The sequence below is a fragment of the Chroicocephalus ridibundus genome, chromosome 13 (assembly GCF_963924245.1).
Source record: "Chroicocephalus ridibundus chromosome 13, bChrRid1.1, whole genome shotgun sequence".
Classification (NCBI taxonomy): domain Eukaryota; kingdom Metazoa; phylum Chordata; class Aves; order Charadriiformes; family Laridae; genus Chroicocephalus; species Chroicocephalus ridibundus.
This window is the reverse complement of record NC_086296.1, coordinates 1,715,421-2,610,456: the sequence shown is the minus strand read 5'-3', so window position 1 is coordinate 2,610,456 and position 895,036 is coordinate 1,715,421. Positions and strand designations below refer to the sequence as shown.

General features: G+C 49.5%; 24 protein-coding genes and 2 long non-coding RNA genes across 61 annotated transcripts; 8 read left to right on the top strand and 18 right to left on the bottom strand.

The window, feature by feature from the left end:
• Nucleotides 1-181,024: 181,024 nt before the first annotated feature.
• Nucleotides 181,025-292,251, bottom strand: MN1 (MN1 proto-oncogene, transcriptional regulator). 4 transcript variants are annotated; one of them, XM_063350907.1, is made up of 3 exons: nucleotides 288,456-292,250; nucleotides 244,923-245,034; nucleotides 184,098-184,231 (listed from the first exon to the last, which is right to left on the bottom strand). In XM_063350907.1, exons 1-2 carry the CDS (start codon nucleotides 291,892-291,894, stop codon nucleotides 244,949-244,951), a joined length of 3,525 nt encoding a protein of 1,174 aa, XP_063206977.1. In that variant the 5' UTR covers nucleotides 291,895-292,250; the 3' UTR covers nucleotides 184,098-184,231; nucleotides 244,923-244,948. The 4 variants fall into 4 exon arrangements, with proteins under 4 accessions (XP_063206975.1, XP_063206977.1, XP_063206974.1 ...); XM_063350904.1 differs by lacking the exons at nucleotides 184,098-184,231; nucleotides 244,923-245,034 and adding exons at nucleotides 250,737-256,192; nucleotides 267,207-267,304 and having other exon boundaries at nucleotides 288,456-292,251; XM_063350905.1 differs by lacking the exon at nucleotides 244,923-245,034 and having other exon boundaries at nucleotides 181,025-184,231.
• Nucleotides 292,252-309,319: 17,068 nt separating this feature from the next.
• Nucleotides 309,320-334,977, bottom strand: PITPNB (phosphatidylinositol transfer protein beta). 2 transcript variants are annotated; one of them, XM_063351129.1, is made up of 12 exons: nucleotides 334,930-334,977; nucleotides 332,063-332,093; nucleotides 331,017-331,162; nucleotides 330,516-330,607; nucleotides 329,925-329,932; nucleotides 329,161-329,235; nucleotides 327,901-327,984; nucleotides 318,729-318,806; nucleotides 314,938-315,048; nucleotides 314,280-314,402; nucleotides 311,010-311,094; nucleotides 309,320-309,756 (listed from the first exon to the last, which is right to left on the bottom strand). In XM_063351129.1, the coding sequence occupies exons 1-11, from the start codon at nucleotides 334,947-334,949 to the stop codon at nucleotides 311,047-311,049; spliced, it is 816 nt and encodes a 271-aa protein (XP_063207199.1). In that variant the 5' UTR covers nucleotides 334,950-334,977; the 3' UTR covers nucleotides 309,320-309,756; nucleotides 311,010-311,046. The 2 variants fall into 2 exon arrangements, with proteins under 2 accessions (XP_063207199.1, XP_063207198.1); XM_063351128.1 differs by lacking the exon at nucleotides 311,010-311,094.
• Nucleotides 334,978-342,308: 7,331 nt separating this feature from the next.
• TTC28 (tetratricopeptide repeat domain 28) lies at nucleotides 342,309-513,858 on the bottom strand. 2 transcript variants are annotated; one of them, XM_063350762.1, is made up of 23 exons: nucleotides 513,697-513,858; nucleotides 502,088-502,366; nucleotides 414,186-414,333; nucleotides 411,170-411,442; nucleotides 409,988-410,118; nucleotides 389,259-389,766; nucleotides 381,076-382,417; nucleotides 380,166-380,689; nucleotides 378,431-378,540; nucleotides 377,992-378,121; nucleotides 377,340-377,558; nucleotides 375,138-375,303; nucleotides 369,433-369,573; nucleotides 361,646-361,790; nucleotides 357,146-357,325; nucleotides 355,313-356,033; nucleotides 353,454-353,578; nucleotides 352,188-352,419; nucleotides 351,680-351,756; nucleotides 349,582-349,605; nucleotides 348,626-348,755; nucleotides 347,398-347,505; nucleotides 342,309-346,895 (listed from the first exon to the last, which is right to left on the bottom strand). In XM_063350762.1, exons 1-23 carry the CDS (start codon nucleotides 513,787-513,789, stop codon nucleotides 345,271-345,273), a joined length of 7,431 nt encoding a protein of 2,476 aa, XP_063206832.1. In that variant the 5' UTR covers nucleotides 513,790-513,858; the 3' UTR covers nucleotides 342,309-345,270. The 2 variants fall into 2 exon arrangements, with proteins under 2 accessions (XP_063206832.1, XP_063206833.1); XM_063350763.1 differs by lacking the exons at nucleotides 502,088-502,366; nucleotides 513,697-513,858 and adding an exon at nucleotides 459,292-459,711.
• Nucleotides 513,859-515,329: 1,471 nt separating this feature from the next.
• CHEK2 (checkpoint kinase 2) lies at nucleotides 515,330-535,040 on the bottom strand. Of its 11 annotated transcripts, none has more exons than XM_063351157.1 (16): nucleotides 534,900-535,040; nucleotides 533,067-533,321; nucleotides 532,396-532,520; nucleotides 531,970-532,117; nucleotides 531,106-531,196; nucleotides 530,033-530,141; nucleotides 528,555-528,608; nucleotides 527,713-527,774; nucleotides 527,122-527,221; nucleotides 525,815-525,901; nucleotides 524,865-525,028; nucleotides 524,532-524,647; nucleotides 523,617-523,702; nucleotides 519,969-520,073; nucleotides 516,927-517,007; nucleotides 515,330-516,324 (listed from the first exon to the last, which is right to left on the bottom strand). In XM_063351157.1, exons 2-16 carry the CDS (start codon nucleotides 533,314-533,316, stop codon nucleotides 516,229-516,231), a joined length of 1,674 nt encoding a protein of 557 aa, XP_063207227.1. In that variant the 5' UTR covers nucleotides 533,317-533,321; nucleotides 534,900-535,040; the 3' UTR covers nucleotides 515,330-516,228. The 11 variants fall into 11 exon arrangements, 5 of the variants coding, with proteins under 5 accessions (XP_063207227.1, XP_063207226.1, XP_063207228.1 ...); XM_063351156.1 differs by lacking the exon at nucleotides 534,900-535,040 and adding an exon at nucleotides 534,094-534,807; XM_063351158.1 differs by lacking the exon at nucleotides 534,900-535,040 and adding an exon at nucleotides 534,326-534,807.
• On the top strand, nucleotides 534,983-539,724 carry HSCB (HscB mitochondrial iron-sulfur cluster cochaperone). 4 transcript variants are annotated; one of them, XR_010073178.1, is made up of 7 exons: nucleotides 534,983-535,259; nucleotides 535,329-535,425; nucleotides 535,902-535,991; nucleotides 536,574-536,718; nucleotides 537,603-537,650; nucleotides 538,327-538,635; nucleotides 539,598-539,724. XR_010073178.1 is itself a non-coding variant. In XM_063351167.1 (6 exons), exons 1-6 carry the CDS (start codon nucleotides 535,045-535,047, stop codon nucleotides 538,416-538,418), a joined length of 687 nt encoding a protein of 228 aa, XP_063207237.1. In that variant the 5' UTR covers nucleotides 534,983-535,044; the 3' UTR covers nucleotides 538,419-539,058. The 4 variants fall into 4 exon arrangements, 2 of the variants coding, with proteins under 2 accessions (XP_063207237.1, XP_063207238.1); XR_010073177.1 differs by having other exon boundaries at nucleotides 539,575-539,711; XM_063351167.1 differs by lacking the exon at nucleotides 539,598-539,724 and having other exon boundaries at nucleotides 538,327-539,058.
• Nucleotides 539,469-550,548, bottom strand: LOC134522904 (solute carrier family 2, facilitated glucose transporter member 11-like). 2 transcript variants are annotated; one of them, XM_063351162.1, is made up of 12 exons: nucleotides 550,047-550,548; nucleotides 547,990-548,088; nucleotides 546,197-546,357; nucleotides 545,444-545,568; nucleotides 545,058-545,187; nucleotides 543,711-543,859; nucleotides 542,482-542,669; nucleotides 541,866-541,976; nucleotides 541,651-541,752; nucleotides 540,978-541,053; nucleotides 540,594-540,721; nucleotides 539,469-539,676 (listed from the first exon to the last, which is right to left on the bottom strand). In XM_063351162.1, the coding sequence occupies exons 1-12, from the start codon at nucleotides 550,098-550,100 to the stop codon at nucleotides 539,473-539,475; spliced, it is 1,527 nt and encodes a 508-aa protein (XP_063207232.1). In that variant the 5' UTR covers nucleotides 550,101-550,548; the 3' UTR covers nucleotides 539,469-539,472. The 2 variants fall into 2 exon arrangements, with proteins under 2 accessions (XP_063207232.1, XP_063207233.1); XM_063351163.1 differs by having other exon boundaries at nucleotides 550,385-550,498.
• A 186-nt stretch (nucleotides 550,549-550,734) lies between these two features.
• On the top strand, nucleotides 550,735-557,986 carry CCDC117 (coiled-coil domain containing 117). 3 transcript variants are annotated; one of them, XM_063351164.1, is made up of 6 exons: nucleotides 550,735-550,888; nucleotides 551,142-551,479; nucleotides 552,190-552,240; nucleotides 552,575-552,808; nucleotides 554,247-554,384; nucleotides 554,926-557,986. In XM_063351164.1, exons 2-6 carry the CDS (start codon nucleotides 551,148-551,150, stop codon nucleotides 555,176-555,178), a joined length of 1,008 nt encoding a protein of 335 aa, XP_063207234.1. In that variant the 5' UTR covers nucleotides 550,735-550,888; nucleotides 551,142-551,147; the 3' UTR covers nucleotides 555,179-557,986. The 3 variants fall into 3 exon arrangements, with proteins under 3 accessions (XP_063207234.1, XP_063207236.1, XP_063207235.1); XM_063351165.1 differs by having other exon boundaries at nucleotides 550,768-550,888; nucleotides 551,145-551,479; XM_063351166.1 differs by lacking the exon at nucleotides 554,247-554,384.
• Nucleotides 557,987-561,515: 3,529 nt separating this feature from the next.
• On the bottom strand, nucleotides 561,516-564,805 carry XBP1 (X-box binding protein 1). The gene is given in 6 exon segments (XM_063351363.1): nucleotides 561,516-562,543; nucleotides 563,386-563,493; nucleotides 563,496-563,549; nucleotides 564,143-564,271; nucleotides 564,351-564,447; nucleotides 564,523-564,805. Coding segments are annotated over 6 exon segments (1,134 nt in total). The 5' UTR covers nucleotides 564,714-564,805; the 3' UTR covers nucleotides 561,516-561,988.
• Nucleotides 564,806-581,227: 16,422 nt separating this feature from the next.
• Nucleotides 581,228-668,450, top strand: ZNRF3 (zinc and ring finger 3). Its single transcript, XM_063351258.1, has 9 exons — nucleotides 581,228-581,663; nucleotides 632,510-632,635; nucleotides 652,380-652,454; nucleotides 656,852-656,983; nucleotides 657,890-658,000; nucleotides 659,188-659,355; nucleotides 661,371-661,473; nucleotides 662,829-664,574; nucleotides 665,640-668,450. Exons 1-9 carry the CDS (start codon nucleotides 581,427-581,429, stop codon nucleotides 665,681-665,683), a joined length of 2,742 nt encoding a protein of 913 aa, XP_063207328.1. The 5' UTR covers nucleotides 581,228-581,426; the 3' UTR covers nucleotides 665,684-668,450.
• A 6,117-nt stretch (nucleotides 668,451-674,567) lies between these two features.
• KREMEN1 (kringle containing transmembrane protein 1) lies at nucleotides 674,568-704,448 on the bottom strand. Its single transcript, XM_063351031.1, has 9 exons — nucleotides 704,052-704,448; nucleotides 693,814-693,976; nucleotides 689,353-689,444; nucleotides 683,676-683,800; nucleotides 683,055-683,208; nucleotides 679,426-679,758; nucleotides 678,653-678,811; nucleotides 676,972-677,056; nucleotides 674,568-676,142 (listed from the first exon to the last, which is right to left on the bottom strand). Exons 1-9 carry the CDS (start codon nucleotides 704,128-704,130, stop codon nucleotides 675,980-675,982), a joined length of 1,353 nt encoding a protein of 450 aa, XP_063207101.1. The 5' UTR covers nucleotides 704,131-704,448; the 3' UTR covers nucleotides 674,568-675,979.
• Nucleotides 704,449-706,812: 2,364 nt separating this feature from the next.
• Nucleotides 706,813-728,010, bottom strand: SUSD2 (sushi domain containing 2). 2 transcript variants are annotated; one of them, XM_063351332.1, is made up of 15 exons: nucleotides 727,859-727,990; nucleotides 725,314-725,518; nucleotides 723,815-723,966; nucleotides 723,159-723,326; nucleotides 722,754-722,928; nucleotides 722,113-722,314; nucleotides 720,870-720,955; nucleotides 719,997-720,265; nucleotides 718,520-718,663; nucleotides 716,842-716,994; nucleotides 716,268-716,516; nucleotides 714,869-715,141; nucleotides 714,246-714,428; nucleotides 709,302-709,392; nucleotides 706,813-707,911 (listed from the first exon to the last, which is right to left on the bottom strand). In XM_063351332.1, the coding sequence occupies exons 1-15, from the start codon at nucleotides 727,923-727,925 to the stop codon at nucleotides 707,830-707,832; spliced, it is 2,499 nt and encodes an 832-aa protein (XP_063207402.1). In that variant the 5' UTR covers nucleotides 727,926-727,990; the 3' UTR covers nucleotides 706,813-707,829. The 2 variants fall into 2 exon arrangements, with proteins under 2 accessions (XP_063207402.1, XP_063207401.1); XM_063351331.1 differs by having other exon boundaries at nucleotides 706,814-707,911; nucleotides 725,314-725,521; nucleotides 727,859-728,010.
• Nucleotides 728,011-730,965: 2,955 nt separating this feature from the next.
• Nucleotides 730,966-745,995, bottom strand: LOC134522971 (tRNA (32-2'-O)-methyltransferase regulator THADA-like). Of its 3 annotated transcripts, XM_063351280.1 has the most exons (31): nucleotides 745,789-745,990; nucleotides 744,575-744,752; nucleotides 744,281-744,367; nucleotides 743,996-744,023; nucleotides 743,521-743,669; nucleotides 743,210-743,332; nucleotides 742,852-742,972; nucleotides 742,431-742,582; nucleotides 741,861-741,945; nucleotides 741,417-741,553; nucleotides 740,793-740,990; nucleotides 739,736-740,432; nucleotides 739,498-739,650; nucleotides 739,297-739,406; nucleotides 738,975-739,135; nucleotides 738,553-738,719; nucleotides 738,081-738,266; nucleotides 737,342-737,493; nucleotides 736,599-736,742; nucleotides 736,184-736,288; nucleotides 735,787-735,987; nucleotides 735,346-735,496; nucleotides 735,006-735,240; nucleotides 734,621-734,860; nucleotides 734,287-734,512; nucleotides 733,937-734,143; nucleotides 733,494-733,732; nucleotides 733,112-733,294; nucleotides 732,436-732,702; nucleotides 732,135-732,340; nucleotides 730,966-732,022 (listed from the first exon to the last, which is right to left on the bottom strand). In XM_063351280.1, the coding sequence occupies exons 1-31, from the start codon at nucleotides 745,911-745,913 to the stop codon at nucleotides 731,751-731,753; spliced, it is 5,685 nt and encodes a 1,894-aa protein (XP_063207350.1). In that variant the 5' UTR covers nucleotides 745,914-745,990; the 3' UTR covers nucleotides 730,966-731,750. The 3 variants fall into 3 exon arrangements, 2 of the variants coding, with proteins under 2 accessions (XP_063207350.1, XP_063207351.1); XM_063351281.1 differs by lacking the exon at nucleotides 730,966-732,022 and having other exon boundaries at nucleotides 732,200-732,340; nucleotides 732,436-732,572; nucleotides 745,789-745,994; XR_010073185.1 differs by lacking the exons at nucleotides 730,966-732,022; nucleotides 732,135-732,340; nucleotides 732,436-732,702 and having other exon boundaries at nucleotides 733,157-733,294; nucleotides 733,494-733,649; nucleotides 745,789-745,995.
• Nucleotides 745,996-746,119: 124 nt separating this feature from the next.
• On the top strand, nucleotides 746,120-749,243 carry LOC134522969 (uncharacterized). The gene is made up of 3 exons (XR_010073184.1): nucleotides 746,120-746,270; nucleotides 747,012-747,104; nucleotides 747,967-749,243. It is a non-coding gene; the product is annotated as an uncharacterized LOC134522969 (long non-coding RNA).
• Nucleotides 749,244-749,900: 657 nt separating this feature from the next.
• On the top strand, nucleotides 749,901-752,067 carry GSC2 (goosecoid homeobox 2). Its single transcript, XM_063351139.1, has 3 exons — nucleotides 749,901-750,399; nucleotides 750,946-751,193; nucleotides 751,746-752,067. The coding sequence occupies exons 1-3, from the start codon at nucleotides 750,093-750,095 to the stop codon at nucleotides 751,848-751,850; spliced, it is 660 nt and encodes a 219-aa protein (XP_063207209.1). The 5' UTR covers nucleotides 749,901-750,092; the 3' UTR covers nucleotides 751,851-752,067.
• On the bottom strand, nucleotides 751,047-752,817 carry LOC134522892 (uncharacterized). The gene is made up of 3 exons (XR_010073166.1): nucleotides 752,413-752,817; nucleotides 752,066-752,231; nucleotides 751,047-751,171 (listed from the first exon to the last, which is right to left on the bottom strand). It is a non-coding gene; the product is annotated as an uncharacterized LOC134522892 (long non-coding RNA).
• A 238-nt stretch (nucleotides 752,818-753,055) lies between these two features.
• Nucleotides 753,056-762,382, top strand: ESS2 (ess-2 splicing factor homolog). Its single transcript, XM_063351474.1, has 10 exons — nucleotides 753,056-753,264; nucleotides 753,582-753,750; nucleotides 754,698-754,793; nucleotides 755,405-755,571; nucleotides 757,538-757,655; nucleotides 758,388-758,521; nucleotides 758,669-758,771; nucleotides 760,021-760,130; nucleotides 761,052-761,167; nucleotides 761,680-762,382. Exons 1-10 carry the CDS (start codon nucleotides 753,067-753,069, stop codon nucleotides 761,960-761,962), a joined length of 1,494 nt encoding a protein of 497 aa, XP_063207544.1. The 5' UTR covers nucleotides 753,056-753,066; the 3' UTR covers nucleotides 761,963-762,382.
• A 601-nt stretch (nucleotides 762,383-762,983) lies between these two features.
• On the bottom strand, nucleotides 762,984-763,916 carry TSSK2 (testis specific serine kinase 2). Its single transcript, XM_063351330.1, has one exon. It carries the CDS (start codon nucleotides 763,908-763,910, stop codon nucleotides 762,984-762,986), a length of 927 nt encoding a protein of 308 aa, XP_063207400.1. The 5' UTR covers nucleotides 763,911-763,916.
• A 6,783-nt stretch (nucleotides 763,917-770,699) lies between these two features.
• On the top strand, nucleotides 770,700-819,636 carry DGCR2 (DiGeorge syndrome critical region gene 2). 3 transcript variants are annotated; one of them, XM_063350964.1, is made up of 11 exons: nucleotides 770,700-771,076; nucleotides 787,659-787,691; nucleotides 792,416-792,538; nucleotides 801,562-801,687; nucleotides 803,666-803,876; nucleotides 804,829-804,905; nucleotides 807,611-807,787; nucleotides 808,715-808,918; nucleotides 812,670-812,822; nucleotides 813,505-813,741; nucleotides 814,531-819,636. In XM_063350964.1, the coding sequence occupies exons 1-11, from the start codon at nucleotides 770,998-771,000 to the stop codon at nucleotides 814,770-814,772; spliced, it is 1,662 nt and encodes a 553-aa protein (XP_063207034.1). In that variant the 5' UTR covers nucleotides 770,700-770,997; the 3' UTR covers nucleotides 814,773-819,636. The 3 variants fall into 3 exon arrangements, with proteins under 3 accessions (XP_063207034.1, XP_063207035.1, XP_063207036.1); XM_063350965.1 differs by lacking the exon at nucleotides 787,659-787,691; XM_063350966.1 differs by lacking the exons at nucleotides 787,659-787,691; nucleotides 792,416-792,538.
• Nucleotides 819,637-825,427: 5,791 nt separating this feature from the next.
• Nucleotides 825,428-832,774, top strand: LOC134522975 (carbonic anhydrase 15-like). 2 transcript variants are annotated; one of them, XM_063351307.1, is made up of 8 exons: nucleotides 825,428-825,501; nucleotides 827,195-827,230; nucleotides 829,372-829,542; nucleotides 830,129-830,289; nucleotides 831,000-831,092; nucleotides 831,207-831,273; nucleotides 831,469-831,635; nucleotides 832,282-832,769. In XM_063351307.1, exons 1-8 carry the CDS (start codon nucleotides 825,435-825,437, stop codon nucleotides 832,498-832,500), a joined length of 981 nt encoding a protein of 326 aa, XP_063207377.1. In that variant the 5' UTR covers nucleotides 825,428-825,434; the 3' UTR covers nucleotides 832,501-832,769. The 2 variants fall into 2 exon arrangements, with proteins under 2 accessions (XP_063207377.1, XP_063207378.1); XM_063351308.1 differs by lacking the exon at nucleotides 831,000-831,092 and having other exon boundaries at nucleotides 832,282-832,774.
• Nucleotides 832,775-843,532: 10,758 nt separating this feature from the next.
• LOC134522755 (immunoglobulin lambda-1 light chain-like) lies at nucleotides 843,533-855,510 on the bottom strand. Its single transcript, XM_063350778.1, has 5 exons — nucleotides 855,432-855,510; nucleotides 855,028-855,312; nucleotides 854,589-854,594; nucleotides 845,710-845,751; nucleotides 843,533-844,029 (listed from the first exon to the last, which is right to left on the bottom strand). Exons 1-5 carry the CDS (start codon nucleotides 855,475-855,477, stop codon nucleotides 843,707-843,709), a joined length of 702 nt encoding a protein of 233 aa, XP_063206848.1. The 5' UTR covers nucleotides 855,478-855,510; the 3' UTR covers nucleotides 843,533-843,706.
• LOC134522753 (immunoglobulin lambda-1 light chain-like) lies at nucleotides 847,111-877,663 on the bottom strand. Of its 9 annotated transcripts, none has more exons than XM_063350772.1 (4): nucleotides 877,603-877,663; nucleotides 871,050-871,341; nucleotides 849,291-849,328; nucleotides 847,111-847,607 (listed from the first exon to the last, which is right to left on the bottom strand). In XM_063350772.1, the coding sequence occupies exons 1-4, from the start codon at nucleotides 877,646-877,648 to the stop codon at nucleotides 847,285-847,287; spliced, it is 699 nt and encodes a 232-aa protein (XP_063206842.1). In that variant the 5' UTR covers nucleotides 877,649-877,663; the 3' UTR covers nucleotides 847,111-847,284. The 9 variants fall into 9 exon arrangements, with proteins under 9 accessions (XP_063206842.1, XP_063206840.1, XP_063206841.1 ...); XM_063350770.1 differs by lacking the exons at nucleotides 871,050-871,341; nucleotides 877,603-877,663 and adding exons at nucleotides 866,439-866,733; nucleotides 866,853-866,931 and having other exon boundaries at nucleotides 847,111-847,613; XM_063350771.1 differs by lacking the exons at nucleotides 871,050-871,341; nucleotides 877,603-877,663 and adding exons at nucleotides 866,439-866,733; nucleotides 866,853-866,931.
• Nucleotides 868,174-870,160, bottom strand: LOC134522986 (immunoglobulin lambda-1 light chain-like). The gene is made up of 4 exons (XM_063351327.1): nucleotides 870,150-870,160; nucleotides 869,409-869,449; nucleotides 868,978-869,289; nucleotides 868,174-868,532 (listed from the first exon to the last, which is right to left on the bottom strand). The coding sequence occupies exons 1-4, from the start codon at nucleotides 870,158-870,160 to the stop codon at nucleotides 868,174-868,176; spliced, it is 723 nt and encodes a 240-aa protein (XP_063207397.1).
• A 756-nt stretch (nucleotides 877,664-878,419) lies between the features above and the next one.
• On the bottom strand, nucleotides 878,420-879,261 carry LOC134522987 (uncharacterized). Its single transcript, XM_063351329.1, has 2 exons — nucleotides 879,183-879,261; nucleotides 878,420-879,048 (listed from the first exon to the last, which is right to left on the bottom strand). The coding sequence occupies exons 1-2, from the start codon at nucleotides 879,226-879,228 to the stop codon at nucleotides 878,420-878,422; spliced, it is 675 nt and encodes a 224-aa protein (XP_063207399.1). The 5' UTR covers nucleotides 879,229-879,261.
• Nucleotides 879,262-880,189: 928 nt separating this feature from the next.
• On the bottom strand, nucleotides 880,190-882,568 carry LOC134522840 (vacuolar protein sorting-associated protein 29-like). The gene is made up of 4 exons (XM_063351030.1): nucleotides 882,520-882,568; nucleotides 881,986-882,174; nucleotides 881,251-881,486; nucleotides 880,190-880,657 (listed from the first exon to the last, which is right to left on the bottom strand). The coding sequence occupies exons 1-4, from the start codon at nucleotides 882,520-882,522 to the stop codon at nucleotides 880,540-880,542; spliced, it is 546 nt and encodes a 181-aa protein (XP_063207100.1). The 5' UTR covers nucleotides 882,523-882,568; the 3' UTR covers nucleotides 880,190-880,539.
• An 819-nt stretch (nucleotides 882,569-883,387) lies between these two features.
• On the bottom strand, nucleotides 883,388-884,340 carry VPREB3 (V-set pre-B cell surrogate light chain 3). Its single transcript, XM_063351230.1, has 2 exons — nucleotides 884,248-884,340; nucleotides 883,388-884,024 (listed from the first exon to the last, which is right to left on the bottom strand). The coding sequence occupies exons 1-2, from the start codon at nucleotides 884,294-884,296 to the stop codon at nucleotides 883,696-883,698; spliced, it is 378 nt and encodes a 125-aa protein (XP_063207300.1). The 5' UTR covers nucleotides 884,297-884,340; the 3' UTR covers nucleotides 883,388-883,695.
• Nucleotides 884,341-891,282: 6,942 nt separating this feature from the next.
• Nucleotides 891,283-892,790, bottom strand: CHCHD10 (coiled-coil-helix-coiled-coil-helix domain containing 10). Its single transcript, XM_063351016.1, has 4 exons — nucleotides 892,656-892,790; nucleotides 892,404-892,572; nucleotides 891,959-892,109; nucleotides 891,283-891,539 (listed from the first exon to the last, which is right to left on the bottom strand). Exons 1-4 carry the CDS (start codon nucleotides 892,727-892,729, stop codon nucleotides 891,520-891,522), a joined length of 414 nt encoding a protein of 137 aa, XP_063207086.1. The 5' UTR covers nucleotides 892,730-892,790; the 3' UTR covers nucleotides 891,283-891,519.
• Nucleotides 892,791-895,036: the final 2,246 nt, after the last annotated feature.

The window sequence follows — 895,036 nt, the reverse complement described above, 5'->3', positions numbered from 1 at the left end:
TGCCATGGCCCCGTCCCCAGCCACTGGCCCTGGGCTGGTGCCGGTGACCGCTCCAGCCTGGGGCTGACGGAGCCACCCATCTCCTGGACAATGGGGAATTTGGGCTGCCACTGCCCTGGGTGCTCCCCCTGCCCCTCTGGGGGCTCAGCCCACCCTCCCCAGGTCTGTGCTAGAGGGACTGGTTCCATCCCGGCCATCACTGGCCGTCCCTTCCCGGCCCTGTGCCGTCGGCCAGCGGCACCCGGCTCCTGCCACGCCGCGCTGCCTTCCTTCCCACAGTTCACTGCCGGGGCCACCTTCCCCAAAATTCAATTTTTTTCCCCCTTCCCTTAGAACATTGCATCTTGTTCAATCCTTCCCCTGTCACACCGGCTCCGGCACTGTTTCAATTGGATTCCAAAAATAACCTCTTTATTCACACGGCTCACGCTATTATATCGTAGTACAGCTCGGGCAGGCGAGGGGTCATTCCATTATCCAGGAACGAGATAACTGAGTATTAGGGCAGCCGGGCTCTTTGACTCTCTGCCCTGTGGTAATGGGCCTTTTTTAAGGGCATTAACCAATGTTTCTACTTAGGTATTTGACAAGAGTAAAGGTAACATTGCCATTTAATCCTCTCTTTTCCCTTTTTTGCCTCGCCTATAGACAGCACTCGCACGTTTACTTCTCGTCAAGTGTTCAAACTTCAGCTCAAAACCACGGAGCTCATTTTCATCTAAACCCTGCAGTTCTGGTTACAGGTCGGATTAAATATTCCAGGTACTAGGACGCAGGCAGTCATTCCTGCTCCAAATGCTGCTGCCGACTCTCCTCCCTTCGCTGAGCCCACCGTCCCCGCGTGCCACCCCTGTCCCTGGGGACGCTGGCAGGGGGTTCCGCACAGGACCATCCCACGCTCCCGTGGCCACCTGTCCCACACGCCGATGTGCTGGTGAAACACAGATGATAGAAGAATGTTTTCCCAGCCCACTGACGGGGATTGTGGGGGGCAGCGAAGTGTCCGAAAGAGCTGGTAAACGGACGGGCCCCTCTGCACAGGGGCTGTGTCCCGGCTGTCACTTGCAGGCTCTGGGGACGTGCGCAACACGAAAGGCTCATCCGTGAACGCTGGCTTGTCCAGCAAGTGCTGGGCAAGTGTCACTGATGGAGAAATACCAGTGTGGAGGTGACATCCTGACTCACGCAGGTCTCATGCACGTGGGCGTCTCACCCTGCTACGGCTGCAGCCTGTGAAATACCCTTAAAAAAATTCAGGGCAATCTCTTTGCCACCTCTCGCTTTGTCCAGGTACAGTACCTGGAGGCGTTGTCTTCGACCCCTGTTGAGAGCTGGAAAATGCCAGAGATTTGGGAGAACATTAGCAAGCGCAGGGCTTGTAATATTACCTCCATCTCCTCTTAATCCAGCCCAGAGAGCGGGCAGCGGGGGGGCTGAAGGCAGGAGGGAGGAGCAGGGGAGAAAGGCTGACAGAAGAGACAGCGAGGGGATGGGGTAGTCGGGTTTGAGACAGTTGCTTAGTAGGACTTAGAGCACCGAAAGAGTTTAAAGGACGGTGTGGCCCCTGAAACGCAGCCGGGGTGTTTGTGAGGAGGGCAGCTCCATGCCCCCCCCGGGGCTGCGGCAGCTCCCGTCCCCCCACCGGCACCCACACGGCAGGAGCCTTCTGCTGCTCCTGGGCAGCGCCACCTCCTCCGGACTGATGAGCAAATGTCCCAGAAATCCCAGGAGCCTTTGGAGAAAGATCACGTATCTCCACTTTTAATTTTTTTTAAGGAGCACAACAAGTGGGACGGCAGGGCGCCCGGAGAATTGGTTTGAGGGGTGCGCTCCCACGCGGCTTTCATTACAGCTTTGCCGCCACGTGTGCGCACAGCGTCATGGGCAGGGTGACTCCTCCGTCTCTTACACTTATTCCAGGCCAACCACATCCTGACTGAAGACTGGAGGCAGCTCTAGGATGGGTTAATTTGTGAATACCCCGAGCATTTCTTTTGCAACACTTCTCACATCCTTCTCTTTTGAGTCTCTTAACTCACAGAGAGATTTTTCCAGGCAAGGAATGTTCCAGGCTCTCCTCCAGCACGAGCCGAGCTGCCTTTCTCCTCCCGTTCTTGTGCCGTTGTCCAAGCAGAGCATCTTCAGCTTGGCAACGAAGTAAAAGCAGTCGAGTGTTTCTTGAAGGGCTTGGTGCCAGCTACAAGTTGGCATTTCCCGGTGCGAAGCCGGAGCGCTGCAGCTGCAGCCAGGTCTCAGCTGTCCCCCCCTGGGCTCTGCTGATGTCCCCGGCACGGCGCAGCGTCCGACCAGCTCCGGGTGGCCCTGCCATCGCACCGGCACCCGGAGCTCTGCAGCAGACACCGAACGAAATGGCGTCCCTAAAGTTTGCAACGCCAGCATCTCACCTCTTTAAGAGTGAAAATGTATATACCAAAGATTGGGGCTTAATTGATTGATTAATAACAGAAACTCTAATTGAATCCTCCCAGCTTGTACATAAGATGTCTTAATGTTAGAGCCTAGGGAGTAAATGCACAGCATGGAAGTATGAACTGCGGCACAACCAGTAACACTTTCAATTTAAAAGTCAATCTCATTATACAAGAAGCTGTTTTCTCTATCCCTCTGGAAAGGCAACAGCAATCTCCCATCTTCTCCCTACCGGAGCCACATGGTTTGTTAGTGTCTGTGGGAGATGCAAATACAAGCTTTTTTTTTATTTGTTCCCACCGCTGCATATCTGAGCAGTTCAGTAAATATTCATGAGGCTGCCATTGTAGGAGCTCTGAAAACTACAGAAAATATGCCCTCTGAGGTGACATGTAATTTGGCACTTCCCGCATGGAGAGGCAAAGGATGCAGCCAGAGCAGAAATATCCTAATAATTAAATACCTTGCTACAACCTAATCTTTTCTGTTCCTCATTAAACACAAGGCACCTCAAACCTTTTCCGTATGCAGAGCCCCCTGTAACACAGAAGTTAGCAGGACTAACGAAGAACGGTAGATTTGCGCACACCATCCGGGAGAAAGCGCAGCATCTAGGGCCAGGAATGCCTGGAATTTATTCCCAAATTCACACTTCATGGTCATGATGCCTCTAACCCTGGAGAAGAAAATCACTCCATGCTGAAATACCTCCAGATCAGAACAGTCACTTGCATACAGTTTTTCTTGTCCTTAATGGATACTGATCCTGCTCTGTTATCTCCCCAGGCAATTCCACGTGTTCCTGGTTTCTGCTCCCTGACACACCTTGAGCTGAAGAGGGTTTGAGTTCATACTCTGGGTTTGACCCCTGCAAAGGCTAAAGGCTGTTTGCTCCCTCCTGGAACCTTATAGTCCTTACCACTTATGTCTATGAAAACAAGCCGGATAGTGCCAGAAAAATGACATCAAATGAAAAAAAATCACCCCTTCAAGCACTCTCCATGTTTTGCTCCAGTCGGCCTTTTTGCTTTCTAAGACTCAAAACCTCAGAAGTCTGGATCCTCCATGTTAAAACAAGGTAGCATCCCTGAGCCAGCGTAAACCCAGTGTCTCTCCCATCAGGTCCACAAGGTCATTCCAGACTCTTCTCTGCCATGAGGCCAAGAAACCCTCTGGAAACCAAGTTCTAGCCTTTTCCTCTATTTTCACTTTTTTTCCTATCCATTTCAGTAGCTTCCTCGTACAGAAGATCTGCCACCTCCTAGACAGCTGTAATGTGGTCGTAAAGGTCAGAGGCCAGAGTGGTGTGGAAGGAAACTTTACTTTTGGCCATTTGATTAAGGAGGTTAATGAACTGTTAAAGTGGATTGCTCCCAGACACTCGTTCTTGGATGTCGGCCATGGGGAGGCGGCTGCGCCTCTGCCCAGGAGCCAAGTGCCTGCGAGGCTCCAGCCTCTCACTGCTAGACACTGCACGAGGCAGGTACTCGGTCCTGGACGGGGTTTTCCACCCTACCCAACACGAGCAGTTGGGGGCTCTCCAGGGAGCCAGGCAGACCCATAAAACATGACCTGCAGAGGAGTTTTGGGCACTGGTGGGGTGGGGTGTACAGCAGAGGTCCTCTGCTGGGCCAGGCGAGGGCTTGGCCCTGAGACCAAGAGAAGACCACAAGGCACGGAGGAGAATGGCTGAGGGCTGCAGACACAGAGCCTCTCAGATGCCCTCCTGGGCCAGCACCGTCTCCCTTCCTGCAGAGTAGATGTGCAAGGTGTCGGTGAACATCTGGACACCGATCCCTGGAGGAAGGCAGGAGGGTCCCTGAGCAGACATGAGCTCCCGCCAGGAGCTTGTCCAGTCCTCCATGGACGTGGGGGCTATGGGGGTTACTCTGCACTTCATCCATCCAGGTCCTCGGTGTGTGGTGCAGAAGGCAAACACGTACTAATGGTGCCATGTGGTGATGAGACGGCCCCAGAGGATGCTTGATTGAATCCCATCTTGCCCCCGCTTGCAAGCTGTGTCTATAACATCCTCTTTATAGATCCACCAGCCAAGAGATGTCCTGCCTCCTGCTTGTCCTCTTCCCTTTAACTACACCATCATTGGCATTTCAGTGTCATTCACGCCGTAATCTCGCAGATATCTGTTTCCTATTTGGATTCCCACCTGTCAGAGCACCTCTTTCCCACTGGCGGGATGGGTAGTGAATGACCTTCAGCCAGTGAATGGTTATAGCCTTAAGACAACACAATTAAACATGTTTTATTGCTTAACACACTGTGTCAGGAGCCTTAGTTGTGTTTTTGTTCCAGTCTTCTATCGTTTTCAGAAATGCCTGGAACTGTGACAGCTCAAAGCGCCCGTGTACTTCTGCTCCCAGGTAATCAATAGAAGGCCTCAAGGTATCTCACACTTCTGTCAAATATGGGATTTTTAGCATTTCCAAGACTTTTTTTTTGGTCATTGCAAGGCTCCCCCCCCTGCCCTCCCTCTCCGACAGTTATCACGGCAAGGACACGGGGCGGCAGCGGGACAAAGCAGCCTGAGCCACCCGCGGGAGAGTCCTGCGGATGATTCCCAAGGAGAAGGGCATGGTGGGCTGCGTCCTGCGCCGGGGGCTCCCATCACACCTGGCCCCTGCGCCCTGGGGCAGCCGGTCGCCATGGGGGGAAGCGCCGGGATGGGACAGGATGGGATGGGGCAGAGCTGGGGACGGACTGGGTGCTTGTGCGGGTGGGAGACGAGGCTCATGGGGTATTCGCAGGAGCAATTCGGGCTGAAAACCAGTTATTTTCATTCGTGGAGATACTCTGGTTTCCCTCAACTTCAAGGCTGTTGTTCTGGTTTTACCCGCCCGCTGTTGTTCTTCACAGAATCCTTGTGAATTAGATCCCAGCAGCACTTTACCTGTTTTTCAGAAAAATGCCTCTGTTCACAGGAGCTGAATTCCAGGATGAAATGTTAGTTTCTTTGGGTACAAAAAGCTGTCTTTCCACTTTAGAAAATTATTCCAGGTGAAAAATAAACATTTATGTATTTTTGCAGTCTCACAAGGCTTGTTTTTTCCCAGATGAAGAAGACTCTCCGCTATTACCCCGTTGGCATCATCATCATGGGCTCGGTTGCCCTTTGTCTCGCTTGCCGGATCTCTGCTGCCGCCGTATCTTTTAGCACTCGGCTCAAAACCTTCGGTCCAAACCTCCGCCAGGTTGAAATGGTGGCTGCAGACATTTTGAATAACACCTGATTTCTTGGTAAAGAGTCCGCTTTCCGTTATGGCCTCTGTTAATTATTCTTCGCTATTTCTTAACTGCGCAAAGTCAGGCCGTCTGATTTGGGTGAACTTTTTAATAAGCCCTCTCTCCCAGCATCTCACATTTATGTGTAAATGACTCCTCATTTCCTGAATCCCTTACCCAACCGGCTTGTGCGATTGTTGTCATTAGTGGTTTTAACTGCATTTAAATTGTGGTGAGCTGCCTGAGAGCTGCACTGGCCGAGGAGCAGTTGTTTGACACATCCGTCATTTCTGTCTTGATCTAACCTTTGTTGCCAGCGGTAAATGCTTTGGATGGCGACCAGCGGGCACGGCAGGGCTCTGCCCAAGGTGTGAGGTCTGCGGACACAGGGCAGTTCCCACAGGAATTAACACGTTTTGCTGCTGACCAAACTCTTTTCCTAGTCCTTCTCCTGCAGGAGCTGTTTGCTGCCTTCCCTGGCAAATCTCTCGGAGTGAGACGATGCTGGTGCCGCGCACAGGTTTGATGGGAGTTTTGCTCGCAGAACCCAGATTGAGCTAACCGATTGCTAATTAGGCTGAGATTGGGCAATGCTGGCTTTGCTTAAAGGTTGCCTGATGGCAGAGGATGTCCCTCACCCCAGGCAGGAGCCCCTTTGCAGCGCTGCCCTGTCAGATCCCTGCCCCGGTGCAAGGTGCCAGCGGTCCCCGCATCCAACCGAAGGCATTGCGGGAGGCAGAGGTATCTATTTCTCATTAAAGCTTTTAGACCAGCACCGTCCCTGGGCCAGACTCACTGCAGCAATGCAGGGCTGTGTGCAATTTGAAACCATTCGCGATTCAAGAATTTCTTTTGGGGCTCCCAAGGCTCCTCCGCGGCTGCGGGGGACGCGGAGCCTGGAGGCGGATCAGGGCACCTGCACAGAGAGCTGCTAAAATCCACCGCTCCCGCCTCGGGCTGTGGGTCACCGTCCTCCACAGCGTGACACCTTCCTGAAACGCCACGGTGAGCATCCCGAGGTGGCACTCGGCACCAGGGGGCTGGCGCTGGGCAGGTGGCAGCGTTTCGTTCCCGGTGAGGTCGGGAGAGCTCCGCCTGGCATGAGGAAGACCAAGCCTTCCTCCTTCAGCCGTGCAAAGCCACTTCTGCAGTAGAAGCAATGACACCCCTGAGCAGCCCAAGCCAAGGGCTGCTGTCATCGCTGTCCCACCCGCAGGTCTCCTGGGCACCCCGCTCCAGGGACCCTGGGTTTGTCCCCTCCTCTCGTCCCTCCGAGGTGCTCTCCTGCTGCTCCTCAGTTGACAGCGGGCTCCGCTGGACCACCATTCTCCAGCAGCGGGTTGAGCCGCATTCCCACAGCAAGCTTCTCCAACCCTTCAAATGCTGCGGTCGCATGGCAAACCGGTTCCCTCCCTCCTCCTGGCTCCGTCTGCCCTCCCCAGGACCGCAGCAGTCGCTACCTGTGCCCGGCTGAGCAGAAAGCGGCACCTGGAGCCCCGGGTGCACACGGGCTCCGCGGTGGCACCGGCCAGCGGCAAGCAGGGAGGCCACGAGGAGCCAAAGCCATCATCCTTGATTGGAGAATCCTGACACAAATGGCAAGAGAAAAACAAATAGGGAGGGAAATGAACAAATTATACCGATAATTGGTTTAAAAAATGCATCAAAGAAAAATGATATCCAATAATACTGCTGGTTCCTAATGAATGTGTGTGTAATAAAATCAGGCTGTTTGGGCCGTGGTTAGCCCTGCACTTCACATCCCCAGATTAAAAATGGAACATCTGTGATGATTTAATTTACATGTTAATAACAAACAGGCCTCCAGAAACCAACGAATAAATGCCTTTTATTGCCGGCGTATCTTTTCCACTGCAGCTTGAATGAAAACTCTGGTAATTAATTGTTTTAAGCGATTCTATTAAAAAGTGTCTGGAAGTGCTGTGTGCCGAATGTTTATGTGGGCAGGCAGACGAGAAGAATACAGACGAGGAAGCAGCCTGCTAATTATGTGCCTTTTTAAAATTCACTGCCTTAAAGACATGGGATACTTTTAAACATGGAAGTCGACCCGGGCACATTTATTTTTCTCCATTGTTCCTTTCCAGTTGAAAAGTTTGCAATTTAAAATAAATAGCAAATCCTGATGTTGCTGTGTTCCTTCACGTGGTGAAACGGGAGTAAAAGCAGCCGCTGTGCCTGGACACGGGAGTGCTGGGGGAGCACCGGGGTTCGGCTGTGGGGTGGCCGTGTGTCCCCTGCGAGCATCGCCACGTGGTGCCATGGGACGTGGGACACGGGACGTGGCGCCCTGGCCAAAGACAGCCTGTGCACGCCCCAGCTCTGCAGCAGCAGCTGAAGCACCCTGAGATAATCCCATGGTGGCTCCAGCCTTTCTCTCGAGATGTGTTTATTTTTAAAAGGAAACTCTTTCAGATGCTCTCTGCTCAGAAACAGAAGGAAGGCACTTAAGATGTCAAAATGCAGAGATAATACTGAAACGCTTCCATTTCTTGAGCCCTGCAAAATTCAGGATGAGGGCTTGGATATTCAGTAGCAGTCAATCCTCTTCTCTTTGGCAAGCGAAATTCAGTACGTGTTTGCAGCGACTCCTCCTCCCTTGCATCCTGCAAAGCACTGAGTTCCAAAGACAGAGAGATGCTGGACCTGCTGCAGCAGTGGGCTCACCGCTGGGAGGGTGACCATCATGCTCGATGCCATTCGAGGATCTATAAGGAATTTTAGAAAACGAGAGTCATCCGATACAGCAGTCACGCACTGAAGGTCACTCATTGCCGAATGCCAAACAGGATGGCGTAAGAGACGGTCTTACGAACGCGCAAGTCCCTTCGTCTGAAGAGCTGCTGCCCCGCAATGCCTGCAACACCGTGCTGCTGAGGCCACGGGCACCACGGGGCTGCTGCCACCCCCGCCATGCTGGGACAAGCTGGGACATGCTGGGATGCGGGAGACAGAGCCAAGCAGCACTGGGCACTTCCCAAGCTCCAAAGCCGTAATTCACACACCTGGTACCCAGGAGCGGGGCTGGGCTTCTGTCTTCCCAAGATGCTGCCTGCAAAGCTACTTTCGTGCCCAACGCATTCCCTTAAATGAACGTCACAGTTGCTGTTTTGCCCTTAAATGTGTTCAGTCTGCTCTGTGGAGAGCGTCAGCGGGCAGGGAAGCTGCCACTCTGGGTAAAGGACATGCTTTAGAAGGAGAGGTTGCCTTATCTAAGAAACAACGGCCCCTGCAGAGCCCTGGCGGTGCGTGGCACCGGCGAGCCCAGGATAACGATTGTAGGGATGCTACAGGCAAAGCCGTGCTAAGACACACCTGAGCGTGGCACCGGCTCTGCCACCGGCCGCTTGCCGCTTCGCCTCGAGCTTTGTTTTGCCACATCTGCCACGGGGATGGGGACCCGGTTTGCGGCAGAGCTGCCCTCTCTGCTCGCTTTGCAATGACAGTCGCCAGGAGTGGACCATCTGGGAGAAGCATCACAGCCCCTAACAAACCGCTCCACGGCTGCAGACTCAATTAGAGCCTGAAACCAGAATGAAGCAGTCGGGTAAACACGGCGTCCATGCTGCCGGCAGCCTGTCACACAGCCATGCGGTGTCACAGCCCCTCTGCAGAAGAACCGGCTTTGCCGGGAGGCGGGGCAGGACCCGGGCTCGAAGCGGGCGGCGAGGTGTCTCCTACATCCGAAGTGCCCAGACGTGGCCGTGGGAGCAAGTGCTGCAGTGGGAATCAGTCGCCTCTGCTGCCCGAGACCTCCGTGCACTACCTTCTGCTGCGGGCAAAGAGAAATATTCTCTTTCTTTTTCACCTCCCGTGATTTTATGTTTCATCCCAAAGTAAGCAGAAAGCTAAAGAAGCCAAGAAATGCCCTTTTTACGAAATAAAACCACGGCAGAGCGTCTGGATATTCATGCATGAGCAATGTTGGCCCCCATGGCGACGGCAGTCCCCTCCACGAGACAGCTCATCCGCCCTCCAAAAAAGATGACAAGTTTGCAGGGGTGTATTGCAGCTCTCCTCGTTATCCGCTGAGATGAGAGGAGGGCTCTTCCTCAATATTGCTAATTAGGTTAATCTGCTTGCTAATGTTTCGCTTTCTGCTATGATACACAGCAGCCAGTTTGGCAGACAAACCCTGTCCCGAATTTGTTTGCTTTTAGTTTGAGCATCCTTCGTATGAAGAACAAATGGAAGCTCCCAATGAAACTTTTTGCTCTTATTTCGTACTCTTAGGCCTTTTTCTTGTCCTCAGGTAAACCAACACTGCATGTAAGCAAACAAACGTAAATATTCCAGCGCAAGCTTTGTCCCCATTGTTATTTTTGCACTGGAAAAAGGTTCCTCCTGTCAAATGGTACTTTTCCTTTTCTCTCTTGAAGGGGGTGATACCTGTGGATCAGACATAAACCTCCCCAGGTCCTTCCCTCCCTCTCTAAACCCCCTCAGTGCCAAGAAGCAGCTTTTCGCGTGGTGTCTCCCAGTGCGGTAACAGTCAATTTCCCATCCCCATGGGGTGGGCGGCTTCAGTTTGCGTAGCATATCCATGTCTGCTCACAGAAAACCCCTCTGTGTGACCGTTACTGCCTTTGCCTTCTAGAAATGCCCCTTTGAATAAAGAAGCTGTTTCCTCAGCTCGCTGGGGGCTGTGAGGATCAGAGCCTGGCTCCAGGCGACGGCGGGGGCTGCGTTTCCCTTCATTAAAAACCCTCCGTACAAGCACAAATGATTGCGCCACAGATTACCATGAAAATGAAGGGGAGCTGCAGATTCAGATCTCTGAAGCTCGTGTCCTGGTGCTTCCAGGAGGGAGAAAAAACGGTGACAAAAACTGTCTGCTCCCCGGGCACAGGAGCCACCAGCCAGGGTGTCCTGGAGCCCATGGGAGCCCGTGCTGGCCATGGGCAATGCTCGGGTGAAGGTGGCTGGTCCTCACCCACAGCAAACTGTGCTGCAGACCTGCCACCTTCACCGGCCGTGCCGCGGCATCGCCACGGACAGATGGATGGAGCTCTCCCTCCTCACTGGGACCCCGGTGACCACGGCCAGGCTGAGCTTGGGTGGCCAGTGAGGAGCATCCAGTGGCCCAGCCTGGCCATCCCGGTGTTGCCACCACCCCGACTCAGCCGGCAGGTGGGGATGGGGAAGGGGGAGGACTGGGCACCGCACGGGGCCGAAACTGACGGGTGGGTGGCAGGAGGACAATCCTTCCAAACTAAAAATTACTCCTAAACCACAGCATAAATCTCAGCTGCCAGCAGACAGCTAGCGAAGTAAATGGGCAGGAAGCTGAGCGGGCTGCAACCTTTCTGCTGTTGTTTGCTATTAAAAGATAGGGGCAAGGAAGGCAGAAAAAAAAAATATCTGTAAGGTGTGGGATTACACATTTCTTGGAGTAATTACATCCACAACTCTACCGGGGTGACAGGGAGCTCCCCATAATCGCCGCCAAAGAGGCTACAGACTAATGTGCTCTAATGAGAAGGGAAGATTATTTTTTTTTCCTCCCTCCCTCTCTGCCTTTCATGTCATGATTGTTCCGAGCTGAGAGCTGCCCCTCTTCGCCAGGGGTGCGCGGCATTCAGTATACGCTTCCTAGCACCGCAGAAAAGAAAAGCCCACTCTCCCCCTTTGTTTTGCAGATGAAAAGCTCTCTTTCCCTCTCCGTCAACTGAATGCCATAAGACGAGGTCCTTCAGCGCACGCAGAGTTTGGGCAATCCTTGCCATGGCTGGCTCCCCCCGGGCTCCCTGTGCAGGACGGCATTGAAAATAAATGCGGAGGAAATCGCCGGTTCCATTCGAAAAGCACCTGGGAGCGTTTAGGGAGGCTCCTCTGCGGGATGGAGAAAGCCTTCCCTCTTTCCTCCCTCCTCCTTTCTCTTTGGTGCTTGTTTTCAGCTCAGGTCCACCATGTTTGTTCCCCAGGGGCTAAGGCAGCTTTCCCAAAGATTTCTCCCCCCCAGAAAATAAAAAACGAACCAGGAGAGCTGTTTACGGATGGGAATCGGGAGGAAGAGAGGGAAGCAGTTCCCTGGGGATGGGTATTTGCAGAGAGAGGTCGCCACAGGTGGCCGAGGGGACGCGGCGAGAGGAGCCGAGGTGCCGGGGCAGCACCCAGCGCGGTGCCAGAGGGGGCTGCCGGTGACATGTCATCTGTCACTCGCTTGTGATCCCCCGGGATGAAATCATGGAGTGAAATCACAGCTCAGGCTCTTCCCTGGGGCCAGGATTCCCACCCAGCAGAGGAGCTTCACCGAAGCGGCAGGAGAAGGGAGAGGGAAAGCCTGGGATGGGAAGGGACGGTGGGTGCCCGGGGTGGTGGGTGGGGGGTTGCTCCCACAGGTGCTGGGGATGGGCATAGACCCTGGTCCCGTGCGGCAACAGACAGACCCCCAGCCCAGGAGCCAGCTGCCTGCGAGCAGGACAGGGCAGAGCGTCGGTGCCTGCGCCGTGCCCTCGCTGGCTGCTGAGACCCATCACTGCCGCGGCACCCTGCCGTCCCCGGGGCCACGCACCTCCCGGTGCCCTTCAGACAGGGTGGTCATCTGTCCGCGTCCCCCACGCTGCAGCAGTCACGGCCCCAAAAAGCAAAATTCCCTTGCTCTGGCCCAGCGGGAATGGCTCTGTCCCCACGATGAGCAAAAGGAAAGAGCCACTTGTCAACTCTTCAGTCAGTCAATATTTCACTGAACTTTGTTTTCCCTATTTAGTACAATTAAAATCCCAAGGAGAAGCCTTGTATAAATCAAAGTTCTTTTAAAGTGTACCACGCAGACACGCATATCGGTGCCTCTGCACAGCGTGTGCCAGTAAAAAATATGCAACCCCCTTTGGCAACACAAGCAGAAATAAGCAATTTAGGATCTTAAAAGATAAAAGATAATAAAAGTAATTAAGATAATTAACCACCCTGAAGAGAGAAGAATTTACTGCTGTAAATTTTGTACTTAGTTTTAGATGGCAATATCGCAGCTGCCACTCCACTTAATATACAACACATCAAGGCGTGCTGCCTCTGCCGGCGTCTTTAGCTGGGAGAGGGGCTCAGCGCAGCGCAGTTTTGGGCGGTCATGCTGCGCCAGGCTTTGGAAAGTCTTGCCCAAGACCTGAGCTGCTGCGGCTGGGATGCGATGGGATGGGATGAATGGGATGGGACTGGACGGGATGGGACGGGATGGGACGGGATGGGATGGGATGGGATAGAACAGGACAGGACAGAACAGGATGAGATGGATTGGAACAGGGTGGGATGGGATGGGATGGGATGGGATGGGATGGGATGGGATGGGATGGAACAGGACAGGACAGGACAAAACGGGATGAGATGGGACAGAATGGGATGGGGTGGGACAAGATGGGACAGGATGGGATAGGATGGGACGGGATGGGATGGGATGAGACGGGATGGGATGGGATGGGATGGGATGGGATGGGACGGGACAGGATGGAATGGGATGGGGTGGGACTGGACAGGATGGGATGGGATGGGACGGGACAGAACGGGATAGGATGGGATGCGATGGGATGGGATGAAACAGGACAGGATGGGACAGGACAGAACGGGATGGGACGGGATGGGACTGGGTGGGATGGGCCTGGACAGGATGGGACGGGCCTGGACAGGATGGGACGGAACGGGATGGGATGGGACTGCTCAGCTCTCAATCAGAGCCCGCTCAGTCCTGGCTCACGCTGGGGTGAATTCATCATTCGCACAGGACCAGGAATAGACAAGTGCTCCTTTTCTCATCAACCATTTGCCGGGTTTCCAAACAAGTGTGTTGTCTCATGCTGGCTGTCATGCTTCAGACGAACCACCTGTGAGCATCCCAAAGGAACCGAAACGCTCCTCGAAATTCTCCATTGCCTCCGAAGCTGGGCTGCTGCTGTGCTTTAGTGAGCGCACATCATGCTACTGCTATTGCCTTGTTGCTTCCTCTTCTCCCTATCCGTCTGTATCCATCTGTTGCGACCCAGCTCTGCTAACAAGCTTTCTGGGATGGATAGGGAGTGTTTTCAGCTCCATGTTAAGTAGTCCCCAGCACAGAGGCTGCACAGCCACAGCTACAAGCGCTGGCCAACGCCAACCAACCCTTCACCGTGTGAAGTTTCTTGCCCTCTCCTTGCTCCCCATCATCTGTCCAGCCCAACTGCTTGTCCCCATGTATCCATGCCACGGTGCGCATGCGGCTGAGCCAAGGACAAGGGCCCCTGCTGCTTGGGGGGGATCGTCCCTGCTCCCAGGGCTGCCACTTTTGCTGGCATTACCTCTGGTGCTGCCTGGACTTCTCCAGGAACCATCACCACTCGTTAACGTGGCAGAAAACTAACCCAGGGAAAGATCCAGGTGAGAGCTGACTTGATTCATTAGCAGGCAGAGAACCAACAAGCTCAGTGCCAGCATCCACGAGACGCGGGGGTCCGTGGCACGGAGCAAGGGCAGGGTGGCAGTGGGAGGGCGTCCCCCTGCCCACTGCGGCATGAGCCCTTCCCCGGGGGGGCTGGCTCTGCGGACATGCAGCTGGCAGCGGAGCCCACCAGCTGCCTCCGGCCGTTGGGATGCTCCCGCCGCCACCACGTTCAAGCGTCTCCAGAGAAACCACATCCTGAAAACACCATCACCACCCACAGGAAGGGAACCGGCTGCGGTGGCCGTGCAAGAAAGATAGAGAGGGGGTGACTTTGCGCACAAGCAGAGGAATCGCCTGGATGTAAGAGAGGGAAAGCTGCAGCTGAAAGCATTCCCTGGTGACACAAGGAGGCTCCAAGAGGCAGGAGACTGGCCAGCACTTGGGCTTGGTGATAGGCAGTGGCCTTGCAATAGCATCAGCCCAATGAACCCCTCCTGCCACGGATCCAGCCTCCTTCTCCCCCTCCAAAACCAGGCAGTAAGTGCAGAGTGATCCCAAAAGTCATCAGCTGTTCAGCCTTTTCCGCACTGTCACTGCACTGTCTCCCATGCCCTGACAGGCTCACGGCTTCCCTGGGGTCCCCTGGCCACCAGCAAAGCCACCCAAAGCTGTGGCTGCCCCTCCCATCCCTCACAGCCCTTAGCTCCACACAGGCTTCGCCTTCTTGTGTTCATTCCCAAGGGCCTAAGCAACGGTTTCACATTCCTCCTCTGTCTCCTGTCCTTGTTTGCACATCTTGCACACCCTCTTTTAGCGCGTTGGTTCGTTAGGAAGCCCCTTGTTCAGCCACGCCGGGCAGAGCCGGCCCCCGGCAGAGCTGGCTGCTCCGCACGCCTGGGCACGAGCTGGACCCGCCAGAGTTCAGGAAAGAGTTGGAAACAATTACAGTTTATTGAAACCAGTCTGCCCAGTGAGCGTAGACATGAAAAGGGGGGCGACACCAGGGCTACAGGGAGAGAAAGATAAGATCCATCATGGTTTTAAGCTCAGTTTTCTAATGAAATGCAATTTACGTGATGGGGCTGTCCATGCCTGTCTCTATCGGGCTACATGTCTGCTATAATAACTTTTTAATCTCCTGGCAGATTTCAACCAAATCTGACAGAAGTGTGGGGACAATGACATTCCTCCATGTTCCATGACAAAGTGCTCCTGCTTGGGGAAGGCTGCCCTGTCCCCGTCCCTGTCCCTGCCCGGGGCCGGGGCAGGCGGCTGGCAGGGCTCACCCGTCACGGCGCAGAGGAGGGCGGGCGCAGGCGAAGGCTCTTACAAACCGCCCCGACTGTGGACAACCTTTGACAGAGCTCACGAATGACGGTGAGAGACAGACTAGTGAGAAATAAGGTGCGGTTCCCAAAACCGCCGGTCCCTGCGGGGCTGCGGGAGGTGTCAGCATCACGGAGCCAGCGTGGCCGCTTGGCCCCAGCCGCCCTCCCCACAGCCCAGTGCGTCGCTCCTGGTTTTCTTCGTCTTTGTGCAGGGCGAGGTTGGCAAAGGCTGTGACCACGGCTGTCCCCATGAGGGGAAAGCAACGATTTGAGCAGGACCAGGGGCTTGAGGGGGAAGAAAAGCAGTGGGGAAGGGGGATCGCAGCAGGGCTCGGGGCAAGTCCTGCCGTGGGAAAGCCCCCACCGCTGCCGTGCTGCCCCACGTGAGCTGGATGACCGCGACCGTGCAAAATACGGGGGATGTGGAGGATGCTGACACGTGCGAATGCGGCTCAGCCCAGCCCTCGCCGGCTCTGGTGGGTACCATTCACCTGAGAGCAGCGCGTTGCAAACACCCAGAAAATGTATATTTGCCGTAGGAAACCAAAGTCCCAGATCGCCGCCTCCTCCTCAGCTGCCATCAGTTAATGCAATTTATTTTATTGTAAATCTTGGCGAGCCCCCGGCCGGCAGCCCCCACAGCCAGGGACCGAACCCTCCGGGCTTCCTCGTGGGGCAAGTACATGCCCAGAGCCCGGGCCCTGACCAGGAGCAGCTGGGGCTGCATTTCTGTTTGCACCTGGGGGGGCTGGATGAGCCCCCAGCCCTGCGGTGGAGGGAGGCAGACGGGATTATGCAAGAGCCCCTTTTTTGGCTCCGGTCTCTGCGGTTCTCAGTTCCCCCAAGCTGCAAATAACAACAGGGGAAGACGTATTTCCATTAATAACATATCAAGCGCTCCGTCTGCTCCGTTGTTTTTCCTCTCTTGCCTGTTCAAGTGGGGAGGGTCTGCCTGTGGTGAAGGGGGACGTGGCAAGAGAGAGCACCTGGAGCCCCCTGCATCCCCCGCGACCGGCGCCCCGGAGCCCCGCAAACACCCGCCGCAGCCCCAAAGACCCCGGCAGCCCTTCGGCCCTGCCCCTTCCCTCCTCTCTCCAGGGCATCCGAGCCTCAGCAGCGCAGGTATCCGAATATTCACCAACCCCCCCTTGAACTACATGGTCAGCTGTAAAGGAACAATCGGCTTTACTTTTTTTTAATGACAGAAGTTGTAGAATTAAGAGAGAGAATCAACCCAGATGCTTAGAAGTTAACCCAGAGCCTGACAAACGTGTATCCACCAGAAAATAGCTACGAAGGTCTTGTGAAGGAGGCAAATTTTGTGAATGTCACAAACTTTTCGTGGCTCCCTTGTAAGGAGGCCGTAAAGAATGTTGTCTGGCTGTAAAGAATCCACTCCGTGCTCAAAGACAGGCTTTGCATTTCCAAAAAGGAGAGCTTTTTTTTATGAGGAATACTCATAAAATGTCTCTCACTTTATTATACAAAACAAAAATGACGAAAGTTGAATTCTGAAACTTGGGGTTGATGGAAGAGCCCCAGGAGCATCAGCACGCCCTTCCCGAGCCCCTCTTCCCTGGGTGCTGCACGGAGGCACCTTCCAGAGCCCGGTGCACCCTCCCTCCCACCCCCCCACCGTCCCCAACGCTCCTCTGGTGGGAAACGGTCAAACTCCAGGTTACAGAAACAAGGTGGGTGCCTTTTCCCCGGGGCGAAAGAGCAACAGACCTCGATAGCTGCATTTCGCCTGCTCAACCCTCCTTGTGCTCTCAGGGCTCATCCAGCCGTGCTGGATGTCTTCCATCCCATTTCCCCTTTTCCTCCGGCAGAGAGTGAGAACCCTTCAAGTATTCCTGAAAATGCAAATGATACTGCATTTCGCTAATTGTCTCCTCATCCACACTGCTCTCGAGAAACACAGGGAGTGTCGAGGTCTATCATCTCTCTTTAAAACACTCTTCAGTTTGGGGCTGATGGAGAAGGGTGAATGTCTGTATTGTGCACACAAGCAATTTCTGCGGCTCGGGAGCCTCCTCATTTCTTTTAAAATACAACCTTCAAGTATTCTCTTCATCATTTTTCAAATCCTTTTGTAACTGTCTATTGTTCAGCACAAGAAGCTCTTAGGAGCTGAGGCTGAGTTTCATTTAATTACTGAATGGCGGAGCGAGCGACAGCGAGTGCTGCCCGTGCCGGCTCCCCTGCTCCGCGCCCACCCCCTGCTCCGAGAGGACACCCCGGAGAGTGGGACAGCCCTTCCTCAAAGGCACCTCCAGGACCTCCCAAGCCAAGTCCTGTGTTCAAAGATAACCTTGCTCTCAGTGAAAATCAGTGGCATTGACACCCCTGTGAGCCAAATCCGGTTTTGACTGTGATTTGAGCTTTCGCATCACTGAGGCAGTTTGGGGAAAGTCTCTTAAGAGCTAAAAAGTGGAATCGGGTTGCGGGTTCCTGGGTGCTGGCTGAGCCCAGTCCGTAGGGAGAAGGTCAGAGAACGGCCTGGGTTTCTCAGCAGCTTGGAGAAGGGCGAGCGTTCGGGGCTCCGGGCGCAGGACAGACACGTGTGCTGACTGCTCCGCTGCGGGAGCCACTCTGCAGCTCAACAGAGCGGAGATGAAACGCAGCAGCCCCGGAGCAAACGTGCGCTTTCATTTACCCTTTGCAAATCTTTGTCCAGCAATTCCAGTATCGGAGCCGCTTGCGGGGAAACCTGAGAGGGAGGAGTTAAGCCAAAAAAAAAAAAAAGGGGGGGGGGCAGAAAAATCAGTTTATTTTATTCCGGAGTGACAAATGTATTTTGAAATGAAATCCAGAAGTGTTGCCAATGAGCCTTTGTTTGCTCTCGCAGAAAAGTCCCCCGGCCGGGCGCTGAGGAGCGGCGGGCGGGAGGAGGAGGAGGAGAAGGAGGAGGAGGAGGAGGAGGAGGAGGAGGAGGAGGAGGAGGAGGAGGAGGAGAAGGAGGAGGAGGGCAGCGCTGCTGAGGCCCTTCTCAGCTGCATTCCAAGGGGCTTTCTGAAAAGAATGAAGTGTTGAGCGTTTGCCAAATAAAGGAGGGGGGCAAAGGTTGCTATTTATCCCAGAAAAGTAGCCAACATTATGTCTATTGATGGGAAGGAACCTGAAGAATTGTGGGAAGGAAGAAAGTTACTTCGGCTGCCAATCAAGGGCCCAAATTTCCATGAGCTGCCAATCATAATTAAAAGGAATGTGGCAGTTCAGGAAGGTCGCGGCAGCAAGGATCTCCCTGAATAAACACCGGGTCCCAATTGAAAACCACTCCAAAGGCTTCGAGTGGTAAAAACACTAACATCTACATGGATAATTGTTGTTGTTAGTCTCTCGGAGAGACTTCTCTTTTTCCGCCATCATCCCCGGACCGGAGCCGTTCCTGTACACATGTAGGGGCACAGACCCGCCGTGCAGGTGGGTTCCCGGGGCTGCCCCGCTGCGGGGGGGGCCGCGCTTGATGCACGCACCCGTCGCCCCATCGGCACGGGGACACCGTGGGCTCCCCTTCCCCACATCTCCCCAGCGCTCCAGGGACAGCCCGCAGCAGCCCGGCCCCAGTGCTCCCTTCCCAGCAGGATTTTGGGGCGGTTTTCCCACAAAGCTGCCAAGCAGGAAAACGCCTGTATTGTCTGGCTCGTGCAAAACCTTTCCCAAAAGCAGCCGTGCCCGACGATGACAGGGTCCAAACCACCCACGGCCCGGCTCGGTCCGGCCCATCAGGCCGTCATGTCATCTTCTGCTATTTTTGAAACAAGTGTAAATCCTCTCACCTCCTCTGCTCAGCATCAGGGGTGACTTCCATCCCGGGAAAAAATGCAGGTGGATACAAGGCAGGCAGCGCACCGCGAGAGTCAGGCTGTTTAGGCTCTGCTCGATAAAATAACTTTTCTCACTGACAGCACCAACTAACTGGAATAAAGACAGCTCAGCATCCCGGGAAAGATGAAGCTAAAAACTCGCTGTGAAAGCCCCCTCTATGGAAGGTCTGGGGCCACCGTGGGGTGGGAGCTCTGCAAGGGGCAGGACTGGGCTGACTCCACGTGTCCACCCCATGGGATGATGGTGTCCCCAGGGAGAAGCAGGCATCATGCCCCAGGGGGGACAGCCAGGCTCCCCCAGCGTGCCACGGAGCTCGCCTGTGAGCCAGCCCGCATCCCGCTGATAGTTTGCAATCCCCGTGCCGTTCACATGCGCAGAGGCAAGGTGACATCCCTGTACTGTAGTTCTGCCCGCAGTACTGGACCCCAGTGGCCTGACAGCAGGTTTTCCTACGGGAGATGCTTCCCACTTTGCTACTAAGGAAGCAAGTTATCTGGAATATAGAATCATAGAATCACAGACTGGTTTAGGTTGGAAGGGACCTTAAAGGCCACCCAGTGCCACCCCCTGCCCTGGGCAGGGACACCTCCCACCAGCCCAGGTTGCTCCAAGCCCCGTCCAACCTGGCCTTAAACCCCTCCAGGGATGGGGCAGCCACAGCTTCTCTGGGCACCCTGGGCCAGGGGCTCACCACCCTCAAATGGGAGGGTGATGGGGGAAGTATCAGAAATAAGCAGTGAAGCTTCCACCCCCAAAACGGTTTAAAATAAGACACCAGGATCATGACACCAGCTGCCAAAGCTGCAAATTCCCACCTGGAAGAGCAGCCCGGTGGCTGCGACCGGGGCTGGGAGCGCAGGCAGCCTGCAGCCGGGCACACCAGCTCTCCAGGAGCTGCTCTCGTCGAGCCACAGACTGGTAAGGAGAAAATTGTTTCTGGGCAGGGAACCAGCAAAGGGCCCCGAGGCTGAAGGGGGCTGTAAGGAGGCAGAGACGCGGGCAAGACCCCCTGCCAGCAGGAATTCCACCCTCGCCAGACAAATTCTCTAACACGTTCAGGCTTTTTTTTTTTTTCAGTACCAACCGCAGACGTCTTTTCCCCCAGGATGCTGCTCAGCACCCAGCGACAGCAGGGGAGCAAAAAAAAAAAAAAAAATCCCTTTTGCATCCAAGCGAACTGTTTTGTTCTGCTCTGCTCTGACATACCCCGCAGCAAAGCCACGCGATGGGTGCTGCCGGTGTGGAAATACTGCTTCCAGTGCGCACCCAGCCACCCAGTTCCAGTGTACGCACGTGTAAAAAGGCCACCAAATACCAATGGAGTGGATAAAAAGGCGGTATGTAAGCTGTAAGGAAGGCACTACGCAAGACATACCGCTGCTTGTCTAACACAGCTGACAGTAATTCCCCGCGCTTGCAGACGTAATGGACAGGCAACTCGTATATAGACAGTGACAGTCACAGCAGAGAGAAAAGCTCCTTCCTGTGTTTCTCCCGTGGGCTCTTCCAGCCTCCACATCCCCTAAGGTGAAATTCAAGGCTGGCCATGACTTCTCCCGCTGGGGTAAACCGGGGTTTAGCGAGCGGGGGGCTGCAGAGCACCGAGTCCGAGTCCGGCTGCTGCCAGAGCAGGGACGTGTCTGCAGGGCGCGCGTGGGTGCGCGAGGCTTCTCCGGGTCTTCCCTGGGCTGCGGGAAGCACTTGACACGTGGTGATAATGCAATGTGACTTCCAGCTCCGCGCTGCCTGCTGCAACATGCTCCCCTTCAGACTGGCACAGATGCGCGATATTTCACTCAATGCCTTCCCAGTCTTTTTGTTGTTGTTGTTGTTGTTGCTGTTCTAAATGTATTTAAAAATTAGCTGTTTAACTGCCTCCACGGAGATGGGGCTTTAGAGGCAAAAATAAAACCTCTAACGTGACTTTAACAGAAACAGTGATAAAATGCAACTGTGAGCTTGATTGAAAAAATACACTGTACAGTAATTTCCTCTGCAGCCATAATCATTCAAATCGCCTGGCACCGAGGCAATAATATTTAAAACAAATCGAAGCAAACAAAATGCGTTTTATGCCCCCTTCTATCTTCAGCTGTGCAGTGTCATGCATGGAGGCGCCTGGCAGAAAGCTTACTGGAGAAAAGGACTTTAGGACCATTTATTGTACTGCAAAAATGATGAGTAAAAGCCTTAGAATTTAGTTTTGTGCCCCCCCCCCCCGCCCCGACTCAGCCAGAGCAGAGCGGGCATCTCCGGTGCTGTGCAAAGCTGGGCAGGAGGCGGTGGCTCTCGGGGGCTGTGTCAGACCCACCTCGGCTGCCCTCGCTGGGATGTCTCAGTCCGCAGAAGCTTCCGTGGGATGTTTGCAGGCGAAGGGGACGGATGGGCATCTTCCGGGGACGATGCAAGTGACACCCCCCCAGTGCCCAGGCTCAGCGCCAAGGCTCTCGCCTCGCTCCATGGGGATGACAGGGAGGGGGTCCGGCAGGACGCTGCCCGACGCCGTCCCCGGGTGAGGGATGCCCCTCGAGGTGGCCCTGCTGGGGGTGGCGCAGGGGGCTGATCACATCCCCCTGGGTCAGTGGCTCCGCCAACTGGGTGCCTGCACCGGTGCCCACACAACGCCCCGTGCGGGGCTCATTCATCATGCCCTTGATGTTTAATTAGGAGGAAAGTCCTCTCCATCTTACCGCTCAGCTTGCACCTCGGCGGGGCCGGGGAAGATAAGCTCTATGACATGCACATGATAGAGTACAAATAGTGTCTGTCGCATGATGTATAGAGCCATCTGCGCAGCGCGTGCGCTCCGCTCCCGCTCTCCCTCCCTCTCATTCAGTCCCCTTCCTCTTTCTCTTTTTACGTTCATTTACTCTGTGGTCAGGTGCCGAGTGTGTGTCTGGAGACGTCTCATTTGTCCGAGTGTCAGTGACATTTAATGCAGAGGGGAATGCCAGGGGTAGGGGGGGGGTGGGCCGTGGCTGTGCACCCATGGCCATCCCACTCCCTGGGCTCCCCAGGCTCCACGCTTCCCCGCTGGGTAGCTCGGGGTGGCCCCATGGGGACAGGGAGCCATCAGGCACAGCCCTGGGGACAGGTGCCCGACGAGGGCATCCGAATGAGGCAAGACCCGGGGCAGGAGCTGCGTTTCCCATGACGGGGGGATGTCCCTGTGTCACACCCCTGGGCCACCCCAGGGCTCACCTGGGGACTGCGCCCTGCCCACGGGTGTCTATGCTCACGCCCTGACAAGGGGCACATCACGTGCCCAGCACGCACAGGGCCTTTGCAGCGCTCCCAGGCCATCGGACAGGGCTTTAGGCATCAGAAGAGCAGACTGAGAGGGGACATCATCAGTGCTCAGCAATATCTAAAGGACGGGGGGTAAGAGGATGGGGCCAGGCTCTTCTCAGTGGTGCCCGGGGACAGGACAAGGGGTAACGGGCACAAACTTGACCATGGGAAGTTCCACCTAAACATGAGGAGGAACTTCTTTACCCTGAGGGTGGCAGAGCCCTGGCACAGGCTGCCCAGAGAGGTGGGGGAGTCTCCATCTCTGGAGACATCCCAACCCCGCCTGGACGTGTTCCTGTGCCACCTGCTCTGGGTGACCCTGCTCTGGCAGGGGGTTGGACGGGATGATCTCCAGAGGTCCCTTCCAACCCCTGCCAGTCTGGGATTCTGGGATTCTGATTTTCCTGTGCAGGTGGAAGGCCAGGCTTGGCATCCCTAGCCGGGCTGGACAGGGCGGTGTGGCGACCGCGGTTACCAATGGGTTACAAAAATCCAAGGCCGTGCAATAGGAGAGTCAAAAAGTAGCTCACCTCAAACGTGCGGTCGTCCGAGCGGTGTTAACCCAGCCCGTTCTGGGCACACAGCACCTCGGCTGCAAACTGGGCCCCCGGGAAGCCCGGCCGGTGCTGGCGGGGGGGGACCGGCCCCGCAGCAGCCGCTGGCACCGCTCCCAACCTGCGCAAGCCCCCGCGAGCAAGCGCATTTTCAGGGGATGCTGTAATCTCGCAGGCTGCCCTCCCTCATCCCTGGGGAGGTTTCGCTTCGCTCCTCCCGCGGCAAGTCAGTAACAGCCTTCCATCTGCAGCAGTTTTTAGGGAAGTCGTAATGTGGAGCAGGATCCCACCATCGTCATCCTCGCGTGGGAGCGCGGGTCAGGGAGGGAGGCAGAAGCAGCCCCACGTCCCTGCTCGCCAAGGGGTCATCCCACAACCCACACCCCCATGGGGACACCCGTGTGCCCGCACCACGAGGACGTCAAACCCGTGGACGGCAGCGGGGTCTGGTCTCCCTCCGAGGTGCCAGAAACGGCGCTGGGATAATCAATAGCAGCAGCGGTGGGGTTTACAAATTGCGTATCATTCATGCAAATGGCAAATGATGAAAAATAACACTGAACTGCCCTTTGTGCACAGACAGCTGGAAAAGTTTGCCCTTTTCTTAGTGTTAGTTAAGGCTAACATTAAAATACTCGCTACGTTCTTGGTGCCTGTTCAATATATTTTATATAAGTTTAATAAAAAAAATTGCTAAGATCATTGGAAGGGTAAATAACTGCCATGCTGACATTGCTTCTATTTAAATCAGCTACACACTGCGTGCGTACATCGTTTGCATAAAACAATATTCAAGTAGGGTGATTTTAATGTTCTGTGCTATTTCTGACTCTCTCTGGATTGCTGTTTGCATATATTTGCATACCCTAGGAGAATTAAACTAGGAGTATGTAAATGAGCTCGCAGGCTCTGTGGTGGAGGAGTTTCTTCAGTTCTACAAAGCAGCTCCTCCAGCCCCCCCGCCTCCCCGGTGCCAGGCTGCCCCCGCTCCCCGGCCGGCACCAGGGCTGGAGCGGGGGGACCCTGCGGGCAATGGAGCGGTTGTTGGGGGGCTCAGACAACCCCAGACGGGGGGAGGCAGGCACTGAACATGGGAGGCACAGGGTGATAACCCCCCTTGGATTTCTCCCGCTCCCTCCTCTCATCCTCCCCCCGACTCCCGAAGGCTCCCGGATCCCCCCGGGACCCCGCTCTTGTTTCCAGCACAGGCTCTGGACAAAAGGGGGGGGCACGCGATGGAGGGCGGCAGAGCACACCCGCTCCTCGGCTTCATCCCCAGGGGGGAGCAGGCAAAAGGAGCCATGGTAGTTGTTTCTAGAGGGGCTGAGCAAACCGTTCCCATCAGAATAAATCCGCATCCCTCCTGCTGGATCGGGCTGCTCTGCACCCCACCACCCTCGCCATACGGCACAGCAATACCAAACACCGGGGCATCTCGGCAGCTCCCGGGTCCTGCTGAGACACCGAGGGTCCAAAAATCCTAAACAAAGGCTCCTCTGGTGCTCCCTGCCCTTCGGAGGGGAGCGAGGATGGCGGGAACAATTTTCAGTGCCGTGTGATGAATCTCCAAGAGGCCACATGGGGGCTTAATTAAGCAGCCTGGTGAAGTCTCAAATTTTCCTACTGATAATTGCTGAGCAGCCGTTATACGGCCTGCCTTTCCCCACCGGCATAACTGAGAAAACATAGCAAGGGTCTCGGCCACAGCAGGGTCGCCTCCGCAGTGTCGCCAGCTGGATGCCCAGCTCCTCCGGTAGCACTTAGAGAGCATCATGGTGCAAAGCACCGCAAAGGTCTGCACCGCTCAAGTGAAGGCTGATCGTGCCCCTAGTGTCAGATATGCATTCAGGGAGATGTTTTTCCCCCTCATTCTGTGACCAGGCACCTGGCGAGGGGTGGTTTATACGCACCCTGTTCAGCTTCTGTCCCCCAGGCACCCCGGGCTCCATCCTGAAGAATTAAGCTTCTTACCCCAGTGACAATTTAAAGGATATTTGATTATTTGCAGCAGTTTCTTGGTGGTGACAGAAAGCTGTGCCCCAGTGGAGCCCGTGCTGGCAGCCAGCTGGGCACTTCCCCAGGAGCACCCACCTTTTGTGGACAAACCCACAGATTTGCCGGTACCTAAAATAATGTGGTGCCAATGCCTGCCTGGAGAAGCGCCTTAGTGCCCCGAGGGAATGGCCAGGCACTCACCGGGTGCTGCTCCGGGCTCCCACTGCAGCGGGTGGCAGGAGACGGGCTCGTAGGATTCCTGCCACGGCCTGGGAGCAACCTGGGGACAAGGCACAGCTCGGGCAAAGCACAGCTCTGCACAGGCACCATGGGTGCAGAACACCTACACGTGTGTGCAGGTGACAACACCTACAGATGTGTGCAGATCAGGGCAAGGTGCCCAGGAGCAGGTCCCTGAGGACTTCCCAGCTTAAGGGCTGAGTCTGCTGCTCCTGTGTCCCAGCAAGCCTGTTGGACATCCTGGGATTTGCAAATGGATCCCCAACTGTTCCTGCACTTGCACACAGGCGAGCAGCAGTGGGATGCCCTCCTTTATGCACTAGGATTCATCCTTTTCTCCCTCATAAGGGCCAAAGATAGAGCCCTGCAAGAGAACGCAATGGCTCCTCCATGGAGGAGAGGTTCCTCAGAAGCCTGGAGATGACCACAGGCCACCCTGCTCAGCCCCCCACGCCGGCGTTTTGCAAAGGGCGAGTCGGCAGCTGCCGTTCCCACAGCTCCACATGCTCTTGTTGAAGGCTTCTTTTCAATAATTAAAGGGGTATTGGCTTGTTGAGCTGGAGAGATCATCACCATGGAGGGAGTGGTAATAACTTTCCACCACAGAAGGACTTTTTCATTCTCCTGCTGATCATGACTTGGCTTTACTGTAAATTAAACACATCCTCACCGACACCTGAAGGTTAAGGGGGATTTTCCTGCACTAAATCAAAGCGGACACTAGTTTCTTCTGTGAGAAGAATCTGAACTGGCTTAAAAGGTCAAACAGTTCGACACAGGATTTGGGTGGTTGTTTAAGGTCATCAGGCAGCCTGCTCTTGTCAATACATCAATTATTAACAAGTCATTGGACTTAAAGTGAATTAGTCTTTTCTTTTCCCGTTCCTTTAACAGGATTAGCAAACAGCAAATAAAAATAATTGTGGAGGTAAGCAAATCAGGCGCCCAAAGGAGCTTGCGCAGCTCACAGGTGTGTGGCAGGTTCCCGCCTGCGTCCCCGTAGCACCCTGCGCGCTGCGCGCCCCCCAGGGCTGCCTCCGAGCAGGGCTCCCCAGCCTCTCCTCGCCTCACCCCTGTGGTCACCAGCTGGAAAACGCTTGCCAACCTTTGTGGCCAGGTTGGCCTCAAGCCCTGACCCTCGGCTTGCTGCAGGACCGGTTGTCCCCCAGGACCTCGGGCCACCTCTGACGCCAGGTAAAGCCTGGAGGCTCTCGGAGACGCTGAGTGATCCTTAGGACATAAAACTCGCTGCCACACACCTTGCATTTCACCCAAGATAAGTCACAACACACCTTTTTTTTTCCAGAGACCACAGCCACCGCAAATTGGAGACGGCCGGGGCAGAAATTCGGCCATGGATAACCACCACCCGCTTACACAGGAGACGAAATCTATTTCCAGTTTGTGGGCTCAGACCAAGCTGCAACAGGAAAAAGTAATTAAAAGAACAAGAAGAGCGAGAGTACGCGAGGCCTGATTACATGTTTAGCAAAACAAGAAAATGTATTTTCTTTCCTGTGCCCCGTTGCTGCAATAGCGCTAGCGTCACGTTTAAATTTCCTCGTGGGACGGCTGGTTACGGCAGCAATCAGTGGAATTCATTCCCGGTGAGCCGGCAGGACGGGCTCCCAGCTCTCCGCAGGGACACTGGGAGGGAGCTGGGTTTTGGATCCTCGCGCTGGGATCCTCTTTTTCGTGGGTGGGAAAATATTAAGTGTATTTAATGATTTAATTTTTTTTCAGTTTACACTTTTTCATGACATTTTGAATTTTTCATATCCAGCTCAGACCAAAATTTTGAAACCCAGAAAGGCTGTCAAGGATTTTACCTCTTCCTTTCTTCTCAGTAGCAAAACAGGAACGCGAGGGACTGAAGCAAATGGGAAAAGAAAAAAAAGAAAAAGAAAAAAAAGAAAAAAAAGCATTATTCTTTCACAGTATTTGTGACACGCTTAAAAGAAAAAAAAGAAAACCCTACAGGGAAACTTTTTTACGTATTAACAGTCTTTTTATCACATCAAAATTTTAAGATATATTTTTGTCTTGCATTAGTTTTAATAAATGTGTCTTAGCGGTTCATATTATCGCTGTTCCTGGACTAATTAAATGTACACATACATTTTTAAATGTTCACTTTACTTCAGCACTCTCTGCTTCAATTTTATTTAAGAGCTTATTTAACACCTTGCACAAAGCCCTTTGAAATTCCTTCCAGCAAATGTCACACCTTGCAGAGAGAATATATCCTTTCAAGAACATAAAACTACATTTGTACTAACACGCAAATGCACAAACACGCACGGGGGCGGGCGCCCAGATGCCTGGGGCAGGCGCTGGGTTCGTTTCTCTCCCGGCTCTTGGTGGGTGATTTCTGATCACTGGGGATTTCTGGGCACAGGGATGCTCATCGCCTCCCCCCCAAAATTCATCCTCAGCCCAAGCACCGCTCGTGCGGGGAGCGATGAGGTTTCTCCCGAGGACCAGCCATTTGGTCCCCGGTGGCCTCGAAGGGACCAGCACGGACAGAGCGGCGTAAAATTGAACGTATATTAAAGCAGCAAAGTTAGAAATGAGGTCCCCTCTGCGGCTTTAGCATGAATTAAAGCGTTTCTCATCTACACCGGATTTTTGGAAAACGTCAGCCCGAGCGTGTCCACCAGCATCAGATTGCAAGTCCCCGTCGGTCGCCAGCCTAAAATGCCCCCTCTGTTCCAGAGATAATCCCCCTCCCCCAAAACCGTGGTATTATTTGTTTAAAATAAGACGCTGGAACTTGTCAGGAGACTTTTTGCAGCATATTGTTTTAAAGAAGACATTCAATTACCTCAGCTGCAATGCTTCACTGTGCTCTGATGATCTACTAAGGGAAAAATAACTAATATGTAGCATGTTGTGTCATAGACAATTATAGAGAACATCGCTTTTAAGGAAACAAGACTTGTGCCCAATTGTGCAGGATTTATTAAGTTTGCTGGTTTACAGCAACATGGCAAACTAAGGGAGGGGAGCACGTTTGCATTCCCTGCTGCAAAAGCCTTGCCACGGGAGGGGAGGACTATTTTTTCCTCCCCTCATTAAAAGGCAAGGAGCTGGTCGGACCGCAAACGATTGAGATAAACTTCTCGGCAGACACACGATTATTTCCTCCTTTGGTTTTACACAGCGTGAGATTCTTATGTGGAAACAAAGCGATTTGGCTCTAGATTTATAGAAGGAGCAAATGATTTGGTCCTACATGATGGAGCATATCATGCATATTTTGTGCCTTCGCTCGTGGGCATACTCAGCTCGGCACACAAGACTGATGGAAGGGAGGCAAGAGGGAGAAGAGCTTGGGAAAATGTGACATTATGCACAAGAGGAAATGCTGCTAGGATTTCACAGCTCCTTTGGCGAACAATGTGACTGAGAAATGCACTTACCGGAAAGGATAACTTAATTCATCTACCATACAGCAAGCGTCGGGGAACTGATACAACGGGCGGAGGGGCCAGGGAAGCACCGGGAATAGCAAGAAATGGGAGAGCGGTGGGGAGAAGCCCCTGACAGGCGGACAATCCTTCCTGCCCCCGCTGCCCCCCCTCTAATACCCATTGACTGCGTTTCCTCAAAGACCAGGGTATTATCGTGACTGTTTGGGCAGTTCTTAGTAATGTTTTTTATTTGAATGCTAATCTCTACACACACAATGAAAGACCCTGCTCCAAGGATCTTACAGTTTAAGACCTTGATCCTGCAGACTTACGAAAGTGCTTCATTTTAAGCGCGTGATTAACGCTGTTGACTCCGGTGCTTAAAATTCAGCATGCACATAACTGTTTGGGGCTTTAGCTGACAACCAGAGTTCTCCGGAGATGTTAATGTGCTTTAGCAGAAAACATAACAGTGCATCCATGGGAGGTGCCTACAGAGTCACCCAGAAATAGCACAAGGAACAGCTATTTTTTTTCCCAGAAAGAGGAGCCTGGGAGCAGTGATACACGCTTTCCGTTGGAAGGAGCGGAATTCGATAGGCTTTGGGGTGGTGGGCATTTTTGCGAGCCTTTGGATGCGAGACATGAAGAAGCTTATGGGGGATGATTGATGGGCGATTTGCAGTCTTCGCTAGGAAAGCAAGAGAGGACTAAAAACAATGAATAAGTCTTTATGGAATTCAAAATTCCCACCAAACGCATTTATCTTTTCCGTTTGCTATAAATGGGCCGGGAGCGGGCTAGCATTATTTCTCCACCGCTGGAAAGCGAAGGGCAGCCTTCACACCACCCACCACAGTGATAAACAATGTTCTCATGAGCCCACTGCTATTTATAGAAGCAATCCTATTTCTCACATATTTGCCTCTCGGTTACTGAGCAAGGGCACTTTCATGGCCCTGATAGATCTGAGCGCATTCAGAGGCTAATCCCAGGGGAGGGATGCCATTCCAGGGATGCATTGCTCTGTCGCCGCGTAAACCGTCACCTGTTACAAGCAGCCTTTTCCCAACGCCGGGCGTAATTCTGTAGCCCGAGCACATTAACAGCACAGGTACAACACACACACATCTCCCTCCGCTTCCCACCTGTGCTGGAGAGGTAGGAAAGGAGAAGGGAGGAGGGGAAAGGGATTTTAAAGGATGAATGATCCGCTTTCTGCTGAGAACTCAGGCACATCCAATAACCTCAAGCAGAGAAAATCTCAGCCTGAATTAAAGGCTCTGCTGGCCTGGATTCTCCTAAATATTCTCTACTGGTTGCAAACACTCCCATTTCAGCCTCACCTGCTCTCTCATTGTAACGTCTCGTGAGTTAGTGGCCTTACTTACCCCGAAATGCTGGAGCCAGAAGCCAGCTAATGTTTGGGGGACGATGTGCCAGCGACGGAGAGACAAAGCAGCCAGCCATCGCTCGCAATGGAAACGCAATGCAAACCCTCAGAGAGCGATGGTTGAGCTGCTGCCTCTCCCGGGGGAAGCGGCACCTCCGGCACCCAGCGTGCCTTCCCCACGACCCGAGTCCCAGCTCTTCCCTCAGCAGAGGGATGGAGTCACCACCATCTCCATGTAGAGGGCCACACGGCAAGAAGGAAAAAATGAGTCAAAAGCCAGACCCAAGCAGAGCTTTGAACAGCTCACCAGCACCATAACACCTTGGCAAAGGGGCACGAGCAAAACCCAAACGGAACTCCACAGGGGTCTTGGTTTTTCTTCTGTATCTGCTTATAAAAATCTCCTGCCTGGGATAGGAGCAAAGTCCACCCTTCTGGTCTGGGTGATTTATATCCGTGCTTTACTTCTCTTGTTTTCCTCAATGTGATATGCGAATCCTGGCACAAGGGAATGCAGAGTGCTCTTCCCTCCGTAAATTTATCCTGCCCAGTCCCAGAGCACCCTCCTCAGCAGACAGCCCAGGACATCCCTTTAATTAAAGCTGCCAGGCAAGGGAAACCATCGCAGCATCTCCTTGGGACACGAGCAGCTCTGCCGGGGCACTGCCTTGTCCTTCTCAGGCCGGGTTGTCTTGCACAAGGCGTTCGAGCATTCCTTGGTTAATGTGGTGTTGATGCAAGAAGATATTTTGCTTTGGGTAAAATCAATGTCCTACAATTTCATCTGTGGAGGCTGCCGTGGCATAGCTCAGAAAAAAAAAAAAAAGGTCTGCAGCTGCACTACAGCTGGCTGGGAAACAGAAGGGTGGCAGTGTGGTCGTCCCTTCCTCAGGTACATGGCTGGGACTTAAACTGTAGGGGGAAAAGCAGCTCCTAAGAGCCGTTGGCTTAAGGGTATGGTCTGCCGACACCAAACCTCAATGATCCCAGGGCCAGCTCCGTGCTCTGTGAACGCCTTGGCCCCGAGAGGTGCTCAGCCCCTGAGTGATGCTCAGCCCCAGAGAGATGCTCAGGCCCTGAAGGATGCTCAGCCCCCAAGGGATGCTCGGTCCCAGAGAGATGCTCGGTCCCAGAGAGATGCTCAGCCCCTGAGGGATGCTCAGCCCCCGCCTGGCTGCGAGGACCCGAGCCCCACGGGGAGGTCAGTGTGCAGCCAGGTGCTTTAAATTTCTGCTGTCTTTCTGCATGGGAATGGAAAAGGGGACTCCAGAAGTGTCAGATCCATCTGACACTAGGAAAATTCTTATAAATAAAATAGTTCCTATAAAATCTGTATGAGATCTCTACAGTCCATCTAATATAGGCTGTAATAAAGGAGAGACATAGTAACGACAGCCAGAGACACCATCTTGTAGCAAGATATCTTATTTTAAGAAGTATAAAAAGAAAAGTAATTTACTCGCTATTAACATTTTAAAAGTGTGTTAGCAATGAGGGGCAATACGTTACTGACACTTTTGGCGATCCAGAGAGGTCTAAGGAGCTCAGCCATCGCAGGCAGCATTCCCGCGGGGCTGGTGGGGCTGGGAGCCCAGCATGGGGACTCCTGAGACGTGGTGGCAGCAAACTGTGCTGCGTGGATCACTGCCACCACCCAGGTCACCAGCCTTTTCTCCGCCAAAGCCTGAGATTCCTTGATTTAACCAACTCACCCGATCAGCCCGAGAACTAGCCAATATCGCTATGGGTAAAAGTCAAAATCCAGACGTGTTTGATGTTTTCTATTGTCTTTTTCAAATCAGAGGCATCACTCTGTCGACCCAAGCTACTCCTCAATTTCTCTTTCATAATGTCTGGAAGGGGCAGTGGGTAATTATACTCAATGCTACACAGATATTTATTCAGCTCTTATAAGGCATGCCTCACCTGTTCAAACCTTTGTCATCAAAGCATTTAGAGCATGAAACCCAATTAAAGATAAACCTCTTGCTGTTACAATGGAATAGCTACAAGAATTAGCACTTAAGCTGCATTAGCAGGAGGCATTTCTAATGATAATGCACCCAAATTTGTCTTTGGTGATTACCCAGGGCAAGCAAAGGGTAGCTCTCATTCCTGGGTGCGCTATCTATCAGGCAGCAATTTTTTCCTGCATGCCTGCCTGTGCTGCGGCCAGCACTGTGCCTGCTCTTCACCCCGCCGCTGGGTCAGATGTTCAAAGTCAGCCTCGGGGAAAAAGGAGGACGCGGCAGGTGAGGTACCTGCAGGAGATCTGCTGAAGGATCTCTCTGGAGGAGCAAACAGAGGTGGGTGCAACAGCTGAGAGGGCACAGACAAGCTGAGCCCAGAGCACATTTGAACCAGATCGGGAATGATGCGCCAGGAAACTTTGCTGAGGAGAAAGGCCGGGTGGGAGCCCTTGAACTTGTTACTCCCAACAGGCGACAGAACAAGAGGAAACAGCCTCAAGTTGCACGAGGGGAGGTTTAGACTGGATATTAGGAAAGATTTCTACACTGAAAGGGATGTCAAGCATTGGAACAGGCTGCCCAGGGCAGTGGTTGAGGCACCATCCCTGGAGGTATTTAAAAGACGGGTGGACGTAATGCTTAGAAATATGGGTTAGTGGTGGTTTTTGTCGGTGTTACATTGATGGTTGGACTCGATGATCTGAAAGGTCCCTTCCAACCTGGGTGATTCTATGGTCCTATGAGTCTCTTCGACGGATGGCGGCCGCTGCCGGGAGCAGCCGCAGGGAGGGAGGAGGGAGAGGGGAGCGGACGCCGGGGCAGCGGCGCCCGCAGGAGGTGGGAGCTGCAGGTGCCAGCGACTCTGCGCTGAGCACGTGTCTTAACGATAAAAATAATTCTCAGCACCACCGCTTCATCTCCAAAGCACTCTGCGAGCAGTGATTGAGCCATTCTGCCCTCTAGCAAGAGAGGTTAATGTTATTCACTCTGGTCTGCAGAGAAGGACGCAGAACCATGGAGGGGTTATGGGCCAGATAACCAAAAATGGCTTTTAGTTCTGGGCACTTTCATTTTACAGCGCCTGACCTCTGAGGTACTATCAGTCTGATTTTCAAAGGCATTGAGCAGATCCGGCTTTCGTTGACCTTAAACACAGAAGTACACAAAATTAAAGGCGACTGTACAAACTCTTGGCCGAAGCGAGCCCCCGTGGTCACGGGGATGAGGGAGCCGGAGGTCGCCGGAGCTGAGCCCCAGCCTTTTTAAGTTTCTTTTACAAAATCAAAGGCCAGCACTGACATGTGAACAGACAGGTACGAGCTGTCCATTATATTCAGTACATATTCAAATATTTCAACGGAAAATAGGAAGGAAGTTTTCCGCCACGGGTGTGCAGAGGTGCAGGAGCAGCACTCCCACCTCCTACCCCACCTCTTGGGTGTCTGTCAATATAAGTCAACCAATGGTTGATAATAGCTCCAACGTGTGCAATGGGATGACAAAAGCCTTTTCCTCTCACTGCCCACCCCAAAAATTTGCCCCCCGCCCTCCGCGGCTGCCCACGGTGCATCCTGCCTGCATCCTGCCTGCTGAGCAGCCCCCGAGCATCACTGCCGCTCTTCAAGGAGGCCAGGCAGAGCATTTTGATTTAAGAGTTAAAAAATATTACATGTATATTACAAAAGTTAGGTAAATTCTTCCTCTCAACTGTCATTACCTAAAAAGCTTCCCAACCCCTAGATTGTAATTATGTACATGAATAATGAAATTAGCATATCCATCAACCAACTCCCCGCTCGCGGTAGATACAGGAGGCCTTTGTGGGAAGTCCTCTGCGCTCAGATTCCAAATCAGCCGCAGCCTCCGAGGCCACCGTGGGAACCACCCTGGTCTGGCTCCCATAGCCCATGGAAATCCAAAGTTTAATTGGGAGTTGAAGTCAGTGAGAAGATGGTGAAGCCGGGGACTGAGAGCCTCGCAGCATCCGCATGGCTTCCCGTCGCCCCCAGCACCCCTGTGCCCCAGCAGCCAGGCGGGATACGGGGAAGCACAGGACCAGTGAGGGATGGCGAGGGGGAGCCACTCCGGGGACAGCACGGTGTGCCACAGCCGCATCAACGAAACCCCGCGGCTGCTGCAGTACCTGCACTTGGTGATGGGCGGGATGGAACGACAGCGACAGGAGCGGCAATGGGAGCGCGGGAGCGGCGATGGGAGCGCAGCAGCGGCTCCATCCATCTGCACCACGCGCTGCCTGGGACCCGCACCCACGCAAACCGGCGCCGGCTCCTTTAAAAACCTGTTAGTGTTTCAGGAATGCGTTAAGGGAAATGTATATGTAGAAATCACTTACAATGGGAACAACCTTCCCGTGCGCCAGCCTACGGAGACTGTTCCTTGACTGTAATTGGGGACCTGGTAATTAGATGATGGCAAAATGTACCAGAAGCTCAGTTTTCATTCTGTGGTCCAAATTACAAACCATCATATTTTGAAAGTGATGCTGACATTCCTCAGCCAGGAGGCTTTGCCAAAAACAACTCGAGCAAGGCTTGTCTTGGCACAAAATCAAACTCAGGGCCTCAGCAGCGAAACTGAAAACATTTACACAGCTGGACCCAAATCACCCTATTTTCTAAAGAGTTTGTCAGAGCCTGAAGCTCTTGGTACATTTCTGCCTATTTTAAAGGGTCCTGTGTTCTTGCAATCTACCAGCTATCCACATATAGGAAATAAATACACTAGAAAAAGTGGGTGGTCTTTCTATTACAGTCCAAAAAAATAATCCATAAAAACCTCACGGGGGTAATGAGAACTAGCCCGGTATTTACCCGGTCCATCAATATATGTGCCAGACATATTTTATTTGCATATATAGATATGGAAACCTCATCATTTTGCCGTATGTATGTAATGGCTAATAAATGCATTAGCAAACCACTAATGAAAACAAATTGAAGCCAGTGTCACAAATTACGACAGTGTGAGGAATTACCTTTCTGCATTTTTTCCTATCTAAATGCCCCGACTATATTTTTTTATTACATCAGTCATACACATTGCCTATGCATTATACATCAGTCGCTATTACCAGGGTAAATATCATTCGGTCTCTTTGGCATCGTACACGCCGGCAGCCTGTGCGCAGGAATGTCGCCCGTGGCTGCCGAGAGCCACCAGGCCACCAGCGAGGCCGTCCTGTCTGCCGGGAGCAAGGGCCAAGCAGCAAATTTTCATTTTGTGCTGGTTTCTGCGTCTGCCCGCAGAAAACGGGTTCAGTTCCACCAGATTCAGGCTAAGGAGCCTGGTGAACCGGGAGAAATGGCAACCCCCGCACCGTCCCTGCCAGAGGGCAGCCGATGGCCTGCCGGGGCGTGCGGCGCAGAGTCCCCTAACCCATCCCAAATCTCCCCCTTCCCACCTGGGACATGCGTTTGGCATTTGAATTTTGTCCCTTTCCCCCCCGGCCCGCCCCCGCCTTTCTGCACGCTGCCCGATTTTTTAATTATTTTTTTTTTTCTACTCGTAAAAGCAATGAGAGCAAATCCTCTTCTGCGCCCGGGGACGGTACAGAGCTGGCTGTGGCCAGGGTGGGGGTTCTGTAAGACAGCGCAGGAGCAGCCCTCGACTGCGCGTTGCCTTCCCTCTTGGGTAGAAAGTGGGACAATTAGCAAACTTACCTCATTTACTTACTCCGAAGGCATCATATTGATTACTTACGGCCATGTAGCACCCAGCAGTGGACTCGGTCCCCAAATGCCGTACAAACACAGTACAAAAAAAACCCCAGTCCCTGCCCCGGGAAATGTAGTTTCTCCTCACAGCCGAGATAATTAACAGACTGTTCGACAGGAATCCCTCTTAAAAGCCCCTCCTATGCTCAGCTGTGATGATTGCGACCAGAAGACATGGAGGAGCCATTTTTCAGAGCTCAACTTAAATTTTTGTGGCTACGTGGGGACCTCAAAACCTTGCAAAATTAATTTTTTTTGAACGCAAACCCTTTTAAGTAAAAATACTTGTAATTGCAACCTAAAGCGATGTGGGATCTGTGAATGGCTCTCTGATTAATTCTTCTGCTAGGCTGGTCTTTTCTCTCTGTTCTACTGAACAAGCGTACACATATTATTGGGATTAATGCTGCATAATACATAATTAATGAAACTGCATAAATATGCAGATTTGCCATTGCAGATTGACTGCCACGGCTCTATCCCCGAACGCTATGGTAACTGATTGGATGTTCATTATTACCATATTTAAAACTGTTTCCCTGCGAACATGTGCAAACAAATAACTCCAGAAGGGCAGGCTGCATTGTCTCGGCCGTTAAGATGACTGTCTCCAAAATCAGAGGGAAGAGTCGGTGTATCCGCCCGGTACAGCCCCTCGGGATCACGCAGAGCTCACGCTCTCCCTGCAGAGGGTCTTGGGCACCGGACTGAAATTATCCTTTGACTGGAAAGTGAAAATAATGCTCCGTAACAGCCCCCCCACACCCCACCGCAGCACGCTGCCCACCAGGGTACCTCCGGATAAATGGTGTAAAAAGGTGTAAAATGGGTGTATCTAGTGCTGGGAATTCGGGATGCTGCCGTGCTGGTGTCATAAAGACAACACTGGAGGTCAGCTAGGGAGGAGGGGGGAAAAAGCTCGTTGTGGGGGGATCTGAGTCCAAGAGCAGCCACAGGCACCAGGGGTGAGAAAGGTTTTGGAAATCAAGAGGTTTCTGGGCATTTCCTTGGACTTTTGGGATGGGGCATCAGCAGGAGCCTTTCAACAAACAGTTCCCAGTCAGTTCCCAAATGTTCTCCATAACACACCGACAGCCTCACCGTTGGTGACTCACTGAAAGGGATAAACGTACCACGTGGGACAAAGGAAAATGGGAAGCGGTTATTTTGGCCAGCATGGCAAAGGCTGCATCCTCCAGGATCAATCTGGGTCCTCTCCCTGCACTTTGCTAAGGGATATATAGAGATTTCCTTGGATGGCTTCCAGTTCATCAAGCAGCCATCAGCTGCTGGGCTTTCATGCAGTGTCAGTGATGAGAGAGTCGCAAGCAGAACCCCCAGAAGGTCCATATCGGTGACGGGCATCCGTTGATAACAAGTGGGAGCAGGAGGCTGGGATTTGCTGGTGGCTGGAGCCGACTTAGAGCCATTAGTGGGTACGTTTCAGGTGTCTCTGAAGCAGCAGCAGATGGCTTGGTTCGTTCCGTGCTGTCTGTTTGCACTGTTGAGAATGTCAAGATTTATTGCTTGCTGATTCGGATACTCAGATCGCACACGGGGAGTCTGATCTGCAGCTCTCAGAGTCCTGCCCAAGGAGGACTGCAAGCATTGTTCCCATTTCTCCCATTCACAGGATCAAATTCTTGCTTGGAGAAAAGGAAAAGCTTCCCCAAGAGGTATTTGGGAAGTGTTTTTACTTTGAAGTACAACTTTCCTATGGATGTCTTCCGACGTTTATTGAGGTGGAATAAATGAAGGCGTACGTATGGGCTGTCGCGGGGCAGATGCGAACTGCAGCCCTGTGCACCACAACTGCTCGAAAGCCCATGCAGGCGCCCGATCCTGCCGGGGGTGGCTTCTGTGGGGGAGGTGCCTTCCCCAGACAGCCCGGGCTCGCGGAGAAGCAGAGAAGACCTGGCTGCTCAGCATCCTCACGCAGACTGGGGTACCTCCTGCCTGTCCCCTTCCTCTCCAGAAGCACACGGCATTTATCCGGCAGCTCAGCAGCGGCCAGGGGGGCTGTTCTGACCTCCCAACACCTACTACAGTTTCAGGCTGCCCTAAAAATGAGCATCAGAGAGGGTCCGTGCCCAGCCCCATCCCTCTCCCTCTGCCTGTCCTGCGCTCCCCGGTGCCATCGGCCACCCCGCCAGCGCCGCTTCTCCGGCCAGTGGCTCCCAGTCCGTCCCAGACACACCAGCGGGAGCAGGGGAGGAGAAAACATGGGGGGGTTTTACCTAAGCCAGGCTTAATTCTTTCAATGTAGAGCAACCTGTACTCAGTAATGAATTTAACGCGACTACATTTCATGATGAAATATTAATATGCTAGCTGGAATATTTTCCTTTCTACTTTTGTTCTCTTCTCGGGGAACGACTGCGCCCTTCTTCTTCGCAAAACAACTTTCGCTGCAAGTGCTACGAACAACCCCTTTCTTCTGAAAAATATCGCACAGTAAAATCAAAGCAGCAGCTTGACCCGAGCTTTGGGAAGGTGAGTGCGAGTCGGCTCAGTCGGAGAAGGAGCGCTGGGGGCAGGCCCCCCGCAAGCCCATCAATCACAGGCCTTGATGGAGATGAAGACACGCAAGTGAGAGATGAGACCCTCCGAAAGAGAGGAGGGGACAGGTGACCTTAATTGGTCTGCTGTTATTGATAGGCCAACTTGTCTTCGTGATGCAAATTACCCTATAAATAAAAGTAAAACAACTACAGGAAGCAATTTGCTGCTTTGTTAGAGGCAAAGTAGACCAAAAATTAAATCAAGGCATAGCATTGCTAATTGCAGAGGGCCAGAAGCATGGGGTTTTGGAAGTAAATGGAGTCAAAGCTGCCTTGTGTGGCCTCATGATGGAGGACAAGGCCATTCCCCGTGCAGAACTGGTGCAAGCCGAAAGTGGAGGGATGGGCATCGCCCCTCCTTGTGCCGCCTTCGTGTGGTGGGGAACGTCTGCTACGTGATAAACCTCCAAAGCAGCCTGTGGCGGTGTGCTCTCCCTTTTTCCCCTTTCCCTCCTCGCCGGCTCCTGCTCAAGCCATGGCCATCAGCGGGAGTTGTGATGAGTTGCACGTGAACTGTGGGGGATGGCTGGCAACATAACCAAAACACCGTCTGGAGTGGGAACCTGGGTAACTTGTTCCCATGAGAATATGACCACAGGTCAATTCTCTTACTCCATAAATAGCGGACAGCCCAAGAGCCCTTGGAGCTCTCCTGCACGGCAGCGGCTGCACGACAGGCTCTCCCCTTGAGTGGGGACGCTCGCTTAAGGTTCTTCTCCTCGAGGTTGAGAGATTCCTTGCCGCAACAGATTCTCGGTAAGTGACTAATAGCATGCTAAACTTTGAAATCTTAGCTAAGGGATATAGGGATTGATTGCGCATATCTAATCCTTTAGACATAAACCATTGACCAAGTCTGGGACTAGGACTGGATCCAGCCGCACCCAGACTCCTCTCTGAGAAGGAGTTTAGAAAGCCAGGGGGTCCTTTCTGAACCTCGTGACTCAACGGGAGGGTCTCCCTGAGAGCTTGTCTGACCCCGGCCTCTATGCAGTAAATAACCAAGTGTGCCCTGGCATCGAATCTCGTAAAACACTGTCACATTCACTGCTAACTTTGTTAAATCACCGTTTTATGTTAATAAACATTTCACTACTCTCTTACAAGTGAAGTTATTCACTCCGCCCGCGACACCGCCTGAGCTCTCCCGACTCCTGGAGAAGGCAGGGGACCAACTCTGCACCAGCATAACCAAGCGTAGAGCTGGTGGCAGCCACCTGCACCCACTGCGCTTCCTCCCGCGGCTCCGGGCACAGCTTCTGCGCCTGACAGCCCTCACTCTTGCTTTGCTGTTTTGTTCACGAGGTTTCCGTGAGGCACCAGAGGTGAGCTGGCCTGTGCTCCCCCTGGGGACGATGGAATGGCTGCTTTTAACAGGCTCGACCACCCAGGGGTACCGTGGCACGGAGGTGGACACGGCGCAGCTCCTCATTATCGTTAATGGGAGAAACGTACCCAAGTCACGAACGCTTCCCTAAAAGCATCTTCTCTGACACCTTAAGTGGGTACTAACTCTTGCCTTACACTTCTAAACCACCTTTTAATTTACAGATCATTATATGCAATATTTATTTGTTCACTGAAGGAGCCGGAGCTGTGCCCAAAGGTTTTTCCAGAGGGGTCAGAGGGGTCCCCAGCTCTCTGATGACCACAGCCCGGCGTCCCTGCTGTAACGGGAACCAGTCTAACGCCGCTGCTTCCTCATCCCTCTGCTTACTGTGTCTTCCACCTCCCAAAAGCGCTTCTGCTCACCTCAGCATAGGTGGACGCTCTGCTGCATCCCTTGCTCCCAGGGCCAGGGCAGGGACCCGACGAGAACAGAGCAGAGGGAGCAAACAGCAGAAACTGGGTATTTTGTCAGTTTGCTTGTGCCAGGGAAATTAAAATGCATTCTTTTGTCACTAAATTGCAGCTTTTCTCAAAATACTAGAAGTCACAGAGATTTTCTTCAGCCCCAAAGGGGCACCTTTAAGTGCTTCATTTTAAGGAGATACTTCTTTCCCTGGGTTTTGTTGTTGGTTTTTTTTTTCCTTTCTTGTATTTGTTTTCAAACCTGTCAGAAAGCACTAATATTGCCAAGCTCTTTTGTTGTTGTTGTTGTTGTTGTTGTTGTTGTTGTTTGTTGTTGTTTTCCTCCTGATCCTTTTTTGAACATCCTTGCTGGTTTTGAGCGGGTCCCCCGGAGGCCGCGCAAGCAGCGGGACTCGACAGCAGAACGGGCTGCCTTGCTGGGCCAGCTCCTCCGCTCCTCGGAAGCTTTGAAGCTGCCACTTTAAATTCATGCAGACGGATTATGCTTTTGTTTCTGCAGGAAGTTATGAAACGCTTTTTGTGAAGCGACATCAATGGGAATAATGAGGGCAGCGGCACCCCCCCAGCAAAGCCCTGGTCCCCGCGCATCCAGCCTGCCCCGGAAACGGCGCTGCCCGCGGACGGTGGCTCTTGGCCGAAGGGCCAGGAGAAGCCATCACGTCACACACGCCATGGCTTCTCTAGCTCAGGTCGCTTCATTTCGGCTCTCCCCCCAGCCCCTAGCCAAACAACTTGTATAGCTCGCACCTTGCTCCCCGAAGGCCACAGCGCCTGGCTCGGACGTGTGAGGAGATGGAAAATACACAACTTTCATGGGTAGATTTTTCCAGTCAGTCATTACTCTCCCTCCCAGCAGTCTGAACCTTATTTCCATGTTAAATGTCTTGCTTCTGCCTGTAGCCTTTGGCTCCTGTACTGCCTTTTCTGCTAGACTGGAGGCCCTCAGTCCCTGGTACTTTCGCCCTGAGAAGGTACTTCAGGATTTAATGAAGGCATTCACTCTTCTTCTTCATTGCATTTGAGCTATTTAATCTCTCTTTCTGTAACTCATTTTCTTCATCTCATAAACAATTTTGTGGCTTTCTTTGACACCCTCAACATCCCTTTAAAAACGTTGACACCAGAGCTGCAGGCAATATTCTAGTGTCCGTCTCACCAATGCCGTACAAGTTTACTGTGCCATAAAATCATTTCACCACTCCTACTTACTAATCCTTTTTATATCTCCACTGAATGAATTAGCTCTTTATCACAAGGTCAGGGAGGCGTGCCTGTGTCCTCTGTCCATTGCAACCCTCAGCTGCTTTGCAAAGTCTTTAGGGAACATGATACGATCTCCTGCTCTGGCCACAAAGACATCATTCTTAGTCTGTATGACGTGCATAATTTTGTATTTACTTATATTAAAATACATTTTGTTTCAAAGGATGCATCTGTCCTCAGGGAACACTCCCTTTCTTCAGTTCTTCATGAAGTTGGCCCCACATCAGCGTCTCCATTAGGACGGATGTCCAGTCTGCTGTTGCCCAGGTGGGGTATCTCACTCGCACACTCTCATAACACAACCACTGGTCTTACAGTTTTATCCACTATTCAAAGATTTGTTAAACTTGAGCACTAGCAGCCCAGCTATCTCGGTCGGGTGCTCTAGCACTCCTGGGGACACCACAGCTAACGGTGACCAACAAGTAACGATGACAAATTGCTCATCCACGTCTTGGGCTTCTGCTCCTTCCAGTTGCCTCCTCTTTGACTCAGAAGCAATTCACAAACACGTGAGTTCACTGGGATAATGCCATGCCTGGCTATTCAGTTACCCCTTCTCGTGCATAAAGAGGGATTATTCATCAGTAATTTCAGGCTCAGGGACCCAAGAGAAAAGCCACATATTCACCGAAGTGAGGGACAAACAAGCTCCTTGCCCCTCACCAGGGTAGGCACCCAAACCCCTCCACGGGGGAGCAGCCAACAAACAGCCAGGCTGGACACACAGCTCACCAGGTCCCTTCATCTGCCATTAGGGGACACACAGGATTTCCTTCTGAGCGCGCTTTTTCCTTCAGAGTTTTTCTTTCAAACATAAAAGTTCAATGAACTTCATAAATAGTTACTTTCTCTGTAATTAAATCTTTTTTTGTGCGTCTGCCGCAAGGATTCGGTTCTTTTTTAAAGCAAACTAGCAGTACCTTTTTCCACAGAAAGAGCAGCTTGAACTCTGTAAAGGGATTAGGAAAATAGCTCGTGCAAACCTGTGCTGTACAGAGGTGTGGTTACGGAGTAAAGATAGTATGTGTGCCTGTTACCTTTTCCACTGGTGGAACATCTGAAGAAAAACAGAGAAAGCATGCCAGAGAAATAGCTCCTGCAGAGCCCAAAGTCAATAGCTCTCCAGACCTAGCCGTATTTTCACCGTCAGTATTTGATTTTTATTCATTTCTGTTAGACGAATGCCCGTGGCATCAATAAGGGATCAATGCCCTTGCGCCAGGCACCGTTCAAGTTGTAGCACAAGGCAACGCGTGCTGGAAACTGCTCACGGTGCAGGAGCAGGGGAGAAGGAGCGTGGATGTCGACACCGTGGCTCACGTGGTGCCCAACACCTCCCTCGGAGCAGGAGAGATGAGATCAGCTGAATGTAAAGATGCTGGAGCCAAAGCTGCCAATGGCTCATCCCGCCCGTGTCCCCACTGCCATGGAGACACGGTGACTCCGTGTCAGGGATGTCACTAACAGTGCTCTGCAGTTCCACTGTGGCTGCTCATCCCCTCCTGGCTGATCTGGAGAGGGGAACATGTAGTGTTTTCGCAGGACTCGTCCAGGCAGATTCCCCACAGTGACCCGGCAGTGGCTGCTGGCTTGGGGTATCAAAGGGAGACGCGGAGATACAGCGTGGGTCAGTCTGGCAGGGCGTCCAGTGAGGAACTGAGGTTCTACAAAGAAGACCAAGTGTGAAACCTTAACTGCGTTTCAAAGGGAGACTCATTACTTTACCACAGCCATCACCATGGCAGCAACTTCAATAGCACAAGACCCTCCGAGAGTCATCTCCTGCCCCTCCTGGCCTGCAGCACTGCTGATGGGACACAAACACAATCAGGATGTTGGTTGTGGCCATCGTGTGGCTGAAGGGAGCCCTGCTGTGTCCCTCCCCGTGCTTGACATCCCCCGGTGCAGATCACACATGTCTGGGGAACGGGCTTCCTCGCACCCAACGCTTGCTGGCTGCCAGCCACAGTGCGGGCCCCCATCTCTGTAATGAACATTAGGAAATTACTTGCAGGCAACACCCACACAAACTTTGTTCTCAAGTTTCCACCTCAGGGAAAAGATTTTTCTTCCCGCGTTTGGGAATTCTTTTTCTCAGCGCTGGTCACCACCCATTATTTGTCGTCACAACGTTCGGTGCCATAGAGCAGGAGGAGCTGGCAGCAGCCAGCGAGCTGTCACCGGGGCTCCTGCTGGGGATGTGTGTGGTCGGAGGGGTTTTCGCATCACTGAGAGGAGGAGTTGTGTCCAGGTCTTGTGGCAATGGGGCAGAAAATGATGACATCTTCGGGTATAGGGTGTGCTGTCTTGTGAAGTCTGCGTGGCTTGTAGCCAAAGTACTGGTATGACCAGGGACAGGGAAAACTAAAAACCGAGAGAGTCTCTTGCATGAATAGAAATGCAGCATCATTTCAAGGGTGCTGCAGATACAGTCTCCAGATACGGCTCCACGCTGCACCTTGACACAGCCGTGGAGCTCCCAGTTAGTGCAGGGCCCGTCTCCGCTGAAGGTCCTCCTGCAGGGAAGCAGCTCCAGAGGCTTGTCGTGCGGCCGCCTGTGCAACCTCAGACACTGCAGTCTAATCCTACCCCTACAAGTCATGAGATGGATTGTCGAGCACCGGAACAGGCTGCCCAGGGAAGTGGTGGAGTCGCCTCCCCGGAGGTATTTAAAAGACAGGTAGACGTGGTGCTGAGGGACACGGCTCAGTAGTAACTTGGCAGTGCTGGGTTAACGGTTGGACTTGATGATCTTAAAGGTCTCTTCCAACCGTAACGATTCCATGATTCTATGACTCTATGTTGTGCCAGTGTATTTAAAAGGCGATTTAAAAGGGAAGAGGAATATGACGGAAAAGGTGCACGTGAGGCCAAGAGCAACTCTGTCCAGAGGAGACCTCGCTGCCGAGCTGACCCGGGGACAGGGGCTGCCCGGGACCTCCTTGCTGAGAACAGAAAGCTGCCATCACACTAAAACTACGAGTAAGAGAAAGGAGATAAAACCAGAGGGGAAGGGGCGGGGGGGGGGGAGGACAATTACATTAACTGAAACAATGTGTTATATTTTAAACATTAAAAACTTATGACTCTACATGGCAAGTACCTGATGCAGCAAAGGAGGAGAAGGGAAACTGAAGCAATGGTTAAACAAAGCACAAGGCAGTCTGCGGCGTCTGTTTTGTATTAAATCCATTTGGAGGCTGAGTTTGCTCCTTTGACAGCTGGCCACACTCGCTCAAAGAGAATAAGAAAGTTTTTGTTTTTTAAAAAAGATGTGTAATGGGTTTCTTATGTACTAGAAAAGAAAAGCTCTCTGAGCTGGATCACCTATTTTCTTGTCAAAAGACTTTGGACAAAACCTAATCATGAATAAAATGCCTCGTGATTTTTCAAAGAGCTCTTTTATTTGAAGTCAGCTTTTCTGAAATGGGAGGCAGGACCTAGGTAATGCGGAGCGGGGCGGGAGGCAGCTCGCACGCCAAGCCTCCAGCGCTGCCCACAGGAGCGTCCCACCCCACGCCGGACCCCGAGCACCGGCCCCACGGACCGGCTTCAGCTCCGGGATGGGGAAAGTCTTGCCCCGGCTCCAGGAGACCCGTGGCCAGGCTGACCAGCACCGATGACCATCCCCACTCTCCGCCACTTCCAGGACGAGCCCCAGTGACACCATGGGGGTCTCATTCATCCCCTGCCACTGGGTTTTGCCTCCACGGCTGCATGAACATCAGTCCCCACGCATGGAAATGGGGACACTAAATTATGTCTCGGTCTGTCCTGGAAAGGCTGGCTGTGCGCAGAGCTGAGCTGCATTTGGGGACGCAGAGCAAAAGCCGCTTTCTCTTCTGCACAGCCCACATGCCCAGAGCACAGAAATACCAGCTCAGCCACTGCAGAAGGTACCAAAAGAGCAAACCCATCTCCTGGCCATTGCTTCCCGGAGCACTTCTAAGTGCTGTCTCATCTTCTGCTGCGCCAGGGCTGCAGCCCACCTGAGCCAGCGCGGGCAAGACCTGGTGCCAACCGCGGGTGAGCAGGGAGGGCAGCGGGGATGGACAGACCCGTCCCCCTCTCCTGGCACTGTAAACATGCTGAGCCCACAGGAGGAGGAGGAGGCACCATTCCCCATGAGCTGCCGCTGGCCACGGGTGGCCACCCAAACCACCGCCGTGCCCATGACACCGCGTGGTGATTGCCCCCCTCGCCCCTGTCTTGCCTGTTCCCCCAAGAACCACCCCCGTTTCACCCCAGCTGCTCACACCATACACCCTGCCCTGACCCACGGCGCTGATCTACACCTGCCTGACCCTCGGTGCCTCCTCCATGGGGCTGGAACCCTGCAGGGCAGAGGCAGCCCATCACCTGGGCTACAGACACAAAGCACCAGTACCTCCTCTTCATCGCTTTAAAGGCTACAAAGGAATTATTTCTGCACAGGGCCAGGAGAACTGAGCTATCCCACAGACCAAACACGTGCTACAGGTCAGCACAAGGGAGGTATCAAATAGTCACATACCAGCCACGTGTTCCATCCACACCATGAACACCCTGAGCAGGGATGCGGTGGGTTTACCCCCACAGCACAGCCCGGAGCCCGCATGTCCCCAAGGCCACTGGTGGCGACGGCCGTGAGGTGCGAGCAGAAGGTACAACCCACACCAGCGCTTGGGCTCTGGTAAGCTTCAGCCTCTGAGGACCGAATCTGAGCTGGAAACATCTCAAGAACAAGTTTCCTTGAAACAGAGTCTCATTGATTCCTGGTTTCTCATGAGATTTCCTGCTCCGGTGCTGGTCAAATCCAGGAAGCACAGAGATGTAGGGACACGAGGGCAAAGGCCTTGAAAGTTGTCCCCTGAAAGCTGAACAGTGTAGTTACGCCAGCATCCATGTCCCAGAACAGCAGGCCTCATGTGTCTAATGAAAGTGGCACTTGATGTAAATTCAAAAGGCCACGGTTCGGGGGCGTAGGGACCGTGGCTATTTGGAAATGGGAGAGCCACAGTTCCCCTGCTCTCCCCCCAGCAATCCCAGCTGGGATTTACAGGACTGTTGATGATTTAAAGCCTGCTGTTAATCGTCCTGCCGTTGCTCCGGCCATCGTCCTCTCAGTCCTCCTGCGGCTCCCTCTGGACACTGCAGCGCTCAGAGGGAATATGAGGAGCTGTAAAGAGACCAGAAGATGCAACATGCTTTCACCAGCTCCCCGGGGCAAACATCTCACTCTCTGACCCACGCTGGGTCATAGGAGTCTCACATTTACTTCCATAAATTGAGGCAAAACTAAAAACTGTTTTCTGGCTGTTGGGATGGGGTTTTTTTCTTGGCCCTTGCCAGTTCTTTACGGACAGAGAAGATTTTCAGCCCTTTGTCGTGGACACCCGTCGGTAGAGAGGACCACTGGAATTTTAATTGTCCAAGAGCTCTAATAGGTGTAATAGCCTTGTGTGTTACATATGCATTAATTAAGTAACACTGCATTTAGCTCCAAATCATGCGGAAGGCGCGTGCTGTGTTTGCACAGACATAAATATCTTCTCAGTTAGAGTGCAGACTAATAGCTTTGCTCTCTTTGCATTGCAGTATTTCCATGCCGGTGAAAACGGGAGCCTCAGAAAAGCTCACCCCTGGGTAGTCCCGGTTCGCTGGGCAAGAGCTCAGCGCTTCCACACGTTCTCCGCGCACACGGGCTTTCCCAAACGGTATGGCTTGGAGAATTTGAGTAGCTCTGTGATGTCGGCGGGTTTCGGCACAGGGCAAGCCCTCTGCAGCGACTCGCACGTTACCGATGACCCCAGTGAACAAACAAACTGCCCGGCAACCTGCTCGGGGGTCCCCCATCACCCCAGTTTTCCAGCCCTGCTGTTTCACTGCAAATACCGTCGTTGCGGCAAGCCCTAAGCTGCAACACCGTGTGGCGTGTGCCACTGCGAGGGGAAAGGGGAAACAAAAGGCTACAGCACAGTGAATATAATATATTCTCATCTTGATCCACAGGGAACTTCCATGCATTTAGATGAGAATATAACACTAGGTCATCAATGGAGAGCTGCTCGTTTTAAACCCCAGTATTGCCGCTTTGTACTTCGCTGCTTTAGCGCAACCCGATTCTGAAGCAAAATGCGAAGTTGGAGGAGCACGTGTTGGATGAGCTCCGATACACTAGCTGGACAAATATTTGGAAGAGTATTCGCTTTCACCAGGCAACATTATGCTCTGTGGATTAATTATACAGAATGTGGTCCTGAGTTGGGTTTGGACGATTAAAGCTGTGCTGGAATTCCAGAGGATTACTTAAATGCGCAGCATTAGCGAAGGTAAAACATCTTCGATATCCCTTTCCTGCAGCCTCCATTTCCTTTATAGAAATATGCAGATCAGCGCTAAGTATTAATCTGCAGAGGCTCCCGGAGCAGGGCTCCTTCCCCTGAAGAGCATTGTGAGGTTTTGGGGAGAGGAGGGGGAGGGCTCTTTGAAAAGGAAATAAAGAGGGGAGAGAAATGTCATATGTTTGTAAAACAATAAGGAGAAAAGAGCGACTTATTCCACATGTTTTAGTCTGGGAGGGAAAAAAAAAAAAAAAAAAAGCCTGGATGCAGGCAAAGTAAGTGCAATATATATGTGTAATTAAGAAATGATTTCCTGAGATCTTCCTTAAAACATGTCTGAATACAGATCTTGAATTTGCATAAATAACTTACGCCTTTCACTTTTTCCTGGTGGAAAACACATAACGTTCCCTCTCGCTTTCTGGTTTTCAGACCCTCCCCGGCTCGGGAGGAGGATTTGCCATATTACGCTATTCTTTCCAATTGTAATCAGCCTTAAATCTGAATAAAAGCAGCAAATGGCTGACTGGCACTCAGGGCTTCCCTCCCTCCCCCTGCCCCCCATGGAAGCGGCAGCAGCAACAGCATTGAGTCAGACCGGGAAAGACACGACTGCAGCTCTCGCTTTTCATTAGTATTCATGGAGCATCCGACTCCAGAGAGGATTAATAGACTCTGATGCCTAATATCCTGGAGAACAATTAATTTGCCCACAGTTTTGTCATGGTTGAAAGTCAAATGCTGGAACAGATCGATGCACTGAGCTGCAAGTTGAACACTGCAACCTTCTGCTGGAGCTGAATTTTAATTTTCCCATCATCATTTCCCTCCATTCCCAGCACACCAGTTTTCTAATAGATCTAAAAGCCTCTTACCTTCTTCCATCACATGTTGGTCTTCATAACAAAAGTCCATGTTGATTGTTCAAATATTAGAGCCTTGTATTGCTCTCCATTATGGGATTAGAGATGTTCGAGGCCCCTTGTGTTTTGACCTTTTCCTGTCTCGTTTCTCTTTAAATTGTATGAAAAATGCTAACCTTTTGTAATTAAAATCAAAATATAATGGAGGAACAAACCTTTTTTTCCTAACAATTATTCAGTATTTAGGTTTCCGTTTTGCTACAAGTGTTTGTGCGGAAATTAAGGCTGGTGTTTATAAAAGCCCGGGCAATAGATGCGTTGGGGACACCTGGCAGCGCCGTGACGGTCCCCTGTACCCTACTGGAACCAGAGCCATTGCCCGGGGCTTGCACCAGCCCAGGAGCTCGATTCCCTCTTCCACCAGGTCATCTGGTGGGTTTGGGCACTCCCATTAAATCCAGCGCACACAGGGGAAAAAAGGAAATACCAATAAACAGATTTCGATGGGTGTTGTTTGGGCAAACACTGGGAAAAAAATAGTGGTTAAAAAAAAAAAAAAAAAAGTGCCATAGATGGGAGTCGAGGCCCAATTCTGCCGATGTGCAGGAGCCAAATGTCTGCAGGGGTACCTGCCACGGGACAAACCTTGGTGCGAGGGCGATGGCGGTGGCAACCCACGCTGCCCTCCTGGCCTTACCTTCCAGGAGCCCGTTGTCTCTGCTGGCAGCTGCTCGGAAAGCTTTGGGCAAAGAGCAGAGGTGATGCAGAGGTATGGCAGAGGTACCGGGAGCGGGGAACGGGGCCGGAGGCACTGCCCTGCTCGGTCCCGGGGCTGCACCCAGCTTCTCCCGCTGGGAATAAAACAGTGTCACCAGTAGCAGACTTAAGGACCAACACAAAATAAATCTGTCATACTGGAAATGGCCTGAGACCCACCAAACGCAGGCTCATACCCACCGCTGACCGCAGTCTCGACCGGGAGTTCAGAGTAAAGAGCACCTGGGGACTGGATTTCCCAGTCTTGGCTTTTTGCCTTACTGGGAGACATCCGCACCCAGCCCGATCTCACTGGTTTCTGCAAATGGGGCGACTGCTTTTGGCTGAAATCCTGAAGAGCCGGAGGATTTCACAGGGAGCAGACCGGGAGAGTCTCCTGTCCCACCTCCCGTCGGGCTGCGAAGCATCACTGGGCAAACGCCTTCCCTCCATGCTGGGCTGGGAGGGCACGTCCTGGCATCAACCCCCCCTCCCCAGCGCTGCTGGGGAGGCTGACGAAATATCACATGCTTTTTTTCCAGAAAAAAAAAAAAGAGGCTTAAAGAGTTAAGGCCAGAACTGCACGAGTCTCTCCTAGCTATTGTGCTGTTCCCTCAGCGTTTCTGGTGTCCAGGCTTTTGTGGTTTAATTACAGCCTGCTCCAAATGGTCTTAGCCAACAGATCAATAGATCAGGAACATTAGAATTGTTAATTTGAATGGCTGATTTGAATTTAAGTGCAACTTCAATTTAATCATTTTAAAAATGAAACAGCGTGTGAGGGCCCTCCTTCTCCTCCTTCTCTACCAGCGAAGCAGCTCCAATGCCCCGTAGGGATCACAAAACCCTCTGACATGCACATTTCCCTCCAGTCAGGAGTTAAGCCCTATGAGCTGCTGGATGATGACAAAAGTGGAGGTTTTAGCAGCCTTTCCTACGAGCATGGTAATCCCAAATCCAACAGTGATTAACTTGGACTCACAGCTCCACTGCAGAAATTAATTCTAAATCAGGGTCCTGGAGCCTTGTCTCACGCAACACTTTACAATGCTAATTGGCGGCGACTGTACGCGCAGGCATAATAACGTCCCCGTTGTCTCAACTTTCCCAGTTCATCCAGAAGTTCTGCAGAGTTTGCCCCGCTGCCTGCCCGGAGCACGTCCAGCCTGGCCCCTTCTGCTGGAGCCGCTGGAGAAACAGGAAGCGCTGGGATTCCTGGACGCCCTCAGCATCAGCTCTCCCAGTTTCTGGCCAGGAGCTGGGCTGGGCTCTGCGCTGGGCACCTCAGGTGCAGGACTGGTGGCATGTCCTAGCTTTTATACATTCATCCTTAACATGAACAAAATAAAATACAAGTACATCAAAAAAATTATAAGAGAGTGTCTGGGGCGTAGTTTTTGCGAGTAAAGGTTCATAAAGGTATTAGTAAGCAAAAATGAAAAGAAAAGCATTTACCAATCTGCTATAACGACAATAATGGGTTGGGTCCAACGCTCTGCTGACTCTTCACATGGCGCTTTCTGACTGCCACACGTATATCCAGCTTCCATTTTATTTAGCAACCACAAAGTGCCAAGTGGGAGTAATCATTTTTTAATATTTCTGTTAACCGGCGGGACTCACCGCGCCGAGAGATCCGTGGGGTCAGGATCCATCCAGGTCAGGCAGGAGCAGGGGGAGCTGAGGCGGAGGAAAGCACAAACAGCCACCATCAAAAGGGCAATAACTTCTAAAGGAACGCGGATGCTCCGCGTGTCAGCTGCTAAATGCGAGGGAGCAGAACGGAGCTTGTTCTTTTTGAGTGCATTCATGGGGAATTCTTTCAGTTCACGTCCCTGCCAAACGCGGGACATGAGACTAGACAAACCTTGGTCCAATACAGCCTGGCAGGGTCTGCGCTCCTATTTACGGCTGTGCGCCAGTCGGGTCAAAAAAGACGTGTAAGCCGGTATTTTTCCTGAAATGTTCAATAGTTCCTTTAGCCCTGCACACCGAGTCAGCCAAAAAGCTTTGTTTTCCTTTTGTCACACTCACAATTGCCATGTAGCCGTCCTGTCTAATTGCCATCGTTACTGAATCTAGCGTTTGCACTCACAGCCCAAGCACACGGAAAATGAGGGACGGAAAGGCATTTCACTTCCACCTGGGTTTCAACCCTGGTTTAGCCACGGTACGAGCAGTTTTGTACAGGAGCGTGACGTTGTTCATCATGACACCGTTCAAATAAAAAGTTTATGCCGCTCCTAAACCCAGGTTTCTGAGTCTTCCCCACAGTCATTTCAGAGTGACAACATTTCCGCAGAAAAAAGCCTAATTTACCGTGCAGTGCGTTCAAGTGGGTGCTGAGGGTGTTCAGGACTCCCAGTGCTTTCCATGTCTCCCCTGGTGAATTCACTGCCCTTGGAGTGAACTGTGGACTTGTGGAGCCCATAATTGGACTCAGCAGGGCGAGGGGGGGATCCTGCCCCTCTGCTCCACTCTGGGGAGACCCCCCTGCGGTGCTGCCTCCAGCTCTGGGGCACCAACAGCAGAAGGACACGGAGCTGTTGGAGCAGGGCCAGAGGAGGCCCCGGAGATGCTGGGAGGGCTGGAGCCCCTCTGCTGTGGGACAGGCTGAGAGAGCTGGGGGGGTTCAGCCTGGAGAAGAGAAGGCTCCGGGGAGACCTTCCAGCCCCTTCCAGTCCCAAAGGGGCTCCAGGAGAGATGGGGAGGGACTCTGAAGCAGGGAGGGGAGCCACAGGACGAGGGGGGAATGGTTTTAAACTGGAAGAGGGGAGATTTAGATGAGATCTCAAGAAGAAATTCTCTGCCGTGGGGGTGGTGAGCCCCTGGCCCAGGTTGCCCAGAGAAGCTGTGGCTGCCCCATCCCTGGAGGGGTTCAAGGCCAGGTTGGACGGGGCTTGGAGCAGCCTGGGCTGGTGGGAGGTGGCTGGTGGGCTGGTGGGGGGTTGGAACCAGATGATCTTTAAGGTCCCTTCCAAGTTAAACCATTCTAGAATTCTATAATATTCCCTTTCCATGTTTCCCTTCATTGCTAAAAGCCCAGACAGCAATATGGGGTGAACCAAAGAACCTGCCTTGCTCTTGTGCAACAACAGCAAGAGGCTTTGTCACGGGCGTCCTGGCTGAAGTGCTGCTCCTGCTCACAGGCAGAAGGGCTCTGCACTGTGCAGCTGATGAAACAACCCATGGTCTGGAAGTAAAACGTCCTTTTTGGAGTCTGACTGCTTTGTGTGCTGCATTCAGCAGCAGAAAACCCCTTTCCCCCCAGCTCCGTACGTGCCCCTCCGAGCCCCCTGGGCATCAGGGCTTACCCCAGGCAGCGAATGCCCGGCTCACGCCTGGCCAGCACGCAGCAGGCACTGGCAGCTGTATGCAGATTTCCATCGTCCTCCGGGCAGATGCTCGAGAGGCCTCTCTGCCTGTTCTGGGCCATTGGGATCCCACAGGCAGCTCCGCTTTTCCTTCCAGCAAAGGAAATGTGCCACCGGCTTGCGCAGGAAAGCCAGGGAGCCTCGCTGGGCAGGAGGTCTGCGCTGGGTACATGAAAAACACTGTAAAGGAAGGCTTTTGAAGAAGCAAAAAGCATTCCTGGTTCTCTTATTTGCTGTCCAGTATCAGCCCACTGACTTCACCAGTGCTGAGTCTGGTTCAGGCAGCCAGCCTTGTGTCCAAGGGGGGAGCATCTGAAAAGGTAAAAGACGGACCGAGTGCCCAAAGCCCAGCTCTCAAACTGAGTTTCTTCTTTCTTTCTTTGACAGATTAAACCAAAACATTATTCTCGGTGTTATTTTGTTGGCCTATGCATCAGCCTGAATGACAGGCACCAACTGCATCCTGAGAACAATCTGAAGGCAACCCAGGGAACCCACCCAGATGGTGTTCAAAAGCGTCTCGGAGCAGAATGGGCTCTGCTCGACGCAGGAATTTCACAGCAGGAACAAAGGGAACTTTGCAAACAGAGCTTTGAAACGGAAGTCATTTTATCCAGCATGCCTGCAGGAAACGTGAATCCATCTTCCAGCACAATCAAACGCAGAGCTGTGCATGGGCATAATTATTAGGGGAATGATGGCAACAGTAAAGGAGCTCATCAGTCAGAAACCTACATAATTTCTAAACTGTCTCTTACGCTGAACCACCTGGATTTAAAGTAACATTTGCAGACAAGATGAATGAATCTGCTTACCGAACATGCCCGTATTAATGCCTGCAAGAGAAAGGGTCACCGCAGGCATCAGATGTGACTGCCTTGCTTTGACCGACGCGTCTGTCTAACACCTCTGCAGAGCATCGGTGCCGGTGGCTCCCCTTCCCCTCCTTCCCACTTCTCACTCGTGGGGACGGATAAAGCCAGAGAGATCCTTTGTTTGCTTTTTGGGGGTGTTTTTTTCAGAATCGGTGCTTCTTGACTGAAAATTCAGAGCGGTGGTTGCGGGCACGTGGGGGCTGGCTGTCACTGTGGAGGTTCCCTTGTGTGATTCTCTTTCCAGGATCCTAAAAACGCCGCACATAGCAGCCAGCTCAGCATTTCTCTCGGAAGCAGGGAGTGCTCACGGATGGGCCTTCCTGCCTGTGACAAACAGGTTCGTTTGAATAACAAAACAAGGCTCCCCGCTCTGCTGGATGTCATTAAAGTGGAGACAAGGAAAGGCTTGATCTGATGGGACTCCCACCGACACTTGTGCCAAGGCCAGCAGAATGCTCCGGCCTGACTCGGTACCAGGGCCCCCCCCAGCCTCTGCTCCGTCATCTTCCCCGACCCCTTCTGCAGGTCTCCACGGGTCAGCCGTGGCCACCGTAAGTCCTTCTTACACTAGCCTGGTGCTGGCCAGAAGTCACCATGCCATTTTCTACAGCCCCAGGATGGATTGTGCCCCAGATGATAGGATCACAGACTGATTTGGGTTGGAAGGGACCTGTAAGACCATCCAGTCCAACCCCTCGCTGTGGGCAGGGACATCCTTCACTCGATCAGGCGCCCCGACATCCACCTGCGCTCTAGCACCGAGGGGTGAGCGAGCTCTGCCGTGAATGCGTCACCTGTAATCATGAAGAAAACCTCAGAAGCTGCCAAAAAGGCCGACTCTAATCTCCTCGCCAAACCTTTCTGTTGAAATAGCCCTAAATCAGAGCCCACAGTTATGGTTGCAGATGTTTGGACGTCTGCTCTCAGCTGCAAGGGAACCGCGCATCCGTGGTGGTTTCCTGGACCACTTTCTGTTTCACAGTGCTTCCTCAAAAATAGTACAAGAATCTCCATTAATATTTAAGGCTTTCCTTTTTTAAGCATTTCAGTTTTGTGGAGAACAGAGAGCTCTCTGTCCTGGGGAGCTCATTCAGAAGGAAAAGTGGGATTAAGAACTTCAAAGTGGAGTTCTCCCCTGTGACAAGTTCTTTAGAAGAGACCCTGTCCAAGAGTTATCACATCTCTCCAGCGAGGGAAAAGATTTGCCATGAGAATCCTTCTGGGCTTGCGGACTTCTGCAGAGGAGGAGATTTCTGCCAGCAGCGGCTGCTCTCTGATGGGAAGAACACCCTCCTCCTGGAGGTGTGAAATCTCTGAAGAGGGCAGGCTTTCTTCCCACGTGGCAGCCGGGGAAAATGCCAGCAGAAGCATGTGCTATTTCGGGAAGGCAGAAGAGGAATGAAAAGGCTTTCAGAGGACTAAAAAGTCAATGTGGGATGGATGGAAGGATGACAACCAGCTCCAACTGAGAGAGAAGAACTGAAGGGCTTTAGAAGAGAAAAAGGAAATGCAGCCTCTGAGTGTGGGAAAAGGTTCCTGCTGCCTCCGGGGCTCACGCTGAGGATCAGGACGTCACAGCCCACTTTTTCCGCTGCTGAGCTGGTCCCTGCTCCTGCAGCATCCCACAAGATGCCACACCTTGTGGCAAGTAGCCAGGTGTGGGAAAAAAAGGAAGGTGCCAGTGCCAGCTGTGGAGGGGAGTGGGCAGGTTTTGAGCTCTTTGCCCAGGCTTGGTTGTTAGGAGGCCATCCGGAGTAGATGGGCATCTGAGCAAGCCGGGCATTTGGCCTGGGTCAGGATGTTTTTTCCCTCTGGCTCAGCAATAGCTCAAAGTCTTCTCACAGGACCCTTGGTGCAGGAGAATTAAGAGTTTCTTATTTCATTATTACTGCACGGCATCATCCTTGGTCTCCTCCCTTTTGCATCCACCCCTGAGATCACACTGCTCTTCAGGACAGTCTCCAAAGCACTCTCCGGTACAATGGGCTCCTCAAAAATGTTTTCCTCTCCTGCAAACAGAGAAGAGCCATGGAGATGAGACTCCATCGGCAGGCAGGGTGAATAAGTCTTGCTCAGGGAACCCTCTCAGGAGGCCTCATCACTGGAGACCATCCTGGGTCAAGAGACAAGGCATGGCAGCTGCTGGAATGGCCTCTTCCTTTCAGGCATCTCTGGCTTTTTCTGATCTCCTCGCGCTCAAGACAGACCAAAGGGGAAAGAGAAGAACCTTAGTTCAAATATTAAACACCAGAAAAGCCGCAGAAGTTTTGTGCCTGTTTTGACATGACCGTTTCTATTGGCAGAGCTGAACGAATCATCTGCATGAATATTTCATCCCGTCTTTCCATGACCAGACTGTGGCTTCCTCAGATCTCCTCATTATTTGGCAGTATTTATGCAGCATTTTGTAAGCTTATTTTACCGCTAGGGATTGGCGGCGACAGGCGCTCAACAAGAAGTCACCGCTCAGGCTTTCGGGTGGCGAGTGCTGCTGCTGGGGGGGTCAGGGACGGGTACAGGTGGGTCTGCCTGAACCAAGGAGCGATGTCGTTGCTGGTATTTTAGGAAAGGAGCATTTCCCAGCGTGTTGGGTGAGCACACACAGTAGCGGCCCCAAAGAACCAGCTTATTAGCTGTTTAGTTCCCTGATTAATCAAAGAAAACAATGGCAGCTTCTAATGGCTGACTGCGGAAACTGTGGGTAAATGTTTATTGCCTTCTGGTGACTACTGCGTATGTGTGCTTCTACACATTTCATGTCCCCATGGTAAGTAAATTGTCGAGGAGGAACCGTTGAGATGCGAATACCCTGCACCAGGCTCCAAGCGGCTTTTCTGCGGGTAATGGCTTTCGGGCGAAGGCTCCCACGTCCTGGGTGGGACAGATAACGAACGCGCTTGAGTGAGGAACTCTCTCTGACACCTCTGCTTTCGCTCTTCCCCAGGAAAATGAAAGCAAATCCATTCGGATTTCTGCTGAATTCACTCCTCACCTCTGGGTGGTGTTTTAGAAATCAAAAGTAAATCCATTATTTTGCTTCTTGTCTAAGGACTTGGAACCTTTCACAGATGTTAAGGCCACTTATAAGTTAAGGGATTTGTATATAAACCTCCCGGCTGTGTATTTTTCATGCATTTTAAGTACTGACAATAGGATAAGTAAATGCACAAACTAAGCAAGCAAGTATGTCCACACATACCCAGATTATGAAAAAAAAAACAGAAAAGCAAACGTATTTGTCCCGGTGTCCTGGTCATCCCAGCTAGGGGAACTTATCTCTGAAATGCTCTTTTAAAAATCTTCTGGTGCTCACACCCCCTTTCTTCCCTGGAAGTGGAAGAACCTTCATAAATTTCACCTGCATCTCATCTGTCGAGGCTGGGTGAGAGGAAAGAAGAGATGCTCCTCTTCCACCCGGTGTGACATTCAACCACACTTTGGGTTTAGTCTTCATTCATGGTGTAATTCCATTTCCCCTCTGAATTATGTACTCTCAGTAGCCTGCCTTGTGCATAAAAGATCCATGACGGGGAGCCGCATCATTCATTTTTTTTTTTTTCCATGAGCAGGTGCAAAATATAATGTCCCTGATTTTCAAGATCTGATTAAACTGTCATAGATATGGAGCAACCTCAATAACTCCTACCATCTGAGAGGGACTGCTTATTACAACACTGCACCCTCTGATGCTATTGATAAGAATCTCTCAGCATTTCAATTACAAACCCCTATTTTCAGGATTTGTTTATTTAAATTGGATGAATTTGGTGCTCCTGAAAGTCAGTGCCTATAATCCACAGGCTAGAGCCCAGCAGGCACAGACGCATCCCAGTGTCCTGATCTCCACGTGGGCCACTGGTCCAGAATCGGGATGCCCAAGCCGCACAGGCAGTGGGAGCACCGTCCACCCCTCCGCAGATGGCAGGTCCCAGCCCTCCGGTGCCTCCAACTCCAGCTTCTGTCCCAGGCTCTCCCATATCTCTGCTCTCGGGCTCAGTCACCCAGTCCCAGCTTCTCTCCCCAGATTCACTCCCTCCTCCGACAGCGGAGCTGCCCGGGTCACTGTCACTGTCACTTCCTCACCTTTGCTGAATTTTCTTGGTGATGCACCGCTCTCAAAAACAACAAATACCTTTGTTCTGTTCTCAAAGTCATCGAGGCACCAGGATAAGAAGGGGAGGATGGGAAACTTTGGCAGTTTTGCAAGAACTTGAAGTGACCAATTCGTGGAGCTGCTTCCCAGGGGAAGGAGAGGCAGGAGCGCCGGAGGGAGGGTTTCCTCTGATGGCAACGGCGACAGGAACCACCTCTGTGTTTTGGGGGGAAACCCCCATATCAAAGGGTGTGACAGCGGGGCTGGTGGCTGCCGGGAAGGGTGGGCTCGTGGGACAGGGACAGCCCGGCTCAGAGGGACAGACACACATCCCCGCCGAGCGCGGCGAGTCCTCCCTGCTTTTCCTAAGCTGTTCTTTTGCAAAGCTGTTTCCAATATTGTAATTGAATGCTTAACTGTTACACTGATGGAATAAATTAGCCTGAACCTTTTATCCCGAAATCTTCTCTGTAAGAAAGAGACATCTGAGGGCTCTGGCACGCTGACAGGTATTCCCTTCCCTGGGGGCTGGCAGCGGGGTCACAGATGTCCCCAGCTGACGCCAACCGGCGCGGGGTGTCAGCGCTCAGGCAGGCGCTGGAGCACGTCCTTCGCCCCGCAGGAAGGGCTGGTCACCCCCTTCACCCCTCCACATCCCTCACCCCCATCACCGGCGGGAAGGGCCAGTCTGGCACGGGCACGGCGCGGCTGCGGGGAGGGAGGGATCGCCTCTGGTGAGGGATCACCGGCGTTTCTCTGGCAAGCGCGAGGGCGATGCGAAGCAGCCTGGAGCGGCATTGCTCCCGGTTTGCAACGCGAAGGGAATTGGCCGAATAATTGCTGTGGGTTTCGGCGTCCCCTGGCCACCCAGAGGTGCGGTGACGGGCAGGAGCTCTGCTCCAGCCGCACCCGGGAGGCTCCGCCACATCCCTGCTGGCAGCATCCATCCATCCAGCATCCCAGACTGGCCCATGCTGAGACTTGCTAGTCCAAAACAAGGTGCAGCACTGGTGTCGAAAGACGCAGGCAAGCTGAAGTGTCGTGTCCTTGTTTCATATTCAAAGGTGGATTTGCTGATGCTGGAGCTAAAAAGAAAAAAAAAAAAGTATTCAAATTAGCAATCGGCACAAATGATTGCTCTTCCCTTCCCATCCCTGTTCTGAAATAGGAGCTCCAGTCTCTCTGCACATAAACAGCAAACACACACTCAGCATCTGATACCAAAGAAGGCTCCCGCCACCGTGAAAAGAACAGGGAGAAGGTACTGCAGAGTGGGAGCTGCCATCTGGGCTTGCATCTGCGAGTGTTTGGCAAGGCACATATGGAGGATCCTTTTCTCTGCCTCATATTTGGCCCTGGAAACTCAGGGATGGTGGAATGAAGACACAGCTCTGCCTGGGGCCTGGTCACTATTTGGGACCCACCGTTGGTTCCAAGCCCACAGAGGCTCCTGCTGACCAGCACCGAGGGAGGTGCCGGGTCAGACACTGTGGGGACATTGGGTGTTGATACGGCTCCTCTGGTGCCACACACGCCCGCCGCGGGGACGGCTGCGTGATGCTGGTATGTGGTGAGCCATCCTGCTTCGGAGTGCTCCAGACTGGTGCGACCCAAAACCTCACAGGATGAGGAAGGCACTTTGCTGTGGCGCATCTGCATCCTCACCTGCAGGTTCTCTCCAGTCCGTGCTTGGATTCGCCCATGAAGTGACAACTGACATCCCAGCGACAAAGAAAACAAGAACATCTCCGACTGGCAAGAACAAGAATGTTATAGGAATAAGGGAACTTGATGCCAAGGGCAGGAGGAGCTTGGGCTCTGCAGGAGAAATAAGGGGAGTTCATCGAAGCAGGTCCCTGCAAGCGGTGAGGTCTTTTCTCCAGGTCAAGAGCTGGAGCCAAGCTACGGGCTGAATGGACAAGTGCTGGTAACAGCGGTCTGTGCAGGAGCCAAATGCGTCTTAAAACATACATAGGAAATAACAATGGCATGAAAAGCCTTGAGAGTTGTCCTTTCCTTCTGCAAGGACAACATTTTTGGCCCTCTCTGTTTAATTCACACTTAACCTAAGCTCCTCCCTTTTCTCTTACCCTATTCATCCCTGATGAGGTTGGGATCTTGGGTCCTTTTTTACAGTTGTTCTCTGGCACCGAAGGGAGATGCTTTTGCAGTGGAAAAGAACGAAGGAGAGCGGAGGGTGCGGCCCAGGCGGCGTGCACGGGATCGCTCACAGACACCAACTGCTGCCGGGGTTTAGCATCCACCTTCCCACCGAATGGCCACGGGGCTGAGCTATCTCCTTTTGCCCCATCAGCCAGAGGGAGAAAAGGGACAGCTCTGGAGAGACAGCAGGAGAATATTTCCCGGTTTAATGTGCAATTCACCGTGGCTGCCCAGTGCTCAGGGCTTTCACAAATGCGTTCGATCACTCCCTGGCCATCGGAAGGCGCATGTTTGACTGTCTCTGCCTGAATTTAGCTCCTGCTGTTTCAGCACACGGATTCTGGGGGTTGTGCTAACTTCCCAGGGTGAGGAGCTAATTTCCACGGCTTTCTCCAGCTGAACTCCCCAGGGCTTCTGTCTTCTTCTTCCAAACTCAATCCTCAGCGTAAGGGCAGGGAAACGGGGAGAAACCCCTTACGTCCAACCTACAGCACCCTCAGCATCCAAAAAACTCTTCCATGTGTAAAGCCTTGGGGAGGCAGAAGCCTGAAGAGGCAGAGCAGCAGAAGACTAAGCGGCAATGGTGACACAAATCGGAGAGGGAATTTGAGCCTTTTTGGTGCTGGGCTGAATTTGAGAAGGGAATCGGCCCCTGGACGAGAAAGCAGCGTGTTTGCCGGGCCACGTGCCTGGGGAGCAGAGGAGAGCGCCTCGCTCAGCCAAGCAAAACTGCAGCACCTTGACACATCCCGTACACTCGCAGCGTTTCGCCAGTCTAATTGAGTGCAGAAGCAGAAATGATGGAGTACGACGGAGGACTTGGGGGCTGGCTGTCCACAAAGGCTTCCTCAGAGCTGGAGCGTTCCGACGGAGGAATGATCTCATGAGCAGATGGGAGGGAGGCTTTGCTTGTTCCACAGAAATCTGGGCTAGAACAGACATGAGAAAATGCAGCACAGAAAACTATTGTGCTCCAGTGTGAGAATGGAGCCAGCAGCCGACCAGGCGAAGGTGGGGGGGGGCGGTGCTGCTCCCCCGCTCCCCGCCAGCGGTCACGGAAGGGGTCGGGCGGCGTCAGGAGCCCACAGCCTTCAACTCGGCTGTAAACCTGGCGTCTGCATTTGTGGGGGGGGACGCCCCCCGGGCGCCGTGTCCACTCGGTGACGAGCGCTGGCAAAGGAGAGCATCGGAGGTGTCACCTCCTGAGCCACCGGCCACGCTCAGGGGAGGCTCAGGGTGGCTGCTGTGCCCAACAGACAGGGAAGAGGAGGTTTGTAGACAGCAAAAGTGGGGTGGTTTTTTTTTTTTTTTCTTCTTTTAAATAAGGTTAATTATTTATTCATGCACAAAACACAGGTTATTGTTTGCTAAACAAATCTGTGCGCCAGTCTGTGTGCATCTCTCCGTCTGTGCCAAACGCCCTGTTTCAAAACAAATTGTGTCTCAGTTAGTTCGTAACTCTCCTGCTACGCCGGGCTGGGCTCTGTCTCGGGCCCTCGGAGGGTCACATCCGAGGATATGGACAGGAGACCCAGGAGAGGAGGGAGGAGACCTGCGTCCAAGACCTGGGGACAAGCGAGGACCTGCCGGCTCTTGTGTCCCAGCCGCCGCCACCCTGCAAGACCCAAGGGCAGCAGCATCAGGCAGGAAGGGTCCTGCAGGGAGAGCTCTGCCTTTCCAGCTCTGGCTGATCCGATCCACGAAATCATTGCAGAAACAAATTCAGGAATCCCAGCATTAGGAGACTCTGCATCTCTGCAGAAGCCCAGGCATAAAACTAAAGCCTCACAGGGTTTTGTTATCGCAACACCACACTGTTAAATGTCCTAAGCAATCTTTTTTTAAGGAAAACAAGTCTTTAGAAACAGAGGTGACCCTAGAAGTGATAAGTGAAGAGGTGCACCTGAAAGTCTGTTATCAGCTATTTGTGCCTGGCTCTGCCTCAGATTTCTCATTTCGATGTGACGGCAGCTGAAAATTGGATAGATACTGACTTCACCTCAAACAAGACTTTCTCTTTTTGTCTTCAAGGGCAACTTAAGTGCTTTACCCTCTGAGGTCGTAGAGAATCGCAGGATGCTAGAAAAGGAGCGTTCCGGAGAGGGAATCATAGTGCTGCTCTGCAGCGTATTTTTATAATTAAACTACACAGTAAAGTAAGTGTGAGGCAGGCTGGGAAAGCACAAGTTTAGGAGGCTTGTTTGCTCTTAAAATCGGGTCTTGATGAGTTTTTCCTTGCTAACAAAACACAGGTTTGATTTCCAGCATGGGTGACTGTTTCAAAGCGATGTTCTGTCACCGCCGCTGCTTCCAGCCCAGGCATGGTGTCCGCAGGTGGACACGGGGAGATGCTCGTGCCTGCGGAAAGCTTGTGGCTCTGAGGGCTTGTCCTTGGGAGACACTTTCTGGAAGAGAGGAAAAGGCAAAGGGCAGAGAGTCCCCAGGATCTCAGCCCCAAGAGCCGACTCCTCCGTCCCCAGCAGTGAAAGCTGGTGGGGAATGAACCAGGTCCATTCCCTTCCCACAACAACGAGCGAGGTCGGAGGACAAGGGACCAGAGGGATGTGGGGACAAGGGGAGATGCCTCTTCTAAAGGGGAGGTGCTTCTTCTGAAGGGGAGATGCTTCTTCTAAAGGAGAGAGACCTCTTCTAAAGGGGAGACGCTACTTCTAAAGCGGAGACGCTTCTTCTAAAGGGGAGATGCTGAAGGGGAGACACTTCTAAAGGGGAGATGCTACTTCTAAAGGGGAGATGCTTCTTCTAAAGGGGAGAATCTGAAGGGGAGATGCTTCTTCTAAAGGGGAGACACTTCTTCTAAAGGGGAGACACTTCTACTAAAGGGGAGATGCTTCTTCTGAAGGGGTGATGCTTCTTTTAAAGGGGAGATGCTCTGAGGGAGGCTCCAGAGAAGAGGCAATTAGAGAAGTGGAGAGGCACCTAACAAGGCAAGGGGCTCTTGGAGATGAGATTTACACAAGGGCCGAGACATTACTGGGTTAGCCGTGTCCCAGAGTGGCGTTCCCATTCCCAGGGGAAAAGCTTGAAGCTGGTATGCCGTGACACACATTTTTATCAGCTTCATCTTATTTCAGAAGCAGTTCTCAACAAAAATGGACAAAGGTATGAATGCCCTTCTGACTGCTACTGCAGAGCTCTGCAACGTGGCCAGTTAAAGTATGAAAGCAATGCTTGGAAAGGGTTTTGCCGTACCCCTGTGTGTGGCTGGTGTGTGCCTACTGGTTCTGGCGGGTCCAGCATGTGTCAGAGCGAGTTGCGTGTGAGCAAAGGGATCTGTTCACATGTAGTACATCTGCCTGCAGAAACGCAGAAATCTGGCAAACCCAACCGTCTTGCCAAGTCAGCCAGACAACAGTAAATCCAGCTGAGCTCTCTGAATTAACAGTTTAATTCTTTAGGAAACAGTACAATAAATACTTCAAAGAGTTCCTAAACACAAGCATCTTTTACTTTGACTCACATAAGCAATATGATAATTCAGATTAAATCATACAGACACCTAGGCACATTTATCTTTCTTAGTTGTGCTTTACAGCCCCTTTGCACGTGAGCGGTGTTCTGTAGAAGACCAGGATCCCAAGCTCATGGTTTTTTTCTCTGAAGCGCTGAGGTTCGACTTTTCTAGGACAGCCTGTTTCCTTATTTTCTGACTGTTCTGGGAGTTTCCTAGGATCTCCTTGCTTGTTTCCCTCCTTGTCTGCTCCTGCTGGTGTTCAGCACTTGCACCCCAGCACCCGGGTTCTTGCCCAGTGCCCGGGGAACCTCAGCACCTTCAGTCCTTGAGGGAAGGTTCGGTTCACCCAAGACACCAGGAAAAATGGAATTTCAGCCTGACAGAAGGCGGCGGAGGGAAAGGGACTCCCTGACACCAGGCAGAGCAAGTAAAGCTCCGTGTTCTGCTCGACCTGGTGCATCCCCTGAAAGCGAGTGCAGGGCACCACCTGAGCAGCCCTTAGAGACTCCCCGAGCCTGGGAGCTGGAGTGCTCGCCCTACCTGAAAACACCTTCTATTCTGAGCAGGTTATATCACACACAGTTCCCAGCACCCAGTGACAAAGTAATCTGCCCCAAAATCTTCATTTCCCGGTGTTTTCACTAATAATAAGCAATTTTTATCCCTTGGGGAATGGGGGAGGAAAGGGAAGGCTGTCACACATCTCTGACAGGGGGTGCCTGGGCGCGCTGGTGTTGAAGAGGCAGAGGAGCAAGGGGACCATAAACAAAGCGGAGACCCCAAACAGCAGCGGGACAGAGAATGCAGCCGGGATGGTGGGAAGACACCTCTGCTCCATTTCAGCATCTTTCCAGAGCAAACCTTGTCCTCGTCTATCCTGGTCTTGGAAATAAGTGTTGGCAGTTGCTTAGGAGAGAGGGATGCAGTGTGCCACTTGGGCATCTCCAGCCACCCAGCTGCCGAGAAGGTCCCGTTCCAGAGCCACCCGTTCCAGAGCCACCCCAGGTGGGAGCTGGTGAGCTGCTGGGGAGGAGGAGAGCCAGGAGCACCCATCAGGTGCTAAACACGGCGATTGCTTTATCAGATCAGCTCGTGTTCACCCAGGCTGCCGGCTTCCCTGGATTTTTAATATTTCGTCAGGGAAGTTCTTGTTTAGGGGAGTTGATTTGCTGCCGGACTGTCAATATTTTCAAGAGGAGAACATCGACAGAGGCGGGTTTGATTTGGTGCTGGGGCTGAGAGGGGGCTGACAGAACTGTGCTTCCCAGCCCGCTCCAGGCGCAGGGAAGAGCGGGATGGAGCGAGCAGGAGCAGCGGCACGTGGGGAGGGAGCGGGGCCCCTCGCACGGGCACCGTGCCCACAGGGGACAAGGGCTGGGCTCTGGTTTTGGGACCCTGAGCCTCCCGCCCGGCTTCAAGCACCTTCCCAGCTCCCAGCAGAGAGTCCACAGCCTCCTCTTCCTCCTCCTCTTCCTCCTCCTCTGTGTCCACTGCAGCCCTGGGACAGGAGCAGGGAGACAGCGTCCTGCAGAGAGGAACAATCTTTCCCCAGAAACCTGTTTACTTTCCAAACTCCGGTTACCGCAGCAACGCAATACAACTATTTCGCTGAAAGCTTTTCTCCCCCTTGCTCGGCTTAGGCTCCGTAGTCAGAGTGCAGATTCTGAATCAACACATTTTTTTCAGTCAATGTTTTTGTCTGTTTTTTCCTATAAACACACATCAAATACAATGTGCGAAACTCAGACGTGCTAAGTGGGAAAGCTGAGTTTTATAGACTCATCCTGTGCTAGCGTAAACGGCGAAAACTTCCTGCGGGAGCCGCAGCTGGGAAGCAGCGCCGTTGCAGATGTGCTCTGCCGCGGGCTCCCGGACCTCTCATGGAGGAAGCCCCACCAAAGCAGGGTCCTGAGTGAACCCCAGAAGCCTTGGGCTGGCTCCAGCGAGGGGTGCACGGACGCTTTCTGCCCGGATCTAGGGCTGTGAGCAGGAACCGGGGCTGGCTTCTGCTGCTGGAGGGAGGTGATCCCACCTGGAGCGTTCCAGCGCTGCCAGAGAGACAAAACACACGCTGTCACTGGCAGCCCTGGGGGACGGGGGGTGACAAGGGCGCGTGGAGCATGCAGCCAGCCCGGGATGGACGGATGGCCTCGTGTCCTGCCCGGGGGACAGCCCCTGGGGCCTGGCTCACCGACCAGGATGCTCGGTAGCAGCCAACACCTCCCACATTCCCCGGAGGAACTCAGCTCTCCAAAAGCCAAACCACTAACAGGGACACGACCTCGCTTACCACGTTACCCGAGCAGGGGACGCAGAAGGGAAAACAAACCACTTGCCCAAATGCCATCTTTTCCAGCTCCCTTTCTCCCAGCAAAGTCCTCCCTCCCCAGCAAGCCCCAAGAGTCATCTCCCATCGCGGTATCTGAAGCGCTGCCCGTATTCACGGTGCAGAGACGAGCACCCAGCGACACCTCAGGATACTTAAGAAATGTCTCCCAAACACCTACGAGCTTGAAAGACTGTCAGCTCGGCTCCACCACTTTCTGTAAGACTGGTTTCAACCCAGACCAAAGCCCCCCTGGTGCCACTTCACTTTATAATGAGTTGTCTGTTTTTTCTGATACTTCGGTGGGATTATTTTTTTTCCTTTAATACCAACAGCTGACACATTACTAGTAAAAGGAAGAGTTCACAGAATAAACTTCAGCGCATTAATTATTGAGGGATATAATCCAAATTTATTTAATGAATTAATAATAAGTCATAGGGGTATTTTAATAATGAAATACTTCTAGTTGTGTTTCAATAATTATGGCTGGCTTTCATAATTACACTGCTGCAGTGAAAATAAAATCAAAATCAATTAGGTGGTAGCAATTCTGTCCCAGGAGTGCCCTGTGCAGCTCTCTCTAGATCAGGTTTAAAGGGGCACAATGAAAATCAATGTTGGTTTAAACTTCCAGCGTGCAACTAGTTCTCTGCTGCGCCGTTGCAAAGGAGTTAGGGCTTCCCGAGGCACAGCTGCTTCAGGGGATGAGGAGCCGCTCTCCTTAGGAGAATTTGGGAGCAGAGGCAGGGCTCACAGGGTCTCTCCCAAGCAGGGCAGCCGCAGCATTGGGATGGTTTGAACCGTGTCTCTGCGGGGCTCCGTCCTCACCCCTGGAGTGCTCCCACCCCGGCAGGACTCCCCGTCGTGTCACCCCTCTCCCTGTTCCCTCGAAAATAGCATCGTTGGGTCTTGTTTAACTTCATGCCTTCGGAGGTTGTGTTCGCCAGGCGAAGTAATTTAGAAGTTTCCTTTTAAAGAAAACCTACGGCTTCTCACGGCCGTTGATCTCAGGCGCTGAAGCTGGTAACTGCGCCGGGGCCGTTGCCTTCCGGCTGTGGCAAGTGCCGAGACCCCGGGACGCCGCGGGGAGAGAGCCAAAGAGAAACCACGCCGCTCGTTCCCACACCATCTTTGTTTGTTTAGAGATAACACTCCCGGAGTATTTTTCCAAAAGGGCAGACAAAGTGTTTGTATCTCCCTCCCATCCCGGGGAACCTTTATCCCACCCTCCAGCTCAGCTGCCGAACGCGGAAAGCAGCTGGGTTTCTTTAACCTTTTTCCTCTCGAGAAAGAGTGTTTGGAACTGGAAAGAGCTCCCAATTCAGCTTGTTGAGTCAAGTTGTCACTTCCAGCAGCTGGGATCCTTCCCAAAGGCTGCTGAGCACCACAGCTGGGCCGGAGGGAAAACGCAGCCTTTCCTTCAGCTGCTCGGGCAGCCCCAGCAGCTGAGCTCCATGAAGAAACCTCCCCGTTTCTCCCAGCATCTGGCTACCAGGCTCCAGTACCAGCTGGGACCCCGGTCCCTCAGCTGGAGTAGGTGACACCCACCTCCCAACACCGTCCCAACACTCGCCTCCATGAGTCCAGCCACCTTCCAAGGCGCCGAGCGGGTCCTGCCCCAGAGGAGCCCAGCTGTGGGGTGGAGGTTGGGGTCCCACCCCAGCATCGCCCCGAGCGCAGCTGGCACTGCGGGATGTGCTACCGGGGAGACGGCGCTGAGCGCCCCGAGCAGCATCGCTGCGCTGCGGGGGAGGGTCTGGCACAACCAGAGCAAACCCACGGAGCTGAAAAGGATACAGGAAAGAAAGGGCTGGCCGGGCTTCTTTTTACTTTTTTTCAGATTTCTAAGTGCCGGTGCTCAGGTGAGCCTTTTCTGCTTGATGCCTTGACTTCTGTCTGAGGCAAGATGAGTTGAGCTTCGTGGTTCCCTCGCGGAGGAGCCGCCCGCTCCGCGTCTGCCTTCACATCGGGCTGAGGATGCCCCATCTCATCTCCCTCCCTTTGCAGGGAGAAAGCTCCCTCAGCAACTGCCAGGCTGGTTTATGGTTCTCGCGTCTTTAAACGTCTCCCTGATAGACATCTGGCTGCTCCCCACGGAGGGCATTCGAAGCACATCCCCTTCCCCAAAATACGTTTGCGGCCAGGAGTCTCCAGGCAGCGCTTTCCATGACCCGGAGGCCTCCCACAGAAATAGCCCAGAAGCAGCACAGTAACAGGGGGCTGCCCAAAATAGGAAGGGACGGAGATTTTTCAGCCTCAAAGATTAAGAGCCTTAAAATAGAAAAGGGAAAATTCAAGTAAAACATTCGGGCAAAGTATTCATAAGGAAGAGGTCAATCGGGCAATAGAATAATTTATCTAGAGAGATGTCGTCACCAGAGGCTTGAGCACAGATGAGATTTGACACTCGGAGAAGCGGGAGAGGGGCTCCGGCGCTGGTGTGAAAAATGGGTTCGTGCCTCAGGAAATCTGCGCCGGGAAAGCGCTGGGTGTTGCTGCCCTCCCTCACGGCCCTGACGTTTCTGCGCTGCTTCAGCAGCTCTGCAGGCTGCACTTAGGTCGGGAAAGTTGCAAATGTGGTTTAATCGGGGGGAAAAAAAAAAAAAATAAAGACACGTTGATATTTGCGTCCTGTGCGATTTAAGGAGATACCAATGTTACCTGTGAGCTAATCGTTACCGTGTAATTAAGCATTCAGCATGCAAATTCCCATCACATGCAAAACCACCGCAGCGGTGTACCTCCGTGCCACAGGAACGCTGCTCATGAGCGCTCGTATTTTGGGTCATAAATGGAATATAATGCGCTGCGCTTTACGGCAGCGATCATTACTGAGCAAACACCCGTAATTCTGCCCTCGAAACTGCAGCGCCGGTCACCCTTGCTCTTTGGGAAGGGTAACAGCCAGGAACTCCCGTCAGCAGGGAGGCTCCATTCTAATCCTGGGAGAAAATGCATAAGAAATCAGCCTAAACCAGCTTAAACCTGGGGTTTGCTTTACCGTGGCTTTTGCAATTATACTGAGAGGATCTGAAAATACTCCCACTGACGAACTCGCATGCTTTTGCAAGCAAAAATGGTGGCTAGTTAGGTAAAAATGGGCTTTGATTCCTGAGTTTATATTTGCTACTTAAAAAACAGTCCCTAGGATTATATTCCAGCGCATCAGTTATTGCTTCACTTTGTACCGCTTTGAGCTGCTATTCAAACCGCGCAGACTATCCTCTAAATTACCTAGTACTTCTTCTAGCTCCTTAATTAAGACTACATCCCATAAAAAGATCTGATGCAAGAACATTTCCTATGGAAATACTATGCAGCTACGCTTCCGTAAAGGCTTATTCAGCCCACGAGCGCAGCCGGGAGAGGAAACCCGCCGGTGTGAAGGCTCCTGCCCTGACCCAAATCCAGAGACATTCAGCAACCTGTGGTCAGCCCAGAAAATGGGTAAATAATTCCGCATCCTCTGCAAATGGTTGCCCAGCCACATGCAGGAGCCTGGCAATATTCAGAGGGTACCAGGTGTTGATCGATAAACCCTGCCGACGGGGAGGAACCCACAGAAGGAGCAGAAGAGCAGCAGTGGCATCCCGAAGGTCCCGTCGCCACGGGAAGGGCAGGAGGTGGCCCCAGGCTGGCAAGCCCTTCGTGCTGCTCCACAGCCAGCCCCCAGCCCTCCTTCCACAAGTGCCAAGGCCACTCCGGCAGGAGCCGAGGCGGGCAGCGGGGATGGAGAAACTCTGCAAAATCATTTCTCGCCGAAACGCCTCCAGCCGGTGGGATGCGTGCTCTCCGCCACGGGAGACTCAGACCGGGTCAGTTTTGCTGCGAGCGCTTTCGGAGACGTCATCGGTCAAGTTTGCTGGCAGAAAACCAGGGTCCTGCCTCCGCAGCCCCTGTCCCTGCCTGGGTCCAGCCGCCCCGGCCCCGCAGCCCCTCAGCCCATTTTCTCAGCTCATGCCATTTCAGAAGCCGGCGCACGCTATTAACGGCACGGCACTGTAAATCACACACAGCATTCCCGGTTTTATGTTGCCCTGCAGGTACCGGAGAGTACAAGCATCTCTGCTGGTACCAGGAGATGCAAAAGGAGGGCTGGTTCCCTGGCAGATTTCCCTAGGCAGAGCCAGCACAGATCGCAGGCGGAGCGAGGAAAAGCCTGGAAGGACTGAGCGCAGCCCCCCGGTGCCTGACCGCGCTCTGTTTGTAACGCCATCCCACGCTGGATAATCCAGGGGTGGGAAACGGAGGGGGGAGGGGGTGGATTATGCCCCTTTTCCCGCTTCCTCTAGCTCAGCTTCTCCATTCTGTCTCCCCGCAATTGGTTGTCCTTAAATAGACTGAAGTGCTGCTCAGGAGGTCAATCCATTTCATCAAGTCATTCAGCTTGACCTTTCGCGATGCGCAGCAGCGCAATTTATACTGCAAGTTAGAGTGCCGCTAAGCATTGCACTCATCCAATTCCTAGCCGGGAGAAAATGAGGAGGGTAAGAGCCCGCGGCAGATTGTTCTAACCACTGATTAGCTGGGGGGCGGGCGGGGGGGGGGGGGGGCCTTGTCACAGACCCAGCGGTGAAGTGTCGTCGGTACTCACAGCACTACGGGAAAGAACGAGCAACGGCAGCGGGGCTGGACCATGCTGCTGTCGCGCCCTGGAGAAGTGACTCCAGAAGAGGCCCTTACCCCGAGGGTGTCGAGAGCCCTCCAGGCTCTGGCAGACGGTGCGGAGGCTCCCGGTCAGCCCTTCCGCTCAGGCGGCAGAAGCGCTGGCCACCGGTGGGGGCTCCCACCGCCGCGGGGACCGGGGCACAAGGGAAACGGCACAGCCCTGAGCTCCCCGAGTGTCCATGACCCCCAGCGCCCACCGAACTCACATAACGCTGCCCAAACGCAGCTGGTGAAAGACGGGCAGGGGAAGCTCCCTCTCAGCATTTTTTCTGAGTGACACAGGGGACAACACTGCTCCTCAAAACACGAATTGCTTCTCCGTGAGTGCAGCCTCTGCGTGAGAAGCAAAACTCCAGTTGGAAGCAGGGAGCAATCCTTCACTGTGCGAGTGGTCCCGGGCTACGGAATCCCCATCCCTGGAAATAGTCACAACTTGTCTGGAAAAGGACTGGGACATCCTGCTCTAGCTGTGAAGTTGGATCTAACTTCAGAGCCAATCCTCCTTTGAGCTGGACCCTTCATCTCAGCCTGGGATAAAGGATGCCATCGTGCCACCTGCAAGCGAGCAGCCTCCGTCGGCGGTGGGTCCTCCGACGGCACCAGCTCTGCTCCTCCCTCGCCATCGCTCTGGAAGGAGTCCGTGTACAGATAATTGATGCATTTTTAACTTGCAAATGCGACACAAACTTCCCTCAGGAACGTCTAATTCACATTTTAAGTAACAAAAGGGCTCAAATCCCTTTCTTGCCTACTTAGTCATGCTGCATTTAGTATAAGCGAGATGAAATGCTAAGCCCAGGGAAGATCAGAGAGAAATTGTATGATTTCCACATTATAGGATAATTCCATGGCTGACTTACCCAAATGTGCAAGATGAGACACCACACTCAGACAACGTTCACCGCGCAGAGCTGAACTCTGGATCTCAGAGTCAAAGGAGGACGGAGCAAAGGGGGGAGCAGGATGAGCAGGGGGACATTAGATGGGGTCTTGGAGCATCAAGGCGCAAATAGAGCAGTGGGAAGGCACCGAGGTGCCGGAGCCTGGCAGCACCAGAAGAGCAGTGCTTTGCACAGCAGAGAGAACCGCTTGGGAAGGACAGGAGGAGACAGCGGCCAGGCCTCGGATAAGCGACGCCTCCGAGGTGGGCTCAGGCACACAGAGCGCCCTCGCTGTTGGCAGGGGGTCCCGTCCCCGAGCGTTGCCCAGCACAACACGGGCAGGAGCCGGCAGAGCGAGGCAGCGCAGCTGCAGTCCCCTGGCAACACACTTCTTTGTATGTTAAGTTCTTTATTTTTAAAGGGTGTCTAGACTTCTGCACCGCAGCAGGTGCCGTCAATGCCCCATTCATGGCCTCCCAACCAACTGCTCCAGGTGTTTACCTGCTCTGCAAGGTCAGGACACTGCTTTTCCTTCCCAACCCTTCCATTTTCTTTTGTTAATCAAGCTGAGTTTTATCTCGAAACAGAGCGTCTTTCCAGAACAGAAGGCTCAAATGCTTCATTTTGACAAAGTCAAAACCAGGCTTTTGTTTTGCCAGAAATATCCCTTTCACTTTTTATTTTGTCCCACTAGTCACCAGATTAAATCCAAACTAACAAATATTGTCACTCGTCCCAGAACTAGATTTTTTGGAAAGCAAACTATTTGTTAAAAAAAAAAAAAAAAACAATAAAAAAAAATCACCCTGCTTTTGCCAGTCAGGCACACGCACACAGGGAGGGAGCGGGAGCCTTTCCCAGCCCTTCGCTCGCCCGGAGCACACCTCTGCTCCTTCCCCCCCAGCAGGGAAAGCCCAGGAAGATCCCACTGCCCTTCCCACCTCGCAGCATCACTCACTGCTCCTGAAGTCACTGCTGTTTATCTTACCACTCTGTTATGGGTGAGTGTATATTTATTGCAGCTGTGTCCCCCCCCCGACTCCCAGCCCTCTCCAGGAGGGCTCCTACAGCCCTCACCTGCTGGAGCTGCTTCTCCAGACCAAGGCTGGCCATGGTGAGCCCAGCATCCAGCCCTGTGGGAAGCACTTTCCACCTGAGAAGGCTGCAGGAGGACCTGGCTGTGAGGGGGCAGAGACCGTGGGGAGGGCGATCACCCATGCCCAGGGCTTGGTCCTATGGAGAAGCGGCTCCTGGCCAGGGAATGGCGTCTGGGCCACTGGCCTCCAAAGCCTCCGCACAAGAGACACTCGTAGCCACTTATCTTGCAGCCCAGCACAATTTAATTATCAGCTTGGAAGCTATCCAGCAAAGCATAAAAAGTCGACCCATTCCAGTTGTTTAGGTATATCATTGCCCTGCTAATTGAGTTTGATGGGAATTTCAAGAGGACTTTACAATATTTTCCTTAAGTGCTGTTATGTTTAACTCTTCCACATTCCGTGTGTTGCTGATGGCAGAGGGAGGGAAAGCTCCCTTCATCCTCAGACTTGGAAGAGCAGATAATATCTGGGGAGATGAGTCCTTACTGAGCCACGTCTCTCTCCTCAAGAGCTAATTCCCTTTTAAAGAGCATTAACTCGTGCTCAACTACAACAACAACCCCCCAGTTGTGCCTGCTGCAGAGGAGGCTGTGCACGAGGATTGCCACCAGTGCCAGATACGGAGGCCAGCCCCAGTAACGCGATGGAGCCAGAGGATGTGACAACCAGCTCACCAGCAGTGCTCTTCCACCTCACCCCAAATCATTCCACCTCCAGGGAAAAAATCCACCCTGCTACGATATTCGGATCAAGGCCGAGAGCCCCAGCTGTAACCAGAGAGCCCAGATCCTTATCTCCGCAAGCCCCAAGCCGTGGGAAGCAGGCGCATAAAGGGGGCTTTGTGAGGGTGGCAGGGTTCCCGCAGCGCCTGCACTGCCCTGGATGCGGCCCCGCGCCACCTGCACTCTCCCGGGATTTGGGGTCCGGCTCCGGGTGCGAGAGAAAAGCAGGCAGCCCCCATCAGCGTGGGGGACCCTCCGGGAAAGGGGCGTAGGGTTTCTGGGAAGAGACTCTGTAATAGAGAGAGTCTGTAACTATTGTCTGTGCTGCTCTTATGTAAACTCTCAAGGTGCAACGAGGCTAAGAAAATAAGCAGAATCACTGAATTTGTATGAAAAAACCTTAAGGGGCTCTGCCCAGACCACAGTATACATTGTGCAGGAGTCATTTTGGTTCAGCTGAAGAGGCTTTTACAGAATCCCAGACTGGCAGGGGTTGGAAGGGCCCTCTGGAGATCATCCCCTCCAACCCCCGGCCAGAGCAGGGTCACCCAGAGCAGGTGGCACAGGAACGCATCCAGGCGGGTTTGGAATGTCTCCAGAGACGGAGACTCCCCCACCTCTCTGGGCAGCCTGTGCCAGGGCTCTGCCACCCTCACAGTGAAGAATTTTTTCCCTGTGTTGAGATGGAATTTCCCGTGCTCCAGTTTGTGCCCGTCGCCCCTTGTTCTGTCACTAACCAAAAGTTAGGTCAGTAAGGCCAATGGGGCCAAACAAGATCTATTTCTTCCTGTAAATCCTGCAAGGAGCTTTGTTGGCCAGTTCCAGCTCCAGCTCATGCTCTGGCCCGCGGAGGATCCGGGAGCATCTCCCTGCCCAGGCGGCAGCTGGTCCAGCATCTCCCTCCCCGGCGCTTGGCTGCTGGGCCCGGGAACGCTGCCAGGGTGACGATATTTGCCGTGACGTCTGCTCTCCATCCACACCAGCTCCCAGACACAGGGGGAAGAGACACTCTTCTCTTCACATCAGGAGCGATGGCAGAGGCACACGTAATCCTCACTGGCACCAGATTCTCCATTTCTTGTTTGAATGATGCTGCCACAAACATTTATTGTCACAAAAGAGGTTATTCAAACACAAGCAATTAGGCAACGATATTAGCATATTTTTCATTGTAATATTACAACAAAGGGTATATTCCTCCCAGTGAATGTATTTATAGGCTTTCGGAGCTAATATTTGTTTAAATGATTAATATGTTTTTCAAATACATGTGACAAGTGTGGCAGAAATATTTTTATCTCCGCAAACAATGTTCTGAAAGGCACGAGCTCACGAGTCTCCAGGAGGGCTGTTTTCCAGGTTCAACCGAGTTTTTCAAGGCATACAAATTAAATTTTTATCATAATGAATTCCGAGAGAAGGGCTTTCTGCAAGGAATGTTTGGAAATAGATTGAGGCTGCGAGACCTCCGCCCCAGCCCAGGTACCTTCCTGTACGGCACGTTTCCAAAGAGCCCCCGGATTATCTCTGCAGTGAGATTGCTGTCTTCAGCCAAAGTGCCCACAATGCTCTTCCTTCGATAAGAGAATCCCAATATACTGATGGTTAAAAGCAAGGCTCGGGGCAGTCCTGTGTGTCACAATTTTTTAACCAACCCTTTACACACACTGAGCACCCTTCACACGAATGGATGTGGGATTTTAATCGAAATTCCGGTGCGTGGTTGGCAGGAGTCGACTTCCCGCATCCAAGTTACGTGTTCCTTTGGCTGGTCTTTACCTTGGATAAATGCATCCCTCCAACCCGGGTGATCCGCATACTCCCTCTCTCTGTCTTCGCTTGCAAAACAAGAGGAAAAGCAGAGAGAGAAGTCAATTCGAAAAGCTAAATTTTGACATGGCTGAGGCTGAGATGCTACTGCTGGAGGGAGCAGAGCTGTGGGGTTACGGCGAAGAGCCCCAAAGAGCCTGGACCAGACGTCGGAGACGGACCAGTGACCCCCTGCTACCCTGCCTGACCGGCTCTGACCAACCTGCCCTTCTGCAGCTGGTATTTCCCTGCCTAATTAGTTTATATTAAAATCGGCCAGACCCTACTCCCTGCTGAGAAGGTGCTGGGCCAGAGCAGGGCATCCTGAAATGCTGCTCGTTATTTAATACCCTCCACAAAAGTTTGGAAAAGTTATGAATAAGCCCCTTAATTGCAGCGGGTCCCACGGGCAGGTCCCTGAACGGGGCTGTTTATTGACTCGCGTGTCTGCCCCATCGCCTCGCGTCCCGCTTCTCCCAAGCACGCTGGTTTTGGGGACGGGCTGGCTGTAGCAGTCACAGAATCATAGAACGGAACCACAGAATGTGTTGGGTGGGAAGGGACCTTTAAAGGTCATCTAGTCCAACCCCCTTGCAGCGAGCAGGGACACCTGGATGGGACAGCAGCCTCTTGTACCTGCAGTGTCTCTCCAGACATTAAAGGCCCTATTTTTTCCCCCACTGACAATCCCCGTGTCCTCAGCACCTTTCTAGAGCTGGAGGAATAAAGCTGATGTTAACAGAAGAGTATAACATGTCTATGATCAATACCGTGAGTGAAATCTCAGCCTGTGATTTTTCTGCCAATTCTAGTCATCTCCCTCCTCTCCTTTTAAACGACAACTGAGATGTTATTTACATTGTACTCAGCTGTACGAGGAAGTGGAGTCTAAAGAGGAATATATTAACACCACCTGTGGAACCGAAATAGCAATCATCTGCGGAGGAAGCCGGGCTGCGGGGCTTCAGCCTGACGTCTCTGTTTGGGAATGGCGAACGTAAACTCTGCCCAGGCTTCAGAGCCGGATCCCATGTTTCTGGGACAAACCCTCTGCGATGGGCTGGGAGGAGCGGCCAGGGAAGCTCTCCGGTGGCAAACCCACGGTCCCACCGCCCATGGGGGTGCTCGTCCCCCAGGCGACGCTGGGGCTGACGTGGTCCGTCACACGCTCAAACCAAACCGTGCCATAGATGTTTTCTCTGCATAGTTTTTACCCCAAGGGCTTGAACTCAGAGCCCTGACCCCCCTCCTCTGGCTCTGCTGGAGCTGCTGCTCCCCAGGGCTGACGGCAGCAGGCAAATTCCTCAGTGCAGTTTCGAGAGATTCCTCAGACTTTTACAATGACCTGGAACAAAAGGAGGTAACCAGTGTTTGGGGCGTTAAGGGTAAATGCAGGCTCTGTCTGTGCAAGGAGAAATAGGGGATAAAAGATCCAGAAAAGCTCAGGGATGGGCCCATGCTCCAGGCTTTGGGAAAAATCCCTAACTTCCAGGTCCTGAAGTGACCATGCCTTCTCTTCTGTGCAGGTCTTCCAGGATACCTGTGTCTTCGATGGGCTACAGAGGGACATTTTGACGTGTTGTCTTTCCAATTAATTATTTCTCATGAAGGATAATACGACAGCCATTACTGTTTTGACTTTGCGTCTATCTAATGCCGAGCCCAATATGATTTTAGATCAACTGGCTCCATCCTCCCCAGGACTGCTCCAGACAGGCAGTGGGAAGGGTCGGTGTCTCCTGATTCAGAGAGGAGCTCAAAGGGCTTTCCAGCCAGGATTCTTCTCCCCTGAGAAACATCACGGCATCCTCTGAGACCCCCTTGAGCCACCACGATGGTCTCAGTGTCAGAAACGCCCCCTGGCAGTGGGCAGGTCCCAGCAGGACACAGCTTCTGGCAGAGCAACTCATGCAGCTCTAGAGAAGAGGAGGCTCTTGGAAGCACCAAGGTGAGATATCGGCACCGGCGAGCGGTTCCTGCCCCTCCTGAGCCCACCTGCAGCTCCCTCACCTCCCCATGACTTACCAGTTTGAGTTTCCAATGCTGCAGAACTTCCCTCGCGACTAACAACTGGAAACGTCGCTGAAATCCTTACAACAACTGACACCTTGCAGCCGCGCTGGAAATGTGGTTTTCCACCATTTCTGCTATCTGCAGCAAGAGTAAACTCACAGACAAATTCATGACCCTGGATTCTTTTGAAAATTCTCCAAATAGAGACTTAAAAATGCATGGCTTTGCTCAAGATCACCCTGTTTGTGTTGGTATGAGGCCAAAATCCATGAAAAATAGCATGTATGCCAAAAAAATCAATTTTATATAATAAATACAGATCATTTGGATGTTTCTTGCCAAAAACAATGCAAACATATACATCCTTCATGATTCTTATCAGAGCACAGCTGAATGTTTAATACACTCTACTGACAAGCTACTAAAAGGCAAGAACATGCTGTTTAACCACCACCGATCAATGGTTAAAGTTTCTTCATTTCCATCCGTTACGATGGCTTCTAACACTCAAAATTCTGAAATGTAGGTTATTGCAAAAATTAATAAGCCAAACCCCAAAGATTCATTCTAAGGAAAAACCTATTTTTAATGAAGAAACATAGGATCTGGTAGCAAAATATATATATATATATATATATTTGGCAGCACTAAAATTGCTTTATGTTGCCGCAAAAATGTTTACCATGGAGTAACTGGTCTGAGCTCCACATTCCCAATGATCTTGTGTATTTAAGGTACACGAGCATGTCAGGGTGCTCCGTAGCATCCTACGCCCTTTTCTGGACCACAAATATCTTGCTGCAAATAGTTTAAATTCTCTATTGCAACCTAGGTGGAATAAATAAAATATTCCATCTGCCTAATGTGACGTGCAGATCAGACCCCGGTGGGTAATACTGGAGTTTGCAAAGGCGCGTGCAGGATGCTCCGGCAAATTTAGTAAATGTAAGGAGGGTTGATGTGGGTTTTTTTAAAATAACTTTTATGTTCTCCTTGCTATAAATGATGTAAGGAGACGCTACGGAAAATGTGACGGACGTGCTGGCACACCTTGATGGGGGAAAGTGGGCGCTCAGCCCTGCAGCTCCGTCCCAGGGCCGGTGCTCCAGACCCTGCGAGGACCGCGTTTTTCCCCACCTGCCCTCACTCCGCCGGGCTGTGCAAGAAGGCGTTTTGTTTAGGGTATGAAACGCTCTGTTTCCTCTCCCGGCTGGCATTTCTCAGCTGCGAAGCAGCCGCCGAGATCTACAGAGCTGCTCGCTACGGTCCCGCTCATACTGGAGCAATTCCTAATTAAAGCCCTCCTTCAGTACAGCCTCCCGGGGGCCGTCGTCACGCTGAAGGTTTGCTGTGCGCCCCCTCTCTCAAGAGTCCCCCCCCGAATTATGGGTCTCAAAATTGTACACAGGGGCTGTTTAGAAACAGAGGTTTCTCTGCTCCTTTTAAAATGCCCAGATTACCGTCTCTAACACCAAACAAAACCCCTCTTCAGTGCGTCAGTGTCTGTTCCTGCGTTGCACAGAGGAGCTGAAGGTACAGGATATAATTTCAGTACGTCCCCAGAAACCCAGATAAAAGACAAACATGTAACTATATTAAGCAGCACCTTTTGGCCGTGCTTACAGAAAGCAGCCTCTGGTGTGGTTCAAGTCTGACAGCGCACACATGCGGAAAGCAGGAGGCCACGCTCCGTCCTGAGCCCCCCCACCCCGCTCACCAGCACGTTCCCTGTCGGGAAGGGGGCTTCTCCCCAGGCGTCCCATTGCCGCCCGGCAGCAATCAAAGAAGGTACGGGTAATGCCAGCCCCGGAGCTCGTCCTGGTCGATGCCGCCGTTGTGTGCGGGCTGCGCCGTGTCCCCCCCGCCCCGTTGCAGAGGCTTCCCCAGCACTGCGAGGTGGGGATGCTCAGGGGCGCTGCGAGGTGGGGATGCTCAGGGGCGCACCTGAGCCGACACGGCTCCTGCCATTTCCCGGTTTCACAAACCCGTGTCTCCTGCAGCATCTCATGTGTCGATTCCCCACCTGAAACGCCGGCGATGCTGAAAGGGCCTGGCTTGAAGTTCTTTCAAGTCATCTGCAGAGGATGCCCACCGGGGTCCGAGCACTGGAGCTACGCCCTGACCCGACCCGGCTCCGGGGTGCTTTGTCCCCATGTCTCCCACTCCTGCTACAGGAACACACACAGGGACTGGGGCACCTCACCTACTAATTTCCTCCTGTTTTCTGGGAAGGAATAAATAGATAGATAGATAGATAAATAAATAAATACATAAATCAGGATTATTTTTCCAGAGTTGAAAACACTGTACTGAGAAATTACTTCCTCTCGATTTGGGAAATGTAAATGGTCTTCCCCATCACCGCCCGGCCAGGGCAGCGCTGTCCCCACACCACTGACCGGTGGGTAGCTCCTTCTGCGCAAGCGGAGCTGAAAAAGGTGTTTGAACACGGCTCTGGATAACATAAGCCTTTTTTTTTTCCCTTCTTTTTTATATCGTCACTGATAGTCGGAGAGGCTGCATTTCACTGCAAAGTTTGCACGAACTATAAGGGAGCATGTAACTGCTGGTGGTGGTGCCTAATGAACTGTGTTTGAAATATTGAAGTATATGATAAACCATTATGTAAATTAAATTCATTGATAGCTCTGCTATGAAATCGCTCTGGTAGCAGAATAGTAGATAAACATGGAGCTTAGAAGGTGTCATTTATTCATCCTTAAAATGGTTCCAAGTTTCTAGTGATTCATTATCATTCAGCAGAAAACAAAGAGAACATTAGTTTCACAACTAAACCTAAAAAGGAAGGCTCTCGGATTCTGCGCGCATCCATGCCACGCTGAGGTTTTCAGATGCCGTGACTCTTGCCAAACCAGGTCTTTTCTCTCCCCCTCTGCAGGTCCTGCCTTGCCCAGCTGCAAGGGGAAATTCATCCCAGGGCTGATGGGGCCCAGGAGGGACCGGGGGGTATGTGTGGGGAGAGGATAAAGCGTGAGACCAAAGGGTCCCGCTGCTGCCCGTTGCTGGCGTTTGCTTCCCGGTGACCAGTACAGTCAACGCCTAACGATGGAAATGGAGTTTGTTGTGTTCCCTCCACTGTCAGCCCCTGCTTCACCGCTTCTCCAGGCAGGGAAGGAGAGTCCAATGCTGGTCGGCTTCTTGCTTTTAGTGCAGCCACGTGAAGGAAGGCTGAGGCCCTTCTGCTGTGGCCGTGGTGGTTTATACATTCGCCATTTCTGACATTACCTGAAGTGCAGGTAAAGAATTGCAGGTAAAGGTGTCTCTGCTGCAGAGCAATGGCTGGGGACATGGCTCAGGGCATCCCACCGGGGAGCCTGGGCTGAACCCCCGGGGCCACAATCAGGACATCGCCACCATGACTGTCCCCATGGCCCTGGCCACGGGAGCGGGATGGACGCCAAGCGTCCCCACAGCGCAGGGTGGGAGCGGGCGGGCGCGAGGGGTTAACGCTCCCGCAGCCGGCAGCCAGGCGTGCTGGGAAGCAGACAACCCGCTGCTCTGAAACTAATTTTACAGCTTAACTCCTATCAAATATCCCGGGCCCCCCTCAAAAACCCTCTTTGAGAGGAGTGCTCCTAACCCGTTGGAAAACCCGTGGCGTGTTTTGATTGGCAAGGTTTCTGCCAGACGGTGGGAGTTATAAATAAACATCTCAGCGGGGCCTGGAAAAGTCCGGCTCATTTTGCCAGCCCGAGACGGCGTGAGTGCCGCTCCGCGGGGTCGGTCCCTCGCTGGAGCCCCTCCATCCCATTACATAAGCCCCGAACAGGACATTACTGCATGTGTGTGAACAACTCGTGTTACAGGAACAGCAACTCCCATTCACCGGGAAAATTGCTCCAGCTCTCAAAAGGCCCCTTTTCTCGCAGCCTTTCGGCCTGAGAAGCTGAGGGAGCTGCCATCTGCATGACCAGGGACAAAACGCGGCTCGAACCCTTGCACCCCTCGCTCCTCGCTGGAAGCCGGGGCCACACGGTGGGGAGCGAGGGGTGTCCTGCCTGCCCGCACAGCCCCTCCGGCAGCCATCCTGCACGCCAGCAGCCCCGGAGAGCCAGCGGGGAGCAATAGCAGGGCTGTGTGAGGACCAGCAGCACCCCTCCATCCCCAGGGGGCAGCCAGCCCACCCGGACGATGGCCAGCAGTGGGTGACTCCCCAGAGACCGTCCCCGCGCTGGCATTCCCCCCCTGGTCAGACTGACGGGGTGAACGCTGGGTCTCCAACGAGGGACAGGGACCCAGCTCGGTGCTGCGCCTGCCCCGTCCATCCCTGAATGACGTGCCCCCTCTGCCATGCCATGTCTCCTATGGCTTCAGGGAGACAGATGGGAGCGGGGACACAGGCGCGTGCAGGGATGTGCTCCTCCTCTCTGCCAGGAGTAGTTGCGCTGGCCCATGGAGGTGGCCAGGTGCCCCCAGGGCATTCCCCACACGCCGGGCAGGGACACTGCGTTGGGTTTAGCAGAGCTGCTCTGGGACGGGGATGTTCCCATCACGCAGCTCCGCAGCACCACGACATACCCCGAGCCTCTCGGTGCCTTCCCTGTCCCTTGTCCCCAGCGTCCCTGGCCAAGCCAGGCCCTGGGGAGCCGCGCTGCACCCAAAGCCAGGTTCCCACCTGGTTCCCGGTGCTGGCGCTCGCTGCGGCGAGACGGAGCTTTGCTGATGTATGGTGCGAGCAACGCTGGTCCGGTGATCGATGGCAGCCATACTTCACCAAATGCCGTTGCTCCCGTGATGTGTTATTGCAATCCATCACTGGCATGACGGGCAGCAGGACCACGAATCCGGCAGGTGCCCTTCATCAGGGCATTTAATTCTCCAGCTCTCAACTTCTCTCCTTTCCCCAGAAAATAAAGGCTGTGTTTCCAGCGTGTGGGCTGGGAGGTTCCCAAGTCACTCCATCAAAGGGCAGGGAAGTGGTAGCAGCAAGTTTAACAGCAGGAGCACCAACCTCTCCGCATGACGAGTAGATCGGATCGTCCCTCCGGCTGTGACCTCTCCCCACAATTTGGAAGTCACCACCAGTTTATCGATCCTGCTTCACCTTCCCTTTCACAGGAGAGGAAGGAATGCCTTAAAGAGGCCATTTCTTTTGTAAGACGCGTTTTCCCCGAGTCCCACATCTACAACTGATCCCCTCCTGCCTCATCCCGCGCCGCTTCCCGCGTGCGAGCAGAGGCTGTGCGCGACAGCTCTGCAGCGGGCAGCGGCTACGCGAGTGCTGCTCCGCGTCCGCAGCGCTGGACCAAACCTGCTCTCCCACCAAACCTGCTCTCCCACCCGCCCGCGGCCGGGCAGGTAATTCCCGAGCACCCCGCAGAGCAGAGGCCATCGGTAACTGTGTTCGTTTGCACAAACTGAGTTAATCTTGGGTTAATCACCTGCTGCGACCACTTCTGTCCTCGTCCCCAGGACCGCTTCAGCCGAGCGGGTCCCAGAGCCCTCCAGGAGCCTTCCCTGCAGCATCCCCCCCAGGGGGGGTGCCGTTCCCCCCCCAGCCCTGTTGTGACAGCTGCCACTATACAAACGCCTCCGAGGCAAAACTACTCTGCAGCTCCAGGGCACACGGAGTTACTCTGCAACCGCTTTAGAAACAAGCCGAAAAATACATTTCTCCACCTAAATTTCAGGTTGAATTCAGGTTTTACGTCTCACTGTTGAGGGTCCCTGGCTCCTGGTGTCAATGCGGAGCAAACGGGAAGGGCTGGTGCCACGCAGTAACAATTCAATTACTTTCTGGGGATGCCAGGGAAAGCTGTTCTCATTTTAATGCCGCGGAGTAACTCATTTCATGCTGGAATTGCAAAGCACTCACTAGTCCCACATACACACGGCCCCTGGAGAGCCTTTTCCAATTAATAATCATTAACATTCACTGCTTCAATAAGTAAAATGATTTCTGCATCATCAAAAAGGGCTGGCTTTTTTTTGCAAGTCAGGCAGTGTATTCCAGGCGCCGGCATTCCCTCAGCCGTGCCAGTCTACGGGGCACGTGCGGGAACGCACGGTCTCCCCAGACGAGCTGCGGAAGCGTGGAACCCGCAGATATTCATCTATTTCATCTCCGCGTGCTCTTGTACTTATCTTTTACCTACTCAAGATCGTTCCTTCAGTGAGAAATTTCGGCCAAGTAGATTATCTTCCTATGAATATGTGGCTTTGGGAATGATCACTGTGACTAGTGTGGCAGATTTGGAAACGGCAGCTTCTCTGGTAAGAGGATTTGCTGCTCAGTATTTTTAACCGCAATTAGCTCGCTTTTGTAATATGCACCAGAAACCGAAACCTGGCACAAGAACCATCCTCGTATGTTTACTTTGTGGGAAAAATTTTCTCATGCATCTGTTGGCATGCAAATTTTGAAAAGTTCATCCAATATTAATCATGTGGACATTTATATTTGCGGGTGGCCTGTTGTTGTTCATCCGTCGCCGGCACTTAGATACGAAACTGCACTTCTAATTTTAGGCGGCGGCGTTTGCCAGGTGTATTCCTGCAAATGAATTTTTTTCCTGTTTTTTTCGGAGCGTGTGGAAGTGTCAAACCCCCAAACCCTTGCCGCGCTGGTGTTCAGCCAGTGCCACGGACGTCTCTTGTGGTACCTCGAGCAAACCCAGCCTGGGTTTCCCAGAACGGCCACGTCAATGGGGCTTCTGGGGTGGATCCGCTGAGATCTGGAGCAAACACAGAGCCCACGGCACCACCAGCTTATCTGCAATGACTTTCTTAAAGATCCCCCTATTGATGTCACCTTCCTCCTTGGCCTCGTCTGCAGGGTGCAGCCGGGGATGTCTCGGGTACAAGGTGCACGGCCACCAGCAAACAGCTCTGCTAGTCCGGGACCCGGAGCATCGGCTGCGAACCTGCCAAAGCCTTCACAAAACACAATCTGCCTCCGTCCCTATAAGTAAATCCTTTCTTTTTTCTTTTTTCCGCGGCAATCAATTTTCTCTTTGAAGCTGCAAAGAAATTTGGCATAGCCTGAATGCCTCACCCTGGCCAGTCAGTCCGGTGGAGGAACTGGTGCCTCCTGCACTACTCTGGGCTGAACCAGCTGCACCCAGAGGTTGGGTAAGTGGAAGGCCACCCCCATGGTCATGGCCTTCCAGGTGGCAGAATGAGGGAGAGGGGTTGACTGTGCGCCCACCTCCTCAGGCAAACCCCGCCGAGCCTCCAGGTTGCTCTTCAGCACAGTCACCCCGTGCCCCGCCATCCCCCACCCACTGTCCAACAGCTTTGTCAGTCCTGCTGTCACCCCACACGAGTCCCGTTCTCCTTCGCCATGGCCCAGCATCACCCGAGGTGACAAAAGCAGCGATCAGTGACTGGTGCAGAGGGGACACAGAGCTGCCTGTTGCTCCAGGGAAGGGGCCGCCAGGCAGGGACAGCCTTGGCACTGCCGCCAACGCCGCCGCTCCTGCTACGGGACGCCCCACAGATATAGCACAGAAACCCAGGGTTTTATAGACACTGACCCTGAGGCACTGATCGCAAAGCCTCGGGCCACGCACTCTCTGAGAGGTACCGAGGTCGGGCTGGGAGGAACGCGGTGCCCGGAACAACAGCAAGCGGAGGCACGTCGCAGCCCAGCAGCTCACGGCTCCGCCGCGGCCCGGCCTTCGCTTTCTGACCCTGCACAGCCCCAGTGGCACCAGCCACGTCAGCCAAGCAGAGATGTGCACCAAAACCTCCCCCCTGACCTCCGGCCCCAGCAGGGAACGAAGCTCCCAGCTAAACGAAGCTCATTTTCCAGGCTCCTCCCGGTCCCAGAAGGCAGGAAAGCGGTGCCAGCCAGGGGGTCGGGTGGCAAGCAGGGAGCTCATGCTCAGTGCTCGTAGCATCAGGGGCACAGGAACAAGGGACACGGCAGCAAATAGCTTGTGAGGGCAGGCTTGGTGCCAGCTGGTCAGGCTGGAGATGCTCGGCGGCAGGAGATGCCTCCCAGCACGCATTGTCCGGGAGCAGCGCTCACGCCAAGTGCCGCGGCTAGCTGGGAATAGGTCATTCACGCTTGAGCTGAAATCCCAGTCACATTATATCACTTACAGCTAATTAGCAGGCTCCAGGCACAATGCAGCAAGACACTGTTTCTTGCAGAAATGGATAACTCGGGACAGCCCTCAGCGCAGCATTTGCTGAATTCTGCAGAAGCAGAGACCGCATTCATCTCCCCCTCGGCGCGTAACCGCAAGCAGGGTTTGGGTATGAACCACCCAGCGCAGGCTTAACCCAACAAGTGACAGGTTATGCTAGGAGACTGCAGGAAGCCATTCCCAGAAGAAAGGCTGCATTGATCTGCAGGGGCAGGGTACCTTTGCACACCCACACTCACAACGTTGGGTTCCTCAGGACTTCTGGATGTCCAGGCAGCAGCACGAGCTGAACCAGCCTCTCCCCTCGCCGCCGCTCGCCTCCAGCTCTGCAGCCAGGGCACCGCCGTAGCATCATCGAGTCCAAGTGCCACCGAGGGGTTGCGGCGGCGAAGCCACGCTGCTCCGGAGATGGCAACCAGGCTCCGTGACGCAGAGCAGCCTCCGTGGCCATGCTGTGCCACCGGGAGCCATATGGAACCACGGTGTATGCTCCTTGCCAGCGTGCTTAACTCCCCTGCCAGCACACGGTGGGGCTGGGGGAGCATCTCTAGACCTTCAGAGGATGCAGGAGACACCAGAAGGGTTTGAAACTCAGCGGGCAGGTGGAAGCAGAGGAAGAACCTGCTGGTCACCCGTCTGATGACCCTGGGAAAACCAAGCCTGAACGCACAGCGAGCCACTGAAACCACTGAAAGAGCAAAGGCTTCCTCTGCTTTAGCATCTCACTTGGCGCTCTTTATGTCCTCTGGTCGCAGCACTTTCCCTGGCCCAGGCTCAGAGAAAGGATCTTCCCATTAAGGCAGGAGGGGGTGCAGACAGCGCAGGACCCAGCAGTGAAGGAGGAACCAGGGACTGGGGGCTCCTGGGAGGCCGGGGCGGGATTCCTCCAGCAAAGGATGGGCAACTCCAGCATAATTAGGGCCAAAGACCGATTCCATCTAATCCATGAGGCACCTCAAGCTGATGAATATCTGCCGGTTTTCCACGGCCTTGACCAACTGAGCCATGAGGTGTCTGACCTTTACTTACGAGAAAACTAGAAGAGCTCCAGTGGAAAAGGAGCCAAGCCCTTCCAACCGAGCGCACATTCCCACTTCTGTTCCAAAGCATTTTCTTTCTGAAGGTGCCCAAAGGGGATGAAAAGAAGGACATGGGAAGCACGCAAGTATTTTGCCTTCTGTCGTGACACAGCCAAGTAACTTGCTCATGCTACAGACTCCAGGTGATGCACAACAGGGGCAATTAAACCCATTTTTTCATTAGGAGCCACACTGGGCTGGCTCCGCGAGAAAGGAGCTGACTCTCCCACCACAACCATGGCCCCCAGGTCCCGCTGCCCAGCATGGGCAGGAAGGACCTGAGGAGCTGGGAACAAACACCCTCTGTCAGGCTTTGGGTAATTCAGGTAGTATTGATCAAGATTGGTTTTTTATTTTCTATGATTGTTATTATTTTTGTCAGTTCTGATTATTTGCCAGGAACAAAGGAATTACTTCTTTTTAGCCAAACATAGCGGCGGTGTAGACAGTTCAGCTCTAGCAAAGCCTCATGGAGGATATTTCGGAACAGATTTACCTTCCTTTAATCCACATTAGTGCAAGCTGAGCAGGCGCACCTCAGTAAATTCGCTCTGTGCGTGTAAGGGGGCATTTCTTTGGAGAGATGCTGGTTGTGCAATTTGACTAATTACTTGCAAAATCATTCTTTTACTTGACAATAACAGCTACCACCTGTTCCTAGGGCCGGCCTGTGCTCTGGTCAAACAGTTCTCTCGTTTATTCATTTCTCCGCCTGGGAAAGTGAGAAATGGTCTCCTTTTATACAAGTTATTTCTAAAAAGCCATTCTCAATACAGGAATAAAGAGAGCACTCCCGCAGAAGCCAGGGAAGTTAGTCACTTTTGAAACGCAAACATGTGTTGGACTTGCACAGAAGGAGAAATTGCAGGATTAAAATCCTGGACTTGAGGAACACGGACAACAGGTCCCTTGTGCTGCTGCTGCTGAGGCAGAAGCCTCACCTCACCGGGGCGCTCCCCTGGGGAAATTGCTGGTGGCCCAAACCCGAAATTGTTTCCGTTTCTTCAACAACTGTGTCAAACCATTACCTAAGACCTCCTGAGGAAACGTTAGCAGCTAACCCCAGCTCCGTGAGCCCTGCAGACGTTCCACAGGCTGACCCAAAGTGTTTACGCTCATGCACTTGGAAACAAACCCAACGAACCCCGCACACCAAATAACGATAATTACAAAGGCTGGCAAAAAGGGAGATGGAGCTTCAGAGGCAATTAGCACATCCGAGCGTGTGAGCCACCCAACCTCCTCACCCCAGGCTCAGCGCCGCGTCCCACAGGGAAAGGCTACCAGCAGTCATCCCTAGGGAGCCCCCGGCACCCTCCGCAGCCGCGCTGGCCACGGGGCAGCCAGGGCAGGAGCAGGTTGCCTCTGGCTCGTCAGGTGCCACCAGTCTCCAAGGACCAGATCCAGACAGGGACACGGGGACTCGTGGCCACCTAACCCCGATGTTTCGCAGGTCTCACTACACAGAGCTCTCTCTCCTAACACAGGGCTCTGGGAAAAGCCAAAGAAATGAGCAAAAAAAAGCCGTTTTTGAGGCTGAGGCTATTTTGAGTGCCAGTGGATTATATTGTAATGCAGCCCAAGTGCCAAAATACACTATGCTTGGGGGTATGTAAACTAATTCCCAAAAAAATCTTGGGACTTTATTCCACTGTCCTGTCCCTCCATCTGACACGGAGCCAAGCCTTGCACAGCCCAAGTACCACAGCCTATTAGAGATTTTGCTCTAAGCGGCTTGAGAGTGTTTATTTGGTGTGCAAAGAAGATTGGAGCTGGGAAAAGCACAAAAAGGATTATTCTGTTTATCACTCAGCTTTCCCTGGCCAATCTCTATTCATGGAAAAAGTCATTTACTCGGGTTATCCACAGGCTTTGCTCGGCAGAAAGTGTTGAAAGCCCTGAAAATTAGAGAGATGCAGAATGGATTGGCAAAACATAAGGCACTTAGGAGCATCTGACACCCAGAAATACACAAGCCTAACGCAAGGCTTTTTCAATCCCAACTTTCCCCCACTGCTAATAAGAAACTGTCCAAGTCCCAGCACGTGCCAGTTAAACCTCTCCATAGGCCAAGCAATAATTAGATGGATTGTCACATCTGGGAGGTTGTTTTTTGAGAAGAAAATTAGAAACCAAAACATCAGATTGAGATAATGAGTTCTTCATTAATTCTTTTCTTGAGCTTTTTGCTTTTTATATAGTCTACAAATGTCACTTGATTTTATTTCTGTTGCAGCAAACAGGAACCAGGAATCCACTGGGCTCTTGCAATAACTACAGACAGGGAAAAAAAGGGTCAGAGAAGCAGGACGGCCGCTTCTTCGTTCTCAGCCCCTGGCGCATGGCATCACCTCAGCACCCAGCCTGACGCCGGCATTGCGGGAATGGGAGAGATGTGCAGATACGCCATGGGATGCAGAATGCCTCATTGCAAAGCACTGTAATACACCGGGAAGAGAGACTCTTAGGCTGGGCTTTGAAACCAGCACTGAAAATAAAACTCTGAAATTAAATCTTCTCCCTTCCCCCTCCCTGAAAAAGCAAAATTCATCATTTGACCTTGTGCAAAAAACAGCGGTCCTTGGGGAGCCTTTGCGCCGGTGGGTGCTGAGGACGCCCAACTGGAAGAGCGTGGGTTTGCTTGGGTCCGTGGCTGCACGTCTGGCAGAAGAGCTGGGTCCTGCTGAGACCTCTCAGCCCAGTCCTTCCCAGCGCCCAGCCGAGAGCAGAGCCGGCCATCCTTCATGGGCTGCTTTGCACTGGTTTGGATAAGAAAACTAATTTGGAGAAACGGGTACCGAGCCAGATTGCGGAGAGCATTGGTGGGACACTCAACGGAGGAGAAACCCAAGCCCATGAACATGTGTGCTGCTGCTGCTGCTGCCAGGAGAGCCCCGGCCTCCTCCCTGTCCCAGTGGCACTGGGAGCCCCGCGGCCACTTCCAGCCCCCCTGCTGGGATACGGCTGAAAAGTCATGATTATTAAATGCTGATGCTGAAAAGCAGCCAGTGTAATGGCGGGGCCGTGGTGGTACTGCTTAACGGCGACACCACCTCCTGCCTGCTCGGGGTGACACCAGAGCCGCGGTGAGTCCTCCCTCCCCGAGGAGCTGGGGCTGGCGATGCCCGCGTGCCACATGTCCCTGGGTGCCATCCCAGCACCCCGGGGGAAGCGGGGACCCCCCCGCGGGGATGCTCGCCCCGTGGGTCCCCTCGCACCCCGGCTCTCGCTGGAGCTGGCCAGACGGCTGGTCTGACACCACGGGGCCTCCCTGAAAAGAGAGATTGTTTCTCAAAAAATAAATATTAAATAACTCTAAAATTTCAAATAATTCAGAGCTCTGCTATTTTCCATGCATTATGAAAATAAAATTGAGGGGAAAAGGTATGTAATACGTTTCCTATTTCCTGTTTCTGCAGCCCTGCATGTGCCCCGGGGGATCAGCACAAGTGGAATTATCTATCCTCTGGCTGGGAGCGTTCATTTCGGGCCAAAAACACCAAAAAAGTATGAACTAATCCCTACATAGAGCTAGGGAAGTGTGGGATCGCAGGCCAAATGCTGAAAAATGAGGCAATTTTCCCCATTTCAAGAAGTGACTAAAATCCCTCTGCTGTTTTCAGCACAAGCGCATTCTGTTCCACCCCAAACCACTTCAAGAGCCGGATCGCCTCTCCTGAGGGCAGACAGCGAGGAGAAACCGGTGCACAATGCAAATACTGTCTCTCTCACCAGAGTTTCTGCGTGGAGAAGGGGGCACTTCTCAGATATTGTTTCATTTTCACTGTGATGCTTGGAGCAGCTGGAAAAGCGGCATTAAATAAATTAAAAAGCGTGGAATACCAGAGCAAGAACTTCTGGAAACTGATAAACTCATCGCTGAAAGTGGGCTTAGCGCAGCACAAAAGCATCCCCTTCCTCGGAGGGGGGGAAAGACAAGCTGGAGACACCGAGGTTGACCTTTCCCAAGCGCCACCGGCAGGACCAGCGCTCCAGCTGGACCAGGGGTGGGAAGGAGCATCCCCCCTCTGTGGGAGATGACTTGACGGGGATGCCCATGGGCAGCACGGAGGGTCCCAGCAGCCTCACCCCCCCACAGCCCATTCACCGGAGGTTTTTCCCGAGCGGCTCAGCGCAGGGCAGGACCGGGCGCGTCTGCAGACCCCCCCTGCACAGGACGAGCAGCACCCAGCACTCCTGGGCACTGAGAGCGAGAGGCAGAGCAGGGCCTGCGGCTGCCGGAGCGGGGAGGACTGGGGGGAAGGCAGAAGTCACCTTTCCTTCAGGAAAAAACCTGCCAGCCAAAGGCAGGAGCCTGCACGAGATGCAAAAATTACAGGAATGTGATGCTCTGGTTGCGTAACTTCAAAAAAAGTCAAGAAACGCAGCAGTCCATGCTCACACATCGTACCCAGCAACAGCTCGTGAACATTGTGCAATGAGTATTTTAACACTTTGTGCTAGATAGTTAAGGGTAAATCCAAACCTTTGGGCACATGCGTTTGCATCCACTAAACAACACGCTTCTGCGCGCCACGTGTACGCGTTTGCTCTAATCACATACCCACAGCCCGGCTTCCAGCAGGTCTTTCATTCTCAAATGCATCTTTCAGATTTCCAAAGACTAGCAAACACATACAAGGATATACATGGTTTTCTGTCTCGTCCAGTTTACTGCACATTTAACCTGAAAAATGTATCTTCTCCTTAAACTTTATGAGCGCCAGGGTGGAGAAAGTCAATGTGAGAATCCACCTTTTTCATTTTTCCTTCATTTAATAGTGCAACTTCAGCAACGAAGATCCTGTTTGTAACTCGCTTACTTAAAAAAACAAACAACAAACTTCAAAAGACGCCACTAAGCATGAAAATCTTCAGAGCGCTCATCAGACTTACGGTTCTTCCTCCAAGTAAGTATATGTTTTAGGGAAGGGGGAAGTTCTCACCCTTTGTTTTTATCATTCTTACTGATGCCTTTTAATAAAGCTTTTCAGCGTGGAAAGAGGGTTGAGAAACGGACCCGCGGTTTGCGGAGCGTGTAACGAAGCACACGCCTCTCGACTTTGCTGCACGGGGTGTTTGTCCCCAGTGCCAGCCTGGGGCTGCTGCCCCGTCTGCCCACCCTGCCCAAAATACCCCCCCAGATCTCCCCGCCCACACCTCCGTCCACGCTGGTACTGCGACTGCAAAGCTCACGAAGCTGTACTAGGCGACACCAAAAAAAAGCAAAACAGAGAAATGATGGAAACATAGAGCACGCTCGGAGTTCCGCCCTCCCCCAGCCCCTCTTGCCCAGTCTCCCATTTTCTTATCCCTTTTTTTTGCTTCATTTTAATCTTCCCACTGAGGTACTTGGCTTGGAGAGAAGCTAGGTTCAGGCCAAGTTTCAAGGCTTTTCAGACTCCAGACTTTTTTCTGTAGTCCTGTCTGAAGAAGAAGGGGGGAAAAAAAGAGTAGCTAAAGATTTTCCAGTGGGAAGGGAGTATTTTCTCTTCTCCCATAACTCAGACACAGCGGAAGGAATTTTTCTCAAGCTTGAAAACAATTCACCTTCAGGCAAACAACAAGCATGGAAAATTTAAGCCCAGCAGGTGAATGTTTGGGAAAATTTTTAGCCTATAGAAATTCTCATGTAACCTTAACTATAGGGGTCGCTATATGGCATTTAACCATTATGCAGCACCCTCCTCCACGCTGCCGGCTGTCATCAGCTTTCCCAAAGACTGCTGCAAGTATTGGCATGAGAAAATATGATCTTGGAAAAAAAAGCATGCACCAAACCCCTTGAAAGCACCGTGCGTTGGCTGAGACTCTCCTCCGCGTGTCGGTTCCCCCGCCGAGGGTCACCCGTCGGCTGCCGTCACCCGCGGTGGCCGGGCAGGCAGTGATCCTGGGCAAGCAGGGACCGAGCTCAGCAGCCACCGTGCCTGGGACCACACAGGAACGCACACAGGCCACAAATTCAGCTTTGCTTAGCAGCCTGGACTCAGTGTATATATTTAAGTTAATCAGAAACAACCGAGCCACCAAGAGACTAATTTCACCGTAGTTAACTAGCCACCGCGGGACCATTGCAGAGAAGGCTGAAGCGCGTTCTCTCAGCCCGGTGATGTGAGCTACCATCGGAGCAAACATCCCCAGAAAAAGCAAGCAAGTTAAATATCTCCTTGGCAGAGCAGTAACTCTATGCCCACGTGGCAGATCCACCGCGTCCCCTTCCAGGTGCGTGGCACCGCCGCTCAGATGATCCTGAAAATTTAAGCTATGATAAAGCTCATTTCTTCCCCCTGACTTCTTCCTCATGACATACCTCCAGAAACACTCAGCAGTTTTAGCAGAGAGCATCCAAATTCTGCTCAGCTGACCGTAGGCCAGAATGGGAAGGCCAGCTTCATCTGGAGATGTTCTGGTGCACTGACCAAGAGGAAAGACCTTGGACCCCAGACAGTCCCAGGCAGGGAGAACCATTTACCAGGCAATGTGGCTTTGAGTCCCTCTAACAACCATCCTGTCCCCTGTGCAGGAGCAGCTGCAGCAAATGATGATATTTGGCCAAAAAGAGAGGGAATTTTACCACTGCTCAGAATTAACAATAATGAACCATCTCTGTCCCGCTGCTCTGGACTGCAGGCTCCCTTTGGAGGTGCTGGGGTACCTGCGCAGAAAGAACCACATGCGTTGTGGTCCCAGATGGAGCACCCATGGAGGAGCAGCAGCAGTGTGACCACCCATCTGCCTGCCCAGAGGTCCCAGTGCCAGTCACAGACGGCCCACGGACACAGGACTCACCAGAGCATCCCTGCTGTGCAGCCCAGGGAGCAGATCCTGCCACTCGGCTGCTGGCCAGACCCCGACCCAGGCACAGGGACGGAGAGTCCTTTGGGAGTGAAGACCCATGGCAAAACGCTGCTTGGCACAGGCAGCCCGTCGGACCACGGATCCCACACCCCAGCTCGTCTGCTGGAGGATAAACAAACACAAGAGGTGATCGATGGTTCCCTTTGGAAAACACTAATCACTTGGCTGTAGCGCATTTAGCAAGGCAGAGTGTGCATCAATCCCAGCAGCTGCCTTCAATCACGGCTGAGTTTAACTCAACCAGTTTAAGGGACTGCTATTAACCATCATCTGGTAGACAACATGCCCCTATTGTAGTAAACATTCATTTACAGCTGAAGGACAGCAGCACTTCTCATTGTCTCCACATATTTGTGGTGCTCCAGCTGGTCCGGAGATGACTCGCTGAGCGGCAGTGGAAATGGTGGCTGAAGCGCTGGCTGGATGTAGTTACTGTTGGAAGGGGAAGATATTTTGAAAATACCACGGCTGATATTTTTATACAATAGAGACATCATGTACGTAGGAGGCCTTTTTACATTTTAAAACATAAACTGAATTACCAAAGATAGAAGAGGAACAAACCTACAAGCATATGAACGTTTAAGATCTCACAGATTTCTCTCCTCAGCACTCCGGGAAGGCAACAGGCAGCATTTGGAGGCAGCTCACAGGCAGGGGCATCACCTCATCGCAGCAAGGACCGGTGGGGATACGGAGACAGAAGCCATCGGTTTCTGTCATCCTCTTCCCCTTGAGCTCACCCTCACACCGGGGCACTAGAGCAGCCGCCAGCGCAATGAGAGGAGAGGAGGCCTGCCCAAAGGGAGCTAAAACCTTGGGTTTATGGTCTGGATCTGGAAGCACATCGTGCTCTCCAAGCAGACAGGTCAAGCCAGCGAGCTCCCAGAGTGAGGGCAGACACGGGCGGTGGTGGAGAGAACGTGTCTGCGCCCAAAGGCAGAGCTCATGGAGGACCCTTAGGACACCCAGGAGATGACAGCCTCCATGCTTGGATCCTCTGTGCCCACCAGGGTGGGGAGGCAACAGCTTCATCCAGCCCCCGCACAGGGCAGCTGCCCCAGGAGCTGCCCCCGGCAGATGCCCACATCCAGGACCAGCTGCTAAAGACGCCGGGCAAGGTACAGAGGAGGTTGTGTTTGGAGAGGCAAATAAATGAGAACCAAATGGAGGGATGGCCACTTGGAGCGGACTGGACTAGTGCTCCAAGAGTTTGAAATGCGCTGCACTTTAATTACAGCTCTTACCAATCAGGCGGTAATTACTGGTATCCTTCCTGTAGCCTACAATTGCCTAATCTTGTTATTTGAGAGCCATCAAGATTTAAACAGCTGGCGAGCTCTGCCTGCTTCTCAAAAAGGCATCGCTTGGCCCCGACACTGGTTGTTCTATCTGGAAACTGTGTGTGACAACGTGCGCTGGTGTTCCCTCTGCAGCTCCTGGGGTCCCTTGGGGGTGGCAGCCCTCGCCACTGTCCTGCTGCCCCTTTCCAGTGCGGGGTTTGACCCCAGCTTAGCTGCACAGCAGACCCTGCCCCTCCACGGGAAATACTTCACACGTGGAAATAATGGTTTGTGGGACGGTTTGGGAGGTTTCCCTGCAGGAATGCAGCACCTCCCTCTGCTCGCCTGGCTGGAGCCATCCCCAGAGGCGACACTTATCTTCAGATGTCTCCAGAAGCGAGCAGCTTCTCTCTGTGCGACAGAAGCTTGGGCAGCAGATCACCAGAGAAGTCAAAGATCAAGCCTTCACATAGAATCATAGAATCACAGAATCATAGAACTGTCTCGGTTGGAAGGGACCTTTCAGACCATCGAGTCCAGCCATCAACCTAACTCTGACAAAAACCATCCCTAAACCGTATCTCTAAGCACCACGTCTGCCCATCTTCTAAATACCTCCAGGGATGGTGCCTCAACCACTTCCCTGGGCAGCCTGTCCCAATGCCTGACAACCCTTTTGGTGAAGAATTTTTTCCTAATATCCAACCTAAACCTCCCCTGGCGCAACTTGAGGCCGTTTTGTCTTGTCCCACCGCCTGTTCCTTGAGAGAAGAGACCGACCCCTACATCAGGTTTGGGTTGGAAGAGACCTTAAAGCCCATCCAGTGGCACCCCCTGCCCTGGGCAGGGACACCTCCCACCAGACCAGGTTGCTCCAAGCCCCGTCCAACATGGCCTTGATTCCTCCGGTGTCTATTCACCCTCAAGCTGCTGCAGTCCAGCCTTTGCAAATCAGCCTGCTTGCAAGAGCTTTGGTGGGATTTTGCCCGATTGCAACCTGGGTTTGGCACTCACGCCACTGCTGGCCCCCCCAGTGCCACGAGCCCCCGGCGTTGGGCTCCCAGACTCACATCCAACAATTTGGTTTGCTTTCTCGACATCAGAGACTCCTGTTCTTAAAAGGATACGGTTATTAAAAGCTCGGTTATCCTCAGGGTGACACAGAGGTGACTTCTCCCCAGATCCACATGGCGTTTGGAGCCCCTTGGGGAAGAGGAGCCATGGGGCAAGGCTGTCACCAACGCACCGAAGACCCACAGACCCTGTTCTGCTGCGCCTCAAGGCTAGCAGGCAGCAGACTTGACTTGCCATGGCCATCGGTGAGCCCACAGAGTGAATCCAAGCACAAACTGTCCTAACAGCTCCTAACGTGACTCTGCTCAAAGCTGCAGTAAGTGGGAGTTCCGGAAAATGGTCGTTTCCCTTTGGTCATATTTAAGAATTAATGCCTCGTGGAAATGCTGATTGTATCTCCGCACCGTTCTTCCTTGCATACTTGTGTGACTTATCAGCCTGGGAAGCAGCTGCGGAGATGTTGTCAGCGGCATCCACCTCCAAAGAGAGCCTGAAATGATTGTGATAATACTGCAAAGACTTAGGGCGTTTATTTTCTGAGCATTCCTAGTTACAGGGGGACACAGAAGGCTCTCAGCTAGAAACCTCAGCTCGCGAGGAGAAGGGTATTTAAGTCGTGCTGGGGCAGAGAGGAGCGGGCTGCCGAGAGCATGACGATTTCCCATGGCAGCGGGGACCCTTCGGTGGCCCAGCCCTTGGGTCTGAGCAGCGATTCTGTGCGAGGGTCCGAATGCTGCTGGACCTTCCAACAGCCCTTTCTGCTCCCGCAGCAGCCAGGCAGGGAAACCACCACTTTAACCTCTGCCTGGCCAGAAGGTGAGAGCAGCGGAGCTGTGCCTGCACACGCTTTGTGGGGGTTGATTTGAGAGCCACCACCCTGGACGTCAAAAAGGGCAAGTTCAAGTGAGGGCGAACCCGGCCGTGCGGGGGGAGGCTGGGGAAGGTCGAGCTTGTAGCCTCGGCCCCTGCTCCATCCCTGCAGAGGGGCTGGAGCGCAGGCTGGGGGAGCGGGGACGGGGCACGGGCAGTATCTGATTGCACCGTCCTGCCAAGGGACGGCAACCTCTGACAGCTGAGCACAGTAACCCTTTAATCCATTGCAGAGCTCGTCTGTCAGAGCTCCAATGCCCATGGGGAGGTATCAGTAACAAAACGCAGGAAAGAGAAATGAGAGTGGAAAATGTTTGGCTTTTTGTCTCCTTACTCGCAAGGAACACAACTGCTCTTGTTTTGCCGGTGGGAGCATTTCTCCCACCGTGTCTCCCGGTGCCCCCGTCGCTGCGGGCTGCACCTCACCCCCTTGTGTGGAGGGTGCGGGTGGGAGGACCCCCCAGGACCCCGCACAAAGGCTGTGACCACATTAAACCCGCACCCATGGGCCAAAGAGCTTGGGTCGCTTCACGCTGTGCCCTGCCTGTGGGTGCCGGCACGAAAGCCCCATCAGCAGACGGGTGCAACCTCCCTCTCCAAGGGCTGGCCAGGGAGCTGCACCCCAACCCGGCTCCGGAGTCGCGGGAGTTGGAGAGAAGGGAAGCGATAAAGCCCAGGGGAAGGCAAAGGGAGGGGAGGGGACCCTATTTCTGGGCAATTTAAAGGAGCAATCGGCTTTACCCTTGGGCCAGTGGGCTCCTTTTCCCCATCTTCTCACCCAAAACAAAGCGAAAGGTGTGGGGGCGAGGGGGCAAGTGGAGGCTCTGTGTCTCCCCGGCTTGTAATCTGCGGATTATAGCTTGTATAACGGGATTGCTGGAGGCTGAGGAACGGCAGCGAGCGGGACCCAAATCACAGAGCGAAACAGGAGAGAAACCTGGAAGAATGTCTCGCACAGTACGAGCGCATAATACGTCCTCGCTAGACCACATTTATATTTTAATATCGAGTTTTCTGTAATGCAGAACATACTTATGGCCCAGGTCCCTTGCTGGGCAGCTGCTGGGTTTCAGCGTGGAGGAATTGGCAAGATCTTTTCACCAGGTGAAATAAATAGAGTGCTGGGCCCCAGATAGGATTACGGTTTGTTTTCTTTAGGTGTATAGAATCCGCGGGAAAGCTGAGCCCAAACGGAAACTCAACTCCTAAAGAATTTGGCCTATACTGGCCAGCTCCTGTCTGCCTGCCAGGCATGCTCTCCTTGCCTTGTATTTTGCTTTTTATCTTTTAAGAGGCTTTGTTAGCGACGTATCAAGCTATTCTTTGTGTGCCTAGAGGACAGGGGGCTTCTTTTCAAATTATTTGAGGGTGATAAAGTTACAGGGTTTTACCTGGAGAACCGTGATGAGAAAGTTCTCCTGGGCATTTCCAGGAACACACACCCCCAGTATCCAACACACACACACCCCCCAACCCCAATTCCCAGCATTTTCACAGCGCGGAGTGGGGGCTGAGCTCAGCTGGGGGGAGAAGCACGACCTGGCAGAACCTCACCCGTCTCTGAATCCGATTTTCTGTTGCTAACACGTTTTTCCTCCTTGTTGATTTTATCTTTTGTCCCAAAAGGCTTGTGAAAATCTCTCACACAGGGAGAGAAGCGTACGAGGTGCGGACTGCGCAGCGGCTTCCAGCCAGTGCTGCGTTCTGCCCCTGCCCCAAAACAGCCGCCGCGGAGGGGATCGGGGCGAGGATGCTGACTCAAATTAACACCACAGACAGAGACAAACGCGGCCCCAACGAGCCGAAGGTTTGCGTTCAGGCGTTTGCTGCACGTCTCTGCTCTCTTGCTTCCCTTTGTTTCTCTGGTGAGCGGCGTTTGGAGGAGAAGCCTTGGCCAGCGTACGCCGGAGCCTGCAGGCAGCTGCCTCCTCCCGGCTCCCTCTGCCTCCCAAATCCAGGGTGGGAGCAGCCCCGCGGAGGGACAGCCCCGGGACAGACCCTCTCAAACTGCCAGCTGTGGCCATGTGGCAAGAGGAGCTGTGGGACCGGCACCGTCCCCGGACGGATGGCGGGATGGCACCGCTTCCACCAGTTCAGAGCAATAAGTGGAGCAAGTCTCATTGCAATTAGACAATGCAATAAGTGCATTTTGGGGGCTTCGGAACAAAGGGGACGGCTAGATGTGCCCTGGAACGGGCATGGGCGCGTTGTGTCAGCGCCCAGCACGACGTGAAATGTCCTTCATTGTCACAGGAGAGCCATCGCCGGGGTCCTCACCCACCCGCTGCCCCTCAGGCGTGGGTGCCCCCAGCCCAGCTCAGCCCCGCTGGGGCACTTCAGACACCGCCGGCATCCCGGGGCATCTCACAGGGGAAAACAGGACCCGACCCTTGAGATTAACACCTACTAAAAATTCTGGGCCGCAGGACTTCTAAATCTGCTGCTCCAACGAGACAGCCACGCGCATTTTAAAGCACAGAAAACTGTTTAGGCGTGCATTTCTCTCGGCTGGATGGAAGACCTTGTGGCTGCAGTTCAGTGCAAGGGGCAATGCTGGGCACGGAGGACTCGCAGCGGGCTCCGCCGCTCCCGCAGCCGGGACCAGCCTTTGCTCTTCTTGATTAAAATACAGTCTTAAAAATCCTTCTGGGAATATTGAGGGGAATCTTGCACTAAAAATATATTCAGTTCACTGTACAACTGCTTGCATTTTGGTAGTTTGTGCAAAGTTTATTTTTTCCCTTTGTGCACGACGTTCTTTACCCAGATACCTTTTATTTGGCTGCGGAAGGCAGCATCTTGTTTATTCTAAGAAAATAGGGGAGGTAGAGTGACCTAACCAATATTGAGCCAAACACAAGTCCCCAACAGTAAAGTAGACCACAGTGGTCTGAGTTTTCCTCAGATGCTGGCTACAGGAGCAGTAATATGTGTCAGCCCCCCCCAGAACGATCCCGCGGGGGTTGCCTTTCTCTCCAGACCCTGCAACAGCAGCTGAAAAATGGGTCTGCAACTTCAGCAACCCAGGTCTCCACTACAGCCAAACTTGGGGGGGCATGCAAGGAGGCTCTGAAGACTAATTCGGGGCTTATTTTAGATCTTTCTGTGTCTTTTCCCCCACCGTAAAGTCAAGGTGGCTCCGTGTGCTGCTCTGACGTGCCGGGCTGTGAGCAGCAGATGTTCCTGAAGGCGAGGAGGGGACGGTGGGAGCAGAGCTCATCCCTCCGTACCACCCCCCTCGGCTTCACCACCTGGGCAAAAAATTTGGAGAGCTGCAGAGACATGATCGGAGCTGCCTTAGGGAGGACGAGCATGGCCGAGCTCCTGTTGCTAATTACACACACCCGGAGCCCTACGACTCCTCAGGTGAGCCCTTCGTGAGCTCCCGGGAACAAAGGAGCCCTTGTAAGGAGCATGCTCGGCATGGGATCTTCGGATGTGTAGGAACCCCAGCCTTCCTCTGCCCTGCGCTCTTAGGCGAGGCTGTGTGGAGCCTCCTCTGCCTCCTGCCACCCAGCTTCCACCGCTCAGCCCGTAGCGCTGGGGACCTGGTCAGGAGGGGGACATTGGGGACATTTGCGATGTTTCGGTTGTCTTTTTGCCCGTAAACTGCCACTTCACTTTTGCTGAAAAATTCACAGAAAACTGACCATGACCTAGCCTAAAAACTGTCAGCCCTAGAGCTGTTGACTCACAGGTTTATGAACATCTGGAGCCGGCAGATAATAAGGGGAACTGGCTTTGTACCATCAAGAGAGAGCCAGGGAGGCGGCTGTTGCCCAGGCGCGGGCAGCCGGCTGGTTTGCCACGAGTTACCCGCCTGGCAGCGGAGGGGAGGAGTTCTCTATGAAATGAAAAGATCAATATTTGTTTGACATTCAGAAAATTCTCCCAGCCTCCGCCTGCTGCAGTTACAAATCAGAGCAATCGCTTATGCGAGCACTGTGAATGCGACGCTCTGTGGAAGGCTTTGGCTTTTTAAATGAGCTACCCACCTCCTGCCTCACGGAGACTGGTAGTATTAAAGCGTCAAAGTCCCACATGTGCGTTTAACAGGGGAAATACCAGGTCAGGGCCCATGATAATTGCCCACCTAAGGCCACGCGAGCGGCCACCGAGAGCAGTAATCCCAACTGGGAAGCGCTGGTGGGTGACCAGCGTAGGAAACTGTTCCCGCAGCAGCTTGTGACAGCCTGCAGAAAACCAGCCTGCGCTGGGCTGGCACGCGGCACGTCCCCACGCTCGTCCATGTCACTCTACCAGGACCACGAGCATCTGGAAACGCCGTTTGTCGGACTCCAGCGCTGGGGGCCGGGGGAGCCGCCAGCCTTGCAGCGCCTGAGCACACCACATCCACAAAGAAATGGTCGGATCATGATATCACACCAGGAACTCTCGCCAAACCAGCTGAAATCATTCAAACATTCAGACCGTGCTTAGGGAGGGGGGGGACCCGCTGTTCTAAATATATTCCTTTGAAGGCAGCTTGTTATTTAAACAACTATTGCAAAACAGGGTTTACATGGAGCTGCTCTAAACTGAAGAGGGAGGGAAAGCTGGTTGCGGGCACACAGTCACCACCCAGGTATTTTAATTGCAAATCCCAGCATGTTTTATAGATGTCTAGAGAGTATCTTTTTACGTGGGCTCCGAGGATTACAATAAGATCCATCATGTTTTATATGAACCTAGTGACAGTACGTAAGTCCCACCCTGACGATGCCTAAGATGGGAGGATACCGTGTAACAGCCCGTCCACGGAGCCAGGAATAGTTCGAGGCATCTCCACGCGGCCGAAGGCTCCCAGGAGAGCTCAGCCGAGCGGAGCAGCCGTGGGGCAGTGCCTCTGTCGCACAGGTTGGAGACGCGTTGTCTCTCGATGCCTTCCCACCCGCCTGGGCTCAGCACCCGCGGGTCCCGGGAGACCACGGTGCAGCAGGGGAGCCGGCAGCAGCCCAGCCTCCGCATCCTGAAGCCAAAGGGCGGATCACGCTTCCCTTCCCAAAGGGCTCGGTGGGGTAAGGTAATGCAGGATTTCCATGGCTTTCCTGGTGTTGATGCTCTGATTTGTATGACGCCGGCAGCAGGAGCTGGCAGAGAGCTGGAGCGGCCGGGCAGCATCTGCGGTCCCTTCCCATGGGCACTGCATTTTCGGGATGCGAGGCCAGGACTACGCCTGAGCCCAAGGCTTCCCCCAATACACCAGAGCCTAATAATTAGAGCTGAGCTCCTGAGACAGCCCCGCTCACTCTCCCTGCCCTCCAGGAGCACCAAGAACCCACCCACACAACTACAGGGACATGCCTTTGGCTGACTTGTTTTCCTCCACCCTCCCAGTAGCCCAGCAGCAGCCAGGACCAGCCCTGGAAATGTCCCTGCCGGTTCTGCAGAGGCTCGTCACTCCCGCAGCCGGCGCGGGGGCTCCTGCCCGTGCCATCGCAACGTTCCCGTGAGGAGCCATGCCGCCTGTCTGTGCAATGCCCTGCTCCCGCCAGACCTTGCAGCATCCCAGTCCCAGCTCCCCGCTCCTACAGACAGGCCGTGGTTCTGTGGGGTGCTGCTTTTAGGCTCAAAAAGTTCCAGTATACGAGGAAAAAGAGACTGTCTGCACCAGCCTGCACCACTTGCCGGCAGGCACAAGGGGAAGAGCTGCTGCGAGCCTCTGGCCGTTCCCCGTTGCTCGTGCACATCGCTCAGCTTTCGTTTTGTTGTTTGTACAAATAGGGGAGTCCCAAGTGTGTCTGCATCCCGAATGCGAGATTCCCAATGGCAACCAGCCCAGCAGTCAGCAGGGGCAGCATGTCCCATTTGGCCTGACATGACCAGTGCATAAATGCTGCAACCTGCTACAGCGCTTATTCCAGAAATCCCAGGGGTGCAATCTTTCCTGAAAAGTATGTCAGTCTGTGCTTCAGACACAGGTTTTGCTTCCTGCCTTAGAAAGCTTAAACAGAGAAGGTGGCAGGTCCACCGTGCCTCTGCTGGTCTAGGTAGCCATGCACAGCCCTGTTCTTTGGAGGAAGACTGTGCCTTTTGTGGACTTGTACATCCGTAAATTCCCACTTGAGGGTACTTAACTGTGCTTTTCGAGTACAGCACCGCCAAGGGGGGGAGAAGCCCCTCCAAAGCGTGCAGGGTGGGAACCGTGGCGTTAGCAATCACTCTGACACTCAGCAGCGCGGGCACGGGGACACAAAGGCACTCGACTGCCAGCAACAGCGTGATGGCTGCGTACGTGACGTGAGTGTTAAAGGAAGATGTCACTGTAGCTCCTGCAAAAACACTCCCTGAATATCCCCCTTTTCCCCATGACCTCTGTCCTGACACAAGGGGCAACGTTTGGGCAAATTCAAAACTAAGCTTCCGTTCACCGAGCTCTTCCTACGCTCCCCGTCCTCCTCGTGAGTGCTGGCGGGAGCTGAAGGTTGTTGTTAGAAATGCCCACGGCCAATGACCTGCTGGCCCCTCGCTGGAGCTCGCCCCCTCACAGCGTGGGCTTTGCTTCGGTGGAAACAGTGAACTGTCCCCCTGGGCGCTGTAAGCGAGGGCAGCCTTAGTGCGACCACGCGCAACCAGAGGGAAGGTGGTTCCCATGCTGCTGGTCACCAACCATCGTCCCCGAGGCCGGGACAGGGCATCGCGGGCTCCTCTGGCAGCCAGGACCAGGGTGTTTCATGGGATTCTGCCCTGAAAAGCAGGGACTCGGCACCACTCCTGCAACGCTGGAAAGCAAGCGTGAGAAAGCTTACCTTCAGCCACCAAGTGACACGCCAGCTCTCCCCAAACCTTCTGCGGGGCACCTCCTGCCCCGGAGGATGGATGGTGGACCCTCGCTTCTTCTAACAGGCAGTTTTCCTCTCACCTTTACGGTAAGTGCCTGAGGACAGGAGGGCTGGAAAAGCCCCAAACCTCCCCAGCACCTGTGTATATAAAGTACTAATAAACAAGGACACAGCCTCCAGGGCAGCCACAAACACAGGCAAAACAAGAAAGTGTTCGTGTACCAGTACAAAAGCATCATAAATACTCTCCCACTGCCAAAAGACCTCTTCAGTCTTTTACTAAATCTCATCACAGGAACAATTTACAAGCCAATAATGCTGAACAACTCCATTCCAAACTCTGTGTTAAGCTTTATTTCAGGCTTTCACACTTTATCATGTTAGTACCTCCCGGGCTGGCACTGGACTAACGCGTGCCAAGTTGAGAAAGGGGAGTAATGGAGTGGGGCTTGGCCCTGTGACTGAAAGTCTTCCAGTTGGGAAAAACTGCGCTTTCATGGTCACCCAACTTGCAGAGTGGGCTTTGTGTCCCCTTCCCAAATAAATGTCTCCTGATGGAGAATTTTGGCCTTAATCGTTTTTCCCTAAAACACAGTTCTTCAGTAGACGCGCCATCCTGGACAGCATGTTCTTGCAGGTATGTCCAGACCTTAACTTCTGTGACTGGGGGAGGCCTTGTACATTAGGAAAATCTGAATATTCTGGGCTCTGTGTTCCGATGATCACCGCACCAGGCAGACCCCCTGTGTGCTTCCAGCCCTGCCGACAGGACCAGCCCCGCTGGAACCCCCACGTCTCCCTCTGGAGACTCATGTCACCCCCATGCTTATATCAAAAATAGCCATTGGCCAAGAATCTACAAAAACTACATGAGAACTGACGTGCTGTAGATCATGGAAAAACACCCTCGTAGACTGAGTTTGAGAAGGGAACTTAATGTAATTATCTTAAATTAATAAGAGGAGAACATTCCTCTTTGGAGGTCATCTCCATTAACTAATGCAATCCTATTCTGCTCTAATGTAATTGTGTAAGCATTGTGTCTCCCATCCAGGAGCTGGGGCTCATTATAAGAACAATACAACTCTGTTACATCCAGTGTCAAGGCACCGGTATCCTTCTTAGCTTGTACACTGATACCTAAGAGCTGGAAGACACGGCTTGCAAATTTTCGGTAAACAATGAGGGGATGTAAAAGGAGACGGGGCCTGGAGGATCACCTGGGGGGGGAACGGCAGGGTCTTTCTCCGCGCTTAGCAGCATGGTGTAGGGCTTTCCTAAACCTGGCGGGGGCTCACCTTTTTTCCCTGACTTCAAAACTCAGCGATGCTCTGCCCCCGCTCCGTCATGCCAAGTCTGCTCAGAGATTTCACGACCGCTAGCGCACAGCGAATGTACACAGCAATCTCCGGTGGCTCGCCCTGAGAGAACGTGTTACCAATGGCTGCTTAATTCAAACTGCAGCTTCTTTAGAAAATACTTCTACAAACATTGACACTCCAAAAAAAAAAAAAAAAAAAAAAAAAAGCTCTCTTTAGCCTTTTATAAGCTAGGAGTTTATTTTGTTAATATTTTTCTGCATGACGTGTTTCAAATGAGAACATTCTGAAAGTAAATTGGCAGAGTATTTATTGCTGTTTATTTCTAAGCAGCTATAAGCCAATAATAATAGAGAATCCTCTTCAAGTGAAAAGTAAATTCCTTTCGGTTAAAATGCTCAGTGCAAAGTCTGAAGCTGCGTTTTGTCAAGCAGATGCAGAGTGTCACCTTATAACGCCCATGCTAATGGAGTAATAGGATTGGAGCTGCGGCTAGCTACCCAGATCATTACGATAATCCTGGCCTAGAGAAAACAATTCTGCGTTAAGCATTGCTGCTCTGGAGAGAGCCCATTCCCCGGCTGGCCCAGCCACCTCTGCTGCAGGCACACGCTCACACTTAGACACAAACAGGCTGGGGTTAGCGCTTAATTCTCTAACTGCCCACAAACGCCACAAGTATTCAGCAAAACAGAGGTCTGGATCCCCCCGCCGAGTCCGGACTCGCTGGGAAACCTCAGGTGCGGTTCTGCCCCATTGCTCCTTCTCAGCAGGGGATGCTGCACGGTGGCACGCGCACCCCAAAACCGCCCCTGCCTGCTGCCGGAGACCCGGGGACCTGCACGGCACAGGCACCGTGGGCTCTCCATGGCAGCGGCTGCAGCTGGGCATTGCCGTGGCACTGAGCCCGTGCGTGGTTTCACCCCAGCTGGCATGGAGGGAGTTAAACTGGGTGGCAATCAGGGACCAGCTGAACCTGGACCCAGCTGCTGGGGATAAAAGCACTGGTGGGGAGGTGTTTGGGAGTGGGGTTACTCTTAGTGAGAACTAGTAGGGGACTGGGACTGGGACTGGGACTGGGACTGGGACTGGGACTGGGACTGGGACTGGGACTGGGACTGGGACTGGGACTGGGACTGGGACTGGGACTGGGACTGGGACTGGGACTGGGACTGGGACTGGGACTGGGACTGGGACTGGGACTGGGACTGGGACTGTCTGCTGTAGCAGAGGTGAGGGGAGCACAGTCTTTAGATGTGTCCCTAGGAGCTGAGATCTCGGCTGCAGGACCCTTCAGGTGCAAACCACCTCCTTCAGGGCTTCCCCACTCAAAGGCAGCACTCTTAGGAGCAAAGACCAGGGTATAAAGAGGATTTTGTTTACTCCTCCTGGAAATCTACCAGTTCCTGAGGCTCAGGACAAGCAGTGGTAAGTCTGGGATCTGAGAGGCAGTGCTTCTCAATGCCTCAGGAGGTTTCTCTGTCCCCACTGGTGGGGCAGCCAGCCCAGGCTCCCCGAGAGAGCCCAGGACACGGCTACTGGGAGACCTGAGCCTCCTGTGTCACTCCCCTCGCTTGCGCCGCACGGCCGGTGGCCAGCAAGGCCACTGGTCTTGCTGCAGAGGGCTCTGGAAAGCGGTGTGAATCGGACACCTCTGCGTGCTGCTTTGTGTGCTTGGAGCTGTTCTCGTCTTGTTTCACCAGGGACTGAAGAGCACCCAACAGAGACGTCCTCAGCTGCAGAGCTCCTGCCCATAGGGATGCCAGGAACTTTATGGTTCTGGGGACCGGCACGGCGGTCCCTGCTGAGCAGCTGCCAGCTAGCAGAGAGCTGTCCTGAGACAAAGGAACACCTCGCTGTGTCCCTGCGTGCTGGCAGGGGTGACAGGTACCACCTCGTTTCGGCTTGCCTTCAGCAGCACTCCGCTGCCAGCGCGTGAGACCCGGCTCTGCTGCAGCTGGAGCCAGGCCAGTCCTGGTCCCTGGCCGGGCCACCGTGGTGGCTGTGCTTGCTAGGTGGCAGTGCCAGAGGGTTCCCCCCTGGCTGTTTGCTCTTTGCTGCGTATTCCAGAGCCTGACTTTCCCGGTATCATTTCTACTAAATGCAGTGGGTGTGCAGCAAAAGTTCCTCTGGCAAGGGTTAGATACCGGTGCTCCTGTCTGTGCTGGGGGCAGGAGGTCTCTCACAGACATCCACCCGCTCAACTGGCAGTGGTTTTCCTCTAGATCCTGGGTTTGCTGATGGTTTATCCTGGGTTTTCCCTGGGGCTTGGCAGCATCATGTGCATCCATGACACCTCTGCACTGATACGCCAACACAAGCCACTGTGCCCGGTGGGAAAGGCGCTGAGCTGAGCATGCCGGGACCGAGCAGAGGTCTACAGGAACTGCACTGGAGATTTTCCTGCCTCAGTGGGCAGCGAGGCAGAGCCGGGATGCTTTCTGGCAGCAGAGGACGGGGCAGAGCAGCCAGACCAGGTCCTGCAGGGCAGCTCTGCCCCAGCCTGCGAAGAGACGTGACCCCTTCCCAGCCGCACGGAGTTAAACAAACAGGCAGCCAAACCACAGGCTTCAGCTTGGTTTGACCTGCAGTGATTGAGAACAGGGCTGGTGATAGCGGTTTGAATGCAGAGGAAGGAGCGGAATAACTCGTGAGCGTGCTAGGGAGTCTGGCAGCTGCTGGCACTGGCCGGTGAGACGCGAAGCGCTGCTCGGTGCTTCCCCAGCCATGCACCCAGCGAGGCTGCTTCTACAACACACGAAGGTTACGAAAGGAAGGATGCCAAACCGCTAAGAAAACAAACCCTGCTGGTGCAAGGAATCCCAGAAGCGTCTGGAATTTGCTTGTGAAGCTGGGCAGCCCCTGCTGCCCATCCGCTCTTCTGGTGTCTCCGTTCACACACTCCTCCTCTCATTCTTTTACAAATTAAAAATTGCAACACTTTCTCCCCAGGTCTGAAGCAAGTGCAGGGAGGTGGCTCGCGACTGAAGTGCCTCCCCTTTGCTCTGAACTGAGCCTGGTTTGTGCTTCCCCCATCTCTCACCCAGCCCGATCCATTGCCCTTGGAAGGTTGTCTTTGGAAGCGTGAACCAACCTGCCTGCTGGGTGAAAACTTGCTAAGCGTAGCATTCAAGGCTGGTCCCGATCCTCCTTCTTCAGAACGGGTGATATTTTTTCCCAGGGTCCACCAGGGCCCTGACAGCAGTCCGGGACCTCTCCAAGGAAAGGAAGGATCAATCGCTTTAAACTCCAGAGGCTGCAGAGATGACGCTGGGGCCGTGTGTGACGGTGGCACTGCCTGCACCCTGCTCAGCACCATGCGCTTCTGATCCCACTTCCAAAACTGCAGGCTTTGTGTGGCCACGGGGCAATTACTAAAGGAAAAATCCTTTTATCCAGAATACAGTACTTTGTTAATCTGATTACTTGTTAATTGTTTCAATTTAACTGGAAGTGGGCAACCTTTACGTTTTAACCGTTTGTTGGCTGTTATTGAGTCAGTGACTTGTTTTCACAGGGGGTTCGCTCAGCTTTCCTGGACGCTGCCCCATCACTGCACCCCTGAACGAAGCCCACAGAAAAATACCTTCTCCCACAGCAGCCCTGGGTGCCGGGGCTGGTGGAATTCACCGTCTTCAAGTTCAGGCTCTGAATGAGCATTTACCACATGTTCCCCGTGGACCGATGCTGGGGACGCAGACCTTGGGGGCAGCTCTACACTGGGCTGTTTGTACAAGCCACTTTTCGGGGGCGGGGGGGAAGGGTAAGTTTCCCTTGAGAATGCATTCCAGCTGCTGACACACAATGCTGTTACTAAAACTGGGGAGTGTAGTGCTTGTATGATCACCCTTTATTTTTATTGCTTCCTCAAAGGGTGAAGAAACTTGATTAAACCCATTTTTAACGTTGCCACTGGAGTGCGTGGGAGCCTCCCCCACCCCTGACAGACCTGGCTAACTGCTTGTTGCAGGAAGCTGTAGCTTCCATCATGCCCAAGGGGACGAAGGCATCAAGACCAGAATTCTGTGGTGGAATTAACTCTGTGCGGCCGGCCATGGCCCCCAGCTGCTGAGCTGGATGATGCCAGCTCTGCCGCGTTTGACCCCGTGCCACCAGGAGCCACTGTCCCAGCCGATCAGCAAGGCTGGGCACCGAGCCCAGCTCCAGCTCTGCATCCCCCTCACGCTGGAGGAGCTGCCAGTAAACGCTGCGGTTCCCATTAATGCCGTTGCATTCCTGAGGGGATGCCTGGCCCTGGTGGGTGCTGGTCCCATGCCTGCATCCTGCCAGTCCCCCTGGGAGCACCCCTGGATCCGTTCTGCTGCGGTTCTGCTGTGCATTTGGCAGAGGCAAGTGGGCACATGTCCTGCACCCAAGTGCTTGCTCCCAAGCCAGGCTCCTTGCATGGCCCAAGGACTCCACTTGGTACGGCAAAGCGAATATTTACTGGTCACACATAGGTGTCTGAGTTGGGAGCTTTCAAAGCGTGGTGCTCCCATCATGTGCTGCTGGGGGAGGGCAATCAGCAGCACCAGCAAGGGTCTCCTTGGGCCTGTGGAACATCAAACCCCCAACAAAACACTTCCATGTGCGCCTTCCCGCTCCCTGCATGTCAGTCATGCTTTATTAATCCATTGGCCGGCATGAACGTTGCTGTCCCCACAAGTGTTCTTTCATGTTTGCCTACAATCTCAATGTCATCGCACAAAATCAAGAGTAATTATGAACAGATACCAGCCCCTCTCTCTCCCTCCCCCTCGTGACTGCTCCTCCACATCTGGTTTCCACAACCGCTCTCGGGGGTGCTCGGAGCCGCAGCTTCGGTGTGCAAGACCTTTGGAGCAGCTCTGCTGAGAGTTAACCTCCGCTCCCCCTTTCCTCCCTCCTTCCCCCCCATAATTTTTCATTTTGATCGGTGATCGGCATCGAACAGGTTTTAATTCCCCAGCCCACCGCTCCGGACGGGCTCATCCCAAGTATTTTGGCAGCACAGAGAGACAGCGCACCGGCCCTTCAGGGGGACCACATCTGCCCTGTCCTGCAGCAAACCCCCTCCGTCCCAGCTCTGTCCTGGCATCCTCTGCCATCACTATTTGCCATTTCAAACTCTGTTTTTAGAGCACCCGCCCAGCTGCTGGCTGCAGGGCTCTGGGGGCAATAACTGCTGCCATGCCCACGTGCAGGGAATTTAACCATTGTCCTTCTACTGAGCCTTTCTGTTCGGATCGCCCTGCTGTCACGCTGAGCCAGACACAGATTTCTCATCAGAGCACCTTGTTTGTTCCTTGCACCCCTGGTCGCTTCCACCTTCCTCCAAAGAAAGTCCCCTGAGGTGTCCGCACAGTTGGGCATAACACCTCTCCTTGGGTTTCTCCAGGAGTAAGACAAGAGCAGGTCTGAGGTCTGTCTGCATCCCTGGGCAGCATCCCTCTCCCACCACTGGAGGTTATCAACCCCAAACTGGAAAATGCTGGATGCACTGAACGCTTCTCAAGTCGTTTGAAACTGTTCATGTTTATGTTTGCAATAAAAGACGAACAGGTGCTGGCAATTTAACTAATCAGGTACCATCTACATCTCCTCTGAAGTGATTCCTTTGCAATACGCTCCAATGGCTGCCTGGCCATCCGACAGCCTGCAATTATGCAAACATCCCCATTCACATGGTCCTTATTACGGGCACAAGATGTGCCGTAATCCTGTAATTTTTGCTGAGGCCTGGAACTTGCTGCATCAGCATTTTTGGGCCCCTGGTGCAGATGATTTTCCTTTGTTGCCCTTTTAGGTGGGAAGGGGCTCCGAGGGGTCCCTGCGGCAGAAAGGCGTCACCAAGAGTCCCAAGTGATTTCCTGGCGATGCTCAGAGTGGCCCTGGCTGCCACTGTTCCACCTCTTGAGCTCATGAGCTCTCCTGTGACTTGCTGGCCCAGGCATAACTTGCCACCAGTAGCAGGGACGTTGCAGTGGGGCCGAGGGACGTGGCAGGCGTGCTGGGCCTGCCCAGCCCTACCAACAAAGTGACGTGCACAGTGACGACGATGCAACCCCAGACCCACCTCAGAAAGAAAAAGGTCAGATAATTACAACTTTTGTAAAGAAAGCAACCGCTCCACCTCTCAGCAGCCCAGACCCAGCAGCAAGGTTGCTATTTCACCGGTGCATTAATTTCTTTGGGCGAGCAGAGGATGCTGGCTGCTGCCCACTCCTCTCCCACCAAAGGGCTTTCGGGTCCCCCCACCCGCATGGCTCAGAGGGGCAGCCGCAGGGTCGGGCGATGTGCCCCATGCTCAGCTCTCTCGGCGGGCACCACTGGCTTCCACTGGACCGGGAAACATAAGTTGTGTTTAAAACGAAAAGAGAAAAAGGGGAAAAAAAAATCTATTAGACATCATACATTTAACCAATTCTGACTTGACCAGAATCCAATAAAATGCAGTTCATACAACATTTTTATTGCTAATTGGTTTGACTGTTAAAATTTAAATGCATGAAGTTACTTTAATGACAGACAGAGTGGACCTTGTTAACCTTTAAAAGGGTCTTAATTCATTTATATACCTCCTAAAATGCTTTGCACTTCTCCCTCTGGTGCCCGGCCCTTGCTGTCTTGGCCAGTCTCCTGCGCAGCCCCCGGCTGTGCGTGTCCAGAGAGCGGCTCTTGGAACACGTTATTAAACACAAAACGCAGCAGACACGGGGGCCAGCAAAGCATGGCCAGTGCTGGCCAGGGGGTGCAGGCATAGCTGCGGGTGAGCACCCAGCATCGGGGGGGGGGTGGGTCCGGGACTCCCTGTATGCATGAATAGGGGTGGGCTGTTAAAACAGTCAGTGTATAACTTCAGTGGCTGTTACAAGGTGAATCCCAGAATCCCAGAATCCCAGACTGGCAGGGGTTGGCAGGGACCTCTGGAGATCATCCCCTCCAACCCCCTGCCAGAGCAGGGTCACCCAGAGCAGGTGGCACAGGAACGCGTCCAGGTGGGTCTGGAATGTCTCCAGAGACGGAGACTCCCCCACCTCTCTGGGCAGCCTGTGCCAGGGCTCTGCCGCTCTCACAGCAAAGAAGTTCCTCCTCATGTTGAGATGGAACTTCCCATGGTCAAGTTTGTGCCCGTTACCCCTTGTCCTGTCTCCGGGCACCACTGAAAAGAGCCTGGCCGCATCCTCCTGACCCCCACCCTTCAAGTATTTATAAGTGTTGATAAGGTCCCCCCTCAGCCATCTTTTTTCCAGACTAAAAAGACCCAAGTCCCTCAGCCTTTCGTCATAAGAGAGGTGTTCCAGTCCCCTCAGCATCTTGGTGGCCCTTTGCTGTCCCCTCTCCAGCAGTTCCCTGTCCTTCTGGAACCGGGGAGCCCAGAACTGGACCCAGCACTCCAGGTGCGGCCTCCCCAGGGCAGAGCAGAGGGGGAGGATGACCTCCCTCCACCTGCTGGCCACACTCTTCTTGATGCCCTCCAGGATGCCATTGGCCTTCTTGGCCACAAGGGCACATTGCTGGCTCAAGCAATGCAAAGAGGGACAGAGGGGGCCGGGAGCCCCACGGCAGCTGCTGCTGCCCCGCGGGCGCTGCAGAGGCGGACGAGCGTCCTCCAGCGCAGCCCGTCTTGCTCCTTGGAGGTCTGCGTCCCGGCACCCCGGCGTGTTTTCACCACAGCCCAGGGACCCCGGCCTCACACAGGTCCTGGTGTGTTACACGCTGCCGAACGTTTTCTATTTAAATGCAAATTTTGACTTTTCACTCAGCGGCTCGAGAAAGTTTTTCACACCGGAAGGAGGGTCACGATAATAATTTATCCACAGGCTTCTTTCTACAATTACTATTTGTACAAGAAAAGTGTGGATACTTGGGTGGCTGCGTGAGGAGTCCCACAGCAGAGTCAGACGGCTGCGGGGAAGGAAGGCGCACGGTCACATCAGCATCCAGCCACGGTTTTTTCCTTGGAATAATCTCAACACATGGATATTGCTGGGAAAAAAGCACTGCGACCTGCAGGACTGGCACAGCTAACGGTGTTGCTGGTGGGGTCCAGGCGCTGTGTCTCTGGCTGTGGCAGAGCTGCCAGGCAGTGGCAAAACTATGCCAAAGCCCACGAGCAGGCTCTGGAGACCACGCAGGGGGCAAAATTCTCCTTGCTGGGGTTTGGCGAGGTACCTGTCCTCTCGCCTCGGCTCGGCTGGATACCTGAACTGCGGCATACTACGTTTGTCAGTCTCTAGGAGTCTATCTGACATCCCTTTATAATTAATTACTTAATCACTGGCACAAGTGGGCATCTTATGTTCCTCAGTGCCATAATGAGAATTCAAAGTCAACAAGAGACGAGATGGGAGATAATGCCCCAGGGAGGGTTAAGCTGACAGGAGACCTGGACCGGCAAATTACCTCCCTGTATCCTGAACACCACCGCGCTCTCCAGCCCGTTACAGCAGCGTGGCTCATCCTGTGTCACCAGCACCGCTCGCCGAGGGCACAGAGAGGGTCCCAAACCTCCCACAGCCACCATCCTTCAGGGACCCGTGGCTCTCTGAGTGGCACAGGAATCAGCACGGTGCAGAAGTGCCGGCCCAGGCACCTGCAGCTCAGCTCCCGAGAGCCACCGGCAGCCACAGAGGATGGACGGGCAACAAAAACTGCCCGCGTCCTGCAGGTCTTTGCTTCAGAACCCCCCAAGCTCCCCGGTTCACGATGTGCCTGGCCAGAGGTTCAGCCTTTCTCCCCGCGCACCCCATCCCGCCCTCGGGTGCAGGGTGGGTGCTGCAGGTTGCTGAGCCAGGGCGTTCGGCGACAAGAGGTCTGAGCCTGAGGATGTTTTGCAGACTCTGGGACCATGCCCACATGCACAGACATGGCTGAATTGTGCACACCTGTGTTTCTTTGCGAGAAGAGCCACTGCAAGAGGCAGATGTGGCAGTTCCTCTCCCCGTGCCATGGATGATACCTTTCCGGAGCAGAGTCCACCACCACAGGGGTTTGATCCACATCTCCCTGGTGCTGAGCCATAGGGATCAATCAAAGCCCTTGGGAAGAGGGCCGGGAGCCAGCTTTGATGACTGGACGGAGCTGTTGAGCAATTGTTCGCCTGGCACAGACACCCCCTTTGCCCAGGCTTGCGCCGGGCTCCCTTACAACGCCTCCAGCCCCGGCCGGCATCCTGGGGCGAGCGGCACCACGGCGAAAATCACTGGGTGCTCACCTTTCCTGGGCAAAAGCCGGCTCAGCCCCTGAGAACAAGCTGTCCCTTTGAAATGCACAAAATGCAGCGTAATTAAAATCACATAAGTGACATCATGTTATCGTTTCCAAGCCAAGCAGTCTGAGTTAGGAAATGTTAAAATTTAGGTGGCCATTGCAATTTTTATTCTGTTCATTCTGCTCAGCCGCATTTAGACAGAGCCCTTAGCTGTGTGATGCATGCTGAACTTCCTACAGTGCAACTCTTTTTCAATATTTATCTTATTCTCATTCTTCCGTACACGGCCCCTGCCAGAGTTACCATGTTTAAAACTGCGCTTGGAAGACAGAGTGTTTATTTGATGCGCCAGGGAGGCTTTTCTGCAAGGCACATCATCACAGTGTTTGATAATACACACAAACGTATCTTCATTTATCTCCGAGCCTTCTTACAAGGTACCAGGGATGATATTTCACAACGTCATAAAAAAGGGCAGAGATGCAAGAAGATTAAGTTCAGTGGCTTCCACTAATTTTGGATATCCAGTAAATAGCACCTGGTTTTTTCCAATCACTGAGCATTCACGGCATCCTTTTTACTCGTGATCAAAGGGTGAATTTGGGTTGGCTTTGGCCATTCACTGTGAGTTCTCAGCAGTCGCAGCCCGTGGCCCCAGCAGCGGCCGCCTGTGTACAGCCCAGCCCGTCTCCCAGGATGGGCTGGAGATGGAGAAGCCACATCTCCTGAGAGGTGCTGCACCCCCGAAACATCGCCCCCCCTTTCTGTTGCTGTTATCCCCTGCTTCTGGGAAGCAAAGGCAGGTTTCTGTGGGCAGCAGCCTCCTCCTTGGGCAGCCTCAGCCCCGAGAGCGGGACCAGCCCGGGGCCAAAGGGACAGGAGCTGAGTTTGCTGGGCACTTCCCAGCCCCAGACTCTGGAAGAGATGATGCTCTCCTGCCCTAATCCTGCTTTTTTTCCGGGCACTCGCCCTGCTTGGCCGGCATGGTCAGCCCGGGGCACTGGCTGAGATGCTGGTGGGGGCGAACAAGAGCCTCGCACTGCACAGGGAACGGCTGGCACCTCCCGCGAGTCATGTCCCTGCATTTCCCTGCTCGCTGCCGGGACAGGGGACACAGCAGAGCCACCCGCGCTGCCTCCCCAAGCCCACCACCACCAGACGCGCCACCTCCACGTACGGCAAGAGCCATAGAAAAGGGATGTGGAGCCGAGGTCACATCCTTTTTCTAATGTGAATTAGTCTGAGCACTAAATGAGTTCAGACTTAATTGTAAGCATTTTCTGTTAACTAAGCAAGAAATCTTATAATAACACAATAAGGTGCCATTTCACAGCATCCAAATGGAGCAATAAGCTAGTGCCTCATTTGTATGTATTTTTTTTTTCACAGTGATTGCTGACGCTGCTGCTTTTAATATATTCACATTGGCACAGCCATTTGCATTCAGATGCAATTATGAGTTAGAAACTCCCTCCCTTCTGCAAGCTCCAGAAAGGGAGAATTTCAGCCCAGAGACACGTTACTGTTCATTTTGTGGGGTCTAATTAAGGAGTCTGCTCTGGCAGGAATCGAATTCCTATTGTTACCAAAGGGAGCGTCCTGCAAAGAAATAGATTAAATTAAACGAAGCCTTTAAAATTCTTCCTTTTTCTCCACAAAATTTTATTGATCTTGAGCAGAAATAGTTGTTTCCTATGGAAATAATGACCCTTTGGGGACAGAGGCCAAAAAGATGCGTGAACCGCAGCCATTCCTGAAGAGCGTTAGCAGGTTACAGCTGTGCCACACACAGTCTGCTGCCGGATGAGCGTCACCGAGGTCCTCCACGCCAAGGAGGGCTCGAGGTTGATGGCAAACCCTCTGCAGACCTGGTTGCCACCAAACCTCATTCCAGCTTGGGAGCAGCGACAGGTTTCCTGAGTCCCATCAGCAAAGGCGGGGGACCAGGCTCTCACTGGGAAAAGGCGGTGCAGGCGCCTGCTCCAGCGTCCCTGCGAGAGCAGCTGAGCTGAGTGGCCTCCAAACTCTGGGCTGCATCCGTAAAGAGATCCCAAATCAGGGGAAAGTGTGCCTGGGAAGAGCTGGCATCTGTAAATCTCGGCTATTAACAGGCCACAGCATGAGGCTCCGTGGTGCGGGCTGCTCTGGGACCGGAGGGATCCCCCACTTTCATTTATAAGGATGCTGCAGGCAGGCCAGCTGTATGAAAAATTGCAAATATAAATTCTGGCGCTTTGCCTGGAACAAGGGCCCTCCCACATCCCCACAAGTTGCAGCTGTCCCTTGACCCCTCCTGGTCAGCCCATCTCCTTCCCCCAGTCTACGAATCCAGTGCGATTCTCACAGCTCCAAGGGAAGCCTGTCATCTCCTAAACGTTCCTCCCCAAGACAAAGCCCCCACCTGGGTTTGAAGAGGCGAATAACCCACGTCCCGACACCCGCAGCCTGCACATCTGCCCAGGAGGCCGGAGGACACCCCTCGCCCTGCACCCCCCTGCTGCTTCGGGACATGCCATGGCCTTGGGGGTGGCTTGGGCAGGTCCCAGCTGCTTGCGGAGGTGACAGCACCCTCCGACATCTTGCATGCGTCCCACATCACTCCCCTTCTCTTTGCTATGAGCTCTACTGCCAAGATGCCACAAAAGTGCGACTGGAAGGGAGCACACCCCTCCAAAGCCTTCCACCTGAGGAACTAAAGCAACAAATGAAAGAGAGAAGAGAAAATAAAGAAACAAAGAGAGGTTTGAGCTCCAGCACAGGATTTAAGCCCCCTCCTGCAGGGGAGGCTGGGGTGGGAAGAGCAGCGAGGCTCTTGCCTTGGGCACAGGCACCGAGCCAGCACCATCCACGATGTCCGGTTGTGCTACGTGAGAGCAGCGAGGAGCCAGGGGCTTAGAAACACCCCGCAAAGATGCGGTGGGAGAAGGAGCATCTGTGCGCCCAGTGTGGCCTCACGTCCCTCCCACCTCCATGAAAGGACCACAGTGTGCCAAGACAGGCACTCGCCACCTTGCCACTTCCACCTCGATTTCCAGGAACAGCAGTAGGATTCCGGGAAGGAACGCGCTCAGGAGCAGCCCAAGGGCCGAGCCACGCCAAAATCCTACTCTGGCCGGGGAAACCTTAGCACCACTATGGGAGCTGGTGAGAGCAGGAACCTCAGGTGGTCCCTCGAGCTGGTCACCAGCCCCTTCTGCCGCAGCAGGGCCAGAGCTGGACTCCTCAGGTGCTGGCGGGCGGCGAGGTGCCGCCTCCTCCTCCTCCTCCTCCTTCTCTCACCAGGAGGGAGAAGTAGCAGAGGGAGGAGGAGGAGGAGAAGATGGTGTAATTACTGCAGCACCTGAGATCTCATAAAGAGTGCCATGTAGATTACCTCCTCCCGACAGGCTGGAGCTTTGGTTTATAGTTTACACCAGCATATATCGAATTAACCTCAGAGAAAAAGGTTAAACTATCAATCACGAACTGCAGTTTAAAGAACTGCATTCCCCGTGATATATGGCACTGGCAGGCACGTCAGAACTAAGCCAAAGACTGCTTAAAAGTAACTGGGGATAATGGGCCCGGCTCCTTATGGAGATAGATGTGCAGTGTGTTGACTTTAATATGCTGCATAAATGAGACCCCGGTGTGGAAATATTGCATCACAATGTAAAACAATTTCCTCTATTCAAACAACCTCTAAGTAGACTTCTCCTATTTAATATTCGCTGGGTGGCTCGGCCAGCTCCGGGCTGCCCTCGGCCACGGCAAAGGTGCCGGCGGGGTGCCAGAGGGCACCCAGTGACAGGGGGGGACCCGGAGCAGCGCCGGGGATGGGGGCAGCCGGGGCAGGGAGCACCGGGCAGCCGCTGGCACTGGCCTGGACCGGGGCCCCCGCTAGCAGAGGGCTTCTATTAGCTGCACATGTGTAGAGCAGCGGGGCTGTAATTTGAAGACATGTAACACAGACTGTTTACATTTTTGCAATCCTGGATAGTTATGTGCTGAATTTCCCCACTGGAAAGAAAAACTGCATGAGCGGGGAATGCGGAGAAGGAGGAGGCATCTCCCCTCCGGAGCATGGGGGATGCATCGCATCTGGGAGCGGGCTCGGGAGAGGACACGCACCCTCATTGCCCCAGGCCGGGGTGTCCCTGACGTCCCTGCTTGGCCAAGGGGGTCTGCAGCCCGTGGTGGATGTGCCGGGCAGCCGGGGCGGTGGGATTGCTCAAGACTTCGGGCTGCCCGTGCCCTGCTGAAGAGGCTGGCAGCTCGCCACAGGGCTGATGCCACACTGGCAGACATGCAGAGGTGGGTCCTTGCCCGGGGAAGAGCTGGGACACCCTGCTTCGGCCACGCTCCAGCACTGCAGAGCATCTCGCTGGGGGCAGTCCGAGGCTGCTGTGTCCCCGGAGCCGGACCGAGAGGCAGCTCCACACGGAGCCCCACCACTGTGACCACTGGCTCTGTTATGCGTGGGAATCCATCCGCAGTCACAGACTGGGGACACGAGCTACAAAGTTGACTTTTAATTGTAATAAATATAATAGTTAGGTTTGGGCAAAGCTACTCATTACTGTTTCAAGAACTTTGGGAGAATTATCCTTTGGTACTCTCAGCCAAGGATAACACCGTCCAGTTTTCATTATACACTTTCTAATTGCAATAGCTACATAAAACACGTTGCTTTGGCCAAGGGATGGGAATGGTGGCACCTGAGCTGCTGTGACAAACCTTTCCCTGCACCAGGAATGGCCACCCCCAAATCGGGAGCACGGCTCCCACGGGCGCAGCGCCGGGAAGGGCGGCGAGAGCAAGGGCAAGCAAGGGCGAGCGAGGGCGAGCAAGGGCGAGCTCCAGTCCTGCTCTCTTGGGGTGGTGTCTCAGGCGTTATTCCAGCTGCTGCCCTGCCATCCCCTGGCCCCGGAGAGCTTTGGAGTGTCAGGGAACATCCCCTCCGGCCCGCGCCTTCGGATCAGCGCTCCTTTCGGATGAGCTGAGGCCAGATCGGCTCGGCTCGTTGTAGCCTTTGAGCCTAAAAAAAGGCTCGTCTGAGGTTAGCGCTCCACCTAACACGCTGTCTTGAGGAGAAGAAAAGGTCAGAGAGACTTTTGAAATAAAAATGTTTCCATCTCAGTTGAGAAAAAGCCCAGATGGGTGAGCAAAGTTTAGAAAAGGGAAAGAATTGAGCAAGCAAGCAATACTGTGAGAAGCTGATAAGAGGAGCTCTAGCAGGAGAATAGGGGAGCCTTGTCTATCAGCCTATTAAAGGCTATTCTTACAAGTTTTTTTTCTTTTCATTAATACGCAGGGTGAATAGAACATTGAATAAAAATCAGTACTTACTGCACAATTGTAGGATTGAAAGGTAACTGTCAACAGAAGGATTGGGGTGACAAAAGGGGCCATTTCAGTGCTTAGCAAATGATTTTCGGCTTGTCATTTCAATAGGCCGTGTTTTTCAGAGATTGTGTTTTTTTGAATAGCGTTTATTACCATGCTTTTTAAAAATTTCATGTTGTCTCTTTGCAGGCACCATTCATTTGCAGATGCAGTATTCCTTTTTGGTTGTCAGAGGGATACTGCTTTAGAAAAATAAAGTACAGTCGTCCAGTGAGAAAAAGGATTCTCTTGTGAAGCTAATGGCTGGGAGAAAAACAATCGGGGCAGCTCCTACCTTCTTGCCAGCCTGACCCAGTTTCTCCCACTGTTCTTTATTCATGATCGCGTGGGCCACCGGTTCTCTCCATTTCAAATTAGGAGCGCGATGCTGAGTAAGATAAAACTTTTTTTACCAGAAAGCCCATCTTCCCTAACGCTCCAATTTTGCAGCGGGGGACCCTAAAATACAAATAGGTCTCCTATCTCTCGTCTACAGACAAGAGGTCCAATTTTGCAGTCTTTATTCAGACGAAATCCCATTTACCTCAATGGGTGCTTTAGCTTGAATAAGCAGTGGGCAATTAATGCTCGGACTTTACAAAAGAGATACGTGGGGTGTTTAACGCATTGTGTGTATGCCCGAGAGGAGAAGCTAAGTGACAAAGTTTTACGGTTATCTGCTTTAAATAAAATCTTTGAAAACATGTGTTGGTTTAATCGAAATGATCATGTTCATTGCTACATAATTGCTCGCATAGTCCAGAATTTGCATGACACTGTATACTAAGCAATAGCAGTTAAAAGGACTTGCATTAGGATTTCATATCATTTTAACAAAAACCACCATTTTTGGCACCCTGGGCTCCTAAGTAGAGAGTAATCTAGAATTAGTGAGAAATAGATTTCATGGCTTTAAGTCACTTTATAGTGTGCAGGTCTTGAACCCTGATCTTTTGTAAATTGAACCACTTGTGAAAAAACAAAGGGCTCTAATCCTTTTAAACTGCCACTGCACATCCCTGGCCCAGTGCCCTTGAGAAGTGATTTAAATGGCATTGAGTATGGCAGTTCAAAACATACTCAAATCTGTTAAGAGGCTGATATCTATGAAGGGACTGGAAGCAGGGTAAAAAAAAAAAAAAGCTAATTAAAAGTATTGATGAATCTGCCAGAGAGAATAATATCCTTCAGCCCTCTGAAAATCACCCGGAGCGAGACCGGGATCCTCCTGAAATTGCTGCTCCAGGGAGGAGGAGAGGGATGGCTGGGAGCAGAGGGTGCCGGGGGGCTGGTTGAAGTGCTTGTGATGCTGGAGAGGAGCAGGACGAGCTCCCCAGTGCAGGCCAGTGCCCCACGCATCACCGGCACCAGCTGGGGCTGTGCACCCACCAGCAGCTCTGAGGGCTCCCGGCTGGATCCCAGCTCCTGCATGGATCCCGCATCACTTCCCTGGGATTGGTACCCAGCACATCGCCTGCTGCTTTTGCTTTTCCACAACAGCCTCTGTGAGAGGTGATTCAGGGCAGCCCCAGCCAAAATCCCCTGGACAGCGGTGGCCGGAGATGCTGGGGCAGCTCAGAGCCCCAGCTGGCCGTGTGGCCACCCCCAGCCTGGCCTGGGGGCCACAGCTGCCCACCATCAGGACCAGCCACATCCACAGCCTCAGCGGTGGGCACAGGCTGTGGCCACGGACCCTCTGGGTGGGCAGCGGGCAGGGAGCTGCCCCCAGACATCCCCCTGGGGTTCCTCTCACCTCTCGCTGCGTGGGGCCTCTCCTGCCACATTAACAGCCCCCACGTGTTCAGAAAAATCCCTGCTTTTGCAATTCGGGACACTGTTCAGAAGATCTCTGCGCAGCACACTGCTCAGTCTCGTAGCCTCAGACCGAGCTCAGGGGAGGGTTTTGCCTCTTAAAACCCCTTTTTTCCCTTTCCTCCTAAACACAAGACACCACTTGTGAACTATCCCAGGTGACCTGGAGTTTTCTGTGTTAGATAAACATTACTAATTCAAAAGCACTTTTCTTTTCAACAGCTAGAATTAAATCAGAACTCTTTCCCGAGGAGCCGCAGCAATAATGGGTGTGTTAATGAGGATTATCCTTCCTGCCAGCCCCAAGGAAGAGCTGATAAATCAATAGACCCATCATACAAGCACTCCTTCCCCGTCTCCCCCGTCTGCGGGTCCCTGCGAGGTGTGTGGCAGCGGCGGTGGGGAGAGGCACGACCGGTGTGTCCCCCAGCAGGCAGCCGTGCTCATGGGGATGCTGGCCATGGGGTGGAGGGCAGAGATCCAGCCATCGTCACCGCTTTGCCTGGCCAGATCCTCCTCATCCCAGCCACCTCCTGAAACCGAATGTGCCAGGCTGGCAAAGCGTCACCCGGCGCCGCGCTCAGGCATCCCACCTCTCCTCCGCACGTGCAGGGAAAGATGCTTGGCCTATTCTTTTTTCTTTTTTGCACTGCCAGTTTGCACGTCACCCTCTCCCGTCGCCCTGCCAGGGCCCCCTGGGAGCTCCCGTTACTCCAGGTCTCTGCAGGGCTCTCCTGACGTGAGCTGTGCTCCGCAGTGCATTTGTCAGCATCCCTGACCTCCCATCGGACGCTGAGCCACATGCGTGGAGCCTTTTCCACCCCAGCAATAAGCGCTGGAGCTCAGGGGCCAGCAAGGACAAAACGTTCAGTTTCCTTAGCAATAGCAGAAAAAAAACCTAAGAATTTCACTTTGAAAAACTTAAAAAAAAAAAAAAAAAAAAAAGGCACTGTTCTTTAACAAACCTGCTGTCTGCTCTTCTCCCAGGGGAAAGGCTGAGACAAGGATCTCTGCAATAGAAATGCCTGACTCGGTGTTTAAAGTGCCCTTGTTAGCCCTGCCTTGATGGCTGTCTTGAGAATCACAGATCCCACAGATATTTAAGGCCATATAATTTGCTTATCTCCTCGTACAGTCTTAAGCAGCCCCTGAAGAAAGAGAGAGGCTGTTCCCTCGTACACGCTTTTGTTTTCGGCAGATGTTTGGGTCACAGCAGAGGGACCGGGTGACAGCACAGGGGACCCCACCTGAAGCACCCACCCCTGCACCCCATCCTCAAGCAACCCCACGGCACGTACGTGGTGGGAGTGTGGCCACCACCAGGCACCAGCCAGGACCATCGGTGGCTTCTGCTGGCCATTGGACCTCCATGGAGGCAGGCTGAGCCACGGCCCCGTGAGCACCATGGCAGGGGCCGTCGGGGATGTTTTCTGCAGGATTCGGGCTCTGATCTGGCTGCTCCAGTGGAACAAGGGGTTTCAGGGTGCCACCGTGCCCTCCCAGGCACCAGCAGCCGATCCCTCAAGCCATGGCCCCACTCCCAGCCCTCTCCACGCAGCGGTCGGTGGTGGCTACCCCAAAGCCTCGCGTTGTAAATATTGATGGAGAACCAGAAGGAAAGGCCAAAGAGCCCATGTTAGAGCATTCTGTGGACGTTAGTCAGGCAAAAGACTTTAAAACAAAGTTCAATCAGGTGTGAAGGAAATTACGGGCTATGCAAGCAACAGTACCACGGTGCGAATTAGAGAGATGTTAGAGTAGGAGACAATATGCAGCCCAACATAAATGCATTTGTCTTTGCTCCGCACCAGCCTTCACTGCCAGCTTATGCTTCAAGCCGTGCAAACAGAAGCCTCCTGGCATAATTGGAAGAGAGTCAACATTTCCAGCTATAATATTTTAATTATAAAGCATGCTGTTGAGCCCGCTATATGAAGCAACCGGCTCAGTGAAAGGCCCGGTGCCACCAGGTGTGGGCTCTAAATGGGATGCCGGGATAATGCTTCTCCAAAAAGCAAACGGTCTCCTCCCCACAGCCAAGCGCGGGGCTTCCCTACCACTGCTGGCTGCGCTGCCGTGCCCACTCCAGACATGGTGCCACCATTTGTGCCCAGGAATAAAGCGTTTTGTGGCAGTTACAGCCTCCTTACATCTTCCAGGAAAGCCAATGAAACACAGCAGGGGAGGATGTGCGGCGTCTCCAGCGCAGACAGTCCCTTGGGCAAAGGGCAGCTGAAGAATCCACAGACCCTCTCTGGAGGCAGAAGCGGTTCCTCCTGCGCTGCTGCAAAACTGTATTTGACTGGAATTTTCTGAGGACTTTTCCAGCTGCTGGGATATCTCCTACATCCCCGATTCCTCAAGTCCTCTGTGCCATCCATCCCTCCTTCCCCTGTATCATCATGCTTGCCTCTCTCATAGCCTTTCCACAAGCCCCAGCAATCGCTCCGGTTGCAGAGCTGTGATACCTCGGACAAGAAGAGCTGAGCAGCACTGAAAGGCTGCTGTGTCCCTCGGTATCGCTGCTGGGAAATAGAACACGGAAATACAAATTCAACAAGGAAATAATAAAAAAATGGTCATCACTAAATGCAATAGACACTGAGTGCCCAGGGATAATGTAAAGGGAAGCCGAGAGCTGCAGACACGAAGTCCCAAAGTCCTGGGAGATTAGACAGGAATGCCATGTTGCAGCGCGGGGATTTTGCTCTGGGACTGCTTTGACACTAAATCAAAGTTTGCGAAGTTCTCATCGGAATTAGTACGTGAGCCCTGGCCAAGGCGCCAGCAGCGAGCCTGCGGTGTCAAACTGCGGACGCCTCGAACGCTGTTTGGGCACGTATGGGAATCTGGGCTGCACAAGTGCTAGCCAGGGGCTGGACAAGGACGACTGATTGCATTTTAATTGCAGGCTCAGTATGAAACAAGGTGTGGGCCAAAGTGCAGCTACAATAGGTGCGGCGCCAAGAAGGATTTGGTGCCAGCAATAGATACTCTGGCAAACTCATCCCTACAGCTCCAATTATGGGACTTCTCTTATACCACTGTCTCTAAACATTGGCTTCTGACTGCAATGCCTTATGCCAAATTGTAATCACCCTCATTCTACTAATGGTCAAAACGCTTGGAGTCCAAACGGGATATAATAATCACCGAGGAGGAGAAAGCGCACTTCGGAGATTATGCTCAGCATAGCGTGTGGCAGCGTATAGAGAATTGCAACATATGTCATCGCACTGTGATTACCTCACAGGATCTGGAAAAACACACTTTTCCTGTTCAGGCTCCAAAACGATCATAAATTCAAATGGGTTTTGCAGCTTTCTGTGAAGAAGACTCTCCAACAAACTCCACCAGCCAGTGAACCGCCAGACCGTCTGCAGAAAGGGACTGGCAGCGCAGCGTCATTCCCGGGAGCGCTAAGAGGGCCCGTTGACACTCTTCACACCATCATAATAAGCCCTGATTTACAGCTTATTAAAATAGAGTGAGTTGAGATAAAATGCCAGGAATAAAAAAAAATATGACTGGATTGAGTGTGACTTGGCTTATTGAGTTTGTTTCCTATCTTTTTATAAGGGCTATAAAAACAAACAGCCCTCACTTGACTAAAGAAATCATTCATTAAGTTCCTCCACTTGCTCCAGCACATCCAGACACAGGCAAATAAATTCCGGGTGTCCCTTTTAGCAGCTGGTCCCAAGAACGCTGGTGGAGCCCTGTGGCTCCGGCAGTGCCACCAGGGCAGGGACAGGCTGGCGGTGGCACGGTCTGCGGCCACACCAGGGGGTCCCCGTGGTCCCCAAGGCTGTGGGGCTGCCCCCCGGCCGGGCAGGGCCGTCCACCCGAGAGCCTTGGCCAGCCAGGTTCACATCCAGCCCGCTGAGACGTGGCGATAAATGTAATTGAATAAAGGAAGGGAAAGGAAAGGAAAGCCCGAGCAGCCGGGGAAGAGAAGGAGGAGCCCGAGGCAAAATTTATTTCTGTCAACTGGTGGTCTATTTCCCTGATACCATTTCCTTGTATACAGATAAGGAGTTATCTTAAATGACCATGTCTTTTTCAATTTGTACTTAACAGTCAGTCCCATTTTCCTTATATGATACTATCACAGCAGGATGAAAAATGCATTACAATAATCCCTAAGGATCTTCATATATCAATATCAAATGGTCTGAAATTGACCTGTTATAAAAACCAGCCTTTCAAGTCAGAAAAAACTTAAATAAAAAAAGCAAATTTCAGAGCTTGCAGTATGCTCCATAACCCAAATACTCAGGCACAAAGAGCAACGTTTCCAGAATACTTAATGAAAACAAACCTTCAACATCCACGAAAAAAATATTCTTACTATTGATACATCTGCTTAACGTTTGCTGCACCTTGGAGGAATGCTAATCCTGGGCCGCACCGACGCGTAAGCAGCCAAAGGAGGTTGAGCCACTGATTCCAGGACCAGCGATGTAGTGCCGGGAATTTTCCTCCCAGCCTGCACAAGCTGGAGTGGCGGCAGCCAGAGAAGAGGAAGGGAAAGCGGCTGAAGCCGATGGCACCGTCCTTCTGCCCCAGCCAACCTGCTCCATGCATGGTGCTGCCAGAACCCGGCTCTGCTCTGGCGGCGGCAGGGGCAGAGGGAGCCCTGGTGTTGTCCCAAACTGGCACCAGGGGGTCAGGAAGACGCTGGCCCCGACTTCCCTCAAGCTCCCCTGTAGGCTGGAGCACGGGATACTCAGCGTCAAGCTCTGAACATTTTTCCTGCGATTTTTTAAGAAGAAAATGTACCTCCAGGCTTTTCCACACAATGAAATTAGAGGATGGGGCACTTCGCCGGGATAACGCCCGCGGCTGCAGCTCAGGCTACAGGCGGGTTTGCCCCTCGTTCTCTTGGAAATACTCACAGCAAGAGGAGGGGAGAGAAGCCCAGGGTTGCTTGGAGGCAAAGAGGCTCTCTCCGTTCAGCACATGTTTGCAATCAGCACAAACACCACATCATCACACCGCTTCAGTCTGCCCTAACCATCGGTACGCACTTCCCCTGGCGGTATCACAGCTATTGGGGATTTGTCATCCAAATTAGAGCTAAAGATACAAAAATACCTGAGCAGATCCTAATCAGAAGAAGCTGTTCCTGCTGCGAGTTATTGGCCCACCACAAGCCAGTAGGAAAAAAAGAAAAAAAAACTAAAAAAGGAAAGGTTGCAAAAGAGACAGGCACCAGCAGAGCAGCCTGTGCCTAAAGCAAGTCAGAGGCAAGTTCCAACCGCAGCCAACGCGGACAACAGCTGCTGCTGAAGGAGATGCAGAGGCAACTCTCGCCGTGAGGGAGGACCCAAAACTCCAGACCCCAACACCACAAACTTGGGGCACGTTGAAAATCTGGCAAGGGGCCGTGTGGTGCAAAGGACAGTGTTGGGGGCCAGCAGCCACCGAAGCCACGTCCCCTGCCACGTCCCTGGGGCCCAGCCCCGTGGACTCAGACACCACAGAGGCCTGTCCTCAATGTCGAGAGATGCTGCAGTCCCAGAGCGGAGTCCTCGAGGAACAGGCGGAACCAACGGAGGTGGGCGTAGATGGGATAAGAAATCACATATGGAAACACCACCATTAAACGAGCTGGGACTCGGCAGCACTTTGCCCAGAATTCAGGGATTCTCTTCCTTCCCTGCTGTTTTTACCCTCCTGCTTCTCTCCCAAATAGGGGGATTGGAGGCCGCACTTTTACACCGCAGAAGCTCGGCCAGCACTGCCCTGCTCTCACAGCCACCTCTGCCGCGTGTCCCGCTTTGGCACACGTGCCATATGGCTGCGGGATGCTCTGCGCCAGGTCTAAATCTTCCACCCCTCCAGGAAGGTGGATCTGCCATGAAAGAGGGGAGTAGTGACCGCTCAGAGGAGCCTTGGCCGCGCTGGCCCCAGGACAGTCCTCGAGAGAAGGGCTCGCTGTGTGCCAAGCGGGGCTGCGGCCGTGGCTTTGCCCTCCCGCCCTGTGCCAACTGCAAAAGTTGCGGTGCCCAGGGGCCCTGGAGGAGAGGCTGCCGAAGAGGAGACGGCAGCGTGAATCCTGGCACGCCTCTGCAAGGAAAGCCGCCAGCTTTAAGTGAATTTCATGAGAAGTGCATCGGGCTACTTATCATTTTAAATGAGACCAGCATCTAAAATGGGAGACACAGGAGGACGTAAGTAATGTCAGAACAGAGCCCTTTATTAATTAATAAACAGGAGTGCAAGCTAAAAGCTTTACATCTACCACTGCTAAATGCACAGTTAAGAGCCCTATAATAACCTGTGTTCATAATATATTCCAAGCATTCTGCCTCACTCAGAAGTGCATGTGATATGACACCATCTACCTGCTGCAGCATGCAATTAAAATTAAGCAGCGGTTCAGGCTGTGATGAATACGGAGTGAAACGCCACGCGGCAATATCACCTGGCAGATCAACCTAATTGTCACGGCATCTGCAATGCCAGAGTTCAGCTGGAATGTATGTGTTCATTACAAATCCTGGCTTTGCTGGGATTTCTGACGGGGCCTTGTGCTCGCGCACGCTAACTGAAGCTTGCCGGTGTGGTATAGCTCTCAGCTGAGCTTTTTTTCTTATAATAACACCTAAGGCTTCCTAAATCATTTTAAAATCAAGGCACATTTTGATTTACTTGGTTTTCTTCTGCCTTCATGGTCGCTATACACAAATTCACATACTCTTGCTCGCCAAGCACAGTTACCATAAGCGAACATGCAGAGCAGATATTAGCAGGCACACATGGCCACTTAGATGTCTGCTCATTTGCATATGCAAATACTCGTTTTGCATGCAAAACGTGATTTACAGAAAACGGACATCTAAATCGAAGTCGCGACGTGTGTACTAGCACTGGCTGCAGTAATGGCTTTGCCACTGCTGCAGACAATATTGACATATATACTAAATTATGAGCACTGTTGATGAAAAGTGCTGTAAAAGGCGTTATTATTGTTTTTACAGCCAAGGGGATTCATTAGCATTCATTAATTTTTAAAAGACACCTTTGGAGTGGGTCAGTATTATTAACTCCTCTGCCCTGGCGTCCCCTCTGTATGGCAGGTACTGCAGAGGAGGGACTGCGAGGCGTTGGAAACCCCCCCCCTTCCCTCGAACAGCCAATTCCCGACAATCCAACCTGCTCAGAGCAATGCCAAGGATGCCTTTTAAGAGGATTATGAGGACAGTATCTCTAACACTGACTTCATGAGAGACCCTGGGAGCTTCCAACAGTTGATGTGTTTGGCAGAGACTCCCTGAGCACGACTGAGCCCGAGGCACGGCATCGCCCGCAGTCCCTCTCGCTGCGTATGCCATCCCTGCCACCACCGGGATGATGGCACTGATGATGGCATTGACGCAGCCGTGCCATCAATGCCCTGAGGGCCAGGGAAGCAGGGAAGCACTGAGCCCCTCTTCGTAAAGACAACAAACAGGTGAAAGATGAGCCCTCCAAGTCCAAGGGAGACTTCTTGCCCCAAGCAGAGCCCGTAAAACCAGTGAACCTCCCCGCCGACACCAGCAGCCCCGCAGCTGGGTCGTGTCCATCCTGTGCTCCTGGAAGAGTACTCCTTACATCCTGCACCTCCACCACCAGCACCTCCACCACCACCACGAGGCTTTCCTGCCTTCCCAGACCTCGTCTCCTGCTTAACTCTTTGGCAGCCTGCTGAACGCGCGCACCGGTGCTCTGCTGCACACAAAGAAGTCATTCTGGGAAATCCTGGCTTTTGGCATGACTGAGGTTTATAGCAAAAAGTGATCCCATTTTCAGGCAGATTTCCACTAATGAGTAAAGACTTGACGACCATATGGTCTCCACAGCCTCTCCTGCTTATTGCTAGTTCCTTCCACTTTCTTCTTCGTAATGGGGAAAAGACATGATAAATTTCTGTGCTGTTTCAGTATTATATTAGGATTGTTAAGCTTACCCACATTAAATCAAAGAAATTAAAAATAACAGCAGGATATCAAACTTAATTACTTCTTTAAGACTATGCTGTATAGCTTGATGGGCCAGCCTCCTGCACGCCGGAGACCAGAGATCCCTTCCCTCCAACTGCATGGCATTAAGAAAGCGCACATGACGCAGGTGTGAGTGGAACGCAAGACCCTTTATGTCATAGTCACGGAATGGTTTGGGTTGGAAGGGACCTTAAAGGCCACCCAGTGCCACCCCCTGCCCTGGGCAGGGACACCTCCCACCAGCCCAGGTTGCTCCAAGCCCCGTCCAACCTGGCCTTGAACCCCTCCAGGGATGGGGCAGCCACAGCTTCTCTGGGCAACCTGGGCCAGGGGCTCACCGCCCTCAGAGTGAAAAATTTCTGCCTGATATTTCATCTAAATCTCCCCTCTTTCAGTTTGAAGCCATTACCCCTTGTCCTATCACACAACATCTATGTAATATCGCACAATTATTTACAAACGCATGTGAACGCAAACACAAAGCAGTATTTCTATCCAGCTGTATGTACAAAACCACATACGTCCTCTTACAAAACTTTTTGAGATATTGCAGGTCTCTGCATCCCATAAGAAAATACAAAACTACTCTCGCCTTTAGTGCGTCTGATTCTGCCTCTCTCCTACCTGAGGACAAGCGATCCTTAAAAACTTTGCAAAGCTGGAAAAACTTCTTTATCCTTGGCAGCCCCATAAGCAAGGTATTGGAGAGCCAGGGAGGTCTTTTACCTCATGGATATAATACCGCCGAGGTACAATTTGCATTCCTCGCTCTTTGGCTAGGTATTATCATTCCCCTTTTAGATTATATTCAGAAAATATGTGTTGGCAGTTAGACTTGGAATGCTTGTTTACAAGCTTTAATAACAAGGTAACGGGGAATATTTCTTTGAAAAGGAACTGGGGTGTTTGTGTGAAATTTGGGAATTGATGAAAGGCAGCAAAATCCATCATTTACACACAAAATTGCAGCGACGCCATTGACTTGCGTGCAGGTGACAACAGCAAGCGGAGGGTGACGGAGGGCAGCCGCCGCTCGGTCCCTGCTGTGGGGTGTCTGCCTGCTCTCGGGGGGACACCCCGAACATGCAACCCCCGCGTAACACCCTGCTTGTGCTTCTATTTTCCTGCGTCTCCAGCCGAGCCGAGCACCCGAATATTCAGAGTGATGAATGGGTGTGACGGCCAGAGACTGGATCCCAGCCGACAGCTTCACAAAAAGAAAAGAAACAGATTCAGAACAAAGTTTGAAGCAGTTCTTACAGTTTGTGCGGCTGCTAATGGCAAACAAAAAGTCAGAGAAACGCTCGCGTGCATGTATGGCACACTTTGGTTTATATTATAATAAAAGCATGATTTGACATTAATTCTCTGCTTTCTGTAGAAAATCCCTGGGCAAAGCTTCTTAGTCACTAGCCCGGTTTGATGTGCTGAGCAGCCAGGCTTCACACAGAAAGGGTTAAAAGAAAATGTTATACTAAAAGAAATCTTTCTACAAGTATAAAAAAGCAAAATGATTGTAAATTCCACCAGGGGAATTCTGCCATGAATATGCTTCACCTTTCGCAGAATCTCCCGCCCTGCCTCAGAGGATAACTGACCTTTGGAGAAAAATAATGAAAAGAAGAAATTCCTTGGAGAAAATAATGTGGCCAGGCCTCAGTAATGAGATCTGCTCCCTTTATGTTGCTATGACAACCGCAGTCATTTTATAATACAAAATACATGAATGGGAAAGAGGGCCATCTCCTCTCACCGGAGCCGGCGCCTCGGCACCCTTTAGCCCTCACACACTTCTTGTAGGACGGCAACATGTTTGATTTGATTTGTGCTCTGCTTCATTTCCCTTTAATGCACATATGATCAAGAAATCCGACTCCTTTGAATGCTCTAATTACAGCTCATTAACTTGTTTCTGGGGCTGCAGGAGCCGGCTGGGCTGTGCCCGTGGGTGCCCAGCCTGCCTCCCTTAGCGGGGGCACCCCAGGCACGTGCCCCCAGCTCCTTCCTGCCAGAAACTCCAGACTGGAGCCTGTTCTTGGAAAGACTCTTCTGCTCTTGACTTAAAACCACAGATTTCCCACCCCGGCTGAGTGGCGATGCCCTGCCCTGGGCGCATCGTCTTCTGCCCAGGCGCTGGGCTGCAGCACAGGGACAGCCAGAGCCCCGGCTTTCCCCACTGCTGGCCGCAGGGACATTTGTGGGCTGTAACATCCAAGTCCCATTGTCATGACCTTAATTCCTGGTCCCCCTGTCTCCCTGCTCACCTTCCTGCACAGCGCCCATCAAGGCAGAGCCCCTTCATTGAGCCTCCCAAAGCCTCGGTGACTGGCGGCAGCAGCCAGCTCCACCACGCAACCATCAGCAGAAACACTTCAGTGATGTGCACCCAGAGGACAAGAGCCACAGCGGGAGCTGCGGGCAGATCACCCCTCTCCTCCTCCTCCTCCAGCTTGAAATTTTCCCCCATCTCAGCTAGAAACTCATATCTGTGTGTGTTTGAGTCTTTGCCTTTCTTGCCCGGTATGGCAGGGTAGCTGGAAGGAAGGCTGGGTGCAGGCAGCAATGTCAGGAGGCACAGGTCCAAAACTCTGAAAGGAGAGGACTCAGCTGAGCCAAGGCATCGGGAGGTCACGGGGAGAGGGGTATTTCTATCCCGAGAGCTATTCTTGGATGCTCTTTCTGAGTGAGCCACTTCTCCGCGAAATCCTGCGGTTGCTGTGCTGGATCTCCTGGGCGGCTGGGACGGTCCCAGGGCCACTTCCACGGCACGCCTGGGTGCTTTGCAACCAAGCGCTGCTGGCCAGGGACAGAAACGGGGCTGAGAAAGGAGAAAATATGAAAACAGTGGGGGCAGATATTCATCAGGATCACATCCAGAACCGCACAGGAAAAGAAGGCGCTTTTACTGCAGAGATGCCTGTATATGGCCCATGCATTCCTCCCTGTCCCTCGCTTTTAGTTTAAATTACACTTCATTTTGTACGCTGCTGGTAGGCTGGAGCTGTGCACTTCTAGCCACTGCTCAGGGAGGGTAGGATTTCAAAAGCAGCACAACCAGCTCCATGCTGCAAGCACAAAGGCAATTCCCCAACACCTCTCGGCCATGCAGAAGGGGTTGTACAGCTCAGGCGGCGGTGACAGAGGTGCACGCACATTCCGGGGACGGGGATTCCCAGCGACCGGGCACCCAGCTCAGGTCAGAGAACGAGCAGATCCAGGGAGGCCCCTCAGGCTGGTGGCTGCCACTTGGTGCCCACATTGTCCATCTCTTGTGCCAGAGGCTCCTGTCTTCAGAAGGATGTGGCACCAGAAGTATTTCGTCAGATCCTCAGCGTATGCAAAATCCTGGGGTTGTATTTCAATTACTTCCATCCCTGGAGGGGTTCAAGGCCAGGTTGGACAGGGCTTGGAGCAGCCTGGTCTAGTGGGAGGTGTCCCTGCCCAGGGCAGGACAGTGGAACGAGATGGTCTTTAAGGTCCCTTCCAACCCAAACCATTCTATGATTCTATGATTTTGTGAAGAGGTTGCTGACGCAATCTCCATTCCTCACTTGGGAGACTTTCCCAGCTCTAGAGGCAGGCTGCTTGTGCTTGTGCAGGGCTTTCCTGCTCAGCCAGCTGAGCAAAACATTGCAAGTCAAACAGAGAAGTAGCTTGTGACAATGAGGAACGAGGGGCCAGACAGCACCAGTCCCAGAGCAGGTTCAAGGCCACTGAGGAGCTGCCTCGTGAGCACCACCCCTGCTCCGCAGGGCCTCAGAAAGCCAAGCTTTTGTCAAATCAGACGTCAGCAAAGTGGGAAGATTTGTATGAGAGGCTGAATGTACATCCCAGGCTTTTCCAGAGGAAGATGCACTTACTCTTTGGCGTGCAGGGCCCTCCAGCTCGCCTGGAGCCACTTTCATGTGCGAGCATGATTATGACTGCTATGGACTAAAGGCCCAAAATCAGACCAGGAGATGGAAATGGAGAAGTCAAGGGGGAACTAAGTATGGTCTTTCAGTTAATCCAGAGCCTCAGAGTGTTTCCTGTTTCCCAGGTGGTCTGCTGGGAGACCTGAGCTCGCCTGCAGAGTCAGCAGAATTGCCGGGCGAACTGGAAGAGTGCTGGGAAAAAACTACAAAACTGAGGTTCACAAATGAAGAAAACAGCCAGAAAAACGTGGGAAACCAAGAGGATGGAGAGAAAGGAGGCCAAGAAACCAGGAGAACAAGAGGCTCCACTCCACGCTTTCATATAGCTCAAGCAAGTAGCAGCCTGGAGCAGGGTGCCAAGGTTGTCTGATGGGATGGGGCCAGATGGGTCAGGGTTACTTTCATCTCCCTCTCTGCTGTCCTTTCACGGTGACATTTTGCAAAGAACAGAGGTTAGCAGGAAAGGATGAAAAGCTAAGGGGAAACAGAGTCGCAGGCAGGCAAAATCCAGACTGCTAAAACCAACTGCCATTTTCCAGTTGTTTCAATATGGTGATAGAAGTTTCCAGGACAGGTTTTTGGGTCAACGCTTCTGAGGATGGAAGTTGAAGTGGGGCCTGCCCCTTCTCCAGCATCTGAGGCAGGCAGCACCATTAGCCAGACCCCTGAATCTCCTTTTTCCACCCCAAAACACTTTCACTTGCCTCTGGTAACTAAGTCTGGCAACCATGGAAGGATTTCTGCAACAACCTAACTACCTGAGCAAGCCAGAAAGGTGTCAGGAGTAACCACTACATCAGGACAACTCGGAACCACTCAGATGCAGGGAACCAAGGTATTTCCAAAGCCAGAGTAAAATTTAAGTTGCCCTCTGACTGGTGCCTCTTTTGCATGTGGAATTTGCATGTGGCAGCAAGATCGGCCTTATATCAAATACCAATGCAAAAGCTAATTTAAATTCTTTTTATGCAAATGTGCAGTAGTATGGAACAGTAATAAATCTGGGAAACCACTGGAACGATGTTTAAGAGGACATACACATTCTGGTCACACATCAGCAATTAGGAATCCCAAGAAGGAGAAAGCACCTGTCTTGCCCTTTATTGAATATTATTCTCAATTAGAATATTCATCATATACACAAGACAATTCCTTCATTCAAACTTCTATAGACATGTTCAAATTACATCATATCTGCAAAACAGAGAGATGGAAGTTATCATAACCTGTCTCCGAATAAAGCATTATTGAAACTATAAATGGTCCTGTCTGAAGCTTGCTGAAGTGCAGAAGCCTGACAGATGCTGCACAGAAATATGACTGGCTGGATGATGTCTTCTGAAACAGCTTGCAGGAAAATGATCCCATTATGACTGAGGCTTTCCAAGCAGCCACCATGAATACCTAGCAGGAAGGCTCTGGTGCGGGGAGGGCCACACGCGGCACAGCGAGCGAGGTGATTCTGGAGATGCTGCTGGCGCGTGGGGAGCGTGGGCCCCCCCCGGCAGGCTGCCCAGGCGTGCTGCCGCGAGATTTCCCAGTTCAGAAGACTGGTAAGCCATCCGGTGGGCAGCCACAAGTTCATGCTGGCTGGAACCAAAAATGTGAGCTTACCCCGGTGCTATTCACCGCTCAAAAAGGCGTGCTCCGCGTGCCTGTGTCTGCGAGGTTAGTAAACTCTGAGGTTAGTCTTTGCCTGAGGCTACCCCTGTGCACGGCGCTGGGAGCAGAGCTTCAGTTCAGAAACGCTCCTACCCCCGTCCCTTCCCAGTGATGCCAGTCAAGCTGCCAGGTGTTTTCTAATAACAGATCATACATTTAAGGCCAGAGGGATCCTCACGCTCATCTGGCCTGTGTTAAGCAGGAGATCAGACCTGAGGGCTTTTCTGTGTTGGTTCCTGATATAAATCCCGTGTCTGTGCTTGTAGTTTCGACAGGACTCCTCCGTGATAAGGGCTCTGCTCCCCAGGAAGCAACCTGGAGACTCCTCACCTGCCCCTGCACGCCTTTTTCTGAATAATCTAACAAGACAGAGCTGCTGACATCTCCCCTTATCGCGCACATCTGCCGCAGCCTGAATCCAACCCAGTGCCTCTCCCGTGGACCCTGCTGAGCTTCCCCAGCCCCTCGGTGTGTGGGTGCCAGCCCCACATCCAGTTCTCAGCCCGGGCGTTTTCCACCCTGCTGGGTACTGCCCTGTAGATCCCGCAGCAGTCGTGCCCCTGCCCCCATTCTCCATCACCACAGTGGCTCCGCTACGTACCGACCAGACAGAAACCCTCAACGAGAGATGAAGTTCAGGCTGCTTTCTCAAGAGCTTTTTTTTTTTTTCCCCAACACCTTTCATTCCGCCTGTCAATAATTTTGTCCGAGACTGTCAGCTGACAAACCTCTAGCAGTTCAGCTCACCGTCCCTCCTCATCTTTTGCAAATTCTTGCACAAACTTTTCTCCTCTGGAATATCCTCAGTGCACCGAATAGTATGCAAAGTTACCGGTAAGAGTCCGGGCAGGATCTCGTCCTGCTCTTTTAATATGCTTGAGTGCGTATGTTAGCTGGCTCGTTAAAGGTCCAGTCTCGGTGGCCTTTCCAAGGTCTGTCAGTGAACATCCTCCTCAGCCAGGTTGTATTTTGTGCCGTATGGTAATGAAATGTTTTTCGAAACTACAGCGAAAATGAGAAACATTTACTGAACACTTCCAAGGCCGTTCACAGCCAAATGATCTCTCTCTGCAAGATCTCCACTCGCCCCCCAGGAGCCGGTGGTGCCAGCTCTCCTCGCTGCTTGGTATATTTGCAAATGCCTCCCTGCATTTTCCCATGCTGTTTTTCCTGCAGGCAGAACCTCCTCGTTACTGCTGGAAAAAGCCATGGGAACATTCTTCTTTGATTTCTGCAATTTTTTTTTTTTTGTGAAATTCACAAGAAGCGTGGCAGCAAGGCTGAGCGCAGCGCCTGACACCATGACCCGTATTCCCATGCTTCCTCGCACTTTCTGCTCTCTCTCTGTCATTCCCACTGCACATCCCTTGTCCCTACAACGTCACCTCTCCCAACGAGGACCACTGTAGTGGTACGTACAAGCGCAGCCGGGGTACGACCCACAGCCATGGTCTGCAGGCACATGAAAAATGCAAATAAATACTGATACTGCTAGTCGCTACACTTCATCAATAAAATTCCATCGCCAGCAGAAGGAATCAGATGAAAAGATTAATTACCAGGCTCAGCCCTTGAAATGGGGCACAGTATCTTTAAAATATCCAGGTCCCTCCCTGGTACTTCATCCATTAAATTTTGGTCAAATTAGCAGAGTTAGAAAAATGAACAAGGTTTAGAAGGAGTTTAGGAGGATGCAGCTGTAACAAGAAGCAGTATTGATTGCCACCAAAGAGGCTTTATAAATCTTTCATGCTTTCTATCCATCTGGACCTGCCCCACCGAATTTCCCAACACCGCTTGTTCCTAAGGTGAACTTCGAATAAAGATTTGTTACTATGGACCAGTGGCTCAAAGAAATCCCGTCTCTCCTTTTCACCCCGTGGTCTCGGTGTGACACGGCTCGCTCCAGCCCGATGACCAGCCATGCCTCTTCTCATGCCCAAAACGGAGGCCCACCATGCCCAGCCAGGCTGCCCACCCCGAGGCACCTCTTGGTGCCGGTTCGGACGGGAGCAGCCCCAAGGGGGTCTTGCCCACACAGGCCCCATGTTTTCGGGTGCTGCAGGGTGGGTTTTCGGGGTGTCTGTGGCTCAGACCCCACATGGGGGGGTCCTCTGGAGAGCAGAGGATGGGTCTGGGCTGAGCGCCTGCAGCGGGATGACTTATCACCAGCCATGACTGGAGAACCCGGGGATGACAATTGCGTTGCCATAGCAGCGGTGTTCATTTCTGGATTGATAAAACCAAACCCGGGAGTGGGGACGCTGCACAGGGACGGTGTTTGATGGCGGCCGGCAGCAGGACCCCCTCGCAGACCTGGACACGGCCGTCTGCCATGTCCCCTGCCCTGCCACATCCAGGCCAGGACAGCACATGCTGTCCCCATGACATCCCCACGCTGTCCCTGTGCCGTCCCCACACATGCCATCCCCACGCCATCCTCTGGGGCTCAGCCACAGAAACCAGGCCTGCAGTGGCATGAGGGCCTGGGGAGGGCAGCGGCGCCATGGCGATGGGGACAATAGAGGCAACCAGGGCAACCTGGCCAGGCCAAGATGGCCCCGAGCTCCTGGCCCTGCTCCCCAGGTCCCAAGGCAGCCAGGTCTGGGGGCACCCGCTGCCCCGGCAGCTTTCGGATCTTGTGGAAGCAAGGGCTGGGCTGCGGGTGCAGGTTCCCCTCCCATGGAGACGCACGGCGGTTACAGTTTGAGGAACCCACTACCATTTATTGTCATTTAGACAACTATTCTGTCACCCGATGACCCCTCCCCACCTGGGAGGGGGAATCGGGGAAAGAAAAAGGAAACCTGAGGGTTGAAATATAAACAGATTGAATAGAATAAGACTAAATAAGTAACATTAATAATACTAAAGAACCAATATTGATCCCAATGCTAATATAAGATATACAAGGACTATACCCAGCCCATTCCATCAGCAGGGAGCTGGGCACTCATCAGGGGACAGTAAATGTGGGACACGGCGAGCGCTGCGGCTCCGGGAGGAAGGGAAGGGCTCAGGGCTCCGGCACCAGGGTGAGGAGTTCTCAGGATCGCCACCATCAAGGAAAAGAGAGAACTCCTCAGCAGACTCTCTAATTTATATTGAATGTGCCATTCATGGTATGAAATAACCCTGTTGGCAGCTTGGGTCAAGTGCCCGGGTCTCGCTCCTCCTCATCCTCACACCTGATGACCTCGAAAACATTAAGACCTTGAAACCCGCAGACCAGACCTGGCGATAAGGTAAATATTTTCACAAATTCAGACACTAGAGCCTTCTAAAGATGCAGTTATCCCAGGCATTAGAAGAGACCTTATTGTAAAATAAAATTACTGAAAGATAAATTAATCTTGTGCTGCTCAAACCAGGACAACGACACACATGGGCTGGGGTGGGTAACACAGAGCTTCCAGCTCTGTCCTCCACCAGCTCCAGGAGAAGTCATATTGCCCAAAGTATCAGATTTAGGATGCAAAATGAAGGTGAGACAATGTGCTTTAAACAGAAGTCACCACCCTGGGGAGGGCTGCGGGACTTCTTGTACCAGCCAAAGATGGAGAAGTAAATCTGCCCAGCCAGCAGCATCCTCGGCCCCCCGCACCACCGTCCCACCAGACTGCAGCAGTGGCAGCGAGGTGCCACCACGGCTGCTCGGTGCCAAACCCCGCGGGAGAGGGTCCAGGCGGGTGCCGGGGCAGGCAGAGCAGAGCGACAAAGCTCTGCCGCCCGCTCTGCGGTATCACAGAGGGAGCCGGGACCCCGGGGTGACGGCTGTGATCCTGCCCACCTCATAGATCTCCCGGGTCCCTTTGAACCATCACCTCGTGCTGCAATTTATCTGGCTTCTGCAGAAATAAAAGGTATTGAGAAAAATCAATTATAATTCATTGTATCCTATGATTTTTAAAGGCAATTAAGGCTAAGACAAGGTAAGAGGTTAGCAAAATCTCTCATTCTTTAATATATTGTATCTTCTCATTAATTCTTTAATCTTGTGACAAATTCTCCTAGGCAGAGGGCCAGCTTCCTGCCCACTTGAACTCTGGCTGAGTTATGAATGAAGCAGGTAATGCCTCAGCCCGAATTGCCGGGCTGCAGCTAATGAGTGGCACCGTCCAAGTCCGGCATTTCGCCTCCCCCGCACTTCCCAGCAGCGTGTTGGGAAGGGTTAGGGGGCCCATGTGGGATTTCCCCCGGCACAGGGAAGTGTCACCTTGCAGGCGGTTTGTCCTTCTGACCCTCTGCCCGCAGAAGGAGAGGGGCTTTCCTGCAAACCGCCGCAGCACAGCGAGGGTCCCGGCAGGTGAAGCTTCCCTGGGCCACCAGACCCAAAGGCGGCGAGCAAATCACTCCCGTGCAAAAAGAAGTCGATACTCCCTACTCCTAGCCCTGCACCGAAGAGTTAATAACTAAATTACTGGTAATTAGGGATACTATGAATGAGAACGCATCACACTTCTGCTAATCACCAGTGTTTCTGTGTAATGTCTGGAAAATCAAAATTATTAATGAAGAAGTTATTTTGGAATTCAGAGTTTAATTCCGCAAATTCTGGATAATGGCAGGCTGGTTTGCCAGCTAATTTTCACATCAAAACATCAGAACCCCTTAATTAATAGTGAACTAATTAGAAAACACTAACTTAAAGACAGCAGTAGAAGTTCCGTTTGCAACGACAGGCTGGTCAGAGCAAGGCAGCCGCGAGCCCTCCCGGTGCAGAAGGCGCAGAAATGGAGACGGCAGCTGCAGGACACACACAGAAGGTGAGGGTCACCCTGTCACCAGCCGAGGGGCACCTTCCGAAAGCCTGGCAAGGGGCGAGAGGAAATTCTCAGTCTCATTTCCAGCAAGTTTAAAATCAGTTGCTCTTTGGAGGGCTCGCCATGAGGACTCCCTTTGGAAACACGGGGAAGTGTCTCCTTCCCTCCTTCAAGAACAAGGCTGAGAGCTTTAGCCCCGAGTAAGGCAGACGCAATGTTAACAACCTAAATATTTACCTGCTTCGTTCTGTGTCCTATTTATTAGGAGTATTTTCCATCTCTCTGCCTAACTAAGCAGAGTTTCCCCTAAAAACGGCAAATATGGCCCTTCATTCTACAGAAATTTATTACTACAGAGTAAAAATGCTACCGTATTCCAAACATTGGCAAGAAAGCTGGGAGGCTCCGTTCCTGCCAGCTTTTAATAAGATACACATTTAAGCTGCATGTTGCTTGCAAGTCGCGTATTTATTTAAACAAGAATTTCCAAGTGTTTAGGGACAGAGGTTGCTACAACAAGTTCTTATCATTAAAAACAATGGTGCTGAAACTTTCAGGAAGGAGAATTACAAATGGAGTCACTCCGCGGAATAAATCACTGATAAACTTTCAGCACAACTAATTTTAACCCAGGAAGAAGTACTGCTGGATCTTAACTCTCTCCTAATGGATGTGCACACTCCCAGGATGGTTTGGGACCTATTATGAGATGAAATGATTTATTTAGGGATTTCAAATGCTTTAAATAAATCTTTCTTCTAGACTCTGAATTATGTACTTTTCTAGCAGAGCCAGAGATATGACGCTTTCTCGAGGTAATTCTACAAGGCCAGGATTACCCAAAACTTTCCATTCACCTGCCGAGAGAAACCTCTTCTGCGGCTTCCAAAAAATTAAGCACAGAAAAGGGTGCTCAGGGGCTGACATTCGCCTTCGGTAGCGAGGATAAATGAAGCTTCTCAGCTTAATTGTGCCAGGGGGCATTGTCACACCCAATTAAACCATCACAGGCACGAGGCCTGAGGAAGGAACGCTGCTTGGGCCACAGGGTGATGCTTTCCCGCGTGAGGAAACGTCACCTCGCAGGTGCCTGTCCGAGCCTCACCCCGGCTCCCAAGCACCACCCGCACACCGAATGCGAGACACGGGAGAGGGGTTCATACATGGGCCTGGCGTTATTAACAAACGGCTACCAAAATGGCCACCCGGGGCAGCTTGGGCAGTGGGGTGACGAGCCCGGGCATGGAGGTGTCAATTGCCATCAGGTCCTCAGTGCCCAGCACCAACCCGAGACACTTGGGGAGCATCACGAGAGCACCGGCACCAATTCTGCTGTCGCAGCTTTGCCCAGCACAACCAGCAGCTGCTTTAGTCTCTGTAATTCAAGATATAAACTGCCAACAAGGGCACAAACTACACTGGAGATAACAAGGCCGTGTGGCTGGGGATCCAGAGGTGCCCCGGATGGCCCTGCGTGTCCTGAGGTTTATGGTTTAGCCTTTGGCTCCTCACCAGAGGAGGGACACGGCCCCTGGGCTCTCCTCAAAAGAGAGTTTTGCTCTTCACACCTGAACCTCTCCCTATCCCCCCAGAGACCCTCCTGCCCACCATGGAGACCCTCAGAGGGGTCCCACCAGGAGGGAGCAGCACACCACAGTGGCCTGGGGGAAAGGCGGGAGCATGGCCCTGACGGGCGCCGTCGGTGGGACCAGCCCCGACCCTGTGGCAGGAGCCGTGAAGGGTCCAGTTTAATGAGATCTGAAAGCTGCAGGAGCCGCACGTTGGTCTTGCGGGATCGCTGGCCGGTCTGCTGTATGGGAAATCGGCAAAGATGTCAGAGGCGATCGGATCTCAACCCGCGCGCGTGTCAGAAAAGAGCTTGCAGACGTGAATCCTTTGAGTTTACAGCTCCGTGGTCTAAATGCACCCATATGCCTTCTGCATCCAAATTACCATCAGTTGCCAACCAAATCACAGCGGCGAGGGATAAAGTCCGCTCTCCCTGACCTATTTTCAATACCCGCCATCGCTCACTGACGGCCCAGCGATGGAACGGGAATGGTTTTAATTCACTTTGCTCTTACTAATCTTAATCAGGCTCTGAACGTGGTGGCCACGTACTGCATTGAAGCAGGAGGTGGTGCAGGCTCCAGACTGCTCCTCTCGTCTCACGGCCGTGCTGCAAGTGCTGCACCACGAGCCACATCCAGCCATCGGCCCCACACTGGCTGCTGTGGAACCGGAGGAGAAAGAGAAGCGATCCTCAGCCCCGATGCCTACAGAAAACTGCCGGGGCTCAGTAAATAAAAGAAGCCTCTAAATATTATTTTTGGTAGGGATTTTCGTATGAAAAAGTAAAACACCATAAATCAGGCACAATGCTACAATCAGCACATACTTGTGAATAAATGCATCCTGTAGTACATTTCAGCATAAATTATAGCCATTTGATTTAGGCTTTGCTGCACAAAGCCATATTATTTAAATTCAGCCAGAATTGAGTCCACTCGCATTGCTACACATTTATAAAACATATTCATGATTATTGTCATAAACTCCTGAGAACTGGCTGTTGAGTTATTTTGCCACATCATCATCTACAGTAAACAAGACTTATTTTACATTTCTCTTTTCTTTCCCGACAATCTGCTGCAAAACGCTCTGCAGAATTAATGCCGGAGTTATGACCAGATTTCCTCCAGCAAGTGTGAAATAGTACCTATACCCAGTATAATAAAGGCAAACCTGTGCATGGCCAGAAGCTCTGAGCTCCGCAAGAACCTGTGCAAAGTTCCCCATGTCCTCTCCTTTTCCCTCAAAAAAATACCAGCTGCTCCAAGCACAAAGGCCAGAAGGCTTGGAGGAAAGGCGGGGACCTTACTGGCACAGGGATCTCTAGGCAAAAAGGGGTTTATCTGCAACATGGAGAAGGACGACTGGGAATGAAAAGAGAAAAGTCAGGATTCTACATGGCCAAACTCTCGATTTCCTGGGATTCTCTGTTGGGGCGGTGAGTCCTGCTGGGGGCTGGCTCTCCCACTCCCTGCAATAATTAGCAATTATTCTCGGCAGCGCCCTGCTTCGCCCCGGCAAGCGAGTCTCTCCTTGCTGAGCCAGCACAGCCACCCGGGGAGCGGATCAGCCAGTGCCTCCGGCCGGGGAACCTCAGGCACCCACCCGTGGGAGTCCCGATTGCCAGCCTGAACACCCGCCGACCTACGGGAGCAGCCCCGGGTGCCGGCTGATCCGCTGGGCGCTTTGATCCCCCACCTCAGAAGTGCAGAAAAGGCTTCAGGAGAAAAAAGCCAAACAGAAAGGTAAGGCTACGGCGCGTGTTCCAGCGCAGGATTTCAGGGTTGGTGTCTCAGTGTTGTGAAACGGCATCCTGTAACGGTGGCATCGTCAGTGTCCCCACGTCCTGCCGGCCACCCACGACCCCCAGCACACCTCTGCCCGACGGGCTGCTCCTCCGCGCACGGCACAGCCACGGCACCCAGCCTGGAGACGAAGGGCTGGGATTAGAGTGTCAATTGGTTTCTTTTCATACCAAAAGCATGTACTATGGATGCCGAATTTCTGATTTGTGAATCTTTTTTTCTTCTCCATGCAAAAGGTAAACCCAGTAGAAACCGCAGAGACAGGAGTGAGACACAAAGTGCACCACGGTTTTAACATGTTCCGAGTTCATCAGGGAAAGGCATGGAGTAACTGGCCTGATTAATAAAAACTCCCACAATTATACAACTGTCCAGTGTCACTTTTCCCTCCCGCTGTGACGGCAGCGTTCCTCCACTGGCCTGGGAGGATCAGTCACTTGCTGGCTTGCTTGTCTAACTAAATTAATGTTTTACATTTATCCTCTAGTTTGCAAACTTTTAAAAAATTAATCCCATCATTTCAACAAGTGTAACAACTAAATTATCATCTTTACATGATTAAAGTCTCTGCTGCGTCTTTTCTTGGCAAACATTACATGCACATAATTTTACTAAATGTAATAAACCAACCATAGAACTATTAATTTTAGCATGGTATTCATAACAATTAGAAACGCATGAACCTTAAAATGATAAAAACTGAAATGAATACCAAAATAGCATGAAACACAAGAATCCAGCTCCTCAAACCAGGGAAACGGATATTATTGTGTGGTGTCACAACATCCATTCCAAGAGACAAACCGAGCACCACCGGGGATGCCGCCCTGCTCAGCGGGACGGGTTCAGGCTGTCCCCTGCTCCCTGGGGAGGAAACCTGCAGTGCCCAGGGTGTCACCCCCTTCCTTGTCCCCCGGCCGATCCCCCAGCTCACACCGTGCTGGCAGCAGTGGGAGAAAACCTGCTTTGCCCAGAGCCTCGCACACCAGCGGGACCAGCACCACGGTGCTCCCCAGACCAGCTCAGCTGGTGGACAGGCTGCAGCAACGAGCGCGACAGTCCTCAGAGCGGGGGTCCCGGGGGCTTCGCTCTGAAACTGTCCCGGCTTCAGAACCGCCGTGAGAAACCCCGCTTCTCCCTGCAGGTGGGCTGGGTACTCGCAGGGAGAGCAAGCTCTCCCCACGTCCGGGGGGCTGCCTTTCCTCGCAGCCCCCCTCTGCGGTGCCGGTTTCCCCCTCCTCTGCCAGCTGCCAGCCTTGCTGCTTCCAAAGGCCTGGAAATTATTCCTCTTAACTCCAAAGAATCACAAGAGTGAGAAGCTTCACGGTTTTCTTTTCTTTTCTTTTACTCCCTTTCAGCAGCTGAACTTTTCTTTTTTTCAAAAAAAAAAAGGCAAAAAACTAGACATTAAGTATTTGATCAAAAGCCAAAAACAACCTTCGGTATCAAGGCATTCTTGAGCTGCTTTGTTTATAGATACCAAAATACACACACCATCCCACACTGCTGTAACCACTTAGAGCATAAAACACTTCCATAAAGAGCAGCCCGTTGTTACAAATCACACACCGCTGCACTTCCCAGGCAATAAACACCCGGGAGCCAGCGGCCAGGCCGGAGCAAGGCTTTCTGCGGGATGGCACGGGAAAAGCCACTGCCACGGGGACGGCGAGGGCTGAGCCCAGCCCTGCCGCTCACTTGCTCTGCTCGGAGTGTCCTCGTTTAGAGAATTCCTGACGGACTGGACGTTTCTGCATTTCCTTTCCCATTATCGCCGATTGCCAAAATATTTGCGCGGTGATGGAATTTGCCTGCCAGAACTAGAGCGGGAGGAGGGAGCTCTGCTTTCGTCTGACCTCGAGTCATGAGAGGTTCTGGGTCCCCGGCTTGAACTACTGGAGCTGAGCTCTGGCGGGAGCCCAGGGTTCCTCATGAGCAGAGCCCAGCTGGGCTCTGCCTCCCCAGCGCCCGGGAGGGGACGGCAGGAGGGTTCCTGCCTGCTCCGGGACACGGGCAGCCGACTGAAGCCACCAGAATGTTTCCACTTTGCCTGAGCGCACTAGGAAACTTTTGGAGAGAGGCTATTTTAGCAAAATATGCTAAGTGCCTCCAGATCGATGCCTGTGAGTAGGAAAAATCAAATAGCTTTGCCATCGTAAACAGCAGAAGGATGGCAAACAGAGGAGTCCAGCGAGCAGTGGGACAAACAGGAAAGACTTGGAAATTTCCAGGGTATTGTTTGAAACTCAAGACAGAACATTCTGATCTACTTTTACTGTTTTGATGTTACATTTCATGTTTTAAAACACTCCGTGCCTTTACAGAAACACTGCAAAGACGTCGAAAGAATTCGAATACACCGACTGCTCTTTATTTGGCTCTCCTCAGTTATTTCTGATTAGCAGCATTTTCATCAGAATGGGGATGAGACATTTAAAGACGGACGCGTGATGCCACTTTGCTTGTGACACGGCCGAGACGAAGGACAGGAGAGGAGTTCTCCTCTGGCAGAAGATACAGCAGCTTCCAGCTGCGGCTTCACTCGCCCCAGGTCAGAGGCAGGTACCCCCGAGCACAGCAGAAACACGCTGGGGCATAACATTTTGTTCATGAGGACAAGCATGAACTTCCCCACGGAACGATGACTCATTTTCCATAGAAGGGGCATGAGACAGATCAGTTGTCACTGGCTTGCGGGGCACAGGGAAGAAGAGACGCAGCACGCCCGCTGCCTCCTTATCAAAGGAGGTTCAAAGGTACAAATGCACTTTTTAAGGCACGGAGCGGTAGCCGGCACTTGCCCCATGCTCGGTCTCACTGGCTTCTGCTGCTGGCTTTGGGTAACCACGGGCAGCTGGCTGCACTCCCTCCTGCTGGCCAGGCTGGCCGTGCAGTGACACCCTGCGCAGGGCGACAGTGATGCCCCAGTGGCAGCAGCACCCTGACCTTCCCCACGGGGACAGGCAAAGAACCACTGGGAGACCGATGGCAGCCCCCAGCAACCATCCATAAAATCTTATCCACGACACACCGGTTCCAGTGCCACCGCTCCCGCACAGCGCTCCCTCCCCGCGGGGCACACGGCTCAGCTGGTCCCCTGGCCCCGGCGAGGCTTTGAGCCACCCTCCAAGGGCTTTAGATCTGAGGACGCCGTGGGTCATGGCTCTGTTGCAAACATGTGTCCTGGACACTTGTGATGATTTTGGCAAGAGAAATGGCCTAAATATTTGTTCAAGAGTAGTGAGTGTCTTTGTCTGTCAGGCACAGAGAGACTTTTCTTCTGCGTCTGCTTAGCCATTTATACTTCTTTGTTGCTGCCAGTTGGAAGCTGCAGTTTGCAAACCAGGCCCTCCCAGAGCAGAATGAATGTTAATTCAGGCAGAGGAGTGTGCTGCCGAGCCCAAGCCCTCAGATGCAGTTTTACAACGTACGCTCACCGCTGACTCCCCCCAGCCTACCTTGATGGCAAGGCAGGTTCACACTCGGAACTCGGCCCCCAGCCCGTGCTCTCCAGAGCCCCCCCCGGCGCACCGTGCCCTCCCCGGGGAGCCGCTGTTGCCCTCCTCCCCCTCCCAGGAGCAAAGCCATTCCTCTGCACTGACGACTGTTGCAGAGCACTCCTGGCATTTCAGCGGAGCAATTTCCAGGCTTCCAGCGTTTTGAGCGCATGATATAAGCTTCACTCCTGCCTCAAATTTTTAACTAAATGGGCACTTCACTCTGACAAAGAGTCAAGGGAGGCAGATAAGATTTGTACATCTATCTAGTTAGATAGTCATAGTATTTGAAAGTAGTAGTATGCTCCCAGGAACGTGCTCCAGTGGCTTATCACCAGGTTCAGGAGAAAGGTGGGAGAGTGCAAAAAATCCTCTAATATGGTCACCGCACATGTTCCACCTCCTCAGGCTGGAGAACAAGACAGAGGTGGCAGATCAGGCCATCTTACAAGGGATCTCATCACAACAGGCTTTACGCAGCTTTCCTATACTGGGGGGAAAAACAGGCTTTTCAAAGATGGACGCAGCCCTGAAGACAGCGTTCCACCACCAACCAGCCAATGCTCTCCCTTTGAATGACGTGCTGTCAACGGATGAGCTTCTCCCGGAGCCGGTGCGGGCAGGGAGGGCAGCGGGAGGCTGGAGACGGGCAGGACGAGACAATTATTTGTACATTCTACACTCTGGAGAGTTTTACTTTTTATTGTCTCGCCCTTCAAACAGATATCGGAGCTGTCAAAATATAAAATCTCCTGACGATAGAAATACTTTGCAGAGGAGGTCCTGAGGCGTTCCTGTGTGAAACGCCCTGGGAGCCGCAGCCGGCTGAGGGTCAGACCTGTCCCCGGTCCCTCCCCGGAGCTGCGCTGAACAATTAGTCTCAAGTGAAAATCAACCACAGAAGTTCAGATTTTTTTTTTCCTTCCACTTCCACAGATCACCTTCTGCTCTGAACATAGAAACCATATGGCAGACAGGTCCTATCCCCTGCCAAGAAATTCCTGCTTGATGAGATCCCTGTAGCTATCACTAAGGCTACATGGGCTTCCAGCAAGGGAGTTCAGTTTCTGCTTCAGACAAACTCTCCAAGCAACTCGGGGAGGAAGAGCGGGGTCTGAGGTGCCAGAATTTGTGCTGTAGCTGTTGCCTGTTGAGAGTAATTGCCCTCAGAGGGATTATTGTCATGCTTAGATCTTCCTCCCTGGCCCCCCGGCTGATGGAGGCTGTGAAGCTAGCCCTGCTCTATTCTGCCGCAGGCAACAAGGGACTCCTCGGATGGAGGCAGGGATCCGGCTTCAGACCCTCTTCTCCATCCAAGGATCAAGGGCGGAAGGCATGGAGAGCACTTCCCCCTGCACTAGGGAGCTCGCACTGCACAAGGCAGTTGTTTTTCCCACATACGCAGTCCAGGCTTTGGAAATACTGAGAATTTTGCCTTCCCTGACTGGCAAACAAGTCACACGAGTGGCCAGGTGTAGAGAGGAATAAATTCCAAAATTCAACCACATGTTGGGAAGCTTTGTCTAAATACCGTGCAAATCCATAGAATAGCCCAAGGCAGGCAGGGATGACGGCGAGAGGTGGGAAAGTAGATAACAAACCACCCAGAGTCGAATTTTGCCAGGGCACAGCCTCCACACCACCAGTCTTTATGGAGACCAAAGCCTGCGATGCCAGTACTACCCCAGCTCCAGTTCCTCCTCTGGTACAAGTACCATTTCTTATGCTGAATTTTCTCCCGAAACAAGTGCTGATGTGGGAAGGAGCGATGTGGACGGAGTGATCATGGGCTTGAGTGATTGCCTTGTGAAAAGGATGGGGTCTGACGCACGGAGAGGCTGGTATCAGGGGATCAGTGTCTCTGCACAGGGGACCGGCTCTTATCTACATCCGTGTCGTGTTTGCGGGGTGTTGGTGACGTGCATCCATTTGTCAGCGAGAAAATGATTTCCAAATACAAGTGCTGGCAAGAAGGAATCATGAACGAAAGCGATAACAAATGAAGACACGGCCCCTCCTCAGACACATCCTCGGCCTGAACCTGAGTCCTACCTTGCTCCCGACAGCTCGGGCTGCGGGCACAGGCCAGAGCAGAGCCAGCAATGGGTCCGGGAGCCCTGTGGGACCCTACGCCCCAGCCAGCCTCCGCAGCCGGGCTGGAGGAGGGCTGCTCCTTCTGAGGCCCCCCAGTTTGAGAGGGATGCCCACAAGGCCACATACTGGCCCCCAGCTCCAGTTCCCTTGGGGACACCCAGCACACCGAAATGAGCATCAGTGTCCCCCAAGAGAGAAATCAGAGGGGGGCGGCGCCTGGCGCCCACGGCTGCAATACCAGAGTCCGTCCCGAGGCCCCACCAGTGGCAACTGGACCCAGCACAGAGTTGGGGCAGTGTCCCAGCACCCCTGAGCCCCTGCCCGCTGCCTCTCCACTGTCACCCTTCCGCCTGCGCTGGGAGACAGCCCTGCAGCGAGTGCCCACGGCGTCAACCCCACACCTTTGGGTCACTCAGGGCTTTGCAGGAGCATCCCGTTCCCAGGGGCTGGGGACCCCCACCTCGTTTTCTTGGGGGGGGGTTAACTTGCATTTAGCTCCTTGGTCATGCATCGCGTTGGCTTGTGACCATTGAACCAGGAGATTCACAGCTCTGCCCTCGCTGCTTACAGAAATACCAATCTCCATGTCATCAGCAGACACTACCGGCAAAGGTTTTTGCCATCCCTGTTGTTAAATCGCACATTAATTCATGTCAGAACGCTCCTCGGGAACACTGTGGGACGCGACACTGCCATTAACGGCCATACTTTGAAATCTGTCATTAAGCCAATTTTTAATCCACATAATACGTGCTATTACCTACAGGTTCTCCGGGCAAAATGTCAAACACCTTCAAAAAATTGAAATACACAGCACCAACTGCCTTACGCTTCCTCACCAGGCCCACAATTTGATCATACCGGACTATTCATATGTTTTTCCCCATCAAGAGCTACCTGTCCCTGCTTTGCACAGCACTGTCAGATCAGCAAGAGAATGTATGCGTGATGCTTGGCTGTTGTTGTAATTAACTGTTTATTCCTGCAAGGAACTCTGAGTTTCTGCTCCCGGGCTGCCCTCTGCTTTCCCGAGGGGACGGCATCTCCCCGGGGTATGGGACTTGCTCACTCCACGCGTCTTCCCCCCGCACAGCACGGCCTGCCAGCCACGGCTGTGAAAGCAGTTGTGTAAAATAGCCCCAGAGCTGTTAATGGCAGGGAAAACTCGCCAGCAGCCAGATGCTAAATAAAATATATAGAACCACGGTGAGCCTTGCACTAACCTGGTGAGTGTGCTATAAAATCCTACTTATGAGTGGATCGTAGGAGATCGATAGTCTTCCCAGACACCCGGGGCTTTTGGCCAGCTGAGGCAGTGGCTTCCCACGGCTGCTGGGTCAGAGATCGCAGGACACCTCGGGCAGTGCCGAGCCCGGGAGCACGGGCAAACGCTGGGCAAACGCTCCCCAGTCTGCCAGGGAGATGCTGCGCCACTGCAGCAGGCAACTCAGAAACACAGGACACTTGGGGGACACCACGGTGCGAAGGCAGCAGGCTCTGAGCATCAGACAGCACTTGGCACTCGGAAATCCCCTAAATCTGGCCTCGTTACTTACTCACAGGTCTAACACTGCCCGAGCCTTTTCGCCTTCCCAGAGCCCTGCTGTACTACTTCAGCCGGCGCAAATGAAGTTAGAGAGTATGGATGGAGAAATAGTTCAAGAATATAAACTCTATAGAAACTTTTGGGCTGGACCAAACCCCGTTCCTGTCACCCCGAGCTCCCCACCAGCAGCATCGCTGCCAGCGGTCCCGGGGGAGGCCAGGAGCCCTGCAGAGGGGAACAGGGGACAACCTGGCAAAAAGGGGAATAAGCACTTTACCCCAAATTCGTGAGGCTTTTCTCTGTCCTGAAGATGCAGTTATTCCCTCTGCCAAAACTCCTGGTTTTATTTGCACTGATACCTGTAGTACAGCCTTCCCTCGCTCTCGCAAAGCGTGGGTGAGCGCTGGGGTGCTGCTGGTTGTCCAGGACCATCAAACCACTGCTCCGTGCTGGTGTACAGGGAGCCAGCAGACACCACACTCATCAAATTAATTACTGTTACACCAAACACCGACTCTGTCAGCTGGGGACGGCTGCAGGTCCCGGGAATGAGGGTTCACAACTTCAGAGGGGAAAGGTGAAATTTTGCATCGTACAGGCAACTCGCATTTTAACAGGAGAAATTGGCTTTTCTTCCAGAATTTCTCACATACATTTTCTGTCATTTGCCAGGGTCTAAGCTGTCAGCTTTCTGGCCTCCAGCGTGACACCACCTCCTTTTCCCTGCCCTGCCTCAGGCAGCACCCGGGCGCCCGGTGTCGTTCAGTCGCCCTCCCCAATGGCTTCTGCATGTCCGTGGTGCAGAGACCCAACTGTGCCCGGCTGGTGCTTTTGGCAGAGGGTCTGGGCCACCTCCTGCCTCCCCTCCCTCACCCAGCTGAGGCTACACCAACATCAGGCTGGGTTTTGGGGGTTGCCTGCGCTCGGGGCAGTGCCAGGCTGCAGTTGCCCCCATCTGTGGCAGCTCCCAGGGATCCCGTGGCCACGGCGCAGGATGCAGCCACCCTTCCCATCCCGGCTCTCCCGAGAGGGCCGGCAGAACCACATTTGCTGAAGAGCTGGGAAGAAAAAAATCAATGAACACGGTGCAGTCAAAACAGATTCTGGTGGAGCCTGCGCCATCCTGAAGTGAATATTACTTGGGACTAAATTGTTTTCCTTATCTAGCAGTTTGTCCTAAGGAGCTGGACTTAGCCTCCCAGCGAACCCAATAAGTCTTTCGGTTTGACTGGAAACTCCACATTTTTCCTTTTTAGAAAAATGTCACAGACATTCCTCCGTTTCATTACTCTCTGCTGCTTCTCCTTTCCCTCCTATTAAAGCTCCAGCAAGGGGAGGCTGAGCCGAGCGCCAGCTCGGAGCTGGACACAGGCCCAGACTGTCTGGACGTGGCTCAACAGTGGAAAGACCTATTGTTTTGCTTGGCAGGCTACTGGTATTTTTCCTTATGCCCAGAAAGGCTGCGCCAATTTACAGCCCGTGACCTGGGGAGGGGGAGGAAGAGCCAGTCTTGCGTCCCACCCTTTTCCCCTCCAGTAATCTCAGTCCACGGAGGCACCGCACGCCCTCCCGCCGGGCAGGGAGCATCGTCCTGAAAATTAACTCCTATATCCAGAGCGGCAGTCCTCCCCTCCCAGGTATCCTGTGCCCCCTCCCTCGGTTTTATCTTCTGGACAGGATCTGATCCTGAACGTAACCCCGGGGAGTGGGTCGCCTCCCCGGCTCCAGAGCAGCCTCCCCAAGCCCTTCCCATGCTCGCGGGGGCCCCCCGGGTGCCCCGGGGGATGGCTGGCACGTCCTGCTCCTGCCTGGCCCGAAATCCCACCAGCACGGCCCCCCCCTCGATGCTATCTTGGTACTTCCAGCGCCGGGGCGAGCAGGAAGCACAGGGCTGTGGGAAAACTAAACAAGGAAGTTAGCCGAGGTTTCTCACACCACCGAGCGGGTTTGCTCCCTGCACATTGAAAGTGTTGGGCACAAGTTCAGGTCAGGACTTGCCTTATCACAAATTGTTTCTTCCCGGCCCCGATACCATCGGCAGCTTCCACCGTTCCACTCATGCAGCATCCCCGGGCTGAGCCGCAGCCCCACGCTGGGGCAGCTGCAGCAAGGCTCCCATGATAAGGCTTATCCCTAATGGCCAAGCCACAGCATGTCACAGCACCCTTCCTCGCCCGGTGTGTATCCTACATCGAAGTCTGGGGGGAAGTCACCATCCCCCCCATACTCAGCACTGGTGAGGACCCACCTCAAGGGCTGTGTCCAGTTTTGGGCCCCTCACTACAGGAAAGACGCTGAGGTGCTGGAGCAGGTCCAGGGAAGGGCAATGGAGCTGGTGAGGGGTCTGGAGCACGAGTCTGGTGAGGAGCAGCTGAGGGAGCTGGGGGTGGTCAGCCTGGAGAAAAGCGGGCTGAGGGGAGACCTTCTCGCTCCCTACAACCCCCTGAAAGGAGGGAACAGCCGGGGGGGTCGGTCTCTGCTCCCAAGGAACAGGCGATGGGACAAGAGGAAACGGCCTGAAGTTGCACCAGGGGAGGTTTAGATTAGATATTAGGAAAAACTTCTACACCAAAAGGGTCGTCAAGCATCGGACCAGGCTGCCCAGGGCAGTGGTGGAATCATCATCCCTGGAGGGATTTAAAAGCCGGGCAGACGCGGTGCTGAGGGATGTGGGGTAGTGGTGGGTTTGTCAGAGTTAGGTTGATGGTTGGACTCAATGATCTGAAAGGTCCCTTCCAAGCGAGACAATTCCATGATCTTTGGGCAGTTTCCATGACAGGACCAGCACACAAGCTCTTCCCCTCCTCACCACTTGAGCCAACGCCATCAATCTGTGTGGCCGGCTGTCAGCGGCAGGGGTTGGGGGAAGCGATCCGCACACCATCGCCAGCGCCAGCCTGAGCCGCAGCACCCTGCTGCCAGACGAGGGCCTGGCACAGAGAGCAGCTCCGATCAAGCTCATCCTCTGGAGGCAGAGCCGGTTCCTGCGGCACACTGGGCTCTTGTGGTGCCTGGTGCTGCCAGGGGCCCGAGTGGAGACCCATGGGCTGGCGGCTCCTGGACCGGCTGCATGAGCCGGGCAGGCAAAGGCAAAGCCAGTCCTCACACCATGAGGAGCAGGGGCAGTGCAGGGACTGCGACATAGCACAGCTGGCTCGTACTCCCTGCATTCGGGGGGGAAAAGGAGCCTTCGTCCCACATGTGCTGAGTCTGCTGATGCCCCAAACCTGCTCCTCTGGGGCATGAGATTGGGAAAAACTCAACATTTCATCAAGGACTTGCTCCTGAGCCCTTTAAGACTCTCCTCACCCTAACTCATGAATCGCCATTTACCTTCCTAAAACAGGAATTGCTGCAGTGTTTTGGAAGACTGTGCAGTTCTTAAAAAAAAAAAAAAAACAACACAAAAACCTGCAGTTCGGCACTTCAGCAGCAAATCTCCTCCCCGGGGCTGGGGGAGGTTTCCAGGCCTGCCCTTTTATCCATCAGCTGGGACAATGCTCAAAAAAGGAAAAAAGGAAGGAGTAAAGCAGAGGGATCGTTTAGTTCATGCATCCCTCCAGCTTTTCACATTAATTACTCTTCTTTCCTCCCAGGCCTCTGCTTGCCAAGCACTTTGCACTGCAAGCCGGGCTGTGCTGTTGGGGGGTAGCAGGGAAGGCAAAGCCCCTGTGAGACAGAACTACCCCGTCCCCGCTGTCCTGCGGCGGGCACTGGTAACTGTGCACAAAATCTGGGTTTAAAGATGAGGTGAAGAGCAAACGTGAACCTGAGCCAAGACCCACTGTCCGCACTGGTTCCCACCTTGTCCTCAAGTCCCAGGCTGTCCCGTGCCCTCGGCTCACATCGGGTATCGTGCCCATCACGCAGCTTTCTGCAGGGTGCCCAGCGTGGCAGGGAGCGTCGCACTGCCTGCTGCGCTGGTGCGGGCATGGAGGAGACGACAGACCCTGCCCTGGAAAAGTCCCTCTGTCCTCACCACCTACAGCCAGAGCCTGAGGTGATGAGACGCCTTGCCCAGACGCCTGTCACACACACGCAGGGCAGCGGGGACATGCCCGCTCCTGGACCTCCTCTCGGGGGCAAGGCAGGTGGCTGCAGCCCGGTCCCCATCCAGCGCAGGGTGCAAACTGCCATGGCCAGAGCCGATGGCTGGCTGTGCCCAGGCTGAGGGACCGCTGAGCATGCAGAGCGTGCCAGGGAATCTGTTTTTCTCAGGTCCTCTCTGGTTTTTTAAGGGCAGAGCAGGGGTAGGTAATCCAAACTAAGGGAGGGCAGTGTAGTTGTAAGGACAAAGCTAATCTTGGAAGCATCCTGTTTGATTTTATACTGGAAATGGTCCTAGAATCTAGCAAATGCAAAGTAACTCCAGCAAAGCGGCACTGGCAGACAGAGCTGACTGCCACAGCTGAGGGCTAATTCCGAATCCCCACCTGTGTTTACATCCAGCAATCGCCCTGGTCCTCCAAAGCTGCATCTGAACGCCCTGACCTTTGGGCACATCTCTTGGAGAGCACTTTCCACCACACACACTGACAAACGTGGCAGGTCTTTGAAACCTGCCAAGTATTTAGCAGGATGACAGACAACAAACACTAATTGTTGCTCAGGTTCTGTATTCCACCTACCACATTTCTACAAGCTGCACAAAAAACCCCAAACGGTCTCAGACAGAGACTTCCACGAACACAGATATGGATGGAAAGGAAGGGAAACTGAGCAACAACGGGGCTTATCAGAAAGGAAATGGCCCTTGTAACTCAGCCAAGTCAAACTCTGATTGTCTCTTGGCTTTAAAGTGCAGCTGAAGCAGGAAAGCTTTTTAAGAGCACACGCAGTAATTGTCTTGCAAATAGGAAGGTGCTGGGCTTTCCTCCTCGGCTTTGGACAGGACACAGCAGGATGCAATACATGGCTGTCATCAAAGGTCACAGAGAGGTGATTGGCACCCAGCAGAAAGCTCATCTGTCACCTCTGCTAATTGAGAGTCCCTCTGGGGTCTCCTGAAGTACCTGCCCACAGTCCCCCAAGCCCCAGCAATGCGCTCCAGGGAGGGCAGGACACCCCGGCGGGGCTGGTGGCTGTTCTCAGGGGCTGCATCTCCTCCAGTTTGCTTCTGTGGTCCTTTAAGAGGTGATTATTCATCTTTCTGGACTCTCCGTCACACCTCATGGCGGCAGGACTGCAAAGCTGCTCTTGGCATTCCCATCTCTATTATTGCTGGCCAGGAACGCAGCTTCCAGTCTGGCCCCTGCCCCTGCCTTTGACTCCTGAGAGAGAGAGGAGGCTCCTGCTGGGGACGGCTCCAGCTGCGGTGGAGAAAATACTTTGGAGGGATTGTTTTCTCAAACCTTTCTATTGCCAGTTATTTTGATATGGCGAGTCATCCCTGCGATGGGGAGGGAGAGGCCTCCCTTCCCCTTCAAAGGATATCCACGCTTTGTTGGGAGGCTGCTGGGTGCCAAAGCAGACCTCATGGAAAGCGGGTCGAGGGCTGCTCCGCTAATCAGGGAGGTCCTTCCTGACTCTTTTTCAAAGCATTTTCCAAGGAAACTGGATGCACTGGCAGCAATCTGGATGACTCGCACGAGACATTTCACTGGCTTTGGAGGCAGATAGCTCCGCAAGATGGAAGGTGTCGGACATTTCTTGTCCTCGTAGCAAATTCCCTTCCAATGATTCAGCTCTGCCCACAAGGTACGGACAAGCCCAGAAGAGTCGAGGACGCTTTCAACTGCAAGCCCCAAGTGTTTCATCACCATCGCAGGTGAAGTTACACCTACAAAGCCCCAGCAGCTGGAGAGCTGCTCAGAGAACCCTGCTCTCGCACGAGCCCTGGGCCCAGGCAGCCCGTTGGGTGGCAAACAGGAGGCAGCACCTGGTAGGACACAGGGATTGTCCTCATCTGTGCTCTCCTCGGCAGCCATGGGGCTGAGCGAGTGGGGCTGTGCAGGAGGGGATGCAGGGGGGTTCAGTCCAGGGTGATGCCCAGCTTAAGTCCTTTGAAACAAGGAAAGAAGGAGTCCCACGCTATGCCAGGTTTCCAGCTCAAGCCTTTGCCACAGCTCTTGGTCTGCTCAGCACGGGAAGGATGGAGAAGAGAGCTGAAGCCACGCAGGGCTGGAGATGGCTGCTGAGCACCCAGCCCTGGGGCACACGTCACGCAGCCTGGGCCAGCCACCCCACTGGATCTCAGGGGTGCTTGTGCTTAGGACCCCCTCCATGGGGTCCAGGTAGTCTCCTCATCCAGGCCACCGCGTGGCGTTTCTCCCCCATGGGAGCTCCCTGCTCAGCACAGCCCACGTTTGCACCGCACCCTCTGCTTCGCCTGGCTCGGGGGGCGCGGGCCGTGCACGGCATCCTGCTGCCTTTACCCCGGCCCCACGGGGGCAGGAGGAGACCAGGCGGTTCCTGACCTGCCGGCACCAGGAGCAGCCATCCCCTGCGCTCCCCACTCCACTGCCAAGCAAAGAGTTAAGGGCTCGGAGGAGAGCATCCAGCCGAAACACGCCTGGCAGCGCTGGAAGAGCGTGACTAACTCCGCACAGCCGCTGGTAACCGAGCCGGTCCCACGTACACCCCAACACAGGGGAGGGCGCCGCCAGCACCCAGCCAGTGTGAACACGCTAATTTGGTGTAATTGCTTCAGAAATGGGATAAATAAGGAAGCAGCAGAGAAGCCAACAACGCCAGGCATGAGTAAACCCCAGTCTTGCAGAGCGGCTAACTTTATTACCCATAATGATTTGCCCTGCAGCTGGTTGTTCAGACACACCAAGGGGGACGCGTCTGGGGCTGGGCTCTTCCCAGCTGAACCGCACGATCCCATTTGCTGCAGCCGCCGAGGGAGCTCTCCCAGGGGCCACCAGTTTGGCCGGAGACAAAGGATTTCATCCCCCATTGGGAGAAGCAACACCACGAGCAGAGTTTTCTCTCTCGCCCGTGTGCTCACCCATGGGGTGAGGTTTGCACATCTCCGAGGGGAGAGACCCTCGTGCTTGGCCAGAGGGTCTGCCCTGGCCTGGTGTCACAGCCCAGTGCCCTGCTCGGGAGCACCCCGAGGGGCTGAGCTGCTCCAAGGGGACAGGTCTGCCACAGAGCCTGCACGGGCTGGGGTCAGACATCTCCATTATCTGCAAAACCCAACTCCGCTGTTCATCACACCCAAGTAGAACCTCCCTAGGAACAAAGGATCTTTCCATTTGCATATGGGCAGCCCCAGGTTTTTTGTCTGGCTGTTCTGGGAGGTCAGCTGTAACACTCAGAAAAATGACTAGCACAAAGAAATGCTGTAAGTATATTCATATGTACGCGTAGGAAAACAAATTGTGATTTTCAACATTGAAAATCAAATAATATTCCAGTTACAGCTAATTACACACCCCACAATTACATTAAAGGGAGTGGTGGTGTTCCAAGATCCTTCTTCCCTGATTTACAGTGTGCACCAGGATTTCATGCCCAACTTCGTCATACACTGTGTTATCTTCTTCTTGCCATTATTTAAAGGTATTCTGCACGGGGTGCGACTTCAGTGTCTGGGGAAAAGCAGTGACGAGGGTGAACTCAGCCACCTGTGTGGCACCAACCGGAGGCCAGCCAGCTAATGGTTTTCAACACTGGTGTGAGACACGCTTTCGTAGGCTCCTGGAAATTTGTGCCAGAAGGCATCAGTAGATCGTACTGTTTCATTTTCAATATACCGCGGGCTATTCTGTTTCAGCCAGTTTGCCCTGTGTTGAGCCAAATTGCTTCTTTGACCAAGACACCTTTCGGACAAGCATTAATCTGGTTTGGAGATGTCAGTTTGGAGCACCTGCCATTTGCCTGGACTTTCCTTCCAGCAGCTGATCCCCAAACTGGGGGATTACTTACACCCTCCCTTTAAATCGGCTCTTAGTCTGCTCCACGATAAGCTGAGCAGCCTGAGCTTTGTGAGCTGCACTGAAAGACATTTTTCCACAGCAGGTCCCCCAGCCCAGGAGCGTTTTCCCCCCCAGACTGACTGCTTCATCACTGCACTGTTTGGACTACAAGATGTCTCCATCTTCCCAGCCAGCATGGCTCCAGGGGCTCCCTAGAAGTAACAGGCCAGGGTCAGTGTCAACAGGAAGATCTCACTTATGGCAGGCAGTGCAAGCCAGCCCCCAAAACTGCATTAGTCTCAGCCCCCAAGCCATCCGCACCAGGCACCATCCTTCCCTCCCCGGGTTTGGAAACCAGCATCAACTGAACATGAGCAACAGTAACGTAACAGCACCGGCCAGCATCCGGCGCTACGAGACTCTGGGGCTGGAGGGAACAACACGAGGGCATCAGATGAGTTTCCCATGTCAACGTAAGCAGGAACAGCATTCCGCACAACCCTTGCTAGGTCCATTCCAGAGACATGGAGACAAGCTCATCAGAAAAACACACTCCTGCTCCCTTGTCTTCATCACCTGCCCTGCTCCCCCCACACTCCTGCGACGCTGTGCTCCAGTGCTCGCTCCTCTGTGGAGGGTCTGCCCTGCTCAGACCCCCCGAGCCCCCTGCGCAAGTGGGCCACACCAGCAAGGCTGAGGTCCCGTAAACCACAGTGCAAAGCGAGAGACAGCAGCAGACGGAGGCAGGACTGTGTGCCCATCACAGAGTGTATTTCTAAGCTCACGCGCTGCACGAGCCGCCAGCAAAGGCTTGTGTGGCAGTCACATCGCCCCTGCGCGGCTGTGGGGACGTCGCAGGAGCTGGGACGGACCCAGCCGGGGCAGCACCGACACCTTTTGCCCAGGTCCTGCAGCCCCGCTCGGCAGCTCACACACAGTCCCACGGGAAGGCTGAACTGATTGATTTAAAAGAATTACAAGGGCTCTGTGGAAATGATTTGTTACCAATTAAGGCGGAAGTCAATTAAGGCAATTGGTACAGGTTAAAGAAAAGATGGCCTAAAATTCCTAATTGACAGGAAAAAAAAATACAGAGAACAGCCTTCCAGAAGCACTGCATTAACCAAAGAGAATGAGGGTGCTGTGAGGATTCATGAGCTCATTGCGTTTATGATCAGGAGGAACAGAGAACTCCAGAGGCTTGCTGTCCAGATGAATGGCTAAGAGAAGGATATTGCATGTCACCACTTGGCTCTCAACTGCTTTGATTTTCCTCTATTTCCATGTTCTCCCATTCTCTGTGTCAGCTTTATCTGGACTCTGAGACTCGTAGGTGAGTTTTCATGCACAAGGGACATATCAGAGCACGCAACCTTTCACATCCACCCACCCATCCAAATAAACAACATCCGTCATTACAATTCCAGACACACCCAGCTCAGGAAACCCCCAAGCTAAAAATATTTGGAGGCTGGAAATATCCTCAGACATCAAACACCTCTGCTCACCCAGGTCCTGCTCTGCCTGGCATGGGCTTCTGGCCACTGCTCTCACTGGTCCTCCCTTGGGGAGGAGCATCAGCCCACGCTACCCAGACCGAGAGCCCTTTGGAGGAGCCAGAAGCTGCAGAGGCAGCAGGCGATGCCAGGGAGCAAAGGGGTGAGGGCCAAAGAGTCAAAAAACCAAAGACAAAGACGAACATCGTTCTGAGGAAAGACATCCTGACCACTCCCAGCCAAGGCACAAGGAAGGGCTGGAGAGCCCACGGATGCTCCCAACGATGCTGGGACCAGGGTGCCGCAGATGCTCCCAGACCGCTCTGGAGCCAGGGACAGCAGCACAGCCACAGGGAAGAGAACAAAGCAGTCCCACATGCTGGCAGGGCAACATTTCAAAGAAGTCACTTCATCATGCTGGATGAGCTCCTGGTGCAACTCAGCCCCGATCCTAGGGGAGAGGGTGGCAATGCTGTCCATGAGTGACCAGGAGCACCTCTGTCACCAGTGCCCCAGGGCTGGACAGCCATCCCATCCACCCCTCCAGAGCAATCTGCCCATGCGCCACCAGCATGATGCTAGGCTTTGATGCCAGCGGAAGCATTCATAGCTTACAACTGCTGTGTGAGCAGGTGGTTGCACCTTAACCTCCTCTACGATCTCTATAAACCATCTGTTGAGCACCTCTATCACCACCTCTGGCCTCCACCTCCTACCCCCACGAGCTCTGCTCCCAGCACACGCATCCATTACAGGACCCTGTGGTCCTGCGCAGGAATAACTCCGATGTGCTGTAGACTTCAGATGGGGCTAAATCACTTGCCTAGCATGAAGGATGCCTTCCTTGGTGACATTTTTAACACTGTTTTTAAGGAGCATATTGCCCAGCTGGAAATGAGAATCCATCAGGCAATAGCATATATCGTAGGTCCTGGTCAGTAAGTGGAAAGAATTGGGGTTTATGGCTCAATAAATCATAGACCTTTCAATTAGATGAGTAGCTTAATTACTCCTCTGGATTTAGCATCCTACCTCTTTTGTAAGATCATATTCTTTTAATGGCAACACAGCAGTTACACAGGAGCCTGACAAATTATGCTTCATTCCTTTCTATTCAGTACCCAAACTAAAGCAGGTGGGACATTATATCTTAAATTCATGAAATTACTCCTAATATACAACTTCCTTTGACTTTCCGTAGATTATTCTAAATAATTCGGCATCCCATGAAACCCCTCTTCCACTGGGCAGAGGATTTGCTTCACTTTCGAGGTTCTCTCTGAACAGAAAAGCACACTGAATAAGAGTAAGATAAGCACACGCTGACTAACGGGCATTGGGGTGCTGCAGTGGGACCGGACTTCAGATGTGTAGACTCCTGGTGAGAGCAGCACCAGACGCCCTGGCTGGTCCAGTGACAGCACGTACATGTCCCTGCCATCGCCTGTCACAGAGCCCGGGCCTCTCGGGGCAGGTGAACAGGGCATGCTGTGGGTGAGCTAAACCAAAAGAAAGGCTCTACAAGCTTACCCGGCTCCGCCAAACACTGTCACCTGAAATGTGTCTGTTTGCAAGGAGTTCAGGATACTTCCAGACACAGTGTCACCACATGAGAGTGATGAATTACATCATCCAAAACACAGCACTAGGACTCAGTGAGAAACAGCTAGCTCCTTAAGAGCATCCAAAAGTCATATTTGGCTGTTAGAGCATCACTGAATCCCTATGGATCATCCCATACAGATGGCACACGAGTTGCACTGGGAGCTCCCAGGGATGGATGAAGAAGCACCTGATGCTGTGGCCCCAAAGAAAGGCAGTCTCTTCTATTTGGAAGCATTTTTCTAGACCACAACTGCATGTACCAGAACAGCCAGGACATCCCGTGTCACCTTGTGCCCCTTACACTGCCAGAGGCTGGCTGCAGCGAGCATCCATCCCTCCATCTGGTGGCCATGGGAGAGCAGGGGCAGCCAGGGCAGCAGAGTCCAGCCCAGCAGAGGTGGCACCATCAAGCCTCAGCAGTGCTAGAGCAGTGACATGCAGGTTGTCCCCAGCACCCACAGTCACACAGGCTCCAGAACAGCATCTGCTGGTCCCGACTGTCTACAGCAAAACACCATGGTTTAGTTTCTAATCAACCTGAGCTTGCACTGTACGAACCCTCAGCAGATTTACAATACGAGGTGCTCATTCTGAGCACGTTCGCCTGTGTTATATAAAGGTTATAGCTCAGATCAGGCTGGATGCCTGTCTTTCCTGAGCAAGTCAGGGCCGGCAGCTGGCAGAAAGCTCTGCTGTGCCATAAGCAGCACGCTGGCATTCCCCCTCCAGCACCCATGGGGCAGAGTGGGCGAGGGGAGGGGACGGGCCACCCATCACTGCACGGAGGAGGGAGCCCGTGGCCTCTGCAGAGCATCCTCCTGCCCACAGCGTCTCGGGGCTCCCTCCCTCTCTGCAACAGCACAAACTCAGTCCTGCACCAGCCCCAGCTGTCTCCAGGCTGCAGTTCCCAGGACCGGAGACTGGTGCACACCCAGCCGGACCCCGCAGGGAGGACAGTGCAGGCAGGCTTGGCTCCTGTGCCCCATCCCCAGCATCCCTCCCAGTGTCCCTGTGGCATCTCAAAGAGGCAGCCCCAGGACAAAGAGCAGAAGCTGCGGCATCGTGCAGCCCTTGGCATGAAGGGTCAACTCAGCTGCTGCCACACTGCTGCAAACTCTTCACTTAGGAACCCACACTATAAGGTAATGCTAAGAATTTGTAATTACTTCCCAGATTTTAAGTGTGGCTGCAGAGGTAAAACTGATACATGCGCATTTTAAACAGCTGAAACCTCGCACTACCAGTTTCTGGTTTCACTGTCCCACCTCTTTCCAGTTAGGTACCAGTACGACACAGGCTGCCTGCAGTGTAGGCTCAAAGATTAAAGTTTTAACAACATCTTCTAGGGGCTGAGGAGCTCCCGAGTCCTGCGACTGCTGTGCCTCAGGGCAGGTTACCAGTACTTCTGCCCATGGAGGGGGATCATTCCTTACTGTTATCCAGCACTCTTTGCATGGGATCAGGACACTTCACAAGACACAAGTGGAGATATTGGAGATCTTGGAGGGATCAAGCCTCACATAACTTTGGCAGCCTTCCAAAAAAAAAAAAAAAGAAAAAAGTCTCTGCAAAGCATTAGCAAAGCTTGCATCCAGCACAGCACCGAAGATCAACGATGTCCCCGTGTGCAGAGGAAAGGAGAACTGCGCTGCTGTCAAGGAACGTGCGCATTTACAAACCCGGGGCCCCGAGGAGGAACGGTACCCGCTGGCACGCACAGCTCCCAGCAGCCCTCAAACCACGGGTGCCTTCGGCTGAGGAGGTGTTTGCCAGCACACAAACTAATCATTTACATCCACACAAATATTGCTAAAGAGCTGGAGATAAACAAACACAGCTTTTGACACAAAATAGACCAGACATCTCTCACCCGGGCCGAGCGCTAAAGGCCTGATGGGCAGCAAGCAGCAGCGGGACCCACCAGCAATCCCAGCCCTGGCTCTGCCAGCTGAGCATCCCGCCGGCGAGAACTTCAGGAGAAGAAAAAAAAAAATCAGCAAGGTGTTTGGGGGAAAAGAGACAGTCGTAAATTTTCCAGAAGGATCTGCTGGCGGCCGTTCCTGCTCAGCTCTGCGAAGCTATAAAAATTTTACTAAGGGGAAAGCTCCTGAGCACTAGCGGAGCCTCGCTGGGTTAGGGCTGCAGAGCAAACCCTGGGAGCAGGGGAGGGCTCCGCTGCCCGGTCCCACCACCCCTGCCCCGCACTCCTCCCTGCAGGCTGCTGCCCTGTTACGGCACCAGCTCATTTAATTGCTGATCGGTGCCAGGGACACTTTGCTGGCACAAACAAGGCTGCAAGGCCCCACTTGACTTTACATGCCCCGCTCCGGGGTGCTAGAACACGCAGAGCTCCGAGGGCTGGGCATGTGGCACAGCGAAACAGCAAGGGTAATCTCCAGGAGAGCAGCAAGAGGTGCCTTTATCAGGCACAAATAGCGCCTGAACCTGGGTAACAGTGTGTAGTAGTGAGCTGGAGGGATTTAAATCAGGCTGGTAATGCTGGCAGGCAGGTGCACGGAGCTTAGAGGAGCTCAGATCTTGCATCTGAATGTCCAGAACCACCCGCCGTGCCCAAATGTCTTGACCTGCAATTGTGACTCATCCCTCCGCGCACCCTCAGCCAAGAGGAACAGCCCAGGAACATCTGTGGGGTGCACCCGTCTCAGGGGAAGCTTTGGCAATTGGTGCAAAATACTTTATCTCCTCTTCACTTCTGGAAAGTCCAGGTTCTAATTAAAGCGAACCCTTCCCATGTACTAAACAGACTATCTGATCCATGCAGCGACTCCCCCGCTCTCCTCACTTTCTTCCCATTGCACCTCATGAGTTATAGATCTTTCACACTCATAAAAGATAATCACCCTTCATGGGTGAAGTAGCCTCTATTTATACCACAGCAGCAGAAGGATTGATAGACGGTGCAATTAAAACAGGAGCTGCAGCAGAAGGGCTGGGCACAATTCCTACTTAGGGGAAAATCCAGTATTTAGGTATTTTTACCCCTCGGCTAAAAGCCCAAGTGTCAAAGATTTAATCCCAAGGTTTAGCCATGCCACTTCCCAAGATGAGCATGGCAGGAGGTTAGCACCGGCCCCGCGTTCCCCGCTGGGGTTTTATCCCGGTGCTGCACAGCTCCCTCGGCCAGCAGCGCGCAGGGTTTTCCAGCAAATACCCTGGGATCCCCAGGGCCTCTCCTAGCGCCAAGAAAACCTGAGACTTTCTGCCTCATTTCCCCCACACGCAGCCCTGCCCACATAGGGGCAGTTTTTTAAAAAACAACACACACTTGCAGCACATGAAGTGTGTGTACACAGCAGCTGCTCTGGGTACCGCACAACGGTGCCCAGCCGGGACCCGCAGCCACATCCCTGGGCTCCTGCCCCATGCCCAGCAGGACCACGGGGGTGGCCGACATCCCTCCCCAGCAGCCCTGGCCCGCTCCCACCAAGCCCCAGCTCTCCAGGGGCTCTCTGCCACTTGCGGCTCCGCGGGGGCATTATTTACCTTGTTAATTTCTGAGGGAGGCGTTTTAATTGCTTTAAATTACTGCTGGAAAAACTGGAGTGGTCAACAATCAATCAGGCTGATTTACCATCCCGTGCCCACCCGCTGCGAGCCGGCAATCAGCTGCGCCACAAGATCTATTATTGATGAACTTTGCGGGGCTGCTAATTAGCTGCGAGAGCACGTTCCCGGCATCGCTGCGCCGGCAGAGCAGCGGCGGGTGCCCCAGCACAGTGCCAGTCCCCACTGCCCAGGAGAGGGGACCCTCACGGCACAGGGGGTGATCAGCCCCCACCCCGGTGCCACGGGGGCCATCCCGATGGCCCCACCGAGGGGCTGCTGCACAAGCCAGCACCGGCTCAGCCTCTCCAGGCCCGGCTCCAGCAGGCAGCAAGCGCTGCCTGGTAAACAGTATTTATCACTGCCATTATTAGATTACTTAAAAGAAATCTTCTTTTGAATGGGGCTATGAAGCAAGAAACTCCCTTTGTGCATTGGGCATTTATCTCCTATACCATTAAGCGGAACAGCATTAGCGATACCACAAATGCCTTAATTACTGCTGGTGCAAGTTGCTCCCAGGGCCGGGGGCACGGGGGCTGCTCCACACTCAGGGACCACAACAGCCCCCAGACCATGTGGGGGCCACAAGCTTGGGCAATGGAGCCAAGGGATGATGGCTGCTTGCAGGTCACTCGGATCCGCGTCTGCCCAGGGCTGGGTGAGACATCTCCAGCCACCGCAGGAGCATCTGGAGCACCCCTGGGGCCAGCAGCCGGTGGAGGGAGATGCTGCGGAGTCAGCACAGCTCTGCTTCCCCTCCGGGGGCAAGTGGTACCTGGTTCCTAAAGGCAGCGAGGCACAGGCCAGCACAAGTGAAGGGATGAGGAAGGATGCTCCAGCACACCCCAGCCCCAGCCACGGGCCAGCTCGCGAGGGGCAGGATGGTGCAGAAGGCTGCACCTTCCCCGAAATGCAGGGGACAACGGCAGGGGGAGTAAAGGTGCCCAAGGAGCAGAGTCCCCCAGTACAGAGCTGTACTTAAACAAAAGCAGCGAGGGAAGGGGGTGGCATTGCAATTCTGCACAGAAAACCACAGTTCCCATCCCCTGCCAAGAGCGCCTTGCCGGCAATGGGTGCTCGCGTGCCAGTCATCCATCAGCCCACTGATCTCATCCTTGATTTTCATGGACATCTTTGATTTTTCATCATAAATTCTCCTTGTTCCTCACTGGAGACTGACAGGGATTTTAAGTACGGAACGAAATGGAGAATATTAAAGTGGCTGCTATTCTATTGTGCCTGTCAGCTGTTTCACTTTAAATGCTGTCCTTATTAATGATAACACCATAACACTTTAAGACCCTCAGCTAAGGCCTTCAAGGACATTGATTAAATGCAACCTCCCCTGGAAGACCCTTCCTCTTCCTCAAGTTCACCCATTTTAAAGAGGGGGCAATGAAGGCACGAGGGTGCTGTCTGTGCTGTTCAAGGTCACTGCCAGAGCCACTGCCGGGTGGGAGTACAGCAGCCCCAGAGCCCTCAGTCCTCACCAGCTCCTCCTGCCGGACCGCTGCTGGGTGTCCCCAACACCGGTGACACCCGATGGCCATGCTGGCCCAGCTCCCACACACATCACCGCAGGCAAGGACAGGGCAGGAGCTCTTGGTGTGGGTTACGGCGGGGCAGCTGCTGGGAGGGAACCAGCGGGGATGTGACCGACAGCAGGTAATTCTCCCAAGATGCGAGGAGTGTGAAAGGCCACGTGGGACCAGCCAGGGCTCTGCAGCGCTGGCCACACACTCCCCAGCCTGCAGGATGGGGTGGCACATCCCCTCCACCCTGCCATGGGGACGAGGACCTTACTCCAGAATGCTCCTCATTGGACCAGTCCCGACAGGAGCTCCTTGCCACGATCCCGAAGAGCGGGGCCAGCCCTTGGGGTGCCCGAGCAGAGCGGCAGCACAGATGCCCACACGCAGGGAGCCCTGTCTGCAGCCCAGCAGGGCCAGACCAAAGCAGCCCCTGTCCCTACTGCCAAGGAGGCCAGGGGCACCATCTCCCCTTCCAGACCAGGGGAAAGCTGCTTTATCACCCTCTCCTTGTCATAATCCCATCAAAGGGCTCCTGGCCGATGGCTCCCTCTCACCCAGGGTGCTGCTCCGCACCTCATCCGCGGGCATCCGCACAGCACCAGTGCCAGCCACCTCTCCCTGGCAAACCTGTCTGCAATTTTTTATCTCCAGACACAAAACAGCAGTGCCCTGCAGCTCCTCCACTAACAGGTGATTAAGAGTGCATAAAGATTTACTCATTTCCCCTTCCTGGTGTCAGTAAGCAACATGAAAAATAAATATTCCAAGTGCTCGAATATTAAGACTGCAGATTCACAGAGGGAAATGACGACTCCAGGCTCCAAGGCAGAGGCTTCCAGCCGGCTGCAGGAGGGGACCGTTTGCTAGTTCTGCTTCACAACCACTCAACTTTGTGCTGCTGCAGCAGCTTTGACTCATTTTTTTCCTCAGCAAAGTTGCTGTACACACCAGTGCGGAGCTGCTCCATGCAGGGGAGGGTCCCCAGCATGGGTCTGGCCCCCAGTCCCATGGCCCCCAGCCCCTCCAGCCACCCACCACCTGCACAGACGACACAGTCTATTAGGGCACAAGCAGTCCAAGCACCTGCTCCTTCCTGGGATGAGGCTGGATATGGATAGGTGCCTTCCCAGGGGAGGGGGGTGATCTCAGGTCCATGGCCAAGAGGTTCCAGCCGCAGCCCCCAGCCACGGGGACACCCCTCCATGGGGAGGCAGCCCGGGCTGCAGCAGGTCATTCAAGCAACTTGGATGGGCCAGAACACCTCCCGTCTGTGCCTTTACAGGCAGGAGCATTGCTGGTGTTCAGAGTTCGCCCGACGTTTCCTGACCTGCCTCCAGCATCCCTTATCTCTGCTCTGCATCTCCCTCCCGGCTCCTCCGCCTGCAGCCACAGGCCCAGGAGCCAGCCGGAGATTTTGCTCATGCTGCCTTTACACCTGAAAGATCAGTTGTTTATCCAAAGCCGTGCAAACTTTGCAAGCCTTGGAAACAGGGCTGAAACCCTTATGCAACCACCCGTCTGAGCCAGAAACAGCCCGACGCCGGCTGACACCATCGCTCCCAGCAGCCTAATGCTTCCATGGCTCAACCCAGAGCAAGGAGCAGAGCCATGTGCTGAGCATCCCTGTGCCTCCAGAAAGGTACAGCCTTCTGGATGATGCTGAGGTGGCACTTCCATGCTCCAGCACACACACCTAAACAGCCAGGAGACTCAAGAAGGGGAATCCTGCACTGAATGGCACCTCTAGCCCAGGTCTTGTGCTGCATGAGACCTCCCCGTGCAGAGCTGCCCTCTGCACGACCTCTACCCAAGGAGAATAAACTGCAGGAGTCCCAGGTTTAACCCTCTGTTGGGCCCTCCAACACCTTACTGCCTCAGCTCTTGCAAATACAGAGCACAGCACAACCACCGCATTTGGGCTGTATGCACACGGAAGGAGGAAGATGCAACCACCCGCTCCTCACTGCTTCCAGTTCATATCCAGCGTTTGAAAAATGCTGGTTTGTAGTCTGACACACCAAATTCACCCAGAGACACGACATCTCTGCTTCCCTGGTCTCCCACGCCAGGGGAGTCACTCCAGCCGAGGGGCAGGATATATCCCCCACAGCACCCAAGGGACGCCTGCACTCCCACAGCACAGAGACGGGGAGCGGGGGGGTGCAGAGACCCTAGTGCCGCCCCTCTTTGAGGGGGGACCCTCCTTCAGCAGCCCCGGGGAGGGAGAGCAGCACCCCCCCGCCGCCAGGGCTCAGCGCTGCACTCACATCTGACCCCGCGGTTCATCATGAGCCACCCAGCAGCATCACCGAGACACGCCGCAACTGCTCTAATCCCTAGCAGTTTATCATCACCACTGTATTAACCTCCATGAAAATTACATTGTGATTTGTCTATTGATTTTTAAATTTTCAAATCAGCACAAACTCCCATCTTACCTTCTGCCTCCACACCGCTGCCCCCAGCGCTGCAGCAGAGCAGCCCCCGGCACCTCCAGCTCCCTGGGATTTGCCTTTTTTTCCCCTCCCTGCCTCCCGCTTTATAAAAACACACCCCTGAAAGCAACACTGCACCATTTAGCACATTAGGGCTTCCTACTCCAGTAAGAACCCATTGGTTCCAGGGCACAGCTGCTGCCAATTACCACTACTTAACTGGCACATTAAACACATAGTAAGGAATTAGGAGTTTTGGTCTGCTCTCTACTTAACAATAACAAAGTCACTTGACCTTTTTTCAGCCACCACAATGGCTGTGTAAGTGACTGTTTGACAAATGCGCTTTGTAATGGTCTCTGTTCTTTCTCATGCGGCTGGTGGAACAGTTAATATCTTGAGTCACAGCATTAAGACGAGTGCTCGTGATTAATTTAAGATGTCAATTAATCACCCCAAATGGACTGGTTTGTCATCACTTCCTAATGGGAAGATGTTGATTTGTCCCGCAGAATTTGTAATAGGAGCGGGAGGCTGAAGCCCCCGCCCGGAGCGGCTGGAGCAGCCCTGGCTCCGCGACCTGCCCCGAGGTGCCGGCGAGAAACGGAGCGAGAAAGGGAATAAACGCTTCCACATACAAGTGTTCCGTTTTCTTCCCGTTTTAAAAATCACGCCGCCCGGGGAAGGGCCCTCGCGTACTTTTTCCAAAGTGCCGGTGTTGGTTTTGATTTCAGACACCTTCTCTGAGCCGGCCGAGGCGCGCTGCAGGGCGAGCGGGGCTGTGCCAGGGTGCGCAGCCCGGGCGGGTGTCGGGGACACCCTGCGCTCTCTTGGGGGGTGACATTGTCCTGCGAGAAAGGCAGGTATTGCTTTTGCAGAGGAGAAAAGCCGTTTCCATCAGAGGTGACATGACTAAGACAAAGAGGCTCCAGCAAAGGCTTGTAGAACATCTCTTATCACACAGACAAAAGGACAAACTGATTCCTATTGGATTAGTGTCTAGAAGGGTAGTCAAAAATTTAACCAGGGCTAATGATATTGAGCAATTTTTTTACCAAAAAGGAAAGAAATAAACCAGTCAGATAATCCCTTTAGGTGTAGCATAAAGAGAAGAAAACTGTGGCACGGCATCCGGGAAGGATTTCAGGCGCCTCGGACAGACTGTGAACCCTGGAGTACCCAACCAATGGGAAACAGGGGAGGGAAAAATTCGGCCGGGATTACGAAATAAAAAGGTGTGTTTCAAGAACTCAAAGTGTGCCTACTTGCTAGGTCACCCGCTCTTGCAAGAACGTGAATAAAAATGTGCTTCACAGAGGATTCTGCCTGAGCCTATTTCATTCGGACCGGAACTTATTTCTCACAGTCCCCCATCCGACAGGCAGCACCAGGCACACACCTTGCCCTGCTTTCTGCATCCAGAGGATGCCGAAAGAGTGCGACACAAGGGGAAAGCGAGGAGGCAGCCGAGCAGGTTCACGCTGTGCTGGGGGTCCGTGGGCACGGGCAGCCCCTGGCAGGGCTGGTCTGGGGCAACCCCAGCCCTCAGAAGGGATCCTTCAGAGGGAGACGGAGCTGAGCATCACCGCCCGCCCGCCTCATCCTCCTCCCTTCCTGCCCTCCTCGGGTCACCTTGCTGTTACCAACCGAGTGTGAAATCAAATGGGTTTCCAGCCATCTCTTGTAGAACATCCCAGGTCCCGCGTTCTCTTTGCTGGAAGCCTCAGCCGAAGTGAGAGGTCCTTTCTAGTGTCAACTAACGTCTCATTCCTATACACAGATGAATGGGTTCAGGTGGGATTTTCAGAAGTGCTCAAGCCTCATGAATATAAATGAGACTTGTGCTTCTAGGTCACACACTCGGAAATCCTGCCGTAAGTCCTTGCCACACACACGGTCTCATTAGGAGGGTCCCGCATGGCAGCTCACACTGCAGCTGCCCCCGTTCAGACTGGAAAAGTAGGTGGGATACCAGGGAAAGAAGACATACCCGGTGCTTCAAACGCTGCTGTTGGTATCGGGTCAGCGCTTACCCAAAGCCAAAGGAGTTCAGACGTGCAACACTGGTGCAATTCCTGTAGCCATGCTTTATCTCATGCGTATGAGTGTCTCCTGTTTAAGGTGTCCAGTGCATACCATGCCCTAATTTTACCTTGTATTGTTTGGAGACAAAAAATCTAGGCCCAGTCTTTAGGAACCCCACACATTCCTTCTCTCCAGCATAGACAGCAAGGACTGGAGAAATCTTTGATTTTAGCCGGGCAAAGAAGACATTGACGATTTCAAATCTGTCCTTGGTTTCTTTTTATAGAAACAAGACATGTGCAGCGATGATTCAGAAGCGTAGCTCAAAAGATTGCCAGTGCTGCTTTGTACCAGTTCCCCCGAGCCGAACAGCGATTTTTCACAGACCCCTCCTCGCCTGGGGCTTCCCCGGGGTGGGGGGGCCGTGGACAATGAGCCCTGTTTCTGGAGGGTCAGCAGAAGCCCAACGGCCACCAAGGGTGTTGCAGTGCTCCGTGCTGATGGCCAAAATATGTCGGTACAGTTGTTGTGTATGGGTGTTGCCGAGCCCTGCAGTTTTGTTCTGTTTCTTAAAAATATGTTGTTCGCTATGTCTGCACCGATTGCCAAGCCAAATGCCTCTGTGGCCAGCACACGCTGCCTCTAGAAAGTCCATCCGTGACTTTAAATTGTATTAGAACATCCTGCATTGGGGAATGCAAATGCCCAAAATGCCCCTGCCCCAGCCCTCGCCCCAGGAACAAGCTCCAGGTTTCCCTGGATGAGGCGAGCAGGCTCTGTTTGAAAAAAAAAATCATGCGCAAGAGCGTGGCGACTGTGGTGAAAAGGAACGGAATGACGGGCTGTGAAGGCCTGCTGACAGGACGTAAAATGTACGGAGCGCTTTCCGCAGACAACTAACGGACAAGTTTACCGAAAGGAGGGGAAAAGCCCCGTTCTGATGGAACTAGGAAGCAGGGGCCAAGCGCTGACGGTTCCTCTCTCTGCTGGAGGAAGCGGACGGGGAGAGCCTCCCCCCGGCAGCGCCTGTTTGCAGGTACCTCCTGCTCCTGAACTGGCTCCTTGTCTGCAGCCCCCTGCGCGCTGCGAGGATGTGCACGAAGGCGAGCGTTGTCGCAGCGCTGGGCCTTAATGAGCGGGGTGTGCTGGGAAGGCACGGCAGCGCACACCAGCCCCCCCGTGCACCCCCGTCTCCTCTGGCACCAGCCGGTAACTTTTATTGACAATGCCGCGGGAAGGAGCGCTGCCGCCGAGGAAAAGGAAAACCCGGGGCTGTTTTACAGCACCGTCGTTCAGATATCCATGAAACAGCTAAACAAAAAAATGCCAGCTTCTTGCAGATAGAAAAAAACCCCATGTTTTTGACTTTTCAACAGATCTGCGCCACGAGACTGCCCACGACCAGCCTTCGCACTCGCTGACGTTGCCTAAGACCAAAGTGCCGGGGAAGCAATCCTCCTCTCCCCGATCACAGCGGGCACGGAGACTCAAGAGACAGCTAATGCCTGCAAACACCCTGACTTACTCCAAGGGGCTATTTCCTGGCTGCACTTTTCCAGGATGTTTCTGGGTCACTTGCTACCGTATGAGGCATTACCTGGACTCGTGTGAGCTGTGTCACCCCTAATCAGTCTCACACTGTGGCAATAAATAGAGTCCAAGTAGAGACGGAATTTTTTTCCACCCCGAAGTCTGCGAGAGAAAGGGCTGCGGGAGCCGGAGATAGAGCATCACCTGCCCCTGGCTCCCACGCAGCTCCCAGCAACACGTGAAACTCCAGGCTGCAAGTTCACAACGCATATTAATCACGTAACAAAGAAGTCACTTGGGATGTTAGAAAATAAAAGCAAAGATGGAAAAAATAAACTGGAAGCAGGGTGCAGGTGAAAAAATCCCAAGGAAGGTGTAACAGGGATGTGTAGTCGGGCTCTATCACACTGCCTCAACATCCAGTAGTGCCAGCCATCAAAACACCTTCATCTTTTCCTTTTAATTTGTTTTTTTATCCTGCAGCTGTACAGAGATGCAGGGGCTGGCTGGGATGTGAGCCCGCAGCCCCAGGCAGTGTAGCCCCAGCTCAAGTCGGCTCTGCCGGCCCCACAGTTTGCCATCAGGGCGTTTGGCACGCTCCGGCTCTGAACAGAGAGACCTGGGCTACCAGCGGGCTCCGGAGGTTTCCTCCGGCTCGCTCCTAGAGTTGCTGCTGGCACCGCTGCGTGGGCAGCCAGCTGCAGGTCTGGCTCCCCCAGATGTCATTGCTCCGGCACGGCTCTAAGAGGACTTCTTCATCCTCACGCCAAGATGTGCAGCATGTGCTCTCCTCTAGCACCTTTGCAATGAGCCACACTTGCCCCCCGTGCAGGCAGGTACCGCTCCGGGAGCAGGAGCAGAACCTGGCTCATTGCACGCCCAGGGGCCCATGAAATCCGTCTCTCCCGGCAAACCCTGTGAACCGTGCTCCTCTTCCCAGAGCTGCAGGAAACACATACTCTTTTCCTACAAGTTCCCATGAAATCACAAAAATGTCGGGGGCCTGGAGGGGAGGAAGAACTGCCTTTCCAGTCCATTCATTGCCTCCCATGGAGGAGGTTTTTAAACAACTGTCCTGCCCATGTGCAATTTGCGGCACGGCAGCCATGGGACGGGTCCTTCCTGGGCTCTGTGGGGCCACCAGCGCTCACCCCATGGGGTGGCTGCGTTGGGGACCCTACGGTAAGTGTCAGGCACCTGTTTCTAATGGGAGGACCCCACGAAAGTCAGATGAACTCCCCCGCGCACACGAGACGAGCGCAGCTCGGGCAGGAGCAGGCACCCAGCGCACGCTTGCTGGGGTTTCTCCACGGCTTTCGCTGGCCAAAGCTCCATGACAAAAACTTCAAATCTGGAATTTTAACTCACCACAAACCCATGAAATCTCAGCTGCATTTCCATGAAAACACCCAGCCCCTTTTCTAGGGGCTCACGCTGCGGGATGCTGGTGCTTTGGTGCCAGCACCTCTGGTGGAGTCACAGAGTTGTGGCAACTGGTGCCAATGGGGAAACTGGTCTTACTGGGCAGTCAGGTCCCAGGGAGGGAGGTACAAGTGGCACAGCCCTTCCCCCTACTCAGGAGCCTTCCCAAGGGCCTTTTCTGGCCATATCACATGCATTCACACACGCATGTTGGTCCCTTTGTCCATAGAAGAATTATTTCTCATTCACACCAGCACAGAGGGGAACCATGAGGTGGGAAGCGCTCTCCATCCGCACAGCCCCTGTGGCAAACCCACTGCAGGAGACGGGCAGAGACCCTGCACCAGGGTGATGCCGCCCTGCAGATCATCCTCTTGCACTGAGAAGGAAGGATTTTGGCATGAAATCACAGAGTGCGAGACTGCACCGCAGATGGCCATGTAAATTAGGGAACAGAACCTCCAATAATTAATTTTCTTCCTCTAAAATCACTCTTCAGAAAAAGCAAAGTTTTAGTAACAAAAGAAAATATTAACCTATTTATTATATCTCAGGCCCCTTAGAAGTGCACGTGATGTGCATCTGGAGAACACGCAGAGAGTGGCGGTACCCGGTGGGATAGCAGGAGAGATCAAGGTCTCCAAGGTGATAAAATATGGGTTTGGTGGACTGACAATTCAGTGGATGAAGAACTGGCTTGACGGCCGCACCCAAAGAGTGGCTGTCAATGGGTCCCTGTCCAAGTGGAGGCCAGTGACAAGTGGAGTCCCTCAAGGATCAGTACTGGGACCGGTCTTATTTAACACCTTCATCAGCGACATGGACAGTGGCATAGAGTGCACCCTCAGCAAGTTTGCTGATGACACCGAGCTGTGTGGGGCGGCTGACATGCTGGAGGGAACGGATGCCATCCAGAGGGACCTCGACAGGCTGGAGAGGTGGGCCCGTGCCAACCTCATGAAGTTCAACAAGACCAAGTGCAAGGTCCTCCATCTGGGTCGGGGCAATCCCAAGCACCGATATAGGCTGGGCAGTGACTGGCTTGAGAGCAGCCCTGAAGAAAAGGACTTGGGGGTGCTGGTGGACGAGAGGCTCAACATGAGCCATCAGTGTGCACTTGCAGCCCAGAAAGCCAATCGTATCCTGGGCTGCATCAGGAGAAGCGTGGCCAGCAGGTCGAGGGAGGTGATTCTCCCCCTCTACTCCACTCTGGTGAGACCCCACCTGCGTCCAATTCTGGAGCCCCTACTACAAGAAAGATATGGGCGTGCTGGAACGTGTCCAGAGAAGGGCCACGAGGCTGATCAGAGGGCTGGAGCACCTCTCCTATGAGGACAGACTGAGGGAGTTGGGGTTGTTCAGTCTGGAGAAAAGAAGGCTCTGAGGAGACCTTATAGTGGCCTACCAGTATCTTAAGGGGGCCCACAAGAAAGCTGGTGAGAGACTTTTTAGGATGTCGGGTAATGGTAGGACTAGAGGGAATGGATTAAAACTAGAGATGGGTCGATTCAGACTGGACGTTAGGAAGAAGTTCTTCACCATGAGGGTGGTGAGACACTGGAACAGGTTGCCCAGAGAGGTGGTGGAAGCCCCATCCCTGGAAGTTTTTAAGGCCAGGCTGGATGGGGCTCTGAGCAGCCTGATCTAGTGGGGGGTGTCCCTGCCCATGGCAGGGGGGTTGGAACTAGATGATCCTTGAGGTCCCTTCCAACCCTGACAATTCTATGATTCTATGATTCTAAGGTGAGCTAACCAACAGCTTTTGAAAAGTTCCTGCTTTATTCAGACTCTGAAGTGACAAAAGCCACCCTGCTTGCCGTTCCCAGCCTCGGGAAGCAGCAGAGCCATCGCCCATCTCCAGAGAGCCGCAGCCCCCCTCGCTGCTCCCCTCGCTGCCTGCCCGGCTCGCACCAGTCCCCCCGTGGGACACAGATGCATGGGATGCAGATCCATGGGCCCGATGGCCAGCGCCAAACGGCCGTGCAAGCCTCGAGCTGCCAGCATAGGCACACAGTCTCATGGAGAGAGGTTTTTCCCATGCAAACGCCAGAAAAAAGAGCGGGTCTGTCCTTCAGGGTGGGCAGGACATGGCCCTGGGTGTGGAGCGCTCATTGGGCAGCAGCAGGAGAGCCCGGGCGTGCTCATCTCACCCATTTCAGAGTCGTTCCACTTTTTTATTTGTTATTTTCCCTAAGACAGCCACTGGGGCTTTAGCGTGTCATCTCCAGCAGCGTCCTGGGAAGCGTTGGAGAGCGTGGCCCTGGGAGGAGGCAGCTCTGATCTAACCGGGAGTGACACGGTGGCTCGGGGTGCTCCTCTGCACCCACCCCCTTCTTCCGCGCTTCTGGATGTTTTATTCCTAGTGCTGCAACGAGAAGGAAAGTTACAGCCTAACCCCGGCTCCCGTGGGCAGCGGCAGCCTGCAGGAGGAGGGTCTTTTGTTGCCGGAGCCCCCGGGACACGCAGCAGAAGAGCGGTAACCCCAAAGATAATTTCCTTATTCTGATCGGGGATCAATTGACCACTTGCTCCCGTTTGTTCCCCCCTGGGACTGGCGGCCTCCAGCTCTGAATGCAAAGCAGTCACTCCTTATTTCCAAATGCAAATGAGGTCTGTGAAAGGCCTTGCTTTGAAACCAGTATTATTCCCCAGGGTCCCGACCCTCCCCGCCATCCCTCACCCCAGCCTCTATCTCCGACTCTGCGCTCCGCCTTCCCAGAGTAACAAAGGTTACGGGAAATAAAAGCAGAGCGATTACCATCTGGGAATCATCAAGCGGGAGCCCAGAGGGGAAGGCACAGGATGCGGGGAGCGGGCTGACCCCACAGCCCATCACCCCCGTGTGCCTCAGCCCAGCCGAACCCCAGGGGCTCGCAAGGGTGCAGGGACCCGGCCCTGGTGGCACCCGCGGGGGCACGGCACGGGAGACACTGAGCCGAGCAGCCTGCGCAGCACGGGCAAGACACCCTGCGTCGCATGTAGCAGGGCTGGAGGGAAGCGCATCCAGTGCTTGCCTCCTTGCACCCCAATGCGGCGAACCTGCATGCCTGGAGCCGGGCACAGGGAGCCCGGGATGGCAGCGTACAGCCATGGCTACGGCAGGGCCAGAAAGTGCCCAGCAGCTCCATCTCGCCCCGTCCGCATCGCACGACCCACTGCCAGCGTGGCTGCAGAGCTGGCGACTGACGGGCTGGCTTCCTCGGGTCGCGCTCCTCCGCCGGCCCCATCGCTGGGGGTCCCCTGGGCACGGTGGGGACGGGGCATGACGGGGACAGGGCTGGGGATGGTGGGGATGGGGGTGGGAATGGGGACGTCAACAGGGATGAGGGTGGGGATGGGGACAGTAGTGGGATGGGGATGGATGGGGATGGGGATGGGGATGGGGATGGGGATGGGGATGTCCCGCAGCTCCACCCTTCCCATGTCCCCTCGCAGGCGGCTGTACCCCTGAATGGGGCAGCTGCTCCTCCCGCTCATCCATCAATTCCTGCTCTGTCCACTTCAGAGCCTGGAAATAAAACCTCCCTGTAAATCTCCACCGCAGCCGCTCTGTTTTGGTGGCGGAGGGCTGCGCATTCCTGAGTTTCAAGCCACAGCCACGTCTTCAAGAGCGGAGCCACAAGAGCTTTCTGATGGTTAATTGCTGGCACACTCTCACTGAAAACATGAAACACCCCCTGACAAGCCGTGTGATTTATTACTGCCCACTGCAAAACGGAACAAAATCAATTGGCTATTACCTCACTTAGCGAAGGCTTGTCACCGCCTGGGAGCAGGGTGTTAAAAATAAAAGCCAGGCACGGCCCCGGCAGCAAAACCCGGCGCTGGGGCCACTCCACCTGCTCCGCGGCAGATAACACCGGGGGTGCACCGCAGACAGGCTCCGCTTTTCCTCATCATTGCCGCGCTGGTGCAACACCAGCTCATTCCCGCTTTGCAGTTATTAATTATACAGATGTCACTGCGAGCGCCGCGTACAGTAAATTTCACAAGAGATGCAGCGCAATGACAGAATATTTGTTTATGACAGAACCGTATCATGTAATTAATCAAATTTATGCGACCCAGGCAGAGAGGACCCTCCGTGCTTGGGAAGCCACCCGGCGGTGGCCCTGGCACCGGTGGCTGGGAGCGGGGCCAGCCCGGCAGGGGCAGGTTGCTTTCACTGGCAGGTAGAAGATGGGCAGCGTTGAGCGCCAGGGAAAGGGACCGTCCGCCTGCGTGTCTGCGCAAGGCGGCCGTGGTTTTCCTTGGCTGTCAGCGCGTCTCGGAGAAGACAACCTCGGTGTGTCCAGCGAAGGCTGCTGAACACCCACGCTGTGGCACTGCTGATGCAGCCCGCCTCCGCCTGGCATTTCCAACAAAAACCGGCGGCTTCCAAACACGCAGGGAAAACCCACACGTTGCCCTAGAAAACCTACCAGACGCAAAGCCACTCTAACAGAAATCCGCCTTTATTTCCCCACTGCCAGGTCTTTTCCTTAGCAGGAAAAGGGATCGAGTCAGAAATCCACCGCCGCAGAAGCAGCCGAGGTCGGGGAGCTCGGGGGACACCGGAGGGAGAGGTCGCAAGCCGGAGCTGGCACCGCCGGGGACGCTGCCACCCGCTTGGCAATTGCAACCGGTGCTGGTGGCACTGGGCAGCCCCGGTGACGTCTTAATTACCGATGAGAGGCAGAGCCCCGGGAGGGGTGGCAGGGGCCCTGCTCCTGCAGACGTTTTTACAGTCATTTAGTGCAGGGTGGGTGTCAGGGGCCGCGTCCTGGGGTGCGTGGGCACAGACCATGGGGCGCTGGTGGCAGCGCAGGAGCTGGCCCTTAGCGGCTGAGGCACATTCGCAGGATATTTCACAAACTGAATGGTCCCTCTCTTTGCATTTCATCGCCTTTGTTTCATTCCCAAATCACTTACAGGCTCTTCCAGTCATAGCGGGGAGATGCTCCTCCCATGAAGCTCCGAACTGTGCAAAGCATAAAGAGGCTGCATTATTTATAGACTCTGGATAGATATTTCACACGCGGTCCGTCCCATTCCCAGCATTCCCTCCATTCACAGATCATTAAGTAGCACTTGCTGACATATAAGGCAATGCGAGTGGAGTGGTTAACTTTGAATATTGCCATCCAGCCCAGTGTTAAATGATATTCAGGAAGTAATTGTCCAAAGAGAGGGGACAGCTTTTGCCCTGCCAAATAAAGCTCAGCTCAGAGCACCCAGGAAAGCGCCCAGCCATAGGGTTGTCACCGGGGTGCCGGGCTGCGCGGCCTGAGTGCTGGCCCTCACTGCCTGGTCACCGCCATGGTGCCTGGCGGGGACACAAAGGCCACCCAGGGTCCATTAGCATCATTGTTGAGCCCCAAAGGGCTTTCCTCCCCACAGAGCTTGCCGCTGCGAATTCATCCTCCTTGGGGAACAACAATCCTCCAAGACCTTCGGAGCAGCACAGCGCAGAGCAGCCTGTCCCAAAAAGGGCAGCCTTAAGGACAAAAGCAGCCCCCGACTGGTTTAGTGTGGAGCCTGGCAGGGACAAGAAGGGGTCTCTGATGTGAGCTGTGTCCGGGGGTGTGAGTCATGGAGTGGCCTTTGATGGCCACTGAGGGTTTTGTGCCCTTGTGACCGCCCCAGCCCCAGCCTGGGTGCCCGGAGCAGCCAGTGGCTCCACTGCCGGCCCCAGACCCTGCTCCAGGCAGGCGGACACTCTCCCTGCCCAGAGCTCCCGGCCACCACGTCCCTGCCTGCAATAGAGGGAAAACCAGCGGGTGCGTCTGCCTCCGCCTCTGCGGGCAGTTCGGAGTAGCCGAGCAGAGACAATGGCAGGACGTGACTGTGGGGACATCTGTGTCTGATCCAGGAAATGTTTTGGCGTCAAAATAGAAGCAGTGGGTTGTTAAAAAGGAAAAAAAAAAAAAAAAAAAAAGGAAAAAAAAAAATGACGTGTGAGCGCGAAAAGATCTGGGACGCATTCACAGCCTGCAGCAGAAGACAAGGCTGAGATTTAGGTTCCCAGGTAGCCTGACACCCTGTTCCACTGACTGTGTCCCTGCCGGGAACCCGTCGCTGCATGGGTGGCTCATGCCACCCCTCCAAGGGCTCGTCCCTTCGCCCGGGGGCTGCCCGGCAGGTGGAGGTAGAGCGGTGGCTCCTGCCACCCCGGTACGCAGCGTCGCAGTCTGGTGCGGCTCGGCAGGCACGCCAGGTTTGTGTCTCCCCTTCAGTCCCTGCCGCTGAAGCCTTGCCAGGGAGCGACACGGGGAGGGGTTGGTGTCTGCGGCAGAGCGTGGTGGGTGCCACCACCAGTGCAGCCCGGCCACATGGGCCTCCTGGGGCTGAGCAGCTTCACAGGGTGTTTCCTTTACCTTAAGCTTGGGGACCAAACACCACCCCACAGCCCCGTACCCCGCTCTCAGGCTCAGGTTTCCTCTGCTGAGGCCAATGCTGCTGGTGGGAGCAATGGTCCAGGTTGCGCACACCAGCCGGTGAGCATGGGGAGCGAGGTGTTTTGCTGCTGCACGTGAGGTTTGCAGCAGCTTCGGCTCCGAGGAGAGCTGCAGCTTGTCCGGGTCCCAGCTCCGAGCCACCCCGCGCTGCAGCACTTCCATTTCAGTCCATAGCACGGTGCGCTGCAGCGAGGGGAGCCGCGGGGCCAGTGGAAAATGGGGCTCTGAGCTCATGCATCTTATTTTAGCTCCCCATCCTCTCTGGAAGCTATCTCAGGCATGTTTTGGGAATACAGCAGGTATTTTTATGAGTAGGATTTGCAAGGGTATTTTCATCTTAGACTTGGAGACAGCTGGGCCTGCTGCCAGGTTTAGGAAGCACAGAGGCAAAGGCAAGAAACATAAAACTAGCAAGAGGTAGGCTTCCTACTGGGGCTTATATTTAGCTGAGAGGAGCAGGAGCACTTGAAAATGTCCTGCTGGTGCTCCCTGTGCCAGACGGTCCCTCAGCCAGTTCATGGAGGCCAACCTTGACCCGAGCCAGGAAAAGCAAGGGGAACGTGTCCCGGCCAATGGCACTTGTCCGGCACAGCCCACCTGGCACCGCCGAGACCCCGGCTGCCCTTCGGATCAACTGACAGCGGTGCAGTGGGTGCGGTAGCCAGCCGGCCACTGCCTGCGGCTGGGAGAGAGCTGGGAAGCGCTGAGCTGCGCTCGCTGCACGCTGCCGTGGGTGAGGAAAGATGGGACGGGGGCACAGTTGGCAGGATCGGTGGGCTCACCTCCATGTCAGTGTTTCAGACACCATCCTGCCAAGCTGGCCAGCTCTGGCACCAAAGTGGCACCGTGCCGTTCGCCACGCATGGGCTGTCGCTCTGAGCGAACCCTGCGGCTCATCCGCCCTGGGCAGGGGATGCTCATCGCGGCACCGGGCAGGGGCTGAGGGCGCAGTGAACTCCGCACTGACAGCCGGTGGTGGGAACCCTTCCAAGGGGTGTTTAGGTGAACCCCACGCTGCACACCAGCCTGGCTCTCCCCCCGGCACCACGGCCGAGCCACCAGCCCGGGCACAGCGCTGGCCCGGGAGTGCTGCTGCGTGCTGGGGGGGAGCAGAGCGGGGGGTCTGAGCTACGGAGGGGCAGGTTCGGCTCTGCACCGCCCCCACCTCAGCAGAGCGTGGCCCCCAGGGCTGAACTAGCACATGATGTGCAGGGTCCCCATGGCCAGCGCGGTGTCCCCTGGGCACCGTGGGGTGGCAGGGCTGCCAGCCTGGCGGGGGACGACAGCTGATGGCCGAGCTGGAGAGTCCAGGGGCCGCACAGCCGGGGAAAAGCACGACCTTGCAGTGACACAGGGAGTGCCGTGCTGTGCCGTGCTGGGCCGTGGCCGCGGAACATGAGCCCAGCAGCTGCGCGGCGCTTGGCCAGGGGCCGAGGGGCACGGGCGGCCGGCGGCCAGCGCGCAGAGCTGCTGTGAGCTGCCCCGCAAAGACCCTCCCCAAGCAAGCATGGCCAGCTCGCTCCGAAAACAAAATGCCTTCCTGGGGAAAAAAAGAAAAAAAAAGAAGGAAAAAAAAAAAAAAAGAAAGAGACAGCTTCAACCAAGAAATAGCCACAGGCAGGTTTTGTTTTTAAAGCATTTTTATTTTGTTCGTTTTGAATTGAATTTTTATGTGATTTGTTTCACTGAAAATGGACACATTTTGAAATACCATGTGTTCCCTCCTCTCTGCCCAGGGGGAGGCTGGCTGCTGACCCGGAGCAGGGAGCTGGAGGGCTGCGCCGGCTGGGGGGGATGTGCCACAAGCTCTTCATTTTCCATAGTGGCGTTGTACCTTTCCCAAAGTGAAGACAGTCCTCAGAAAGGGGGAAACCTCAAGCGAAATACCCACCCCTCTCCTGTACCTGGTATCGATTTTATTGTACCCGGCAAAGAAGAGCAACAACAGCTGGGGGAGGCAGAGGAAGAAATACAAGATTTCCTTCCACCTTTTTTTTTTTTTTTTTTTTCCCAAAAAAAACCTTAAGTGTAATGTCATGCCCACATCCAACGCCACCCATCACCCCCCGTGGGGGTCTTAGGGTAGCACTCACTGCTCCACTGTCCCGTGGCTGGATGGCACCGAGGGGATTTGGCCCATCCAACACAAGCACGCGGTGCTCCACCATCTTGGCGGCCACCCCCTGCATGTGAAATGGTGGCGGGCACAGCTGCACCCATCAGTGGCTGCCACCGCGCGCAGATCTACTGATTACATCTCAGTTGTCATGCCACTCAGTGAGAAGCGAAGCTAAATTAGAGCAACTAATTGCACCTCTCTTTGAAACAATCAGGATGACAAATCAGTGGTAATCTCTTCAGTTCTAGAGGGAAGCTATTGCGGCTCGCTTACAAGGATTAATCAGCTTTTCATCAGTGTTATTATACCAACGCTGCCTCAGGAGGAGCCCTGAGGCCACACTGGCTGGGCTCACACCACGGGGACACCAAGGCTTGCAGCCGCTGGTGGAGAAGGCAAGCACTGCCAGGTTGCTCCCTACCAGCCCTTCTCCACACCAGCAAGCTGCCATCTCACAGGCTGTCGCATCCTTTGCTCAGCGCGGTGGAGGTTCTGGGACATCTGGATGCCACACTGCACTGGAGAGGAGGACCAGGGCTGGGCTGCAGGAGCTCACACAGCTCTGTGCTCAGCGCAAGTGGCCCAGTTGAGATGGCCAACCCGGAGGGGACACCAGGCCAAGGAACGGCAAGTGGAGTGTCACAAGAGGGGCACCAAGGCCACCCTGCTGCCGCTGGACCCACACTGACCAACTCTGTCAGCTCGGCCAAGGGCCTCGGAGGTGTGCACTGCCAGGACCTGGCTAGCAGAGGACTGGGATCAAGACAGCACCCTGGAGCCGGGGATGAGCTGGGCACAGCAGAGGGACAACGGGACGGCTGTGGCAAGAAGGAAATCAGCCCAGCCACAGGGTTTCTGTTACGGCAGGTGACCGCTTTGTTTCCCACAGCCATTGAAACTCTTTGTTAGATTTATGTGACCAAACGGGAAGCCTAGAGGCTCAAGTCTTGAGTGGACCCCTATCAGAATGACTCTCTAATACACAAAACCGTCTTATGTACTGCAGTGGCATGTTAGAGATCAGAGAGGGAGAAATAACTATACAGTATCTCACCCTTCTACATAACAAGTTGCAGGAGACATGCTGGTACACTCTCCCCAGGGCATGGTGAAGGTTTACTTCCATGTGTCCCAGGGCTAGCACCACCAGCAGCACTGCTCTGGGTCCATCATTTGGGGCGGCTCCAGGGAAATCCCACACACCCTGTTGAGCTGGAGCTGTCAGCAAGCAGCGCTGGTGCCTTTCAACTCTTCACCACCTTCAGTCAACGGAAAAGCACTCAGCAGCTTCCCTCCTTGGCTGATGCTCAACGTCCAGAGGACACAGGCTGCTAGGGATGGAGGATCTAGGCTGGGTTCTCCACTGCTCCACGGCATGACTGTGCCCAAACACGCCACTTTCTGCTCAACAAAAGTTAAAAGAGCAGCTCTACAATCTCCCATGGGAACTGATTCATTAACTCCTGCACCTCCGCTGCACTTTGTGGCAATCCCAGAGCACTTTGCATCCCATAGATGTTAAGGTGGCAGAGAGCTTTTACTGAAAATGCCCGAGACCTTGTGCTGCATCAAGTGGTGGTGCCCCTTGGCCAAGGCCCAGGAGGGAAGGACTCCTGAGGGAAGATAAGCAATTCACGCTACAACTCCGTGGACAAAACTAACGCACTTGCTTTTTGTGGACTCATTTTCTTGCTATAAGAGGCCTTCCTCTGGTTCACAAGGGTCCCTCTGCCTAGCCAAGCAGGAACTAGACACGTGAACATGGGATGCCTGAGGAGAAGAGGGGAAGGCCACGGTGCTGGTGCGAAAGCCCCTGGAGACAAATTCTTCCTCTTTCATCCACTCAGATCAACAGCCCTTGGAGCCCTGGCCGAGAGGGCTGAACCCTGCACATGGCTCTGCTGTGCCCTGGAAAAACTCCGCAGAGGGCACGTGGCATTTCAGTCCCCTGTTTCAGTTTACACAAGCACAGGTCACTCTGTTCCCTCCCCAGCACAGCCCCGCTCGCTCTGGCGAAGGGGTTGATGCAGGGCTGGGGAGAAGCCTCTGCCTGGCCCTTCTCGGGGAGTTGCACAGGGATGGATTTGCAGCACCTTCCTGCTGGACCTTGCCCGAGCAGGTATCTGTCTCTCAGACCCCAGCCCACTACTACCCTGGAAGCTGAGCAGGAGGGGGATGGAGCCCAGGGAGACCTTTGCTGCTGCTGTCCCAGCTGCACCCCCTCTGTGGCTGAGGAGAGGGTCCTTCCTGCAGGAAGGACTGGTGAGCATCTCCAGACGGAGCAGAGTCCTACGCTTCACACCCTCACTCCAGAAAACACCTTTGGGAGGTAGTCTGTGAAACCAGCTAGCTGGTGGCGCTCAAGCTAAATGCCCTCCCAAAGTGGTACCAACCCCAGCATACTCCCACAAACCTATATACACCCCACCTCGCTCTCTCCACCAGCGTCACCATGGTGCACCTGCCTGTGGGCAAAGGCTGTTTGAAACTCGTGTCCGTCCTGCCTCCCGCTGGGAGCCTACCACATCTACCGGGCATGGGGCACGGTGCTCACTTAGGTGCAGGTCAGCGCCGCTGCCAGGGAGCCCGCCCAGTGCAGCAGCTCCGAGTGGGAAGATGCCCAGCCATGCAGTGGAAGGTGGTCCTTGGAGTCCAGGAGACAGTCGGTAACAAGGCCAGCATGGTGCTGCATGGAGGCACTGTCCGAGCGGGCATCCGTGTGGCTCAGGGACGAATCACCACCTGCAAGGGATGGAGAGCAGACGGGATTAGCAAAACCCGGCCATGGTTAGAGAAGCCCAGCTCCCAGCAGCTCCATCTGGCTTCAGACCCCGTCCCTGCTTGGTCAGGAAAGGTCGACGTTACATGGTCCTGGATGGGGGCCAGCTGTAGCATCTTCTGTGGGAAAAATATCAGACTGCCGCCATTGCCAGGGGCCCGTGCTGGGATCCCAAGGTGTGCGTGCCAACGCACCAGCGCCCACAGCAGTGTAGTGCAGCTCTCCTGTCGCAGTCTTGTGCACAACAGCTCTGTGCCAGCTCTGCTACGCTACAGCACTTGGATTGCACCATAAAAATGCAACGATACACTTGAGTTACATAAAGATCTAACTCTTGGAAGAGAAAGGGCTCTTGACGTTTCCCCATGGCAGGCTTTTCAGGGTACATTACGAATGCTAAAACCATGGATGGAAAGTGCACGGGAAGGCGAACAAGCCAGGCGTCAGGGCCCCCCAGAACAGTGAAACCAGAACTGCTGGGAAACCGACAGGGAAATGGAAATCTGCAGTACACACGTGCAACAAAAAGAACTCTCAAACATGTTTATATACTGTAAATGTACACTATATAGCATACATAATTATAATTTCACTTTCCCACTGACACGTGTGTGGGCACACACCAAGTATAACATGTACATAAAATGCTACAGAGAGATATATTTAAGTCATCTTCATGTGCACATACAGAAACCATCCAGGCAACAAATTTCTCCCAGTGAATTCAAAGCGCTGAACCAGGAGCTATCCTTAAAAACAGCAGAGCCCTCTTTAACTCATTGTCGCTCACACGAGGACAAGTACATCCAAATCCTTATTTTTTTTTTCCCTCTGAATACCAAATTCTCTCCTACCCGAGTTATTAGCGTTTGCCTTTCTGCTGCTGGGGCCTTGATGCACACAGTTTACTCTGTGGCACATGAACCTGCCCACAAAAGACAGCGTGACAAAGAAGCCAGGTTACAAAGCTGTATCTGCTCTGCTCCAGATGGATTCTCTGCAGATCCCCGCTCGCAGCTTCACTCAGGCCAAGTCAATTAGAAACGTCTGAAAGTCAAAGCGTCGTTCCCGCATGTGATCTCTGGAAGTTTCCCAGCGTATTCTGTAATCAGGGCGCGCAAACACAACCCTTCCCTCGTGCACGGCAGTTGTTGCCCATAACAAAGACGTTTCGGATCAAAGGAAAGGGTTAACCCCCATGCAGTCATCGCATTGAGTCTTGGAGGTCTGAGTGCTGCCAACTCCTGAAAAATGGCCACCAGGCAAGCTGCTGAGAATAATCAGAATAAGATTGGAAGGTGTCCACATCAATCAATCACTTGTTGACAGATGACTGGAAGCCCCCACTGTGACCGTGGACAGCTGACCAACCCTCGGCTTAAGCTGAAGTCTAACATTAGCCTGTTTGTTTCGTGTGGGTGGCTTCTGCGTTATGACCTTAATAGTCAATCAATCTTGCAATGAGTAGTCTGTCTGGCAGAAACATTAATTATCCATACTATTCACGCATTGAAAAGCTTTATCTTCAAAAACTCAGCATCACTTAGGGAGGAATAACAGAACCCCGAGCAAGAAAATAAGCCCAGCCCCAGGTTCCTAAGGGGGGTAACGGGATGGCAGGGACGAGCTCCTGGGGCCGCTGCGGCCCCGACGGCAGCCCAGGATCGGGGGCACTCGGGGCAGGGCTTGGCTTTGCTTTTAATCCTGGTACCTATTCAGGCAGCGTAGAGGCTGCTGCTCTTGCACCAGCAACTGCTGGAATCGGTGCCAAGAGGAAGACGAGGAGGAGAGATATAAAAGGACAACAAACACACATCAATTAAACCTTGCAAGCTGTTAGTCACACTAGTTAATAAGTTCTTTCTATCTGTAAAGTGCTCTTAGTGACAAATCCTTTAACTGGCACTCAGAGCGTTATTATGGCTTTCAAGATGCCTCTGTCTTTCATGTGCAGCTTCTTGTACACATGTGAGTGCTCCCCGTTGCGCAGTCTGTTTACACTAGTTGTGAGAAGACATCATCAAAGCAAACTGAAAGCAACACTAAATGCTTGAGAAAAACAGAATTGATTCACTGCTGCCTGCTCTGAAATGGCCTTTCCGTTTGTTCAGAGGCAGCGGTCGCAGCAGACCGCAGCGGGGAGGGGACGGGGAGCCAGGCTGGCACAGCCAGTGTTTGGCCTCTCCGGGTCATTGCCACTGAAAGCACCCGGCTCCCCCGGCACCGGGCAGAGACTGCAGCCCCTTCCCGCCGGCTGCGACACAGCGGTCACGTCTCCAGCAACAAGGAGCAGAGAGACACCGATCTCCTTCTGCAGCCAGGGGTCCAGAGTGTCTGCGTACTGCATCCGGGCGGTGGGAGCAGGAGCGATGCCCTGGGCCATCTCCCCAGGGAGCACTCCAGGGGTGCTGGGCACGACAGAATCCCACCTTCCTGCTGCCACCCTCTTCCACAGTGGCTCTCATTCCTGTTCATCGGCCTCCTGTCCTCCCCCATCATCGTGCACAGATGCATTCATCCTGGCCACCTCTGTGCCACAAAGGGACACGGAAGATGGTGCGGGCTTTGTTTCAAAGAGCTAAAACCAGACAGAGCTTCGAGCAGGGTGAAGGAAGGAGGAGGAAGAGGAGAAGCACCATGCTTTGGAGGGATGCTCCTGCCTCACTAATCACCCTGCAGCGGCCGGAGCAGCCGGACAGCCCTGTGCTCCAGCACAACTTCGGGGCAAAGGTCTCGGGAGCAGCACAGGATAGAGTCACCGAGCCAGCAGAGGACAGCACGCCTGCACAAGGCTGCGGTAAAGGCTCTGCAAGGATGTCCCTCTCCCAAACTTCAAACCCCTCCCACTTCGGAGAGGACCCGTCTCTGCTGCCTCCCTGGCACAGGGTTGGTCTGGGCACAACACCGTGCTGTAACCTCCTGTAACCCAGCAGGAGTCCAAGCACTACAAAAACAACACCAAAGGCTAAAGATCTACCCGTTTGCCCAGATAGAGGGATATGGAGACCCTACTGCATGCATGCTCTTGCACTCAACAGCAAAGATGGCCCAGGTTCCACACCTTGGACTGGGTGCATTGTACACGGTGAACATCAGCCCCCCAGGGCAGGATGCAGAAGCCCCTTCAATACCATCTGGTCCTTGTTCAGGAGAGAAGCAACAAGGAGCTGGGGCCACCAACACCCTACGTAGCACAAAACCCAACCAACGTCCTGGAGAGCAATATGGGTTGTGCAACACCGGGTAGCTGCACTGGCACGGGGGAGGCTGGAGATCCAACCCCGACTGCCGTGCCCGGCGCCAGCGGACGCACAGGCAGAGCACAGGTCCATGGGACGCCCTTACGGAAACCATCTTCTCTTTAGTCAAAGTCAAAGCAATTAGGCCCCTGTAATGTTAGATTAAAAAAGAGACAGCTAATCGGAGACCGTCCATAATCTTTCACACCCGGGCTGCCAAAGCAGGCCACAATTCAGCAGGCCTTGTCTGGACTGATTATATTTCCTGAAAAATGAACAGTAACTCTTGTGTAGAAGCAAGTTATGTTTCTGCAAACTCTCTTCCACCCAAATTAAAGTATTAATCACCTTAATAAACATTAACGTGGAATGGTCATTCATTAAATTCAGGAAAATACACGCCCTCAAAGCAATCATTTCACAATTTCAGTACCCAGCGCACTCACAGCTCGACACTTGTCCCCTAGCCGGTGGGTGCCCGATGCCCACCCCACACCCCTATGCCAAGAGCGACATGGCCAAGCCTGGGCAGGGACCCAGCAGCACTGCCTTCGCCACCATCATGTCAGTGCCATGGCATAACCTTCTAGGTATGCAAAGAGCACCATATGATCTGCCGGTATGGTCAAGGAAGCAAAAAAGCCGCGGCTACAAAAGTAACAGCCCAGCCCATGTGCGGCGGTGGAGATACCGGCCAGCTGCTCACTGGCTCTGCCGTGCCCCCGCTGCAGCCACCTCTTGTCCCAGACACCATGTGCAAAGAGGGGCCTAGAAAGTCAGTGTCCACCCCCGCCTTCAGACAGCACAGCTCGTGGTGTACAGCAAGGAGGCAAGAGAAAAGGATTAGATTGGATATCAGGAAAACTTTTGACACTGAAAGGGTTATCGAGCATTGGAACAGGCTGCCCAGGGAAGTGGCTGAGGCACCATCCCTGGAGGGATTTAAAAGACAGGTATGCACAGTGCTTAGGGACATGGGTTAGTGATGGGTTTTGGCAGAGTTAGGTTGATGGTTGGTTTGGACTCGATGATCTGAAAGGCCCTTCCAACCTGGGTGATTCTATGATTTTTAGTGCCGTAAGGCCCCCGCACCTCCAAAAGCCAGGGTTGCCAATGAGTCTCCACCAAACGCCCTCCACAGCTGTGTCACTGCTTTGCCATATCACCAACTACCCACTGACTTGGGGCAAACCCCCTGCATGCCCTGTGGTGCAAGGCACGCGCGCGCGGCACCCATCTCTGCTCCATATCGAGCAGCTGCTCCCAGAGCAGAGTCCCCACCAACATGAACGTGCAGCAAGAGCGGGGCTTGCTCCAGAAACCTCTGCCCGAGGACGAGCGATCTGCAGCACGGACCCGGGGCAGGACTCTGCCACGGCAACAAATGGAGCCCAGAGTCTCCCAAAGCATGGAGTGCTGCCAGAGGCTGGACTCTCATCTCACCTCCGTTTGCTGAGCCGCACGACTCAGTGCCTTGCTCGACATGGCATCTACCTGCGCGGCTCCTGCGGTAGCGTGCCCCGGGATGGAGCGGGGCGGCAGCAGCGGCGTTTGGGAGGCCTCCGGGCTATCAGTTGCACAGGATAGCGTTAGATCCCCTGCCCCAGAAGGACCTCGGTGCAACCTGGCCTCCTCCGGCTGGCTCAGGGCTTCACGGCCGGTGTCAAGTGGCAACTTTCTGGATTCTGACCTTGTCGGAATTTGCTCCTGGGGGGGATACGCCAGTCCATAAAGTTCCCATTAGCGTAAAAGCAGATGTAAGCACTTTGTTGGCAGAGTTCAGCAGCAGGGAAGCCTGCAGTTGATCAGTTCTGCCTCGCTGGTCACTGCAGTCAACAGGAATTACTACAGAGGATTTCTGTGCCCCCTCTCCCGAAGCTCCCCCCTCTCCCGAAGCCCACCCCTCTCCAAAAAAGATTTAAAGAAACCAGCCAAGCTCAGGCACCGCTCCAATATAACGCAATAAATCGGCGCGATGCATGCCGAGGGGAGCAGGCCCCACCCAGGAAGAGCCAGCGGGAGAGCAGTGTGAATTTGTTTATTGTATGAGACACATCTAGCCATGGGGACTGGACGCCGCTCAACGCCAGCAGTGAGGGGCTCTGGGGCCTTCGTGCCGAGCGACTTGATGCGGGACCGAGGTGCGGGTGGGTGGCAGCTGGGACTGGCCTTTGCCAGTGTCCCCCCACCGGGACAGCAGACGCCTGGCACTCCCAGATCTTCCATAGACAGGGAGCATCACCTTCCCCTTCCCACGGGCATGGAGGATGCGAGGGGATGGCCAGCTCCCTGCCAGGATGCCGGCCACCCCGTGGGGTCTGTGGGGCACAGAGCACAGCGGGAGGGAGAGGAAAAGGCAGCAGCAGGGTATGGTAGAGATGGCGCGCTGCTGCTGTTGGCCGTCTGGGGCCACGGTGCTTCCCACCGGAGGCGGAGCAGGATTGCCGGTACCCCGCGGCGCCGGGGCTCGCCACGCTCCCTCCTCAGCCCTTCTCCATTACGCCGCACTGAGAACCGGCACCACTGACCTGGTTTCAGCGAGTTTGCCTTCATGATTAACACTCTGTGGGCCCCTGCTCACTCTGTTATTCTCACCAAATTAAAGAGCAGTCCCGGATCCTCGTTAGATTTGCTCACATTTGAGCAGTGTCATGTGGTCAGTAGCCCATGGCAATACACTAAATTAAAGGCCTAATGCAGAATCCACCTACAAGCCTGACAACTAATGAATCGAGGGCTTCAGGCCCCAGAGGACCCGCGCGGGGATGAAGCCACTTCACACCGAGCCAGAGCAGAAGTACAGTCCCTGGGCTGTCATTCAGAAATAAAGAGTTGTTTAATTTTATTCACCGCAGGACACAGAAACAACAGCATCTCTGTAACTAACAGCTGGTTTGCCGGAGAGCCAGGCAGCGACGACCCCTCTTGGCACCGATCCCCGGAGCACGGCAGCTCCCGCCCGCGCACCGGAGGTGCCGACAAATAAACCCCTGCGTGGTTTCAATGAACCATGTTTGAGTCCCCGGCATGGAAAAGCAGATTCTCTCGCCTACGGTCAAAATTAATACCTCTGCCCATCCCTCCAAACCAACACGGCCTGCTCCAGAGCACACAACTGGGCTCCGCACAGTCCTTGCTCCATGACGGCACCCGCTGCTCCCCAAACGAAGGGTGCAAGGGAGCACAACTGCCCACAGCGCAGCACCCAGCCCTCGTCACTGCCCACCAGCATCAGTCCACACCGATCTGGGCTACGTGTGAGAAAAGCAGACCGCTGCTCCCACTTCAGGCTTTTAGACCCCTCTCCCCATCCTCCGGCAGCGGGCGGGCAGGCACTGGATGTAAACAGTGGGGCCAATGCAGCGGCCATCAATTTTGCTCTGAAGCATTTCAGGTTGGAGCTGGAGTCTGGAAAGGTTCAGCCTGTTGCATCAGACAGCTCAGCCCTGCAAAGGTCAGGGCTGTTTTGGTAAGGAAATGTTTGCCGAGACCTCCCCCTCCCCCAGATCCCTGCTCCCGCCTTCACACCCAGGCTCTGCTCCAGGCCCACAGCAATGGAGAACCTACAGCGGGACGTTGCCCTTGGCAGGAACACCCGCGTGTCCCAAAGTCACCAACGCCGCAGCAGCAGCGCAGCATTCCCAAGGCACGGTGCGCAGAGCGGATCGTGACATTAGGGTTCGCAGTATTTTTTCAGTCTCTCTCACACCAAAGAGAGCAAGTTGTCCCTCTCCCAGTGAGCAGCCAAGCAAGCCCAGCGCAAAACCAGTGGTGAAGGACAAACTCCTGTTCCGAGCTGACCCTCAGCCACAGCTCCTGTGCTGGACCCGCTCCTCTGGATGGGGGACACCATGAGCAGTCACTGCGGGAAGCGGCTGCTTCCTAATTGCAGAGCAGTCTCTGATGGCCAAAGACACAGACATGGTTTTACAACAGCTCTTACTGAAGGTTCCTCACTGAAAAATGCAGCTATTTATATGACATTTATAAATGCGTGCACACAATGGACTCAGGAAAGCTTTGTGCCCGAATATTGTCAACACTCTGACAACATTTTTATTACACTAGCAAATAATTTGTTTTGTTGCTGCTTAATTGGGAATCGATACAGTGCCTATGTTTAATTACATTCCTTATTTCAGAATGGTTGGGATCAGTCAGCCTTTTTTTTCTCTCCCTACAGAGATTAGGGACTTCGTATTTCAGATTCAGAGAGCACAGAGACTGCCTATAGGAGAGAACAGCCGCCTTAACGAAACGGACGTCGTTAGCAGGATCATTATTAACTATAAACAACCCACATGAAGAAAGGTCAGAGGCACACTTACTCTTTCCTATCTGCAAACAACCAATTATTCAGCTCATCAAACAAAATAATGCACAAGTATTTACATACGCGTGGTGTTTGTGCACGCACGTGTGTGTGATCAGGTGCATCTGGCGTCGCCCGAGGAAGCCCTGTGTTGGGATATGACCTGGGCAGCGTAACCCAGCGCGGGAGTGGCAGGCGAGCCCCCTCCTCGGTGGCAGAGCCCCTGTCACCCAGGGGAGACGGCGTGCGCCCCGCGGGGCGGCTGGGCCAGGCACCGTGCCGGGGTGGTGCTCGCTGGCAGGCAGCAGCACCGCCGCTCTGCTGGGGCATGGACGCGCGTTGGAGCAGCATGCGGATGGCGGGGATATAAATAACAATATCCTGCGCTGTCTCAGAGACAGCTGTGTGGTAACTCTTGCAATTACTTGCTTGTAAATGGCAACCTTTACATGTGCTTGACTCGTGACATCTTTACGTGCTCCATCTCCGGAGAGCTCCCGGTGCGGCTCGGCGGAGCTGCCTCCCACCACAGTGCCGCTGCTCCTGCTGCCCTACCACGGCCACCCCGGCCAGGGCGCGCAGCACTTGGGGGGTCCCACCTCCCTGCTCTGCAGTGGGGCCATGGCTCGGCGCCCACCCCTCTTCCCCCTTCTCCAGCCAGAAGCCCAGGCCGGCCCCGGGACCGGTGATCTCTGGCCAGATGCGTGCTGCCCACTGCCACCATCCACTGTGTGTTTGAGGTGGGTGGGTGTACTCACGGACATAAACCTCCCTCCTCAACTCCAAAGCACAGGCAGACCTGTGGCCCAAGGAGAAAGCAACGTATTCCCTGTCTGAAATGCCTCAGCGCATCCTTACAAAGAAGTGGCCATCTGCAAACCCGCCCCAGCAAGCACCGCGCTGCAGACGCAGGACACACATCTACAGCCTGTGGGGGACAGAAGAATGCTCCCCAGTGACCCTCCAAAATACCATAACTGGGGAGAGCTCTGCAGACGCGTGGGTCGGTCACACAGAGGGGCTGCGCAGTGCTGGGAGCAGCCAGCAGGAGCTGGGAAGGGAGAAGGCTGGAAAACCTGGCGATGGGCTGTATCATGGCCACCCCTCCCAGCCAGGCACGGGTGAAAGCCTCCCTTCTTCTCTCTGCTGCTGGCAATTAATTCATCCCCCGTACGTGAGGACGGCGGGGCAAGGAGGAGCACTTAAGGCTGAGACATGTTTATTTGATGCTGGTACACAGCCCGCCCGCCCCGCGTTTCTCCAGCTGGACAAAGCATGCCCACTTCTCTAAAGCAATTTTTTCATCCCTGATGTGAGCGCTGCATTTTAGCATTAATTTTTTTTCCTAGACAGACTTCAATCTCATTAATTTTAAGACACTCTAAGCTCTCTTTAGCGGTCTCTAACATAATTCTCCTAACTTAAGAAACACTAGATAGAAGTAGCCAATCCCATTCATAATTGTATATATGGCCAGCAATTCAAATTCACTTCCCCTGATTTAATGTCCTATTTGTATTCTATCAATAAATGAAGTTCTCAGGACCATACTTAAATGGAAGCAGCACTATGCTCTGATAGCCAAAGCCAGCAAAAAAAAAAAAATATCATCACTAAACCAAAACGTCTTGTAGTATATGATTCCTTGACTTATTGTTCTCTCCTCTTCACTGCACTTGAATATTAAATGTTGTATTAATAGCTCACTCTTAATTATCCATGAGTAATGTACTACAACCAGAAAATTAATGGAGGGAAGCACCACAAAAATGGAAAAAAAATTCTCACTATCCCCGATACATTGTCAAACAGCTTGTGAGAGGAAGGGAGACACACACGCTGCCTTGAACACAGCCAGACAAAAGACCAGCGCTGGGAAGGGGTCCATCGCTGAACCCCTGTGATTGCAATTCCTCACCCCTCTGGACGTGGCTCATCATGGGTAGGAGATTATGAGCAGGGGTACGATAACGATTGTATAAATCCGGGGGTGGCCTAGAGAGGGGGCGGAAGGAGAGCTGCTGCCTCTGTCCTGAAGCCCCGGATGGAAGAGATGATGAGTGAGACCAAAGTGACAAATTCAAGACCGTTAAGGAAGGTTTTTCCATAAACACATAATTCAGCTCTGGACTTCACTGCTGCAGGAAGGTGTTGAGATCTGAACATGAAAAGACTGACAAAGGACTGGGTGGTTTTATGGGTAATGGGGATTCTTAGAATTAAACATTACAGCTGACAAGTGTGGGAGGAGACGCTACATCCCTCATCTCATCACCACGGTTCAACGTGCTCTCCCAAAGCACACCCAAGAGGGAGGACTCCTCATCTCCACGGGGACGTCTTCCTCTCCCTGGGGCCAAGGGCCCAGCTCAGACCCCGAGCTCCGTGGGGGGCAGGACAGACCCACGGCACTCATCGGTTCCCAGGTTTTGTGGGGGTTCGCATCCCACAGACACAGGCCCATGGACTGGATAGGCCAGATGTGTTTTGACCTGGTGACGCAGCTCAGCGCTCACCCACCTAAATTCCAGCCTGGGTGCCTGGCTGCTATCAGCCTCCTGTCAACTCACCACATTTGGAAACTGAGCCTGTGAGGCGTCGCCACTGACTTACGCATACGGCACAGACCGTATATATCCCCAATCCAAGACCTGCTTGGAGTGTCTTTGTCTCCATAGGTCAAAACACGGCTGTCGCATCAGCTGCGTGCCATGCAGGAGACAACACACCTATTCCTGTCCCACCACCAGCACAATCTCCATTCACTGGAGCATCTCGGGTCTGTGGAAGCAGAACCGAGTGTTCTAAATCACACTCTTGGCAATACCGCTGGCAGCGCCGGACACTGCCAGGACAGACAGAGAGCCACCAGACGGACAGACCGACCCACAAGCAGGAAGCCCACTTTATAAGTCAAACCAAGAGCCTGCTTTCTGAGCAGCAGCCTCCAGCTGGGCTGGGATGCAGCCTCAGGAGAGCAGATGACAATCAGCACTGAAGAGGAAACGGGCAATAACATTCCTTTAAGCCCATGGCTAGAAATATTGCTGTCGAGAGGGAAACGCTGCAGAAGTTGTTTGTACCCTAATGCGAAGCACCAGAATCAAAGCGCTAGTACCCTGATCAGCTCTGAACTTTGTAAAGCTAATTTGTTGAACTGTTCAGCCCAGGAAAGGGAATGAGTTACTTTGTCTCTTACTCACTGCAGGCATTAAAAAATTAACAGGTCATTACTAAGTTTTCTTTGCATTTTCTGCCTATTACAGTGTTATTTAATGACTCGGGGCTCTGCTCGGAGCTCAGCACTGTTGGTGCAAGGACCCTGCTGCCGACCAGCCCTGGCAGGGAGCAGGCAGCCCCAGGGAACCCCCCATCTGCTGCAGACCCTTTTGCTCTGAAACTGCCCGCGCTTGAGAGCCCGGTGCAGCACACACCACTCCAGGCTCCGTCCCCAGCGTACTGTGCATGGGACAACCCAGCGCAGGCACTCCGGAACGTGCCACCCTGCATCCCGGCAGAGGGACGGCAGCAGACCGACCACCATGGCAGCACATTTCGCTTCAGCTGATGGGCACGTCGAGTTTTCTCCTGCCCGGAGCGCTGGCGCGGTAAGCCATGCAATGGGGCCAGGCATCAACTCCTGGTGCAATGTGTGGGGAGGGCAGCGGAGCACAGAGGGGCAACCTGCCTCCACAGGGTCACCTCATGGCTTGGGAGACTTGCTCCTCCATGGTAGCCTCTGCAGACCATCGCCTGATGCCAGCGGTCCTCTGAGGACAGCACAGACTGAACGACTGTCATCGTGCACCCTGACACGGACCGTGCCACCCAGAGGGCTACGCTGTCGGATGTCCCCGGAAAGTGAAGCCATGACACAGCACCTCTGCCACCGAGCTGGGACGTCAGGGACACCACCAGCACGGCTTCTGCGAGGCAGCCTGGGGCTGTGGCAGGCAGGGCCACCGCAGCATCCACCTCCGTGGGCACAGTCCCGGGCTGCTCCAGAAGAGCAAAACGGTGAAGTGTCTAATTAAATATGTGCCTCCCATTGCCGGAGCCCTGCAGCAGCCATGAATTATGCAGTGGCTCACTTACATGTCAGCAGGATCACAATATTGATGAGTTATCCCGTGTGTAATCTGATAAAAACCAAGATAAACTCAGCAAAAATTGAGTGTAATATGATCCTTCCCTTTCAATAAACAATTTCCAGCCTGGCGTTGGGAGCGTCTCCGTGCTCCCCTCTCTCCCCGGGCTCTCTCCTCACCTCGGGCAGCCCAACCCAGCAGCTCCTCAATATGGCCTGACACCGGCACGGATAAGCAGCCAAGCTGGCGGCATTAACCTACAAGCTGCGAGACAGCACTGGGTGTCTGGGAAGCGCTACCTGGGGGATATTTCCGTGCCATATGGAATTAGAGGCTGGTGCTCTCCGCAGCGCCGGTGCATTCCACAAGGTCTGCGTTTTGGCATTTAGATTAATGCTGGAGACAGGGAGGAAGAAGTTGCCATGTCTCACGCTGACTCCCTCCTCTCCGTCTGAGCAAATGACGGATGGCAGAGTGCAACTCCCACTCGGAAATGCTTTCCAGCGCTCGCACAGACCCAGGTCCGACTCTGGCTCCCATGACAAGCCGACTGCTTTATAATCCTGGCCCAGATGCTTTGGGTACCCCGGGAATAGCCAGAGGCACAGGCTCCCACCCTCAGTCAAAATGCATCCCACAAGAAACACCATGAGGAGAGGGGAGATACTTGGTGTTTCCGGCCACGTCTGGTCACCAGGCCTGCAAGATGAGGACAGAGGACACTGCTCCTTGCCCCAGCACTTCCCCAGTGTGGCAGGGACTGGTGCTGCTCATCCCAAACTTGACAAGACCTTCAGAGGGACCCAGAGCCCCCAGGGGAAGGCAGCACCCATCCACACAGCTGCTCCCTACGGCAGGGAGAGCCAAGCCCACCCCTCTTCCGGACAGAGCCAGAGCTGATCAGTGAGCGAAGTGACTGTCCTCACTTTGGGGACACGCATCAGACTCTCCTCCACACAGTCCCGATCACAGTGCCTTCATACCATCAGCTGCAGGCACACAACGAAGCAACCCCTTCATTAACAAGAAACAACCAACTGATGAAGTACGGACACAGAAGTTACACCAGCTGCCAGGTGTGCCACCTTCAGGAGGTGGCGTGGGAATGGAGGTGGTGAAGCAGGAGCCAGCAGCAAAGGGGACTCTGGAGCCTGCCAAGCCCACCAGGAGCTGGGAGCCCTGCACCTGCTCAAACCCCACCAGCAACCCCAGTGCTGGGGGTACTTGCAGAAGAGGGGACCGTAAGTAGGCTCGTTTAACTTTCTCCTGAGGGACGTTCACTGCAGAGCACAAGAGCAAAGCTTCAAAAACGGACCTCCGCTATTTTTCTTTTAAAATAATAATTCAAACCATAACCTAGTGTTAAACAAAGAGAAAGACAGGAAAACAGAAAGACGGAGAAAGAGTCAAACTGGTGGGACAAGGGAAAGACAGGAGGAAGTGGACCTTCCCAAGAGAACCTAGGAACTGCAGAAGGAGAGCAGCAAACCTTAATGACTTTGATGAATGCAAAAGCCCCAGCATCTCAGCCAGCGCCCGGCCCCCAGCTCTGCCGCTCATCTCTCCAGACCTCTCTCCAGCACATGGGAGGATATCAGCAGGATAAGCCCCTGGCTGGAATAACCCCCGACAGCGGGGGGGGGGTGACAAGACCACATGCCCAGCCAACCACAGGTGGTCCCTGGGCTCTTCACAGCTAGAAGCTCCTCTGGTTTAGCCCCAGTCGTTGCAAGAGGGGTCTGGATCCAGACAGGTCCTCCTTGCCCTGAAGGCTACTCCCCCCTTGTGCCCAGGAGGCATCGGGCTGTCCCAGTGGCCATGGAGAACTGCGGCGAGCCGGGGGGCTCAGCACCCTCACAGGGGTCTTCAGGCCCACTGATACGGGGAGGGACAGGAACGGTGCTGCCTGGAGACGCTTCGTTTCACAGATGTGCCTGTCTCTGCGCGAGAGAAACTTTCACAGTTTTACTGCTTTTCAAATATTTTAATGCGAGCCATTTGGTGTCAGATTTTTTAAAAATGGATACCAGCGTGAGCTACATGCGCATTAGCAAATGTCTCTATATTAGTATAAATACAAGAAGCAGAAAAGCACAGTCTGACTCCTAATCCATATGGTTATTCCAAATAGATTGCATGGTCTTAAACTTTGGCTTATTAGACTGGATCTTACATATGGAAAGAATTAAAATGCTGGATTTACAGTGCAGGCTAATCAGAACATGTTTAACTTACGATGCCCCAGCAGACCCAGAAGGTCAGACTCTCCCAGACACCTGGCGCGGAATCTGATTCTGCTCACACCAGTGTAAACCTCGCAAATCCCCAGCGTTACGCGGGCTTTCCCGTGGCGTAAGCCGGGGCAGGATCCGACCTCCAGCACTCTAATACAAGCAAGCTGCAAAAAGGAAATACCTCATTTCCCACTGACTAGTCCATACAAGCTCCGAGACAATAGGGCCAAGTGTAGGCTGCCGGCAGCGCTCCCATATAGGAGGGCTGGCCAGCGTTTGGGCTGCTTTGCTGGGACTCTTGGTATCTGAAAAAGCCATCAGCCTGCCTGTTCCTTCACTTAGAATAAAAGGTCACTTCAGGGCTTTTAGGGTTTTCAGTTTGGTTTGTTGTTTTTTTGGGTTTTTTTCCCCAAACAAAAGAATTATCTTGATTTTTTTAAAATACTTTGCCCTGAGATCACACAAGCTGTTAAAAGCAAGGCATGATATCACTGTTAATGAAGCCAGAACGCATGGGAAGGTGGATATATGTTATTTACTTCTGCTAATTTATTTCTGGACAAGGCTAGACTCATCTCAGGTGCTTTAATACACACATTTCCACCACCACAGATATCAGCACACTGAACTCCCTCACCGAAGAGTCTCTCTTGCAGCAGCCTGAGCCTCACCCTCTTTGTTTTTGCGTGGATTTATTTCCCTGATGTTGTTTCCATGTGAGTCAGTTGCCTTTTTATTACTCCTCGAACTACAACTTTCTCCAAAGTTGTTGAATTTCTGGACTTGGAGCAGTGACAAAAGAATCCACTGATTCACCCACTTTCACACTGCTCTGTCTGCTCTTGCTGTCTGACATCTCCCTGCAGGGATCATTTCATATGTTGTCTCCAGTTTGCCTGTTTTTCCAGTGTTGGGTTTTTTTCCCTACGAAAAGCTAAATTGTTTGATTACGAGCACATTTTTATCTAAAAGGCTCGGGGAGAAGCACACTCCGCTTTAGCTGCAAACTGGCTCTCTTCCAGAAGCTACCTTTGCTTCATCTTTTACATGTAAGGAAATTGTTTATTACCAGCTTGAACAAACAGGCGCGCTGCTAAAACGCTTCAGCAAGGCTGTCCTAAAACCGGGCAGGCTTCGTGATGAGGTATTAACAACTGATGGGGAAAAAAAATAAATAAAAAAAAATCCATTTTAACAACCTGTCTGCACACACACATCACACAGGGGCTGAGAAAAAGCAGGGAAACTTTCAGTCCAACGGGTCACGGTTTTCAAATTCGGTACAAAAGCACGACGAAATTGGGCTTCAGAAGAGCCGCTCCGCTCGTATCAGCGGCGTGTCTGCCGCAGCGCTACAGAACTCGAGTTCTGAAGAGGAAAGAGAAATTAGAAAAGAGAAAGTTTTCACTAAGCACCTCTTACCCTGGCGCTCCGGAATCTGCACAAAGCTGCCAGGTCTGGGAGCATTCGGCTCTGCCACATGGGGTTATTTTCATCATCCTACTAAAAAAAATAAGACGTGATTGCTAGTCCCTGGCGTTGCTTTGCTAAAGGAAAAAATGCAGGCTGTGTTCAGAAGTATCACTGTGGAGATCTGCTTAAAACTGTGTGTTTCTTTTCCTTACTTTGACCAATTTGATGCAAACCTGACCTGCCAGACCATCTGAAAAGAAGAGGAGAATTTGTTGAGAAAAGCACTTTCAGTGATGTCACCCGAGTTCACAGTTCACCCGTCCCGATGGCACAGCTCCAGTCTCCGTGCATTCGGTGTCTAGTTTTAAATCGCCACACCTGACAGTTACAGAAAACACTTGGAAACTCCATGGGGCAAAGGGAAGCTCGGAGGCAGAGCCGCGGCTGGCAGAGCCGGGCTGACCATGACCTGCCTACGCTGCAGCCAGAAAACCGCACCAAAAACTGCACCAAAGCAGCTCCCACCCGAACGGCAGCAGGAACCACCCGGCTTCTCCCCGTAGGTCTCCAGGCTCAGGCGCAATCACCACGGAGAGCAGGAGCAGACCGTGCCTCAAGTTGCTGGAGATGCTTCATCTCAGAAGGGTGGCCAGTATGAACCAGTACGAATCCAGTGAAGGAGACGTGGACCAGCCCAGTCCCAAGGGTATGAGTCCTCCCGCACCCAAGCGCATCTCCAGCCCTCCCGGGTTCTCTGATCCGCCCCTCTGCTGACCCAGACAATAAATCCCAACCCCACCACCAGCCCCAGGGCTGGTCCCACAGAGTGCCACACTGAGCTCAGCTCCATGTGCCGGAGACAATGCCGTCCACACGAGTCTGGCTTCCTTGGCTCCATCCTGCACCCGACATCGTTAATCAACAGCGCTCCCTTTCCTGGAGGGTCACTGGAGGCTGCGCAGAGGCGGGAGGGGAGAGGGTTTTAACAGCATAGCAGACCCCTTAATGATTACGTCAAGTGGCGAGTCATTTATTAGTCTCCTTAACCGCCAGAAAACATCAGCTCTGAGACACTGGAGTGCAGCGTTTAGCATCTCATCTCTCCAGTGTCAGGACACGCACAGCATGCCCAAGGGCAGCTGCATTGCACGCCCAGCCCACCCCGTCCCCTCCCTGCTCCTCAGCCCCAGCACAGGCCGGGGGCTACGGCTTGGGCTGGCAGAAAGCCGCGTGCTGGGCTGAGCATCTGCCGAGCACTTGCAATGAGGAGCAGAAGACAGCACCTCTGTGGAGCTGCACGGGGATGGCTCAGGTGGAGCAGGGCATCCTCCTGGGCAAGTCCTGAGAGCACAAATGAAACCCAGAATGGTTCCCCACGTGGCCCATACTGCCAACTACGATGGAGAAGCGCCCTGCCTTTGCTGAAACCATCATCAGATTTCACTGTCAAAAGATGCAGCGAAACTTGGAAAGGCCACAGGTGAATGATGATGCTCGAGCCATCCACTTCGGTACTGAAAGCATCTCAGCAAAAATACACATTAGGGAACCACCCTGCCCTAACTATGGCCTAACAGGCTATTCCTCTCTCCAGCCTCTCATTACTGAGGGCCAGAAGAAGATGAGGAGCGTGTTCTCCTTTTGGTTTTTAAGGAAATTATTAAACTGGGATCAACTTATTTCATCTTTCCCACAAAAAAGTGCTCTGTCATCTCGTGCCCATTCACCTACTCAAAGACGAGATGACATCTCTGGCTAAAGGCCGACAGTTCTGCACCTCCTTGTCACTTTTAACAAGAAAATAATCCTGCAGAAACACTTGAAAAACAAATTGGTGTTGACACTCCTCATCTGCTAGGTACATTTTACGAAAGGAAAGAAATACTGCATTAGCGTTTGACCTCCTCACCTTTTTGACATTGGAAGAAAATAAAGAGAGAGAGAAAGAGACTCAGAAAAGCTGATGCTGGAGTAGCAAAATAATGAGAGGCGGCAGTGCTGCAAAGGCAGCAGCCCACCTGCGCTGCGGGGAGGCCAGGCAGGGCTGGAGCCAGCCCGCGCAGAGGGAAGCCGAGAGCGTGGAGGAGCCAGTGGGCACCTGGCAAGCCTTCACCAGTCTGCACCAGGGCACCGAGGGAGCTGCAAGGGGTGCGCAGGAGTTCCAGGGACCGGTGCAGACCCTCAGTCCCTACCTACCATCGGCAGGTCCTGGTTTGCACCCTGTAACTGGTGCTAGAGGCTGGACCCGACTCAGAAGAGCGCTGGAAGGAGAGAGTGAAAAATGACTGCCGGGAGGTACCCCTGCAGGAACAGCAGCTCTGGCGGCTCAGCAGCAAGCCTGGCACCCGCTCGGCTTGTTCAGAAAGAGCGGTTCATGACAAAATGAGCTTGTCCCACCAAGAGCTGCTTCTGCAGATGTGGGAACGAGGACTGGAGTCCCACCACTTAGAGAAGGATCACACAAGGCATCGTCAAAAAGCTTCTCAGTCCTGCAAAGCACTGGGGCTCTGCACATGGGCTGCAGTCCCTCCACGGGAGCGAGTCCACGTCCTCCCACCGTGTCTCGTCTTTCCCCCACAGGAGGCCTGCTCCTGCTCCATCCTCACACCCTCGCTGTGCAACACTGAGGGGCTACTTGCACCCGCAAGAGAAGGCTGCTCTGTCCTGCTCTAAACGCTGACGAACCACCCAGCACACTTCCAGCTTCTGATCTCTGCAGCCTGTGGGCAGGAACAAGGGGGCTTCCTCGGCTCCCAGCGCTGCCAGCTGCTGCCTTCGGTCTGGGCATGGTGGATTTCACCGAATAAGTCACGCTAACCCCATCTCTCCCCCGAGCGGAGGTTACCAAGAAGAAATAAAACTGAGCTTTGTCTTCTAAACAGCCAGACACTTTCTCCATGAACGTGCTACCGGCACAAGCAGGCTTGCCCGTCGGACACAACCCTCGGATGACTTTCCACGAACGCGGGCACCAGATGGTCTCACTGCTTCCCCAGTATGGCTGGGGACAGTTCTGCTGCTGCCTCCACAGGCACAAGTCCTTGCCTGTAGGAGGTGGGGGCACTCCGAGGAACTCGCAGAAATATTTTCCCACCGGTAGCTGTCGGCCTGAGCTAATGCAACATGACACATATCTCGCTATGAACAATGCGCTGACATTCAGAGCCTGCTCGCCATGTTCCAGACCGCGCCATTGTCACCACAGTGTGATCGCAGGCAGGGGGATACATTTCCCCTCTGAGCTCGTTTCAAGCACCCCTTTGAGGTGCCGGTGCCGTGGAAGACCTGGCATTCCCTCCGCGAGACAGCTTCGTAACAGGTAGCACGGTGCCTCTGGTAATGTCAGCGAGAAACGAGGGCAGGGAGCAAGGCAGCGCTGCCTGAACAAGGAGGCTCCTGCAAAGCCGCTCTCATTAGCGTCCCCACACACCGGCGGCTTCACAGCCTTTAAGGACAGCCCCAGCCCATACCACATCTACCATTGTTCCTTTAAAAAGTGCTGCTAAACATGGAAGCAGGAATCAGCTGCTTGTGCCGACCATCCCCAGCTTAAAGACCTTCCGCCAACAACAAACAGCTCTGGTAGCTATCACTGCAACGTCTCCGGGAAGGCGGATGGGAAGTCCCCGGGATGGATCCCCTGCAGGCTGCAGGTGGGGAAAGGCAGGCAGCGCGACGGAGAGCACGGCTCGGGTGCTGAAACCCTGCCACCGCCCGTGCCCTGCTTACACAACAGCATTATACAACACGGCACTTCAGCAGATTGCGTAAGGACGGGACGGACACACCTCGAAACCCCGGCGCCGGCAGCATGCTGGGACGGCAAACCCACCGCTGGTGGCCCGAAGGTGCGTTACCCACCGCGCTGCCTCCCCACTGACCCTCTCAGGCGGCTCCTGGGGCCGGGGGGGTCAGCCCAGCATGCCGGAATGCCAGCAGGCAAGAGAAGGAGCTCATCCACCGCGTGCCGGGAAGAGGCTGATTTAACGCCAAATCACAGGACCAGAGGAGCTACTGCTTGTTGGACAAAGAAAACGTTTAACTTCTAGAGAATTTAAAGTAATTTTTGTCAGAGACTGTCTGGAGGGACACGCAACGGCTTGATGCAATCTGCAAATTTCGGCTCGGTGACAAAGGCAGCGTCGTGGTCGCCATCAGTTCATAACTTCTACTCTGAGCTGCTGCGAGAAGGAAAAGCAGTGCAAGGTGCTGCCACGCAGCAGGTGTGAAGGTCTGGTCTCCTCTTCTACAAAATCCACCCAGTACATCTGTTGTGGTTTCAGTTGGGATAGAGTTAACTTTTTTACTAGCAGCTGGTATAGTGCTATGTTTTGGATTTGGGATGAGAAATACTTCTGATTGATAGCACACTGGTGGTTTTAGTTGTTGCTGGGCAGTCAAGGCCTTTTCTGCTCCACATATCGCCCCGCCAGCGAGTAGGCTGGGAGGGCACAAGAAGTTGGGAGGGGATACAGTGAGGACAGCTGATCCCGACTGACCAACGGGATATTCCATGCCACATGGCACCATGCTCAAGTATAGAAAGCTGGGGGAAGAAGGAGGGAGGCAAGGATGTTCAGGGTGATGGCGTTAGTCTTCCCAAGTAACCATCACTTGCAGTGGAGCCCTGCTTTCCTGGAGGTGGCTGAACACCCGCCTTCCGATGGGAAGCAGCGAAAGAATTCCTTGTTTTGCTTTGCTTGCGTGTGCAGCTTTTGCTTTATTTATGAAACTGCCTTTATCCCAATCCACAAGTTTTCTCACTTTTACTTTTCCAATTCTCTTCCCAGTCTGGGGGAGTGAGCAAGCGGCTGCATGGTTCTAGTTGCCGGCTGGGGTTAAACCACAACATCCCAACGTGAAAAAACCCCAAGCATCTACCGCACCACGTGGCACACGGAGAAGGCTGCTGGGAAGGATGAGGTTTGAGTTTCTCCCCAGACGCTAAAGTTTCCATTTTCTGCACCCGAGCGAGATGCCTGCAGCCTGAGCAAGGATTTACGACAGGGTAGGCTTCGGAGTCCCTCTGCTTCTCAAGGAAGTATCAGGAAATAAAAGGGCAATTGCATTAGTCAGTCATCAGGAGTTCAGGGTTTCTGCTTGGTTTCAGATGACAGCAGGTAAAAAAATTGCTTAGCTGCCTGACTGCAGCCAGCATTATCCGCACAAGGCAGGACGGAGTCCCCTTTGCAATGTGCTACACACTCCACACACGGTTCAATACCTGAGCGGCCACACAGGAACATGCCTGTTCTCTGGTAACCACCAAACCAAGTTCAGGTAATTACGACAGGGCTCTCCCTCCCCCAGCAAGGCAGGGCAGGTCCTGGCACATACCAGTGCCTCACCCCATGCTCTGCTCCAGCAACTGTTGTCTGTGCAGGGGGTGGATGGAGCAAAACACAACACCTGAGAGGTGCGAGCATGCCCATGGAGGTCCTTCCCCGTCTCGTGGGCTGGCACGGGCACAGCTACCTCTCTACTGAAAACTCCCACTAAGGTGATATTTGCCTCTTTCACAGCTGCATCCCACCAGCGGCCCTCAAGCCTTCGCCCTCTCACCGACCAGTGAAGCCAGCCCCTCCTCTCCCTGGGCTCCTCAGTCCACGTTCTCAGCTGTGGCAGAAGCACCCACCAGCAAGGCCACCTACTTCTGAGTCCCACCCTACAGCCTGCTCATCAGGATGGCCATCCACATCTGTCAAGAATGCCTTTCAAGGTTACATTATCGTCAAATTTCATTACCAAATTCCAGTTTCTCTTGCAACACAATTAACCAAATGCTATCCAGACCCAGGACTAATCCTTGAAAACCGCACTAACGCCCTCTCTTTGTCTTCTTTGTGCCACCCTCCGTACGGCCCTCGGGTGGTGACCATACAGCCAGTTTCACCCACAGTGCTGTCCCCACTAATTTGTTTCTTATCTCGGGCAACAACTCCTAGAAGGCCACTGCAAACTCTTTCAACAAAAGCTGAGGTAGCCAAATCGAGCTCCTACTAGCCTCTTATCCTCTCCTCCCCCCAGATACAAATTTTTATACTTGAAACTACTGAAGTTGGCTGAAAATAATGATAACTGACAGATGCTGGGTTAAATAGGCCACAGTCTTTCCCTCGGGCCTAATTTAGACCGGATATCAAAATGATATAAAATATCATTGCTTGCCTTCACTCCATCAGGACATCTGCAGACAGACCGATATTAACTCTTTCCTAGGAGGGTTTTGTTTGCGCTGTCACCTTGGAAGAAAAAACATGTTTTATCTGACCTCCTCCTGCCCCTAGAACCCAAGCTCCAAGGAAGCAAAGACACTGAAGTTCAAGCTCAACTCAGCGTCAGGTGTTGGGCAAGTCACACAGGCCTGAACCTTCACATGTATCTTGCCATGATGCTGTCAAGATGAGATGTTCAGTGTATGTAGGGCTGTGTGCCAACAAATAGCCCACGGCAGGAAAAACAGACCTTGAGAAGAGCTTCAAAATGATAAAACATGAGGAAGAGGAAAATAGGGTATTTTACATCCTTTTCCAGACAGAAGTTTTATCATTACACTTTTTTAAAGTATACATCTCCATCAGTGATTCCAGAGCTAACATGTCACCACACTTCAGCAGGAGTGGGCACCACTCCTGGGCAGCTACCACCTTGTGCTGCTCTATTTAAGCATTAACTCCAGTCCCGCGCCATGCACTGATTTCAAAACCACGCTGGATGTAAGCTGGTGCTGGACGTGGGGCAATCTGGTGGCCTGAAGAGAGAGCCCAGAGCTGCTCTTGTCCTTATCGGTGAAGAGCTGGTGCCCATATGTCTGGCAGGTTTCCTCGCAACTAACTAGAATTAGACATCTAAAAGCTGTCCTCAGAAATGGGTAAGTCACCTGCCTCTCTGGTTGGAGTCCACACAATTGGCTTTAACCAGCACCTGGTTTGAAGTTAATCAGGAAAAGGCCCCACCCATAACACCAAAATGCCAACGCCATTAACCCTCTTACTGCTGGTCTCAGACAGACTGGAGAAGCAAGAGAGCCATCACACAACAACCTACGGTCTACTCTGAGTAATGTCTCATCCAGGCACTCCTGTGAGGAAGGCCACCAGTGCCAGGTCACCCATCGCAGATGATCCTGTTATTATTTTCAGTGTGACTCCCCACACAGCAGGGGTTATTGTAACTTCTGAACTTAAGGAAAAGCTGTTTCATTGCACTAGTAAGTCCTCAATCTGGTTGCGTGTATGACCTGCACAAGATGCTGCTGGAGCTTTAATTTATCAGCCTGCTGAGGGAGACACACCAGGGTAAAACCCAGCCAACGCAGCTCCACAGCTATGGGCAACTAATAGCAACTGTCCACCGGGTCGCCAACTGCCTTGCATGGATAAAAACTCCACTCATGGGCAGCGGCGAAGAGGTGCAAGCCCTCACCATCCTCAGGTAGCACCCACAGGATTTCTTTTGAAACACCGTACAAATCTGGTATCCACAGAATTCATCCCCTATCAGCTGCATGGAGGTGCTGGGCAGAGCTCTTAACAGAGGAGCAAAGACACCACTGAGATGCCATACACTTCTGGCTGGCTTTAAAGAGGATTAAGCAGCACGTACGTTCAGCGCAGGCACTATACGTGAGTAGGGATTACTGGTAGTGCAAAGATGCCGTAGTGGAGAGCACAAGCAGGAAATCAGAAATGAAAAAGCCAATATAGTTCTGATGTTTCTAGGAGATCACCAGAGCTATTCCCTCCCATTTTTGTCTGGTGCATTATTTCTAATCAGAGAGGGATATTTTGAACAACAGCAGCAAAATCTTTTAAAAATCCTCTAAATCCGTTTCCTGAGCCCCAGAAAGCCCAGCCGAGAACGCATTGCCACATCCTAATGGTGCTTCTTGGGTGGCTGAGCCTGCGAGGCATGCATGGCAAGCCACGACGGCTCAGCTCTGCAGAGCCCTTTGTGCCTTGTCGCTCAGATGAGTCCGTCGTTCTGTGTTCGCACCACAGAAGGGCACGGGCTGGAGTTTCCCCCTTTCCACTGGAGCCTGGCCGAGGCTGCACACGGAGGTCTGCCTGCCGCCTGACCCCCATCTCATGTCAGGGTGGGGGCAAAGTGCTCGGCTGGGCTCCAGTCCAGCCCCACCAGCTCGCTCTGGGTACCCACTGCCTTCAGCCCAGTTGTTTATAACACCACCAAAACAGTCAGGATGAAAAAAAAAAAAAAAATAAAAAAAAATCTTAAATGCAAACATCCGTGGGTATGGATGCAAGCAGCACCTCCATCGATACGTACCAGCACGGTGACAGCGGGGGAGTCGGACCTAACGCGCGGCCACACAGAGGCAGAGCAGCACGTGGCCGATCCGCGAGGCGCTCGCACGTGGGACGGGGCAGAGCGCACGGCGCAGCAGCAGCCTTTGACTTGGCGGCCTCGTGGCCTCAAACCGACAACCCACCCGCAGCATCGCGGCGCACAGCGCAACGGAATTTTCACTTCTGGACTTAAGGACACATGCAGCTCAGAACACTTACGACATGTAATTAGAGACTGTATTTTAATGAATATGCACAAGGGGGCAGAGTCAGAGTTGTGCACCTGAGGTTAAGTTTTGCATATTTTAACTTTTCAACACTTAGCAGGGCAGTCTTGCTTCATTAACTTAACCTTCTGCATCTTATTTCCTAGGAGGCCTGTTGGTTTTGTTTCTCTTAAAAGGAAAAAGAAACGTCACAGGAGAGTTTCCTTCGTTTCCATCAGGGGCTCAGGATAAGGCCCACTGGGCACCCCCGGCACCCGTGCCCAGCCCTCTCCAGCACTCGCATCCTTGCCAGACCGCAGCCCGGACCACGACGGAGCTGCATGCAGCGTCCCCGCACGGCACCTGCCCCTGACAGAGGCAACAGTGCCATTCGTTAGCAAAATTGTCTGAAACGTCTAACTAGAAAGCCTCGTTTTCAATTGCTTATAAATTCGCCAAGGGTTAACCGATCAGACCCCAGTTTTTCATGGCAAATGCATCAGCCGGGGTGAATATATTGATTTGAAGATTTAATTCAGAACTACTCAGTTATTTCTGAGAAATATTTCTGAGGTAAACTCTCCATCTCTCCCACTCTCTTCACTTCACAGGGCAAAAGCATATTCCCGCGTTTTGAAAAAACGTTCAAGATCCAAGAGGACTAAGGATCCCTGGCAGGTTTAATATCAGCAATGGCCTTTTTCTGTCATCCCATGAAAAACTGCACAAACTTGCCCACTCAGTCTTCCAAAAATTCTTTCCCCTTCCTTGCCAGCTCTCAGATTTTTACAGCTAGACTCCCTCGAGACCAAGCCCGCGTTGAGATGCCCAGAGGACAAGCAGGGCTCGCCCCGCGCTTGCGTCCTGAGCTGCTGGAAGCAAACGGAGCACCAGGGCTGCATCCTGATGCGCAGCGGCTGGGGAAACACGGAGCGGTGCCGGTACCCAGCGCCCTGGGGAGAGAGCCATCCTGCTGCCGGTGAGGGACACCAGTCAGCCCAGAATCGGCCACCACCAGGCAAACTGCCTGGCTGACCTTCACCATCTTGACCGCTTGCGAGCACGCGTTGATGACTTTCTCAATCAGTCCGCCCTGGGCTCGACTGACTGGGGAATCTGTGACATTGGCAGAGATGAAAAAATTATTTCTTCTAATTTTGGGCACGTTAAGCCATAAAACAGGGCAGGGCGTTGCCCCCTACAAACATAGCCATGGCATCAAACAAAATATTGGTAAAGATGGATGTAATATAAGGGGGGGGAGGAAAAAAAAAAAAAAGAAGAAAAAAAAGAGAGCTTTGGCCTTGGATCGTTTTGAAAACAGGAGTTTGATTTACAAAAATATCGCTGTTAGATAGTTACTGCGCTAAACAACGTGCAGTAAAACGTAGCTCGAGTCAAAGTAGCATCGTTACAGGCACCCCCCCTGCAGCTGGCTGCGTGCTCGCCGTCCTCAGGGCTCTCCAAAGGCTCAGGGCTCCCGAGGTCTCAGTGAAACCCACAGAGCCGGCCAAGATGGACAAAACCACAGTCACTGCTTTAAAGTGAAACTGAATTCAAAGAAAATCAGTTCATCAGTTTTAAAGTTATAAATGTTAAACTCAGCAAGGGGACCATTTGTGCTCCCGTAGACTCATAAAACTGTATTACACGCTAAGCACTACATTAGAAGGACATTATTTCTACATTTCAAATCCAGCGTTCAGAAGTTAGGAAATGCCAGAATTAGGACTGCCTCTGCAACCTGAATTTGACCTTCTTGTTTGTTTGGATTGCGACAGACTTAGGTCACACTGGTTTTCCTCCCAGAAGGCGGGTGCAGGCAGTGCCCTGGGTGCAGGAGCTGCTCCATGAACCAGCTGCAGATGCAGAGCGGTGGACGCTGCTGCTCTTAAAACCCGGCTTTACCTGCTGGGGCTGGAAGGCGCGTGTATCGGAGGAAAAAAATATGGTGGTTTGGTTAAGGGAAGCCTATGTACCTTCCCGGAGCACTAGTCACTGTACTCACCACTGGTGGGTCTTGTGCGTGGTGCTACCCAGGCGCTGAGGCCAGGTTTCTGAGAGCCCCATGGGGCTGGAGAGCAAGGGACACCCCAAGGGCAGTGGGAAGGGGGGATGCGACAGGCTGGCACCACCCAGGGAAGGGGCTCGTAGCCTGCAGGACTTGCCTGGGAGGCAGAGCGCGATGGCCCCGCAGAGCCAGCAGCTCTCGCCAGCCCCCCAGAAGCTCTGCCCCAGGCTGGACGAGCCCCGCTGCGCGTCTGACCCACTTTGCAGAGCTGCAGGAAGGCGCAGGGCACGGGCCGAGCCCGCCAGCGGGCAGCACGCACGCCCGAGCGGCTGCACTCATGCGCTGACGAATTGCACACTTAACTGGACACCGAACAAGGCCGACCTGTCAGCGTGTCAGCACGGGGACTCCTAATCCGAGTCTGTGTCAGGGACGGCCAACGGCCTAAATATAATTGCAGGGAGGCACATGCTCATGATCTGGCAGCAGAGATGCTGCTACTGATCCGACATGACGGAGCAGGGGAAGGCGGCGGCGGCAGCCCCCGGCGTTGGGCACCACATCCCCCGACCTGCCGCGCGGAGAGGAGCCCCACAGCCGGCGGAGCTGCCCCCTCCGTCCGCCAGCCCCATGCCAGCCTGCAGCCCCCCACCGCCGACAGCCAGGGGACGGGTCACAGCCCAGCAGAGCCCAGGCCCTTGCTATAATTAAGCTCGCTCTCTTTCAGAGGGCAGGGAAACCAGGGATGCCACTGAAAAGGGATTGCCTCAGCCCGTGGGCAGCCAAGCAGTATTTATACCTATTTTAAAGCAACAGCAGGGTGTGCAGTACCCGCCGCTCTGCCAGACGGAGCTCAAGGCCGCCCATGCGGAGATGTCATGTTAAAGAGCCAAAGTGTGTCAGAGCCCCCAACAGCAGCTACGGTGTCTTTCCTTGCATCATTAATAATTACGCTTTGAGATTTGGAGAAGAAGATCACACAGCTGTTTACTGGCATTGCTGAGCGATTGCACCTTGCCCCCATGAGCGTAAAACGTACAAGACCAGGATCACCTCCACTCTCACAGCCAAATGCAGCCTCCCCCGAGACATTGTGTGGGAAACACCACTCGGGGCCAGCTGCAATGGGAGGGAGAGGCAAGAGAGCAGAGAGCAGTGCCCCAGGTTGTCCTGACTCATGCAGATGGTCGCCAAGATTCCTAACGTCCACAAGCAGGAACATGGTTTACCTTCTTATCCTCCAACTGAGAAAACCAGTTTTCTGGAAGCGGTATTAACTGCAGGCAATTATTATGATGGGAAGTGCGGGGAACAGGGCGCTCGCCCCGCTCCCCAGCCTCGCATGGCGGGGCTGAAGGACAAACACGAAGCTGATGATGAGACACTCCGCAGTCCTGAAGGGCACTGTCACCGAGCACCTTCCCAGCAGGAGAGCTTGGGGCCGGGATTTGTGCCTCCTACCTGGCGAGGCAGGGGCTCAGGCTGCACTAAAGCGCAAGGAATAAATCTCTGCTGCAAAATGAAGCACTGCGCATTGCACAGCGGGATGTGCCACTGAGCTGACACATCACCACCAGCTCTCAGACAGCACGTCCATATGGCAGGCCGGCAGCGGGCATGTTCTTTCACTTACATTTCCCTAAAGTTTTGATATTATACCAGGAACTGCAAAAATGCAGTTTAATGCCTAGGCTGATCATGTAGCAGGATCGCGGCAAGAGGGTTTTCCCCAACAGCAGTACAAGCAGCGATGAGAGACAGCGTTAGCCATTAACCAGGTTCTACTAGGCTCAATCCAGAGGGAGATGTCTGAGCAAAACCTCCTGCCTTGCTCCAGGCCAAGCAACGAGGGGCACCCACGCGTACCCCCGCCCTGCCCCATACACACCTTGCACGCTCCCAGCAAAAACAAACACAAGCCCGTTAGCAAAGCCACGAGGAAGGTGGCTGGCTGTGTGAATGGCTGCTCCTCCCTCTCCACCACCAAGAGCCAGGGGTGCGTCAGCCAGCACAGGCTGCGCAGCACGAGGATGCTCCCGCGGACGCCAAGGGACAGATCCCCCAGCGTCCAGAGGGGCAGACCCAGAGCGTGGGGCACAAAGGGCAGGCTCGGGGGCAGCCCTTCTGCAGGACATATGCCCACCGTCAGCCAGGCGCATCTCGCCTCCGTGCTCGGCACGGCTCCCTTGCTGCCCCCTTCCACCCAGCCCAAGGCAGGCAGCCCCGTCCCTGGCTCCAGCCACATTCCGGTGAGACTGAGGAGCCATCTCATCCCCCGAGCTGAGTGGTCTCTCCTCTGTGAGTAGACAGAAGAAGGCAACAAACTATTTCATTTTTACTATTTGTATTTGACCTTTTTATATTGTTTGCTTTTTCCAGCATAATCTCTTAAGAACACGACTCCAATGATTTATAACAAAAGAATATCTCTATAGTGGGTGCCTTGCAAGACCTCTCTCCTGCTGCTTTAGAGTGATTTACTTTTGGATTAGCCTCTGATAGAGAAGGGCTCGGCTGACGATTTGCCCTCGTATATCAAAAGGGAAATCCTTAAGACATCACTATAAAACAGCAGGAAAGAGCACCTGCCTGACTCATAAACTTATATGATGTGGTTTAGTCAGATAGGCCATCTGCTTCCCTTACATACCCATATGTCCTTTGCTGTTCCCTGCTACCTCACTGTTAACTTCAGTGATTTTCCTCTTCACTTCTGCAAAGCTAAAATAAAGAGAAATGAATCGAATGATAAACTTTCATGCAGATGGGAACAAGTGAAGTGGCCACTGTCTCTGCCTTCTAGTTAACACAATAAATAACGACGGTGAAGTTGAGGAAACACACGTCTTCTCTTAATTAGATCCACATTATAAACTTAATGTGCCAAATCCTGCCCTAGCTTACACCCACATAGCTCAGCCAACCCAGGTGAAGAGAGAACAGACCCATTCTTTAAACATACCCTTGCCAAACCCTGGCTGTTCACAGCAGGAGCAGGGTACGTCCCTTAGCACGGCTGCGCTCCTGCGCTGGAGCCTCTGCCCCGCGGCCGATGAAAGGTTTTCCAGCTGGGGTTTGCCTCAACCACGGCACATCCCAACACTTAGGGAAAAAAATACAAGAAACTGGACCTAGGAGATTGCTCCTTTCCCCAGGACGGGATAACACCCTCCTGCCTTGTGATGACCCATTTAGGGATTGACTGAGCCAAACCATGTATCAACCAGTAACCACGAAAGGACTTTTGCCCCATGAACCTCGCCTGTTTCCCTTTTGAATCCATTTCTGCTTTGGCTTCTACAACAATCTATAACCATTAACTTCAGTAACACAGTTAAACACCATGACGTAAAAGGTACTTCAGTTTCAAAACTGCTGGCTAACTTCATGACGTACCCCTAGCTCTTGCACTATAAGAGAGGAATTAATTGTTTTCTAACCACCCTTTGCCTTCCACACAGGACTCTACACGGCTGGCAGCACCCCCAGGACCAACGCAACGCTCCTCTCCCAGCTGGACAGGCCTGCTCTTCTGGCCTTCCTGGCACAGAAGCTATTTCATGCCACCTTCATCCTCCTCTCACCCTCTTCAGAGATTTATTCTGCTTTTTTGCAAGACGGGGCTTGACTAGAACAGCACTCACTAGATTTAAAGTGCACATGCACAATCACTGCAGTTTCTTAAAAGTGTAGTTACTTCTGTCTGGTTGTCTACCCTTTTTGGCCATGCATGGCCGTCAAACACTACGGTTCCCTCACGCCTCTCGGGAGGAGACAACCAACAGATCCTGACCCCAGCCACCATCCCAGAGATGCCAGCATCCTTCCCCAGTCCTGGCTGGTCACTCACGAGTTAGACCAGCCTGGGGCTGAGAAAGGCACTGGTGGAGCAGGACAGGACCTCCAAGACTTCCCCGTGACCAGCACTGGGGTCCACAGGCCTCTGGGGGAGAGGAAGCCTTGAAAAGCACAGAGGAATCTGAAGAAACACCACACGGCTTCGATGGCCAGCCCCACACAATGACGCAGAAGTTTATAGAAGGGCTGGAAGTGATCGGTGCTGGTGCGTGCTGCTGGGCTGACTCATCCTGCACCCTGTGCAATAATTTCAAATGATAAATGCATTGGAAGCAACCATCATCTCCTGACAGATAATGCGTGGCCAGCGAAAGAGGCAGCGCTCCCCAAGCAGGCTGCCTGCTCTGCCTGGCCCCTTGCCGAGGCGGGACCTCAGCTTTTCAGCCTGGGTCTCTGGAGGGTCTGGTAGTGGAGCATCTGCAAACGGCTCCGGGAAGTTGAAAGTACCCTCCATGGAGGCAGCGGGAGCCGCTGGCGAGCCCAGGGCAGGGCGCTCGTTCTGCGAGGAGAGCACGGAGCATGTCTGCATCCACCCAGCCTTGGCAGGGCTCGGCAGGCTGCTGCGGCTCTGGGGGAAGGGGGCTCACGCAGACCGCCTCCGGGGGCATGGAGAAATCAACCCCTCCACGGCTCAGTGGGGATGAAAAGCCTCCTGTTATTTACGTTCCTTTTTAATGTTCGTCTTGCTTTTTAATTTCCCAAAACCAAGACTCTGGGAGTTCGTTTTTCCCCCCTCTGCAATAGGGTAAAGCAAGCGGAGGTTTTTCCGGCTCTCTGGAGAGCTGCCTATAGCCTACCACAGAGTGGATAAAAACCTGCATAAAAAGACCACCCAAGGGACTGGGAAAAGTGGTCCCCACAGGGAAAGAAAGAGGCATTTTGTTTAGAAAGGCTGAAGCGCAGACAATTACCCGAAGCAGAAAAACAACGGCATGAAGTTTCCTGCTCGGCTTTCCCCTCCGAGAGCCCAGACCAGGAGCGCTGGCCGGCACCGCGCTGTGCCACGGGCGACGGAGCCACCGGCACCGGAGTGGGTACCAGGGAGTGCATGTGTGTGTACGTGCACATGTGTGCACATCAGCATGTGTCCTTACGGAAGAACAGGGAGCATCTCAGGCACGGGAAACACTTCCCTGCCCGAACGCTTTACACCACTTCCCCCCTCAGAGACCCTAAATTATTGCTCATTAACACCGCTGAGCAAACGACCCCAGCCAAGCAGCTGATCTCTAAAGACACCCAGCTATTTCACCACCCAGAGCAAGCCTACCCGCAACGCGTCCTCCCCGCACGCACCCGGCAACAATGATCTTGCACAACCCTGAGGGCAACAGCCCTCCTGGGCACCGTGTGCCTCCCGGCACTGCTGCCCCGCTGGCCGGCCGGTGACACGGCTGCGGTGAGCGCCCGGCGGTGCTGGCCGCAGGGACAGTGGGAACGGGCAGGGCGAGCCGCGGGAACGGAGCTCTCCCACCCCGCTCCCCACCAGCCTCCAAGGACATCCTGGAATTCAAAGAAATTAAAAGTGGAAAAGGCACCGCATTAACCTCCTTAATTTTTCATTTCTGACACAGATTGTTTTCTCCTCATTTCAAAGAATTTCAAGTTAATGTCTGGAGGGCAGAAAAAAATCCATTTCCCAATACGCCTGCTGCAGCTTTTTCACCAATCGACTGCCCTTCCTGGTACAATCACTGGGGCATTGATTTTTTTTTTTTTGCTAGAGCATCATCCGAAAATCTATCAATGCAAACAGCATCTTTGAAAAAAATACCAGCAAGCCAAGCCAAGCTGCTTTCTCCATCCTTTAACCCCAGTGCTGCAGAAAACCCTCTGCCCAGTACCTGTTCTGCAGCATTTATCTCGACACGGCAGCATGGCCGGGACCAGAGGCAGACCCATGGAGCGCAGGTTGGCAGCAGCCTGTGGTCCATGTCTCCTCCTCAGTGGGGATGGCGCCTGGGGAAAGATGTCCCACCAGGAGTGGTGGGCGAGGGAGACATGCCGGGGCCCTCAGCAAGGCTTGTCCACCCTCCTAACTGTGAGGGGCAGCACCAAAGGATGGTATTTGGGGAAGGGCAATGCAGGCAGCCCCCAGCTCGCTGCCTGCCTGCAGACACCCCGAGGGACAGACTCAGCCATCACCCCAGGGCCACAGCCTGGTCCCGGGGCTGCCACCTGCGATGCTGGGCTCACCTTGAGACCGAGTGCCCGCAGCCACCCTCCCCGGGGAGGGAGAGCTTCGTCCTCCACCTCACTTTGGGGAAGCGGCAGCAGCGCGAACGGGCAGCGGGCAGGCAGGAGGCTTTTCTGCCCCTGCGCGGCACACGCTGCCCAGGGTTACATGCACAATAGAGACTGGTTCTGGTGAGCCTGGCGATGACTGCCTCCTATTACTATGCTAAATAAACACTTCACTCAACAGTCTTGGCACTTATTAAGCACCTGGGAGAGAGACTGCCTCGTGTTGTCCAAAACACTCTTAATTACTGTTTAATCAAGATCTCTTCCCCTCTAGAAAAAAAAAAAAAGAGGCAGCTAAACATTTGCATGTATTTTCCACTGCAATCACATTACACATCTCTGTGACAAGCATATTTTTGGCAGTGCTTAGGAAGAAGGCACTGCCTGTGCAGGAGCATCGCAGCACAGCGTGCTAATCCAAATAGCCTTAAGTCTCCCCTTCTTTAGGTAAGGAAAGGAACCAGGAGGATTTCCTGGCACATGGACTAATGCTATCAAATGCTTCTTTTATTTGTTGTCGACACATATATAACAGTTGAAGAATCACTAAATAACCTTGTAATATCTTGATTTATGGATTAGTCTTCCATACGAAGAGCACATGGTAAGGACAACATGCATTCAGTTCCACGCTGTATCTCTGCTGGTACGGGAGCGTTTGATTCCTGCTATTAAGCACCCGCAAATCCCAGGCAGCACAGGGCTGAGCTGCAGCACCGCTCAGATGGGATGCCCAATCCCCCGCCATCCGAGTGGGTGAATGCACAAAACACTGCGTGGGCGTTCAGGCACAAATCTTCTCCCTTTTTGTAAACCAGCTCCTGGAGCTGGATTTTCTCTGAGCAACTCCTGCACGCGGCTTCACAAGTGTGCCCAGCAATTTGCAGCTGCGTTTCTGGAGGCCAAAGGCCCGAGTCCTCCGCGGTGCGGAGCAGGCAGAGCACAGAACCTCCGTCCTGACCTCCCCGGCCAGCACACGGCTTGGGCTTGGAGTGCGAGGACCCACACGGCAGAACCTCCCTTTTCCTCCAGTTTACATCCAGCCCAGCTCAGCTCTTCCCTAAGATAAAGGGGATTTGTCTCAATTGATTTAACTGGCAGTCACAGTGCTCAGACAGCTCCGGCAAAAATGCATTTACAGCTGAGTAGCGTGAGGGAGAGAAGCTTTGAAACAGCATCGCTACACCGCTTTGTACCGAGGGCCAGGTCCCAAATGGGCCAGACAGGGCTCAGCCCGGGTTGCGCCACCACCGTCTCCGTCACAGCTAGAAATGCATCAAGCAGCGCTAGTCTGAAAGCTCAGAAAAGCAGATGCAGCAGGAACGTGTCCAGGGCGCGTGCTCCCTCCCGGCAGAGCCGCCGGTGCCATCCCATGTTCTACACCTGACACGTTATGGTGACTAAGTGACAATTACCCGGGAATCGCTGCAGGTGATAGATTATCAATGGCATATGACTTTGCATTTTAACAGCTGCTAATCTTCCTGCTAAACCCGGAGTATCAGGTTAAATCACCTAATGTGATCTTTTGAGCAAGGTAAAGCAGAGTTCTGTGTTGATAGCAATTTAAACATAGTTGCTGGTAAAATCATTCAAAGAAACCCGGCTGCAATATTTGTCCACGCTTTGTGCAAAGGGGACATCTGTACTGGAAAGCGGACAAGCTGGCTCCCCAGTACCTTTTACGCTGTGGCTTCATTCAAAGATCAAAAGCTCTTCATAATGACAGGCTTTGAGTGTCTAAGGCAATAGTTTTCAGAGGCACTAAACTGAACTAAAACTAAACTAAAGGCAATAGTTTTCAGAGAAGCTGGGCACAGGGGTTTGTTTCTCTAGGATATATAAGACATAGGTATAATGATCTCAGAGTACAGGTTGAACATGGATTCATTTACCCATTATTATGAACTAATTTCTTCCATTTCTCCTCCCCACCCATGGTAAAAGGGCCATCCTAACACAGACAACAGGCACATCCATGCTCGTGTGACAGCTATCCGACCAGGAGCTGCATGGCTGAACCTAACAGCAGACTTCGGCTCCGAAGTAGTATTCAGATACAAACTGAGCCCGTGTAAGTCCTCGTATGCAAACCAAACTAGTGTAAGATTATCTCTGTTCTCAACCCGTTTACTAAATAGGTCTCGTGGTGAGCATGTGCTGACTCTTGATCTAGGGAACGCATCCAAGGAAAACAGCTGCCAGAGGCTTCACTGCGAATGAACGCTGTGTGCTAAAGGAGTCCCTCGCCCGACACGGAGCTGGAGAGCTGGCTAGGTGGTTTAAGAGGGGACAGATGAAAAGCCAAAGCCCACTCCCTCCTGTGCCATCTCTGAAGGAAGCCACGCGGCCACAAAGGACAGGGGCAGCAGTTTGCGGTAAACCCCAACCTAGAATGGTCCTCTGCAGTTTGCACGAACTCCCGCTGTCCCTGAGAAGCCCCCTCAGCCCAGCCACACACGCCTGCCGTGCACTAACGCTGACCACGTGCCCTGCGCTAGCCGTGCGGTACCGTCCCTGCCCCGCCAGCACCTTCCCAGCCTCAGCTCGGAGGAAGGATGGATCCCTCCCCCTCCACCAGCAGCCAGTCCGACCGATAACCCCTCCAGCCCCTGGGGACCAGAGCTGCGACCACCCCCTGAGCATCCTCCGACCTGGCCGCAGCCCGAGGACTCACCGTGCCCTCTCTGCAGGGGCACTGCACTAACAAACCGACTGATTAAAAACCTCGGAAGGGCTTAAAATTACCTTTCCTGGGGAACGGGAACAATTTGAAAAACAACACAGCCTTAAATGTTTCTTTCATAAACAGGGAGCAGAGCCAAGGTATTGGCGTGCTGGGAGGCAGGGAAAGCAACCCAGGGAAGGGGCTGATGCCCTGCCCCTCTCAGGCCCCACCTGATGCTCTCCACTGCTGCGCTGTGAAGCTCTGTCACCACGGGCACAAACACGCCGTGAGAAATGGGCCGGCTGCTGCTCTGCTATTTAAATGAGACATATTTCACGTGTTTCCAGTTGTGAAATTAGCATCTGACTTCATTGATTTCTCCCTCCCTCACCCTCCAAAAATCCATTTTCTCCAAGATTTTGAGAACCTACAGCGAGGAAGACGGAAAACAGTTTGGGGTACGCAAAAGAAAAGCCAGCAAGTACATCTGGATAACTTTTAAAGTTAATTACTCATTTTCATATCCTCCTTCCGTTCTTCTGGCTGGGAGCACCAGACACCATGCAAACAACCTTTCTTGGAGGATTTTCTTGGCACGCCAGGGTACCAAGGGCCTTCAGAGGAAGCTCTGAAAGCATTCAGACCTGGGCTGCGATACCCTTGCATCTCATCAACACGCGTGTCCCAGTCGAAAGCCAAAGTCTAGCGTAGAAGACGTACATACATTTCCCGCTGAACCCACAAGAGGATTACTCCAGGCCTGTTTAGTGAAGTCCTAGCACAATAGTGTTGTAAGGCCCTTAATCACGCTGTGCTTCAGCAGCATTCCTTGGCCCAGAAGAGCACACCAGCAGTATGAGACATGAACGCTGGCCAAGCTTTGTTTCCATGTTCCTGTCTCCTGAGTCCATGAGGAACATCTGGTTGCCTTCCTTCCACTGCAGAGGGTGGGCATGGGTGGGTCTCCTCTGACAGCAGCAAGGCCACAGCTAGCAGCACACCCCGAGCAGCCTATTGATCAACAGAAGATGAGGCAAGACGAAGGACGTGCTTGGAGAGGTGCCTGCGAGACTTTTGCCATGCTGGCAGCAGAAGCGAGGGACACAGAAATTAGGATCTGCATGAATGTCAGCACCGCAAAGAAAACCAGGATAATGCAAGATAAAAGACATTTGACCATGGCCTGCAGAGAAAGTGGCCACCCGTTTCCTCATCTCCACAGACTAAAGCAGGAACCACGGCATTTCGCTGCAAGACGCTTCCTGGTCCCTGCCAGGACACGAGCATCTGCTCAGAGGGGCTTTAACCACATCAGAGGGTCAGCCGCAGGGAGGCACTTGGGCTTACAGCTGATTTGAATGGGAAGGCAGGACCATACACCCCGCAGTCTGTGCTTGGTCTTAGAAGGGTTCAGGAGGTCTCTTCCACCGAAGTTTCACAAAAAAGCTGCCTGTGCGAAGCAGAGACCCTGTTCCTGAGGGACATTCCGACCAAGGCTGACAAGGACACCCCTCTTTCACCCAGGAACACAGCAGCAGCCAGGGCACCCCCTGCTTCGAGGGGGCTTCAGCTCCAGTTTTGTTCCCCCTCTTTGGGGGGTTAGGTAGGTGCTCCCTAGGACAGACAGACAGCAAGGGCACGCGCACTTCGGTGCCTCTGGGGGGCGGGGGGAAAAAAAAAAAAAAAAAAGAAAAGACTTCTAGCAAATAAAAGATCTTGATCCTGGGTTGTTCGACAAATAATTCCTATAAAGTAACACCATACAGTCAGCTTGTCTGATTGGAAAGCCAAGGCATAATTCAGAGAGAGGTTTGAGGGCTGCGAGATCTTGGTGGGAGCCACCAGCTCCCAAAGGGATTTCAGACACACGCCTGCCTGAGTCTTCTGCTGAGGAACTCGGGTGGTTCCCTTAACACGCTGGCTTTTGCGTGCCACATCTGCAGGGGCCCATGACTGCAGAGCCGCTGGGACGGGCTATGTGAATGCAAAAGCCCGTCCATGAGGTGTGCCGCGCTCGGGGCAGAGATCTCGCCCGCTGGCGCAGGGTGGGGATGGAGGGGCACTGCCTTGGCATGCCTCTCCACCGACGTGACGGAGCAGTCTGTCCTGGGTCCTCGGGGGCAAGGCCCCTGCCAGCAAGTGACACGCTGGCTGCAGGCTCAGCAGCTCCATGCAGCTGAGAGTCCAGCACAGAGGGAAGCCTGGATTAGCTCCTGGCACTGTAGGAAGTGCGATAATAGCAGAAGCAGAGCAGCAGGCAGCAATTGTGGAGCCTGAGCAAAATCCCTTGTTTTCACTGGCTAGTTCTGGTTTCATGTTTCTGATCTTTTAAACATCAGGCACTCCCCGAGCCGAGCCCAGCCAACAGCTCCCTAACACAGCACTCCACTCTGCCAGCAGCCTGACCTGTGCCAATAGGTTTCCTGCAAACTGCCAGCTCCAGGCTGGAGACGGAGCTCTAGCCCCACTGTGTAGGGACTGGAGCATCCCTCCATGGCAGGAGCAGCTGGGCTCAGCTCCCTGGAGGAAAGCAGCACCATCCCACTCTCCTCCTTTGCCTGCCAACAGGCAAAGCTACTTTTCCCAGCCTATCTCTGCAAGCGAACCCTCAAGTATCCCAGACCAAGGCAGCCAAGGTATGGGGAGCACTCTGCAACGGCGAGACACAAGACCAGTATAAACCAGTGCCAGCCACGGGCATTAACACGCACTCTGCTTTCAGCCCAGCCACTTAACCACATTGTTTTCTCCTGGCTGTTAAGGCAGCCACTAACAGAGACCTGCCTGTCTCCCCTTCCGAAGGGGGAAGGGAGAAGGGAGCTTGTGGAAAATAAAGATCACCCTCTACAGCCTGGGAAAAGCTGGGTGTTACGAGACCGCAGAAATGACGAGAGGTCGTGTGGGCAGGTGAAGGGTTAACAGGTGGAAGTCAATGCCCCTCTACCAGGCAGCCAATATTTCTATCAATAAATTATGCATCAGCATCTAGTAATAATGACCTAGCAGCCAGAGCTATTTAAAACAAACCAATCAATGGTATTAACGTAATCCCCAGGAGAAAACAAGACACCAGGCACAGAGCTGGGACAGGAGCAGATCAGGCCAAGGAGAAAGGGACCTTTGGCTGGGAGAGCAGTCGGCCGCGGGGGAAGGAGAGGTCCCCGTGCTGAAAGGCCAGGCAGGGGCTGCGGCCGGGCCAAGAGCACAGAATAGAAACCACCTCCCAGGTCCCTGCACCGCAGCCACCGCGGCCTCGGGAAGGGCTGGCACCGAGGCCACCAGCCTGGCTGGCATGTGTGGCAGCTGCTGCGGCTCGGCTTGATCTCCCAGGCCAGAGCCTTCCCGAGCACGGAGATGAACGGCTACTGCACAGCGCTGGCTGCTGCCCAAGGGTCTGGGCCACCCCGTGTCCCAGGCATCCCAGTACGTCAGCCACCAAGGCTTGGCCCCTTTGCAAGGACACAGAGCTCCCCTCAACACTGAGGCTGCACCCTACGCTCCTCATCTTATTTCTCTTCTTGCAGAACAGACAAGGGGCATCTCTGGTCCTCATCTGCGAGAAGAGATGCTGATAAACAGCAGCCTGCGTCCTGCAGACGCTGGCTCGTGCAGTGACGCGTGCCAACTGGTGGGCAACGGACAGCAAGGCACAGACCCCCCCGTGAGCAGGCAGGGGCTGGCTGAGCACAGCTCCCAGCGCTGCTGCCAGCGCCACGCTGCCCACCCGGGACTGGCCCTGCACAGAGGGATCAGACACCGCAGTGATGGCGGGGGGTCCCAAGAGAGGGAGGGACACCCACGGCTCCAACCAGCCACAGCAGAGCACAGGGGCAGAGCCATGATCACCCCACCGCAGCCAGGGGCTTGCCCTCGCCTGTCACTGCACCCCATCCAGGCACAGGTCAGTGCTGAGAGGCAACGTGGCAGGGGGACAAAGGTGGCAGGGGGACAAAGGTGGCAGGGGGACAAAGGTGGCAGGGGGACAAAGGTGGCAGGGGGACAAAGGTGGCAGAGCTGGGGAGGACAGATCCAGAGCCTCCCCAACATCCCTCAGGGTGCCACAAGGCAAGAAGAGGAATCGCCATTTGCTCAGATCTGCACACACATCCCTGACATTTACTGCTGAACGCTAAAAATTGTATTTTTTGCTTTCACAGTATAAGTAAAAGCATTCTTGGCAGTTATTTGTTTTATCCTTTTCAGTAACTGGCACAGATCTTTCACCTCATCTGAAGGGCAGATAAGCATCACAGGGGATTCCTTTAAACAGCTGAAAGAATCCTTAGATAAGACCAGCACACAGGATGGCTTCCCATTGCCTTGCATCAGCACCGAACCCTATCCCGAGAGCGCATCCCACCCAGGGCCGCCGAGCGGTGCGGAGAGGATAGGCATCATCGCTGCTAACGACAGGCTGCGCTGCCTGGAGATAAGGCAAGGAGCTCGCTTGTAAACACGGAGAAGGAGGGATCTAGAAATTGATATTCCAGGATCCTGACCTATAATTCAAACCTATAATTCAAATTGGGGAGATTACATGAGTTTGCACCATTTTCTTCAGTTCTTGAAAGCTGCCAAATCTTTTGCCCTAACTGCTCAGCAAGAGGACAGCTGGGCACTGAGTCTCCTTGCTGCTTATCTATAATGAGCATCTTTACCAGCGATCTGAAGCAGAATGGTTTGGTTTTGCTGTTGTCGCGCTTTTGAATACACCCAGCTCATGAATGCAAGAACATCCTGAAGGATTTGCCAACAGCATCAAGGCAGATGAAACGCCATCCATCCCGCTTGGGACAGCACCAGCACTGGCTGGAGGTAAGTCCCAGACCACTGGCCTGAGACATCCAGGCACAAAGCTAATTCAGAGGGACACGGCAGGGCCAGGGCGCTGGGTATCTCCGTTTCTTCTGGTGCTCGTAACTGGCTGTGAAGTCCTTGAAGCAGTTCTGGCAGAACTTTGCTTTGAACAATAGGTTCCTTTTCCCCTGGCATAATTAAACTGCCAAGTAACCCTACAATAGCAAGACAAGGAGCACAGACGTACAGTCCTGTACAATCAGCACGTGCAGCTCAGCGTCCAGAACACGGCACATACCAACAAGTGGTTTGCAGCCGAGCTCCCCACCGCACGCGGTGTTTGCAAGCAGCAGGTCTGACGGGGCCGTGACACAGAGTGACGGGCAGCAGAACCTGCTGGAGACCCTGCTGCCAGCCCCTCAGCCTGGGGCAGGCTGGGATCGCCCTCCGGAGCAGACAGACAACTTCCATCTCGCTCCTTCATAGTGCGGCACATCCCCCTTTGCCTGCGACGTGCACCTCTTCCCCCTCTGGTCCCAAAGGACACCCTGCCTGAGTGCACAGAGCACCCCTCATGCCAAGGGGCTCTGTGCAGGGCGGAGGCCACAGCCCGCCCACGACAGGTGAGATGTATTTAATCCTGCTCGCCATGCAGAGACACCAGAACCCGGGGGGACAATGGGGTGAAGGAGCCGTCACACCTCAGCAGCCCCCACCGCCTCCTCTGCTCGCCCCCGCCCTCGCTGTGGCCGGGCCCTGGGAGCACGGCACCCGCGCACGAACACAGGGGCTCGCCAGCCCATGCATATGACACACTTCATGGGCACTCTCCATATTAATAAATGGGGAAAGAAGGAACCATAAATCTATGAACTGCCAATTTGCACAGGACTAGCTCTTTTACTGGCTACGCACTAGCACCTTTTACAGCCCATTAATTACTTTCTCTAATAAAGTTTGACAAAATGATAACTTGCCCATGAAAAGTGTTGTAATAAATACATTTTCTCTAACTTTAGACCATTCTTGCATGTCTGGCTCATAAACCCCTCCCACGGTTCAGTAACTTAGGGCCTACCTGTACTTCCCAGCCAAGGCGGGGGCCCCGGGGTGATGCCCCTGTGCATGCCAGCCAGCACAGCGGCACCAATGCCACGAGCGGCAAGAGGGGTTCCTCCTGCAAACCAGGCAGGAGCCAGCGCTGGTCTGGTGAACACAGCCTCCACCAGCCTGGGCTGCGCGGTGGAGAGGGCTTCCCATGCTTCACGTGCGCTTCCACGGCACACTGGAGCCCCCGCTTGCCTGGCGGGTCCTAGGCACCCCATAAAACCTTGTGCCCAAGGCACCCCCCCATTATTTCCCACTTCTCAGGTCACAGAGAAAACGCCTCTCAGCTCAACGCCCAGCCGTACCCACGGCAGGGTTAACCAGCTGCGCCCACAGCAGCGCCAGCTCTGAGCTGAAGAGGGTCAGGGTCTCCAGAAGCCTGGAGTGCCATCACCGCCTCCAAGAGACCGCCGGGTGCTTGGCTCCCGCACCCGTGCAGCACCTGCGCTGCTTCTACACGCTCCCTCTCCTTCCACTTCAGAGACCAGGCACCGAGAGGCACCATGTTTCCCGGCCCAACGCTCGCGGCTTGGCGTGCCCACGGTATTTCTTTATTTACATAAAGCCACAATTGAGCTCAGCAGAGAATACAATGGCCAAAGCCGGTCTTTCCTAATACAGAAACAGGAATCAATAGGTATGTTTTAGCCTTTTAATAATTCTGACTTAGAATTCCGAATCTTTATTATGATTCAGAGGAGCACTAGGAGACACAACTCATCTCTTGACGCAGAAATTCAGCTCTCTTGTCTTATGAAGTCAGCCCTGTGAATCTGAGCACTGGAGACCGGCTCCAGAGCGAATGGTGCGCACAGCCGGGCATCCCTGCAGCCAGAGACGAGGCACATCCACCCTCCGCCCGCCTTTCACCCTCACCCGAGGCCAACCAGCCACCAGCACCGCTCTCACCAACCCCCAGCACTCATCTGCTCGCTCTCGGCCGGACACAGAGCTCGCAGAGCCACCACCACCTCTGCAGAGGAGGAGAGCCAGTGCAGCAGCTTCTGTGGGCTCACGCCACACTGGCCCAGCACGCCCTGGCACGTGCCCACCCTGCCCGCCGGCCGCACGTACGCTGCGCGGGTTTGTGCTGCGCCCCAGGCAGCCAGAGGCTTCTTTCCCTGTTTAATTAGTTGAGTGACTCTGCTCTGCCCAATAAAATCATCACCCCCCTCAGCAGTGCCATGCCGTGGAAATTTATGATCATAATTTAGAGGCTGAATTACCACTGTCAGTACCTGTGCCATATGAATTACTCAGTCATATTAAATTCAACTGTTGATTTTGCAGGGTTATATGAAGCGGGAACACTTAGAGCCAATGAAATAATGGAGGAGAAAGAATTATGGTCAGGGAAGTTACATTAGCTGTTCAAAGCATCCTGTGCAGAGCCCACCTGCCCGGCCCCGGCCGAGGGTGTCTGCCCACAGCCACACGCTGTGCCAGCAGCGCAGGGGCTCCCCCGGGACCCCCCGAGCGGTGCTGGGACCTGCAGCTGGTCCTCCCCCTCTCCAGCCTCCCAGCTGGCAGCAGACCCCGCAGCCAGGGTCCTGGCCGCGCACAGCTCCACTGCCAGAGGATCAGAAGCAGGATCCGTCCTTAACAAAGAGTTAAGGAACCCCATGGGAGGCCTGCATTGGCATGAAGTCCTTCCTTTTTTGAAAACAGCGTTCCCCAGGGCCCATGCTATTATAAGACTTTTATGTCCATATATACACAGAATTTGCTGGTCTGTAAAGCCCCAGCACGGTCCTCTCTGCACAAGCGACTCGAACCACAACGTGATGATCCAAATTCAGCACTGACCTTACTTCCATGGGCAGACACCTTAGAAGAATCGCTCAGCCACTGGTCTACCCTACAAAATCAGATCAATGAACTTGAATTCCTGCCACTCTAGTCACACTTGGTCCAAAACTTCACACCCGAGCAGCCCGCTCTGACAGTACAGCTTGACTTGCGTAGAGAAGGCTCACAACCCAGAGCCTTGCAGTGCCACAAACTGGAATTTAGTATTAGACACAAACTAAAACCCTTTGACTTGAAAGCCTAAACATGAAGCAAGCTGATTTTGGAGTGATGACTTTAACAGTACGTCCAGCTTAGAGGTAGGCAGGATTTCTAATGCACAGGCAAGAGAAGCGATGTGCATTTGTATATGAAGTGAGTATTGAGCAGCTACTGCAGAAAAAAGGTCCATCGACAAAAAAAAAAAGGGAGCATAAATGTTGTCACTTATCTCCACTCACAGGCTGCTGAAGCTCTAACTCGTAACGATGGAGAATGAGGATATGTTTTCTCTCTTATACACAGGCATGCTTAATTTACAATTTACATGGGTAGCGCTGCAGAGGAAAGAAGCTGAGCCAATTGCCGCAGAGAAAACGCGGCATCGGAGATCCCGCGTACCGAAGGCTTGGCATTTTGTCCAGTCTCTCCCAGGCAGTTACGCAGCCCAGGTCCCCAGCACTGTCCTTACCATTCCTGGCATGCCAGAGGTTCAGACGCTCCTCTCCCACCCCACCGCACGCACTTGCCGACCCCGTGTCGAGGCACAGAAGCTGCCCCGCACAGCAACCCGGCAATTCCCAGCGTGGCACGCTCACCCCCTGCCCCGCGGTCCCCCCAGGAAAGGTGTGGGATCTCAAATCTTTGTATTTCTAGGACAAAAGGCATGCACCTTCCGAGGACCACTGCAGCAGGAGCTCCCTGACCCACACAGAGGACCTGCTCTTCCACTCCCAGGCATGGCCCCGAGCCTGGGACGCTTCATTGTAACCCTGAGGGTCTTGGTATTGGCGAAATAGTTTCCTTGGGGAAAGTAAAATCATACAGGAGCCTTCTCCCTGGGACTGCAAATTATATTTGTTACAAAGCTTCATTTTATACAGATCTCCTAACGTCCATCCAAGACCTCTAATCATGGAAAAAAGTGCATATAAAAATTCACATGCACGATTTCGATCAAGTGCAGTTATCTGTATAGATGGTCCTTTTTTTGCCAAGATCATGTCAGAAACTACACAAATCATCACAATTTACACTCTCCTCCTCTTTAGTATAAGGCAGACTCCGCCAAATCAAGGGCTAATATATCACATTATTTCTAGTAATCCAAGGGCTGCCTCCTGCCACATGCTTTATGAAATACCTATGTCTTTGATTCATTGTATTCCTGCCTCACCTTGTGGGTAGAAAAGCTTTTCTCCTTTCTTGTACAACTTCCAGTTTAACACACTATGTACTGTGGTGCTTGGCCAACACCAGCCCTCTGCCCTTCAAGCCAGGATTAACCCCTCCCGTGCTAATATACGACCACGTGTATTGTGGAAAGAGCTTGCCAAGGATTTTTTTTTTTTTCTGTTTAGAAAATAAATAGGTTTTTCCTCCTTCCAGGGGAGAGCACAAACGCATTTCCCCACCGCCTCAGCTGATGCAATCAATTATGCATTTGAGGAAATTGCGGAGGCAAGCACAGCAGGAGGGTGTCCCATCACCACCGTGTCTCCTCTGCTGCCACAGCTTGTCCACAGCAGCCCTACCCCACCCGGCACCTCTCTTTTTGCCTAGTAAGAGCGTACGAACCTCAGGACAGAAATCCCTTCTGGCCATACAACACTGAGCACGGTAACAGCAACTGTCAACAGAAACTTAATTTTTTTATAAACCTTCTTCTCTGGTTTAGACATAGGCAGCCAACGAAGTTGTCTCCATGAACCCAAAGAAAAACACCGAGCCAGAACAACTTCCAGAGAGTCACACTGAAAACCAAGAATTAAATCCAACCAACCTAAGCACCCAAATCCCCACTCTGGAAACTACAAACAGTCCCCAAGTCCCCCAGCGACTCTGGGCAGAGTGCAAATAGCGGCACGGGCACAGACCACGGTGGCAAACTGAGCAAATTGCTGCTAGACACCCCGCTTCTGTGCACTCACCAGCCCCGTCTCCTGGGGAAGAGGACGGACAGCAGAGGGGAACCTCAGTCACTCAGCAAGTGAGCCCCAGGCCTCCCAGTCACAGGCCGGATGGTCACACCTGAAAGCATTTGGGAACAGGATTTACCAGCTCATTGGCTGCCATCAGCAGGGCCTGCAGACTCAGCCATGCCTTGTGACAGAGACAACTTAGTATTCCAGCTGTGCATCTCAGCACCGCACAGTAGATCGAATACGCATTGGTAAATACTGCTTTTGGTGCAAGAGTCTACAGAGAAGTCATCAAGAGGAAAGGCAAATGTGCACAGCAAACAGTAAGTGCACTGGAGAACACAGCTGCAATACAAAGCATGTCCTTTCCCTTCTGACGCCAGCTCCAGGATGACTAATTCTGTGCAAGGATGCCAGTGAAGACCTTAGACGCCCTTCTTCCACAACTCTGAAACTGAAATAAAAGTAGGAGACAGACTGTCTGTCTTGCAAATCTGATACCCGCACACCCAGGTGCTCCTGTACCTCCCCCCCGCCCCAAACAGTCCTGTCACTGCTCTTCACACTAACTCAGCGTTTGCCCACCTCCAGTACAAGCACTCATCAGCTCTCATGAAGCCCCACTCACCATCCGCTGTCACACTCCCAGGCTGGGAACAGCCTCCCCTGTGCCCCACGTGTTCACAACAGCAGCAGATCCGAGTTCCTTGCCCAGACAGACTGGTCCTTCCCCAGGTTGCCGCTTAATGCCCAGCTTTTGGAGTAAAAATCCAGGGCCAGTGGGGGACAGATGCTGAGATCGGTTCCTGGCCAGATATTTTGCTCACTGTGTGTATTTGTCCAAGTTACCAACAGCAGCCTAAAGCTCTGTGCATGGGGAATAAGATCTAGAAGAACATCAGGGAGAGACACCAAAACGTAGACCAGCGATGCCTTCTAAGGAAGAGCAGGGCTTCTGAAATCAACCTAGATGGAAAGCATCCTCAGGTGCTGGCAAGCTCCCACCCCTCCACCAGCTATGCTCACAGCTCCTAGAGATTTGCTGCCAAGAGCCCACATCAGGCTTGTGTCAGCTTAAGCTTTGCCAGTCTGGCTTTCACAAGGTCTCACTGGCCCTTGCGAAGACTTGGCCACATGGAGTTATCAGACCAGGCTGCCTCATCTGCTGCCAAAACCAACAAGAACTGTTGCTTTTCCTTATTTGGATTTCAGATGGCCCAGTACCTGGGAAGATCCCAATCACACAGGTTCCTTGGTGTCTCCTGGTTCCCTGTGGACTCATCACACCTGTGCTCAGCACCTGGGGTAGCCCAGAGGGTGGTCCCTGGCTGCAACCACTGCTGCACAGCACACCCGCTCCCACCACCTGCACTGAAAGCATCTGCTTGCAGGGCCCTACCCAGCCACAACCACAGACTATCATCCTTTTGTGCCAGAGGAGTTCCTGTGAGTCTACAAAGGGGCCATTTTACATTTTACATATCAATAACAAAGTACGTGACAATGCAAATGGCAGGAAAAGAGACAGAAGGGATGCGAAGGCTGAGCATCACCCAGCACACAAGGGAGGCTATGGCCAAATCCCAGGTTGCTGAGAAATGGATCTCTCACCTCCAGAACCTGGACCAGCCTTCAGGCAGCCTTCCTGCCCGGAGAGGGCAAAGGCGGCTTCCCCTCCAAGAGGGGCGAGGGCTCCTAGGTAAGAGGAGCGTGGAGAAGAGAGTCTCAGAGGACTTTCTGCCCATCAGCGGAGAGAGGCCCTTCCCACTGAAGAGCACACGCCACCTCATCTTCCCCCATCCCCAGTTCACCGGCGCTGGGGCACTGCCCCACACGCACCCCTCCCGGCTGCGCCCTGCCCACCACAAACCCCCTGCCCCATCCATGCTGGGGCTGGAGCTCAGCCCCTCGCCTGCCACCCACACACCTCCCTGCGCCCCGCCGAGATGTGCTGGCCATCCATGGGCAGGCACCGGGACACCCCGTGCCCCTCCACCTTGCCAAGGCTGAAACCACTCCCCACCCTGATCCCCTTTCAGCCTTCCAGCCCCTCTTCCTCCACGGATCGGATTGCAAACGGGGCTCTCGCACTAGCAGGTGAAGAACAGACAGCACGCTCAGTATGGTTATTTCCTCAGGAAAAAACACGGCTGAAAAACCCTCAGCAGTTTCCAAGCCTCTTCAGCAGCCCCCCAGCAGGACCCTCCTTGCTGTTACTTCAAGGACAGGAGCCAGGCCTGAGCCCAGCCACAAAGAACCAGCTTTCTCACCTCCCGCTCTTTTACAGATGTCTCAGGTCCCTTTCAGCTAAAAGTCTTTAAATGCAAGTTCCTCTCTGGTCTTTTTAAAAGGGCTGTAGCCCCTCACCTAACAGCTTGCCAGCAAGCTTTTTCCTTGCGCTTTTTGATCTAAATGCACCTCTTCCCGGCCGCGGCCATGCAGCACCCCGGGGAGCAGGGGTGGCTGCTCTCACGCGGAGCCCAACGTGAAGGCACTCTGGGGCTGGGAGAGCGCACGACAGATACACTTTGTGCACTTAGTCTTTATCAAGGGCATAATTTCAGGTGTTTTTGCAGATTAGAAAAAAGGGGATTTTATTTTACAGGAAGCAAGTCCAGGGCCAAAATCGTCCCTTGCATCTCATGTCCAGTAGCAGGGTCTCCTCTGTTCATTATACTCTTCAGCGTAACTTCTGCTCTGCAGCTCCTTTAATCACATGAGATATGGGAACAGAAAACTGTCATTGTTCCTCGGCCATGAACAATGCCATTTGTGGAGCCATGAGAAAGCGCAAGATGGATATAAAAAAGGCGGGCTCTTGTTTCCCCATAATCTCTTCTACAAACTGACAAAAGAGGGTTTTGTATAGAGAAAATTGTCACATACAGAAACAAAACAAAAATAGAGCATGCGAGCTGGGACCACTTTTATCTGGAGAGGCACCACAGGGAGATATGCCAAATGTGATTCATTTTAACAAGTTTAGCCCTTGAGAGACAAGAGCGGAGCCCCCGGTTAAGAATGAGGAGGTTAGGCAGGAGGGTCGGGGGCGAACACGGCCTGGCACAGCCAGGGAGGGTAAGTGACCCTGAAGACTGCTTCCTCCCTTATTACAGGGGCAAGGAGCTCGGGCATGGGGCGGGCGTGCGGAAAAAGCAGACTGGGGAGGGGTGGGGATGGGTCTTTTTTACTGTTGTTAATTTTGTCAGGTTAGCCTGTGCATTGACTCGTTTACAGTGGAGTAATTAAAGTATATGAACAGATACAGAGGTTCTCGCTCTCCCATCCATAACGGGCGGCTAGCAACGATTAACCACATAACCCTTTGGGGAGGCTCTTCCCCTACACCGGCACCTGAGCAAACACCCCAGAGCTGCTGAGCAGCTGTTCGCAAAGCACCGAGAGGCTTTGGTAAAATATCATACACGCGCTCACATGTGCTTGGGACCGGCCCTCCCGCTCCCCAGGCTCTGCAGGTAGCAGAAAGACTCCGATCAATACAACCGCGAGACCCTTTGAATGAAATCAATGCAGCTGAACAAGCGTATAAGTCCTGGTGTCATCACATTATTTATTCCCCAAAGTCCCCATCCCGCTTCAGTCAGAGGAAGCACTCGAGTACATTCCCTCCCTTTGCTCTGCAGCAGGCAAATAAATCAGAGGCTCAGGTTCTGCTTCCCGATCTACGAGGGCATTACAAACTGCTGGCACCACGCACCCTGCTAAGCGCCACCGATTCGGGACGAGCAGAGGTAACAGGGACGGTGGCACCGAGGCTGTCACCCAGAGAAGGTGAGGCCAGCACACTCGTGCAAGCGGCTCTGTGCCTGCGCTCCTCGCAGGTTCTCCTCCTCCAGCTCTTCACTGCCTCCCCGGGACGTCCCTCTGTTCACTGCCTCCTTTCAAGCCATTGTTAGTCTATTAAGTGCTTTTTAAGAGATGGAATTTGTGCCCCAGGAGAATGAGCTGCAGAGAAAGAGCTCCACAGTCCTGGTGGCCTCGCAGCACCAGCCAAATGTCACATCCAGGCCCAGCAGGCAGTGGCATGGAAGCGACCAGGGCTGTCCCCCGCCGTGCCTCCAAAGAATGGGTGAGAGATGGGCACAGCCCCACCGCGGCGCTGCCCGCCCTCCGTGGAGGAGCCGCAGTCGAGCTGCAGCACCAATAAAACCGTGGGGCACGACAGGAGATGGCCATGGGGCCAGGCGGCTGAGCCACCTCCAGAGCAGGAGGGAGAGCCGTGGAGGTACAGCATGGCCAGCCCTGGCCCAGCCCTTGAGCCAGCAGGAGCCGAGCAGGGCTCAGGCAGCTCCAGACCTCCGCCTGCTCTCCTGGCCACCAGCAAGGGCCACGTGCAGGGAGATGCCTCCCCCAGGCTCACACGCCCACAAAGCCCACCAAGAGCAGCCGCCAGGTGTGTCCTTCCCTCCCGTCACCCGCAATGGCACAGCTCACACCAGGAAGGGACCGACAGGGCTCCTTGGTGTGACCATCTCCCCTCCACACCAGCCCTGGCCTGAGCACAGCGCCCGCGGGGCCCCCAGCCGGGTGCCGCAGGGCTGTGGGAGCGGAGGAGAACCTTCCAGAGCAGCGGCTCCACCATCACAGACAGGGAGCTCAAACGCTCCCACCCTGGAGACGCTGTAGGTGCCCAGAAACACCTGCGGGGTCCTCCCTTGCTCTGCTTTCACATATGGTAAAATGTAGTTTAAGTGACTCATGATATATTTGTTTTTTTCCAGGTCCAACAATGCTGGGGAGCTGATCCTCAACAACAGTGGGCTGTGCAGTAATTCGTAAGCAGACCGTCATCTGAAGGCCCTTCCACCAGCAAAGCAGCAGCTCAGGGCTCACCGGAGGCATTTTGAAGTGTGTCGTTGGGCTGGGGATGCAGGAGAGCTGGGCATGCGCTGCCATCCCCAAGCCCGCCTTGGCCAGCAGCCCTGCTCCCCTCTGCAGCCTGCAACCCCGAGGACAGGGAAAGCAACCACCTCCCCAGCGCATCATCACAGCCCTCCGCTTCTCCCATGTCACCTTGGACCTTCCTCCTTCACCCTCCTGGCATCAGCACCCCCAGACCTCAGACGGAGGGAAGGTCTCCTGGAAATTCCCACTCGCTGCCAAGGATCATCATCAGCACAAGAAATTGTCCACAACTTGCCCAACATGAATAACCATGTGTTCCGCATACTTCCACGCGGGTTTTAAACTCATTGCCTGAAGGCTCTGAAGGTGACTCATGTCTCAAAGCCTCCTGTACTGGCAGTCTCTCACACACGCTGCACACACGTTTGCTTTTTTCAGGTTAATCCGTATTCCCACCTATGAACAAGTGACAAGAGCCTCGCTTGCCACCTTCACCCGATCGAGTCAGCCAAATCCCCAGTCAAAAGCCACGTCACAAATTAGGTTATTTAGGATTCCTAACCAACGCTATTAACTAAATCCCTAACACTGTTAATTATGTTTCCTATCACCAATTTACAAAGCAACTCTATTGATCTTGCCCCTACTCTGCAAATTACAAAGAAATGACCAGAATTAAAAACCAAACATCCAGGAGGGAGATTTCCCCCCCAGTAGAGAGGAGGCCTGGCTGGGTCCTCACAAGGAAAGCACAAAGACAGGCTGGTCTGGAGGCTCTGGCTCCCATGGAGGCTGTCCCGCCGGCCACCCTGCGGAACTGCGACACGAAGCCAAGAGGGAGGCTACAAAACCAAGTCAGGGCCAGCCAAGGAAATAATTTCAAATCAAGGGACCAATGAGAAAAAAACACAGCAACTATACCCGCTCCATCAAGGCACCAGCCACATTCTCACGGCCACCAGCCGCCACCGAAACCCAGCCGAGCCACCGGTCCACCTCACCTCAGCACCGCACTCTCTTGCCATAAATCCCCCTGGAAGAAAGTCTGCATGTTGCCGTTTTTTATTTGGGCAACGAAGTGGAGGTCTGAGGGGCAATATATTTTTTTAGTTGTGGTTATAGCTTGGAATTAATGATCTTCCCACAAGCACGAAGCTAACCTGGGGTAGAAGGAGCACTTTCCATTATCTTACTGAGAAAAATGCCACAGAAAACATCATTTTGAGCACACAGCACAGGCAGGTAACCTGGGAATACCAGGGAAATTATAATTAGTTGTTCAGAGAAGTGCAAAAGTTCAATTTGAAACCGAGGGGAAGTTTCCTCATTCCTCAACTGGGCAAATCCCCACTGCAGTCCCCTGTGACCCTCTGGGAACGCAGCCACAGCGGCCGCATGGCCAAGGTCAGCACTGCCCTTGCTCCGCTTCGTGACAGCCACGGCTCCACGGGGCTGAGGATCCGCGAGCACCCGGCTCTCACCGACGCCTGCCAGGAGCTGAGGTCAGCCCTAAAACCTAACACTCATTTTCATGTCATTTGCTCTGGTAGGAAAAGGCGTTCTTTGTGATTAGCTCTATCAAACCCTGTGCACATCGATCTCATTACAGCCAGAAAGCTCATTTAGACCTTCAACAACAAGGGGAAATGAACGGTGATTCCGAGCACAGCCCACCAGCAGACCACAAATCCTCTTACTCTGAGGATACAGTTCATATTACATCCAAGCAAGAAATCTATCAAGTCACTTTAATTAATTCCCCTCCTCCAAAACGCTTGTGTGTGCGTTGGAAAGGTCACACCCTCCTGCCAGGTAGCCCTGTCTGTCCCCCAGCACCTCCAGCTCACACCCTGGAAGCCACCCGGCCACAGACACGGCAGCGAAGGGCAGTGAGGGTCCCCGGAGCTGCACCACCGGTCCAGTGCAGCAAAGGTGGCTAATGGTGGCCCAGATGCATTAGGCAAAGCACTGCCAGCAGGTCAAAGGAGGGCGAGCGCTGCCACGCGTCTCACACCAGGTGCCCGACCAGCAGCTGCTGGCCACAGGGTGATGGGGCACATGGCCACGCTCCCACCATGGTCTCTCCCTGCCTTGGCCACAGGGACCACTTCAGGCAGGTGAAGACTAAAGCGAGGGAGGGGCTCTCCCACGCGTCTTACGCTGGGGATGGCTGCAGGAACGTGCCAGGGCAGAGCACATTGCACTGAAGAGCACCTATGGAGGATCGCTCCTCCCTTTACTAGGCTGTACAGAATTTTTCCTGTATTTCTTTCACAATTTTATTTTATTTTTTTAATATTTCCCCATCCACTTACAGCTGCAGGTAACAAAGCCTGCAACACACCACCCAGGACCACTCACCCAGACTTGGGAAAGATGAGCCCAACCAGAACAGGGGCAAAGCAACTAGGATTGACAAAGCACTGCAGAACCAACCCCAGGAGAGATGCTAGCACTGCCCAGCCTCAAAAATGAGTGTGTTTGGACGCTTCACTGACAGTACAGAAAAAGAAAACCACTGGGAAAGAGAAGCCTTATGGAAACTGAAGGGATGGAAACTGTCATGGGAACACAGAGGGAGGAGCAGACCAGGAATAAACCCAGGCTAGAGATCAGCAGGAAGCTTCTAGCAACTGGAATGAGAATGTTCCAGAACAGAATGTCATTTTTGCCCCTTCTTTCCACATAGACTTCGTGCAGTGTCGGTGGAAACTGCAGACCCACGGCAGCACACGCTGGACCTGTGTGCCTAAGGACCCTCTGAACCTGCTCATACCCCTTCGTTAGCACATTTATCTTACGGGCATCCACTAGACGCCATACTCTAAGAAGACAGATTAGGCAGACAGAAACACCTGTGATTTCACAAAGGAGAATTTACACCATAAATCTGTCTGTCCGGACATACAGGCTGTGTTCAGAACCATAACATCCAAACAAATTCCCAAGTGTCTCAAATTGATATCAACTGATCCCAAAAGGCTGACAGACAGGGGGCTACAGGAGGAAGCCCAGGAGATGTTTTGCCAGATTTTAGAAACAAAACTTTCCTAAATATCATGAATCATGAAACAATCCTTGCGGCTGCTAACACACTGGCAAAGCAGAAAGATTACAGCACCCACTACGCTGCTGCCCTGCACACTCAGCCAGTTGGGTTTTCATTACAAATACATTCAGCATCTCATTACTGTCCATCACGAGGGCTCCAACGCCAAGACCGGCTTCACTTAAGCAGTGTGAGCCTTGCACTGCGCTTCCTAATGCGGCTGGATTAATGGGAAAAACATCTTAGGGAACATCCTCACCAAACAGAGGAAAACAGTAACATCCTCTGACAGTTCTTAGGCAGCAAGGCACAGATCCCTAAAGGGAGAGAAGTTCAAAGAATCTCAAGACCTGATGGGGCAGGGACCTCGTGAAAGACTGTTCGTGACATGCCTTCCTCTCTGCAAAAGGATCTCACAGCTTGAGCTGCAGGAACGGGAGGTGCATTTCCACTCTGCAGACATGATTTCACATGAAAAGAAGATGGTACAATGTCAAACTCTCAGCACTGCGGAGTGAGAACAAAAGTATGGTGGAAAAAATACAAGTGTAAAATACAAACACAAGAACTAAATCACAGTAATCCAGTATGCTAGAGATTTTTAAGAAAAGAAACCTCTGTTAGCTGAAGGACAAATATTTACTGTCATTAGGAAAAGCATTCAAAATACAGACGACAGAGACAGACTGCTATCATTATGTTACAAACTACCTTTACGTTACGCTTTCTCAGAGCCATGAAAAGGACTTCGGGGGCTCAAGTCAGCTGTGTTAACCAAAAAAGATCCAATTTTTAAAGCTGTTGTCTTGCTTCACCGGGCACCTTCTCATAAAACATGAAAAGAAATAATTAACTGTTAAAGCGGAGGGTCTGGAGCCAGAGCTTCCAGCTGCCAGGCTTCTGGAAAGGCGTATCAGTAAATGTCTTGGATTGCAATGGTTATTGGCGACAAGGTGCATCAAACTCGCCCCTTACTGCTTCATTAGTGGCGAGAACAGCGGGAGTGGAGGGGCAGAAGATTTGCTCCACTCCTCATTGCCTTTCCCGTGACGTTTGCGGGACAGTCTGGCCCTGATACAAGACACTCGTGTCCCGTTCTGGGAAACATCCAGCTCCTTTTCCTGAAGGCACTTTGCAGCTCAGAAGCAGTCCCTCTCTCCATACCTGCATTGTCCTGCTTTCCAAATGGAAAATTCCTGGTTCAAAACAGGCCTGTTGGAAGACCAGTTATCTTCTGTGCAGCATACAGAGATGCCTTTAGATCGAAAGGTCACGGCCGATCACCTAGAAAGCCACTAGCTCTTTGCAACTTGAAAGTTTGGAACAAGCCACCCCTATACCGTATATGACAGAAAAATCCTGTCCATGAGGTAAAACCCCGCAGCTTTCTGCTCCTTCCTAACAGTGCACAAGCTCAACCTCAAACAAATTGTCTGTTTTGCCCTTTTGGCCTTTCTAAGAGGTTGGTCTAAAAGGCTAAGTTAGGCTTTAGCCCAAAAAGTTTAGTTTCATAAAGGAACAGCAATGGGAGCTCCTGCTGCAGTGCACGGGAAGAGAGGAACAAAAGGGTATAATTTCAAATTTTTCCTGTGAGGCTACAGCTTGTGAGGACGGTGTTACAGAAACTGGATGCTTGCAGAGCTTATATGATAATTGACATCATACCTGGCATTAAGATAAGAAGCAGAATGCATGGCCCATTGGGAGTGCTCCTCCAAGGCATGTCCCATTAAGTGCAATAAACAATACAATTACTCAATACTCATACCTCAGAGGGGAAAAAAAGCCATTCACACAATTAATAAACGTTAAGAGTTGCCATTATCACTTTCCGCAACACAGGGCCCCCAAATTTACAGGACGAAAACTTGTGCCAACACATCAAGAACAAGGCAAATACGTGCAACAGTGCTTAACTTCCATGAACCCTGGCCATCTTCCAGGTGAGGTGGCTTCTCCGAATGCTGCTCCGTGACCAGTCATTAGCCAGTCACTAATGCAGGGACCACTCACCAGAGCCACCTAGGAGCCAGCTGTTGCCTTGATGTGCATGAGCGAAACCTAGGCAGGACTGCACAACACCGCTCACCTCGGGCGGTTTGCGTAGAGGCGCCGGAGGGCTGATGAGGACAGCCCTGGTGGCAGCTGTCCCCAGGCGCGAGGACTACTGCATCCACAGTGGGACGCAGCATGTACCTGAGCCAGCCCGGGCACGGCGTGAGCCTGGACCGCAGGGCTGGGTGCCCTGTTATCCCCCTCAGATACCGTCAGCATTCCTAAGACTAATTTCTGTGGAGAACTTCAGCCTGTGTGTGTAAACAGAAATAAAAGCAAGCAGTGAGAGGATTTCACACCAAACTGTCTGCCTACCGTCCGGTTAACCTATGCACGCCATAAGCTTAGCCCTAACTGTTAGACACAGCTCACTCTAAATAATTAGACCTGCAGGAAAAAGTTGTGGTGGGAGCAGCTACCAGCCAATGCAAAGGAGAAAAAAAAAGCATCTTTATTCTACTGGCTCTCACAATACAGCCGAGGCCCTTTATGGTAACTTCCATGGCGTTAGTGGATTTGGCAGGATCTAGTTACACAGCCCTTTCCCCCTTGTGCAGTGAACCAGAACCTTTCCACTGAATTCATCAGACTCCCTCCCAAGTGTCCCGCTCCGGGAAGGAACAAATTCCCACCTCTGCGGGAGGAGAGGTGCTGTGCCTGATCGCACACTGGGTGACAATCCGACTGGGTGCTGTGTGTACCCTCACAGCTTGCCCAACGTCAGCAAGAACTGCCCCAGGGAAACGAGAACCTGCAGCTCCAAACGTACACGCAGGGCGCCACAGCTCCTGAAACAGGAAAACATTGTAAAATTAAAATCTGTCTCCCCGCTTTGCCTTCTCCAAAACTTAACGAATGGTATTCTAAGTATTATCCTTTATGATGGAAGAACCAGGCATTAAGATGGCAAGTGATGGACAGGCAGCCTCTGCAGGCAGAGTGTAATGGCACACAGCAAGGCTGCTGCACAGAAAAGCCATTTAGGTGAGTCACTGCAGACTTTCGTATGCCGTTTCCTTAGATGAACGTGCAGCCTTTAGCTGTGTGCCTCCCACATTCTTCCCAGATAAGTTTCCTCTGCACTCTTTGGACCTTCTTATCAGCCACATGATCCACCAGGTCTTACTTGCAGGATGTGGGCCAGACTCCTGCTGATTCCCTTCCCGGCGAAGGCATGACCCTGCCTGAGGGATGCAAAGCAGAACGGTCAGCCACGCAGGGTGGGAGCGCACCAAATCTGCACCAAGGGTGGCAGCTCCGAAGGTACATTTCCATAGCTTGCATTTCCATAGCGTCACACTGGCAAAGAAAGGAGAGCGCTAGGGAAAGGCTGGCTCGGCAAGGTTGAGAAGAAGGCTTTCCTCTACCAGCCTTTCAGATACAGAGGTCGCGGGCTCGCAAGGGTCAGCAACCCCTCTTAATATTCACCAAAGTAGCAACAACAAAGGCAAGCTGGGGAAAGGGAAGCGTTCCTGCGGAGTCCCATCTTCACTCTGGATACCACTCTACAATGAAGTTATTTCAAACCGCCCATAGGTTAAGCTACGGCTTTCATCCCAATAGCAAAGGCCCTGCTGAGCTCTGCCTGCAAAGGCACATCAAGCCGAGACACTCAGATGACATCTAACCTCACCCAGCTCGCTGCAGCAGCCACCTTTCTCAGCCAGGCTGGTAATTTAGATAACAGAAGAGAGTGTGTCAAATGCATAACATTTAATAAGACCAGAAGAAGGTCAACAGCCCCGTCTGAGCAGCACTTTAAAAGCTCCCATCTGATATAAATGTTATCTTGGACATCAGCACTGCTTGGTAAATAAAAAGACAAGTTCCACCTTCCAAAGCAAATTACGTGAATGCTGCTTGGCCTTGATGATGATTCCTAGGAGGCAACGCTCTCATTATTTCCCCTTCGTACACCTGGGCATTAACCAGAAAGCCAAGGTCACTTATTGCTTTCTCATTCAAACAATCTGGATTATGTCTCCCTGAAATCATTACCGCGTTGTGACAGCAGCTGGGAAGCCCAGCGAAAGATCTTCCCTCTGCCGTTGCGCAGCTGCCAGGAGCGCGCCTGGGATGCGAGCAGCAGAGCGGCCCGGCCACGGCCACGAGCAGCGCGTTGGGACGCAGTGGCAAACACAGCAGCTGACTGTCCCACCAGAATGAGCGAATTCTCTCTCTTAGATTTGGTGCTTGCGTGATGTCCGAAATTCTTCCAGGTCTTGACACCATGTAACACCTGCACTTTAAAGCCAACCAAAGCTTTAAAGTCAACAAACCTGCAGAGAACTGGCACGCAGGAGTATTCCCTTCCCGAACCATGTTTCTCTAGAACCAAAGAGGTGGCTGTCACTGAAACGGGTCACCTACCCTTTTTTCTTTCCGTGGGTTTCCATCGCACATCGAGCACTGGAGAGAGGGACGTGGCCAGCATTGCCCCCACCCATGCCAGACCCAATGGAGAGTGGTGGAGGGGGCAGTGCTCCTGCCCCCGCACCCTCTGTGCCACCACACACCATGTCACCCACTTGGGCACTGCGTCAGCAGCGAGCACTTCACATCCCCCTCGTGCCTTGCTGAGGCAGGCAGAGCCGTGAGAGCACATGAGGAGTTAAGCTTTCTCTTACAAAATGTGTAAAGATGTGGTCTGCACACTTGGTGAGCTGCAGCGTTTGTGGGCCAAAACATTTTGCTGCATATTTCTGAAATTATTTGTCAGAAAAGAACGTCAGTGACATAGAAAATCAGTTGCAGATGTAACCTTTTCAAGCATCAATAATAACTTAAGACATTTGAAACTAAATCTTAACTCACAAGTGACTACATCACACGGGGTAGTTTCTGAGGCAAGGGCTAGCAGATCAGATGCAGAACTGTAACGGATCCCAGCAATGGTGCCCCCCTCCAGCTCTCCCACTTAGCAAAGAACAATTAAATTCCTGCATTTGCCAAAGCTGCTTCCCTTCCTGGGACCTTTTTTCCTGATTCCCAGGCTGCTCCTGGACCCAGCGGGCACTCTGGGGTGGGAAAAGAGGCTTCCAGACCAGGTGCAATAGCCAAGTCCCCCAGCGCGCCGAGATGAGGATGGCCAGAGCGCTTTCTCTGAGGTGTAGCGCAAAGGCAAAGGCACTTTGCAAGAAAGACTCGTGTTTTATCACTTCATCATTCACCCCCCCACTGCCACAGCGGCCAGTCCACACCCCAAACTCCTTGGGCTATGAAAGAATTGCTTCGTCAGCCACACGAAGGATGAGGACCCTCGCTAGAATGCACGGATGTGCGCGCTGCAGCGGTGCTACAGACGACGAAGGACGTCTGTGTTTCAGTACAGGCAGCGGCATCCTCTGTTCTGCGCACTCGTGGCACGGGCACATCTGCAGCTCGAAGTCGGATGGAACCGTCACTTCTACGGCTCTCCTGACACGGCCAGATAGCCGGTGCTGCCACCACACTGATATTCCCGTAATGAATATCACCACTGTGTTCTCAGAGGCACATGCTTAAGGAATTTAACTACTTTAATACAATGGGCTCAAATTGCCAAGAATGTTTGTGCATCAGTGTGAAATCAGAAATTCGGGGAGGGGGTGCTTTATCTGTCAAAGGCCAACATCAGGGGGCTGACAGAGCAGACAGTGGGAAGCTGGATTGCATTTGATACGCATCAGCCCATCAAACACAAACAGCCTTTAAAGTGCTGAAAGGCCGAGCCAGCCCCGTTACGGGCTGGAATGGCCCCTCCGGGCTCCGACCGGGAACGCTCCCTGCGAGCCGAGCTGGGTTGGTGGGTCTCCTGGCCCGATCTTTGCACCATAAATCACAGAAAAAGGGATACTTCTTAACAGCTCAAATTAAGATAAAATGCCTTCATTGTCAGGCCGGCAGCTACCTGTGCTGTCCCCTGTGTTATTTCCAAGCTCCCAGGCCCCAGCCGTGGAGGGCACGGGATGCCCTGCCCAGGGATGCTCCAGCCATGTGGATGGCAGACCTGCTGCACCCAGGCTGGCCTCCTGCCCAGCTGGGCCAGCAACTGGGCCAGTTACCGTCAGTTAATGACTGTTCAACAACAGCTGGCTCAGGATGGAGAGCAACAACGCCCCAGTCCACCCCGTGGGCCGTCGGTCCATGAGGGAGGCCAACCCCAAACCAAGATCCTGCCGAGACGAGCAGACATCAGCCAAGCGTGGCCTGGGCAGGGGGTGGCAGCCCTTGCAGCCGTCCCCAGCACAGGCAGCTCCTGTGGCCATCACCCACAGCCGGCTCGGGGGGCTCGCCAGTCCTGGGGCCGGCTGGGGACCAGCGAGCGCGCTCCCGCTGCCTCCCAGCCATCCCTCTGCAGTCCCGCTGGAGGGTTACCAGTGCCTGAAAAGAGCTGAACTTCAATTATTCCAGGGGAAAAAAAAAAACCACAACAACACAAAACCCTTGCCTTCAGATTAATCCCCAGACCTCCACCCTGAAAAGATCCTTTCTGCAGCCCCCCCGCTGCTGAGCGCGGCCCCGGCACCTGGGCCCTGGCCCTGCAGCACAGACCGCCCTCGGGGCTTCTCCAAGGGGCTCCGCAGCAGAGGGGAATAAATAACGTAGCCCCAACATGTAAAAAATAGGCTTCTCTTACAAAGCAAAATCTCAGATGATAAGTGAAGGAAAAGGAAGCAGGGGGGGAACACGCCTGAGCGACCCCTCCTAACCACCTCCAGCCCGGCACAGCGTCACTCAGCCGAGCAGGGTGCACGGCAAATAATACCGGCTCTGCCGTCGCCCCCGCCCCGGCACCGAGACCCCACGCACCAGGGAATGCAGGGGAACAGATGGATTTTCCATGGGAAGGAGCTGCGACTGCTCCTTCCAGTCAAACATGTCAGCCCCGCGGAGCCATGTGTGCAAAGCATTAAACCCGCTCCCTTTGCTAGGACAGCAGCGCCGGGAGAGGGTTTTTTGGGATATTCAGAAGGAAGTGCCCCGTGGCCTGGCACAAGGCAGCGATTCACAGTCACCCAAAGCTGGAGGCCAAGCTCACCGTTTCTGTGTACACAAACAACCAAGGTTTTTCCTCTTCCAGGTGCTTCTCATCAATGAGACGGAGCAATGGTAAAATATTAAATTGCATGGAAGCAGCAGTAATCTCTCAACACAATGGGCTGCCTTCACTAGGGCTTGTAAGCGAGAGCCTTGATAAGGTGTATCACGCTTACAAGGCAAACACGTTTCGGAGGTTATTCACACGCGGCACAAGCTGCTGGGGTTATTTCAGGCCGAAAGCCATGCAGAGCGTTGTGCTAGACACGGGGAGATCTCAGAGCTGAGGGTATCAGCCATTAATTAGGGAAACTGGCAACTCCTAATCTCCCCACATCAAGAATAAGGAACCTTGAGGGTCCACGAATTGAGATCGTTTGATTTAATTACAAATATAACACACGTCTCTCTATCTTTATTAACCTTGGAAATTCGAATAGTTTAAAATAGCCTGAAAAGCAGCCCCTGCTGCATTTGCTCACAGAGCTGCTGGGAGAGAAGGCCTCGGCAGACGTGGTATTTGCTCATAAGGGATTTCAGCCTTAAATCACCAACCGTTTGCCCAATATCACGGCAGAGCAGGCGAGGAGCACAGCACAAAGCCTGGCACACGCAGGGGCACGGGCACTGCTGCTGCAATCCAAATCCAGCATCTCTCAGCCCCACCATGACACAGAAGGAGCCAAGATCTCCTCGACCCAAAATGCTCACACCCCGCCATGGCCTTGGCACCCCGCTGGTCCTCCCCACGACCAGGCTGCCTTCTCTGGAGCTGCAGGAATGGCACTCGTACACGTGGGCTTGCCACGAGCTGCAGGAAAGGGTAACTCATTCCTTGCTCTTCCCTCCGGAGGTTCAACCACATATATGCATGATGTTCCCTTGCATTTACGAGAGGAGATGCAATGCCGATGGGGTCAGGAGCACAGTCAGGTCTGGAACACCTTCAGTTCCTCTGAAAGAAAGGAACTACTTTCCATGGGAATTAAGAAATTGTTTTGGTTAGCAGCAACGGGAAATAATTTGATGTTATATATCACAGGTAAATGAAATTGCACACAAAAAAGCAGCACCAGAAGGCAGCAAGGTCTGCAAGGTCGGAAGGTTGCCAGGGCTGATGCTACCCGCAGCCTCCAGCTGGAGGAATGCTGTCTCCAGCAGGACACGCGAGCGGCATGGGAACGGCAGGAGCGGTGCGCGCCAGAGCACAGCTGGTTCTGTATGCAGGTGTGCCGGGGTCCCATGCAGAATACCTGGTTTTATTCCCGAAGGACAGGATTCACTTGACTTGGGCGTGAGCTGCTTGGAGTCCCCCACCGGGCGCGTTGCCTCGCAGGGAGCTGGGCAGCCTCGTGCAACGGCAGCCTGAGAAAGGCACAGCGTTATTACTGTCAGGCAGCAGGAACCTGAGACAAACTCATGATTTTTCTGGGTTTGATCCCAAAACACATTTCTTTGGGCTGACTGACACTCCGAATTGCTTGGCAGACCACGACTTGGGAGCACAAGCCACAGAATTCAGACCACTTAAAAATGTAAATATTCTAAGAAACAACCCAGAAGACCTTCCTAGCATGGGAGGGAGGCATTTTTGGGGATAGGTCTCTACAAAAGCAAAATATTTCCTGAGAAGGCTTTCCACCTGGAAACACGAAGAACAAATAAGTTTTCAAAGACTAAGACATTGCCAGAGGTGCAACTCGCACCGAGGCCATAGCGGATGTGTCTCTCCAACCCAGTGTCCTGCAGAGTGCGGCGCAGCTGGCCGGGATGCTGGGATGCCGGGGTGCCAGACGCTCTCAGGGTGCCTTTGAGGCACAGGAGATGCAGAGAGGGGCACGGTGGGCACAGGGGGTGTGGGGCTGGACTGTGTGCTGGGCCTGACACCTCACCTCATGCCCCATGGCGATGTCTGAGAAGGAACGCAGCTTTTTCTGTAAAAATGCTTTGGATAGATGAACACTAGGAAGAGCACTCAAGCAAAAGGGTAATCCCAGTGCAGGAACAAATGGACATAAGCCTTCCCAAGCGCTGCTAGGCAGGGAGCAGGATTGCCGGCAGCAGCGAGGAGGGGACCTGAGTGTCGTGCAGCAGGAGCAAGGCCACCAGGCTGGCCCGCCGCGTTGCGCTGGCGGGTGACACCAAGGCCTGTGCGGGCAGAAGGCGACGGAGGGAGTGGTGGGCCCCGCCAGCCCTTCTCCGCCACCGGCACCCTCACAACCCGGGTCTGCCGGAGGGCGAACGGCCCGTTGCGAACCAGAGCGGCGCACGGATGCGAAGCGGCAGGGAGGGACGCAGCGGTGCCGGGCCATGCCCCGGTGCCACGCGCAGGTGACGGCAGGAGTCCCACACGTGTTCACACCTCCGAGCGTCCCCGCACGCCGCATAATAACCGCGCTGGGCATGTCCAGCTTTGTTGTTTTAGCCATACTGTAGAGATGCCTATTTACTTGGGAATCATATGTTTTCTGCCCTGGTCCTCACTGTATTCAGAACAGTTACTTAGCTTCAATAAGCCCCTTGTTAAAGCCTTTTCCCTTCTGTAATCTCATCAAACTAACCAAAAGGAGTTTGTTCTGAAATAGAGTCCCATTTTGTAACCTGGCTTCCTATAGGAGATCTCCCCATGCGCACTCGGCCCCTCCGCCACAAAAGGGGTCTGCTTGTCCTAGCGCGCTAACAAAACACTGCCGTCTGTTTGGGTTAGCCAGCAGGGGGTTAATGAAAAGCCCGGCCCTGGGGACTCCCACCTTATCTGCAATCATGAATTTATTGAAGAATGTGTTAATGTGCTGGATTTTATTCATCAGGGGTCAGGGCTTTTCAAATTCTTCCTCCCAGCTCCCCCTCTTTCCATCCCTCCCCAGCAAGCTCACAATGCTGTTTAAACAAAGGACTCCCAACACAAAGAGCAAATTTACACAGTAAAGTTTTCTTGCAAGCCCAGAGCAGAGTCTGGAAGAATTCCAGCTTTATAAAGAGAAAAGGGGGTGGGGGGAAGAAAGGGGGAAGGGAGAGAGGGGCATTTTGCAGAGGATAAAAGGAAATTGAGAAAAGTTCCCACCTCCTGAAGCTCAGCACTGAATATTCTCTGCCAGTTAACCCCGATGCATTACAAACCCTCCAGGACGTTTCAGCTGGACATCAGCCTTCATAACACCAAACTTTTCAGCCTCCTTCGAGAAGGAGCCTGAAATTAAATGTTTTAACATCAAATTTAGGGTGACGTTTCAACAGCTTCTTTGTCTGTGGATTAATAACATTAGCCCCGAAAAGGGCACAGCAAACATTACCTGGGGCTCACGGTTTTTTCCGTGTGCCAGTCTCCCAGGTGGTGATATAAGCAAGATATAACAGGAGATAATGAAGCTAAGCGATGGCTCACGGGCCTTGCGGTGACTACGTGTCCAAAGCCAAGTGAGAACGGGAAGGAGCCTCTGTTCCCACCTCCTGCATCCCACCCGGGCACCACGCACCATCCCAGGACCGGAGGCCATCGAGGTCCCGCAAGGAGCTTCCCTGGACGCCCACCCTCCTGGGCTCGGCACATCCACAAACCCACCGCTGTCTACAAGTGCTAGGAAAAAGGTGGTGTAATTCCAACGCAGCCTGTGCGGCCGATGGGCTCTTTTCCCCTTCCATCATTTCAAACATTATCCGCCCTCGGCAGATAGGGATAAAAGGTTGTTTGGTTGGTTGCTTTTATTTTTTATAACCAAAAGGTTAAGACCCCCCCCACTGGTCTGTCAATTTTAGTTGCGCTGGTCAGAGCTCTGGGAATTAGAGAACAGGGAGCAGTCCTGCACTAATTAACCAAAGATGACCTAAATGATTTTCTTCAGGTCTTGTCACCTCCACTTTCTGCACTATCATTAATAAGCTCTGGCAATGTCTCAGAAAGGAGGGCTCAGAACAGACGTCACCTCTACGTCTACCTCTGCCCAGCAGGCACAGCGCTACCGAGTTCACCTGAGCAAAGAGTTTTCAGGCATTTTACAAGAAAAATATACGCGATGTTATTGGCCATAAAACTAAAAAAGCTAAAACTGCAGGGGAGACGACGAACTCTGGTCACCAGACAGGGAAGTAACTGCTTCAGGCGTGTAGCTTCGAGACTTGGAAATACTCAATTCGTATTAAGAGAACCATCACAATTCCATTTTCTAACAAGTTTCTGAGCCAGAAGGATGTCATTGACCCAAATTTCCATTCCTCTGTTTATTTACTTTGGTTTGCAGGGAAAGCGATGCCTTCTGCCATACCCTCATAAAATCAGCAGCGCTCTGGAAGCAGCTAGCGCAGACAACCACCTGGAAAGAGGGGGTTTCACTGGCTCTGGCAGTCACACGCAGAAGCCCACAAACACAAACGCCTTCTAACGCCTAACGGCCAAACCCATCCGAGAGCCGTGCCACATGCTCTGCCCCGCTGAAAAGCTGAATTTGAGCTGCCCAAACTGCAGCATGACTACTCCTGTCCCCAGCTTTCGGCAGGGGCCGGGCAGATCTCGGCACACGGGATCCAGCTGCGCCGCCGATGGATCCCTGAGTGCTGCACATACAATACATATTTATAGGGTCTCCTCCGTGACAGGAATGCCAAAGCCTCGTGCAGAAAGTAACTCAAAGGACATAATTAAATCAGTTAAATGGCTTGGGAAAAGAGACACGGCTACGGCCAGATTTCAACTCTCGGCACAGTCTCAGGGCACAGGGAACAACGATTAGGAGAGCAAGAACTATAAAAGCTCTCTGACCAACTACTTGCTTTTCTTTAGTTAATAAACTATAATCCCTGCTTAACACTGACACAGACCAGGAACGAGCCTCTGAGCACAGAGCTCCGGGCACGAAGGCAAGTGTCGGGGGTAAGCAAACACCGTGCCAGCATCACCAGAGGTCACCAACATTACCAGAGGACAAGTAAAGCCGGCACAAAGAGCAGGAAATCAAAGATCAATCAGTTTATTTTCATCTGTTAACGTGATGCACAGCCAACAGCGAGCCCCTGCTGGCTTTTCGGGGCCAGGAGCTGGGAGAGGGGCATTGCTGGAGCAGGAGGGGCAGCTCCGGCTGCTGCCAGCAGCAAAAGGAGCCTTTGCACACAGGAACAGCCACCGCGCACCGGAGGAGCCGCATGAATCCAACTGTTAACAGAGCTCCTGGCGGGTTTTACTGGAATAACTGGGGCAAAGAAAGGAGCAGCGCTCGGGGAGCTGCCCCACGGCGCGGCTCTCACCGCCACGGCCATGCTGCAGGAACATCCAACCCCTCCAGACAAAGCTCCAGAGCCACAGGTGACAAGAGGAGAAAGAGAAATGCTGCAAAAGAGAGAGGACACACCGAGGCCACCCAGAGAATCCCAAGACAGAGTTTGGGCAAAGTGACTGAGACTGAACCCGCAGCTGAGAGGGTCCCGACGGTCTCAACGTAGGGGGTCACCATCACGTCTCTTCCCAACCGGGAGGGCTGGAGAGGGGTCGGGAGCCACCATGAGAGTGAGGAACACCAGCAGCTCCCTGCCACCAAACCGGGCACAGGTCCCCCGGGGGAACTGGCGGCTGCTCGGGGAGAGAGGAAGGTCTCAACCTCTGTGGTTTCCACTGCGAAGAAAGAACTGCACAGCTGCCGGGAATGCCGCTTGTATTTCTCTCTCTCAGGGTGAAAAGGAAGTCCAAACTTAAAAAACACCAATACTGAAAAAGTAATTTCTATAATTTCAATGGTTTTGAGCTCAAAGTTGGCAAAAAACATGCACGCTACTTACACAGCAAGGAGCAAAAAGCTGTGAAAACAGATATACTTCTCAGAAGGGTTGCACGCAGAAAAAAAAGTAAGCAAGTTACTTATTTTTAAATCTAGAGATACAAAGTATCTAACATATAATTACCATATTTAATGTTTCAAAACCAAAATAGCTTTTTATAGCCACCCTTAACAGATTTCTGTCTGCTACTTCTATACCCAGCCACCATGAGGAGAGGTGGGCTCACATCGTTAAAGCAGATTGCGCTCCTCTTCCATACATTTTTTTGTCCCTGCAAGAATATTAAAAGCATGGTTTGAAAATTAAGCAAAGCTTTCTCCCTCAACAGACTTGAAATGGCCCTCAGAACAGTTTCATTTTTCCGTTTGTGCTTTCAATGTTACAAAAAAACGTAGAGGGATCGGGTGGAATACAATGTCTTGGTACTTCGTTTGTGTGCTGGTGCATTATGGATGAGTTACTGGATCCCTAACTGGGCATACAGCGCTGCTGCTGGGAGGCGGGCACAACTCACCACCTGCCTGGGAGACGCAGCGGCTCGGCCCGGCCCGTTGCCCCCGGGAAGCGCGGGGCTGCGCTGCGAGCGCTCCACAGCATCCCGCGCGTCCCGCTCCCCGGGGTCCCGCTCCCCGGCGCCCGCCCAACTCACGGAGAAAACGACGCCAGGCTGAGCGCCCCTTCCGTGTTTCCTGCGAGCGCAGAAGATATGAAAGGTTGTTTCTTCAGTTCAAAAACGACATGTTTGAACGTTGCCTGGGCTATTGTGCTTTTTGGGGGTTTTTGCCTTGTAAAATACCCTACGACATTTCTCCTAAAGTTCTCCTTGGAGAACTCGCAGGAATGGGAAAGGATTAAGAGTTTGAAATTTGAATAACAGAGATGAAGGATGTTTTAAGAATCTTTGTAAGACCTCTAGCCTGTTTACCTTTTATTCACAGATTTCATCTGAAAAATCTCGCCAGAAGACGTGCTGCGGAAGATCCAGCACTCCGGCTTACAGCAAGGCCAGGAGGAACCTCCTCTGGTACCAGGGATCCTCCGCAGCCAGGGAGGAGCCTCCTCGAAACTCAGCTGCTCCCGGGGGGGTCTGTCCTTCCTCATCGAGCCCCGTTCAGTACAGCAGCCGGGGAAGCCGGTTTTTAGGGAGGATTTCCCCAGAAAACTGACAAAATTTGTCCTGATCATCACAAGGCTCAGGGTTTTACCTGTACATGAAGAGCAACCCCTCGCTTCTTCACACCTTAGGGGGAAAAGGGACTTAGCACAAAAATTAACAAACATGTGATGAAATATACAATAGCCACCATTAACATCATATTTATTGTTATTTAGTTGCTCAGTAAAACATATACAGATATGTACAATATGCATGAATACAGAAGACTGCACTTTACATATTTAAAAAAAAAAAGAAAGAAAAATAACACTCAATTTCATGAGCTATTGTCACAGTCTTCCAACCAAGCATTTAAGAAATGAATTTAACAAGAATCAAAAAAAAAAAAAAAAAGAAAAAAAAAGAAAAAAGATTACAGGATTGCCTAACACACAGCAGAGTCAAGTTTTCATATTTTACATGTGCAATAACATTTTTCAGAAGAGTTTGCTATGCAGTACGGATTACCAGTGTTTTGAATTTTTTTTTTTTTCTTTTCCATTAACCAAATTTAGTACAAAGAAATAACATCCTTTTGCTTAAGGCTGTTTTAAAGCTGTAATATTCTTGGGTAGTGAATAGTGATAAAGTTATAACTGCTGGAAATCACAGCCTGCAGTTTCATCAGTCAGAATCTATGAGCGGATGGACTCAAACCAACAATTTTAATAGAGAATTTCTAAGACAAAATTAGACTATTTCCTCCATTAGCCTTAAGCAATAAAGGAGAAACAATTCTATAAAAATGGGTTATGCTCTTATACACCATCCATTGAACAGCTGTGAATCTAGTAGTTGAGAAAACCTTACACTGCAGCTTAACAAAAAGAATCAAAATTTACCAGTTTTGTTTCTTCTGTCTGCCTTTCCCCTCCCCGCCCCCCCCCGCCCTCCCAGCAGCGCCGCGTTCCGCTGCCCTGGGCTCACCTCACCCTCTCCCTCCTTCCCACAGGTGCGACCAGTTTGCCTTACTGGTGGTGCCTGGAAGCCTCAGCCCGATTCCTGGTCTGGGAAGGGCAGGCAGCCTCGGAACGACCCCGAGACGTGCGGTATCTGGAGCCGCTCCCTCCATGACCCAGATGACACAACTCTGACGCTCATCCCCTTCCACCCTGACCACACCATGACATCCTTACCTCGTTGATAAAAGTCACCATAACTAAACAAAAATGAGCCTAACCCCTCTCTCACTGAATAACCGAGCTAGAATAGCAGCGAACTAGTAACCCTAGGGAAAAAATGATGTGGAGAAAATTTGCAAGTCTTTTAATAAATACGGCCTATTCTTTTTTTTTTTTGGCAAAGAGATATTTTATCCCTCCTCCCAACTTAAATGCAAGAGAGATTTTGCTCCGTTTGCTACTACATTTTACCTTCAAGACTAAGTGCAGAGGTTCTTCTAACAAATACCAAAGGAGTCAGGAGGTCAGTGATGCCCAGGCTCCCCCGTGCCCGGGCAGCGGGGGCTGCGCGGGAGACCCCAAACTGCCGGGCAAGGCAGGGAGAAGGCTCCAAAAGCCGCATTTTAGCTGTCCTTCACAACATATAGCAAAGTTTGTGCACATCTCAATGGCACGTTTACCACAGATCTTTGACTTCTTGGTACAACTTCTTCCCCCTGTCTGGAAGCCCTGTAGGACAAGCAGGCGCGAGATTAAGTTATTCTGGGTTTACGCAGTCATTTGGGGAAAATTTGCTCATAAATGTCACTCTCTGTTGCCCCGGCTCATCCTCTGAAGGAAGCACGCCTGGAGCCGTGCAGCTCAGCAAGGAGCAGAGGCCGGATCTCGGGTACCGCTCAGCTCTGCCGCCCACGGGGCTTTGGCCCGGCTCGGGCCGACGCCGGCTGTGCCTCAGCTTCCCCTTCCACGGAAGAGCGCAACTTACCTCTTGCACAACTGGCTTTTTCCTACAGCTCTCCAACACGACTGGGTTGGAAGTATTATTGTTCACAAAATTAAATCTTTTCAATTCTTACCACATGGGGCTACGCTGGTAGTTTAGATACGTTAAAAAAAATAATTTAAAAAATCAGTGCATTCAATGTCAAATTAATGGAGAAAATTAGTAAAATGAAACTACTGCAGGCAACACAAGCTTCATGACAAAGCTCTAGCCTTCTGCATCTGCTGTCAGTACCAAGTACACCAGGTTATGAGCATGAAGCTTGTCCTGGTCAGTCATATGTACCGTTTCTGTTCTGATCTTTGGCAAAAAGCAAAGAAACCATAAAAGCGCAGGTCGGCCCTGGCGCTGCTAACTGCTGCCCCGGGGAGAGCTCGCATCGGCTCCTTTTGCTCGGTTGATAATGTCACTTAATTTAAGCAAGATCGAATGGATAGGAGGTTAGCAAAAGGATCGCATGTGACCATATTACTCAGCAAGACTACATGGACAATAAGGCCCAGAAGACGGTCAACTGCTGATTTTAACTCCTCACTACCTAAAAATCCTGTCCTCCCACTGCATCCACCTCACGAGCCCAGCGATGTGGGAGCAGACCCAGCGGTGCCACAGCTCCCACACTCGGCAGCTGAAAACACACGATCCCGGCTCCAGTACAGCCCGTCCCCCTCATTTCATAGGATTTAAAACTGCTGGGGTTCCATTGGTTTTTGAGGAATTGCTTCCACTTTGTATTTCTATGAGCAAGTGACAAAGCCAGTCCCCAGTGGACTCCAGGAGAGAAGAACCCGCTGCAGAGAGCAAACCAGAAGAAAAAGGGCGGTGAGACCAACTGAGTCACTGCCTTTCTACTTTAAGGAGGATTTCTCTTTAAAAGCCATCTGAAATGTTTGGTGCAGCATTCACCGAGAGGTCTCTTCCCGGTAGTGCAGGGTGTGCATCCCTGACCTCAGGAAGCCTGAAAAACCTGTTCTCTTGAATGCAGCAGGAAAAACTAAAAACAAAGAAGTAAGCCATCGGCTGCACTCCTGCACTCCGGTGCAGGAATGCCATCAGACCATGAACTCTTTCTAAATTTTCAGCTGCAAGTGCTGGAACGCGGTATCATGTGTCTAGGCATGTGTTTGGCTGGGGTTACTCCAAGCCCCACCAGGCTGGAAGTGGTGGGAGCTGCAGAGGGAACCCACCACGGCAGCCCCGGCCCCGCTCCAGAGCCCCCAAGCACTTTGCTAGACAGGATTAAAAGTTAAACACGTATTTGGGTGAACCGGGACTTCAGAAATCACAGGCAAAGAGGCATCTTCCAGAGTGAGGGCTGAAAATTATTACTCTACCAGGAGGTATTTTACTGGGGACAGTGATATTTCATTGCAGGGACAGGGGAGGGCTCGGAGCTTTCGGCAGCGCACACACCTACAAAGGTACGAAACATCCCATCTTTTTTGTTTCAAACCAAGAAGGCGTGAAGCAGCTCCACAGCCAATTGCTCCAGGATGGGCAAAAATCCTCATCCTCGTGGCAGCTCCAACTTCAACACAAAGTAAAACAATATTGAAAAATCACATTTCAAAGCTCCCAAATTTATCCAAAGTCAAGTCACTGACCAGACCGGTAAGAGGAAATCAATCCATGCATGGTTAATAAGAGCACATTCAACTAACATTTCCAAACACTGCGAGTCTCTCTGAAGCCACATATGACCGAGAGAGAGGATTTCAGACCATCCCGCGCCACTGGCATTTTAGGCAGAATTCCCTCTCCATTGGTGTCTACCGAGAACATTACTTCAAAATAATTAAAGGCCCAGCACAATCATCGAAGATAAAATACAAAGCAGTCTTCAAACTCCATCCCTTGAGGAGGGACACATTTTGTGAATTCATGACAGAAGTAATAAATAACCCTAGAGAGGCCGACCTTTATTTCACAGCTAAAACCTAAATCTCCAGTGATGTTATTAAGCTTCGGGGAGCAGAGGAAAGCGAGCCGGGCTGCGCGGGGCAGGGGGGGACGGCTCGCACTCCCTCTACACAGAGGACACACAAATAATGGACATTTACGTAAAACCACAGGAGTGTCGGATCATCACGTCAGTCGTGTTTTTATCTGGTTTGCTTCCAACTTTCTTCTCGAATGAGTATTATCTATCATGAGCAGGGAAGTATGGTTTTCCTTTTATTGTGTGCATCTAAGTAACGCTGCTCTTCAACGCATGGCAAAAACGGGGCCTCAAATGAGTTTGGGTGGGGGGGGAGGCCTAACGGGGTGTCTCCCTACCTGGCAGATTAGGAAACGCTGACCGTGGGCATACAGCCCCCCGCACTCCCCTGCTCGGGCCGTCCCCTGACCGCCGCCACTGCACCAGGACGGCTGCATGCACAGGACGCTGCGTCCTGCTTCGATCAACAGCATCTTCCTTCAGCTAAAAATGGGTGAAAAACGGGCAGGGTGCGGCAGTGCCACCAGGCAGGGCTTTGGGGACACCGGCCACAGCGGGCAATGGACCCAGCCCCGCTGGGGGTGCCAGCTCTTGCAGCGGGACACCTCGGGACAGCCCAGGCTGGAGGCACACAGTGGCTCCGGGGGATTTTTTTCCTCCAGCAGTTATAAAGTGGGATCGGCAGGAGCATCACCAGGACCAGGAGGCTGTGGCCTCGCTGGGGAGCACCCCCTGCTCCTCCTCGCAAGCCGAGAGGGAGCCTGGGCATTCGGTGGAGGACATAACGACTCTTAATAATAAAGTAAACTTCCTGTTCGACTTATTTAGAAAAACATCTCTTCTATACCTTCCCCGGCTGTGTCTGAACCAGCCTGTTCCTGACAGAGCTCCGTCTCTGGGCTTCAGCAGGGTAAATACAGGAACGAGCGTCCTCGCCTCGCAGAGGGAGGCAGAGAGCAACCGAGGCTGAACGTTATTAGCAACAGAACATCATTTTCTCCAGAAAGGGCAGGCTCGTTGCCTGAATATTCAATAGAGCATTAACTGTTTGGTTTGTATGTGACTGGCAAAAGCTGGGTGTCAATATAATATATAATATAATGATGACCATTTCACTTTAACCGGCGTTTATTCCTGAACTGCTGTTCTTCAGGATCACCATCGTAATAAGCACTGAACAAAGCAAAACAAAGAAAAAAAAAAAAAAAAAGAAAAACAAAGCAAATGAGGAAGAAGAGGAGGAGGAGGATCTTTGTCTTATTATGACATACGTGACTTGGACATACGCTGAGATGAAAAAGGAAAAGGCCTCATCTATAAATGTATGCCAAGGTTACAGAATAATGGGAAAAAGTGGTCTAGCAGGAAAATCTTAAGCAAAAGTGTGCTAACTGCAGAAGGGTTAACACTGGTAACATACTGTGGCAGAAGATTAAAAAAAAGTTGAGGTTTACTTTAAATTAACCCTTTCCAGTCCATATGCCACTAAGCAGGTACCAACCTAGAAAAATAGTCCACCTAGCAGTAGCGGCCCTTTGAAATTAAAAAGAGAAAAAAAATAATTTCTTTTGTTCAAGTCAGGGCGGCCACAAAAGTCCCAAATCTGTTGGAGATGTCCGAATGCAGGGACCTCCACGTCGGCACCGCAGTCCGGCCCTTCGCCTCGCCCACGTCGTCCGTGCAGTGGACCGAGAGGCACTGCAGGTGGCTGCCGGTCTGCGCCGTGGCCGAGGTCTTGCTCGGGGGAAGGTCGTGGGCTGGAAAGGGGTCACAGAGAGAGCGTTAGGAGAACCGCGCGATGCAACCCCATCGCGCTCACGCAACGACCGATGGCAGGCAGGGAGCGGAGATGGCCCCGTGGCCCCGCATCCGTCTCTGCCCCGCCAGCCCGTGCCCCGGCTCCTGCACCCGCACTGTCCCCCAGCTCGGGGACGTGGCGTCGCCGCCACTGGTACAGCTCCCTCATCCCACCCCACAGCAAGCTTCTCCGGCTGATTTTTCACCGTGCCAGAAAGACATCAAAAATATTCTCTTTCACATGCACTTGTTTTAATAAAGTAAACCAGCAATAGGTCTGTACGCAGGGGATGTGTACCCAACTGATTATGAGTATCCTGGATTGCAGCACAATTGGGAATTTTCACCCCCCAGTATTTGAAATCAATACTGACACCTCCCCAAGCAAGAAACCAGCCCCAAACCCTCCGTGTCTTCCAGGTCATTCCCATCATCGGCCTCGCACGGGTACAGGGCTCCCTGATCGCCTCTTTTAATGGAATACCATGATAACGTTTTTCTTACAATTCCTCCATTTTAGGAATTTACATTATCTTTAGCCACTACTAGTTTCTGTTAACCACAGAAATTAAAGAGTTTAACTTAAACATCCTACACAACGTCCCAGGCCTTTTTCCTCTGGATTTCACAGTTAATACGAAGAGCAGCTAGAATTGTTCCTTCCAAAGTATACTACTACGTACTCATGACTCATTCTCACTGGTACTCCTTTATTTTCCCTTGCTTCCATTCTTAGTACTTTCAGGCAACCTCCTCTGTCGCAAATATATTTTTCTCATCTTCAAAATTTGCCTTGGTGCACATGCCTTCTCCCTGCCCAGTGCATCCAGAACATCTTTCCTTTACCACCTTCTTCCTTGCTGAAATCAATCAATTCTGTAGTTCTTCTCGGCTGCTCATAGTCAAATCACCAAAAAAAAAGCTCAAAGACAAAATCCCCCAAACTTCATCCCTCGCCTTGCAACTCCTCACGTCCCCAAAGTCCCTGCACGGGGTCCTTCTTGCACCCCTCTGAAACACAAGGCAGCGGCTGTGTCCCCCGCCGGCTGGGGCTGGGCAGCCCGGTGGCCGGCGCAGGCTGGGGCTGGTTCCCCTCTCCCCAGGGGGAGCTGGCCCACCAGCCCGGGAACTCGGAAAACCCCCTCGGAGCTAACGCACCCCCGGGAACGCCGCTCCTTCTGCCGAGCTGATGCAAACAGCCGCCTCAGCCCTGGAAGGAAGGCTTTTTTGTGAGATAAAAATGGTGAGTAAATAGAGGAATGGCACAAAGCACAACAGAAAAACAGCCAAGAGCATCTCAGGAAGCAGCCTGCGTTTCCCCTCACCCACCATTTCGCTCCTGTTCACCCAGCACGCAAACGGTAAGAGCGGACCCGCCACAGGGACCGTGATTTCTCTGCTGCACCCTTGAGAGCTCCCATCGCGCGGGGCTGAGGGTGATGCTGGAGCGTGCCAAATAATGCCAGAAAATGGCTGTGAATGTTTAACCTCCTTAAGACCTTTCTTCACCTCATCTTTCCTATGTTCCACAAAGCCGAGCAGTGCGGGTTTATCACACTTCATGGAGCAAGTTGCATTTGTTTCACTCAACCAGCCGCTACACCAGATACAAAACAGGAACTGAACAGCTTGTTACACGATCACGGTGAGATTAAAAAATAATCTTAAAGTAATCTGGAAGTTCCTGATTTAAACTGGAAAATTATTTCAATGCTTGATTATAGGACGTCAGAGATGCTCATATTCAAAAGAGTATCACAACACCACATAGAGAAACTAATTAGAAGCTGGGGACGCGATGCTGTAAACGACGGGAGAAGGAGCGCAGAGCGGTGCTGCTGCCTGCTCAGCCATGCGCTGCTTTAGCGCAACCATGTGCAAAATCAACACAAAGCTCCGTTCCACGCCTCAGCCCCGCACAGCCATGCTCCAGGATTGCATTTCTGCAGGACACCCTCACCCCCTGCTCGAACAAAGAATCCAACATCCGCAGGTCAAAGACGCTCACCTTCTCTGAACTCCAAGGTGGATTACAGTCCCCTGTAACTGGCACTGGGTTTTTTTAGTCAGGTTTTGATAAATAAGCAGTGCCAAGGAGCAGAGCTGAAGCACCGAGCGGAGTTCGCTGTGTAATACCCAAACGCAGAGTTTCAGTGGCATTAGCACCCTTTGCCTTTGCTCCAGTGCCGGGAACTCTTACTCTTCCCCCCTGCTACCCTCGAGCAGCATCACCCCCCCAGACCCTCCACACTCCGCAGCCGCCTCTGAAGAACTACAAGCGTTTTCACCTCCCCGGGGGAGCGTTTCCACCTCGGCCCTGAGCAGGAGGGACCCGTGGGTGCTGCGGAGCTGGTGGAGGGGCAGCGCTCTGCGGGCACGGCAGCCCTGCGCACAGCCAGCAGCTGCGGGGGCGCGGACCAGCGAGTCCCCCGCTGACATGATAGTGCCACTTCAGGAAAATCATAGGGGGAAAAAAAAAAAGACTCCCTAAATAAATGCTATTTTATGAAGTGTTCAATTTAAACTTACTATCCTGGATGTAAATATAATAGCTTTTTATTTATAAAATGTTTAGAACTCAAATGGGATCGCAGAGAATTGAGAAAGGGAAATGGTCTTTTAATGTGTATTTGTTCACATCCCTTACACTGCTCACACTACCCGATATTTTTATTCTTAGGTCTCTCTGACTGTACAGGACATGCTGGTCTCGGTACAGGAAAAGCCAGTGCCTTGAGATTAGTCTGTGTGACAGCAGCTTTCTTCCTCTACCGCAGAGAAAGAGGAAAGAGTCCCGGTGCTGAGCTGCTGCCACGAGGGGCCCGGGGATCTCGGTGGCGTTTCTGCAAGGAGCATTCACTGCCGGGCTCCATCAGCCCGGCCTCTGGGCTGAGGACACAGGGACACCCACGGAAGCGGCAGGGACCGCACGTTCCCAGAGCAGGACCCAGATCAGGGCCGGAGCTCACCGCGCCGCGCTGGCAGCGATGGCTGCACTCACACCCAGCAGGGATCGGGTCCTCGGCCAACGAGTCAGTGAGGAACTTCGTATGCCAGAAGCATCTAAAGAATAAACTAGGCTTATTTATTTGTAAATCAGTAAATAATTTCTAAAACATTTCCTGTGGATAAAATTTGTAAGCAAACTACTGATAAAGGAATCAATGCAACATCTGTCCTGCAGTGATGAGCAGGATTTGAGGAAACCCCAAGCAAAGGAGGTGAGCAGGACTCAATCCTAAATTTGCGAAGTTAATACTGATTGCCACCGTCCACACGATGCCTAACTCAACATCACTGTGGGAGCTCAAGCTCTCTTGGTCTCCTGTTAAAGAGCACAGAAAATGATGCATTCGAATCCGAAACAGAGCGAGGATGAGAGCGTGCAGTAAGGCCTGCATTGGCACAAGTGTTCTCAAAGCCAACCCGGAGGGAAATATTCAGTGCAATTTACTTTTTTCCTGTATTTCTACCTTGACAAAGCTATGATGTTTTTCTGAAAAAAAAACAAAAAATCCTTTGTATTAAAAAATTAGTTGCACTGATCCACCTGATGAGAATTACGTTCTTAAGCAGGAGATACTGCCTGATGCTTGTCCAAAACGCTAATACTCTCCCAGCAGACGTGTTTCGCCAGCCTTCCTCGCTGTCTCTCTGCCTCCTTCAAACCAGCACCCGCCTCCTGCAGCGCAGGCAGTCCTGAGGGGTGGTGTCAGTAGAGACTGATGGGACGCAGCAGGTTAAAATTAGTCAGGTAATGCAAGATGGTGTCATCACGTCACTGCCTCGCAGTTGCCAAGTTTCAGATAAATCACTGTCAGTCATGAAGTACACCTAATTGAAGGCAAGGAATTTTCAAACAAATTATGTTGAAATTGCACAACTGCCTTCTATTAGCGACTACTGCAAGAAAGTTGTATTATTAATAAAAGCAATACCCTTGTAATAAGAGCCATCCTCCACACGCAGGATCTCGAGATGGTCTGGGTGGAGACTTCCTCTCCAAACCAAAGGACGTGACACGACAGAACCTGGGTCAGCTGCAAGTAAAAGTACCCGGTTCGCAGGATAGTGTGTGCCCCTTGGAAACGGCAAATGCCGAAGTAAAGATAAGTGATAAAACGTCCTATGTAAGCGCACAACGTGTTCACGTGGAAGGCATGAAACTCAAAGCAATAAAGTGACCAAAGACCAAAAGGAGTTTGGAAACGGCTCAAGCGTAACAATATCCTCACCCCAAAAAGCTCTGCAGAAGCCAGCTACTGTACGGATCGAGCTTAAATTTTTAGCACTGGAAACTATTTCTTCCTTTTACCTTGATTATAATGGTCCATCCGACCATTTTCCTGTCCAGAGCAGCAACCCATACCCAGTATTTCAGGGGAAGATAAAGGCGAGGAAAGCCCACCACTGCCTGTCCCAGCCAACTGCGCAAAATTGCTCACAGCAGAGAAAATTCCGGCAATAATCACTGAATGCCCTGGAAGTTAACACGAGCTTTGATTAATATTATTAGCTCAGCTTGCACACAGGCACTTCCAAGAGCCAGCCATAACATCTGGAAGAGCTGGGTGGCTACAGCGAAGAAATATTTGCAAACATTCATTGGAACATGAAAGTGAATGAAGTCCGGCCATTTTCACAGCTCTTACATGCTTGTGTTCAGCCAATATTCCAGCAAGTTTGTTTATTGCAGTTTAAGCTGTGTGTTTTAGGTAAATATTTTGAGCTATTCCCTGAATAGTTTGGTAACATTCATCAGTTATAACAACATACAAAAGCAACTGTAAGAATTGTTATCAAGCAGTCGGGACAAAAACGCCGGGCTGCTCTCCCGTACAGAGGCAGATGCACGCACAGACAGCTTCACATCCCAAAAGACTACAAAAACTTTCCTTTTTCAAAAAATAATATTAAAGTTCGCTTTTAGCCAAAAGCTCCACGTTAAGCTTTTGAACAGGCTTTACCCACACAAACGTATTTCAATTGTGAAGACCCAAACAAGCGAAGAGAGAAACGCGGGGCCCGTGGAAGACTCCCCCAGCCCCTCTCCCGTGCCCCGTACCCGCTGCTCTGACCGGGCACATTTAGGGACCTGCTCTTCCGTTCTGCTCTACTTTGCAAAGGCACACACGCCCTCAGAAAATGAAAGGCTGCTGTTCGTTTGTGTACCCAGCCCGAGCAGCAGCAGGGTGACTAAGGCAGGAGCCTGGCCAGGCCTCGGCAGCCCGCAGCGGGGACACTGGGAGGAGACCGGGAGTTCAGTTCTGCTCCACCAAAAAATTCAACGCACACGCTACAGACCGCTTTTTCACATCAGCCCAGGAAAAACACATTTCTCTCCAGAGAGATTAGATCCTGACACCCTCCTCAATCCCAAACACATCATATATACACACTTTCATTCCCTCCAGCTTCCTTCTCACTCCTCCTTTTTCCTTATCCCACATTAAGCTGCTCTGTAAAGCCTCTTCTCTCATGTAGCATCTCCTTATGCGTTTTTTAAAAATAAACATGTTCTCTTAACTGTGACGACCCCACCAAGCACTATGCAAACCCAGAAGTACCCCTATTTTTAGGTAAACTAATCCCATTAAAAAGGAGTTCACCTGCAATGCTAGCACGCCTTACATGCATCGTCTCGTGAGAGAGGAGATGAATTGGGGGAGGGATGGTGTGTAGTCAAGGCAACCGTGGATGCTACACAGAGGCACTGGGAGTTTATGCTGCTCTTCAGGTGCCTCTCATGCCATTCCTCACATTTTTGCCAAAACCACCGCCAACAAAAGGAACGGGAGGCAGGGACAAGCAGGAGCGAGGGTGCAGCCACAGTCTGGCAGGGGTCTGGTTGGGAATGGGTTCCACTCCACATTTCAGCGTTCCTTCGAGATTGAAGTGACAAACAGGAGGCGAAGATCCCTGGAACGGCTCCTTGCCCCAGGGCTCGTCCCTTACACTTCTTCACCGGCTCTGACAAAGCTCCAGCCGCCCGCGCTGCCCAGGGTCCGGCCGCCCCGCACAGCGTGGCCCCGCCGCCGCCGCCCTCGATGGCCAGCCGAGCGTGAAGCCCCTGGATTGCTACTGATCTTGTTAAGGCTAGATCAGAGGATTTGGCCAAAACCACTATATTCCCTGGTCAGAGATCAGTTTCCCCTCTACCATCTGATAACCACTCTTAAAGGATGCGTTAATAAGCTTCTGTTCACTCTGCGCCCGTTAAGCAGAGGCCAAGCTACCATAAGAGGGAATAGATTTGAGTAATGATCTCTTATGAGGCAGCAAACCTACATATAGTGTTTAAAATTATTCCCTTAGGACAAGATGTTTTTCACCAAATCTCCCACATGACAGTTTGACATATTGGTTCAGGCACATAGCTCTGCATTTGTACACACTACAGAATCATCTTTTTCAGTTTTCAAGAAAAATAAGGTCTGAAAACATTTCATGTTTCCCTGCACACCGGACCTAGTCTCCACAGATTAATTTACTCCTAAAATTGTATTTTTAAACACAACTAGTTCATTTGTGTTGATAAACAAATGAGCCATTTCCTCCCTCACCGAGGCACCGCTGACAAAATCCCAGACAAAGGCATTTTCTTGACCCAGCAGTACAAGTAAGCAAACCTTTCGCATTTGTTTATAAACACAAACATGGTACCTGCCACCTGCTTTCTCCCTAAAACTGGCACCGCTTTCAGTTTTCTTCACCTCTAGCAACCCGCACCCCGCTTCGGGGTGGATCTGTCTCTTCTCCTTTAGTGCCCCGGGGCGAAGGCTGCCGCTGGCTTTGGGCTGGGCAGCACCAGACACTCTGCTGGTGCTCAGTGAAAAGCCCCATCTGCTCCATGACTGAGGCCGCCTTCTTACTCCGATTTTACGTCAATTATTGTGTGTAACAACTCATGCATTTTTTAAAGCCTATAAAATGCTTAAAGATGCTACCCGCCTCAATATGAACAAAATTAAAGGAAAAGTCAGAAGCATCTGTGGTTATGAAGTGCTGGCACCAAGGACTCCTAATGACGAGCACAGCCGAAACGGGGACCGGGCGATTCTCCTCTTTGCTGACCAGGAGCGCTATGCAGGGATACCCCAACTCCGGGGTATCAGCCACATCTCACTCATTAACATTTCAAGAAGTCATTTGGCTTGGTCAGCCCATAGGTTTATCGCCGAGACCCATCCAGCTGAGCTGCACCGTGAACGCCTTTCTCACAAAGGAGGGAAGGTTCTCCAGTTGAAAGCGTGCGCACAGCACTGAGCACTGTCCCACACCGCTAATATATCCCGCGAGCCAGGATTAAAGCTGTATACAGACAAGACACCACTCACCTGAAGGCAGAGCAAGGCAGGGCCATCCCCGCTCGCTCGGGCTGGGAACTCGGCACGTTTACCCTTAAGGTTGAGTGGTGCCCACCAGTCCCTCAGCCCATCAGGTCTGGCAACGTCCCCTGATCCTCAAAGCCTCTTCCTGCACAGACAGCATGATTAATTGGAGGTGCCTGCGACTCTGAAGGGAGCGTGTATCAGCCCATGCTGCAAAGATGTTTATTTTGCTTTCAGTGGTCTCAGAGCTGGCATGGAGCTCCATCGGCACTCGCTGCTCGCACAGAATTTAGATAACAAGAGACACAGAGTGCTTGCTGCGAATACACATTTTTCTTTTTCCTCCCTTGACCTCTTTTCATGCTCCTGTTTTCACCAGGAGCAATGGAAGGACGCGTGTGCCACGACAGGGAGGCTGCCCAAACCCACGGCAGCGTTAAGGGTTTGTTGTTACGGCTGTAGGGCTACAGTCAGACCGCAGTGTCCTACCCTACAGCTCCAGCAGCAAGCGGGGGCGGATATCACTTGAGGACAAACTCAGACTGTTAGCCACATGCCCGTGTCTGAAGAAACTGGGGAAAACACCGTTAAGTAGGAAAAATGCTAACCCTATCAGTGGAAAAGGCAGCTGTCATCTCACACATAGCATGACCTTGAAGATGCAGAATGAACGATGTGTGGATGAGGAGAAAGACATTGCTATTTTAAAAAACATGTTCCCTCCACCCTGCTGGGAGGAGACGACAAAGGGGGAACCCACAGCTCCCCACTTTGCTGCCCACTGCCCAGCAGGAGAGCAACTCACGTCCGTGGTTTTACAGGAAAGCGTGAAACTGCCTACACCTATTTATTTCTCTGGAAGCTACTGTTAAATTACTGCTTTCCAACTCTATGACTCTCTGAGAAGAAACATAAGCCCTGTGTCTGGTGGGGAATCCAGAAGCTCCATACCTTGGGACAGCATCCACTCCTGTGCCCTGCTACAGCCACGGGGACAACGGACTGTTTTTAACTCACATCCTTCCTCTCTTTTGGCTCCCTCCAGTTCCTCTTTTCAGTTTAACACATTAACTCTCAGGCTGGCTTTACTGCAAAATACGCAAACCGCAGAGGGGAGTTCTGCCTGCCCCCCTTCCGAAGAGGCTGATGTTGGGGTTTTGGTTCTCACATAATACAAGACCATTCTTGCAAACCAGGTCCCATCACAACGACAGCGCTGCAGTGCTGCTTTCTGCTAGTCTGGTCCTGCCTTCTCACGCGTAGAGGCACCATGGCTCGTGTGTAACAGCCCCTGAAACCTGAGCTACTGACGGCCAAACTTTCAACCACGGTCTAAGCCAACCCAACCCAACCATACAGCTCTGAACCGCCGGTCAGGCTCCCCCCAGTGCCACCACCACCCACCATGCTCTCCTAAGCTCTGCATGGCATGAGAAGATACAACCCTGCCCAAGTGAGGAAAAACAGCTTTAAAAATCAAACCAAACCAACTGCCATCAACAGTCAAACCACTTCTGGATGCTTCCAACAGAAAACAAACAGGAGTCCAGCAACTACAACCCATCCCAGCACTGCCAACTGAGCATTCCTCATGCTCATACGCTGCCATCTCGGACCAGTGAATCCTCTGGGAGCTCTGAGGGTTTTTCTGGGGCCTGTCCTCACCCTGCAAAACAACCCAAGTTCTTCTTCTGCTCATCTCAGAAAGGAGTTAACTGTCTAAATCCTGCCTGCCGGCTCCATCAGATTTACACCCGGACCCAGTGTTGGGACAAACAGCTTCTCCTAACCCTCCCTCCAAAGGACTACAGAGGTCTCAGCCATGTCCCTACCTCTGCAACCAGCACGTAACGCGAAAAGGAGAACTCCACAGTAGGAGTGAATATTGGCTGACTGATTCCATGTTTTCTCTGCTGTTGGCATACATCATTCACTTGCACTAACTAAACGCTTTGAGCCTGTTTTCACCGATGGTAACAACCCACACATCCGTGATGAGTAAGGAAATGCTGGGCTTTGCACCCAATACTTTCAAATTTATTTCATACGCACGCAAATGATCACATGGCAGCTTTACGCACAACTCCAGCCCATGCGAAATCCATCTCTCGACAGCCAGAATGCACGAGCAAATAGAAGGTTTTTCATAAAATCCAAAGTGGAATTTTCTGCCCGCACGGAAGTCATATGAAATTGTTCAATCTGCCCTCATTTAACTAAAACCAGTTCTTGGACACTGTCTAGTATTATTTCAGGACAGGCCAAAATTGAAAAAAGACGCTACTTAAATGTTCTGCATTAAATTGCCACCTTGACATTTAACAAGGAGCTAAGCCCATTAACGAGTGACTAATGCCCTCCACATCCCCGCTGGCCTCACAGACCTGCCCTTTCCCACAGATATCGCACAAGTGGCCACCACTGGCCCATGCTCCCAAAAGCTCGCCGTCAGCCTCCAACAGCATCAGACCGCTTTCAGACAGTGTCCCGGGCTATCAGGTTCATCAATTGGAACCTTTTAACACATGTTAAATACTGAAAAATGGCTCGAGCTGGCCGGAGCTTGGCTCTGCCTCTGCCACCACTTGACTCTTTGCCAGGGGATGGTGCCCAAAAGAGCAATATTTACTTCACCCGTCAATTCACTCTCTAACCCGTCAGATCATTTTAGTAAGTTTTGCTGCCGCTTTTTTCTTCTTGAGGACACACGGGTCAAAAGTACCAGTATCACCCTCAGCCTAATGCGAGTTTCAATGCACAGAGCAGAGCAGGCCTCCAAAAATAGCATGAAAATGCCCACTCACACTGGCAAGGGAAGTGGGTGTATTAATGGAGTGTGTAAAGGCAATGAATAGATGGTGATTATGCACAGAGCGCAACAGAGGAGGAAACAAATTCCAGCTTTCTCTCGTCAGATTTGTGCAAGAGCTTCTACATAATTGCTGGGGAAAAAATAGAAATGACAACAATAAGTAGGATATTTAAGCCCTGCATATTATACATGGAAATCTCTATTTTCCTTAAATGAAGTGAAAACAGAACGAAAGAAGAAGATTCTCCTCAAAGAACTTTGTTTGCGGTCGCTTAGTCTCAGGATGCAAATTAAATGAGTACTTGTTAGCTAAGTGTAAAAAAGGGAATTTGTCTCTGAAATATTATCAGTCTCTTGTGAGGCAAAGACTTGGATACAGCTGGCCAAAGACTTTTATGTGTTTAGTCGCCTTGTTCCCAAAGAAATCAACAGGAGCCATGTCCTCATCTCCCAAAGCCAGATCTGCGTCAGAGTGTCAGGGTTGGGGACGGAGGGTCCCCCGGCCGCCCATCCCGCTGTCCCTCCCGCCTCCTCCCCAGCTCTGCCTGCAGCTCCTGGAGGTGCCTCTGCCCGATCTATAACTCACAATTACGAGAGACCGTAATACAAAACTGCCACAGGCAAAGTCAATCTCTCCCAGGGGCCTCACACATCTGAGGCTCTTGCACACCAAGAAATGGCGATCGTGTGCATTAGCGCTCTGGGTTAAACCACACGAGTTCAAGGATATTCGTGAAAATACAACTGGAGTTTACCAAAGGCTAACCGTACGTGAGAAGAGACAGCATTCAGGATCTTTATCTCTTTTATCCCATTTATTTATAGCATTACCTCGAAATACATCCCATTCCTCTTTAGGATGCCTCCAACTGCAGTTTGGTGTCTCGGAAGTAGCGGCTTGTATGAGGGGGCCTTGGGAAACAGCCTCCCTGAAATCAAAAGGAGCTCAAATAATTTCACCGCTCACGGAGTAAGAGAAAAGCGAGAGCAAAGACCTCAGAACAAAGCTGGGTCTCACCAAGGCACCTGCAGAGCCGCAGCTCAGAGATGGACACCCTTCGGCCCGCTCTGTGCCGAGGAACACAAAAGGCAGAGCCGTGACATTCCAGAAACGATGGTTTTCAAATCACGGTTTGCAAGTCCTTAGTAATTCAGGGACAATCTCTAAACAGTCTATGAAAAGTAACTTAAGCAGAATTGTCAGGAAGCCCGAGTTTGTTAAAGGGTCAAAATCTCTGCTGGAAAACACTGACTAGTTCGCAAATCAGACTAATATCTGATGCTATCAACCCAAAATGCACCTTCTGGGTAAATTCTTGCTAAGTCTTCTCTGCTATAGAAAAATCCCAAATTCTGGTATACCCCATATTTTGGCTACAGAAAGAGATGGAAATGCTGTTGCCATATAATAGATTTGGCACATGGAGAAACATCCCATAAAGCAGCAGAAAGGTGTGGCGATTCAGCTGGGGGCCAGAAATCTGATGGAGAACCAGGGTTTGTTTGAACAGCATGTTTTAAAATTAAATCTATCTGAAAGAAAAGCAAAATAATCATCAGATAGAAGACACATACAACCATGGGAAGGAGGAATGGCAGCAAGGGAGATTCACCTTAAAAAAAAAAACCACACAAAGAAACCTGGCTTTCTTAGGTACGTCTGTAAGTGCCACTATTAGGATAAGAAAAATATAAGCTCATCTTTTTCTTCCAATTGTCACATCACTGTGGAGAGTCTTCACGAAATTCTCAGAATAGCAACGAATCAGGAGCAAACAGCTGTTCAAGCAAGAAAGTCACGGGCAGACAGACTTTCACTGCTTCGATGAAAAATTAACTCTAAAAGTTTCACAGGCCAGTAAATCAACACAATGGGCCAGCACAACGCAGGACGGACAGTCTCATCTTTAAACCCAAAGCTAAAATATGGGCCTGTGTTCCCTTTCTAGCTATGTGCTCACGTGATTTATGACCCACAACAATTTCAATATCCCTGGAAAATGAAAAAAAAAACGGCAGACAATTAGCTTGCCCTGCTACGCTGGCAGTTGGGTGGGCTCTGCCCTACGGCACTCGGGGAGGGGACGCCCAGAAGGGACCACTTGCCCTGGCGAGGGCAGGGGAGCAGCAGGGAGAGGGCACGGGGCTGAGCAGTGCTGGAGAACCAAAGTGCTGGCAGACGGGAGCAGAGCAAGTCCCTGGGGACCTCACTGCGGAGGGGACTGTGCGTAGAGTAACCCACGAGAGACTGGAGTTCATTCCTGCCCCATGTGCAACTACAGCTGTGTGTGGACCTGCTGGAGCGGGGCCAGAGGAGGCCCCGGAGATGCTGGGAGGGCTGGAGCCCCTCTGCTGTGGGACAGGCTGAGAGAGCTGGGGGGGTTCAGCCTGGAGAAGAGAAGGCTCCGGGGAGACCTCAGAGCCCCTTCCAGTCCCTCAAGGGGCTCCAGGAAAGCTGGGGAGGGACTCTGGATCAGGGAGGGGAGCCACAGGACGAGGGGGGAATGGTTTTAAACTGAAAGAGGGGAGATTTAGGTTAGGTATCAGGGCGAAATTTTTCACTCTGAGGGTGGTGAGCCCCTGGCCCAGGTTGCTCAGAGAAGCTGTGGCTGCCCCGTCCCTGGAGGGGTTCAAGGCCAGGTTGGACGGGGCTTGGAGCAACCTGGGCTGGTGGGAGGTGTCCCTGCCCAGGGCAGGGGGTGGCACTGGGTGGCCTTTAAGGTCCCTTCCAACCCAAACCATTTGTGATTGTATACAGCTGTTTGTGACAACTGCTCTTAACCTGGTCTAGATTCGGTCAGTGCAGAAGCACAGAGTGTCCCACTAGAAGGGCAGGTCTCTTTGATCACCTGGCTCTGCAGAGACAGCTCTCCAGAGACAGCGATGCTCTCTCTGCCACACCACTTTCCATGAGCCATGTTAATGGGGAGCGGTGGAGGAAGGTGAGTTTAAAGCGAATGCAGTGTGCACGTAGCACTAAGCAATGCCCAGAGAAAGCAGGGAGTTCCTCACCTTCCCCAGCCCTGGTCCCACGGGACACAGCACGAGGGGTGACAGCACACTCATCCCCCTGCCCTGATGGACTGTCAATGCGGCAGGGCCCTTCGGAGGGGAACATTGGTGCAAATGGCCTCATCCTTCTTGACACAGACGACACCATTCCTTAACTCACGTGAGTTACAAAGCAGTTACGTAGCACAGAACAGTGTTGCGGGGTGAGCAATTAGGCAACAGCTAATCAACCTTCCCGTGCACGTGGTCTGCAAGACCCTTAAGCTTATGGACACGTCCATAAAACCAGAAACAAAGCAGCGAGACTGAGACCCCTTTGTGAAATGACTTTGTTTGCAAACACAACCCTGGCACTCATAGGGGTGACTGTCACCTTGTGCCCCCCACCCATCCTAGCCCTGAAAAGAGACCTGTTAGCTCAATGCATACAGTTCCACACAAACACCTCACTACCAAACTAAAGCCAAATGCGAAGAAGCCACCATGCAACAGGGCAAGGCCTGCCCTGTAATCACCACCTGCAACTGTCCCAAGCAGGGCACTGTTCGAACACTGAGCTCTGTCAAACCAGGCAAGACTCGGCTCCTCAGAGCCCGCTTCACTGCCCTGACACAAATGCAAAGAAGGCACCAAACAAACAAAATCCTCCACCCCAGGCTGAATCATCCCTTTCATTCGCACAGGCGGGGCCAGATGCAGGTAGGACAGCTTGAGTCATACAACCAAAACGCTCACTGGACCCCGGCTACCACGTCGGCATCAGCCAGGGCTGCTGTGTGTGCAAACCACTGCACCACACGCATCTTCAGCCTGTGAGACACTGAGTCAACTGGCCCAAGATCAAAACTTGTTATTCTGAAGGCAAGGGCGTTCACACTGGTCTTTAGGTGTCTTCTGAGCGGCAAACCCCAAGTCACGCTCAAAAACACGTCTCCAAACGGCAGCATCGCACCTTTTGGGGGTGAACGCTTTGTTTACTGGAAAACGCATTGAGAAATACAGGTATCCACGAGAGGATTGCAACAAATCATGCTGTCCTCCGTCCACAGAGGTTTGGATCCATGCAGCCTCATCCTCCAGCTGCACAGCTGCCAAGGCAGATGAAATATTGGGCCTGCTGGGCTTAGATAAGAGGGTGAGTGAAACAACAACGGCAGCACCCATCACCATCGGGACCGCAAGGGCATATTCATGAACAGAGACTAAACTCGGTCTTAATGTACCCACCTTGCCTCCAGTCCTCCAGGTCTTCTTGAGCAGAAGGCAGCTGCGCTGAAAGAGTTAATCTCGCCTGGAACAAACATGTCTCCGGTTTCTCAGAAAGTCAAAGGCTGCAGCGGAGCTGGGCTGCCTGCTCCCTGCCTGCCCTGCCTGCAGCCTGACCCCTGACATTTCCACTCTGCTTCTCCCTGGCATGGAAAACTTAACTGTACACAAACAAACAGGTTAGGAGGACAGATAAATGGAAGACGGAGGAGGAGAAAGGGAAGATTTCTCAGATTTCTTGTAATAGCCCTGATTAAATAATAGCAGCCACCACCAGACGTGGGTGAGGGGCTGGCGTTTATCAGTAAACCCTGAAGTCTACAGCGAGACATCTCTGTTTAATTAATCCTGAAAGGGTCCCTTCCCCCTTCTACTTCCCAGGGAGGTTTTCAGGATCCGCAAGTTTAAAGATACAGCGAGTCCTTTTTAGCTCTTTTCCTTACACAAGGGCAGAAAGAGCCCATTTAAAACCACAGCCGGCATTTACAAACTCTACGGCAAAGACTTCCATCCCGTGAAGCCACGCAGGCAAACCTCACCGAGAGGGTATCTTTGATTTGGTCGTACTTAACCCTCTGAAGCAATATACCCATCCAGTAATGCAGTTTTACAACAACCTGCTGGCAGCGTGCACACACATAATTGTAACCAGATAGGAGGCTGCAGTTTTTACCTGGGCTTGGGGTCTCCTGCCATTCTTACAGAAAACCCATTTTCCAAGGAATAAAGCTGTTCAGTGCCTAATGCGGTTCTACTGACCCCCAATTTCATCCAACTTTCCCATTACTCTGGTGGCATCAACATCATTCAGTGATGGAAGAGATTGCACATACACATGGAGCAAGACAATTGCAAGCACTTTTGCCCCTGGGCTTTCACTTGGCTTAAGAGGACCTTCCACGGCACCTTCCATTTCAGAAGGTCCCCTTGCCCTTTGATCCAAGGTGAACATCATACTAGTGCAGAGCACCACAATTTAAGCCATCAACCATGAGTAGCCACAAAGTTGGCACATCTCTCCACACCAATCCCACCCTCCAGAGCAGTGGGAGAGGAGCTCTGTTTCCAGGGCACCTCCATCCCACCACTGCGCTTGGAAAACCACAACATGCCAATGAGCACCTATCACAGCAGTGACAGAAACTCTTGTCCCTGGAAAATGGGCAGACCACTGATACACGTTGTATAAACCAGAAAATGGCTTCTAATGGAAGTGGCCTCAGTAAGTGCTTGCCAAGGCTTTGAACCACTCCTCAAAGGAGAGCAGGGCAGGGAGGGTCTGTCAGCAGAGTGCTCAGTCCCCGAGGTCAGGCAGCCACCTTAAAAATAGGCAAACCAACCAACCACCTGCCCAACTGACCAACCTCCAACCACCCAACTGAACAACCTCCAACCACCCACCCACCCACCTGACCAACCTCCCTCCAACCACCCACTCAACCAACTGACCGACCTCCAACCACCCACTCAACCAACTGACCGACCTCCAACCACCCAACTGACCAACTCCACCCAACTGACCAACCCACTCAACCAACTGACCGACCTCCACCCCGCTGGAAGGGTGTGCTGGCCCCCTCAGCTCCCACACAGCCACCTCCTCGCCCAGGAGCCGGGCAGGAGCAGGGATGCTGATCAGCAGAGCCAGTCGACACAACAGCATCACTAACACAGGACTGGACTACTCATTTTTACAAACGATTTTTAGTTTTCACATATAGTTTTTAAAAGCTGGCCATGAGACTTCACCGTCTCTTCTCTTCCTTTTCCTCAGTAACCATAAAAATGAGTGTTAATGCTTATTTAATCACTTATCTCCTGCCATTTTCTTTTCCAACATTTCTTTTCTAAAGCTTTCCCAGCTTTAGAGAATAGCAACACACAAAATGGAAAAATCTAGCTTTTTCACGCTCTTTTTTTGGTAAAAGAATAAGCATTATTTAATTTTCTAAACCCCCTTTTCCATTATCTTTTTTTTTGCCCCAAAACTTGTCTAAAGCTGAGTAAACTGGTGGTAGAATTACAGAAATTTATTCTTTTTGTGTGGTGCAAATTGCAAAAACAGCGAACGAAAGAGTGGAAGGAAATCTCTGAAATAATAATTTCTGGTGCAATCAAAAGCAAAAAGAAGAGGAGGGGAAAAAGGCAAATTTTGAAAGTCTAAGTTCAAATTGTAAGAGAAAGCTATATTTGACATCAGATTTATAAAATTCCCAGGAAAATAAAAAGTCAAAACCAGTTATTTTCTTGAAGATCTATATTCTTAAATACCTGTTTTCAACATAGTCTCTTTTTTAAAAGAAGTACTGGGATGGGGGATGAACTGTGATGAACCGAAAAATGTCTCTGTCTACCAAAAAAAATAATTCATTATGCAATGACAAGAGACAATCCAGTATATAATCAAAGACAGAATCCTGACATGTTCAAAGAGAAAATTATTGTAACAGCAGTGACTTTGAAGATGAGAAGGGTTTTTTTTTTGACGGAAACAATGGCCATCAAGATTTTTACTGTAGCAACCGATGCTTAAATGTACAACTTAGTATGCAGCGTGCCTGCCAGGTACGCTAAGCACCAACAGCCAAAAAAAACATAAATTAAAAAATAAAATAGTGACGCATAAGAAATTCATACCTAGAGTGGAATCAAGCGGCACTCATTGAAAGATTAACCATTCACACACTCCTGGTGACAGGCACCCTTGTCCCAGGGCACGAAACAGCCAAGGCAGAAGTCTGAGGGGAGCCCAGTTTGGCTAGTTGTATCGCCTTTTCCTTCCCAGACACCAAGTTTTAAATTTCCTAACAATAAGAAGACGTCTGCACAAGACCTAGACCCCAGGTTTAGGAGTATCTTTCCACCCAAAGAGCAGGGGGAGAGCCAGTTCTGCTCGGTGACGTCTCCCACCCGGCAGGTGACAGTGGAGACCCCTGTGCCCGCCCGCGGCTTTGCCCTGCGGGGCCTCGCCATTCGTCGGGGTGGCAGAGCACTGCTGAGCTGTAATAAAATTGAGCGCTCGGTGTGACGCTACACACGGCACCGCACATCCTCCAGTACCACAACTCAGAAAGCAGACGAACTATTCAGAAATGTTTGCCTTCCAGAGTCACTTTCAGCAATCATTTTTGTGGGCTTTTTTTTAATTTCCTTTCACAAAAAAACTGAAGAACCAACGTCCCATTAAGACAAAACTTGCAAGTTGCAAAGAACGACACCGGAATATTTAAATTTTCAACATTTCCTTCCAGGGAATTGCATATTTGGCTATAAAGTCGTGATTTGCAATCTTCACTGAACTACCGTGATTCACAAAAAGTGAATCACAAAAGGGAAATTTTGTGACTGAATAAATAGTTATTATGTAACCCATCTAACGAGGAGTATAGTATTTTTCTCTTCCTTGATTGTGAGACTATCGGAAGATGACTGTAAGTAGTCAAAGCCTCCCTGACTATAAATACCCCTTTCAAAACCAGAATTTGGATTAGGCCCGGTGTTAGTTGGGAGTAAGAGTTGGGAAGAAACCAAAGGGATGCCAAGTCTCTCAAGTAAGGTATCGGCCCGAGGGGAAAGTCACAAATGATCGCTCTTTGCTGAGGGAGCCCAAGAACACATTTTGAATAAAGAATCGCAGAACTTTGTGATCCCATTCCCAGTAATTTGCAAATCAGTGGGGAGAGGGAATCTACTGAAGCCTTGTTTTTTGTTCGGTTGGTTCATTGCAAATGCTGTTGAGGAAACAGGGACCGGGCAGAACGCGACCCGGCGTGTGCCCTGGCACGAGGCTGCCGGGCCACCTGCTGAGGACTGTCCTTGCCCCAGAGCACACAGAGCTCCTGCCTATGGAGCCTGAAAAAAGACAAGTGGTTTTGAACGGATCTCTGCTGTCCTCTCAAAAGGAAAAAGTCTGTCGGAACACGAGCTGCCTCTGCCCCAGCCTGAACCTCCCTGTCCTGCCCACCAGCTTCGCCTTGTCTGGGCACTAAATCACCCCGGTGACCACTGCCTAAGCTGATTTTCAAGAGTATTTACTCAGCAGCTCCTCCCAAACCTTCCAAACAAACTAACAGATGTGGACTGTCACAAACGCCGTCTCCTCCTGTACCCGACCCTGCTCACGTTAAGGCAGCAGCAACACAATACTTCCCGGGCTGCGGTTACGCAGTGGGGCAGGAGCAGACCCTTTGAAGACAGGCTGAGAAGCCATGTCTGGGTGAAAAAAAAAAAAGCCATTAAAACCCCAGTGCAGAACACCTGCAATAGGCCAGCTAGATTTGGGGTTCAACTAAGGTATCCAAAAAATACACTTTCAGACAGAATTACAGAGACAAGTTCCAGAGCGCTGTGACGGGCATCACAGCTGCTTTGACAAAGCAAGGCCTTACGTTTTTCCTGCATTTCCCATTTAGGGGGATAACCCAAGCACAGAGTCCCTGGAAGAGTAGTTTATCACAAAAATGATGCAAAAGGCTGCTCGGTGCTGGTGCCATAGGAGATTTTTATTTTGAACAGTGAAACTTGAGTTGTATCAACTCCTGTCCATGTCTCCACTGTTACAAGCATTGCTTACACGTGGGAACCATTTTACTAATACTATGAAAAGACCAAACAATTTATTTAGTAAAAGCATTTTCTTTCCCCACTGCAACTCAGCAGTGAATAGCTGCTTAAAGCAGGAATCTTTCCACTAGCCCTATTCCTACAGTAGAGTTTTGTTCTCACCTTTATATTAAAACCCTTTTATTAAAAAGGAAACTGTTAAAAAGCCTGAATATACATTTTGGTTTTCTGTTGCCTGGGACTGGCTGTTTATGACTATGACACTTGCTGGCGAGGACGGGCTGCGATAACCCCCGTACGCTCGCCTGGCTCATGAAGGACCAGCACCGCTGCTCGCTGCTGCCGGAGCCGCTCCGGCTCCGCAGGGAGAGGCTGCCAGGAGGAAGGAAAAACACCTCGGCTCTTGCACACACCACGGAATGACCTGTGGCCACACGGAGCCAGTGATGGCCACCACCGGGGCCTGTTGGAGGTGTCCTCTGGCACACCAAGGCTTCCAAGGGCCCTCTCCGCTTCGGTTCCACTACCACCACAGAGGATTCCTCCTCCTTTTTTTCATTAGGCATTGATTTACTTTCTAGAGAGAAGGCACATATTAAAAAGAATGCTGGTGTGTTTTTGCACGCGGCTGCGCGGTGCCGCCAGGTGCCACCTGACACCAGGGGCCACGCAGGCCAAGGCCACGACAGGCTCGGCCGTTCTCCCTTTTGGGAGTATTTCTGGCAAAAATGACCTGGTAAGTGACATACTCCTGTCTCCATTGCGTGGTGGCCGCTGGCCGAGTAGCAGAGCCAGTGAGAGCACAGCTGGCGTGCACACCACATACCATCGGAAGTCCAGACGTGAAGGCACAGGGACAAGAAGCGCACCCTGCGAAGGGACGGAGAGCCAAACTGTGACACTGACCTTCGAACCCGACATCTATTTTCCATAAAGTACCCAGATAGCCCACAGTAGTCGTTCCAGTGAGATTTAACTAAAGGGAGGGAAGCACCGAGGATGAAGACAGATCAATTTTGCTTTAAAATTTTAAATGAAACTCTCCTGTTTTGGAAAGAATTTCATTAAGGTGAAAATATAATAGAGAAGTACCCATTTAGGAAGAATGTGCTATTAATTCTTAGCAGTGTATGTGGAAGGGAAAATTGCATTTTTATCTAAATGGTTTTTTCTGCATAACCCATTTACAGTGTTCTTTTACAGCTCCGTAATGGGAACTTTTCACATTTCTATTTGGGCCAGAGCACTGTGGAAGGCAGGAGCGGCCTTCAGGAGCATTTCCAATATAACCCCGTAAAACAGATTCCAAGAGAAGCTCCACAAAAAGGAGGAGAAAGGCAAGTACAGCACATCTTAAAAGATGGTAGGAAAAGGAAAGGGAAAAAAAGGTCCATCTCAACAACGTAAGCCAAATTTTTGAGGGGGAGAGGAAAGAGGATGTGTTTTAGGGTTTTTGTTTTTTTCCTAAGGGACAAGAAAAGGCTTGGTCTTCTTCCTCTTCTTCCTTGGGTGAAGGAGAAACAGCTCCTCTTCAGTGTAGTACACATTCCCAACCGCAAGCCAGGACCAAAATGGTGCAGCATTAGCACTTTGAAAAACTGCACAGGGATAGTCTCAGCTATAACAGTTACTGTTACATACAATGAAAAAAAATGTAGGCTATGAAAAACTATTTTTATCATCATAAACAAAAGCTCATTTCTCACTACAAATAGTTTTGTACCATGTGAAACTGAATATAATCTAAACAATAATTTCAAACAATTGACACTACGATCCAAGCTTGCCTGATATATTGCCATCAGGCAACAAGAATAAAGTCAAGTAAGAGCCAAAGCAGAGTCGGAACTGACTGAACCACATCTTACCAGGTTTGCTTCATCTACTACACTAAAGGCAAAGAAATTCAAAATTTTATCATCGAATATCTCAAGCTCAAGTAAACACAAACCAAAAGAGTATACCGGTCTTCTGTTTAACAAACGTATCAACTGATTCTCCAAATCACGTAGCAGGGCTCACAAAAGAAGTTAAAGCTGTATATTTTCCAAGCATTGTTCATTTTACATTCTTCACCTCATTCTTTTTTTTTTTTTTCCCCCGTGTTGGCTTTTATTAGCTTACTTCTGAAAATTAGTATGACAAAAAAATTTATCTTTCAAAACAGATGTATAACAGTGCAGCAGTCATGGAAATACAATTGGACAAAGAATAGTTTTTATTCCCTTCACCTAGCCCTACTCCTCACTGCAAAGCAGTAATTACAGGAATCTACTTCTGTTTTAAGCTTTACAGTAAGCTCTTTCCAAATTTAAGGCCAGCAACCAACCCTTCATTATGCTTAATAGGTAGACATAAAAATGTAATTGTATCACAATCTCTCCAACTGCATGTTTCTCCAGCTCCTGAAGCTCACACAAGCTCCTGAAGCTGATGCAAGGGAGAGATTTTTAATCCATTCTTTTCTGTAACTGAACTATTTCAGCACCATTGGCACAAGCCACTCTAGAAAAAAACTACGCAAAATACAGGAGGATTTAGGTAATTATTTGGAGTAGAACTTCATTGCTTCATTAAAAACCCCACATTTCCAAAGCGGCGTGTGTCAGCCCCTGGCAGCCGGACCCCTCCACCACACCAGCACCGGGCCTTCAGCCGCAGGCTGGGGAGAGCCCGGACCACGGCAACAGGAGCCCAGGGCACCTGGGAGCCCCACGGGAGCCCAGGGCCCCCAGGAGCCCTGTGGGGGGCCCCAGGAGCCCTGTGGGAACCAGCAGCAAATCCTTTTCTCCAGTCCCCATAAGCACCTCAGCTAAAGTAAGTAAAATCAGGACACAGTATATTAACTCGACTCACCTACGAGACAAATCACTTTGTCATGTAACATACACTACTACTTCGCATGCACAAAGTTTAAATACTTTTAAGATAAACCAAATAACCGAGGCTATCCCCGAGCTCCCTGTAGCTTTCCCTGCGACAACTGCCCCCGTCCCCCAGCAGAGTTTTAGAGCCACCTCAGTCCCTACCCATTTTGCAGACAGCTACAACAAATTAACAGACAATGGTATGAAACTTCCCATTGATTGCAAATAATAATTTTAAAAAACAAACAAACAACAAAAAAACCAGAATGAAAAAACCTTTTGCTGTTCTCTCTTTTTTTGGTGATCTGCCTATCTGAAAATAGCTAGTATGAGATTTTAATTATACTTGAAATCGAGTCCTATTTTTTCCTCTGCCTCTAGAACGACAGCGTGGTAAAGAGAGCACAGGGAGTTGGGATGCTAGCTGTTTCTCCCAGCATAAAAAGAACAGCATGTGCCTATATTTAGAGGTAGAGAAGGGAACTACAGCATCCAGAAAAAAAAAAAAAAATCATACTGATTTTATCTTCAAAAAAGCACTTGTGTTTTTGGTTTGTTTAAATCAAGAATGTGTTGCAAGTGTTTGACCCTAAATCCAGCAACAATAAAATCTGTTCCATCATAAAATACCAGCTGCTTTGCACTTTGAATGATAATACTATTTTTAAAGTGTTTCAGAATTATTGTCTCATAGATTGTGGTAATTTTTATTACAATTACTGGGGAATTCTTTTTTTTTTTTTTTTTTTAGAATACAATAGGCACATTTATTATTTTCCTGCTTATAAAACTGGATTTGGGATGAAATTTAGGCTACTCTTCAGACCAGGCAAAAAAAGTTTCTCAGCGTAACAGTTTGGCACTAATAAGAATTAACAAAACAAACGAGACAGATCAAAAATACCTGTAATATTAGATGCAAAAAGTCATCTGACTGTGCTGCATGTCTAAGGGACACCCTGTTTCTAGCAATATTCCACCAGGACAACTCCCAGTTTAAGTCACAGCAGAGTGCTGGGATGGAGCGAATAGCTCAAATCTCGGGGTCAGGTCCTGGGCGGGGGGGGGATGATCCTCCTTCTCCCCTCGCCCGGAGAAGAGGAGAGGGGAGGGGAAGCCCACCCATGGCGGCGCTTCCATCCCCAGGCGTCTGGAGGAGGTGAAAACCCACCTCGCATCAAACTACTTCCACACCATTTCGCTTTCTTTTCCTGTCACTCAGGCCCGAGAAATTCATTTAGAAATTCACTCACGCGCTGGATCAGAAGTGCCATAACTGGGGTGGGGTTTTTTGTTTGTTTGTTTGTCTTTCATTATTTTTCCAGGAGAGGAGAAATGCTGCAGCAGGGAGAGCGGTACGACCACACTGTCCCCACCAGAGGAAGAAGTAACCGATGCAAAAAGGAGATTACCAAGTGGGACAAGACACCCTCAGCTCTTCATTCCCACTGCCTACACGTTTCCGAACCACCATAGCTGGACCCCGGCTCCATCCCCGGCACCGTTTGGTCCCAGCGCACCAGCCTTTGTTGGGTACACCCAAGTGTCCAGACTTGTCCCCAGGGTCCTGGGTACCCAAGTGTCCAGACTTTGTCCCCAGGGTCCCTGCCAGCGCTGGACCGCACCGTGTGCCCCACCAGCATCCTCTGTCAAATCCCTGGCGGAACCATGGTAGTTCAGCCATGGGGACGCTGGTTTCCGTGGCCGAACGACGTCCCCGGCCGAACCAGTGTCCCCGTGGCCGAACGACATCTGTTTTGTCTCATTGGAGTGTAAATGTATAGCAGGAACATCTCCCAGGTTTCTAAAGCACCGTGTCAATTTACAATGTGCAATAATACATGATCTTAAAATAATAAAGAGAGTGGGACCCGACTCTGGACTCCACCGCGATGTAAATCAAACGTAAACCGAAGTATCCATAAGCGCAATGGTAATGACTTGAGCGACTGTGCCATCTAGCCAGGAGACGGGAACACTCGCGCAGACGCTCCCCTCTCCGCCTGTTTTCACCCGGCAGAACAATCGGAGCATCACCTCCAGCAGTGGATGGGAGGGAACGCTCGGTCCTGGTCCCCCGGGGAGCCGGCCCTGCTTGCAATGCATTCGCATCTGTGTCTCTTAGACATCCTTCATCTCCCGCATCCTCTGCTTCCCGCGACTGCTCTTGCCCACGACAAAAAGGCTTTAAAATTAGTCATTCCAGAGGAAAGCTATACCCACCCTCCCCCCGCCACCAAAAAAAATTAGATGTTTCTAGAAAAGAGATCCTAAAATTCCAACCCAATAATAACCCCAGTCCAGCCTTCATTTCCTATGTTAATACATCAATTTACACCTTTCTAGCAAAACAGTTTCAGGCTACATCTAAAAAAAAAAAAAAAGAAAAAGAAAAAGTCATGCCTTTTCTTAAACTGCATTTTAAGAGAAGATTAAGAGGAGGAAGGAAGGATATGACTGTTTCCAGGGTTTTTTAGTGTATTTGCTTCACACAGCGAATTAATATTCTCAATTTTAAATCATGAGTATATTCTTAATTAGGGTATGAAATGTTTTAAAATTTTCTTCACTTTACAAACGGCTGCTTTTTCAATTAACTGTGCTTCCTCAGCCTCAGGATGATCTTTCTATTAGCAATACAAATGCTTTCTAATATTTTGTGAATACTAATTCACAAAATTAATTAAATGCAGACTTAACTCTGAAAACATATATTTTACCACAAAAAAAAAAACCCACCCCACTGTCTCCCAACTGTGGCCTGATTACAGGCTTTTCTGTGAGTATCGAGTCCTAAAGGCCCAGCAGCGGTCAGAAGTGAACGTAAGAGAGTTAAAAAGAAAAAAAGGCAGTGACTTAGTTTCCTTATCTCACTTTTTAAATGCTCTGAGCAGAGGGAGAAAAGAAAAAAAAAAAAAAAGAAGAAGAAAAAAAGATAAACATCCAAAAGTTCAAGCAAACTGGGCATCAGAGCGCGGCTGCAGCGCCGTCCCCAGCACAGCGCTCTGCGGGAGAGAACCAGCGTAGCTCTTGCAGCTCACACTCCTGGTGTTTGTGTTTAGATTCAAATAAAATGTATTTATTTTAATGAAAAAAAAAATAAAAATCTATCAAAGCAGCACTTAAACACAACCAGATTTCTGCTTACCAAGCCCAAAAAAGGCTTCTTTAGACAAATCTTAAAGGCTAATAAAAATTTAGATGGCGCAGTGTCATGCGCTGCATTTTTTATGTTAAAATACTAAACAGACACAAATAGATTTCCTAAAATTGAAAACAAACAGACGTAAATTGCACAACTAATGCCTCCCAGCAGAAGTTAAACATGCAGATGAGAAACGGTTCACTCTCAGGAGCTTCCCTTGCCTGATACAGATGTGCATCTTGGGGAGCGAAACCGTAAGAGGTGATAAAACGCTTACTGTCTAACAGGGGCAAGACAAAACTTGGAAAAACTTTCTTTAAAAATGGCCAGCTCGGATCAGAGGCGGTCCTGTGGGGAAGAGACGCGCTCTAGGTTGGAAGCCCGGAACGCATGGCTCCTGAACACACACACGCTCTTGGGATAACCTTTGTGCTGTTACAAAAACCAACTCAAGCACAGGGAAGAAGACTACTAGAAAAGCAGTAACCGCAATACTTTTTGCACCAGTATATAGATAAAAAGTGCAACATCTTACAACTTATTCCATCAACCGCATATATATGCTTTTGTCGTTTGCCAGGAGATGAGCAGAAGGTGAAGATGGAGCAGAGAGGGCGCTGGGGGGGAGAGGCGAAGAAGGGGTGCTGAGGAGGGGAGTAGCACAGCAGCAGCGTCTAAGGTGTTCTCTTTGAAGTATTAAGCAAGTCAGCTTGTAAAAATTAATGGATTAGACCTCCAGCTGTTCAATTCTCAGCGTTAAATTTAAAAGGTATTTGACTTCGGAACATTGGCACATAATCCATAAAATACATTTAAATTTGTAAAAAAATACATTTTTTTTTTGATTAAAAAAGGTCACTAATAATTCGTAATGTTTTAACTGCACCAACATAAAAGCGTTTTGCAAAGGAAAAGCAGCCAACTACAAATATCAGTATTTTTCCATCAGCTAGTCACATTATCACGATGTGCACACTGGGTCTATCTACAGACTAAAAAAAAATTCAGATTTACATTTTAAAAGTTGAAAAATCTAACCGAGCTCAGGGAAGTCAGGGCGGACCTTGAATTTCCTGGCAGATTCCACAGCTTCACCTCTTTAATTTCCGCAGGGTTCCCTGCCCCGTGTCCCTTACCCAAGAACTGATGCTGAGGAAGCGCACAAGCAAGCCACGTTCTAAATGTCTCCCATTAACGGAAGCTCTCTCTTTTAAAAATGCCCCTCAAATAATTGAAACAAGATTAATTCGGTATTAAAAAAAAATAATATGTATATATATATATCTTGCAAACTATATAAAATATATATATCCTGCAAACTATAAAGATGTATTTACAGGTGCAAACTTTGTTCTTTTCAAGGGCTTAGATTTTTCAACGGAAAAACCGGAATAGTGAGCAGAGAGCCGGCTGCTGGCTGGAGCAGCGGCTGCGATGGACAGGCAGGTGCCCGGCGCGCGTCCTCCGTCCCTTCTGCATAGGAAACCCTCCAGCCCGAAACACGTTAAGGACCATCTATTTTCTGCTGGTGACAAAACAGGGAAAGACCCCAGTGACCACAATTTGAGTGGTCTCTTTTGATAGTCTCAGTGCTCAGCGTGCTCTAGGCATTACGTAATTAAACTGGTTTTGATATTTCAGTAAATTTGCCATTAAAAAAGCACGTGTGTTAGGCCACCTGAAGATTCATTTCAGAGCTGGCTTTACACTTTCTGTGGATACTCTACTCACACTTGTATTTAATAGAAATACACAAGAAACCACAGACTAAAAGTGTACAGTAATTTGTCTAGTACTAAAATTTTATATGGCCACATAAAGACATTTTGCTGTACCCAAACCTCTCCCTGGTACAGAGCACCGCAGAAGCTGGGAGCCAGCTGTTACAAATAAAAGCAGCCTATATACTTTTAGGTTAGACTTTTGTTTAATGCCTTATCCTTTGCTCTGTACAAGTAACAACAAACTATCTGTAGGTACTGCTGATTAATAACTTTTTTGAGCAAAAAATTATTTGCAGTTTTATGGCAGAGCATTCCACTAGGTCATTGGTAAAAAAACAGGTATTGCACATTAAAAATTAAGAGCAGACATGGTGTAATACATCACAGAACAGAATAAATCCATGCTCTCATCTCGGCTCATATATAAATATTAAGTCTAATTCATTCCCTTTTACATCGTACGTAAAGATCTGAAGCACATTCACACACCACTTTCAAGAAATACATCCCCCAAAGTCTGTCTCGTGCACTCTCCCACCCCAAGCCTGTACAAAACATCCCAGTTAAAGCTGACCTCACAGCTAAACGTGCCGTTATAAAATAACCGACTTCGGTAAAAGAAAGCATCCTGACGCAAACCAAATTTGTGATTTGCACTAATTCAAATACACCTAAACTGTCCACTAAAATGGGCGGAACAGATAAATCTGAAGAGCAAAAATGAATAAGCAGACAGATAAATAGATGGATGTAAAGGCAAGCAGAGTGGTCACGGTAGTTACTGAAATGCCAATAAATTCACGCACTTTCTGCATTAAATATCCCATTGCATTCCAGCAGCAATAGCAAATAATATCGAAAACTCTGCCCCTTGCTAATATTTGCCATAAAGGTCTACAAACAGACTGCTGCAGACTGTTTATAAAACAAAGGAAAACATTTCTAAACAGGACCGTTTTCTGGTAGAAAATATGAAAAATCACAGTCGGTCAAAGTAAACAATAGAGTATTACTGTCATTCACGTGAAGCCAAGCCAAGCAGGGGCAACCTCTCGATTATTTTTTTTTTAACAGGTCAGAAGAGTTTAAAAGATCATATTAAACCCAAACCTAACACACACTGAACTCTCTCCTACGATATGCAACGGGAGTATCCATTCCTCATAAATCTGCACCCTGTTCCAGATCATTTGTTAAAGACGTGTATTTCATATCTTTGGAGTACATCACGTAACTTCTTGGCGAAGGTAACAGCGTTGGGTTGGTTTTTTTTCTGTAACTGTTAAAATTCTTTGCATAAGTTTAAACAGCCCTTTCAAGCAAACAAAGCAGCATCGGGAATCACAGATCCATCGCTGCGAAGTGCGCGGAGCTTCGGCCATGAACTCATTTCCAACAACCCCTACTACGGTACAAACCCGTTCCAAATCACACATTGCTTTCAGTGATATTTAAGTGCTCGAAATATCCCACAAGAGCTCTGACGAACTCGCTCTCACTAAGCAAACCTAGTCCCTTGGTAAAGCCTCTAAAAGAATTTAGCAGCGTTTAAAATAAAAGCACGCAGCGGAACGCACTAGGAAGAGAAAGAAAACAAAGGCTCCTAGCTGCATCTGGACCAAATCTGACCTTTGTTGATATATTTGGTAGTAATTTACAGACGTTACATATTGCTTCGTCAAGAGTTCTGGCCTGCTGGCTCATTCAAATGATAGGTTCGTTGTTAGGATGAAATATTAACAAAAACTCAGAGATGAAAACTAACTGTGCTGCGCTGCACGTGCCCATCGGCTCGGACAGACGAGCCCAGCGGCCACCAAGAAAAGGAATATATTCCCATTTTTTCCAAGCAACACCTGCACGGTTCTAAGTTACCTATTGATATCTTCACCTGACATCTGCAGCATGGAACCTTCAAAATTTCAATTAAAAAGCAAAAACAAAAGCCCACCAGAACTTAATTACTGGGTTTCTAGAGAATACTAATCAACATTTCACTGAAGGGGAAATTGTTCTGGTTCAGTCAGACCAGGCAAAGCAAAAACCCATTAAACCAGCCCTGGGTTTTTAAGTGAATTTGAGATGGTTATTCTTTGTTAGCTGGAGCTGCGGCGTTGGAAGTCAACACAACCCCTCTAGACTCTCTTATTTTATCTCACTCCCAGCTCAAGCTGCACGGCAGAGGAAAACGCGACATTCTCGAATGCATTTTTTGAGGGAAAAAAACCAAACTATCACCCACTTCACATAAAGCAGGTTAGTACAAGAAACAATGTATCGGAGAAAACTCCTTGCGGAAAATTGCATTTCAGTGAAAAGCAGCGTCCAGCCAGCATTAATAATGCTAAATTCAGAAACAAAATGTGAGCACATGCAGAGAACTCGCTAAAGGCTCTCACTAAACGATGTAGGTGTGTACGTGTTACACGGGCACCTCCAGCACAGGTGTCTGAAATAACGTTATCTGCTCCCATCTGCCTTTAAAACTCACAGCTCCGATTGCTAGATATTAGCAAATCATTTTAACGCCATTACGAGAAAAGAAAGAGATGAGCTATAAGGAATCTGCCCAGCCATTAAAACAACTCAAACAAGTTGTTTCCCCCAGTAATCTGGGCATTAAGGGAGTATTTGAACAGTTCCCGGTTTTGCTGGATTTCGGGGCGCTCGTCCATCCCAAAGCTGCCCCTCCATGGCCGGCAGCGAAGCCGGAGCCTCCGGTCCCCGGCACTGGCTCGGGGCTGCGGGAGCAGAGCAGCGGGAACCCCGCACTCCGCCGAGGGGGGACCTGCCGCCGCCGTCCCTCCCGCCACCCTGCCCGGCGCGGGCTGCGGCCGTGCCACAATGGGAATAAATCACCCAGCGCCTTCCCTCCCGTCACGGCAGGTGTAATTAAGCAGCCCACCAACAATGCCCATGTGCGGGTGAGGGAACTTGGGTCTAACGACTGAGCTCGCTCCTCATAATAATATTCCGCGTTACTAGGAAATGGTGCGCGCTCCCCCCCGCGCAGCGCTCAGCACGTTTAGGAACTGCTCGAAATTTGGAGGAGTGCTGGCTGAAGCCTGCGCGCTCACCCTGCACGCGTACACCAGGGAACTGCCGCGACAAATACCACGGATGCAAAATCCCAGTCGGCTAAAAAGGTTTAAAATCTCCATCACTGGATAAATAAAGCCTTTCCTTAAACACAGTTTCAAACGCTCGGGGGTACGGCAGTGTAAATAAAGTTAAATTATTCCTACTAACCGAGGAGAACAGCCTGTTTTGTCTCACCTATTGTATCTTTATCACTTCCAACAACAGTTAAAGTAAATTCTCCGCTGGTCTATATGGATTTCCTCATCCGAAGAACCAGCCCATTCAAATCCTTCAAGTGACTAAAGTGTGAAACAAAATGAGTGCCTCTATGCATTGTTGTAAAACTGGTTTGCTATTTTATGTTAAGCCTCTGAAACGCTAAAACATATCCTTATATAGGAACACTGATTAAATGGTTTTCCTTCCAAGTGATGAACTGTTTTAACAGCAACATTGTGGTTATCGCGACCAGAAAGCAATTACTTATTTCACTAGATGTTACTAAGAATAGCGGTGATCAAAATGAACGTAGGAGTGCTGTTAAAGATGTTCAAGAAAGCATCGCTCCATATGACACATATACACAAAATATACATAATTTTAAGCCAAATTACACTTTTAACAAATGTGCTGTTCAGGATTAAATCACTGCTCAGGATTTATTTTTTTTTTTAATCCGCAAAATTAAGATCCATGGAACAAGTTACTCTCTCAAAATCTGTTTCTAAATACAGCCCGGCGTGTAGATCTGCGTATCTGTATGCGCGTGTGAGAGTGCACACATTCGGGGGGGTGCATGTGTGTGTGTGTGTGTGTGTGCTGTGAGAGAACGTATATATGTGTTCGAGTCTGCCAAGGTAGAAGTGACAGGAACTGTGATTTGTGCTAACTAGCTATTGATCCAGTCAGATCTAGATGTTGTGTACAAGAAACAATAAAAGAGAAGGGGCCAGGAAGGATGCTGTGTGCAACTCCATTTAAAAATGGAAAAGAAGGGCCCCAAACAAACCAATTTATGTCCTTGCCTGGGTGAAGCATGGAGAATGCTGATGGGCTTCCTAGAGTCTGCTGTGCATGCTAAACACTCCCGCCTGAAATGAGAGTCTCCTGCGCTGGGCATTAAACATGAACAAAGAGACAAACCGTGGGGGCTAGGATTCACGCTTCAGAAAGCCAAAGCTGGAAAGCCAACCAGAACCGGGGGTAGGAAATTGCCCGGTTTTCCAACCAGCTCCCTTTTGGTTTTCCCAACACCTTTCTTAGCGAAATTACCAAACGCGAGGGACTGCAAAAAGTCAGTCTGTACAACCAGATGTAACAAAAACAATTTCGAACTACACTAGCAGTACCAAAACATCAACTTTCCTAGGCACGAATAATGAGTTTATATTGCATAAATTACGCACGTGTACTTATAGCACATCAAAAAATCGCCTGCGTGCATTCATACAGCAGATACACGCACGTGCATCTATTGTAATATTCACACACACAGTCAGGCGGCTTGGAAAATATGGCTTTGATAAGATAAAATAGAAACCAATTGAATCTATAATCATCTTTATCTTAAACAGCTTTTATAATAGAGAGCTTTCCATTAAATTTTTTTTCCCCTGAGCTTGGGGAATTATGATGCCCTCTGGACACAGGGAAGGATCAAAAATGACAACTAATGGCGAAATTAAACATCTGTCAACTAAGCAAGTTTTACACCAACAGATCCAGAGCCTTATTTTAAATTGCCTTTCTATTCAAGAAAAAAAATAAATGTTAAGAGCCTTTCCGTGCAGTGTCACACTGCTAAGTAGGCTCTTAATGCAAGCAGGGAAATACCCGGAATCGGAGGGACAGCACCACTAACAAATTTGTGTATTTACAGTTTAGGAAGATCTCTCTAACAGTTTGGGGGAAAGGGCTGGAAGGCTCGGCTGGCATGTGGCTCTGCGGGAGCCCCCTCCTCGGCACCCCATCCCCAGCGGGGCTCTGCGGGAGCCCCCTCCTCGGCACCCCACGCCTGCAGCCCCCCTCTGCGGTACCCCAGGCCCGGGAGCACGGCCGGGGCTCTGCCGGGAGCCCCTCTGCTCAGCACCCCTGGGAGCCCTGCGCCAGCCCACACTGCCACAGCCCTCGGCAGCTGCTCCCCAGGAGGCACGATGGGGACAGGGCTGGTGGCAGAGACCACCACGGGGACAGCCGTCACCCGGGGCCAGCCACGCAGCAGGCGCTTCATCCTTGCCACCGGCCACCCTGGCAGGGCCAGCAGGCATCCCACCCCGGCACCCACAGCAGTCCCTGCCAGGAGTGGAGTGGATCTGGGGCCAGCATGTACCCAGCATCCCAGGGCCAAAGACCCGCCACCTCCCCTTCCCCGGGCAGCCCATCATCCCCCCATGGGTCAACACCCGCACGGGACAACTGATACCTTCTTTGCTGGGGTTCGTGGGCTTGGGCTTCTCCCAGGGCACCATGGGCTTGTCCTCCTCCTGCCCCTCCATCAGGGCCTTCTCACCGGGCAGGTACCAGGTGGAGTTGTGCTCCGCCATCAGGGAGTCCAGGTCGATGGTGCTCATGGCACCCTTGACGCCCTCTGAGCAGCAGCTGCCCAGGTCACTGTCCCCGTTCTGCCCCGTGCACTCCCCCTTCTTGCTCTTCAGCCCCAAGGGCTGGTCTTCCGAGATGCTGAACTGCTGCCGCTGGAGCTGGATCTGCGCCTGCAGGATCTCCAGGGGGTGGATCTCGTCCTGGGCCGAGGTGCTCGTGGGGGTCCGCACCTGCTCCATGCCCGGCGTGCCGGGGTGGGCGCCCGCCGTGGTGCTGAGCCCGTAGCTGTCGGGGGTCGAGGTAGACGTACTGAGGAGGCCGAGGGCCAGGGGCTTCTGTCCATTGAGAAGTGCGTGCTCCCCGCGGGGCAGCTTGGGTGAGCCGCCCAGCAGCGGGCTGCGGGTGGGCTTGGAGGCGGCGTTGTCGGAGCTGGAGGACACCTCGTCCTCATTGCCATAGCTGGTGCTGACCTCGTCGGGAAAGTCCACGTGCGGGGAGCTGCCGTCCGACTTGGTCACGCTCTGGATGCCGCTGTCCAGGGAGGACATCAGGTCAGGCTGCTCCCCCAGCAGCAGCTCGCCACCCTTGCCCCAGGAGGGCGAGGTCAGGGGCTTGTCGTGGGGGGTACCCCCGCCCCGCTCCGTGCCCGCACTCCCCGGTGGGCCCCCCGCCGCCGCCGGCACCGCCGGCTGCCCTGGGCTGACACCAGCCCCGCTGCCCTCCGCGGCCGAGAACTTCTCGAAGAAGGTGCCGGGGCTGACGTGCCCGCTGTCCCGTTTCCGGCGGCCCCGCCCCCGCCCGCCGCCCGCCTTCCCCTCACCGCCGGCCGCCGGCTCCAGCGCGTAGCCGGGCGAGAGGCTGCTCTCGGCGGGCAGCAGCGGGGCAGTGCCCGCTGCCTTGCCCGCGCCACCCCCGCCCGCCGGCGGCCCCGCCGGGAAATAGTCTGGGGCGGCAGGCGGCGGCGGGTCAGGCTCGGCCTGGCTGAGCTTGCGCTTGGCCTCAGCCGGGCTCTTCTTGTTGAAGGTGACGTTGAGGTTGGGGGCGCCCAGGCTGGCGATCATGTTCTGGCAGGCGGTGGAGAGGGCGGCCAGGCAGCTCTGCCCAAAGACGTTGTCCTTGCTGGCCGGCTTGCTGAAGGAGCCCAACGAGAGGGCGCCCAGCTTGCTGGCGGTGGGCCGTGGTGGCGGCGGCGGGGGGAACTCGGGTGGGGGTGGCGGGTAGGCACCCGGCGAGGCGCTGAGGGCAGGCGCGGCCCCATGGGCTGCCGGCTGTCGTGCCGCTGCCGCGAAGGGGAAGCCGGGCTGGGCGGCAAAGTCGGCAGGGCCGCGGCGCTCGGCAGGGGCACTGGGCATCGCCACGCCGCCGCCCGGCGACTGCAGCTGCGAGAGGCCGCCCATGGCGGGCGCGAAGGGCGGGTGGACACCGGGTGAGGACAAGGCCTGCGCCGGCCCATCGCCCGCCATTCGCAGTGGCTCCTGCAGCCCCAGGCCGCCGGCACCCGGCCGGAAGAGCACGGCGGCGCCGCCCGGCTGCAGGCCCAGCTCATGGGGGGCAGCCTCGGCCGGCAGCCCTGGAGCCGCCATGCGCCGCGGCAGCAGCTCCCCGGGCGGCGGCGGCCCCGCAAACCAGGCGCTGTCGGGGGCCATGTGCGGCGCTGGCGGGTCGAAGCTGCGGCCGCCGCTGCCGGCCTCCCGCTCGAAGGCGGGCGGGGGCAGGCTGCCGGGCGGGCCCACCTCACCGTGGTGCCCCAGCTGCTGCAGGCTGGGCGGCCGCAGGCGCTGCTGGCTGCGTGAGGCCATCTGCTTCATCACCAGGGCCGCGTTCTGGCGCTGGGCCAGCGCCGGGTGCTCGGGGCCGCCATGCGGCAGCGGCCCCCCGAAGGCTTCGGGTGCCGGCGGGGTGAACTCGCCCGGCAGGCCGGGGTAGGCCGTCGGGGAGAGGTGGCTCTCCATGGCGGGGCCGTGCATGCCGCTGCCCCAGGAGGCGCAGCGCTCGACGCCGGGGTTGCCGGGGAAGTCGAACCGCGGCCTTTTGGCGACGCTCACGTAGGGGGCATCGAAGTGCTGCAGTCTTTGATTTGGTGGCTGTTGCGGAGGAGGGTGCTGCATATTAAACACGGGGTCGGTGTAGGGATGCATATTCCTGTTCTCCAGTCTGTGAATAGGGTATTCAAACTGTGCATGCTGGTTCTGCATTATGGGCCCATTGTCCTGCAGGTTGGGGTTGGGAGCATTGGCTTCTGTTTGCTGTTGCCTAGGGATGGCTGGCGGGCAGGAGTTCTGTCTGGCCAGCAAGCCCGGCGGCTGCTGCGGCGGCTGCGGTGGCGGCGGCTGCTGCTGCTGCATCAGCGGGTGCCTGGCGCTGGCCCCCGGCTCCAGGCTGGCCGACATCTTCCGCGCCCCCCCGAAGCGCTCGAAGAAGACGCCGTGCTGCTGCGGCGGGTGCGCCTTGGCCACGGCCATGCCCGGTGCCCGGGGCAGGGCGGGCGCCCCCGCGAAGCTGCCGCCCGCCGGCACCTGCCGCCCGCCGCCGTAGTGCGGCAGCTGCCCCTCGGGCTCCGACGGGGAGAAGACGGGCAGCTCGAAGTGGCCGGCGGGGCCGTCGCCGGGGTAATTGTATTCCAGCGAGTCCACGCCGCCCTGCGCGGGGAGCCGCCGCTGCTCCAGGCCGTGGGGCTCGGAGGAGCCGGCCGCCGGCAGCCCGTGGAAGGAGGCGGCGCGGTTGGGGGACTGGTCGAGGGGCAGGCAGGGCGCCGGCACGGCGTGGCTGGAGGCGCCGGCGCTGTGGTGCTGGAAGTCGGGCAGGTTCCCGGGGCGCTGCTGCCCGAAGCCCTCGCCGCCCTGGCTCTCGGCCATGTGCTCGTAGCCGTCGGCGAACGCCGTCTGCCCGCCCAGCGCGCCGCTGTAGCCCAGGAGCCGGCCGCCGTGCACGCAGGAGGCGCCGGGGTCGGGCCCGAAGTTGCCGCCGAAGTGCGGGGGGTGCTGGTGGGGGTGGTGGGCGCCGCCGTGGCCGCCGTGCGGCTGCTGCCCGCCGAAGAAGCCGTGCACCGGCGGCTGCATGCCGCCGCCGTGCAGCTCGGCGGGGCCGCGGCCCGGGAAGCCGTACGCGTCCCCGGCCAGGCTCATGTTCATGCCCAGGAGGGGCGGCTCGCCCAGCGCGCCCAGGGCCGGGTCCACCGCCGCCGCCGCCGGGCCGCCGCCGGGGAAGGCCGGCGCCTTGAAGTGCGCGCTCATGCTCAGTCCGGGCTGGCCGAAGCCCCGCTCCGCCTGCCCGCCGCTCCGGCTGCTGCTCTGCGGCTCGAACTGCTCCAGCCCGAACATCCTGCGCGGCGGCTCCTCAGAAGGGCATGGCCGCTCCGCTCCGCCGTCCCGCTCCCCGCCGCTCCGGCCGCCCCGCTTACATCCTGCCGCGCCGCCGCACCGCCGGCACCGGCCGCCCGCCCGCGCTCACCCCGGCGGCTCTCCGCCCGCTGCCGCCCGGCGCCGGCCGCGCTGCGCTGCCCGAGAGCCGACGGGGCGGCGCGCCGCCGCTCATAGGCTCCGGCGCTCGGGAGCTGCGCGCCGCATCGCCGGCCCGCCGTGCGCTGCCCGCGGCTCGCAGGGCTCCGGCAGCGGCGGCGGGGCCGGTGCGGGCGGCGGGGCCGGCGCTGCGTGCGGGCGCTGGGAGGGCTGCGCCGCGCTCCCCTGCGCGCTCCCTCGCTCTCACCCGGCGCTGGCGGAGCAGCAACAAGTTTTGCATTTCAGCGATGAATTTCAGCCATCGGGGCTGCGCCAATGAGCGCCGCGCCGCCCGGGGCGGGGCTCGCCGTTAAGGTGGCTCCGCCGCGCCGCCCGGCCCCGCCTGCCCCGCTCCGCTCGCACCGGCCCGTCGCGGGCCGCTCCCCGCGGCACCGCTGCTCCCGGAGCCGCGCGGAGCTCCGGGGGCACCGGGGCCGGAACCGACGCGGCGCGGCCGGTCCCGTACTCCCGGCCCGGCAGCGGCGGGGTGGGAGAAGGAGCGGCTCGGCGGCCCCGCCGTCCCGGCAGCGCAGGCGAACCCCGAGCCGGTCCCCGAGCGACGCGCCCCGTCGGGGCCCCCCCGGAGCCGCGCAGGGGAACCGGGCGGGCCAGCGCCCCGCTTGCGCCCAGGCGCTACAGCCGGAGCGGGGATGTCAGAGCCCGGCCTCCGCGGAGGGACGAGCATCCGTCAGGTCCGGGGGGGGGTGGATTAAGAGCCGCCGTCAGGATAAGGTACTTCAGGTGTCCACGGCTCGCACGTGTCAATAGTTTAAAAAAAAAAAAACAAAAATGAAAATTACTCCCACCAAAAAAAAAAAAAAAGAGATCTATAAATAAGCGGCCGAGAAGTATTTGTATATGGCAGGAGAGTTTTAAAGGGATTTTTTTCTGCAGGATCAGGATGCCGCGCTGTGATTAAATATTGATTTTGTGTAATTAGTTTTCATGTGAACTATCCTCCTTGCTGATGGCTTGGAGATTTCAGAACTAGAGAAGAAATGGAATTGGACATGGAAATTATTACTTAGCAAAGTGACAAGGGGGGGTGGGGGGGCGCGGGGCTGGCACCGGGGCAGAAAACGAAGTACGCGAGTCCCGACAGCGGCACAAAGGAATAAAGGGAAAGGCTCGATCGTTCGCTACGGGAACGGAGGGAGAGAGGGAGGCGGCAGGGAGGGAGGCGGCAGGGAGGGAGCCGCCGGCCCCTGCGCCCGTGTCCCGGTTGAACGGCAGCGGCCCGGGCCGACGGCTGCCCGCCCGCACCCAGCGGAGGCCCCGGGACAGGGACGGCTCCGGGGCCCCCCCGCCGGCGCTGCGGGGCAGGGACGGCCCCGGCGCTCCCTGTGCGCCTGCGTGCGCGCCGTCGGAGCCGGCTCTTCCGAACGGGCACAGCGCCCCCTGGCGCCCGCCCCGCCGCGCCCGGGAGCCCCGACGGCGGGCAGGCGGGCCCGGTGGGGCGGGCCGAGGGCCGCGCCCGGCCCCCGCCGCGGGAGGACGGGGACGGGTCCCCGCGGGAGGCCCCTGAGGCACCGGCGTCGCGGCTCCCCTCCGCCGTGACCCTCCCCGGCCCGTCCTGCCCCCTGGGGACAGGCCCCTCAGGGCCCCCTCCCGCTCCTCGTGCCGCCGCTCCAGGCCCGGGAGCGAGCGCCTTCACCTCGGGGCTGCACGCATCGGGGCGGGGCGGTGATTAACATAATTAACATAATTAACACCACCATCAGCTGGGTCCTCGAGGGGTCCCTGCTCTGGCCCTGCTCACTCCAGAGCTCGCCTCTCCCAGCTCCCCCAGAGCTGCTCTTTCCACACTCAAAACAACTTCGGGTGACTTTAATTTCGGGCCAAAACGGCATCCGATTTAAAACTGGATTATTTAAAAGAAAAAAAAAAAAGGAAAAAAGCTGGATTAATTTTAAGAGTGCCAATCAAAACAGTAAGTGCAACAGAACAAGTAAGAGCATTGTAAACCAAAACAATATTGGCATTTTAATGCCCGTCCTGCCAGTACAGGACCACACAATAGGGCTGAGGGTCTCCGGCTGGTAACTCTGTAACATGGCAAGGAACGTGGCCAGCCCGCACTGGGACAGATCGGCGAGCGGGCACCCACCTGGGATAAGTAACACCACTTCTGTCTCGGCTAGAATCCACGTTTTGTTGGCGCATCCACTCTAAGGTGGCCTAAAAACATACTTTCTTTATCGACCTGTATGTGATACCACATGCCAGTTGGACAATATACCTGTCAGGAGTATTACTGGAGGTAGTTACTTGCAGTTGCAATTACGGTGGGCTTCATTTGTAATTGACCCTTTTTATCACAGCTTCGTTGTCGCGTTTATATACAGGTACTTCTCTGGGGAAATGGTCAGTTCTCTCCGCACCGTGGATAACGTGAAAGTTGTAACACAAGTGGTGGGGAAGAAAGTTGCTCCTGTCAGGCAGCAAAATTTCTGCTGTGAAGAATTACTTTTGCTGATGTAAAGGGACCTCGGGCCCCTCTGAAACTGCAGCGCTTTCCTAAAGCAGGGACTTGTGCCTTTCACAGATACTCCAGTAATGTTGACTTCCATGGAAGAGACCAAACGCTTCAGAAAAGAGAGTTTTACTGATTTAGAAGGTTTACCTTGCATTTCCTGGAATATTCAGAATCGGTTTGTTCCTCAAGCGGAGCAAGCACGGTCTCTCTGGAAGAGCAGAATGATGCTGTGAAGAAGAATACAATCAGAGGGATGGAGACTTCCTTGCTCCATGGAATGACCATCTCAAATGTTTCTGGGCAAGCGTCAGTCCTCCTCTCTCCTACTTTCTGGTGGAGCTGCAGGTGTCCCTGCCAGGGCCAGCAGCAAGAATTGTCACTGTATTCCCTGGAGGGGTTCAAGGCCAGGTTGGACGGGGCTTGGAGCAGCCTGGGCTGGTGGGAGGTGTCCCTGCCCAGGGCAGGGGGTGGGACCGGATGGGCTTTAAGGTCCCTTCAGCCCAAACCGTTCTGTGATCCTGTGGTTCTGCCAGCAGCAGCTGACCACTCACTCCTTCCCCAGGCTGCTTCACCAGAAGGCTTTCCTGCTCCTCCACTGCGGGGCTAAGCACCCCTATCTGCCAGGAGCAAATTTTAAGACTGAAAGTTTCAGCACAGTAACTCACCGGCAGCGCTGCCCGGATCCGGCTGCGGCTCGGCAGTAGTATATAACTGGCCGATGACAAATATGGAAATAATATCAGCCTAAATATTTTGACAGTAAAACCAGTGAGTTGATTGAGATGGTAAGGTGCCGTACCAGCCGCAGTGCTCTACAGGCTCGTGGTGTCAACGTTGGCTGTTAAATGTCGGAAGACGCTTCAGCCCTCGGTTTCTAACCGGGAACGTGCTGTGGGCTGAGCCCGCCGCGGGGCTGCCAACCTGCCGTGCACCTCCCGGCCCCCCGTGCGGTGCTGGGGCGTGCGCCGGCGGGAGGGGGTGCCCAGGCCGGGACCCGCACCCGCGGGAGCACGTCGGTCGCAAAGGGTCCCCGTCGCCCTGCCAAGTGGAAGGAAGCTTCTCTCAAAGCGTATGGGGTAGTGAAAAGTATCTTTTACAAAACATATTTTTACTTTCAGTCTTTGGGGTTTGGTCATCTTGGGGGAAGCAGGGAAAGGCATTATTTAAATAGTTGTAGCTGCAGGGGATTATTTTCTAAATTAACAATAGTAATTGCTCCTGCCAAATCCAAAGTTGAGGGGATTCATTTGTTTCGACTCTCAAGACAATAGCACAATTTTGGGTTTCATATTGCAAGCTCTGAAAACCAAATGGTGGGGTTGATGTTTTAAAAAAAAAAAAAAAAAATTAATTCAAACAACATCAATTCATCAGACTTGAATTCAGCTCTTTCCACTGTGCCAGTTTAACTTGCACTGAGAAAAGTTGCTGCTCAGCAAAAAAAAAAAAATTCCTTTTTAACAAAATGAATGCATCATACATAAAACATCACGAACCATACAATTAGTAAGCAAATGTAAGAGTTCAGCTCAGTTCATAATTATTCAGCAAACCTATTCAGAATGATTTTTTTTTTTTCCTCCCTGCAGCAATCAACTGTGTGGGCTCATTACCACTGAGAATCTAACGAAGAAACCACCACATAAACTGTACAAAACAAGCCCATATGCTAGAAAAACTTCAGCCCAGCTAGCCATTAGCAAGCAGCCTTTTAAACCCTTCCATCCAGCAAAACCACTTCTTACTCTCCTGTGGCGTTTATACCCCCAGCTCTATAAAGATGCCATTTCATTAATATGCCGGGCTTCAGGTATATAAATTTTAGCTACTAAATAACCTCTACAGCGTTGGGAAGCGCGGCCATCTGGAACAATACAAAAAAGCATTTGGTTGCCGCTACACGTCGCGTACCAGCCAAAGTGATGAGCCCCGTCTTTAGAGCACGGGCTCCCAACAGTTACTTTGGGAAAAAAAACCTGATAGGTTTTTCTTGGCAGTGATTTCTGCTCCTAGCAGGGATATTCAGTGAAAGGAATTTGAATATTTTGAAGGACAGGTCTCCAAGCCTGGTGGCTGACATTATCGGGAAGGTTTTCAACGTTTCTGCCTTTTCCCTAAGTAGGGAAACTATTGCGTCTCCTCCCGATCAAAATTACAGCGAACACGGTGACTGGACCAACTCAGAAGGGAAATATGTAAAATGCTCAGGCGAGGTTGACAGTGCGGGGAACGCGGAGCAGGATCCCGAGGGAAGGAATTCCTCCAGGGGGGATGCTGTTTGTTTGTGTGCAGCTGCTTTAGTTCCCAAGGACGGTAAGGAGTTTTGGGTCCAGAAGTGCTCTTTTCTGGCCCCAGGCAGCACGGGCCGTGCCCACAGCGGCCAGACCAGCGGCGTCACACGGGGGCCGGGGGGTTTGCTCCAGGGACGGTCACACCGCTGGCCTCCAGAGCCGGGCGGCACCGGGAATCGCGCTGAAAGGCGGCGTGTAAAGGTGTCCGGCGATCCGACCTCCTCCGGCACTTCTTGTCCTGCCCTACGGGAATGTCTGGAGGTGACTCCTTTGTAATTGAGAGTAAAGACAATTTCATCTGTACAACCTGATTTGCATTCAGTTTCGGGAAAGTTTGCTTTCCCGATGTAAATATTTCATGCTTAGTTTTGCCAACAATGTTGTTTTCCAGAAAGTTTGAACCAAATTCCTTCAGACACTTGACTGCTTCCCATTTTAAAAAATGCATAACTGAATAATAAGAGTTAAGGGACTAAAACTGTTCCAGTCGTTTCCAGCTGAGATCGGCAGCGATTTCAGAACTCAGCCTTTCACAAGGATTTTCCTCTTTGTTTCCTCTGCGAGGCTGGCTGGTTGGTTGAGCTGCTCTACATCTCTGCAACCTTAAGCTGTGTGTTTTTCCTCTGCGGTTTTTCAGGCACCTCCGTGTGGATCATGACATTTTCACGATATCGGTATGTTTTCCCATTGCCGCGGACAGCTTTTTCTTGCATCAACGAAGTATGTATTGGGTCCCATTTATGTCGGTTCGGTGAAAACTTCTATAGCCAATGGGACGCTTAGGTGTACGCATTGACCGCATTAAATTTTTCTAATTTAGATCACTAAAAAACAGGATAGTGCTAAAATAATACAACGTTGAGATTGTACGGTTAGTCTTGCGAGGAAATGCTAAAGCCAGTTTCCCAGTCCATGATAATTGTACTACAGCACACCTCTTGGGCATCCCCCCCCCGCTTCAAATTCCCATCTCTAAAACACACATCATAGGGTTACACATCTGATTGGAGAGGGGGAAAGAGAAAAGAAATTAGATCATATTTACAGGACAAAAGGATTAGTTTGGCTGCAGGAACCGTAGAAGTTTTATGTTTCCTAAAATAACGCAGAGATAAATAAATAAAAAATGGTACTTCTCTATACGGATAATCAGTATTTAACTCTCCTTGGTATTTTATGACGGAGTTTGCATGATTGACTTTGTTCTGTTGTTTTCTTAAACTTGAGCCAGGTGGGAATTTATATAAGCTGGGTGGAGCAGGAATGGTCTTTGAGCATCTGGGACGTGCAGCTCGCTATGGGTGATGCCAGCAAACCGCTACAGCAAATTTGGTTTTCATCATCTTATAAATTGAACTATTGTGAAAGGAGAGAACCAGAGGCTATTTTGTAAAGTCCTGATGACTTAGTTCTCCCTAAGCGTTACCTTCACGAGAGTGTCCACCTTAGCGCTTCCTTCTTACAGCCTGGAATCCCGTGACACGTTCCGCGCTGCGTTTGCAAGCTCTTCCCTTCTGTCACTCGCAGGACAGGGTCCTTCTGCCCCGGGGAGAGCGGGATGTGCCGGGGGGGCAGCGGGGGCTGTTGCGTGCTGCTGTTTGGCAGGAACTCACCCAGCGTGGACCACATTGGCCTCTCCTGGAGAACCTCCCACGGGGCTGCAAGTGTCTGAGCACTTTTCACCCTCGTCTTACACCCGCTGAGTGCTGCCCGTGCGCTCCCACCACCAGCACAGCCTTTGGGAACGCTCTCGTTCCCGGTGCTCCCACGTCCCGACCCCCTGCTCTGGGCTGAAGAGGAAGCTGCACATCCCTGTGGACAAGGCGAACGCTTGAGAACCCGGTGCCCAGAATTCAAAGCCAGTAAGCAAATAAAGATACTCCTGTCTTTATTATTTATCACGTTACCTCACAAGATTTTACAGAACAACTCACATTCTGGAGCCACTGGCGAACCTCACCTCCTAGTCCTGATTTGTCCAGTTTAAAAAAAGAAAAGTGCCTCAGCCCACGCGAACTGAAGAGCTGTCGGAGCAGCAGCGGGCACTTGGTCCGTCAGCGGGACACGGCGGCAGCGCGGACCCCCGCAGCCACCCCCACCGTGGGCAGGGCTGGGAGCCCAGCAGAGGGGAGCTGCCCGTGCGCCCCCCGGCCAGGGAGCCCAGCTCCACCCGGGCCTTCACGCGGGGCTGGATTTCACCCGCTCCCGCCCGGCATTATTTGCTGTTTCGCCAGGAACGGCTCCGGCGCAGCAGCGACGGGTACCCGCAGCCATCCCTGGCCATCCCTGCGCAGCGCCGGCCACCGCCTCCCCCGCAAACCACCCCTGGCTCCCCGCCACGGGCACAAAGGGTTAAAAAAAAAAATCTCCTGCCATCCATAACCATCGCTTCTCCGGGATCACATGGCCCCTCAGCATCTCCTACAAAAGGCCTGATTTAATCCCGGCTGCAGACGACTCACATTGTGCTCGCAGACTTCGAGCGATGTCAGGCGATCGGGTTTCCAACTAATATCCAAGGCACAGCCCAAGCACAGAGCAGGAACAAAGGCTTCTTTGTTACTGGGGGAAAAAAAAAAAATCCCCTGAAGATATTAGCAGTGCAGTAGAGTTCAAACTGTTAAATGATTCAAATATTATTTAACGAATACATTTGAAACGAGGTCTCACAACCCAGAACACTTTTTAGATCATCGTTTACAAAGAGCCCGCCTCTTCGTTTACTTCTTTATGAAGTCCTTGCTTTCAGGTTTTAATTATAGCCATTTTGCTTCCAGGCTTTTTCAGGGACTTCACTTGTTGGTGTCGCTTGGTTCTTTTCATGATACGGTTTAGCTGGTGACTGCCGGATCTTTCAGAAATCTTCAGAGCCACGCTGCCTTGATTTGCCTTGGACCGCGTTTCTGTGGCCGTAAGAAACAAGGGAGACGGCCGAGAGCCCGTTGCAAAAGAAGCAACAGCATGAGGTACTGTTCCAGAGGGTGCCAAAACCAAGCTTTTAAAATTAGGAAATTTGTTAAATTAGTGTATCAAGATTTTAACTGGGACTGGAGCAGCACTGCAAAGTCCCAATTCAACAGATACCTTCAATTTCTTGTTCAAGTCTCGGATACGCAATTCTAACCCAGAAAGCCATATAATTTTAGAGAGGAAAATTAAAGCAGCAAAGTAGGTGGGGGTTTTAGAAAGAAACATTTCCTCCAGCCTGAGGAAATAACATTTTAAAATTAAATTTGAGTTTGCTGTGCTTATAGCAGAGAGAAATCCACGGCTGCTCTAGGCACGGGAGGCAGGTATTTGACCCAAAGGCGGACACCGGTACGTCTCGGACTGCGCAGGTGCGTGCTGAGATTTGCGTTTTGAAGCGTATCTAGGAAAAATGGGAGTAAAGAGCAACAAAGCAGAGCACGTATCAAAACCAGCAGGAGAACAAGTAGCAGAAAATAAGGCACAGGGCAACAGCAGAACTACTTCCAGGTTCTGTCAGCAGAGTGCATCGCAAAGCAAAATGTAACATCCATACCCCACGCCAGCAAATCGCTCCTGTCTCTGTTGCCTGGGGGGGTCGTACACACTAAAATAGCCGCTTGAGGAGCATCTCTGTGGAGGGAAGAGGAGGAACATCATCACCACAACCCACTATTCCAACAGAGGCAGCAGAAGTGTCACAGGACCCTGCCTATACCTGAACTACCAGAATTTCGCTCAAGTTAAATTAAGGGTCCGGCTTGTCCTCACAGAGGCAACGCCTCAGGCAGAAGTCATCGAAAATACGCCTCCAAAAGCTGGTTTTGACACATTGTACTTTTAAATTATCACCAGTGCCAGAACTCTGTTCTTGGTGTGGTTTGCACACTGAATCCTGCCCGCAGCAGGTGCGGAGAAGGAGAGGCGGCTTTCGAGAGTGACAGCGGGTAAAACAGCCCCGGGGGCTCAGTGCTCACCGTCCTCTGGGTAATAATCTCCATTCCATCTCCCACCCTCCTCGGAGACACCATCTTTTCCTCACATAAAGGGAAATGATCCTTACTTTAGCAAGTTCCTTTAAAATTGTTAACTTCCAGCCTAAGCGTGAATAAGGCTGAGTCGAACCTTGCAGGGCCACGCCATGCTCTTGCCAATTAGTTGCTGTTGATTAAAATTCATTTTCCATATAAATTCCAGCTAGTAGGCAGCCTTTCACAAAAAGAGTTACAAAACTACGAAGAAAATATTTTTGTGATGTCCCTATTGAGACATAATTCAATAGAGAAGACTATTGCATTGCACGCACCGAATAAGAAATCTCAGTTACAGCCCCAAGTTTCAGACTTTGCCGTAAAAACCACGGCACCGTCCCAGGCGCATGCGTTCCCAAAAGGAAACCCATAGAAAGATTAATTAATGATAGAGGCATAAATAGTGAATTTGTATGGTATCTGCGCGCTCTCAGCTTTACGGTAGCGATCCGTAAGCCCTGCCGGGGGCCAGGGAGCAGAGCGGCAGGCGGGTCCCCGGGCAGGGGGTGGGAAAGGGGCAGAGCGGGAGAGGAGACGGGAGCACCTCCGAGAGCCTTCCTCGCCCAGCAGCACCGAGCCGTTCATTATCCGTGGCCACCACGCCGCTCGGGATCAACTCCTTTGTGCAGGATCCCAGGACAACCCAAATTTTTTGAAGAATCTTTTTAAAAAAGTAAAATTAAATTTATTTGTCAGATTAATATAAAAGCGCTGATAGCAGCCACTGAGATTTTTGCAGCGGTCGACAAAAGGGTAGCAATCACTGCCACTATGGTTTTTTGTTGTTTATTGAAAAGATTTGTTAAAATAAGAATGTGAAAATGGAAAAAGTCTCTCAAATAATTCTAGTACACTTCCTAAGAAAAAAGACCCTTCGGAAAAATGTTATTGCTACAAAACCTGAACATATAGAAAATGACAGATTTCTACGTCAGCGGAAACAAAGATATGCCATTAAATTACCCATAGCCTCTCCATAGATCACTTGATCCCAGCCACCAAATCCATATGTTCTTCCCCCCACCCGCCACGTGAGTCACCCATAACGACGTGGGGCACCTTGGTGGGCATCCCGGTACCTGCTGGGAGGCTGCAGAGACAGAGCCGGGCTCTTCCCAGTGGTGCCGACGGGCACAGGCTGCAGCACGGGAGATGCCGATGGGCACAAGGGCAGAGTCCTCACCAGGAAGGTTCCCAGCTGGTGGCCGGTGGGATCCCTGGCCTTGGGGAGATGTCCCCTATCCATGGTGGGACACGGTGCTGGATGACCCGATCCCACTTTGGAGCTGGTCCTGCTCCAAGCAGAGCTGGACCCCTGGGCCGCTGCCTGAAGCATCCAGTGTGTCCATAGATCTTCATGAGCTGACAAAACATCAGCTCCTCTTTCAACTGAGAAAACAAGGACTTGGCTGAGATGGGGTTGTTCGTCTGGGTAGCCACCAGCACTTCAAAACCATCAAAATGAGAAGACATAGGACAAGATGAAATGGCCTCAAGTTGCACCAGGTTTAGATTAGATATTAGGAAAAATTTCTACACCAAAAGGGTTGTCAAGCATTGGACCAGGCTGCCCAGGGCAGTGGTGGAGTCGCCATCCCTGGAGGGATTTAAAAGCCGGGCAGACGCGGTGCTGAGGGACATGGGTTAGTGGTGGGTTTGTCAGTGGTGGGTTTGTCAGTGGTGGGTTTGTCAGTGGTGGGTTGATGGTTGGACTCAATGGTCTGAAAGGTCCCTTCCAACCGAGACAGGCCGATCATTCTGTGAACATCCCGATGTGCCCGGTGGCTGTTTGCTGCCGTGCGGCTGGAAAGGGGACGGTCCTTTACTCACGTGACTCTTCGAGCAAAGGCGACCCCAGGACGCCGGGGCTGGCGTAGGGATGCTGTAAAATGAGCAGGACGGCTTCAACTTTCGCAATGCATCATCATTTGCTAAAGCTAATGTTAACTTTGGGAGACACCATCATCTACAAATTAACGGAAAGTGAAAATAAATGGCTGCTTTAGCTAATTGCCCAACGCAAACACTGCATAATAGAGCAAAAGGCACTATAGATAAGGCTTTATTTGAATTTGAAGACTGCGCAACAAACACTTAGTTATTTTTCCTCATCTAGCAGAAGCCACAGAATTACAGCCCGTATTTCATTTTGTCAGCCCTGAGTATTTGGAAATGCCAGAGTCTGTCCCCATGAGATACTTGTTCTTAAAACCTACATCTGAAAGGGGTTTTAACTGTTTTCTAGCAATTAGAAATGTATTATGTGCAGTGAGCTACTATTTCCTGGTTACAGTTTAAATGCTTTTGAGATAAGAAGACGCTCTAATTGACTGAATACTATTTATATTTCTTTCCATTGTGCTAGAAGTTTACGATGCAGTCTCGAAATTGGAACAGCCTGACTTCTGCATGCTCTGACTTCTGATACGAGCACTCGCGGAAAGGGAAAGTTGCACCAAAAATCTAATGTCAGGTGTTGTACCCGCACACGTAACGGCTGAAAACACACGAAGGTAAGTCAGAGAAACGGCGAGTAACGTCACCGAGTGGCGTATATATAGATACACCCCCCCTTATTTTCATAATTGTCTATCAACAGATACATTTCGCCCAATTTTATCGGTTTCTTCTTCTAAAAAAAAAAAAAAAAGCACGTTTACTCTTTCAGAAAAAAAATGTTAATGACAATAGAAATTTGGACAAAATAGGTAACGCTTGTTTATTTGTATGAAACATACTGAATCCTGAGACTCTTAAGAGTATCTGTCATATAAGACTGCTTCAGCAGTCAAATTAGGGAAGTGTCTAACGCTTACCTTTAAATCTTACTTCTTTCAGTTGCTGGAAACTCATGGAATATATCGTCTTTGTTCCTACCTCAAATGGAGCAATAGCAATAATATTTTTTACATAAACAGAATAGCACAAATTACAAAAAATACTGTAAATATTGATTCTGCTACCAAGAGCTTCAAATTAAAGACTACTTACTGGTATAAAGTTTCAGGAATCAAATTTTTAAAAAAGAAAGGATATATTGCAATGCAGTGACAAAGTGAATACGTGCTAGCAAATCTCCTGGGGGCGATGCACCGCTGCGTGCTGCTGTGCCCCCGCTGCTTCCAGAAAAGCCACCAGAAAAAAAAAAAAATTCCATACAAGTCCCTTTTAGGCCACACTTATGTGCAGCCAAGTGATGGATTTAAAAGGTTACTGCTGGAATATGGTTCACAGCAGTCTATTGCAGTGAATAAATATCACGTTTACATATCCATTATAACAAAACTATGTTGCACTTCCATTACTTCACGTTGGTTTGCCATCTGGAAGCTAAACAAGCTGTGTAGTAAAAAAAAAATTTAAAAAAAAATTCGATTTTGCACTTACCAAAAGGAGCCACACAAGTTTCAATTTATAGCAGGCGATTACCAACCTTTGGAGGCAGAAATGTGCCTGCGGAGAGGCAGAGCCGTGGCCGGGCGGGAGGGCAGCTCCCGCGGCCACGAGGGGCTCAGAGAACCCATTTCACACCCTTCAGAGAACCGATTCCACACGGGAGCATCGGTCCAGAGACCAGCCCGCAAACCCGCTCGCGGGAAACTCTTCCCGCCTGCCCTGAGAGCAGACACTGCCCAGAGCCCAGCACGGGTCGGTGGCACCGCTCAGCTCACAGCGTGTGTCAGGCTTTGCGTCATATACTCAGAAACACCCCGAGGAACTGGCGATTCCTTGCTCTGAGCCTTCCACCAAGAAAAAACCCCGTGTGAACGACGCTGCCCATCACCACCCGCCTGCCCCAGAGGCAGCAGTCAGGGTGTCACCGAGCCCAGACCAGGCAGTGGTGCCCAAGCCTCCTGCCGCCCTCGGCGCCGCCGACTCGGGCTCCGACACCCCCCTTGACAAGCTCCCGCTCCCCAGACACCGAGTAGCGGCTGTGAATCGCCCAGACCGAGACGGTCTCCACGCACCGTCTCCTGCCCTGGTGCCACCCTCAAGGAGCTTTATCTAGTGCCAGCTGCAGGTGTCCAACGCCAGAGCGGGGATGGAGGCGCGTGCGTAGAATCATGGAATTGCCCAGGTTGGAAGGGCCCTTTCCGATCATGGAATCCAACCATCAACCTCTGACACAAACCATCACCACACCGTATCTCTAACCATGTCTATCATCTTCCTTCCTACCTGCTATGCAGCCCTTTGACTTTTGTTCGGGTAAAATAAGCATCCTTGCCGCTGACAGACTCGCCGCTGAAAGCAGAACAACAACCCGTCAGTCTGAACTCCCTGCTCCCTCCCGGAGCCCGCCCGCAGCCGCGGCCGCGCCAGACCCCCTCCCTCACACCCACCGCTCTCTGCGGTACCTCTTGGGACTAAACATCCCTGGAAATCGCTTCCAGCATCCCGGAACACACGTCCAACGTATGTCCCCGGTGCTCGGGGGCAACAGCAGCCTCCGCCGCGCTCCGAAGCCCCGGGCCGTTCTCCAGCCGCGCAGCAGCCTCTGCGGCCAGGGCAAACCCGGGCCGGGGACAGGCAGCAAAGCCAGCGCCAGCCACCCCCTCGGCAACAGCTCACGGGTGACAAGTGCTGAGAAGGGGGGGGAATACGGGAGTAAAGCCTTGACAGACAACTCCAAGCAGCGATGCAGATGCCAGTTTAATTCCATCTTTTGTCAGGAAATGCTGAAAACCAGGACCCGAGAGGAAAAGTTAACACTACCGTAAGAACCGCAAAAGTACCTTGCAATAAGCAGCCATTACTCTCAAGCCTTCCTGTAATTTATCAGTTATATGCCCAAAGAGAATATCTTTCCTGCCACAATTCTGATCACCTTTTCCTTCCTTCAGCAGTTATTTTTAAGTGCTTGAACTAAACACTAGATTGTTACTGAGATGCTCCGTTACAAGAATACGAAGCCAGGGATGGGAGACCAGACCCAGCTTCCGACAGGGCACCAAGGCCAGTTTTTGTCCGGTATGTTCCGAGCGTAAAGTCTCTTCTCATTCCACCCTGCGGCTCTCGCAGCACTTACCAGGGCCTGATCCGGGAGCAAAAGGACCCTGCACTACCTAACAATGCCTATGCATTTTTTTAAAAACTTAAAAATCACGACTGCTTTCTGAAATCCAGCAGCTTCAGCAGACTGGCAGCCCACGGTCCATTTCTAGATTTCTCATCCCATGGGACAAGGGTTTTAATCAGCGTCAGCGAGCTCCTGCTCCTCGTCTTGAGGCCAGCCAGCTCACGGGGAAACACCCCGGATCAGCGAGGCAGGCAGGAAGGGCCGCCCCGGCCGGGCAGAAACACCGGCTCCTCACCAGCCCCTCTCCGCTCCAGCGGTGCCCGTCTGACGGCGGCCGCTCCGCCGCCCTCCCGGCACAGGCCTGGAAGCCACCGCTCTGCGAAGCAAAGGCAGCTGCCAGCGCCCCTTGCAGCGCTGGGCAGGCAGGTGAGAGCAATGATGGAGAGGACGGGACCAGCTGGGGAGGGACCACCCCCATCAGCGCCCCCGGCACGTCCCAGCCCAGCCCCATCGCCCACCTTCCCTGCTCTGAGCAGCTTCACCTCTCCCACTCCAACACGTCTCTTTATTCTTCCGAGGCCCACGGCAAGTGCTCTGGTACACAACACAACCAGCCAGTGCGACCTACTTGCAGCTGCCTCTGTTCATTTTATATTACTTCCTCCATTTCCAGTTATTTCTCCAGAAGCCTGTTCCGAAGCTTTGCATAATCACTGACACCAGACTGGGCCTGTGACTGCCCGACTGCTCTCCCACACGCCGTACGTACACAGCCTCTGCTCACAGATCTTAGAACCACAGACCTGCCTCGGTTGGAAGGGACCTTTCAGACCATCGAGTCCAACCATCAACCTAACTCTGACAAACCCACCACTACCCCACGTCCCTCAGCACCGCGTCTGCCCGGCTTTTAAATCCCTCCAGGGATGACGATTCCACCACTGCCCTGGGCAGCCTGGTCTGATGCTTGACGACCCTTTTGGTGTAAAGATTTTTCCTAATATCTAATCTAAACCTCTCCTGGTGCAACTTGAGGCCGTTTCCTCTTGTCCCATCGCCTGTTCCTTGGGAGCAGAGACCGACCCCCCCTGGCTGCCCCCTCCTTTCAAGGAGTTGCAGAGAGCGAGAAGGTCTCCCCTTGGCCCCCTTTTCTCCAGGCTGACCACCCCCAGCTCCCTCAGCCGCTCCTCACCAGACTTGTGCTCCAGACCCCTCACCAGCTCCGTTGCCCTTCCCTGGACCCGCTCCAGCACCTCAGTGTCTTTCCTGTAGTGAGGGGCCCAAAACCGGGCACAAACTTAAGAGGTTTCTCAGACATCCTTGCCGAGAGACCCGCAGATTTACGTGCCACTTCCCAGGCGTTCCACAGGAGCGACTGCTCACCCCTTCAGTCTGGAGGAGTCGAGGTGTTGGAAACCAGCCTTGGCACGGCACAAGGAGACGTCCATGCCTCCATTCCCTGGTGCTGACCTGGCAGAGCTGCAGCCGCCTCCTTCCACCACCCCGGCTCTCCGACAGCAGGGACATCCTCCCTCCTTTCCTTGCACAGGCAAGAGGCAGCATCAGCAGCAGCTGTAACACACGGGAACCACCACAGCTGCTGCAGACCACGAGCATCAAACACAAGCGTCTGCAAAACCACCAGCCTGGCACGTTAAGGTCGGCAGTCAGAATCCACCACAAAAGCAAAACATCTCCCTACTCCGGATCGTGGCAGTGCTCCAGCTCAGGAAGTCCTGCTCTGCTTGAAATGCTAAAACGCCACAAAAATCCAAACAAGCCCTTCCCTCCCCCGGACGGCTAACGATCAGACACAGGTTTGAGCTCACAACCGCTGCAGCGCGTCCTCAGAGGGTTCCAACCTCCTCACACAGCTCCATACAGCTAAACACCAGCTCACTGGCAAACTGCAAAAACTAATACCTAAGAAAAGAGACAGAGCATTTTATGATCAAATTTATTTAATTAAATCTCATTGACTGTTTTACTGTAGGTCACACCAGAGACTGCCAAAGTGAACTAAACATTTACATTCACTACAAGATTCTCTCAAATTTTCACAACTAGTCCCAAAAACATGGAAGTTGTAGGGTCCCTTTCCCTCAGTTTGCGTTTGACTCACGTTAATGACAGCGGGACTCGCGTTCCAGCACCGGAGAGAAGGGAGCCCCCGGGTGCTCAGGGGTGCAGCCCCCCTGGCTGCAAGCACTTCGACAATCATACGTGTGTGTGTGCGCGCACGCCTCTCTCTATATTTACAAAACCAACCTCCTGATGGTACAGAGGACAAATAACTGTTTAACTGCGAATCAAGAAAGGAAAAGAAAAATTAAAAAGAAAAATTAATTTTGCAGGACAGAGGGTAGGAGGGTGCAATTACACAGGAGAGGGGGCCAAACGCCCACACCCCGGCAGAGGCGTCGGTGCCCGGCGCTGGCAGCAGGACGAGTCCTGTGGCAGACCCGGCCCACTCTGGAAGCTTCAGAAAATTCTGTTACTGCCCGTAATGGGAATCACATCACTCCTTTTGTCAGTAAAGTAGGTCCAAAATGATTCCAAAATACTTAGAGGTACGTGAGATTAAGAAGATGGAAGCTTAAAAACAAGGCTTGCGCCACCAGGGTTTCTGGGGATGCTGGGAGGAAACCAGGCATTAATAGAACTTTATCTAAGTAGTGCTTTTAAAATAATTTGTTTCTGATCTAGCAAGGATTTTGATAATATATATCTACGATATGCTCTGAATATTTCCTTAAAAAATGCTGAAGACATTTTCCCTATTTGAGAGTTATCTACAGGAGGTCGTTATTATACCGTCTTTTCTTCTATGTGTCTACTCCTAATAAGTATCGGAGAAATACGTCAGATGCTACAATTTAAACTTTCATCATATCTGAAAGTATACATCTCTTTTAAAGTGTATTTTCAACATGAAAAGAGCTAAAATCACAATTATATTCCATTGCGTAATGTGTGTGAAATCAAGACCGTTTGCATAGCTTCCAAAGTGAAACTCTGGAAAACAGCGATTTCCTTGACGGAAGTATTACTTTAGGGAAGGGCTGTCACCCCCCTCCACTGCCACTGCACGGCCTGAGATACACTCGAAATATTCTACAAGTATTGTCAGTATCTTTGGCTAAAAAGCCAGCTTCTGGAAAATTTCAAGTTGCAATCATTTTATAAGTCACAAGCCATTTTTCCTTAATCTTGCCAATTTTAATGAAGAAAAACCATTAGCATTTCAATGTACAAAAGTCCAATAAAACACGTTTTTTTCTTTTAAATCAGTGAATGGGTAAAGTTTGGGTTAAATGTATTCAACAGTAAAAGTCTTCCAATTTCCACTAATAGAAATTTTTTTCTGATTTGACTATAGGATAATGACAATCCAGAAATAAATAGCTATAAATACATTCATTGTTCCTATTCCAAAAATAATCACATAGGGAAGACACACAACTGAAATTAACTTACTTGAATCTGTTTCTTTACAAATGAGATATGGGCAAGTTATAGCAGAGTGACTCGAGACAGGAGGAAAAAAAAAAAAAAACAAGTAGGGAATAAATTGGTCCAGTATTGACATTCATGAAACATACCAGTTAGGATAATTCTGCAGTTAATTCATCCTTTAAATGACACTACTCAGTTGATTTTTATTTGCTTCAGGTATACAGAATGAAAGCAGGTTCCTTTGAATCGTTGCTGAGGACAGGTATAGTACCCTGGAGACACTGTAACAACCCCCTTCAGTATGCATGTGCGTATATATAATTATATACAAATAATCATGCATCCACACACACATTTGTATATCAACACTGCATGTGACGGTTAAATCCATCATCATTCATCATTGGCAGCACTTGTTCCTCTGACTTGGCCTTGATAACGTAACTGTGGAGAAAGAAAATACACAATTAAGCATTAATAGTTTCCTCAAACACTAAGTTCCAAACAGGCAGTTTTATTAATCTCCACGAGAAACAGGGCAGGGCAGTCAAAACATGACCAGGACTGAGCAAATCGCACCAAAGCAATGCAAGACTTGGCAGGGAATCTTAATTTGGGCTCTGTCCTCGCTGGCGGACAGCAGCTCCCGTCTCTCATCAGCAGGATTTTAAGACTGCTTTGGCTGGGGATCCCACCTGCAGCGTTAAACCAGTCACGGCGGGAAACACCACCATTAACGTACTGGACATAAACACCCCAAAGCTTGCAACTCTTGGACAACCTGTTTCCCGCAGTAACAGTTTTAACACAATTTAGTATTTTTAAATATCTGTGTGGAACTGGATTTGAAGAACTTAACGTGCCTTGAAGGTGAGAGTCCACAGTTCCCCTATAAATTACGTGGACTGAGTCCACGTGTCACTTTGCTACTGAGTGTGTAGCAAAATGACGCTCACTAACTTTTCTGATTTGTGCCCAAAAGACTATTTGCAGGTTCAGAGTCACCCACTTTGGGTTTCTGTACTAGGTAAGCACAAAGGACCAGATTAGGTGGCCAACGCCTCAGGCACTCTGCCACCGGACCGAGCGCCTGCCCGTGTCCGTCTGCGGAGGTCTCTTATGTGCCCTGGACACCAAAGGTCATCTCCAACTACTGATCACCACAAGGTTATCAAACAGGAGGGAGGTAAGACCCAGAAGTGTTATCCGGATTTAGGTCCATCCAGGCTGGGAGAGTTGTGGTTGTTCAGCCCAGAGAAGAGAAGGCTCCAGGGAGACCTTACTGTGGCCTTTCAGTCTCTGAAGGGGGCTTATAAGAAAGATGGGAACAAACTTTTTAGGAGGACCTGTTGCAATAGGACAAGGGGTAAGGTTTTTAAACTAAAAGAGGGTAAATTTAGACCAGATATCAGGAAGAAATTTTTTACAATGAGGGTGGTGAAACCCTGGCCCAGGTTTCCCAGAGGGGTGGTAGATGCCCCATCCCTGGAGGTGTTCAAGGTCAGGTTGGACGGGGCTCTGAGCAACCTGACCTTGTTGAAGATGTCCCAGCTTATTGCAGGGGGTTGGACTAGATGGCCTGTAAAGGTCCCTTTCCAACCCAAACTACTCCGTAATTGTAGATGATTTCTGCCAGCAATTCCCATCCATCAGAACATTAATCCCTTTTCTCCTTTTCCATCCAGCAGTTGACTTACACAGCTTGATTTGCCTCAGAACCTACAGAGAACTCCTCTAGGCGTCAGCAGCCAAAGTGCCTCGAACGGAACCCTTCTTACGCATCTAAACGTAAAATAAAACTGTGAGCTACCACATAAAGAACCTATCGCGCTGTTGGTTAGTAAGAGAGAAGTAACGATCTACATGACCAGGACTGCTTTTCCCTGGCCAGGACCAGACCCAGCCTCAGCTACAGCTGAGGTTTTTTGGAGACGGGGTATACGGTATTTCTTTTTGGTGAGGAAGCCTGGGAACTGTACAGCAGCTGTAAATGATGCTTCTTAAGTTTTTAACAGCCCATGATGCTTCAGCATGGAGTCACACTGCTCAAAATACCCCATGTGGCATTTCTACCCTCACAAAGACGTGAGGCAGGTCAGTCACAGTGCTTTGGCAGGGTCAGAGGCTTTTCTGCTATGCACTCTATTAGCTGATACGTATTTAATGAAGCAAAGGTGCTTCTCACCTCCAGAAGTCAGACGCATAAGGCACTAAGTGAAAGATAAACGGTGAGAAGAGGATGGGCTGGGATAGAGAAACTCTGGAAGAACACTGATGAGGATTCAGAGTGTAACAAAAAAAGTAACAAAAGCAGAGATTCAAACTAGAAAAATCGACTTAAGATGACGAACAGGACTAACAAAAGAACGGAAATGTGCACAGAATCCAAAGAGAAAGATTAGTTCAAAGCAGAAAGAAGAAAGAGTGTTAATGAGAAAGGGACAGCAACAGAAAGCTGTGTGTGTACGAAAATGTGATGCTGCCAATCTCACTGGGCTTGATTTCTGCACTTGTTGGGGTTTAAGCATCATAGAACTGTGTAGTGCAACACCGTCAAAAAAGCCAACTGCTTCTCTGCAGGGATGGAAGCATGAAGACATTCTTGTCATATTAAGCACCTTCTCACTAAGCGCTCACTTCCCAGTGGTCCTGGCCATAAAACAAACGATTTGTGGTGTACTTGGGATTCAGTGACAGTTCCTGTTTAGCACAATGGATGAAGTGGTTGAATATGAAACAAATTATTTGGGATAAAATTAGCATTCCTATTTTATTTGGCAGTGATATTTTTGCCTTTAGGCTATTCTTCAATAATGCACTTCACCACAAAAACCTTGAAATTGCATCATTTATAGGTGTTTGTAGATACCCCAATTATAACAGTTAAGAAAAAACAAAATACTTTAACAGTAGGTCCCCACTCCTCTCACATTTCACAATACACGTAGAAAAGCTGTGTTAGTGTAAGTAACCAATACATTTCTCTGGTGAAAAACTGACTTTTTCAACAATACACTTAAGTTCCTGATGCTTACATCTTACACAACAAGCTATGTGAAATGAACTATTTGCACTGCTTTGCAAAACCGGAAAGTAATAAATAAATATATTTGATATTTCAGAATGAGGATAAACGTTATGCCCAGAAACATGTGATCCAGATTTTGGTTAAAGTAAGAACTAAAAAAGCAGCAAGTATTTTGCAAAAAATATTTTTAAAAAGTTACTTACCAGTGAGAAATGTGAAACAGAACTTTCTCTACCAGAAGACAGACATCCACAGTGACACAAAAAGGAAATTCTCTCATGCACACAGATGCATCAAGTGCTGCTTACTGTCTCCAATACACACCTTGTACGCACTCCTCACACTGCCACCACCCTTTCTCAGAGAAATTGGATGAAATCCATTTCATTCCAAGTAAAGAACTATGGGTGTGAAAAGAGAACCCTTCTGAGAGAAGTCAGAGGAAAGCAGTTACTCTGCCTCCTTCATGGACACCTAGGAATAGGCGGCTCTAGGAATAGGCGGCTCTAGGAATAGGCGGCTCTAGGAATAGGCGGCTCTAGGAATAGGCTCTGGCATAAAGTAGAACTAAAGAAGAAATGCACGTGATTCGAGAGAACACCTGCCATAATAAAAAAATATCCAGATACCAATGAGAGAGCACAGTGTTTGCAGGGGTGACCGAACATCACTCTCTCCCAAAGCACATTCTGGGAACTGCTGCCAAGGCAGACAAACCTTTCCGCTTACGTGAAAGGAAAGTTTGTTTTTACCAGCTCAGAACATCTACCTATTAACACACAGAACAGTGAAGAACCGCTTCTTCCAAACCCGAAAAACATCTCTACACAATGCAAGACGGCTCCTCGCAGTTCATAAAGTCCAAACACGGAGAGCGTAACAAGTGAGATGGAGGAGCTACAGATAGTTTTGATACTAAAAGAAAAGATGCACTTCAGAGCCACTGTCAACAGTAGGTTTAAAGCACCAGGCAATCTGTTTAAAGATGTCTGGCAGCTGAAACGAGTTAAACCATGCAAAAAAAGAGCAAGTTATAGCCGAAGACACACCATGTCTTGAAAGAACCAAGATAAGGGAAGGGACGTGACGAGCTGAATGGGTTTGGGGCATAAAGGGAAAAATGGGAAGGAAACAACTGCAAATCCAAAGACTGCAAAGAACTTAATAAACCAGCAGGATTTAAAATGAGAAAGGTTCATGCCAAAAGTCAGTCATGCTCTGGAAAGACAGGAGAGAAGGCAGCTTCCTGCCTAGCCTGTGACGTTCCTCTGCCTCTTCAAGGAACGAGTAGAGAAAGTGCCCTACAAGTGAGTTTCCTTCCAGACATCCGTCCAAAGACAGATCAGGCTGTATGTATTTGGTCCTCACAGCCACTAAAGCGTGAAAATTGATCCTGTCTGAAGCCCGTGAATTTTACTGACTTCCTTTTTGCAAGTAGATTTCTCCATTTTGGGGTGCTAGCTGGGATGAGTGGAACATCTGTCAGGTGACACACAGAATTTTGCTTGAAGATACATTTGAAGAGAAAAAGTAATCGGATCTAATGGTGATTGGAAATGAAACAAAGCAAGACACATGATGGAAAAGCAAGATGACGGCTCTAATTTGTAACTGACAAGTGGTAAAAAGGCCCTGAATGGGACTTTGTGCAACAGGTATGACACCATAAATAGAGAGGTGGTGAGGGCAGACATCCGGGATTTAGTGGATTTACCTTACAGCCACTTCCAGCCTGACCCAACACAGTATGCAGCAGCTCGAAGAGCATGGGTTTGCACAGGAGAAGCGCTAAAGGGGCTGCAATGTTCATCAGCAGCCGCTCAAATACACACAGGGGGATGGACACGACATAACTTTCGTCAGTTCCTGAACAGAGAAATCTACAGGTAGATAGCACACAAATACCAACCTTAAAAAAAAAAAAAAAAAGCATTCTTACCGCTTCCAGCTCCTTCTGGGTTTCATCCTCCATTCTCCTAATGTCTTCCATGGTCAGATCAATCCACTTGTCAATCCAACAGAACAACTGGCGATGAAAGTTGGTAAATATCCTTTTTTCTTGCTTTAAGAAGATAAACAAACATTAGATAATAGGCTTACATTTTACCAAACGCTGGTCAAGTGATTGCAGCTGTTCAACTTGAAAAGGGATAACCTTCAGGTGCACGCTGTTTCACATTGCTACAAGTTCAGCCCTCTCACTTTCCCATTTAAAGTCATCTCATTTCTCACGTTTTAACATGCAAAAAAATTAACAAATTTCACTATCAAAAAAAAGTTTCAAGGAAGTTCAGCAATTCACGTTACTTTAAAATGCTGAAGGATCCTTTTAAAATCTGTTCTAGCTCCAAGACAGCACTAGACAGAACAAATGTACTTCAAAAGTTATTCTGCCACCACCAGTGAAACACCATTGCTGGTAGATCAAGACACAGCTGGTTGTACTTGCTGAAGAAATGAACAGAAATTGCTGGACTGCAAGCAACAGGAAGCTTCATCACTGTTTCTCCTCAAAAAACCCCACGTCACCAGAGAACCACCTGCCTCCCTACCTGCGCCCCTCCCCGGCAACCTCCCAGCAAGGAAGCACCACTTGCCTTTTGTATAAAGTTTTCGACTTTGTTCTGCAGTCCCCACCATTTAAATTTGATAGTCACCAACTTGTAAGCACACATTTTTGGACACTCTTCATCAGTTGCTAGCTCTTTCTGTTTATGGATAAGAGACAGGAAATTTTTTTTTTTAATTTAATTAAGTCAAATTAATTTCTTATACTTATCAGAAAGTATAATTCTAAGTATTATAATTATAAATTATATTATTAATTTATTGTAAAGTCATCACATTAAAATTAGTATAATTATAAATATTATTAAGAATTATAACAACACCTAGAACTCAAGTATTAGTAAATACTTAGCACTGTACTCTGAACACAGGGTAATAGGGATTAACAAACAATTGCTTTAAATCTGCGAGACAATTCCATCCACACTGCAGACATACACTATAAATCTTAGTCTTAACATGGATTTCATTTTCATGATTTCCGCTGTAATACACTTTCCGACGCTTTGAAAGGACAATGACGCCTGATGACAATAACCAGCACCACGGTAGTTTTTCCTGTGGGGTCTATTGCGCAAAGGCAGTTACAACTGAGTGGTACCGAGTTGCCAGTACAACGCTGGAAAACACGCGCCCCAGAAGAGGTTCAGATAACAAGCAGCACGTTACCAAAGCAGGTAACAAACCACCCCTCGCTTTGCCGCTCCGGAAGGCGTGAAGCTCGCTGCAGTTCCGCTCTGCCCGTGCCGACCCCAGCACGCTCTCCCCTCGCCGCTCCCTCACCTCCCCCTCCTGCCGGCAATGCCAGCAGGGTACGGCTTTACCCGGGTGTAGAGGTATTCCTAGGAACACGCTTTCTAAGAAATTTCTAGTTGTGGGGCATAATTTAAATAGTTATTTTTCCACAATGAATTGCAGACCTTCTGACTGCTTCCATGGGAAAAATAGGGAGAGAACGTCTTTATCATCAATGGCAACGTGTGGCCATCAAACCAACTCGAGCTCCACTTCAAAGCCTGCTTGGAAGCAGCTCCAGCTCAAGGACCTCATGCAGCAGAAGAATCCCCAGAAGAATGAACTGAGGGAAATGTGCCCGGCAACAGGACAAGGGGTAACGGGCACAAACTTGACGATAGGAAGTTCCACCTAAACACGAGGAGGAACTTCTTTACCCTGAGGGTGGCAGAGCCCTGGCACAGGCTGCCCAGAGAGGTGGGGGTCTCCACCTCTGGAGACATTCCAGACCCGCCTGGATGCGTTCCTGTGCCACCTGCTCTGGGTGACCCTGCTCTGGCAGGGGGTTGGACGGGATGATCTCCAGAGGTCCCTTCCCACCCCTGCCAGTCTGGGATTCTGTGATTCTGTGAAATTCAGGAGACATCCACCACCATTTCCTACAATTCCTAGTTTTCTGGAATTGTTCCTACAGTTCCTACATCCAAACAATTTTGAAGTGCCTGTAACACCATACAGAGAGATTTTCCTACCATTCCTGCAGTCAAATTTACGTAATACAAAAGACCATATCACCTTTTTAGTTTAACAAAGCATGTTAGGTTACTCCAAGCCTTGTAAAAGAGGAAGAAAAAAATAAGGAAGAAAAAAAAAGCCAAAAAGGAAGCTGATAGTCGCTTAAAAAAAACCCCAACCCTCTGTATGCTTGTCTTGAATAACAAGCAATTACTGTAAGAAGTCCACAGATTTTTATTCTTCGTATCAGCTGCAACAAACTCCTAAGTAGAAATACAGTACAGCATCTTTAAGTTAGATTTCTTTTAACCATGAAAGGGACAACTCCTGTTGGTCAGGCGCACAGTGAAGAAATTTGCTGTGAGATTTATCTAACACATAAAACATAAAATCTTGGCAAATAATGCACATTTATTTAACACAGAATTTTTATCACATATCCTCATCACCAGAGAGCACTTAAATGAAAACCAATTATCCTCAGAAGACTGACATTCTATTCACAAGCAAAAAACAAAGTGCTGCTGCTCTTTGGTGTTTCAAACAGCAAAGTCTATGTCCAGGCATTAGTAAAAGGACAGAACTAAACGGAACATACAAATTCAGTGCCGCCAGTTCCAGGCATTCAAAGTTCTTCTCCTCATTTTACAGCTGTTTTTTTTAAAAAAACAAACTGTAACTCCCCACTTTCTTTGGGTCACACAGGCCCGAAAAGGCCATTCCTGCATCAGGCTCCTGCTTCCTTCCTGAGGAGGAAGGGGACGGCAGGATGCAATTTTCAGCACAGTTTACAAAAATAATCACTGTGACAATTTTGCCGTGCTAGCAAGAATACTTAGCCCAGGTAGAAAGAATATTACAATAATGGGAGTTTGAATACATGCCTCCCCTTATCGTCATCTCAATACACACAATATACTCATTTTTCCATGAGATTCCAGCAAATGCTTGGGCCCAGGACAAACCTGAGAGTCAGACCAAAGGTCTACCTGGCTCAGTATTTTGACAGCAGCCAATGGCAGAAACCTATGAAAAAAATATAAAACCCAAGGAAAAAAATAATTGATAATTCACTTAGAAACTCTTACTAATCTCCAGCTACTTACAAGCTCAGAAACTTTCTGAAGCAGAACTATTTTCTGTCTTTGGACACACAAAGGGAAGAATCGGGACTGCGGATATGCACAGATCGCAGAATGACTGCATTGCTGAGGTTGGAAGGGCCCTCCTCTGATCAGCGGGTGCAGGAGCCCTGCTCAAGAAGGGTCACCTACAGCTGGATGCCAGCACTGCGTCCAGCCAGGCTTTGAGTATCTCCGTGGATAGAGAACTTCACAACCTCTCTGGGCAACCTGTTCCAGTGTTTGGCCACCCTCATAGTAAACAAGCATTTTCTGGTGTTCAGATGAAATTTCACATTATTTTTCTGTCTGTACAATGACTGTCCCAAGATGGACTTTCATCATGTTGCAAAGACGACATTAGGAACAGCTATAGCAGCACCAGTTACGTCAGTGGTATACACTGACTGCACCCTCAGCTCTCGTTAAGACAAAATGAAGTATGTGCAGCACCCGAGAGGTGGCTTTGCAAGCTTTTCTTCTGGTAATGCAGCTTAATGGCAGTGAAGCATCAGCTATAGTAGCCCACGGTCGTATTACGGCTCCCTGTATTGCCATACTGTTTCCCATCCTTTCACAAAAACCTGGTTCCCTATTTTTTCCCCTAGGTTAATTGCCGGGCAGCATTAAAACCCCTGTACCAGCACACAGGGAAGCAGAGGAGTGAATGGTCCCCTGGAATGACAGCCTCTGTCCACTGTGAGACAAGAGACACCTCAAGTCCTCGAAGTCAGGCTGCTTTGAGTTATGACCTCAGGCCAGCTGAGAAGGAGTGTGGTAGTGGGAAATGGGGACAATGTGTACTACAATGTATGTAGTGTAGTAAAATATTACAAAAAAAATACTACAGTGTACGTAGTGGGAAATGGGGACAATGCTCTGTCAGACAAGGTGGTCACTTATTTGTCATGTACAGTTATACCCCAGCAGGCTGATGACTTCCATGGAATTCACCATAATGCATATTCAGATGTCAATCTTGAGTAAGGATAATATTCATCCAATTTAATTTGCAAAGCTTTGTATGGCTTTAGTAGCGATAGTAAAAAAGTAGCAGAGAGTACCTTTGCTTATTAACACATTTGGAATTTTAACTGAATACAAAAAACCCAAGTACTACTGAATTTCTACTCTCTGTTTTAAGACTAACACTGCTAGTCTCTAATGAATTGTGAATTTTTCTTTTGTTGATAAAGACTTCATAAGGTTGTAACAGCAGTTCTTAGTACCTTCCAGTTTGGCCCCAGAGGTCCTCGCTTCGTCTTAACCGACTGGAATAACGCAGGATCTTCATCAGCTTTGTAGTCCTATAATATAAAAAAACCCACGAGAGTCAGAAAAAAACCCAGATTCAACATCGCACTGCATTAAGCTTCTGTTCAAGACTACCGAATTGATTCTCTGGAGTGGTGTGGAGCAGGATGGGTGGAGTTAGTCTGACTTGAGTTTGTGTGGAATACTCCATCCCAGCCGCTCATTCACTTCGTGTCACCAGGGGGGCTCATCAGCTGTTTATACTACGATTGCATGCCAGGGCTCCCTTCCCGGTCAGAATTCTCTTGTGCTGCGCACTACGCAACGTAAGCTCTATCCTACTGGCCTTGTAAACTTTTGAGGGGACGAGAAAGCAATAATATGAGAAAGCAATACCATAGAAACTTGTGTGCTAACATTTTCCAAGCTGTAACGTATGTCCACTCCTGAGAAGGCAGAACAGAAAGGAAGAAGATGTAAGAGCGCTAACTTGCAGAATTAGAAATGGCACAATCTCAGTCCGTGAGCCATCCCCAGGCTAAGCAGAGGGCACAGGCAGCAGTCTGAGAGGCACTGCTTCACCCCAGACACCACTGCTCACCACAGCGGGTAAAAAGCTAATATAAATAGACTTGAAAATGACAAATGCTTCTGACTAGGGAGTTACCTAATTTTACTGACGAGGGGTATGAAAATGATTATTTGATAAAGATGCGACTTTGGAAATTAGGAAAGGGTCAAAAACTCTGACTTCAGTATCTGAGAACAGGTAAGGTTTACACAACATCAGCCCAAGAACACCATTCTACCCACTGCCGCAACAGGGACGCGTTTCTGGGGCCTAAAACATTTTTTGCCAAACTGTTCACTAGACGGACAGATAAACTGCGGTTCTGACTCCTTACTAAAGCTACAGTAGCACATCCTCATGAAGAGCAGGATGTAATTTGGACTCTTATCTTGACAACGGCACACTCTGCAGAGATTTCTCTACGTAACTGTCAAAAGAGAAAGGTTACACCAGACACCAGAGCTCATCAGCCCTGGGTTTGCCATTGAAGCCCCGATACAGAGAATGCAGCAAACCAACCACTTTGTTTTAATGCCAACCTTCTCAAATTAAGTGCAACCTGTATTGTTAAAACAGGAGAATAAAACACAATTTATTAGTCAATGCTATACTTTAGGAAAGGCAGTACGGGGAATTAGACTATTGTGAACAATTTTCTGACCCACGAAACAATCTGGGCTGCAATAACATGCAGAGGCACCACAATGTGTAAAGAGATAGAAAGCAGATATATAGTTATATACATCTATTTACTATTTCTGTATCATAATTGTTATGTTTATATTATTTGTCATGCCTTCTGGTTCCGATTAGACAACACTGAACGTAATTGCTGCCTAATTGGCCCTTCCTACGGCTGTTCCACTCAGGAAGCGCAGGGAGTGAGCAGCAGAGTGGAGGTTTTCACTTTCCTTCGCACCCTGCGTTGATCGCTACTGGAAAAAGCACACTGTTCCGGTCCAGTCTGAAAACGTCAATGCCAGTGAGAAAAATCCACAGGAGACTGGATGAATCACTCTGCATAAGGTTATGAAGTGCACGTATTTTGACCAGGTGACATTACCTGTAACTAGACTGTACCTTGGTGCTGGCTTGTAAGACCTAGGACAAAAACACCTTCAAAGACCAAAACCTCTTCAGTCTAAACTTGTTGTCAAAGTAATTGCCATCGCTCTTTACAGTCCTGTAGTATCCAAGCAACTGGAACAGACAGGAAGAGTCAACATACTCCGAGAAGCTTACACGGGACTAATAGATGCCTCACAGCACTAGCGAGATAGACGGGGTTCAACACGCACCAAAGATGAAACGCCTCAACTCATTACAAGTTGCCATAAGGCACTGTCAAAAATCTGCAATAAAATAGCTCCAAGCATGCTTATAAATATAGAAATTTAACTGATCTATTTTCCTTTGTAAGTACTACAACGTGAAATCTACATAAAATATTAATTAAAAAAATCCCAAACTTAAGAAGTCCGCACCCTTGCTTGAAGAAAGCTAAACAAACTTCAGAAAGCAAGGCTTTTTCTCCCCCAGAAGACAGCTGCCACAATCAATGTAATGCAGAAGTACAAATGGTCTTGCCACAAGACTAAAGTGAAATATACTTGGTGATTTCTACATTTGCATTGCAACCTCGTTCCTGAAAAAATAAAATAAAAAAGAAACAAAGCAAAAATAACAACAAGCATCACTATTTCCAAGTAACAGACTGTTTATCCAAAATCCTCCAGAACTTTAATATTAAAAACCGCATTCACTAACAAAACCTGTGGTATCTCATACCACAAGTACGTCATACCTGTATGTTCTGCCATATACCACACGAGCTGGTAGAAACGCACTGTAGGAAGCAAATTTCAAATACACGATGATGAGGAAACTTGCGAAGGTAAGAACTTTGCTTACATATGCAATCTTTATTTGGCATTTGAACTCCCCTACACATGCAACTTTGATCTGTCTGTTTTACGCTGTGGAATCAGTTGACTGGATTCCATAGAGACACCCAGGTCGATGCGACAGGATGTCACCTGCCATCCTACCTCTCACTGCACAGGGACAGCGGTAAAAAGCAACTCTGCTCTTGCATTTAAGCACCCACATAAAAGCACAGCTGGAAAAACTGGGAAAAAAAAAATTACCTACAAGTAAAATGCAGGAGTGAAAACAAAAATTCAAGGAAAAACAGATAAGTCATGGAGAAGTTTTCTATGCTAGAGCCCACATAGAGAGCTTTGACCCAAGACCATTCAGGACTCAGTTAAACCAAGCCCTGTTAAGGACAGTAAAAAACACCCGCTGTCTAGATGAACGTCTAGATGGACAAGAGAGCATTGTAGGAACTCTTCTCAATCCACAAACCCTACCAACATGCAAGGAAAAAGACTGGACCAGAGCCAAAGTACAAATAAACAACAGTTCTTTGCAGAGTTTAAGGAAAATATCTCTGCAGCAAGAGCTTAACTCCTGACAGCAACAAGTCCTTCTTAGGAAGAAAAACAGGCGGCTGCTGGAACAAATATTACAGCTAAAAAACCCTGAAGCCCTCTTGAAAGCTAGACAGGCAAAACATGATTATGCAGCAGCATAACAATATAGAGGAGCTAAAAAACATTTCAAAGAAATATACAAATATCGTTTCATAGGCAGTTTCAGCTCAAAATCTCAATATAATATGCAGGAATGCAACAAACTATTATAAAGAATTATTTAGAGAGACTGTGAACCACATACAATAAAGTAATAATGGCAACAAACAGAGAATCCAGGTGCTCCTTTACAATTCTCGTTCTCATTTATAAGACCTGCTAAAAGTAATAACAGCTCTGCTGATAGCTCATAGTTCACTCAACCAAGTAGTATAAAACTTGAAAGCGTATATACAGGACAGAATGGTTTTAAGAAAACTTTCTGAACCTAACATAAAAATGATACAAGTCTGATGTCTTATCTGCAAATTCATGCAAAAAGCTTCCTGAACACAGAGTGGCATAAGACTAACTAGGCAGGTGAACACAATTTCTGCCTTTTCAACGCAATATTGCATTAGTTTTTTAAACAGGAGAACATACATGCTGTGCGTTATTTAGGAGAAAACGCGCACAAAGCTGAGTGTGGAAGGAAACGCATACTAGCGCTTTTCTCCAACCGGGTCCATAGCTCTGTGGATATAAAGTGTCTGTGGATACTCAATTCGCAGCACAGTAAAACATCAAAATCAAGATGATCAAAGTATGTCATATCCCCAGCTCACCGCGTGATTCCCGAGTCTCATAACTGAAACAATCACCAGCACCCCTCTGCACTTAACTCACAGCCAAGTAAAGCATCCACGTATTTTGGATAGGTCCAGCTAAATGGCTTTTAATAACAAACACCTTACAGCCATTCCCATCTCCTGAAGAGTCCTGCAGCTACAGGACAGCGTTCAGGTGAACTATTCCCTGAAATCACCTTTGAAAGAACGCCAAGGTTCAAACAAAAAATGAAATCAGCCTTGTTAAACTGGCACAGACATACACTGTGTTGTGCTACGAACTAGAAGTTAAAGGTCGTGTAAGACCGTCTGGAAAATACGAAGATTTATAAGCACCCAGGACAATATGAAAAAAGCCTTAGTTAGGGGTTGGAAAACAGAAAGAGGGGAGGAAAACACTAGTAAGCTAGAAATAAGTTCTATTTATACAACATCGGTTGTTCCATGGGATGTGCAGTTTAAGATACATACATAAATCAGCAAGCCGCAGGCACTTCTGAAGGAATTAAGCACAACTCCAAGTATGTACAAGTATTTTCTACACGAGTAAACGTCATCCCAATAGGAAGAAAGGCCATTTCTATAAGCAGGCTGAAGATGGGAGAAAGTAACAGGGCCACCTAAGAGTCACCTGGGCAAACACTTAATCCTTCGCATCTTTATTCTAAAGCAGTGCTGCTGGAGGTTGAACGTTCATCTAGTCAAACTCAGGCGTTCAGACAAACCAAAAAAAGCCAGGTCTGTAGCAGTCAGTCTGTTTTCCGCATGTCTCTGGACACTGGCACCTCAAAGAGCCCTGGTGACCAGGGACACGTCCATAGCGGCACTTTCAGGGGGTGTTACCAATAAAACGCACGATGATACTGAGCTTCTGGACTATTAATACAGACTTTTTAGATGCCTGTCATATGATAAATTAAGTCCAAAATGTGAGGGATCCAACCATCGGAAAAACAGCTCTTTTACTCAAGAATCTTTTAACGCTCTTTTACAGACTACCAAAGAAGAGCATTTCCTATATTCCATTATTTGTATTCTAACTGTACAACACAGGATTGTAGTTACTGCACAGCACAGAAAGCCTGTATCTCTAGTACTTAATGCATGCATTAATTAATTTGACTGTATTTCTAGAACTTTGTTTCAAGTAATATAACGAAGATCCAGTACGACTTAGAAGATGACTTTTAATTTCTTTATTGCACAAAAATAGCTACAAACCTGATTTCAATTTCTTTGTTTGCACTCCACTCTACTTTCTTACAAATTGTTTCCAAAAATGTAGCCTCTTCTGATGTTAATTGAGTGTTCACTTCTGCTTACTCTTTAAAAAGTTTTACTCTCCTGGGAAGTGATTTTTATATACAAATCATATAAGGCTACATGGATTGTATGCTGGAGATGATTAAGAGAGGGCAGGGTTAAATTTATATCTAAAGCAAGCCACAGATGTCAGCCAAATCATTTCTATACATACTTAAATGAGCATGAGTTAGCATATGCATGCCATTAGTATCTTGAAGAAATTTACTATTTTTATATTTATGCTGATTGCGGTGCTGAAACTAGAGTAACTGCCACACTACAACGGGTTGGACATGGTTCATTCACTGCATTTTTGAATATTTGAAAACTTCTATCAAAATTGCTGGATCTTATAAATGTAGTTCCATTCTTTCAGTCATACTTTTATCCAAGATGGTACATTTGGGTTGCTTTTCCAGGCAAAACTACGACTGAGAAAATAAATGTACAAACAAAACTTTACTTTAAAAGGCAACAACGCATATGATTCCAGAAACTACCTGACAGAGTGAACTAGTGCCTGCTCTAACATCGCCCATCAAAGACGACAGAACTGCAGGAAACGAACCTCTGGACAAACAGAACACATGGAAAACAGCTACTGCTTTCAGAGGGGACATTTACTTTCCAAAAGCAGCATCCTTCCCTGAAGGCAAAAAGCAATCACATAGATCAGGGCAATTCTGTTACTGTGATGTAGCTGAACCTCCAAAAAAATAAATTCCTAAAGTTCCATTACCTAAACTTCATAAAGATATTAGCATAAATGGAAAAATCTTTCTCATGGAGTCATAAGCAGTAAAGACAGAGAAAACAGAGGCCAGAAACTGCAAATTTTCCTAACAGAAGAGACTGCAAGTGTGGATCGCAGAGAATTTCTGCTAATTTCTGCTAAGGGAGCAAATGAGTGGAGTGGAAAGGGCCCCAGCCTACAGATAACTCCCAGTTATCAACGTTTGCATGGAAGTTTGAGTACAAGGTCAGTTTGTTTAATATAAAGTCAGGACTTTGCAAAACTGAATTTCTGGGAAATGAAATGAAGATTTGAATCACACGGTGAAAATTAGTTCCAGGTATTCCTACACAATGCTGGGCTATACTGTGAGTTTGAATTTGAAAATATTTGCTCAAAATATTTGCTAAAAAAGCAAATGGTGTTAGAAGTTACTACAAAAAGAAAGAGAATGTAGAAACATCAGAAAAGACTTACAACTGTGAATTAAACCACTCTGCACTCACAGTTTTGATACTCTGTAGGTCAGATACACAAAAGAAAAAAAAAAAAAGAGGATAATGTACTGAAAACAGTTCCAAGGGCTTCCACATATAAAATGCCTTCCACATGAGGATGGACTTAAAGATAAACACTCTACAGAATTCATGATGCCATAAAGGTCAAAAGTATAAATGGGTTCAAAAATGGATTAGATGTGCTCATGGGCATGCGAGTGGCTAATAAACACAGCAGGCCAGAGAGAACCACTGGCTCTGGAAGTCCTTTAAATCCAGATTGATCTTTCAGAGATAGGTGTCCCCCAGCTTCCAGTATTCTACACTTCCCCAAGTTTCTTATCATTCTACAAATATCTGCTCCTGGCCACTACCAGGACACTGGGTCAGATGGATCTTTGTCCTGAGCCAAAACGGTAACTTGTAGCACACCATCATCTGTCAGCCTTCGGCACAAAGGAGACGGGCGACACCAAAGGCAGCCCACGGGATCCAGGAGTGCAAGAGGGCCCACAGCAAAGCCGTGCTGTTCACTAAGAGTACTTCAAACAGAATAAATACCGAAGTTCAACACACAGTAATAAGCACAACCCTTTGTTTACACATACTGTGATCAAGCAAGCACTCTGACAGATGACAGCATTGTAGTGGCCTGCCACAATTCCAGGCATGGAATAGGGAATGCACAACATACATCTTCCTGCCAGCTCTGCTCTAAGGTCATATGGAATGTCTGAAAGAACAAGGGGCAGCAAAAGGATTCCTCGCTGCATTAAAATAGGCAAGACATGTTTTATTTGGTTTCCACGGAGGTTCTCCAAACAAAGTATTTTCACACATGTAAACCCACAGATCATCTGTTAAACACGAGTTAAGCACCAGTGCAGGTTATACACCTACATTGATAACGCAAATGGAAAATTATAAGCAGAAACCTTTACCCTTCTTTCTATACTTTCCTGCAAAGGAGTCCTCTCCCCACAGTGCAGGATATCCAAGTATTTATTTTCAGAAAATAACAAATAGTATAAAGAACACCTCCTTGCACAAAACAATCAAATGCATTGTGTAAACACAAAGTGGTAAGTATCATATTAGTGTATGCTATTTTCCTACTATCCAAAACTAAATGCTTACACATCGAACAGTCCAGCTGTTACAACTGAACGAACCAGACAACAGCCCCAGTAGATAGACGTGTAGAAAGCAACAGCAGTAGTAACAAGTAAGACAGGCCCATAAGTAAGTACGGTGAAGCTGCCCTCTAAAATTGCATAAATCAGCATCTAAAATCAACATATCCTGCCTTCTTATTCAGATCAATCATACACACTATAAAAAATTGGACATGAGCCGGCAATGTGCGCTGGCAGCCCAGAAACTCCCTGGCCCCTGGGCTGCATCGCCAGCAGCGTGGGCAGCAGGGCAAGGGGGGGGATCCTGCCCCTCTGCTCCGCTCTGGGGAGACCCCCCTGCGGTGCTGCCTCCAGCTCTGGGGCACCAACAGCAGGACACGGAGCTGCTGGAGCGGGGCCAGAGGAGGCCCCGGAGATGCTGGGAGGGCTGGAGCCCCTCTGCTGTGGGGACAGGCTGAGAGAGCTGGGGGGGTTCAGCCTGGAGAAGAGAAGGCTCCGGGGGGACCTCACTGCAGCCTTTCTAAATATAAAGAGGGCTTATAAGAAAAATGGAGAAAGACTTTTTATCAAGGTCTATAGTGACAGGACAAGAGGCAACACCTTTAAACTGAGAGAGGGCAGATTTAGATGGGATCTCAGGAAAAAATTTTTCACTCTGAGGGTGGTGAGCCCCTGGCCCAGGTTGCCCAGAGAAGCTGTGGCTGCCCCATCCCTGGAGGGGTTCAAGGCCAGGTTGGACAGGGCTTGGAGCAACCTGGTGTGGTGGGAGGTGTCCCTGCCCAGGGCAGGGGGGTGGGACTGGATGGGCCTTAAGGTCCCTTCCAACCCAAACACATGACTATGAGCTGGTTAACAAAAAATGGACAATAGGTGGGAAAAGAATGGGAACTATTACAAGTATTAAGTGTTGTCCTGTCAGCAAAATCTCAACATGGCAGATAAATCTTCACTAGACATCCCTTCATGTATTTATTTCAGTGGAATTGACACAATCATATTCACTGTCTTTTCTGCGCAAAGTGCTATTGAAAAGGCAAGCTGAAAGCGTGTGCGCCCAGCACTTAACTTTGCCACACTCGCTACTTCTTTTAGCTGTCTTCTTCCATCATATGTGTAAGCAAGCTAACGCACTCCACGTAACCCTTCCAAACCCACACTCTCCTTCCAAATTTATACCCATTCATACAAATTCACTGAGTAACCACGTGCTCTTACTAATAACAACAATTTGTAACCAAGAATAGCAGCAGGAGCACAGGAGTAGCTTGGTGGAGACATTGTGCTCTGTCGTGCAGGACGGCAGGGATAGATTCCTGCACTTGGTCTCACACATCAAGATGAGCACCTAAATGCTTGCTTGACCAAAACAATTATCTACAATTAAAAGTAAAAACTACACCTGTGCCAAAAGTCTGTTGCCCTTCATGTCTTAGTTGTGCAACTAGAGACAAATTCAATAGACTGATGTTGTAAATGCATTTACTAAGTATGCAACTTTAGAATTAATGATTCTATTCAAGATGATTTTCATTTATCTATTGGGTAACATCCATACCATTTTAATTTATTCACAATCAACACCAAGCATCAATGGAATTAGCCGCATGCTACATCCATATCCCAACAGCAGAGCATTTACTTACTCCTGGTTCTACTTGAGTTCTATCCGCAATGTCAATATGAACGACTTCAACACTCTTCCATGTGTTTGGATCTAAATTGTGCACCTGCAGAAAGAGAAAAAGGAATGATTTCCATGCTGTCATCTTACACAGTGGGGCACTGTATGCAGTATGTATGTGTGCCGTGGATTTTTTTCTGGACTTCATAAAGACAGTGTTCTCAAAGCCTATCCTTTCTTCCTCTGCCTTTCTAAAAGGGAATAATCTCCAGTTACATTTTAATTCACTCACTAACCAATTTTAAACCAGCACAAAATCTTCAGTTCTTGTGCATTCCGGAAACCTGGGTTTAAAATTAAGCTGTATTCTTCTGTCACATTCACCACTGCTAATGAAATCAACCTCTAATTAGAAACATTACCCATGCAGTAACCTGCAAGAGCTCTTTATGATAAAGAAAGAAACCGCACAAATCCCGAAGTGCGGATATGGCAGGTTTCAATAACTTGACTACATCTAGTAGGTTCCCTAAATCATAGGGCTGCCTTTAATATGGACCAGATGGAGTGTGTGTGGCATGGAGGTATATAAAGGTCTGACGATGTGATCAGCTTCACACCCGCACTCTGTTGGCCATACCTGAACTTACACTTCTGGCAAGCAGAGCTGCCCAAGAAACAACTCTCCTCTGCAGCACATCCAGTGCTACAGCCCATGCACGCGCTGAAAATACACTGACAACTATTCCTTTGTGGATGGTTTATACATATGTTTGTCAGTATAGATAAAAAAAACCTCCTGAAGAGACCTGTGAACCAAATCAACTGTCTTGGGAGGAAAACAAGAGTATTGCCAGCCTGGAAAATTTACAGAAGCAGCTTCAATACAGAACTCTACAGAAGTGCACAAAGATAAGCTCCAATAGCCTCATGAAACCTGTTTTCAAACAAACTTGTCAGTCTAAGCAGCACTAAGGTAAAAGAACATGAAATCAAAAAGAACTTACTGAAAATTTGCTTAAATAGTTGAGTGAGAGTCAAGCATCTGCATTGACCTCAACATAAAAAAGAAAAACCTGTTCTTGTTCTTGCATCTCGTTTGGTTAGACAGCTTGACCACCTTAGAAGGATTTGAATAATGCTTTTTTTGTTTGATATTACTTACTAGTAGAGCTTTGACTTTATGCACTAATTATCCACCATTCCCAGGCACAGAATACTTTATCTGGATGACTATGTATTGAAAATATTACTAGTGCTTAGTATCCAAATCCCAACTCACGTTCTCTGATGTCCCCAAGTCTGGTTTATGCCAGGTCTCAATTTTTATGAAGAAGTCATCTTTCATATATTCATTCTGTAAGTACAAAAATCAAAAAGCATGAGTCTGATTACACCTCTGCTTAAAGTTTGGATAAATTATGTTTATATAGAAGTCACTACTAAGCCTTGACTAACAACATATTACATATACGTTATAAAAGAGCCCCCTAACTACACACAGAAATAGGTACAATGAAATAACTAGCATCTAAACCCTTCTTAATGATTTCTTTCTCACACATCTTAAATAAAAAACAAAAAACCCAAACCCCCACCTCTGATGATCCATTTAGATTCTCAGTTAACCCATTTTAACTGAGGCAGGATTTCACTTTACGGAAATGGGATTTCAGACAGTCAGGGACTGATTTTATTTCATTGCTTTTCCTGCATTCAAGAGTGGAGAAACCTCCGATTTGGCTTTTTTTCTTTTTTAGCCTCATGTCTTACCAGAACAGACATTATGCAGCTACAATGGTAAGTAAAGGCATAAAAGAAGATGTAAAAAATGAAAGCATTTCTCTGACAAATTACACTTCTTTCTAATTATAGCCAAGTCCAGACAAATAAAGTAACAAGGAGCCCTATGCCGGCTACCCTGGCAAGGCTTAAGTAAAAGGCTGGAGCTTGCTTGCTAGAGCCCGAGTCAATTGTAGCGGTAATAACAGACAAAACGTATTTCAAAAAACCCAACATAGGACTGATAGTAATTCAAATACTCACCGTCACAACTGGTCATTGGAAACACACACAATGAAAAGGAAACACAAAGCGTTATTAGATACAATCGTTTCTGAAAAGTCTCACAAATAATGATAGCTTCACAGTATAAGAAACATTCAAAATTAGTCTAACAGGATTTGTGTGCAATCAGAGTGCAGCAGACTTTGACTTGCCAGTCTTAACCTTAGAAGTTCGTTAAAAGATACCTCAAACTATCCAACAGAGACACAAAAGAAACAGAGCCTACTCTACAAACGTATGCAATTAGAAGCATTAAAATAAAGCAGTCACCTTATTCTAACAGACTATGAAGAATTAAATTCTTTTCAAACAGGCTTTCTTCTAGACCTTAAGAGAATCACCTCTTCAGTCTCATCCTAGGGACACTGGACACTAAGACTCTGTAGGACCCACTAAACTGCCCCACTGAGGTTGCTCTTCAGAAGCTCTCCTTTTCAGAAGGGATCTCACAAATGCAACATTAAAACTTGAAATGTATTTTTTCCACTTGATGGCAGCCCCTTTTCCTAAACCATTTACAACCATTCCTCAACTGAGCACTGACAGCAAAACACGCAACGGGAGACCTACTTGTTCTACAGTAGGGATATGCGTTCCAAGCCTTCTCGTGGAAGACCAGGGAGCCTTCTGGAGCAAACATCCTTACAAACCCAGGAACTTTACTGTGAAAAACAAACATCGACAACATTTTTTAAATTTATCCCAGTTGAAATTCCTCATTCATTTCATCCACTCTAACAAGAAAGGCACATTCTGCCTAAGCACTTTAAAGCTTACGATGTACGAATCATCCACGGTTAAATATGCAGGAACTCCAACAGTGTTACTGGTCACAAAATAATTAAGAAAAAAAAATGGGGAAGGTAATAATAAGACAAATTAAGAGCGAGCTAGAAATAATTTTGGAGACACTATGATCAGGATGAAAGCTGTGTTTTGTTTTCTCTTCAAGAACAGCAGAGGCAACTGTTGAGGGAGAGCGCTGCCCATGAGCTCTCACCTCCAACTCTCCAACAAAACTGTGTGCTCATCAGCAAGCAAGCCTGTAACCTGTATCAATGTTCTTCTCACCTCTTTAAATGATAGATTTTGTGAGTATATTGTCCCTTCTCACCATCCTTTTCATAAGGCTCGTTTTTTAAGACTTGAATTCCTTCACCACCTCCTGTTTCATTTTTGCTAGCTTCTGCCACAGAATAAAGTTGCCCAACTTGATACTGAAAAGTGAAAAGAAGAAAAATTTCAATATTAAAGTTAGCCAAAACTTTTAATGCATAAAAAAATTTAGCTATTTCCAGTGAAAAATTGTTAGTACAAACAAAATTATCGGGAAAGTAGAATACTCCATATAAAAGTACTTAGTAAAATATGACAATCTGCTGGCAAAATGTATCTGTAGTTGCCAAGCATATATAATCAGCTTGCTGCTCATTAATGCAACACTTTGGTATTGCATATGGCACAGCAAATATGTTTTTCTTCATTTTTCTCATCCTAAAAGTAAAGTTTTCCTTAATTGTATAAAAGAAATAGAATTTTTAGTTTACAGATTTTGAAATTTCTGATTGCCAGCCCTGAGCCGCCCAAATTCATCCTTTTAACGAATTAGATACTGCCCTCACAGGACCCATAAAACGCAAACTGTAGAAGAGAGAAGCGTAACATTTTCCCTCGGAAGTGTCCTCAGACACCTTACAGTGACTTTCATTTAAATGTATCTCAGTGCCATTTAAATTGCTGGCTTCAGATCTTGGAAGATGATTCCCACCTTTCCCTTTAGGAAAAGTCCTGGAGCCACTTAACGCCTTGGTCAGCAGGAAAATTCTGCTCTACTGCAGAATTGCACAACTTTCTTTTCTTGCTTGTAAGCCGCGGAGTGGCTCAGAAACAATGACAGGTTCTTTGCCTGCAGACATTTACCTCCTCTGAAATTCACCGATCTGCAAGAGGTTAACTCTGCTCGGCTGCGGGCTTACACATGTGGAAACTTCTGTGTGGCAGCCAGGTGGGCACACAGCACAGGCAACATCTGGAGCCAGGCCAGGCAGATTTAACTAAGATGCTAACATCTTCCCACCCGTCACCCCAAAACAAAAGCAGGTAGGATGAGGACGTACCTCTTGCACTGAGCAAGGTAAAACCACTCGGCTGAAAGAGGAAAAGAGCAAATTCAATAAAAACAATAATTAGGCTTCACCTGCAGATAACAGGCGTAAACTGTAACAAAGACATTCAAGAAGGGTCAAAATGGGTTAATTCAAGTTTTCTTTTTAGAAATGCTCTGTGGCAGTAAGGCCGCACGGATATAATGCAAGAAACCCAAGTAAAATTCAATGACAGATACGTTACAAAATGGGAAAATAGGGGTTAAGAACGTCAGAAGCTGAACAGAAGAGCCAGGAAATCTAGGATCTACGTCCAGCTCTGCCATAACTTTGTAGTGTGCTGAATTTGTTTAAAGGCATGAACTTCTTTCTTGTGTTACACAGTAAGCAGTCCCGTCTGTACAATTTGAAAGTACAAATGCACAGGCCCTCACAGACTAAAAATGAATTTTGGTAATTACAGCAGTTATGAATCATTTAAAAAGCAACCACAGCTCATATCCTGTTTAGGTGGCAGAAGCAAGTGTGTTTTAGGCAAACAGTTCAGTTCTAATACAATACGCTGTACAGTTAACAGCAACAACAGGGGATGCAGAAGCTGATTTTTCACAGCAACAGTACACCGCACAGACAGTATTTTCCAGTTTCACCTTACATAATAAAACGGACAAAGACAATGCAAATCATTATTGTCGCAAAACAACATCACAGAACAACTGCATTGTTCCTTGGGCTTTTAAGTGATGTCACCTTCTTTACCGACAATGTTATGGTCGTTAATATTCAATGCGGCACAATCACCCTGAAAGCACAAACATAAATTAAGCCTGTCCACTGTTCTAGAAAGGAGGTAAGTTATAGTTCACTGATTCAACTCTTGCCACCCCCTGCTGCGTCCACACTTTGTGAACAGTGAGTTTGATGGTTTTGTTTAGGTACTACTATGAAAATGACTCCAGCAGCTTGAGTGCCTTACACCCCCCTGCACGGCAGAAAACGCGGCAACCTTGAGAAGACAGAAATGCTCATCCCTGCGGATCAAATTCAGTCTTGCAATTTCCATGCAACTTCTTCGTTATCCCTTACCAGGTAAAGATTTTTCTATTTTAGTCTACTACGTGCCTCACTGAAATAGTTTAAACTGTGAAACCTTCAGAGAGAAACTTTGAAAAACATCATCAGCCTTAAATGTTGGCAAGTATCAGGCTGAAAGCAGAGCTCGCATCCAAACACAGAATGGACAAATGGCAATCAAAATAAAATTCTCATAAGGAGCCCTATGATATCCCATTTTACCTGATAAAAAAAATCCTTACACTGTTTTTAAAGTTGGCTAGCAAGACCAATAGAGACAGAAGACTTGTCTTGGCATTAGCAGATGCTGACTCAATACCTAGAGAGGACACTTTGTGGCCTGCAAGGCAGCATAAGACACTTTTGGGCAAGTTCAGCTTTAGTCTTTAATGGGACAATGTGTAAAACAGGAGTATAATCAGGAAAACACAGCAAATGTACAGGTACCTGGAAAGATGAGAAATTAAAAGGAAAAAATTGTAAGGAGCAGGTTATTATGAACTTAAGAATGATGACAGACAAACAATGCGATAACTCAAAAGAGCTAAGGAGCAAAGAAATCTGGTGAGAACTTAGAAATAAGGACACAGCCCACCGTTGCCTTGTAGGAAAGGCAAGAAAGAGAGATAGTTTCTCCTACAAGGCCTGGTGTAAGCTCTTGCCAAAACGCAAGAGCGCGACACTTGGTTCTGTGTGCCACGCTGCCAGATACAGCACTGGTACCTCAGTCCTGTCAGCTTGCACCTACTCTCTGAAGTTTAGGTAAATCTTTGAAGCCTCCTTAGAATACTGTTTGGAAACTAACAAACATGTTTGCTATGATCTATTATTTTGAACCTACACATCACCTTTACCATCACAGTAGAGATTATCTATTACTAGACTTTCAGGTAATTTAAAACCATAGGGGTGGGAGGGAGGAACAAACCAGATGGTGGTTTGCTGGCAGAAGACCTTAAGGGAAAGATCTACCCAGCGACATGCAGCTCCCAGTACCGTAACTGATAACGACAGAGCGATGCGCTCCAGGACTGTCACCACTGCCACTCGAGTTCCTTTCTAAGCAGGACGGGGTGCTCATTCAAAAGCACACGAGATACCACAAAGCCTGCCAGCGTTACAGGGACACATCAACACCGCCGCCTTGGTAAAACATTAGCCCCGAAGGAATGAGTTTGAGAAACTCGTTGTGTGGGGACACAACTCACTTGCTCCGGGGCAGGGATTAGAGCCAGGATCACCCCGACTGCACGCACACACTCGGGGGGGGGGTGGTGCTGGTGTGTGTGAAGTCGATGTTACAGTTGCGTGGTGCCAAGCAGCTACTGAAGGCTTTGTCAGGGGACACGGAACCACCAGCGCACGGAAACGGCAGAGAAGCACAAAGCAGACCCGCGCCCCGGGCCGGCAGCGCTCCCGGCCCCGCGCCCAGCCGCTCCGTGAGCCCCGCGGCGGGGAAGCGGCGGCGGCAGCAGCGTCCCGGGCCGGCCCGGATGGATGCGGCGTCCCGGGGCACGACCGCCACCCCCACTCGACCGTCGGACACCGCGGTCCCTTGAGGCCCCGCCAGCAAGAAAGGAGCGGCCAAAGCGGCGCGGGCCCGCAGCTGGGCCGAGGCGGCGGCCCGCGCGCTGCCAGGGGAGGCCCAGCGGGGCGCGGGCCGGGGCGGGCCCTGCCCCACACCGGCGGCGTCCGGGCCCGGCACACAGCAGCACGACAGGCGGCCACCACACCGGTGCGTGCACCGCGCGCCGCCCCCCACCCGGCGGCGACCGCCGCCGCCGCCGCCGCCACCCCCGACTCACAATTCCTTGATGAGCACCATCTTCCCCTCGCAGGCCAGCACTGCGCAGGCGCCGCCTGCCCATGCTGCACTGCGCGCTTCCGGGGGAGGCCCCGCCCCCGCCGGCCGGCTCGCCCAATCCCGTCGCGCCGTGCGTCCCCGCGCCCGCTCCTGAACCCCGCGCACCCCGACGCGCCCGTGCGGGCCGCCACCAATCCGAGGGCACGCTGCTCCCGCGAGCGCCCCACCTCACCCCTGGGCAGCCAATCAGGGCGCGCCCCCAGCCCGCCTCCCTCCCGGTGCCGCGGAGCGGCCGGGCCGGGCCCGGTGCCGCAACCCCTACGGGACGGGTCGGTGCCCGCCGCCGGCGGGGAGAGGGGAACCGTCACTCGGAGCAGCGGGACGCGGGGCCGGCCGGGCGCCCCCGCCACGGGGAAGCGGGGGAACGGGGCCGTGGCGGCTGCGCACTGCCGGTGTACGGGCTGGAGCGGCCTAAGGAGGCGCCGCGCCGCTGGGAAAGCGCTTAAACCTCCTGCGGCCCCAGAAAACAATGACGCTGGTAATTAAGATCGCGTTTTGGTCACGCTTAATGAAGTTGGCATTTGACAGCAGCGGGGAAAGCCGCTGTGCGCGGCCCCGGCCAAGGCTGAAAGATGTCTCATAAAAATAAGTATTTCGTTAAATACTTGGTGCTAAAAATACTTGTTTTCCTAATTTCTTGCAATAAAGTGTAATTGCGTTTGCTGTTTTGTCCAAGTTGACTCTACTTGCTGACAGGAACTGCTGTCCAAGGGGAATCGCTCCTAGCGAAGCAGCCCGGCATGGGGCTGAAATGTTTATTCGTTTATTCGTTATTGGGGTTTTTTTGCCCCCAGCAGAAATCCTGGAGAAGAGGGGGCCCAGGTGACGGTGCCGTGCCCCACACCCCCTGTCCCCGCACGCTGCTCACACATGGTGCCATGCGCACCCCTCCATTTTAGCACCATCACTGACCTGACACTATCGCTCTCCTCCTGCCAGTAATGCCACCAGAGCTCTCTTCTTCGGGGGGAAGCTAAAATTTCCTTATGCAGTGTGTTTCAGCCAAAATTAATTTCTTGCAGATTGCTGTATCTGTACCTCTGGACTGCCCCTGTTTTGCCACAGAAATGAAAATGCAATAAATCAATAACTAGCGCTAGTGCCTCCACAAAGGGAGAGACTTTCGCTGTTTCATTAAAGGGCGTAACACCAGGAGCCGCGATTGCCGTGTCCAATGCTGCCCTCTTGTGTGAGAACTACTTTAATCCTTTATCCCATTCACAGATAAGGGACACCAGACGTTAATCAAAGGACTCACACAACGAAGAACCAAGACTCAGACGCTGCTGGGCTCAGACCCTCCTGCACCCTCTGGTCCCACAGACCTGCTGGTGACATTAGACCATCAGCTCTCATTTAAAAGAAAACGGAAAGAGCCTACAAATCTTAGACCTCAGAGACACTGAAAGAAGGCTGTTACCAGCCCCAAGAGCAGAATACCCAGTGAAGCCCCTCAAGCACGTAAAGAACCTGAAACACTTGTCCCTGAGGAGAGAAATGGCCTTCGTGTCTCAGGGGGTTCTGGTGCCAAGTCCCTCTGCACCGGGCAGCTGCCACTGCTCAATGTATGACAGCGTGTGGCAGGAGGCGGGTTTTACTGAGACACCCCTGGTTGGGAGGCAGAGGGGTGGGACACGGTTTCACTACTGGTGTGGAAGAGCATCAAATCTCCCAGCTCCCTTTTTCTCCAACACATTGCTATTAATACAACAATAAAACAGCAGAGCGGGGGCAAGAGAAAAACTGGGGAGAGGGGGGACAAGATAACTAAACTTTTACTCTAGGCATTTAATCCAAAAAGGGAAATGAGCAGAGCTTTCACGAGTTCAAATAAGGATTTTTCTAGTAGCAACAAATCTTTACATAGGAGTCTCTCAGCTACTATGCAAACATGCAGGATTGAATTCCAGGGCAAAAACAGGAAAATGAAGGAGACCGAGAGGACAACAGAGGAGCCACTGAGTAATGAAGATAAACCAGCTGAAGTTTTTATAAATATACATGAATGGTGAAGCTTAGAGACCTGGAATGAGGAGCAAATGCTAAAAACTGCTTATAAGTTGGCCATTCAGAGCCGGAGCCCAGCAGAATTTAAGAGAACCCAGGAACTCTCTGTGTCTCACAGAGAGACCTTATCCCGGGAATGAGGACCCGGCCCTGCTTACTCTAAAGGCCGCTGCTAAGCCAGGATGGTTGAGCATCCTAAGCCAGGATGTTCCTGGCTCTGGAAGCTCAGGGCACAGGAAGAACAGGGGTCAAGTTTCCCCAGGTTGCTTCTGTATGTTGTATTCAGCTTCATCATTATTTCCACAGTGATTAAAGTTTATCCTGTGGCAAAACGATGCCTTAAGAAGAAAGCAGCTGGGCAACGGAATTAGCATTTCAGGGTGCCCAAAAGTCACAATTCAGGTAAAACCACAGGATTTATCTAAAACAATGCATTCCAAATATATTTATTTGCTTCCTTATTTCTGAGCATTAGCTTTCATTTTTTTTCAGATTTTCCTTTGTAGCTATGCAGACTAGCCACTTTTGCTTTACTGCTGTTCAAAATGCTCACGCAAATGTAAGACTAAGTAAACCGTAAAGAAAAAAAACCCCCACATTTCAAGATCTGACAAAGGGGAGGGTGAAACTGCAATTTGGCACTGCAGAAGCACAATGATTCCTCCTCAAAAAGTGGAAATATGTCTGGCTGTGGAAGAGTTCACAGCATTTACACTTGCAGAGATTTTCATTGTGAATAATTCTGCCCTATTGCTGCCATTTTAAATGGACATTTGTGTCAGGTCTCAACCCATAGGAAGCTTAACTGAACAATTTTAATTCATGGGTAGTTACTGCATTTCAATTCTTCTGTGGGGTAGTTGTTGGTGCCCAAAACTGGCTAAGGCAGATCTTTGCACCTTGTTGAATTGCCGTTTCCTGTTTGAGCATCAGTCTTGGCACAATGCCCGCATTCCCGTGCTTCTGAATTGCATCCTTTTCCCCAGAAGCAGCTATTGACCCTACTTCCAGGCTCACCCTTGCCTACCCTTTCCATCCTCACCAAGTTCCGTTTGCCAGGAGCTAGAACTAATGATTATTTACACATCAACTCCACCAGAGCAAAGGAGAGCAGAAATTCACAGATAGGAAAATTAAATGTTGCCAAACGACCCTCCCACAGATAAATGGCTTTAATGAAAATCCTCAATAGGCTCTGCCTATGAAAACATATTTCATTCAAGTCTCTTGCAAGGGGAAAGGCGGATGCTATGGAAACTGCTGCTCAGACTTATGCCTCCACTGGCTTAGTCTATGAGGCAAAGAAATTACAAAGGGCTGTGCCAGGGCACAGTGGTGGGGCTTTAAGTGTCTGCTTCCCGAAGTTCTCAAGCATTCAGAATTTTCCTTTATTTGGTTTTTCAAAATCCTGGCTGAGCGCAGCCCCCTGCTGCTGCTCTTTCCCCATATGGGCAACATTTGTCTTTTGTTTACTCAGCCAGCTGCAATGTGTGCTCTCCCCAAAACCCTTCTTCCCTTTGTTTATATCTAGATTATACCACACACGATAGTATCATCTGAGTAGCTGCATCCTGCTGATTCCAGACCCTGCATACAGACAAACCACTTCAGACCAGCCCATACAGTTTCACCACGGTCTCTGCTGGTGGAGGGGATGCTTCCCCAGCAAGCTGCTCTTCATGGGAGTCCTCCAGCCGAGGCTGGCCCCGAGCAGGGAACTACCATTGTCAGCGAAGCGGCTCCTGGCTTTTGCCAGAGACTGAGCCCTCTGAGACATCCTGCTGCCTGAGCACAGATTTGCGTACACGTGAAGTGGGATGGTGGCATTAACACACCAGAGCACTGTTTCAGGAACTCTACAAGGGGACCTGCTGGAGGCACACTGTCTGTCACACCACGAGCTGGGTCCCTGGGCAGATCTGTGCTATCCTTAACTTCATGTCTGCGTGGAGTCACTAAGAGACTGCTCTACGTCTGTGTGTGACTTTTAAGGGACCTTGGGAACATGCCCACTTCAGAAGTTCCTTTGACCCTCTTCTGGTCTCCAGCACTGTGCTGTGGCGCAGGCTTTGCTCTTGCTCTGACACCTTCCCACCGATCGCAGCAGGACAATTACCTGCACCCGGCCGGCGAGGTGAGAAGACAGAAGCTGCAGCGCTGTGCTGCCAATGCCAGAGACGTCTCTGGTTCTCTGAAATAAAATTTCCCCCTTCCTTCGAGTTCCCAGGCCCCTATTCCTCCTTCTGTGACAGAAGAGGGATTTGTAACGACGGCAAACATTTCTACATAACAAACTGAAAATGAGAACATTTTTTTTAGTCTTGAAACACTCTCTCCTTTATGCCAAAAGATCAAAGAAGTTGTGCACTTCAGCTCACAGGTTGTATTGCCCTGTGATTCAAGACCAGCGTAGGTGAGGTCAGTGTACGCCAGCTCTGACATTTCCAAGTAACTGGAGTTCTCCCATCTGATCTGCCGCCTCCTGTGCAGGGGGTGCCCACACACCTCACCCCACCAGTTGGCCTTTTTCCACTTGCACCTCACCATATCTTTTAGGTATCCCTACATGTTCTGGCCACATGCGGGAGTGGCAATGCATGTGCTCCGCCACCAGCTCGCTCTCAGCCACAAAGCACTGGAAGAATGAGGACTATCCAAGAGAAAAGAAGTTTGTGACGGATACCTTTCAAAGATTGCTGCCAGCCACTGGAGAACAAATGCCCCTCTCCAAGGGCTTCTCAGAGGAGGACGTGGGAGAGACTTGTTACAGAGAATGCAATCCCCTGTACGCTTCTGGTTTGCATGAGTGGCAATTGCTGCAGTTCCCTGTGGAACAGCTTTCTTGGAGTCCACTGAAACACCAGCCGCAGCCATTTACCAGTAAAACCACATGCAAATGATGTCATCATGTAAAAGAAGGTGGCTGGCACTCTTTCTGACAGGGATAAAACAGTAAGTTCTTCTCTTTGGAGAGTACATAAATACATAACAAGAAAGCAAGGCCACCTGGGGAAAGCAACAGGAGAGCACTAGAGGTGGGGTGTTTGCAAGGGAGCCCGGGACCGGTCTCAGTGGGAAGCAAAGGCTGCCTCCAGCGGGGAGCCCAGATCTGCAGGGCTGCAGAAGGGCACAGGCAGGTATACGCTACGGGTAGCGTGTGTCAATCCACAGCACGAACGTGAGTATTGACACAAAATGTTCCAGCCTGTACCTCATATGTATTTGCATATTAAGTATTCAATACAAAAATGTTCAAGGTCAGGCTTTTAGACAAGTCCTCTCTTGTTTTTGCAGTGCTGAACTGACCTCTTCCCACACCTGCTGTTCTAGCAGCACGTCTCTGAAAGGAACAGGACTCTCTCGCGTCTCTGCGACACAGTGGCAGTATATTAGTATACGACAGGAAAAGCGAAGACGTCCACGCCAGCTGCCTACTGATTTACACTGATGTCTCACCAGGCTGCGGGCAATCATAAGAGCAGGACTAAGCTGATGCAGCCGCCTCTAGAACCTTTGCTGTGGGGCTGCACCATCCATGCCTTCACATACAGAGAATCAGCTGCTTCAGACACACGCCAGGAAAGGACCCTTCCAACAGCGTTAACGCCAGGAAGACTGCAGGGATTTACATGGTTCAGGATCACCTTTCTCAGCAGATCAAAGATTTGGATGGAGGGCAGAGACCGCAGGCCAGTAAGAGCCTGCTGTGACATGACCGAGAGTTTGGTTTCTGTGTTCTGTCAACACGGCCAGAGGCTGCATTTACACAACTGGGAGACCGGCGTCAATGGAAACTTCTGAGACCACAGAAAGTCACATTCTGTTTAGTTTCATCTGGTCACCAACACTTCCCCTAAGCACAAAGGCACCTTTCACATGGGGGCAGAGGGAGCATTTAAATCAGCAAATGGCAACTGGCATCAGTATGGGGGAAAACGTATCATACCTTCAGCACTTGGTTCTTCCACAGCGGAGGGACGGGACTGGGAAATCCTTGAAGCTCCTTCCAACCCTACGTGTCCTTTTGCTGCTGACAAGAAGACAGACAGCGAACAAATATAGACGCTCCCACCACCTGCTAGGAAGAGGAAAAGCAAGTTCCAATCATCATTTGTAACAGGAACACTACATTTTGCCACAAAAAGAGGAGGAAGTTCTCAATGAGCCCTCACTTCCACAGGGGAAGCTGAGGACGGCTGCCGTACGTAAGTCGTACTTCGGCACAGAATGCAGATTTACACTTGGCTTCTTTGCTTCGCAGGAGCAGGCGAGAGGAGCAGACCAGCAAGCAGGCGGGTGGCTGGACCAGCGCCTTGTGCTAGCAAATCCTTTCCCAACACCACCCTAGACCAAGAGACTAAAGTACTGAGAGAACTCATGCTTTAATAGACACTGAAATCACAAAGAAAGAAGGCCAAATGCCTTAGCAATTTCAATAAAAATATGAAAATCTTTTTACATGGTAAATTTCATAATATAAAAAGTTTAATGCTGTCTGGAAACAGAGTTTTAATTTACAAAGAAAGTCCATATAGGCCAAACATGGCTAACACTGCATACAAGGAGAGCAAGTGCTAAAGGGCTGCTGCTTGGAAGAGTCTTTGCTGACAGTCCTCTCCGAGTTACCATCTTCAACGCTCTTTTGAAGGAGTTCTGCAACTGAGGGGCCAAGTTTTCCAACACACACTTGCAGCCTTTCTGGACAGCACGGCAATGCAATGAACCCGAAACTGCTCAAACCCATTATTACCACCCAGCCTGAAACTACCAGTGTTTCTTAACAGATTCAGGGCTATTTCTGTGCGCCTGGATCTGTTCTGCAACTTGAGAGAGATGTTCACAGAACGAGTTTGACCTAATGAAAGGAAACATGGCCTAGAGTGATATACGTGAGTGTAGCATCCCTTCAATGCTTTTTCCTTGTTTAAGTAAGGTATGATTAAAAAGAAGGAAAATCAGTACCAGGCCAGAGTACAGGCTAGCCAACAAAATCAAATTAAACTGGATTTGATGAGAGAGATTGTTTACTGTTCCCATTTAGTTGGAGCTAAAGACAGTCAATAAAAAATCTGTAACCTCACACAGTAAAACATACAGGGCAAAACCAAACTAAAATACATTCTATGGCCTTGGGGAATGGTTGCATGTGGCAGGTTTAATGTGAAAGTGGATAATACCTAATTCTTATTGCTCACTGTATCAAGCAGTGTTGTCACTTGTACCATGCACAAATACAACAACGACAAATGCATTTAAACTCCACAGAAGGAATTCTAATATCAAACGGAGAACATGTTATTTTCATTTCCTGAATTTCTCCACATATTGGGCAAACCTGATAAAACTCTTTTTTTTTTTTTTTTTTTCTCCTCACAAAGGGGTTGTTTCTCATTCAGGGGGTGGAGGAGTGAGGCACAAGGTGTGTGAAGTGTCTCCCAGCCATGAGCAAGCATGCATCTTCATGGCTCTCGTTAAGCCAATGGAAGTGCCCTGTGTCAAGTCGAGGGAAACACATTTCCCAAAGGACTTCTTCTAGTGACACCTTCCTTTATACAACACCAATTTCCCAAATACTGAACTTCCTCTACATCTGAACCCTTCCCCGTTTCTAATGCTCCCCCCTCCCTCAAAAAAACCCAACTGAAGAATCACCACCACCCCCCGCCCCGATTCAGCTCTTTCTGAAAACTTCAAGCCAGTACAAAACCCACTGGCAGCATGAAAATGGGTTGCACCAAAATGGCAATAGAGAATATTTCTACAGATTAAAAAGAGCCTTTAGTTATGGAAGTAAACTACAAGTAAAGAGGCTTATTTCTGGCATGTTATGCAGCACTACAGGGAGTATTTGCTGTTGCTATAAACAAAAAGCTGCCCACTTCCATCCTGGCTGTTCCTGGGATGTCGTTTTAAAACAGTTATGCTGGTTAGAAACAGATTAGGTCACATGAAGTCTCTCAGCAGGCTTGTGACCACAGCAAGCTGCATGATCAGCAATCTCACCGTCTAGCTGACGGGCAGACGCTGTACTGACTCATTTTGGCCCACTATTCTAATTTTTCCTGCCAAATGATGAGAAGATGATATCTAGCACCAAACCATCACAGAAAGATGTAATGTACAGACAAGTAACTTGCATCATATGAGTTGAACAGATTTACTCAACTGTTTTGCTACATTGCATAATACGAGTAGAGAGTAACTACTCTTTTTGTCTTTCTGCACTGAAACTTGTGATCGTCCATCTCTTGTTAGCTGACTGTAACAACACAGCCCTATATTCTTTGCCTTTAGTGTTTGTGTTGATTTCTTGCAATGGCAAAAAAGAAAACATTCTCCAGAACCCAGCGGATTCTAGAATATGCTCAAAACAAGCATTTGATATATGCACCACGAGTACGCTGAGCCCAAGTAATTTTATATTCCGGTATCAGAACTGAATCCTCTGTCCTGCTCTCATGCTTTTCCTCCAAGATCCCTAAGAAAATCACAAATGATCAGATCCATATTTCGAGAAGAGCATCTAGACACCATTAAGTGCAACAATTATCTGCATCAGCAACGTGCCCCTAATACGTTTACAGAGCTGACTGCACTCACCATTCAGGTAGTCAGTTGCAAGACTGGAAGTTGACTTAAGATCCAGCTAAAACTCAGGGCCTAATTAATTAAGCCTCACAACACCTCTGTGAGGTAGGTAGGTAAGTATTACTATCCCCATGTAGATAGAAAGGGAAGACGAGGCACGGAGAGGTGAAGTGATTAGCCTTCAGTCACCCAGTGAATTTTGGGAGTGCAGAATAGAAACCAAAAGCCTTGGCGATCCAGTGCTCCGACTTCATAGCACACGGCCTGCGCAATACTTTGCTCGGATCCAAGTGTGCGCTGTGGCTGAGTTAATGCTACCACACGCCCACAGTTTTCAGTGCACGTCAATTATCATTTTGGATTCTGATTACATCACTGCATTCAACAGCCGCTTAAAGGAAGTATCTCCAACTTGATCCATAACACCTAACCACCACCTAGCCTAGGAAAGCTTGCGTTACACGTCACCCCTGGGGTGCTCTTGGTTCTCCACAGATCAGAGGGCACACATTTCTGCGTACGGCCGCTCCGCTTGCTGCCTCGCGTACGTGCTCTGACTGCACTGACATCCGCTTACACTGGTCTACTCGCTCCAAAAGAAACTCGCTTCCACAGCAGGGGAAAGGTCTGCAGACCCGCCCATCATGAGCTATGTGGAACCAATTAGCGGGATTGCTCAGGTGATTTCCAAACTGCATACGTGATGTCCCAGTCCTGCCTACTGTGGAACTGTACAATAATGTTCTGAGCTTCAGTGTCTGTAACCCTTTTCTGTGCGCCCTTGGCAGACAGAAAACATCCGTGCTGCCCAAATGCTTGACAAGATGAAAATTTCACCATCATAACGCTGTGTGCCAGAAAGATCAGAGCACCCAATAAAACCAGAACCTGTCTCTCTGACACACGCTCTCTACCTCACGCTGAGGTTCACCTTCCGTGTTATGCCCCAAACATTCTTTTTGAGCAGACGAACCAGCAAAATATCACCTGGAAGTTTTCCCTCCAGAAAAGAGTTACCTGAGATGCAGGTTTTAGGGCACCTCTGTCCTCTTGTCTTTGTTTCACCAGCCTCTAAATGATGCAAGAGAACTGCAGTATCATGCTGCTATGGAGTTTATTGCCAGCAATTTCTTGTGTTTGGCTAACTTGGCAGAAATATCTAGAGGTATGTTATCTTGTCCTCTCTGTCAGCCTTTGAAAGAAATCAAATAAAAGGCTTGTACGTCTCCAAGCAGAAACTCGTGCATACTTTCTTTGTGGTATACATGAAAGTTCTGCCTCCTCTCGCTTCCCTCTCCAATCCCTGATATGTATAATTTCTGTATAAAAAGCCAGCTGTAAAACCTCCTGTTAGGTTAAGAAATACAAGTACGTGACTCAAAAGCTAGTGTTTTATGAACAGACAACTAGATTCATTGGACCTGTTGCTGCAAATACCGAACACTACATAGAACCTTTTATCAAGCGAGTCTGGCCAAGGTCCTGATAAGGGAAACTAAAACCCATCTGTGTAAGGCCCGTGTTCCTACGCAGTGACAGCCAGGGCCGATCTGTCACACTCCTGTGCATTGCCAACTGTGGGTATGACCACGGCTTCTTAGATAACGGTTCTGTATTGATAAAGGCAAGTGGGCAGAAGCAAATACTTTAACAAGACCGTAAGTCATCGGCTGGTACTCAAGACATTTCAACATTTGGATGAAGGAAAAAATCTTCCTGGCGACAAAAATTTATAACCGTTTCCAGATGGCAGCCTCAAGGAGCGTGTGGCTCCTGGAGTGCTAGTGGAAGGTGGAGAATGAGCAGATGTCACTGCATTTGTAGTTTCAGGCCGCCTGTGTCCGTTCGGAGGGTTCTTTTGTGGAGAAGCAAGGTGTTGCTCAATAGACAGGTCCTTTAGTTCCAGCTTATCTGCACTTTCTTCTTTGCTGTGCCGTGGAGATAAATTGAGCAAGCTGAGGACATCTTTCTTAGAAGTCATTGTTCCAGGAGCTCCTCGGAGAATCTTTATCGGGCCAGTGGAGTGATGGGGCGTGCTTTGCCAGAACATCTTTAAGTTGTGAATTGCTTGCACTTTTTCATCGATGGCAGCCATTTTTAATTTGTCTATGTCTGGGGCATCAGCTGGACTTGAGCGAGCAGAACCAGCGGAGGAATAAGAAAGCGCGGGAGATGGAGTGCTGCCACCAGGAGACTGATGCCCTGAGCTTGGAGAGATATTTCTGGGTGATTTAGAAATATGAGCACTGTAGGGAGAGCTGGGGTACTTGAGCTTAAAGTGAGGCTGCTCCGTTAAGGACCCATGTGAATCACAGCTTGGAGACGGCTGCCCGCTGTAGTGGCCTGGGCCATCTTTGTTTGACATCTCCGATGTTGTAGGGCTATTATAGCCGGAACTCACTTTCTGAAGGGATGAACTCCTTGTTGGAGGCTTTGGTTTAATTGCAAGAGGTGAAGACTGATTCTTCTGGCTAGAGCTAACGGGCCGACTGAACGCACTGGTCTCTGAAGATCTGAATGCAGACACACCTGCCGGGGTGGAAGCCCCATCGTCTGAATTGTTGCTCTTGCTTATTTGGCTGCTGCTTCTCTGAAGACGTTCAACAGCAATGAGGTGACTCTGAGTTTCCTCCAGAATTTTTTGGGCCAGCTCTTGCGGATCAAGCTTTGGATTACTGTCCTCCTGGGATTTGACAGTGCTGTCAGTCTCAGTGCTAGACTGGTCAGATTCCCCAGTATCAGAACTTGCAAGTTTCCCAACTTTTTGGAAAGGTGAATTTGGACTGGGAATAAGAGTCATTTTAACAGGAGAATTTGGGGTGCTTATGCTCCCTTTGGAGTTGACAGACTCTTTAATGCCTCCAGCCTGACCACTTTTGGGCTGTTTGTGATCAGGGGAAAATGTTGGTTTTATGTTTTCTTGGTAACTGGCCAAAGGCTCGTTGCTGATGATAGAAAAACCTTCATACTCTTCCTCATCTTTGCTGGCTACAGTGCTGGTTTGTGGTGACAACTGGCTCTGTACTGCAGACCTGTGCGGGTAGACGTTCTTGGGCCTCTCATAGTCCTGGCGTCCCCTGTGTACCACGCCATCTGGCATGTTCTCTGGCTTGGAAACAAAACTCATGGAAGAAGCAATGGAGCTCAGGCTATACACCGAAATGGCATCTGATGCAATGCTGTCTGGACAAGTAGGAGAGAATGGAGGGTTTTGATACTGGGGTACAGGGTTGGAAATAGACTGAGCAGAAGCCAGTGACTCTAGCGATGAGGAACTGTCCAGGCTAAGACGCTTAGGCAGCTCTGTAGAATCTAAAAAAGAAAAAGAATATGTAGAAACAGGCCCCTGGATACACAGTAAAATCAATCAAAACCAGATAACGTTCTACCACAATTAAGAGGAAATGCTACAAAACATGCACTCAGACTCTGTGCTACTCTGAAATACCTGACTACTACTTAGGTGAGTAAAAAAATGTGCACAGCCCAGGAAATGCACAGGCAGGAACCTCAGTCCAGTTATCCTAGATGAAACTTGTCAATTCATTATTATTTTATATCTCAAAACCAAGAGTGAGTTACACACCCTCCAGCTGCTGGACTCTACTCCCAGCTTTGGCCTCAGCCAAGTCTTAAGTGTTTGTTTCCCGTATAAAAATAACGTTTGCTGCACCTGTTGTATGATGTATGGTCTGTATGACATGTGTGTGATGAGGTACGTATGATCTCTGCAAAAGTGTGACATTTTAATAGAAGCCATTCTAATCAAACCATCAGATGATATAGGAGCAAAAACTACTGTAAGCAGCTTTACCAAAAAGTGCCAGCAAGGACTGCAGAGCAAAGTGCATGGTCCTCCTATTAGCTTGTTTCCCAGTTTTCAGAATCACCTCCTCTTGGCCAACTTCGCAAAGGTCAAAACCTGTAGTGGAATATGGAGCAGAAAGTCACACCTCAGAAAGATCCAATGTCTTAAACAAGTGTGATCTCATTTGTAACACAAATAGAACAAAGAGATATGAAATCCTGCAGTATCCCGGAACGATGACTCCTCACCTACAACGTACAGTTTGTTGGTTTGTTTTTATTACTATTTAGCACGCCTCCTCCAGGTGTTGGGAGCTTTATAGTGCTGGACTGTGAGCACATACACATGAACAAACCACTCCTGTCCAAACTGACAGACAAAATGCACTTGTCAGTACTTCTTTAGTTGTGAATTATTTGGAATTGTCTGGGAATGATACACTAAGCACACCTCAGGGGACAGTGTCCCACACACCCCTACCATTCATCATTAATCCCAAGTTTTCTCACAGAAATGGGCCTGAAGAAGAGCACAGACCTTGGAATTTGGCAAATGAAGGCTGGGCTGCAGGAGGCATGACTGTGTTTGAGAAACGACACCTGGCTTTTTTGAGCTCCTTAAGCTGTCTTCTTGGATGTTTCTTTTTGCAGCATTGCCTCTTCCCTTCAACATCCTTTTACTAACTCTAAGCAAAGTCCAAGCTGGAATAAAATCTGGTTTGATATTTAGTTTTCAGCTCTCTTTTCTGCAGAACGTAGACCCTGGTACATACTATCACCCTGGTACGTCCTGCCCTTGCCCAGCACACAGCTTTCCCTGCCAAAGGAATGACTGGTTCACTTCAGGTAGAAGGCCAGAAGCAAACACAAAAGTATCATGAACAAGAGGGGAACAGGATCCTGAAATAAAAACTGGGGTTAAACCAACCTGACGGCATGAAGCTGCTGTCAACCCCAAACCCCATGTTTTGCTCACTCAGGTTATGTTTTGGTGCATGACAGAAAAAATACACCTTACCACTGGCCAACTGGTGAGCGAAAAAGCTCTGTGATGTGAACTGGCAAAGACGTACTGAGCAGTCAGGGATCACATCCAGAGACGCACAGACAGACAGACAGATCTAAAGCACCCAGACAAACAAAGCTAAGGCTGGGAGTCTCACTGCTACTTCAAGACACCATATGAGACACTCGCAATACTTTTAGAAAGACAGTGGAAATAAGTGTTTTCCTACCTAGAGCTGCCAGAAACTCATGACAGCCAGGCAGCCTCCAGAGCTGGACACTGATGGAAACCTGGATTGGTGCAGAAGAGAAATCTTGCTCCTTCTCGCCTGCCTGAAGTTGAACCAGGACCTGATGCAGCTGAAGATAACACCACAAACAATTAGCCACTCCTTACAAATCCCATCACTGCTTTTCTGACAGTCACAGCTGAGGAAATGCATTACAAACATCCCTTTCCCCCTACACCCACATACCCAGCTGCTGCTCCTGAACAGAACAGTGAGATGAAAAGGTCTGGGCACAGGGACAGTTCAGGGACAGCAACGATGGACAAACTTGAACAGAAGCAAAGGCAGGGGCAGAACAGGGGTGGGGGTTGGGGAGTGTGGCCAGTGGAAACTGAGCAAGAAGGAAGCACAGCAGGAAAATCTGTGAAGTGAAAAGGCAAGAGCTACTCTGGGGCTGCTCACAGAAATATACTAAAGCCCATTCCATGACTGAGCCATACTCCTCACGCAAATCCCAAGAAACTCATTCTCAGCATTTAACTGGGCAGAACAAGTCATATGAAACCATGGAAGACTTTCCTAATAATTCCACGAGGTCCAGGAAAGAAGTTTCCCAACTGTGCCCAAGGGACAGGAGTAGCAAAGTAGTGAAAAAAAGTGTTTATGAAGATCTGACACAAATTAAGGTGCCAGGATCCCATGTAATTCCAAAACACAGCCACAGCAGGAAGGATGGAAAGTCGTTATTCAGGGACCAGCTAACCTCAGGACCACCCATCTCTCGCAACCCACAAAAGCTCACACCGTCTTTTTTCCACAGTAGCACTATGGAGCAAATTCCAGGCCTGAAAGCGGCTTGAAGACACTACTCTGCAGCGCAGGGCAATGGGTCTGCACTGACCAAGGCATTTTAGCCTGCACAGCAGTGTCATTCCCCAGTGCGTGTTAATACTCACCATTCCCACCATATTTTTAACAGCCTTCGGGCAGCAGATTACAAGAAGGGAAAAGAGAGGAGAAAAGAAAGAAAGGACACAGGTTATTCTGTGTTACAAAATGCCTGTGACAGGGAACCCTGCGGTGACACATCCACATGCAAAGCAGCATCCTGACTGCAAGATGCTCTGTCCAGAGAAAGACGGGAGCAATGGAAATGGCTCGAGGAGTCCAACAGCGTGGGAACAGGCAGCTGGAATCTGGGAGTGCCCAGCACATTACAGTCAACTCAGACGCTTAGCAGGCAGATACTCAGGCCAACCCACATTCTGGCAGAAGGCTGAACATAAAACAAGCCCTTCTCTTGTTTTCTCTGGGATACATTATTGGCACTTAATGCGCTCAGCAACCCCTAACTTTTCCTTGTCGTGCCGTAGCACTGAAGTTCTCTTTTTTGTGGTTCCTGCCTTCTGTTTTGCACTAAAAATAAGTGTTTTCTACCCAGAGCAAAAGAGCAGGCTCCCTGCCTTGCTGCTTCACCAATGCCAAGAGCGCTTGCTCCCTTATGACACCTATCACCCATATGGGAAAGACAGTAAGCAACACCCGCTGACTGAACTGTCAGTCATTACGCGCCAATTTTGAACAAAGTCTTCTCTCCTTTGGGACAGGCAGAGCCTGCGCTGCTCACCAACTGAACTGCTGAGAGGAAGGAGGGGGATAAAAGCAAGTAACCGCAGAGGAAGGGAGAGCTAAGTTGAAAAACCCCAACGTGTAACTGGGTAGACTCTTGTGCAAAAGGAAATTCTGCCTGGGGTTTGGGCTACAGAAGAACATTTGCAAAAACAATGCAACACCCCTGCCAAGATTTATTGCATGGGGCAGCCGAGGAAATGGTGAGTGCATCTTTTGTTAGTTGTGTACAGCCATCTGCATGTTTTTCCTTGGGTGATTTAATTATCTGAGGCAAGAAGACAATCGTGAAGTAATCCCATGGACACTGTAACACATTCCGATCTATCGGAATGTTGTCTTCTGCTCATCACATCCCTCCTACTCTGGGCCTCCCTCTGGTGGCAATGAGGAAAAAATAACCCTGCTATTCAACCACAGAAGTCTCAGGCAGTGACAAAAGAGCCAAGGCAAGAAAGCAAAATGCCACAAAGGACAAGCCGGTAGAAATACCTCATGTGCTACTGTAGATCATAACAAGAAACACTTTCCTTGAAGGATATTCAGTCTAATGGATTGACAAAGCAGGCTTCTTAGCGGGCAAGGGCAAAGCTGGGGCTGTTGTTTTGCATTTTGTGCAGAGACTCAACATGACAGAATGAAGGGAAACCTTCTGAAGCTGCACGGAGATAATCCCAGTTACCCACCACAGTAATTCCCTAAAACTTTTGCACAGGGAAAGGTGAAAAGAGAGTTATACGCCCATTCACTATGTGCAGTGTGTTCATTTACTAAAGCAGGCAAATGATCACAGTAAACCTCATCAGAGGAGCAACCAGGACAGCAAGAAATGTGTAATGGAAAGCCAGCCAGGCTGGTGGCACAGAGACAGGTTAGGTTAGGCCAGGCATGCTAGAAAGGCTGGGGAGAGGGGGGAATGTGAAGGAGACTGGGGGAAAACGGGGGAAGTCCCATAGCCACAGGTGGCACTGTCTTTCTCTTAGAAGACCGTGAATCCTTTCAGCAGAGCTACGGGCACGCCCACCAGAGAAGCACAGGCTCAGTAAGTTTTCTGACAGACCTAGCATTGTCCAAAGTCAGCTATACGTTGGGACTTTGGTAACTACAGTGGACAAAGACCAGCCCTAGACAGGATGGCCAAATAGCAATTACTGGTTCTGACGCTAATTTCCCATATTTTGCTTCCCCCTCACTGCAGTAGGTATCCATGTTTTCATTTCTGTCACTGAACGGGAGACCCAAGGCCATGCAGCCCAGTAACATATCTGCATTTTTCTCTTCTGGACACAGACTTTCATTCACACAAACACGAAAGTTTAGCATTTCAACCCTGAAGTATCCCAGCAAGCTCTGGGTTGATAAACCAGGGCTGGCCTGGGAAGAACCATTTGGAAACTGGTACTGGAGGGAAACCTCCCCACTCACCCTGTTGATAAGCTGTTCTCCTGTTTCTGAAGCTGTGATAAGTTTACAAAGTGCCTGAAGTGCAGGGTTAGGCAAACCTGAAAAACATCAGCAGAAACAGGGATTGTTCAGTATCTGTTTCTTGACCGCTAGAAATGCAACAACCCGAAAAGAACAGAAACTCGGCTAGTTCCTAAAACCTCTCCCCTACATCACTGAACAGTTCTGGAAGCAGCAGCAATTTCCAGAAAACAACAGGTTTTCCCACTTTGCATCTGATTATGTATTTTCTGTCTGAGAGCTGGGAGAATGGAATAGTCACATCACGCTTGTCGGCTACTGGACTCAGTAGTAAATGATTCCCATCTATGACAAAATCTTCGGTAAACGTTTACTCGTAGAACCTCTGTCCTGTTAAATACTTTTATTTCATTGGTGTAAAACATCACCATTTCACAGGCTTGCATCAAAGAAAGGCAGGGCAAGGCAGATGGATGAGGACAGAGCCGATAGCCGGCCTGCGTCTTACCCAGGAGGGACTGTATGGTGGTGCTGCACTGCTGCAGCCGGTCGCCGGGGTCCGCAGTTGGGAAGAACACTGCTGCCGGGAGGCCGCTGGCTGGAGGGTCCAGTCGAAAGCCTACCGCAGTGAGCAGCGCCTGCCAGCCTGGAATGCCACCGACTTTATTCTCCACGCTTTGTTGGGAGGTATACATGGAGTTGTGCTGCCCATTCTGGATTCGCTGCAATGATTTCTCCACCTTTGGGGAAAATAGAGCATTAGTTTATTTTAGAAGAGATTTTTACTAATCGCCTCTTTTTACACAGCGAAGAGTCAGGAACGGCAGGTTGAGAGACAGCAAACCCGATGTTGAACCTGGCTTGTCTTACACAGAAGGATGTTAGTGCCCTTGAAAACAGGGGGTCCAGTAACTCAGCGCTCACAGCTGTAAAATCACTGTGATGAGCGTCAACATTCTCTGGGATCCGGAGAAAGTAATGCCACAGGACACTAAGTACCAGTTTGATTGTGATTGTTTCCTATAAGCCTGGCAGCTACATTTCTCCCCAAAAGATGACTCGTGTTCAGGTTCCAGTCTCTTGCGTACACTGCTCGTTACCAGGCAAGAGTCTGCAGCTATAAACAGTAAAGAGAGATGTGTGTCCACAAAACCCAGCAACTGGGATGACTAGGAATATCGACACATTTTCATCATCCTATGGATATTCCACATTCCTGTGGGACGACAGAAGACACATTGGAAAGAAAAGTATTAAAAGTCATGAGAGATTATTCTAGCCATCTGGCAGTTTGGCTTCAGCCCTGCTGCTCCCCACAACAGGCTGCTGGCACATATGGGGACAAAAGAGCCTCTTATCTTCCAAGTATGCAGAGAGGCAGCAGTCACCACGCTCTGCATCTCCGTGACTGCAATGTTCATAGCTATTTTCTTGTAGAAACAATTAACCCCAATAAAGCAGAGACCCAATTCAACAGCTAATGGAAACCAGATGGGTCTGGGGAGGATTTTGTCACAACACAATGCAAGACTTTGCTCACTTTACCTCTTTTTGCTCCTGACACTTTATCAGGTGTCCCAGTCTTTTTGCAAGAGACTACCTTACGGTAAGGGAGAAGGGTTGAAGGTTTATATTCAGGTGTGAGTGGTTACACATCAGGGTGTTTCTCTTCCCGTTCATCATTTACAGATGCATACCCACAGGTAACATTGTCTCACCGCTACATGGCCTGCAGTACCCCCCCTGTGGTGTGGTAGTCTTTCCTTTCTCTTACCAGATGTAGCAGGACACGCAGGGCATCTCGTGCCCTTTCAGGGTGCTGCAGGATCTCAGTCAGGGCCTGGCCTACCAGTGAAGAAGGGCTATTCAGCTTCATATCACTCCCAATAAGCATGAAACCTAGAGGATGCAGAATAAGAGACGCTCAACCTCCCTTTGTTACAGAAAATGTTCAAAACAGAAGCAGATATCCTCTGCCCTCCAGGACTAATGGAATGATGGCTTACTGTGCCCTGCAGAGTGATATTCTTTTCCCAGAGCAGCTACCCACTCCCTGTCGAGTCCCATAGACTGAACTTCCAGAAAGCTTCTAGATGCTTCTTACTGTCGTCCTCTATTAAATCAATAGTGTTTTCCTGTTCAAGCAAGCGGAAAAACACTGTATTGCAGCTAAAGTTGTCCTAGCACACTCCATGTCTCCCCTTTACCGCAGTGGAAATCAATAGATGCTAAGCAGTGCTTGCAGAAACAGAACTCAGAAAACCGAGAGCTTTCCCTGTCTCGGTCAGAAACCTCTCTTGGCTTATGCACATCTAAATGCTAGGTTCTCCAAATGGCAACAGAAGGAGCTCTGCCTTCCCCTTCTCACCCACTGCAGCGAGGTACGCGGCTGTCCGTCCTCACTCTGGCGCTCTATCTGAGACTCACCATTAAGTGCCCAAGGTGAAAGCCAGGGATTGTGTGTAAGGAACTTGCTTAACTACCCCAGAAGGGGCAGTACTAAGACAGCCTCAGCAGCTGGAAGCCTCTCCTTGATGCCAAGCACCCATGTCGACGCTCATTCTGTTTTGCCTAGGAAGCGGTCGCTTTTTTTTTTTTCTCTCAATGCTCTTTCCTTTGAGACAGAAAAATCTTGGAAGGAAAATAAAACAGAAACTGAACTGTGAACTGTAACCTAAACTCAGCTCCCATCTGGTATTGTCTGAATCATGTCCTAACGCTGGACTCAACAAGCCTGAAATCACTCTGTCAGACTAACTCCAAGTTCTCTAAAATACAAGCTCTAGCGAGTTTCCTCCTCCTCCGGCTACAGGTTACATCAGAGCCATACTCACAACAGCTTCCTGATAGAAGAAACATGGCACTGCTGCCTGTGCAAAAATATCCATCTGGGGAATGCGTGCAGCTTTCAAAAACCAGGACTTGTGCCAGGAAAAAAAATGCAGGTTATTTGTATATATCTCTGTAACAACATTGTTAACTCCAAGACTTTGTCTTTCTGAATCTCAACTCATTTATCTAATTGAGAGGGAACAAGCACCAGCACTCCACCCCGGAGCTTACGCTGCTGAGAAATTGCCAGTTGAAGCAAGGGAAGCCTTTCTCCTAAAAGGACCAAAGGAGTCAGCCCCACAAGGGTTATGTCACAGAAACCATAGCCACTGGTTGCTGCTGCAACTTCCAGAAGTACTACTCTTGCCTCCTTTAAATTAGAGTTTCACTAAATTCTCAGTGAGAAGGTTCTGTACGTTTGCTCCAGCTAACTCCACCTCAAGTCCACAGGAGACTTGACCCTATAGATTTCAAACACAGGAACTGAGTAATTCGATTTCTTACCAGTCATGAAACCATTGTGATATCACAGACTTCACCTCACAACTGCCTTAAATTCTACCAAATTCATAACCCGCTTACTGTACACAGTGAAATACCCATGTTTTCCATGACACTGACATGTAACTGCTCTCATCTGAATCTGGCTCTGAAACACGGGCGCTGACTTCTGGGAGAGCACAGGGCACATGCTACTCCCAACTACCTGCTAGCACTGCTCCTTGCTTAACCCAAACAACTTGGCATAACAGCGCTTCCTAGAAACCCTGCCTTGTTTGTCGAAAAGCAGCATCTTCCTACCTGCCCAGTTGGACGGATGGGAGAACTGCTTGCTGCTCTGTACAGTTTTCATCGCTTCTCCAAGAGCTGCACTGGCTTTCATCCCATTTAAGAGGGAGGAATAGAAGGCGTGCACAAACATTTTGGAAGCAGCCACAGGAACAGGCCAAAGTGACACCAGGACACACTGAGCCCCAGCGGCCAGGAATGCTCTTGTCAAGCCAATGACTCCATCAGCAGTGACTTTGCTGTTGGATTCTTGGTAAGAGCCAAGAACCACTAATTTGACAGGAAGCCGCAGATCCAGGACATCAGCTGCTGTAAGCAGAAACTCCTGAAGAGGAGGGCAGTCTGAGATGCTCTCCACATCGCTGGCATCATCCTGCATCCGAAGGGATTCTGGGATTGTGTAGGGGTTCCCAAAAGAACTCTTGCTGCTGGCTGGATTGCTGTCAGTGTTGGGCGTCAGGACCAAAGCGGCCAGTTTCCAGGAGACATGGGTTGCAAAATGGACACATTCTGCCTGAGTGAGGGCACTCATGACCCTCTCTTTTGTTGCTGCACTGCCAACTAAGGGCTGGCAGCCAAGTAACTCGGACACCATATATGCCTCCTCTTCTGCAGAGGGCATAGGTCCCCATAGCCACCTGTCCATAACTGCTGAAGGGAGCTTGGGATTTCCTACGACGGCTGCCATTGAGGTAGAACTGGAGTAAGCAGGAGTATTCTTCCTCGCATGGGACTACAAACAGAAAGAGAAAGAGAAAATGGGGTTCAAAGATCTGTTTGTTATGGTGCTAGTAATAAAATATCCTCTCTCTGGCTCTAAACACAAGTCTGGTTGTCATAATTACAAAAACATCATTGTGTTTCTTTAGTTTCTTCCATTTAACTATTCCAAGGAACATTTCCCCTTGAGTCCAGTCAGGACTTCTAGCCCCATGTCTTGGATGAACAGATAGACAAGAACAGAAAACAACAGACTTAGCCCAGGCCCCTTTGAGGGCTGTAGAAGAGCTAAAAGCATGAAGAAGATCCCACCTTCTGGGAAGACCACTTGTAATCACTCGCTAACTGGTTTCTCGTGCCTGTATTTCAAGGATCAGTGTCACCGCTGCCAGCGACATGGTGCTGCATGTAACTGGTTACTGGGGCCTGATACTGCACAGCAAAGCCCAGTCCCCACACCAGGAATGCTGACAAGGTTCAGAGCCTTTTGCTGTTCAAGTGACTGCGTTTAACACAGTGCAAGCCAAGGCAGGCAGCAGAGCACCGCTCAGCAAGGGCAGCTGGGACTCAGGGCATTCTCCCTGGAGACCTGGGCCTTAGCCGTGCTGATGCCAAACATCAGCATGAAGATACTTCCGCAGGATTTGCCTGTGATATTTGCTTTACCTTATAGTTTCAGTGTCACGAGGCATTAGTGGCCTTCTCCACACAGAAAACTAAAATGTAAGGTAAATATACCAGGAACGTGACCGGACAGTCAGCTTGCCAAGGAAGGTCAAGCATTGATCACAAACACCTGCATTTCTGCAGTCTGCCATGTAGTTCCACATCCCAGGACAGTCCCCTTAAAATGAGGATATTCAAACGATCCGTTCCCCTTGTCCTTCTTGGCGTGCCTGGGGCTGTGATTTTGTGCTGCAGGAACATCATCAGAATCTACTTCACAGCTGTGGTGCTCACGTGCTCATCAGAACTGTGATTGCCTCAGGAAGGTGGTACCTTTGTGCTTTCTATTTTTGTGTCTGGCATAACAGGACAGAGCTGCTGCCATTTTAGTATGTATAGGAACCTGCAGCTCGCAGGAGAGGTTTTATAAGAGTCAGGTTGTATAAGGCGATGTCTGACCTTGGAGCTGGGATTCAGCGACTGGATGGATGGCACCGCGATGAGGCTGAAGCGCTCATAGAGGTACTCATTGGAGGAACTGCCCTTCAGGAGAGCAAAAGGAATGAGGTACAGTTCTCCCTCCAGAACCAGTATCAGCTGGCGGTGACGGCCAACAGGCCCACTGGAATGCATCAAACCCTGAAAGGAAAAGAGAGAGAATCAGTTCGGCCCTTGCACTCCATCAGCGCCCCAGCCTGTGCTTTCCAAGCATCAGGCTCTAGTCTGACCCCACGTCAGGTCTGGAATATCCACATCAGAATTGTGCTCTGAGCGAAGACAGATGCAGTGACAGGCGAACGCACGCTGTCATTGAACAGATCTATACAGCTGGACTGTAGCTCACCTGTGCACAAACAACCCATTTGAGACGAACGAGCCTTGAGCGCACTGACACACCACACAGACCCTGGCCGTCACAGCCAGCCTCAGCCAAGCACGGTGTAGCCCAGCATCACCACAGTGCAGTTACAATCTTTGCTAAACTCAGCCACCCATGTCTCATCAACATTATTATCACCTTATCCTTTGAAAGAGAATATTCTTCCTGAGACTGAATTTCAAAATAGCAATTTCCTATAAAAGGGCAAACAGCCTACAGACAGATTGTGTCTATGACCTGCTCTTCGAGGCACTTGACGTTGTAATCAACCCAGAGTCACAAATAGGTCTAAGCAGCAAGTATCCGATGGATGGAGAAGTGAGGCAGAGAGATTAATAAACAGGGAACACCCAGCTGGGCCCCAAAAGTGGCAACTGCTCCTGGTCCCATATAACTGTGGGAATTTCATTCTTATTTATCTAGTGTATCGTAAAAATAGTTATCACCCCAGGAAAAAGTAACTTCAAAGCACTGAAAACTGCTCCAACTTAAACACTTGCAGCACCTAAAAAAAATAATGTCTAAAGGACACTTATGCAAAACGGCAGTGAATTTCTAAGCAGTTCTCCACCTTTAAGCTACAGTAGCAGCCATAGCTTGGCCAAGTAAATAAAGATTTGAAGATGAAACTTTTAACACAAGCTTGGATGACAGCAAGTCCTCAACTTGCTGTTTTGGAGATAACCAGTTCAACTACTGTTGTTCTACTTCTGTCTAGACTGCTCGACGTTCCCAAAGGCAAGCTAACTTCGCAGTGTTCACTGCAGGACGGAGACAAGGATCTAGTGTACAGGACTAGACCCTTGTCTCTAGATTCTCAATTCTTTTGAGAATTTTCATTTTGAGCCATTTTAATTGTCACCAGATGTAGCAAACATTTGTTTTGACAGGAGAAAAAACAGCTACTCGGGCTGCTCAGCAAATGAAGACAAAACTGCTTGACCCCGTTCCAAGCGGATTTCCGAACTAGCTTCCAATCCCTCCAAACATTACCTTTTCCTGATGCAAATTCTGGGGCTTCAACAGAACAGCAGCAAAGGAAGTACATACTTCAAACACAAGGCTTACCTTTAGTAACTAACAACCACCAAAACCTCTCAGGTGCTATCTATCTAGATACGTTCTTCTGGGAAGAAATAACATCCACGTTCTACCTCTCTTCTGTTAATTATCAAACATTACTCCCTTTGACAGCCCGGCTTTAGAGCACACTTATTTCAGTTGAGTCCCCATTTAAGAGGGGAGAGAAGAATCTTCCTTCTTCCACTGCCAACTGTGAACTACTACTAGGAAATGTCTAATGGAAACAGACTTTTGAAACAAGAAGTAAGAAGAAAAATTCAGAAAATTCTGAAGTGCAGACATGCTGGCTAATCAGAGAGTGCAATAGAAAAGAAAGGGATATTGTGCATTTTGAGGATGAACATCGCTACTTGTAAAAAGTTTTATATTTTGAGCTCAGACAAAAGCACTCTGGTCCTAACACACAATTCTACCGCTCCACCTGGCTCAGGGTCTATCTGGAGCAGACTTCCAGACTGCGCTGTGATGCACTGACAGCTGACCATTAATTTGAGATACACCAAGCCCATCTCACTAGCAATCAAAGAATAACAGCAATTTGCAGCCCGTCTCAAGCTTTAGTTCTCAGGCAGCAGCAAAGATGAATGAACGTTACTGAAGAAAGAGAAAAATCAGTTCAGTGGTCTCCTCCAAAGGGAGTCTGGAGCGAGTCAGAAATACCAAAAACCAGGTCAGCTGTGAGGGAGAACGTCAAACACTAGAAAGTTAGAGAGAGACAGCGAGGTGCTTTTAAAGGCTTCTTGCCATTTGAAGTGGGAACAAAACTGCTGAAGGACAATTTTCATTTAAAAGGAGTTAAAAATAGTTGCTGACCTCTTGCTGTTTCTCCTGTCCTCCTCACAGCTCTGGTGCTCACCCTGCCCCACCAACGGCAGACGGAGATGCTGGGCGGTCGCTGACACGCAGCGGCCTCGGGAGCCTTCCTGCGAACCGCCTCCACTCCGTCCTGACCCGCTGTTTACAACCCCGGCAGCCTCCGGGGAGCCTCCCCAGCACCCACTGCCTGGGGCGACGCAGCACCACCGTGCTCTGCAGCTGAACATACCAGCCTCCGCTCAGCCGTGCCTCCTTCTGCAGAGCCCGAGCTGACAAGCAGCAGCTTCCCACCAGGGCAGTTGCTGCTTTCCAGAAATGTTTTTTGGTTTGTTTATTTGTTTTTTTAATACATATTCCATTTTACTGCTCCAGGACCTTAGCTGTTAGCAACACAATCAGAGCATCTGAGCCATAGTGACATGTGCCTAGCAGAATTTTTAATTTGTATGTAAAACCCCTAGAGTTTAATATTGTTTTCCCCTCACGATGGCTGGATGTGCATTACAGAAACAGAAATAAAACCATGAGGATCGTTTGCGCTTCATATGTCTCCAAGAATTAATTTTAGTGTGAATTCTAACAACGAAGAATCTCTTTCAGTGAGGAAAAGGAGAAAAGCATGAACTGTGAAGCACAGGAAAGCGTGCTCTACTTCACAGCTACAATACTGGCGACACTGGCAATTTGTTGTGAAGGTGGAAAAGCCGCCGGTCCGTCACTCGCGGGGAGCATGGCTGTGCAGAGTTAGGCTGCTGACAGCTACAGGCTTGGATGGGTCCCTCACTTGCAGCTGGTGTCACTACAATTGGAAGTTTCTGTTATAATGCGACTGCCAAGCTACACACACGACCTGAACTGCACCTCCTCAGAAAGTGGCTAAAAAGGACCCTGTATGTGCTAATTCTGTGCTCTCTGAAAGTCCTGCCAAAACCTACAGTACCTTACTGGAGCCAGCGCTGGGCATCAGACACTCAAACCTGCCAAGTAGTGCCCAACCACAGTGTGCCCTCACCGGGAAGGAGAATCAAGCTCCTGGGGTTTCCCATGAGGATTTCCTCAGGGCTTGTCTTACCTATTTACACTAGTTGTAGGCAGGTGTTAAACTCCCAGGTGAAGCTTTCTCAAGAACATTGTAGAAAATGACAGAGAAAACCCGTAAGCAGGGCTGACCTCCTCCTCCTGCAAAGAGGATGCACGTGCTGCCTCTGGAGCAGAAGGCACTGCTCTCCAAGATTCACGGTGTGACCGCGGGACGGCAGGCTGACAGGGCTAACAAAGGCTCAGGATCACAAAGGTTATGCCTCCGCCATGGAGGTGACTTCAGCAGACGAGATTAAAGTGTCCAAACAGCCTTTAAAGTAACCCAAGGTAGACCTGGTTTTCCCTCTCACATGACAGAATAACGACATTTTGATCTGTTTGTTCAGCTGGAGAAAAGACTAATTTTTGATGAAGTGACTTTACCTCTTCTAGCTAGAGATACTGTGCGACAGAGACAGTACTTTTTCATTTATCCCGCCATTGCTCTATAAGACTGGAGCCACAGGGGCTGGCCAGGGCTGCCACAGGACACCGTGCCACGCGGCTTCCCTTTGCTCCTGCACTCACCCTGTGACCCACCAGCATGGGAACTGCGGGGGCCTGCACCCTCCAGCCCCGGCGCTGGCACATCCATCCCGGTGCAGCATCCCCAGGCGCACCATGGGGCCCTGCATGGGCCGAGCGCTGGGACACCGGCAGTGAACCAAGGGGGCCGCTCAGCCCCTGACCAGCCCCAGCAGCAGCTCCCACCAGGAGCTGATACCAGGAGCACGTCCATCTCCTTGCAAAAGCACCAACCCCTGGGATGGAGAAAGAGCAAGGCACAGCTTGCCCAGCTGCAGCTGGTTGCCAGTGCGGCACTGTGCGGCAGTGGGAGGCTGCTGAGTTTGCCAATTAGTATTAGTGACTTAAGGCTACACTTCCTGCTTAGGTTCATCAAAAGCAGCTGACTGGAAGTGGTATCAACAGCAACATCCCTTGTTTCCACCTCCCGACACACCCAGTCTCACCATCTGGGAAGACCAAGTGAAAACCACCATGCTTCAGGTACAATCCCCAAGCTGCCTATTCTTGCTTTCCCCCACTGACAGGGGATTTTGGTAAGTCAATCTCCACATTTGTCCGCGCCAAAGGCTTACTCCTTCCATAGGTCCTATCAGTAAGTCGTAGAGCGCGCGGAGTGGGGGTTTGGTGAAGGATGTCTGCCTCCTCGGAAGAGATGATGTTCCGTCCTTAACAGGAGACATGGTACTGCTGAACAGACTGGTCATGCTCTGACAGCTCCTGTGGGCAAAAGGCAAGTGGGAGGTTAGTTGCAGAAGTCCGAGGTCCACTACAGGTTGCCCTGACTTCATAACACTGATGATGAGCCAGTCCCTGTCCATCCAGAGGACTCTGTTCTGTAAGATGCTTCATGGCAGGGCTTTATTCTCCCATTCCGCTTCACACCGCAATGAACATTAATGGCAGGGTGAACATATTACCTTGCTATAGAGTTTCTCTACAAACTCGAGTGCTTAAAGTGCTGTTCACGTTTTCATTGCATACCTATGTATAGCGGTTGTGTGCAGGCAAACATGAGACCCATTAACAATTGACTACAACCACAGGAAGACTTCCACTCGGGTTCTGCACCAACTAATCTAGCATGGTACCAAAGGGAAATACAACAACAGGCAAACAACAAGACATGAAGATTATGCCTGCGCTTGCTGCCACTCCTCTGAATGGCTCCATAAAGTCAGATGCAAGAGCTGACCTGGAGCCCATTTCTGACATCCCCACAGACAGAGCTCTGCATGTGCTCTCCAGGCATCACCAGCCACCAAACACCGTCACTCTGAGAAGACTGAGATGGCATGGCTACAACAAGTTATTGCCCTGTTGAGGAAATGATGTTGCCCCATTCTGGTCTCACTATTCCAGCAGCTGTGCTCCCCAGAAAGGTTATCCTTGGCTTGGTGCCACGAACAACCGTTTTATGTGAAAAGGAAAAATTTCCAGAAAGTTTTAACAGGTGGGCCTTAAAGAAAAGGCGGGGAGGGAAATAAGACATTGAACAGCAATGGTAGTGCAAGGTCTGAAGTGTAACCAGAATCACCGCGGGGGCTGTCCAGTAATGAACACAACAATCTCAAGCATAAAAGGCCACCCATGAGGCAACACATGCCCCGTTGTCCTCAAGGTGCCAAACGCATTCGATGGAGGGTTCCATGAAATCCCAGTCCGGATCACGCTCTGATGCTGCCACAGAGAAAGCCTCCCTCCAGCCCTGGTCTCTGTGAAGCACAGCACTGTTTTGCCTCTCAGACACCTTCCACTGCTATGTGCCTTTGCCAATTTACACAACAGGAAAGCAGCTGTAGTTTCCTGATTCACGACCAAACTCACATGCTTTGTCATGACACTAGTCTGCAACGTCCTTTTTTTAAAGACTATTTACTCAGAAGAAATGCCTTGTCTCTTTTTCTTATTTTCACCTCTTGCCTGGATCAATTCTTGGCTATCAACACAGAAAAGAAGTAAAACCAGAAAGTATTTGCACATCAAGGAAATCAAAAGAAAACTCAGCATCCAACAGATAGGTTAATCAATAAGATATATTTATAGTTGATTGCGTATTTGCTATAGGCATATATAGTTGTATGTATGCATATATATGCCTACAGCAGATATACACACACACGTAGGCACACTGTCTCCGGCACATATAGGCACGGTGGCTCTTCACACTACCAGATCAAGCCAACACGCAAGAAAAGACAAGGAGAGCAAAAACACTGCACTTGAGTGCACTCCTCCCAGTGCCACCCCCCAGGCCTGAGACATACCCCTGACCTTTTCTGACACATACCACAGACTCAGAAAATTTCTTTCTCCCCTCTCTTTCTCTGCTCAGTTGCTGCCATCAGTCTCCAGACCCAGCTCACATCATGTCTAAAACCTATTCTCTAAAGAAAAAACGATGCTACCACCCATGCTCCCCACTAACAAGGGATTTACATCCTACGGGCCAGCAGGAATAATTTAAGGATGCAAACAGAAGCCTGGTGTCCACTGGATCCCTCTGCCAAGCTTCACTGCAGCAGCTGACTGTGCCAAGGCCGCTTCGCAGTGCTCGTTTGTTTCCATACTTTATGTATGGAAACACAGATTTTAAAATCAGATCAGGAAATAAAAACTGTGCTTTCCCAATGTCACGCATTTCTAGTGCCCTGAACCCTGTGGTCAGAGCACATCCCTCTAGTATGTCCTGGCTGACATACCACTCTGGAGGGGCAGCGATACCCCACTGCTTACCTAGAAACCAGGGAGCCGGTAGAGCTTTCCTCCAAGCACAACAGCCCTGACCTTCCCAGGAAGCAGCTATTTGCCAGCAGGTGGCACTCGCCAGCCTCACCTTCTGTATTAAGCGATTTTAACACAGTAATTTATTGCAGGGAATAGGGACTTGATTACTCTAATCAGCAGAGCCTCCTTCATCTTGGTTTCACAGCCAAGGAGCTCTAGATTTATTCCTTCACCACTCGGATTGCTTTTTATTAGAACAAAGCCAAGGAAGTATCATAAATCTTTCACATCTCTTGCCTGTGTGTTTGCGTACACAAAGAGGAGAGAAAATCCATAGTGGGAGGACGGACAGAGATCTTTTGTAGCCTGCAGAGCAGACCTGGAGCCCTGGCCACCTCTCTTCCCTTTCTTCCCAAACCAGTGCAAACACGCGGCTCTCCAGGTGGCTTGTCAGCCCTCTGAGGCCAGGTGATTTCAATGTGGCAAGAGGGAGACTTTTGAATCTTTTGGCCAAAAGCCCCTTCTAGAGAGCGGCCGTGCCGGATTCTGGGATGCTGCACTGATCATTTCTACATTGCTTTTGCGATGTAGAGGGGTCCCCTGATTTCCGGAACAGTAAAATCTCTCCTTTGGAAGTCTCTGCACAGACTCCGCAGTGCTGCTTATTTATAACCCTTTGTGTAAGGCAGCCTGACCTGCAGCAAGCGGAGGAAACAGCACAAACTGGGACTCGGGACTGCCTGCATGTATCAGCATTAACTCTGCTTCCGCCCTTTGTCTTGGAGATGCAAGAACAAAGCACGATCCCATGACAGCCTCACAGAAAGGGGGAGAAAGCCCCTGTCACGCAAGGCTTGAGCGCTGACAGATCTGCCCTACCACCAGCCTCACAGGGCCTGGCTCTACTTGCCGAGGATGAACGTGGCTGCGGCCGGGCAGGAAGGAGGGGTTCATACTGCAATCAGCACAGAGCTGCTCTTGCCCTGGCCCTCGTCAGGACTCTGGATGAGTCAGATACTACTCATGACCACGCACGGCCATTCTGGAGAGCCGGGAGTCAGACTCACTGCTGCAGTGGTCCGACAGCCCTCAGGACTATGGATGCCCATCAGGCCTGTCATTCTCCAAGCCTTTCTGAAAAAGACCCTTCCTAGCGATGCAGCCCCGAATCCACATTCAGAGCCTTGACACGCTTACAAAACCAAGCTGTGGGAAGCTCCAGAAAACATTCAGATACGAGCTCCCTGTGGATGCTTTCAAGGATCTGCAATTATCTCCAGAACCCACCAGTGGTTGCACAAAACCCACAGACCACCCTGCACTCTCTGCTTGTGTGGTCTGTGCTTGGGCAGCCACAGCACTGCACCCCCTATGGTAGAGAACCAGACAGAGACGAGACTCTCCAGCTATGGCTTTCCTATCTGCCTTCCAAAGACCTCACTTTGTCCTGGGCCAGAGAGCTTCCCTGGTACACCCCTATCCTTATGCTCCAGAGTGGATGCCCTCTCCCAGTGGACCTGCACAGTCATCGGTGGGCTGTGCCTCACCCCAATTACCACCGCCAGACTTGATCCTGACTTGCACACCTGGCTTGACTTCAGACTTGCCTCATCACCAGGCACTTGCCTGATGACCTGGACTCTTGGCTGACTCTGGCTGCCATCCCCAGATCTGCCCTGCTCACTTCACTGGGTACTGTGGGACGGGGTCCTGCTGGGGTGGCCCATGGCCCTCAGGCTCTGCTCCTGGCTCCCCATCCATTAGGGAGCAGCTGGTCCTCGCTGTGCGATGACATAAGCACAGCCAACAAGGCCAAAATCAACACAAAGGCAGGGTCCCACACCAACAGGAGAAATGCTCAGTCATCACATGACGGTCACCAGGATGAAACCCTGAGCAAAAAAAGATGAAGCAGTATCTTGGCGATGGCCACGTTTCACTACTGCTGAGGCTCCATGTGAATTGTAACCACCTTCTGCTAGATTCCTCTGGCTGGATTCACAGAGACTTTGCTCTTACTGCGGCACTGAGCTTGCTCTGGAAATCTGCAACTATGCTTGTAGGATTGGCCATGAACCCTGAGCATGCTGACTGCTGGAAAAAGCAAACTCTTTGCAATTGTAAGGGGAGCTGGGAGATAGCAATGGCCTTGGCAGAAGTTAATATGCATCTCGAGTTATTTTGCTCCTTACCTCCCAATTTGCCTTTTACAAATTCTCACCACGCTGCATTGCAAAAATTGCTCTCAAGGAAGCGTATCTGACCCTTTGAGCAGCGTCAGGGCTGATTCTCATGTTTTCTGCAGGTACATGGAAGGAGAACTGTATCCTCATGATGGTGGAGAGGCCAAAGAAAAGGTGGGGGAGCTATACTCAGGTACAGGCAGCGATCAAGTCCCTTGCTGGAGCAGAAGGCGACTAGCAGGGAGGAAATCAGATTTTAATCTGGAAACCCAACAAAAGTCTAAGAGCCCTAAGGAGTGGAGAAAACAGAAGTTGTGTAAGAGCAACTGGGACTATCTTGGGGGCTATATCAGGGACATCCACAGCTTAGACAGCTATTGCCCAGTACTGAGATCACTGCAGCATCCCTTCAGTGCTTCTTTCTCCTCCAAAGTCCATTTCTCCTCAGAAGTTCCTTAAGTTAACTGCCAAACCCCCACATTTTTGCCTTCTAAGCAGAACTGCCAAAAAATTATACTATTCTCTCTGCTTAAAAGCCAGGTTACCTGATGACAGCAGCCAGAGGGCCCCCGTCCCAAATCAAGGGCTTCCTTTCAGTCACCCGCTTGCTGCCAGACATGGAGACTGGATGGCTCCAGAGTCCCAGCATCTCCAGGGCCTCATTTTCTAACATGGGACCTTAACAGCATGTGCAATTCCTGTGCGTGAGGGAACTTGCACTGGCCCCAAGCCATGCAAACTCCCTCGAGGATCTCCAACATTCAAGCACAAGATGTGAACATGCATTCAGGCCCCACATGAGGAACGCAGGGCCTGCCTTGGCAGTAGGGAAGACAAGCTCTTTTTCTCAGCTCCACGCAGGCCCTACTCCTCTTTGTCCCCTGCAGTGGCAGAAGCCAAAGCAAACAGATGCCATACCTTCAATCACTGCTTGTGAGCCACACTTTTACCACCCTCTGAAGCACTACAGCAGCCACAGTCCACTCAGCACTGACCTACGGTGACATGAACTCACTCCAGAACTAACTGGCAGAAAGGCCATTGCACAGGGGAGGTGAGATGGAGCCTGGAGCTGCAAGATCACAGCTTGTGCTCTTGCTAACCACTCAATTCTGTTGCTTGACCAAAGTCTAAGAGCTCACAGTTCCTTATTAGAGCTCTAGGCCAGCGCGCAGAAATTCTGCTTGCTCCCACTTTATTTCTTAATTAGCTCTCTTCCATGGAGATTTTTGGCTGCTTCCTTCCTGAAGCCTCAGGGCTCTTGCAAGGACGTCTCCTTGTTGTGCCAAGCTTGGAGTGCTGCATGCTGTGAGCCACCCTCTACACAGCTTAATTATAAAGAACCACACAGTATAGCAAGAGGCCAGCTAATGTTGGCTACAGTGTCCTTCTAGACTCTGCAGTCTCCAGTTGATCACCTATGGGACCGGAGCAGATGTTAAGCACAGGAGGTATTGAAAGGCTTGGGCAGGACCACAACATCTACTCTGAATTCAGGGCTCAGCAAGCCAGGTGCAAAACAGATGTGGCAGCATTAGCTCTGCTGCTACAGCCCCCCAGTATGCCCCCATCTGCAGGCAAATGGTGGCAGGCAGGCCATACAGAAGTGTCTTCTCGTTCTCTTCATCTCAGTGCTCATGGCGAGAACATCAAAGACATGTCTGCTCCTCCTGATGCTCTTGTGAGGGTGCCTTTAACTGAGTGCCCAAGTTGCCCCATCCCTGAGTTTCTCCTGAAAGCCGCAAACAAGGCACCCGAGGTAAGCTCCTGGATGTAGGTTCAAGGTAATGCACCTGGCAGAGCAGAAGGACATAGATGCCGCATGGCTGGCCTCTGCAGTGTTCCTGAGGATTAGCATACCCTGGAGCAGAACCGGATCACATTTTTCCCCTGTAACCAGAGGGGCATCCTCCTGTCCTCCTAAGCCCGATGAACTAGCAAAACATCTCAGCAATCCTGGGGATCCGCCTGTTTGATCCCAAACTAGAAAGTACTCGTAGTTCATCATCCGTGCAGCAGCTTGAACAGATATACATGCGGATTCTGGAAAGAAAAACAGGCCAGTTGTCGGTGCCAACAGGCAGCTCCCAGTTTCATGGGGATGCTGTTACAGCTCACAAGCTCCAACGATGGCTCACAACGCTGCAGGCTGATCGCATTTTCTTTTCCAGCTGAGAAAGGCCTGGGGTATCCTGCGCTCACAATCCATGCTGGAGCACAGATCTAGCCAGAAACTCTGCGTTGCGTCATGTAGCCCCTCTCCGCTGGGGGAGTGGTAACACTGGAAAAATTCTGTCTTTAATTTTCCTTTCAAATGCTTGCCCTAATTAGCACAGTAATATGAAAGACTGAGACCTGATCAAGCCGTCAGAGGCAGAAAATGAGTGGAGACTGCGCTGCTAGCGCACAGTCCTGTAACTCTGGAAACGCAGCACGTACCCAGCTAATCAGTACAACAGTGAAGATCAACAGAAAGAAGTATTTCCATAATAAGTGTGTAGCAGAGAGCTCCAAGCACCACACCTCATAGACAGCAGGGACAAAACTGAGTTCCCTTGCAATTGTTCAGACAGTCAAAAATAGTGCTTGGCCAGGAGAAGAGCAAATTCGAAATGGCTGTCCCTCAGGACAGAGTTGTCACTTAACAATTGCTGACAAGTCCTTGCTGGCTATCACCTTAAGCTATCTAATTCACCTAGAAACGCAATGAAGATGCCACCCCCTACATCTCCCAAAAGAAGCTACTGAGCTCTTAAGTGACATACATAGTCCTACCTAGGTCTCTGCCAGTGCCTGAGGTCCTCCCTTCCACAAGAGGCACAATGACACTTTCAGTCCTTGTTCTGCCTCCTTCCTACCGAAAATTTCTATTTCTAAAGAAAGAGCAATAGGACCCTATGCCATTCCAGGACCTGGCAGGGCTTCTTTGTCCCTCGTATCCAACACTTGAGTCTGTAGAACAAGATCAACCCCCAGTCGGCCACCTTTCTGTGGAAAGCCACCAGGCACTCCAAGCTCCCAGGCTGGATGCACATGCAACACTAGGCAGTAATGGATTCTCAATCCCATCAAGAGCAAGATGCAGAGCTCTCCTGAGGGAGGGTGGAATTCTCACTGCACCACAAGAACACAAAGGAAAAGGACAAAGGGGAAATGCCTAAGGGCCCCTCTGCTCAGAAGGGGAGAGTGCTGCACAGTACTAACATGTGGACCTTATTCCTAAGAGAGATGCTTAACATTCCCCATACATCCATGCTGTAAAGAATGGATGGTTGCTGCAACCGTAAAGGGCATTAGCAGTTTGCTGCTCTGTGCCCCCAGGATTTGGGGCAACAGGGAGACCATGAGCAATGGCATCGGCTGCACCCTAAACTTGCCATTTTGAGAGAAGCCCGTCACCAAGACGTCTCGTTCTGCTCACTGACCCCCACAGTGCAGTGCTGTATTCTCACCTGTTCAAGAGGTTGTTCCTGCTGACCATCCTCAGGAAGCCAGTCGGATCAGTCATGGAGTTCAGCTTGTTATTCATCTCCTCAAACTGTTGGTCCATGATATCCCCAGCTTCACTCTCAGTCTCGCTACTGGCACAGGCTCTGCAGGGGGAACAGCACCGTGAAGGAGTCATTGATGCAAGACAGAGCAACAGCTTTGTGACAAACGCCCAGCCAGTTTGAGAGAAAATGTTTTTCAGACACAACCTCAGACAAATGCTAAAGTAAAGTTTTCCCTGGATTGCATCACCTCCCCCTGTTAGGAATGCCAGAGAGTAACAACCCCAACCCCTCCTCTTCTCCTAGGCGTTCTTCAAGATTTAGAGAGTGGCACACACTGATGGAAATACAGGACCCAAATTGCCACGCACTGCAGGGAGGGACTTTTGAAGCTGTTGCAGAACACAGAAAAGCTAGGTCTGCAGGGAACACCAACTCAGCCCTTGATTTGCCTACAAACAGGCGTTTGCCTATGAACAAACCCGCATCCTTTTCAGACTTCCACAAGAATAACTCCAAGCTTTGTATGCTTCCTTCCCTGGCAAAGTGGAACGTAAAAAAGGGAGCTGTGTTGCTGCTCTTGTTATACAAACAGGGAAGGCACAGAGAAAAAATTTTATCAATGCCACTAGGACAGCAGCAATACAGAGAGAAACAGAGCCCACAATTTCTAAATTTTCCATCCCCTGGCATTAATATCTAAATTATCACCTCAGTGTAGATTTTCCGTCAAATCGCTGTTAATGTTTTCTCTTCTTTCTAAAAGCAGCAGGCAAACAGAACTATTCTTAACGTCACCTCCCTTTAATCTAATAATTAATTTGCATATTACATGGCGCATCACAGACCTTGGGATTTGTACACTTAAGCTAAACCTGTTATGCTACCTGCTGAAGCCACCTTGCATCTCATTTCTGTTTCCTTTTGGGTTCCTGATAACTTTGAGCCTGTCCTCAAGGGCACATTTTCCAATAAAGAGCACACGAATTGAATTAACGCACAACACGAACTTGTGCAGGTAACTAGAGCTGTCCCTGTGTTGCTGTACGGACCACAGGGTATCTTGTAAGCACACTTCCAGGTCAACATAATTTAATAACCTGAAACAATAAGTCCTGACAAAAGACAATCACTTCTTGAACGCTGAAATGGGGCTAGCAGAACAACAGCCGGGGAAGGGGGGGGCGGGGAAAGGGAAAAGAAAACATTGTCAACAGCTGCCTCCTGCATGTTCTTCCTCCAGCTGCAGGCTTGGTCTGCAGTCCTGGCACAGTTTTGAGTAACACTCACAATGAGTATTTGGAGCTCCTTAAAGAGGCAAAAATCTTGAGTTCATGAACCCAAAAGAGGCCACATGCTCTCCCTAAAGAGAAAGGAGTCTGTCCCAACACAAGTTCAAGCAGACTTTAAAGTCTCTCACACTTTATGAGGTTTTTTGTCAGCTTAATTAGACCAGCTGAAAGGAACCATTTCTAGTGGAAAGCAAAGGCTGCAGTGTGGAACTGAACACCACCACAGCAAAATCCTGACGACACAACCCATGACAGCATCCCTTCCTCTCCAGGAGCAGAAAACGGGAAGATGTGCCGCTCCGGAGACACAACAGCACCTACAAACATGCCTACGGCATTACAGAAGGCAATGACACTTAAATTTGAACACAAAAGCACACAACCACAGTGCTCCTAAGCAAGCTATGAACTGAGATGTCAGAGTCAAAGAAAAGTTTCCACGTGTGTGCCATACATATTTATGTCCCTCTGTTCTTTGCTGGTAGGCAGAGAACAGGTTCGACGGGCTGCAGATGACAGCTTCTCCTGCGGGTCTGGTGCGCTGGAGCGTGGTGGCAGCCAGCAATGCTGGAGGGAAACACTTGGTCCATGTGGGGAAAGAGTTTCAAAGCAGAACATGACGTTCACCCACATGGAACAGGCAAGATTTGTTTGTTTAATTCCCTGCATATAATTTTGAAGTGGGGAAAGAGCTTCTGCCTGCGATCATACCACACCAGCCCAATGATCTCAGAGGCAAGCATTAAACCCAGAACCCTTAACCAAAACCATACCACTACCATCACCACGAAGGGAGGAGGACGCTGACATCACAGTAAATTAAAAACTCATCCCAGAACCTAAAGACCAAAGAACTCCCTTTGCCAGGAGGAGAATCTGTGGTGACAAACGGTTAATGGAACTGAAAAAAGTCTCTGCAAATGTGTTACCCGAGGCATAACTGCAGATTTCAGTTGTGCATATGCATATCTAGAGGGTAAGATTCAATTCGCCGCATGGCTGGGAGTTGTTGGGGCAGATTTCCACTGAAGTGGGGAAAAAAGCGTCTTGTGTTCTTTAGGAGACTGACACAACAGCCACCCTGTTAAAACAAAAAAATCCAACGGCCCCAAAACACAGCAAAGAATCCTGAGATCTCCTCTCAAGCTGGCAGTGTTCTGAACAAGCACTTTTCTGGTAGCGCAGGTGATAAACTTCTCTATTGAAGTCGAACTTAACGCCAGGAATAGTGCTCAGGCCTGAAGGCGTTATACGAATATAGACAATTATTGGGAAATGAATTCCATTCATAAACTGCATATAAATGTTTAGCCAGCTGCCAAGAACCTTCCAAGCAGCACACTGAGATACAGATCCCTGATTTTTTTTTTTGTCTTTTATTTTAGTAAGCTTTCTTGGCTAATGACTGAGCTGAAATCACGCTAGGCTCAGCCAGTGTCATTCTGCAGATTTTTTTCTTGACAGTTTTAAAAGCGTCACAGTTCTTTTATCTCCGATGTTCCTGGACGAGCAGGAATAATGTCTGCTTTTCAGCATTTTGTATACTTGAATGGGAACATGTTATTTCTGTTCAAACTTTCTGCTATTTAAGCTGTTGCACAGCCCAGCCCAGGGACACCGTCCGTGTTCCCTGAGTGCAGCCCACAGACACCCAGCAACAACTCATCTCGGACTCTTCCCCGAGGAACCACAGAAAAGGTGTATAAACACACATACACAGACACACAGAGCCGTTTGGCAGTCCGTGTTGTGGCAGCACCAGTCCTGTCCCCATACCCGAACCGGAGAGGCCCCAAAGCCTTCACACTCCTGCCAGAGAAGCGGGTTATCACAGCAGGGAAACGCTCCCGGCCCAAGAGCAGAGGGACAGCCCCATGCCAGAGGGCTGAAGCTGTCCTCTTGGCAGAGGGTAAGCCAGAGAGGCCACGCCATTTCATTGCCACGACTGTCCCAGCTCTCACATCTCTCGCAGTGGCCTAAGGCAGGAGAGCTGCTGTCTCTCTCGGAGAAGACGGACAACAGCAGCAAGGCTTGGCCAGACCTCAGAGGTCGCACATGAAGTGCACAGCACCGATTCCTGACTTGCAACCCCGTGCTCGTACTAAACAGCTTGGCAGTGGCTCTTTGAAACAACTCTGCAAGCTGGCCCGAGCCCAGAATCAGGCTCCAGGAGCAGGAGGCCGGGCTGGGGAGCCCAGTGCGTGCGTTCCCTGGACTAGCAACGCCAGAGCACCGAGAGCACTGAGAAGCAAAGATAAGCCTGGCACTGCGCCACTGATTTATCTGACAGAGACACCTTTTCCCAAACTTTCACAAATCCAGTATTTCTTTTGGTACAGGAAAAAAACCAAACAACTAAAGAAACTTAGGCAGAGCTTTCTCTTCAGTTCCCTAAAGAAAAGTAAAACCAAAAGAATGCGTCACCACAACCTGAGCCCATCCTGCCTTGCAAACCTTTCAGGACACATTCAGTATCCCAACATAGACACACATTGTTTAATTTACTTTTAAACCTGTGAAAACAACAAAAGCAATCTACCAGACCTGAATCCAGAACCTCTGACGCCTTCCAGCTCCCTTCCGGCATCAGATGCTCCCGTGAAGCAAAAGCACAGAGGGACTCAGACTCACCATCTGCGCTGAGCACACGTGTCCACAGCCCTCTCAGAGCTTCAAACCCAGCAAGCTGGTTACTGCTGCTGGGGGCGTAACTCAACCAAGTGTCATGTTCTCCCTGCCCCAAGGGGAGAATTAATTTGTCTGTGAGAGACCGGAGCAAGCCCTGGGGAAAGCAAGTAGGAAATCTGGTACCATTCTACATAGCTGAAACACCTAATGGGAAACTTCAGGCCTGGGATTACACTCTTATTTTGATCCGATGGAAAATTCCTGTCTTGTAAGATTAAGGTGTCAGCATCAAGAGCAGGAAGCCGAGGACACTGCTGGTGAGTGGACTACAAAGCACAGCTTGGTTTTACTGCTGCCTTCTGCACGGCAACACTCTAACTCACGCCGCTGCAGTCTCACCCACACAGCCGCATTTGCTGCCTACGGTAGCTATTACAAAAAATGAACAAGGACTAATTAGGAGAGCTGAACAGTTTCCCAGTTGCCCACAGAACCCTGAGCACAAATCGATTTGAGGATCGATGTCATCATTTCCTCTTTCTTGGTCAACATCATTACGTGGAACCCCTGGCTCAGGCGTGCACTGTCCCTGCAGACGGCGGGTCACGCGCAGAGAGGGACCTGCAGAGTGGCAACCTCGAGCACGGGCCGCTAATGGCACCATTAGTGCTTTCACCATCAAAGCTGGGCCAGAGGATGTTTGTCCACAGTCTCGGGGACTCAAGAGTGTTTCCCTCACAAATCTCAGTGCTGCAGAAAAAAGCAAAATGGTTTAAAAAAAAAAGCCTAAACCACCATATAACCCGAAAGAGCCTGTGTCTCCACTCGCACCATTTTGGGGGCTGGTTAACAAATCAGCCAACACATACATATAGGTCCCCTTCCTACTAGTAGTAAACTAGACCTGCAAACTGCCGGTGTGCTACTAACCCACCAAAACCAAAGCAATTTCAGACTAGGTAGCAAGCTTCACTTATAACAGCACGCTGAACTGTCGCCACATCCTTTCCCCTGTATGCTTCACTCAAAAAGAACACACGAAGACAGGGACATCCCCAACTCTGTTTTTCAGACAGAAGCATTCAGAGGAAAAACTACTTGTAAATATCAGCATAGAAACTATACTCATCCAATCAATAAATCAAACCAAATACCATGAGAGATCATGAGATTGAGTATAAATAAGTAAAAAAGCCTGACTTGTGATAAATCCATAGGATAAAAAAAATGAGGAAACACAGTTGTGGAACCTATCTGAGTAATAAACTGGAGTAAGGTTCCTCCCTCTTTGCTGAAATTCATCAGACAGATTAATTCACTGTAAATTATTTACTCAGTTATGGCCACAAGGGAACGTATTTGGAGGGGGGTGGAATTCCTGTGGTATTTGCAGTTTTTCATAAGTAAACCTTTGAAGGGGAATTAATTACACTGGAAACTGTAAGTAGGATGGAATCTGCCCATATACAGTCAGACATGGCATCTGCCTCCTCATCTGATCTATAGATTCATTACCCAGCCTATGGGTTCAAACCTTATTTGCATGTGCACATAGAGTTACTTGGCAGAAAAATGGCCATGGATACAAAAATAAAGCCATTTTTTCGTGCCTGCAATGAAAATTTGCCCCTACTCTGACTCTCAGTTCTCAGACTTCTCAGCCGATTAGCTCATCCCAGACTGTTACAAATTGCTTTTAGGTGGGAGAGCAGGAACCAGGATGTTAGAGCCCCCTCCCCAACTTACCGGGTATAGTAGGAATCCACTCCCAGAGCCTCCCGCACACTTGAGATGTACTGTTCCAGCGCCGAGTTTGTTATTGTCTGCAGGGTCACGCTGTTGGCTTCATGGAATTCCCCAGCATTTTCTGTCAGGCTGTCACCCAGATAATACTCATGAAATTTCAGAATTCCTACAAGGCACCAGAATCATGAGGTTATTTCTGCAGGGCAGAAAGAGCACTGCCAGCAACTGCCTAGGAAGTGGCACAGCATTTGGCATTCTGAGTACAACTGGGGCAAAGCACTCCGTGCCACGTCTCCACAGGGCTTTTCCAGCATTCCGTATTACAGCCTTGCTTTTAAAATCTGGTATTGTGCTTTGCAAATGATGGCTCAAAAGTACAAAGGCAGAGCAGTGCTTTTATGAGATGCTCAGAATGCATTTGCTATTGCAGCAGTTTTATATAAATTATAAAACAGATCTTTCAGACAAGCACCTACCAGAGTAATTCGCATTTCAATAGACGCGCATGAAAAATACCTACTAATAGCCTCTGATCACACAAATTGAACACACAAGGCTCAAATGCTGAACAAAAGTGTTATTACTACAGCAGAACCTCCTCACATCACACAAAGATTTTTCATTTCACTCATATGCATGAAAATACATTATATACAAAGAAAGAAAAAGATGGATTAATGCATAGTAAAATATAAAAAGATAGCATTTCACAATGGGTAAACCAGATAAAGGACACTCACTGTTTTGTTAAGAATTCAACTACTCCTGCAGATAAAACCTTCCTCCACTCAGACTGGCATATCCTTTCTGATATAATTAATTCTACAGCCTGTGATCAACAGTAAAAGGCTGTTCTGGATGCCCTGTTTGCCTTGACAGCATAAATTATTAAACCAGTTAAGAAGAGTGGATGAATAAAGAATAAAGCAACTCCTTCTGCAGTAACAGCAGCAAAGACAGAATCAGCGAAGAGGCTCCAAGGGTCCCATCTCAGCGGGATAATGAGGATCCCGGGCTGCCACTGACGCTGCGCTCTCTGTCAGCACTAACGACACAAGAAGAGGTCACTGTGGCTGGGCCGGAGTCACTGCTGAAGAGCTCCCCAGCAGAGCTGCTCAAGTGGAACCCTTGAAGCACCGCAGCCCCTCTCCTTCCCAGCACCTGACAGTGCCTTCGAGGAGGCAGTCGCAAACCCACGCACTTGAAGAGCGCAACTGCTTTTTCACAAGACCCAGTTTGGGCAAGGAGGAGGGAGACTGGTCATGAAGCCTAGAGGCAAACCCTATACTTCTGATCCATATCATTTTAGTAAGTTCAGCTTGACATTAATACTATAGAATTACTGGCATTTTTTTGTGCCAACTACAGGCCTGAAGAGCCAATTAGTGACTGGACGCATGGCAGGACACCACCATTTTACACTTATACATGCTACACAGCAAAACGCCCCCAAAAAGCATATCCTCCAATCGCTGTCACCCCATCTGAAGTCAAGCACGTGTGAACGCTTGCTTCCCTTCCTGAAGCATTTTTGGTGCAATCTAAATATTGCTTTTTATCTCTTTAGCTTTGTCATGGTGAAGGACTGCAATTATTAAATTATATCCAGAAAGGACTCATGAAAATTTACAGTCATCACTTTATTAGATAATGAACAACAGCTGTCTGCAAAAAGCAATCCTCTTCAAATTAATCCTCCTTGCTCCTCTGTGATAAGTGTTTCCACATTCATATGAGGAGAATTCAGAGGATCAGGCAGTTCAATGGCATATCAGGAAGCAGGGACGCCCTTCTGTTTTCTGCAATCCACTTCAGCGAATAAACGTCAAAAGCTTTTGAAAGGATAAGGCACAGAAATATAATTAAAGTAGGGATTCTTATGCATAGCAGACTCTCACAGAGCCAACATACTTGGAATCTCATTACTGCTATGCTCTGCCCTGTGGGAAATATATACGGATTAGAGGTTGAAAAATGGAAATATTAAACATGTGAAACATTTCCATCTCCAGGTGAGCATCAAAGCCCTGAATAAGCACTTCCAAGTCATTATTGCTGTGGCTATGCCATCATTTCCAGTCTATTCAGCTTTAAGGTACTAGATGGAAAGGATTCCCTCGTATGTTCACTCTGGTCCCAGATTCATTCCAAGCTACAAATGGTACAATTCTCCCTTTGTCTCATCTCCAAGAAGAACCTCACCTGCCCCAGGAGCCAGCAGCCAGCTGTACAGATAACCTGCAGCCAGTGAGTAGTAGAGAACAAGTCCCCTCTGGCCATTCACTGTCTCCAGGACCTGGTCAATGGTCACTGGAGAATAGGGATCAGAGTCCTGTTGCCCAGTCTGACGTTCCACGAGCAGGTCAGCAAATGCTCTCGTTCGTCCTCTCTCTGCTACTGCCAACGCTTCATCATGGTGCCCTGAAAAGACAAAGCCATCTCTCAGACCTGACACCAATGTCGTCTGCAGCGCAATGTGCAGGAACAGGGACAGCTGCTATCCCAACCCAAACTAACGCCTGGGAAACCAGGGTCACAGCATTTATTCTGGAAAGAGTAGCCGGAATACAGTTTCATAGATCATCTTGGCTGCAGGTACTAACACGGGGAAACACGGGTACTAACATGGGAAAACGAGCCACAGAAAGGCAAATGAATGGACGAAGCAAGAAAGAAGATCCAAAGGCACCTGACACCCAAAGCAGGAGACCCTTATTTCTGTCCTGGCAAAGAAATGCTGTGCTGTATTGGACAGATGAGGAGCGAAGGCGTATCATGAACTGCCCCCCGCAACTTCAGTTGAACTGATGGCATGGGCTTGGAGTTCAGCTCAGCATATGATGGCATCTCTTACCGAGACTGACAAGTACTCGCTGCAGGGCCTGATAGGAGGATGTCTGCAGGTCGAAGAGTGACAGCTTGTAATCTGTGCTCAGCTGCACCTCATGTCGGATGGTTTCAAACAGTGCCGAGGCCCGGTACAGCTGTGAGGGAAAACAGCCACAGTGACTTCCTTACACAGCACAAAGCACCGGCTGGGAGAGCAGGAGGATCCAGGGCCAACATACCCTCAGGCAGGGGAGGTCTGCCTCAGACAGCCCCTCGGGATGGCAGCATCCCTGGCAGAGGGGAGGTGACTTCGGATGGAGCAGAACGGCACACGGGCCTGAGTCGGCTCAGTGCATTACACACCCTCCCCAGCACGCGCCAGACATTCCCTCCCCTGAGGACAGGAATGACCCGAAGGGCTCAGAGGACACAAGCTGGCCAGCACGGGGCAGACCATGGTATACCTGGTGCTGAGACTCCTCCAGGTTCCCACTCGCCCAGAGGGAGAGGCCGAGGCCGTGGCGGATTTTGGCTTCATCTTCTCTGCGTCCCAGCTGCTCTGCCAGCCTCAGTCCTGAAAAGGAGTCAAAGTGAGAGAGGGCCAAAGGGGAGAGGGTGCTTTGGCCATTCTGGAGCGATTCTGCCTCAGCAGCCTGGCGGGCTCTTGGCTCGGGTGGCCCCCGGCCTCCCAGGCTGCCATGGCAGGCAGAGATGGCCACGGAGCTGCTGAGCAGTGGGACACTGAGCAGGGCAGTGCCAGTGTCGAGTGTCGAGTCTGCCGACACTCGAATCGGCACCAGAGTGAGAGGTGCCTCAGCAAGACAGACATTTCCATGGACCAAGACTTCCCTAAGCGACATTAAGGGGCAGTCCCCTGAGACACACTCAGTAAGCCCCTATCAAAAGTTCAACTTTTAAACCTTAAAAACCACACAGACAAACAAAAATCACACTCAGCTGCCAAACGCTGCCAGAAAAGACACCTCTTGCCACATTGCTGGCTCGTTTCCCACCAGCTTTCTCCAGCCTTCTGGCAGACTCTGTGTGGCTCATGTACCGAGCCAGGGCAGAGGGCAGGGTCCTGGCGTGAACAACCTGGAGCTCGTTTCACTTCCAGAAGCACCTTCTGTGTCATCCCGCCTTCCACCACGCTCCAAACCTCTCGCCTCCGTGGGCCCTGCTGACAAACAGGGATGCCTCCTCTTAGGCACCTCAGGTTTCCCGTGGACTGGGGAGCGGGGACCCTGTCATGACCACGCAGCTCCGCAGCAGCTAGCATTTGCAGGCTTTTCAGGAATTCTGCGTCACACCAGGAGAAGGAGCTGTATTTAATTTTTCCCCTTCCAACTTAATTGAATTCCCTCAGCATACTGGAATCCTGCCAAGGTCAGTTTCAGGAAAACCAGACTAACTGATGTAATTAATCCTTCGGCTTCCAGCTTCATACACTCCAGCTATGCTGCTCATCTCCTCCATCAGAGAGCCACCACCTTGAACAGACGCTGCTTGCATGCTGGAGTCCCTTGCAGCAGTACAACTCACAAGCCAGTGCTGTCCCCGACGCTCAGCATCGGCAGATGGCTCACGGACACTGAGGGCTGAACCTCCCTCACCCCCCTCTCAAACACAACCTGGTTTCACTCACAGTTTAGAGGACACTCACCCACCTGGTCTCACTCCCGCTTGAACACAGAAGGAAAAGCCAGGTGGCTACCAGCAAGGCACACATCAGTTTGAGACCTGCTCTCAGGACCAGAGAGATCCATCATGAGCTGATGTGGTTTTCCCAGAGTCAGTTCCTGGTACGCAATGCTATTTTGTAGAGAAGGTTCACACATTGTAGGCTTCAGCACAAACGAGCTTTATAAAGAGACTCTGCCAGGTGCAGTCTGGATTCAAGCTCAGAGCCAGCTGAGATGTCCCCAGGAAGGCACAGATCGTGCTTTGCAATGCTTTGTCTACAGGATGCCAGGAAGGCTCCGACTGACGTGGCATAACAGCCTGCTTGGACAGCTACTCACACAGATGCTCAAGAGCAGCTATGGAAGTCTGCAAGAGCTTTTGCATCAAAGGCCACTGTCAAACACATCCTCTTAGTGCCAGGCTCACAGTTCCTCACTTCTCTCCATACCCTCAGGCCTCCCTCCTGTCCCCCCGCACCTACCACTGCATGCTGTGTCACCTAATTCAGCCCCTTACCTTCCTGCAGGTACATCACAGCCTGAGAGTAGTTCTGCAAGGCGTGATGAGTCCTCCCCAGACTGCTGTAAGACACAGTTTTGGCTACAAGGTCGTTCATTTGTGCTGCAATGCTGAGGTGCTGCTCCTGATAAACCACCGCCCTCTCGTAGGTGCCCAAGGACTCGTAGGTCAGGCCCAGGTTCCCGTAGGCCCGGCCCTGGCACGTGGGGTTGTTGGTCTCCTCCGCAATCTGCAGGTCCAGCTGGTGATACTGCAGGGCTGTGTCGTACTCCCCCATCTGCTGGTAGACCCCACCAAGGCCGCAGGCGGCATCGCTCTCCAGAGCTCGGTCCTTCATCTCCCGAGCGATGTTCAGCTGCCGCTCCAGGCAAGAAATGGCTTGTTCGTAGTTCCCCAGCTGGCTGTGCAGGCTCCCCAGCTCCCCGTAGGCCTGGGCTTTGTTAAATGCCTCCCCCAGCTCATGTGCCACCACGAGCCTCTTCTCAAAGCACACCAGAGCCTGCTGCAAACTTCCCATAGCCCTACAAGGGAAGAAAACAACAGCATTTATTTTGCCACTATTTTCTTGAAAGAAGGGGTTTTGTCATTTCCTCCAGAGGCCAGCTCAAATCTTTCAGGCAGAGAAAAATGCTCCCCCCAGAAGACATCACAACCCCCTTCTGCATCAGCCTCCCCCTTCTGCCACCCTAAACACTTCTCTTCCTCTCAGGGCGGAGCAACATCAGCTTCGTTATTTGAGCCGGTAGCACAGTCCTCAGCACCCAGAGGACTCTGTCACTCACTCCTATGCCACGTCCCCGTGCACGTGTACAATGGCCACACGAACACACCCCATCAGTAACACAATGCATCCATTTGTACCTGTACGTCACTGTTTGTCATTAGAACAGATTACAGCACTTCTTACCTGTGCCCATTGCCCAAGCCCCGGTAGGCCTTTGCCTGATCTTGCATACGGTTCAAGCTCTGAGCCACAGACAGGTACTGTTCGTAATACTTTATAGCTTCCTCAAAATCTCCCAGAGCCTCGTAACAATCTCCCAGGTTTCCATATGCTCGGCCCCGATCTAACACAGATTCATTTCCACTGAGCTGCTGCAGCATGGCCAGCTGCTGTTCAAAGTAGCCGATAGCTTCCTCCATGACATTCATGTTCATCTTGGTAATGCCCATGTTACCATAGACTTGGGCTTCTATGCTGGGGTCCTTCAACTTCTGCCCAAGCTCCAGCTGTTCTTCGTAACACTTGAAGGCCATGGTGTACTTCCCAAGTGACATATACACTGCAGCAAGGTGACCATGTGCTCTGCATTCGCCCGGCATATCTCCCAGCTCCTGGTACACCTCCAGCTCCTGCGTGTGGTAACCTAAAGCCTTGTCACACTTCTGTATCATTCTGTATGCAGAGCCCAAGGCTGCATAGGCGCTGGCTTCCAGTCTCCTGTCTTTAACATGATGGGCTAAGCTCAACTGCTGCTCATAAAACTTTATTGCACCATTTACGTCTTTTTTACAGACAAAAATATCCCCTAAATTCCCCAGAGCTCGGAATTTGGCCTGGGAATTGTTCAGAGACTGGGCCAGGGATAACAAGTACTTTTGACACTCCTCTGCTTTGCTGAAGTCCATCAAGGCTTTGAAGGCCAGGCCTAGATTGCAATAGGCTTTGGCTTGGCTCAGTTTGTCATGAAGATCCTTTGCTAAGGCAAGATCCTGCTCGTAGTACTTAACAGCTTCCTCGTAGTTGCCAAGGCAGTAATGGGCGTAGCCAAGGTTATGGCAAACTTTCCCCTCCCCTTCCATGTCCTGCAGCTCTGGGGACAAGCGCAGGTACTGCTCGTAGTAAGGGGCTGCCTGCACGTACTCTCCTCGTGAGCAGTGGAAGTTGCCCAAATTGCTGAGGGCCCGTGCTTCACTCTGGATGTCTCGCAGCTCCCGGGCAATGTTGAGATGATTTTGGTAGTGCTGCAGAGCACGGTCATGGGCACCCAGCGCTTGATAGGCAACTGCTAAGTTCCCATGTGTAGAAGCCTGAGAGGCTCGGTCATTGACTTCCATGGAGATCTGCAGCTCCTGCCGATGGTACTTGACAGCCTGGTCATACATGCCGAGAGCGTTGTAAGCGTTGCCCATGTTGCCATAGGCTCGGCCCTGCGCCGCATAATCGCTGAGCTCCTGAGCGATGGACAGATGTGTCTTATGCAGCCGCAGCGCAGTGTCATAGTCGCCTTTCATCTGGTGAATGATTCCTGAAAAATAACAGAAACGGGCTCAACAAAAGCACTCCTCTGAGCTAACCCTTCTGCAACACTTTGCCATGCCAAGCCTTTCCCGCAGCCCAGCCCTCGGCAGCTCGTGGCCTGGCCCCTTCCCCACAGCACCCCGAGGCGTCCCCGGCACAGCCGGCACGGCACGGCCCCTCTCAAACGAACTGCTTCCTCGCGCCTAACAGGCCAACCCCAGAGAAGGTTTATATTACACATGAAGCACACACTCACCACAACAACCAGACGGTCTGGCCTTATAAAATGCCCATCTGCTTTTTAATTATGCTATTTATTTTTTTTTTCCATCAATGATACCTGGTGATTCCAGAGCCCATACTCAACACACTGAGCGAGAAAACATTTGCTTTTCAATTTCAGTCAAATCATCTTGTATTTGTTATGAGACAGGGGAACAGGAGCTCTGAATCTGCTAATGTTACAACTTATGCTTCAATTAAACTCTGTGCTAATAATACATGTGGCTCCTTTGCAAACACTCATGAACAGGCCTGGAGATCCAGGAGCCACTGAAGGAGGCCCTGCAAACACAGAGCTTGCAGATTTGTCACAGCTACTTGGTACCTGAAGACAGCTTCAGGTCCTTCCCTGCCCCTAAGATAAAACAGTTTGCTATGTCCACCTCTGTATCACAACCAACGTGCTGAGGGGGAAGAGATGTGGCGGGTCAGGAGGCAGCTGCCTTCCTCGGCCACCGGCCAGCGCCGCAGGCTGCGATCGGGCCCTGCGCATCAGCCTCCTCTTGGCTTCTACTTTTAAAGACAAATTTGAAGACAGAGGCTTTCCAAGTAAGCCTGGAACAGGAGGGCTGAAATTTGTTTTCCTGAGGCAATTTGGACCTCGCAGATTCATTTTTTAAACTCACGTGGGATTGAAAACCCAAGTTCCATTACGTCAGCGTGAAGCACTCTGGCTGGATTACCTGTATTTCTATCAAAGCGAGTCATTCAAAAATTCTGCTCACTTCCCTAGTGACACGAGGCTTCAGGAGAAGGCAATTTAGAAAACATGGGCAGAACAAAACAGGACCAAACCAGGAAACGCCTGGCTGCTGACGACAGTTCGTTCCTCTCCCCCTGCACTGCAGTCGTGAGCACAGCTAGAGCTCACGGCACGAGGGACTGGCTCCCTGGTGTCAGCCCAGCTCCCGGCCAAATCCCTCCTCAGCTCCAGTGAGCCTGTGGCTCTAATTGATCAGCATTAGCTATTGCATCTCTGGCTGCTACAGGCTGATGTTTCCCCTCTTGGTATGACGAGGGAAGGTGGTGGCAGCAAGGATGGGATGAACTAAGCTAAGTGACCCCACGTGAGTATTTTGGCCCTTTATCTCCCATCTGGAGACATGGCCAGTGCTGGGGATCGATGGACAGCCACACACAGCAGGGCACTCACAGGAGAGACCACTGATTTCTGCAGGAAAAACACAAAGTAATTACAAGGGGCGTAACTGGATTGGACACAAAGCTGAGTAACACATAAACTGCAAAACCCAGTCACTATAGTCACTGTGAAAGTGTCCCACTGCTTCAGGAACTAAAAAGATGGAATTAGCTAAATCTCTCCCCTGGAAACAGTGGTGCTCGAGCTGGAAGCAGGCAGAACCAGCACTGCCCCAAGGAGCCGGCACCCCCAGCCCTGTCTCCCGAATGCTGTGTCCCTCCCAGCCAGCACCTTGGGGTGCCCTGGCTCCAGCGCGGGCAGCCAGACCCTGCCCAGAGGGATGCAACACAGCGGGGCCCACCTGTGAGAAAGCTAAACACATGGTCATTGAAAACCACCCCGGAAAACCCAGGGTTTCCAGAATAAGAGCAAGCTTTTCCTAATCTCTTACTGCTAAACGGACAGACTCCTCAAGGAGACAAGACATGCCATTGCTCTCCACCAGCACCACTCTCCACCTCCTCCGAGAAACCAGCTGCGGGAAAACACTCAGCTTGAAGTGACCGTAAAAGGGAGAGAGAGGACAGAAAACAGGTTAAAAGCAAATTTGAGTTCAGCTGACTGTCTGCATAACTTGTTCTTGGATGAGATTCCTCTTAAGTAAGAGTCAGAAAGCAGAAAAGAGAACAAACCTTCTTAAAAATTTTTAGTGGTGACTTTGGCACAAAGGAAGCGAGAGCTACTCATGATGTGATGACGAACCCCAGTTAAGCAGCACTGCTGACACAGAGAAGGATGGGATTATTATGGAGAAAGGATTGGACAAGCTTACATACCACAGCAACACGAACGGAGTGATGAAAATCAGCAGGAAACTATAAGACGACGTGCACTTCAAGACTACAAGACCAAAGACTCATCTGGAAACAAGAAGAAAAGCATCTCACCTTGCACACTACGTCCCCCAAAAAGGCTGCTCTCTGTCACAAGCCCTGCTCAAGCAAATTCCCAGGATTTCATCTAAAAAATTAAGGTTGCTCTTGGGAAAAGAGGAACCTGGTAAGAGACCCCACACAGCACCTCCTGGTATGTTTCCATCATTTGCCAGGGGTAATCACAAAGGATGGCCCAGGAAGGAAAGGGTCTGACTCAGACTCCAAAATCACCACCTACCAAATATATACTCTTTTTGTGCATTCCTCACCAGACAAAAATGAGGTTCACAGATGCATGGGAGATGGAGCCTTCACAGTTCTAAATGTTTTAGTCAGCCTCTTTACTGCCAAGAAAGGAGAAAAACAGCGAGCAAATGTTTACCAGGAGATACCCAGGACAAAACCAAGCAGCATAACAGAGAACAAAGCTGTGCTCTTCTCACCCATGGAGCCTGCTATCACATTAGTTTGCTTGAGCTGTCACCCATCTGTTGTGGCACTTAAGGAAGAAGGATCCAGAACACACTGTCACTTTGAAGCATCAGCATTCTGACTCATTCTTACAGCTATAATTATTGACTTCAGAGTAAAAGATAGCCTTCTGGTCAGGCAGCTAAACTGCATTCTGGAACAGCATGCAAAGGACAGAGCAGAACAGGCCCGAGACAAGAACCCAGCAGACACGAGGGGAGACAACCACGGATAGCCTTTACTGCCTCGTATAGTGTAAAGCACCAAAACTGGCACCAATTACAGTAATTCACAAGCTTTCTTTCCTTAATGATGAACACAGTTAGAACTGGGTAGAAACCTGTACAAGACATCAGCAAAAACATCATAAAAGTTACATTCTGCCTATGTAAATCACTGATTTTTCCAATTCAGGCAACAAAGCCATAAGGTGGGAGAGAAGGTGTCAGACTAACTTTGGAGCAGTCTTTGCAGCTCCTGTGCTGGAGCCCGTCAGGAGGTTACAGCAGAGGTGGGGGGGACCCAGTCTCCCACCAGCACTAACCAGGGCAGAACAAACCCCTAAGTTTTTAAGCCTCCAGCTTAGAGCCAGGTAACATCGCTCTTGACTGAACCTGCTCTTTCAGAATGAAATAGGAACACGCTGAAAGTAGAAACAGAGCACAAGTGGCTCTGAAGCTCACCCATGTGCTGGAAGAACCCCGTCCCATCCTCGGTGCGGACGGAGGCTAACAGCATCCACCGTCTGACGCGTGCCCTGCTGCAATGCAGCTGGCTGGAGGAGCGTGCCTGTGAGCAGTGAGAGATGAGGGAAAGGGGTCTTGGGCGAGTCAGCTCGTCCTTTGACAACTGGGAAGAGATGGCCAAACGTAACCACCGTTTTCTGACCCCAACTGCAAAAACGCCGCAAGAGAAAATATCTGGCACCTTTGGACAACACGCCAAGCACACGAAGACACACGTAGAAGTTCTGTAACTGCAAAGAGATGCCAACCACCAAGGGAGAGACTTTAAACTGTGTTTTATTAATAATCTGAAGCGTCCTCTCTCTCCATCGCAATGGGAACACTTAAGAGCTGCAGAGGCTGAAAAGCCAGCTCTCTACATGGAGCCTTGGCATTTGGAAACACCATCTGCTTTGCAAAGGCTGACAATCTGAGACTTCTGGTTAAACTCCACATCTCCTTGTTGTGAAGGGCCTGATAACTTGTGACTGGCCCTCAGTCCATTACCTTCTGCTTACTGAGTCGCAGAGCGCGTTATATCTCCCCGCAGAGCACTACAGCAGCTGGGCTATGTTACATTCCGTGCCCGTCTCGCTCAGCATTAGCTAGTACACTTAAGAGAGCTTTCCATCTAAATCAGTGAAATGCAAACAGAAAATTTCTGTTGCTTCAGCAAAGAGGCCAACTCTAACATCCTGGCTTGGAAACACACATTTAGATACATTTTTTTTGCCTGTCAGCACGGTTATTTTGATGAGGTTTTGTTTTGCATGTGGATTAGATGAAAGAGACAATTAAGACTTGACTTCTTAATTGGTACTGGATGCATTTTAAACAACAGTAATAGACTTTCTCAACAAGAACTGTATGTTCTCTTTCTCCAGTATAACTTAACTCTGACAGAGAAGACATAAAAATATAGCCAAATAACAGCTGAAACGTGAGATCCTGCACTCAGAAGCTAGGAAAACTATCCTAATACAAAGTGTAGAGTGGCTGAGTCAGCATACCAACTGCAAGTTATATTTAGGCTTATATCCAATCCAACACAAGAAAAACATTCTCTGCTGCACTGAAACTCCTTTTTTTTTTTTTACAAACATTTCTGGAATTACATGCTGAAAGCATAATTAAATTCAAAGCTGCTGTAAGATTAATAATGATATTAAGCTGAAATTTCTAGTCCCAACCTGACTGATTTCGAGCCAGCAAAGCGGTGAGAGAATCTGAACTGCAAGCGAGTACGACGAAGGCTGAGGAAGAGGAGCAAGCTGCTTCCTTTTGCACCAGCGCTTGTTTCATTCTGGGATGGGGCAAAGCAACTGCAGCGAGCACCAGCCCTTGCAGCCAACTGCTAACCCTGTCTCATCTCAACATCTCTGTATCAGTCTGTTGGGTTCTTTTTTATGATGCTGAGCAGCACAGACACAGACTACATGTCACATACAGGCCACTAGAAGAAACAGTACAGAACCTGAACTAAGCTCTTTCTTCTAGCAAAAGAGCTGTGGTCTCCCCAGTGGCAAAGGGCTCACAAAAACAGGAGGAGGCAATAAGGAAAATCCAAGATGGCTCATCACCATGCCGATGTAGGGAAGAAAAGCAAAACCAAGTGACAGAATCCATTTCCCCAGACTGCATTTCCTCAGGAAGAATGGAGGCAATTCTCCAGAAAGGAGCAAGTGCTTCAGAGGGTGCTGCTCAGAGCACCTCCACCCTCATTTTATAGGCACTGAGGGCTGAAGAGAGCCGTGACGTCTCCCAGTAACTCCACCATCGGAACAGCCTGCACACCCGGCTTCCACTGGATAGACCAAACACGTTAAGTTCAGCTTCACAGCAACAGGAACTTTCTCTCAGTCCTGACATGAGCTGGGAAGCCAGTGTGCTGCCCAAGCACAGCCGAGGACGTCATCTCCATCTCCCCCGCCAACCACCCAGAGCTTACACCTCACCGGCCCCCTGCCTGGACAATCCACGGTCCCGTTCCTCCCCGTGGGCCCCTCCACCCCTGTCCCAGCCCAGTGGATCCCTCACATCTCTGCCGCTCCCCAAGACCAGCCCCACGCTGGCAGCAGGGGTGGGGGACACGATTTGTGCTTTGCCAGATGCATCTGCTGCTCTTCTCTGCCAAAGCCCTTACTGATGTCAGAAGCAGCCAGATGCAAGGCTTTGCACCCCCAGCCCTCTCGCCCCTTGGGTGCCCTGTCACACGAACAGAAATGTTATCAATGCTCATTGCTCTCTAACGCTAAGCAGCCCCAAGTGCTTTTGCCTCACACATTTGCCCTAATTGGTGTAAAGGAGGAAATTCGCAACACTATTTGGGAAGCTAGGACAGTTTTGTTTCCTCCAGTTCACCTTATCTTCGTCATTCAGCTCCTGAAGACTCAGCTATTAAGAGAAATTAAGTAATTCATCAAGCCCTTTTCAATTACCTGCTGTTGATAACATCAGAGTACAATTAGCATCTACAAATGAACCAAGTGCCAACTGCCGAGCAGAAACAGAAGCTAATTTACAGCGTGGGGCAGCCTGCAAGAGCTGAGATTCGGGGGCTGCCAGCAGACACAGATTTTGTTATACCAGCAACAGCCCTGTTCCGCCACTCCCAGCCAGCTGAGAGCACATCCCCAGCCACAGCTGGAACACCAGCAGCACAAAGCGCCGCGTCCCACGGCAGAGATGGAAAAGCATCTTTGGTCGCTTCCACATCTGTTGCTGTGAGGAAGAAGCAGGAATGGACTTCGCTTTGATGTAATTCAGGCCTTCCCCGCCTGCCAGCAGGATGCCGGTGTCTCTCCTTCGAAGCACACGAGACTCCTACACTCTGTTATTTTAATGGATACATTCTGAAAACAAACTTAGTGAGGATTTCACTCATGTGTCTCCCAACTTACAAGGCAGCAATACATTGCCATATCCTGCTGAGCAGCTCCCAAAGAAAAGGCCAGGTAATAAACCACGTCACTTCTTGCCTTAGTGCAAGACTTAACATTTATTTCCGACACCTGAGTAGCTCTTCAAATGCACTTTACCAGTTCATTTCCCTTCTGCCGTGAGCTTTTGCTTTCGGGTGCCCTTCTGCGCAAGTTAATAATTGAACATGGGGCACATTACGTTACACTGGCACACAACCTGCCAAGTGCCTGTTTAATTCATGAAGACGGTCTGGTGAAACTGGGGTAACTGAGACGATGGCACACAGCAAACTGCCTGCATCCTGGCAGCAGCTCTGATAGTCACGGCATTCCCTGGCAAATTCTGCTCCATGTCAGGGCTCCATGTCCTTACCTAGATTGGAGGAGGCTCTGCCTTCAGCAGCTCGGTCCTGCAGGCTCTCAGCGATGTGCAGCTGTTCTTCATGGTACTGCTTAGCCCTTTCCAGGTCCTGCATACATCTGGCTGCGTGGCCCAAGCCAGCATAAGCTCGCATCTCAATGGCCTTCTCAGCCAGCTCCTGGGCCAACTCCAACACATAGTTGTGGTAGGACATGGCTTTGTCGAAGTTTCTCCGGTAGTGGTAAGCACTGCCTAGGTTGCTGTAGGCTCGAGCTTCCTCCCGCTTGTTCCCCAGCTCCTTGGCGATCTTAAGATGCTGTTCGTGGCACTGCACCGCATTTTCAAAATCCCCCATTGCAATGTACACTGCTCCCATGTTGCCCAGCTCCCGTGCCTCAGAGAGCTCATCTTTGGACTGCTTTGCAAGGAGGACGCACTGCTTGTGGCTCGCCAGAGCGTTTGGGTAGTCCCCAATGGCTGTGTACACGTGGCCCAGACTGCTCAGTGCTGAGGACGCTGCCTGCAGGGATAAGAAGAGAAAAAGTAAGTACAAGTATTCACGGAAACAAGTCAGATGGCCCCAGTCCTAGAAATTAAAGCCACACAAGGCCACTCTGGAGAAAGAATGTGACTACCAGCTAGAAATCCTGCTCTCTGCAGTTCTTCTACACCCCTCAGGGCAGCTCAGGCGGAGGCAGGAGGAATAGGATTGACTCGGGAGAACAAGGCTAGGATTACCTCTTTCTCGGAAGCGTATAGTGTGTGTGTACCTGGTGGAGGGGAAGGACAGCACTGCAAAGATGCAGAGACCACTGGGCAAACACAGAAAGTGATCGCTGCAGAAAACTGCGCTCCAGGAGCAGCCTGAGCTGTCCCGCAGAGCAGCACTTCCCCCGTAGCCACAGCTCAGGTTACCTCTCACGACTACTTTAATGTCTACACCAAATCCTGCTAATACAGCAAGCAATCCTGTGTGTGACGGCTCTTAACAAAGCAGATAAATAATGATATTCGCCTGCAGAGAAGGTTGCAAACGAGCACTCGCTCTGTTCCACCCTCACCCAGTAAGCTCAGGTCAAAGCAACAGATTCCCGAGACCCTGCAGGCTGATGCCAAAGCACTGTCAGAGACCAGGAGCAGAACGCGTAGCTTGACATAACCAACCATGCTACAGGGTGAGCCACCATCAGTCTCTTCTTCCCACACTAGACATCCGTCGAATACCTGCTCTTGGAAAAATTACACACTTGCAGCCAGCACTTAGCTGGGAGAAGGGAGATGCCTCTGCTGCTTATCTTGCGATACCAGTAGGCCAGTGTGCAGTCACCAACACCTTCACGTACTTCTGCCTGGTCACCCACACCACGCTCCGCAGAGCGCAGTTCTTACTGTGCAGATAAGGGTCCTTCTAGCACAACATCGTTTGTTACTGAGCCCCAAACCACCTTGGGACCACAGCAAAGACAACAGCATTTCAGCAGATGGAGCCTCTGGCCCCTGGGGTCATCTTAAATAAATATAGCCATTTGAAAACCTGAGTTCTTACCACTGAGAAACAGCTGTACTTAACAAGACAAATTATCCGAGAATCAGATTCTTTTGCCCACTGCATCTACCAGGACACAGGCCTTCCCTCCACCTGGCAGAGCCAGAGCATCGCAGCCGGAGAGCAGGGCAAGGAGCCAGGAACACGGATGCGTTCCTCCTGCACATCTGCTGCCTCAGCAGGGCTGTTCACGCCAAAGCTCTGACCCCGAGTCCTCCATGGTCCCTGCATGCGCATTTCCTCTGATACCCAGCTGCTGCTGTGACCCAGTTCCACAAGAGCCATCATTTCCAACCCTCGAGAAAGGAGCAGTCAGGGCGAGTGACCGCACAGAGACCGGTCTCACCCCTCCCTAGCACCCTAGCTCAGGAAAGATCCAGTCCACCCTTCCACCCGAGATGGTGACACAGGATCCCAGGACACTTGTCCTTGCTATCCGAAATGGCGTAACCCCCTGCTACCATTGAAGAGGCAGCCTCACCCTTTTCTTGTCCTTGGCTGTGCACTCCCAGTGCCTCCTTGGCCTTGTTTTACTGTTCATGCAGCAGATTCCGAGCTTCCCAATGCCCTGTTCAAATTTCCTATTTCCAAAACAGGTAAGATCTTTGCACTGAGTGGTGCGAGGGGGAGAAAAGCAGCTCAACCACACCACCAGGCTGCAAGTAGGTGAGGCCCCTTCGGTTGTTCCACCGTCAGGAAGGAAGGCACGCTCCTTCTGCTCTTGCCTTCTGAGCTCAACCATGGAACCAGCTGTGTGCCATACGTCTATTTTGCAACTCCCCTCTTGCTATGATGTGGATGGCCTAATGCAGCCAATGCTGGAGCTCTTTGTTTAAGAAGCAAGCACGCTTTACCATCCTGGGTGCAATTATCCCTAGGCACAACACCAAGAGCTCTCCCACGAAATGGGATTCCATACGGTAAGTTCAAGACGTGCAGCTGAAAGCACCTCACAGGACATGCCAACCAGCTATCTCCGATTTGAACACCATGAGCTGGAGAAAGGCTTCAGTGCGATACCACTGATAAACAAGCCAGACTAATCCCCAGGGAGCACAAGATGAGCTGTAAAAAGTGAGCTTCTTGCTCTGCATCCATGAGACACGACTCAGACTCCAACGCCGCAGCACGGTTCAGACAGCAAGCAGGAGCTCTGGAGTTAAATTCACCTAAGAATTTGCAGATTGAAGCCCACCTCTTTTAACTGTTCTAAGCGGCTGCCTCTTCCACACTACAAGCGCACAGAAACACACTCTGGTATCAAGGGTGGAAGGAAAACACTTAAATTAAGCAGCTGGAGTAGCTATGGGATGGTGGTGGCTCCCCATCAGTGCCCAGAGTGGCCACCATGAACCTCTCCAACCCACCCAGCACCAGACCAGGAAGCCCCGCCACCTTTTCTCTGCAAAGTCATGCGTCTGCTCCCAGGAGCTCCTGGAGCTAGAGAGCTGGCCCTCACCCCGGGCACTCCCTCCGCACGCTCGCCCTGCCTTGACAAACTGCTGTATTCCTGCGTGGCTCCCAGCTGCAGACTGGCTATGCCCCAGATGCAGGATTTTAATTCCTTTCTCCAAGGCAAACGATTAACCTCTTCCTGGCCACACTATCTAGAGATCAGATATTAAGAAAAAGCGGATCAGAAAATCTCTTCCACAGGAGAAGAGCTGGATCAGTGCCTCTCAACTGGAACCACATCTTGCTATTGAAATTGCATCGCTGAAGAAATGAGCCTTTCGTGACTTCCAAAAACAGTAGCAGGAGAAACCTTCCTAAAGATTATTTTTACTAAAATTATATCAGGATTGGAAGAGTAACGCTAAGTCAGGAAGATCTATGGGCCAGAACAAGAAGCAGAGCGCACAGGTCATAAATTATTTTTGTGATCAGCAGCATTAACAGAGTAATGTTTCCACACTGAGAAACTGTAAGTATGCTGTGCTAATTCAAATTAATAGGGAAACCATCTTTTCTGATATAAGAACCCGAGGTGACAGATTAGCTATTAAACACAATTTATAGGTCATAAGATAGAGAGGTTATAAGGAAGCTCTCCCATAGCCAGCTCCGTAAATAGCCAAGCTGCATTTGTTCTCCCTGAGGCATCCTTTCAGGCACCTTAATTATAATGGAAGAACTGCCAGAATTCAAAATGTCTTTATTTTTTTCCACTTAGTGTTGCAGATGAACTTCACTCAAGGCAAGGGACGATGCAAGAAGAGCCGTGGCAGAGGCGCAGCCGCCGTGAGGAAGCCCCGCTGTGTCCCTGCGAGGCTGCGGTCCCGCTCCACATGGCAGCGGGACGGGAAAGCCCGGGGCTCAGCCCCACAGATGGCGAGAGCAGCACTCGATTTCACGCTGCCAATACATGCTATAATGAACTAGAAATAAGTCGCTTTTGCTGCTGTAATTACCACAGACCAGAGAGGGGAGCAGCTAGCAGCAACTCTTCAGAGACATAGGGACAGGCTGGGGACAAAGCTACTGAACATGTTGCCACGGGATCAAATGGTTTCTTGGGCTTGCGGTGCTTGTTGTTGGAGAAACACCTCCCAGGTGGTGTGAAAACCAGCTAAACCCTGCAGAAATAAAGATTTACAGCCTCTGCAGAAGCGCAGGCACTTGGCTCAGAGTATCAGGGCCCAAAGCCATATTCACTCCAAAAACTCCCTCTGCAGGACACCCTGCAGAGCACTGCCGCCTTCAATCCGCTCTTCCTCCTGTGGTAAAACTCCATGTCACCACCCAGACCTGGCACCCAGCCGGCAGCCACAGGACGGGCACCCAACAGGACAGCAACGGCACAGGAAGGGACGTGGACCTGCCAAGGGGGACACAGCTCCTCGCTCCTGGAGGACAGGCGCGGGCAGAACACCAGTGAGGAAAGGCTCTACCTACAAGAGGGTCTGAGGGGGGCTTGTTTTCATAGAATGGTTTGGGTTGGAAGGGACCTTAAAGGCCACCCAGTGGCACCCCCTGCCCTGGGCAGGGACACCTCCCACCAGCCCAGGTTGCTCCAAGCCCCGTCCAACCTGGCCTTGAACCCCTCCAGGGATGGGGCAGCCACAGCTTCTCTGGGCAACCTGGGCCAGGGGCTCACCACCCTCACAGCAGAGAATTTCTTCCTGAGATCTCATCTAAATCTCCCCTCTTCCTGTTTCAAACCATTGCCTCTTGTCCCATGGCTCCCCTCCCTGATCCAGAGTCCCTCCCCATCTCTCCTGGAGTCCCTTTAGGTATTGGAAGGCTGCTGTAAGGTCTGCTGCAAAATCAACATGAAAATTTTGCTCTGAATTTCAATCCAGTTTTACACAAATCTTCATGAAGACGAATATATGCACGGTATTGAGTCATTTGCAATCTCACCAGGAAAAAAAGGGGGAAAAAAAATACGCATAGACATCTTGCACAAGCCCAGACCAAAATACTGCACGGGGCCCATGACGGGCTTCAAGGTGCGTTGGAGCTCCCTTCGTCTTGCTGGTGAGCAACACGCTCGCTGCTGCACGGAACAAACCAGCTGGCCATTCTGGGCAAAGTTAAAATCCAGCACAACGTCATCAGCACAACTGATTCCGCAGCCTTAATTAATCGTGGAAGACAGGCCACAAGCAGCAGCAGCACTTCTGATATAACTGGGAAGAGAATGGAATCGTCTTTCTGGAAAACAAGGAGTCAGTGAAAACTGGTGTCTCCTGGGGCTGCTAAAAAAAACCAAAACGTGGACATTTATGCGTGCAGATTGCTGAATAAGATGAGCTATGGCAAAGAGCCATCTAGACAGACTCAGATGATGTTAATGGGCTTCGGCTAGGGAAAAAAGGCAGAAATGGAAAGCAGCAGATCTCAGACTTTCCGTGCACAAGAGAAACTTGACAGATGCGGAGACTGCTCATACTGTACATGGGAAGAAATCTGTAGGAGATCTCCTAGACTGGGAAACAGATCACAGGAAATGAAATTTGTGTGGCTGGAAACATTTAATTCTCAGGGCTCCCAATCCCTTTGCCCAACAGCACTTCCAGGCTCCCAGTAAAGACCTGGAATGAAGGGTAAGAGCTCGGCAACCATTCTCAGGGCATGCAGAAAGACTTGGCACACATCGGAGTGCCCATGGCTGAACCGTCCAAACCAGGATGTGGGAGGGGGACAAGAGAAGCAGAAAAGAAAAATAAGTAGAAGGAGACAAAAAGAGAAATGGAAAGTGAAGGATAAAGGGCTGAGAAGAAACAGCCCGACTGGATTAGAAAGACGGTGCTGTTTCCAGAGGCTGGGCTGTTGCTCCCGCAGACCAGGGCAGGAGGGCCACCTCTCCCCTCTGACGTGGCCTTCACACCAACGCTCCCCACGCCTTTTGTTCTGCAGCAGCTTCCACTGTGAACCGAGTGCTCCCAGAGAAGCACTTCGCGATCATCTTGGCGTCTGCATGAGTGGAGCCTGTGGCACTTCTGGCTTCCCCGGGGCTGGTTGTGTGCAGCATCTCCTCTCCAGCAGGATATCCATACTCCACGTGCTCGTGGGGGCAATCAGTGGAAAGGCTGTGGAGCTTGACATTAAAGCAGTGTTTAGGAACAATTTGGTGATTACATCTGCTGGGGGACACCAATGACTCGCTTCAGGGGGTTAGTAATAGGATTCCAGCAGATAAATTCATCACTGTATACTTAATAAAATCCTCTGCATAATAGGATCCACCGGGAACTCTAAGTGGCTGACACACCGGGCCAGCAGGGAAGGGGCATTCCCACGGGCACTGGCAGAAGAGTCAAAACGCCGCGGTGGGAGAACAAGGTTGACACACGTGAAGCTGACTCCAGCTGTGCTAGCACGAACCTCTGCTTGGTAGCAGGGTGATGGGAGACTACAGCTTCATACCAGTGGGGGTTTGCACCAGCAAACAAAGAAAATCAATGCTTTACATATCTGACAAAGACAAATTTTACGGTGGGGGTTGCTTACACCTCCAATTATGCAATTTATCACTCTAATAGAAAGCAGATTCTTCTGCCACTGAGCTGAGGCACAGAAGGGAGTTCTGAAAAAGGTTTCTAATTGCTCTCTTTTTCTTGGGAGCAACAGCCAGCTTAGGTTTTTCAGCTGAATAAGGTAAAGAGTCTGATGTTAAGCAGATGTGCATCACAGAATGACAACTAATAGAGACCTGGTGACTTGGAGAGATGTGTTTCTTAGGTATTTCACCATTGTCAGACAATGCTCATTTCCCAATTATGTTACATTTAAACAATTCTTTAACTGATTGCACGGCCTCCTCAAATGAGAACACCGCATAATTATTCTAAAATGGGCAAGGTGAAAACGCTCTGCCTGGTATCTCACTATAAGGTAGCCTTAATCCCCAGACACCAACTGGGTTTGATCAGAGATCGAGCTTTTACAGCCAAGGTGGGGAAATAAGTGGCATGGACTAAGCATTTGGGAAATTCAGAAGCCTGACTGCAGCACTCTCTTGTATGCTATTTCTCTCCACTTCCATTCTCCCTCTGGGCATGGGGTAACAGCAGTGCCTGATCCTACACGGTGCAGTGGAGCTGTATCCAAAAGATCAGCCATGCATATTCATAACATCTGTACTCAGGACCGTCAGCATCCCGCCTCATGCGCATGCTCTCGCTCTTGAACGCAAGCAAAGCTTTCCTGGTTCATTGAGTGTATTTTGGGGGTGGTGAGGGGAAGGCAGCCTCAACAGATTGTTTCTGAACACACACACACACAGACACCGAAATACTTAAATCTGAAAGCATTAACAGGATGAGTTCTGCTGGCTTCACCGTAAAGAGTAAAATCTCACCGTATCTTACACCAGCGTAACTTTTCTGTGTGGGAAGCGCAGAGGTTAGCTTACAGTAATGCAACACTGCGTAACATACCGAAAGAGCTTAAATGCTAAGCTCCATTTGTTTTACAGGTATGGACTGTGTAACTGCCACGCACACAGGCAGGACAGCGGCGTAACAGGAGATTAATACTTTCAGGATCTACCAAAATGATCCAGTGGCTGTAAATTGCACTCTACCTCCACTTCTATTAAGCCTCTTTATCATTTCCTCAGAATCCACCGGTATTCCACAATCCGGCTTGGAGATCTACTGATTTATGCACTAATGCAAGTCTCACACTCAAATACAGCAGGTGCCCCATCAACACGCAAAGCTGCCCTTCCCTCCTCCCTCAAAGGCCAGGCTGATGTGCCGGTACCACATCCAGCGCCTTCCTTTGTGTGGCAGGCTTTTGAAAATAAGAAAAGAAGCAGCAGGCAATATTCTCCTCCTGTATGTTATCTGTATGCAGAAAGAAGGAAAGGATTTGCTTTTAGGTAATTATTTCCTGGGGAAGAAGAATACACTGGAATCAATATCCCTGTCAAAGCCAATTTATTTGTAGGTCTCAGTCTTTTACATAGAAGCTACCAAAAAGCAAACGCAAAGAAGCCAAAGCCGTGGGGCAGAGGCACTGCTATCTGACTGTCTGGAAGGAACTCTGTAACTAACTGCTAACTGAAAGGGAATAACCAGGAATTAACGACACAATAGAAAAACTCAAAATACACAGCAGGAAGAGACAGTTCCAGTCCCCTCTTGATGAATGGATTAAACCCACAGCTCTGCAGGTCTCAAGGATGTGCCGCTCATGAGAGAAGCTGCCATGGGTTGTGCTTACAATCCGCTCCCAGCTCCCTCTTTCCTTACTTGTTCAGGGAAATAATGATGTTCTAGAGGACTAATCATTCTTCCTGTTTCATGGCAAAAGAATCACGCAAATTATGTGAATCCAGGCAAATCTGAACAGCACCATGGCAACTGTCAGGTTATTCATAGTCGGTTATCTTCCTGAAACCAAAGGCTTCAAAAGGAACACTGACTCATTTAGAGATCAAAATAACGCCACTCCAGCAGAAAATCCATTTAGTCAATCTCCAGTATCATTTAGGAGTGAGGTGTCCAGTTCTGCCTAGAAAACTTGTAAAACCAAACCTGAGTTACTGCCTTAACAGAACTGCAAATATTTTTGACCAAGTTAGCAGGGGTTTGCTGGAAAGCAGAAGCAGCAACTTCTCCAAACCGGTACCCATTTCTTAAAACTGCTTGTCGCTCATACTGAAAAAGCTGTTGATGTTCACCACCACTCGCTGAGCAAAGGCTGGTACCCAGGAGAACGTGCTTCTTTTCTGTGGTGGGCTCTGCAGCACTGAATTCTCATTCCGCAAAGAAAAGGAAGTCACGCAAAACACACCAGCCCAGGAACAGTACAAAGTAGACCTCAGCACCAAACTAAGCATCACCTGGGGCTCACATATCTTTATCCCAAATAGCCCAAATTTGGTAGCTTTCTGGACATAGTCTACAAGGCTCCTCTGTGAAATCACTTTAGGGAGGATGGCTGACTTGACATTTTTAGTGATGACGTAAGAAAATAAGCCCTCATTTAAAACCACAAGCTCCTCTGAGATGGTGTCACTGAGGAGTGACTCATGCCCTGGTGAAAGTCAGTCCTGGAAGAAGCAGCCAGCACGTTACAAGCTCAGATCCCTCAGAACCCAGAGATGCTCTTTGTGAGGCAAAGGAATCTCTAACCCCTGCAGCAGCGTGCTGACCTGTGCCAGTCCTAACGTTACTCTTGCTCATAAAGCTGGATACCGCTTCCCTGGAAACTCAATCCAGGGAAGCCTCGGCTGAGGTGGGCCTTCTGAAAACCCAAGGAGCGCTGCTCCCTGAGCTGCAACTCTTACACAAGTTTTCTGCTTCATTTCTTTTACTGCAATGGGGTACAGGCCTCGGCAGAGCGCTGGGGTTTGCAGGCACTGTGAGAGGTAAGTGAAACCAGAAGACCGCATTTCCTTCAGCTAAAAGCCGTGTGCTGGGGAGGTCAAGCGGGGACATTTAAAGGAGATCCTCAGGAAGTATTACATTTCCCTTTTGAGTCACAAGTCCAAACAAAACAAAGCATATGGCCTTTCAGTGCATTCCCAAATTTCCTGCACTGGTCAGATTTCCCTTCGTTCTGCTTAATCCTATCACATTTGAACCGGACAAACCTGTATGAATCCAGTCAAGCTGACTTTCTCTAAAAAGAGCTGCTAAAGACAGAAAGAGAAAGGCGAAGAATTTATGCTTTCTTACACAAATCCAACTCCTTGGTGCTCAAGCACTATTGCTGCTCACATCACTGAACTCATCCCCTCAGCCGCGCAGGTAATTCAGTCTCAGGTGTAATGCAGCACTCCTGCCCTAGAAGACCCAGAATCCTCAAAGGAGCTCACATGGCAAGTGTTTTCCAAGCAGTTGGTACTCAGCCTTCCTCCAAGAATGCAAGCCTCCTCCGGGGCATGAGGGAGTCTGCCCCGGATCCCTAATGAAGCAAGGACCGTCTGCAACGAGAGGCTGAAGCCAACGAGGCAAAGGATAGCACCGTGCTTATTCAGTGAGGGTTTCAGCGTGTACTTACAGCACAGGGTAGATTTCTGAGTCCTGGTGGTTAACCAGAGGCCCCTCAAAGATCAGCTGTTTGAACTTTAAGTATACATGGCAACAATGTGAACTGGAAAGTGTATGTCTGTAACTTCGTACGCCCAACAACAGAGCCAAACATCTGGGCCAGACAAAGACTGAACTTCAGTGAACTGAACAATGCTGCAAGAAGCGTCCAGGAAAACATTCTGCAGAGTGAGTCAAATCTCTCACAAGTTCTCATCAAGCTGAAATCACAACACCTGCAGAACTTGAGACTTCAAGGACAGCAGGGGTAAAAATAAACCTTCTGTCCTGTAGGAAATCTGGAAAACCAATCCGCCCCACTCTCACCTAACTCCTCACTGGCTGCTCCACACCCCACCCCACCCCCCCCAGCCCTCCGCAGAGGGACTCAGCACCCCTCTGCTACCCCGAAATGCTCAGCCAGGTCCTCCGAGCAAGTGGCCAGTATTGAGGTTGCAGTTCTATAAATGAGACCACCCTCAAGTCTAGTACAACATCAGGAGTGATTCTGGAAGACATGGACCAGGATCTGCAAACACCTCCTCAAAAAGCTGGGAAGGTATTAGTGCCGATCTCCTGCTACAGCAAGAAAACTCTTTGGCCCTACAGAGTCCTGAAGACGACAACACTGCTTTTGGTGTAAAGGGCATGTATCTTATAAAACAAAAAAAGACTCAAGCCATAGTGAGTCTCAACATAGTAATGATCGGGCAGATGTGCTGGGGTGCCCTGTGGAGCCTCCCCTCCTCCTTCAGCTCAGCCTCTGGTTAATCCCTGGAAATCCTGGAAATCCTGCTGGGCCCCTCCACCACTTCAGCTGCCAGTCAGGAAACTTGTGCCAATCCAGCCAGTGCTGCAGCTGGGCCTTACCCATTCCTGACGGCACAGTACTGGGAGGGAGACCGAGGGCTGAAGCTGCACACTGGGCAGCGAACGACTCTTGGCAGCTTCCCTCCCCCCAGTAATAATAAAAATACATATTAAAACCAGCTTGAGATCAGCAAGAAGGCTCCGTGATGCTAGGCTTCACGCAAGGGCTCAGATTAGACAACAGCTTTCAAAGGGAATGCGACCCTTCCTTTCTGCAAGTATCCAGTCCATGAACTGCGAGGGCCTGATCTTTTTACCACCTTCTGGTTTCTGCGGGCCATTTTCCACTGAGTTCCTAGGAACTGACGCTGGTCTCTCACCTCTTTGGAGAGCAGAGACTGGGAGCAGGCTTTTGCTTGAGTGGTTAGCAGGCTGATCAACCATTCTCTTGTTTGTAAATCCTGTGTAAAGTGTCATGGGATTTGGAAAGCTGTTTCGCACGCAGAGGCTGAATCAAAAACCAGCTTGTTTCAATTTCTTGAAAGTACCTCCAGGACTCAAAAGATCTCCTAAAAAAACCCCAGAGAAAAACAGAAGGCATAATGGAGAAACAAGAGTCCAGAGATAAACCCATGCACTAAAAATGTTTATGAACACAGATGCACCAGAGCCACCCCTTTATCTTCTTCCTGCTTGACCTTTTTGATAAGATACCGGGGTTTTTTTGACACAACCGAAGGACACTCCAGCAAAGCTGCCATCTCTGCAGTACATAGGCATGGTGCTCATGCAACGGGCTGTAGTCGACGTTCTTGTGCTATCACTAACAAAGAAACACTAATTCCTTAACAAAAACTCTCAAATTGGTTCCAATCTCTTCTCTTGAAAAAGCTCAAGAAGCGAAAGCTATTTGCTGTTTAACACAGTAGCAGCGCTCACACCCTGGACTCGCCATTCCTGCACTTCTGTCAGCAGTGGCTGCATTCACCACTAACCCAGATTATCAATTAGCAAAGCCCACCTCGGCCTGTTCCTTACTTCTGGAACCCCAGTCAGGTGTGATAAAGCTATAAGGAATAAGGTATATTCTCCTCTTAGTCTTTGCTGTTCATGTTGCTACAGGCAGTAGATAATCCGCTTCTGGCAGACAACTGCGTAATAAATTATTTTGAAGCAGTGGCTTCACTACAGAAGAGGAAAAGGGACAGAAAATAGAAACGCAGGGAAACAAATACCTTCTTTCCTCATTTTCTGCAAAGCTCTGTTGCTTACTGCAGCAAGTACTACTTTCACCTCCACAGCCTGTTTCTGACATCTGAAGTCAATGTTTTCATCCATGACAGCGTGAAGACTTTAGCCTGAAGACTCCTTCCAGTTCTCATTTGTGAGGAATTTATATCCTGTCCTCATTTTCCAGACTGTTTGCAAACATAACAAGATAACGGCAGTCCTAAGATTTTCACATTTTTCCTTTCAGAGACGTCTGGCAGCCCAGGGACAGACCACCTCTTCACACGGCCGAGTCCCACGCGAATGCCACGGGCAGAGAAAGTGCTGTGGGCTCCCGCAACCCGCTGTTAATGACCGAACTGGATTCTTACCACTCCGTCCGAGACTGATGATAATGAAGCACAAATGAGGACGCAAGTGACCAGGTGATGGTCACTTCAGGATTTTCAGTGAGAAAGAGACCAAGTTGGCCCTAAGAGAAGTTATATTTTTAAAACACCTCAAAGCCACTTGAATGCAATGGAAAAGGATCACTGTTATGAACCCTCACAGTGAAGAAGTTTTTCCTCGTGTTGAGATGGAATTTTCCATGTTCAAGTTTGTGCCTGCTGCCCCTTGTTCTGCTACCGGGCACCACTGAGAAGAGTCTGGCCCCATCCTCTTGCCCCCCGCCCTTTAGATATTGCTGAGCATTGATGATGTCCCCTCTCAGTCTGCTCTTCTCCAGCTGAACAGCCCCAGGGCTCTCAGCCTTCCCTCAGCAGGGAGGTGCTCCAGTCCCTGCAATGGGACCAAGGAATCTGTTCATAGCTGGAAGAGCAACTCTCCGTGAAGGGCTTGGCCTGCTCCGGGGAAAACTGCCAACGATGGAGCTGGGTGACAGTGGAGCAGCACCACTGACTCCACAAGGCCACAGCACAGCGCAGCCATGTGCCAGAACGTGCCAGCTGCTCACATCCCGGCAGCGAGGTCAGGCACCAGCACCGCGGTGAGGAAAAGCTGTGATTGCTCTGGAACCTCCTCCAGCATCATCACAGGACAGGCTGCAGCAGCGTGAACCTGGGGGAAGTCTCCACAGCTGTGGAAGGACTCTGGATGCCTGAGGAGGTAACCAGGAGGGGAACCTGGCCCACGACTAATCAGCCGCACATGTTCCGATGAGCTCACTCCACACTGACATGCCCTATGATGGTTTCTCCAGAGAGGAAGGGTTGCACAGGTTCACGCTTCCAGCCAAATCTACAGCACAACTGCAAGCACAGGGACCCCCGCAACCAAAGTGCAACCAGTTGGAATTTCATCTCTGGCAGGAGCCCTGTGGCTGCCAGCACAGCCCAAACACAGAAACCATTCCGGGGTGCGGGGCAGGCAGCCAGGGAGAGACCCCACGTTTCCAACAAGCTCTCGTGCCATTCATTCAGAAGGAAGTTCAGCTCAGGGCACGCACACCTTGCTCAAGCACAAGCCGGAGCTGACACCACCCCGACATGTTTCCATGGAGCCGTTCAGGTCACAGTGCCCAGGGTGACCAGCAGCCCCCCAGCTTTCGCATAACCATCCCCGAGCAGAGCAGCTCCGAGCACTGCGGGCAAGGCTGAGAGCACACCGCAGGGCCCCACAGGTCGTATCTGGGGAAGAATGAAGACAGAGTCGCTCCTGAAGGACAGTTGTGCCACTTCTAACTCAGCCTGTGTTCCAGTCTTTTTCCTTACCTAACTCAGCAGAATTAGGTATTTCTAAAATGACTGGCAAGGAATGTGGAAAAGAAAAATAATATTCTTTTGCCTGTACCATAATGCACACAAGGAGTTCAGGCGAAAGACTAAATACTTACAGATTTGCTATTTACTGAAGATGTGGCTTGTACAGACAAAGCACAGCAGGAAGGACACCTGGAAAGCATTTCCCCTTCCCTTCAGGAAGGGGTAGAAAACCTTGGCTTTACAGAATTTACAGATTTCAGTAGAAGGAGTGATCTATCTTTCCTTCTGCATCTCCTTCTGGAAATAAGAAAGTGAAATCTGATCTCTGACTTGCACAGCCTGACAGTAAGTAGCTGTAGTTTACAAAATGTAGGAGCTTCACTGCTGGCTCAGGCACGCTTTAAAGGGGACTGGGAAAAACGACTAGAATTGCAAACCTAAATAACCACCAGCGGCTGAGCTGCACACAAAGTATGTTCAGACAGTTGCAGAATCTGCAAATTCCCAACTGAATCCAGACTGTGATTATGTCTGTCGCAGCAATCATATTTCACTAATGCTCCTGCTCCGGAGATGCACAGCAGCCGTTATCCCCGACAACCTTCCATCCTGACAGTCCTCTGCTGCCAGCAAAGGCCCCTCATTGCAGCCAGCTCCATGGCAATGCTCCCTCTGCAGCAGGAAGCGTAGCACCTAACTGGCTTCTCAAGTCTCCTGGGCTTCGAGCCCATGGTTTCTCTTTATAATCAGAATTTCTGCATTCTGATATTTCCCCTACCTCACAAGAACTTTCATAGATATGCAAGAGCAGGGTGACACAGAAAACCCAAGAAAGCCTGCTTAATAAGCACCTTTCTTCTCTACCACTTAACCACCCAATCCTAATTATCATCTTCATCATCTCCTTTTCCTGCAAACAGCCAACCTTTCTGAAAAAAATCTGCTGAAGCTGCAAACATGAACTCTGCCTTACACTTGCAATCACTTAAAAAAGAAAAAAAAAAAAACCATCTCGAGAGAGTAAAATCTAGTTCATCGGTCTTGTTACTGAGCATCTCACCTGCTGCAGACAACTCCCAAAGCCACAGATGCTCATGGACATACCCAAGCGCAGCAGCCAGTGGCCATAGAAACTAATGGTCAGTAAGAAGAGGGCACTGAGTCCTAGTTCTGCATCTATTCCTTCCAGAAATAGCTGCTTGTAGAGGGGAGGTGGGGGGAAATCCCTTCAAAACCAGGCCAAGAATGATTGCCGCAAGCTGTCAGGCATCCTGAGTCAACACAGGGGCAAGCTGGCACTCATGAAGTCCGTCAGTCTGTCCCAGCCGCCCGGCCCCCAGTCACGCTCCCTGAGAAAAGGGGCAGCAGGGAACAGACTCGAAGTTGTTCAGCTGCATCTTCATCCCAGCCCCAGGGAGAGTCCAGGGGAGCAAACAATCCTCTTCCTCACCCGGCGCCTCCTGTTCCTTCCCACCCAGTGAGGAGGGATGCTGCATCTCTAACGAAAGGCCCACTTCAGCCCCAAAGGGGCCGGCCAGCCAGCACACGGGAGCTGCCAGCACCCAGCGGCTTCCTGGCAACGTCGTCCTTCCCAAAAGCTCAGCGCTGGCAACGCACTTTCACACAGGCATTAATTTTATTATGGTTAGTTTATGATTTTGCCTTACTGCCCTGCTATTTCTGAACACGGGGCTGTAATAGAAGGCGTCTGACGGCCCAGGAGAGAGGGGAGCTATTACACCACGGAGTCCCTGCGGTATCGGTGGCCTACGTGAGACGGGATTCAAGCACAGCCTGTGCGAGGGGTTGGACACTGAACCCAAGGAGGGGCTCCACAGCTTTCCCTTCCCTTTCCATTTCTGCCTGTCAGCACTCACAGCCTCAAAACCCTCCCTCAAATAGTACTTCTCCAAATGAAATGCTTTGGAAGGAACACAGCTGCTTCCGAATGATCATCAAAAAGGGCCATTCCAGCCCATCCTGAGACATCACCCACTGTTAGCTCTATCTGGTCACTCTGGCCTTACAGAATCTATAACACAAGACAGTTCTGCACAGCTGCGGAGCAGCTAGAGATGAAGAGGAACAGGGACATGGAAGGTAAGTGTTCCAGGCATCAAAAGCTTTCACATTTACTTTTTGACTCCAGTCTTCCCTCTGGCATAGCTCACCCCTTGCATTACCCTTGTCTAAATCACAGCTTGTGATGTGACATTAACACACGCTACGCGGGTCACTTGATGGCTTTCAGAAGGTCAGATTACCCGGTGTTCAAAAAAAAACTAATTACTTCAAAAATATAGTACAGACATAACATTCTGCATCTCCATTATTAAAAATGGATAGATTTGTACTGGAACACAACTGACATGCACTAGGTACCTTATAAACCCCAGCAGAGGCAAGACACACACTGCTCTTGCCATGAGCAGCGAACTCCTGGTCCACCTTCCACCTTCGCAGTGGCGCAGACATACCCCTATGAGCCAAAACTCTGCAGGAGAGCCAACACCTGGCTACCCTCGATACCACCTGCCCACCTTCTTGCAGCAAAGACAGGGTCAGACCAAGTATTCAGCCACCACACCTTGAAGCCTACCATTAGGGAACCAGGCCAACGAATTTGGAAAAGGAACTTGTAACTTCTGCAGCTTATGATTTGAAGAGCACGGCTTCCCTGGCGTCCTTAGCTTCTTGAAAGACGAATGACCTGTAGTACACTCCTAAAATGTAAGAATGTCTTGCAGTGACCAGGCAACAGGCAGTCTAGGAGATTAAACTCACCACCTATTTTTGCTGGGAGGTGATCACAGGACGCAAATTTTATGTTCAGTATCAAGTTCAACTCAGTGAATTATATGAAGGATTAACTTGATCCTTTAAGTGAAATCGTGCTTTGTAACCCTGCTCCAGCCTGATCACACATAAGAAGTCTTTTATATGAAGACACAGGAATTCATTAGAGTTTATCTTCTATCAGGACTTTAAATAATTACTGAATCCGACCTTCTGCCCCGCCATCTCTCTCTACAAAAGCATCAGTTTGATTTATTCCCTGTTTTGAGTGGAGACACCTTTGCTCATTAGTACTTAGCCACATCGCCACAGGTGAGCCCTGTCCTGTATATTTAATCCTGAGCAGTTTTGACTTGGTAGAAGTGAGCTCCCTATTGTAACTCCGATGGCTGGCAGAAAAATAACTCTTCTATCAGCAATCCTGTACTAGCGTAACGGCAGGCCCTAGTCCTCTTGGAGGAAAAACTCACAGACTGGAAGCTGCTGATGCTCACAGAGCCAGCTCCTGTGCCGGGCAAAAGACAACGAGCTGAAACACCATAACCCCAGCCTTCCCTCTTAACACAGTCCGTCACTCTTCCTCCGGCACATCACGAGCACCTTGGCTGCTGCTTTAGGGAACCTCTCTTTGTAAAACTCCCAGACCTTTCACGGGCACCGTGTAAAAACTGTTAAAAAGAGCAGCAGCCCAAGCATTCGGTACGCATTTTCCTCAGCACATTAACCAACGATGTGCACTGACATTTTAGTAACAGAAATTACAGAATATGTCACAAGAGCATGAGGCTACTGCTGGTATAGGACAGGGCTGTAACTCTTTACCCACGCATCATCAAGCGGCAAAGAAACCAAGAAAACATTTCACTCTGCCGTGGCGAGGTCAGCTTAGGGAGCGGATCTCTCGTCCCTGTTCAGAAGCACTAACCCCTGTACATGACAGCAGGCCGTTATTTCAGGACAGGAGCAATTGCACTCTAACAGCCTGCAGCTGGCTCCGAACAGGAAAGGCAAAGACCAACCTGCACCGAGGAGCCCCACCAGCGCAAGAGTGTTTCATTTCCACCTCTGTGCACAAATTAGGTGGGTCTTAGTCAGAGCTAGTGCTAATGGAGCTGCCCAAAGATGAGCTCCCGAACGCACAGACGTGCACAGAGCTATGGTCCTTCCGCCACCAGTCCTTGTGGTCACTCTGTGCTCACACGAGCCACGCAGCCTCCCACTCGCTTAGGGAGGTACGGTCAAACTTCACGCTGTCTACCTTGGGGCTGTAAAGACACCGTTCAGTGACACCCACGCTGCCAGCAGCAGCACGGCCGAAGCATGGATGGGTATATCCACTTCAGCTTCACTTCAGCCAGTACAGGAGACACCGCTGTAAGAAGAGCAGCAGCTTGAATCCCGGGATCCCAACTTCATCGGGATTCTCGAGTACATTCCCAGGGTCTGCAGCAGGCCAACACAGCCCACGCCAAAATCTGCTCTGCTTCATCTTCACAGAGAAATGACAGACTACCAAGCCGTGCTGCTGTTTCCCCTTTAACTGCACCTAAGCAATCTCTACCTGAACTCCCGCGCTCGCCTCCATCAGAAGAGAGATAACTGTCCTAGATGGCCCTGCCTACCTTCCCCTCTTCTACAGCACCTCCCTTCTGTTGTCATCATTTTTAGGATCGTACCCTACTGACCACAGTGACCATCTGCAAAGCTCCACAGGAACCAAACAACACACAGAAAGAAAGACCGAGTCCCTTATGAGTTCTAGTTTCCTGGATCAACTGTACTGTTAAGTCTGCTAATTCTTTCAGAAACAATCTTACAGAATTAGATCATCTGAATTTCTTGACCAGCCACTGCAGCTGGTCAAAAAAATCCAACCCATCACCTAGCTGTGATGGAAAGCATCAAAATGGCACTGGAGATGCCTACTTCATGATGCCATTACGGCATCTTGCCCAGAACCAGCCTTCTTACTCGTCCACACAGACCACAAACTCGTGTATGCTCAATACCCCAAGGTCTCTCTTGGAGACGCTAGAGGGATGCCAGATCCCAGGTACTTCTGCTCCATTCTTCGTCTGGGCACAAGCATCACAAAACAGCCTGAACTTTTCCCCGCATCGTGACTGCGGACTGTGCTCGGTCTGATACGGTGCTTGTAACAGGAGCTGCACAGACTCCCTGTGCCGGGGAGAGAAAGACTTAAAATCTTCAGTCCATGCGAGCAGCTTATACGATTCCCCACTCAGCTGATAGAGTTTCCCGTCTCCAGGCTTGCTGGGGGGGGATGGACAGATCTGAACGCTACAGCCAGACCTTCTGCGACTGCTTTATGGGCGACACAATCCAGCAGCAGCTCCTGGCGCAAACATTTGCTCCAGCAGCCTCAAACCCCGTGCTCCCTCCGCGGGTAGCAGTGTCCTGTACAAAGGAGCACTTTTTACCTTCTAAGCCAATTCTCTGTACAGTCGGAGGTAAAACAATTACCTCATTACAGTCGCACACCAAATTCCCTTCTGGTGGAATTCACATCAGCACTACTGCAACTTTATAACATTTGCATTATAAAAATGTCTGCAAAGGAGGCCAAGAAAAACAGCTTTTTGTTCAGAGGAAGCTCTGTGGTCAAGATGATGTCATCAGAAAGCGCCAAATTAATTTCCTGTGGTTACATCCTACAGGAAATCCAAGCAGCTCAGCTTTCTTGCTAAACCAAGTAGTCATTTGTTGTCAATAACTGTTAATTATGTGCCCAGATGTGTCATAAACCAAGAACTATCCCGAGTAGCCTTCATTCCCTGGATTCCTCCCAGATTGACCGTTGGGATCTGTTCAGACCAGCAGCCCGAGGTCAGTGAAATGCAGCAGCCGCGGCTGCCGCGCTCCCACCAGCCCAGCCGCTTTCCAGCTACTTCCTTCAACCCCCTCCCCGCGCCGGGGGCATCCGCTGCCGCCGAGAAACACCACGGAGGAGGAGCAGCTACACAGATTGGCCTCTTCGCAGGAACAGGGACCCCTAAGCAAGAAAACTGTAAAAACAATGATGACTAGCAGCTTTTCTGCTCTGCATGAACAGAAACAAGGAAATCAGGAGGATTCAGGAAGTTTTCCGGCTGGTAAAATCATCACGAAAATGTCTAGCAGGTCCCTCCCCCGGTCACAGTCCTTCCACAACCTACCGAAAGACACACCTCTCCAAGGCTTACTTGATATTTAAATTATGAAATAACACTTCGGTAAAGCACTTAGCTAATTCAAATGGACCTTTTCAATGACTTAGCAGTGGGAAACCCATCTCCCCCAGTTTTCAGATCTCCCCAAAACTCCTTGCGTTTACATGAATTCACACCCGCCTCCACCTGCCACGCAACCCACAAGCCCTCCACCTTCCCGCTTACAGCAGAGGGGAATCCACTGGGGGGGAACAGCTTTTGTATCCGTAACTTGCACCAAAATTACGATTCTGTCCTTACAGTGAACTTTTGGTAGAAATCTCTTGGGACGGACTCTTCAGCCCGCGCAGCCCGCTTCCCTGGCCTGGCAGGGAGCCCAGCGTAACACCTCGAGAGCTGCACGGTAAATGGTCAGGGCAGATCAGATCCAGTCCAAGCAACCCCTACACTTTACACAACATCATATTTTCAGGTTTGCAGGGATTCTTTTACTTTTTCACTACTTTTTAAACAAAGCATGTTTTATGTGAACATTCGGGACAGGGAGCTAGTCCATTACTTGTCTGGGAAAGGCACAACACAGGATGCACGCGAACAGTGAAGCCGCAGCACCGCTATCACAGGGAAAACAAGAGCTGATGACAGCCAGGGCTCAACCGCAGAGACGTTGTATTGACACCTGCTCAGCAGTGGCTTCTGCCCTCACACCCTAGAGCCTACGCGCTGTGGGCAAAACGGACGGGAAGGGAGAGAGGGGCAGAATGTCCTCAGAGCCACATGGAGACTAGAGGCAAAAGGACAAACCAAGCATCCTGCCGCTCTCACGTACTGTATCTATCGGTGCAAACAATTTCCTTCACAAAACGCAAGTGACCGGCTGGGAAGAGAAATCACACAGCTCCCAAATCCTCAGAATAACAGTGCAGACAGACGAGGATTCTCGACACGTTCGCATCAGTGCTGACTCCCAAGTCAGTCTGTTTAATAAGCTTCCTACCTCTCTGTCCTTGAGTTTCATGGCGAGCACCAGCTGATGTCTGTGGTTAGTAAGGGCCTCCCGGTAATTTCCTTTGGAGAAGAATGCGGAGCCCAGATTCCCGTGAGCTCGGCATTCTCCCGTCTGGTCACCTGAGTCACATGCAAACAAAACAAAGGTTAGCTAACAAAGGTGCTGCTGGAAGCGACCACCAGAAAGACTGGTACTCACTGGACAAGTGATGCTCCAGTGTGAGAACCAGCGGCAGAACAAACTCATCCTTATCTTTAATACACAGCCCAAACTCTCCTCTTTTCTGGCCTTCAGAAACTTCTAGAATAACCATCAACTTTATTTTTAGAATTGTTTTAATTTCTTCTTTGGCCTAACAGTTGGCAATTTCCCATTCTTCCATGTTTATTCCTTGCTTGACATTAGCAATTTGTTTGTGAAAACGAGTCAATGACCCAGGCTTAAACCAAGCAAAGGGCGTGCCAGCTCTCTCCTGAAAGCAGTTCGGCAGCACAGCTCAGCTCAGCCCAGCCACAAGGCACATCTGCTACGGATCTCAAGACAGCAGTCCCTGGACTTCCAGTGAACTCTCCTGGCTAAGGCCCTCAGTCACTGTCTTCTCCACCTCTGCAAGGTCCCACCTTTCTGGGTCACGTACCGTCTCCTGTCCTACAGCAGCCTGAAAGCTTGAAAGCTCTGTGTTGTGCAGGATAGACTGTACGCAAGAGGGATTTTCCAATTTGTTTGTTTTTTAAACCCTCTTGTTCATCCATTGTCTAACTCCTGATTTGTTCCTTCCCTGGCAACTGCCTCAGAAGCTGAGACTGAGTGCCTTTTTCTACCTAATTCTTGAAAAAACAGATTGCTTCGTTTAAGACTCATTTAAGGTTTTGAGCCCAAGCCTACAGAGAGGATAAGATCAGTTCCCACATACCTGACACCAGAAAATTAGAGGAGCTGGTAAAATCTTAGCACATTCATTGATGATTTTTTACCTCATTTACCCTCACACACAGGGGTAAAAAGGCTGCACAAGCCTGTAGTTTGCACATTTCAGAAATTTCAGATTTGATTTAGCAGCTTGTGAAATCCCATAGAAAGCTGAGCATTATAGAGAGATGCTGACGCAGCCATTCATTTGTCCCATCAGTACCAATCCAGTACTCGAGCGAGTGAAATGAGAACTCTTACCTAAAGTCTTGGCTACGTCCAAGTCCTGCTGCATGTATCCAGTGCTTTTCTCCGTATTCCCGAGGGACCAGTATGCACTGCTCAGTGCGGAGAACACCGATCCCCGCAGCTTTAGGCTGCAGGTGCCGATCTTCAGGGCAGCCTCCAGCACCACCACAGAGGCCCCATGGTGGCCCGCAGTCAGAAGTTCCTGGCCAATCACCGACACCACAACAAAGGGGCTCTTGTCCAGCTTCATCTTCTGCAGTTGTTGATAGGTGGGCTCCAGGGACTCTGAAATACATAAACGAAGGCAGAGTTACTCAACAAACCACGTTATTTGCATACAGAAATCACTTTCACAACTCATCTTCATTTTTTGGTAACCAAGTGATGCACGAATTAAGGGCCAGACTGCTTAAATCAACCCAAGAGTTATTATGGGAACTCAGGGCTCAAATGCATCATCTAATATTTAGCACATCAAGACAGATCAAGTAGCAAACTGACATTTTCCTTGCAGAAAGCCCTTCAGGAAGACAGCACAAGCATTCAGAGCTCATACTGAGCTCCAAAGACTGGCTTAACAGCAGAAGGAATATCGAAAACACCTGTAGAGTTTTGTAGGAAACTGGAAATGGGCCATCAGCAGTGGATAAGAGCACTGCAGTTTCTGCTCCTTCAGCACAAATTTCAGCTGAACATCTCCAAAATCTGTGCCTGTCCAGATACCACAGCACAGAACGTGCGCCAAGAGAGGTGACAGAAACTGCAGAAAGAAGCTACTCCTTCTTCTGCAGAAGATACTCCTGCAAAACGACAGCACTGGACCTGCCACACTACTTATAATTGGTCTAATTGAATCCATCATTCAGATGATAAAAGACCTTGGCTGCATGCTTCATTAAGGACATCAATATAACCGGACTCCAGAACTTGCTGGCCAAGGGGTGTTTCTTGATTAGATGCTCCCACCTGAATCAACACTTCCACGGCAACCTCAGAAAACCACCTGCTCCCTGTTTTCATCATTTCTGTCTCTCTACAATCACCAAGTGTATAAACAACGACAAAAGAGAATTTTAACACTTCCCTGAAGATACGAACAGTGTGAATGCGATGCCAGTTACTGACATCCAATTAGATCTAGGATTAAATGCAGACGTAAGAGAACAGAAATAGTCACCGTGACATGCCACCACTTAAGCTTATCACTGCAAGAGCAGGTACATACTCAGTTCCTGCCTTAAGGAGCTTACTTACATTCCTAGCCAGGTAATCCAGGCAAACACGGGGAGAGAGAGAGAGGGGTACAGACAAGGAGAAAGGAAGAAAAAGGAAAACCCAAGGGAAGTGCTCCTGGTAACCCTGAAGTCCAGTAGGAAAGGCAGAACCAGCATGGTAACAGAAAGGCAGACATGGAGCTCATTACTGCCGTTGGACAACAGCAAATGATAAAGGACAAAATAGCCACAACCGGGTGAAAGACGCAACAGTGATTCAGTTACTGGGGGAGTTTCACCTTCATCTCTGCGGACCCCCCGAACCCCTCAGTGTCTGCTTTCAATACCCTTCAGCACACCGCCGACACTCGCAGCCCTTTTGCCTTTCCGGTTGCTCCTCTCCTTTCTCTGAATGCAAGTATCCTGGAAGCTACCCCTCACACCAGCCTATCCATAGCTTCAAACAAACTCTTATCCTGGTGGGATCAAGTCACACCTGGTTTTACACCAAAGACAGTAGCCGGAGAGATCTTCTGTCTCTCCTAGACATCAAGCTTTTGGAAAGGGGACCAGAACACCACATGGCAACTGGTGAAGTGGTTGCAGAGTGCCTGGCACAGTGGGACCAACATCCTGGATACTTCGCACAGTAGTACAGCAGATACATGCTCTCAAAGTAAAACTAGTACTTTATAAGCAAGGCTAATCTAAAATCTGCCAAACCAGCCAGTGGGAGGATAACAACTGGGAAGCAGCATCACTGAGAAGCACAGCAGGGAGCAGCAGTGTAAACACACAGCTGCAGCACAATACAGCAGCGAGATCATCCAGCCAAATTTGGGGATGCTCCCATAGAAATATCGCATCATCATTCCTGCTCAGCAGCAGCCACAGTACCTTTGGGTGTCAAATTAAATTAGCTTCACAAGGTAACTGCTATATAGGACAGAAACTTCCAGATGAATTCATTTTAGAGGATGGAGAAAGGCACTGTAAAAAAGGAAACATCAACGGGGATATTTTTTCATTTCAGCGCTTCTTGGCCCCCAAGCCTTGGGGCCCCCAGCAGCATCTGCTGAGGATGAGAACTGCCATCTTCCCTCCCGGGAAATACCATTAGGACATTGCAACACAAAGCTTGCAAGAGAAACAGAGCCCAGAGAAAGAGAGCAAAGAGGAGACTACCTCCTTCCTCTAGAGAGGAAAATCCTGGAAATGGGGATATTAGGAGAGAGAGGCAAAACGCCATACAGCTAATGCAGCTTCAAGGTCCGTGTGATTTCAACACTCTTCCTGAATATAAGTGAATTAGCAGAGCAGCCTTTTTGCCTTCTGGAATGCTGTGTTTTGAGAGACATTAGTACCACGGAAAAACTGCTGATGTGCTCTTCTGGGCAAACACTGGCCCAGGGGCATTTAAGACTCCCTATTCCCAAATGGCCAAGCACCAGAGCATCGTGGGAAGTTGCTCCAAGTAATACTAAAGCCGGGGCCACAGCAGTGCACACCCCTCTGCACTGATAACAGACAAGAGACAAACGAGCAAGGATGTCATTGGAACTGCCACACAACACTAGTCCGACTCATCTCCAGTGCCTCTCCAGCTGGCTATCACCATCTCGCTGTCCCACTGAACCAGAATTTCTTTTCCCTCCTCCTCCTACTTCAGGCTCCTTTCTCAGCACCCGCTGACTCAGCGGAGAAGTCAAATCCCCAGGTTCTCCCCTTCTCAGATGGTGGCAGAGCGACCCACGGACTGACACTACCCCCTCAGCAGCAGATCACCACCCTTGAGCAAACCTCCTGGTGCTTACCTCGCATGGGAGATTTCATGGCGGCCTCGACCATGCCAACCAGAAGCTGAAGACTCTTGGGATCTTGAGCCAGTCCTGACGCAAACGCTGCCAGTGCATCTGCATGGCGTCCAAGATACTGAAGGGCCACACCCTGTCGGAAGTATGCCTGAAAAGCCAAGGGAAGAAGAAGAAACGCCAATTACTTTATTGGTAAAAGTCACAAAGAACAAACCTGCCCGTAACCTCGTGCTGGTGGACGCTGGGCTATGTGATTACATTCTGCCTTCTTTGGCCACTGGCTATAATCAGAAAAATCCAACACCACAGCCTGGTGTGTGACTGCCACCCAGTCACTTATCCCCTCGGTGACATGACTTTCTCATCCTTTGCAAGGTCTCTGAACCGCTCTGGAGACCAGGGATAGTAACTACTATTAAGCCAAAGCTTTCCCCTTGGGCTTGGCCAATTACTTACTCTTATCTACTTATAACCAAATACTTATTTCTCAAGACCTCCATTTCTGTTCTCTTGGCTCACACTGCATACAAATAAATTATTTCCTTTCTCTGCAGTTCTTGCCAATGAGTCCAACACAAACACTAGTACTGGAAGAGACCAAAATGCACTGAAAACTCAAGATGCAATGAAAGAGTTACCGGGTAAGAGACCAGAGAATCCACAATCCAACATTTACTCAAGTACTCAGGGATATCTGTAGCACAGACACGCAGACACCATGTTACAAAAGTCTCGAATCTTTAAGCACCTTTGATGCCCGTTATTCAGGTTTTATCTTATGTCCAGCTAACACCCTTCTGATGCAAACTTTGCTGCAGTTTTGGTTCATTCAAAGCTATTTCAATACCACAAATAAAGCTGTCAGAACAGAAGGTAAAATATCATTTGCATTTCTTCAGAAGTGCTTTAAGAACCTAATACTGCTCCTTGAGATTGGCTTCTAGTATTGCTTTAAAGGATAAGACCTCATCACTATTTCTATCCATCTGTAATAGAAACCTGCACTCAAGATACATTAAATACACACCTGTGGAAGCTTTTTACTTAAACAGGATAAATCTCCAATTAATATCCAAACTGGTATTTCATTAGAGCTTTCAAACACTTTTGGAATCCAATCCGGGGACGCAGAGATTAAGGAAAATCAGAAATGACATGAGAAATTTATAGACATGAATATTTAATCTCTTTTCCATTAGTAAGCCTTGATTGTAGAACCACTTTTAATGAATTCAATGAAAGCAGAATTCTTTTCATTAACCTTTAGTCCAAATGTGTTCTTATTGAACCAAACAAGCTACTGTACTGGAAACCCAATTCAATGTTAATTAGATTACTAGCATGAAGCTTTAAATCAAAGGAAATACTAAGAACTAACAACGTGCAGAGGCCATCAAGTACGAGTCCTCCCAGCAGCGAGCGAGCTGTCACCTAGATCATGGCGTGCACTTCTAAGTCCTTTTTTTTCCCTGGAATTATCATTTAATTACTTTCTTTACCACCCGATGACAGAGGCAGTTTGACACAGCGTGTCTCTGATGGGGACCTTTCCAGGCAACACGGCTGGTCCAGGACAAATGTGCCTGCCTGATTCAATTACCAAGGATGAGGGCACAAATACGCAGCAGCCAACAAGGGAACTCCATGGCACGTGTAGGCGTCTCCAGCACCTCATGCTTTACAGGAAGGTAGAAGCCGGCCACCTCCTCTCTCGGAACCCATACTACCAGGACAGATGGCACATCAGGGAAGATGCAGCATCTTCACCATTGCAGAAAGTCCCAGAAACCCAAAATTCACTTCTACGCAGGGTTTCAAGGAAGAGCAGGAGGGAGACGGATGCTACAGGCAGCGCAGGGAAGCCTCCCACAGCCTACAGAAGACAGGAACACTACAGCTTCTGGTCTCCAAGGTTCAGAAGGTGCCACGTGGTGTAATCCTCTCTCACGTCCCATCCCACACACAGAAGGGCTGTAGGACAACAGGCAACATACTCTTCAACTAAAGGTACAGCAACAACTAGCTTTCATCTGTCCCGTGAAGGAAAATAGTCCCTGTGAGGAAAACGAAGAAAAGGCAAACTGAACAAAACACAGGGGAAGCCTCTGCCCTACTTGCAGTTCCTGTACAGAAATCCAAGGGAACATCAGTTTCCAGCAGGAGAAAACACACCATGGGTGCAACGTCACAAAAGGGGGGAAAAGAAAAAAAAGAAAAAAGAAATGAAAAGCCTGGCCATGAGTCTCCGAGCACTTTGTTTGCAGAGGAGTAAGAGGCCTGTTCTGCTCACCACGGCCTGCCCAGGAACGCCACCAGCCTCACACCACAAGAGAAGGGCCCTGCCATGCTGGGATGCACCAGTGGCTGCAGTGGGGACACTGGTTTCTAGCACCTGCCCATCCAGCCCCATCACCTTTGTGAAGCACTGAGCACAGCCCAAACACCGCAAAAAGTCCTCATCCTCCGAGCTCCGCACACAGAGGAGACACCACAAGCTCCAGACAAGAGGAGAGAAGAGGACGGGGATGAGATTTGCAACCAGGACACAATGCAGCACCGGGCATTTCAACGTCCTTTCTGGAAAGCGGCTGCATCCCTTCCTCACATCTATTCCTGGAAGTCCCCCCTGGAAACCACTTAATTTGAATACAAACACACCATTCAGAGCCCAAAAGAAAAACCTATTAATCATAACCGCAAGGAAGATTTTGGCCAATTTTTCTCCTGCAAAAACCCCTTCCTTCCTTTCTCCTCCAGTTTCCAGCTTATACAGAACGCTCTGCACGCACTGTGTACCCCAGAGGCCTTTAACAAAATAAATAAAAAGCATTCACATCACCTATTTCCTCCCCAAGAGGCAGTCACAAGTTAGTTTAGCATTGGAATGAAGACACCGTATCAAGGGAAAAGATCTGCAAAGAGGAAATGGTGAGAATCACCCTTTGGAAGAGGAGAGGAAAAGGAAAGGCAGGGAGCCAGCAGCTGCAGCTGAAGAAATGAGACAAGGAGCCGCTTCCCAGCCCCGACACAGACAGACTCTTCCCACGCCTCTGCGAACTTTACATTTTTAATTGCACTATGTGAAGATAGACAAGTACTCACTCTACAGTAAAAATGACATTAATTTTCCAGTGACCCCAGGTAAGAAAAAACTATTGATTCCTTTAAAAAAAGATTAAATCAAGGAGAGAACGATGTTTTGCTGGAGACAGGACAAAGGAACTGCAGGCGTCTTCTAACCTGTGGCTCTTTGCATCCTCAATGTTACAACAAAGCGCTGGAACAATCTTTTTCATTTTTTCAATCTCTGCATCGTACTTTCCAGGAACAAGGCACCGTGCAAAGAGAAAGTCCGGCTCTCAGCTGGAATTTGGCACCAGACGCATCTCCCTCAACGGGAACTCTTTTCTCCTCACGCTGGCATGATGGAGCACACGCTCTGCTGTCCCCATCTCCAGATTCACTCACGTGCCACAGGTTAACAGCTCCGGCACCCAGCCCCCCAGCCAGAGCCCACCCAACGTTGCACAGCGCATCTACCGACGGCCCCCGCAGCAAGAACGGGGATACAGCACTACCAGCCGCAGCCTTTTGGGAAGGAAAGAGGACTATAAAAGGTAAAAGGCAGCTTCACCAACCAGCCAATCTTATCAAGTCACGGATACGATATTAGAGGGGTTGTTGGCGAGTAATCCCACGCGCCTGTGGAGCTTTAGTTCTGGGAAATCAGATGGTACTGCAGGCTCACACGGTCATCTTTTAGCCCACTGGACAACTACCCTCACTTCAGCCAGTTCAGAGATCCCATACAGCCACGCGGAAACGGCCCGGGAAGGAGGACAGGGAATAATTAGTGCTTTTTATCCACAATGCCATTGAAAGCACTGTTGATGTTCTGGAAGCAAAAGTTAATTACTCTAATTAATTAACTTGCAAAATATATTTGACATTTGAGACTTCAAAGCCGTGCAGAGAACTGCCGCTGTAACAGAGGCTGCTCCCACAGCACGCCCAAGGACAGGACGCCAGCGACCTGAGGCTGCGCTGCACAGCACCCATCCAAAAGGTAACAGGGTTCCCACCTCAGCCAGTACCCTCAACTTCATTTTAGACAAATTGTATGAACAAGAGAAGAACACAAAAGACCTTCCTAATGGGACACTCTGGTTTTATGGAGGCAGCTGCCAGCTGGGCTGCAGCAGAGTCAATGTCTGCCTAACCAAGCTTAAGCTCTCTCTACGATTCCAAGCACGAGTCCGATTTGTTCTACTCAATTTATTGACCAGTGTAGTTTCTATGCAGGTTAGTATTTTTCATCTGCGCTTATTACAGCCCTTTTAATGCACAAGGAGAATTTCTATCTGTCCTACTAGGAGTTGCCGCGGGAGTGACTGCTGCAGTGTCCGGGCAATGCACGTGTGAACGTGCTTCTTAGTTTTTTGATCCTCATCATCTGAGATCCCATCTAGATAACTGTCTAGACCCTGAATATTAGATTTCCACATGCAATCTGAAACAGGATTAGAACGTAAATGCCATCATTGAAACAGCCAATATTAAGAGGGGGTCTGAATTTTTTATTAACCTTTCTAATATCAATATGCAAGAACTGTTTCAGGCAGAGCAATAGTAATTGGTTTATAATTAATACAAAACATGCAACGCAGATAAAATCACAGTACAAACAAACAGCTTTTATGAATATGAATGGAACCTCTACATTTCCCAGGATTTTGCTAAATAAAAACAAGCCCCGTAAAGGAAGCCCAAGACAACTCAATGCATTTCTTACCAGGTAAGTATTAAAATATACTCTAACTTTTTGGGCGGGGGATCTAGGTAAATACTCATGCTGTGCTAGCATCTGTAGGAGGCTCTGGTACAACTCTCTGGCTCATACCATTTTCCCCCGTAGAATCCATGCCAATAAACTGTTGAGATCCTCAGCGCATCTCACGTGCAACGCTTGCAAGAGTGAGAGGGAAGCAGCCGCCGCAGGAGCTCAGTCCCGTCTCGCCACAGGCTCTTCTAAGTCTGAAGCATGAGCTTGGAGCCGAAGCATGGTTCTGGAATATGATTTAGCACCAGGGTACAAGCATTTTCCTAACAGTAGCCCACAGTACACTCTTTACTGGGCAGGATGATATGCTGTTTATAAATATTTTAAAACAGCTAGAACTGGGGGATTAACTGGCATGTAGGAGCCCTGTGAGAGTGTCACCCGGCTGCCTGAGGACACGCCGAGAGAGCCAAGCACGAAACCGGGAGCCCTGCCTTTCTCTCTGACGTAGGGTAGAGTTTTGCACGCAGCAGACGACACGTGCAGGGCTGATCCCCCCGAGCGCTCCGACAGAGACCCTGCTGGCCACAGCCTGCCCACAAGGAACACAGCGACAAAGACTATCCTGCCTTCGGGATCAACATCCACGGAGGGCCCGGCACCCCCCTGCCTCCCTGGACACCCAGGGGCTCCCGCGCCTCCACCTGCGCCTCCTCTGCACAGCCCCTGTTCTGCAGGTGGTCCCTCCGCCATCGTACCCAGCAACACCGCGTCGCCTTTCTGCGCCCACGCCGCCTTGCTCGGGCTCATCCGATAATTCTGTCATCAAACTTCACGCTCAGAGACTCATTTACATAATGAATTGCTGGCTGATTTGTAACTGGATAATGGAGACAGAAGAACGAAACTGGAACGGCATCAGAAGAACTTGGAGCAGAAAATTACTGTCAAACAAACATGGAAAACTTGAAAAAAAATGGCTCAGCCTTAGACAAAGGCTCCCATTGTACACAGGGGAGGAAATTCAAAACACCTTTATATTCACGTCGGCTTCAGACCCTGGACAACCAGCTATCTGGACAGGAAAGGCAAACACATAGAAAATGCTTTTTTCCACAACGCTGCCTCGGTTCGCCAGATCGGGAGATGATGCCAAAAATAGCACAAACAATCTAGGATGCATTTAATCGGCCTGTCCTGAGCCTGCAGAACCCCTCCTGGACAGACGGACCCAGTGTCCGGCATGGGGCTGCTCGGCACCCACCACCAGGTCCCTCGGTGCCACCCAGGCGAGCCAGGCCACCGGCCGATGGATGCGACACCGGTGACGAACGAGGAGGAAAATGTGGGAACAGCCGCTACGGCTTCTTGGGGCCAAGCACCAGGTTGAATCTTTCCTCTCCTCTTGTAACTGCTTTACAGCCAAATTTTAGAGAAAAATACAGGACAAATCTCTGCTGTGGGGTTTCAGGAATGTGAGGAGAGGGAAGAATGCGCTTTAATTCAGAACACATGCAGCACACGCATAAATACTGCTTGCCGTCCACAGGAATCGAACTCCCGCTTTCACAAAGTTAAGGCTGCATCCTAGGTAGCAACTTTCCTTCAGCGTCTGTACGCTCAGCTGGCACCTGAACCACTACGGTGAGTCTGTCCTGAAGAACAAGCACAGACGTGACAAATCTGCTGTCGCTGCTGCGTAGCTTCTCTATCTTCTACCCGTTTCCAAGGTGTCTCTTACAGGAACTACACTACCGAGAAATGGAAATTTCCTCTAAGCCCCACTGAGCCTGTACAAGGTGGGAGATGTAGAAGATCATGCCTTGTTTTATCCAAAGAGCATTTAATTATTCTCATTAATTGTGCTTCTACTACCTCCAGCGTGAGACCGTGCGCAGATCATTTGTCCACCTGTAATTAAATGCAATTGTCAGTAATAAAGAGCCACATCCTGGCTCAGTTGGTTTGGCCAGCGCAGACGTTAGCAGCCCCGCTTCGCACACACGTACTGCTGCCGCTCCGCTCTTGCCCACTCTGGGCTCGCTCTAGACAACTTAGACGCCCTCTTCAGAGGGGACCCCTCACCTTTCCTAACCGCGCGTGGTAACAGCCCATCTTCCCGCCTTTATCAGCTACAACTCTTAAGCCTTATTTAATAGCAAGAACTCGCCACGAGTGGAGACAAGAGCTCAAGACAAGTAACAGCCCGTTCTGCGGATGCCCCAGTAGAGCACAGGGGAAGCACGACCAGCCCCTGGTGTTTAATGCTGGCAGCACAGGTGCAAGTACAGCATCTTCTAGAATTCCTCTGCAAGTCAACAGGGACAAAGTTTTGCCCAATTTCTGGCTAAACAACTTGGTTTAGAAATTGCAGAAGAAAAGATAAGCCACCTTTCACTCTGCTCAGAAGTAACACTGATGCTGGTAAGATACTATTGGAGATCGAACAGACACAGAATTACTGAAAAAAATAAATGGATTCAATGACACCTGTAGGCTGTTTCTCAGTGAATTCTGGGGCAGCGTAAGGATTGTTTTTAACACCATATTACCTAGTGCTTTGTTTAGTTTCAGCACTGTACCATGATTTAAATTGTATTAGTGTTTGATATGTTTGTACACTGACAGCGTACATCTGCACACAATTCTCCCAATTCTAACAATGCTGAAAGTGATGAGAACCTTTGCGCAGCTCAGGAATATACAAACACATGCTACTATTTGTTCTTAGACCGTTAAAAGCAAAAACAAATGAAAAAAGCAGTACAAAGGGGAAAGAGGGAATAATAAAAATCATGTCCTAAACTGGAAGACATCCACCACAAGAACTCTTTTTGCTATTCAGCTTGAGCGTTCCAGCACAGAGTTTCATTGTCTCACTTGAATTACTCATCTGAGCAGCAGCTCAAATGACTGCCACCCCCTTCAGCAATGCTCCATTTTGCACGCTGGCAGGCCGCGCGAGTTTAGGTGGATCACACTGAAAACCCACAATAAAATCCCGAAACGAGACATTAAAGCATCTGGTCAGCCCACAGTCATGAGGCTTGGCACTCACAACAAATCCAGCGGGGGATATTTCAAAGACCCACGTCAGCCAGCACAGCGCTCGCGGACTGGACGGAGAGTCCGACATCGGTGATCTGCACTCACAGTTCAAACAGGTCTCTTCCCAGCTGCCCGACTCCTGATTAACCCACCATCGTGCAGTGATTCGTAATTGCCATCTTGCAGTGAGACTATTGAAGAGGACCAAAATCCTGACATCTGGACATAAGAATAAATAACGGTATGGTGGTTGTTGTCAGCATTACTCTGTTCTTTCTAGGCCAGCAACTCCAGCAGACAACAGTAAGGGCACATCTGCACATCCAGCTGAGGTGCAGCACGGTCACCAGCTGGGTCTCTGGCTGAGGGAGCACCCGGCGCCAGCAGCACCCAAACCACAGGGCAGCGCTCCAGCGGCACTGCCATGGGCCTGCAGGAAAGCTGGGGAGGGACCCTCTATCAGGAACGTAGTGATAGGCCGAGGGGTAACAGTTTTAAACTGGAAGAGGGGAGATTTAGATGAGATCTCAGGAAGAAATTCTCTGCGGTGAGGGCGGTGAGCCCCTGGCCCGGGTTGCCCAGAGAAGCTGTGGCTGCCCCATCCCTGGAGGGGTTCAAGGCCAGGTTGGACGGGGCTTGGAGCAACCTGGGCTGGTGGGAGGTGTCCCTGCCCAGGGCAGGGGGGTTGGAACCAGATGGTCTTTAAGATCCCTTCCACCTCTAACCATTCTATAATTCTGTCACTCTATGAAAATACTGGAATGCATCTGACAGCAAAGCCTCCTTTCAGCCTCACAGTACGCAGACGTCAGACACCCTGCAGGTGACCACTTCCTAAGCAATGACACCTAAATTACCAGGAGAGAGACAAATTCATTACAATCCTTGTCACCCTTGAGACACTGCTCAGGCTGCCTTGATGGAAGCCATCAACAGACCTTCTTACCCAAGACCACAGCCAACCACTCTGCTACCAGCGTCCTTCTGCATCCCCACTCCCCAGCACGACATGTCCTGCTCCCCCTGGCAGGTGGGTCCCGACAGTTCGGTCTCTCAAAACTACCTCCATGCTTTCGGTTTTCTCCAAATCTAGGTACTCTTCCTCTGCACAGAAGACTAGATCCCTCTTGGCTTCACTCTCTGGCTGCAAAATCCCTCCATGCCGTGTGCTCCTCCACTATCTGTGGTACATCGGCCTGTTTTCAGCTGCTGTTTGATTCCTGCCTTTCTGGAAAGCATTTAGCATTGGAAATGCACACACTTGTCCTCACTGAAGTACACTGAGATAAAATGGGATTCACAAAAGGGCAGGGCTCAAAATTAGTTCAGGATATTGAACCACCTGCACAAACTAACGCAGCAGCTCAGCCCTCCCTCCTCCCAGCTGCGTGGCTGAGTCTGGCCACCTCACCTAGCACGGTGATCCGTGATCTGCCAACCACCTTACAAACTCAGCTCAGACACGTAAGAGACGATCTGTTAAAGTTGGGAAAATTAAGATTACTAATTACATATGCTGCCATCCGCTTATGGTTTCAACAGCACAACTTTGTGGCTTAAACACTGGGAAATCAAATGTGATCTTCCTGAAGCATCCCATCTGGAAACCCGAATCAGATGGGAAGCAGAGGCGACAGCTCAGTGTTTCCGCAATGTGCGCCTTCACTGACATCCCCAGAGCGTCTCACGCCGACTCCTTCCAACCTGCTGCCAAGTTACAGGCTCCGAGCAATCACTGAAGGAGCACGGGGGACTTCTGGGGTCATCCGACAAGTTTGCTCCTCATTTTCACCTGGAAGTATTTGCTTCAGGATTGCTAAGAGAGAGGTGGATGGATATTAGGTGTAGCAGTCAACAGTAATGTGAAAAGAATCAGCAGAAATCCTCTGAGATTTCGTTAAAGCCGTCACAGTTCTACGTTCATATAAAAAGGGAGGGAGGGAGAGGTTTAGAGAATCAGGTCTCCTACCTTAATCATTTTGCGTATTTTATCCAAATGACTCAAAAACTCCATAACTGCTAAAAGTCAGATAAACCTTGATCAGCATCAAATGTACACAGCAATCCAAATGTCAGAAGAACTAGTGCATTACAGTATTTTAAACAGGCATTTCAGGATCTTAACACAGACGGTTTTCCCAACATATGAGACACATTTCACTGAAACAACAGCTCTGCCTACATCCAAATATTCGTAGAGGTGCAAGCGTGCTGGAACACACCTTGAGAGCCTCCAGAATTACAGTGGGCTTTGCGGCAAACGAGCCCTGAGCCATTTCCCTAGAATACATCTCCATGGGGCCATGCTAAAGACTGCCCTGCTCTTGAGCTGCACCCTTATCTCAGAATAGAAATAAGCGAAGAAGAAAATAAAATCTTAACAGTATGATCTCTAAGAGCTGTCAAAATAGAAGACAACAGACAAAATACATAGTAGTAAAGGGGCTGGATAACGGTGGCTTGTAACATACGCACGCCCAGGTGGCTGTGGTGTACCCTGCAGGATGGAGCTGGTCCGCGCCCCTCAGAGAAGACCCTCAAGCTCCGAGGATTGTGACAGAGAAGCCCAGCACACACCTCCTGCAGCCACGGGCTCCTGCCTCCTGGCTCACAGTCCCCCCGTCCGCGCTCAGTCAGCGCCGCCTGCCAAGAAGGACAAAGCTGATGATGGGGGAAAGGGGAAAAATCAAATTTGCAAAAGTACTAAATATATAAATCTCTTTGGCCAAGGTGAACGTGGGAAAAATTCTTCAGAAGGGGCGTCACATTTAGCAAGTTTTGCCAGATCATTACTCTTGTAATGCAAAGGGGAGAAACAGCAACACCGTGTTTCCTTATAATGACTCGCCTCCTTTATCACAGATCTCTCAAGCACCAAGTAATTTAGTAGTTGCTATGGAAACTGCTAGTTTTTATTGAGCAGCCCTGGAAGGGTCAAGAGGCACTATCAAAGTGGCCAATTGTAAATTATTTCCCTGCTAAACATCTGCTTTATTTTAGTTGCCCTACCACTTCTCTGTTTTGTTAGAACAGTATTTGGACTGACTCCAGAATAGGTGTCATTCTTCAGTGGGGCTGCAACAGGTAAGTCCAAAAATAGCAATTTTCATGCTCTAATACACGGTAAAATCCATCATACAGAGGAGCGATACTGAGGGCAGCACGGCTAAGGGACTGTGGATTATTCCTTCTCCCCCACGTCAACACCGACCTGAGACAGTGGGAACCAGCATGAAGAGTTTGTTTTCACCGCGATCCCCAGAGGCTTCATACTGCTGCTTATGACAGCCACGAAAGGAATAACCTGCCGGCCTGATCCACTTGTGCTTCGGAGAAGGGATGGCACGGAGCAGTAGGAGCGCCCATCCCAGTGCTCAGCTTCACAACTCTGAGACGGGTCTGTGCTCTAGGACCACAAAACATCACCTGCCTGCACTGGACTACCCGAAAACAATGTAATCTGCCTTCTGGTACTCCTCACACAGAGACTAACACCTGAAATTACAACCGCAGTTATAGCGGCATCTGTTCCTACAGGCAAGGAGAACAGCGAGGGCACTGGCTGCACTTCCAGCTTTGCTGTTCAACTCACTGGATTTGTTTCTGTCCCACGAAAGTGCCTTCTTCCCAAATTCCTTATTATCCCTATTTCTTGAATGTGTATCTATTGTAAACCCAAAACCATCAGCAAAAAGTAACAAGAGTGTAGGAGGAAGATTTCCTCCGAGGAGGACAAAAGAGCTTTTCAGCGCAGAGGCACTCCCGGCTTCTCCTCCATGGACAGAAAGCTGCCCTAGGCAGCATCACCTGCAAATCCTTACTCCAACATCTCGTACCTTCAAGCTATGACTGTATGTAATTCAAATAACGGGGGTGGGCAGGAGAGAACATTTTATTACAGAACACACCTGAATTTACGAGGCTGCACGCTCTCTAATAACCACCATGCCCGAGCTCTTTGCCCAGGGCAAGCCAGTAAAGGGCAGGCTCCGTTCCTTCCCCTCTCCATTCTTCATTTGGCTGAAATTATCCAAGCGATGACAAAGAAAGCAAAAGCTACATCTGTGTAGACAAGTTCTGGTCTTTCTCACGTATCCTGTGAACTCTGTTACTTCCGTAAAGTCCTGGCATGAAAAATAATATTCTAAACTCTGAGACGTTTGGCATGCCTTGGTATGGAGACTCCAGCCCTTATGCAGACTTTCCATCCCAAGGAACTCCAGGAGAAATGAAGACATTTCTCCATACATCCAAAGGAAAAATTTCCCCTTCGTCAGGTGGTGAGTTCATAATATTAATGCTGGTTCTCTTTTCTAAAACTATCCACCACACACTGAAGCTTGCACACACGGGAGCACAGCCCACACCCCTGCGCTGCTCCCTGGGGACACGCTCGGTGTAGAAGAGCTGGAACGAGCCCTTTGCGATGGCCTCTGCCGCAGCCTCAAGCTGGGCTGGTGAGGGCCAGTGTCTCACCACGCTGGGGCTTTCCTGCTCGCAGAGCCTAAGTCTGGACTCCTGAGAAAATGATCAGTGGATGAGTCTGTTCAGATCAGGCTTCTATCCCTAAGCACACACTCGGATTCTCACGTTACCATACTCCTATTTAAGACTTGCAAACAGAGTCTGGAGTCTCTCTGGAAAGCAGATCCCCCGCTGACTTTTGTGTGATTCTTTAAAAAACCTCTCTACCCAATGAAGACCAACAATTTTAACCTCAGCAGTAGTTTCACAACGGCTCTGTCCCCTGAAGGCAGTAAGTTGCCTGCACAGCTCACAGCACAAGGTGTGCCCGATGCACATCTTTTCTCTTCTGCGATGGGCACCACGTCCCTCCAAGCCCACAGCAAACACCCCCGAAATGTGCAGCCACGTGAGATGGCCTCGAGCCCAGGGTGCACGCTGGAAGTTTCTTAGAGAAGGGACAAAGCACATGCTTGGTTCTTCCTATTAACAGACAGGCTCTCCCCAGAACGGGAGGCCTCACGGCAGGTGGAGGAAGGTGCAAAACTTGACATGAGAGAAGCCCAAAAGGTGCAGAGGGTGAAGGAAGGGACTGTCTTCTCACAGTTGCTTGCAATGCTAGGACCGTACAGAAACTGCAAATCCTGCAAATACAGCTACAAAGGCGTCAACACCAAAGAGGAACGTTAATGCATCACAGTTACTTCCAGCTAACAGGAATTCATGACATTTGGACTCAGTAATAATTACAGTTTGCTGAGGAAATCTCCAGACAGTAGGGATGGCTGTGGCCTTTTCACTTTATATGACTACAAAAATTTGAATAACCTTGGACAAGAGGTTTAAGACAGTAAGCAACAGGAAAATCTCCTCCACGAGGTATCAAGAAAAAGCCACAAGAACAAAGAGCAGAAAGCGCTGTCGGTTGCTTGCCACCAGCCTGCAACTCCAGCAGGGTGCCAGGAGGTGAGCAAGCAGGCTTAGTGAATAATTGAAGACACAATAATGAAACCTCAGAATGTCAGAGACATAATACAGTTTTGTAGGTTTCATCACGAAGCCTTTGAATTCCCAAATAAGACACACTGAATAATTTATCCCCGTGTCAATACCGGGTCAGCAGCTGTTCACTCATAGCTAACCGCAGTCCAACACGCTTCAAGACGCTTGAATGGGTCTGAGCAGATTAATGAGCAGGGTCCAAAGGGAAGAGGTGATGAAAACTCAACCCATCCACCCTGCCAAACACTAGGCTCAGATAAAAATGCGTAGACCCAGCAGTCATGCCGCGTGCATGAGGCGCCACAGGTTCCGAACCTGCTTTAGTGCCACCCAACACCACCCCGTCCCGGTGCTGCTCCTCAGCAGCGAGAGCAGACGCGCACCCGGGTCGGGATGGCTCCAGGCTGGCATTCACCACCCCGTCACCCAGCTCCATGATCACCCAAATGGAACCCAGAGGCTCGCCCCGCTTTATGACACCCTATCAGTTGCCACAGCACGGGGCAAAAAAATTAACCCGAAGGAGTCACCCCCATACTTCTCCCTAAAGCGTTCTCTCTCCTAGAGCTAACAGAGACGCTCACAGCCCAGGAACCTCACTTAATGGCCTTGTTAAATAGGAACGTAAGTACACGCGAGGACAAATAAACATGAATTGACAACATGAACTACGAATCTGCTTCTTTTCATTCGGAACGCTCCCTTGTGGGCTCCTGGCTTCCCAAGGCAGTGTCTGCCGTCCTGTACCGGAGCCCATCCTTCAGCTGCACGCTGACGTGAGCTTCCCCGCAGAACCGCTCCGCCAGGCCACGGCACAAACCTTTCGCCAAGCGCTGCCAAACAGAAACGCTGCAGACTGTCTTGCGGCCTGACGGACAAAAAATTGCGAGAACAAACTCATGCATGCCGTTTTATTAGAATTCCGTATCGGCTTCCCAGTTCTGCTGTAACTGCCTGAAGTACAGCGTTCGCAGCTCTGTCAAAGAGGCCACTTTACTTAATTACGCATGTTCTTCCCAGCATCCAAAATGAACAATAGCAGAAAAACCATTACTGTCTGTAGTATCTACACGTCCCCAGGCACAGCTCTACGATATTAAATACTACTCCCTCAGCAGAACAGGCAGCGTCCAGCACAGAAGTCGGTACCTCACTGCACGGGAGAGAACAGGTAATACACCAAGTCGAGAAGAAAGCGTGAAGGAGGACAAAGACCCCAATGAAATATTAATTCTAGTATGATGAGCACTGCACAGCCTTTGTCTAGCCATCATCTGGAACTTGCCAGGTATTTATGTGCTCTCAGATTTTAACAGCTGATTTTATTGTTTTAGTTTTAATTTTTTCACATTTTTAGCGTGCACTGATGGGCAGGCACACGTGCAGCAATCCATAGCTGGGCTGTTCAACCAATAACTGTACGGCAGCAGATACAAATCCCTGTATTTCCAAGGGAAATCCCACAATTACCACACCCAAGCATCCGTGATGGGATCAAGGAGCACAGCTCAATCTGTCCTGGAAATCTGCTTTCCTAGAAATCCGCTTTAGATAATATGAATACACAGGCGCCTAACGCACACAACAAAGCTTGCAGGATTTAAGGCAATTCACAACCGCCAAGGACTTATCCACATCTAAGGGGCCTGAAGCAGCCCCCATCAATACTGACTGACCTGGTGGCATGAGTAATTACCTCCTAGTTCATCCTTTAAATGACAGAGGAATTCTTCTCAGCTGAGCTATTCCCCTGAGCGTCTCCCTGGGAGGAAAGAGCAGCAGTTCAGAAGCGGAGCCGTGTGCCTGTAGCTCTCCCCGCAGAAAAGGCAAGCACTCACTAATGAGTTCCCCTTTCCACCCACGCTTACGTTACTCTTGCAAAGCACCACATTATTTGAGGAAAAAAATTAAAATGTAATACAACCATGCTATGCACACATTCTTTTGGCTTTGATGATAACAAATGCTTTCTGTTGTTTCTCTTAAAAATCTCTTTATCATTTAAATGAAAAAATCTAGAGATTTGCAGTAAATTTCATGAGGAATTAGTTATGTCCATTCATTTGTAAGATACACCAAATTCTTCCATATGGGACCCTCTTGGGTCTGCTACACCAACCGATAATCACCGATTCTGCACCATCTTTTAGCAGAAGCTCCTTTTCTTTCTCAAAACCTGACGCATTCGGAATGTCGTCCCAGACCTCGCGCGCTGCCCGGCTCTGCTCTCCACTGCTAAACGTGAAGCAGCTGAAGGTGGCCGCCCCACAGGACAGTCCCACTGCAGAGGGCTCCGACTCACACCTAGGACTAACTCTGGGCAGGCTCACTTCAACGAGGTGAGAAACACGCCACGGTCTGTGCTCGGCACTGCTTTAACGCCTGGCTCCCCGCTACCGCATGAGGTCTGTAAGCTGCCTGCAGGATCTGACCCGCGACACTCAACTATTATTTAGGATCACCAAGATAGTTACAGTAACGCTGAGGAAAGCGCCAGGTGCCCAAATACCTACAGCTGGAGAGCGAAGAGAATCCAAAGCCCTCGCTGGACCCGGGGAATGCCCACACGCACTCTGAAGGGTCCTGACCCACAGCGTTCAAAGGCTCCGAGGTGCCACCATGGATAAACTGGGACCATGCCCTGGTGGCCTTCAGTAGCTCCGTAGAAAGGAGATTCAAACAATGCCTGGATGCTAAAAAGGGAGATGAAATGTTTTTAAAAGAAATGTAAAGTAAGAATTAAGAGTCTGGCAAGATTTGGTTGTTTACATACCAACATATCAGACAAAGGCAAAAGACAAGGAATGAAGAAATCAAATTCACAAAGTGCGCACGTGTGTGTGCTCATGCACATGCAACAGAAAAGAAATCCAGCTGCAGATCAATCGTGCTAACATCGCATTAACATCAGAAAACTCAGCTTTGCGTTACTGTGTGTACACCAGTACAGAAACGGAGAAGTAAGGAAAGGTGTAACTGCCACAATCGCATCAGGGCCACTATGTCCCTGTACTGTCCTGCAGCAGCTTTTTCTGCAGCCCAGTTAAGCCGTCTTTCATTTAACTCCCGCTTAATGAAGTGCGAAACAAGAACATCATTCTTTAGGTCTTTGTTAAATACTTCTGTAAATAATTCCAAGCTTTTCACTCTTCACACGGCAATCTTTCAAGGCATCTATTCTTTCTCATCACACAACTTCAACGGTACTTCTAAACCAGGGTGCCCCGTGTCAACAAGGAAATCACTACGCAAGATCACAACCACCACCCTGGGTCTGACAAAAGCTCCCTCCAGACCCGCATGTGCTCCTGGCAGCAGCCAGCACGGATTCCACGGGAGGAACAGGGCAAGCGCATAGGGACTGTCCTCAAAAGCACTTCCCCGCACGCTGCCTGTGGCTCAGTACCGCCTATAGTACAACCTGGAAACGAGAACATGCACTGTTATTATTCATTTATTGTACTTTTAACTCCTTTTGACATTTTCATGCTGTATGTTTCTCCTGCGGCACAGCACTCCACGCCTTACGCTACAACATCTGCTGGAGATGGCGGGTGCCCCGGTGATGCCCAGGAACTCAAGGGAGATTGGAAGCAAGAGTTTCTCCAAGGTGAGAGCTGCTTTACGCGGAGGCACAGCAAGACCTGCCTCAGTAGTTGGGGACCTCTCTCAGCCACACCAGGCAGCCAGATTCCACAACCAGGGACTCAGACAACCAAGCGTTAGGCACAGGAGAAGCACCGAGTGGGTATATCATATCCCCTATCAGGCACCGGCTTCTGGGAAAACTGAGCGATACAATGGACTGTTAAGAACTACACTGAAGGTAATGGATAGCGGAACCTTCAAAATTTGGGACAAGCATTTAGCTCAAGTTACCTGGGTAGTTAACACCGGGGGATCCATCAATCAAGCTGGTCCAGCTCAGTAAGACCTTTTACATACAGTAGAGGGGATAAAGTCCCCGTGGTGCATGAAAGGAATACGGTGGGGAAAACAGTTTGGGTTTTTCCTGCCTCAGGCAAAGGCAAACCCACTCGTGGGGCTGGTTTTGCTCGAGGACCTTCATGTACCTGGTGGGTGATGCTGCAGAATGGAGAAATTCAATGTGTACCTCAAGGAAATCCAACCCTTGGTAAGAATACTCAATCCTGAGTCTGCTATAATAGATGAAATTATATCATTATGAACTAAGTGGACTTAATGTCTGCGTATAAAGATAAATCAGAAATGACTGATCTGTGTATACATATGTGTACCTGTATATGTACATATTTGATGGATAAAAGTACTGGAGATCTGAGCATGATGCAAACGGTACGGAATGGATTCGCTCACTGGACAGGAGCGTTGGATCTCAGAGGCTACTGGCTCGGTGTGACCCTGGCCAAGAGCCTTCTCTCCGTGTTGCGGCTGAGCAGAGCTGCAGAGAAGAACACCCACGTGTAAGGAAACGCTCTAAGTGCTGTTAAGCGGCAGACAGGAGTCTCATCACGGCTCAGCATGGTAGGGGAGTTCTGCAGAGGTACATTCTTCATTTAACCAGCCAATAAATATGTGAAAGCTAAAAACTCTTCTCTTAATTGAAAAATGAAACAACTAGGAAGTGCCTTTTTTTCTGGGAACACGCTGCTTCCACTGCAGCATGACAGAGGTTATTTTGAACTTATTACTTTGACTGGATTCAGCTGTAAGTAATTAAATTTAGTCATAGAAGTCTGATCTATAAATGGAACCTACAAAAGCAATTACCATAGCTTCCATTAGATCAGAAAGCAATGGCAGCTCTGTTTGATGTAAACCGAAGGGAACATTATTTACACGGCACAAGAAATCACAGTAACTCAGTCCCCTTGCAGACATTTGCTTTGAAAATTGGTTTTCAGTGAAGAGAGTCACCGGTTATAAATTTCAGCCGTGCTCCGCTCCTTCCAGTTCAACGGCCTCACGGGCAAAAAAGACAATGGTATCATTCGATTCAAAGGGACTGTTTTGGCTCCTGTTCCGTACTCAGAAACCAGACAAAGGGAAAGCTAAATTAGACATGCAAGAAATGGGGTGACCAAGCATCAAAGCTTTTTAAAAAACGTATTTTTATACACGCTTTTGCTCCTGTTGGGATGTAGACTATCCAGAAGCTGATGGACCTGTGCGCCAGTTGGTATCTCTCAGCCCAGACCCTGGAGCACACCCATTTTCCGCCACTGGAGAACTCAACTGGAAAGGGCAATTTTGGAATGAAAATGAAACAAAAAAGAAACAAAAACACCAAAGAAACCAAACTACCAGCTGGGACACTGGGAAGCACAGCCTTCTGCTCCCACCTCAGCGTACCAGCTGCGTGTTCAAATCAGTATCTGACCAAAACACCCACCCCAAACACACCAGCAAGCTGCAAATGCAAAACCGTGTGTTGCAGCCAGAGCAGGCAGCATACCCTAGAACTAAACCGACTACCTGATATTTTCCATTCCATAATCCCCATTTTCTGCCACTTGCAACGTTTTGCCAAACTGATACAGTTGGAAATTCCCCATACTGGTTATTGACTAATTACCTAAAAAAAGTGCTAAATGGTACAGCCGTTTCTCTGAGCAGGATTGCGGGGACTTTTTCCTTTGATTTTTAAAAGAAACCCAGCTATTTATTTTCCCTTTGCCTCCTCCAAAATTTGGAACCAGAATCTGAAAATAGAAATAAATTTGGCCAACCTGCAAATCTTATACTTGGGAGAGTCTTGGTACAGTTCAGCAGTTATTTAACCATCCAAATCCCTTAAGAGTATTGTTTTTTTTCACTTCAGTGCTGCAAGATATAGGGAGGGAGAAGGAGGGAATGTTGTTTGGTTGTGGGTGGGTTTTGCCTTTTTTGTATTTTTTAAACACACATTTTTGAGTTACACTAACAAAGTAAATTGCAACAATATTAAAATACTATTTTTTTAAAAAATCAAAATTTTTTAAAATAGCAAAAATGAAGGTGTACAGACAAGCAGAATTCAGGCCTCCTGTATAGACACTGTCCCTTTCCCTAGCAATACCAACACATCCCCTTCCCCCAGCCAACTGTAAAAAACCCAAGCACAACAACAACAAAACCAAAACCTCTGAAAACATCACAACAAACCACTATAAACAAACTCTGGAATTTCCTATTATGGGAAGGGCTGTTTGACCCAGCAGCCTCCAGGTTTTACACACTGCTCTGTTTTCAATTCCCTTCTATGCATCCCGCTGACCCCCAAAGGGTCAGATTTGAGGCACATCACCACACTCCGTACCTCACCCAGCACGGACTACGTAATCAGAGCTGAACGAGTAACAAAACAGGATGTTCCTTTAGCGTAATAAATATAAACTTTTGTTTGCTGCTTCCTCCCCCCAGGGGAAGTTCCAGGCGTCGGTGTGCAGTAGCACAGCACACAGAGCATCAGGAACGCCGAGGGGGAGGAAGGGCAGCAGCTCCCGCTCCCCGGAGGGTCTCAGGACCCAGCTGTGCACTCACGGGTAGGTTTGTGTCGCATGCTGCGGCTCGCGAGCACTTGTGCTTTCTGGTCTGCAAGCTGGAAGAAACCTGAACAACCACAATCACAAAGCACCAAGACCGAACTAATAAAGTCGGGATTTCTGCTGGGCTTATTGCCAGCAGAGCCCGCAGGCGGGAGGAACCTGTGCCTGCCGGGCCCAGCGCACCCATGCCATCGGAGCATGGCCAACAGCGCGTCAACCCCTGCACACTGCAGCACCAAGAGCCACTTCCAGACACCGCAGTCTGCCTGCGACATCTTTTCCCCTCCATTTTCTACCTTTCTGCACAGCCGAAGCCACACGTACTGGAAAGGCAGCACTGACTCATGATGGAGACACAGCTTAATCGTGCTCCCTCTTGTCAAGAAGATGAAGAGCCTGTGTGCTGCTGCAAGTCAGATCTGCCACACGCTCATCACATTTGAATCCCCAGCTGGAATTGCAATCCAGGGAGCAGAAGGTCATGGCAGTAAACTCCTCTGAGCCCAGATACGAGCATCGCCATCAATATTACACTGCCCACCTCCATGGCACTGGCAAGGACAAGAACCTACTCTTCTTTATCGCGCTTCCTCTTACTTTGCAGAAGAAAGTAGAAACAATAGTTTGTTAGCAAGAACACCACAATTAACAGAGTAATAAAGATGAGAACCACTGCACGCTGTAAAGCCTTTGCTTGGTTTTAAAGGAGTTCTTTGACTGTTAATGCCATTGTGCAGCGAGGTCTGCAGCAGCATGGCAGCATTAGAAATGATTCACTGCCACAAGACACTTCTCAACCAATATATTCAGGAACGCACAATTCTGCAGCCTTTTCCCAATCGATCTCTGTGCCTAAAATGCGGGGAAGATACGGTATCTGTGAGGAATGAATGCACATCCCCACTGACTGAAAATAACAGGGAGAGTCGCTATAAATATCTTATAGGGCATTCACTATCAGATATTCTAATTCTATATGTAGCACAAAAATTGTAATTATGATTTGGTAAGAAATGTGCTAGAGTCATTTCTCAGTGGGACTGAATACACAGATTCTGCACATGTTTATGCTACTGTGGAAAAATTGCAAACACACAGCCAGCCCCTGAGAAGCGGGCCATATGACGGCTTTCACACAAGAGAACGCCTGCAGTCAGAAAGTCAGTCACATGTACGTTAGTAGATCAGGAAATCCTCTAACTATCTTTTCAGGACAAGTACTTTGAATCTGGAGCCTCTTAAGCCTGACTAGGATAAAATTATTTTGAGAATCATCTTGGTATTTGCATTCTGATGTTGTGTTAGAAGTCACACCGCGAGAAAAAAAGAACAAAAAAACCAACAAAAAAACCACACAAAACCTTTTAACAGAAAACCTGAAAAATTTACTGTCTGGACAAACCCTCTCACCACGAGAAGAGTGCCTTCCTGCTGGCCGAACACGGGCTGCTGGCCCAGCCCAGTACCAGCAGGCACCAGTTCGGTTACGAGGCGACTCCTCACACAACGGACCTGCCCCTGGGGAGACGGAACGCTTAGAGAGGTGGCGTATCAAACAACGATGCTGACATGAAATTTTGTGACTGTGCATTTCGTAAACAACTGGGAGATTTGGTATAGTCATTCCACGGAAAGGCAGCCAACAGCCACCTCACCAAGAGCACCCGCTCCCCACGCAGCGCAGGCATCTTCCTGCCGTGCACAGCGCCTTCACCCTGCGCCCTCTGACCACTCGCCCGTCCTGCACGGGGATGCGGCAGTTCAATAGATTGGGGTAGCTCTAAATGTTTGTTCCTTCAGTAAGAGCCTCATTTAAAAAAAAAATAAATGAAAAAGTAATTCAGCAGGGTCTGAAGGTTTAAATTTTAATCATCTCCCCTTTGCCCTTTCACACGACTGTTCCCAAAGGAAATTCTGCTTCAAAGCATCACTGTTTCAGGCACCTGAATCAATAAGCCTCTGCTCTGAAATACACAATAGCAAGGGAATACGCAATCCCCACTGCTTTTAAATACACATCCCCATCCTACGCATACCCATCGATCCCCTCTTTTGCACACAGACGCGCCCCTCACAGCCTGCTCTGTGCCCCCGTCACACCAGATGCACACAGCACTTGCTGCATGGTTCCCGAGCTCCTCCTGGCCAGTGCTGGACCATGGACGAGGGCGAGTGATGGATAATATGCGAGCAGCGCAGGTGAGGATGACCACCAGGAAGATTCAGGCATTGACTGGGTGAGAAGTTAGGAGGACGTGAGGTGAAAGTGACCCGCGCTGTTCTCACTGTCCAGATGGCAAAGGATTATACACCACAGGGACAAGGACCGGAGCGGCTCCTGGAGGAGCAGTACCACAGGCATGGCAGCAACAAGCCCCGGGTCCCCTCCACACTGGCGGGCAGCAGACAAACTTCCAAAGCAGCTCTGGGATTTCAGAACTTGAAGTAACACCAAAGTAGAGTCATTTGTAAGCCAATTTTTCTGGCTCTATCTGCTCTGCCCTGTCTTGCAGGGCTGGTGGGGTGGTTTAACTCCAGAGGGCAACTCAGCCCACCCAGCTGCTTGCTCGCTCCCCCCAGGGATTTACCTACTTCATAGAGTCACAGAATGGTTTGGGTGGGAAGGGACCTTAGAGACCACCCAGTGGCACCCCCTGCCCTGGGCAGGGACACCTCCCACCAGCCCAGGCTGCTCCAAGCCCCATCCAACCTGGCCTTGAACCCCTCCAGGGATGGGGCAGCCACAGCTTCTCTGGGCAACCTGGGCCAGGGGCTCACCACCCTCAGAGTGAAAAATTTCTTCCTGAGATCCCATCTAAATCTCCCCTCTTCCAGTTTGAAGCCATTACCCCATATCCTATAGCTACATACCCTTGTAAAAAGTTCCTTTCCAGCTTTCTTGTAGGATCCTTTAGGGACTGGAAGGGGCTCTAAGTTCTCCCCAGAGCCTTCTCTTCTCCAGGCTGCAAAGCAAGGAGCTTTAGTACTTGCGAAGGCACAAATGCATCATGCTGGTCTGAATACGTGCACACACGGGCTCATACACCTGTAACTGCAGTCTGATAACAATCAGCTCACTGTTTCACTGAACTTCTCATAGGTTTAATCCAGTTTTACCGGTCACATGAAACATACTTGTCCAGAGCAGCTGTAATCCCCTCAAACTGGAGATTTATTATTCCCAGCTAGACAAGAAAAATCAGAGTGCTACGACAGTTTATATTGGCAAAGATATGCTGGAGTATACGAACAATGGGATAGAAGAGTTAGTGATGGCACAGAACCCTGCTCCCAGGCTTTGGTACTATAACCCGCTGGGAAAGAGAACTTGCCAGCCAGCCCCACAGACCCCATACAGCCACCACTCCAAGCTAAAACCTACCTTAACTGAAGGCAAAGATTCAGATGGGGCTTAAATCTGGAATTTTCAAAATGTGTTTTGATTTATTAAGATATTATTAACATCAGTAGAAAAGATAACCAGCCAGCACATACAGAAGCACAGACTGATTTAAAGGTCATTAACAAAAAGTGATTCAGCAGGAGAGGCGTGAATGTACCTGCCGTGAGATGCAAAAGCAGGAGATGCTTAGCGAAAGGCATGCTTTCAAAGCAGCGCCCTGGAACCACCATCTAAAATATCACTAATTCCTGCAACTGCTAATTCCAAAAGTAAAGCCCTAGATCCCACTTTAATATCTAGGCTGCAGTCCAAACTTCTGAATCAAAGCAACACAACTACTGACCCTGTGCAGTACTTATCTTTTGAAATCCCCGATGACTGCAGAAGGATGAATGGTACAGACAGGTGACCTCCATCAGCCCGATTACATTAATCCTGATGAAAGAGCCGGGAAAGGGCTGTTTCTCACAGCGTCCTCCCTGCTGCTCTGCTCAGCAGATTCCACCTAAATCAGGTGCTAGACCTTGCAGACGTGGCCACCAAGGCAAGGGGGTGGACCAACATAGAGTCATTTTTGCACCGATCTTGGCTTTATACCTCTGCCTCTATCTGCGACATTTTAGGTGTGATCATCAGTAAACTAAAAAGCAGTAGCTTAAGTCATTCGGTTTACAGGAAGAGACAATTAAATACCCAAACTTAGCTTATTGTTGGGAAATTTCCCTCTTCTAACAGCTGTTTCCCCCTTGCCAGTGTAATCCCACTCCCCCCATCATCCCACCCTGAATAATCTCTCCCTGACTCTTCCCTGTTTACGGACATTCAATAATCACAGACTTTCATGTTCCCCGTTCACTGTCAGTTATCCAAACGACACAAATTTAGCCCCTTTGATCTTCCTTTGTACATCAGTCCCTCCAGGCCCCTAATCACTTTTTTCGCTCTTCTCTGTACTCCCTCCAGTAATGATGTGTTTCTAATCCTCTGAAAGGGGAGGCTTTTGGCTTCAGTTCTCCGCACAGATGCGAGCAAACTAATTCAGAGAGACTTCACACGCTCCGTGCGCAGCACTGTCACCAGCCGCCAAGCATTAAACCGTGACACTGAAACAAAGATGGAATTGTCTCATGAACACTAGAGATGCCAGAAGCTGAAAGAAAACACAATGAAAATTAAAACGATGAACCGACCAGCACTTTATACAGCCATCAGGACTCTGTGTAAAGTAAAAGCCGCATTTAGGAGACATGCACGGTTGTCTGCTGGATGCTTTGAAGACGCTAGGGTGACTGTCCCAAATCTTACAAAACGGCAGTTCACGCAGCAGCTTCCTGATAAATACGGCAGGTAAACGGTGTCCAGAGTGAGCACTGGGGGTTTGCCCACAGCACTTGAGAGCTGTTTAACAATTAGCAGATGTCATCTTGCAACCATTTCAGCGGGAAGCGATATGAACGCTGCTCATAGCGAGGAAGCGCCTGGCAGCCCACCAACGCAGCAGAGACCATTAACACCTCCACCGGAGACCTCAGCACAAGGGCCTCCAGAGACCAGGCACGACCTGGCAGTGCCACACTTCAAGTCCAGTTTTGAGGAGTTCCCAAATTCACAGATTTGTTGTTAATTGAGTTAAAGCCACACTAAAAAAGAATACATGTAGGTATATATTTACAATAGGGTAGCTGACAAAAACCACGTATTAGCATACACTAGCTGGTGCAGCTGAGAAAGAAGGATGCCTACTGCTGCCTTTCTAAAGACACCTCTTGTGTATTGATCTAGACACAACACAAACACAGGGCACAAATAGCGAGTATAATACAACCATGAAGGAAAGAAGCTAGAGATGCTAAACACCCAACCTGGGAAAGGCAGGCCAATAAAAGGCAGTTAGCAACAAGGTCTAACTTCACCCGTTACACTTTGGAAACTGCCCTCAAGCTGGAAAAAAAATCTTTCCCCAAACCACAATAACCTAATTTTTAAAATTTATTTTCCTGATGCCTATTTCTGACTTCTGTGTTTTAAAAGCTATCTTTTTTAAAAACTTTAAATACTGTTAAAATATTGCTTTAATTAGTAGTTCACCAGCTGACTGCAGTCAGTAGCACATCTCCACGTTGTAAGAAGTTCTTTAGATTTTTTGCACTTTTCCTCCTTTTATCATGAGTTTCTTCCTCTACCACCTACAAGACAAACAGAGGGGATCTGGAGACAACTTCCTTGTACAAATTAGGAACAAATTTGTGTTCCATATGCTACTTTCACGCACTTTCACTGTAACCACAACCGGTTCCTGCCTCTTCTCTCAGCCCGCGGCAGACAACGGCAGGGACAGGGACAGGCTTCCCAGCCGCCCCATCCAGCGGGGGCTTTAGCAGGCAGGTTGCAAAGGAGGCGGAGGAAGAACATCAAACACATCAAACAGCCAAATTTGGGATGTGGAGGAAAACGAATGAAGCGCATTAAACAACAGACCCAGATGAAGCTCTGGCTCCTTTTGTCTCTCTTCAGCACAACTCATCTGAGAGCAGAACAAAGCAGCAGGAGATAAGCGCCGCTGGTTTCAAAGAGGTGCTTATAGCAGTTCCAGCACCCAAGAGACCCAAGACTACTAATCAGAAGTTAATCCTGATGCAGGGAATCTCATGCTAAGGAAAGCCCTTTTGCAGAAACCTGCAGGTATCTCAGGGACATTTGAGGCCGCCAGCAGGACAGAAGGCACAAGGCTTGTCCCAGTTGAGCGCAGGGTTGCCGAGCCGGGGCCAGGACCACGGCAGCGACAGCAACCACTTCCAATGTACAAATGACTAACGGGTTGAGAGGCATCACAGCACATTTCCAGGTAACACAAGGCACACTTTAACATAATGAAGAGTTCAAAGCAAGGTATTCCTGCTCTCCAGCCCTACAGGGAACCGATCTAGGTCACACGAACACAAATACACACCAGCACACACAGAAAATCTGTGTCTGGTTCACTGCCGTCATCGACAGTACAGCTCCACAAACATCTGCGCTGGCCCTTCTGGCCCGGAAACCGTCCCTGAGAAACGAGGACCCACCAGAGAGCCAGCAGCATACACCTGCTGCTGCTGAAACTGCAGTCTGCGGGGAAGCCAGCGTTTTCAGAGCACCCTTCGTGGCTCTACTTGACCACTGGCTGGGGCAGACTGTTCCAAACACGCCGCACACCGTGAGAGGTACCTGACCACTGAACACGTTTTCGTACTGCACAAGAGCACCAAAGCCTGTTCGCTCCACGCCAGTACAAACCACAAGACAACTCTAAGCCGTCAAATGAAGAACTTTGCTCAGTATTTCTGCTTTGACTTAAGGTTTCTTCCAACTATCCTACGTTAATCTCTCACTGGTTAGACATCCATCAGCACTGGTCCCACATCCACCTGAAGTACAGCGAAATCCGAGTTCCTATTCTCATCACCACCAGATAATTCACCCCTGAACCATTCTAACCCTTCTCAGTATATCTCACATCTACATGGAAGCGTGTCCAGTTGGTGTGCAAGCATTTCTGTGTCCCCAAATATCAGACTTGCAAATTAGTTCAATTGTCTCACCAGGGTCATGCTAAATACAGCTCACCTGCAGCCTTCAGAGATTCCTCAGAATGGGCACCTGCCGAAGGAATACCGGAGACTGGACAGGGCACCCAAAAGCACTGCGGATAAAACAGTGTATGGCATTGCCAGCAAGAGCTCAGACCTAGACAGTGCCAGCTCTGAGGCTCCATCTGCTTCACCAGAAAGCACACGATGAACCACCCATGCTTTATATACCAGCTAATAACCAGCGAGTGGTCGGGTAACCCACGGCTGGTTAACCAACACAGCCACCTGTCCTGCACACTCTGACCAAAAGAAAGTACACCAAGTCCTGAGACTCTGTGGTCACGGAAGAGCAAAACCAACTTAATAGAACTTCGTGAGTTTCCAACAGAACGGCCCCTCTCGATGGTGTTTTCCACGTTCACAGTTCACTCTTCATGAGGCTCAGAGGATCACAACCCGCTCCCAGCTTTTACAGGAGTCAAACTGTTTATACAACCCCTCTGCCGGTCCCTCCAGTTCCTTGTATGCTCTTTGCTACACAGCAGCAGCCCTCAATATTTTAGACAATTTTCCTTAGTGCATTTTCTAGTGAGCACATATCAACTACGACAAATTGACTCCAATTCGACAACCAGTAAGTAAATACCCTTTAAATTCTTTCCACAGATGTGCTGCCTGATTAGTGTATCCTCCATTACGGTTAAGAGAATAAATTTCTGATGAAGGACGGTACCTTTATCAGAATCCACAGGACTCTGACTGTGGCAAAAAACTTCCCATTTTATGCACAGGGATTACACCGGGTCCCTAATCATACTGGAATCACGGGCACTCCAACCTGCCCGGTGCCCCCCTCACAGCCGGATCCCACGCACGCACCACCGCTTCTCCTCGGGGTAGGATGCAGATCTGCCTTCTCACACATCGTGTGAAAGCCAGGAGAAGCCTTATGCACAAAACAGATGGCAGAAACAGCTCAAAATGCCACATTTCAACGATTAAAAGGTATCAAGAGAGAGCCAGCTTCTGTTGGGCCACAAAGCATTACACCCAGCAGCTCTATGCCTGGAAGGGCACAAGGTACTGGCTGTGAGCACAGAGGAGTTCATCAAAGCAGGATTCAAACCAGAAAAACGCTGACGGAAGCACAAGGATAGGAACCGCAGCAGCAGGAGCCGCCATCTCAGCAGCAGTTTAACGGCCACCGGTGATGTGTCTCCATGGCAGCGGGGGCTGCAGAGAAACGGCTGCTGAGGAAGGATGGGTCCGATCTCGGCAGGACCGGGAGACCAAACAACAAATGCTCCAGCAGCGGCAGCCCAGTCTTCTCCCTTCTGTTTTTCTAAATGAGAGACTTGAGATAAATAGAAATGAAAACCCTCCTTGAAAATGAAAACCCTTCTCGAACTCGGTGCCTAACAAACCAGGTCCTGAGCCTCAGCACCTCAGACCTTTCCCTTCAGATGGGGGCATGACAGGGAGCAACCAGGTGCAGGGCTGTAGTGTCAAACCTGGGGATAAGAACCTCTTAAACAGGCTCAGGTGACGCAGGGACAAGCGATTTTAATGCAGCTTGAAGCAATCCTTTGCGCAAGTCAAGAGCCTCAGCGTTGTCTGCATCCAAACCACCCAACTAGTCTGGGCTGAACACCTCAAAGGATTCAACGCTGTTCAAACGAGAACATTATTTTCCAATGAAAGTACGCATCAGGCAAGGAAATGCTTGGGTTCCACCGGAACCTGCATTTGTCAAATGGATATGACTGGACACAGCGAGTCGAGCAGCAGCAAATACAGAGGCGCGTGGGGACACCTCCTCGTATACCTTCGCTGGTTACCAAAGACCCAGACAGACCTGAGTCTCGGCTTGACATTGAGATACTTACCGTTTTGATACTCGGTACAAATGACACTCGACATATTCTGGCTTCAAAGGGAGGAACCAGTACATCTGTGTACATGGCACAGATTATCTTGGGGTGGGGTCCAGGTCTTCTAGGATTTACTACGAAGCCCCAGATTTTGCACAAAAGTGGATAGGTCAACCACCAGCAGGATCGTAAAGATTCTAATAATCTTGCTAATAACCTCTCTGGAGATCCCTGCAAGATCTGGGGTCACTTCTGCTGCAGTGAAACACAAGTCTACAAAGAGGGTACGGGTTAATGCAGCTAACACGAACATCTATAATGGGGCAAATCCTAGTTTTAGCTGCTTACTGGAACAAAAACATTAATCAGTCAATGCTGAGATGATTAACGGGATAAGATTAAGGTTAAAACTAGAAAATCTATTAACCTATTTAAGAAATAAATGTTGTACCTGGCAGGTCATCAGTCTTTTAAGCCTCAAGGGTTTAGAAGCTCTGAGCAAACAGGAGAGTGACTCATGCTGCCAAAATCTCTGTGTGAAGACTGAACTGTATGGTCCTGCCCCCCCAGAAGCCATACACCTTCTCCCCAAACTAAGCGGGGTGTGCCAAGACCATCGCTCCAGCTTCAGCCGCACCAGACATGACGTACCACAACCACGGCCCGGGGTGGGGCTCAGGAGGCAAGTCTGAGCTAGTAAGAGGTTGCTGTATACAACAGGAACCGGGGGGTGGGGGGTGTGGAAAAAAGAAATCGGCATCTGGAATGGCACGTTCAACTTCATGTCTCTATCACAGCAACTACCAATTCAGCTCATAACAAAAGTTTTAGTCAGAAAACCAAATTCACCCAGCCTGCCTGTTCCAGTCTGCATCTACGCTTGTCATTCAGCTGTCACACTCACCCGTTTGCTGTGTGTCGTGAGAATAATTGGAAAGAATTTTAATTATGCCTCAGAAGACATATCTTCTCAAGGAGACAGACACACACACATCTTTCACTCTAATTTCCCTTAGGAAAATTTCCTTCTAATGCATTAGTTCACATCATACAACCTACTACACAGAGCAACTCTCCAGACCGCACTAACTGTTAAAGTTCGGTGTTTATCACTTCCTGATGTTTAAAGCCATGTATAGAGCCAGTCAGGACTGCGAGAGCCCAAAGATGACGTATTCGGAGGGATGCTGAACCACAGAAAGGGGAAAAGAACCACTGAGGATGAAAGGGGGTGGGTGTTTTAGAAATGCAGATTTAGGAATACCAGGAACGTTGTCACCTTGACAAAGAACGCAGCTAAATGCGCAACACGTACATGAAATTCCATAATAATCTGATGAGGATGCTCAGTTATGAGATTATAATGTAAAAATACAGTTGGATAATGGGAACCAAACAGTAAAATAGTGCCTTGCACTTTTCACAAGTAACTAGAGGTTGTCGTGCCTGATGGATTTTGAGGTGTGGGCGAAAAAAAGAAACAAAGAGTCCAAAAGGCTCAGCTTTAAGTATTTACTTCGAGACTTATCGCAGATGGTTTTCCTCAACAGCAGAAGTAGAAAATGAAGAACTAACAGGAAAGCAAGCGAGAGCTGTCAGTCCTGAGCAGGCAGCCCCTGCAACTCACTCTGCACCCACTTTTCAGTAGGGCTGCCAAGCGTCGTACAGACAGCGCCGTCCAGAAGACACAACAGCTGCCAGTGCTTTTGTGGTCAGACTGAAAAAACAGAGAATAAAACGACAACGACCCAACTTGCATCCAGGAGCCTTGAACTTAAGCATGATTCTAACTGCATAGTTACAGCCACGATGGCATCAAGACCTTGTCTCAGGTAAAACTCAACATACATATTTTTGCTGCCAAAACCCTTGTTCTGTAACAGCGGGAACCAAAAGCATTCCTACTCTCCCAAGACTTCTCCTCTATGTTGAAGAAAACTAGGGAAAAGCTAAAATAATTTCTGGGGAAATTAGTCATAGGAAGAGCACCAGGCTGCTCTTTAGCAGAATTGTGAAGAATCTACCCTGCCTTCCTTCTTTACTTATATATCACATACTAGATTCTCTTCTTACAAAACCTGCTTATTAGTCACCAGACTAATGAAGCACGCGGCTGTCCTCGGTGACGTGCTTCCCCACACCAGCTGGCTCCTCTCCCCGTATGAGTCTGATGCAGCTGCCATCATTAACTTCCCAGGGAGAGCTCCTCCACTTTGCTGGGGACCAGATGACGGTCTGGATCACACCCGTCCCCTGGGTGCCAATCACAGCAACGTTTGTCGGCCTTTCAGGCTGCCCTGAGAGGCTGACACGGAAGCTCCAGTGAATTTCACCTCCTGAGCCAGAAGGGCTGTTCACGACGCTAGCCCGATCCCCAGGCAAGGCAGCCCAGACCCACCTGCCAAAGCACCACGGCACTTTGCCCTGCTCCCGCGCTCCTTCTAGAAACGTCTTCTTGATGCAAGGCCACCAGGCAAAGTGAGAAAGAGAGAAGGCCTTGACGCTGCACAAGCCCTTTCAGCAATAGCCAAAACACTGGTGTGCCATCCACACAAATTAAAATAGCACCACTCCATCTGAGCCAAATCCAGCCCACAGCCCTGGGCCAACCGACACCACCACACTAACGGTCCTCCTCCACACCTCCTCACCCATCAACCACAGCATGAATGCTGAGCTGTTCATGACATACATCAAAAAACAAACAAAAAACGCAGACACCATTAGTTTACTCGTGCCAACTATGAAAGAGTCCAGTACGATGCCCTGGATCTCTGTAAATCCCTTAGCATGTGACTGGCTTCGCCGCCAGCCTCACTACTTGGCATTTGTGCAGTTAAGAACCGTCAAACATGGCAAGGAACTTACACGCTACTGAGCAACCAGAGCACAAAGCGTACGCTTCAAAGGCCACCCCTCTGGGACGAAACAAAAGTCTAGGAACAACTGTGGCTTTGGGGAACTTCACCTCTCTCTCACTGAGTGCCTCTGCAAAACATTACGTCTTTCCCTACATTTCTTTACCCGACGAAACAGAGGTCTGTTCATTCTAACCCCCGCACACATCCACACTCCTGAACTACAGATCTCCAAACTGTGGGGAAAGTGGACTTCACAGGAAAAAGGCTGCAGAAGACAGTAACTGGGCCACTGGAGCACCTCCTTACTAATTATCCCAGAGCGCCCATTTGCTGTGTAACGAAGGACTAAAGCGTGTCAGGCTTCAGCAAAGCTGTCTTCAGCAACTTATGGAAAGCTTCCTCTAAGCCATGATGCAATTAGCTGCCAAGAAAGTGCTGAGGCAGGCAGAATTAGGAAGCTATAACAAATCAAGTATATAATCCTACAGCATTTACATTTAAAACAGCTGAATTGCTTATAACTCAAAATGCTGTAGCATGTTTACAATTTTATTTCATAAGATCGAGATGTCTTATCCCCCGAGCAGGACAAATGAAACAATCCAGCTTCAAAGCCAAAATGGGAAAAGACTCAAAAAAAGGCACAGATCTCCAGAGCTTCCTGACCAGGGTGGTAATACCTGCCACCCTGAGCCCCCAGCACGCCCCCAAAGTCGCTGCTTAAACTGAGAACCACCAAAGAATCACCATACCCCAGTCGCTCCTGATTAGCTCGTAGGAAGTTTGAGTAGATGTACGATATGGAGATCACCGGGTTCAGAAAACACTTTTGCATAAAAACAAGGGTGCAAGAGCTTCAACGTTCTGGATGCCACATCCAGTCAACTGGCAGAGAGAGAAAAGCAACTGTTGTTAAATTGTTAAAAGAGACTTGAAATCTGGTCCGTTTCCTCAGCATTGAAAGATATCAAACAATACACAACAACCAAAACAGTAACTAGCCTTGACATTAATTTACAGCATAAACAGTCGGTCTAGCCCTTCTTGCCTTAACTCTCTAAGTTATAATTGTCAGAATGTCGCTTTCTCCAAGTTTGTGTATTACCCCGTAACAGAACATCAAGCGAGCTCTTTTGAATCACTAAACCGTACAAAACTTCCATTATCCTAAAAGTCTCACAAGACACTAGCTTTTAAAAAGCACTGGGGAGTGGGGGGGGACGATGACACACGGACAGACATTTCTGCAGACTCTGTAGACTTCTGTAGGAGCCTATTAAAAAAACAAACAAACAAACAAAATAGCAAACATACACACAAAAGAACACACTCCTTTCTTAAAAGACAGTGAAGGCAAGGTATGACAAGGCCCTAAGCTTAAGCCACAGCATCAGAAAAAGAACACACACTATTCGACACTAATATCTTCAGCAGACCTGACATCAAATGGTAGGGCAGACCCAGATCCAACAGCCATCAAAGACGATGGGAATTTCTCCGCTAACTCATCTGAGTTTTAGGTTGGACTGCTCGGCTGAAATTGCTGCTACTAATTGCTCAGAAGACAATGCCTGTTAGCAAGGAAAGCAACCCACAGACCCACAAAACGCTTTTAATTTCCGATAGCTACACAAAGCACAGGATAAATGTTTCAGAAAAACATATAAAAGTGGCACCTGTAGTCAGAAAACCTCATCGTCACACAACCAGCCGCACTAAGCTGTGTGTCACGCTGAGACCTAACGCTGAAGAGACTTTGCTAATTCCAACAGCTGGCCTTACCGACCCTCACTACGACAGGAAAACGCAGGACACAACGGAGCGCGGGGCTTCCACCACCACCGGGCAGGTCAGGCTGCCTGAACAGCGGGAACGCTGCAGATTCCAAAGCACCAGGTACTCCTTCAGAGCCATCAGAGCCGAAGCACAGCTGGGGCTTACGTCCATATGGCAAATTTCTCTCTTTAATGTAACTTTGATACCGAGACGTGTTAAATCTTTGATTTTATTGGCAGATGCTGACTGTATTTGCCTAACCTCTGAAGCCTGCTGATTGACAGTGTTAATGCACTTTTTAATGGATGAAAAGGGAAATGACAGCTTTTGGCTCACTTTCAAGCACATTTCTTCGCTGTAAAATACCCTATAGCTCAATCTGCTTTTCATACAACCTAAGAAATCTATTCTTTATTGTGCTGCTAATAACTGGTGGCACACTGAAGAAAACAGGGGCTGGACCGGAATACTTACTGAGGGAGCCACTTCGCTGCCCAAAAGGAAGATGGTTTCTCCCTTTCTTTAATTAGAGCCGCATTGATCTCATCTCAGAAAATCCCAGACGGAAGCTGAACATTACTTCAAAATAATCTCTCAGCTCTTTCTACATCAAACAAAGTTTACCCGCAGACTTTTCAAGAACAGCAGCTATGCTACCACGAAGGTAGTGGCAAGAAGAGAGGCAGAGTTTTAAAGGAAAATGGCTTTTCTAAACACAGAACTGATTCGTTTAGCGAGAGGTCTGGCCGGCTGTCCACAGGACTCCGACCAACCGGCATGATAAGGTCGTAACGATGGAAGCTGTGTTCCAAAGTCTGTTGCTTTTTGAAGTCCTGTAACTCTAGTGTCTTTTATGGTCACAGCAATTGTGGCTAAGAAAGTCCCCGCTATGCCAAAACTCATGGCTTTACAGCCCCTCGGCACTTCACAGGTGTAACTGGGAAACCAGAACTCCCACGGCCAGGAAGGCACCAGGGACATGCCAAGAAGCCTGGGGACATGTGAGTCTGGGGAGAGAAGATGCCATGGTACGAATTCCATGTTGTGGCAGTGGGGTCTCTCTCTGCCCAGATGTGTCTCGTATGGGTCTGCCTCTGAACAAGAGCTAAGATCCAGAACCCAGAAATTCAGGAAAGGGCTCTCCAACCATAACAGATTAACATTTCTATGGAAAATGGGATGGTGCCAAGTCGTAACAGTCTCTGTAAAGTTCTAATTAACATGAATAACACAGCTGGATATTTTATGTATCAGCCTTCTAAGTCCCTCCTTCCTGCCACTTAAGTGTAAAAATAGTAGAATATTTTATGGCGGTTAATTCACGGCTCCTTAGGTGTGATTCCACTTTAAGAGAAGGCAGACTTGCCCCTTGCAGTGATCCATATGGGAGGCGTATGGACAGCCCGCCTTAGCCGTGTTTGCTGAGGAAGGTACAAAACAGCAGGTTTGTCAGGGAAACGTGGATACTTGGCAGAATATCAATGGATTTACTTTTCCTTCCATTCCAGATTTGAGTTTCAAGGTAGATGAGCTGGTATCATCACCTGGCAGGCTACAAGATGATCACAACAGAAAAGAAAATAATAGTGACAAGGTAAAAAGAAAAACACAAAAAATTCTGAAAGGAAACCAGCATCATTTACCATGAGATCAGACAGTTGCTTTATCCCTCTGACGGCAGTTTAGCTCAGAACGTATTTTGGCATGTTTCTTCACAAATACAAGGCATCTGAATTAATACGAGGAGGCGGCAGCTCCCAGAACTGCAGGGTTTTATGTGAGCCCTGTACCAGCAGAGCTGCCCGAGGGAAGCGCCTCAACCGACCGGCAGCCAGGTTACCCCCCAGGCTGCTCCCCCACTTTTCCACCCCAGAATCCCGGCTGAAGAGCCTGCCTCCCCCAAGCCAGACGTCTGCCCAGAAGTGCCGCAGACGCGGAGACCCAAGGCGGGCTGGCATTCAGCAGAGGATCTGCGTATTTTGTAGTTTGTAGTATTTACAAACTCCTTTCCATTAAAAGGACAGAAATTACTTGCAACTAAAGCCACGAAAATTAATTCTGATTCCAGAGTTTCAGACTAGGCTATCCCATAAACATTCCCATCTCAGCTGTACGGTTTTGTTCCAATGCAGCGTACATCAGGCAAGAAGCTAAACAAGCCCAGATCTGGGTTATTAAAATAGCTGAAGTCACTGAACTGTTCATGCTCCCAGGAAAGGCACGTAAACATAGTTTGCAATAAGGTGCCACACTTAGCTTCATCTCACAATCCTCGTTTACTCCATTAAATGGAGCAAGCTAGTAAATAATGAAAATAAGAATAAAAGAAACAACAAACAACTTTGATAGGAAGAGTCACATTTCCGTATAATGGAAAAAACAGACTTTGAAAACATGACTTACTACTCATTGTCAAAAAACACATAAAATAAAAAATTACAACAGTAACACCAAGGCTTAACAGTGGTTTTCCATCACTATTCTGCAGTTCCGTGAGCTAACAGGAAGCTACAGTAATACCTCTACATGCACAGAAAATGAAGTCTACTAAGACCTTAAAAATTAAACATTTTCCTGATCTAACAGCCAGTATCCATTTCGTAGCTTAGAAAAAGAGTGGTAAAATCTGTAGTTTTGAGACCTAAATTAGTACCATCTACCTCCTAAGCAAAAGGATACCACGCTACAGACCCTGAAGCATTCCCATCCGTTCAAACTGGGAAGTGTTGACTCCAAGCTGCCCAACACATGCATGCAAACGAGAGCACGAGTCTGTTTCCTCTGGGATGCTCCTCAAGAACTCCAACATGGACTTCCCGGAAAACGGATTTCAAGGTAGAAACAAACAAAGGTGGAAAGCAAGCCCTTCGCTTGCATCTCCAGCACAACCTTGAGGGCTGCTTTCCCCAATAAACTGCTACACCATCCCTGGAGCAAGTCTCTTACCCTCCTCGCCAAGCTTCTGGAGTTAAAACCGTGGTGAAGGGTCTCCTGAGCACCACCAGTGTCCACCAGTCCCACAGCCACCAGCCCTCCGACAGCTCGTCGTCTCGACACCGCAAAATCTCCCCACAGACATTCATTCGGAGCTCTTGGATGTGAGCAGCTGGGCTGTGGTGAGCTGCTGAGGGAGCTGAGCCCCCCAAACCAAACACGCTCTCCACGGGTTCACTCCCAGCGCCAGCCCAGCACCAGTGAGCACCAGTGCCAGCACCGGGGCGAGAGGTACTGCCCAGCCCGGAGGGACACAACGACAGCAGCCATCATCTAGATCAGCTCACGCCTCATAGCCTGGCCTTTGGGGGAATGGATCTCAGCTACACCGATGGCACAATCCCTACAGCTCTAATAAATATTCCAGGACAAACACTGCCGCCATTTTTAACTGTGGCTAACCAAAGAGTAACGGTCTCGGAGATGATTCCAATTAAACCGATGACACAGTCAGGTATTATTTATGAAGTCCTGGTTTTCTCAGCAGAGGAGAAAGCAATCATAGAACATGTCCCTATTCATCACTCCAAACCTTTTTAAGCCAGCATCCCAGCAAAAAACCCCCACCATCCTGGGCTTCTGCCATTATCCCGCACTGGACATTTCTCTAGCTGAGTTTTGGACCCTCCTCTTCCCCTCCCCAGAGGAATCCTTTCCCACTCCTCCACATGCATCTCTCCTTCCCAGACACTCTACAGCTGAAGCAGTCCATCCAACCTATATCAATAAACCGTACAGTTTCACTTTGCCAGTATTTTGTCAATAAACCGTACAATTTCACTTTGCCTGTATTTTGTCAGATTTGTATGCTTAGCTGTTCCTGTCAAACCTATAATCCAAGTTTCCAGTTAAACATACTTAGCAATACAAGCTGCTGCTGTTCTTACAAATTGACCCAGGAATCCCTATTGCAAGGGTCCATTAACCAGAGCAGGGGAGCTGCAGCCCAGAGAAGAACATTACAAATATGCTAAAAAGAACTAATTTCATTTGGCAGCTGAGGACTCCATTTTTTCCACGTAACATTGAGAAGTGACATTCAAACTTGTCAGAAAGACTCCAAATCACAAAATTCTTTTCCAATGTTCAAATGCAGAAATCTGATAAACGTATACCAACAGAGCACGCTAATAAACCATGCAGAGCAGTGTCCTCCAAGCCAACCTGACCTAAGTTCGGCTCTCTGCAAGAGAGGACAGAGACATGGGCCCTGACGTAAATGGAAGCTCCGGGAGGCAGTGCCAAGCAAGGATTTAAGCCTTGCTGTGACAGGCTGCAGGTATTTGAGCCTGGTACCATGCTGAGTACACCCGAATGCTGGTTCTGCAGCCAGGCGGAGCGGGCTCCCGTCCTCTCCAGGTAGGGGAAGAACGCTGCACTGACCCAGAGAAGACTGACTAGTCGCATCCATTCCCTTACCCCGTTTATTTATTTTGTTATGATCTTCTCCAGTTTGCCGTGCACTGAAAAGGCTTCTTACGCACACCTGAAGTTTCACCTTGACTTGGCATCCCCAATTACCAGAACACACAACATGCACGTCTTGCACCTTTCCTATACGGAGTAAATTCTTACCTTTGCCGAGTACCACATCCTCTTTTTTCACCTTCACCCACATCTAACTTTCTTCTCGTGCTTCTATTTGCTCATTTTTAAACTCTTTTGTCAGCTCTTGAAATAACAGATCCAGTTTAAGAGAAGCTTTGTGTACATTATTGGCTTTTCTTCTAAACCAAACTAAGTTTTAGTAGAAAGTGAAATGGAGGAGCGGGATTAAAAGGGTGATTTTAGATATACCAGAAGGTTACAAAGCCCATTCGCAGTAATGAAGCATTAATCTCCTAAAAGGATTCAAATGCTGCAAACAAAGTAATTTCATTTCTTAGCAGGAACAAATTAAGACAATTTCCCTTGTAGAAGTTTCCATAATTACAAGTAATTATCTTTTACTCTGAAATTCTCCAGTACAGCACTTACTGCAAAGAATATTCCTATCAAATGCTCTATTTAGGAAATACAGGAGGAATTGTTTCCTGGTGAATTGCATGTTCTCATCACATTGATTAACCCACAGTTCTGCTCTGCCAGAAAACACATTTATCTTTGACAATAACAACAAGAATCACCAATCCCTATTCGATGACCCTATCATTAGGTTATTACAAAAGCGTAAGACACAGACTTTTAAAAGTACACGCAGAGGAGGAATAAACCACGTCCACAAATTAAGTCAAAGGAAGATCATTTATAATGCTGCATTGTCCAATTAAGTTCTTTTCTGCTGGGTAAATCAAAGGCTCAAAGACGACATTTTGAAGCACATTCTTCTTGGGCAATAAGGACACGTATGGCAACAGCTGCAGCAGTATTTGTAAAAACCATATAAACTCAAACAAAATACCAGAGGTTACAAGAAACTAAGCTTTGCATTTGTTGTGCTCGTGCATAAGCAAAACGTACATCAGGAAAATGTAGTGTCAGTTACTCACTATTTTTCATAAGCAAGCATGTACAATCCCACATGTCATGCCACTAACCGTGGGAAGAGTGTCTGCTGGGCTGCTGCTGCCACTGCACATCTCTGTTCCCATATAACAGCCCCGTTTACACGTCACTCCCAATCCTACGCCGCCAGGGCACAGGCTGGGGTTCCAGCAGAACAGCAAAATGGAGCCTGCTCTAACCAGAGGTAGCGCAGCGTTCATTAAACTTCTGCAGTACCTGAAAAATCAGTGATGGATCGAGCTTGCTCATAGCACAGCATCTTCCAAGCATTTTAGAACCCCGGTTTTCAAACGAAGCTTATTAGAGCTCATGCTCCACCCAAGAGTTAAATAGCATTATCAAAGGGCCAATCTCTACCACAGTGGAAGACCCTAAATATTCACAGTCAGGGGGAAGTCAGTAATCCATACAGCAGAAGACCCTGAAAGACAAGTACTAGAGATGACAAGAGGCAACTGCAATCTGATAGCAAATGACAAAATGATGATGTTTTGGGGGGCTGGCCCCTCAAAAATCGCTGGCTCTTTACTGTGTTCACAGTAGGGAAAGAGAGTTCGCAAAACCAAGTGGGTGTCACGTATCTTACGACACCTCTGAGACTGAAAATCCATCAAGAGAAGATGTAGAAACTCTATCATATATTAAAAACTTTGGATAATGCACTGTAGTTTCAAATTGCGTATTACATCCCGTCAGGATGTGTGGGGTGCGGGGCAAGACTGATCAGGATTTCACAGGTTTTTCTTGTGGGTCTGGAAATACAGAAATCAGCAGTGACATCGCCCTCACCTGCTCCTGCCCAGGCAGCTTCCTCCAGGGCAGCCACCCTCCGACCCGACCCTCCTGCGCAAAGCGGAGATTGCCAATGCCTTTCATGGCTTATCCACGTACCACACCACAAAAGAGCAACACTTACATGAACGGAGAACAAAACAGCAAAATCAATTGCCGAATGTTAGGTTCTTGTTTTGAAATTCTGTGCTTTTTCCAAAGTCTCATTTACTACTGCACAAAGCACTTCACCAACAGAAGACAGCACTGGCAAGCTCTCTCCCTCTTCATTCTCCACTGGAGCAGCCAGGACCCACAACAATTCTAATCAATCCCTGCTGAACAAAGGGTATATTCAGGCAGCACAGGCTACTAATTGGTATAAATGAACAAAAATGTAAACTTAAGCAGCTGTAACTTTGCTAGTCATGTGTTGAAGTTAGATTTAACCTTGTTCCAATATTTGACCCCCTTCAAGGAAAAACGTTTGCTCCTTGCCCCTAGCCAGAATTTCCTACATCGAGAGTCGCACCCATTGCCTCTCACCTGCCCTGGGCGCCTCCGAGCAGAGTCTCTCTGTTTCCTCTACCCCCTCTCCAGCGGTGCCTCCTTCTGCTCATACAGCAGCGAGATCTCCTCTGAGCCTCTTCTTCAAGGCTTTCTCCTTCAAAACTACCAACAAACAAAAAACCAACCGAACCAACTCACCAGAAGGCCTTCAGAAATCTTTAGCAAGCAGGGCTCCTGCAGTCCCAGCTTGGGAAGGTCTGGAGACAGCATTTACCCTGAGAAGTCCAAAAAGCAAAGCCCTGTGGCCGGCAGCGAATTCAGCTGCAGACCCGACATCTCCTTAGACCCTACATCTCCTGAGACCCGACACCTTTGGAAGGAGCTTCTTCATTCCAGGTTGCTGTTAAGAGGAGGAGAGAGCTCCGTCACTCTGCAGAACGACAGATTACCAGCTCGGATTCCTATGAATTCAGGCATAACATCATTCCAGAGCCAAGTACGGTATGGCCTTAAATGGAAAAGATCTACAATATTTAACAGGTCAGGAATACTATCCATTTTTGTTTATTTAAGTGTCTAAGAGGGTAGATTTAGATTTTAAAAGCCTCTTAAGAAATATGACATAGGAAAGCTTACTGTGAATGCTTTTAAGTTTAAGTGCTCTCTGATAACTTCCAGTTATAAAACCGGAAGGAAGAAGCAGGAGGGGGGAGGGAAGGGGAAAAATAAAGTAGGAAAAAAAATTTTTAAAACCCCAAACAAACAATTTGCTTATTTTCACCCAGTGTTAGCAGAATTCTGCAAAACAGGTGTGATTTTCCAGCTTCGAAAAACCAGCACTTGTCATATCGGTAAATCCTGATGGTACCAATCCCACTGTCGCCCATAACCCAGTGACCTGTAGGGAAAGGAACCTAAGGGTTGACCAAGCTCACGCTCCTATGCGGAAATTATCATCGTCTTGCAAGTATTTCTCAGTCCTTTTCTGCTCTGGAGCACACTCGTTTCACCAACCAACAGGGAGGGAAGAGGTTACTCCTACAGAGGCAGCCCGCCTGGGAATCAGCCCGTTCAGCTCCACACCCTCTGACATTTCACAAGCCATACGACACACGTTGCATTCACCGTATTTTCCCAACAGCGCTTCTGCATAATAGGCCACGCAGGAACCATTACTGAGAAGAATAAGGCCACGAAAAGGATACTCTGTTGCTCCTAATGAAATTAACAGAGACTGTCTGATGAACCCAAACACCTTCTCGTCAGACTCCGCTTCCGCACAGGGAGGAAACGGTTCCCCTCCGTCCGCGCAGGAGTGGATGTGCACCCCCAGGTTAAGTAGCAGCATGGACAGATGGAGCCACGAATCGTGGGGCACGGGTACAGACTAAAAGGAAACCCCCAAAAAACAAAAAACAAAACAAACCCTGAGCTTTTGGATCCTACTGTTACGCTTTTTAAAAATGACAGTGACCAAGCTGAAATGCCCAGTCACAGCACGTAATTTAAAATCCTAACAGAGGAGTTAGACGTATCATAATACTATAGATCCAGACTTCAAAAAAACCCAATACAGATCTCAGAGAGAATATGTTATGGCAGAAATATAACAAGATTTGCATGAATTTACTACGAGCATATTTTTTTCTGTACTGCACGAAAACTGAAAAAAGCAATTTGTTTCTCGAGGAGTTAGTACACATGAAGGAACCCTCTTCCTGAGATGCTCTTGGTAAATAAACATAACTTTTGCATGTCAGTAACGAAGGGATATTGCAGTTCATCACTGTGTTGCTATTAATGATTTATTGAATCCTCCACGAAATCTGCACCTGACACAGTCAGTGATTTCAGGTTTTGTCCAGTATTTAATTATCATAACTGAGTAGCAAATGACTCCTATGTGCAATTTTTTTCCTATGTAAAACGGTTTCTGTTATCAGGCTCCTTAAGCAGGCAAAAATTACCACTTTGCCCTGCATAACGCACAAGGTACATTAAATAAACCTGAAGCGCTACTTTTTTCAGCTCGCTGGCTTCAATATTTTGAAAAAAGTGCTCTCTCACCTGAACTCCAGCATCCCATTATGTGATCACAAGTATAATGGCTTTATTATTATTATTCACAGATAAAAGCATCTGCATTAGCAAACAAGAACATGCCACCATCCAAGCCGTTCCCTTCTTCCCTCAGCCGAGAGGCTGCAGCACATCCAAGTCAAGGACGGGTCAGAGCAGCCCGAGGGGCGCCCGGGGCGATGAGATCCAGCAAAGAGCAGCACAGCGCAGACTGGTCCCATCGCCAGGGAGCCACTGGGCCAGCATCCCTAGGACAGCACAGGTGGCACCTCATCCTGCCGGCAAACTGTACCCTGAGGCCGAAGGAAGCTTCACAGAGAGGTTGTGATAAGGAATGGACTGGAAAGAAAGACGCAATTCCTGCAGCCTGAGCCACTCAACATATTAACATGGCTAATTTTACGCTTTTCAAAGAATATAATCAATATAATGCATCAACCATATCTGTATCCAGATCATGCATAATTTAATTACTAGCCTCCTGAGAGTCTGTTGGTGCAGTTCTGCTCACCTTGACCCACTTATGCTTGAATTTCAGCCTGGCTTCCCAAGGAAACGGGCTCACACCGCGCACTGCGGCCACCCACCCGCCCACCCCAGCTCTGGCAGCTTTTGGGCCCGCTGACCATTCAACAGAGAAACACGTTTCAGTGGCAGTGGCCACCTGGGCCACCAACATGAACCCTGCTGGGAACCAGCCACCTGCTGGGCGGAGATACAGGGGGAACCCGAAGGGAAACAGAGCCAGAGGCAAGTCGCGGAAGACCACAGGGAAAGAATCTTTATTAGTGCTGGTGCTTGTGGAAAAATTTAGTAATTTTCTAAACTTAGAAAAAATATACGCGGTTTACAACAGAAAAAAAATATTTCAGTCACATGCAAACTCTTTTTTTCATTAGCTGAAGGCAAGGTAATGCCTTACACGCTACAGCCGATAGTTGTATCTCAGCATCACCAAACAAAGGAGCTTACCCCAGGTTTACACACAGGACTAATAAACTGCACGCCATCCTACGCTGCACGGCTTAACAGTGGTTAACAGCAAAAATCCCGCAATGAAAAAAAGCACCCTAACCATTTAATAACAATAAAAAAAGTGGGCAAAGCAAAAGAAAATGAGTACAAATCTAATAAATCAATCAAGGCTCCTCATTCAATAGAGCTGACAGCTCTTATATTTGGGTATTTTAACGGACAAGAGGCAGACAAATCACTTCTCAGAAGGCACTTTCAGAAACAACCGATGGCTATAAAGGACTCAGGGCCTCGGGAACGCTAGCTACTACACTGTCTTTCTCATTTTGCGTCCTATTAAGAAACGGAGCAGCAGTGCCTTCTCCAGCAGTCTGCATGAGTCATTTTCTTGAAACCGCTCTGTAAAGCACATGACGGCAACACCACAAAGGCACCCCGGCCCGGCCAGCAGAAATCCCGGCTGCTCTCACGTGAGTCTGCTGGCAACACTGACAAAATAACCTCTGCTGAGATTTTACTGGTACTACAGTAGAAAACAGAACCTATTCCAACACGAACATAGTTTCCATCACATCATAGCAGGAGCAGGGACTGGTTTTTGCTCAGACTAGTAAGATGCTTGACAGTTCAGAGGAATTCAGCTATCTTTGGTACCACTGCACCATCAAACTTGGATGCCCAAAATCACCTCGATTTGGACACAGACGATAATGCAGAGAAAAAAAAATAGCCATCTGACATCGTGATTTAAGCATAAGCGGGTGAGCCAATACTGCAGAGTGAATCCTGACACTCGGAACGGAATCTTCCAGAGCCGAGGAGTCCAGCCAGCAGCCAAGAATAATATTTCAGTGGTTCAGTCGATACTGCTGTAACCATGGCCTGGAGGGGTTTCCACAGCCATAACCACAGGAGTGACTGCACATTCAGTTGAAAATAGTAAAAACAGACATTTAAAAAATCTATAGCTTGTAGACATCTTAAAACCAGTTTGAAAGGAGGCACAGAGGGGCTTGAAAAATGCACAGACGCTCCCAACGAGCTTGCCTGTCATCTGCTTATCCTGCTGAAGACACAACGATTTGAAATAAGAACTCCTCTCACTAGAAGCAATTGCCTGCTTGGAAAAAAAAGAAAATTAAAGGAAGAGCTTCAGAACAGCTGAAAAGAGATGAGGTATCAGTGACACAAAGCCTGACGGATTACCCAGGGATGCGGCGGGAACACACGCTCCCGTCAGGACACTCCGAAGCACCATTTATTTCCATGTCGAGCACTCCAAGCAAGAGACGCTCTCATGCATTTCACATATGATTTCTATTTCTTCCCTGATGTAAAACACAGTATCACACATCATGCTACAAAGAAAGAAGGAGCCCTGCTGGTTCAAGCAGGTTTTTCCAAAAGAAAAAAAAAAATAAAAGGAAAAAGAAAAATAAAAAAGTATAATAGCCCGCAGCTGCCAGGAGCAAGGGGTCAGTGCCGAGGAGGGGCGGCACAGCACACTCCGTTTGCTCGATTTTCCCTCAAAAGAATGTCAATAAAAAGCGCTGCCAAGCGCCCTGGGAGGAGAGCGTCCTGCCCGGCGGGACGGTACCGGAGCCGCCGCCGGGCCACCGCGCCCGCGCCCCGCTCGCCCCGGCCCGCCACGTCCCGCCGCCGCCGCCGCTCTGGCCCAGCAGCCATGTTAGGAGCCGGCCCGACCACCGGACTGACCGCCCGCGCCCCGCCGGGGCCCAGCCGAGGGGACGGCGGCCCCGCGGCCCGGCTCGGGCCCCTCGGCCGCGCCCCGCCGCCGCTTCCCCTCGGCGTCCCGGGCGGGGCGGGCGGCGACAACCGCCCGAGGGGAAAGGAAAAGTTGGCGACGCCTCCCGCGACGCCGCCGGGGGGGTGGGGGGGGGGACGACACACGGGCCGGCCCCGCGACGGGAACCGGGACCGGGAGGGGGTCGCCGGCGGCGGGCCCTGCCCCGCCTCGCCACCCACCTTCTTCCGGGGCTGCCATTTCATCATATTTGTAGAGCGGCGACGCGGAGCATCAAGGTCGCGCTTGGGTGCCGGCGGCGAGCGCAGCGGGGCGGCAGCCGGCGCTCATGCTGCCCGGCCCCGCCGCCAGGCCCGCGCCGCGCCCCGCCGCGCCCGCCGGAGAGGAGCCGGCCCCGCCGCGCCGGCCATAGGAGCGGGGGCTCTCCCCAGCCGGCCCCGTCGCGCCCCGCCAGCACCGCTCACGCCCGCGGCCCGCAGGGACCCGCGGCTCCCGGGCGCATCGTGCGCGGATCGCCCTGCGCCGAGTGTGGGGGCCCGGCCCGGGCCCGGCTCCGCCGCGCACGGAGGCAGAGAGGGGCGCGGGCGCCGGCAGAGCCCGCCGCCCCCCCCCAGCACCGCCGGGAGCCCCCGGGTCCTGCCGCCGCCTCCGCCCCGCCCCGCGCCCCGCCCCGCGCCCCGGCTGGCCCCCCCCCTCCGCCGGCAGCACCCAGCGCCGCCCCCCGCCGCCCTCTCGGGCTCCCGGGGGGGATACCGGGGCCGCAGAGGTGCGGACGGGATGAACCGAGGAAAAACGGAGGCGGGGGAAGGAGCGGTGGGTGCCGCCGGGCGCCGTGGCGCCCCGCTTCGAACCGGGGTGGGGGGGGGCAGCGGGTCCTGGGGTGGCGGCTCGGGTTTGGCAGCGTGGGCTCCCCGGCACCTCCGCGTTCTAAAGAAGAGGTGAAATGCGGGGTGTTGGGTTAGTCAGTAAAGCTTCTACTCGTCTCATTTTTTATTACTTTTTTTTGCCACAAATTGCAAGAAAACCCAGTTCAAGAGGTTTGGCTTTTTCCACTAGCGGCATGCGTGTGATGTCAAACCCCTTCACGTCCCGGCAAAATAACACTGTCCTCCCTCACAGGTACTTTTTTTTTTTCTCCCCAGAGTAGAATCCAAGACGGTGGTTTAAAGCAGTCCAGAATGGGGTTTAATCATGATGCTCCAAAATGCAAAAGCTTGGGGTTCACCAGAAGAAAGAGTGTTTCGGTTCTTGGAAGTATCTTTTTAGGCAATACTCGAAAGGCTGAGATCACCCACAGAAAAGCTGCAAGTCTCACCACATATTAAAGCCAAACAGACAAAGCAACGACAGGACCAAAGTCGCCCTGTGGTGTGGTGCTCGCCACACAATATAAAAATCTGACCTATAGAGCGGGCAGCAGAGGATATTATTTTGGGGAGAAAAGCCTGTTCTTTCAGCCCACGTCCAGGGGAAAGGGATAAATGAACTAGGACTAAACTCGATTTTTCCATGTAATTTCCTGTTCAGTGCATCGGTTTCTCCCGTCACCCTGCGTTGTCTCGCGTGCATTGAGGGAAATACAACCTTCCCTCCATGTGGCTGGAGCACTTTGTGCATTACAGTGGAAGAAAACCAAAGGAGACATACCAATCCCAGCACCTGTGCAGAATTCACTGGGGCCTGAAGCAAAATTCTTAGTACATCTTTTATATCCATCAAATTGAGAAACTATAAGTTCTTGAGCTGCCATATACTACCGTTACAGTATACTGCTGTTGTACAGGGCCTGTAAAACTTGTTAGGCTGAGAACAATCCAATTTCTCAATCCTGAGCTTTGCTTTATCTGAATAAGATGGTGCAAGATTCAAAATGTGGTCCATAAAGTGCATTATTACCAACATCCTGCTGTAGGACCTAAGATTCGATTCTAAGAAGCTCTGGCTTTTCTCCCTGGTAATTGCATTATTTATTTTACTGACATGCAACTTTTTCTCCTCTCAGAGACATCTGCTCTGCCTTTTCTTTCCCCTCTTGGTACTGTTCTGAGACTAGTCTCTAGAAAATGAACAGAGTCTCAGGAGTGTTAAAAATCCTTAATATATGAACACACCACAATGTAACTGGGGTTTGTATTAAGAAGCGGTGCAGAGTCATAGTTTTCATTGCTATGATGAATGAGCAACAGTGCAGCATCTCGGAGGAAAACAATAAATTTAATGGCAAACGTAGTATCAAAACTTAGATCGATAAATATTGAGTACTAGGTCCCTTGGAAGTGTAATGGTCAGGGTCTTCTCCCTGCAGTTCCTCCGTCCTGAGGGCTGGTGTCCCTGAGATCACGCGGAGGCAAGAGCAGGTAGCTCATAGCAGGTGTTTCAACTCCAAGCCCCTGTAGTCAGGGGTTGTGTCCCTTCCACAAGGGCTGCACCTATTCTGGAACGAAGACAAAGCTCAGGCTTCCAGAACACATCAGCCTCGCTCACCTAAAGCACCCAAAGTAGTTTCCATCCTGTCCAGCACTGCCCTCAAACACCTGCTCCCAGTCCTCTGCTTCTGTTCACGCACCTTCCTCTGGATTCCGGGCAGTACGCGCGGCAGCGTGCTGCAAATTACATCGCCGAGAAGATGCAAATGAAAAGCAGAGCTTTGAAAAGCAGTAGGGACAGGAAAGAATAGGTGTGGCAGTGCAGAAAAGGAACTCCATCTGGTTTCGCTCATCAGAGCGAGCGTATCACGGAGCTCTGCCCTTCTCTTAGTCCAACAGCAGAGCCGTGTGCCCTGAAACGCAGGGATTTCCATAAATCAATGCATTGATTTAATTGTCAATTGCAGGGACAGTTCTGAAGAGTTCTGTACACGGCAGAGCCGGTGCCCCAGTAAAGAAAATGAACGCTCAGAATCAGACAATGCCATTTACCACGACGCTGTCAGAAAGAAGCTTAATTTAATTCACGGACAGATTGCAAAATGTGTTGTTTTGACATGATCAACAGGAGGTTTTTGAAATTCTTCCCGAGTAAAGATAATTAACAGGAAGCAAAGCAGGAGCTGTGCGTATACACCTGTCACAAAAGGGAGTGAGCTGCTGCACTCCTCATCTTAATTCTTACCCCAGTGATTGGCATTTCTGCTATATTTAAACTTCTTTTTTTTTTTCCTGCTGTTGAAAAAAGAAATAATGTTGGCACTATTTTCAAAGCCATAGAAAATATCCAGAATAAAGGCAGTATAAATGCCTGGCATCTGAAGGAAATGGCAAACATTCTTCACTCTTTCAAAGTCAGAGAGTTATCTAACTTCTTTAAGATTAAAGAAAATGCAGTATGATTTTGGGGTTTGTTTTTAAGGTCTCAGTTTCTCAGGTTGGAAAGCCACTCAGTACGTAGTGATTCAATTGCCAGAAAATGCTGAAACCATCCTCTTATGCAGGCAGCTTCCATCTCCTCCATCAGAGAATGGAATCCTCATGACCATTTCAAAGGGAACCAATTAATTTTCTCCAGTAATGAGCAAAGCCAAGAAAATTCAAGTGCTAGTGCTTTGTGAAGTTCAGTCTGAATCAGTGGACAAGTTGTGCGATAACATGAACACGAAGCAGAAGATAATGTTGGTCCCTCAAAGGTAAACAGTTCATTAAAGGTGAAATGGCTGAAAAAGTAAGAACCAGCTCGCCCCAACAGCATCCCTGGCTCAAAATACCACTGTGTCGGGAGAGCCACGGGCCATCGTTTCCCGTACGGAATCATCCCCCATTCATGGAGCCTGGCACAGGTCATGACATCTCTCCTCCCTGAGAAACGGTACTGTGAGTCCATGCTGAGGGAATGGTCCAGGCTTCTGGGCACCGTCACAGGAGCTCCCGGCGAACAGAGTTTTCTCTGCCAAACACACATCAATAAGGAATAAACAAATTTTATTCCTTTCAATATTTATGACTGAATAATGGTCAGCATTTTGGCTGGTTGGCACAAAACCATCCAGCAAAATGACTGGCTACACCAGTACCTTTTTTTTTTTTCTTTCCCTGATTTACTGGTATTTTAAAATTTGGACTGAGGATCTGACAGTCCAGTATATTGTGCCAAATACCAAATAGTTCCTTTTATCCTAAAGATGTTGACTAACATAGAAGAAAACTGTGTGTTATTAAGCCATATCTGATATTAGACCTCAATCTTACAACTCAATGAAAAAAAATCCTTTAAATTGTCTTTTTCAAATTAATCTTCGGCAAGAACCTAGAACTATTTGATGCGCTATCTCCCTTCTTGCATAAGCCTTCATTTTTAATAACTTTTACGTTCTAATTCTGTTGTTACACCTTGAAATTCCCTCTACTCAACCAAAATGCATCGCCTAAAAGCAATCACATCTACTGCAAGTAGAAAAAAGTCCTGTTGGAGATGGCTTGGTGAGCAGACTGCAAGTTCAGCTCTCCAAAGTCTAGGAGAATTCCATTTATTGTGTCATTCTACAGCTTAGCAAGCAGGTAAATTGGATAGTTATTCAGCAGGTACATGATTTAGAGTAACCACTCGGTCTTACGCTGAACACTCCTGTGAGCTCACTGGAGTCGGAAAGGTGCCGGCATTTTAACAGTTAACAATACACCAACACAGCAAGAGGGATGGAGATCAAGCTCCTAATAGCCAAGTCCCTTGGCAAATTCATGAAGCATAATAAAATCAAATCCTTTTATTTCTGATTTTATTAAAGCAGCTTTCAATTCATTACAACGACTCTGCGCCTATTGCTTCGTCTGCCTCAGCCCGGCACGCCGAACGCACACACGGCACCTTGCAATTGTTTAAAGATCAGACACTGCACACTTGATCTGAGCTACGGCAGCTGCTGAGCAGGAGTGGGCTACCAAAGGGAGAAAGTATTTCGGAAAGGTTTCCTGGTCTGGGAGAAAGGAATTCCCTTGAAGCGTAGGAACCGGTGTACTGGAGTTCTGAAAAGAGTCTCACTTCTCTAGATTACCAAAAAACAGCAAATGCTAACTCATCTCTAGACGTTAATTTATGGCAAGTTCTTGTGCAACTTACAATCAAATTTTACTTCCAACCTCCACACTAAAGGTGCTTTGGATGCACAATCTGCCGTTCCTTTCTTATTTAGGAAGGGAGAAGCCTGAAGTTCAAGTAGAGGCGCTGGGGTCCCTCAGCATTATCGTGGTACAGACGTCACAGAGAGCACACAGCGAAGGGCAAGAACGCGGCAGGCTAGGAGACAACCCAAGGTCTACAAAGGTTTTGCATATTATGCCGGTCTTCTGGGCCACCTACCTTTGGTTCCCGTTGCCTTGTGCTACTGGACTATAGCATTTCACCCTGTTCTCCTGATAACAAAGATTGATTGTCCTATGCTGTATAGCAGTAGCATGGATTATTTTCATTATTAGGTTACCTGGGGTTCACGTCTCAGCAGCTGACTCTCTTCAAAAGACTGAAAATCACTTCAGAAAATACTTTGTTTAGTCAAGCAGAAAAAGCTCTTTTCACAGAAGTATAATCCGGGCTGAAAAAGCAAGGAGAGGGCTTTGAAAAATGAGGATACACTTATCTGGAAAATACCACTTCTGACAGGGGAAACAGCTGAGAAAAACTGGTTGCTTAAGACTAATTAGAGAGTTGTAGCATGATTTAGTTCAAAGAGATGCAGAACTGAGCTGAAGATAAGGAAAAAGCCTACGGCATTCATTACCGGCAACTGGATTCATGAAGCTGGAGGGGCAAGGCGGGTAGGTGGGCACACGGGCCAAATTATCTGAGGCCAAATTAGTAACAGGTGCCTGTTACTAATTACAAATTATTCAGCGGTACCATGAAATGATCAAATAGTTTAATATAAGATTAGGGTAATCTTGTGATATGGAGGCCCCTCTCAAGTACCGATACTGAGCTAGGACTGAGGGAACGGACTGTCTCCCACACTGGTCAGAGGGAACGCAGGACACGGCATTGCATGTTGCTCTCCTTGTGATTCATCACCCTGGCTGCCAGGCACTCGTTTGTAAATATTTTCTTCGGAAAGCAAATCTAGCTTGGAGTGGTATTTGCCCAATACCAGGGGGGTTGACTAGATGACCTTCAAAGGTCCCTTCCAACCCAAACCATTCCACGGTCTGTAACACAGACCACTGACCAGCAGGAACACAGCAACTATTCCCACCAAAGATCTGCCTACAGTGCCGATGGGTAAACCAGGAATGTGTACGGAAAATAAACCCACTCATCTTTGGAGGGCAGGCAAATGCACGTCCATATTTTCTACCTCATTTGGGGCTTTTGCTGTAGAATTAGGCAGGTCTCTTTTAACTAATGGACCAAGTCTTTTGATAAAACTCCATCCATTTCACACCCTTTGGGAAATGAATGGCAAAACACTGCATTGTTCTCTACCCTACCCTTTGGTATTCCAAATGAGAGCCCTACTCCATGCCTTGTAGAAGGAAAAGAAATTAAAAAGAGAGAACGGCATACAGTCCTGTTTCATCATCTTTCCTTTCACAGCGTAGCAAGAGAATCTCTGTTGGCACCTCGATTGTGACCGTAACTATTTATGCACGCACATCTAAGTACTACTTCTACTCTATCTATATGTATGATAGGAAAGGAAACAAGCACTACCACAGGGAGAAACAAAAGGTGGCCTTAATGCTGTGTAGTCATGGTTCAGCAACACTGAGACGTTTGTGTGTTATTAACACTGTTTTGGTCACAAATCTAAAACAAAGCACCGTACGGTTCACTATGAAGAAAGTCAACTCCATCGCCACTAAACCCAGCATGCTCCATGGCCAACGCTTCAAACAAGATGCACGTAGAACACATAAATAATTTCCAGGTCTCCACATGAGGAACTAGAAAGAATTCTGTCCACACAAGGGCAAGTAATTTTAACAGAATAACCATTCAAACTCATCTGCTGCAGGGACAAACAACAACAAAACACGGGGAAGAAGTAATTAAACAGCACTCTGAGTCTTCATGGGCACACACATCTATATGCTAAAATTTTCAGAAAACATTATTGGGGCCCAAATCTTTCTTTATTTGCAAGGAAAAAGCTATTTATATGGAGCACCCTGCAAGCCAGAGATGGGGAACTTCCACATCAAGAAGCCTAAGGATGAAAGTTTCAGTCACAAAAAAAAATTTTCTGGCTAGTAACTGCATTTATCAAGAAAAGTGTTATTTAAATGTAATGTGCCTGTGAAATATTTATGATAGCCTTATGGCAAAATCTGTATTTCTGTAGTTTATCGGATAGGAAATACATCCTAAATTTTAACTGTGTCTTACCAAGGAAGGTGTTGCTTTTGAACTGTTGATTGCGACTGTTATTGGCTTAAGAAGCTTCAGCTCTTTCATTACACGATTCTGAGCAGAAAACATCGTGTTTGGGACCTGCTTCTAATTATGACTTCCCCCTCCCTTTTTCCGTAGGAAGCACAATTACTGCTGCTATGGAGACAAGTGTAATTCAGTCAAGATGTGGGTCAAAGTAATACTTGGGAGGCAAGGATTTACCAAAATGTACCCTTTTTGCTATCTGTCCTCTTCTGGAGAAGGATCTTCTCCCAGTTTTCCCGTGCTGACTTCCATCACCATCTCCTGTCTCAAGTAAGAAATTCAAAGAGCCAAATAAATCACCTCTAACACACGCACCACACCAGGACAACGGGCACCTGACCTGCCCCTCTCGCAAGGGCGGTGACAACGGGGGATCTGCACATGCCACAGTGGAGACACCTGTTGGGCACAGAGGGACTGACATCGTCCGAAGGACAGGTTCAGTCACCTCCTCTGCAAGGATATTTCTGCAGATTCTAAAGGAACGGAGCTTGAGGTTGAGGGGGGAAACCTCCTTCTAGCTCAGAGCACTAAAACTGTGCCTTGTTTTTCAGGGCACGTTATTTATTGTTTATTAGTGGTGGAACTAACTCTGCAAGAGGCACCTTCCAAATCTTTAAGAATAGTACTTTTTCCAAAGAATCCACAATACTACACAGAGAGCCAAGAAGAGACATTAAGGGAAGGAAAGTATTATTATCTGGGCATGCTGGAAATTAAGGGATTAGAACTAGTACAGGATGGCCCTATGCATGCCCGTAACAGAAGCGGAGTCATTGCTGTAATTCCAGCCAAGCGGTTAATATCAAAGAGGAAATTTCATGGCTGAAGTTGTAGCATTTAGATTCTTTCTAAGGAAGGAGAAAATCCAGGCAGGCCAGAATGTACGTTCATCCCAGCAGGATCATCTCACTCCATCTTTTTCCTCACCCATCTTTATCCTGAGAACAGAAACTGATGCACACGCCTGTACTATTCATTGTACTAAAACCAACTGTTCTTCCATGACCCTTTGGACTTTCTCACCTCATGTCATTACTTCCTAGCATGTTCTGAGACTTGTAATCAGTTTAGGTTCTTCTTTCCCACATTTCCTGAGTGCACGTCTTCTAATGCTATGGATACATGGGTAATCTGATCAAATTGCAGGTGAAAAGTGCTACCCAGCTTTAAGAGCTTTTGTCTTTCTGCCCTTAAAACTGAGATTCTTGTATACCTCTTCTGACTTCAGTTTTCTTTTTTTCCCCTGACACCCACGACTTACATAGGTCTACTTCTAGCTGGTTATGCTAAAAGGACTGGCAAGTGGCTTTTAGCACAGAAAAGAACAAATAAAAACCTGAGCGGAGGAGACTGGTAGTAGTTTCCTTAGCAACGTTGCTAATTTGATCAAAACACTTGACAAATACAGCTTGACCTCACAGGGAGGTGAAGCTTCTTGTCAAACCTACATTGCTATTCCAGAGCAGACACAGGCAGCAGGGCCTTTCCCTCGCGGGAAAAGGCAGAAGTGTCTGTCCCTACGTAGTTCAGTATTTTTGACTGTAAGTAGCAGAATTCAAAGGCAACCACAATTTCATTCCATGTTCCAATATTCACAATATTCCCTCATGTCCCCGAGAAATGCTCCCAAACGCTGTAGGTCTTTGCGGAAACTCTCCTGTTCCACATGCCAGTGCTTTCAGAGGGGATGCTGCTGTTCATGGATTCGGAAGCTGCTCTTTCCTCCTTGCCTCCCTCCCTGCTCCCGCTCGTTGCCAAGCAACTCCAGCCATTCTGCAGGACCTGCCTTTCAACAACCAGCAGCTTAAACCATTACCGTTTGCTGAAAAATACAAGTTTAAGAATGAAAACAGACACGTCTAAACCAGAAAAGCATACTTCCCTTTAGCACTTGGATCATTTCGTGGGAACCTTGGAGGTGGCAGTTTGTCTGTAGGCAATAAACCACAGAGTCCCAGGAGGCATGAGGTGGGACGGGACCTTTGGAGGTCACCTCATCCAACCCCCTGCTCAAGCAGGGCCACCCCGAGCCGGCTGCCAGGACCGTGTCCAGGCGGCTTTTGACTGTCTGCAGGGAGGGAGACTCAAACACCTCCCTGGGCAACCTGTGCCAGGGTTTGGTCACACTTCACAGGGAAAAAGTGTTTCCTGATGTTCAGCCAGAACCGCCTGTGCTTCAGCTTGTGCCCACGGCCTCTGGTCCTGGCACTGGGCACCACCAAAAAGAGCCTGGCTCTATCCTCTTTGCACCTTCCTTTCAGGTTTTTATATATTACTAAAACTAGCAAGTGTTAAGAGCACTTCAAAAAAATTTGCAAGAAAGTCTTTTAAAGTGCTAGAAAACCTCAGTAAGTCAGCCCTGCTACTCCCCAAACAGCAGCACCCAGCAATAAAACGCACTTTAAGAATAACAAGAATGTGCCTGCTTTAGGCAGTGCCGGAGGTGGCAGGAGAGCCACCCATACACCATTAGCAGCACCGATAATGAACACACAGAGAAAACCAGGTATTCAAAAGAATGCCAGCGGATCCATTACTTCTTGTCCAGAAAACACTGTGAATGCAGTTACAGACTGGATCTGCATTCTATTAGCTGGATAAACCACATTTTCTGGATCACTTTAAGCACCGATATTCCCAATAAGCTCACAAGCAAGATCAATAAGCCGTGCTTTGCGCCGGTGCCTTTTGCAAGACGTCAGCAAGACCCCTCAAAGAACACACATAGTTTTCGAAATCCAGTTTAGTCTGTTTTGTGTGTCTCTGATACAACCTGGCCTTCTCTTGGAGCAAGCTTTACAAGGTGTTCACAACACAATGGACCCAGGCAGGTAAAAGCATGCTCTTAGCACTTATAAATAATAAAATCGTGATCGGGTACCACACGAAGCACACATGACCCACAAGACAAAGAGTAACTGCTAACTATATAGGTAGTATCTAAATGCTATATAATTATCTATAATTTTTTTAATACCACAAAGGAAAAACCCAAACATTTAATGACTGCCACAAAGGATTAAAAATGCTTAGAAATAGCCCATTTATTGTTTCCATGATTGTTGCACAGAAGTGGCTGGTACCGATAGATCACAGACCATCAACAACAGGGACATGTTTCTGTAACATGTCAGAGACAGGGAATTATTCAAAAAGAATCAACTCTACAGAACAGAAATATTGTGTTCACTTATCAGTGTTTCAAAACAGAGAAAGCTTTAAAAAAGTTTATGAAGTATGAAAAGCTCGGAAGGACAGTAAAGGGATAATTTAAAGAGACTAGTCACAAAAATACAGGTGGGGGAGAAAGACAAACGGTGGTAATTAATTTCATGTAAGAAATGCAACTAGCTGCACAGTGAGATGAATTGTCTCATTTGCTCAGAGTCCCAAGAAGCAAAGTCAAGTGGTGCTAAGTGGTGGTGATTCTTCCCTAGGACAGTCTGTCTATCAGAAATCCAGAGTACTTCTCAAAAAAAAAAAGAAAAACCACAAACTGCTTTAACAAATACCTTTTCTGGAGCTCACAGGTTTCTTTGGAAGAGGAAACGAGGCAAGGAAATGACAGAGTTTTGTGACATGCTGCACACGTTAAATTCATCCTGCTTTTCAGGACACAGAACGTACTTTCTAAATTTAAAGAAATGCACGGTTTAATTTAAAATTCTTTTAAAGTTTCCTCTGAAAGTTTACACTATAAAAACTATTGTATTGTAAAAGATCTGTTTTGTCTATTCAAAATTTCTCTTCCACACAGTGGAAATGTAGGTATGTTACACCAGCTACCCTACTCCTGAGCCCTGAGATACTCGACAAAAAATCCTGTAACAGTCAGAAACAGCACTTATAACTCTCTGCGGAGTCTTCTCTTACTGATTTACAATGACAGACAGTTCTACTGCTGAACTTTCTTGTAAAATGTGGAACAGGAATTTCGTTTGTGTCTGTTCACACGCTCAGTTGGGACTGTATGAATACGAGATGTGACACGATTCATCCATATGCAGTATCATCTTTTCCCCAAACCACAGCCTGCTGAAGCTCTACCGCAGCCCTTTGCACTGGTACAGCCCGACGAGAATGGAAGAAAGGAATAAATCGAACGGCTGTACAATGACAGTGTCTAAAGATACACAGCCAAGGAGCTCTCAAAAAAAAATTAAAAAATCAGATAAATCTTCTTCAGAAAGATGTTCAAAGAGCAGCTCTTTCTTTAGGCTACCGTTAATGCAAGGAATAACTTGTCATTGCCGTGTTGGAGATAACAATTTTAAAAGTGGGAAACAACCCTGAGGTGCTGTAAAACTATACAGCATCACTGCAATCATTGGAGCGGGGACAATTTGGACTCTCTGAGGAGCTACATCTAAGATTCTTAGAATAGAACAGAATGGTTCCAGTTGGAAGGGACTTACAACAACCATCTAGTCCAACTCGCTGTTGGAGAAGCACATCCAGTTGGAGGTTTAACTCGTATTGTCCTCATTACCAACACCACTGTCAGCCCAGATCTTTTCACAATCTGTCCACGGTGAGCAGACATGCCTCATCCTAATCCCTCGACTCTGATAGAGCCTGTTCTTTCAAAAAAGGGGTATCTCTGTCAGAGAAGCAGATGCAGACGTAGTCTGCTTCACCACCATGATGAAGAGTTTCTGATACAGTTTTATTTAGCTTCACTACTTTGGGCAGTAAGCTTAGGAGAGCTCATCAAAATAAGAACTTAAGAACCTGCCAGTGACCACGGCAAGTCTCAGTCAGCTTTGTTCTACAACAGAGAGGCCAGCACACTACTACATCACAAAACACTTAGGCAGAACCTGACTTGCAATGACATTTTTCAGTATAAAGTTGAGAGCGTACTTAAGAATAACTAGGACAGCTGTTGGCTCCAGCCTAAAAATACAGAAGAGCATCGCTGCTTCATTTAACTTTGTGTGTTCAAGCATCCAACACTGAAAGAACGTAAGGCTTAGAGAGGTACTAAAATTTTTCTACATGGAGAAACAGAAGGAGCCAGCCATGCAGCAACTTCCATCCGAGCCTGACAGGAAAGGTGAGGGGTGAGCTATTTGCAAAAACCAAAAATAAGAAAATATTCAATCAAATTAAACCATCCAATTCAAAGGTTATATAAATAGAAGCTTACTCCATAATATATATTTGCAATTAGCCTCTTTTCTTACTAAAGATTTATTACAAGGGGTGATCTATAACAAGAGGCGATCCCACAGCAGACTCCAAAGCACAAACTCAGTCTTGAGGAGTCATCTGTACTCGTTTTACCTTCTTTTCTCTCCAGCACAGATGTTGCCATTTAAAAAAGTGAGATTATCAGTGGCTACTCCTGAAACAGAAGCTCTTTGCACGTGCACAGAGCAGACAGAAAGGAGTAACATTATCTGCTTCCCCATAACATCACTGCTCACCCGTCTGAAATCCTCAGCATAAGGACTACTGCTTGCGTCCACAGCAGAATTCAACCCCCAGCTCCACAAGCCCGTTCATCTATGACCCTGCTTTGACTATCAGCCTGCTGGGACTATCAGCCAGAATTACTTAATGCCAATTAAAGATGCAGTTTCTGTCACGCAAACACTATCTGAACAGACCAGCACCTCCGTTCCACCACGGAAACAGCAATTTCTCACAAACATACACTGTTTCAAACCACCGACCTGTGAGTCTAAATTTATATAATACATTACCGATCCCCTCAGACACCCAACCAACCTGAAACTTCTTTTTTTGAATCTTTATGTTAAAAAAAAAAAAAAATCACACTGAGCTTGAACCATGGTCATACAGAGGAGGTTGTAATGCAGATCTGTAGCTGGAAGGGGTCTTCGCAAGCTGTTACAAGCAAAGCTCAGACATTAGGCTTGAAAGGATCAATAATTTGTTATATTTGCTAAGTTTACAGATGACCTTTAAAATTAGTCTGGCCATTAAAAAAAGATCTGGTTTATGCTCCCGGACTTTATAACACTATGACTAGCTCAAGGCAAAGAATTTTTTTTTCCTTTTGAGGGCAGTGTATCAGTGGGGGAAAACATGGCCATATTTCCTTTCCAGAGTCAGCTTCAAGCAAGCATACTAGTGGCAAAATTCCTTATACTGTTTCCTTTCTTTACTCCACATAGAGTTAGACAGAAGTAACTGTTTTAATGACTGTCAGTCATTAAAAGCTCATACGACTTCGGTGTCAGTACGCACAGAAACCAAGGCTTCATCCAGTTCAAACCATTGCTGAACACGGTCAGCATGAGCCAAAGCAATAAAGGAATAAAAGTGGAAATAACATGATGACCTTCTTGGTCACTTCTGAAAAATAATTATTTTCTGGCCAGGTGTAAATCAGTTCATCATCAGTTTAGCATCCAAAATTCTGCTCATGCAAACCAACCAAACCTTGATACTCAATGGCAGAACCAACTGCAGAGCAACTGGGAACTGAGCGAGGGGTACGAATTGTAGAGCGAGAGGTAAGAACTGTAACCAAAAGTGAAGCAATCCTGCGTATGAACACGTGGCTGCAAACCAAACCATCTTGGTCTTTTACGACGTAGATTCTGTCATGGATGGGATGATCATGATAATGTGCTATTCCAGTTGTAAGGCAGCTTCGCTGTTCCTCTCCTACTGCACTCATTTCCCAGCACTTCACCAGCAAGTTATTGATAATGCAGAAGCAGCACTGAAAAGGCAATTAGAACTGAAAATGTAATGAAGGAATTACATATGGAAAAAAGATTGTGGCAAGTATCTTTAACCTGATATGCAATAGCTCTGACAGCAGGTATTGAATGTGTGTCAGAAATACTAAAAGAGCAAGCATGGGAAAGAATTACTTGACCGGTACAAGCAAAAATAAGAATGGGAAAGAATGAACTAAAACCACTGTGAATTATTAAGAACTAGGAGAGATGGAAAAGGCCCTATGGATCTTTAATTTCACTGTTACATATGATGCCTTCTTTATGTGCTGCATATACAAGCACTGACCGACAAAAGAGAGACAAATTCATTTGATAGATTCTGTCTGTCTGGTCACAGACTTTTACTCTGCTCTACCCGACAACGAAGCAGCCTTTCAGGAACGCAGTGACTGTCAGTTTTCCACATCGCTACCCAATTGCCATTCTGTAAGTATTGTAATTTAGGTAAAGTGCTGCTAATAAGCTCATATTTACATTTAAGAGAAGCTTTCTATTATCCTTCTGGTGAAAAATCCCTTCTAATTATCTCGTGTACAGACTCAGGCCTAACAAGCATAACTTTAAAGTCCTAAAACTAATACAGTTTTACAATCATTTATTCCAAATAATTCAGTGATTTATTCCAAATAATTGCAGCCTCAATTTAAAAAAAAATAAATAAAAAAAGCAGTAGTTCTTGTTGCTGGACGGAACTGAGCTGCTACAGGAACCGCGTACCAGATCAGACAGGTCGTTCCCAAACTCTGCTATCAGCCATTTCATTTGCTCGGTCTTGATCCTCCTGACACAACAGACAAAATCAGTCCCATCAGTCTGGAAACATACCTCTTGTAGATCCTCCTTCTACAGAATGAAGAATATAGCAAATCATGTAATCTTGTATGTGGCTGCTGCCACTTGTTAAATGTTTATGCCTTGGAGTCTGAAGCCTGGGAGCATTTACCATGTCTATCCAAGCACAGGGATATTTACAGGACTGGGCTCTTCCTTCTTAAAATGGCACAGAACATAATTTGCCTCCTTTGTTATCAATCTGGAGAAGCACCAACGCACACCGCAGACTCGGTCTCTGCCTGCTGCCAGTTACCATTTGCATGGCAGAAACACTTAGGCATCCCAAACGGAAGGAAGCAGGTCCCTTTTGTGGCACAGGGTCTCAAAACTCAGCAGAAGAATGATTTCTACTCAAGGAATATAAAATACCAATCTCCCAGCAATTCACAGATTTCACATTTCCTCCGAGACAATGATCAGAGTACATCTTAAACAGACCTTCCAAAATCGGCACAGTTCCAAAGATTCCAGAGTGGCAATTTATCTGTGTAACTGTTAGAGGAGACTTGTTTGTAGCCTTGTATACAGACCAGCAAGATTACAATGCCATTAGTTAGCAATAATCCTTTTAGCAGGAGAAGTCCTCAGTAAACATAAGAAAAATAGCACAAATACACAAAACAGAAAAAGTCTCTCAAACTTGAAAATGCTGTCCCCTTTGGATAAGGAATTCCTGACTTTCCGTAGGCGTTCTCCTGGTGCTGCCTTCCAGCAGCTCCCCTCCTCCCTTTAATCGCAGAGCCTCAGCAAAGGAAAGGCCAAGCAAAGCTGAATTTAACTCTCTCTATACCAATGACCAGGTAACATACACTGTACTGAATAAAAATCATAGAATAGAATCATAGAATGTGTTGGGTTGGAAGGGACCTCTAAAGCCCATCTAGTCCAGCCCCCCTGCAGTCAGCAGGGACATCTTCAACTAGATCAGGTCGCTCAGGGCCTCATCCAGCCTGGCCCTGAATGTCTCCAGGGATGGGGCCTCCACCCCCTCTCTGGGCAACCTGGGCCAGTGTCTCACCACCCTCAGTGTACAGAACTTCTTCCTAATGTCTGATCTAAACCTGCCCTGCTCTAGTTTAAACCATCGTCCCTCGTCCTATGGCTCCATGCCCTTGCCGACAGCCCCTCCCCAGCTTTCCTGTAGGCCCCCTTCGGGTACTGGAAGGCCACTATAAGGTCTATAAGAAATATTCTTAGTTGACCTCAACATTTAGAACAAAATTGTATTCTCACCCCTACATAAAAACATAAACCACCTTTAGTTTTATTGCACACAAAGCACTGTTGAGTAAGAGATTCAAATAATCCCCGGGGGCAGGTTAACGCGTAGAGCCGCGCGTCAGTGGAGAGAGCAGTGGCTGGCACCAGAAGCCTCTGCTGTAATGGTGGTGTCACCATTCATAATAGGAAGCAAAAGAAAAGCAGAAACTGGAGTGAATGGATCTCTTTGATTCACTTCTGCTGCAAATAATTCATACTGGGAAACTTTAGATATGGTCTCTGGATAAAATAGGAGCTTCTCGGAGCTCATCTCTGAAGAACAGAAAAACGCTGAATAAGGCCTTCTGTAGAGACTGCTCCTGAGAGCAGAAACCTGGGGTTTAGGAGTGAGAAACCCACAGAGCGTATTTGGCCTTGGCAGATCCCGTGGCTGCGAGCAGGCTCGGTACAGGACATTCTTCTATCATTTCTTAGTATCTTTATAAAGATGAGTTTTCCATTTCTCCAAGCGCGTTCCAGCACACACATCTGGCAGCGCGCTGCAGTGCGAACAGCATTTACTAGCTCTCCGTGCATATGTTATGCATCCAATGACATCATGCACTCCCCAGCTTGCCAAAGCGCAGTCTCTACTGTACAGACCACCAAAACAGAGCCGCAGAACCCCCCCAGGGAAAAAGGGCTAACTTCCAACCCAAAAGGTTTTCCCCTTGCAAAACCTTATTTAATGCTTCATCTGTTGTGCTGTGTTCTCTCCTACTCACACCCATTCCACTTCCCATCTACTTGAAAACAGTTTTCAAATCATTCCTAAATTGCTTATGTTTTATCCTGCCTGTAAACATTTTCTCTTTGCACAAGGCCGTAACTTCTCTGAGCAGAACATGCTTTTTTCCTTCTATTCACAGTGGGTTTTAACTCTTTAACAACCCGAAAACTTGAAAAATCTGTATTTTCCAAAAAAAACCCACTATATTTGGTTTTCCATGCTGTGGGTAATAGCAGGCGATGCAGTACAGGCCCCTTGCTCTCTGGAGAGGAGATCAATGGCTCATTTCGTGTGACACTCGTCACTTACCACTGTCTCAGCAGCGAGGAAGGTCTCTAGTGCACTTAAGAAAATAGGTTTTACCATGTCGGGTAAATCAGAATAATTCTGTTCTCTGAAAAACGTCTGTGTTCAGTCATAACTAAATCTTTCAAAACCTCTTAAAGTAAGGCAAGGTATGCCAAGATCAAAGGCCCGTGCCTTACATGCTCACCTGTGATGGGGAAAGCCCTGAACTCAAGAACTGCTGCCGGGTCAGAGCGAAGTCTCTCCATCTCAGTAGCTTCTCTCTGATCGCGGTGACTTGAAGACACCAGCGAATCACGACCCACGGCACACGCGAGCATTCCAGTTACTCTCGAAAGTGTACATATTCCACTGTATATAAACTGTGTGCAACGTATTATTTGGGAAATAATAATAAGTCAGGCAGAAGGAAATACGTATGCAGATACTGCAACTGGTAACAAAATAATGATGTGAGACAAGGTTGTAAGATTTCCCTGAAATAACTTCTCTAACAGAGGTGGAAAAAACAGTTTCCAGGTCCGATTCCACTCAAATAGGCTTAATTGTCAACTCTAAAGCAGTTCAAAAGGTGCAGAAAAATTGCAACAGATTGGGGTTTCAAAATGAAAAATTCAGTTTTCCTCTTATGCAAAATAGTTTCACGTGCAACAGAGCCAACTCGCTCGTCAGTCAAGGGTCACTCGCAGGTTACCCCCAGAAATATGACAAAAGCTAGAAGCTAGATCTATCACAAATTAACAAGCGTGTTGGCTCAAGGCAACGGCAGCCCATAAATCCATTTTTCCCAAGATACTACTTGCATTTCTAGATGTAGCGATTCTGTTGAAATCTCCTTTGCTTGCCATCAAACTGTTTCCAGATATCCGTCTAATGTTCCAGAACAGAAAAATGAGGGCATTTGCATGATTTCAAGTCACCCCCCTTCTCAATGATAAAGCAATTTTTTTCCTATTTCCTACCCTAATTAAAAGGCTTCTGAGCTTCAACTGCTGCATTTGGCAGCAGGCAATTGTAATTCTTATAGTCGTAGCTACTGACGGTTGCTTCAGACTACTCTTAAAAGGTCAATTATAGAGACACAGTTAATGCCAACAAACCTAGCTAAAATAGGCAAAAACCAGGTTTAAAAACAATTAGTTAAGTCTGGTGTTTCCAGATTAGTTGAGCCTGACAAAATCCAAGTTAGCAATGCAGAGCGAACAGACAAGCAGCGTTAAGAGCAGGCTGCAAATAGCTTTTAAGGATTCCTGAAAGACAGGAATCCCCTGTCCTTCCAACCCATGCCATGTACTGGTGAACATTCACAGTAGCACTAGGAAAATGTAAACGGTTTCTTTGGATTTGGATTGTTCCGGAAGGACAGAAAACATTCAGATGAAACAGATTTACACACAGTCATAACAACTACTTTAAAAGGATCCACTATCCACTGATCAGCTTATGATTTATTCTGACCATACTGATTCACCCTGCAGAGTTCCTTTTCACCCACTATTCATGCCGCGTAAGGGATGCTTAGTTTAGTATTTTTTCCAGTGATGACCAGTGTTTAAACTAAATAGTTTGCTTTACGTTCATAAAGGTTAAGATATGCTAGTTATTTAGAATTATGTACTGCTTTCCACACTGAAATCCAGACACTTTGTTTATATTACCCCTTCAATCAGAAAAATCTCAGATTGTCACGTATGCTACTCCAGTGATTCTGTATTTTCTATTTGACTTTTGGTGGGGAAACAAACACAATATACAAAGAGAATCCCAACTGCAAATAAAGTAAAAGACTAGAAATACCAGATTTAAAAGACACCGAAACAAGGAAGAGATCCTGAGGGTCAGCCTTGCACTCCCAGACTTACTATTACAGGGTTTGTTTGTTTTAAGAAAACTCTGGGGAGTTCTGAATATTTCTGGTCCTTCCTGGCTTGTGCCAGCAATTCAAGGAAAACAGTAGTACGTGTCGCTGGTTTGAATTTCAGTTCCGTATCTGTTTTCATGGCAAGTTACTCCTGACAGAACCGCTATAGAAGGTCTAAAGAAAAGTTATGCCGTGGTCTTAGAGATGGAGCACTAATGTGTTTAATTAGAATGCCATGCAGCAAGCCTAGATTGAGACGTAGCCCAAGACGATTAATTTCCCTGTTGGAATGGCTACAGCAAAATGGAGGGGGCTAACAAGGCCCTCATTTAATAGCTGTCGCCCCCCACCTTGCTCCCCATGCCTGAAGAGGCGTTCTCCATCACCATATGCCTGACCCTCGCTGCGACAGCTGTGGACGGCGTAGGTACCAGCTCAATAGAAAATCATCTTAATTCATCATCTTCTCTATTAGCAATTACCCTTGTTCATTTCAAGATGAAGGTCAGTTTTACTCAACATATTTATCTTTCAGAATAGAGTCAATGTTCCCAGTACTACTGGTTATTCACCATCAGCTACTATTTAGTTACATAAAAACTAGAATCTTCACAGGATTCTTACTTCCCAGGTAAGTTTATAATCGTGTCATATTTTTGAATCAAACTAATTCAGAATTTATTTTAATTAATCCTTTGAAGTGCATCACCCAGTTCCCCCAGTTCACTCACAGTTATAACAATAACAAAAATCTAAACTAGAAAATATATTGCCTTGATTTTTATTTTTCACATCTTGAAGAGATATCTGACTGTAAAAGATGTCTGAAGCATATTTGGAAAGCAGGCTGCAGGTAACCTACAGCTGCCTGATGTTTACTGGCAGTATCTTGAAAGCTGTCACTTTCTGTAGTTTTAAGATACCCCTAACCAGGGTTTAGCCCCAAACTGTGAGGCACCAGAATGCACCACCCGTACGCGCCTCCATCAGTACAGCCAGTAAATTCCATACTGAATGCATAGGTCTCAGCCCGTGTCCCACTCAGGCACTGAAGTTAATCGTACACCCCAAATAGATGCAAACTAGCCAAGCGCACGCTTGCTTTGGGGAGTGTATGTTTGGACTTGGTGGTCTTTAAAGGTCCCCTCCAACACAAGCCACTCTGTGAGTCTACGTTACAATAAGTGTGGAACAGGCTCGAAGCTCGCAGAGGACCGAGTTCTGTATTGGTGCGAATCATAGAAATTTCGTAATAGTCTTCCCCTGGTTTGCAGTATTTAACACGCCTGCAACATGTGGTCGAGGCCTCCTTGCTGGCTATTAAACTTGCTCTGCGTGCAGTATAGGCATCGTTGGAATGTAAATAGTTCTCACATGGTTATGTTATTTCTGATATAGGCCCGTCTATCCCACTTATTATTATTGAAAAGTACTACTAAACCCTACTTACGTCCCTCAGCATCTGCCAAAAAGCTGCAAGCCACACCAGCTCCATTTCGACTCTTCCATTTGTAACACATCTAATGAGCAGATGGTTAATTTTTGTGAGGGGGGAATAAAAAACAAAACAACTTTTGTTGGTGCAAGTGTTTGGAAGTGCTTTAGTTTTTAAAAGCCAGTTGTTTTGGACAACTGCTCGAATTCCTGATTGCAAATTTAGCTTTCTCTACATTACTAGAGAAATATTCATATCCTGTATTTGTTTTCAAGTAAAATAAAAACCCGTTAGATATTGTCAAATGTTTTTAGATATTTAGCAGTTGGGAAATATTCCAAGACTAACAAAATTTTCTTGTGCCTGGTTCCCGTGTATTACCAGCAATAAAGTCCTTGGACTTCTTGATCACAAAGGGTATGTGTTTTCTCATCTTTATTATTGCCACCTCATTAAAAGACAGTAGATGAAGTTCCCGTACAACTCTAAAAGTGCCTCATCTTCGGAGCAAGCTTCTCAAACACAGTCTTACACAGGCTACACAATATGTGAAGTGTGAATACTTGAACAGTGCTGCTGTTCACTTCTGTACACCTAACAACTCTACTGGTTCCCAATTCTAATTTTTTCTCAATTGAGCTGAAGAGACGAGGGTTTCCTTCAGGCACTGAGGGACCGGCGTGTCCGCCAAAGTAAGGGAAAGAATTAGGTAACAAACTTTCAGTATGTTGTACTGTTAGGGTTTTGGGGGGGTTGTAGCAATATGTAGACATATTCTCAGAGGCACCTAAAGTAAAACACAAACCACCTTCTTTATCTTTACTGTGATAAAATGCAAAAACCTCAAGCTAAATGAACACAAAAGCCCCTTCAGAGGCCTCGGCATTTGAAAGACGAGCTAGCTCACCACACTTACCTCACTGGAAAAACTGTCTTCATTTCGCAGATTAATAGCACGAAGATTTGTAGATCTGCTACATTCAAGTTGCTTCTTTCTGTTCTACAGTGTGATTTCATAAAACATGAATTCAGAGAAGCTACAGTAAATTTTTAATTAGTGAAATACAGACGGTTATTTTCATACAAATTTTAAATGTCCCTATTTTATTAAGCACCAAAAGCAACACAATGCACAACATATTTACAAATGCATAAAAATGTTTATAGCTCCAGAAACAATTTATCACTGTACTTAACAGTACCAAGAACTCTAAATTACAAAAATAAAATTAAAAAATTTAAAAAATACTTTTCAGTGATTTCTTTGTCTAGTTTAAGCACAATTTTGTGTGGGGAGACAGGAAGAAAAAGAAAAAAAAAGCATTAGTATTTAGGAGGAGAAATTGTGTGAGAGCGTAAGAGACAATGGATGTTTCTGAGCCAGAGCGGAGTTGCTGTTCTGGATCGTTAACTAATAGCTCTGACGCTTACGACCCCTCTCTCTGCAGACTTCAGAATCGGTATCGTTCCTCGGTGCAGCCCAAGTGTGAGACAAAGCAGAACAAATGTGGGAGGGCATGAAATCACACAGGCAACTGATTTCTTTTTTATTCTCTGGAACATTCATTTGGACTCTTTAAAAAGCTATGTTTACTATGCACACTCCTCTTATTCACATTCCTTTTCTGCTGCATTCCCGATTCTGTTACAGCTTTCCAAAGCCTTAATGATCGTACATTGCAACACCAAACATTTCCCTCTGCAGTTAAGTGCATATATTTTCTGCTTTGAAACCTAGGAGGGTTCAGTGCTATAGCTGTCCTTTCCCAAACAGTTACAGAATCCATTATTTCTAGGCACACTTTTATAGTGCAACCAAATCCAAGAAGCTGACATTTTTTATTTAGTACCCATGGGCTATAATCATGAAAAACTTACTCCCTGAAATACAGTTGCATGCATTTCATATCCACCGTACTCATGATAAAAAGTAATTTCCTTGAACACTCTGGTAACAATGGTAACTTAACGAAATGTACTGACATAAAATAAACATGAGCATGTAGCACATCTGAATTCTCTGGAGTGAAACTACTAGTCCATGTTCCTAGCAGAGATTTAAATGAGTAAGAGGCCTTGAAGCTTGACACACATCTCTAAAGGCACGGGAGAGGATTCAGGGAAACTGTCATTAAAACAGATTGCTATTAGTGACTACAAACCTCTGATAACACTATAGCTCACTGCAAGAAAACTATCAGAGGCAAAAACAACATGCCCAAGCAATGAAAAACAAAAGATAATCAAGACGCTTACATGTATTCCTGTGTGATAAGTGAGGGAGGCTGAAGGTTACATTTACAGAAGAATCTAATATTAGAATGTTTGTTTTCCAGTTCCTACGCATGTGATAAAAGAAAAGCGAAGGAGGACCATTGTTTTTTCATTTTGGACAAGTGAAGACTGAATTACGATCTGAGAAACAATAACAAGAAAATAAAAATAAGAGACTCCGTCCCGCCCCGCCGCCCCGCAGGGTTCCAGGGCCCAAGCGGGCGGGGCGGGCGGGGCCGCGGGGGCTCTGCCCGGCGCACGGGGGAGCTGTCCAGCACCGCACCACCTGAAAGCCGCCCCGGTCACGGCAGAAAAGCACGTTTTATTCGGCTTTTCACACAACGCTCAGAAAAATTATGAAACTAAATTCTACTGGGTGTTACGGCGCTATAGGACAAATGGGCTCAGAAATTATTAAGTTCTCGAGGAGAAGTCCATCGGTGATAATGAAAACAGAACAGCTCAGATGCAACCTCTAGGTCAGGAAGCCCCCACGCCTCTCTGACAGCTATCAACTAGAAATGCTCGCCTGGAAAACATTCACCCCGCACATCCTGTTTCCTTAGACATCCCATACCCACCAGTGTTTAAACTCCATTATGTGGCCCTTCAGTCTGATCCTGCACGGCAGTTCTTATGAAGAAGAGTTGATATTCACCACCTATTAGCTGAAGGGAACAGAGCGTTCAGAGACAGGAGGCGGCTTTTTCTATTCTTCGTTGACTACCTGATACTATAGAAGTTGTTCACGTTCACCACTATTGGTTCTTTTTTAAGCAGAATAAAAATTGAAGATTAATAAAATAAATCCTGTGAAGAGGAGTTTAGATTGAACTGATGACAGTATTGATGGTCTGCGTTCTCAGCAGGATTTAAACATACGTCTCCGCTAGATGTGCCTAGTCTTGCTGTGATCACACAAAGGCTTACTGTCTTGCAGTCAGAATAATCACGAAAGACTGCTTTTGAAACAGACACGCTCTCTGTGTGCTATAGAAGTAAACTGTCCTATGTGTCTTCTACTTTGTTTTACGACCCTCATTTTGGATCTGTCTCTAGCACCTGAAAGACACAGAGTAACTTCAGCTAAACATCAAACAGCAGTATAAGCAAGGTCAACAAAGAAGTTAAGAATATTCAGTGAGCTGAGCCATATAGAGTCATAGAATGTGTTGGGTTGGAAGGGACCTTTAAAGGTCATCTAGTCCAACCCCCCTGCAGTAAGCAGGGACATCTTTAACTAGATCAGATTGCTGAGAGCCTCATCCAGCCTGGCCTTGAATGTCTCCAGGACATATTGGGCATTTCACGCTATACACCATAACCATTCATTGCAGAGGTTCATAATAAAAATATTAATATTAGAAGGAATTTGATATGAATAGAAATGCACATAGACAAAAGCTTTGGGAAACAGCAGAACAAGGGGTAAAAGAATAGCAGAGATTAATAAGGAAGAACACCATTTTCTGTTACTTCTCCTAGCAGTAACATTGAGGAACATGTTGTATTATGTTATGACCACAAGGTCTATGCTCTAACCAAGCCACAGCACAGATGACTTACCAGGCCAAGACCCATACTTCAACAACAGGAGGATAACAACAAACTTGCAGCACATCACATGTGCCGTTCATTCTTCTATTAGCCCCCCAGGAAATCAGACATGTATTTCAAAAGAACATGGAAGCCAGATAACGAAAAGCAATTTTGCCTAAGATTTATGGAAAATGAAGCAAGTAAGAGTTTGAAGCAAAGGACCACACCATAACTATTGACTTCTAAGGCATATAAAAAGACCTGCCCAAAGACTTGTTTCATTGCTGCCAACTGAGGGACCCATGAGACATCGTAAGGACTGACGGCCAGCATCCTTTATCCTCCCTGTTGCTCAAAAGCGATGCTGGACAAGCTACTTGGATACATGTGCTTGGGAGTACGTGGGTTTATAAAATCATCTTGCTTAAATATTTTGTACAATAACTTACATTCCCCTTTCTGCTAGATCTTGCGCTGGCTTTTGTGTTCTGTTTGTGAAAGACAAAAGCCTGCAAGCAGATAGTCACAATCTGGAAAACACAGATTACGTAACCCATGGCAATAATTAAATCTCCTTTTTTCACTCTGAAAAAGAATGGAAAATTATGCCCAAAGTATGTATTTAATGCAGTGTTTAAAGAAGTTTCCTTTACACTTCACATATGAGATGAGCTTCTATTAACAAAGGTTTCATCAAAGTACATTCTCTCTCCGTTAGCATGCAGAATAACTAGGGCTTGGTATGTATTTTTGAAGAAGTCCATTAAAAATGCATCATAAAACCATAAATTTAACATTTGTCCAAATAAAAAAAATAGGTTTTCCACTCAAGGAAGTGAGCAGAGGTCTGTCTAACAAACACATGACTGCACTGTATTAGTTCTAACACAGGAAAAACAAAAGGAATAGCTTTCAGTTACAGGCCTATCGAGCACATTGAACAGGACTCTTACCAATACCCAACACAGGACTAAGAAAATCCATCAGATACACAGTTTGGTGAGAATATTCTCAAATACTGGAACACTAACAAAAAAGAATGCCTTCATTATACCTTTTTATATACACCAATTTTCATATGATCTATTATTTCTACGAGCTGGCTCCTCAACAGCTTTAGAAAGAGAAAAGCAATACAGGAATTTTCATACCACTGCCAACTTCTGGAAAAGTCATCAGAAATTATAAAAATAACTGCACTGAAGAGCTTACAAATCTTGTATTTCATGTTTGGGAACTTAATATAGATTTCTAATAACTTCCAGTGAAATTCAGTTATTTGACTTCCAGGACGTGAACTTGACATTCCAACGTGAAGGGAAGAAGGAAGGAGTTCAAAACTAACCTAAATCCAGAAAATAAAATAGAAACTAGAGCGTCTATTCACTGTATGACAGAAAAGACGGTATTGTTCAACCTTTTTTTTTTTTTTTTTTTTTTTTAAACTTCGGGGATAAATTCTCTATTTGTGGATAATTTAGTAATTTATTTCTGTTGTTCCATATAACACAAGGGGCTTTATAATTTTCTCTTTGGAGCAAAGAGGAAATCACGTACAAAGATGCTTGTAGCAAAAGGGATACGTCACCTGCTGAGTCTTAAAGTTCATCTGGGGGGCTAGACCTCAGCACTCCCAGAAACAAACGGGGAGCAGTGACTTTGAGAGAGCAATGGATTTATAGAAATATCAGGAATTGCTGCATATTTCTTCCCTGTTTTCATTAACTTGAACTGTCATCATGCTTTTGACTCGGAAAATGCCTATACTCAATGCAGCAATTATCCCTGTGCTGCATTTCCTACCTGTACATTACCACGTACACTTCACATCCTACTTGCCTACAGGGAAGTGAGATGGTAGGAATAACGTTACCTTAATAAACCCCTGGTGCGCGCTGAAAGGCCAGTAAGGCAAAACTGTTAAGCCACGAACATACCTTCGGTTGTTATGTAGCTCTCAGCAAGCCCCGCCGCTAATTAGTTGGGTTTTCTTGATACCGGCAGAGTGCAGTATACTGTGTAAATGGTATACTTAAGTGTTTCCTACTGACTTGTTAGTCAAGGCAATTTTCTGCTTTCTCCATTTTTATTTTTTTCTCTTGTCCACTTGTTCTCTCAAACTCTCCGTTTCATTTCATTTCCTCAGAGACTGGGTGAGGTTGCAGGTCTGTGATGAGGATCCAGCGATGCCCAGGCATGCCATGACGTGCCAGACTGTACACCCAAACAAGAGATGCAGGTTTCCAAGGGCATTCCTGTCTATTACAGAAGAATCCAGGCCCAGCATCCTGGCATCCCCTCCTGTTCTTCACTGCCATACAGCCACCTATCGGTAGCTCTCCAAAACTAGGAAGCCTCACTGCAGTCCTTTTAATCCACAGTGTCTAAAGCACCCTCCCTTGTGCTGCTCAAATTCTAATCCTTGAGCAGCCAGAACTACATCGCAAATTCAGAGAGTTGGTATAAATCCAGGATGCTGAACACCTAACAAGAATAGGACTATTTGCTGTAGAATAAAACCAAAAAAATCTGAGGCACAGTCGTTTGTGATTTGATTAATCAAGGCAGCAAGTAACACAAACGTAGCAAAAGGTACAATAAATGGGAATAAGGGGCTTACAGGCACTATGTTAACAAAAAATAGAGGAAACAATAAAAAAGACAAACAAGTGTGCATTTAAAGCAAACCATTCTAGAAAGCACACATAAGACATAGCTGCTCTCCTTCCATTGCTCTGCATCAGTGATACCCATTACAGTCTCAGGGAGCCTGATTTATTAGCACTCTCATGCCAGCCATATCCAGTTTGACGTCAAAGTAAAAGAAAAGGCTGTATGAATAGTATGGACTTTGAAAAAAAATATCAATGAAAAACCTCTTAGAAATATCTAAAAAATGCGAATATCTATATACAATTTAAATTAGATCCTAGTCACTACTTCTGAAATACCTAAGCACAGAGCGCCCTCTCATGTGTGCTGTATTCACTATGATTCTTCACGATTCCTCAACTTCAGACTGTGAGTCACCATTATGATAATATTAAGAAAGAAATTAATCTCCAAGATGAGGAAACTCAATCCTTGTATGCCGAGAAAAAGTGAGAAATAAATATCTAATTTTTAAGAATAAGCAAATTGAAAAAAGAAACCACGGAAGAGCTGAAAGCTGATCATAAAAGTCATCTGGCAATTAACTCCTCAGGGTTTGGGGAGGTGAAGAAAAGAGGTAACATCACATGCAAAGGTTTAAGTCTAAAACTACTGGGTACAAAATCCAGCATTGTGTAAGTAGATGAAGATAATCCACATTTCTTAAAATGATATCCAGTGGCTATACGCTCGACTCTCAATGAGCAGGTCACAAGATACTTTTTTGTAACTACCAGCATTGCAGATCAAGCTTCATTTCTAAATTCAGAAGTATTTCTGCCTTTGTGGTATATAAGGAATAAAAAGCACTATACCAGTCCTACACAGTAGTATAACTAGTTCCAGTGGGAACAAAACTGTGGAGTAAAAAACTATCACCTTCCAGAAGAGGAATTGACATACAGCATTTAGACCAAGTACAAAAACTGCAGTTCAATTCCATAAAAGAAAAATTTAAGTTGTCTTCTTCCATATACAAACAGGTTCCAGAAAACGCAGAAAGAAATAATGAAACCCTATAGTAAATGCTTGGAAATTATGTGTTGATTTGTTGCATGTTGAGACTCAAGTACCTCTGTAAGGTTTTCAAATGCTAAAGCAGTAAGCTGATTTCTTAGAAAGGAGCAGGTTTTCCTATATATTTGCCTTAAGATGACCATTACATGGGAAAAGATTATTTTTAATTTTTTTTAGGATGACATAACTATAGTGTCATCCATCCGTTGCCCCCCACCCTGTTCCCATGTTGTACTGCTGCTGCTCTACGATTTTAAGGGTTTAGGGAAATCAGCACTTACACAGCTTACCTGTACAACAGCTCTTCCCTAGCAAGCCCAGCAACACCATAGCCACCACTGCTGGTGCAGAGAAGGTAATGGAATACTTCTCCAATGAACTTAAGTGGTTTAGGAAAAAATTTTAACTCCATAAAGCTGCCAAAATACTACATGATGCTCACTATTTAAATATCTAATTAGAAAAACACCTGACAGAGAAAAGGATGATCCCTTGACTAGGACCTGGTATTTCTTAGGTATAATAAGAAATTGTGAAATAAACTTAGTATTTCACAGACTCCCGGCCTGACCTTTGAAAAATTGCTTAAAGTGCGTCCAGCTGTCCTAGGTCCAGAACCAAGAGCAACTTAGCGACGTCACCGTGATGTAATGCTGAAGGCCAGATATATCAGCTCCGGTTACAGCACTGCAGTCACGCAGCTGTGCTGCTTTCAGATCCACGCGAGCAAGACCATGTTCCGTGGATGCAACAATATGGCTTGGCACTGACACAAGTTATCGCGAAACAATAGAACAAATGCTCTCCCTCTCTCTATTCCCAACTGGTAAAATGAGAACAGAACTACCCCACCCACTTTACAGACAGTAAGAATGCGTTCTATGAAATGCAGGGGAAAAAATAATGTACACATCTTCCTATAAAGGGTACACAAACTTGGCATTGTATTCAAAAGTGTTATCAGAAAGCAGCGCTAAGGAAGAGGGAGGGTACAGAAAGCTGAGACAACTGCAGTCCCCTTAATCACAATAAACAACACACACTATTAATTTGGAGATCCACCCCAACACGGGCCAAAAAGACAGAAAGATAAAAAGTAAGTAAAAGTGTCTTAACCTAAGTAAATAGACAAAGATATAGAGCATTCTACTGACACTGGATTAGTGACGCTAACTTTGGTACATGGTCCAGCTGGACTCTACCAAAAAAAAAAAAAATTACTTGAAGAGGAGGAAAGGGAAGGGATGGGAAGAAGACACTGAAAACAACAGCAACAAAAAACTCTAACACGTAAATCTTTATATAATGAGAATATAAGATAAAAACATTTCTGGAGGGCTGTGACTGGTTCTGGGCTCCCCAATACAAGAGAGGGACGGACAGGCTGGACCAAGTCAAGGAGAAGGTCACAATATAATTAAGGGACTGGAGCGTCAGTCATACAAGCAGAGGCTGAGACACCTTCCATGTTTAATCTGGAGAAGGGAAAGTTTCAGTGGAGTAGGGTCTTACTAACGTGTACAAATATCTGATGGGGAACAATACAAGAACGGAACGAGGCTTTTCTCAGTGGCATCCAGTGAATGGGCAAGAGGCAATGGGCACAAACCACAATACAAGAAAGTCCATTTAAACATAAGAAAAAACCGTTTGGTGAGGGTCGTCAAACACTGGAACAGGTTGCCCAGAGAGGTCGTGGAGTCTCCATCCTTGGAGATATTCAAAACCCAACTGGACAACCTCCTGGACAACCTGCTCTACCTGACCCTGCCTTCAGCTGCGGGGGCTGCACTGCGTGACCTCCACAAGTCCCATCCAACTTCAACCGTGCTGTCATTCTGTGAGATGAGAAGACAGAAACAAACGCACAAACCTCAGGATAACGTAACACAGCAAGTTCTATAAAAGCCAAAAAATTCCGTTCAACAGTTTTATGCCTGCAAAACTGGAATGCATGTTTCTGCAAATTAAAGACAGATTGTAAGCCGGAGGACAGGACTGGAAAGTTCCTTGCTCATCAAATTAAAAACAAGAGGCCTATTCATGAAAAAAGTTACGTGGTCAAGTCGCATTCTTTGCTCAGAAGTTTTACATGCAACTGAGGGCGGGCGCTCGACTTGCCATTCATTGAGGAACTCTGAGGTTGTTACGGATTGCCACAGCACAGGAAGGTACGTTGATACAGATGTGCAAGCAGTCAGGACGAGCACACCAGGATGAGCAAATGTCCCGTTGCCTTTTAAAAGGACTGGTCATGTGACTAACAGCTGGAGTCACTTAACAAAATACCAGGGCATGCTATTTTGTTGAATTCCCCTACAGCTACATGACAACATCTAAACCCCTCCTGCACTTCAAATACCCAAAGATCTCCTGGCTCAGAATCCCCCCCTTCTTTCTGTTCTTTGAGATTCCTTCTCCATCTATGTATACAAAGCCACATTTTTAAACGAAGAGGAGGAGACAGACAAAGATCATAAGAGAAATTTGCACCTGATGAAAAGTTGTAGTAATTCATTCTAGTTACTTTTAGATCGCTTACGTGCGGGGCATTCCTTTTGCATCAACTAAACCCTCCAGACTATTCACCTTCTCTCTAAAAGGTGTTGCAGTCAGAGACAGTTTGATATGAAAATGTGTCCCTGTTTTAAGAACTAAGCTGCTCTGCGGCTTAAACAGTTGCATGTAATCACAGACCATCGTCGAACCCCGGTCTTCAAATCTGCTGGCCAACTTGGCTCCCGCTCATTCAGTGACCTATTGTGCTCTTCAGGGAACGCTGCTGCTCCTGTGCTCCAGGAGCGCAACAGCACCTGGGGCTTCAAAGAGCGTAGAGTTACTGAACTCTTCAGTCAGCATCCTTCCACTCACACAGAAACAAGATCAAATCAAGGTACGCCTCAGAGTGCTGCAAACATTCCTGCAAACAAGTCTGACAAAGCCATTTCACCTCCTGCTAGTGAACAACTTTGCTGTCAGGAGATTAAGGCCATAAATCAATGCCGAAACCCAGTTCATTATTCTCACCCAAATACTGCCTGCTCTTTCCCAGAGACCAATTCTTAGATTAAAAGAGGTTACTTAGTTCTTAAATAGAATTACACTAAGCATAGTACACATTTACATTCTTACTTGCGGATTATCACTCAAAACCAGAGATTTTTCACCTCACAATATCTGAGGGTGTGCTGGGAAGCACAGCCTCAATATTTTTAAGCTCAGACAGTACAAAATGTTTGCCAGACACCTCAAAGCAGTACAGAGGTTAACAGTGGTAAGTTACAAGCCAAACACAGCTACTACAAGCTACATAAACAAAACGCCATGGTTACTTACTAGAATTAAGGCAATCCAACACATTTCTTAATTTGGTCAAGGTTAGATTAACTCCTGGTTTCTGCCCAATGCTCAGGAAGAATTTGGGAGGGTTGTTTTGGTTTAGTTTGTTTGTTGGTTTTACATGGTTTGTTTTTTAAAAATCACTAGAGCTCTTCTCAAGAGCCTGGTCAAACTCTTTCCACTTGTGAAGGGGCTGGTTTTCCCATGAATTCAAAACTATCATCTAGTTACTGCTAAACGAGCTACCTTGCTATGAAAGTATTTAAATTGAATGTGATAGAGTTTGCTCAGATCACATTTGGCTTTCCTTTTGTATGTAAAAACTTATATTAACCAGAGGAGGGGCCTTACTATCTGTATCACCTGCTTCATTTCACTATGCAATCTCTCAAGTAAACTTAAAATAAATTAAACATCAACAGTTCAACAGAAATTACAATTTTACAAGCTCCATAATGAGGGATTTCTAATTAACTTGTATATAGACTACACCTAAAACCCTACCAAAAAAATGCGTCTGTATACCATTTATAGCTGTCTGAGAACTTACTTTAGAGTACTAAAACACTAGAACAACCTCCAATTTGAAGAATGGGAATTAAAAGGAATTAAAAGCTTGTTTTAAAATAGAGCTTGATCAATTTATGAAAGGGGCTGTATGATAGTTGTCTGAATGGGACTGGATTAAGTTATTTGATGGGGTCCTTTTCAGTCCCATACCTCCTTTGTCACTCAGTATTCAGAAACCAAGCTCCAAACCCAGTTCTTTGGTTACGACAGCTACCTATCTGGTGGCTTCTCTTTCTTTGGGATAAACAGAATAATCCACGTTTCTAAAGAAAATAAAACCTGCTAACACAAAGTTAAAAGCTCGGTGTCTTTCATATGTCAAAACAGAATCATTACTGGAGATATTCCATCAACCTCCACTTCTGTACCAGGACCCAGTGGACCAAATCATCCTACTCATCTCTCACGAACAGGGCCTTGGTGAGAATCCAGAACTAGTGTGCCTCTGTACCAGTAGAGCCTTTCAGCTGTTCAACCGCACCAACACATTGGAGGGAAGTTTTTAAAACTTGGCAGGATTTTACTAGCAACTAACATGAGAATGTCTCTCGATATCAAACAGCAGAAAGCATTCTATCACTGGGATTTTCTTTCTGATTCAAGGAGAGACAGCAAGCCAAAAAGAAAACTCCAATCCGAAAAGCAGTGAAAGTACAGTTTCCAAAAGATTATCAGGTATCTTTTTTTAATTCTTCTGTATAAATTTACAAGTTATCCTTGAATAACCATCCTGATGACCCAAAACAGTAAACAATGTCCATGTTCTTGCTGGATTTAGGTTACAATTCCTATCAGGTAACAGTTTTATACTCTGCCTCCGTTTACTTCTTGCGTCAGGTCTAGCCTTTATTCTTTACCTCTTTATTACAAGTAGTTCAAAGTGCTGATTTGGAAAACTGAAATCAAAAAAGACTTCAGGGTGACATCATTGCTGAAGCTGTAATAGCATTAGCTGGAACAGGAGAAAAATAAATTCAGAGAATACTGCATGTTTGAAGTCTGTCTACTCAAAAAAAAAACAAACACCTTAAAAAATACACCAAAAGAGACATTGCAAGATGATGAGAATTATAGTGATGGATGGAAACACCTCTGACATCACATACCTAAGAACTGCCATGAAGACAAATATGAGTTTCTACATGATTTCACAACTAACCACACACGCTGCACTGGGCTCTTCAGTATTTACCTCTGACTCACTTTGCGTAATACCGCATCTCAAAGGTTCTTATGAAGCAGCTAGCATTCCTCAAGTGAAATAAGTCTAACAGTTGGATTTAGCCAGAATTACTCCTTATTAAACACATGAAGTTGCTAAAAGGCTTTGAGCTTCCCCTGTAAGACAGTTACAAAAAGAAGCCTTCGCTGAAGCTCCAGTGAAGAGCACACCTTTGGTGGTAGAGCTCATGATTTATGCGAGTAGGAAAGTGATGAAAGGCTGTATAGCAACAGAAACCAAGCCTAATACTTGGAAAAAGCCCAAACCCATGTAACTGCTGACACTAGCAGAGGTAGCTGAAGATCTAAAGCAAGAAAAGGAGCAACGTGGGAAGTAGTCTTTTGACTTCTGGCAAGTTGTCTGCCCAGTATTGGTACTACTAACTGCTCTGCAGAAACTCGACCAGAGAGTCCATGAGCAAATCTTCAGACCTCCTGGTGAAAGCTATAAAGAAAATAACATGTCAATAAGTTGTATCGGGTATCTCTTGTCTCTGCAGCCTCGTGGAGAGCAGAGAACCCGAAGCTGGGCGACATCCCAATGTACAAACACAAATATGCTGGGCTGGGCTGTGCCAATGGGGAGCAGCAGGGACAAACCTGCCACAGCTGTCCCACAGAATTATAAATGGCCACCTGTGGCATCTTGTAACCAAAACAAGGTTTATAGTTATTTTTGTGAATGAGTCAAAATTATTTCTCCCCAGAAATAAGATAAACAAGATCTCTATTGAAATTTCAAAAAGTTATGCCTGAATCTTTTCGGTCAAGACAAAACATTCTCCAAGAAAATAAATTATCATAATAAGCTCCATTATTAATTTTTCAGTTTTTCAGTACTAAAACATTCACACAGTGACATGGTAAAGCTAGAATAGGTATCTTAAATTACTTTTTTTGCCCTGTGTAAAGTATTGGAAACTTAAAACTTTTCTGTCCTTCTGAAGAACTTGGAGTCACAGAGGCAAATCAACTGGCAGCAGAAGTTAGGAGCGTAATCTCTCCCCAGTATTACGTGCACCGTTATCATTAAAACCTCCTTCTGTTCTCCCCAATTAGGTACAAAGACGCATATGAATTTATTCGTATTCTGACACACATTTGTAATTTTTTCCAGTAGCCTGAGAACTGGAATGATGCAAATGCTCAGACATTTATTTTAAATAAAGACAGCTTTTTTTCCTGTTAGGCACTTCGAAAGCCAAAGGCAAAACTACTCTTCCCACTATGTTGTGTTACCTCCTGTGCTGACACCTGGACACAGGTTATCCTAAATCAAATCCCCACAGATGCCTCCAAGCCTACAATTTTCCTATTATAGAAAAGTTTTTGAACATCTCCTTTCCCAGCTGGTCAAAGGCAGAAAAAACTTCTGCAGTTAGAAAATTCCACAATACTTAGACAATGATACAATAGCATTTACTGTTAAGCCCTCTGCATGCCACAGTTTTGTTGTTGATGATGTTTTTGTTTTAAAGTTACTTTACAGAATGATTCTTTTACTATGAATGTCTTCTAGACTGCATGCATCTGAAGGCTTGCAAAGTGCGTACTAAGCAAAAAGGTTTGCTCGGTTTGTTTGGTAAGTTTGGCTTAGTGTTGCCAACAAAAAAAGCAAGCAGAAAGTTAACCACAATAAATTCTAAAGACAAAACCCTCCCCGACAATTTCTGCATGACTCAGACTGTCGAAATCGAGCACTGCCCAAGTAGAGGGTCAGGAAATCCCTGTATTCATTGCTGCAGCGGCATTCACACACGGTATTTAAATTTGTAGCAAATTCCTCAGTGATTATACTTATGTATACATCAGACGTGGTCTCAAAACAGAGTGAAACTCCCCACGGCATGGATGGGTGCAGTGCAGCCACCCACCACCAGAGCCATGGGTCGGGGTGGCCGGAGCAGGCACCCCGGGGTGCTGCGCCCCGAACCCCCCAGGCAGGCGAGCGCCGGCCGCTCCTTGGGCTCCGGGGGGACTTGCTCTCAGCTTCCTTCTGCACGTTTGGCTGGTGTAATAACAGCCCATCTAGCTGTTCATCAAGACGACCAAATTCAGATTTCAGCACAAAAGAATAAAAGACAAGTTTTCAAGACAAAAAATAAAGTACAACACCCAAATCCTTGGTTCTTTTAAGGCTCAGGAAACGTTTTTGCCACTCGGACAAAGTGCATCTCAGCCACCACACCTTAATATGACAAATGAAGGGTTTGCTCCTCACCTGAGAAGTACCTAGTGTTTTCATCCTACCGCGGGCTGAGACCCACCCTGAGGAGCTCAAGTAAAAGCAGGCTCCAGCCAGGCTGGCCCCTGCCAACAGCTCCCTGCCGCGGGCGCTTCCCAGGGTGACACAGGACAGAGAAATCTGAAGATACGAGTTAGCCTTCCCCCTCCTCCTACAAAAAATTTGCACTAATGAGTGACTCCTGTCCCCAGAAATTAAAGCTCATTTCTCATCCATCTACTCCATCCTGAACTTTTTTTGTAATCCTGATACTCTCATCATTTGGAAGTTTCCAGCCCTTTCAAAGTATGGCTGCACTAATGGTTTCAATAACGCACTGCGATAATCAACTCCCGCGGACCAAGAACAGATTATTTGAAAATAACTTTTTTCCCATCCATTTAAAATACATCACCTTTCAATTTGTTCAGGTACCTCTTTATTATTGTATGACAAGAATGAGCTGTTCTGTATAATTTAGGTATCTTACCAGAACCTGCTCTAGCTGACCCCGCTTTGAGCCCATCTCCAGAGGCCCCCTGGCAACGCTGTGATTCTGTAATACTGGAAAGTTGTTTTTTTTTCCTCTAAGACATTGTCATTCCCCATCCCCCAAAGAAACTCTGAACTCAGAAAATGCTTCATAAAATCTCAGAGAATGTGAAGATTGGAACCAGCCTCCCACAGGGGTTATTAGAAACAGCAGCTAGGGAAAGGAAGATGGGGGGGGGGTTTAATGAAAAATTCCTTTTTCCTTTTTTTTTTTATTTAAATACGAAGACATAAACATCAAAATGTTGCTCTACCAAACAAAAACTGTAGTATTTAATATATCTATTTTATATTATAAAGATTCCAGTAAAAATATCTGAGAAGTACAGGAGACGACAGTGCCCAGGACTGCACCTTTCATTGGAACAGACCCGGCAGAGGTGACAAACGCTGTTCCGTGTAGCTGGGTCCAGCAGAGTAAAACCAATAAAAACAGGAGGTGGGTTAAGTATGCACACTTGGAAGTACTTTGTACACTTGGACTGACACAGTTAAGCCCAGTCAATAAAACATAACAAAGAAACCCAAGAACCTGTGGGATGTGAAGGATTTCTGACAGGTGCAGAAATCAAAGAACAAAATGAGCCCAATCTGATTTCCCTGTAGGGTATTCCCAAAACGCAATTTAATTCCTGGACTATTCCGTTATCTTTGCATTTCTCAGTGATACGTACACAAAATATTTTTTAAATAGCTGGACTTAAAAGCCAACCCTCTCAAGCAAACACTTCAAACAGTTTTATGAGCTGTTGTAATAAACATGCTACAGTCACACAGCACCCACAGGACGTTATTCTGATCTGCACCAGATCAGAACATTCCTTACTTCAATCACTTTCTCATTGTTCATGTTTGGTTTAAAGTTGCAGTAGATAAGCAGATGTATCTGTATAAATATACTTCCTTATTACTCACCATGAATTAATGCTCAGTGTCTTGAGAGAACCGGGCTGGAGGGAGGAGGGTGGGGGATCGGAACTTAAATTAACTCAAGACCCTAACTGGAAATATAAGCTGCATGAAAATGAATAGAAGATGTAGGAAAATAAAAGCTGTATGAAAATTCAAAGTGATAGACAACTGCGTTTGAAAGCACGAAAGCAAGAACAACCACCTTCTCGCTTTCTACACTGGCTCATTTCACAGCTTGAATTCACAATATTTTTTGGTTTGTTTTTACGTGCCATGCTCTGAAGAAAGGATCAGCTTAATGCATTGGCCTGGGTAGGGAGCGAAAATACAGTTATTTCAAACACACGTAAGATTGTGATATTCCCCGTTAGCACTGTAAATGCTGATGATAAAAAAAAAAATAAGAGTTAACAAATCGCATACTCAAGATAAAGGAAAAGAAACAAAAAGATTTACACTTAGTAGCTTAAATCCCAGAAAACTTGGATTCAAATTACATTTTCAGCTTCCAAAGTAAAAGGCAACTGGGTTTTTAAAACTCAGGCCTTTCAAACAGAATACCAGCTCTATCTGCTAAGCTCCCTCTTCTGGCTAATTAATAAAATTGCTTGGATTTTGTATGCATGTTTCCATTTTCCCAGTTATGTTCTAGCAATAAAAATGAAATAATTATTTTTTTTTTAATCTATAAAGCATCTTTGATATTGAAGTATTCAACATAAGTGCTCAACTTCAGACAGTGCCCTCACGTTGTCTCACACTGACAAGCTGCACACACACAAAAGTAAACCCGCGTGCTGTGTAGGGCTAGCTCTGCACACCGAGCTTGACTAACAACCAACCAGCTGCACCTGAAATCCGTTTCTAAGCACCACTCCATATTTTCTGCTATCAGATACCCAACCCAGCCTGACATTTCTGTGTTCAAAACATCTCAGACTAGTCAATTAGTCCCCAAAGTACACCTTTCCTTCTTCTAGCTAAACTTAGAATTAATTGTGTCATAAAAATTAAAATGCACATTTTAGAAAACCTCAATGTTGAGAACGAGGAAAACACACCACACAAGCTTAAGCTGCCTCTGTTGCAGGATTTCCCATCCCTGCTGCGATGCCCAAAGCATTTCTGCCGGACAAGCCCGGCTCCCGATAACCAGCAGCAGCCGAGGAGCGCAGTGATGCTGCCTGGAGCATCCCCCGTGCTGCCACCCCCAGGAGGGCTGGCACTGCCACAGCCATCGGGGGAGGTGGGTGACCACCCTATTGAGCTGTCAGAGAAAGGGACCAAAAAAATACCCGGTAGCTGGGATAGTGCCTAACTTCGCCTCTGCCTCATCTCACCAGAGGTTGTTTTCCAGTGCGGTCAGAAAACTCATTTATATTTTTGTCCTTAAACTAAATAAAAAAAAAGAAACAAAGACTCCTCTGTGCTCTTGCCACGAGGGAAGAAGAGTAACCCAAGAGCTCCAGCTGCTGCCAGCCCCAAAACCCCTCTGCTGCTGGTGTCTGTCACTGCTCCACGGGAATGACAAAAAAAAAATTGTAAAACACAGTTCGGTCTGGAGAGATGCAGAATTCACCATCCCCTACACGCAGATAAATAGCCATCACAGCGTGGGGAAATAATTACAAGTAATCAGCGATCATCTTATGCACTGACTTGCGTTAATAGCGCTAGGACAGGTGATGTAGCTGCTCTGGTGAAAGCAGGAAGAATTCCACTCTGTTGCTGATAACAGCTCCAAAAATTCGCAGTGCGTAGCTGACAGGTGTGGCTTGCAAAGGCGGCACTTTTAACTGGGCCTTCACAGCAGCTTTCCAGACACCGATCCCTTGCTTCGCCCTTGCTGATATTTTATGGAAACAGAATTAACGTGAATTGTTTTTAAACAGGAAAGTATCGCCAACAGACTTCAGCAGTTCGGTTCCATATTAGCTAATATTTTAATTGAAATTGTCAATTTAGTTACATCTATAAATAATTGCAAAGGTGGAGATAGAATTTATTGAAACTCTGTTCGGTCACCAATAGGAATTTTAAGCCTGTTCCTGCAGCTTTTTAGCACTGAAGTGGTTCTCATCGGCACAGCCGTACGATGATGTTGCCCTCTTACAAAACATCCTGCTGAAAAGTATCATGGCATTTTTAGGAATCAAAGGTAAACTTTCTAGTGGCATTCAGGATAAAAACCATACCAAAAAAATCCTAAAAATAAGATTCAATTCCAATTCTGTCTGAAGACACATACTTTCACTAACTTCGGCTCCCAGTATCCCTTGCTTGTGATAGATATATGAAAGAAAGAAAATGTTATTTAGGTGTCTAAGAGAAAAAAAAAAAGATTTATTAAATAAATTACTTGGAGAATCAGGCAAACTGGGGAAAAAAATGGGCACTCACCAGGAACAGGAAAGGGCACGTGAAGAGAGATTAACAAATCCACAATGGAGGAAACAAGACGGAGAGGGCTGAAGGCTTGGAAAGGAACATTTAACGGAGAAGAGCTCCTGGGATGAGACTCGCAGAGTCAGATTCAGCGACTAAAGCAACTCGTCCTCACCAAACTAACACAAATCCACGAGACAGAATGAAGATGTAGTGGCAGCGACTGGCCTCAATTCGTAGATACAGATGTCTTAAGCCAACAGTCACTCTCATTGTGGAGCAGCCAAATTAATGACAAACAGAGCTTGGCAAAATTTTTCATTTTCTTCTAAAACCTAAGTCATTGCAGATGATTTCTGTGGAAACAACAATTCAAAGCAAAAGGGAAGTACTGTGTAGAAGAGCGTGAAAATCACAATTCCAGATGGAATCAACACAAAGAGGATAAAAAAATAATTCATTCAGCTGTGGGTTTTCATTATCTCAATTACTGTAGTAGCACGATGGCTCCTTTTTAAAAGCCAAGTCGCGCTCCCTGCCAAGCCATTTCTATGAGACTCCCATCGTAACTGCGCAAACGAAGGCAGACGGTGCAGTCAAACTCTGACCTCTACAAGTCGTTTCCTCTTCAACACCTTAATGACCTTCAGTCCAGCTAATGAAAGGCCTTGAACCGAAATTCATTCTGTGTTCATGCCATTACTGCACCTTCGGTCCAAGTGAAATCAAATCAAGCAAACTAAAGATACCACTGTGAAAAGATAAACAGGGACTGGGGATGAGCTTTACTCAGGACAGAAAGCCTGCCAAAGCTTGACTCCTCTATTTCTAACTGACAGTAACTTTCTAAGTATATAAACGGTTTGGATCACGGAGCAAGACAGCCTTTACACATTGATGCAACAAAGCAAGAACAGATGCTACATCATCATAACAACATCATTTAGGTCCTCCACTACTGTTTCCACCAATAAGGCTCAAAGTGTTGTCTAAAAGTGACTCCTCACCTTTTTGTAAAAAAAAAAAAAAAAAAAAAAAAAGAATAAACAAAGAAATAAAGTTTGCTCGAGGTCAGGTGGACATTTAGTAGCAGAACTAGAATCGAAACCAAGTTATTTCATGTTTTTAACTCAATAATATAGTCTACCTAAAAAAAAAAATCTAATTTTTTTCATTACTAAAAATTATTTTTGCTGTTTTTTTTTAAAAACTCCTCCACCTTAGTACTGTATCAATACATAGTCTATTATTTCTGTATTTAACAGACCAATAATAATGGCTTCACTTAACACAGCTAACCTTTTAGCTAGTAAATCTTCTATTCCATCTAATTTTCTGTTTTGATCCACAAATTGACTCATTTCAAAAGTCTTGTTATACTTCTACCTGTGATCGGCATTTTGAAAGTATTCTTTTATGAAGTCTTTTCATAACTTTTCATCTAAGTGCGCTCTATAGTAAATCACGACCAGACTTCTTAGAAACAGGCTACAAAACCAAGCAAAAGCGCCCTTGCTTTTATACTCTTTACCTCCCCGCGTCCAGACAACTGACCTGGAAATCTAGAGTTTAATGACAGTAATGCAGTTTTCTTCTTTTAAACGCATTCCTTCATAGAAATCTATGCAAAATCTTTCAAGACATTAGGTAATATAAGGCAGAAGTTAATGACCAAAAAAAAAAAAGGAAAAGAAAAAAAAAACAAAAAAAAACCTTACAAGCTTGTAAGTCATATTCCTGCCAAAGCAAGAGTTTCTTTCTAACATGGACCGATACAAACAATAAATTGCAGACAGGCTTAGTAAAAATAACAGGGACAACACATTAAAGCTCCTTAAGAAAGATTAAACAGCAGTGTAAAAGTGAAAAGGAAAAGAAAGTACAAAAGGTAAGTGTGAAAGTAAAATGTGAAAATAAAACACAAATTGAAGTGCTGCAATTGAAGACGGCGACTCCAAAAAATAGGATCAAGAAAAGGGAAGGGTCTTCCCTGGCCCATGGTCCTCCTTTTGTGATTATGAGTGAGCAGAGCTTTAGGAAACACTTTCAATAACTTCTTTCCAAAGCAGCTTCTGGTCTCACTAAAGAGAGAAACTTAGAGTGAGAAAGTTTGTGTAAAAATGCAGTTTCTTGACTCCAGAAATTCCAGAGTTAAGATACCAAATTTTTACTGGGGAGAGGGAGAATAAAAGTCAGGCTCTTTTCCTTCAGAAAGATAACATCAAACTAAAACACCTGTGGGATGCTCGCTCTCCTGGAGAGAATTACCAAAGGAGGACACGCCTGGCAGTCCAGCAGACAAGCTGTCACAGCTGGCACGTGACTGATGCCTGAGACAAACGTGACATCGTGCACACAGATTGTTCTGATGAAAAGACACCACCAGCCTTTTGCCTTCAAACATGCTCGGCTGCTGCAACCCCTGTCATTCCTTCTGAGGTGGAACGAGCAGACACACGCCTCCGTTAGAGAGGTGATGTCTCAGGAGCTGCGGAAATAGCTTTCACAGCACTGAATCCCCAAACCATATACATGTACCTAGGAAAAACATCCTGTGTTCTGAGTGGAAAGGACACTATTTTATATGTATTTTTTATAAAACAGCTTCCACTTTCCATATGGAAATATACTTTGCAGGCATGAAATAACAGTGTGTCTACTCACTGCAGCACAGCAAATGAAATGCTGAGGAGTTTGGAAATGTAACTGCTCAGCAACTGGCCACTAGGCTAATACTCATGTTTTCAGTTAACGGACTACTAAATATCCAGACAAGGTGCAGGCAACAGCTGATGAGAAAAGGGAGAGCAAGCGATGTTGATTTAAAATTCAACAACACAATCTCAACACCTGGAGCTGATAACGAGCAGAGTTTGGATTTGTGCTTGGACTACGGGTAAAATAATTAACAAAGCCTTAAAGAAGCATATGGGAAGGATTTTCTATAAGCTAATAAACAACTGAAAAACAGAATATAAGACTTACACTGATCTGCTTTGAAATAAAAGGAAACTTAGCTCATTAGTTTGGAGTCCAGCTGATGGAGAGCATTACGGCTGCTACCTGCCATCATTTCTGAGGAGAGGAACCTGGGTGATGAATCCACTCTTAAATTGCATCTTTAGCTAAAGTGGCCAGTAAGACCGTGTGAGCGACTGACAGGAGAAATGGGATCCGGAGCAGAAGCTATTATAATTGATTTGCATGTAAAGGGCTGGCCCCAAGTGAGTCGCCTGCTGGAGCAATCGACTGCAGCTGGTGGGATGCAACCCCAGAAGGAACAGGCAACCAACACCATTTACTCTTTACAAACCGTTTCCTTTTGCATAGTCAGATCTTACTAGGATAAACATTGCTAGGATACACATTTCTTCAAATGTTTATCCGAAATATACTACACGTAAACACTCTTTGAACACTACTTTGAAAGGCGTTATTGCTCCACTACTAATAAGGACCTCCATGCTACCTCTCAAAGTTTTCCAACAAAGCGTTCCTGGATGCAACCGAATGCTGACTGCGTTTAACATTAAAAGAGACGTCTGGTCTTCAAAACCCAGAAACCACGCTGGTTTAGAATAGTAAAATAGTATCATACCCCCATTGCAGAAAAGTATGGTTAAGCAGAAAAGAGTTTAACACCCAACAGGAAATTCAAGTCAAACAACTTTTAAACACAAAAGATATTATTATCTGGAGCTTTTAACAAAACCAGACTAGTACAGAAATATATGCACTTGTTTACATCAGGTGTTATTACGTATGTGAATAATAATCCCAATGGAGTTACTCCTTCCCCAGAAAAAAAAAAATACCCTTTCTTACCTTTGGCCATTTGGGATTTAGAAGCCGTGCTTTGATTGCATCATCCAGGGCCTTGTCATACTGCTGGATTTTCATGTAGGCTGCCGAACGGTTGCTGTAGAGGATGCAGTTCTGAGGATCAACTCCCAAAGCCTCATTGTACAACACGATTGCTGTATGGAAATCGCCATCATGGCAAGCCTGGTTGCTCTGGCGAACTTTCTCAACAAATTCAGCTTTGCTCAACATGGGACTGTCAGGACTTCTTCCTCCAAAAGACTTTGATCCAAACAAAGAAATCTGTGAGGGGGGGAAGGAAAGGAGAAATTATATGTTAGTGTTAAGAAATGCTACTCAAAAAAGGAAAAAAAAAATTAGGAACTGTACAGTAGAAATTAAAGACACCAGCATTACTGCAGAACAAATTATGAATTCAGAATCAGGTTCTTAAAAAAGTATATTGTTTATCTATTGACTCTTTGGGGGGTACAGAAGTAACTGAAAAGAGCCTTATAACAACATAACCTTCCCTATGAAGGATGTCTTCTAAAAGCCACATTGCCTTCTTCTGGCATGAGACTAGTTGTAGTCTATTTTAATGTACCGTACTCCACATATTCACCAGTTTTTCCTCCTCAGCCGTACTATTTGATTCTACACCACCAAGCATAGCCACCAGGTAAGGAGTTTATGGCAGGTGTGAATGTGAAGACGATGCTGGTATAGACAAAGTTTGATACGTAGGTCACACAGAAGCACATACGTGCACAGAGAATAGATAAACATATAAATTCTCTTCAAATCGAGAACTGGCACCAGTACATCTGCTCACAAATCTCCATTGTCCAGCTACCTGCAGGCTCCAAATTGTTCCTGAACAGGAAGGGACAGATGAGTCTTTGGAACTGGGTATGCTCACAGAAATTAGTGGGGCACACAATTTATTTTAGCAACAGAACAGTCATCATTGGCAGAGCCACCCTCCCGGATTGTCAACTTCAGACAGTGCCAAATAACAAAAAAATAGGTTTAAGCTTCTAATTATAGAGATTATTATTTAAAGTAAGCTGTAGAAAGTCCTAGTTCCATTGATTCTGGTACACCCCATCTCCTCATTTAACATTTTACATTCCTTATTTTCTTCAGCCAGTCATTTGCAGTAAGTAACTGGTTTTGTTGTGTATACTCTACTCTCTCCTAATGACCCTCAAAAACTCAGCAAAAATATCTTTGTACAATTCTGAGTACGAGACAGTTGTGAATTCTGCAGTAATCGTATCTGGCGACAGGCAACATGTACATACGGTAACGTACAAAGTACTTGGAAATATTCATTAAAGGCTTAGACTACTATAATTGAGATTGGTGTCCTCCATTTTTAGTCCTGCAGACAGAAAAAGGTTAAGAACATCACATATTGTTACCACAACACAACTACTGCAGGGCTTAAATACATTACCAGAGCAAGCCCAGGCATATTTTTAGGTGGAAAGGGAAGCAAGCTGCAAACTGACATCCTGTCTCAACCATTGAAATGGCCTATAGACTTTTCTTCCCCCCGCCCCCTTAAGTCAAACAACAACAGTAGAAAAGCATCAAATTAGAAACTACTGATCTCTTCTTTTCCTTATGATTATACTCGTTTTTTTCTGACAGGTGTTTGTCCAAGCTGTTTCTAAACTCCTCTGCGGAAGGAGACTCCATGTTTTATTCAGGCAATCTCATTACGCTGCTTCATGGTTTTCATCATTAAAATATTTTTCCTAATATGCACCCCAAATCTCCTTTGTATCAGTAAATGTGCTGTTTCTCATCCTGCCTCCAGCAGACCAAACCAAAAACTTTGTTCATTTCATCTGTGTAGTTGCCCTTTATATACTACTCCTACTAATATAAGCTAATATGTAGCTTGACGACTTATTATTATTATTATTATGAACAGCACTATAAAAAGCAAGTTTCTGCATCCTTGAAAATTCATTCCATATGCAGTACATCTTTAAATGCCCTGGCATACTTCTTTGCTACTTCAATAAAGTTTACAAACAGCAACTTCATATATTCTCAAGTACTGGCAGGAAAATTGCTCTACTTTGAGCAACAGCCCCAATGTTAGAGCTGAACACATCGTTTCATGCCACGCAGTGGGATAACTCACACATTTGTGTGTATTTGACCATAAACTTCATCGTGTGGTCAGTTTTACGTGACCTGAGAAGCTGCAAGAACAGAATATGACGATTCAGCAGCTATTACACGAGTAGATGCTCAAACACAAAGATCAGGAAACCCTGAGAAGCTCATTAGCCCCCAGAAGGCCAGAGATGGCTGGAGGTACCAGGGAACTACTACTCCCTGGTTTCTAAACTACGCATTGTCTTTGCGCCACAATTAGAGGATCAAAAAAAGTATTTGTTTTGTTCTCTTGTCTGGTGATGAGACCTACATCGTCACTGCAGCTTCCTCCCAGGTGGCCGTACCATGTAGCATTCATTTATAGGTACATTGGTCATGAAAAATTGGGGTGGTTTTTTTTAGTCATCATAGACATTTTTGTCAACTCTAAAGGTGAAAGGGCTCCACTGAGAGTATCTGAAGTCCACAAGAACTGGTATTAAGAGAGATAGGTGATATCGTCTCAGCAGAGAACAATATCCTTCAAATTCTTAAAAACTATAAACCTAGCTTAATTTAAATAATCAACTGCAACCATAACTTCCCTTAACAAAACTGGCTGCGTTGACCACTCAGGGATTAATTCATTGCGATGTGCTAAAACCAGCCAATTCCCATCAACATGAAGAGTGAAAGAAGCAGGACACAGACTGGAATAAATGAATCTGATCAGTTAGTCGCAAACATAACCAGATTAGAAAACATGAATCTCTCAGCAGAAAGCCCGAATATCTCTTTCGGGTTCCTCCTTTATTACAGTGTCTAGTGCAGACTGCAAAGGAAACAATTTTGCTTCCAAATCTTACTACTTTGAACCATTGAGCTCAACCTACCAGTAACAGTGCCCAACAGATTCAGCCAAGGTGATCTCTAGTTTAACCGCTGCTCATGTTGTTCACACAAGAAACAGTTCTTTGGTTAAACAATGCCAAGTTTAAGGGTACAACATATCAAATAAACTACTCCAGTTCCTCAGTTGTATTTTTAAAGGTGGCCTCCGTCTCTCATTGTATTTCCTGGTGATCGGCTTGTATCAGGGACAATGAAAAATAACCAAACGTTGTGTAGTTTCCGTTCTTTCATCACATTCAGAGCAAACAGCTGCAGCTTACAGATACAAGAGTACCGGAACTAGTCATGAACTTAGGTTATTTAGAAGATAAATACTTCAAGGAACAGATTCGTTAACAGCTACAGCTACAACTGCCTCCAGCTGGAGGCTCCAAAGGTACTTGCAGCTGCAGAAGGGCCGTGTCTGGAGCGGCCTTTGCCAGCTCACCAAGTCACCGGGCACCGTGCAGAGAGCGCTCTACGAGGGCATCTCTCATGAGGCACGATCTCAAGGAGCTCTAGTAAGACTCAAGAATGCACAAGTCAAACAATAGCTGTCTCTTCTGTCTGTTACACAGGAACAAATGAAAACGGAAAGCTGCTAATGATCTTCCCAGAATCATACTGTGAGCCTGTAAGAAGGAGGAGAATCCATGAGGAGACGTCCTCTCAGTCCAAGTAAAGTGGTTTCTGCCTCTAATATCCTGTGAAGCTAAATAATCTCATGAAAAAAAAATGAAACTATTCTAAAGGAAACTATGATGGTAATTTCTGGAACATGGTATTATTTAATTCCTGCTATCATGAGAACTACGTCAGGCAGTAAAACATCATTAGGTAAAAGAAAGAACCACAGAACAAAACTGAGTCACTCTGGCACTCAAACCACAAATAAAAAAAGATTACTATGATGGTACCAACACACAAAAAGTACTCATTAAAAAGCCACCCTTGCTTTCCAGTCACGACTCCTCTTCTACTAACACAGTGGAAGGTGATGGCAATGCACGTTTAGGCTGCCTAACACTTTGTTATAGAAGGTACTTGTACGCACTAAACCAACGCTAAATAAGAAGCAGAAGTTCCTTAGTGCAGTGGAACAAAAAGGGTTTAATGAAGTGCAGAAGAGGATCTAGCAGAGAGAATTCCAGGTAGGAGCTCACGTATTTCTAATAAAGAAGATGCCACAAGCTCCTCAGCATCACTTCTCCAAATCAGCACAGGGCACCTGAAACCAGCTCCTACTGCAGGGGTCACGTTAGACAGAAGCTCCCGCAGGATCTGCTTCAGATTAGACTCAGGAATCAATTCCCTTCACTGCTGAAAAAGCCCCCTCTTCTTGCAGAAGGCGCTCAAGATTCAACCTTACTGACCACTCAAGGTGAGCGCTAAAAACACCCACAATTTTCTTCAGTCTTTTTCAAAAACAAACGAACTCCTAAGCCCCAAAGCAAACAGTAAGTTGAACGCACAGAAAAACCTACATTACAAGAACCTTTATCTTCCGGATTCAAGCTTGCTAAACTTAGTCCTCTATAGAGACAGAACATTTAGCAAATAAAATAAGTTAGTGCCTGTACACGCTGAAAGATCTGACTGTCTGAACAGCACATCACCGTCCAGAGAACGGTAGGGAGCAGATTCCCGTTGAGTTCCAATAAGATGAGTGAGAAGAGATTAACAGCAAATCCAAACTCTGTTCCAAGACAAGAGGACACGGGAAAACAACGTGGTACAACAGCAGGGAGAGAATGCTTGATCAAAGAACAACGCATCCGACACCTCCGAGCTTGTTAGTTTGTATCTAATCCATCTTATTTAGTGCTACACAATTCAAATAAATATGCCTTATACTGATGGTATCTTGGGTGGCAAGTCCATAATTAAGACATCTTTTTAAGAAAGTCTGTTATAGCTTTCAAAAAAATACTTTAAGCGTGATATGTAGCGTTTTTGTATTTTAACTTTTCTAAATAGCACAAGATACTCAATGAAGCACTGGAAAGAGGAAAAAACCAAAAAGAAAGAGGCAAGCAGAAAAACTGGCATTCCAAATGGATTCTGAAACAAAGTGACAGTTACTTGTTCTAAATACGGGTTTCCAAGATCAGCTTAAATCTGTAACTGATCTTCCCTTTCTATGAAAACATCTACACAACATCTAGCACTTTAATCTGTAAAATGGCTTTATGTTTTTTTCACTCCGTATTCTGGGGTATTATTGCTTTTCTGTAATAGAAACGGTCTTTGACGAGAGCCCAAGAGCAGATACAGAGTATGAAGTTCCTGCCGTAACCCCGTGCTCCCAGCAGCCAGCACTCCGGCCCGCCCGCCCTTCGGAATAGCCACAAAACCTCGCCAGGCCACACGCAACCGAACCCCAACGGGAACAGGGTTTTAACAGAAATAGTGTGCAAAGAAATGAAAGGCCACTGAAATCGAAAGTTTAAGCCACCATAGGATGTGCACAACAGCTATCCAGGCTACTAGATTTTTCTAAACTGTATTTTGTCTTCAGAAATTGCTATGAAGTATTGCTGGAGGACGTCGTCACAGATACAGGAAAACCTTTCCTTAAATCTCAGCAATGTAATATCCACACCCCATAAGCGGGTCAATGGGAACAGACCCTCACGCCGTGCGCTACCAGCTAAAATACACCTACACAATGTTGATGCCTCAGTGAAAACAAAAACACTGCCAGCATCCACCAGACAGGCTGCTGAAGTCACCTTCCATCCAGCCGAAGCGATATGAAGGGAACCCTACAAACTTCTGTCGCTTCTGTCACTTTCAATGTCCTGCAGTTTTTAAAGTCCAGCATTCACTCTGTGTTAATTACCAGGGTATCTCACCCGACATCTACTTCAGTCTAAAGTACTCCTACAAGCGTCAGGAAATACTCCTCTGACAGATAGGGTTTTCATTTCCTCTGGTAAATCTATATTATAGGGAAAAAAAAAAACCACCAAATTATATTTTCACAGACTAATAGGTAAAATAGAAGTCAAACTTCCGATTTTTTAAATACAATTCTAGAAGGGATTTTTAGATATTCATGAAACTCTATTTTTGTATCATAAAAAAGCTGTAACTTATCTAAAAGCATAAATAAATCAGAAGGAATGAATACTATGAATATAAAACCATAACTTACAGCACTATTCTATTAAAAAAACAACCACATTTTAGTAAATTTCCTAATGGAATATATGTCGATGCTTCTGGAGCGTATTGTTCTGCAAATATTTTACTACTTTGGTTTTCCATTGCAATTGGAGACAAAAATATTTTAAAGACAAACTTATTAACAGGAAGGAGATTGATTTATTGGTTTTGTTTTTTTTTTTTTAACCGAAGCTTATACACAATTTTCTAAAGAAAAATACGTCTTTTCTAAAGAATCTTCTAAAAATGAGAAGCAACTGTGAGCTTCCAAAACTGAACTTGGAGAGATCTGCAATTGTAACATCAGTTAGATCCACTCTAATTTGAGCTATGCTACACGTTGCTAAAAATTGTAACAACAACTATGCAATCCATAGCTAAATTTAAACAGTGCTTTTTGGTTCATACCTAATTTTAAAAACTAAAGGTGAAGCAGACCGAATTATGCCCTCACTTACACTTTTGCAAAATACTCCAGTTAAGAAACAAAATTCTATTTTCAGGTAAATACTCCAAACGCAAGAAATAACTAAGTTGTACAGAAGCTATTTTTAAATACTATTGAGAAACTAACCTGATTTCTCTGCAAACACTCTGCAAAATACTATTTGGATCATGTATGTAACGCAATCTTCTCGCGGATCTCGTGCCAAATGGGATTGTTTACAGTAACTGAAAAGCCACGGGCAGTACGCATCAAGTTATTGCAAATTCTTTATCCTCACTTTCCCCAAATCAGTCACCTCAAAGCTCTTCTCAGTCCTTCCTTAAGGCACATCAATTAATGATGCTGCACCAACTAGAGATGGATAAGGACACAGCCGAAAGAGACCATGACAATCTTTCTGTATATAACTTTTTATACAAGCTCTTCATGAGCCATGCATAAGTCAGCCTGGGTTACAGTTGCTCTCCCTCTCCTGGTTTTCTGATTATTAGACCTCTTGGTTACGCTGCATCTCAAATTCCCTGGGAAGCTCACCGAGAGCGGGCGACTCCTCCTTTGAGTACCTGTGTCCACGAGGTCCTTGATCCTTCTGGACCACGTTGTACTAAAAGATAATAAAAACTATGGTCCTTTTTATAAGGTGAGCAGTGTCTCATCGCAGGATTATTTTATTTCCCATTATATGTACTATTTATTATGTACAAATAAACCCTTCTTTCGTGAACTTCTGAGAAAACAGGGAGCAGGTTAATGTTTCAAAGCTTCAGTCAGTTATGTGTAAGGCTTATTAAGAGAGATTTTCCCCAACACAGAACCGGTCAGGTACGTTCAGGGTAAAAGACAGGTTTTACCTTACTCTAAAGGATTAACCACCAAAACCCACCAATTTATCTGAGCTCTGAAACAGTATCCTGCAGCCTCGTCCTCAGGGCTCTGCTGGTGCCTCTCGACGGCAGCCGTACCCATCAGCAGACTCGGAAATGCATACAAGGCTATATGGGCAAGAGAGAAGATGAGGGACAACATGAGTGTGGACGGCACTCACAAATTTCTGGGCAAATTTGCCTAATGAATCAAAGACCTCGAATTCAAGATTTGTCTTTCTTATTTTCTGACTGTGGCATACAACTTTCAGGGCCTCTCCACGATCTAACCCAAACTGCTCCAGGCACAGGTCAGCTACTGAAACCACAAACTAAGGAAGCAAAGTGACAGCCAAATGTAAAACTGACTGCCCAGAGCACAGAGGATTCTTCAGCGTACTCTGGGAAATAAGTAGCAGATGACACTCAATATCAGTAAATGCAAAGTGACTGGGAAAAAAAGAAATCCTTAGTTGTTATCACAATAACTGGCCCCAAACATCCCCTTCCCCCTCACAAAAGACATTTTAGAGTCCTTGGAGAAATTCTCCTGGAAACGTTGTCTCCGTGCTCATGAACAGGCAAAGAGACAAGGAAAAGAATGAGCACCTCTGGGAAAGGAGGAACAGGAAACAATTATGCCATTCTCAAAAGCTACAATAGGAAGCGCATTTTAAACACCGCGTTCAGTTTTGATCCCACCACCAAACACATAAGGATACACAAGCAGAAAAGGTAAGAGATGGGTAACAGATAATCAGACATGGATCAGGCTCATATCCAAAGACAGTCTATGAAAGTTAGAAAAGAATTGAAGGAAGTCAGTCAAATGCCTATAAAAATTGAGAAAAGTACGGGGAAGATAAAGGGAACAATTATTCACTATTTTACAGAAACAGAGAGGCATCAAACAGGCAGAAGATAAAAGAAAACCAACTGAAGTAATCTTACACATGCCATATAGTTAAAATGCAGAATTATCCCAGGTGTTACAAATGACAATAGTAATAATGGATTAAAAAAGTAATTAAAAACATGAAATAAATTCACAGAGGTCTATTGAACATGAAATTGAAATGACACATACACCTTGAACGTTCAGTAAGTTCTAACTGAATTCTCAAGTACTGTAAAGAACATTTAAATTTTTAAAAAACTCGCTCTGAAATTAAGAACAGTGCTTTCATCATAATTTAACAGCAACTGAAAGCAAACACAAAATACTCAACTCTTAAGATTTTAATTTTTAAATAAAGAGAGAGACAAGACTCTGTCTAAAAGTTATGTCTGTGCCATAGAAGGCTGGATCCACTGTAATAGATGCATTAGAGATGCCTAGAACAGACCAATCCTCATACAACACCGACAGTCAGTTAGTTGGAAGTTAGAAAAAATACATGAAATATATATTGTATAATATATTTATGTACTTATAATATAGATAGATTATTTAGTTTTATGTATTCAGAATGCTTCCACTGTAAGAGCAGCTGGAAGTCAGCATATACTTACTGAAACTTTAGCACAACGATGTCAAACACACAGGCCACGGAGCCCCGCGTGATGCGTTCACGCAGCCTGCAAAACAGACTCTAACTGAACGGGGAACATTTACCTTTTTCCTTTTCTCAGGAAAAAAAAAAAACAAAAATCTAGTTTCACTGGTCTCAGAGATAACCTTCAAAAGTAAATTAACGAATGCCAACTCAAGTTTGTGTCTGAGCATGCTGAAAGCCTAAGACAAACTCAGAAGTTGAAATTTTCCAGGTCCTTGCTAACCTCGTTAGAGAGCGCCCTTAGAGATCAGGAACAGGCCCTCGGCATCAACATACAGTGTGTTACTGTCAATTATTTCAAAGGAAGAATATGAAAGAGTCAAAATTCTTAAAGAATAGGAGAAAAAGTGAAAACACTGTACAGAAGAAGTGAAAAGTAATGCAAAAATTGCGATGAAGAAGAATGAGAGATTAAAGCAGAAAGGAACTCTCTTTCTCATGTCAGTATGACACGGAGACATAGAAAAGAAATAAAAGTTGACCTCCTAAGCCTAAAGAGTCGTTTGCTCCCACTGCCATCCAACAGACCTATCATTAATGTAAAAGAAAGATCCAGTATAAGCTAAATAAAGGGAGCACAAGCCTTGAATTTAGTTACTGTGAATAATAATTAAATTATCGATTATTAATGAAGAATCTGACCTTTTCCGCTGAACCATCAGTCAGACACGGGCAGACACAGTAACGATGGGCTGAGGAATCCGTAATACAGCAAAAGCTCAGGAAAGTCGCATCTCAACAGGAAAGTCGCTTAAGGAAGACCTGTTAGAGCAGCAGGTGGACCACGTTTTTGTGGTCTGCCCCAAGCCATTCAATTGCTGTACTACAACTGTTGTCTTCTCTGAAGGGACACGTGCCACCCAGGAGCACAACGGCAATAACTGTGTTCACTGACAGACAGGTAGGTTGGTACTTGATAGGACAAGAGGAAATGGCCTCAAGTTGCACCAGGGGAGGTTTAGGATGGATATTAGGAAAAATTTCTACACCAAAAGGGTTGTCAAGCATTGGACCAGGCTGCCCAGGGAAGTGGTTGAGGCACCATCCCTGGAGGGATTTAAAAGACATGTAGACGTGGTGCTGAGGGACGTGGGTTAGTGGTGGTTTTGTCAGAGATAGAAATACGTACACAGACTGATGCTGTCGCAGCAGTGGATTTCACCTCTTGAAAATTCAGATTTTCTAGTACAGAGTATCAGTAATAAAAATCATTAATATTGCTATTACTAATAATAATCAGTAGTCTTATATACTAGTGTGACCTAGGACTTCAGAAAACACACGACTGTGCATTTATATCAGACAAATTCCCCTCCTCCAAACAAGTTTAGATTTCCAACCCTACTGCTGACAGAAATCTTTCGATATTCAAGGCACACCCACTCATCCATTTATCAAAAAACTCTTTTCAAAGAACCTATAAAGGGTTTCATTAGCACCTGAAGAGCTCTTGTTCAACACCAGAAGAAAGCACAAGAGGGACAACAGTGTCTAAGACTGTGCAAACCTCCAAGAAAAATGAAAGACATCCAAAAATAAACATTAACTGCTCCAGGGAAAGAGGAGGAGGAAGGACAGGAAGGCAGAGGCACCCAGCCATTACAACTCCCAGTTTTCTGGGGACAAACAGGGACATCCCGATGGCTGCAACATCAAACTATAGGAGCATGGGCTGCTGATGGGGATAACACACCTCGTCCTTAATTGCCAATCTGTATTCCAGTGAACGAACAGAACCACATTAAGGTCCCTTCCTGTCATCCAAGATGCACTGGCTGAATCCAGCCTCCAGACTCCAAACCTGTAACAAAGGTACAGGTCCGTATAAGGCTCCCACAACCCTGTTACTGACAGCATTTCCAATGGCCGGGATGCCCAGCTGAGGTACGGTCTGCTGGAGAACGTGTGTTTGTACCATTAGTTCCACCAGGGTAATAAACCCTGCAGCACTACAAAGTACATCTGAAACACCAAAAGAAAGTTTCAAGATTTTCACAAGACAAGCGCAGTTTTTGCTTCTCCTACAGCCCGGAGAGAAGCCAGTTTTCACGTTGGTGGCGTCCCCTCTCTCGCAGAAGGGTGCCTGCTCCAGCGGGCTAAAACACGGTCACGGAATTACTTGCCCACAGGCGACAGCAGGTCCCGCAGCCCACCCCCGTCCCCCTCGGCGACCGCCAAGCGCCGGCACTCGCAAGGACCGGCGGCCGCCGAGCTCCCCACCGCAGCCCAGCGGCCCGGGCCCGTCGGGAGCTCCGGGGCGAGGGGAGCCCAGCGCTCGGCCGGGACACCGCGGCTGCATCCGAGGCCTGGCGGCCCCGGAGCCCCGCCGGGCACCCGCCGGGGGAGCCGCCCCGCCGCCGCCCGGCCCCTCGCCTCACCTCGCCGCCGGCCGGGCTCCATCCCGCCGCCCCGCGGCCCGCCGGCCCCTCCGGGCCGGGACAGCGGCCCGCCCGCGCCCCGCAGCTTCCCTCCGACGTCCGCGGGCAGGGATCGCTCCCGGCCCGGCCCGGCGGCTCCTTCCCGCCTCCTCGGGCCGAGGGGCCGCTCCCGCCGCCGCTCCCGCCCGCCGCCCGTCCGGCGTCGACTCACCCGGGGAGGCTCCGCGTCCCGCTCCCGCCGTCGCCGAGCCCGGCCCCCCGCTACGGCCCCCGGCGGGGCGGGCGGCGGCGCCTGTTGCTCCATGGCGCTGCGGGCTCCTCCTTCTCCTCCTCAGGGGGCCGCCGCCGCCCCCCGCCGGGCCGATCCCGCTCGCAGCCGCCCGGCCCGCGGCGCCACGTTCCGGGCCCGGCTCTGAGGGAACCGCACTGCCCCCGGCCCCGCCCCCGGGGCTGGGCCCCGGTCGGACCCCGGCCGCCCCCCGCCCGCCGGCGCCAGGCCCGCTCCGGACGTCCTGCGGCTGGAGCCCGGCCTCCCCCGCCCGAGGCGGCCCGTTCGGCGCTGCCCCGCCGCCTCTCCTCGGCCCGAGGGCCCGGCGGGGCTGGGGGCGAGCCCGGCCTCCGCACGGGCCACACAAAAAGAATTAGGCACCAGCCCGCCCGTTCCGAGCCCCGTCTTCGGGAGAACGCAGCTCCCAAATCGCTGTATTGCCGGAAAGGCGAAGAGCATCTCCCCGAGCAACATCTGCCGGGGGTAAGCGGGGCTGCAGACGGTGCCTCTCCAGAGTCACCAGCGACACGGGGCACCGAGGCCATCGCTCCCACCGGGCACTGCCACGCTCAGCCTTCGCCTCCTCATCGCTTCGGTACAGCCGGCATCCAACCCAAGCCTTCCAAGTGCTGTAGACCCAAGCCTGGTGAACAGGCAAGCAGATTACGCTGAAGATGCCCCTGCTGTGAGTAATAGACAATAAAGAAATAATACTTTCTTGTCTTGTCTAAGTCAAAATTGGATGCCACTTTACCGTAGTGGAACCTCCCAAACTTAGTCTTTCTCGGAAAAAACCTAAGACCCTGAAACTTCGGAAAGCTTTCTGCCATAAAATGATGAACACACAGCCATCGTCTCAAAGGTTTGACTTCAAATGAGTAAGATCAAAATTGAGATTTTGTTAGAAAGTAGGTCTTAGTCAGGAATCAGGGAAAGGATCCAAGCAAGGCAGTTAAAATCTAACAATAGTTGGATGCAAAAAAGACAGGGGAATAAATTATAGAACTTTTCTATTTATGTCTAAAGACCAATTACAGTTAATTTGCAGTGTAAGTAGTAGCTAATGAATTATCTTCTCATCTGTAATGATGCAGGTCTTTTTAAAATCATTGGTAACCAAATCCCAAAGGTACCGACTTTTGCAGTTCACCAGATCGCAAACTTCGCCCAAACACACCTACTCCTTGATTCTTTTATCTAGGAAACAGCAGCTGAGTATTCCCCTCTACTTCAGATGAGCCACAGCAAGTACCAGCCCATGCTGAGGCTATGCCAGTCACACACGTGCACCAGAACGGGAATGTCGTTTGAGGACAGACACGCATTTCTTCTGTTTTACCACCCCTCTGCATCTGGAGTGGATTTGAACCTGTGGCATTTTTTTTCATCTAGCTGCCCATGGATGTTCCTCCACCCAGTTCATTAAGAACATTATGAATGTACAAGAACTGCCATTTTATCATTAACCATGGTTAATATCAAATATTGCAAAACACACAAGATCTCTGCAATAGGCACATATGGGAAAACCTGAGTGGTTTAATTCTCACTTGACATTGGTTTATTTCGTAACACATCAGGCTTTATTCTTTCTACATCAATTTGCAGTAAGTGCCTTTAACCAGAAGATGTGTGTTTTAGAACAAAGTTACTAAATTGCTCCCTCTTAGTCAATAAAGAAATTAATATCCTTTAGTAAGAGGCACACAGTCCAAAATTTTCACTTAACAGACAAGCAAATTTAAAATTGTTTATCTCTCGGTTCAAGTCCTAGATCTTGTCTGGCAGGAACTTACGCATCTTCCTTACATCGTTTGTTATCATGTTTCCTCTTAGTCCATCCTAAGGGAAATAAACAGAGTACACGCTTTTCAAGAAGAGCGCGGTCAGAAACTCCATGCAGAGGACAGGCTTTCAGAGCAAGAGTTATCCACTCCTTCCCAGATCACAACCCTCGATTCTGCCAGCCCAATATTTAGCATTTATCTCTGTCTGAAATACAGAGCACCTCAAGCTCCATCAGTAGTTTTACATCAAAACTGAATATTAAAAGTGTCTTCAGAGGTCTGTCGGCAGCGTTTTGTGTCAGGTAATAAATACTATGTCTCAGGCAAAAGCTCAGCAAGCGTAGTGTTGCTTTTTCATCTGTGAGGACTAAGCATTATTTCCATGCCTGACCTAGAAACCGGAACAGAAGGAACAAAGAATGTAGGTGATGATGAAGTGAGCCTAAAAATTTTTACTAACTTCGTTGATGAGTTTTTCTGATTCTCTCCTGGAGTCAGACAGCTGGATGAACTGGAACATGACTATTTGTGTAGATTCTCACACATACACAGCGGTCGCTTCAGTCTTACAAAGTTATTTTTATTTATCAATTGCATCTTCAACAGTTATTCCATTATTTTCTCTTAAATAAAAAAATCTGCTTTCCATAAAAAAAGCTACAATTAACAAAAGTCACTTTCTCTTTTTTCACCTCATTTTCTGATATGATGTAGAGGGAATGGCACGCTTAGAAGAGACCGATTCTTCCTCGTTTTCGTGAAGACGCTTTCCTGTGGTGGTTGGCTAAAAGAAAGATCCAGCAGGACGGCTACATTAAATCAGGGGAGACAGAGCCTGACTGTTTTGCTTGCTACAGAATTACAGATGTTGGATAAAACCTCCTTTCTGTGACCAAAAAAGCATCATATCTAAAACATTTCTCTACCAAGATCTATCTAATTATATTTGATCCTTCTCATGTAAGGCACTGCCCCCAGCTTTATCTTCCACTACTGTTTAAAATTGTCCTAATTAGCACCTGGTCATGAATGTCACAATACCATTTCTGACCTTTCACTAACATGAGAATTTTTCCTTGAATACTAAACATTTGTGACTTGCATCCATCAAAAAATACACGTTCAACAATTTGATTTTAAATAGATGAATAATCCTTTAAAGCCTCGGAGACTGTTTCTGTACATTTAAATAAAGTGTCTTGCCAAAGCACAGAAGTCCATTGCTTCCATTCAGAAAGCAGAGATAATTAACAGACAAATTAATACAGCCAAAATTCACATTTCTCTAAATTCTCAAAATTAACTGATTTTCTTATTATGGATTACTTTGAAATCTCATTTCTCAACACCTCAAGTATTAATTTTGAAATAACCTGTTACACGTACCATTTTTGATGTTTGTGGTGGATTCATACTGGTATGTGTCTGAGCAAGTAGCTGTTGAAATTTATTCTTCATATCCTCATCCTGTGAAAAAAGCAGTTAACTTTAAGTAGAATATGGAATATTTAAGGGAAAAGCCTACATTTTGGCTAATGAAATGGATCAGCAATTAAAGAATGAATGAATAAAGGAGAAAAGGAGGTTCCTCCACTTTCCCCCAAATAAACACCTTCCTAACATGGTTTCACCAAGGGCAAGTCTCGCCTGACCAACCTAGTAGCTTTCTATGATGGAGTGATCCTTCTGTCTAAATTGGAGAGATCTGGATTTGATGGATGGGCTATTTGATGGATAAGGAATTGGCTGTATCCAGAGACTAGTGGGGTCAACGCCTCAATATCTGGATGGAGATCAGTGAGGAGTGGTGTCCCTCGGGCGTCCGAATTGGGACCAGTCCTGTTTAATATCTTCATCAACAACATGGACAGTGGGATCAGGTGCACCCTCAGCAAGCTGGCGGGTGACACCAAGCTGAGTGATGCGGTTGAGACATGGGGTAATGGTTTTAAACAACATGAGGGCAGATTCAGACTAGATATAAGGGAGACATTTTTTCCCATGAGGGCGGTGAAACACTGGCCCAAGGTTGCCCAGAGAGGTGGCAGACACCCCATCCCTGGAAGTGGTCAAGGTCAGGTTGGATGGGGCTCTGAGGAACCTAATTTAATGAAAGATGTCCCTGGTCATTGCAGGGGGGTTGGACTACACAACGTTTTAAAGGTCCCTTCCAACCCAAACTATTCTATGATTCCAATATGGCCCACAGTAGAATTTTAAGCAGGTGGTTTATGTACAGCGCTGGTAAGAAAAAACAGTTCTGTTTCATTCTACGAAGAAAGTTTCCCTTCAATAACTACTTAGCTAACACTAGTCAAGTTAAAACCAAACTTGCAGTATCATTCACCAAAGTATAACAACACTGAAAGAACAGAATACACAAAGAGTTCATGCAGATAATTCATTAGCCTTATCAGAAGAGGCCTCATCAGGACTTGCAGCCTGCTTTCACCAAAACAAGAGTTAATTGCTCTCGAAAAACAAGTATTTTCCTTATAGTCTTACATTCTGTATTCATAGTGACTTCCCTTTCTAACAGCATGTTTTCATTTCCACTAGCTCAGCTTCACCATTATCTCAAACTTGGGTAGTTTTCATTACCACCCCCCCCAAAAGCAAACCTGTCGTACACAGGAGGCAGAGAACCACCAGCTAAAACACCCATACCCTAAAAAACAAAACAAAAAAACACAACACCAACCAACCAATCAAAAAATCCAACCCCCCACACCAAACTTTCAAACAAAACGTTATCTTAAAAAACACCCCACGGTTATCCTTAACATAAATAAGTCCATAGAACATACAAAAAGTTTTAAATGGAAACATTTGGAAAGCAAACATTCAGAGTTTGGGCAAGCATTTCACTGAAGTTTCCCTTTTGAAAACACAAGTAAATGTCAACAAATATTATATTATTCATAGAGCATTCGTATCACTACAGAAGGTCACTGGATAGTACAGTTCATTCTCTATTTACCTGCAGTGGGAAGCCAGAAGCTGCCATTAGTGGAGGGAAAGAAGTGGACTTAATAGTCTCAGCTGTGCATAAACAGGCCTGGCTGCAGAAGCACGAAGAGGAGGAGAGGACAGCACAGGGCAGCAGAGACACTTCATTGAGAGAAGCTAGTTTAGCATAAAATCAGGCGTGTTTCAAGAGAAAAAGCACGTAACCTCATTCTGGTTCAGCTGCCAGTGATCGGGGTGTTCTTGGTATACGTGGGCAACGCCAGGGAACAGGAAATCGGGGCAAACAAGATGGTCAGTTGGCACAGTATACTCCCTGTCTTAAAAAGAAAATCTCATTCTCTAGTTTCAGCCATTTCTCCTGCAGGAATTTTATTAGAGCAGGTTGCTATGGATTACCTACAAACCCTAAATCAGACTTCCATACCTGAAATCAGGTCTTTAATCTTTTGCAGGACTAAATGAAGTATGCTGCTCATTGTGATTTAATATGGATCATCTCCTTTGGCCGAGCTTTGAACAGTGACTGTGTGTGCACCAACTGAACCACTTACCTAGAAACAAACCCACACATTTATTCTCAACAACTTGCTGATGCTAACAGCTTGTAAAATTTTGTTCCATTGTCACAGCAAAGATTGGGAAACTCAAAGAAAAGTGAACAGGTCAGTCGCTGCTAGGGACAATTAGAAATAAGGATCATTGAGCTCCTAAGGTTTTCAAATGTTTTAACTGTGGTTTTTTGGGTGAAGGCAGGGGAGGGTGTTCTTTTTCTAAGCTATGGAGTATTGCAGTGTCTCCTTTTTTTGTTTAAATATGTTCTTATGTGCTACAAAAAGCCTTTGATGTGTGACCATCCAGTTTATTTTATACAGAATTGGGACTTGTCTGTGTTTTCCAGTGTCACCTGTTTAGACTGTGGCTACGTTTGAGTTGATGGACAAGATAAGATAAATATTTTTCCATTTATATAACAGACACCTGAATTTTTCTTCAGCATGCAACCAACTAGTCTTGTCCCATACAAAAGACCCCAGTGAAGTTTTCAGAGGCAGAAGCAGCGATTAATTGTTTATATGCCTTTGAAAAATGTTTTATTAAGTACCTGGTAAATAGAGGTAAGACATCTCCACTGAGTAGTACTTAGGTTTAAGCAGCCCACTAAGTTCTAAAGTTTTAGATTTAAACAAAGAACAGAGTAAACAGCACAGGTATTTAAAACACTAATTTGAAAGCACTACTGGTTTAACTAAAGCTGAAGGAATTAGGTTTTGTTTTGAGAACATGTTTAGTTTTAGTATCTGAAGAGTTCCCTAGCGGACCCAGAATCCTTAGAGAGGGCATTAGCCGTACACATAAAGTACACGTCTGCTGTGGTTTTTCCATACTAACTTTTAAAGACAATACTTACAGACAACACAAGAGGGAGTGGGGAGCCAGTAACTCCTTCTCACTACTCACAGTAACAGGACTCAAGGAGCTCTTTTGGTGGTAGTATTCAAGGTGTGAGATATCTAGAACTGAACATATTGGATGTTGGCCTTCCGAGCAGGCAGTGTACATCACCTACAAACAACTCATACTCTTAGTAACAGCCCATGAAGGGAAACAGTTTAAAGAATGGCATCTGAATGCTCAGTAGCATTTGGATTTGCAGGTATGACGTTTTCTGAAACTTTTTGTCCTGTCATCAGAATTAAACGTAACAGTAAGTGGTGTCCCTAAAAGGAATACATAATCAAGTTGCTGACAACTTGAGTTTACTTACTGAAATATCTCAAATTCTTAGCTTGTCTAAATCGCTGTCATATATTTCCGATTATGCATACCAGCAATTCCTAAAATCAGTGTAGCATGGTTTACCAATAACATTTCCTGCACAAAATTATAATCTAAATGTAAGAATCTACAGCTGATTAACTGACTATAGAAGTCACACACAGAACTAAAGTGGTAAAATCCAGGAATGCCAGGAAGAATTTTCTAATGCCCAGTGTGTAATTAGGACAAGTCAATGACTTCAAAAACAGTCATCCAAATGCATTTTCTGTCTCAGGAAGCTGCCAGATGCTGAGCACTGAGTGATACTCCCTCTTTCTCATGCTCTTTAACTAAGCATCTGAAACCAGACACTGTTCCCAGTGGGGGAATACAAATAGCATTATGCTCGGCATGAGTACATAGAACCCATTGTGTGGCTCAGCAGTACGCTGGGTGACTTTCTTCAGCCTCCTCAAGGAAAAATATCCAGGAAAGCTCATAGGCCCAGTGGTCACCTCTGGAGTGCTGAAATTAATAAAAGACCACCTAAAGACTACCTCTCACAAACCTAATTAGACTGTAACAAGAGGCAGAGAAACCATCACCTCCTACTCAGAAGGTTCCAAAACCAGTGACACTTATTCATACTCATCACAGTAAGGACACAGTAGTCCTGAACACTTGCCAGAAAAAAATCTGCAGGATTCTGCACTGCCTGCCCATACAAACAAGATGAGGAAGCAGGACTCTGTTACAATGCTCAAAGGGGGAGGTCTGTCCTATCAGAACCACAATCAGTATCGGTCTCTAAAAAACACATCTTGATTCTCAGATGTTAAAGAATTCTGAAAAGAGATGTCTCGGAAAGGACGCAGAAGCTGCTGGTTGTACTGAAAGTATTCAGCAGAATACTCAATGTCTTTTTTGCAGTCCTCTCCAAAAGGACTAAAAATTTGAAAGCACAGACTAGCTACAGATGCAGACTGGGCTTTATTTTCTGAGAAAAAAAAAACTCCAGAGAACCAGGATTTTCCATTAAATTCAGAGCAGGTCATGGAGGCATACAAAGGGCGTTGAAGCAGGACCAGAGTATGGAGAGGAGCAGCTTAATACCAGTATCCTTCAACAAAAATAGATAGAGAGGCTTGTCAAACTCTGCTGCTAAACTGGCACCACAACTTCCAGCAGAAGCCAACTGGATGGTGGGAAAAAAATTAGTGACAGAAGCTGGCATTAAACAGAGCAACAGACCTGCAACTTGCCGGATGGCATGGCACAGAAGTAGAAAGAGCTGGACCTATTGCTTGGGCTCAGGGCTCAATCACTAATCCATGGTGTTGATCCAGGCAGGTATTTGCAAGCTCTATGTATTCCAAGTCTTCCCGAGCAGAGACCATGAGGACCTCATTGTTGGTATTTACCATTAGGACCACCGAACTGTGATTCTCTTAACATCAAAATCACTTTCATCTTCCTCCCACAAAGAAAACACAGCTGTTTTGATGGAAAGGCCAGAGGTGACAGGACTGTAGGAATCCTGACACGCTACTTCGCTAAAAGTGATAGGCTGCAACAGGACCTAGTTAAGCTTAACAGAACTCTTCAGAAGTCTACAACGCCGATAAAACATAATCCAGAGTCAAACATCCATGGGATAACCACAGAATAGTGAACATATAAACTCAAACACCTTCTTCCAGCTGGACAGGTGGACAAATTCTAGAATCTGAGTCCCTCTCCCTTACCTGAATGCATGTTACTGAAGATGCATCAACCATAAGACATTGCATATTTAGTCTGAGAGAATTACGTTACTCGGCAAGGACCCAAGCTGCTTTGAGCCACCTTCATTATAGGATGACGTAATAAAGATCATGAGACCAAGAGAAGAAAAAGCTCTCCTATGCAAGTTCTTATGGCTGTTACCAAGGGTCCCGGCACAGTTAGCAATGAGGCACATTCCAGCATGGGTCAGGCTGCATCAGGAGGTAATCTAACTGGTCAAGGCTGAGCAATGCCCTCAGCCTGTGCAGAGAGGGCACATGAAGTCTTGTGAGATGCAGTGCTGTGAGTTAAGCCACGTTCTCTCGATAATAAAGAGAAAAGGCAACAGACATAAAACTAAGGATAGTGTGACCTCTTTGGAGAGGAGAGGAGGAAGTTACTGGTTTCTCTCTGGCAGAAGAGTGTGTGACATGGCAAGGTAAAACCTACATATAGAGACCTCATGACAAGGTGGAGGGCAAAGGAGAAGTCAAATTAAAAGGGAAATCAAGTAAAGATTTATTTAGGGTGGGTAAAGGCACTGAGCAGCATCAGGCAAGGTTACAAGACTACAAATAGCAGCAATAACACTTGAAAAGGACCATGGAACTGAAGGGCTGAGAAAGCATACCATGCTGTAAAAACAGCAAAAGGAAGCGGTAAGAGCTAATGAAGGCTTTGCCAGGGACAGGCACCAAGAAAATAAACACAATGAAATACAACAGGAGGTCTAGTTGCCATTGCAAGAAGAAAAGACATGGAGAACAGGAAAAGAAGAAAATCTGCATGCTGCAGAGACAACATTTGCTTGTTGGGAGTGGGAAGAAGCAACTCTGTTCTGTACACTGCAAGAAGGAGAAGGCTCCATCCCAAAAAGGCTTTGACAGACAACAAGGTACTGCAAGATCATCTTGCTTCCAACTGAGAGACATGGAAGCAGTCTGCTCAAGGTGCTCACTCCGCTTCGTTTAGAGTTGTCCAACAGGAAAGTGGTGGCTACAGTATCTGGGCTAATGCAGTTTGGGATCTGATGGCTCCTTTCCTACGTGTCATTGACAATGCCAGTAAAACAAACAAATAATTCCTAAACATGGCCTTGTCTTCCTCCCCTCTCTTTCTCTAAGTAGGCACTAGGATCCCTCCGGTCTCACAGCAGCCGAGAGAAACTGTATGGCCACCTGGCAGGCAGGCAGCAGCGCGTGCCCATGAGAAGCACCAAGTGACGGTTCCTCTTCTGCTGGCTACTGTCAGAGACAGAGATTAAGTCTGCCTGTCCATAGGCTGACTTAAGATAACAGCTGTTATTCCCATGAAGCTAAAGAATTGAAGGTCTCACTGCCTGTCATTGTATCCCATAATTTATGGTATTGTCCACAGAAGCAGGATCAGGCATGCATCACATCTCTGGTGACCAGAGTAGTCGATGTTCCCCTGCTTCCTTGCAGAAACAAATTACGCTGTGTACCAAAACCTCATAAAATTTAGGCTACTGAAATGCCTTTGAATTTACATCAAGATGAATTTACATCATTATCCCCAGAACAACACAGCTTTGCTGTACTTCAGTTAAGACTCAATTCCCACCTGAAGCCAAGGATGCTCTAAAGCTTCCTCTGTTGTAAGACGTTTGCTTGGATCCACTACTAACAGTTTCTTCACAAGATCCAGAGCTAAGATAATAAAGAGAGTTGGTTAGCGTATGATCAATAAATTCATTACCTGAAAATAAGTTCTGCAATATGCATACACCAAAGCTACGTGCGACCCTAACATAATTTCCATTCCCATATATGTCTGACTTATTATTGAATAACCTTCAAATAATTCAGGAAGGAGTTATATTTCATAAGTTTATCAGAAAAAGAATGATCACATCATTTATTAGAAACTCCTCTGCACATACAAAGGAGTACCCACGGCAAATACTACAATTTTATGCATATAAAGGATCCTGAAGAAGAAAAGCACGCAGACAGTAACTATCATTTCAGTTTGATGTTCAAAAACTCAATTAGTTATTCAGACTACTTAGCTTAGAGTGGGCCAAACTTAATAGTTGGTTCCACAAATGCGGCTGGTATTTTAAGCTCGAAGACTAGCACCATGAAATTACTCTTAACATTTCTCTCTTGGAATTTTAACTCATACACCTTAAATCCTGGCATTTTTGGTTCAACACTTGAATCTTTCAGCAAGGCAAAATTTGTAGTCCAGCTTGATGAAGTCAGAAGAAAAAGTGAAAAGCAGAAAAACAGATGTATATGCCTGCAAACTCTATACTTCCGTAGTTAATAAAGCTAAATATTACTAAGAAATCTCTTCAATGAAAATATATCTGCTCTTTCTAATGCTTCAGCTTTGAACTTAAAAAAAAATAAATTTTAAAAACTAAATGTATCAACATGCAGTGTGCCATAGAGCTGAAAGGAAGTTAAAGGAAAACACAAATGACAAGAAAAGAGCTAGATATTCTGCTACCCGTTGTACTAATAGTCATACCCATGTCTGATACATGCTTCCATTCTTTTGGAATGAACGTATATTCTCCACGAGTGATCTGATCTTTCAGAGATAGTCGAGTATTTTGCTCATTAAATGGTGGATATCCACACAAGCTATATAAAAGAAAACAAGTTAAATAAGATAGATTTTGTCATAGTGAACGAAACACTGAAATCACGCATTATAAAGCGCCCGCTATCATAGCGTCTTTTACACATATATAGTTTTAAACACGCTTTCACTTCCTAATAAAGATACTGAAGTTGCCAAGTCTTGAGCCATGTATGCCAATGACTGCCCAATGAAGGTAGCAGCTACACAATGTCTTACCATACAAAAAGAATAACTCCTAAACTCCAGCAGTCCACAGCTCGGCTGTATCCAGCAGTCCCAAGTGAATTTAGAACCTCAGGAGCAAGATACGTGGGAGTACCACATAATGTTTTCATAAGAGAAGTTTCTCCAAGAATCTTGGATTGTCCAAAATCTGTAATCTTGTATTTAAAAATGGTAACACCACATTACATATTCGGATTGACTGTAGAAGTACATATCATATTGTCAACATACATCAGGAGGTAACATTAAGTTTCTTCTTTCCAACTCAGTTCCAGCACATGAGTATGAACAAAATTTATCCCAAATATTGTTAAGTACTCAGTAAACAATAACTGAGAACAGGAGTAGGGAGAAAAATGACAAAGGATCATACTTACACTAGCAAAAAGTACTCTCAGATTTGGATATAAATGGACACCACAGAATAAAGGTATTGTAGCTTATTAGAAGAGATTACTTGAAAAATAAGCAGTTTAGCATGCAAATCTATTCAAGGCTTTATCTGTGAAAAAACCCCAAAAACACACCCCCACAAAAACACTCCAACCCAAAAAACCCACAAGACAACACCAAAACAATCTGTCACCATACAGCCTGGATATTTGTGGAAATGCTGTCGGTAATTGAAGAATTGCAATTTTATTGAAAAAAAAAAAATTAAAAAAAATATATCGACATTTGAAGTTGTGTACTCAATTAAGTGCTATAAAAGCACAACATTTCTCAGTTTTTCTTAAGTAAGTGTATGGGCTGAAATATCCACACAAGTAAAATTAAAATTATGAAAAAAACCCTCAATGTTTTAAGTTACATCATAGTTTGTATGACTAATTCCATAATTTTTATTTTTTTTTTTACTATGTTTAGCTAAATATTGGGAAGAATGGGAAGGAATACTCTCAAAATTTGAAATGAACAAGAAGAAATGTAAGTTTCCTTACCTTTATAAGACATGTCTCTTCAGAAGATGAAAGTAGCACATTCTCTGGCTTTAGATCTCGGTGTATAATTCCATTGTCATGAAGATACTAGATATATACAGACATACAATAAAAAAGAAAACCCAGACCATTAACTCTTTTTAAATGCAAGCTTTCCGATTTTTCATGTAGCAATGGCAGGATAACTGAAATGGTTGTGTAAGAGGCTTGTATGCATTTAAAACTACAGAGCTTATAACTTCTTAAACAAATAAAAACAAACAAACAAATCCATCCTTAGAAACCATGATGCTTCAAATGTCAAATCTCAATACAAGCACAGTGGGTAGACCTGGCAAGGTGTTCCATTCTTCTGATTCACTGGAAAGCTATACTTCTTTCTCCATCTCAGTAAAAGCAACAGAACTAAGGAAGCCCAAAGTTCTACACTGCCTTTGTAGGAATTCTGGTTTTCCACCTCTCTCTCATTTCTCTTAGTCATTATTACTGTATGATCATACCCTCTTAAATAAAAGCCTGCATTTCAGTTTGGAAAGACAGTTAAATTCACCATGCCACAATCGTCCTCACACAGCTGAGTAATAGTAGACAGATATAAAAAAAAAAAACCACCTCAGTTGTCAAAGAGCTGAAGGCTGAAAGAGAGTTCAAAAACTTGGTGACAAAACTAGGAAAAGTGAGGAAGGAGGAGATATAAGATCAACGTCAGATTAAATCTACAAAGGCTTCTGAAAAAAGTTACTTCCTTGAGGTTAGTGTAGAATTGTTCCGTTATCTGTAGTTCTGAAATCTAGTCATACTCAGGTCCAGGCAATTAAGTTTGATGTAGAAAATAATCTTGCAGAAGTTACTAATGAAATATGCTTACCATTTCATGGCTTTAGAAGAAATTTATCTAAAGACTCAACATTCAGTATTTGAGATGTATTAAAGTAGTCTTAATCTGTTGTCTACTGAACTCAAATGCTTATTCAGGAGCGCATAGTAACGCATCTGATCATTAATTTTTTTGAAGGCTCCTACATTGGTGACTCTTTGCCCACACACTACTAGAAGTCTTACATGATAATCCTGCCATCAATGAGCTCAGCCTGTATTATTACTTCACTCCCTGTTTTTAATAAGCAAGAGTGTTTGAACGTTCTTTGGCTGCAGTGAGGCAAAAAAATCTTGTTAAACCAACTTGTTAAGAGCGCTGTGCTGATTGCTTGCACAGGTTTTAGAAGTGAAAAGTGACAGAAAAATTCATCTGACTGACATTCATACGCATAACCATATTTTTCTTGGTAGAATTCATGATTATCTACCTTTACAGCCAGCAGCATCTGATAAAAATACAACTTGCAGGTAGCTTCTTTCATCTTGATTGGCCTTGACACTCTGTCATACAATTCTCCTCCTTCCATCCTAAAACAAATGCAAGTAACAAGTCAACGTATTACTTCCAAAGGATTAATCTCATTAGACAAGACTGACGCCAAAACATTTGGCTATTTTGGCTACAGAGAAGGAATGTATTTCTGAAAATGAGTGAGCAACATCCTAAATACAGCACACGCACTGCTGAATTAGGCCTAACCTCCTGAGTCTTCACTGGGAGTTGTGATTTTTGATCAGCCTCCTCTTACAGGCTCAAAATCAAAAAAGTAGCAGAGATCCACAACAGCAGGATAGTGGGCAACTATCGAGGCACTAAGTGCCTTCAAAACGTAGGATTACTCTCCTGGTTATCCTAGTTCCTAATTCTACAGAGGTTTCAGAGAACAGTCGAGGCCAGCAAAAGAAAAACCAAACCAAACCAAACAAACAAAAAACCCCAGAGTTCAGAACTATCCACATTCTTTGTGGCTATGAACAACATTTCATTTTATGCGTTTACTTTCAAACAAGTTACTTACAGTTCCAAAACAATGTAGTAATCCTCTGCTTCAAAGAAGTTTTTGATCTTGATTAAGCAAGGCTAATAAAAAAAAGGGGGAAAAACACAAACAAACACACACCAAAAAAAAAGTACAATCATTTGTAAAAACTAACATTATCATCTTAAAGTTCTTATTTCAGTATGATTTCAACCACACCAGTTAAACTAACACTTAACAAAACTGACTAGCACCCCAGGCTTTGGCAAACACTTAATATTCAGGTCTGTTGCCTTCTCCCCTGTACCTACACACACAAGAACATTCAGCTCCTCTGGTGACTGCAGCTCAACAAGTATTCTTATTTTTTCCAGTTGTGAGATATTTTCTTTATATGCCGTAGCACATTGGGAAGCAAGGTAAAGTTCATTAAGCTACGCAAACTTTCTACTTAACAAAAGTAAAAGAAATGCCTTTCGTGGGGCAGGGAGGGCATGCAGAGGAAAGAGGAGATACAAATTCAAACAACTGCCAGTGGAATCTAATCTCTCTATTTTCTTATCTGGCAGTATTTACGAAAACACACATCAAGGAAAGATTTTCTACAACAGTGGATCACGCTGAAACTTCTGTGAAGTTTCTTCTCAAATCTATATTTCAGTTATTCAAAGTTTTAAAACCTCAAATCTGTAAAGGTATAATATACTTAGAAAAAAAAAAAGAAGCGTTCAATAGATTTATTTACAAGAAAAAAAATATATGCATCCTTTAACATATTTTCTAAACAGATAAACTTGGTCTTTAGTTACTGCACTAAGGTCAGTGAACTACAGAAGTACAGTAGGCAGCAAAAAGGAACAAAAAAGTACAGCAACACTCACATGATCTATTTTCTTCAAAATTTCAATTTCTGTATTGATATTAAAAGCCGGATTCTATGAAAAGAATCAAATATCATATTGGGTAAGACAGTGCCGTTCTGGAATAAGACACATCAGAAACAGGAGACCAGAAAAGCCATCATTTCATGTCCCTTGCAACTTTAAGAGACCATAACTTATAATCTTTTTTCCATAAACTGATCAGGTGCCTTCAGTGAATTGAATCAACAGTCTGCTCTCATTATTTGTAGCAAGATATTGCTCCAGACATGTCATTTCACTGCAGGTTAAAAATCTCCACCTAATTTCCAAACTAAAAAAAAAAAACCCAAAAAAAACCTGGCATCCTGTCCTCAGCTAGCTACCTTTCCACCTTAGAATTTTTGCCTTTACAAAAATATTTTCCAGATCAAGTAGTAGTTTACTATACAGTGCCCGATGAAATACTTTTGTCAGTTTGAACAGATTCTGTATATTGTATCTGCGCACTGAATTCCATTTTCTCATCGAAGGAATTAATAAGGTCAATCTAACTTGATTTAATTTTAGTAAATCCAAAGCAGCACAACTTACGTAACTCCTTCCATGTACTTTTGCCTCTAACTGGATTTTTCTCCAAAGTTTATCACATACCCTTATATAAAATTAAAATTAAATAGATACGAAGTTGCTTGGATCTTTCTCATGTTGGAGCAGCGCCACTTGGCTTGTTCTTCTTTAAATCGAAGCGTCTGCTACAAGACCAGATACATGAAAAGCCCTTCCCAAAGGGCTTCATACAATTTTATTAAAAAGTATTATAGAATCATAGGGTTGGAAGGGACCTCTGGAGATCACCCAGTCCAACCCCCTGCCAGAGCAGGGTCACCCAGAGCAGGTGGCACAGGAACGCGTCCAGGCGGGTTTGGGGTGTCTCCAGAGACGGGGACTCCCCCACCTCTCTGGGCAGCCTGTGCCAGGGCTCTGCCACCCTCAGGGTAAAGAAGTTCCTCCTCATGTTTAGGTGGAACTTCCTATGCCCAAGTTTGTGCCCGTTACCCCTTGTCCTGTTCCCGGGGACCACTGAAAAGAGCCTGGCCCCATCCTCCTGACACCTCCCCTTTAAGTATTTATAAGTGTTGATATTATGATGGAGAGTTTGTAAATTTTAGCAGAGTTTGTAAGTTTTCGGTCAGACTCTGACAGTTATGATGTGCCTATTTGATACATTTTAGGAGATAAACCCCACAAGTCTCCCCACCACCCTTTGTGTACACCACATTAACAAACAGTCCTGAATTATGAACATAATGAAATGTGGTCAAAGAATAAAAGCAAGCATTTTCTACAGAACTCTGTAGATACTGTAAAATCAAAAGGCATTTTGAAATTATATACAGAAGACATTATGTGAGAAAATCCTCTTTAGTTAAGAGAGCTGGGGAGTCAGAGAGGTTACCAAATAGACGGCCAAAAGACAGACAAACAAAAATACTTACTGTCTCTCTAATACCACTTGCCACGAACTTCCGTTTATTGATTATCTTTACTGCAACTTTGTTACAAGTGCTCTTCTCAAATGCCAGTTTGACTTCTCCACAGGCACCACTAACATAAAAGCACAGCTACGTTAATGCTTACAAATACTTTTCAAAAATCTGCATAACAAGCATAGACAAAATGAAAGCACTGAATTACACACAATCTGAGGCTGCAGCTTTCAAACTTTCTGAATACGGCATGCTGTCAAAACTTTCTCAGAAAGCATTCAATGGTTAGGAAGTCTGCTTAAGTAGCAAGTGATGTCAAGGGCCACCCATTAAAACATGCAGAAGTAAGTATGTAGAGCAACTAATCTGTTTGTGCAAAGGGTACCCATGAATATCAAGGACAAACTCTGTCAGCATTTCCATCACACAAATGCATTTAAGGGAAGAGAACCTAGTGAAGACTTCTATCAACACCGGGCTGCAGAGATCTGAGGAACAGGTATGACAATACTTTTATTTTTACAAAGTAACTATTATATTACAGGAAGAAATCCTTGTATTTTGCACTTGGATTTGTTTCCACTTAAGCATTCTCCTCCAGATTCTTCGCTGATCGTCTTTGTCCAAAAGATAATAGAATAGTCTTCACTTAAGATAGCCTCTCTCCTTTTTCCTGAAAACAGTTCTTTTCCCTTCTGTCTGAAGGCCTCAACAATGATATTGTAAAAAGCTATATTCTGACATAAAGCTCATCCTTCTACTTCCAGTAACTCAGTAAATTAATCTACAAAATTTAAAATCTTGTTAAGAATCTACAGACTTTATTCTCTTCTAGAGAAAAAAAAAAAAAAAATGTGTTTCACAATTAACGGTAGGTTACAAAACCGAAGCCAATTATAGGAATAAAGCCAAAATTCCTGTTTAAGCTGTTCTAAGGAACAGGTTTACTCAGGTGTTTCATTCATTTTTTCTTCTTTTCTTTTTTTTAAATGGCAGCTCAATTAACGCTGGTAATAATTCCAGTACAGGGTACTGAAAACGGTAATAAAATTAAAGCTTAATACTGCGGAAAGGATGCTTACCTTCCCAAAGTCTTTGACATGATATATTTCTCTCTGAGTTCTCTAGGAAACACCAACTGATCGTCCACCATAAGATCAGAAAATACAAACACTAGGAAGATCAATGGAGAAAGTTTTCCTGTTATTAACTTTAATATTTTGTTACAATGAACTACTATGCTTCCTGAGCCTTTGTAGTCAACAACATAACTAAGAAAACGCTGTCTGCTAGAATAAAAACATAAATATATTAAAAAGTTAATTGATGCTATAAATACATTGGCTATGGGCTAGCAAGGTGACCTTATTACTGAAAACTGACATCTTTGGTATTAACTTCACAACAATGCTTAATCAATTAACAGTATGTTTAAGGACAAAACAGGCAAGAATTTCAATGTCACAGCAGGGAACGAAGAAAAGTGGCAATCAGGAAGACAGCATCTTAGTGGAAAAGCAAAGACAAAGAAACAAAACCCGCCTCCTAATTTTTAAGAGGATTTTTTAATTATTATGCAGCATCTGGTAAGTACCCGGCTTTTTCTCAACTTCCCTTGAATAGTCTGTTTCCCCTGTTCCCACCACCACATGCACAGCGACTGAAGCACAAAAGTGTTTCAAAAATAGGAAGACATCTATAAAGGTTTATACTCCAGTAAGGTCGTTCCTGATGCAGTTTCTTTTAAATCTTCTTTTTTCATTTTTTTTTCTAGGGTTGAGGTGGATATGGATAATTTTTATGCAAGTACTGAAACATCAATTCACGACTGTATTTTAACAGCACTCACAAAGAAGCTCAGCTTGTAAGAAAGATATTCAAGTCACTGCAGAAATAACCTCTTGGTCAACACGTGAAGAACCTATTTATGTTATAGTACATTTTACCCTTATTACTCTGTACAGACAGTGCAATTTCAGAGTTGTGAGTCAGTGGAAGCCTCTTCCCTTTTCCAACGAGCTCTCTATTAACAAAAGTTCCGTTTGCACTGTGGTCTTCAATGTAGGCAACGTAGGAATTTTTTGGACCCATTTCCTCAAAGAGAAAAAAAAAGGAAAGATAACAATAGGGGGAAAATTACCGTACTGTAAAGACACGACAGACCACAGAAATTTACTATTGTTGGCTCAGGAAATCAGACTACTGAGGTTATTTCATGAACTGGGTTAATGGAGTATTGCCAAGAGTCTTGTTAAAGGAGTCAACATGGAAGGTCCTTAAACTTTGATTTCTTTAGGATCCACCCCTGACAAAGTCGATCTTTTTCAATTATGCCAAGCCAGAAAAAGACAGTCATCCTTTTTAGCACTTACCCTGAAAATTCGGAAATGCTTCTTGCTATAGTTTTGGTAGAAGCCAGTCTCAGACAATCCTAGCTTTGAAAAACTATAATCACAGCTTTTGTCTCTTCCAAACCAGTATTCATCATTCACACAGTCTGCAGAGGAGAGGGAAGTAAAGCAGAGAGAGTACGCAAAAGTGCAGGAAGTTATTAACTACAGAATAATGCCAAATGCTAGTACGTAGGATAACAAGGACAAGATTCTTCCTATACAATCAAGTTTATTTGTCTTAATTCAGACAAAGCACAATGCACTATCAACACCTTGTACAGTATTTTAATAACTTTACCCTCTTCAGTAATAGTAGAGCTTTCAGTTCACCCTCAGCAATACAGGCTTATATGATATATAAACAAAATAAATTATGAAATGGAAAAATGAAGTAACAAAGAACACGAATACCCCAGAATTCCTCTAAATCTCCTCTAAGTCTACAGAAGCTGTGTATCTGCGTACTCAATATAATCCCTGGGATGTAGCACAGAATACAACATTATTGGAAAAGTTGCAAGCTTGTACTTAAATTCACTTTGTTTGTTTCAAACTTAAGTTTGAAAAAGACACTGCTATCTACCAAGCTGCTCAAAACTTTTCTAAGGTACTAAAAATGAACCAAGAGGCTTATTACAGTATGCACATACCACAATTGCTGAAACCTTTTCCAAGTGCAAAGAGTCGACCCCAAGGCTGAGGAACAAGCTCTTCAGATTCCTGGTCTTCAGGGATCGATGGAAGCTCCTGAGTGGGAACAGTGTCCAAAGAACTGAGGGTGCCAGAACTTGAGGAAGACTGACTAGTACTCTGTGACCCACTGGAAGAGGAACCGGTACCACCCTGTGACTGTTGGGCACCTTGAGACTGCTGCGCTTCACCTCCAGTCTCTCGAGACATGTTGGCTTCAAACGGAATGTTCAAAAAAACCAGTTACTACAGCAAAGCAAAATTGACAAACATTCATACACTGTACTGTTAATATCCAAACCTATTCTCAGTCTTCAGGTAAGTAAAACTTTCAACCAAAATGTGCATGTGTGGATTATAGGCAAGTCCCAAGAATTTCACAAATCATTATGTTTTTCCCAAGAATTTTGCAAATCATTATGTTTTTCCTTTTAAAAAAGAATGTGGTGCTCCCTCTACTGGTTCTAAAACAACTGCTAAATCTTATTCCCAGATTTTCAAAGTGTGAGCCCTGAAGAGCTCCTGTATTTCACAAACACACGTGCAGCACTCTCTGTCAGAGAATCCCCACACAGAGCAGTAACCACCACAGCTCCCCACACGCAAACGGAAAAACTGAAAAAAGAAAAATAGGAACCATAAAATGAAGTACGTTTTCCTGATGCTGAAAGCACCCAACAGATTTATCAAACAGCAAGCCAATTTGGTGTTTTGGCTGAATATTCCTTTAATATAAGTTATAACTCATGGATTTTCACATGTCTCTTCCACACAGGGTCTATCCAGCAGCTTTATTTACAAGAAAGACACACTTATACATAATTAACGTACAACACTGGCAAACTCAGATACACACCACATCCCTAGCTGTTGCTATCAAAGACAGCATCAAGAAAAGGCAACAAAGGGCATCTCCCTGCCCTGTTACGAAAAGGGAATTTACAGCGGTATCGCGCTTTCCTCCTCACTTAAGAAAAAACAACCTACCAGCCACATCTTTGAGCTAACTCATCTTTAGCTGGTTTTCTCCAAGAGCACCCGTGCTCATGCTGCCAAGGGGCTACTGCACCACCTGTGAGTGACCCTTCCCAGGGCGGCTGCCATCCTGCGGGATCCGCTCCGCTCACCTGCCTGCCTCGCTTTGCCGGCGCCTCTTGGTTTTTAAGCCGGTTGCCATCCAGCTCAGTCTATTAACTCAGACTAATTTAAACCTCCTTACCGGTTTGCTACAGTTCATGATTAGCCATAAACACACCGCAGCGCCCTGGGTACTCTCCGTGTTGCCTTTTGCACGAAGGTGTTCAGGCGCGCTGGCGGCGGGGAAGAGGGAGGGCGGCGGGCCGCCTTCCGGGGCGCTCACGCGGCGGGGCCGGGCCAGGCCGGCGGCGGGCGCTCCGCATCTGCGGGGAGCGGAGCCGAGGGCGGGCAGGAGCCCGTGGCGGCGGGGAACGCCAGGCCGCAGCACCGCCGGGAGCCCTTTCTGTCAGCGGCCTCCCCGCCGGCACCGGCACTGAGGGACGCGGGGGCAGGAATCCCCTCAGCCCCGCCGCCCGCAGCGCCCCCTGCCGGCCGGCGGGGCTGACACGCCCCCCCCTCCCGCAGTAGCGCCCCCTGCCGGCCGCCACAGCACTGCACTCCCGCCCCCGGCGGCGCCGCGCGGCCGAGCGGGCTGCACCGCCCTCCCCCCTGAGGAAAAGCAGCGGCGACCGGCGCGGTGGCGGCGGGCACCGGCGGGGCGGGGAGCCCCGAGAGGCGGGCGGGGCCCGGCAGGCGGAGGAGGGGTCGGAACTCACGGGTGGTGGAGCCCGCGCCGCTCGCCGCGCCGAGCCGTTGCCGCCTCGCGCAGTGCGCAGGCGCCCCGCCACTCCTCGCTACGAACTGAACCAATCAGAGCCCGCCCTCCCGCGCGGGGGCCGCTGGGAGTTGTAGTCCGACGGGATGCAGGCGGTGCTGGGCCGGGCGCGATGGGCGCTCCGCGTCTGCCGAGCGGCCCCGCGGCCCCGCCGCCTCGGGCCGGGCTCTCCGCCGGCCCCGCGGTGCTGGAGCTGCGGCAGCCCCCTACCCGGCGCGGAGGGGCCGCCTCGCTTCTGCCCCGGCTGCCAGGCTCTGCAGCCCCCGGCGCCGCGGCCTGATCTCTTCCGCCTGATGGACTGGTGAGTGCCGGCGGGGCGGCGGCGGGCCCGGCCGTCCGCGGGCCTCACGCCGCCTTCTGTCGCCCGCAGTGACCGCTCCTTCCGCATCGACGCGCAGCGGCTGCAGCGGCGGTTCCGGAGCCTGCAGCGCGCCGTCCACCCCGATCGCTTCGGGCAGAGGCCGCTGGTGAGCGCCGAGGCGGCGGGCGCGGGGTGCCGGGCGGGTGGAGGGGCCTCGCCGCGTCCCGCCGAGGCCCGGCGGTCGGGCTGGCGGGGCTCCCCGCGGGGAGAGGCCGCCTTTCGCCTTGGGCTGTGCCGTCCCCGCCGCCCTCCTGCCCCGGGATTCCCGGGACTCTCCGTGTCCCCGCCGCCCTCCTGCCCCGGGATGCCGGGGGCTCTGCGCTTGCTGTGTCCTGATGCTCGGGAGAGGCCCCTGAAAACGCCGATAAGAGGCTGTTGTGGTTCTTCAGATCCTCTTTGCGTGAGCTGCGTATTTACAACTCCCGACAGCCTTCTTCCTGCTCTTCCTATCTGTTAAAACTCACCTTTCAGTTTTACACACGTGTATTGTTGTGGGAACACTATTTCTCTGTAGGTAACAAAATGTAAGGTGTTTTGCTGCTTGTTATTGACTTGTTACTGTTATTTATGGTCTATTCACAGAAAGAACAGTACTACTCTGAGCAACACTCCTCCCTGATTAACAAGGCCTACCAAACCCTCCTGAACCCGCTGAGCCGTGGCCTCTATCTAGTAAGGTGTCCATTACGTATTTTATCAATGTTCCTGTAACTGATCATAGGTGGCTGGGGCTGCTGTAACGTAATGAATCAGCCCTTTGACTCCATCATTAACAACATGCCCATTTGTGTTCCTCTGAGGAGGAGATTTACCAGGGATTGAAGGAAGAGGGAAAACAAACTTGTCTGAAAAATAGCCAGCTTTTCCGCTATTTTCTTCAATGTTTTGCCGACAATTACTATCTCATTTGCTTCTCATGTGATACTGATTTGTTTCCTGCATCACACATTGTGCTTGGCCACGGCTGTTCCTTTGAAATGTCCGCTGGCCCTTGGCAGCCTTCATTCTGGTTTTTTGCTTTGGTTAACTGCTGGTTTTTAGGGTCTACCTATGGAGGTAACTTTAAGACTGACTCTGTTTATGCACATTTCATATAAATGGGAAGTTTATTCAAATTCAATATTTATTAAAACTGGAAGTTTATCAAATATGAATCTGAGTGAGCCCTGCTAAAAGACTTAATATTCAAGAAAATAATTCACATTGAAATAGAGGCAAGAATGTGTATTTCCAAATTCCCGTTTTCTTCACCAGCTGGAGCTGAATGGAGTAGAGCCGGCACAAGAGACAGACTCTGATGCAGACTCAGCATTTCTCATGGAAATCATGGAAATTAATGAGAAATTAGCAGAGCCTAAAAATGAAGATAGCCTTGAAGAAATTGAAACTTTAATTAAAGGTAGGTTATGATTTGAGGGATTTGTACAGAATTAATTTACTGTATCTTGTATAACACGGGTCTCTCTCTTAAAGCTTTTTCAGTGTGTTTCTCTTAGAATCTCTAACTTGCATTAGTCTTGAATTGACTCACTGCAGTAGCTTCCCCCAAAAAACCAATGTTGTCTTTGCCAATTTGTGCCACCTAAATGTCAAAACTGGCTTGAGAAAATTTGTGTAACAGCACCTATTCTGATGGCAAGATCGGTATAGATGTTAACTACAGAAAGGAACTTCTTATTCAGCCTTTAGCAGATCAGGGCAAGGAGACTGTTTTAAAAGAAAGAACCATTCAAAATGAAGTTTAATAAAATGCTTGACTGACCACGTTAAGAAACTTCTTCATTTTTACAGACACTGTATTTCTTTCACCTTCTTCACCTTAGCAACCATTATATTAAGCAGTTATTATCCTTACACAAGCAACTTCCTTATTTATATTGTTGGTGATACCCAAAATATTGAGTTTATTGGTATATTTAATTCCTTGTAATAACAGTAGTGTGTCAAAAGCAATTAGAATAACTAGAATAAAAACTAAGTAGAAGAAAATTAATTGTAGCAGGGTAAACTGATACACCAAAAGTAATTTAGATTTGTGGGAAGTTAGTGACCGTTGATTTGCATTGGAATTGTTGTCTGTAAACCTGTTTAAACAAATAAATATCTTTGTTTGAAATTATAATATATAAAAAAAGCATGACAGCAGTATTATGGAAAGCGCTCTTAGCTCCCAAGAGACTATGAAACTAGTAATTAAGTTTCCCACCACAGACAATCAGAATGCAGTGGTACTGAATATACTAAGTGTGTAACAAAATGTGAATGGAATAATTTGTTTTACAGTTAAACAAGAAGAACTGACCAAAGAGGTGACTGCAGCTTTTGAAAGAGGTAGCTATTTCTATTAAGTATTCAGCTGCCATACGTACCAGTTATAAATGCTTAAAAATACCACACTCTCTTACTGGCAAATATTTCCTGATCTACAGAACACATATACTACAGAAACAAGTGTTCTTTGTTTGGTATTTAGACCAAATACCTCTAAGCTGGCCTTTCTGCTGATTCAGGAAATTCAGGACCTCACATTAAATTAAAAAAAAAAATCCAGTACAAAAGTTCCAGTTAATTCAATTTACATCAAAACGATCACTTCAAGTGGGAACACAGATGCTAAGAATTGTTTCTTTGTTTGTTTCCCCAAATAGCGGGAAGGACAGACTCTTTTCTTAGTCGAACGCACCACCCGTTCTGAGGTTTCAGACTTGAATTTGGGAAATCTTGCTCTGCTGCCTACCACTGAAGCCGTATGGCAAGGAAAGAGCCAAGGCCTCTTTTAGCCTCAGGTTTTAGGGACTTTCTGTGCAATAACCAACATAACTTTATCCACAACCAAGCAAACCGTTCCAGCCTAGCTTCTTATTCTGGGAAGAAACCTTTGCATTTCTCTCCTGGATCTTGGAATGCCTTTATTGTTAGGTTTATGTAGTACTGTGGTGTAAAACATCAAACACCACGTAGTGCTGTAGTTACTGTAAACTAGTAATGTTTTATTATTTCATTTCAGATGATCTTCAAGAAGCTAAGAAGCTTCTAGCCAAAATGAAATATTTTGCAAACTTAGAAGATAAACTAAAGAAAAAGAAGATCCCTTCCTGATACTGCCTCCTTTCCCATTAAGAGTTAATATTATTTTCAATTAAACAACTGATTTAATTACCAAAATCAGAAGAATGGTGTTTGCTTCCTACGTTTTCATTAAAAGCTTTAATTCTGAGAGAAGGAAGATAAAAGTAAAAGAAATCCAGTGCTTCCTGTAGCACTTAAGTAACAGATGGCATCGGGAATTGCTGACAACCAGGAAAAGTTGTAATAGGTAAGGTAGGACTTCTGTCCTAGCAGTTACAGGTATTGAAAGGAGTATCAGAGAGGCACAAAAACACCATATGTAATTGAGATTTCTTACTTTTGGACTACTAAAATACGAATAATTTATTTTAAATTGAGAAAGAGCCCTGGACAAAATGTTGGAGATTAAGCAGAAAGCTCATTCAAGCTCTCCGTAGTCTCCTCGTGTGTGTTCTGTCAGGCCATCTTGAAAAATCTTTAAAGGTAAATAAAAGGTATTTAATTTGAATCATCTGCCCTCTCTGCTACTCGGTGCTTTTTGTGATGTTGAACGCAGTCTGCCAGGAATTGACCTTCAAAACTAGAAGAGATTTTACCCTGCTGCACAGTTTAAAATGTTAAGATGCCAGGTTAGGGCAAAAAAATAAACCCAAAGCCCAGAAACTGTTTTATTAGTATGCTTTTAGGAAACAAGTCTTTCTAATAAACTTTATTACAAATAACAGCAATTCAGATAGGTGCTGTACTGTCTCTTGGCAGTAAAAGAGCAGCTAAGGAATAATCTGACTAAATCTGCCAGGAGGGGTAAATTCACCGAACACCCTTTCTGGGTTCCTACAACATCAAGTTGTGCCTAAACATCGAGTCTTCTCTGTATGATAGAATACGTTGTTAATGGCATTTCAACAATAGGTGTTTTGACAGCATTTCAGAAAGATTAACTTGCCTTTAATTAAGCTTCCTCTAAATATATAGGAGGATTTAATAAGCTACTTGTTCGTGGCATTACACTGCTAATTTAGAAGACGCTGTTCATAATTCTCATGAAAGTTCTGTTACAGCTGAGAAATTACACAGAATTTTTTTAAAATTCATCATGGAGTTGTCTTCTTTCATAAAGCTCTGTTTCCTTTTTTTTAGCATTTCGTCCAAAATTAAGCTTGTGAAATTCCTTTTTGATTTCCAGAAAAGATTTGTTTTTTGTCTCAGGAATTACGAGGAAGATGAAAGCAGCGACTAAGGAGCACTCCAGTAAGAACACCAGAAAACAATACTGCTTCAGTCCGTTCTGAAAATAAAATTTATTTGATTGCAACATATTTCAAGTGTAAGTGGGTTTGGGAAAATAAAAAGCTTTCTGTTCCCATTCACATCTTACATTGCTGCTCAGATATTTTTAATAAAAAGATGTTCAACCTATCCTTACTTTACATGTAACTTTTTAAAAAGCTTTTTTTTTAGATAAAAGACTACAAAGTGCTGTGCAATACACTTTGTAGTCTTGTATTAAAAAAATGATTTAAACACACACTAAATTCATAACGTAATGACAGGTCAGCATTTGGTGCTTAGCTGTCTCATTTTAAGATTATATTACTTATGTTTTTTCTGAATGTTTATTAATATTTTTCAATGCTATACATTAAAAAAACCAACTATCTTATTGAGAAGCGGAGTTCAACCAAGAAGAAAGGACTGTCAAATTAAGACACCCTGCTGCGTGCTGTTCCTGCATGTTTTGCTCTCAATAACAAGTGCTAAAACTGAAAATACAGAGCTAGAAATTAAAATCTTTACTGTTTTTCCTAATGATCTTCCTGATCACAGAACCCCCTGTATGTAAGTTTAGTGAGCTCTCGCAGATGTAAGCCACTACCCCACGTACTAGTTCCACTCTACTTAGACATAAAAGCACAAGGTACTACTAAGAAATGTGTTATTTGAATCTCAATATCAGATTAAGTTGGTTTTTTTAATCTGAACATGAAAATCCCCTCCATGCATTCCTTTTCATTTTCATTTATCATGTTTCATTATTTTTTGTTAATATCTAAAAAATATTTTAAGAGGGATGGAATCTAGGTTGAGGGACAGTGTGCATCCTATGTTTAAATGTTACCGTATAAGAAAAAGCAATTTGATGGAACCCGAGAGAAGATAAAATGAGAGGCGAGGCAATTAGGAAGAGGCGTTCTGCGTACTTACCACTATGAAGGGAAAGAGCATTCCAATTGTGAAGAAACTAATCCAACTAATAGTCCCTGCTATCATGTAAGCAGCAGGACGTGAAGACTGTATGAATAATTCCGCTGTCAGGGTATTTGTTATGCCACCTGGGGGAATGAGTTTCAGAAAGAGAAGAGGTCGTTAAGCTCAATGTCTGTTAGTGGTTATTTCCAGCGCCAGAAAAACTGAGTTGCTCAGTTTCAGGCTGTGGAGACTGAACTGTTCTTGCGTTCCTCAGGCAGAGCATCAGCAGCCTCCCTGGAAATCCGTATGGCTTGCCCGACACAGCAGAGCTGCTGATGCTCCCGCCACCACCCCATCCCCTCATCTCACTGCCTTACAACATTCACCGCTGTGTAATACCTGGTCCCAACCCAAAGCTCAAGATGAAGGCAAATATAGATGCCATGCTGATGTAAGGCACCCACCAGTACAGGTCCTGGAACAGAAGGGAATGAGGTTTAGTTCAGATTTTGGTAATCTAAAGTTTGCCTTAACTGTTACATTTCCTTTTGCTATTTCATTGCAACTAAGACCAACAGCCATTCATGGCCGTTTACAGCTGATTTATTTAACAGTACTGCTTCAGAGAAATTAAATATAGTTCATTTAATAATTTTTACTAAATGGAGTCTAGTACTTCTGTCGAGATTTATTAGGGACTGAAGCAGACCCTGATGCTTGATAGCACCACTATGTAGTATTTCATCCTAAAGATTACTTGAAAAGCTAGAATAAATGCTGTTTTGTCATCACTTAGTTTTGTCAGCATTAAACTGGCTGCAGATTTGAGACAAATACACGATCAAATCTTAGCTGAGAGCATTCTCTTATTTTTGGTATTTCCCAAGAGAATGCTCTCAGCTAAGATTTGATCAAATCTTCATCTGCAGAATTGATCAAATCTTTCAGTTGCTGCGAGTTTTATGCTGCGGTTTAAACCTGTGCAGCTCTTATCTTCCACCTTGTTTTGAGCATCACAGATTTTCGCTCACTATAGTCCTATCGTGTAATATAAATGAGTCCTCCTTCACACCTGGTAAGTCAGAGAGAAAGTTAAAACAGTGCTCCAAAGGCTCATAAGGAGGTAACCCCCAATGATGAGATATCTTCTTCCCACGTAGTCTATCAGCAAACCCTGGAGACAAGACATAATTTTCTGTTACTATATTGATCTCATCTTTACCAACGTTCCTCTTCAAGAAGAATCGTTACTCTTTATGCTAGGAGGTAGAATGAATTGTTACTTACACAGGTGAGGGCTGTGAGGCATTCACAAGCTCCAGTGCCGAGTGTCACATACGGGATTTTTTCTGCTGAGATCCCAGCTTGTTTAAAAATGTAAGTTGCATAGAAATAAATCTACAACAGAAAAAAAAAAGGGTGGGGGGTGGCATTCCCAATAGTCCAATAGTTAAATTGTCATCTGGAAACAAAGTCAAGTTCATCCTAAACATACAGCTCCATGTATTTTATATTGTGGGTTATTATTTGATGTAAACAGCAAGAAGAATCTGTTAAATTCATATCTAGGTAAATATATTGCTATCATAATAGCAAATACAATTATTCAACTTACTGAATGTAATACTTCACATTCTTAAACCAGACACAATGGGATAAGCTGATCCACCTTTATTTACTTTTTCAGAAGATGTAAACTTAAAGTCATTCTTTAAAGGAATTTACATCGCAGAAATACATAAATGAAAAAAAAATGGAAAAAAGAGAAACACAAAAATAATAGAAAGATATTCTTTCCCATTTCTCTGAGCTTCTCTATGTGGATCCTTCATGTTAATAAAAGGTCAAAAAACAGATGGAAATTAAATAATTCTTTAAGCTGTTTGTAGGTATGAAATCTTACAGCGTTTATCCCGCTGAGCTGTTGGCCCATAGTCATCACAATCACAGTAATGAGCTGCCACCTCACGCCACGATCAGTGAATAATTGCCACGGCTTCTTGGGTTTCTCCCCATCTACGGCAAAACATTCCCGCTGTATGTCTTCCATCTCCCTGCGATAATCCGAAGAACCATGAAACCGCTTCAAAGCTAAAAAAAAGAAGAAAATTAATTCTCTTATGTTTACCTATTCCCCACAACTTTGGGAAAATCATCTCTTTCCATAATGACTGGCTTTAGCTAGGATATGAAAACTTTCTGCTTTAGGAAGCTAGGAAAAAAGTCATTTGCTTTGTGACTTGTTTTTTGCTTGCTGAATTTCCAACATTTTTTTGCTGTGGTGGATTTGGAGATTTCAGTGGCACTACTTTGCTTTTATTTTTTTTTTTTTAATAAGAGTATCTGACTTTGAAATATTCACCAAGCAAAATATTTTGAAGTTTTTTATATCTGAACCACAGACCTCCAAATAGTCTTTTCATTAAAGGAAATTCTAACCAGTTTGAAGTCTTAAACTCTACGCACCTATAAAGTTTTTTGTTATGTCCCTGTTTTTAATTTTGCCAGTGGAATGCATACAGTGAACTGGAGTAAAGATTATAAGAAATTCTTCTAAGGCAATTATTATCAGAAGCCATTTGGATGCAAGACTAAAATCTTTACCTAAGAGTACACAACAGCAGTTCCTCTAAAATATTCAAGATTAAATACATCATAAGCAACAATTTGCCTACTCAAGGGCAACAGTAGAACTTTTGATGATGCTGAAAGCAAACTTTCCAATGCAATTATTATCACTAACAGTGTAACCAGCTTGAAGCTCTCGCCACTCTTCAGTATCAGTTCAGGAGCAACCACAATTCTTGGGAAAAAACAATCCCTGATTATGTTATTTCAAAAATAAATAAATAGAAGGAAAGACCCGAATATGATCTGGAGAATACAAGCTTCACTTACATTTAAAAAATTACATTTAATGAAGCCCAAACTAGATTATAATCCCAAAGGGACGTTATGGTCATCTTGTCCATGGCTTCCAAATTAGACAGAATTAACTCTATGGGTCATCTGTAGTTACCATGCTTTCTATTTCTTTCTATGTGTGTAGTTACTGATAGAGAGAAAAGGAGAATCTGGAAACCAACATACTCTTTCTGAAGACACGAGGAAAGTATAAATGCTGTAAGTTACCTTTGGCACAGCTCAGCTCATCACCTCTGTCTATAAGAAGGTATCTGGGACTTTCAGGAAACCATGGCAGGAATAAAAGTTGGGCAAATGCTGGGAAACAGCTGCTGGATAACAACAGAGGCCAATATGTTTCTCCACCTAATAATTCCCTGGGAGAGGCGTGGAATAAGAAGGGGAAAAAACCACATAGTTAGCTACTGGTGACTATTCAGAAGACTTTTGGGAGCAAGATGTTGGTCCTTTGAGAAGAGTTGCCTTGTAACCAGTTACCTATGTCTTGTGAACCTCAGCAAAAAGAGGGTGGGAAACTATTTTCCAGCCACTCTGAAATCAGGTTTCCCTCAGGAAGAGACAAGCAACCCTACTTTACTGCTGCTTATTGCTGTGTTGGTCCTAAGCATTATTTTCATGTTTGCCAAAGCAGTGTTTTCTAGCAATGTGGGAAAGTAATAGGATGAAGACTTCACCTTAAGGTCAGCAGCAGCATTTCCATCTGCTCTTGAGAATCACACAATAATTTATGATAGAAAGGAAGTCAGAAAGTCATCCGATCCCACCTCCCATTCAAAGTTGGTCTAATGAGAAGGTGTATTACATGGAAAGGAATCATTAAAATTGGTATAGTTAGAATCGGCAGGATGATGTGTTGTGGGCAATATAAACTTGTTAAAATAGAAAGCGTATTGCATTTTAAATACTGATCCTAGCTTACGCAGTGTGAAATTTATATTCATCTTTATTTTGCTAAAGTATCTAGCAAAATCAGTTCATTCAGAACCTAGCAATAAGGGAAAATAAAGAGAAGTCTAAGTGCTTTTGGTAGAGGGACAGAGGAAAAGCAGATAATGTGCTGTTACTCGGGGTACTAGCAGTTGCTCTCAGGGCAGTGGAAAGCTTCGAGCAGACTTCACAAAAGCAGCTTTTCATCTTGAGGTTGGGGAGCCTCTGTTCTTGGAGCTGATCTCACAAGGGACAAAACCAGCAGTAGTGCTACAATACTGAAATCACGAGTCCTTTGCTCTCGAGTCCTGTCTTACGAATGCCCACTGTCTCCAGCAAGAAACTGGCAGAAAATATGAACTCAGCATAAATGTACCTGTTTTACTGATGCTGTTCTGGCTGACCCATCTAAACTGAAATACTTCCCTGGGGAGACAGTATAGAAGGTTTGCAGTTGTAGGAATAATGTGACAAAAGCAGGGTTTTCTTCTTATAGGTAGACCTTCTGTGAGAAGTTGATTCATTAATGTTACAACAGCCACAATGAGTATTTTGCAGGGAGCTGCAGGAATTTGAATTCTTTACATGCGAGTAAGGCAAGGCAGGAAAAAAAAATGCATTTCTAACCTCAAACCAATTATTTGTCCTGTCAGAATGCCCCCAGTCAGAAAGATGGAACTCCCCATGGCCATGCCACCTCTAAGATGTTTTGGGGCAACCTCCCCAATATACAGGGGCTGTACACAGAGCCCAACACCTGCAAGTAAATGGAAAAACATTTTCCTATTAATAGATTTTGCTTTCAAGAGTTACTGAACCTGAACATTTAGGAAATCTGACTTAGTTAATTTCTCTATTAATTTAGCTGCTTTCATATTCCAAGTTAGACTACAAAACATTTTTGTCATCATATCTACAAAGTAGCATACAAGCAAATAATAGCTAAAGAATCAGCAGTAACAATCATTTTTCATTCACCAGTCTACTGAAAGTAGGAACAGGAAATCATTCACCTGAATTTATGCCAATCAAAAACCTTCCAACAATCAGTAACTCAAACAATCCTGTCGGAAAGCTGATGCCCATTAAAATGGAGGCCAGTATCGCTATAATATTATTCATCAAAAGAGCTCCTTTCCTAAAGAGGAGAAAAGCAAACAAAACAACAAACCATTATGAAAATCTGCAATAACATGTTTTTTTTAAAAAAGTTTTCCTTTCTGATACTATGGAAAAAATGGGCTTTATACTGAAGAAACGTGCTATTCACTGGAAATCCAGGTATCTGATACAACTATTTACTCATATTTTAAAAAAAAAGGTCCAAACATAAGAATAATGCATAAATATGACAGCAATGCCTGCCAAGGTAGGAGTGGGGGTTTGTTCATTTATGCTCTATCTATACAGAATGTGCATGAAACGGTACAGATTACACAGCATGTTACAGATTATTGGCATGAAGGCTGCAAATGTGTATGGGGGACCTGTGTTCCCCACCATACAGTACGCGCATACGCCTATTGAGATGTCAATAAATGTAATGGAAAGACTAGACTGGAAGGCTATAATTCAGGGCTCATCATTTAAAGTCACACTGGAAGAAACTGTAAAATTCTACTAGCAAACTGTACTTTGAAGTGAAAAATATTTATAATCAAGTAAGTTACATTTTCTCCCACTCTTTTCCTATTTATTTCCTTTATATTTCGGTGAGAAAGTAGGAAAGGAAAGCATGCTGCTCTACACCTGCTGCTGTAACTCACCTGCCTAGCCGAATCGCCATGCTGCCTCCAATCAGGGCTCCACACAGGCCTCCAAGTGAAAATATAGAAGCAATGACGGACCAAAGAAAAGTCAGCAAATCTGGATTTAGTTCTTTGTGATAACGAGTAGTCCAGGTTTCATTTAAGAACCTGTGTATATGCTGCAGTAGAAAAGAATGATGAATGTGTGGCATTATGTGTAGCCCTACAGCGTAGCACTATAAATAACCTGCACCTCAGTCCTGAAAACCAATTCTGGGAGCTAACAAAAGATATCATCTTAGTTGTATGACATTAAAACCACCAATGACTAGCAGAATCTTCCTTGACCACAATACCATTTCCTACTCCCCATACATCTCAAAGACTGCTGAGCAGCTTTGCTTTCGTACCCTCCCTCAGGAGAGGCTGCATTCCCCCGGAGGAGAAACACAACCTTCCCATACACTGCTACGAAAGAGCCTTGAGGTCCTTCTGAATGAAAGGGGGACAGGGTGGAAGGGTAAACCCTACTGTTTTTAGGCACATCGCAGAGCGCAGAGGTCTCACATAACCTAACACATGTTACTGTGGGGAGACTCATTCCAACACTTAGGTTTAAATCTTCCTGCCTTAATGTAATCCAATAATTCATGGTAAAATTCCTTTCTGCAACTCTAACATTCCTCCACCTTTCTTACAGTATTCACACATCAGAACTTCTAAACTGTTATTCCACATGCTTGGTTTCCTAAAATTTGTCTTTAGAAACTCTGAACTGACATGTATCTGTAATCAGAGGCTCCTGGTTTTAGCCAGCAAACAAAGATTTAATGAACAAAATTTGTGGACTCTCCCTGTTTACAGCATATTACATGTTCTTTCACAAACAGCTTATTTTAACCTTTGTAAAAAACCACAGTGTTGTAGCAAATTCAGTCTTCACAGTTACGTAAGAAAATACATCAGCTGACAGCAGAAAATGATACCAACCACTTTCACAAGACCATTTGCTCAGATCCTTGAGTCATCCACAAAATATGCAGAATCCTCAAGGCCATGGCAATCGATGCAAAAGTAACAAGAAGGTGAAAAATACCTACGAGATACTCAGAAACTACAGATGCAACTTTTTGGCTCTCTAAGATTGTTCTCAGTAAGCTGCCTTGTGATGGACAACTGTAACTATCCTTTCCCCCTATTATCCAGTGACAGGACGCGTGGGAATGGTTCAAAGCGGTGTCAGGGGAGGTTTAAACTTGACATTAGGAGAAATAGTGGTGACATTTTACAGAAACGGTGGTCAAACACTGGAACAGGCTTCCTAGAGAGGTGGTCAATGCCCCACGCCTGTTAGTGGTCAAGAGGCATTTCGACAATGCCCTTAATAACAGGCTTTAACTTTTGATCAGTCCTGAAGTGGTGCTGGTTGGACTAGATGATCGTTGTGGGTCCCTTCCAAATGAAAATGCTCTGTTGTATCCTATCCTATCCTATCCTAAATGTTCTGGGCTATTTTAGTCAAAAGTGTTACCTGGGAGCTGTTACTTATTTATTCAGTTAATCCTTCCAAAACAGACTTTAACAGAGGTATTTATGTGGCACATTTGGCACTTTTATCTGACAGAGAACACCTCTGATGGGAGGTACTCACAAACAAATCCACGTGAAACCATTATGGAAATCAACAAGAATCCTTCAAAGGAGGGGAATCCTGCCTTGGCTCCTGCTGCGATTGCACTAAAAGCGCATTCAGCCTCTCGAATACCTCCATTACTGTAAAACAACCGTATGAACAAGAGACAGTATTTTACCTGGGTGGGGGCATTGATAATGGAAACATTATACCCGTACTGAAAGGTCCCTCCGATTCCAACAGCACAAACAGCAAGAAACAAGGTCCAGCTGGGGAACTAGAGAACAGAAGGGAGAAACAGGCATGAAAAGAGATAGGGCCTTGAACCCACGTGCATATAATATCTAGGAGAAAACCACGGTGAGATATATAATGTATTTAGTTTTGAAGAGTGAAAGTATTTGTTTAGAAAATTACATAAACTCTCCAACTCCTGCAGCAGGAGAAATATTTTGCAATGACTTTGGCCACGATCACTAACACGTTTCAGAGATGCAACAATTAAAGCATCCAGATTAAGTGCAGGCGACACAACCATTGCACTGCTGACAGCATATTTACTGAACTGCGTAAATGCTTTTTGCATGAACCACGGTGCTCACGGTGTCTGTTTCTTATGAAAAAATGTTAGAACTGATTATGTTTGGTGTTAGAGGCACAATGACTCAGTATAAGAATTAACCAAATCCCAATTTCTGTGACTCACATTTCATCTGAGATGTGAGAAGGAACATTTTATTTCCCTCAGCAAGTCCCCAAGTTGATTACTGGATGTCTGCAAGTTAGCAGATGCTAAACGTTGGCATCTTAAATCACAACATATCATTCACTGATAACAGTATTCAATCTAAAGTTCACTAAAATGCATCTTTCAATTTTTCAATATTGATTACCTAGTTACATTCCTAAATCAATATTTAGGAACTAAAATTAATTGATTCACAGACTCATAGGTTTTAATGTCAATATAAGCCACAATTATGATATAGTCTAATCTCAAGAGAGTCTAATTGGTCATAAAACATTATACTTTGGATGAGGCCTCTGGGTCAGAGAAGATCTCCAGAGGTTTATGCAGTGTCTGGTTTTCTGACGTGATACTTCTTGACTCTACTTTTAAATTAATATGATAGTACTAAATATAGCATCCAGTTCAAATCTTTAACAAACCTTCCATTAAAAATTAAGTCCTAATTTCATCTCATAGTATCTTTTTGTCTAACTTCCGCTGGACACAGCGTCTCCTATATTAAAGGCACTACTGTGATCAAATTTACTCTTCCTTCATAGAAAAATTCTGTTCATAATTTTTTTTATAAGCTTGTACTCCCTGAATTTCTCATTGTAAGGTATGTAGACTAGTTCTTCATCATTCTCATTCTTGGTCCAGTTCCCAGAAATGTTATTCCAGATTCTGTACTGTATTCTGAAAGAGCTGTGTCTTTCCTGAAGATAATTCATCGAAACTTCCTTCATTCAGGACTGAAATTCAGAAGAAGTTGCAATTGATCTTATTAAAGTCAAACCCAATTAATATTTCCTTCTGGTTTACTGAGAATAAAAAGTGTTTCTCTGAATGACACCTAAAGCAATTAATTAAGAGTAATTAATAAGGGCTGCAGCGAGTACAGTAGGAAAAATAAAACTAGAGGTGATAAATTTAGGCACTGTGCACTCAGACCTTTCTATTAACCAAATCCTGTCAAGGTATTTCGCGTGTCTCACGGGTACAACCTGGAATCCACAAGAGACAAAAACCAAACAAACTAACAAACGAAAAACCCCCAGAATCATTAACATACATCGCATAACTTACATTTGCTATGACAGCTCTACTCTTCCTCCTGCCCAAACCAGTCTGCTCCTGACACTAACATGGTCTGTCACATCTGAGCTGGGGCCCCAATTTCTTAAAGCACGGACAACAGCCTTATCGGTTCTGCCAGCTACTTCACTCCTGGCAGTTTATAAGCACTTTCGACTCATTTCAGAAACAGGCCACAAACAGAATTCAATTTACATTCAATGTAAAACACAAGGACCAGAAAACGTGCTTTTACAGCTTCCATTTTTTAACACGGCTAGGTGTCTAGGGAAAATACAAGCTTTACAAGCCTGATCACCTAATTTAAAAGTAAACATGAAACAGTCAGAGAATTCCACGTCCGTGCATCGCTGTCAGAGTGACAAACTCTCTGCGGGGTCGGCCCTGGAGGCGCAGGCGGTTCTGCTTACCTTGCTGTGTGCGCTAGACCCTCTCAGCAGGGGCTGCTGCTCCATTCTTACCATGGGCTGAATTTGAGTTCCTTTGCAAAATTTGGTGAACTACACTACAGGAATAAAAGGTGCCAAAGAAGTGGAGTTATCGTATTAAAACACAGATTTTTTTGCCTGCCGTCTCTATCCACTGGGATTCTTCTCAACGGTTCACGAGGTGTTTTATGACAGAAATGTCCAGCTTTCACAAAGCCCCAGAGAGCTTTTCCACGTAATACCACACAGCACATGCATTTTCTTCATGCCGGTCAGAAAACGCACGCATTGCTCAGGCACAGAGCCCGGGCGGGGGTTACCTTGCTCCGCGGTGCCATCCTCCCGCCGCCTCGCCCGCCGCCTCTCTGCGGCCGGGGAGCGGGGGCCGGCTGCGGGCCGAGCCCCTCACCTGACTGGGATTTGGCTGCCGGGCGGGCGGCCCGCCGCGGCCCGCCCCGGCCCGCCCCGGCCCGGCCCGCCGCTCCTGGCCGCCGGCCGCGGAGATTACGGCAGGCCCCGGACAAAAGCGGCTCTGTCTCCACGCTCCCCTAGCAACTGGGCGGGCCGGGGCCTCCTGCTCCCGGCGGGGACGGCCCTGCCCCGTCCCGCCCCAGGGGTCCCTGCTTGCCCCATGGCCGCTACGGCACCTCGGCGGCTCCGGCTTCCCGCCCGGGACTACAGCTCCCGCCGCGCCCCGCGGGCCGCCGCTCGGGACTACAACACCCATAGTGCCCGCGCCAGCCTTCTCCGAGGGCGGCGAAAGGCCTGGAAGGGACCAGGGCTCTGGCGGTGTCGTCCGGCTCCGGGCCCGGCCCGGCCCGGCGGTGAGCGCTCCGCGGGCGGGCGGGGGGCGGCTGTTTGTCTGCTGTGGGACCGGGGCGGGCCGGGCCCCGGCGCTGCGCCGGGCCCCCTCACCTACGCCGCCGCGGCGCTGGGCAGCGCGGTCTCCCCGGGGGAGCGCCTCGGGCCGGGAGGGCGGCCTCGGGCCGGGAGCCGGCGCCGACCCCGGGCCTCCCCCTGAGGGGGCCAGTGGTGCGGACGGAGGGGCGGCGTTGATGTCCTCTCTCTCTCCGGCAGCAGGAAATGGCAGCGCTGGGCAGATCCTGTCAGGGCATCCCCGCGGGTCCCGTCGTGGAGTTCCCTCAGGCGCCGGCCGCCGTCCCTGACCGCCACGGCCTGCAGCCCCCGGCCCTCGGCCACGACCGCCTGCAGCCCCCCATGGTGATCATGGCGGGGAACGGAAGCGACGGCGCCGATGGCGGCGGCTCCTCCGGCCTCTACCCGCAAAGCGGCTTCGACGTCGCCTCTCTGGCCGCGCTGGGAAGTTACAACGAGGGCCTGACGGTGGCCCCGGTGGGCTCCTTCACCAGCGGGGCACGGCCGCCGGGCCCGCACCAGCAGCGGGGACACTGCCAGTAAGTGCCAACCGGTTACCGCCGGGACAGGGAAGGGACGCGTTTGTCAGCCGTGCTGGACGTGTGGAATAAGTTTTCTTTTTGAGACAGGCTATAATTTTTTGCCTTCTAGTAGTGTTTCACTCGTGCAGTGTTAGAATTGCACTTGTCTGACGGCCTTCGAGTTTATTGGTGGGGCACGAAGGAGCCTTGTAAAAGGAAAGAAATGAGGTTAAGTTTACCAACATCTTGACGTGCTTTTAAGTTTGTGTACTTTTTCTAAACTTACATATTCTTTCTCTTATGTGAGCACAGAAAACTTAAATTATTCCCCTAAAATGTTGGTGTTTGGTCATATTTGAGTATGTCACTGTGAGCTGATGTATTAAGAGACTGAAGCGGATCACATGTTGCTTCTTGAAACATTTGAATTTTAGCAAAAACTGGTCTTGCCCCTTGTGGGAAAAAAATAAATAACGTAAAGGGGGAGAAATCAGCATGGAATTCTGCTTGGCAAGCTTGAGTAATTACAGCCGCCTTTGCCTTTCTTCGGAAAGTAGTGGTCACTTATTGTCCGTAGCTTCCACTCCCTTCACAGCTGGTGACATACCACAGCTGTTGTTGTTAGCTGCAAGTGAAATTTTAAAAGGGAGGATAATATTATTTGAAAATCTCAATGCCACTGGAAGATATAATTAGAAGCTAAACAACCATTTGTGTTTCTTTTGCAGTGTCTCTGTTCGCTGTGGAAAGAAGCATAAGTTAGAAGAAGAGGCGGAAGGGTAAATTAATTTTGTCTTTTATAACTTGAAAAATCTTGATTTACTTTTTGTTTTCTATAAAGTTTTGAGCACACCTCACCTACAACATACACGGGAAAGGAAGTTCTAACACTGAACTGCACATAAGCCCAAATCCATTTCAGTTACCTAATTAATTGTGTAGCATGGGTACCTGCGTTTTAATAAGAGCAATTTGGATTTATTTTTCTTCGTGGAGATTGTGTTTCCATAGTATGTCAAATCTGTTGAAACGCGCATGACTTTCCATAACACTTTTTCCCGTAGAATGCCACATTTCTCTTTTGACAGTTGTAAACTTTATTTTGTTTCCTAGTTGTCCTGTGAGGAAGAAGAGACTGACAGGAGCCAAAAATTGCCCTTTGAATCCCAACACGGAAGAATGGATTCTCTGTGCAGGTCAGCAGGCAGCTGGGGAGGTAGCAAGTCAGTATGGTGGCAGCGGTCCTGAAACTGCCATGTTAGAAATTCCCTGTGAAGAAATGGATCAGACAATGGGGGAACAGCAATGCGAGGTTGCTCGCAGGAAGCTTCAGGAGATTGAGGACAGGTAAATGCAGGGTTGGAGTAGACTGGCTTTGCTGAGCTTTCCCTTTTTTGGTGGGCATTAAGGGTTAAATGTAGCACTTAGCAGTGTGATTAACACTGCTGTAAGTCTGAGATGAACCTTCTGTTCAAATGATTTCGGTTTAGGCTACCTATGGTGCTCTGAGTCTTGGGGCTGGTACTATGATCTGAAATTGAGGGTGCTAGAGCAAGAGATGCTGAATAAATAACCGCCTTTTCACAATCGTTATGCAGCATCTATATGTGTACCATAATGGAGTTTTATGCTCTTTTGTGAGTATCCAGAGCTCAAATTTTAACTGATGTTGTCTGGTCGGACTTGAGCTCAGCTTTTTTCAACTTGTTCTGCCATTAATACTTGTAAATGCTCAAGATAGATGTGAATTTATCAGTGGAGAGACTAGCATGAACCAGAAATCTCTCTACACATATGCAATAAGACTGAGGTTCATCTTGCTGTTAAATACCAGATGGCGTGATATTGGGGTAGTGGGGTGGCTGTGGGCGGTCTGTTGCAATCTTTTCATAAATGTACTCTGCATTCTTGCCTTTGAAAGATTTCTGGGAATGTCATGTGTGTATATATACGTTGATTGCAGTTGAGCTGGTATTCTGAAATACCTAAAATGACCACTGCAGACAATTGTTAGAAAAGCCAAAAGTTATATAAATGATAAAACAAGATTTTTTTTTAGATGATTACTCCATAGATGATGCGTGAAGGGAAGCAAGGTACTGTTAGATTATTTTTTTTTTTCATGGGTAAATCAGAGTAGTGCTATTTGTCTTTATTATCCGGCTATATCTGCATTACAGAGTCTGCTTTGGACCTCTCAGAGGATTGTTCCCCATCCTTCCCAGCTACTCTGCTAAATTTTCTTGGAAAGGTTTACCAAAACCAAAGGAGATGCCTCCAGTTTGTTTTAAATGCTTCCAACTTTTTGTGCCGTTTTAATCTGAGAGATCGGTGCAACGTCCTTAAAGGTTAAGAACTGTATTCAGTAGCTTTTCAATAATTCCCAAAGTTAAGATATGGGGAATCGAGCTGGTGAAGCTACTGCGTAACTGAGGCTTACTCTTGTAATGTGGCTGATTCGTACACTTTCCCCTGAAGTGGATTTATTTATTTTCTCTTTAGCGTATGCCTGCATTGCGCGCTGCTGGACGGTGCGGGGGTAACAAGGCTAGCTGAGGTACCAGAAGCCGCTTGAGCGGCTTCTATGGTAACAGTCGTTCTTAGGGTGCGTTGGCCCAAGAGAGACTCGAGTTAACATGGCCCCGCTGCTTCTGGTACCCGGCCTCGGTCCGAGATCTGCACTGTACAATGCAGTGCACGTAGATGTAACTGTAGTCTACGGTGGATGTACCTGTTAACAGTATGCTCAATAGTGTTTATCTCCCTCTTCCCCCTCCATTCCTAGGATAATTGATGAAGATGAGGAAGTTCATGCTGATGGAAATGTTAGCAATCTGCCCACTCTTATCCTGTCAGATACCCTTAAGAAAGGGATGAAGAGGGATTTTGGTGAAGTCCTGACAAAGAAAATAATAGAATCTATGTAAGTGCTGGAGGAAATCATGGTGCTATGTAGCTAACACATGCAAATGAAAAGAGAGACCCAGTCTCATGTTTGTGGAGATGTCCTTAATTACTGCATGATGTAGCCAACGTTGTATAACAGACCATTCATCTGGTCAAAACCAGGAAAAACTATCCTAATGTAAAAGAGAATTAAGTGTAACTGTAGTGGTCATCAAGCTGTCTGTTTTGTCCCCCATTTGTCCAGCGTGAAGTTTGTTGAATAAACCATTGTATCTTGATTTTTTTATATATGTGAGTTTCCAAAAGAAGGTGGTCATGAAGTGTGACCAGCAGTGGTCATCAAGTTTGGTGCAAAAGAAAAGAAAGAAAATACAGGGTTAGAACCAGGAGTAATGGAACTGGTTAAGGAAGAGGAAATGTAATAGGGGGGTAAAAAATGGTATGTGGATTCTGGAACATAGTTCCAGGCTAGCACAAAGGATGAAGGTACTTACTGGTCTTCTGCATTTAATAGTGATTGGAAAACTTAAATTTAACTGAGACTCCGTCCCTTCTAGGAGCCGTCCTTCTATGGAGCTGGTGCTTTGGAAACCTCTTCCTGAGTTTCTCACAGATAAACTGAAGTCTGTTTCTGGTAAGAACTTCAAGCAGCAGAGTACAGAAGGGTGTCAAGCTAAGCAGTCGACATCAAGAGCTGCTTTTGACCCACAGACTGAAACATTCCCTGAATCACAACAGACTGCCATGTCTCCAGATCCGTATGCTAGTTTGGGAATCTCTGGGTGTGCAGAAGAAGAAATGGAGTTGTAGATGCCAGAATTTATAGTGGAAGTGGTGAGCTTCTGATGGGTTTTATTGCTGTTTTTTGAGTCCCTCTTTCTTTCTGGTTTGATGTGTGAATCTGAAGTTTTATTATTTGTTTTTGGTTTTCCTACTAACCATCATAAGAATGTGGATTGGCCAGACAAAACTTAAGGAAACTGAAAAAAAAAAAAAAAACAACCCAAGATTTCTGTACTCTGGTCTGTTAAATATTCTTGGTTTTACTGAGAAGGTAATTCAGAAGTCTTTGGAACAAGGAAGTAGCTTTCCATCTTGCTTAATGGTGAAATATCCTCTTAATTGTCCTTGGTAAAGTATAAAATCCAAATATTGAATGTAACTGTGGCTTAAGCCACATCTTTCATTTACTGAGCCATTAAGGCTTTGGTGTACATAATATGCTTGGTCAGTTAGTTTAATTTGAATCACAAAAAAGTATGGAAAGGAAGAAATACTTTTGAGTCTAGTCAGTGATAGAAGCGCGGTCCCTATGGAAATACAGCTTTTCACACTGTTTCAGCCGTGGCTGGTTTGTACTTGATGTGAACTCAAATGCACAAGTGATGCATTCTGCAGTGTGCTAGGGAAGGAATGTTCTAGCCGAGGATAAGCCTCTTGCTTTGTAGAAATTAAAACTGGCTAGTAACTTCAAAGATAACTACTAACTTTAGTCATCTTTGGTTCATCGGCTCTTAAATTGTGGGGTTTTGATGCCCCCCTCCCCAAAATGATGCAAAGTCTGGAGAAAAGGGTTCTCGGTCAATTGATTCGCATCTTACATTGTGCTGTGATTCTTTGTATGCATCAAGTTGGAAAGTCAGTTGAAGACAGCGTAACCTTTGATGAAAAATGGCATCCTTTAATTTTGATAAACGTGGTAAGTAAATCAGATAATAGGGAGCAGATATTCTGGCGTAAAGAGGGTCAAATGCTGATTATCGCCTGTAACCAAGTCCCAAACTTTGAGACTGCTGGCATTGGTGGTGAAGTAAAAAAGATGCTTGTCTTCTTCCTGAGAGAATCTAGACTTAAATTTTAAGCCAGAACACGTGCCATTAACATAACGTCACGTAGTTTGTACAGATACATGCCAAAAGAATTTTGTACCCTGCTTAGGGCGTTAAGGAGTCCTCAATGAGTTATCGCTCGTACCTTTCCTCAACGCACAACAGTTCCATTATGCTTAAAACCCTTAAACAAGGCAAAGACTCTTATCTTCTGTTTGTAAGTCCTTGCGCTTTCTCAGAGATAGATGAATCGAGGCTTTTTGGAAGAAATTACTTTCCAAGTAGTAGGTTCTGTTCAGGCTCTTACCATCCCAGTCTGTTTTTGACATCTTGCTAACGTAAAGGAGGAAGTACACAGTAATGCAGCTGTTTGCATAAGAAAATCTACTCTTCCTTTGCACAGCTAATTTATAATCTTTGTGATGATATTTTTTACCATTGAATAGTCGATAGTTTAAAATCAAGCTTCTCTTTTTGCAGTCATCCTTTCTCTTCTTTTGGCTGGCAGCAGAAGCTTTGTTCAAAAGATGCCCCTATTTGTTAAATCCTGTCTATCTTGCTGCTCGTCGAAGGTTATGTGAAATTTGCTGTCTCTCGCTAAAACATTTCAGAGCTTCACTAAAAACATTCCAGCATTTGAATAGGTATTACTCTGGAAACCCGTGTATAACTTTACCATTCTGGGACTTTTCTTAAATTGGAGACCGTGTGCAGCTTTATCTTGCTATGATGTCTCATTTCGTTTTGGGGCCTGCTATAAATCTCTTGCATGAATTGTGTAAAATTTCTCGTATATTATTAAGCTGCTGAACACACTTAAAATCTACAGCCTTTGACACGCTACATTGCTTGAGTGTAAAGCAAAGCAGTGCAGTTTGGAGAAGGCTGTAGTCACTGTGGGTAGAAAATGTGGTCTCTCCAAATAATTACCTGTTTTTAAGCTTGCAGCATTATAGCGAAAGTTCAAGGTTGGAATTGTTTTAGCTGATAGCTCTGAATCCTAAATAAACCGAAAAAAAAAAAAAAGGATAAAAAAAAATCAAAAATGTGATGAAACCGTCTCAGCAACACTGAAACTGCGACAGAGGATGTAGAGAACTGTGGGAGGCCTAAATACGTCAAATCTAGATGCAGGTTTTTTCCTCTTAGAAACGACAAATTATGTATCAGACTTGCAGAAGAGATTTTTGTAGATGGCTTTTAAGCGTACTTTTTTCTTGTTTTGTTTGTACCAAAGGTTGACTTTCAGAGGTGTGTTTCCTCTTCATTGTTTGATGCTAATAGAGCATCACTGACCCCTGTTATTCTGTCATCTGAAACATGAATGGAGTGTGGACTATGACAAAGAGCAAGAGATGGGGAAAAACTGTGTCCAAGAAATTTGCTTTGGTAGAAAACCTCTATTTTAATTTTTTCATAATTTGTTTCTGCCCTTGTGACAGGAGAGAACAGGGTTGAATGGCTTAAATTGGTGGGGGGAGAAGAGTGGTGTAGAGCAGGAATCAAGTATCTGGGATACCTGACTGAGCAGGATTCTTGCTGTGGCAATCATCTGGAGAGGGTGAGAGAGAACAAGTTACTGAGTGTTTTCAAACTTCTGTATTTGTAACAGTTTCATTTGTTGTTGGCTTCCTTGAAAGACTTTTATTAATGCTGTTTGCAAGCGGGATGGCAAATGTGATGCAGTATTAGGAAAAACTTTATTTTGAAATAACTGATTCTGGTCTGTCTTCTCTTGGGACCAAATCACCCTTTGTATGTCAGTTTTCAATAAATTTTCTAAAATATTTTTTAGATGGCTGTGTTTCATTCCTAATATGAGTGAAAATCTTGGGAGCGTACGTCCAGTCCTGCAGCTGGAGGGTAAAGTACTCTTCTGGCCCAAGAAGTTTTTAATTTAAGTACATAGTCCCACGGGCACGTCACTACTTTTCTCCATGGTGTTCAGCAGGACAAGGGGGCCAACAGCAGGGTCGAGTAAACCTGAAGCTGCCTGGGAGCAAGAGTTGCTGTAAATCTGGCCTGACCCAAAGGCCTCTAACAAAGCAAAGGGCTGCCAAAAGGTGTTGCTACAGGTCGTGTTTTCAGGTCTTTCATTTAGCTTCAGAGTGAAATAAAGAATGCCTAGCTTGCTTAGTTCTGTATAAAATCAAGAAATGTTTGAGGAGAGTTTTTAAACAAAAGAGCAAAGTGTTACATTCCAATACAAATAATTATTAAAATTTGTTTTATGTCTTCTGTTCAAGAGTTTTTTCGAGCTGCTGTAAAGCTGGGTGTGCTAGATCAGTATTACCTTGGCTTTCAAAATGAGGGGAAAAACAGCACTTCAGAGTTATATTAAAAAATAATAAAACCCCATGAAGTTTCCAGGCTGAGTCAAGCATTGAATCGCTAAAGTTGTACTCTGGATTTAAGCAAATCTTAAATACTTCTCCATTGCAGAGTTGGAGGATGGGAAAGAATAGTGTGAACCCCAGCGCGTTAAGGGTTGTGTCGGGCTCTGGGGGCTGGCTGGGAGGAGGCTGCAGAGGTGGGCGGGGGAATCTGTGTGCTACAGCCAGCCCTGGGGAGAGGGACAGAATTTATTTTGGCACGGACTTAGAGCTGGACTTGCAATTGTTCCAGAGCCTGTGTCTTGTGCCAGTTTGCTACAGCAGATGCGTGGCTTCCACCACAGAAGATTTATTTAATCAAATGCAGATGTAACAGACGTGAACCACTGGGGCTGGATCCGCGCTGCTTGCGAGGCAAGGAGGGCTCCAAACCAGAAGTTAGAGCAGGCAGAAAGCAGCCATCTACAGGAAGCATCTTGTGGTGGTTTAGGTCCTCAAACCAGGACACAGCTACAGGAAGATCTCAGATAAAAAGCCTCTGCTGACACTTCAAATTCTCACACTTTAATCTGCAGATGTTGATATACTATATATATTTTTTTTTTTAAAAAAACCCTTATCCTGTATTGATAGACTTGATTCTAGTAAAAAATATTAGCACTAATAGAGATTCTGAATGCTATTAGGCTTCTAGATGCCCAACAAGAGCTATTCGTGAACTCTTAGTGGAAGAGATCTCAATAAACATTAGCAGCTTGTCCTGGAACCTAATGCTGCCAGTAAGTCCGGTAAAGCATGTCAGGAAATATCTGTAGCTGTAAAATTGAAAAAAAGGAAGCAAAACAGTGTAAATACTACTTCATTGAACATTTTTGCCTACTGTGCTTAACAAGGTTTGGATGTGAACCTATTAAACAGAGCCCAATTCCAAATACAATGGAAATGTGACCGTAACAGCATTTTCCTTGATTTTTTTTTTTAGATGTCAAAGATCATCGAGAGACAGTGTTCAGCTGTGAGGCAAGTTAAGCGATGTGCTATAGGAAGCGGGCAGCAGCAGTGCGTGCCCATCCGGCATGCAGCACGCCCCATGGGCACGGGGTGGCGGTGCTGCCGGGTGAATCACCCCGGGAAGTTACTCGGTAATCAACGGGAGTGATTTTCCAATAGGCAGTGTTGAGGATTATCCATTCCGCTTCATCTCACATCACCTTCACAACTCATCCAACGCACGGTCACAAACGGTGGGTGCTGCAGCAGCCGACCAGCACAGGTCACCCCTCCCAAGGGACGGGGCCGGCCAGTGACTACGGGCACCCACAGGAGCAGCTCAGGTGGGAGAGCCGTGGCACGCAGGCAGCTTTGGAGGAAGGTGGAGGGGTGGCAAAACGACAGGTCTTCCAGCCCCCCCGAGCAGGCTGTTCCAGGAGGGGAGAGCGGGACAGCGGAGCGGCACCAGTGAAGTGCTGCAGTCCCCACACTGCGGCGTTACGGGCCACAGAAGTGCTTTCCCTGCCTGCCAGGGCAGCAGCAGGACACGCTGCAGGGGAGTCGCTACCAAGACAGTAGCTTTGTGCTCCACAGCACCCACTCGCATCCTTTTGCCTGGTTCCACCCATGGTAGCACCAGGACGATTCGGAGGATTGCAGAGCTCTGCTTCAAAGCAACAGTTGGCAGCAACTGCAATTACGGGGGAGAAAAGGGGATCTCCGCCACCACCGCTTCCCCCCCAGCTGCAGCAGCAGCCGTTGCTGCAGAGCACTTGGCTGCTCTAGGGCAGGCTCTTACGTTGAATTCCGTTTGCAGGAGACCCAAAAAGCTTACACATGCAGGTATCAAACTACTTTACTCGAGCTGCTGGTTCAAACCACCACTAACTACTTTAATGAATCGAAGCTGGCTTTAAAAGAAATTAACTTCTTCCTTATATTATTTCTGCTGTACTTAAATTCATTCTTTTTAATGTCATGTGAAGTTCCAATAATACTGACAAAAGTAATGCAAAACTATGGATCCAATTCTCACTTGTCCATTTGCTTTTTGGATTCACAACAGCACGCATTAGGCACTAAGGGTCCTCTTGCAGTCATCCCTATTTTCTAGCTTGAAAGTAAAGCAATTTATTCTCAGACTACTCAAAGTCTATCTCTTTTAATCGAAGTTTCTGGTACTGCACAGCTGTAGTTTTTACTGCTCTCCACTATTCAGATAGTGCTTTACTACAGGTTACTCGGGTTTGTAATCCAAAGCAGTCCTGTCCCCCTGTTAGTGACCAATACACCCTGCTGTCCCATCCCCCGTTTCCTTCCCTCCCCTGCCTCGAGTTATTTTTGTCAAAATTTAATGCAAAACATGAACTAGCACCTAAACCAAGAACAGTTGTGCAAACACCTGGAACAGCTCTCACACTTTCAGTATAAAATTTCAGTTTCTTCTCTGTCACTCCAACTCAAGTGTTTCTAGTACCCTGATGTTGGAAGAAATGGACGAGGACAACAGATTCCTCCCATGGTATTTGAAGTTTGCTCTTGCAAAGTTAATTTTATGCTTCAGGAACATCCTGCGGTAACACAGAATCTGCACCTTTTTCACCCCATTCATGTCTCGCACTGCTTCACGAACACCCACCTTCGCTCAGACCGAGTGTTGTCAGTGGCATAACTTGCCACCAGGAAGATAATACAATTGTTTTATCCAGACATGAAGCCACTGCCACCTGCGCTCTGTTCAGGCTGCAGATTTCGCTCAAGCAGCTCTGGCCATCGTACAAACCCACCTGCCTTGAGTCTGCAACACCAAGTGCCCCCAGAAAGCAGCTGCTGAAGCATCCAGCTCCATCCACCACAGGAGCGCTGCTGGTCATTAAGGTGGCGTACGGATGAGACACCAAGAGACCCGATCTCTTAAAACTCTCATAGTTTCAAATTCCTCAACGCCCCGATAGTCTCCCCTCCCCGCTGAGATCCAAGGTAAAAAAGGGTCAGTGAGCTGCATTGCACTTTAATTGCACAGATACAGTTAAATATTAAATGCAGAAAGTAACTCTACATAGCAAATGGAAAACAAGCATTTACATAGCAAATCTGTAGGACTTACAGACTACTTAGTTTTAACCCAGTTGTTTATATATGAATATCTCACTGCAGGTTTTGGTGTTAAAATTATTTTAGATGGAAAACAAAATGAACATTTTCAGGTTCATGTAGAATTGGCAAGTTACTGAGAAACTTCCCTCCCTCCTAAGCCAACACTGACAGGGGGGCACAGGGAGGACAGGACACCTCAGGCTTTTTCATACCAGGAGAAACGCATTGGCCATTGCTCCATCTACAAGCATGGGTAGAAATGAGCAACACTTTCCTGAATACACTTGATTTCGCCCCTCACACACCCCCTAAAGGGGCATATCCCGTTATCCTGCCAGGATAGTCATCCCAGGGGAGTTAACACTACTGAGTTAGACACTGATGAGTTGGGGGAAGAGTTCATTGGCAAAGCTATCCTCCCACGCGTGGTCAGTGTCAAGCGGAGAGGACATGTCACTGAAGGGTGACGGGGATCCTTCATATCCAGAGTCACTACAGGCATCCAGATAGCTTGAGGCTGCAAGGCTACGATGAGAGGAAAGCAGATGAGAGATGCCCAGTTCAGGCATGAAGCTGTCAACAGGTTCCTCCTTCACGGATACTGGGACCTCAGGGGTAGCTTTGTCTTCGGATGGAGAGACAGATACTTCCTCAATTTTCACTAACATATTGGTTTGGTCGCCCATTTTAACAGGAATCTCCAGTATTAGGGGCTTTGTGTACACGTGATCAAACCTTATGAGTTCATTAATGGCCTCCAGCTTAGCTGATGAGGACCCCAAAGAGGGAGAGGGGGAGGTTGGTATGGAATTTGTTTCTCCACAGATCTCTTCCTCCAGCTTTTCCAGGCACGTTGACTCTGAATCAGCATATTTGAGAAACATGTCTGGGTCCAGACTGTCCAGAAAGCCCAACAGGAGATCAGACTGCAGAACAAAATACTGTTTTAGAAAGACAGCCCACTACTGTTAGAGAAAAACATCAGTTGTGGCATCTATTAACCCTCATCTGGAAATTAAAATATGCTAGTGTGATCACAGAACTGGCTGTTTTACCAAGAACACCACTATCAAAACAGACAGTTAAGACAGTTAATTATCTTTCAAAAATTCTTTATCCATTGACTTTTTTGTTAGGATACTGGCAATCCCCGTAGAATTCTACATGATTCTGATACTCACAACCTCTATTAGAAGCTCCTTAAGATCTTGGCCCATCGGGTACAGACACCACACTACCTGCTGGCTCCGCACAGCAAGTACCAGAACCTGCCTTAGGCAGACCTGCCCATGACCAAAGTTTAGGGGTTTGTTCTGGTGCATGTTTTTTTTGTTTGTTTTTTGTTAAAGGCAAAAGATGGCTGTCCTTACATTTCTAGAAGTCATTCATAAGCAACAGGCTTTAAGTTCGAAGAGCTTCACTAAGTGCCAGCACATCAGCCAAACGATCAAGTATGTTTTCAACACTAAAAGCACAGTTTGCTTTTGGTATTTGTACACTTTGCCTGTAAGAGCTAAGAGACTGTTTCAGTCAATAGCCTCTTAAGATTTTATGGAAACTGGACTTGTTCAAGTTGCGTGAACTCCTGTACTCACTGGATACAGCCCAACACAGCTGTTCTGCGCCACAGGTACATTTTCCAAGTCTTAGAAAAGAAGCCAACCACGGGAAGTCATCAAGTGACTTTACATCAGCAGTTACAACACTAGCCTTAAATCCACAGTGGTTCTGAATTTCACAGGCATTTTGGGTCGAAGTAGATGCTCACCTCTGAGTCTGAAGAATCACTGCCATCAGAATCCATGTGGAGGTTATCAGAAATGGTGACTGCTGGGCCTGCACCTGCTGCAGAGGAACACGTAGTCTGAGTGCTGCGGACTCAGCGGACCCGGTCACCAATCTAATCTCATCCACCTGCGATTCCTTCACAACCTGTGCCAAGGAAAAAAAAATCCAGTCACCGTGAGTGTTCTGGCAGACAGTATGTAATTCTGATGATCACGCTCTTCCTGCGAAGCCTTCCAACATCAGATTTTCCACTTGCTTTTGCAGTAGGAACCTGACAGTAAGACTTACTTCCAAAACCGGCCCAAACTTTTATACATTTGCAGTTTTCTTTTGTTCACTGCCTTTAAATGAAAGCCTGACCCCCTCCACCATACCTCTTGTTCTTTTGAGACAGACATATGTGACCACAGTTACTACTTTATTTCTAGAATATGGTGTAGAAGAGCAGATGAAGTAATCTTAAAAGAGCTTGGAACTCGTCAGCTCTCCATCTCCCCCACCACCAGTGGCACCCGCCTCAGACTCAGTGACTGTGTGCTCTCTGGGAAAGCCTCCATTTGGAGGACACGTGTGTTCCTGGCCCATGAAGTGTCTCTCTTCACAGCAGCGCCATTCCAGCCCTGGCAGGGGGGTCCCTCCTCCCGCCCACCGCCAGACAGTCACCCCTTGGCAGGTGACTTTGGCCACGCAGCCACTTTCTTGGCAGAACGATGGCGACAGCGTGGCAGCCTGCTCACCTTGGACTCGCTCTCCTCCTCCGTCTTCAGAGCATCCAAACCCAGGCGGCAGCGAAGCTCCTGGTTCTCCAGGGCGAGGTTACACGTCTTCTCCCGCAGAAGACGGTTCTCCAGCAGTAGCTTCTGGTTCTGCGGAGAGCCGTGAGGCAGGGAGGACAGGCCGAGGCGCCGGCCGCCGCCCACCCCCCGGCTCCCCCCAGCCCCTTACCTCCTCCTCCAGCTCCACCACCTGCTGCTCCAGCTCCACCATCCGCGCCTTCTTCCTGTCGCGGGCGCTCTGGGCCGCCACGCGGTTCTTCAGCTTCCTATGGGTCAGGGCGGCGGTCAGGACGGTGCGTGTGACCGTGTCACCCTCCACCCCGCCACCGGCCACCACTCACCTGCGCAGCGCCTTCTCCTCCGGGCTCAGGTGGGTGAGCCGCTGCCGCTTGCGGGCCGGCTGCGGTGCCTCCAGGCCCGGGGGGCTGGCTCCTGCCGGCAGGACAACCGAGAGGGGGCGGCCGGCGGGCTCGGCCGCTTTGCCGGGGATGAGAAGCAGGCGCGGGGCCGCGGCCCCGGGCAGCGCTGCCATGGCGGGCGCGGAGGGGAGCGGAGCGGACGCGCTGCCCGGCGCCACGGCTGCGGCCGACTGCGCCCCTGCGGCCCCGCCCGGATTTCTACCTATCGTGGCTCTTCCTCATTGGCCGGCACGGCGTGACGCTGCACCCAGCCTCGCCCGCGATTGGCTCCGCGGCTGGAGGCAAGGGGGGAAGCGAATTGCATCAGACGAGGGGCTCGATGTGAGGTGTCAGCGCGCGGCGGAGGGGCGGGGCGCGGCGGCGCGGGCAGCTCGGCCCGGCCCGGCTCCCGGCGTGGGCCCGTCCGGGCGAGGGGACGTGGCCGCAGTTGAGGTGTCCGGAGGAGGGACCGAGCAGGCCCAGAGGTGGCGGTGCCTTTAAAGCTGCTCCGTGGCCACCTTCCCCGGGGCGACCTGTCCCAAAGCAGAACCTGAGCAAAAGGTACAGCTTTGGTGGGAACGTAAATGCTGAGGATGGAGCTATAACAGATGCCATGAGAATGGGCTAAAAATGGGCCAAAGGGAACAATAAAGCAGAGCAGAGGCCAGTGAGGGAGGAAGGGCTGACACATGGGCAGGCTGTGCCGCCATTCAGCGAGACCTGGCTGGGCTGGGGAGTTGGGTGGAGAGGAACCCAATGAAGTTCAACAAGGGCAAGCGTAGGGTCCTGCACCTGGGGAGGAACAACCCCCCACACCAGTACAGGTTGGGGCTGACCTGCTGGAAAACAGCTCTGCAGGGAGGGACCTGGGAGTCCTGGTGGGCAACAAGTTGCCCATGAGCCAGCAATAGGCCCTTGTGGCCAAGAAGGCCAGTGGTCTCCTGGGGGGCATTAAAAAGAATGAGGCCAGCAGGACGAGGGAGGTCATCCCCCCGCTCTGCTCTGCCCTGGGGAGGCCACACCTGGAGCACTGGGTCAGTGCTGGGCCCCCCAGTTCAAGAAGGACGGGGAACTGCTGGAGAGAGTCCAGCGGAGGCTACGAAGATGCTCAGGGACTGGAGCACCTCTCTGCTGAGGGAAGGCTGAGAGCCCTGGGGCTGTTCAGCTGGAGAAGAGCAGACTGAGAGGGGACATCATCAATGCTCAGCAATATCTAAAGGGCGGGGGGCAAGAGGATGGGGCCAGACTCTTCCCAGTGGTGCCCGGTGGCAGGACAAGGGGCAACAGGCACAAACTGGAACACGGGAAATTAAAAAAAATTAAGGAAAAACTTGTTTATTTTGAGTGTGGCAGAGCCCTGGCACAGGCTGCCCAGAGAGGTGGTGGAGTCTCCATCTCTGGAGACATTCCAGACCCGCCTGGACGCGTTCCTGTGCCACCTGCTCTGGGTGACCCTGCTCTGGCAGGGGGTTGGACAGGATGATCTCTGAAGGTCCGTTCTGACCCCCACCGTTCTGTGATTCTGTGGTTGACCAGAAGAAGTTGCACAAGAGGGTGCAGAAACACCTCAGGGGTTGCCCTTCAAATCCAGCCTGTCTCTGCCCCGCGGCAGCACTGTGTGACCCACGGCCCGTGGTGTGCGGGGAAGGACGTGACCGCACCATGATGGGTTCTGTCAGAGCCGAGGTGCCCTGGGCCCCAGCAGGTAAAAGCTCTGTAGGTAGACGGCCTCGAAGCACGACACACACGGGAATGCGGTTGTTGAGCAACGTCCCAGCAGCAACGCAGACCCCGAGGGCACGGGGCTCGTCTGGAAACGTGTCCTTAGCCCACTGCCCAAAGCTTTCCATGCTTTGCTCGACCAGAGTAGTTATGGAATGTTGAAACTTGGGCTACTTACGTTTATTTCTGAAATAAACAGAATTCCTACACTGAATTTAAGTTAGTTGTTAAACAGTGAAGGAAAAACACGAGCTTTAAAAGTTCAAAGGCGCTGGTCTGCTGGTTTGGCGTTTCTCCAGGGCTGGAGTTCTGCCATGCTTTCGCCATACAAAGAACAAACTCCGCATTTGTAAGTTTGTGTTTGTTCTTTCCTTACTCACTGCAGCATGACATTTAGTTAAGGCTGAGAGTTCACCTTTCTACTTTGACACCTTTGTGAAAAATACGGTGACTTTTCGATAAGCCTTTTAGTCTGAGTGCAAAAAAGTTTGTTGTTCTGTTCCTGCTAAGCCCCTCAGATATCCGTCACTGAAAACTACCTGCTTCTCCTTTGCATGTCTCTTCTGGGTTTGGACTCATGTTTCTTTTCTAATTCTAATTCCCAAGTTAAAACGTTCCTGTTTTCTAACAAAATGCAAGTCCAGTATTAATATTTTTCTGATTTCAGACGTTCATTTCAAGTAAGTTGCCCTTTTTTGCAACAAACCAAAATGCTGAGCGGGCCGCCCCTGCTTCTGCTGCTTTGTGATATGTGCAGCTCTGCTGCTGAGACCAGCCATGATGTCATTTGTCATACAGACACCCAGATTTCTTAGCATTACGGCTGAAGAAAAATACTAACTTTCTGTCTGTCCGTGATTTAATTTTCCTATTTAATTTTATATGGAACCAGAGCAAAAGCATCTTTTTCCTTTTGCAACAAACAATTGTGATCATGAGTAAACTTCAGAAGTGCAGAGAGACAGCTATACCAATAGCGGTACCTGAGCCACTTTGCAGTGATGTGTGACCAGGCTCAAAACTGGAAGCTGCCCTTCGCGCTGGTGGTGTCCACCCTTCCCGAACGTAATAACGGCACCCATTAACACATCTAGTGTTGGCAGTAATCACTGGCAAAAGAAGGGCATGACACCCCACAATCTACTCCTGTTGAATAAGTTCAGTAGCATTGCTAAGACCAGCTGCGATGTAGTTACTGACAATATGTTTAGGCTCACAAATATTATGTTACTACCGTTACGATACGTAAAGTCTTTTATTAAACATATGGTAGAGTCACTGGGTAAGAGAGTGGCAAAGAAAAGTTCCATAAAGCTGGCCTTGCACTGAGATACCCTTTCAGAAAGCTTTAATTAAAAGATTTCAAGTTTAATTCGGATTTCCACCTTTTTTTTAAAAAAAAAAACCTCACTGTTTACACATTCCAGTGTTTGTGTTTTACTTTTTTTTCAGTCATTGGATTCAAGCCTGTGATCCGCATGACAGTGCTCTAGTTACTCAAGAACGGTTCTCACCCTGCCTTGTAGTTCAGCACCAGCATTTATCTAAGGGATGTGCCAAGGCGAAGGCTGTCCTGCCAGAAACCACATTAGTTCCTGCTGACAGAGCTTTACGGGGCATGTGCCAGGTGGCCAACCCACCAAAGGAAATAGTTGTGTTTAACAAAGGTGGAGAGGCTTTGCCCTTGTGTAATATCAGATACAGAGAAAGAAATATGAGTTGAATGTTATCTACATAGGAAAAAAAGGGGGGAATAGAGAAGGGAAAGAAAATGAAAGAAGAGGGTGTAGAGAAAAGACAGTTTAACTAACAAGCATAGTCTGAGAAAAGAGCTTGTTTGCCCCATGTGTGTCTGAAAACACTTGGGAAGTGGCCCAGGGCCCCAAGCCCATGTCAACAGCTGGAGTATTCCCAGCTCTGTGTCAATAGCTGATTAAATGAGAAGGGGAACTGTTTTGCAGCCTAAAATGGCGTTGTTCCAAACCTGTAATGTTTGTAACGAACTTCGTATTCATTTTGCTTAATCTTAAATTTCATCATTACACATCGGGATTCAGGAGCGCATCTCTCAAAATTCTAGTGCTCTCCCTCTTGAGTTGGAAAGAAACCAGTACCTTTCTGTACGAGACTCTGCTCACCTTGTTGCCGAGTTCGTCGTCAGCTGGAGCAGGGGAAGAGTTTCATGTGAGCCACCTTCTTCTGTGTCTGGGGTACTGGCAACCCTTCCTTCTAGTTGTAACAGTTCAGGCTTTTTGGAAACACTCAGGGGGTTCATGCTGCTCCTCTTGCTTGTAATTGTTGTAACGAGTGGGGACGATTTACAGGCAACATGATAATAAAGGATATCTCACTTTTCAGCAGTCTGGCAAGCCTGCTGGGAACAATGGCATACCTTTTCTTCAGCAAAATAAAAAAGTGATACTCCTATCGCACGAGGAATTACGCAGAATCTGTATCCTTTGCCTACCGCGTGGAGCTGCTAACCTAACCGCGTGCTGTAGGGAGTGAGGCTGGCTTTGCCTTCTCGTAACACTGCTGCCAGCAAGTCCTGCGGAAAGGTGATTTTTTGCTCAGCTGTCGTCCCTTCTCCATTAATCCTTGTTATTGAAACTCTGCCTCATTGGCCTCTATGATTGTTTCCAGTGTACCACCAGAAAGTGCGGAAAAGACCCAGAGAGTCCAACTTTAAACCCTGACTCCTGCAAGCATCGTACAAACGTGTACCTTGCGTTCCAGTTCCTTGTCTTGGTGTTCCAGCCACACGGATTCCTGGTACCTGTTACTCCCCAGAATGACAGGGAGCAGTGGGTAGGTTCCGTTCCATCTCAGATCAGTGTCGTGGGCCACAGGCACGTTACAGCTCTTCTCGCGATACCTTCGGAACTCCATGCTGGAGTTCTGGCTGTGTTTTCCCCACAGCGGTGTCCCAGCCACTGCAGGCGGCGTCAGTTGACTGGGGCAGCGTGGATCTTGTGACAGAGATCACACGCACTCACAGGATCAGAGTAGGCTTCTCTGTCTCCCCATCCCAACAGAATCAGCGTTCCCATCACCAGAGTCAATGAAGCCTTGCCTCTGATTCACCAGAGAAGGGAGTTAACTCAGACAATGCCGTTAGTGTTTCTGGAACAAAGATATTCTGAAAGTTGGTGAGAGGTTGGGGCTTTTACAAGCCATTTTTTCAGGAAAAGAGGGTCTCCCTTCACTGCCGCTGGAGTTCCCGGCAGCGCAGGCCCTGGAGCTCACCTTGGAGATCCTTCGGGCAGTTTAGTAGCATTGCCTACATTCAAAGAGGTTGTGCCCTCTTCCAGGTTTGGTGGAAGCTTAGTAGCAATAAATTCACACAGTTCCTCATAAAAAAGGCAGGTGGGAAGCGCACTACCCAAAGACCGGTTGTAGACGCATGTATAGCAACTGATTAACTTAATTTTAAAAAAAATATGAGCCTCCATTGTTGCCCTCTCCCGTAGTAACCTTTCTGCATCACAGATTTTTTGGCAGCAAAATCATCTCATGCTTCATGGCTTCTAACATTTTGTGTGTGCAATTCCGTTTTTTAATGTTACAGAATACAGGATGGCAGCTTTTATTAACAAGGTGTAATGATGTCTTGTCTCTTTTTGGAGTGATAACAGTAAATTTAAGATCAAGCAAGCTATGTAAAGAGCTCGGAATGTTCCCTCCATCTGCATAGTATCTACTTTTCCCTGCATCTCACTTGCATTGTAATTCCCATTTGCTCCATTTTGTTAGACTCCTCTGAAACTCAAGAATTCTCTGGTCTCAGGCAAGACCAGAAATTAACTAACCTGTATAATTTCGTGGCAGTTGCAATTTTTTGCCAATTTACTACATTTTCCAAAAAATTGACGTGCGTATTAAAGAGCAGAGGTCTCGGTGTAGAGGCAGCCTGCTAATCCCCGCTCCCCTCTGAGAGCTGATCTCCCCCTCCCACAGTCACAGAATGCTGATTGTAAAGGAAAAACCTGCCTGTTTACAAGGACATTCCGGTATTTTGAGATAAAGATCTCTTTATTTGATTTGTTCTGTCAGACTGAGAACCAAGCGTCTCTTGCACATTCAGAGACAGGAGCACAGCGCTCCTGGGAATTTAAAAGAAGACGAGATATCGGCACGGCAGCAAATGGAAAGGCTTTGCTTCCCAGCGACCCCGCGCTGCTGATTGTGTAAAAATGAAACGTTACTGGAAAGCTTTGCAAACATCCGTCATGTAAACAGATCTTTATACGTAGCGGCTGGATGCCCTTGGGAGGGTTCATGTCATCTGCCCGTTCCTGAGAGCCTCCACCCGGGAATCAAGCAGCGTTGGAGCAGCTGGCCAGGGACACGGGCTCGGGTCGGGGCATCTCTTTGGTGGGCGCCTTTGCCGGTATTGTGAAGGAATCCCACAGGCCAAGGGGAGGTTGTGGTTGGTCAGAGTCTTACTTTGGGGCTTTGCTTTGTTGTTCTGGCTCCTGTTCCCAACTAACTTGCTTAACGGTGAGCCCATCCCCTTCCCACACCATTCCTCTGTCCTTGACTCTACTTCACGGCAGGGGTTCCCTCTCCCTTTAAAAGGTCTGGCTGTTGGCATCTCCGGCGCTTGGCTGTGCGTTATCTTACTGTAACACCCATGTCCCTGCTGTAGTCCTACTTTACCTCTCTGGCTGTTTTCTTCCTAGCTTGGTCCCCGGCCCAGTGTTCCCCTGTGAAGTTCCCTTCATGGTGCTGGTGGGAAAACGTGGACCAGAGAGTTGTGCAGGTTATACAGGATTTGGAGGTTCTGGAAGGTGCCACGTTTTAAACATAATTTCCAAATGTGATTAAGGTCTTGGCTAGACTAGAGTTGTGCACTGGGAGTCCTGTCTTTAGGTGTGATGTTACTCAAGAGGTTTCGTGCCCACCGTTGGACGTTGATGGGTGGAGATGCATTGGTGGCCACAGCCACAAGCAAAAGAAAAAAGGTAAAGGCACTACACTTATTGAGGAGATGCAGCCAGTGCATCGTTGGGGGTGATGTTGCAGAATGAGCTTGGGCAATACAAGAGAGACTGAGCTTGCTGCTGTGCCGTCCCAGGGAACGACAGCCGCGTTCCGGCTTCTCTGTGAGTATTTAACCTGTTGAGCAAGCTCTCCGAGGAAAGCAGCCAGCTGTTGAAATCTCACATGCCTAAAAGCTCCTGTTCCGGTAAGTTTTTCTGTTTGCACATCCTGGTTCAGAACTGGAACCTCTTCCTGGAAAATACTCCGGGACGTAAACAACCGTGCTTAGGAAAACTTGCCGACTGCTTCCTATTGGCAGAATTGCTCTTCTTTGGAGCAGCGCCAGCCGTTGAAAGGAAATACCTTCTCCTATTTCTTAGTCATTCCCCAGGCTTTGAAATTCCTTTAGAAGTTCAGAGCCCCTGAGAGTCCTGGCAACTTTCTTGTTTGCTAACTTTGAAATTATTTCCTTATATTCTTCCGTTTGGATGCCTTCACCTAGTTCTGCATTTTGTACGCAGAAGCTGCCTCAGCTGCCGTAGGAGACCCGGGGTGAGAAGAGGCAGAGGAAGGTTACTGGGAAGTGGCAAGTTAGGAGTCGGTTTTGGCTCAACATGGGTTCGGCAGGACCCAAAATGTGAGGGGCGTTGTCAGAATCCTCTGCCTCCTGCCTCATCATTTCTGGTTTGCCGAATGCTGCGGGGGCGCAGGGCACAGCTGGTGTTCCCCAAGGGGAGAGCCTCTTTCTTTCCTGGTCGCCTCATTTATTTGCTCTGTTAGCACTTGGCTTCAGTGACAACGCCTATGTAAATGGTCAGGGACAGCTGAAGCCCTTTATACACTAATTAAATAGATCATATGCTGGTACTTGAATGTGGAAAATGCAGTGTTTTAAGGTGATTAATGAAAAGTGACAGCCAGATCTTGTAACTTAGGTGAGTCTCCAATATAAGAGGTAACCTAAGATGAACTAGAGTAACTAGTTAACTCTCCCTCGCATAAATGAATCAGTTGTTAATGTAGTAATTCCTTCATTTTAGCTGGCCACATTTTAAGAATGTTTTTTTGCTTTTGGTAATCAGAAATGGTGAAATCTGTTTGCTGGCTTTAATCATAGGAGAACTTCATATTGCAGGGTTTATCCGTTGCGATTAGTATTAGGAGCTGGCACATTATATGCTTTAATCATGTGCTTCAAATTTATTTTGTGTTGTTTACATATTGTTCACTTTAAATAGTGTATTTCTTGAAGTAGGGCCGCGTGAACAGCAACTTGTACCATTTATTTACTCCAGAAACACTAACAACAATGTTGAATTAAATATAGAAGTGTCAATATTTAGATTGTACGTAAGTATGATTTCCAGAAATACGCAGGGTATGTTATTTGCATGGTTTTTACATCGGACGCTTCTTCAATATTATGAGCGAAGAAACTGCTAAGCTCTGACATAATGAACACACGCAATTAATGGTATTTGGGGATTTAGTGGGGCTGTAGCTGGCAGTGAGTAGAGATGACATGGAGCAATCGCGGGGGGCAAGAGCACAGCGAAAGGCATTTGTGTGGATGCGTTTGAGGGCACTTCTTGCAGAGCAAACAGATACTGTGAATCTTGGAAAACAGGGCTCCACATTTTTTCCAAATTCATTCTGTTCCCATCTGTCCTTGCAGAGGGGACGATCAAACAGCATATAGCAACAATTTCCTACGGTTACTTCGTAGTGTTCTTTTTTCTTTCTTTGGTACGTGACCTGCTGTGCCTGAGCTCCCTGAAGGAACCCATCGCCCAGGTCTGCGCTGAGTTGCAACTCTCATGGAAACTTCTCCTGGATATTGGACAACAGTTTGCAAAAAAGAAAAGGCTGCAGTTATCTAAATAAGGGTATTTTTAGTGCAATTTAACACGGTTCAGTTTTACAGGCCTGATTCATTATTATCTTTTCCCTTCAGTAGACAATTACATGTATACAGAGAGTGAAGGGTTCCCAAATCAGAACGTTCCCCTTTCATACAGATTTAAACTACTACACATTGTTTAAGACATTGGAAACTTTAACTTTTCAAACAATAACAGGGAATTTTGTTCGCAAATAATTTTTATGATTAAAGTTGTCACGGTTAGTCTGTTGGTTAGTTGGGATTGCTTCAATGCTGGTTTACTTGGATAAATTGCGTTTCCGAACTTTAAATAGCAAGAGGCAAAGCCGCAGCTCCATGGCACTTCTTCTTAACATAAATCTCCACTGATTTTTCTTTTTTAGTCTTTAATTGAGCTGACAAGTTGCAATAGTTTGTTACTTTATTTTAGAATAATTGATGATAACGACGAAAAGATGGTTTTCATAAAAAGAAAAACATTTTGTCCATTACAGTTGGCTTTCTGTTCCAAACTGCAATAGTAAAGTTCGACTGCATGAAAACCATAGAATCATGAATAGAATAGAATTGTCTTGGCTGGAAGGGACCTTTTACATCATTGAGTCCAACCATCAACCTAACACTGACCAAAACCGTCCCTAAACTGTATCTCTAAGCACCACGTCTACCCGTCTACCCGTCTACCCGTCTTTTAAATCCCTCCACGGATGGTGCCTCAACCATTTCCCTGGGCAGCCTGTTCCAATGCTTGACATCCCTTTCAGTGTAAAAATTTTTCCTAATATCCATCCTAAACCTCCCCTGGCGCAACTTGAGGCTGTTTCCTCTTGTCCCATCGCCTGTCTCTGGGAGCAGAGACCGACCCCCCCTGGCTGCCCCCTCCTTTCAGGGGGTTGTAGGGAGCGAATGAAAAAAACAAAGGCAATGGAAGACATCCTTAATTCAAAGGAATGTTTCTGGAGATACTTTGGCGTGTTTACGCATCCTTGGTGTAGGATCTCGCCTGGCTTTTTGAGGCTGGGAGGTCACCTGCTGGCTGCTCTGCCTCGGTGCATCCCCTGGGCTCCCAAGCGCGGCCTCGGCAGGGACCCGGGGGGCGCTGGGGGGGCCCTCGGTGCTGCTTCAGGAATGGAAACTCCTCACGCGCTCAGATACGTTTGAGTAAAGCCTTCCGTCAGCCCCAAGCCGTCATTTCTGCGGTGCAATCCTGTCTCCAGGGGCGTAGAGTAACAGTTTTACTCGGTTCCTGGTATGAATCAAAAGTCTGGATTTTGGTTTAGTTTTGTTTTTCTTATTTACGCTGCCACTACACGGACTTCTTTCAGATTGCACCTTGTGTTCCTTGGTGTGACTGAGGGAATAATTGATCTTATTGACTGGACAGAGTATGCGGGTACTTCATAAAATTGCATCAAGAATAAATTTTCTTTAATCATGAAACCAGTTTTTCAGCAAACGTAGTCGATTCCCATTGTTCAGAGTTGGGTCAAAATACCGCCTCACGCCGGCCCGCTGTCCTGGAGAAACTTCAGGTCTTTGATTTTGGAATCACTGAATTTCCGTAGAGGAGCGCGTCTCTCCTGTAGCATCACAGCATTGCCATGGCAACGAACCATATGCCCCAGCTTTCAGGGAGTGCCCTCAGCACTGTGAGACTAACTATTATTTTAAATGCGATAACTGGGCTGCCTTTGCAAGTTGTTTACTTTGTCATAGCTATAGCAGCAGCCTGGACCCCTCACTATTGTCTGCCTTAACTTGAAGACGTATCCACTTACATATAATCCTTTTTACGTTCATTATGAGAGTGCTCAGCTCTTTCAGCATCTTATTTAGTACCACCAGTAGCTCAACGCTTTAGCTGGAATTCTCTTGGTGACACGTCCCTTGGTCCCCTGTGTCGGTGGCAGTCCTCCCAGGACATCACGCCTCTTCACCTACCTGCCATCCCTATGGCTGCGCTCACAACCTTTCTACTGCATGTAAGAGCCTGCTGATGCTTTTGTGACTATCAAAGACGCGAGGAAGATACGAGGTGTTCTGCGGTCATCGCCAATTCTTTAATTGCTTTTACAGAATAAACAGGTAGGAGGATGAGAAGCAATTGTGTATGATCTGAATTAATCTGTGAAGAATTGGAGGGATAAACTGCTGTCCTTTCCAGCAGCACTTCTGCGCTGCTGAGAATTGATGGAAACCAGTTTTCCCAGAAATAAAACTTCTGTTCATCAGTTGTCATTGTCAAGAAAAGAAGGAAACGAGGACCAGGTTGTTCTACTGAGACATAACCCATTTTTTTCACATAGAGCTTATTCTCAGACACAGTTCCCATTTGCCGCCGTATGGTCAGAACACCTTTATTAATTGGAGACAGCAGTGGTGGTTTGTTGGGGTGGTTTTTTTCATGTTTTGGGGGGTTTTTTTGTTTTGTTTCTGTATTTTTGGGCTCCTGTTTCTTTTTTTGTTTGTCGTTGGGGGTTTTTTTGTTGGTTTTTTGTTTGTTTTTTTTTAAGTGGGAGCTAGTGAAACTTACACTGAATACCTGGTGGTTAAGGGGAAAACCAGTCTCAGCTCTCTGTGAGGTACAGTGGTGGGTACAGGATCTCCTGCAAACACTCCCCGCCGAAACACGGAACGGCCGTTGCTCACCAGCGGGGGGAGTTGGTCACTGGACTCTGCAGCCACAGGTTGCCCTCACCCTTCCGAATGGGTGTCCCATTGAAAAGTAGCCAGGCTGGGCTAGCTAGTGTCATCGGATCGCTTCTTACGACAAATCATAGGGGCAAGAAACACCTTTCTGTACTATTTAACATATCTGAGCAGCCTCTTTTAAGAGTTTTTCATTTCAAAGTGGATGAGAGATGAAGTATGCTCCAGACAAGGTCTGGCTGATAGTGGAGACAATCTCATTCAAATGGAAATTCAAAATTCCCAGTAACTGAAATACTTTTAATCTATGCTCATTGGCTAGTTTCTTTATTTCTCTGAAAAAGGGTCGTATTTTCCTTTGTTATGCTAGAGTGCAAGACAATATATGAGGAAAAGAATGTTATTGGTTATTTAAAAATTCACGTTATTAGCAGCTGAAATTTTGGTAAGTCTTTTGAGTTCTATTATTTCTGTACTTATTGCAACCTGATATTAATGTCTCATCAGAGATTAATTGCTGATTGTCAGAAGGCTGGGTTTTGGTAATGTGTCTCAAGAAAACACCTAATTGAAAATGTCATCTGCTCTTTGCGATGCTAATGACTGATACTAGGTTTTGGGGAGAGTCCCTCAGTACTGGAGGACAAACAAGTTACTGCCAAAACAGCGGAGCTAAAGGTGCTTTGTTTATGAGATATTTGTTCTTAAAGATCCCTGGGCCCCTGCCCTCGTCACCTCCCTGCAATAACCTGAGCTCTTCCCTTCCCTCGCGTTCCTCAAGCTTCCTCATCAGGCAAAAGACGACATGTGCTGTGACTAATCTGCTGCTGCGCACAGGCGGTTTTTCTGGCGACGGCTGTGCAGAATGTGAAACAGCTGAATTCCACCCACCTCTGCCCCCCCCGAGGGACACCCTGCTGTACCAAACATTTACATGCACACACATTTACTTGGTGTACTTTCCTAGTGGTCACCCCTTAAAATGCAAATAGAGTTACAGAAGTTCCACGTGCATTAAATGGGATACAATTAGGGCGGATTCTTTTATTTAAAAAATCTAAAATCAACAATGGATGGCTCTTTGGACAGCGGAATTGAAAAAGCTCCGTTTCTCAGCTGTTTTCCTGCTGCCCTAGCCTCCCCGTGTCCTTTTTGGATACTGCTGCAGTACCCAGAGCCTGGGGCCTCTGATTTTCACAAAATTTGCAAGAATGTACTATCTTAAGACCTCTGTTCTACCCTTAAGCTTGGTTAAAATTAGCGAATAGGTTCAGGAGAGCGACAAGGCTGACAGGCAGATAAGCATATGTTTAATTTCAATATGAAATGAGGCTAAAAGCGGCTCTAGAGGGGATTCTCCGGTGGGGTGTATTTGTGGTTGACTGCAGGGATGTGACAGAAAGCAGCTCTCAGATGTCTTCAGCCGAGTGTATTTTCAATGCGGGGGACGGCGGGACAGGGGAGCTGGGCTCCTGCCTCGGTTAGTGGTGGGGATGGCCGAGGGACACGCTGCGAGTGGCCACTCAGTGGTGGTTTCTTTCTTGCCTGATGTGCAGAGCTACACTTCCCGCCCAGCATTGCAGCTCTGCTCTCAGCACAAAACAATTTAATCTTGCTTTGGGCTTTTCCTATGACATTCGTCGCAGCAGTGTGTGGGTGCTTCACTAACATCGTTTTCTCTTAAGAGCAGCGTGGGGGGAGGAAGGTTCTATAGTATCCATTTCTTTGCAAGGGAAATGAGATGTTTTGTGTCAAAAGCATCCTCTGGTGCCGACTGCCCTCTTCTGAGGTGCCCAGGGCATGCTTTCTCAGACCATTTGGCATTATACATCATTTTATTCACATCAAGTCAGCTCTTACTGTCCGCAGTTGCAGTTATAGATGCTCGAGACTCCTGTATTTCAGACCCTGGCCCTCAGTTTGTTATGCAGGGGAGAAAAAAGAAACCATATCTGGAGTATTATGGCATAGCTGGATTGTGAACCGTATGCTGCCAGCTGGGAAGAAAGCCAATTAGAAATATTTGATTGCTTTAATGATAGACAGTCCATTCTCTTCCTGCAACCTCCTGCTTGGATTTCTGCCCAAGCAGAGGGAACCTGGTGACCTGGGACCTCGTGCCTCATGTCGCTCCTCGGTGTTCGACCCGAGGCTACCGCCAAGGCGGTTTTGCTGTGCCTGCCGTCCAGCGACACGGGCAGTGTAGTGGGGAGGTCACATCTTCAGCAACTCTTATTTTAGGGGCAGGATTGTCATACAGAGCCCTATTCCCATATTTTTCACTAATTAGTTTCCAGATTTATTTGACCTGCCATTTCTGAGTTCCTAACTCTCCAACTAACCCGGAGAGGCCCTACGTCTAGGCCATTTCCTAGGAAACATCCAAAAAACTACCGATGAGTCTATTTCATTAACAACAAAGGCAGGGGTCTTATCTATATAACATTTTTTTCAACACACTTCATTGATTTTTATCTACAGTGGGATCCTCCTGTGAAGCAAGACCCTGTGGGGAAAAAAGTACCCACGTAACAGAAGAATTTCACAGTACATACGGACAGGGGACAAAATCATTGTCGAATTCTCTAATCTGGATAATCCCTATTTTCTTGATATTTAAATTTGAAATTTAATAATATCTCAAAGTATGATGTTTATGTAATTTTTAAGGATTAAATAGGAAAAAAAAGAGGAAAAAATAAATATGTAGTGTTCACGGATGCCTCATGAGGGGCATTTCAGTCTGATGCGATGAATCTTGGACAGTTGCTTGACATCCGAGCCCCTGCACTGCTGAAGTAAGTTGACGTCCACTTTGTTGACCGGCAGGGAAGGACACGGCATTCTTGACTTTTCAGTTTCACAGCAAAGAATCAGGAATCTCAGGTTCTTCCCAGTTTTTGTAGGATGAAAACTGTGTGTTCCACACACCCCGAGCTCTTCTCGTGGTCCCTTAGAAATCCTGGATTTCTGACTCCCATCTCCTCTCCTAAAGCTGCTCTTCCCAGTACTATTTTAGCTTGCTGATTCCGTTCCACTCCGTCCTACCCCGTGGCCTGCCTTTAGCCCCGGTCCGTCCCCTGATCCAGTTTGCCACACAGCTCCACAAAACTTACGTTGGCTTCATTATGGAGAAATCACAGAAATGGAACAAGTGGCAGGGGAAGAGCCGTTTAAAATAAATACTTCTCCTGAAACAGGCAAACTTCTGCCAAATACGGCAAGCCATGCTCAGCCAAAAACTCATCAATGGGCACATCCAATGCCATGGCCGTCCTCGGGCTCCGATGGTGCCTGGGACAGAGGGGACAAGTACCGCGATGCCGGGTGGTTCCTCCAAGCTGCGCGACGGTGTCCTGCTGGAAGACATTCTGTGAAGGGCACCATTCGTTCATTAGCTTTCGTGTGACAAGCTGTGCACTCCCTGCTGTCCCCTGACACTGAAATTCCAACTCTTCTTAGTGCCGATACCCTGCTGACGTACCCATTGCGTGTAGGACAGTTGGGAGGCCTTGGCCGGCAACAACTTACAGCAAAGGCCCTTTACCTTTAATATCAGAACATCAAAAAATCTTGATTACAGTTGCATAAGGACCTTTGCAAGAAGAAAAATATTCAGTGAAAGGAGACATCCTGAATTTGACGTGCAGGGCATAAAAACCTGCCAATGACTGGAAAAGACTTGCTGTTGCGTCTTCTGGAAGGGATGAGAAGACAGCTGGTTAAAAAGTCTGGCTATCGTTTGCCAAAGCCACTGATGTTAGTGAAAAAAGAGAGAGAATTAGCTGAATGTCAGGGGACTTTCTCCTCATGACATGTGCACAGTCCAGGACGACAGTGACCCTCTCATCATGGTAACAGCAGCCCCTGCATCCATCTCTGCTTTTGCTACAGATTGTGAAATGGTTTCGCTGACTCAGCAGGGAGAAAACCTCCTGGAGTTCCGTGTTTAACCTGTTCCTGTGTTGATGACCATGTAGGAGCCCCTGTGTTGTCTAAGCATCAGCCGTTTGCCTCACAGGTGAAGGAAAATCGATTAGAGGTGGTCTGCACTAAGGGATTAAAATGCTTCTATTTGGTCCACTAGATGCTATGCATTTCTGAAATCCTACTGGAACATACCTATAATCTAAAATTCACACGTGTTGACCACGTCTAAGTTTGCATAGTGCATTCTCTGTTGTTAGAGCACCACAGTGATGCCCCTTCCAGCTCTCACTCTGTGCACACCGTAGTTTTGCAACTTTTGATCCTTTGTACCCACGTCTTAGGTTTGGGGGAGTGTATTTTGTGGGTAGTAGAAGTGCCGAGCGTGTGTTCCTATGGTCCCTTCTTGACCCTTCTTCACTGAAGAAATCTTCACTGATTTGTTAAGCTGATGTTGCTCACTGTGTCACGGTAAGGATGCCGCTACCTGGTCTTCAGTTGTAACAAAGTGTATTTAGGACAAGAGCTGGCAATTTGTAGACCCTAGTATTATTCTTTCCGCCAATGGTTTAGGGACTGCCCCCAGAGCTGGACTTTGCTTCCAAACATTGTGCTTCATAACCAACAGGGGATCTCACACCAGTTTGTCTAATCCCCCTTGTAACTGATTTATAATTTAAGGCTCTGTAACATCATGTGTTTCACAACTGAGTTGTACGTACTTTTAGAGGAAAACTGTACCACGGGCCACCGTCCAGTTCTCGTAGTGTGGGACTGACATAAGCAGCACCACCCGGCTCCTCTTCCACATCGCCCGCGGGGGTTCCATGGACTCGCACTGACGGAGGAGGCAAAGGGCCGGGGTTACCCACTCTCCTCTAGCAGAGGGAACTGCAGAGCAGTGAGCGGGGGGAGCGGGACCTGCCACTGCAGCCCTACACCCCGATGAGGAGCCCCTCGGGCGCTGCCAGTCCGCCGGAGATGGCGAGCGCTGTGGGGCCGCCCTGCACAGCCCAGGGCGAGCGGCGTCCCCCAGCGGGAACCGGGGACTTGGGTTCGTGAGGCCTCGCCGGCACCTGGCTCCTGCCCGGGGCCGTGCCCCGCCGGCCGGACTGAGTCCAGCGCCCCCGGGGCTCCGCGCCCAGCGCCCTGAGCCGGCCCGCTGCAGCCCCCGCCGCCCGGGCAGGCCGAGGCGGGCAGGGCCCCGACGGACGCGGGCCCGGGCGTGCGCCGCAGGCCCGGCCGGGCGGGAGGGAGGGAGGGAGGGAGGCCCGACCGCCGGCAGGGCCTTTCCCCGGGCGCCGCGCCGCTCTCCCCCGCCCGCTCCCGGGGCTCCGGCGGCGCCCGGGGCCGGCAGTCGGCGGTGCCGGGCGGGCGGTGTGTGCGTCGGGGGAAGGCGGGCGGGAGGCGGGCGGGGGGAGCGGGTCAGCGCGGCGGAGGGCGGGGATAACCCCGCGGTGGCCGTCACGTGGAGCAGATGAAAGGGAAGCGGCTTGGCAGGGCGGAGAGCAGCCGGGGCGAGGGACGGGGAGCGCGGGGCAGGCGGCGGCGAGGAGCGGGGCGGCGGGGGCTGCTGCCATGGGGCGCTGACCCACCCGGGACCCCGTCCCCGGAGCTGGAGCCGCTCGGGAGCCATGTGCGGCGGCGGCGGGGCGCCGCTCCCCCCGCCCGCCCCCGCCGAGCGATGAGGGGCTGCGGGGCCGGCGCGGGGCTGGCCGTGCCGCTGCCGCCGCTGCTGGGGCTGCTGCTGCTGCTGCTGGCGGCGGCGCCGGGCGCGGCGCTGGGCAAGGAGACGGCGTTCGTGGAGGTGGTGCTCTTCGAGTCCAGCCCCAGCGGCGACTACACCACCTACACCACCGGGCTGCAGGGCCGCTTCTCCCGCGCGGGGGCCACGCTGAGCGCCGAGGGCGAGATCGTGCAGGTGAGGCGACCGGCCCGGGGGGAAGGGGGGTGTGTGTGTGGGGCGGGGGGGGAAGCCGCGCCGGCCCCAAGATGGCTCCGCCGGCCCGGCCGCCCCGTCACCTGGCGGCACAAAGCCCGGGCCGGGCCGGGCCGGGCCCCGCCGCCCCACGTGCGCCGCGCGGCCTGGGGGCGCCGCCGCCGCGGTGACAGATGCGCGGCCGCGCACAAAGGCCCCGGTGTGGCCCCCGCCGGGCCTTGGCCCCCCTCGCCCGACCTCGCTGCCTTTGACAGCCGGCGGCGGGGCCGAGCAGCGCGGGGCCGCGGGCCGCCTTCCGCGGGCGCGGCGGGGAGGGGAGGGGAGGCTGCGCTCCGCGGGGGCGCGGGGGGCCGCCGCCTTGGTCGCCGAGTCCCACCTCCCCCCCCCCCACCCCCCGCCCCGACGGCCGTCACCGCGGGGGAGCCCCGCGTGGAATCCCGCGGGAACGCCGGGCGTGGGGACGGTCCCCGGGGCCCCCCGGCCCCCGCCGTGTCCCCGGTGTCCTCGTCCCCGCATCCCCCCGCACGCCGCCCTCCGCAGAGCTGCTCCTCCTCCTCCTCCCTCCTCCTTCTCCTCCTCCGGCGCTTGGAGCGGATTTTAATCGCCTCTTTCCACCGCTCGGAACTTCTCACGCCGCTCTTGGCTCCCTCGCCAGAGAAATAATTTTTTTTTTTCTTTTGTATTTATCTGAAGGCGGCCATTCTTTACTCTGTTTGAAACTCTTGAAGTGCTTATCTAATTCCTTTGTAGTCGCTTGTAATTGTTGACTTTATTTTTTTTTTTCCCCTTTGGCTAAGTAAAGAAAAGTGACTTGAATGGTGTTTTAATAAGTTTGACTGTTAAGCAATTGCCAATAGCAATCCTTATTTCTCATTAACGGCTGTGGAGTTTGTTTGCTTGAGTTCCATATATGTATGCATACGTACACTATATATATATAACTTTTGAAAAGCTAACGGTGGCAACTAAGCTCTGAAAACAACTGGTAGAGCTCTACAAGCACACATACATTACTATCAAAATAACCCCTTATTTTTTCTGCTTTTGAGTGCTTGTTATCTCAACACAGTTTCAGCTGGGAGGGTTTCTGACGGAAGTTCTCTTGCAGGCAGAAGAGCTGTGAGGACAGGCTGCTGATATACAGGCTATTGGTTAGTCTTCCAAAGAAGAGAGGGACGGACCAAAGAATTTGTATTTCTGGCATTTTTAGAAAAGGTGGTGCTGGTAGGGGCTGCAACAGACACTGATGTTTTCTGACCTTTTGGTGCATTATCAAGCAGTAGGTGTAAGAGCTAATGCTGTGTCTTTGGGGATAACGAGAGGCTCTGAAGTTTCTTTTTGTGTCAGGTGTTAAGAGCAGAATAGAGGCTGTTTACTTGAGGTCGTACTTTCTGTGAGATTGTAAGGGAAAGTGGAGAAAAAAACATATTATTTGGTTAATACTTAGATTTGCATAACTTGAAACAAATGTATTAAATGGACTTTTGTAGGCCTTGTTGTGTATAACATCAACCGGCTGCTTCCTCTTTGTACCTGAATAGACAGGTCCCAAATAGGAAAGGCTGCAGGAAAAGCCAATTACGGGGGAAATCTCTTACAGCCATTTATCACTCAAAAAGTGTTTTACTTATTAATCTGTACGTACACAAGGTAACATACATCATGAACAGGCTATTTTGTTTTCTCGAGGTGCCGTGTGCGCCTTTTTTTTCTTTCCAGAGAGGAGAATATGGCAGACATTGCTCCCGAGCAGCTAGACTGAGTGCTATCAGTTGTATTTTCGCTGCTGAGATTTTAGATGACATGTAGCATCTTTTGTCAGTGTCACGCTTCCTTCATCTCCTGAAAGTGAGTTTTTGCAGAGCCAAAATTTAGAAAGATTTTCACAGCGTTGTCTTGCCTCCCTTTTTTCAGCTAGGTGGTATATTTATGGAACTGTATGAATCTGCTGTTCTGGATCATCATTTAAAGCTCACTGGGAGATTTAGAAAAGGATCGTGAAGCTGATGCCAGTAAGAACCTGTTCGGCAGTAGCTGGTGGAGCATCAGTCAGTGGAGCAAGCTCTGCTTGGCCCCAACCACCTTGTCAGCGCACACAGCTCTTTCAAGATTAAGATGCGTTTTTCTTTCAAATGAAATGTTAGAAATTCTTGAAAATCAGGCACACATTAAAGAATGGATCAAAGGAATTGTGGTTTTGGGACTACACAAAGACTTACTTTTGTTTATGTTAATAGCATCAATTACTCGTTGGTCTTGAAAGTCTGAACAACAACAACAACAAAAAAAAACCTGAAGAAACAATGCACTTTCAGCTTTTGATAGGTCATACATTCTCTCCTAAACTGGTTATTGGTCAGATTCCTATCCAGCAGTGGCATGCTATTATATTGTTTCTCATGTTATTGTGAACAAGTCTTATTAGGGTCAAGTGTCTACCAGAATAACTCTTCAGAGAGATGAAATGTTCGTATGTCTTCTTTCATGTGGCCACAGCTTGTATTCGGCAAACTCATCCTTAGGTTGCTGTGTCAGCTGGTCCTCAAACTGCCCAAAGGCCTCACCACCGCCCCGGTGCCTGGCACACTAGAGTATTATGTGTTTCTTGGGGCAATATCCCGGCCATTAGTATATTGAGATTGGAAATGGAAAACGCCTGATTAGAGAGCAATTGTGAAAACAAGACTTTGTTGAAACCTCCAAAATGATATTTTGCTTTAAAACAAATGATGACTGGTGAACTCCTTATGGTTGAAACTTCTTGTAGCATTCAGCCCAAAAGCTCAGCTGTAGTTCTCTGTCAAACTAGATGCTACGTGGCCACAGAGTTACACTGCTAGGGCAAGAAGCATTGCTGATTTGACCAGCAGTGGCTTTTTTTTTTTTTTCCCTCTCAGAGTTGGATTATGTATCTTAATTCTATTTGCTCTTGGCAAGAAGCTGTTCCAGTTGCTTATTCCGCTTGATAGCAAAGGTGTGGAGCATCAAATGCTGTGTTTCTTAGACAGTTGTGGTCATGGCACTGCTCAGGTGAGGTGCTGGGAAAAGAGGATGGAATGTAATGTTTGTTTTAGACTGCATTAAAAATTCTGACATGTCAAAAACTTTAAACGATGCACATTCATCACTGTTAATTCTCTCCCTTAGTCTTTCTTTTTGCTATTCCTGCCTTAGATACACTGCTGAACACAGCAATATTGGTGGGTTACCAATATGTACAATTTTGAAGAGAAGCAGCGTGGAGGAGAGATTCAGAAATACTATGCCTGCTTTTTCTTGTGCGATAAAAGTTTGGGTTTTGGTTGGTTTGTTTCTGCTTGGAAGCCTCGGTAGGGGAATAATAACTTTTTGTGGCCATTGAACTGGAGCGATGTGTGGATTACGGAGTAATCTCCAGTTGCATGTGTTTTCCTGTGCTCAAAAGGTGACAGTTTGGGGACAACAAGCATAACTCGGTGCTTTAAGTTCCAGGAAGGAAAGAGAAGAGGGACGCTTCCCAAGTTTTTGCATGGCTGTTCCTTGTATTGATGATATTGCCCGTTGCCTTTCTCCTGCAGAAGATGGGGGGGATTAGAACTGGAGCGCAAGACTGCGCCCCCGTGTTCCTTCCTTCTGTCTCCCTCCCACCCCTTAGTCACTCGAATAGCTTTGAACTTTTCCTCTGTTTTCTCAAAATGCCAAAGTTGCTGAAGACTGTAAACTTCTGTGGGGTAGGCTTCACACTCTGAAGCACTGACAGAGTTTTCAATGGTGTTGAAAGAGCAGAGACTTGAAGCAACGGTGCAGATACATAGATGTCTGGCACTGATCAGAGGAGGCTGAGTCAGGGGAATGTTTGTGTCCTTTGAGAATGGAAAGCAAAAATGTGTATTTTTTTTTTTGGTTGCTTTATGAACAGGCAGGTTAAGTTTCTTCTTGCTTGAGTTGAGTGCCTGAAGGCCATTCAAATTGAGGAAATGGAATTATTTGTGGCTTTGAGTCACGGTCTTGTTGGATGTTTTCTTTGCTAGTTACCCTCTTAGAATATGAAGACACCTGTGATTGGGTTTGTGTTAGTTTCCATACCTTAACTGTATACCTGTGGTTTACAGTAATGATCCTGAGGACATCAGGGGTCGTACATTTCTCTGGTAAAACTGAGTTCCTAGTACCAGTTTAGGGGGCTTCAGCTTTGCTTTGTCGTTGTGTCCTTGGAGTGAAGTACCTTGGAGTTGAGTCGTCACTGGAACATGGCACTTTCATTCTGAGAGAAAACAAAGAGCTGATGCCTCGTGGATGCCGAGAATGGCACGGGGAGAAGGGCTCTCCAGCTTCGCCATGTCTCTCTGTTTTGGTACCAAGACAGGAGACCTGGGACGTGTCTGTCCTGTTTGTGTGAGTAGTGGTGCTGGGTTATAGGTTTTGTCCTCTCTGACCTTCGGTCTTTGATGTTATGACCAGATGCTCACAACTGGCAAATGTTGTGAGGCCAGTGAGAACAGTCATCTCTGAGATGTGCGTCTTCAGCTCTGGAATCTGAGCTCTGTCCTGCTCGAGCCCGCATCCGAGCTGCTGTCGGGCAGAGCCGTCAGTCCCATCACCACTCCGAAGGCCTGCCGAAAGCTAAGGAGCTTGTGTTAAACAGATAACGAGGCTGGATCATGAATGGAAGAGACTTAATTGCTGCTGTCTTAAAAAATAAATTAAAAATCTGACCTTTCACAGTGCTTACTCCCTATTTTAAATTTATTTTATATATTATTTTAATAATGGCAAGTCACTGACGGCTCGTTTTTGGTTATAACAGCATCAGGTGTGTGTCTGTTGTTAGTGAGTGGTGAGTAACTTCTATACTTGTTTCTTTGCTTTGTGGATCAGAAACTTTGTCTAATCTAAACTTCAGTTTTTCTGCTGTTTTCTGGTTATCATTGGGTTTAGACTTGACTGTCCAGCTGGTAGGAACAAGACGCTTCTATATGACAGCCTTGGTCTGTGCATGGAATAGCAATATATTTTACAAGCTTTGGTTGTGCGTTTTCCAAAATCTCAGTTCTTCCAAGCGTACGTGCAGGTTTTGAAACCTGAACTGGAGGTTTCGGTTTGTTCTGTGAGCTGGCAGGGCTCGTCAGCCCTCGCTGTTACGGGAGAGAGTTGGGACCTGAAAAATGCAGGTTTAGTCCTGTGGACAGCAGGCTCCTCTTCTGGAGCTTCTGCGGTGTGCTGTGCCCGGTCTGAGCTTGATCGCTGCTTGTTCTTCGGCAGTTTCTGACGGAAGAATGGAGACTGCTCATGCCTGGAGTTGCCTGGCTTCTCTCAGGGCTGGGGTCCCCATCTCCATCGCTGCCGGTAGCGAGCTTCTCATGCTGTGGAAGGAAGGTGTTTTCCATGGGAGTGCAACAGGTGACTCCAGGTCTGGGTCCCCTCCAGGAGAAGGCCAAGATGATAAAGGAAGCGTAATTCGCATTTGAAGTAAGGGATTGTTGAGGTAAAGACTTGCAGTTATTGTGCCTGGACAGCCTTTGTAGAGTGAGTAAGGCAGAAGCAGCTTGTTTGCAGAGGAGGAATTGTTCTGCGCTTGATCTCAGATTAGATTAATCCAGCTGTTTCCCAGTTTCCATTCCTCCCCTCTGGTTTCTTAAGTTTCAGTCATGCTTTGGTCCCTCGTGTACTGCGGTGTGGGGTAGTACATGGGGGGTGCTGAAGAAGCCCATCAAAGTGTTTTGTGTAGGTCGTTTGTCCTCTGGCAGCGGCCGCCGTCTCCACACTGAGCTCCAGCCCAGCCACATCACCACCGCTCCGCTTCGCAAGAAGCGTGAGAACCAAAGCTCTCATCGTCTTCCGAAGGCAGTACCATAAATACGGATCCTTATTTTTTATTAATTCTTTGGTGCTGCAATATCCAAGATGTCTCTTGTCACGGTGGTGAAAGGACTTGGTAACTCCTCCTGTGCTGGCTATCGGCTGTTGTGTCACATCCACGTGCAATGTAGTGCTCTGCTTTGAGAGTCCTGCGCTTGTGCCACTCTGTTAAGGTCCACTGCGATGCAGTAAGAGAATTTAAGGGGGGGATCAGAGATTGTGGTGAGAAGGGGCATTTACTTGGCTGCTTGATCCTTCTGCAGAACATCCTTCTCCTTCCATTGGATGGTTTCATGGCGTCTTTCATATCTTACGTAAAAAGAAACACCTTATGAAAACAGTTAATATAAACCCAAAAATTCATGGAATTTTAAGGGCTAGTAGATCATATTTACTTAGTTAAAAACTTTGGACTTTCAAGCTTTAGACTATTACAATACATTATAATGTATTAGTGGCGTGTTCAGGGCACCTGTGCAAGCTGTTTCTAAGTGAGTCTAAGGCAATAACAAACAAATATTTCTAGGCATTACTGCAAGGGAGAGGGCTGTTCAGAGGATAAGGTACCAAATTTGGTGATGGGTTACTGGTTTTGGAGGAAGCTCCAGTGCCCGTGGTATTTGCACAGAGTTGCAGCAACTGGAATCCTTCTACCAGAGCCTTGTCAGCACGTGGAACGGGAGCGTCCCTTGAGGAGAAGGTGGGAGGCAGCGTGTAAGAAAACGAGGTAAAAGATATCTAAGTATGGAGGAGAAGGTACAATGGAAAGAGCAAAAAAAACCCCACTAATGTGACCTATTTATAGGAATAAGAATAAAGTAGGTTAAGAAAGCGAATAGAAGCAGAAACCTTTCAGCGCTGGGTCTTGTACTCGGGCCAGAAGCGCGGTTTCTGCTTGCATCCAAACAAAGGGGGGGAATCGAGTTGGGGGGAAAAATAGTTTGTGAGAGTTCAGGTAACTTTTCTGTGTAGTCTGTAAGTTTAGTTAAACCTCTGCACAGACACTGAAAACCTTGCCCTTGCTGGCAGGATGCTGACCGCCTCCTTTTCCATGGACTCCTGTTGCTTGTTCGGGAGGTGGAACTAGGAGGAAATCCCAGAGAGGAGTGGCGCTCAAAAATTGTCAAACATGGAGCCATTTGGAGAACTCTTTTTTTTTTTTTTTTTTTTTTCATTTATATATATGTGTGTTGAGACTGGACGTATGTGACTATAATGGTTTAAATATAATTACAGCCTGCTTTGCAGCATTACTGGCACTCGTGGCCGGCCGTGCCCCACGGATAGAGTTGGCACTTGCTCTCCCTGAGCTGCGCTGGTGGATGTGATTATGGGACAGGGTAACTTCCTTTTAATTGCTTTGCTTAGTGAAGGGCTCCCAAAATGACTCCAGGTGAAGCATGTAGAGGTCATGATTTGGTGTGGCACAACTTGGTGAGAAAGAAACGCAGGCAGCTTTGCTGCGAGCAGATCTTATAGGAAAGTCTTGAGTAGTTGTATAAAACCATTGATTAGCATACATAGTAATTTTCTTCCAGTTTATACCATCTTGTGGTGGAGCGTGTATTTAAAAATGCTCCCTTTTTTTTTTATTACAGTCTTCTAGTCCTTGTTTTGGAATTTCAAAGTGAGGCCCTTCTGGACCAAAATAGCTTTCATAAACATAGTTTTCCAAAGTGTGAATGCTTTCAAGAGGCCAGCATCGTACTGGTTAAGGAAAGGTAAGATCTGGAGGCAGTAATCTGCTGTGTGTTCTACTCGGTGATGAGAGTGCTACGTGCATTTGCATTAATACACTTAGTACGTTAGAAGCACTCAATTTAGGAAGTATTAACTCGTACGTACTATCTCTTCACTTGGGCATCTGCACTTCAGTATTCAAATGTGGTCAGACCAGAGCTTGTGGTGCCTACGTATGAAAACAGAATGAACACGAGTTGAATGCCTGGCCTTATTTCTCATGTTTCCTGGCTTGAAGGGAGAGCCCTTCTCATTAAAGGAGATTGGCAAAAGAAAAAGAGATTGTTTAAAAAACAAAGACATGTTTTGAAATTGCTACAACAGCAACAGAAGATTCATGTAAAAAAATAAATATTTATTTTTCTGCATTTTTCTTGACTGCTTGATGCTTGAACCAGAGGTGACCAGGGGAGTGTGATCTTGCGGATGCCTGGTGGAGACTGCCAAAAATTGCACTTTACCGCACTTCTCCCATTGGCGGAGCTGCACTTGCGTTAGGATTGAGTAGCAGTGCTCAGGAAAATAGGGTTCTGGTGGCTTAGGGTGTCCTCTTCACAGTGACGAATTGCTTTCATTCATTTTTTTTAATTTCCTTTTCATGCTGCTTTAAAAGACTTTTGTTGTTGCACTTGGCTTTAAGATGAAAAGCCAGTTTACAAAGGTTGATTAGGTGCCTGTTATGTTCCAGACACAAGTACACCCTTAAATATGTAGCTTAATATATGCAGACTCTCTAGGCTTCCCAGACTCGTGTTACTCTGTGCATTAATATAAGGATTTTAGTTGTTTTCTAAAGCTGCTGGCCCGCTTAAGGTTTCTGTTGGTTTTCTTGAGCTTAAGCTGTTTTATTATTTTGCATCATTTTTCAAGAGTAAAGCGAACTGAAGAATCAGTGAGGAGGTGACTGGCCTGACAAAGAACTGAGGGGCATATTTTAGAGTCTGCAGTCATGGTTTGAGGACAACTGTTTAATTAGCTGTACAGGCATGCATGTTGCAAGTACGTGCCTCCTACTGTGAATTTATTGCATGTGCTTGGTAAGCAACTTTCAAATGCTTCTGATTGTAGTGTTTGAAAAATTGCTTTTAATTCAGGAAAGACCCTAGTTTGTGCCAAGATCTGTTTTCCTACTTTGAGGCTTTTGATGCTTGTGTGCTTAAAAAAAAAAAAAACACACACAAAAAAACCCCAAAAAACACACACAATAAAAAGTGTATTAAGCGTGGGTGGGAAAAATCCTTCTCCTCTGTGTCTCTCTTTATCCGTTTCCCCCCACCCCGCCAAGCAGAAGAGACTCTAACCAAACTTTCCATTCAGTTCACCTTTGGAACTGAAAGTTTCCGCCCTTAAACAGTCCGCTTTGATGACAGATTAAGAAAAGTGGATTTGGAGGACGGTCTTGGAATTGTGGAAGGCATTCTGTTCGTTTTTAGACACTGGTGGGTCAGTTCTGAAGTTCTGTAGTTCATGGAGAAGAACCCCTTTTAAAGGCTGTGATTTTTTAAAAAATTTTGTTTAAAAATCTTTTTCCCCTGGAAGATTTATAGATGTGACTTCTTGCTTGTGCCAGGCTAAATGGTGACACTTGCAATTGAGCCTTGATAGGTTTTACCTTAATCACAACAACAATAATAATAATATCGGTATCTCACAGATAAAACGTTAATGTTATATATGTATATATAGCGTGCCAGTTGTGCACACTAATGCTGTCTATTCTTGCTGCACTGAAGTTCTGCCCGTCCTTGCTGGCTTTGGAGATCAGGGCGGAGGTGGGGTACGCGGTGTAGCAGTGCTGCCCTTTCCTTGGGCGGATTGGGGTTTCTCCTGAGGCAGTCCCCAAAGGGGGGGTGTGCTGTAACGGGAAAGCGCATGGGTTCCCGTTGCAGTGTTGTATTTTACAAGGTCCAGCACGCTTTCTCGTACCAGTTTTGTATTTATTTAGGAGCCCTTTGCAGCAGATGCCGTTTCGCGTGCTGTGAGGGTAAAGGGGAGGCGAACGCTTTCTGGTTGGGATGCCAAGCTGGCAGATGTCCTGGATGATGCGCAGCAAGGCTGGGAGCGAGAAATGAACCCGTGAAACAGAGCCAGGAGATGCTACCGAGTTCAGTATTTAATAGGAGCCAAGGGCTGGAGACCTCTTTTTGCTCAGAGGCAAGGTATCCCCAGTCTGCTAGCTGGCAGTGGTTTGCCTGTTTAAAAGATACTATCTTTTGCATCCCAAAACTGCGTCTGAGGAAAAGACATTGCGGAGTAGCTGATGCAAAAGAACTCCGAAGGTGTGATCTTGTTTGGGTTTTTCGCTGTTTTCTTTGAGAAAGCTGTGCTGCCAGAGTTCCCCCTCCCCCCCCACCTTTGTGATAATCTTTGTAGGCTTTGATACTGGGAATTTACGGAGATTTTTCTCCAGTGAAATAACAGGGTTGCAGTTGCAGATTGGGATAAATTTCTCAACCGTGCATATTTTGTTTATGTTCAGCTGCCACCAGGAGCTGAATCTTCTCAAATAACAGAAGTCAAAGCAAGTGATCCGGTCTCCTTTTGTCTACCCCTCTTGTTCTTTAGGCAACTATGGGAAGATGAAGGTCTGAAATCTCTTGGGACAGCTTTAGTATTAAACATAGGTCCCTGGTGTGGAATAGTCATACAAAACGTATGTACACCTGTGTGTATGTGTGCAGTATGATTAAATTAAAGTTACACCAAGACAAAACCAACAGAATCTTTGCTGGTTTTGAAGACGGCGTAAGTGTTTGTTTCAGGGGCTTGGATAGGAGCGGTCCTTGAGCTGGGAGACATCCCAGCTGTGGAGGTACACGGGAAGAAACTACCGTCCTTGTCAGTAAAAGGGCTGAAGTGTCCTGAAAGAGTTAAGCTCTAATTAGCTCACTCGTAAGGTATTTAATATCCTTACTAAACTCAACTGCTGGCTTGCTTTCCGCCCCCCCCCCCTTCTTATGGTGAATAAAATTTCTTGAAGAGCTGAGCCTCTGCCTCTCAGATCAGAGGCTCACATGTTGAAGCTGGCAGTGCTAGAGGCTAGTTCCTATCTGTGTGACAGCATTTTTAATTTAACAGGACCGGCTTTGATGTTCTCGAATATTTATAGCAGCTTCAGATCACTCCAGTGTGTATTCTTTTTAACTGGAGCAGAAGTTCCTCCTCACACAATGAAATTTCTTTCCCTCTGTTTACTCTCGGGTCCCATTTGGAGTCGCAGTCATCGGAGTGGTTTTATGTTACAAAAATACTGCTTAAATACTTACTTGTGGGAGGAACTGCTGGATTTCCTTTCGAGTTTGTGCAGCTCGGGGGTAGCCCGGTTGCTGCATCTCAGCTCCTTGTTTGAGCTTCTCTACAGACAGCGTAGGAGAGACAGATGTAGTGCAACAGAACTTGAGCAAAATGCAGTTATCGTGAAGGCGCCTGCTGGCTCTGGGGGCTCAGGTGCCCGCAGGAGGACACAGAACTGTCTCAGACACCCTGGAGAGAGAGCAGGTCATAGTCGTGGCATGTGGTTTGAAGAGGAACTGGAAACTTGAGGTTGGGCTCTCGGTGGGAGCTGATCAGAAATGACGGGAAAGAAATTTTAGTTGGAATTTGCCAATTTATTAAAACAAAGCGTTCCACTCAGATGGGTTGACTTGCATGAAACTCTGACTAAACTCCGGCAGGAATCTTTTAAAAAAAGGTACCTGGTAGGTCAGCTATCCGCTAAATTTTTAACCTCGTCCCGGTGTCCTTCGCCTCCGCAGCTTGCCAGGCACACCGCCTGCGCCCGGGGGTGGGCTGTCCCAGAGCTGGCACTGTATGGCCTTTCAAAAACAGAGATGTGGGGATTTTGCCACTTTAAATGCACTAGTTTTGGTGTCTTAGAAAGAAAGGCCTGGTTGTGGTTTGAATCTTTGCCTTGATTGTGCCACAGGAGGAAGCGTAAGTGTGGTGTGAAAGTGTTTCCTCAGACCAGATTTTGCGGTTGACGTCTCTTTTCCTCCTTTCTCTGCCATGTTTCTCTTCTGCTTTATCCTCTCAGCTCTGTGTTGTGGCCTGTGCGTGGACTACCTTACCCGTGATGTTCCATCCCAGAGAAACCTTGTCATGGCCAACTGCAACAGCAAAGCTAGGGGTTTGTTTTTTTTTCCCCCCCCTAGAACTCCTCCGTGTGGGTGCTGATAGTTCAGGGAGATTTCTGTATCCTGCTCTGTTCAGTATCTGTCTTTCAGTGGTGGTGATTTGTTTTAATGCATGGCCTACAGCGGGAAAGGTTTGTGGGTTTAGATGTTCCTGCTATAGATGCACTTCTCTGTTGGTACAGCCTTTTCTAGTTCAGCAAGTGAAATCAATTCTGTCACTGCCTACGTGGCTAAATAGTGCCAGGGAGCAACCAGAGGAGGCAAGTGCTTGATTGTCTATTTGATGTAAAGAGTTTGCTCAAAGAGCAAGGCTTTTCTTGCTGTGGAAATTCAGTGGGGAAATAGAGACCTCCAACCTTCCTAAAATACGCCCATGAGCGGAAATTTACCGATACAGAAACGCAGGGGAAGATCTTGATACCAGAAAGAAGCAAAAATAAATAATCTGCCTGTGGCATCTAAACATCACTTTTTTCACAGTTAATTTTAAGGGAAGACCTATTTAGAAAGTGAAGGATCTGTGCGGTATCTTCAGGAATTCAGCGTTCAAATGTGTTCTGCTAACGTTGACGTGAATCGGTCTGTGGCTGCTGGAGCGCAGGTTCAGTGCCTGCGTCGAGGGGTGGGTGGGTGCGATTGGGGCTTCCTTTTTCTTTACTTCCCTCCTCCAAACTGTTGTTAACAAAGGTAGTTTTCCTTCTCCCTACATACCCTGCAATATTTTTGTGAGGCAGGAAGAGGTATGGCAGTGCTCAGTGTTCCTGTCTCTGGGAAAGATTTATCCAACAACTGCAGTTTAGTTTTTGCTTGGCTTTGGTAGAGCTGTAGTAAAAAGCTGACCCCAATGATCTGAGGGGGTGCATTACTAAATTTCCCTCCATCCTGCCTCCAACACGTGCTACTATTGCTACTCCGCAAGAGTTACAGAAACCAAAAGAAACCACGTAGAAGCAGCATGTGGTACGCACGTGAGATTTTTAACCAGCTCCACAATCTTTTCCTGGGGAGGGGGGGGAAATTCCCATGTTTGGGGTTTTTTTTGAGGCTTTACCATTCATGTAGAATTCACATCTTTTGAGTTTAGATTCAGTAGCTTCTGGAAGCCTTTTGGGATGTTTGCACAACCACTTATTAAGGTTGGAGCACCATCTCTAAACTTGTCACTGAGGAGGGAGCAGTAAGTGGTACCACGGTTGTGGCTCAAACCGGAATGTCGTCGCAATCCAAAGTTTAACTTTCGAATATCTCAGTCAACACAAAGTGGGTGGCAATTTGAAGCCTGGTCTACCGCTTCAAGGCTGCGAGTAGAGCTTCCTTTGAAATAAGGGCCTCAAGAAATTTTGAAGTATGCCCCTTCCCATTCCAAATTACCCGGTACTTAAATTTCAGTTCAAAGCATAGTAGACAGAAAGGAGAGGGTCACTTCGCTCCTTACCACTGCTTAACATCGAAGTTAATAACAATCAGTTAATAATTTTCAGTCCAATACTAAGGTGAAACTGCAAGTCAAACTTAAAAAAAAAAAAAAACCCAACAAAACTTACTGATTTTTTGGCTTTGTAAAGCAAGGTTTTAATTTCTGTAACTTCTTTGCCGTTGCTGGTTTAAGATCAGTTTTTCAGGCCTGGTGGCTGCTGTTGACGTGTCCCTGCGCTTAACAGCTGCTTCTACTTTGCAGGCTTTCCCGTGGATAAACTGCCGCATTACGATCCCTAAATGAAAGAGCGGGAGCTGCTGCGCATGAAGCTGCCATCCGTGAACTGGGAATTTTGCATGTCACGTGTTCACTCTTCCCCTTCCCCAGCTGCAAAGTAAAATGTCGTTTTGAAGCCACTGCGTGGCTTTTTTCCTAGTATTTACTTGGTTGCTTGAGCTGAGATCTCTGGCAGGGGCTTTGGGAGTACGAAATGTGTTTTTGTGGCAGTAACTGTGATTGCGCCGACCCCTCTTTTGCAAACGAGTGAGCCCCTTCTCGTGGAGGTTGCTGCTTCTGTGTGTGGTCCTGCATCCCAGCAACATCATCATGGTCAACGCTCTATAACGGAGACCGATGTCTCCTCATCTGTGTCCAGGTGTGTGTGCTGGGCCCTCCTTGCTGCTGAGCAATCCTGCCCAAAGTCATCAAAACCAAAGGGAAAGTCTTGCTAAAAGGGCCCGAATGCTCTTCAGGGCTTCTGGCAGGTGCCATCCCACCATGCGGAGGAGGGGGGAAGGAATGGGTTTCTGTGTGTAGAAAACCTCTTTTTCTTTGCTCCTTTTCTGCCCTTTTCAGAAGTGGTTTGAAATAGTATTAAGCGTTAAAGGGTTGGATGGGCTTAAATGAACTCATGCCCTAACAGGGCGTTGTGACTGTGCCCGTGTAGTCTCAAGGTGCGGACTTCATTGCCCAGAGCTACGTTGGGGAAGAATCATTTTTAAGCTACCAGCAGAGACCTTGGTCCCATCAGCATCCACATTTTAGTTACTGGCACAAATGAGAACTTTGTGTTCTTGACATTTAATTGTTCTTACAGTTTCCAGATCTGTTTCTGTAGGGAGTATATTTTTCAGTGAGACTGAGTGGTCTGAAGTCACTGGTAACCATGTATGTGAGCCGTGGCTGGAGCCATTGCGGTCGAGTCTACAGCTTTGTAGTCATCCTCCTCTTGGGTCACGCGTGTGCTTGTACCCTTCAGTGAACCGAATGGTGTGCTGGATGGGTCTTGCTCTGCCTTATGTTTAGAGAAAGAATGGATTTTGGAAAATTATTCTACTTTGGAAGGGGTTACTTCCGTCTGATGAAGGCTGTGGAGCCCCTCCTATGACGAGAGAGAAGTTTGGAAAGCATAATGTTTACATAGGTAAAAGATGTTTTCTGAGTTTTTTTTTTTCTGCAGGGCTTTAAACTTTTTAAACTGTTTTAAATATGATTATATGGGGCTTTTGACTTATGTGATAGAATTGTGTGTTTTCTGACCCAGTGCATTTGGTCAGCGCTGCTTAGACTATTCTCTTTGTATTTAGTGTGATTTTATTTTCACATAACGTTATCTCCTCCCACCTTTTCCCCTGCTGTTGTCATTGTCACACGTAGGTCAAAAGGCTGTCAAACACTTGCTGCCTTGCTGTTCTCTAAAGCTGCAGGCTCACACCTTCCCGTGAGGATGCTCTGGGCTGCCCGTGTGAGGGGGGACAACACCAATGCCTGTTTCTGGGTCTGGCTGGGATTTTCGAAATGCTTATGCCAGCACCGATGTGCGTTGTTGTGGCCCTGTGGGGACCCAAAACTAGAATATTTTGAGATGCTGTGGGTCAGGACCGGTGGTGTAGATCGTGGTCTTCTCAAACACTTTTAAGCAGGCTTTGCAAGCGCTATGTCCATCTCTCATTGTGCTTTTGTGTTAGGAGGAAGTAGTAGACAGTAGCGTACATCTAATTCAGTCCTATTGCAAAGACAATTTCTGCAAATCAAATACAAATTATTTTCCATCCTTAACTTGGCAGTTGGTGTCTTGGAATTGGGGAAGCTGGGAAAGTATTTGCTCCCTGTGTGAGCAATACAACATGCTGTTGTTGATAAGGGTACTGCTGGCGAATGAAGAACTCTGTCAGACCCGGCTGCAATGCCTAGGAAGCTGAATTATAGTTTTTAGGAGCTGTAATAGCCGAGTGCTGCTGAATTTTGAAATCTCGTCTTTGTAGACATATTCCAGATACAATGGACACGGAAGTTTTCAAAACAGAACACGCGAACTGATGCATCTGTTCTGGAGATTAATGCCAAACATGCTCTTAAGGCGACAGAATTCTGACCCAGGATAGGACCGGCTCCGTTGGGGAGGGCTGAGAAAAGTAGCGGGAGCCCTGAATATCTGTCAAGGATATGTGGGGCAGGGAGCTTCACTTCTTTGTGGCATTCTTGCCAGAAAGAAAATAATAAAAGATGGTCAGAAGAATAGAGAGAAATGGAACAAGCCTTAGAAGAGAGCGATCCTAAAGCCGTCGCTGGGCGTATAACAAACTGTAAAAACCGAACAGCTGGAGAATACCCTTGAGCACTTTTTCTGCCTTCAGAGGCGTGGTAGTTATGGCTACCCTGCTTTAAGGAACGGTTCATGAACTGTACGATAGAGGAATTTAATCTTTGTATCGGTACAATAATGTGGCATTTCCATGCCCAACTGTAGCCCTCCGTTTCTCAGTGCAGAATAGCATTTCTCAGTCTGGAAGAGAATCTGTGAGTGAATTCACATATCTTTTGCTGTTTGTGTTATATGGAATTAACACCACAAACTGCCTCCGGGAGGAGTTGGTTTTAGTTACCTTTCACACTGAGGCTGCTGCTAGAAGAATATACTTGGGGTTTTTTTTCTTTTAAAAAAAAAAAACAAACTCTTTAGAAATAAAGTAATTTACATTTGCATTAAAAATATAGTTATTTTTCAGAACAATTGCAGGCTTTTTCACTGCGTCTCCTTCAGCTTTTTCCATCTTAAGAATACAGATTACATTTATAAGCATATAGTCATTTTGAAAGCAATTAAGAATGTGCCATTTGACTAGGGCTTCATGGGTACCTGTGGTTTGGTTTTTTTTACTGTCCACTTAGAAACCTGTCAGTGAAATGTCCTTGCAGATGCTGAGGGATGACTGTTAACAGTGAACGAGATTAACCCGTTTTGTTCATCCTTCCAATAATTAGGAAAAAACATCTGCTCTGCTTTGCTACAGGTGAGCATACACTGCCTGTCTGAAGTGTTAGAAAGGATACCCTTTAAAGCATGCGTGTTGTAGGAAAATATTTATAGTATGTCTTCTGATGTCGGCCTGATCCTGTCTCTCGTTAGCTGGTGGGGAGTTGCATCGCTGATGTTAAGACTCGAGGGTTGTATTTCTATTGCTGAGGCAGGTAGTGGGGGAATAAACTTCATTCACGCTGTTGAAAACTTGGCAGCTGGTCCTGGCACAGCGGCAGCGCTCCCCCGCTGTCCTCCGGAGATCCAGATGGCTTTTCCAAGCCCGCCGCGTTCCTGCTCTCGGGGGAGGCAGTGGCTGGTGCCTGGGCAGGGGCTCCATCCGTGATGATGGGCAGGATGCGGAGTTCCCAGGGCTGGCAGCAGGGCCCTGGTGGAGGAGGCATGAAGGGTGTTAAATGAGGGTGGGCGAGCAAGAGATTAAAAAAAAATAATCCAGGCTTGACCTCTGATTTCTTTCCTGGTGTCTTTTTTCTTGCCTTTGATTTCTCACTTTCTGATTCCTTCTCGTTCCTGTGCGAATTTTCAGCGTGTTACCGTGGACACACGCTACTGTCTTTGAACTCCAAGGTGAAACTGATTTGTAAGGTAGAAAATTAATTAAAAGTTTGTGATCCTAACATTTTGACCCTGCGCTTCTATGGTACAGATTGCTATTCTGCCTTTGTGCTAGTCTCCGTTAGTTGAATAACTAACGAAGGGAAGATGTTAAGAGCCAAAGACTGCCCTTAGAAGGAATGTGGTAAAGGGGAGGAGGAGGATAAGCAATAGTGTATGGGATGAGCTCTGCTGGAGCATGGCTCCTGAAGTTTTTCATCCTGTATCTGATTTGGACATTGCTGAAGAAATAACAGAAGTTCTTCATCCACATGAGTGAGGGAGTGGAAGTTGGCACCACTGTGCAGTGAAAACGGGCTGAGAAATCCAGTAGTTGTGAGACCAAATGAGGATCTCTTCTTGCTGTCCAGAAAGGATGGTGATACTGTCTGTGGAACAACGGAGAATGGCTGAGGAGCAAAGGAGGAGGTATGAGTTTCTGCATCTGAGGTGAAAGTATTAAAACCAGAGCTCTCTCTTGCATGTTGGGAAGGGATTCAGACTGACTCTGACACATGTACGTGGTGCGCTGTTTGTTTAGAGTGTGGGAGTACGCTAACCTTAGGCTCCTTGTGATTGCGACGTGGTATGAAAATAACGCTTATATTAATAAATCAAAACAAAACCCTTCCAAACAATTTGTCTTACCATCTGCACTAGTGTGGAAACCTGGAGAAGATGAAAACTTGAAGCTTTCGAGCAATCTGCTTCTAAAAATACACTTTAATGTGGACTATAGAAAGGAGAAAGTCCACGTCAGCGGTCTGTCTCGAACAGGTCTGTGGTGGAGGTCTTTGCCCTAATTTAGAGAGGACGCTGTGGTTTTGTGTCTGTCGTGCAGTAATGCTTACAGGTTAGTAGGTGCTGTGGCATGTAGGGGAATGGGCTGGTGCCCAGCTTTCCAGAGGGTGAATAAGTCCTGGGTGTCTGTCTCTTGTCGTCCCTTGGAGCCATAGCGCTGAAATGGTACATCAAATTTTTGTAGAAGAGCTGAGATAAGATGAATTTCTGATGTAAGATGACAGCTTTTATATGCCTCACCTGTGTGAGAGAGTAAGTAGGCAGCATAAATGTCTCATATGTTCAGTGCTGACAATCTTCCATATACTTGCAGGTATTTTTATATAGAAGGTTCTGTTTACTTGAAAGAATCTAAGCTTTAAATCACTTAAGTTCTTGATGCAAAGATGTATTAGAGCAGGTAATAGTTCTAGAAGCAAGGAAGAGCATCAAGGAGTCAGATACCTTATAGTCTTCATTTAAATTTGTGGTTCTGTAGAATGATATTTGCAAGTATTTCCCTTGAACAGTGGAGTTGAAGACAGGGAAAAATTATAATAACCTCTACCTAATTCAGAGTTAATCTTTGCTTCGTTGAATTTCTCTTCCCCTTTGTTCTTGAGGGTACATAAGGATGCTCTGGTTTGTTTTGAAATGTGATGCTTTTTGTCCTGTGCAGTTGGAGGTACCTGATAAAAGCTTGTTCCCTTTGTTATATTTAGGCACAGATGTGCAGTGAAAGAGAATTAAGAAGAGAGAGACTTTCTTATGTGTGATGCTCCTTAAGTGTCATTTTTAGTAGAAAGCCTTGTTTGTGGTCCTTTGACATGGACCAGGTCTAAAAGGACGTTGAAAGGAAATGCCGAGGTGTTGCAGAATCGTGGCATTCTCAGCCCAGCCCTGTGGGGCCTGTTAGAATGATCACTGGTGCCCCAGGGGTGGTTATCCCTCGTGACCATTTTGTAGGTGGGACTATTTCTGTTGCGTTTCGGTGTTTCATGGTGAAGTCACTTCCAGACGGGTTGCAGGCAGAGAAACTAGGGTTGGTACTTCTCATATCAAGAGACCTTGCCTTTCTTCATTAAAGCTAATTAGTAGTGCTTTGGAAATCAGTTCTGTGCCCTTCATAAAGTCAAAATTGGGGATTTGTCGGAGAGAATGAAAGTTCGAATACAGCAGATACAAAAGTTAGTTATTTGGGCACGCGTGTCTCAAAGTCGCAGCAGGATTTACTTTTTAGCTCCAGTATTGCACTAAGGAGGGGTCTTATGCATAAACATCATCAGTGTGCCGCTCTCTCAGGTTAATGTACTGCAGGAACCTCTGAAAATTAGTCACCCTTATTTCTTTTGTCTGTCCGTCTTGTGTACTGAGAGGGGTCTTGTAGAAAAATATTATAGTGAAATTAATGGACTTCATCACATTAAACGTTCACAGAGGGTCAGAATTTTATAGGTTGTCTTCAGTTCTGACTGTTCTTAACTTTGAAACTATGTTTTTTTTTTTTTCCTTACAGTAAAATCAGTTTCGATAGGGATCTAGCAACTATGCTGTCGTGAAGCCTTCTGCATCTCAGCAGGCTGTGTGCTAAATGGACGAACAACTAGGAGAAAACAAACAAACCAACCCCTCAAACTTTTATTACTGCTTGTGATTCCCGAACAAGCTTCTTGCACCACCTAGTTCATCTGTTCAGCTGTAAATGGCTGGAGCTGAGGGCTGTCTGTGCTCAGCATCCTGCTTGGGAAGCGGGAGGGCTGGGATGTTGCTGGGAGCTGGCTGCTCCCCAGCAAGTGCCGCTGCTCCTGTCCCTGGAGTGATGGAAGGAGAGCGGGACCCAGCGGGAGGGGAGGCGAAGGGCATCCTCTGAGCCCCGTCGAGAACAGTGCCCGAACATCCATCTCCCTACAGCAATTGCCTGAACTCGCTACCCACGTGCTAGTGGAGACTGATGCCGTGCCCAGAGAAATCGGCAGAGGCAGCTTGTGGACGGAATGTTAAAGATTCTGGTAGTTTTTGGAGCACAGCTCCAGACTCTGCCTGCATTCAGTAAACACAGGTCGGGGGCGAAAGCGCTCGGTGATACTTCATTCCTCAGCGCACCCAAAGCACGTGTGTTTAGCGTGCGCACACCCGTCGGTGTCTTACTGCTTGTGCTTTCCACGCGTGCACCTCTGCATTCCCTCACGATCCTTCTGTCCCACGCCTGGAGCGTTGGGAGCGGACTCCGAGTGGGTGAGCAAGGCTGCTGAGGAGGAGGAGGAAAGGAGAAATTTTAATGTCACCAGACAGAAGGCAATGTGGGAAGCTAACTGGCATGCAGTCACTTAGCGTGGCAAATTCTGAGTTCCTATTATTAAAACTATTCATAATACATTCTGGATAAACGGCACTCAGTCAGGGCGGTGGTAAGAAATGAAGGCTGTGCTCTAACCAGTTCTCCATCCCTCACGTGGTGATGGTGCCACCACGGCCGTGCACCGCTGGGGCTGGTGCTGCAGCACACAGGGTTATTTTAGCGTTTGGAGGAAGGGAATGACCTACTTTACGTACCTGCAGCCCCTCCGAACAAAGCCTTTTGCCATGCTGCAGGTAGAGGGGAACAGCTGGCAAAGCAAGGAGCAGTTAAATGTGTCTGAGCTCCAATTCCACGTGTTGTTAACAGAGATGCAGTTATTTGATGTTACCAGCTAGGTGTGTGAGAGGAAAAAAAACGATTTCAGAAGTAAAATATCCAATCTAAAAATGCTGAGATGTCCCACACTGTGCGTAATCTGGATGAAGGCTTTGGCAGCATATCTACCCAGGTTTTGAGTGTTTTGAGTACCGACGTGCCTTAGTAAAGAAGATGCTGCTTTAGTTTGAGTGTAGCATTGTACAAATAAAGTCAAACAAGTTCCAGTACAAAAAATAAAGCATAGAATAAAAGTGTAACTGGAAAAATGGCATGGACAGCCTCACTGTAAGCAAGAGGTTTGTGTGCAAGTAACAGACCATCTCTGCTCTTTAATAACCAAGCAAAAAGAGGCTTGGATCCAGTAAATCCTAATGGGTTTTGCAGATTCGGTAATTGAAATACCTGAGTGTATCTGCTGGTGTCAGGCAAGGCGAAGTGGCTTGTTTGAGATCAGCAGCTCTTGTAAAGATAGGTGCCTTTCCCTGGGTCTCCGTGTGTTGGTGGAAGGTTAGCTATAAGTGCTTGTGTTCCAAAACAGGCTGTCTTAGCCCGGAACAAAATTGAGAAGCAAGGGAATGCGGGCAGTGGTGGGGCAGTGGTGGGGCAGTGGTGGGGCAGTGGTGGGGCAGTGGTGGGGCAGTGGTGGGGCAGTGGTGGGGCAGTGGTGGGGCAGTGGTCCACCCGTGTGCCCCAGGTGGTGGGGAAATAACAACCCAGACTTCGCAAAGAGCCCCAAAATAAAAGGCATTTTATTAATCCCGTTTTCCACTGAGAAGAGCATAATTTAGCATCTTCCTCTACCTTTCCAGTTGTTTCCCAGCATAAAGACATCCAGGCCTTTTTAATATTTTCTGCAAAGCATTATTTGAGGTTTCTTTTGTGGGGAAGCCTCTCCTCCAGCTTGTCACTCCTGTGAGAATAAGTGGGAGCCAAGGGGGGGCAGTTAATTTACTGAAGTTTGCAGCAAAATGCTGAATTTGTGGGATCCTTTGAGGGTCCAGCATGAGAAGGTATTTATAGCTGACTCTACTGAGAGCAATGGGGTCTTCTGCCATTTAAGCAAAATTCTGATGTGTTATGGCAAGTATCTGTGTGACTCTCATAAATTTGCTTTTAGAAGTTCTGTTTTTTCTACCGTCTCCCTCCCCTCCAAAAAAAGAGGGAAGGAAAGGGGAAGATGACTATTGGTATGTTGCCTTTCAGTTAAGTCACTAACACAACAAACTTAATTTTTAGGCTTCTAGTGGATTATTTTTTTTTCTTTACATGCACATCCCCTGTGGAGGGCAGAGCGTGTTGGGCACCGAAGGGTTAAATCCTCTTGCTTTGGAAGCAGCTGGGCAGTTTACACTCCTTGCTGGGCTGTACAAAAATACTTTTCCTTTGAAGTTGTGGGAGGAGCGGCTCAGGGTAAAACCTGGGATGGGGCTGCAGCTCCCAGAGCCCGCCGTGGGCTCGGCCGCAGCCGGCAGCTGCCCGCGGGATGGCGGGGAAGGTCAGGGCTGCTCTCGCCGTCCCAGCGCCAAGGCTTTTCTTCTTGGGAATTCTTCAAATGCTCTCTAGTTTTTGGAAAATTCTTGGATCAGGACAGGTTGCAAGAAATACAGATTAAAAATAACCGTTGCCATAAAGGCAGGCCAAATGTAGGGGTCCTGTCGGAAGTTGCGTGGCTGGTGGTGAAGGGCACGCTGCTGCTGGAGGGGAGAGAAAGGTTCACCTCCACCGAGCGGTGGGGAGGAGGTCAAACTCTTCTGAACAACATATGCTCCAGAAAGAGCTTTTAGAAGTCTTTTAGCCCCAATTTGCTGGAACCTGTGAAATCTCAGAGGTAGCTTAGCCATGCTGAGCTCTGGGTTGGGCAGTAAAGCAGCTGACGGGAGGATGGCAGTGCTGGCGCTGGCTGAAACCAAACTGGAAGATGTCGTGTTTGTAAGAAAAACCACTGGGTTTATAGTGCTGTACGGCAGGAAGCCTCTCTGCTGTACGCAGCATGCTACACAGTGATGAATGGCGCTGCTTGACAGGGCTTCTGAAATGCAAATCTTGCCATAGATGACACTGATGGAAGCCGGGCTCCGGGGCACTTGCTGTGTCCTGCCAGCAGTGATGGTGCTTGCTGGTTTTCTGGGGTAATGCTTTGCCTCTTGGTAATAATTTCTTGACAATATTCGTATGCATTTTTGGGGAAGGTCTGAATCTAAGAGATACTGGTGCTGCCGTTATAGAAAACTGAGGAAAAGAAATTTCCTTTTAGCGATCAGTGCCCCTGAAGGGACAATGAAAAGCAGCTCATACCCACTGGCTGTCGAGGGGTAACGTTAAAAAGCCTGGCTGTATGTGTTGAATAGATGATGGTAGTGCTGTATGTCAGATCTCCACATTTCAAGTTAAATTTATCTTAACTGCGCTTAATAATCCTGTCCCTTCATCTTTACTCATTTAAGGATCTGACCCTTGGCTGTTGGTAGGATCTCCAGGTTTGTTTCCCTGCTGTTGTGCTGCTTGCTCTTCAGCTTTGTACCTCTGCCTTTTTTCTGGACACAAAAAGTGTCAAGAATTCAGTTGCTAAAATAAGCAGAATTTTCCTCTAGGGTTTCTGCTGCTCTATGAGTTATATAGAGGGTTCTGTCCTTGAAATGCTTGCTTATTAGTACCCAAAGTGCCTTGCTTTCCCATTTAACAATTCAAGTGCCAGGGAAAATGTGTAGTAATACAGGCCTAAGAAGCTCAGAAAAGACGATGTGCTTTCATCTCGGAGCTGTCGCTGAAAATCTGCACTGAAAATCTACACCCAGCACACTCGCTTTCTAGGAAGTAAGGGTTAGTGCCATGGCAGAAGTGAAAGTAAAAGGCCCCCCAAATGGGATTTTGAGGATATTGTAGTTTGTTTTGTTTTATTTTCTCAAGGAGCTGCTACCTGTGTGAGCTCTCTGGCTGCAGAAGGGAGCTGCCTGGCTCTGGACCCGTTGGCAGTGCAGGGTTTTTCATGGCTTTGCGTGTGCGGGGGTTAAAGAAAACCTCTGGTCCGTTTGCCACGTTGGATGGTTCTGATGCAGTGTGGTAACTGACACACTTCAGCTTGGTGCCCAGGGTGTTTCCCAATTCTGTTACAAGAGACATAGGCTGATGGGCCTTCCTATTATTATTGTTAAATATCCTTAACAAAATAGTCTAGAGAAGCAGGAACGCAGAGCTCCGTGTGTCCAGGCTGTGTGGCTGCCATGCAGGGACTTTGCTGAACGACTGACAGTCAGTTATCGCACCCAACTACTTCTTACCAGGGGAGCAAATGTGGGCTGTGCAAGCCTTGTTACGGTGGCGTACGTGGAGGGACGGCGTGTTTTCACGCGGAGGGGTGCCCGTGCCCTCGCTGCCATGGCAGAGCCGCTCTCGGACAGGAACGGGTGCTGCTGCCTTTCCCAAAACTGTGCAGGCAAAGCAGATATTATCAGCGCTGGCCCTGGGGCATAAAATAGAAAGATCAAAGCACATGGCAGCAGCACACAGAGGCGCTTCAAAGCCCGAGTAAGGCAGGATTGATAGAGAAAAGGAGAACGCTCTTGCTGATGTAATCACAGCCTGTGAGACAGGTTGGGGTTTTTTTTTCTTTTTCTTAATTTAAACAAAGACACAAAGACAGTCCTTGTTTGTTTAGAGAGGTGAAGCGTGTGCCACAGAGATAGAGCAGGGATATCTGAGTGTATGGAAGGCTTTCACGGAGAGCATGGAGCTGGGGCGTTCTGAAGTAACTGCAGACTTGCAGTTTTCCTTATTTTACTTTGCACAACTTCCGCATGTGGTGTTCTCTCACTTGTGGTGTCCATGTGGGATGCAGTAGGAAAAAGGCAAAGGAAGGAATGCTTGTTTTCAGGCTGCCTTCCTTATTAAAATGGAAACTATTTTGTTTTCGCTTGAGAACTCCAGTTAAAAATTTCTGGGATTTGTATGAGAAGTTGAGTGCAGGGAGGTGGAGGTGGAGGACAAGCCGTGAGCCTCATCCGTTGTCAAGAAGCGCAGGCTCCTGCGGGCGCAAGCGGTGCATGGCAAAGAAAGAGTTCTTCTCCCCCTTGGTGTATGTGGGAAGGAGGAGGGAGAGGTGTGACTTTTCTGGGATGGAAGGGGTTTCCAGTCTTCTCCTTTACAAACCTTACTTCTTTTTATATGCTGCAGCTGCAAAAGTGTGTTTCTGAACCTCCCTTCTGATTATGAAGGTGGGGGATAGGAAAAAAAACTATAGCCAAAAACTATGTCACCTTGTGGGCATGACACCAAGCCTGAATGAATAAGTGTGACAAGAGGGGCAATGTATATTAGTTAATGTAGTTGCATCGATTCTGTCCATGTTTGGAGCTCAGGCAGAAGAAGCTCTTCTACCCGGATGGCGAGCAAAGTCTGCACGCATCTGCTCTTGGTCTGGGCCTGGGGTTTGTCTGTGTGACCGGGGAGAGCCCTCCCCGTTGGTCCCGGGGAAGCTGGTAACTGGGAAACTGAAAAACGACTTCACCGTTCTGCATTGTTTCACTTGCTGATTGTTTCAGAAGAGAGATCTAATGGGATTATCTCCGTCCCAAAATGTATTCCAGGATGCCAGAAACCACAGTGGTTACTTCTGTCTGGCAAAACCTCCAGCTTTCCTTCCCCCGTAGCCATGGGACTGTTTGCAGCGCAGTTCAGATCAGCACCCAAAACTGGGTCGCTCTGAAGTCTGAAAATCTATCATGAGGGAAAGGTGGCTGCATCTATTGTTGACTTCTGTGCTTTATTCCAGTGTCAAAGCTACACTTAGTCTGCTAAATCACTTCATTACCTTAATAAGAGGTCCCTGCTCAAAAAGGGATGCATCCTCTTTATTGTGGAGTATGTGGGATGCTACTGGCATTCCTGTCTTGTCTTATGTGGAAATCTCTCCATTTTGCTGGTCGGCATCAAAACTTCTCCCCTCCACCCCCCTGGATCTCTCTTCTGCCATGCTCCTTCCACAGATGTGTCTGATTTGATACTTGACACTAGTAGAAAGAGCTTCAATACACTTGAAATACTCTGATTTTTGGTTTCTAGTTACCCAAACCTTCAGGCACCAGGAAATTTGCACATCTTACAGAGCTCTGAGATGGGCTCTGACATGTACTTTTGTAACTGCTGCAGGCACTTTCCCCTCATGATACGGAGAGGCTAGAGAAAAATTCCGGGGTGGGAATCCTAGCAGTTACTATGACTTTCTGGGAACTTATGCATCCGCTTTAAAATCCTTCCTTTTTGGGAATGCCACCCAGATACGTGCGGGACAGGCCGTTCCAGTCTGCTGCAGCAGCCAGCAGTTAACAAGGCAGGGGTTTCTCTACCCATGGAAGAAGATGAATTGGAGGGTTCTGCCACCAGTATGACATTCCCATGCTTTTGCTTCTGGTGAGCCATAGAATGAGAAAAGAGGCTTTAACTGATTTCCTGTATGCTCTACTGAGTTTGTGCGGCCACTTCCATCAACAGTATCCATGGCCTTTTGATGCATGCAACCAAGTGGATTAGCACAACTGCCATGCCAACGTAACCAAAAAATCCCTCTGCTCCAGTGGCTCTCCCTGGCAGAAGCCAGTAGCGGATACTTGTGAAGGAATGTAAAGATTGGAGCAAGCACATGGTGCGAATTCTGCAGTACGTACTTCCAGGCTCCACCAGCTTCTGGCTTAGGACTTCCTATTAGCATCGCTAACACCCAAGCCCTTGATGGCTTTTTGTTCCATGTTTTCTCACAGTCCATTGCTTCGTCCCTAGCATGCTTCTCTGAACGAAGAGAGCACAAGGAAGATCTGTTTTGGTTTTGAGGGCCTGGTGAGGGTTGCTGCATACCGTGACGTTGCAGTTATCCTTAGTTTTGGATAGCAAAGGAGTTGGAGATGGTGCGTGTGGTGCAGCAGGTCCAGAACAACAGTTTCCTTGGCACGTCTGGTAGGTACCAAGTTAAAATGCTCCCTAACAGGAACAGAGGGAGGATGACTAAATCTCCAGAATTTTTCTCATTCTCTTACTGTTCAGCATAAGTTCTGTAGAGTTGGTGGTTTTGGGGGTTTTTTTTTTTTTTTTTGAGCTGCAGGGGAAAAAACGTTGCCAGGAAGTAATTGTTCTTTCTGTCTCTTTCTAATTCTGTGCAGCAGCTGCCTGGTCTTTAGCTGCTATTAATGTTCAGAGCCCTTTGAACAAAGGAGCGTTAGGCTGATGTAACTCCTTCCTCTGTCAGACATTCCCTCTGAAGCCATCTTTTGTCTCGATGGCCCCATTGTAACCATTCATATACTGATGAATGAACAGGAAGCTGATGATGATAGTGAGCAGATGAGTTTGATCTTCAACAGGTTTTACTCAGACTCCAGCTCGAGGGAGTTTATAGAGGAACTGAGCTGTACCACCATCAACTATGATGCGCGATTTGGTCATTCAGATTTTCTTCTGTTTAAGGAAACCAGAAAAGCATATTAACCTAGGAGAAAGCGTGCTACCTTTTTTATTGAACAACAATATTGCAGATAAAAACGCAAGAATTCTGTCTGTCACCACTTCATGCAAAGTGAAGTTTACTTGAATGGCTGTGTCTTTATTTTTGGGATTGTGAGTCCTGTCATGTTTGGTGAGAGGTGATGGTCTCTTCTTTTTTGTCTTGTGACAGACCAGGTTCAAATGTGTCCTAAAGATGCTGGGGAAGATAACTTACTGTGCCTCAGGTGTCAGTGATGGGTGGGGAGGAAGGACAGCTGCTTCCCCCCAGCTCTTCCTCCACACGCGTGTTTTAAAGCATGCTACTGTAGGCTGATGACAAAATGTGTCCTTAAAGCCCAACATGAACAGCGTTAGATGGGGTGGAGGTCTTGGCCTTTTTCTTCTAGGCTGGGAGAGGATTACAAGAGGAGTCTGTCAGCTGAAGGACCAGCAAACCTGTGCACGGTGTTAATTTCCAGCACAGCAAACTAGTTCATAAAGTTAGTTACTGAAAGGTGATGTGATCTTGCACAGAAAACTCTTGTTCATCTGGGTGAACGTATTAAACAGGGAGTTGAATGCCAGTACTGGGCTGCCGTCCCTCCAAGAGCAGCAGGGGTAAGGGGCTGACTCCTCAACGTCAAGAAAACGTTACTCACTTGAGGCTCCTGGGCCTGAAACGACTCCCTGTCCTGGCAGGAAGAGGCAGGTTTGAAGTCAGTAATACATTACTTTAGTGCTATTGTAGCTAGGAGGGTTTGAGGTGCTCTGGGGGAGGAAAAAAAGAAAAAGGCAATGCAATCTTGTGATATTAGGTACTAGAAAGAAGCCAAAACGTGGTAGAGGATGTTTGAGCCAGATTGTCTGAAGACTGAGGGTAAATACTTCTGTCTACCATTAGCTACCCGACGGAGGCCGTACGTGGTGTGACAGTCACCGAAGCATCCTAACCACAGCTCTTCTAGCAGCTGCCGTTCTCACGTGGCCTTTGGTGCTTGCAATATACGTTAACTTTCCATAGATACAGACCAAATCTCTTTTCTAAATGCCTGACGAAATGAAGGGACTCTTACATGTATTTTTTTAAAAATGAGCAGCAACAGTTATTTAAATATTGCGGCCTAAATTCCCTAGCAGAGGAGTACAGCGATGTGTTAGTGAGTGTGGTTGCTACTTTCACACTGCCTAGCCTTTTCTGTTTATTTTTGTGAGTGGGCACAGATTGCATTGACCTTGTTTTTGTTTTTGTCTGTGTCGCGTTTTCTGCAGACCCTGCTCCGTGTTTACCTCTGGCCGAATGTGCCATGTGAGGACCTTAGTTAAAGGGATTCTCCCCAAGGAGTCACAGCTGTACGTACGGGGGTTTGTGTCAGTGCTGGTCTTGGGAAGGGTCTTGGTTAATTGTAGCACAAGCTGGAGGCATGCACTGGGAAGAACAACGAGGGATCATAAAGGGCTTCTCAAAGTTGTGGTTAAGATTGCATTGCCCTCTTAAGAATGAGGTGTATTCTGAAAGCCTTACCCTGGCAGAAGGAACGCTGAAAATTTCATGAGCATTGCAATTCCCAGGGAAGGACCAGAGAGCCAAGCGGAACAGTCGCCTGGTGGGCACCACTGGGCTCCAAGGGCTTGAATGTTGTGTGCAGTTCGAGTCAGCGCGTCCTAAAACTGGGAAGGGAAAGTAGAAAAAGGAACAGGTAGATCAAAAGCTGTGGATCAGCCTCATCGTGTGGTGGAGGGATGCTCACTGAAAAAGCCTGAGTTTCCCGAGCTGAAAAAAGCTTGGAAAAGAGGCTGCTTACAAGAGGCTTTGGGTAAGGTCTGATGTAGAGACAGTGATTAACTATTGGTGATTCCTTGCAATACAGGACTATTGGAGCCATACTCAGTGAAATTCACGTAACAGCTTTGAAGTTAGCAAAAGAATGTGTATTCATAAAACAGTAAGTTGTGTCACTTGCTGTAGGACAAACTAAATGCCAAAAGTATGTGCGTCATCCAAAAGGGATTAGGCAAAATCACAGCACATAGATGCATTGCTTGCTATTAAATGCAATGTTCTGGGTAAAGTCACAGCTCTGCAAGTCTTAATCACTGATAGCCTTAATTAAGAGGCTGTATCAAAAAGAAGAGTCGTTCTGTATCTGTTCTGCTTTTCCTATTCTCCAAACTTGTGCAGTTGGCCGCTGTTGGAGATGGCATTCTGTGCTGGTTGGGTTTTTGGTCACACCCTGTACGGCTGTTTTTATGACTTGCCCAACATTGCATAGGAACTCTGTGGCAGAGGAAGCCATCCAGTCTCTTGGGAAGCATTCAGCTGCTTTAACCACAACACTGTATTTTCTTTTCTCATAGTATCTTACCTCATTCATGGCACTGTCCAATTCTTCTAACACGTGGGAGAAATGTCCTGCAGACAGTGCTCATTCGCCCCACACTGCTGCGTTCCTGGAGTACAGTTTACACCATTAATTTCCCAATCGGGGAGGCATACCTCAGTGGTGAGGTGTGCCAGCAGTAGATACACAGCACTAAACCCAAGCCAATAAGCTTTGCTGGACTTATTAGCGTGGGCTGTATGCCAGTGCTACAGGAGTTGCGTTAAAATAAAAAAAAAAAGAGGAAAGTAGCAGGGTAGAGTGGAAGAGAAGGGGGTAGTCTGGAAGAGAAGAGAGGTGAGGCGATAGGTTAGTGGCCGTGGGAAGGAGCAACGCAGAAAGAGATGGGGAAGGGAGGAGGGTAAACTGTTGTGCTATTCTGAAATACAGCCCAAGTGTCTAAAGTGGAGGCTGAACTGGGCTACCTTAAATCTCACACTTCAAGTATGAAGTACTTGCTACTCCAGCTTTAGCATTCCTATGCAATTTGGATTAAAATGAACGTGTAGAAGAGCAGTGTCGGAGAATATTATTTGGACAGAAAAGCTTAGGTAAATTTTAAATTTTAGAAACTTCTCATACCTTGTTTTTTCTCCCCCACATATAATGTACGTATGATAAGGAGGTACGTTAATATGGTGTCAGAGAAGAAGCTGAGGAAAGCTGTTTTGTTTCACAGTTCTGTAAAACTGTTCAGTTTTGCAGTTCTGTATTCAAAGTGAAGCTGAATTTTGCTCTTAGATCAGGAAATTAACCTCTTTGTAATGATGGGGGGGGTGGGTGGTGCATCAGGTCTCCAGAATTTCAGAAGCCATCGTTATTGTTGGTTTGACTTTAAACAATAGAAAACGAATCCTTCAGGCACCAAGTGTGAAGTTTCTACAAATGGCTTTGAAAGATGAAAAAGAATGAAGGGCTGATAACTTCTTGAGTGCAGAACAGCCTTCTGGCTGAAGATACAGAGTGTGAGCAGAGTGAAACTGTACATCAGCAGCCGCGTACGCTGGCAGGGTGTTCCGAGTAGTGGGCTGGACTGAGTTGTGGAGACCCTCTTTACATCTAAGTTGGTTATTTGCTGGGCAAAATAAAACAAATTGTGGCTGAAAGAAGGGAAGAAGAATTTCACAGTGTGTGAAATGGGAATATTTGCAGTCACTATTTCAGCAGTGGGCTACACTAGAATTAAGAATAGCTTTTTATTTTGAAGTCATTCTCCCTACTACAGAACATTCTTCAGTGGTGACTCAGTGTAGAGCTAATCTCACTCAAAATGGTTGCCAGTTGCCACTTGGAACAATAGGACTGAAGCCACAGGCTGCCATCAGGTGGCTGTTTTTAAGAAGGGCATTTTTTCCCCAGTGGATTTGAGTGTTTCTCCCCATCAGATAACACAGAAGGTCTCAATATTCACCGAATTCTTGCAGTAGAAGACTTTGAAAACAGTGCAGTTACTCATTACTTTATCGGAAAGGGAGAACCCAGAGCACTATCTCTTTTCTTTTATGGAAAAAACCCCATGAAACCGTAATCTGTTTTCAGGAACAACTCTTTGCATCTGATTTATATGCCATAATACTGGCCACTAATTTTTTTTTTTTCTTGGGGAAGGGTGTCTTTTCCCTATCCTGTGAACGAGGAAGTTAAGCAGAGGGAGAAAGGGATGATGCCCATACAGTCGTAAAGGGAAAGGACTTTGCTGGAGCAGGAATCCAGCCACCTCCATCGTTCATTAGGGTGAGACATGGTGAGCAGCCTGGTCTCTCCTCTCCACCATGGTGTAACACATAACACAAGTCTGCTGGTGTGTCCTGGGTGTAGCCGGGCTCAGGAGCCATCAGGGGAGGAGACTGGACACAACAGAGGATGGCCGGTGTCTCCCCAAGAGCTGCGTTGCTTACACCGGGGACTCAGAAGTGGAGTGAGTGGCCTTGAGAGAAGCCTGGGGCTGTGGGGATGTCAGAGGAAAGGCGGGAACGCGTCCAATTCCTGCTGTGAGACAAGCTGAAGTACGATGAGAAGATCACCTCGCCATCCAGTAACGGAGGTGATGTTCCTTGGCCTACAGCCTGTTCTAGAGCCTCGTCTCCTGTAGCTGCAGCAGAGGCTTTGGCTTCGCCTGTATTTCCATTTTAAATAGGTTGGGGAGATTGTGCTGGTATCTGTTAAGATGTTGGACCTGACAAAAGAAGTGTCTGTAAAACTAGATGTGATGGTTGGCCTTTGCCCAGGGAATGTGAGTGCAGAGCAGGGGCAGAGCGCGAAGGAGACGGTGGATGCAATTTCTTGAGAACTCAATGTTGAAGGAAGAGCAGACAGTCTAGAAACAAACTGGAGGCTGTACCTGTTCGGCGACCTGTGCTTTCAGAATCAGTTGGCTCCTTTTCCTCTAAAATTTCCCTGACACCTTAAAATGTTTTCACATGGGCAGAAGTAATAAATTGCAAACAAATCCATTGAAGTATACTGGGTTGTCAAACTGCAAAAGAGGTCAAGGGTTAGGTCCTGGAGAGGAGAGTTAAGGGAAATTTGGAGCCCAAAGTTGAGAAACTGGGATATGAGAAGGCATGTGGCAGCTGGGGTTTGAAACAGAACCTCTGTAAACTGTACCTGTTTGTGTATTGCTCCAGGATGGTTTATAAAACGTCAACACAAATCTGACCAAAAGATAAACTTCAAAAACTGACTTAAGATGTAACTCTATCTTCAGATTGTAAAAATTGCCACAGGTATTTTCTTGAGCATTTTTTGGTTGTTGCAATGTAAGCTGAAGTTAAATGTAGAGTGAGGGGAGAGTGCTTTGTAATTGATGATAAAATTTGATACAAGAATATGATAGTTGTCATCGGTGACTGAGAAACTTAAAGGTTAAGCTTCAGAGAAATGCATGCAAAGCTAAGAAATAAGGGGAGGTGTCCAAAATAGTCTAACTCTGTAGCAGCATAACAAAGGAAAATGTGTAGTTAAGATCCGTAATAGCCATAGCTGATTTCAGTATTTGTCTTCCTCTCATGTCATGAGAGAGATGTGTGAAGGGATTTGCAGTAGACTGTCTCTGAACAGGGGACTACGGGGTGATTTGTGGCAGAGGAGTGCGGAACAAGACTGGACAGAGTACGCAGCACCGGTGGTTTCATGTCAAGAGTGGAGCACTGGGCTGGAGCCCCTCTGCTGTGGGACAGGCTGAGAGAGCTGGGGGGGTTCAGCCTGGAGAAGAGAAGGCTCCGGGGAGACCTTCCAGCCCCTTCCAGTCCCTAAAGGGGCTCCAGGAAAGCTGGGGAGGGACTCTGGAGCAGGGAGGGGAGCCACAGGACGAGGGGCAACAGTTTTGAACTGAAAGAGGGGAGATTTAGATTGGATCTCAGAAAGAAATTCTCTGCTGTGAGGGCGGTGAGCCCCTGGCCCAGGTGGCCCAGAGAAGCTGTGGCTGCCCCATCCCTGGAGGGGTTCAAGGCCAGGTTGGACGGGGCTTGGAGCAGCCTGGGCTGGTGGGAGGTGTCCCTGCCCAGGGCAGGGGGTGGCACTTGGATGGTCTTTAAGGTCCCTTCCAACCCAAACCATTCTAAGACAGAAGAATAAATACAATTCCTTAGAAACAATGCCACGTAGGTGGAGCAACTGAGGGAGAATGTGAAGAAGATCGGCTGCTGGAAAGTCTAGTCTGGGTGGTGAGAGGAGCAGGTGCAAGGATCTGACCTCTGTTGGGTCTGTGCTTTGGGGATGTGCTGCTTGCTCTGGGAACTGAGAAATCATTACTCTGGCCACTGAGCTGAGAGCGTATCTCCCAGGCACAGTCTCAGAGATGGTGATTTTTTTTTTTCTAGAGAGTAAGCCATGCTAGGAGTGCTCACAGAAGGAAACAAAGCTGGTATACAGTGCTTCAGTTCTCAAGGAAGTCCTTCTCTGGGGTACTCGGTATGTTGATGACATGGTGACAAATGTCCAGGTAAGCACCACAGCTCCAAGTTTGGCCATCACGTTGTGTGGGATAGGTGGAGGCCAGCTCTGCGGTGCGTGCACACACCAACTCCTTACTCTCTGCTCTGCTCTTAGGGATGGAAAACGCTGAATAAATGTCCAGTATGTAGGGTTTGCAACATGTCCATGGTTCCAGTCTCTTAAAAGCCTCTGGTGGTGATGCAGACACTTACGTACTGAATTTAGGTCTGCTGACAACAGACTTTCATTTTTTAATCAACGTTAGCACATAACTCTGAAAGACACAAAAGCGGCGTTCTGTTTTAGGCGGTTTAATGTGCCTTGCCATAGTGGAGGGGATCAGTATTTTCCTCACATTGAAAAACTTGCGAGAGCATCTTCTGAGGTCCAGGCTGAAGGAACTTCTGTTAGCTAGAGATTGTATGGTTTACAGAATCTTGAAAGAGTCTTAATGTAAATATTCAAAAACTAGTTCACGTGCTGACTGAAGAAATAGGGCAGATCTTTAGACTATGAAATACTGTCTCAGCCTGGAAAACCCTTTTTCATGCTAAGAGGAATGCGGGTCTAGTACTGTATCACTAGTGTATCGTCTGCTTCCTTGGGGGTGCTGCCAGACTGGCTTTCGGTCAAGGAGGTAATTGAGAACTTTCTAAATATTAAAACCTTCCTTCCTGTCGACTCTTGCATTGCAACCCAGAGGGTCTGTTCAGACCATGTAACTCTGCCATTTCAATTTTCACTCAAGCTACCGTTGTCTGCTGACGGCGGCTGAAACTTCATGCTCCAAAACGCGTGCTAAAGAAGTGTGTCTGTTCAGCCTTAGCAAGTGCCAGCTGCTTCCTTTCTTTGTGTGTTTTGGGGAAGATTCTAGGCATGAGGTGGGAGGTAAATATAACAAAATTATTTCTATCACTATCTGATAATTCAACAACTGTATTTCGAAGATCTGTCAGCTAATTAAGCCACAATCATTTTTCTAAAACAAACTAGTCCCTAGCTTCTGGGAACTACAAAAGTCATAATTTTCAATTTTTTTTTTTTCATAATACAGCAATGTTGATTCCTCTTTCCTTTCTGATTTTACTTAATCTGTTAGATTTCACTGCTTGCATTTGCAGCTTCTTTTCCTGTATTTGAGGACAAGGGGTTTAATTTTTACATGCAATCATCATGTGTTCATTTAATACAAAGAGCTAAAGTTCTGAGAATTAGAATCTGCGGCTGTCCATACGTTGGCTTCTCTTTTTTATGCAAACGTTGCAGGTAGCAAGGAGTCTGTTATCATTTTGTACTTTCTCCAAGAAAAACGATTCGTGCTTTGGGTAGTATTTGCAGGCAGTTTTTATTGTGGGACAGTCTCCCAGGCTCCACCTGTGGAGATGTATTTGTATTTTCTGTGAGACGTAACGAAACTAGAGCTGGCTGCGCATTATCTGCTCTACCTTTTCCGTCTCTGTTCTGTGTTAAGTCACTGAGCCAAAGTTTCAATTTTGAACAGAGCAAAAAGTTGGTCCTTGGTGCTGCCTTCTGCCGTGATTCCAGAGGATGTATCTTGATGAGCTTAAAAAACACCAGTTCATGTATCTGAAGTGCAAAAATGCATGAAGGATTAAAATATCATAACCCTTCTCTCGCGTGCTGCACGCCGTGTATCGCGGCTCCAGCGGGACCCTCCATCTCTGAATTTCTCTGCAGCCCCGGGGGAGGCTGCACCTCTGTGGCTCTCACAGCTGCCGGACTTTGATGGGGACATGCCTGCGCTCTTTCCACTGGCCTCCCTTGGCAACCAGCCCTTTGAAGATGACCTCTTGCTGTTTGCCTGTTGTCTCTCTTGTGTTGGATTATAGATGAGAGGTTGGCGTGAGGGGAGGGGGATGGGATGGAGTGTTGTGCGTTTTAAGCCTCACTTCTTTCTGCAGTCTCAACTTTTTTTTTTTTTTTTTACCCCTCTGTGGCTTCTACCTCTCTATACGGATAAAATGTTGTCTTGCATATGGAAAATGGTTTCTGGCAGAAATGCACCGTTTCTGCTTGGCATTTGTATATAGGACAAAGTAAGTTTGATTAGTTTTATGGCAACGACGTTGCATTCTTCCTGTGACAATCTCCTCGCATCAGTTCCCTTCCCCCATCCCTCTTTTTAAGGACAATATTGTTCTTAGTTATAGGGCAGCCTTTCTCCCTGTGCATGTTCTGTGTTCCCCTTCCCTCCCTCTGGCCCCACTGAAGGCGCCCTCTCAGCAACGGCACAAAATCCATCACCTTGTTAACGGAGGCTGTGGGGTGAAACGGAGAGGGACACCAGGACTCTCGTGGCTGGGTTGGATTTTGGGTGGACACTGACTACTTTTGGAAATCCAAACAACCAGGCTTGGCTAAATACTGACAGAATCCTTCATGAGAGTCTCATCGTGAACCAGTAGCTGTAGGGTAAGAAGGCCTTATCAGGGATCGAACAAAGCATAGGAATAAATGTCACATCTTCACTACAGCAAAAGGTGAACAGGTGAGGGGTCTTCATAGAGAACATTGTCACTAATGGTGTTTCCATGCTTCTACAAATTTTATGGTCTTTTTTTTCTCAGTGATGAAATCACTTTAAGCTACCTGTATCAGCACTCAATCTATCTGAGTTTCTTCAGGCTTTTATTAAAGTCTGGGCATGGAGAGCAGAATGGCAGTTGACATTGCTGTTGAATATTGATTAATAAAGTCAGGAGTCACACACGTTACAGCGTATTTTACAGCAAACACGAAGAAAATATCTTGGATGTGCCTGTGTATGCAGTTGGAATGCCTCAGTGCGGCATGCCACCCAAAACTGGGAGAATAGGATGTGGGAGGCATCTGTGGTCTCTGCATCTAGCTAATTCATCCTTATCTGGAATACTGGAATATTGCTTTTTATTTGAATCTCCTAGGATTATCTGCTCAGAAAACAACCAGCAAACCCAGCCTCTCTCCTTCCACCCCTGACAGAAGTGGTAAATAAAGACGTAAGCTAGTGAAAGCCATAGGTTATTCCCTTGGAAGTAAGAGACTTCATGGGACAAGAGCAGGGATAAGTTTGAGTTCCCACAGCTACTTCTCTAAAGGAAATCCAACATTGATGTGTCTTTTCAGTACCTACCTTCATGTAATTTGTTTATTCTTATACAACCCGAGCCAAAGTCGGCCATGCAGATTATAAGTCTGTGCGTTGTATTCTGGGAGCTCCTAATGTGGGTGTTGTCATGTCATCCATTTTGGCAATTGCTGTATAAATAAAAGTATACATATATATATATATAGGTAATAAAGTAAAAGTATGATATTTACTGGATTTCATTTTGTAGTCTTCCTTCAGTGCATGCAAGAACATTTCTCTCCCCCTTCCTTCATTTTCTGCTATAACTTGTCTATTTTAAGTGAGATGATCTTTGTCCAGGCATAGAACCACAGAACGGTTTGGGCTGGAAGGGACCTTAAAGGCCACCCAGTGGCACCCCCTGCCCTGGGCAGGGACACCTCCCACCAGCCCAGGTTGCTCCAAGCCCCGTCCAACCTGGCCTTGAACCCCTCCAGGGATGGGGCAGCCACAGCTTCTCTGGGCAACCTGGGCCAGGGGCTCACCACACTCACCCTTTCAACCCAGCTGAATTCCTGGTGTAAGTGTGCATCGTGTGTGCTTTTGGCAAGCCAGTGCAAATGGAAATTTCTTCTAGGATTCCTTATATCAACACTTTCAATCAACTGTATTTTTTTTTTTTGGCTTTTGAGTAGTTACATTCATTCTTTCTGGGCCCCAAACACTCCCTGGGGTTGAACAAATAGACCCCGTTATGTTGTATAACGTTTGTCAGGGTCTCTTTGTACTACTTACTCCATTTTCTGCTAGAAAACTTACTGCAACGTATTTGGAATTCCATATGAGGCATTTAACCTCAGCTGAGATTATATGGCACTGACCTGATACTTCCAGTTTTAAGTCCCCAGTTGAGTGCTATGGGACAAATGTAGTTGTTCATGGCATGTAAGGTAATCCTGGTTTTCCCAGCCAGTTATGATTATGTCTAAAGTTCTGGGCATTAGTGCATTTTTTTGAGCCTGTCTTATTCTATGTAGGGCCAGAATTCTTTTGTTTTACTACATAGCTACTGGCAGCCGCCTTCTGCCAAAGTCATCTATGAAGGTATCATTTTACTCCTAATTTTTCCTCCAGTTTCCCCCGTCCTTAGTGGCCTTATGCCTCCATCTTTTGCCAGCATCTTTCTACCCATTTAAAGAGGAAAAACCACGACTATAAACATGACTTTGTTCCCCTTTGTTCTGTCAATACTGTGGTAGGAGAATTCAGCGTAATCAAAGCACTTAAATTCTTGAGAGAAGAAATCTGCCCTCAAATTATCTTGGGTATGCACGTCTTTTCATGGAGTTCTGCATTTGAGACCCTTTGAAGGAAGGAGAGGCCAGCTTTCTGTTTGAATGGGCCGGGAGCTTCCCTTGCAAAGTGTTTGGAATAATTAGCGTCCAGCTGCTTTGTCGCAGCGGATCGCTCAGCTGCGTGGCGTGGGCAGGACACTTGATCTCTGCCCGTGCAGTAAATCCTACGTAGATGTGCTGAATTCACATGTTTTGTACACATCTGTTATTGTGCGTGTTCGTGGGTATCTGTAGCGTCTCTCTGACTTGGGGCAGTCCTGGCAGGAGGATGTTTGTGTCCAGCTCTGGAGCCCTCAGCACAAGAAGGACATGGACCTGTTGGAGCGGGGGCGGAGAAGGCCCCGGCGATGCTGGGAGGGCTGGAGCCCCTCTGCTGTGGGACAGGCTGAGAGAGCTGGGGGGGTTCAGCCTGGAGAAGAGAAGGCTCCGGGGGGACCTTAGCCTCTTCCAGTACCCGAAGGGGGCCTACAGGAAAGCTGGGGAGGGGCTGTTGGCAAGGGCATGGAGCGATAGGATGAGGGGCGATGGTTTAAACTAGAGCAGGGCAGGTTTAGATCAGACATTAGGAAGAAGTTCTGTACACTGAGGGTGGTGAGACACTGGCCCAGGTTGCCCAGAGAGGGGGTGGAGGCCCCATCCCTGGAGACATTCAGGGCCAGGCTGGATGAGGCCCTGAGCGACCTGATCTAGTTGAAGATGTCCCTGCTCCCTGCAGGGGGGCTGGACTAGATGGGCTTTAGAGGTCCCTTCCAACCTGACACATCCTATGATTCTGTGTTTGAGGGCACATTACTACTGCCAGGTATGGCTTTCAGCTGGCATTTTTGCCCTCTAGAGGGATATGAAGCTGGGCCGTGGCACAGGTGAGTTGCTCAGAAGCACTTCACGTGCTCCCTGAGTCACAGGTTGGTATCCTGCATTCGAGGGGTAAGGGAATGATGCTGCTTCTTGCGTCAGGTGTGCTGATATGCTAGGTCAGTGCCAAGGTCTGCTTCCCTTGTTAACAAAACCTACTCTGGCTGCTCTTCAAAGTTCACTGCTCCTTTTCCCAGGATCTGGTGGACTGCATATAGTGCCGGCCTGTGCGCATTGTAGAATCATCCTGGCCTTTTCTGCGTGGTGGATGTGTTCAACTGCGTATCTCTGTTTTTACATTTAATTACAGCATAGACTACTGGATTTCTCATCATTCCTTTTGGCATGCTTCCTGGAGTAAAGCGGACTGTGAGAGGATTTCAGGAATGCTCGATGCTCTTGCGATAGAGAAAGTTTGGTGGAATCCACTTGTGGGTTCAGTGCTGACCGCTGGGTCGAACTGCACGGTCACAGCTGATAGCCAAGAAAAGCGCACTGCTGAAATGCCCGGGTCCTATAATGTTACATTTTGTGGTGATTTGGTTTTTGGCAGGATGTTCTTCTTCAAAACAGAAAAAAAAATCTGAAAGCGAAAAGAAACTTTATTTTAATGGAATTTTGTACTTGCGCCGGAGGCCGAACGTCCCTCTCTGCAGAGCAAAGCTGCGTGGTCTAGAGGGGCACAGGGTGACGTGGAAATGCTTCTGGCTTTCGCCTTTTTTAAAAAGGCTGCAATGTTCCAGCTGCAGCCAGCATAAACCCCTCGTGTTTTATCAGGCTGCAGAGACAATAGCAACTCCTTAACTTTTTTTAAAAAACCCTACTTTTTAGTCCTTGAAAGATTCCCAGATTCCCCCCCCCCCCCCCCCATTTGTATTGTTTTGGATTGCTCATCTGTAATGGCACGTTCTGCTGATGCCTTTTTCAAAAAGCACTGATACAGAGAAGCTACAGCCTGAGCTTCTCTTTCTGGTGGGGTCTTAGTAACGCTGGGTTGGAGTCTTGCAGTCAAGAATCTTAAATCACTTTTTTGGCAACAGCTTGCTCTGCCGATACAGAAGAGTAACCAGAGATGGAAAAGTTAAGTTCTGCATTCCACCGTGTGTGTAAGGAGTAGGAACAAATACAGTCTTAGGGTGATGCAGTTGTTTTAGTAGCTGCATTATGTTGGAGATCAAAATCACAGCAGTGGCAATGATCAGTCAGTGGGAAGACTTTGTCAGCTGAGATAACTCAAGTCTATCCTGGAGAAGGAGTGCAAAGTAATTTTTGTAGTCCTTAAGAAGCCGTTTCTCTTCTAATAGGTAAGAAGGTAAAATTCCTGAGGAAATGCAAAAAATGAGTGCTGCCAACACTAACTTGACTGTTTTGCAGCCTTCTGGGTCTTGTATTGATTATTTTAATACATAAGCTCTACTGTAATTCTTTATACAATCAGTCCAGTCACTGCTCTCACTAGAGCGTGTTAGCCCGGTGTCTTGCCTTTGCTCTAAAAAGGCTTACTTTGTGCCCTGGTGGAAACCTCTCTAGATTACTACTTTTTTCCTCTCTACCCACTGCCAAGCAAGGGCAATACGTAGCAAAGGCTCAGTTGGGTTTCATCTTGTCACTGAAGTAGACTGAAGACAGCAGCAGTTCTGCTAGTGAGCTCCAGACTGGCTTCCTCTGGGTGCTCACCTTACCTGATTTGTTCTCCGCTGGGTACGTGCCAAATTCCTACATTCTTTCTGTGTTCTGATGCTGGGGGAAAGTAGGCTTGAGAGACAACGGACAAGTTAGGTGTTTTTCAGTGGAGTTAATGAATGCGTGGGTAATTGCTCCGTGTCCTAGAGCTGTCACATCTGTAGTTCCCACTGGGACAAAGCACAGACTTCATTGCACAGCACCGGGCCAGTTTCTAGGCTGTCTTAGTGCATAGCGGTGTATGCAATGAGCTGAGCTCTCATCAGTGCTCTGACAGGAGTTTTCCATGTTTCTCACTGAATATAAGCTAGTACTTTGTGTTTTGGTTTGGTTTGGTTTTTTTTCCTGTGGTTAGTTGTCACTTAGGAGTGGAAGAATCAATAGCTTTATCCTGACCTGTGCCACAATAGTGAAAATACATCTTCCTTAACATCCTTCACTTGTGTGATAATGTTTTCTGAGTGGGAAGCTGGTAACTTGCCACAAGTTCTTCATTTCTTACTTCAAGCATCACCACATGCATGGTATCCCACAGATTCCTCATCTGAGGGCACTGAAAGACTTAGACCAGAGCCAAGTACTAAACAAAAAATATGTACAACCAAGTTATTTGGGGCAACCTGACTCAGATTCTACAGATGTGGAAAACTAGAGCAGAGATGAGCGGTTTCGTTAGGTGTAGAAAGAAGCTGTCTTAGCAGTATTATACCCAATACAGTAATTTACTGTTGATGCTACGAAAAGATTATCACGCAAGCGAAAGGTAATACCTAGAGCAGAATCTTCCAAGGAAACTTGAAATCCGTCACTTTAATTCCAGAGTCTTTGTATGTGCGCTGTGGAAATAAGCTTTGCCGATAACTTTCCAAATCTGAGTGCCTGTTATTTCAGTTCATTGTGACAGCTGTGAGTGCACCAACCCTACTGTTCTCCCCCCACCTGCAATATGTGGGGGGCACTTGCAGCATGGCAAGTCTGTAGCTTTTGCAAATTATTTTCACCTTGATTTGGAGGGTAGAACTTAGAATCAAAGAATGATAGAAAAGTCTAGGCTTAAAGGGATTTCTGGAGATCATCTGATACAGCTTTCCACTGAAAGCACATCCTTGTTATCCCCAGGGCCCTGTCAAGCTGAATCTTGAATATTTCCAGTGTGGGATGTTCCATTGCTTCTCGGGGCAGCCTGTTCCACTGTTTAATTGTTTCTAGGGTGAAGAATTATTTCCATATATCCAAGCAGAATTTCCCTGAAGTATCCTTGTGCCTGTTGCCTCTTGTCTGGTCATCGTGCGCCCTCATGGAAAGACTACTTCTGTCTTCTCTAAAGCTACCTCTAAGGCTGATTAGACCTCCTCGAGCCTTTACTTCTCGAGGCTGAATGAATGGAATTCTTTCAGTCTTTTTCACGTCAAGTTTTCCAACCCTTTTATCATCTTGGTGGCCTTTTGCTGGACCTTCTCCAACCAAAACTGGACACATTATTCCAGGTGTGGTCTAACAAATGCCAAGTACGGCGAATTAATCGCATTCCTTGATCTGCTGGCCATACACGTGCTCCAGGTGCAGCCTCAGCTGTTGACTTGGGTTCAGTTTGCTGTCCATCAGAAGCCCCACATCTCTTCCAGCAGAGCTACAGTGCAGCCAGTCAGACCATGTGCAGCCTGTAATGCTGCTCAGTATTTCTCTATCCTGCATATAGGACTTCAAATTTTTCTTCATTAAACCTAACACAATTCATGGTGGCCCAGTCTCCCAACCTGCCACAGTGACTGTGTCTTGTGGCCCTTCCTCCTGGCATATCTACCGCTCCTCCCAGTTTGTTGTCATCTGCAGACTTCACTGAGAGTGCATTTGCTCCTCTCATCTGGGTTGTTTAAAATGATATATGATGATCTCAAAGGTCCTTTCCAACCATGAAGATTCTATGATTCTATACTGAACAGTATCAGACCTCATATCGACTCTGGAGAAACTCCACTTGTGACCAGCTGCCACTTCAACTTTGAGCCTTTAACCACCACTCTTTGCGATAACTGCAGACTTTGTGCCAGTTTAGCCAGTTTTCCACCATCTTGTGCGCCAGCCATCTAGTGTTAAAGGAGACACATGTCAAATGCTCTGCTAAAATCAAGGTGGATGACATCCACAGCTCTCCTCTCCTCCAGGGAGCGAGTTGCTTCATCAGAAAAGGTACTGAGATTGGTCAAGCTTGATTTATCCTTGATAAATTCAAACTGGCTTTTTCAGTCACCGTCTTGTCCTTCATATACCTGGAAATAACTTCCATAAGGATCTGCTCCATAATTGTCTCGGGCACTGCAGTGAGGTTGACTGCTGTGGAGTTTGCCAGATCTGTCTTCTTGTGTGTTTGCAGATAAGTGTAGTATTTACCCTTCTGCAGTCATCAGGGGCCTTCCCCTGATCTCTGTGACCTTTGAGAGATAATGGAGACTGGCTCTGCAGTCGGGACAGCCAACTCTCACAGGACACCTGAATGCATCCTCTCAGATCCCATGGACACCTGTAGGTCTGGGTTGCGCTGATGGTCCCTAACTCAACCCTCCTTTACTATCAGCTGTTTGTTGCTTGTTTTCTTAGTCCTTGGTGTCAACCCTGTTCAGTAGCAGATTTACGTATTGCTTGTAATTCTTCTCGCTGTTAATGTGCTTGTATTGGTCCTGACACCTGTTGCCAGTTTGAGCTCCAGCTGAACTTAATGCTTTCCTAACTAAACCTCTGCATTTCCAAGCAATATTTCTATATTCGTTGTTGGGGGTGTGCCCCTTTTTCCATCTCTCCTTTCCATCCAATTTCTGGAGATTCTAGCAACAAAATACTGGATTGTCTCGGAATCAGACACTCTGCCTCCTCTAGTACTTTAACGGTGAATAAAGAAGTTGTTTTTCAAAATCTGTTTGGTGACTTACTGCATTTTGAAGAAAACACATACATGCAGCCCGCTTTTTGTGTTTAATAAGACTGGTTTGATGGGGAGATATTTACTGCAGAAGGGTGCTAATGGTTTTTCTCCTCACTGTAAAACACTTAACGTTGCCTTATTTCACTTGAGCCACGATACGCTCCAGACATTGGGTCAGTCCCTGAGGAGGAGCTTCCATGGGGGGATGGAGCTGGAGGGAGGAAACGAAGACCTGGAGCTGGGAGGTGGTGGCTGGACGCTGAGGGGCTGGGTCACCAAAAGTATCTGAAGTCTGCTCTGAGTCACCTGCTCTGGGTCCGTACGCCTGGGGAGCGAGGAAGGAGCTCACTTCCCTGCAGATACCAGATGCTGCTTCCACATACACCTGGTCTGGGGGAGAGCTTGGAGAAGAAGCTGTATTTCCCTGATGATAGACTTCCCTGTTCAGGTTGGTTTGGTTTTGGGTGGTGTTTTTTTTTTTTAACACTGCGAAACCTCATAAATTTTATTTCAAACGCCTGTCTGGTGAAGGAATGTGAATTCGTGTGGAGGGAGACGAATCCACGCCAAGTGCATTCCGGGTGGGAAAGCAATATGGTGTATCTGTTGGTTCAGGCCCTAGAGCAATAAGGAATTCAAGTCTTCGCAAAAAGACTCGAGTTGTGCTCAGTTTTGGAGGCTTGTGCAGTTTTGGAGGCTCGTACAGTGTAGTTTTTTTGAATTTGCTTTTCATGGCAACTATTTGAAACTACTGATAACTTTCCCCCTCATAGGAAAGAATCGGTTTTATTATTGCCTTTGTAGTTTGTCCGTGGTATCTTTTGTCTAGCGTGTCTGAAGTGAAACATGTCTGTGATCCAGAAACACCCTGGATCCTCTCTGGGCCTGAATTCTTGTCTACATGTTTTCATTCAGCCTTTCGCATTCTGTGATCTGCTCCATGGACAGAGGGCTGAGCCCGTGTCACGTCCCGGCCCCCGACCCTCGGCTTTCTCTGGCTCTGAAGAGCAAAGCACCGTGCTGTCTGTGTTATTTCCTGATCTTAGGTGGTCTAGAATTTGTTCTACCTTTGCCACTACAACAGCATATTTCACTCTTCTCTGTTCTCGGCATGGATCTGTGAGCCATTTCTAAATCTCTCTTCTGTTACTTCTGCCCTTTCTTCTCCTGCCTGGTAAATTTTCACTCTGCCCGAAGGGTGGAGGAGAAAGAATGATGTTTTGTGGCTTGTGGGATTTAAAGAATCAAATTTATAATGAAGAATTCAACCAGAAGAAGGTTTGGGAAGGTAATGCTGAGTCTCAAAGGCACGTTATTGAAGTTTTCAAGACTGTCCAGGTCTCATTATCCAGACCAGGCTTGAATTGGTTAGAACTGATGTCTTGGCAGGAAAGGGGAAGAGTTGGGATCTGTTAGGGTTGCATTGTTTTGTTCTCACTGGAACTGAAATTAGGGAATCTGTTTACAGTGTTGACATGCTCTGTCTCTCTGCAAACTACTGGAACTGCGTAAGACACAGAAATGCCAGACTGGTTTTATCCATGCTAGTGCAGAGCAATATAGTGGGATCACCCTGGTGTGTGTGGACATGACTGTCCTACTTCCACAGCCAGGCCAATAACTATTTGGTGGCATGATATACCATGTGAATTTAATGGCTTGAAGGTTGAAGCTCACTTGTGATCTTCACATGGCGTGAATGTACCCTTTGTCTTTTTTTTTTTTTTTTTTTTGGTGTGCGTTTAGGCCCTTTGGGATCCGTAATTGTAGTGTGAATTGGAAAAAACCCCAACCCTGTGAATGAATGGACCACTGAAGCTGGCTCTCCTGTTAGCCACTGGAGTCTCAATATGAAGTGTGAATGAAATGCTGTTGCCTGGGATGTGAAGCCAGAGAGAAATCCATGCAGAGAAGAGATTTGTGGGTGGAAACTGCATGCTCGGAGTGATGCACCACGAGCACGATTCTAAGGGTGCTGGCCAGGAAGGTTACTGCAGGGCTTGGTGTGTTCAGGGAGAAGAAAGTTGCAGTAGGTAAGACGGAAATAGAGGAGCTGATGTATAAAGAAAACCTGCGTAAACCAATACAATAAGGGATTTTTGGAAGTGTTGTAAAAATGTCATGCAAAAACCCAAGTATTTTTTTGAGGTGGGGAAATTGAATGTCTTCTGTTGGCAGGTGGGGTAGGGACAGAATTTTGAGGAAGGTGGTCAGATTGCCATTGGTAATTTATCCACGAGGCATGAGATCAGGATGAGGTTCATGGAGAAGCTGGTTTGAGGTTTAAATGATCTGCATCAAAAAAACCTGCAATCTGAATGTGAGCCGATGAGAGCACCCGGAGAGACAGAGAGAATAGTGCTGTCCCAGAAACCCACACGGAGCCCGGAGGAAGAGGTGCTGGAGGGTGAGGACAGAGGTCGTGCTCCCAAGTTCTGGTCATGATAAGATTAAATCTGTAGATTGTACGACCTGTCACTGACTTCGTAAGGCCGTTTTATTAAAAGAGCTCACACTGGCTACTTGAATATGAGTTCCCTCGATGTGTTAATGGTTACACAGAGCTGATGACTAATGTGTCTGACTTATCCCTTAGCTGACTATTTGTGTCGGTCCTGTAGATATTCAGATTTACTGGAACAAATAGTTGAAGAACAGTTGGGCTTTGCAATGCACATGTTTTCAATCGAACAGTGCAGTGTTTTTGTCAGTTGTCCCTTCCTGAAACATACAGACTTTGAGGGAGTACTGCTGGCATAATATAATTTGTTTCGTTAATTACTCTGCTGAGATTCCAGTGTGATGCAACAGAATCCTCGGGAGTTTGTAGCCTGCAGATGTACCTAGTAAGTTCTCTGCATTTGCCAGCACAGAGCCTGCGGCACCCTGTTAGCTTTGCTTACTGCTTGCGCTGGGTTTTGCATTTGGGTTTGAGGTTTCATAGGTGCAAGATCATTTTGGCGTTATGTGGTGGTTTAATACATTTTGGTCTTCTCCCTGCTTCAGTCTTCTCTGCGCTGGTAGGAAATGTTAGGTAGATGTTCTGTGCCTGGGTGGTTGGGCTACAGCATGGGATCCACTTGCTGTGGTCACCTTGTCCTCGCACAGCAGCGGTGGCAGCCGACATGGCTGTGTTGGAGGAGAATCTTTGGTGATGGCTGTTTGGGTTGGTTTTTTGGCCAGAGCACAGCTTTTGGCTAGTAACTAGTTCATTGTGCAGCCCTGCGTAGCTTGTGACTAAAAGTGTGTGTTCTAAGTGGGTTCAATTCATGGGTTTGGACAAGAATTTGAAAATGTCTTTCTCTCAGGGTGAATCCAACTGTGTGAACGGGACGAGTCGTGTACTGAGGAGATGAGTTCCTGATGAATTTTTTCCCCTTTATTGACAAACTTGCCAGGGATTCCTTTTTCAGGTTCTTGCGTCAGGACAGAGTTCAGAAACTTCCTAGGAAACGTAGTTCTTTGGACTAGGTTCAAGAAGCAACGGCCATTGGTATTTGGAAAAGGAGTTTCAGAATCCCATGTAGTGGTCAGTAAATGCTGAGCAGAAGTTACCTCTTGCCAGAAAAATAAATGATACTTCTCAGATCTCATACAGTTCTTCATTCTTACCTGTTCCCAGTCCAGCTTCATATTCCGTGCTTAATTTGAAGTCTTGTGCAGCTTTTCAAAGAGATGGCTCATTTGGTTACACATGTTGGTCTTGGGTTTAGTGTGTGTTCCAAAATTCAGTCTCTGTATTTCAGGCTTAGTGGCTGGTACCTACTGCATGAAACACGTGCCTCAGATGATAGCAGCTAATACTGTCATGTGTATTTTGTCTGAGGCGGCTGGAAGCACATGATGCTCTCCGAATCCTTCCTAATGCATGCAGTTTCTCAGAGTCTTATTTCTTGGCCGATCTGGTAAAGTGAAATGAGAGGGGTTTCCTCCAAGATTTTCCTCTCTCTTTGGACAACATACACCTCTGCTGGAAGGGAGAATGCACTGGACGTGCTGTCTGTTCCTACCTCCTCCCGAGTGGAAGGCAGAAGCTCTGCAAAGCTACGCTACAGGAGCAGCCATTCTTTATCATCTTGGAAGCTGCCGATCAATTCTTTCATACAACAGGAGACAGAGTCCTGCAGTTTTATCGTGGAGAACCAGAGGGGCAACGAATGTGGTTAGTGGTTTGTCAGAAAGAGATGAGTGCCTCTTCAGGGGGCTTGCCCTTAGTGAAGCCGTGGTGGCTGTCACCAGTCACCTCCCTGTTCTCCACGTGCCTTAGCATGGTTTCCAGGAGGATCTCCTCCATGATCTTGCCGGGCACAGAGGTGAGACTCACTGGCCTGTAGTTCCCTGGGTCTTCCTTTTTCTCCTTTTTAAAAATGGGGGTTATGTTTCCCCCATGTTGTGTTTCCCCCATCTTCCTTTCTGACTAGTTCTCATGTTTGCTTCTTCTGGTCATGCCTCTTCGTACAGGAAAGAGACTTTATTCTGGACAGTTACGCTCTTTCCATGGGGGTCTAACCATGAAGCTCACCTGAGCCCTGTAAACATTAGTTTGCTGGTAACTATTTTGGAGTGCTAAATCCTGTGCCTTGCTCTTCCCCTCCCAAAATGCATCAAGTTAATACTTGTATCATGGTTGAAAAGCTCCCCCCCCATTTAGTAAAGTCTAAAACCATAAGGCATTGTTAGCTGTGGCACCCCAAAGGTCTAGCAAAGCTTTTTGCTTCAGTGATTTGTCAGTTCTTGATAGAAGTATGGTGTTTATTTGTGTTTTGAGGGCTCTGCTGCTTGCAGGCTTATGAGTTTGGTCGAGGTCCTTCTCTAGGCTGCCGAGCTTTTTGAAGACAAAAAAGGAGCGTTCAGAAATGCAACTTTGATTTTTGCTAAGGGCCTGGGAGCTCTGTGCCACACAGACTACGTGCCCTGTGTATGAAGGTGAGGAGCTTCAGCTGGGGCATGCCCAGCGAGTGCTGAGTGTTGCCAGTTCCGGATTGTCCTGAAAACTCTATTCAGAGGCATTTAATATTCCACACTGCAAATATTTAACTGTCTTTAGAATTGTGTGTAATGTGCAGCTTTTTTTTGCCTGTAAATAGGAAGGCTGTCTTCTCAGGTGTTTGGGGATTGTTGATGGAGACAGGGTGTCACCAGTATTGTCAGTGAAAAAGGACAAAATCACCAATTTCTTTTTAAAGGTAAGGAAGCACAGGCTTTGTAAAAGGAAGAGAAGAGGCTCTTTCAACTTTGGGCTTACCCTGATTTCCAGGGACATAACGGCAGAATGTGCTTGGAGACTGATCTAAAGGGCTATTCACACTTGGAAGCTGTTACGGAATAACAGAATTCTGGAGGAAAGAGGCTGCGGAAAGAATTTTCTGTTCCTCTTGGCCTTCTTCCAAGATGTTTTCTGGACTAAAGTGGGTAGAGACAGTATTTTTTTTTGTATGGTTGGGGAAAAAAAGAGCAAGACAGCGTATAGAGAGGTCCCGAGCTGTTCCTGTGGTGGTTTGTAACACTATAACACCTTATCCTGGCAGGCAGAAGAAAAGGGACAAAAGGGTAGAAGTTTTCTTTTCATCATCAGGACTTTTTTTAGGTGATAGAGTTACAGGGTAAAATGTTCCTCCTCTGTTGGTTTACTGTTTGTCTGCTCTGTAACACTAACCCACTTAAAACTTGTGCGGCTCTTTTTGAAGGTATTTTAAACCCTCAGCAATGCCTACAGATTTTATAACCCTGGATAAAGGCACCTGAGTCGTGGTTTCAGTTTTGCCCTTTCAGGCATGTGGGAAGTGCCCCAGCACATTTCAAGGATTTTGAACTAGAAACTTCTTAGATACGGCTTATGGTTTCAAAGCTCAATTGATACCGCGTATGTCAAGGGAATTACATCAAGGGAATGGTTCTGCGTTTCTTTAGTTACTTAATAAGGATTAAAGCTTTGTGTTTACTTAAAGGATCCCATGGACTCCTTTTGGGGTTAATTATGTTGGAATATATGCCCTGGCAATTTTGGAGAGAGCACTCTCTGCCCAACTCCCTTCCCTGGTTTTATGTCTGTGCTCCGTTATGTCCAGTTCCTCCATCCCTCTCCATTCCAGTACTTATGTCCAGTTTCTCCATTAGATGCTGAGTTTAAGGAGTGGTTCATCTTCCAGTGGCAGCTCCTGGCCCAAGCGTTTAAACAGAGTGTGTTGAACTGCTCATCCGTCTGAGACTACAGACAGCTCAGCGGTGTGTAATAGTAACTCATAACGAAAAAAAAAAAGAGGAAGGATGAATTAAGAGTTGGGCAGAGGATTCTACTCCATCTGCTTGGTATTGTGGTGGTCTGGGCTTTTTCCTCAAAATACAGGTGGATTGGTTGATGAATCTTGAAAAATACTGAGTGGTGGGAAAACCTCTGTATTGTGGCAGATCACCGTCATGTTTCCCCAATTTTGCAGTAATTGCTCCAGTTACTCAGAAAGTCAGGCCCTGCAAGATGATGTAAATAGCTCTCCTTGTATTACATCACTTGCAAAATGAAAGTCAAGGTACAAGACGTTGGAGAAAAGGACAAATTGACAGACTGGTGATGCAGAAGAGATGGCAGGATTAGTGAGCGTTACGTGGCGCTAGTTTGCATGGATTAGTGATATATGTAAATTACTGAGCAATGTAATCTTCTCCTACTATAATCAGCTACCAGAAAACAAAATTGTTAGAGTATTGATGCTATTTTGTGGTTTTCTTCAGCTAGTTTGGTGAGGGTGAGATTTAAGGGAAGACAGGAAGCTGGATAAAGTACAGACTTGTTTGCACAGAACTTTTTCTGCGTATGTGTTAAAGCCTGGGCAACTCTTAGGCAAGGGTCTGTGAAAAATTTGATATTTTAGTTGAGGGAAAAAGAGAATAAGGAGAAAATAGTAAATAGTGTAAGAAGCTAAATGTTTTACGCCCTGGTTTATACACAAAGTTATTATCCTAGGGAAGGACACTAAACTTGGAAAAGACAAAGCAAGTGAAAAAATTGAAGCATAAGGAAGCTCCTTGCCATAATAATATTAGAGTAACTACGTAGCATTGGAAGGAAGAGGAAGAGATTGAATATCTGAAATTAAAGCAAATATGCATTGTCGTCTTGTGGAAGAAACACAAATATCTAAAGGGAGACTGAAGTTTCTCACCTTGTGATACCTCCCCCTCATTTGGGTTCAGAAAAAACTAGAAACTGCTCCACAATAGTTAGGAAGTTTCTTGTATCTTTGAACTACATGATAGGCATGCTCCAAAGGATGACAGTTAATATTGTGCAAATATTTTTAAAAAGAAAAAGTGATAATGCCTCTCAAACATTGGTTCTGGATTTTATGACTTGTAAAGCTTTTATGAGTGACTCCTCAAAATGGTTTGCAGTATTTCTGTCAGTTTGCAAGGAAAGGCGGTTTGCTTTGTATTTAATTATTTTATATCTGAGAAAAGGACTTATAATCACATTTAATTGTGAGCCTTAAATGATTTTTCATAACGTTCCAAGCTTCTTCATACATGCAGCCATATGTTTCAGTTTTTCTGGTGCACCTTAATAAATAAAAGCGTATTTGTTATAAACTAAGGTGTTCAAAAGCGACCTACATGTTTTTTGAGTTCTACTGATTGGCTAAAGGCTTCTTTCTGATTCTGTTTCAGATGCACCCACTCGGACTGTGTAACAGCAACGATGAGGAAGACCTGTATGAATACGGCTGGGTGGGAGTGGTGAAACTGGAACAGCCCGAGCTGGAGCCGAAGCCATGCCTCACTGTCTTAGGAAAGGTAAGGGTGTACTCTGGGGTAAAGCCTGCATGTAACTCTTTCTTGGAAGCTTTAGTTCCTTTCTGAGAAATACCAGCAAGAAATAAAACGAGAGAAAACTCCCTTTACTCCATGAAATATTCCCGTTTTCGTCTGTTTTCACACTGGATGCTTCAGGGAAAGGCAATGTCCTGACTCAGCTGATGGAGATGGTGGCGGGGGGGCTGAGTGCGCACATTCCCTCTTGGAGCTCTGTAGGAACCTGACAAAGATTTCTGCAAAAATGGCTGTTGAGCAGAAGCAGTACTGGAGTAGAAATAAGGTGAAGTGCAAGTGTGATGCTAACTCGACCAAAGGAAGCGGTCAAAATGAAAGCATTTTGTTGGTTTTCCTTAGGTACGATTTTCTTAGAAGACATGTATTAATTTCCTTTTCGCGGGGGAAGAGGAGTCTTCAAACCTAGAAGAGGTTTCTTTGCTTTAACTGCAGGACAGATATCTCTAATAACAAGCGAATCTTATTGTATTGGTCAAAGAAATAAAAACGTTCATCTTGCTGGAATCTCCCTGTGGAATACAGCCTCTGGAATCGAAATTCCTTGCAAAACATTTCCCTTTGTTTTATGGGGTGAAGTCAGTAAGATATCAGTACTGCTGCCAGATATGTTAAAAAGGAAAGCAGAAAGCTGTCCTTTTTTTGTTCTCAGCTTAGAATTTTTGAGGATTGAGGTTATTATACGTTGACATTTGAGGTCTAGAGTAGTTGGAAGTGTGTGAAAGAGCAGAGGCCGTGAGTTCTACCAGTAACTGAGGAGCTGAAAAGCATAAAGTCTCTGGGGTTCATCCTGAAATCCAGCTGGCTCAAGTTGCTGAGGCTTTGGTAGGACGCTGTTGGTGACTTCAGGTGGGCACTGAAAATGTAGTATATCAGGCAGAAAATAAAATCCTGGGTTGATGTTTTGTAAGTAAAACTCGTCTCTGTATATTTACAAACAAAACTTCCAAAACCCCTGCATGTCAAAGGAAATGGGAAAGCATCAGCTCGTCTAAAATTTGCTGCAGGTTGAGCTTGTGGTACGGGGCGAGAAACATTTCTCTAGAAGTGACTGCCCTTTCTATTCAATTTCAGCGTAATACAACTTTTTTTTTCTAACTTGGAATACTGTTTTTGCTTCACAGAAATTTCAGCTGATGCTTCTTTGCTCTTAGGAGGGTAAAATCCGAGAATAAAGTCTCATGAGGATGGGAATTAGAGAAAATTGGATACCGAAAGATGCATAGTAACCCATACATAAACTCCAGGAGTAAGCTGAGTCTTGGGGAGAGCCGTTTAAGGAAGGAAACTGTTCGGTCCCATCTGTCTGGCTCTTGAAAAGCACATGAGGAAGTAGGTGTGCAAAATGGGTGAAGAAAGTGGAAACAACAGATACACAAACACTTATAAATATTTTCTGACATAGTGACATTGCTTGCCTGGCGCACTGCTGTGTACCCAAATCCCGCCATGTCCTCTGTAGTCCCTGTGTCCCCGACACCACATCGATCTCCAGAAGGCCCGCTGAACAGCAGACCCTGGCTTTGCGTCAGAGTCTCTGGAGCATCTGCTTTTATGCCCAGCGACGGTGATGGGACTTGTGCGTCCTGCACAGGGTGCGTACAGAGAGTCTGGGCACAGTGTCTTCTGTGGGTCAGTTTATATGCCGTAATTTTAACAGGTGAAAAAAGACTGGCCAAGGTTGTAGGCAGTACTTGCTTCTCAGTAACTGTAATGCAGCTCCTCGTTCTGTATTTTCATGTCACTGTTTATCCTCCTCTTCCTGAAATATTTGCTCCCTATTTCATGCTTGCTGCTGTAGTTTCTCCTCTACATCTTTTCTCTGTAACCCTTCTGCTCGGTCCTCCCTATGCTGAAGTTACGTCCTGATTTAGAAGGACTTCTCAGAATTCTTGAAATATTGTTGAGTGCAGATAGCAGCAGGAGCAGGAGGCCTCTTGGATGTATGAAGTGGAGCATTTCAGCTTTGCTGATGTTGCTGATACCCAGATATTATGCAAGTGGGATAAATGGCAGAGCAACCCCTTGTTACACACATCTGCGTGAATGACTCGGGTGGGTCACAGTAAGGCTTCACTGAGTGCGAATGTTCTCACCTCCTTAAAAGAGGTAGTAGAGTGCATACACTTGAGCATAGAGGGCATTTGAACTTCTAGGCCACGGGAATTCTGCTTGTCTAGTGAAGTCTGACTATGCAATCAGTTATACCTCCTGCTGGAAGCAGATATATCTCCCCTTTCCAGTTCCCATTTATTTCCTAATGCTGGAATTGCCATTGGGATCCTCTAGTATCTATTCTTAGCTCTTAATTCCATTAGAAGCCATTCTGTGAAATGAAAACCAAATCTTGAATATTGGGAAAGTGACATGGTTGGATCAATTTCACCTATTGATTCCATAGTAGGGATAAAGTTGGTGCCGGGAAGGTGAGAGCAGTTAAGGACTTGCTTTCTTCTAAAACTCTCATGGGCAAAACTGAAAGTCTGCCTCAGCAATTTAGGGCAAAATGAAAAGCCTCTGCCAGGGCAGCTGTCTGTGGTTGCGCTTCCCTTTCCAGCTGCTGGCACATGGGCACAATTCTGTTTCATTTGGACACTTTTCACTGGAAAGCTAGTTTAGATATCCTCATCGGTGCTGTGAATGAACAGGATACACCTGGAGAGTCATCCTGGCTCAGCTGGCAGTTACTTTGTCCATCTTTCTTATGTACATAAGGAATGGATAACCTTGTCAGCTTAAGCCTATCATAAATGAATGTGTTCCAAAGCTCAGACTAACTCAAACCATAAAAGAATTTTAAGTGAGCCAATTCAAACTCGTTTCACTGAAACTGGTGAACATTTGTGTTAACATAGTGGTAGAAGTGACAAGGTTATTGCTTGTGTCTGTATGGCGGAATGCATGCTTATATAAAGGAATAAATTATGAGGGTTTGTTTAGTTTAATAGTAAAGGAAAAGAAAGACAGTGGAGATGGTATTGTGGAAAGTTTGGAATATTGTGAAGTAGAATGTCAAGACTGCTTAAAAGCTGTTTGTAGACCTAAATTCTATGACATGCAAATCTGGTACAAACATGTATGGTTTTATTCTTACGTTGGTTTTAGTTGTTGTGGCCTTTTTTTTTTTTGATTTGGGGTGTTTTGGTTTTGGGTTTTTTTTGTTTTGTTTTGGGTTTTTTTGTGTTGTTTTTAGTAAAACCCTGGTCGGTGTTTTCAGAAGCTTCACTCCACTTGTTTATCCGTGTGCTAAATGGGATCGGTAGCTGTACAGAATTTGACGTGTCCATCTCCATGTAGATTTTTTTAATTGCTCGTCCTTCTTAGTCAGATTTATATGGTGTAATGGAAATGAAAGAGTTTAAGAAAATGTATCTCCTGTTAGAGTGCCCGTGAAAACCGGACCCTGATTGGGAAAGGGGTGTGTGTGGCAGCTGTGATTTAACGTTGCCTTTGATCACAGTGCAGCCCTGTTTGAGGCAATGCTGCACGCAGGCAAAGCAAAGGCCTGGGTTTTACTGATCTCATGAGCTCCTGAATAGGGCTAGAAGGGAAATGACAGAGGAAGAAGAAAGCTTTGGAAATGAAAAGGAAACCCCGTGAACCCGACCAGCATTATTGGCTGGATTTGCCTACCGGGGAGCCGCTCAGTTTCTGCCAGGCTAATTCTGCTCCAACTTTTCTCCCCCACACCCCCGACCTCACCTCCCCCTCTCTCTTCCCTTCTTTCAGACTTTTTTTGTTTCCGAGGCATGGCTGTAGTAACTTGGTTCTCAGGCTGGGAACCCACTGAGCTGTTGCCATGGTCACTGGGAAGCTCTTGGTGCCATGTGCTTCAAAGGGAACCTTTCCCCTCCTGGAATTCCTGCCTCCTCTGCAGCCAGCACAATGAGACGCCTTCTCCTCTCCCTGCCAGCAGCAGCTTTGCTCTTGGAGGGAGGGAAGAGCAGCGGTGCCCGCAATACCTGGTGTGTGCCCGCATCCGCCGTACCGCGATGGCAGTACCTGCCTGTGTCCTACACATCCCAGCGTGCAGCCCCCTGCTCTTCCCCCATCCCGGGCGCTTTTCTGACGTCTGTCAAAGACAGCGAAACACAACCCAGCAATGCCCTTGTTTGCTTATTTCGGTACAGGATAGATAGTGGGAAAATGTTGAAGGTTTGCCTAAAAGTAGCACTTCTTGCCTTTCTGCAGGCTTGAAAGTCCAGAGGGAAGGATTTTGTTCTTGTTTCTCTTCCAGGGACTGCTGAAGGGACTCTTCTGCTGTATTATGAGGATGTGTGTATTTGAGGATGTGCACCTGAGTAGAACCTAACAAAGAGGGGATGTCCCTGCTACTACAGCTTCCTGTTTTCCTCACATCAAAGGAATCTCTAATATGAGGAAATTCCTAACAGTTCTTCCAGTATCCATTCACTTCTCTTCTCTCTTTTAGAGTTTATTTACGAAGACACTTACACAAATACTAACTAGAAGAATCTCTTGTTTTGCCACATCATCATTGTGATTATACTGCTACGGTTGGGGCCAGAATCATTACGACTTGAGTCGGTGTTAAACAGGCTGACTGTGATTCCTAACCTCTTGTCTAACAATTTAGTTTAAATGTAAAGATTCTTATAAGGTAGTCAAAGGAGAAATCATGGGGCTATGTCGGTAGTTTAGTTCCTGAATAGCGTGATCTCTCCTAAAAGTTGAGGAACAAGATGGCCTGTGGGGACTCAATTTTAATCCTTTTCTTTCAGTTACTGAAAGTAATAATAAAAAAAGGCAAATTAAAGAAAATCAACTTACACATTTATATTAGTAGCCTAAATTAAGGATACAGTTATATGTCCAAATTAGAATTGCAGGGACTATATAAGCATACCTTTTGTTTCTGTATAGCATTAATAGTTTTTGGATTATTTCCTGTAGAAATGGATTCAGTTCAGTTGTAGAAATGCATATGGAATTTAGGCAAATGCTCTTCCATGCTTAACTTTTTCAGAAATTAGGACTGAGCTACGCAGTAGATTAAGATCTAAAATTAATGAGATGTGTCTATAACCCGTGATCAGTATTTCCAAAACTTTGCTCTTTTAGATACTTTGCTGCCTTCTGTTTGTCAACCCATGTTTCTTCTTTGTAAACAACATCTAAAAGGATTTGGAATTCATTTTGAGGCAGTAGTCTCAAAATTTATATCAAAATTTAAGTGGCCTGGTTGAAAAGTAATAGTATGGATGACTTTTAAGCTGGTTGGTTTGTTGTTGGTTGGTTTGTTTCAGCGTGTGGCTCCATGAAGGTTGGTGTTGGCGCAGTGTCCAGCGGAGGTAGGAAGGAGTAAGAGGAGGAGGGTGAAGGGGCTGCTCCTTCCGATGGCAGTGGTGGCCTGAATGCACGGCAAACCACAGACTGAGAAAAGCTCTTCAGCAGTAGAAACTTAATATTGGTTGTTTTGAACTCTCAGACTTTGTGTGAAGAAGGAAGTTGTCATGAAGCAGAAGTTTCTTGCTTGAGACTAGACTTCTTTGGCGTGGACTAGTTGAGAGATCTATGCTGCATGTGCCAACCATGCCAAAACTCTGATCAAAACACAAACTATGTTGTTTATCAACCCCATTGTTTTGTAATGAAAAAAGAGCATGTGTTTTGAGGGGGGAAAATAGCATCCTGGCTAGTGTTAAAGACTCTGAGCTTCTGAATCAGTCACGTTAAGAGTCTCCATTGACTTTGCATTTAAATTTTTCGTTTCCATGGTCTGTTGTCTTAGCATTGCCTAAAATTAGAGTTAACTGTGAAAAGAAGTCGCATATGTAATTGTAATCCCTGCCATGTTTTTCTTACTGTATTTGTTCCAAAGAATATATTGAGAAACAGAGAGAGAGAACTACCATTTTCCTGAAGCACCAAAGAACAGAAGTGCTGTATTATCATACTGATTGTTTCTCATTATTCTCCACTTCATTATCATTTATAATGTCCAAGACACCTGAAATGTTAACATCCCTTTTAAACAACCATAAAACATCTTTTAAAAATTGTATTTGAAGGGACACTGTTACTTGTGCGAATAGTTTTGGTGTCATTTATCTTTTGACATGCTTGTTTCTTGCTTCCCCAGCGCTAGCAGTGTGATTAGACGTCTACAGCATAGAGACATAAGGATTTCAGGAGCTCTGACAAAATTGCGTAGATGAGGTCAGAAGAGGGGTTAATATATCTTTTTTCAGGAAGAGGCTGGATTTTCATAATGACAGACAGAAAGTCCTCATAATCTTCCCGGCAGGGACAAGTGTGTACTTCGGAACAAAAAAATAAATTACATAAAGTAAAATGCTCTTACCAAAAGCTCAGTGTATTTCTGCTTCCCGTCTTCTTGCCTCTTCTTCCATCCCTCACAGACCATAGTCTAACAACGAGACTAACAGATTAAAAAGGGGATTTGAACGGGAAAGAAAAAGGAAGAAATGTTGCATTTAAGAGTGTTTGGCTCTGGAGACCACGGGGACGCAGTGTGAAGCAGCCGTCTCGTCGCTGTAGTTGGAAGTCCTGAGTTCATATGTGCCTTTCTCATGTCTTTCCTCTTACTCCGTGACCACTTTCCGCCTTAATTTCAGCAGTCCCTTTGAGGAGGGAAGGGGAAGGTTGAGCACAGGTAAGAGAACTGCCAAGCAAGCCAGTTACGTTCCGGAGACAGGACAGGTTTGTGCTGTTGTGGATCGTACAGTGAAAGATGGAAAAGGAAAGAAAAGAGCTGGATCAAAGCCAGAGAGGGGAGTGCTCAGAGGAATGGACAAACAAGGGCGGACTCAGGTTATGCGGTTCCGAAGAATTAGATCTGTCAGGTTTTAACTCATGGGTGGTGGTGGGCCCTTTCCATGGGCAACTCGTGCCAGCAATCTGTTATTGTATTATTTTACTAACTTCTTTTTTGCGCTCACTGCGCAGTTATGAAAAGCAGCAGCTATTCATGAAGAAAGGGCTGTCTCTTATGTTTCCCCCTCTGGGCACTCCTTAGATTTGCTATTGTTGGATTGATTACTTTAAATAAATGTCCGCTTTTAGAGTTGAGTCCTTAGCAGTCCCCACCACCATCTTCGCTCCTTTCCAACCAACTGCGGAACACAGCTGCTCCTCCCTTAAGCTAAAGAAGCAGCTGCTGTTGCACAACATGTGTTACTGGAGTCTCTGCTCAGTCAGAACACGCAGGGAAATTAACGGAAGCCCAGGCTGAGTAAAGAGGAAGGAATATTTTTTTTTAAGATGTGCCCCACATACAAATAATAATAATAATATGTCAATGATTTATGTCTCTTAAGTTTTTGGACCTTGATGATTCTATGTGCCTTGTGGGCATCTCGAACGCTGAGAGATATTTTTATTTCACATGCAGAATCTACCTGTCTCACTAACAGGAGAAATGCACAATGGCACACATGTTGGAAGAACTACAGAAATGGAGTTTGAAGCAGAAAAGTGAGTGGGCAAGTAAGCGCAGCTCTGCTGGAATACAGAAATGGGCACAAAAGAAGGCTGGCAAGCAGAATCAGATAAATGGATCAGAAAGTGAAGAAAATAAGGAGCAGATACGGAGACAGGGAATGGAATTATTTAGAACTTCACAGATGAGTGACATGCCTAATTTTGGTGCATTAAGAGACAGAAGGCTTTGAAAGAAATTGGAGAACTGGGGAATGTAACCAGATCTGCATCAGAGGGACGCCGATACTCAGAGTAAAAGATGGGCAGATACAGTCAGCAGTGGTAGAAAATAGTGGATCCTAAGTCATTGCAAGCAAAAAGCGGGAATGTTTTGCAAGAATTTTCACAGGGTTGAAAGGGAGGAAAGAGAAAATATAACACAAATTACACTTTATATTCTACTCTTTTGAGATAATTTGCCAGAAGCTGCTTTTCTACTCTATAAAAATTTTTGTCTTCATGATGGCCAGGCGGATATTATCTAGAGGTGCCTGTTCAGGTGACATGATCATTTCATGTTAGTACTAAGTTTGAGGAATCAACTCCAAATGAGCCAAGTGATCATACCGTGAACTCAAAGTGAGCATGAAGTGGGCTTTTTGGCCAATGTAGGGAGCACTGACCAAGCCGTTTGCAATTTTAGCAGGCTATTTCTTGAAGATCAGAGGTGGACTTATTTGTGGTATGAATTCTCTAGACAGATTGGGTATATATTATCAATATTTGCTTAGCTGTTGCCTTAGAATTGCTCAATATAGATATGAAACTCTCACCAAAACTAGTAAAAGTATCAAAAGCGTGTATGTACTCTAGTGCATTAATGTCTCAGTTGTTGGCCCACGGGCGCTTTGTTCAGTTGGTAAGCCAAGAGAATCCATCACAGACATTTAATTTTTCAAAATGCTCAAAGAGCTCCGTCAGCTTTGGATAAGAAAAAAAGATGGACCTTAGCCCTGAGGATCCAAGTAGTGAGCTTTTAAGAGGTGGGGAGGGGAAGGCATTTGGGAAGAGCACAGAATGCATAGACTCTTGAGTCCATGAAGAGTGTTGAAACTCCCAGAGGGTCCCTTCAGCTGACTGCAAGGGACTAATGAGCCAGCCTGGCTGTTTATGGGCTGTGGTTAACCTCTTGCAAGTTAGGATTTCCTGTCGCCAGCAATGAGCTGTGACCGCCAGCACCACAGTGTTAATGATGAGGTAGGGGCTGATGAATGGCTGGACTCCAGACAGCAGCCTTCGCTGGCAAAGAATCAAGTGGCTAGAGGGGGAAAAACATTGATGTCTACAAGAGAAATAATGCAAACTCCAGAACCTATAATTCCCATGTTTAAAAAAAGAAAGGGAGAAAGAAACTGGGGACAAATTCAAACCAAGTGAAGCTTTTATCTCTGCATTCTGAATAGAAGATTGTTCTTCAGCAAAACTGGCTGCAAAAGCCAGGCCAGTTAAAACAATATGCAGGCTGCTTGCCTCCAAGTAACCAGAAATTGTTGGCTCAGAGTAGCCTGCTCTGAGGAGCCAACCTGCTGGGAGACGTTATCCAAGCAACGGCCTGAATGTAATTCCTCCCGCTGTGGAATGGCTCTTTGGCAAATGAAGACCCTAATTAGAGATGGAAGGGTTTCTATTTTGTTTTTCTTTAATCCTTACCCTGAGGCCTCTGCAATACAGCCATGTCTCTGCTTGTGTGCAGAGAAGTTTCCAGTTTCCCTTTGTAACAAATATCCTCCACCTTTTTTATTCTTTTTTCCCCCTTTTTCTTTCTTTTTAAAAAAAAAAAAAAAAAAAAAAAAAAAGAAAGAATCAACAAACTAACAACAAGGGCCCACCACAGTTTGGGACCTTGAAACTAATCTAATCCAAAACCAAGGATCACTGTTTGAAAGAAAGTCCATGTCATCTTATATTAGCCAGCCCATAGAAAGTCGCTAGATCGACTGGAATGCTGGCCTGCCATGCATCTTCTTACTGCTGAACTTATTACCCAAGCTGATTCTTCCAGTAGAGGAGGAGGATCTCACGGAATCAGTAGTATTCTACTGGATACCAAGGGAATTTTACACGCCTTTGTTCATTCAGAAAGATTGAATGGGGGTTATGTGCACGTTCTGTAGTCTGGGATGCGTATGCTCATCCCTGCCAGAGAGGACAGAACCGCCAGGGGAATGTGCTACAGCATTTTTACTCTGATATGCGTAGAAGTGAAAATACATTTGCTGCTTGACAGCTCACCTTGGTATATATATGTCTGTCTGAACACACTCTCGCAGACTGCAAGCAGGCACTTAATAACCATGCAAAGAGCACTGCCTTTTCTGTCACTGGTGAGACTTGGGTCTACTCTTTCGTCACCTCAGATGATGATTGTGTTATCTCTAAAATGTCCTTGTTTACAGTAGATATCAACCTATGGATGAAGGACAGCTACTTGAGGATGAGGCTAAGCAAGACAGATGATACTAAGCAGAAAACACAGTGAATTTGCATTCCTGTCAGTTTCTTACATTTGAAAATAGGTATATACCCCAAATTGGCCCGAATCACTCCTAATTTTTCGTTCTTAGTTATGCTTACGTTCACCACTTCTCAGTGCTTCTGGTGGCCTTTGGTCATACTCGTATTCTGTTTTACTTTCCAGATAGAGGATAGCAGTATGATATTACTAGGCATAAAGCTTTTCAGCTTTTTGAATAACTTTTAGTTAATTTAGATGTGTCAGTATGTCTTGGATAGACAACTGTAAATGCCTCAGACCTGTTCTATATTCTACATAATTTCACACAGGCTGGATGTGTTTGAAATTTTTCCTCTTTCCTGAAATATTTAAATGTTTACCTAAATCTGTGGGTTGTAAACCATGGCCCAAACCTGTTGTTTTGTTGAAAAGAACTTTTCTGCCATAAGGTGAAGCTTATTTCTCAAGAGGATTGAACTTCCCTGTTGAATTTGCTGAGATTGGATGGAATTCCTGCAAGACCTAGAATTTTTGTAAGTTGTGCCATCTCCCGTTCTAAATGCAAGACATAAATCTTTGTTTTCCCTTTTGATGTATACATATACCAATTTATAATTTTAAGGTAGTTTTATATTAGAGCACAAGCCTTGTGTATCTGAGATAGGAGGAACTTTGGTACGTTCCATTTACACAGCTTGGGTCCTATAGGGATGGCTTCTTACAGTGGTCTAGGTTAATAGTTCCTTTAATTTACACCTCCGCCAACGCTTTGCCATCTCACAGTTTTTTAGTGAGTTCTCTCAGCTCCACAGCATGCTTGTATGTGTGTTTACGTGATTATCTTAGGTCTAGTTTGCTGTTTCTAGTTCATCTACTTTCAGTACACCTTCAATGGAAAGATAAAGTTAAGAATTATCTGGGTTGGCTGTAGTGATATTTTATAGCATATGATTCTTTAGTACATAATTTCCAAAACATACTCATCTTGTGGCCTTTATATTTTAAAGGTAACTGTATACAGGAATTCTGTTGCTCGGAAAAAGCTTGAAGGGTTATAAAATGCATCAGCGTTTCCGTGTAACACCATCAGTTGTCATAAACGTGTCCACTCACTTCTTGCCAAGTGTGCTAGGCTCTCTGTGAATATGTTATCGAGTCCAAGGCCTCTGTTCCCTCCTGCGCTCTCTTCCAGTGCTCGCCCTTCTCTCTCGGACTCTGCCTTCTCCCAGCAACGCGGCTGCTGGCCCCCAGAATGGTCTCCGATAGCAGAGGGCACCTTTCTGGCAGCGGAGCCCCATGACTCTGAAATGTGACACAAGAGATTTGCAACCAGCAGGCTTCGATGTGTTCAGGATTAAAATAAATGTCTTTTTTCCATGTTGTTTTTACTTGGTCTAGTCTCAGAACTGATCACAGTGTTTCTCCCTCGCCCCAGAAAAGAGAGATACTCTCATTTTTTGTCTTCTTTATTCTGACTACCCGAGAGCCTCTCAGCACTGAGTGGCATGGATCACGTTGGTATGTATCGTTCATAAGATTCTGTACTGCACGAGGTGATACTCTTTTTAAAGTAGAAGTACATATTTTCTTAAGTTTTAAATTTTTTTTACAGAGAAGTACATTGGTTTATAATTGTGGTTAAATTTTTAAATTTAAAAATACCGCTTTGTGCTTTCTATACTTCTTAATTGATAAAGCAGCTGTCATAATACCATATAATGCAGTATCTATAGGCCACATGTATAAAACATCCCAAAGTGCTAGAGAAGTTGAGTTGGGTATTCCAGTCAGGAAGGCGTTTTATGCTGGTGTGATACTCAGGGATGTGACTATCTTGTGATATTCTGCCTTTGCTTTCGGACAGAAATCTGCAAGTTCCTTTTTCATTGTCTCAGAAAAGGTCTGAAACGGCATGCTGCTTATGCTCGGCTTCATTTAGTGTCTGGAATTACTGGGGAATTGTACATTAACAAGGCTGAGGCATCAGTGGGTTAATCTGTAACTTCTGCTGTTTGCAAAGTAGATGATGTCCTTTTCTCCTTCCTCCTCTGCCCTGCGGAACTGGCCTGTGGCCTGGCTTTCTCCCTCCAGCAGTGGTTCAAGGGGCAAGGTAATTTTGGTGATTGAGCCCGATAGCAGCGTAGGAGAGAGGCGGGGGATGCCTGTATTGTTCAGATGTTGTTGTCTGTATTCTCTGTAGCTCTGAAAGAAAAAGAGGTTTTGTGGTTTGACAATTGTAATGAAAAGGTGTATTTGACACAGTGCTGTGTGGCTTGTGCAAGATTCCTGATGGGAAGCAGAGTGCAGCAGACTGAGTCGCTGGAGTGGCTCTGCCTGTGGCTGATGTTCTATGCTTTTGCATAAATTGGGTTTATTCTGCTAATATATTTTCTTTTCCCCAACAGTAGCTGCTGCTAACTGAATATATTATGGAGAGTCAAATGTCAATAATGGAGAGTTCTGACACGCAATATTGGATCTGATGGGCTAGGATAAACAGAAAATGTGCCTCAAGTTTGATGATTTTTACTTTATAGAGAAACTGAGGGGCAAAACCTCACAAACTGACAGAGGGAACGCAAGTTTAGTCAGGCTGGCTCAGTTCTCAGCTAAATAAGGATGTATAAACCAATTTTCTTGACTACTCTCTTCAACAATCTCTGCACCCAATTATCATATTTTCTTCCCCCCAAAGCATGGGATATATTGAAAAAAGAAAAAGGAAAAAAGGAAAGGGAAGAGGAAGAAGCCACCGTTACACCTGTTGGAGCTGTGCTGTTTCCCTCAGTTCTGAAAGCAGCGTTTTGCTTTTGGTATCCATAGGACTGTCTTCTGCATACTGTATCCTTACTCTTCTGCCTCCTGTGTTGTTCATTTTGGAGGACCAGCTAATAGGACGTGCTGGCACCTGATGGAATAGAGTTGGGATAGTTTGCTAAAAGCAGTTCACAGACATCTGTACTGGTTACCACCTAAACCATTGCCCAATCTCCCCCTCCCCATCTTTATCATTTTTTTTTTTTTAATTCAGAGAATAAATCAACTCCCTCATGTACCACATACCATATTTATAATTAATATTTGTTATTCACAGTGCACTGAGTTCCAAGAAAAGAATTCGTAGAGTTGGATAAATGATCCAACTAATCCAAAAGGACAATCTAGGAAGACAGATACGTAGCTCTTGATGTAAGAGCATTTGTGAGAACATGGTGTTAGAACGGCAGGATATATCTGTGGGTTTACACAGGCAGCCAATACTTTTAAAGCATCTTTTTCTCCTTCTAATCCATCAGTTTTATCTAGGATGTTAACTTAAAAAAAAAAGTGTATTTATAAATAGTAATGTAGTAATCTGGCTCTACCAGTAGCCATTTTCAACAGAAGGTATTGAGTTACTATCTTAATAAACATGTAATGCATTACTATGTTGATGTAAATGGCAGAGCTAAAAGAGATTAATGAACTTTGGTTTCCCCACCTTTGGTTCTAAGCCTTAGTCCTTCTCTCATCTGTAATTTATTCACTCCCTGCAACTCATTCATTGAGTGTCATGTCCTCGTGTAAATACAGCTGTATATTGTGAGGGAATTCTAACTCTGGCAAAGAAGTAAATGTAACAAATAAAGGCTAATGTTGTTGGTATGGTTTTTCTCTTGAACAGGGCCTTGTTAAGCAGCTTTTCTTCTTACGTTGGTTTCTCCACTCTTGCATAATAACGGAGATATTAACTGGAATGAGGCCATACTAGAAAGCCGAGGAGGAGACGCTCGCAGTGTTCGTATCTGCAAGCGTGTAAGATCCTTGTAGGTGTCAGCAAGTGGCTGACCTGACTGTTCTGGTTGTTGCAGCCCTACCTGATGTGAGCGAATGAGAGGAAGCAGTGCACCTGCTTAATAATCATCTGGTCCCTCCAGTTGAAAGTTTGTCTCATCAAGGAAGTTGTTGCTTCCTCACTGTATTAGTCTGGCCCAGGAAAGGAGTGTAGAGCTCTTCAAATCTTTCTGGTGTTCTTGGAGGTAATAACTAAAATTTCCTCAGGCCTGGAGATGTGAAGAGGTACCTTCCTCGCTCTTCTGTGATACCTGTTTCCTCTCATCCTCTCTAGATTACAGGGTCTAGTAAATTCTTCCGCATTTTAATCTGAGACAATATTTAATGTGCATCTTCTTAGTAATGGTTATGAACAGTGAGTTCATAACAAGTAGGTATGTTTCAGGATACATATTCCTTCCTCTCTGCACCAAGGATACCTTTTGTCCACCTTTTGATGGTACTGTTTCATCCTAAGAGATTCACTTCCTGGATTTGGTGCATTTAGGGCAGAATCATTTGTTGATTTCTTGTATTTTATTCTGGTCCGCTTGTTTTGATCAAATCTGTAGATTGGACAAGGACTGTGAGACTGACAAGGCAATGATTTTTATTCCTCTGGACATGCTGCAATATGAGGTCTAATAGGTTTAAATAGAACCCCTCGACATGTGTCTTTCATGTCCTTTTTATTTTCAGCCTATTCATACTACTATGTTTCGTTTTGGAGTATCATTAATGCACAAGACAGTAGATTTTTTTTTTTTAAGCTTGTTTTTTCTTTTTGACTTGCTAAGGGGAAGATACTGCCAACTTGCTTGATTATTCCATGCCTGGTTTATGATTAACTGAAATGTCTTTGAACCACTTCTTTGAACTACTGTATCAGAGACAAAGAAGGAAATATCCAATAGAAATTGCTGTGAAGAATTGAAAATACTAATTTTAAATGGCACTAATATTAAAAAAAATACCAACAAGAATAGGGATTTATACACAGTTCTGAGCTAAACTGGTTTCACATGTACTTTCAGGGGGTAAAAAATCACAGAACTTGAAACCAATGCACAAAACATTATTCTAAATGGAGTCTGAATCTGTATATAAGTAAAATCAATATGCAGGAAAGGGTTGGAATGGAAGCTTCTGGCATTTGCTGCTGTGATAGTTGTAATACGTTGCTGCAAGTCATTCGGTGCAGTTACGAACTGAAGTTCTCTGCGCTTCATTTACTGCTTTTGTTACTCTAGATTGCTAGGATAAATCTTAAATACAAGTATTATTCCTCATCAGGTGGTTTGCTCTGCCTGTTATCACCACTCCAAGATGTTATCATGTTGTAAATGGACCTCTTCCTGTTTCTTTGCCCTTTCATCAATTCTCTAGATTTATTCTTCCCTTCTAATTGTGCAGCGTAGCCTACTTCTGCATGGCCAGTCAGTTATCGACATCCACCAAAAAAATGCTTGTTGTTGCTCTATATTCTCTTTGGCCCCTGTGCTTCTGGCAACACACTGTAGCAGCATTTATTGGGGCACTCTGAAACCAGTCTGTGAAAGGAATTTGCAAAAGTTACAACTGCTCAGAAGATCTGAAAACCAGAACTGGAGATTTTTTTTCCTCCTTCTGTAAGTGTCCAGACTTGTGAGGGCCTTCCCACTGCGTTGTAATCAGTATTGACGGGGCCTAAAGGCAGAGCTAATATATGGAAAAGGAAACTTAACTTAATCAGAGCTATCTTTTGAGTTCATGCAATGAGCAATATGAAATGCAGGCTGTGATTGTCTTACAGTTTCCTCATCTGGGAGCACACCAGTCAGGGAGCTGGTCAGAGCTCATGTAGGAAAAGAGGGCTGCCGCGTGAGCAGCATGAACCGTCTTCATATTGCAGGGATTACCGCGTATGATGATGACAGGAGATGTATACAGGAGGACTCCTTGGTTTTCTAACAAATTCCCACGTTTGGAACTTCATTCCTAAAAATGAAAGAAGAAACTGAGGAGATTCTTCTTTTTTTTTTTTTCAGCTGTATACTCCCAGATTTTTGCTAGATCTCCCTTGCTGACCAGCTGTGTTCTACCAGAAATAGTTTGAGGAGTTTTGTTTTTTGTTTTGTTGTGGTTTTTTTTTTTTTTAAGTAAGGCAGTTCCCAACCACAGCACTTAGACACAGTAGCATAGGTTGCAAGTAGCAAACCATCATTATTTTTACAGCATTATTACATATAACGCAAGGGGGAAATGCCAATAAGACTCAAGTTGCCCCCTGTAAAAAAACATACCTCCCTGCCACTGTCCAATTTCAGACAGTGAGTTCAGGTTGTGCTTGTCAAATAAGATGCCAGATTACTTATTTGTATCCTATAAAGACCTACTTGTATCTAACCTATATTTTGTGTTTTATTATGTTTGTACTTAAGGACAAAAGAATTTCTAAATTGCTGATTGCTTCTAGGACAAAGGCATGCTTAGTACTCCCTCTACATCAGTCTTTTTGCAGAATTGAGCCCTATGTTTCTGCATGTCAGGCTTTTAGTGAGCTGGTGATGTACACAGAACATGTGTAACTTCCCAGGAGCTCCAGTTGGGATGTGGGAGCACTTGACAGAAGAAGGAAAAGTGATGGTGGCAGTGCTTGCAGTGGCTGTGCAAAGTGAGCAGGTCTGAGTCCGTTGCTCTGTAGCAGCGCAGGCTTTCCGGACTCCGGATGCAAGGACTGGGAGGTGGTTGTCGCTATGAACAAAGAGTGATCATTTGATAGCGGTATGATCATTTGATGATGATCATATGATCGTTACATCATAGTGATAGGACGAGGGTTAACAGTTGTAAACTGAAAGAGGGGAGATTTAGATTAGGTTATCGGGAAGAAATTCTCTGCTGTGAGGGGGGTGAGCCCCTGGCCCAGGTTGCCCAGAGAAGCTGTGGCTGCCCCATCCCTGGAGGGGTTCAAGGCCAGGTTGGACGGGGCTTGGAGCAACCTGGGCTGGTGGGAGGTGTCCCTGCCCAGGGCAGGGGGTGGCACTGGGTGGCCTTTAAGGTCCCTTCAACCCAAACCATTCCATGATGTAAATTTCAAGAAGCGGAGTTACCATTGGTTGGTTGGTTGGTTTGTTTGTTTGTTTGTTTGATTACTTTTTACAAAACAGGAAGAATACAGCTATGTAAGTGATAGTCATTTGTCTTAAACCACAGAGGACACATAATCGCAGAAAGGGCTCTATGCCTGGCACCTTCACTGATTTCTGTCAGTTGCAGGGAACAGAATTGAGGAAGTGCCCGATTGTTTGCTGTAAAGGTAAAGCATGTGCCAGTACAATCTCTTTTTTTTTTTCTTGCCCCTCATCCAACATGCGTCTTTATTTTTTTCATCCAGGTTTTGGCCACTTTGCTTAGTAAAATGATTTAGGGCCGTCTTCAACTGCTGAGTAGCCCAAAATGAACAAGTCACATGCCTATTACAGACTGGCATTATTTTAAGGGGGACTTACACGGCCGTGTTATTTTGAGCTGTCCCCATTACCGAGTAGCGGGCAGGATATTTTCAAAGCCGTTTTAGCTGCAATTATCCGACAGAGGCGGGCAGTGGGGCCGCCGGCCCCAGGTGCGCTGCGGGCCCCGCCGCCATCTTGGGCTGAGGGGAAGGAGGTGAACACCAGGCGAAAGTAGCAGCCTCTGCGCTCAGGCCCCGGCCTGCTCGCACTCGTTTGCTCCTCAACAAAGTGCAGCGGTTTTAAAAACGAGCTGGAGGAGAAGCGGGGGGAGGAGGAGGAGGAAGGGGGCGAGGAGCGGCAGGCTGTGGTGTGTTGGCGGCTGTTCTCTGATCTGCTGCCAGCCCAACCTGGAAGGTCAGGCGGGGCTGCCGCCAAGCCGCGGAGCCGGAGCCCCGGCCGCGCTGGAGCGGGCTGTGCCGCCGCCGCACCCACCTTCCCCGCTCTCCGCCGCTGCCGGCCCGCCGCGGGGAGCCGGGCCGGGGAGGTCGCGTCGCCTCGGAACCGGCCTCCGCCGCCGAGCTCCTGCTGTGTCTCCTTTAGCACCCGGGGTCTTGCACGGGGCCGGTGACTCCGGGACCGGGGTGCGCTTCCCAAGGGCGACACATCACCTCGTGCTTTGGGATCGGGGCTAAAACCCTCGCCAGGAAACAAAACAAATAAATCTGCGTTTCCTGGTTCTCCCAATGGCCGCCAAGTACCCCTCGCTTGGCGGGGTGGCAGGGCCGGGGGTCGGGCCGGGCTGGGCTGAGGTAGCCCCGTGAGGCTTGTGGCGGGGTGTAAGGAGAACGGTGAGGGTGTAGAACGGCCCCGGGTGAGGAGAAGCGCCGGTGAAGGAGGGCTGGAGCCTTCCCTTCCCCGGGGCCCGGCACGGAGCGCTGGGGGCGGCAGGCCGCGATCCGGCCAGCTCGGCGGGTCTGCAGAAAGGTGTGTGTGGGGGTGACCGCACTTGCTGTTATCTTCTCAACGTCTGATTTTACAATACAAAGTAAGGAATACAGATTACATCTCGGAGGTGGAAGCTTAATGAATTGCAGTGCTATATGCTCCTCACTCAGTGTGTTCACAAAATTAAGGGGTTTTTTTCCTGAACCGACCTGCAAGATCTCTTTGAAAAATCTCTTCAGAGATCAAAGTGCCTTGCTTGTTGACTGACCGTCCTGAAAGAACACTCTAAGTGGCCTGAACGGTTCTACCAGCACTGCATGTCTGTAAAAGGTGCCTTCTAGGGAAACCTGGATGAGCTTTCACCTGAGGGCCGCTGCAATGGAGAACATGTAGCAGATTCCTTTTAACTTTTCTTCCCCAAGAGCTATTAGTGATTAGCCAGGTGTGCTGACTTCAAAGGGCACAAATACCTGCCGAGCTGAGAAAGAGACCCCATTTGGGAGTTGGTTTCCCTCCTGCACTGTCTGATGGGCTTGGTTGATTTAAAACGAAAACAAAATATAAGAATAGAGCAAAGAAAGTGACCTGTAGGTGTTCAAACTAATGTTTCTGTACTGGCCAGCATTCTTATTGGAAAACACGGAGTGATATTTCATAATTAATCACTTTCATATGTTTGTTTTATATCTCAATTGAAGTTCAGGCCCTCTAGTCTCTATGAAGACCCAGTGTCATCATGTTTGGTGCTACGATGGTGATGGCTCTCATTGCTTGGAGAAATAGTTACTTGCATTCTGCATCCAATAAAGGCAGTAACAGCTTTGAAAAGTTACTGGGAATGTTTGCTTTGTGGAGCCATTGAGCAACATTTGAACAGAATGTGCAGAGGCGCAGTGGCAGAAACTGGTAAAAATACCCTGTCTTAGCCTTGGTGGTTGAAATACTGTTTTCTCTGTCCCAGAGGATTTGAATATGTTCTAATATCTCCTCTGTGCTGTTGGTAACTCCAGGTTTGGACTGCATATTTGATGAAAAGCTGTGCATTTAAATAGGTCTGGTCTTACCTGCGTTAAGAAGTGTTGTATGTAACAGTTCTGACCTCTAATGGTCAGAAAGAGCAATGTTCTCTAAGGCACTTATTGCAAGGATTGTGAGAATGACACTGAAAATGTGTAAAGAACCTGGTCCACGTTTATTTTCTACACTTATGAGCTTGTCTCTACACTCCAAATCACAGGGAAGATTGTTTTGAACGGTGCTTCCAAGTAACATGGAGAAAAAGAACATAATTTAAATTAAAACTTTTCTTGTATTTAAAGTCTTTAGAGGGTCTAAATCACACTTGAATTCCTTTCAAAGCCTGTTGAAGAAGGAGGTTGAGAAGGAAGGAGCAGAGAGATGTAGAGGCTATAGCGAAGTTTAATTACATTCCATGCTGGTTGAGGAACTCCTGTGTTTGCAATTACTTTGTCATTTGTTTTAACTACGCAGAAACACAAAATGTTAAGTTTGCTATCTGGAGATGAGGAGAGGGAGTAATTTTTGAGGTAAGAAGTCGTCTTTTGGGGTGGGACTGAGGATGCTGTCTTTCTTATTGCAGGCAAAACGAGCAGTACAGCGAGGAGCCACAGCGGTCATCTTTGATGTTTCTGAAAACCCAGATGCCATTGATCAGGTATGAAGAAGGGAGCCTAGTTTTATTACAGCCTCTGTTGTGTTCTTTTAGAGTTGCTGAGGCAAGACTTGAGAGCATACAGGTCTCAGAGCACACCTCTCTTCAGACGTACAGCCACTCACCCTGGGTAATGTGGTGCTGTGGTTTTCCTGCTTATCTTCTGGCAAGCAAGAAGCAGTGGAAGTGCTGAGAATGTGGTAGAAAGAGAAAAATCTGGGGAGTTATATTTTTTTTCTTCTAGCCTTTGCTAGAATCCAACATTCAAGGCTGGGTTGAGGTTTTGAGAAAGGATGGAGGCAAATTTTTTGTGGCCCATTATCTAGCCAAGGAGGTTTTCTTTGCCCAGCTCTGTGTACAAAACACAGGCTGTTTGGCCCTACCCAGCTTATGATCAATAGTATTGTTGAGTGGCTGCTATTTTTGAGGTTGCAAAATGGCTTTCAAACCTGACTCTAAACAAGATTCTTACAAAACTGTCCTGGTTTTGGCAGGGATGAGAGTTAATTTTCTTCCTAGTAGCTGATGTAGTGTCGTATCTTGGATTTAGACTGAGGATAATGTTGGTAACACACTGGTGTTTTAGTTGTTGCTGAGTGGGGCTTACACTAAGTCAAGGACTTCTCAGCTTCTCGTAGTGCCCTGCCAGTGACGGGCAGGGGGTGCACAAGAAGCTGGGGGGACACAGCCAGGACAGCTGTCCCCAACTGGCCAAAGGGATATTCCATACCATACAATGTCATGCTCAGCATATAAACCCGGGGGAAAAGCTGGCTGGGGGCGCTGCTCAGGGACTGACTGGGCATTGCTCAGTTGTGGTGAGCAGTTCTTTTTCATTTGCATTACTTGCCTTTTCTTGCGTTTTATTTCTCTCTTTGTTATTTTCCTTTTCATTAAAATTTGCTGTTGTGTTTTTTGTTTGTTTGTTGGTTGTTTTTTTTTTCCTAATTTCAATTACTAAACTCTTCTTATCTCAACCCACGAGTTTTCTCACTTTTATTCTCCCCCATCCCACTAGGCAGGGGGGGAGTGAGCAAGCGGCTGTGTGGTGCTCAGTTGCTGGCTGGGGTTAAACCACGACAAAAACTTACAAAAATTTCTTTGTTGTTTACAGCTGATGATTTCTGGCCTACATATTTTGTGGACAAGCAGGGTTTCTCTTTTTTAGGGGTCTCGGTACAACTTCCATCTCTTCATTTGAAGTGGGTGAGGTAGTAGCTCTGTGAAATGCTTTGACAAGATCCTTCCACCCAATTCTGAATTATTTGAGTAGAGGGAAGAAACATAACAAGCACAGAAATAGTCTGTAGTTGGTTTAGTTTTGTTTTGTCTTGAAACAAAACTGGTATTTCTGCTACAGCAGAAACAAGTGAAGCTGAATGTTTTAAGTGCAGCCTGAATTTCTTGGGGAAAAGAGAGACCATCAATGTTGATGTTAAAAAAGCTGGCTTTAATTCTGAAATGAGCATCTGTTGGACAAAGGAATGCAGACCCTGTGCAATGGATGCTTTGAGAACTGTGCTCTGCATGTGCATCAAGGCTACAGCCTTGATCTTGCAAACATTCTCAGGGATATTTTTTTCCCTTTTATACACGGAAAAACTATCTGCACAAAAATGTGATCTTTTTCCCATTTTTTCTCTGTATTACAGCTTCCAGTTACTTTCAGTCATCCTGCTCTGAACTTGCAAAGCAGAGTTACTGCCTCTTGCTCTTTTCTTTACCAGCAACAGCTATCCTTCCTTGATTCTTGATAATAAACTGGGTGCAACTGTCCCCAATAGCTGGGAAACTAGTCTAGTGGATGATGGGATATTTTGGGTGTAGCAATAAAGTGAAAGGAGGTTAGTAGCTGACAAAGTAGGCTCTGTTAAAGGACAGGGCAGCAGCCTATGCAAGCACTCCCGAACGGGAGAGGAATGACTAGCCCTAGCTTTCGCACTCCAAACATAAGAGTTACTCAGTTGGCTCCCTTCTCATGCTGCTCTGAACGCTTGTTTTTCATGCATTTTGATTCTCAGCCAAAGTCTTCAGAACCCTTGACATCAGGGGATACTGATTAATTTGTGTCTAAAATAAATACCATTTTGGCACTCACAATAGAATTGTGGAAAACAATGACAGATAACAACGGAGGAAAAGCTGACGTGAGTTAATCTGGAGTATATTTCATTCAAATGGAAGTATCCTAAGACACTGAGGGCAGCTGTTTAGGGAGCTTTCCCAGGTATGCTTGTGACTAAGCAATAGAACAACTAAAGGAGAGTGCTTGGAAAGGGAGGAGTGGAGTATTATGAAAGGTGATCCTTCCTGCCAGTCAATGAACAGAAATAGGAAGCAGGCCTGAGCAGGGGAAGAATTGTCCTCGGACAATTTGGTAGCAGAAATGCTACCAAATGAAAGGGCTTTACATACAGATTTTGTGGGTTTTATTCCCATTGATATGTCTTTTGCTGTTGACTAAGAATGAAACTTATTTTTAGAAATGCTCTGCGAAGTCTGATTTGTTTCTTAGTTTTACTTTTGAATAGTTTGAAGAGGAGTAGCAGCACCCAGAGCATCATGTTTAGCAAAGGTCTGTCAGTGTGCAAAAGCTACTGAGGAATCAGGTGAATTCTTTCTCAGACAAGAAAGTTTCAGAGAGAATATGTATCTGGGAACATAGGGACAATTACTGGATTTGGCCTTAGGCCAGCAAGCCTTCTAGACACATAAGATCCCCAGGTTTGATTCAAGTACTTCAGCTAGTTTTTAGCTCTTCAGAAGACACAGGAAGAAGACTAGAAAGAATCTTCTTTAAAGTCTCAATGAAATCTGTCACCATCATCTGGACAGATTAAGTGGAGTACTTTGTACATAGGATGATGGATCAGTCAGTTGGTAATTTCTACATGTTTTAGCCAGAAACAACAGGTAGATATCAACAGTGTGAATATCTCCGTGTCCTAGTTTTGGCTGGGATAGAGTTAATTTTCACAAGAAGCTGGGAGGGGGCACAGCCAGGACAGCTGACCCAAACTGGCCAAAGGGATATTCCACACCATATGACGTTATGCTCAGTATATAGCTGGGGGAGTTGGGGGTGTGGTGGGGCTAGGCATCGGGTTCCAGGTGGTGAGGGACTGCATTGTGTATCACTTGCTTTGTATATTCTTTTATCAGTATTATTGTTGTTATTTTTCTCTTCCTTTGCTGTTCTATTAAACCGCCTTTATCCCAACCCATGAATTTTACCTCTTTCTCCTGATTCTCCTCCCCATTCCACATTCGGGAAGAGGAGTGAGCGAGCAGCCACGTGGTTCTTAGTTGCTGGCTGGGGCTAAACCACGCTATTCTTGTTCAGCTTGCTCGCACTCCTGTCATCTCCCTTATTTCCCGTGTACCATTTCCATCTCCTTGTCTGTGCCCTGCTTGTTTTGCATCAACCAGCCTCTCTACTAGGATTTTTCTCATGGGTCAGAATGAGCTATATGAATTCATCATGTTGATGCCATTTTGTAACAGAACAATTCTCTTGTCTTGTTATTCCCCTCTCTGGTATATAGTTAGCAGATTGTTTTTCTGGATTTGTTGGCCGGAGAAGTTATACAGTCTCTACACTTGAAGGTTTTCAACATCTGTCTGGATAGAGCCCTGAGCAGCCTGGTCTGATGACATAGTTGACCCTGCCTTGACCAGGAGGTTGGACTCGTGGGGCACTTTTCCACCTACATTATTTCTGATTCTATGATTTCGTCTTTCAAAAAAACTTAGCTGGACCTGGAAGGAAGTTTCAGAGTGAATTAAGCTATCTACTCATATGCTTTAGTCCTTGAGGCCGCCATCCTGCAATCAATAGCTCTAGTGGCTGCTAGAACCCAAACAACCGTTTGAATGAGTTTGCTGAGTTGAACATCAGAAATTACAGACTTTAATAAACTGACTAGGTAGAAAGAGCCTGAAAGACAGGACTCTGACATGAGATTTTTCAGAAAGCCAAAGAAATTTGTGTGTGAATAAAATAACTATAAAGTTGAGATAGCAAAAGGTTCAGAAAATGTAGCAAGGCCAATTTTTATAGAATGTGCAGATTTTTATTCTTATTCATTATGCGGTTTAACTTATTACAGTATTAATATATGCATTGGCACATGAGGTTAAGTTAAAGCTGCTGTTCAGACATAACATTAGCTTATCCTTAATCTTAGTTTTGTTCAGTGAAAAAAAAGAGCAACTTAAGTCAAAAGCTTAATTCACATTTGACTCTGGGGAATACTTAAGTGAAGGTCTAGGCTAGAAGAGAACAATCGGTGCTTGAATCAATTCCACATTCATATTCCTTTACTCTACTCTCCATTGTCCAACAGAGAGGTAGTTTTCCTGAAACGTGCCTTTTGAGTAGATTATTTTTTTTGTTCTAGCTGAACCAGGGCTCAGAGGACCCTCTGAAGAGACCAGTGGTGTACGTGAAGGGCGCTGATGCTGTCAAGCTAATGAACATAGTTAACAAGCAGAAAGTGGCACGAGCAAGGATTCAGCATCGCCCCCCACGGGTGAGACTTTAAGAAACCTTATCTAGGTATTACACTGCTTTTACTTCATGCAGTGCTTGCTGACTGCACTGGGCGTGAAGGTGTTTTGATGCTCCCCATGAGCATTAATACATGTGAAATTCTGTTGACATAAATAAATTTAGCAACTGCACTGTGGACAGGCAGCTACGCTTGATGTAAGTATGGAATCCACAATGTGGCATCCGCTGTCTTTCCTAAGGATTCTTTTGAATGTATGAATGGCTAAAAAATTTATGTAATGGAAGTTTTCCTTTGTCTTAATTAAATAACTTAATTATTGCACACTCCTGGTAGTTTGGATTTGTAAGGTAGTCTGCCCTATGTTAACTAATAATTCTGTGTGGTGTTTTAAACATGGGTTAATTATTTGATAGCTGGTATTTGTAATTGTAATATAAAATAGTTTTTTGAGAGGTTTTTTGGAACGCTGTCTACGTGTAGATTACAGAAGAAGAACAAAGCTAGAGGTCATCCATGTCCCAGTTACCACTTTGGTTTTGTTGCATTTTTATGTAAATCTATTAAGAAGTGTGTTTGAGAAATGGGCAAATCACTGAAAATTCATATGTTGATTTTCACTCACCTAAGTATACAAGCAAACCGATAAATCATGAAAATTTGTGTTAGTGTGATTCACTCCGTTCAGAGACACTGTAAATCTGACTGGCATTTGTTGTATTTCATTCACTTGCAGTGACATATGAAGCCCATGTTCCGTCTCAAAGAATCCTAGTTAATGAACAAAACGGTGTGTGCTTTGACTTTTGCTGTTGTGACTGTGTACATTTGACAATGACCACTGAGAAAGCAGAGAACAGAAAGGAGAAATAGATTTGAGTATGATCTAAAGAAAGGAAAAATAATATTTTTGTTTTAATTTTTAAGCAACCCACCGAGTACTTTGATATGGGAATTTTCCTGGCCTTCTTTGTGGTTGTGTCTCTTGTTTGCCTCATTCTTCTTGTCAAGATCAAACTGAAACAGCGACGTAGTCAGGTAAGAGCAGTAATGGAATATTCACTGAATGCTGAATGTCAGCTTTTTTTACTTTGTCCTAGAACTTGCTTGCCATTTTTGGAACTGCCAGACACTGACTTAGAATAGCCATCTTTCTGGAAAGGGTTTTATCCATGGATGTAGGCCTTTGGAAAAATTTGTAAATGTCTTTAAAGGAGATCTATGTTGACCTACGTGATGTTCATTCCGTTAAATCCTGAAATGAAGAGAGTACAGAAGCAGTCCATTTAATTGTCGGGAAGGCACATGTTGATTATCAGTAACGCTGGTGTACTTCTAAAGAAGTCCAAGCTGTTGTTGCTGTATTGTGGAGAGAATATCAAGATTGAAAATAAATTGCAGCTCTTTTCAATAGAATAACGTCTATTGATTCTTAATAGGAGAGGTTTGCAAGGTAAAAAGTTTGGTTAGGAGAAATTCTGGATGACGTACTTTGAGTTTGTCCTAGCAGACAAGAAAGGGAAAGGAAATGGAAGCTAGTGGACTCTGAACTTTGTAGTTGTAAACTGTCAAGTTTACACATAAAAGGAATGCAAAGCACTGTAGGTGTTTGGGACTCTTGCTTTGGACATACTGAGTAGGAATCCAATGATGTTATGGGCCAACAGCAGTGTTAAAAAATGGTGTTAAAAAGGAGGAGGATAAATTCTACAGGAAAATGAAAACAACCCACTGTCGTCTTGAACTTCAACTATTAAATTTGGGGGGAAGGGGAAATGATACAGCTAACTTAGTAACATTGCATTTTAATCCCTCTCTGAAGTATTGCTTCTGCTGATACGGTGGTAACAGCATGATGGGGCATTACAGTCAATATTGACAGTTCAGAAACGTTCCTGACCAGGTCTTATATGTTGCCTTGAATAGTTGCTGCCTATTGATTGAGCAGTTGCAGTGTATCCCAACTGTCAGCACCTTCACCCTTCCTCAAGTCAAAGTAGCTTGTCATTCTCACTACTGCACGTGGCATACGTTCTTTTCATGAGGCTTCTGATCTAAATTTTTATTAGCCCTCTCTCTGCCTAATTTATGAAATTGTATGTTAATCTGGGCCTGACGTGATTTGGTAAGAAAAGTTAATTTGATGTGGTGGTGTTTCTCTGCTACTACACTATAGTCCCTTATTGCAGCAGCATTGCCTTTTTTTTTCCTTTCTTCTGTTGTAGAATTCCATGAACAGGCTTGCAGTGCAAGCACTGGAAAAAATGGAGACCAGGAAGTTTAAGTCCAAAAGTAAGGGCCACCGGGAAGGTAGCTGTGGAGCACTGGACACACTCAGTAGCAGCTCCACCTCTGACTGTGCCATCTGCTTGGAGAAGTACATTGATGGGGAGGTAAAAGCTAAATGGTTTCTTCAGCATGGGCCGAGAATGTAGCTGGTTTATGTAGCACTGTGATACGTGGCTGGCATTGTGTGCGGAAGCTGTGCCATATGCCAGGCTGATTGCATTGAGTAGCCAACTCAACCTCAGCGGCATTCTGCACCTCCCAACGAAATCTCAAGGGCTTTTCCCCGTACTACAAAGTGAGAGGTGAGGGATCTCATTCTGCAAGTTCCTACCTCCATCAGGTTGCTTTTCTGAGGAAGAACTTGTAAAAGAAGTCAGGGTTAGCTCAGCGTTTAGTTCTCTGGATATTTTTAACAAATTGTGTGCTGAGGTGATGATGAATGTAAGCTTTGTGGCACATAAGGGATACATTTCGTGTTTTGATTCTCAGGCTTTGATGACACTTTGTCTTTAAAATGTCAGGTACACAGCATTGCTGGAAAATCAGAGGAGGAGATGCCAAAAGGTTCAGGAACCATTTTTTGACTCCTCGGTTACCATTGCTGCATTGATGTCAGTGCTTGTCTTCTGTGACACAGTTCTGCCTGGAGGAAGCAATAAAAGGATGAATTAGAAAATAGTCTCCTTAGAACAGAGGCAGTCAATAATCACAGCTTTAAAGTTCCATTAAAAAAATTATCTGAGGACATTTTATTTGGAAATTAATCATAAAAGATTCATCATTTTTAAGACAGTAGAAAATAGCAGCTTCAGTATTTGAGTGCTACAAGCTACAAACAGAAAGTTAATGAAGTTAGCTGATGCAAAATTGTTCAGAGTAGCAAGGATGAAGACAAACAAGAACTTGAGAAGGGCTGTACAAAACTAACCGGACAGGAAATTCATGCATGAACTTCAGCAGGAAGTGATATATATATAGGGAAGAGCTTCATGTGTATTAGTTGTGAGGTGAGCATTACTGTTCAGGAGCAAGGTCTTGAAGCTGTTTCAGATAGCGTTGTGAAAGCAGGTCGGTGCTTTGTGGCAGTCAAAAAGGCAAATCGGATATTAGAAGCGAGAAGGGGAAGTCTAGAGAACTGAACAGAAAACAATTACACCACTGTGTAAGTTCAGTCACACTCTCATGTTGAGTACTGTGTGCACTTCTGATCTTATTTCACAAAAGGTATGTTGGAAATGGAGGTGCTTCAGAAAAGGGTAGTCACAAAGTGATCAAAGATTTGGTTTCCATTAAAAAAAAACCCAAAACTGAGTGGGCTAGGACTGTTTAGACCTAGATTACTTGGGGGCGGAGGGAGTACAAAATCATGAATGGAGAGCATGAACAGGAATCAGATGTTATTTTTTTTTTTTTCCAATACAAGATTGGGTGCAATTAAATGAATCTTCTAGGACTCAATCTGAATCAAAATGTGGTGTTTCTCCACCAGCAGGTAGTAGCCTTGTGGACTTCTTGCCAAAGCATGCTACAAATTCAAAACCTGAGCTCGTGGGGAGACTTGAGCAGTACTTGGAAGAAAGATCTGTTGCAGCTTTCTGAACTGGTATATATGGAGCAGGCTCAGGAAATCCTGTAAACAGATAATAGCTGAGGATGAGAGTGCTGCTCAAGAGAAAAAATACCACCATATATACTGTGTTGGTTTTGCTTTTCCCTTAGTGTTTTCTATGGCTAGTAGTTGTAAGCAAGATGCATCATTAAATGTACTCTGTTGATTTTTTTTTTTTTTTTTTTTTAAATACTCATTTAATACATTAAGGAAAACTTTCATGATGGGCTCCTTCAAGGTGTTCAGTCATGGGGACACAAAGCAAAGGGTGTCCTAAAGACTTGTGGTATATCTGCATGGAGTTCTAACGTCTGCAGACTGGTCTTTTAGTGACAGCTGATCACTAGCTGTTGTGCTTTTGGCTGTGTTGGAACAGATGGCATTTTTGCCTTATCGTTTCGAAACTAAGAATTGATCTACATAGTAGGCTGAAAAAACTAGGAATAAGCTGTGAAAAATTCACTGGTTGGGAAGGAGTGCTTTTTCATGTTCCTTCATCTGTTCCTGTAGGAACTGCGTGTCATTCCCTGCACTCACCGATTTCACAAGAAATGTGTGGATCCTTGGCTACTGCAGCATCATACCTGCCCTCACTGCCGCCATAATATCATCGGTAAGTGCTGCAGTATCTCTCGTGTCATCTGTTTCGGACTTAACAGCTTACAAGATGAAACAGAAATAGTGCCGATTTATAAATCTCCATAGAGCCCATAGTCTTTATTCTAACGCAACCCTAGAAATAGCAGTTAGGACTAAGTTCTTGCAAAATGACTGCGTGCCCTGGAGTAACAGGTCAGATTTCTAGTTTTCCCTCGTTCCGGGTGCGATGCCCAGCAGAGGGCAGCGCTGGTCAGCTTCTGGATCCAAGGAGGACAAATAGATGGAATAGATGGGTATGTTTTCTCTTGGCAATTATAAAGAAAAGACAATGTATTGTTTTCTGGTTTTCTGTGGTGGTGTAACTTGGAATGTGGTTTCCCTTACTTGCCCTCTCCCCCTTCCTTTTCCTCTGTCTCGAAAAAGTTTTCAATTAACTATGTATTTATGTAACATAATGTATAAAGTGAAAACTCAAGCAATGACTGCCAGCCTCCCTGTTGACCTGCAAGACCAGGAATGCTGTGTAAGCAGAAGGTTTTGTGTATATGAGAACAGTATCTGAAATATCTTCTTTTCATTTTTAAGCAAATACAATCGAGTGTTTCAAAGGCTTCCAGGCAGATGCTCTTGACTTATTTTATTTGTTACATAATTTTTTCCTTCTATGTAAAAAGTTGGTGCTTCTTTTTTAAAACCATGTTGTATGCTGTCCTGGTTTTGGCAGGGAGAGAGTTAATTTTCTTCCTAGTAGCTGGTATAGTGCTGCATTTTGGATTTCGGATGAGAATAATGTTGATAACACACTGATGTTGTAGTTGTTGCTGAGTGGGGCTTACACTAAGTCAAGGACTTTTCAGCTTCTCGTGGTACCCTGCCAGCGATGGGTGGGGGGTGCACAAGAAGCTGGGGGGACACAGCCAGGACAGCTGTCCCCAGCTGGCCAGAGGGACATTCCATACCATATAACGTCACGCCAAACAAAGCCTGGGGGGAGTCGACTAGGGGGCAGTGGCTGCTGCTCGGGGACTGACTGGACATTGGTCAGTGGGTGGTGAGCAAGCGCGTTATGCATCACTTGTTTTATATATTCTTCTGTCACTATTATTATCCCTCCCTTTTCTGTCCTATTAAACTGTCTTTATCTCAGCCCACGAGTTTTACCTTCTTCTTCCGATTCTCTCCGCTCATCCCACCGGGGGAGTCAGTGAGGGAATGGCTGTGTGGTGTGTAGCTGCCCCCCGGGTTAAACCACAACATGTGTGTAATGTAACTAAATTCAGAACAAAATATCCTTCTTTCTTGCATAAAGTGTATTCCTTTTTCATTCCTTCCTGCTTCTACTTCTCCACTCTTGTTTCTCTTATTCAGAACAGAAGAAGGGGAACGCAGGCCCAGTCTGTCTGGAATCCATCAACCCAGCACGCAGCCGGCAGCAGAGGGTGATTCTGCCTGTCCATTACCCAGGCCGAGTGCACAGAGCAAACCAGATAACAGCATATCCCACTCGGACAAGCATGGACCCTCATGGAAACCCTATCACAGTCCTTACAGTTGAGCGACGTGGTGAACAGAGCCTCTACCAAGCCCAGTCCCCAGCCTATATCCGAAGTTATCAGCCTATTCATTTGGACCATGCTTTAAACACGCATCACTGTAGCCTGGAACATAGGGCTTACTCTCCAGCTCACAACTTCCGAAGACCCAAGTTCGGTGGACGCAACTTCTCCAAAGCAGCGTGCTTTTCCCAATACGAGACCATGTATCAGCACTACTACTTCCAAGGCCTTAGTTACCCTGAGCAAGATGGACAGCCTCCAGCTGGCATTTCCTCAAAGGGTCCTTCCCGTGCCTTTCAGCCTGGTAGCAGCATGCTTTTCCCTCCTGTGGTACACGTAGTGCCCTCATCCCGCTTGGAGAGTGGCAGTACCTCCAGCTTTAGCTGCTATCACGGTCATCGTTCAGTGTGCAGTGGATATTTGGCTGACTGCCCTGGGAGTGACAGCAGCAGCAGCAGTTCTGGTCAGTGCCACTGCTCCTCGAGCGATTCCATGGTTGACTGCACTGAGGTCAGCAACCAAGGGGTTTATGGGAGCTGCTCCACCTTTCGCAGCTCTTTGAGCAGTGACTATGACCCATATGTTTACCGCAGTAAGAGCCCTTGCCGAGTGGGTGAGGTTGGTGGTGCAAACAGGAGTGCAATTGTTCTCTTGGAGGGCCCCCACCAGGACGAGCTTCCAGCTCATGGTCACAGTCTGGTGGGTGCTGACTGCCGGCCTGTGCCAGCTTCTTCCTCAGGGGACCAACTGTCTAATTGCAGCATGGATATGAACTATAGCAGTAATTCCTCACTAGAGCACAGGGATCCAAATGGCACTACCTCAGAGGGAGGACATGAGGCCACTCCTGGTGCTGCCTTGGATGTTAAAAGGAACTGGAAGAATCCAGAGATAGCAGGGCCGCTTATGGAGCAAGCATGCGCGTGCTGCTTTGAGCTCCAGCACTCTGCCCTGGAGCCCAGCAATGGGACCGCTGACTGTAGTGCACTCTTCCTTAGCTCTCCGCTGTGGGGGACGTGTGGCCCAGGAATAGAACCACAGTCAGGGAACACCCCGGGCTTGTACAGTATTAACTCAGACCACTTGCATAGGACAGATGGGGTAAAATACGAGGGGTTGCCCTGCTGCTTCTATGAAGAGAAGCAGGTAGCCTGTAGTAGTAACAGTGGCAGTGGAGGTGGTGGCTGCTATACAGAAGACTATGCAGTGAATGTGCAGTACACGCTTCCTGATGACACCTTGCCAAGCTGCTGTAAGGGTGTATGTGATCTGGGTCAACGCATTCCCATAATTCCTGAAGACAGAGACTGTGAGCTGATCCTACCTACAGAGTGCCAAGGGACCCACACAGGAGGCTGTAGTTCCTGGGATGGAACACCTGAGCTGGATACTTACCTGCACTGCCAAGGTATGGGAGAGGTACAGGACGAGAGGGAAGTGTGCTACGAGGCAACATCATTCCTGCGGCAGAACTACTCTCAGGAGGAGGAAGCCAGAATGCTCTTTCCCAGTCCCACTCTGAACTCCCAGAAGCTGGTGACGACCACAAAGGCCACAGGTAATACGTGGACTTTTTTTGGTTACTCGCTACCTTTCTGTCCTAGCATATGAAATGCTGCCAGCTTCCTGAGTCCCTGCAGCCATAAAGGTTACTGCCATCCTTTGCGTGAGAGCAGGTTATTGACTAATCCTTCACCCAGAAGTGTTACTCTCTTGTTACCTATGCTGATTTGATCATAGGGGAATAGAAAATGATAGTTTACCATCCAGCCCTGTGAGAGCTTTCGTTCCTATCATTTGTGGGGAGGAGAAAAAGCGACTTCTAGTACCACGCCCCTGTTAGAGCTCCCACAGCCAGGGACTGCGGTGGGCGAGCTGCCTAAGTAGGCAAGGCCAGAGTGCCGGGAGGGGACAGACCAGCTGAAGGACAAAAGAAGAACGAGTGAAAACCTTGGAATTACTGTAGAAGAATATGTGGGAAAGTCCCTGCTGTGGACATACACAAGGGGGGAAAAAGGACCACTTGCAGAATGAAGGCGGTATTCCTTACCTGCCTTGCCAGCGCTGTTTTTAAGGGTGTTTGTAGAATCATAGGGTACCCGAGGTGGAAGGGACCTCAGGCCATCATCTAGTCCAGCCTCAGCTCTGAGATCAGACCAAGCTATTCAGTTTGTCAGCTTAGACCAAGTTTCTCCAGTCAGGCGGTGGCAATGTCCAGGGACGCAGAGTGCCTTCCCTCTCTGGGAGCCCTGGTTTCCCTGCCTGACTGCCAGCATGGGGAAAAGATTTTCCTTATTTCCAGTCTGAACATCTCCTGGTTCAACTTAAGCTCCTTACCTCTTGTCCACAAGGCATCACTGTGGAGACGCTGGCTCCATTGTTGTGACAACCTCCATGTAGGTGTTGCGAAGCTGCTGGGGAACCCCTGAAGCCGTGTCTTCTGCAGGCTGAACAAGCCCCAGTCCCTCAGCCTCTTCTCACGGGGCGAGTGCTCCAGCCCTCTGAGCATCTTGGCTCTCCGCTGAACTCACTCCAGTCAGTCAATGTCTTGTTCTGGGGGCCTCAAAACTGGAAGCAATCAATATTCTAGATGCAATGTTCCTTAGTTTTCTTTATCCTTCAGGTGCTGGATCTCATCCCTTGGAGAGAAGCCAAATCGGTGACTAGACCTGTCCAGATGATCCCGGATGGAGAAGCGGAGCTTATCAGAGACTCCAAATTCTCATGGACTTAATTTTTTTTAAGCTTTGACAAACACACAAAAGTGGTAATGTGGAGAAGTCCCTCCCCCACTTCCTCTTCCTCTGTGTCCACATCAGCTTGATTGTCTCCTTTCTCCCTCTTGCCTGAAGCCTTCAGGCCTCCATTTGTGTGCAAAGCCCATGTGGGACATGGTGTGGAGCATTTCTGAGCTCTAGTGCCATTTCTATATTAATGACAAAGTGTTATTTATATTTTCTTTTTAGAAGTGACCGTGTCAGCTCTCGCTGAGAGGTAACACGGTGTGTTAAATAAGCCAGGCTATGTGTAGATGCTGTTATCTCCTACTTAAAGGAGTCCAGCCTTCAATAAGCTCAGGGCTACACCTGCCTTAGAAACCAGATAGCACCTTGAAATATAGTAGTCCAGAGGGATACAGCTGCTGAACGGGTGCTCAGATACCGACTAGCCCTAGTAGCAAATCCTAGTAGCCAGCAAGCTATATGAGCGATTCTGAGGGAGGTGAAGCATTGGACTGTCTCCTTTCTCCTGTCCCCTCCTCCCCCTGTCGTGCTGCTCTGATGATTTGGCCAGGAAGGGTCTCCTGCCATCGTGATTAGTTTTAACAGAGTGGGGATGGGAAAACTGGTAGCTCAGAATGTTCTCCTCCCCGCTTCCTGCCAAACCGTGGACCTCATTGTATCTTCTGACCGGTGAAGAACGCTGGTCACCCCGCCCTCAAGGAGATGCTAGAAGAAAGTGCTTCGAAAGGGTAATACCTTTGTAGGTAACAAACCTTGCCTTCCACAGGACGTTTTTCAGGCACCTGTAGCCCCTGTTGGGGCTGTGAGGAATGCTGGCGTATGCAGGAAAGCAGAGCTTGCAGGGTGCTTGCAGCTTGGCTGGCTGGTTTTGGAAACTGGTCAGAAGGTGTCTTGTTTCCTTACGGACTGCAGGCGTGCCTGAGGGAAGCAGCGCTTGTCACCTTTTGTGCTTGTGGGAAAGAGAGGGACTTGGTTTAATCATTGTTTTCTTTGCTGTGGTTGATGTAGCTTCCTTAGATCGATCTCTTTTAAAGGTTTCTTGGGCCCAGCCAGTTGTGCTTCATTTTTGTCTTGTGTACAGAGTGCTTTCTGTACCCCGTTAGCCTGGGCACATACTTTTGTTCTTGTTCTTGTACTAGTGGGGATGTTTGTTATCATGAGATAATACATGTCGTCACTTCTGATAGCAATTGTTTCCTGTGGAAACAGCGGCTTCTGAGTAAGAGGCTACCATAGCATGGGTTAAATTGCCTGTCATGCTGCATGTGCCTGAGGACACAGTGTCATCCTGCCTGGTGTATTCACAGCAGGAATTCTCCTAAAGGGAAAGTAATTATTTAATGCCCGCAGTGCCAGTCTTCTGAAAAGATTCGTCCGAAGTTGGGTACACTTTGGAGATACTTAAAAGACGTGAGAGAGAGATGCACGCTTCATGTTACGTTTCCTGCCAAAGTAATGTCCGTGACAGCACTGGGCTCGTCGTGAGAACCAGCAAAGTTAATGTGTTTGCTTTATAGTCCCAAATGAAATATTGTAAAAGAAGCAAACATCTAAGAAATAACAAATACACTCACCTGTTTACTTTTACTTTCTGTGCTCAATAAGTTAGGAAAAAATAATTCTATTTAAAGGAATTCACATTAAATCTTTACATGAACAAACACCAAAATCCAGCTGTTCAGAGAATTAATACAAGGCACTATCTGGGTATAAGACTGAAAGAAAAATACCAGTAAACACATTATCTGTGTATAAAGCTTATTGAAAACTTATTCGTTCTCTGAATAACTGAAGTAAGTGGTATGTGTTGGGAGAGTAAACTCTAAAGGTTTGGGGTTTTTGTGTGGTTGGTTTTTTTAAGTCTTACCTTTCTCCTTCCTCCGCTTAAAAGAACTGGGTTGTAGAAGCTGTGGGACGCGGCCGTGCGCGTTTCTGCCCGGTGGCGTGCGAGGCACTGGCTGAGGCCCCCGAAGGCGCGTTGTACTCTCCAGCTACGCAGCGTGTTGTGGGGAAATGTGGTTATAAAAAAGAAATCCGAATATTCCGGCTCATGGTGTTCCTGGGTGTGCTGGTCTCCTTCACGTGTGGAAACCTCGGCCAGCGCAAGCGTCTCCGCAGGCCTTAGGACGGCTGCCCTGCGCCGGGGTTCTGTCTGTGCTTTTACACCCAACGCTCAGTTCATTCCCTGCTGCCCGTGTGTCCCTGCAGACGTACAGGCCGCCAGAGATGGGTTTTTATAACAAAATGCCTTTCTACTACTTACACGAACAGTTGTCGTTGTGTTTGGCTCACGAGGCACTATTTAAAATGTTTTTAATTAAAATTATAGCACTTAAAATTGTTTTGTATAAAATTTGCTGTAAAGATTTGTAATATGGTCAAAGGGCTCTTTCTCCTTCATTACCATTTTTTAAAATGTTTTAAAAGCTAGAAAACATCTTGTATATATTCTGTATATGTATAGCAGCACATTTCATTTATGGAAATATGTTCTCAGAATATTTATTTACTAATATATTTATCTTAAGCCATGTCTTATGTTGAGAGTGTGTTGACATTATTGTAATAATCATTGAAAATCACTAACATGAGGCCCTGTAAATACATGATAATTGCACACAAAGATTTTACAGTACTTGCCGACCAAAAATGATTTAAGAAAAGTTGTAGTTACCTGCAGTTTTGTAAGAAAGTGTACAAATGTCTGTATTAAAAAAAAAAAAAAAAAAAAAAGGCAAAACCACACAAAAATACAGTTTTATTGCATATACACGTGGAAGTTGTCCTTCTTGTTTTGGGGGAAAGGACATGGCTAGCCGTACTCCTCAAAATATACTCCTAAATATGCTGAGATGAACTGCAATAAACAGGAGCCCCTGCAGCCTCCAGGCGGGCGAGGAGCGACACAGCTGCTGCAAGGATCCGCGTTTCGGCTTGGAACCTGCCTGGGGGCAACGTAATTCTGCTTTAATTTCAGGTAAAAATAATTAACTCCCCTGAAATAAAACTCTCTGAAAAGAGACCCGAGCCGGCACAACGCAGGTGGGTAAACCAGAGCTTGAGCGGCCAGGCTGGCCCCGAGCCCTTCCCGGGATGCGGAGATCCCAGGATCCGCTGCAGCAGAATGGCTGCGGTGCTGCGTGCCCTGGTCGGCAGAGGGCACGGAGTCACCGACGGCATCTGCGCTGGAGCAGGCGAGGGCGCGGAGGTGTGTGGGTGTGTGTGTCACAGGGGTGTGTGTGACGGGTGTTTGTGTGTTACTGTGAACAGTTTGCCTCCGTCCAGTGTTGATTTCCCATCTAGTGATAACACGCGCACACAAATCCTTTGTCGTCTCCTCCTCCAGTGTCTTCCTTCTCCCAAGGATTTTCCCCTGGCAATCCCCTGACCTTCCCCCCTCCCATCCACGGTCAAGCGCCCTGTAATTCAGTCACCTCAGAACTCAGCCAAGAAAGGAGCCTTCGTTCTCTCCAGCCCCCTGGTTTTGTACATCAAAGGTCCGTGTTTGGGACGACAGAGCGCTGCCCTGAGGAGCGCCATTCCGCACGGACTCTCCCTAGCAGGGGGCCGCGCTCTTGTCCTCCCGGGGCGCGGTGGACAGTCGCGGTGGGACGACAGGCGGCTCGGTGTGAGGAGCCAGGCGGGACGGTGGGAGAGCGGCGGCAGGAGGGAGCCGAGCGGCACCAGCAAGTGCTTCCCGAAGTACGTGCCCTGTTTTTGCTTGGTGAACAGAATCTTGGCAATTGCCAGCGATTATAGATCTGCATTTTATTTGCAAATTAGTTCATGAAACAATTGTTGTTAAAGCTTGCCATGTGCGTTTGGCGGGTAGGCCTGTGCTGACGGTCACATCTGAGTCTCCTTCCTCCTCTTCCCTCCCGCCGCCCCCGCAGTTTGCTGCTGCTGCTGCCTGGTGGTTTGTTTCCTCGTTTCTTGTTCTGAAGAGAACCGTGAGCGGATTGTGCTTTTGAGAAGAGGACGCGCCTTTGTCCTTGCTGTCCCACGCAACGATCAGCGAGCCCCTGCCCTGGCTCTTTGAGAGGGTTGTGGGCTGTTGGCTGGACACGAGCGCGGTGCTTAGTTGTGTGTGCGCGTGGGGCTATCGTGGCTTTTTTCTAATGGCTAAACGTAAACATTTTCCATCAAAAATTAATATTTTGATATTTGGCAGGGGGAGGGTCTTTTCACTGTTGAGATTTAATCGTTAAGGAACAGGTTTGTGGCAAAATGAGAGTCCTGTGGGCACCGCAAACCTGCTGGAGCCTCCGTATGGTGAGAGAAGGAGAGCCGGAGCGGAGCGTTGGCGACGGGGCCGTACGTGATGGGAACACTTGGTGTTTCTGTAACACTATCTCGCTCTGCTACAGCAATGCTGGCTGCATCTGTCAAATCCTACGGCAGCTGTTCGGTCACACTGCTTCTTGCTTGTGTAGGGTGAAGAGAAAAGTGTCCTTAAAAGGGTGGCGGCGGCGCGTGGAGCCAGCCTGGCCCGGCTGCGCCGGGAGAAACCAGCACACCTGAAACCAGAGACCGTACCTTGCCATGGGAGCGCCGCGCTCCTGCGACTGCAACGCTTCACAGAAAAGTGTCTCATTCACAATAAAGAATACATTTCCCTCGCGGGGAATGAAGCTGCTGCTTAGGAAACAGCAAAAAAAAACCCAAAGGCAACAGTTCCCAGAACAAGCGGGAGCGTAAGAGGCGTCTCTGAACCCGAGCGGCAAGAAAGGCAAGCGGGGTAACCCCCCTGCGCGAGGGGAGCCCAGTCCCCTGCGACAGTCGCGTTTCTAAAGGAAAATGAGAGTCTGAGTCCCAACATGAAAAGCTGGAGACAGGTTTGGTACCTGACACTGGCATTGAGACGTTGACATCAATGTAGCTGGAGGTTTCTGTGAGAGCGTAGCGTTATTTCAGTCAGAAGGAGGAATTCATGAAAGAAAAGATGAATCTTACAAGAAAGCGGCAACAACGTTACATGTTGCTGCAGTTTGTAGAGAAAACACTGAAAGAATTGTTATAGTTACTTCTAACCGTTTGAAAACACGTAAACCAAACCCATCAATTCGCTGATACCCCAGAAGTTGCTTCTCAGGGCGATAACGTGTTTTCCGTATGTGATCATTCTCAGTGTTTTCAGCTCAAATATTCTCTGACCTCCGGAGCAGACAGTCCTGCTGTCCTCTGCTGCTGAACCACAGCAGTTTCAGCCTCCTCTACTCAACGCTTGTCCACGCTTTACCGGTACTAACTGAACTCCTCCTCCAGAAATTCACTGTATTTATTTTTTTTATAATTACTACTTGCGGCCATTTGCTGAATGCAGGATGACCACGTATAGACACAGCACATATTTCAGGGGTGAGTCATTTCAAGTTTGATTTATTCTGTTTTCTTCTCAGCCGTATTTGGTTCATGTGATAGCCTTTGGATTTACCGTAAGCTGTCTTGAGACTGAAATGCTGAACGCCAAATTTCATCCCAAATCACAGGTGCTCAGTAGAGCTGAGAAAGCACGAGCTGCGTGAAATGTGTGTGTGTGTGTCGGGGTTGTGCTGTTACGGAAAACATGGTACCGTCTGAACCAGATCTGAAGGTAGCAGAATGATAAGGTTGTTCGTAAGTGTCTAGAATAACATTGAGGTGAAACTACCACCGGACTGTGTTTCATGGGAAGGTTGTGAAATACCATTGCTGTAAGGTATTAAGAACTTGTTGGACGAGTGTCTGTGGGAGTTGTTTTCGCAGCTCACCCTTCCTCTAGGCAAAGCCCTGCGCTCGGAGCTCCGCTGGCCGCGGCCGGAGGCGGCTTAGGGAGCCGAAGATGAAGCAGGAACAGCTCGTCACGCTCATTCAGTGGCAGCCGAGCGTTTGCTGGTGTGTTTGGCCCGTAGTCCCCCAGGCTGCGCCGTCAGCACGGTTCCAGGGCTAGCAGTGAACATCTCCCACTTCCGATTCCCAGGGGAGCCCGGAGTAGAGCGACGGAGACTCCGCCGTGCCGCTGGGCTGTCTGCGTGCGCGATGGGATAAACCTCCTCGCGCCCTAGAAAATCTGGCAGAAACGAGCCCACAAAAAGACGACGTTAATGCTTGCCTGAAAAAGCAGATGACGTGTTTGATGTTCAGGTGGTTCTGAGAGTACGGGCACGAGGAGCCGATGAAGAGCCGAGTGCAATCACGAGCCAGAAATGAGATTCAGAGGAGGAAAGCGCCCCTTAACGAAATTGTTTTGTCTGTTCTGCCGCAAAACCGCGTCGGAGGTACCCTCTTCTCCATGTTCTTCCATCATAGATACCAATTAATTATCTTTGATTTTTTTCTATGGTTACAGTGTATAGAAAATTTATTTTTCCCAGAGTGTAAACTAACATCTTTTCTTCCTATAAAATGTTAGCAAGATACAAGCATAATATGCTGTATTAAATAACGCATTTCCTATACATATATAAATATATATATTACTATGATAACATATCACACATATTTTTAAATAACAGTCTCTATTCCCCCCACCCCCACCCCCCCGCAATGTAACAACGTTAAGACAAAAGTACATAGAAAATCCTGTAGTCGACAAACTAAGCTGGTTTTAAAGGCAGATCTTGAATGAGGGGGTGCCAGCCGGCCCCCGTCCACCTGAGGTCCGTGTCTGCTGTTGGCCGCCGGAGGCGAGGGGCTGTGGTGGCCGGTGGCCATCTGGTGGGTGGCTGCGGTGGCAGTGCCATCGTCAGGACCTGCCGCCCCGCCGCCGGGGCTGGCCACTGTCCTGTGCCTGCGACTCATCCTCCGCTCGGCCGTGTCTGCTCCCGACCGCCCGGTAAAGGAGATCTGGTGGAAGGAACTCGGGGAAGAAAAAGTGCCGGTCGTTTTCAGCCTGATGGCTTTGTTGCGCCGGCACAGGGCCGGTCATGGCGCCACGAAGAGCGAGGAGGGGGCTGCAATGCGTGTGTGGAGTACGTGAGGAGCAGCTCCTCGCCATGGCCCTGTTGTCACCACAGTTGCGTTGGACCTTGCGGCCAGTGTCGCCCCGGCAGCCTGCCCGGGCTGCTGAGGGGACTGCCGGGCCGCAGGTCAGAAGGCCGTTCAGAGACAATTCCAAACAAATTCTTCTTTTGCAGTTATTTTCAATGTGTCGAAGAAAGCACTGTAAACCCCGCGGTCCCGAGGCGCCGGTGCCCTCCAGCTGTCGGCGCTCAGCTGCTGGTGTCGCTGGGGCCCTTCCGTCTGCGGAACCGTCTGGGGTTACAGCAGTTGTGCATGTCACTTTTCTTCGTTCTCTCCCCAAACCCTCGTGGCGAAGACGATGAAGTGCCATGTCAATGGATACCGCCGCCGTTAGCCACGTACCACTGGAGTGCGAGTGACCACGCGCATTTTGAAAAAAACCCCCAGCGGAGACGTACGGCCATTCACGGTCTCGGGCCTGTAGAGTACAAAGCGCCGTCGGAGGGACCCTGTCCACGCTTGTCTGTCTGTCGCTCTGTTTCCTACTACTGGAGGTATCTAGAACCAGGCAATCTGAAAGATTTGGGGGGGAACACAGCAATTCCCTTGACGCTTTTATCAGCGTTTACCCGAGCACTGTCCAATACCTCATGCTTAGTCATCGTCGTTGTTGCCGTGGCCAGTTCATTGCTCTAACTGCTGCTTTCGTGGGTCTTTCGTACAGAAATTTGGTAACCATTCCCTAAGAAAGGCCCAGGACATACAATTTTATTATTTAAATAAAGTTGAGGAGCTAAGGGACCAATGCAGATATTTCAGTTTCTAAATTCTCTAGGTTTTGCATCCATCTTTGTTGTTGTTGTTTGTAATGGGCTTTCTTTAATTTTATAGTGAAATTAAAGTCTTTACTGAAGAAGAGGTTAACGTTTTTTCCCTTCTGCAGGAGGCAGGAGTCGGTCGCAGGCTGCTCCCGATGCGTTTGCCCTTTAGCAGCAGCACTAGAAACTGCTCCGTGCACGTCCCCCTGCCTGGATGCGTTTAACTGGAGGAGCGTTCGATGAGGCTGGCAAAGCCGGCCCCGTCGCGCTCTGCTCAGACCGTGAATGGTAAGGACCCAGCTGTACGCTCTGGGGCTCTCCTCCTGGATTCCCATTACTGAACCACGTGAAGCTGCTTACGAAGCAAACCAATGTGTTTTGCCACAAACGTGTGAGGTGGGCCCTTTCCCTCACAGCGTGATGCAAAACCCGACTGCTAAAAAGGCAATTTAAAAATTTTTGCCGGGTCTGAAACAGATAATGATTTTCGGTCCAAGCTGATGACGCGTAAGAGATAACCGGCGTATTTTACAACTCGTCCTGTCTTGATTTTAGGCAATGCTGTAATTAGCTTTTCCTGTATTTCCAGCAGCTCATGCAAGAACGTGCAAGATGTTCCCATGATATTCCATTTTTGATATAAACAATTCCATAATTGCTGACTCGGTAAAGTCTCGTTTCTATTAAGCGTTTATGTGGAATTGTTCAGCTGTCTCTGGCACTCATCTGCGGTACGTGAATGGAGCTGGAATGAATCCAGATCAGGTGAAAGACTAGATCTGCAGTGGCAAGTAAGGCACGGTATTTCACTGTTTAATTCTTAGATGCCCTGTTTTTTCAAGGAAATCTATAGACCTGATGAAGGGGACGGAGTTATATGTTAAAAACAGAAGGACAGATGATTTTATATATATATATATATATAAAAAAATTATAATGAATTTAAACTCTGATAGTTTTCTCACTTTTCTTAGTTATCTTCTGCAGATGCATTTAATAGTTGCTCTCTGACTGCAGGTCTATGGTACGCACAGACCACTGGTACATGGTTAAACTGGCATTTATTCCTCTTGTCTGAACCTGAATTACTGCACTTTAATCTCTCGGAATTTCCTCGAACTGGGTTTGAGGAGCTGCTCGCTCAGTAAGCTTTCCCAGGCAATTTATCTGACTTCTGTATTGTCAGTTTTTCCTAAATATCGTGCTGGTCTGGACTGGCTGCGGCCGAGGGACTCCCGGGTGACTCCTGGTGGTGGGGCGAGAAGCCTGAGCATCGTGGGTGGACAGATTTCCCACCACCGAGAGAAAAAATAGTTGATGCTGTCTGTTGCAATCAAAGAGAAACTTATTTCATGGATCAGATCCCCACTGATGTTTTAGCTCTTTGACAATTAAGGGCATGAATCTTAAAAGTGCAGTTCTGTTTTAATTTTGCAGGCAAGGAGATGCTTCTCCCAGGCGAGCATGAGGGCAGGCGTTGGGTGCGCGTTCAGATGCACAGCCTGGCACAGGCGAGTTGTTGACAGAGGGCTGCAGCTTTGTCCAGAGCTCAGGCTGCTAAGATCAACGTCTTTAACTTCAGAGTAAGAATTTGTGTTTGTCAGCCTCCCTGTTCAAAAATTCAGTGAATTCACAATTTCTTTGGACGGTCCTTTAAGAAGCCCTAAGCTCACATCCAGAACGAATGCGGGACTCTGACCGGAGCGCAGTAGTTTTTTAAAGGGTCACTGTGACTATGAACAAAATCACCATAACCATCGGCGAATGACGGGTCAGACACCGCCGTTTAAAAGTCTTCCTTGCTCGTGCAGACCGCGACCTGGTGGCCGTTACTCCATTTCCAGCTGAAACTCCACAGAATGTTTGCCTCCTGAATTTGATTTGATTGTGGTTTTGTACCTCTCTGCTTGTAGAAACAGCAGAGCAGTGGGCAACCAGGCTGAGTTTCCCAAAGTCTTTGACTCCCGTTTTACTCTCTAGTCCCCTTTAGAGGTGTTGAAGGCCAATGAGCTCTGGTGGCTGTGGCAGCTGAACCCGATATCGGTATCTGCCTCAGCCTCGAGAACAAAGGGGCTGAAGCAGCCTGACACAAAAGAGCCGCACAGGAAAGTAGGACACAAGGAGTCCTCGACCTGCAGATACTCATTCAGTTACTCTTGGCAGGGGTACAGGACGCTTTGAATTTTACAGGTTTTTACATGTATTTTAAGTGCTTTGGTTTAAAGGCAGTAATTAAGAGCGCTACGGATCTGATGAGCACCAGATATTTCAAAACTATTGCCGCAATTAAATCTGTTGTCATTAGTACACCCAAGAGAACAGCAGATAGGCAAAGCTGCTCCGAGGCCTTTGGAAATGGGCTTTTTAGAAAACAAGTATGAGATTGGGAGCTAAAAAAAGGATTATTCCCAAGTCACCTGGATTTTAAGAAGATTGATTCTTGGAAAATAAAAGACACTTCAGTTTCCCACTAGCGGGTTGCAATCATCTTGTTGGCTTCGAAGCTTTTTCTTGAAGATGGATATGGATGTGGATGGCTGGTAAAATATACTCCAGATCTCGCCCGCAGTCGTAACCTCGCTGGAATCTTCTGTTTCAGCTGCAGATGGTATCGGGTGGGATCTAGGAAACAAGCGTGAATTTGCTGTGCAGGTGCTCGGGAAGCTGCTGTTATCACTATGTCTGAGTTACTGCTACGCCGGTAACGCCAGCAGCTTCCCGGCATCTGTGATGCCTTCGCCTTCCACCTGCTGCCCCGTCACATAGGTTTTGGAGCGTTTGTTGGTTAATTCTTGCCCAAATTAAAAGTCGGGCGTTCTCTTGCTAGAATAGTTGCTACCCTAATGAAAGCAGTGACATTAGGCTAGGAAGTCTGTACGTATTCTATTGCTAATTGCTACTAATATAAATTCATTTCCTTGTATATTTAAGCCTGTTTGTGGTATGTAAATAGAATATTCAACATTCATGATTTGTTGATAACTCACCCATCATTTCATTCAATGACTGTCCATCTAGAGGACACAAAAATTACTTGGTATAAGTGTAGAGAAATATAGTAATAAAATTATGTGGGTTTTAATATGCAAAAAAATTGATACTGGTTAAGTGTCACACCGTAATACAGATTTTTTGTTTTTGTGATTCTTCTTTGAACCATTTTCAATATTTCAGTAAAAGAAAGTAAGTATTAACTAGCCCACATCTAACTTTTTTCCCCAGTTCCCTGATCTGGGATGAGGTTTTAATTTTTTTTTCCTGCAAAGTATTATCATAATTTGACCTCTTCCCACCAATGCCAGACGTCTGATTGCACTTTCCTCTTTGCTATATAACAGCACTCAGCATGGAAAACCTTTTTCTTCCTTAAAATACAAATCTTGTCAAAACAAGACCAAAAGAGATACTCTGTTCTGTGAGTGCTCCAGGGACAGTTTTGCTCCAGACTCACCTCATGGTTATGTGGAGAAATATCTTTGCTATTATGGCTGTAACGCTGAGGATGAGCAGCGCTGTGAGGCTGTAGATTGTCCACTCTGTGCAAGAGAAGAGGGGAGAAGGAGAGGGAGAAGGAGGAGGAGAAGGAGAGGGGGAGAGGAGAGGACATTCATTTACTTGCAATGTTTAAATTGCACAAAAGAACTGCAAATTACAATTGCACAAAAGAAACACATAGCTTTCTGATGCTTTATTCAAAACAGTAATTGGAAGATGCCTTAAACCTTTAAGTATTTTCCGCAAAGACTGGCAGAGACGGCGTAACTCTCCGTCAGAACTGGGTTTCCCATGCAGGACTGCTCCCTATAAAATTGAAAGCTGGGAAAATTCAAAGCATATACCAGTAAAATTATCTAACTAGCATCGAGGAAAGGAATCAAAACTCACTCCGAGGACAATTTAAATGCAGAATACACAACACACTAGAAAATATGCTACCAGTAGTAACTCTGTGTTGGCAAGGAGATGGCCTAGTTCTATATCAGTAATTACGTAAGTAGTGACTCACGTGGGGTTGGTTTTTTTCCTTTCTGGAATCTACCAAGACAGGTGATCGGTGTTTGTGGTCTGCTATTTTATTAGCTCACACTGAAGGCTCTTGGTCATTGTATTTTACATCTCAATTTAGCTCTGCCAAGTTCAAGCAGAACCTTTGTTTGTCACGAACAGCCTGAAGGATCGTAGCACTGGCACTGGATCAGAGACTGGGGCTCCAGGGGAGCTCATTTCTGAATTATTAGATCACCTTTTCGTTTGGACTTCCATAATCTTGCAGGGGGAGGCTACAGCATGTCGAGCCAGGAAAAGGGATGGCACTAGAATGTAACTCTGACATATTTAGCGCGCTGAGCAGCCTTGCAAGGACCTTGAATTATTAGAACTGCTGAATAAAGGCCAGCACCTCCACAAGCGTTGAAGCTCAAAGGAGCAAAAAAAGGAAGCGTAAGTTCCCTCCCACCCAATGCCCCTTCCTCAAAGCACTCGATCACTGATAGCGTGATCGAGGCCCAGCTTCACCAGTACGTAAAAGCAGATGCCCCGGACAGTTTAATGATAGGAGAGACCAACGCTGAATTTCACTACGAGCGGATTTCCAGCCCTCAGTTATTTACAACTCGGCAACGTCCTGAATGAAGGGATGTCTCGAAGGTGAGTTCTAGACACATGACAGTTCTCACTGGCATCTGCCCTGCACCCATTAATTTGCTTCACCCTTTCTAGCCCTCTTCGTATTCTTGCTGGAGCTTTTGCGAACTGGGCTAACTGGGACGCATCCAGCACTGGGGCTCCTCCAGACTCTGCAAAAGCTTGCCCTTTTTTCAGCACCTTTTGCCACCTCCGCGGTAAGCCCTGGTCACCGCAGCTGATGCAAGCGAGGAGGCTGCTCTGACTCACAGCTTGTTCTGATCTGCTTTCCTCCTCAAGGACTCACCCTCTTCACACTATTTCTAACTGATTTATGCTGAGAAGTGAGTTTTGAGCGGTAATGAGAGCAGGACGGTTAGCAGTAATTAGACTAAATGAAAAATCACAGGGGATCAGATAACGTGGAGGAGGAGGCAAAGGAAATAGTGACTCTAGATTGTGCTGTGGCAAAATGTTTTTCCCGTTTCCACGTTTTCTTGTAACATTACCGGGCATGGAGCTGCTAGGATGACTCGGGCTGGTTGTGATGACATAAAGTATCTTTGATGACCGGGCTGCATTGATGCTGAGATTTGCTTGTTCGTTTCTCTTCTCTGAAAGGGTCTGATTCATCGGAATGCTCTTCTGATGCACATTGTCCTTCACAGCTGAAACACAAGAGTGTGGTTATGATAACATTCCTTAACAGGTGAAACTGGACTTTGTTTTGTGCTTGTAATCAGACATGTGCTGCTCCCTGGTTTATTTAGAGACCTGCAATAATCAAATTATGTCTGATGCCAGAAAAAGCCTGTACTTCACTAAGGTAGGGCTCTCAGAATTTTTCTGGAAGGTAATTGTTCATCGTAACAGCAGGTACAGCTCAAGGAGGAAAACGTTTTCTCGCGATGACTTTCGATCTGAGTGGAACAGACTGTTGGAAAGAGCCAAGTTGGACCAAGATGCAGACAGACTACTGTTCTTTTTGTTTGTGTCAGCTTTCTCATTTTCCAGTCTGTTTTGAAAGGCAGGTATATATAGGCTTGAATTTTTGCAAATTTAAATTTTGCTATTTATGACATTGATGACTGGAGTGTTCCAAACCGAGAGAAATTTTAGCAAAGCTTTTACCCACTGAGCAGTGGCACCAAGATAGATGGAACACCTGTAGACGTAAGAGTTAAAATATTTGCTCTTTTTTTGCCATTTCAGAAATCTCCTGTGTGAATTCAATGCTTTAACGGCTCATTGAAAGGTAGAAACAGCAAAGTCAGCCTCTTACCTCTATATCTGATAGCAAATCCCTGGGCTTGATTGATTTCATCTGAGAAAAAGTACAAAATGACAAAATCCAAAGAGATGTTAAAGGTGTGGGGAGGCCGGTTCTTGCCATTAAAACGAGCTAGAACGTGATAGGTATAGCCGTCCAGCAACTCCACCATATCTGTAGCATCTTTGATTTCAAAGAGGGCAAAGCTGAAGTGGATCTGAGATGCCCCTGGAACTTGGATGGTCCAGTAACAGACTTTGCCCGTGCCATACGTGTCAGGAAAATCTGGGGAATAGATCACAGCGGTAGCAGAAGTGTAATTCCCTCCACAGGCACCAATATGGGCTGTGAAAAGAAGAGGAGAGGGAGAGAAATGAAAAAAAGAGGTTTTACATTCATTATGCACAGCTTTAGCACTCTGTAGATTCTAATACTCCGTTGTGGCTGAAGGTGCAGACGTTTCACCCCGGCAGGGTGCTGCGTCTCTGGGATCGGTTTTCTTTGCTGCCCCCAGCTCCGGGAGCACAGCCCCGATGTTGGGTTTGCTGGGGATGCACCCAGCCTGTCTCAGTAGTCTGAGACCTGGGTATCAATCTTAAATACCACAACTGTCCTTTGTCCTTGTGTGTAACCATGTTCCCTTTCCGCACCCCTGCAGGACCAGGACGAACGCTGCATCCCTGAGTCAGGGACTTCTGCTCCATCCCCATCAGGCAGGCAAGTGGATGACTGACTGTAACTCTCACTGCTGAATTAGTGAAATTCCTTCACAGCCTTCGCAAATTGAAAACGCAACTTGTGACAGAACAGCTGAGGCTGGAAGGGACCCCTGGGGACTGTCTAGTCCAATCCCCCCGCTCAAAGCAGGAGACGCTGTCTAGTTGTGTTTTCAGTCTCCAAGGATGGAGGCTCCACAGCCTCCCTGGGCAGCCTGTTCCAGTGTCACCCTCGCCATAAAAAAAGCTTTTCCTTACGTTTAGATGGATTTTCCGTTTCACTTTGTGCCTGTTGCCTCTTGTCTATTCAGTCGATAACACTGAGGAGAGCCTGGCTTCGCCTTTACACCCTCCCATCAGTTATTTACACAGATTGCAAAGATGCCCCCTGAGCCGCCTTTTCTCACGGCTATCGAAGCCAAGGCCTCTCAGCCCCTCCTTGGATGAGCAACGCTGTAATCCCTTAATCACCTTTGTGGCCATTTAGATGTGCTTCTTAAGCATCCTGTCTTTTGATCTTGTCCAATTAATGTTTGACCTTCCCTTCCCTAAGTAACTCGGAAAAGATCCTGTTATGAAGTCTAAAGAAAATCTTTTGGGTTTGTTGCTACCTTTTATATTCAAAACAAGCACACGCCCAGTAAACCTTCATGTTCCTTGACAACCGTCCAGATTCCCAGCGCAAACTTATTTACCAGAGAGAAACTCAAACACCAGCCAACCGACTCGATGAATATATATACACATATAGAACGTTTAAAATGTACTGTACATAGGTATATATGCATATATATGTATTTATGCATATCCCCTAAATACACAATATTATATATCTATTATATAATAACGTATTTCATAACAAAACTGTTTGGATCAGAGTTATCGCTCCCCCATATCTAGGCTGAAGGACTGACGAAGCAAAGTAGAATTATTTTCTCTGAAAGCTTAATTAAAGCCCTGTAATAGAGGCCTGTGAGAATGAAAGTAAAGGAAGTGAAGTGTTTTGAAGTGTCTCAGTTTCCACAAGCCTCTGAGAAAGAGCTTTAATAAATACAAATTAAAAGGGAGCTCGCAGAACGAGAACAAGAAGTAGCATGTGTCTGCCAGAAAAATCATGTGAAAACATTTCTCTTTCTGGAGCAAGGCCTGATCGCAGCCTGGGCAAACTCACACGTCAGTGCCGCGCTATCGCTTCCTTACAGAGGAACTGAAAGAATATGAAAGAAGAAGAATGAAAAGGACGTGAAAGGCCCCACCGAGGTACTAAGCGCCACAGAGCAATTTGTGTTTGGCACTGCCTCTGTGCTAACAGCGCTGGAGATTTAATCAAACAGATCTAATTGTTTGACTAGATAGAATTGATAGAATTGAAATTTGTCATTGAGATAGCAAATCTCCTCTGTGCTTATAGGTATTGTTACATTCGGCCGTGCTGTTTGTAATTACTGAATCACAAGATGTTCTTCAACCCAGCGATATTAACTGAGAATGCCAACGCCTCGTGCTGCACAGATGCCTGACAAAGTACAGCATTGCCCCATATGGGGTGGAAATGCTTTCCCTCTCTCATTTCCTTCTAGAGCTCGTAGAGTGCTGTGTTGTGGGTCTGAATGTTACAGCTTTAGGCCATGACTGCAGCACATAAACACATGAGGTTAACGGAGGGGTGGGAGGATGCACGGCGGCAGGGGTTTACAGGGATCAGGGGTGACGGTTCCGGGGATACAACATAATCTCATCAGCAAAAGAAAACAGGTGCAGTTACGAGGATGACCTCCCTCACCTGGCCATCGCTCTCTCCCTTGCTGTTTGCCCCGAGAGACAGCGCAGGTCCTCGGGGTAACACCTTGCCGAGCCCGCCGTCAGCCAAGAAAAGGAAAGCTACACAGAAAGGCTTTACCCATCAAGGGTTTGGGAGCCAAGAGCGGATGGAAGCAGAGGATGTGGCAGTAGGAAGCCACGCGCTATCTCAACATCGAAAGCAACATGCAACTCCAGTGCTTCTCTTCGTATCTTGTGGAGAATGTGGAAGTGAGCGGAGTGACCAATTCCTGTCTCAACTGAGGCATCTTTCTGTCCCCCGAGCTGGGAACCAGAGTCTCGGAGTAAGGAGACGGGAAGTCTGGCTGTGTGATCAGAAGGTGAAAATGATGCCGGTTTTAATTCCAGAAAGTTTACAAATCAACTTGAAAGGTAGCTTCTACACCAGAGGCAGCTGAGATCTGAGAAGCCACTATATATTGATGCACAGTGTGAACTTTTCCAGTACTCCCGGCTATACTGGGAGCCTGCACTGCAGCTGGACAACTGGGTACTCACACCGTCAACCTGGGAAGCTACCCAGCTGGCACCGGTATGCGTACTGAGGAGTAGAAAGGGGGATTTCAATGTATAAGAAATTATCAAATTGGCAAGGGTCATAACAGCAACCGAACTTTTTTGGAATTCTGGGGTACGCTCCTTCCCTGTCCCGATCCTGCTGCACGGCTTTCTGCTGCGTTAACTGGGGTATGGAGAGTCTCCTCTGGTTTGATAAAAAAACCCAAGCAGATTGAGATTTTATTTGAGGTGCCTCGCTTAATCATCTCTCTGCTCTCTGGTACGATCGGCTCGGAAGGAGCCTGTCCATGACGTGCTGTTTGTGATCGCTGCGTTAGTGCCGTTAGTGGGGAAGGAAGAGACGAGACGATCCCGGGAGCGTGAGTCAGTTGCCTGGGCAGGCATCGTTTCCTGGAAGGGCTATTGCACATTTTTAATGGATGTGAATTTTAGGCAGAAATGGCAAAGCGGCTTTTTTTATGCTGAATTTAGGTGTTTTGCTGCTTTGTGTACAGCAGTTCTCATCGCATTTAAACCCTTTTCCCTAATTTGCTGAACATTTGAGGCCTCTCCTTTGGGAAAAACTGAGCCTGTTTCAATACTTACTGTCAAAAAGAATGACTCTGCCATCCCCACCGCAGGGCTGAGTATGGTCTCCAAAGCAAACACTGTTGCATTCCGTACTGGCTGCCTCCCCGTATCTCCAGTAGTCAGGATTATTTCCACAGAAACAAGCATAACCTGATTCCATGCCTGCAAACTTTGACAACAAAGACGCATGAGGAAGGGAGGGATAATAACTTAAAGGAGTGACAGCAGGAGGTTGCATGAGCAAGAAAGCTGGCAGCGGAATCTGTGTGTTTTGGAGATGTGTAATTAGTCAGAGGTCAGTGGTCCCACCACAAACTGTTTTTGTTTGAGCTGTCAGGAAGGATGCTACTTAGACTAGCGGGAAAGATGGACTGGAGGGCAATTAGGGACCCGGTCTATCGCTCCTAACTGCAGTAAGCCAGCATGCTTCCTCCTGGCACCCTGGCATTATTAATTGGTCGTTAGCCCAGATTGCTCTGGATGCGGAGAGAGGGCTAGGTCCCCTAGAGCGGGAGTGAGATCTTAGACCTCCTGAAGGTTAAAAAAAAAAAAAGAAGGGGGGTGGGCAGAAATACGATAGAGCGCTTTAAGCACATTGCCATAAACCACTTCGTAAATGTACATCAAAGAGATCACCTTAAATTGTTGACTTCGGCAGGAACTGATGCACGTTTGGATAGTGAGTTTATTGGAGGTCTCGCTGGTGCCAGTCAGAGGCGGTGGTTCTCCGTGGTCCTTGTAACACCCCAGGTTCCCCGGCACTGGCAGGAAGAGGAGACAACCGTCATCCCAAAGGTGTGCCTGGGAACACCCGGCACACAGACCACTTTACGCACTACCCGGTGCCTAAGCAGCTCTCTCTCCGGTCTTGCCTTGATTATGCAGCATGGGAAATGTTACCCTGTCCTAGATCCTTGTCATGTTTTCCAAACATGCCCAGGGATAAATGACAGGTGGCGAAATTGCATCTTATCTTCTTAGCAATATACCGGCAACGCTCTGTAGTTGGTTTGTGTAAGCTGCAGTAATACAGGCAAGAGAAACACCTGGTTCATTTCTCCTGATAGAGACAATTTTAAAAAATAAAAGGTATTAGGTGGGTTTGCAGGTTTTGAGGGTTTTTTTGACTACGATCATGCATATTCTAACAATGCAAATTAAACAATGTGATTTCTGTCTGATCTTCAAAACAATGATGTTCTGGAAGTTTTCTAAACAGGATATTCGAGGAAGGGAACCCAAATTGTTTTAGGACGGAGTTTGGCAAGTTTTATGGGAGGAACTACATACTTAAATAGGGGAATTTCCTAATATTTAAAAGGCAAATTCTGACATGAATTCAAAGTATCATATTTTACGGTACATACAAAGAGACTCAAAGCGAGCCATATCACTTTTTTAAAGAAACAGCTATATTGTAGTAATACAATATTTCAAGGCTCCTTGGTCACTATGGGAAGTCAGAAGGAGTTTTTCCCCCTTCAGTGCATAATTTGTCCTCTGTTTTTGTTTTGGTTTGGTTTTGCACTTTTCATCAAAGCAGTGGAATTTAGCCATGGCTACTAGAGAGAGGATGTGGGCTACAATATAGTGCTGTTCTAATGGCATAAAATTATCCCTTGCCTACTTGCCGTATCTGCTCACATCCTTGGAATTAAATCTGTTACCAGCTCTGTGGTCAGATAATTTTTCATCCCTGTTCCGGATTGACAAGGATTATATTTTGTCCACCTAACCTCCACAGCTCTGTATCCCATGTGATGTGGTCTTTAGGAGAGCTTTCCTTATTCAGTCATTTGTTATTTCAGTACCCAGTAAATGCTGAACTCTCTCTTGCCAACATCTTGTGGCACAGCACTGTTTCAGGTTTTTGACTCGCCAATAGTTTTTGCGGGAGGGAAATGCTGGGCTTGGGGTTTTTCAGCCTCTGCTACCTGATAGCATGTGGATTAGCTGTTTTGGGGCTCCTTTTGAACTAGCCATCTTTGGTACAGGTAGCCCTTTTCTCTATCAGACAACCGTGTGTTGGTAACCTGCTTCTATATTATTGTTGTAGTTTCATATAAATACGACTAGAATGCCACGAGGCTTTTTGTATTGAGCAGTCTTGTGCAGTAGTCCTAAAAGTATCTCCTCATTGGATTCTGGAAGGCCCATTTCTGGGATTTCTTATGCATGTCCATGCGCAGCAGCCATTGAAATAATGCCTTGAATTCACAACTTCTATTTGTCGAATTCTAACAAAGATGGTCTCATCCTTAGTCTTTTGGAATATTAGATACTGGGCTTGTAAACTGATGTCAGTTTACCGTTAAAATCTGAATCATCCTGGCATCTGGAACAGTTAACAGGTCTGCCTGAGAACCTGCTCCCAGCCTTAGGCCACGGTGCCTACGGCAGCTTCCTTATTTTGAGGCATAGGGTTCGCATATCTATTAGAGACCAGCAAATAACACTGGTGCGTATATGATTATACTCTTAAGGAGGACAATTATAGTATTAGAAAGAAGAACTAATGAAGTTGGGAAGAAAATTCAAATACGTATATTTTTTGAATAATTAGATCACGTTGCTTCAAATATTGTTCATAAAATAATTTTGTTTTCCAAGAATGATACAATTTCAATTATAAACGCTTTCATGGAGTTACGGCTTTGATATGCCCTGCAGCAACGTGTATATAAGTACTGAGACTTCAAGTTACAGCCTGATTTAACATACCTTTGGAAATCCCCATGTGCAGCCCCACCCCAGCTGAGTACAGCTGGGCAGATAGCTCCCAGAGAGCTCCGGTTTTTTGTACAGTGCATGATTTCACTGCCCTGAAAAAGCTTCCTAGTTAACCAGCCTCGCTTGTTTTCCTCGGAGACCCGGCATTTCCTAAAAACACATATTTTATATATACATTTGTTTGCTTATTTGTTTTTAAAGTAACTTTATTGGTGAGACCCTTCAACCTCGCCTCCAGAGGATTAGTACTTCAGTATCTTCCATGCTAAGAAACTAGACTGAGTAATTTGAAGACTTCCTACATTGGGTAACTAAATCAAGTGTACCATTTGGGTATATCCTAAAGCTAATTAGTGTCTTTGGCGTCCCAGCAGTATTTTAACTTTCTTGTACCTAGCAAACCAAATTAGTGTCGTGTGATTGGGAATAAACAGGAGAAGCATCAGTCTAGCCCAACAGTGAACAGTAATTTCCATGCCAGTGCCCAGCCCTTCAAATTACTGATATCAAATCAACAAACTCCATGAGCCCAAGGACAGATGCTTAGCTAAAAGCACTTTTGTAGTCACACATCAAATATATCCTAGAATCATAGAATTGTCTAGCCTGGAAGGGACCTTTAAGACACAATGAGGTCCTGGCAAACACCAGAGCTTCTGCATATTGCATGTTAAGGCACATGTATTAAAAGATGGAATTCATCCTGTTGAGCTCAAAGCCATGTTCCAGCTATGCTCATCGGGCTGTCTTTCAAGAGCCTCCTAGCTTTTTGCAACGGTGGTGTGCAGCGCTATGCTGTCTCAAATGGTGCGAGCTCCTCTCTGCTCCCTTGTTGAGACGCACAGAGGTCAATCTTACAGAGTGATCAATGCAGCTCTGGATAACTTACCTGGCTCTGCCATTTAACACTTCATCAGTATTTCAGTAATAAATAAATCTATTACATGGCATACGTGCACGCAGGAAATAGCATTCCAGTAACGAAGTCTGTTTACAGTACAAGGCTCATGCGGGCCATGATGCAATTAAGTGGGAGAGCAAGCCTTCCTTTTACCTTTTGGGAGCATAAGTTGTTATTTCCTTTGAATTCCAACCTAGCCTCATTAACACAGAGACCAAAAATAGTCAGGAATAGCTGCAACATTGCAAACAAACCATCTAAAGCATTCGGTTCTGAATTCCCCATGTGAGATGCACGTGTTGTCTCAGGGCTCCGTGCTGCCTTCTTGCCTTTTATTTCATTTATGTCCATTCCAGTGTGCTTAGCAGACAAGCCACTGAGAAGAGCAGAGAAAGAAAAGGAAAGACGAAGCTCCTACTGGGGTAACTACCCCTGTCTTCTGTGATTGCGTCCATCCAGCCTCATCTAACATTGCTAAATCCTGCCTAGCGTGCTGCCACACGCAGAACGGCAGAACGCATTTCTGAATGGAACACTCGGTGTTACGTATAAGTATTAGTGAACAAGACACATGATATAATCATGTGAAATCATCATCATAATGAAAAATTCTTAACTGTAGGTTCTTAATTACTGTTACGGTGAATCACTGCATGCAAATCTCTTTCGGCGATCAAGACACTTCATGTTGTTGGCACTGTAGTGGTGTTATGTGGGTATAGTTTATAGGTAAATTATGCTCCAGATACTTGCCTTTTCTAGTAGTAAATATAATTATGGAAAAGAAGCTTATATAAAAGACAATTTTTTTACTTCTCTAAAAATTTCAGCTAGGATTTCTTTACACAATTGCCTTCTTGCTCCATCGTCACAAAACGCGGGTTTGTATTACGCACTTCACAAGTTGGTTTTGATGGTCCTGTGATTTACCATCATGCTTACTGCAAACAGAAAATCTAGTAAAGAATAAAAGTGTTTTTTTCCTTACACAGCCTCACAAACCATGAGGTTTGTATTAAGACTTGGATGGGCTCGCAATGTACAGTTTGTTCTAAATTGCTGCCATTTCTTTTTCTAGTATCCAGTTTCAGTGCAATGCTTGAAGCAGCTGCTACTGGTCAAAAGGACATTTTGTAAATGTAAGTCTGGATTATCTGTGCAAGTAAGTGTCCAAGTTTAAATCCTCTGCTCCCCACCACAGAGAAAATGAGTGGGGCTGGTTTTAAAAGGATCCTTTGTGTAGAACAAATGGAGTGGAGCGAATTTGCCTCTCAGCTTTTTTACTGGTGCCATATCCAGAGAATTTGTTAACATCTGTGGTCTTTAAAGAAAATGCAAATTCTTTCATTTTAGACCGAGATAAATTTCTTAATTAGGAGGGTCATGTTTCCTAAATAGGACCTGGTATATTAGAAAAATAAGAGTAAAATGTCCCCTGAACAATGAGTATCGGAGTGTTGGATGATTTTGTGTTATTTAAATTAGGCTCCTTAATCTGTATTTAAGTCTAGGTAAAAGTCAACCGACTTAAGGTCACACTTAAGTATTTGTTTGCCTAGCCTGAAGACATGAATCACTCGCTCGCATTCATAAAAAAGGAAAAATGTGGGCAAAGTAAAAAAAAAATCCCTTTAGATCCATTTTTCTTTCTTTGGTTTTGTTTTGTTAACTTCAAGGAAGAAATGTACTTCTCCCAATCGAAAGTATGCCTACGTAAGGACAACGGCTCTGACGCTTAACGATATACACGTAAGTTATCCCGTAGAAACACAGGGTACTTGTAGAAGACAGGAAAGCAAGTAAAGGCATTAATGATTAGACAATAAAAGGTGTAGTTATGGTTGCTTGTTAACGTGCAAAACTGGAATCTCTTTTTCATATTTAGGCATATTTTAAAGAATGTGATTCTTAGGAGTTTATCCTGGAGCATTCGGGAATGAAAATTTTGGAACATATTGACACGAATCATGACAAAACCTCCACATTTTGGATAAGGTAAATAATATAATACATTAAAAATATTAAAATACTGGAAGGAAGCTTCACATGAATAACTTGTGTATTATCTGTTAAAAAAAAAAATCCAGCAAAGTCCAGTTTGTGGTTTCACAGCAATGCTAAACATACGCACCTGCAAGGAATAGGATTCTAGCCCAGAGCTCCCAAATACCTAATGAATTGCCACCTTTTCCCTATGTCCTCTCACCCTGTATTTCTTTCAAGAAATTCTGTGTATGATGAGTTATACACATTAAACTAATGCCATCCATTTTACAAGCTAATTGCAAACGATGGACACATATGTACCTTGTAAAAAATTAATTAATGATTTCCTATTCATTTTTGTCCTCTAGATTTTAATAAATGAATGACATATTTCTATGGATTCAAAAACCTAGCAGCACTTCGTAAGTTTTGAGTGATTCCCTGTCTGGTATTATTTGTAAATAATATAATCCAGTAATTCTGAGATGAGATGAAAAGGCTAGCAATGGAGGAACGACTCAGTAAGCTTGTCATTAACTCTAGAGACCCGTTTACAATACTGCTTAGTCTGCAAATGAAAATAAGCCGATTGGCCTTATCCGAGTTTCTGTCTGAAAATCACTACCCGCTGCTGCAGAACTGCCAATCTCTGTTCAACAGAGATGCAGGCCCAAAAAAATTGCGTGGCGCTCTTACTTCGGCAGGATGGAATCTCACAGTATTTCCAGTATATTCCATCCTCATGCTCTGCAATGTAGCACCATGGGCTGACATCTCCGTCAGGGTTCCTGAAAGAGGAAAATAGAGAGAGTGAGTGAAAAAATCATCAAATATCTTCAAAATCCACATTAAAAAAAATCTTATTAAGCTTCAGTGTTATCACTATTTTTGCTCTAATACCTATGGAATGTTTAACCCATTGGACTTACATACCAAGAAAAATGCAAAATTGGTCAGGAAGTTCAGATAACTTTGGTTATTACAGTACACAGCAAGCACAAAATGCCACTAATGTCTAAAAGATAACTTTTTTCTTGAAGTCTAAAAGGTGCAGAGCTATTTCTGCACAGTACGGAGAGACCGAGGAAGATTTTCAGCCCCGCATCCTGCGTACAGGTTCATTAGACTCCTAAACCTGATTTTTACCTTGGTACAAAACAGTCCAGACTCCAACCTTCTGTCTTTACGATGACAAAAACATTTATCCAACGAAGTGTTCTGGGAAAGACTGAGGTCTTTTCTTCCCCTTCAGTAAGGTTGAATAAATCTGTTCCAGTGATCTGATATGTTGATGGATGAGACAATTCCTTATGTGTCCGTGATTATTCTTTGCTGTTGTGTAGCATCATTTACAAACGCACACCTAATTAGTCATCAGGTTATTTAAAGTTTTTTCTATGTACACTTTGAAAAACTCTTCACTATTGAAAAGACCAATTTAAGAGAATAAATTGTTATTTTGGACAGTCGGGTTGAAATATGACCTTTTCTTGTAACTAGGGCCAACTGCAACCTTTTGTCATGTACTTTGGCATGAATTCTATTACTGAGACCCCCCTACACTCAAGTGTCACTTCAGGTGCAGGTTGACATTTGGGCATATTAACAACTCCTTGTGGGAGATCCAGTTTTAGAACTGCTGGGGATGTTTTTTGGTCAAATAACAGAACGCTGAAGACAATTGGTGAGTTTAGTTCAATTTAGCTGAGTAAAATGCTGCTAGTTAGCCTTTCAAACAGACTAGGAAAAGTAGTGGACGAGGAAAGCCTAAGACTAGCGTGCTAGGAGTTTAGGTGTAATGGCAGAGCTTCCAGTGGCTAAAGAAAGAAGACGACAACTAAAATCAAGGAAAGCTTGTACTCAAAATAACACCATTTTCCTTGTTTTCACAGTTACAGGAAATCTGGGGTTTACACCTGCATGACAGAAATCAGATGTCTGTAACTGAATCATGGTAATGGCACTCGCCATAGAAACGCCTTAAAATGCAGGAAATTGCAGAGAAATGTGATGAATGTCTTCAGAAATCTTTGCCTTGAACCTCAAATGTGCATAAGGTTAGAAAACAATTGAGTGTCTTTCAAAATCCCCAAAAACTTCAGCCTGCATAATTTTGTTATGGCTGAAATGAGGTTTAGTGGAACATTATGAGGCATTTCCATCTTAACGGGGTGTCTTGCCGTAAACAAACTATTCCAAGGAAGGACCACCCATGGAGAGATAACATGCTTCTGATTAATGCTTTAAGTGTAAAATTAGATTATTCAAATATTGTCCCTAAAATTGAGCCTCAAAGCGATGTATTACGCCTTAAAAAAAGCCTTGTGAGATATGTGTTGCCTCAGAGAAGGGAAGATCAACTTGTCCATTGTCACCAAGCAAATGAATAGCAGAGAAAGAGCTAAAACAGCAGTATCTTCCCTCACAAGGCCTCGACAAGATTTGCATGCTAAAGATATACTCTGACACTCTTGAAACAGTGACTTTCCAAGCTTTTTTTCAACAGAATGTGACGTTAAACAGCATCTGTTAGTTAGGCCCATCATTCCATACAGCTGTGGGAATATTCCTGGGCCGAGTGATGCAGCATACGGAAGGAAACGGCTAACCTTCCAGTCAAACTCCATCTCAAAGAGGATCATCTAACACCTAGCAGATTGAGGGTAAAAAGCTGTATTTGGTAATCAAGTCATTTCTCATACCAGCTGATAGGTTTCTTGTTCCTACTAACACCAAATTCTCATTGGCTAAGTGAGACTCTAGCAAGGATTACTTGAATACCGGGATAAACACTCAGTTTGTTATGCACATTTTTGCGTAGTTTTACATGCTTTGCTTTGTACATGGTTAATATGCATTAAATAAGGTTTATTAAATTAGGTTAATACAAACCTAATGATAGGTTTGTATTAATCGAGTGATAGGGTGCAGAGTAATGGCTTCAAACTGGAAGAGGGGAGATTTAGATGAGATCTCAGGAAGAAATTCTCTGCTGTGAGGGCGGTGAGCCCCCGGCCCGGGTTGCCCAGAGAAGCTGTGGCTGCCCCATCCCTGGAGGGGTTCAAGGCCAGGTTGGACGGGGCTCGGAGCAACCTGGGCTGGTGGGAGGTGTCCCTGCCCAGGGCAGGGGTGGCACTGGGTGGGCTTTAAGGTCCTTTCCAACCCAAACCATTCCATGATTCTAAGTATTACCCACAGATGACTGCCAAAAGTAAGACCCTGCAGATACAGTCTACCCGGGATACTGCCACACAGCAACAATCAAAAGTACGTTCTCGACTCTGCTATTTGTATCAGAGAGAACTCAGTGGCCACTGGCCTCCTTACAGCTGCGTACCAGTATGCGCACTGCGAGACCCGGCTCTCCACACGTCATGAGGATTGGTACGTGTTTGGTGGTGCTGGGCTGAGGGAGGCTGTGAAGTCGGTGTGCAATGGTTCTGATGGGAAGACAGTCTTTCCAGTGCTCACAGGCCGATCGGATGCTAGACAGCTTAATGGGTTTATTGAGTTCCCAGGCCATTTTCTAAAGGGAACGACCGACTTATCTGAAGTTTCTCTTGTAGGAGGTGTATTTTTCTTTGCTCCTGTAAGATGCTGAACTGATTCAAGACAAGCAATTCAGAACTTAGCTGAATTCTCCTTCTATGGCTGAAAACAGAGTCCACTGGTGCAACACATTGAACAGGGTTATTTTGAAGCACTGCTGCAGCTGCTGGAAAAGATCCCAAGTAAGTCTTTTTCTTCCCTGTCTTTTACCAACGTTCTTTAATGAGAAATATCCTCCTGAGTCATCAAACTTGGAAATGTCACTGACTCCTTTCACCAAGGTACTCATCTTTGCTGCCTGTCACAAGGCCTCTTCTCTGTGCTTTCTTACTTACTCTCCATTAACTGGCTGGCACTGTCTCTGTCCCTGTCATGTCTTCTTGAATGTGAATTTCTGATTAAATATGGAAAAGTTCTTGGATCAAGAACCAGGACCCTATGTTTGTGACACAGCAATTGTGCTGAACTCCTCCACGTTAATTTTGCCTCATTTATCCTGATTTATATTGCTTACAGTGAAATGATTTCAACAGGAAGGTGGCAAGTGTATAGGTTCTACCCTAGAAAGCCCATAACCTGCTAAGTAAAGCCATCTTCCAGGAGAACTGAGGTGTGGTTTGAACCTTCTCACAAAGCAGACAGAGCTTTTCTTGCTATGCCTCAAGTAACTCAGTTCTTAATCTCTTGGTTTAAGCATCTCCGTCCCCATTACCCAGTGAGTAAGAGACACCACTCAGCTTTACATGCATCCTAGATAAGCTGATGATTATCACTGTTTAAGGAATGTATCTATCAGGTTATTCCCCACTTATTTGCATAGCAAGTATAGATGGGCATAAAAACTTAGCTGGCCAGTGCTGCGAAGGCAGAAGTGCGGGGAACTTCCTGATACACAACACCAGAAAGTAAAATGCTGCAGGCTGAAAAGAGCCTGCAGAGCCTAAACATCTCTGAGCGCAGGTTCTTATCTGGCTCCTAATTTTTGCAGTTCTTATTTCAGCTTCATTCTGAGAACTATACATATAGTTATGGAGGACTTCTCTAGAAGGCAAGGAAATGAAAGTGGATCTGCCGTGGCTTGAGCTGGTATTGTAACCACTGACAGTTGAGCTGCTGAATTCAAATAAAAACTCAAAGTCACTGAACAGATAATGCTCACTGGGAATTTTTAGTGACTAGACAACTTTCATTAGCCCAAAACTCAGAAATATAGTGTATAACAGAAGCAGGCTTGTGGGTGAGGATAAAAACCATAATGCTCCAGAGACTCCTGCAGACATTCACGAGTGCTTCTGTAGGTCTAACTTGGAGCAATTTTTTTATTATCTCCACCTTTTCTTTTAAGTAATGCCTAGTCTTTCTCCATCATGCCAAATTATAGACTGGATATATGATATGGACTTTGGGTGAGAGCTGGGTTGAAAAAGTTATTCTACTAATGGTGCTTCTAGACCCAGGGTACTGATTACAGGATAAAACAAAACCTGTTAGATATCCGTGGTTCTGACATTCTTCAGTGCACGACAGGAATTTTCCTTATTTTGTGTCAACTGTTTCAAGTAACAGTGGGTATACAGGCAACGTTAGTAGCAATGAGATATTTCTTACCTGCAGTAGTTATGCTCTCCAAGCCCTCCCTCCCCATTGGGATATTTCAAAGTATTGTAAGGATGCTCAAAGGTCTCATTCCAAAACAGACACGGTTTCCCTGCATATTGGGAGGTCTGGTTCTGAGTGCCACGATAGTCAGCCCCATTTGCTGTATAACATTCTGGGGAGAAATGGAAACAGAAAGAGAGAAATAATGTATGTAGGTTTAGTGTTGGGTTTTCTCCTTTCGCCCTCCACCCCATCCCCAAGAGACCATGTTTCCTTTCACTAACATGTTTCCTGCACTGTTGAGGCAACTAAAGATGCTGTCTGGGATTTACATTTTCTCTCAGAGTTAAACATCTATTAAAGAGATTGTGATGTCATTACTTTACTAAACAATGTATGAGACAGGTCTGAAGAGCGGTTAATACAATTAACATGCATTTTCTGAAGAAGCATACTACATTTGTTACTGTTTTCCCATTGCTTTACTCATTAGGAGGAATCTGTAACTTGTTAATTTCCAAAACTGAAATTAGATGATGTTATCAGTCTGCCACTTACCAGCATACTACCCAAAATCTTGTGCCAGTTTAACTAAAGTTGTGAATATCTGTACTTTACAAAGTGAAAGATTTTGTAGGCATAGATCTTGCAAACATTTACATCCTGATTTAGAAAAATTCTCAGGCATTTTTTTTCTGGCCTGAATTGCCTTAGAAAGGGACCTCCTTCAACAAAATATAATCATGATACTGTGATTTGCTACTACAGCATTTGTGCTTTCAGATTAAAACTTACAGGTCAGTAGTATTCTGCCTCGCTGATATTTCCTCCCATTTATGTTTCTTTCCTAGCTTCCTAATACTCAGCAAGTTAGAAATCAAAGCAGAGAATGATTTCTGTACTCATTAAATCCCCTTCTCAGCTGAACTAGAAATCTCATGCTGCCTGGCTTTGCTGTGTCTTATTAATGGTATCTTCTGATCAAGTAAATACTGATAGTCATGAAAAATTTTACCTTTACTAAAAATGAAAAACATTTTTGGTTAAATTATGCACTGTGAGGGTGACAGGGCACAGGAGCAGGCTGCCCAGAGAGGCTGTGGGATCTCCGTCCCTGGAGATATTCAAAAGCCACGGACACGGTCCTGGGCAACCTGCTGTAGGTGCCCATGCTCGAGCAGAGGGGCTGAATCATAGAATCATAGAATCATAGGGTTGGAAGGGACCTCTGGAGATCATCTAGTCCAACCCCCCTGCCAGAGCAGGGTCACCTAGAGCAGGTGGCACAGGAACACGTCCAGGTGGGTTTTGAATGTCTCCAGAGTTGGAGACTCCACCACCTCTCTGGGCAGCCTGTTCCAGTGCTCTGCCACCCTCAGGGTAAAGAAGTTCCTCCTCATGTTTAGGTGGAACTTCCCATGGTCAAGTTTGTGCCCATTGCCTCTTGTCCTGTCCCCGGGCACCACTGAAAAGAGCCTCGCCCCATCGTCCTGACACCCACCCTTTAAGTATTTATAAGCGTTGATAAGGTCACCCCTCAGACGTCTTTTTTCCAGACTGAAGAGACCCAAATCCCTCAGCCTTTCCTCATAAGAGAGGTGTTCCAGTCCCCTAATCATCTTTGTAGCCCTCCGCTGCACCCTTTCCAGCAGTTCCCCGTCCCTCTTGAACCGGGGAGCCCAGAACTGGACACAGTACTCCAGGTGCGGCCTCACCAAGGCAGAGTAGAGGGGGAGGATGACCTCCCTTGACCTGCTGGCCACGCTCTTCTTGATGCACCCCAGGATGCCATTGGCCTTCTTGGCCACAAGGGCACATTGCTGACTCATGGTCATCCTGTAAGAAGGTGACATCCAGAGGCCACTGCCAACCTCAACCATCCTGCGATTCTGAGACCATCTTCCAGAAACAGTCATTATAATTAGCGTGCCACAAATAAGTCCATCCTCTTTGTAATTAATACTCGGTAATATTTATCATCCATACATTTATTTAGAAATGGCACTGAGATACAACAGTCCACGGCAGAATTAAAACATGTAAACATTTCTTTGTAGTGAGTAACACCAGGGAAAGTCACTAATGATTCCTACTAACTGCCGGCTGCGCAACCCTCTGGTTTATCTGATGGCGTTCTCTGCAGAAACCAGCTGCAGAGACGTTCCACTGCCCCGAGGCAGCGGGCGAGCACTCTGAAGTGGAGAATGCTCATCCCAGGTGTCCCTCCCGAGATGGACTTCACAAAACAAGGCTAGAAAGACTTGCGTGGCCGCAGTTGGACGAGGAAAAAAACACCCCCAGCTTAATCCTGACATTAAGAGTACCCCTTTTTTTGTATTTAGAAATACTGTGAGAGAAGGGAAAATGTATTATTAAAACCATGCCTTTGAAATGAGCTTAGTCTGGGCCCACAAATATCAGAATGGTGCAATTATAATGATTATTTCATAGTTCTATTACACAGCAGATGAAAGCTGATGTTTTTGTGCCTTCACTGCGTGTTTTCATGCCTAGGCAAGTTAGCGTTTCTATTAAATGGAATTTTGTAGCTGAAGGCACACGGGAGAGGTGTCTGCACGGCCACGAATGTACGCTGCTATCATCCTTGGACAGAAAGCTATCAAATTTAACAAAAGCAAGCTTCAAGTCAATACTCCTCCTTACTGTAATTTACCTGCCTGCCTTAGCTATGCAGGTGAGCTACATACATTTACTTGAAAATGCAAGTCTGAGTTTCCAGTATTTAGGCCACCACAGATATTTGCATAAACATATGAAAAAACCCCACTTTAAAGTCACCACAGTGTTGCAACTTTCCTCAATACTCCTCTTGCTTTGCAGTTAACGTAGAAGTTTTTCTATGCCATAGGTGAGAAATATAAGCTGATGAATTTGGCAGAGGAGAGAGGAAAACATAATCAAACTGGATAAACAAAATAAGTACAGCATAAAGAAGCAGTTGTGAGAAGTGATAAACACATCCAGAAAAGATGCCTACTTCAGCTTAGGGCTGTTCCTTTTTTTGCTTCTCGCTTCTAAGCGAGAAGGAATATGTACTGACATCTACTCAGAAATGCACGGAATGCTACAATACCTGAATGCAGTCTGGCACACGGGCTCACCGAAGTTAACATCGGCCCGTTTTAGGATCTGCTGAGACTGGCCCATGCTTTCAACTTGCAGCAGCAACTGCAAGCTGCCTTTTCATTTTCATGTCAGCTTTTTTTAAAATAGATTTTCTTCACTACACTAGTACTTAAAGGACATTGCACGAAAGGAAGACTCGAGCTCTCTCCGCTCCTCTTGGCAGTAGGTTTTTGTTCCCAAGCCAACAGGTAGCTGTAACAGAGCCTCCCGTGTTCTTTGCACTACCCCGAGATTTGGGGAAAATGTGCCGGCTGGCTTGTAGTGAAGCTCCCTGGCTTTGTTAGCATCTAGATGGGGAAGGGGGAGGCAGCGAGACACAACGTAAAACCATTGATTATCCCAGAAAAACTGAAATGAGAACTTGACGTTATGGAAATTAGCAGCTCTTATCAAACGAAATACATAACTTTTTGTGTTACAGGGAATTTGCTAGGAAACTTTCATTTTGTTAATGATTAATAATAATTTTGCCATAGCATCAGAGAGCAATCTTTTCAAGTAAATATTAGCATTTAAAAATCAGGCCCTTTGTCCTACATTCTTTTGCCTTGAACGATCAGCTCTGAGATCTGCTGAGATACAGTTTGTACAGTTTTCTATAAAATTCCCAGTAACATGGATACAGATCTCAGCATATTCAATATCTTGGCACCCACTGGGTCCAGTTGCCTTATGCTGGTTGATGTTTCCATGGTACTGCAGGCCATGAAGCCCTTCTCTTGGAATCTAACATCAGAACAGTGACTCAAGGAATGAATACCACTTCTATGAATTTCAGAAGCCTTGTTCCTTAAAGTTTTGTAAAACTGTGGTATACTACGATAGAACTTGCACTGTGTCCAAGTCCTCTCCGGGTGGCAAAGGGAAGAAGGGGCACTTTGTGGAGGCTAAAGCTGACAGCTTCCTAGAAGGCATCAGGGTGCCACCGGGACTGATGGATTTGTCACGTCTCTTCTGTCCATGCTCCGAGTTCATGCTCAGTTTAAACTATCCTGTCAACTATAAACCTGTATTAAATCACTAGGGTTTTAGACAGTTCCCGGAGAAAGCTGTGACCATTCAAATCTTGAAGTCTCCAACCTCCTCCTATTTGTAAGCGCTGAGTCAGCTGGGTTTCAGACATAGTCTGAAGTAGAGGCTTGTGTCAAATCCATGATTAAAATCAATTTCTGTGATGACTTCACTCTATTAACTAACCCTGCTGCTTCTACTGTTTCATGGGGATGTCTGCAAACGGAACTAATTGGAGACAGAACCATTGCAGTGGTCGTCGTCCTGGAAAGCTGGAAGGTTCCGGCAGGTCCTGTTCAGGATCATGCTTACGAGCCCCAGTGAGAAAACGTGGACAGCAGTGTGTTGTCAGGGCTGATTTGTTTTCAACACGTCAGGTGCTGCGGTTGACAGAAAAATAACCTTTTTAAAAAAAAATAAATAAATACTGAGACTAGATAAGTATGTATTGAGTGGGAACTGCTAGAAAGAAAAAGCAGAAAATGAGCCTGGGGATGGCTGTCCACTCTGAGTGAATGCTCAGTGTGTGATACAGGTTCACAATTAGTTTTATTAGAGCCAGATCAACATTTGGAAGATCAAACAGCAGCTGTAGTAGAAATTTTTTCCATCTGTCTCGGTTTCTTCTTCGATGTAGGGACCTTACAATGATCATTTCTGCCTTTGTTACTTCGGGACTGTATGGCTGCCTGCGCTCCACATGGGCGCCACTTTAGCATCATTTGAAAAATTAAGGTAGTGCAGAATAACAGACTGGCTTTTTTACTGAATGAGGCACTGATGATAAAACACTGACATTTCGGAGTTTGCACTGGCTTCCAATGATTTTCTAAGACGGACTTCCAAATGTTGGTTCTAATCTCTGAAGTCCGTAATGGCAAGAGGCCCAGATACCTGAGAAACTCTCATTTCGTGCCACGTTACCACAGACAGAAACAATACAAACACTGGAATTTCATCTGCAGTCTTTTCTGTACAAATGAGATGAAAAGCAAAGAAAGCAGCTATCAACTGCTCAAACAACTCTTCCTCTTCTGGCTGGCAAGTGGGAAATCTTATAAATCTTCTGAGCGTTCTTCAAAGTCCGTACTTTCTCAGAGACGTGTACTTAGTGACATTACAAATTGCAGACTGAAGAGATGGAGGTTTCAGGATGGTTTAAATGACTTCTTAGAGTATTCCTCTAAGTTTGGGGTGTGTACATAGCTTTTGAGACTGAAAATTCAGAATGACAAACTTGTTACTATCTCACTGGAAAAAATAAAAGTTACTTAATTTATTTATTTGCTTTTAGTTCTGGAAGCTACTTGGGGTGCTGGCTAGTGGCCGGAGAGATAGAAGGTTCAATTCTCAACCAGAAACTAGCCTACCCGGGCCAGAAATTATCCTACCAGCTACTGCCAATCAAGAAGCAAGGTTTTCTTTTAAAAATCTGCAGGTTAATGAAAGGTAAATGGAGGTGCCCGCTCTTTAAATCTTGGGTTTCATTACAGTGGTGTGATAGCTGCAAGGCTGGAGTAAGAAAGAAAGGGTCCGTGCATTTACACGCCACAACTGCCTCCTCAATTCTCCCTGGTTTTTCTTACAGCCTTTCAGAAGAGTCAGGAAAACGCTGAAGCAGAATATGAGGATATGGAACCGGCGGTGCCAGGTCGGGTAATGACTAGGTGTCAGCTGCTTGATGCATGCGCTCGCGTGGTGTTCTAAGGAGGGTTTTAAGTAATTTCCATTCCACCTCAGCTGTTCTCCTCGCTCTTGCTGGAGATTGCAATTTAAGCACTCCTCCTTAAATGAAAGCACTGTATCTAGGTGCAGATGGCAACAGTTACAGGCACTAACCAGATGCTGCAGCCTCTAATTTGATTGAAAGGGTATAATTAGACAGCAGAAACACTTCAATGAGAGAGTAATGCACAGAGGAAAGGGCAGAAACCACTTAAGTGATGCCAAGATACCCCGGCAGTGACAGAGGCAGGGGCCCACGGGTGGAAGGGGCAGAACACCAAATTACCTTCTTCGGATGAGAACGTTTCTGTTTCCCTACGGATGCGAATGGGGATTCTATTATCATAGGTTGCCACAGTTCTTCATGTGGGAACACTGATTAAAACCAGAAGAAGCTTCAGGAGATCAAAGAGACAAATATGGCTTCTGTGGTCATTATTAAAAATATTTTTAGCAGTGCGATGGTTTTCTTTGAAGATGCAGTTTTATCGATTGAACCAAAAGCTGGTTTGCGAACTGACGTATCATTGGCCAGGGGAAAATCCAGCTCGTTCCATAGGACATTATGGTGCAAAATAAATGTTTTGGGGAAGTATCAGGGTGGCTTAGACCTACCCAGGCACAAAAATCAGTGTAGCATTTTTACATTTCAATACTTTCCTATTCCAATTGATACTAATACAACAAAAGCCCTTACACCAAAACTATGAGGCTTGGGTGCCTATACCGTAATAGTAAAAAACCCCACAACAAAACAAACTAAAGAAAAAAAAAACCTTAGGAAAGAATGATCTCTGTTTAAAATGGCAATTTTCAGAATTGCTAGAAAATAACTCCCCATCTGGTAAATCAGCCAGTTAAATTCTGATGTGATGCTATGAGGGCACTTGGTGAGCTGATCGTTCCCCTGCAGTGGAGGGGCTCTCTCCACATAGTTTAAAAATCATCTCTCTCTCCTTCTGCATATTCACACACACATGCACAGACAGACATACGCATATAATTTTTTAAAGTCCTGAAACGCAATCATTTTTGCTGGTCAGGACTAGAGTCTTATTTAGCGTTGGTCCAAACCAGAGTCGTCACAGTGAATACTCACCTGACATTTGATCAGACCTTGACTTGAGCATCTGTCTGCCCTGTGAGAATGTGCATTCCTGGGAATGTACAGACATGTGCAGCTCCATACTTGTGCTCCCTGGCAGCGTGTGAGCTGTTATATATGTGATCTTGCTATTCTTGTGAAGCTTTGATTACTAACCTTCAAGCTAATCACTTTTTCATCGCTCTTCCTTTTTTGTTTTTAAATTAAAAAAAAAAAAAAGGTAAATGCTATCTGACCGCCCAGACCCATTCTGGAACGTGTTGGAAGCAGGCAAATTATGGTGTGAGCATGAGAGGCAGTTACCATTATTTCTAATGCTTAAAAGTATGTATTTTGTACCTTTTTTCTTTTTATTTGTACAATACAAACATACTAGATTAGCCACAGCTTTGCAGCTGCTGGACGGTCCTCAGCCGCGAGATGGGAACACACTTGCTCGTCCTTGTGATTCTTTATCACTGGAAGTAAGAATGCATGATGTGTCCCCATAAGAATTTCTGTTCCTTAATACACCCATTTGTTTTCTTTCTCTGTGAAGTTTTAGAACTGTTGTTCCACTGTCAAGCATGGCAAGACTGAATCCCCTTGGAAATTTTATCAGGATGGGCCACAGCCACTGTGTGGACAGAGGGAGTGGTCAATAGCAGAACCACGATGGTGTGGCATGACAAAGAATGCAAATTTTGCAGCTGGCAGCATGTAATCCCTGCCTCCCTCCCACTTCTTTGGCTCCATCCTGCCTAAATCCATTCACATAACTCTGGATTTTGAGCTACGCTCGATGCATGTACAAGCATGACACGCTGAAGTGTTGGACTAACTATTTAATTTTCTATCATCTGTCTGGTTAGAAATGCTTTTTCGAGTATTTCCATGACAAGTGCTTAAGGCATATCACGTAGAACTGCTTCTGTGAATCATCGAGACACAGGCAGAAAAAGATGATGAGAGAGACAAGGTTTGGGAGAGAAGCAGCTCAAAGGAAAGGCTCAGCTGGGAAGAAAACCCAGGACTTGGTGGGCCAGGACTGCTAAATGGAAAGAAAACAGAGAAAGAAAAAAGAGACTGATAATCATACACATTCCTGATGGGGAAAATAAATGAACACTACAAATACAGAAACTTGAAGTGAGATCTTATTGCACCGAGTATATAAAATAACATTTGTTCACTGAAACTAACATTTGCCGAAGGCAGTTCCATCTCTTTGGCCTTGTAATACAAAACTCACCAAATTTAGACAGTCCTTTAATGTTAGGCAATCTATTCACCCATCTCTTATTTCTGATTCACTTGAGAAATGTGGTATGACTGAAGTTTGAATGCTGCAAATGTCAGTGTTTGGATTAATAGAAACTGCTAGACATCACACAGCGAAGCAGAAACATTCTGTGAAAAGTAGCACGGCACTATGTGCAAAAACGATTCTTAACTCACTCTAATTGCCGACAATTCGAAACATTTTTATAAGGCAATTCCAGAAGTTACAGTTTCTCTTCTATCTTAGCAAATGATGGTGTGATACAGTCTGTATTTTGACTGCATTTTACAATAAACTTATTCAGACATGCATTTGATAAAAATGGAACAGGCATTAAAAACACACCATATGACAAACTGCCTTACAAAAGCAATATTAACGTTTGTCATTTCAGAGTTCTGCTGGCTTCAAGTGCACCCTGACCCAGGTGATCCCGTCTTGGTCCTGTGGGATTACGGGTCCGGAAGACGACCCTGAGGTATGGTCTGCGCAGATTAGCAACCCTGCGGATTTTGTACCTGCCCTACAAATTACAGGGCCTCATTGAAGTGCAGATTTGCACTGTTGCCAGCTCCTTTAGCAGAAGACACACAGGTGGCAGCACTTTCCAGATCCATTCTCGTTTGCCCCCCCTGCACTCAGGGGTTATATATTCCTCCCCCTCCCCCTGCCCCAGCTGCTGGTGCTCAGGCATTGCCATCCCCTTTGGTGGCCACCAGTGTGTGCCGCTAGCCGTTGGCTGGAGGATGGAAGTGCAGGTGCACGAAGAGACTCCTCTCAGCAGCCTACGACTAAACCCTCGCACTGGGCTCTGCCGCCACTCGCTGCCATGCACCTGGTGAGGGACATGGTCACACACCGAGTGTCCTCTCTGCAGTTCTGCCCACAAACCTTAGGAGAAGACATTCTCCGGCTAAAGCAAAGGAAAGAGGACCTACTGTACGCACCAAACATGTCCTGATGCTACCGGGAACGCTGCTAGATGTGGTCTAGACATATCCCTACCTAGGCAGCTTTCTACATGCGTATCTGGAAATACTCTCATGTTTTACTCATTCAGGTAACTTCTGAGAATTTGTAAAGTTTACCCTCCGAGTTCTCTTTCTGGTAAAAGGCTTTTTTATCCCCATGATAAAGTCTATGTGAGTATTTTCCAAACCTAATGAGGCGCATCTGCAAAAACGTGAAGAGCAGATATCTGTTCATGGCAAAAGGAAGTAGAGCAAACTCTATGTTACAAAGCGTAACAAGGGTTAGAATACGCAAAGTGAGCCCGGGAGGACCTTGCACCTGATGGCTGTGCCACCGCGGTCGCCTGGACCAGCCACCCCAGCCCTTGTGAAGCGGGGCCGGCATTCTGCCGAGGAGAACCGCGGGGCTCGAAATCATCAGTAACAATGGAGACCAGGACAAAAGGGTGAGGAGAAATGGTGCAAGTGAAAAAATCACGCCGACAGGTAGCGAAGCTCTGGGATTCCCAGAGTCCTCGGCTGGCCAAGCACCAGGAGGGTTGGAGGAGCCCATGCTCGGCATGGCACGCTGCCGGCAGGTGAGATGGCCACACACCGGGCTCTGCGGACCCAACTCTGCGCTGCTGCCACCCGTGACTCGGTTTCCCAGTGAGTACCGCTGGGACGCCCAGTGCGCCCACTGCCCGCGCTCCCCTGTCCCCGCAGACCCGGCCACCGAACCGCTTCGACGGCCAAACGCGCTGCCCCTCTCCCTCCCCCTCACGCCTCCACACGGGTCTCCGCGCTCCCGCAGACCCTCCCGCACGAAAATCCCCCCCCTCCGCGCACCGCACCGACCTGGCGAGCGCAGAAGGGTCGCGGTGGCGACCTCTCAGAGGCGCCGGTGGCCGGCGGGGGCTGCGGGGCCGGGGGAACTGCCCGGCGCCCTCGCCCCTCAGAGAGCGGGGAGCGGCCCCAAAGGCGCCCGCCACCCCCCACCCCCCCCAACACCACCGCCGCCGCCGCGACGCCTCCCTCCCGCACTCACCGGAGAGAAGCGGGTCCCGGCAGCAGCTCAGCGCCAGCCCGGAGAGGGCCAGGGCGGCGGCGAGGGCGGGGGGCTCCATGGGCGGCTGAGGGGGCCGGGGCGGGCCGGCGGAGCGCGAAGTGCGGGGAGCGGCGGCCCTACGGCATGTGTGTCCCGCCGCCGCGCCCCGGCGAGGTGCCGAGCGGCAGATGAGGGATCCTGTTACCGGCCATGTGACAGGAAAGGATAGAGACCGGCATCCCCACCCGCCGCCGCCACCTTCGCCGCGGGCAGGTCGGGGCGGCCGCCGGGGGCTCCGCCGAGCCCCGCGGGGAGGCAGCGGCACGGTGACACCCCCCGGCCCCCCCAGCGCCGAGCCCCGCTGCCGCCTGCGTCCCGCCCCGCAGGGCTCCCCGGGGGGGGAACGGGGGAGGCGAGGGGGCAGCCCGGGTCCCCTCGTCCATGGAAGTTGGGGGGGGGGGCGGGAAAAGAAGGGTGCGAACTGCCACGGGCATCCCGACACCCCCCCGCAGGGGGACACGCGTGGCCGCGGTGACAGGGACACGCAGAGGACACAGACTGACCGAGAAACAGTGGTGTTGCTTCCTGAGAGCGGTGAATGCACATGCAGAAAGAGAGATTTTTGTTGTGGGGTTTTTGGTTTTTTTTTTCTTTTTTCCCCCATCTACGAGCAGGCAGCAAAGGAACAAAAACAGCCCAGGTGGTTGCGGTGCTGAGGGACACGGTCCCGTGGTGGGTTTGGCGGTGTCGGGCTGGTGGTTGGACTCCACGGTCTGAAAGGTCCCGTCCAACCCGGACCATTCGATCATTCTATGATTACAAAGTCTGAACTTACGCAAAGGCTCGTTAGCTGACCTCCGAGACGTTTGAGCAAGGCAGTGCTGCTTCGCTAAAAAACAACCAACAGGGGAAAAAAACCCCAAACCCAACCATCAAGGCCAGGTTGGACAGGGCTTGGAGCAGCCTGGGCTGGAGGGAGGTGTCCCTGCCCAGGGCAGGGGGTGGCACTGGGTGGGCTTTAAGGTCCTTTCCCACCCAAACCATTCTGTGATTCTGTGATCAACAGCAAAAAGCCCGTACAGAAAGCGACGCTCACTCTGTCAGGAGCAGGAGGGCGAATGTTCCCGTCCTTGGAGCACCTTCACGCCATCGCTGTGTAACGGGGTGGCACCTTCCAGCATCTGAAAGGCAGCGATTTTGCTACTCTCAACGAGGAGACAACAAAACGCAGTTTGCGGCTTCAGCTGTTGTGTCAATACGCGCTACAGTACATCTCAGCATGCAGAAACCTCCCATCATATAAAGCCGTAAGGTTAGTTTTGAGGTGTAAAACATGCTTAAATTTCTTTTGGCCTTTGCAAAGTATATAAAACCCAGAAAAATTATTACATACTAGCGTGGCTTTACGTGTCTATTTTAACAGCACAGCATAATAATGTGCCACATTCTTATTTCTTTGAGCTGAATTCCTACTGAATGTAGAATTTTTAAGCTGATGAAATACTGAAAAACAATAGCAGCATTCTGTTAGCTTGGTGTTATGCTTTTTTTTTTTTTTTTAAATGGTAACTATGGAAATATTTAGTTCCTTCTAACACATATGATATATAAGCATGTTCAGCTATTTGGCTGACAAATTCTGCTACAGTTCCTCACCCTGAACTTTGGTTGCACAAGAGCGCTGCGAGCAGACATGAGTGTGTTGCCACTGACTCTGTGTGTCTGTGTGTGTGTGTGTGTGCGCGCGCGCATAAACCAGGGAATCGGAGCTCACTGTGACGGGAGAGTTACCAAGACGGAGCAGAAGGAACAGCTTGTGGTGGTGGGGGGGTGGGTGTTTGTTTTTACCACTGCTTTGTTTATGATGGGAGAAGCCAAATAGTTCTGATTCATAGAAATCGACTGTGTTCTCAGATTAATGTACAAATTTTTCGGGAGGACTGGAGTTGTAATTCATTCTGTATATTCCCTCCCCAGTCTGAGCCACTGACATGGAGTGCTGCTGGCGTTCTGTCACAAGCCATGGTGTGTGCAAGGAGCACTTCCTCGTGGCACAGGCTGTCTAACAGCGTATGAGACATTACACTGGGATTTAACGACCCACAAAATCCTCCTCTCCGTGGATGTGGACCCCACTGTGTTACCCATTCACCCATTTCCGATTCCATTTTATCTGGCATTCTGTTCCTTAAGGACACTGGTATGGAGAAGGCTTACAAATTTTTAACACTGCGTTGGTAACGAAGTTCACAAAGTCAACCTTATATATCCCCAAATGGCCGGTTCAGTCTTCCGGCACTCCTGGGCAAAATCACCATCCTTCGTTCTGCTGCCCACTTTCTCCACTAATCAGTTGCACACCGTTGAGATGGGTGTATACAGCGGTTGCACATTTTTATTTTTTAAACTGTAGCACACTGGCAATGGACCGCCAACTTGTTGCCAATGATCATTCCCCCCTTTTCTTTCAGAGTTCTTTTTTTACAAGATTTTTTCCTTCTTTCCTGTTGTACAGAATTGTTTGTATTTCAGCTTACTGTATGCAAGATCACTTGTTCTCATTTTGTAATTTTCTGCTTGTGGTTTGTGGTCTCTGTTTACGAACAACAATGGCAACAGCAATGGCAGCTAATAAGTAATGAATAATTTTATACTTCATAATAAATTGTCTGAGGCATTTCTTTCAATTTGTCTTGTTCCCATTACAATGTAAAATCTGTACAGTTTCACTCATTTAGTTTTCCTGTATGTTTGTTGCAGAGTTTTGTCCTTGCTTTTTGAAACCACTGTGATTTTGGAGTAGTTTATGAATTAAAGACTGTAGAAAACCAGACCAAACGACCTGCAAACGTGAGTAATTCTTTTGCTATCAAAAGAGTTGGACAACACAAAACCAACTTCACAAACCCTTTGGGGTGTAGACAAAAGCAAATGGTGATTGGTTTTGGTAAAAGGATTCTGTAAAGGGTAGTAGTTCAGAAATCACTTTTTAATGAAGATAATGAAACAGACTGTAATACAGGTAGGTATTAAAACAGAAACAGTAGGCATGTTGCAGTTATTCAAGGAAAACATTGCAAGTTTTGCAAAACATTTCCAGTGCAGGTAACAGATTTTTTTGTTTTGAAGATGGAATCTAATTGCACGGTTGAATAAAGATGGATTTTAAAAAAAATCATTAGAAGTTAACCTGGAAGGAAAGGTTGAAAGGTTTCATTTTCTCAGTATTTCCCCTCCCTGCCCCCACATTGTGTCCTTTTAAAATTAGAGCAGGACTGAAATAAAAGTGCCACTTTGAGACTGTGTTCAGAGACTTGAATGCAATGTTTAAATATCTACAATATCTCTCCCTCCATACTAAAAAACACCCCAACAATCTGCAGATTCAGCCCCACTTGCCAGTAGTCCACCTGACGGTGCACCCGCTTTCACATCTGTCTAAGTCAGCCTTACGTGGCCCCAGAGAAGGTGAATGTTTCTCTGACAACGGCCAGCGTAGTCGGCTGGGAGTCTTTGCATTTTGCCAACGTCAAACTAGTGCCCGTACCTTGGAGACTGATGCTTTCGGAAGCGTTATCCTTCGCTCCTGACAGGCGGTGGGCTGAGCCTGCCACCACGTCATCCCAGGACGCTGGTGAGCATTTCCCGTACAATTCCACGCTCATTACATTAAAAGCAGAAATCAAATAATAGTATACTGTATGAAAACATTGTTCATGTTTGGAAAGTCTGTCTTTGTTGCTGTGGACTATATCTGCTATGCTTTTTCTGTATTTCATTAAAAACTCCTCTGGAAATTCGCTGTTTCTTGGTCAGATCCAACTCGCACCTCTGAAAGAAGTTTCTGGTTTTCTTTGCGCCTTTGGAAGAAAAGACAAAGAACTAGATTAAAACCAAAAAAGGCTAGAGATGACTGTTAAAGTAGTTCCCACAATGTCATTGCTTAGATCAAGGTGAGAAGAATATTGGGTTAGGTGGAATAGTAACCTTGCACCAATTTTTAAAGTACCAGTTCTGTGTAACTGAACTGTGTAATTCAGGTTTTTTAATTCTTTTTTGCTGTACAATGAGGAATTTAGAGTGTTGGTTCTGCAAGCTGCTCCCAAATGTGACAAGTCTATGCAGCTGTAATAGCAGCGTTTTAAACCAGTTGGTTTTATATGTGGGGATCTGCTGTGTGTAAAATTTGGCAAATATGGGAGGTGTCCCTTGTCTATGCATTTTTATGTATGCAAAAAACATTAATGGCTGCAGTTACCCACCCTGTGCTGAGTATCCATTTTGGGTTTGGTTTTTTTTTTGTACAGGGGAGAAAGAAAAAGTGTTTTGGGTACGAGTGTTCTCTGTGAAGTGTAGGAAACAATGCTTATGTCATTTAAAGGGAAGGGGCAAAATTTAGCAGTGTCTCTGGCCCTCTGACAGACAGAGTTAATTGGTGGCTGAGCTCAGAATGAGGGGGCTGTATTTTCGCTGACGGCCACGGCTCTCCTACTGCTTTCTGTTTCAAGAGCTTCTGCAGTGAAGAACCTGTCAGAAAGGCACGGAGCCAAAAATATTAAGTGTCTTGTTAGCACTGGCTAACAGAACGAATTATATACAGAATATATGAAATCATAGAAACCTTTTAAAACAAAGGACTGAAACCTCAAAGAATTAATTTACTAGCCACATAACCTTTTGTGGAGACTTCTTTTAAAAATGTCATATTTTTTATAGCGAGTTTATTTCTGTGTGGTAGAAAGACTCCAAGAATGGGCAGCAAACTGGAAATTCTATTCACCTCTTTGGCACAAAAGACATGTAAGCATTCTCGAGGCAAAGTCATGCATGTCGAAAAGTGGGAATATGTTCAAAGCTATGTGGACAGTTACAGAATCATGCAATGCGCTCCTTAGACGGTACGTCAAATTTACCTGTTGGTATCATAAGCACACCTCTTCTGAAACAGAACATTCAATCAGGTAGCCTTATCACTTGACAAATAAATTATTTTGACCAAAAAGTCCTGTTCCTAACCAATTGATCAATCAATCACAGGTTTGCGTGTCCTGATAATACAATTCCAACTTTGCTTCATAGTCTTCCAGCGGGACACAAAGGCTATTCAGACCTGATTTTTTTCATAAGTGATCGTAGCAGGAAGATATTGTGTTTGATTGCTTTGTCATTGAGAAAAATTATTAAAAAGATCACAACGCTTGCTATTTCTTTAGCGGGTTCATTTGTGTTTTCAGTTCAGTTGAGTCTTACCTCTCCTTCCTGCACAAGAAAGTCAGACGTCCCAGGACTGCAAGACCGACTATTCCAAATACACAGCCAAGAAGAATCATTTGTTTGATATCTGAAAACCAGAGACCAACCACAACAAAACAGGAAGACACTGATAAATTTCTTCATATCTGTTTGAATGTTGTCACATATGACCATTTTTTAAATTGTACATATAGTGTTAATTTTACTGTTCTTTGTATTTGTGGAACCAACTGGTAAAGAGTGGGAACTCACAAAATTCCTACATTTGGCAGTTAGGGCAGGCGGCTGCGAAAGCCGTTCTAACACAAAGGGCGGATGGCTAGTGGTTCATGTGTAGTCAACGTCACGAATGTACAACATTTCTGTAGAACTGTTCATCCCAACAGCTCACAATTTTTCAATCCTTTTTCCATACGGTTTGATTGCCTTAAAAATTGCCCCTATTTTGGCATTAAAAGTTTTGAAACCGCCTCTGCTGCTTCATGCTCTATGTGAAAGAGAGCAAAAGTGACTGTCCTGACGGTACAGTGAAGTGCATCAGACAGTATGAACATGCTGAAAGTGTCAGTTTAATTGTATGACTGCATCATAAGGACACACGGAAGATGTAAAGAACCCAGATATGAATCAAACTTTGAATAACAAATCTCTTCTTGTTTTCTTATTCTACTAAAGAGTTGCAGGGTACCGGTTCTGTCACCCACCTCCTGACGAGGACAGTGCCAGCGGGATGCCGCGTGGCTGTGGTGAGCGACGGAAGCTAAAGATAACACGCAGGTAAATTTTTCATGACACATAAGAGGACTGGTAAAAGCTTAGGAGCTGCAGCACCCGAAGTGAACTGTCTGGGAGAAACAATGCTTCCTGAATTTTGTACCCTTTAAGGAAAATACCTGCTGGAGTACCACTGCTGAGAAGCTACAGGTGCCAGTGTGGGCAGCCTTTGTCCCAGGTTCAGTGTCAGAGTCAAAGACGTGTAGCTCCTTGGCTCTGAGACACTCTGGTGTCCTCAGGTCAAAGCAGATTCGATGTTCTGCCCTTTTTCTGCCCCTAGTGACACCGCCGTGTGCGTGGATCAGGGCGCACTACATAACTAGCCTGTTCAGAGGCAGGTGAGCAGTGGTGCAGCTGAGCTGGAACGCACCTGGGCTGCGTTTTTCCAGCCCTTCCTTCCACAGCTTTTTGGTACCTGCAGGAAGAACCGCCCCAACTGCAGCCCAGCACATAGCGATGGCAGAGTGATGTTTCTTATTTGGTTTGTACTGAAGCTTAAGTAAAGAAATGGGTACGTAAACTGTCTCACTGCTCCTTCATCCAGTAGCTTCTGTACAAGGCTCAAAAACTTCCTTCCAGGCAGGATCCCTGGTTCTGCCAAGGCATAAGAACCCACCACTGGCCTCGGTAGTTTGGTCTAGTGGTGATTTGCCTCTATTGTGAAATCTTTGTATTGAATTTATAATCTCAGGTTGTATTTCTTAATTGTAATATGCTTTGCAGCCAGTCTCCTGGAAACAATAGGCAGACAACAATTCCATAATAAGCAGACCTAATGGTTTTTGGCATCCTCATCTGAGAAAAAAAGTGCAGAAGGCTAATGAGATTTCTGACAACTTTCCAAAAAGGACTGTATTTACACAGGGCCTGAGCCTGGAAAATGAAACCTAAAAGTGAGAAGAAGGGGGGTGGCGGGAAGAGGAAGAAACAAAAGACAGACAAAACCAGATTGCACTTAACACCAGCAAATTATTGTCTGTCACAAAGAGACTACATGTATATATGTTGCTAAGGTTTTATAATTTTTAGCTGCATTTTACTTCTGTTTCTACTCAATTCTTTTTGGTTTTGCTGAATGGTTTCTTTTTCTTCTTCTATGCGATATTCTGTGAAGGGAGGTTGCTGTGGTACTGGCAAGCCTTGCAGTGGGATTGTAATTAGAAGCATAGCAAAATAATTATTAGCAGAGGATTTCCATGGAAACTTTAATTCAAGGAAGCAAAACTCAAAAGCAACAATATGCAGGCCCAACAGCATAATTTGTATTTGAAATTTCAAATACAGAAATGGATTTTGCAAAAATAACCGGTCTTCAATTTTCTTGTTTCCGCCTCTCTTCCTATCCTGTTTTCGCGGACCTCATGCCTTTATTTTAACTGCTCTAGCGTTTGAAAAACAGGGGCGTACAGCAACTGAAAAACCGTGGTGATCTGCAATACAGAGCTTGAAAGTGATGTGCCACAAGACTGCAGCAAGTGTAACGGGCCCAGCACTGTAAAGCAGCGCCCCTGGAAGCCGAGAATAATAGAGGTCCCCGTGTCCGTGACCAGCACGAAGGAAATGATTTGAAAAAGTGTGTTTTAATAGTTCGTGCTGGAAGTAGGGATGTGACCACTAATCACGGTGGCTGCGTCAGTGCTCACCCACTCAGGCACCCAGAAATTTGGAAATGCCGTCCCTTAATTTTGTCAGCATTTTGCTGGCCCGGAGAAGCCCCTCTGTCACAGGACTTGATAACGTGGCCGTTGGTGAGCCAGCAGCGCGCTGCTGTGTAGAGAGGAGAACGGTGAAGAAAACTGATTCTGGAAACAACAGATTTTGACAACATGAAGACCTTTTCGGTACTTAACACTGAATTCAGAATCAACGCAAGGAAAACTGGCGCTGGATTTCAGCCATGTTTTAGATCAGAGGTGGAAATGTATTTAGCTGAAAGCAAGTACTAACTGTCCACGCTATAAAAACACTAGAGGTTTAGACACAAATGAGAGGAACTTTGGACTGTTTTGCCTATCTTCTCTGGAGACACTTGGACCTATCAATAAAATAACCTTCTCCAACAGAGACTGATACCCAGCAGCAAATCTTATGATGCAAAAGGAGGAACAAGGCTAGATATGAATGGCATTATTAGAGCACGGCAGTAAAAAAAATAAATGAATGAAGAACTGTGTGTGCGATTTGTATTTATATTGTCTCACTCAGTTGTCGGTATCCTGCTGCTGTGGGCAGCGTTGCCATACTCCAGCTTCCCGAGGCTGATCAAAATCATCATTTTTGGCTCACGTTACAAATGAACTACAACCCCAAATATCAAACGGTAAGGAAGGTCTCTGTTACAATCCGATCAATTCTTTCACACCTTGTTGTTCTTTGTCATCTTTCAGGAAACCACATGCTGGCAAGTATTGCGGTTTTTGTTTGCTTAGCCATAAAGCTGCGGCACGTCTCCGTCACTCTGAGTGCAGTTCATCTCTGTGTGTCTTCCAGCTCCTTCCCTCCCATCTCTCAGGACTGGCTTTTTGCCCCCCTTTCTCTAGTGCAAATGTCAGCATCCAGTTTGCTTATTGAGACGGACTGGCTCCTATCCAGTATGTATGCGGTTGGTGGCAGCAATGGAAAAATGTTCTTAGCTTTCAGCTTGGCAAAATGTTTTGCCGCTGACTTTTTAAGATCTGGCCTTACTTTGTAAAGATGTCATTCTTCTCAGACTTTTGGCAGCCCATCCATTATTACTGTGAACTATGAAGCATGCTAAATTATCTGCTAAACTTCTGAATCTCTCGTATTTTCAACAGTTAACTAAAGTACTCCGTATGCTCTGGCCCATCATATGAAACAGAAATGTTTTGAAATGCCTCTAGTTTCACTCTTTACAAAATAACATCACTACTGAGATTGGCCCCTGGGCACGCAACCAGTTGCATATTGATTACTAATAATGGCTGGTCCAAGGAAACGTTCCATTAACGTTCACTCATCTATATAAAATGAAGCAGCGTTCCCTGTATAGTATATGCAAGTGTTCAATAATTCTTTTTTATGCTAAAGTCCACAATTTGCTGCCCAAACTCACTGCGTTTCATCTCACAAATATCACTAAATGTGCAGAACCGCGTTGGAAACGAGCAAGTAATTGGTGCAGGTCTGCAAGAGGCGGATGAAACGTGTCAGCTGGGCAGGAATTCATCGCTGTGTGCTGTGCACTTTCCACGTCTCTCTGGAAGGTGCTCAGAAAGGAGAATGTGTTGATATGAGTTATTTGATGAGTCCTTTCGGGAACAATTGTCTTAGCGTTAAAAGTGCTTCAACGTGCCTTGTGGCCTTGCATCACCCTGGTGCTTTGAAACATTGCCATCTTGAGGACGTTTGGAGTGTACGTGGTGTAGGAATAAAACATGTAGGAATAAAACTGTCAGAAAATACTGGGCAGTTTCCTGTGGATCGCAGAGACAGCCAAACTGCTACTAAATCCAATAATCCCAGGCTAATTGGTATTCTCACAGTAGTGGCACAGGATGGGTAATAAATTTATCTTATTTATACTAAATACTGTTACATCATTTGCAATAATTTTACTGACAGAACGAAGTGTGACAACAAATGGTTGGGGGCTGTGCCATCTTTGTACTTGAAAAATAGCTCAAATTATGTGGGTACTAAAGGATTTGAATAATCTCTAGTTGTCTATGTGTATGCATGCATGCATAGATTATATATTTATAAAGCTGCTAAAAGAACACTGTATTTACATAAGAAAATTACATGAAAATAAGGATTGTATTTTTGTGTTACGGAATAATTTTTAGCTAAGCACTGTGCTTTCCTGTTTTTCTAACACTGAGTTTGAAATTTATTTTATGTCTTCCACTCAAGAAGCGTGCCCACCAGTTCCTTTCAGCCAAACCTAGAGAAAGGGAAGCATGTAGCCCTAAACCCTTAGAAAAAGTAGATATATGAAATTAAAAAACAAAAACAACAAACCACCATAAACCTGTTATTTAGATTTGAATATTAGTCTTTCTAGAAACCCAGGGATCTCATGTCCAACGTCTTCCCAAGTAAGAGAAGTTGCTTTTGTCAAGGGCTGTCATCATATACTGAGATTGCCTTGTTTGTGATAATGATTTTTTAATGTCAATTTATACCATTTAAAAGGAAACAGACCTGCTCTCGCGACGCAACTGGGTGTTTCTCCAGACCACGTCCCCGTCGCTTGGCAAGTTCTTTCCTTTGCCCCGGTGAGTTCATAGCCCTCGTCGCAGGTGAAAGCGATGGTTGAGCCCAGCAGGTAATTAGTTCCATTCTTTGTTCCGTTGGTCGGATGACCCAGCCAGCCACAAGAGATCACTAGTGAAAGAGACGTAGCTGGTTAAAGTATTTTGGATTTGGACTAGCATTGATTCATCACAATGATTCAAATGGCATTTTAGTGGCAACTCATGGAAAGACAAAGATTTTTAGGCTAACTGAAGGGGAATACTTTCTGATTTTTTAAAAAAATAATTATTTTTAAGTCCGAGGAAGACAGGGGAGGGCATAGAAAATGAAGATAGAGGGTTCTACACCGTGGCGTAGTAGTGGAAGAAATTGAAAGAAATGAATTTTCTGTTTGTCTAACTATCCTACCAGTGCAGAGTTTTCCTGGTACAAGGACAATTTCCCCCCAAAAGAGTGTTCACCGGTGCGTGAACCTACAGTTGAGCAAAGCCTCCTCGAATAGCGTGAACTGTTTACGTGCCCCGCAGAAGGAACTGCAGAGATGGATGCTTTGTGGAATGTTGTATCACCTGGCTTTAGATTTTCTACCAGCCGCTTGTGATTCTGATGAGATCGTCTTGTGGAATTTCCCACTTGAAGGTTTCTTGTTGTCAGGACATCGAATCTGCAGAAGGGGTCAGAGTCACAGAGCGAGACCATGTCTTTCACCAGCGGATCCGCAGGGTCTTCGTAAGGAGTGAACACGGGCAGAAAGGAAGCATTGTGCTTTTCCCCATAAAAGAAATTGTTCAGTAAGGACTCTGTGTCATAAGTAAAGAGAGAAGTTCCATTTTCAACAGCCCCTTGGGAGACAGAGAAAGAAAGAGAGACTCATATATAACCTTGTCTGCAGACCTATACCACCTTCTGCTACTGATTAGTGCACAAACACAGCGAGAGCTGGAAGACATCTACAAAGCCCTGCGGCTTCCTTCCAGTCAAGATTATTTTCCTGTTCATATGCAGCATCTTGACTTAGCACTAAGTTGGCGTTTGGTTAACCTGGTGTTTGATCAATTGCTTAACATTAGATCCAACTAATTGTGTAGTTGTGATTTTACATAAAGATGGTTTTAGATGCCTGCTGGCAAAATGGTGATGAAGAAGTACCTCAGACAGAGCCAGTTAAGCCAAACATGACAAGCAACGCAAATCCTGATCCTGCATGTCCCTAAATTTACCATCTCTGCTGTGGCCCCGCTTTTTTTCTTTTTCACTGTGCTAAATCAGAAAATTCCTGAAGTAGGAGCAGCGTGACTTCTCAGTGTGATTGGAATCCTGGAGTACGGCTACGCCGCGCTTGATACAGACGTCAGCTGGTAGCCAGAGGGTATTTTGCATCACGTTTCTGGCCCATCTCCTAACCTGCTGGCAGGAGGAATGCTGACCGGTCTAATGATGCAGGCTGGGCATAGCAGCCTAATCACTTTCATTAAATGAAAGCAGCCATTCTTATACACACACCTACACCCATACCCTCTTTTTTAAAGCGACAAGTATTAAAAAGTATTAAATTGTGATTTAATAAATGATTTTTTAATTTGTCAGCATGGTACTTGATGGAAACATCACTAATAGTCTGGAAAAAAAGATAGCTGACGCTGGCTATTGCTATACTTCTGTGCCACTTTAGTCTGGTGATGCTGTGTTCAGCTGACCATGGCAGATGGAATTCTGGAAGTGGAAGCTGTCAAATACAAGCTCTGACTCTTGATGGAACAAAGTGCAGAAGGCACCATTGCGGTTCTGTCTTCAATCATTCGGCTAGATAAATTACCCACTTGGGTAGAGGAGGGCATACTTCCCTTACTCCCTGCTCTTCCCCCAGTACTGGTTGCTTAACACAAACTTCATTTGCTAGTCTGTAAATCACAAGCTGGTTTTGAATTTCTAAAGAAAATGTAATAAGGAGCCAGAGAAATGACTTACAGTTAGCTCCAAACTCAAACACCTGCTGGGGACTTGCATGAACTGACATGGTGGTCTTATTCTTGAAGGTATAGTCATCCTCCATATTGCCATTCATTACCCCAAAGAGACCCTGTGTGTGATTCATAAACTTCTCTGGGAGCAGAACTGTCAGGGTCAGAAATCCTCCACTTCCCCTTATTTCCACGCCAGACCCAGAAGAGAACATCACTGTGATGTTCTGATCAGCTGTAGAATGGAGAAAGAGACCTAGAGCAACGAGAGGAAGAGGACAAAATAGTTCATCAGCCATAGGGAACACACTGTTGTGCCGTCAGTTTTAACCATTTTTCATAATGGTTTTTCTCCCTTCCACTCCTGGCTACGTTCTGAGAAGCATGTAAAGGGATGCCACCTCTTCATACCTACGACTGCAGTAAGATGCCTGCTACAGAGTGGTAGTGGGTGACCTGCAGCCTGTTTCACAAAAGGACACTGAAGGGACAGTCGACACGTATGCTTCTGGAGATATTTTTAACTATACATGGACTCTATCGGAATACAATAGCTTACAAGGCCGATATTTGTAACTAACCTTTCAGGTCCAGCCAACTTTGCTCAGAGAAGTTGACGACCTTCTGGTTCAAGAGGACCTGCAGATAATCGTTCAAGTAGCGCACTTCGATCACATCAGAGTTGTTCTCCTGCATGGCCACCGCGGACAAGCCTGTCACCTGAGCCCCAGTTCCTTCCAAATGAAAAAACAACCCCTCAAAATACCGGACATGACATAAAGTAAATATGGAAGGTTATAATGATACAGGCAACCCCCCCCCCCCCGATATTTCCTAAAAATAATTACATGTGATTATTTATATTGGAGGGAATTGCTAAGCATATAAGTCACATAAAAACCCACAGTATAAGCCTCCTACCAGTACAGTATATTGAAAGCAGAATGTTTAATGCTAAAAAAGTCTGGAAATTCTAAGCTCTTCATCCCAATGGCAGTGGCTGAACTATGTAAGAAGACCAGTTGATCTCCTTCTTGCACATTCAGTCCTGTGAATAAGGCCTGGGAAAACCAAAGATAATTTCAGGGAGGGCATGACAGAAAAAGGAAACAGAGTGAACAAAAATTTAAGAAACTGATCTTCAGAATAAACTGCTCAGTGACTCATGCCACTTCACAAACATAGTAAAATCTATCAAGGGCAAAGTATTTCCTTGATAATCTCCATCCTATACGATGCGATATTCAGTATAAGCGTTCGTGTCTACATGGGTGGTGAAACACACAGGCAATTTTTAGTCCATCCTTATAATTCTACCAGAAGCACCAAATCCTTGAAGTGCATCCCTGAGATCAGCCAGAATATTATTTCCTGAGGCAAGCCTGCTATTTTACGTACTGCAAAACAGCACTAGATACAGGAAAAGCGTACCAAAAGTATCTGCCATGAGGCTTTTCAGGTTGTCATAAGAAGCATGATCCCATTCTGCTGTTTCATTCTCTATTTTTCCTTCATTTCAATATGCAGGTATACGACAGCCTCCTCCTTACAGGCTGGTTTGCAATCTCCCCTTTCAAATGATGAAGGTCACAGGTACTCCGGGAAGCTGCTTCTGCCCTAGGTTTGGTTGTACCAACAAGCCAAAAGACCAGGATAATCAGGCCCTTTGAATTAAAAAAATCACCCCCTTAACCATCTTCTCACCAGACGTTCTGTACTTTTCTGTACTTTTCTGCTAGCTTGAGTTGCTCAGAAAGAGTTTTCTCACCTCCAAAGTATGTTTTCTCAGCTCCTTCTGGGATATTTTTCCTCTGTCAACACATGCGTGTGTATACAGCTAACACAGAAATAAAATAAAGCAGGCATACACTTACCTCCTTTCTATTGGTTTTCAGCTACAATACTATCAAAACGCAATCAGGCTGTTGACTGATTCCTAGAACTGACCTTTTGTTTCCTTATAGATGGGAATGGGCATGGAGAGAAATGAGAATAGTTTTCTTGAGCTCTTAAACACAACAGAAAACCTTACACTTCCGTTACTCAAACCCAATAAAAGTGGCAAATATTCTTTGATTAGGAAGTTATTTTTTTCCTGAACATTTTGTCTGCCTTCTGATTAGCTTCAAAATGTTGGCCTTTCACAAATGGCCAAAAAAGGAGAAGACTAGAGAAGACAGGAAGAATGCTGTGAAGTGCAAACCAAGCAACCTCAGAAGCTATTATTTGTCATCACTGCTTCCTCTCTTACCAACATACCGTTGGGAAAGTGTACTTGCTGGGTCCTCCCTTGCACACGTAGGGATGTGAGATCAGACTCTACCAACGTGTATTCTCCGTGACCTTTGAAGGTGAAGTTCAGACCATCAAACGTGAGGAAGTGAGGATCCCCAAAAGCAGATGCTGTTTTTAAAAGCAAAAAAAGAGAAAGAAGATAAGCAAAACCTGCAAGCCATTACTCCTCTTCTTAGCTTCATGAGAAAAAAATAATCTCATTGTGGTGATCCGAAGAATGGCATTTAAACAAAGGAAAAAATGCAAGACTGATCCATGATAAACATAATATGAGGGACAGCCATCACAACAGCACTGTGGGAAGAGTGAGAAACATTCCAGTTACTCTTGTTTTCATCGGCCAACGTTTCGTTGGCCAACATTTAGGGCTGCACTTGAAAAGGCTGTTACGGGCAGCAATGCTTACTTGGTAGATCCCCTACCAGAGTCCTTGCCATCAGGTTAGAAGCCTGATTTGCATGCAACGTATGGGGAGATTTGATCACGAACACAGCGCTTGCCCAGCAATCGCTGGACTGAGTCTCACCCTGGTCACCATCACTGGACCAGATCTTTGACGCTGTCTGGCAGACAGACTTCTCAGCTTTCCTTCAGACCTGCCTTGGCACCACAAACTCATCTGGACATCTGGACTCTCGGCTGACTTCTGCTGCCATCTCCCTGCCCACCCAGCCACGGGCTGGCAAGGACCTTGCCCTTCCAACTTGTTGTCACACATGGCTCCCAGCTCCCTATTCCTTTGTTGCTTCCAGACAGGAATATTTGATGGGGGAAATCAGGACAGACTTTAACTCTGCACTGTTGCTAGTCCTGGGAGAGTGTCGTGTTGTGTCACATCACGTCCTAACTACCTCTTTCAGTGCCTTCTGCAGTTTTCTCCTTTTGCCTGAAGCAAACCACTGCCTTTTTGCACTTTCCCTCTTTATGGGAGGCCTCAATCCTGCTGGACACCTCAGCACCCCAGCAGCGTAGAAGAAGGCAAGATGTGCCAACAATAGAGATATGGCAAGACTTCAGGACTGCTTAAAAGCAGGGGCAGGAACAAAAGTCACACTTGTAAATGGTAGAACTTCCATATTTGATATGAGTAGCATTTTTCAGCATAACAGCTTTTCTAGCTGTCGTTAACCATCCCTAACCATCTTCTTTCTGAGAAAGTGCCCACTGATGATGGGAATCATGGATATTGACTACTAAACTTTGGCTATTTAGGTTCCAGGGGTTAATGAGATGCTCAAGAGCAGAAAATCTTGCAGGACAATTAAAAACCACATACAGATTTCGCCACTGATAGTTCAATAGAAACCTTCCATTGGAAATTTTCCACAGGACATTGTAACCTCACCCTTGTCAACTGACACATACATATACAAATATATTCTAAAAGCCAACACTGCATCAGAAGAAGCTACACTCCATAAGGGAATTCTGAAGCCCTTACCAGCTCGAGGCGGGCGGTACGTCCGGCAGTCGCTGGAGGACCGTTTTTTCATATAGACATGACAGTTATCAGACCACAGGCAGCAGTAATAGAAGCTGATGACGTCGTAAAGCCAGTGGGAAAAGCCAGGTATCCGGGGGGGCTTCAGGAAAGGTGGTGAGCCCCAGTCGTGGCCTCGATCGGGTGTGCTGCCTCCCGTGGAGTCGTGCGTGAGGATCTGGGCCCCCGTGCGGTCGTAGCAGCACTGCTGTCCTGCCGCGTACCGGGGGCTGGTTGGGAAGAAAGTCACCAGTCAGCTCGGTGAAGTCCATTCGTATTTAGAGGTTACCTATTGCCTTTTTGTGGATATTGCTAAATATTTGGGTTGCCCAGCTTTATATGGTGTCCGGAGACGATACCTCCCAGGTAGACTTCTCCCCTCCCGCCCCTGACTCTGTTCTTATAAATCAGACCAGATGAGGGATCGGGAGGGAGGGTTTTTAGCCAAGGCAGTGAGGAAGTTCTGCAGGCCTTAGAGCTACACCAACATAGCACTCTTCAAAATTGTTCCGATAGAAAGAGCGCAAAGAATAACTTGTTGAACTTAAGTAGACCAATACAGGAAAGGCTTAATTAGGCCTAATCAAATCTCTTTTAGGCATTGGTGTTTGTTTTGGTATCCTGAGATTTAGCACGGTGCAATTAACTGTTTATTAAATCCAGGGTCGTAACTTCACCTCAGCAATGAGGGCCGATACCTGAATAAGAGGGAAACCAATGGTTGCTGCAAGCCTGAGACTTCAGAGTCCAGAGACCTTTGTGACTCTGGGACGCTGCTGTCTCTGAGGTGGAACAAGTCATCAAAAAAATGTGGTTTTAAAAAATTTTCTTTACCTGGCTTGGATGGCTCTTACACAATGCACTGCGCCGGGGTGGTAAGTACACACACTCTCCTTTTCAATGTCACAGCCGTAATCTGTCTGAAAAAAGGTCAACGCTCACGCTTAATGGGGTTCTTCCCCCATTGTCCTTCCTATTTTCATGTCCTCTCCCCACCCTTTGTCTCTGAGGTCTGTGTAAAGTCTGGTTGCAGCTGGGTGTTGAGCAGCACGGAATGATAAGAAAAAGTGAATTTAATACTGAAGTGATCGGAGCACCCTGTTAGTCTGACCTGAGCATCTTATGGTCGATTACAAGAGGCCTTGAGGAACAGATGCAGCTAGATGGGGATGTATAGCAGTATGTAGAGTATTATGATATATAGTATTATATAGTATTATAGCTACAAGTGCATAATAAGCACAGATCAAACCAGACTAAACTTTTGTCCTACGTTCTTAGACAGAGGCAGTGTAGTACATCGAATTTTTTTCCTGCATGTGCTTTTAACTGTATCAGATAAAATGCACGTTGTGTTTGGAACTTCATAACCAGGAAAGGATAATAACAAAATTACCTAATGTTTGGGGGTTTTTTTGTTTTTTGCTTTTTAATATGCATGAACACACTGCCACCATTTGGTATCATAAACAGGAGAGGAAGTTACCCTGTCTGCTCCTCAGATCAGCGCTGTAAGTGAAAGCGTAGACTAAATGGCAATTGATTTCTTAGCTTTTCTTGTCCTTGTTAACAGTGAAGCTGAGGAGGAGGAAGGAAGCCGGGGACAGGAAATAATGGATTATGGCCGTGGACTGGAGCTCTGAAGTACACGGTGGGAGGGTTTGCAGCAAGTCCTGACGCGCTCGGCAGAAGTGTGGGCTGCTGCTTCTGGCAGGGGCTATTGCCTACAAAGCCAGGCTGCCACCTCGTAGGGTCTCAAAGAAGGCATCCCTGCGCCCAGCTCCGCAGAGCTCACTGCCCTGCCTCAATGATTCCTGTCTACCGCTGGAACTACTGTCGTAATTCCCCGTTGGAAGGGGATTTCTACCTGCTGTGCTAGAGGCACGTTTTTATTCATACTACCTGGGTACGCTGTATCTGACCCTGCCATTTGACATGCTACTTGGGCAGATTTAAATACAATTTCTTTTCCTTGTAATGGCTTTTAGAGAGGGAAGAGGGGTGTGTGTGGAGTCTGGAATTCCCTAAGCTTCTACATGGAACCGTAATAAGCCAGAGGGATCGATTAATAACTCACATGGAACCTGCCAGTGTCAGCTCGTGCCTGTGCCAAGGTGCAAGGGCAATCTATAATTTCTTCCATGAAGTCTGGAAGCTTCTCCTCCTTTTTCTCCCATTCTACACATTTCGCAGTTGCCCATGCATTTGGGTCATTTCTGAAGTCTTGCCCAAGGTGCCAAGCCAGTGCATGGTCTGAGCTCCAGACTGCTGGAACATTGCTGGAAAAAAAAGAGCCAAGAAGTAGATCTGAGAGCTGAACAAGCACTGTTTTGACAGTAACGCTCTGTCTTAATCACTGACTATAATTACGAAGAATCTTTCAACTTGCGAGTTGTTATTCCTTTACAAAGGCAACTGCTTTCTTTTTCCTGCGAAAAGTTACAACAAATCAAAATTTTCCTAGTTTAGAAGGTGACCCGACAGCATGCAGCACGTATGCAATAGCCAGACTACATTTTAGCATTTGTGATTCTGGCTCACACGGATCTTTTTAGAGACCCATGACTTTTTCTCACTTTTGCCCTTCCAGTTCTCTCCCCAATTTTTCATGTGAAATGGAGCCCGAGTCCCAGTTTTAAACATCAAAGGAGACAGCAGCTGTAATCCAGGAAGCAATAATAAGGTACCTATGATAAATGAATGTTGCGATGTACTTGCCTCTGCCCGTCAGGATAGCTGCTGGGTGTAATTCTCAAAATTCCATAGTCCCACGTACTGTAATTTCCTTCAGCGGGTACAGGAATGAAAGAAAATTTCCCGTTATTGGGGATTTTTTTGGCCAAAGTATAAAGATATTTCCATTCGGCCGACCAGTTTTCTGAGTAACTGTCACCTGTCACACAGAGGAAGAAAATCGTTTCAGGTGCTGGAAAAGAACAATCACCACAAGACTGAAATCAGGTGTCTCCACTCACGTGTAAGTGAAGAGGGAAAGCTGCCATTGTTGCCATGAGGTATTTATACTTGCAGAGCCCTTGTTGAGCCATCCCTGTGATGGTGGGCCGTGCAGGGCTCTGTGTGAGCCGTCCCTGTGATGGTGTGGGTAGGACAGTGTCACTTTACCTGTTTCCTGGTATCCCCAGACTTCTATGTCGATTTGGGTTTCTGTAAGTGCCTGCTGTGTCCAGGTAAGCGTTAAGTTTCCATCGGTGTTGGGGGTGCCATAGTATTGCCATTTTGTCTGATTGACCAAGGTGCATTTTTCTCCATCTGAAACTTTGCTGTGATGTACTGCATTACAGAATGGAAAAAAGTATTAGTGACGCTTCTGCTTTGCATAGCTCTGACAAGATGCCACTGTATTATTTAAGATTTAGCAGTATTTCCTGGGTATCTTTTCTAACAGGGTGCATGATACAAAAAGAATAAGCCGAAGCTGAGAGAATGCAGCCCTTAACTAATGTCTGTTGTCCTCAAGTTATGGCACCATGATGCTGTTATTCTCTGATAGAAGCAGCTAGAAAAAGGGAGCTGTCTTGGTAAACCACATTTTTAGGCAGGATTTTTCATGTGTTAATGCTGCTGCTGCCATATAGCAACAGAACTCAATTGCTGTGAAAGTTCATTTCTCCCAATATGAATTAACATGAGGGCAGCAAGAATCACTCTTTCTGAGGTCAAACAGCCTGTTAAGGCAGCAGCAAAGTGCTCAAAAGGGAAAGGCTTGTGCCCGTGGAGCAAGAAAGAGAAAGAAGAGGCATACTGTAGAGTGAGGTAACCTGATAACCAAGTTCCAGAGTACGGGAATGTCACCCCGCCATCTGTAGAAACATCAAAAGGGATGAAACCAGTCTCATACAGCAATGGGGAGGTGCAGTGGACTCTTCCATCCTGAGCAAGATACCCCCTGGTTTCGATTTCCTGCTTGAACCTGTTGGTGTTAAAAACACTTTTCAGTGTCACTGAGAGAAGGAAAATTCAGAATGTCTCAGTTGTGTTTCATTAAGCAACCTTGTGGTGTGTGTAGATCGTGCCAAGTCCCGTGGCTGTTTTGCTGGTAGCAGTGAATATAAACTGGAAAAATTAGCGTGTACTTTGCGCTTATTACACCAGTGTGGATTCTGCTGTGCACTGCACAAATATACAACAATCTGCAAGCCTTAGATTTACTATTTAATTTCTGGGGGAGAGGGGCATGGTTAAATGAGCCACAAATAACAAAGGGATAGGAGGAAGACGAGGGTGATGCTATAGGATTAATAGGATTACGGGGTGGCTAACGTTGACCATTGCAAATTCCTGGGTTTGTGGGGTTTTTTGGCTGGTAAGCCCTGTGAACACAACAAAAGTAATTTCATGCTGCTCTAGAACTTCTGTTGCAAAGATTAACTCAAAACTTATTGCTTGTTATTGAACCATCTGCTTCCAGTTAGGGCTCTTGTCCGGTGCGCTCAAGTATGGTCCCAGCCGTGACTCTTCAGGGCTGATGGATGGTGGCTGCGCAGCTACCCCGAGTGCCGTACGCAGGGAGTTGGAGCCTGCCAGGACGCAGCCCCTATTTTGTCTGCACCGAGGCTTGTCTTGGCTATGATAACGTGACTGTGCCGGTAATTCAGAGTACACGCTTGTGTTCTACGGAATTAATGTCTGGGTCCAAGGTTTTCCAGATGGAGAACTAAAAACCCTCTCAGGTGCCACTGTCCTGTTGGGAAGGACTCCAAAATCTCACCCAGAACCTTATGTGGAAAGAATGTCAGGGCACTGGGGTCAGTAAAATTCCGTGTACCCTAGGTATGACATGTGTGACATGTGCCTAAGTGTGATACAGGCTGCCACGCTCAGGAGCCACAGCTTACAGCAAAAAAGTGCCCTACCTGCATTTTCTTCCTGTTGCTTTCTCATTCAGATTAAGAAATGAATACTTCATCGCAAAATGGAAATGCTGAAAAAAATATTGACAAGAAAGATTCCAGAAAAGTAGCTCTTTTAGAAAACTCACCATTTTGATATATTAACGGAAGAGCTAGCAGAGTAATGATTGTATTGCACAGTAACTCGACCTAAATGAAATGATCCTGTGTAGAAATACAGACAACACGCCTCCTTGAGGGTGAGAGTTAGAAGAACCCGTGCGTGTTTCAGGACTCTGACAACTTTATGAAGTAAACTTTCACTCCTGTATAGACAAGTCTTGTTTTGTGGTAATTGCCTATTGTTGGAAAGTGAGATGAGAAAGGTTCACCTCCCTTTGGCAGAGGAATATAAAACCATGGCCCACCTGCACTTTATCTCTGAAGAGGCATCAAAAGTTGTATTTTCAATCAAAAAGACTTTGCCTCCCATTAGAGATCCTGAGTATGGAGAAATCTGAAGACAAAATTCTGTATAATCAGGACAGCAAGTCTTCAAGGATTGGCATGTTGCCTGGCAAGAGCAGGTACCAAGCCGCTCCCCACATTGGTGTGCGCAAGAGTCTTGAGCTCCTTCTTCAAAGAAGAAAAAACATAGTCAGGAATGTTACTGAACTCTTCTAGATGTTCTCTGAAACAGAAGTACATCATCTATACAGACTACTGTAGATAAATTAAGTATGCTGATTAGGTTAGTTCAGGAATGTATTTAGGTGAAGGCTGTCATCACCTGTGTCTTAAGGTTCCTCCATATTGAATAGAAAAACACACTTATTTACCCACCAGACAGTACATAATTTCACCAACTCCGTGATATTTATAGATCTGATAGAAAGATAAATCTCCAGAGCAGCACCTTGGTTAGGGTTACAGATCGTATTTATTTCTGAGAGGAGGTCTTAGGCAAACCAGAATGGGATCCCGTCACTGTCAACCCTACACGGGAACCAATGGAATGGAAGGCTGGCGCTCTTGGATGAATGGAAAGCTAACATCAGTGACAAAGCGTGCTCTGATACGAGATTATGAAAAGGTACTGAAATGTCTTTTGTACATTTTATTTGAGTTTAAAGAAGGTAGCTGTTAAGATGACTAGGTACAGACAGATGACTAGGCCTTTGGCTTGGGTCTGGCTGAACAGGCCATGAGTAACTACTGGACATGACATGAAACATTGCTCAACATAAATAAAACAGCGGGAAGTTGATGGATGTTACAGTAACACCAAGGAAGGGCTGGATTTAACAAACAGTTAAGGGGGAGTTAAGCGAGATGGACGAGCTGCACAGACAACCGGGAGCACCAAGGGCCTTTTGGGGCGTGGAATCTTGTGAGGACAGCACTGCTTGGGTAACTATATCAGTAACACCATACAACGCTGAGACGACCTGGGTAAGTATCAGAAATTCTAAATTTGGACATGGATGTAGCAAAATTGGGACCAATGATGAAAAAGTAATTAGGGGAGGGTTGCTTATTTGGGAGGACACAAGCAAAAAGAAAGGGAGGGGTCAAAGTGAATGGTGAAGTGAATGGTGAAGAACAAAGTGAATGGGAAAACGGAGACAAGGGAACATAAAAGGAGCTGGTCATACATAAAGAAGCGGCTGGTCAGTAGGTTTCTCTGACTGAGCCCTGCACCTTGTCACCATAGTCATTTTATTAAATTCTGTTGCTATTTTCTGTATCAACTTACTCTCGTGTGCATGTGTGAGTGCACATGTTGTAATGGTAAGTGAACTTCAGGATGAACTAGCTGGTTCCTGCACTTGGAGAGACCCCGGCTCTCAGCTATTGACCATGGAAGGGACTTGACATCTGGGCTTAGCTCATGGGTGTATTTAAAGCCTGCGTTAGGTGTCTGTGAACGTGGTGGGTCTGCGAGCCTAGAGGGAAAGGGTGTGTTTGTGGCTTTGCTAGTGACCTTCCAGGGTGAGCAGAACTGATGTGCAGGTTTACAGGAGCGCTGGCTGTGTCTGGTTGGGTGCCAGCAGAAGCACTGCTCTGCGTTAGCCGGTGCGGCCCGCTGGGCGAATGTGGCGGGTGTAGGACGTGCATCTGCTGCCTTGCCATAGAGCCTCAGCCTCCGTATTGGCTGTAGCTACAAATGGGAACAGCAATATCCACATCCGTGGGACTGAGACAGGAGGAATTCCCTGGATCTGAGAGTAGAGCAGATCTGACTCTAGTGGATTGGGAAGGAGAAATCTACCGTGTCCCAAAAGCTGCTGGAACCACGTACTCCTCCAAGGTCGTTAACAATGTATGAACAAGACCAGGAGAGGAAGCAAGAGTTTACAGTTGCCCCTCATAGGGCTGAAGAGCAATTGCTTCCAGTTCCAGGTGTGTCACCCTCCCTCCAAAGGAGGAGAAAATGTCACTGAGTGTTGTTTGGGGGGGAGGGAGGGAGGGACAGGGAGGGCTGTTTGGATTTTTTTTTTTTTGGTAGGATGGAGAGATCAAGAAAAGAAAAAGGCAGTAAAATATCTGTCTGTTTTTCCCTCTCTGCTGGCCTTCCTCCTTTATCCTGGGGTAATACATGGGTTTGTGGGAGGAAAGAACAGCAACGGCAGTGAGTCAGAAATAAGTCAGCCTTGGTTCTACACCAGAAAACCTGCCTGTGATGGAGGTAAGATGCTTATTCAATATAGGGAGCTAGAAAGTTGCTCTGTGTCTTTAAAAATATTTCCTGCGTTCTCCAGATTGTTTACTTGCAGAAAAGATCCACCATCGACTGGCAATGACAGAGGAAGGGGCTGAAAATGACGCCATGCCAGGAAAAGCCAGCCTGTGTGCCTTTGCTTTAGCCCCTATGAATGGTATCAGTAATTTCTTACCGAGGTGTGTATTCCAAAGTTAAGAAGTCAAAAAAGTTTGTAGTTAAAGGCAGCAAAATTTTTGAAAGTCACTCACCTGCATTCCAAAGAGCAGTGAGGGTGAAGAGAACGAAGAAAGAACCGTCTATGCCAGCGAATTTCATATTTTCTGCAGATGATTCAGGATGGCTGATTGTGGTAGCCTTTGTGCGTGTCCGGGAAAAGCCTTTTATAGAAACACGTGCCCAGAAATAAACAAGATTCTCGCTGTTCAAAGGTTTGTTGTAAACCACTGAAGCAAAACAACTCGAAGGAGATGCTCCTTTCCAGAGGTCACCTCCGATTCAGGAAAAGATGGAGGGGGTGGGGGAATTAGTCACTCGAACTCCTACACATTATTTTAATAGTTACTTTTTTTTCTGAAATGGAAGGGGATGGCGTGTTGCTTTTACAAGCGTTTCTGCTCCAAAGTTCAAGACCATGTGGTAATTGTCACAAAGTGTATGTCTTAATTTTATTGGAGGAACTAAAACCAGTTATCAGAACGATAAAGAATAGATGCTGACAGTACAGTTCTGTTCAGGAGATAATGGGACATTGAGAGAGCACTGTCACTGCACGGTATGTGCCAGCACGAGGGTTGTAAATGAGAGAAGTAAAAAGCGATTCTGAGGAAGGTTCAGTTGAAAATGGCCTGGTGTTAGAGCAACGAAATGCGCTGCAGAAGCCTCCCGACAGAAGCACGAGGATATTCTGGTGAGGAATTAGGGCAGGGCTGACATGGTGACAGCCACAGCCTAACTGTCTGATCCAATAACACAACAGGAACTTTATGATGGAGGGGCTTCAGGGGATACTGAAGGGATGTGAGGCATACCCCACTGACCTGGTGTGTAAAATATCAGATAGTGTATACGATAAGAGCCTCCTTGCACTTGACTGTAGCTGGGTAGAAGAATCAAGGACAGAGGAGAGCCCGGAATAATGACAGGGGCGTCTTGGGAAGCAAGGTTATTCAGACCTAGATAACCGAACCAGTAAAACCATCCAAGGCTGCAATAGCCTGTAATTTTGGTATAGATGTGGCAAAACTGGGACCAGAGGCCAAAAGACAATTAGAGGCATATTGTTTATTTGAAAGGCATTCAGGTAAAGAAAAAGATGTGCAATGGCAGCAGTGGGCCCAACTTCCAAAAAAATGGAGTGTAAGGTATATGATCACAGAACACCTCAGGTCAGAAGGGACTTCAGGAGGTTGTTCTTGTCCAGCCACCATCTTGGTGGCTCTCTGTTGAACTCGTTCTAGTTGGTCAAGGTCTTGTGTTTGCAGAGGCCCAGAACTGGATGCAGTAGTCTAGATATGGCCTACTGAGACCTGCGTAAAGATGATAATCCCTTCCCTCAACATCTGGCTGTGCTCCTCATAATGCAGCCCAGGGTGCTGCTGGCCCTTTTTGCTGCCAGGGCACAGCAATGGCTTGTGTTTGGCCTGCTGTGAGCCAGGACCTTCGGGTCCTCTTTTGCAGAGCTGCTCCCCAGTCAGTCGGTCCCCAGCCTGTCTTATCATGAGGGTTTTTTCCTTCCTGGGTGCATTTGTCCTTGTTGAATTTCTTAAGGTTCCTGCTGGCTCATTCCTGCAGCCTGTCTAGGTCTAGTAAAAGAACAACAGGTGACACATCTATGATCGTAGGAATGCGAGATGCCTACAGATGATAGCAAAGCTGACCAGTGAATCACAAGTCCCCTGGGACAGGGGAGGAAGACCCTTGGGACAACCCACAGATGATACATGTGATTTGTGATGGCTGTGGCCACACCACCCTGGCTCCCACAGGCAGGGGCTGCAGCTGTGGGTGATGAGGCTGATGATGATGGGTGTAGCCAAGGAGCACAGGTGCTCCATTAGTACCAAAGGCCCCCTTTTCTCTAAGGGGCTGTGGCTATAGGGAATTACTCCGCTTAGGGTTGGGTAAAAGCCGTGGGTGGGAGGCACAGCAGAGCTTCTGCCAAGCCCTACCTATTGGGACTACAGGCTTGCGTGGAGGAGGTGAGTCCAGCCCAAGTATGGGGAAGGGGGTGGAGGAGTTTGTTGGGAAGAGATGGGTCTGTGCTTGGAGCTACGTGTGCTGCATAAGACAAGGGTACATGTGGCCAGGACCATCCTGGGCAACATGAGAGAGACAGTTGGGGGTGCTGTGGGTGACCCACAAGAAAAGAAGCTGAAGAGGTGGCTGTGGCCAACCAGCAGCCTGGTGCCACGAGCCTACAGCCCCTGGCACGCCTCAGGACAGGGAGGCATTTGACACCGATCCCTGTTGCATGCCAACACACTGCCTTCCCCTGTGTGCCACCACAGAGCGGAGCTGCTGGATCCTCAACACTGTCTGGGGCTCCCCAGTACAGCCCTAATCTGATCCCAGTTCAGCTGCTGCCTGCAGCCGCCTTCACCCCTGATTCCTTCTTCTGTACTGGGGCGACTGATACCAGCACAGGTTGGTTTTCTGGTTCAGTGCTCGTTGCTGGAGTAGCTGTGGTGTTAGTCACGGGGTCCGGAATAGCGTGCCCACGTACACACCGATGTTTAACCCTTAGCAAGACCCGAAACGTACTCAGAAGCAGTGAAGCACCTGGCAATAGAAGCCTGTTGGTTTGAGCATCCCGAGGGTATTCACAGTCCTCAAGAGCCTGGTGGAGAAGGGGAGGTGGGGGAAGGTGTCCCCCCCAGAGACTAGTTCTCCGGGAAGTTAAGAAGTGTACTGAGGCGTAGATCCCGCTAGATGCCTCCCGAGGAGCGGGGATGGAGCCCTCTGCTGCGGAGCAGGGTGTCAGCGTGTTGGGAGCCCGCCAGGGTACAGCAAAACAACAATCTTGAGCCGCTTCCCAGGGACGATAAACAGCACAACAGGGAACACGGACCACAGGTACCGTATCCCAAAACGCAACCCCGAGAACAAGTGCAGTGACTCTGAGAGCAAATAAATCAACATTGCGGCCTGTGACTCTTAATGCAATGAACACCTGTAACAAAGTTGTTCTAACGTGCTCTGGTCGGGTCTGCCGTTATCTCCAGCCACTGAGCCCCGTGTTGGGTGACAAAAAGGACTGTTGTGGTTTAAGCCCAGCCAGCAACTAGGAGCAGCTGCTCGCTCACTCCTCCCCGCCCTCGGTAGGGCAGGGAAAAAAGGAAAGGGAAAAAAACACTCATGGGTTGAGATAAAGTCATTTTAATAGAACTGTAACAGGAGAAAAAAATAACAACATTAAAAGAGTATACCAAATAAAATAATACAACACAAGTTGGTCTCACCACCCGATGATCGGTTGCCCAACCCATCCTGTGCAGCGACTCCTGCCTCCCAGGCAGCCCCCATTGATACACTGAGCATGATGGCTCCGGTATGGAATATCCCCTTGTCCAGCTCGTCCTGTCTGTGCTCCCTCTTCACTTCTGTGGGAAGCTGAAAAAATCCTTGGCTAATATAAACATTACCTAGCAACGATGAGAACAATATGTGTTACCAACATTCCTCAACATTCTTCTCATCAAATCCCAAACACAGCAGCTACTGGAAAGGAAATTAACTCTATCCCAGCTGAAACCAGGACAGCAGCGCAGAGGCGAAAGTACCTTGCAGCTGGGGGGTCAGCCCACTGCAAATGAGAGGAGTTAAAACAGTTAAAAAAATAAGGCGGTGAGAGTTGAGCAGTGCCAAGGGCTTCGGGGTGTGTGTCCCCTCCTTCCAGCCGGACCCGAGAGCAGGGATGCTGCAGGCAGCAGCGCAGGCAGGGGCCGAGGTGATGCTGCACTGGTGTCCTTGGGAGAGGGAGAGTGACGAAACGAAGGGAGCGTGTCCTGCACGGCGAGTGGGGTTCCCCTGAGTTACACCACCGAACCCACAGTCCCGGCTGGTGGCCAGAGAGAGCACCCGGCAAATGGAGGGACATGTGGCTGCGGGGCTCGGTGTGATGCCGCTCCATGCCTGCAGCTGTCAGGCAGCCCCAGACGGTGGTCCCGGCTCCCCTGGCACGTTGCCCTGGCTTAGCGCAGGGGCCAGCCCGTGCTGTGCGAGTAGCCCCTGCACCATCGCGAGCTCCTGCTCCACCTCCTGGGCTCCGCCGCCCAGCCCTGGCACGGTGGTGGCACTGTCGCCCAGCACCCGCAGCACCTGTGCCGCCAGCTGGGCCCGCACCAGCAGCACGGCCACGGCCATGTGCACCTTGGCACAGCCCAGCGCCTTCATCCCCCGGCGGGCAGCGGGCTCTGTGGAGAGAGTGGGCGAAGGAGCTCTGAGCACAGCAGGGTCCCCCCCAGGGGACCAGGACACCAGCTTGTCCTGGGGGCTTCACACCCCCCTGCTCCCGCCGTGCCGTACCTTGGCTCCAGCATTGCTCGCAGTACCGCAGGTCGCGCAGGATGCCGGGGCCCGTGGCCGCCAGCCATCGCAGAGCTGAGGCACGGGGCGGGCTGCCAGCGGGCGCCTTCTCCAGGAGCTGCAGCAGGATGGCGAGCAGCTGCCGTGCAAGAACGGCCGGCTCCGCAAAAACGTTGGGTTCATCCTCCTTGTACAGGCTGGTGGCTCTGCACGGAGAAAGCCGAGGCACAGGTGAAGCCAAGGGGTGGCCCCATGGCCCCCCATGCTTCCTCATGCCCAGCCCAGCGGTCTGGCAACTCACTTGTTGGCCTCCAGCTCCTCCATGATGCCCCTGAGATCTAGGACGGGGAGATGCTGCAGCAGCAAGTCGAAGGTTTCGGGGTGCTCCCCAAACTCTGCCGGGAGGAGCTGCAGGAGACCCAGCAAGCCCAGGTTGTCCTGCACGAAGACACAGCCGTCTCGGAGCGGCTTGCCTGCGTCTTGCCGCAGGAGGCTGGCGAATCCCGAGGCCTCGTGCCGGACCTCCCGCTCCTCGTCTTGCAGAAGGTGAATGCCAACATTTATCAGCCTGGGGAAAGGGAAGGGAAGGGAAGGCCACCGCAATCCCCAGAGCATCCCCATCCTGCCTGGAGGAGGCACCCCCAGGGCAATGCTTTGCCCAGGGACTTTTCTCCCGGGCTGTGAAAGGCACAGCCACCACCCGAGAGCTCACTGCTCGGGAGGGCAGGGACTGCAACAGGGATCCAGGGATCCATTAATGCGGTTTATTGCTCGTAAGGGACCGGATGCTTCTATTAAAATGCCACCCAGAAACTTTTTGTAGGCTGCAAGCTCTTGGGTGCTTGCGGTTTTTGAACGCGTGGGGTTTTCTTTAATGCCCTTGAATTTTTTGCCGGGGACATCGCCTTGTGCAGGGTCAGCCTATTAACCCGCAATGCCCCGGGACTGTGGGCAGCGCTGGTCCTGCAAGGACCTACCGCAGAGCCACGGGGACAAGCGAGGGACAGGCAGCACGCAGGGATCGTCGCACCACATCGGCACCCGCCTTCTGCAGGGAGCGGGCAGCCGCCAGCCGCAGCACCTCGGACGAAGCAGACCGGCTGCACTCCTCCAGCACCACGCACCATCGCTCCAGCAGCGTGCTGTCCTCGCCTTCAAACCTGTCAGAGGCCCCGGAAGGACAAGGATTTCAGGTACACCTTCCAGCCCCGTCCAGTGCTCCAAAGACCACCAGCTGCCCTGAGACCGCAGGACCCAAGCGCAAAGCCGGCTGCAATTTACAGGCGAGAAGTCGTGGCTCTGTTTCCAGCAAGTACTGGAAGGGTCAGGCAGAGCCTCCCGGCAGCGGCAGGGACATACCAGTGGGCGAGCAGCAGGCTGGCAGCACACAGCGCCTGGAGGAGGAGGTCGGGGCCAGGACACTCAGCCTCCACCATGTGCAGCAGCATCTCCAGGCATGCTGCTGAGGAGCCTTGGAGCTTACGGGAAGCTTCCTGGGACCACGATGAGGGTTCTCTGTAAAGATGCAGCAAAGCCTCAAGGTACAATCTCAGGAACTCTTTGTCCCTTCTCTCTCGTAGCACCGACCGCAAGCTCTCCTAGTTGACAACAGGAAAGAAGGTACATGGTTAGTGTCCCCGGCACCGCTGGGTGGCAACCTCATCACAACCGGGCAAGTGCCCCACTCCCGTGAACCCTCAGCCTGGGGAGCACCGTGCTTCTGGGTGGGCACCCAGGATGCCACCTGTGTGGTGCACTGGGGACCCTCTGCTTTAGTTGGTGACTTTTGAGCCTCATCATACCAGCAATGTCAGCCCAAGAGCCTTCTCCAGCTCCTCACACGTTCCTCCCTCTCCAGAGATCACCCAGCTCAGGATGGCAAGCTGGACGTCAGGATTCGGCTGCCGGAGAAGCGAGCAGACAGCGCCAATCTGCTTGTCGTCTGCCAGCCGGGCTCCCTCGCTGCACACGAAGCGGGCCATGGTTTGGTGGAGGACGGCCAAGCCCACCTGCAGGAGAACCAGGATCCCGCTTCCAACACTTGGCCTTGAGTGGGGCGTGTGCCCCCCAGGTGAGGGGTCCCCACCTCCCACCCCACGGCTCGCCACCAGGGGAAGGTCATGGTGGTGATTTTCCTGGCAGGCAGGAGTACCTGCAGCTCAGCACATCCTGGCTTTCCCCCGGGTGGGAGGCTGCCCAGCTCGGTGCTGATGGCGTCACGGATGCTCTGGGCAAAGCTGGGGCTAAAGGAGGCAGGCAGGAGGGCCAGGACCTGGAGGAAGGCGGCGCGGACGAGCGGGCAGCGCTGGGCAGGGGTGAGCAGCCAGCCCCGCGCCTCCAGCTGCAGAGCCACGGGGCGCAGCGCCTCGGCCGACAGCCTGCGGGGAGACACGCAGCCTCACCGCAGGGCCGCAGCCCAAAACGCTGCATCTCGGCACACAGCAACCGCAGGGGCCGTGGGTGGGGGATGGCGTGGGACCACTCACCCGTCGGTGCCCGGAGCGGGGGCCAGCAGCGCCCGCATCTGCAGCAGGTGTCCGTGGACGGCGTTGTGCGAGCGGACCCGTCCGGGTGCGGTGGGGAGCTGCCGGGCCAGCTGCAGGAGGAGCCCCCGGCGCTGGGGCGGTGGGACGACCGGCACCAGCGCCTTGGCAGCCATGGAGCGCACGGCGTAGATGGGGCTGCCCGCCAGCCCTAGCAGCGGCCCCAGGAAGCAAGCCGAGCGGCTGTGAAGCAAAAAGGGCACCGCGCGGTGATGCTCCGGCCAGAGTGAAACCCCACCAAGAGCCAGGGCCAGCTCAGGGACCGCAGGGACCACGTCCTGCTGCAGCAGCCCTTGGCCGGGGCAGAGCATCCCCACTGCCCCCTCACCTGCCGGGGCCACCAGCGCTGGGCTGCAGCTGGGCCAGGAGGGTGAGGACGGCATGGAGCGCGGGGTGCAGCTGGGGTCCCCCCGGCACGGGCACGGCAGCCGCCCCCAGCTCGCCCAGCAGCACGGCGCCCAGCTGGGGGTGCTGCCCGAGGAAGGCTTGCAGGCTCACCCCCTCCGCCAGGCAGCCCTCCCCACGGCTCCGCTGCTGGCCCAGCAGCCGGGACGTGAGGGCACCTGCAGGGACAGGGCAGAAAGCAGCGTCAGGTCCCCCCTATCCCCTGCCCGTCCCACCACACTTCTGCATCAGTTCTGCAGGGATCTCTCCCCCTCGGTACTCACTGAAGAGCTGGATGGCTGCGTTCCTCATGGCCCAACACGGCGAGCCCAGGCCCCGCAGAGCCAGGGCCACCATCGGCGTGGCGTGCCGCAGCACCGCGCCGCCCAGCCCCGCGCCACGCACCAGTGTCTGCAGCACATGGCAGGCACACACCTGGGGAGAGCGCGCGGGGCTCAGCAGCACTTGCGTGGGGAGGGGGCTCACGCTTACGAGCAAAGGGAAGATGGTGGGAAAGACGGGAGCCATGGGGCCATCAGCTCTCGGGCTCCCAGGATGGGCAGCGTGGCCAGGACTGCATTTCTTTGCTCACCCTGAGGTCTCTGTGCCAGTACACAGCCTCCTGCTGGGGTACCTGCCACAGCTCCCTTTAGGGGACCTCGTGCAGATCACCCTGTCTCCAAACGGGCTACAGCAGCCAGGAGCTCGGCGCCCGCTGCACTCACCTGCGGGAGGTCGAGGGTCTGGTCCCAGTCCTGCGGCAGGGCTGTGGTGGCCAAGGCTAGCAGTGTCTGGATGCAGCGGGTCAGCAGCGGCCGTGCCTGCGCCGGGGCCTCCCCGCTGACGATGCAGAGGAAGAGCATGGGGAAGCCGGCGGCACGGCGCGTGATCGAGCTGCTGCGGGGTCCACTCAGCGCTTCTAAGCCCTGAGGAACAAAACCCACCCGAGATATGGCTGGAAACCTGCCGGCTGGAGCCTGCAGCTGCTCTGCAGGGAGGGGACCGGCCGCGCCAACCCTGCCCTCCAGCATCTCAGCTGCCAGGCAGCTGGGGGGACACAGGGACACGGCCCTGGGGCTCCCCGGGGCACGGGGGGAACATGGGGCAGAACAAGCACAGTACCTGCTCCAGCATGGTCTGCGGGATGGCCTGCAGCTCCGCATCCGGGTGCTTCAGCAGAGTGGCACAAAACTTGGTGAAGCCCATGCTGCAGCCCTCCACCGCTCCCTAGGGCAGAGCAGCGTCAGGCCCCCGCGCCATGAAGGGGGCACCCGCCAGCCCCCCAGAAACCTCTTTGCAAAGGGGAAGGAGAAAGCGAGAAGACATGATGGCGTGGGGAAGGTGATGAGGTTTGGCACTGGGATCCCAGCCAGGGGCTTCCAGCCGTGCGCCACGTCCTGCCCCAGAGCAGACCCTGCCCCGCTGCCCTCGCCCTCCCTGCGTGCCAGTGAGAGTCCCCGGCTATCGGCCCGGGGCAGGGACAGGGCTGGAGGGGCGGGCATGGGACTGAGCCACCCCCGGCGAGACACGCTCTTACCCAGTGCCGGCACCGCAGCAGGATTTCCTGGAAGACCTTTGCGGCCATCTGCAGGGTGGGGAGCGGCAGGAGGGACCCCGATCCGGCGGGCAGCGCTGGGGCCAGCAGCAGCTCAGCCAGGCCCCCCAGGAGCAGCCCTATCTCCTGGGAAGCAGCAGAAGGTCATGGGGACCGGCAGTGGGGCTGCCCCATTCCTGTCCTGCCCCATTCCTGTCCTGCCCCGCCACCACTGCCGCAGGGAAGCGCAGCGGGTGCTGCTGTTGCCCCCCAGCACAGGCGCTCTTGGTTGCCGGCACCATCAGGCAGCGTGGCCAGTGGGATGCCCACAAGCACACCCAGGCTCCGCAGCATGGAGGTTTCCCAGCCAGCTGCAGGGCGTGCATGGCAGAGATGGCCTTTTTCCGAGGAGAAGCCAGGATGGGTGGCATCAGAAAGGAGCTATGATGAGCTGCAAGCCAGGGAGCCTGGCTCTGCCACAGCTGGGGTCTGTCAGTGCCTGGGAGCCAGCTGGGCTACATAAGGGCAGGCAGGGAGGTGGCTGCTTTGGGAGAGGGTGGTGGTTGTATCCTCCCTGGCAGGGGATGAGGATGGTCTGTGGCAGCTTGGAGGTAAGGGCAGAGATTCCCCATGTTTGTCCCTCGGGAGGGTGAATGCCCCCAGGGGAGCTGAGGAACCCAGGAGCTGGGTGGTGGGTGCCGTGCCGGGCTGCCCCTCTCCCCGGTGCCATGCAGGGGGGTGCCTACCTTCACCGATACCCAGCAGCAGGTCAGGATCAGGCTGTGCTCCTCTGACAGCAGGACTGAGTCCTCCTCCTCTTCCTCCTGCCCCTGGCCTTTCCCCAGCATGATGAGGGAGCCGATGGCGTTCCCCATGTCTGCAAACGATGGGGCAGCAGCTGCGAAAGGGAGAAGCCTGGTCTGAGCGGGGTGATGTGGGGCAGTGCCTGCGGGGAGCGAGGGGCAGAGGGAGGGGGATGCTGCTGGGGGGACGGGGGGATCCCCTGTTCAAAGCGCACACAAATGGCAGTGGCTCCTGTCCTGCGATGTGCCCGGCTCAGGACCACGGCTGCGCTTTGCCCCACTGCTCTTTCCGAGCCGTCGCTGTAAGGGCCCCACCAGCCCCCGCTTTCCGGCTGCTCCAAGCGGGCAAGAGTCTCGCTGCTTCTGGGAGGCTTTTGCCTCTACTTCTGCTGCTGTTCTCATGTGCAGTTGAGAAAAGGACCCAAACCCAGGCACTATCTGCTCTGCCCCTGTGGTTTCCAGGACCCTCTGCCCAAGGCCCGCAGCATCCTTGCCTGGGTGTCCTGCTCTGGACCTTACTCCCCGGCTGACCTGCCCGGCCCCGCTGCCGTCCCCTGCTAGAGGCAGTGAGCCCCAAGCAAGTGCCTCCCCTGCAGGCTGGGGGGCTGCTGGGTCGAGGACAGCTGTGACGGAGGTGTCACTGCTTCCCGGGGCTGGTCCCCCGCCATGGGGACGTGCTCACCTTGCTCATCGGCGCCAGGGCCTTGCCGACTCTGCAGAGCGCCCAGCAGGAAGGAGGTGACGTCTCTCGCTGTGGTGACGAGGCGGGTGAGGAGCTCCTGCCAGCTCTGCACCAACTCTGCTGCCCGCATGGAGGCGGCCACCTCCGGCACCTGGAGCAGGCACCTCCGCAGGGCTGCGATGGCTCCTGCACAAACACCCAGCTCTGGTCACGGTGGTGGCTGGTGTCACCCCAGCTCCGCTGCCCGAGCCTGCAGCTGAAATGGCTCACGGGCAGGGGAGCGCGCAGGGCCCCTGGGCGACAGGCATGCTGGGCAGGTGGAGCAGTAATTCAGGGAAACTGAGGCAAGGATGCAGCATCAGCACGGAGTTGTGGCCTCAGTCCTGCCTGTACGATTCCTGCCTGCTCCAAATTCCCAGGGAGGAGACCTACGGCAGGAGCCGCCCGCCACCCTGCCAGGCTGGGGACGTACCGTGCATTGGCGCGGTGGCTGCTGCCCGCAGCAGGTCCCGGCACGCCGCAGCGTACTGGGCTTGCAGCATGTGGAGAAGGTGCTGAGCGAAACACAGGCCTCGGTTGGGCAACGTCGGGGCTGCTTCAGCCTCCAGGGCCAGGCTCTTCATGGTGCTGCTGTCTGACCTGGGGGAAGAGGTAAAGGCTGCTGTGAGGATGAGGGAGTTTTCTGCCCGACTCCCGTTGTGTGGCTGCTTCCTACCCTGTCTCGGGGTCCCGCATACCAACCCTACCCAGCTCCCCACTGCAAGGCTACTGCAAACCCAAGCCCTCGCTGCCCTGAGATGTAAATGCAGCCTCTGGCGATACACAGCTGGGCTGCCAACATGGTCTCGGGGGCTGCCATGCCGCCATGGGGACGGGGAGGCCGGGAGCTCATACTTCTGCAGGATGGTCTTCATCAGCACGGCTCCGGCTTCAGCCTCCTGCACTCGCGGGCTGCCCAGGGCGTCCTGGGCCAGCTGGAAGAGAGCCAGGGCGATGGGCTCGGGGAATGTCGGGGGGAAGTAGCGGACAAGAAGCTCCGAGGCCAAGTCTCTGATCTGTCAAGACAGGAGAGGTGGGGGGAACTGGGACACAAGACGGAGGGGAAGCGGCTGGGGCAGCGCATGGGGGGAAAGCCCACCGTGTGGGGAGCCCGCTGCCCTTCCCCTCTGAGCCCCGTGGGGCCAAGGCAGGCAGCTTTCTCACCGTTAAGGCTCACCTCGTTAGTGCTGTCCTGCAAGCAGCTCAGCAGGGCCAACAAATTGGTCTGGGAGAAGAAGTCCCAGCAGCCGCTCTGCCGGGCATAGCTCAGCAGCGTGGCCATGGTCCCTGCGGCGGGGACACAGGGCGGTGGGATGGGGATGGGGGCAGCACCCCTGCAGCCGAGAGGCAATGCTCCACGGGGGCTGCCCGTACTCACGCGGGGGCTGGCCCTTCTTCTTCTCGGGACTCCAGGTGTCCGTGCAAGTCTCCAAAACTGCGGCCAGGAGGAGCAGAGCCGTCTTCTTCCTCTGGTAGTTGGAGCCCGGGCTGAGCGAGGCGATGCTGAGCTGCAGCAGCCACTCCACGAAGCCTGTGGGCAGAGAGCGATGCCAGGCTGGGCACCCACATGCGAATCCCCCAGGGCTGCGGCGGAGATGCCGGGGCGGCCGCCTCACCTACTGCCTGGGCGAGCTGCCCCGCTCCCTCGCTCAGCTCGGCACCTTGGGGCACCTTCCCTCGCAGCTGGGCCAGCGAGCTGTCCCGCAGCCGGACCAGCGCCTTCCTCACCGCTGCCTGCAGCAGCTGCCGGAACGAGGAGGAGTCGCAGTTGAGGTTGAGGGGCAGGAACTCCCGCAGCAGCCGCACCTCGCTGCCCGAGAGGGGCTGGTTGGTGCTGGGGCTGCAGCAGAGGAGACCCAGTGCCGCCAGCCGAACGCCGTCCTCGCGGGCGCCCAGGCAGCAGGAGAGCCGCTCCAGCACCTCGCCCCGCAGCGGCAGGGCCCCCGCCACGCTCTTCTGCGCCTTCAGCAGTGAGACCCAAGCCCGGAGCGACGCCGTGTCCCAGCCGCTGAACTGAGCGTCCAGCAGCGCCTGGGCAGCCGGGAGCTGCCGCAGGGTCCAGGCGAGGAGGTGGTTGGCAGCGTTGCTCTGCAGGATGGGCAGGGGGGAGCGGAGCGCCTGGGAGAGCAGCGGCAGCCAGCGCAGCGCCCACCGCTCTGCCAGCGCTGCATCCGTGCCCCGCTGCCCGTCCTGCCGCTCGGCACACTGCTGCCGCACCAGGGCCTTGTAGACCTCGGTGGCTGCAGGACACAGGTGGTTGGTGGAGAGGCAGCTCAGGAGGTGCTGCGGCAGGTCTGGGTAGGCGTCCAGCACCTGGGGGAAAGACAGAAGACCCTCATCTCCCTGCCAAACTGAAGCAGGGGGACTGATCTGGGTACAGACCACCCTGTGGTCACCCATGGCACTGAGCATCTCTGGTACCCCAAGCTGCTTTTGGCCAGATTTTGGTGGGCAAACTGTCAAAGCATCCCTCCCCACTGGCGGTCCCCAGGGATTCATCCTTGTAGCTGCAGCTCACTGCCCCACCGGGGATACCATCCCCTGGCTGGGAGGGCTGCCAGCCCCCATGGCTGAGCTGGGCAGGAGAAGGTGACAGGCAGGGGACAGAGGCTGTGCCACCCCAGCAGCAGTGCCAGCCAGGACCGAGCCTCCCTGTCCCCCCGCCTTCCCTACCTGCTGGCTGCCCACGTAGGGCACGATGGCACACAGGGGCACGTATCTGGCTTTGATTTGCCACGGCATCGAGACCACCCTCTGCAGCATCTGTTGGTAGAGGGGTCTCTCCTGGTCCTGGAAGTGCTGGCACTCGAGGTGGTAGATCTCCAGGAGCAGTCGGAAGGAGCTGTGGATGAACTCGGAAACCCCTTCCACCTGGGGGGAGAGGGATGGCAAGCAGGAGCGGTTAGGGTGGGCTTCCCCTCTTGCATCAGGAAAGACCCTTCACTTTCCCGTGGCTGTGGACTTTCAGTGCTGCCTGGTAAGCAGGGGGTTAGGAGCCGGGGACGTGGGGATGGCAGGCGGTGAGACAGCAGATGTGGGCAGGCTGGGACTGCACTGGTGGGAGGGTGAAGCACCGGGACATGGGTGTGACAAGTGCCCCGGCCTCAGCAGCGCGGGTGCCCCTGCCCTGACAGAGGGTGGCTGCAGGCAGCCGCAGGCACAGGGATGTAGCCGTTTGATGGAGCTGAAACAGGCAGCTCCGGGGTGTGTTATGGGCAGGGGAACAGCAGCTGAGCTGGGTGAAGGAAGGGGTGGTTTTGGCTGCAGTGACATGGGCCTTTGGCACCCCATCCTTACCGGGGTCTCGGCGTTGTCCCACACCAGCTGGGTGAGCTGCTGGAGCGGCTCGGCGTCCTGGGTCAGGATGCGGGTCCCCGTCAGGTGCCAGACGGCGGGCAGGCTGTCCCGCAGGCGCTGCAGCCACAGGGCACCGGCTGCAAAAGCAGAGACCCCCCCTGCAGCCCCCGCCCCCAGACGCGCCGGCAGCAGAGCCGGTGCGGGCTGCCAGGCTTAGGGACCCCGTGCGCAAGGGGAGCGGCTTCCCTGACGGGTAGGCAAGAGCCTGAGAGGGCTAGTGTCCGTTGGGACAGAGCAGAAATTAACAGCAGTTTCCAAACTAGCTACTGAGATCCAGGAAAGCATCTTCCCTGGGAGAAGATGAAGTGCTGCAGGGGCCCCGTGTGTCATGAACACAGGGAACCTTTCAGACCTCCCTGCCACAGTGGCGTCATCATCTCCTACCTTGGAAGCAGTAGTAGTGGCAGTCCTTCTGCTCCTTGGTCAGGGCACACACCGCGGGAAGGACCACGTCCAGCAGCAGACAGGCCTGCGGGAGCAGGGCGGCTCAGGGAGCGGGCAGGCGCGGGCTCTCTGGGGCCAGACAACCCCACCATCGGGCAGGCGAGGAGAGCACTGCCTGGCTTTTCTGCTTTTACAGCAGTGTATTGCTGGCTTTTGCTCCCTGACTGGAAGTCCTCAGCTCTTGAGGACTCAGGAGATGCTGGAGCTGGGCAGTGCAGGGGCTGCGCTCTGCCTGGGGGGCCGAACGCTGCTGCCGCTTTGCTTGTGCGGGGGCTACTTTTGGCACCCCCTGGCTTCTCAGCTCCCCAGGAGAGGGAAATCCCTGGTCAGATGTCTTTGGAAAAGCAGGCTCCTGGCTAATGCACCGTGATGAGCGGGATGTGTGGAGCTGCTGGTGCTGACGGTGCAGCCTGGCTACGTCCCCTGGGGAGCCACAGCCCCCGCCGGCGGCTGCCAGCCCTGCGCAAGGGGCTCTCCAAATCCCTGGATGGTGGGTTTGAGCTCTCCTACCTGGCGGGTGAAGCTCTCCAGCTGACAGCTGAGGATGTCGGTCTTGCAGCACGTCAGCAAACCTCTGGTGAGCACCAGCTTCTCCAGCCCATCTGGCTCCAGGACCGGGGGCACCTCCAATGCCAGCTCCCCGAACTGCAGCTCCCCCCCACCTGGCGGGAAATGGCTGCGTTAGGCAGCAGAAAGATGGCAAACCCAAATGCTGCTCTGAGAGCCAACTGCCCTGGCTCCTCCCAGAGTGACCGTGGGAGGTGGCCGGTGGCCACCGGAGCTCCCAGACCCCGAGAGTGGGACACCGCAGCAGAGTCCGGCTTGCACCACTGCTGAGCGGCACCATCTGCCGTCCCCTGGCACTCAAACACACCTGTCCCTGCCGTCCCCTCCGCCAGAGGCTGACCCTGGGTCCGGAGGGAGCACGCACCTCGGTGCTGGAGCTGGAAGAGGGCCAGCGCGGCGCTGGCCCCGCGCTCGGGCTGCGGGGCCGTGTTCAGCAGCATGCTCAGCGCCGTGCCCGCCAGCAGCCGCGCGTCCTTGTTTGGGACCTGGGCTTGCAAGGGAGGCAAAGGCACAGCTGAAAACACCATCTGAAAACCAAGATGCCATTTAACCCTCCCTCCCTGCCCACGCAGGCAACTAAGCAGGGTCCCTGGACACCCCAGACACTGGGGCTGCCTCTGCAGGCTCCCCTCGGGGAGGGAACGGGGAAAGCAGCCGGGAAGGATGGCGTTGCTCTGCTCCTTGGGACAGGCAGCACCTTCCCTCCCCGGGGCCTCACACACCTTCCCCCACGACACCTCCAGCAGCAGCCCCAGGAGGCTCTGCAGGGCTTCGCTCTTCCCCGCCATGCTCCACACCAGGGGGGCCACGTCCTTCGGCAGCGCCTGGAAGAGCTGGAGGCAGGCCTGGAGGAGAGGAGAGACGGGGGCCGCAGGGATGGCGGTCAGCATCCCTCACCTCCGAAAAAGCAGCCATTCCCCAGGGATGGGATGTCCATTCGAAGCGGCTCTGTGTGTCACATCCCTCCTGGACAGTCCCAGACAGTCCTTGCAGGGACTGATCCTTCCACCCTCCTTCAAAATTCGGCTCTTACCTTGACGGCCAGGTAGCCCCACATGCCGCCGGGCGCGGGCTGGCTCTGCAGCACCCAGCGCAAGGTGGTGGCCAGGCCCTGCAGCAGCGGGGCCAGGTTCTGTTGCCAGTGCTGCCGGCCCAGGCTGCTCTCCTCTATGAACATGCACACTGCGGGCAAGGGGACAGCATCAGCTCCCGTCACTGTGCCCGCAGCCAGCCCTGCTCCTGGTTACACCAGGGGCTGCGCTGCCGGTAAGCGGGGTAGGAACGGGGCTGGGACGCAGGGGATGCTTTGGCTTGTCCGGTTTCCAGCCATCCCGGGCGGGTGGGCAGCCACTGGGTGCCGTGGGACCTCTGCAGAGATCGCACGGATCCAGCTGATCCCTGCTCCCCCTCCCACGAGTGCAGAGGACCCAGTCTGGGCAGACAGGAGGTGTCCCATGCGGTGGTGTGGGCTAGGAGAAGCCTCCAGAGGGGAAGGAGCAGAGACTGACCTGACTGAAGGTCTCCAGGAGACAGCACCTGTGGGGGCAGAAGGACAGTTTGACCTGCGTGACGACAGGCTGGGTCTCGGTGCCTTGGACAGGACGGTCCTGCCTGCACCAGAAACTGCCCCAGCGATGAGCAAAGGGCCAGTGTGACAGGCAACCATGTGTCACCAGCTGCAAGCGAGGGCAAGCACCCAGCACCCTGGGCAGCCCAAACCAGGAGGCTCCTGTCGCAAGTGGGCTCCAGCCCCCGTGGAAGCTGGTGCCACCGCACAACTGGGGTGCTCTCACCTCTCCCTGCGGCACCAGGCCGGCCAGCAGCGCGCCCACCTCCTGGGACAGCAGGGCTTCCTTCCCCACCGCCAGCTGGGTCACAATCTGCTAAGAGACACCCCGAGTCAGCCCAGACCCCCGAGAGATACCAGCCGCAATGCGCTTTTAGAGGAGATCTGCGGCATCACCGTGGCCCCTTTGCCGGTAAGGACGCACTGCACCAGGGCTGTGCCGGTGGCAGGCAGAGTTGGGCAAGACCATGGCTTAGACTTGTGGCTGACAGAGCTCTGAAGCTGCAGTTGCGATACAGACCTGTTCCAGTTTCTGGAAGGAGCTGGAGCTGCCAGTTGCCTCCATCTGGAAAGCCAGGACGCAGCGGAGCAGGGGCTGTGCCTCCGCATCACCCAGCGCCCGCAGACCCTCGCTCAGTGCCCGTGACAGCAGAAGAGCCTCCTCCAGGTGCTTGTCTTTGCATCTCTTGGCAGTGCTCCTGAAACGGGATGGGGATGGCGGTGAGGATACCGCGGCTCGGTGGGGATTGGGGTGGGGTGTACCCCAGCTCAGTGGAGATTAAGGTTGGGGTACCCCGGATCGATATAGGTTGGAGTGGGGGTAGCCCAGCTCGATTTGGATTGGGGTGGGGGTGTCTTGCCTTGGTGGGGATTAGGGTTGGGGGCACCCCAGCTTGATTTGGATTGGGGTAGGGGTGCCCCAGCTTGACGGGGGTTAGGGTTGGAGTGCTCCAGCTTGCAATGGTCCTCTCCCAACTGCAGCAGCATTGCATGGCCAGGGGGGTCGGAGGGGAAGGGGCGGAAACACTCACAACTCCTCAAAGCTCAAAGTCCAAAACCCAGCGTGTGCTGGCAAACGCAAGCTCGGGGCAGGGGGGGAAGAGGTGCAGGGCCGGGCAGGAGGGCCCAAAAAACTTACTGCCCTGCTGCTGCAGAGCGGGCTTGGAAGGGGATGAGGGCAAGTGACGGGGGGGTGGCTCGGTTGCCATACCGGGGTCTGAGCCGAGCCTACAGCTCTACCTCCCGACCCACGCCCGGGGGATGCTCGGGGAGGACCCATGCCGGGTACCCGCGCCTGGGGGATGCCGAGATCCGCGCTGGGGGGTGCTCGGGAGTCCCACGCTGGGTACCAGCATCCGGGGGATGTTCAGGGGTCCCCATGCCGGGTACCCGCACCTGGGGGATGCCGAGATCCGCGCCCGGGGGATGCTCGGGGATCCCCACACCGGGCACCAGCACCCGGGGGATACCAAGATCCGCGACCGGGGGGTACGCCGGGGTCCCCACGCTGGGTACCCGCACCCGGGGGATGCTCGGGGGCACCCGCGCCGGGTACCCGCACCCGGGGGATGCCGAGATCCGCGCCCGGGGGATGCTCGAGGGTTCCCACGCCGAGCACCAGCGCCCGGGGCATGCTCGGGGGCTCCACGCCGGGATATTCCCGAGGCGGGGGGGGGGGGAACTCGCGCCCTAGGGATGCCGGGGTCCCCTCTCCCCAGGACCCCGTCCTCTTACCCCGCGAATTGCCGCAGGCAGCGCAGGCAGGAGAGCACCGGCTGAGCGATGCCCAGCGCCCCGTAGAAGGCAGCGCAGGCCCGCGCCTGCCGCTCGGCTCCCATGGCCGGTGCTGCCGCCACCATAGAGATCGGCCCGGCTCTTGCCGGCTCAGCGGCCCCCCCTAGCGCTGTGCCCCCCGGCCAGCCGGGCAGGCTCCGGGCACGGTGGAAGCTCCTGGCAGCGCTGGTCGCGCTGAAGGCTGCGGGGGAAGGCGAGCATCCCCGCCCGGCGATCGCCGGGCGGGGATGCTCGCCTTCCCCCGCAGCCTTCAGCACGACGCTGGATCCAGGGCAGGCTGCAACTCAGGGATTAAAAAGCAACATCATGTGAAAGCTGTTTCCATAGCCGGTGGAAAGCGAGAGCCCCCAGAAGGGCTGAAAACCGGGGGAGCCGGTGCTTGGTGCCGAGCAGAGAGGAAGCCTTGGCCGGCGTGAGATGCTGTAAGATCTCTGGAACGCCACGATGAAATGCTTCAGAGTGAAATAGTCTCGCTCCGTCGTGCCTCGATGCGTCAGGGGGGTTTGGTTACCCACAGCCCCCCTGCTACGCCATGGGTACCATCCCCATTTGCCAGCATCCCCATTAGCCAGCATCCCTATTATCGCTACGTTCACTAAAAGGCAGTGGAGGGACTCCACTTCTTCCCGCGGGCTGGAATGGCCTTTGGAGAGAAAAACAGATTTATTATAACGCTTGATGTTAATCATCATCAAATCCAAATGGTTTTAGTTGGGTTCTTTTCGCCACTTGGCACAGGGTTGATTTGGGGGTTGGACTAAATGACCTTTAAAGGTCCCTTCCAACCAAAACCATTCTGTGATTTCTGTGTCTTTATTAAATGTAGCTATAACTCCTGACTAACGCATGCCACTGAGCTTCACCCAGCAGCTATCAAGAAAGTGCTCCTGGCTGGTTTTGAGCTTGAAGGGTTGTTTTTCCCCTGGGTTGTTTCTCACAGCGGCACTGGGGCGAGCGATGGGCATCAGCCACTTGGGCACGTGCCACAGTGGCACGGGCAGGCCAGGAGAGCACGACTGAGACAGGCCAGCATCTGCACCAGGTGACGAGGAGGGTGCTGAGATGTGGCTCCCTGGGTGAGCACTCTGCTTGGGGACAGATAAGCCCCAGACTGGAGTTTTTCGCAACATTTGCCAGCAGCATCCATCTCTGTTCTGCTTTAGAAATCAACGTGGATGACCAAATCCAGTCACGGATCCAGGTTTGCCCTGTCTGCTGCCGATCCCAACCTGTGGAACAGCCCGGGATTTACCCAGGTAAGGCAGAGTGGTGTGGGAGGACAGTCACATCCCTCGGAGCTGCTCCTCCGCTCCCCGAGCCCCGCGGCCACCCCACAAGGCGGAGGGAGCCAGGGAAGCGCTGCCAAACCAGAGCTCCCCCGGGTGCAAGTGCCTGGGCAGGGGCAGGGTAAAGGAAGGTGCTCCCATGTTTTGGGGTCTTGGAGGCTCCTGTTCCCATCCCCTTGTGCTGCCTGCAGGAGGCAGGGGCGGGGGCGGGGGGGGACTTTTTCTGGTTTCACCATAGGAAGGATTTTTCAAACCCTATAAATTCACTTTTGACAAATGAACAGCTAAAGCAGATTAACCTTTTTGCTAATCCTCTATAATGGCTTTGGAATCTCCTTAACCAATAAGAAAATGATAAGAGCCTGTTTCTTTTCTTTTTATCTATATCTATATTGTCCTCTCTTGTCTGCATGTTTTTTTTCTTTCTTGTTTTATTTTCCTTTCCTTTTCTAATATGAAATAGCCCAGCGATCCTATCTCCTGGAGGCTCAGTAAACAGAACATCAATAATCCCTTTCCTTTATTCCTCTCTGGTAACAGGGTGCAGAGAAGTGTCTGCCGATTGGGATTTGATTACCAGCAGCTATCAAAAGTCTCTTTGTAAGATCTGGGTCCTAAATCCCATAATTCTTTGATAAAAGAAGTATTACCAGTCCATTTTCTGAAGTGAAAGGTATGGGAGGAATGAAAGAAAGCAATCAGCGGAGATCCTAATAGGCTAAGTGCCTGTGGGGCGGGGAGGCAGGGACAGGCAGGGGAGGCCAGGGAAAGGTGGCCTTTGTTAAGGACGGGGAATGAGAATTAATCCGCTTCGCGGCTATGATTATTACAGGCAAGAGCAGAAAGGGTCGGATCCTGCGTCTGCCCATGGCGCATCCCAGCCTGCCTGCCCTACAGTCCCTCTGGACTGGCACGGTGTGGGGAGCGGAACCCGGCCCCACATCCCTCTCCCGCCTCAGCGCCTGAGTACGTGCATCGAAACTGGGAGCAGTTTGCGATGATCCCTGGCGCTGGGGCATCCCCAGTCCCTCTCCGGAGCACTGACGCCTTGGCAGGGCATGTTCAGCAGTGAACGCGTCCAGACCGGGCGGCTACAAAGGCGTCTTCCTCTCAAACCTACAGCAAATACGTAAAGATTCACAGAGCGTTGTTATTATTTTTGTCGTGCCATCGGAATGGCTGAAGGAGAGGCAAAAAAAGGGATGGAAGAAAACCCAGTGGTTTGGTTTTAAGTGAGATTTTACAGAGATTTGAGGGTCAGAGGTAGAGCGGCCATGGGGCATCTCTTCCTGGCACCGGGAGACGGGCAGCGGGCAGAAAGGGAAGGGCAGGCAGAAAGCAGGGCCGAGGAGAAGAGAATGGGGACGGAGAGGGGGCTCTTCCCACGGACTGTTTCTCATTTTTGCATGATGCTGGAGGGCTCGCTGGGCTGTTCGGCGCGAAGTCACGAGGTGCCACGAGGATGTCTGATGTGCAGCAGTTTCACAACACTCACCTATGTGTCTCCTTGGTGTACCACGAGTGGGACTGGTATCTTCTCTCGCCTGCGAAGAAACGCCAGGCGGGAGAGTGTTCCCCAGTAAGCTCCTGAAGCCTTACCACTCACCTTGGCTTAACTCGCGCTGAGGGCAAGAGAACTCGGGTTTAAATTTTCCTAGGTGGCCTGAGCTCAACCCCAGGTTCTCTGTCTGAACCCCACCTACTCGTTTCAGTTACAAACCCAAGATGGAAGATGTCCTCTCTCCTCCCGTGGATCGCATCTGCCAGGCCTTGCTCTTTGCCCTCGGGAGTGTCGGTGCCAGGCGTCTCCTCCATCCTGAGTCACCGCTCTTAGCCGTAACTTCACCCCAGTTTCTCTTGCTGGCCAGAAGAAGTTGGGAATTGGCGTGACAAAGCTTTGGGGAAGCCCGGCTGCCCCCGGCAGCTGTCCTGGCTGCTCTGGGCTCACTGAACAGCCCTTCGCTGTGGCACCGGGACCACGCTCCTGCCCGAGCTGCTGCGGGATCCCACCGCCTGCCCTCCTCCCCTCCCTTCCCCACACCGAGCAGGGGTACGTGCCACTAAGCTATGCCACAGAGCTGCCGCCAGCTGCCAGTAATCTAATTTATTAAGGGCTTTGAATCCTTACAAAGAGTATGTTGGAGACATGCAAAGCATCTGCATTATCACCGTGCTTAGGGCAGCGGAGGTGGGGGAAAGGGGAAGGAGGGAAAATACAATTTCTCTGCTTTCAGCAGAAAATAAATCAACTTTCACAGAGAGTTCTGGCGCAGCCAAAGGCTGTGCTATCGTTAAAAATGATTTTTTATTAAGCTGAACTCTCTCCTCTCTCATATTGTATGATATGACAGCTCTCTTTTGATGGGAAAGCTTTCATTTGGCCAGAGAAAGGGATAATTTGGTTCTTTTAAGGAGTTAATCCTCTGGTCCATTTCCGGGCTGGGAACAGCTATCCTCCCCCTTCCTTGGATCGGAGGCTGCAGCACAATGGAGATCATAACCACCTCAAATCTACACCCGAGATGGAGAAATCAGATTTCCTTCTCCAGTCATTTTTGTGGGATTAGCTAAATCTTAGATCCACACTAACCCTTCACAAAGCTGCCAAGATTAGTTAGAATTTATTTTATTCACAAGGGGGTTTACGGTTTTCTTTCCAAAGGGATTATATCTCTCTCTATATATATATATTTAGGGTGGTTTCAGTCATAAAGCAGCTAGGTTAGAAGGAGAAAAAGTGTGTGTGTGTGTGTATAAAAGAAAAACTCGGCTGCAAGAATGACAGTCACTTGAAATGCCAAGATAAAGCAGCGATTCCGGGTGGCTTTGCCGGTCCATTTTAAAAGCTATGTGAGCCGTATTTTTCCTTGCGAGACCCTGCTCCAGAGTGAGCGCCCAGAGAGCAAACCCCGCTCAGCCTGAGCTGCCCATCCCCGCAGCCGCTGCTGCCGACAGAGGATGTCTTCGGAGCCAGCGTCGGGCACCGATGCCAGCAGGAGAGGCCTCAAGAAGCCGTGTTCCTTCAGCATTGAGGACATCCTCTCCAGCCCGGCAGAGAAGAGCTCGCAGGTCCTGGTCCCGCTCTGCCTGCGAGGCATCTTGGACTCCGCACCCAAGGGGCTGTGTGAGCTGGAGACCATCCCAGCCAGCTCCCTGCAGGAGGAGGAGGAGGAGGAGGAAGAAGAGCTGGAAGGGGCAGGTTGCAACTGCTGCTGCTGTTCTCACATGAGCACCCGTTCCCTGCAGGACTCGCCGAGTTGGCTGGGTGAGTGTTTGGGTTTGATTCACAGCGTAGGGCTTGTGGAGGGTCGTGACAATATCGCATCTGACCTGCCACCACGGTGGCCTGCTCAGACCTCAGCTTCGCTGAGCTCTGCTCTCAGCAGGGCTCCCAGGAGCAGGCACTTTTTCCTGCAATGTTAACAGGTCTTTTAAAAGCAGCAGGGGCTATTTATTACTGTGCATTACTGTTTTATTGTAAAACACTCGAGAGGATGATGCTTCTAGGGATGGAAGTTCTCTGTGGAGTGTGGGGCCCCATGGTCACGCTGCCCGTGCACAGAGCTGTGCCGGTGCTTCCTGATGACATCGGTCCTGGGGAACTTCACTTGTCCTTTAAGGAAAAGAAGCTTTGGCTACATTGCGGGGGTGGGGAGGGCGAAGAAAAAAAAGTAACGAACCCTTAAAAATGCAGCTCAGGAGCATCCTGAAAGTTCAGAAATCCCCCATGTGGAGACTGAAACTGCCTCGAGCGAGACGGGTGTTTCAGCCCCCCACCCCTAACACTGCTGCTGTACCTCTCCCCTTGCAGACGCCCGGTTCCCCTGGCCCATGCGTCTCTTCCACTCGGCTGTCAGGGTCTGTAAGAGCCCCCAGGGGAACCCGAGCGAGCTGCAGACTTTCCACCAGATCCAGCGCCGGACGCGCCGGCATCGCACCATATTCACCGAGGACCAGCTGCAGGCCCTGGAGACGCTTTTCCATCAGAACCAGTATCCGGACGTCATCACCCGCGAGCACCTGGCAAACCGCATTCACTTGAAGGAGGAGAGGGTAGAGGTGAGAGCCTGACACTTGGTGAGGTGCTGTTTGCTGCCACCCCAAAAGCACACAGTCCGGGGCATCGCGCTGTCTGTTTTGGGAGCTGCAGACCCAGGGCCTCATTTTAAAAACCATTCTTGGGTATTTGACAAAACACAGTTTCGGTTTGGTAAACTATGGGAGGATATAAACACTTCTGCTGGGCTGATTTGTTCTGGTATCTGTTCCCATAAACCCACGCACTCCCCTTCTCCTGGAATCACCTATGTAAACACACAGACGTGCCCAGTTCTGCCCATCCCCTGCACCCACGGGTATATTCCTCATTTATGTGATCTGCCTGACTTCTGAATTTGCCATGACGGGGTCCCAGCTCCCTCGCGCCCCTTACATGTATGTGAACAGGATTGCAGGGGAGGGAGTGATTGGATTTTGTATCAAGCTTTTATATCGGGAAATACAATGCAGCATCCTAAAGCTGACATTGTACAGTCCAGGAGTGTAACTGCTTGCGCCGCTGCAAGTAACATGTGAAATTCAAAAGTTCTTTTCTTGTTTTGCACTTTCTAGGTTTGGTTTAAGAATCGGCGGGCCAAGTGGCGGCATCAGAAGAGGGCATCTGCCTCAGCGCTGATCCTCCAAGGCACCAAGAAGCCCCCCGAGGAGAGCTGTTAGTGGTCGCATCTCAGCAGATGAATGCCAAGAGCATCCATCTCCCATAGCCGAAGGGTTCTGTAGGGGGTAACCTGAAAGGGACTAATGAAGCGGAAGGAAATCTCTGTGATTCCCAAAGGAGGAGGATAGATAAAAGCAGACATGACACTTCCATGCCCCGGTTTCTCTTCCAAACCTAGTTCACGTGGCAAATAACCCACCAGGCAGATGCTTACCCTCAGATGCTTAAGCAGAAACCGCTCTCAAATGCCCGTGCGGGGGATGGAGCTGTACCAGTGTTAAATACGTGTGCTTCAGGAGAAGGGGAGACTCCCCTTCTTGTCTTTGCTCTGTGCAGGTAGTATTTGTGCTTGCTTTACTACTGTAGATTTGCAAAGTATCCTGCAAATGAATGCGTCCTATTTTCAGCACCCCAATGGCATCTGGAGTTGCTTTTGGGGTTGGGCTTAGTGAGCCGGCAGTTTGCTCCTTAACAAAGAAACGCGGGTTTCTCCCTCCCGCCCGCGGCGGAGGCGATCCACCTGTTGTGGCGAGGGTCTGGCGTGGGGAGCGTTCGGCTCACCTCCACCCTGCCCGCGCCAGTCCCCTGTCAGCGCCGTGTCCGTGTCCCCAGCAGGGCCAAAGGCGAACCACGTCCTGTAAAGCAGTGAAATAAATAAAACTGTCCCGTCACCTCTGCCGGTGCTGTGGGGAGACGGCGGCGGGGGGCCCTGCCTGTGCCCGATGGCGGGGCCTGCTCCCCCCAGGGCCTTCGCCTGCCTCACGGCCCCGGGAGGCCTCCGCCTATCCCGCGGCCCTGGAGCGGCCTTCCACAGCCCTCCAGCACCCGGGCGGCGGTCCCGCTCCCCGGGGGTGTCTCTGAGGCGCCCTGCGGGCGGTCGTGGGGGCGCTGGAGGGGACAGACCCAACGCGCGGCCTGTGGGTGCCGGGGGCCGGTGTCCCGGGCGCAGCCCCCCGCGGCCCGGCAGAGCCCGGCCCGTGAGGCCGCCCCTCCGCCGGGCCGAGGTCGCGCCGTTGAACCGGAGCGGCACCGGGCGGGTCCTCCCGGCCGACAGGGGGCGCGCTGGCCGCCGCGTCCTCTGCGCCGTGCGTCTCCCCGGGGCGGGGCGGGGGGGGTGTCTCCCCGTGGCGCGGAGGTGTGACGTCACGGCGCGTCGCGCTGGCGACGGTGTCTGCGGAGGGTCAGGGCGCTCGCGGCCGCCCGGGTTCCGGTGCGATGGAGGCGGCGGCGGCGGCGGCTCCAGAGGCCCCCTCCGGCGCCGTGGTGCCGGCTGCCGCCGTGGGCGCCGCCGTGGCGACGGGAAAGGGGGCGACGGGAAAGGGGGCGACGGGAAAGGGGGCGACGGGAAAGGGGGCGACCTCACCGGCTGCGAGGCGCCCGAAGAAGATCCTGGATGAGGAGGCCTACATCGAGGTAGGCTGGCGGGCCTGGGCCTCTCCTGGCAGCCAGGCCGGGCGGCTTCCGCCTCGGATCGCCCCGGCTCGGGTCCGCCCGCGGCCGCTGCCCGCTCGAACGCCGGCCGCGGGCCGGGCCTAGGGCCGCGGCAGCTCTGGGGCCGCCGCTTGGGCTCCCACACCGGCTGCGGCGCCAGCTGTCAGCGCGGCCCAGCCTCGGCTGGAAGCACCCGAGTGCTGCCTGTCCGTCCCGGGGGCTGCCCGTGGCCAGCCCCGGGCCGAGCCGGCGCTCCTAGGTGTCCCAACACGGCCTTGCAGTTGTCCCTCTGTTTGTAGGGCTTAGAGAAGATCATTCAGCGAGATTTCTTTCCTGACGTGGAGAAGTTGCGAGCGCAGAAGGAATATCTGGAGGCTGAAGAAAACGGTGACTTGGAGAAAATGAGACAAATTGCTATCAAGTTTGGCTCCTCCTTGGGCAAATCATCGAGGGGCACACCTGCACCCTGTAAGAACTGGCTCAATGAGGCATAAAGGTTTTATGTCTGATATTACTGCTCGGGTTTATCTAACTTTGTGCGGGCAGTGCTTATCCTAAAGAATCAAGATTGACATGGTGTGGGAATTAGTATACCAGATGGGGCAATAGCCAGTATCTGATGACTGATACTGAATTTGTCTTTGATGTTGTCTAATAATTCCTTCTTGGGGGATGGTTTTGGAAAAAACAGCTATTGAATACCCATTTCTCATGGGCATCTTTTGCCAAGTTCCTGCTCCCTTGGGAATGTTACATGCTCTGATGTGCAATATTATGCTATCAGAAACTGTAAGCTATATTTTTAATCATTATTATAGTTTTAGGGGTTCTTGTTGCGTCTACAGACATGTAAGATTTTAATATATTGAGGACAGAAGGTGTTGTGTTGGAAGCTCGTGATTACCAAAGGTTTGCCCAGCAGGCATCTGCTCCCCTGGTGTATGTTTGCTTTCACTTCAAGTTCACTTGTTTCTTCTAAAGCCCAGTCCCTGGCCGAGCTCTCGCAGTGGGGTTTAGGTAACCAGCTTTCTCATGGCAAAGGGCATGTGTCACCAAGTGTTTCCCTTCTTCCCCAACTGCAGGTGCTGGCCCTGGCCTTGGTTAGGATTGTTATGCTGGCTGCTTGATTCTTTTGGCAAAAGCTGTAGATAGGGTAGCAAATATATTGGGCTGTGGCTCTTCTGTGAATTTTTCTCAGCAGGAGAAAAATAATGTCTTAGATGAGAGCAAAATCTTGTTCTGTGGTTGAGACAGAATAGAATATTTTGGTGTCTTTTCATAATTTTTTAATTAAATTGTTTTTCTTTTGATATGTTTTCTGTGACTTGTTTGGCACCATTTCTGTGGTAGAAGATGTCACAAGTGTCCCGTTCTGTGCTCTAGTAACCATGTGAACCTTTTCTTTTCTGTCACAGATGTTACTCCAGCCACATTTGAAACCCCAGAAGTGCATCCAGGTGGCCTTCCACTGGGGAATAAATCCAAAGCTGGCATCAAAGCTGCAGAGGAAGGTAGGAGAATGATGTTTCTCTTGCTGAATTCTTCAGCAGCAGAAAAATACTTTTGTGAGCTCCTTCTCCTGTAAGGGATTTGGCTATTTAGCAGATATTTAAGCAGTTTCCTTTAACCTTTTAGTAGGTGAAAATGATCACTTCGAAGTTGAACTTGACCTAGCGTTTTACATCATGTGTGTGAATTCACAATTATGGGTCTCTTTATGGCTGTGTAAATTCTTAACTCTGTTGATCTCTTTGAAGGCAGTAAATTTTTCCTGTGTCCCTGAAATTAATTCTGTAAGTAAACAAAGATTGTAGGGACGGAGCTATTCATATAGTATATTAGAAATGTCTGCTAGGAGCTGGCCACTTAACGCATTTTCCCTTTAAAACAAGTAGCTATAAATGCAATAAAAGGTTCTATGTGAAAATTGGTAATACATCTTCCAAAAAATAATTTATTACGGGACTGCTCTGCGTGTATATATTTTTTTCACCAAGCTTCATGTTAATTATTAGTGGGTCGGTAGAAGTTTCACTGTCAGAAGGGATTAAGAGTTACATATAGTGCTTTCATAGAAAGGGAGGTATTGAACTTTCTCAGCCTTCTTCCCTCCTCTTGTTAGGAGAAGCAGAAAAAGATGATAAAGACACACTTCCCAGTCTGGACAGCTTCTTAGCAAAACACACGAGTGAAGATAATGCTTCGTTTGAGCAGATCATGGAAGTGGCCAAAGAGAAGGAGAAAATCAAGCACGCTTGGCTGTACAGTGCAGAAGAGGAGTACACACAGGTAGGGAAATGGCTCAGCTCTACCTCTGCTCTTCCAAAGTGATGCAACGGGGAAATACCATTTTACTGTATTTCTTTCTTGTTTGATTAAACAGAGTATTATCTTACCTTCTGTTTTCAAATCCTGCTGTAAATACAGATGAGAATTCATCGATTCTGAGCATGGGGTTATTGCATTAGACTGGTGAATTACTCTTATTACTGAATAAGAATAGAGAGGTCTTGATTTTGAATAACAGGTGCATGGGGTGGGTGATCACATCTAAATCTGAGCTAATCCTGGGTTTCCTGCGTTCTGTGACAGCTCATTGCTTCTTTTTGCAGTCCTGTTTTTTCCTCATCTATAATGCAAGACCAGTGTTGACACAGTCACTGGGCATCTGTCTCTTCCTAAAGCTTTGAGACTGTGAAGCATTGCACTAAGTGCAAGTATTGCTGTTTTTGGCAGTCTCTTCCATAAGCAGCAATACCAGGGAGAACAGCTGAGAGCAGTTCATCCATTGTTCATCCATCAGCCTTTTGTTATTTGGAGTTAGATTTTTTTTTTTATCTCATTTCAGTTTTCTGGTTTTATTATCAGTAATAATCCATTCAGCTGCCAAAGTAAAGTACTGTCCATAGTATGTCTGGCTGTGCTGTCTTCCTTGGCTAGCTTCGTGGGAGGTTCAGGAGCTCTTCTGGGGCTGCCATGTCAATCTTTCTCCATCAGCAGTGAGCAGCTGGCGCTGTTGCCAGATGCGTCAGTGATGGATGTGAGCTGCAGTGCCTTGTAATGAAATTTGGCACTGACGCATGAGTGCTTACTGCTGTTGTTGTGAGTGAGTGTTTGTTTTTATCCCAGCTAATGTAAACACTTGGAGTCTATTACAATAAAAATGCCCTCTGTGACTCCTTATGCATCTTCGTTGCTCAAGTGCTTTCATCCAGAATTAAAGGGTACAGAGCAGGAGAATGTTCCCAAAGCACGGGGGTTGTTTCAGGTGAAGGTGAAGTTGCCAGAGCCGGTCTTGTGCTGATGTTGTGTGTCTTCCTGTCAGCCAGCCCCCTGCTCAGACCTTGCATTTCCTTGCACAACATGCCCGTTTGTGTAGCAGACAACTTCACTATGCTTCATTTAACGTTTTCAGTGATAATACTGCTATTTAAATGTATGTGGACAATACCTATTAAAGACAATGTCAGTTGATGTCTCTAATATATAGCGTCTGGCAGTAATTGTCTAGTTTAATTAGTGTGAGTATTTTAAAATGGCATAACTTATTGGTGGCTGACTGCATTGTATTAGTTTCTTGGTGGTATCAGTGGCACTAGGAAGCTGATAACAGCACATGAGTAATCGTGTGAATATATCAAATGCTTCCATACCTCTACTGCCAATGGAAATGTTTGAAAACTCTGACTAAGTATTGAAGCAGTGTTTGTTCTTTTGTTACTGCTTGCCTCAGCTAATACAGTTTGCATGAGACTAGGCTGGTACAAATACTCTCTCAAGATTATGTGCCAAGACCTTGTAGACTGCCTTTATATTAGATATAACCATCGTATGTTACTCTTCCCTTACTTAGCACTGAATGCTTCATTTGAATTTTGATTAGTAGAGAAAAAACAGAAAAACGTTTGAACCATCAAAAGTGTTGTCACAAGATGTAATAAAAAAGTCATAAACATCATCTTTCTGAGAAGTTAGTTCTCACTTGATTTTATACCAGAACTGCATACAGAGTTGTTGTTTGCAAGCTCCCCCGGGAACAGGATGGTTTCTCAAGTGCCACTTGCCCGAGAGAGTGTGCTTCTGCCATGCCAGATGCAGAGTGTGCCAGGGCAGGTAGCTGAGCTCATGATTGAGCTCTCCAAGTTGTGTATGCCTGATTAAAAGATCACAGGAGTCTTTCAGACCTGTTTTTATTTTTTTTTCCCTTTTTTAATGTGGGTTGTCTTTTTTTTTTTTTTTTCCATCACCCTTTCAGCGACACAATGAGAACCTGGCACTTCCTTCAGCAGAGCAACAAGCTCTGGAGAATGTGAAAGCTGGACTGGAGACCTGGGAGTACACGGCTCGAAACACCCTCATGTATTATCCAACAGGTGAGGTGTGCGGGTTTCTCAGGAGAGGCTTTGGTTCTAGGCGGGGGTTGACTCCAAACAGTGCTTACGGCACTTCTGTAGATGGCCAAGGAGCTCTTACTGGTAATACTGCACTTTTTCTTCAGTGAAGTTCATATATATATAAAGTTGTTAAGAAGTTTTTCATTTTTTTTCTTTTCTTTATTTGAACCTTGCTCCTTTCCCTCTGATAGCAAAGTTTGATCATGTTCTATTTGTCACTGAGAAGCACGTTATCTGTACTACAGAAGCACTTGTATCAGGAGCCAAAGCTCTTTCCAGTTTGGTCTGTCTTATTTATGAGCATTTTCTTGTCATCTTTATTCATTCTTTGCTTCTACTCAAACGGTGCTGCTTGGGCTTGTTTGGCCCTTGGTTGCTGTAGAAAACTGTATCATTTGGTAAATGCAGTTTTCTTTTTGGGTATAAATGTACAATTGATAATTTCTGCAAAACAGTGAAGTAGAGAAAAGAAAGTCGTGTTGACTGTTTTAAAAAAATATTAAAATCTGATCTTAATTTATACATTTCAGGTGTTACAAAGCATATGTCTTGTGCAAATATTGTTTTAAATTGCTAGAGATACACATTGCCATTGCTGATGGATTCTGTGTTGTGCAGGAATGTGTGGCAAGTGTCGTGTTGGTCGGGAGCTTTAGAGCACGCTGCCCGGTGTTACCTGAGCCTTTCCTTAAAACCTTTCTGCTTTTCAAGGTGTACCTGATGAGGATGATGTATTCAAGAAGCCCAGGGAAGTTGTCCATCGAAACACCCGTTTTGTGAAGGACCCTTTTAGCCAAGCTGTGAGCAAATCACAGCTCCAGCAAGCTGCAGCCCTCAATGCTCAGGTTGGATAATTTTCCTTCTTCTGACTAAAACCTCGTTAGACTCTACCCTCTGGTGTTGTTTATCAACCAGGAGAACTCTGTGTGTGCTAGATCCAGCTGACTCACACCTTTCTCCATATGAGTGACATTTGTCTTTTTTTATTTCAGTACAAACAGGGCAAAGTGGGGCCAGATGGGAAAGAACTGATACCCCAAGAGTCTCCAAAAGTGAATGGATATGGATTTGTGGCTACCCCCTCTCCTGCGCCTGGTAAGAGGGTTTTCTTATTTTTTCTGATGTAAGAGAACTGCTACTGCACTTATTTTGATGCTCTGTCTGTTCAACACTGGGGTGTCGTTGGTTTAGAGAAGGAAGTAAACCTTCTACCTGTACATGCTTCATGAGCTGATGACTTTCTTGTGTACTGTGTGTGCCAGCTTGATGCAGTGCTTAAACGCTAGTGCAATACGCTGGCAAGAGAAGTCACGCTGTACCCGAGAGGCTCGGAGCAAGCTGCTGTGCAATTGCTTAGGAATCACCTAGAGGGCGGTGAGCCTTCCTAGGCAACTGGGGTGCTGTGGCTGCGTGTTTTAGCCCTGGGTGGGGCTTCTCTAGAGCTTAAAGATAAGAATTCAAACATTTCACTAACATTAAAATTCCAATGAGTTCAGGCGCTTATTTTTCAAAATGAGGAGCATTCTTGTCAGTGTCTCCAGTAGTTTGCTGAGTGATGGTACAGCCTGGCTCAGGGGGATGTGGCATATCTCACTTCCTTCGCAGTGTAACCCGCTGTTTTCCTCCAGGTCTACTGCTCTCTAGGTTCTTCCTTTGTCTGAAGACACTTCTGTATTATAGATTCCTTTTGTTCAAATGTATTAGCCACGGGATACTTTCAGTTAGAACAAACTGATTATTTTTCTTCCAGTTGAAATGTGGCATCTGAATTTTTGGCTGTTTTTTACCAGGCATTATGTTTCCCTGTCTTTTGTTATTATGCTAAAAGGTGAACATGCTGAGCCTTTTCCTGTGGAAAGCCTGTAGGTGGCGTTTGGAGCCCACCTCCTTTCTCCCTTGTAAATGCCTCTTCCAAACCCTGGACAGCAGGATTTTCTGGCCAGTGACTTACTTGGGCTCTTTGTTTCCCTGCTTTTAAACCGTTCCCCATGTTGAAGGAGCTTTCATACAATAGCAAAGGGGAAGACTAGTACTGTAGAGGGGAAAAATATAAGTGTCACAAAGCAAAAGCTCACCAAATGGAAAAATAAACACATGGAAAGGACAGAGCTGGAGTGTTGTAACCTAGAGGGTGACACAGCCACAGGCAATCCTGTGAGTTTAAGGTCATGCCCTTTTAATGGGAACCACATTTCAACATTGACTGTGATTTCCCCTGCAGCGGAGGAGCTCCTTTGTGTGTTGATGAATTTGCTGCATTTCATAATTTGCTTCTGTGGATTTTTTGTGGTGATCAAATAGTCAGATGTCTTACACGAGCATGACTTTTAAAATTTGTTTTTAGGTGTGAATGAGTCTCCTTTTATGACATGGGGTGAAATCGAAAGCACCCCGTTGCGTCTAGAAGGGTCAGAAACGCCGTATGTGGACAGAACACCTGGACCAGCCTACAAGGTATTTCCTGTCGGGAGTCAGCATGTCATTCTTTTCGTGGGGGGAGGACTAAGAAGGGAAAGGCAAGTGAGTAACTAATAGATTAACATTGTTGTGGGAGTGTGACGCATGTCTGGGCTGTGTTCCCTGTCCTTGAGACTAATAATCTAGGTTCTGCTTGGAGGGTGGAGGTGGGCATGGCTCTACTTGAAAGCTACTTGGTGGAAGATACGCGAGGTGGAACACACGCTGTTGGCAGGAGAGTGAGACTCGATATTTGGTGGTGGGCCCAGACAGAGGGGCTTTCAGAGGAAGCCGAAGAGACGCCTGATTTCTCTGATTTTGAATATATGAATGAATAATTGTTGGATTTCCCTCTGTCTTGCTCTTCTGGCTGTCACAGCCTGAGGCAGGTGTATCGCTTGAGAGTAGAAAAGGTGCTCTGGCTTTGCTTATAGCACCTGACCCTGCATGCCACCTGTCCCCTGCTGGTGTCATTGAATGTGAGCTGTCTGAGACTTAGTTTAAGAAAGGTGTAATTTGCTCTATGTGCCTCTGTTTCGTCAGACTCTGAAGCCCTTGACTGGTTCTCCTGCTGTTTAGCAATGTCTCTGTTTGCCTGAGAGCTGGCTGGCTACCGGCCAGGCCAGGCCAGACGCAGGTGACATTGTTTGTCTAGAAGAGACAGCAGGAGGAAATGCCAGAGATAATGGCTGCTTCCTTCACTGAACTGGTTTTACCATTTTCATTACTTGCTAAGGCAGGTTGGAGGTGTCCGTGTCCCCTCTGGCTTTCATACAGCAGCAGAGGGGTGTGGGCTGACCCCACGTCTCCCCGGTTTAGATCCCTTTAGGCTGGAATCCAACTGTGAAGGTGCTTTGACTCATTTATGCAGCACTCGTATGAGTGCCTTTGCGAGTGAACTCTGTGATGCGTTTATAGATCCTGGAGCCTGGGCGCCGTGAGAGGTTAGGACTCAAGATGGCCAATGAAGTGGCAGCTAAAAACCGAGCAAAGAAGCAGGAGGCCCTTCGAAAAGTGACAGAAAACTTGGCCAGGTGAGACTTCTCTTCTGACAGGAGGATTGGGGGTGGGTATTTTCTCATGAGATTTAAATCAACAAATGATCAATGTACTGGATGCTGGAAGAAATGCAGTCAGACTAAAAGTTTCTGGAAACCAGTGGCTGTCCCTGATACTCCCTCTTGTCAACATTCTGTTCTGCCCTGCAGCCACCCAGCAATGCATCTGGAATCGGTGTCTTGCCTCATTGCAAAGAGGAGACATGATAAGGTTTGCTTGGCTGGGTCATGGGAAGGACAGAACAGGCTTGAAGGAAAAGGCACGCAGTGCCACTCAGGTTTGGGAGGGATGTAGGAGGTTTCTCTGTCACTTCTCTCTTTAGAGAAACAGGCTGCATTTACCTGCGGGCAGGGTGACTTCTGTAGCCAGTGGGTCTGCTTTGTGGGGGAAATGGACACCAAGGTCACCTGTGGAAGCATTGATGCTCTTCCTGATAAACGGCAGATTTTTACTGTAAAATCTTTTAAAACTGTTTATTCTGTTCCAGCCTCACTCCAAAAGGACTGAGCCCGGGAATGTCACCAGCTTTGCAAAGACTAGTAAACAGGACTGCAAGTAAATATACCGACAAAGCCCTGCGAGCCAGCTATACTCCTTCCCCAGCCCACACAGGAACCCCTGCTTACAAGACCCCAGCAAATGGGCCTCATACACCCACGAGCACCCCGCAACCTAGGACAGTATCTCAGACACCGGTATCTCAGGATACTACGTCAATCACAGACAATTTACTGCAGCTTCCGAAAAGAAGGAAGGCATCTGATTGCTGAATATTCCAGTCACCAGCAAGGCGACAGTGAACTGGCTGTGCTCGGCTGTCTGCAAACTGGATGTTGTGAGCCACGGGCAGTAAAGGGTGTCTAGATCCAGCTGCCAGAGTGGAAGCCAGCGGTTATGAGACCTGGGACCAGCGTTACTCTAGACTATATAGTGAAAATAGCCTGTGATGTGCTTTTTGGAAGCAGAGTCTCTCCTGCTGTGGTATAACTTCCCTTTGAGCTGCATAGGTGGGATGCACAGGGCTGCTGTAGCAAAAGGATCCTTCCTGCAGTGGCAGAAAAGATTCTGAACTTTTGGAAAATGGCGATAATTTTTTTAAAGATATATTTCTCTTTTTAAGATGGCAATGCATTTAAATATGTTTCTGTACAGATATGTCTATTTATAAAATGTGGTAAGCCTTCCTAAAACGTTGAACTGGACTTTCTTTCAGCGTTTTGGTTTTGTGCTTTGCGGGAGAGAGGATACGACCATGTATATATTCAGACATGACTCAGAATTTTAGAGGGTTTCTCTTTAATTTAAGTGGTGTTTAAACTGATGTTCTTGAACGTACAGTGGGCCTGTCAGGAGAGGTGGTACATCATGAAAACAGTATGCATACAGTTTCAGACATCAGTTCACACTTCCTAATAATATGCCCTCTCACTTACTGAATCTAGAATGTGGTTGATGCACGCGTGAAGCCTGCAGCTGGTGTAGTCAGGAACTTGAGAAACGTGAGTGTAAGAGCTGTTAAATATCAGCAGCGCTGAAAGCAACTTTGCGATGTGTTTTCACAGTCCCTTCTCGACCCCGCAAACCATATTGGAGACAGGTCTTTGGAGAATAGTGGTGTTAAGCTGTTCGTTCACCTCAGCAGATGCACCTTGTCTTCTGTTGCTATACTTCATAAAGCAAAAGATGAGGGCTATTTCTGAAAGCGTCCAGAGAAGTTGAAACTGAAAATCCACCAGTTCACCATCCTCAGGAGGTTCCCTTTTCTTTCTCTTCTGCTTCCCATTCTGCAGATTAGGATTTGGTTTGCAGCTTGTGCTCAGGCTTTCGTTCGCACAGGTTTTGGGAATGCTCACCCTCTTCTGCAGCTGGCAGAGGGGATGGGATGGTGGATTTTGGAGCCTGCAACCATGAGTGTTTCAAAACTTCATCTATGCACAACCTCTGAGACACATTGGGCTGGAGCAAGTGGTAAATGAGGTCCTTGCACTCTACCGTCAGGTGTTTTGAGTTGGGGAAGGGAATCCTGTGTTGTTTCTGCATAGAGATCATGTTCCTGACATTGGAATCATCAAATGGCATTAAAGCGTAGACCATTGTATACAGGATGACACCCAGACTCCATATGTCAGAAATCCTGGGGTCGCAAGGGATGCCCTGCAGCACTTCGGGGGCTGCGTATGCGGCAGACCCGCAGAAGGTTTTGCTGAGAATAGTTTTTCCATTTTCATCCCGAGACAAGGATTTGGAAAAGCCAAAGTCTGACAGCTTGATGTTGAGGTTTTCATCGAGAAGGATGTTCTCACATTTCAGGTCCCTGTGAGCTATGTCCGAGTCGTGGCAATGCTTGATGGCAGAAGCCAACTGTTTGAACTTGATGCGAGCGATGTCTTCTCTCATAGCTCCTGTGGTCTTGATGTAGTCCAGGAGGTCTCCCTTTTCCCCCAGCTCCATCACGATGTACACTTTCCCAGCTGATGACTCAAAAATCTCATAGGTTTTGATGATTGAGGGGTGGCGCAAACGTTTCAAAGCTTCTATTTCCCTGGGGAGAAATCTTTCCAGGCAGTCCTGAGGAGTTTCATTCTTGTTGATTATCTTGATGGCCACGTTGCATTTCAGCCGGTCGCAGTAGGCAGATTTCACTTTGCCGTAAGAGCCTTCTCCAAGCGTCTTGCTCAGGCTGTAGCCTTTCATCCCAAGCACCACAGCGTCATCCATGGTGGGAGAGCTGGGGGGAGCTGCATGAGTGGGTGCTGGTGTGCATCATGCGTGGTGGCAGATGGGATGCCCACGCACCATGTGGCTGCCCTGGTGCTGGCGTGGCGGGTGGGTGGCACCCGGGCGCTGGCCACTGTGTGATGTCACAGGCAGCCGCCCCTGCGCGGGCACTCAGAAGGACCTTTTGGTCCTGCCGTAAAGCTACCGGGTGATGTCACCCAGGGCAGAACTTAACATCGAGTCGTGGAGAGACATTCTCCATAAAATGATCCTTTAGTTTTGCTAGCAGGACGGAAGTAGCTTAAATGTTTTTTCTTTCGTAAAATGTACCTAAGTCTTTATATATTTGTTCACGTCATTCAGGTGAAATTTTGTCTGTTGTCTATTTTGTATGTCTCAGGTGATCTTTCAAGCCCCCCATGGGCGTACTTGTGGTGTGCGGTGGCCTTGCTCCTCTTCGGCTAGCTTCCCTCAAAAGGGATGGGATGGGATGGGATGGGATGGGATGGGATGCTGCTTTTTCTCATCTTCACTGGGGCTGTGTTCAAGAACTGGTTTGGGTTTGGGGTTTTTTTTATTGTGTTTTTTTTTTTTTCCTTGGACTTGGTAGGGGAAGGAGGTTATTCCTCTTAAGTTAATTTTCTTCTTGTTCATCTGGCCCCTCCGTTTTGTATCTTGATGACTGGCTGCTTTTCCGTGCTCTGCAGATGGCTTCTTCTTAAGCCCTTCCTCGGTGAGGGAGTTATGTTTTGACTTCCAGCTTCTGCTGCTCTTGAGAAAGGCTCACACAACACCTTCCTCAAAGGGGCTCAGGGGATTACTGCTTTGTGCATTGATTGCTTCACCGTAATCAGCCTCCGGGGCTTTTTGTTTTGCCTTGATTTCAGCTTTTTGTTTTTACAGCTGCCATGCATGTGACTCCAAAGACTTGATGATGTTGATGATCACAACACAGGGGCTAGGGACAATCCTGCTTCATCCACCAGCAGAGATGACTGTCATTCTGAAGAACAGAAGTGATACGTCTGAAAGGCAGACTGGGCTTCTGTTTGGTTTTTTCCTCCCATTCTTTGAAACTTTGAGCTAATTTTTATAATTAGCCAAAAAAACCCACAGAAAGCAGTTTTAACCATACCTAAAACTCAGAGCTGCGGTGTTCTAGTACGAGCTGACCTTTGTGTGTGGGACGAGCCCTGTGCGGCGTGACCCAGCCGGGAGAAGCACCGAGCGCTTTCCAGCAGGAGCAGGCGTAGCCGGCTGCGTGCGCTTGCACCACGCCTGAGCACGAGGCAGCCTGTGTAACGCTTGACGTTTGCTATAATCAGGTGATGTTCTACCCAGGGAACATCCGTGGAAAAGCTTGTACAACTCTCTGAGCGGTGCCTGCGGCCTCCTGTGAGGTGTGGGGTCGTTGATGCTGTGTTTGTCCTGCTGGAGAGCTTCCTCTGGCGCGCTTTCCATGGCCACTGCCAAAGCTCCCGTCCCTGACTGTGGAAAAACCCTTCCAAGGGACCTGATTTTTATAGTGCACCTCGTAAAAATCAGTTGATCAACATGGCATTGCTAGGAATTGTGACTGCAATAAACTAGTAATTTTTGCTATTTTTAGTTCAAAAAACATTTTTTTTTTTCTTTAAGCACAAAAATCATTCTCAGATACTCATGAATGAATGCAAAGGGAGACCATTTACTAATGTTCCTGTGCTTTCAGAGATGGTCCATAAGGACTGAACTGGCTAAATAACAATTAAGTTCTTGGGTAACTTTTAAAACTAATTATTTATTTCATAATGATCACATGACCTGCTTACCTCCATGAAACGTAGGACCTCTCTGTTAGGGTTTGCAGGCAGATGGCCAGGTCCTGGCCCCCAGTTTGGGTCACTGAACAGCCCAGGAGAAAGGAGCTGAGGTGACATGAGAGGTGGCGGGATGCAGCAGGTGACAGGTACCCGCTGGAGCGCCCAGGGAAAGGGCTGAGCTTCACGGGTGGCTGAGGAGGAGCACGGGGACCATCTGGGGCCTGGAAGCCGGCGAGGCGGCGGTGACCCAGTGGGAGGTATCAGAAGCACCAAATTTGGATACAGATTTAGCAAGGCTGGGCCCAATGGAAAAAAGTAATTAGAGGAGGGTTATTTGGGGAGGAGCTGGGGATTAGAGAAGAGCAAGCACGGGAGCATGGAGGGAAATTGGGATAAGGGCTGGATGTACAGAAGCAGGTTGTGATCAGCATGTGTGTGTGTGTCAAGCCTGGTGCCTGATCTCCTCCATCTCCTCCTTCGATGATTCCTACGCATCCGCTGGGCGCGGGAGCTCTCTCTGGGCATGGGATGGACGTAAAGGCTCCGCAGCATTTGAGGGACTGTGGATGGGGTGTACATGTGGATCAGGAGCGGGATGGGGTGTGTGTCTCCCACAGCACTTCAAACTGGTCACGCTCATGCCAAGCTGCAGCTGGAATAAGAGAGAGGGCAATATGGTATCTTAGAATGGTTGGTTCCATGTTGTGCAGTTCATGCTTAAAAGCAGATTGCATAAAATATCCTGTGGGACGGAGTTGATTTTGTGTTCGCCCTCAAGTGAATTAACCTAGACAGCCCTTCTAAAATCACAGTCTCGATTCTGCCAGACTGAAGGGCCTTCACGTATTTGCTGGGAATGTAATTTATTTTCAGAGAAATGCTATAAAACCGGATCTCTTGAAGGGGATGTAGTGCTCTTCAGCTGGGCTATTCCTGTAACGCCTGCTGTAATGTCTGGCCTCCGCCTCCTGCAGCGGCTCAGCCCCTGCTATCTGTAATTAGCTAATCAGTGGGCTCTTTGTTGCCAGATTTTTTGGCTACTGTAGCACTAGCAGATAATGTGTCTTACAGGGACAAATCCAGTGTGAAAAACCATCTTGGTTGGTGAAGACTTGTGATTATTTTTTTTTCCTCCCCTTTTTCAGCGGGTGATTTTTCTTTTCGCTGTTCTGTATATCTGCATTTCCCTACGTGCCAGGCCCAAGCACCCCCATCCCTCAGCCAAAATAGCCCCCGCAGCTCTCCCGGCGCCGCAGGGATGGCTGGTGGGGAGCGGCAGCGGCGGCAGGGATGGCCGCAGGGGTTACTGGCTGCTTGGGAGAGATGGTGGGAGCCCCAGGGGACCTGTGGCCGCCTGGCACAGGGCTGTGACACCGTCACCTGCGGGTGGCCGTGTGTGCGGTCTGGGGCTTGGCTCCTGGCTGCCTGCAGGAAAGAAGAGGAAGGACCACGTGGGATTCTGGTTCTTATAAGTAGGTGGGAAAGAGGGGGGGATTATGGGTGACTTGGGGAAGAGCAGGATGTAATTTCGTAGAAAGTTGCGAGAACTGTTCGTGAAGAGCCGGTGAGGACGAGGGATGAGTTGTGGTAACCCAGATGGAGAAGGGAGGCTCAGGTGCCTCCGAACCAAAACCTGGATTACACCAGAGATGCCTGCTGCGCTTTTCTTTGTAAGAAAGGGTAAGAACGTGCTGAGCAGCAGACAAAGAGCAACACACGGGGTTTGGTGAGGCGAGTAGGTGAGAAGAGACTCACCGTCACCCCACGCCATGCTTTGAGCAAAGAGCCAGGCTGGGGTGGCCATGGGGCAGGAGCCCGCGCCCCAGCTCTGTGTTGCTGATCCCCATCTGCGCTCTGTCTTGTGGCAGGGAGCCGGGTCTGCGGTGGGACTTCCCAAAGCTGGTTCCTTCATCTCCAGGGCCAAGAGTGTTCCCCGGGGCCGAGGCAGTCACCCCTGCCAGGGCGTGGGGCCATGTGGGGCTGCAGCTTTGCTCCCCCCCGCCTCGCAGGGCTGGGGCTCTGCGCTGCCTTCTGCTTCTCTGGCCATTCAGCTCGGAAGGGAAGCTGTGGTCGGAGACACTTTTGTTGTTTTGGAGGACTGGGCTATTTCTCTGCAAAAATGAGGGAAACAGATCCGCTCACTCAGGGGAGGGGGAGATGGAGCAATTCCCACTTCCTCATTTTTGTGTTTTTTGCCTCAATCCCAGCTCACTGCAGTTGGCCTCGCAGCAGCCCCTGCAAATCCCAGGCCAGGGTGAGATCCGGGTTCGGCCGCTCTCGCCGCGAGCCCCTTCCCTCTGCTCCTCCCGGGCACGGCAGCTCTTCCCAGTGCTTTTTGGGCACGGGTGATCTGCATTGATTACAGAAACACTTATTCCCAGCAAGAAACAGGGAATGCCTGATTCCCACCGGCTCCTGCACGCCCTGGGCAGAGGCGGTCAGTGGGTTTCACTGGCACGTTCCATCCCTGTCCGGGGCATGAGGCTGCTCCAGCTCCCCAAAACACGGCCCCTGCGCGGGCTGCCGTGCTCGCCTGGCACAGGTACCTCCATTCAGAGCTGGTGGGGGAATGAGGGGTGCCTTTCCCTGGGACAAGAGCCGGGGACAAGCAGCCGGTGCCCCGCTCTCAGGGTGGAGGCATCGCAGGGCATCTATTTATACACTGTCATGTACAGTCAGGCTCAGGCCCCAGGTGTCGCGGGCCTGGGGTGGATGAGGAATGTCCTGGATCAATCTGGGACATGGCGGCTGGGCTGAGAACAGCCTCCCCCCGCAGCATCCCTTGGGAGGAGCAGAGCTGGGGAGTCTGACGCTTGTGCCTTTGTGCTGGAGGAGGCTGTCACGCTTCAGGTCCCAACAGACACTCGGATCATGACGGTATTTGGCAGCGCATGAGAGGTAGCAAAATGAGTTTTGGCCTAAATCTTCAGACAGCCCCCCGCTGCTGGTGACGCACTCCAGCGGGTCCCCAAGCACATGTCCCTGGCCATGCAGCTCCCAGGGGCCCCTTGGGGCTCTGGGCTCGCTGCTACCCCAGCTTCGGGGAGCATCTGCCCCAAGGTCTTGGTGGGCATCGCTTTCTGCTGCCACATTAAGCTTCACGTTAAGCTTTGGAGAAAGCATCTCCCTGGCTGTGTCGGCCTGAGCACGACAACAGCTCCCATGGAGCCGTAGGCAATGGTTGCCTGGGAAAACCTGCAGGAGACCCCGTGCTGCTGCCTGCGGGTCGGCATCCGGCGCCCGGGCAGAGGCTGGGGGGAACCAGAAGCAACTCGAGAGCAGAAGTATCTGTGCATCCATCGGGAATACGCCTGAGGGAGGTTTGCCGCTGGATATAGCGAGTAATTGGTATTAGCAGGGAAACAGGGAGTGGAGTGCGTGAGATTGAGTTAAAGTGATCCTTACTGGAATTTCAGTGTTTTATTTGAAAAATTCAAATTGTAGCATGAAAGTAGAAAACATTTTGTTGTAAAGATTAAAAAAAAAAAAGAAAAACTTCCCAGGCAGCTCTAGGTAGCTTCCTGGGTTTTCCATTTGGCTCTGACCAGGGTTTTACTGAAAAGCTGGAATTCTCTGCAGAGGAAGGTGCCGGTTCCCTGCCATCCAGCAGCCACCATGGCTCGGCCGCCACACTTGTCCTGTGCCCCGGTGCTGCCCGAGGACCCCTGCTTCACTTCCCAGCATCGGAGGCAATTCCAACTCAATCTGGGAAGCAGGGCGTAAAGGTAAAACTGCCTTTTGATCCCAAATGCCACCTGGGCTGACCCCCAGCCCCAGCAGAGCGGTGGCACCGGGGCTGGGCTCCGGGCAGGGACAGCCACCACCCTGCCTGGCCTGACGTGCAGCAACACCCAGGGTCAAATTCCTAATGACACCTGTCACTTGCAGGGCCATTAACAATGGTCCAAGCCACACAATTAGTTTTCTTTATGCGTTTCCTCTCTGGCTGGGCCTGGGAACGGGGCGTGCGGTGTCTCCAGGAGGTGCAGAAGCACTGACACCCCAGCGCCGGGTGCTGCGCATCGGTGTCCCCCCTGCAGATGTGTGAAAACAAGGACCCTCTCACCCTGTGGTGGGCAGGTGGGAGCTGATTAATGAAGCGGGCTAACGATGGTCCAGCTGTGAGCCACCGGGGCTGGGAAACCCCAGGGCTTTGTGCCTGCGCCAGGGGGACAGGCTGGGGGACAGGCCTGGGAAGCCCCTGCAGGGCAGGGAAAGGCCATCGCGGTGGGGACGGAGGGGACCGGGAAAGGCTATTTTGGGGGACAGAGAAGGCTGTTTGGGGCTGTTATGGAGGGGATGGGGAAGGGCCACCCCAGCTGGGGACAGGGAAAGGCTGTCCCAGGGTGACAGAGGGGACCAGTGGAGGCCAACCTGGTGGGGTGGAGGGAACGCACAAGGCCATCCTGGGGGGACAGAGGGACTGGTAGAGGCTGTTCTGGGGGAATGGAAATGGCTGGTGATGGCCATCCCAGGGGACAGATGGGACCGGTGGGAGCTGTCCTGAGGGGATAGAGAGGACCAGTGGAGGCCATTCTGGGGAGACAGAGGTGGCTGGTGATGGCCACCCTGAGGGGACAGAAGGTACTGGGCAAGGCCATCCCGGGGAACAGAAGGGACCAGTGTGAGCTGTCCTGAGGCGATAGAGTGGGACCGATGGAGGCCATTATAGGGGGACGGTGGTGGCTGGCAATGACCATCCTGGGGTACAGAGGGGACCGGTGGGAGCTGTCTTGGTGGGGACAGAGGGGACCGACAGAGGCCATTCTGGGGGGCTGGAGGTGGCTGGCGATGGCTGCCCGGGGGGATGGAGGGGACCGGCGGGGGCCGTCCCGGGGGCCGCAGGCCGCCCTCTCCCGCCGCCGCCGCCCCTCGGCCCCGCCCGTGCCCGTCGGTGGGCGGGGCGTGTGCAGGCACGGGCGCTGGCCCCGCCCCCCGCGCCGCCGATTGGCCGGGCGGCGCGCGCTGGGGAGGGGGGCGTGGCGGCGCGGGGGGGGAAGGCGGCGGGGAGGCGCGGCCGCCATCTTGTGCGTCGCCGGAGCCAGGCGAGCGGCCCGCAGCGTGGCGCCGCCCGACCCCCGCGCTGCTCCCGCCGCAGCCGCCGCCGCAGCCAGGGCCGCTGGCTCCCGCCCGGGGGCGGCGGCGGACGGGGGAGGGGAAGAGCTCGTTGCGGACGGGGGCCCCCCGCGGGCCCGGCGGCGGCGGCGGCCCCTCCTCCCGCCGGTCCTCGCGTCCCTCCCCGCGGGTTTGTGGCGCTGCGCCGGGGGAGGATGAACGGAGGATAAATGGTGCCCAAGGCGGACAGCGGCACCTTCCTCCTCCTCTTCCTCCTGGTGCTAAGCATCACCGAGCCGCTGCGGCCAGGTAGGGGCGGGGGGGCGGCGGCGGGGCCGGGGGTGCCGGTCCTCCCCCGTCAGCCTGCGGGCGGGTCCCGGGGCCGGGGCGGGAGGGCGAGTGGCGGGCCAGCCTGGCCGGGCCAGCCTCCGGGGAGCGGTGTCCCCGGGAGATCCCAGCCCCCCCGGGAACACCGGTGCCGTTCCCCTCCCGGCGGGGCCGGGGCCGGGGCCGGGAGGAGCCCAGCGCCGGGGTTGCGGTGGCCTAGAGCCGGTCCCGGGCTCGGTTAGGGCTCAGCCGGCGGCGTCTCCGCCGCTTGTTTATGCTTTTAAAAAGAGATGGGACCCGGCTGAGCAGTGGGGTGAAGCGTCGGTCCCCTGTGCTGGCTGACTGGGTCTTGGGGGGACTGTGCACTAGGGTAAAAAAATTCATTTTAAAGTTTGAAAGCTTGGGTAGGAAACTGCATAACCCTACAGGTAATCAGCAGTGGAAACGTGGCGGCATGACTAAGTTTTCAGGTGCTTCTTACTTACTCGCTTTTACGTTGCGGGCCTTGGGAGCCAACAAAACAAGACAAAACCTTCACTTTCAAAGTGCCGTATGATCATGCCTAAAAGAAAAAACAACCCTGTTGCATCTCAGTTCATGTGTCATCTTAGTTCTTTTTTTACTTCTTTTAGGGAATTAATTTAGCGATGGAGTTTTTGTGTAGTAGCTGCTAGGCTTTAAAAATGTAAAGATGATTGGCTTTGGAGAAATGGTTGGCATTTGCTGCTTGGCAACGACAGCTTTTCTCGGTACGTCTCTCAGTTGGGGTTTCTTCTTGGGTGTTGAACTCGCTTGGAGCTTGGCAGAGCCCTGGCGTACCTTGGGCTGCTCTTGCCCGAGAGCATCAATAGCCAAAGCGTGGGGGTGCCTGGAGTGGCGTCGCAGGTTTGGGAACGGTCCCCCACCGCACTGTGCGGCTGCTCCTGTGCGATGCTCTCTTCTCTGCCAACAGGAGAGTAAGAACGATGGTGTACTTTGAAACCTCCTTGGTCTTTCTTGTCAAAATAACTTTTATGACCCAGACTAATAAAACGTAACAGTATTAATGAACCGCATTTAAGCGAGTTCCCAGTACAGCTGAAGCACAATTGGGTCAGTGTAGGCAGTCTTATTGAAATAACTAACTTAGATGTTGAAACTGCTCTGTGTGCGCCTTGTTTTGTTTTAGCTTGTTTTTTTGGCAGTGCAGTGTATATATAAGGCTTATGATATGTTCTTAAGTAGCCAAAAGAAAAAAAAATATACATGGAGTTGCTAACCTAGTATTATTACAGTTGGAGGCTTTTATGTGGGAGAAGATACTATGTAAAGCTGATTTCAAGCAACTTCCTTGGTAGCTGGCACTAGGTGCTACAGACAGCTCAATTGCTGGCTGAAAAGATTCAGCAGGGATTCAGAGCTGTCTGTACTTTTACAGGTGGGTAGATTTGACCCTGAACTCTGTTGGTGTTGAGCATTGTTGCCTCTGAGAAATTAGAAAATGGCATTTTCCGTATTGTGTCGCAACATTTGTCGCTCCAGTTTGATATCAAATCTGTCAGCAGCTGGTGCTTGATGGGTGAAAACAAGTTTTTCACTGAGGTTTGCTTCTTGAAGGCAAATGAATTTTTTTTTTCAGTGGTGCTCTAATGTATCTGCTTTAGAGATTTGTGGTGCCGTAGCCACGCAGGCAGAAGCATCCTTCTGGTGAACAAACTCCAGCTCTCATCTGCTCAGGCTGTGCCCCACTGGCTTTGAAACCTGTAGCGTTAGGATTCCTCTGTGGCAACTCCGCATGAATTCCTTGAATTTTGCTGGAGCCATACGTATTCCTGAACCCCAGTGTGAAGTAAGGCAACTGGGTGAGGGGCTGCAGCTGGGTGAGGGGCTGCAGCTGGGGTTCCTCGCTGGGCGAGGAGCTCCCGCGCTCCCTGGGGAATGTGCCGCTCCGTGCCGCGGGGGCGGGGGCGGGCGGGGGCTGAGCTGTCCATGGTGACGCCTCTCCTGCTCCTCGCGGCCCGCCGCGCCGGGGTGGCCTCGCGTCTTGCTGCCAACGTCGTTCGCTTTTCAGCTTGCTTCACTTAATGGCTTGAGTCTACTGCTCGGATAGATCGCCCGTTTAGTAGATTTAATAGTATATTGGGTTCATCCTGAAGCAAAAGGCGCAAATAGGGAAAATGCGGCTCGTGCAAGTACAGAGGATGTACAGAACTAAATGTATCATTTTAATCAATGGTGAAGAAATCTCCCTTGTCTTTTTTGGGGAGGTGCATGGATTTCCTCAGCAGAAAGAGAAGAGCGTTTGGACTTAGAATTTATTTTCCTAGTGAAGTTTGTTTTTTCTCTTTACTTCTTTAAACCTGTGTATTGTAGCAACCATCTTACTGGTTTAGAAAGGATGCCTGCAGCTTGCTTAGCTTAAATCTGTACTTGGAGCTATCAAATGAGTGCTGCAGAGTGATGGGAGGTTTTATGTACTCCAAGATGAATGTGTAGTTCCTTCACAATTCAGTCCCAGCGAATCAGGCACCTCTTTGTGCTTCCATGTTAATTTGACACTAGCTTTGTATCCGTGTTCTTGCTGTGCTCTTCAGATAAATAAAACCTTCTTTTCAGCCTCCTCAACTGTAGTATCTTTTCAGGGCAATCTGAAAGGCAGTGATTTTACGTAGAACTATTTTTTATGCATTTAGGGTGAGATAGGTTTTAGTAAATTAGGAGAGAAATTAAATAAAATTTACTCTTATTCCTGATTTTTCCATCTTGGTTACACGACTCTGTTTTACATGGCTGCCATCACTAACAGCATCAGGTACATCCAACATACCGTGACATCAGCCCTGGCTGTGGAGACTTGGGTTCCTGAAGGTACCATGGGCAGTTAGATTTTCTGAGCCTGTGGACTCTGAATGGTAATTTTATGCCTTTGAGAATCTCCGCTTGGATTTTTTTTTTTGGTCCCAGTGTTTCCCTCTTTCCCTTTTTAACTGTTTTGACCATAAGCTACTTGTTTTGACTAGTTGCCCACTTTGTAATGCATTGTTGAAAGTGTTGTTTGTTTTTTTTTTTTTAAAGTAGGGCATTTCTTCTTGAATTGCAGTAATCATTATGTGTTTGGAAGCTGCTAATGTGAATTGAAGCTGAACGTATCAGACTTCTCCAACTGTATGGGTGAAAGTGAAGGACTAAGTATTTCCTTTAAGCACTTACTGAATTGATTATATCTGGTGTTCAGACACTTGTTTTGGGGGATATTTACCACAGTAGTGTTTGGCTTAATAATATCTTTTCCGGGACAACTCAAAACATCTGCTTCAGGTTATCTGAGTAGCTGGCTGAGAGCTGTCTTTATGTGAAGAAATATTTCAGTGGTCTGTTAACTGAGTCACAGTAAACTGTACTGGTGCTAGTTTGGATTTAGAGCGAGTTTCTGAACATTAGTGCGTTTCTGTTGGTTGACTAAAGGGCATCAGAGAGGTAAATTGTTCTGAATTCAGTTTTGTAGCACTGTTTGAGAATATGTAAGAAGTTCCTGTTTCTTTTAACATCCCATTGCACAATCAAAAAGCAAAGGTTTCGGTGTCTTTATGTAATGTTGGGAACTTAAACAGTCTGGAATGATCAGGACAACATGTTTCAGAATAGTGTTTAGAGGATTAATTAAGATCATCATCGCTAAAGACAATAACATGTTTTCATATTTCTCTAACAAGATACTGCTGCTTGCTAATGGAAAACACTTAAACATGGTCAGGCTTTATATTGGATTTTGTAATAGTGGTTTAGTATGGAGCCTTGTGAATGTAGGTCATCGGGCTTTCTTATTAGAGCATTTGCCAGGCAGCTAAAAGCCAATTGAGTTCTTGTTCTTGCAGCTTTTTTTTTCTCCACTTCAAAGCTAGCTAGAGGAAGTAATTTCATTACCCAAGTTCTGTTTTTAAAAATTTTGCACAACTTACCTAATAGGCAGTGCTTAGAAAGACTTGCCAGTGCAAGTGGTCTAATTAAAAAGCCCCACAACTTCAGCTTAAATTTTTATCTTTTCATAAGCTTTGGTGCTTGCTTGTTGTACCTGACTGACTGTTGTGCTAGAACTTACCGGTGGAGTGTTTGTATCTTCAAACAATACAGTCCTAATGTACCTAAATTGCTGGCTCTTTTCTGTCACTTAGTCAAAAGTTGTAGGTCTTAAATGCAAGGTAGAGCTCCTTGGAGTAGAAGTCTAAACAAGCCCACAGTCGACATTGTTTCAAGGTGATCCGCTTGTCTCCTGTGACTGAACGTGCCCGGTTTTGGCTAGGTGAGTTGTATCAGTTAATTCAATGAGAAATCCAATTATATTGGTCTTAAAATGTGACCTGGGCCCAGCATTCCTCTGCTGTGAAGGGAGTTCCTTGGTAAGCAAATAGAAGCCCTTATTTTGCTTTTTGTTCGCTGTTTCTACCTTAGCAAGAGCTGAGATGAGTAATATTTTTTGTATTTATTTGGTTCCATGTCGTTGCTAACGACAGTCCCTGTCTTTGTATTTAGCTGAATTCCCAAGTGAGGGCTTCTAGGTGTGAGGGGCAGAGGGTTTTTATCACACTTCTTCAGTTATTTTTTCTGAAAATAGGGCTGGCCTGTCTTCCAGTCTTATGTTTCCCCTTCATCCCTTACTTCTTAATCATCTACTGTTTTTATGTATTTTTAGGGTTTTTTCCTTCCTACTGATGTATTTTTGTGTGCTCTCTTCCTGGTGTTCCTGTGCTCAGCTGTTTGCTGCTGTTATGAGCTGCAAAGTGAGCCCGATGGATTTGAAAAGTCTTTCTTGTGGCTGCTGTCAGCGTAGCAGAGACAAGGCAGAAGGTATCAGACCTTATTAGCAGGTCTGATACTTTAAGACTGGGTAATTCCTGATGTTAATTATAAGGCAAAATTTTTGAGGTGCGAGTGGGTTTACTACTAGCCATGGCTACAAAGTAAAGGAGAGGAAAGGAGTAAGTAGGCAGGGGCCTGTTTGTATGCATTGCTCTGGTTCTGAGAAGTAATAAAACAGAAGGGGAGCCTGAGGGTTTGCAAACGCATGACTTCTGTCCCACCCCAGTAGGTCTGGGAGTAGAGGAACAGCCAGAACAGCAGAAGTGATGGAGAAGAGAGCGCTGCTGCAGCCGTTCTCTATAGCAGGAGGCGGCGGCTGTGGAAGTGCTGCTTCGTTCTCAGTAGTTAGCGGGAAAGGCACAGCTATCTTGGAGAGAGAAGAATTTTAGATGCTAAGTATGAAAGATGTAAAATCCCCTGGTGAACATCAGAAAACCAGCCAAGACTTCAATGAGTTATTCCGTCCCCTGGAATTAGCTTTGTTAGGGCTGGTTTTGATGTTGAATTGTAATGCAAGAGTAGTAGCTACCTTTAGAATCTCTCTTTGAGTAATGCCTGGGTCTCTGTGTTTTTACGTGGTGACTTCTTGCAACTTTTATGAGGTCTTGTTTCATCTTCTCAGGTGCATGTTAATGACTTCTTTCGTGATTAGCAGAAGTTCTGTTGCTCTTGTATGTGTTGTGCAGAGCCAGCGTACCTGGCGTCGAGCTTCGGGGACCTGCGACGTGGTCAGAGCAGAACCTGGCAACAGCTCAGTGGCATTGCCGCTCCTCCCCTTCAGGGGTTAACGCTGGGGCTTGAATTTGTTACCTATTTTAAAATGAAATAAGTGTGTGCAGTGGTTCTTGCACTGATAGCCCCAACAAGGAAGTCCTTGAGATAGAAAAGAAGTATATCACGGCTAATGGGAGGCTTGCTGGGAGGCTTGCTGGTCTTTGCCTGTGGGATCTCAAGGGCTAACCTGTCGTGGGAAAAGGCTTGCTAATCGGTTGCTCTGTGTGGACTGAGAGAAAGTTATGGCTAGAAGGAGTGCTAAGAGATTGTGTTGTCTGTCTTCCTTTCCCAAAACAAAATCTGGTAAACCCAGGCAATTCCTGAAGGATACTTTTAATGGTTCCATGTGACAGAGACTCCAAACATCAGATCTGTTTGGTAAGCCTAGTTGCCAGTCTGTTGCTTGTTCTGCAGTTGCAGCCGATTCTTCCTGTCTAAATACAGCGTAGTGCGCAGTTCCTCGTGCTGCAGTTACAAAGAACAGTTTGCCGGTTGCCCAAGGCTGTTCAGGTGTCAGAACCCACCAGTTTTTCATCAGCGGTGAGTGCGGGTGGGTGCCTGGCAATGCCTGCACCTTCCTGGCTTCCCACTCTCCAGAACGTACCATTCCATTTCCTTGTGTGACAGCTCACACCTCCACGTTTCACTTCCAGTGCTGGGTTTGTAGAGAACCCATTGAGTTGAGGCGAAATCACAGGTTGTTTGGTGAAGTCATTGATGAGCTGTAGCAGAACTCTAGCAAAAATGTGAGTTTGGGATTAACCTTTAATCCACATTCCCCAAACTGTACAATCCTCTGGCTTCTTGTGGTTTCCTGTGAAACTTTTAATTTTGTCTGTGTAGTAAAGGGTCAGCCTGCTAATTCTGAGTTTGATGAACAGCATTTTAATGGTATTTGCTGTATGGAGCTCCTAAGGAAGTTATTATCCGTGTTTGATGCCTACCACTTAGATTAGTAGAAATACATTTTTAAGTTTAATGGAAATTGATAGTTGCCTCATTAACTATAGCTAAACAAAACAACGTTCAACTTCCTAATTAATTAAAATTGGTTGATCTAACCATTATATTTTGCTTCTGTTCTGTTTATTGATTAGTGCATGACAATTGTTGGCTTGCTTGGTGGAAATGTAGAACTAGCTTTTGGTGGCTGCACTTGGGACATTCCCTGCTCTTTTGTCCTTAAACTTACTGATTTTCCTTTGTCATATTTTCATTTGTGTAACTTTTTTCCTGTCTTGTCTTCTCTTTCATATACCTCCTTTGTTGTGCTTCCTCGTACCTTTCTCACTATGAGACAAATACTTGGGGTACCCAGTGAAATTATTTGGGAACCAAAGGTAGTAGAAAAGTGGGATTAAGTGCCGTTTCTGGCAGAACAATGCTGGGTGTTTGGGCTGGCTGCAACTGCGTTTTCTTGGGGGAGTTTCAGGTGTCACTTTGAAATGCCAAAGGCTCCATCGGTTTGTGTTTTGACACTCCAATCTCCATTGCAAAGCGGGCGATAGCACAGCAGCTGGGGTTTGAAGTGGGGTCTGTATGGAGGGAGGTCAGCTCCAGCCCTGACCTGGGCTCTCCCAGCCCAGCTCTGCCCTCACATCTCGAGGGGATACGACGGTGGGTGTCAGCATCGCCTTTGCACGAGTGAAAAGAATTTCACATAAAACTGAGTCAGTGTTGTCCTTCAATATCTGTATGTTTGGTCTGTGTGAATATTTGTTTAGCAGTTTAAATAAAAGGTTTCTTCTGACCTAAAAATAACAGGTCTTCTTTCATACACTTTAAAAGAAAACAAATAATCCCGCTTCTAATACCTGCTTGGTTTTAGTTTGTGCCCAAGTAGCATTTTGCCTTGTGTATGCTAAACTTCTAAAGCATGTTATAACTTTTTTTAATCTAGGGATGGTCAAAACTGCTTTTGTGCTTTCTCTCTGAATCTGTGAAATTACTTGTTAGGCTTAAATTGCCCCTTACTGATTAAAATATGGAAACATAAATGTACTCTATTAATGAGATCTTGGAAGAATCTTTATGAAAAATCAGGGATCTTGCAGGAGTGAGGTGCGAGTGCAAAGACTTAAGTCAGAAGCATCATCACCCCTCAGTTCTGGTAGTAAGCAGATTGGAGAGAAATGGTCCAGGGACGCTGTAGTATGAATGCTTGTCTGTGTCTCTCTGAGCAATAGTGGAGTTGGATGTAATTTTTCTATGGATGTGACAGCTAAAGAATGGCAAAGATCGTGTTTCGTGGTGTAGTACCAGACTCATGTGCATGATAGAAGCTGGTGGAAGAGCTGAAGAGCACCAGCAGTACTTGAACTGTTAGAAGGTGTGGGGGATGAGAAAACTACTCTTAAAGGGTTATGTGGCCTTTTAAAAGTGGATTGAACTTTTGTTTGCTCACTTCTGATAGATTAAGCTTACGGGTTTGATATATGAAATTTCCGTGCAGGTATTTGTTTCATCAGGGAAGAAGAAAGCAGTGTCTTATACAGCATGGACAAACGCAGCAGTGACTAACATGGGCTGCGTTCCTGCCGTGTTCAGCTTCAGTTGAGCGGGGGAACGCTATCCAAAGCACGAGCCATTTGCTCCAGTATGCGACAGCCACTGCACCAGCTACTGTGCAAGGGATAAAACAGGTCTTCCGTATTTGAGGTCAGAATATTTCTGTATATCAGACTTTTGCTTTTCAGTGTTCTAGATGCTTGCTCATCAAGTCTTGTATACAACGTGAAGAAAAAAAATGAAACAGGAGCAAAAGCTTATCTTAGTGTGACCCGTATTTAAATAGCGCTCATGTGCAGGTTTCCTGTCTCCTGGGTTTGTTAGATTCTTGTTTAAGACCATGGCCTTCCTTGGGGCCCTGTAGAGACCTTCTGCCATGTTCATACGGTTTTGAAATTAAGAAATCTGGTTTGTTTTTGGAGAATGGAGTCGTTAAAAATACCTCATTTCATAGATAAGATTTTGTCATCTGTTTGCTTGACATTAAAGGGTATTGCAGTTCCTCGTGTGTTAATTCAGCAAGGTATTCTAAATGCATGCTTGGCCTTAAATTGTGTGTTTTCATGAAATTTGCTTGCATGATGGAAGTGTAAGGATATGCTTAAACACTTCTGAATCCTGTATTGAAAAAAAATGATATTATATTAGCTTTTTTTTTGTTTTCCTACAAAGAAGGAATGTGTGTTGTCTTGTGGAAAGTAAATGGGCTTGCTAACCAATACTCTGAAATCTGGCAATTCCTTCTGTGGATTTAATGGTGGCTACAAATTAGTCTTGATTGCGCTGACAGTTCTTAAATTGCTATTATCGCGTTTCATCTGAATATTCTCGTTGAAACCTGATCTAAAGAAAATACTAATACAGTTCATGTGAAACTTTGGATTTAAATTTTTCTTTCCTCTGTGGAAAACTCTGATCTCTGTAGAGCATCTGTTGGGTTTTAGCTTTTTTCTTTTTTTTCACACCTAGAGTTGTATTTGGTCAAAGGGAATACAGTTTGGTGATCGCCCTGGTGATCATTCTGAAGTGAAAACTATGTTTCACATAAGAACAAATATTGGTCTTAGCTGCCTCGGTAGGATGAGTACTTTTCTAATTCTGAGAATGCAGTTGGTTGGAGGAGGAGAGGAACTCATCTAACATGCTTAGATTTTTTATTTTGCGGTAGTTTTAGGTAGGCGGCTATCAGGTAATAAGACACAGAAGTGCTTTCTGGATTACTTTTATCAGTAGTTTCTCTAGGTTGATTTTTAGAGGCTTTCCAACAAGCAGCTTGTGCAGAGACTGTCAGAAATTGGGGGGGGGGGGGGGGGGGAAGAAATGTTCCTGGTATTCAAATACTTCTGATTACCGGACTGGTCTGTCTAGAGTTGCTGTCACCACTGTGTAGATCAGAACATCCCGGGGTGACTCTGAAAGGCACTGGAGACTGTATGGTGAAGGACCAGCGCAGATTCTTCTGGGAGGAAAGAGGTGCAGGTAACGCTGAAATCTTGTGAAGACAGAGCTGAGAACGTAATGCTTTTTCCGTGTTCAGAATGACCCCAACTTTGTGGAAAAACTGCAAATGAGCAGGAACAGTATGTGTACGTTAATACAAGATTTTGGAGTATTTGGATGCAATGGAATATGAGGATCTTGTCGTAAAAGATGTGTTTAGAACAAGGTGAAAGTTTGAGGTGAGACTGGGGATGGAAACTGGAAGTAGCTAAGCTGCGGTACCCAGACAGTCCTGTCAGCGTAAATACTGTCTGTGGGGTAATCTGTCTGTCCCGACCTGGGCATATGGATCATAAGGGAGAAAGTGCTGTTTGTGGTGCTCTTTTCTGGACAGAATTGATGACTTGCTGAGTATTTCACTACTAATGTTGTTCTTAATGGACTTCTTCTCTGCTGCTGCATTTGTTGGGAGAATTAATATGTTGTGTGCGTGACCGTATTTAAATTCTGTGTGAGGAATAGTGCTATTTTCCAAGCATCCACGAGCATGTTTCATAAGTAGTGGGTTTTAATGAATTCTGGACTCCAGTGGGCTTGTCCCTATAGTTCCTCTGCTCTAGTGCCTACCCTTGCCTGACACCACTGATGGAGTAAGGCCACGTCTTCCCCGTGTTCCCTCCGTCTGTCCACAGACGGTCCTCTGCCATGAGGATGCTGGGTGTCTGTCATGGCTTGCGCTGGGCTGGCCACTGAGACGAAGGACAGATGCTCTTCCCGCACCTCTGTCGTGAGGGAGAGAAAGAGACTTATGAGTTTAGAAGAAAATAAACTACTTTAATGACATATTATTAATATAATAAAAAGGAAATAATGAAATCTATGCAATATATAAAAAAAACCGTATCAAGCTCCCAGGGTGACAGTCTTGCCACCGGGAGGCACTGGGGAAGTCCCAGGCTGGACTCAGTGTCAGACGGAAACTAGATTCCAGATCTGGGTTTGGGAATGCTCGGATCAGGATCAAAGGCAGATGAACAGAGTCCTCCTCAGGCACTGGCCATTGAAGAAAGAGGCTGGCCCTTGGATCCCGTTTATCCTGAGCATGATGCTGATGGGATGGAATACCCCCTTGATCAGGCTGGGATTCCTTGTCCTGCCCGCTCCTCCCTGCGGGTGCCACCCCTCTACGCTGTTCTGCTGCTGACCCTCCAACGTTACCCAAGATAACAAAGTGACCTGACCTTGCTTGTTATAGCAATAAATATAAGCAAGAGCCTCTCTGCACACCGTTCCTTGGCATAAATTAAGAAATAATAAGGTCTTCTCATTCTGAGAACAACCAGTGTCTCCACAATATGCTGCTAGTTTCAGAGAGTTCAGTTAGTTAGAAGAGGCTGAGCTAAAAAGTAAAATTACTGAACAGAAAAACTGGTTCTGTTTTACCTCAAACCAGAACAGTTGTGCAAGGGTTCGGTTAGCCCAGCTCACCACTTCCCTGCCGGCTGGGAAGGCCCCCCCTGCGGTGACAGTGCGGCGTGCAGATGTGCAGGCTGCTGCTGCGCAGTGCGGCCCGCGCGGGGCTTTCCTGCCCTCTGAAGTTGAAGGCCGTCATCGTTTCCTTCCCTTGTGCTGGCTTTCCAAAACTTGCATTGCCCACTGCATTTTTCTGGGCTTGGCTTCTTTGTCAAGCTTATTTAAAATTGGTTAGTGAGTTTAATTGTGAAGTGTGATCGGTACTTTCACTGATCCACATGCTGTTTGGGCTTTCTTAAGGGAAAGGGTCAAAAACGTGGTGCTGCCCAGGTTTAGGTCACTTACCACTGTTGCACTAAAATGCTGAAGTCCCACCTAAGGCTGTACAAAACACCTGAAGCCCTGAACAAGGCTGTTAGTATAGAGGAACTGTAGGCTTTAATTTTGAGCTGTATTAAAAGGTTCCCGAGTACCCATGGCTTTGGTTTTGTTTGTGCCAGTGCTGTATTTTGCTTTTCCCTTCTGCCTGTTTGCTTACTATCATAATATACCGGTTTCTTAGGGGGGAAAAAATGCAAGCCTGTTGCTTAGCTGGTACCTCACTGCTATGAAAATAAACTGTTTTTCAGTCTGGAATGCTGCATTGTCTAATTCACAGTATTATTTTGGCTTAGTTCAAGTAGCAAGTTTTGTTTTCTGTTTAGTTTTAGCAGTACTGGGGAACAGGGAAATATATTCTTTCTGTTTAAGTCTTAGGAATAAGTGTCCACATTCATAAAGCACAAAGTCTGTATTTTCTGAGTCTTAGGAAATCATAGCCAGGGTTCCCATTCAAGAAGCTCTGATGTTGTTGCTTTGGCTGAATGCCGGGTCTCTTGCATGGCCTTAGCTCTTTTTTTTTTAATTTTTTTTCGTCTTTTTTTAAATCGTTACTGGCATTGAGTATACCCTCCAGACAAAGAGCAGACAATGAATTGCAGCGAATGACGCTTGTGAGCAAGGAGAAACTGGGTCAGTTCCAGGCTCGTGCAGAGCGTAGGTATGATAGCGATGAGAGGGGCCGAGGGGAGGGAGACTGCCAGCATTCCTTACCGTGCTCTGAAATCCTCATCTAGCGTAACTTACTGTGACAGCACCCCCAGTAATACAGAATGTTCATTAGAGTTATTCATTAAGGATTTACAGCTTTCAGCTGGAGTGCTGTCACAGTTTTAATTACTTCATGAAACTGTCATGCAGAAAATGCTGATGCCTCCAATATGTATTATTTATTTATTTTTGGAACTGATGCGTTCCTACCAAATGAGATTGTAACTCCAGAATCTCTAATTTTCAGGAGCGGGAGTTAAATTTGAGAATAGTTGTGGGTTGGTTTTGGTGTCCTGGGCTCTGTGCCGTTGTGCTTTCGTCCCCTCCGGCACACGTGGGGCCATGGTGGACTGAAGCTGCCTGACCCAGACGAGATGATCTCTAGAGGTCCCTTCCCACCCCGTCACTCTGTGATTCTGTGACCCAAGGCTTACGATGAGGCGCATTTTCCGCAGCGCAGCTGAACAGCTGAGCCCTGCATTGGATGTGGAACTGCGTGCTCTGTTTTTCTGTAGGCTTTTAATTTGAAGAACAGTAAACAGAACCAATTTTATTGAGGAACTTTAATAATTTATGGAATGGATAATTGTCTGATGGTGACTTGGGAGCTTGACAAATAGTTTTCTTCTCCAAAAATAAGGTGGTGTTGTTATAATTTTTTTTTTTCCTCCTACTGTGGCTTGGTTATGAAGTACTGTATGTGCTCACTCTGCTACCCTGAATGCAGCAGTGGGTGGGGTAAGGGTAAATCTGAAAACATGTAATTGAAGTAAGATTCACCAAGTGGCATAAAGAAACCTGCTGGGAGACGAATGGACAGTGAATTTTCTCCCTGATCTGGAGCCGAAGGGAAGCACCACTTAGGGAAGGCGTTGCTTGCCTGAGAGCAGAGCCTTTGCGTGGGGTCAGTGATACTGTAGAGACAAACTAAAAATAAGAAAACCTGTTCAAAGACTGGGTCAGAACATCCCCAGGTTTGTAGTTGGCTTCTCTGTCGCTGAAAACCCTTTGTTTGGCAGCAGCCTTCTGGCCCCTGGGCGCTGAGGCCGGGCAGGACAGTCCTGCTCTTCATGGAGTTTTGTGTGAGATGCGGTACCTGCTCCGGTGAACATCACCTCTGCACTTCAGAGAAGTCCATGGTGTGAAAACTGCTTTTTGAGTGCAGAGGACTTGCTTAAGGACAGGTTTTTTTCACATATCTGCTGAGGATGAAATTAAGAAAAAACACTGGGGTATTGTTGTATTGGGGATATTAAGAATATTTTAAAGTTTCTGTTACTTCAGTAAATACCAGTCTAGAGAAATATTGGTCGTGTTATGCTTCCTCTTGAGCATAAATATTAGATAGGGAGCTGTATGTCTGTGATGATGATGGGCATGGTGCTCCTGTTGTTGTTTTGTTTGTGATACTTGTTTGCAGGCACTTGTTGGGCAAAATCTCCAGGAGTTAAGGTCTTAGGGGGTCCGGCTCCTTGCTGAAGGCGCTAGGGTCTGGGCATGCTCCTGCGCTTCAGCATGGGTCAGGTTATACAGAAACAGGGATTCAAGAAAAAAGCAATTTTCAGTTTTCGTAAACTTATTCTTAAATGTGTTAAAATATGAAACAATAGTGCAACATGTAGGTACAGGTCTTAATGTAAGTAGGTAGGTTTAGTATTATAAAATATAAGAAAGACCTGTTGGACAAGTTAAAATCTGAATAAGAAGAGTTACTGGCCTAAGCGCTTGTAGTTAAGGGTTTTTGTTAATGCTTAATCAGCTTTTGATAGCTGTAATTGCCTCTTGAAATCTGAGCAGAATATTCTCTTACAGGTTGGTTCATCTGGTTTGAGACAATGAGGGATTTAGACCGAGAAAGCAGGAAGTATTTCGGTGTTTGGTTTTCCTGCTGTCTGTAAATAAAAAATGAAGATCTACCAGATCCAACCTTGAGAAATGTGACCAAAATAAGCAAAGTACACGTGAGGTACAGACAAAACTGCCATTGTTCGTTAAAAGCTTACGTACAAAACCAAACCGTGTACTTCAAGCTTATCTTTTCCGATACGTGCATTTCAGAGTAATAGCTTATAATTGAAATAACATTAAATGCTGGGCTTGTGCGTTAATCAAATTCCAATTCCCATACAAATGAAGCTCAGCAGACAAGAACAAACAATTAGTGTAGCAAATGAAAAGTGGCGTTTCTTTGTATTAAAAACTGAAACAGATTCAAATCTATACTGGCTATGTAAATGCTAAAATGTAACATGTATCTGTAGTCTTAGCTACCACAAGAGTATCTGAATGTATGAGACTTTACTGAGTGGTGAATCTCTTTAATAAAGAGAAATTAAGTCATTGCAACTAGAAGAGCCCTAACATTAATAACCAGTGTTTGCAGTCACTGAGTTTAATTTCTGTATCAAATCACTCTCCTGAATTGAAACTTGTATTTTGGAGGCTGTAGTTTAGGGCTTTGGCTTCTCATCTCTACCTTTTACATTGTGAATTGCCAAGACAGCAAGTTTTTTGTACCGCTAGTGGTTTATATTTCGGAGTTAGGAACGTGTGGCTTGTAAGTAAGGGGGATCTTCTGTCAGGGACGCATTTCTGCTTTCTAGGCTTGCTTTTTCCACTGGTTCCTGTAACCGTGAACCTCAGTGTCTTGCGAATAGAAGGTTGAAATTTAGGTTTTGAAAACTTTGATGTGTTACCTAATGCTTTACAGGAGATGTTTATTATACGTACCTGAGACAGGGCCTCTGGCATTTTTATTGGATGTAGCATTTCTTCAGGCTGAATTCCTTTTATATCTGTGTCTTGAATTGAAGGAGGATAAATAATCCTGTCAAGACAGTATCAAAGCATTCTAGTTTATCCACCTGCACTTATCTTTGCAGGAGCGTTTTGATAGTGCTTGTAGACCAGAAGGGTGCTTTTTTTGAAGTCCACAGGCAGTTGGCTTCTGTCACTTGGCAGAAGTTTTTATAGCTTGCTGGTTTTTGCCCATTCCCGAGAGCTCCTTCTACACCAGCTGCTTCTCTTACCACTGTGGTGGTGGGACCTGATACAGCTTTTTGGGGTCAGAGCTGTCACTCAGGTCAGTAATTGGGTCCGTTCTTAAGGTATGGAGGTGGAGGTCCCAGCTCTGTTCACAGGGCAGCTTGTGGTGGCACAAGGCTGAAATGAGCTGTTCTGCTTCTGAGGAGATGTGTGTAATCCTGGCATATCTATTAGAGCTAATATTTAAAAAAATAAAGTAAATGCATTAGTAGATGTTCTAGCTTCATTGGCAGACTACTATTATGAGGCCCCAGTTCCACATTAATTGATACTGGATCTGTACAACTGTGTTTCTGCTGAATTAGTTGGAGCATGCAATCTTTCTGGTTGCAGGGGGACAAACCATAGCTGATCTGACTCAAAATTAATGTGGACAGACAATAGCTTCATTTGATCTGAAGCTTGCCAGCTCGTCACATTCATTCAGAAAGCAGAACTAGCAAGGTGAACTTGGGCTGAATCAACACTTTGTCTCGTGTTTATTACAGTCTTGATTTGATATTGGAGGCTCTAAAATGAGATTGGCTGCATTGAAAAGTAGTGGATAGTGGATATAGATCCTCCCTGCCTTTCTTTCAAATAAAATAGTTGTTTTGAGTAACTAATTATCCCTTATTTTTTGCATAAAAAGGGGAAGATGAATAAGAAATTAATTCCAGTTTAAATGCAAGCAGGAGGTGTCCTAGTCCAAACATACCTCTGAAAGGCTTAAACTGAAGCAGAAAATGCAGGTTGCGGGTAGTGTAACGCCCGGGGCAGCTCGCTGGCCGGGTGCGCATCTGCTGCGGAGGGATGCCTGCCAGGCTCCGGAAGGAAAACATTCCCAGTTCCACGAGATGATTAACCCTGAAAGGGCTTCCTGGATCATTTTATAATGGCAAAAAGGTGTTTTATCAACTATGTGAAGCTGGATGGAAATTAAAGCAGGGTGGGTGTGTATTTTATTCATCTGACGTGAAGTCCTTCCTGTGGATAATGCTTGTTGTGAATGTCTGTTTGGAGTATGTAGCAGAAAAGCTGGAAATTAGCACGCTGTAAGGAGAATTAAAAAAGCTAGTTGAGCCCTGTATTGACATAAGTGATGAGTGCTGCGAAATGCCTGGCATTCAACATGTAACTGGCAAAATCTTTGGAACAAAAGCCTTCTGTAAGAGTGTAAGCAACCACCTTGAAAACTTAGTTTTTTCCTGTGTGAAACTTAGATTTTTGTATTAGTCAAAAATCTTGTCTGTTCAGTCACTGACTTAGAAAAATGGTATTTGGCAGCTAAAGGACATGAAGACCTCTTGTTTCTATGGCACTGTTTAAATTTATTTATAATCTTGCCTGTTATTTCTGGTGTTTGATTAATTAAGTGTCCAACTGTTTTGTAAGTTTTGTTTTAAATTTCAAATTACAGGTCCACGACTAGCTTTGGCAAGACTTCTTTCAGGTGAGTGAATCACAGGCAGGTTATATTATCTGTTTGTCCCAACAAATTGGTATTGGTTTTTTTTAGCCTTCACCAGACAGTAAGTTTTATCTTGGGTTATATATTAAGCTTGTAGAACTGAACACGGTCTGAACCTGATTTCAGTTTTTCCTTCTCTTTATATAAAAAGTTACGAAGTTTCTTGCTCCCTCTGGCCAATTTGTAGCTCTTAATAAACTGTTGCTAGAGAGAACAATTGAAGTGTTACCAGAGAGTCCGCTGTTACTAATTGATGGTATTTCTGAAAGGCAAACGTTCGTTGGGGTAGGAGTGTGCTGGTCGTGTTTTAAGGAAGGAACATGGTGGCGTTGTGAAAGCCTGGGAGCGCGGTCAGGAGAGCTGACTTCTGCTCGTAGGCTCATCTTATCTGCAGCCTCTGGCAAGCTGTGTGATTTTTCTGTACTTCGTTGCAAGCAGCGGGAGGAGGATGCAGTGGTTGGCGAGATCGTTGAGGGTTAACCTTGTAGAAGCGCTTAGAGACGGTGAAGCGAAGAGACTGTATAATGACACCTGGCTGCTTGAAGTGTTTTCACGTTCTCATGCTGCTTGAACTTCGTGGTGCTTTGGAAGTTTATATTATGTATAGTGCAAAAACTACAGTTGCTGCTATTTGCAGTGTTTTACGTGCCTCCCTTCTTCCCAGCAAATGCCAGATGAATTTAATTGCTCTAAAATGAGATTTCAGTTCTACTAAATCTTGTGCTGTAGCATAGCAAAGACTGCATCTGATCGTTAAAGGAAAAAGAAGCCTTTTATGTTAGAATTTCATATGTGAATCATAATACTGCTGATGTAACTCCTCACATTGTACGTGAACGCTGGAGGTGGTTTTATTTCTATTTTTTCACTCCTAGGCAGTTGTTGATGCCGTTAGCTAGTGTTGTATTGGTGCCTCTGCTGCAACAGCTGCTTACTTGTAGCTGAGCTTGTGCTATTACATATTTTCTAACCATACTGAACATACAAAATGTTTCTGCTTCAACAGCTGGTGGAAAAGACGTGTTTTTAGTGCTGCTAGGAGGTGATAGTTTAAGATACTTTCTTCCTCATCCTTCCTTGCTGTGAGTTACCATCAATAGCTATGATGGGATATCAGACTTTAGCAACAGAAGTGGGATGGGTATTTTTGAAACTATGCTATTCTGTTGAAGAACTGGAAATCTTAAATGGGTGAAAAAAGGTTTTTTATTTACCGCACTCCTGGAAAGTACAAAGTCTGACTGTGTTAAGTGATTACTTGCATTTCGGGAAAGACGGCTGGTTATGTTGTGCTGCACTGCTGTTTGCTAGTGCTCGTACGTCCTCGTGAATCCTGTTCTGCTGCTGGCGGTACGACTTGCCTGTAAAGAGACAGGCTTGAAATGTTTTCATTTTTCTGATGTTTTCACTTAAAAATAGGCTACTGAAATGAAATGCTTGACAGGGCCATGGAGACTAGCACCTCTCCTGTGCATCCTCTCCTCTCCTGTATTTCTCTGTTCCTTGGCTGAGTATCTCACGGGTTCATTATGGGCTTCCTTCTATTTTCATGTATGTATTTAACCTCTGAAGGCTGCTGCCCAGGCCAGCCGATGCACTCTGCTGCGGGAGACTTGATCCAGGCACACGGGGTGAGGGACGGTGTCGGGAGGTGGCCCTTGCCCTCAGCTGGGGGTTCCTGAGCTGCCACCCACTGCCGTGTCTCGGCCGGGTGACAGCCCACCAATGTGCCAGTGGTGGGGCCTTAGTGGAAATCTGTGTCCCAACAATGGCAAGGGCTTTCTGAAAGAGCTGATCTTCAGCATCAGTTCTCGAGGAGGCCACCGGGTATGTCCAAAGCCACCCTGGGCACAAGCGAGGGAGGCAGTTAGATTTTCTCAGATGGTTTGCATCTTGTTTCTCTCTGTGCTAAACCACAATAGGCAGCACGCCGAAGCAAAAGAATTCCGAAGAAACTCTTCCAGAAGCTGCACGATGATTTAGGTAGTTCAATAACACATGGGGATAGGGGCCCTGGGTTCCGGTGGCGCAGGCGGTGTTATTGGCAGTGGTTGCAGAATATGGAGACTTTCATCTCTCAGTATTTCTTTCAGTGTCACTCTTTTCCCTTCCGCAATAGAATTGCGTAGCAGTTCGTGTTCCTTGGTCTGAAATAATTAGTGCATCTCACATAGTATGGTTTCCACTGGGAACAATTGTTCAGCTGGTTTGAGTGGTGTTTTAATAGAAATGTTTTGTACTCTTCCATGTATCCACATTCTTCAGAGGAGCGTCTGTAACACAGGAAGTAATGACATTATGGCATGTAACTGGCATTTTTTTTAATGCTCATAATACTGGGATGGAGTCATCCTTCTGTCTGAACCAGTCATATGTAATTGCACATCAAATGTTAATAGCATGTATGAAATTCTAGAGAGACAAAAGTATTCTTTACTGGTTTTCCCATGTGCATGTTGGCTGGTAGTGCTTTCCTGGTGGATGCTGCCTGTGAAACCAGAGGGGTTGCAGAATAGCCTTCTTCACAGGGTGTGTGCCTGACTCCATTAAAATCAAGTGGTAAAAAAATTAAGAGTTTATTAAAAGTATTGAATTTTGCCATAACTGCAGGTGGATGTAATGGAAACCTGGAGCTGGGCTGAGGATAGTCTTTCACGTGGTAAAATATCTACCGCAGGCTCCACTGTAAATTCTGTACATAAAACAGCAATTGTAGAACTTTCTAAGAAAGCTTCCACTGCCTGCTGACATTGTGCAAACGTGGTGAAAGGAGCTGCAGTGATTTACTGAAGAGTTGATGCTTTTCTGTGAACTTGAAATTTGAATAGTTCTCATTTCAGCTTGAGGTTTTACGTTTGTTTGGCTTGGGTGTCGTGTGTGTCCCTCTCCCCCCAGCTTAAAGATAGACTTTTAAATTTTCTTTTTTGCTACTCTGGGCAAGTGAAGCTTTACCTTTTATTCCTCTAATCAGGGAGAATAAAAGGTTTTACTCCCCCTTTCCCCCTTTGGGCTAAATACATTACTTCAGTTTTTGTTCTGGGAGAGGAGGGGGAAAATCATTATGACCTAAGCTGGTAGATTTTTATTTTTTTTTACATTTCCCCAGCGCTCATTTGCTGTTAGCTGTTTGGACCGAGGAAGACTCTAAATGGTTGAGAAGGCTCTTGCCTTGCTGTTGTTGCCCTTGGTAGTCTGGCAGGTCTGCGAGAGTTCTTAGTCATTTTGTGACCTGCATGTGTGCTCCGGGTAGGTGGTTGCTAAGAGGATGTGCCTGCTTTTATTTTTCTAGACGAGCAGGTCTGCATTTTGAAGAGAAACCAGTACTAGAACTGGATTTTAGTCTAACATCGAATTAGAAGCCTGTTATCAATATCCTATACCGATTACCAGGGGTATGGGTACAGCTTTTATTGAGAGTGCCTGATTACTGGTTTTATTACGCCCGGTCATGTCGTCTGAAGTGTGACCTCTGTCTTGATTTAGTTTAGACTAGTTTAGATTTAGTTTAGACTAAATCAGGTGTGTTTGGTGTGTTTCAAGAAGGTGACAACTGCAATTACAGCTCTTTTCTTAGGTTGTAAACTGTGGATGAGAGAATACATACCTGTATTTTAATTTTTCTTTTAGAGATTTCTCCCTGCAAAACAGGTTACCTAATTGATTCTTTCAAAATCAGGAATGAGTGTGTTTTACTTTAAAATACTTAAAAAAAAAAAAAAAAAAAAAGCTCATTCTCTAGACGCAGCTTACCTGGAATTATTGTAGCTTGCTGAGAGGGAAAGGTGCTGAATTCGTCAAAAACATTGGGTGGAAGATTGACAGCCACCATCCAGGAGAAAGACAGACGGTGATGGTCTGGTGTGAAAATGAGCCTACGGATGCTGATGGCTATTTGCTTGTAAACAAGCTTAGAATTGTTCTCTTGTGTAGACAGATATTTCTTTCCCTGACAAAATATTTTGAGGGACGCAGAATGAAGCTGGCATTTGATAGATGGATTTGATATAAAAAACTTTGAAAAAAAAAATGGTACTTTTTATAATGCTAATTAGGTCTGACAGTATAATGACAAGTAGGCAGTATTCTTGCAGAGGCAGGAACTACATGTTTGCAGATGTTGACAGGTTCTTGTAAAGGATGTGTTCGTATGGAGAAACTCTACAAAAAAGCTTAAGCTAGAAACTGAAAACAGGTTCATGGATATAGTAATTGTTTTACAAATACTTCTATGAAATGGCTCGAAATCAGGCTGGACATTTGTGCAAGTCTAGCGGGTCCTGGTATACATAGTGATTGGAGTGGAAATGGGACTCTGAGTTTATTGTGTAATCTAACACTTAATTACCGAAGCATATTTTTGTTGAACTTTGGTTCTGAGAAAAGTGAACAAGTAGTCCTCAGAGCCTCACAAGAAGTAAATGGGTAACGCTATGATGATAGCTGCTCATATGGTATCTTTATCAGGATGGTTTTACTACAGATGACTGAGAGAATTATGTCCCAGGCACTGGAAGCCGGTCCTCGCGTCTGCTAAAACCACAAACATGCAGTTTAAAACATGGGAAGTGATCTCAGACAAAGTGGTTTTTAACAGGCTGAGTTATCCATTACTTCAGTGATACGTTACCTGCTGGATGATCAGTATATGTATAGACCTGCAAGAATAAATAACGCTTCATACAAAGCACGCCTTTCTTCTCCCCCAGAGCTCCGCTGCACGCCGGGGCAGTTTGCCTGCCGGAGCGGGACCATCCAGTGCATCCCTTCCAACTGGCAGTGTGATGGGTGGCCCACCTGCGAGGATGAGAGCGATGAAGTTGACTGTCCAGGTGAGTAAAGCCGAGGAGACTGCCCACCCCAGCGTCGCCTTGCTTTGCAGCAGCACTTTGACTCGCTAAGATCTCTCGCTTATTTTTGTTTGAAAGTGGAGATTGGTTGATAGAACTGTACCCATTACTAACAAACTTTGAGTTGGCTTGTCTTTGTTCTGTATAACTAATGCTACAAACAGTTTTTGCTTGTCTGAATTACCCTTCCATTCTTACAGTCTGAGTAGGTATCCTGGAGCTGAGGAGAGTTTGTTGTGTAAAAAGTGACTTTCACGACAAGGAAAAAAATCATATTGTAATTAAACCAAAATGACACATAGGCCTGTGGTTAAATTCGGAATTACTGCTTTGACTGTACGAGTGTATCGCTCTAACTGTGCTGGGTGACATTGTTGAACTTGGGTAGAGAGCGTGTTTTATTGCTGCCTGTTCTGATTATGCTTCTTGTGCTTAAGTGGAGAACTTTGTTCTGCCAAACAGGCTGGTGTGTTTACTCCTCGTAAACTCTTGTGATCGTACGCTTTCAGGAGCCTATTGCCAGCAGTGGTTCTCTGCTAAAGCTGATGGATACTGATCTGTCTTGAAAACAACAAGCAAACAGAAATTTTTGATTATGAATATATAATCACAATTTTGAACACTTTCATTTGTTCTTGACAAACAGGCCAGAGCAACTCTTTTTCTATGTGTCTTAAAAGTGAAGGGACCTGTAACCTTTTTTTTTTTTTTTTCTCCTCTCTAAGAGCAATGAAGCAGGAATCTGAAAGTATGAATTCAACTGTGGCATAATTCAAAACTTTTATCTCTGCAGTGTGACTAAATTACATTCAAAAACTGTTTTAAGAAATGCTTTGCCACTAAACTACTTAATTTGCTTGTGAGAGAATCACAGGAACTTTGTGGCATCATCATTACAGCATTTAGTCTGCCATCATTCTGCTTTTTGAGCTATTTTAGAGAGGTGCTACAAAATAGTAACATCGGTATTTTACAGCAAGAAGCTCTTCTAAATATTCAGATTTTCTAGTGGAATTAGAGGAGTAAAACTAACAATCGAACTTTGAAACTGTGCTGTGGTTAGCCATCCCCCCAGTGTCTGCTGTGCACAAATTATTAAAAGAATGTGTTGAGTGCTCTTTTCAGAAAGCTTTTGCCTAGTTTGTGTGAGCGTATATATTTGCAGGGGAAAAAAATGCTGGTAGTTTCTTCTGACATTGAAAATTAAGCTGTGCCATTGATATTCTGTTAAGGATAGTCTTTATGATGTGGATGCCCTAAAGAAAGGTGCTTTTATAGTTGTGCTGTTATTCTTCCTCCTTCTTAGTTAACTTTGGCCAAATGTGAAAAACTAGGGACCTAATAAAATTCCGGAGGTTAATGGAAGTCAATGGCTAGGGAAAAGCAGAGTCATGTTAATATTTTGATTTACTCAGAAAGTACTGGAGGCTTCACCTGTGGGACTATTGGAACATCTACATTAGTAGAAAGCAGTATTTTTATCTTTTCGTGTTGCCTAGTGTATTAGTCAGCAATTTACGTCGTTGCATGGAGGGTGCAACGGGATGGTGTTGCCTCAAGGACTGGAGTTACAAAGAATATTTGGTATATGGGTAGGAAGAGGATTTTATGATAGTATCACTTCTCAGTAGATAGGCTCTGCTTTTGTGTTGGGGCTATAGGTCTCGCTGGACTGTCTGGCCTGAGATGATGAGAGGAACTTTTAAGTTAAGAAGTGAAAGGAGATGCGTGGGAGAGACTTGATTCGTCGCCATGTCTGTATGCAGGAAGAGGAGAGTAACATACATAAAGAATACTAGAGGGGAAAAATGATGGACAGCATAGAGAAGGAAAGTATTCCACTTGATGAAAAGAGTAATTGGATAAGTAATTGGTGAAAAGGCTGCGCTCAGTAAAACAGCCAGAGAGCTGGGTGTGGCGTTTGTGAAAGAACTGAGATATTTGCACGGTAATGCAAGGAGCGTAGCCAGCAAACCAGAGGAACAAGAACTACGGGTGTGGGATGTAAAAACTCTATTATACCTGTGACAAAAAATTGGTGGGGTAGCGTTGTGACCTGAAATGGGTGATGAAGGGCATGTGCTATTCAGAACTGTCAAGAATAAGGACAGGTTGGTGTGCTGGTGTGTGTGTGAATGGTGTGATGGAGTATAAAAAGGAATAACATGAATGAAAGTAAATCTGAGGCCAGAGTAAGTTTGGAAGAGTATGGTTTTCTTACGTTGGGGAAAGCAATATATATGTGAGCAGTCACAGGAGAGACTGAGTCCTGGGGCATTGATTGGGAGCTACTGCTGCTAATGATAGTAGCACATAATCATACTCTGGAGTGATAACTTTCTTATTTGGCCACTGAGTTAACAAGAAATGATGCAGCTTTAAATTTAGAAAATAGCTTTGGATTTAGATGAGCAATTGTGAGATGATTCAGCTAAATTTAAGTACTTTTTAATTAAGGTTCTTATTTCAATAAAGGCAGACTGAACACTAAAAGAACTAGTTAGTGAAGCCACCTGGACTTGTGAAACTTGGAGAATTAAAATATCTTTAAATTAAAAGGTATGAAATCTCTCTGAAGCATGAAAAGAAAGCTTGCAAGAAAGGGCTCTGAATCTGGTTGGGAAGCTTGTTACTTTTTCGCCTTTGAGCTACTAATGGCACACTCCAACTTGAGCAACTCGGAAAAGGTCAATGGCAGCGAATTAGGATTTTGCGGTGGTGGTGAAGCTGTGTTTCAATGACTACTTAGTCACGTTGGTATTTTCAAAGGTTTAATACAAAGCCATTGTAAGTTATTTGGCACTGTTGGTTAAGTTCACCTTTTTTAGGCCTGATTTAATTCGTGTTAGTAAGAAAGCTCCTATTAAAATAAGAGGATCATTAATTAATAAATTATGTCTCTTTTCAGAGTGAACGTTTAAAACATGGAATTCCTTTCAGTTCCAAAGTTGCGATGTGTAAAGTGCTGTTCCCCCTGCTCTTCCCAGTAGGCATGCAAACGATAGTGGAATCTGCTGCAGTGATTACCCTCAATTCCTCTGGTAGACTAAAACTGTTGGCTCTTTGCTCTAATACTAAAAATTGCTGGAAGGGTTTGTGTAGCATGTGCCTGCGGCTCTCTTCTACTTAGGCAGTGGAGGCTCATGAAATTTGTGTACTGTTCCATACCAACAGTAATTGATACTAAAAATAGTTTATCCCGAAGTGATGTATTCTGTGAAATGGTAGAAACAGGTATTAATATCTTAAACAGGCACTTTTACAAATGTAAATGTATTATTTCTACTCACTTCCTCTTACGTTTCTATACAAGTAATCGAAGTAGGAACTTAACTTTTCCACCTTCATAGAAGTTCTGTATTTAAACGCATAAGAAGGAAGGACTCTGCAGTTTGCCTTTTACTGCTCATTGGGTTTCCAGTTTTGCTTCTGCCAGCGTATCAGGTCAGCTTCTCCAGAATACCCTACCTTCTTTGCAGGCCTTCTGGTCAAAACTCACGTTCAGCAGTGCAGGCGGAGCAGGGTTTGGCATAGCTCTGGCTTTTTACCTGTGTTTTGTTCTTATGCTACAGGCTTGATGATTGTTTCTTGTGTGTATAAACAGAGAACAGATGTCTCAAATTCCAGTGCCTTTCATAAATACTATCCATACCAGTTTTTCAGCTTGCAGTTATATTGGTGGTCACTCTGTTTTCTTCCTTTATTTATTTATTTTAAAAAATGGAAATTTTCCCAGGAGTAAGTGATCGGATTGTGCCATCAGCTGTCCTTGGGCTTCTCCCAGCATCTGAATTTGAAAACCTTCAGCTCGCCATGTAGTGCACGCCCTTGCCTCATGCCACGTTCTTCCTTCGTGAGGTATTTCTCAGTACTGTTTTCTAGACCTGCTTGGTCAGAAACAAGAACGCTGGAAAGTTTCATCGAGCTGAATTCTTAGGGGTTTTTTGCCGCCCTGAGCCTGAGGCCACAATCAGCGCTGGGCAGCTGGCTGTCCGGCCAGTGGTCCTGGGCCAGCAGTGGCTAGCAGTGGTATGAGCAAGCTCCATGGCAAACAGTACGATTTTACATGGGTTTGTGTTGAGATTGGGAGCCCGATTTCATACAGCAGCAATCTTGCTAGGAGCTAACTGTAAATGCTCATCTTGAGCCATGTCCTCTTGTACACTGTTCTTAAGGACTTCCCCAGATACTGTATCAGGAAGAAATGCGCAGGCTTGGAGGTCACTTGCCCCAGCACATACACACTATATCATCTTCGAGTCTGCAAAGTCTCCTTCACGGAGCCAGCTGAGGGTATGGCCAGTAACCAATAAAGCAGCAGCTGCAGCACATTGTTTTGCAGTGATCATAAACAGCTTCGTGTTTTGTTTCGCCAAGGATACTGTATTTGGTTGAAGTGACTTTTGACATTTGTTCACTTTTGAGTACATCTCCTTTTTTAAAACTAGATAATAATGATAAAACCCTCTGATCGCTTCCAAACCTTTTCTGAGCCCTTGCTGAACTCCTGTATGATGCATCCTTTTTACCCTCCTTCGTGGTGTTTAAATTATAAGCTCCTTACTGTCAGTCTATTACTTTGAATAGTGCTCAGCACAGCAGGGTGCTGTTCTTGGTTGGCATCTATTTCCTAGCATAATACAATTAATAACGCGAAGCGTGGAGCTGCTTGATCTGAGAAGAATCACTCCTCTCTGGGGAGTTCTGAACTATATTTCCAAATCCTTAGGCACAGAAGTCGATTTAATCCTGACGTTCTCTCACCTCTCAAATTACCAGATGGAATTAAAAGCTTTCCAAGCTTTTAGTAGGTAATACGCTGGACAGAAAATTTGAAGCTTAGGGGACAAGGCAGCTTTTTATGTAAATTTTGAGAGTCTGTGTGTTTAAACAGGAGAAACTCAAATCTTGGAACAAATAAGATGTGACAAGACCTAGTTGCTTCACAAACTGTTTAGTTTTGACATAATTTGACATAGTACATCCATCCTTGTGAAGGGTTTGGCTTGGGTGACTTGTCGTCTGCAACAGAGTAACTCTGGCAGCTAGTTCAACTTCCCAGAATCCAGTATTCACCTGTCCTGACCGTACAAGGACCTCTCTCTATTAAACTCACTGTCTTCTGTCTGCCTGCCCTTTTTTTTGGTGTGTGTGGCAGATTGCAGTTTCTCTTCTAGCTCCTCCGAACACGGTTCTCCATTTGGCATCCCGTTTGCTCCCCCATGCAGTGCTGGCACACGTACGTTCTAGCCTGTTCCTGTCTCGGCTGGTGCCAGCTCTCACTTTTGTGTGGTCTCAGCTCACGTTCCATTTGCACTACTTGGCTTTTTGCTTCCTTTTACTTGGTCCAAATGAAGAAGGCACTGGGGGGGGGGGGGGGGGGAAGGAGCTTTCTGCTCTGCCCGTGTGCTGAGCTTCCCCTAATGAGACACCACGTGCGAAGAAAGCGCTGCTGAGATCCTGTGGGTAAAAGCTGCAGAGCAATCTCCGTGGATGTACACGGAAGATTATGGACAACGTAACTGAACTTCTTCCAGCCTCTATGAATAATGGGCAAACTCACATTTCTTTCAGTCTTAAACTTGACTGCGTTTGTCCCCTCCTTTTTTTCAGTGTCCTCAACAGGAATAGCAAAACCTGCACGTGTGGCACAAAGCTTTTTCTGTGAGCTCGCAGGGCTGTGTTTTGCAGGCTGCAGTGACAGCACTTGATCAAGAAGAAGGTAGTTAGAAATATAAGCAAAACTTCTCCCTCTCTCAATCTCTTAATTTTTGTTCTGAACAATTATTGAAATGTTTTGATTCAGACCTGGAAAAGTTTACCAGTATAAAATGCAGTAGGAGCCATCCGGCATGGCAAACGTCCATTCTGAAGTGGTAGCTTGGAGTTTTAAACAACTGAAAATAGTCAGGGAATCCGCGGTGTTGGACAGCTTTCTTGGTGTATCGCACTATACTTAGACCGCAATTGTGGTAGAGTCAATTAGAGAGCAACTGCAAATTGGAAGGAGCTGGGTGAATACTAATCATACTAATTGTGACTTGATCCATTTGGAAACAGATCAGAGGATGCACGTGTCCACCATGCTATAGTATTCGAGGGGAGAAAAAAAAATTGCCTCCCCTGAATTTTAACTTGAACACATTCTTCCCTTTTCCCCAGCAGCTAAGAAGTAAATTACATTTCTGTTGTAATTGTATGAAGTCAAAGGAAACAGAACTATCTGTCTTGGCTAGTAAAAATACTGCTGCTGTTGTTTGTTGTTGTAGTATCTAAAACAATAAAGGCTTTTGAAAATAGCTGATCTTCCAAAATCTGATGGCTTTCAGAATGTTAAGTATGCACATAAGCAATAAAAGTGATGGCTTTTCCTTTCTGAAACACTCAAACATGGTTAGGTTGTGGTCTTCTGGCTTAGGTTGTTATCATAATGCTTAGTCCATGGCACTTTTAATTTATTTTTAAAGATAAAAATATTTTTATAAAGGAAGCAGGAAGAGCAAAGTACATAGAGAGCTCTTCTGCAGAGTATTGAAAAAATACAGAAGAAAACCAGTCCAATTACACCTTGCCACCAGAGCCTGCAGCAGCTTTTCATGGCAGTCGAGTGACTTAGAGGCTTGTTAGCATCTTTCTTCAGTGCCCTGGAAAAACTTGTCATCGTTGTTTTTCTCGGAGATCAAAAATTCAGGTCAAATAGGAGCAATTTAGTATTTGAAGAGCACCAGTCTATTAAGCAGCTGACAGTGTTGGGCTTGAAGGAGGAGTGGCGGGTGGTGGCTGCCTTCTGCCTCTTCAGTGGCACCACGGCAGACGCCGGGGAAGGAGCGAGTGTCCTGCTTCTGGGTGAGGAGCCACTGAACTCCTTTGGGGGGGATCTCTGTAGCTATTTTTCAACGCATCTGGCATAAATTCTGTCAACTTAAGATGTTAGCCCAAGTAACCCTTTCTTAACCTCGCGTGTTAAAACCTGCGAACTTCTGTTTTATTCCCAGGGAAGGTAAATTGTTAAGTCCTCGTGGGCGTTCTGTTTAGCCGTGGAGGGTCAGACATATGGTGTTGCATCTGCTCTCACTTCTGAAAGGGAACTAATTCTTCGTGCATTTGGTTCTTACTGGTTCTTTGGGTTTAGTTGTTACCATTTAATGCCATGGGAAATTAGTTTCCCATGCTGAGCTCAGTTCATCTTTGATAAAGCGTTCTACGTTAGTGTTATTTTTAAAGTCTTAATATAATTAAAGATTTGCCTTTTCAGTGTCTCAGTACCGCTCTGAAAATCATAGTGTAAATACTGCTACTGAACCATCAGGATTAAGAACCGTCAAATTCTAAAACTAAAAATAGATTGGCCTTTAAAGTAATAAAAAATAATCAGTGATCTTCACTGTCAAATTATTTTACCATTTTGTGTCCTTTGAAATGTACGCTGACTGAATCTCTTGGCACTAACTTCTTGCCTGTGATAAATAGCGTATTCTAATATTGAACAGTAGAATTACTACTTTATTCCTGTAAGGCCATGTGAGCGTATTATGCACAGCCATTTCTTAATGGGTGATCTCTATAGACATGTAATTCCTGGGGTAACGTGGTAATTAAATATCCCTTGTTTATCGCATTAACCCAGGGCAAACTGAGTATGCTAGAGCTACTCTGCTCTTCCTGCGCTCCAGCTAGTGATCTTTTTTGCTCTCTGGTGCTAACATTTGTTCCAAGGAGTGCTTTGGTTGATGGTGGGTCTTCTGGAGGTCTTTCCCTCTGGGTAATACGCCAAACAGTCTCCAACTGGGTTTAAATTATCATGAAATTGCTGTAGGCCTCTTCCTTTCTAAAGAGAATCTGAAAGGAGAAAGTTTTATCGACATAGTTTTGAATATATTTCAAACAGATGTAATTGAACCTGTTGAAGAAGACTGTAGCTCTTCTTTATATGAGACCATGCCTGGTTTATTTGGTTTAGCTAGGCTAGATAGAGCTAATCAGCTTTAAAGGAAAATAAGCTGATTTTTTATGTAGAAATGAACTCTGCATAGTTCTTTGTGATGGTTAAACTCTTATTAGCTTTAATAACATCTAGTAATATTAAATAACACAGTAGTAGGTATTTCTAATGCTTAAATTCTTGGGTCTTCATTTTTCTCTTTTTAAGGTTAATGCCTTGTTTCCAGATCAGTCTTTCTTGGTGCTTATCTCCGTCTTTCTCAAAGGTTTCTCCCCATGCTGTGCCAGCCTTCCGACCTGGGATCTTGCTAGTTCTGCTGGCTACAGCCCGTGCTGCAGCAGCTCCACCTGAACTGCCTGCTCCTTAGCTGCCCCTGGCAGGCATGTGGAGCCCTTCAGCCCCTTTTCCGGGGGCTGTGTTCTTCCAAAGTTATCAAATCCAGGTGTCATCTATGCCAGTTAGAAGCCCTGACACTGAGATGAGGGCGTGTATGTCTTTTTTTATTTATTTCAGAAATAATGAGCTAACATTTCCTTTAGCAGCTTGAGAGTGAATGAAAAACCTTGTTCTTCTGGCTGAAGATAGGTTTCCTTTCCTGGTTTTAATTTTGTCCTAGATCTCAGAGAATGCATTGGGAAAAGTATTGGAGAAGTCGTCTTACATCCTTGAACACACAACTGTGAAACGAAGCAGCTGGAGAGTGGGTAGTTCGCTGAACAGGAACTGGTAAAATGCACCGGGGATGATGCATTTGCTGCAGCAGCTGAAATGATGAACGTCAAGTCCTGTGTACAACTGCAGGCTGTTGAGAATCTGCCAAAATATTTAGCTTACTCTGCAAGACTCGTGTAATGGCTTGTTGGTTCTTTTCAGTTGTAGGTGTTTCGGTTACGTGCCCTGTAAAATGGCCAGGCTGCTATTGCAGGGATCTACCATCTTTATTTACCTGACTGTGCTACTTATCATATATGTCATGAATTAAAACCCAGAGGAAGTTTAATAAAATGAAATCTGCCTTTGCTTGCATCTTTCACCAGTACTGACTGTTGCTTCTGGTCCGCAGGCTTGACAGCGGACCAGCGAACTTACCATGGGAAGGAGAATGTGGACTCCAGGCACAGTCGAGGGAGAGGAGGAGAGACAACCCGCTTTCACACCGTCAATGTGGCACAGCCTGTCCGATTTAGCAGTAAGTTGCAGACTGGGAAATCTGGGCCATCTTTCTCCTAATTAATTTAGCAATTTAGGCTTTTTTTTTTTTTTTTAAGGAGAAATTAATAGCCTTTTCTCTTAGATAGCTTTTTGACCAGATTTTATTCATGTGCAGTGCTTTTTAAGGTTTTTGTACATTTCTTTTATATATGTCCTGTTACATTACTTAGTTCATATAGCCGGCCAATACATGCAAAGAATTCTGCTTCCCTAGCAATCCTATTTCTGTGAAATCAGAGTTGCCGTTTTCTGTTATAACTCACTGCAGTTACAGAACACTAAGCCCATGGTTTCAGTGACGGTTTCAGCCTGCAGCAGGGGTGGCAGTGTGGCTGGCCCTCGTCTTTTGCTGGGCACTTGCGTGTAGGATTGTTCCCCTGGAAAGTGGGGAAGAAGCCAAAATTGATTGCTCTTGATTGAAGTAATTTTGAAGATGATCTTAAAGACATTGCACTATTATTAGTTAATTAAGTACATCTCTGATGTTCTGAGTTTTGTATCCTTTTTAATAGGAAAATACTCTTTGGGCAGCAGGGAACTTAAGGGAATGCTTCACTTGCTTCTCTGAAGACAAAGTCTGTCAAGGAAGTATGAAGCACTTGAATGGCTTTCACCATTTTCCTCCCATCAGTCAGTCAGGAATCTTCAAAAATATCACTTTGTTGTCATCCTACCCCCTCACCTGCAGCACCGCCAGGGCCACCAGTGGCATCCTGATCCCAGCCTTAGCTGAAGCGTTCTAAACGTCCTGTCAGTGTCCTTCCCATTGGTGGACTCATGGTGTCTGCTGCCTCTGAACCTCTCTGGGCCCCAAACATTTAATTCCGCCCTGCCTTCTCCCTCTTATCTTCATTCCCCCTTTGCTCCAGAGATCATCCAGTGATTTGGGAACGTGAGACAGCACTGATGAGCCCTGGAGGGAAGGATGGGACAGGGTAGGAAGAGGACGTGGGGGAAGACAGTATGGCAGTAATCGGGAACAATTGCTTTGCACTACAGTGATCTTCTGAAAACGACAAGTAACGATCACTGTTTCTGAAGGGAATAAAGAAGCTTGAGAGCAGGAACTCTGAATGCATGTAATGAACATGAAACAGTTTGTGAATTTAAAGTTCCTTTCTTAAGTGTTGTGCAAAATCAATATTGCAAATGCAGGTGCTAAAATCCTATTTCATGTCTGTTTTAAATTTCCTCCCCCCACCTCTGATTCTCTCTACTAGGTACCCATCACCCCTAAGAATGCTGGGCAAAAGCCTGTGGGCCTGTTTCAGCTAGAAATGCCTCAAGGCTTTTGTTGCATATTCCCCCAGTTGAGTTAATTGTGAGGAAGCAGAGACAGCACTTCACACCGTCACCTTCTGACTTCCTAAAGAGCTGCTTTGCAGTGATGTTTTTCCAAAGCAAACAATTGCCCCAGAACCCCCATGGTCTTTAGTGATTGACTGTGGGAGCAGGATTATGGGAATACTACTGAGACTGTTTGTAAAAGTAGGTTGAAAACTTCACAGCACGTTGGGTGTATTGCTAACCACCTAACAGAAAGACAGAGTCATTAAATTGGCCACCTCTGGTTTTTTCTTCCTGCTTCTTGCTGCTTGTTTTGACTTGGATTGATCGAACTGATCAGATTTATAAAGATGTGCGGGGAAATACCTTCCACGGTAGATCATCAGTCTTAATTAAAGACTTTAAAGGCTGTCACAGTGCAATGAAACGTTATGAGGAATTGCATCTCTTTAAATACATTTTAAAATATGTTCCTTTATCAAATGCTGTAGTAGTGTCTTCTGTGATCCGTAATGCATGCATCTCCGGGGGAAGTGAGGCGTGCGGTGTGGTGTGGGTACACATCCAAGTGATTATGCATTGCACTGTCATAAACTGGTGAGGATGCATTATCTTGAAGATCCTAATGTGGGGGGAATGGTTTCCCTTTTATTCTTCATGTTTCCTAGGAAAGTGCCCAACAGGATGGCACCACTATGAGGGCACGGCCAGCTGTTACAGAGTGTATTTAAATGGGGAGAACTACTGGGACGCTGTGCAGACATGTCAACGGGTGAACGGATCCCTCGCCACCTTCACTGCAGACCAGGAGCTCCGGTTTATCCTGGCACAGGAGTGGGACTTGGAAGAAAAAACATTTGTGAGGAAGGACCAGCGTAGGTGAGTAGGAAGGAGAGGACAGAGATCTCACATTGCGTGAGAATGGTTTCTGTGTGATACAAATACCATTAGGTCAGTTTGCTTAGAAAATATGATTTTTGGGTTAATAACCCAGTATGAGCCTGCTGGTTGACTGTTTGGCAGGGGCCATCTGGATTTTAGGTGTTAATTAGCGTTAACAGATAGGCTACAATTCAACAGAGCCTTTTTATCTTCAGGCTGTCTCAGCACCTTACTAGTATTCTTGAACTGCAGCAGGGCCGGTGGATTTTACAGTGACTTACTGCTGCCCTGCCTTGTACGGAAATATTTCTTTAATTTTTTCAACAGAAATTTTGTTTCTACTAAGTACCACTAGCTCTGACAAAGACTGCCAGTTTGAGATAAGAGTGAAGTTTTGAGTTGTAAGAACTCTGTTCTGATGACTTTAGATGTTTTACTCTGTTAGTTCACGACAAACATAATTCTTTTATTTTTGTCTGTGATTTTTTTGTCAGTCTCATGGCCTGCCATGACGGGTCACCAGCAGTGGCTCAGTAACGGTGTAGCTGTGTCTCGGGAGAGTTGGATGGTTTGATCCCTGACGGTCTGACATAAGTTGTATATGTTTATCAAATATTTGACTTCTGGATGCTTGTGTGTGGGTTTTGGGTTTGAAAAACTGAAGTGCTGCAATAACAACAGAATAAGGTGATCATTCTAAGTAGACATAAAAGACGTGGTGAGTTATCGTTTGCAAACACAGAAAACTATCAAGTATTTTCCCTTATCGCTCAATCATAGTCCTTCTACATTGCCAATGAATGGGCTGAAATGTTAAGGAAAAAATCATCAGAATGTTTTGAGAGTTAGTTTTTAAGCGTAAAGACATTGTAAGGTTCTGTGTAAATTATTTTAATTTGTTAGTATGTTTTTGGCTTGTGTCTTTCGAATCTAACTTTGTTTTTGGTAGGTTCTGGGTTGGATATCAGTATGTGATCACCAATCGAAATCACTCCCTAGAAGGTCACTGGGAAGTAGCTTATAAAGGTAGGCTTTTCAAATTATTACTTAAACTGCCTTAAAGCATTAATATTACTTGCAAGAGCAACATCACTTCCTTCAGTGATGGTGTTGAAATAGTGTGGGGGAACTGCTTTGCTTTACTGTAGCAAAACGGAAGAGTTTAATACTCAATACACGTGCCTTATTTTCAAGTGTAAGAAGTTTCATAGTTTTTCACTTTGATGCCTTGTGGAAAGAACCTGGTTTTCAGTTTATTTGGTCTTTCCCCTTGATTAAGCTCCAAAAAAGGAAACTACACTGTAGTTTCTCGTTCTTTGTGGTGAATGACTAGATGAACTGCTGACTCACAATTCTAGTATTTGCACAGACTAGTGTAGGAAATTCGAGGGTTTTAGCTTTTTAAAAGTTGGTAGATTTTTATATACCTAAAAAAAAATAAATCTTGAATTTTGCAGAATAACCCAGATTTTTTTCATTTTAAAGTACTTCGGATAGTTTACTTAAACCAAGAGGAAATTGGCCTAAACACAGAAATAAAACCCAGTTTATATGAAAAACTGAACATTAATCTGATAGGCATCACTGGCTGAACTTCTTCAATTGCAAACCAAGCAGCTCCCTCTGCTGAAAATCCAAAGTTATGTTTCTATACCCGTTAGTTTTTACTAATTCAGTTGATGGATTAGTTAATCTTAAAGTCATTATATGAACTCTTATGTGTAGAAGTGAATGTCTAAATGCTGTACTGGTTTAGGTAATGGAAAATTTAAAGCCAAGAGGGTTTGTTAAGTATCAACTTAAATTGTGGATTCCATTGTAGCATTTGAAAACTAATATGAATAGTTTTCTTACATACAATTTTCAGTAATGGAAAATCTGGAAGGAAAACTGTCCGTTAGGTGCAGGCACATAATTCCGAACAGAATTTTGTGAAAGGGTTGGGTCTTGAAAAATACTTCTCCAACACACGAGAAGCAGTAGAGCCCTGTGTAGGTTTCTAACGACAGTACTTGTTCTGTTCACTGTGCTGCCATGGACCAAAATACTGATTTCTTTTGTCACTTAAGTGAACAGGGTTGACTGAACCTTCAGAGGAAACTGCTCCTTCTTGTGGAGGCAGGAACATTTTTCGTTAGTTCCTTGAAGTAAAGCACTTAAAGATGTCTTTGGACAGCGGGACAAAGGGAGGGAGGAACTTCAGTTTTTTCTCATAATAGTGACTTTTGATCTGGACAAACCTGTTTATATAGGTAGGTTTTTCCTGTGAAGCCCAAGTTAAAAAAACCAGCTTTCTCCTTAAAAGGACCTTTCTTTGCTCTTTGGGAAGCTGACTGCACTGCCATCTGCTGACAAAGTGTTTGCAACCAGGGAGGCATAAACCACACAAAATCATGATACCTGTTTTTATGATAAATTTTATTTAATTTGATTTATTATATAAATGGAAACTTTCTCAATGACATAGTCTTTTGTTTTCAACCTTTTATTTAATAATAATAAACCTTTTATTTAATAATAAACTTTATTTAATGAAGTACATAATAGCATTCGGTAGCTTTTGAAAGATTTTACTTAACTTTCATTGATTTGTAGTGAGACAGACTCTGAATTCCTATTATCTGTTTGAAAAACTGATTTAGTGTCCTATAATTTGGAAATTTTAATTCATTTTGAAGTTATGAAATGCCTTCAACACCTCTTGCAGTATGAGCTATCAAACCGGGTATTGCTTTTTCATACTGCTAGAAAGCACAGGTGTTAAAAGCGTCCGATACAAAAGGAGACACTGGAAGTATGAAATAGCTTCCCCTCTAGTACCAAAAGTGGTGGGATACATAAGTGTACAAGGCTGTCATCTACACCCATGGTTTATGTGTTTTTGTGCTCATGATTCTTGATTTAATAAGATAAGGCATATACGAATTTTGAAATGGACGGCCAGTTTGAGTAAATGCTCTTCCTGTTTGCTAAGAGGGTTATTAACGTAAAAACATGAAATTTGCCAAGTATCTGTCAGTTGGGGTGCTTGCGGAGAATCAAAGTCTGTAAGATCAGGCTGTACTTGCCCAAAGTATTGTGTTTGTGGGGGGGTATGTTCATAAAGTATCTCTGTCGTGGGAAAAATAACTTGATGCTGAGTCCTGGCTGTTTGGAACCCATCACAATATGCTCTTTTGAATGATTGTGTGAGTTGGAAGGACCAAATAGCCCATTCCAGCGCTGCAGCAGCAGAGCGGCCTTGCATGGCTCGGTTCAGCGCTCTGAATGAGCAGCTCTGGAGTGCGCAGCATGGGATAGACCTACTTCTTTGGAAGCACTAGTAGGTGCTTGGAGCAGCAGGTACAAGATGGATATGGGTTCTTGCTCCACCGTTAGCAAGTGTGTTGCTCAGCGGTGTTTGAAGGGGTGCATAAAAATGGGCAGGCAAACCCCATGGGGCTCGGGAAAGCAGCACTCGTGGAGATATCAGAACATCGCTCCTACTGTTGCAGAATGACAAAATTACCCAGTACTTTGAAAACAGCAGCCTCTTCTCTCTGTGAGTCACCCCTTCCCTCCCCACTGTTTGCTTTCTTGCCTTCCCCCGGAGGAGTGCTGCTGGTGGCGGCTGAAGCTAGAGGACAGTAGCCTTCTAGCAGGGTTGGTGTGCCTGAAATGAGTGACGTTACAGAGCCTCTCGAAAGCAGCCTGCGGGTATGCAAAGCTTATATCAATGCATCTTGTTCTAGGCTCTTCAGAAGTATTTTTACCCCCTGACCCTATCTTTGGTACGGCTATGTCTGAAAATGAAAACGTTCTTTGTGCCCAGCTTCAGTGTTTCCATTTTCCTACCCTTCGGCACCACGGTTTACACAGCTGGTATGCGGAAAACTGCTATGAGAAATCTTCATTCCTCTGCAAAAGGAGTAAGTTGGTTTTAGTTCGGTGTGAACTGTTCTGTGTTTGTTTAAATATGCATATAACAAATATGGGGAAATCTGTTAGTTATCTTTTCTACCTTTTGCCCAGTGAATTAAAAAAAAAAAAAGAGGAGGAGGCAGAAGTTAAATTTCTGCTTGGCTTAAATAAGGGCATTGTAAAGTGTGGTTGTCAGCCACAGTCAGATTTTGTTTGTTAAGCAGCTATATCGGCCCCAGAATAAAGTATACTTGGAAAAAAAAGGTTGAAAAAAGTCTGAATGTTCCTGTGGGCCCTCCCAGCTGAGCTGTGCTTGGGGCGGAGGGGACAGGCTGTGTCCCCCGAGCAGTCGCTTCAGCCGGCAGGTCCCAGCGCTGCCTCTGTTACCGCTCTCTGGGCTTGGTGCCTGCCTTTAGGTGAGCGGGAGGAAAGGACGGTGGGCAGAAGACACCCAAACTTCCCCCAGTGGGCAGGGATCGAGCTGCAGCCGAGGGCAGTGGGAGTACTATTGCCTGGCATCTTTGTTTAGGCCTGGCCTGTTGAGTGTCTTTCAGGTCGGGTCAGAAGATCCAGCTTTTCCCAAGTACCAGGAGACAGGGCATGCAGACGGCAGGCATGACAGTGAAGCTTAAACTTCTCAGACCACTTGTTTTCCTGTGTCTTGGAGAGAACACCTGAAAGCATGTCAATTCCATTAAATACTTAAAACTCAGTTTGTCAATTTTGAGCAGTAAATCACCCCTGCCTGCCTCCAGACTATCCATTATCTTCCCTACTCCTTCGAGATCCCTTTTCAGAGTTGCTTTAATGTGAAGGTGTGGCTTTTAACTGATGGTATGCTTATGTTTACAAATCACTTAATGTAACAGAATAAAGGCGACTCCTGCCTGGCAGGCTCACAGACGCTTGGATATTGATGTGCGTTTCTGTTCTAGGCCAGACTTGTGTTGATATCAAAGACAACATTGTGGATGAAGGCTACTATTTCACTCCCAAAGGGAACGATCCCTGTTTGAGCTGCACGTGTCACAACGGTGAACCTGAAATGTGCGTGGCCGCTCTGTGTGAGCGGCCCCAGGGGTGTCAGCAGTATCGCAAAGACCCTAAGGAGTGCTGCAAGTTTACGTGTTTAGACCCAGGTAAGAGTCAATCACTGCAGTTCTGTTGAGAAAAATTCAGTGCTCAACTTGGTTATCTTTGGGTATAACTTTGAAATGATGCACATTTTCAATGCCTCAACATTGCTGGGTACAAACCCCCTGTGGGGAAACATCTCACATCACGGGAAATGAAACATTTCAGACTCTGGCTAAAAATAATTAGCCATCCTTGATGCTCCTTTTGTAGGAGAAGCAGTAGCTTATTTTCTGTATGGAGGTTGACACTACTGTGGATTTTTAGTAGATTGTTTTGCATGGTTCCTTTGTCATGTTTAGTTCTCATGAAAAAAAAAAAAAGACTTTTGAGCACTAATTAAGCATCTTTTTCTGGACATGAGCATTTATGTATGCGGGAGTTTGCAGGGATCATGTGGGAAGCAAAGTTTATAAATTAGAGAGTTTCAATAAGTATAATAAGGATCAGCAGTCTTCAGTTGGCTCTAAACTGTTATTTTTCTGGAAAGAGACTTGTGAAAAGAAATGTATCTTACTTGGAATTTACTGTGAAGGTGGTCAAATACTGGAGCAGATTGCTTGTGGAGTCTCCATCTGCGGGGATATTCACCGCCCGGTTGGACTCTGTCCTGGGCGACCTGCTCTAGCTGACGCTGCTTGAGCAGAGGTTGGACTAGATGATCTCAGGACGTCCCTTCCAACCTCAGCCATTCTGTGGTACTGTTACTTCCTGGTATTTTAAAAGAACTTAATTTTATTAGAGTGCTCTAAGAAACTGTTTTTCAGAACTGCTAAGGAAAACACAGAAGGTAGCTCTTCCCATCAGAGGCTTCCATTTCAATCTGTTACAAAAAAGGGCTGCTTCTTGGCTTCCAAATCTGCAGTCTGTCTTATTTGCCTTAACTACAGAAGTTAATCAATAAAGGCCACTGGCTCCTCCTTGCTGTCATTCACATCTGTTCTGAGGGTTAAGCTTAGCAGGTGTTCATAGCCAGTGTTGCAGGTTGGTCGGTGAAAGAGAGAGGATACAGCAGGACTCTTCCTCCCACTCTTATCAGCAGAGTTAAGACTTTGTCTTCACTTTTATCTTCGGGAACAGTGTCGGCAAAGCGTCATCCAGCAGACAGGATAAGATGACCTGGGATAACCTCGTGCCGTGTTCTTTAATCCTTGCTTATTGCTGTGGGTCTTAACTATTTCATGAATACTGATTTGAAGAGTGTATTTTACCACATCCTTTCTGATCCTTAAGCTCTTCTTTCTGTAGGGATGCTGAATAAGACTGTTTCATTATACTCTTGCCTGAAGCGTTCTGGTTTTTTTAGTAACTCAGTTTCCGAGAGAAGAATCATCAAGCAGTTGTCAGACTTCCTTCGTAATGAAGTTACTTCAGCTAGCGATAAACACTGAATTTTAAAATGACGCGTTTCAGTTATCCTTTTGGGTGTTTATAAATGGCTATTCCAGATGACAAAATTAATGAATTACTTTCTTTAATCAGCGTGTATTTATCTTTGCCCAATTCTTACATATGTCTTCTCTAAGCTGTGTTGCAAAGGAAGGAAGACAGTTTACTAATCAACAGTAAGTAAATTGATCACCCAAGGAGAGACCAGGGGAAATAAATCCTGCTGTTGGGTTGGCAGGTAATCAGCTCTCGCAGCGTGAGTGGGTGAGCGATGAGTACGAGTGGATAACGAATATTACTCAAGGACTTGGTAGTAGGGGAATTTTTCAGTGGTAGGAGTAAGCTGAGCAATCACAGCTATGCTCCCTTGAAAGATGCTTTCCCTCGTTTAGTTCAAGATAAATGGCAGAGGAAAATCTGTCGTGTGCTAATGCTAAAAGCGAGGCAGTCTGTCTATTGCCGCTCCGTGGATGTGGTAGGAAATAATTTTTCTGTGTACCTCTTGTTTAGACAGACCTGCAATTCTTATTTGTGGAAAGGTAATAAAAGAAGTAAAATACTTTGAAAGAGCTGATGGTGCAGAAGCTTTTTCTGGTGGCTAAACTGGTGCAGTTACAGGGCATTACTACTGTATCGAGCGTAAAACAGCCTTTCTGAAATAATCTGTTTGTATTTACATGGGTTGGAAATCTCTGTGATGACTTACATTGTTCTGCACAACCTGGCTCTTTGTCTGTTTTGTTGTTTTGGTTTTTTTTTAAATCTAGGACTTCACTTGACGGTAGTTTATCCAGCCAAACGGGTTGACCGTTAGGAGCGCTCTCAGGCTGGGAGCAGTGTCACAGAGGCCCAGGATGCTCCAGAAGGTCCAAGAATTGCAGTTGTAGCTGGCCTAAAGAGAATCCTGCAAGCTGGGCTTTCTGCCTACAAGATTGTGTCATTCTTGCCTGCGTGTACATTTTACTGAAGTCACTTTATTTAAGGCAGTTATTAGCACTAATTTATGATATTTGTGAAGTCAGCATTGCCATAAAATGGAGGAGGAACAGCGGCAGGTCTGTGGTGGTCAGGAGGGTGTGTTGTTGGGAGGAGTGTGACTGCAGCCGTTTAAGTAAGACTTGCTGAAAGGTTTGACAGCACAGAGGCTTTTGTACCGCACAGCCAGATTTGAGAGGGTGTAACGTTCGAGCTCTGCACGTAGCGCACTATTAAATGAATTTCTTGTTGCCAAGAATGCGTTACATAAAAAATACCAACCTGTTAGCCGTGTACTTTAACGATGTATAAATTAGGTGGATTTTTCTGTTACTAGCGTTTGTAGCAAGTCAGTATTTACAGCTTTTCTGAGGCTTTTAGCTTTCTTTTGTAAGGAATCTTTGATGCATCTTTAGCTGCTGTTGGTGAAAATATTGAGAGCGCTTTTGGAGGCACAGTGGGTGCGGGAGAGGAGAGGTGGCCAGGGTCTGGCTGGTTGCTCTAGGAAGTGCGGCGGCACTGCGGGGACACTGTGGTGGCACTGGGGTGGCTGGAGAGAGGGGTTCGTACCTGGCAGTGCTTGTGTCCTGGAGCAGTACGTGACGGGGTTGTGCAGCCACACCATCTGTTTCTTATCCACACCCAGCCTGGGAGCGTTTCTCATGTAGAGCTCTTTAACGGGAAACTGCTGCAAAGAGATTGGTACAGAACTCTCAAAGCCGTAACTTCCCGGGTCTATTTCATGTTCTGCCACTTGGCGTGATTCTAGGAAAAGATTTAATTCCTGTTTACCTTAATCTCCTCAGTTCCTGAAAGATGATTACCACATTGATTCACCTTTTTAAGGTATTTTTAGTTCTATCGCTTAGTGGTGTGCTAATCAATGTACCGATGACATACGGAATTTAGATGACCACATCTTGGTGATAAGAACAACGTTTAGAGGTATTGTTGTTTGAAACGTAAAAGTTAAGATGTCCAGAAGTCACGTAGAAGTAGTGTGTAGGTATGCCAGTTCTCGGGCCTTTCCCAGAGCTTGCAGGCTTGCTGCCCTCTGTAGCATAACATCATCAGCCATGCCAGGGAGACAAGTGGATGTGCAAAACGCCGTTAACCTAACCTTTTTCCTGTTTTCAGAGACCTGAAGCCTTCAACATTTTGACCCTTTCGCTGATTAAGATATTTTTAGAAACGTTTAGATCTTCTTGGGATAAATAGTTAAATCGCATGATGATTCATAATTTTCTTACACTTGTGAAATATGGAGAAGTGTTAAACCAGACTAATGAATCTCCACTCTGCATTTACCTCTCCATTACTGACAGAACATCATCAAGAAAAATGAGTCTTGGACAAAAGTAACAGGCTTCTTTTATGTGTTTTATGTAACAGATGGCAACAGTTTGTTTGACTCAATGGCCGGTGGGATGCGTCTGATCGTTAGCTGCATTTCCTCCTTCCTCATCCTCTCTCTGCTGCTTTTCATGGTCCACCGTCTGCGCCAGAGGCGGAGAGAGCGCATAGAGTCTTTGATTGGAGCAAACTGTAAGTAGCCCGTATCCGTAACAATTCTTGATCTAAGTAGTGTATGTGCTTCAGAATAAAGAGAACAGAAGAAACAGAAATCTGTGGAAAAGAGCAGCAGCAGTCTGGTTGTAGGTTCTAGTCAGCACTGTACCCAAACCAGCTCTGCCCTGGCTGCCTGGACTGGTCATGATTTGTACTAGTTGTGGTTCTTTGAACCACTCCCCATTCAAAGAAAAAACTTTAATATCAACATTTATCTTGTGCCTTGTGCTTATTATTGGCAGGTTGATGTATGTAAAGGTGAGAAGTGTCATGGTCTTGCTTGACTGTGCCTGTATGTGTGTGTCTTGGGTAGGTTCTTCAAACTTGAACTTTTTAGCTGATAATGGAAAAGTATTTTTTGTTTATATGTGGTCCAGATCTGAAATATCTTCTATGTGTGAATGATCTCCTTAGTTTGAAGAGGTTAGATTCAAATTTAGATGTGATGCAGGACAAACAGTCCGGGAGCAGGTGGGCCTGGGTATCGTTGTGTAACTGCAGTGAGTTGACTTGTATAGGTTACGTAGACTTTTTTAGGTCTTCAGGAGACATGAGTTCCTTGGGCGTGAAAAGTGGAAAAAGGTGTTGAGATCTGCCTTAAATTGGAGAAGAAAGCATGGGATAAAGTCACTTACTTCTTTTTCTTCTCTCGAAATAGTGCACCATTTTAACTTGGGCCGCAGGATGCCTGGTTTTGATTATGGCCCTGATGGTTTTGGAACTGGCCTTACTCCACTGCATCTTTCAGATGATGGGGAAGGTGGGGCATTTCATTTCCACGATCCGCCTCCACCCTATACTGCTTACAAGTATCCAGATATCCAACATCCAGATGACCCACCTCCTCCTTATGAGGCTTCTGTCAATCCAGACGGCATCCTTTGTTCCACTCCAGGTATGCAGGCAATAACTTCTCTTTTCTTCCTCTTTTTCATTTCAGCTAGAGGGTAGGTTTTTGGTTTTTAAACTATAATCACGTGTTTTTGTGATTTTGATGGGAAAATATATTTCATGATAAAATCTCTTATTTCTGCGACGGCAAAGTCTTTTGTTAAAATGTATCATTAAGCTTGGTTTTTCTCAAGGATTCTTTGGATTGCCTAAATTACAAGTGGAATCCATGATGCAAGCAATTTAACTCTTAGATCTTGCCTATTTTCAAGCCTTACCTTGGATGGGTTACCTGGTTACCTAGTTTCCACTACGCTGGTACCTTTTCTGGTCTTTGGGAGATAGGTCTACAGAGATTGGTATTAAAAAGTAGAACAAATGTCAAGTGCAAGAGATTTGGAATAAAATATATCCAGTATCTTCTCTCCTCCCCACTTCCCCCACCCACACCCCCAAAAAATTGACCAAAAATATCACTTTCTAATGATTCACCCAGTGCTCTTCAGTTCTGCAGCTGCGATATTCACATACTGTAGAAATCATTCCAATTTGGGATTTTATAGCAGCATATCTCACAAGATAAGTGAGCCTGATTAATGCCACTATCTTATTTATATATCGAAGTTTTATTTTAGCTACATAATTTTCCTCTTTTGCAGCATCATCTCTTTGTGCATTAATGCAAAACCAGGAAAAACTCAGAGGTTTCCAGAAATACAGATAGTAAATCTATTTGGGAATGTGAAACGATATACTAAACGTTCTGATTCTGCTTGTTTTTTGTCCTTTACAGATGGAGTTCTTTCTCAGACTGTGCAAACCAGTCCTCCATCGCTAGGAAACTGTGATGTATCCCCCCAGCTTACAGAGGGATCGCTCCCGCCCTCAGTTGGTCCTTCCCCAGTGGAGCTGGAAGACTCTGCTGACAGCAGCACCTTTCTTGTCCCTCCTGACACACCGCTAAATGAAAACACACCGGCAGAAACTCTCACGGGCAGCCGCCACAGCCACTGTTCTCTCAATACCATTGTATAAAGGAGCAAAAGGCTGACTGCCGCTCAGAAATAGTTTTAGCAACTGTTTGCACAGACAAACACTAATCCGTGGTTTGAACTTCAGAAGGAATCCCCACTTTGTTTTTTGAACACTGCTTTTATGTTCTAGATTAGGATTGTGCCTCTCGTTTTTTGGCTGTCGTTATTCATTCACTAATCGTTTTGTCCTGTAAATATGGATTGTATAACTGCTCTTTTTTTCCATTGGCTATGGAAAAGAGTGCAGAGAATTCCTTGACTTCTAAGGAGGTGAAAAGTATGGGTAGTTTTGTTTTTTGTTGTTTGTTTTTTTTTTTTTTTCTTAACTTGAGAGGAAACAAAATCTACATCAGAAAAAAGCTACTTGGATTTGGCTGGATACCACTGGACCCAGGAAACAGACAATGGAAAAGGAGGGTGGGGGCAGTCACCGTTCAATCAGTTGCTTTCTCTCTTGCTTCAGTGCCACAGAAAAGGCAGAGAAGACGGAACGGCAAGGGAAGGGGCTGGGGGCCTGTTTTACAGAGCGGGACCGCAGAGGAGCTAAAACACATGTCACCAAGTAAGAGTTACACAGTGTAAAACGTTTGCGTGTTGTGGTCTGCCTTGCTGTTTCAAAACAACGTAGGGACCGGAGGATGAATGATCTACGCGATACGTGACAAGTGGGTATTAGAAAGCTAGGATTTGCAATTACAATTATTTGTTGTTTGTAGCTGCAAAATCTCATGTTGTCGGGTAAACTTATGGTCCTTAAAGAAAACTGGTTCTGTGTAATGCTTGTGTCCCTTCGATAGAATCCTCGTATGTGTTAGGTAGTGCTTTAGGGAAGAGACGCGGAGCAATTAACTTTGGGGCAGTCTGACTTCACCTTATGAAGCCCCCGTTTGTTATAGTCCCATAAGGAAGATTGAGCTGTTTTTCTTTGTCGTTTAACTCCTTTACAGGGAAGAGTTGCACAAGACTGGCCTGGATAAAAGACCATTGTTCTTGCTTTTCTTATTGCATGCTATATTTAGCATGTAAGTGTGCTCCTGCCCCTCCATTTCACTTCTTTACAGTTCTACAAATACCATTTAAAAACAGTGTTCAACACGCGCTGTACGTGATGTTTAATTCTAATTGGACACTTGTTCCTTATCCAAGTCCCATAAATTGCCAACCCTAGTCTAGGGATTTCCCCTGTGCCCCCCAAACCATTTATCCAGGTCCCATGAGGGGTTATAATGAAGTTAGTGAGCTTAAATCAGTAAAGCAGTTTTCTTCAGTCTGATATGTCATCTTAAATTTCCCCCTCAGATTGAACTCTTTAAAGTAAGTTAATTTAGAGATGGCAAAAAGATTAATTCGCTCCCTCATTAAATCCAAAGTCGAGCACTGTTGTTCTTGATAATGAGTGCAAAATAATCTTTACAGGTGATTTTAAATTTAAGTTTGGATTTCAGTGTGCAAATAATTTGCCCTTTCCCCCCACCCTCCTCTTGCCTCTGCTTGTCCTTGACTTACTGTAGCAGTCCGCCGATGAGCTGAATTATAAGGAGTTTGTAAAGAATGCCCCTTGTGCGTGTTCTCCTGCTACCGTATGAAGGGTACGAGCCTAGAGGGACAGGAAGAAAACACTGCATGGGGGTGTGCGTGTGATCTATTTTTCTAGTAATGATGAGAAATCACACTTGTATGACAAATCCTACCCCACTGTTGTGGTTTCCCAGCGCAGCTGACTCTTTCCCCAGTGAATATGCTGCTACTTTCTATTCTGTGTCTTGCCTATAGGCTTATACTGTACTTGGGGATTGGTCTTGACAATTCAACTCCTTTTGCACAGAAAACTGTGAGTTTTGTTATTGAGATCGTATCTGGTGTCCTGACGTTCAGACACTGGTGAATGATCTTGAATCCCTCGGAGGGCGTGAATCACAGTCGGGGGCTGCGCTGCTGGCAGGGGAGTGGGAGGAAGCGCTGTTAGGAAGCCTCTCCACCTGCAGCCGTCCCACCACCCGTGTCCTGCTCTGGGGTTGGGCTGGTTTTAACAGCAGTGGTACGAAAGGAGAGGAGCAGTCCTCCCCCTGGCGGGATCTCTTACCGTCTCCTCCTCTGAGTTCAAGTCCTGGTCTAATGAAGTGGATGGATAGCAGTAGTCAGAACCGTGCGTACAAATTATTCAGCATTTCTGAAGTATGAAAATAAAGCGGGTTTTGTGCATTTTTGAGCACATTCATACGTTTTATACATTGTATGTACTGATTTTTTTCTTTAGTTTTATAGGTACGAATGCGTGTGTGCGTGTGTGTGTTTCTGGGTGGCGAGAGATATCTCTATATATATATACACATACTGTAGACGGTAACCTTTGTGCTGCGTCCAGCTAGGTGAAGCTAAGCACTGGGATATAAACTAGGCTCTTAGGGTTAATCCTTCTCTCAAGCTGGCTCCGCTCCGTTGTGGGACAGGCTGTGATACTGTACACTTAAATAGGATACAAGGTCTATGCTACTACAGTCTGTTCCTGAAAAATATTTTGTTAGCAGTGCAAAATAGAAAACTTCCAACTTCTTTTGAAGCCAGATGGAGTATTTGTTCTTTATAGTCTCCTAGCGCAATAACAAAAGGCCTTTGGGCTTGGTTTAGTCTCTGAAGCTGTGTTTTGTGGCCGAGGTGAACAGATACCTCACACTTCTCCTAACACTGCGGGAATCTGTTCGATTTTTTGGGGTTTATTTTGCTTTTGGTTCTGTGGTGAATTTTATTTGAAAATAAGCTCTGTTACAGCTGGCAACTTCCTGGCGGCTCCTGGTTGTAGCTGTTGCAGACGGAGGCTTCTTTGCCAAAGCCTCGTGTGATGTTCCCCCCATCGCTTCTGAGCCTTTCCCACTTGTACATTGGCACGGAGGCTGCTATTTCCTCTCTTTTCCCCTATCCTTCTTCATCTTAACTGTAACCAAGGGAAATTTTGCCTTGAACAGAGCAGCTCATTAAGTACAGCTCATTTACCTCTCGGTAAGCTTCTAATTTGGCAATAAAATTGTCATTTTCTCCCCTTTTTAATGTAGCTTTCTCATATTGAGTACTTTCTCTTGGAGTTAAGAGCCTCTGTAGCAGAAAATGTCACAACTGCGCAGGCTTCTGGACCAACTGGGGAAGAGTTAAGTTTTCTTGACAGCAGTTGACTCCTCAGCAAACCTGCCTTGCCCTTGGCAAGGTGACTGGGAAGCGCGTTGTCCTGAGCACCAATTACGGAGGGTTGATGCTTGCCCGAGGAAGACCGTTCTGTTTTGATTGCCATTGGATTGATGAGATCTTTAGAGTTATTTTGTGCATTGATTTTCCCCCCACCACCACCCCCCACCGTTCACTTCTCTGGATGTTTTTCTTAACTAATGATGCGTCCCAAATGTCCCTCCGGCCCCAGCGGGGGAGATGGCATCACCGCATCATTCCCAGCGGCACGCGTGAGCCGAGAGTACGTTTCTCTTGGGATGTCCTTGACCGCGGTTGTTGTGAAGTCGCAGCACTCGGTTGTGCGTGGGGCTCGGACAGAACCGCTCCTCATTCCCCATCCTTGCGGCGTGCTGCGGTGCCGTACTGAGGTCCCTGCTGTTCCTTCAGGAGCAGCCCCAGGTGTTCACTTCTGCCGGTGGCATCGGGGGTAGCCGTGCATGGCCTCACAGCAGCCCCTCATTTTTTTACTAGGTGAGTTGTAGAGTATTGTAACGTTAGAAGGAGGGTGGGTTTCATTCTGTGCTAGAAGATCAAAACTCGCATTCAGATGTACAAAGAGCTTGTCTGTGTAATGTTCAGTCTTGTCCAGTTTGGAGCCTCAGACTATTCCTTTACCCGTTCATGGCAGGACACTCATCTAGAAGGAGAATGAAGTAGGTGGAAGACTTTTTCTGAAGGCTCAGTCTTACGGTCGGCGGGTGCTCTGCCTCCCCAGGCCTCACGGGGAGGTGGCCCCTTCACGTCTCTTGAGTTTGACTTGGGAGGAACATGATTTTGTGATCGGTAATTACTGTTCTTTTCCCCCCTAATGTTAAATGAATTTGAAGCCAATTTTGAATATGTTTTTATCTTTCAGATGTGGATTTTCAGTGGCAAATCACTGAAGTTTTAGTGTTGCCCCACACAATCTGTAACACGCGTCTTTATTTTTTTTTCAGTTGCTGAAACATCTTTTTTTCTCCCTAGCTAAGGAACATGCAATATACAGAGACGTCTTTTAAATTTCCTTTGCAAGTTGGGAGCTGGACCCTGAAATTAGAGCAGATTAGTGTAGAGGAGGCAAATCAAAGTTCGCACATTTTTGCTTCTGACGTTCCCCGGTTCCAAACGAAATACCCGTTTCTTTGGAATAGGCACATTCGGCAGCAAAGGTCTGCTTCCCCTGACAGCAGCGTGCGTTACCTGCCTGCTGCGCTACCACATAGCTTTAATTTTCCAGTGTTGTGCACCTTGGACGCTGAGTGGGTTGGAGCTGATGCCGGCGGAGACGCTGCGCCCGCCCTGAGCGCGGGGCTGGGGGCTGCCGGGGGGCGGCCAGAGAGTGAGACGCTGCTTTTTACCTTCTCCTGGAAAACAATTTTAGCCAGCGCTGCATTTGCAGGCTTCTCCTGTGTAGTTGGTTTGTGACTGGACTTAACTGTGGCAGTGTATAAAAGATTTTGATATTCTGTGAAATACCATGTAGAATTTAAATTTGATACTATAATAATTCAGTCCCTGTGACACTGGTTTTTTGTTTTAACTTCTTTCTTTGGGGTTGGCACTAATCTTTCTTCTTTTTTTTTTCTCAAGATGCTGTGAGAAACATTTCATCCAAATGCCAAATAAATTGTGTTCTGTAAGAGAAACGGCCTGTTCCAGTGTCTCCTGATTTCTGCATCGATGTGGTTCCTCGGCGTTGCGAAGGAAGATCTTGTTAAATCACGCTTCTGAGCTGTGGTCTTGCAAAAAGATCAATAGACGCGTTTAACTTCAAGCAGGGGGGCTGCCCAAGTCCCTTTGTGTGCAGATTCCAGGGAAATTTACCTGTATTCGTGTAATTTTAAGAAAGTCTTGGCTGTGTACCCAAGGAGGTGAGGCGCATCCTCACCAGTGGTGCTGCGGAGCAGGTGGGGCTGCTGGATGGGGGGGTGTCCGGACCCCCAGCTCCTGGCACGGGGCTCCGGAATGAGCTGAGTGGGTCGGAGCCGTGACGTGGAGCCGGGGGGGATGGTGTGAGCACCGAGCCACGCTGCCTCTGTGCCCAGCGGGCACTGGGGGGGCTGGTGGAAAAGCCCAAGGAGAGGCCGGGCTGTTCTCACCTCCACAGCGATTCTAAAACTCGAGCTCCAAACTTTTCATTAAATTCCCAAAGGGAGGTTTTGGGTCCTGCACCCTTCCCTCCCTTGTGTTCTACACCCCCTGTGTGGGATGGGGCTGCAGGCAGGGCCCTGGGTGGGCTGGTGGGAGAAGACTTGGCCGAGAGCCGTGTTTTGGGGTGCGCGGGGGGTTTCCTGGTGCCAGGACCCGGCTGTCCTGCGGGGAGGTGGATGGTTGGCCTCTTCTCCCAAGGAACAGGTGACAGGACAAGAGGGAACGGCCTCCAGTTGCACCAGGGGAGGTTTAGATTAGATATTAGGAAAAACTTCTACACCAAAAGGGTCGTCAAGCATCGGACCAGGCTGCCCAGGGCAGTGGTGGAATCGTCATCCCTGGAGGGATTTAAAAGCAGGGCAGACGCGGTGCTGAGGGACGTGGGGTAGTGGTGGGTTTGTCGGTGGTGGGTTTGTCGGTGGTGGGTTTGTCGGTGGTGGGTTTGTCGGTGGTGGGTTTGTCGGTGGTGGGTTTGTCGGTGGTGGGTTTGTCGGTGGTGGGTTTGTCGGTTGGACTCGACGGTCTGAAAGGTCCGTTCCAACCGCGACAGGTCAATGACTCTCTGACTCTGTGTACGGCAGGTGGCGTTTCTGCCTGAACCACCCCGGGTGCTGCACAGCTCCGGCGGCTGCCGTTCCCTGGGGAGCCGAAACCCGCCAGGAGAGGGGCTCTCCTGCCCCTGGCCCCTGGGCCTGCGGTTGGCTGGGGGGTGGCTCTCCTGAAAGAGCCTGTAACTCTGAATTATTTAATAAAGCTGGCCGACAGCAGGGGATATTCCCCTAAAAGGCCTTGCTGGATAAATAAGCCTCTTCAGAGTTGTGCTGGGTTAGTAACGCAGGCCTGCAGCGGGAGCTGGCAGGGATGCGGGATGGAGCAGTCCCCAGTCCGAGGCAAACAGCTGGATCTCTTCTGTCCCGGCGAGGTGCCTTCGGCATCGCCGCTGGGCTGGTGGATGGGTCCTTTTGGCGTGGGGGGAGCTGTGCTGTCCCTGTCCCTGCCTCTTCTGGAGCGCCGCGGGCAGCGAGTGCGGGGCCGTGGGGCCGCAGAGCCCCCGCGTCCTCGCCCCCGCGTCCTCACCCCCTCCTGGTGACAGCGCTGCGGATGGCCAGAGGTACGAGTGCTGCAGTCAGGCTTTCTGGAGCCGTGCACGGCTAAATCTGCTTTAGCTGGGGGGAAGTAGTTTAAGAATTAAAATTGAATCGACCTGATCCCAGCCTGCCACGAGAGGGGCTGCGTTCAGGCACGGGTAAAGAGCAGCTTCTCCTTTTTTGCACGGTCCAGACCTGGCGCTGGCAATGCCTGCCCGTGCTCCGAGCTGGGAGCTCGGCTCCTACAAACAGTCACTTTTTTTTTTTTTTTTAATTTGTGGTGGTTTGTTTTTTTGTTTTGTTTTTTTTTTTTTCCTGAGCTGCTGGGCTCGCGGTGTTGGCTGTGAGTGCTGCGGAACAAGTCCCCGCACGCCTGCTCGTGGCCGCAGGATGCGTTCATCGCTGAACGCCGTCCAGTGTGCAGTGTCATCCTCCGTGGGTGCCGCGGGGGGCTCCGCTCTCCCTTCCCTGCACCCGCAGAGGGCAGCTGCCGCCGCAGCCGCCTCCGTCGCTGCTGGACCTCAACCATCGCAGCTCCCAGAGCTTCATCTCCGGGCCGGGAGATGCTTGGTCAGCTCGGGGAGATGGCACACAGCCCTTCCTTTGCTACCAGTCTCAGCGGGGACAAGCCTGATGTTGCAGCACGTGGTGGTGGCTCAGGGTGGCAGGGACCCTGTGGGTCTTCTGTGACACTGCAAGACCCCCTGCAGGTGCAATTTGCCCTTCCCTCCCGCCCTCGCGTTGCCTGGGGACAGGAGCGATGCTGTGGCTGCAGGGGGCAGCCAGGAGTGCCCAGAGCACGGCCACCGCTCTTGGGGGTCACCACCGCTCCCGCTCACGGCCGTGTGTCCCCCGGCACCCCGTGCGAGGGGGGCGGCTGTCAACGTTGATGCTCGCGATGCTGCAGCGGGGGCATCAGCAGCCCTTCTTACAGCCTTCTGCTGGAAGCTCTTGCCAGTTTAAAATGCGTTTTTCCAGGAGGGTAATTAGCAGCCGTGCTCAGCACGGCGTGTCCGGGGCGCTCAGCCCCAGGAGGGCACCAGGGGACCAGGGGCACAGGTCAGGCACGTGCAGGGACAGCGCTGGCAGTGACCCGGGGGGTGCCAGGCCGCGGGGGGCTGGCCGGCCTCACCGTGAGGGGGGAGACGTCGCTGACCCCGGTGACGGGGGGAGTGCAGGATGAATGGCGGGGCTGTGCAGCGGCGTGTGGCCAGCGCACATCTGGCCACAGTGCTTCCTTTGTGCCCCTGCTGGCTGCGCTGCCTGCCCTGCTCCCGACTCTCTCCCGGGGTAGCGGCAGCTCGTTGCAGAGATCAAAGATTTAAGAGAAAGCCAGAAGCGGTGGAGTATTTATTCCCCTTGAACCTCCCCACTGCACTTGCTTCTCTGGATGCCCACAGCCCCGTCCCCGGGCAAAGTGAACCGTGCTCTGGCGGCTCAACTCCTCGTCACTGTCCCCAGGTCTCCGTGCCGAGGTCCCCGGTGGCAGCGCAGGATTTACCTCCAGGAGCCGTTGGTGGCCCCTCGGCGGCGTGCTGGTGCGGCGCCTGCTGACGGTGCACGTGGTGGGGGTTCCCAGCAGGATGGCACCGTGCCCATGACCGATCGATGGCTGCAGCTTAAGCAACTATTTTTATTTTTCAGCGGTAATTTTTCCCCTGTCATGGCTCTCGCCATTGGTGCTGTGAGCACGCGTGTTGCGGAGACCTTGGCCGCCTCCTGGCTCCGTGGCGGCAGGACGATGGACGCGGTGTCTCCCTGTGAGGACGGCGCAGAGCTGCAGGAAGGGCTGTGAGCTCCACGCCACCGCGGCAGCGAGAGACCGGCAAGTACCACGCGGCTCTTCCGAGGTTTGCTCTGGTTCCTATAGAAACTGGAGGTTGCTGCTGCCTGGCTCGGATGCCAGCAGCCAGCGGTGCGCCCTGGGGAGCGGGGCAGCAGGGATGGGCAGGAGTGGGGGACGGGGACGCACCTCGGTGCTGCTGCTGCCTTTCCATGTGCCATGGAGCCCCCTCTGCTTCCTCGGCGGGACCGTGCTGAGCCCTGCCGTGGCTCTGCATCCCCCTCCCACCGTGCGGGGCTCCCTGGACCCCGTGGGACGCCAGGCTGGATGTGACGGTCCTTGCCCTGTCAGGGCCCTTTGTGGGACAAGGGACACGTTCCCGCCGTGTGTGGGGTCGCGTGCTGCCACACAGTGCTGCCGGTGGTCCCGGCCATGTGGTCTCTGCAGTCATGCCTCTGCTCCTGCCCTCCTTGCCAAAAATCTCCACCAGAGAAGCCTGAAAACCTAAAAGGGTGTCCTGGGGGGCCCCTCTGCCCTTGTCCAGGCCCTGGGGGAAAGAGCCTGGGGGTGTTGGGTGCCACTGGCTCCTTAGCCCCATGGCTCTGGGCTTCCCCTCCACTGCCTGGCGCTCCAGGCTGTCCCACCACGGCCGGTGGCAGAGCTGCTCGTGCCACTTGGTGGGCTCATGCCTCCAAGGCAGATCTCGGTCTCCCCGGGTGCCCGAGCAGCTCCTCTCCCTGCCAGCAGCGACGGTGGCAGGTTGCGGACCTGGTGCGACCCTCCGCCTCTCCTGCCCGCCCTGCGCAGCTTGTTCCCTCCAGAAGGATGAACGCAGCCCTCTGAAAACTACCTCATCCCCGGGGCAGGGGCCAAGCGCCAGCCGTGGCGCAGCTCCAGAGGGAGGGGGACCCTGCGCCCCCTCCCCTGCGCCGGGGCCCAAACACGCTCCTCGGGGCCGCCCGGGCACCTGCCCGGGACTGGCTCTGCCCGGGGGCGGACAAAGGTGCCCCAAAGAGCCCCCATCGAGGACGAGCCCCAGCCGATGCGTTGTCCCCTTGCAGCACATGGCAGCCGAGCTGCGCCCCTGAGCCAGAGCCCGTCCGTGGCCAAGCCGGCGGCAGGAGGCTCCTTCCCGCGCTGCTGCCGTGTTTGTTCATCCTGGCAGCGCCCGGCAGTGCCGCCGGCCAGGGCTGAGCACCGGCCAGAGGAGCTGCCGCTCAGGCCCCGTGGCCTCCTTTCCATGGCTGCCTGAGGAGGACGGCGATATTTTAGGAGAAATGTGACAACACCGCGCTTCCGTGTTCTCACCCCTCTTCCTACCTGCCCGCTGCGGGGGCGTAGCTCTGCTGGCGAGGTGCTGGCTCCCCTGCCACCTGCCTGGACAGGCGCCATGGGGACGGCGTGCGTGTTGAGGGGCTCAACAGCCCCGTCCCCAGGTGCAGGGTGACTCCTGTGATGCCCGGGTGGGTGCTGAGGCTCGTCCCCGGTGCTGCCCCCCTGTCCCGGCCGGTGCTGCGTGGCTGTGAGAGCCTGAGCTGCTATGGCATGATGTGGCCTTGTGCCAGCTGGAGGGGACAGGGCCAGATCCTGTGTCACCAGTATGCTGCTCCTTGGTGACCTCTGGGGCTGAGGGTCCCCCATAGTGCAGCTGCAGAGGTCACCTGTGCCCGGAGCCCGGGGCTGCAGTTGCCACGGCCAAGGCGCTGTGGGCACCGTCTGGCCTTTTCCTGGGGAGGGGCTGCGTCCCCCGCTATGTGTGGGGTCGAGCTGGATTGGGCCTGTGCGTCTCCATGGCACTGCCCGCCCCATATCAGGTCCCTGAGGGGAGCTGCCAGCGTGAGGGATGCAGGACCCAATGCTGGCTTGGGGGGGTTGCCAAAGCTGCGGGGGCAAAGGCTGTCCCACGGTGTGTACCTGCAAAGAGTGGGGTGGGGATGGGGCAGAGCTGGTGCCCCCAGCCCCTTCTGCCTGCCCGCAGCCCCTGAAGCCCCTCCATGGCCCCACGGCACCGGGGGTGGGGGGTGGCAGGATGGGGCAGAGGGGGATGCTGCCAAACCCCCGCATGGGGATGGAGAGCAGGATGGTACCCGGGGCCGCCCCTCGCGGGGGTGGGCCGGCCAGCGCGCTGCACCCCCGGGCTTTGCCAGCCCCCTGCCCCCCGCCACGTCCCTGCTGCCTGCCCTTGGGCTGGCATCCCGGGCAGGGCCCTGGCACGGCGCGGAGGGGCTGGCTGGGGGCCGGGCCGCTTCCCTGCTCCCTCCTAGCAGCCGAGGAGTTAAAAACTCAGCCCTTGTGATGAATATTTAACAGCAGTGCACAGGCTGGAGCGGAGGATTTCTCCGGGCTGCCTGGGCGCTGGCAGCGCTGCCTCCCCCTGCCCGGGCGCACTGCGGAGGAGGACGGGGCGTCGCGGCGGGGCCACCTGCCCGCTGCCACCGGCATGGGGACGCAGGGGCTGGGGATAACTTTTCTGACTTTGCCTCTCGTCGTGCGAGCAGCCGCGGGAGGTGAGATGCTCTGCCTGCCTACCCTCATCCCCGCGGCCGGAGGGCATGGGGGGTCCCCGCGGTGGGAGAGGACGGGGGGCCGGGGGGTGTCACGCCGGGGTATGCCTGTGCCAGCCCCCTTTATTCCCTTCCCATGTGCCAGGGGGTGGCAGGGGGCCGGGGTGCTGGAGGCAGCCGCGCCAACAGGGCTGGAGCAGGGACTGGGGAACGCGGTCTGGTCCAGGAGCCATCTCCTGCCCTCCCACCATCCTCCTCCCCCCGGGAGGATGTCCCCGTGGTGCCGCGGGCTCCAGGAGGTCTCAGCCCGCCCAGGGCTCTCTGTCCTGGCAGGAGGCGTCTGGGACGGAGTCCCTTCAGGGTGGGTGGGTGTTCAGGCGCTCCCGTCTTGGCCCCCAGCCCGTCCGCCCCACAGACCCGCACCACCAGGAAACACCAACGAAGAGGAAACCTCGGAGCAAACCGGCGCTGCCGTCCCAGGGCCGAGGCGCTGGAGTCCTCACCTGCTTTCTGGCCAGGCTGGCGGCAGCGAGTGCTACCCTGGCTCCTGCCAGGGGATGCTCGAGGTCGGGCGAGGGCTGGTGGGTGCGGATCCATCCAGGGGTCTCCCAAGAGCTCACCTTCCCCCTGGACAGGGAGGAATGCCCAAGGTCTCTGCCCTAGAGACCTTCTGAGTCCCGCACCATCCTGCTACTGGCTCTCCTGGGGGGCTGGTGTCTCCTGCGCCGTTGTAGCGAGGATTTGGATGCGATGCAGGCTGGGGCCATGAGCAGCACAGGTGGAGGCAGGCAGCGCTGGCCGTGTCCTGCCGGTCTGAGCGACCGCGGCTGGCACAGGAGCGTGGCTCAGCTCAGCTCGCCGGCAGCCAGCCCACTGGCACGGCCCCATGGCCATTGTTGGGGGCCACTCGCGTAGGCTGGCCCTGGGTAGCACCAGGTCGCTCTGTGCCTCCTGCCAGGAGCGGGATGGGGAGCTGAGGAGGGAAGGGGTGCACTCCCCGGCTCCCACTGCAGACCTGATGGCCCTGGGCGGACGTGCGGATAGCAGGAGCTGGGCACTGGCTTCCTCGGCATCCCCTCGGCATCCCTGTGTCTGCTGCACCGGCACCCGGCATGGAGCATGCAGCCCCCGCAGCCGCCCCGGGCGCGGGCAGCAGCGCTGGTGGGAGCTCGGCAGCTCCGGCTGAGGTGGCCCCGAGTGATGGGACGAGCCATTGTCCCCGCAGCGTGGGTGCAGGCCTGCCCACCGCCCACCCCCTGCCTGCTGCAGCCCCCAGCAACCGCCTCCTGCTGCCAGCCCACCCGCGGGGAGCCGCGGGGAGCACTGGGGGAGGACTACGGCAGCTCCCCCTCGGCCCCCTGCTTACCCAGGTGAGGCGCCTGTTGTGGGGCAAGGGGCTGCCTCGGCTCCCCGGGTGGGTAAGGCACGGATGGCCCCACAAGCAGCGAGGTTTGGCCGCTGTGGAGCAGAGAATGCCGAGGGAGGTTTCCCTGCGGAGCAGCCGGGGGAGGCAGGGAGGGTGCGAACGCGTGAAAACGCCAGTGCCGAGAATAACTGGGATGAACACGAGCGCCGGCAGGACCCCCGGCTGCAATAGGGGGTGCCCTCGCTGTCAGGGGGACGGGCATAGCGTGGTGGGTTCGGGGAGCGGGTTCCTGTCTCCGTCAGCTGCCCTGAGCTCTCCTCTCTCCCGCAGGGCAGTGGTGCTACGACTCGCAGGACCCCAAATGCGGTGAGTGGTGCCGCGTGCGGGAGCGGGGTGTCGGGGCTGTGCGGGGCTCGGACCCCCGTGTCTCCCGCAGTGCCCGGCCGAGGGCACCCCGGGGGAGAAGGGCGATTTCACCCGTGTCGCACCAAGGTGGGAATGGTTGGAGGAGCTTCACTTTCAGCTGTGCTGGTGCGGAGGCTGGAGACGGGCACCGGAGCCCCTTCGCCCCAGCCAGGTCTGGGTGCTCCCGGGGCAGCACCAGCCTCCCCCATTTCACCCAAAACTAATTAAAGCCCGGATTTAAAATATGCCGTTAGCAACCCCAGTGAGGCGCCGGCATCAGAAGGGGGGTGCCATGGGGCGCAGGGACCTGGCTCGAGGAAGGATGGCTCTATTTGGGCAAGTCCTGCCTGTGTGCACGGGCGAGGGGAAGCATGGCTGGGGGCACTTTGTCACAAAGCATGCAAATAGCTTGTAAAAGGTTAATTAAGGATCAACGAGCATTTAATCAGCCGTTACGGCCCAACTGTTTTATAGTTCTTGGGTGCACGCACCCTGTGCCCGGCCGCCATGGCACACCGGCTGTGAATCGCTGGGCTCTGTGTATCCCTGCCGGACCAGCGCTTGCCGTCACCGGCAATTTAACCTCCTCGGGCCAGCGCGAGGGCAGAATTCAGCAGGGCCGTGGGGCCAGCGGGAAGCGGCTGGGGCAGCGTGGAGCTGGCCGTGTGCCCGCAGCGGGGAACGGTCCCTTAATGAAGGCACCGGATAACTTGTGGGGCTGCCCGGTAGCACCATGCTGAGGCACTGGTGAGGCAGCGGCAAGGCCAAGCTGTGACGCCCAGGGTTTCTAGGGAAAAAACTGCCCGGAGTAATGAGAGGAGAAGGGAAGGAGACGGGGCTGAGCCCGGGGGGGCAGGAGGTGGGGGTGAGCGTGTGTCTCTGGTTTTGTCTGCCCGAGCCATGGGGTGCTGCTGGGGGAAGGGCCCTCCCAGACCCTGGTTGTAGGGGATGTGAGGGGTAACGGTGTGTGGGTCCACCAAAGGCTGCCCACCACGGCGGGTGCCGGAGCAGAGCCAGTTGTGCCCAGGGAGGGATGCCCTGAGCTCCCCCGGGACTGGAGGTGCCCTGGTGGATGGGACTGGAGACTTCAGGGGAGCGCCCATTCCCGGCTGGAAGCGCAGCCCAGCAGCTGGCAGAGCCCAGGGCCACCACCTCTGCCCCGGGGGCCACCAGGCAAAGGAGCGGGGTGTCACGGCAGCTGCCCCAGAGCAGAGACCGGCAGGGTGTCTGGCTACATCCCATGGCCGCGGACCGCAATGAGTGTTGCAAGAAGAGACGATGCCGGGTGATGGGGACACTGAGCTACACGTGTGGGATGTGTGGGGTCTGGCCGTGGTGGCAGCTGTGGGTACCTCCGCTCACCGTGCCCGGGCGGTGCGGTGGGCGTGCCGCAGGTCCAGCCGGCGGCCAGCGCTGCCGCGTCCTCACCCAGCTCCTGCCACGGTGACCCCCCACCCGGGGCGCTGCCGATGGGTGTTGTGCGGTCACCCCGGACCCCACATAGGATTTGCCCCAGGGCGAGTTGTGTGGCCAGGGTGCGCTGTCACCCGCCACAACTGGACAAAACCAGCATGGGTAGGGTAAAATGTGGTTAAAAACCAAACTGTGCCCTCTGCCAGTGGACCTTGAGTCCAGTGTCCCCCCTTCTCAGCAGCTCCCATCCGTCGTTCCCTCCAGGTGCTCTATGGGCACGTTTGCTCCCTCTGCGTGGAGCAACCCCCGTGAGCCCCAGCCCGGGGGCGGGGGGACAGTGGCCGGCGCACCCCCATGATGGTGGGGGTTGCCTACAGAGAGGGGCAGCAGGGCTGGGAGAAAAGCCTGCCCTTCACCAGCGCGGAGGGACGGACGGTGCTGCCGGGCTAAATATAGCCCCCGGCCCCATGAGGAAATCCTGCTGAATTATGGATGAGGCTGCAACGAGCCCCCGCTCAGCGCTCGGAAGGAAGGTTGGCCGGGCAGGAGGGCAGTTCCCGTGGGATGCAGGCGAGCACGGCAGGGACAGCAAGGCTGGCTGGGCACCCGGCCACCCTCGGCCTCCTGTCCCCCTGCGGGGGTGGCAGCAGCTCATGGCTGCCCGTGGTGCCCCTGCTCCCCCTCTGCAGGTCCCAGCCACTGGAAGGAGCTGAAGGCCACGTGCGGCGGCGACAAGCAGTCCCCCATCAACATCGACAGGCGCCGGCTGCAGCGGGACAGTGGCCTCGGGGACATCCTCTTTGAGGGCTACGACCAGGCTCCCCCGGGCAAGTGGAGGCTGGCGAATGACGGGCACACAGGTGCGTGCCGCGGCCGGGCCCCCTCCCCTGCCCTAGCTCCCTGGGCACCATCCTGGCCGGGGCTCGGCTCCGGCGCTGCTCCTGGGAGCGCTCTGCCCGCGAGCTGCAACGTCCTGGGGCGGCTCCTGCCCCTGGGTTTGTGTTCGTGCCGGGATGAAGCCTGGGGAAGTTGAGCCCCGGTGTGCCAGGGCTGTCCCCCGCCCTTACCCCCGTCCTCACCCCCGTCCTCCCAGGGGACCTACAGGAGAGGTGGGGAGGGACTCTCTATGAGGGAGTGGAGCCATAGGACAAGGGGGAACGGTTTTAAACTGAAAGAGGGGAGATTTAGGTTGGGTATCAGGGTGAAATTTTTCACTCTGAGTGTGGTGAGCCCCTGGCCCAGGCTGCCCAGAGAAGCTGTGGCTGCCCCATCCCTGGAGGGGTTCAAGGCCAGGTTGGACGGGGCTTGGAGCAGCCTGGGCTGGTGGGAGGTGTCCCTGCCCAGGGCAGGGGGTGGCACTGGGTGGCCTTTAAGGTCCCTTCCAACCCAAACTGTTCTGTGTTTCTATGGTTCTATGATCCTCACCCCCTCCCGCTGCCCTTGCAGTGATGCTGAGCCTGGCGAGCGAGTTGGCCTCCGAGCACATCACCATCAGCGGGGGGGGCCTCCCCGGCAGGTACCGTGCGCTGCAGCTCCACTTCCACTGGGGCAGCCCAGCTGGGAATGGCTCCGAGCACACACTTGACGGACGCCAGCTCCCCATGGAGGTAGGTGAGAAAAAGCACCCATCGCATTCTCTGGGTGGCCCAAGACCTTGCCGTGCCGGGAAGGAGTGCTGCTGGTGTGTCCCAGGGCACTATGCTGCGGGGTGACCCGGCTTGGTGACACGGTGGGTTTGGCCGTGCTCCCCGTCACCGCAGCCTTGCGCTGACGGTGGGATGCAGACAGCCGCTGCGCAGGACACCCGGGGGGTTAAAGAGCAGCTGACGGGAGACTCCGGGTTTCTCTTCACCGTGCGTGGGCCAGGCTGCCTGGTCGGGGGCGCTCGGTGGGGTCTGGAGGGTCCGTGCCCCGCCGGGGACATGCACTGAGTCAGTGAGCTAGAGCGTGCAGGAGCACGCTGTGCCGAGCGCATCGGGATCCTTCTGGGTGAAAAGAGGCTCTGTGCCTCTAAAATATTAATTATCTACCAGAGGAGAGAGCAAAATTTATGCATTGCGGCTGGTGGGCGCCCCGGGACTGCTGGCCCCTTTTCCCCTCCCTGTTCAAAGGATGCTCACATCACCGGGGTGCTTTGATCCTCCTGGCAGCTGCCCCATGGAAGCACCCATAGACCAGGAGGGCTTTTCGGGGGAGTGGGTGGCTCAGTGTCTGGCCACCCCAGGCCGGCCAGGGAGATCCATAGGCAAGCGTCCCACTGCTGGTGGGGTCAGCCGGGGGCGGTTGCCCACCCTTGGTCCCGCCATGCTTCCTTCAGCTGCACATCGTCCACATCAATGTCAAGTACCGGACGCTGGCGGAGGCCAAGGGACATCCCAATGGGCTGGCCGTCCTCGGATTCTTCTTCCAGGTGGGTCTGCGGGGGCTCCTGCTGCCCACGGTGGGGGACCCTCCGGGGACAGGCTGCTCGTGGTGTGGCTGGGGGCTCTGCTCTGCCCCAACTGCTTACTCTCCCCCTCCACAGGTCTCCGAAACCCCAAACACCAACTACAACACCATCGTGGCGGGGCTGAGGAACATCTCCCACGCCGGTGAGTCACCATCGCACCGAGGCAGGGGCAGAAAGAGGAGAGCGGGAGGGCAGGGCTGTGCCCCAGGGGGTTGGGCTGGGGGGAACCTGCTGGTCCACGGGGCCATCTGGCTGTGGGGAAACCGATGGGGGTGGCCCTGCCCTCCCCCGTGTCCCCATCATGGGATGGGCTGAGTGCCCACATCTCACCCCGCAGGGGACTCCGTGGATTTGGCCTCTACCTTCCGCCTGAGCACCCTGCTGCCGCACGCCGGGCGCCTCGCTGGGTACTACCGCTACCAGGGCTCCCTCACCACCCCCGACTGCAGCGAGGTCGTCGTCTGGACCGTCTTCGAGGAGCCGGTGGAGATCGGACAGGAGCAGGTACTGGCACGCACAGCCCCCTGCTCCGGCGCCCCAAGGGCTGGACCCTCCGGGTGACCCCTCTCCTTGCCCTACCTGACCCCTAAGCAAGAGCACAGGGAAGGTCATCTCTATAATAACGCTCCTGGCAATTAATTAATTTTATGAGGGTTAAGTAACGGAGCAGTGGCCACCTGCCAGCAGGGAGAAATCCCGTCCAGCACTCTCCTGCCCAGCCCCAGCATTCAGAAGGCGAAATGGGAGAGAACCCTTTGGAGCTCAGAAGAGGGTCCAAGGAGGTGGGAGGGTGGATGGATGGGTGGATGGAGTGAGTTCTCCTCTGCTGCCCAAGCATCTTAGTAGACGTATTTCCTTGAGGGTGTGGTGGCCCAGCTGCTCTCTAAGTGCTCAGCAGAGGCAGTGAAACACGATTACTTGCTCACGACTCAAGAGCCGATCCTCACCAGCACCTGCCTCGTGTCCTTCCCCTCCGGGTCTGGTTTCGGGAGGGCGGCGAGGGCTGGTGGGAGGACACGCGCCGGTGCAGGGCCATGCCATGGGTCCTGCACTGTCGGCAGCAGGGCAGCATGAGAAGGGGGCTTGCAAGCGGGTGGGGGCTCGGGGCGCCCGGCGAAGCGGTGCCCACCCCTGCCTCTCCCCTGCGCAGCTGTGGGCCTTTGTCAGCACCCTCCACTTCCCGGCCGCCGGCTCCACGCTCCTAAAAATGACCAACAACTTCCGCCCGCCGCAGCCCCTCCACAGCCGCAAGGTCTTTGCCTCCAGGGCGGCCACGGCCAGTGGCGGGTCCCCACACGGGGGCCACCACCAGCTCCTCTCCCCCCTGCTCCTCCTGGCCCTGCTCGGCCCCTTCTCCCCAACCCCGTAGGGTCTGGCCCAGCCTTTCCCCCGCCTCCACACGAGCATCGCCCCCCTGCAATGGTGACGGGGGGGCGATGCATCTAGTCCATGGGTAAATGGGAAAAAACCATCACAAAAAAGCACGTCGAGACCTTGGCCAGGTGAAGATTTTGCAAAGCTGGATCTCTGCAGAGGTGCATCTCTGCAAGCCTGGAGCCGCCCTGCCATGTCCCTGTCCCCACCAGGAGGGGATGGTGGAGGGGCTGGAATAAAGCCGAGGTCCTCACTGGTGGCTGCGGGTTGCTGCCTCTGGCTCTGTGTCCCTTCGGCGTCACCAGGGCAGGGTGCTTGGCACGGGGGTGTGGGGTTAGTGGGGAGGGAGCTGGGGGACGGTGACCGGGTGGCACTCAGGGATACTGGCCCTGCGCACAGCTGTGCAGGCGGGCATGAGACGCCCCTCTCCTCCCCGTGCAATGAGCCCCCAGGGCCAAATCCTGACCCTGCACGTGGTTCAGGGTCCTGGTGGTCCCTGTGCTGGCAGACACTGACATGTTGCCTTCCCCGGGCTCGGGACTGGCTGAGGGAGGGACAGGGCTGTCCCCAGGAACCCAGCACCCCTCAGTGCCCCGGGGCAGGACACAGGGAACTGAGGGCTCTTTCCATGGAGCTAATATTGCGCTGGCAGAAACAGCTGCAGGTGCTGGCGCCGCTCCTGCGCTGCCCGGCATGGCGGGGGCAGAGCCCAGGCCCTGGCAAATGATGTGCTTCATAATTAATGTGCCAGAGCTCCAGGCGTGTTCCCGTCTCCTCCTGAATTACGGGCATCAGAGCACAGGTCATTATCTGGGAGCGGAGCTGGGGGTGGGCTGAGGTTTTCATCATTTCTGGGGGGAAATGGCTGCCAGGGCAGGGCTCCCCCACCCCAGCCAGAGGGGTGGCCGTGGCACCCATGGGCACAGGTGCTCTGAGCATCCTCCTGGCACGGGGCTCGGGCTCCCTCTGAAGCCCGGGGCAGGGAAGGGGCATCTCCAGGGGTGACGTGACCCAGATGAAGACCCCGTGATCCCCGCGCCAGGTGTCTGAGGGGCCCCGGGGGTGCTGGCGCTCTACAAACCCACCCCGGTGCTCTGGCCTGGGGGGTCGGAGCAGCCGCCCCGTCCCGGGGGCTGTGGGCGATGGGCGGCCGTGTGCCGCCGGCGTGGCGGTGGCCATCGCCCAGTTCAGTGATTCCTGCCGGGGTCCGGCTGGCGCCGGCTGGAAGCGGCATCGTCGCTGGGGGCTCCGTGTGCTGACCGGTAATTAAGGACCTCGTTAGTGCCGGTAACGGCCCCGGCCGCCTGCTCCCGCTGCGCCGAGGGCTCGGGCCTGGGGGAACCGGCAGGCGGGGGTCATGGTCCCCACTGTGTGCCCACGGGCAGACGGGGCTGCCACCGCCTCGGGGAGCTCGGGCTGGCCCCGCACCCCCGCCCGCTGCAGGGGGGCGCAGCCCGTGTCCCCCCGGCCCTCGCGGGTCCCTGCCACCGCCCGCCCCCGGCAGCCGCGGCGGGAGGGGGCGGCGGGCGAGCGGCCGGGGCCAGCGCGGGCCGGGGCCACCGCCGAGGGGGACGAGGGGGACGGGGGGGACACGGGCCGCGCGGGGGCGCCGGAGACCGGCGGGGCGCGGCTGGCGGGGCGCCGTGGGGGCCGCCAGGGGGCGCCCTTCTCCCGGCAGTGGGCACCCGCGCGGCCCGGTCCCGGGGCCGCCGTCCCCCGCGTCCCCTCTTCCTCTGCCGCCTTTCTCCCGTGCCGCTGTCACCCGTGTCCTTGTGCCCGTGTCCCCCGTGCTCCCTGTGCACCCACTCTACGTCCCCCCCCCGTGCCCTCCGGTTCCCCCTGTGTCCCATCACGTCCCCCCGTGTCCCCCGGTGCCCCTTGTCCCCTCCGTGTCCCCCATGCTCTCTGTTCCACCATGCCGCTCTGTGTCTCCCCGTTCCCCCTCTGTCCCTGTCCCCCCCACGTCCCGCTGTGCAGCCCCTCGTACACGCAGGCTGTGGGACGACTGCCCCATGGCTGCCCCCAGGGCTGGCCTGGGTGCTCACAGGCCTGAATGGCGACAGTGGCAGGTTCACCCGTGAGCATGGCAGGACCCTGTTCAGTCACAGCGGGCCCCAAATGGCTGCAGCCCTGCCGCCCGGTGTGCCCCAGGGCCAGGCTGGGATTTGAGGGATGCCTGGGCAGCTGGGCTGGGGCCTGAGGGCTTGGGGCTGCAGCTCTGCAAGGACAGTGGGGGCCAAATCAGCCCCAGGCACTGGCTGGCAGGAGCCCCAGGAGCGGACACCCCTGTGCTCAGGGTCCCCATCGCCGGGGGGGACCGTCCCTGCTGGTGGCGGTGCCCCGGCAGAGGGAGGTGGTGGCCCTGCGCAGGGCCTGGTGGCTGAAGCCCTCGGTGGAGCTGCACAGCACAACCACCCCGCAGCTCATGCATGACACACAGCCTGCAGGCACCCCAAATCTGGGAAGTGCTGTGCCCCCCGCCAGGAGCATTGGGCTGCTCTGGCTGCCCAGGAAAAGGACTTGGACCCCCCCCCCTCCCCAGCAAGAGCCATTGCTGAAATGGCGCCAAAAAATGTCTTTCTCTGCCTGCCGGCCTGCCCGCGGCACGGCCGGGCAGCGATGCTCTGGGTGCTACGTGCTGGAAAGTTTGTGCCGAGGAAGCGGCGCGTACTGGGGGCTGGGGCTATTCCTGGCTCCCAGCTGGTGTTTGGCCGAAGCGGGCTCTTGTTTTTGGCTGGGCTGTAATTTTAGCAAAGGCTGTTCCCGAGCAGCAGCGCTGCGGTCTGCACAGCTGCCCGGGGGGAGCTCAGCTGGGGGCCAGCGATGCGTGTCGGCACCCCCTGCCCATGGCCGGCCCAGGGTGCCCGCCAAAAGTCCCCAAAAACATGGCAGAAATGCTTAAACCCAACACTGTCCCCCCGTCGGGGCTGCAGAGGGAGGGGAATGGCGGTGGCTCTGCTGCGGTTGGGGCTGGTGGCACTCGGTCCAGGCGGGAAGGCTGGTGGGGGTGGCACCGGCTGGGGTGCAGCATCCAGTGCCAGGGTGCACCCCGCGTCCCCACCAGTCACCCCTGCGCTGGCTGCCAAAGCCGGGGCACTGGCACCGCTCACCCCGGCACAACGTGGAGGGGGAAAAAAACCAAATTTGGCTCAAGTGCTCCCTAACGGGTTCAGCCAAAGCCCTCGGCTCCCTCCCGAGGACCTGGTGGGGACCGCGGCCACTGCCCCCATCACACCCATCGGCCACCGCTGCCACCGCTTCGCTGTCACCCTGCCACCAACATTCCCCAGCTAGAAATTTCTTAACGTTAAGCTAAAACCCCTCCATCTTGGGGGTCCTAATGAGGGCTGAAACTCAACGACCGTATTTCTGTAGGTGGGCAAGGGCAGCCCTGCGATCAGGCCTCTCCACCAGCACACCTGTCTGGGGAGACGCGGCTGTTTACACCCAGTTTGAGCAGAAAACAAGGTTTTGCTCGGTCCCCGGACCAGGGCTGAGCTCTGCTGGGAGGGTTATTTTATTATCACGCTAAACTTGAGATGATAAATATTTTGAAGCAGCCGAAAGGTGTTTATTTTTGAGTCAGTTTAGCTTGTTTACAACCTGTTTACAAGCCCGGGCATTTATCTTTGGGGCTGTTTACCTCTCCCCAGGCTGTGGCTAAGGTTTAATACACACATAAATAAAACCTGGCGAGGGGTCCGGCCGCGCCCCCCCCGTGCCTTCCTGCTGGCTGCCAGCTGCGAGCTGCGGCGGTTGCTGTTTTGACAGAGCTATGCAAATGCTCTCCTCTTCGCAGGCGGGCTTCATTGCTCAGGTCGTGTTTTCGACCATGCCAGCCTCAAGCATTTATTTATTTCGTTTAATTCCCTTTCAATTGCAGGGTGATAAACCTTGGCCGTCGGCTCGGTGGCTGTCCCCAGCTAGGGCTTTGACCCGGGGCTGCCTGCAGGGCGTTTTACAGTATTTTATAATTCATGACCTGTATTTTATAATTTATAACCCACATTTTATTCATTCATAGACTATGTTTTATTTCCCAGATTTGGGGAAATCTGCCCAGTACCGTGGGAGGCTGGAGGCTGCCCCGTGCACCTTGCGGCGGGTCGGCCTGATGGAGAAGCCAAGCCAAGGGGCTGCCTGGCAGGAGGCAGCGTCTGTGCAGTTAATTGAGTTAATGAGAGAGGCGTTGGGGCGAGCTGGCAGCACGGTGGCAGCAGGAGGCCCCGGGCTGGCCCCACCGAGGGGCTGGGGTGGCCGTGACACAGGGGACATGAGTTGAGCAGTGGCAGGGACAGCCCTGTCCCTGAACCCCACACGTGTGGGGTCAGCGGTGCCCGGCCCGGGGGGGCTGGATGCGCTGGGGTCACTGGGGCGGGTGTGCATCAGTGTCTGTGTGTGTCTGTCTGTGTGTGCGTACGTGTGCACGCACCTGCGTGTGCATGTGTCTGTGTGCATGTGCACTCGGTTTATCCCCAATCAAACAATATAAAGAAAGGTTTTAGCATCCTTGCTGACCCATAGGTCCAATCCAGTGGAAGCTCGGCTGCCCAAGGAGTTACAGGCTAAAAGTGGTGGAATCACCATCCCTGGAAGTATTTAAAAGGCGCGGTGCTGAGGGACATGGGTTAGCGGTGGGTTTGTCAGTGGTGGGTTGGTCAGTGGTGGGTTGATGGTTGGAACTCGATGATCTGAAAGGTCCCTTCCAACCGCGACAGGTCTGTGAGTCTCGATGTGCGTTTGCACTCGCAAGTGTGTGTGTGCATGTGCCGCAGCTGGGACACCCCACGCTGGGATGGGGACCCCTCTGACGGGGGAGACCCCGCTGGGGGGGACCCTCCAGGAGACAGGAGGGGTGGCCCTGGGCTGGGGACACACACCCTGGGCTGGGGACACGCACCCTGCCATGGCACACAGCCCCACCAGCCTCGGCACCAGCCCCCAGCAGGTCCCTTGTCCCCTCCCCGACCAAACCTGGGCAGCTTCAGGCTGGCCCAAAACCTGTCCCACCGCCGCGGTGACTGGTGGCCCTGCAAGGTGACAGCCCGGCGAGGCAGGGGCAAAGCTCGCCGTGGCAAAGAGCAGGCGACCATCTCGGGGCTGAGCCGACGCGGGGCTCGGCGGCGTGGCACCCACTCGCCTTCACACGTCAGCACCCGCTGGAGACGGTTTCGCTTCCTTTTTTCGGGGCCTCTTTTGAGTTTCTGATTGGAGGCTGTGGCGGGCGAGGAGTAAATTTAGCTGGGGATGCCCCGCGGGCGTGCAGCTGCGTGGGGGGGGCCGGGGGGGGCCAGGGCTGGCGTGGCACAACCTGGTCTCAACACGGCCTTTCCCCAAACCCTTCGGAGAAGGCGCCTGCGTGAGTGGGGGGATCACAGAATCCCAGAATCCCAGACTGGCAGGGGTTGGCAGGGCCCTCTGGAGATCATCCCCTCCAACCCCCTGCCAGAGCAGGGTCACCCAGAGCAGGTGGCACAGGAACGCGTCCAGGCGGGGTTGGAATATCTCCAGAGACGGAGACTCCCCCACCTCTCTGGGCAGCCTGTGCCAGGCTCTGACAACCTTCACAGTGAAGTTTTCCTCATGTTGAGATGGAATTTTCCATGTTCCAGTTTGTGCCCGTTGCCCCTTGTCCTGTCCCCGGGCACCACTGAGAAGAGCCTGGCCCCATCCTCTTGCCCCCTGCCCTTTAGCTGTTGATGAGCATTGATGATGTCCCCTCTCAGCCTTCTCATCTCCAGGGATGTCGGGATGGGGTGCAGGACCCCCAGCCTCCCCCTCGGGTGCTCAGGGGGTGCACATCCCACCCCCTCACCCCCCCTCCCAGCTCAGGCAGGGCAGAGGCTGTTGGGCATCACCGCGGAGCTGAGGTGGGGGGACTCCTGCCGTCCTCCCACGGCCGCCCCAGCGGGGCCTGCCTCTGCCCCGCTCCCCCCAGCCCGGGCGGGGGCTATTCTCGGCCCCAGCTCTTGCTTTCGAGTTTCAGCCCTGCTGCCTCCAGGAACAGCGGCTGTTTGGGTGGCTGCAGCTGTGTCGGGAGGGTCCCCCCCCCAGCCCCTCTGTGTGTGCCACGTCGCCCATGTCTCTCCAGACGGGGTGTTTCATCAGCCCCAGGTGCACTCGCTCAGCTCCTGCCACGTCCCCACAAAGGGAGCCCCCGAATCCTCCTGGCAGGAGGTGCTGGGGCTCGCCATGGCCTGGGGAATCACCGGGTGATGTGCAATAAAGCAAAACAAGCCCAGGCTGGTTTTGGGGGGACAAACGTGGCTGGAGGTGGTCCACCCAGAGGGGGTCCAGCATGGCCACCCCCAAGTGCGAGGCCGTGGGTGGGCAGCTCCCCCAGGGCAAGGTTTGGGGACCAGAGCGGAGCTTTGCCCTGCGGGGCCGGGGTGGGGGGTGTTTTGGGGTGTGAGTAGCAAGAGCTCCTGTGCCCCCACACCCCTCTGCCTCCATCCCCGCGTCCCTCCCTCTGGTCTCGGCTGGGAAGCCCCTCCAAGCCCAAAGCATCTAAACCACCGGGGTTTATTAACCCCCCTCCAAAGACCTTGGCTAAGCCCCAGCCTGAGGGTGCAGGTCCCGGCCCCACCGTGGGACCCGTCACCTCTCTCTGCAGCTAATTAAAGCCTTCCTCAAGCATCTCATTTTCTAAATTAGATCCCCCTCGATTTAAAATTAATGGCGAGCCGGGAAAACAAAAAACTAAACTACTGTTTAAAGTTGCAGCACCAGAGAAGGCAGAGCGAGAGCGAGAGCTGCAGCTGGGGAGGGGTGTGGGTTTCAGTTTCGCTCCCCAAAAAACCCCAGCGAGGGCGGCTGCGGGAGCGGGACAGGCCTTTTCTTCCCAGGCAGCACTTCCCTCCCCGCTGGGGGCCGGATCCGGCCCCGCATCCCAGCACAATTCCCAGCGGCGGCTCTCTAGTCCCGTCGAAGGGCTCATTATGGGTAAAAACATGGCTGAAAATTCACCGTGCTGCGGGCGGCGGGGGAGTATGGGGGCCCTGGGGGGGCCAGGAGCACTGATGTATAATTCAGCAGGTTTTTCCTTGCCAGTTGTTGCTTAAGGAAGGGATTTAGCAAAATCTTTTAATCAATAATTAGTGAGGTTTCCTGCCCCCGGCACTGGGGATGTGCCTGTCCTCTGCTCGCCCAGGCCCGAGCCGAAGCGAGACCCCCAGCTCCTGTCCCAGCGGGACCTGCCCCCATGGAAACCTCGGTCCCGTGTCCTGTAACCAGGGACAGGCTTTACCCGTGGCACGTCAAGGTGGATTTCAAGCCCCATGGAAAGCGTTACCCTGCCACCCCCCTCCCTGCCAGCCGCCCCCCACAACGTGGCATTTGTCAGGGTTAAACCCGACCGCGCGGCGGGGACGGGGGCTCCTGTATCACCCCGTCATTCACTCCAGCCTCAGCCACTGCTGAAAGGCGTGATTTGCCACTACTGGGATCAATAATTACTGAGGCTTCAGCTTTCTCAGGGGAAAAGGAAGCCAGCATCCTTCCTGGCAGCCGGTCTTGGTCCTTGGGGCATTTTTGGCTGGCAGAAGCCCAGGCAAGTGGCTCTCCTGGGCGAAAGCACCACAAGGCCGGGGATGAGGATGCTGCGGGCAGGGGATTGCCGGGGAATAACCTCGCTTGAGCATGGAAAGGAGCTCAGCGCCGGGGCGGAGGAGCTGGTGCTGTCTCTGAGTCGGTGTCCCCCAGCAGCGGGCCAGGCTGGGGACCCTCGCCTCCTGGACCCCCATGGCAAGCGCCGCAGCCCCCAGGACCATCTCTGCTGGCTCTATGCTGCTGCGGGCTCTCTCTGCCCAGGAAACTGTGCCTTAAAGGAGCTCATCCTGAAACACAGCAGTTCAGATGCCTCCATCGCCCTTCCTTCCCCTGCTGCCATGCGGGATGAGTGATAGGACGAGGGGCGATGGTTTAAACTGGAGCAGGGCAGGTTTAGATCGGACATTAGGAAGAAGTTCTGTACACTGAGGGTGGTGAGACACTGGCCCAGGTTGCCCAGAGAGGGGGTGGAGGCCCCATCCCTGGAGACATTCAAGGCCAGGCTGGATGAGGCCCTGAGCGACCTGATCTAGTTGAAGATGTCCCTGCTGACTGCAGGGGGTTGGACTGGATGGGCTGTAACGGTCCCTTCCAACCCAACACATTCTATGATTCTATGAGCATCCATCCCGCTGCTGGCTCCTTCCCTGGGGACAGCAGCAGCCTGGGGGGCTGTGATCCGTCCTGGGCACAGGTTTGCTCCGTGGGGGTGGGATTTCCTGGGAAAACCCCGAGTCTGTCACCCCACACGTGGGCAGGGACACTGGGAATGCCTCCATCTGCCCAGCCCCCCAAGCAGGGTGATGGGAAGGGGTTTGCTCCATGCACGGGGCTGTGCCAGGGCAGGGTCTCCCTTGCCCGGCTGGGGAGCAGGATAAAGCCAGGATAAAGCCAACAGAGTGGTTCTGGAGCACAAGGTGCCTCTTGGCACCTCTGGTGGGGTCCAGGCCCTGCCAAAAAGCAGGAGGGAAGGAGGGCTGGGGCAGACGTCTCCCCCTGCCCCTCCTGTCTGTGCCCTGCCAGGGCTGCACAGCAACCGCGGCCCCCGCAGGCGGGCAGGCGTCCCTGGAGCCGCTCGGTGCCTGGGGAAGGCTTGAGCTGTGCCCAGCGAGGACAAAACGCCTGGTACATCTGGGGAAACCCCAGCAGCCCCGGAGCAGCCCCGGGCGCAGCGAGGGTTGAGGCTTTGCTGGGGGTCAGCGTGGGGCTGAGCCCCTGCCTGCACCAGCCGGGATGAGCCCCTTCGGCGCTGCACGGGCAGGGAGACAGGCTGGCAGAGGCCTGGGGCACTCGTTGCACCACCCAGCGCCCCACCATTCCCCGGGGCTGCGGGGTCGCCAGGCAGCAAGAGGGAAACGGCAGCCGCAAACGGCCCTGCTGCCTGGCAAAAGCTGATTTTAGTGGACATGGAGATAACGCTGGCACGGGCATGGGGTGGGGGGTGCAGGAGACGTGGCCATCCACGCCGGGCTCGGTGGCAGTGTTTGTTGGGGTGACCCCAGGTGCAGGGGACATAGGCAAGCCAGGGGAGAGGGGTTTGGACACGGGGAGCTGCTGACTCCAGCAGCATTGGGAAGGAGGGGTTCAGGGACAGGGATGCTGCTCCGGCCAGGAGCCGTGGGCTGGTGCTGTGGATGTGACTGTGGAGCCAGAGCTGGCCGGAGAGCTGCACACCCTGCAGAAATACACACTGGGAAAAGCACCTTATGTGGGTAATTAACAGCAGCTTCCCATCAGAATAATGTCTTCTGAAGTGCTAAAACACTGTGTTGCTGTCGCTGGGAGGTCCCCAGCGGCACTGGGGGACATGGGGCTCCTTTCCCCGGCAGCGCTATGCCCAGGCCATCACTGCCCACCCTGGCATGTCCATGTGGGCAAGAGATGGATGAAAGAAACTTAATTCCACTCAAAGTTTCTCTTTGATATTTCCTTTCCCAGCAAGTTTGGGGTCGCTGCCACAGTGCTCGTTCCCTGCGAAGCTCCGCTCCCTCAGACGGTTTGCAGGACAAGGAACAACGCAGAGAGCAGCAACTCACCCCCGGGATCTTGTCTCGAGGAGTTTGAGTTTGGCAGAAGATTTTAGGTTTCCTTTCGGCTTCATTTCCTGAGAAATCCTCAAGTGGCTGCAAAACAGCTGGGTAAAAAAGGGCATTAAAGAGCCGGGGTGGGCAGCTCCTTCAGAGATTTCCAGGATGGATGGAGACACTGGAGTGGAGGGTGGGTGGAGGCGTTGGGGTGGGTAGGACAGAGGCGCTGGCGTTGGCAGGACAGATGGACGCCGCAGGGAGGACACACAGCTGGCAGCGCTGCACAGAGTGGTGCTTTCTCCTTCGGGGCTTTGCCCCAGAGAAGGCCAACGCGGGGAGTGCCCATCCACCAGTGAAGGTGTTGGCTGCTCCCTGGCCTTCCCGCGGCAGCCAGTTGCCAGCTGGAGGCAGGGAGGAGCTGTGGTGGGGGTGAGGGTCCAGGTCCCTGGGACAGGCGCCGGGGTTGGCTTCTGTGCCTCACTGAGGGTCACTGCCATGCGTAGGCCCCCAGGCGTCTGGTCACTCCCCCCCTGTGCCCTGAGAGATGTCCGCAGAAGGCGTCTGCTGGGACATGTGGCAGCCCAGAGCCTGGTGGGGCTGGGCACCCCGCTGGCACCGACTCAGCCCAAGGAGGGGGCGTGTGGTGGGGCTTTTTTACCCTTTACCAGAAACCCCCCACACCCTAGGCTGTGTACCCAGCAGCGTGGCCAGCGGGGCAAGGGGGGGGATTCTGCAGGAGGCCCGGGAGATGCTGGGAGGGCTGGAGCCCCTCTGCTGTGGGACAGGCTGAGAGAGCTGGGGGGGTTCAGCCTGGAGAAGAGAAGGCTCCGGGGAGAACTTCCAGCCCCTTCCAGTCCCTGAAGGGGCTCCAGGAAAGCTGGGGAGGGCTTTGTGCTATGTGCAGGGCCACAGGGAAACTTCCCTGGGGCTGTGCCGGGGACAGGGCATGGGGCATGCAGGGGCCCAGGCTGCCGCGGCACAGGGTGCAGGGGGCAGACTGGTGCATGTGCATGCCGGGGCTGGCTACACTGGCACCCCCACCCCGGGGACACAAGGGTGACAAAGGAAACGGGGACAGAGCCAGGGCTGGCCAGCAAAGGGACATGGATGGCCGTGGCACCTGGTGCCCAGAGGCCAGTGGGCGAGGGACAAGGCTGGCATCGCCGGGGCCACATGCTTGCCACCGGCACGGGAATTCAGACGGGGCTGGTGCCCCAGGCTGCTCCCCTGGCGTTTGGTGGTGCCGGGGGGGTTCAGCGGGGCCCGCAGGGCTGAGCGAGAGCTGCAGGGAGCCCTGGCACCCCCAGCAATGTGCTCGCGCGCGTGTGTGTGTGCACGCACGTGTGTTCCCATCCCACCCTCCTCCATACTGGTGCCACTGGGGCGACGCCGGCCGGCGCGGGGGGAGCAGGCGCATTGGAAGGACACAGAGACAGGGATGCTGAGCCAGCGCTAGTTCAGTGTCGGCGTTTATTCGTGTGACACTCAGGGCGGGGGGACAGGAGCAGGGGACGGGGGGCTGTAGGGAGAGGCATCTGCAGAGGGGCGGGAGCCGCTGCCACCAGCAGCGGGTAAGAGGGAGGGGGCCGGCGAGGGGCCGGTGGGCGCGGGGGTGTCCCGGCAGGGTTAAGAGCACTGGGAGCTCTTCACAGTCTTCTCCGCGTTGCCGGCCTCGTGCGTGACCTTGCAGGCGTAGGTCTTGTCGCTCTTCCATTCGGAGGCGCTCAGCGTCAGGTAGCTGCTGGCCATGTACTTGTTGTTGGTCTGCCGCTGGGGCCGGCTGGTCTCCACGTTGCTGTTGAGGGTTTGGCCGTCGGCCGTCCAGGTCACCTCCACGTAGCCGGGGTAGAAGTCTCCCATCAGGCACACCAGGGTGGCTTTGTTCTGCGTCGAGAGCTCCTCGCTGGACGGCGGGAAGAGGTGGACCGTGGGGGGCACCTTGCTCTGGCCTGGGCCTGCGGGGGAGAAAGAGGGGTCAGGGGGGACCCTGTGCCCCGCCATAGACCCTGCCCGCCCTGCCCAGAAACTCCGCGCTTCCCCCACAGCCAAGGGTTTATCGTTTAGATCTCCAGTGTACTTAGATTTGGGATACATCTATATTTTTTTTTATATATATGTATATATATAAATATATGTGTATATATGTGTGTATGTAATACACGTACACCCATATATAGCTGTATATATGTTATAGATATACACTATATGTGTATATATGTGCATACACACATTATATATTATAGATATCTATAGATATAACTAATACGCACCATAGACATGTATATTATATTACATATATAAAATATACAATATACTACATATATATTGTATATAGTATATAAATATATGTATAATTATATATCATTTATATAATAGACATACTTATGTATTTTTACATATATTTCATATATAAAACTGTGTAATACATAATATATAATATATATTATATAAAATAACATATTATATAATATATTTTATATTATTATATATTATATAATATAGAATATACATATATATATTATATATCTTATATATTATGTAAGATATATATTTTATATAATATATATTCATATATATATTACATATATTAAAAAAATATCTGTGGTTAGTTGCCATAAAACCATTTCTTTCCTTTTGCAAGGCAATTTTTTTAAAAAATCAGAATTTCCAAGACAAACCATCCTGTTTTCTGCCTAGTTCTGCTTTCAGACACCTTCAGACTTGTCTCAGAAAAAGTAAAACTAAGAATCACCCGAAGGAAGATGGAGAAAAGATGTTCGGTCTTTCCGAGGTGGTTCTGCTGCCTCCTCAAATGTATAAATAAATCTCTCTCTCTCTCTCTCTAATTGAAACCCAGGAGGACTCTGCCATTAAAAACTTTCTGCTGAAGAAATTGGCCAACTACATTTTTCTTGATTTTACGCCCCTAGTAATTTGGGTCAGATCGGGATTTTTGACTGACTTCTTTTAAAAATTACAGACAAAGACAGGCAAACGACGTTCCCGGCAGCATTTTCAACACAACAGTCTCCATTTTTGACACGGCTTACCTGGACAACGGGATCTTTAAGAGGCCCCTGAAAACTTTTCGCTAAGATCCCGGGGACGTGACATTTCAACACAAAGTTGGCCGCGACTTCAGCCCGCTCGCGGCCGAGGCCGGGCTGCCCTTTGGCAGCACCCGCAGCCTCGGGCGCGCGACCCCGCGGAGAAGCCCCTGCTCCTCACCGAGGGCAACGGACTTAGTCCTCAGGACTAAGAGTTGAGAACTTAGACCTTAGACTAATGACTAATTTCTTTAACAAAGACAAAACCTGACTTTCTTAGAGATCTAAAACTGAGTTTTTGAAATTGCCTGTCTGAGACCTCAGTCACATTTCCTGGCCAAATTTTAAGATCTTTCAAGGGAGAAAATACCCCCCAATCCTCTGTGGCGTGCCCCAGAGCCCTCCAAGTCCGCAGTGACAAGACAGAGCCCGCAACGTTGCGCTTAGTGCCCGTCGCCGAACCGGCGGCAGACCCCAGCCCAGCCCCAAGTCCGAGAAAACCCCCCCAAATCATCGAAAATCGACAAAATGTCACGATTTCGGGGTGGGGGAGGAAAGACCGAGAAGAAATCGGCGACTCACCTAGGACGGTCAACATGGTCCCGGCCCCGAAAGTACCACACACTGATACAGGGCCATGCAAAAACCTTCTGCCCCATGGTACGAGGAGTCCTGGGCCCCGTGGATGTGGCACGATGGAGGTGATGAGATGGAGATGCCCAATGGATGCAGCAGGATGGAGGTGGTGGGATGAAGGTGCCCCGATGGACACAGCGGGATGAAGGTGATGGGATGAATGTGCCCCGAGGGACACAACAGGTTGGATGCACAGATGCTCCAGGAAAGCTGGGGAGGGACTCTGGAGCAGGGAGGGGAGCCATAGGACAAGGGGGGAATGGTTTTAAACTGAAAGAAGGTAGATTTAGGTTAGATATTAGGAAGAAATTAAATTGTTTGCTGTGAGGGCGGTGAGCCCCTGGCCCAGGTTGCCCAGAGAAGCTGTGGCTGCCTCATCCCTGGAGGGGTTCAAGGCCAGGTTGGACGGGACTCGGAGCAACCTGGGCTGGTGGGAGGTGTCCCTGCCCAGGGCAGGGGGGTTGGATTAGATGGCCTTTAAAGGTCCCTTCCAACCCAAACCATTCTGTGATTCTATGATTCTGTGCCCCCAGAAGGCTCCTGCAGGGACAAGTGGCAACCCAAAGCCTGATGGGGCCAGGCACCCCACTGGCACCGACACAGCCCAGGGAGAGGAAGGGGCTGGGGCTCTCCCCTTTTACCAGGAGCCTGGGGAGGGGATATCTCCCCCAGAACGGCACACAGCGTGGCCTGGTGCTCCCGTCCCCGATTCCCGAGGTGGCTCCTGCCAACTTTGATGGGTGCCCACAGCTGAGCACTGATGCTCTCGGCACAGCTGTGGCTGGGAGTCACTCTATGTGCGGAGCCACAGGGAAACTTCCCTGGGGCTGTGCTGGGGACAGGGCATCTGGCATGCAGGGGCCCAGGCTGCCGCGGCACAGGGTGCAGGGGGCAGACTGGTGCATGTGCATGCCGGGGCTGGCTACACTGGCACCCCCACCCCGGGGACACAAGGGTGACAAAGGAAACGGGGACAGAGCCAGGGCTGGCCAGCAAAGGGACATGGATGGCCGTGGCACCTGGTGCCCAGAGGCCAGTGGGCGAGGGACAAGGCTGGCATCGCCGGGGCCACATGCTTGCCACCAGCACGGGAATTCAGACGGGGCTGGTGCCCCAGGCTGCTCCCCTGGGGTTTGGTGGTGCCGGGGGGGTTCAGCGGGGCCCGCAGGGCTGAGCGAGAGCTGCAGGGAGCCCTGGCACCCCCAGCAATGTGCGCGCGTGTGTGTGTGCACGCACGTGTGTTCCCATCCCACCCTCCTCCATACTGGTGCCACTGGGGCGACGCCGGCCGGCGCGGGGGGAGCAGGCGCATTGGAAGGACACAGAGACAGGGATGCTGAGCCAGCGCTAGTTCAGTGTCGGCGTTTATTCGTGTGACACTCAGGGCGGGGGGACAGGAGCAGGGGACGGGGGGCTGTAGGGAGAGGCATCTGCAGAGGAGGGGGAGCCGCTGCCACCAGCAGCGGGTAAGAGGGAGGGGGCCGGCGAGGGGCCGGTGGGCGCGGGGGTGTCCCGGCAGGGTTAAGAGCACTGGGAGCTCTTCACAGTCTTCTCCGCGTTGCCGGCCTCGTGCGTGACCTTGCAGGCGTAGGTCTTGTCGCTCTTCCATTCGGAGGCGCTCAGCGTCAGGTAGCTGCTGGCCATGTACTTGTTGTTGGTCTGCCGCTGGGGCCGGCTGGTCTCCACGTTGCTGCTGAGGGTTTGGCCGTTGGCCGTCCAGGTCACCTGCACGACGCCGGGGTAGAAGTCTCCCATCAGGCACACCAGGGTGGCTTTGTTCTGCGTCGAGAGCTCCTCGCTGGACGGCGGGAAGAGGTGGACCGTGGGGGGCACCTTGCTCTGGCCTGGGCCTGTGGGGGAGAAAGAGGGGTCAGGGGGGACCCTGTGCCCCGCCATAGACCCTGCCCGCCCTGCCCAGAAACTCCGCGCTTCCCCCACAGCCAAGGGTTTATCGTTTAGAACTCCAGTGTACTTAGATTTGGGATACATCTATATTTTTTTTATATATATGTGTATATATATAAATATATGTGTATATATGTGTGTGTGTAATACACGTACACCCATATATAGCTGTATATATGTTATAGATATACACTATATGTGTATATATGTGCATACACACATTATATATTATAGATATCTATAGATATAACTAATACGCACCATAGACATGTATATTATATTACATATATAAAATATACAATATACTACATATATATTGTATATAGTATATAAATATATGTATAATTATATATCATTTATATAATAGACATACTTATGTATTTTTACATATATTTCATATATAAAACTATGTGTAATACATAATATATAATATATATTATATAAAATAACATATTATATAATATATATTTTATATTATTATATATTATACAATATAGAATATACATATATATTATGTATCTTATATATTATGTAAGATATATATTTTATATAATATATATTCATATATATATTACATATATTAAAAAAATATCTGTGGTTAGTTGCCATAAAACCATTTCTTTCCTTTTGCAAGGCAATTTTTTTAAAAAATCAGAATTTCCAAGACAAACCATCCTGTTTTCTGCCTAGTTCTGCTTTCAGACACCTTCAGACTTGTCTCAGAAAAAGTAAAACTAAGAATCACCCGAAGGAAGATGGAGAAAAGATGTTCGGTCTTTCCGAGGTGGTTCTGCTGCCTCCTCAAATGTATAAATAAATCTCTCTCTCTCTCTCTCTAATTGAAACCCAGGAGGACTCTGCCATTAAAAACTTTCTGCTGAAGAAATTGGCCAACTACATTTTTCTTGATTTTACGCCCCTAGTAATTTGGGTCAGATCGGGATTTTTGACTGACTTCTTTTAAAAATTACAGACAAAGACAGGCAAACGACGTTCCCGGCAGCATTTTCAACACAACAGTCTCCATTTTTGACACGGCTTACCTGGACAACGGGATCTTTAAGAGGCCCCTGAAAACTTTTCGCTAAGATCCCGGGGACGTGACATTTCAACACAAAGTTGGCCGCGACTTCAGCCCGCTCGTGGCCGAGGCCGGGCTGCCCTTTGGCAGCACCCGCAGCCTCGGGCGCGGGACCCCGCGGAGAAGCCCCTGCTCCTCACCGAGGGCAACGGACTTAGTCCTCAGGACTAAGAGTTGAGAACTTAGACCTTAGACTAATGACTAATTTCTTTAACAAAGACAAAACCTGACTTTCTTAGAGATCTAAAACTGAGTTTTTGAAATTGCCTGTCTGAGACCTCAGTCACATTTCCTGGCCAAATTTTAAGATCTTTCAAGGGAGAAAATACCCCCCAATCCTCTGTGGCGTGCCCCAGAGCCCTCCAAGTCCGCAGTGACAAGACAGAGCCCGCAACGTTGCGCTTAGTGCCCGTCCCCGAACCGGCGGCAGACCCCAGCCCAGCCCCAAGTCCGAGAAAACCCCCCCAAATCATCGAAAATCGACAAAATGTCACGATTTCGGGGTGGGGAAGGAAAGACCGAGAAGAAATCGGCGACTCACCTAGGACGGTCAACATGGTCCCGGCCCCGAAAGCACCACACAGTGATACAGGGCCATGCAAAAACCCTCTGCCCCATGGTACGAGGAGTCCTGGGCCCCGTGGATGTGGCACGATGGAGGTGATGAGATGGAGATGCCCAATGGATGCAGCAGGATGGAGGTGGTGGGATGAAGGTGCCCCGATGGACACAGCGGGATGAAGGTGATGGGATGAATGTGCCCCGAGGGACACAACAGGTTGGATGCACAGTGCTGGACGCGTCCCGGTGGATGTGGCAAGGCAGGAGCAGCAGGACAGCCATGTGAGGACAACTTTGTGTCCTTTCTTGAGGGGCCACGGGAAAATGGGTGGCCTTATCCCTGTTATCCTTCATTGACAGCATTGGACAGTCTCTCCAGAGCTGTGGCCGAGTCATTGATTGCTCCAAGGACCCACTGCTACCCAGGACCACACGCTTTGTGCTCATTACAAGCCCATATCCATGCCTGTGGTGTGGGGACGTGAATCCTGGGTGAGGAAGGGCTGGTGGAGGCTTTGGGTGCCCCTTAGGCATGACAGGCAACACCTTGCCTCAACCTGCGCTGCTGCCACGCCGGTGGCTGTGGGATGACCTGCAGGGCACTGCCCACTGTCCAGCCATTGTACAGTATGTGTGTGGATAAACCTCATGAACAAACCATCCATCCGTCCTTCCCACTGCCCAGAAACACCGGCGCTGCCGTAGGTGCCGTGGTTTCATAGGGGACCTCACCACCCGGCGCCCGCGCCACCCTGCAGCCTGGCTCTGCGCTCTGGGGCAAAACCGGACCCCAGCACAGCCCACATCCTTACCTGGGCAGGATTGTCGGTCCCTGGTGGGCGGTGAGCCCCCTCACAGCAGCTGGGTCAGGGTGCCCTGTGCCCGCGCAGCCCAGGGCAGGGGAGCGGAGCAGCCCTGGCTGCCATTGCGCTGCGCCCGCCACTCTCCCAGAGCTCAGCCCTGCACGCGGGGCGCTGGACCATCCCACCGAGGGTAAATATGCACTTCCCTCTGTCACACCCGCCATCTCAGCGCCAGCAAAGGCACTGGTGCGGGGCTGGATCCGGTGCGGGGGAGTTTCAGAGCCCCCCCTGAGCCAGCGAAGCCTGCCAGCCGTGACGGAGCATCACGGCCCGGGATTCTCGCTGAAGGCACCTATGGCTGCAGCGGTGGGTGATGACCAAAGGCCAGACTCACAGGGGATTTTATCTCTGCCCTAACAGAGCTCAGCGCAGGTCTCGGCACTTAATGCCCGGCCTGGGTCGGGGATCCCGGACCGCAGGCGGAGGGGAGGGCTAGGGGCATTGGCCAGCACTGGCCCCTACGGCAGAGGAGCCCTGGCCAGCTGCCTTCTCCAACTTAATTTAGCTCCTGCCTTTGCTGTGGGAGATCAAGCCAGTGCCCATGGACCAAACTCAGGGCTGGTGCCGCCCCAGCAGCTGAAACAGCAGCAGGGAGGAGCAGCACGGACAGAAGAGCGTGGCAGACATATTTTCCCTGCACAGGAGACAAGGAGACCGCAGAGACCTGCGGGTTTGCTCCAAGCTCCCTTGCCAACGGTATCCCCTACCCACCCAGGAACTCGGCTTCCCGCAGAGCCACCCCTGCCCATTCTGCAGCCCCCAGGCTGCTGCTCCTGTCAGCCCCTGCCTTCCCAGCCCCTCGGAGCAGCAGCCCTCGGGTGAGTGCTCCCGGGAGCATCTCCCAAGGGCCGGGGCATGCACAGGGGGTTGGAGAGGAGGCATCAGAGGCTGTAGGAAGAGCTGGGACCAGGAGAGAAAAGCACACAAGGGATGTAGATGCCTACACACAGCTGCAATAACCAAGATAGGGGTGAGCCAGGAGGGGTGTCACCTAAGACCGACTAACCTCAAATTCCCCAGGGAAGGCTTGGCTGCTGCTCTGTAAAGTTTATTCGCAGTGTGGTGCCAATCTCACAGGGCACAGGGTGCTTGGCTCAGGGCAAATCAGCTCTTGGAGCGCTGGATTTCAATAGCACCAACTGAAACGGAACTTGAAAAATATTCAAATGCTGTGGTTTGTGCAAGTGGTTGTAGAAAGAGGCAGAGTCAGTGAATCTGCCTAGTCACTAGAGAATAAATGGTGCTTCGATGATTTTGTGGTTTGAAGCACTTTCATTTTCAGAGGTTTGGTTTGCCTCTGGGTAGGCTTATGCACCGGTGCAAAGCCTGAAACTAGCCAAAAAAAAAACCACTGACATTTTCTATGCAAAGCATTTAGTTGAAGCTGATGCTATCTATTGCGGAAGATCAGTTTCTGAGCATTTGTCAGACTTTGATGGGGTTTTAGTCCCATTTTATGGGAGGATAATAAAGGGGGACAATGTTCAGTTTGAAGGTCTGGCTCTTATCCTTGGTGGGAGGGATGGAGCAGGACTGATGCTGTGCTGGACATAGCAGACACCCCCCTGGCACGTGGGGGTGAGGGCCTGCGGGTCCCCAGGGGGGCACTGGGGATGCTGGGCATGACCGCTTTGTCCCAGCTGCCAGGGCTGAGCAGGGGAGGCCACGGCAGGCACTCTCCGCTCCTGCCACATGGCTTGCCCAATCGTGCCTGGAAGCAAAGGAGAAGGGACATGGTAGGATGTACCGAGCAGCCTTGCAGCGTAAACCGTCCTGAAACTGCCCTGGCATAGCTTATGGGAACATCTACCCCCAGAAACCATTATGAGCTAAAATTGGCACTGGCTGGAGGGAGCAGGTGCCCAGTGCCTGGGGGCTCCTGGCACAGCTGGGCTGGGAGAAGGGCAGGGGGACACCCAGCAGGGCCCTGGGTGGCAGCTGGGGAGTACAGGGGACCTGGGACCCACAGCATGGGGCTGGGAGGGAGCTGCTGGCCGTCATCCCCTACCCAGCTGAGGGGACGGCCACAGACCTGGGGCTCTAAGGGATGGCTGGGGCAGTCACACCAGGCACAGCCACCTGCAGCACTGGGCAGCAAGGGCAGGGCCGTGGCGGGACTGGACCCACCATCTAATGGGGACAGCAGAGACTCCTAACTGTCCTCTGTGACGGTGGGAGGTTTTTGTATCACTTCCCCATTGCTCTGTGTCACTGTGGCATCAGTACTGCTATCACCACAGTAATAGACGGCCTCGTCCTCCGCTTGGACCCCAGTGATGGTTAACGTGGCCGTGGAGCCAGAGTAGGATCCGGAGAATCGCGAAGGGATGCCCGAGGGTCTATTGGTGTTATCGTAGATCACAGTGACAGGGGCAGTGCCAGGTTCCTTCTGCTGGAACCAGCCATAGTAGCTGCCACCACTGGTGCAGGTGATCTTGACCGTTCCTCCCACGTCGGCTGACACCGAGGGGGGCGTCTGAGTCACCGCTGCCTGGACCAGGGAACCTGGAGAGGGAGAGGAGAGAGGGGAGAAGACCCGGGTCAGCCAGTGCCCCACGAGCACAGCCCTCCCCGGGCAGCGCAATGAGACCCATGAGCCCATTCTCCTTGGGTCTCCAGGGCACCTGAGACATGGGCGAGCACCACGAGGAGGAGAGGGGTCCAGGCCATGGCGCAATCCCACCAGCTACGTGTCCCCACGCCGATGGAGCTGTGTTGCGGACCCCGACTCCCTTTTAAGCCCCCGCTCGCCCGTGGCACGGCCCCTCCATGCAAATCTGAGCCCGCGCTCAGGGCCGGACCCTCCCCGCTCCCCACCCAGCCCCACCACCCCAGGTGCAGCGGGGCTTGTCCGCGGGCACAGAGCGGAGACACGGAGACGTGTCCCAGCTCAGAGCCCAAGACGTGCCAGCGCAGACCCCCATCCCCATCCCAGCCAAGCGGCTGCTGGGCCAAAGGCTGCGGGAGAGCCGGGCACTGGGCAGGGGAACAGGCAGTGCCCACAGCTCCCGGTGACGGGTCTGAATAGTGACAACCCCCAGCTTCCCCCACCCCACCTTCAGCATCTTCCCCTCCTTTGGTGGTCCCAGGCCCCACATAGACCTTGGCCGTTCCTGCCCTCCCCGATGCTCCTGGGGCCCTGCAGCGCTGCCCTTGCCCCTTCTCTCACAGCAGCCATGCAGCGCCCTGCCCCTGGGAGGGGGGCAACCCCTGCCTGGGGCACGCTGGGGCCGAGCGGCTGCCAGCCCTGGGGCAGAAAAGGGCCAAGGGGGCCGGGAGGACACCAAGTTGCACTGGAGGCAGCCAAGCGCCCATCGGCTGCATTAGCAGGACACTGGCCAGCAGTAGGAGAGAGGAACCTTCCCCTCGGCTCAGCGCCCCGAGGCACAGCGCTGCCCTGTGTCAGCTCTGGGTTCCCCGGCCAGCGATGGGGACAGACAGGAGCAAAGCCAGGGAAGGGCCCTGAGGATGATGAAGGGCTCAAAAAGGCAGAGCTGGGATGGCTAAGGTGAAGGCGGGGAGCCTCAGGGGCATCTTATCAACATTATAAGTATCTCCAAGCAGCAGGAAGGAAGATGGAGCCAGGCTCCTCTCAGAGGTGTCCACAGGCAGCACGAGGGGCAAGGGGCACAGGCTGAAACACAGGGAAATCTGCCCAAACCAGCAAAAGCCTTTTTCTGCTGCAAGGACGGTCAAGTGCTGGAACAGGTTGCCCGGGGCACTGTGAATTCTCCGTGCTGGGAGACAGTCAATACCCGCCTGGAGAGGCTGTGGCCAACCTGCAGGAGCCAACCCAGCTTCACGCAGGGGGTGGGACCAGGCGATCTCCAGAGGCCCCTCCAGCCCTGGCGATTCTGGGGCTTTCCCCAGCCCCAGCACCTGCGGGCACCCTCTTGCTTTGCTGCTTCTCTGCCCCGGCTCTTTCCCTGAAACCCGGGCCAAACCTCTCAAGACCTTTACTCGTCCCAGTTTTCCACTCCCCAGCACAGCAAGAGCTGCCCAGCACCGAGCCCCATGGCTCCAGCAATGCCTCCCCATGAGCCCATCGAGATCCCAACAGGCCAATGCTGGGCAAACTCTGCCAGAGCTGGGGTAGCCCAGGGGCTCTGGCTTGCAGCCGTGGGGGCAGACCGCGGCCAGCCCTGCTGTGACCCAGGGCGCAGGGATCGCAGCCCCTTCAGCAGCCTCGTGCCCACCCCAAGAACGGCTGCACCCATAGGAAATGCCCACACCCCCACGACCCCCCATCCCCAACACTGCCCTCCCAGGGTGCCCGGGGCACAGGGACCTGAGGAGCAGGGCCAGGGCAGGGCTGCAGGGGGGCTGATCCCTGCCGGCAGCACAGAGGGGACCGGCCAGAGCAGAGCACGTGCCCCAGGGCAGGAGCCGCCTCACAGGCACCTGTGCTGCTCCACCACCGCCTCCAAGCAGCAGCAGCAGGCGGCACCCCGGGGCCCTGGGGCAACAGCTGGTCTGTGCCTCATTTCCCCCGTGCTGGGAGTCACCCTGACCCTGATCCGCACTGGTGTCCCAGCCAGCACAGTGAGAGACAGCCTCTGCCTCGGCTGGCACCTCAGGGATGGTTGACATGGCCATGGAGAATGGCACATTCCCAAGTGCTGGAGTTCCCTCCCCAGATGAGAGGGGACGGGCACAGACCTGGGGCTCTAAGGGATGGCTGGGGCAGTCACACCAGGCACAGCCACCTGCAACACTGGGCAGCAAGGGCAGGGCCATGGCGGGGACCAGACCCACCATCTAATGGGGACAGCAGAGACTCCTAACTGTCCTCTGTGATGGCGGGAGGTTTTTGTATCACTTCCCCATTGCTCTGTGTCACTGTGGCAGCAGTACTGCTGCTGTCGTAGCTACCACAGTAATAGACGGCCTCGTCCTCCGCTTGGACCCCAGTGATGGTTAACGTTCCCGTGGAGCCGGACTTGGATCCGGAGAATCGCGAAGGGATGCCCGAGGGTCTCTTGCTGCTCTCATAGATCACAGTGACAGGGGCAGTGCCAGGTTCCTTCTGCTGGAACCAGCCATAGCTGTAGCTGCTCCCGGTGCAGGTGATCTTGACGGTTCCTCCCACGTCGGCTGACACCGAGGGGGGCTGAGTCAGCGCTGCCTGGACCAGGGAACCTGGAGAGGGAGAGGAGAGAGGGGAGAAGACGGGGGTCAGCCAGTGCCCCACGAGCACAGCCCTCCCCGGGCAGCGCAATGAGACCCATGAGCCCATTCTCCTTGGGTCTCCAGGGCACCTGAGACATGGGCGAGCACCACGAGGAGGAGAGGGGTCCAGGCCATGGCGCAATCCCACCAGCTACGTGTCCCCACGCCGATGGAGCTGTGTTGCGGACCCCGACTCCCTTTTAAGCCCCCGCTTGCCCGCGGCACGGCCCCTCCATGCAAATCTGAGCCCGCGCTCAGAGCCGGACCCTTCCCACTCCGCTCTCCCCACCTCCCTCCCCGCCCAGCCCCACCACCCCAGGTGCAGCGGGGCTTGTCCGCGGGCACGGAGCGGAGACACAGAGACGTGTCCCAGCTCAGAGCCCAAAACGTGCCAGTGCAGACCCCCATCCCCAGCCCGGCCGAACAGCTGCTGGGCCAAAGGCTGCGGGAGAGCTGGGCACTGGGCAGGGGAAGGTAGGAGGGGACAAGCAGCACCTGCAGCTCCAGTATCCTCACCACAGGTTGTGCGGAGCAGATGAGACACTGCCCATGCCAGGGATGGAAGGACAAAATGTTGCTCTGACTATTGCCACTGGGGTGGATTTTGGGACTCCAGATGTGCCCAACTAGTCTCTCCCACAGGGAAAGGGCTGGGAAAAGGCAGTAGCAAAGCTCCCGTTCCATCTGTCTGAGATCATCATCCTGTTATATGCAACCAGTGAGCACCTGGGACGTTAACGGGGAGCAGGTGAGGGGAGCGAGGATGGGGAGCTCAGAGTAGCCCTCACCCTTGAGTACTGAACGTTGCCTGGTGCCACCCTGCCTGTGCCCTCCTGGCCTCAGCCCATGGCGCGTGGCCCTCCCCCTCACCATGGTCCCTGGCACGGAGCAGGGGGACAAGGCCACCTGGCACCCTGCTGCCCCCACAGCCACTCCTGACACCACAAACGCAGCCCCCACGGGGCCAGGACCCCTGCCCACAGCCTGGCCCTATTGGTCACACTTACCTCCAGCCCATGTCCCCTGCCCTGTCACACTCATGGGGATGCAGGAAATGCCAAAGCTGTGATCCCTGACGGGGCAATCCATGACACAGAAGAGCTGGCACCGTTGTCCCCAGTGGTAGCCCCAGTCCGGGGGTCCCAACGCCGCCTGGGGCCAGGATCAGGATGCTGGGCAGCCCATGGCTGTCATGGGGCCGTGGTGGGACATTGCCCAGGGCCAGGGACTTCTCTACAGGTCAAAGGTCCTCGGGGGGGTCCTGCACAGGCTGAGCATGAGCCGAACGGGCCAGAACTGGGCAAACACAGACGAAGTTGGAGAAGCCCATAGGCTCCTGTTGCAGTACAACGGAGCAGCACCTGGCCAGCCCTGCTCTGCCCCGACAGCCTCACACACGGCCCTGCAGCTGCTGTGCCCATGGAAACGTGCCTTCCCAGGGCTTAAAGGCAAAGCTTTGGCCCAGCTCCCAGCCCATGGCACGTCCCCACCTCTTGGGGCTGGAGCTGCAGTTCCAGCAGGGCTGAACCCCACTGAGGTGGTGCCCGGGGGGCTCCTGGCACAGGTGGGCTGGGAGGAGGGCAGGGGGGCACCCGGCAGGGCACTGGGGGCCAGCCAGCGAGCGCAGGGGACCTCAGCCTGGCACCACGAGACAGGGACAGGGCTGCTGGGGTCGTACCCAGCCCAAATGAGAGGGGACGGGCACAGACCTGGGGCTCTAAGGGATGGCTGGGGCAGTCACACCAGGCACAGCCACCTGCAGCACTGGGCAGCAAGGGCAGGGCCATGGGCGGGCCCTGTCCCACCATCAAACGGGGACAGCAGAGACTCCTGACTTTCCCCTGCGATGGCGGGAGGTTTTTGTATCACTTCCCCATTGCTCTGTGTCACCGTGACACCAACATAGCTGCCCTCGTAGCTACCACAGTAATAGACGGCCTCGTCCTCCGCTTGGACCCCAGTGATGGTTAACGTGGCCGTGGAGCCGGACCGGGATCCAGAGAATCGCGAAGGGATGCCCGAGGGTCTGCTGCTGCTACCATAGATCACGGTGACAGGGGCAGTGCCAGGAACCTTCTGCTGGTACCAGCCATAAGCATTGTTGGTCCTTCCACAGCAGATCTGGGTGGTTTGCCCCAGCGACACGCACACTGGGAGTCGCTGACCCAGACCCGTGGGAGTGCAAGGGGCTGAGGCAGGAGCTCTCCCTGCCCACCCGCAGTGCGAATGCTCCCATGGGCTGGCAAACACCCACGCACCCAGCCCCGTGCCCCTAGGGTGGCTGCAATGCCGCAGGGCCCCGGGCAACACTCATCACGGGGAACAGAAATGAGACAAAGCTTTTCCCAGGCAGCTCCGCAGGCTCCAGCTCCCAACACTATCCCAGGCTCCTCTGGCCCTCCCATGGCAGCTGGGACGAGCTCAGCCAGGGTCTCTCCAGCAGCAGGGCCACATCACTGGGGTCACAGCCACAGCCCTGAGACATGGGGCACACGGGGAAGGGCAACAGGAGGGAAACGGAAAACCCCAAAGCTGGTGAGAGGGGCCTGCCTGGCTGAGAGGAAGGAGGAGATGAAACCAACCTCTGACACCCAAGGTCTCGATTGCCTGCGGCTCAGTGTCACAATGAGACCAGCACTGCTGCTGTCCTCGCTACCGCAGTAATAGACGGCCTCGTCCTCCGCTTGGACCCCAGTGATGGTTAACGTGGCCGTGGAGCCAGAGTAGGATCCGGAGAATCGCGAAGGGATGCCCGAGGGTCTCTTGTCATTCTGATGGATCACAGTGACAGGGCCAGTGCCAGGTTCCTTCTGCTGGAACCAGCCATAGCTGTTGCTGCTCCCGGTGCAGGTGATCTTGACGGTTCCTCCCACATCGGCTGACACCGAGGAGGGCGTCTGAGTCACCGCTGCCTGGACCAGGGAACCTGGAGAGGGAGAGGAGAGAGGGGAGAAGACCCGGGTCAGCCAGTGCCCCACGAGCACAGCCCTCCCCAGGCAGCGGGATGAGGACAGGGCCCCTGTTCCATAAGGTCCTGATGCCACAAAGGGACCCAAAGCCACACACACAGAGCCGGGAGGCCCTGGGAGGAGAGCTGACAGAAGCAGGGACAGGGACGGGAGTGACACAGTTGCAGAAAGGCCACGGTCACGGGATGGGCAGGTTCTGGGGGAGCGGAACCCTGCCCAGATCAGAGCATCCCAGCACAGAGGCACCTCCAGCAGCAAGAGGAGGATGGGGCTGCCAGGAGCAAGAGGCAGTGACCCTGGGGACAAGGCAATGCCATGCATCCTGCGTGGCATTGACCAATTGGGAGAACATTTACAGTCACATCCTTGGACAGGAAAAAGATCTTGCTGCAGCCCCACAGCCTTGCTCAGCCATGAGGGAGAACAGCAGAAAACCTCAACTTTTATCTCTTCTGTAGCTCATTTCCTCATGTCTCTGTGTCTCTAAACCAGCACTGCTACTGCTGTCGTAGCTACCACAGTAATAGACGGCCTCGTCCTCCGCTTGGACCCCAGTGATGGTTAACGTGGCCGTGGAGCCGGACGTGGATCCGGAGAATCGCGAAGGGATGCCCGAGGGTCTGCTGCTACCACCATAGATCACAGTGACAGGGGCAGTGCCAGGTTCCTTCTGCTGGTACCAGCCATAGTAGCTGCTGCTACCCCCGGTGCAGGTGATCTTGACGGTTCCTCCCACGTCGGCTGACACCGAGGGGGGCGTCTGAGTCACCGCTGCCTGGACCAGGGAACCTGGAGAGGGAGAGGAGAGAGGGGAGAAGACCCGGGTCAGCCAGTGCCCCACGAGCACAGCCCTCCCCGGGCCACGGGACGTGGCCCCTGTCCCCAGAGGCCCCAGCCATGCGCAGCACCTGAGACATGGGCGAGCACTGCAAGGAAGAGATCCCACCAGCTATGTGTCCCCACACCGATGGGGCTGTGTCATGGAACCCAACTCCTTTCTAAACCCCCACCCTCCATGGAAATGTGCCCCACAATGGTCACTGGCAGCTCCTGTCCCAGTGCTCCCCTGCCCACTGCAGGCAAGTCTCTGGCCCACCAAAGGCGCTGAGATCATCTGGGCTGCCGGCTCCTTCCCCAAGGCGGCTGCTGAGCTCTCACCTCAACCAGGGCCCAAAAAGTGCCAGTCCCGGCCCAGGAGCACCATGGCCTCGCTGCTCTGGGAACGCACAGTGACAGAGGAGCTGGGAAAACCAGGAACTGCTTCAAAGCAGGGTGCCACAACTCGGCCGCTCTTAAGTGCCACAAGAGAACGGCAGAGAACTGGGATTTTGAAGGGGACTGGAAGCACACGAAGGCCAGGAGCTTCAAGGCTCCCAACAGCAAGGGGCTGCAGGGACTGCCCTGCACCAGGGGTTACAGCTGCACCCGGCTGTCCCCAGCCCCTCTGCCTCCTGCTGCCCCGGCAACCTCAGGACCGTGGTGCGGGGCCACACTGACACCGTGTGGGGACCAGAAGGACCGACCTCAGGGACAGCCCCGGAGGAACCGAGAGCACAGCCTGGCACAGGACTCTGCCCGTGCTGCCCCTCACCCCCGCCACAGCCTCCACCAAGTCCAGACACACCTCCAGCCCCTGCCACAACCCTCACGGCTTCTGCATGGGACCCTGCCCAAGGCACCCCGGGCTCACGCGGGACAGCAGCTCACACAGACACAGGGCCCTTGGGCGCCGTTCCTGTCACCAGAGGAGGGTGGCCATCGGCCCTGAACTGGCAGCGAGCCCAGGGACCAGAGCGGGACACCCACAGGTGACGACAGCGTGCCTCCCAACAACTTTGGGCCAAAGGGCCGGCCACAGGACGAGACATTTTGAAGGCAGGAGCAACCGGCCACACCACAGGTCTGCACTACGTGAGCTGTGTCCCTTCCTCCAGCACCACCGACAGGATCGCTGACACCCAGGCACAGCAGACAGAGCACCCACCCACCGCCACCCTCCAGATGCTGATCACCACTGCCGTCCTGGGCACAGGACACTGCTGCACCCGCAGCAGGGGATCTGGACGTTTTGTCCCAGGTTTCCTGGCATGGAGGGTGGGACAGGGCCAGACCCCTGGGCCCAAAGGCCACAGCCGCGTTCAGCGATTGTGGCCAGGGCACCAACCACTGCAAGGAAGAGGACGCAGTTTCAGCAGGGCTGAACCCCCCTGGGGTGATGCCTCAGACGCAGCCGAGATGGGAGGAGGGCAGGGGGGCACCCGGCAGGGCACTGGGGGCCAGCCAGCGAGCGCAGGGGACCTCAGCCCGGCAGCACGGGACAGGGACAGGGCTGCTGGGGTCGTACCCAGCCCAAATGAGAGGGGACGGGCACAGACCTGGGGCTCTAAGCGATGGCTGGGGCAGTCACACCACACACAGCCACCTGCAGCACTGGGCAGGGCCGTCGTGGGGACAGGACTAACCATCAATCTGGGACAGCAGAGATTCCTAACTGACCCCTGTGATGGCAGGAGTTTTTTGTATCACTCCCTCATGGCTCCATGGCACCAACATAGCTGCTGCTTACGTAGTTACCACAGTAATAGACGGCCTCGTCCTCCGCTTGGACCCCAGTGATGGTTAACGTGGCCGTGGAGCCGGACTTGGATCCGGAGAATCGCGAAGGGATGCCCGAGGGTCTCTTGTCATTAGCATAGATCACAGTGACAGGGGCAGTGCCAGGTTCCTTCTGCTGGAACCAGCCAGCATAAGGATTGCTGCTGTAAAGCCCAGAGCAGGTGATCTTGACGGTTCCTCCCACACTGGCTGACACTGAGGGGGGCGTCTGAGTCAGCGCTGCCTGGACCAGGGAACCTGGAGAGGGAGAGGAGAGAGGGGAGAAGACCCGGGTCAGCCAGTGCCCCACGAGCACAGCCCTCCCCGGGCAGCGGGACGGGAAACACCACAGTCAGAGAAAAACAGACCTGAACATGGCCACAGGCAAATCTGGGGAGCTGAGCCCAAGCAAAAATGCCCCAGCACAGAGGCAGCTCTGGCAGCACCACGAGGACATGGTCCTCAGTAGCAAGATGCAGTGGGGTGGGTGACAAGGCCACACTGTTAACTGTGTAGGGACAAGGACAATGGTCCCCAGCCATGGAGTCACCTCTAGTGCTCTGGGATATAAAAGTGAGGACATTCACTGCCATGGTCACGCAGAGGGGCAGGAACCTGCCTCAGCCCCACAGTCAGAACCCCAATCCGCTGGGAGGGAGAAGGGCTGAAACCTCTTCTCTGACTTTCGAGCCGATGTCTCACTTCCTATTACTCATCATCATCAGACACTATAGCCACTGCTGCTGCTGTCGTAGCCACCACAGTAATAGACGGCCTCGTCCTCCGCTTGGACCCCAGTGATGGTTAACGTTCCCGTGGAGCCAGACTTGGATCCGGAGAATCGCGAAGGGATGCCCGAGGGTCTCTTGTTGTCAGCATAGATCATGCCAGGAACCTTCTGCTGGAACCAGCCATAGCTGTAGCTGCTCCTGATGCAGCTGATCTTGACAGTTCCTCCCACGTTGGCTGACACCCAGCGCGGCTGCCTGGACGAGGGAACCTGGAAAGGGAGAGGAGAGAGGGGAGAAGACGGGGGTCAGCCAGTGCCCCACGAGCACAGCCCTCCCCGGGCAGCGGCATGTGGACAGGGCCCCTGTTCCATAAGGTCCTGATGCCACAAAGGGACCCAAAGCCACACACACAGAGCCGGGAGGCCCTGGGAGGAGAGCTGCCAGAAGCAGGGACAGGGACGGGAGTGACACAGTTGCAGAAAGGCCCCAGTCACGGGATGGGCAGGTTCTGGGGGAGCGGAACCCTGCCCAGATCAGAGCATCCCAGCACAGAGGCACCTCCAGCAGCAAGAGGAGGATGGGGCTGCCAGGAGCAAGAGGCAGTGACCCTGGGGACAAGGCAATGCCATACCTTCTGTAGGGACAGACACAAAGTGCCTCCCCCAGGCCCAGAGTCACCTCCTACATGGCATGGTACAATTGGGATAACCTTAACAGTCATGTCCTTCGACAGGAATAGGAGCTTGTCTCAGCCCCACAGCTCTGCTCAGCCAGGAGGGGGACGGGAAGAAACCCCCCATTTTTACCTCCTCTGTAGCTCACTTCCCCAACTCTCCGCATCACTGCACCAGCATCACTGCTGCTGTCCCAGTTACCACAGTAATAGACGGCCTCGTCCTCCGCTTGGACCCCAGTGATGGTTAACGTGCCCGTGGAGCCGGAATTGGATCCGGAGAATCGTGAAGGGATGCCCGAGGGTCTCTTGCTGCTCTCATAGATCACAGTGACAGGGGCAGTGCCAGGTTCCTTCTGCTGGTACCAACCAACATTGCTGCTGCTGCTGCTGCTACCCCCGGTGCAGGTGATCTTGACGGTTCCTCCCACGGTGGTTGACATCGAGGGCGGCTGAGTCACCGCTGCCTGGACCAGGGAACCTGGAGAGGGAGAGGAGAGAGGGGAGAAGACCCGGGTCAGCCAGTGCCCCACGAGCACAGCCCTCCCCGGGCAGCGCAATGAGACCCATGAGCCCATTCTCCTTGGGTCTCCAGGGCACCTGAGACATGGGCGAGCACCATGAGGAGGAGAGGGGTCCAGGCCATGGCGCAATCCCACCAGCTACGTGTCCCCACGCCGATGGAGCTGTGTTGCAGACCCCGACTCCCTTTTAAGCCCCCGCTTGCCTGCGGCACGGCCCCTCCATGCAAATCTGAGCCCGCGCTCAGGGCCAGATCCTGTCTGGGCACCCAGCAGGGCCAGGGCAGCTCCGGGCATGGGGCAGCAGCAGCGCCCCTCTGGCCCCAGCCCCAAACATCAGGACAAGATCCCACCATTCCCACCCTCCTTCCATCGCATCCAGCTGCAGCCTTTCTACCTACCACCCAGCCCTTCTCCTGCCTGGTCATGGCCTTGGCGAGCAGAGGAGCCAGTGCCCAGCCCCACGCCTTCAAGCTCTACCCCACAGCCCAGCACCCTCTGGATGGGCTCAGGCCTCTCACAGGCGACCCCCAGGGCACATTATGGTGCCTGTGGAGTGGCCCCAGTGGGCAGGTCCCTGGGCATGGACCTGCAAGCTCCCCTGGCCTGCAGATCTTGGTAGGCTGTCAGCTGCCCGGGCTTCCCACCAGCAGGGCTTTGCTCCCCCAGACTCCTCATCTGCGGGCCTGAAGGTGAAGCTTTCTCCTGGCCCCTTGGCTGGCAGCACCATCCTGCCTCTCCATGATGGGGCCGAGGTTTCAGCAGGCTGAACTCTCCCACGGTGATGCCCTGCAGCAGGGCACAGACCTTGCCGCAGTCAGGTCCTGCCAAAACACAGCCAGGTGCCCCTCTCCTGCAGCCCGGGCCAGCTGGGCTCCCCCAGACTGTGCCCAGCCAGCCCGCACCCACTGCGCCACCAATGGCTCCTCCGCCCGCACCACCCCTGCCCAGGCCTTCCACGCGCCCACAGCACCACGGCCCCCACAACAGCCCAGCGGTGCGACCTCCCTCCCTGCTGCACGGATCTAGCCGTTCCCTTGGCTGCAGGAGCCGCCGGATATCTCCATGCCGGGGCTCACATAGAGCCGCGCCAGCAGGACGCCTCTGGCCAGGGAGGAGCCCACCAGCAGCCACAGCACCTCACGGCAGCTCCAGGGGAAGGCAAGAGAGCGGGGGGGAGCAGGTACCAGTGACAAAGTGTGCCCTGGTGCAGCAAGGGACAGGGGCAGGAGGGCTGCTGGGGGCATCCCCTCCCCAAATGAGAGGGGACGGCCACAGACCGGGCGCTCTCAGGGATGTCCAAGCTGGGACACCAGGCACAGCCACCCGCAGCACTGGGCAGCAAGGGCAGGGCCATGGCAGGGACCTGTCAGAGCATCAAATGGGGACAGCAGAGACTCCCATCTGCCCTCTGTGGTGGCAGGAGGTTTCCGTATCACTTCCCCATTGCTCTGTGTCACGTTACAGCTGCCGTCCTCGCTACCACAGTAATAGACGGCCTCGTCCTCCGCTTGGACCCCAGTGATGGTTAACGTGGCCGTGGAGCCGGAGTAGGATCCGGAGAATCGCGAAGGGATGCCTGAGGGTCTGTTGTTGCTGTTGTAGATCACAGTGACAGGGGCAGTGCCAGGAACCAGCCATAGCTGTAGCTGCTCCCGGAGCAGGTGATCTTGACAGTTCCTCCCACGTCGGCTGACACCGAGGGGGGCGTCTGAGTCAGCGCTGCCTGGACCAGGGAACCTGGAGAGGGAGAGGAGAGAGGGGAGAAGACCCGGGTCAGCCAGTGCCCCACGAGCACAGCCCTCCCCAGGCAGTGTGACAGGGACGGGGACCCTGTGCCCAAAGGTCCTAATGGCACAGAGGGACCACAGCCCACCAGGCAAAGCTCAAGGCTGGACCCCTGGGACCCGGTGAGGAGAGCTGGCAGAAGCAAGATGACGTGGTCACCAGCAGCAAGAGACAGTGGGGCAGACAACAAGGTAATGCCATGCCTTTTGTTGGGACAAGCAAGAAGCGTCCACAGCTCCAGAGTCACTTCCCAATTGGCATGGTACAATCAGGAGGACAGTCACAGCCATGACAGGCAGAGAGGATGCAAACCTGCCCCAGCCACACAGCCCAGCTCAGCCATGAGTCATAAGGGCAGAAAAACCTGTTTTTAGCTCCTCTGCAGCTCATTCCCCACGACTCTGTATCACTACACCAGCATCACTGCTGCCGTCCCAGCCACCACAGTAATAGACGGCCTCGTCCTCCGCTTGGACCCCAGTGATGGTTAACGTGGACGTGGAGCCGGAGAATCGCGAAGGGATGCCCGAGGGTCTCTTGCTGCCATCGTAGATCACAGTGACAGGGGCAGTGCCAGGTTCCTTCTGCTGGTACCAACCAACATTGCTGCTGCTGCTGCTGCTACCCCCGGTGCAGGTGATCATGACAGTGCCTCCCACGGTGGTTGACATCGAGGGTGGCTGAGTCAGCGCTGCCTGGACCAGGGAACCTGGAGAGGGAGAGGAGAGAGGGGAGAAGACCCGGGTCAGCCAGTGCCCCACGAGCACAGCCCTCCCCGGGCCACGGGACGCGGCCCCTGTCCCTAAAGTCCCTGATGCCACAGGAGGACCCACAGCTGCACAGACAGAGCTGAAGACTAGAGACCCATGACCTTGCAAGGAGAGCCTGCAGCAGTAGGGAAATGGAACACCACATTCTGAGGGAAAGGGACCTGGTTGTGGCTACAGAAACTTCTGGGGAGCAGAGCCCAGCCTGGCCCAAAACAACCCAGCAGGGACAGGAGCAGCAGCAGGAGGATGGGGCTGCCAGGAGCAAAAGGCAGCAGGGCTGGGGATGAGGCAATGCCATTCCAATTATGGGGACGGGGAAAAGGAACCCCCAGCCCCAGAGTCACCTCCTGTACCTTGGGGCATGGAGGTGGGGACATTCAAAGTCATGACCTTGGACAGGGGACAGGAGTGCGCCCCAGCTCCACAGCCACAACTCTGCTCGGCCATGAGGGAAAAGGGCTGAAAACCTTCCTCTTCAATGCTGAGCTCTGTGTCTCACTTCCCCATTTCTCAGTGCCTTCACCACTCCGATCAGCACTGCTGCCGTCGGAGCTACCATAGAAATAGACGGCCTTGTCCTCGGCTTGGACCCCAGTGATGGTTAACGTGCCCGTGCAGCCAGACCAGGATCCGGAGAATCGCGAAGGGATGCCCGAGGGTCTCTGGTTGTTGCTATAGATCACTGACAGGGGCACTGCCAGGTTTCTCTCGTACCAGGTATAATAAACACTGCTGCCCCTGCAGCAGGGGATCTCATGGTTTGTCCCAGGTTTCCTGACATCGAGGGTGGGACAGGACCAGACCCCTGTGCTGAAACCCCAGACGGGTTCAGCAAGTCAGGCCAGGGCATCAAGCACTGCAAGGAAGAGGACTACAAAGCCACACAGACACCAGGCACAGCCACCTGCAGCACTGGGCAGCAAGGGCAGGGCAATGCGGGGGGACCTGCCCCGCCATCAAACAGGGACAGCAGAGACTCCTAACTGTCCTCTGTGATGGCAGGAGTTTTTTGTATAACTACCCCATTGCTCTGTGTCACCGCGACACCAGCATTGCTGCTGCCGTCCCAGCCACCACAGTAATAGACGGCCTCGTCCTCCGCTTGGACCCCAGTGATGGTTAACGTGCCCGTGGAGCCAGACGCAGAACCAGAGAATCGCGAAGGGATGCCCGAGGGTCTCTCATCATTCCAGTAGATCACAGTGACAGGGGCAGTGCCAGGAACCTTCTGCTGGAACCAGCCAACATAGCTGCTAACCCCGGTGCAGGTGATCTTGACGGTTCCTCCCACGTTGGCTGACACCGAGGGGGGCGTCTGAGTCACCGCTGCCTGGACCAGGGAACCTGGAGAGGGAGAGGAGAGAGGGGAGAAGACCCGGGTCAGCCAGTGCCCCACGAGCACAGCCCTCCCCGGGCAGCGCAATGAGACCCATGAGCCCATTCTCCTTGGGTCTCCAGGGCACCTGAGACATGGGCGAGCACCACGAGGAGGAGAGGGGTCCAGGCCATGGCGCAATCCCACCAGATACGTGTCCCCACGCCGATGGAGCTGTGTTGCGGACCCCGACTCCCTTTTATGCCCCCGCTTGCCTGCGGCACGGCCCCTCCATGCAAATCTGAGCCCGCGCTCAGGGCCAGATCCTGTCTGGGCACCCAGCAGGGCCAGGGCAGCTCCGGGCATGGGGCAGCAGCAGCGCCCCTCTGCCCCCAGCTCCAAACATCAGGACAAGATCCCACCATTCCCACCCTCCTTCCATCGCATCCCGCTGCAGCCTTTCTACCTACCACCCAGCCCTTCTCCTGCCTGGTCATGGCCTTGGCAAGCAGAGGAGCCAGTGCCCAGCCCCACGCCTTCAAGCTCTACCCCACAGCCCAGCACCCTCTGGATGGGCTCAGGCCTCTCACAGGCGACCCTCAGGGCACATTGTGGTGCCTGTGGAGTGGCCCCAGTGGGCAGGTCCCTGGGCATGGACCTGCAAGCTCCCCTGGCCTGCAGATCTTGGTAGGCTGTCAGCTGCCCGGGCTTCCCACCAGCAGGGCTTTGCTCCCCCAGACTCCTCATCTGTGGGCCTGAAGGTGAAGCTTTGTCCTGGCCCCTTGGCTGGCAGCACCATCCTGCCTCTCCATGATGGGGCCGAGGTTTCAGCAGGCTGAACTCTCCCACGGTGATGCCCTGCAGCAGGGCACAGACCTTGCCGCAGTCAGGTCCTGCCAAAACACAGCCAGGTGCCCCTCTCCTGCAGCCCGGGCCAGCTGGGCTCCCCCAGACTGTGCCCAGCCAGCCCGCACCCACTGCGCCACCAATGGCTCCTCCGCCCGCACCACCCCTGCCCAGGCCTTCCACGCGCCCACAGCACCAGGGCCCCCACAACAGCCCAGCGGTGCGACCTCCCTCCCTGCTGCACGGATCCAGCCGTTCCCTTGGCTGCAGGAGCCGCCGGATATCTCCATGCCGGGGCTCACATAGAGCCGCGCCAGCAGGACGCCTCCGGCCAGGGAGGAGCCCACCAGCAGCCACAGCACCTCACGGCAGCTCCAGGGGAAGGCAAGAGAGCGGGGGGGAGCAGGTACCAGTGACAAAGTGTGCCCTGGTGCAGCAAGGGACAGGGGCAGGAGGGCTGCTGGGGGCATCCCCTCCCCAAATGAGAGGAGACGGGCACAGACCGGGCGCTCTCAGGGATGTCCAAGCCGGGACATCAGGCACAGCCACCCGCAGCACTGGGCAGCAAGGGCAGGGCCACGGCAGGGACCTGTCAGAGCATCAAATGGGGACAGCAGAGACTCCTATCTGCCCTCTGTGGTGGCAGGAGGTTTCCGTATCACTTCCCCATTGCTCTGTGTCACCTTATAGCTGCCGTCGTCGCCACCACAGTAATAGAAGGCCTCGTCCTCCGCTTGGACCCCAGTGATGGTTAATGTGCCCGTGTTGCCGGACTTGGATCCGGAGAATCGCGAAGGGATGCCCGAGGGTCTGTTGTTGCTGTTGTAGATCACAGTGACAGGGGCAGTGCCAGGTTCCTTCTGCTGGTACCAGCCAACACCACTGCTGCTGCTAAACCCGGAGCAGGTGATCTTGACAGTTCCTCCCACGTCGGCTGACACCGAGGGGGGCGTCTGAGTCAGCGCTGCCTGGACCAGGGAACCTGGAGAGGGAGAGGAGAGAGGGGAGAAGACCCGGGTCAGCCAGTGCCCCACGAGCACAGCCCTCCCCAGGCAGTGTGACAGGGACAGGGACCCTGTGCCCAAAGGTCCTAATGGCACAGAGGGACCACAGCCCACCAGGCAAAGCTCAAGGCTGGACCCCTGGGACCCGGTGAGGAGAGCTGGCAGAAGCAAGATGACGTGGTCACCAGCAGCAAGAGACAGTGGGGCAGACAACAAGGTAATGCCATGCCTTTTGTTGGGACAAGCAAGAAGTGTCCACAGCTCCAGAGTCACTTCCCAATTGGCATGGTACAATCAGGAGGACAGTCACAGCCATGACAGGCAGAGAGGATGCAAACCTGCCCCAGCCACACAGCCCAGCTCAGCCATGAGTCATAAGGGCAGAAAAACCTGTTTTTAGCTCCTCTGCAGCTCATTCCCCACCACTCTGTATCACTACACCAGCATCACTGCTGCCGTCCCAGCCACCACAGTAATAGACGGCCTCGTCCTCCGCTTGGACCCCAGTGATGGTTAACGTGGACGTGGAGCCGGAGAATCGCGAAGGGATGCCCGAGGGTCTCTTGCTGCCATCGTAGATCACAGTGACAGGGGCAGTGCCAGGAACCTTCTGCTGGTACCAAACAGCATATTCATAGCTGCTGCTACCACCGGTGCAGGTGATCTTGACGGTTCCTCCCACGTCGGCTGACACCGAGGGGGGCGTCTGAGTCAGCGCTGCCTGGACCAGGGAACCTGGAGAGGGAGAGGAGAGAGGGGAGAAGACCCGGGTCAGCCAGTGCCCCATGAGCACAGCCCTCCCCGGGCCACGGGACGTGGCCCCTGTCCCCAGAGGCCCCAGCCATGCGCAGCACCTGAGACATGGGCGAGCACTGCAAGGAAGAGATCCCACCAGCTATGTGTCCCCACACCGATGGGGCTGTGTCATGGAACCCAACTCCTTTCTAAACCCCCACCCTCCATGGAAATGTGCCCCACAATGGTCACTGGCAGCTCCTGTCCCAGTGCTCCCCTGCCCACTGCAGGCAAGTCTCTGGCCCACCAAAGGCGCTGAGATCATCTGGGCTGCCGGCTCCTTCCCCAAGGCGGCTGCTGAGCTCTCACCTCAACCAGGGCCCAAAAAGTGCCAGTCCCGGCCCAGGAGCACCATGGCCTCGCTGCTCTGGGAACGCACAGTGACAGAGGAGCTGGGAAAACCAGGAACTGCTTCAAAGCAGGGTGCCACAACTCGGCCGCTCTTAAGTGCCACAAGAGAACGGCAGAGAACTGGGATTTTGAAGGGGACTGGAAGCACACGAAGGCCAGGAGCTTCAAGGCTCCCAACAGCAAGGGGCTGCAGGGACTGCCCTGCACCAGGGGTTACAGCTGCACCCGGCTGTCCCCAGCCCCTCTGCCTCCTGCTGCCCCGGCAACCTCAGGACCGTGGTGCGGGGCCACACTGACACCGTGTGGGGACCAGAAGGACCGACCTCAGGGACAGCCGCGGAGGAACCGAGAGCACAGCCTGGCACGGGACTCTGCCCGTGCTGCCCCTCACCCCCGCCACAGCCTCCACCAAGTCCAGACACACCTCCAGCCCCTGCCACAACCCTCACGGCTTCTGCATGGGACCCTGCCCAAGGCACCCCGGGCTCACGCGGGACAGCAGCTCACACAGACACAGGGCCCTTGGGCGCCGTTCCTGTCACCAGAGGAGGGTGGCCATCGGCCCTGAACTGGCAGCGAGCCCAGGGACCAGAGCGGGACACCCACAGGTGACGACAGCGTGCCTCCCAACAACTTTGGGCCAAAGGACCGGCCACAGGACGAGACATTTTGAAGGCAGGAGCAACCGGCCACACCACAGGTCTGCACTACGTGAGCTGTGTCCCTTCCTCCAGCACCACCGACAGGATCGCTGACACCCAGGCACAGCAGACAGAGCACCCACCCACCGCCACCCTCCAGATGCTGATCACCACTGCCGTCCTGGGCACAGGACACTGCTGCACCCGCAGCAGGGGATCTGGACGTTTTGTCCCAGGTTTCCTGGCATGGAGGGTGGGACAGGGCCAGACCCCTGGGCCCAAAGGCCACAGCCGCGTTCAGCGATTGTGGCCAGGGCACCAACCACTGCAAGGAAGAGGACGCAGTTTCAGCAGGGCTGAACCCCCCTGGGGTGATGCCTCAGACGCAGCCGAGATGGGAGGAGGGCAGGGGGGCACCCGGCAGGGCACTGGGGGCCAGCCAGCGAGCGCAGGGGACCTCAGCCCGGCAGCACGGGACAGGGACAGGGCTGCTGGGGTCGTACCCAGCCCAAATGAGAGGGGACGGGCACAGACCTGGGGCTCTAAGCGATGGCTGGGGCAGTCACACCACACACAGCCAACTGCAGCACTGGGCAGGGCCGTCGTGGGGACAGGACTAACCATCAATCTGGGACAGCAGAGATTCCTAACTGAACCCTGTGATGGCAGGAGTTTTTTGTATCACTCCCTCATGGCTCCATGGCACCAACATAGCTGCCGCTTACGTAGCTACCACAGTAATAGACGGCCTCGTCCTCCGCTTGGACCCCAGTGATGGTTAACGTGCCCGTGGAGCCGGACTTGGATCCGGAGAATCGCGAAGGGATGCCCGAGGGTCTATTGGTGTTATCGTAGATCACAGTGACAGGGGCAGTGCCAGGTTCCTTCTGCTGGAACCAGCCATAGTAGCTGCTCCCGGTGCAGGTGATCTTGACGGTTCCTCCCACGTCGGCTGACACCGAGGGGGGCGTCTGAGTCACCGCTGCCTGGACCAGGGAACCTGGAGAGGGAGAGGAGAGAGGGGAGAAGACCCGGGTCAGCCAGTGCCCCACGAGCACAGCCCTCCCCGGGCAGCAGGACAGGGAAGGCCACAGTCAGAGAAAAACAGACCAGGACACAGTCACAGGCAAATCTGAGGAGCAGAGCCCAGCCCAACACACTCCATCATGGAGGGAGCACTGGCAGCAGCCGAATGACGTGGTCATCAGCAGCAAGAACCTGCGGGGTGGGTGATAAGGCCACACTCTGAATTTTGTAGGGACAAGGCCAATGCTCCACAGCCACAAAGCCAGCTTGAGTTCCCTGGGACACGAAAGGGAGAATATTCACAGCCATGGCTGTACAGAGGGGACAGGAACCTGCCTCAGCCCCACAACCACAACTCTGCTTGGCCGCGAGGGAGAAGGGCTGAGACACTTCCTCTGATTTTCGAGCCGATGTCTCGCTTCCTATTACTCATCATCATCAGACACTATAGCCACTGCCGCTGCTGTCGTAGTCACCACAGTAATAGACGGCCTCGTCCTCCGCTTGGACCCCAGTGATGGTTAACGTGCCCGTAGTGCCAGACGTGGATCCGGAGAATCGCGAAGGGATGCCCGAGGGTCTCTTGTTGTTATCATAGATCACAGTGACAGGGGCAGTGCCAGGAACCTTCTGCTGGTACCACCCATAGTAGTTGTTGATCCTGGAGCAGGAGGTCCAGGTGTTCACTCTTGGGGACACGTGCATCAGGGGCAACTGAGCAGACGCTTCCTGGAGACATAGAGAGGGAGAGGAGAGAGGGGAGAAGATGGGGGTCAGCACGTGCCCCAGGAGAATGGCCCTCCCCGGGCAGCGGGACAGTTAGAGGGCTCCTCTGCCCTCAGGCTCACGGATGGGACACCCTGGCTGCAGCCCCAAGCCCAGGTACTCCCTGAGGGGTGGCTGTAGCCAGAGCCCAGACCCTCTCCCTGCCCACTGCCCCTCGGGGCACCCCTCATCCCTGTCACTGAGACCGGGCAGCCCAGGGGCACGGCCTGCCGTGGGCACCCAGCGTTTGTGGCAGTCTGGAGACAGCCCTGTGCATGGCCAAAATGGGGCCAGGTCCAGGCCAGCAGCCAGGGTCTGCAGGGCAGGGGGTCCCCAGTCAGTGGGAAGCAAAAGGGCACCAACTGCCCACCAGCTCTTCCCCACGCAGGGAAAGGAGCGGTAAAAACAGGAGAGAGAAAAATAATCTCAGCATCACGACGACCATGACCAAAACCACTGCTGTCAAAGCTACCACAGTAATAGACGGCCTCGTCCTCCGCTTGGACCCCAGTGATGGTTAACGTTCCCGTGGAGCCGGACTTGGATCCGGAGAATCGCGAAGGGATACCCGAGGGTCTCCTATCATTCCTGTAGATCACAGTGACAGGGCCAGTGCCAGGTTCCTTCTGCTGGTACCAGCCTGTGTATCCGCTGCTAATCCCGGAGCAGGTGATCTTGACCGTTCCTCCCACACTGGCTGATACCGAGGGGGGCTGAGTCAGCGCTGCCTGGACCAGGGAACCTGGAGAGGGAGAGGAGAGAGAGGAGAAGACCCAGGTCAGCCAGTGCCCCACGAGCACAGCCCTCCCCGGGCAGCGGGACGGGAAACACCACAGTCAGAGAAAAACAGACCTGAACATGGCCACAGGCAAATCTGGGGAGCTGAGCCCAAGCAAAAATGCCCCAGCACAGAGGCAGCTCTGGCAGCACCACGAGGACATGGTCCTCAGTAGCAAGATGCAGTGGGGTGGGTGACAAGGCCACACTGTTAACTGTGTAGGGACAAGGACAATGGTCCCCAGCCATGGAGTCACCTCTAGTGCTCTGGGATATAAAAGTGAGGACATTCACTGCCATGGTCACGCAGAGGGGCAGGAACCTGCCTCAGCCCCACAGTCAGAACCCCAATCCGCTGGGAGGGAGAAGGGCTGAAACCTCTTCTCTGATTTTGGAGCCTGTGTCTCATTGCTACTACTCATTGTCACGGCACACCATAGCTGCTGCTGTCGTAGCCACCACAGTAATAGACAGCCTCGTCCTCCGCTTGGACCCCAGTGATGGTTAACGTGGCCGTGGAGCCGGACGTGGATCCGGAGAATCGCGAAGGGATGCCCGAGGGTCTATTGGTGTTATCGTAGATCACAGTGACAGGGGCAGTGCCAGGTTCCTTCTGCTGGAACCAGCCATAGCTGCCACCACCGGTGCAGGTGATCTTGACAGTTCCTCCCACGTCGGCTGACACCGAGGGGGGCGTCTGAGTCACCGCTGCCTGGACCAGGGAACCTGGAGAGGGAGAGGAGAGAGGGGAGAAGACCCAGGTCAGCCAGTGCCCCACGAGCACAGCCCTCCCCGGGCAGCGGGACGGGAAACACCACAGTCGGAGCAGAATGGAAGCAACAACAGCCATGTGTGACCATGGGGAGAAGAGCGCAGCGCAGTGCACCGCAGCACAGAGGCAGCTCTGGCAGGACGTGTTTGTCAGTAGCAAGAGGCAGTGGGGAGGGTGACAAGGCCACACTCTGAATTCTGTGGGGATGAGGACAATGGTTGCCAGGCACAGGGGAGACAAAGTAAACCTGCAGTTCTCTGGGACACAAAAGGGGGGACATTCACAGCCATGGCCATGCAGAGGCGACAGGAACCTGCCTCAGCCCCACAGTCACCAGGAGGGAGAAGGGCTGAAACTCTTCCTCTGATTTGGAGCCTGTGTCTCACTTCTGATTATTCATCGTCACCAGACACCATAGCTGCTGACACTGCTGTCGTAGCTACCACAGTAATAGACGGCCTTGTCCTCCGCTTGGACCCCAGTGATGGTTAACGTTCCCGTGGAGCCGGACTTGGATCCGGAGAATCGCGAAGGGATGCCCGAGGGTCTATTGGAGTTGCTATAGATCACAGTGACAGGGGCAGTGCCAGGAACCTTCTGCTGGTACCAGCCAGCATAAGCATAGCTGCTGTCAAGCCCAGAGCAGGTGATCTTGACGGTTCCTCCCACGTCGGCTGACACCGAGGGGGGCGTCTGAGTCACCGCTGCCTGGACCAGGGAACCTGGAGAGGGAGAGGAGAGAGGGGAGAAGACCCGGGTCAGCCAGTGCCCCACGAGCACAGCCCTCCCCGGGCAGCAGGACAGGGAAGGCCACAGTCAGAGAAAAACAGACCAGGACACAGTCACAGGCAAATCTGAGGAGCAGAGCCCAGCCCAACACACTCCATCATGGAGGGAGCACTGGCAGCAGCCGAATGACGTGGTCATCAGCAGCAAGAACCTGCGGGGTGGGTGATAAGGCCACACTCTGAATTTTGTAGGGACAAGGCCAATGCTCCACAGCCACAAAGCCAGCTTGAGTTCCCTGGGACACGAAAGGGAGAATATTCACAGCCATGGCTGTACAGAGGGGACAGGAACCTGCCTCAGCCCCACAACCACAACTCTGCTTGGCCGCGAGGGAGAAGGGCTGAGACACTTCCTCTGATTTTCGAGCCGATGTCTCGCTTCCTATTACTCATCATCATCAGACACTATAGCCACTGCCGCTGCTGTCGTAGTCACCACAGTAATAGACGGCCTCGTCCTCCGCTTGGACCCCAGTGATGGTTAACGTGCCCGTAGTGCCAGACGTGGATCCGGAGAATCGCGAAGGGATGCCCGAGGGTCTCTTGTTGTTATCATAGATCACAGTGACAGGGGCAGTGCCAGGAACCTTCTGCTGGTACCACCCATAGTAGTTGTTGATCCTGGAGCAGGAGGTCCAGGTGTTCACTCTTGGGGACACGTGCATCAGGGGCAACTGAGCAGACGCTTCCTGGAGACATAGAGAGGGAGAGGAGAGAGGGGAGAAGATGGGGGTCAGCACGTGCCCCAGGAGAATGGCCCTCCCCGGGCAGCGGGACAGTTAGAGGGCTCCTCTGCCCTCAGGCTCACGGATGGGACACCCTGGCTGCAGCCCCAAGCCCAGGTACTCCCTGAGGGGTGGCTGTAGCCAGAGCCCAGACCCTCTCCCTGCCCACTGCCCCTCGGGGCACCCCTCATCCCTGTCACTGAGACCGGGCAGCCCAGGGGCACGGCCTGCCGTGGGCACCCAGCGTTTGTGGCAGTCTGGAGACAGCCCTGTGCATGGCCAAAATGGGGCCAGGTCCAGGCCAGCAGCCAGGGTCTGCAGGGCAGGGGGTCCCCAGTCAGTGGGAAGCAAAAGGGCACCAACTGCCCACCAGCTCTTCCCCACGCAGGGAAAGGAGCGGTAAAAACAGGAGAGAGAAAAATAATCTCAGCATCACGACGACCATGACCAAAACCACTGCTGTCAAAGCTACCACAGTAATAGACGGCCTCGTCCTCCGCTTGGACCCCAGTGATGGTTAATGTGGCCGTGGAGCCAGACAAGGATCCGGAGAATCGCGAAGGGATACCCGAGGGTCTCCTATCATTCCTGTAGATCACAGTGACAGGGCCAGTGCCAGGTTCCTTCTGCTGGTACCAGCCTGTGTATCCGCTGCTAATCCCGGAGCAGGTGATCTTGACCGTTCCTCCCACACTGGCTGACACTGAGGGTGGCTGAGTCAGTGCTGCCTGGACCAGGGAACCTGGAGAGGGAGAGGAGAGAGGGGAGAAGACCCGGGTCAGCCAGTGCCCCACGAGCACAGCCCTCCCCGGGCAGCGGGACGGGAAACACCACAGTCAGAGAAAAACAGACCTGAACATGGCCACAGGCAAATCTGGGGAGCTGAGCCCAAGCAAAAATGCCCCAGCACAGAGGCAGCTCTGGCAGCACCACGAGGACATGGTCCTCAGTAGCAAGATGCAGTGGGGTGGGTGACAAGGCCACACTGTTAACTGTGTAGGGACAAGGACAACGGTCCACAGCCATGGAGTCACCTCTAGTGCTCTGGGATATAAAAGTGAGGACATTCACTGCCATGGTCACGCAGAGGGGCAGGAACCTACCTCAGCCCCACAGTCAGAACCCCAATCCGCTGGGAGGGAGAAGGGCTGAAACCTCTTCTCTTATTTTGGAGCCTGTGTCTCATTGCTACTACTCATTGTCACGGCACACCATAGCTGCTGCTGTCGTAGCCACCACAGTAATAGACGGCCTCGTCCTCCGCTTGGACCCCAGTGATGGTTAACGTGGCCGTGGAGCCAGACAAGGATCCGGAGAATCGCGAAGGGATGCCCGAGGGTCTCTTGTCATTAGCATAGATCACGGTGACAGGGGCATTGCCAGGTTCCTTCTGCTGGAACCAGCCATAGTAGCTGCCACCACTGGTGCAGGTGATCTTGACAGTTCCTCCCACGTCGGCTGACACCGAGGGGGGCGTCTGAGTCACCGCTGCCTGGACCAGGGAACCTGGAGAGGGAGAGGAGAGAGGGGAGAAGACCCGGGTCAGCCAGTGCCCCACGAGCACAGCCCTCCCCGGGCAGCGGGACGGGAAACACCACAGTCGGAGCAGAATGGAAGCAACAACAGCCATGTGTGACCATGGGGAGAAGAGCGCAGCGCAGTGCACCGCAGCACAGAGGCAGCTCTGGCAGGACATGTTTGTCAGTAGCAAGAGGCAGTGGGGAGGGTGACAAGGCCACACTCTGAATTCTGTGGGGATGAGGACGATGGTTGCCAGGCACAGGGGAGACAAAGTAAACCTGCAGTTCTCTGGGACACAAAAGGGGGGACATTCACAGCCATGGCCGTGCAGAGGCGACAGGAACCTGCCTCAGCCCCACAGTCACCAGGAGGGAGAAGGGCTGAAACTCTTCTTCTGATTTGGAGCCTGTGTCTCACTTCTGATTATTCATCGTCACCAGACACCATAGCTGCTGACACTGCTGTCGTAGCTACCACAGTAATAGACGGCCTCGTCCTCCGCTTGGACCCCAGTGATGGTTAACGTTCCCGTGGAGCCGGACTTGGATCCGGAGAATCGCGAAGGGATGCCCGAGGGTCTGTTGGAGTTGCTATAGATCACAGTGACAGGGGCAGTGCCAGGAACCTTCTGCTGGTACCAGCCAGCATAAGCATAGCTGCTGTCAAGCCCAGAGCAGGTGATCTTGACGGTTCCTCCCACGTCGGCTGACACCGAGGGGGGCGTCTGAGTCAGCGCTGCCTGGACCAGGGAACCTGGAGAGGGAGAGGAGAGAGGGGAGAAGACCCGGGTCAGCCAGTGCCCCACGAGCACAGCCCTCCCCGGGCAGCGGGACGTGGTCTCTTTCCCCAAAGGCCCCAGTCGGGCGCAGCGAGTCTGGCCAGGGCACCTGAGACATGGGCGAGCACCACGAGGAGGAGAGGGGCCCAGGCCATGGCGCGATCCCACCAGCTACGTGTCCCCACGCCGATGGAGCTGTGACATGGACCGAACTCTGGCCCAGCTCCCAGCCCTTGGCATGTCCCACCTCTTGGCGCTGAGGACGCAGTTTCAGCAGGGCTGAACCATCCTGGGGTGATGCCCCGGGGGCTCCTGGCACGGCCGGGCTGGGAGGAGAGCAGGGGGACACCCAGCAGGGCCCTGGGTGCCAGATGGGGAGTGCAGGGGACCTCGGCCCAGGCGACCAGGATCTTCAAGGCCACCTAACAGCAAGGCTACAGGAGCACCCAGGTCCTGCAACTACAAAGGGAGATGGGGGTCTCCAGCAGCCTCACAGCAACCACAAATAGACTTGGGCTGGAGTTGATACCAATCAAGTGCAGGTAGCATCCACCCACACGTGTCCGGGTAGGGGCAGCCCCTCTGCAACCTGATGACAGCATGGGTCACAGCAGCCTCCAAAGCGGTCTGTAGAGACTGCCCTGCACCAGGGGTTACAGCTGCACCTGGCTGTCCCCAGCCCCTCTGCCTCCTGCTGCCCCGGCAACCTCAGGACCGTGGTGCGGGGCCACACTGACACCGTGTGGGGACCAGAAGGACCGACCTCAGGGACAGCCCCGGAGGAACCGAGAGCACAGCCTGGCACAGGACTCTGCCCGTGCTGCCCCTCACCCCCGCCACAGCCTCCACCAAGTCCAGACACACCTCCAGCCCCTGCCACAACCCTCACGGCTTCTGCATGGGACCCTGCCCAAGGCACCCCGGGCTCACGCGGGACAGCAGCTCACACAGACACAGGGCCCTTGGGCGCCGTTCCTGTCACCAGAGGAGGGTGGCCATCGGCCCTGAACTGGCAGCGAGCCCAGGGACCAGAGCGGGACACCCACAGGTGACGACAGCGTGCCTCCCAACAACTTTGGGCCAAAGGACCGGCCACAGGACGAGACATTTTGAAGGCAGGAGCAACCGGCCACACCACAGGTCTGCACTACGTGAGCTGTGTCCCTTCCTCCAGCACCACCGACAGGATCGCTGACACCCAGGCACAGCAGACAGAGCACCCACCCACCGCCACCCTGTGGGGCACCTGGATGACGACCAGCACTGCCGTCCCTGCTACCACAGTAATAGACGGCCTCATCCTCCGCTTGGACCCCAGTGATGGTTAACGTGGCCGTGGAGCCAGACGCAGAACCGGAGAATCGCGAAGGGATGCCCGAGGGTCTGTTGTTGCTGTTGTAGATCACAGTGACAGGGGCAGTGCCAGGTTCCTTCTGCTGGAACCAGCCAACACCATAGCTGCTGCTAACCCCGGTGCAGGTGATCGTGACGGTTCTTCCCACGTCGGCTGACACCGAGGGGGGCGTCTGAGTCACCGCTGCCTGGACCAGGGAACCTGGAGAGGGAGAGGAGAGAGGGGAGAAGACCTGGGTCAGCCAGTGCCCCACGAGCACAGCCCTCCCCGGCCAGCGCAATGAGACCCATGAGCCCATTCTCCTTGTCCGGGCGCAGCGAGTCTGGCCAGGGCACCTGAGACATGGGCGAGCACCACGAGGAGGAGAGGGGCCCAGGCCATGGCGCGATCCCACCAGCTACGTGTCCCCACGCCGATGGAGCTGTGTTGTGGACCCCAACTCCCTCTTAAACTCCCTCCCCTCCAGGTACAGCCCTGTGTGGAAATAACAGCCCCACAGCGTTTGCTGGCTGCTCCTGCCCAGCGTTCCCCTCCCCAGAGCAGGCAGGTCTCTGGCCCACGAAAGGCACCAGGGTCACTCTGAGCTGACAGCTCCCTGTGCCACTCAGCTGGGAAACCAGGTCCTGCCTCACACCGGGGCACCGCAGGCAGCTTTCTCTCAGGAGCTACATGACTGCGACCAGCAGGAATGAGGTGTCTGGGCAAATGCTCCTCAGCTGTGGCCTTGGTAAATACAAGCTCAGCCAAGACACACGCCAAGGGAAGGCAGGGACGCTTTTCTGCCCCACCCAGCTGAAGCACCCTCTGCAGCCCGGTCTGCTACCCTGGCATCACCCCCCACCCATCGAGCATCCCTCTGCGGCAGCACAGCTCCTCCAGCCGCGCTCCCCTTCCCCTCTGCCCCAGGCACTTCTCCATGGGGCTCTGTGGCAGCACCGCACCAGCACCCCATGACACGGCGCACCCCACTGCAGGCTGCTGCCCCTGCGCCACCTGGGATGGGACAGGACAGGACTGCGCCACAGCACCAAGGCTCCTGCTGCTCAGCACCGCCACAGTGATGAGAAGAGCAGCCCTGGCCTCTGCTAGCTCTGGAGCATGCGGACAAACACCCAGCTCCACCACACCACCCTTCCCAGACCCGCCTCTGCCTGTCTGTGCTGCCCCTAAGTAGGAGGTGGGATGAGTCTGCTCAACCTGAGTCCTCAGGCCTCTCTGACAGAGAAAAGTTTCAAACTTGCTGCAAACAGCAGCTTCCTTTCAGCCCCCAGAGCCAACTCACACCAAATTCCAGCCCCCCTTCACCTTGAAGAAGCATATCAAAGAGGACCTGGACACATGAAGACAGGGATTTATTATTCTATGTTCATCTTAACAGAAGAGGTTCAATGTTGAGCTACCGTGACCCTCTGAGACTCCCTTAGGCCAGGAACACAACATCTCCTCCTTAAACACAGGATATTTTCCACAGGCCTCTTTCTGTTAGTCAGCAGTTTCATCCGCTTCAAGTTCTGGTTGGGAACCAGGACTGACAGGTTTTTTTACAAGCTCACAAGCAACCAAGCGTTGTGGTCGCTCCACGGTCACACGCCGCAGCAGCAGCACCCCCCCGTGGCCTGCCTCCACTTCGACCGAGCTGGGAAGAGCAGGAAGAAAGGCGGTGAGAAGTCAACACGCAGGTTTGAACATGATTCAGTACTTCTTGAACTCAATTCTTTCTACTTTCACATCATCCTCAATTAGCTGGTATACGTAAGTCACAACTGTGGACGCCTGGATATCCATCAGTACAAATGATGGGATGATGTTCCTGGAAAGAAAACATACTTTGTCAATCGTCTTCCCAATTAGCTTACACTTCTTGCTATTAACATAGCTTATGTTTAGTATTCTAATACGCTTGGTCGCCAAGGGCTGCAGCGGTCTGGGAAACACTGCAGTTTGCAGGCACCGACAGGAGCTTCTCCAGCACAGCTGCGCTTAGCCCAGAACAGCCCTCCAGGCTCTCAACAGCCTAAGTCGGGTCAGGCTCAGACTCTTAGCTGGCAGTGCCTCCAGAAGTGAGATTGCCTACAAAATATTAGCATGCAGCTTCTGTGACGACACCACAAAGCAAAATGTCTTCAAGAAGCTGCTGCAACTCCCCCTCTCCAGGCCCAGGAAGCAGCCCCAGGCACACCGCTGCCAGGCTGTCATGCCCAATGCCTGGGCGAAGCAAAACCCTGGCAGCAGGGGAGCCCTGTTGCATTCCCCGGGAAGAGAGAAAGCTGGCCTCCTGCTCCTCACAGCACCTCACAGCGCTCTGCAGCACGGTGGCCAGACACTTGCAGGTGAACAAACACATTTCAGGTAACGCCTACAGGCTCTGCCACGCTGGGCAGCTCAGGACCCCCCTTCACTCACGTTTCCAAAGCACTGTAGGCTCCTGTAGCTGATCCTGGGTTGATGTAGAATTTGTTTTCATGTTCAAATGCTTCAAACCTGTGTGTGTGTCCTGAGATGAGAATGTCCACATCCAGTTGCCTCTGCAGCAGTGCCAGGCTGGCCACATCACCCCAGGGAATAACTTGATGGCCGTGAATCAGCCCGATTCTGAACTGCCCAACAGTTACAACCTTCTCCTCAGGATAATTCAGGCTCTGAGAAAGAGAAAGGCAGGTTCCTGCATTCCAAGACACGAATCCGCTTTTTGCTGTTCAAGTGCACAAGGCCTCTTTCAATGTGTGGGCCCACTGGATGCTTGTACCACAGCCCAGCAAGAGCAGCTGCAGAGCAGAGAGTGGGGATTTTGCACACAAGTCAGGCTAACCAGCAGTAAAGAAACACACACAAGCCCCCAGTTCCTGCAACTACAGAGTCAGCTGGAAGATTGCAGCAGCCTCACAGGAATCACAAACAGACTTGTGCCAGAGTTCACATGAATCAAGTACATGCATTACCCCCATGCGCCCCATCTCCCCTGCTGCAATTGCAACAAGAAAGGTCTAGAAAATAATTTTGCCTTACTCATCCCTACTTCCTATCTTGGTGAATTACTGTCTAGGAATTGCTAGTGCTGAAGGACTCCCCGGGTTTCATCGAGACAACCACAGCATGCAGGAAAATGGGCTGAGGAATTAAGAGCAGCCAGAACATTACCTCTGAGTCCCCCCTAACAACATGGATGTCCCCAGCCAGAGTCCTGAGGTAGTCATAGCTCTCCTTGGTGCAGAGGTTTCCTGTACACAAGATGTGCTGAATCTTTCCTGGAACCAGCAACTTCTTGAACTTCACCGGTAGACCGCTGCACCGGTGTGGGATGTGAAGGTCCCCTAATACTAACACCAACTTTGTACATAGCAGGAGAAAACAGAGTTTTAACACAGGTTACTTAACACAAAAAGCACAAAACCTTTTTGCCACTCCAGGGCGTTTGCAAAGCCCGGCAAACCATTACAGGCCCAGCAGGGATTTCTTTCAGATTCAGCTTTGAGGGAACCCCGCAGCACGCCCGAGCTGCCCCGCACAGACAGCCCAGCCTGCTCCCCCCCGGGCAGAGCCAGGCGCCCTCACTCCCGCATGTAGCCGGAGGTGAGGGAACGCGCTGCCCGGGGCGGACCGGGCCAAGCGGCCTCCCCGCGCTGAACCTGCGGGCCCGGCGGCGGAGGGAGGCGGGCCCCGACCCCCGCTCACCATCCTGCTCCTCCGCGCAGCTCCGCCCACCCCGTTGCCCCGACGCGCAGCGACGTAACCAGGACGTGACGCGTCTCCTTTTCCTCCTCACCCAACCAATGGCAGCGCCAGCAGCTCCCCACGTGACGCCGGCGCCGGTGGAAGCGGCCTAATGCCCGCCCCTGTGGGTGCGCGCGGGGCTGGGCATGCGCGGCGGGGCGGCGCGGCCGGCGGCGGGCCGGGGAGCGCTTCGGTGCGATTAATGGGTTTTTAATGAAATCTGTGGGATTTTTGTGGAAAAACGGATTCTCTTTCTGTGCGGAAACGCTCAGACAAAGTGCCCACAAGCGCCCGTGCCGTTAAACGTGTCCTTCTCCCCTCAGGCGCCGATGGGGGGCGCGGGGGCTGCGAGGGGAGATGGCGGCCAGGGGAGGCGCGGGGGGCCGTGGGGCGGCGTTGGGGGTGCTGTGGAGGGGATAGGTCCTTGCGGCGGGGCTCGGAGCCCTCCGCAGGCAGGGCGCTGTGGGCAGGGGTCTCCGGAGGGGCCGGGCTCTGCCAGGGGTGGGTGACACGGCTCCGTCCGGGCCCGAGAGACCCCGCCGGGGTGGACGCCATAGTGCCTTCATCTCAGCTTCCCGACTCCGCTGCCCTGGGCATGGCGCCCAAGGGGCTCCTGGGGAGGCCACAGACATAGAACCAGAATGGTTGAGGTTGGAAGGGACCTTTAAGATCATAGAGGCCAACCACCAACCCAACACTGCCAAAACCCCCACTAGACCGTGTCCCTCAGCACCATGGCTACACCGTGTAGCGAAAGATTAACCTTTATTGTCAGATGAGCCAAACTGCGCCGAAGCCCAAGCCGGAATCAAGCCCGCATTGTGCCGAGCACTGCAAGAGCCCCAGACAGCCCAGCCAGGGCAGAGCTCTCCATCCTCCCACTGCGGCGAGCGATCCCCGCTCCTCTGCCTTCCTGGGCTGAGCCCTGGCAGCTCTCACTCCGTGCCGGGCTCTCTGATGCTCCGTGGGGGACGTTTGGGGACGAAGAGGAGGTTGCTGCACCTCGCAGCCCAACGCGGCACTGCTGGGCTCGCTCAAGCATGCAAGGGGGTCTTTTTCCATTCCTGCCATTCTCCCTGTTGAGGGCTGTGCGTCAGGGTTGCAAGGGAAAACGCAGAAAGCTTTTGTTCCCCATTTCTAAAACCAGTTGAAGGCACGTAACAGGGAGCAGTAATAGTTGCCGTTGTCTTCATGGCGGGCGGATGCGATCATGAGGATGCAGGCATTGCTGGCGAGGTCTTTGGTAGCAGAGAAGCGGTCAGGAATCTTGGCAGACTTGTGCTTATCTCGCTCGGAGTTGTAGTAGAGCAGATACCTCAGGGAGTGCCCCGGGCGCTGCTGGTACCAGGAGATGCCGAACTCGCTGATATTGTACTGGGGGCTGAGGGTGCAGGACAGCCGGGCGGTCTGCCCGGGCAGCACCAACACGGAGGACGGCTGGGTCAGCACGGGTTGAGCCCTGGCAGCTGCACACACCGAGGATGCAGTTACTGATGGGCCCAGCCATGTCCCCCATCCCCCTCAGCCCCAGCATGTCCCCCTGCTCCCTTGAGGCAACCCCGTTACCCAACCTCCATCCTGCTCATCACTCAGCCCTGGAGCAAAATGCCCTCCCGAGACGAACATCCCCCTTGTACAGCCTGCAGTGCCCCCCCCAGACAGCAGCTAGCTCAGCCACACCTCCCTTACCTGTCCCCACCGTCACCACCAGCAGCAGGACCATGAAGCCCAGGGCCATGGCAGGAAGCAGAGGAAGGGTGGCTGTTTCGGAGAGGGTCTGAGGTGCTACATGAACAGGTCGCTGTGCTGCTGGCGCCGGTGAGGCGTATGTAAATGACACAGGGGGCTTGGGGACTCCAGCTCCCCGCGCCACTCGCTTTGCTGCAGCTGGGCTTCAGGGCCGGGGCTCAAAGCAGCGGGGGGAGAGCTGAGCGCTGCGACCCACCACCCACCTTCGCCCCAGGCTGGGCCATTTCCTCCAGCTGCAGGGATGCACGCACAGCCCACCCACCACCCTCAGCACTGGGGTACCGTGGGGAGGCATCACCGACCACCTCTCCTCTTGGGAGGGGCGCAGAGAGGTTTCCCTGTGGTCCTACACTCAGACCTTTTGCACTGAGCCCTCTGACACCAGGCCAGGAGCCTGGGCCACACCGTGCCAAGGATGCCCTGTGGTAGCCGCAGGCTGGGGGCCAGACGGCTCTGCTGCCCCCAGGAAGAATGAAAGACGGGACATGCCAGAGGCCCCCAGCAGCTGTCTCATTGCCAAAGCAATATGGGGGGAGTTGCTGCTCTCTTCTCCGTACAGCTCCATCGCTGTGACAAGAATGACTGCCCCACAGCACGGGCTGGGAGCTGCTGACGGCGCTGGGAACTGCTGCCTCTTTGCCGGGGCCACCTCAGAAAGAGCAGCCACAGACAAATGTGCGGGGGTGGCTGCTGAAGTCACCTGCCGAAAGGCATTTCCCAAGGGAGGTGGTGCAGTGAGACGTGGCTGCAGCACAGCTGGTGCCTTGTGTGGAAAGACAGCAGACCGTTATAGCAAAAGGCTGCCAGGCTCACCGGGCGTAAAGCCCCTCCTGTCTGTTACACCCATCAGGGTGGCCCAGAGACACCACATGACACAGCCAGACACAGCCGAGGGCTGACCTCCTCCTAGCACGTCTCTGCGTCCTGCAGCCCCGGCCCGTGGCAGTCCCCCGCAGCAGGGTGGCCAGCAGGCGCTCTGCAGTGTCCCATAACCCGTGGGTACCTCCTGCCCTCCACAGGCAGGCTCAGCACCTCCCAATGCCACCACATCACCACCCAGCGACGGCCCCTTCCCTCCCCTCTGCAGCACCCAGCCCTGCTCCCACGGTGTCCCCAAACCAACGATGTTTGCAAATGGTTCCTGATGTGGCTGGTCCATGTGTGCTCCAGGTTTGCGGGAAAACAGCGCTGTGAGACAGAGCCCTGCCTCGTCAGAACACCCCGGCACCGTGTCTACGGCACAGGCAGATCCCAAAGAGGATCCACCATCATCCAAGGATGTGATGCAGCAAGCTGGATGCTTGCTTTGCTGCGCCACGCTGCAGTGCTCTGCACAAGGGCTGGTGCGCCCAACGGCTTGTCTATTTTTTTACACATTCTCGGTTGGTCTGAAAAAAGCAATTACCCACACAACCTTGGCCTATTTAATGTGACACGGTCTCCCTTGGGAGTAGCAAGGGGAAAATGAGAGTGAAAGGTGGTGACCGGGGCAATCAGCGCAGTGGTAGCACAGATGCCATGGAGCAGGGATGGCACCTGCAGCGCCACGAAGCAGCGAGCTGCCAGTTCAACCTGATGGGGCCATACAGCACCTCGCACAGCTGGGCTGCAGGGGCTGCTGCCGTACAGGAAGGGCTGGTGTACACCTGCCAGGTGTGAGTGCCACACAGCAGCCCCTGCACATGCGTGAGGCCTGTCTGTGTCCCACCTGTGCCCATCCAGGCAAACCTGCTGTATCAGACCCATTAGAGCCTGCTTACAGCAGGCAGCAATGGCTGCTCGAGGCCAGCTCCAGAGCCCGTTCAAGGCTGGGGCTCTGCCTCGGTGTCTTCTGGCCCTGTGAAGCCATTGCAGCACCTCAGCAGTACCCAGCCCCTGAGCCCATGCAGGTACGAGCTCGCTGCAGACGCAGCCCCAGCTGCTGCCCACCAGCACGCCCCAGACTCTGAAAGGCGGTGGCAGGATGAGCATGAGTCACGCCGCACGTGTGTCTGTCATGGTGTAACACCAGCCGGCAACCAGGACCACGCAGCCGCTCGCTCGCTCCCCCCCGGTGGGATGGGGAGAGAATCGGAAGAGCTGGGTCGAGATAAAGACAGTTTAATAAGTAAAGCAAGAGCCACACACGCAAGCAAAGCAAAACAAGGAATTCCTTCACTACTTCCCATGGCAGCTGGGTGTTCAGTCATCCCCAGGACAACAGGGCTCCATCACGTGTGACGGTGAGTTAGGAAGACAAACGCCATCACTTCGAATGTCCCCCTCTTCCTTCTTCCCCCAGCTTTGTATACTGAGCATGGTGCCATATGGCATGGAATATCCCTGGGGTCACTTGGGGTCAGCTGTGTCCCCTCCCAACTTCTTGTGCCCCCCCAGCCCTCACTGGCAGGTGGCGTGAGGAGCAGAAAAGGCCTTGACTGCTTAGCAACAACCAGAAACATTAGTGTGTCATCACCAGTATTCCCATCCCAAACCCGAAACACAGCACTACACCAGCTGCTAGTAAGAAACTCCATCCCAGCCGCAATCACACCAGTGTCCCAGTTCCCCGCAGCAGCGCTGGGCTCAGCTAGGAGCAGGGTGGGCAGATCTGGCACCATCACAGCCAGTCGAACAAACCAGGGGGGCAGGAAACGCCACAATACCACAAAAAGTCTGAAATTCAGAGGAGCTGGGACCACACGGAGCAGGCAGCCATCCCAACAGGCTGTTGTTTAGCCCAGTCCCTGCTCTATCCTCCCTTTCCCACTCCCTGGCTGCGGGAGGCTTGGGAACCTGCGGGGGCCATTCCCCGTTGCCGGGAAATCTGGCTACTGAAACCATGGCAGCGTTGGCTGGAAACGCAGCCCCTCCCCTGGGCTCTCCAGCAGCTAACGCCATCGGGCATTTTGTCATCCCCGCTGCCCGCAGGACAGCACCCGGCACGAGCAGCCCCTACCTCGCAGCTCTGGGAAGAAGCACGCTCAGCGCCATGTTCGTTACAGTGAGATACGGAGGTACGTGGGGAAAGCACTGGCTTTGTCCCAGCTCCAGGGGCTGGCTGGTCACCTTGACCATCCTTATCACCACCAGGTGGTGGTCCCATGAGAGGCAGGGAAGGGCACGGCACCTTGACAATGCCCAGCAGTTAGGGAACAGGGCAGGAGAGCTCTGCCGGGACACATCAGCATCCTTTGCCTCATCTGTTTAAAAAAAACAGGGAGATATTTAACCCTGCACCATGAATCATGGAGGAAAACCATCCCAGCAGAGCCAAATTAATTGGAGGGAGGGAGGCAAGAGGCAAGGATGAGTTCCCAGCCTTGCAGCTCTGGAGAATCAATCGCTGGAGGGGGCTCTGCTTGTCTAGACCCAACCAGAAGAGCCCTGGCGCAGGAGTGAGAGCTGCCAGCAGAGCTCCTCAGCTCCGGGCTGTGTGCGAAGGGCTCCCTGGCTCAAATCCTGGCTTCAGAGAGCAGATATCTGCGGCTGGTGGGAGGGAACGAGCAGACCCAGTCCTGGCCTTGCCCAATTGGCCAAGAGCCTTTGCCTGACCCCAGACACTCGCTGCTGAAGCTGCCAGACACACGTGGTCCTGGAGCCTTTGCTCCCTCTGCTATTTGAATTGGATCCCCAGCTCCGACTACTGACATGTGTCAGCCCCGGGGATTTCTCAATTGTGACAAACTTGGTGAGAGTTCACGGCCAAAGTGTCCCCTGGTGACGCAGCCGTGATCTCCAGCCCTTGTGACCAGGACAAGTTTGTGGAAGGGGACCAGCAAGGGCCAGGGCTCAGTGCTTCTTCCTACTCACCTTTGATGAAACAAAGTTGAAGGACAGAGACACTTCATGAATCAGAACCATTTTCCCAAAATGAAAGTGTTCATCCCTGCTCCTAACCTGGGGCATTCCCAGGACCAAACACCAGCAGACATGGCTGTAATCCCCTGCTGATGGCCACACAGGGACCCTGCCTTTTCTGGCCGTGAGAGTGGGCAGGTCCTCAGCACCACGCTGTGCCTCCTGCCATGTCCACGGGACCTCGGGATTCAGGGTGACCACACTCGTATCTCATTCCCTGTCTGCAGCCAACTGCCAAGAAATGGTGAACCTGCAGTGCCGCATCCTGATCCTCACGGCTCACCTGAAGAAGAAGTGTCAGTGCAGGCCTGAAGGTACGAGTGCTCCTGAGCAGCGGTCCCCGGAGGGACCGGCACTCACTCACAGGGAAGCGGCAGAGGGTAACAAACAGGTCACATGGGAATCCCAGATCATCCCAAAACACAGGGAAAGGGGCAGCGAACCTCCTCCCCTCTAGACCTCAACAGATTCTCTTCGAAGCGTAATCTGCCAAACACTTCTAAACCCCACAGGGGCACACTGGACTTCCTTCAACGCCTCTCTCTCTCTCTCCAGACTGCATTGATCTCCTGGATGAAACAGGCACCCTGATGAACCTGAGCAAAGTGGAAAATCCTGCATCTGAATTCGCCAGTAAATACCTACAGGAAAGGAAGCGCTATATCCTCATTAGAGTCATCCGTAAGTTCCTCAGTGAGACAGCACAGTTCAGCCTCTGCACCAAGAAGGGTCTGCTTGGGGGGGGACGGTGTCACACACCATTTCAAGTAACTGTCCCACACAGCAGGAAAACCCTGTCAACTCCTAGAAACAAAGACGCAGCTTTAGAGAGGGGCTCTGTTCATCAGTCGCTTGGACACGACACAGTAGCTCTGAGGAGGCAGACGCCAGCTCAGATGAAGGCTAGAGCTGCACCTTGTGTTCATCCGTGGTGGCTGCTCTGGGGGAGGAGGAACCTTTCCCAGGCAGAGCCACCTGCCCCAGTTACAAGTCTTGACTTCAATTTTTAAGCCAGGAGAGAGATTAATCCATTTCTTCCATTCCGCTGGCAGGAGGAGAAAGCTCTGAAGCCACCAGCTACGAATCCTTGCTAGAGAACCTGGGGAAACACTACCCTGACCTACCAGGTAAACCAGGCACCCACCTCGCTTCCACAGAGGAGCCGGGGGGGCTGGCATGACTCCCCCTCCCCGCTTCCACAGAGTAGCTGGGGGGGCTGGCATGACTCCCTGACTCCCCTCCCCACCACATCATCCGTGAGACTGTCCTCTGCACTCCACTGTGCCCCTCACAGCACTGAGCTTGGGCTGGTGATGGCTGGGGGTCAGAAGAGAAGGGACAAGCAGAAGCCAGAGCTGCTTTGCAGAACCTCTCCTAGTTAGTGTGACAGCAGGCACCTGCTGCCCTCCCACCCCACACCAGGCACAAGCCTCCTCCCAGCTTGGAGGGGTCCAAAGCAAAGAGGGGACAGTTTCTCGGGGAAAACAGGGAGGCAAGGAACAGGAGGGATCAGGAAACCCAGACTTCTGTCTCCCAGGCTGTAGTTGGCATAGCCCTGCCCAACATAGCAAGGGGCAACTGACCAACACAGAAGGAAAACACCTAACTGCTGGGGGATCACTCCACAGATCGGCTGCAGAAGCTCTCAGCAAACACCCAGATGAGACAGCACTGGAGAAGGGCCTCTTTCCAGAGGAGGGCTCAGGCCCTCACCAGCACCCCAGCCAGGCCCAGGCCCTCCTCACCCAGCAATAAGAGCTCAGAGCTCCAGGGCAGCCCTGCATGAGGAAGGGACCTGATGGGAACAGGCCCTTTACTGGTCACAAGCGCAGCATGACCACCACCAGCGCTCACCCACCGCGCCGTACTGCCTGAGCACTCACCCCCCGCTTAGCAATAATCCTCTGCTACCAAACTGCTCTTCCTGGGACCCCCCCGGCTCCTCTTGGTTGTTCACACTCCTGCATCCAAAGCTGCACCTTGACCAGCCACGCAAACGCAGCACCACAGCCAGGCGCGAGCAGCCGCCTCTGGCTTCCAGAGACAGCCAGAGTCCTCGAAGCTCCAGCGCGGCACTGCCAGCACTCAGCCAAGACACACCAGAGGACAGCACACACCTGCTGCAGGTGCTCCTGATGGCCTCAACAGCTTCTCCACCCAAACCGGCACACACCAACATCACTCTAATAGTTATTTCTTAATGGGAGTTAATTAAAACTACTTCATTAGAGCGGTTCCTCCCTGCTCACACCAGGGCAGCTCAGCACACAGAGCACTTGGGCTTTGAGTCTCTGGCATCTACTTTTTCCATTGGCTGTTTCTCAGGAGAGCACAAGGCACCCCAGATAAGGCCAGGCACAGCTCAGGACACTATCTGCCACCAAGAATTTAGGTCTTGACATTTAGAAAGGGTAGGACTTTCAACACCAGCCTCCAGTATCTGCTGCCAGCTTTCACCATCTAGACCTGGACTTCCTCACAAACCCAGGCAAGGCTCTGTGAGCTTGCCCAATATTCAACAGCCCGAAGTCGGCAGTTCACAGATTAGTTCTGCCATGAAAATTCAGTGGTTAAGCATCTGAAAGCATCACAGTTTCACTGTGTGCCACTAAAACATCAGCTGAAGCCTCAAAATTCTCTTTCACACCAGCAACAGGAGCAGGGTCTCCCACTGGAGGCAGCACTCATGAGACTGCTCTGCTATAGTGACTGCAAGTGGGAAGCTGAACCTGATGCTGGTGACCTTGAGAACATTGCATAACCTGCTCGGGCTTTTAAGTAAGATCAGTCGACTGTATCCGAGTCACACAGGTCATATTTTCTTAGCTCCAGAGTCAGAACAGCTCGTCAGGAAGAGGATATGGATGGAAAGATAATTTGTTACTCAAAACACCATGGGGGACGCACCTCCGATTACCTCTCTCCAGCCCCTCCTCTGCCTGGAGTGCAGCCAACCCAGCCTCAGCTCACTCTGGATCTGCTTTCGCCAAGTCATGCGGGCACAGGCCTTGCAAGGCTGCACCTCCTGTCCTCAGGAAATATGCAGTTGTGCCTTGTCCCTTAAGTGGCTGATACTGTCAACATTTTGGTAGCTTAATTTCAGCTTAAGTATTAAATAAAGAATATGCGCGAGTGATCGGTCCAAATAAACTCCTTTATTTCTCTGTAGTAAATACAGCACTATCTGAATTTCAAGCTCCCACAGGTCCAACCATTCCTTTCTTTCCCTCCTAGTCCAGAAGTGAATTACCACTAGAAGACTCCTGTCTGGTCAGTCTGTTCCCTCCAGCTCATCCCCTGTCCGTCCTTCCACTCCCTGCGGGCAGTGGGGCTCCACACCAGGCTCCTTTTCCCTATGAGAGGGCAGATTCTTCACAGGAGAGAAGAAACACCTACAGGGGAGAAAGCACAAATTCAGCACTATGTGCGTGTTCCAGCAGCTGGAGATAATAAGAGCTCTTACCTAAGGTGACCAGATCACAACGTAACTACTGTCATCTGCTGTTAGCAGGTGCAGCAGGAATTAGGGAATGAAGTAGGGAAAGCAGCAGGCTTCCAACAGCAACAAGAGAAGAATCTCTAAGAGGGTACCTACAACCTCCTCACCTTCAGAGACATAGCCAGGACCATTTCCCCTGCCATTTCCAGTTCCCTTCAACATTCCAGGACATAAGGCAGAACCGTTCCCTATTTAAAGCCTTGAAGAGCACTATAACCTCAGCAAATAGCTTCTCCAACCTTTGAAACCCCTCGGGTGTTCTCCTGGCAGGGGTTCCCCTCAGCGCCCAGTGGGGACGGGGCACAGACTCACCGTTGCTGTACTTGCATTGCTTCAGCGCCTCATTGAAGCCCTCGCACAAGGTCAGGTCTCTCTGGTTGGTGGCACATTCCAGGAACTGCTTCATCTCATAGTGGCAGGGTCCATAGGGCGACTGCTGGTACACGGGCTGCTGCCGGGGCTCCTGCAGGCAAGGGCGTGCTTGGGGAAAGGGCTCTGGGAGCAGAACCACGCAACCCCTCCCCCCTCCCTTCAGTAATCACCGCGACTGCTTGTCGCCGCTCAGCCGAACGGCCTTGTCACCTTGGGCTGCCGGGCGCCAAGGACAACCGGCCCTGAGGCGCACCGGCGGGCCCCGCTCCCCGGCACGGGCCCTCAGGGGCGCCGGCGGGCCCCGGGCCTGCCGCCCCCCACCCCACGGCCACAGCCCACCCGGGCCCCGGTGACGAGGCCACCGCCGTCCGGACGCCGCTCTCACCTGAACGGGAGCCGCCGCTTTGGCCGGTTCGGAGGAGCCGCCGCTGAAGGCTCCGGTGAGAGCGTTACCCACGACGTGTCCCACGGCGGAACCCACGGCCACGCCGGCCGCCGTGCTGGCCATCTGCGCCATCAACCCGGGTTGCGCCGGCTGCGCCACCGGAGCCGGGCTGCGGAGAGGAACGAGTCAGAACGCGGCGAGCGAAGACCCGTCTCCCCCCGTTCCCATCCCGTGTGCGTCCCCTCACGGTACCTTGCCGGGGCCGGTGCGGGGGCCGCCGGCGGCGGCGGCGCCGCCCTCCCTACGCTCCTGCTGCCGCGCGCCATCACCTCAGCACTGCGCGCGCCCCCGCCTCGCGCGCCGCCTTAAGAGGCGCGAGAGGGCGCCCCCCGGCGGCGCGGGGTGGCGCAGGGAGGGGGCGCCCCCTGGCGCCGCCCGCCGCCGCCGCCAGGGGGCGCCCCCCGCCCCCGTCGCCTCAGCGGAGCCCCGTCTGCTGCCCCCAAACTCACGTCCCCGCGGTCGGCGGCCCAAAGGTGGCTCAGCTCCTTTTTGGGGTCCCGCCAGCGGGTGAGGGCCGTGCTCTGCCGGGTGCTGAAGAGCCCACGAGCAAGGACGAAGCCCGGAGCAGCCCGGGCGGGAGTGAGGGAGCCGCGGCGTGGGGGGGGAAACACGGGCTGAGGCGGGGTGGGGAGCACGGAACCGCGTGAACGTCTCCAGGGATGGGGCCTCCACCACCTCTCTGGGCAACCTGGGCCAGTGTCTCACCACCCTCAGCGTAAAGAAAGGAGAGAGCATGAAGGGGCTTGTTGGAAATGGGCGCCGGAGACGGCCCCGGTGCAGGGGAGCTGATGGGTGGAGGAGAGGTGGATAATGAAGGGCCGGGAGAGGGAAGATGAACAAGTCGGCAATTGGGGCAGAGAAAAGAAGGTGCCGGGGAGGAGCGCGGGGAGGAATGATGTGGTCTAAGCCATTGGCCAGCACAACAATCTCTGCAGCAGCCCTCTGGATACAAACCAGCAGATCAAGGAAAACTGTGCAAGGCGTGGACGTTGTTGGGAAGTAGGAATCCATGGAGAGATGATGATGATGAGCCCTCAAATCACCCAACAGACAGGCTGGGCGACGCCAGTTTCACCTTCAAACCAATTTCTTGACAACCATCTCTTCCCGGGCACCCCCACTGGGCCCGTCTCTGCCTGATGTCTCCCTGCGATGGGCCTGGTGGCCCGCTCCATCTTTGGGTGTTCCCGATGCCCCGTGGAGTGAAACAAATCCAGTTGTCGTCCAGGGGAAAAAAACCCCAACATCCCAGCTCTGTTATGTCTTCAGGGCTGTGTTCATGCGCTCGGCGAGTTATGAAAAGCAGCTCTTTGGGCTGGTTCACTGCCTGGCAGGAATTAGGGAGCTAACTCACCGCCGGGCTGGCGATCAGCTGCCGTGGAAGTGTTTTTGGAGAATCAAATTTCCAGCACGCGGGGAAGAGAGACGTGTTTGTAAAGCAAACGGCCCCCTCGGCGCAGGGGCCGGGTGGGCCGGGGGCAGCAGCTCCTGCGCTTCGGAGGGAAGGGGCTGTGCCTCAAGCACACGCAACGGGGGGGCTCCTCTTCTGGTGGGGGGGTGGGGGGTGGGTGATACCCCCAAATCCTTCCCCCCGCAGCGCCAGGCGACTCGCCGTCCCCGGCAGCTGTGCGGTTCTGCTCGCAGCTGGAGCAGCAGCATTTTACATTTGGCATTTGCCCATCTTTTGCTGGCTAATAAAGGGGCGGGGGGGGCACACAGCTGTGGAACCAGAAGAATGTAACTGGAAAACCCCCGCACCAGCAGCACCTGCGTTTCTCCCTTGTGTCCCGGGGGAGCGGGGTTCCCTTCCCCACACAGGTCGTCTGTCCCCCCCCGCCCCGACAGCCACATCCCGCCGAGCTCAGCCACCAGCACTCGCGGGGAAACAGGGCTTAAAGATGATGGAAAAAGGGCAGGAAGAAAAGGGTGACCCCGAGGAGCCCCTCGCTGCGAGGAAACCCCCGGGGGGGAGCTCAGTTGCAGCCCACCGGCGCCTGGGGGTCCCGCACCCAGGGCTCCGCTTCCCTCCCGCTTGTCCCTGGCTGTAGGGAGAAGCCGGGCATGAGCCGGGGTGGGGGGGGAGGATGGGCTTGCGGGGGGCGTAGGGAATGCCAGACCCCCAGCCATAGGAACTGGAGGTTCGTTAGTTCCACTGGGCGCAGAAGGACTCGCTGAAGGAGCCTAGGTTTCAGGCTGAGCGCGACCCTTTAAGCTGTGTCTGGGGGACCCTTTGATTTGGTTAATTAGACGCAAAGTTTTTCTGTGCCGTGGGAGGCCGGGTATGCGCTGAGGAGCGCGGCTACCCCGGCTCTACTAACGAGATAATTAATTGTGGCTGTCTGAGGAGGCTGGGCGTACACGGGCCCGCCCGCACACCCCCAGCCCTCCGCGCCCCACCGGGGCGGCCTCGCACCGCGCTGCGGGGGATGCGTTGGGTCTCCCCCTCCGCTGATGAGCCATCCTCTCCTCGGGGCGTCGTGCAGCAGGGCCCCCTCTGCATCTAAATACCCCCACCACGGTTTTTGCTCCGTCCCTAGCCAAACTTCCTAATTCCCCTGTTTTTCAGCCTAAAT

Coding starts and splice junctions, on each gene's coding strand:
- MN1 (XM_063350904.1), bottom strand. CDS start 291,894: ATGTTCGGGCTGGAGCAGTTCGAGCCGCAGAGCAGCAGCCGGAGCGGC. Junction 267,305..288,455: donor CACGAACCCCAGCAAAGAAG/GTATCAGTTGTC, acceptor TTTTGATTTCAG/GGAGGCTGTTTCCCAAGGCC. Junction 256,193..267,206: donor GGAATGGGATGTATTTCGAG/GTAATGCTATAA, acceptor ACCCCTTTCCAG/CCCACGACCTTCCCCCGAGC.
- PITPNB (XM_063351128.1), bottom strand. CDS start 334,949: ATGGTGCTCATCAAGGAATT. Junction 327,985..329,160: donor ACTTGGGGACATCAGAGAAC/GTGAGTTGGGAT, acceptor CTCTTTCTGCAG/GTGCACAATTTAGATCCAAA. Junction 315,049..318,728: donor CTCTGGGGCCAAACTGGAAG/GTACTAAGAACT, acceptor ATCCATAAACAG/AAAGAGCTAGCAACTGATGA.
- TTC28 (XM_063350762.1), bottom strand. CDS start 513,789: ATGGAGCAACAGGCGCCGCCGCCCGCCCCGCCGGGGGCCGTAGCGGGG. Junction 502,367..513,696: donor GGGACGCGGAGCCTCCCCGG/GTGAGTCGACGC, acceptor CCCCCCTCACAG/ATTTCTTTGTTTGGATCAAA. Junction 375,304..377,339: donor GCTGCTGGCTCCTGGGGCAG/GTGAGGTTCTTC, acceptor GGTGCCTTGTAG/GAATTCTGAAATTTCATGAG.
- CHEK2 (XM_063351157.1), bottom strand. CDS start 533,316: ATGTCTCGAGAGACTGGAGGTGAAGCGCAGCAGTCTCAAGGTGCCCAA. Junction 530,142..531,105: donor ATGTCAAAGACTTTGGGAAG/GTAAGCATCCTT, acceptor CTTTTATGTTAG/TGGTGCCTGTGGAGAAGTCA. Junction 516,325..516,926: donor CACCACAAACATCAAAAATG/GTACGTGTAACA, acceptor TCTTTCTTTTAG/CCAACCACCACAGGAAAGCG.
- HSCB (XM_063351167.1), top strand. CDS start 535,045: ATGCAGGCGGTGCTGGGCCGGGCGCGATGGGCGCTCCGCGTCTGCCGA. Junction 535,992..536,573: donor TGAGCCGTGGCCTCTATCTA/GTAAGGTGTCCA, acceptor TTTCTTCACCAG/CTGGAGCTGAATGGAGTAGA. Junction 536,719..537,602: donor AATTGAAACTTTAATTAAAG/GTAGGTTATGAT, acceptor TTTGTTTTACAG/TTAAACAAGAAGAACTGACC.
- LOC134522904 (XM_063351162.1), bottom strand. CDS start 550,100: ATGGTAAGAATGGAGCAGCAGCCCCTGCTGAGAGGGTCTAGCGCACAC. Junction 543,860..545,057: donor GGACAAATAATTGGTTTGAG/GTTAGAAATGCA, acceptor CGCCTCTCCCAG/GGAATTATTAGGTGGAGAAA. Junction 541,054..541,650: donor CTTTCTCTCTGACTTACCAG/GTGTGAAGGAGG, acceptor CTTCTGTTCCAG/GACCTGTACTGGTGGGTGCC.
- CCDC117 (XM_063351164.1), top strand. CDS start 551,148: ATGGCAGCGCTGGGCAGATCCTGTCAGGGCATCCCCGCGGGTCCCGTC. Junction 552,809..554,246: donor CTTCAGGAGATTGAGGACAG/GTAAATGCAGGG, acceptor CTCCATTCCTAG/GATAATTGATGAAGATGAGG. Junction 554,385..554,925: donor AAGAAAATAATAGAATCTAT/GTAAGTGCTGGA, acceptor CGTCCCTTCTAG/GAGCCGTCCTTCTATGGAGC.
- ZNRF3 (XM_063351258.1), top strand. CDS start 581,427: ATGAGGGGCTGCGGGGCCGGCGCGGGGCTGGCCGTGCCGCTGCCGCCG. Junction 632,636..652,379: donor GCCTCACTGTCTTAGGAAAG/GTAAGGGTGTAC, acceptor TTCTTATTGCAG/GCAAAACGAGCAGTACAGCG. Junction 658,001..659,187: donor TGAAACAGCGACGTAGTCAG/GTAAGAGCAGTA, acceptor CTTCTGTTGTAG/AATTCCATGAACAGGCTTGC.
- KREMEN1 (XM_063351031.1), bottom strand. CDS start 704,130: ATGGAGCCCCCCGCCCTCGCCGCCGCCCTGGCCCTCTCCGGGCTGGCG. Junction 683,209..683,675: donor GCCGAAGTCAACAATTTAAG/GTGATCTCTTTG, acceptor TTGTTGTCAAAG/TTTGCAGGCATGGAATCAGG. Junction 676,143..676,971: donor TTTCTCCACATAACCATGAG/GTGAGTCTGGAG, acceptor CTTGTTTCCTAG/ATCCCACCCGATACCATCTG.
- SUSD2 (XM_063351331.1), bottom strand. CDS start 727,925: ATGAAATTCGCTGGCATAGACGGTTCTTTCTTCGTTCTCTTCACCCTC. Junction 722,929..723,158: donor CTGGGGATACCAGGAAACAG/GTAAAGTGACAC, acceptor TCTGTGTGACAG/GTGACAGTTACTCAGAAAAC. Junction 715,142..716,267: donor GTTTGAGTTTGGAGCTAACT/GTAAGTCATTTC, acceptor CTGTCTCCCAAG/GGGCTGTTGAAAATGGAACT.
- LOC134522971 (XM_063351280.1), bottom strand. CDS start 745,913: ATGGTGGCGGCAGCACCGGCCATGGGAGCCGAGCGGCAGGCGCGGGCC. Junction 740,433..740,792: donor CCTACGTGGGCAGCCAGCAG/GTAGGGAAGGCG, acceptor TCTTTCCCCCAG/GTGCTGGACGCCTACCCAGA. Junction 733,733..733,936: donor CTCTTGGGCTGACATTGCTG/GTATGATGAGGC, acceptor GTTGTCAACTAG/GAGAGCTTGCGGTCGGTGCT.
- GSC2 (XM_063351139.1), top strand. CDS start 750,093: ATGTCTTCGGAGCCAGCGTCGGGCACCGATGCCAGCAGGAGAGGCCTC. Junction 750,400..750,945: donor GGACTCGCCGAGTTGGCTGG/GTGAGTGTTTGG, acceptor CTCCCCTTGCAG/ACGCCCGGTTCCCCTGGCCC. Junction 751,194..751,745: donor TGAAGGAGGAGAGGGTAGAG/GTGAGAGCCTGA, acceptor TGCACTTTCTAG/GTTTGGTTTAAGAATCGGCG.
- ESS2 (XM_063351474.1), top strand. CDS start 753,067: ATGGAGGCGGCGGCGGCGGCGGCTCCAGAGGCCCCCTCCGGCGCCGTG. Junction 753,265..753,581: donor ATGAGGAGGCCTACATCGAG/GTAGGCTGGCGG, acceptor CTCTGTTTGTAG/GGCTTAGAGAAGATCATTCA. Junction 753,751..754,697: donor GAGGGGCACACCTGCACCCT/GTAAGAACTGGC, acceptor TTTCTGTCACAG/ATGTTACTCCAGCCACATTT.
- TSSK2 (XM_063351330.1), bottom strand. CDS start 763,910: ATGGATGACGCTGTGGTGCTTGGGATGAAAGGCTACAGCCTGAGCAAG.
- DGCR2 (XM_063350964.1), top strand. CDS start 770,998: ATGGTGCCCAAGGCGGACAGCGGCACCTTCCTCCTCCTCTTCCTCCTG. Junction 803,877..804,828: donor GTGAGGAAGGACCAGCGTAG/GTGAGTAGGAAG, acceptor TGTTTTTGGTAG/GTTCTGGGTTGGATATCAGT. Junction 808,919..812,669: donor GTTTACGTGTTTAGACCCAG/GTAAGAGTCAAT, acceptor TTTATGTAACAG/ATGGCAACAGTTTGTTTGAC.
- LOC134522975 (XM_063351307.1), top strand. CDS start 825,435: ATGGGGACGCAGGGGCTGGGGATAACTTTTCTGACTTTGCCTCTCGTC. Junction 825,502..827,194: donor CGTGCGAGCAGCCGCGGGAG/GTGAGATGCTCT, acceptor TCTCTCCCGCAG/GGCAGTGGTGCTACGACTCG. Junction 829,543..830,128: donor GGCGAATGACGGGCACACAG/GTGCGTGCCGCG, acceptor CTGCCCTTGCAG/TGATGCTGAGCCTGGCGAGC.
- LOC134522755 (XM_063350778.1), bottom strand. CDS start 855,477: ATGGCCTGGACCCCTCTCCTCCTCGTGGTGCTCGCCCATGTCTCAG. Junction 855,313..855,431: donor GGTGCTCGCCCATGTCTCAG/GTGCCCTGGAGA, acceptor CTCCCTCTCCAG/GTTCCCTGGTCCAGGCAGCG. Junction 844,030..845,709: donor GACCATGTTGACCGTCCTAG/GTGAGTCGCCGA, acceptor CCGCAGGCCCAG/GCCAGAGCAAGGTGCCCCCC.
- LOC134522753 (XM_063350767.1), bottom strand. CDS start 862,956: ATGGCCTGGACCCCTCTCCTCCTCATGGTGCTCGCCCATGTCTCAG. Junction 861,165..862,910: donor GGTGCTCGCCCATGTCTCAG/GTGCCCTGGAGA, acceptor CTCCCTCTCCAG/GTTCCCTGGTCCAGGCAGCG. Junction 847,614..849,290: donor GACCATGTTGACCGTCCTAG/GTGAGTCGCCGA, acceptor TCTCCCCCACAG/GCCCAGGCCAGAGCAAGGTG.
- LOC134522986 (XM_063351327.1), bottom strand. Junction 869,290..869,408: donor AGTGCTCGCCCATGTCTCAG/GTGCTGCGCATG, acceptor CTCCCTCTCCAG/GTTCCCTGGTCCAGGCAGCG. Junction 868,533..868,977: donor TGGTGTAGTGATACAGAGTG/GTGGGGAATGAG, acceptor CTCCCTCTCCAG/GTTCCCTGGTCCAGGCAGCG.
- LOC134522987 (XM_063351329.1), bottom strand. CDS start 879,228: ATGGCCTGGGCCCCTCTCCTCCTCGTGGTGCTCGCCCATGTCTCAG. Junction 879,049..879,182: donor GGTGCTCGCCCATGTCTCAG/GTGCCCTGGCCA, acceptor CTCCCTCTCCAG/GTTCCCTGGTCCAGGCAGCG.
- LOC134522840 (XM_063351030.1), bottom strand. Junction 881,487..881,985: donor TTGTTAGGGGGGACTCAGAG/GTAATGTTCTGG, acceptor TCTCTTTCTCAG/AGCCTGAATTATCCTGAGGA. Junction 880,658..881,250: donor GCCTACAGTGCTTTGGAAAC/GTGAGTGAAGGG, acceptor TTTTCTTTCCAG/GAACATCATCCCATCATTTG.
- VPREB3 (XM_063351230.1), bottom strand. CDS start 884,296: ATGGCCCTGGGCTTCATGGTCCTGCTGCTGGTGGTGACGGTGGGGACA. Junction 884,025..884,247: donor GGTGGTGACGGTGGGGACAG/GTAAGGGAGGTG, acceptor CGGTGTGTGCAG/CTGCCAGGGCTCAACCCGTG.
- CHCHD10 (XM_063351016.1), bottom strand. CDS start 892,729: ATGGCGCGCGGCAGCAGGAGCGTAGGGAGGGCGGCGCCGCCGCCGCCG. Junction 892,110..892,403: donor AAGCGGCGGCTCCCGTTCAG/GTGAGAGCGGCG, acceptor CCTTGCCTGCAG/GAGCCCCGGCAGCAGCCCGT. Junction 891,540..891,958: donor GCAATGCAAGTACAGCAACG/GTGAGTCTGTGC, acceptor TCTCCCCTGTAG/GTGTTTCTTCTCTCCTGTGA.